Below are 1,153,433 nucleotides of genomic sequence, written 5' to 3'. Positions count from 1 at the left end.
GAATATCTTAGATAAATCTCTGGTATATCAAGAGAAGGTACTGTCGCATGGCATGTGGTATGGGCTCATTAATAGTGTATAATAGCCTATGTGCTCTGATAAAGACAACATTCAGAAGCTCCTCTATGTTAGGGTTTGTGTATTAATGCTTTCAGAGAGCAACTAATGGTCTTCCTGCTTTTTTGGGGGGATAATGGGTATTTTCAATGTTGGCTAATCGGCAGGTTATAACTTTGACTGATTGTAGGAGGTATGAACTACTCAGACAGTGGGTAACTCATAGACCTGCAGTAGCTCAAGATCTTTCTACGTGCTAGTACGTGCTCATATACCGCAGACCAGAGCTCCGTTGTGTATTATACCATCTGCCATATACTGGTTGGCTAGGAACCAAGTGTACGCTAACCCAAATGGTGTAAGATTATGCACATATGCACACCACAAAAAGGCTCAAGGTTTTGTTTCTTTACATGCTCGCATACACCATACTAAAGCTCAAAGGAGAAATTTCTTCTATGCGTTTTAATTTAGCGGATCATCACAAAGGGAATTGAGCTTGATTAGAACGTAATTCTTATGGAAACAGATTTTACACAGATATATAGTATCAGTTTGTGTTTCACCACTATTTGTTTAGCAGATCGCCTTCTCAGCCCAAAACTGCAGCCCCTGACAGATCTCAGTGCAGAAGAGATGGCTGCGTACTTCAAAAAGAAAATTGATGACATCCGGCAGGAAATAATCTCCCAATCCCAGACTAGCCCCGACCCTAGTCTCGACAGTACTGCATCTAGCTCCTGTTCACTCTCTGTACTTAGACCAACAACAGAGGAAGAAGTCTCCAGACTGCTCTCCTCCGCTCACCCCACCACCTGCGCTAGAGACCCTTTTCCCTCACACCTCCTGCGCTCCCTCTCCCCAGTGGTCATCTCCCACCTCCCCACTATATTCAATCTTTCTCTTACCTCTGGCATTTTTCCCTCCTCATTCAAAAACGCTATCTTTTCCCCGCTGCTAAAGAAACCGACTCTTGACTACACTGATGCTGCCAACTATCGACCATCTCAAACATCCCCTTCATCTCCAAACTACTAGAATGCCTGGTTTACTCTGGCCTTATAAGCTATCTCTCAGAAAAGTCTCTTCTTGAGCCTCTACAGTCTGGCATCCGCCCCCTACACTCGACAGAAACCGCCCTGACTAAAGTGTCAAACGACCTCCTGACTGCCAAATCGAGGGGTGACTACTCCCTATGGATCCTCCTTGACCTCTCTGCAGCATTCCACATGGTCGACCACAAACTTCTCCACACTATGCTTTATTCCATTGGACTAAAGGACACTGCCCTCTTCTGGTTCTCCTTCTACCTATCCGACCACCCCTTCAGTGTCTGCTTTGCTGGCTCTACCTCCCCTCTTCCCCTTGCTGTTGGGGTCCCCCAGGCCTCGGACCCCTCCTCTTCTCCATCTACACAGCCCCCATTGGACAGACCATCAGGAGATTTGGTTTCCAGTTCCATCTCTATGCTGATGATACCCAGCTATACATCTCCTCCCGGGATATCACAGCAACATTCCTCCAGAACGCCACCGACTGTCTGTCTGCTGTGTCCAACACTATGTCCTCTTTCTACCTAAAACTGAACCTCTCAAAAACTGACCTACTGATGTTCCCACCCTTTACTAACCGACCTCATCCTGACATCTCCATCTCAGTGAGTGGCACCACCATAACTCCCAGACAGCATGCCCGCTGCCTTGGGGTCATATTTGACTCAGATCTCTCCTTCACCAATCTCTGGCCTGAACATGTCATCTGCACCTCAAGAACATCGCTAGAATACGCCTTTTTCTCACTGTGGACACAATAAAAATGCTCACTGTTGCCCTCATCCACTCTCGGATCGATTATTGCAACTTTCTGCTAATAGGCCTCCCCTGCTCCAGACACTACCCTCTCCAATCCATCCTGAATGGGGCAGACAGGCTTATCATCCTGTCCAGCCGCTACTCAGATGCCTCTGCCCTGTTCCAGTCACTGCACTGGTTGCCCGTCAAATACAGAATACAATTTATACTCACTACCCTCATCCACAAAGAGCTCGACAGCTCCGCCTCGCCCTACATTGCTTCCCTCATTTCAATCCACCAGCCAGCCCAGGCCCTCCACTTTGCTAATGAAATCAGACTGAGTGACCACTTTAATTTGCACCTCTCATTCCCGCCTCCAAGACTTCACAAGAGCACCACCTGTTCACTGGGACGCGCTACCCCAAAATATCTGGGCAGTCACTGGCGCACTAAACTTCAGGCGTGCTCTAAAACCACACCTCTTCAGAGAGGCATACCATATCCCCTAAACCAAACCCCTCAGTACTCCTCCTGATAACATGCTTCCTGTCCCACAGACTGCAAACCCTGCTAGCTGTAATCAACCGGCACCTGCAGTCATCCCGATTTCGCAACTATACGGCCTGACCATTGTCTGTGTGTATAGCATCCCTCACTCTCCACCCTGCCATACTGTGCACATCTCCAGCCCCTTTACCTTCTGTATCACCTCCCTATCTGTAGCATGTAAGCTCATTGGAGCAGGACCCTCACCCCTACTGGTTCCATTAATTGATTACTTCATGTAACCGTTGTCTTGTGTTATTTCCCCTGTATTACAAGCGCTGTGGAATATGTTGGCGCTATATAAATAAAGATTATTATTGATTCGTGTTCGATAACATGAGCCAAATGTATCTATTGAGTATTTCCGCCTTACTACACAGCTCTGAGAATAAATCTGTTATTTCAGTCAATCTTCTACTATACTATCGCTCCTAGATAGAGCTATGTTACTATATTGTTTGTTAATCATTGCCAATCCCCATTCTCAGTCTACACTGTTGGTTTTAGTGCTAGAGAGCACCAGGTGTGGCAGAAAATAATAGCAGCCTCCAGCCTTGCTGGTAGGTCAGGGCTTATGTTGAGCTACTGCCAAAGCCCAGTCTATATAGGCAAGCATTTGTCCGCCTCCGGGGTGTGGACAAAAATCACATGTACCATGCTGGCCAATAACAGGATCCAGATATATGTAAACATCTATAGCCACAGCCATCTATTGTGTTTTATAAGCGATCTAACTATGATATAAACAAATACTCATCCTAAATGGCGACATTGGGAGTTTCCATCAATACAGAGACTGCTAGATGGCAGAACTGGGCATAAGCCGATAAATCTACAGCCTAATTACCCATATAAAGTCTGTCCCCATTGCCATGGAGAGTACACATCTCTCCTACACCTCCTATCGCAGCTGTGATGACAAGCCACCTTGTAAGCCAATCAGAAAGCCGGTGTGTCATAAGGGGTGGTTGCATAGCCTGGCACATGTGCAGCACATAGCAAAGCAAAGCATGCCGGCGCCATCTTGGAAAAGGGCATTGTTGTAAATTAGCTTAAATGCTGATGGAATTACAGAGTGGGAAAAAAGATATGGAAACCCTATAAGTAACTCCGTCTACCATCGCAGCCGTGAGGACGAGCCACCTTCCAATCCAAACAAAGAGCCGGTGCATCATAAGGGACAGTCGTATCGCCTGGCACATGTGCAGTAGATAGCAGAGTGTGCCAGCGCCATTTCGGAAAGGGGCTTATTTGTAAATTAGCTTAAATGCTGATGGCATTACAGGGTGGCAAAAAAGATATAAATAACTGGCAAAGATATTTGAATGGTAAAGATTGGTATTAATGTAAATCTATGGTGGATGTCATCCACATAAGGATATAGGGAGGCATATAAGCATGGTAAGGTAGGTAGTGTGTAGATCACTAAAAAGAAAATTAAACATGGTGTTCTTTGCATCATTAATGTGCTGGTACACAATTCAGGTTGGGTTTGGTACCATTAGTGTGCAATATCAGACAAAGTACCTATATATGCTTTCTGCTATCCACCATGAACAATTGCTTACACCTATATAAAACAATTGAAAGAAAGATTTTCATTTAGACCTTTCAGATGGATAGTGTCTAGAGATGAGCGAGCCTACTCGGCCACGCCCCTTTTTCACCCGAGTACCGCGATTTTCGAGTACTTCCGTACTCGGGCGAAAAGATTCGGGGGGCGCCGTGGGTGGGGGGGGGGGGTTGCAGCAGGGAGTGGGGGGGAGAGGGAGAGAGAGAGGGCTGCCCCCTGTTCCCCGCCGCTACCCCCCCGCGCCTCCCCCCCCGCCCCCCGGCGCCCCCCGAATCTTTTCACCCGAGTACTGAAGTACTCGAAAATCGCGGTGCTCGATCCAGTAATTACTCGAAACGAGTAGGTTCGCTCATCTCTAATAGTGTCCAATCTATAAATCCGTGCTGCCTCCTTACGCAGCAGTAGCGGGTCTACATCTCCCCCTCTTTGATCTGTTTTCCCCACCATAGATTTACATTAATACCAATCTTTACCATTTAGATTTCCTTGCCAGTTATTTATATCTTTTTTGCCACTCTGTAATGCCATCAGTGTTTAAGCTAGTTTACAACTACGCCCTGTTCCAAGATGGCGCCAGCACACACTGCTGTCTACTGCACATGTGCCAGGCGATGCGATCGCCCCTTATGATGCATCGGCTCTATGTTTGGTTTAAAAGGTGGCCCGTCATCACAGCTGCGATAGGAGACGGAGTTACTTATAGGGTTTCCATTTCTTTTTTGCCACTCTGTAATGCCATCAGCGTTCAAGCTAATTTACAACTATGCCCTTTTCCAAGATGGCGCCTGCATGCTCTGCTATGTACTGCACATGTGCCAGGCGATACAACCGCCCCCTTGTGACACACCGGCTTTCTGATTGGTTTACAAGGTGGCTTGTCATCACAGCTGCGATAGGAGGCGTAGGAGAGGTGTGTACTCTCCATGGCAATGGGGACAAACTTTATATGGGTAATTAGGCTGTAGATTTATCGGCTTATGCCCAGTTCTGCCATCTAGCAGTCTCTGTATTGCTGGAAACTCCAAATGTCGCCATCTAGGATGAGTATTTGTCTCTATCATAGTTAGATCGCTTATAAAACACAATAGATGGCTGTGGCTATAGATGTTTACATATATCTGGATCCTGTTATTGGTCAGCATGGTACATGTGATTTTTGTCCACACCCCGGAGGCGGACAAATGCTTGCCTATATAGACTGGGCTTTGGCAGTAGCTCAACATAAGCCCTGACCTACCATCAAGGCTGGAGGCGATGCAGCTATTATTTTCTGCCACACCTGGTGCTCTCTAGCACTAAAACCAACAGTGTAGACTGGGAATGGGGCTTGGCAATGATTAACAAACAATATAGTAACATAGCTCTATCTGGGAGCGATAGTATAGTAGAAGATTGACTGAAATAACAGATTTATTCCCATAGCTGTGTAGTAAGGTAGAAGTACTCAATAGATACATTTAACTCATGCTATCGAACACGAACCAAAATTCTGATATTGCATATTAGTGCATAAAACCTTTTTCTATATGACTTGGGCCTAGTGCCCACAGACGTGACGGGCTGCGCAAGCAGAATACCACAGCGGAGCCCATCACGGCGCCCCCCCAGGGACACCATACTTACCTCCGGATCCGCCACCTGAGGTCCCGCATGATGCTCCGGAGTGCATGCGCAGTAGAGCCCATGACACGCCGGCAGTGTCATGTGACGCACCGGAAACGTCATATGACACGCCGGTCACATCATATGAAGCGGCTGTCGGTAGACGGGGAAGCGTTTTCACGCTATCTTCCACTGTGCTACAGCAGAAGATAGCATGACGGACGGCTTCCATTGACTGCAATGGAAGCCATCCGCACGGACGCCCGCAGCAAAATAGAACATGCTACGGGTGAGGATGTGTGATTTCACGGTGTGGAATAACACCCTGAGCATTGCGCTATTAGGCTGAAATCCGCCCCTGTGAATGAGCCCTTATGCTCTAATTAAGCTCATTTTTTTCTGTCGATCAGCTAAATAAACAGCAGTGAAACCAGAACTGATCCTCTATATATCAGTGTAAAATCTGTATCTATAAGAATTACGCTCTAATCAAGCTCAACTCCCTTCCTGATGATCCGCTAAATTAAAGCAGTAAAACGCATAGAAGAATTTCCACCTTTGAGCTTTAGTATGGTGTATGCGAGCATGTAAAGAAACAAAACCTTGAGCCTTTTTGTGGCGCGCATATGTGCATAAACTTACACCATTTGGGTTAGCGAACACTTGTTTTCTAGCCAACCAGTATATGGTACAGTATAATACACAACGGAGCTCTGGTCTGGGGTACATGAGCACGTACTAGCAGGGAGAACAATCTTGAGCTACCGCAGGTATAGGCTTGCGCACTGTCTGAGTAGTTCATACCTCCTACAATCAGACAAAGTTATAACCTGCCGATTAGCCAAGATTGAAAATACCCATTATCCCTCCAAAAAAGCAGGAAGACCATTAGTTGCTCTCTGAACGCATCAATACACAAACCCTAACATAGAGGAGCTTCTGAATGTTGTCTTTATCAGAGCACATAGACTGTTATACACTATTAATGAGCCCATACCACATGCCATGCGACAGTACCTTCTCTTGATATACCAGAGATTTATCTAAGATATAATCAAGATATTCATCGTTGACACACTATTTTACTGGCCGATATTTCGGTATGTGTTCTGGTATGCGTTTAGTATGTCATATTTGTTCTAGCCCAGTTTAGGATTAATCACACAATATCTGTTACTGCGGCTGCTGTGCCCATTGTGTGAATGTTTTTTTAAGAGATATTTTAAAAAGTTTAATATTTTAATGTCTTTTCTGTGAAGGGCTTTAATATGCGCTGCAAGTGCAAAATGTACAGTAAAATGCATTGATATGCACGCAAAAAAGACTCGTTCATAGCATAAAACCGTATATGCTCATGTGAAGGAGCCTAAGAGCCATTAAAATCCTGTGTGACCCTCTCAGAGAGTCATACAGGGCATCTATCGCTCTTGGACACGGTTATACACCAGTTTTAGGCTGCATTCACATGAACGTATATCGGCTCGGTTGTCATGCCGAGCCGATATACGTCGTCCTCATCTGCAGGGGGGGGGGGGGGATGGAAGAGCTAGGAGAAGGAAATGAGCTCCTGCCCCCTCTCCGCCCACTCTCTGCCCCTCTGCACTATTTGCAATGAAAGAAGGCGGGGCAGGGGTGGGGCTAAGTTCCAAGAATTAGCCCCACCCCTGTCCCGCCTCTCCCCATTGCAAATAGTGCAGAGGGGTGGAAAGGAGGCAGAGAGGGGACGGGAGCTCAGTTCCTGCTCCTGGCTCTTCCATCCCCCCCTTACAGATGAGGACGACGTATATCGGCTCGGCGTGAATACAGAGCCGATATACGTTCGTGTGAATGCAGCCTTAGGGTGACTACCCACTAGCATTTTTTTTCACTGCGAAATTCGCAGCATTTTTTTTTTCTGCAGGGGTCTATGGGTCTTGTAATGTTTAAATCGCGATCGCCGCGATATCGCGATTTTGCGCGATCGCGATTTTAGCTTTACATGTCCCATAGCCCAAAGACCCCTGCAGAAAAAAAAAAAAACGCTGCGAATTTCGCAGTAAAAAAAAACGCTAGTAGGTAGTCACCCTTAGAGTTATGCTGAACTTTCAGCTCGGTTCAAAGTAATTTGGACCACATTGAACGTTTTGCAAAAGTTAGATAAACAGGCTAGACAGAACTTTTCAAAAGTTCACTCATTACTAGAGATGAGCGAACGTGTTCGTCCGAGCTTGATATTCGTGCGAATATTAGGGTGTTCGGGATGTTCGTTATTCGTAACGAACACCATGCGGTGTTCGGGTTACTTTCACTTCCTTCCCTGAGACGTTAGCGTGCTTTTCTGGCCAATTGAAAGACAGGGAAGGCATTACAACTTCCCCCTGTGTTGTTCCAGCCCTATACCACCCCCCTGCTGTGAGTGGCTGGGGTGATCAGGTGTCCGCCGAATATAAAAGTCGGCCCCTCCCGCGGCTCGCCTCAGATGCCGTGTGAGTTAGATGAGGGACAGTGCTGTTTGTACCGGAGCTGCTGTAGGGAAAGAATTGGTAGTTAGTGTAGGCTTCAAGACCCCCAAAGGTCCTTATTAGGGCCACTGATAGCTGTGTGTTAGCTGCTGTTAGCAGTGGCAATTTTTTTTTTTCTCAAAATCGGCTCTGCAGAGCGTTGCACCTGGCATTAGGGACAGAAGTGCTGCATAGGCAGGGAGAGTGTTAGGAGTGAGTGTAGCCTTCAAGAACCTCAACGGTCCTTTCTAGGGCCATATTTATCCGTGTGCAGTACTGTGCTGGCTGCTGTTAGCTGTGCTGCATTTTTTTTTTCTTCTCAAAATCGCCTCTGCAGAGCATTGCACCCTCCATTGATACTACAGGGAAAGAATTGTGTAGGCAGGGCCACAACACGGTTATTATTCATTGAATATACGCAGTGCTGCCTTTTGGTGGAAAAAAACTGAAAATAATTGTATTTGTCCTGCCTCTGTCCATCCTAAGGGCGGTGGACACGTGTCGGCTGCGTGTGCAACGTTTAAAAATCAGACGCACCCAGCTACGTTTTACTCCTGGCTTCGCCATTTGCTTTCCTTAATTGGGAAAAAAAATACCTGCTCTGCCAGAGTTAATAACTCTGCTACCCTCACGTTCTGTGCCACATTAGCAGGGCCACAGCACAGTTATTAAACTTCTCATGTTCATTGAATATACGCAGTGCTGCCTTTTGGTGGAAAAAAACTGAAAATAATTGTATTTGTCCTGCCTCTGTCCGTCCTAAGGGCGGTGGACACGTGTCGGCTGCGTGTGCAACGTTTAAAAATCAGACGCACCCAGCTACGTTTTACTCCTGGCTTCGCCATTTGCTTTCCTTAATTGGGAAAAAAAAATACCTGCTCTGCCAGAGTTAATAACTCTGCTACCCTCACGTTCTGTGACACATTAGCAGGGACACAGCACAGTTATTAAACTTCTCATGTTCATTGAATATACGCAGTGCTGCCTTTTGGTGGAAAAAAACAGAAAATAATTCTATTTGTCCTGCCTCTGTCCGTCCTAAGGGCGGTGGACACGTGTCGGCTGCGTGTGCAACGTTTAAAAATCAGACGCACCCAGCTACGTTTTACTCCTGGCTTCGCCATTTGCTTTCCTTAATTGGGAAAAAAAATACCTGCTCTGCCAGAGTTAATAACTCTGCTACCCTCACGTTCTGTGACACATTAGCAGGGACACAGCACAGTTATTAAACTTCTCATGTTCATTGAATATACGCAGTGCTGCCTTTTGGTGGAAAAAAACAGAAAATAATTCTATTTGTCCTGCCTCTGTCCGTCCTAAGGGCGGTGGACACGTGTCGGCTGCGTGTGCAATGTTTAAAAATCAGACGCACCCAGCTACGTTTTACTCCTGGCTTCGCCATTTGCTTTCCTTAATTGGGAAAAAAAATACCTGCTCTGCCATAGTTAATAACTCTGCTACCCTCACGTTCTGTGCCACATTAGCAGGGCCACAGCACAGTTATTAAACTTCTCATGTTCATTGAATATACGCAGTGCTGCCTTTTGGTGGAAAAAAAACTGAAAATAATTGTATTTGTCCTGCCTCTGTCCGTCCTAAGGGCGGTGGACAAGTGTCGGCTGCGTGTGCAACGTTTAAAAATCAGACGCACCCAGCTACGGTTTACTCCTGGCTTCGCCATTTGCTTTCCTTAATTGGGAAAAAAAATACCTGCTCTGCTAGAATTAATAACTCTGCTACCCTCACGTTCTGTGACACATTAGCAGGGACACAGCACAGTTATTAAACTTCTCATGTTCATTGAATATACGCAGTGCTGCCTTTTGGTGGAAAAAAAACTGAAAATAATTCTATTTGTCCTGCCTCTGTCCGTCCTAAGGGAGGTGGACACGTGTCGGCTGCGTGTGCAACGTTTAAAAATCAGACGCACCCAGCTACGGTTTACTCCTGGCTTCGCCATTTGCTTTCCTTAATTGGGAAAAAAAATACCTGCTCTGCCAGAGTTAATAACTCTGCTACCCTCACGTTCTGTGACACATTAGCAGGGACACAGCACAGTTATTAAACTTCTCATGTTCATTGAATATACGCAGTGCTGCCTTTTGGTGGAAAAAAACTGAAAATAATTCTATTTGTCCTGCCTCTGTCCGTCCTAAGGGCGGTGGACATGTGTCGGCTGCGTGTGCAACGTTTAAAAATCAGACGCACCCAGCTACGTTTTACTCCTGGCTTCGCCATTTGCTTTCCTTAATTGGGAAAAAAAATACCTGCTCTGCCAGAGTTAATAACTCTGCTACCCTCACGTTCTGTGACACATTTGCAGGGACACAGCACAGTTATTAAACTTAGATTATTCATTCACTAGAGGCAGTGGGGCCTTTCGTTTTCAAAAAACGGAAAAAATTATATTTGGCTGCAGTCTTGCGCCAATTTATTTCCTGCCTGTGAAATCAAATCACTGGTAATACAGCATGCTGAGGGGTAGGGGTAGGCCTAGAGGACGTGGACGCGGCCGAGGACGCGGAGGGCCAAGTCAGGGTGTGGGCACAGGCCAAGCTCCTGATCCCGGTGTGTCGCAGCCGACTGCTGCGCGATTAGGAGAGAGGCACGTTTCTGGCGTCCCCACATTCATCGCCCAATTAATGGGTCCACGCGGGAGACGGTTATTAGAAAATGAGCAGTGTGAGCAGGTCCTGTCCTGGATGGCAGAAAGTGCTTCGAGCAACCTATCGTCAACACGCAGTTCTGCGCCGTCCACTGCTGCAAATCCGAATCCTCTGTCTGCTGCTCCTCCTTCCTCCCAGCCTCCTCACTCCACTACAATGACACCTGCTCAGGAGCGGGAACACTCCCAGGAACTGTTCTCGGGCCCCTGCTTAGATTGGGCAGCAGCGGTTCCTCTCCCACAAGAGGAGTTTATCACTGATGCCCAACCATTCGAAAGTTCCCGGGGTCCGAGGGAAGAGGCTGGGGACTTCCGCCCACTGTCTCAACAACTTTCTGTGGGTGAGGAGGACGATGACGATCAGACACAGTTGTCTTGCAGTGAGGCAGTAGTAAGGGCAGTAAGTCCGAGGGAGCAGCGCACAGAGGATTCGGAGGAAGAGCAGCAGGACGATGAGGTGACAGACCCCACCTGGTGTGCAACGCTTACTCAGGAGGACAGGTCTTCAGAGGGGGAGTCAAGGGCATCAGCAGGGCAGGTTGCAAGAGGCAGTGCGGTGGCTAGGGGTAGAGGCAGGGCCAGACCGAATAATCCACCAACTGTTTCCCAAAGCGCCCCCTCGCGCCATGCCACCCTGCAGAGGCCGAGGTGCTCTAAGGTCTGGCAGTTTTTCACAGAGACGCCTGACGACCGACGAACAGTGGTGTGCAACCTTTGTCGCGCAAAGCTCAGCCGGGGAGCCAACACCAACAGCCTCACCACCACCACCATGCGCAGACATATGATGGCCAAGCACCCCACAAGGTGGGACGAAGGCCGTTCAGCGCCTCCGGTTTGCACCCCTGCCTCTCCCCCTGTGCCCCAACCTGCCACTGAGATGCAACCCCCCTCTCAGGACACAGGCACTACCGCCTCATGGCCTGCACCCACACCCTCATCTCCGCTGTCCTCGGCCCCATCCAGCAGTGTAGTTCAGCGCACCGTCCAGCCGTCGCTTGCGCAACTGTTGGAGCGCAAGCGCAAGTACGCGGCCACGCACCCGCACGCTCAAACGTTAACCGTCCGCATAGCAAAATTCATCAGCCTTGAGATGCTGCCGTATAGGGTTGTGGAAACGGAGTCCTTCAAAAGTATCATGGAGGCGGCGGCCCCGCGCTACTCAGTTCCCAGTCACCACTACTTTTCCTGATGTGCCGTCCCAGCCCTGCACGACCACGTCTCCCGCAACATTGTACGCGCCCTCACCAATGCGGTTACTGCCACGGTCCAGTTAACAACGGACACGTGGACAAGCACAGGCGGGCAGGGCCACTACATCTCCCTGACGGCACATTGGGTGAATTTAGTGGAGGCTGGGACCGAGTCAGAGCCTGGGACCGCTCACGTCCTACCCACCCCCAGAATTGCGGGCCCCAGCTCTGTGGTGGTATCTGCGGAGGTGTATGCTTCCTCCACTAAAGCACCCTCCTCCTCCTCCTCTGTCTCGCAATCAAGATGTGTTAGCAGCAGCATGTCGCCAGCAGTCGGTGTCGCGCGGTGTGGCAGCACAGCGGTGGGCAAGCGTCAGCAGGCCGTGCTGAAACTACTCAGCTTAGGCGATAAGAGGCACACGGCCCACGAACTGCTGCAGGGTCTGACACAGCAGACCGACCGCTGGCTTGCGCCGCTGAGCCTCCAACCGGGCATGGTCGTGTGTGACAACGGCCGTAACCTGGTGGCGGCTCTGCAGCTCGGCAGCCTCGCGCACGTGCCATGCCTGGCCCACGTCTTTAATTTGGTGGTTCAGCGCTTTCTGAAAAGCTACCCACGCTTGTCAGACCTGCTCGTAAAGGCGCGCCGGCTCTGCGCACATTTCCGCAAGTCCCACACGGACGCTGCCATCCTGCGCACCCTGCAACATCACTTTAAGCTGCCAGTGCACCGACTGCTGTGCGACGTGCCCACACGGTGGAACTCTACGCTCCACATGTTGGCCAGGCTCTATGAACAACGTAGAGCTATAGTCGAATACCAACTCCAACATGGGCGGCGCAGTGGGAGTCAGCCTCCTCAATTCCTTTCAGAAGAGTGGGCCTGGTTGGCAGACATCTGCCATGTCCTTGGTAATTTTGAGGAGTCTACCCAGGTGGTGAGCGGCGATGCTACAATCATTAGCGTCACCATTCCTCTGCTATGCATCTTGAGAAATTCCCTGCAAACCATAAAGGCAGCTGCTTTGCGCTCGGAAACGGGGGCGGGGGAAGACAGTATGCCGCTGGATAGTCAGGGCACCCTCCTGTCTATTTCTCAGCGCGTACAGGAGGAGGAGGAGGAGCATGAGGAGGATGAGGAGGAGGGGGAAGAGACAGCTTGGCCCGCTGCTGACGGTACACCGGCTGATTGCCTGTCATCCTTTCAGCGTGTATGGCCTGAGGAGGAGGAGGAGGAGGAGGAGGAGGAGGAGGATCCTGAAAGTGATCTTCCTAGTGAAGACAGCCATGTGTTGCTGACTTCATGTTAGGATGCCTTTCTCGTGACCCTCGCGTTGCACGCATTCTGGCCACAACGGATTACTGGGTGTACACACTGCTCGACCCACGCTATAAGGAGAACCTGCCCACTCTCATTCCCGAAGAGGAAAGGGGTTCGAGAGTGTTGCTATACCACAGGACCCTTGCGGACAAGCTGATGGTAAAATTCCCAGCCGACAGCGCTAGTGGCAGAAGGCGCAGTACCGAGGGCAAGGTAGCAGGGGAGGTGCGGAGATCGAGCAGCATGTACATCCCAGGCAGTGCAACAGTCTTTAAGGGCCTGGCCAGCTTTATGGCTCCCCACCAAGACTGTGTCACCGCTCCCCAGTCAAGGCTGAGTCGGCGGGAGCACTGTAAAAGGATGGTGAGGGAGTACGTAGCCGATCGCATGACCATCCTCGGTGACGCCTCTGCCCCCTACAACTACTGGGTGTCGAAGCTGGACACGTGGCCTGAACTAGCGCTGTATGCCCTGGAGGTGCTTGCTTGTCCTGCGGCTAGCGTCTTGTCGGAGAGGGTGTTTAGTGCGGCTGGGGGAATCATCACAGATAAGCGTAGCCGCTTGTCAACCGACAGTGCCGACAGGCTAACACTCATCAAGATGAACAAAGGCTGGATTTCCCCAGACTTCTGTTCTCCACCAGCGGACAGCAGCGATACGTAAGCAATACGTAGGCTGCACCCGCGGATGGAAGCTACGTTCTCTCTCACCATCCAAAACGGGGACATTTCTGCTTCATCAATCTGTGTCTAATATTCCTCCTGCTCCTCCTCCTGAAACCTCACGTAATCACGCTGAACGGGCAATTTTTCTTAGGGCCACAAGGCTCACTCAAATAATTTTTCTGAACAATTTTTATAAGTTTCAATGCGCTTAAAAGCGTTGGAACTGTAACTTGAACCAATTTTTCGTTACACTGGGCTGCCTCCAGGCCTAGTTACCACTTAAGCCACATTAACCAAAGCGATTAATGGGTTTCATCTGCCCTCTTGGCTGGCCATGGCCAATTTTTGGGATGTACATTAGTACTGTTGATACAGCAATTTTTGTGGGCCCTCGCCTACAGTGTAATCAAATTAATTTTTAGCCCACCTGCATTCCAGCTGACGTTACCTCAGCTGTGTTGGGCAATGCAATGGGATATTTCTATGTACCGCCGGTGGCTTCCTGGCACCCACCCAGGCAGTGGGTCCACAGGGAGTTTAACCTACATGTGTCCACTTCTAAAGAACCCCAGTCAGACTGGGGCATGCAGTGTGGGCCGAAGCCCACCTGTATTACGCACGACATTACTACCTCAGCTGTGTTGGGCAATGCAATGGGATATTTCTATGTACCGCCGGTGGCTTCCTGGCACCCACCCAGGCAGTGGGTCCACAGGGAATTATAAATGCATCTGTTTCCACTTGTAAAGAACCCCAGTCTGACTGGGGCATGCAGTGTGGGCCGAAGCCCACCTGTATTAAGCACGACATTACTACCTCAGCTGTGTTGGGCAATGCAATGGGATATTTTTGTGTACCGCCGGTGGGTTCCAGGGAGCCACCCATGCTGTAGGTGCACACGGAGTGTAACCTACATGTGTCCACTTCTAAAGAACCCCAGTCAGACTGGGGCATGCAGTGTGGGCCGAAGCCCACCTGTATTACGCACGACATTACTACCTCAGCTGTGTTGGGCAATGCAATGGGATATTTCTATGTACCGCCGGTGGCTTCCTGGCACCCACCCAGGCAGTGGGTCCACAGGGAATTATAAATGCATCTGTTTCCACTTGTAAAGAACCCCAGTCTGACTGGGGCATGCAGTGTGGGCCGAAGCCCACCTGTATTACGCACGACATTACTACCTCAGCTGTGTTGGGCAATGCAATGGGATATTTTTGTGTACCGCCGGTGGGTTCCAGGGAGCCACCCATGCTGTAGGTGCACACGGAGTGTAACCTACATGTGTCCACTTGTAAATAACCCCAGTCTGACTGGGGCATGCAGTGTGGGCCGAAGCCCACCTGTATTACGCACGACATTACTACCTCAGCTGTGTTGGGCAATGCAATGGGATATTTTTGTGTACCGCCGGTGGGTTCCAGGGAGCCACCCATGCTGTCGGTCGGCAGGGACTTCACAATAGGGAGTTGTACCTGCCTGTGTCTATGAATTAAAAAGCCCGGTCTAACTGGGGCATGCAGACACCTTGACAGAATGAATAGTGTGTGGCACATAGGTTCCCCATTGCTATGCCCACGTGTGCAGCTCCTGATGGCGGTGGCACAGGATTCTATTTCTCATTGCTTCTGTACAGCATTGTGGGCTATCGCCCCGCCCCTTTTAAAGAGGGTCGCTGCCTAGCCGTGCCAACCCTGTGCAGTGTGTGCCTGCGGTCCCTCGTCATGGCAGACGCACTTCTAAATAGACATGAGGGTGGTGTGGCATGAGGGCAGCTGAAGGCTGCGCAGGGACACTTTGGTGTGCGCTGTGGGGGGGAGGGGGGGCGGTTGGGCAGCATGTAACCCAGTAGAAGTGGCAGTGGAGTGTCATGCAGGCGGTGATTGTGCTTTGTTGGAGGTAGTGTGGTGCTTAGCAAAGGTATGCCATGCTAATGATGGCTTTTCAGAAGTAAAAGTTGTTGGGAGGGGGGGGGGGCCCACTCTTGCCGGTATTCTGGCTTAATAGTGAGACCTGTGAACTTGAGATGCAGCCCAACATGTAGCCCCTCGCCTGCCCTATCCGTTGCTGTGTCGTTCCCATCACTTTCTTGAATTGCCCAGATTTTCACACATGAAAACCTTAGCGAGCATCGGCGAAATACAAAAATGTTCTGGTCGCCCATTGACTTCAATGGGGTTCGTTATTCGAAACGAACCCTCGAACATCGCGGGAAGTTCGTTTCGAATAACGAACACCCGAACATTTTGGTGTTCGCTCATCTCTACTCATTACTACTCGTGCGCTCCATATGTGGTTTATAGCAGAAAGCAAATTGATAGGGTATGTGGACTTTTTAAATGCCTGTCTTCCCATCATATGTGCCTTGCCAAAAATGAAAAGACCTTCGAATTTCTGTTTGGAAAGTTTTATTTTTCTTCTGCTCTCTTCAAACCTGTTTTCAACTCTATAAAAGTCAGTCCCATTAAAGTCAGTGGGGATAAAAATTGGGTATACTAACTTGCCCTCTAGAAGGTCCTCAATCCAGCCCAACTCCCTCAAAATGTATGGGAATACAATCATATATCCGGAGAACATTGTGTTCCTCTAAAAATTGTTCAAAATAGTGTACGTACAGTGGTGTAGAGGTCAATCATAGCACAAGGGTGCCACGGAAAACAAAGAAAGGCCCACATAGGATCTCCTTGATCATCATAAAGCTTTTTTACTTTATATCATCGTACATATGATTTCACTTGTGTGACCTAGTTCCAAAAATCATTCTACAAGTCATTTCAAGATCTACTTTGCTCTGTGGCCTAAAATAACTTCTTGTCGGTTTCTCTCTCCAGTGTTTATTCCATGTTTTATCCATTTGCACTGAACAAGTAAAATTAAAACTTAATGAGTTAAATTTGTCCAGTCCACTGGTTCATTAAAGGAAATCACATTAATAATATGATTAATGTCTCTGTTCGCCCTTAGCGTGATTTTTTTATTTATTTATTTTTTCTCAGTTTTCTACGGAAAGATAAATATCTTACTAAACAGTATTCTTAATTTGCTTCATGACATTCCTCTCTAATGCTGATAATATAAGTGTACTTCAAAGAATTTAAGCATTAAAGTGGTCTTCCACTTTGGATAATCCTTTTTTGCTAAAAAGGTCCCTCAAAAATAAGAGGATTACAAGTTATTCTCAGCTGAACACTCAGCTTTAATCCACAAGGGAACCTGACAGCAAGTATACAATTCCCCTGCAGTGCCACCATGGGAGAAATTATGTATTACATTGTACACATTGAAATCAAGGGTCTGTCCATATTATCCACAGCCGGTTTTTGTCCTCCTTGTGCTCCAGATAATTAATGCAGGTTTTAAACAAAAGAACTACATTCATTAACTCAAAATGCTCTGATAGGGTATTTAAAATAGGGTTTTTTAAACCAGACAACCCCTTTAACTATACTTTGTCTGAAACCTTGATTAGCAGCTATCTAGAAACGCATAGTTCAATGTTTTGCACCAATATACATACACACTATGTTGACAAAACTATGGAAACACATAAAAGGTTATGAAATTCCCTTTTTTAATCGCATTTTTTTAATACGTCATTGGGCCACCTTTGACCTCAATGACTGCAATAACCCACCATAGGCATGATTTTTACCAAATTCCAATTGAGGAAAGCTTCAGATAGTGATGATGAGCATATTGGGCATGCACGGATATAGCATTCTAGTTCGTCCCAAAGACGCATTAGGATCTGAACTTTGGGCTGACCGGACTTCACTATAACCAATGACCCTAGTCCTTCCCAGCATAAACTTCCCACAGCATAACAGAACCTCTTCCAAACTTTACTGTTGGGGCAATGCGATCACGTAGAAACCACTCTCCAGGCAAACACTCTCGAAGTGCAGTTATTCAATCAGAAGATGGTGTTTTGTCAGACAACACCTGCTTCCACTAATTTACTATCCAAGCATGATGCTCCAAACACCATGTATGCATTCACTGTTGTGATATTGGCTTGTGTACCGCTGTTTGTGCATAATAACCCTTCGCCTGCTGTTCCCTATCAATGATTCTGGTGCTAATAGGTGTTTCAATGCCCAATAATAACTCCTGAGCAAATGTTTTGGAAGACAATGTGCATGATGCCTTCATAGCTCATGCAAGGCTTCATTGACTATGTTCTGTCACTTTATGAAGTCTCCTCGAATATTGCTGCACTGCACACACACCAAATGTTTTCCATTTCCAAATAACAGTGCCAACAGTGGACTCTGGAAGGTTTTGTTGTTCTTCTCAGTTTGTCAAACATGTGAGCAGGCCCAGGGTCAGGCTCGGTCCAAGCCTCCACCTTGTGAAATCCAAGTGTCCCCACGCAATTCATTCTGTGTAGGTGTCAGATAGCTCAACACCACAATGGGAAGTCTTTGAGTTCCTTGGGCTCCCCTATGCTGTCGGTGCACAAAGATGGTATTACACAGGAAGAAATCAGAGTGTCCAAACATGGCAGAGTTTCACCCCGCCAAGGACCTCAACCTCAGCCCACATTTCTGCCCCAGTCAGTCAGTGTATTTGTGCCAGACAGGTAAAACACTGTGATGGGAAGTCTTTGTGCACCCACAGCATAGGCGGACCCCTCAAACCTTTTAGTAGCAAGTGTATAGGCGGACCCCAGTAACATTTCTGTAGCAAAAGTATAGAAGAACCCCTGTAACATTTCTGTAGCATGAGTATAGGTGGACCCCAGTAACATTTCTGTAGCAAGAGTATAGGCGAACCCCTGAAACATTGGTGTACTAATAGTATAGGCGAAGACCTGTAAAAATTTGTATACCAAGAGTATAGGTGAAGCCCAGAAAAATTAGCTTGCTAACAGTATTGGCAATGGCCCGAAAAACTGGTGTACCAAAAGTACAAGTGTACCCGTGAAAAATTGCTGAACGCGAGGGCAGGTGAAACCCATAAACATTTTTTGAAGATACAGCTCGTTATAGGTTAATTTGTAACAGAGCCTGTAGGCAGCCCTCCGCAAGAATTGGTTTAGGTTTAACTTTTAAAACATTAAAAACTTATAAAACTTTTAAACACAGGCTTTTGGGCCGCATAAAAATTGGCAGTTCAGCGTGATGACATGATGTTTTAGGAGGAGGAGGGGGAGTAATAATATCCGAGAGAAATACACAAAGCTAATTCTCACCTTTTTTGGGGTGATAGAGGATGCATTTTTCCCTGGTTTCAGCGAAAAGATTCTTTAGGTTCCGCTGCTTTCCACCGGTGGAGAAGAGAAGTCTGGGGAAATCCAGCCTTTGTTCATCTTTATGAGGGTAAGCATATCGGCACTGTCAGTTGACAGGCGGGTACGCTTATCTATGATGATCCCCCCAGCAGCACTAAACACCCTCTCTGACAAGACGCTAGTGGCAGGGCAGGCCAGCACCTCCAGGTGCGTACAGCGCAAGTTCGTGCCACATGTCCAGCTTTGATGCCCAATAGTTGTATGGAGCAGAAGCCTCACGGAGGACGGTGGTACAATTGGCTACGTACTCCCTCACCATCTTTTTACAGTGCTCCCTCCGACGCAGCCTTGACTGGGGAGTGGTGACACAGTCTTGCTGGGGAGCCATAAAACTGGAAAAAGCCTTGGAGAGTGTTCCACTGCCTACGCTGGACATGCTGTCTGATCCCCGCGCCTCCCCTGCTAGTTGGCCCTCAGAACTGCGTCTTCTGCTACTAGCGCTGTCAGATGGGAACTTTAGCATCACTTTTTCCACCAGGGCCCTGTGGTATTGAATCACTCTCGTACCCCTTTCCTCTTCGGGAATAACAGTGGAAAGGTTCACCTTATATCGTGGGTCGAGAAGGGTGTACACCCAGTAATTCGTGTTGGCCAGAATGCGTCTAAAGCGAGGGTCACAGGAAAGGTAGCCTAGCATGAAGTCAGCCATGTGTGCCAGGGTCCCAGTACGCAACACATCGCTGTCCTCACTAGGAGGATAACTTTCAGGATCCGCCTCCTCCACCTTTTCAGCCCATACACACTGAACAGATGAGAGGCAAGCAGCATGGGTATCCTCTGCAGTGTGGCCAGCAGTCTCTCCCCCCCCCCCTCCTCCTCCTCTCTCCAAAACGCGCTGAGATATAGACATGAGGGTAATCTGGCTATCAAGCAACATACTGTCATCCCCTGTCTCCTGTTCCAACCGCACAGCGTCGGCCTTTATGCTTAGCAGCGAACTTCTCAGCAGGCAAAGCAGCGGGATGGTAACGCTAATGATGTCTGCATCGCTGCTCACCATTTGGGTAGACTCCTCAAAGTTTCCAAGGACCTGGCAGATGTCTGCCATCCAGGCCCACTCCTCAGTAAAGAATTGCGGAGGCTGACTACCACTCCACCACCCATGTTGCAGCTGGTATTCCCCTATTGTTCTAAGCTGCTTGTACAGCCTGGCCAACATGTGCAGCGTAGAATTCCAGCATGTGGGCACGTCGCACAGCAGTCGGTGCTCTGGCAGCTGAAACCGACGATGCAGGGTGCTCAGGTCAGCAGTGTCCGTGGTGGAATTGCGGAAAAGTACGCAGATGCGGCGCACCTTGCCGAAGAGGTAGGACAAGTGGGGATAGGTTTTCAGAAACAGCTGAACCACCAGATTGAAGACATGGGCCAGGCATGGCACGTTTGTGAGGCTGCCAAGCTGCAGAGCTGCCACCAGGTTACAGCTGCTTTCACACATGACCATGCCCGGATGGAGGCTCAGCGGTGAAAGCCAGAAGTTGGTCTGCTCTGTCAGACTCTTCAACAGCTCGGGGGCCGTGTGCCTCTTGTCACCTAAGCTGATTAGTTTCAGCACGGCTTGCTGATGCTTGCTCACAGCCAGTACTTGTCCACGTGTCCATGGTTAAGTGGACCTTCCCAGTAACCGTGTTGGGGAGGGCACAATTTATGTTGTTGGAGATGTGCTGGTGTAGGGCTGGGACAGCACACTGGCAAAAATAGTGGCAAGTGGGGACTGAGTTCTGCTGGACCGCCGCCGCCATCATGTCTTTGAAAGCTTCATTTTCCACAAGCCTGTACGGCAGCATCTCCAGGCTGATTAATTTGGCAATGTGCACGTTTAAAGCTTGTGCATGTGGGTGCGTGGTGGCATATTTCCGCTTTTGCTCCAATGCTGCGCTGAGAGACATTGCTGGATGAAGTGGAGGACCGTGGAGGTGAGGGTGTGGGTGCAGGCCGGGAGGCGCTCATGCCTGTTTCCTGGGAGGGGGATTGGATCTGTGTGGCAGGTTGTGGCACAGGGGAAGAGGCAGTGGTGTGACTCGGAGGCGGTGAATGGCTTTCGTTCCCCCTTGTGCGCTGCTTGGCCATCATATGCCTGCGCATGCTGGTGGTGGTGAGGCTGGTAGTGGTGGCTCCCCAGCTGATCTTGGTGTGACACAGGTTTCACACCACAGTTCGTTGTTTGTCTGCGCTCTCACTAAAAAACATCCACACCTTTGAACACCTAGCCCTCTGCACGGAGGCTTGCTGCGAGGGGATACTTTGGGAAACAGTTGAGGGATTCTTCGCTCTGGCCCTGCCCCTACCCCTGGCCACTCCACTGCTTTTTCCAACCTGTCCAGCTGATGCCCTTGCCTACCCCTCTGAAGCCCTGGCTTAGCAAACCAGGTGAGGTAAGTCACCACATCACCCAGCAGCTCTTCCTCCGAATCCTCTGTGCGCTCCTCCCTCGGACTTACTGCCCTTACTACTACCTCACTGACAGACAACTGTGTCTCATCATCCTCCCCCACTGAAAGCTCTTGAGACAGTTGCCGGAAGTCCCCAGCCTCATCACCCGGACTCCGGGAACTTTCTAAAGGTTGGGCATCAGTCACGACAAACTCCTCAGGTGAGAGAGGAACTGTTTTTTCCCACTCAGAGCAGGGACCTGAGAACAGTTCCTGGGAGCCTGCCTACTCAGAATATGTCATTTTCATGGAGTGAGGAGGCTGGTGGGAAGGAGCAGCCAGAGGATTCAGAGTTGCAGTCCCTAGGCCGGGAGTAGTGGACTGTGTAGAAGACTGGGTGGTTGATACATTTCTAGACACATTTTCTGCCATCCACGACATGACCTGCTCGCACTACTCTGTAATAAAGATCTACCACGCGGACCCGTAAATTGTGATATGAAGCTGGGGAGCCCAGAAACTTTCCCCTCTCCTAATCCTTCAGCAGCCATCTGTGATTCACCACGCCCAGAAACTCGGCCTGTGCCCACGCCCTCACTTGGACGCACGCGTCCACGTCCTCGACCCTTACCCCTACTCCTTATCATGACGAATTAAGAATAGAGCAGGGCCCAAATAAATTACCCCACTGTACAGAGCTGACAACTGTGGCTAATTCACCGCACACAGAGACTTGTAGATAGCAGAGGCTCTATGCTGTGACTTGAAAAAATTAACCCGCTGTCTTGCCCTGATACCTAGGGGTAATTTACCGCTCACAGAGACTTGTAGATAAGAGCGGCTGTATGGAGTGGGAGAAGAAGCTAAAGCCAGTTGATAGTGCTGATAACTGCAGCTATCTCAACTCCCCCAAGGAAAGGGTATTGTGAGACGCTCTGCACAGTGGCAGAGCTGAAATACTTTGCAGTGGCCTGGAAAATATTAGAGTACTGTTTCGCGGTGAGACCTTGGTCTAATGCACTGCAAACTGAGAACGGTATAACTGTAATGCTCTGCACAGGCCTACATGTGTTAAAAGAAGAAGGGTGCACTACTGCTCCCAGCCAGCCACAACTATAATGCACACGATGAGGAGTAGCCCTAAGAAGGACCGTTTGGGTTCTTGTAGAGAGGATCCCGACTGTAAAACTTTCCCTATCTCAGCAGCTCTGTCCCTAAACACCGCCTAATGCACTACAGACTGCTGGTAACTGTGGCTATCTCAACCCCCCCCCCCCCCTCCCCCAAGGAAAGGGTATTGCGAGATGCTCTGCACAGTGGCAGAGCTGAAATAGTTTGCAGTGGCCCAGGAAATATTACAGTACTGTTTAGCAGTGAGACCTCGGTGTAATGCACTGCAGACTGAGAACGCTATAAGTGAAAGGCTGGGAACAGGCCTAGATGCGTAATAAAAAAATTGATGCACTACTGCTCCCAGCCAGCCACAACTCTAATGCACACGGTGAGATGTAGCTCTAAAAAGGACCCTTGAGGTTCTTGTAGAGAAGATCACAACTGTAAAACTTTCCCTATATAAGCAGCTCTGTCCCTAAACTCTGCCTAATGCACTGTAGACTGAGAATGCTATAGCTGAAATAATTTGCAGTAGCCTAGGAAATATTAGATTTCTGTTTCACGGTAAGACCTCGGTGTAATCCACTGCAGGCTGAGAACGCTATAGCTGAAATGGCCTGCACAGCCCTAGATGCTTAAAAAAAAATTGGTGCACTACTTCTCCAAGCCAGCCACAACTATAATGCACACGATGAGGAGTAGCCCTAAGAAGGACCGTTGGGGTTCTTGAAGACAAGATCCTACGCTAACACGATCGGGACCAGTTTAGGTACTCGGCGGTTACTTGATCTCGCCAGCCACTCACTGCCATTTGCGGGCAGAGGGCTGGCACATCACAGCAGGAAGTGGTAATGCCTTCCCCACATGTTTATTGGGTAGAAAATGGCGCTAAACATGTGGGGAAGAAAATGCAATTGACTCGAGTACCGCATTTAGCAGTTTCACCTTGTGGTCAATGGGGCCAGCGGCAGCAGTGCCGACCGAATTGAGAATATCCAATTAAGATCGCGATCCTCTGGCATAGCTGTCACAGCTGTGGTAAAGGATCGCAATGTTCTACCATTGCTTTCAATGGGGCTGACGCTTCTGCAGCCCCATTGAAAGCAATGGGCTGCCAGTGATTTTCAGGGAAGGGCTTTAAATATAAGCCTTTCCCTGAAAATCATCCCTAGAATGTGTAAAAAAATAAAAATATATACTCACCTCGCTGCTGCGGCCAGGGCTCAGACGCGTCCAGTCACTTCTTCTCCTGAACTGCTCTGAAGTGCTTTCAGCAGGCGGCGATTTAAAATCCCCACCTACTGAAAGGGCTTCCTCTGATTGGCTGAGCACTGATTGTGACAATCAGAGGCAGCACTTAGCCATTGAATGACAGCTGAGAGCTCCTGTGATTGGTCCCTGCGCTCAGCCAATCAGAGGCAGCGCTCAGCCATTCATTGAACTCACATTCAATGAATAGGAAAATACAATGGGAATGCTGGCATTAGAAATGAGAGTATCAGAAAAATGCCCATAGGTTATATGAGGGAATTCCCAGTTCCCCTTTCAGTCATCATGATAAAACTATATAAACCACGCACTAAACTGAGCTCTGTTATGCTTGAATAAGAAGGTTATACCCTTCGAAACGCGTTGCCAGAAGTCTCCATTTTTATTTATTTGTTGTTGTTCACATTGCATTTGTATTTCCAAGTGTCTGTCTGGAATTAAAATACTGGAAAATGGCCTACAGTATCTGACATTATATCCTAACTACAGACCAGGATTGGGGAGGGGGGGGGGGGCTTGCTGACTTCACCTCCCCCCAGTGAAGTAAGTTCCTATCTACCCTGTTTCCCTGAAAATAAGACAAGGTCTTATATTAATTTAGGCTCCAAAAGATTTTACTTTTTTCCATGTATAGCTGCCTGGACACTATTTAAATTGGCTTTTTTTACTACCTGTAATTAGGGGTTATTTTCGGAATAGGGCTTATAGTTCAAGCATCTTGAGAAATCCTGAATAATCATACTGCATCCTCAAAAATCTTGAAAAACCATGCTAGGGTTTATTTTCAGGGTAGATTTTACTTTCAGGGAAACAGGGTATATATGTCTTTACCACTCTACAAGGCATATAACACCGCTGGATTTTTTCTCACTTTGTGACAATTTACTATGTTCGCCCTGTGATTACTCTATTGTCTACGACCGTGGTCTTTCCATTGATGCTTTCCCAGCTACCCATATCTGAGGGGTCGTATGCTTGTGTTGCATTGCGCTTGCCAACTTAGACCATAGGTAAGTCTGTGTTCATTTTTTATTCAAATTGTGCATCGTCTATTTTCATCCTCCCTCCTTGGAGCGCAGACACTATTTTAACTCATTTTTTCCTATAAGACCTATATTACCAGGCACCGGTTACATTCCGTCTTTGAATCTGAAACTTCTTGCCTCCACTTGTGCAAACTAGTTGATCCAGATGTGGCAGTGACACTGGTAGTACCCTGGAAAGGCGAATGCCAAAGATGACAAGTTCTATCCTTTAATGTGTAGCCAGTGTCATTACACCTCCATATGTTATTTGCATCTTTTTCTTTTGCTATACCTTTCTTTCTGTACACATTGATCTGACTGGTTGCTTCAGCTGCTTGACCATAATCCAAAGGGAAGCTAATTATCACCTACATATTTTATCAGAAGAGTTCAGCAAGAGTACAAAGCCTCAGTTTGGTTTTGAATACATTTTGCATTGGTACATGAGGGAGTTGAGGGTTGTAGCATCCATCACACTAAAATCGTATCATAACTTAGTGCAAATGTAAAGTCATTCAGGTTTTACACTTAACAGTTTGTTCACAGCTGAAGATTTGTGAATTAAGTATGTGCATTTTTTCTTTTAATATATCTCTGGAAGATTTTAGGTGCATCATGAGTGTCATAATAGACTAGAATGTTGTTCTATAATTTCTTATGTGCTTTAATGATGACCTTAGAATTCTTATGTTTTTTTCTCTCACATCAATATTGTTTACTATCTCTCCTGTAGACTTATAAATCTAAATTTATGGAATATACAACTAAAGTATGCATGTGGGGAAGCAATAGAAATGTTTGATTTTGAGATTTGATCGCTTTGTAGCCAACATTAAACTCCAGATTGTTCAGGTATGATATTTAGAGTCATACAGTTCAGCTGTATTTGTCTAACTATTGTTTTAATTAAAATATTCTTCATTAGCCTTATAGACCATTTCTTATACACTTAATGGACACTTTATTAGAGACCCCCATCTAGTAGTGGATGGTATTGTAGTATTTTGTCTCCACCATAAGAATGGGTAGAGACAATATGCACGGCCACAACCAATGACCCCTACTGGATTGGCTGGGCTGGAGAATGGGTGGGCATAATCTCCCTTGTCCCCTTGATGGCTCCTGTGCTGTAAGTCTCATCCCCCCCCGCTTCCGTCACTGATGGCTGGGCTAATGCGAGGTCGGCGAGGAGACTCAAAGTGGCAGAGCGACTGTGGCAGAGCACGGAGGGCTGAAGGCAGAGCAGTGAGGTGAGTGACAGCTGAGCCCAGGGAAGTGTGAAAGTGACTGAGACCTTATAGCGCTGATGGCAGGTTGTCATAGACAGTCTGCACGGGATATGCAGTGCGCTGGAGCTGCTATGAAGGGGGACAGGAGAGGGGGAAGGATTGAAAATGGCTGTGGGGGCAGGGGCTGGAGGGGAGATGATGTTAACTGGGCGGCACGCTCCTAGCAGAGTTGGGAATCTGTTTTGCCTGGGATGGAGAGTTACAGTTAGAGTTAGTTTTAGTGTTAGGCTTACATTACTAGTTGTACATGTTTCCATGTTAATGTGGCCCCGCTCTCACATGGAAGCATTTACAAGTAATAGTGTAAGCCTACACCGAAACTAACCTAACCCTCCATCCCAGCCATAAGTAAATCTGAATACTGCTAGGAGATTGCTGCAGGCAGCCAATCACTAGCTTGTGTGCATACAGTGGGTGTATACAGCCCATCACTAGGTCTCCACTCAAACTTGTGGTGGAGACAGGATACAATTGTACCGTACTGGATTGGACCTCCTTTGTTCTTCAGAACCACAGCAATTCATCATGTCAAAGATTCCACTGGCTGTGGAAGTTGTTCTGGGCGAATATTGGTCCATGTGGACAGGAAGCTTCTAGTAGCTGCTGCAAGGTAGATGGAGATGTTGACATGCTCTGAACAGCTTACAGGAAGGATTTATCAATTTGTGCTGCTTGTGCCAAATGCTGACCCTCTTATTAGCATGGTGCAACAGAAATCTGGATTTATTTAATCAAAACTATGTTTTTCCACTGCTCAGTGATGCACTTTTTGTTCTCTTTTGCCCATTGGAAGTTGCCTTTCTCTTCCTCCATTTTTGTTTGTTAGATAGCAATGGTACTTGAACTGGTTGTGTGTTGCTTTAGCACATCTGTGCTAAGAAATGATGAGTTGTGTGTTCAAACATGATAGTTGGAGCGCCAACATTGTATTCGGCTTCAATTTGCTTGACCATGCACAGTTTGTTCCTCAGAACAGTTCTTGATATCCTCCTCTGGTCCCTTTTGTCAATGGGTTGTTTACATCCACAGAATTTCCTGTCATTGGAAGTTTTTCCCCAATCACACTATTCTCTGTATATTGTCTACATCATTGCATTAAAAAACCTCAAAAGATTGGCAGTTCTAAAAAAACTGAGCTAAGCTAGTGTAGAACTGATGGCCAGGCCTTGTTGGAAGTCATTCAGATCATTCAATTGTCCCATTATAATGTGGATTCATGCTGAAATTGATCCACAAAAAAATTGCTCGCTTGACTTTATGCTGCACTCCAGGGTCACAGCTATGATTTCCATATAAGGAAGCTTCTATGATAAAAAGGCCAGTGTTTCTAATAAAGTAGCTATTCAGTTCATTTCTCCTCTAGCACTGAGAGTGTTATATAGGTCTCCATGGCTTTTAGACAGTGTTATACACCAGTGTTTAGGACTAGTGTTGAGCAAACCCAACCAGTAGAACCCTGCTTCACATACACATTTGCTCAAAGTTTTGTTTTGGGATTATCATTAGAGATGAGCGAGCACCACAATGCTCGGGTGCTTGTTGCTCGAGTCAAACTTTTCGTAATGCCCGAGAGCTCGTTTCGAGTAACGAACCCCATTGAAGTCAATGGGCGACTCGAATATTTTTGTATGGGACCGATGCTCCGCATAGGTTATGACTTGTCAAACACAAGAAAACATCAGAATGTCATGGAAACAACGCAGAAACGGATAGGGAAGGGCAGGGGCAGCATGCGTGGCTGCATCTGAGGCTCCCAGATCCCACTATTAAGCCAAAATAGGGGGGAAGAGTCTGGCGTCACTCCCCTAACAATTTACTTCAGACAAACCCTCATTAGCAAGGCACATGCACTGGCAAACCTTAGCTAAGCACCACACTAGCTCCAACCAAGGACAATCACTGCCTGCGGGTGACACGCTGCCTCTTCTCCTGGATTACATGCTGGCATTGCTGTCCAAACCCTCCCCCCCCCCCCACACACACGACCCTGCATCGACAGCGCACCCAAAATTTTCCCTGCACAGCGTTCAGCTGGCCTAATACCACACGTTCGCTTCATAGCCACACCACCCTCATGTCTATTTATAGGTGCGTAATGGATGAGGAGGAACCAGAAGCACACACTGCAGAGGGTTGGCAGTCTAAGCAGCGGCCCTCTTTGAAAGTATGGGCGATAGCCCACAATGCTGTTGAGCATTGATGATAAATTTACGTACGATAATCATTCCAATCCCGTGCCACCTCCGTGACAAAATTGTCAGGAGCCACAAACATGGGCAAAAAGGGGACTCAGGTGCCAGCACTTCTACACATCTCCACAATGCAGCAATACTCTGTGTGGGAAGCACGTGAGCGGGCCCAGCATCAGGCTCGGTCCCAGGCTCCACCGTGTGTGACACAAGGGGCCGCAAGTTACGTAGCAATGGGAAATCCATGTGTCCCCACACAATTCATTTTGTGTAGGTGTCAGATAGCTCAACACCGCAATGGGAAGCCTTTGAGTTCCTTGGGCTTGTCTATTGCTGTCGGTGCACAAAGATGGTATTACACAGGAAGAAATCAGAGTGCCCAGACATGGCAGAGTTTCACCCTCCCAAGGACTTCAACCTCGGACCACCTTTCTGCCCTAGTCAGTCAGTGTATTTGTGCCAGACAGGTAAAACAACGCAATGGGAAGTCTTTGTGCACCCACAGCATAGGCGAGCCCAAGGAACTCAAACATGGTATTACACATGAGGAAATCAGAGTGTCCAAACATGGCAGAATTTCACCCTGCTAAGGGCCTCAGCCTCAGCCCACATTTCTGCCCTAGTCAGTCAGTGTATTTGTGCCAGACAGGTAAAACACTGCGATGGGAAGTCTTTGTGCACCCACAGCATAGGCAAGCCCCTGGAATGCAAGGAAAGTATTACACATAAAGAAATCAGAGCACCTAAACAAGGTAGTTTCACCCTGCCAAGGACCTCAACCTCGAATCACATCCTCAGTAATCGTGGGCATAAAGCGGACTGGGATGCTAGTGCAGCTGTGAACGTCTCATTAATGCAGAAATGCTCTTTCTGTTCGGCCCAAACCAATGTCTCAGATAACTGTGATAACATGAGAGAAAATACATGTTGCCCAGTGCTGATCCCCAGACAACAAGCAGGAGGAGGAGGTGGCATAATAAGGCCGAGAAAACATGACCGAGGTAGGACCCGCAATACTCTGTGTGGGAAGTAAGTGAGCGGGCCCTGGGTCAGGCTCGGTACCAGCCTCCAGACAATTGATGCAGAGATGTCATGGGAAGAGGTGTGTAACTGGGTGTCGTCAGCGTAGAGGTGGTAACTAGGAGAGTTCAGTGTCCTTTAGGCTGATGGAGTGAAAAATAGCAAGGAGGAGGTCATGGTCAACAGTGTCAAATGCAGTTGAGAGGTCAAGGAGATATTAGTAGGGAATAGTTGCTCCTCGATTTGGCTATCCTCAGGTCATTTGATACTTTTGTAAGGGCGGTTTTGGTCAAAAGTAGGGGGCAGAAGCCAGACTGGAGGGGGTCAAGGAGAGAGTTATCAGAGAGAAAGCGTGTGAGGCAGGAATAGACCAAGCGTTCAAGTAGTATGGAGATGAAGGGGAAGTTTGAGACAGGTTGTTAATTGGCAGCATTAGTCAAATCAAGGGTCGGTTTCTTTAGCAGAGGGAGTGTTTAAATGAGGAACGGAAAATACTAGAGGTCAGGGAAAGGTTAAAGTTGGTGGTGAGGTAGGTAATGACTGCCGGGGAAAGTAACTGGAGTAGGTGAGAGGGAAGAGGGTCGCTAGCGCAGGTGGTGTGGAGGGCAGCGGAAGGCAGTCTAGAGACTTTTTCCTCTGTTGCTGGTTCTAGTATAGATAGTGAGTGATGGATGAAGCGCTGAAGAGCCTGGGATCGTGGCTAGTAATAGCTCACTTACGTTGGTCATGATCATCTGACACATTGCATTTTGTTTTGTTTTTTTCTTTAATTTGTCATATGCTTATGGTTAAACATCTAATAATAGAGTACCATGGAGCAGGATGCCTATAGGGGTCAATGCATAATGATTTATAGGTTCTCTATAGTAATAGAGATGCATTTAGTGGAAAAAGAGTGTCATAGTGCATGGGATGCCAGCCCATGATTTACTATTAGAAAAAGTGTGAAAATTAAAAATTGCAGTTCAGCAAGGTTCACTGAATTTCAGCAAAAAGTTTGGTCTGGTGCAAATTTGTTTGAACTGAACTACAACTTCACCAATGCCCCTAAAACTGGTGTATAAAACTGTCTAAGAGCCAGAAAACATCTGCTTTTCCAGTGAGCCACCATGCTGCTTCTTCACTCTCCTAATTCTTCCTCTGAAGGAGGAAGATAATTAGATCTTCTTCTCCAGCAGAAGGAGTATGGTGCCTCAGTGGTTAGCACTCTTGCCTTACAGCACTAGGGTCCTAAGTTCAAAAATGAACAAGAACAATATTTACATGGAGTTTGTAGAAATCCATGCAGAAGTTGTTCCTGCTCAGATATGAACCATGGACACCAGTGCTACAAGGCAACAGTGCTAACTACTGAGCCACACTTATGGAAGAGAAGGAATTTTAGTGGGCTCAGCAGAAACGGACCACCCAAGGTCTGGGTTCGTTGTGAACCAAACGTCAAACAAAGTTCGACCCGAAACAGGGTTTGTTTGTTTCAATTCGCTCAACACTAATTAGAAAAAAAGTGACACCTATGTGATTTATGCATCATGGTTACTTTTTCTCTTTGTTTCAGTTTTCTGAAACATGGATTGACAGTCCGTAACTGGACATACCAATGTGTTCTTCCTTAACCTTTTTCTTAGCATAACATATCCTAAGATGTTTTGGTGTGAGATGACCAGCTTTGAAAAAAAAAATATTTTTTTTCAATACTCTTTCAGGAGATGACTATGCTACAATTTATATATTCATGTGTTGTCACCCAGTGGTTTTGATGTGAATAGCAGCTTGTCAAGGCTTTTACTATCATATCATGGTAATGTATTTATTTGTATTGTGAAAATTTGGAGTTCTTAAGAAAATTTACAGAAAGGTAGGGGTGGATGCATCTGTAACTAAGTTTATAAAATACATAAACCTACAAAAATGATATATAAATAATAGAGATGAGCGAACGTACTCGTTACGAGTACTTACGCACCCGAGTACCGCCATTTTCGAGTACTGCAGTACTCGCGCGTAAAGATTCGGGGGGAGCCGGGGGGCGGGGAGAGGCGCGGCGGTGCGGGGGGTAGCAGCGGGGAACAGGGGGGAGCCCTCTCTCTCTCCCTTTCCCCCCCACTCCCCACTGCTACCCCCCGTGCCGCCACGGCGCCCCCCGAATTTTTTCGCCAGAGTACGGAAGTACTTGGAAATCGCGGTATTCGGGCGAAAAAGGGGCGTGGCCGAGCACGTTCGCTCATCTCTAATAAATAACTAATGTGGAATGAGCAGAAGGCGATATGGATATAGAGAAGAAGAGATATTGAAATGTTCCCCAGTCATGTGTTGAGTACACAAGTGCTCGACCAGTTACACTACAGTTATCAGAGCTGTGTCTTGTAATATCCCATGCACCTGTGCATCCATCACATGACCAGGACTGATATTATCCACTGGAAATAAACAATGAATGATCATTTTAAAGGAGTTGCCATTTAGTGCCTATCCACAGGATAAATGATAAATGATTGATAGCAGGGGTCTAACCACTGGGAACCCCCAGTATCCTGAAAGCAGCTCACTAACTCCATGGGTGAATGGAGTGGTGGTGGTATACATGCGTGATCACCACTCCATTCACTGTCTTTAAAGGTGTTCTGTCATTTAAAAAAAAAAAAAAAATCAATAGTTACCTATTCCTCCCCAGGCAGTCTTCTTACAGCTTCTTCTCCTGTCGATCTTCTGCTGGCTCCTGCAGTCCCCCACGTCACCTCACCACAAGCTGGCTGGATCCTCTTCTTGCTGTTATGGAGCATCCATTCTCCGCAGTTACCTTCCTGCAGGTCAGTATATGCTACGTCACTAGTGATGTAGCGTTCACTGCCTAGCAGAAAATGTCGAGCTATTGCCGGGACTGCGCATGCATGCCATCTCGCCACGAGTGTTCATATGCTATTGTCGTGAGACAGCGTGCATGCGCAGTTTCTGTAATAGCTTGGCATTCCCTGCTAAGCAGTGAATGCTATGTCACTAGTAATGTAGCTTACAGTGCCCTGCAGGAAGGAGACTTCCTGTGAATGTACGCTTCGTCACCGGTAAAAGAGGATCCAGCTGGCTGCAGGTGACCCGCAGGACAGCAGGAGCCAGGAGAAGATCGCCAAGGAGAAGATGCGGTAAGAAGACTGACAGGAGGAATAAGAAGTAAGTATTGATTTTTTTTTAATGACAGAACCCCTTAAGAATAGCCAAGTTCAGTACTCAGCTATCTCCATCAACCTGTCATGTCCATCCAGTCTTGCTGAGGTAAAAGACCTACAGATGCTGAGACAGATGACAAGAACAGGCTGGATGCTATGTAGGATACAAAGAGTTACGGAGTAGATGGGCATCAAGGCAACTGACGTTGGTGGAGTCTAGGATCTTTCCTAACCTGCACTAGCTTAACATGCCTATAAAGCAGAACAGCCACCCTGAAAAAAGCGACCCCACATCTGGAATCTAGATAGTTTCTCTATACATCTTTAGGTGGAATATAGAGGAGAGGGAATACACAGGAACAGGGTGGAACAAGACAGACAAACAAACTGAGGACAAAGTTTGAGAAAAACTGCAGGCACCACAGTAAGGGGCAGAAAGTCACAGCCTGAAGACCACATTCACACAGAGTAACACCCAGAAACATCGAGGGTAATACACCAAGCTCCTGAGCAAGATCAGCATACAAATGTATTACCAGCAACCTCTGCAAATAGGAGCCAGAATAAATTCCCTAAGCAAACCACTAATAGCCTGATTGAGATGATAGACAGCAAAGCCAGCCTATCACTGTTACAACAGAAGGGAGATGTTTCTCCCTTGGTGTCCAGCACTGAATGCTACTGCGCATGTGCTGGCAGGTGCATCACATAATCCGAAGCTGATGCCAAGATGTCATCACAGACTTGCACATATGCATGGTCCTTGTCTCATGAATGTTAAATGTTGTGTTGATGACATAAGTGTACAACTGCTCCATTCATGCAGCGGACTCAGGGTACGTTATTGTAATGATCGCAGAGGGAAAATAGTAATTGGAGACCCAGCAATCCATCATTTATCACCTATCACAAAAATAAATTCCTTGTCAAAAAAATCAAGCACCTAGATGGAGTTTTTGTTTTGCTGTTGCACTCAAGATGCAGTTACATCTCAGGTAGATATGCAAATGATTACAGTTGTGGTGTTATTAGATGAACAGTCTTGCCACCTGAGGTCCCAAAATTGGTTCCACCCTTGGCCAATAAAAAGATCTCAGAGGCTACTTGTGTCAAGTGGACCTCTTTCTACTTCTGTAAAGCTTGTTCACCACTAGACTTGCCTCTACAGTACAAGCGAAGAGATGTTGCCCAGTTAGTAGAGTTTGAGAGGCGGCACATTATTGGAAAGCAAGAAGCTGGATGGTCATATCAACGAATTGCCCACCACTTGTGTCATTCTGATCAGACTGTAAGGATGTGTTTGGACTAGTGGATGTGTGAGGGCACGCACACAAGGCAACTGAGCTCAGGACCCCTCTACAGAGCACTAGTAGAGAGGATCATCTGAGCATTCAACAAGCTGCTTCAGCTGTTACATTGTTAGCCATACAGGGACAGGTGGCACCATCATTACAGGCCAAAGCATCTGTCTGAACCATTTCAATGACATTTGGTCTCATGGTGCCCATTATATGTACTGCCCTTGACACCCATCATAACCTCTGTTTGCTGTGGTTTCATGAACGATCAAATTGGACTGCCACGGAGTCGAAGCAGGTTGTCTTCAGCGATGAATCTATAATTAATTTGGGCACTGACAACAGCTGCGTTCATGTCTGGAGACCTATAGGTGAACCCCTCAATCCTACCTTTGCTGTGGAGTGACAAACTGCTCCAATCACTGGTGTGATAGTCGGGTCGGGGTGGGTGGGGAGGAAATCGCATATGACCTAATAGTGTTACTAAGTAGTGTTAAGAGGGACAATGGCAACTCAGCGATATATTCCGGACATCCTGCAGTCACGTGTTGCCTCTTATGGCAGGAATTCCAAAGGTCATTTATCACGTCCACCCAGAACGTGCTGGATCTGTAACCTGCAGATCTCGCACAAAAACACACAAACTGTGTCAAGACAAAAATAAACCAAAACATGGGAACTATTTCCCTACCTAAATAACCTCAGGGACGGGGACCTGCCTAAACGCAGGCAATGCGCTCTGACAAGGATGTGTCTGACTTTGTATCTTGGCCCTTAGTTAACCCTAGGTGGGATAAGGGAATAACATAAGAAACACAATAGAAAAGAAACACAAACTTAACTTTGAGATGCAGCAGGCAAATGATAGATTTTGGACCAAGCTATGACTGAGACCACAGTCCGTTCTAGACTGAAGATTCAACAGCAATTCAGACCAGTATCATCCGGACTAAATAGCCATGACAATTACCCACAGGTGCAACTAAGCATGTCTAATAGAGATGAGCGAACGTACTCGTCCGAGCTTGATGCTCGGGCGAATATTAGGGTGTTCGGGATGTTCGTTATTCGTAACGAACACCACACGATGTTCGGATGTTCGGGTTACTTTAACTTTCTTCCCTGAGAAATCTTTTCTATATGCGCTCAATGGGGCCGGCGGCAGCAGCGCCAACCCCATTGAGAACATATAGAAGACAAATCCTTCTTCTCTGCCACAGCTGTAACAGCTGTGACAGAGAAGAACGATGTTTGCCCATTGAATTCAATGGAACCGGCAATACAGCCGACTCCACTGAATGCAATGGGCTGCCGGCGATCGCGGGATGAATTGTTGGAAAGGGGTTAAATATATAAGCCCTTTCCTGCAATTCATCCAGAAATGTGTAAAAATAAAAAATATATATATACTCACCTGGTGCCGGCAGAAGGAGTTCAGCGCGGCAGGCTGCAGTTCTCCTGAACTGCTCTGAACAGCTGTGAGTAGTATTCAGCAGCTGGGGATTTAAAATCCCCGCCTGCTGAATAAGATGCCTCTGATTGGTCACAGCCTGACCAATCAGAGGCCAGCCCTCACTCACACCCATTCATGAATTACAGCTGTGGCAGAGGAGAACTTGCTGTGTCGTTCCCATCATTTTCTTTAATTGCCAAGATTTTCACACATGAAAACCTTAGCGAGCATCGGCGAAATACAAAAATGTTCCGGTCGCCCATTGACTTCAATGGGGTTCGTTATTCAAAACGAACACCCGAACATCGCGGGAAGTTCGTTTCGAATAACGCGAACCCGAACATTTTGGTATTCGCTCATCTTTAATGTCTAACCTATTGCCACACCTATCGGAGAAGACGGAGAACAACCTGCAACACCTACACCAGACTATAAGCACGGCATCAATCTGAGAACCGCAGCAGGATAATGCTCAGCAGCACACATCAAGGCTTTCACAAGAATGCCTGCATAACATTGCCCCATTTCTATGGCTTGCCCAGTCACCAGATTAATCATCAATAAAACATGTATGGGACCATCTTAGATGCCAACTTTGACATTCGTGTAGGATCTATAGGCTAAGTTTCAGAAAATATGGATCAATATGCTGCAGGATACCATATGGAACTTGTATGCCCCCATTCCCGCCCACATCACATCTTACACCCAAGCTAGAGGATGTCCAATAGGATACTAGAACCTCCCTTCATGTGTCCAGTTTTCCACAAAAAAATTCTCCTTTTGCTCTGATATTGTAATCACTTACTGATATAAACATTACAATCACACATATAAAGTTTCATTCAATTTCAACAATTTCTTCAAGGTGCTTGATTTTTTTTTGTGATAATGATTGTACAATATCCCTTTAAGTGTAATTCCATTTTATTTTCTGAAATGTAAATTATGACACCAAAGTTTGTTCAGTGCTTAGAAGTCTTGCCTACTTATTTCCAATTCTAATTCATTGTCAATGGTTACATGAATCCATTTTAATCCAAAAATGTCAAAAGTCAGAGTTCTTAGGAAATAATTATTTAGTTTAGAGATTTGCTTTGATACAAGCTGACACTGTCCTCAGCTAACGGAGAAGCAAGCGAGTCTCCATTTAACCTCTGTCATATCGAAACATTGTAACCCGAAAGGGAAGGCGATAAATTATGCCATTCATATGGCCACTTCTCTATTCTGTAGCACTGGAGGTGAGAAACATGTTACTTTTGATATAATGAAAAGTTCAAGGCACATTCCTTGATGGGAATTTACAGCATTACCTTCAGGTTTAAGATATAGAAATGTGACTTCTTCATTCTGTTGAATTGTGAAGTCACTGCTGACTATGTCCATGGTATTTAAAGAATGTTCACTACCGTGAACAACTTATAGCTCTTGGCTTTGAATTTTTACTTTGTGATGCACCGTTACTGTGTAAGGGGCATTGAGGGAATCATTTAGGATATCAGCAAAGAGATTGTATGCAGAAACAAGTTGTGGCTGAAAGAAGTTATCATGGAAGTCTGGCCTGGATAGAGAAGAAAAGGGATAGCAGACAACTCCAATTAGACAGGATGTTACCTGTGATCACTAGATGCAACTTCACTGTGATATAGTCTGAAGAGCACCTATGCAGAGCTGGTATCTAACTACTTTTTAGTTATTGCATAATTTTAATGTATGCTACCATACATAGAACTAAACCATTGTATTTAAGTATGCCTGCTGTCTATTTTTTAGCTTACTTTTATGCAACTTATAAGCCAACTTATATAGTTTGCATAAAACCACAGCTCGCTGTGTAATGCCTGCAAATAATTTGAAATGGCTGGACTGGCGACTTTGAACAATGTCTGGGGTCTTTGACATGTACTGTGTGTTTTTACTTTTTCTCTGGTTGGTTTTCTTTTTTTAAAATTAACAAAAAAAATGTCAACTAAATAAATCGCAACACCTATGCGGCATGATATCTGAGAACAGAAGGTCCCAGAGTATAGCTTGTAACAAACAGTATATCAGAATTGCACCACGTGTGTAACAATTTACTGTAATAGAAGGTGAATTTCAACTCACCTGGTGCATGGTGGGTTAAGCCTGGATAGGGAAATCCCACCTGCACCTCCAGTCCAAGTTCACACTGAAAGGTGTCTTTGTCCATGATCCAGGGGTATCGGAGAGGCATCAGGAGTATGGCAAAACTCCCTAAGTATTCCGTGAGTTAATGTGAATATCCATGCTCTTCTGTTCATTAATGCTTGAAAAAGGCACAGACTGTGGTGCCGATGTGTGGCAGATGTAGGAATTAAAGGATGCAAACCTACAATATGGGTTTATTGATTACGCTATACTGAAAGTTCTGTGCAATCCAGAAGAACACAGAGTGAATTTTTCCTATCTATATAGTATAGCCTGTATCTTTGTGAGCTATCCGTCCTTGGTGCAGCATAACTGAATACACCAAAACCTAGTACTAGCTGCCTATGGTTTGCAAATAATTTGTAGCAGCCGGACTGGCGACTGTTAGGTTGTGCTGCTGGAGCCTGTGGTTCTACAGGTTTCCATGAGCACAGCTTCAGAGGTGTGGGATAATTAAGCTAGCTGGGTGTGGAGTTTCTCTTGCCAGCCAATTCCCACTGGTGTATGTATATGTGTGTGTGTGTGTGTGTGTGTGTGTGTGTGTGTGTATATATATATATATATATATATATATATATATATATATATACCAGCCCCTTTGCAAGAGGAAGCTGTTATCCCTTCACTCTAGGGTTTGGTTTTCTGTATGCCTGTACATGTGTTATGTTTTGTGAACAGTGTATTGTCCAGTATTTGTGCAGGTAGCCAGACATTATGTGTGGATAGCTTTGTTCTGTGTGTGTTCTTACATTTGTTTTCTGTCAGTTTGTCTTTGCTCTGTCTTGCTGGATTGTTTATTATCTCTAGGCTAGTGTGGTCATTAGGTTTCAGTGCGGGGCCGCCCTTATCGGGGTGATTGCCCTGCTTGCAGGCAGGGTTTTGGTTTATGTTGCATCGTTAGGCCCGCGATACACAAGCAGCCTTGAAGTGGCTTACGGGCTTAAGTGACTTGGCCAATTCATGAACCAATACCTCATACTTTCATAGCAATTCCATTTGTTATGTGTACAGGTATGCAAAGTAAGTGTTTTGGCCGTTTGTCAGTCCTTATGTTATGTCTGTCCGTGAGTCCAGTTCCCAATATTCAGTTCACTGTCCAGTTGGTGTTTCAGCCAGCGCGTCCGGTTTGAATGCGTTTCCCATCCTGTGTCTAGCCACCCGTATTCCCAGCTTCCGGCGTCTGTTCTGGCTGCCCCCCGTTCCTGTTGGCAGTCCAGGATGAACGTAACACAATCATCGGCCCAATAAAATTGCACTAGACACAGTCTGGATCCTGTTCTGGCATCCATCCTGCGATGAGGTGCACCCAGCGGACGTAACAGCGACTTTGAACAACGTCTGAGTCACTGACACACACTGTGTATATTTGCTGTTTCCATGTTTGAGTTTCTTTTCGTGTTATATTAACAAAAAAAAAAGCAATACTAACCAAATAAGCCACAATATGGGAGAATATGTGAGAACAAAAGGCCACAGGGTCTAACTTGTATCTTTGTGAGCTGTCCTTGTTTGGCACCGTGTAATTTAATTCCCCAAACCCCACTGCTAGCTGCGTATGGTCTGCAGATAATTTGTAGTGGCTGGATTGGCAACTTTAAAAAAGAGAAATGCAATATTCCCAAAGCCCAAACATATTTTGTCAATGTTTATATTCATTGGCAGCAGCAGAAATATATCCTCTCCCAATGTACAGACCACGTTTTGTATAGGCATATAAACGTGATGCAGCAACTTTCTCTGCTCCCTCCAATAGGACTCTGTTTAAGGTGCTGGTATACAAGCTTTCACACCAGCAGCAATATATCCTCTGTAAACTATCTCTATCCCTATATACAACAGACCATGTGTTTATAAAGGCATATAAATGTGATGAGCTTTTCTATGCTGTGCTCCACTGTAAAATGGCCACTGTTTACACTGTATTTTATGTAATGCAGGTGTCCAATGAAACTGCTGCCCATATGCAAGATGGAGGACACATTTGATGATATTAGTAAGGCACCCTGGCTAATAATTAACTGCATGCTGACCTCTGCCTTAAGCTTTATGCAAAATTTGATTTTCCAGCAATTTTCGCTAAAAATTGGTTTGGACTGACCCGATTTGATTTTGTGAAAATAAACCATTTTATCACCTAGCTGATCAAGATGATAAAACTCTAAAAATATTTTGAAGCAGGAATGCGGTGCCATGGACAATGCTCTTCTAGGGCTAGGATGATTGCAAGCCGGCCCTGCGATTGAGTCTACCTTCTGAAGCATGGCCAATGGGACTGCCAATATTAGATTCCAGTCCACTCAGACATCAGAACATGCCCCACAGCCGGAAGTTGCTGCTGACTCCGGTGCATCAGCTGGAGAGACCAGTAAGGGACCACAGGAAAGTAACATTATAAGGCCTCATGTCCACGGGCAAAAGAAGAATTAAAATCCGCAGCAGATTTTAACTCTTCTCCTGCCCGCGGATCCGCACCCCATAGGGATGCATTGACCACCCGCGGGGTAGATTAATACCCGCGGATGGTCAATAAAAGTGATTTTTTAAAAAATGGAGCATGAAAAAATCTGGACCATGCTCCATTTTCGTGCGGGTCTCCCGCGGGGACGGCTCCCGCGGGCTTCTATTGAAGCCTATGGAAGCCGTCTGGATCCGCGAGAGACCTAAAATAGGAATTTAAAAGTATTTACTCATCTGGAGCGGACCGGGAAGGTCTTCTCTTCCTCACGGCCGGATCTTTCTTGCTTCGGCTCGGCGGATGTGCCCGGCGCATGCACGCGGCACGTCGTCGACGTGCCGGCGACGTGCCGCCAGCGTGACGAGTTCATCCGCCGGCCGAAAAAGAAGATCCGGCCGTGAGGAAGAGAAGACTTTCCCCGCCCGCTCCGGATGAGTAAATTCTTTTAAATTCCTATTTTCAGCGCTCATGTCCGCGGGGCAGGAGGGACCCGCTGCAGATTCTCCATGTAGAATCCATAGCGGGCCTGATTTTCCCCGTGGACTTGAGGCCTCACCCCTCCTAGAAGTATCACTGTAAGACGTGGAATGACTATCTGTCTGGGTTGCTTCAGTTTTTAAGGCACACGCTATCACTGTAGTGCACCAAGATGATCATAGTGGTAATTGCCATATCTGTACATAGTAAACTATACTATTTATTACAAAGGTATGCATAAAAAATGTATATGTTTAAACGTATACTTTTTTTTTTTTTACAGTGGGTCCCTATGGGTGATGGATGTCACTGTACTCATATAGCATCCATCCCAGGGATCTGTTTAATATTTATGTCCCAGCATGTACACTAGGCTATAAACGCCATGTAAACATAACCAAGTAAGTCCACAGAAATAAAGATGACTGATTTTACCTCTCTTTTTATTCCGCATACAACAGGAATCTCACGAGAGATAAGGTTAGTTAAAGAGCATAGTTTCAACTTTCATGAACATTTTAAAGTTTACATGCTGCAGCGATCCACATGAAAAGCTTTTTTTCTCTTAAAGGGGTTATGTCAGGGGCACCAGTGATCAGCTGTTATTGCCAGGGGCTGCATCTAGGCATACTTTTCCCCTGAAGCAATCCATGTTCAGCCATCTATTTAATGCATGTACCAGACAAGCTAGGTATTTGAGAGACTGCATTTCTGTTCTAGCTGTAACCCTGTTTGGGAGGGTGGGTGATCACTATCCCTCCCATAATGGACCTTGACACTAACCTATATGGAGCAAGGAGACCTAGAACCTTCGCTGAATGAATGGTCTCTTCCTGACAATTAACTAAGAATGACAATATACAACATCAGTAAATGTATAGAAATACCAAATAAGTTAATAACAATAACTTTATAAGCATATAAATAGCTGCAGTACATATACATATGTATTTACTGATGTTATTTCTAAGTTAGAGGTCCTGAAGAAACTCTACACATATACCTGGGCATATACTGTATATAGAGAGTCCCATGCACAATACCCCCAGACCAAATAGAAGATGATCGCAATGCATGGGCCTCTGTGGAAACTGTGGATGCAGGATTCAGGATTCCTCCAGGAGATGACTAGCAGTAGATAAGGAGATGATGACGGGTAAGTCCTCCAACTCGCACTCAGCAGACAGGAATGCAGGTAGTGAAATTAAATGCTGGCCTGACTACACTAATACTTCATCCATAACAACAAACTAATCTAACATTACAACCGGACCTCTAACTACCTATTGGTCATTATATGCCTAACCTGTTTCTATCCTATACTACATACTGATCCCTACATAAGCTACTACCGGTAGTACTATCATGATCAGTAGGGAGTTGTTTAAAACTTAGAACTCAAGTAACAGGTCATGTCTGTGTTATATACAGAAGGTGTAGTACCCCAGAGTTGGAGTTTCACAGCTCTTCTATAGCTACCTCGTGTGGAGTGTGTATGTGTACTAATGTTTAGTTATGCATATTGGCCTTGAATGGTCACCATAGGGTTAATGTCTGGTGCTCTTACTACCTAACACTGCATGACTATGCAGATTTCATCCTAACCTGCTTACACATCTGTTAATCACCCATAGCCAGGACTGGGTTTGTGTAGAAATAATTCCCTTAGTTCAGGATTGGTTAGTGGAGAGAGTAAAAAAGACAGGGCGTGGGTGGGGTTAGCGAGAGGAGAAGTCTAGTCCAGTCTAGGTCAGGTCGGGAGGAGAGGAGTCTGTCTGCAATCTGAAGTTTGAGGTCGGGAGAAGCAGAGGATGTAGGCTAGCCTAGACCAGGCTAGTCTTGGAGCCCAGTCATGGAGGAAGCCTAGTCGTGGAGTCAGCAGGAGGGGGGTGCAAAAGGGCCAAGAGGAGTAGTTACATCCAACCTGGACACATTCAATCTGTCTCTCGCAGATCTACCAGAAATGCAAATAAACAACAAAACAAGAAGGGAACAAAAATACAGGAAACCCTGTCCCTATGCAAACAAACACTGGGAAGGGCTCTGCCTAAAAGCAGGGCAATTGCCTTGATAAGGTTTGCCCCTAGTTCACCCTACATGGGGAAAAGAAACAAAACTTGAAAACCAAAATAACAATCCAAACAAATGCAGTACTTAGCTTTAAGCTGCAGCAAGTAACTGAATGATCCAGCAGGAACCTTTTGACTGCTAGTCCAGTGAGGAAGAGACTGAGAATCAACTGCAGTTCAGCTCAGTGTCCAGCCGGGTTAATAGGCCAAGTAATCATCCCCAGGTGCAACCAAGCACGTCACACCAAATAGTTCACCCACTGAGCCAGAAGATGTAGAAAAATCTCATACTATCAGCAAGTCGGCAATCCCAGAACCTCATCAAACCTAGGCCAGAAATTCTCTGAGCCAAGGCACACCCCAGTGGAGCTGGAAAGAAAGCAGGCACAAACATTGTGAGTTTAACTTGTCCCTGCACAGTAAGAAGTCATTGTGACTATAGGAGAGCCTTCATTGTTCCCTCCATTCTTCCACAAGTAACCTCTCAGTACAGTACCCACTTAACTCGGCCTGGCAGTCTAAGGAACTAAGGAATAAATATGTCATTGCATGTGCGCAAGATGTTACTGGAGTATTTACTGCCTGTGATTTTAAGATTGTGACTATTGTATTTAGTCTGCAAGTTCCAGTAAACTGTGTGCCTTCGGTTTTACTGATACTTCCATGGACTTGTCTCTTTATTTTATCATTGCAATGTAGTCAAAGGCACTGGCGTCACACCAAATTTATACAGATTACCAATTGCTCTCGCCAGGAATCCCTATTGCAATCCCACCTGCTGCACAAGCCACTATTTTAGGCAGAGTAGCCACCACCATGACCAGGTCAGAGTTAATGCACCCACTCAAACTAACTTCCGCCAACTCCAGCTCACTGCAGCATGGGGATTTTTTGCATCATGAACAGGATGATACCTCCGCGCCTTATATGCAAAAGCGTAAAGCAATGTGCTTTTTTCTACCCTATGTTGGATTACAAATTATGGGATTAAAACTGAAAGTTTCAACTGCAGGAATGTACAGCATTACTGGTGGAAATGACTTGGAAGCTGATCCATACAACGAGGAGTTCATTACTAATTTCTTGGACTGTTGTGCCTAGTTCAAATCCTTTATTTAAAGATGCTCTGGGAATGTGTGCCATAATGTACTATACGTTGAAAAGGGACTGCTTGACATTATTCCTGGATTTAATGTTGCAAGATGGCGGCGATCAGGACGTGATTTTGTGCTGCGCCATGACATCCAAAGATGGCACCTGTTTGTCTTTTCATCTCCTGAAAAGCCTGTGAACTGTTGGCACTAAGAAAAGCCCACCAACAGTCTAGACAAAGTAGGGAGACATGAATCCCCCACCACAGAGTAAAGGGAGAGTTCAGCCAGGACTCGCCCCTGGGTGGAGGCTCCCTGCAGTGCCTCGGGAGACTCAGAGTGCTGGAGTTAAAAGGAGGAGTGCACGGAGTGGGAAAAAGAGCATGGGACGCTGCAGTACAGCACCGCAATTGGTAATGGCTGTAAAAGGAGGGCCAGAAGGCTATTCCCCGGCGGAGTCTCGCTGGATGTTTGGGGACAAGAAGGAGCTGCAGGATTTGATGCAGCACCCGACAGTGGCCGCTGTGGAGAGGATCAGCATGCTGTCCCTGTTACCACAACTGGATCCACTGGTGCCGCTGTCCGGAACCGGGCAACCGCCATGCCCAGGCTATGGGTGGAGAGACTAGCCATCACTCATCTGCCAACGGAAGGAGGTGAGGAAATACTGGCCTGGCATAAGCCTCCCTGATACCTCCACAGCCAGCCAGTGGCCAACCGTAGCTAGCACCGTAAGTGCACAGTCCCTGGTAGAGCCTGCTGTCCCTGCTAAGGCTCAGGAGGACCCGCTGCTTGTCCTAGAGTCCCTTTATTTAAGGGGCTTTTTCCAGATGCCGCCCCAAAAGGACACATGTTATCCTAGTACCTGCCATGGATAATAATCCATGAAGATAATGCAGACTCCCTAAAGGCCATGCCTGATCACTTGTGACCCTATGTCATCGGGTACACCAATTACAATATTGCCTTCATATTTTGGGGCCGAGAAAAGGATAACCAAAGGAAAGAGATGGGGCTGCAGGAAATTGTGGAGAAACTGCAGGTTGCCATCGTCTGGAAAGAACTGCGTCAGCGGGGTTTTTGCTCCTGCTTATAGGTTTCCTTATAGGTCCCTCCTAGACAATGCGTTGCCCACTGCCTGGGTCGAGGATGAATGCCGGACGGATCACACTGCTATGGCTGAAGTTGAAATGAGTCAGGAATGGGATCAGAGGTCCAGAAACTCTCAATGCCCTAGCCCTTACTTATGCTCCTCCATTGGGATCAGTTCCTTTGGTACAGAGCAGACTACTACAGGGTTCACTACGCATGCAGATTCTGAATGGGGCAACCCTAAAACCTCCTGGGAATGCCCCAGGAGGGGAGGCTATTGCTAACTGGAAAAAATTGACTCCCTGCAAAGGTTGAGACTTTTTATTGTGAATAAGTTCTTTATGTAAGTGGAAAAATATGGACTCCGATCAAGGTTGAGCAATCTGTTATTTAAAAACATCATGGACTCCCGCTGTTGTGAGCCACTTCTTCATCTGCTTGGCTTAAAGGGGAACACCACCTTTCTTGTTCTTTAGGGTGGTTTCTCTTACTGATTGGCGTTATTACCAGCCAGTGCAGAAACATTTGTGTAAATATGGACTGTGTGCTCTTACCTGCAACAAGAGACGAAGTACTGAAATAGTTAAATGTAAGTTTAGCTGGCAATATACCCAAGCAATGATTTTGCACTTGTTTCTAAAGGACTATTTTCTAAAGACAATTGTCATACCAGAAAATGCCTGAGCAGGCAGGTACTCGAAAAGGATGATACTCGCTCGAGTATTGTCCCTTAACGAGTATGCTCACTCATCTCTATTTGAAACATCTAAGAAAATATGCAAGTGGTGGAATATTGGAGTGTTAAAATGTGACGTAATACTGTCTAAGTGTTCTTTTAGGAGGAGAAAAAAGGAAGCTGAAGTTGTAAATGAGGCCCCTTCAAATCAAAGAAGCAATATCCTACTGAAATCATACCAGTGTCAGCTTGTGCAATTCCAGTGTGATCCATTCCTTATGCACATCCCCACTTTTATCTGGAGAGTTGAGGGTTCTGACTGAAGTACCCTAGATGGGGGGGGGGGGGGGTAGAGTATTACGGGGAAGATCACAATTTCTTTGTCTTGATTGTCTAGTCTGGAAGAAAGTAGAAAAAGGTTTCGCCTTGTTAGATGAGGGGAGAGTAAATCCTCTATTGGTTCTTTGCCATTCTAAGTGTACCTAGCAAGACATCCTTTTTCTATCTGTGTGTCAGTTCCAGTGAGTGTTTTTTCTTTATTTCAGGTTTTGGGGAGAAGCATTATGTATGGGCCCCATAGCACATGTTGATGCATCCTAGGTTCCGCCTGGCTCAGCAAATTTTCAAAAAGTGCCAGCCAGTCCTTTTATCTGTCATGTCTAAATACTGACACGTGAAGTGAGGCTTCAGAAGTCCTGCCAAATACCGTATACCAGCAGAGAACTTAAATAGGGTTCTATTAGAGGGAGCAGAGAAAGTTGCTGCATCACGTTTATATGCTTATACAAAATGTGGTCTGTACATTAGGAGAGGGTATAAGGGTATATTTCTGCTGCTGTCAACACGTCTAGCAGCAAAGTATATATAGAATATCCTGCAGAAGGCTGGAGAACAGACACATGGAGGTGCTAATGAGCAGGGGCAGCTGTATGGGAGTGTATGGAGGAGTTAAAACCTGATACATTGAGTTTGGGTGCTGAAAGCCAGAGTAGAGCTGGTGCTGGAGCTACTCCCTGGGAAAGAAGCTGGGAGGAGACTAAAAGCCTGAGGTCTGTGGCAGACCAGGCTGTGGTATGGCCATGAGTCTGTCAGGGAAGGAAGCCCCTAGAATGACACCTGGTTAGGTATGCTAATGGAAATTGTTGTGACATGTAGTGGTGCTAGGCCACTGTGTTAGATAAGAGAGAATCCTATGTGACTTAGTAGCCAGACAGCAAGGATTTTGGTTGTTATTATAAGTGTGACTACGCACTACCGTTTTTTCCCGCTGCGATTTTGCTGCGTTTTTTTTCCAGATGTCTATGGGACTTTCTGATGTTAAAATCGCAATGCACAAATAACGCAATTTACCACTAAATTGCATTTTTTTCTGCGTTGCAATTTTAAAATTAGAAAGTCCCATAGACATTTGGAAAAAAATGCAGCAAAATAGCGGGAAAAAAACGGTAGTGGGTAGTCACCCTAAGAGTGCACTGTGACTACACAACAGTGTGAAGAGTTGTTACCCTTGCTATTACTATTTACTGCCAAATAAAATGGACTTCCTGAATTTTATTACCTACTGTAGTCTGGATATGGGTCATTTGAAGTGCAGCCACCCACCTAGATGGAGGAAAGGTGGCGATCCTGTGAGGTGAACAACTCCCTAATTGTCATATATATATAATAGCAGGGTCTACTGGCTTTGTGCAGAAAAGCTGAAGAGGGGCAAGCAGTAATACCTGTACCAAGCAGCTACAGTTTTTATATCAGCTACTGTCGTGGATTTCCTTTTGCGTCCAACGACTTACTCAATTAGGAATGTTTACACCCTTCCAGATTAAAGGTTATGAATTGATTATGCGCATAAGAAGATTTCACACTGACACAGGTTCAGCATGTATAAGCTTCCTCAATTCTGCTTTATTGTTGGGCGTGCAGCCTCTTTTAAAGAGTTTAACATATCTGCCCATCTGGGCAGGTCAAAGATTACATAGATACAACGTATTGTTTAATTATTGGATAAGCATCTTGAAATTCTTCCATCCTCCGGTCATCTGTGATTGGCCATCATGTGGTAGCAGGACGAGATGAGTGGGTTGTCTTGGACCCACGTGTGGTTCCTCCGATATGATTGGATATTACAGCTTGAACTATTAATTGCATACATTTCCTGTGTTATTTGCATAAGTTTCCAGTAAAACTGCTTGGGTTATTATTGCAGTAGCTTCTTCAGACTGCGGTTATTTATGTCTGACTTTACTTCTTCTAAAGTTACAAAACAGATGGGGAAAATATAACGTGTTTATACTATATATTATCTTGTCAGCATTTTATGCTAAATATTATCTTGTCAGCAGAGTTTAGGGAATAGAAGTTTCATTAAAGGAAGTAGATACATTGGATACATGAAAGAAGGCATATCTATATTTGTATCAGTAATGGAAAAGTACTGGCATTTAGTATACAGAATGCCAAAGTATAAAAAACAGGTTCACTGTCCACTACAAAGGTCCACAATCCAAAATATAGATATATTGGGTTTCCACTACACTACTATATCTTTGTATTTCAATCTCTCTCTACACTCCAGCTGTATAAAACTAGACAGATCATTTGTCTTGTATATTGATATCTCTTCTCAGTAATAATCTAGTGCTGCAGCTCCCTCTGCTAGCACATGTGCTTTGAAATCCCCTGGGCTAGAGCCCCTGTGTCTCTGCTGCCAGCCAGCAGGGGCAGAAGCCTGGGTCAACCATTGGCTATCCCTAGGATGTTGGTTTGGTCAATATTTTCAGTTACCATAGCCTAGGAAATAACAGCTCCCTGCATATCACATACAGAGGGTTCAGAGCAAGGACCTACTTTTTCCTATGATATCCACAAACTCTATCAGGGTATATAGGAATGTTTTATGTTGTGACCGTTAGACTAGTAACCATATTAAAAATATATGTGACTGTTATATTGTTTGAAGTCAATGGGGAAGAGGGAGCTATTTGGTCATTTTACTGTTCCTTTTTTTTGCAGAAAATGTTGGTTGTCTATAATTTTTCAAAATCCACATAAATAAAATTAAAAAAGATTTTGGCAACCCAGCTTTGCATCGAATATGGTTCTCTTTCAATAGGCTGATAGCACATTTAAAATGGTTGCAGTTTAGTTTACCATACTAAAGGGAATACAGTAAATCAAAGTTGCATATGTTACAAACATAAACACATGCTCTGCTGCATAATAGACAAAAAAAAGGTCAGCATGCAAAACCCTCAATAAAAAGAATTTTTTAATTTTATTAAATAGAATTATATTAAAATATCACATTATAGAAGAAACGAGTTCCTGAACAAAAATAATGCATCAAAAAAGGAAGGCATTCAGCATGTCAGGTAAATAGACACGTGTATGCAAGAGATAGCCACTGCTATCACAACCATGTTTACAATGATGACGATAATGTAACAAGCATATTAAATACTACATATTCATACGTTCAAGACAATAATAAAAACATGAACATGACAATAATGCCAACCTTATAACCTGCGGCCTGACGTGATTGTCATTGTAAACATGATTGTGATAGCATTGGATATCTCTTGCATACACATGTGTCTATTTACATGACATGCTGAATGCCTTTCATTTTTGATGCATTATTTATTTTTGTTTAGCAACTCATCTATTCTGTAATGTGATATTTTAATGTAATCCCATTTAATAAAATTTTAACTTTTTTTTTGGCTTTTGCGTGCTGAATGGAGATGGGCGAGCATGCTCGGATAATGCAGTGGAGCGAGCATCGCTCTTAAGTAACTGCATTCTCGTCTGTCAGCTTGACTATGCTGTCCAAACTGCATGACTGATATTGATATATAGTATTGTAAGAATAAATTCAGTAGAACTTGTATGTTCATTTAGATCTTCATTTATTATGAGCTTAGAGGTCAAGTGAGTGGTCCTATCAGTGATTGACAGCTATACATGTATTAGAGTGCATATCAATCACTGATAAGACCTTCTATGTGCCTGCAACCACATGCAGAGCAACGCAGCTGTGTGCACAGCTGGGCATGTGATTAATCACACACTGGGCTCTGCAAATAGCGCCTGGAGGCCCTTTTACATGCAAATGAAGATGATAAAATGTTAATGGCCATTAACACTTTATGCAAATAAATCGCAAAATCTTTTAATCTTTCAGTCGTTTGAAAGTTATCTTTGCTAGTACATGGGCCTTTAATAGAGATGAGCGAACACGTTCGGCCCCGCCCCTTTTTCGCCCGAACACCGAACTTTGCGAACACTTCAGTGTTCGGGCGAAAAAGTTCGGGGGCCGCCGTGGCAGCGCGGGGGGATGCGGCGGGGAGTGGGGGGGAGAGGGAGAGAGAGAGGGCTCCCCCCTGTTCCCCGCTACTGCCGCCCGTGCCGCCGCGCATCTCCCCGCCCCCCGGCGGCACCCGGACCTTTACGCGCGAACACTGCAGTGTTCGGCAAAGCCGGTGTCCGGGTGCGGATGTGTCCGTAACGGACACGTTCGCTCATCTCTAGCCTTTAAGCTTGGAAAGAGCAGAGATTTAAAGGAATAAATTACAGGTTGTGCAGATGCTGTTAAAAAATCAACTATATATCAATCTGCTCGGCTACTTCTGCTCTGTAATGTGCTCTCAAAGATTACACTGCATGTTCAATTTGACAGGATACCTTTAGGGTATGTTTGCATGCACCAGAAACACTTCGGATTTTGACATAGATTTTAGTGTAGATCTGCAGCACACGTCAGCTTCTATTGAAAGGGTGAAATTAGCTGTGTATACGCACCAAAATCCACGTCAATCCACACCAACGGTGTGAACTTTAATGCACATTTTGATGCAGAAATCATATGGATTTCGGTGTGGATTTTCCACTACAGAAAATCTAGTGCAGTACTTTTCAATATGGTAAAAGAAAACTTTATTGTACTCACAAAGGTGGCGATAAAAAGCATATTTAAAACAATCATACAACAGCCTGCCTTATATACGACGTCAACAATTTCGCCATTATGCAAAGTGAATAATTGAATCACAGCTAAGCGCTGCCTCTGAATGGTCACAGCGATCAGCCAATCAGAGGCAGCGCTTTCCGAAGGCGGGGATTTTTTTTCAATCTACAACCACTAGAGACACAGAAGAAGACTGCCAGGGACCGGGAAGAAGACCTGGACAGCGCTTCTAGGTGAGTTAACATTTTTTTTATTCTACAGCTAAGGATGATTTTTGGGTTAGGGCTTATATTTCAAGCCCCTCCCGAAAATCATAACTGCAGGGGTTGCCTTCATGCCATTGCTTTCAATGGGGCGGCAGCAGCACCAGCGCCATTGAAAGCAATGGGATAACATCATGGGGATTCTTTCATGCCCACAGGGAGTCCTATCATTGCTGTCACAATGCTGTCACAGTGTTCAGTGATGAGGGGACTTTCCGCTGAGATTAATGGAACCCTCGGGGAGTCCCCCCATCCCCGCTGGGACTAAGGAGTGAACAGCAGGACATTTAAAAGGTGCTTCTGGATGGAAGCACTTGTTAAATGTCCTGCTGTAAGCAGCGGGGAACCTATTGGTAGTGTAGGAGTTTCCATTAATTCCTGCTCCTGTAGTAGTCAATGGAAACTGCTGCAAAACGCACACCTATGTCATCTCTTTTTTAGGTGCACGCTGTTTTGTGCTTCAAATTCGGTGCATATGTATGCTTCTATAGGAACCCATTGGTTCTTCTAGAAGCGGACATTATGCGCGCGCAAAACACACCCTCGTCTGACCAGGGGCTTAATGTGTAAGATTTCTAACTTGTCTTATGGGCTCTGTTGTATTTTTTTCCCTGTTAATTGGTGATGAGCAAACTTTTGAAAAGTTCGATTTGGCAAGTTCGCTGAACTTTTACAAAAAGTACGGTTTAGTCTGAATTAGCTCACACAAAACCAGAAGTTCACCAAAACTGCTAAAACTATTGTATAACACTGTCTGAGAGCCATAAAAGCCCTGTGTACACTCTGAGAGTTTAGGATTAGTGTTGAGTGAACCAAACCAATAGAACCTCGTTTGGGTTAGAACTTGCGGAAAGCTTGGTTCAGGTTTGTGCTGAACCAAACATTTAACAAAGCTCAACCTGAAGCAGGATTCTACTGGTTCAGTTTCCCCAACACTATTCTTGACTGTACAATAAATTTTTGTCTTTTTAAGTATTTATTTACTAAAACAAGTAGTTCAGGAGAACTGATAGGTCCTCACTAAACTCTCAAAATTAAGGGCCTTTTCCAGGGCTCAAAAAAGAATTCTATAGCAGCAGAATGGTATAAAATAAACAAAAATAATACATACCAATCTGATTCAATGCTCCCTTGTCTAATGTTGGAGCCCCATTCACTTTAGCTCCAAATCTGGAAAAAGTTGATAGCTGTCGTGCTATTCATTGTCCTTGTGATAGCTCAAGTAATCACTGGTTTCAATGGCTACATGCTGTTTATGGTAGAATTACCGCTGAATCCTGTAATTGGCTAAGCAGTCATGTGTACAATGGACAGAACGTGACTGACACATATTCTTCATGGATTGGAGTGGTGGAGACCAGTGGAGATCAGGCCTCCAGTGCTGGACAAGGTGCAACTGAAGGAAGTGAGTATGCCTTATAACCATATCATTTTCTTTGACTTACGAAAAAAAACCTTTAAAGTGACCCTGTGGTTTTTGGACAAAATTCTGTCTCAAGACTGGAGTGAGTATATTACCTGAAGTTGATGTGTTTGCTGCTGTTCAGTTCCATTGGTTTGGGGTCCTATTTTCATGTTGCCAAGATAGCCACCACCATTTTTAGACAACTTAATGGTCCATATTGCATTGTTGTATTAGGGATCCTTCACACAGGCAAAATTAGGCTGTAAACTGCACTGCAACATGTGCTAAATTCCACACCAAAATAAGCAGGCTGCTTGCGGATTTTGATGTGGAATTTAAAATGACTTAAAATCTGCCTGCAATTCCGTATCAAAATCTGCAAGACCTAAGGGTTTTAGGGAACAATTCTGCAATGAGAGCTGAAAGGGGTTTTCCCCAAAAAGACTATTACAAGCACCGGCCACTTCACAGGGATTGGAGCAGCACCTTCACTTCAACCCCAGTGTATACCGGTGCTGTCAGAGTGTGCCCAATCAGCTGAACCGCTGGGGTTCCGAGCAGCGGGCCCCAGCCGAAGAACTATTGATAACTAGAGATGAGCGAACGTACTCGTCCGAGCTTGATGCTCGTTCGAGTATTAGGGTGTTCGAGATGCTCATTACTCGAGACGAGTACCACGCGATGTTCGAGTTACTTTCACTTTCATCTCTGAGACATTAGCGCGCTTTTCTGGCCAATAGAAAGACAGGGAAGGCATTACAACTTCCCCCTGCGACGTTCAAGCCCTATACCACCCCCCTGCAGTGAGTGGCTGGGGAGATCAGGTGTCACTGGAGTATTTAAATCTGCCCCGCCCGCGGCTCGCCACAGATGCATTCTGACAGAGATCAGGGACAGTGCTAGTGATGCTGCTGCTGCTATAGGGAGAGCGTTAGGAGTTATTTAGGCTTGAAGAACCCCAACGGTCCTTCTTATGGCCACATCTGACCGTGTGCAATACTGTTAAGGCTGCTGTGAGTAGTGTTGCACATTTGTTTTTTTTGTATATCGGGCGTGCAGAGCATTGCGTCCTCAGTCTGCAGTAGTTTTATATAGTATAGGGCCAGTAGTGGTGAGGCAGGGACAATGGGAAAGGTGAAAGAGATATACTGTCTATATAGGCAGTGGGCTTTTTCAAACAAATTTGGGAAAAATACTATCTTTGGGCTGCCTGTGACCGTCTTGAGTGTACTGCATCTCTGCTGGGGGTAGTAGTCCTAATTAATACGCAGCTAAGTGTTAGAGCAGGCTTGCGCAAAATTCTTTCCTGGCTCTGCGTTGCCCGTTGCATCACCGCCGTCATCCCGTCCAGAGGGAAACAGTCTGCAGTAATTTTACATAGTATAGGGCCAGTAGTGGTGAGGCAGGGACAGTGGGAAAGGTGAAAGAGATATACTGTCTATATAGGCAGTGGGCTTTTTCAAACAAATTTGGGAAAAATACTATCTTTGGGCTGCCTGTGACCGTCTTGAGTGTACTGCGTCTCTGCTGGGGGTAGTAGTCCTAATTAATACGCAGCTAAGTGTTACAGCAGGCTTGCACAAAATTCTTTCCTGGCTCTGCGTTGCCCGTTACATCACCGCCGTCATCCATTCCAGAGGGAAACAGTATACATATATACGCTGCCTACAGTATCTGTCTGCTGTCTCAGCTCAACCTTTAAAAAAAAAGAAGAAAAATACTTAAGGCCTACTAGTGGCCTTTGGAGACTTGACTGCTTCTGCGCTGTGAATTCCACTAGCTCAGTCATACGCACCTACGTCTTACTACAGGCTTGCGCAAAATTCTTTCCTGGCTCTGCTGTGCGTTCCGTAAGCGAAGTCAGCCTCCAACCACAGGCCAATAAGCGGCACATTTAATTACTGCGTTCTGTTTCTGCACTACTGGTAATACACCATGCTGAGGCGTAGGGGTAGGCCTAGAGGACGTGGACGCGGGCGAGGACGCGGAGGCGCCCAAGTCAGGGTGTGGGCACAGGCCGAGCTCCTGATCCAGGTGTATCGCACCCGACTGCTGCGGGATTAGGAGAGAGGCACGTTTCTGGCGTCCCCAGATTAATCTCACAATTAATGGGTCCAGGAAGTAGACCTTTATTAGAAAATGAGCAGTGTGAGCAGGTCCTGTCGTGGATGGCAGAAAGTGCATCCAGCAATCTATCGACCACCCAGAGTTCTACGCCGTCCACTGCTGCAACTCTGAATCCTCTGGCTGCTGCTCCTCCTTCCTCCCAGCCTCCTCACTCCATTACAATGACACATTCTGAGGAGCAGGCAGACTCCCAGGAACTGTTCTCGGGCCCCTGCCCAGAATGGGCAGCAATGGTTCCTCTCCCACCAGAGGAATTTGTCGTGACCGATGCCCAACCTTTGGAAAGTTCCCGGGTCCGGGGGATGAGGCTGGGGACTTCCGGCAACTGTCTCAAGAGCTTTCAGTGGGTGAGGAGGACGACGACGATGAGACACAGTTGTCTATCACCCAGGTAGTTGTAATTGCAGTAAGTCCGAGGGAGGAGCGCACAGAGGATTCGGAGGAAGAGCAGCAGGACGATGAGGTGACTGACCCCACCTGGTTTGCTAAGCCTACTGAGGACAGGTCTTCAGAGGGGGAGGCAAGTGCAGCAGCAGGGCAGGTTGGAAGAGGCAGTGCGGTGGCCAGGGGTAGAGGCAGGGCTAGACTGAATAATCCACCAACTGTTTCCCAAAGCGCCCCCTCGTGCCATGCCACCCTGCAGAGGCCGAGGTGCTCAAAGGTCTGGCAGTTTTTCACTGAGAGTGCAGACAACCGATGAACAGTGGTGTGCAACCTTTGTCGCGCCAATATCAGCCAGGGAGCCACCACCACCAGCATGCGCAGGCATATGATGGCCAAGCACCCCACAAGGTGGGGCGAAGGCCAATCACCGCCTCCGGTTTGCACCACTGCCTCTCCCCCTGTGCCCCAACCTGCCACTTAGATCCAACCCCCCTCTCAGGACACAGGCACTACTGTCTCCCGGCCTGCACCCACACCTTCACCTCCGCTGTCCTCGGCCCCATCCACCAATGTCTCTCAGCGCACCGTACAGCCGTCGCTAGTGCAAGTGTTTGAGCGCAAGCGCAAGTATGCAGCCGCACACCCGCACGCTCAAGCGTTAAACGTGCACATAGCCAAATTGATCAGCCTGGAGATGCTGCCGTATAGGCTTGTGGAAACGGAGGCTTTCAAAAACATAATGGCGGCGGCGGCCCCGCGTTATTCGGTTCCTAGTCGTCACTACTTTTCCCGATGTGCCGTCCCAGCCCTGCACGACCACGTCTCCCGCAACATTGTACGCGCCCTCACCAACGCGGTTACTGCCAAGGTCCACTTAACAATGGACACGTGGACAAGCACAGGCGGGCAGGGCCACTATATCTCCCTGACGGCACATTGGGTGAATTTAGTGGAGGCTGGGACCGAGTCAGAGCCTGGGACCGCTCACGTCCTATCCACCCCCAGAATTGCGGGCCCCAGCTCGGTGCTGGTATCTGCGGCGGTATATGCTTCCTCCACTAAACCACCCTCCTCCTCCTCCTACGCAACCTCTGTCTTGCAATCAAGATGTGTCAGCAGCAGCACGTCACCAGCAGTCAGTGTCGCGCGGCGTGGCAGCACAGTGGTGGCCAAGCGTCAGCAGGCCGTGCTGAAACTACTCAGCTTAGGAGAGAAGAGGCACACGGCCCACGAACTGCTGCAGGGTCTGACAGAGCAGACCGACCGCTGGCTTTCGCCGCTGAGCCTCCAACCGGGCATGGTCGTGTGTGACAACGGTCGTAACCTGGTGGCGGCTCTGCAGCTCGGCAGCCTCACGCACGTGCCATGACTGGCCCATGTCTTTAATTTGGTGGTTCAGCGCTTTCTGAAATGCTACCCACGCTTGTCAGACCTGCTCGGAAAGTTGCGCCGGCTCAGCTCACATTTCTGCAAGTCCAACACGGACGCTGCCACCCTGCGCACCCTGCAACATCGGTTTAATCTGCCAGTGCACCGACTGCTGTGCGACGTGCCCACACGGTAGAACTCTACGCTCCACATGTTGGCCAGGCTCCATGAGCAGCGTAGAGCTATAGTGGAATACCAACTCCAACATGGGCGGCGTAGTGGGAGTCAGCCTCCTCAATTCTTTACAGAAGAGTGGGCCTGGTTGGCAGACATCTGCCAGGTCCTTGGAAACTTTGAGGAGTCTACCCAGATGGTGAGCGGCGATGCTGCAATCATTAGCATCACCATTGCTCTGCTATGCCTCTTGAGAAGTTCCCTGCAAAGCATAAAGGCAGACGCTTTGCGCTCGGAAACGGAGGCGGGGGAAGACAGTATGTCGCTGGATAGTCAGAGCACCCTCATGTCTATATCTAGAGGAGGAGGAGGTGGAGGAGCATGAGGAGGAGGGGGAAGAGACAGCTTGGCCCACTGCTGAGGGTACCCATGCTGCTTGCCTGTCATCTTTTCAGCGTGTATGGCCTGAGGAGGAGGAGGAGGAGGAGGAGGAGGATCCTGAAAGTGATCTTCCTAGTGAGGACAGCTATGTGTTGCGTACAGGTACCCTGGCACACATGGCTGACTTCATGTTAGGATGCCTTTCTCGTGACCCTCGCGTTACATGCATTCTGGCCACTACGGATTACTGGGTGTACACACTGCTCGACCCACAGTATAAGGAGAACCTTTCCACTCTCATACCCGAAGAGGAAAGGGGTTCGAGAGTGATGCTATACCACAGGACCCTGGCGGACAAACTGATGGTAAAATTCCCATCCCACAGCACTAGTGGCAGAAATCGCAGTTCCGAGGGCCAGGTAGCAGGGGAGGCACAGAGATCAGGCAGCATGTACAGCACAGGCAGGGGAACACTCTCCAAGGCCTTTGACAGCTTTCTGGCTCCCCAGCAAGACTGTGTCACCGCTCCCCAGTCAAGGCTGATTTGGCGGGAGCACTGTAAAAGGATGGTGAGGGAGTACGTAGCCGATCGCACGACCGTCCTCTGTGACGCCTCTGCCCCCTACAACTACTGGGTGTCGAAGCTGGACACGTGGCCTGAACTCGCGCTGTATGCCCTGGAGGTGCTTGCTTGTCCTGCGGCTAGCGTCTTGTTAGAGAGGGTGTTTAGTGCGGCTGGGGGAATAATCACGGATAAGCATACCCGCCTGTCAACCGTCAGTGCCGAAAGGCTTACACTCATAAAGATGAACAAAGCTTGGATTTCCCCAGACTTCTCTTCTCCACCAGCGGACAGCAGCGATACCTAAACAATACGTAGGCTGCACCCGCGGATGGAAGCATCGTTCTCTATCACCATAAAAAATGGGGACCTTTTAGGTTCATCAATCTGAGTATTATACTCATCCTCCTCCTCCTGCTCCTCCTCCTGAAACCTTACGTAATCATGCCGAACGGGCAATTTTTCTGAGGCCCACAAGGCTCAGTCATGTAACTTTTGTAAACAATGTTTATAAGTTTCAATTCGGAATTCAATAAAGCGTTGAAACTTGCACCTGAACCAATTTTTATTTTAACTGGGCTGCCTACAGGCCTAGTTACAAATTAAGCCACATTAACCAAAGCGATTAATGGGTTTCACCTGTCCTCTTGGTTGGGCATGGGCAAGTACATTTGTACTGTTGGTACACCAATTTTTTGGAGCCCTCGCCTACATTGTAATCCTAGTAATTTTTAGCCCACCTGCATTAAAGCTGACGTTACCTCAGCTGTGCTGGGCACTGCAATGGGATATATTTATGTACCGCCGGTGGGTTCCAGGGAGCCACCCATGCTGTGGTCCACACGGAGTTGTAACTGCATGTGTCCACTTGTAAAGAACCCCAGTCTGACTGGGGCATGCAGTGTGGGCCGAAGCCCACCTGCATTAAACCTCACGTTAGCTCTGCTGAGCAGGGCACTGCAATGGGATTTATTTATGTACCGCCGGTGGGTTCCAGGGAGCCACCCATGCTGTGGGTCCACATGGAGTTGTAACTGCATGTGTCCACTTCTAAAGAACCCCAGTCTGACTGGGGCATGCAGTGTGGGCCGAAGCCCACCTGCATTAAACCTGACGTTACCTCAGCTGTGATGGGCACTGCAATGGGATTTATTTATGTACCGCCGGTGGGTTCCAGGGAGCCACCCATGCTGTCGGTCCACACGGAGTTGTAACTGCATGTGTCCACTTCTAAAGGACCCCAGTCTGACTGGGGCATGCAGTGTGGGCCGAAGACCACCTGCATTAAACCTGACGTTACCTCAGTTGTGATGGGCACTGCAATGGGATTTATTTATGTACCGCCGGTGGGTTCCAGGGAGCCACCCATGCTGTGGGTGCACACGGAATTCTCATTGCGGAGTTGTACCTGCCTGTGACTATTTATAAAAAACCCCGGTCTGTCTGGGGCATGCAGACACCTTGACAGAATGAATAGTGTGTGGCACATGGGTTCCCCATTGCTATGCCCACGTGTGCAGCTCCTGATGGAGGTGGCACAGGATTGGATTTCTCATTGCTTCTGTACAGCATTATGGGCTATCGCCCCGCCCCTTTTAAAGAGGGTCGCTGCCTGGCCGTGCCAACCCTCTGCAGTGTGTGCCTGCGGTTCCTCCTCATGGCAGACGCGCTTATAAATAGACATGAGGGTGGTGTGGCATGAGGGCAGCTGAAGGCTGCGCAGGGACACTTTGGTGTGCGCTGTGGACACTGGGTCATGCGCGCGGGGGGGGGGGGGGCAGCATGTAGCCCAGGAGAAGTGGCAGCGGAATGTCATGCAGGCAGTTATTGTGCTTTGTTGGAGGTAGTGTGGTGCTTAGCTAAGGTATGCATTGCTAATGAGGGTTTTTCAGAAGTAAAAATTGTTGGGAGGGCGGGGGCACTCTTGCCGCTATTGTGGCTTAATAGTGGGACCTGGGAACTTGAGATGCAGCCCAACATGTAGCCCCTCGCCTGCCCTATCCGTTGCTGTGTCGTTCCCATCACTTTCTTGAATTGCTCAGATTTTCACAAATGGAAACCTTAGCGAGCATCGGCGATATACAAAAATGCTCGAGTCACCCATTGACTTCAATGGGGTTCGTTAGCCGAAACGAACCCTCGAGCATCGCGATAATTTCATCCCGAGTAACGAGCACCCGAGCATTTTGGTGCTCGCTCATCTCTATTGATTACCTATCCTGATGATAAGCCATCAATAGTATTTAAACGGAAGACCTTTTTAGGCTATGTCTTGCGGTGTGTCCTGGTGGAATAACTCCACCAGTGTGAAAGTTCCCTTAGAACTACAAATGCACTATACCTACTCTGTTATTGGCCAGTGCCTCTCATGTGATCATGATCAGTGCATTTTGTAATTAAAAACTGGAAGCGACTATCTTAGCCACCCAAAAATTACACTCAGAAACAGCAGGACCGAACAATAGCCAACACAATCAACTTCTGGTAATACAACCCCCACCCCTCCACCCTTTGTTCCCGGGACAGAATTTTGTCCTAAAAGAATTTACCTGCTATATCATGATCTTATAGCTAAAACATATACCAAAGTTTTGAACTGCTGCTACCCAAAATAACAGATGTTAGGTTGTACATTAATCCTTTGGAATAAAAAAAATGCAAATAAAGTGAGCAAATATAGATAAACGCATTGTTTGCTTTGTAACATGGAGGATATCTGTCCTTGAAGTAAGGTGGCAAATGTTTAAAGGAAAGAGACCTTATTGAAATTCATAGCCTTCTTAATAGGGTAACTCTCATGAACACATAATCTCTCTGGTGGATTATTATTTTCTCACCCCATGAGCAGAATTAAAATTGGCTTTGGAAATCTGCAGGGAGAAAGGGAGAAATTCTATCTGAGTGGATTAACAGCTCGGCACTGTTTTAGAAATTTCCCCAGATAGTGTCTTTAGTATTGCATCTTTCTGAATTAGCATTTTTATTCACTAATATGATGTACATGTTTAATTATATTACTACCTTTCATATCGCATTAGGGAAAGCCAATGACAATACAATATAAAAAAAATACTTACATTTTCTACTTTCTAGTCCATACTGTGGAAAGGATTATATAGCATTTGTAGTGTAGATATCTCCTTATACAACTCTAGTACAAAGCTTTCATATCAGTTGTATATTCTCCACAAGCCAAAAACACAATACTGAGTCAAGAAGTCTAAAAGTAATACATTACATTTTGACAAAAAGTCATATTACCTCGAGGCTTGGGCAATAGAACTAACGGAGACATGCTAGCCCTTTCGTTGAGTCATTATATTGACTCTTATTTTCTAAGTAATGCCTTCCAGCAAACGCATAAATCAATGCCCACTTGAATTTCTGGTAGAATAGATGAATTTTTTATATACATTTTAAGGGAATGTGAACAATTTCACAAAGAAGTGTAATGATGGGCATTTCAATGCCGTGGCATTAAATACAATTAATATAATAACATTGGTTTCAAGGTGACACTAAAAAAACATACAGATGTAGCAAACATATACATGACTGGTGCATTGTGAACCTCGATTTACAGCATTGTACTACATTCTAGTTGTTAATCATAATGTGTTATGTATACTTAACATCTGTTAAATCTGTAGCAAACACAAGGAGACCATAAAAAACTCACTGAAGATGCTGTCATTGATCAGAATTAAACCTAGGCCCACAGTTCTGTAGGGCAACAGTGCTAACCATTGAGCCCCGATGACGACGATGAAGATGACATATAAACCTCATATGAATCTTAAATAGGTTATCCCAAGATAAGAATTTGACCTCTTTCCACAGGATAGGGAATAAGGGTCTGATTGCAGGGGAAGAAGACTGATGAGATCCTCTCTGAAAAAGGTAGTCTTGTGTTTCCCCTGAAGTCAAGCATACCTGCTGCTAATCCATTCATCTCTGAGAGACTGCCAGAAATTGCCAAGCACTGTATTTGGCTTTTCTTTTGCGGTCCCTTATAAAGGAATGGAGTGATAGTGCACATGCTCAGCTATTGCTGCATTTATATGGGAGCACATGAGACTTCATGATCAGTGGGGGTCCCAGTAGTCAGACTACCACCAGAAAGACACTTATCCTGTGGAAAGGATTAAGTTAATACCTTGGGGAAAACCCTATAAGCAAAAATGAGAGACAGCCCTAGGAGCATTAAGTCTAAAGAAGTTGGGGGAAGGATACAAGAGGCACAAGTACTGACTTGGTCTTGGTATCTATCTATCTATCTATCTATCTATCTATCTATCTATCTATCTATCTATCTATCTATCTATCTATCCTCTATACTGTCCCACCAGGTTTTTACAAGCGCTATGTGTCTATCACATGACCAAAGACAGATTTGTATCCCCTTGAAGAAAACAATGGAGGATAAATGACTGCCAGTTTCCGAACTAACTGGTATAGTGATACAAATACAAGCGTAGATATAGAGAACACATCCTAGCAGCACACAGATGGACAAATTGCTTTATGGAGAAGCATCACACCAGTGCAAAATACTGATGAACAACCACTCTCACGCCAACCATATATTTTGAGGAGGCTGCTCAGTATTATACTTACAGAAAGATGAGGTATGAAAATGGAGACAGTCTTAATAAGCAAGGCCCCCTCATACGTGGTAAAAAAGTAAGTGGTTGTTTATCAGTACAGTAGAACCTCAACTAATGTCATTAATCCGTCCGGAAGCAATGGACTTTAGTAGAAATCAATGTTAGTTGAAGACATTATTTCCATAGGAATTAATGTAAATCCAATTAATTGGTTCAAGAGATTCCAAAAAACACACCAAACCCCATTTAATAGAGAATAACTCTGGTCTTTAATACCAAAAACAATAACAATACTGAATGAATATAAAACATAGCTGTAAAGAATAAATTAACATTTAACAGGTTTTAGGACATTTAGCATACAGTGCTTTGACATAGGACCCCAGGGACATCATTATAGCAGTACGTATCACTGTGTTATCTGTGCTTTGACATAGGACTGCAGGGACATCATTATAGCAGTACATATCACTGTGTTATCTGTGGTTTGACATAGGACTGCAGGGACATCATTAGCAGTATGTATCACTGTGTTATCTGTTCTTTGATACAGGACTGCAGGGACATCATTATAGCAGTACGTATCACTGTTATCTGTGGTTTGACATAGGACTGCAGTATTTATTTGCAAATGTTTCTTTACTGTACTGTACTCACCTGTACTGTACTTACATTTTGCAGTATAGTGGGGATTCAGGAGGCAGGCAGCGTTCAGCCGTCACTTTGGGGATTCAGCTGCTGTACTGTGTCAGGAGGCAGGCAGACACAGCAACGTTCAGCCAGCACTGTGGAGAGGGGAGGGGGAGGCGTAGGTGCGCGCTGATGCACGAGAAGCAGGAAGTGACCAGCATCAGCTGCACGCCAGCTCACTGAGCGGCGCCCGGGACCATGAAGCGGTTGGCGCCCTTATCTGAGGAATGCAACATTATTTGAGGGACTGCCGCTGCCCTGACACATCGACTTAAGTTGAAAAGAGTGTTACTTAAGAGCAATGCTACTCAAGGGTTTACTGTATTTTACACTTGTGCAGCACTCCCCATATAGCAATTTCGCTGTCTGCATGCTGTTAGAAAGTAATGTCTAGATCTGCCCTTGTATTTTGTATTAGTATACCAGTGTCATGTCCACTTCAATCATGCTATAACTGTAAACCAAAAATAATCACTCTGGCACTTTTTACACTACAGTACTAGGAAAACACGTGTAAATGGTAACAAAAAACAAAGAAGAGGAGCATTTCCCATTTAGGACCCTAGTAGGGAACAGCCCCTACCTAATAGTGAATGACCCCAATAGGGACGCATTCACTTACGTTCCTGGGGCACTCACTATCCCTACAAGCTATAGCTAATGATACCACTACACAAATAAAGAAACTCCACCACAAAACAAGCCACTGTACCTATATTTAAGAATCACAGAACCCAGTTGGTGAATGAGCCACAGAATCCAGCAATCCTAAACCTACTGAAGGAGACTGCATTAATTGAATAGCACAAAACCAAGGCAACGTGGAAATAAACTCCTCACTAATTGCTATCAGGAGTAATCCACAAGCAACAGACATCCAAAACAACTCCAACCAGTGTTAGAAGAGACATAGGAAAGGAAATCCAAAACAACCAACAGAATGAAACTGAAACGGACACAACCAGTAAGTATGGCTGCTGGCAGTGATGTTTTTCAACTCATATGTCCTTTTTCTGTTATTTGTAAACAGAGAAAGATACTATTAAATAACTCTAGGTAGAGATTTTGAAAAAAAAAATTGATACAAAACATATATTAGAAGATTGTACAACTTTTTATTATACAATGAATAAGCTTTATTGTTCAGAACCAGAATACCCATTTAAACATTTTTTTCACCATCAAGATCCACAGAGTAAAACATAGTACTAATGCTAGTAGTATTAATACTAAGACTTGTAATCATAATATATTATCAATATACTTGTTATAAAGGTTCCCTTAGAATATGTCGTACAGTAATTAAAAAGAAATTAGCTGCATTACCGGATACAGTCATGAAGCTGTGTCACATTTTCCTGTCCTGTGGAGGATTACTCTTGCTTTACCTAAGCTGTCACTTTTACTTATTTGCATGAAGCGCTATCAATCATCTTGTCTAAATATCATTAAAATTAAACAATTACCATACTTCTAGTGATGTAAGTTATTGCTAATGCAAATGCAATTCTCTTTCCAGACTTCTGCCTTAGGGATCTCATTGTTTTAACTGTATTATTATGTCAGTTGGTTAAAATAATATTAATTAACAGTGGCAATGAGAAACATACTGTAGATCTCTTGAGAAGTGTACAGTCAAATCATATACCACATGGCTGCAGTTATACAAGTCAAAAATCAACAAAAACGTTTTGAATTAAGACCATTACAGCATTTAGGTTGGATTTGCTATTAACTTATTGATTTAAAGTTTTGTGCTCAGTAATAATTTATGGGGTTGGAGACCCATTTCTCTGATACTGAACTGTAAATCTATTTCTCCAATTTTTTTTCATGCTATCACTACTATGGGGGTTCAAAAGAAAATTTCTTTACTTTAGGGTTTTAAGCTCCCCCTAGTGGTGAGTGAAAAACACTGAAAAATACAATGAAGTTGTGAAATGATACAGATGCATTGTATATGCTACAGACATGTGAAATGAGTCATCATTGCATAGAATGACTAGGCAATCTACACATTGCCCAAAGTGGGATGGTAAAGTATGAAAAGATGAATGCTTCACACATTTCCTAAGCATTCTATGCAATGCCAAAAGGCAAACTGGCAATGTACAAAATACTCCCCCCAGTAGTGGACTGCCCCCACCCTCCCTCTTCCCCCTTCCCCTCATCCTGGGCACTCTATTTTTTTTTCATTACACTAAAAGATTGGTTCCACCATTTGCTGCTTCCAGCCCCTATCATCTGCCAATGTGAAAATCCAACTCCTATTATCACCGTCCAATGTCCCACAATCCAACCCTTATCCTCCTCTAAGGTGAACGGCAAGTGTTCCACAGTCAGTCACCACTCGTATCCCTCGCTGTCTCGCTTCTTGACTGTACTCACATTGACAGACAGTCCAGACTTCAGAGACCACAGTGCCTGCAGGTCTGGCTCTCCATCAGTCAGTGTGATACTACTGCCACATGGTGTTAGGACATAGGCCCTCTTCGTCTCTATTTACTCAATGCCCTATGTGCTGCTGCCAGTTTGCCAACACAGGAACATGTCTCCCACAGTGCCGAGTCTGCTGCCAAGGCCTGTTAGAACAGAAGTCAGGACCAATCCAAGCTGCCACGGCTTCGGAAGGTTGACTAACTTAGAAAAAGAGAGAGAGATAGAGAAGGGATCCCTCACCACTGGGTGTCAAATGACTTGGAGACATATGCAGTGAGCACCTGTAAGGTCTGCTACCCATGTCTGCTGTCCTCTTGCGGTTTCAGGCAGCTGCAAGCATCATTCTGCTATTTCTGTGCATATGGACCCTATCTGTCTGTTTTCATCCAGCACTGAGAGGGTTAACCAGTCCTCTGGCTCTCAGCTCAGCTGTAGGATTAATGGGCAATCACTTCCCTATTTAGGCTGAGCTAATGCACTTCCTTCTTGCCTCAGTATTGGTGTGGTTTCTTCTGTGTCACTCCACTGCTAGGTCTTCTGTCTCTTGACTGTTCAAGTCTACCTCAACCTTTATCTCCTTTTCCCATTTGTTCCTTTGCCTTGTGCTCTGTATTTGTATATGTGTCTATTTCTTTTCTGTCTGTGCTTCAGTCTTGTCTCTGTAGTAAATTAGTTCTGTGCACTTTTTTTCTGTATTTTTTCTGTATTTTTTTCTGATCGCGCAGCGATCTCCCATCATGCACAGTTAGCGCCGGCTGTTTTTTACAGCTGACACCCGGCAGCAATAGTTTTGATCAGTCGCATGGCTGATCAAAGTTGTTAATCGTTAACTGGTAATTCTGACAGCAGCATTTAAAAATCCCCCAAACAATGTTGATGAGATTGCAGGTAGCCGTGTGGGTGTCATGGCATCCGGGGGCCTTCTGAAAGATCCCAGGGCTGTCCTGGCAGGATGCCTAAGAAACCATCCCTGTGGGGTGGCTTGATAGACTGCCCGCCTAGTAGCAGTATGATGTAATGCTGGAGTGATCAAAAAAGTAAAAGCAGGATCAATAAAGTTTTACCAATTGTAAAAAAAAAGTAAGTTTAAATCACGCCCCTTTTGCCATATTTATAATAAAAGAATCAAAATCATAAAACAAAAATACATGTTTGGCATTGCCGCGTCTGTAAAAGTCCGATCTATCAAAATAATGCTCTATTTACCCCGCACGATGAACATCATTGAAAAAAAAATAAAGCACGCCAGAGATGCACTTTCTCGTGGTCACCCAGTCACCACGAAAAAATGCTATAAAAATTGAGCAAAAATTCATATGTATGTCAAAATTGTACCAAAGCAAATTACAGGATGTCCTACGAAAAATGAGCCCTCGCACAACTATGTGGATGGAAAAATAAAAAAGTTATTGCGCACAGAGATGGCGGCAGAAAATAATCTTTTTAAAAATTGAATGTCTTTGGAAAAAAAAAGTACTGCAGTAAAAATATATATAGGTTTGGGGGTATAGCAATCACAGTGACCCATAGAATAAAGTTATCATGTCATTTTTGTAGCAGTTTGTGCACCAAAGAAACAAGTTGCGCCGAAAGATTTTGGAATGTTGTTTTTTTTTTTCATTTTACTACACTTAAAATTTTTTAGAGTTTTTCAGTACATTATATGGAACGTTAAATAGCACCATTGAAAAATACAACTCGTCCCTCAAAAGACAAGCCCTCATACAGCTACATCGATGGATGAATAAAGGAGTTACTTTTTTTTTTTTTTTTTTTTAAGGGACGAGGAAAAAACAAAAATGGAAAAGAAAGGGCCGCGTCATTAAGGGCACAGCTGTTGTGTCCCTCATAACTATAGAATTACATGTGTGATATGGTGAACTATCTCCGGATGTTGGCTTAAATATACTGTACATCATTTTGCTTTAAAAGGAACCGGTCATCAACTATAAGCACTATAAACTAGGTTGGGAAGTCTGGGAAGCGATGTCTCATATGGGACAGGGAGCTGTGTGTCATAATCACTGAAGCCCCTTTCCAGCAATGTCACCTGGAAAATTTAGTGTGCAAATAGCAGCTTGACTGTTTTCATAACGCTGTGCATGCACTCGCATAGAGATGAATGGGAGGTGCATGCGCACAGCCTTCTGAAAAGAGTCAAGCTTGCTGTATGCATGCTGATTTCACCTGGAAAACCACAGGAACAGGGGACCAGGTGCGTATGAGATGCAGCTTCCCGGACTCCCTGTCATCTAGATTATAAACACAATAAATTAGTTCATGGTGCTTATAGTTGATGACAGGCTCCCTTTAAGGGCTTAATGAAGATCTACTGATTGCTCAAGCACTGTGTTAGGGAAATTCAATGGTTTCCTTCATATGCTGTTGGATTCCAAATTGAAATATCTTGTAGGATTTGGCCGGGAGAAAACAGTGACACAGACAGGTCTATGTACAAAGCAATCTACCTGTATTACATATGTCACAACTTATATAGTAATATGACACAGGGCGGGCTTTATGCCTGATGAACTTTTTACATAAGCATACATTGTTGGTTAGAGATGTCATCTTAGATTGAACAGTAACTTGAGTTTTCATATTCCAATGTTACATTCCGTTGTTATTTCCAGCTAAACAGGATATGTGATTAGTAACTTTTGCTGAGTTGTACTGCTAGCAGTATGCCCAGAAAATCCTGTTTAGCTGTGTCAAGAAGTGGTAGACAAGACTAAATCATATTCAGGGTGAAGCCACACGAACGTATATCGGCTCGGTTTTTACGCCGAGCCGATATACGTTGTCCTCGTGTGCAGGGGGGGGGGAGGATGGAAGAGCCAGGAGCAGAAACTGAGCTCCCGGCCCCCTCTCCGCCTCCTCTCCGCCCCTCTGCACTATTTGTAATGGGAAGAGGCGGGGTGGGGCGGGGCTAGGTTCCGAGAATTAGCCCCGCCCCCGTCCCACCTTTCCCCATTGCAAATAGTGCAGAGGAGCGGAGAGGAGGCAGAGAGGGGGGCGGGAGCTCAGTTCCTGCACTTGGCTCTTCCGTTCCCCCCCCCCCCCCTGCACACGAGGACAACGTGTATTGGCTCGGCGTGAAAACCGAGCTGATATATGTTCATGTGGCTTCACCCTCAGGCCTAGGACCTTCACACACTGCTGCTGTACCCACACAATCACATTGATGCAATAATATTTTGAGGTTCAGAAATGGCTTAGGCTCTTGAGGTACTATTATACCAGAGTGCATAAAGGGATACATATCAGTACTTGAGTTGCTTGAACATTTGAACACTATTATAATTGTTTGTAAAATGGCAAGTATAATAATTTAGAATATAAAGTATGTCAACCCACAGACTTCTGCTGAGCAAATAAAATGCAAATTTTGAACTTTTGAAATCAAACATGTAATGTGTAAACTCTGGAAGAAACTCAACTGGAAAAGCTTTAAATCATAGGAGGAATTTGTTCTAGTAATTGGTCGGAGATGTATTATGAAAATCATAAAATAAACCATCATCCCTAAAACATGACATTAAAGGCCATTGCAGAAGCCGAGCCCCAGACAATGCAAAAATGTGAAGTTAATATATTATTAAGAAAACATTTTTAAATGTCGTCTCATTTACAATTTAAAAGATAGCAAATATTTCACCAACCTAGGTTCTCCCCACAAGAACACTGCTGCGAGATATTAACTAGGCATATGCATTGCATCTTTAACCCCTTAATGACCACAGTGCTTCAGTCCTAAAGGATCTGACTTTTTAACTTGTTTTATTGAAAAGGAAGATACGACATTAATACAAACAACTGCAGTTACAATTTTGTAGGTTACTAATGAGTATAACAGGTGCAAGTATAACCAAATTGTGAAGTATAATATAACAAACAATATGTTTCATTAATTTAGAAAGCTTAGTTTGCATAGATACCAATATATCCTTGATGGATAGGAAAAGTAAGGAGATAAAAGCTGGAATACCAGGGTTTTGGGAAACACATTCTTCAGGTGATGGTAGTATTAAAGTTTATATATTAATATTTCACAATTAGCCGTAAAATTACAAATGAGTCAGGTTATTTTATTTTTTTTTACTATATTATTGTTTCCAGTTGATCTAGTAAGTAACGTAGTAAGTGATGAGAGGGAATTTTTTAAAATTATCGTTGTCAATCAGACTCTTTTTAGCGATTTTATGCATATGGTGGTTTTATGGCCTTATTGTCTTTTCTTGAGCTACCAAAATTATTTTTGCTGTTTCTTTGTGATAAATATCTTTTAACAATCCATCTTTTTCCATTTTTTTTATTTGGTTAGGGGTAATCTGTATAAATAGTAAAATTAACACTAAAATAAAGCATATAAATGGGTTTCCCATTTTATTTTGGATGTTTTGATATATAACTTCTATTGTCTCACATTATAGGGTGGAAATGAAGATGGTTTGGGTTGGCGTGGCTGGTTATTGCTTTTTCAAAAAATATATTTTAATTTTAAATAGCCTTTTTTTTTACATATTTTGTATAGAATTTGTATGCCTTTATGTCTCCCATGATGTCATAAAAAACCTCTGGGGAAATTCACAATGATTTTTTTTTTCACAATTTACCAATGTAATGGGACATCAATAGGAGCAGCACCCATAGAAGCCCCCAGTTACAGTGGAAATAATCCCCCTCTGGTGACTTTGGTGACTGGGAGAGCTGATCTGGGTCTACTAGGGCCCAACAACTCCGCCATGCTAGGGGTCACTGGTGATTATGTGATTGCTGGGTCCAATAAAGAGAATGGCACTTCCGCTTCCTTTATTCATTACAAAGAGAAGATCGAAGTGGTTAAAAACTGCTTCTGTCTGCTCCTTGGGGTCCTCCAAAAAGTCACAACTCTTTAATTTTTTCTATCAACTCAGCTGTCTAACGGCTTGTTTTTTGCAGAATGAGTTGTATTTTAATAACTATTAAATGTACCATATAATGTATTGAAAGTCTTTTAAAAATTCTAAGTGGAGTGAAGTTAGAAAAAAATGCAATTATGCCATCTTTTCAGGGGTATTGCTTTTACGGTATAAACACTGCCACAAAAATGTAAAATATATATATGTATAATAGACATATGCAAGGAAAGTTACTGGTGGGAGTGTACATTACACCCAAATGCTTAGCCTTGGTGACATAAAACTCTAGTACATGTCTTCCTTCTGAATCCAAGTGAGCTCAGTTGGTTAATCACTGGGACATAAAATGTTGCAAGGTCAGGTAGTTAGGGAGTTAGTCTGGAGTGAGCACATCTACTTAGTGGACTTCTGCTGTTTGCTGGCCATTGCTGCATGTTAGCAGTAAGTGAGAACACTGCTGTTTGGTTAGTGCCTTGTCGACCAAGCCTTTGTTTTGTTTGTGCAGCCAATGGTGATTATTTTCTTGAATATTCAGTGATAACAGAAACTCCAGTGGAAAAAAAAAGTAATTCAGACTTTTACATTGACTGAGTGTGCTGCTGTATTGTTGCCGACCACCACCCCCACGCAGACATTGCCACAATATATATTCTGTCACCATATTCTGACAACCATAACTTTTTTATCTTTTCATCAACAGAGTTGTGTGACTGCTTGTTTTTTAGCGTTATGTCTAGAGATGACCAAGCATGCTAATCTGAGCTTGATGCTCGTTCGAGCATTAGTATACTTGAAGGTACTCGTTACTTAAGTGAGCACCATGCGGTGCTCGGGTGCTCGAGAACATTTCACCCTCTCCACACTAAATTGTTTTCAATGGAGCCGTGGCTGCTGCTGGCGGCGCCATTGAAAACAATGGTCTGTCAGCACCCCTGCATAGTTTTTCATGAAAGGGCTTTACATATAAGCCCTTCCCTGAAAAACAAGGATTTTAGGGTAAAAAAAAACAAACTTACCCCTCTGCCGCTGCCGTGTCCCCCGCGGGGATGAAGAACACATCTGCCACATGGGTCAGATATTTCCTTCATCCCCGCTAGTAAAAAGAATTCCCTGCTGCTACATCTGCCACATCTGTGACACATGAAAGCTGCGGTAGAGGATTCTGCTGCTGACACCCCACCAATGGATTGCAGGGAATGGCTTTAAATATAAGCCCTTCCCTAAAAAAATCCAGTAAAAGTAGTGTAAAAAAAAATAGATACTCACCTCCCTTCAGCTTCCGGGGCTCAGCCACGTCGTCTCCTCACTGTCCACGGCTCTATATGGCTGATCTATCAGCAGGCAGGGATTTAAAATCCCTGCCTGCTGAAAGAGTTGATTGTGATTGGCTGAGGCACTCAGTCAATCACAGGCAGCTCTCGCCCAATGAATGACAGGCGAGAGCTGCCTGTGATTGTATGAGCACCTCAGGCAATCACAATCAGCTCTTTCAGCAGGCAGGGATTTTAAATCCTTGCTTGCTGATAGATCAGCACTACAGAGCAGGGGACAGCGCTGGGAAAACGCGGCTGAGCCCAGGCAGCTGAAGGAAGGTGAGCATCTATTTTCTTTTTATTTTTTACACTATTTTTCCAGTTTTTTTTTAGGAAAGGGCTTATATTTAAAGCCTTTTCCTGAAATCCAATTACTGGCGGGCCGGCAGTAGGATCCTCTACCGCAGCTGTCATGTGTGATAGCTGCGGTAGGCAATTGAAGAATTCCTCTGCTGTATCCGTCCCAGATGTAGCAGCAGGGAATTATTTTTTAACAGCGGGCATGAAGGAGACATCTGCCGCATTCAGCAGATGTGTTCTTCATCCCTGCGGGGGACACGGCAGCAGCGGAGGGTACGTTTTTTAATTTTTTATTTATTTATTTTTTACACTAAAATTATTGTTTTTCAGGGAAGGGCTTATATGTAAAGCACTTCCATGAAAAACAATTCAGAAGTGCTGTCAGACCATTGTTTTCAATGGAGCCGCCGGCAGCAGCTGTGGCTCCATTGAAAACAATGCAGAGCATGGGGCACTTTGAAAAATGCTTGAGTCTCCCATTGACTTCAATAGGGTTCATTACTCGAGCCGAGTTCTCAAGCATTACAAAAAGCTCGGCTCGAGTAACGAGCACTCAAACATTTTGGTGCTTGCTCATCTCTAGTTATATCGATTTTGGAATAGATATGACTTTTTGATCGCTTTTTATTACATTTTTTTCTTGAAGACAAGGTCGCCAAAAAAAGCAATTCTGGCATTGTGCATTTTTTTTCTTATGATGCTCACCATGTGGGGTAAATAATGCATTTCGTTGATAGATCGGACTTTTACGGACATGGTGATACTAAATATGCTCTAATATTTTTATATAGTTTGTTTTTTATAAATTATAAATATGAGAAAATGGTTTATGAACTTTTGCTATCTTTTATTTTTTCTAATGATCAATAAAACTTTTTTTTTTACTTATTGCTCACACGGTATAAGAAGGCCCCCAGCTGCCATTGCAACAGAATGGCACCCCGCAATCTCATTACAAGTGGGTCATTCAGGACCTCCAAACTCTGATAGGGGCTTTTAAATGCCACTGACAGAATTGACATTAACATGGGCGCTAATTGCATTTGTTGCCATGGGGTGTCAGCTATCAGAAATAGACGGCACCACCCTGTATTTAACACAATCGGCATCCTGTCCCACATCATACAAAAACTCTGATGCTGGTGGGTGTAGCTGAATGCCAAAAAGTATCAAGGGGTTAAAAAAATGATGGTTGGAGGGATTTTTGTTTGCATTTATTAAAGCAACTATTAGTTTTCATACTGACACCACATTTATGGAAGGGCATTTATAATTAAAAGGGATCAATTAACAAAATAATTTTTCTATTTTAAATACATTTTTCTATTCCTTGGTGATTTTTTTTTTCAATTGCAGCTTTATGAATAGCAAAATAGCACTGGAAAAAAATCTTACACTTCTCTTTCTATAAAGATTGTTTCAGTAGTCGAATTACTGCATCATTAGAGGGCAGCATTATAATGAAAGGTAACACCTCTATTATAAAGTTGGAAACAAATGAAACAGGATCACGCGATTGGCAATAGTTCTTAGGGACAGCTGACCTCTGCTCCTCCTCATTGTGCAGTGGCTTTTGCACAGGTCACAAAGGTGCTCACAACACTCTTAACACAGAAGACAGTAGGTTATTTTCTGGTTGAGATTTCTTACCCAAGACTCCTACTATAAAGACTCAGAAGATACGAAGGCTGCCGGCATATTCACGTAATTAAAGTATAAAAATTTGCAATCAGAAAGAATATGTTTCAGGATGTAGTAAGTAGTAAACAAAAATATCCACAATACATTCCCTTTAAACCCCTTGAGACTTTTCCTGTCTTGGCTTTCCAGTCAGACCGAATGTGAATGTGACTGATTTATGAAAGTGGCAATGAAAAGCAGTAGGAATAACTTGACATTCAGTAGCATGCATCATGTCCCTCAGCAAGCAAGAGCTGTGTGTGCCATCTAAAGCGTACCTGTCATTTCAAGTGACTTTTAAGAAAAAGCTGTTGCGTGTTCACATTGGGGAAAAATATTATTTCTCACCATCGTATGACTTAGATATGACATTTTTCACCACTTTTTTCCTTGTAATGCTCTACCTTTAATTGTCATTTTTCTATGAGTAGATGGTAGGAGACGAGGTGCTAGGATGTGCCCCAAACACAGGTAACGGGGTTGTAATGCATTCCAATTTATTTAAGTATTGGGCCCTTGCACCAATGTATATTGTATAATGTGTTGTTTCTTTAAGAAAGGTCTGTAACCCCATGAGCAGGTCAGTAGAAGATGACCCTGGCTGCCCTCAAGGGAAGAGAGGTGTCATCCAGTGTCTAAAAACTAGGGGCAGTGCCCTAGGGTTTAGGCCACATTCAGCTTTCCATCCTGTGTCTCTAGAGAGTGCTTTTCATCACATATTGTACTTCATGTAGGTGGTAAAAAAATTAGGCAGAATTTATGTATATTTATTAGAGATGAGCGAGCACCAAAATGCTCGGGTGCTCGTTACTCGTGTCGAACTTTCCGCAATGCTCGAGGGTTCGTTTCGAGTAACGAACCCCATTGAAGTCAATGGGCGACCTGAGCATTTTTGTATATCGCCGATGCTCTCAAAGGTTTTCATTGGTGAAAATCTGGGAAATTCAAGAAAGTGATGGGAACGACACAGAAACGGATAGGGCAGGCGAGGGGCTACATGTTGGGCTGCATCTCAAGTTCCCAGGTCCCACTATTAAAGGGGTTGTCCCGCGCCGAACGGGGGGGGGCTGTTGAAAAAAAAAAAAAAAAACGTTTCGGCGCGACCCGTTTTTTTTTTTTCAACAGCCCCCCCGTTCGGCGCGAGACAAACCCGATGCAGGGGTTAAAAGAGAAAACCGGACAGTGCTTACCTGAATCCCCGCGCTCCGGTGACTTCTTACTTACCTTGTGAAGATGGCCGCCGGGATCTTCTCCCTCGGTGGACCGCAGGGCTTCTGTGCGGTCCATTGCCGATTCCAGCCTCCTGATTGGCTGGAATCGGCACGTGACGGGGCGGAACTACACGGAGCCGCTCTCCGGCACGAGCTGCCCCATTCAGAAAAGAAGAAGACCGGACTGCGCAAGCTCGTCTAATCCGGCAATTAGACGCTGAAAATTAGACGGCACCATGGAGACGAGGACGCTAGCAACGGAACAGGTAAGTGAATAATTTCTGATAACTTCTGTATGGCTCATAATTAATGCACAATGTACATTACAAAGTGCATCAATATGGCCATACAGAAGTGTATAACCCCACTTGCTTTCGCAGGACAACCCCTTTAATGTATTCACTGAGGGCTGTTGTGAGTATTTTGATCCCCACAGTTTTTTTTTCACAAGTTAATGCAATTCAGAAGAGAAAAAAAAATTCATATTTTTGCAAATATGTCATTTTAAAGACATATTTTGTTTCTATAGTGCACATGAAAATGAGGATTTACACCCAAAAATAGATATCCCTGTTTGTCCTGTGTTCAGAAACATACTCATTGGGGCCCTAATCTTATGTCTGTATGCACAATTGGGCCCAAAATGAAAGGAGCAGCCAGTGGCTTTCAGAGCGGAAATTTAGCTTGAAGATGTTTCAGGCCCCAATGCCCACTTGTAGAGCCCTTGAATGGCCAAAATGATGGAGAACCCCCCGCCCCTCCCCCCCCCCCCCCACACACACACACAATTGACCACATTTTGAAAACTAGACCACTTAACAAATTCATGTAGTGGTGTACTGTGTATTTTGACGCCACATTTTTTGAATGAATCTAAGCAAAGCGGAAGAAAATAATTAGGATTTTAACTTTTTTGGCTAAAGTGTCATTTTAAAAACAGGGTTTTTTGTACAACACACATAGGAATGAAAATGTACACCTCAAAATGGATACTCCTGTTTGTCCTGTGTTCAGAAACATACACATTGTAGCCCTAATCTGCTTACCGGACAGCCTGTAATGGCTGTAGAAAAACAGAGCAGCACCACACGTCTTCCAAAAAGCTGTTGTTTCTATTTAATCCATAAAAATGGGGCAGCAACGTTTCAACTCATACAGTCTTTTTCAAGATGGTGTTGTACGACTGAGTGCTGCTGCTTCTTTGTATTTTGTGAGGCCTGTAATGGCGGGAACACCCACTGGATTTCAGGGCACAACTGAAAAAATTCCAGATCCAATTGCTCACTTGTGCAGAAAAAAGAATGACTCCCTAAAAATAATCCCCCCAGCCCCTCCGTGCCCATTTTGGCATTCTCTAAATCTTAGATAAAAAGTGATAATGTAAACTGTTAGGTATGTCTGAAAACAGGGGTAAATACGGTGACTTGGTTGGAATGGGCACATGGGGCAATAAAACTGGGTATCCCTCCTCCTCTCATACTTGCTGCAAATCTGACACTTTTCTGGGGGGGGGCAGGGATGGGGTGTAGTAAGTGGCGCTCTGTGAGACTTCGTAAGCTTGCTAAGGTGCGGTGGTCTCAAATAGAAGGCGCTCAACAATCTGTTCCTGGAACTGCAGGTAGACAAGTGTTCCTAGCGACTTTTTGTAAATTACATATCACAGATAGTGATCTGAATAACAACAGACTCACACGACAGTATGTGGAATCCCCTAGCAGAGGCCCGCAGCAGATCCAAGCTATGAGCCCGACAGTGGCCCTGCATATGGTCATGTAATATACTGTGCATAACTGCATACTCACACAGACAGTCATGCACAGTGCACCTTTTTTTGTTAAGATTTCCAGGGCTGTAACTTAGCGATGATGCGGGTACCCGCAGCCCGTACACAATGTAGTTGCGTATGAGCTGCGGGTACATCCGCAACCATAGAGCACAATGGGCTCTATGTTGCAGATATCCACAGTAAAATAGAACATGCTGCATTCTGTTTTCTGTGAGTGGATTATGTAATTCCAACCCTCGAATGTGAGAATCCGCAATTTATATCCGGCCATGTAAGATTGGCCTAAGAAAGCTGGGGAAATGTCCATGGATAAAGATCCTACCGGTGAACATTGCCAGAGGCCTTAAGTAATTTCACCTTCCCTCACAAATTGGATCCACATACAGCGATTCCTAGTGACATCTCCCTGCTCTCAGCTAGTAACACTAGGCCTCCCAGCCTTCTGTGCATGTGCCTGATGTTTTACCTCTGGCGCAAATGCACAGAAGTCCATGTCAGGTCCTGGAAGGACCAAAATGCTGCGGGACATCGCGGAGGACAGAGTTAAGTAGTATCAGCTCCCCTCATGGATCCGATCCATGAGAGGAGCTAAATCTTTAACTTTTTTTCACTTTTTATTTACTTACATGCGATCGGCATTACCCATTGGATATCGTGGCCCCTCATGACAGCTCCATGTTGTCTGCTATGTCCAGAAGCCGACAGCCGACAGGGAGCTGTCACGTCCACAACCCATGTGGCTTTAATCTTTAGAACGAGCGTGTTTTTTCGGCCCTGGGGATTAAACCAGGATGTAAAAACACTATCACCTTTCAGCAACAAATTGGAATGCCTTGCTGCCCTTGATACATTGGCTCTGTCTTTGCCTTTTTGAATTCTGGCTTGATACTGCTGTGTGGTCTCTGCAGCCCTTGATATCCTGGCTCTTTCTTGCTCATTCTTAAGTCATTGGTTACCTTGTTTACCTGTCTCACTGGCTTGCAGTAATTTTACTTTCTTTGCTTTTGGCTGGACTTGGCCGATAGTTGTTTTTGGTTTTTTTTAAACAATCCAGATCCACAAGACACCAAAATTTTTCACTATGCTGAATCACAAAGCATCTTACATTTTCCATTGATTATATAGTAGGCCTTAGTTATTAATACTGTGTAAAATAAAATGTTTGTTGCACATAGCAACCAAAAATCATTCCTTTCACTGCTCTAGTAAAATGAAAGCTATACTGTGATTGGTTGTTTTGCGCAACAAACAGTTGAAAGCCATAACTTTTTTCTGTTGACATAGTTGTGTAAGGGTTTTTTTTTGCGGGACATGCTTTAGTTTCTATTGGTACCACTTTTGACTACATACAACTTTTTGATTGCTTTTTATTACATGATTTCCCTATCTGTGTAAATGAGTGATGCCTGCACAAATACATACAGCATTTTCATAGGCACAAGTGCAAAATACATTTGTTGCATAGGTGCAAGCGTATTGTGTAACACTCTCAATTGTGTAAACCCCAAAGCATATGGTCAACTTAACACCAAGAGAAAAGACGAGAACAGAGATCTATGTCAGATTCAGCAGAGCAGCCAGCTCATGACATCATTGAATGGCTGTGATTGAATTGGCTGACACCGTGCTGAGTTAGCCAATCAGAACATTAGCTTTCTGTAGGTGGGGCATTTAAGCCCCGCATACAGAAAGCAATGGTCTGTCAGCGTGGAGGAGGGAGCGACAGTCTGTAGCAGTGCCGCGGGGGGTGAGTATTGATTTTTTTTCTACAGCGTATTCCCGGCGTATAAGTCGACAGTTGGGGGTCGTCTAATATGCCGGAAAATACGGTATTTGGAAATTTCTTAATTTTGCAGTTAGTAAGCAAAAGAGCAGTAAAAAAGATGCAAAGATGTCCACAACCTTTAATTCTTCTTTCTTTCACTCTCCATTAGGACTACATAAAAAATAATAACAATAATAATATGGATTATTAAATATAACACACGTCTCAAGGTATTATAAACTCACATATCACAACCAAGATCATTTTTATGCAAATCCAAGAACTAATTAAATCTGCTTTATCCCCTGAGGAGAGAAAAGATAAAAAATGATAACTGGCAAATTTGGCTTCATAATTTGTTTAAAATTCCACATCTTCTTTTTGCCATCATTCAGAAGTGATCGAAATTCTAATGTAATTAAATTACACAGAGATAAATTAAATTTCTCTTTTTCAGGTTGGTTAGATTATCAATTGAATTATAGGGCTCCCAATCCTTACTATAGGTTAAAATAGTCACTACAGTGAATACAAATATGTTCTCTATTACTAGTTATTCACAATCTCTTGTATTTGACTATATGTCTAGTTCTATTGCAGATTTCTCAGAAGGCTGTGACCTTCTCTCAAAGTAATATAAGCCCTCAGAGGAGGACAACACTAAAGCATTGCAGTGTATTATATAGGCAGTCAGAGGATTGCATGTTCAAGTCCCCAACTGGGAATTAGAAAAAAGTTAAAATAAAAAGCAACTTATAAACAAAGTTTTCTGTTCAGTCTACCTATCAAAAAAACACAATACAAAGTGATTACAAAGCTGTATGTGGGCCAAAATGGCACCAATGAAAAAGTAATCTTTCACATAATTCTATGGATAGGCAAAAAATTTTTTATGAAGCTTTAATATTCTCCTAATATATGAAGAGCCACACACCTCTTCCTATACTCAGCACTTCTTGGATCCACTGTGTGTCCACACAGAAATCTATGCTAGCCAGTAGCTGGTACGGATTTCTTGTATAAGTTGCATTAGTTTCATGTGTAAAGTATGCATGAATGTGTTGGTAAGGGGCAGCTGCACCCCTTCCAACAAGGCATGCCTCCTTTTCATGAAAGAGGTATGGATTGCCATACCTATCAAATTTTGCAATTTGTTAATACCAAAAACATATGCTAAAATTCCCCCTTATCGGTCTTTGACAACGATAGAATTTTGATATCCTAATAATAATAATGACTAACAGAAGTATCATGCTACTTATATCGCACGGTAAATGCTGTAAAAACAAGATCTAAAAAACAATGTTGGAATAGCTCTGTTCTTAGGCATTCTCCCCCAAATTAGTAAAAATTATACCATACAATTATATACACCCTAAAATGATGCCCTCTTTGCGTTCAGAACACTTGAAGGTTTAGATGAGGTAGCTGTTGGTCAAACAAGCTGATCTATCGATCGATCTATCTATCTACAGGTGTAGCCAAGTTTAACCTGCCTGGGATATCTTTCAGCGACAACTTAAGGCCCATTTACACTGAAAGATAATCGCTCAATAATCACTCAAATGACAGTTTGAGTGACAGTTTTAAGTGATCATCTTTGCATAACTCTAAGTAGCTAATTGGAGACTTAAGAGTTAATGCAGGTGGAGCGGGATACCACCGCAATAGCTCCAAGAACAAAGCAGCTGTTTTGTCTATTCAAACTGCTGCATTGTTCTTGGAGCTTTCTGCTGGTGTCCCACTGAGAACTGCCAGCAGGATACCAGCTGAAAGAATACTATCAGCGCCACCCACTGAAAAAATCAGAGTGTGAAGCTGATAAGGCTCATTGTTCATTTCTAGCTGGCTAGAAATCACCAATGAACGAATAGTGCACGAATCGTGCATGATGGCAACTCGCTTAGACACAACAATTATTGTTCAAAAGATGTATTTTGAGCAAATTTTGAGCGATAATCATTTTGTCTAAGTGGGCCTTTAGATTGAGCAATTAAAAAGATAGTGTTATTATAAAGCTAAACAACCTGTGGCATAGAACGTTGTCTTAGCACATTAATCATTAAGTTACATTTGGCTGTATCTGTATTTATCTCTATCTATCGTAGATCTATCTGTATCTATCTCATTGTTGTATAATTCTGAAATTATGAGAACATTAACCCCTTAATGCCACAGCACATAAGTTTACATCCTGGCAGGGTCATACTTAACATAGCAAGATGTAAACTTACATCCTGTGGATAGCACGGGCTCAGAAGTGAACCTGCGCCATCCTGCATCAGGAGCCAGCTGGCCTTCCACTGCAACAGTGGGGATTGGTGAGAACACTGATCCCTGCTGTTAACCCCTTACAAAACTTGATCAATGTAGCGCTCCCTTTGTGGTGTCATCGATGCTATGTCAACCAGATGCCAGTCAATGGCGTCCAGTTCTGCTATAGCCTGTAATCACTGTTGTGAGCAATAATGCATTGCAGTGCATAAGTACTGCAAAGATTTATCATAGCGATCACAACTTTTCTGGTTCAAGTCCCCTACAGAGACAATACATAAAATAGTGAAAAAAAACATAAAATAATAGGAAAAAGTCCCCTTTTTTGCACACTTCCACCTTTTTGTATTATATATATAATAAAAATGTTTGCATCATTGTATCCGTAAAACCCAATGCATCATATTGAACACACTATCCCGCACAGCAAAAATTGTACAAGACAAAACTTAAAAACTGAACCAAAATACTTATTTTGTTAATTTCTCCTCCCATAAAAAGGCAATAAAAGTGATCAAAAAAGCTGTATGTACCCCAAAGTGGTGCCAATAAAGATTACAGCCCAATAGGTCTCCGACAATGGAAAAATAAATTTATAGAACTTTGAATGCAGCAATCCAAAAAAAAAAGGTTGTTAATGTGCAGAAGTGGAAAAAACTAAAAAAGTTTATATAATTTTTAGATTATTGTAATCATACCAACCAGCAGGAAAAAAATATCATGCCATTTGCACTGTATAATTAACGCTATTAAAAAAAAAATAAAATGGCAGAATTGACCCATTTTTCTCCTTGCCCTCCAAAAATATATTTTTTAAGAAAAGTTATGCAATACATTATATTTACATTAGAAAAGGCAACCAATAAAAACCAAGGTTCGCCATGCAAAAATAAGGCCTCATGTGCCATGCCGACGGAAAAATAAAAAATGTATGGCTTTTGAAAAGTGGAGATGAAAATCCCTAAAAATTCATTGCTTCCTTCTGACCAAAATATTTCATGTCTTTAACGGATTTTTTTCTGTTGTATATATGTGTTGGCTGAATACTTCACAATTTTTTCCTTGTGGAACAAATATAACATCATTTTAGTTCTCAAACTCTCAATGTTTCCTAACATTTATTCCTGTTTCAGTGTAACCATTTAGCAAAGACGTGTGAACTAAATGTGTTTCCTATTCCAGATGCCCCAAAGCATTTCAAGCTCTAAACTGCCCAAGCTCGGTTCATAGATTTTTGTGATGCACGTGAGAATTTGTCACATCCAGCTTCCATATGCTTTCTGTGACTCATTCCAACAGGAATTTTCACAAGCATCCCAGGGTTACCATACTGTGCAGACTGTTCTGATAGTAAGGAGAACTGCTTTCCTCAACAAACATGCCAAAGATGGCAATTTGGCATAATAAAAAACAATCCGTAATGAATCCATTATCATTTCACCTGTATGATGAACAAAATGGCTATAATGATTATGATTATTAATAAACATCAAAGTAATTAAATTTTATTCCAGTTTTTAATATTTAATAGCAATACATTTCATATAAAGCATCATCCAGATAATGGAAATTAAGCAATGTTCACACCTGCATTCTTTTGTCCCTTTTTTAATGATCCATTGTTTCTCTTTTCGAAATTTAAAAACCAGATGCATAGCAGATGCAAACAGAGGTGAACAAATTTGGTATTTAGGGTGGTTTCACATGAGCGTGTTTTTGTGCGTACTTGGGCGCAAAAACGTGTGTGTATGAAGGTCCGTGCATTGCCTTCAATGGAGCCGCGGCTATTTAAAAAAAAAAATACTTACCTGTCCGCCACTGCCGTGTCCCCGCGGGGATGAAGAACACATCTGCTGCATGCGGCAGATGTGTTCTTCATCCCTGCGAGGAAAAGGAATTCCCTGCTGCACCTGCCGCATCTGTGACAGATACAGCAAAGGAATTCTTCATCCCTACGGGGAATAAAGAATTACCTAACACAGCTGTCACAAATGACAGCTGCAATAGGGGATCCAGCTACCGGCATACTATGTAATTGTTTTTTAGGGAAGGGCTTAATGTATTAAAAAAAATACTCACCTTTCTTCAGCTGCCGGGGCTCAGCCACGTCCAGCCGGCTCTTCTCCTGCACTGCTCTAAGGAGTATTCAGCAGGCTGGGATTTAAAATCCCCGCCTGCTGAATGGGCTGTCTCTGATTGGCTGAGCACTGTGACCAATTAATTCATGAATGGGTTAGTGCTGCCTCTGATTGGCTGAGCACAGGGACCAATCAGGGGCAGCTCTCAGCTGTCATTCATTAGCTGAAAGTTGCCTCTGACTGGTCCCTGCATTAAGGCAATCAGAGGCAGCTCAATTCAGGGGCTGCCGGCAGACCATTGTCTTCAATGGAGCTGCCGGCAGCAGCCGCGGCTCTATTGAAGACAATGCGTGCATTCACTATGGTGCATGCATGTCCTATCTTTACAGACATATACCTGTAAAACACATACATGTGAACACACCATAGGGAATGGATTGGTTCTAATAGAAGCATGTTTTTGTGCGCGCGTATGCATACATAAAAACACACTCGTGTGAAACCACCCTTAGGGCTTAAACAGATGAACGTGTCTGCGGAGGTTTTTTGGCGCTCATGAAATTCACACCAGTAAAATGTGATGAAGTGAAGCCATTGTTTTCAATGCATTCATTCTCACAAGCGTATTTTTCATGACCAAATCCTGCATGCGAGAAAAGATCGGCCTTGCTAGCTGCATAGAAGTCTATGGAAGCTTTAAAAAAATGGAGGGGAAGGGAAATATGAAATGAAGGAAATTTGGCATTAAATTGCATTCTATTCCATGGGAAGATAATAACACGCATTTGTGAAGTGGCATTTTGGGCGCAAAATTTACAGTAATGTATACTGGCACGCACTTATTAGCCTGGGTATTGTCATCTCAAAACCCAGTTCATGTGCGAATACGCTCCGTTACGGTGAACATATTTATGCATACACTCGTCTGTTTTAGCCCCAAGGGCTCGGTTAGACGAGCCTTGTTTATACTCTGCTAAGCAAGGTGTAAACCACGCTGCTGATATGCAGGGATTATGTGCATGAAACGGCTGTCTCTAGTTTCACAGAGCAGTCCATTTACACGCCCTTGGTGTGGGTAGCCTGCTTCTATGGCTCCCATGGATCCTATATATCCCTATATTTCTCGGGATAGGCTCACATGGTGTATTGGAAGTTACTATGGTAACCGTAATGTGTTATGCACGTACACATTATATGCAATAGGTAATTTACACATGCATATTATATGGAAAAGTTCTACATAGATGGTATTCTTTGTGATGCAATGTCACTTTAGACCTCGGGAAGTCTTTTTTAGATCTCACGGATGCGTTTTGGAATGCTGTGTTATGAGAGGCGAGATACACGCATGCGCATAGGTTGCATGGTGTAACTTAGTGCTGCAATGTCTTTTTGGACCTCGCACATGCGCTTTTGTACAATATTGATTTACTATCCCAAGATGTGTGGCACTCCCGCGCATGTGCGGTTAGGCTATTAAGACGCTTGGCGTTTCCATGGTGTATCCTAGTGCTGCATTGTGCTGGGAATAAAAGCACATATGCGACCGCTTTCGGTCGCCAATTTTAAATACTGCGTTAAAAGGTGGGTCTTCCCCTATCTTTTGTCGATATATGCAGGACCCATAGACTTCAATGTAAGTGGGGAAAAAAGGAAGTGCGAGGGAGTTACCCTGCGTACAATGCTGAGAAAAGAACACAGCTGTGCTGATTTAACCATTATTAGTCATTCCGAGCATTTTACACTGACCGATGGTTTTCCGCGCTTCTGCGTATTTTTTTGCTGATACGCACAGCAAACCATGTGAATGGCTGAAGATACGCGGCTAGAGTTCGGGACTCAATTGCGGCAATTATTCATTCATGTGATTTAATGGTGCATACGGGTGATAATAAAGGCGCATACGGTTGTGTGAAGGAAGCCGAAGGCTTGACTCATACAGCCATAAGTGGAATCCACTTGCGGAGGACCACCGTGGATTCCAGCTGTGAGTCCAGCTGTCACCTTGCATAGGGCTGCAAAATTGTACTGCGCATCACCGCTGACTCACATGGGCAGTCATATGCAGTACAGCTTTTTTTATGTTTAGATTTCCAGTGCTGTTCCTTAGGGTATGGGATATGGGTATATCCATGACCATAGAAAACAATGGGCTCTATGTCGCGGATATCCGTGGTAAAAAATAATGCTGCATTTTATTTTCCGCGAACTGATTACGCAATTTTGACGTGCTAATGTGATCTGAACTGCATAATTCAATTCATTTGATTGATCCACGTATTACCACGGATCATATGCTTGTGGAATCCACAATTCAAATCTAGTCGTGTGAGATCGGGCTAATAATCATTGCCAGCAACCTTTTGCGAGAGACTTGGCTGTTCTCCTGGGAAGCCTTCCCTATTTAGTAGATTCACAGACGGACTGCCAGATCAGACAGGTTCATGGCCTCCGTAACCCCAGAATTTTTTTTCCAGATGAGCGAGAATGCAGTTTCTAAAGTTGTTGCGGTGATTTTAGTTAAACATTTTTAAGCCTCGTTTTCTCTGTAATTTTACTTTCCATCATTTAATTCATGCACATAAAACACACTATTAAAACCTGCATGCATTAAACTATGAGATGACATTTAACACAATGTTAAGAGAGGTTAAATTAATTTTAATCACAATGACACATTTGATAAGAAGAATAGAATAATTTACAATTTAATTTTATTTAATGTTGAATTGGTATGAGGTATAGCAACTGCTTATTGAGTAAATTACGGCAGCATCCATGATCTCTCTGTTCAAGCTGCTTCACTCAGAGGGAAAGAGTTGGGGAAATTTTTGTGCTATTTTAATATAATATTTAACCATTAACCCTTCCTATCATCTTTATGTAAATTACCTGGGTTGTAAGGGTGCTTTTATATAGAACAAGTATCGTTCAGTTTATCGCTGGAACCTGGAAATCTAAATATGGGAGTCTATGGGAGCTGGCTGAAAAAAGGAGTGGGAGGGAGTTTAATAGCGGCTAGCACTGTTAAACATTGACAGATGCCTCTAGTGAGGCATTTACAGTGATTTAAGTAGTTCTGTTGACCGAGGGATTCTGGACTGTGGGGTCAGTTCACTGCAAGATGCCGCAGCCAGCCATGAAAAAAATCACGAAGACTAGCCCAGACTTGGTCGCGGCTATTCTTCATTCATGCGATTTTATGCTCCGATTTTATGTCGGGATTTTTTTAGTGTGACTATGGGAGCGTCAAAATGACACTTTTGTGAAGGAGGCCTAAACATTGTCAGCGGCTGAACAACAAATGATAATTTATTATCTTATCATTCGTCGTTCAGTTTAGGCAAGCATAAAAATCAAACGATGATTGGCCCGTGTAAACAGGTAATTGTTCATTTATGAATGACTGCCTGTTTACTGTGAATGGAGGCAGGTGGATGGAAGCAATTTCCAGCCTGCTCTAACGCCATTCACTGAGCGTTAAGACAACTGTCAGACACTTAAACACCTGACAATTGTCCAATCTGTAAGGACTCAAAGAGGGGCGAACTGCAAGTAGGCCACTTTTACCCCCATACAAAGGGTCACTATTATGTCTTTTAGTGTAAGACTCTGTTCAGACCATGTCAATTCCCATAAAATGAGGTTCTCTCTGATACCCAGAAAGCACAATTCAGACGGAATCCTGGAATAAACCCATATACTGTCATTACTCAAATGGAAACTAATATGGTCTCATTTCTTGCATTTGCAGCAGATAGAATAGTGCAGTCAAAAAAGAAAGGAACAGCAACTCTGTCAAACAGAGACCTTATCGATCTTCATTTGACTAATGAAAGACTTTGATTCCTTCCTGGGGTTCCGTTTGAATCTCATTTTTGGGGAATCAGATAGAACCCCTGGATATGGGGATTAACAAGGTCCGATTACAGCCTAAGCATGGTTACCGATGGTTTCACTTAGTATTTGACAAGCTGCAGTAGGTAGTGCGGTTTGCTATTGATGCCAAGACATGGAAAGCTCAGAGCATAAACCAAAATACTTAGTAGTGAGGCCCACACACTGAACAGTATACAGTATAACAGCAACAGTATAATTACAGAAAATTATACAGAGGGAGAAGGCAGCTTTTAGAATGCAGTGATCTGCCAGAGTGCTTTATTAATACCATATCTGATCATAAAGGAAGTGCCTAGGGGGATGTGGCCTTGCCAGAACCTCCCTTGATGAACTGGCTCTTTCTCTTTTTGATTTCAGGCCTGATGCTGTTCCAGGGTCTTTGCATCCCTTGATTTCCTGGCTCTTTCTCTCTTTTTTGAATATAAACTTCATGCTGTTTCTGGAGTGTCTGCAGTTCTTGATGCACTGGCTCTTTCCCTCCTTTTTTTTACATTTCGGCCTTATACTGTTCTGAGGTCTCTGCAGCCCTTGATGTCCTGTTTTTTTTTCATTCATTCTTAAGTCATTGGTCACGTTTTTTACTTGTTTAATTCTTTTGCAGCAATTTTACTGTCTTTGCTTTTGGCTGAACTTTTCCAATGCATTTCTATTATTTTAGTGGGATTCTGGATCCACTACACAAATAAATGATCCACCATGCTAAATCACAAAGCATCATATCCTATGATAGATTATGCAAGAGCCATCGAGTATTGAAACTGTGTAAAAAAAATTGTGTTGCATATAGCAATCAATCATCATTCATTAAGCTGCTTTAGTAAAGTGGAAGCTGTACCATAATTGATTGTTATAAGCAACAACAATTGAAACACCCAGTATTTTATGCAGAGCATGTGTACCATGTCTGGTTGAGACCTATCAAGGCATGGAGAAGAGCAAACACATTTTAGATAGATAGATGAACAATATATTATATGCAGGTTTTTTGTTTAGCAGTAACCTTGAAGTGTAACAATAACCATTGTTAGCATCAAATCTAATATATTGAATGAATATTATTTATGAGAAATTAGTCACTTTTTAAATTTTTTCAGATTTCCAATGCAGATTACAATTTTGTACAATTCAGTCATCCATCCCCATCATTGGAGGAGAAAATACTGTTTTAAAAGCCTGCTACAATTCTATTTAATGCATGTTTTATTTTACTATTACAAAGGGTAAGTGTTTATACTCTAATCCATTGTAATACTAAAAGTTCATAAAAACTGCCAAAAATCTATTTAAAAGGGAAGTTATTTTGTAGGATATAATTAAATGTGTGAGCTAAGAAGTATAAGCAATAAAGCAAACTAAAAAATGTATTTGATTCAAGAAGCTAATGAACTCCCTTCCTTTCCCTCCAATTTATTTCATATATCTTTTCTTACAGAAGTAGATTTTCTGAGCCACAATTGGCTTGCTGCTTGCTAAACTGGGGTGCAGAATATAAGGAATCTCCCCATTCTTTCCACTGAAGCCCTATAAGGCGGTGTGAACTTTCCATGTCATAGCCTGAGACCAGTAATCAGTTGGCAGCAGGTGTGCTCCAGTAAAGAACTTGTAGAAAAATCTTGAATGCAATCAGAGGTCATCATTGGAATGGCAGTCAAGATGCAACAAGCTAGAGAACGAGAAGGATTAGTAGTCAGAAGACCCGCCAAAAGTCGATAACAGAAGCGCAAGCTCAAGAACTGGGCAATAATTCTAAGAGACAAGAAAGGAGCACAGTTTAGGAACTAGGACAAGGTTAACAACAGGAGCTGGAATCAGCATCAAAGTGACATACGAACAGTAGCCAAGAAAATGGTGCACTTATATGTGTAAGCAAGGCAACAAAGCTAAGATCTCCTTTAAATACGGGGGAGCGGAAAGTTCTTGGCCTGATTCCCTTCCTGAAATATCTGCAAAATGCTGTCATTGTTGCTATAAGGTTTGTTCTTTTATTAGTTTTCCTGCTAAGTTTTAGGATAAACACCAAGTACAAAAATCATGTAGGATGCCATAATATGAATACAATTATTTTTATTATAATTATAAACTAGCAAAAAGGACAAAGTTTTAATGAAACAAATCCTTGAGATCATGCATTGAGGGTGATCTTATAATCTCATCTCATGTCAGAAATCAATACATACATATCACATCCCCAATAATAACATCCATATACAAATTAAGTGCTAGTGCTAAGGAGATGCCAACATGAGATGATGACCATAAACACAATACTACAGTTCTTGTGCAAGAATTATAGTAAAAATACTTAACCAATGCAGAAGGAATTTGGGAAGCCCAGCACACGTTTGGGTACACAGCTGCCTTTGTTTAGGGATGATGGAAGTGTATAATAGTCACTATTTAAATTCACGGAATATGAGCCGCCACCTACTTCTGGGAGAGCTTCATGTGACCATCACATGACCAGCGTTGGGTTGTAACCACAAACACCTGCCATAAAATTGAAACCAAATAGATGTGCTCTGCAAGCAGGAAAGTGCAAGGATCTGAAGGCATGTGCACAACTCATAGTCACATCAAAAGACCTACCAATTAAACATCACATGTCTGCATTTATGAATGTATTACTTACATCAATGTGAATAGGTCCAATACAACACGTTTCTACATTTATGAATGCATTACCTGTATCAATGTAAGTAGGTCCAATACCATATATTAAAATAATTGAGGGATCCATACTAACTAGAGATGAGCGAGTATACTCGCTAAGGCACATTACTTGAGCGAATAGTGCCTTAGCCGAGTATCTCCCCGCTCATCTCTAAAGATTCGGGGGCCGGCGGGGAGCGGGGAGCCGCAGGGGGAGAGCGGGGAGGAACGGAGGGGAGATCTCTCTCTCACTCTCTCCTCCCCGCTCCCCCCTGCTCCCCGCCGCAACTCACCTGTCACCGGTGCCGGCCCCTGAATCTTTAGAGACGAGCGGGGAGATACTCGGCTAAGGCACTACTCGCTCGAGTAATGTGCCTTAGCGAGTATACTCGCTCATCTCTAATGCTAACATTACAAAAATACATACACTGAAAAAAAATGATATATGATGTAAATATGACATGCAAGTATAAAAAGAAAAAAATTTACTAGTTTGTAATTATAATAAAGATATTACGGCAGACATTTTTCCTTCTTGGTGTTTATTTTGTTGTCTAGCCATCTTATAGCTATGTATATTTGATGATACGTTTTAGGTTTTTTGGTCACTTTCAGAATATTTTTCAGAACTATTTTTTTGTAGATCATTTAAAGCAGCTGTCATGGTCTGCTGCTGCCTACCTTCTTACCTGCTGCAGGTGCCATGGTCAGGTGTTGATGTCATGTATTTGCTGTGCTGTTCTCCACACTCACCCCTCTGCTGACTCTCTGGTGTCTGCTCACTCTAATCCTCTCTTAAAGGGCCAGTGCACACTCTATATATCTGTTCTTCTCCAATCCTGCTACACCATCTACTATATTAGGCATCTAAACCCTAAGGTGGATGCCTAAGCAGTTGGTCCCGTTAACTATTATAATAAAGCCCGATTCAGCAATAATGATTTCTGGGCTTCCTGACCTTAGTTCTGTACTCTGAACTTTTGTTATTGCCTGCTGACTGCCCTGACCTATTGCCTGGACCTTGTTAATGCACCTTTGCCACCTTACGCTCAGTACAGCATCAACAGTCCCACAACGGGGACTATCTGTGTGAGTAATGGCTTGGGAAGCCTGCAGGAAGGACAAAAACCCACTTGAAGGAGTCAAGGGTGAAAACCATGGTTCCCCGAGTTCTGCCGAAAGTCAAACTAATGTGTAGTAAGGCAAATCCGCATTCATCTGCCTAACATACACAATTGTGAGGAAATTGTGTACCAACTTTCAACTAGGTGTTTTTTTCTACTCAAGATGCTGAATGGTCTGGAAGATCCATCATAGTGTCAATGCCTGAAATTGTTGAACGTGTTTGTGACATGGTTTTGAAAGATAGGTGAATCTCACCAAAAACAATAGCTGAGATGCTGAATTTATCCAAAGAACATGTTTTCGGCATAATTTATGAACAATTGGATATGCATAAGCTTTCAGCCAAGTGGTGCCAAAATGCTTGAACGTTGGCTAGAAGCGCACACAAGTGAGTACCTTCAAGGTGAATTTGAAGCACACAAGACTGCCAATACAATGCATCTTTTGAAGGATTTGGAGATTAAGTGCATAGACTATCCCCTCTGCTGATCATATCCTGCTCATTCAGACTATTACCTATTTCCAAACCAAATAAAAACCTTTAAAGAATGCAAATTTTTGAATGATACACAGATCAAAGCAGCAACAGTGCAATTTTTTGGTGACCAAACATCAGAGTACCTTTTAGAAGGATTGAAGAAACTTCAGAAACAATGTTACAAGTGTGTTGAATTTCAGGGGGAATATAGTTATTTCCTCTCTTGATCAGACTGAGAAGTTTTCATTTCTTCCTTGTAGGTGCCTGAGTAGTGTAAAAAATGCGAGTTGCTATGACAACCAGGCTATTCAACAGTAAGCATCAGGAGTGCAGCGGCCATATAAGTTGTTCTGATAGTCCGAGTAAGAAAAAACTGCAGCATGTCCTATTCTCGTCTGATTTTTAGATGAGAATAGAATGTGTCAATATGCAGTGTTCAGCACATTGGACAACATATGGACGGTGTATCTGATACTAGTTGCGCCTTAGAATCTCGGGCGCAATTTTTAAATCGCCTATGCACATGTACTCTTAATTGTTATATACAAAGTTTTATATATTTAATGGTATTGAGATATTTAACTTTAAATATTAAGTGGCCATTACACTTTGAGATAACTTATGTTAATATGATCAATAATTTGTGCTTATGTGATAACTGGCAAAAGTGCAAATCAGTATATGTGCCTAAAATGATGTTTTTATGCTTGCAAATCCCTCTGAAATGCAGCCACTAGGGACCCCCCTTGTTGTCCACTGCCTGTTTTCATGAGATGTCTGCTTCTTGTGATAAAAATAACATCACACTGAACAGGAAGTGCAGTAAGGGGATGCCTCATGCTGCCCATAGAAGTCTCTGAAAGGAGAAAGACAAAAAGGAAGCACACACAAACATGCTTCTGGAGCTAATGGTGAGTTATTTACTGTGTTACAGCTTCTGAAATTACATCTACACTGCTCAGTACTTCTCTTGCATCCTCCACGGTGCAGTTATTTTTCTTTGTGTGCTACCGACCATTAGGAAGCAGAATCTGCTGTTCTCTCCATGTGTAGTGTATAGAAGACACATAACAGCCAACTTCTTTCTCCAGCTCAGAGAGAACTGAGAATTATAGATGTGACCTGCAGAAGGGAAAAGCAGGATGAAAGTTACATAATAGTTGGAAATAATGATATACTTCATATACACACACATGGCAACTTGTTCTGAAAGGCTACCCCAAAGTACAGCTACAGCAGACTTCAAGACTTTTCAAATGTCTTACTCCATAGTGGAAAATAATAAGGAACATGGTCTTTTATAGTAGATTCTCAGCCAAGCACATGCCCCTTACAGTCAGGGGTAGCACACATCCTTCTGTACTATGCTGTTCAATTTCAGGGTTAAAATTTTTATGGATGCTTTGAAAAATTTATTTAGACAGCAGCTTCGGAAATTACTCTTGTGATGATCAAGGATAATCTTCCACTTTAGGTCACAGTCATTGAAATCATTCGTATTTATTCACAAACTGAATGGATTTTGTGAATCATCATGATTCCGGGTTAAAAAGAAAAATTTCAAACACAAGAATTCTGATTGGTGAAGGAACTTTATGATTAAAGTGAGCTTTTTCAATTTCTCAGCATCTGTCTCACTTAGTAAATGACTGTACTTAGTGGAGTTTGTTGTCAAAATCAACAGTTCTAAAACTGCAGAAGTTTTCGTCTGATCATAGTACACAGGTAAATAAAATATTTTAGTGCTCATATAGCCAGACTCTATCGTTGAGTCAATATCAGTAACTTTATGATTAGTGTTGAGCGAACTTATAAAAAGTTTGGTTCGGTCTATTTGCCATAATTCAGCAAAAAGTTTGGGTCAGTCCGAATTGCTGCATAACATTGAACATTGGTGGTGGCCCTGGAGCTCAGCAGATAGCACAGTTGCCTTGCGATGCTGGGGTCTTAGGTTCAAATCTGAACCATGACAAGGTCTGCATGGAGTTTATATATTCTCCTTGTTTCATAATAATCACCTTTTTATATATCACAGACCTACTAAATATCACTTTACATGTATTTGCAGTTTGTATGTACTCCCTGTATTCCATAATAATCACCTCTTCTTTTGACATAGATCATATATATTAGACAGCACTTTATATCACTTGTTTTCTGTCCCCATTGGTGCTCATAATCTATATTCACATGTTAGTATGTTTTTGAAGGACATACAAACTCCATGGAGATGTTTTTTTTTGGTCAGATTTGAAACTAGGACCCCAACGCTGCAATGCAACAATGCTAACCACTTAGTCACCATGTTTCAGCTTCTTCCTCCTCCTCTTTGGAAGAAGAAAATGACAGTAGAAGGAGAATAATCGTGGCTCACTGGTTAGCACCATTGAATTGCATGCTGGGGTCCTAATTTAAAATCTGTCCAATTACAACATCTGCATAGCGTTTGTATGTTCTCCGAAAACATACTAATAGATGAATATAGATAGTGAGCATCAATGAGGGCAGAAAATATCAACTGGTATAGAGCGTTGTATAATAAACACTCTGTCGGAAAAAATCTAGCACCTAGAAGTCCTTTTGCTGAAAAATTGTTAGGGATACTAACCTTGGAAAGTAGTTTTGTTTGCTTTAATCAAATAAAAGCTTGTAATTAATCTAATGAATTATACTGTCTTAGAAGGCAGGGAAGATAGAAATTTTAAGGTGCATTCTTGCTGGGGTCCGAGGTCACAAATGGACGTTCAGTGATGTACTAAATGGTTAGAGCAGGTTGGGTATCAGTAAACAAGAGCATTGGACCCCAGCGGTAGAAGATGAATGAAGCAAGTTCATGAAGAATCTGTGGACAATTATGTGACAAATAACCACTACTGTTTGTCTTGTATGTCTTGATGTTATGTAATATAATCTTTATACCCCACTCATATCCTATGGGGGCTTTTAAGAATACAAAGGTTAAAAATGCAGAAAATGTTGCATTGTCAGAAGCTACTAGCATATGTTTTCTTTTCTTTATGAGTTTAAATGCAGGGAATAGTTAAACTAAAACAACTTTGTTCAGTCTGTGTTTCATATTCACAGAGAGATAACAGTCAGAGTTATTTTGCAAAGGTGGGGGCTGTCATTTTCAGACTTCACTCTTTGTTCAGGGTCACAGACAGAGAAGGAGAGAGAGAGGGGGGCTCAAACAGCACCGATACCAACGCATTCTAAAGACACCAGCATTTAACATAGCATATAATAGTTTTAGTAAATAAGGAAGACATAATAATATCTCAGTCACTCAGCAAACTCTTTCCCACAATTTGTCAAAAATAGCACTCATTCACAATCTTATCTCAATAGAATCATGTACTTTATAACATTATAGCACTCACTTCAATGCCTTTCAACTGATGTGTTTGTTTATCACACTCCTTTTCTGTGTATCTGTATGTCCTGCTTGTACACCTTTACAAAGGGGGGACAGGGCAGACTTGACCGCATGGATGGATGAGAGTTAATGACCAGTGTTCAGGCTGTGATGAATGAAAAAAGTGTGATGCAGATTTTGACTGGGGATAGAAGTTTTTCTCCCCCCTCTGCATAGGACTTTACTTGTTTGTGATGTGAATTTGAAGACTGTAAATTTCAAATGAAAACATAAATAAGTAGGTATACAGCCATCATCGAAGGGGTGGAGCTAGATGATGTAAAAGTACCTAATGGGTCATCTCTCTCTTGTCCAAAAAGGAGGGGGTGAGAATCTTGGGCAGCCAGGAAAAAAAATTTTTGTCTCAAATTTGATGAGACATTGCAGGCAGGATCAGATTAATAATGAATTTGCTTAAAGGATATCACATTTCAAATATGGATAGATGTTTGTAGATTGTTCTGCCCTGATGTAACTCATGTCTCTGTTATTGGCGCTGACATTTTACAAGCCTTATCTGCATCCATCAAATTATCACCGGATGGATCAGTACGGGTTAAGACCTCAAGTGCCAGTTCAGAAGAATTTTGTAAACTAACTGCTCTCATGGTGGATCCGGCTCATGTGTTTGCCCTGACAGCCGCTGCAGAAACTAAGTTTTCCGCAAGTCCTGGCAAATTGTTGGCCACCTCCAAGACAGACATAGAGAAATTGAATGTACCCCCTATGATGGTATATTTGAAACCAGGATACACACTCCTGGGTCAAACAGTATCTCTTTAGTTTCCCACAAGAAAATGTTGTTGGGGGATAAGTGGGAGACTTGGATTCAATGGAGTTTTTGCGTTGGATACATCCTCCAGCAAACACTTCTCTTTTCCAGGTAAGAAAAGACACAAAGAGGTGTCCATGTGGACACCTACTGCATGGTCCATAACCTCTGTGAGGGGAACAAGGTTACAGTTCTGAACTACCCCTAGTGGTCCTCACGCTTCATGACATCCAGATTATACGCACACAAGTGCAACCCAAGCATTTATCTCTGGCCTGTCAGATCCAGCCCTCTTCATGCCTCATAGCATCTCTTTTCAACGTTATACTACTTTGAACCCAGCTACTCTTCTTTTAATTGAGTAGCCTGGTTCAAATGGGGGAGGGGGAGGCACAGGTGATATAGGTATTACAGATCAGCTATTTTTTAAATTTGTTTTGCAATAAGCATTGATGCAACAAGAAAATTCAGGTTTTAAAAATAGTTACTGGAACCCCTTGTTAACAATGCATATTTTGAGTTTTTTTGTAGATGGTACCAGGGTGAGGATTGATGACTCCACACCGGATATGCCGTGGTCACACAACAAGATGTCCTAAAAGCAGAAGCTCTGTTTCTGCATGTCACAGCACAAAAAGCAGAACTGAAGGCCCTCACTGAGGCATGTAGATTGGCAGAAGGTAAGACAGCAAGCATTTACACTGATTCCCAGTATACATTTGTCATAGCTCATAATTACGGCCCAATAGGGAAGGCCAGACAGTTTCTTACCTCAGTAGGACAACCAGTTAAGAATGGTGCAGTGGTGCAGAGTCTCATGGAGCCCCTACTTCTACCTGACAAAGTGGAGAAGCAAGAGACAATGTCATCGTAGAAAGCACAGCGAAGACAGCGGCCCTCAAGTCGTGGAAGAAAAGAAGATACTGACAGCATAAGTCAGAGACAAAAACTTCGAGTAACGAACCCCATTTAAGTCAATGGGCGACTTGAGCATTTTTGTATGGGACCGATGCTTCGCATAGGTGATGACTTGTCAAACACCAGAAAACATCAGAAAGTCATGGAAACACCACAGAAATGAATAGGGAAGGGCAGGGGCAGCATGCATGGCTCTCTATTAAGCCAAAAAGGGGGCAAGAGTCTGGCATCACTCCCCCTAACAATTTACTTTAGACAAACCCTCATTAGCAAGGCACACGCGCTGGCACATCTTAGCTAAGCACCACACTACCTGCAACCAAGGACAATCACTGCCTGCGGGTGACACCGCTGCCTCTTCTCCTGGGTTACATGCTGGCATTGCTGTCCAACCTCCACGCACGACCCTGCGTCCATAGCACACCCAAAATATTCCCTGCGCAGCGTTCAGCTGCCCTCATGCGACACGCTCACTTCATAGCCACACCACCCTCATGTCTATTTATAGGTGCGTAATGGATGAGGAGGAACCAGAGGCACACACAGCAGAGGGTTAGCAGCCCTCCGCAAAAATTGATTTAAGTTTAACTTTTAAAACTTTTAAAACTGATAAAACTTTTAAAAGTTTTAAACAGAGCATTTTGGGCCGCATAGAAATTTGCAGTTCTGCGTGCTGACATGCTGTTTTAGGAGGAGGAGTAATAATATCTGAGAGGGATACACAAAGCTAATTCTCCCTTTTTTGGGGGTGATAGAGGATAACTTTTTCTCCTCTTGCAGCAAAAAGATTCTTTAGAATCCGCTGCTTTCCGCCAGTGGAGAAGAGAAGTCTGGGGAAATCCAGCCTTTGTTAATCTTAATGAGGGTAAGCATGTCGGCGCTGTCAGTTGACAGACAGGTATGCTTATCCATGATGATTCCTCTAGCTGCACTAAACGCCGGCTCTGACAAGATGCTAGCATCAGGGCAAGCCAGCACCTCCAGGCTTTACAGCGCAAGTTCGTGCCACGCAGACCCGTAAATTGTGATATAAAGCTGGGGAGCCCAAAAACTTGCCTCTCTCTTAATCTCACAGCAGCCAGCTGTGATTCACCCCCCGCCCAGAAACTTGGCCTGTGCCCACACCCTCACTTGGACGCCCGCGTCCTCGACCCTTACCCCTACTCCTCATCATAGTGGATTAAGAATAGAGCAGGGTCCAAATAAATTACCCCACTGTACAGCACTGACAACTGTGGCTAATTCATCGCACACAGAGACTTGTAGATAACAGAGGCTCTATGCTGTGACTTGAAAAAATTAACCCGCTGTCTTGCGCTGATACCTAGGGGTAATTTACTGCTCAAAGAGACTTGTAGATAAAAGAGGCTGTATGGAGTGGGAGAAGACTCTTAAGCCAGTGAATAGTACTGGTAACTGCGGCTATCTCAACCCCACCAAGGAAGATATATTGTGAGATGCTCTGCACAGTGGCAGATCTGAAATACTTTGCAGTGGCCCAGGAAATATTACAGTACTGTTTAGCGGTGAGACCTCTGTCTAATGCACTGCAGACATAGAACAATATAACTGAAATACTTTGCAGTGGCCCAGGAAATATTACAGTACTGTTTAGCGGTGAGACCTCTGTCTAATGCACTGCAGACATAGAACGATATAACTGAAATACTTTGCAGTGGCCCAGGAAATATTACAGTACTGTTTAGAGGTGAGACCTCTGTATAATGCACTGCAGACACTGAATGGTATAACTGAACTACTTTGCAGTAGGCTAGAAAATTTTAGAGTGCTTTTCACGGTGAGAGCTGGTTGTACGGCACTGCAGGCTGAGAATGCTATTATGGAAAGACTGGGAACAGGCCTAGATGCGTAATATAAAAGTTGGTGCACTACTGCTCCCAGCCAGCCACAACTGTAAAGCACACGGTCAGATGTAGGCTTACGAAGGATCGTTGGGGTTCTTGCACAGAGGATCAGAATTGTATAACTTTCCCTATAGAAGTCGCTGTGTCCCTAAACTTTGCGTTATGCACCACACACACAGAATGGTATAACTTAACTACTTTGCAGTAAGCTAGGAAATTTTAGAATACAGTTTCACGATGAGAGCTGGTTGTACGGCACTGCAGGCTGAGAACGCTATAACTGCAAGGCCTAGATGTGTAATACAAAAGTTAGTGCACTACTGCTCCCAGTCAGCCACAACTATAATGCACACGGTGATATGTAGCCCTGAGAAGGACCATAGGGGTTCTTGCAGAGAGGATCAGGAGTCCTGTAAAACTTTCCCTATATGTGCAGCTCTGTCCCTAAACTCTGCATAATACACTGCAGACTGAAAACGCTATAGTTGAAATGGCCTGCACAGCCGGAGATGCTTAAAAAAAAAAATTGGTGCACTACTACTCCCAGCCAGCAACAACAGTAATGCACACGATGTGGAGTAGCCCTAAGGAGGACCATTGGGGTTCTTGACAACAGGATCCTACTCTAACACTGTCCCTATATCAGCAGCAGCAGTATTCCTAACCTCTGCCAGCATGCATCTGAGGCGAGCCGCGGGCAGGACCAGTTTAAGTACTCGGTGGTCACCTGATCGGCCCAGCCACTCACTACTGTGCAGGGGGAGAGGGCTGGCACGTCACAGCAGGAAGAGGTAATGCCTTCCCCACATGTTTATTGGCTAGAAAATGGCGCTAAACATGCAGGGAAGGAAATGCAATTGACTTGACTACCGTGTGGTGTTCGTCTCGAGTAATGAGCATTTCGAGTATCCTAATACTCGAATGAGCATCAAGCTCGGACGAGTGTGCTCGCTCATTTCTAGACTTTACAGTTACAAGACAGCAAGATAAAAAAGGAAAAAATGGACTAAAAATGGGAGCAGCAGAACAGGACGGTGTATGGCGAACAGTCAACAGAACTTGCCCACCACGGTTCCTGTGCCCAGCTGATGCACGAAAAGATGCACCTATCAAAGCATTGATGATGTCGGTGCTTGAATGAAGACTGGTGACTCATGGGTTCTCTGTAGCTGCTGCATCATTTGTCCAGTCTTGCATAATCTGTGCCATAGGCAACCCAATGCAGAAGTAAAGGTCACCACATAACACTTGCCTGGGGCACTCTACCCATTTCAGAGATTGAAAATTGACTACATTCAGCTCACACTTGTTGGGAAGTATGAATATGTGCTTTTTGTGTTGATGTCTTTCCAGGTTGGTGTCTTTCCAGAAGCTCATGAATGAGGTAATTTGCAGATACGGGGTACCGGAAGGGATTGAGTCAAAGGTACACACTTCACAGGTGAAATAATGCAACACATCATGCCTGCTCTGGGTATATCCCAGGCCTTTCACACACCCTACCATTCACGGAGTAGTGGGAAAGTAGAAAGGATGAACGGTACCCTGAAATTTAAGATCCAAAAGGCAATGGAGGAAACAGGCAAACCTTGAACTGAGTGCCTAAGATTTTGCTTCACTTTTACCTACAGTGCACCCTGCTCATGCCACTCAACGTTCCAGCATTACAACGCCCCCAGTCCAGCTCCCTTGCTGCCTCTGGGGAAAGGGAGGAAAGTGGGAATAATCACCTGATACTCTTTCTTTCCTTTCAGATTGATAGACATGACTATGTACTAGCTAATGGCCAAGGAGACAGGGGATTCAGTCATGTTGATCAGTCATTAGATAACCCTGATTTTGCACTCTTTGTGGATGGATTGAGGTATAGTCAAGAAGGCAGGTTCTACAGAAGTTTTGTTGTGCTCTCCTTACATGATGTAGTCAAAGCCGTACCTCTTCTAACCTAACATTTACACAGACTCCCGCTATGCCTATAGCATTGCTGATGACTACGGAACCATCTGGAGAGCGAGGTAATTCTTAAAGATAAAGCAATTAAAAAAGAGAAGGTGTATCAGCCCTCTTGCTGTCTGAGAGAGTGGCCTAAAAATGCAACAAAAGGCCACTCCATGGATGGCACCTGAGTCAACCGTACATCACCCGGCTAATTAGGCTGTGAAGACAGCCACACAGAAGCCCAGATTTGATCCTTCAGGGGTTGGGGCGGTGCAGATACCCCCCCCCCCCCCAGATGTCACCCCCGGTGGATTATGACCTGTTGATTCAGTTACAAAAGGCGACTAAAGAGGGGCAAAGAGACACCTGGGGATAAATGGAGGGTATCCAACAAGACTTGTCTCCCACAGGCCCCTATCCTGTCATTGCTATGGCTTTGGCCTCCCATGGAAATACACACCTGTTACAAACAGCTGTGGTTGCTAGTCACTGGTCTGCACCAGGATTCAGCATCATGGCAGCCACACACACCCAGGGCTGCCTAACATACACGAATATATTTATGCGTATGTGTGAGGAACAATACATCTATGTTTCGGAACACTGGAGTCAGGTTACATGTTGGTACCGCTTCATCGATGATATATTTGTGTTATGGAGTGGTACAGAAGAGAGTTTGACAGCTTTTCACAATTACTTGAACAATATCTACCCTGAATTAAATTTCACCATGTCATATTCCCGGATTAATATCCAATTTCTGGATGTAAATGTGATACATGAGGGCACCTCTTTGAGTACAGATCTCTTTATTAAGGAAACCGACAGGAATTCACTGCTTTATTACAACAGCAATCATCCTCGCCTGATGGTGGATTCCTTACCGTGGTCACAGTTACTACGTGTACGACGAATCACGGATGAAAGGGTAGTGGATTCAAGAATTGATGCTATATGTGATAGATTTTTTCAGAGGGGATACCCTCCCTCCTTATTGCAGTCTACAAAGGAGAGAGTGAAGAAAGTAGAGAGGGGTGACCTACTAGTCGATAGGATACGAGAACCTGGTCCATCCAGGATTCCTTTCATCTCAACCTATGGTCCCCAAAGTGGTGGTATCAGAAGTATCTTGTTGAGACATTGGCCCATTTTGGGTGACTGTTGTAAAAATATCCCAGAGTTTGTTACCACCAATATTAGCCTACAAAAGAGGTAGAAATATTAGGGATAAGTTGGTTAGACCCCTCATCACTCCAAGGGGGACTCTGACTCAACAAGCATTCGGCCAGAGCAGGAGGGGTAATTTTCCTAGCCTCTCCTGCTTTTGTTGTAATAATATGCATAAGGGAGATCACTTCAGGCACCCAATTTCTGGAAAAAAATATATGTTGAAAGAAAGATTTACTTGTTCAACTTCGTATGTCATATACTTGATCACCTGCCCCTGCGGGCTTGGTTATGTAGGGGAAACAACGATGGAAATACGTAGTTGCATCATAAATCATAAGAGCACTATTCGGATGAAGAAGACAGATCTACCAATCCCGAAACATTTTTGTGAATATCGACACTCAGTGAGTCAGCTCAGGTTCAAAGTTATAGATTGGGTAGCTCCACTACCTAGAGGAGGGGATCGGGAGGGCTTACTTAAGCGTAAAGAAATCAAATGGATCCATGAATTGGATACCCTTACTCCCAAGGGACTGAACATAGAATACCCAATAACATCTCTCTTGTGAGGTTGTATTCTATGTAATATATTATCTGATGATTATATACATGAGTATCTGGACTATAAGGAATTATTACTTCTTCTCAGTAATGTTTTTAATCACTTTGTATTTGTTTGTCTTACAGATATGGTTCATATGCATGTGCGCCAAACTCCTGAAGCCTGATCTTTCTTCATATCACATAATTTTCATTAATGATGTCTGTACCTATATAAAAATTTTTATCATTCTAAATAAATGATACAGTATGCAAAATATTTTTTCTTTTTTTCATCAAATAATTCTGTATATATACGGCAATAATTAGAGGGTCTGTATGGTATATATCTAAGGTACCTGGATGGTTCATGCTTCATTGTATTTAGTAAAGGGGACCAAATTTTGAGGTTGAATGGGGATAACAATAGTTGGTATAGTCAATGGGACTGATTGTGCATGTTCCTATGCACCTATGGTTCTTCCAGATAATTTTCTATATATCTGGATAGTAATACATATATATAAATCCCCCTATGAAGGTCCAATATAGATGTGATGTAATTTTGGGATGGATTGGGTAACATCCTGATTAGAGATGAGGGAGCACCAAAATGCTCAGGTGCTCGTTGCTCGAGTCGAACTTTCCGCGATGCTCGAGGGTTCGTTTCGAGTAACAAACCCCATTGAAATCAATGGGCGACTCGAGCATTTTTGTATATCGCCGATGCTCTCTAAGGTTTTCATTGGTGAAAATCTGCAAAACCCAAGAAAGTGATGGAAACGACACAGAAATAGATAGGGCAGGCGAGGAGGAGGAGGACGGGGAAGTTTTTGAGGCAGTACATGTCCTGTCCCAGTGTCCATGGTTATATGCACCATCCCAGTGACCGCGTCGCTGAAAAGTTGTCGTGCCTGGGGAACCTAGTAGCGCGGCCTCGCCACCATCATGTCTTTGGGAAGCCTCCATTTCCACTACCCTGTAACATTGCAGTAGCAGCAGTATAGGCAGAGCCGAGAATTAGTAACATTTCAGCGGTAAGAGTATGCACAAAGCCCTGTAACATTTCATTGGCAGCAGTGACGACAGACCCCACTAACATTTCACTTGCAGCAGTATACACAGACCCCAGTAACATTTCAGTAGTATTTGTATAGGCAGACCCCAGTAACAGTTCAGTAGTATAAGTCTAGACAGACCCCAGTAACATTTCAGTTCCAGCAGTATTGACAGACCCCAGTAACATTTCAGTAGTATCAGTTGCGACATGTCCCAGTCACATTTAAGTTCCAGCAGTGCAGACAGACCCCAGTAACAGTAACGTTAAAGTAGTATGGGCAAAGCAGCAGATAAACATTTCCCTGGCAGCAGTGTAGGGAGAGCAAAGTATTTGTAAGATTTCAGTAGTAGCAGTATAGTCAGACCCCAGTAACATTAACGTAGAAGCAATATGGGCAGAGCCCACTATTATTTACATTTCTGTTATAGCAGTATAGACCTGCCCCAGTAACATTTCCGTTGAAGCATTATGGGCAGAGCCCAGTATTAGTAAAATTACAGTAGTAACAGTATACACCAACCAAGGTAACATTTCAGGAGCAGAAGTATCGGCAGACCGAAGTAACATTTCTGTTGCTGAAGTATAGTCAGACCCCTGTAGCATTACTGTGGCAGAAGTATAGGTAGGCAGAAAACAGTTACATTTCTGTAGCAAAAGTGTAGGCCAACCCCAGACACAGTGGTGTACCATGAGTGCAGGCGAAGCCCATAAAAATTACTTTGATTACATTGTAGGCGAGGGCCTGAAAAATTGGTGTACCGACAGTACAAATGTACCCCAGAAAAATTTCCCATGCCCCACCCAGAGGGCAGGTGAAACCCATTAATCGCTTAGCGTACTGTGGCTTAATTTTTAACTAGGCCTGGAGGCAGCCCAGTCTAAAAAACAATTGGTTCAGGTGGAAGTTTCAATGCTTTAATGAGAAATGAAACAGATAGATATTATTTAGAAAAGTTATATGAGCCTTTTGGCCCACAGAAAAATTGCCCATTCAAGGTGATTATGAGAGGTTTCAGGAGGAGGAGCCGGAGGAGGAGGACGAATATCATACACAGATTGACAAAGTTCTTTAGGTAGCGCTGCTGTCCGCTGGTGGAGAACAGAAGTCTGGGGAAATCCAGGCTTTGTTCATCTTTATGAGTGTAAGCCTGTCGGCGCTGTCAGTTGACAGGCGGGTACGCTTATCCGTGATGATTCCCCCAGCTGCACTAAACACCCTCTCTGACAAGACGCTAGCCGCAGGGCAAGCCAACACCTCCAGGGCATACAGCGCGAGTTCGGGCCACGTGTCCAGCTTTGACACCCAGTAGTTGTACGGAGCAGAGGCGTCACGGAGGACGGTGGTACGATCGGCTGCGTACTCCCTCACCATCTTCTTACAGTGCTCGCTCCGACTCAGCCTGGACTGGGGAGGTGTGAGACAGTCTTGCTGGGGAGCCATAAAGCTGGCAAAGGCCTTGGAGAGTGTTCCCCTGCCTGCGCTGAACATGCTGCCTGATCTCCACGCCTCCCCTTCTTCTTGGCCCTCGGAACTGCGCCTTCTGCCACTAGCGCTGTCAGATGGGAAGTTTACCATCAGTTTGTCCACCAGGGCCCTGTGGTATTGCATCACTCTCGAACCCCTTTCCTCTTCGGAAATGAGAGTGGAAAAGTTATCCTTATACCGTGGGTTAAGCAGTGTGTACACCCAGTAATCCGTAGTGGCCATAATGCATCTAACGCGAGGGTCACAAGAAAGGCATGCTAACATAAAGTCAGCCATGTGTGCCAGGGTACCTGTACGCAGCATATGGCTGTCCTCACTAGGAAGATCACTTTGAGAATCCTCCTCCTCCTCAGGCCATACACACTGAATGGATGAGAGGCAAGCAGCATGGGTACTCTCTGCAGTCGGCCCAGCTGTCTCTTCCTCCTCAGGCTCCTCCTCCTCCTCCACGCGCTGAGATATAGACATGAGGGTGCTCTGACTATCCAGCGACATACTGTCTTCCCCCGCCTCCGTTTCCGCCCACAAAGCATCAGCCTTTATGCTTTGCAGGGAACTTCTCAACAGGCATAGCAGGGGAATGGTGACGCTAATGATTGCAGCATCGCCGCTCACCATCAGGGTGGACTCCTCAAAGTTTCCCAGGACCTGGCAGATATCTGCCATCCAGGCCCACTCCTCTGTAAAGAATTGAGGAGGCTGACTCCCACTGCGCCGCCCATGTTGGAGTTGGTATTCCACCATAGCTCTACGCTGCTCATACAGCCGGGACAACATGTGAAGCGTAGAGTTCCACCGTGTGGCCACGTCACAAAGCAGTCGGTACACTGGCAGATTAAACCGATGTTGCAGGGTGCGCAGGGTGGAAGCATCCGTGTTGGACTTGCGGAAATGTGCGCTGAGCCGGCGCACCTTTCCGAGCAGGTCTGACAAGTGTGGGTAGCCTTTCAGAAACCGTTGAACCACCAAATTAAAGACGTGGGCCAGGCATGGCACGTGCGTGAGGCTGCCGAGCTGCAGAGCCGCCCCCAGGTTACGGCCATTGTCACACACGACCATGCCCGGTTGGAGGCTCAGTGGCGAAAGCCAGCGGTCGGTCTGCTCTGTCAGACCGTGCAACAGTTCGTGGGCTGTGTGCCTCTTCTCTCCTAAGCTGAGTAGTTTCAGCACGGCCTGCTGACGCTTGCCCACCGCTGTGCTGCCACACCGCGTGACACCGACTGCTGGCGACGTGCTGCTGGTGACAAGTCTTGATTGCGAGGTAGAGGTTGCGTTGGAGGAGGAGGAGAAGGAGGAAGGTTTAGTGGAGGTGGCATACACCGCCGCAGATACCAGCACCGAGCTGGGGCCCGCAATTCTGGGGGTGGGTAGGACGTGAGCGGTCCCAGGCTCTGACTCGGTCCCAGCCTCCACTAAATTCACCCAATGTGCCGTCAGGGAGATATGGTGGCCCTGCCCGCCTGTGCTTGTCCACGTGTTCGTTGTTAAGTGGACCTTGGCAGTAACCGAATTGGTGAGGGCGCATACGATGTTGCGTGAGACGTGGTCGTGCAGGGCTGGGACGGCACACCATGAAAAATAGTGGCGACTGGGGACAGAGTAGCGCGGGGCTGCCGCCGCCATCATGTTTTTGGACGCCTCAGTTTCCACCAGCCTGTAGGAGAGCATCTCCAGGCTGATCAATTTGGCTATGTGGACATTTAAAGCTTGAGCGTGCGGGTGCGTGGCGGCGTACTTGCGCTTTCGCTTCAACGATTCTCTTAGCGACGGCTGGACGCTGCATTGAGAGACATTGCTGGATGTGGCCGAGGACAGCGTAGGTGAGGGTGTGGGTCCAGGCCAGGAGACGGTCGTGCCTGTGTCCTGAGAGGGAGGTTGGATCTCAGTGGCAGGTTGGGACCCAGGGGGAGAGGCAGTGGCGCAAGCTGGAGGCGGTGAACGGCCTTCGTCCCACCTTGTGGGGTGCTTGGCCATCATATGCCTGCGCATGCTGGTGGTGGTGGCTCCCTGGCTGATCTTGGCACGACCAAGGTTGCACACCACTGTTCGTCGGTCGTCCGCCATCTCAGTGAAAAACTGCCAGACCTTAGAGCACCTTGGCCTCTGCACGGTGGTTTGGCGCCAGGGGGTGCTTTGGGAAACAGCTGGTGGATTATTCGCTCTTGCCCTGCCTCTACCCCTAGCCACCCCACTGCCTCTTCCAACCTGTCCTGCGGCTGCAATTTCCTCCCCCTCTGAAGACCTGTCCTCAGTTGGCTTATCACACCAGGTGGAGTCAGTCACCTCATCGTCCAGCAGCCCTTCCTCCGAATCCTCTGTCCGCTCCTCCCTCGGACTTACTGCCCTCACTACTACCTCACTGATAGACAACTGTGTCTTATCGCCATCGTCGTCCTCACCCACTGAAAGCTCTTGAGGAAGTTGACGGAAGTCCCCAGACTCATCCCCCGGACCCCGGGAACTTTCCAAAGGTTGGGCATCGGTCACGACAAACTCCTCCGGTGGGAGAGGAACCATTGCTGCCCAATCTAGGCAGGGGCCCGAGAACAGTTCCTGGGAGTCTGCCTACTCCTCAGAATGTGTCATTTTCATGGAGTGAGGAGGCTGGGAGGAAGGAGGAGCAGCAGCCAGAGGATTCAGAGTTGCAGCAGTGAACGGCGTAGAAGACTGGGTGGTCGATAGATTGCTGGATGCACTTTCTGCCATCCACGACAGGACCTGCTCACACTGCTCATTTTTTAATAAAGGTCTACCACGTGGACCTAAAAATTGCGATATGAAGCTGGGGACCCCAGAAACTGTCCTCTCTCCTACTCCCACAGCAGCCGGCTGCGATTCACCTGGACCAGGAACTCGGCCTATGCCCACACCCTCACTTGGGACTCCGCATCCTCGACCGCGACCGCGTCCACATCCTCTGCCCATACCCCTACCCCTCAGTATGCTGGATTAAGAATCGAGCAGAGACAGAGCGGTGTAAAAATGTTTGTGAATTATTGCCGCGAAGTTGCTGGCGGCCAGCGATAATATAATGCTAAATGAAGCCAGAGATAAATTATAAGGAAGGCTGCACTTAGGCCTTGCTGTGAACTATGCAGTTTGGATGGGTGTGAAGTCCCACAGGCCACGCAGGCAAATGCACTGGGTAAGCGTTAGCTGTAAAAAGGAATTTTTTTAAAATCTCCTTATTTTACTCTGCAATGCAGGCTGAGGCTAGGCAGTGTGTATTGCACTTTCAATCTATGGGCGTCGAGCAGATCGCGAACTTCTGAGACAGCACACGTATAACAGAGCATTGTAGAAAATGTGTGGTTTCTTGGCGTACACTTAGAGGCAGACTGCAGTGAGGCTACGCGAAGTGCGGACAGAAATATGTTTACATGAAGGCTGCACGCAGGCTAGGCTGTGAACTATGCAGTTTGGATGGGTGTGAAGTCCCACAGGCCACGCAGGCAAATGCACTGGGTAAGCATTAGCCGTAAAAAGGAATTTTTTTTAAATCTCCTTATTTTACTCTGCAATGCAGGCTGAGGCTAGGCAGTGTGTATTGCACTTTCAATCTATGGGCGTCGGGCAGACCGTGAACTTCTGAGACAGCACACGTATAACAGAGCGTTGTAGAAAATGTGTGGTTTCTTGGCGTACACTTAGAGGCAGAGTGAACTGAAGCGACGCAAAGTGCGGACAGAAAAATGTTTAAATGAAGGCTGCACGCAGGCTAGGCTGTGCAATACAAAGGTACTACAACTCCCAGCAACCACAGAGTTAAATGCACACGGTCGCAGGTTGCCCTAAGAAGAACCGTTGGGGTACTTGTAGACAGGATTCTACACTACCACTGTCCCTGCCTGACCAATACTGCCCCTATACTCAAGTACAGACTGCAGCCTGAGAACGCTACAGCCTGCACGCCCGATATACATTAAAAAAAAATTGTGCAAAAGTGCTCTCAGCAGCCACTACAGGTACTACAACTCCCAGCAACCACGGAGTTAAATGCACACGGTCGCAGGTTGCCCTAAGAAGAACCGTTGGGGTACTTGTAGACAGGATTCTACACTACCACTGTCCCTGCCTGACCAATACTGCCCCTATACTCAAGTACAGACTGCAGCCTGAGAACGCTACAGCCTGCACGCCCGATATACATTAAAAAAAAATTGTGCAAAAGTGCTCTCAGCAGCCACTACAGGTACTACAACTCCCAGCAACCACGGAGTTAAATGCACACGGTCGCAGGTTGCCCTAAGAAGAACCGTTGGGGTACTTGTAGACAGGATTCTACACTACCACTGTCCCTGCCTGACCAATACTGCCCCTATACTCAAGTACAGACTGCAGCCTGAGAACGCTACAGCCTGCACGCCCGATATACATAAAAAAAAATTGTGCAAAACTGCTCACAGCAGCCACAACAGTAATGCACTAGGTGAGCTGTGGCCCTAAGAAGGGCCGTTGTGGTTCTTGAAGACGCTAACACTGTCCCTATAGCAGCAGAAGCATCAGCAGCACTTTCCCTGATCTCTCTTAGCGTGTGTCGGTGGCGAGCCGCGGGCGGGGCAGATTTAAATACTCGGGGGTCACTTGATCTTGCCAGCCACTCACTGCAGGGGGTGGGATAGGGCTGGAACGTCACAGGAGGAAGTTGTAATGCCTTCCCTGTGTTTCTATTGGCCAGAAAAGGGTGCAAATTTCTCAGGGAAGGAAATGTAATGGAGTCGAGTGCCGCGTGGTGCTCGCCTCGAGTAACGAGCATCTCGAACACCCTAATGCTCAAATGAGCATCAAGCTCGGACGAGTGCGCTCGCTCATCTCTAATCCTGATATACTTACATTGTGCAGATAGAAGTTATACATGATTATGCATGAGTAGACATAATAGATATACCTGCTCTTATAGTGACCCATCTATGTCTATATATAATAACAAAACCGTATTTCCCTGAATTTGATGCTGTTGGTATATGTTGCAATCTAAATGTATCATACTCTGTACATAAATGAGATCCAGGACAGACGATAAAAGTAAATTCCACACTCTTGTGATCACAAGATAGGGTAAACTCTGCGCTGAACTCTGATAGGTGCCATTTTGGGTATGGGCACTGGAGTCTCGTGAGATCTGCGTGGTCACGTGGGCGCAGCTGTATGACGCACAAGCCGGCAAGATCGGAGGCCGTGGAGGGAGGACGCACATGCATGATGAGTGTCAGCTGTTTGATATCTTTTTTTAAATTGTGTCACTATATAAGGATTGTACTGGAGGTTGTACTGCATACTTGATAAAGATCAGTTTACTGATCGAAACGTCGTATGGTGTTTGGAGGAATAAAGAAGTTTTAACTGCATCATTACCTGCTGTCACGGTCTTTCCTGTATACAGGGCTGCCTGATTGGTTCACAGAACACCATGGGTAAGTCTGTATAGGCCCCCATGCAGTGCACCCCTCATCCTGACTACACATTCCAGCATCTTCAAGTAGACTACTTCCAACTGCCAAGGGTGGGCAGATACGAGTTCGGTCTGCTCTGCCTAGACCTGTACTCAGGGTAGCCAGTCTGACATACCCGTCCACAAACGCCACCAAAAAAACTAACCTCTGAGCTGGTATACAGGTACAGAATACCAGAGACAACTGAGAGGTACTCCCTCCACGGGAGAAGTGATGCAGAAAGTAATGAAAGTGTTGGGGACAGAACTTGCCTTTTATGCTCCGTACCATCCACAAAGCAGTGGTAGAGCAGAAAGTTTAAATAGTACCTTAGAAACCCCGATCCAGAAGGTCATGGCAGAGCTCAGTAGACCATGGACCAAGTACCTCCCCTTGGAACTCTTCTCTGGAAGGTACACACATGACAGAATAGGCCTCAGCCCTTATGAGGTACATTTTGGGTCAGATCCAAGGTAAGGTTTCTTTTTACCGTGATAACTCCAGATGCAGCATGGTAGCTTGACGAATTGTGTTATTGCTCTCACAGAATACCTAACTAATGTATATTCTCGAGTGTTTACTTTCCTTTCAGATCCAGAGACTGACACAGGGACCCATGACCTGCTCCCCGGAGATTGGGTCTATGTGAAGAAAATTGTTAGAAAACACTCCTTTGAGCCCAAATATGACAGTCCTTCTCTGTTTTCTCAGTCTCTATACTAACACCACCACCAATAGGGCAGGCTGTGAAAAACAAACAAACAAAAAAAAAAGAGTACCCTGTTATTTGTAAAGTACCGCGTCCAGGGGAGGGAATTGTGATATACCCAGGAAACTACACCTGCCTTGTCAATTATGGCAATGGTAGATTCCTTGGTACTTTCACGGATATGTACTGCACCTACTGGAAGGATGACACCCCAGTACGAAGACAAGTTTAGTCCCTAGGAGATGTCTATTGGGTGTGTGGTGACGGGAAGATATGCACCAAACTTGAAGGGGACTGGACTAGAGAATGTGCCCTTGAGAAGGCCTTAATGCCCCTACACAGACTACCTAACAATACAGATTCCTCAGAGAACAAACCCCCACACCGAACAAAAAGAGAAATCGAAACCCCAGGCAGTAGCTTCGACCCCAATGTGTACATAGAAGCCATAAGGGTGCCCAAGGGGGTACCAGAGAAAAACAAAGCCATTGATCAGTATTTCTCATGGATGACTGGGTGGCAGAAGATCCTAACCCAAATAGGGATCTCTGTTCTGTGTGTATATTAATTATCTTTATTGTTGTAGCTTGCTGTATAATCCCCTGTGTCCGGAGGACCTGTGAAACCACTGCCGCCAGTGCTGCCTCCACCATGAACCTGCTGAACCTGTTCTCAGAGAATGCGAACAAGCCTCACACCCTCTTGAAGCCTCTGACCCCTGTCTACAACACACTCCAGCCTTAGGACCAGATCACCCTCCTTGGAATGAGTCAGTGGCTATGGGGGACCCTGGCTAGCTTTGGTCCAGTCGCAAGGGCTGGGAAAAACATGTGGTTGGCTCGGAGAGCTTGCTTTGGTTGGCTTGAAGGGCCTGCCTCGATTTGGGACGTCGAGGAGTGTCCACCAGTGAGGACTGTGGGGTAGTGTAGGGACAGTTAGTGAAATAGACAGTTTCAAGGGGGGTTTGTGGAGGATATATACATATATATATCCAAGGTGAAATGTCTGTTTCACCTCCTGAGCCAGCAGAATGGAATGTGCCGGCCACATCCTGTTCTGCTAACCGTTATCAGAATATGCAGCTTGATAGAAATACATACTCATAACTTCAGAACACATTTTTTACCCGCACATAACCCTCAGGTGTCATTTGACGACATGCTCCTCACTCCACCCCCTGTTCCCTCCATCGAACACCAAAAGATGGCGCCGTTTTTCATCTGACTACCCAATCTCATGCTTCGATTTCCAATCACTTATTGCTTCCTGCATGCCCATAAAGGGCAGTTAACCCATAATGCTTTAAAAGATGCTTTACGCCTACTAATAATCGAGGAAGACTTTCTACACTGACAGTCTGTTTCTGTGTGATCTCTTCCATTGTGCGCACAATCTCCAAACATAAATCTAGAAGGGTGCAAACATTCCTATTGATTACGCCGTGGACCCAAAATAAATCCACGACACCATGTGACAGCGGATCTGGTTCATGTGCCCTGTCATTTGATGCTACTGACCATCCACATCCATTGGCTGGTATGTGTCTGATTGGTTGGCGGGAAGGTGTTCTCCCCAGCTGGCCAATCAGTCTTTGTTATAGTATATATCTTCCAGCCTTTCCTTTCGGAGGATGCCAGTTATTCCTATGTTAGTAGAGTTCTGGTCTACTTCATGACTCCCTGCTGTCATCCTTCATTCAAATAAGTACCTGGTGCTCAAACTTGTATTGTGGCTTTATATTTGTTTTATATACTGTTGTTACTGTTGCTGTTTACTATCTGTGCATTGTCATTCTATTATCTATCTATGGACAGTTTAGGAAATTCTCAGCTTCCAAATATGGGGCCTCCCTCATCAGGGTGATCGCAAGGTTTCCCATATAAATACACTAGGGAGAGATTTTCCTTTTGCTTATTTCTGTTATTGGTCATTTTGGTCTCTGAGTTCTCACTAAAGTTTATATGCATCCTTTTAGACAACTTTTACATTCGATCAGGACAAGGTGTTTAAGACGTCTGGCTTGGACATAAAAGAAACATTTTAAAGACTATCAAAGTCCCAAACTTTGTGGACAATCTCACTCGAGTAGGTGGGTGGTGTCCAAATGTGGGATTATCGCTAAATATATTTAAATTAAGTGACACATTTATCAACATCACGTGACAATATAATAAATTTGGCACATGGAGAAGGGTAAAAAAATCATGTCAGAAAAGTGACATAAAAAATACCTCCATTGATAAATGACATTCTATGTTCAGACATATTGGGGAAATTTTCTATTGAAAATGAAGCAGTTTTCTGGCACAAATTGCACCAGAAAACTGTCTTGCATACTCTACTTGCATAAGATTTACAATGAGTTTTTTAGATACTTTTTGCTATTTTTTTGACATGTCCTAAAATAGGCATGGCTTCAGAGGAAGAGTAGTGAAGCCTGACTAATAGGTAATGTAAACCTAGGGCGGTCGCACACAAGCGTATTCCATAAATAGATGATCGTAGATGAAATTAACCTGTGGTCTGTCCAGCAATCATCAGTGCCTGTCCTGGCTCTTGTGAGAAGTACATTGCGGCGGTCTCTGGCACATATAATTACATAGTTTAAGAGGTGCCAATGTTTTCACCTGGGTTGCTTCCATGATGTCTTAAATTTATTTTTCTGGCAGAAGAGTGTGTTGGTGATAACAAGGTTATGTTCCGCACATTTGGTAAGAAGTAGGATGCCATTCGAGTTGCTATTTCCAACTCCATTTTTTCCTATATTCCCTGGCCACAGGTCGAAGTCTCGTCCAGTTCTTGCATTAAAATCACCCAGGAGGATGATTTTGTCCTCCTTGGGTAACTCTGATAGGATAGTGTACAGCTGACAGTAAAAAATTTTCCTTGATGTCTTTGTCAGCATCTAATGTTGGTGCATAGTCACTTATGATAGTTGCCTGTTGGTTTTTGATAAGATTAATTTGGAGAGTCAAGAGTTGTTTGTTGATGTTGATGAGTGCTTCAGACATATACTTCATCAGGTTGATTTTAATTGCAAAGCCCTTCTGGGGTCAAATTACTCTGACAGCTTCATCCATAGCTTCACTGGAACACACAAGCCACCTCACCATGACAAGGTGAAAATCCATTGAGAATTATTAGGCAGAAGCTTTTAAAGCAACTTGATAACATTTGCTGAAATTCTGACTTTTCACATTTTATCACATCATGAAATATGATCACAAATATGCAGAGAAGTAGAAAACACAAAATAATAAAAATATCAAAGTGCTAAATGCAAAAACATTAGCAATATGCCAAACATTGAGGGCATGTACTCACCGAGTGGATGTACTACATATTGATCTACATTCTTTGGGCTTAAACACATAGGTGCATGCACACTTAGGCCAAGACATATGTCTGTATAGGTGTAAAATCCACTCCAAAATATTGTGGTGTGTCACTGGCTTTAGTGTGTATTGACCACCATACCCTACTCGACCGATGGGTAGCAATTAGAGATGAGCGAACGTATTCGTCCGAGCTTGATATTCGTGCGAATATTAGGGTGTTCGGGATGCTCGTTATTCGTAACGAACACCATGCGGTATTCGGGTTACTTTCACTTCCTTCCCTGAGACGTTAGCGCGCTTTTCTGGCCAATTGAAAGACAGGGAAGGCATTACAACTTCCCCCTGTGACGTTCAAGCCCTATACCACCCCCTGCTGTGAGTGGCTGGGAAGATCAGATGTCACCCGAATATAAAAGTCGGCCCCTCCCGCGGCTCGCCTCAGATGCCTTGTGAGTTAGATGAGGGACAGTGCTGCTGGTACCGGAGCTGCTGTAGGGAGAGAAATAACAGTTAGTGTAGGCTTCAAGAACCCCAAAGGTCCTTATTAGGGCCAGTAATACCTGTGTGTTGGCTGCTGTTAGTAGTGACTTTTTTTTTTCTTTCTCAAAATCGCCTCTGCAGAGCGTTGCACCCGGCATTAGGGACAGAAGTGTTGGATAGGCAGGGAGAGTGTTAGGAGTGAGTGTAGCCTTCAAGAACCTCAACGGTCCTTTCTAGGGCCATATTTAACCGTGTGCAGTACTGTGCTGGCTGCTGTTAGCAGTGCTGCATTTTTTTTTTTCTCAAAATCGCCTCTGCAGAGCATTGCACCCTCCATTGATACTACAGGGAAAGAATTGTGTAGGCAGGGCCACAACACAGTTATTATTCATTGAATATACGCAGTGGGTCCTTTTGGTGTAAAAAAAGGGAAAAGAAATCTATGTGTCCTGTCTCTGTCCGTCCTAAGGGCTGTGGACACGTGTGAGCTGCGTGTACAACGTTAAAAAATCAGACGCACCCAGCTACGGTTTACTGCTGGCTTCGCCATTTGCTTTCCTTAATTGGGAAAAAAATACCTGCTCTGCCAGAGTTAATAACTCTGCTACCCTCAAGTTCTGTGACACATTAGCAGGGCCACAGCACAGTTATTAAACTTAGATTATTCATTCACTAGAGGCAGTGGGGCCTTTCGTTTTCAAAAAAGGGAAAAAATTATATTTGGCCTGCAGTCTTGCGCCAATTTATTTCCTGCCTGTGAAATCAAATCACTGGTAATACAGCATGCTGAGGGGTAGGGGTAGGGGTAGGCCTAGAGGACGTGGACGCGGCCGAGGACGCGGAGGGCCAAGTCAGGGTGTGGGCACAGGTCGAACTCCTGTTCTAGGTGTATCGCAGCCGTCTGCTGCGCGATTAGTAGACAGGCACGTTTCTGGCGTCCCGACAGTCATCGCACAATTCATGGGTTCACGCGGGAGACGGTTATTAGAAAATGAGCAGTGTGAGCAGGTCCTGTCGTGGATGGCAGAAAGTGCTTCGAGCAACCTATCGTCCAGCCACAGTTCTGCGCCGTCCACTGCTGCAAATCCGAATCCTCTGTCTGCTGCTCCTCCTTCCTCCCAGCCTCCTCACTCTACAATGACACATGCTCAGGAGCGGGAACACTCCCAGGAACTGTTCTCGGGCCCCTGCTCAGATTGGGCAGCAGTGGTTCCTCTCCCACCAGAGGAGTTTATCGTCACTGATGCCCAACCATTCGAAAGTTCCCGGGGTCCGGGGGAAGAGGCTGGGGACTTCCGCCTACTGTCTCAAGAACTTTCTGTGGGTGAGGAGGCCGATGACGATGAGACACAGTTGTCTTGCAGTGAGGTAGTAGTAAGGGCAGTAAGTCCGAGGGAGGAGCGCACAGAGGATTCGGAGGAAGAGCAGCAGGACGATGAGGTGACTGACCCGACCTGGTGTGCAACGCCTACTCAGGACAGGTCTTCAGAGGGGGAGGCACGGGCAGCAGCAGGGCAGGTTGCAAGAGGCAGTGCGGTGGCCAGGGGTAGAGGCAGGGCCAGACCGAATAATCCACCAACTGTTTCCCAAAGCGCCCCCTCGCGCCATGCCACCCTGCAGAGGTCGAGGTGCTCTAAGGTGTGGCAGTTTTTCACAGAGACGCCTGACGACCGACGAACAGTGGTGTGCAACCTTTGTCGCGCAAAGCTCAGCCGGGGAGCCAACACCAACAGCCTCACCACCACCAGCATGCGCAGACATATGATGGCCAAGCACCCCACAAGGTGGGACGAAGGCCGTTCACTGCCTCCGGTTTGCACCCCTGCCTCTCCCCCTGTGCCCCAACCTGCCACTGAGATCCAACCCCGCTCTCAGGACACAGGCACTACCGCCTCATGGCCTGCACCCACACCCTCACCTCCGCTGTCCTCGGCCCCATCCAGCAGTGTAGTTCAGCGCACCGTCCAGCCGTCGCTTGCGCAACTGTTGGAGCGCAAGCGCAAGTACGCCGCCACGCACCCGCACGCTCAAACGTTAACCGTCCGCATAGCAAAATTCATCAGCCTTGAGATGCTGCCGTATAGGGTTGTGGAAACGGAGTCCTTCAAAAGTATCATGGAGGCGGCGGCCCCGCGCTACTCCGTTCCCAGTCGCCACTACTTTTCCCGATGTGCCGTCCCAGCCCTGCACGACCACATCTCCCGCAACATTGTACGCGCCCTCACCAATGCGGTTAGTGGCAAGGTCCACTTAACTACGGACACGTGGACAAGCACAGGCGGGCAGGGCCACTACATCTCCCTGACGGCACATTGGGTGAATTTAGTGGAGGCTGGGACAGAGTCAGAGCCTGGGACCGCTCACGTCCTACCCACCCCCAGAATTGCGGGCCACAGCTAGGTGGTGGTATCTGCGGAGGTGTATGCTTCCTCCACTAAAGCACCCTCCTCCTCCTCCTCCTCCTCCTCCGCAACCTCTGTCTCGCAATCAAGATGTGTTAGCAGCAGCATGTCGCCAGCAGTCGGTGTCGCGCGGTGTGGCAGCACAGCGGTGGGCAAGCGTCAGCAGGCGTGCTGAAACTACTCAGCTTAGGAGATAAGAGGCACACGGCCCACGAACTGCTGCAGGGTCTGACACAGCAGACCGACCGCTGGCTTGCGCCGCTGAGCCTCCAACCGGGCATGGTCGTGTGTGACAACGGCCGTAACCTGGTGGCGGCTCTGCAGCTCGGCAGCCTCACGCACGTGCCATGCCTGGCCCACGTCTTTAATTTGGTGGTTCAGCGCTTTCTGAAAAGCTACCAACGCTTGTCAGACCTGCTCGTAAAGGCGCGCCGGCTCTGCGCACATTTCCGCAAGTCCCACACGGACGCTGCCACCCTGCGCACCCTGCAACATCGCTTTAAGCTGCCAGTGCACCGACTGCTGTGCGACGTGCCCACACGGTGGAACTCTACGCTCCACATGTTGGCCAGGCTCTATGAGCAGCGTAGAGCTATAGTCGAATACCAACTCCAACATGGGCGGCGCAGTGGGAGTCAGCCTCCTCAATTCTTTTCAGAAGAGTAGGCCTGGTTGGCAGACATCTGCCATGTCCTTGGTAATTTTGAGGAGTCTACCCAGGTGGTGAGCGGCGATGCTGCAATCATTAGCGTCACCATTCCTCTGCTATGCATCTTGAGAAATTCCCTGCAAACCATAAAGGCAGCTGCTTTGCGCTCGGAAACGGGGGCGGGGGAAGACAGTATGCAGCTGGATAGTCAGGGCACCCTCCTGTCTATTTCTCAGCGCGTACAGGAGGAGGAGGAGGAGCATGAGGAGGATGAGGAGGAGGGGGAAGAGACAGCTTGGCCCGCTGCTGACGGTACACCGGCTGATTGCCTGTCATCCTTTCAGCGTGTATGGCCTGAGGAGGAGGAGGAGGATCCTGCAAGTGATCTTCCTAGTGAAGACAGCCATGTGTTGCGTACAGGTACCCTGGCACACATGGCTGACTTCATGTTAGGATGCCTTTCTCGTGACCCTCGCGTTACACGCATTCTGGCCACAACGGATTACTGGGTGTACACACTGCTCGACCCACGCTATAAGGAGAACCTGCCCACTCTCATTCCCGAAGAGGAAAGGGGTTCGAGAGTGTTGCTATACCACAGGACCCTTGCGGACAAGCTGATGGTAAAATTCCCAGGCGACAGCGCTAGTGGCAGAAGGCGCAGTACCGAGGGCAAGGTAGCAGGGGAGGTGCGGAGATCGAGCAGCATGTACATCCCAGGCAGTGCAACAGTCTTTAAGGGCCTGGACACCTTTATGGCTCCCCACCAAGACTGTGTCACCGCTCCCCAGTCAAGGCTGAGTCGGCGGGAGCACTGTAAAAGGATGGTGAGGGAGTACGTAGCCGATCGCACGACCGTCCTCCGTGACGCCTCTGCCACCTACAACTACTGGGTGTCGAAGCTGGACACGTGGCCTGAACTAGCGCTGTATGCCCTGGAGGTGCTTGCTTGTCCTGCGGCTAGCGTCTTGTCGGAGAGGGTGTTTAGTGCGGCTGGGGGAATCATCACAGATAAGCGTACCCGCTTGTCAACCAACAGTGCCGACAGGCTAACACTCATCAAGATGAACAAAGCCTGGATTTCCCCAGACTTCTCTTCTCCACCAGCGGACAGCAAGGATACGTAAGCAATACGTAGGCTGCACCCGCGGATGGAAGCTACGTTCTCTCTCACCATCCAAAACGGGGACATTTCTGCTTCATCAATCTGTGTCTAATATTCCTCCTCCTCCTCCTCCTGCTCCTCCTCCTGAAACCTCACGTAATCACGCTGAACGGGCAATTTTTCTTAGGGCCACAAGGCTCACTCAAATAATTTTTCGGAACAATTTTTAAAAGTTTCAATGCGCTTAAAAGCGTTGGAACTTTAACTTGAACCAATTTTTCGTTAAACTGGGCTGCCTCCAGGCCTAGTTACCACTTAAGCCACATTAACCAAAGCGATTAATGGGTTTCACCTGCCCTCTTGGCTGGCCATGGCCAATTTTTTGGATGTACATTAGTACTGTTGATACAGCAATTTTTGTGGGCCCTCGCCTACAGTGTAATCAAATGAATTTTTAGCCCACCTACATTACAGCTGACGTTACCTCAGCTGTGTTGGGCAATGCAATGGGATATTTTTATGTACCGCCGGTGGGTTCCAGGGAGCCACCCATGCTGTAGGTGCACACGGAGTGTAACCTACATGTGTCCACTTGTAAAGAACCCCAGTCTGACTGGGGCATGCAGTGTGGGCCGAAGCCCACCTGCATTAAGCACGACATTACTACCTCAGCTGTGTTGGGCAATGCAATGGGATATTTTTATGTACCGCCGGTGGCTTCCTGGCACCCACCCATGCTGTGGGTCCACAGAGAATTATAAATGCATCTGAAAGCACATCTAAAGAACCCCAGTCAGACTGGGGCATGCAGTGTGGGCCGAAGCCCACCTGCATTAAGCACGACATTACTACCTCAGCTGTGTTGGGCAATGCAATGGGATATTTTTATGTACCGCCGGTGGCTTCCTGGCACCCACCCATGCTGTGGGTCCACAGGGAGTTGTAAATGCATCTGTTTCCGCTTGTAAAGAACCCCAGTCTGACTGGGGCATGCAGTGTGGGCCGAAGCCCACCTGCATTAAGCACGACATTACTACCTCAGCTGTGTTGGGCAATGCAATGGGATATTTTTATGTACCGCCGGTGGGTTCCAGGGAGCCACCCATGCTGTCGGTCCACAGGGACTTCACAATAGGGGGTTGTACCTGCCTGTGTCTATGAATTAAAAAGCCCGGTCTGACTGGGGCATGCAGACACCTTGACAGAATGAATAGTGTGTGGCACATAGGTTCCCCATTGCTATGCCCACGTGTGCAGCTCCTGATGGCGGTGGCACAGGATTATATTTCTCATTGCTTCTGTACAGCATTGTGGGCTATCGCCCCGCCCCTTTTAAAGAGGGTCGCTGCCTAGCCGTGCCAACCCTCTGCAGTGTGTGCCTGCGGTTCCTCCTCATGGCAGACGCACTTATAAATAGACATGAGTGTGGCATGGCATGAGGGCAGCTGAAGGCTGCGCAGGGACAACTTGGTGTGCGCTGTGGACACTGGGTCATGCGGGGGGGTTGGTCAGCATGTAACCCAGGAGAAGTGGCAGCGGAGTGTCATGCAGGCAGTGATTGTGCTTTGTTGGAGGTAGTGTGGTGCTTAGCTAGGGTATGCATTGCTAATGAGGGCTTTTCAGAAGTAAAAGTTGTTGGGAGGGGGGGGCCCACTCTTGCCGGTATTGTGGCTTAATAGTGGGACCTGTGAACTTGAGATGCAGCCCAACATGTAGCCCCTCGCCTGCCCTATCCGTTGCTGTGTCGTTCCCATCACTTTCTTGAATTGCCCAGATTTTCACACATGAAAACCTTAGCGAGCATCGGCGAAATACAAAAATGCTCCGGTCGCCCATTGACTTCAATGGGGTTCGTTATTCGAAACGAACCCTCGAACATCGCGGGAAGTTCGTTTCGAATAACGAACACCCGAGCATTTTGGTGTTCGCTCATCTTTAGTAGCAATTGTCATTGTGCCAAACTAGAGACAACTAGTTTCTGTTTTATTTCTCTGCAGGTGAGGGTCTCTGTTCACCATAAAAACTACTTGGTCTTCCCTGATTAATAATTGATGCCAATCTAGAGACTAATATTTTTGTGTAGATTTCAATATTCAAGTTCAATAATGAGATAGATCTTAAACTTTGAGAATCATTTGGGGTTTTCCCCAATTTGGGAAGATAAAATATCTTGGAAGGTTTTGTAGTAATCATTTGTATGTCCATCTGGATCTGATGATTTACCCGTAGGTAAGAAGTTGATGTTTTCAAGCACTTCTGCTAATGTAATTGGGGAGTCAAGAGATTCTCTCTGGGCTATGGAGAGGGGTTAATATTTTGTAAGGATGTTTGAATATAATGGGCTGCACTTGGATACATGAAAGGGTCATCTTTCAAATTATATAAAGCCGCATAGGAATCCCTGAAATGATTTTCTATGTCTATTGGGTTTGTTAGTTTCCCTGTGTTATTTTGACTTAGTAGGTAAGGAATCCAAGATTTAAGATGCAGAGCATGAAGACAAGAGGCCAACAATTTCCCCAATTTATTATTTTGTGAGTAGTATTGGGCTTTAATTCTTTTTCATTTCCTTCCATAATTTTGAAGCACTATGCTTCGGAGTGCCTGCCTAAATGGAAATAGTTTTTCTGCTTCCTGTGCTGTTTGTGTAAGCTTATTTTGTGTTTCAAGGACTTTAATTTTATCAAGTATTTCTTCTAAAAGCTTATTTCATTCTTTTTTACAACATGTATGCATTCCATAGGACATGGAGATTTACTTCAAGGGATGTGTTGGGATTACAATATTCCCTCAGGTCCCTATCAAGAGTGTTCTTGTGTCCTGGCTAAGATAGCAATAAAGTCGCTACTTCACCATAGATATGTTGGTGTATGATTATAGTGTTCCTCTATAGTTAAAGAGATTGCTGCATGATGAGACCAAGTAATTGTCTTGATCGTCAATTTCTGAGATAGCAGTAAAAAAGTTCTATTTGTTATAAACTTATCGATCCTCAAATAACAGTTGTGGACATCTGAGTATAAAGAATAATCTTTCTCAGAGCTATGCAACATCAAATAGCTCTTCTTTCCACCATATGTCACACAGGCATTGCACAGACCTAGGTGTTGTGTCTAGGCTAATGTCTGAAACTGCACTGAAATTGCCACAGATAAGACGTCTGACTTGTCTAAATTTTGAAAGAATACTTAGGCTTTTGTGGGCAAAACTCCTTTGTTTTTTATTTGGGGCATAGATGGAGGCTAATGTGTAAATTGTGTTATTTATAGAAGAGACTAGTATGACATACCTTCTTTGTGTAGCTATTTCCTCTTGGATAAGCTTAAATGCTATAGAATCTTTTTTTATTGCAGCACTCCTCTAGACTTAGAATTATAATTGGACTAAAATATTTTAAGGGTAGTTTGGGTGATTTACATAAAAATGCATCCTTGAAAATTGTATGTGTTTCCTGTGCACAAAAAATATCTAGAAATAGTGAATTAACATTTTCTCACATATATGCCCATTTTTGATTGATATCCAGCCGTTTAATGTTTAATCATACAATCTTAATTACCTTAATTAACAGTAATTAGAGAAAGCGTAGTTATGTAGCGTTTCATGCAGTCAAAGTTGTAGAAAGTTGACAGCATACAAGTGTCTGCCATGCGCCAGATGGACCACTGAGCAAACCTGGTGTATAACAAGAAAAGTAAAGAACAAACAGCGGAAATGTAAAACAGTAACATTAAACAGTTCTTTACAAAACCATGAGTGAAGAAGGAAACATAACAATTGTTCAAAAGCTGTATGACTTGTTTGAGGGTAAAAGCCCCATTTACACGCAAAGATGATTGCTCAAATTCATTCAAAAGACAGTTTGACAGTTTGAGCGATAATTTTGCCTAAACTACTAATTGGCATCAATGCCCATTAGTAGCTTATTAGCTTCATTAGCATGTAAATGAGGCTCTCTTTGCTGTATAAGACTCCCTTTATTATTTGCATATAGCCCCTTTGTTCTGCTGCAGGACTGCAGCTGAAAACAATGTTATCAGCGCCCCTGTAGAGAACTCATTCTGTGGTCCCTGCTATCAGGAATGATGGATTTTGTGCTCACAATTATCACTGGAAAGCTATAATTGCAGCACAATTTTTGTAACAGATAAGCAGATAGTTGGGTCATAGTAACTTTAGTGTGCTGAATTCAAATATGATATCTGTTTTTTTCTGCCATGTAAGGTTTTTGCAATTATGGGGAATAATGTAATCCAATTGTTGTTGTATTATATTTTTTGGAAATATGCCTATACAATTAATCCAGTAGGTTTGCCATTAACCTTGCTTAATAAAAAGAATAACAAAAGTGATTGTGCAACTATTTCACAATTGCTGCTACACACCGCATGCTGACTGAACACTGTAAGGGTAGGTTTATGTAACATATAGGGTATGTTTCCACGTGGCAGATCATCCACCAGTAAATTGTAATTAATAAACTGTGCTTTTACAGGTCATTGGTGAGACTAAATAAAAGAATCAAAGTCATAAAACAAAAATACATGTTTGGTATTGTTGCGTCCGTAAAAGTACGATCTACCAAAGTAATGCATTATTTAACCTGGATGGTGAACGCAGTCCAAAATAAAATTAAGATTCCAAGTGTCCGGCAGCACTCCTTAGTAGATCCCAAACATGGGTGAGGTACCTTACCATGCAGAGACACAAAAAGAGGATTATGGACCTCCCAATCCCAAAGCGCAGTCCAACAATAATTGAGGTAGTGGCAGCATCAAAGGTGTAATAAAATCAACTTCTCTTTATTGCTCCATGTTAAAAAGGCAATGTTTCGACATCTGTGTCAAAACGTTGCTTTTTTAACATGGAGCAGTAAAGAGAAGTTGATTTTATTACACCTCTGATGCTGTCACTACCTCAATTATTGTCAAAATAAAATTAAGAAGGCCATAAATGCGCTTTTTTGGTCATTCTGTCTTCAAGAAAAAATGCCAAAAAAAAGCAATCAAAAAGTCATATGTATTCCAAATGGGACTAACGCAAACTACAGGACATCCTGCAAGAAATGAGCTCTTGCACAACTATGTGGAAAAATTTTAAAGTTATTGTGCACAGAAGATGGCGACAAAAAATAATTAAAAAAATTAAATGTCTTTGAAAAAAATAGTAGTACAGCAAAAAAAAAAAAAAATTCATAAGTTTGGTATCGTAGTAATCGTAATGAGCCATAAAATAAAGTTAGCATATCATTTTTATTGCAGTTTAGGGTCTGTAGAAACAAGACACACTGAAAGATGGCGAAATTTCATTTAAAATTTTTTTTTTACTCCACTTAGAGCTTTTTAAAAAGTTTTTAGTACATTATATGGTACAATAAATAGTACCATTGAAAAATACAACTCCCACAAAAAACAAACCCTCATACAGCTACATCGATGGATAAATAAAGGAGTTACATAGTGTAAAAAAATAAAAAATATATATAGTCACCTCTCCGCAGCTGTCGCGGTTTGGCGTGTCTTGACACTTGGCTCCCTAGCACTGCACTGAAGTTCTTTTAGCTGGCGGGGATTTAAAATCTGTGCTCAGCCATTCGTTGAAGATGCACCGAGCCCCAACAGCGCCAGAGAGGTGAGTATATGTATATATTTTTTACACAAGTTAGGGATGATTTTCAGGAAAGGGCTTTCCCGAAATTCACTACAGGCTGTGCCTGCATGCCATTGCTTTCAATGGGGCTGGCTGTAGCGCCAGCCCCATTGAAAGCAATGGGCACGGAGCTTTGACCACGTGTATTTTGCTCATCCGTGCAACATTTTTTTTGTGTAGCATGGATGCATCAAAATACATGCTCATCTGACCAAGGCTTTAGGGCTCGGTCAGATAAGCGAATTTTTTTGTGGGCCTATGTGTTCCACGGATGTGCAAAATGCGCGTGACCGAAGCTCCGTGCTTTTTTTTACATGTGCCCAAAATAGTGTATGCAGGCTATTAACGGGCAAAGTTTCAGATACCCAGTCACTGGAGCAGCTGTGCTTGTAGAAGCGCAGCTGCTCCAGAAGGTCCCCTCATCACTGAACACAGTGACAGTGCTGTCACCGTGTTCAGAAATGATGGGACTCCCCATGGGCATGAAAGAATCCCCTGCCACAGCTGTCACAGCTGTGGCAGAGGACCGCGATGCTATCCCATTGCTTTCAATGGGGCTGGTGCTGCTGCTGCCCAATTGAAAGCAATGAGATGAAGGCAACCACTGCAGCGATGATTTTCGGGGGGGGGGGGGGGCTTGAAATATAAGCCCCACCCCAAAAATCATCCCCAGTTGTTTAAAAAATTAACTTACCTAGAATCGCTGTCTTGCTCTTCTCCCCATCCCTGTCAGTCTTCATCTGTATTCTTGTGGCTGGGGATTGAAAACCCCTTGCCTCCAGAAAGTGCTGCCTCTGATTTCTGAGCGCTGCGACCAATCAGAGGCAGCGCTCAGCTGTCATTCTGCTTTAAGTTATGTTTAATTCAGAGTTTGGACACAGTATTTAATATGTACATTAGGGAACATTCCTGGCCTATATGTTTAATGCACCTATATACTTCTATGCACCAGACAGATGCTGTGCTGTCATTTGATTGGTATATCTTTTTTAACCTGCATTGAAAAATATAGTGAAATATATATATTTTAAGACAACTGTATTTGCAATCGGAGTCAATGGTAGAGTATGTTACAGCTGCATAAGTCTGGTGCATGTTTTTTTAAGACGCTTTTTTAATGCACCCCCCAATTCCTGAACATGGTGTGAACCAAACTTTACTCTGCTATTGGTAAATTTTAAAAAATGCACAAAGATATAAAAATGCAATGCAGCCAAATAAATGTTCTAATGTGTTGCAGCACACATTCTATGCCTTAAATGCATTAAAGTAATAACAATTCCATAGGAGTATGGAGCACAATGTACCAACACTGTGTCAAGATTACAAAGTACATATACAAAGGTGGCAACAAATCATTAATAAATTCTGTTTTGGCTTTATGCTGTTGACAGTCTAATTCCTGTACCTGTCACTGCAAGATCATAATCAAGAGATTCATATAACTCAAGCATGGCACGGACTGAATTGTTTCTTTGGTGAAACACAAGTTTACTTTTATTTGATATTCTGATAGAAGAAAAATAATACAGATAATTTCCCTTCAGTTCAGAAAAAAACACTGTGATACTCCTGATAAACATTCCTCCCATACTGAGACTTGTGAATTTCTGGTAAATATGTTCAGGTGAATCATTTCTGCAACATAAAATGTGGTTGTGCCAAAACGTTATTTGTACCAGTAAAGCTATGTCATCTTTTTTCACTTGAAATATTTGCTGTTGTGACTACTGTCCAAAATGTTGCAAATAAAAAAGTTACATAGTAGTTTAGGGCCTCGTTCCGACATGCAGGAATTCTGCAGTGAATGAGCTGCTCCATGCTCCGCGGAGCAGCCCGTTCACATGACCGCAATGTCAGCACTCTCTGCCCTATCTTTTTTACCAGCCCAAATTCTGCGCTGGTTAAGAAGCTCCATGTGAGCACTTCCATAGCAACCTATTGGTTGCTATAGAAGCGTGGTTAACGCTGCTGTAGCAGAGTGTAAGCCACGCTCGTGTGAACGAGACCTTAGAGTTAACTCTTACTAGGAGAAGCTCATTGCATAGTGTTACATGTTCAACTCAATAATAAAACTGTATGACCTCACTCACATCTCTGCTTCCCTTGGTGTTTTACTGTTCATCTCACAAGAGCCAAATAACTAAAGTTGTGGAAGTACAGGCTTGACACTTGATAAACAGAAGCAGTTCAGCTAAAGCAAAAGAACAGTGCTTCATGTGTAGCTCTCCTGTAGAGATGAGCAAAGTTTTCAAAGGTTTGTTTTGGACAGTTCACTAAATTTGGGCAAAAAGCTTGGTTTGGTTTACATTAGTTCAAACCAAACTTAAAACTCACTCATGCCTCTAAAACTGAAATATCACACTAAGGGTGGACAGCCACTTGCTATACGATAGCCTTGCATGCGAGAGTGAGTGAAAACGCATGTTAATGAAACCAATGATTTTCAATGGTTTTATTCTCATTTGTGATGCTTTCAATGTAATCATGCTTCGCAAAGAAGAATGGGCAATATCGCCCATTGTTTTCAATGGGGCCAGCGGCAGCAGCACTAGCCCCATTGAAAACCTAGGAAAAATATTGTGCTCCCCTGACACAGCTGTGACAGCTACGGTGTGGGATTCCTTTACCCCCGCGGGGATGGAGGAATCTTCTGCCACAGCTGTGGCAGAAGCCTGTGATGCTATCCCATTTCTTTCAATGGGCCCGGCACTGCTGCAGTCCCATTGAAAGCAGTGGGTTTGCAGCAATGATTTTCGGGGAAGGGCTTGAAATATAAGCCCTTTCCTGAAAATCATGGCAAGCTGTAAAAAAAAAGTACAAAAAAAAAACAACCTTTAACTCACCTAGAAGAGCCATCTTCTCTCCAGCTGTTGTTAATCAGAGGCGGTGCCCAGCCATCATTGAATGACAGCTGAGTACTGGCTCTGATTTGCTGAGTCATCAGCCAATCAGAGGCAGTGCTTTCTGGAGGCGGGGATTTTTAAATCCCCGGCCTCCAGAACAGAGAAGAAGACTTATCTAGGTGAGTTAAACTTTTTTTTTCTTTACTTTTTTTTACAGCTTGCTATGATTTTCAGGGAAGGGCTTATATTTCAGGCCCTTCTTCGAAAATCATCGCTGCAAACCCACTGCTTTCAATGGGGATGCAGCAGTGCCGGCCCCATTGAAAGAAATGGGATAGCATCACGGGCTTCTGCCACAGCTGTGGCAGAGGGTTCCTTCATCCCCACGGGGGTGAAGGAATCCCCTGTCATAGCTGTCACAGCTGTGTCTGGTTAATGTAATGTTCTCCATATGTTTTGAATGAGACTAGCGCTGCTGCAGCTGGCCCCATTGAAGACAATGGGCAGCATCGCCCATTCTTCTTTGCAATGCGAGATTACATTGAAAATATCGCAAAAGAGAATGAAACCATTGAAAATCATATGTTTCATTATCATGTGTTTTCACTCACTCTCGCGTCACAAGGCTATCGTATAGCAAGTGGGTGTCCTTCCTAAGACTAGTCTTACATAGGCAATCACAATTTTGCAGCGAGAGAATCGATGCAAAATCACATCTTTGTTCCCGCCATTTTTGAGCGCCAGCAATGCTTTGTTCTTGAGAATAATCTCACATTGCATCGCTGCGAGAAAATCACGTTAGGACTTTCTAATACTTTCATAATTATGCGTTTCATAATCATGCATTTTTACTCACTCTCACATCACGAGAAAGTCGCCCGATTTTCCCACCAGTGTGAAGGCGCCCTGAGGGAGAAGAAAAAGAAAAAGTAGAAGGAAAGGAAGAAAGAAAGATGAAGGCTATTCTTCTTCCATCTTCTCCTTCTTTTTCCTAGAAGAAGAAGGAGGAAAAAGGAAAAAGATTCCTCCTCTGAGATGAATTGCCCAAAGTTCAGATCATACTGAACCAAACTTTTAACAAAATTTGACCTGAAACAGTTCACTTCACACAAATTTTCTATGTTAAACAGACACATTGTTAATCAAAGCTGCTCACCTCATCGTCTGTGAACCTCTCAGCACATCCAAAGCATTAGTATCCAGGGTGCTGCCTGCTTTATGAGTAAGCTGAACTAGCAAGCCAGACAGATGCACAAGAAGAAGAAGGATTAGAGCACTCCTGGGCAAACCACAATGACAGGATAGTTAAGTATAATCCTTTATTACAGCTGGAGAAACAGATCAATACGTTTCTGGACCGTACCAGTCCCTTCATCAGGAAAATCTCTAGTATCTCCACTTCCTGATGAAGGGACTGATCCAGTTCAGAAACATATTGATCTATTTCCAGGAGTCTGGCAAAAAAAATGGTTATGTCATCGTGCTTTGCGCCAAGAGAGATGTGCTGTGAAATTCTGGTATTGAACCTCAATTCTCATTCAGTTCAATAGAGCTGAGCTACAATACCGCACACAACCCTATGGACAAGGATGGCACTGTGTATGGAAGAAAGCAGCCATGTTTTTTTTAACTCTGAACAACCCCTTTAATAGGCAATCATAATATATAGCAATGAATAGTCCTCCAGAGCAAAACCTACTCAGAAGGCATATAGACAGGGATTATTTTGCTTAAGCCACAAGTAAATAATTTCCTCCTTGCACTAAAAACACAGAGGCCTGTTTATTATGACCTGGATGCCAGAAATCTGGCATACAAAATTGTCAATTTGCTTTGTGCAGTAAAACTGTGACTGTTTGGTCATTCTTTTCACTGGAAGAAGCAAATGTACCACTTAATATATTTGTCGCTCAGAGCTGGGTACTGGGTTTCCTTAGACCAGCATGTGAAACACAAGTCTACGTAAATAGGCTCCATTATATTAGGAAAATGTAATCCCTCTCAAGATTTTTGTTAGTACATATCATAAATGTATATCATCATGTAGTATCCCTGCAGTGAGGAGGAAATGAGACTCCAGTTCTTGAGGTTGGTGGGGGCCTCTCAGAGAGACCTCCACCAATGAGCAAGTATTACTCTATTCTGTGGATAGGGGACAACTTATAATTTTAGCACAACCCCTTTAGATTCTGCTTTTTGGTAGATTCCTCTAAGTGACTCCTTCCAGTGTTCCTCCCTAGAGTCATACTATCCAAATTGTATCTATTTTAGGTTTGAAATTATAGAACAGATCTTTATCCATTTGTTCATAACAATCAGCCGTGTTTAATTGTCCATAAGCCTCGACATAGTACTCTTCACGGACCATTATCACAGCCTCTCCACCCTCATCCGCCTTTTAATCACCAGAAATGTAGCTGCCTGTAAATTATGTAGGATTTTCCTCCTCTGAATGAGGTTAAATTACTTCTAGGTTTGCCCCTTGAGGATTTCATTCCTAGGTTCTGTGAAAAATTTAGTATGAAGAGTATAAAACTCTCAGCTGAAGTGTATCTGACAGAAGGAATACAGTTACTTTTCCTGTATACTCATTCTACTGATCATGCTGTTACCCAGCCGGAACTTTCACCTTAAAGGAAAACTCCATTCGATTCAGGAATCTTCTAATACAAATGAATCCCTTGGCGCCGCAGCTATTTTTATGACCCGCCTTCCAAGAGCCTTAACTTTTTAATTTTTCTATTGAGGTACTGTAACTGTAAGAGGGTTTTTAGCTGCACAATTTTTTTTTTTAATTATACCATTTAATGTAGTGAAAAAATGTTAAAAATGCGTGAAGCTACAGCAGGAATTCAAGGTCACCTAGAAACCCATAAAAATAGTTAAAAAACAATTTATTTCATAAATATTAAAAAGGGAAAGATTACCACCACTACAAACCCTCTCTGATGTGTTTCTGGCATGCAACTGCACCCTTAGGGCTTATTTAGACGACCGTATATTGGCTCGGTTTTCACGCCGAGCCGATATACGGTGTCCTTGTCTTAGCTCCGCCCCGTCCCGCTCCTCCCATTGCAAATAATGGCGAGGGGCGGGGAAGGGGCGGGAGCTCAGTTCCTGCTCCTGGCTCTTCCATCCTCCCCCCCCCCCTGCAGACAAGGACACCGTATATCGGCTCAGCGTGAAAGCCGAGCCGTTATACGGTCGTCTAAATACTGTAAGCCCTTAGTCTTAGCAGAGGTTAAACACCAACACGCTGTTTAAAAAGCACACGGAATTACAGACATTTAGCCTCAAAGAGGTCTATGGGAGGTGCGCAAACACACACATCAGCCTGTGCAGGTATTCACTAAATTCTGTATATACCCGCAATCACTGACACTGTGTTAGGCTAATTAGTCATTTAAATCAGGGTGGTTATCTCCCTGTCCATGTGAACAAGCAGTGCCTGCACAAATACACTCAGTATTTGCACAGACACGTGCACAAAATGCACTTGTTCACTGCGCAAGCAAATTGCGCATGAACGAGCCTTTTGAGATATATGCTCATCTGTTCAAGCCCTCATAGTGTTCCTGTTTTGTATTTCATCATAGATTCTATTAGGATGCGGCTACCTTTACCACTTCTTTTGATGCTGCATCAGTCGCCGTTTTTGGTTCCTTTTTACCCGCCCAAAAAGCACCCATCTGAATGAATACATTGGAATCCAGTGCTTCAGAAGGTCACAAATTTCGGATGCAGCTACAATAGCTGCGTATATATTGTTGTGTGAATAAGGCATAAAGGCACAATTGTGCACCAGAGTGGTTTTTGGAATAGATATTGATTAACTTTCACTTTTTAATATTTATAAAGTGGATTTTTTCTGGATCACTGGATGAGCTGGAATTCTTTTCCAAGTTGCTTGCTTATCTAGATGGTCAAACAAGTCATGTTCTCTTGTGGATCTGTAGTGGGATGGTTAGCTACTTTCTTTCTTTTTATATTGTTTCTTGTGGAACTTCAGGACCCCCATTCTCAGCATCAGTTGAGGTCTCAGGGATCGAACCCTCACAAGCATAGACTTGTATGCCCTATCCTGTGGATAAAGAACAACTTTATAACTGGGCACAACCTCTCTAAATACTTTTTTATGTTTTACATCTGCTACTACTAGTCGTAAAGGTGCCAAAAATAGGACCTGTCCTATTTTTCTGCGCATTGTGCTGCAAATGCACAATACACTGTGCTATTATGTGAACAAAAGAACAGAACGGGACCTCATTAGGCCAAATAGTCTTTTAAATCAGGGTGGGGGTGTTTTAAACGCACATATGAACAAGCCCTGACTGCACAAAAAATATTCACACTATTTGGCAAAATCCACAAAAATCCACAACTGTGCTGCTCCTGTGTGAAAATACTCTTAGAGATGCCTGTAGCATGGCTTATTAGAATGTCTGGAGAAACACAATATACTGCAATACTTCAGTATTGCAGTATACTGTATAAGCGATCAAATGATTAGTAGTTCAAGTCCTCTAAAAGAGCAAAAAAAACAGCACATTAAAGTTTTTTCATTACAAAAAATGAAAAGTGAAAAAATCCAATCTATTAAAATAACACATTACTTATCCTGCATGGTGAATGCCATCAGAAAAAATATACAGTGCCAAAATTGCACTAGTCACCCCCATGTGCAAGGGGAAAAAAAGCAATCAAAAGGTCTTATGTACTCCAAAATGATACCAATAGAAACTACATATCATCCTACAAAAATAAGTTCTCAAACAGCCGCATCAATGCAAAAATACATAAGATTACTTACCAGTAATCAGTTTTCCATGAGCCCAAAACAACACTAGTAAGAGACCACCTCCCATCCAGACTAGAAACCGGAATCTCCCAGATCTTTTTAAAAGCAGGCACACCCTTCACCTCTTCAGTTCTTGTAGCAAGATCCATGGACTATGGAGGCCAATCCCTTTTTATTTACATTTATACTTAAAAAATAATACATTTATTACATAGAGTTAAACTCAAATACAGCAGGAGGGGGGAAATTAGTGGTGCTGACATGGGCTCATGGAAAACTGATTACCGGTAAAAAAAAAATCTCATGTTTCCCTTATGTTCATGACAGTACGAGTGAAAGATTTAACTAGATTTATAACTAGGGAGGGTTGATGGCCTGAAGTAATATTCTGCTGATGGCTAATAACTCATTAGATTGGAGAATTCACCAATAAAGAAACTCCAACTGACTTGTAGCCTTAAAGTATTTTCACTCCCTTTTGATGAAGAAAACTGCCAGCCAAATAGATGTTCCAAATTACAGAATATATAACAACTTTTTACTGTTGTATAAATTGTACTGGTTTCTCTATTAGAGCCAACTAGTCTATAGAAGATGCTTTGATATTGTTCTTAGGAAATCTTATTCCCCAAAAGGAACACACTATTTACATATTACCCCAATATATTATTCTTAGGGTGCGTTCAGATGACCGTATATCGGCTGGGTTTTCCTGCCCAGCCGATATACAGCGTCTCTCTCTGCAGGGGGAGGAGGCTGGAAAAGCTGGGAGCTATTTCCCACCACTTAGCCCTGCCCTGTCCCGCCTCCTTTCATTGCAAATAGTGCAGAGGGGGTGGAGAGGAGGCAGAGAGGGGGCGGGAGCTAAGAGCACTGCTCCCGGCTCTTTCAGCCTCCTCCCCCTGCAGAGAGAGACGCCGTATATCGGCTGGGTGTGAAAACCCAGCCGATATACAGTCGTCTGAATGCACCCTCAGGATGAATCTAAGCTAAAATTCTAGCTTGAAGTTTTCAATTTTGAATCTCTATAGGCAAATGTTCCAAAGTATAAAAGGATCCTATACCTACTCCACATAAGGATGCAACTTCAGTAAGAAAGATTCTTATATAGAAATTCACCATCAGTGATCAATTGTAACTTCCAACTATTTGTCATCTTGATCTTAATAACCATCAGAACAGTCTTACCTCAGATTTCCAAAGCTATTCTTTATCATAGATACCTTACTGAAGATGTGTGGGAAGGAAAAAAAGAGGCTTCATCTATTGTCTTTCCACTGAAGATCGCCTGTCAAAATCAGAGGTCACCAGCCAGCAGCCCAACACAGAGGATATAAGTAGGCAGAACCTGGAAGCTATAAATCAAAGACAGATCATAGAGCCATAGGTAAAGTACAGCAGCCACCAGCCTACAGGCTAATATGTATAGGTGAGGCCCAGAGGCCAAGCACAGCCGCTATTAATACCAAAGCCCAGCATGGAGGTCCTAATTAAAACACTAAAAAGATCAAGTCAAATCCAGGTTTGGGCTTTGTAGGCACACATTTGTTTTGTTGGAAGCTTGAAGAATGTTGTTGCAGAATGTGGCGTATATTCCAGTCTCCATCATAGACATCTAATCATACAGGCCATTCACGGTGCAACGGACTATGGCCTTTTCATTGGGACTTTCGGTGATGCTTTTGAGAGAATTTGCAATAGCTGCATACCCGTGCACAAGAGCTTTTGTGGCATCACCCCAGCAAGACCATCGTGTAATGGAAATTCTTTGAGGTAGAGAAGACTGATTTCCTTTCCTTCATGTTTCATGGCTGACTTAAGCGCTATTGTTAATATTTCAAACCGACGATAATTATTATTCATAAGCAGTAATATTAGGTTGCCAGCAGCACTCACACTCCTCATGCAGTTGCACAATCTTGCCTGTGCACGCCTAACAAGGGACTGCATCCCGTTGCCCCAAATAACAGTCACAGTATCAATGGTAGAAGGCAGCACTTCTTACAGCAGTGGAATAAAAAAGATACGACCTTTATTCAATCCATGGTCAAACAGAATGCCTCAGCAACGTTTAAACCCCAGCGTGGGTTTTGTTCATAAGCAGTGAATAATACGTAGAGCTCCTCAAGAAAGCAGAAAAATCGAACAGCTGCTGGACAGCACTCAGCTGCTTCTTTTCCCACAAGATTTAAGCTGTGGGCGGCACAAGGTACCCAGATTGCTTTAGGATATTCAGCTCTAATCTTGGCTTGAAGACCATTGAATTTCCCAGTCATGGCTGCTGAATTGTCATATGGCTGACCTTGACAGTCTTTAATATCGAGTCCATGTTAGTTAAGAAATGTTGTCAATCCTTGTAGCATTTCCTTCGCCAAGTGACATTGATTTGGCAGAAATTCAACATATCTTTCTACTGGCACCCAGTTCTCTATGTATCGAAATAGCAATGATAGCTGGTTGATGCACCCTTTATAGGATGATGAATCAAGTGATATGGAGTAATGCTTTGAATATTTGATGCACAGAACTATTTCCTGCAATACCCTATTTCCCATAATTTCAACGAGTTCATCGCAGATAGTTGACAATAAATAGTTGGTGTGCCCGGATCCTCTATTCGCTTGCTTCTGGACATATAAATGTAAAATTTCATCATATTCTGCTAGAAGCTCTAACATTCCAAGATAGTTTCCATTTGAAGGGCATCCGATTTTTTCATCTCTGTCCTGGAGTGCCAAACCGCATTCACATAGAAATGTAATGACAGAGACAGAGCACTTTAGAATTTCTTTCCAATAGCTAGCCCTTTCTCTAACTTTCTTGGCATGTTCTATGTCAACTTGCCCTTTTTCCGCTAATCTTCGTGCGAATGCCACAATAGATTCCATGTGTTCCTTTGACTGTTCAGGTTCACGCAAATAGCTTGTCGAGGCTTCCAATCGCAGAATCCATCACCATTTAGCTGCATTATATTTGGATTCATCAGTTTGCACATGTAACAGTACACACAACCAGTTGCCGGTGAAAAACATAATCATTCCAATCTTACAACGTCTCCGTTTTGTTTTTCTCTATTGTGCATTGCGCATCTTCTGGTTGCACTGCTGTCTTGTTGCTTCGAAGATTTCTCATTGTACAATTTGTTTTCACAGTGTTGAAGCTTTTCTTTTGTCTATTTCCTGAGCCCAAAAATCCACGAAGTTTTCTATAGGATGCTCAGGCCATAAACTGACATCGTATTGAACCACTGGAGAAGCTGTTACATTTGTTTCAGTCAGATCGGGGCTTTTGGTCTTGGCTGGGTCATCAGTCTCCTCTTCATCCACTTTATTCTGCTGTTTACCAGTTTCATCTTCCAGACTCACTTCATTTTCATTTTCCTTGTTGCCCATGTTGCCCTTGCTTAAATCCAGGCTTGTCTCCCACCACTGTAGAAGTATCACTTCAGAGCCAGGGAAGCACAGCATCCACTACAAGAGATGAGAGGATGATTCCAGGCTTACCCAGGGCTCTTAGTGGAGACTTACACTGGCACAGGTAACCTCTCATGCCATAGAAGTTTTGGAGTGAGGCCTTGCAGTCTGCAACCTTTAGAGATCTGAAAGAATTCTTGAAAGAGTAGAAGTAGCGAAGCAGCAGCTATCTCCTCCAACCTGACAGAAAACAAAAACTGAGGAGGTGAAGGGCTTGCCTGCCTTTAAAAACATCTGGGTGGTTCCTGTTTCCTGTTTGGATGGTAGGTGGGTTCTCATGGTGCTGTCATGGGTGTAAGGGGAAAAAAAAGGCATGGTGGTCAGTAGAGGGCAACAGAAAGTAAATATTTTTAAATATATATTATTTTTTTAAATAAAGAAAAAGTTATATAAATTTAGTGTAATCGTAATTGTACTGATTCAGAATAAAGTTGATTTGTCATTTTTGTTACACCTTCTAAAAACAAGACCCCCCAAAAAGTGGCACAACTATGTTTTTTCCATTTCAATCCACTTTGAACATGTTTAAAGTATTATAGTACATTATGTGGTACCATTGAAAACTATAACTTGTCGTGTAAAAAAAAAGCCCTCGTATGGCTTTGTAGAAGTAAAAATAAATTCAGATTTTTTTGAAAGTGGGGAAGAAAAAGCAAAAAGGAAAATAACACATGCCTTGAGAGTCAAGGGGTTAAGAAATTGTAAAAAAATAAAAAATTGGAAATTTTGAGTGAATTGGCCATCCTGATATTTACAATGCTTTGTATGTAGGAGACAATAAAACAGGTTGTATGAGTAAAGAATAAGCTGTGTGTCAATATTACCAGCAAGTCCTACTTGTAAAAATAATCATTTGATGTCTCCAGTCTGTGATATTTCCCCTGAGATCCTGATTTCTTTGAAAGTAAATGATGCATAGAGGCTGTGGAATGAAAACTCAAAAGATAGCCCTCAAAGTAATCTCTGGTATACACGGGGAGTCTGACATCATTTACAGGTGATTATAGAGGCTGCCAACAATTCTGGAGCTGTGATAATAGAGCATGACAAATACAAGACTACATGGGGATAGGAAGATAATTAGCAGCACTCATCAAAATGAAGAATAGGTAGGTAAATCTCAGTTTATTCTACTGCTGCACCTTAGGCCTCATTCACATGAACTTGTTTATGTGCGTACATACGTACACACAAAACCACGCGTCTATTTAGAACCATTGGTTCCCTGTGCAGTGTTCACATGTCCATGTGTGCATACTTGCAAAAAATAGGACATGCGTGCACACATAGGTCCATGCTGCGTGTCAATATTCCCTGTGGGGAGTCCCCTTGTCATTGAACACTGTCACAGTGTCAGTGGCAAGGGAACCCCCTGCGGGTAGTAAAGAATCCCCTGCCACAGCTGTGGCAGAGGATTGCGATATTCTCCCATTGCATTCAATGAATGGCCGAGCGCTGCCTGTGATTGGCTGAGTGCTGTGACCAATCACAGGCAGCTCTCAGCTGTCATTTAATGAATGGCTGAGCATTGCCTGTGATTGGCTGAGTGCTTAGCCAATCAAATACAGCCCTTTCAGCAGGCAGGGATTTTAAATCCCTGCCTGCTGAAAGAACTTTACTACACTGCCAGGGACCCAAGCGGCTAGACGCATCTGAGCCCCAACAGTGGGGGAGGGAGGAGTATATGTTTTTTTATTTTTTACACAAACCAGTGATGATTTTCAGGAAACAGCTTATATTTAAAGCCCTTCCGCGAAAATTACTGCAGGGGTTGCTGGCAGCTGATTGCTTTCAATGGGGCCACCAGCAGCAGTGGGGGCTCCATTGAAAGCAATGGGCACGGACCTATGTTCACGCGTGTTTTTGCCCATAAGTGGGCACGCGATCTTGTGCGCATCTATGTACGCACATAAACACGCTCATGTGAACGAGGCTTTATACACTATATCAACTATTTACTGGCCACACAACTCCTAGCAAATAGCCAGCATTTCATATGGTGCCTTTGCATAGTAAAACATTATAACTAGAGATGAGCGAACGTGTTCGGCTCCGCCCCTTTTCGCCCGGACACCGAACTTCGCGAGGAATTCCGTGTTCGGGCGAAAAAAGTTCGGGGGTCGCCGTGGCAGCGCGGGGGGTTGCGGCGGGGAGTGGGGGGGAGAGGGAGAGAGAGAGGGCTCCCCCCTGTTCCCCGCTGCTGCCGCCCGCGCCGCCGCGCCTCTCCCCGCCCCCCGGCGCCCCCCGAATACTTACGCGCGAACACGGAAGTCCTCGGAAAAGCCGGTGTTCGGGTGCGTAAGTGTTCGTTAAGAACACGTTCGCTCATCTCTAATTATAACCAATGAAAGGCAAAATTACTCAGTATTGTTGGTAAGCAAACCGAAACAGTGAACTCTATTTAGGGTTGAACTGTACTAAAAGTTCAGTTCGACATGAACCCAAACCTCGGGCAGTGCACCTTGGTCAAAACCACCCAAATGTCTTATTCTTCTCGTCTTCCTCTCTCCATAAATGTATGTGCTGTAGAAGGAAAGATAATTATGATGAAAAAGAAATCCACTGAGGGAAAACATGCAAACTCTATGTGGTTGTTGGTCACATTTGAACCTAAGATACCAGCACCGCGACGCAACAGTGCCAACCATCAAACCACCATGTTTCTCCTCCTGCCTTCCTGAATATATGCTCTATATAAATAAAGGAACAACCCAGATATAAACTTCATGCAAATGTTGTCCATAGCCAGATATGGTACATATAGTAAATGATATCCATAAAAAATACAAATCATCTTGCAAAAAAAATAAAAAAAAGTTATGATGTTTTAAAAGTACAAAAGGGGAAAAGAAAACTGAAAAAAAGGCCGTGTCTCCAAGGGGTTAATCACAGTGAAAAATACAATATTTGCAAAAGTCCTATTACTACAATACTTCACAAAATGTTATTACGGTTTCATGAACATGTAATTACTGCAGCACATACCGCTGAGGACACAAAATTTCATTCCATAAACCATGAACTTAAAAATGATTTGTCATGGGCAGTTCTGAAATAATTAAACTGATGATTTACTGATCTTCTGGCAAATTAAAATGCAACAAAATGACTCTACTCAATGAATGGAGAAGCTGGGACCACCAATAGCTATTTACGTGCTATTAATGAAATGGAAATCTCCTTAATGAAACAGCACCAAAATAATGAATTAAAGAGGTTAAATGTACAGAATTAGAAAACAAAACATTTTTTTCTCTAGTAGCAGCTAACATTTCTAATTTTCAGGGTGATTAACTTCTTAAAGGCATTCTTCTCAAGTAGCTATTATGTTATTACTTTGAATTAAAGCTTGAAAACACAACACTTGTTTGAAAAGATAAACTATTAAAGTTTGAGGTTGAGTGTGTTTGTTTTATACAGCTGCGAAAAAAAGGAAAAAAAGCAAAAACATATTTAAATGTAATGTCAACACTTGAACATCCATTGTGCATGTTTTAACTATAAGGACAAAAACACTTGGACGTATGCTCAACTACGCTCACTGCTAGGGCATGTAGTTGCGCATGAATCAGGGTTTTTGTTTTTTAATCTTTGGGTTATTCATATTCTGCAACATAGCGCACGAGTTTAAGAAAAACAGCGGTAAGGCTTCTTTCACACCATGGCATATTGGCCAGGGTTTTTATGGCCGGCCAATATGTGCTGTGATCTGATGCATTGGATTCAAATGCATCAGACCAGATGGGCATATTACTGAGACGTAAAAGCGCCCAGCAAGGCCAATATAGCCCCGGGCGTTTTTACGTCGACACCAAAAGATAGTCCTGGAACTATCTTTTGGGCCAGAATACGTCTGCTGCTGCATGGGCTCCAACGGGAGCCCATAGCAGCGGCTGTATGTGAGAGAGAGTTTAGCAGCGTGGCTACTAAACTCCCTCTCTCTGCTCACATCCCCCATGCAGGCTCACCTCTCGTCTACTCCCCGCTCGTTCTGTACAATAGAAGGGGGTGAAGCTAAGCAATGGCCCGTCCCGCCTCCTTCCATCGATGGCTATGGACAAGGGGCAGGGCATGGGCGAAGCTAAACTACTGCCCTCTCTTCACCCCTTGTCTATAGGCATCAATGGGAGGAGGTGGGGCGGGCCACCACTTAGCTCCACCCCCCCTCCCATTGCAAAGAACGAGCAGGGAGGAGGCGAGAGGTGAGCCTGCGATGGGGAGGGAGGCAATGGTTGATGGCATGGTGAGCTTGGTGCGTATGCACCAAGCCCCATGCTGTGTGACCAGGCGAGCAAACATTAGATTTGTGCGCCCGTTACAAGCTTCTATGCCCCAGATGGAAGTGTATATTGGCCGTGAAAACACATGCCAATATGCACTCCTTCGAAAGAAGCCTAACACAGGTCCTGCCTTATTTCTCTCACAGTATTAACTATATGTGAGAAAGACAGGGCAAGTGCTATATTTTCTCTCGAGTACATGCGAGAATAACGCTAATGAAAACAAAACCATTGAAATCAATGTTTTCCTTCTTTCCCTTTACGCAGCTGTGATTATCACGGCCATATAACAAGACTAAATCGCACCCTTCTGAAGAAGCCCTAAAGGTGGTGGGAACTTTACAATTAGTATAAAAATGCGTTTTATGTAAATATTATTAGTAATTTACTAATGTACAAGATGATCATAATAAAGGTATTCCTAGTTAGAGATATCTAAAGAGATATCTATTGGGCATAATCGAAAAAAGCTTGGTAGCAATACTATCCAGGCCATGCAGAAATGATCCATGGGGGAAAAAAAGTTCAAAATGGCTGGTGGCAGACATCTTGGATTCAGCCCAATTAACTTTAATGGGAAGGGGGTCACAAGTTACATGATTTAACCCCTTGAGTGGCAGGTTTCCTACCACCCTGTCGTGCCCACCAGGGCAGGTTTTTTAAAATGGTCTAATCATTGAATTTCAACTAGTTTTGCAGTTGCGTCTCAAGAGCCATAACCTTTTCATTTTTCCATTGACATGGCCATATAAGGGCTTGTTTTTTGCGGGACAAGTTGTGATTTTTTAAACAGGGGGGAGGAAAAAAAGAAATGGGGAAAAAAGAAAAAAGGGGCCATGTCATTAAGGGGTTAAATAATGTATTAACTTCCTTCTCTGGGTCATTACGACGCACACGGATACCACATGTGTGATTGTATTTTTGATTTTTTACAAAGTAAAGGGAGACAAGTGTTTTTTTTTATTTTTTTAATAATTTTTTTCCTTTTTTTTTTTTTTTATTTTTTAAATTTTTTTTATTTTTTTTTTGTCCCTTTAGGGGACTTCCACAGGGACCCATCAGGACCCCTGATCACATTCCAGGGGTCCGATGGTGACAGCCCTTTACATGCTGCAGTGACAGCCCTTTACATGCTGCAGTCACATAGACTGCAGCATGTAAAGGGTTAACACAGCAGAGATCGGAGGTTTTCTCTGATCTCTGCTGTAAGAGCTAGTACCTAGCTGTCCTCTCACAGCCAAACACCAAGCTCTCCCTGCCACAGAGACCATCGGCTTGCTTCTGACAAGCCGATGGTCTCTATGGCAACCTGTAAACAAAGCAGGACATTGCCGACATGTCGGCAATATCTTCTGCTGGTTTTTCAAAGCCCTTGCTTTGTTCTTTATGGGACTGTGCAGGCAGAGCACACTGTCACAGCTTGTGGCATTGTGCTCTGCAGCTCCCATAGTGATACATAGCCCGGAAATCTTCCGGGGTATATCACTATGGGCAGTGGAGCTCGTCACGGAACTTTTCCGGGCGTGCCACTCAAGGGGTTAAGGGTAGAATTTTCTCAGAATTTGATTGATACAGTCATTTTTTTCAGTACCTGCAAAGGTTTTTCAGTTATGGCTGATGTCATGTTGAGTATTAATAAAGTTGTTATGTTGAATACAAACATAAGTTTTTAAGTTACATTTTTTGTAATTGAAATGTATACTGCAAATGAGGTATACCTTTGCAAACATTTTTACACTTTTGTGATATATATGTTAATTTATACTTTTAACAGAAAACGCAGCGTGAACACTGCCTAGCCCGGACGTGCACTCCTCAATTGTCCAAGGCTGATTTTAATTTAAGTCATGTTTCTATACTATCTGCTCTGTTTTCATTTTGGATACCTAGACCCAAAAGGAGGTGAATTTGTCAGTGTAAGGTCCCATCAGAAGGGTTTGCCTTGTCATCAGCAGATGAGCTTACAAAAATTGGTCATAAAGTGCCCTGAGAACCTTACATTTATAAATATAGCAAAGCAATTCAAAATTTATGTGTTCTTTGTTTATTATAAAACCCAATAAAAAATTTATTGAAAAGAAGAAAATTCATAATTCAGTGTTAACATACTGCATTTCCTGTTGTACCCCATATATGTGTGGGCATGTATAGGCATGTCAACCAGTTGAAAAGTGTGATCCCCTCAAAATTGTTAAAGCCCTTGACATTTGTAAATTTTATGTTAAAGTTATTTATGATTATCAGTCACTTTAACCACTTAGTGGCGTGTCCTATTTTGGACTTAAGCATGCAATGATTTTTGGGGGGATTTTCATCTCCACTTTTCAAAAGCCATAACTAAAATATTTTTCTGTGGTGTGGCCATATGAGGATTTATTTTGTAATTTTTACTGGTACCATTTTTTTGCCAGTATATAATGTATTGTATAACTTTTATTTTATGTGTGACTAGTAGAGATGAGCGAACACCAAAATGTTCGGGTGTTCGTTATTCGAAACGAACTTCCCGCGATGTTCGAGGGTTCGTTTCGAATAACGAACCCCATTGAAGTCAATGGGCGACCAGAGCATTTTTGTATTTCGCCGATGCTCGCTAAGGTTTTCATGTGTGAAAATCTGGGCAATTCAAGAAAGTGATGGGAATGACACAGAAACGGATAGGGCAGGCAAGGGGCTACATGTTGGGCTGCATCTCAAGTTCACATGTCCCACTATTAAGCCACAATACCGGCAAGAGTGGGCCCCCCCCCCCTCCCAACAACTTTTACTTCTGAAAAGCCCTCATTAGCATGGCATACCTTTGCTAAGCACCACACTAGCTACAACAAAGCACAATCACTGCCTGGATGACACTCCGCTGCCACTTCTCCTGGGTTACATGCTGACCAACCACCCTCCCCCCCCCCCACAGCACACACCAAAGTGTCCCTGCGCAGCCTTCAGCTGCCCTCATGCCACACCACCCTCATGTCTATTTAGAAGTGCGTCTGCCATGAGGAGGAACCGCAGGCACACACTGCAGAGGGTTGGCACGGCTAGGCAGCGACCCTCTTTAAAAGGGGCGGGGCGATAGCCCACAATGCTGTACAGAAGCAATGAGAAATAGAATCCTGTGCCACCGCCATCAGGAGCTGCACACGTGGGCATAGCAATGGGGAACCTATGTGCCACACACTAATTATTCTGTCAAGGTGTCTGCATGCCCCAGTCAGACTGGTAATATGTACCTTAACAGTAACCGCGTTGGTGGTAATGTGGTGGTGACTGCGGACCTAGTAGCACGGTTGTATTTTGTTGGTTTTCGGAATGCGGCCAGGATTAAGTGGGCCGTGGCGGGGGGATGGTGTGGGGGCTCTCTTGTTGTGTCGGTAAAGGTGAAATTCTTGGACTGCCACCAGACGAACCAATGCAAAGGCATTTGCCAAGAATGTTTTCATTGTTGGAGGAGGAGGGGGATGTTTTTGAGGCACTACGTGTCCTCTCCACGTGTCCGTGGTTATATGCACCTTAACAGTAACCGCGTTGGTGGGAAATGGCCTCGCCGCCATCATGTCTTTGGGAAGCCTCTGTTTCCACACCCCAGAGACATACCATTAGCAGCGGTATAGGCAGAGCCCAGAATTCGTAACATTTCAGCCGTAGCATTAGGACAGGCCCCACTAACATATCAGTAGCAGCATTATAGGAGGAGCGCAGTCTTCGTTCCATGTCAGCAATAGTAGCACTCAAGACAGGCCCCAGTAACAATTCCGAAGCAGCAGTATAGCGGGAGCGCAGTCTTCGTTCCATGTCAGCAATAGTAGCACTCAAGACAGGCCCCAGTAACAATTCCGAAGCAGCAGTATAGCGGGAGCGCAGTCTTCGTTCCATGTCAGCAATAGTAGCACTCAAGACAGGCCCCAGTAACAATTCCGAAGCAGCAGTATAGCGGGAGCGCAGTCTTCGTTCCATGTCAGCAATAGTAGCACTCAAGACAGGCCCCAGTAACAATTCCGAAGCAGCAGTATAGCGGGAGCGCAGTCTTCGTTCCATGTCAGCAATAGTAGCACTCAAGACAGGCCCCAGTAACAATTCCGAAGCAGCAGTATAGCGGGAGCGCAGTCTTCGTTCCATGTCAGCAATAGTAGCACTCAAGACAGGCCCCAGTAGCAATTCCGAAGCAGCAGTATAGCGGGAGCGCAGTCTTAGTTCCATTTCAGTAGCCTTAGTATAGCCAAGGCCCAAGTTACATTTATGTAGCTAAAGTGTAGGCCAACCCCACACACCTTTCTGTACCATGAGTGCAGGCGAAGAACATACAAATTGCTATGATTACACTGTAGGTGAGGGCCCCAAAAAATTGGTGTACCAACAGTACTAATGTACCTCAGTAAAAATTGGCCATGCCCAACCAAGATGGCAGGTGAATCGCTTTGGTTAATGTGGCTTAAGTGGTAACTAGGCCTGGAGGCAGCCCAGTGTAATGAAAAATTGGTTCAAGTTAAAGTTCCAACGCTTTTAAGCGCATTGAAACTTATAAAAATTGTTCAGAATAATTATTTGAGTGAGCCTTGTGGCCCTAAGAAAAATTGCCCGTTCAGCGTGATTACGTGAGGTTTCAGGAGGAGGAGCAGGAGGAGGAGGAGGAATATTAGACACAGATTGATGAAGCAGAAATGTCCCCGTTTTGGATGGTGAGAGAGAACGTAGCTTCCATCCGCGGGTGCAGCCTACGTATTGCTTACGTATCGCTGCTGTCCGCTGGTGGAGAACAGAAGTCTGGGGAAATCCAGCCTTTGTTCATCTTGATGAGTGTTAGCCTGTCGGCACTGTCGGTTGACAAGCGGCTACGCTTATCTGTGATGATTCCCCCAGCCGCACTAAACACCCTCTCCGACAAGACGCTAGCCGCAGGACAAGCAAGCACCTCCAGGGCATACAGCGCTAGTTCAGGCCACGTGTCCAGCTTCGACACCCAGTAGTTGTAGGGGGCAGAGGCGTCACCGAGGATGGTCGTGCGATCGGCTACGTACTCCCTCACCATCCTTTTACAGTGCTCCCGCCGACTCAGCCTTGACTGGGGAGCGGTGACACAGTCTTGCTGGGGAGCCATAAAGCTGGCCAGGCCCTTAAAGACTGTTGCACTGCCTGGGATGTACATGCTGCTCGATCTCCGCACCTCCCCTGCTACCTTGCCCTCGGTACTGCGCCTTCTGCCACTAGCGCTGTCAGCTGGGAATTTTACCATCAGCTTGTCCGCAAGGGTCCTGTGGTATAGCAACACTCTCGAACCCCTTTCCTCTTCGGGAATGAGAGTGGGCAGGTTCTCCTTATAGCGTGGGTCGAGCAGTGTGTACACCCAGTAATCCGTCGTGGCCAGAATGCGTGCAACGCGAGGGTCACGAGAAAGGCATCCTAACATGAAGTCAGCCATGTGTGCCAGGGTACCTGTACGCAACACATGGCTGTCTTCACTACGAAGATCACTGCCAGGATCCTCCTCCTCCTCCTCCTCCTCCTCAGGCCATACACGCTGAAAGGATGACAGGCAATCAGCCGGTGTACCGTCAGCAGCGGGCCAAGCTGTCTCTTCCCCCTCCTCCTCATCCTCCTCATGCTCCTCCTCCTCCTCCTGTACGCGCTGAGAAATAGACAGGAGGGTGCCCTGACTATCCAGCGGCATACTGTCTTCCCCCGCCCCCGTTTCCAAGCGCAAAGCAGCTGCCTTTATGGTTTGCAGGGAATTTCTCAAGATGCATAGCAGAGGAATGGTGACGCTAATGATTGTAGCATCGCCGCTCACCACCTGGGTAGACTCCTCAAAAGTACCAAGGACATGGCAGATGTCTGCCAACCAGGCCCACTCTTCTGAAAGGAATTGAGGAGGCTGACTCCCACTGCGCCGCCCATGTTGGAGTTGGTATTCGACTATAGCTCTACGCTGTTCATAGAGCCTGGCCAACATGTGGAGCGTAGAGTTCCACCGTGTGGGCACGTCGCACAGCAGTCGGTGCACTGGCAGCTTAAAGTGATGTTGTAGGGCGCGCAGGGTGGCAGCGTCCGTGTGGGACTTGCGGAAATGTGCGCAGAGCCGGCGCGCCTTTACGAGCAGGTCTGACAAGCGTGGGTAGCTTTTCAGAAAGCGCTGAACCACCAAATTAAAGACGTGGGCCAGGCATGGCACGTGCGTGAGGCTGCCGAGCTGCAGAGCCGCCACCAGGTTACGGCCGTTGTCACACACGACCATGCCCGGTTGGAGGCTCAGCGGCGCAAGCCAGCGGTCGGTCTGCTGTGTCAGACCCTGCAGCAGTTTGTGGGCCGTGTGCCTCTTATCGCCTAAGCTGAGTAGTTTCAGCATGGCCTGCTGACGCTTGCCCACCGCTGTGCTGCCACACCGCGCGACACCGACTGCTGGCGACATGCTTGATTGCGAGACAGAGGAGGAGGAGGAGGAGGGGGAGGGTGCTTTAGTGGAGGAAGCATACACCTCCGCAGATACCACCACCGAGCTGGGGCCCGCAATTCTGGGGGTGGGTAGGACGTGAGCGGTCCCAGGCTCTGACTCTGTCCCAGCCTCCACTAAATTCACCCAATGTGCCATCAGGGAGATGTAGTGGCCCTGCCCGCCTGTGCTTGTCCACGTGTCCGTTGTTAAGTGGACCGTGGCAGTAACCGCGTTGGTGAGGGCGCGTACAATGTTGCGGGAGACGTGGTCGTGCAGGGCTGGGACGGCACATCGGGAAAAGTAGTGGCGACTGGGAACTGAGTAGCGCGGGGCTGCCGCCTCCATGATACTTTTGAAGGACTCCGTTTCCACAACCCTATACGGCAGCATCTCAAGACTGATGAATTTTGCTATGCGGACGGTTAACGTTTGAGCGTGCGGGTGCGTGGCGGCGTACTTGCGCTTGCGCTCCAACGGTTGCGCAAGCGACGGCTGGACGGTGCGCTGAACTACACTGCTGGATGGGGCCGAGGACAGCGGAGATGAGGGTGTGGGTGCAGGCCATGAGGCGGTAGTGCCTGTGTCCTGAGAGGGGGGTTGCATCTCAGTGGCAGGTTGGGGCACAGGGGGAGAGGCAGGGGTGCAAACCGGAGGCGCTGAACGGCCTTCGTCCCACCTTGTGGGGTGCTTGGCCATCATATGTCTGCGCATGGTGGTGGTGGTGAGGCTGTTGGTGTTGGCTCCCCGGCTGAGCTTTGCGCGACAAAGGTTGCACACCACTGTTCGTCGGTCGTCAGGCGTCTCTGTGAAAAACTGCCAGACCTTAGAGCACCTCGGCCTCTGCAGGGTGGCATGGCGCGAGGGGGCGCTTTGGGAAACAGTTGGTGGATTATTCGGTCTGGCCCTGCCTCTACCCCTGGCCACCGCACTGCCTCTTGCAACCTGCCCTGCTGATGCCCTTGACTCCCCCTCTGAAGACCTGTCCTCCTGAGTAAGCGTTGCACACCAGGTGGGGTCAGTCACCTCATCGTCTTGCTGCTCTTCCTCCGAATCCTCTGTGCGCTGCTCCCTCGGACTTACTGCCCTTACTACTGCCTCACTGCAAGACAACTGTGTCTGATCGTCATCGTCCTCCTCACCCACAGAAAGTTGTTGAGACAGTTGGCGTAAGTCCCCAGCCTCTTCCCCCGGACCCCGGGAACTTTCAAATGGTTGGGCATCAGTGACGATAAACTCCTCTGGTGGGAGAGGAACCGCTGCTGCCCAATCTAAGCAGGGGCCCGAGAACAGTTCCTGGGAGTGTTCCCGCTCCTGAGCAGGTGTCATTGTAGTGGAGTGAGGAGGCTGGGAGGAAGGAGGAGCAGCAGACAGAGGATTCGGATTTGCAGCAGTGGACGGCGCAGAACTGCGTGTTGACGATAGGTTGCTCGAAGCACTTTCTGCCATCCAGGACAGGACCTGCTCACACTGCTCATTTTCTAATAACCGTCTCCCGCGTGGACCCATTAATTGGGCGATGAATGTGGGGACGCCAGAAACGTGCCTCTCTCCTAATCGCGCAGCAGTCGGCTGCGACACACCTGGATCAGGAGCTCGGCCTGTGCCCACACCCTGACTTGGCCCTCCGCGTCCTCGGCCGCGTCCACGTCCTCTAGGCCTACCCCTACCCCTCAGCATGCTGTATTACCAGTAATTTGATTTCACAGGCAGGAAATAAATTGGCGCAAGACTGCAGCCAAATATAATTTTTTCCCTTTTTTGAAAACGAAAGGCCCCACTGCCTCTAGTGAATGAATAATCTAAGTTTAATAACTGTGCTGTGGCCCTGCTAATGTGGCACAGAACGTGAGGGTAGCAGAGTTATTAACTCTGGCAGAGCAGGTATTTTTTTTCCCAATTAAGGAAAGCAAATGGCAAAGCCAGGAGTAAAACGTAGCTGGGTGCGTCTGATTTTTAAACGTTGCACACGCAGCCGACACGTGTCCACCGCCCTTAGGATGGACAGAGGCAGGACAAATACAATTATTTTCAGTTTTTTTCCACCAAAAGGCAGCACTGCGTATATTCAATGAACATGAGAAGTTTAATAACTGTGCTGTGGCCCTGCTAATGTGGCACAGAACGTGAGGGTAGCAGAGTTATTAACTCTGGCAGAGCAGGTATTTTTTTTCCCAATTAAGGAAAGCAAATGGCAAAGCCAGGAGTAAAACGTAGCTGGGTGCGTCTGATTTTTAAACGTTGCACACGCAGCCGACACGTGTCCACCGCCCTTAGGACGGACAGAGGCAGGACAAATACAATTATTTTCAGTTTTTTCCACCAAAAGGCAGCACTGCGTATATTCAATGAATAATAACTGTGTTGTGGCCCTGCCTACACAATTCTTTCCCTGCAGTATCAATGGAGGGTGCAATGCTCTGCAGAGGCGATTTTGAGAAGAAAAAAAAAATGCAGCACAGCTAACAGCAGCCTGGACAGTACTGCACACGGATAAATATGGCCCTAGAAAGGACCGTTGAGGTTCTTGAAGGCTACACTCACTCCTAACACTCTCCCTGCCTATGCAGCACTTCTGTCCCTAATGCCGGGTGCAACGCTCTGCAGAGGCGATTTTGAGAAAAAAAATAATTGCCACTGCTAACAGCAGCCAACACACAGCTATCAGTGGCCCTAATAAGGACCTTTGGGGGTCTTGAAGCCTACACTAACTACCAATTCTTTCCCTACAGCAGCTCCGGTACAAACAGCACTGTCCCTCACTAACTCACAAGGCATCTGAGGCGAGCCGCGGGAGGGGCCGACTTTTATATTAGGCGGACACCTGATCTCCCCAGCCACTCACTGCAGGGGGGTGGTATAGGGCTTGAAGGACGCAGGGGGAAGTTGTAATGCCTTCCCTGTCTTTCAATTGGCCAGAAAAGCGTGCTAACGTCTCAGGGAAGGAAGTGAAAGTAACCCGAACACCGCATGGTGTTCGTTACGAATAACGAACATCCCGAACACCCTAATATTCGCACGAATATCAAGCTCGGACGAACACGTTCGCTCATCTCTAGTGACTAGCTATATTGATTGTGTAACTTTTATTAAATTTTGTTTGCAGGGTAGGGATAAAAAACACATCAATTCTGCATTTGTTTTTGTTTGTTTTTTTCTGGGGGGGTGGGGTTGGGGAGTCCTCAGCTTTAATCAAACAGCATAAATGAAATAGCTGTGTTGAAAGATCCCTAACTGTTTTATGTTTCCATTGACAGAGCTCTCTGAGGGCCGTTTTTTTACCTGATGAGCTGTAGTTTTTAGTGGTACCTTATTAAGGTACAAATAGCTTTTTGGTCACTTTTACTGTGCTTTTTGAGAGCCAAAATGAACAAAAAAATAATAATTTTTGGCTGTTTTTTAGTTTTGTTTTTCTAAAAGTTTGCTCTGCAGGATAATTTTTTTGCTACTAGTTTTTTTGGTTTTTTTCACGTCCTTGTGTGGGACTCTAATCTGTGAGCCTATGATCATTATGATAATACATGCAGTACTTCTGTACTGCTGCAAGGTATTATCATTAATAATAGCAATTGTAGGCCATGATAGATCCGAACGCCATTGTCTGGCATCCGGTTGCCATGGTATGCTATCGATCCGCCTCAATTATATAGTCAAGGCCTGATGATGTCACAAAGGAGTGCTGTTCCTGAACACTCTACATGTCTCGATCAGCACCAGGGTTGCGGGGGTTGCAATTGTGACCTGGCCCCTTAGGAAACGGGGACCAACGAGACCCCTGCTATATGCTGTTCCACTGCCGCGGCCCACGGGCCGGCACTCCAGGAGGGGGAGGACCATTACTCGGGGAGGCGGCAGTCAAATACTGGCAGCAGACTCCCTGCGCATCCTGAGGTGTAATTGGTCCAGTCCGGTACTGACAGTTTCGTGGAGTGGAGTTAGAGAGCGGACTCAGTGGACCATGCGGTGCAATGAGGTATGTACCGCATTTAATTTTGTATGTATAGCTAGTATAACTTCTACCAGCTGTACATACATAATATATATATAGGAGATCCCCAGGTTACACCAGCATGTTCTATATCACTGTATACAGGAGATGTACATCCTGTATATAGTGATATAGAGCATTAATCCGAGCTGCTCCCAGATTATTGGGCGCAACTTGTAGCGAACAGCACATGGCCACACGTTCATGTGCTACATGATACCGGCAGGCAGAGGACATTGCATGCCTGATTCTGGTCTATGATGTGGACCAGAATCAGATATGTTACCATTTTCTTTACATACACCATTGGTCCATGTGAAAAAATACCCATCTGAATAGCCCAATTGGCTTTAATGGGTCTTTGTCATGACTATGAAGTGCAGCAACGGAAAATATACCTATGTGAATACTAAGCTTGCATTCACATGTAGTGGATTTTCTAAAGCAGGGTAATCTGCAGCAAATTCACACAAAAAATCTGCACCATTTGATGCGGATTTTGTCACAGATTTTGGTATGGATTTTCAGCAGAATTCACCCCCTAGGGCCTATTCAGATGGCCGTAGGTACAACTACCCTCAACAGGACAGAGCGTAGTTGTGCGTGAATGAGGGGAATCCATTTCTCTTTGCCGGCTTTTCATACTCTGTGCCAGAGCGCAGTAGTTTGAGAATAACCGTGGGAAGACAGGTGCCATCCGGTCTCTTCCACACATACTTTAACTACATGTGGGAAAGATGGTGCAGGTACAAATCACTGCCGGGAAAAGAGGTCGTGAAAACAAAACCACTGAAATCCCATCGAGATAAGTGGCTTTGTTTTGTCCCGTTATACGGCTGTGATTAACATGGCTGTACAAGGGGGCAAAACCACGCTCGTCTGAATCCATCCAAAATAATAGATCTGTACCAAAATCTGCATCAAAGCCCATAAAAAAGGTGCAGAACTTGATGTTGATTTGATGTGACACAGTAACTCTACTACATTTGAACATATCCTCGTTCCGGCTTTACAGGAGCGTCAGCGTTAGCGACTTAGTGTAGCGTTTTTGTGGAAAAACAATGCTTTTTTTTGCATGCACATCAGAGTATTTTACTGTACCTTTTTCGCCAGCAAGGCACGTTCATTTGCGTGCGCCAAACAAAGACTCACTTATTGAAATGGCTAATGAGTTCCAGATGTGTTCATTTTTCTGCACAATTCCGCAGTGTCTCCCACATCTACTTGCATATATTGCGTGCATTTGTGCAAACCCAGCTGACTCTTATGGAGAACTCCGGTACACAAATACGCAGAAAAGTACAATATGTTCTTTTTTTTTTTTACTTGTGCGAAAGAAATGCGTGCACAAAATATGAAAATGTGAATGGTTTTTATTCTCTGCATACTGCGTGCACAAATATACGTCCATGCGAAGCCAGCCTTAAGCGTGAACTGTTACTTATGGACCAGTGTTTTGCCTTTTCCACATGCTAACATTCGCTAGCAGGCCCCTGTGCTGTATTGTGCTTGACTCGCAGAGCTGTAACCCACTTATGTTGTCTGAGATGACGCCCCACCACTATTTTACCTACTGTTTCTTACTGTGATCGGGGAAGGGAGGCGGCCAAATATTTTTTTTGCACAGGGTACCATCTAACCTAAGGCCGGCCCTGCCCATTGCCTATCTAGTGGCCCTGCCATTGGCTTTCATGTGTTTGCTGATTTTGATAATATCCAGTAAAAGCAAATAAAAGGAAGTACAAACCTTTTACAACATGTTGACAAGGATCACATATGAACACTTGGTTTCTAATTTTTTACTCGAGTGTTCCTTTAGCGTTTAAGGACATATTGACAAATGCTCTTTGAAAGCCCTAGCTGTAAGGACAGGGTAACCCGTAGAGTCTCATTCCCCGATTACATTGGAGTTTATAGTCCTTGTTGTAAAAATGTCAATCCTTTCAACACACTTCTCATAAACAATATAAAGAGCTTGCAGGGTTATCAAAGGCAATCTGAACTGATTACTCTGTCATCACATTGTGTTATAGAAATGTTGCCGTTTCATCTGGATTGCACTTTTTAAGTTGAGCACTTTATTCTTAGTGCCTGGATTTATTTGAAATGCAGTTCAGCCGATGACATATTGCCATATACTTATTTTCTATAAAAGGTTCCAAATACCTTCCTAAGGGCCTCTTCAGACAACCGTATTTGCACACGCTTTTGAGTACATGAAATATACGCCCGTAATGTACAGAGGATAGAACCCATTGATGTCACTGGATCTGTTCTCATGAACATTTTTTGCTCGTGCATTTTGTGTGTGTGCCAAAAAATAGGGCCTGATCTATCTTTCTGCGTATTGAGCACCAAAGGCCCCCATAGAAGTGTATGGGAGGTGCACAGATGTGCACACAAAACACAGGAACATGCACAATCGTCTATGCAATTCTGAGAGAAACAGAACATATCTACACCTCACTAGGCTAATAGCCTTTAAAATCAGGGCTGGGGGTGTTTTGCGCATGCAATTGGACAGGCTTGCAAAAAGTACAGTACTAATCGCCGATATATGCGGAAATCTACCTCATCAACCTTGTTCACTGCACAAATATATTGTGCTAAAGCATGTGCAATTGTGCATATGGACGTCTTAAGAAGCCCTAACCCTCCCTGTATATAGCAGAAGGAGAGTAAGCCCCAATGTCCATGGGTGGGTTTGATTTGCAGAACCTGCATGGGACACCCGCGCAGGAGATCCACAATTCAAGCTGCCCATAGGGAAGCATGGGAGTCCCCAAATTAATTTAAGCATGCAGATTTGTTTTGCTGACCTTTTGGTCCGGAAAAGAAATCGCATCATGCTCCAATTTTCTTTGGATCCTGCAGGGACAGCTTCCATTACAGTCAATGGTAGCTGGTTGATCTGCGGCATACTGCAGATGTGTCGCAGTTCCCATGGGAAAGCAGGAGATTTGAAAAAAAAACCTGTATTGCGCATGTCCGATGGCGAGCTGTAAGGACCATGCGCAGTACAACAAACCCAGACGTAGAGGGATCCATGTGGACACAGCTGCTAGGGAAAACAGGTAAATAGGGTTCACTGGCGGCGGGCAGGGCTAGATTCCTTATGAGAGTCCCTGCATGGAATCTGACCTGTCCGTGGACATTGGGCCTAAATATGAGTCCAAATACTTCAAACATGTTTCAACTATCTAGTGCTATTGATAAATAAAGACTGAAGTGAAGTAAGTGCATAAAAGAACAATAACATGTTGACTCTTTAATAGTTTAATAAGCAAAACATTTACCGCTATACTATTTCCCTTTGTTATACATGTAAGTACACCTTTGGTTGTATTGTCCGGTATTGTCTTCTTTGGTCGAAACGATCCCCATTGGTCTACTGTCTTTAACAGTTTATATCAGGCCCTTCTGGCAAAATGCTGTATTTGAATTTTGGCCAACATATCTTCTAGTATGTATTACGGACATTGTAAGTACTCTCTTTGTCACATCTGTTCAAAGAACACTTTTCCAAGAGTCCTGGTCTTTCTTTTGATACTAGTGGATAAACTTTAAATTTGCGCTAATATTCTTTCTGGACAATAAAAGTCACCGCCTTGCACATTTTTTCATGTAGATGTAATTTGTGCAACTTCATTGTAATGGTAAATACAATTAAAGCATTCTTAGGCAATACCCATTGATTGATGTAAACTTTTATTAATAGACTTGAATATAAGCGATTGTGAAAATAAATCCAAAGAACAGCAATTGTACTCCATATTACCGAATTCCACTCATGAAGCACTCGTTTTGGTGCTCCTTAGTCCATAACAGATGTTTCTTTTTTTGCAGGCACATAACAAGTGTTTTTTTCTTTGCCTTGTAGAAGCCAAAACCCAGTCTGCCTATGGCTTTAGTGCATGATACAGTACTTGAATTCTTGCCAGCAATGGAATTCTACTCCAGCAACTGACACTCGCTGATTCTTCTTGACAATTCTGTACAATACTTTTCTGTCTTGGGCAGAAATTTTTGATAGGTGGCCAACAGTAGTTCAACCTGTTTTTTTTTTTTTTTTTATAATACTCTCAATGTTTTAGAAATCAGAAAAAAGAAAGACACTGTTAAAGTCAGTAGGGCTGTATATGCACAGCTATGCAGCCAGCCTTGCTGACGTGAGTACATAACAGGTCCTATTTCAACCAATGAAGAAACTGGCATATCTGGGATTTTTTTTTGTTGGGGGCTGCATTCACATGAACGTATATCGGCTTGGTTTTCACGCCCCCATATATGTCGTCCTCATCTGCAGGGGGGGAGGATGGAAGAGCCAGCGGCAGGAACTGAGCTCCCGCCTCCTCTCCACCCCTCTGCACTATTTGAAATGAAAGGAGGCGGGAGGGGCTAAGTTCCGAGAATTAGCCCCGCCCCCATCCCGCCTCTCCCCATTGCAAATAGTGCAGAGGGTTGGAAGGAGGCAGAAAGGGGGCGGGAGCTCAGTTCCTGCTCCTGGCTCTTCCATCCTCCCCCCCTGCACATGAGGACGACGTATATCGGCTCGGCATGAAAACCGAGCCAATATACGTTCGTGTGAATGTAGCCTAAGGGTGCATTCACACGAACGTATATCGGCTCGGTTTTCATGCCGAGCCGATATACGTTGTCCTCGTGTGCAGAGGGGGGAGGATGGAAGAGCCAGGGCCAGGAACTATGCTCCCGCCCCCTCTCTGCCTCCTCTCCTACCCTCTGCACTATTTGCAATGGGGAGAGGCGGGACGGGGGTGGGGCTAATTCCCGGACCTTAGCCCCGCCCCGTCCCGCCTCCTCTCATTGCAAATAGTGCAGGGGGGCGGAGAGGAGGCAGAGAGGGGGCGGGAGCACAGTTCCTGGCCCTGGCTCTTCCATCCTCCCCCCTCTGCACACGAGGACAACGTATATCGGCTCGGCATGAAAACCGAGCCGATATACGTTCGTGTGAATGCACCCTAAGACTGTAACTTAAAGAGGTTGTCTCGTGGCAAACATCAAAATTTTACATTACCCCATTCCCCCTGTCACCCCCCCCCTGGCATAAAATAGCAATTTAAAGTGGTTTTTAAACCGCTTGCTACTCACCGATCCGACAAAATATGGAGTTATAAAAATCTTCTCCCTAAGATGGCTGCCGGTCCTTTCCCAGGGATGCACTGCGGTTTTCTCCCATGATGCACCGCGGGTCTTCTCCCATGGTGCACCATGGGCTCTGTGCGTTCCATTGCGGATTCCAGCCTCCTGATTGGCTGGAATCGGCACACGTGACGGGGTGGAGCTACGATGACGACGTGGTGACCAGCTCTTCGGCACGAGCGGCCCCATTCACCAGCCAGAAGCACGGACTGCGCAAGCGCATCTAAAAACGCCAGAAGACATCAGAATTAGACGGATCCATGGCGACGGGGACGCTAGCAACGGAGCAGGTAAGTGAATAACTTCTGTATGGCTCATAATTAATGCACAATGTATATTACAAAGTGCATTCATATGGCCATACAGAAGTGTATAACCCCACTTGCTGCCGCGAGACAACCCCTTTAAGTCAAAGCTCTCTTCTGATCAATTACATCCCCTCATTAACATGTTCATATATTATACATTTAATTAATTTTTTACATGCATTTTTTTAAGCTAGATCTGCTGCTCCATTCATATGACCAGCAGGTAGGTATTAATTGGCATGACAACAAATCATTATATAAAAATTCAATTCAGTTTTTGAGATAGATGACCACTTTAATACTGTGATGGTTTGGTCTATAGCAACAAGGATAATTGGCTTTCAAGATAAGAGTTGAGTTTGATCCAAAACAATCTGGAACAGATGGAGATTGCAGGTGTTGTTAATTCTGATAACGCTGATAGTATATTGCCTCTGGTGAACATCAAATTGGAGAAAATTTATAAATTTGACAGACTGAGTTCTCAGAAACTGGAAAGGGTATGGGGAATTTAACAATGTTTCTTTGCAATAAGTGACAAGCCCCCTGGAGTCATGAGAGGAATGACAAGTGGATAAATAAAAATTTCAAGGGAGAAAAAAATATACATACTGCTGCAATTTCAAGGTGATTAATTAAAAATATGAAGATTTTTTTTTTCTTTTTTACTGTGCGAAAAAAGGAAGTCAACCGAGACTGTTAAGTGATCCATGCAAAAGATAAAAGAAAAATCTGCAAGATAGAGCTAAATTTGCAGATAAGACAGTCATAAGACAAAATAAAGTGAGTAGGAAATGTAGGACAGCTATTTCTTGCAAGACGCCTGCTGAAAGCATAGTAGAAATAAAGGGTTTTTCTACCACCTGACTTATGGTGGAGCATCATTTGAAGTTACAGTATGTACATAGCCACCCAGTAATCCAATGTCAAACCGTTAAAGACACATTCATAAAGTCATAGTTTCAGTCTATATTTTCACGATTAGGTCATAAAATGGATAATGGAGCTTATTACAGAAAAATGGAGGCAATGAGTTCTATGGAGTGAAGAAAGGACTGACAACTGCACAAGCAGAACTATATAGAATCTGCCGTGATTTCAGGATGGTTTATTAAAAATATAAAGTTTTTTGAAAAAGGATGCGGGTAAATGGGACATCAACTGAGATGGTTAAGGAACTGATGGAAGAAACGAGAAAAAAACTGCAAAATATAGCCAAGTTTGCAAATGAGGCAGTGGCAGGCCGAAGAAAGGGAGTAAGAAATTGGGGAAAACTTTGTTCCGCAAAACAACTGCTGAAAGCAAAGTAGATGATGGACCATCCTTTGGAACTACAGTATGTACATAGCCATCCTGTAAGTCAATGTCAAACTGACTAAGGGTATATTCATAAAGTCATAGTTTTGATCTGTATTTTTACTGTTGGCCATAAAATCAATATGGATCTTATTACATGTAAGTAGAAGCTCTGATTTTGGGTTATTAATCTTCCCATTGATTTATGTGGGAGTTTTGGACACAACATAGTCCAGCCATGCTTGGCTGTTTCCATCTTCCTGGCCACCTTGTATACATTGGTGTTTCCATCACGGCCATGTTTGATTAAGATAAGAACTCCACATTAGAGCTGTATTCGACATCTGTATTTAGTCCTTAGTGAGAATATAATTTCTTTTGCATTGTATGCGTTTTGTACAATTTCTGATTAAGATGAAACAAACACATTACATTTCCATAAAGATTTGGAATATTAGTTTTGCTTTTGCTTCTCTCCATTTTTTTGTCCATTAAAGCTGAAGTAATTCTTCCCGATGTACTGTAGCATTTGCAGTCTGTGAAATAATCCATAATATATTCAGTGAAGAAAATATGTTAACAGGATTATCACACATGAAAATTTAAAGCAAATTATAGAAGGTAATAGCAAATATATTGAAATAAATTACTTTCTTTTCCCCGAGAATCGGAAGTGTATATTCAAAGACAGTTTAAGGACTCTGAATTAATTAGATTACAAAATTGGGAACTGGCATTGCTGCCAAACAGATGCACTCAAATAAGTGGAAGAATGAATAGTACATTATCAGTTTGTAAGGGGACTGCTTTGTGAGGGCACAAATGACTCTTTGAGTTCTGCAGGGATAATTTAAGAAAAAGCAAATTGATCTCACATTCTTAGTGCGGGTCAATAAGTTTACAGAAAAGCTTTCTATTTTTTTTACTAGCCATTTGTACTGTAACTTTAATACTAATTTTTTAAATATCAGTTTCATGATTACATTTGAAAGATGTATTTTGACTGTAAATTCATGGAAACTGATGAAAGATTTTATTTTAAAAATCCAGTGTTTGTTCAATTAACATAGTTTCTTATTACCCAAATATTTTAATGAAGGTTTATCTTTACAGTAAAATTCCAAGAAAATTTTCAGGAGTAAGGTGATTCTACTAAGGGGCCTGTACTGTAACATACCAAGCCCATTAATTCTTTTGCTCCGGTCCCCCAAATGCAAGTTGCCAATGTGCTCTGTGCATCATAACTCTTAAGTCCTACAAAGCCTAATGGCTGCAAGTTAAAGGGTTGCAGATGAGAAGTTGCCAAAACAGCCCCTTCTCTGATATCACTCAGATCTGGTGCAGAAAATCTGTGATTAAGTCTGCACTGCAGTCATCCAATCGTCAAAATCGCGGCAGCACTCCGCTGGATCCAACCACAAAGGTGGGAGATGGCAAGAAAGAAATGCGCAAAAAGCTCACACAGGAGGACCCGACTCCCTTGAGTCCTCAAAGATCATCGATTCAAAAGAATAAAGTAGCGAGCAGCGCCAGAGATGGTTACTTGTTATTTAAAAATGCATCAATGGATGCCTCTTTATTGCATTAAGAAAATCCAGTAGCGCACAACGTTTCAACCCGGCAAGGGTCTTTCTCAAGTGCATAAAAAGATATGTCTGCACTGCAGACAATAAGTCTGCACTGCAGGAGACTTCATCCTTTGACTGCAGCAAAATCCCCCTTTTCAATTGAAAGGGTCATCTCTGGAGAAATAGAAGTTTCCAGCAGGACAACCAGCATACCATATCAGATTGGGAAGCTCCTGGAGTGCCCGCTCGCCATGTGAACCCTGACTCCAAAAAGGATTTTGAATACATACAGGATAAATCCAATGGTTTTGCAAGCAGCACGCGAGACTCTCGCTCATCTTAAAACTTTACAACCTTAGATGCATATTTTTTACTTCCAATTAAAAGGCAACGTTTCGGCCCACCACAGGCCTTTTTCAAGCTTTTTTGACCTTGAAAGGGTCATCTCTGCTCCAGATCTGTATCAAAATCTGTGTCACTCATCTGACCGCTCTTTTTTCTAATTGAAGTGGATTCTGAGAGATGGATCTCCACAAATCAAATATTGATGACCTATCCTAAGGATAGTTTACTCCTGGAAAGCCCTTTTAATCCAAGGGTTTAACAAAAATATTGCTTTACTGGCTTAGAAACTGAAGCCATCTTTAATATTATCTATCCATTTTCACAGGTTTAAAAGTAATTGGACAATTCAGTGATCAGTATTTTTATGATCCAGTACAGCCAGTTCTCTCATTATTTCATGACAAATTAAGAAAAATTGGAGTCAAGAGTTGACTCAAAGTGTTGAATTTTCATTTTGTAGCTGTTCATGGGAACTCTCAATATGTGGTTCAAGAACATGTCAATGCCAGTGAAGAAGGCCATCATTAGGCCTCGTTCACACAAGCGCTGTTTTCACACATTAGATGCACACGAAAAGATCACTCCTATACTGCACTAAAGATCGCATGAACTGGCTAATTCCAGCTATTTTAATTAGCCCGTTCACATGACTCGGGGAGCGAGTAATCCAGCTCCCATAGGAGTCTATAGAAAGCACGTACCAAAGATAGGTCAGGTCCTATCTTTTCTCACACCACGGACCTTAGATGCGAGCTTTGCAGTCGCATTTCCTATCTTTGATTGGCGCAAAGATTCAGCGTATCTAAAATTCATTCATCTGAACGGTTCTATAGGAAACCAATGGTTCTATTTAGACACAATCTTTTCACGTGCCTTTAATGCATTAAAACAGCATTCGTGTGAATGAGGCCCTAGACCAAAGAAACCTATCAGAAAGATAGCAGGTACTCTTAGGGTAACCAAATCAACAACTTGGTACATTCTTAAAAAGAAGGAACGTCCAGTCATGTTTCATGGCAGATTTGACTCAGAATCCACACACATGCTTCATCAAAGTCATAGCAAAATCTGCCTCTGAAAGAGTACCATTTTATTTGAGTGAAAATCTGTGCTATAGGTCTGTGTAACCTATATTGGAAAATATGGTGGTAAATCATGTGCAAAACTACAGAAGACAAACGCTGCTCAGCTGCAGTTCCTTGAAGCAGATTATGAGTCACATTTGTGTTGGATCTTTCTGATTCCACTGTCCAAACCTCACTTAAGTATTTACCTAAACAGACTTGACCAGTCCACCATAATTAATAAGACGTTCCAGAATTCAGTGGCTTTGTTCTTATTTACAGAAGTCAAAATTATTGGAAAAATGCAAGTTAAAAAATTTTTATTAAATATTTACAAACATTTAACATCATCATTAAATTTCAGTGATTTATAACTCCTCAACTGCATTAAATTCAACATGAATTTCCTGCAGAGAAAAGAGCGAGTGCACCTCTTTCATTATGGCTTATGCTCCATGGCTTGAAATGCCAAGAAGTAAATAAAACTGTCATAATGCTACAAAGGAAACAAATGGATTACTCGAAGTCTGACAGAAATTCACTTCTTATATCACATTCAAGAGAAGCAGAAAGGTTACGTGTATAGACTTCTTTTGGAAACCACTAGAGATGACTCGAGAGGCAGAAAAGCCAATTTGTTGCTTAAGTCTGGCAAAGCTTAATATTTGTACATGAAACAAATCTATCATCAAGTCTGTAAGCCACATAAGTAAAAAAAGATTTCTATATGGAACAAAAACATATATGACAAAACTCTGTAGGTTTTTTTGTGTGTATTTTTTATTTCAGTCATTCAACAATACTGTAAGTTTGTAGTTCATTTGAACATGATGATGCTGCTTTGTTATTACATCCACAGTTGGGCTAGGACTTGCATCTGTAACAAAGAGGCTAAAATTTGGTTGCATTTATGGTCATCTGAATGAAGTATGGTTGCCACCAAGATATATATTTTTCAGTAAATACAGTTGGGGCTGGAGAACAGACAGACTGAGTCCTAATTGGAATGCATAACTGTATGGGTGTGGTTGGAGGCACTGGTGTAACTATAGGTGATGCAATTGCACCTGGGCCCAGGAGCCTTAGGGGGCCCATAAGACCTCTCTTATCCATATAGGGAGCCTAGTACTATGAATAAAGCATTATAGTTGGGGGCCCTGTTACAGGTTGTGCATTGGGACTCAGGAGCTTAAACTTACGCCTCTGCATTAAGAGGTTAAGAGAAGTTGGAGGGCCCCAAAGATAAACTTTTGGCACCCAGGCCCATGAGCCTTTAGCTATGCCCCTGGTTGGAGGAGGTAAAACGCCCAGCTACACAGCTGCTGGGAGCTACTCCCCAAAAGACACAGCTCAGAGGGAGCTGCGAGGGCCACAAGCCTGAGGTCCTGGGCGGACCAAGTGTTGGGAATTTCATGAGTCTAACAGGGAAGAATGCTCCCTAGACGGACACCCTGGCTGGGTACGGTGTTTGGACATTGCTATGTGATATTGTGGCATTAGGCCACTGTGATAGGTTTGAAAGCCTATATCAAGTCAAGAGTTAGACGGCTAGGACTTCTGTTTTGCATGTGTGTACTGTGACCATTCTTCCCTGTTAGACTGAGGTCCTGGGCGGACCAAGTGTTGGGAATTTCATGAGTCTAACAGGGAAGAATGCTCCCTAGACGGACACCCTGGCTGGGTACGATGTTTGGACATTGCTATGTGATATTGTGGCATTAGGCCACTGTGATAGGTTTGAAAGCCTATATCAAGTCAATAGTTAGACGGCTAGGACTTCTGTTTTGCATGTGTGTACTGTGACCATAACAACAGGGCAAAGATTATTACCTTTGCTATTCATTCTGCTACCAAAATAAGTGGGCAGCCTGAGTTTTACCACCAATTCTGGCATTGACACAGGTTACTGAGGTGCGACCACTCATCTAGGCGGAGGAGAAATGGTGCGCCGATGAGCTCACCACCCCCAACCTCCCACAATATATATTGATGCATATATGTGTAATATATTCATTATACATATAATAGTGTGTGGCTTAAAAATATACATTTGTTATAAATTTTTATATGCACTGTGTGTGTGTGTGTGTGTATATATATATATATATATATATATATATATATATATATATATATATATAATGTATATGTGTTAAATATTCCAATATCCTTCAGCAAAAAAGGTCTGGCTCATTCAAAAGTAGCTGTTTGCCAGGAGTGAGTGCCGGGTGCTGTTTCTGCTGAGTGACACACTCTACAAGGAGCTCTGTCTGTTATACCAAGCCTTTTACTTTTTTAATTCAATACGTTTGGCTGTTTTTTCCTCTCTTCCATACTCCCATCCCCTTTTGTTCTGATACACCATAATATATAATATTGACTATATAGTGGTACTGATAGTAGACAGGGTGTGGTGGTATTATTGGTCATTATATAGTAGTGCATTTTGTTAAAAAAAAACCTGTTTGCTGATAATATTTAATCACTGGTTGTAATATATAATAACTGTATGCTTCTAATATATAATAACTATGGACATAATACATAATCACTGTATGGGGGTTATTAGTGTCGCTTATCTTGTATGGCTGAGTGATAAAATGGTTCCAATTTCCTGAAAAACTAATCGGGTTAGTCGGAAAATTCCAAGAAAATCCAACTTCACATAATGCCCACTGCAGACATCAGCATGCAGTTAATCAGAAAAGCTCAACCTAGGTTAGAGGTATGAGTCAGGTAGTCAGAAGATCGACAGCCTGTGATAGGTAGTTAGATCCTCAATACGGGTTGGTTGAGAATCTGCGCCCAGCACTTAGAAACGAAGACAGCTGTCTCTAGTTAAGCATTGCAAGTTATTCAGAGGATTTCTGCCAACCGATGGAATGCCGGGCTACAGCGTATTTCTCATGAGATACACGTGAGTGAATGGATGAAAAAAGCTAATTAATCTTGGTACTCAATCACGGCTATTGTTCATTGTTGCGATTTTTGTCCACTATGCGGCCGGCCCTCATGTGAATGAGGCTTATGATAGTAATATTTAGTTTTAGTATTTGATAACCAGAAATGTACATGAATAATTAGTTTTTTTCAAAAACCCTAGCAACACCCCTTGAAGTACTGGAGTTAAACTTTGCAACATTCTGCACTCTGCCTCCGGAATACCTTGAGTGTGACTTTGTTGTTTATGCAGTATGACATATATGACATGTGTATGCAGTGGGCTCCGGCATGTGTCAACCACGGTCCACTCCGATCGCAGCTTTTAACCCTTTAAATGCTGCTGCTAATTCTGCTAACAGTATCATAATACCTCAATAGGTGTTTGAGGCTTCCAAAGACCTCTTTCCACACAATGTGAGCACAGAGTGTTGTCCGTGACATGTCTTTATATACTGCCTGTCAAACGGTCAGAATGCACTATAATGGAATGCTGTGGTATGGCATTATAGGATGGGAGCAATCAAATGATCTCAAATTAAAGTCCCCTATAAGGGCTCAGTCAAACGGGCATTCTTTGCTGCGCATGTTTTATGCCTTTGCGATTTGCATCTATATAGAACCAATGTTTTTCAATGGTAGTGGTCACATGTCCGATTTTTACATGCGCATAAAATTTGTTCTACAAAAACAATAGCAATGTCACTGGAAAAGTAAAAGAGCTATGATTTTTTGAAAACATGGAGTAGTAAGGTTAAAGGGAGCAGCAGGATGGCGGGGTTGTACATACTTTGGGCATGTGCTGGGACAGTATGGAGTAAAAGATGTATATGTTGCAGATTCTGCCGAGACAAATTCTGGTCAGAAGAAATTGTTATAATGGTCTGGGCTGAGTGGAGGTAACTGCATTGTAATCACTATCACTGTGTAAAGTTGGTATGTCTTTACATGAGCCTGGGTTATGTGACTGTACCTTGGGTGCTGATGAATACCTCTTTCCTGTCACTGCAGAAGGTCCTTTAGGTGTTGTCTTTCAGAAATCCCTCTGGGTTTCCTGTCATTGCAGAGGTTCTCTTGGGTGTAATCTGTCAAGAATCAATCAGTGTTTCCTGTCACTGCAGAAGTTGCCTTAGGAGTTGTCTGTCTAGAGCCCATAGTGTTTCATGGTCCCTTATTCTCTTTCCTTGTTCTATATCTCTTGTGGTATGTGAATTGATTGGTTGATAAAGAGGTGTTTCCCCTTGCTGGCCAATCAGAGAAAATGCTTGTTTATTTTTTCTGGTCCCAGCCTTACATGGGTGTTGCTTATTCTTCTGTGTGCATGCATGCTGCGAGGACTTTTGTTTTTTGCCTGGTGCTGTCTATGTGTGTTCTGTCCTGTCTTGTTTGGGCCACCCCTTGGATGGTAATTGGATGCCTAATCTGTCGGCTTTCTCCATCTGATGGCGGTCCTTCCTAAATCACTTCTGTTCGTTGGAGGATGCCTCAATTCCCTCAGTCCATTGGTGTGCGGATGCCTGAACCCCCCTCTGTCCGTTAGGAGTCCACAGCCACACCAAACATTGGCATACCATCTGTTTTTGTGCCTTTTCCTAGCTCTGTTAGCATCACCATCTGCTGTTCATCCTTCCCGATCCTCCATCTAGGAACAGGCTACGTCCCTATCAGGACAGTCATCCTACTATTAGGCAGGGTCCTCCAACCAATGTTGGTTAGGAATAGAATTCATATTCCTGACTTTTGGTGATGTTATACGTATTTATGTCGGTCTGTTATGAGCATTACTGCATCTATGGTGATATCTGTGGAGGGCATTGTAGTTGTACTTGCACAAATGTAACAGCAATATATAATCAGTATTTGTCCTGAGACCACCCTGGTTTGTCGTGATGTATTCTTTTTTTCTTTTCTGGCATGTCCTTCTTTTTTGCCTTTTTCAAAGTTATATGGTGCTTTCTTTTGTCTTCTTTCTGTGTTTTACCTCCTTTCTACCTTTGTTAAAAACCCAAAACATTTCTCATATGAACACACATTATTGGTCTGCAAATAACATAATGTGTCAGTGAGGTTTTGATTACTGTACCTCCTAATGTGTTGGATCTATTGTTTGTGTGCAGATCTTGCATGCTAGTTTTGTGATTTGTATGGTAGTAAAGAAAAATGATTTCTGTTAGCAAAATGTGTTCACTTCAATGCAGACTAACACAATAATCAAAGCATATATTCAAGGTCAACACATTTCAGATGAGTGGGAATTAATAATTTGTAATAACCAAGGAATGAAAAAAGAGCCTTGTGAATTCATGAAAATTAAAATAAACATATTCCATTGCATATATCAAGAAGCCTTCTGCATCATTACTTCACATCTCAACCAATATTACAACTCAGAAGCACATGAGTAAAATCAATAACATACAAATAGTGTTTATCTATTACTATAACAAATTCATTTAAAGGGAACCTGGCACCATAATCTCACCCCTTCAACTAACTTCATTGGTCCATAAGGGGTGAAAATCAATCACTTTAATGTCCTCTCTTTTCCTAACAAGCCCACGTAACTTGACAATTAGGTTCGAAAGTTACAGCTTGCTGTATGCAAATGAAAGGCTAAGAGTCATTTGGCCAAGAAGAGTCACGTTGTTTTATGAGCTGCTGAGGTAACCACATCCCCTTTCTCTCAATAAACAGTTTGTCACAATCCTTGTTACACAGTAAATCCTGTCTATCAAAAGAAACAAAGTGTGGAAAGCTCATCAGCTCATAAATCAGCATGACTCTTCTTGGCTAAATGACTCTTCTCTCCTGATTTGTATAAGCCAGGAGATAACTTTGGAAGCTAATTGCAGAGGTACATAAGCTTGTTAGGAAAATAGAGAGCCTTAGAAATGATTGATTTTTCAATTCCTGCTGGCTAGTAAAGCTAATTTTAGGCTAATTTCACACAGGCAAGCACAATATCAGGCCGTAAAACTCGCCTTGATATCAGAATATACGGTGTTCACACAGCTACAATCCTTTTTTGTGTGAAAAATGTCTCTTCACTTCAGGGAAACAGCAATTGGAAAGGGTTTCCCATTGTTTTCAATGGGAAACTTTGCATTGCACTTGTTTGCAACTTGCATGCCTTGCAATGTTTTTGCTGGCCCCATTGAAAACAATGGGTGACACATTCCACGAGAGCCCCAAAGATAGCACATGCTGTAATCTTTTCCTGTACTGCAATGTGATGGGGGAAATATTTGCTCATGAATATGACCACATTCAACAGAATGGGGTTCATATTCATGCGAGATTTGTACTTCACGCAATGCACAAATTTTGCACAATTTTCTAAGCTGTATGAAAGCAGTCCTAGGGGTGATGTGATCGTGACAGGTTCCCTTTAAAAATGGTTAAATATGGAGAGGCGTGGCTTGGAGAGGGACCAAGACAGCAGCTGCAGTGTGAGCTCTGCTCGGCACAATCACTCCAGAGGCGACTATCGCAGCAGCACAGGTGACATAAACACATGATCCACTCCTGCAATTACCCAGTACAGCAGAGATAATGAGAAAAAGGACCACCTAACCTAATCCCTGACATCTGAAGGAATTTTTTGCACAGTACGGGGGAGGGACATGCTGTTGCAAGCTATGATAGTAGTTTTGCCTAAGCCAGGAAAAGAACTCAATTTCTCCTGCGAACTACAGACCAATTTCGCTATTAAACACTGATGTCAAAATATATGTTAAAACATTGGTGAACAGACTACTGAAAATCCTTCCCAATATAATCCACTTGAATCAGACAGGCTTTGTCAGGGAAAGGCAGGCCTTGGATGGCACAAGAAGGATCTTGAATTCCATGCACGCAGTGGAGACCTGTCAAGCACCAATGGTTATGAAGAGAAGGCCTTTGACAGGCTCCACTGGGATTATGCCTTTGTTATATTGTGTCAATTTGGCTTTGGAGAAGATACAATTCGTGCAATCCGGGCCCTGTATTCCAATCCTTCAGTGAGGAAGGATAGATGGTACCATGTCTGACCCATTTCCCTTAACCAATGGAGCGAGACAGGGGTGTCTGCTTTTACCACTTATTTTTCTTTATCATGGAACCGCTAGCAGAACCCTTAAGATCTGCAATGGAAATTAGAGGTATACCTTTAGGACATAGACAGCATAAGATCAGTTTATTTGTGGATGATATAATCCTGACCCTAACCCACCCCTTAGGGTCATTAAAGGGGTTGTCCCACGAAAGCAAGTGGGGTTATACACTTCTGTATGGCCATATTAATGCACTTTGTAATATACATCGTGCATTAAATATGAGCCATACAGAAGTTATTCACTTACCCACTCCGTTGCTGGTATCCCCGTCTCCATAGAGCCGTCTAATTTCGGTGTCTTCTTGCTTCTTTAGACGCGCTTGCGCAGTCCGGTCTTCTGCTGTGTGCTCGCGCCGGAGAGCTGGTCTGCGCGTCGTCATCGTAGCTCCGTCCCGTCACGTGGTGCCGATCAGCCAATTAGGTGGCTGTAATCGGCAGTGGAACGCAAGACATCCACGGTGCACCATGGGAGAAGACCCGCGGTGCATCCCTGGGGAAGGACCGGCGGCCATCTTTGGAAGAAGTTTTATAAGTTGATGAAACGCTAGAATGGTGAGTAGAAACCTTCTTTAAAAGCAATTTACACATGTACATTGTAATGTTTAATTTAGAAGGGGGACTGGGCAGAAAAAAAATGTCACTTTTGCCTCGGGACAACCCCTTTAAGAGCAGTTTAAACCATACTTGAGTTTATAAAAGGAGATTTTGCTAAATTGATCAACACAGGGAAAATGCAAATCATGGCAAGAACCTGAGTAAAGATCTTAAAAAGTCAATCCAGAGGGAATCCCCTTTTTGTTGGCAAGAAAAAGGTTTGCCTTATCTGGGGATAACCTTGTCACCCTCTCTTACAGACATAGAAGAGAAGAAAAACTATCCTCCAGCTATTGCTTCTATACAGCAGAAACTTGGCCTTCTGTCCAAACTGTGCCTAACTTGGTTTGGCAGAATAATAACATATACAATGAAAATCCTGCCCAAGATATTGTATTTGTTTTGAATGCTACTTATCATTGTTTCTAGATACATCCTAACCAAAATCCAAAGCCCAGATGTCAAATTTCATATGAAGAGGGAAGAGGCCTTGCTTAGTTTTATCAATTTTGGCTTTCCACCACAAGAATGGAGGTGCAAATGTCCCCCAATATACATACCTACTATAGATCTATTTCTCTAAATAATGTAAAATTTTGGTTGGGCAGGGGGAATAGGCCATGCTGGGCAGGAATGGAGGAAGGATTTTTGTGAGGGAAATCATTGAAGATGTTGATGGCTATGCCAGGGGGTCTAAATATGGCTACGCACATTAAATGGCTCCCCCTCTTATGAGGAAGCCAGTTGAAGCCTGGAAGGCATTTTCTCAGAGATTAAAATCCCAATAATCCATGACGAATCCCACAATACCCTTGGGGATTCTAGAGCACTTCATACTTAATCTAGATATATCAAACTGGAAGATAGGGGGATTAGTGGAGGTAGGAGATTTGATGTCACCAAATGGAGTAAAACTTTTTGACTGGCTGCAAACAAAGTACCATCTACCCAGTGGTGAAAGATTTGACTATCTAAGGATCAGATCCTTAAACATTCCCCATTTATAATATGCTATTACCCTGCGAGATTATAAAACAAATACAAGACACTTCTATGACATAATAATGGGCAACCGTAATTTGACAAAAAAAAAATCACATTTACTAAACTGGGAAAAAGAATTGAGGGAAAAATCCTTTGAAGGTGTGGGAGAAAGCATTTAGATCAACAATAAAGTCCACAAAAGGTGCAACTATTATGGAAATAAAAATAAAGCTGCAAATGAGATGGTATTAATTCCCACAAATGATAACTAGTCACTTTAAAAGAAGTGATTATCTGTATTGGAGGAACTGTGGGCAAAAGGGCACATTGCTGCACCTGTTTTGGGATTGTACGAGGTTGATAATCTACTGGTAGGGGGGGGGGGGGGGGGTTAACAGCCTGTTACAGAAGGTATTAAAAACAAAAATTTCCAAATGACCCTAAATTTGCTATGTTGATAATAAATCTCAACAATATGCCCCAACTCGCAAGATATCTGTTAAGCCACTCCCTGATGATGGCCAAAACAATTGGAAATCCCCTGATCTTACAAAACTTGAGGAATTTGAAAGCCGATTGACAGAACACAGCCTTTTATGGTTAGCCATTAGCTCTAATACATATCAAAGGTACATAGATGTATGGGATTTGTGGATGACATTTCACCAACATTAAGACGTTATCATATTTGGTTAATGATTAGAGATGAGCGAACACCAAAATGTTCGGGTGTTCGTTATTCGGAACGAACTTCCCGCGATGCTCGAGGGTTCGTTTCGAACAACGAACCCCATTGAAGTCAATGGGCGACCAGAGCATTTTTGTATTTCGCCGATGCTCGCTAAGGTTTTCATTAGAGATGAGCGAACGCGTTCGTCCGAGCTTGATATTCGTGCGAATATTAGGGTGTTCGGGATGTTCGTTATTCGTAACGAACACCATGCGGTGTTCTGGTTACTTTCACTTACTTCCCTGAGACGTTTGCGCGCTTTTCTGGCCAATTGAAAGACAGGGAAGGCATTACAACTTCCCCCTGTGACGTTCAAGCCCTATACCACCCCCCTGCTGTGAGTGGCTGGGAAGATCAGGTGTCACCCGAACATAAAAGTCGGCCCCTCCCGCGGCTCGCCTCAGATGCCTGGTGAGTTAGATGAGGGACAGTGCTGTTTGTACCGGAGCTGCTGTAGGGAAAGAATTGGTAGTTAGTATAGGCTTCAAGACCCCCCAAAGGTCCTTATTAGGGCCACTGATAGCTGTGTGTTGGCTGCTGTTAGCAGTGGCAAATTTTTTTTTTCTCAAAATCGGCAGTGCAGAGCATTGCACCCGGCATTAGGGACAGAAGTGCTGCATAGGCAGGGAGAGTGTTAGGAGTGAGTGTAGCCTTCAAGAACCTCAACGGTCCTTTCTAGGGCCATATTTATCCGTGTGCAGTACTGTCCAGGCTGCTGTTAGCTGTGCTGCATTTTTTTTTGCTTCTCAAAATCGCTTCTGCAGAGCATTGCACCCTCCATTGATACTGCAGGGAAAGAATTGTATAGGCAGGGCCACAACACAGTTATTATTCATTGAATATACGCAGTGCTGCCTTTTGGTGCCAAAAAACGGAAAATAATTAAATTTGTCCTGCCTCTGTCCGGCCTAACGCCGGTGGACACGTGTGAGCTGCGTCTGCAACCTGTAAAAATCAGACGCACCCAGCTACGCTTTACTGCTGGCTTCGCCATTTGCTTTCCTTAATTGGGAAAAAAATACCTGCTCTGCCAGAGTTATAATAACTCTGCTACCCTCACGTTCTGTGACACATAAGCAGGGACACAGCACAGTTATTAAACTTCTCATGTTCATTGAATATACGCAGTGCTGCCTTTTGGTGGAAAAAAACTGAAAACAAATCTATTTGTCCAGCCTCTGTCCGTCCTAAGGGCTGTGGACACGTGTGAGCTGCGTGAACAACATTGCTAAATCAGACTCACCCAGCTACGCTTTACTGCTGGCTTCGCCATTTGCTTTCCTTAATTGGGAAAAAAATACCTGCTCTGCCAGAGTTATAATAACTCTGCTACCCTCACGTTCTGTGACACATTAGCAGGGACACATCACAGTTATTAAACTTCTCATGTTCATTGAATATACGCAGTGCTGCCTTTTGGTGGAAAAAAACTGAAAACAAATCTATTTGTCCTGCCTCTGTCCGTCCTAAGGGCTGTGGACACGTGTGAGCTGCGTGAACAACATTGCTAAATCAGACGCACCCAGCTACGCTTTACTGCTGGCTTCGCCATTTGCTTTCCTTAATTGGGAAAAAAATACCTGCTCTGCCAGAGTTATAATAACTCTGCTACCCTCACGTTCTGTGACACATAAGTAGGGACACAGCACAGTTATTAAACTTCTCATGTTCATTGAATATACGCAGTGCTGCCTTTTGGTGGAAAAAAACTGAAAACAAATCTATTTGTCCAGCCTCTGTCCGTCCTAAGGGCTGTGGACACGTGTGAGCTGCGTGAACAACATTGCTAAATCAGACGCACCCAGCTACGCTTTACTGCTGGCTTCGCCATTTGCTTTCCTTAATTGGGAAAAAAATACCTGCTCTGCCAGAGTTATAATAACTCTGCTACCCTCACGTTCTGTGACACATAAGCAGGGACACAGCACAGTTATTAAACTTAGATAATTCATTCACTAGAGGCAGTGGGGCCTTTCGTTTTCCAAAAAGGGCAAAAATTATATTTGGCCTGCAGTCTTGCGCCAATTTATTTCCTGCCTGTGAAATCAAATCACTGGTAATACAGCATGCTGAGGGGTAGGGGTAGGCCTAGAGGACGTGGACGCGGCCGAGGACGCGGAGGGCCAAGTCAGGGTGTGGGCACAGGCCGAGCTCCTGATCCCGGTGTGTCGCAGCCGACTGCTGCGCGATTAGGAGAGAGGCACGTTTCTGGCGTCCCCACATTCATCGCCCAATTAATGGGTCCACGCGGGAGACGGTTATTAGAAAATGAGCAGTGTGAGCAGGTCCTGTCCTGGATGGCAGAAAGTGCTTCGAGCAACCTATCGTCAACACGCAGTTCTGCGCCGTCCACTGCTGCAAATCCGAATCCTCTGTCTGCTGCTCCTCCTTCCTCCCAGCCTCCTCACTCCACTACAATGACACCTGCTCAGGAGCGGGAAGACTCCCAGGAACTGTTCTCGGGCCCCTGCTCAGATTGGGCAGCAGCGGTTCCTCTCCCACCAGAGGAGTTTATAGTCACTGATGCCCAACCATTCGAAAGTTCCCGGGGTCCGGGGGATGAGGCTGGGGACTACCGCCAACTGTCTCAAGAACTTTCTGTGGGTGAGGAGGACGATGACGATCAGACACAGTTGTCTTGCAGTGAGGTAGTAGTAAGGGCAGTAAGTCCGAGGGAGCAGCGCACAGAGGATTCGGAGGAAGAGCAGCAGGACGATGAGGTGACTGACCCCACCTGGTGTGCAATGCTTACTCAGGAGGACAGGTCTTCAGAGGGGGAGTCAAGGGCATCAGCAGGGCAGGTTGCAAGAGGCAGTGCGGTGGCCAGGGGTAGAGGCAGGGCCAGACCGAATAATCCACCAACTGTTTCCCAAAGAGCCCCCTCGCGCCATGCCACCCTGCAGAGGCCGAGGTGCTCTAAGGTCTGGCAGTTTTTCACAGAGACGCCTGACGACCGACGAACAGTGGTGTGCAACCTTTGTTGCGCAAAGTTCAGCCGGGGAGCCAACACCAACAGCCTCACCACCACCACCATGCGCAGGCATATGATGGCCAAGCACCCCACAAGGTGGGACGAAGGCCGTTCAGCGCCTCCGGTTTGCACCCCTGCCTCTCCCCCTGTGCCCAAACCTGCCACTGAGATGCAACCCCCCTCTCAGGACACAGGCACTACCGCCTCATGGCCTGCACCCACACCCTCATCTCCGCTGTCCTCGGCCCCATCCAGCAGTGTAGTTCAGCGCACCGTCCAGCCGTCGCTTGCGCAAGTGTTCGAGCGCAAGCGCAAGTACGCCGCCACGCACCCGCACGCTCAAACGTTAACCGTCCGCATCGCAAAATTCATCAGCCTTGAGATGCTGCCGTATAGGGTTGTGGAAACGGAGTCCTTTAAAAGTATCATGGAGGCGGCGGCCCCGCACTACTCAGTTCCCAGTCACCACTACTTTTCCCGATGTGCCGTCCCAGCCCTGCACGACCACGTCTCCCGCAACATTGTACGCGCCCTCACCAACGCGGTTACTGCCACGGTCCACTTAACACGTGGACAAGCACAGGCGGGCAGGGCCACTACATCTCCCTGACGGCACATTGGGTGAATTTAGTGGAGGCTGGGACAGAGTCAGAGCCTGGGACCGCTCACGTCCTACCCACCCCCAGAATTGCGGGCCCCAGCTCGGTGGTGGTATCTGCGGAGGTGTATGCTTCCTCCACTAAAGCACCCTCCTCCTCCTCCTCCTCCTCCTCTGTCTCGCAATCAAGATGTGTTAGCAGCAGCATGTCGCCAGCAGTCGGTGTCGCGCGGTGTGGCAGCACAGCGGTGGGCAAGCGTCAGCAGGCCGTGCTGAAACTACTCAGCTTAGGCGATAAGAGGCACACGGCCCACGAACTGCTGCAGGGTCTGACACAGCAGACCGACCGCTGGCTTGCGCCGCTGAGCCTCCAACCGGGCATGGTCGTGTGTGACAACGGCCGTAACCTGGTGGCGGCTCTGCAGCTCGGCAGCCTCACGCACGTGCCATGCCTGGCCCACGTCTTTAATTTGGTGGTTCAGCGCTTTCTGAAAAGCTACCCACGCTTGTCAGACCTGCTCGTAAAGGCGCGCCGGCTCTGCGCACATTTCCGCAAGTCCCACACGGACGCTGCCACCCTGCGCACCCTGCAACATCACTTTAAGCTGCCAGTGCACCGACTGCTGTGCGACGTGCCCACACGGTGGAACTCTACGCTCCACATGTTGGCCAGGCTCTATGAACAACGGAGAGCTATAGTCAAATACCAACTCCAACATGGGCGGCGCAGTGGGAGTCAGCCTCCTCAATTCCTTTCAGAAGAGTGGGCCTGGTTGGCAGACATCTGCCATGTCCTTGGTAATTTTGAGGAGTCTACCCAGGTGGTGAGCGGCGATGCTACAATCATTAGCGTCACCATTCCTCTGCTATGCATCTTGAGAAATTCCCTGCAAACCATAAAGGCAGCTGCTTTGCGCTCGGAAACGGGGGCGGGGGAAGACAGTATGCCGCTGGATAGTCAGGGCACCCTCCTGTCTATTTCTCAGCGCGTACAGGAGGAGGAGGAGGAGCATGAGGAGGATGAGGAGGAGGGGGAAGAGACAGCTTGGCCCGCTGCTGACGGTACACCGACTGATTGCCTGTCATCCTTTCAGCGTGTATGGCCTGAGGAGGAGGAGGAGGAGGAGGAGGATCCTGAAAGTGATCTTCCTAGTGAGGACAGCCATGTGTTGCGTACAGGTACCCTGGCACACATGGCTGACTTCATGTTAGGATGCCTTTCTCGTGACCCTCGCGTTGCACGCATTCTGGCCACGACGGATTACTGGGTGTACACACTGCTCGACCCACGCTATAAGGAGAACCTGCCCACTCTCATTCCCGAAGAGGAAAGGGGTTCGAGAGTGTTGCTATACCACAGGACCCTTGCGGACAAGCTGATGGTAAAATTCCCAGCCGACAGCGCTAGTGGCAGAAGGCGCAGTACCGAGGGCAAGGTAGCAGGGGATGTGCGTAGATCGAGCAGCATGTACATCCCAGGCAGTGCAACAGTCTTTAAGGGCCTGGCCAGCTTTATGGCTCCCCACCAAGACTGTGTCACCGCTCCCCAGTCACGGCTGAGTCGGCGGGAGCACTGTAAAAGGATGGTGAGGGAGTACGTAGCGGATCGCACGACCATCCTTGGTGACGCCTCTGCCCCCTACAACTACTGGGTGTCGAAGCTGGACACGTGGCCTGAACTAGCGCTGTATGCCCTGGAGGTGCTTGCTTGTCCTGCGGCTAGCGTCTTGTCGGAGAGGGTGTTTAGTGCGGCTGGGGGAATCATCACAGATAAGCGTAGCCGCCTGTCAACCGACAGTGCCGACAGGCTAACACTCATCAAGATGAACAAAGCCTGGATTTCCCCAGACTTCTGTTCTCCACCAGCGGACAGCAGCGATACGTAAGCAATACGTAGGCTGCACCCGCGGATGGAAGCTACGTTCTCTCTCACCATCCAAAACGGGGACATTTCTGCTTCATCAATCTGTGTCTAATATTCATCCTCCTCCTCCTGCTCCTCCTCCTGAAACCTCACGTAATCACGCTGAACGGGCAATTTTTCTTAGGGCCACAAGGCTCACTCAAATAATTTTTCTGAACAATTTTTATAAGTTTCAATGCGCTTAAAAGCGTTGGAACTTTAACTTGAACCAATTTTTCGTTACACTGGGCTGCCTCCAGGCCTAGTTACCACTTAAGCCACATTAACCAAAGCGATTCACCTGCCATCTTGGTTGGGCATGGCCAATTTTTACTGAGGTACATTAGTACTGTTGGTACACCAATTTTTTGGGGCCCTCACCTACAGTGTAATCATAGTAATTTCTATGTTCTTCGCCTGCACTCATGGTACAGAAAGGTGTGTGGGGTTGGCCTACAGTTTAGCTACATAAATGTAACTTGTGCCTTGGCTATACTAAGGCTACTGAAATGGAACTAAGACTGCGCTCCCACTATACTGCTGCTTCAGAATTGTTACTGGGGCCTGTCTTGAGTGCTACTATTGCTGACATGGAACGAAGACTGTGCTCCCGCTATACTGCTGCTTCGGAATTGTTACTGGGGCCTGTCTTGAGTGCTACTACTGCTGACATGGAACGAAGACTGCGCTCCCGCTATACTGCTGCTTCAGAATTGTTAATGGGGCCTGTCCTGAGTGCTACTATTGCTTACATGGAACGAAGACTGCGCTCCCGCTATACTGCTGCTTCAGAATTGTTAATGGGGCCTGTCCTGAGTGCTACTATTGCTTACATGGAACGAAGACTGCGCTCCCGCTATACTGCTGCTTCAGAATTGTTACTGGGGCCTGTCTTGAGTGCTACTATTGCTGACATGGAACGGACACGTGGAGAGGACACGTAGTGCCTCAAAAACATCCCCCTCCTCCTCCAACAGGGAAAACATTCTTGGCAAATGCCTTTGCATTGGTTCGTCTGGTGGCAGTCCAAGAATTTCACCTTTACCGACACAACAAGAGAGCCCCCACACCATCCCCCCGCCACGGCCCACTTAATCCTGGCCACATTCCGAAAACCAACAAAATACAACCGTGCTACTAGGTCCGCAGTCACCACCACATTACCACCAACGCGGTTACTGTTAAGGTGCATATAACCACGGACACGTGGAGAGGACACGTAGTGCCTCAAAAACATCCCCCTCCTCCTCCAACAGGGAAAACATTCTTGGCAAATGCTTTTGCATTGGTTCGTCTGGTGGCAGTCCAAGAATTTCACCTTTACCGACACAACAAGAGAGCCCCCACACCATCCCCCCGCCACGGCCCACTTAATCCTGGCCACATTCCGAAAACCAACAAAATACAACCGTGCTACTAGGTCCGCAGTCACCACCACATTACCACCAACGCGGTTACTGTTAAGGTGCATATTACCAGTCTGACTGGGGCATGCAGACACCTTGACAGAATGAATAGTGTGTGGCACATAGCTTCCCCATTGCTATGCCCACGTGTGCAGCTCCTGATGGCGGTGGCACAGGATTCTATTTCTCATTGCTTCTGTACAGCATTGTGGGCTATCGCCCCGCCCCTATTAAAGAGGGTCGCTGCCTAGCCATGCCAACCCTCTGCAGTGTGTGCCTGCGGTTCCTCCTCATGGCAGACGCACTTCTAAATAGACATGAGTGTGGCGTGGCATGAGGGCAGCTGAAGGCTGCGCAGGGACACTTTGGTGTGCGCTGTGGGGGGGAGGGGGGGCGGTTGGGCAGCATGTAACCCAGGAGAAGTGGCAGTGGAGTGTCATCCAGGCAGTGATTGTGCTTTGTTGTAGCTAGTGTGGTGCTTAGCAAAGGTATGCCATGCTAATGAGGGCTTTTCAGAAGTAAAAGTTGTTGGGAGGGGGGGGGGGCACACTCTTGCCGCTATTGTGGCTTAATAGTGGGACCTGTGAACTTGAGATGCAGCCCAACATGTAGCCCCTCGCCTGCCCTATCCGTTGCTGTGTTGTTCCCATCACTTTCTTGAATTGCCCAGATTTTCACACATGAAAACCTTAGCGAGCATCGGCGAAATACAAAAATGTTCTGGTCGCCCATTGACTTCAATGGGGTTCGTTGTTCGAAACGAACCCTCGAGCATCGCGGGAAGTTCGTTCCGAATAACGAGCACCCGAACATTTTGGTGTTCGCTCATCTCTAGTTTTCATGTGTGAAAATCTGGGCAATTCAAGAAAGTGATGGGAATGACACAGAAACGGATAGGGCAGGCGAGGGGCTACATGTTGGGCTGCATCTCAAGTTCACAGGTCCCACTATTAAGCCACAATACCGGCAAGAGTGCCCCCCCCCTCCCAACAACTTTTACTTCTGAAAAGCCCTCATTAGCATGGCATACCTTTGCTAAGCACCACACTACCTCCAACAAAGCACAATCACTGCCTGCATGACACTCCACTGACACTTCTCCTGGGTTACATGCTGCCCAACCGCACCCCCTCCCCCCCACAGCGCACACCAAAGTGTCCCTGGGCAGCCTTCAGCTGCCCTCATGCCACACCACGCTCATGTCTATTTAGAATTGCGTCTGCCATGACGAGGGACCGCAGGCACACACTGCAGAGGTTGGCACGGCTAGGCAGCGACCCTCTTTAAAAGTGGCGGAGCGATAGCCCACAATGCTGTACAGAAGCAATGAGAAATAGAATCCTGTGCCACCGCCATCAGGAGCTGCACACGTGGGCATAGCAATGGGGAACCTATGTGCCACACACTATTCATTCTGTCAAGGTGTCTGCATGCCCCAGTCAGACCGGGCTTTTTAATTCATAGACACAGGCAGGTACAACTCCCTATTGTGAAGTCCCTGTCGACCCACAGCATGGGTGGCTCCCTGGAACCCACCGGCGGTACACAGAAATATCCCATTGCATTGCCCAACACAGCTGAGGTAGTAATGTCGTGCTTAATGCAGGTGGGCTTCGGCCCACACTGCATGCCCCAGTCTGACTGGGGTTCTTTATAAGTGTACAGATGTAGTAAAAACTCTGTGTGCACCTACAGCATGGGTGGGTGCCAGGAAGCCACCGGCGGTACATAGAAATATCCCATTGCATTGCCCAACACAGCTGAGGTAGTAATGTTGTGCTTAACCCTTTCCAATCCAATTTGTATATGGTTTTCCTAGGGGGCTTACTCTTTTTCTGCCGTTATACAACGGCGCTATATGCTGGCTAAAGCCAGTACTGCATGAGCTGACACGTAGGATAGGCTCCGACAGCAGAGAGGCTGGCAATATACAGTAAGAGAACCCCGACGGACGTCTACCAACAACGGAGCTGTACAGCCTTAAACCCTAATGTCTTCACAGGTCACACAGTGGACTGGAAAGGGTTAATGCAGGTGGGTTTCGGCCCACACTGCATGCCCCAGTCAGACTGGGTTTCTTTATAAGTGGAAACAGATGCATTTATAATTCCCTGTGGACCCACAGCATGGGTGGGTGCCAGGAAGCCACCAGCGGTACATAGAAATATCCCATTGCATTGCCCAACACAGCTGAGGTAGTAATGTCGTGCGTAATACAGGTGGGCTTCGGCCCACACTGCATGCCCCAGTCTGACCGGGGTTCTTTACAAGTGGACACATGTAGGTTAAACTCCCTGTGGACCCACTGCCTGGGTGGGTGCCAGGAAGCCACCGGCGGTACATAGAAATATCCCATTGCATTGCCCAACACAGCTGAGGTAGTAATGTCGTGCGTAATACAGGTGGGCTTCGGCCCACCCTGCATGCCCCAGTCAGACTGGGGTTCTTTAGAAGTGGACACATGTATTAAAAACTCTGTGTGCACCTACAGCATGGGTGGCTCCCTGGAACCCACCGGCGGTACATAAAAATATCCCATTGCATTGCCCAACACAGCTGAGGTAACGTCAGCTGTAATGCAGGTGGGCTAAAAATTAATTTGATTACACTGTAGGCGAGGGCCCACAAAAATTGCTGTATCAACAGTACTAATGTACATCCCAAAAATTGGCCATGGCCAGCCAAGAGGGCAGGTGAAACCCATTAACCGCTTTGGTTAATGTGGCTTAAGTGGTAACTAGGCCTGGAGGCAGCCCAGTGTAACGAAAAATTGGTTCAAGTTAAAGTTCCAACGCTTTTAAGCGTATTGAAACTTATAAAAATTGTTCAGAAAAATTATTTGAGTGAGCCTTGTGGCCCTAAGAAAAATTGCCCGTTCAGCGTGATTACGTGAGGTTTCAGGAGGAGGAGCAGGAGGAGGAGGAGGAATATTAGACACAGATTGATGAAGCAGAAATGTCCCCGTTTTGGATGGTGAGAGAGAACGTAGCTTCCATCCGCGGGTGCAGCCTACGTATTGCTTACGTATCGCTGCTGTCCGCTGGTGGAGAACAGAAGTCTGGCGAAATCCAGCCTTTGTTCATCTTGATGAGTGTTAGCCTGTCGGCACTGTCAGTTGACAAGCGGCTACGCTTATCTGTGATGATTCCCCCAGCCGCACTAAACACCCTCTCCGACAAGACGCTAGCTGCAGGACAAGCAAGCACCTCCAGGGCATACAGCGCTAGTTCAGGCCACATGTCCAGCTTCGACACCCAGTAGTTGTAGGGGGCAGAGGCGTCACCAAGGATGGTCGTGCGATCCGCTACGTACTCCCTCACCATCCTTTTACAGTGCTCCCGCCGACTCAGCCGTGACTGGGGAGCGGTGACACAGTCTTGGTGGGGAGCCATAAAGCTGGCCAGGCCCTTAAAGACTGTTGCACTGCCTGGGATGTACATGCTGCTCGATCTACGCACATCCCCTGCTACCTTGCCCTCGGTACTGCGCCTTCTGCCACTAGCGCTGTCGGCTGGGAATTTTACCATCAGCTTGTCCGCAAGGGTCCTGTGGTATAGCAACACTCTCGAACCCCTTTCCTCTTCGGGAATCAGAGTGGGCAGGTTCTCCTTATACCGTGGATCGAGCAGTGTGTACACCCAGTAATCCGTCGTGGCCAGAATGCGTGCAACGCGAGGGTCACGAGAAAGGCATCCTAACATGAAGTCAGCCATGTGTGCCAGGGTACCTGTACGCAACACATGGCTGTCGTCACTAGGAAGATCACTTTCAGGATCCTCCTCCTCCTCCTCCTCCTCCTCCTCAGGCCATACACGCTGAAAGGATGACAGGCAATCAGCCGGTGTACCGTCAGCAGCGGCCCAAGCTGTCTCTTCCCCCTCCTCCTCATGCTCCTCCTCCTCCTGTACACGCTGAGAAATAGACAGGAGGGTGCCCTGACTATCCAGCGGCATACTGTCTTCCCCCGCCCCCGTTTCCGAGCGCAAAGCAGCTGCCTTTATGGTTTGCAGGGAATTTCTCAAGATGCATAGCAGAGGAATGGTGACGCTAATGATTGTAGCATCGCCGCTCACCACCTGGGTAGACTCCTCAAAATTACCAAGGACATGGCAGATGTCTGCCAACCAGGCCCACTCTTCTGAAAGGAATTGAGGAGGCTGACTCCCACTGCGCCGCCCATGTTGGAGTTGGTATTCGACTATAGCTCTACGTTGTTCATAGAGCCTGGCCAACATGTGGAGCGTAGAGTTCCACCGTGTGGGCACGTCGCACAGCAGTCGGTGCACTGGCAGCTTAAAGTGATGTTGCAGGGTGCGCAGGGTGGCAGCGTCCGTGTGGGACTTGCGAAAATGTGCACAGAGCCGGCGCGCCTTTACGAGCAGGTCTGACAAGCGTGGGTAGCTTTTCAGAAAGCGCTGAACCACCAAATTAAAGACGTGGGCCAGGCATGGCACGTGCGTGAGGCTGCCGAGCTGCAGAGCCGCCACCAGGTTACGGCCGTTGTCACACACGACCATGCCCGGTTGGAGGCTCAGCGGCGCAAGCCAGCGGTCGGTCTGCTGTGTCAGACCCTGCAGCAGTTCGTGGGCCGTGTGCCTCTTATCGCCTAAGCTGAGTAGTTTCAGCACGGCCTGCTGACGCTTGCCCACCGCTGTGCTGCCACACCGCGCGACACCGACTGCTGGCGACATGCTGCTGCTAACACATCTTGATTGCGAGACAGAGGAGGAGGAGGAGGAGGAGGGTGCTTTAGTGGAGGAAGCATACACCTCCGCAGATACCACCACCGAGCTGGGGCCCGCAATTCTGGGGGTGGGTAGGACGTGAGCGGTCCCAGGCTCTGACTCTGTCCCAGCCTCCACTAAATTCACCCAATGTGCCGTCAGGGAGATGTAGTGGCCCTGCCCGCCTGTGCTTGTCCACGTGTCCGTAGTTAAGTGGACCGTGGCAGTAACCGCGTTGGTGAGGGCGCGTACAATGTTGCGGGAGACGTGGTCGTGCAGGGCTGGGACGGCACATCGGGAAAAGTAGTGGCGACTGGGAACTGAGTAGCGCGGGGCCGCCTCCTCCATGATACTTTTGAAGGACTCAGTTTCCACAACCCTATACGGCAGCATCTCAAGGCTGATGAATTTTGCTATGCGGACGGTTAACGTTTGAGCGTGCGGGTGCGTGGCGGTGTACTTGCGCTTGCGCTCCAACAGTTGCGCAAGCGACGGCTGGACGGTGCGCTGAACTACACTGCTGGATGGGGCCGAGGACAGCGGAGGTGAGGGTGTGGGTGCAGGCCAGGAGACGGTAGTGCCTGTGTCCTGAGAGGGGGGTTGCATCTCAGTGGCAGGTTGGGGCACAGGGGGAGAGGCAGGGGTGCAAACCGGAGGCGCTGAACGGCCTTCGTCCCACCTTGCGGGGTGCTTGGCCATCATATGTCTGCGCATGGTGGTGGTGGTGAGGCTGTTGGTGTTGGCTCCCCGGCTGAGCTTTGCGCGACAAAGGTTGCACATCACTGTTCGTCGGTCGTCAGGCGTCTCTGTGAAAAACTGCCAGACCTTAGAGCACCTCGGCCTCTGCAGGGTGGCATGGCGCGAGGGGGCACTTTGGGAAACACTTGGTGGATTATTCGGTCTGGCCCTGCCTCTACCCCTGGCCACCGCACTGCCTCTTGCAACCTGCCCTGCTGATGCCCTTGACTCCCCCTCTGAAGACCTGTCCTCCTGAGTAAGCGTTGCACACCAGGTGGGGTCAGTCACCTCATCGTCCTGCTGCTCTTCCTCCGAATCCTCTGTGCGCTGCTCCCTCGGACTTACTGCCCTTACTACTACCTCACTGCAAGACAACTGTGTCTGATCGTCATCGTCCTCCTCACCCACAGAAAGTTGTTGAGACAGTTGGCGGAAGTCCCCAGCCTCTTCCCCCGGACCCCGGGAACTTTCGAATGGTTGGGCATCAGTGACGATAAACTCCTCTGGTGGGAGAGGAACCGCTGCTGCCCAATCTAAGCAGGGGCCCGAGAACAGTTCCTGGGAGTGCTCCCGCTCCTGAGCAGGTGTTATTGTAGTGGAGTAAGGAGGCTGGGAGGAAGGAGGAGCAGCAGACAGAGGATTCGGATTGGCAGCAGTGGACGGCGCAGAACTGCGGGTAGACGATAGGTTGCTCGAAGCACTTTCTGCCATCCAGGACAGGACCTGCTCACACTGCTCATTTTCTAATAACCGTCTCCCGCGTGGACCCATTAATTGGGCGATGAATGTGGGGACGCCAGAAACGTGCCTCTCTCCTAATCGCGCAGCAGTCGGCTGCGACACACCTGGATCAGGAGCTTGGCCTGTGCCCACACCCTGACTTGGCCCTCCGCGTCCTCGGCCGCGTCCACGTCCTCTAGGCCTACCCCTACCCCTCAGCATGCTGTATTACCAGTGATTTGATTTCACAGGCAGGAAATAAATTGGCGCAAGACTGCAGGCCAAATATAATTTTTTCCCTTTTTTGAAAACGAAAGGCCCCACTGCCTCTAGTGAATGAATAATCTAAGTTTAATAACTGTGCTGTTTTCCTGCTAATGTGTCACAGAACGTGAGGGTAGCAGAGTTATTAACTGTGGCAGAGCAGGTATTTTTTTTCCCAATTAAGGAAAGCAAATGGCGAAGCCAGGAGTAAAACGTAGCTGGGTGCGTATGATTTTTAAAGGTGTCACACGCAGCCGACACGTGTCCACCGCCCTTAGGACGGACAGAGGCCGGACAAATAGAATTATTTTCCGTTTTTTTGGCACCAAAAGGCAGCACTGCGTATATTCTATGAACATGAGAAGTTTAATAACTGTGCTGTGTCCCTGCTAATGTGTCACAGAACGTGAGGGTAGCAGAGTTATTAACTGTGGCAGAGCAGGTATTTTTTTTCCCAATTAAGGAAAGCAAATGGCGAAGCCAGGAGTAAAACGTAGCTGGGTGCGTATGATTTTTAAAGGTGTCACACGCAGCCGACACGTGTCCACCGCCCTTAGGACGGACAGAGGCCGGACAAATAGAATTATTTTCCGTTTTTTGGCACCAAAAGGCAGCACTGCGTATATTCTATGAACATGAGAAGTTTAATAACTGTGCTGTGTCCCTGCTAATGTGTCACAGAACGTGAGGGTAGCAGAGTTATTAACTGTGGCAGAGCAGGTATTTTTTTTCCCAATTAAGGAAAGCAAATGGCGAAGCCAGGAGTAAAACGTAGCTGGGTGCGTATGATTTTTAAAGGTGTCACACGCAGCCGACAAGTGTCCACCGCCCTTAGGACGGACAGAGGCCGGACAAATAGAATTATTTTCACTTGTTTTACAAGCAAAAGGCAGCACTGCATATATTCAATGAATAATAACTGTGTTGTGGCCCTGCCTATACAATTCTTTCCCTGCAGTATCAATGGAGGGTGCAATGCTCTGCAGAAGCGATTTTGAGAAGCAAAAAAAAATGCAGCACAGCTAACAGCAGCCTGGACAGTACTGCACACGGTTAAATATGGCCCTAGAAAGGACCGTTGAGGTTCTTGAAGGCTACACTCACTCCTAACACTCTCCCTGCCTATGCAGCACTTCTGTCCCTAATGCCAGGTGCGACGGTCTGCAGAGGCGATTTTGAGAAAAAAAAAATCCCACTGCTAACAGCAGCCAACACACAGCTATCAGTGGCCCTAATAAGGACCTTTGGGGGGTCTTGAAGCCTACACTAACTACCAATTCTTTCCCTACAGCAGCTCCGGTACAAACAGCACTGTCCCTCATCTAAATCACACGGCATCTGAGGCGAACCGCGGGAGGGGCCGACTTTTATGTTCGGGTGACACCTGATCTTCCCAGCCACTCACAGCAGGGGGGTGGTATAGGGCTTGAACGTCACAGGGGGAAGTTGTAATGCCTTCCCTGTCTTTCAATTGGCCAGAAAAGCGCGCTAACGTCTCAGGGAAGGAAGTGAAAATAACCAGAACACCGCATGGTGTTCGTTACGAATAACGAACATCCCGAACACCCTAATATTCGCACGAATATCAAGCTCGGAAGAACACGTTCGCTCATCTCTATTAATGATACTGAGTTATTGTTATGATTTCAGTTACAAATGTTAAATATGTTTTGCTAGCCTGATAATATTTCGATCTACTCAATTATGAGTCAAGTATCTAAAAGGCTGTTCAAGATGATACGAAAATATAAAATTACTCAAGAAGATGGGAGTATTATGGGATTGAGGATATCTGATCTAATCAATTGAATTTCTACTCTATGTAATATTGAATATCTTGTTATATGCTATGTATTGTCTCCTTCTTGATTCAATAAAAATAAAATAAATTTAAAAAATAGATAAATCCTCTTATTTATATAGTGCCAACTTTTTCTGCAGTGCTTTCAAGTAATTTATTTATAGCCCCCCACCAAGCTGGGTACTCATTTTACCAACCTTCAGGTCGTGAGCGAGAGCTTAGGACTGTATTTCTGCTGCCTTACCACTCTGCACCACACGAGGCTCTAATAAATATGATTAAAAAATGGTTAAATGCGAAATGTAAATGATCACAAATATATATAATGAAAGTTACATAATAAGAAAACAGGGGCGGAGCCTGACTGTGGAGCGTGATGGCAGCTTAGGACCGGAGCTCCCACAGAACGGTGCCCTCAGAGAGCTCCCAGCAGTGATAATAGCGGCAAAATGCCCAAACAAGCAAAGGAAAAAGGAGGAGAACATACCAGCACACCGAAGACATCTAAGAGCCAGACGGGGATGCACCGATTTCTAAAGGAACGGGGCTCCCGCTCTCCTCACCCGTCGAGCAAGATGGCTGCGGCCTCAGAGGCTGCTTCTTCATACAGTAAGGAGGGGGAGGGTGATACATCCTCAGATGAAGAGGACTCAGGAACTGTTTCCCGGGGGTTTATGAAAGAGCTGCTGACTAACGCTCTGCGTCCTCTTATCAATGAGCTGTCAGAGATAAAAGGTGATATAAGGCAGATGGGCTGCAGAGTGGAGGAGCTTGAATCTGCCTCTGCATCAGTCACAACACATGCTCTAGCTATGGCTGCAGTCTTAAAGGAGCAGCACGCTAATTTAAATAAAGCTCTCATTCTCCAAGAAGATCTGGAGAACAGAAATCGGAGATGTAATGTCCGCCTTAAAGGCTTACCTGAATCCTGGGCGACGGAAGCCTTGCCTAAAGTCGCCTCAGAAATATTTGGTCAGTTACTTGGGCAAGACAGAGCAGCGACAATTTCTGTGGAGCGTATCCACCGCGCTCTGAGACCCCCCCTCCTCCTACAGAGCCCCCCAGGGATGTTATCTGCAGGCTCCTCACCTTTCAGGACACGTCTGCCGTCCTTAAAGCTGCCAGACAACACGAGGACTTAAAATATGGGGACTCCCTGATCCAGATCTTCCAGGATCTTTCCCCTGCCACCCTATTAAAGAGACGAATCATGCGTCCTCTGTTGGAGGCCCTAAGAGCACGAGACATTCGTTACGCATGGCTCTTTCCCTTTGGCATCAACATCACCTACAAGGGACGCAGACTTCTCATCCGTACTCCAGAAGACCTCAACGATGCATGGGAACACCTTGAAATGGACCCGATTGAGCTGCCGAACTGGCTGCCTCTCCCGGAGTTCCCCAGGCTCCCTAAGCTGACCCCCCCCCCCCCCCCCCGGAGGTCTGGCAGCCAGCGGGTAGCCTCAAATCGCCCAGAGGTAAAAAAAGAAAGCGAAGTACCCTCCTGCTGGCCCTGACGGGTGAAGATGAGGAGACTCTCAGGTTTTCTTTTTTCCTATCACCATCCTTTGGATGTACCTGTTGTTCCGCTGCTTCCTGATCTGGCGACCTTTTATTGTTTTCGTAAGATTTCGGCAACGTGTTCGTATATGATGACTTTGTTATTTACCGCGTTAAACAAGTTAATGCATTAATGTTCCTTTTCTTCTCCCTTATAGCGATCAACTACCTAAGGCATTTGCCCCTCAGCTCTAGGCTCCTGGGGGCGCCTACCTGTTCAGGCTACTATTGACGCAGTTGGTGGGCCTTCCCGGTAAGGCACACACAACTCGCCCTCATCCCCCAGCAGGGTCTGCTCAAGTCTGCTGACCTGCTGACCTAAATTTACGTTTTTAGTGTCGTAGTTTGCGACACATTTTTTTTTTCAGCACTTGTTCTCCCTTTTGTGTCTACCCAGTGTTTTCCCCTCTCACTCTCTGCACTTCCCCTCCATCTCCTCTTCCCTCCGTGTCCGACCGAGTGACAAGGAATTAGTTCTAAGTCACTAGGCGCTCACTTACATAATCTTGCTTCCTCTCTCTACCCCCTTGCTAAGGTACTTCCGGCCACTCCTGCGTGTCCGTGATGGCAAAACCTCTACTATTTACTACCTTCAATGTGAATGGACTGAACTCTCCTAGCAAAAGACACCACGTGGCCCTTCTTCTGAAAAGGTATGGCTCTGGGGTAGTGTTTCTGCAGGAGACCCATTTTAAAGGGGACAGATGCCTATCCCTTCCTGGGGGGCAGTTCCCGCTAGCTTTCCACAGCTTCCACCCCTCCTCCGCCTCCAAGGGTGTGTCCACACTAATACACAAGTCCCTTAAGTTTAGTTGCGAGGCTCGCTTCGCAGATGAGGAGGGCAGAGTTCTGTTCCTGAGGGGCTACCTAAACGAAACTAAAATTTCCCTTGCCAACCTCTACGCCCCTAATAAGGACCAAGTAGAATGGCTCACAAAACAATTAGAAGCGCTCAGGATCTTCGCCACTGGGCAGGTCATCCTGGGTGGAGATTTTAATCTCACCATCTCCCCCTCCATAGACTCATCGACTGGAAAATCCCAGATTTCACAGAGGAACTTAAGTAAACTCAGCAGATCCCTCGCGCAACTCCATATCGTGGACGCCTGGAGGTACTCTAACCCATCCTCCAGGGATTATACCTTCTTCTCGCAGGTCCACTCCTCCTTCCAGCGGTTAGACTATGTTTTTATTTCCTCCTCCTTCCTACAATACACGAAAAAAGCTGAGATAGACTCCATTGCCTTGTCGGACCACGCCCCAGTCCACTTGTCTATCTACCTTCCAGGCTCCACTCCCCGCGAGTGGAGATGGAGACTCAACCCCTCTCTCCTGGATTCGGCTGAGGATAGAGCCCAGCTCAACAAAGCGTTGGAAGAATATTTCCAACTCAACACCACTGAGGATATGGCAGTTCCGGTGGTATGGGAGGCTCATAAGGCCTATGTGAGAGGCCTTCTGATCTCTGCTGGATCCAGAGCAAAGAAGAAACAACAGAAAGACATTGACGAGAAACTTGGTCAAATTGCCAAATTAGAGCGTGTGACTAAGCTCTCACAAAGTGTAGCGGCCATGGAGAAACTCACCTCCCTCCGAACTGAACTTAAACTCCTTTTGGAAGCTAGGTTTAACAAAAAGCATCTATACCTCAGACATATCTCTTACGCCCAAGGTAACAAGGGTAGCAAATTCACGTCGTCCCTTATCAAAAAAGCCCAAGCAAGGAACCTTATTAAGGCCATTAAATCCCCCACGGGCCATCGCGTCACATCTACCCCTGATATTGCCAAAGAATTTCAATCCTTTTATTCCCGTCTATACAACCTTAAAGATCCTCCCACTTCTGAAGAAAGAGCTGTCTTGAAAAAACAAATCGACCACTTCCTCAAAGACCTAAACCTCCCCAAAATTCCAGATGACGAGACCACATCCCTCCTGTCCCCAATCACCCCGCAAGAGATACAAGACCTTATAAACTCATCTCCCCCGGGTAAAAGCCCAGGCCCAGACGGCCTCCCCCTTATATACTATAAGGCCCTGAGTACTTCGCTCATTCCTAGATTAGTAGACTTGTACAATGCTCTCCTGAGCGGGACCCCCCTGCCTAGACAAGCGCAAGAAGCGCATATTACTCTGGTGCACAAAGAGAACAAAGACCCTGAGTCTTGCGGGAGCTACCTCCCCATCTCCCTGATTAATTTCAACATGAAATTGTGGGCCAAAATCCTAACAAAACGCCTAGAAAAACATACTACCTTCTTGATCAACCCTGAACAGGCGGGCTTTGTGCGGGGAAGAGAGGGGAGAGACAGTTGTCTCAGACTCCTACATGCTGCTAGATTTGCCCAAAAACGAAACATATCACTCGCCTTAGTAGGTACTGATGCCGAAAAGGCGTTTGATCGATTGAATTGGACATATATGGAGCAAGTCTTGCTACACTTTAATCTCCCACCCCAATTCGTCTCAGCGATCTTCTCTCTCTACGCAATGCCCCATGCGAGACTCAAGATTAACGGTTCTCTCTCCCCTTCCTTTGAAATAGGAAATGGCACTAGGCAGGGGTGTCCCCTCTCCCCTACGCTCTTTGTCCTGGCCTTGGAGCCTCTTCTCCAAAAAGTGAGATCGGACCCTTCCATAAAAGGTCTCAAAATTGGGAATGACACTCTCTCGACGGCGGCTTACGCCGACGATATTATTTTCCTTATTACTAACCCGGAGGAGGGGCTCCCTCGCCTGGTTTCTATGCTAGAAAATTTTGGTGACCTCTCTAATTTTAAAATTAATTTCACCAAGTCAATTGCTCTAAATGTTTCCATTCCCACCAACCAAATTAATGCTGTCAAAAAAGTATCCCCATTTGCGTGGTCCGACACGACAATCAATTTCCTAGGCATAAAGATACCCAAGAAAGCGGAAGACCTATTCACGACAAATTTCCTCCCCGTCCTGGCCAAAGTTAAAAAACTGCTAAGATCATATGATCTCCCTTTTATCTCATGGCTAGGTCGTAAGAACATCCTAAAATCCTATGTTATCCCAATAATCCTTTATAAAATGAGGCTCCTCCCCATTTCCCTCCCAGCCAGCTTCTTCAAAGCACTTCGCACAATCTTTTCCAGATATCTCTGGATGGGAAGGAGGCCTAGACTGGCTTATGGCCTGTTGATTAAAAGGCGCATGGAAGGAGAAGTGGACCTCCCCTGTCCATGGGAGTTCTATCTTGCTACTCTCTTGAACCACTGGATAGAGCTTACACACCCTAGTAGAGATCCGCTGTTACAACGCCTGGCAAAAGGATCCTACGGCCCTACTCTGATAGAGGATCTCTGGTTCCCTGAGGGGACGAGCAGAAGAGATCGGAAGAAAAATCCTCTTCTGGAGGGAGCAATGGAATCCTGGGCTGTCTTGGGGAGGACCTTGCCCCCGCCCCCTTCCCCTCGCACGCCCCTGTCTGCCTTATATAAATTTATGAATCTTTCCCTAGACTCTTGCTCGATACGGGCGTGGAGGATGCTCTCTGGCAAACACTTCCACGATGTACCTACCCTTGAGCAGGGGGCCGACCTCACTCTTACGGACGATCTCCTACCAAATCGCCCCCTCCCCTTCTTGGTGTCGGCCCATGTGATGAAGGTCCTGAGCGAATTTCGGAAAACCCGCGGTCCCTCTAGACCCCTTACCCCTTTTGAAACTGCAATTGGCATCTTCCCTAACCCCTCTTTGAGGAAAATTTCTCTAATCCGCAAAAAGTTAGTTTCCCGCCCCTCGTCTGGGAAACCTGCCTTCCTCTTCTCCTGGGAGAAGGAGCTACACATTTCCCTCTCAGTAAGCGAGACCAAAGCGATTTTGAAGACAGCTTTCGGGCTCTCCCCCTGCGTCACCTCCCAAGAGTCACATTACAAGCTCCTGGCGCGGTGGTACAGGACCCCGCAGTGGTTGCATGACCATAATTTGGTGACGGAGGACATGTGCTGGAGATGTGGGAGTTCCACAGGCTCCTACCTTCATATTTGGTGGGATTGCCCGAATATCATTCCTTTCTGGAAGGATTTGGCAATCGTGTTAAAAAAAACTCCTACCAGACTTAGTGCTCTCCCCAGATGTGGTCCTCCTGTGGAGACCTACCCCTGCCTTCCACCCGTACAAGCACAAGCTTGTCGCCCTGCTGATCGACTCTGCCAAATCTCTTATTCCACTTTTGTGGAAGCAGAGGGACCCTCCGACGATGGCCCTGTGGAGGTCCAAAGTTGATAGGTTAGCGAATTTAGAGGAGCTCTCAAGCTGGTCAAACGGAACACATGATAGATTCTTGAAGATCTGGGAACCCTGGCAGAAAATTAGGAAAGCGGACTTGTGACCCAGGCACTCTAGTCCCCTGCGGTTGAACCCTCCTCCTGGTTCCCCTGTGTGGCGGTTGATCCCCGAAACGCCGTTTGCTCCCCTTAGCTCTAAAGAGGGAAGATATCGGGCGACCTTTTGATCGCGCGTACGATCAAACGGCACAACGAGACACGGATCTACTCTGGAAGTGCAGTACCCCTCCCCTCCCCTTTCCTACCACATCTCTCCCCACCCCTCCCCTCTCTTCCCTTCCCCACTACTCTGTAATTTACTCCCCCGACTGTTTGTCTTGTACTGTCTGTATCTAAGAGGCGGCTGAGCGCAACCTATAGCTATCTCACCTCAGTTACAGCCTCACACTCAAGAAGGGGTCCACATACCCCTCTCTTCTCGCTTAAGTGCCCCCCCCCCCCCCCCCCAGCCTGTAGATGTATTGAGAGTTACGTTATATCTTGCTCCAGAACTCACGGGGGAGGCGCACCTGTGCCTTTATGGTTTATATTTGTACCCCTTCTTTGATATATGTTTGTTATGTATATCTGTGTTTATTCTAAAACCAATAAATATTGATTTATAAAACATAATAAGAAAACATATCCTAAAAATATATATTATGCAAAACTCCAAACTGTCCACATTTAGCATATTAAGTGTCAACTTAAATTTTGCTACATCTGTGCATCAGTAGAGTTTTTTTTTAAGTAAAAGTCCATTTTATTGAATTAAAATAAACTACCCAGAAAGTAACACCAAAAGCTGATCTTGATTTCACTCATTCGTTTTCTGAACCATCACATTACTAACGGTAATTACAGTATGTTTCAATATTTCAGTGAATTTAATATTTCTTATTTATTATTATTAGAAGGTATTGTGGCAGCACCATAAAAGGAAACTAATAGAAGCCGGTTATCATTTAATCCTGAAGAGGAATTTTATTATAATATTATTATTTACATTACTTTTACAGACAGAACTATGGGAATTTATTTCCAGATGAGAAATTTTATCACAGTCTTTTCGGTAAGAAATAATTCTACAGTTTTCAGGCTAGTTATCTTTTTTTTAAATATATAATTTCTGTACATCATTTTACGAGAGGACATTTAAAATAAATGACAGATATAAAGGATTCTCCATTAAAACAATTGATGACTTTTCATCATAAAATCCTTTTCTATTGTGCAGTTAAAGGAAATATATATTCTAAATATAGGTACAATAGATGCTACTCTACTTTCATGGGAAATATATACACAATGTGCTTTTTGTAGTCATATTAAAATATGGATATCATTTGTGTTTTAGAGTTAAGTTGTTAGAGAAGGCTAAACTCCTTTAGGACATGCCCCTTTTTTATTTTTTTTTATTTTTGGTTTCTAGTTTATGTGTAGTTTTTTTGTTTGTTACTACTTTTGCACACTAAAGATACAAAGATGGCTGAACTGCTCTTCTGATTACATGATGCATGCTACATGCTGATCTGACTGGCCAACACTGCTGGTGGTTAATCAGAGCAGATGCAATTTCTTATACTAATGAATCATTAGTATAAGATGCATAATAATGTACAGTGTGCGTCAGGAGTCAGAGAAGCTGGTGCAGCCATCTTTGTTTGACAAGACTTGGACGGTCACTTTAAAAAATTGAAATAAAATTGTTTCTTTGTCGTCGCACTAGATGACTCATAGCATTTTATTCGTTCATTGATCGCTGTGTAGGCACTAGGGATGAGCGAACGTGTCCGTTACGGACACATCCGCACCCGGACACCGGCTTTGCCGAACACTGCAGTGTTCGCGCGTAAGTGTCCGGGTGCCGCCGGGGGGCGGGGAGATGCGCGGCGGCGCGGGCGGCAGTAGCGGGGAACAGGGGGGAGCCCTCTCTCTCTCCCTCTCCCCCCCACTCCCCGCCGCACCCCCCCGCGCTGCCACGGCGGCCCCCGAACTTTTTCGCCCGAACACTGAAGTGTTCGCAAAGTTCGGTGTTCGGGCGAAAAAGGGGCGGAGCCGAACGTGTTCGCTCATCTCTAGTAGGCACTTATTTTTTGCGGGACAACCTGTACTTTTTAGTACTACTTTGGGGTACAGATGATTTTGAATGCTTTTTTTAAATTTGTTTTTTGAAAGTAGGATTAGCAAAAAACAGCAATTCTAGAATTTTTTTTACAGCACTCATGGTGACGGAAATTATATTTGAACTTAATTCTGAGTCAATATAATTACAGCTTTACCAAATTTATATAGTAATTTTTTTACTATTTTGCATAATAAAAACACATTTTTATAAAAATAAAAACATGAATGTACATCTATGCATTCTAAGACCCATAGCTTTTTAATTTTTCCACCAATGGAAGTATGTGAAGTGGTATTGTGCTCAACAAGAGTCGTAGCTTTCATTGATTCTATCTTGGGGTACATTTCACTTTTTGATCACTTTTTGTTGCGTCTTTTTGTGAAGTGGACAGATGAAAAATGGCTATTATGGAATTCTTTTTTTTTATTCTTTCTTATGTCATTCACTGTGCAGGATAATTAGCTACATAATTTTCATTACCTGCATTGTTATGAACGTTGCAATATCTATTTATTTTTGGTATTTTTTTTAAGTGTTTTGTGGGGAAAAATGTGTATTTTTTTACACTTGATTTGTTTAACTAATCTTTATTGTGTTTTTTAAACTAGTTTTTGTCCCTCAAAGCGACTTGAAGATGCAGTCATTCAATCACTAGCATAGTACATTGTACTATACTTATCAAATCAATGTTTTAGACTTTGCTGGAAGTAGGTTATGATAGGCTGAGAAGCATGGCAACATAGAGATCTGCCATGGGAACCCATTGACACCTCATGATCACATCGCAGTGGTGTCAATGGGTGACAAGGGGATCCTCTGCCCCTTATCACCCACTTATATGCTGTGATTGCTATTCATTGTGACATGGAAGAGGTTAAATAGTTGCAAATTGAGGTTTCTCTTCTCACTGCATTTGCAATGAGGCTTGGACATGCCTCACTTGTAATAATTATAATTTGTTATAATTAATTTATTATCATTGGTTATTGAAACTAAACAAGAAAGTTGACATCTTAGCTGTCAGGCAGACTTTTCTTAGACAGATTAGCACTGTGCCTCATGAGATCTCTGTAAAACGACCTTCCCATGGAGAAAAGACACTGATATTATCCAAGGTTGTGTAGTCTGGTCCTCTTGTCTCAAAGTATAGGATGTTCTGACCAAGCAAGATTAGACTAGACATTATTTCTGTAAAGTTCCTGTTAAAAGAAGATGAAAACAATCTAATATAATACAATATAAATGACAGCATGAAGCATACAAGATGGAAGATGGATACAAAATGGTTACAAGATACAAAATGCAGTCATATTTACTGTCCTAACAAGAGCAAGAGCCTAGCTGTCATCAGATAGCCGAGCCCCTGCTCTTCCCAGCATGGGTCATCTGTGTTGGGTCAAGCCTGCACCACAGTAAAAAAAATATATATGCTGTTTTACTAGTGGGTTAAACTTTTCACTTGCTTATTATTAGCAACAAAACAAACCACTGTTCAAGCATGGAAGTCACTCGTATTGCCTTTAATGTGTTAAGAATAAACATAGATAACTACAAGTGCAATGAACATCATATTAAGTGACACTACTGTACTTTTAGCTTTGAGAAAGTCTGCATCAATGGCTCTCCTATGGTCATCCCTAGTTGAGACTCGCATCTCTCTCATATTCTTAGGAATGCTGTTACTTTACTCTAAAACGGGAACCTCTTACCTTCACCTTTTGATTCACCCCCCCCCCCCATCTTTTACGAGCTTGTCTCTCTTCTTCTCCTCTACTTTTTTCTAACTCTATTTTCTTGCTTATCGCTCATTGCTATTTTCTTCACCATTAAGCTTAATTTGTGATGCTTCAAACCAACGAGGCAGTTCATTATTTAGCTGGTTTTCCTCTTTTGAGAAACATTTTGTTCGAAAGTGTAGTTTTGCACGTGTACTCTGAAAATATAGCCCAGCACCTTTTTTGCTCATTGTTTTCTTGCATTGGTATTGTCATGTTAGATGTAATTATCCTTCACACTCTGCACTTATATTCCTTGTCTATTTTCTACTTGTTCTTATTATGAAACAACAGAATCTTTGAAATTGAAGAGACCTAACTCGTTCAAAGGTTGTACATAAAACAAAAGAGTATATTTCAAAAGAAACAATTTATTAAAAAAAGCAAAAAACAATAAAAAGTTAAATCTTGACGCAAATATCTAAATTACTTGAACATATCATTCAAAGAGAGACAATTTCTGGCATAAAAAGCAAACTCTTTAAGCCTGTGCCTCAATTAAAGGAATCCTACAGGAAAAAAAAACATATGCAGAGTGTTATGCTTAGTGCAGGGCGTTAAGGAGTAGTTCATGAAACAGGAATTCAAAGAACACTGGAAAGAAAAACCCTTGACTTATACACCATTCCCTCAGGCTCTGCACTAATATTATACAGTCTACAAGTTCTGCTTGAAGTATGCAACATCTTATGAATGTGGGCACATACCTGTAAAAGGCAGGTACCAGAACCACTCAAGACAGTGACCGGATCGTGGATTTTTTCCTTAATAATTTTTGATTTGTTGGTGCATAATTTACATGGGATTTGCGAATGAGTGATGAAATAATTCTCCACAGTGCCATCTTTTGAAAGTTAGCTACCCTATGAGTCAATATTTAACCTTTAAACAGGTCTTATAACATGTCTTGGGATGTAAGGCAAACGTGAGTATCCATGGCATCCCATATACCCATTCCTAGTCAAGATACAATGTCAGATATTGACTCATAGGGTACCTGTCATTGCAATGGGTGGCACTGAGAAAGACCAATCCCTCATTTGCATAGCTTTTTCCCAGGGACCATTACATGGTGTATAAGATTTCCTATACCTTTGTGGTGTTCTCTTCTGTGGGACTCTCCACAAGGAGAAATACTGTAGAGAACTCCTAATTACACGGGATTATCTTTTGTAGCATAGAGACTTTGAAAATGTGTTCATTGTAACACATATGAAATATTTTTGGTTTCCATCATCCCAAAAATGTAAAAAGAATAGAGATGAGCGAGTATACTTGCTAAGGCTAACTACTCGAGCGAGTAGTGCTTTATTCGAGTACCTGCCTGCTCGTCTCTAAAGATTCGGCTGCCGGCACGGGTGACAGGTGAGTTGCGGCGGTGAGCAGGGGGGAGCGGGGGGAAGAGAGGGAGAGAGGGATCTCCCCTCTGTTCCTCCCCGCTCTCCCCCGCCGCTCCCCGCCCACCGCCGGCACCCAAATCTTTAGAGACGAGCGGGAGGATACTCGGCTAAGGCACTACTCGCTCGAGTAGTTAGCCTTAGCGAGTATACTCGCTCATCTCTAAAAAAGAACTAAAACAGGAGAAAAGTGGCATTTCAACCAAGTAGATCATGTAATTTTTCATAGTCCTTAAACCAACCAAATCAGTGGTCTGATTGTTTGCTGTAAGTAGTAAAGGCCCATTTACACCAGCCGATGATTGCTAAAAAAAAATCGCTAATCGGCGATCGTTTTAGCGATAATCGGTCCATGTAAATGTGCGCCCATCATGCGCTTTTCGGGCACTGCTAACTGATTGTTAAATTCAAGCTAACCTAAAAATCATCATTCATTTTTGTCAGAAGTTCTCCACAGGGAGTGCTGATAGCATTGTTTCCCCATGGAGAGCAAAGGATCTGAGAGCAGATAATAGCCTCGGGCTATTAACTGCATTCAGGGAAGGCTTTATTTACACACCTAATTGGTACTTAAGTAGCTGGGTAGCTACTTAATACTTTATGCAAAATTATCGCTCAAAGCTGTCACTCAAACTGTCATTTAAGGGATCATCTGCTGGTGTAAATGGGCCTTTACTCCCTTTGTACTTTTTCTATTAATCTCTGCTCTAATGGCCATTGACCTACATTTTTAGCATAATGCATTAAGTCCATAAAGCTACTGGATTTTGACAGTGTTTTGGGCTTTTGCTTTATAACATTGACCTACAGGTGTAGCAAAGGTTAGTTTGTCTTTTAATGCGTTATGACAACTAACCTACATGTACTACAATGCTGTAAAATGAGTTATTATCATGCACCAGTCATGCTAAAGAATTGTTATATCTGTATGTTATTTTCCTATATTTCAGTTAATCTTAAAGGGAAATTCCAACCAAATCTAAAGTTTGCCATGTGTCCCATTAATGAATTCTATGTCAGTTTCTTACCTGTGCTTTTTCTCGCTGCTTCTATCTTTAAATATCTCACTGGGGCCATTGCGTAGCAACAATCCAAAACAGTCTTCAGTGACACACTTTTTTATTTTATTTGAGTCTATGGGGATCTATGTGTCATTCCTAAAGGCACATACACTGAAAAGACAACAGTGGTGTGTGAAGAATGGCAATTGAACACCCAAAGACTTATATTTATGTGTGAAATATAAAAGGTACTTTACGTAGATCAACATGGCAGACAAACATGTATTAAAAACAATTAAAAAGTACCCAGCTAGTTCTCAAGATACAACTTGAAGGTGCATACCATAATAAAGCCCCATTTAGACACAATGATTATCGCTCAAAGTTCATCCAAACGATGGCTTTTGCGTGTTAATCGTTGTGTTCCCGAATCTTCAGGGATGAGCCAGCAATTACTCGAAAAAGGCAATGCTCTCTTGAGTAAATCGCCTTACCGAGTATGCTCGCTCATCTCTTATAAATATACATTATGTCATGGTGAGGTACTGCCGCTTATCTCTCCCTGAGTCCACAGCCTTCAGAACATGCTCATGCTTTTGCTGCCTCCATGTTCTTGTAGAGTTCTTAAAGGGCCAATGCATGCATCACAGTTTCCTCGCCAACCACCAGCATATTAGGCATCCTTCCCTCATGTAAGATGCCTATGCAATTGGTCCCATTAACCATTCTGACAAAACCCCAGTAAGTTGTATATTACTGTTCTGACACTTGCTTGTGGTCCTCATGATTCTGTTTTCTGTGCTCCCTGACCTCGACTCTGTATTCTGGACTTTATTATTGCCTGCTGCCTTTACTGACCTTCAGCTTGGACCTTGTCATTGCACCTGTGCCACAAGACCAGAAAACAGCTAGTCTTCTGGATACTCACTTGTTATCTTGTTATCATCAGTCGGTGCTATCACACCGACTAATAGCTTGGGGACCTCACAGCAAAGAATGTATCCCACTTGGAGAAGTCAAGGGTGCAAACTGGGGTACCTCAAGTGCTATCTCCCTAGATAGCCCGAAGTCAAACCAATGGGGCAAGGAGGATTCACATCCTCCTTCTGGATAGATAATTAAACTCACAGCAAAAATCTAAAGAAGACAGGAGTAAAAAGAAAATGTTATAAAACATACAACATACCAACTAGATGTTGTGTCGATGTGTGCTACTCTGCTGGGGGGTTGAGTTCTCTGCACACTTGTGTTCTGGATTACTCTTGGAATAGGTTTTGTCTGGGTGGCTGGTTGGTGCACCTCGGGGTAAATTCTGAGGCTTCTTAATCCCTCCCCACACTGAGATCATTGCTAGTCAATTGTTCTGTTCAGTCTCCTTCTGGAAGCAAGGAAGATCATAGCTGGGTGCAGTGGTTACTTCAGAGTTTGGAGTCAAAGTTTCTGCCTGCCATTTACAGATAAGTTCTTTTTTTTGTTACTGGTGGAGTGTTCTTTTGGGTTGTTTTATCTTTATTTCCAGGTATTAGGGTGAAAGAGTACCCCAGGTTTCAGTGTTACTGCGTTCTTATCGGGAGGATCCATTCATATTTTAGGCAGCACAGTTCACATGTTAGAGTCCAGTAGGGAGAATTCCCTTTTATTTTATTTTCCATTAACTATTTGCTTTCCGGGATCTGTGGTGTTAACAGTTCCCATGTGTTAATTTCAGTAACACAGTTACCAGCTCGCTGGCAGTGGGCCTGACACATGGATTACAAAACATACATATTCTGTATGGCAATATCATGTAGGCTCCCCTTGTCCTCTTACAAGTGCATCAGACAATTAAGGATAGTCACACGCATGAATAACAAATAATATAGAGTAAGGGCTCAGTCAGACGGGCATTGTGGCGCATTTAGTTGCATGACACAAACGCAAAATATATGCGTCAAAAATTTGTGTGACCGAAGCGGGCGCCATGTTGTAAAATTTTCACTGGTGTGCTGGCAAAATTTGCACATAAAGTACGGTTCCCCTGCTGTGGCTGTGACTGCTGCAGCAGGGGATTTCTTGGATGTGAAACCCCTGGATGCTGTCACATCCAGGGGTTTCACCTTGTTGTCAATGGGGCCGGCGGCAGCAACGCCGACCCCATTGAGAACATACAGAGAAGATTGCAATCCTCTGCCACAGCTGTGACAGCTGTGGCAGAGGATTTCTTCATCTCTGCGTGGAGTCCTCTCATCAGTGAAAACTGTGACAGCATTGTCACAGTGTCCAGTGACAAGGGAGCTCCCCGTGTGGATGAAGAATACCCCTGCCACAGCTGTCATCGCTGTGGCACAGGAGTGCAATGTTCTTCCATTGCTTTTAATGGGGCAGGTGCTTCTGCAGCCTCATTGAAAGCAAGGGGATGACGGCAAGCAGGGATTTTAAGAGAAGGGCTTTAAATATAAACCCTTTCATGAAAATCATCCCTAGCATGTGTAAAAAAATATGTATATATACTCTCACCTTTCCGCTGCTCCCGGGGCTCAGGTGTGTCTAGCCGCTTGGCCCCCGTGAACTGCTCTGAAGTCCTTTAAGCAGGTGGGGATTTTTAGTTCAGGTGGGAAATTCATTGAATTATGAATGGCTGAGGGCAGTCTGTGATTGGCCGAGCGCTGTGACAAGTATATCTATAACTATCTATATATATATATATATATATATATATATATATATATAAATTTTTTTTTACACATGGTAGGGATGATTTTCACAGAAGGGCTTATATTTAAAGCCCTTCTCTGAAAATCCCTGCAGGGCTTGCCATAATCCTATTGCTTTCAATGGTGCTGCAGTAGCGTCAGCCCCATTGAAAGCAATGGGAGAACATTGTGCTCCTGTGCCACAGCTGTAACAGCTGTGGCAGAGGAATTCTTCATCACCGCGGGGAGTCCCCTTGTTCAGTGAAGAGAGGGCTCCCTGCGGAGTTGAAGAAATCCTCTGCCACAGCTGTCACAGCTGTGGCAGAGGATCACAATCTTCTTTGTATGTTGTCATTGTGGCCGCCGCTGCTGCCACTCCCCCTGTTGACCACAGGGGGAAACCCCTGGATGTGATAGAATCTATGGGTTTCACATCCAAGGAATTCACTGCTGCAGCTGTCCAACCACAGCAGGGGAAAGCGAAGGCACCACACTTCATGTGCGAATTTTAGTTGCGTTTTGCATTTGTCGATTCAGTGTCCTATTTTTTTACCAGTGCAAATTTTTTTGCGCATGTAAAAATCAGACATATGACCGCTACCATTGAAAAGCATTGGTTCTAATAGGTGCGAATTACAAATGCAAAAAACATGCGCAACAAAAAACGCCCATTAGACTGAGCTCTTAGAGAAAGTGTGGCGAAATTTAAAATTTTAGATGGTATCCAATCAGAAGCAGACAAGAGTCTGAATTGCAGGACTGCAATGATGGAAAGTTCTGTTTCCATTGGAAGCCTTCTTTAGGGCTCAGTCACACGAGCGCATCGGCACCCGTACACAGGCGCCGATGCGCCTGTGTGACTGAGCCCTCAATGCAGGAAGAAGACGGCCGTACCTCAAGACCGACGTCTCTCTGCAGCGCTAAAGAACACATGACCGGCAATGAAGCCGGTCACATGTTCTTACTTCCAGCGCTGCAGAGAGACATCCGTCTTGAGGTACGGCTGTCTTCTTCCTGCAGTAACACGGGCGCCGATGCACCCGTGTGACTGAGCCCTCAAGCCAAAGATTTTGCTTGAAGAAATTGTCCAATATCCAATGTGTCTATTGCTGGTGGCCAAACGGGCTCAGTAGCTTAGTCTCATTATCTGGCTCCTCTTGTTCACGGGTGTGGAGTGCTTTCCTAAATGGTTCCATAATATTTTCTTATCAGGACAGTGTTCATTGTTGGTTCATTAAAAAAAAGATGGGTTATTTTTAGAGATTGCCTACTTTTATAATTTACCACCGCCAAAAACAACAATTTTGAACCCAATCAAACATTATATAAGAATATGCAATGTATTTCCCTGTACTACTTCTATTGTCTTATTTTAAGGGAAAGACACTTTTTTACAATGCCATAAAGCCAGGATCTGATTTACTACAAAGTAGGCTTGTGTCTATAGGCAATCCTAGGAATAGAACATGTAAAATGCAAAATTTACATATAAATTGTGTGTGTGCAAATATGATATGGTATAATGCCTCTGCAGTGCCACCTGTTGGAAGGTAGCTTCCATATAAGTCTGTGTATGACCTTCTAACAGGCGTTGCAATAAAACTAAGGAAATAAGCCCAAAAAGATACTTCTCTATAAGGCTTCATTCCCATAAGCGTATATCGGCCTTTTCACTGCCGGCCTATATACGCTACCATCTGCGGCGTAAAAGCTGGTGAACTGATGCACAAATCTAACGTTTGTGCACCCGCTCACATGGCATGCGCCAGGGCCCATGCCATGCCGTTGAGCCTTCCCCTTCACTCCCCCTCGCCGTCTCACCTCCTCTCTCCTCCCCTCTGGCTGATTTCAATGGGAGGTGGGGGGAGGGGACGGAGCTAAGCAATGCCCCCATCCCGCCTTCTCCCACTGCTGTCTGCAGACAAGGGGCAGCAGTTTAGCTCCACCCCAGTCCCGCCCCTACCATTGGAATAAGCCGGAGGGGAGGAGAGAAAAGGGAGGGAGTTTAGCAGCCACGCTGCTAAACTCCTTCCCACCTCCTTTCTCCGTCCGCTGTCATTGGCTTCCATAGGAGCCCATGCAGTGACTGGACGTATTCTGGCCCAAAAAATGGTTCCAGGACTATCTTTTGGGACAGACGTAAAAATGCCCGGCGCTATAAAGGGCCGGCCGGGTGCTTTTACATCACGGAAATACGGCAATATGACCTGATGCATTAGAATCCAATGCATCAGATCACAGCGTATATCGTTTATCCGTGAAAATGGCGGGCCTAATATACGCCCATGGGAAAGAGGCCTGAGGAAAAGATATCCGTGTACAGACAACTGTTTTAGGGCTCTTGCCCCTCTTCAGTGCAGACTATAGTTATGGTTAGATTGTGATTGTAAAAGGATTGGGATGTGGGTCAAGAAGGATACTATTTCTTCATGTTTCTGCAGCCATGGCCACATTTACTCTATTTCCACTATTTTTTCATACTCCCCTCCATTCTTGGGTCTGGCTCCTGAGGCTGTCAATGTGTCAAGGCTTACTTGATGGGTGAAGGTAAAGCCAAAGGACAATCTGTGCCTACAGACTTTTGAGATGTAAGACTGTATAAAGCCCTCTTAGTTATAGCTTCATTTGCTATTTTATGACTGTTTCAGCAGTGGGCATTCAGCTTGTGCCCACATCACTAATAGGTGACGCAAGCACCTCTGAGTTATCAATGTGTTCTCTGAATGTTAACATTCATTACTAGCTGCATTGGAGCAATATATAGGTTGATAGCCAAGCTTCCACTGCTAAGCTCCATCCCGCATGACATTTGTATAGGTCCTTAACCTCTTTACTTCTCCTGTCTGCATGCACCAACTTCCCGTTAGAAGGTGCCACCTAAGGCTTGAGTCTCATCTTACCTCATGGTAAGGGTGCCCTTGCCCTACCCACACTTAATGCAGCAGTATTGGTGGTTTGGTTAGTAAAATCCTGATGATAAGTTTCCTTTAAATGTATATTTTCTCAGTAATGAATTGTTATACATCAGTCTATCCACAGCTAATGCTGGAGGTTGCCTACATTGATAAATAATACATTATGCACAGTACTTGGCAGCTGTGTCCTCATATGTGTTGGGGGTCAGGTGATAAACTTGATGGGAAAGTCATACATAATGATTTACCCTAAGAAATGCCTTTATTCTATTGATATTTTGACTCTCTGTAGAAATAGAAAGATCTAAATCAAGGATTAGGCTGTGGAAGGTTTAATAATGCAACAATTCTTATTGACTGCTTCCACTCTGGAATCTTATCTTACAGTCTGCATTCATAGTAAAATCCAGGCTTATGAACCACAGTATGGCAGCGAAGGCAAATGGGCTCCTGCTGGAAATTAATACTTTAGAAAGGAAACTTTTGAAAGTTTATTTTGCAAGGTTACTTTAGAAAATCGCTGTCTTAGGTAACTCTTCTTTGTGGATTTTCAGGCCTCTTAAAGGATAAAGGAGAACTATTGAAATTATGCCAGTTTAGTGCTGGAAGCACTTAATATATTATATCAAATGCTTTATTGTAAGAAGCTCCAGCACTATTCTGAGCTCATTGCCTAAAATATATATGCATAGTACATTGTATAGTTTATTAGTCCCTTTCTCTTCCCACCTCAATATTTCAAACTTCCCAGTTATCCCATACTCTTGCATCTGGGTAGGGGTCCCAGACATGCACTACAGGATTACAGCAATCAGAACCACAGTACTGAGCAATTTGGCAAATTGAAGGATCTCAAAAACATGGAGCAATTTTAACCTCTCAGATATATTTCTGAATTAGGGATAGTTGATTTAAGTGTATACTAGTCCAACACAACACAACACAAACAGCGAAAACCCCTCTTTAGGCCTCATTATAAAATCAAAAGAACATGGAAAGACCGGTACTTTTTGGCATTTTTTCCATATATGATCCACTGTAGGGCACTCTTTAAACCCTTAATGAAACATGACGTATATTGACCTCATGCAGGTGCAGGGTTTGTATGAAGCAAGAATGGCTGGTCACGTCTGTTGACCCGTTAATTGCCACTGTCAGTCCTGACAGCGGCATTTAAATCTCCCAATCCGTATTCTGAAGTCTCAAATACCCCCACCCCGTGATAATATTGCGAGGTGTCATTCAGTTGCCATGGCAGCCTGGGGCATTTCGAAAGCCCCCAGGGCTGGTATGGCTGACTGACTATCAAGCCATGCCTGTGGCCTGTGGAATGGCTTGATAGACTGCTTGCTGGAACATGATATAATGCAGTACCATAGTATTGCATTACACTTTGTGAGCGATCAAACAATTAAAAGTTCAAGTCCCCTATGGGAACTAAAAAAAGGGGTAAAGGGGTGTTTAAAAAGTTTTATCAAATTTTAGAAAAAATAAAAGGTAGTAAAGGTAAAAAAAAAACTTTACCCATAATTGTAAAAAAAACAAAGCAAAAACACCCCTACGAAAACATATTTGGCATACCTGTGTCTAGCCTTTCAAAGTTATGCATTATGTATCCCGCTAGGTGAATGTCATCAGAAAAAAAATACACAACATCAGAATTGAGCTTTTTTGGTCAGCCTGACTCCAAGAAAGAACTGAATAGAAAGTCATCAAAAAGTCATATGCACTCCAAAATGGTATGAATAGAAACCACAGGATGTCCTGCAAAAAACTATGTCAACAGAAATATAAAAAATAGATGGCTGTCAGAACATGATGGCAGAAAAGATATTCTACTTTTTAAAAGTAGTACAGCAAAAAAAAAAGAAAACTATATAAATTTGGTATTGTCATAATCGTACTGAGCCACACTGTATACGCTGTAAAAACAAGACTCGCCCCCTCACCCCCAAGATGACGGAATTAAATTTTTTTTTTCATTTCACTCAACTTAGAAATGTTTAAAATATTTTCAGTACATTATATGGAACATTAAAGGGGTTTCCCAGGGAGAATACTATAGGATGAGCTGTCCTTGCCTGGGGTCTGTTGCCCAGGAGATCAGCTGAGCGGGCGCATTCTGTCAGCGCCGCAAATACATAAAGATCGAAACAGAAGCAGCGGAAGTCTCTATGTAGTATGCGGCACTTGTTATTGCAGGCACAGCTTGCATTTATTTCAATGAGAGACCTGCCTGCAGTTCCAAGCGCCGGCCACTACACAGAGGTCGGCGCGGAGACTTCTGCTGCTGTAGCTCCGACCTCTGTGTATTTGTTGTGCTGACAGCATACACCCACTCAGCTGATTGGTCGGGTTCCCGAATGACGGACCCCAGGCGATCCTATTGATGACCTATCCTGAAGATAGGTCATCAGTAGTATTCTCCACCTTTAAATAGTACCATTAAAAAAATTAAACTCAACCTGCAAAGAGCAAGCCCTCAGCAGCTACATTAATGGAAAATTAAAGAGTTGAGATATTTTGGAAGCTGAGAGGCGAAAAAAATAATTAAAAAAGAAAAAAGGGTCACATCCTTAGGCCTTAGTCACACGGGCGTTTTTTGCCGCGATTTGCGGATCGCATGACGGATGCGCATCCGCAAATCACGTGGCCGGGGCCGAAAAATCGCCCGAAAAACCTGTTCCTAGCCGCGTTTCAATAGAAATGGGCCGGAGCTGTCCAGCGCATTGAATTCAATGGAGCCGGCAATATAGCCGGCTCCATTGAAAGCAATGCGCTGCGGGCGATCTCACGATGAATTGTCGGGAAGGGCTTAAATATATATTTTTACACATTTCTGGATGAATTGCAGGGAAGGGCTTATATATTTAAGCCCTTCCCAACAATTCATCGTGAGATCGCCTGCAGCGCATTGCTTTCAATGGAGCCGGCTGTATTGCCGGCTCCATTGAATTCAATGGCTAAACATCATTCTTCTCTGCCACAGCTGTTACAGCTGTGGCAGAGGAGAATGATTTGTCTACTATATGTTCTCAATGGGGTCGGCGCTGATACCATTGCAAAGCAATGGTTTTATAAAATCGCCGGACGCATGCGCATGCGCAAATTGCGCGAAAAAACGCCCATCTGACTAAGGCCTTAAAGTGTTCAAACCACAATTCTTTCCACATGTTTGTCTTATAATGCCTAACAGGTTCCACCACTATCAAGGCATTATAACTCAAGGATGTGGAGTGAACTGTGGTTTTAACGAGTGCCGTTTAATGTATGCTTCACATAATATTATTAAAGATCTAATTTTATTTTTTATGGATGCTTGACATTGGGCCATAGTGCTAATAGGCAAATTCTACTTTGTTTGTAGTTGTGGGTGGTAAGTATTGCATTTGATTCAATAAGTGGAACAAGAAAACACAAATACTCCATCTTGAGGGAGCTGGAGACGTTAATCATTAGAGGCAGGGAGTGGCTTGTCTCAGTGGCGTGGAAGAGGGCCTGGACTAGTCCTACCAGAGAACCATCTACTGCATGGTTTACAATTAATTAGCATACCTCCAGGAAAATGGTGATTTCAGTCACTATGAAGAGAATCAATTATATGTTTAGACTTGTCTGATTATCACAGTTCTTTGCTTAGGATTGGTTTGGGATACTAATTGTACAGTAGATTACAGACTACCAAACACAAACTACAAACATTGACTCTCTTTGCCTTTTATAATTGAAAAGTAAAAGAATAAGGCTGTCTTCACATCTGTGTAAGGGCTCAATCCAGGATTTCTGTGTCTTTGCCCATGTTTGGAGGAGAGAAACTAAAATAAAAAAAAAATAAAAAATGGATCAGTTTTTTCCCTTTTGATTTCAATGGAGGTTCAAAAAAAGGAAAGCAAACAGAAATACTTCAGTTTGCTTCCATTACGTTAGGTTTCCATTTTTTAGATGACAGTATAGGGCAGTCTGCAACATTATTTTGCCATCTAAAGAAAAACAGAAACCTAACGGAATAAAAATAAATGGAAGTCCTTCCATTTGCTATCCATTTTTTTGAAAAAAAAGTTGAAATCAATGAGAAAAAAAACTAATCCATTATTTTCCGTTTTATTTCAGTTTCTGCCCTGCAAATAAAAAAGCAGAGAGATGGAAACCCTGAACTGAGCCCAAATGCAGATATGCATGCAGCCCATACTTATTTTCATATTCTGCTTCCAGTCAAAAAGGACATAAAGTCTTTTTAATTCATCTAGCGTTTCTTTCGAACTCTGATTAACAAGAAGGAAGGGGAAGATGGGAATTGATGATGATAATTATCCGTTCAGTCACATCCAACCTTTGGTCACTCTATCAATATTCTCCACGCATTCCTGGCCTTCACTGCTTCTTTTAGTTCCGCGATTAACATGTTCGTGATGGCCTTGATTGTATCTAGCCATCATGTTCTTTGTCATCCTAATCTTCTCTTTCCACTGACTTTGCCAAGCATCAATATTGTTTTCAGTGAGTTAGCGTGCATCACATTCAAAAAAAGAGAGACACTGTCTGATGATTTTGCCCTCTTGTGATATTTTCGATTTGATGCTATCTAACACTACTTTGTTTGCTGTCATGGCAGTCCAAGCATTCCTCCAGCACCATAGATCAAACGCATCAATTTTCCTTCTGTAAGTCTTCCTGAGCATCCAACGTTCGCAAACATACGTTGTTATGGAAAAGACTGTTGCATTGACCAGTCTGGTTTTTGTTGCAATGCTAATATCCTAGCTTTTCCAGATCTTTTCCATTGCATTGCAATCCTACCAAGTGTAACCCATCTCTTGATTTCGGGTCCAAATTGCCCCTTACAATCGATTTTGGATTTAAGGAAGATGTAATCTTGGATCGACTCGACTTCGTTGTTAATTTTTATGTTCACTGTACTGTTGCCTACCGTAGCAACGGTACAGTGACTTTCCTTTTCTTGCCCTTGAGGTACAGTCCCATGCGTTTGCTTTCCTTTTGCACTCGTTGGATAAGGTATTCCAGGTCCCTTTCACTTTCTACGAGCAGTGTGGTGTTATCTGCATATCAAAGATTGTTGGCATTTCTGCCACCGATTTACGACTCCAATTTCTAATGCTTACAAATTGCATCGCCTCATGATCGTTTTTGCATATAGATTGAAAAGGACTGGTGATAGAATGTAGCCTTGCCATACGCCTTTCTCTATTCCGAACCAATCTGTGTTTACATAAACTGTCCTGACTGTTACTTCTTGGTTTTTGTAAAATGACCTTATAAGCTGTTTAATATTTTCTGGGACGCCCATTTGCTTCGGACACTTCCAAATCTTGTCATGTTCGACACAATAAAATGCCTTGCTGTAGTCAATGAAACACATGTACATGTCCTTTTAATACTTTCGTGTCTTTTCCATAATCCAGCTCAGGTTTGTGATTTAGTCTCTGGTGCCACATCCTTTGCGGAAGCCAGCTTGAATGTCCAGCAGTTCCCATTCAACAATTGTCGCAGTGCGTTTTTCTATGATTTTTTTAAAGAATTTTGCTCGTGTGAAGTATGAAGGCAATGGTAAATGGAACATTCGTGAGCATCACCTTTTTTGGAAGAGTGATGAAGACAGATCTTGTCCAGTCTTTGGGCTATGATTTGGAGCACCAGATCTTTTGACATTGGTCGGTTAGGATCTTGACTGACACTGGTTTGAGCAATTCGGCAGCTATGTGATCAACGCCCGAAGCATTCGTGTTTGGTAGTTTTTTCAGAGCCCATGTGACTTCTTCCTCCAGAATGCTTGATTCTTGTTCTACTTTATATACCTGATCCATTGGGTTGTCGGTTTGATTGCCTGCATAAAGCTGTGCTGTATATTCTCACCACCTATGCTTGATTTCATCTTCTTGTAATACTTGCCATCCCAGTCTTTGATTCTTGCTGCCTTGCGTGGTACAAATGGTGCCCAGTTCTGCTTCACATGGATGAAGACCACTCGGGTGTGGTCTCGCTGGTTTGCTTATTCCAGTTTCATGCATTGGTCATTCTAGTAGCGCTCCTAGTCTCATCTGACTTTTCTTTGAATTTCCGGATTAGCTGTCTGAATTTAGTGATGGTACCTGCTGCTTTATCGGCTCTGCGCTTGTTGGCGATTATGATGGATTCATCCGATAGCCATTTTGCAGATTTTTTTTTTGAAAGGGATGATTTGTTCACCTGCATTCCATATGATGGATTTGATTTCCTCCCATAATTCGTCAGGGTCTTTTCCGGTGGTGCTGAGTGCTTCAAATCAGTTATTCACTTCGACTGCATATCGTGAAGGGATGTTGGCTATATCAAAACAACGTATTGCTGGGGAAATTTTACAAGTGAATCTGAGCTTGATTTTTGCGACTAGGAGCTGATTATCAGAGCTGCAGTCTGCACCCGGAAGTGTTCTCACTGCCAGAATTGAGCTTTTCGTTATCCTTCCTGTTTCTACACTGTCCTTCCAAATCTTATAATGGTATCCTCCTCAGGGTGCCTACCCACTAGCAATATTTTTTCTAGCGATTCGAGATCGAGTGCCTCGCAGCACAGAGAAAACGCTGCGATATCGCTCATTGTTTTCAATGGGGCCGGAGGCAGCAGCGCCAGTCTCATTGAAAACATAGGGATTACGCTATGGACTTTGGCACAGCTGCCACAGCTGTGACAGCTAGGGCAGAGGATTCCCTGATCACCGTGGGGACCATGGGAATAAAGGAATCCTCTGCCACAGCTGTCACAGCTGTGGCAGAAGTCAGTGATGTTATCCCATTGCTTTCAATGGGTTCTGCACTGCTGCGGCCCAATTGAAAGCAGTGAATTTCCGGCAACCCCTGCAGTGATGATTTTCAGGGAAGGGCTTGGAAAAGAAGCCCTTCCCTGAAAATCAGCCCTAAGGCCTCGGTCACACGCGCAATTTTTTTTTTTTGCTCGATTTGCGCATGCGATCGCCGATTTTATAGAACCATTGCTTTGCAATGGTATCGGACACATGAGCGCTTTTTATGCACTTGTCCGATTAATTATAGAACAGAAATCGCAGATCGCGCCTATCTGTGATCCGCGATTCCTGGTCTTCTCTATATGCACTCAATGGGGCCGGCGGCAGCAGCGCCGACCCCATTGAGAACATATACAATACAAATCATTCTCCTCTGCCACAGCTGTAACAGCTGTGGAAGAGAAGAATGATGTTTGCCCATTGAATTCAATGGAGCCGGCAATACAGCTGGCTCCATTGAAAGCAATAGGCTGCCAGCGATCGCTGGATGAATTTTCGGGAAGGGCTTAAAAATATAAGCCCTTCCCTGAAAATCATTCAAAAATGTGTAAAAAGTAAAAAAAAATATATACTCACCTTGTCCCCACAGACGGAGTTCAGCCGCGGCCTGCCGGCAGTTGTCCTGAACTGCTCTGAGTAGTATTCAGCAGCCGGGGATTTAAAATCCCCGCCTGCTGAATGGGCTGCCTCTGATTGGTCACAGCCCTCACCAATCAGAGGCAGCTCTCATTGGTGAGTGCTGCCTCTGATTGGCTCAGCGCAGGGACCAATCAGGGGCAGCTCTCAGCTGTCATTCAATAGCCCGTGTGAGCAAGGCCTCAGTGTAAAAAAAATAAAAATAAAAAAAAATTAAAGTCATCTAGAAGAGCCGTCCAGCTCTTCTCTCTGGCATGGCAGTCTTCTTTTGTATTCTGGAGGCAGGGGGACCTATGATTGGATAGTCCCAGTTTTTATGAAAAAGGGAACCCTCCATTGCTCTGCATCTCTTGCAGGTAGGCAAAATAACCAGATTGAGTTTATGCAATAATGCCAGTGCATGATACCAAAGGCATGGTCATTTGTACTGGTCATTTGTTAGTGATACATATAGGTATTTTGACAGCTCTACCCCAATTTAGTCCCTATAGTTCCTCAGGCAAGGTTTCTCCCACAAAGCTTTCCCTTTTAACCATATAAGACTGCCAGACTAACCGTGCAAATTGAGTATTGTGTATCATGTAATTAGCAGAAATCAGGCCCCCAGTGGATTGGCTAGTTCTATATAACCTTTCAAATAGTTTTGGAATTGAGACCCTGACACTTTTGAAAAGTGAATTAGCAAAATGCTTTTTTTGAGAGTAGTGAAACATGCTTTGCGGTGGGAGCTGACCCCTTTATTGTTCATTTATATTGGCTCTAATAGTACAAAGTCTAGTTATCTGAAGAAGAGGCAGGCCTGCCCTGAAACGTTTACATATGCTGGTTGCTTCAATAAATTGAAGAGTCAGGTTCATTTCATAACTTTATTTGGTTTTTGTCACAAGGAAGTTGCTCCTAGCCCTAATTTGCTTGCACACATTTGCATCAAGAACGTTGGAAAACTCTTGGAGCCAGATTTATCCAGACCCACATAAAATAACACATATTATGGTTAATTGACTGGGATTTTCTTTATAAAAATCCTACAAAATACTGCAACATGATCCCCATGTGAGGCTCCGTCCCTTGAATGGGAAAATCTAAATCAGCTGTGCTGCAGCTATATGCAACACTCTAATGTTCTAGATAGATAATGATAAATAAGTAATAGGGGAGCCTGATGTAATGGCAGTGACACTTTTAAGAGGGAAATACTGTAGGCAATTCCCTTTCATCTTTAGGAAGCCTTTTCCAGGATCCTACCATATTCATTTATTATGAAGCTAGTCTTTATCATAATAAGCCAAAGGTCCAACTGTTTCAAAAATTTGCTTCAGTTTCAACAGGGGTATGATTACATGCTAATAAGTTTCCTCAGATCTTGCTGTCTGGCTGAATTTTAGCCCTGCTTCAATAGGACAGAGCCCTGATATATGACTATAGATTGTCTACAGGGAGCCTGCAATAGTTGGAGGCACACCCTCTGTCACATCATTTGTTAAAGTTGCAGCTCTCTCCATTCCCCTGCAACTGTCTCTCCCCTGATTGGTTGCTGTGTATAAACACAATTCTATCATAGGCTCACCAGGAGGTCAGTGCATAGACAGATGATTTTGATTATAACAAGAGCAGAATTATTATAAAGTACAGGTAGTAGACCAATAATGCAAAAATTAAGACTATTGGAGACCTGCCATACTACAGTATAGTGTATGCAAATGAGCCTTAGTAATGTGTAATTTGTGGGGTATCTTTAAAGAAGTTATCTGAGTTTATAAAAAAAGATCTGATTTATTTTCAAGAAACACATTCTTGTACCGCAGCTCAGAATAACTAAGTGAATGCAATACTAGAGATAGGCTATTGACAAGTCTAGAGCTGTTTATTGGGAGAAAAAAAGCTGACTTTCATGCAACACAACTTCTAAAAGGGGTTGTCCAAGATAATATTTTTTCTTCAAACCAGGTTCCCCATGGCAAAAATAATAAGCCAGCTAATACTCATATTTCCTAGCTCTCTGCAAGTCTTTTGTTGGCAGTTTCGGGTCTCCCCTATTGTGCTTACATTGCCTACAGGCTGCAGCAGTCTGTGTGCAGAACATCACAGGCTGCTGCAGCCAATAATAGAGCTCAGCGATCAAGTACTGGGCCTTGTGCTTGGCTGTAACAGCCTGTGTATAGGACATTACAGTAAACCGGGCATCACAGTGGAGACCTGGAGCTGCTGATGCAGAATTTGCAGGGACCCAGGCAAAGGGTGTTATTATGTTTTTCCATGGGGAACCTGATTTTAACAAAAAAAATATTATCTTGGACAAACTTTTCAAGTTAATTCACTTCCATTGAGAACAATAAGAAGGAGCAAAAAAAAAAAAACACTTAAAATGAATTAATAATTTTATTTTGTTGACATTGCACTGAAAATTTACATCATACTTTTACAAATGTCTTTTTCCATAAAAATATATTTCTTTACAAAAGTGTATGCATTGATATAAGAGGAGTAGCCAGATGTCAAGGAAACATGTCTGTCGTCTTCGAAAGATTTTTTTTTTTATTCGTTGTTTTTTTGCTATTCGTGAATAATTATATTTATTGCAGTCATTCAAACAAATAAATAGCAACTATTAAAGAAAAATCATAAAGGAAACCGGTGCTAGAGTATTTTGTTAAATGAAGGGGAATGCAACATTGTCTAAAACTGAAGCAGCATTTTTGGATGTCACAAATTATCCTGATAGGCACTCTGTTGTCTAGGTAAATATTTTAAAATAAGTTTTGTAGATAAAGTATATTTTGTGGAAAAGGAAAAAAATTACAAAATATTTTATCAAATCCAATATGACGAAACAGAATTTTCCAATTTAGGATTATTTACTAACATGGCAAATCAAGCATATATAAACTATATTTCAGAGGTAGACAACCTGCATTTCTCCAGCTGTTGTCAACTTCTACAACCAATAGTTTCAACTCTGACATCAGTACTTTACAAGAAAAAAATGTCGACATTATTTCTGATTTGGTCTTTGTAAGTGATAACATTTGTGTTCATATTTTTTCCATGTTCATTGCTAAATGAGTTTACAAAATGAAAAATATTTTACAGGATGAAGCTTAATTTACATTGCAGAAATAAATCGGAAATGACAAGAGGGTAATTTCTGCAAGATTTGCAATTCATTCTTTGTTATAAACCCTCTGTGTATAAATAATATCTCAGTCGTGAAGCATTATAGATAAATACTGCTTACTTTAACTTTTACATATTTCAGTCAAAATCTTTAACCCGATCCCCTAATGGTATCTAAATTCTTGTCTCATTATATGATATTTGGTAAATGTTTTAGTTTAATCTATAAAAAAGCCAAGTGTTGTCAGTCTTAAAATATTACTGTAAATCGTGTCATTTTAAGTTGTATATGAAATTTAATATTTTTATCTTACGAGTTCCTAAAAATAAGGAAAGGGATACAAGGTTTGGAAGGATTTTTTTTCAAATATTGTGTACTAAATAGTGTCTTAGAAGTTAATAAAATAAATGCAGCAATTATTCATTATGTGTGCGCTATATATTCATTTCCTATATTAATACTACAAAATTATATAAATAACGATTTCTTTATTTATTATGAATATCAGGCATTTATAGATAATAAAATTTGATTCAACATTTTTTCTTTTGTGGTTTATAATTCAAAGGGAACCTGTCCTATCATGCATGCAGTGTGATCTTTGGGTAGCATGTTAGAGAATAGGAGAAGCTGAGCAGATTGATATATAGCTGTGTTTAAAAACTTAACATAGAATTTATAATTTATCAAATTAAATGTCTGCTTATTTTGGGCTTAGTAGTTTAGTGGGCGGTACTATCAGTGATTGGCACATATCTCTGTATATACGATTATGCAATAAAGACTGGCAATCGTTAATAGTACCACCCAGGGGTGTAGCTAAAGGCTCATGGGCCTGTGTGCAAAAGTTTATCTTGGGACCTCCCAACTTCTCTTAACCCCTTATGTAGAGGTGTAACTTCAAGCTCCTGAGCCCCAATGCAAAACCTGTAACAGAGCCCCCAACTATAATGCTTTATTCATAGTACTGGGCTCCCTATATGGAGAAGCAAGGCCAACCCCCTAAGGCTCCTGGGCTCGGGTGCAACCGCATCCCCTGCATCTCCTATAGTTACACCAGTGGTACCACTCACAGAACTGCTAATCCCAGAATGAGTTGAAATTTAATTCTGTACATTACAAGTCATATTGAATTTTTTTGCACAAAACTATACTTTAACCTTCTCAGCTCCTTCTGCTCTATAATTTACTGGCCGCTGCTGATATAATATGCACAACGTGACAAGTCGCCTTTTAAAATTGAATCAAATGAATCTCCCTATATGGAGAAGCAAGGCCAACGCCCTAAGGCTCCTGGGCCGGGAGGCAACCACATTCCTTGCATCTCCTATAGTTACGCCAGTGGTACCACTCATAGAACTGCTAATCCCAGAATGAGTAGAAATTTAATTCTGTACATTACAAGTCACATTGATTTTTTTTTTTTTTGCAGAAAACTATACTTTAACCTTCTCAGCTCCTTCTGCTCTGTAATTTACTGCCCTCTGATGATACGTTATGTACAATGTGACAAGTCGCCTTTTAAAATTGAATGAAATTAATTACTAAAAATTAAAAAGAACCCACTACTTTAGATACAATACATTATTTTTACAGGGTTTTTTGTTTTAAGAAAATCTCCACATATTTAGTAAAATATGATAACTAGATACAATTTATGTCAAAACTTTTAAATATCTCAAGGGATTGTCGTTTAACCACAACTCAGAGAACTTTGTAGTAAACACAATTATAGTTTGTACTTGTGAAGTATTTATCTCCAGACAGAACAGCCATATTAAATACATCATTTTAATTTGGTAGGAAGTGTTAATAGAAATAAATCTGTCTCTATTGCCACAATGGTGTAAAACAATTAGGTTATGAAATTGAAAAGTTTTCCCACAGATTGGCATGCATTTATTGTATTTCTGTTGTGGAGTCCAGACCCAAAATGTGCACCAGATGTTTAGTTTGAGATTCTAGCCTTAATTTGCCTTATCCTTTGTTCCTTTGGAAGATAAGAGATGTCCTGCCCCTCTTTGAAATAAACATATGTGCTCTATTGGTCATTTATTTATAGTCCTTGTTTTGGACATTAATGCTTTAACTATTAATCTAGAGTGACATGATGACTTTGGTTATGTTGTTGGGCACTGGTAAAGTTGTGTGACTTGAAGGGGTTTTCTGGGCAAATGCTATTTATGACCTATCAATATTTGGTTGCTTAGGATCCCCACTCAGGATCCCTGGCAATAACTTGATCGTCCAGCCCTCTGTCAATGCAGTGAGGTGGAATGTCGTTATCAGGTTTGGAGCAGGTAGCCTCAGAGGCAGCTTTACTCCCATTGAAATTAATAGGGGCAAAGCGATAGGTCATCAATGGTATTTGCCTGGTATACCTCTTTAGGACTCCATACAAAATTCACTATTTATGCAACTTCTGATCGCAGCAAAGTTGCAGAGGATTGCTATTTTTGGGCAATGGCAGTCATCCTATAACGAGTGTGATGTGACTGTTATATGACTAAGACACATGCAACTTTTCTGTCATGTCACTCACCGATATTTTACAAATGAAACAAAATTTGGAAAGAAAAGACAAACTACAGTACTAAGTCATCCTGTAGCACTAACCTTAGAATATATTATGCATTGAATCTTTACATTTTTTTTCAGGTAATTGACATATGTTTTTTGCTAATGCAAATGTCAGCTGAAATAATATTGATCATGACTCTGTTATCTAAATATATAAATTAAATTAATTTACTGACTCAACATAATGCCCAACTGCCCATACCAAATAAATTGCGCTTTTTATTTTCCAATGTGCCTCTGAAAAATGAGAAGTTGCTTTCCATTGCTTGGTGTGGTCATCAGTTTCTCTTTTCTCTCAAAATGGTTTTGATAAAGCTCCTGCATTGTGTTGACCCATAAAGATCCTAAGTTGCTTACTTTACCTGACTATATCCATAAAATCATATCTAGAAACATCTCTAAACCTTTGGGAAAAGCTTTCTTTCACAAAAATATTAATTAACAAAAAGCTTTGTCTGAAAAATAGTAGTTATACTATATATATATATATTTTTAAGTACATCTTTACTAAATAACTCCAGTTCTGCATCCTAGGTTGGTCATCTACACAGCAGCTGTCAAAGTTAATACATTCGCTTTGGATTGTTTCACATAACTTTAATGCGGCTACATCTTAGCATCCATGACTACAGACACAACATTTGGAACCCATTTAGTTTTACTGACCCACCTTCTGATCAACGGAGGGTTTTATGGTTATCTAATGTCAGCCCAGTAGAACTGTGGGGTGAAGGGGGTTGAGTCCTTGTAATTGTAATAAAGACAGTAAAATGTGACCATGGTACGGCCATGTGAAACTAGCCTACGCAATCATCATAACTGCACATTCAGTGTTTAGTGTTCCACAAACAGTAGGATTTACAGTACATTCATACGTAACCATCAAAACCATGTCATTATTTCAGTTTTCTATTTTGAGAAAAAACAGCAAATATTTCCAGATGTTACAGATTTTATTCGATGACTGTATAATATGTAACTAAAATGCAAGTTTAAAAGGTAATTTAAAAAATTGAAGAAATAAATATGTCTATTCATTGTCGCTTTATTTTCCTTATTCATTTAGATACAACAAGGGCACTACAGATTTCCTGTATTTATAAATTATGTTAACTATGTGCTTAAATGTTTTAAAGCTGGCTTTACACAGCTAGATCCACCTGTTTCAGGTGTTATGACAATATAATTCTATGGATCCTTGCCTCGGCATTAATATAAATGAACAAATAAAATCTATATTTTCTCACTTTTATAGGTGTTGTTTAGCTTTTTTTAACTGCTGCAAATATATATCTTATCATCTGTTTAAATCCAATATGACAATATTAAAAATACATATAGCTATTGGATAGATCTATAGTTAACATATACCTTATTTGGACAAGTACTTTCCAATACTCTAAAATGCTTTAAAGGGTTTTACAAAAATGTATAACATTGGTGGCAGTTGGATGGAATCATGTAAAAAGAACTTTGCTTCTCTGCTGACCTTCTGCTTCCTGGCCACCCATTCCCATCGTCCCGGCTAGTGTTTGCTTTATGCAGTAGTCATGTGAATGTTTATCCAGTTAATTACTACAACATATACAGTCTGGAGAACAGAACATTCCACAAACAGGCATGTGCCTCTGCATTTGGAACCAATGTAACCTGTTTATGAGAATTCATCAGGGGCAGAAGATGGAATGTCATGACAAATCATGTGAGGTGGCAATGGAGGATCAAAAGAGCTTTCTGCTGTCACAATAAGTTGTTTAATAGAATATTATTTGGACTGGGGGATGGATTTAAAACAAAACAAAAAGACATTTTAAGATATAAAAGTACTTTAAGTAATAAGTACAGCATGGATTTTTTAAAACTTTTTTTTCTTCTTGTAGTGATCACCATGCGTTTTCAAAATTTAAATCCAATCTTTATTTTCAGTAGATTTTTTTAGTTTAAGTTTCAGGATTGTTGCCTTGATTACTCCTTGAGGCCTTAGTCAGACGGGCGTTTTTTCGTGCGATTTGCGGATCGCATGACGGATGCGCATCCGCAAATCGCGTGACCGGTGCCCGAAAATCGCCCGAAAATCTGCTCCTAGCCACGTTTCATTAGAAACGGGCCGGAGCTGTCCAGCGCATTGCATTCAATGGAGCGGCAATACAGCCAGCTCCATTGAAAGCAATGCGCTGCGGGCGAGTGTGGGATGAATTGTCGGGAAGGGCTTAAATATATAAGCCCTTCCCTGCAATTCATCCAGAAAAGTGTTAAAATAAAAAATATATACATACTCACCTGCTCCCGGCAGCCGGAGTTCCGTGCGGCCGGCCTGCAGTGGGTGTGAAGGGGGTCTGACTCACACCCCCTTCACACCCACTGCAGTACGGCCGCACGGAACTCCGGCTGCCGGGAGCAGGTGAGTATGTATATATTTTTTATTTTAACACTTTTCTGGATGAATTGCAGGGAAGGGCTTATATATTTAAGCCCTTCCCGACAATTCATCCTGCGCTCGCCGGCAGCCCATTGCTTTCAATGGAGGCGGCTGTATTGCCGGCTCCATTGAATTCAATGGGCAAACATCGTTCTTCTCTGCCACAGCTGTTACAGCTGTGGCAGAGAAGAATGATTTATCTTCTATATGTTCTCAATGGGGTCGGCGCTGCTGCCGCCGGCCCCATTGAGTGCATATAGAGAAGAGAACAGGAATCGCAGATCGCACATAGGTGCGATCTGCGATTTATGTTCTATAATTTATCGGACGAGCGCATAAAAAGCGCTCATGTGTCCGATACCATTGCAAAGCAATGGTTTTAAAAAATCGCCGGACGCATGCGCATGCGCAAATCGCGGCAAAAAACGCCCGTCTGACTAAGGCCTTATAATGTTCAAAACATTTGAACATTATAAATGATTTTCACTACACTGAAAATGTGAATTAAGGACAACAGGTAGCTGAAAAGGGTCTTGAAATTTAGTTGTGTAGTGAGACTTATTTTTACATGCCTAGTAAAGTTGAATAATTTCTGTACAATCAATATTGATATATATTTTTAAATAGTACCTAAAAAATGCTATTGTAAAATGAAAACAAAATCATGAAATCAGCTGAAAAAACGTATTTGATGTTAAAAATAGAGATAAGACAATCTATAAAAATTCATTTTATTGGCATTTTGCCATTGGGTAATTTTCTTGTTAGGGAACTACTTGTCTTATTTTAAGGAAAATCATAGTCTAGCAGAGAATGCACAATAAATATTTTTTAGGGTGTAACAATATGTAGCAGGTGTGAGTAGACACAAATATTAAATTTCTTTTAGGAGGCCAAAGATATGTCAACATGTCCTTCGGTAAATGGGTTTGGCATAAAAGATCAGTCATAAAGCCATGTTATTGCTTTTAAGGGAACTTGCCATTGGGTTCATGCTGCCCAAACCATGGGTACCATGAATCCAGGACAGATCTGCACAATTGCCCAATTTAAGTGTTATTCTGAAACACTGCAGAATTTCAAAATAAACACACTTTGAAGTTTGCCTATTTGACTCAGGAACAAGGTTTTTGAGTTAAAAAGGCAGGCCACGCTGGTCTCTTCCCACCTGTAGCATATAGACTGACAGCTCCTCTTCCTGCTTGTGACTCCTTAAACAAATATCATCATTTGAATGTGCTATTCTTATGAGCTTGGTGACTACTATGTCTTGAAATATTACCTGTTTAATAAGTTATTTCATTAAATATATACCCTGCTGGAATTGCCATGCTCAGCTGTCCATAATTAAAACACTCTCTGCTTGAGTGTTTAGTACCCAATGTATAGTTAATTAGAGAAAAATAATAATCTATGATGATTTTAATAGTTTGATTAGATTCCTAAATTCTATCTTGTATCTACAGCATCAAAGGCATTGTATGCTTACTTCTTTGTGCAATTACTTGGAGGTAGGTCCTTAACTATCTCAGTAAGACAATCATAAAAAACAGTTTGCTTAGCATAGTTTCCAAAAAATCCTTAAAGTGGTTTTCCGTGACTAAACTATTGATGACCTATCCTCAGGATAGGTCATCAATAGTTGACATGGGGGGCCATCAATTAGGATCCCTGCTGATTACCTCAGTGAGCACCGCAGCCTCTTTAAGCCCAATGAAGCCCAGTTCATTTGTAACATGGCCTGAGAACAGCTTTGTCCCATTCAAGTGAATAGGATGGAGCTACAATACCAGACACAGTTGCTATACAATGTACGGTGCCTTGCATGAACTGAAGTGACAGTAGCACTCACCTGGGTGCTGCTGTCATTTAAATCAGCTGATCCATGGGGAACCAGATTGACAGACCCCCACTGATCAATTACTGATAACCAATCCTGAGGATGGGTCATCAATAGTTTAACACCGAAAAACCCTTTTAACTCAATCCTTCCCTATGAGATAGAATACAATGTTGTCTATGAGCCAGGCTATATTGCCTCAAAATCAGTACCCAATCTTGGTAACTCTCTTGCAAGGAAATAGATGTAAATCCCTTAAGCCATCTTTAAAGGGGTTGTCCCGCGCCGAAACGGGTTTTTTTTTTTTTCAACCCCCCCCCCGTTCGGCGCGAGACAACCCCGATGCAGGGAGGTAAAGAAAGCTCACCGGAGCGCTTACCTGAATCCCCGCGCTCCGGTGACTTCTCTACTCACCGCTGAAGATGGCCTCTTCCTCCGTGGACCGCAGCTCTTCTGTGCGGTCCATTGCCGATTCCAGCCTCCTGATTGGCTGGAATCGGCACGTGACGGGGCGGAGCTACACGGAGCTACACGGAGCCCCATAGAAGACTGCAGAAGACCCGGACTGCGCAAGCGCGGCTAATTTGGCCATCGGAGGGCGAAAATTAGTCGGCACCATGGAGACGAGGACGCCAGCAACGGAACAGGTAAGTATAAAACTTTTTATAACTTCTGCATGGCTCATAATTAATGCACAATGTACATTACAAAGTGCATTATTATGGCCATGCAGAAGTGTACAGACCCACTTGCTGCCTCGGGACAACCCCTTTAACTTGTGGAAACCCTTATCAGAAAAGAGTAGGCAGTCACAACAATATGAAATGACCCATTCAACTTTATAGTCCATGGAATGTGATGATTAATAAGCACATCTTTGACTTTGCATACTTTTGGTCATATTATATTTTCAACTGAGATCGGACTAAAACCAATATTTGCGCATTAAACACTTGTTCACACGAGCTCTGTAGTCATGCAGTATAGCCGCATGCAAAGATCGCGGCTTTACTGCACTAAAGATTGCATGCAACCTTGCAGTCATAAGTCCTATCTTCGCTAGGTGAGTGAATTTAGCACGTCTAACATTCTTTCATATGAATGTTTCTATAGGAAACCATTGGTTCTCATAGAAGCTCCTTCTGTGTGCGGCTATACTGAATGCCCACAGTGCTTGTGTGAATGAGGCCTAATACATATTGTGGATTAATATATCAAAAGAAAGGTTCCCACAGGAAAGGTCTCCAAGTCTTTACTCGAATAGTTTGCAATTATTTTGCAGCTCTTATATACATAAATAGAACATGTCTTAATAGATGGAGATAAAGCATATGTAATGGCGCTACTAATAGTAATAACAATATCAATAGTCTTGTTGGTTGCTGATGACACCACTGAATCACAATATGAAACCCAGTGCATAACCCACCAGGTTATACCTGCAAAGCATGAACAATGATTATTATAATGTCTGTACTGAAATCTGTTGGCAAGAAATCTTTTCTAACAGCTATTACATCACGGAAACTCACCTGTTACCATGGCAGCTCCCTTCTTAAGATCCCTTTACGTAGTATTTATGAAGTGTTTAATTAAGGTGGACTAGATTAAAGGGAATGTGTCATCAGAAAATGGCCTATTGTTTCAAGAGGTTTTTATATAAAACATATTGTTTAAGAATGTTTGATTTGTTTTTAATTTTCCACGAAATGATCTCTATTTAAAAATTCCTAATATCTTAACTACTAAACCACATAATAGTGTGACACTTTGTTCTTCAGAGATCATTTTTCAGTAGTCATCTATTTATGATAACAGAAAGGATTATAATAACAGGTAACACCTCCTTAATACAGCTGAGGACAGATAACGCAAGATTCACCATATGTGATGGTCACAGCTCACCTCCTCACAGCACATATCATACCTAGAACACTCCCATCAAATTCATTTGGTGATGGTTCTTCAATGAATATAGCTCAGTGATTAGCACTTGCAGTGCTTGGCTCCTAGGTTTAAATCTAACCAACGACAAAATCTGAATGGAGTTTTCTAAATCCATGTATATGATGATGTTAGTCAGATTAGAACCTAGGATCCCAGCACTGCAAAGCAACCACTGAGCTATATCCACTGAAGAACAATCATCACTAAGAACATCTGAATATAATCCCAATTCCATGCAGATATTGTTGTTAGTCAGATTTGAACTTAGGATCCAAACACTGTAAGGTAACAGTGCTAACCACAGAGCTACACTCATTGGACCACCACCAGTGTTATTTCAGGGCTCTTAGAAAGTGGTCAATACTAGTTGTAGGTGTTTTTATGAACTTCTGGTACGGTAGAAATAAACCCCCTGAAATTCAGGTTTTAGCCAAGCCAAATCTTGCCAAAATTTGAACCAAATTTGGGTTCTACAGGTCCAGTTCATTCATCTCTACTGTCAACAGCAAGTCAGGCAAGATGGCTGCTCCCAGAATCACACTGTATACAGAAAGATCACATAATATAAAATCTAAAACTAGAAAATAAAAATACAGTAGATTAGAAAGAATATCAATATCTGGTTTTAATTAGTAAAAAAAACTTAGTGATGCACAGCTTTTAATTGTAATTTATAGTTTAGATCTACATATGGATGAAGCCAAGCTGTGTCTCTCGCAGTTGGGTCGTCACTTGTGATCTCACAACATGTGTGAGCTCAACGTTGATGAATTTTAAATGGTAACCAGCAGAATTGTCAATGTTACATTGAATATTGATGAGGACTTAGGAAGGGATGTAGCCTGTCTTTCATCTGGTGCAAAGATTCAGTTTTGCAGACATCCCCCATAGTAATACAAATATATCGCTCAGCTATAACATTGAAACCAGCTGTTTCCACAAGACGCCTGAAGGTGTCCTGTGGTATCTGAAATCAAAAGATTAGCAGCAGAGTCCTGAAAATTGTGAGGTGAAGCCTCGATGGATCGAACTTGTTGTTCAACACATCCCACAGATGGTCAATTGGATTGAGACCTTGGGAATTTGGAGGACATGTCATCACAATGAAGTCTTAATCATGTTCCTCAAACCATTCCTGAACTATCCTTGAAGGGCGGCAAGGTGCATTATCTTTTGAGAGAATATCATTGCCATTAAGGAGTATACTTCTACAACAATGGTTATGTAGGTGGTATGTGTAAATGTAGCTTAATTCTTAATGCCAGGACTCAAGGTTTCCCAGCAGAACCTTGCCCAGATCATCAGCCTGCCTATGCAAACTTGTCTTCCCATAGTACATATGGTGCAATCTCATTCCTAGTTAAGTAATGCACACACAAATGGCTGTCTATATGATGTAAAAAAAGACCAGACTATGCATTTTCACTGGTGGGCAGAGGTCAGCATGGGTACTCTGCCCAGTCTATAGTTATACAGCAAATTGTAAAGTGCTGTGTGTTCTGACAGCTTCCTATCACAGCAAGCAGTAATATTTTCATCAATTAGTGCTACAATAACACATTTTTAGGATCAAGCCAGTAGGGCTAGCCTTCTCTTCCCAGCATCCATGACCAAGTCACTTCTCATTAGTCTTCTTTTCTTGGATCAATTTTGGTAGGTACTAATCACTGCATCTCAGGGGCACTCCACAAGTTTTGCTGTTTTATATATCAACACATTTTGGCCCTTGTCAAACATGCCTAGATCCTTACTTTGCCAAGTTTTCCTTCTTCTAACACATCACCTCAAGAACTGACTTTTTATTTGCAGCCTAATATATCCCAAGGATTGACAGTTGCCATTGTCAGAAAACAATCACCTCTTAGTGGTTTTAACATTCTGACTGGTTGGTGCATATTCCTCTATGCTGGCATAGATATACTGATTGGTTTGTTTAGTGATTTAGTTATCAGCATGCCCTGGCATTGTTACTTCATGGTGGTGGCTGAGTCGTCTTCAAAGTCTTGCTGTTGATGCCAGTGGCACCTCTCTCTTCAACGAGTATGCTGCGCACATCCCTGAAAGACCCCTCCTCCCTTAGATACACCTCTGTATAAGACCTACTAGAAAGATGATTAGCAGAACAAGCTGTCTGAAATATTATTTAACATTATACCAGTATGTGTATGCAAAAGTGCAGCTTCAAGTTTCTCTTTCTCAGCAGTAGGGTATTATTTAACTGCTCACAATTAATATGTGGGGAGTCAATACAAGAAATTATATAATGTAGTATATAATGGTGGATTGATCTAATGGTTACTGTGTTATTTCACTGATCAAATAGAGGTGAAGTGAACATTGACCAGAACATTGACAAATCAACAACTTGATCGGGACAATGTTCTATCTTTCCTATAGGCTAAGCTGGTAGAAAAAGAATAAAGTGTGTGCTTTAGAAGTTAAGCAATGGATTGTAATAGCAATTGAAGACTCTACCAACAGTAGTAATGAAGGAAGACTTACTGCGTCTATTATGTTAAATGTCAATTCATTTCAAGCATCACTCTTACTCACCAAGCCCTCCAGAGCTGCACCTCTTTACACCTCTTCTCTAATTTCTGTCTACCACCCTACCCATGATCTACGTTCAGCCAATGATCTAAGATTAACATTATCCATTATATGAGCCTCCCACTCTTTACTACATACATTTTCTTGTGCTGTGCCAGTTCTCTGGAATGACAAACCCAGTACAACCGGATAAAATTGTATCATCTACAGTTTTAAGCATGCCCTTAAAGGGGTTGTCCCGCGAAACAAAGTTGGGGTATACACTTCTGTATGGCCATATTAATGCACTTTGTAATATACATCGTGCATTAATTATGAGCCATACAGAAGTTATTCACTTACCTGTTCCGTTGCTAGCGTCCTCGTCTCCATGGTGCCGTCTAATTTTCAGCGTCTAATCGCCCGATTAGACGCGCTTGCGCAGTCCGGTCTTCTCCCTTCTGAATGGGGCCGCTCGTGCTGGAGAGCTGCTCCTTGTAGCTCCGCCCCGTCACCTGTGCCGATTCCAGCCAATCAGGAGGCTGGAATCGGCAATGGACCGCACAGAAGACCTGCGGTCCACCGAGGGTGAAGATCCCCGCGGCCATCTTCGCAAGGTAAGTAAGAAGTCACCGGAGTGCGGGGATTCGGGTAAGTACTATCCGTTTTGTTTTTTTTAAACCCCTGCATCGGGTTTGTCTCGCGCCGAACGGGGGGGGGGGCTATTGAAAAAAAAAAAAAAACGTTTCGGTGCGGGACAACCCCTTTAATGCACAACTTTTTAGGCAGCTCTTGCAGCCACGTTACAGTAACTTTAAAGACCCACCAACCCACATAAGAAACACTTCTATTTATGCAGACAAATCTGCTTTGTACAGTTTAATGTGCAGATGGGTTTACTCTGTAGCTTCACTTTTAACGCATCGTAATATCACAGTGTCTCATGTTATCAGGGTGGTTCACACTTGAATAACTTTACAATGTGTTTTGTTGCATTAAGATAAGAGAACAATAGTTTTTTAATGGGTTAAGACAACTTTCTGTACCGTACAATCAGAATTAGTGTAACATTTGTCCCATCTGTATATAGATTCTATAGATATAGCCTGTCATTATTAGGCTAGACCTCCTCAGCGAGTCACCCAAGATGTACGGTAAAATTGCATTTGGATTCTCTGCAACTTTTTCCTTTAAAGAGTATTTGCGCTTTCATGCTACAGCACTTATGCTCCTTCATCTATTTTCAGCTGCTTCTGGGAGCTGAAAGTGACCCCATATAGTGCTTATATGGGTCCATCTTCAGCTGCCAGGGGGAGCCCAAAACAGCCGTCAGAGCACAAGTGCTCCAGCGTTACAATGCAGGTACACTTTAAAGTTATGCACTAGTTGCATAGGTCAACCATGTCACTGTGGATTACTAGCCTAGATATAGTGACATAGATCATTAGCGGTTTGGTGGGGTCTCAGATAAAGCTTTTGTATGGCTGCCCCAGACATCCAAGCTATTCTTCTGCACTGGAGTAACTGTATCCTGTAAAACCTGTATACTACATGTGCTGCAGTGGATGCTGCATGAAATGTCATGGTCTATATTTTAGTATTTAGTGAAGTATTCTCCAACCTGTTGCTCTCTAGCTATTCAGAAACTGTAGCGTTTACCTTGCTCTTAAAGTTTCACAAAACCTGGAGAGCCACAGATTGGAAACCTGTAATCTAGAATACACAGTAAAGGAGTTTTCTGGGAGTAAACTATTGATGACCTATCTTTATGATAGGTCATCAATTGTTGATCAGTGGGGGTCCACCACCAATATGCAGGAATCCTGAACAGTAAATCCCCAACGATCAACTATTGGTGACCTACAATGAGGCTAGGACATCAATCGTTTAGTCCTGGAAACCCCTTTAATATAGAATATATAGCAACCTCCATCATTTACCTTCACTTGTATCATCATATTTGTTGTGCAAGCCTGTTATTATTTGATTATCACAGCAAACCTAAAATAATTTGAGCCTAACTTAGGATTCTTTCAACATGCGGCATTATATAAAATAGAGTTATTCTACTAAATATTGTATGAGGATTTAGTTAGTCACTAAATACACAACTTCAATAATAGGGTGAACCAATGCATTGTAAGGGAATAGATAGATGATAGGGGAATATAAAGTGTGCTGTAGCTTAGCAGCTAGGAGACCATAGAACCCTAACTTCGGAGAGTTTATTACATTTTTGCTGGCCAAGTCTTGGACATTGTGGAAGAGAATATGAGGATATCTTTAAAGGGGTTGTCTGTTTTTTTTGTATTAGAACAGCACCAATCCACTTACAGGTTGTGTCTGATAATGCAGCTCATCCCTACTGAATTAAATGGGGTTGAGCTGCAATACCACACATAGACAAAGAGAATACATGGTGAACAGAAAGAAATGACTTTTTGAATTCTTGATAATCCCTTTAAGGATATCAAAATAAGTCTAAACACAATTATCTATATTTACTGTATTGAGTGGCTTTCAGAACATGCAATAGATGTGTATATTTGGACTATACTGCAAAAACCACTTGGGTTATATAGGACATTGTCAGTTGCATGCACCACTATAAACTTGGTATACCTTTAGTTATTGTGTATACTCCAGTATATATGTACAGCAATAACACATTTCCGTAGTTCAGTTTCTTATATCTAGTACAGCAACCTGAATCCAATGCTGAAGGGAAGTCATGCACTTGGGATTATTGAAATAAGCAGATATGGTATAGATTAAAAAGCATATCTAGTCACATATTAAAAACATTCTACCAGTTCAGGTGACAGGTGAGTTGCGGCAGTCAGTGGGGGGGGAAGGGGGGGGAGAGATCTCTCCTCCGTTCCTCCCCGCTCTCCCCCGCCGCTGGCAGCCGAACCTTTTCTCTCGAGTGGGCAGGTACTCGCTAAGGGCAATGCTCGCTCGAGTAATTGCCCTTAGCGAGTATGCTCGCTCATCACTAGTTGCTTCATTTTCGCGATCGTTGGAGGCCTCAGTACTCAGGCTCCCATCAATAAAAACGTTTGACATGTTCCTATGGAAAGCACAATTACATGTTCATTTTTCTACTCAACATGTGGATGGGTTTGAAAGTGACAACTACAAAAGTAGCCAAGTTTAACTTGATTGCGAAAACTTTCTGCAAATAGCTACCTTATCTTAAGGCAACAAAACCCACTGTAAAGCAAATAAAAGTGTAAATAACTTGTGGCACAGAAAGTTATTTTGCTACATCTGTGTCTTCTAAACTTCATGCCCAAAATAGTCATTTCCATTCGCCTACTCTTTTTAATATCTTATGTAAATTGTGTAACTTAACAGGGGTAGCATTCAGCAGGGAATACAGCTGTGCACAGGTTTTAAGAATTTAAAGGGTTTGTCAAGGATTATAAAGCAATATCCTTGTCTATGGGCAATATTTAGTATTGCAAAGAACTCCCACTGACGTGAATGACGCAGAGCTGTAATACCAGAAACAACCCCTAAAGAATAGTAGTAGTGTTTGTTATCCAAGTCACCTTTAAAACTTATTCTCCATTTGATGGAATGATGGAAATGAAATTTAGAATAAAATATTTTTTGATATTTAGTAAATTTATCAGTAAATAATTTGTACCAAAATCAGCTTTTATCACCTATGTGATAAAATTATGATTTATGGGGGTCTCACCACTGAGAGCCATCAATTCTGAGAACAGGAAGGGGGGGGGGGCCCTGTTCCTTGTCCCTCTCTCTTCCTTACTGCAGGCTTAATACAGCCCACTCTGTGCAGAGTAGATTGAATGGAGCAATGGTCGCGCATGTGTGGTGCTGCTCCATTCATTTTCAATGGGACTGCTGGAAATAGCAGAGCGCTTGTACTCAACCATTTCCGTCAACCTCATTGAAATTAATGGAATGGCACCGTGCATGTGTGACTGACACAATCGCCTCCTCAATGCAGGGAGTCCACAATGAGGAAGAGAGGTGGTCATGGAAAAACTGTTCTCAGCAGTGAGACCGCTACCGATCAGCTTATTACCTAGCCTATGAATGACTGATAAAAGTTGATTTTGCAAAAGTTTTTGCAATTTGACAGAGAAGGTTAACTGATGTTAATAAGAAGAATTGCTCTTTAAATCCCTTATCTCTTCAATGTAGCATTTGAGTTAGTAACAAATAATTGCAATGCAATCCAGATCAAATCCCATACCATGCTGAACTATGCTAAAGACAACTGTGTTACATGTCTCTTTCTAAAAATGAAATCAGAACATGCCGAAACTCAAAGCAAGGCCGAGTATTTCTTTGCACTTCACCGCGGTTAACCCTCTTTGGTTTAAAAAAACTGCTTTAAAATAACTAACTGATCAGTAACAACTCACCGCACGGTCTCACACCTCAACCATCGAAAACAATAAATACAAGATATAAATAACATGGAAGTGATTGTTGACTACTGCGGCTGACGGATTAAAAGAATTTATTAGAAAAATTCTTATTACAGATTTTTTTTGCTTTTTTATTTTCAGATTAAATCAGATTTGCCAACATTGTAGATTAAAAAAGAGGGGCAGAATTATGAAAACCCACAGTCTTCCCATATCTCATTTGCATTACTGACACCCCAAACCGGAAGGACCACTCCCTTCCAAATACTAGAATTTGGGAATGCCTTATACAAATGGTGGGATATGTAGAATAAGAAGTGTATAAGGATATTCAAGATCATTTGAGATGGGGTGATTCATTATCTGGACATTGTAAAATAGGTTCCCTTTACATATATTGTTAACCATAACATGCATAGCATGGGATATTTCAGTTAACATTATTCAATGAGTAAGGCTCACTAATGGTGAGTCATATATAGTGTAGAAAACAAAAATTTCTGGGAAAATACATTTAGGGGACTGGTGAAAGATCTGGAAAGCACCCCATTGTCATTGATATAGTGACTTCCTACAAATGTATATATAAAACATATTTCCTTGCCCTTACAATGCCATTGGGTCTGTTGATAGAAAATAAATAACACCTGTATTTCATAGGCCATAGAAAAAACAATCGATGCAAAAACACTTAAATCAACAAGGGTCTTTTTCAGTGTTGCCAAAAGCACGGAAATGTAATATACCTAATGCCTGTAATTAATCTTATTTTCTCCAGTAATTATAGCAATTTTCTACCATATATTGGTTTTGTTTTTTGTTCTTCGAGACCTTCTAATATAGTTTATAAAGCACAGTAAATACTGATAATGGATGCTCCTCCAATATATGCAAAGTTTCGCGTTTAGATTAATCTCCTTTTTTAAAAAAAAGAAAATAAATTGTAATTAAGCACTCATAGAGTGCAATGGATATGCTGGAAAACTTCCCATGTTGCACACGAAGAGTTGTTTCAGTTCCTTCGGCATGGATCCTCCAAGATTTTGTTTTTCCTCCAAGACCCCATGATTACTGTATGTTTTTCTTTTTGTAAAAATGTGCTTTAATAGTAGCGGTGAACCAAGTAGTGCACGGCTGTATGTCTCAGTTTCCCAATTTCTGAAGCAAAAAGAGTCTTCCAGCATTATACCATTGTGCATACTGTGTTCAAATTTGGGTCAAATCGTACAGCTTTTCCTTCGACAGACTTTGCATTGGTGTCGTACATTGGGTTTTCAAAAGCTGCTTGGCCGTTGTTATTTTCATGGACAGAGCATCCGGTGTACTGGGTTTTCGGTGTAGTTCTGTTAAAATAATAATATATTTAATCAAAACAATCATAGTTAAAGTAGTCATAAACTAATGATAAACTAATAATAATCCGATACATAGTATATTAATTCTTTAATGACCAATGACAGGTATATCATTGAAAGCAATGGGCTGCCGGCGATCGCGGGATGAATTGTCGGGCTGTATTGCCGACTCGATTGAATTTAATGCGCTGGACAGCTCCGGCCCGTTTCTATTGAAACGCGGCTAGGAGCAGTATTTTTGGGCGATTTTTCGGCCCCGGTCACGCGATTTGCGGATCTGCATCCGTCATGCGATCCGCAAATCGCGGGAAAAAATGCCCGTGTGACTAAGGCCTAAAGGGGTTTTCTGGGAGTAAACTATTGATGACCTATCCTTATGATAGGTCATCAATAGTTGATCAGTGGGGGTCCACCACCAATATGCAGGAATGCTGAGCAGTAAATCCCCAACGATCAACTATTTATGACCTACAGTGAGGATAGGACATCAATTGTTTAGTCCTGGAAACCCCTTTAATATAGAATATATAGCAACCTCCATCATTTACCTTCACTTTTATCATCATATTTGTTGTGCAAGCCTGTTATTATTTGATTATCACAGCAAACCTAAAACCTTTAAATATATAAGCCCTTCCCTGCAATTCATCCAGAAATGTGTAAAAATAAAAAAAATATATATACTCACCTTGTCCCGGCAGACGGAGTTCAGCCGCGGCCGTCCTGCAGTGGGTGTGGAGGGTTGTGAGTCAGACCTGCCCCTGATTGGCTCAACGCTGAGCCAATCAGAGGCAGGTCTCACTCACACCCATTCATGAATCCGCCGGCAGCCCATTGCTTTCAATGGAGCCGGCTGTATTGCCGGCTCCATTGAATTCAATGCGCTGGACAGCTCCGGCCCATTTCTAATGAAACGCGGCTAGGAGCAGATTTTTCGGGCGTTTTTTTTTTTTTGGCCCCGGTCACGCGATTTGCGGATGCGCATCTGTCATGCGATCCGCAAATCGCGCGAATAAAAGCGTGTGTGACTAAGGCCTTAAAGGGATTATTTAAGTGCTGAAAAGAAAAAAACATGCTCTAAATACTATAAAATAATAAAAGAAGCACTACTCAATTGTTCCCGCGATTTTCCCAATCTCTGTTTACAAACGGGCATGATTTGACTGTTGCAGCCAATCAGAAGCTGCCGCAATCATGTGTCATATTCCTGACATCTCTGTTCCGATGACTTAAGCAATCACATGGTACTCATTTTTAAACCATTCACTGTGTGTATTCCTTAAAATATAACTTTTAATAAACCAAACTTAAAAACTAGGGGTGCCTCACTGACACCAGTCTACCATCCAGGCTGGAGGTGCTGCTGCATCTCTCTCTCTCTCTCCTTTCTCTTGTGAATTGGGGGTTATCCTCTACTAGCATCAGTATAGGACTTAATACCCTAGTTGTTATTAGACTAGCCTAGACCATTCGTTCTATAGCTTTTTCTCCTATCTATTAGGGTTTATTTAGCAGAACTTCTTTTTGAGTGTTCGGATTCTATTTGTCCATACTCTTCTTTGTCTCAGGCGTTTGGTCTTGGTGTCCATTTTGCTACTACTAAAGAGGAGAAGGCAAGGCCGCACAGTCTAAGGGCCCACCTTACGGCTACTATTGGGCCATCTTTTTGGACTGTTGCATTCCTCCTATTCTAAAGATACGGCAGCTTTGTACTAATTTATCTGCATGGGCTTATATGCCCATTCTGAGATGACAATTTTATTATTAGGTTCCTGATGAGTCTTTTGACAGAAATGTGTTGAACCAACTAGCATTTTGAGAACCGATCCAATTTGTTGTCCGGGTAATTCCTGGATATACACTTTTACTAGTCATCTACCTGCTCTGAAGCTTGGCATTTTTTCCAGTATTACTAGTCTCATCGACTCGGGATACTTATGAGTTATTGATCATCTGTTGGCCATTAGCCCTTAACCACGGCCGGCTGGTACTAAACTACATTAAGTGGCATTGGCCACTAGCCCTTAACCACCACCGGCTGTCACTAAACTGTATTAAGTGGCATCTAGCATTTAGCATTGCCTTATCTTACTGGTAATCATTAACATAAGGTATTACCGTTCCATTGGTTACCTCCTACCAGAGGGCTTTCTCATAGTGTCTCCACTATTTTCTCCTAAGACGAGCTCATATTAGTCTTGTTTGTTTGTTCGTATATGTGTTGTCGTGTCAGTGAAGCACCCCTAGTTTTTAAGTTTGGTTTATTAAAAGTTATATTTTACGGAATACACACAGTGAATATTTTCAAAAAGACTTTGGTCCTTCCCGTATTCCTCTGCCTCTGTGATTTCTTCATTTTTAAACCTAGAACAGGAAAACCACAGGAAGTGCAGTTCTGGAGACTGCAAAAAGATAATGCTTCTATTATTGTTTTAAAGCATTTTCAGTGTTTTTGTAAAAAAAATTTCAACACTTAGATAACCTTTAATATTTAACACACCTGCCATATGATAGCACATTGATGTCCACCCTGTACTGCATGCCCAGAGTATAAGTATATGGCATTTATTGTTTTTGAGCGAACATACTCGGTTCGGGTGTTTTAGCACTCGAGCGCCGCTTTTTCCGAGTAACTGACTACTCGGACGAAAAGATTCGTGGGGCGCCGGGGGACGGTGTGGTGGAGAGGGGGGGAGCAGTGGGGAACAGGGGGGAGCTCTCTCTCTTCCCCCCCCCACTCCCCTCTGCAACCCCCCGCTCACCCCCAGCGCCCCCCGAATCTTTTCGTCCGAGTAGTCAGTTACTTGGAAAAAGCGGTGCTCGAGTGCAAAAACATCCAAAAAGAGTACGTTCGCTCATCTCTACTGACAACACTTCTTTCCAGACTGGTGTAGTGCTAGTATGGCAGTCTTTATGCATGACTCACATAGATCTGCAGTGTGCTTACCTGTAAGAATGCCGTGGGTCAGTACTGTACAAAGCGAGTGTATAATGCATACATAAAAACTGTAACATGTCCTTAAGCTGGTTGCTTTACAAAAATAGTCTTCTCTAGAAGCATTGATGATATCCATAGGGGTTCTTTGTGCCACCATACGAGGTCTATGCATGTGGCTTTGCAATGTGCACAGACATCAAAGGTTTTTTTCAAGCAAATAAGCACTGTGCCTGCAATTACCAGCACTGGCCACTACACAGAGGTAAGAGTGACCAGTCTCCACTCCGTACCCCTGTGTGGTTTGGCGCCTATAGCAATTGTCCATCAGCTGATCGGCTGGGGTCTCGAGCAGTGGACTCTATATGATCAACTATTGATGACCTATCCTGAAGATAAGTCATCAACAGTATTTGCCTGAAAAACACATTTAATATCTGTGCAGATTACAAAGCCACATGCAAAAACCCTGTATGGTGGCACAAAGAGCCACTATGAATATTAGTATTTCTGTAATGCAACCTACTTAATGACATGCTACAGTTTTTTTGCATCAATTATGCATTCGCTTTTTGTAGTACTGACTCGGAGCATTCTGTGGGCATTTTATGTAACGGTAAGTGTCTTTTGGTACACTGCACCCAATTGCACTTTGGTATTGTAGCAATAAACTTAGCAGCCAAATATGGTAATGGCAGTAGCATGAGTGGATCAATGAGTGGAACAGGTTACCACAGGAGGTGGTGAGTTTTCCTTCAATGGAAGTGTTCAAACAAAGGCTGGACAAATATCTGTCTGGGATGATTTAGTGAATCCTGCACTGAGCAGGGGGTTGGACCCGATGACCCTGGAGGTCCCTTCCAACTCTACTTGGAAGTACATTGAGCCCCAAATGGTCTAGAGATTGAACTAGTTTAACAACTGCAGCCAGTGCTGCCCCATTATAGAACAGAACATTTAGATTTCATAGCACAGAGTCTTTTGGAAGACAAATTCTCTTTATATGGTTATCAATAACTCTAATATATTATAAAATAGAGACGCTCGTATTTTATTTTTAGCTATTTTTTTTAAGTCAAAGCAACGCAATTATAAACATGAAAAACTTTGCATATCCTTTTGTCATACTGTGAGTTTATTAATCTGCTTGATATATTTGACAGTCCTACTGAAGAAATAGATTGGTATCTCACCTTTGTTTATATAGATAAAAGCCGAAACCTGCGAATATAAGAGCGAAGAAAGGCACCAGGATTGCAATTGCAACAGAGCTGCTATTTGTCCCAAGTGACTGGTTTGACGAATTATCCTCTGACATGTTAATTCCTGTCAACAGAAGACAAGATAAGAATATGACTTATCTGGAGTGCTTTGCAATTAGTACATCATGAAATCTTATTTCTCTATAATAATGTCTACATCATGACATGAGGCTTGCTGGCCATAAACAAACAGTGGGAAATGACAGGAGGTGGGGAAGAGTTAATTGAGTCTGCCACTTCTCAGTTTCAAGCCGTGAAAATACAATTCACTGAAAATTATCTTTTAATGGGACTTTAAATTTTAATAGAACAGTTTGTGTGGGGAAGCTGAAAAAGCAAAAAGTTTCCAAAATGTTACAGTTGATTTGACATTAGGACAATCTTTGCTTATAATGTTTGTTGTATATGGAGCTCAGAGATGGAGGTTCCTTATTTTACCATTCAATTTACATCACAGATGCCTTGTAATACTACATTTTCCCAGCAGTAGCCTCTTGTAGCTTTCCCAGGGATAATAGCTGATTTATGAGGCATTCAGCTGCTTTATCCATGGTAATAGCCTGGTCATAAGTAGATGTCTATTTAAAAATTGGGTAACTGTACCATAATGGAAGAACCTATTTAACGTAAAGAACAATTCCTATTGGATATGAGAGGAAGTCCCGTAATAATAATATTTAATATATAATTTAAAAAAATAGTGGCAATTTTTTTAGCTGAGTACTTTGCTAAGAGGTCCACCTTGCTATCAAAACAAATGGCTATCAATGCAATACCTGAATGAGCCACAGTATTGAAATAGGGTTCCTTAGTAAGGATGAGCGAGTATACTCGCTAAGGCACTACTCGTTCGAGTAATGTGCCTCAGACGAGTATCTCACTGCTCGTCCTTAAAGATTCGGGGGCTGCCGTGGGGCAGGGAGCTGCGGGGGAGAGCGGGGAGGAATGGAGGGGAGATCTCTCTCTCCCTCTCTCCTGCTCGCTCTCCCCTGCTCCCCGCCGCGACTCACCTGTCAGCCGCGGCGGCCCCCGAATCTTTATGGACGAGCAGGGAGATACTCGTCTAAGGCACATTACTTGAACGAGTAGTGCCTTAGCGAGTATACTCGCTCATCCTTATTCCTTAGACCTACCAGGAAAAATGATTCTGAAGTCCACCCTTCATCTATAAGGAACATGCACACATCCACTTATAACTGAATTGTAATATTTGTTATCATCGTACACAGGATATATCAGTGATATCTAATGGATTATTTGTGAACCTGTAAGGGGGTTAAGGTGTCATTTCTATTTTCAGGTCCATGTTTTGTTTTAAATGTAAGAGGGAGGCTGATAGCTCTGGTGGGAAGAGGCTAGATGTTAGACAGTACTGGTTGATTGGGAAGAATTTGATGGAGCAGCTAATCATGGCAACACTAGAACTGACGGTGCCATGTGAGCCCTGAAAAGAGCTCTGCATGAATTCAACAGAAGTAATACATTAGGCACAAATCATGGATCGTCTGCTACTGATAGACAGTGTGTTACTTTAACTGCCAAGGTGGTCAGCATCCGAAAGATTGCACAACTACTTTGTGAACTCCATTACATTCAAATAAAGTTAACGACAGCAAGTGGAATCAGAAAGAGAGTGATCTGTCCCATCAAGTGTCTTTTCAGGGACTTTGTGACCAAACTTTCTTCCATCTTCACGTTTCAGAACATACAGTCTTTCAACCATATGTAGTGCCAGTATTGGAAACCCTTCTAAGGGGGATGGAGTAACAACGAGTTGCCTGTAAGCCATCTTTTGATGCTTCAACCACCCCCCTAAGCCTATGCTGGTATTCCTCATTTACTGTGAGTTCTTAAAAATCATCTCATAAGAAACAGACCCTATTGCCAGTTGCTTGTTCCAAAGTCACTTCCAAATAGGGTTGTCTCAGTAGGGCGGATTATTGTATTTGAACCTGTGCCCACCAGAAGACCTTCTTATACTTTGGCAGGCTAGTCCAACCCTGATGGACTAGGTCAGCCGCATACATAAATTAATAACCCATTCTCTTTGGTTCTTAGAAGGCCAGAGCATGGGATCCTCCTTTATGATGTATATATGCCTTGATAGGACATTTAGTACGGGCAGGGCTGCTTTAAAAGTTACATCTTCATCATGCCCCCTGATCATGCCAGGGTTCCTAGCAGTGGCACCACTTTCAGGACACGGATATAGTTGTAATGTATTGTGGGGCTCTAAAAATACTTGGCTTCTCTGGTCCTGTGGTCTCCGCTCACTTTCCAGTGCAGGGGTCACATGCCTGTCTAAGTGTTTAAGTGCTGTTGCCAACATCAGACTCAGTAACAATCAGGCTAGTAATTAGCCATAGCAGTCATGTGCTTAGATGGGCATCTGACCGCTGGGAATAGAGGTGAGTAAGAAAGCCAGTTGGGGAAGTGCAGTCTTAAGGATTAGGTGAGTATATATTTTTATTTTTTTGTTTAGCTTAAAAAATCTTTGGAGATTGGGTGCGGAGTGACAGTGTGGTGGGTGCGAGGCGATGTAGCTAGTGGACCCCTTTTAAATGCTTAATGCTACAGGATGTACATTTACATCCTGGCAGGTTAGGGGTTTGCATGGAGGGTGATCAGGGGTGCATCCGGCTCTATACAATCAACTGTTTCTTACAGACGACACCTGCCCACAACAGCTCCAATGAAAAGTGCCACTGATCAGAACTGTTAACCCTTTAAATGTTGTTGTCAATTCTAACAGAGGCATTTAAATCCCCCAATCGATGTTCAGGGGTCCCGCCCCCTCCCACCCGCGATAACATCGTGGATTGCCACATGGTTGCCATAGCAGCTGGATGCCTTCTTAAAGGCTCAAGGGCTGCCTTTGCAGATCGCCTGTGTTGTGGCTTCATAGATTGCCTGTCAGACCGTGGTATAATGCAATGCTATGGCATTACATCATACCACAGGAGCAATCAAAGCACCACAAGTTCTTGTCCCCTCTGGGGAATAAAAAAATATAAAAAAATTAATCAAAAAAGTTTTACTAATTATTAAAACAAAATAAAAAGTAATAAAAGTTAAAAAAAAACAAAAAACCTTTCACCATATTTATAATAAAAGAATCTAAATAATATAACTCAGAAACGTATTTGGTAGCGCTGTGTCCATAAAAGTCCGATCTATAAAAGTAATGCATTATTTACCCCACATTATGAACGTTGTCAGAAAAAAGCCGCCAGGAATGCACATTTTTGGTCACCTCTAGAGATGAGCAAAAATGCTTGTTTAGAACAATTACTCGATTGAGCAGCGCTTTTTTTTCGAGTAACTGCCTAATTGGGTGAAAAGATTTGGGGGGCGCCAGGGGTGAGCGGGGTGTTGCGGGGTGGAGTGGGGGGGAAGAGAGAGAGAGAGCTCCCCCCTGTTTCCCCCACTCCACCACGGCGCCCCCCCCCCCCCCCCGAATCTTTTCGCCCCAATAGGCAGTTACTCGAAAAAAGCGATGCTCGATCGAGTAATTTCCCTAAACGAGCACGTTCGCTCATCTCTAGTCACCTCGTCTCAAGGAAAAAATGTAAGATAAAGCGATCGAAAAGCCATATGTACACTAAAATGTTACCAATAGTAACTATAGGACATTCCACAAAAAATGAGTCCTCGCACAACTATATCGACGAAAGAATAAAAACCTATGGCTGTCAGAAGATGGCGGCAGAAAATAATTTTAAATAAATTAAATATCTTTAGAAAAACAAATAGTACAGCAAAAAAAAAAACTGATATAAAATCGGCATCCTAGTTTTCGTACTGACCCATAGAATAAAACAATCATGTCATTTTTGTTGCAGTGTGTATGCCATAGAGCAGTGTTTCCCAACTCCTCGTTCCTCAAGGCACCCTGTTTTCAGGATTTCCTCAGTGTTGCACAGGTGATGTAATTCTTGTGAATGCCACAGACATTGCCACAGGTGTTCTTACTATAGGATATCCTGAAAACATGACCTGTTGGGGTGCCTTGAGGACCGGAGTTGGGAAACACTGCCATAGAGACAAGATTGTTTGGGGATTTTCATTTTTTTCTTCTGTTTCAATCCACTAAGAAGTTGTTAAAACTTTTTCAGTACATTTTATAGTACCACTGAAAAATACAACTCATCCCACAAAAAAACAAGCACTCATCTACGTGAATGGATAAATAAAAGAGTTATGATTTTTTTTTTAAAGTGGGAGGAGGAAAAAAAGAAAATCTGGAAAAAAAAAGGGCCACGGCCTTAGGGGTTAATAGCCTTGAACTGTGCCTTCTAGGGTATTAAATGGCACTGAGTAATGAGACAACTTCCTCTTTAGCTACATCATATATTTTTTCCTCGATGGAACATAACTTAGAAATCAAATCCATGTCTTATTTGCTATAAATATGCTTTGTATGCCTTGAAGTTGCCGCCTCCATGTAACAAGCTCTGCTATATTTCATAGCATATTATGTAAACATAATAAAAACAACATCTGTAAAGTGACAGCACATATTTTGGTATAAAATCTTTACAACTTTGCTAAGATGTCTAACATATATCTTTCTCTCTGCATATACAATGTACAGCACATGTATGTGTGCATCTAGAACATTCCATCCCATAGATATCCCAGAAGGGTGAAGGGATGGAAGCAATTTATGGTTTAATCATTCCGTGTTTTAATGAAGTGACAATTTTGGCATTTTATTGCCTTCCAAGTTCACAAGGGAATGTAACGTTTTCATTGTTGTAGTGAATAATTGGATTGTAAATATGAAGCTCCTGTTTATAGTAAATCCATAAAAACAAACAGGTGTTTTTTCTTCACTGTAGGCAAGACTGCGCTCAATAACACCGACACAAATGGGCAAACAGAACGGTCTGTGAATCATTTATTATACAAAGTGATGCAATGGAGTTCTTTGCCTATATACCCACTGCTTGTCAATAAGTTTGACTTAATTCAGCAGCAAAGACTAATTGGACCAAGTGGCTACTATGAAATATGCATTTGAAAGATATACTTTTAGATTTATGTATTATTAAAGGGGTTATCTAGCCTTTAAAAATTGATGGCCTAACTCAGGATAGGCCATCAATATTTGATCGTTGGGGTCTGCTGCTCGGGATTTGAAGGGTATACAACACTCATGTGAGCGTACAGCCTCTTCAATGTTTATATCACAGGACGGTCGTGTTAGAATGCCGTATTATTTCTAGTGGCCTTTCTGAGTACTACAGGTTTGTTCCATTCACTTAAATGGGACGAGCAATTGCACTTAGAATGGCCGCTATTAAAATACAGCCTTCTGAGTATGAATGGGATTGTTCTGTGATGCAAAAATTGAAGAGGCTGCAGCAGTAGCCGAGCACCGCAGCCTCTTTAATGAGCTGATCGGTGGAAATTCTGAGCAACAGATAGAATCTCACTAATCAGATATTAATGGCTCATCCTGAGGACGGTTCATGCATTTTTAAAGGCTGGATAGCCACTTTGAGTTTGGTTTTAAAATTAAAGAGGTTATCTTGGCTAAGACATTGATGGCCTTTCCTCAGGAAAGGTTAGCAATATTAGATCAGTGTGGGTCCAACTCTGTGCACTAAAACTCCAACTTTTGTGTGCCAGAAAACTGGTGCACAGGGCATGACAGATATGTTTCAATGCATTTTGCATATACCTAGCATCTTGTAATGCTTCATTTAACTTGCAGTGACACCATAGTAGGATGGAATACTTGCCAGTTCTGCCAAGTTACAGAAGATGCTTGAGGGGTTCTAGCAGCAGGATACTTCATGACCAGTTCAACTTAGGGGAACCCTTCTAATAAAAGGAATTACTCAAATCTTAAAAGAAAATCTTGAACAAGACTTTAATATTGTACTCTAAGGCCTCAGTCAGACAAGCATGGTTTACACGCTGCTACAGCAGCATGTAAACCATCCCGCTGACAAGCAGGAATTCTGCTGGGAACACACTGCTCTATGGGGCAGCCCGTACACATGTCCGTGCTGCAAACAGAGTGCTGCCGCAGCTCCCATACGGGCCTGTGGTCAGCACCATAGCCAGTGCCACAGCACGGAGCTCACAGGTGAGTCAGCATTCGCTGTCCTATCTTTTTTACCAGCGCAGATTCTGCACTGGTAAAAAAAAGCTCTGTGTGAGCGCTCACATAGCAAACTATTGGTTGCTATAGAAGCGTGGATTACACGCTGCTCTAGCAGCATGTAAACCACGCTCATCTGAACAAGGCCTTAAAAAATGAGGCTTGATATACAATATTTTTTTTTTTTTTTTAAGCTTTCTCGATCTAAGTCCCAAGTTCAAGTCAGTGCTCTGCCTTCCCACCAAAACCCATAACTGGCAGTCATCTTCAATAATTGCTTTTGGATTCAGTGGTGCAGCCTTCTCTCCACTGTCCTCTCCCAGGCTTCTATTTTATTTCGTGTCTGCAACCATTGGTCGACTAGACTCCATAGTCACTGAGACAAGAAGTGTTGACATCTGATTGTGAATGAATACAGGTAGCTATCATTTTGAGCAGAAATGCTGTAAAGTACGTAACATAAAATTAAATGATCGCTTACCGATACTTCTTAATCCAAATTGCCCATAGTCTTTTCCATGAATGGACCCTTGAAAAACATATGTAGCTCCATCTGGTTCAGCTGAGACCTTTCAAACATAACATAATTATTGAAATTTTTTTTAAAGAATTTGATAGGATTATTAGTTTGTGGTTAAGACAAGACAAAATTTGTGCATATATCTTTAAAAAATGGGATTCAAACTGTGAATAATACACTAAACAGTTAATTTATGGAAGAATAATATTTGTTAATATTAATTGCCACCTTGATAAGGTATTTCTTACTATTACTGGATTCGTAACATTTGATAAAATATAACAATTGCTTCTATAAGTAGAGATATACATTTATGAGGATGTTATGGGAGGAATCTCTGATACTGTGTAGTGTTGTGCACACTTTTGAAAATTTTGCTTTGGCTGGTTTGCAGAATTGTAGCAAAAAGTGTGATTCAAATTAGTTCACACTGAACCAGAATTTCACCAATATCCTCACAAATGTTGTATAACATTGTCTATGTTCCTCTTCTTCTCCTTCTCAATGGATGCATGTGCTATATAAATAAAAATTATTATTATGAAGTAGAAACCTACACAAATACAGAAGGAACATACAAACTCCATGTAGATGTTATCATTGGTCAGATTTGAACTTAGGACCCCAGTGCTGCAAGGCAATAGTGCTAATCATTAAGCCACCATCCTTCACCTTCTTCTCTTCTTCATATGTTGGTTTAGTAGTCAGCATTGTTCCCTTGCAGTGCTGGTTCAAATCTGACCAAAGACAACTTCTGCATTAAGTTTGTGTGTTCTCTTTGTGTGGGTTTCTTCTTCATAATAATCATCTTCACACAGTACATAAATTTATTGAGGAGAAGAAGAAAAAATAATTGTAATAGATTTGACTGAGATGAACCGTCTAAGGTTAGGGGTCGCATCAACCTGACCTTTTATCAAAGTTTGACCTGAAACAGGGTTCAACTATTTTGGTTCGCTCAACATCAGTCATCAGATTAGTCATGTACCTTGGCCTACTAGAGGAAACAGGAAGTGTGCATATTGTTTCCTCTTTTAGTCACATCATGTTATTATTGTAGATGCAAGCCATATAAATAATACATTTTAATTAGAGATGAGCGAACACGTTCGGCCCCGCCCCTTTTTCGCCCGAACACCGAACTTTGCGAACACCTCGGTGTTCGGGCGAAAAAGTTCGGGGGCCGCCGTGGCAGCGCGGGGGGGTGCGGCGGGGAGCGGGGGGGAGAGGGAGAGAGAGAGGGCTCCCCCCTGTTCCCCGCTACTGCCGCCCGCGCCGCCGCGCATCTCCCCGCCCCCCGGCGGCACCCGGACACTTACGCGCGAACACTCCAGTGTTCGCTAAAGCCGGTGTCCGGGTGCGGATGTGTCCGTTACGGACACGTTCGCTCATCTCTAATTTTAATATTTTTTTGTTCAACGAGACTTATGAATTTTCCCTAACAGCAAGTAATTAGCTCTAAATCGATATCGAATGGGATTGCCTTTTTATGCATTATTGTATCAGAACCTGGACCCACCACAGGATCCATTGGTACTTTATTGGTTCAGTCTGACCTTGCCTACTGGTATTAACTGGATGAAGTTAGTGCTGCACAGGACAGCTTGCATTCCTTCCAATTGATGATGACTTCTCACTTTTGAGTTATACAAAAACGGCAGCCATGAAGGACTACTGTATATTGGTCACCAAAAGACTATAGTAGGCAGAGAGGATTTTATTCAAGGCTCGGAAAGTTCACTGAATACTGGCATGCTTTCTCTTCTTACTCTACTCCATGTTAATTCAAATTCATTCACTGCAGAATTTCTTATTCACCCAAGCAGGATAAACATGTTATAATAGATGTATGCTTACAAATCCATCCATTGCCCATTTCTCATCTTTCATTTTGCTCAAGGAAGTGTGAGTTGATGATTTTACTGAATGTATGTGCAGAATCAAGCGGGCTTCTTGGCTTTTGTAAACTCCTAAAAAATAAGACCAGTATAAGCAAAACATGAAGCGAAAAAAAACTAAAATAAATCTTGCACATTTTACAAACCTTTACTAAGTAGACCTATGTTAAATACTGCAGCAGTGAGTATATGCTTTTTTTCTATAGTTGTATCAATATTTTGGAAGAATTTTTATTTGTACAGTAACGCTTGCATATTGTGATAAACCCAATGATCAGATAGTACGACTGATGTCCAAAACATTTCCCAACTGGTTTTTAGTTTGTTGCCATTTTTTTCTACACTGTACTTGTTCACTTCTTCAATTTTGTAATCGAAGAACGAATTGTTGGGAGTGTTTACATCAAACAAAACATCATTTGTTGACTAGTTAGGGTACACTGGCGTAACTATAAGGGATGCAGGGGATGCGGTTGCACCCGGGCCCAGGAGCCTTAGGGGGCCCACAAGGCCGCTCTTCTCCATATAGGGAGCCCAGTACTATGAATAGAGCATTATAGTTGAGAGCCCCATTACAAGTTATAATTGGGGCCCAGGAGCTTCAGGTTAAGCCTCTGTTAGCGTAGTAAGGTTCTGGGCTGGGTGCTCAACTAAATACACATAAATATGTAAATACGCTCCTTGAGTGAACACTCACTGCTGTGGGAGACAATCAACGCTCAGTGGAAGGCCCACACTGAACAAGCGCACACCTCCATGCACAATTGTTGACTAGTCATTGAAAGACAACAAGTGACTGTTTGCACAAAACAACAATGAATCAACCAGCAATTATTTTTAGGTGAGCTGAAGCAAATCTCCACTCACTACCTGGTAGGTGGTCATGTCGATTACATTTGCTCTTTCAAGCAACAACTTGGATGATAGTTGTCCTGTGTAAAGCCACCTTTACAAAGCATTTGTGGACAGAGCCTTGTAGTGAACTTAATTCTCACTATTTAGCTACCATAGGGTAATACTAAATATTGTTCACCAAGAATGTTCTCCAAAATAAGAAAATACTTGTGCTCAGTTAACAAACTTTAAAATAATAAAATGAAACATTTTTAATATGTAGATTCTCTTATTGCATCTTAACCTCTAATGTCCATGAAATTTGACCAAATTCCAACTAGCCTGCACAAACTGAGTACTAATATGCAGTGTAACAAATAGGGTTTGTCAGTACAGACTGAAGGAATGTAATGCATTCCACTGATAAAAGAAAAAAAATATATAAGATTTTCGGAGGAAATATGTGAACAATTTAATTAGGTTGCAGGGACATTTTTATTGTAGACAGCACAGCTCAGCCTGCAAATTCAAGTCTGATAGGCTTAACTGGAAAAAGTATTCTATAAATGTCACTGAACAGAGATCCATTCCACTCTAAGTACCCAAAAACGAACCTATTTCAGATAGGTAAATGACTTGAAATCAGATGAAAAAAGAGATCATTAGTTGTAAAGTTTCATCCGTTCTTTATAAGTTTCAAAACTTAGCTAAAAATGTCTCAAAAGCAAAAATGCAACCGTAGCATTCCAGCAGAGCTGCCATTTCATGTTTAATAGCATGTGCCATATAGAGTGGTTAGGAAATAATTCAGAGTTCACAGGTCTAGCAGAGAAAAAGACAATGCACAACTATCCTACCAAAAGTAATTGGACACTTGAGCAAGAATCAAAAGTAGTATTTATTTACAAATGTTAATACTTAGTGGGGCTCCTTCGGCTCTAATGACATTGAGTGCTCTTTGCATACTTTCTACTAACATCTGATACACTTCAGCTGGTACTTCACTTCAATCATCCTGCAAACATCTGGTGAGTTTTTTCAAAGCAAATGCATCATCCAGTCTGCAAAGGTGTCATCATTGGACAGTTGAGCAATGGAGTGACTCAGATGGATGTACCTTGGTATGATGGATGCCTGGGGAAGTCCTATTATTTGGGTATGTTGTGCTAACACTTAAATATTGTGAATGTGCTTCTACGGTCTGCAGATGTTTTACGTAGCATGGTCTTGGTGCATTGATCCTAGTGGCAAGAACCATGAACATGGAGGTGTACCATGTGTACAATAATATGCTAAAGACAATGTGACAATACTCTGGAAATAGCCAGCTATGCCTCCAACAAGACAACGTGCCTTGTCACATATCCAACGCTGTTTTAAGCTGGCCTGAGGTTATGGATGTTTCACAATTGGACTAGCCTGCACAGAGTTCTGACTTGAACCCTACTGAACATCTTCGGGAGAAACCAGAACATTGGGTTAGGAAATATGAGCAGCGTCCATCTTCTTTGAAAGAATTCACAGATGTTTGCAGGATGAATGGAGGGGAATACCAGCAGAAGTGTATCGGATGTTAGTAGATATTAGTATAACGAGTATCCAATGTCAAATGAGTGCCAAAGAAGCCCCATGTATTAAAACATGTGACTAAATACTACTTTTGCTGCTTGATTCTTGCTTAGGTGTCCAATTACTTTTGATAGAATAGTGTGTAATAAAACATAGCCAAACTGTGCAATAATTGTAACAGCAATAATTACCTGACAGAAGGAACTCTGTGTTACTATTGATAAGCGTTGCGTTCACCTTCCCCGTTGATACATTGTAGCTGTTAACTGTCAAATTCATTGGCTGATTCTTTCCTTTTAAGTTATAAAAACCTTTCCATATGTAATTCCGAGAAAAAACATCATCTGGAACTGGAGAATCAGGAGAAATATTCATTAAATTAAGGAAACTGCGAACACATGGTCACTTAAACTGCTTTAGTAGAGACTGAAATAATTTATAGGAAATCTGTCACCTCGGACCACTCGGCTAAACTACGGTAATGAGTGAATAGTTTGAATGGTTTAAAGGATGCACATATCAATTCTGTAATTTATATCTTTATATTCACTCCCGTTTCCCTGCTGTGTGCCTGAAAACTGGATGTTTCATGCATGCTGATGCATAGATAGGACTAGTCTTCTCCATTATGTGTGGGTGCTTAATGGCTTTCACTATGCACTGCAGGTTTACAATGGCACAGAGAATGGGAGTGAGTATAAAGGTACAAATTACAGATTTAAAATTCTAGTCCTTGAACTCCTTCCCATCCGCATCAGATAAATATACATCATATGTTCGTAAAGGCTATCAGCTGTTTTTTGACAGCCGACAACCACCAGCAACTGCTGCAATCAGGGTTAGCTCTGCAGCAGTTAACCGTTTCGATTCCGTGATCAAAAATGACCACGTATCTAAATAGCCAGTTAGAGGGAAGCCCTTTCTAGCGCTCTATCAATGCTCACAGGGCACAACTGTGGGGTATTGCAGCCTGAAGCCTAGCAAAAGCTCCCAGGGCTACCATGCTTGGATGGATCTTAAATTAATATTATTAATTCATTAATATCTGTGCCAGGGATTAGGCAACATTAAAAATGACTATGTACTGCAATATTAAAGTATTACAGTATAAAGTATGAGCAATCAAGTGATTGCAAGTTCAAGTCCCTTATGTGGACTGAAAATATGTAGAAAGAGGTTCACTAAAATTTTTGAAACTGTAAAAAATTAAAGCTTTTTTAAACCCTATCACCATTTTGCCATAAAAATCTGAACAATGAAAAATGGTGGTTTACACATAGTTGGTATCAACATGTTTGCAAAAGTCTGAACTATTAAGATACCACACTATTTATCCTGCTCAGTGTTAATAGTGCAAAAAAAAAGTATAGAATGCTAGACAGCATTACCCTGGCTCTCAAATAATTGAATAAAAAGTGATCAAAATGATATATGTACCACAAAATGGTACTAATAAAAACTATAGCTCATACTGGAAAAATGAGCTCTCACAGCTTAACTGACAAAAAAAATAAAAAAGTTATGGGTTTTAGAATATGGTGGCGGAATGCAATTTTTCTTTAAGAGCTAAACTGTCCTTACTTTTTAAAAGTACCAACATAGTTACATAAGTATAAAAAAAAGCCACATGCCCATCCAGCTCAGCCTATTACACCCCCTCCAAAAAGGTTAATCCAGAATGACTGTGTAATATATAAAATATAGTTTAGAATAGACTGTATAAACTTAGTATCCCCGTAATCGTACTATCCCACAATATAAAGTTACATGACAATTTTGTTTCACCATCAACACCATAAAAATAAAATCTCACCAAAAATGGTGAAATTGCTTTTTTTTAAAATTTCATCTTACTAAAATTCTTTGAAAACTTTTCAGTACAGCATATGGTATATTAATTGCTTAATGCCATAGGATGTAAGTTTAAGTCATGGCAGCGTGGTACTTAACGCGACAGGAACAAACTTTATGTCCTGTTGATTGTGGGATCAGAAGTAAGCCCATGCCAACTGACAGTGGGAGCCAGCTGTTACTCATAGCTGGACTCCTACTGCAACAGCAGAGATTCATAAGGACAGCGACCTCCGCTGTTAACCCTGTGCGCCCCGCGATCTATGTAGATCGTGGCATGTAAAGGGTTCACAGAGGAAGCTTTCTCTGTGACATCATCAAACCCCCGCGATGTAATCAAGGAGAGCCAAGGGGTTGCTATGGCAACATTACACTAGATACTGGCGTCCCGGCTTGCCATTGCCTATGATTGCTATTACAAGCAATAAGGCATTGCAGTACATAAGTCCTGCAATGCCTTATCATAGCGCTACGATTCAGGTCCCCCTTCAGGGACTTAAAGAGTGTATAAACACAAGAAAATAGTGTAAAAAAGCTTGCAAAAAAAATCCTTTTTTGCTAATTTGTACAAAAAAAAACTACTATAATTTGAGCACACTATTAATCCTGCCCAGCAGAACCCATAAAAAAATTGAGGCAAAATGCTCATTTTGTTCCTTTTACCTCCCAAAAAGTGCAATAAAAGTGATCAAAAGAGCAATATGTACCTCAAAATGGTACAATTAAACCTACAATTTGTGACACAAAAAACAAGCCTCACAGAGCTTCATCTATTGAAAAATAAAAAAGTTATAGGACTTTGAAGGCAGTGATGTAAAAATAAATATAATTGCCAAAAAAGGGGGTTTTATTGTGCAAAAGTGGAAAAACCTAAAAAAATTATAATACTTCTGGTATTGTTGTAATCGTATTGACCTGCAGATTAAATGTATTGTGTCATTTATGCTGAACAATTGACGATGTAAAAAAAATAAATAAATAAAACAATAGCAGAATCCATGTGTTATCTCTACCTGCTCTAAAAAAAAAAATGAAAATAAAATTTACAATACATTATATGTACTCAAAGATTGTACCAATAAAAACTACAGTTCACAATGCAAGAAACAAGCCCTCATACGGTTATGTTGACAGAATAATAAAAAAGTTATAGCTTTTGAAAAGTGGAGATGAAAATCCCTCAAAAATCATTGTGCCAAAATAGATCATGTCTTTAAAGGATTAAATGATACCATTAAAATACAACTCATCCCACAAAAAACTTTACAAACAGTTATTTTGACAGAAAATGAAACATTTATGGCTCTTGGATGGCGGGCATGAAAAAACAAAAAATTCAGAAAATGAAAAATCTCTTGAAGGGATTAAATGCAATGCACTGATTACTCTGGTTTATAGAGATGTTCCAAGATGACACTCTCTTCAATGGTATGAAGCTCATAGCTCCATCAGCCTTGCTTGAATAAAAAAGAAAGACTATTAAGCTAAGGAGCAAAAGTTAAGACAACAGGACCAAACTTTACACCTTATATTTAGTCTTAATACTCATTCAGGTATAATTCATGGAAATGGAAGTCAAGTAATTTTTGATTGACTGTGTGGTGACTCTGAATGACAATAGAACTGTTGCTATCATCAACTAGCACCTAATATACTGGAAACACAGTTTCTGCTTTTAAATTCTCATCTTTGTGAAGGTCTTCATAATAAGATATTCAAATTCACTCTCTAGAGAGCCAGTTTCCTTTTTTTCTGTAAGGAGAGCTAATTTACATACTTTTTTATTTTATTTAGTATTGCACAGCCTATAGGATTTCCTTCGCCAACTTGGCAGTTTCCAACAAAAAAATAGTATTCTCTGCCCCATCCATAATATTGTAATTAAGATTTTTGACTTTCTCGCTTTTATATTTTGGGAAATTAAAATATTACGTCTCACTTTGAAAAAAATAAATCATTTCATTTATTTATAAAATTGCTTCAGGGTTTTTCAATTTTTCGATCTATGTTGACAAAAAGCAAACTGGAAAAGCACAGTGGGGTGAAGGAAGCACACACAATTTTTACTATTGCTATAAAACAATGTGACAAATCTGATGTCACTCATTGACAGTGGGCAGTTCAATATTGATGGATTCCAAGCGCCAGGAACTGAATCTAAAAAGACCCAGTAGTGGGGAGAAAGGAGGCAAAAGAATGGCTGTACAGTCAATGGGGTCAGAGTTCTAAAGCTATGCATCCCAGCTGACATGATCATTTGACAGATCCTATTTAAATAGAATATAATTATTTTACTAATGACTTGATAACTGTTTATTCGAGAAAGAAAACAAATGTATCCCAAAAGCTTCATGTTTTATTTACTCCATTAGTAATACCAAATGGACCAGATAATGTACTGTATGTAGGCATGAACTCTTATTTTGGAGTAGTTAACAATTAACAAACTAAATGTCTCTAATATTTCTTCATAACAAGAACCCCAAATAAATAAAGCTATAGAATATTACTTCTATGAAAAAAATGTCCATGACGGGTTATTCATACATAATAACTAATAACTCTTGGTTGCGATCCCTTGTATGGCAAGAATTTTTATTGCAACTTTTGAAACCATAAACATGGTGTGTACCAAGTGATGAGCAAATCAATTAGCCAATTTTGTGACTAATTAACCTGATGTCTTATGGGAAAATCGTTTTCGCATTTCACGGTGTGTTTGCTTTGCACATGATTTAGTGAACTATTAGTGAATTGAAATGGCAGTGAGTGTTTATTTCTTCATGAGCTCCCGTGAAAAAGGAGGCAGTCGAAAGAGCTATGTTCAATAAAAATGAAACAAGCAAAATAAACATTTATCAATACTAAATAACAACAAAACTTGGTAAAAAAATGTTATAACTTTAAAATCAAAAACTACTAAAGTTCTTTATACTTACCACTTAGTTTTGGACCTGGAGTCCCCATAACTGGCTTTGTTTTATTCTCAAATGGCTTAGAGCCAGCTAAAAAATATACAAAAGTATTCTATTCAGTAAAATATTTGTAGGATGATGATTTGAATGCACATCATACAATATGATAGATATTAATAGGTAGTAAATACTTAAGGCCCACTTAGATGACGATTATCACTCAAAATTCGCTCAAAAGCCATTTTTTGAGTGATAGTCGTTGTCTAAACGGGCGGCAACCATACACTATTTATTCATAGATGACTTTTAGCGATGAGCCTTATCAGGGCCGCGCGCTGAGTTCTCAGCAGGATACCAGCTGATAGCATTCTTTCAGCTGGTATCCCGCACAAAGATCTCAGCTATAGCTTCAGGAACAGAGCAGCTCAGTGGGAAACCTGTTCTCAGCGCTATCAGCTCAGCAGGATACCAGCTGAAAGTTCTGAGAACAAAGCAGCTGTTTGCATATACAAAACAGCTGCTGTTCTCCAAACTGCCAGCCATATCTCACTCCACCTGCACTTAACTCTTAAGAAGCTAATAAGCTACTTAACTGTTTATGCAAAGATGATCGCTCAAAACTGTCACTCAAACTGTCCTTTGAGTGATTTTTGAGTCATCATCTATCAGTGTAAATAAGCCTTTAGTACTCATTTTAAATAAAGGTAACAGATACATTTCTTAAAAAATGTTATCACAAACCTAAAACAAATTACAAGAATAAAGGTCATAGGGAGAGATTTGTTTCAAATTCAAGAAGCTTAGATAGTATTTATTACTGCAGCTAGAGGCTCTTTATTATACTATTGTAGAAGAGTAAAGGGTTGGGATGCACCCCTCAATTTGGGAATGCTCCAGCTTCATACATTATGTTCGTGTACAGTTTTAAATCTTTTAGATGTGGTATATTTATGTGCATAAAATACACACAAAACGGAAAAAAAAAAAAAAAAAGTGTATGTTGTTTATCTATAGTTTTATATATTTTGTGCTATGTCCGATTTATTTTTTCACCCAGTGTTTCTTCTTTTGTTTGTTCTTGATTTTTTTGTGTTTATAGATCTATCAACAATTCACAACACAATTGACATGCTGTGGGGTAGAGATGAGCTGAGCCTGTAGAACTCAAATTTCAGGCAGTTTGATGTGGCAGAATTTGTATGTAGGGGGTGGTGGCAGCGATCGTATGGGCAATGGTGATTCATTGGATGTAGCACAGTGGTTAGCACTGTTGCCTTGTAGTGCTGGGGTCCTAGGTTTAAATCTGACCAAGGGCAACATCTCCATTGAATTTGCATGTTCTTTTTGTGTTTTCTTTCTCCCTCCACAGAAGGAGGAAGCATATGGTAAGCTCTGTTGCCACACAGTGATGGGGTTATAAGTTACAATGAGCTACATCCATTAAAGAACACCTTTCTCCCTAGTTTAGGGGTTTTCATGAACTTTTGTCTCAGTTCAATCCAATTCAGATCAAACCAAATTTTGTGCTGAATTTCAGTGAACCAGCCGAATCAAACTTTGAAAAGTTTGCTCATCACTACTGTGCAGTGTAAAATCTGAACTGCAGGTCAAATTCTATAGTGGAATTTTTGCAACATGTGAATGAAAATATATCCACTTATTTGTACTGCATTCCACTGCAGATGTTAACGTGAACATCCACAAGTAAAATCTGCAATAGTTTTGTCTCCTATGCATTCACTATTATACTATTTATATACTGTATTCGCTGTTATACTTACTAGAGTGTTTATATTGTGATATTGAATAGGGTGCATGACCTCATGGAGTAGGAGTGTTCCATTGGTGTTACTGATGTTTCCTAACTGGATCCTCATCAACAGGGAATTCCATATTGCTACAGTATATTGAATAGGTGTCACCTAATTAGAGCCCTTCACATACCTTACATCTATGTCACAACAAAGGATTCTATTGGCTACGACCCATTTAATAAGAGACAGTGAACCAGCCGATAATACTAAATATACTGTATTATTTAGGGACCCCAAAAAGATGCGGTGTGTTTACTAATATAATATATGTTTTTAACCCCTTAGTGACCAAGCCTGTTTGCGCCTTAATGACCAGGCCAAATTTTGCAAATCTGAACCGTGTCACTTTAGCATGGAAAAAACACCAGAAAGGTTTTGCATATCCAAGCGATTCTGACATTGTTTTTTCGCCACATGTTGTACTTCATTTAGGCGGAAAAAAAAGACCGATAGAATTTGTGTTTATTTATTAAAAGCGCCAAAATTGGGAAAATTTTTAAAAAATCGTCATTTTTTCACATTTTCAACTGCAATATCTCAAATATGTGCAAACATAATGTAGAAATTTTTGCTAAGATTTATATTTCCATCCGTTTACTTTATTTTGGGCGCACATTGGAAAAACTTTCGTTTTTTTTAACCATTTAGGAGACGTACAAATGTAACATTACTTTTCAGCATTTTGAGGAACACTTGGTTTTCCTACACCAATCCAAGATTGGAAAGGCTCATAGGCGTCAAAATGATAGATACCCCCACAAGTGACCCCATTTTAAAAACTACACCCTTTAACGTATTCTCTGAGGGGTGTCATGAGTATTTTAACCCCACAGTTTTTTTTTCAGGAGTCAATGCAATTTAGAAGAGAAAAACTAAAATTTCATATTTTTGCAAATATGTCATTTTAAAGACAGGACTTTTTTCTATAGTACACATGAAAATTAGGATTTGCACCCCAGAATGGATACCCCTGTTTGTCCCGTGCTCAGAAACATACCCATTGTGGCCCTAATCTTAGGTCTGGATGCACAATGGGGCCCAAAATGAAAGGAGCAACCGGTGGCTTTCGGAACAGAAATTTTGCTTGAAGGAGATTTAGGCCCTATTGCACACTTGTAGAGCCCTTGAGTGACCAAAACGATGGAGAACGCCCACAAGTGACCCCATTTTGAAAAGTAGACCCCTTTACGAATTTATCTAGGGGTACGATGACTTTTTTGACTTCACAGTTTTTGAATGAATCTAAGCCAAGCTGAAGGAAAAAAAAAATACGATTTTCATTTTTTTGGTAATTCTGTCATTTCAAAAGCAGTTTTTTTTGTACCGCACATATATGAATGAAGACTTGCACCCCAAAATGGATACCCCTGTTTGTCCTGTGCTCAGAAACATACCCATTGTGGCCCTAGTATTACGTCTATATGCACAATGGGGCCCAAAATGAAAGGAGCAACCGGTGGCTTTCGGAACAGAAATTTTGCTTGATGGAGATTTAGTCCCCATTGCCCACTTGTAGAGCCATTGAGTGACCAAAACGATGGAAAACCCCCACAAGTGACCCCATTTTGAAAAGTAGACCCCCTAATGAATTTATCTAGTGGTATGATGACTTTTTTGACTTCACAGTTTTTGAATGAATCTAAGCCAAGCGGGAGGAAAAAATTATGATTTTCATATTTTTGGCAATTGTGTCAATTTAAAAACTGTTTTTTTTGGACAGTATACATAGTAATGAAGACGTTCACCCCAAAATGGATACCCCCGTTTGTCCTGTGTTCAGAAACATACCCATTGTGGCCCTAATCTACTTAAAGGAAACATAGCTAGGCCTATAATGGAAGAAGCACCCATTGGATTTCAGGGTACAACGGAATAAATTCCAGTCCCCATTGCCCACTTGTAGAGCCATTGAGCGGCCAAAATGATAGAGAACCCCCACAAATGACCCCATTTTGAAAACTAGACCCCTTAAAAAATTCATCTAGGGGTGTACTACATATTTTGACCCCAAAGTATTTAAATGAATCTAAGCAAAGCAAAAGGAAAAAAAATATGATTTTCATTTGTTTGTCAATTTTGTCAATTTAAAAACAGCTTTTTTTTTACAGTGTACATAGGAATGAAGACGTTCACCCCAAAATGGATACCCCCATTTGTCCCGTGTTCAGAAACATATCCATTGTGGCCCTAATCTACTTACAGGACACATAGCTAGGCCCATAATGGAGGGAATGCCCGCTGGATTTCAGGGCAGAACTGAATAAATTGCAGGCCCCATTGCCCACTTATACAGAAAAAAAATGGACTTCCTAAAAATAATCCCCCCGCCCCCGCCATCCCCATTTTTTGGCATTCCCTAAATATTAGATAAAGGTAATAATATAAACTGCGTTTTATGTCCGAAGACAGGGGTAATTGCGGAGGCTGCTTGGGATGGGCACATGGGGCAAGAAAACCGGGTATCCCCCCCTCCTCTCATGTATTTTAGGGGGTATTTCGTAACCTCAGCGGCGGGTATGGGGTGTAAAAATTGGCGCTCTGTGAGGCTTTGTAATTTTGCTGCGGTGCGGCGGTCTCACAGAGAAGGCGCTCAACAAGCTGCTCCTGGAACTGCAGGAAGGCGAACGTTCCCGGGGCTTCTACGTATTACGTATTACAGGTAGCGGTCTGAATAACGCCGGGCTCACGTAGCCATAGGCGGAATCTGCTTGCGGAGGCCCGCAGCGGATCCCAGCTGTGAGCCTGGCTGTGACCCTGCGTATGGCCGCGTAATGTACTGCGCATAACTGCCTACTCACACAGGCGTTTTTTTTGTTTATATTTCCCGTGCCGTCGCTTAGAGATGACCCGGGTACCCGCAGCCCGTTCACAATGTGTTTACACATGGGCTGCGAGTATATCCGCCGCCATAGAGCACAATGGGCTCTAGGTCGCAGATATCCACGGTAAAATATAGCATGCCGTGTTCTGTTTCTGCGAGTGGATTACGTAATTCCGACCCGCTAATTGGGGGGGAATTGTGTAATCCAATGCATGCGATTGATCCGTGGATTACCGCTGATCAAGCGCATGCAGAACCCGTAATTCCTCTCCGGTCATGTGTGACCGGCCTAATGTTATATCGCTAATTTATCATGTGACCGGGGACCGCTCAGCGAGGCCACCGGTCACTGCTCCAAGCACACAGCGACTGTTGGTCGCTGGGAGCAAGGAGATTTAAAATTTTCTGGGCTCCCCGGCTCCTGCGAATGTGTCCGGCATTTTGCTGGCGGGCGCATACCCAGTAGCTGGCAGGATCCATGGAGGATAATCGCATCTGGATTCAAATGCGGAAGCCTCCGAGAAGATGTTTCATCTCCCCCCACCGATCGCATCGGTGAGGGGAGATGAAACTGCCACTTTTTAAAGAACTTTTACGTGATCGCCATTATGCATTGGATAAAGGCGATCACGTGACCAGTAACCGCATACCGCGGCTCCCCGTGACATCTCCAGGCTCTTGGCTAAGCAGCAGGGAGATTTTAAATTTCTTGGGCAATCTTTCACTTTTGCGCATGCGTCCGCCATCATGCTGACGGGCGCATGCGCCGAAGCTGGGGTAAAGTCCACGGATGAACATCCCACCAGGGAACAAATCCGGGACCTTGGGTACGTAATTTCATCCCCCCTTACAGATACGATCCGTAAGGGGAGATGAAACTTTAACTTTTTAAACTTTTTTTAACTTTTAACTTTTTTTTTTTTTTTTTACTTTTTAACTTTATATATCACCGTTATCCGATGGATAACGGTGATCATATGACTGGAAACTGCATACAGCGGTCCCCAGTCATATCTCCCTGCACTCGGCTATCTGTGACAGCCGGGTGCAGGGAGATTTTGAATTTGCCGGGCTCGCCGGCTTCTGCGCATGCGCGCCACATCGGCGGGGGGTCCCGACACCAGCCGGAGGACATCAGCGGACCTGAGGTGAGTATTTTCACCTCCCCTCATGGATCCGATCCATGAGGGGAGGTGAAACTTTTCTTTTTTTACACTTTTTTTCACTTTTTCCACGATCGCCGTTAACCATTGGATAATGACGATCGCGGTACCGCTCACCGTGGTCCCCGCTGACATCTCTTGCCTCCCGGCTACCTACAGGAGCTGGGAACCAGGAGATTTTAAATTTCCCGCGCCGCCGGGTCTTCTGCGCATGCGGCTGACGTAATGCCACTTGGCGCGCATGCGCAGAAGGACGGCTACGGGGCCCGAAGCATCGGGACAGTGGGGAGCCGTGCCGCGGACCTCGGTGAGTAATTTCAGCTGCTCCGATGGATCCGATCCATCAGAGCAGCTGAATCTTTAACTTTTATTGCAGTTTTATTTACTTTTTTGCGATCGGCGATAGCGCTGATCGCAATGCTGGGGGGAGGGGGGGTCCGAACAGCCCGGGATGACAGCTCCATGCTCTCAGCTACCTGCGGACACCAACAGCATGGAGCTGTCACGTCCAGAGCCCGAGGGGCTTTATTCTCTGCAGGACACATGTTTTTACGTCCTCAGAGAATAAAGCCCACTTCGGGAGGACGTAAAAACACTATGGGCTGGTCTTTAAGGGGTTAAACTACCACGTTCAAGTAGAGTCGTACGATAAACTATTAACCATGTGAACTCCAGAGCTCCATAAACCCACGACTGTGGTAGGTATCTGGATGCAGATGAATGCAGCAATAATTATAATTACTGCATAAAGTAAGACAGATGTTTAGCTAAAAGCAGAACAGACATAGGCCCAATGTCCACTTGCATGCACAGATTCCATCTGCTGAATCCTGCAGCGGAATCCAGCCATGTCCGTGGACATAGACAGGAAAATACATTTTCTTACTTGTCCAGATCCAGCGCGTGTCTCCTTTCTTCAGCAGGGATCTTCTTTCTTCAGCACGGCGGTTACGTCCGTAAGCTCCGGGATATGCCGGACACATGCACAGTGCAATTTTATTTTTTTTAATCTCCTGCTTTCCCACGGATCCATGGCACGTACACAGTGACAGCTGTGGCTGTGCTGCGGATCTGACAGCTGTGGCTGTGCCGCGGATCGGACAGCTTACACTTCAATGGAAGTCGTCCCGCAGGATTCGCTGAAAAATGGAGCACACTGCCATTCCTTCCCACGAATGTGAATTATACGCCAGGGAAAAATCCCATCCGTATTCTTTAAATTGCCATGTGCATGCTGCTAATGCATCCCTATGGGCGGCTAGAGGTGCGGATCTACCGCATGGCAGACTCGCACAGATTTTATAATTAAAATCCACCCATGGACAGAGGCTCATTTAAAATTTAACTGCTTCAAAAGTAAATAAATAGCTTTCAATATGTGTTTGGATAAAAAAAATAATGTTAATAATAGCCAATTGATAAGAAAAGTTAAAGGAGATGTCTCGAGGAAGCAGTGAATTTTTTTTTTTGCCCAGTCCCCCTAATTAAACATACATTACTAATTACCCCTGTAAATTACTTTCCTAGCTGGTTTCTACTTACCGTTCCAGCGTTTCAGCAACTTATAAAACTTTTTCCCAAGATGGCCGCCAGCTCTTTTCGCATCGCTTGCTGTAGCCCGACGTGCGCGCTCCCGAGACGCTACCAGCTGTGTCTCCATGGCAACCAGACGCCCCACAGCCGCCGACCGGACCCCTGGAGTGAACACGGCCGACCTGTCACCCACCGCCAGGCAGAAGGTAACCGGCGCAGCCCCCCCCATCACAGCGGCAGCCCCCCCGGCCTAGCGCTAGTTCCCCCATCACAGCGGCAGCCCCCCCGGCGCAGCAACAGCCCCCCCCCATCACAGCGGCAGCCCCCCCCCGGCCCAGCGCTAGTTCCCCCGACGCAGCGACAGCCCCCCCCCGGCCCAGCGCTAGTTCCCCCCATCACAGCGGCAGCCCCCCCGGCCTAGCGCTAGTTCCCCCATCACAGCGGCAGCCCCCCCCATCACAGCGGCAGCCCCCCCCCCCCCGGCCTAGCGCTAGTTCCCCCATCACAGCGGCAGCCCCCCCCGGCCCAGCGCTAGTTCCCCCATCACAGCGGCAGCCCCCCCCCCCGCCCAGCGCTAGTTCCCCCGGCGCAGCGACAGCCCCCCCCCCCCCCCCCCCGACGCAGCCCGGCGCAGCCCCCCCCCCGACCCATCACTTACCTGGGAGGCTTCTCGGGACAGCTGGGCTGCTGGGCTGGGCTTCTCCGCTGGGCAGCTCCAGTTTCTGCACCTTCCTCTAACAGAGGAAGGTACAGAATGGCCGCTCCAGCGCGCTCCCGAGCAGTGACAGCTCGTCTGCGCATGCGCAGAAGAGCTGTAGCGGGGAGCACACTGAAGCGGCTCGTGCTGAATGGAGAAGACCGGACTGCGCAAGCGCGTCTAAAAAAGCAAGCTGCCGGCGAATTTAGACGGAACCATGGAGACGAGGACGCTAGCAACGGAGCAGGTAAGTGAATAACTTCTGTATGGCTCATAATTAATGCACGATGTACATTACAAAGTGCATTAATATGGCCATACAGAAGTGTATAACCCCACTTTGTTTCGCGAGACCACCCCTTTAAGTTTTAGGTTCAAACTACAGCTAAAGGGAGATTGATAATCATTGAATTATAGGATATACCATAGTCTTTAAGTAAAAAAAAGGAAGTTTCCCAGCGTTGCATGTGTTGTTCTGTTCAATAGGAGGCTCTGGGGACGCTGGCCCAAGGGGATATTCTATCAGATGTTGTAGAAATACATACATCTGTGTGTGTCTTAGATTATCCTCTAGACTCTTTAAACACTGACTATAGTCCAGTGGGACTAGTAATTATTCACCTGTTTGACTGCACTAACTGTGAAATACCAAGAGAGAAGCAAAACTTGCTTTGACCATGATCCCTTGAGACAGATCTTACAATAAAAGCTCTGAAGCTAGCATTTAGTGTTATAAAACCTTAACAGAAGAATAGAAGTAACATACCGAGGATTGTCATAGTACAGAACACAAAATATACTTATCTTGATACATTGAGGTGACTCAAATTAAGATAATTTACGCAGTTAAGAGTTACCAATAACCATTATTATCAATTACCACATTAACGTTTATGGATCCCTTTAGGGTATGTTGACATGTATCAGAATCTGTGCAGATTTCCAATGTAAAAATCTACATCATTGGTGCAAATCTTGACGTGGATCCACATCAGACTTTATGCCTTCAATTGAAAAGGTGAAATCAGCTGTGGAACTGCATCAAAGTCTGTAGCACAAAATATGCTATTGGTGCGGCTCTGCACCAACTCAATCAAGTACGAAATCACTCCTAGGTACATCTTAATTACTTTGTATGTATATTTAAGAGGTAGCCTGGGCATTTAATATTGATAACCTATCCTGAGGATAGGTCACCGATAATTGATCAGTGAGGGTCTGCTGCTTGGCATTTTCACCGATCAGCTGATCATTTGGCCCAATGTCAGTGTAGCAAAGTCGAACATCTGCATCAGTGGTCAGACCCATAAGAGTAATTCACTTCCAATTAAATCAATGGCAGCAATGCCTTCAGTTACACTTCCGGCTCTTCATATCGGTCACAGCTGGAAGTGCAATATAAGGCATGACTCCCATTGATTTCCATTATTGATTTAAATTACTATTCATTTCAATTTCCAGCTCTGACCACCGCTGCAGACTTTCTGCCCTACCACTCTGAGGGTGCATTCACACGAACGTATATCGGCTCGGTTTTCACGCTGAGCCGATATACGTTGTTCTCGTGTGCAGGGGGGGGGGAGGATGGAAGAGCCAGGAGCAGGAACTGAGCTCCCACCCCCTCTCTGTCTCCTCTCCGCCCCTGTGCACTATTTGCAATGGGGAGAGGCGGAACGGGGGTGGGGCTAATTCGTGGCCCTTAGCCCCGCCCCCGTCCCACCTCCTCTCATTGCAAATAGTGCAGAGGGGCAGAGAGGAGGCAGAGAGGGGGCGGGAGCTCAGCTCCTGCTCCTGGCTCTTCCATCTCCCCTCCCCCCTCTGCAGAGAGAGACAACGTATATCCGCTCAGCGTGAAAACCGAGCCGATATACGTTCATGTGAATGCACCCTCATAGTGGGCTGGAGGATAAGCTGATCATCGTGGATCCCGAGCGGCGGACACCCGCTGATCAATTTTAATTAGGATAAGTCATCCGTAGTAAATACCCAGAATATCCCTTCAATAATTAAAACATATATGCAGTTTGTTTCGATTACAAATTTTGTAATGTTTGAATTCTGAAGCTTGTATGTTTTACAATACAAGCTGCTCAATTACATTCCATGCTTATTCAGAGATGAGCTCTCTGATGGCATAGATTACAGCCTCTACCGCTGATCTCCAGAATGAAAACATAATCTGACAACCAAATAAAATAAACTTAAATCAAAGCAAATCTCAGACTTATGATTTGTCTGATATAATTGAATGTTTGCAGTTATTGGATTAAGTATTGCTTCAATGGCTGCAAAGATAAACGTGAATAGTCTAAAGGCATTTTACATGGACAGAGGATTATGAATGAACATTCATCTGAGCATTGGTTCACCCGGTCATCTGCCTGTGTGAAAGTGCTGCCAATCTTTTATTCCACACCAAAATTCATCACTGCAGACAGCACATATTCCCGTAAAAAGGCCAATGTGCTGCCATAATGATGATACTGTGTGGGGATGAACGACTGTATGAATGATCGTTCATCCTCCATACCGTCTTAGTTGGCTTTGGTGAAGGACAGTTAAATGTGCCCAAATCTTGTTAATAAACACTTGTTATATGGCTCATATTAATCCATGTAAAAGCACCTTTAGATAATAATAGGTTAAATATGTAGTTTTAGTTTGTTAAAGTAGTTGAGTGCTTTATAAACTAAACTTAAACTTAGTCCCACAACTTCACAGACTTTTTTTTTTGGGGGGGGGGGGATCCTAGAGAATCATATATTGGGACTGCCCTTTAATAAGCTTGCTTTGGGCAGAGATGCGACTACCTATTCATCAATTTTTTTGACTTAGCGTGGGGGATAGAGGGCAGCCCTGGCGTGTCCCATTTCGAATATCGAATGGCGGCGAGAGAAATTCGTTGATTTTTAATCTAGCATGTGGCTTTGAATAAAGAGAAAATATAACTGAGATGAGGGGGGGGGGGTGGGAAGTTAAATCTAAGAAGCCCTCTTTCCATAAAGATCCAGTCCACCCTATCGAAAGCTTTCTCAGCGTCAGTGCTTACGAAGGCCATTGGTATTTTGCAAGTTTGAGAATATTTCGCGGCGTGGAGTAATCTAAGACAGTTTTCCCTTCCCTCACTACCTTTGACGAAACCTGTTTGTTCTGGGTCTATCAATACTGGGATGAATTCTCCCATTCTCCTGATTTTGTTTTTTCACTCTAGAGCCGAGTGCTATCAATAGGCCTCTCACATAGACTTGATATGCCACTGACACCAAAAGTTCAATTGCTCACTTTTCCCTAATGTGGTTAGAAGGAACTATATTTTGTTGTTACGGCCTATACTAACTGCAGCATGCTGACTAACTGTAAGGCATTGGAAGCAAAACTCTCATTTGCTAGAATGAAGTCTATTAGGAATTTAGAGTATTACTCTACCCTTAACCAAAATAAACCCAACCATCTTAATGCTCTTTGGGAAACTTTTGGATCACCAGCAACTATAAATGTCTGTGTATCTCTCTGCTTTGGTGTCTTGTTTTGTCATATTTTTCCTACATTTCTGGTTTCAGTGATTTAGGATCTGTATTTTGGTGATGCCTGCTAGGTTGGTTATGTATTCTGACAATGTGATTTGATCTATTAGTATATAATAGTAAATGTATATTTGTCTTGCTCATTCCCTCTCTTTTTTATTGTTAAAATGTATCAAAACCACAGTAAAGGAAAAAGTAGTTTTCTTCAGACAACCTCTTCTCCTATACTTTACTAGATTAGATAGAGGAGGTCTTTCACTCAGATGTGCTCTCTATTTTCGAGACCACCCATTTGTAACTATTCAGGAGTTCCTTCTATCATTAAAAATGTTTCTAGGAATTTACTATTGATGACCTATCCTTAGGATAGCTCATTGATAGTTTGTCGCTGAGGATCTGCCACTAAGGATAGTGAGTTATTTACCAGGAGTCTGGCATTTTTCAGATCACCTGATCCTCTTGCCACTATGAGTGCAGACAAGCCAGATGTTCGTATCAGTGGCCGGAGCTGGAAGTGTAATAAAAATGCTCTTCTCCCATTGAAATCAATGGGAGCGATATCTTCTATTACACTTCCAACTCTGACTGCAATGAGAAGTAGAAAGTTTAATGGAAACCATTGCTCCCATTAACTTCAATGGGTAAAAGGCTTTCAATTACATTTTTAGCTCTGACCAATGATGTGGATTTCTGGCTTAGCTGCAAAAATGATGGCCAAAGGATCAACTAATCAGTGGGAATCTGGAGCAGTGGACTCCTGCTGATCAACTATTGATGACCTATCCTGAGGATAGGTCATTAATAGTAAGTCCCTGGAAAGCCCCTTTAAGAATACCCATTCAGGAAGCTATTCCATACAGAGTTCACCAGAAAATGACCTTTCGATAGAAATGGTAAACTGATCTTATCTTGATATTTAATATATGCAATGAGAACAGGCAAAGCAATGAATAGATACATGGTTAAAAGAATCTGAATGATTTACCCTTCCCAATACTAAGGTTCTTTGAGGTAGAAATGGGAGTAGGGGCTACCCAAAGTAAAAACATTTTTTAGGGGTCCCCCATAGTAAAAAAAAAAAATGTTAGAGCTGAATGCATTAAAGACTCCTTGTGACCCAAGTCAACTAGTTAGAACCAAACAAAAAAGTTTAAGTTAAATCAAAAAGACGCAAGCTACATAAAAAAAAACCCAAATTACTGTAAATCTTTAAAGTATTATATTTAAGCACTAAATTTAAATGACTGATAAAGTAATATAGTTAAGTGAAACAAAACGGTGTATATAATTAAATGAATTTGTTTTTAAACCTTGGAATTCCCATTTCTTTCCCTTTTTAAATTCCCATTTTTTCACATTGTGATGAACAAAATCATTAAAAAAAACAAAGTCTTGAATTTAATTTTTCTGCCAAGTGCAAATAATTCAAATGTTTCAAGACAAGTATTATTACATTACCTGTGCAAACTGGAACTTTTCCGCTCCATGTGTTATCTGGCTGGCAAATTCTGTGCTCAGTCCCTCCCGAGAGAAGATATCCCGGCTGGCAAGTGTAAATTAATGTATAACCAAGTGACGGAAGATCTATTCCAACGACGTTTGAATGTAATGGAGATTCTGGCTGCTTGCAGCTGTGGGCTGTAGAATAAACAACTGGTAAGCGATAGAGCTAAAACTCATTACTATCATTTATCTATGAAATTGCAACAGTGTTTTATAGTTGGTTGAAGTACTTGTTTAATTTAAATGCAATATGGGATACACTTGTGGAATGTCATTGTAGGAACCGGATTTATTAGAACATAAAGGCATACAAAAAACTTAAAGGGATTGTCTGAGTTGTACCACCTTGATATAACCCCTTCTTCATTGAAGAACATAACAGATTGTCATATACTCACCTCTTCCAGCTCACGTTGAATCCCATGACGGTGCTCAGTCCTTCGTTCCAGTCTGTGTTTACAGCTGCAGTCCCACACGGTTTACATGACGTCACAGAGGCTGCAGCCAATTACAGAGCTCAGTGATCGAATACTGAGCTCTGTAATTGGCTGCAGCCATGTCACATTTCATAAACCTGGTGGAACTGAGGCTATAATGCAGACTTGAGCAGGGGACTGAGCACTGTTGCAGGACATAGTTGGAGTCGGGACATGGTACAACTCAGACACTCCCTTTCAGGAAATAGGTAATGGCAGTCATATGCATATCTACAGCCACTATATAGTGTAGAGATATCATCCATAGCTTCTCAAATTTCAGCTTCCTAGGCACATTTTAGTGACATTGGAGAAATGGAATATTGGGATCAAGAGCACTATTCACATGATTGTAAAGATTGCATGGTAAAATAAATCCTCAAGCAAAAAATAAGCTTTTTTTCTGTCTATCCAAAGGTGACCGCAAAAAACTGAGAATAGGTCAATGTTGAGACATGGCCCTAACAGCCATGTGGTTGCGCTGTTTTCTGCTGATGTACTTAAGTATTATATTTTAATGAGACTCAGAAATATTTTGAATGGTTTTGCATCAGACATTGTAACCAAATCTATCTTTTTTTATGTCTGTCATTGTTGAATAATCAAAAAATTTCAATAAACATTGATTATAAAAAAAAAATGTTGGGACATGTGGACCTTTTACCTTGGCTCACAATTCATTTGAGAACGTGAAAAAAGGTAGCATATGGTCAGAATTTTTAAATGTGAAACTAAGCTTTGCATTAAACGTTCAAGTATTTTTCCCAAGCAAAATAGTGTAGTTTGCAACTCCAAAGCAATCCTGACAGACCCCATTATAAGTCCTTCACAGCTGTCATAGCCAAGACACTGGTGTGAACAAAGCCTAAATCAAGTCTTAAGTTTTATACATAGGAGAGGTAATTTTTTACTTTGTATCCAGAGAATTGACCAGTGTATTCCAAATGGAAAAGAATTCTAGGTTATGGTTTGAATCCCGAATGCAGAACTCTGATATTTTGGGAGTGGCTAAAGTGATATATGTACCAGCATAAATGTTATGTAAAAAAGAATTAAACAAAGGAAATTGAAATACTTAATACATTATACTGTATATCAAAATAGTTAGAATGTATTAGAGTCCATTCACATCTACATTGGAAGTTTCATTTAGAGCCTTAAGCACAAATGTAGTTTAGAACGCCAAATAAAATAAAGCAGCATGCAGTGTTATTTCATCAAGTACAATGCTGGTTGGAATGCTGGATTGACCCCATTTAAGTCAAGCCATTCAGTGCAGTTAGGCTCAGGCATGACGGAGCCAAACAGTGGAAATGACCCAGAACCCCAGCACAGATGTGAATGGGGCCTTATTCGTCCTCACTACCCCAGTAGAATTTGTCACTCATTTGCTTAATAGATAATCATTTTCAACAATTAAATTGAAACGCTCAAGTATTCTATATATGCTTTTTTGTTTAATCTTGTGGAATACATATTGTTTTTCCTGTTTCTTCACTGTTATGGGGTGTCAAAATTGATTTACTAGACACAATTTCAACTAAAACTTTCTCCAAAATTGGAATACATTTGTGTGGACCGAAATTGTAAATTTGTGCTATTCTTTCTTTTTTTTTAAAGCTACATTCATTACATATTACTATATTACCCTGCAAGGCTACCTTGTGCTTTGTTTTTTTCTGATTAAAAAACTCCCATAAAAATGTTATTGGTACCTTGCAGACTCATGAGTTGAAAATCGAAGATATTTAATCTATTTGTAGCTTAAGCAATGAAATGTTTTTTTTTTTCTAGATAGTTAGGCACGAGGCTGGGAAGATGTTAATTCATATCAGTGATGAGATTGTAAATGTAAAACTTAAAAAAATATATCAGATCCAAAACATTGTCTTACGAATGCACTCTGTTGGCATGCCGCTCCAGGTCAAGTCCGGAAGACAAGTACGAGTGGTGGATCCATGTAAGAGATATCCCTTTTTGCACGAGAATTGAACAATTCTTCCAACCTGACAAAATTAAAAACAGAAAACAGAAATATTCTGCAAGTGAGGTTAATTATTAATTTCTTGACTATTTTAGTTATTCAAGTTAACAAGCGGTGGAGGTTCACTCTAAAACGGTATTGCATAAAGACAATCCTTGTCCAGTTACCCTGTTAGAGGATAGGGATAAAATAGAGTGGGAAATCCCTTTTTTATTAGCTAGAACATGCATTAGCTTGGTAAGAGTTTATCAAGCTTTGGCAACCCCAACCTGTTTAGGCCTTGCATAATGCAATACAGCCGGCTCCATTGAAAGCAATGGCCTGCCGGCGAGCGCGGGATCAATTGTCGGGAAGAGCTTAAATATATAAGCCCTTCCCTGCAATTCATCCAGAAATGTGTAAAAAAATATATATATATATACTCACCTTGTCCCGGCAGAACGATGTTAGCCCATTGAATTCAATGGAGCCGGCAATACAGCCGGCTCCATTAAAAGCAATGGGCTGCCGGCGATCGCGGGATGAATTGTCGGGAAGGGGTTAAATATATAAGCCCTTCCCTGCAATTCATCCAGAAATGTGTAAAAAAAAAAAAATATATATATATATATACTCACCTGGTCCCCGCAGATGGAGTTTAGCGCGGCCAGCGGCAGTCCTCCTGAACTGCTCTGAACAGCTGTGAGTAGTATTCAGCAGCCGGGGATTTAAAATCTGATCTGATTGGTCCCGCTGAGCCAATCAGAGGCAGCAGTCACACACCCATTCATAAATTCATGAATGGGTGTGTGAGTGGAATCTGCCTCTGATTGGTCAGGCTGTGACCAATTAGAGGCAGCTCATTCAGCAGGCGGGGATTTTAAATCCCCGGCTGCTGAATACTACTCACAGCTGTTCAGAGCAGTTCAGGAGGACTGCCGATGGCCGCGCTGAACTCCATCTGCGGGGACCAGGTGAGTATATATATATATATATTTTTTTTTATTTTTACACATTTCTGGATGAATTGCAGGGAAGGGCTTATATATTTAACCCCTTCCCGACAATTCATCCCGCGATAGCCGGCAGCCCATTGCTTTCAATGGAGCCAGCTGTATTGCCGGCTCCATTGAATTCAATGGGCTAACATCGTTCTGCCGGGACAAGGTGAGTATATTTTTTTTAAATTTTTACACATTTCTGGATGAATTGCAGGGAAGGGCTTATATATTTAAGCCCTTCCCGACAATTTATGCCGCGAGGAGCCAGCTGTATTGCCGGCTCCATTGAATTCAATGAGCTAACATCGTTCTTCTCTGCCACAGCTGTTACAGCTGTGGCAGAGGAGAACGATCTTTATGCTGACAGTGCGGGGGGGGGGGGTCTCACTCTTGCCACTATTGTGGCTTAATAGTCGGACCTGGGAACTTGAGATGCAGCCCAACATGTAGCCCCTCGCCTGCCCTATCCGTTTCTGTGTCGTTCATATCACTTTCTTGAATTTCCCAGGTTTTCACAAATGAAAACCTTAGCAAGCATCGGCGATATACAAAAATGCTCGAGTCGCCCATTGACTTCAATGGGGTTCGTTACTCGAAACGAACTCTCGAGCATCACTGAAAGTTCGACTCGAGTAACGAGCACCCGAGCATTTTGGTGCTTGCTCATCTCTAAACATTACATATTACAATATTACATATTATGCACATATCATTTAAACACATTTTTCAAAAATTTACCTGATAACCATAAGTATTATTTTGGAAACCATGACGTGGTGTCCCTGGATTATCACAAGATGTCAATGTAGGTTCTGAGAAGGTGAAACCATTAAAATATTAATGGTACAATGTTTAAAAGCAATACATATAAAACAATTAAATATTTTGGAAGAAGTACACTATTGAAGAGCGCGTTGTCTCTTATCACAGATAATGTAAAGCCTGCCAACTACTTCTTTCCTGCTTTCTATACAATTTTCAGTATTCAAAAACTTCATCTTTATTATGAAAGGAAATTAAAATATATTGTCATGTATATTTCTTAATACATATTTCACCTTAACGAGTACCTAAACTTTATTTGTGCATATCCATAGCCATTAATAATTCTAGCAATGTGCTTGGTTACTGGAATCTGCTTCCATCAGGTGCAAAATGCCCACAGATGTTTCTGTATAGTGCAGTCTTCTGTCTCTCTTAAGACTTTCCTTGTTGCTAACGCCTCTTTCATACAAGATGAGTTTTTGCATTAGATAGGAGTGCACAAAAGCACTTCGATAGGAAACAATTGTTTCCTTTAGAAGCGTTCACATGCAGGAATTGTAGCTTTGCTAAATGCAAAGACAGGACATGCGAGTGATATGTGTGCCTCTAGCTCCATGGTGCGCGCAAAGGCAGGACATGCATGTGATATGTGTGCCTCTAGCTCCATGGTGCGCGCAAAGGCAGGACATGCATGTGATATGTGTGCCTCTAGCTCCATGGTGCGCGCAAAGGCAGGACATGCATGTGATATGTGTGCCTCTAGCTCCATGGGGCGTGCAAAGGTAGGACCTGTCCTATCTTTGCTGCATGCTTGCCATAAAAGGAAAGCACACAGCCCGCACTTCGGATCATGTATCATCTACTGTATCTATCTATCCCATCTCTATCTCTCTATCTTATTTAATCTAATCCTTGAACAAAAATTTGTGATCTTGTTCTACTTGTGAACAAATATTTTTCTCAAAATTATAGGAAAAGCAATAATACAACATAATAAATAATTTACTAGAGTAGAGGAAAAGTTGGGTTCCTCTGTATGGTAACAGAATAAAAAACAAAGGCACTCCAGAGGATGATGGAAGCAAATGTTACAGTACCATTACTTCAGTTGATTTGTGGATGAAAGAACCTCACTGTTAAAACTCAGACATGTACTTGGGACCTGTCAAACATCGAATATTAGTTCCTAAGCTACAGGGAACTGACCTATGTACTATATTATATTATAATATGTAATATTAAGGGGAGTTTAGGACTTTGCCACATGCTGTTTTATTATAAGTCCAATACATAAAAAGTATGTGATAAACTCCCCCTTGGAGGTGGCTGCTTGCAATCATAATTTTATCATTTAACTTTGTCTGAATGAGGCATTTGTAGCTCCGTATCAGAAACTTAATGCTCCAACTGCTACAAATATGTATTAAGAAATTTAATTAGCACATGAGCCCTCGTAGGAGTTTTGACTACTTCTTCTGGATCAACATTGCAGATTATTAGGCTAGACTGGATGGACATATTTGTCTTTTTTCAACCTTACAAACTATTGGGGGGAATTTTAAGACCAGCGTTTCAAATGCCAATCTGAATATGATCCCTGCCTGAACATGATGTGCTTAATGTGTGAAGAGCTGCTTAACTCTTTATATATATGAGGCACATCTCAGACTGTCCGTGCACCTATAAAGAAATCCAAGTCAAGTATGAGTTAAATTAAATTTCTAGTGTAATTTCACCAGTTTCTAGTGTAATTGATACACAAGTCTGTCGGCTGGGGTGACCACTCACTTCCTGACAAACCAATCCCCAGTTTAAAGAAAACTGTGATATGCTGAGATAAAAGTAAAATATTGCAAATTGTTTTATGTAAGTAAGGCTTGAGACAAATTTTACAACATTCTTACCCAGTCTAAGGGTGCATTCCCACGAACGTATATCGGCTCGGTTTTCACGCCTAGCCGATATACGTTGTCCTTGTGTGCAGGGGGGGGGGGAGGATGGAAGAGCCAGGAGCAGGAACTGAGCTCCCGCCCCCTCTCTGCCTCCTCTCCGCCCCTCTGCACTATTTGCAATAAAACCAGGTGCGACGGGTGTGGGGCTAAGTTCCGAGAATTATCCCCGCCCCCGCCCCGCCTCTCCTCATTGCAAATAGTGCAGAGGGGCGGAGAGGAGGCAGAGAGGAGGCGGGAGCTCAGTTCCTGCTCCTGGCTCTTCCATCCTCCCCCCGCCCTGCACACGAGAACAACGTATATCGGCTCGGTGTGAAAACCAAGCCGATATACGTTCGTGTGAATGCAGCCTTAGCTTAATAAATTCTCCTTAATATTACTATGATAGATTTTTAAATCAATTCAGATTAAATAAAACTACATTGGTATTCAAGATGGACTTTCACTTAAAGGTAACCTGTTGCCTCCAAACAGCACTATGAACTATGTTATGGGGCTGTTCAGGGAAGTGACAGGGAGACGTGGCATCTATTTTTTATACTCACCAGTACCAACATTCCCATGGTGTCCACTGGTGCAGTCCATGTGCAGTTGAGACCACTGCCTTTCTATGAGAGTGCATGCATGTGGCAATCTTGAAAGGGTCAGATTTTTGAACCACGTGCGGACTTCACTGGCATATACCGCAGGAATGGGGGAGTGGCTGAGGAGCATAAAGAATACATCCGCTGGATCCTTTTCACCTCCTTGAACAGCACCATAACTTAGCTTATGTTGCTGTTCAGAGACGACAGGTTCCCTTTAATAGCTCACAGAAAGTGACAGCATCACTGGTGTATTCAATAAAAATAGACTTTTATTGCTCCATGTTCTTAAAAAGATACAGGCAACGTTTGGACTATTGATGTCTTTCTCAAGCCTCCCTTTAATATGATCATGCATACTTAGGCATGTAAAAGTCTCAGAAATTCATTATAAGGCTTGTAATTCTATCTGAATGGGGCTTAGCTGTAAAACCACAAACAAGCTACAGAAAAAAATGGTGATTTTCCAAAAAAGAAATAACTACTGTCTTTGACTTAAGAGATGAAGTCTTTGTTGATCTATTGGTCTTTCTTAAAATATTATGCAAGGCACAGTAATGTACAGCAGACTAGTTTTACCTATACAGCGTGGTGGTGAACCACTCCAGGTTCCATCTGCTTGACATATCCTTGTGCTGGAACCAACCAAAATATGGGATGGATTGCACATAAAAGATACTTCTGATTGGAAGATAAAGCTTTTGCCTTCTCGTTTTCCATTTGCAGGTATTCCAGGATCACCACAAAATTTTGCTGTAGGGAGAGATGAAAAAATGTTAAAAAAAACTGACCATTAAAAAGTGTTCATGATGATTAATATTGCCTCAGTGATACCAAAATTGAATTTCTTCAATTAAATCCTTATAATCCATCAGGCTATATTACTATGATAACTTAAAAGGACTGTCTGCTCTAGACCACATCTTTCCATACGCTCAACCTTCTTGGGTTGTCCAGCATGCATGATCCTTCCTTCCCCCTGACATCTACCATCGGGGTAGAGTTGGTAGACTGCTGTATGCATAAGATGGATTCCACAAAAATTGATGGGTTTGGACTATTTTCTCCATTATGTAAGGACAGCTGTAACCTAAATTTAACAAATCAAGATCTAGTTTTTGGACTACTCTCTTTTTCAGTAATCATTACAAAAAATCCCAGAGGCTTTTAAGGAAAATTGTAGTCATTTTGCTAAATTCTTGCTTATTGTAAATTGTGGGCAGCCATAATGTGTGAATATAGCTGAACATATTAATGCAATATTCACTCTTCATCTTTTAATGAAAAAATAGAGTAAAATTGCCTGGCTTAATCTATACATTTTGGCTGGCAATTGTAAGACGGAAGGATGACATGTGGTGGTCTCTATGCAGATGAGTACGGAGTCAGTGCTGTATCACTGAGTTAGTACAAGTGCCTGCTGAGAGTAATATATTTAAGACATATTTTAATTAGACAGGGCAAAGTAGATAGGTCATTTGGTTTTTGTCTGTTGTCAAACTCTGCTTTTCTATAATGGCGTCCTGTGGAGATGGTTTTAAGAATATGAACAAACCAGAGTGTAATTCACAATTATTTAATACAATGAAGTTTAATATTGAGAATTTTGCTGTCAGAATGTTTCCAAGATATAAAAACAGTGGTGAGAAAGAAAGGGTTTGCTGTTGGAATATATCATAGCCTGGCATTTCTTATAGACTGTTCAAGGGTTTCTTAAAGCAACAAGAAAAGCCTTAACTTTTACGTCAGGGGTGGCAAACTGGTCTCAACATGCTAAAAGATACCTGCTGGTGGCAATTCAACAAACAGAAAACAACAAATCTCATCTAGATCAAAGGAATAAAGAAGAATTCTGGAATGTTTTTTCCATTCCCATTCCAAGTATTGCTAAAATTACACTATGAGTAAGGTAAGAAAGTTGAGAACCACTGTGTTATCGTGCACCATCTTATAGATGTTCTAATAATACTAGAAAAAAAATAATCAAAACAGAAATGTATGCAAGTTTGGGGGTTGGAAAACAGATTGCCACTTCTGTGCCTTCTTTCAGTGAGTCCTTTCAGTTATTTAGCAGACTTGAGAAAGGTTCAATGACACACCTTCCAGAAGCCTTGAGTCTGAAGTCTGATTTTTGAGGTGTGGCTCACCTCTCGGTGGCAGACTAGTACTTTGTAGGAGTATTAAATGGGTGCTGTCTTGGGGTTATATTTTACTCCAATTTTTCCTTTACCCCCTACATCCAATCTCTTGCCCAACCATGTCACCTGCATCTCAATAATATTGCAAGAATCTGCACTTTTCTCACTCTGGGCATGCTAAAAATGCTCACCGTTGCCCTCATCCACTCTCGGCTTGATTATTGCAACTCACTGCTGATCGGCCTCTGCCATGCCAGACTCTCCCCACTCCAATCTAACCTGAATGCGGCAGCCAAGTTCATCTTCCTGTCCAGCATCTACTCGGATGCCTTTGCCCTGTGCCAGTCATTGCATTAGCTGCCCGTCAAATAAAGAATTGAATTCAAACTCACTACCCTCATCCACAAAGCTTTAAACAGCTCTAAACAGCACTGCGCCACCCTATATTGCATCCCTCAATCTCAATCCACCACCCAGTGCACACCCTCAACTCCGCCAATGAAATCAGATTAAGCGCCCTTCTAACTTGAACCTCTCATTCCCTCTTCCAAGACTTCTCCAGAGCAGCACCTGTCCTCTTGAACGCACTACCCCAAACTATCCGGGCAATCCCTGACACACATAATTTCAGGTGAGCTCTAAAAACGCACCTTTTCAGGGAGACATAACATATCCTCTAAACCAAACCCCTCTTTACTCCGCCAGATAACAGGCTCCCTGTCCTACTGACTGCAATGCCTGCAAGGCGCATTCTACCACCCCTCCAGTCATACAGAATTAGCCACTATATGGCTCAATTTGACCATTGTCTATGTGTATAGCATCCCACACTCTCCACCTTGCCATAATGCGCACATCTCCAGCCCCTTCACCTTCTGTATCCCTCCATTATTTGTAGTACGTAAGCTTGTTGGAGCAGGACCCTCAACCCTACTGTCTGCATCAACTGATTACTAGATGTAACCATGGTTTTGTTTTTGTTCCCCCTGGTTTGTTAGCACTGCTGAATATATTGATGCTATATAAAAAAAGATTATTATTGTATATTTGTAAGAACCACAAGATATTTTTAGAGGAAATCTTTAATGAGAATTTAGCTTCATAAACTGGACCCAAGCCTCTTTTTAAGTCAGATAACTCATTTAATTTTTCCTTCCAAAAACAGAAGCACTCTACGTAATGGAAAAAGCCCCGAGAAAGAAGAAGTGCAATACTATCATAGAGATTAAAAGTATATATTATATTTTTAAAGATACAGTAAAACAACACAGAATAACGACACAAACAACAAACAACATGGGTTTTGTATAACTTCCTCAGGTGGAAAATATACAAAATGCATGTCAGGAGCATGCACACAGGGACTTAAAGAAGAAGTACTATACTGTCAGAGAGATAAAAAGTCAGGGTTTCATCTTTGGATGGACAATTTAAATGAGTTATCTGACTTGAAAAGATGGTTGGATTTGCAACTTAGTTCAAAAAATTTGAGACAACCAAAAGTGTTACTTTCAAAAAGTGTCACATTTATGTGGCATAATGTGTCACATTTTTAATGAAAGAAGGAGGGAACTGGATAGTTATGTCGGTGACCTACTTATTTAGAATAATCTGTGACCGCCAAGATCACCAGGCCTGATGCCACCTGATTTTTTTTGTGGGGTTTGCAGAAGAGCCATGTATATAGCAATACATCATAAACAACTGGCACCCTCAAAGGTGCAACACAGTGGGAGGTTGCTGTCATTACCGATGTCACATTAGTAAGTGTCTCTGCCAATACAGCAGTGCCAGCACTTAAGATATGGTTTGGTTACAATGATGCAGCCTTCAACATTACAGATAAAACTGATTAATCATGTACACAGTGTAATAATATGTAAATATAAAAGAATGTGCTTGTGTAAAGTGGCCAATAAGAGGTTGCCATTGCCTGACCATGCCATACATGCATAGTTTCAGTCAACGACTGCTAAAATAGTCCAATGTGACTGAGAAATTAAAAAATGCACAAACAAATGCAAACATCCAAACAGATACTACAATAGTATAGAATCAAGTAAAAAAGTACAATAATGTTGCCTAAGATACCATTCCCAGACTAAAGACCCCAGCACATTGATGGCTTTGCCTAATACCATCATAGCAAATATCATCCCCCACTCTGGCAGATATACTACATAATATCTTTACTCTCCTTCCTAAGTCATCATAGAAAAGGTTGGGATTTTTTTCTTTCCCTTTTCTGTGATTCTTAGTCCTCATTAATCATTCCTTCAAACCAAAGCTTTAAATGTTTTAAGAATCCCTCAGGATTTAAAGAAGAAAAAGAAAAGTAGTTAATACCCAAACCCACTACAAAGAATTCTTTTGATGAAAAATGAAACCGTTATCTTACATTAATGTAACATTTTGAAAATAAGGGTTATAATGCAGAGGTGCTTGTCAAGCTGCCATCATGCCATTGAACACTTGAAACATCCTTTTCAAGATGCACTACACTGAAATAAATTACTATCCCCATTCATGGACAGTAACTAGGAGACTGGAGACTGGGCTGCCATTCACCTCCTTCACAATGCTGTACAAGATGCAAACTTCAACCTTACTATTGCGTGTTAATGTTCATCAAGAGTGAATATAAACATTGATTGTCTTCTTCTCCCAAGTCAGGAGGCTTAGCATATTCCCCAAGTACATTGTGCCAGGCGAGAAGGGGAACAAGCAACTCTATCTTGGCGAGGGTATTTGGCTAGCTACAAGGTTAAGACACTGAATAACAGGTATAACTTGGAGATCCTAGGCCACAACGCAAAGTCTGTAACATTAACCCCATCTACCATGTGCCTTCAGAGAGGACTTTGAGCTCAATCAGGCACCAGAACCTCTGCACCCGCCAACAAATACACACTTGCAGGGAACTGAATGTTTCACCCAGCTGAATGAAAACCTAAACATGAATTTGGCCAAGTTTTTAAAAAACTCTTATACATTTGCAAGAAAACGTAAGTGAAGCCTTTGAAATGACCTGGATTTCAGCATTAATTATAATGTGGTCTGATTGTTATCTAAGTTACAATTATAGAGAAACAGAATCTAACTAAATGGATAACACAAATAAGGTTGTGCCGTTCTTGTCTTTTATTGAGCTTATTGACTAAAATTTCACATGGTAGAGAGAAAAAGTAATGGACCTCTTGAAATCAATACCCTGTAGATCCTCCTTTAGCAGCAATCACCCCCACCAAAGGCTTCCCATAGCTGCAAATAAAGTTTGCGCAATGTTGAGGAGGAATTTTGGACCATTCTTTTCTGAAAATGTATTTGAGTTCATCAATGTTTTTGGGATGCATTGCATGCCCAGCCGTCTTCAGATCACGCCACAACATCTTGATAGGGTTAAAGTTGGGACTCTGACTTGGCCATTTTTTTCTTGCAACTGTTTCAAAGGTTGGGGACAACTAATATCGCTACTTCTCTCACAACTTCCCTAGATTACTGAGTGGTATATCATTAAACAGTATGTAGACAAAGATCTATTTCCATCACTATAACTCAATGTTAACCCCTCTATGACACACATCGTATATGCACAATGCAACGGGCTACTATTTACCGCTTTGCGCCATATAGGTACATCGTTGATTATCAGGTGGCTCAGTCTCCAGAGTAATTTACAGCTATAGTCTCACAGAAAACGCTGGGTTGGAGCTTAACTCTGATACCAGTGATTTAACCCTTTTGATATCACTGTCAATGCAGAGAGTGGCATCTATAGGGTTTGGAGAGGGCTTCCCCCTTCATACCATCAGAGCCATAATTGTGGACCTGCCAGCATTACTGAGAAAGAGGCATATGCCTCAAAACGCATCTTGTTACTGGCTTTATCAATAAACTAAGGTCAGGTTAATATCCCTGTTTTTTGAGCCTATTTTCATACCCATAAAGTTGCAGTATTTTTCTCCTTCTTTTCTCAAAGACTAATTGGGACCACCAGAGTGTTAGTGTTGGAGTGGTAGTGGATTAATCGGGTGATTATAGGTTCTTTTGTAATTGTATCCCATTTTCTTCATTTAGTCAGTTTTTTCCAATCTCGGAAGTCCCCTTTAAGAAGAATAATGCTTTGAACTAACACTTTCATTAATTGTCGCATTCAATTTTCCATGTATGCGTAGGTGGTGGCAGTATACATTGAATTTCTGCATTTTTTATTTTTAAGCTATTGTAGTAAATATGACCTTCTATTATCAGCAGGTTGAATAGAATGAAAGAAATGCATGTATGATCCCACAATGCTTTGCACATTTCTACGTTGATTATATGTTTGTTTCTGACAAGAATCAGTATGCTAAGAGACAAAAGCATTTAGCCATATTCACATAAAGCAGCAGGCATTATTTCCAAGTTTGTTTATCGACTTGATACATTTATTTACATGGGGATTATACATGAATATCGGAGCCGCTCTTACTATTCATGTCATGTCCTAGAAACCATTGCATTTCTAAAAGTAAATCACATAATCTCCTCACACTGAATAATAGATCACAGAGCAGCTGGCAAGAAGTCATAGCTGGAAAGTAATGTCTTGGTTAACTGACCATTCCATATTGAGTCTTGCAGTGTAATGACAATCCTAGATCCAGCAGGACTCACACAGATGGGGTATATTACCAATGGTCACACACAGACCTGTATTATCTGCAGGTTCATGAACCCACTGCCAACAAGTTAAAACCTTCTTTACCTCTTAGAAATGAAATACTGAATTGAAAATGCATTTTAAAATTAATAAGATTTAAAGTGCCCCTGCCATTTTAATTTTAACATCTGCATTTACGGTCATTTTGAAAGCAAAGTCACAGAGCCCAGTAAAGTCAATAAGATCCATCTGGATTTGTAATAAATGTTTGAAAAAGGATCTGGCATAGTTGGCTCGAGTAAAGACAGAAGCCATGATGCTAGTCTGCACAGCACCAAAAGGTCACGCCATGTCAGCATGGGCTCCCTCTTATATTGGTGCTAGACACTTACCAGAGCACTCCTCCGCAGGTGTAAGTTGATGTGGTTAGCTGTGAGGTGGAATTGCCCAGCCAGACAATCACAGTTGATCTGTGCACACTTATTCTGGCTCTTCCTCTCAGAGGGTTTTGGTTATTCTCCTGTCTTCAGATCTGCATGCTGGTCAGATCTCTGTCTGTCTGTGTCCTGTCTTTAAGTCTGTTTCATGTCTGAGTCTAGTATGTCTTGTCTGAAGCAGAGTCTCGTCTGAACACAGTCCGATATAATGCCTGACTCCCTTGTCTAAAGCAGATATAATGTGTGACTCCTGAGTCTTGTATGTACCTGTGTTATTCTTTTATGTTTGTGCAGAGCTTATTTTTACATATAGATAAGCTCAGCACAGTCATAAGAGTCATTCCATGTAAAGTGGTCTATAACAAGAAAAAGTCCCCGCCTTCATATCTCAGATTTTGTTCACAATTTGTGTATTACACGCCAATGGTATCAAAAGACGTTTCCTAAAGTTTTAGGTCTAAATCTTTGGAAAACTTATTTTGAAACCATGGGCGTGTAATACACAAACTGTATTAGACCACTTGACATGGAATAGGTCCTTTTACAACATTATGGTAATGCCTGTGAACCCCATGTAGGGATAAGCTCTGCACAGATGTAAAGCAAAAGCTGCCCATACACTTTCAATAGTTTTTAACTAAATGCTCCTTTTGCCTACAGCTATTTCTCCCAACTGCCCCATACACATGAATGCTCAATTCGGCCAAGTGCTCACATATTTCAATTGGCATAGTAGTCAAAGTCTCTGCCAGACAGCTCTGGTTGTGGTTTATCTCCAGGGGAGTCAAATGATTGATGTTGAAATTTAATGTACCCGATCATTTTTTTCTTCCTGAGAAGGGGGTGTAGAGGCAAGAGGCTCCGCAAGTAAACATGTGATAGTAGTCCAGTCGAAATTGCTTAGTTTGGATTACTTTGCCCTAACAGGTATGAAGGCCAATATTGTGAAGCTCCTACTTCATCTCCTAGCATCTCCTCCATGCCTCTAAACTTCTACAGTAAAACAGTAAATAGAAGACAGAAGAGGGAATGCATCTCCAGCAGTAAGTTTTCTTCAGTATTTGTGTGGTTAGAGACTGTATGGTGTAGAGATTAGGTAGAACAACAGCGATTGGCTCAAAATTACAGTATATCGAATGAAAGGTAATCAGCAGCACAAACCTTTTTTTAACTGTGATTAGTGAGAAGGTATGCAGAGCCCATAGGATTGTGAACCAACAATCCAAAGAAAGTCCAACAAAAATAGATAAGGGCAGCAAGAATTGGTGCAGTATCAAAAAGCAATCCTTTATTCCCTTGCGGCAAGTAAAAGTGCAATGTTTGAACTCACTAGGAGTCTTTGTCAAGCTAATCCCACATACATAAGTGTACACAATATATATAAAACATATACATTAGTAAACCAATCAAAATACAGTCAACACCCACATCTACCTATATCGCATGTGCAATAATTAGAGTCTGGCAGGATCGAAACGGTGAACTTTTACTTGCCACAGAAGAATAAAGGATGGTTCAAAGGTTACATCCAACTTTGATCTCACACCAGTAGGAGCCCACCCATTCAATAAGAAAACTCATTGGATTCTTCAATAAATGATAGTTTGTTGCTCTGATTTATATGTACGGTAGTACCCAAATATGTTTGGGTTGTTGCCTAAGACCATTTGTGTTAGTATGGAGGAGACATAAATGAGATTGTTTTTGTCCCATGATGACTGAAGTCATCATTCTTTAGTATGCTCAGGTTTTGGATGGATATATTGATGACTCATTCCCAATACTTCAACCGACACTGGTAGAACTATAAGGGTCTTCGTGCTCATAAGGTTGCCATCACTATCCCCGGGAGTGTCCAACTAGTCTCATTGTCATTCTGATTAGACGCTGAACGCACGACATGTCGCGTCTCTTTTTCTGGATGCGACCTTTGCTTCGTGCATTCAGCACAGCCCTTCATCATTTTGAAAGCATTGCCCACAGCCATCGCTTTAGACACAAGCGTTTAGAGCCTGCGTCTAACGCGATGAACAAACGCATGTGGAAAAGGGGCCGAAGACCCCACTATTTCTGAGAGTCGTTTTGCCTGGAGCCAACCTTATTGGTGACAAAGAGTCACCTCACACTTTCCAAAAGTTTCTAGAACTTGTTTATAAGTTCATTAGTGACTCAAGCAAAACTACACCCTGTACCAACACAAAGGAAAGGGCGGAATGTAAAGAAAGAAAACATGGTCACCGGACCACAAGACACGTTTCTTCTTTACAAAAATCAATATTATATCGCCTTAAACTAGAGAACAATGCTTCCATCCGCGGGTGCAGCCTACGTATTGTTTAGGTATCGCTGCTGTCCGCTGGTGGAGAAGAAGTCTGGTGAAATCCAGGCTTTGTTCATCTTGATGAGTGTAAGCCTGTCGGCACTGTTGGTTGACAGGCGGGTACGCTTATCCGTGATGATTCCCCCAGCCGCACTAAACACCCTCTCTGACAAGACGCTAGCCGCAGGACAAGCAAGCACCTCCAGGGCATACAGCGCGAGTTCAGGCCACGTGTCCAGCTTCGACACCCAGTAGTTGTAGGGAGCAGAGGCGTCACGGAGGACGGTCGTGCGATTGGCTACGTACTCCCTCACCATCCTTTTACAGTGCTCCCGCCGACTCAGCCTTGACTGGGGAGCGGTGACACAGTCTTGCTGGGGAGGCAGAAAGCTGTCAAAGGCCTTAGAGAGTGTTCCCCTGCCTGTGCTGTACATGCTGCCTGATCTCCGCACCTCCCCTGCTACCTGGCCCTCGGAACTGCGCCTTCGGCCACTAGCGCTGTCGGATAGGAATTTTACCATCAGCTTGTCCGCCAGGGTCCTGTGGTATAGCATCACTCTCGAACCCCTTTCCTCTTCGGGCATGAGAGTGGAAAGGTTCTCCTTATACCGTGGGTCGAGCAGTGTGTACACCCAGTAATCCGTAGTGGCCAGAATGCGTGTAACGCGAGGGTCACGAGAAAGGCATCCTAACATGAAGTCAGCCATGTGTGCCAGGGTACCTGTACGCAACACATGGCTGTCCTCACTAGGAAGATCACTTTCAGGATCCTCCTCCTACTACTACTCCTCCTCCTCCTCAGGCCATACACGCTGAAAGGATGACAGGCAAGCAGCATGGGTACCCTCAGCAGTGGGCCAAGCTGTCTCTTCCCCCTCCTCCTCATCCTCTTCCTCCTCAATGCGCTGAGATATAGACAGGAGGGTGCTCTGACTATCCAGCGACATACTGTCTTCCCCCGCCTCTGTTTCCGAGCGCAAAGCGTCTGCCTTTATGCTTTGCAGGGAACTTCTCAAGAGGCATAGCAGAGGAATGGTGACGCTAATGATTGTAGCATGGCCGCTCACCATCTGGGTAGACTCCTCAAAGTTTCCAAGGACCTGGCAGATGTCTGCCAACCAGGCCCACTCTTCTGTAAAGAATTGAGGAGGCTGACTCCCACTGCGCCGCCCATGTTGGAGTTGGTATTCCACTATAGCTCTACGCTGCTCAGAGAGCCTGGCCAACATGTGGAGCGTAGAGTTCCACCGTGTGGGCACGTCGCACAGCGGTCGGTGCACTGGCAGATGAAACTGATGTTGCAGGGTGCGCAGGGTGGCAGCGTCCATGTGGGACTTGCGGAAATGTGCGCAGAGCCGGCGCACCTTTCCGAGCAGGTCTGACAAGCGTGGGTAGCTTTTCAGAAAGCGCTGAACCACCAAATTAAAGACGTGGGCCAGGCATGGCACGTGCGTGAGGCTGCCCAGCTGCAGAGCCGCCACCAGGTTACGGTCGTTGTCACACACGACCATGCCCAGTTGGAGGCTCAGCGGCGCAAGCCAGTGGTCGGTCTGCTCTGTCAGACCCTGCAGCAGTTCGTGGGCCGTGTGCCTCTTCTCTCCTAAGCTGAGTAGTTTCAGCACGGCCTGCTGACGCTTGCCCACCGCTGTGCTGCCATGCCGCGCGACACCGACTGCTGACGACGTGCTGCTGACACATCTTGATTGCGAGACAGAGATTGCGTAGGAGGAGGAGGAGGGTGGTTCAGTGGAGGAAGCATACATCGCCGCAGATACCACCACCGAGCTGGGGCCCGCAATTCTGGGGGTGGGTAGGACGTGAGCAGTCCCAGGCTCTGACTCTGTCCCAGCCTCCACTAAATTCACCCAATGTGCCGTCAGGGAGATATAGTGGCCCTGCCCGCCTGTGCTTGTCCACGTGTCCGTTGTTAAGTGGACCTTGGCAGTAACCGCGTTGGTGAGGGCGCGTACAATGTTGCGGGAGACGTGGTCGTGCAGGGCTGGGACGGCACATCGGGAAAAGTAGTGGCGACTGGGAACTGAGTAGCGTGGGGCCGCCGCCGCCATCATACCTTTGAAAGCCTCCGTTTCCACAACCCTATACGGCAGCATCTCCAGGCTGATAAATTTGGCTATGTGCACATTTAACGCTTGAGCGTGCGGGTGCGTGGCGGCGTACTTGCGCTTGCGCTCCAACACTTGCGCTAGCGACGGCTGGACGGTGCACTGAGAGACATTGGTGGATGGGGCCGAGCACAGCGGAGATGATGGTGTGGGTGCAGGCCAGTAGACGGTAGTGCCTGTGTCCTGAGAGGGGGGTTGGATCTCAGTGGCAGATTGGGGCACAGGGGGAGAGGCGGCGAACGGCCTTCGTCCCACCTTGTGGGGTGCTTGGCCATCATATGTCTGCGCATGTTGGTGGTGGTGAGGCTGGTGGTGGTGGCTCCCAGGCTGATCTTGGCGCGACAAAGGTTGCACACCACTGTTCGTCGGTCGTCTGCACTCACAGTGAAAAACTGCCAGACCTTTGAGCACCTCGGCCTCTGCAAGGTGGCATGGCGCGAGGGGGCGCTTTGGGAAACAGTTGGTGGATTATTCGGTCTGGCCCTGTCTCTACCCCTGGCCACCGCACTGCCTCTTCCAACCTGCCCTGCTGCTGCACTTGCCTCCCCCTCTGAAGACCTGTCCTCAGTAGGCGTAGCAAACCAGGTGGGGTCAGTCACCTCATCGTCCTGCTGCTCTTCCTCCGAATCCTCTGTGCGCTCCTCCCTCGGACTTACTCCAATTACTACTACCTGAGTGATAGACAACTGTGTCTCATCGTCATCGTCCTCCTCACCCACTGAAAGCTCTTGAGACAGTTGCCGGAAGTCCCCAGCCTCATCCCCCGGACCCCGGGAACTTTCCAAAGGTTGGGCATCGGTCACGACAAACTCCTCCGGTGGGAGAGGAACCATTGCTGGCTATTCTGGGCAGGGGCCTGGGAACAGTTCCTGAGAGTCTGCCTGCTCCTCAGAATGTGTCATTGTAATGGAGTGAGGAGGCTGGGAGGAAGGAGGAGCAGCAGCCAGAGAATTCAGAGTTGCAGCAGTGGACGGCGCAGAACTCTGGGTGGTCGATAGATTGCTGGATGCACTTTCTGCCATCCATGACAGGACCTGCTCACACTGCTCATTTTCTAATAAAGGTCTACCGCGTGGACCCATTAATTGTGAGATGAATGTGGGGGCGCCAGAAACGTGCCTCTCTCCTAATCCCGCAGCAGTCGGCTGCGATACACCTGGATCAGGAGCTCGGCCTGTGCCCACACCCTGACTTGGGCATCCGCGTCCTCGCCCGCGTCCACGTCCTCTAGGCCTACCCCTACCCCTCAGCATGCTGTATTACCAGTAGTGCAGAAACAGAACGCTGTAATTAATTATGCCGCTTATTGGCCTGTGGTTGGAGGCTGACTTCCCTTACGGAACGCACAGCAGAGCCAGGAAACAATTTTGCGCACGCCTGTAGTGAGACGTAGGTGTGTATGACTGAGCTAGTGGAATTCATAGCGCAGAAGCAGTCAAGTGGCCAAAGGCCAGTAGTAGGCCTTAAGTATTTTGCTTCTATTTTTTTAAGATGCTGAGCTGATACAGCAGACAGATACTGTAGGCAGCGTATAATATTATGTATACTCTTTCCCTCTGGCGGGATGACGGCGATCATGTAACAGAGACAGCAGATCCAGGAAACAATTTTGCACAAGCCTGCTGTAACGCTTAGCTGCGTATTAATTAGGACTACTACCCCCAGCAGATAGATACTGTAGGCAGCGTATAATATTATGTATACTGTTTCCCTCTAGTGGGATGACGGCGATCAATTTTTTGGAAAAAGCCCACTGCGTATATAGCCTGAATATCTCTTTCCCTGCCTCACCAGTACTGCTCCTATACTCTGTACAATGACTGCAGACTGCGGACGCAATGCTCTGCACGGCCGATATACAAAAAAAAAAAATTGTGCAACACTGCTAAAAGCAGCTTCAACAGTACTGCACACGGTCAGATGTGGCCCTAAGAAGGACCGTTGGGGTTCTTGAAGCCTAAAATAACTCCTAACACTCTCCCTATAGCAGCTCCGGCACCAGCAGCACTGTCCCTGATCTCTGTCAGAATGCATCTGTGGCGAGCCGCGGGAGGGGCCGATTTATATACTCGGGTGACACCTGATCTCGCCAGCCACTCACTGCAGGGGGGTGGTATAGGGCTTGAACGTCGCAGGGGAAGTTGTAATGCCTTTCCTGTCTTTCTATTGGCCAGAAAAGCGCGCTAACGTCTCAGAGATGAAAGTGAAAGTGACTCGAACACCGCGTGGTACTCGTCTCGAGTAACGAGCATCTTGAGTACCCTAATACTCGAACGAGTATCAAGCTCGGACGAGTACGTTCGCTCATCTCTAGTGAAGATGGCATACATTTTGGAGTTTTTTTTGGCTTCTAATCAAACAATGCTATTATTATCATGCATTTTTTTTTTACAAGTGTTTTGGGGTGTTTTTTTATTTTACACCTTTTTACATGCATGTTTTTATCTGTGTCTCATTGATTTTTACCGTAAGGTTCTAAGTATACATCTATGGCACATATTATATGAGCTGTTAACATATCTTTGCATTTTTGTTTTTATCTTTTTTTTACAGATGCCTATGAAACATGCCCAAAAAGTCCTATAGCATGCTGCATTTTGAAGAAACAAAAAAACAAAAACCCCACAAAAAACACATTGTTTATAGTGCATTTCATATTTGCCTACTGACTTGTAGCTAACATCGCACTGCATGGTTTAGGAAAATGGAAAACTCTGTTAAAGGATACAAGGAGGAACATGCCAAAAAGCATTTAAAAAAAAAATTGCTGTGTGAAACCACCTCAATAAAGAATTTCAGGGTAATAATCTGCTCAACAAAATTAAGGGAACGCTTAAATCACAAATTGGAATTAGATGAACATAATACTCAAATTGAAAACCATTTTTGATATAAATTGTAGAATTTGATGAAAACAAAATGATGCATCGATGGTAAATAGCAGCAACAATCTCCACCAACTGAGCGTTGGATTCCAAATCCCTCAGTATTGGCAAATGTCAATTGAGCAGCATTGTGCTGGGCTGTGAGCATTGGTCCCGCTACAGATTGTCAGGCACTTATGCCACCCGCATGGAGTCTGTTTCTGAAAGGTTAGTCAGAACATGCTGACCAGTAGCCTGCTGGAGTTCAGTAAGTAAGGCCCCCTGTCAATGGGCGTGATTTTGCCAGCGGTAAATCTCCCGCGAATCACGCCAGCTAAAGCTTTCCATAGCGTTGCTATGGAAAGCGCCGGCCCGTGTCCACGAGCGAAGGATCATTGCTGCCAATTGCCCCGATTCTCTGGGATCAGATTAGGCTGACTGGCAGAGATTCGTCTGCGGCTCCTGCTCCCGGGCGGTGGCTCCTGCGGTGGAGCTCCACCATGGGACACCGCAACGCCCATGGACAGGGGGCCTAAGGCTTTGGCAGTACTCCTCCTATTACTCCAGGCTTGATTTGGGCTGATGCTCTTCTACAAGCCCATCCAGCTCTTATCGTATAATTTCCCTTGTGTTGGTGTCCCCTTCATGCTCTTCAGACTCTGCTGGGAAACACAACAAACCTTCTTGCGACAGCATGTATGGATGTGCCATCCTGGCGGAGCAGGAGTACCTGTGTGACCCAACCGGTCTGTAGGTACCACTTCATGCTACTCCTAGTGTCAAGGAGACTAACAAAATGCAAAGCCCAAGAATAATCAGTCAGGAAGGAGAAGGAGAGAGGAATTCTCTTGATTGCCTTTTAGAGGTTGTCTTGCTGTCGCCTTTCTAGTACTCCTGTTGTCACAACCATTTGCACCAAAGCAGATGAAACTGATTCACAATTGCTTACACTTCCTAACTGGACAGATTGACATCCATTAAGTGTAATTGGGTTGTACTGTGATGCTTAAGTGTTCCCTTCATTTTTTTTCCCAGCCGTCTATATTCACAGCGAAGCACATTGTAATAAATTGTCTCTGCCAGCAGATGGGGCACGGTAACACGAGGCTCTGCCATCTGTTAATACAAAAGCGTAGTAGTTGTATTTGGCAGATATCAGCTCCTGTGTTGGTGCCAGGTAATCCTGCCCATGCAGCCAAAGCTAAATATTTCATGTTGGGTGCAGATAAAATGTAAAATCTATTTCTTCTAATGCATTGTCCATTCATTTATTCTTTTATATCACCTGATAATCAGGGGACTGTTTATTTAACCCTTTAGGACCAAATTATTTTAATTTGCACTTTCTGCCTATTCAATTTATTTGAATAAAACTGTTTATTTTTTAAACAAGCTTTGTTACTCTTGTGTGATCCTATCTATGAAAAAGAACTTTAAAAGGGTTTTCTGAGAACACTTTTTTTTAAACCTGCTGAAAATGAATAAAAGAGCCTATACTGATCTGCCGCAGGCACTTGCAGCCCCAATGTTGCATCGGCTATTCTCTACGCCGGGTCTCCATTTACATCCTGCAGTCAGTCTGTATATAAGATATCACAGGCTAACTGCAGGATATAAACAGCCCTGTGGGTGAGAACCATAGATGCAGCGCTTTCTCTTCTAGCTACAATATACTGTACTGTGTATATCTCTATACAGCGATCTGCTATTTACAAATAATATATCTTGTGTATTTTGTATGCTGCCAGGCTGTCTCCACAGTGACACCAGATACAGTAATCATTTGTACATTCAGTGCCATCTTAACACACGGGCCTGGAGAGCACCTGACCGGGGGCCCCACAAGCATAAGGGCCCTATACTAATCTATGTATGCTAACATTTCAATGCACCTTGTTAGAGATGAGCGAGCATACTCGCTAAAGGCAATTGCTTGAGCGAGCATTGCCCTTAGCGAGTACCTGCCCGCTCGAGAGACAAGGTTCGGGTGCCGGCGAGGGGGAGCAGTGAGTTGCGGCAGTCAGCGGGGGGGGGGGGAGAGAGGGAGAGAGAGATCTCCCCTCCGTTCCTCCCCGCTCTACCCCGCAGCTTCCTGCCCGCCGCCGGCACCCGAACCTTGTCTCTTGAGCGGGCAGGTACTCGCTAAGGGCAATGCTCGCTCGAGTAATTGCCCTTAGTGAGTATGCTCGCTCATCACTACACCTTGTATCATATACAGTTAGGGCCAGAAATATTTGGACAGTAACACAATTTTCGCGAGTTGGGCTCTGCATGCCACCGCATTGGATTTGAAATGAAACCTCTACAACAGAATTCAAGATTGTAACGTTTAATTTAAAGGGTTGAACAAAAATATTTGATAGAAAATGTAGGAATTGTACACATTTCTTTACAAACACTCCACATTTTAGGAGCTCAAAAGTAATTGGACAAATAAACATAACCCAAACAAAATATTTTTTTTTCAATATTTTGTTGCAAATCCTTTGGAGGCAATCACTGCCTTAAGTCTGGAACCCATGGACATCACCAAACGCTGGGTTTCCTCCTTCTTAATGCTTTGCCAGGCCTTTACAGCCGCAGCCTTCAGGTCTTGCTTGTTTGTAGGTCTTTCCGTCTGAAGTCTGGATTTGAGCAAGTGAAATGCATGCTCAATTGGGTTAAGATCTGGTGATTGACTTGGCCATTGCAGAATGTTCCACTTTTTTGCACTCATGAACTCCTGGGTAGCTTTGGCTGTATGCTTGGGGTCATTGTCCATCTGTACTGTGAAGCGCCGTCCGATCAACTTTGCAGCATTTGGCTGAATCTGGGCAGAAAGTATATCCCGGTACACTTCAGAATTCATCCGGCTACTCTTGTCTGCTGTTATGTCATCAATAAACACAAGTGACCCAGTGCCATTGAAAGCCATGCATGCCCATGCCATCACGTTGCCTCCACCATGTTTTACAGAAGATGTGGTGTGCCTTGGATCATGTGCCGTTCCCTTTCTTCTCCAAACTTTTTTCTTCCCATCATTCTGGTACAGGTTGATCTTTGTCTCATCTGTCCATAGAATACTTTTCCAGAACTGGGCTGGCTTCCTGAGGTGTTTTTCGGCAAATTTAACTCAGGCCTGTCTATTTTTGGAATTGATGAATGGTTTGCATCTAGATGTGAACCCTTTGTATTTACTTTCATGGAGTCTTCTCTTTACTGTTGACTTAGAGACAGATACACCTACTTCCCTGAGAGTGTTCTGGACTTCAGTTGATGTTGTGAACGGGTTCTTCTTCACCAAAGAAAGTATGCGGCGATCATCCACCACCGTTGTCTTCCGTGGACGCCCAGGCCTTTTTGAGTTCCCAAGCTCACCAGTGAATTCCTTTTTTCTCAGAATGTACCCGACTGTTGATTTTGCTACTCCAAGCATGTCTGCTATCTCTCTGATGGATTTTTTCTTTTTTTTCAGCCTCAGGATGTTCTGCTTCACCTCAATTGAGAGTTCCTTTGACCGCATGTTGTCTGGTCACAGCAACAGCTTCCAAATCCAAAACCACACACCTGGAATCAACCCCAGACCTTTTAACTACTTAGTTGATTACAGGTTAATGAGGGAGACGCCTTCTGAGTTAATTGCAGCCCTTAGAGTCCATTGTCCAATTACTTTTGGTCCCTTGAAAAAGAGGAGGCTATGCATTACAGAGCTTTGATTCCTAAACCCTTTCTCCGATTTGGATGTGGAAACTCTCATATTGCAGCTGGGAGTGTGCACTTTCAGCCCATATTATATATATAATTGTATTTCTGAACATGTTTTTGTAAACAGCTAAAATAACAAAACTTGTGTCACTGTCCAAATATTTCTGGCCCTAACTGTATGATAATGTTATGTGGCTGGATATGAACTTGGCTGCTATCTGTCTCTGCCATGTGTGAAGACTTTAATTTTGGCCCTTTCTGTTTCACTTTCAAATTACCCATAATTCCTATTAAAATTTACCCAGAATTTCTATAATAGAGAAATATAAAAGAGAGATTTCCTGCCGAATGGATGTCTTAGAATGGATATATGTTAATCCAAGGCTTGAATTTATTTATTGTTGATTTTCCAACCCCGTCTGCTGGAAGTTTTTTCCAAGCATCTACTACTATCTCAGGCCGCTTTCACATGGCCTAAAAATCGCACGAGATTTGTGCAATTCAAGATGCATAACTCTACACGAATGTGAAGCCCATTCTTTTGAATGTAGTTATATAGAAGTGTGACTTTTTTTCCCCCTCATCGATGCGGGAAAAATTGCAGCATGTCTTATCTTTGGGCGTTCCCTCAGATTGTGTGATGTGCATGCGAGTGCAATGCATGGTTTCTTATTGAAAACAGGAAACACTTGCCGAACTTTCGGAAGATCACAACTTTGTTGAAGTCATGGGAGGCGTTTTTGACGCACAAATGCCTGACATCTGTGGGGACATTGCACACGCTCGGCTGTGTGAAACTAGCCTCAGTAATATAATATTTTCTAACATTACTTCTGATCTTCTCTCAAATAATCTTAGATTGTGCCCTCATGATTTAGTGTCCTTCCCTCCTGAACCTTCGTTATGCATTTAACATTTCATTTAAAGATTTCAATCTTGTCCCCGCTTTCCCACTTGTAACATAAATACATGTTTCCATCATGTCCCCCTCTCCCTTCTTCTTCCTGTAGCATATATAAAGGTTTCCATTATAGCCCCCCTCCCTTCTTCCTCCTATATCATGTATAGGGGTTTCCATCATATCCTCCTTTCCCTTCTTCCTCCTGTAACGTATTTAAAGGTTTCCATCATGTCACCGTTAGGCTGGGTTCACACAGGGCGGATTTCCGTCAGAAATCTCGCGGTTTGGCCGCAGCAAAAATCGCGAGATTTCTGCTGGGAGAACTGCCGCGGACAAAGCCGCGGCGGCTTTGAAGTGGCGCGGCTTTGAAGCGGCCCGGCCGCTCGCTCTTTCGCTGCGGCCGGTGCTCCCATAGAGGAGAGCGCGGCCGCAGCGGAATGAAAAAAAGAATGGACATGCCGCATATTCCGAAGCCACGGCTGCGGCCGCCGCAGCCGCGGTTCCAGACGGGCTTACTGCAGCGGATTGGCTATCCCGTGCGGACGAGATTTCTGAGAAATCTCGTCCACATGGCTGGCTAATCCCGAGATTAGCGGCCGCGGGCGGATTTGCTGCGGCAAAATTCTGCGCGGCAAATCCGCCCTGTGTGAACCCAGCCTTACCCTTCTTCTTCACTTAATATACAGTATGTAAAGGTTTATATCCTGACCCCCTTTCTATTCTTTCCCTCTGTAACATATATCATGAACCCCCCCTTCTTTATGTAACATAAATAACTAGTGTCCCCTCTGTAGCCACAGAAAGCACTGGTGTCCCCCTTCTGTGGCCCTACAATGCACTGTTGTCTCCTCTCAGTGGCCCAACAAAGTAATATAGTACCCTGTGTTCCCCCTTCCCTTGAGTGTCCGGTAGCACAAGTCTCACTTACATTCTAGCTGCTCTTCTCCCCACTCTTGGCAGTACTACACTGAGAAAGAAGGGGAAGGAACAACCTGCACTGACTGAGAGATCAGAGTCCCGAGCAGCTAGAATGTGACTGAGACTTGTGCTGCTGTCTGGACATTCCGGGGAAGAGAGAAAAGTTGGTGGTGAGACAAAAGGAAGAGTCATTCGGCCCGAGCCCCCCTGTCATATGATCTGTCTATATTGGCGGCACTCCACTGCCTGGTAGTGCAGCTCTTCTGCAAAGCATTGGGCTGATTAAGGGATATCTCAAAGGTTGATCCTACTAATCAAACATCAATGGTCTGCCTTAAAGGGGTTGCATCAGATTAGAAAAACTTGGCTGCATTCTTAAAAAAACAGCTTCATTATTCACCATGGCCTTTGTCTGGTACTACAGCTCAGCCCCAATCAAACAAATGTACCTGCGCTGCGGAATATGTTGGCGCTATACAAATAAAGATTATTATAATTATTACCTGAGCTGCAGTACTGCACAGAACCCACGGAGAAGAGTGGTGCTATTCTGGAAGGAAACAGCCATGTTTTCCTATTCTGATATAACCCCTTTAAGGACAGACCATCACTGTTAAAATCCTGGAATACTCTGTTAAAGTGGTTCTCCTATAAAAATATCATGTTTTATTGGTCTGTCATACTGACTGCTGAAGCTGGACTTTGTTTCTCTAAGTACAGCAGAAAGGGATCTGGTAATAAGTTTTTTATTCTTCTAATTGGGTGTATAGTCACAGCTGAGTGGGATAAGTGTGCAGAAAAGGTTACTGGGCTTCTAGCTCACATGATTAATTTTTATAATGGTTTTCTGAAAATGAGAACTATTTTTCCAGCAATTAGTCGTATTATAGTGATTTATAACTGCAAATAGTTTGACAGTCATCTGTGCTTTGATGCTTTAAAAGTCCATACAGCTTCATTAGGAAGAGAGTGTTAAGCATAGTGGGTTAATTATTGGGATAACATCTGAATACTGTAAGAGGAACTGCAGGATATTGTCATTTTATCCTGTAGATGTAGATTTAAAGGGGTTATCGAGGGACAACTTTTTTTCAAATCAGTCCAGGCAGTATGTGCATGCCCAATAGTGCGCCATGCCCAAGATTCTTGGAACCATGACCATGCTCAAGGAACAATCTCCCCGTGTGCTGTGCGGGACATCGCACATTTTCATCTATTTTCTTATACACTCGCACGAAAATACGACATACTGCAATTTTTCCGTCTCGCAGCATCACTGCAAGAGAAGAATCGTCCATGTAAATAGACCCATTGCAAACACTATGGTCTATCCTCATTTTGCAATGCAAAAACCTTGCGCAAGAACACCAGAAGGGTAAATATGGCCTTAGGCCTCCTTCACACGACTGTATGCGCTTTAAGGTTGACCTGCATGGACCATAAAATAACATGAATGAAGATTTCATTCAATTTTTATTTACGTATTTCAAACCATTCACACCGCGCTGATACGTATATTTAAAAAAATATTCAGAAGCAATGAAAACCAGCGATCGCAATAAAATGTTCAGAATGACTAATAATGTTTCATTAGGGTGAGCTGTTTTCTTTTCCCAGTGTTGTAAGCAGGGTAACTCCCTCCCCCCCCCCCTTGTTTCTAGCTCCCATAGAAGCCTATGGGAGCTTGCTGCATATCACGTCAAAAGATAGGGCAAGACCTATTTTTTCATGCACTGTATAAAAAAGGCAACCAAAATCGGTCGTGTATGTGCTATTTTTCCAGGCGCGTTTTTTTTTTCTTTCTGTACCCGTCAAAAAAATCGTTTATCTGAATGACCCCATTGAAAAGCAATGCTTCACATGGTCGCATTTAATTGGTGATTTTCGTGAATAAGCCCTTAGAGTGGTGGGAGAGCACTCTCCTCACCCAATTTCACACCACTGCTATAAAGGCTACTTAGCCTAATCAGTTCCAGATGTGTTCTTTTTCCTGCAATTAGGGGGATATTGAGTTTGCATTTGCGCACCTCACATAAACTGCTATGGGGAACTTTGGTGTTTAGATGCAAGTTGTGCTTATTTCACATGCGCTAAAAAAGCTGATGAGAATGAACCCATCAAAATCAGTGGGTTCTATTCTCTGCATATTGCACGCACAAAATTAAGGCTCCCTCACATGGCCGTGTTTGCGCACGTACAATCTGCACATGCTAACCACAGAGAATGGGACTCATTAATATTAATGGGTTCATTTTAATAAACACATTTTGCTATGCGCATTCCGTAAGAGCACAAAAAATTAGGTCCTATTTTATTTTCCTGCGTGTTGCATAGCGAAACTACCATAGAAGTCTATGTGAATCACAGGTGTGACAAGAGGAAGGGTGTACCACTGCGCAAAATGCAGGAAAAGAAGACAGCTGGACTTAATTAGGCTTTAGGTCTTTTTCACATGGGTGACAGCAATATGACCAGGAGAAAATCGCAGCGATATTGCAGCTATGTTCCCACAACTTTTCTGCGTTACTGCTGCGTTTTCTTGCAGTGATATCACTTTGTTCGTGATTTTTTCACGTGACTTTGTAGCGCAATTTTCCTGAGATTTTTTTCAGGAGAAAGAGGCTGGGACTTTCTAATGTTAAAGTACCATTGCATCCTCCAGAAGATTGCAATGGTACTGAAGTCATGGGAGGCGTTTTTGAAAGTCGCCTCGATATCGCGCTCAGCTGTGTGAAATTAGCATCAGTCATATAATATTTTCTAACATTGCTTCTGATTAGAGATGAGCGAGCATACTCGACCGAGCTGGATGCTCGTTCGAGTATCAGGGTGCTCGAGATGCTCGTTACTCGAGACGAGCACCACGCGGTACTCGTCTCGATTAAACGAGCACTGACCATTGAATTCAATGGAGCCGGCAATACAGCCGGCTCCATAGAAAGCAATGGGCTGCCGGCGATCGCGGGATGAATTGTCGGGAAGGGCTTAAATATATAAGCCCTTCCCTGCAATTCATCCAGAAATGTGTAAAAATAAAAAAATATATATACTCGCCTTGTCCCGGCAGACGGAGTTCAGCGCGGCCGTCCTGCAGTCGGTGTGAAGGGGGTGTGAGTGAGACCTGCCCCTGATTGGCTCAGCGCTGAGCCAATCAGAGGCAGGTCTCACTCACACCCATTCAGGAATTCATGAATGGGTGAGTGAGTGCTGCCTCTGATTGGCTCAGGGGCAGCTCTCAGCTGAATGTCATTCAGCTGCGAGCTGCCCCTGAGCCAATCAAAGGCAGCACTCACTCACCCATTCATGAATTCATCATGTCCCTCTTCTCCCTTCTCTCTTCTATAACATATATAAAGATCTCCATCATATCCACCCTCTCCCTTCTCTCCTCCTAAACATTCATAACGGTTTCCATCATGTCCCCCCTCTACCTTCTCTCCTCCTGTAATATATTTAAAGGTTTCCATCATGTCCCACCTCTCCCTTCTTCCTCCTGCAACATGTACAAATGTTGCCATCATGTCCCCCTCTTCTTTCTTCCTCCTGTAACATATACCAAGGTTTTCATCATGCCCCTTCTCACTTCTCTCCTCCTATAACATATATAAAGGTTTCCATCATGTCCCCCCTCTCCCTTCTCACCCCCTCTAACATATATAAAGGTTTCTATGATGTCTCCCTCTACCTTCTTCCTCCTGCAACATGAATAAAAGTTTTCATCATGTCACCCTCTCCTTTCTTCCTCCTGTAACATATATATAGGTCTCCATTAGAGATGAGCGAGCACCAAAATGCTCGAGTGCTCGTTACTCGAGTCGAACTTTCAGTGATGCTCGAGAATTCGTTTCGAGTAAAGAACCCCATTGAAGTCAATGGGCGACTCGAGCATTTTTGTATATGACTGGTGCTCCACTAAGGTTTTCATTTGTGAAAATCTTAGCAAATCACCAAAGTCATGTAAAACACACAGAAATGGATAGGGCAGGTGAGGAGCAACATGCAGGGCTGCATTTCAGGCTCCGAGGTCTCACTATTAAGCCACAATAGTGGCAAGAGTGAGCCCCCCCCCCCTGCACTGTCAGCATAAAGATCATTCTCCTCTGCCACAGCTGTAACAGCTGTGGCAGAGAAGAACGATGTTAGCCCATTGAATTCAATGGAACCGGCGATACAGCCGGCTCCATTGAAAGCAATGGGCTCCCGGCGAGCGCGGGATGAATTTTCGGGAAGGGCTTAAAAATATAAGCCCTTACCTGAAAATTATCCAAAACTGTGTAAAAATAAAAAAAAAATATACTCACCTTGTCCCGGCAGACGGAGTTCAGCCGCGGCCGTCCGGCAGTTCTCCTGAACTGCTGTGAGTAGTATTCAGCAGCCGGGGATTTAAAATCCCCGCCTGCTGAATGAGCTGTCTCTGATTGGTCACAGCCTCACCAATCAGAGGCAGCTCTCACTCACCCATTCATGAATTCATGAATGGGTGAATGAGTGCTGCCTCTGATTGGCTCAGTGCAGGGACCAATTATTTTATATTTTTAAGCCCTTCCCGGAAATTCATCCTGAGATCGCTGGCAGCTCATTGCTTTCAATGGAGCCGGCTGTATTGCCGGCTCCATTGAATTCAATGGTCAGTGCTCGGTTAATCGAGACGAGTACCACGTGGTGCTCATCTCGAGTAACGAGCATCTCGAGCATCCTAATACTCGAATGAGCATCAAGCTCGGAAGAGTATGCTCGCTCATCTCTAGTCTCTATCATATCCCCCTTTCCCTTCTCTCCTCCTGTAACACATATAAATGTTTCCATCATGTCCCCTTTTCCCTTCTTCTTCCTGTAATATACAATATTTAAAGGTTTATATAATGTCCCTTCTTCCTTTTCTCTAATCCTGCAATGTATATAAAGGTTTCCATCATGCCCCCCACACCCCCTTTCTATTCTTTCCCTCTGGAAAGATATCATGCCCCCCTTCCTTATGTAACATAAATAACTAGTGTCCCCTCTGTAGCCACAGAAAGAACTGGTGTCCCCTCCTTCAGTTGAATTGATAATCACACTTAAAACGTTATTCCCTGATTAGGTCAAAGGGCAGAGTGCTAAACTTTCTGCATAAATTTACCTTCCAACTCCTTTCTCTCATTTGGTAATCTAAAGTTACTAATTAATGTAATTACCCTGAGGTCTTTTGTAATCTGGTCATTGATGGAGAAATGTGTTGTCATGGGAACATCTGTTTTACATATGATGATAATTAACAGTAAATCTTTAACATAAAGTTATAATATGGGACATTTTATGCATAATTATGAGAATATAAGACTTAGTTTTTCTTTATTGTGATTGGATTCATAATAGGTCGGTGAAATGTGCAATCAATATATGAATGAGTCTGTAATCATATCTTTGGGAATGAGTGGATTGCCCTCTACAGTAATTAGTATCTGCGCACAATTCATTGATCTAACATATGATAGAATTATTTATAATGAACTAGAATTTAAATTTCATTCCACATAAATATGTGATCTCTTATATATTAGGGGCGGGGCATTGCCAGGAAGTGCTGAAAGGGGTTAGAGAAGGGCATTGGGGTGAATGGGAGACAGAAAAACTACCCTATTAAGAGCCAATATATAGTTGGCAAACAGATTCTTACCAGATCACAAGATGAGGTGAGGGAGATATATAATATAATACTGGCGCACTGAGTGGTGCGGCAGTTACTCCCTCAGTGCACCATATATACTAGTTTAGGAATATTGCATGGTATGAAAACAATGCAAGATTGAAGCTGGTGTTGTATTTTTCTCCCCACAGTCCATTTTTTCCCAGAACATTCACATATGAGGAATATAGTAGCATAATAGTTTCATGAATTTGACATTCTGCCCAAACGAGTGGCGCATATAACATAGAGGTGGCAAATATGACTAATATGCACATCATTGTTGGAAATGTTCGGCACTGAACTCCTTTCATGCTTGTCATGGCTCCCTGCAGATGTTAATAGTGGGAAATAATTGAGTATAGGCTAATACAGCTCCCATTGATTTCTATACTAGTTTTATGAATCCATTTTGCAATTAGCTCCCCCAAGTGGTAGCTGCATAGATAGAATTAAAGAGGTCATGGTTCAACGCTGGTACCCTTACCGATCCAAGATCTACGACTGAATGTAGCAATGGTCAGGCATCTGATATCACCACTCCATTCATTTCAATAGGGCTGCAGTCCCACTGAATTAAATGGAGTGGCTGTGTGAATGTGTGACCATTCAGTTGAGGACCTTAGGAACTCCCATTCTTATCATCCATTGAGGTCAGACCTCAACAAATTACATAGTTTAAAGGGTTATCCTGTGAAATAAAAGAAGAAAAACAGAACTCCACTATACTAACTTGGACTATAAATATAATAAGTTCAGAGTTGTAGACCTAAACTTGAAATGTTGAACATTTACATTGAAGCATACCTAAGTTTTCAACAAGAATCTAAAATATCATGGGTTCTCCTTATTCTTTCACTGTCTGATGCTTGCACCCTATTTAATTTCTGTAAGTATTTTGAAGAGTTCTTTTGTTGTTCTGCTGTTTGCAATCCATTATGAGGGAGGGGGCATGCACCAAGCCTAGCATTTTGTCAGTAGTTCCCTGTCCTGACTTCCTTGCTTTTATTTGCCATGCTGCACTGCACTGTCTCTGGTCCAATCAGTAGGGAGGCAGCCTGCGCTGCCTGTAAAGATAGCCCCTCCCCCTGTTGCATATGAAAACACCCCATGCGTCCTTTTTACTACAGAAGCTCTGCATCTAATGACAGAAAGTGGATTGCAAAGAAGCTGGAAGGGAGACCCGTAATTGCAGCCACTTCAAACATGATTTACAGTGGTAAAGCAACAACAAGTTAATGCAAGCATATTACAGAATTGATTAAACTAATACAAATTAGTAAATGAACATAAGTTGCTGAAAAGTTGGTTTGCCCCTCAGGAAAGATGTAATACAGTTGTTGGACCTCTTAGTGGGGAGTAGAGCCCATTCTGAACTTTTGATGGCACCTTATGAAATGTGTGTGCTCCCCTGGCTCCAATATTGCTAAGACTGGCTTTACACTGGGCTACTGTGGTCTGAATAGTCACTTGAAATAGTCGCTAAAGCATACAAATTAATGTTTGTACTTTTACACAGAGTGATTGTTATTCACTTTTCAATTTCGCAGTTATTGAACTAATTTTGGGGACCATTTACACATTCTGAATTATTGTTCGTTGACTAGTTGGGAAGTATGAGTTTTGTATTTGAAATTTTGACCCCCCACAATGCATGCTTATTAGAGATGAGCGAGCATGCTGGTCTGAGCTTGATGCTCGTTCGAGCATTAGCATACTCGACAGTACTCGTTGCTTAAGAAAATTTCACCCTCTCCTCCCCACATGTTTATAGTATTTTGCAAACACTTTAGCAAAAAATAGACAGTGCCAAACGAGTACAGTCTTGTTATATAGTGTGGATGAACAGGACACACACTAAATTGTTTTCAATGGAGCCGCGGCTGCTGCTAGCGGCTCCATTGAAAACAATGGTCTGCCGGCACCCCTGAATTGTTTTTCATGGAAGGGCTTTACATATAAGCCCTTCCCTGAAAAACAATAACTTTAGTGTAAAAAAAATAAATAAATAAAAAGAAAAAACCTACCTCTCCGCCACTGCCATGTCTTCTGCGGGGATGCAGAGCACATCTACCACATGCAGCAGATGTTTCCTTCATCCCCGCTAGTAAAAACAATTCCCTGCTGCTGCACCTGCCACATCTATAACAGATGCAGCAGAGGAATACTTCAATTCCCTACAGCAGCTGTCACACATAACAGCAGCCGTAGAGGATCCTGCTGCCCGCTCCCTGTCATTGGATTTCAGGGAAGGGCTTTAAATATAAGCCCTTCCCTGAAAAACCAGTAAAAGTAGTGTAAAAAACAAGGGAAAAAAAAACATATTCACCTCCCTTCAGTTGCCGGGGCTCAGCCGTGTCTTCTCTGCGCTGTGCCTGGCTCTTTAGTGCTGATCTATCAGCAGCCGGGGATTTAAAATCCCCGGCTGCTGAAAGAGCTGATTGTGATTGGCTGAGGCGCTCAGCCAATCACAGGCAGCTCTCACCGAATGAATGACAGACAAGAGCTGCCTGTGATTGGCTGAGCGCCTCAGCCAATCACAATCAGCTCTTTCAGCAGGCGGGGATTTTAAATCCCTGCTGCGGATAAATCAGGACTACAGAGCCGGGGACAGCGAAGAGAAGACACAGCTGAAGGGAGGTGAGTGTATTTTTTTTGTTTTTTATACTACTTTTACTGTTTTTTCAGGGAAGGGCTTATATTTAAATCCCTTTCTTGAAATCCAATGACAGGGAGCCGACAGCAGGATCCTCTACCACAGCTGTCATGTGTGACAGCTGCGGTAGGGAATTGAAGAATTCCTCTGCTACATCTGTCACAGATGTGGCAGGTGTAGCAGCAGGGAATTCTTTTTACTAGCACAGATAAAGGAAATATCTGCTGCATGCAGCAGGTGTGTTGGATCTGCATCCCTGCGGGGGACACGGCTGCAGCGGAGGGTAATTTTTTTACACTAAAATTATTGTTTTTCAGGAAAGGGCTTATATGTAAGGCCCTTCTATGAAAAACAATTCAGGGGTGTCGGCAGACCATTGTTTTCAATGGAGCCACCACCAGCAGCTGCAGAGCATTGAAAAATGCTTGAGTCTCCTATTGACTTCAATGGGGTTTGTTACTCCAAACGAGCTCTCAAGTATTACAAAAAGCTCGGCTCGAGTAATGAGGACCAGAGAATTTTGGTGCTCGCTCATCTCTAATACTTATTGGTTGTTGAATCTACTGAACACACATAAATATGTGAGCAGTTTTTGATTGAACACTTGCCACGGCTATGATTGGTATATTGCGTGCTGGCTCTGACTGGCTGAACTATGACATTCAAAGAACAATCAGAACCAGCACTTCCTGGAGAAGGGGATTTTGAACCCCTGACCAGGGAGAGCTGGGGAAAAACTACAAGCAAGTCTGCTGGAGCTGTAGAGGAGACGTACGGTGGAGCTGGACAGCACATCTTAAGTGATGTATTGTTTTTTTTTTAGTTTTTTTTAAGGCAGATTGGGCTTATTTTCGGGGACACAGTAGGATTTCCTACTGTAAAGGTTGCACACACCGCATGAAAACCGCATTTCAATGCAATGCAGCACATAGGAAATGTCCATATGGAAACATGGGCTACAAAACCTCACAAATCATGGCTGTATAGAGCATGCCGCGATTTTGTATTCTCGCAATGTAGCATCATACAAAACATTGCTCATAGTAAAGCACGGGCTTCACATACACGTGATTTGTAGCACTGTCGCAGTGCGAGAAAATCGTGCGATTTTGTAGCCCTTGTGAAAGCGGCCTAATAGTTGTCCTGTGTAAAGCCACCTTAAGAAATTAGTTCATTTTTTTAAAAATTCGTTTTGTTTTTTGATAGTCAATTTGTGAAATACAAAATAGAAATAAAGAGAGATTCGTTAGATCCATAGCAATGTAGATATGATCATAGTTATGGTTAGGTTAACACAAATTTTTTTGTTGCTGTATTTCTTGAGTTACTGGTTAAACATTTACAACAATAAACTTTTGAACTTTTAAAACAATGCAGTGCTGTTCTTCCTTATTCTTAATCCTGGTGGGAGAAAGTTACAAGTTTTCAAGCGCTTGTCAGTGGGGCGGGGGGGGGGGGGGGGGAGTGCCAGAGGGTGGGGAGGGGAAGGAAGGGGGTGTTGTAGATTAGGCTTAAGGTTCATTCCATGAGCAGAGTAGAGTGGGTGTCCATCCAAGCCCCCCATATTTTTTGGAATTTGGTCGAGCAGCCTCTATTTTGGTATATAATTTTTTCATATGAGGCCACAGTATTTACAGTTTGGATCCAGTGTGGGACTGAAGGGGGTTCTGTCACCATCCATTTTATGGCTATCACTTTACGGGCCAAAAATAGCGTCTTTTCAAGGAAGACGCGAGTGTAGTATGGCCACACCTCCTCCTCCAGCAGGCCAAACAGCGCCACCTTAGGGTCCAAGTCGATGGATAGTGGGGGCCGTAAAAGTAAGTTTATAAGGTCCATCACTTTTGACCAAAACTCATTGACAAGAGGGCATTCCCAAATTAAGTGCCAGAAGTCCACCTTCAGTTGGCGGCATCTCTGGCAGGAATCTGAGGAGGTATTATGCATTTTATGTAGACGGTTGGGAGCAAGGTAGGCTTGATGTATGATGTATAGTTGAATTAATTTATTGTTTACGGCCGGTGAGACTGACAGGTGGGATTCAGAGATGTCTTGCCACTCCTCAGGTGTGAGGGATGGGATGGCAAGTTTCCATTTGTCATATGTAGGGAGTGGATTGAGATCTATTTTAGCTAAAAGGAGGTGTGTATATAGGGCCGATATTAGGCCTTTGGTTCATGGGGATTTGAGGACGCCTATTGTGGGAAATTTAGATATACGAGTTGAGGCGGGTGGAAATTGAGAGTTCAGTGCGTGTCTTAATTGGAAAAATCTGAATAGTTGAAGGTATGGGGCCTGCAGCCTCTCATGCAATTGCGTGAATGTTGGGAGTTTTTCGTCTGTGTATATATCTTTTAGTGTGTGCACCCCCTGGGCGGTCCAGTACTGTGGGTCTGGAACTGACTGTAGTGCGGTGAGACCGGGGTTGTTCCAAAGGGGGAGTTCTGGCACCACATCCTGGTATCTCTGCAGTGTCTTTACCTCCTTCCACACGCTGAGAGCTAATTTGTGGAGCGGGATTAGGTCGATAGATTTGGTGCATTCCGGGAATTCTAAAAAGCTCAAAAGGCTGTTTCCTGTTACTTGTTTTGCAAGTTGTTTATCTGCTATAGGCAATTCTTTGTCTAAGACCCAGGCTCGGATATTTCTCAGTTGCCCTGCCAGGTAGTAGAGCCGGAGGTCTGGGAGGGCCATTCCGGCTTGTTCTTTGGGTCTTTGTAAAATTGATTTGCTCAATTTGGAACAGGAGGAGTTCCATATAAATGTTATGATTAGAGAGTTTAAAGACTTAAAGATGTGTTTAGGGACGCTCACTGGCATGTGTTGTAGTATATACAGGCATTTGGGTTGGATGGCCATTTTGATGAGGTTTATGCGCCCAGCTACGGAGAGTGGCAGCTTGGCCCATCGCTTCAGTTTATGTTTTATGTTCTCTAATAATGGGTTTATATTATCTGCTATTGCATTGTTGCGGTCGTATGACATAACCATCCCCAGGTATTTGAATGCTGAAACTGGTTTTAGTCCATATCTTGTGACACAGGGGTCGTTTTTTGGGTCAGTTTCTGTATAGAGGATTGTTGATTTGGACCAGTTGACATATAACCCGGAGAAGTAGGAGAATCTATCTATGTGTGACATAGCTTGGGAAAAGGAGTTTAATGGGTTCGATAGGAATAGAATTGTGTCATCTGCATATAGTCCCAGTTTGCTTTCAAGGTCTGCCCATTTAATACCGGTCACGTTGGGGGCGCTTCTCAGCCGGATTGCCAGTGCCTCAATGGGTATAGCAAATAAGGCCTGGGATAAAGGGCATCCCTGTCGGGTGCCTCTTGCCAATTGAAATTCCGTTGATGGGATGCCATTTACAATTACATTTGCACTCGGGGACTTGTATATGATTTTGACCCATTGTAAAAATTTAGGTCCGAACCCAAAACAGACCAGACAGGCTTCTAGAAAAGCCCACTCCAAGGAATCAAAAGCTTTTGCCATGTCGAGTGAAACCAGAGCCCATGGCATATTATATTGTTTACCTAGTTGGAAGCCCGTCTGGTCAGGGTGTATAATGGACAAAATCACCTGATTCAGTCTGGTGGCCAGGATTTTAGTTAGGATCTTGTAGTCTGCGTTTACCAGTGATATTGGCCGATAAGAGCCGCAATCTGTAGGGTCCTTCCCAGGTTTTAGAATCACTACTATGGAGGCTTTATAGAATGAAGGTGGGAGTGTTTTGTCTATTTGGGCTTGGCTTAGCGTCTCAAGGAGTTGTGGGGCTAGTTGTTCACAGTATTTACGGTATGTCTCTATAGGAAGACCGTCGGGACCTGGTGATTTATTGAGCGCCATATCTTGGATTGTTAGTTGGATCTCCTCCAGAGTGATGGGACCCTCCAGGAGGTCGACTTGCTCCTCGGAGAGGGTTGGGAAATTTAAGTCGTTTAAATAGTCTAGAGTATCCACCACCGTGTTTTGAGAGGAAGAACTGTATAGATTGGCGTAGAATTCCATGAAGCAGTTTGTGATAGACGGAGCATCGGTTAACTCTATTCCACGCTGATTCTTAATCTTAAGGATCGTATTAGCATGGTTTTCACGCTAAATAAGATTGGCGAGTAAATGACTGGATTGGTTTCCTAATTCAAAGTAGTGCTGCTTAGCAAAGAATAATTTGCGTTTGGCTTTGGTGTGTATTTGGTGTCTATGAAGACGAGATAGACTGAGCCAGGCTGTTTTATTGGCGTCTGTGGGGGCAGATATATACATTTTCTCGGCTTCTAGGGTCTGATTTTCTATCTCTTTGTCAGCCTGGGATGTTGATTTTTTGATATGTGAAATGGCAGACTTAAGGCACCCTCTAATATAGGCCTTAAGAGTGTCCCACTTCAAGGCAGGATGGGTGTTGTCATTGTGGGCATCTAGGAATAGGGAAATGTGGAAGGGCGTTTGATCGTCTGATCCAATGAGCTTGAGCCAGAATGGGTGAAGTTTCCAAGTGGGCCTTATATTATGTTGAGGAAATTTTAGGGTTAGCAGTATAGGACTGTGGTCAGATATGCCTCTCGGGCAATGTGTTATGTTCCAGAGATATACTGCCAGTTCTATGGAACTGAATATGTAATCAATTCTCGTCAACACGTTATGACCCAGTGAATAACAGGTATATTTCCGCGTTTCGGGGTGATGAAGTCGCCAGAGATCGACCCATCCAACGCTTTCGATTAGCTGTCTCAAAGGGGAGTTTAAGGTGGGAGTGGCGTTAAGGGGTACATGGAATTTGTCTTTAGTGGGGTCCATTACCATATTAAAGTCGCCTAAGCAGATCACTCCTGCCAATGGATACTGGTGTGCAAATGTTATGGCAGTCTGCAGAAGATGAAGATTGTTGTGAGGTGGATTGTAGATGGATAGGATGACATAGGGTTTGGAGTCTATTTCTCCATATACAAATATAAATCTTCCTTCGGAGTCCCTACGGGTAGTGATAGGGTTCCAGCGCAGCGACTTGTGAATAAGCACGGAGACACCTCTGGAGGAGGAGGTGTGAAAGGAGTGGGCAGTCCACTGGATCCATGGCTTTGAAAGGGTATCAGCCTTGTCCCTAATAAGATGGGTCTCTTGCAAACTAATGATATGTGGGTTTATTTGTTTGATGTATGAGAATACTGTCCTTCGCTTGAGTGCTGCGCCGAGTCCCCGAACATTCCAGCTAAGACATTTTAGGGACATTACTACCTATGTGGATATGGGATTTAGCTATTGTGTCCGTGTCCATGGGGTGAGGTGGGGGGGTTGAGGGGGAGGGTATTGATGGGTGTGAAGGAAGAGGTTGTGTCAGCGCAGGTTTGTAAAAGACATTAATGGAGAACAGATTACAAACATTTGAACCATTAATCTCTGACATTACTTAAATTACGGCGTAGATGTCAAAGAGCAACAAAATAGAAAGAAATGGAAAGAGAAAAGGGAAGAAAAGAAAGCAGGAAAAGAAAGAGAAACAATTTAGCTACAATCTAGCTAGAAGTAGCAGATGTTATATTGTTGGGGGGAAGTCTCTTGATGGCCTTTAGAGGTTTGAGGTCAGCCGCCGGGTTCCAGTAATAATTTAAAGGTGCCGCGGCCGTACTGCACACCGTTTATGGATCAAGGGGGTGCTGAGAACTTAGGTCATAACAAAGCTCAAAGTTCTGCTACAGATGTGGTGGGATCAGTCATCCTTTGGTGTTACGGGATGCATGTCCAGCCACTCCAGGGCCTCAGTGGGAAATTGGAGGAAGATCGCCTTTCCTTGGGCCACTATTCGTAGGCGAGCTGGATATGCCATTGAGTAGAGAATATTTCTTTCTTTAAATTTTCGTTTCACTTCTGTAAAGGTGGCTCTTTGCTTTTGTAGTTCAGCAGAGAAATCGGGGAATATGGAGATCGCTGCATTGTTGTATTTTAATGGGCCTTTTAGTCTGGCTTGACGTAATGCGGCGTCTCGGTCCCTGCAGTTTAGGATCCTTACTAGGAATGGGCGCGAGGGGGCTCCTGATTGTGGCGGTTTTGCAGGGACTCGATGGGCTCTTTCCACTGTAAAGTGGATAGAAAAAGCTTCCTCTTCCAATAACGATTTCAGCCAAGTCTCAGCGAATGTTTCCGGGTGGGAGCCCTCTGATTTTTCGGGTAGGCCTATTATGCGTAGGTTATTACGGCTCGAGTGATTTTCTAAGTCATCTGTTTTGGATTGGCAATACTCTATTGCCCTTGTTGCTTTTTTAACCGCCGTGGTAAGTGGGCGCAGGGAGTCTTCTGCGTTGGAAACGCGGTCATCCATTTCCTGCATTCTGCCACGCATGTTATGCAAGTCTTGTCTTAACAAGGAGACGTCAGATTTTATCTCCTCTATTTTGTTGGTGAGAGAGGATTTGCAAGTATTAATTGCATCTAGAAGTTGATGCATGCTGGGTTCTGAGGTTTGCCCAGTTTCATCTTCAGGGTCTTTCATCTGAATGGGTCGCATTGCTCGCGGGGTGTGATCAGAGGTTTCAATGCGGGAGAATTCTTTTAGCTTTTCCGCGGCGGTGCCGCTTTTAGCGCGTGTACTCATGATAGAATTCGTTAGGTTAGCGTAGCGTGTTATGGAGGTTAGCAACGTGGTGTAGACGGCGTCGATATTTTTTACTTGTAAAAGGATAGATTAGTAGCTCCAGGGACTTAATGTGGCTCCCGTCAGCTCTGGATAATAAGGAACAAAGGTCCGTATATTGGTATTGTTACAATAACTGTTAGGAAGCGAGGGTCCGACAATCCGGACTATGGTTGCACCGAATTATCTTTGGCCTTGAACTAATCGCGGTAGAGGGGGCGAGAGGCCACGCCAATCAAACGCGGTGGCCTGTCGGCCGTAGGGCACAGCAGACCGCCTTCGCTGAAACAATTTAAGGTCGGAGGTAGGTCGGTGCCTACTGTGGGGCCCCTTATTTGTTGATCCGGCCCAGCTCAGTCCCTTTATAGGTATACCTTGGGGTAGTCAGCCCCTTGGCTATCCCAGGAGATAAAGTGGCCTTGTTATCAGCTATTTGGCTAAAGTTTGTGGTTGTGGGGGTCTGTGTTGTCAGTCCAGGGTGTTGTCCCCCAGCCCTGATAGACGACTTACAGTTTGTTGCCTGCTCCGCAGGGCCGGGTTTGAGGAGGAGGCTTCTTCAGACGCAGCGCCTCCAGAGATGTCGGGTGCCGCGATCCTGTGGCAGCTGGGCGATCCGGAGGTGAACAGCTGGAGTGCGGTCAGTGTGCTGTGGGGTGCTGGGCATCACGGCCAAGTGGCGGCAGGGGGTTGCAGAACGGAGGGACAGGGAGGCTGCGACCTCCGTCAGACCCCCCAGCGGGGGCACAGCCGCAGAGGTGATCTGTGTCTCCCTTCTGAGGAGTCAGGTGTTCGGCGGCGGCTCCGAAGCGACGGCGCAGCCACAGAGGTGATCCGTGTCTCCCTTCCGAGGAGTCAGGTGTTCGGCGGCGGCGGTTCCGAGGAGAGACAGGGAGAACAGTCAGTCCCGCCGCGGGTTCAGCTGGGACCGGGTACCTCTCGTCGGGGAGTGGACAGCGATCCTCAGCCCACAAGACCAGGTCCGGACCGGTACGAATGGCCGGAAGTCGCAGGTAAGCGGCGGCAGGGCGGCCAGAGCCGGCAGATGGACCACGGCTCCCACCCAGGTCTCACGGCGGCCGTCCGGCTTTAGAAGTGGAGGAAGCGGGGTGTTTCTCCCTTCAGGAGTGGGTTCAGTGGCTTCAGTAGGGGGGGTCGCCCCCACCCGAGTCCCGGTCAGACGTGGGCCGCCGCGGCCCAGAGACAGTAAGGAAGGGGCCCGATGAAAACAGAGTGGCAGAGCCAGCCACGGGTCCCAGAGAGGTCCTTCGCCAGGTGGTTGTTAAGAGGAGGCTGATCGTGAGAGTCCCAGTCCAGCCGTCCGGTAAGATGGGTCAGTGAGCTAGGCGGTAAGCAAAGCGCGGGAAGGTGGCAGGGCGTTGGCGCCGTCTCTTTCCCGCTCCGGTCCACGGTCCTATTATGGGTGTCAGGAGGTTGCAATCGTCCTCAACTGCGGTCCAGCTTGTTAATTAGGGATTAGGAGCCCGTTGGTGTTCTTTTAAATGTTCGGTTTCTGGTAAGGCCAGGATTTTGTGCGGATTTTAGTATTCCCCCTGGGGAGCTCTTCTCACATGCGACTCTCCATGTTGGTCGCTAAATTAGTTCATTTTATTTTCGGAAAGTTGCTACAGCAAGAAAACTTTCAGAGCCCTTTAAAAATGAGCATCACATGAAGAATATTTTAGAATCAAGCCATCTACTGCATTTTTATTACGTTTTACTATTTGAATTTTAAGGCACGAAAACGCCTCGCGCAAAAGATTTGCTCCTGGATACAAAATAACAATTGACAATTCCGTTCTTATCGATTTTTATATATGCTTGTTGATACAAGTTGTGAAATTGTTATTTTTTTCTCTGCCGCTTATAACTGCAGCACCAAAGTTCTATTGATACAGAAGTCACCGGGTTATATGTACTAAATGGCAAATTTACTGTAATTTCAGTCTGGGTGAGAGAAGATAATTTCTTTCTCACTGACCTAGGAAAATTCCTGAATTGATTGTTATAGAGACTGTTAAAGAAAAATGCGCCAATTTATTTTTTTTTATTCGTGTACAACCTGCAGCTTAATATTCGGGCAAATGGAGAATTCAATATAGTGTTAAAATAGATTTTTTTTAAAGTATCTATTGTTAACAAACAAAAAGACATCTATGAATGTGTATTAGCTGCAGTGGAGTCAGAGATGTTGTGTTACCTGTGCATTTTAAGTCTTTTTCCTTCTCTGCTGGTTTCCATTTAGCAATATTTTCACTCTATGGTTATTGAATAGATGGCTTCGTCTTGGTTTGATTTCAGATCTGTGCTGTGTGCTTTGAAGGGAATGTACGTATGTGTATATATAATATATATTATATATAATTTTTTTTTTACTATTTAAAACTAGCTAGTGAAGCATTTTTATTTTCCCTTTTTCTTATCTGTTTTTATCTTCTGATGGCATTTTATTTTATTTTTTCATTTTATTGCCTGTATATTGCAATAGGGAGTTGCCATCTTGACTGAGCTGCAGCTAACATCATTTAGAGATATGCTTTACAACAGCTTTATGAAGCATTCACATAAAGGACAGGAGGAGGTCCATTGCCTGGGAGCGTGTTGTGAGGGGGAGGAGGTGAGCTTTGATGATCACCTATAGATAACACAAAATCAACCATTCACAATATTTAGGTGTTGCCTTTTACTGTAATCTTGCCTATGATAATAATGAGATATCTAATGAAAAGAGAGGACCCTGCAATGAGGGTTAATAGACTACAAGTAAAGGGGAAGGAGACTGCAGATGAGAGTTAAAGGTGTTCATGTTGTGGTTGTGGCAGGGCTATCGTAGATCATAGGCTTATCTGAAGTGGTGGGATTTGAGCTTCTTTTTGAAGCTTTCTATGATGGTGGAGAGTCTTATATGTTGGAGTAGTGAGTTCCATAATATAGGCAATGCACAGGAGAAATTCTGGAGACAACTATGTGAGGAACAGAGAGACCAAAGAGGAGCAGAGAAGAACGTTTTGCAAGGATCAGAAATTACGTGTGGGGAGCTATTAGAATATTAAGGTAGAGCTGTATGAAGGGGACAAGATGCGGTCTGGAGATTATGTGTGAGGGGCTATTGAGAGATTAGGTTAGTGATGTATGGAGGGGACAGGTTGTGGACTGGAGACTACATGTGGAGAGGTATCAGGATATGAGGTCAGAGATGTATAGAGGGGATGGGTTGTGGATGGCCTTGTATGCCATTGGTAATATCCTGAACTAGAGTCCATGGACAATAGGTATGGAGCGAAGGGATTAATAGAGTGTAGTGACAGGGGTGTAACAGGAGGAATAGTGGATTAGCATGGATTGGACAGGAGTGTTTAGCATGGATTGGAGGCATGCAAGAGGATAATATGGGAGGCCACACAGAAGGATGTTGCGGCAGATAATTTATATGCACTAATTTATGCAAAACATGGCATAAAAATACATTTTAAATCAACAGCTGTAATTAAAAAGTCAAATGACCAATATCATTCAGTTGGGATAGGGGTTACTTTATCCAAGATAAAACATTTATCGGAAAAATCATTTAATCCTGCATCCAATGATTCAGATTTAGCTTTCTGCATCTTAAAAGTTGTGAAACCATTAAATAGAGCAAAAATAGCTAGTAGGGCATTAGGTGCCAAGAACATTTTATTTCCAACTGGGGATACATTTTTATTGGGCTGCATCTATTCCCACAGGATCTTTTCAATTATGGGTTAATTTAATTGTCTTCTATTTGGCACTTCTAATGATCCGGAAGGTTAATAAAATGTATTTGTTTCCATTGATGTGGGATTAAAGGAATTTTGTATGTGTTTGTTGAACACTTTTTGCTGATTTGTGAAAAAGCGGAAACTGCCAAGTATGTATAAAAGAGGCAGACTCTGAAATGTTACAATGAAAGATCAGTAATTAGATTGATCATGGTTGTCACTCATCTGTCTCCATATATAAAACCAATCCAGTTCTCAGAATAGTCTTTTTGAGACATGTAATAATTATGTCTGTGTAATTGTCTAACAAATCCCATAATGATTACATAGCCGTGTCACGACAGAGTAGAAATCAAGTTTTTATGCTAAATATGCATGTGTAGATATAGGACACTGTATACAAATTGTGTATTCTGATCCTACATTCACGTATACTCCTCTCTCTGCCTCCTGTCTTTGCTAATCTGCTCTTAAAAGGAACCTGTCACCAGGATTCTGCTGCCCGAACCATGGGAAGCATGAACAAGGGGAAGGTATGTGCAGTGCGCTCATGTTCAGATGTGGCGCTGCTAATGCATCTCAAGTTAGCGGATACTGAGATAATGAAGCATAGCTTCAAGTCACTACGCTATTTGTCAAGCATAGCCATCATTTAAATTGAATGGCAGTGGCCACGCTATGGAAATAGTGTAGTGGCGCCTGGCAGTCTATGCCAGTAACTTAATACGCCATTCTTCAAGGATGGTACTTCTAAATCTCTGTGTTGTGGCATTTCAGAATAGAAATACTTTGAAGTTTGACTTGGAAGGGTGCTCTGAGTCATGGGATGCTGCCACACTGACCTCTTTCTTACCCACATCCTGTAGCACGACAGCTCTGTCCCTATACACCAAGAGGGAGAGCTGTCACTCCAGTTGCTCCAGCTTGGTAAGAACCAGTGTATTCCCACCCCCTAAACTTGGAGTGCCCTTCGGACTCAGACTTCTGTATGTTTATTCTGAAATGTTGCAGCATTTCTGAATTAGACATCCGTGGGCGCAGAGTACATATCTGTCTTGGATTCATGCTGCCCACGGTTCGGGTAGCATGAACCTGGTGGCAGGTTCTCTTTAAAAGGTTTATCCCAAAATTTACTTTTATCACCTATCCACAGTCTAAGTGGTGAGACCCCACAACGATCCTAACAGGAGTCCTGTAACCCCTTCTCCTCTTCACTGCATACCCTACAATGAAGCGGAGACTGAATGGAGCGATGGTCAAGCATGCCTGCTTCCGCTCCATTCATTTTAATGGGACAGACAGAAATGCCTGAGTACAAGCCATTGTTTATCTCCGCCCCATTGAAGAAGAATGGAGCAGCACCACATATTTTTGACTGCCACTCCATTCAGTCTCCTCTTCATTGTGGGAGATGAAGTGAGGCCACAGTGAGGAGGACACAGGACCCCTCTTTTAGGTATCAGTGGGGGTCACCTGTGGATAGGTGATACAAATCAATTTTGAGATAACCCCTTTAAACCAACCATAAACTAAGATCAATGAATGGGGTTGACCTGCAATATTACACAATATTGGAAACAAGCAAGCAAACAAACCCCTTTTTCTAACCATGGACAACACCCTACAGAAATAACTGTACATGTGTGATATTGTTTTCAAGGTCTCTACATTTGCACATTTTTACATGCCACTACTACTGGGACTCAAATGCTCAACATCACAAAATACATTACAAGAATATTTGCTTTATATTTTTTTAAAATTCACAGCATTAGTTTGGTTTAATTTATATAAGTTTTAGTTACTAAGAAATAAGCTGGAGGTTAAATGATGCAATTTGGGGTTTCTTGCATAAATTAGTTACTAAATAGAAGGGAACGACTTGGACTCAGATCAATAGATATACTACTAAAGCTTTACAGAATTCCCTTAAAAAGCAGGAGGTGACATCTCAGCTGTAAAGGCTTCTTTTTGGACTAATGATATGTGACTTGAAGAGACAATAGAGAAGCCTTACATGCCACAACTGCTGCTTTCTATGGAAACCTTAATGGTGTGCGTAATTAGAATATTCCCTAGCAACAGCTCAGAGATTGCTAACTTGCTACATTAAAGTATTGCTCCTTTTTTATAAATGAAGAACTAAAAACCGTATGCAACCATGTCATGCATCGATGAGACTCCCAAAGCACATTTAATCAAATGAATGCAAAGGATTCTGGGTACTTCATGTGCCATAATGAAAAAAAAAAAAAAGATTTGTAATGTGAAACATAACAGAAATAATACACAGCACATGAACAAGGCAATATCCATAAAGGCCGCATGCAGACAGCCGGGTCGGATCCCGCTGCGGGAATTCTTGCAGTGACCCGGTGGCTCAGCACTTCCTGGTTTCCTGCGCTCTGCTATGTGCATGCTGTGGCCCAGCTGGCACATGCGCAGAGCAGAGCCGTCACGTCAGAGGTGACGTTTCTGTGCGGGCCTCTGTAAGGCTCACACAGAAATGTCCAGGTGAAAACTCGCATGGTAAACAAATCACGACTGTCTACATAGGATTGCATTATCTAATGCAATCCCATGGCAGCATGCATGGGCAGAAATTCTGCAGAAAATCCCGCCATGGAATTTCCACCCATGTGCATTTACCCAAAATGTATTCCCATCTGAGACTTGTATGATACATCCAAAAGATATGTCTTAAAAGTCTGATAGTTATGGGTCCCACTCCTGGTGTCTACACTTATCTTAGGTTAGGACCCCCACCCACCACCCCGGCAACCCTAAATGTCATACCCAGAGGTGGTTGGGATGATGAAAATATATGAATCACCTGCACTATGCTGTTTCCTTAACTCTCACTGAAGTCGATGAGAGTTACTGAGGCAGTGTTCAGTGATGAGGGGACCTCCGTGGAGCAGCTGTGCTTCTCCAAGTACAGCTGCTCCAGTGAACGGGCAAAGTTTCATGCGCTGCGCATATGAAACTTTGCCCATTCGCGTGTTTTCCGCTTATGTGAGCGGCACATTTTTTTCACGCATATAGCCACGCAAAAAACACGCTTGTCTGATCTTAGCCTCAGGTCTCGGTCAGACGACCATTTTTTTGCCGCAATTTGCGGATGTGCATGCGATCTGCGCATATATAGAACCATTGCTTCGCAATGGGATCGGTCCCATGGCCGCTTTTTATGCGGATGTCTGATAAATTATAGGACACGAGGAATCGCAGATCACGCCTATCTGCGTTCTGCGATTCCTTGTGTTCTATATATGAGCTCAATGGGGCCGGCGGCAGCAGTGTCGACCCCATTGAGAACATATACTACAAAGATCATTCTCCTCTGCTACAGCTGTAACAGCTGTGGCAGAGAAGAACGATGTTAGCCCATTGAATTCAATGGAGCCGGCAATACAGCCGGCTCCATTGAAAGCGATGGGCTAACGGCGAGCGCGGCATTAATTTTTCGGGAAGGGCTTAAAAATATAAGCCCTTCCCTGAAAAACATCCAAAAATGTGTAAAAATAAAAAAAATATATATACCCACCTTGTCCCTGCAGCCGGAGTTCAGCCGCGGCCGGCAGTTCTCCTGAACTGCTCTGTGTAGTATTCAGCAGGCAGGGATTTAAAATCCCTGACTGCTGAATGGGCTGCCTCTGATTGGTCACAGCCCTCACCAATCAGAGGCAGCTCTCACTCACCCATTCATGAATTCATAAATGGGTGAGTGAGTGCTGCCTCTGATTGGCTCAGCGCAAGGACCAATCAGGGGCAGCTCTCAGCTATTGAATGACAGCTGAGAGCTGCCCCTGATTGGTCACTGCGCTCAGCTAATCAGAGGCAGCACTTACCCATTCATGAATTCATGAATGGGTGAGTGGGAGCTGTCTCTGATTGGTGAGGGCTGTGACCAATCAGAGGCAGCCCATTCAGCAGCCGGGGATTTTAAATCCCCGCCTGCTGAATACTACACAGAGCAGTTCAGGAGAACTGCAGGCCGGCCGCGGCTGAACTCCGGCTGCAGGGACAAGGTGAGTATATATATATTTTTATTTTTACACATTTTTGGATGTTTTTCAGGGAAGGGCTTATATTTTTAAGCCCTTCCCGAAAATTCATGCCGCTCTCGCCGGCAGCCCATTGCTTTCAATGGAGCCGTCTGTATTGCCGGCTCCATTGAATTTCAATGGGCAGACAGCGCTCCTTTGATCGAGCCCGTTTCACCGAAAACGCTGCTAGCTGCAGATTTTTCAGCGAATCGTCAGCTCAGTCACGCGATTTGCGGATGCGCATCCGTCATGAGATCCGCAAATCGCCGCAAAAAACGGTCGTCTGACCGAGGCCTCATGCAGTAAGATAAGAAATAGTCATATACTCACTTCTCCCAATCCCGCCGTGTCCCGCACCTATGCTTGGTTACTCACTCCGGTCTGTTTACAGCTGCAGCTCCGCCCAATTTACGGGACGTCAAGGGGGCTGCAGTCAATAACAGAGCTTAGCGATCCATTGCAATGCAAGAATTGAATTCCGCAGCTGTTCTGCAAGTGAAAACGCACCCAAATCCGCACCATTCAGGTGCAGATTTGGACACCAAGGATTTCTTGCCCGCAGTGATTCTGCAATGTGTGAAGGCAGCCTAAGGGCTTAACTCTAAATATACAGGGAACATAACTTAACTGAATACGTCTAGGCAGTTATACAATTTGCATTACTGATAATACATTATTGGTTTATTTAAAATGTTTTCTATGATCTGTTAACCCAGGAATTTCTTTTAATTAAATTCTGGAAAAATACACAGTGCAATAGTTATTCAGTAGTTGGCAGTGGTGTTTCTGTTTGCTTTCTATGGATGAAAGAATTTCCTTTAGCCAGAAGCATAGCTCGACTTTCATTTGCCTGAGGCAAAGATTTAGTTTAGTGCATTCCCAATGTAAAACTTTTAAAGCTTGTCGGGAAAGTTTCTTGTTGATGCCCCCCGCTCCCACCCCCCCTTCCTTCCCGGCACTTGGAACACAGCTGGACTCCCTCCCCATCTAAGCTTCAGCTTTGAATCATTTTCAGTATGTTGAAGGAACATTTTCAGAAACATTACATATAAAATATAGGTATGCGTTTTCTATTATAAGGGACAGCGTATCTCTGAATTTATATGGCAATTACCGTGCAGAGATGTAATGCTAATCTCTTTAAATATATGTAAAACATTGCTTTTACTTAGTGCAAAAATAGATGTTCTTTTCCCACTGTTTTGCAGTATTCTGTAGACCTTAAATGAACTTCATTCTGAAGTGAAGATCACATATTGTAACGCAGAAAAAACATAACGAGAAAATCAAAAAGAACACAAGAATTAGGATATTACTCACGTAAACACTGCGGAACTTCTCCGCTCCAGGATCCATTGCCAACACAGGTCAGCACTGCAGGGAAGGACAGTTCATAACCCGGAAGGCAGGCATAACTAATACTAAAACCCCAGTCAAAATTCGTTCCCTCAAGTCTTCCATTAGAAACCTGGGGAGGGTACGGGCAAGTAACAGCTGCAAGAAGATAAAGACAAAGCATAAAATGATATTTTTTGACTAATGAAACCTAGTCTTGCATTCATTAAAGCATAATCCAACAGCATGACCATTCACCCACTTTGTCCTCAAATGTGATGTGTTCATGGTTCTTGCTACTCCAATCACAGGCCGGAGACCATGACAACCCAGGACCATAAGAGAACCTCTGCCACACTAAAATGTTGGCACAACACCCTCAAGCAAAAGGCGTTCACCAGGCATCCTGAATACACATCTGATTTCAAGATGGGCTAGCATGATTTGTCCCTCCATAGAACGTTTTTCCATTGCTCAACTTTCCAATGACAACGCTCCTTGTATCACTGTAGACTGACCAGTGCATTGCACTTTGTTATGGACGGCTTATGTGAGGTGGCATAACCCATATTGCCAATAGCATGCAGTTCCTGTCAAAAACTATGGCAGCATTTTATGTAACATGGATTAGAAAACATGATATGCAATAAAACACAATCCATTCTACAGATAGGGACATCCAAATACTTTTAGTAGGATAGTGTAGATAGAATACGCCAATGTCTGCTCAGAGGAGATCTGATTGCTGGATCAACCTCCTATGGCTAGAAAAAAGGGCTGTAGGATTGCTCTTTCATACTTTAGCTAGGGGAAAGAAGCTTTTACACCAACATAGAAGGGGTTCTTTACTGTAAGAGCAGTGAGACTGCAGAACCCTCTGCCAGAGGATGTGGTTATGGGGAACTCAGTAAAAAAGTGAAAGTGGGGTCTAGACACTTTCTTGGGTATAACAATATGACATTTTTTTATCACTGATTACTTCAAAAGGGTTGTTGATGAAGGTATTTATTTGTAACATGTCTAACCAAAGGGTTTTGATGCAGATTTGAAAATGTTTAAATTCTGCTGCAAATGCAAGTCAAAATCCATGTTAAACATGCAGATGTTTGTGCAGATTTCCACAGTGGAATTTTCTGCGTCTTGAAAAATATTCAGGTATGTTTAAAACTAGCCCTTAGGCCACTATTACACATACCGCTGTTTACTGCGATTATTGTAGTGTCCTGAGCACAGCGCTTACCACGGTACAACACTCCCATTGATTTCAATGGGGCCTCGTAGACCTGCACTCAATTTTCGAGTACTGTCTGTTCTATTCTTGTGTGTCTTAGCGCTTTTAACGCACCTCATCACCCATCACAATGTTGGAGTGCGCTGAAAAGCACTGTTAAATGCTGTGACGTATGTTCAAAAACACAGCTCACCATCATGGTAAAAGTGGCCCTAGGGAATGTTCACATGGCCGATTCCACTGCAGAAGTTTCCACACTAAATCTACTTGTAAAACTGTGACAGTTTTTGCAGCAGATCCACATGTGGATTTAGTCCTGTTAATGGACGAAATCTGTGTTCAGAGTCTAAGTGAATCACCATGAAGTAGCGACATATCTCTTCTTCACGCGGATCCTCATGGAATCACATCAGACTTCCGCACAGGATTTTTGCCCATTGTGCTAAATCTGCATGCAGATCCATGGTAAAAATGAGGAAAGAAATAGCCACAGATTTCTGCCACGGTTTTACAAGTTGATTTTGCTAGAAAATTCCATACCCTTATGGTTACGACACCTAGATGCCTCCTCTCCTACAGTCCTACTTAACTAAACCTAAATCACCAAAGAACCCTATGGTAATCTTTGTGTTTCATCTGCCCCTTCTACCCCAGTCCTACAGACTGTAGAACAGGAGGCAGATGGAAAAGAGTAACCCCTCTGTACAGAATCAAACTACAGGGTACTGTAGGGTACTTTCAATCAAGACTATTTACTCGTTCATACTTCTTTTCACACTACACAAAAGCTCCCATTATCATGAATTCACAAAGTTCCCTCTATCAATATAGATATGCCAATCATCGGCTTTGAATAACTTGCATGGATCTGTCATTTTGTGAACAGACACAAATAGCAGAACAATACTGTATTTTTATTAGAAAGAAAGGATTGGAGGGAAGGAAGAAGGGAAGGGAGGACTTTAATGGCAATATCTTACCTTTACAAACGGAGATTACTCCATTCCAAGTCCCATTACTTGTACATGTACGTGTATACGAGCTCTTGGGATCCATCGTGTATCCAGGCTGACAGATATATGTAACATTCTGTCCAACAATGTAATCTTCTCCATATTTAATACCATTGGCTGGGACACCTGGATCCCCACAGCTAATAACTGTGTATGTACAAATCATGTAAGTCAATTAAATTCATAATTTAGTTAAACTGAGTAGTTATAAAAACAAACTAGCATGTCTCTTTCTCTGATGCAGATAAACAGTAGTGATGAGCGAACTTTTACAAGGTTCAGTTCAGCCGGTTTTCCGAATTTCGGCAAAAATTAGTTTGAATTGAACTGGAACTTCAACTATACTGCTAAAACTTGTGTATAACACTGTCTAAGAGCCATGCACGTCCTGTATAACACTCTTGGGCCACTTAATAGTGCATCTAAGTATTTTTTAGCTGTTTTTAAGATACAGTTAATGAAGATAAAAAAGAAAAATAAGGAAAACGAAGAAGAAGGAAAAAGAAGTAGTAAAAAGAGAAGGAGCAAGAAAAAAATTAATGATCCATCTTTTCCATTTTTTTTGGTCCTTTTCCTTCTTCTGTCTTCTTTTTCTTATTTTTCCTTCTTTTTTTTCCCCCTTTTTCTCTTAATGAGATGAACTGCCTGAGGTACAGGTTTGTGGCAAACTGAACTTTTAGCAAATTTTAACCCAAAATAGGGTTCTATTGTTTCGGTTTGCTCAACACTAGAGATGAGTGAACGTACTCGTTTCGAGTAATTACTCGATCAAGCACCACGATTTTCGAGTACTTCACTACTCGGGTGAAAAGATTCGGGGGGCGGGGGAAGCGTGGCGGAGCGGGGGGTAGCAGCGGGGAACAGGGGGGAGCCCTCTCTCTCTCCCTCTCCTCCCCACTCCCTGGTGCAACCCCCCCACTCACCCACGGCGCCCCCCGAATCTTTTCGCCCGAGTACGGAAGTACTCGAAAATCGCGGCGCTCGGCTGAAAAAGGGGCGTGGCCGAGTAGGTTCGCTCATCTCTACTCAACACTAATAAATACAGTTAAAAAAACATTTCTGGTTGATTGCCACCACCACTAGGAGATCATTACATATGATTTTATATAATTACATATGGATTTATGCAGCACTCATTAAACTAAATGATAGTTGTATGAATCCATCTGTAGCAATGCTCCCCTAGTGGAAGCTGCAAGTGAGCATAATTTTTTATTCAACTTAGTGGTTCTATGAAAGGAAGCAGTGAGAATGGTTCCCGGGTCCTGTGTAACCATGGGCACCATAGGAGTAAAGTGGTCTATCCCTATGGTCAGTAGAAATTTCAGTCTTTATGCTCAAATACAGCTGTATGAACCATAGTTGGATATTTCTGTTTGATGGTGCCACTAAAGGTTCCCATACGCATTCAATAGCTATCTGATGAAAACTTATATAGCCAGCTATTTTTCCCCATATACATGAGCACTCGGTTCAGCAAGCGTACTTGCAAAAAAAAATATTGAAAAAAAATGTCACCTCTTCTAAACAAACATCCATATTCTCCTCATAATGGTCTCAAATGTTTTGACCAGTTTCCAAAACTTTACTTTAAATTGTTATTCACTATAGAGAGATATTTTCAATATTTTAGATGGAAATTATTTAAAGGGAGTCTGTCTGTAACTTTGACCAAAACTTTGGCAAAACTACTGTGAGTGCTAGATAGGGGGTAAGGGAGCAGGGATTATGTACAGCTCTATTAATTGTTTCAGTATCAGCAGAACGAAAATAAAGTTTTAATCACCATGGAAAATGCCATGAGGGCAGGCCTTCTTTATGAGTTCTCCTCCACCATGTCCAAGGAGTGGTTCCACCTCCCTTTCCATCTGCTCTATTTGACAGCTGTAGCAATCTCCTGGCTAGCTACTAGAGCAGTCAATCAGAGCTGTGGAATAGCTGAATTAAAGAGCAGAGGATATTTCAGAGAGAAGGTCCACCTCCATAGCATTTCCTGGAGGAGAGTTAAACACGTTATTTTTGAAGTCCTGCTGATAATAAAATCAATAGTAGTGTTGAGTGAACTGAAGCAGTAGAACTCTGCTTCAGGTCGAATTTTGGTTAAAGTTCAGTTCAGCACAAACTTTAACCAATCTTTTAGCAAGGTTCTATCTGAAATAGGATTCTTTCGGTTTGTTTTACTCAACACTAGTCCTGAACACTTGCTTTTAGTGTTATATCCAATTTTAGGGGTTTGAGTGAATGTATGGTCCAGTTTAAACTCATTCAGACTGAACCAAACTTTTTGCAAAAGTCAATCTCCCAAATTGAACTTATCAAAAATTTGCTCATCACTAATCAATCGGAGTAAGCATATTCCCCTCTACTCTGCCCCTACCTATCATTATCAGCAGTCTTGCACGGTCAAAATTACCTAACACTCCTTTTAACCCCTTAAGGACCAGACACTTTTTAGGGATTTTAGTAGAGATGAGCGAGCATACTCGTCCGAGCTTGATGCTCGTTCGAGTATTAGGGTGCTCGAGATGCTCGTTACTCGAGACGAGCACCACGCGGTACTCATCTCGATTAAACGAGCACTGACCATTGAATTCAATGGAGCCGGCAATACAGCCAGCTCCATTGAAAACAATGGGCTGACGCCGAGCGCGGGATGAATTTTCGGGAAGAGCTTAAAAATATAAGCCCTTACCTGAAAATCATCCTAAAATGTGTAAAAAAAAAATTTATACTCACCTTTCCGCTGCAGCCGGAGTTCAGCCGCGTCTTGCCGGCAGTTCTCCTGAACTGCTGTGAGTAGTATTCAGCAGCCGGGGATTTAAAATCCCCGCCTGCTGAATGAGCTGCCTCTGATTGGTCACAGCCTCACCAATCAGAGGCAGCTCTCACTCACACCTATTCATGAATCATGAATAGGTGAGTGCTGCCTCTGATTGGCTCAGCGCTGAGCCAATCAGAGGCAGCACTCACTCACCCATTCATGAATTCATGAATGGGTGTGAGTGAGAGCTGCCTCTGATTGGTGAGGCTGTGACCAATCAGAGGCAGCTCATTCAGCAGGCGGGGATTTTAAATCCCCGGCTGCTGAATACGACTCACAGCAGTTCAGGAGAACTGCCGGCCAGACGTGGCTGAACTCCGGCTGCAGCGGAAAGGTGAGTATAATTTTTTTTTTATTTTTACACATTTTAGGCCTTAGTCAGACGGGCGTTTTTAGCCGCGATTTGCGCATGCGTCCAGCGATTTTATAAAACCATTGCTTTGCAATGGTATCGGACACATAGCGCTTTTTATGCGCTCGTCCGATAAATCATAGAACAAAAAATCGCAGATCGCACCTATCTGCGATCTGCGATTCCTGTTCTCTTCTCTATATGCGCTCAATGGGGCCGGCGGCAGCAGCGCCGACCCCATTGAGAACATATAGAAGACAAATCATTCTTCTCTGCCACAGCTGTAACAGCTGTGACAGAGAAGAACGATGTTTGCCCATTGAATTCAATGGAGCCGGCAATACAGCCGCTCCATTGAAAGCAATGGGCTGCCGGCGTGCGCGGGGTTAATTGTCGGGAAGGGCTTAAATATATAAGCCCTTCCCTGCAATTCATCCTAAAATGTGTTAAAATAAAAAAAAATTGTATACTCACCTTTCCGCTGCAGCCGGAGTCCAGCCGCGGCCGCTGTCAGTTCTCCTGAACTGCTTCTCGGCACTATCAGCCGGCGGGGCTTTAAAATCCCCGCCTGCTGAATGATCTGCCTCTGATTGGTCACAGCCCTGACCAATCAGAGGCAGGTTTCACTCACACACCCATTCATGAATTCATGAATGGGTGAGTGACTGCTGCCTCTCAGCGCTGAGCCAATCAGGGGCAGGTCTGACTCACATCCATTCATGAATTCATGAATGGGTGTGAGTAAGACCTGCCCCTGATTGGCTCAGCGCTGAGCCAATCAGGGGGCAGGTCTGACTCACACCCCCTTCACACCCACAGCAGGACGGCCGCGCGGAACTCCGGCTGCCGGGAGCAGGTAAGTATATATATATTTTTTTATTTTTACACATTTTAGGATGCATTGCAGGGAAGGGCTTATATATTTAAACCCTTCCCGACAATTCATCCCGGGCTCGCCCGCAGCGCATTGCTTTAAATGGAGCAGGCTCTATTGCCGTCTCCATTGAATGCAATGCGCTGGACAGCTCCGGCCCGTTTCTAATGAAACGCGGCTAGGAGCAGATTTTCGGGTGATTTGCGGGCGACTTGCGCGCACCGGTCACGCGATTTGCGGATGCGCATCCGTCATGCGATCCGCAAATCGCGCAAAAAAACGCCCGTCTGACTAAGGCCTTAGGATGATTTTCAGGTAAGGGCTTATATTTTTAAGCCCTTCCCGAAAATTCATCTCGCGCTCGCTGGCAGCCCATTGCTTTCAATAGAGCCGGCTGTATTGCCGGCTCCATTGAATTCAATGGGCTAACATCGTTCTTCTCTGCCACAGCTGTTACAGCTGTGGCAGAGGAGAATGATCTTTATGCTGACAGTGCGGGGGGGGGGGGTCTCACTCTTTCCACTATTGTGGCTTAATAAAGAGACCTCGGGGCCTGAAATGCAGCCCTGCATGTTGCTCCTCGCCTGCCCTATCCATTTCTGTGTTTTTTACATGACTTTGGTGATTTGCTAAGATTTTCACAAATGAAAACCTTAGCGGAGCACCAGTCATATACAAAAATGCTCGAGTCGCCCATTGACTTCAATGGGGTTCGTTACTCGAAACGAACTCTTGAGCATCACTGAAAGTTCGACTCGAGTAACGAGATCTCGCGCATTTTGGTGCTCGCTCATCTCTAGATTTTAGCCCTGTGGTGCTTTTACTGCCCTATTTTCTTTTCCTTTAGTTACCAAAATTATTTTTGCTGCATTTTTTTCTCTCACAAAAAAGGCTATTTCTTTAATATCTTTTTTGTCAATTATTTTTTGTTCCATTTTTTTAGTTTTACTGGGGGATAAAAAGCAAAAAAAAATTTTTTTTAACATTTCTAGTTTTTTTTTAAATTAGTATATTTACGCTAAAATAAAATATGGGAATGGGTTACTCATTTTGTTTCGAACATTTCAATATATAATATGCATGGTTTTGGATTACATGGCGAATGTAGCGACAGTTGTGGTTGGCGTCAGCTGTGGGTTATTTTCTTTCCTATGTATATATTGTTGTTTTTAGCGATGAGCGAGCATACTCGCTAAGGGCAATTGCTTGAGCGAGCATTGCCCTTAGCGAATACCTGCCCGCTCGAGAGAAAAGGTACGGGTGCCGGCGTGGGGGAGCGGTGAGTTGCGGCAGTCAGCAGGGGGGAGTGGGGGGGGGAGAGAGGGAGAGAGAGATCTCCCCTCCGTTCCTCCCTTCAGCTCCCTGTCCGCAGCCGGAACCCGAACCTTTTCTCTTGAGCGGGCAGGTAGTCGCTTAGGGCAATGCTTGCTCGAGCAATTGTCCTTAGCGAGTATGCTCGCTCATCACTAGTTGTTTTATTTTGTAATTTTATTTTACTTTTGTATGTAATTATGTTTTTAACTATCCATGTCCCCCATGCCGTTATATAAGACCTCTGGGGGACATTCACGTATTTTTTTTTATTTAACACTTTTCCACTGTAGCTGAGGCATCCATGGGAGCCCCAGTTACAGGTGAAACATCCCCTGTAGTGATAGTAGTCACTGGCAAAGCTGGTCAGGTTCGGTCTCCTAAGGCCCTGTAGCTCAGCTATAGCAGGGAATCCCAGTGGTCACGTGACCCCCGGGCTCCCGTAGTGGAAGTTACATTTCCACTTTCACTTTTTAATACACAGAGCTCATTGAGCACTGTGTACTCAAGGAAAGAGATGGCAGAAACCTGTCTTCTCCTCCGGGTTATCAGCTGTGACTAACAGCTGAGAACCCCATTCTGCTTCTGATTGATTACAGAAGCAGGAAGCTTTAATCCCCGCCATAATTTTACATACGGCTGGGCTTTAAGCCTGGGACCAAGCGCAGTATATTTACATTGCTTGGTCCTAAATGGGTTAAATATTTTTCATTTGCCACAATATTAAACTTATTACATAGCAAGACAGAGGAAATCGAAGAACCAGTGTATTTACAGGGGTTGTATCAAAATGTAATGTTATTCCCTATCCACGAGATAGAGGATAACTTTAGATTTTGGTAAAACCCTTTAATACAAGTGTTATAATACCATTACATTAATTTTGGTCCTAAAAATACTACATGCCAAAGTTTCTCTAAATTCTTTCATATCAATATACTTACTTGTGCAGTTGGGCAGTGACCCTGACCATGTGCCATTAGCTGTGCATTGTCTGATGTTTGACCCAGAAAGTATATAGCCATCTACACATGAATAGATAACCGAGCTGGAGAAAGTTGTTCCATCAACCCGAAATACTCTTCCATTTGCCGTAGTTCCTGGATTCCCACATTGAACAGCTATAATTTTAAAAAAAAACAAAGCAAACATAAAAAACAATTAAAGGTATACGCAAACACATTTTTCTTTACTTCTAGCCTCCTTTTCTTCAGGTAGTCATGTGATCTCAATTGTGACCAGTTCAGATTTACTTGGGTTTATGTATTCTTAATGTAATCAATTTCTCGGTCAGCATAACTGCCATAATGGACCCTACCACACAAGCTCTGCAGAGGAAGCCACAGACACTCCTGTCACAGCTACTTATGATGATCACACAGCTCCTGTCACACCGTTATAATGAAGGAGATCACAGCTCATTCACCTGACTGCATAATTAGGGTCTGTATGTTATTTAGGTAAATAAAGAACACATATGGTAATGACAGTGTCCCTCCTTCAGGCATTGATGATACAAGCTCTAGCTGCTCATGTAATACTGTGTTGATGCATCATGGTATTGACAGCACAGAACACAGTGAAAGTGAAAGCAAAATTAAGAGGGTGTCTGGTAAGCATCAGACAGGAGGCTGCACTGCATGGAAATGACTGCAATATACATAGGAGATATTTGGAGTGTGCAGTCAATAAATTGGTGAGTATGTAGTGATGGAAAAATATGTTTTTACCGGAGTGGCCATTTAAATAAATAAAAAGAAGGTATTAAACAAATATGATGAATAAAATCTGGAAAAAAAGTTTCTCAGTTAGAAAACTTATATTTAATTACCGTGCACATATTTATCACCTCCATAATTTTATCATACGGTTGCTGAGCATGTGCCTACATTTAGACCGTGTGTTGTGACAAGGTTGTCCAAGATCTTTTTTGCAAATGCCATACCAGTCTCTGCCAGCCATTTATATGGCTACAATGAGATATCCAGTTGTCTCGTATTTCTGACAATGCCACAGTGCAGTGTGTGAATAAGCATACATAATACATTTACCTTCTTTATGAATGTTTTCCAAGCTCAATTACACAGACAAAAGATAGGACGACATTAAACTGTAGAATGGATGAGGAGTGTGAAGACTGAAATGTTTCGGATTTCTTAATGACATCTCAGCACATCCTATCTGAACAAGTTACTGGAAACTTAATGATCCAGAACTTAATTGTTAAAAGACATTATTTAAATAATAATAGAAGAAAAATATTTAAAGCAAGTCGAAGCGCCCTACCGCCAGGTAATTTGTTTGAATGGAAGGTAATTGTAAAGAGACACTATTTAATGTGTTGGCTAAAATTAAAGAGAAGTTAAAATGCCCAATTAATCTAATTAGAGGACAAAACTGGAGAAGTGTAATGATAATTTATGTATGGGTAATTGTCCAAAATATGTGTTATGGTGATATCCTTGTTTTGTAGATGATTGAGGAAATGCAAAGCGGTTAACTGCAAATCTATCAATCCCCACAGGGAAATACAAAGCGCATTCAAGTTTGGAGATCTCCTAATTTTTTTCTAAAAAAACTACTTACCTCAGAAAGCTGAAAGTATTATTATTTCTCAGCATATTCTCCCTCTTGACATATACATTTTTTGCAACACCAATATCATGATTCCATTGCAGCTGTGAATGCGTCTTTAGGGCTCTGCAAGAGCAGCACTTATAGGAAACAGAGACTGTAACCTTGTGATCGTTGGCTGCGGCACCCATCTGTAGGAGACTTTCCACATCTCTAGGTCCTCACGCAGGATGTTGTGCACAGATTGTATGGAGATGCCGACTTTACAGTCAATCTCTTCATAGAATGGTGGAGTTGGAAGGGACCTCCAGGGTCATTGGGTCCAACCCCCTGCTCAGTGCAGGATTCACTAAATCATCCCAGACAGATATTTGTCCAGTCTTTGTTTGAAGACTTCAATTTAAGGAGAACTCACCACGTCCTGTGGGAACCCGTTCCACTCACTGATCACCCTCACTTTCAGAAAGTTTTTTTTTAATATCTAATTTGTGTCTCCTCCCTTTCAGTTTCATCCCATTGCTTCTAGTCTTTCCTTGTGCAAAAGAAAATAGGGCTGATCCCTCTGCACTGTGACAGCCCTTCAGATATGTGTAGACAAATATTAAGTCTCCTCTTAGCCTTCTCTTTTTTGCAAGCTTAGCATTCCCAAATCCTTTAACCGTTCTTCATAGGACATGATTTGCAGACCGCTCACCATCATGGTCACTTTTCTCTGGACTTGCTTCAGATTGTTGATGTCTTTTCTAAAGTGGGGTGCCCAGAACTGGACATAGTATTCCAGATCAGTTCTGACTAGGGAAGAGTGGAGCACGATAATTATCTAACGTGATCTAGACTCTTTGCTTCTCTTAATACATCCCAGAATTGTGTTTGCCCTTTTGGCTGCTGCATCACATTGTTGACTCATGTTCCATCTATGATATATTAGTATACCCAAGTCTTTTTCACAGGTTCTGCTGCTTAGCCCAGTTCCTCCCATTCTGTATGTGGTTTTTTTTTTCATTTTTCTTGTCCAGATGTAGAACTTTGCATTTCTCCTTGTTAAATACCATTCTGTTAGTCACTGTCCACTGTTCAAGCTTTTCTAGATCTTTTACAAAACTTTCCCTCTCTTCCCCAGTGTTAGCTATCCCTCCTAGCTTTGTGTCATCAGCAAATTTGATCAGTTTCCCATCAATTCCCTCCTCCAGATCATTTATTAAAATGTTGAACACTGGGCCCAAGATGGAGCCTTGTGGTACCCCACTTGATACATTCTTCCACTTGAATGTGCAGCCATTTATGACCATTCTTTGAGAACGATCACTCAGCCAGTTGTGAATCCACCGAACAGTTGCCTTGTCAATCCCATATTTGGTCATTTTTTCAATAAGCATGGTATGAGATACTTTGTCAAATTCTTTACAAAAGTCAAGATATCCACCGCATTTCCCTGATCAACCCAGTCGGTGATTCTGTCATACAAGGAAATTAGATTCGTCTGGCATGACTTGTTTGTTACAAACCCATGCTGGCTCATTTTTATCCACAGTCAATCAGTGCTTCTCCATAATCACTTGCTCAACTCGCAGTGTCATGCTGTCAGATCAGCTGGTGCATGGCCATAACTCCTTTGGTTTGTTCTCACAGAATATTCTGCATTCTTTAAACTGTTGCACCCACAAATGTACATTTTTATTTTCATTACACCTTCACTGCATGTCTAACTCAACTGATGATGAACATTGATGGGTGTCATTCAATGCATGTGAAAAAAATAGATGAAGACATGCTGTTCTTGGAATGTGAACCTCACCATTTTAAGTATTGAAAATGCTTCCAATCCCAGAACTGTTACAAGGGTTTTGTGAACTAGACGATGCAGCCACTCATCCTTGTAGAATGCCTGAGTCTTCCAAAATATATTCTATGTTTCTACGTGCTCTTATTCCTAAGAAAAAAATTAGCAGTCCTTATATCTTGAATTCACCTTGTAGTTGCTATGGTGCAGGGTACAGCCATTTTGTCTTAGACAGATTTAGGTTTCCCATAAATATTGGGTAATTTTCAGGCTTCCCAAATGTAGTTATTCTTCCAATCCAAGGGTGGACAGTTCTGGGTAGTAGGCAGTGGTGCAGGTTAATTGCCATTATGGAATCACAGCTCTATAGGCAGTTACAGAACTCCCAAAAAAAGTTTATTGAAAAGATAGCCATTTATGGCATATGTCTAGGATATGTTTTAAATGGCACACTGGAAGGGGTCCCCTAATTATTGCTAGGAACCCTAACCTATCATTGACATAGTGTTTAAAGTGCTCATTTGTTTTTAGGAACACCCATAGTGATACATGGTTTCCAAAGCTGGTTCCATGAAGGCTGAAAGGTACTGCCACTACTTCATCTGTTATTTCCACAGGAAGCCGTGATAAATGCTCACTGAAATAATTAAAATTAATAGTTCCTCCAGACACTAGTGGGTAAAAAGGGGTCCAGAGTGGGGAACTTCATCTCTATGTTATGAATCATGTGAGGGACCTTAAAGAACTGTCTCTTAAGTCTAATGAAATGTAACTAGGTTTTCCTAAAAACCTAATTCTTTGCTATGAAACAGCACATGCAAGGGTTTGTCTAAGGCAGATATCTCCTTTATATTCCAGGTTGCCATTATATGGAGTTAGTGAGTGTTCACACCATGTAAATATCTCCTAGTTCCATTCTGGAGTTCAATCTGAATTGCTGAAAATGGGATTAGGATGGAAACCTAGATGAAATCATGGGCTTCCATTGCTCAAACACAGACCACTAAGGTCTCTGATTGAGAAGCCTTATGCTCATTTCCGACATTTATGCTAGACAGAATAGCATGGTTGACCATTTAAGCAATAGATGTCTGTAGTTCGACTTGAATTCAATTTTGGGGGATAGAGTTGGTGGGCATGCTGACACAATCTGGCCCACTCTGCTTCGATTGAGTGATCCTTGTTCTTGTGTGAAAGGAAAGCAGAGGAGCGACCGTATTATTACTGCAACGACTGTCAGGTGCTTCAACATCCAACATTTGTTGCATGTAAATGACCTTAAGATTGTACTTAACTGGTGTAATAAAAAATCATACAGCTTAAGTCAATTCAAGAAACATTAAGAATGGGCACCTCTGTATGTTTGAAACTTGGTTGGGGGTGGTTGTTATCATGAGAGCCAAAAGAAGAGATTCATCAAAACTTGAGTATAACAAAAGTTTTAATTTTTCAGGGGTCTGAATAATTGCTTAGGGCAACTGCTACATTCTCCCCTTGCTGCAGTTTTCATAAATGTCACTAATTGTCTCTCTTTTCCAGAGGCTTCCTTACTCTAGAAAAGCCGATGAGTCAAATAACACTAAATCATAACATTTTCAAAATAGATGTTTTCCATAAGAGCAGCTCAAATAAATGCCATCCACTGCAAGCGTTTGCTAACATGGAAAGGTAAAACATGACATTTTGGTTTATAGTAAGAATAATAGTAGGTCCATTATATGAGTTATGCTTCACTAACCATTTTACACCTCAGTAAATCTGAGCACTTTGTCACCACTGCCATGAATGTGAAATTATAGGACAATTATTTTTTAGAACTTTGCAGCTTATGTACAGTATATGCATTAGGGCAGGAAACTCTGTCAGTCGAGTTTCAATATATGGTATTACATTTTAATTTAAACCATAGAATTGAAGTAACAGAAATAGAGTAACAAGTATCTAAGGGAAGCAATTGATTGATTGAATCACAATTTATATTTTCTGTCTCAACAGTCTGTTACGTCTGAGCAGGAAGCCAAAATACCTCATCTGGATAAGATGTAATAGTTGTCCAACGGGACGGATATATACACTACTAATAACTTGGAGTAGAAAACAATGTATACGCTTTGTAAAAAAGAATCCGATATGATTAGATGAACGGTCTTGTCACCTGAGGCCCTAAAAGTGGTTCCCCCCTTGGCCTATAAAAAAGTTCTCAGAGGCTCCTTGTGTGTAGTGACCTATTTTTCCACTTGTGTAGAGCCTGGTGGCCACTAGACATTTCTCTACGAAGCAATCAAAGAGATTTTGCCCAGTTAACAGAGTTTGAGAGGGGTGCACATTATTGGAATGCAAGAAGCTTGATGGTCTGATTGACAATGTGCCGGTCACTTGGGCCATTCCGATCAGACTGTTAGGAGGTTTTGGGACCAGTGGATGTGTGAGGGCATCTTCCGGGTTCCTGTGCGGCAGGCTACAGCACTGGACGGGGAGTGGCCAAGATAGATGGTATTCCATTTGTATTCCTTTTAACTTTTTTTAAAAATATCATTTAAAGCCAATCTAACCTTTAAAATATTTCGTTGTCAATTCTTTTGAAGAGAGTGGCTACCCTCATGGCCGGGGAGAATTTATACTGTGTTGTGCCTTCTCAATCCATGGAATGCTCTTATTTAAAGAACGTTAAGAATTTTATGGGCAAAAAGATGTTGAGGTATTATATGTACTATATTATATTATAGTAGCCTTTTCCTGCACAGATTAAATGGTTATTTTGTTAGAGACACCCGATTTTCACAGTTGGAGCATGTACCATATGGAAATTACACCTGTGACCCCGAAATGCAGCATAAAATCAAGTGACAAGTTTTCCATCAATGAGTTTCGATGAAATCCACATTGGAATGAGAAAATCAACAGATGTGTGCAACTTCCAATGAGGCCTGGTCATTAGTACTAGACTAGCCAGATCAGGATTTCATTGCTAACCTTCTGATGTTTTCTCACGTAGTAGTGTTGAGAGTATGTGGTAAATTATGTGATTCAGGAAAAACATCCAAAGATAGGAGATATTGTGGATGTAAGCAACTAGCTGATAAAAGGAGTCAGTGTAGGATGTCAAGAATTGCTATGATGAAGAGGCAATGCACAGCCAAGTAAACTACAGCCATATACAACACTGGTGATCCAATTAATCTATCGAAAACTCATTGCTCTTTAGCATTGATGGGCTATAACAGCAGACAACCAGTTTGAAACATTTTCTGTCTAAGAGACCCAGAAAGGCAAGACTACAATGGGTAAAAAATACAAAAATTAGATCACTGAGCAGCCGAAAAACATTGCCTGGTCAGATGAATCTGGATTTCTGTTGCATCATGCATATGGGAGGGACAGAATCTGGCACAAGCCGCATGAATCAGCTGTTCAGAATATAGCAGGGCAGTGGTACCTCCGGATGTGAGTGCCTCAGCTTGTGAGCTGCTTGACCTGTGAGCAGCATCTCTCTTAAATTTTTGCTCTGATTTAAGAGCTAAAACTAGGGTTACAAGCCTGCTTGCAAGTCATGTAGCTCACAAGCTGAGGCTCAGGGGGGGTCTGATACTCACCTACTTCTGGCGTTTTGGTCCTCGCGATGGTTTGCGGTGCAGCTGCAGGCTGTCGCGTCCTCCTCCACGCTGACAGAGCATTGCTTTCTGGATGCGGGGCTTGAATGCCTTGCCTTCAACAAGCTAATGCTCTGATTGGTTAATCCAGTATGGCGTCAGCCAATGAAAGCCGGTGCTGGGTTAACCAATCACAGCCATTCAATGATGGATTTTTTACTTGTAGTATGAATGCATTTACTTAGTAGAATGCATTCATGGTGTTTTAATTCATTTCATTGGGGAAAAGTGCTTTGACATATGAGTTTTTTGCCTTAAGAACTCCGTCACGGAACACATTAAACTCGTATGTCAAGGAACTACTCTACCTCCATCTAATTTGCAACAGCTGCAAGAAGCTTTCTGTCTGCATGGGCCAATATTCCTGAAGAAGAATTTAAACACATAGTGGAATCTATACCATGACAAATTACTGGAGTTTGAAGGCTAAAGGAGGTTCAACGTGCTACTAGATGGGGGTTTCTAATAAAGTGGCCAATCAGGGTATATATTCTAGATATTTTAGCTCTTATTTGCTATTGTATTTCTGGTTACAAAATATTTTTCTTTTTCAGTTTTCTACAGTTTATGCAGAAACACAGATGATATAATTAATGACATTTTATAGAGCAACACTGATAGATCTTTCTGCAAGCACTGAAAAAAATAATTTGCTTTCAATTATGCTTGGAAGATTCGTGAACCATGAAACAATAAAATGGTCCAGAAATGCTGCTAATATTGAATGTTTTTGCACACTTACAGATTTTACTGCAATAAATTTCCTGATAATTTTTGCATAAATTGTCAGTATTTATGCTGTATATTATGTTACCAAGTAACAGCCACAAATATACAATAGAAATACAACTTGAACTATGCTGCTGCCACTTAGTACTACATTTAGTGGGATGATACTGTACGTCCTTCAGAGCAGGTGACAATACATTTGGGTCAAAGCACAACTATCTTTAGGCCTCATGTCCACGGGGAAAATCAGATCCGCTGCAGATTCTCCATGGAGAATCTGCAGCGGGTCCCTCCTGCCCCGCGGACATGAGCGCTGAAAATAGAAATTTAAAAGAATTTACCTATCCGGCGCGGGCGACGAAGCTCTGCTCTTCCTCACGGCCGGATCTTCATTTTCGGCCGGCGGATGAATTCCTGACGCCGGCGGCACGTCGCCGGCACGTCGTCGACGTGCCGCGCGCATGCGCCGGGCACATCCGCCGAGCCGAAGCAAGGGAGATGCGGCGGTGAGGAAGAGAAGAGCTTCGCGGTCCGCTGCGGGTGAGTAAATGCTTTAAATTCCTACTTTAGGTCTCCCGCGGATCCAGACGGCTTCCATAGGCTTCAATAGAAGCCCGCGGGAGCCGTCCCCGCGGGAGACCCGCATGAAAATGGAGCATGGTCCAGATTTTTTCATGCTCCATTTTTTTTTAAATCAATCACTTTTATTGACGATCCGCGGGTATTTATGTACCCGCGGGTGGTCAATGCATCCCTATGGGGTGCGGATCCACGAGCGGGAGATCCGCTGCGGATCCTAAATCCTATTTTCCCCGTGGACATGAGCCCTTAGGGGATGAAAAGTATCATGAACTGAGCCTTCCATCTGCTGCTGGCTAAAGAGGGGTTGTCCAGTTGAAAAATATTATTGATTTCTCTTTGTATTATAGGCAACCAATAGTAGATCGGTGGGGGGAATTTAAATGTAGTGTGACGCTTTTTCAAGAACAGAAATATTGATGACTGTGCTTCTGAAAAGTTCAATTTGGTCAGTTAGCCACATTTTCGCAAAAATCTTGTTCGATCTCAATTGGTTCAAACTAAATCAGAAGTTTACAGAACTCCCAAAACTGGTGTATAACACTGTTTAAGAGCAATAAATGCTCTATGTAAGACTCTGAGACAGTTATTTGGGGCTTTTATGGTTCTTACACCAGTGTTCATTACTAGTCTTGAGCAACCTGAACAACTAGAACACTGTATAGAACTTTGAAAAAAAAACTAATTTCAAGTTCATGCCAAACCAAACTTTTAGTAAAGTTCAACCTAAAAGCGGGTTCTACTGGCTTGATTCACTCAACACTAAACAGAAGGTTCAATTTCATCAGGATGGAGAGTCAATGTGAAGATTAGACCATGTATGGTATATTTAATAACTCTATCATCAGCTAGCTTATTTAGCTCAAAGATGCCTTCGGGTCTGTCTGGCAGCAGCGGCGTTCTGGCTCCGCCCCCTTCTACGCGTCATCGCGTAGCTCCGCCCCGTCACGTGTGCCGATTCCAGCCTCCTGATTAGCTGGAATCTGCACAGATGACGGGGCGGAGCTACGCGATGGCGCGTAGAAGGGGGCGGAGCCAGAATGCCGCTTGTGCCGGACTGAACAGATGGGAGAAGACCCTTCTGCGCAAGCGCGTCTAATAGGGCGATTAGACGCTGAAGTTAGACGGAGCCATGGAGACGGGGACGCCAGCGCAGGGAAGGTAAGTGAATAACTTCTGTATGGCTCATATTTAATGCACGATGTATATTACAAAGTGCATTAATATGGCTATACAGAAGTACTTAACCCCACTTGCTTTTGCGAGACAACCCTTTAATATCTACCATTATGTATCAACACAATGAGGGAAAGACATAAAAGCGTTTAAGCCAGGATTCTGGCATAAAAAGCTCCTACTTAGACAAAATATATGACTGCCATATTCTGCCACCCTCCCCATTTTTGTAAAAAAAATGAGGGTTGCTTGGCAGAGGAGTAGGGTGGGTTTGTCAAATTCTCTATAATTTGCACCAGAAACTAAGGTAAATTATAGTGGACATATGAGTTGGGTTTTGCCCAGAGTAGATTTCAAGAGGAGGTTAATGGGGGGCCAAAGCTGTGACAAATACATCTAGGACCAGCATGTAAAACAACAGTCTTATGGCGCATTCAGACGATCGTATATCGGCTGGGTTTTCACACCCAGCCGATATACGGTGTCCCTCTCTGCATGGGGAGGAAGCTGGAAGAGCCGGGAGCATTGCACTGAGCTCCCGCCTCCTCTCCACCCCCTCTCCGCCCCTCGCCACTATTTGCAATGGGAAGGGGGCGGAGCTAAGTTCCCTGGTATTGCCCCCCCCCCCTTCCCATTGCAAATAGTGGCAAGGGGCAGAGAGGGGGTGGAGAGGAGGCGGGAGCTCAGTGCACTGCTCCCAACTCTTCCAGTTTCCTCCCCCTGCAGAGAGGGATGCTGTATATCGGCTGGGCATGAAAACCCAGCCGATATACGGTCGTCTGAATGCACCCTTATTTCAATTTGCTCAAATATCTTTTCATGAAACTAAAATGTAGATTGAATAAATGTAAAAATATACTCAGTTCCTGACATTCTATAAAAAGTTGCACTTCAACAGGGGAGGTTATTGCAGGTTTGCCAAATAGATATTGGTGCATTATTGCTAGGACATGCCACCAATGTCTAGTTATGGGGGTTTAACCCCTTGAGTGGCGGGTTTCCTACCACCCTGTCGTGCCCACCAGGGCAGGTTTTTTAAAATGGTCTAATCATTGAATTACAACTAATTTTGCAGTTGCGTCTCAAGAGCCATAACTTTTTCATTTTTCCATTGACATGGCCATATGAGGGCTTGTTTTTTGCGGGACAAGTTGTGATTTTTTTAAACGGGGGAGGAAAAAAAGAAATGGGGAAAAAAGAAAAAAAGGGGCCATGTCATTAAGGGGTTAAATAATGTATTAACTTCCTTCTCTGGGTCATTACGACGCACATGGATACCACATGTGTGATTGTATTTTTGATTTTTTACAAACTAAAGGGAGACAAGTGTTTTTATTGTTTTTTTTATAATTTTTTAACTTTTTTTTTTTTAATTTTAATTTTTTGTCCCTTTAGGGGACTTCCACAGGGACCCATCAGGAGCCCTGATCACATTCCGGGGGTCCGATGATGACAGCCCTTTACATGCTGCAGTGACAGCCCTTTACATGCTGCAGTCACATAGACTGCAGCATGTAAAGGGTTAACACAGCAGAGCTCGGAGGTTTTCTCTGATCTCTGCTGTAAGAGCTAGTACCTAGCTGTCCTCTGACAGCCAACAACCAGCTCTCCCTGCCACAGAGACCATCGGCTTGCTTCTGACAAGCCGATGGTCTCTATGGCAACCTGTAAACAAACCAGTGCAGGAGGTTGCCGGCACATCGGCAATATCTTCTGCTGGTTTTTCAAAGTCCTGCACTGCTCTTTGTGGGTCTGTGCAGGCAGAGCACACTGTCACAGCTTGTGACATTGTGCTCTGCAGCTCCCATAGTGATACATAGCCCGGAAATCTTCCGGGCTATGTTGCTATGGGCAGTGGAGCTCGTCCCGGAAAATTTCCGGGCGTGCCACTCAAGGGGTTAATCGTGACCTACATCAATCACTACAACAAATTATCAAACCTGCTCAATTTTCTTTGGCAACTGCACAGTTCACCTATCATAGTCAATGGCCATCCACATAACCTCCTGGCAAAAGCAGAGCATACCATATTGGATGTCCTTTAGCTCTGTGGGTTTATTACGGAAACTGCTCCTAAACAAAAAGTTCCAATAATTAAATTATATTCTATAGTCTGAGCAGGATAAAGGACTTAACCGCATCACTTGCATGTATCTCCCCGCCAGACATCCTCAACAGCTTTTTCTATGCTTAGGGTTGGATTAGCTTCCCAAATGCATGAACACATGTTCGGAACAACTTTCCTGGTCTGGCTTCTAAAAGAGTCTGCCCTTTCTTATTACTCTGAAAACTACGAGTCAACCTTCCGATGGAGATTGCAAATGGTGACTGACCTTTCGAGCTTGCCAAGTCTTGTGTCTCATTGCTCACTAAATGGCAAGTAGGGGGTGGGCCACAGAAAGTTAGCCCAGCGTCGTACTCTTATGAAAGTGGTCTAAAAGAAAATCTGTGTCTGTTGCCCATAGCTACTAATCACAGCACAGCTTTCATTTCTTATACTGCTAAGGGAAAATGAAAGCTGCACTGTGATTGGTTGCTATGGGCAATAAAACTATTTTTACCTTTTAGACAGTTTTCATATGAGTGTGGGCAACTTTACCATGGCCCACCCTGTATACCTGTTATTCGCTAAATGAACCTTATTTTTTGCATTTTTACTCCTGTATCAATGTACCATGTGCAATAATAAACTATATTTATGTCAAACACTATGTGGAAAATGTAATAACATCCTTTGGTACTCATATTTCACTTCAGAAGCATAGTCTTTTGCGATAACTATACGAGTACACCGGCTTAATTTTTATCTTGGACACTATAGAAATGATCATGCTGTAGCCCTAGAACATTGCTTTCGCCACAAGCATCAATGCAATGGACTCAATCTGTTAAGTAATGGGACAGTTATCACCTGAATTATCACTCTATCCAGAAAATGTGGTCAATAATCATCCCATGTACATGTGACCACCAACAGGGCACTAAGCAAAAAATTGCTCACTTGTCAGAGTTGCTTGGTTTTTACTAGAACTAAAGACCTAGTGACTATTGGCCTTTGTAAACAGGTGCTGCTCAATGTTTGAGCAACTTCTTGTTTACTGTGAATGGAGGCAGACGGGCCAGAACGATCCAGGCTTGCTCCGCCTCCATTCATTGAATGACTATTACTCCTGTGCAGGGCACAGAAGTCATAGTTGTGGGGTAGCCCATGGAACGACTGATGCACCTGACATGTGTAGAGGTACCTTTAATGCCCAGGCCAGTTTGGGTTTTATTTTTTTTGCATCTTTGGATTCCAAGAGGCATAACATTTTTATTTTTCTGTCAGCTTTGTTTTCTGTAGGTGAAGTTCTAATTTTCAGTGCATGATTTTTTGGTATTCAGAATGTATTCAATTTAGTAACTATTTCTGGGAAGAAATGGGGAAAAAACTGCAATTTTGCCTTTTTGCACAATTTTGGCATTCACTAGGTAGCATAAATATTTAACTTTTATTTTATAGGTCAATACAATTCTGACAGCACCAAATAAGTCCAGGAGTTTTATGTTTCACTGTTTCTCACTTTTAAAAGAATCATTTGTTTTTATGTCACCATATTTGGAGAGCCATAACTTTTTTTCCCCATTAATTTAGCTCTGTGAGGTGTTTTGTGGAATGAGTTGCAGTTTTCATTGATACCTTTTTGGGTTATATAAGTTTGTTGATCACCTCATTCTTTTTTTTTGATAGGGGGGAGACATGATAAACAAAAAAACATCAATTCTGCCATAGCATTCACAGTGTGGATTAATAATATAATAACTTAATGGTTTGGGTCGCTCCGAAAATTGCAATGCCAATTTTGTGTGCTTTTCTTTATTTTTGACATAAGAAAGTATTTCTGACTGTGTGTGTCAACTTTTCTTTGTTTTTTGGGTTTTTTAAAATATTTTTATATGTAATTTTGTTTTAGTCCCACTATGGTACTTTACAACTAGGGAACTTGATCACTGATATAATATACTATGCTTGTTCTATTAAGCTGTCCCCTAAGAGGAAATATGGGATAACAGAGAGAGACCCCCTTTCTAACTGCTATCCCAGCCATTGCAGGGGTTTCTCTGAGTTTTTTTGAGCCTCAAATCATTTCATGGGCATAAAAGTAAAAAAATAAAATTTGGGGTGCTTGTGGCCACCAGAAGAAGGAGCCTAGGCATACTAAACAGTATGCAGATTCTTTAGCTCCTCCTAGTGGTGTCTGAAAGCAGTCCGACTTTTATCATGTAACTCTATACCTGTGAGGGGAAATATTGTCACTCTGTATCTGACCTCTATATAAAAATAAATCTACCAGCACATAATGTAGGATTAGTGTTGAGCGAGCCGTAACAGTCAAATCCTGTTTAGGGTAGAACTTTGCTAAAAGTTCAGTTTGGCACAAACTCAAATGCCGGGTGGTTTGTCTTGGCTAAACTCACTGAAATGGAGTCTGCCACATGGCAGAAAGTGGGAGGAAACATCACAGGACGACAAAGATCTGGCCTTACAACTTGTTGAAGGACTTATTTACACTGAGGGAGAAGTCATATGCTAGTCACTTTGTTTCAGTGGATGTCGGTGTATGTGTGTACACGGGCCTACTATAGCTAAAAATCACAGTTTCAGGAGATTATTTTGGCAATAATTGCCCCATGTAAAGGTACCTTTACTGATGGTTACTAGTGTAAAATACATTTTCAGGTAGAAAATAATTTCTTTCTTGTTTGCTTTTAATCTTACTTAATATTTTTTATACTAATAGATTTGTTTTACAAGTTTCCAGACATAAAAAAGGAGTCAATTATCGCATCAATTATTAATGACGAGGCGCAACCACCTCCAGAATTTGAAGAGATATAGCAGAAGGGTGCATTCACACGAGCGTGTGCTGGTGCGTACATAGGTGCGCACAAAACTGGTGCACACACGTACATGCACAAACACGCGTGCATGCAGGTCTGTGCAGCATTGCCTTCAATGGGACCGTTTACTGCTGCTGGCGGCCCCATTACATGCAATGGTCTGCCGACAACCCCTTCAGTGATTTTCAGGGAAGGGCTGCCGGGGCTCAGGCGCATCTAGCCGCTTGGGTCCCATCACAGTAATGAAGTTTTTTCAGCAAGCAGGGATTTGAAACCCCCGGCTGCTGAAAGTGCTGCATCTGATTGGCTGAGCACTCAGCTAATTACAGGCAGCGCTCAGCAATTCATTAAATGGCCAAGTGCTGCCTGTGATAGGCTGAGCGCTGTGACCCATCACAGGCAGCGCTCAGCTGTCATTCAATGAATGCTGAGCGCTGCCTGTGATTGGCTAAGTACTCAGCCAATAAGACACAGCCCTTTCAGCAAGTTGGGATTTTAAATCCCTGCCTGCTGAAAGAACTTCATTATAGTAACGGGACCCAAGCAGCTAGATGCGTCTGAGCCCCGGCAGCGGCGGCGAAGTGAGTATATATATATTTTTTATTTTTTTACACCAGATAGGAATGATTTTCAGGGAAGGCCTTATATTTAAAGCCCTTCCCTGAAAATCACTGCGTGGGTGCCGGCATCCTATTGATTTCAATGGGAGAGCTTTGCAATCCTCTGCCTCAGCTGTCACTGGGGCAGCTGTGGCAGTGGATTCTTTACTCCCCACGGGGAATATTGACATGCACCACGGACCTATGGTGCAAGCATGTCCTATGTTTTGCAGGTACATGCGTTTGCATACCTGTAAAACACGGACAAGTCAACATACCATTGGAAACCAATGGTTCTAATAGATGCGTGGTTATGTGCGTACATACGTGCGTAAACACGCTCATCTGAATGCACCATAAACCACAAAGACACGTCTGCCTTTATGTTGGTTACAGTTGAGATGAAATAGAAGGGAATGGTTTAGCCAGGCTGGCCCTGTTCTCTAAGGATTTAGAACAGATTTTCAGTCCTTTTCAATATGTTCTTAAAAGCAGCAGTGGAACAGTTTGCCTGGAAGGATGTGAAAGGTAGATTTGAGAAATAAGCCACCTTATTTAAAAAGAGATGAAAATCTTGTTGAGAAGATTCAACCCGCAAAGATAAAGTGAATACTAAACCTAAATGACATCAGAAAAAAAGATGGAGCGTACAATGTAAGGCAATATATTTCTTCAAGACATTGTTCAGGAAATTGTGTTAAATCTACAAAATCCCTATCATTTGATCTATGGTAGGGGTTACAAATTTAACCATTGAACCACCTGAAGAGAGTGTTTTGGACTTTTACCATACATTATTTCCTTAGCTTGTCCTCTGGTTTCCTTAAAGAGAATTCATCATACTTTTGTTTGCATAAAACCGGCTATACCAGTAAAAAAAATTAAAGGGGTTGTCCCGTGAAACAAAGTTGGGGTATACACTTCTGTATGGCCATATTAATTCACTTTGTAATATACATCGTGCATTAATTATGAGCCATACAGAAGTTATTCACTTACCTGTTCCGTTGCTAGCGTCCCCGTCTCCATGGTGCCGTCTAATCTTCAGCATCTAATCGCCCGATTAGACGCGCTTGGGCAGTCCGGTCTTCTCTTTTGCTGAATGGGGCCGCTCGTGCCGGAGAGCGGCTCCTCGTAGCTCCGCCCCGTCACGTGTGCCGATTCCAGCCAATCAGGAGGCTGGAATCGGCAATGGACCGCACAGAAGCCCTGCGGTCCACCGAGGGTGAAGATCCCGGCGGCCATCTTCGCAAGGTAAGTATGAAGACGCCGGACCGCGGGGATTCGGGTAAGTACTATCTGTTTTTTTTTTTTTATCCCTGCATCGGGTTTGTCTCGCGCCGAACGGGGGGGCTATTGAAAAAAAAAAAAACCCGTTTCGGCGCGGGACAACCCCTTTAAGTATTGTACTTTTCAAAATGTATTTTGGTAAACACTTTCTTCAACTCATACCTTGAAAAAGATGGTATAAACGTTTCCCAATGCCCCATATGAGCAGTCCAGGGGGTGGACTACAGCATCTCTGGTGGACTGGCTAGACTACATCCAAAAATGTGCCCCTCTCTGGTACTGTGATGTTATGACGTTGGAGACATCAGCACTGCTGCTGATGATCAGACAACAGGGGATTATAGAGGATGTACCAACAAATGGGATTGATGAACTGCGCGTGTGCCGTCTCCTATGTCATCCACTTCATAGATAGAGGTGGTTTTAGTAGTCTCCAGTAGTTTCTGGACAGCCAATGACAGATGGTCCAGTCTGCCCACCGGACTGCCTGCCATGACTTTACATGCAGCATGGGAAAAGTTTATACCTTTTTGAAGGTAGGAGTTGGTCAAAATGTTTATCAAAATATGTTTTCTACAATACAATACTTTGAAGTAGTTGGCTTTATGCACACAAAAGTAATGACAGGTTCTATTTAAGTGGGTTATGACAAGATCAAACCCCCTGTTCATGTGTCCCGTGATCAGGTCTCCTCTCTATATCTATATGAGGAGACTTTGAGTCATGCTTGTATTACAGGAAGAATCCTCTGAATCGCTATCTTTCAATACTGCATTTAGACCACCTGCACACGGCAGGGCTGGATTCCGCATGCAAAATCCTGCTGTGGAATCTGCCCCTGGGAGCAGCAGCGTCCACACTTACCTGGACTTTCAGTTCAATCTGTACTGCGGATGGTCTGCACAGCGAGCCATCGAATGTGCGCAGTACTTTTTTTTTTAAACTCCTGCTTTTCCCGCATAATCGCCTAGCGATAATGCGGAATCCACAACCTTTCCGCAATGTGATTGCAGAAGGGCCACAGATTGAATGGTTTTCATTGACTGCAATGGAAGCCGTCCACGCAGAATCCATGAAAAAAATGGAGCATCCTGCGATTTTTTTTTACTCCTCTTGCAGAAACCGCAGTTGGTTTCTGCAAATGTGCAGGAAGAATCGATTTCCCATTGCATGCTATGGGCGCTATTTGCTCCACATCTGCGGTGCGAATGCCTGCCGTGGATTCCACAGCAAATATTCGTCCATGGGCAGGAGCCCTTACCCTGAAGCAACGCTGTAAATGAAATAGCTGGCTGGCTAGGGCTATCCCCAGGGAGAATCAGCGGTTGGCTGGGGTGCCCTGGGGCGATTAGCTGTTTCTCCCAAGTGTCATATTTAGATGGAACAACCCCTGTAATTAATATTTTTTGATTCCCACTGTTTGTTAAACAGGTTTCAGCATTTAGTATGTGCCTTACTATACAAACAGAAACCTCAGTGCCTGTTGCCCCCAAATCTTGCTGCAGGTCTTTTGCAGTCGCTCGAGTGTTTTTGACCACCTGTCTTCTCAGGAATCTGGTAGCACGTAATAGCTTTCTCTTTCTGCCATATACAGGTAGTGTAGACAGTGTTCAATTAACTTCTAACTTATGAACTGCATCCAAGTGTATCTCTAAAAGCATTCAGTGTCTTTTCTATTTTTACTCTTGTTTGTGGAAGGCAATGATCTCTTCTCTTATCTTTTGCCTTTACCATTTTTTTAACATCCAACCAATCATCACAGTCAACAAAGCACTAACCAGCCCAGGTATGTGTTTTATCTCAAACACACCTGATGTAACTAATCAAGACCTTGATTACTTGCATCAGGTTTGCTTTTGACAATACATAATTTGAACATAATGAAAACAAAGTTTTGGTACCGTGTAGAGATAGTAGAGCAAAATGTAATTGTTCCCAGAAAGAGAAACCACGTAATCTTGGTATGATATCTACAAGAGTATGTGGTTTCTCTTGCTGTGAACAATCACATTATTTGGAAATGTCTGCTCTTGTAAGAGATTCTGTTCAAGGAGTTCAATAATTCTGAGACTGCAGTAGACCTTAAAGGTGGCTTTTTGTGTTGAACTTGGAAAAAAACCACTTGTTATACAAGTTGTTTTGAGCTATTTAAATTGTTGCCATTTGATTTTTATTTTCTGTAAACAGCTGGACGTTTGCAAATTTGGCAAATAAACCTAATTTGCAATCGAGGTTGAATATTTTTTCCAACTATATAAATACAATCATGGCTGCAAAAGAGGTAAACATGGTGGTAACACTTCAACACCTGAGCATGTATGTACATGTATATATACGCACACACACTATACATATACTGCATATCTTTTTTAAATTTAATATAAGGTACCAGCTGTGGGTTAAAGCCCCGTCTCCCAGACTTCCCACTCTGCTCATCCTCTACATATTCTCTCTATGTAATACTGGTACAACTGAGAGCTGTGTACTCCATTTCAGGTATTCCCTCCCGAATGTGGATCAGAAATCAGGGAGAAGCAGCTTAAATGGGTTTTCCAGGACTCCATTATTGATTACCTCTTTTTAGGATACGCCATCAGTATCTGATCAGTGCGATACACCGCTCAGAATCCCTGCCAATCAGCTTCTCGAAGAAGCCACAGTGACCTAATGAGCACCATCATCTTTTCCCTGTATAGTAGGCACAGCGCTATACATCTTCTGGTGGCAGTGCCTCATATAGCAGCTCAATCCCATTCATTTGAGGCTCTTAGGCCACATGATGAATAGACTCGTTTGGGGAATATATTCTCAAAAGGACTGTTGACCATTAAATTGTGGACAACCTTGGCAGTTTAAAAGTTATTATGGTGATATTTTTTTTATTTCTATGATAAACTTTGCTTGCAAACACAAAGTCACCCAATATTAACGTGAAGTTATTGCTGAATTTGAGGTACCAGTAGTTGGTAGTGGTAGTTTGTAGATAATAATAATTAGCCATTCCATTTGTTCTGCTGGTGTGAAATGTTCCATCCTACTGATCCGTGAGCAAATAAGCTTTTCTTTCCATGCCTCCTTATTTTGCATCTTATCCTAAATGAACCCAGGAGCCTTACCCACGATCCATTACAATTCCATCTAGGTAATGAATAGACATTGACCGGTCTGGTGGTACTACTGCTAAACCTAAAATAAAAGACACTGCACTTACTGTACACTAAAAAAAGAAATATCCAATGAAAAGTTAAATACAACTACAGTCTACCAGTTAAACATACCTTTGCATTCTGGTTGCCTTCCAGTCCAAGATCCATTACTGAGGCATGTTCGTTCTTCTGACCCATGAGGGACATACCCAACCTCACAGCTGAATCTCAGTGTATTTTTGGTTCTAAATTCCATGCCTTCTCTTAAACCATGAGCTGGTATTCCAGGATCTCCACACCAACCTGTGGTGTCACCTACAAGGAAGGAGCACAGTTGTTAGAGGAATCACTCTATAGAAAATTGGTACAACCACTGCTGGTCTTGGGTTAGATGGCACTTCAAGCAGAATTTTGTTTTACCCCCTCCCATCATAAGAAAAAGTAGTGCAATGTATTCTGTTTTGTGCAGAAAGTAGAAAAATAGCTATATACCCACACCATAGAAGTTTAGTCAATAAATAGTGTACCGAAACCAAGCTCATAAATACAGCATAAAACAGACACAGTCTATATGTACAGCACTAGAACCAAACCCATAAATACAGTACATAGATACAGTACCAGAACCAAGCTCATAACATAAATACAGTCACATAACTAAATAACTATGTTGCGGCGGCACGGAAGAGCTGACAACGGCACCTAGAAACATCGGAGGTGAGGAGACAGAGCCAGCAAAAGGATGATTTATACAGTTCCACAAGACACTGCTGCATGGAGGAAGAGCATCATCTGGCCAGGTTGACTTAAGGGAGGCAATCGAACTGAGCCTATATCCCCTCCATAAGCTGGTGGTTGGCACCTTGTGTGACCCTGTGGGTTGCACCTAGCTAAAGCCATCCATGGGTGCAACTAAGCTACTAAATTAAGATGACACTTACTTTTTCCATGAGTGCTATAGAAGGATAACTTTTTTTCCTTTAAAAAATAAAATTACTCAAAAAAATTCTATTAATTGTTGGATGGCCACAATCTGTTTTATTCAGCTTAATCATTAAATATTATTTAATAGGAGATCATTCTGTATATTGTATACTCGTTCGATTTTGTCTGGGTAATCCTGAGAACTAAAACACCAAAGTGGTGGGATTTAGCAAAAACCCCTCCCAAAAGCAGTCATTTTGGGGGGTGTCACCTAGTGTTCCTGGAGCCAGGGCTTAAATATCCAGAATTAGTCAGTTCAAATATTTGCAAATATGATATACATTGGGCTAATTCTGTGTAATCCTCCTGGAGTGAAGAAACCCAGAAAAAAAATGACAGGTTGTAAACAAATAAAAAATAAGACCAAAGAAAGCTTCCAAAACCTTTTTGTTTCTAATCCCTCTCCCAGTCCTCAAGGGGCAATTCTGTGTGATACGAACATTTCTTACATAGGCATGAGCAACAAAAAAACGCTATATGGCACATTGAGCAAGTTGGATCCAACTTCTCTTTTATTATAAATAATAAAGACTATCAGAAGAAGGTGTTTCGAGGCACAGGGCCCCTTCTTCAGTAAAGCTGGGGTGAGTACATGAAAAGTGGTGCATAATATATGGTGAAAAGGTGGGGAAGGGGGAAATGAGGAGGAGAAGGAAAGGGGGCAGGGAAAGAGAGGAGGGGACAGAACAATGGTGAACATACATGACACGAAAGCATACAAAGTACATTGAAGATGCAAAAATTGTTTCTCATATTATTTCCCACCTGCTGGATGGAGTGTTCACCTGGTTAGGCAGCACCTGTATACTATAATTCACTTTCATACTTTATTTACCATAGTACCGTTACTATATTTTAAAGGGGTTGTCTCACGCCGAAATGGGTTTTTTTTTTATTCAATAGGCCCCCCGTTCGGCGCGAGACAAACCCAAGGGATGGGTTAAAAAAAAAAGTTTATTACTTACCCGAATCCCAGCGCTGCGGCGACTTCTTTCTTCCTTTACCAAGATGGCCACCGGGATCTTCACCCACGATGCACCGCGGGTCTTCTCCCATGGTGCACCGTGGGCTCTGTGCGGTCCATTGCTGATTCCAGCCTCCTCATTGGCTGGAATCGGCACACGTGATGGGGCGGAGCTACGAGGACCAGCTCTCCGGCACGAGCGGCCCCATTCACCAGGGAGAAGACCGGACTGCGCAAGCGCGTCTAAAAACGCCAGAAGACAGCGAATTTAGACGGATCCATGGCGACAGGGACGCTAGCAACGGAGCAGGTAAGTGAATAACTTCTGTATGGCTCATAATTAATGCACGATGTACATTACAAAGTGCATTAATATGGCCATACAGAAGTGCCGAACCCCACTTGATTTCACGAGACAACCCCTTTAAGCCTTTATATACACCACAGGGTTGCTCCACCCACTCATTTTCTACATCTATTCCATGTTTTATATGGATGCAATGGAACTATATACAGTAATAATGCATACATATCCCTACATAAAATCCAAAAAAATTATTATATGATACTACTTGTGACTAGTTTTTGTTTTCTTCCCCTCCTCTATCTGCTTGGATATCATACACAACTTACCGGCCAGCAAAGGACATGCTAGAAATAAGGGGAAACTTTATGCTATGATGTTATAATGCAGGATGAGCAAAGTACTATAAACGTATTTGGCATTGTTACTGTACAGGCATTATTTTGTGATCTAAATTTGGTCAAATAAATTACATTAAAGAGTAACTGCACTTTTTTAATGTACAAAATAGGCGATTCTAAGTATTTTTGCAATTGGTTTTATTAGCCTATTCTGTGCATTATTCGTACAAAGCCCCTCTTCAGCGATGTAGCTAGGTGAAGACAGTGATGGGAAATCTCAGTGCATCAGGTGCAGAAGTTCAGCATGTTGCAACCCGCTGCACTGAGCCCCTAAGAATGAAGGGGAGAAACTGTCTGCAGCATAGAACATGTTCTCTTTCACAGTGCCAGGGACAGAGCAGAAAGGAATAACACCAGCATGGGGGGACAGAGCAGCAGGGCACAGGAGGACAAGGAAGACTTAAAAATGATTAAAATATAAAACAAACATTAATAAACTGTCGTATAGAAACAGCTGTGCAAGCACTATAGAGAACAGTGCAGGCACAGCTGGAGCGACCTCTTCATTTACGTACTTATAGTAGCTAGCTGTCTCCGCTGCGTAGCTGAAGAGGGGTTTTCTATGAAATGTTTACAGAATAGGCTAATAATACCTATTGCAAAAATGTACAAAATTGCCTACTCTGCATATTTAAGAAAAAGTGCCTTTATTCTTAACATTACAAAAGGAAAAAAATAAGGGAAGATGCATTTCTTTCCAGTTTTGCAAAAATAATAGCTCCTGGTTCGCTTTTGTAAAACATTAAAGCCCCACCCATGCAGAAGAGAAAATATATTTATTACTGGCATTTTTGGGTGGGGATTTTTAGTCACACATGTATTTTTTTAAGTTATTTTTTTTCTTTAGAGAGGCATATGAAAAAGGCCAGGAAAAAAATGTCATTCACAGAGCATGCTGTGCTTTGTATAAGAAAGGGTATTGTTTCTTGTTAGGCCTCATTCAGATGAGTGCTGTTTTTGCACTGTTAGCAGCGCACATAACACTCTTCTTATGGGAGCCAATAGGTTCCTATGGATCCTATTGAATCAGCGCACCTAACAAAAGATAGGACGTGCAAGTGCAAACTCGCATGTCGGCCCCGAGGTGCGCACAAAGATAGGACATGTTTTGGGAGCCTTGAAAGCACGCACCATGCACCTCGGATCGTGTGAACGGGCTACTTCACTATAGCCACGATCTATAGTCCGCAAAAACAGCAGTCACCTGAATGAGAGCACCTAGAAGGTGAGCGAGGAGACGTATAAAGCCATCTATGCTCCTCTGAGAACTATGCAAACGGAAAGATGCAACAATAACTCTGCAACGCCCCCTATCGAAAGGCAGAATTTTTATTTATGACAACATTCGCATCAAAATTTTGGCAAAATTTGTGGCAATTTGACACAATTATTAGCACAATTTAGTTCATGCCTCCTTTCCATAAATCCACTCTCTTTTTTTCAGATGTGATGGGAAAAAGTGTCTGAAAACACATGACAAATGTGGCTCAAAGCATGCAAGACAGTTTTCTGGCGCTATCTGTGCCAGAAAACTATCAAAATTTGAATGGGGAGTCTGCCCATTAAAATCAGCCTAAGGACCCAATCACATGGGCATATAATCCACCTGTATGATGTCCATGTATTTTACGAAGAGTGCATGGACATAATATATTCTATGAGGCTATTCAGACGTGCAAAATTTCACACGGACCATCACAGCAGCATATCCTACTCTAGCCTGTATCACACCCAAGAATCAGGACATGCTGTATAATGCAAGTTGCGCGCTAGAATATGGAGCACAGCTCACACATGGCCATCTGAATCCGGCCTTAGAAGGATTCTAAAATAATGAAATTTTATTGTGAACCTAAAGGCCTTAATCTTGAAAGGGTTAAAGATAAACAAATGTGTGACAAGTACAAGGTTATATAGAGGAGGGGGCTAATTATGCATTCAACAATCTATCTAAATGGAGAATAGATCCTCTGGCTAAGGTGCCATCCATTTACAGTACAACACGCTGCTGTACAGACAGGTGAGAGAAACAATTACATATAAGACAAAGTCTTCACACTACAAGAGTTTAATGTCTGTGTATTCTAAAGCTATTAATCACACATGAATGACCAGTACAAGGTGACGCTGCTGCGTCGTCGGTAAATCAAGTAAATGATGTCCCTTTTTTTGTGAGAAGCTTTGCAGGGATATGAGCAGCACTATGGTTACTATGTTATCTCGTCATATTACACAGAACACACTTATCTACTTGGCAGGAAGCTTTACATTTTCCTACAGCGCCACCACAGGGAAAATTAAGCATTACACAGTGTCCATTCAAATCCGTGGGTTATGTTTGTAATAAGGGACAGGATGAGTCCTCCGGAGTGCGAGACACTCTTTGTACTCTGTAATCACTGTCTACTCTGGCCAAGTGATGTGGATCCTGAACAACTAGAAAATTCCTAGAAGGGTTTATAAAAATGAGTTTTCTTCATTCGAAAATCCCTTGAAAAAAGAATCATATGTATGGTAATCAAGTGACTGACGTATAGCAAAATGTAGGATATGTCCATCAGAGCCAATTACATTCCATAGCTCACTGCAACAAACCCCTTAGGGCTTAGTCACACGGGCGTTTATTGCCGCGATTTTCGCATGCGCATGCGTCCGGCGATTTTTTAAAACCATTGCTTTGCAATGGCATCGGACACATGAGCGCTTTATATGCGCTCGTCCGATAAATTAGAGAACAGAAATCGCAGATCGCACCTATCTGCGATCTGCGATTCCTGTTCTCTTCTCTATATGCGCTCAACGGGGCCGGCGGCAGCAGCGCCGACCCCATTGAGAACATACAGAAGACAAATCATTCTTCTCTGCCACAGCTGGAACAGCTGTGGCAGAGAAGAACGATGTTTGCCCATTGAATTCAATGGAGCCGGCAATACAGCCGACTCCATTGAAAGCAATGGGCTGCCGGCGTGCGCGGGATGAATTGTCGGGAAGGGGTTAAATATATAACCCCTTCCCTGCAATGCATCCTTAAATGTGAAAAAATAAAAAAAAAGGATGTACTCACCTGCTCCCGGCAGCTGGAGATCCCCGCGGCCCTACTGCAGTGGGTGTGAAGGGGTGTGACTGAGACTGGCCCCTGATTGGCTCAGCCTGAGCCAATCAGAGGCAGATCTCAGTCACACCCATTCATGAATTCATGAATGGGTGTGACTGAGACTTGCCTCTGATTGGCTCAGCGCTGAGCCAATCAGGGGCAAGTCTGAGTCACACCTCCTTCACACCCACTGCAGGCCGGCCGCCAGGATCTCCAGCTGCTGGGAGCAGGTGAGTACATCCTTTTTTTTTATTTTTTCACATTTAAGGATGCATTGCAGGGAAGGGGTTATATATTTAACCCCTTCCCGACAATTCATCCCACACTCGCCCGCAGCGCTTGCATTCAATGGAGCCGGCTGTATTGCCATCTCCATTGAATGCAATGCGCTGGACAGCTCCGGCCCGTTTCTAATGAAACGCGGCTAGGAGCAGATTTTCGGGCGATTTTTGGGCCGATTTTTTGGCGCCGGTCACGCGATTTGCGCATGCGCATCTGTCATGCGATGCGCAAATCGCGTGAAAAAACGCCCGTGTGACTAAGGCCTTAGGGATGGTCAATATGCCTTTTTTACTGACTTCACTAATGGCCTTTAAACCTGCATATACCGGTACATCATTTTTAAGGCAGTGACTTGTCTGACTACTGACAGCCAAGCTCCTTCTCTAACTGCTAGGAGCAGAGAAACTTCAAATCCTGGCAGTTTAACCCCTTACATGCCAAAATGAATAGAAACTGCAGCATGTAAGCAAATGACAGAGGGAGGGAGCTCCTCCTGTCACCCACGGGCACCCCACAATACCATTGCATGGTACTAATTGTGGTACGAGGACATAGAAAAAATAATGTATTTTAACTATTATTGCCTCTATGTTATCAGCCAGAGACCTGATGTATATTGTAAGTCCTCTCTGCTTACATTGTTGTAATTTGATACTAAGATTGCCCACGTTGCATTCCAACCCCCCTTGGTATGACACTGTTCTGCTCACCATGCATCTGTATGTATGTAGCGGGTATAAGAGATAAGATGAACCAATAAGTGTTAGCTTTTAACCCTTTGCAATCCAATTTTGGATTCAGGGTTTCCTAGGGTTTTTTCTCTTTCTGCCATTATACAATGGCACCATCTGCTGGCTAGAGCCAGTACTGTAGTATGGGACATGCTGGAAAGGCCCTCGACAACAGTAGTATACAGTAAGAATACCCTGCCGGACATCTTCCAACATCAGAGCTGTACAGCCTTCAATCAGAATGTCTGAAGACGTCAGACAGTGGATTGGAAAGGGTTAATAAGCCTGCCCACACTGTATAAGGCTGTTAGAATCCTATTTTTTAGGAACTCTTGGTGAAAGATGTGAATCGACCAGAGCCTGTGCGCACATAAAATAAAATAACCATTCCCTGAGAAGATCCTAAGTTGTTCTGTCAAATATCCTATTTCAACTGGGTTCCCATGGCAGCCAGAGGCCTGACAAAGGCTCCTTGTCTGCTATATAACTCAGCCTATTAGATGCCACCACCAACAGAGTCTGATAGGCTGCTGTCACAGGCTTAATATAAATCACTACATTTTGAGGGACTAAAGATTAGTGTCAAAAAAAGTTCAATAACGTTTAAAAAAAGTTTTAATCCAGTTTAAGAAAAAAAAACATTCATAATGACTCAGACAATGAAAATATTTTGTTGTTCATCTCGCTTGGTGAGTCATAAAAGGAATTCTAAACCGTTATATCAGAATTGCTATTTTTCTTTTATTTGCCTTCAAAAAATATGCCATAAAAACCAATCCAAAAATTACATATACCTCAAAATAGCACAAATAGCAACTTTAACTCATCCTGAAAAACAAAACCGTCACATAGCTCCATTACTGGAAAAATAAAAATGCTATGGGTTTCACAATGAGGTGATGATGAGTCAATAGTTTTTTCCTTAAAATGTGTATTATTGTGCTAAATCAGTAAAACCAATAATTTACATAAACTTAGTATCACAGTAATTGTGCTGATCCAGATAAGAAAATGATTGCGTTATTTTGACCATATGGTGAACGCCGTGAAAACAAAACCTAAAAAACAATAGCAGAATTTTCTGGGAGTTTTCAATTTCCTCTTCAAAAAATTTAATAACACATTATATGAACCCCAGATTAGTGCCATTAGAAAGTACAACTGTAATGACCTGGAGGGTCCTACAGAGTAGTCAAAGAAAGATAATAAGTTCCTGGGATCTCACTATGAGCCTCAAGGCGACATAGGGGGTACCCAACCTGAGATAGAAGCTGTTATTCCTGAAATAGCTATCCCAGCAATAGCTTACTGATTGGTGCTTTAGTTGCAGCTTATTTGATTGGTGCTTTTGTTACTTAGCAACACCAGAGCCCGCATGGAAAAGGTAATTTTTTAAGTGTGCGTACACTGCCAGTTGGGAGTTGGAGATTGGGAGCAGAAGAGGGCAGACACACAGACAAGAGCAGGAGAGGGATATAGTGCGGTGAGACAGCGAGTGTGTCATCAGAAGAGATAGGATGGAGGAGAAACACCACTACTCTCCGTTCTTCCTCCCCCTGAGTAAAAAAATTAGAACCAAGTCAGAAAGAGAGGTCATAATAATACTCATTATATCCCACTGTTAGTTAACTGTGCAAGGGGAGGTAACAATCTACCCTGCACAAGCCCTTCTAGCCTGTCACTGACAGTCCGGGTCTAAGTAAAGGGGAAATCTTTATTGTACCCAAATAACCTTCACCCTGAGAGAAGTAAGAAATCTGACACTGTCAATGTGGATACAAATGTAACTGTTGCTGTTATCATTGCTCCCAAATCCACAAGAGTGAACTGTCTCTATAACCTGACATTACATAGTAAACTGCATGCCTTTAGTTTACTGGAATTCAATTGGACTGGTCTCGTTATATCATTACCCTAAGTAAGGTTTTTCTTATATAAAGGCATTGGCGTCACATACAGATATTAGCAGTCAGTACCTAAACTACGCAGAGACTCTTACCAAACGCCTGCTGTGCAAACGCTATATCTGTCAGAGTAGCTGCCACTGTGACAAAGTGTAAACTGACACCCTCATTCGAGCTACCTCTGGCTCACTGCACAACCCCCACAAAAGCCCCACAAACAACAAGCCCCCCTACGGCTATGTCAATGAGTTATGACTGTTGTAATATGACAATGAAAATCGCTTAGTCATTAAGGCACAAAATAGGTCGGTCACTAAGGGGTTAATATAATAGCACTACAAGTGACTTATTTAATGATGACAAAAAAACACATGTGGATATATTAAAAATACAGATGTAGCTTAGATGAGTATGTCAATTACCTGCAAAACAATTCAATATGGCTCTAGTCTGATGACAAAAATAAAACCCCTTAGTGCTCCTTGATGTACAGTTGCATCATGGAGTTTCGCGTTTTATATATCCTGCTTCATACAATGCGGACGGCGGCTGTTGCTTATAGTCGTGAACAGTCATGATCAGCGCTTAACCCTTTCAAGAAATTTATATCGTCATCACTGTATATAGTATATACTATACATTTTACATCTGTTATGTACAAATGTTTTATTTATTTCATTATTCACAGTACAAATGAATTATTAATGTGCATTGTCCAAAATATATATTTATTTATTTATTTTTTACATTTTATGCATCATTAATTACAAATGTATTTATTTGTCCTAAATGCTCATTCGTTTTTATCATGCTTATGTCCTCTTGTACTCTTTTTTTTCCTGGATTTATTTATTTGTGTTCTGTAACCTAGTATAATCCAGCTTGACTGACGAAGGGGCCTACCCAGAAATGCATATCTACTCGGTTTAATTGACACAATAAAAAGAGAAGTTGGATAAATCTTATCCCACTGCCTGTTGAAATTCATTGGAGATCGGCGCCGGGCTACCAGTATTGTTTCTCCATTTGCTCTATGTTGTCCACCAATTGGTGGCTCTATCTGGTTGGCAATGCCTCCCAGTGAAATTAGTTTTCACACCAATACACACTCTTTTCTCTTCAGCCCCTTGAGGCTTCTGGTCCCGGGACATCATACCTGGCCGCGGACCCTCATAGATGTCGTGTTTGCTCCACCCCTTTTCTAACTCTTTATCCTATAGTAAATTACCTTAATGCATCTGTATCCAGCCATGCGACCAATAATAATGTTGTATAGCATAGATTTAAATGGGAGGAGGGGAAACCAGAAATGCGTGCAGATCCTAAAACCCCCAGTGAGTGGGTAAAGATTGATCCTCCACCTCATTGGATATGGACTACATCCTTTAGTCTCTTGTTCCTCCACCACATAGAGTTTGTTGAAAAAACCCAGAAGCTCACTTGCGAGAATACTAGTAAAACAAATATCTCTAAACCTGATTGATAGCTGCCAGTACTGATACTAATAGCCCTACCAGGAAAGATAGAAACAACCTGGTGATATCACACCTGGCTTAGGGTGCATTCACACGAGCATGTGCGTGTGCCGTATATAGCTGCACACAAAACCGCGCACCTACGTAAGTGCACAAATGTGTGAATGCAAATCCATGCCCATCGCCGTCAATCAGGCCGCGGCTGCTGCCGGCGATCCTATTGAAAGCAATGGGCTGTCGGCAACCCCTGCAGTGATTTTCGGGGAAGGGCTATAAATATAAGCCCTTCCCTGAAAATCATCGCTGTTTGTGTAAAAAAAAAATTATATATACACACACACTCACCTCTCCACCACTGCCGTGTAAACATTCCACACGGGAAATCCCCTTGTAACTCAACACTGTGACAGCACTGCGATCAGTGCCAAGGGGACGCCCTGTGGGGAGTAAAGAATCCCTTGTCACAGCAGTGGCAGAGAATTGCGATGTTCTCCTATTGCTTTAAATAGCACCGACACTTCTGGAGTCCCATTGAAAGCAATGGGCTGCTGGCAAGCCCTGCAAGGATTTTCGAGGAAAGGCTTTAAATATAAGCCCGTCCCTAAAAATCATCCCTAGAATGTGTGAAAAAAAAATTATACTCACCTCTTCTCAGCTGCTGGGCTCAGGCGTGTCCAGCCTGTCTTCTCCCTGCATTGCTCTGAAGCTCTTTCTGCAGGTGGGGATTTAAAATCCACGCCTGCTGAAAGGGCTGTATCTGAATGGCTGAGCGCACAGCCAATCACAGGCAGCTCTCAGTAATTCATTGAATGACAGCTGAGTGCTGCCTGTGATTGGTCACAGCTCTCAGCTAATCACAAGGAGCACCTGGCCATTCATTGAATTCATTGAATTGAAAGCCCTTCCCCAAAAATCCCTGCAGGGCTTTCCAGCAGCCTATTGCTTTCAGTGGGACTGTAGAAGTGCCGGTCCCATTGAAAGCAATGGGAGAACATCTCGATCCTGTGCCCCAGCTGTCACAGCTGTGCCAGGGGATTCTTTATTCCCCACAGGAATAAAGGAATCCTCTACAACAGCTGTCACAGCTGTGGCAGGGGATTCTTTATTCCCCGCGGAGATGAAGTAATCCTCTGCCACAGCTGTAACAGCTGTGGCAGGGGATTCTTTACTCCCTGCAGGGAGTCCCCTTGTCACTGAACACTGTGACAGCACTGTTACAGTTATCAGTAACAAGGAGACTCCCCGCTGGGGAATATTGACGCGCACCACAGACCTATGGTGCACGCATGTCCTATGTTTTGCAGGTACGTGAGTTTGCACACTTGTTAAACTTGGACATATGAACACACCATAAGGAACCAATGGTTCTAATAGGCGCATGTTTTTGTGCGCACAATTGTACGCACATAAACACGCTCATGTGAATCCACCCTTACACAGACTGCATAAGAGGGATGAATCAACTGGCTCAGCACCATTCTGATGACCATGTACTATCTGAACTAGCTAAGATAGACATATCTAAATTCGTTACAACTAGCTTAGTATTGCTTAGATGATTCACCACTGACTAGTGTAGCTAAGCTCATTAGCTCAACACATTTGTACAGCCCTATAAAATGGCTATGTAATGGATACTAGTAAGATACCCAACAGATAGTTGAAAACAAAAAAGTCCCATTTAGCCCTGATGGTAGGTTGGTGAAAGGGGTTAGGACTGGCTGACACGTCCTCGGTCGTCCATCTGATACACTCCAAACACTGCCCCAAACCTGGAGGCTCGGCAGTAACCCACCAATAATAGGTTCTCCTGTCATTCTCATGCACTGTCCCACTCAAAAATTACATGTGGGAATTCCTCATGCAAGCGCAGAGCAAACTACAGGTACCACCACTTATTGCAGGCCTATTTATTCAGCCACAGGCTGTTTCTAAGTCCAAAATTGAAAAGACTCCTCACGCATATGAGTGTCTCGTGCGCTATAATGAACACATTGCGTTCGATTTTACAATTTATCATTCCTATGTATGGACAACCTGATAATTAGTTGTCCAAAGATGACTTGCTGTATGTAGTCACCTTGACTACCAGATAATAGCAAAGGCTGAGAAACAGAAGTTACATCAATTCCAAATCCAAGCCATTTAGAATCATTAAATAAATGGCGCAAAGGAAAGCATCTCATTTAGCCCTTTCGAATGGCAACTATCCAGTCTGAAGATCCACCCTTCTCTATTATCATAAGTCCAATTTTTTTTTTTTTCTTCAAAGCAGATTGGTCCTAATATAACCTAATATAAGGAAGATTACCTACATACTTCTTTGGAGCAATATACAATCTATTGTTAGACCCCCTTATGATGTGCGCCATTTATAATAGTAGCATCTTCCCATGAGGTAGAGAAGCCTTGAGCCCCCTCAGGTGTAACGTCTATCTCTGAACCTTCTGTAGCTATGTCTCTTATGTTTTCACAGTTTATTTAGATATTTATTATGTAGTTGGAGTGCCATAAAAAAGAAATAATAATAATAAAAACATACTTTGAAGTGGAGATTATACGATTCTCTGTATTACACACCTGATTGCATACAGATATACCATAAACACGCTGTAATTACATATATAACAAGCTACATTAATCTGCCGGCATTGATATTAAACGGCATTACTATTCCCATACAGTTGTCTAGTTACATACAGTAGAAAAACAGCACTAACCAGCTCTAAATCTACAGCATCAAAATCTACCCTTTCTGTGACCCCTTCAGAAAATAAGCAGGGCACAGTCAATGGGCCATGATACAACATTTCAATAAATGTCACCTTTGCAAACAAAGTTTAAAGAGATGAGACATAAAAATGCTTCGCAGTTTAATCTAAAACAATCAGACGCAGCAACAAAGGATATTATATATATATATATATATATATATATATACACTTAGCTTTTTATCCACTAATGTAGTTTGGATGCTGCTAACATTTTTTAAAGGGAAAATAATCAATCTGTCTAATATATATCTATCTACCTCATATCTATTTTATGTATATTTATCTACCTCATCCATCTGTCTATCTATCTATCTCACATCTATTTTATCTATCTGATATCTATCTAATATATATCTATTTCATATCCATCTTTTATATTTCTATCTCATATATATATCTAATATCTATCTGATATCTATCTAATGTATAGCTATCTACCCCATATCTATCTCATATGTATGTAATATCTATCTATCTAGCTCATATATATCTATTTATGTATCTATCTCATATCTAATATCTATCTATTTCATATCCATCTAATATCTATATTTCTATCTCATATCTATCTAATATTAGAGTTGAGCGAACGTACTCTGCCGAGCTTGATGCTCGTTCGAGTATTAGCATACTCGATGGTGCTCGCTACTCGAGCGAGCATCACGCCGTGTTCGATCCTGCCCCAGTTTTGGCTCCTCCCCGCCGCTGACGTGTCAGATTTGACCCCTCCCCGCTGCGCACGTCAATGCTAGTTTGTGGCTGGCTTCGGGTGAGAGAGAGAGAGAAATAAAAGCTTGGCAACCGGCGGGTCACATACAAAAATGCTCGAGTCTCCCATTAACCCCTTAATGACGCGGCCATTTTTCTTTTTCCATTTTCGGTTTTTCCTCCCCCCTTTAAAAAAATCATAACTCCTTTATTTATCCATCCACGTCACTGTATGAGGGCTTGTTTTTTGCGGGATGAGTTGTATTTTTCAATGGTGCTATTTAAAGTACCATATAATGTACTAAAAAACTTAAAAAAAATTCTAAGTGGAGTAAAATGAAAAAAAAACGACATTTTGCCATCTTTTAGTGCGTCTTGCTTCTACGGCGCACAAATGGCAACAAAAACGACATGATAACTTTATTCCATGGGTCGGTACGATTACTACGATGCCAAACTTGTTTAGCTTTTTTTTTACTATACTCCTTTTTTTTTTTTTTAAAGACATAATATTTTTTTCAATTATTTTCTGTCGTCATTTTGTGCGCGCAATAACTTTTTTATTTTTCCGTCGACGTAGTTGAGCAAGGTCTCATTTTTTGCGGGATGTCCTGTAGTTTCTGATAGTACCATTTTGGAATACATATCACTTTTTGATTGCTTTTTATTGCGTTTTTTCTGGGAGACAGGGTAACTAAAAAAGTGCATTTCTGGCGTTCTTCATTTTTTTTTTCGGACGACGTTCACCGTGCGGGAAAAATTATGTGCTACTTTGATAGATCGGACTTTTACGGACGCGTCGATATCAAATACATATTTTTAATTTATTATTTAGATTTTTTAATAATAGATATGGCAAAAGGGGGGTGATTTAAACTTTTACAACTTTTTTTTTTTCCAATTAAAAAAAAACTTTATTGATTCTTTTTTTTACTTTACTTTGAAGTCCCCCTGGGGGACTTTAAGATGCGATGCTTTGATCGCTCCTGCAGTATGACGTAATGCTATAGCATTACGTCATACTGCTTTTTGACAGGCAGCCTATGAAGCCACCCCACGGGGACGGCTTGATAGGCAGTCTGCTAAGGCAGCCCTGGGGCCTTTCATTAGGCCCCCGGCTGCCATGATACGTGCATGGCTCCCCCGATCTCACCGCGGGGGGCCGCGCGGGACCCCCGAACATCGTTCGGGGGATTTAAATGCCGCTGTCAGAATTGACAGCGGCATTTAAATGGTTAATAGCCGCGATCGGCCGCGCGGCCGCGATCGGCTATTGCCCGCGGGTGTCAGCTGTTATAAACAGCTGACGCCCGCACTGTATGAAGAGAGGTTGCCACACAACCTCTCTTCATACATACCCCGACGCTCCATGACGTACCGGTACGTCATTTGTCGTTAAGGGGTTAAAGTCAGTGGGGTTCGTTACTCGAATAGAGCTCTCGAATTTTACAAAATGCTCAACTCAAAAAACGAGAACCCAAGCATTTTGGGTTCTCGCTGATCTCTATCTAGTATCTATCTGATATCTATCTAATGTATTATCTATCTACCTCATATCTATGCAATATCTATCTACCTCATATCTATGTAATATCTATGCAATATCTATCTGCCTCATATCTATGTAATATGTATCTAGCTCATATATATCTATCTAATATCTATTTTTGTATCTTTATCTCATCTATCTCATATTTATCTAATATTTATATCAAATATCTATCTATCTCATATCTAGCTTCCTCATTGTTTATCTATCTTATATTCATCTAATATCTATTTTTCTATCTCATATCGATCTAATATTTATTTAATATCTATCTCATATCTATCTATCTTTCTATCTCTCTATACTTATTTTTTCTTTCTGCACAGTACATAAAAGTTTTCTGCCCTAGGAAAAATGCTGCAATTAGCTGTCAGTCTTCCTGTATAAACAGTATATCATTATTTTATGTTCTTTTCTTGTAGCTCGCTTCCTATGGATTTTTCACTTGGGTTTTAAATTTCAGTCCTATCACCTGGCAACAGAGAATCGAAAGAAAAAAAATAACCTAGTAGGATTTGCACTCACTTCTGCAAAGAGACATTGTCTCATTTTTTTTTCATTTGGTGAACAATTAAGAAATGCATATTCTTCTATATAATTCATCTCAGGTGATAATATATTTCATTTCCTATACTTGGGAATCAACAGGAGTGTTCTAATCCTTTTTCAGATGCAGGTTTGTAGCAGGACGGTTAATGTGAAAAATCAAAATATCCTGAATGAGGTTGAAAGGAAGTTTAATTATTACATTACAGGAGAGATGGCGGGATTATCCGATGATATAACGATTTCTTCATTACTGTGGCTTATATATACAGGATGTCTACGTGTAGTGTGTAAAGTTCACCTGATAAACTTAATTAGGAACATTTCTAGTACATACATGCATCTCAGTAATATTGTTAAAGATGATGGTTTTACAATGCGTTTGTTAATAGCTGTAGTTCTATGGAAGCCACTCTGTGTGTGTGTGTAATTCACAGCTTCTTCATACTGTCTAGATAATGAGACCAATTTATCCATATTACCAGTAGAAGCACAGCTACAGCCACTTGAAGTTGGGTCGGGAATATTGAATTTATAGCTGTCACTTCAATCTGTGTGCAGAGCAGAGGGAATGAGCAGGTAGCAGAGAACCATCTGTCTCTAATACTATGTCCTGCCTTTTTCTTCAACTTAACCTCTCTAAAACTGACCGTCTTGGCTTTTCGCCTTCCAACTGACCTCCCCTCAACATCTCCATTTCAGTGTCTGACACCATCTTAACCCCCAGACAGCACAACCGCTGCCTTGGGGTCACACTGGACTCTGACTTCTTCTTTACCCACTACATCCAATCTTTCACCCAAACATGCCACATGCACCTCAGAAATATTGCTAAAATCCATCTGCTCCTTACCACAGACGCGCTAAAGATACTCGCTGTCACCCTCATCCACTCCCGACTTGACTACTACTACTCTCTATTCATTGGCTTTTCCCACACCAGAGTCTCCATTCCATACTAAATGTGGCAGCTAGGCTCATTTTTCTATCCTGCCATTCCTCAGATACCTCTGCACTATGGCAGCCACTACACTGGCTACCCATCCACTACAGAACTAAATTTAAACTCCTCACCCTTACCCACAAAGCTCTCCATGGCGATGTGCCACCATACATTGCTTCCCTCCTGTCTGTACACCACCCAGCCCACACACTCCGATCCGCAAACACACTAAAACTATACACCTCTCCAATAAGAACCTCACATGCTCGCCTACAGGACTTCACCAGAGCAGCGCGCATCCTCTGGAACGCTCTACCCCAAGGCATCCTGACAATCCCCATGCAAGAAACTTCAGACATGCCTCAAAAACACACCACTTCAGTAAAGCATACTAAATCTCCTGACCTAGTCCCTCTGCTCCTCCCTATGGCTCCCCACACCTTCTACCCTGCTTATTGCATGCGACCTCTAACCATGCACCTCTTTACCACCCTACCCCATTTGCTCCTTAATAACTGATTTCCACTTCTATTTCTCATACTGCCTATGTTCCCCCAATGCCTCCCCCCCCCCCCTTGTACCTTCTGTATCATCCCCACCCTGTTAACTTCAAACTGATAGTATATCACATGTAATTGTTATATTGTCCGTGTTTTCCCTCCTTGAAAGCGCTGCAGAATAATTTGGCGCTATACAAATAAAGATTATTATTAACATTTATTCATATGCTATTATTGTCAACTAACAACTATATTACAGGCTAAAGTGACACAGTGATGCCTTATTTTAAGCTGCATTTCATTAAGATCTCTGAGTGTGGAGCTCGAGGTGCACAGACAATCAAAAGACCAAATAGACAGAGCAAACATCCTGCAGCCAATCACACGAGGAGAATGATGACAGCAGCAGGAATGTTTGGTGATTTTATGGACGGTAGTGACCAGTCCGCTCATGATCATGTAGTATCTGAGCACAGAGTTGCATGTGACAGTGTCAGAGTCATGTGAGTAGGAAGAGTTGAAATTCCCTGTAGCTATGTAGATCATGAATACAATCACAGCAATAGGGAGAGGAGCCTGATCAGTCCTGTCTCTTCATGTTCATATGAGGACAGGGATGTATGTGACAGTGGCAGCAGGAAGAACACTATCTATAACCTATGGAAATACTGGATTATAGTGTTAAACTCAACTATGTGTGAATGTAAGTACTAGAGATGAGCGAGCGTACTCGGATAAGCACTACTCGCTCGAGTAATTTGCTTTATCCGAGTACCGCTGTGCTCGGGTCTGAAGATTCGGGTGCCGGCACGGAGCGGGGAGCTGCAGGGGAGAGCGGGGAGGAACGGAGGGGAGATCTTTCTCTCCCTCTCTCCCGCCCGCTCTCCCCTGCTGCCCACTGCGACTCACCTGTCAGCCGCAGCGGCACCCGAATCTTCAGGGACGAGCACAGCGATACTCGGATAAAGCAAATTACTCAAGCGAGTAGTGCTTTTCTGAGTATGCTCGCTTATCTCTAGTAAGTACATAAATCTACATGGGTCTAGAATATACGACAGTCCCCAAAGAATGTTCCCATTACACCTCCAACAGTCACGTTAAAATTGGAAAAATCCTCCAGAAAATGTCATTTCTTTAAATTGTAGATTTAGAATGTATCTCCCATATACATATATTTGATGTGGAGCCCAGTTGCCTTAAGTGCACTTTTAACCCACTAGTGAAATAATTAATTTTATGTTTGCATACGTTTTTGCATGTGTGAAACATGATAGAAAAAACAAAACATTGATTTCAATGGGGTTTGTTCTCAGCAGCGTGTTTCCTGCGTACCATTCCTGGACACGAGAAAAGATAGGACTTGCCCCATCTTTCTGCGTTTAAATAGCCATCGTATTCCACAGAAAGGGAGTTTCATGTGCGCATGTGAACTAGCATTGCAAGCGCAAAATTTACAGTACTATGCACTGACGCGCATACCAGCCTGAGAATTGGCATCTACAAACCTTGTTCATGGGCAAATATGCTCCGTTGTGGCGAGCGTGTTTGTGCATACATTGGTCTGTCGAAGCCCTTACCAACCATAAAATTGTATTCCGTTTTGTGTTGCAGCGGTCATAATGTTTTATTTTTTCATAATGTAGCTGAATGAATCCTTCTATTTCAAGTTGTAGTTTTTATAGGAACCAGTTATCTGTACATATAATGTGTTGAAAAACATTTTTTTTTTTTTGCTGGGGCAATGAAAAAAATCTATTTCACCCCTGATTTTTGGGATTTATTTTTATGACGTTCACAGTGTGGTGTAAATCTTATGTTAACTGCATTTTATGAGCTATTATGATTATGACAACACCAAATGTATAGAGGTTTTATTATGTTTTACCACTTTTGCGCAATATAAACACTTTTGTTTAACAAAAATACTTCTTGTGTGGCTCTACATGGTATTATTGTACCTTGACACCACCAGAAGCTAGGGGTTTGACAGGGGGAACACCCCTGTCCCACCCCTAGCTCCCGAAAGGGTAAAGGCAGGAAGGTCCTAGCAGCCTGTAGATACATTTTTGCTGGCCCTGCTGGCTTAGAGTGACGGTTACTGTTCTTCTTAGGCTTACATTATTGCCTGTAAATGCTGCCATATTACTGCTGTAACAGACCAACATTTACATGTAATAATGTAAGCCTAAGAAAAACATGAGCCCTCAGGTTAACCCTCCAGGGCCGACAGAAGTCTACGCAGACACTGTAGCGTCTTGCCTCAGTCCCACCCGGCATTTCTGGCATGCGTTTCACCCGGCCGCTGCCTCCCACCTCCATACCTGCCGCTGCCTCACACCTCCGTCCCTGCCGCCAGCTGTGAGCCCTGTGCCGGCCGCTCCCCAGCTCACAGCTGCAATCAAAACACATTCTGGCAGCAAAGCAGAGTAAGTTCGCTGCTGCCCAGGTCGTGCAGTGGTTGTACACTTAGGGGGGTTCCGCCTTCTGGGGCGCCTCGGAGGAACCAACTTGCGGCTGCACCACCGGCAGACAGTGTACGGCTTTTCTATCAATCTTTAGTGCCCTTCCAGGACCTGGTGCTGAAGAAGCTGTGAAGCCAATCACGTACAGGGGGTGTCACTCCCCTGTCAATCTTGCCTCCACCAGGAATTCCTGGTGGCATCAGGATACAATAATATCGCGCCACATTACAGGAGCAGAGAATTTTTACTTTTCAGTCAACAGGCCTTTTTTTGGGGGGACAACTTGTAGTTTTTATTGGTACCATTTTGAGGTATATACGATTTTTACAATCATTTTTTTATTCCTGTTTAGGGGAAGCTAGATGATCAGAAAATGGCTATTTTGGATTTGTTTTTATTTTCTTTAAATGAATTTTTGAGGGCTTGCTAAATAATGTAATATTTTTTTAGTACAAGTTGTTATGAATGTGGCAATCAGTACCAATTATGTGCAGGTTTTTCTTTTGTTCTTTGATTTTTTTTCAATATTTAAAGCCTCACCTAAGGTGAAAGAAAGGTTTAACCTTTTTTTATGTAAAAACATTTAGATGACACAGTCAGCAAGGAATGCAGCATCTATGGGGTTAAACAGTGTAGAGGAGTGATTAGATGAGCAAGTCCTCATTTCACTTCTTTTCTGGGAAAAACCCCATTGGGACAGCCAGAGAACAAATATTCTCTCTGATTGATGAGGGGGAATAGTAAGATGAACAAAAATTCATGACACCCGTCCCCTGTGACAGGGAGATATACAGGGAAATCATAGATCTTCTCTGTTGTTACTGGTCTCCCCCTCGCTTTATCCTCTGCTCATACACAAAAAAATGACAGCTGTAAATACAGTATGCCCGACTCCACTTCAAACAACTGTACCTCCAGTTCTATAAGGGCTATGAACATTACATGCATTTGGTGCTATTTTAACTTATTAACACTAGAGGACATAAATTTACGTCCTTGACGTTCCGCGTTTGTATGGAGTAGGGGTCGATCCTGCTCCATAGAACATGCGTGCTGACTGTTTCTTACAGCAAACACCTGCCCACAACAGCTCCAATTAGTAGCACCACTGATCGGAGCTGTTAACTAGAGATGAGCGAGCGTACTCGGAAAAGCACTACTCGCTCGAGTAATTTGCTTTATCCGAGTATCGCTGTGCTCGGGTCTGAAGATTCGGGTGCCGCTGCGGCTGACAGGTGAGTCGCAGCAGGGAGCAGGGGAGAGCGGGCGGGAGAGAGGGAGAGAAAGATCTCCCCTCCGTTCCTCCCCGCTCTCCCCTGCAGCTCCCCGCTCCGTGCCGGCACCCGAATCTTCAGACCCGAGCACAGCGATACTCGGATAAAGCAAATTACTCGACCGAATAGTAGTGCTTTTCTGAGTACGCTCGCTCATGTCTACTGTTAACCTCTTAAATGCCACCATCAATTTTTACAGCGGCATTTCAATGCTTTGATCGATGTTCAGGAGTCCCGCACTGCCATGGCAGCTGGGGGACTTCTAAAAGCCCCTATAGCTGCCATAGCAGATTGCCTGACAAGCCATGCTTGTGGTCTGGCTTGATAGAGTGCCTGTCAGATCTCGGTATAATGTAATACTATGGTATTACATCAAACTGCAGGATCGATCAAACCAGTGTAAGTTCTTGTCCCCTGTGGGGACTAAAACAAAATGTAAAAATTAGTTTACGAAAGTTTTTTGAATTGTTGAAATAAATAAAAGGTAATAAAAGTAAAAAAAAAAAACCTCTGCCATATTTATAATAAAAAAATCTAAATGAAAAATGTGGTATCGCTGCATCCATAAAAGTCCAATCTATAAAAGTAATGCACTATTTACCCAGCATGGGTAAATGATAAGTTATAGAATAATGCTTTTTGGTCACCTCGTCTCCAAGAAAATGTAATAAAAAGCAATCAAAAAGTCTTAGGGCTCAGTCACACAGGCATTTTTAGGCGCGTAAAAATGTTTGCACTGCGTGTGTCAAAAAGGATTCGCACCTACAAAAGATAGAACATATGGGTGGCAAAGGACGTGGTCACAAGTTTTTTTTTGCGCGTGTAAAAACGCCAGTGTGACTGAGCCCTTCTCTAATCCAAAATATTACCAATGGAAACTACAGGGTGTCCTGCAAAAAAACAAGCCCCTGCACAACTATGTCAACAGAAAAATAAAAGATTTATGGCTGTTAGAAGATGGCAGCAGAAAATAATAATAAAAAAAAAATAAACATCTTTGGAAAACAATAACAGTAGTACAGCAGAAAAAAGTATATAAATTTGGTATCACAGTAATTGCACTGCCCCATAAAATAAATGTATCATGTCATTTTTGCTTCAGTGTCTATGCCGTAGAAACAAGACCCCTCTCCCTCCTCCCCAAAAATGGCGAAATTTAGTTTTTTTCCCATCTTCCCAAACTGTAATGTCCTTTTCCTGCAGAATAAAGAGAGTTTGTCCTAAACTGCTGGGGGGAGGTTGGAGGAGTTGTCTTCCAGGTCAATATTATTAATGAGTGAGCCCCAGGATAGGTTATCAATAGCAGATCGGTGGAACTCCACCACGTGGGATACCTGACAGTTGTGTGTGGTATTACAACTCAGCTGCATTCACTTCAATACCAGACCCATGGATAGGTGTGGTGCTGATCCTGTACAACCTTTAGTGACTGGCTTATTTTCTATCGTCATATACAAAGAACCATAAAATTTTACTTTTTAGTAAATACACCCATATGTAGACTTTAATTTTCAGGGCTGAATTGTATTATATAATGGCACCACTTTGGGATACATACCGTGTTTTCCCCAAAATAAGACACTGTCTTATATTAATTTTTGCCCCAAAAGAGGCAGTGTCACCTCTGGTAGAGTTATTTAAAAGCCTTGATTTGTGTCTGGGGTGGGGGTGGGGGGTCCCAAATGCCCACCATAGTGCAATCAGTGGGTGTCATTTTGTTGTCATCACAGCCTGGGGCATTTGAAGGCCCCCAGGGCTGCCATTAATGATTGTCTATCAAGCATGTTGAATACCTATCAAGAATGACTGTGTAATTAAATACTATAGTATTGCACTACACTCTATGAGTGATGAAATAATCACAAGATCTAGTTCCCTCTGAGGACTAAAACAAAATGTAAAAATGTGTAAAAAAATGTTTTAGCAAATATTTAAAAACATAAAAGGTAGTAAAAGTTAAAGAAAAAATCTCAGTAGTCTCTTCAAAAAAAAAAAAAAAAAGATGATTTTAGTTTAAAATATCAAATTATTAGGGTGGCTTCACACGAGCGTGTTTATGTGTGTGCATAGGCGTGCACAAAAACATGCGTCTCTTACAACCACTGCATTCCCTATGGTGTGTACACATGTCCATGTTTTACAGGTGTGCGCCTGTTAAGATAGGACATGCGTGCACCATAGGGAATGCACGCATTGCCTTCAATGGAGCTGCAGCTGCTCCTGTCGACTCCATTGAAAGCAATCGTCTGCCGGCACTCCTGAAGCTTTTTTTTAAGGAAGAGCTTTAAATATAAGCTCTTCTCTGAAAATTATCCCTTTTAGTGTAAAAAAAACCCTAAGCAAATTATATATACACAGGTAAGTGTGTATGTATATATATATACACACACACACACATACACACTTACCTGTTTGCCGCTGCCGTGTCCCCCGCGGGGATGAAGAACACATCTGCCAAATGTGGCAGACATGTTCTTCATCCCCGCGGGGAATAAAGAATTCCCTGCTACACCTTTCACAGATGTGACATATGCAGCAAAGGACTTCTTCATCCTTGTGGGGAATAAATAATTCCCTAGCACAGCTGTCACAGATGAAGCTGCGGTAGAGGATCCAGCTGCCAGCACCCCTTAATTGCTTTTCAGGGAAGGGCTTTAAATACAAGCCCTTCCCTGAAAAACAAGGCAAACTAGTGTAAAAAAAGAAGAAAAAAAAACATACTCACCTTACTTCAGCTGCCGGGGCTCAGCCGCATCCTCTCTGCGCTGTCCCCGACTCTGCACTGAAGTTCTTTCAGCAGGTGGGGAATTAAAATCCCTGCCTGCTGAAAGAGCTGCTTCTGATTGGCTGAGGCGTTCACTCAATCACAGGCAGCTCTCGCCTGTCATGAATTCATTTATTTTTTTCTAATGACAAAACGCCTTTATCGTCATAAAAGAAAATGCTCGCTAAACATGGCACAGCTGCATTTTGTTCCTATTCCTACCTGCTTAGAAATTCTTTACGTTTTCCAGTACATTATTTGGTACGTTAAATGAAACCATTGAAAAATGTAACTGGTCCCGCAACAAACAAGTTCTCATATAGGTTTGTCACCAGAAAAATAAACCAGTTAGGATTTCTTAAAAGTGCGGAGGAAAAAAACAAGGGGCTCCAGGGGGAAGGGGTTAATGTATTCTTTAACATATATTCCACCATTTGTTTTTAATAGAAACTGGTATTTTTTTACATCTATTTTTACACCATCCATCATGTGGTATAACGGACATACTATTTTTATAATGAGCGTCCTTGCGAATGCAGCTATACCTAATATGTTTTTTTCCCCATAGAAAGATCGCTTGTAGGGAAAAAAGTATTGCTTTTTTACTCTTTTTTTTTTAAATATTTTTTTTGTCACTCAAGGGGATGTAAAGATGTGATCATTTGATTGCTGGTATACTACACTGTTCTACCTATGTAGTACAGGGTAATATGCTTTTGACAGCTCTTGTATTAGACTCTGCAGGAGGCTGGGTATGATAAGCTGGTATGCACCTCACAATTATTAATCATTGCATGTAAGGGGTTAAACGGCTGATGGCTCTTCCTGGCACAGGGCTCCTGTGCCGGCCTTAGACTGGGCCATCTTGTTTTTAAAAGCAGCCTAGCCTAAGTCCCTTTAGTGGCTGCTGTAAAAGCAGGTATAGCTGGTCACTTAGTAGTTAAACAATGTTGGTGACTGTTTTGTTATAAGAGAGGAGAACCTTCAAGAGCCTTGGGCACTTTCAATCTTTTTCCATCACTGCTAGTAGCAACAAATATTCTATGTGCACTAGAACAACTAAGAGGAAGTGTATAACAAAAGTACTATCGAAACGGTATCCATTAAAATACTGCATTTGTTTTTATGCCAGTTGCTATTTTGCTACGCCTTTGACATTTGGAACAACTGTCTCAGCAAAATCTGGGCTTCTCGAATATGTTAATACTAATCTCCAGCCAATTGTCCTTTTATCCTTATATCCTTGTAATTAGGAATGAAATTTTGAATGTTTACTAAACCTAAGTCCAGGAAAACAAATTCGCCTGGCAGTTGCCGCAGGATGGGAGAGTATTAGTTTCATATTTACAACAAATCAACTGAATATAATTCACTTTTCTTCATTTGCCTAATTTATTTGTCAGTGAATCTGGTAGTTAGCAGTTGTGCAATTTTTTTTTTCCTCTAAGGATTTTTTAATGACTTTATTAAAACAATTTATGTCAATTGGACACTTAGTGTCTTTATGGCAGATGTGCCACTGGATGTGCATTTTTGAATCACTGTCCTTTGGAGTATAGGTCATCTCAGGACATGATGGTGACCTAAGGGATTGTCAAGATGAGACATTTTATAGAGGGTTTCCAGGACTTAATGGGAATCTGTTAGCTGGAACATTCTGTCCGAACTGTAGGCAGCATGTTATAGAACAGGAAAAGGTGAGCAGATTCAGTTTAACTTGTATTTTATTCATTTATATCTCTGCTCATTCTGAGCTGAACAGTCCAATGGGTGGTCCTATCGGTGATTGACAGCCCTATAGTCATACACAGATAGCTGACAATCACTGATCGGTTCACCCATTGGACTGTTCAGTTCAGGAGCTATTTTCTGTCAGCATAGAGGTACCTAAAATGAACTAGTGACATATGGTAGGAAGTATGTCATGCTTGCTTCTTGGTGTCTCCAACTTATCTATAATAATTTTGGTTAAAGTCTTTTTTAACAGAAAAAGAGTGGAATAAACTTTAGATGAACGTGTCTTTATTGGTAGAATCGGATGATCATCTGATGTGTATGGTGGCTTCCTCATTCTCCCTCTATGGTAGATGTTGGGGCAGATATGGATTAGGTAGTTTGATTGCAACTACTCGATCTTCTGGTTCTTGGCAAATAAGCCATTACCAGATATCCCTGACAGTGGTTTTCTCCCTTCACTATATAGAAAACACATAAGCATGTACTTGGAGGGTTCAGGAGAAATAGCTGCTGTCCAAACAAGTGTTTTGTCATGTGTGTGGTGGGATGGGCTCTGACATATGGAAACAACTTGTGTATCATTATACAGATAGTCCCCGACTTGCGAACATTCGAGTTACGAATTTCGCTAGATACGAACTATCTGTACAGCACAGTATGATGTAATGCTACGGCATTACATCATGCTGTGCAGGGACCGGACAGGCTTCTATCAAGCCTGATAGAAGCCTGTCCGGTCACATCGCGGTTGCTGGGCAGCCGGGGGCCTTCTGAAAGGCCCTAGGGCTGTCTATGCAAAGCTCCTAGCAAGCCGTGCGCTTGATGGGCACTCTGCATAGGCAGCCCTGGGGCCTTTCAGGAGGTCCCCGGCTGCCTAGCAACCACACAGCGTCCCGCGATCTCATCGTGGGACGCTGTACGGGCCCCCTGAACGTCAGGTGCAGGCTGTTTCTTACAGCAGGGGCACCCGGCGGCAGCAGATCTGACGAGCCGCGCCGCTCGTCAGAACTGTTAACACTTTAAATACCGCTGTCAGAGCGGTATTTAAAGTGTTAACAGTTCTGACAAGCGGCGTGGCTCGTCGGAACTGCTGCTGCCGGGTGCCCCCGCTGTAAGAACAGCCGGCACCCGACGTTGTATGGAGCGGGATCCACCCGCGATCCCCTCCATACTACCATTTGTTCGACTTGCGAACAAAATGAACTTGCGAACGGGCTCCCGGAACGGAACCTGTTCGCAAGTCGGGGAGCATCTGTATATGTATATATATATATATATATATATATATATATGTATGACTAAGGAGACTCTGTTATCCCTGAAACAGTTTGGGTTTTGTTGAATGGGCTGTGTCTTAAACCATCTTTGCTGCTCCATTTCGACCAGTATCATCAACGGATCACACTGTCTTCTTGGATCCTTGGGAAGGGGGGGGGGGGTATGAGTATTTATTACCTTTATTAGGTTTGATATTTTCATACCTGCTTACTCTCCTATTGAGCCAGTTCTTATTTCTCTCCTGTTTGCATTGATTATCCACCTCCTGTTGTGCCTTGGGAGAAGCAGCCCTCCTACATGAATTCAAGGATGGTTTACCTAAGGTCTCTTCTAGGATTATCCTGGATTTTAATATGGCTCCCTCCAGTGTCACACACCTGGTGGGTCCCTATTGAACAGTTTGTTTTAATGTGGTCAAATTATTTGAGTGAGCACCACAGGTCTCATTGTGTGCCTTTCCTATTTAATATGCTTTGGTAATCTAAAGGTTGAAGCATATTTTGCAAAGAGCCAATGCTTATGTCAACACTGTTGGTTTGAAATTTGCCTCTTTATTTCATAGGGCTCACATAAATGGTGCTACAACTGTAAAATTTCTCAGCCTATATAAGACACTTCAGGTCAAGATGTAACTATTTTCTTTGTGCTTTTCTTCACACAACCTTCTAAGTCGTAAGTCCACTACATTTATGCTGATATTTAAATTACAGTTCTACAATTTCATTTCTGTAAGTCTATACATTTAAATGCCATTTTCTCGATTTAAAGTAATTTCCGTGAATGGTCTTATTATCAATAAAAGTGGTCACAGTCTTGTAAGCTGTAATCAGGAATGAAATTCTGGCAACAATGACATAGGAGGACAGAAGAATCACATAGCAAATGAAGTCTAAATGAAATTTCTGCTTCTAAAGTCATTAGCTGGTGGTCATTTACCTTTTAATGTTCTCTTTGCCATTTATAGTACTTGGAAATGTAAAGTCAATGAGATACGTGTCTTAATTTCTCCTCAATAGAAGTAAGAAATATTTTTGGGTGACTTATTATGGAATCTTGTAGTCCATTCCTGAATAATAATGGTACAGATGTGTCCTTCCTTTACCTTTGCTCTTCGCTGGATATGATCAGATCTTTTTGGTGCAAGATGACCAGCTTTTCAAAAACAATATGATTTTGCCACACTCTGTCACAAGATGTCTATCCTATATGTGTCTATTATGGACATCTAGTGCTTGTGATTAGTGTTGAGTGAACCAAAACAGTAGTAACATGTTTCAGATCGAACTTTACTAAAAGCTTGGTTCCACGTGAAACCAAATTTCGAGCGATCCTCATCTTGGCCAAAGCTTTTTCTAAGAAGATGATGAAAGAAGAAGGAACAATTTTCTGTGTTTAACATTGGTTTTAGGGGTAGTTTAGGTTCGGTTTGAACTAATTCGGACTGAAAGGAACTTTTTGACCAAATTCGGTGAACCAGCCATACTGGACTTTTGAAAAGTGAAGTGTCAGTGCATTGTACAATGGTGGCATAGATCTACATATACATAACACAACTTTTGGGGATGTAAAAGATACCACGAGAGGCATTACCTAAAAGTACTTGACCCCCAATGAAAAATCTGTAACTGGACTCCAACTTACCCTAAGCCTTTTGTAATATTGGTGACTTATCATGTGGCAAAAGGGACTCTGGGCTCCCTCAGACACTAAGGCCCAGTTGCAACTGCTAATTTTACTTTGACTGTACCTCCAAGACATAGAGGCAAAGCTATAGAAATATTAATCCCTGATCATTTTCCATGGAAAGACTGATACAACATATTAATTTGTATTCATCTAGGGACCCCACATTATCCAGATGAAGGCAGCATTTGGCCTCTGACTGCCATTGGGGCATTACTGTCACATGCTTTTTTCTCTGTGTATTCTTTATATATCCTGTATATTTAGGCCTTGATCATGCTGTTGGTTTCAAGTGTAATTTACATAGAATCTATGCTGATTCTGTGTGGATTCTCCATAAATCCACTAGAAATCTGCATCAGAGCAATGTTTAATGCAGTCGAATGACAATCCATGGTGCAGTTTATATAGCGCAAATTGTTAATTCATATGGGAGGACACAAATTTGATGGAAAATCCTCCTAGGGTTTCACGTATATGGATTAGCCCTATGGAACTGAGACTAATGTGTGTCCAATCTGTAGTTGCACTAATTCAATAGTGCTTTCTGCTGCAGTTTTCCATTTAAGTCTGCATCCATTTTTTTCCATTGTGGATTTCATCATTTGAACATTCCCTTATAGCCTATAGTGTATAGCATCAGCCTTACATTTCTGTGAGAAAGCTCAGGCTGTAACTAGATAAGAAACAGAATTTCACAAGCGTAATCTTACAAGGAAACATGGATCAAAGTTACCTTGAATGCAAGGAAATAAAACGGAATGGAGCTGAAGAAAACACAATAAAGCATATAAAAAGAACATATACAAGAAAGGTCATGGGGACAGTTCAATATACAGCAACTGCATATTCTTAATTAGAGTTTGTGCACAAAGCTATATAAAGGCTCTGTACAAAATGACCATAGAGGGGCATTAACCCTTTATATTACTTCCAACATGAAACAGTTATAAGGAGGTGTTTTATGTCAGATTCCATGAGATTGACAAAAAAAAATCAGTATTGCCTCTAGGAATAGAACAATTCTGGACACCCTGAGTCCTATGGAGCCAGCAAGGCAGTGCCAGAATGTTCTACAGCGCCCAGAGGTGGCTTTACACAGAACAATTATTGTCCCAACAATCACTCTATAGAGTGAATGTAAATGACAGTTGTTCTGTACAAACCCATCCGCTAACTGGAAGATGAGTGAGTATTCATTGACTTGTCACTTAATTTCACCTAAAAATCGTCACTGGTTGATTAATTATTATCTGGCATAAACAGATAATCATCGTCTTTCAATGACTGGCCAACAACTTTACAGGTAAGTGTGCATTTGCTTAGCGTGCTTCACCCACCAAACGCTGATTGGTTCCACATTTTTTTGAACAGTTTTCTTTCCTTAATGCTCACTGGCTCCCAAAAACACATAAATATGTGCAAATGGACTTCAACTGAGCAAGGATCAAACAAAAAAGTTAGTCTCTGCAAAATGAGCAGAACGAGAGGCTGCAGCACTGACGGATGAGCCTTACCAGTGGGAGATGTCGGCAGCAAGTGTTCACTCAAAGATTGCTTGTACATATTTACATATGTATTCAGTGGACCCGGCCACCAATAAGCATGCATTAGGGAGGGGTCTAAACTTCAAATACAGGTCCATTAAAGAACCTCACGCCCCCTAACTAGTAGATCAACAATATTTCAGCTCATGTAAATGCTCCTAATAATTCACTCAACAAACGCTGTGTTTAAAAGCACACAAACAGTCATTCATATGCATTAGTGACTATTTGGTGCAACTATTTAGATGGTACTCCTTCTGTGTAAAGCCACCCTAAATCTGCCAGTGATCATGAGCGGTATGTGGCTCGCGGACAACCTACAAGTTGACCTCTGTGTCTTATTTTCAGGGGATGTCTTACACTCACCTAGCCGTCGGCGTCTTGGTCCCTCATGATCTAATCGCTGGCACTCCATCATTCGCCGCCATTCAGTGAATAACATCACTGAATGGCTGTGATTGGTTCATCGAGCACCGGCTCTGATTCGCTGGCGCTTGATCGAATCACAGTGCTCACTTGCTGGAGGTGGGGTTTTCAAAGCCCCGTTACAAAGAAGAGAATCCTCTGTCAGCTCAGAGGACTACACTGCAGCCTGCCGCAGCGCCGGGGAGACCAGTGTGAGGGACCAAGACGGCAGCACCTAGGTGAGAATACGACATCCCCCGAAAATAAGACACTGTGCCTCTTTTGGAGCAAAAATTAATATAAGACAGTGTCTTGTTTTCAGGGAAATAAAGTATTGCTAGTCATGTGATGTCACTTCTGCATCACATGAACCAGGGGTGGAGCTCTGTAGCAATTGCTAATGTGCACTACGCAGCGAGCTGTATTAAGAGGTGAGAGGAAACTGAAATCAGCTGGGCAACAAAATAGTGTGGATTCTGATGGCATTATTTATGCGGAAATGCTGCGGATTTTGCCATGGAATTTTCCACTGCAGCATTCCCCCTGCTTGTGATCATACCCTACAAAACTATTCCAGCCGTACCACATGAGTACTAACCAATAACCTTGTATAAGCATGAACTAAACCAACTACTTTATAATACGAATGCATTGCTCCATACAGTTCCTCTTCACACGTTGTACTTTGACATACATTGAACATGTCAAATCAGACATTTCTATTAAATGCATTTATTTAATTTTTTTGGCTTACCTGAGCAGTGAGGTAAAGATCCACTCCATTGCCCATTTAACTGGCAGGTCCTTGAAGAATGGCCTATTAGAGTTCTTCTTCCAGTGCAAGAATAATGAACAGTAGATCCAAATGTAAACTTCTCACCAGAAATAATTGCATTTGGAGGAACTCCGGGATGACTACAGTCAATCACTGAAAACACAGACAACAAGTTTCATTTCAGATTGTAGAGAAATCTCACAAGAATTGTATTTTCTTTATGAGATGGCAGCTTTTGTCATGCCATGGATTCTGGGTAAAGCGAATAAAGTACGGGTCAGTTCACTTTTTAGCTTGTATTCTCAAACAATGTCCATTCTGTACTGAACCCATTAGTGGCCAAATTAATTTCCCAAGATGCCAGATTCACCAAACTTTAACCCCTTTAAGCAAGCAAGAAAAACTAAGACAACTCGGCTCTGAAGCCTAGAGAGAGAACTGTGAATGCGGCTCTTAATTTGAGTACAAAGTGTAAATCGGGTACAAGATAAGTAATGCAATATATTTACAGTATTTTAATGTTCCCAAACATCAAATATATAGATGTAATTCTTTAGGTTCTGTATTCATTTCACCCATTAAGAGCCAAGTGCTGTCAATATTTAGCGCTTGGTCCTGGGCTTTAATCCTGGCTGATATGAAATATATGGAGTGGGATTAAAGCTCTTGCTCCTGTAATCTACTAGGAGCTGGTCGGGTTTAACCTCTTCTGCCTTCTCCTTTACAGGCTACATAATGCTCTGTAGAGAATAGAGGAAGCAGCCGTTTCCTGCACAGGACCTGATGATCACATAATGTCCGAGCTGCAGGGACTTAGCAGACAGTGACTACTGTCACACTAGAGGGATGTGTTCCCCTGTAACTGGGGCTCCCATGGATGCTCCTCTTACAGTGGAAAAGTATGAAATAAAAAGTAAAGTGTGAATGTCCTCCAGAGGTCTTCTATGTCACGGGGATATAGAAGTTAAAAAAAAGGTATAAAAATAAGTAAAAGAAAATTACAGAATAAAATAAAAAGAAATATGCAAAAAAAGAGAACCACCCACCGCCGACGCAAAACCTTAAACATTGCCAACTACGCCCTGTAGCATTTTTTTTAACGCTGCGATATCGCTGCGTTTATTTTTAGTGCAGATGTCAATGGGACTTTCTAATGTTATGTAATGTAAAATCGCATCGCACGAAAATCGCAAGTCTGCCCTTCTGTGATTTTTGTGCGATGCCATTTTAACATTAGAAAGTCCCACTGACATTTGCAGTAAAAAAAAAAAAAAAAACGCAACGATATCGCAGAATTAAAAAAAAAACACTAGTGGGTAAATGCTCTTACTTTTTGTGCACATTATGCCGAATAAAATTTTAAAAAAATTCAGTGAAAAAGAAATATTAAAGTATAGCCCTGTAGGTGACAGAAAAAAAGCAGTAAAAACAATTTTGACAGACCTGGATAAAAAAATAGGGCCACAAAATCACCAAATGCGTAAAACCACTAAAAAGTGTCTTTAAGGCTTCATTACCACGAGCACATATATGCAGCGTTTCCATACTCAGGCGTATATACGCTATCCATGTGAAGCATTACTTCCCAATGCATTCGATCACATGGGCGATTATACAGCACGTAAATACGTCAGCACCTTAAAAGATGGAACATAAACGTCCGAAATACGTCCGACGTATGTACGAATTGGAACTATCTTTCGGCCAATATACTTGGGCAGGTCCCATAGACTCCTATGGGAGCAGGGAAAAAGAAGGGAGGGGAAGGCATTTTTGCAGCATCCAATGCTGCAAAAAGCTTACAGGTGCCTCTATATAGGCACTGGAAGGCTTCCTGAGGATTTTGGCCGAACGAGGGTTTTCCAGGTATAAAAAAAAAAAAAACATCGCCGTATATCTGCTCGCGGGAAAGAGCCCTAAGGGTTTAAGGCCAATAATTTGGTTCCATGAATCTACAAAGAAAGATCTCCAACTAATTCCATTTAATCAAATATTTTTTTTAATGAACTGAAAAATATCACTTACTGATGCATTCGGGAAGTGACTTGTCCCACTGCCCATTTGGTTGACAGACTAGCACAGATGATCCAAACAAATAATATCCCGGATTGCAGTCATAAAACACCACTGTTCCGTAGGTGAAGTTTCCATGTTCTATTTTGCTCTCCCGGATGGAGTTTTCTGGAATCCCAGGATCACTACAGTTGACAACTGAATGTGAAATATAAATCATTTGCTCAATATAGAAGCTACTAAATGATCAATATACCAATATAATAATGCAATGATATGTAAAAATACCCATATACAGAACGACACCATACATGCGCCATATAAGCAATGCAGTTAAGCCTATTATGACCAAGGATCAATGCTACGCCTCCATCCAGGTCACTTTCTGCAGTTCTGAAATCCCCACTTTCAAAAAAACCACAACTTTTTAAATTTTCAGGTGAACTTATCTACATGGGGGCTTATTTTTGTGGGGTGAGCTGTATTTTTCTATGGTACCATTTAAAGTATCATATAATCTGTTGGATGCCATTTAAAAATTATTAAGTGGGGTACAATGAAAAAAAACCCTCAATTACAGTTATTTTTAGATTGTTCATTGTGCGGTAAAAATGCCATGTTTTTATTCTGTGAGTCAGTATGATTACAGCAATACCAAATTTATACAGTTTTTTTTAAATATAGTATACAGTAGAACCTCAACTAATGTCATTAATCCGTCTGGAAGCAATGGACTTTAGTAGAAATCAATGTTAGTTGAGGACATTATTTTCATAGGAATTAATGTAAATCTAATTAATTGGTTCTAGACATTCCAAAAAACACACCAAACCCAATTTAATAGAAAATAACTCTACCAAAAACAATAACAATACTGAATGAATATAAAACATAACTGTAAAGAATAAATTAAAATTGCAGGGACATCATTATAGCAGTACGTATCACTGTGTTATCTGTGGTTTGACATAGGACTGCAGGGACATCATTATAGCTGTACATATCACTGTGTTATCTGTGGTTTGACATAGGACTGCAGGGACATCGTTAGCAGTACGTATCACTGTGTTATTTGTGCTATGACATAGGACTGCAGGGACATCGTTAGCAGTATGTATCATTCAGCAGACAGGCAGCGTTCAGCCGGCACTTTGGGGATTCAGCTGCTCTACTGTGTCAGAAGGCAGGCAGACACAGCAACGTGCAGCCGGCACTTTGCAATGTGGAGAGGGGAGGGTGAGGAGTAGGTGCGCGCTGATGCAGGAGAAGCAGGAAGTGACCGGCATCAGCTGTGCGCCGGCTCACTGAGCGGCATCCGGGGTCATGGAGCGGTCGGCACCCTTATCTGAGGAATGCAACTTTATTTGAGGGACCGCCGCTGCCCTGACACATCGACTTAAGTTGAAAACAGCTTTACTTAAGAGCAATGCTACTCAAGGATTTACTGTATTTAAAAAAATAGCTTTCTGTTGCCACCTTATTACGCCCATAACGCCTTTATCTGTTCGTAACACCTTTATCTGTTCATCTGTGTGCTTATCTTTCACAGGGTGATTAGTAGTTTGTACATTGGTACCTTTTTGTGAAAATATGACTTTTATATTGCTTTGTATTTAATTTTTTCCTGGAGATGGGGTCAGCAAAAGAGCATTTTTTTCTGACAAATTTAACAATGCAGTATTTATAATGTGATATTTTTAATAAATTGTACCTTTAGGCCTCATTCAGATGAGCGTGGTTTACAGGTGTAATAGATTGCTATGAAAGTGCTCATACAGAGTGCTGATTCGCCTATCAGCTCCCGTGCTGCAGCGCTGTGTGTGATGCTGACCACAAGCCCCAATGAGAGTTGCCGCAGCTCTCTTTTCACAGTACGGAAATGTGAACAGGCAGCCCCACAGAGCAAGAAGCAGCTTGTACACTGCAGAATTCCTGCATATCAGCAGCGTGGTTTACACACTGCTATAGCAGCATGTAAACCACGCTCGTCTGAATGAGGCCTTAGGTTGGGTTCACATGGGGCGGAATTGCTGCGGAATCTCCATGCAGACTTTCTTCACAGAAATTCCACCGGCAACTTTTATCCCAAGATAAAGCAGCAAAGTGGACGAGATTTGCAAAAATCTAATCCCCACGCTGCAGAGAAGCCATTGTGGGCAAGCCGTAATGAAACTGACATGCCGCATGGAATTCAAAGCCGTGGCATGTCATTTATATCACTGTCTCTGCAGTGGCCTCTCTATGAGGAGAAATGGCTGCAGGGCAATGCTGGCGGCAAAGCTGCTTCAAAACCCGGAAGTTGTATTTCTACCACAGAAATCTTGCTGTATTTCTGTTCGATCAATCCACGAGATTTCCATTCCATGTGAACCCAGCCTTACAGATGTTGTGATACTGATCTTTATGTTTTGTAAAATGTTTCTGTTTTTTGATGCAACTGGAAAAAATATTTTAGTAACAAACAAATCTTTATTTTAAAGGGGTTGTCCCGCGAAACAAAGTTGGGGTATACACTTCTGTATGGCCATATTAATGCACTTTGTAATGTACATTGTGCATTAATTATGAGCCATACAGAAGTTATTCACTTACCTGTTCCGTTGCTAGCGTCCTCGTCTCCATGGAGCCGTCTAATTTCAGCGTCTAATTGCCCGATTAGACGCGCTTGCGCAGTCCGGTCTTCTCCCTTCTGAATGGGGCCGCTCGTGCCAGAGAGCTGCTCCTCGTAGCTCCGCCCCGTCACGTGTGCCGATTCCAGCCAATCAGGAGGCTGGAATCGGCAATGGACCGCACAGAAGACCTGCGGTCCACCGAGGGTGAAGATCCCGGCGGCCATCTTCGCAAGGTAAGTAAGAAGTCACCGGAGCGCGGGGATTCGGGTAAGTACTATCCGTTTTTTTTTTTTAAACCCCTGCATCGGGTTTGTCTCACGCCGAACGGGGGGGCTATTAAAAAAAACAAAAAAAAAACGTTTCGGTGCGGGACAACCCCTTTAATTATTTTTTTACCTTTTGGATTAGTCCTGATAAGAGACTTGAACTTGCGATCATTTTATCACTTGTACAGTATAATGTAATGCCGTGGTATTGCATTATACTGTGTTTTTATAGGCTTTCTATGAAAGTTGTGCTACAGAACCCTCTTAATAAGCAGAAATACATGGCAGCCCTGGGGCCTTCAGAAGCTCCCAGGTTGTCATGATACCCAGATGGCACCTCTGTGGCATCTGTATCTAAATACATTGGGCCAAGGCTGCATGATTTTATGTTGTCCCACTGCACATTATCCTATGCCTCTAGGTAGTTCCCTGCATCCAATCAATTTTTTGACATTCTATAGGAGTCATCTAGCAATACTAAGAATACCAAATAGTAGTGAATTTATATATTTCTATCCCAGCTCCCAGTTGTACTGCAGGAGTCATGCAGTTTGCCAGCGAGGCTGTTGCTATAATTACCCTCACCTACCAGCTGAACACCTTAGCCCATGTAGTGATGGTTATAGAATATCTATTTGCTGTCAGTGCCATAGGACAAGACTTAGATGTGACATCTTATCCTTGCAAAGAATGACATGTCAATGGGAATCTGTCTCAGTTCTTTGTTATATTAGGGCATGCCACAGTGCATCCCTGGTGCCGTACATCACAATCAATATGCCTCCATATCAGCTATTATCCAGGCATATTAAACACTGCACAACAGAAATATGGCAGAATGGTTTTGTAATGAGCTGCTTGTATTTCTCCAAAGCAAATTGCCCTTATTTGTTTCTCAGCACTGATCTACCCTGTAAGCAACACAAGAGTCAAGTAGATTATGCACACCTACTTTATAGCTGTAAATCTAGTTGATCGCAATTTGCAATATAAAGTAAGTGAACCCTTTGAATTACCTAGATTTCAGCATTAATTATTAGTGGTCTGATTGTTATCTTAGTCACAATTATAGATGAATACAATCTAATAACACATGAACAGTTGTACCATTCATGTATTTTATTGATCACATTGAGTAATCATCCACTATGCAGGGAGAAAAAGTAAGTGCATTTTTGTGTTAATGACTTCTCAAAGAGCTAATTGGCAAACTATGTTTCAAGTAAGGAGATGAGATTGGAATTGTGGGTTGCACAGGTGTTTTGCCCATTAAATAAGAAACACAAAGCCTGGTTACTGACAAAATAGTTTGGCTCAAGAAAAATTGGTTAGCGTCAATTGCATTGCTATAGACCTGCCTGGCTGTACATCAATGTACAATTAGATCCACAAATGGAACAAATTCAGAACTATTACTACTCTACTTATGGCCTCGTTTACACAAGCACTAAAAAAGTTGCATCTCGCTCATGCAAAAATTGCATGAATGGGTGATTTCCAGCTATTAAGTCTCGAGCTTAACTAGTTGTCAAATTGCCCATTCACACGATCAAGAGTTGTGTGGTGCATGTTATCCAGCTCTCCTAGGAGTCTATGGAAGCTCCCACGCATCATGCTCCAAAGATAGGTCAGGTCCCATCTTTTTCTCACACCATGGACCTTAGATGTTGCATGTCCTATTGTTATGTGAAAGCTTTTTGCGCATCAAAAATTCCTTCATCTGAACGATTCTATAGGAAACAATTGATTCTAATAAACGCAATCTTTTCATGTGCCTATAATGCGCTAAACCGCGCTCGGGTGAAAGAAAACTAAGAGTGAACATCCTATTAAGATCACTTCAAGAGCAGAACATGCAATCATGAAAAAAGTAAGAAAGAACCAATAGTAACAGCCAAAGACCTACAGAAGACTCTACAAACTTTTACTACTAGGCCTTATTCACACGAGCGTTTTTATGCAGCTAATTTAGCCGCGATAAAAAAATATCGCAATCATGTGAAACATTGGATTCCATTCACATGGGCAATTATTAGCCACATAAAAATAGCCATTCTATTGAATCCAGTGCTACATGTTACAGAACTGTACTTGCTCCATCATCGGGCCATTCACAGGAGATCAGAAGTATAGGGCATTTAAATCAATGTGCAGAGCAGGAACCACAGTTGCCTTACTCCGATCTGCACCCTAGTTAAAATGCCCTTTACTACAGTCCTCCTGTAAATGGCCTGAGGAAGGAGCTAGTACAGCTCTGTAATGCTTAACACTTGATAAGGTAATGCTATTAGAGATCCTTCACATCTTCCTCCTTTTTGGATAGCAGCACCGTTCTTCACCTTTTTCAGTCTTATTCCTTGTTCAATTTGCACTGGTTGATAGCGTTTCAGGTGAGCGCTTCTCTAGCATCTATTTTGCTATTACCCTGGTGATATGGGGGTCAGAAACACTATCTTTTTTCCTTAAGGAGAGCATGGAGATGGGGAGTGAGAAGACTCAAAAGGCCATTCATGCTCCTCTGTGTAATATGCAAACTGTGGAGGTATTATTCCATCTCCCTTATTTGCATATTACCCAGAGGAGCATGAATGGACTTTTGATTCTACTGTGGAGGTATTATTCCATCTCCCTTATTTGCCTGGTGATATGTGCACTGTGGTAGCGCTTTCTGTACTTCTTTTACAGTGACCACAATTGTGACTTAGGTAACAATCAGACCATATTTTAATAAGCAATCCAGAAATTCTGATAATTCCAATGGGTCCGCTTACTTTTTTTACAAACTGTACTTTAGAAACATGAGAGGAAGACAAATTGTTTCTTCAAAGGTCAAGCAAGTTTAATGGTCAAAGATGGTCAGTTTCCAACATCACAGTTCATACATATCATTTGACTCCAAAACGAAGGCTTTATTTCCATATCTTGGCTAAAATTTATTGCTAACCTCTGCCTGACACAGATGCATTTACAAGGTTATCTTGGAACCCTGCTCTGTTCTGTTTCCTTAATTGCTTTTGAGATTTATAGAATACTGATTGATAATATTTTACTGGAGACCAGGGAAATACACTCGGAAAGATATAAACACTTTGTCAAATAAAAGGTAAACTTGCCATAAAAACTTGGCATTGATCATTAAGCTGTTATGACTGGTCTAGTAAGTAACAATTTAAACAAAAATATACCCAGAGGAGTTGTCAAATGTGTCAAATATCTTTAGAGCCTGTATGATTTAAGTTAATGATCACACCTCATTGTAGGAACAGAGGGGCTTGGCATTTGATCTCAGCCCCTACTCCAAGCAGCATAGAAGAGCTACACTACAAAAATAATTGGACACCTGAGCAAGAATCAAAAGTAGTGTTTATTTACATATATTAATAGTGGGGTCTCCTTTGGCCCTAGTGACATTGGGTACTCTCAGTGGCATACTTTCTATAAACGTCTAATACACTTCAGTTGGTATTTCTCTCCATTCATCCTGGAAATGTCTGTCAAGTCCTCTCAAAGAAGATGGATGCTGTTTATATTTCTTGACCCAATATTTTAGTTTATCCCAAATATGTTTAGTAGGGTTCAGGTTGGGACTCTATGCAGGCCAGTCCAATTGTAGAAGATCCATATCCTCAAACCAATATAAAACCATGTTGGACTTGTCACAAGGCACGTTGTGTTGTTGGAAGTATTGCTGACCATTCCCAGAGCATTGCTACATTGTCAGCAACACATTATTGTCTAGAATGTCAAGGTACACCTACATATTTATGGTAGAATTAAGGAGATGAGGTCGGAATTGAGACCATGCCACAGAAAACATTCCCAGACCATACTGGAACCTATTGTAAGGTTGCTACTTGTGTCTTCCGCCCTCATGCGATTTCAGGCAGCTGCAAGCACCACTCTACTCTCCCTGTCTGCTTTTGTCGAGCACTGAGAAGGTCAACTAGCTCTCTGGCTCTTAACTCACCTGTTGGGTTAAACAGGCGTTACTCCTCTATTTAAGGTGAGCTGTGGCACTTTCTCTGGGCCTTAGGATTGGTGTGTGTTCTTACACTCAGCTTTCTTTGGTCTTCTTCTGTCTGAGTTCTGTCTCTGTCTCAGTTCTGTCCCTGCTCTCTGACTTCTGTAAATGCAGTCTGTGTTCTGTCTGTAGTTCTGAGTTTTCTATCCAGATTCTGTTTATGCTGTCTGAGCTCTGCATCTGTCTGTATGTTTCTTTTTGTCAGTTTTCTATCAGCTCCCATTCTGGTTTATGGTTTGCCCTTGCTCTGTCCTGCATCTGTGTGCTCCTGTGTCTGCTGCCAGTCCCTGTCTTGCTACCCCATCAGGGATAGTCAGAACCAAGGTTCCAGTGCAGGGCCATCCTTATAGGGGGGTAGGGGTCTTCCATTCCCTCTGCGGCCAAGGGTCAGTCTCCCTTTTCCTGTTAACATTCCCTCTGCTTGAGGAATCAGCTACCAACCACTCCAAGGCAGGTCTCAGCTTGGTTGGTTGGCCCAGTGGATCCACAATCCATAATCCGTAACACCTACGTTGGCACAACAGACCTCGACAAGAAGGTGTTCCCCAGGTATCCTTCAAACCCACGTACTTTCATGTGATTCGAAGATGGAGTAGCGTGATCTGTCATTCTCTAGAACTTTTTTTCATTGTTCAACTGTCCAAAGATTAAACTCCCTGCACCATTGTAGATGGCCCACTGGATTTTCTTTACGACAACTCACCAGATGTTTGCAGGATGAACAAAAGGAAACACCATCTGAAGTATATCAGGAATTAGTAGAAAGTGCCACGGAGAGTATCTGATGTAATTAGGGCCAAAGAAGGCCCCACTAACACATGTAAATAAATACTACTTTCCTGCTCAGGTTTCCAGTTACTTCTGATAGGATAGTGAATGTGGCATTGAAAACACTACCCCATAACACGCAAAAGGGCTACTTCTAACACTAACATACTTTAATTTTCCAAATATAAGAATCTTCTGGTCTGTTGTTCCTTTTTGTGGAAAAAAAACATATTATTGACTCTCTGCTGTCTATATCTTCTATGTGCATTCTCTTTTTTGCTGTCCAGATATATGACTACTATCCATCCTTGGGATGCTGCTTACATAAAAACTGTTATGTTGCTGTTTGTTTTACTGCAGAAAATTTACTGTCAACCTGTTCGGAATTTGCTTTGAGGCTCTCCTTCTACTTACTCCCCTGAGTTACACACTATGTCCAGGTAATGCCTGTGAAGTATAAAGTTGTATGACTTCATGAGATAGTTAGATACACTAGGCCAAAAAAGGTAAAAATGTAAAAATGACAATGTACTGGGTTTGAATAAAAAGTTTCAAAATGTGTTTGAAAATTCTGAAAATTTGCAAGAAAAGAAACATTCACTTTCTTCCTTTTTAAGCTCCTTTACTATTAAAAAATACACATATATATGTATATATATTTAAGTGGTATCTCTGCAAACAAAAGCAACAAGAGGTGGAATTGCAGTCTTTTTTCCATCTTAAACAGACTAAAAGCTAAACACATGATATGGACCCCCAAATGGTTCCATTAAAAAGTACAATTTGTCCTGCAAAAACCCCATTCACATACAGCTATATCAATGGGAAAAAAATTATGGTTTTTGAAATGCAAAGATGAATGACCCAAAAAACAAAAATTAACACATACAAATAATGCTGCAGTAGGTTGATCAGCCATATAAAACCACTGATAAGATAACAACTGGTAACACATTCTGTAAGGTAACTATACAGTCACCAATGGGTGACAGACTCAAATGAAACAAGAAAAATACCAACAAGTATGTATCCCATACCTTTACAGATAGGAGGTGGATGACTCCATTGCCGGTTAGCCTGACACTGCGCCCTCGTTGGTCCTTGCATAACATATCCCATGTTACAAGAGAATGTCACAACGTCATTATAATTGAAACCATTTCCACTTGTTCTTCCATAGATTGGACTTCCCGGATGACCGCAGCTAATAGCTGCCATGTAAATGGGACAAAAAATGAAGATAATATATGAATTAGTAACAAAGAAATCAGTTCTATAAATGTCAGTATACCAGCAGCGCTGATGCATAATAAACTATTATAACTGTACTATTACACTTGTGAGAGTGCATAAGAGCATAGCGGATTTCATAAGAAAAACCATAGCCTCCCTTGGTTAGATGAATAGATAGATAGATTAGATATGAGTGAGACAGATATGAGATAGAAAGACAGACATGAGTGAGACAGATATGTCAGACTGTGACCGAGGTGCTCAATCTCTTTTTGCCACTGGATGCCAACATAAGCACTTATCTGCTGGTGTGTGGATGGACTGGTCAACTGGGAAGTCTATGTCGCAACCAGCTCATCAGGATGGGTCCACGTACATTTATTCTACCTCCTCATCATGGAGAACACTACTTATACTTCTAGGCTGGAGATGTTTCTGGTCTAGTTGGCTTCTCCTGTCCTGCTCCACTGTCAGATAAGTCTGCCTGGTGTTAAGAATATTTGGGGTGTTGTAGTATCTTTCTCTTTACTTCTGCATTAGTATCCCATCTGGTTGATTGCATGCTTGTTTAACATCAATAACACATGCATTGTGATTTATTGTAGCAAACATTTTCTTTTTTTTCCAACTGAGGAGAGTCATAGTTGCCCCAGGTTTCTGACATAGGGTTACCCTCATCAGGGTGAGCACTCCACTTTTAGGTAGGGTCTCATTGCATTGGTAGGTTAGTGTCAGATTTCCCGTTCCCCCCAACATTTTCATTTTGTTATACATATTTTGTGTTCTCCGCATTAGTATTTTATGTGTATATCTGTCATTTTAAGACATCAAATTACATCTGATCCAAACAAAGTGTTTTTGCTTCAAGCTCAGACGTAATAACTAGACAGGTAGATAGGATCTCATATACTATACTATCGGATAACAGGTTTTTATGTGATTGTGCAATATAAGAGATCTATATAGCTCATATCTATCTATCTGAAAAACAACAACACTATATATATATTTTTTTCAGCGTTCTGCCTTTTTTCCGCTGTAATGTTTCACAGTTGTAGACACCTATTACCTCTCTCCTTGCTGCTCAGCATAGCAGTCGCAGCTACTGTGTGGTTTGCTATAATTGGATGCTGAAAAACACTACATTCACCCTTGCTGCTGTTAGCAATGACCCGTGAGCAATTATTTCCCTTGCTCTATTCTTATTCCTATCCAACAGATTTGGAATGACTTGTTTGACAGAAATTCATTCAAGTTTAAAGATTATCGATAAAGAAAACACGTTGTTCCCTGTGGTCTAATACCCTTTTCTCTCCTAAGTTTAACATGAAGACTAATGGAACCCTTGAGTGTTTCAATCTGATTACGACAGATTTAGAACATGTATTTAGAACAAACTGACAACCATTGATTAGAATGTTCTTGCCACCATATTAATTATGTCACTTTGGAAATTTTTACATGTTTCTAAATATACTTTGAATTGCAAAAAAAATAAAAAATTACATACATTACATACATTAAAGGTGTTGTGCCAAGATGTGTTATATTGTTCTAATATTGTTTTAGAAGATGTTAGGCTACTTAGTGTTGTATTGCAGGTGGTGGCTGACTCTCCACGGTTACACTACAGCTGTTAGAGGGTTAACAGTTCAGAAAAGCCCCCTAGTTTTTAATCTAGTGGGAGGAGTCTAAGTGACAAAATGTAATGATATGTACAGGATAGTTAGATAAGCAGCAACCTCACAGGGTGGAGCAGTTCCCCCCTGGGGAGTAGTTATTACCTCACAGGGAGTAATGGCCAATGGACTGATATTTGCTGCAGAATCCGTGATGGGCTTTCGCACCGCAGATCCGCAGCAATTAGTGCCATAGCATGCTATGGGAAATAGATTCTTCATGCATACTTGTGGAAACCAATTGCAGTTTCCGCAAGCTGAGGAAAAATCACAGCATGCTCCATTTTTTGCAGATTCCACGTGGACGGCTTCCATTGAAGTCAATATAAGCCATCTGATCCACAGCCCTTCCACAATCACATTGTTATCGTTAGGCGATGACGCCGGAAATCGGTAGTTTAAAAAAAAAAATCCGTAATGCGCATGTCCATCAGCGAGCTGTGCTGAACATCCGCAGTACAGAAGAAAAGGAAACTAACCAGGTTCGCATGGACGCCGCTGCTGTCAGAGCCGGATTCCGCATGCTGGAAAAATCACAGCATGCTCCATTTTTTTGCCGATTCCCTGTGGATGACTTCCGCTGAAGTCAATGGGAGCCGTCTGATCCACGGCCCTTCCGCAATTACATTGCGGAAAGGTAGTGGATTCTGCGTCATTGTTAGGCGGGCGATGGCGTAGGAAAAGCAGTGGTTTAAAAAAAAAATCTGTACTCCGCATGAGTGGCTGACGTGGCGCTCGATTACTCAATCAGAGCATTAGCTTGCTGGAGGCGGGGGTTTCAAGCCCTGCTGCCAGGAAGAAATGCTCTGTCGGTGTTCGGAAGAACATGGCAGCCTGCAGCAGCAGTGCACCCCAGTGCAAGGGACCCGAACACCATCTACTAGGTGAGTATTGCTTTTTTTTTTCATATAGTCTAGCTAGGGCTTATTTTTGGTGAGTGGCTTATATTTTAAGCGTCTCCCAAAAATTGGGGCAGGTCTTATTATCAGGAAAACCTAGTATCTATCTATCTATCTATCTATCTATCTATCTATCTATCTATCTATCTATCTATCTATCTATCTATCTATCTATCTATCTATCTATCTATCTAGGTTTGCTGTGTTTATATATAAATTAGTGGTATAAATAAGCAGCAGAAAGTCAATAAACTTCCAGAATAAAAATGTGCATTACATTCTCTTTTCTGTCAAATATCACATAATGTTCTTTCTTCTTTATAACTTCATTGCTTATTGACCATCATAGCAGCTCAGGCAACAATTAAAATCTAAAAGGCACTATCAAACACAAGTTCCGCAGAACATAAAAAATAATAACAAAATTATCAGCAAATGGGCGAAATACTTTTTTAACTCATAAAATATTTCACGATTTCCACACAATTCATAAAAATGACTGGACCGGCATCTCATCTCTATAACCTCTTTTTTAATTGAATTTACCTTGGCGATCAATCGATCACACAAAGTTTGATTTTCAGAAATCCCCAGTGATCAGTTGTGATCGTCCAGGGAAGCTGTTGCTGGAAATACATTGCATGTTAAATAAAATATCAATGGAGAAATAAAAATTCAAACCTGCTCAGGGTGGTGGCAAAACATAAAGAAGTCATTCTCACCTACACCACCAAGACCCCTGCTCCGTTCTGTTGATGCTTGATCCTCTGCTGGTCTTTACTTCTGCTAGTAGCAGCGATGACCATAGGAACATGTGACTACTGAAGCAAAACAGCAACCAAAGTGAGCTGGAGATTGGCTCCAGTGATCACATTTGCCTGGTGATGACATTGCTGCAGCCAGAGATGAAAATCAGAAGGGATCAGTCACTGGCGGTAGGAGAGTGGTGGTGGATTGAGTAAGGTAAGTATGGCTTTTTTATTCTTTGCCACCACTCTGAGCAGGGTTGATTTTTTTTTCTCCTTGAAACATTCTTTTAACACAATTGTAAATCTACAGCATAGGTGTACAGCTCATGCAATGCTGCAGGGGTAGGTTGGGTGCTCTGCTGTCACAGACAGATGTAGACCCAGAGGAGAAGATAGCAGTGGTTTATAACCCCTTCCGCTTCTCTTTTCCAGTCTACCTAGCTCGCAATGAGTGCTATTTAGTAAATAGAGGAAGTGGCGGTACTGTTTCCTGTATTTGACAGGCAATCGTGTGATTGGAGGCAACCCCCACCAATGGCAGTGCAACTGAGAATTAGCAGACATAGCTCTGCCAGTGACTATTGTTCTTGTAAGGGGGTAAGTTTTCCCCTATAACTGGGGCTCCTTTGCATGCTGCTCCTATGGATACCCCAGCTACAGTAGAAAACTGAAAAAAGAAAAAAAAAATAACATTCTGAATGTTCTCCGGAGTTCTTATGACATCATTCTGATTCTATATGTTTAAAAATATATACAACAATAGATTTAAAAAACCATAGAATAAAATAAAAATATATTTTAAAAAGTTAAGAAAGAAACAAACGTCAATACCGAACCATTAATTAATATTTATGCACTAATTTGAAAAGTAAGAACTCTAAATTAAAAGAATATAGATATTTTCAACTTTTTGTATATATTACCCTTAATAAAAGATTAAAAGGAAGGGGAATAAGTAAAAAGCCTATTAAAAACAACTCTGTGTGTCACAAAATTACAGCAACATTTTTTTGGAAGCCCAAAGAGAAAATAGGGCCTTTAAACACCACGTATGTAAATACGCATTTTGAATCCATTATTTAGGAGTTTTTTACGGTTTATGCCCTGCAGGATAAATAGTGTGCTTAACTAATTTTGCTGGTCGTTATGGCTATGATGATACCAAATATGTGTGTTTTTTTCTGTGATTGTTCTCAGCAAGAGAAACCAAGTAATCTTGTAGATATGATACCTTTAAAACATGATAATATAGCAAGCTTTCGAACCTCTTAGGGTTCTTCCTCAGGCATAATGAAATAGATCCGAAGAAGCATGAATATATATACATTCGACAAGGCACAGACATGGATGTGATTAATTTGCATGTGTTCTATGTTGTGTCCATGACTAAAGAAGTGCTCAGCCACTGGAAAATCTGTCTTTCTTTATTTGTGTGGCAGTAAGATCTCATCCTGGCTTTCAGTTTTTGTCCTGTTTCTCCAACATAAAGACCTCCAACAGAACATTGGCTGTACCGGATCAGGTACACAACATCGGACGTGGAACATGTCAATGTCCCAGGGATCTTATAGTCCTTGGGATTTGTATCCTGTCCGCAGTCAGTACATGTGAGCAAGTCTTTCAGCTCCTTACCTTACAGGGATAAGTTCCTTTTTGCACTCCTGATTATAAAGTTCCTCAAATTTGGGGGTTGCACACAAAAAACTTTTTTTTTATGTGTGTTTTGGCATTAAGGGGTTAAGGTGCATTTAGGCGGAATGATTATCATTCAAAAAATTGTTAGATTATTTACATTAGAATAATAATCAGTGTAAACACAGCTGACAATCAAACAATAAACGATAATTTGTTTGCTTATTGTTCATTTTATGCAAGCATGGACATCCTTGTTGACTTGTTTGTCAATTGTTCGGTTTAAGTACCAAACGCTCAGTCGTACTCATTGGCTTATACAGTAAATGTGAATAACTAAATGGTTTAGTGAGCGAACGCTTTATCAGCCTGTGTAAACAGGCTGCACTAGCAAACTCATTGACATCATTCGCTCAAGCAAACTATATATTGTTAGGTGTAAAAGGATCCACACTTATATCATCACAGCATCTACAGGGTGGGCCATGGAAAACTAGGCGAGCACCGCACTCTTATGAAAACTGCCTAAGGATTTCATCAGACAAACAGGGTTTACACGCTGCTAAGCAACGTATAAACCACGCTGCTCACATGTGGGGATTATGTGCATGAACGCGCTGCCCCTAGCTCTGCTGAACAGCCTGTTCACACATCCGCGGTGCAGGCAGCCTGCTTCCATGGCTCCCCTATGAGCCTACGGTAAGCACCCTGGACAGCGCACACCACAGAGCTGACAGGCGAGTCAGCACTTGTGGTCTATTCTTTTTTAGAAGCGCAAATTCTGCGCTTCTAAAAAGGGCCCATGTGAGTGCTTCCACAGCAACCTATTGGTTGCTATAGAATCATAGTTTTACACGCTGCTGTAGCAGCATGTAAAACACGCTTGTCTGACAGAGCCCTAAAAGAAAATCTGTCTTTGTTGCCCATTGCAACCAATCACAGTGTAGCTTTCATTTCTTATTCTGCTGGGATAAAATACAAGCTGTGCTGTGATTGGCTGCATTTAGACAGCTTTCCCAAGAGTGTGGTGCCAGGTTAATTTTCCTGTACAATAAACATCATTGGAATATTGTTTCATTTGATGCGCTAAGAATAAGTCAAAAGACTGCGGAGAATTTTGAAAAATTCCACCAGTGTCTGTAAAAGTAGGCCAGTGGGGTGACACGCAAAAAAGCTGATGCCTTTGCATTAGAACTATTATTCCTAATTCCACTGAATAATATTCCTGAGCATGGAGATTTATATATATAGATTGCAGTCACCGTCCTGGGACCGGCTTTCTACTAGAGCTATGATACGTTAGATGATGTGGAAATGGGATTCTCTCATGGAGACATGACTGTTTTTTCTTTACAATGTCTTGCACATTTATACATGTAAATTACTTGTTTTTCTTTGTTGTTGTTTTTGCTATTTTACTGAATTTCTCACTCTTAGATCTTTCGCTTCTATTTCTTTTTTTTACTTTCCATACATTTTCAGCACTGAAATACAAAGCAGTGTTGAGAAGGGTTTTTTTTGGCTGACAGCGATCAGTGTCAGTGCAGATTTATTGGGTGAATGGCCTTCTCAGAATCTGTCCTCATGAATACTTTCATGAGACAGCTGTTGTACTGTAGTAGCTGAATATCTCAAGAGAAGTCCAAATAAAATGAAAAACTGATTATCTGCTCAACTGACAATTCTTCATCGAGATACAGTAGATCTTTAGAATCCTAACGCATTATGTTGTAACATCATCATATATTATTCTAATATGTGCCGGACGGAACAAGAAGCACATCAGATATATCATAATTATTTCTCCATTGACAAACTGTATTAAAAGAATCTTCAGGAGGTAAATTGCAAAGCAGTTCCTCGGTGCACGATACCGGGAAGCAACAGACCTACAAATGCACCTTGTTAAGCAGAGCAAGTCTAAATTATAGAGCAGGTGACAATTTTATGATCTGAAAAAGGAAGAGATATATACATCAAGAGCATGATAGGACAATCAAATAAGTCCCTGGAGCTCGCTGTAGGACAGCAGATATGTTTCATGCTGTTTTTACATTTTTCAAGCCGTTTTCATTGAATTGTAGTCACTCCTACTCATTTGTAACTATGCAACATGGCAATTGAGAGGCAAAATAAATAGATCTAAGCATTGATATATACACTGCAGCACATTAGATATGGTATTTTGATCATATTTCATATTAGATCATTGGCACTGCTAATGTATTCAGAAAACTTGCTGCATTCTGCTGATTGTTGAGTCCTTTGAACTGAATGTACATTAGATAGATAGACAGACAGACAGACAGTCCAGTCACCTTATTATGACCACCTTCTACTTTCGACGTCAGCAGCATGCAGCCCTTGGTGGAAGTGACGTGTCATTGGCTCGCTTGGTAGGTATATAAGGTGTGCAAGTCTGTCACTTGTTGTTGGCAGGGGTAAGAGGGGCAATTTATCAGAAATAGAAAAAGGGATGATAACTGTCTTTCGTCCCAAGGGTTGCAAAATTTATCAAATAGAGAAGTTTGTGAACTGTTTGCATGCTGCTACAGTGAGGCCTTAGTCACACGGGCGTTTTTTCGCGCGATTTGCGCATCGCATGACGGATGCGCATGCGCAAATCGCGTGACCGGCGCCCGAAAAATCGCCCTAAAATCTGCTCCTAGCCGCGTTTCATTACAAACAGGCCGGAGCTGTCCAGCGCATTGCATTCAATGGAGCCGGCAATACAGCCAGCTCCATTGAAAGCAATGTGCTGCGGGCGAGCCCGGGATGAATTGTCGGGAAGGGCTTAAATATATAAGCCCTTCCCTGCAATTCATCCTAAAATGTGTTAAAATAAAAAAAAAATGTATGCTCACCTTTCCGCTGCAGCCAGAGTTCTGCCGCGGCCGCTGTCAGTTCTCCTGAACTGCTTCTCGGCACTATTCAGCCGGCGGGGCTTTAAAATCCCCGCCTGCTGAATGATATAGCCTTGATTGGTCCCACTGAGCCAATGAGAGGCAGCAGTCACTCACCCATTCATGAATTCATGAATGGGTGTGTGAGTGAAACCTGTCTCTGATTGGTCAGGCTGTGACTAATCAGAGGCAGATCATTCAGCAGGCGGGGATTTTAAAGCCCCGCCGGCTGAATAGTGCCGAGAAGCAGTTCAGGAGAACTGACAGCGGCCGCAGCAGAACTCCAGCTGCAGCGGAAAGGTGAGTATACAATTTTTTTTTATTTTAACACATTTTAGGATGAATTGCAGGGAAGGGCTTATATATTTAAGCCCTTCCCGACAATTCATTCCGCGCATGCCGGCAGCCCATTGCTTTCAGTGGAACCTGCTGTATTGCCGGCTCCATTGAATTCAATGGGCAAACATCGTTCTTCTCTGCCACAGCTGTTACAGCTGTGGCAGAGAATAATGATTTGTCTTCTATATGTTCTCAATGGGGTCGGCGCTGCTGCCGCTGGCCCCATTGAGCGCATATAGAGAAGAGAACAGGAATCGCAGATAGGTGCGATCTGCGATTTCTGTTCTATAATTTATCGGACGAGCGCATAAAAAGCGCTCATGTGTCCGATACCATTGCAAAGCAATGGTTCTATAAAATCGCCGGATGCATGCGCATGTGCAAATCGCGGCTAAAAACGCCCGTCTGACTAAGCCCTGAAAGTGTATTCTGGACAAATGGCTCCATTGGGAATAACCAACATGGAAACTGCAGAGCACCACCTGCCGTTGATGTGATAGGTGAAAGTCAGCTATGAAGGTGCACAAAGTCTGATCAATATGCTATAGTTGAACGGCTCACCATGAAATTGAATCAGGGGATTACCACACATGTGTCTAAAACACTATAGTGAACCCTACTACATTTAGGCCTCCGATGAAGACGGATGGTCACTACACCTAATCTAACAAAGGTGCATCAGAAGAAAAGGCTTCAATTTGCACGTCAGTATCGGTGTTGGACCAACACTGGGCCTATTCTTTGGTTCCTCTAATCCATGTGGAAGGCACTCTTAGCTGATTTGGTTATGAATCCATCCTTGCAGATCATGTGCACTCATACATGCTGTTTGATTCTCCCTGGGGAAGATGGGATCTTCCAGCAATACAAAGTGTCTATAGATAAACGAACAGCATCCAACATTTCAACCACAACTGACTTGACAAAGACCGCGGTTGCGGTTGAAACATTGTCGTTTTATATTGGCACAATAAAGATTCTTCTTCACCTGATCGCATGAGTGGAGCTTTACGTTTAATGCACCCCTGGATGCTGCTCGTTTATCTATGGACAGTTTGTACATTTATGGTTCAGGATCCAGAACCTGGGTTTGAGTGTGCATCGGTGATCCTATACAAAGACCTCCCTTTTGCATAAAGGTATGTTTGTGTGCTGCTTATGATCTACTATTTGTACACCAGCAATACAAAGTGATACGTCTCAAAGCTAGAAATGTCGGACAGTAGTCGAAGGAGAATGACTAAGACTTCCCTGGTCCCTTAATTCCCCAGACTTGAACTCAATTGAGCATCTTTGGGACCAACTCAATCATCATCGTGCTCTATGGATCCTCCCCATGCATCTTCCAGCAACTGTAAAATCAGCATGGCTCCAGATACCTGAGACAACCTACCAGCACTTTATTGAATCAGTCCCAGCCTGTCTCGCTGCTGTCCATGCAGTTACTCTGGATATTAGCTGGTGGTCATAATAATGTGAGTTGACTTTGTAGGGCACTCCTAGTGTCATACTGGCAAGAATAACTGGAGTAGCTGTGCACGGTGAGCGACCTGCTGTCCAAAACCCTCCCATTACAGCGCTACATAAGTGTGTTCCAAGCTAGGTACTGAGGAAGGGGTGCCACAGCCCTAAAATGTGTTTAAAAAAGGTTGCGCCTGCACCCATTTTCTCTATTATTTACTCTTTACTTATGCCAAGAGATATCGCTCCATCTATGAACAAGTTTTCAGATGTGAAGTAATAGTTTTTACATACATGCATGATACAGTTAAAAGGCATAAATTAAAGTAACGAGATGTTTACTTACGCACACAGGATGGTAATTGACCAGACCAGTTGTGATCTTGCTGGCAAATCCTTACTGATGACCCAATCAAGCGAAAGCCAGGGTTGCATTGATAGACAACAGTATCTCTATATCCATAATTCTCTCCAATCACTTGTCCATTCACAATTAATTCAGGAGTTCCACAGTGACCAGCTAAAAGGTGAAAAATATAAGATGCATGTCACATGTGATGCTCAATACACATTATAGGAAAGTCAGCCAAACCTGCCAATTTTGATGTGATCAGATGAGAAAGGTCAGGCATGTCGGATCTCAACATGTCTTATATTGTGTTACTGCAGGGGGTAAGTCACTACCAAAGGGGTCTGTCCGCAGCTTATTCCCCATTGTGTCCTCATTAAAAACACATGCGTGCTTGGGGAATTGAGCATGCATGGTGGAGTTTGAAAGCATAGCTGTGCAGCCCACAACGATTAAAATTTATGGGCACATATAAAACAAAGTAATAATAATAAAAAAATCTTTCAATATGTTTATGTCCTCCAGCCAAATTTAATTATATGCTTGGTACCACTATGTTCTAATTCTTTTCTCTGATCCTGCCATATTGGTAGATTTATGCCAGTGTGTTTCTGGGCTTAATGAGTTCCTTCCTCAGGCTAATGGCATAATGTGCCGTATATTCATCTAAAAAGGGGGCTTGTTCAGTATGCATAACAGTATGTACGTTAAAGGAGTTGTCCAAGACTTTCATGATTTTTTTTCCTGCTTCTTGCTCTATCCATATTTACAGTGGTGCTGGGAATCAGCTGAATGGTAGTAATCCTGAGCATCAGACCCCTGCCTACTATCTATTGATGACCCATCCTGAGGATAGGTCATCAATAGAACAAATCCTAGAAGTCCCAGACAACCCCTTCAAAGGCTTTTCTTCACATTATCCTGTGTGCTCCCGTTGAACTTCATTTAGGTAAAGGAATAAGACAGGTATTTTTCTGATCTTTGCCTGTTCTTTTGGTCAAAAAGTGTCTTTAACCCATTTAGGACCAAGCGCCGTAAATTACGGTGCTTCATCCTAGGCTTTAAACCCAACTGATAGTAAAAAAAAAACGGCGTGAGTTTAAAGCCTCTGCTTCTGCAATAAATCAGAAGGATGTCCGGTTGTCAGCTGTTAGTCCTAGCTGAGAATCTATGGGTGAAGGCAGGGATGTCTTTTAACCCTTTCTGCTTTCTCCTTTCTCTAGTGCGCAGCACTCAATGAGTGGTATGTACTTAAGACTGCAATTGGAAATCATTCTTCCTGTACGCGAGACAGCTGCTGGGATCCCCTGTCACAGTAGAGCTACAGGGTACTGGCATACCCTGATCAGCTCTACCAGTGACTATTGTCACTACAGGGGGATGTTTCCCCTGTAACTGAGGCTCCTGTGGATGCCCCAGCTAGTGGAAAAGTATCAAATAAAAAAAAAAAACATGTGAATGACCCCCAGAGGTCTTACATGACGTCATGGGGGACATAGATAGTAAAAAAAAATAATTACATAAATAAGTAAAACAAAATTACAGAATAAAATAACAATATATACATAAAAAAGAAAATAATCCAAAGCCGATGCCAACCAAAACCACTGCTGTATGCATGCTGTAATCCATAACCATACATATTATATATCACAACATCCAAAACAAAATGAGGAACCCATTCCTATATTTTATTTTAGCATAAATATACTAAGAAATTTTTTTTATAAATGTTAAAAAATAATCTTTTTTTTTTAGCTTTTAACCTCCAATAAAACGGAAAAAAAAGTCAGGAGACACAAATTAGATATTAGAAAAAAACTTTCTGACAGTGAGGGTGATCAATGAGTGGAACAGGTTACCACGGGAGGTGGTGAGTTCTACTTCAATGGAAATGTTCAAACAAAGGCTGGAGAAATATCTGTCTGGGATGATATAGTGAATCCTGCACTGAGCAGAGGGTTGGACCCGATGACCCTGGAGGTCCTTTTCACCCTACCATTCTATAATTCTAGTACTGTAATGTGTGCTGCTGCTAATAAAATGCAAGTTTCTCCAAAACTACTGCATAGATGCATAGAGCAGATATAGCTATGGTGCTCTCAGTAAAGGCTGCAAAAAAGAAGTTGACAGATTTCCTTTAAGGGGACCTGTGACATCGAACATGCTTTCCTAAGCTGCAAATAGCCTGTTATAGAGTTATGCGGATTGATATATAGTTTCATGTTAAATGATTCAGTATAATTTGTATTTTATTCATTTGAATCTCTACTCTTTCTATAATTAGGAATCCAGTGGGTCGAATTACTGTGCTTCTTATTTTAATGTTTGCCCCCAAAAAAGGCACAGGGTCTTATTTTTAGGGATGTCTTATCATACTTACCTACCAGGGGCTGTCTGTGTCCCTCCCACTGGTCTTCGGAGCTACGGGGCTCTTGCTTTGGTCCTCAGCTGCTGACAGAAGATCACTTTCTGGTTACGGGTTTATAAACCCCGTCTCCAGTAAGCAATGGCTGTGATTGGTTGTCGAGCACTATGGCTCAGCCAATCAATGCAGCGCTCGAAGAACCTATCACAGCCATTGGTTCATCAAGCGCTGTACTGATTGGTTCTCAAGCACCACAGCTGAGCCAATCAAAGCCATCGCTTACTGGAGGCGAGGTTTATAAACCCCGTTACCAGCAAGCAATCTTCTGCCGGCGGCTGAGGACTGAAGCAAGAGAGTCGGAGCTCCGTAGACCATCAGGAGGGCCCCACACGCCATCTGTTAGGTAATGTATTGCTTTTTTTCTTTATGTAGTGTAGCTAGGGCATATTTTCAGGGTAGGGCTTATATTTCATGCCCCCCACCAAAAATCATGGTAGGGCTCTTTTTAGGGGTAGGTCTTATTTTTTCAGGAAACACTATAACACGATTGACAGCTCTCACTGCATACACACTCATCCCAAGCTAGCTGTCAATTACTGACAGGACCACCCATTAGACTCCTTATAATAGAAAAAGCATGGATTCAAATTAAATGATTCAGTGTAATTTGTATTTTATTAACAGTAATCCCATCATTTAACGACCGCCTATTTACGCTGAGAAAGAACTTGATCTCTGATTGCTTTCAGAGAGCTGAAGGTAAGTGACTAGCAGCTACTGAGCAATTTTTAGTTCAGTACCCTGCCAGGTCCCACGTTTAAACTGGCTAACGATCGCTGAAAATGACTAATTTCAGCGATTATTCCACCATTAGTTGTTCCGTGTAAAACCACCCTTATGGCCCTTTCACATGGAATGATTATCATTCAGTTTATCACTAGATTATACCAAACTGAATGATTATTGCATCTGTGAACACCGTCATCGACTGAACGATAAGCGATAATTTGCTCACTTATCATTCGCTGTTCAGTGCATGCAGGCATAAAAATCAAATGGCGGTCAGCCCGTGTAAACAGGCAGCATTTCGAAGACTCCATCTCCATTCAGTGAACGATTATTGCTCCTCGTGGAAACATAAAATCTGCAGCCACATATTTCCATATTGACATTGTTTCATTTGTGCAGAAGTAAGAGAAGGAAACATGATGGAAGCAGGAGAAGGAGAGCAGCGCCACTACCAGCAAAGACACCTTCACAGGGTGCAGTGTAGTCTTTGATATAAATCTATGCTTAGTCAAATGGGAGTAAAAAGCTCATGGATGACTGCTCTTCCGTCATCACATGCGATTTCAAAGAATGCCAAGGCTGCACAAGTTCTATGAGCTGTAGGTCTGATGTAGCTGCTGCAACTAGTAGTAGCTGATGGAGACAGTACAGCTCCTATATTTGTCTGTAACACCCTATTCCTTATCTTAGCATGGTGTTGCCCCACAACATCCGCCTCTTCCTCCTTCCCCTATGACCTGCTATCAAGACTCTCCCTTTCTGACCAGTTAGGTTCAAACATCTCATCATCTTCCACCTCTTCATCATCCTTCTCTTTCTGAGTTGACTCTATGCCATGGAGTGCACTGGGAGCTGGCAATTCTGTTTCTATATCCCCTGCCCATATGCAAGATTGAAGACACATTTGGTGACATCACCAAGGCACAATGGCTGCTGATTGACTGCACGCTGACCTCTGCAGTAGGCATTATGGGAAATTTGATTTTTCAGTGATTTTCACCACAAATCAGTTTGAACCAACATGATTTGATTTTGTTAAAATTGGGTCGAGTTTATCACCTGGCCAATCAAGATCAGCAACACTAATTGGGATGACTGTTAGGTGCTTAAGTACCCGACAGTGGTCTCATGTAACAGGACCCTTAGACTACAATGTCTATATACAGTGAAATGTAGAAGCTGGAGAAGACAAACATGCAACATTTTTAATTAAACCATAATGAAAAAAATGATTGTTAGCCGGAATGCATATATCCCTTTTCCCAAAGGTGTCCGTAACTTCTAAAGCATAAACTTACACGTCAATTTAATGGAAACTCTAAGATTTACCTAAACATCTTGTCTCAGTGCCGCTCCAAAGTCCAGAAGATAAGCATTCTCGCACAACTGACCCTACAAGCATGTAACCGGAATCACATGTGAATATTGCTGTAGATCCAAATGTTGTTTGTGTCCCTATTTTCTTTCCATTTGGTGGTACTGGAAGTTCCCCACATGATGTAACTGAAAAAGAGTTATAAAATGTTGTCTATTATAAATCAGCACAGTGTTACATGGGTAAAAAAAACTGTAAATAATTAAACTGGGCTGCAATTAGAAAGACATCATGGTGTGAGCTGGAGTTATCATTGCTACTTATTCTTCAACATAGACGTAGAGTGGAAAAATGATGAGGGCATGTAAAGCAGACAGTCGTACTTCGTTCCCCACACCAGCCTCTGTAGCATTTGATTAAAGTCAAAGAAAGCTTTACATAACCTGCAAAAATGGCAGCTTATATACAGGTATAACTACAAGTATGTGTCAGAATGAAAGTCTCACTTGAAATTCTAACAAATGATGACTATAATTTGTGCTTGCCATTCCGTGTTTGATAATGATACAACATACATAAAGCAGGGGAGGGGTGATTTTATGCAATGCTCCAGCTTCTTGCATATGCAGATTGGAACAAGACTATTGGTTCTGTCTTGGGTTGTGTAGAATATTCCTTAATCCCTTCCCGTCCTGCGTGGGAGGTACTTCTAGTAATGTATCAAGCCCCCCACAATGGGGTGCCAATGGATTGCTATGGAAGCTAGGGGCTTAAAAATAGCCTCCAGCGCTGCTATGTGCTGATGCCTATTAGGCCTAATATGATGTCACATTGACAGTAATGCAGACATAATACGCTGCCATATACAAGTACTGAAATGTGTTATGCGAAGAATCAGATGACTTTATGCTCAATCTCTCTACTGTGACATATGAAAAAGTAAAAAGAAAAGATAAAAAAGTGTCTTTCAAAATTAGAAAATCTAATTAAAAAAAGTCTTCAGTTTCAAAAAGAAACAGAAATCTAATGATAACCCACTTAAAAATATATGTGTGTGTATGTATAAATATTTACCTATATAATTTTGTAATGTTATTGCTTAGGTTTCTATGGATGAATCAATATTAACTAACTATAATTTTCTTGCTTTTGTAAATTGTTTTAAATATACATATATGATAGAGTGTGTATATGTGTATATATATATATATATATATATATATATATATATATATATATATATATATATATATATATATATATATATATATATATATATATATAGCTATTCTTGTTTTTCTCTACCTTCCAAAAACAAACCAATATAGAGTGATCGAGAAGTCTTATGTCCCCCCAAAATAAGGTGTTTTATTGTGCAAAAGCAGCTAATATATAGTTAACATCAAATAAAACATCCTCTAGAGTATAGTTATCATAGAATTTATTTCATTCGGTGAATGGTGTAAAAACAACCCCCCCTCCAAGAGAAAAATTAGCAATTGATTGTTTTTTTTTCACTTCGACCATTTAAAAAAAATAAATAAATAAAAGTTATGCAATGTTAAACACCCTCCCTCTGGTCTGCATATGAATGGTTGGGTTACCGCAGGGCGCACAAACAGCAGCCATTTTATACCATTCCCTGACAACCTCTTTAAGGGGTTAAAATTGATCCCATTACCTACAGAATATGAGACATTTTGGAGCTGACTTTTTCTATTCAGAGACTAATGCTGTCTTGCTTTTCCTTTAGGTGTGCGCTGTTTTTACATTATGGCGTAATGGTAGGTTTATAATTATATTGTATTTCATGTAGCTATCCAATCATTCCAAGAAAAATAAAATGTCATTGCAAGTGGCATTGCCAGGGCCAGGGGCATTACCCTAGGTCTTTTGGCTAGTTCACCAGATCACTACATTCAATTTTATTATTGTTTCTGAGTCAATGAACACCCTGGATACTATCAGCAATAAATTGATCTGTATAACTCTTGGCTGGTATGTACTTTGCCTTTATGTAAGAGTTATTCTGAAATACCGTGGAGCTCTCTAGTCAAAGAGGTGGACCACCCCAGCCTCTCCCTGCCCCGATCATGCAGACTGATAGCTCATTCCATGCTTTTGTTTAGGGAGACAGCTGTCTATCAACATGCTGGGAGTAGGGAGAGACTGGCATAGCCTGCCTCTTTGACTCAAGAGCTCCATACCAAGTCAAAATTTAAAGTGTATTTATGCTGATTGCTGAAACATCGCAGCACGTCAGACTAACACAATAGCAATACATGTCCCAGGTTCATGTTGCCTGTGGCTAAGGTTACATGAAGCTGGTGACAAGTTTCCTTTAAGAAAGTCTCCATCATAACCAGAGTCAATGCACTGCATATTCCATCTATTCATATTTACCCCTCAATATTTCATAGTTGTAAAATACAAGATCCGTATACAAATCCAATATTCATTGTGTTGTTTATGGTTAAATTCTTGCATGGAATTACATTTTGAGGCAATTTATCATAAAAATAATTCTAGCGTCTAGTGAATAAAACAAGAAACATAAAACAAATGCATGTGCCATCTATAAATATCACCTACGTACTGTAACTATTTCATATGCAATGTATATTGTGAACCCTTCGACAGCCGTGTGCTGACTTCTGAAAAGCTGAAAGCGTTGAAGCTGTTTCTAGGGACTTCCCAAGGGCGAGAAGGTCAGTAATGGAATTCAGAATGAGCCTGCTAGCTTCAAAGACAACATTGTCAAACTCGAATACCCCACACGAAATGCGAGCTGGGCAGCAAACAAGAATCTATACAATCTTTGATAAAATATGATTTGGCATCATTCTTCAGAGAAAAAATAATATACATTAAGAAAAACCATCCTTCTTGATCATTACCCAGCTGCATAATGTATTGTTCCAAATGTAGGCTTTTATAATGTCCAGTACTGAATAATCTTCTATACGTACTTTGGCAGTGTGGTCTCTCGTTTCTCCAGCTCCATGTTCCATTGGCAAGGCACTGAATAGATGCTGGTCCCAAACGGAAGTAGCCTGGATCACAACTAAAGACTACTTTTGTCTTGTATTCATAGTGAGATCCATTGACAATGCGCCATCTCCCGTGTTCCAAGGTAAAAGAATTTATGCTTGGACATGTAACAACTTTAAGAGAAGAATAACCGAGCTTTATTATACTAGAAGAAGCACAAAAGCTGCAAATAAATGAGCATGAATATTTCTGTAGTACGAAAATACATCAACTGAACAGAACAAAATGGTAAAAGCTATTCTAACGTAAAGAATCTCGGCGTCGTATGAAAATCAGGATTTATAATTGATATATCGTATGCTATAAATAGTGGCGAGCAAACTTTTGGAAAGTTCGATTTGGCTGTTTTGACGAATTTTGCAAGTTAGTCAGTTCGGACTAAATTAGTTCAAACCGAACTAGACAAATGCGTAATACTGGTGTATAACACTGTCTAAGCACCATTAACACCCTCTATGGCTCTTTAACAGTGTTATATACCTATGTTCAGGACTAGTGTTGAGCTAACCGAGTAGAATCCTGTTTCAGATAGAACTTTGCTAAAAGCTCAGCTTGGGTTCTTGCCAAAACAAACTTTTAGCAGAGTTCAACCTGAAACAGGGTCTACTGTTCGCTCAACACTAGTTATAAAATACACTGAACCCATTTTTTGGTTTACTATCAGTTATTTTGATGTTCTCACCCTACCCCTAACACTTCATCTACATGCTCCCCGTAAATCCAAGCATCCACGAAAGGTCACTTTTGTAGTCTGCAGGCCCCGGGCAATGACTATCATGACATGTGTGAAGCTGGCCATACACATAAGATAAAGGTTGGCCAAAATGGTCAATGGCCAAGCTTCTAAAATTGTATACTAAAGATTATTCACAACCTATTGTTGGCCAAGTGTGGCATGAACTACCAATTACAGGTAATCATTTACCACTTTGCACAAATACATTAGACTGTTTTATTTTTAATTGTGCTTAAACTACTAGTTGAGTCTTGTATGTTGCTGGAGGGATTGACTGTGGGAATGATTCAACATATGATTGATCGGCAACATCCTGGCCGATCATAACCTTACGTGTATTTACAACTTAAAGAGGATCTCCCATCTCAACAAGTTATCCCCTATCCACAGTACGGCCGTCTGCCTGTCTTGGTCTTGGGTGCCATGCTAAGCTCAACCCCAACCTGGTCAGTGAAGCTGCTGGGAGAGCAGGGAGAGAGGTTTCAGGGGCTTCCAGCTCCAACAAAGAACTGACCAAGTGCAAATGTATTTAGCACCATCTCCTGCCAGGGACCCAGTAGGGACGCAGAGGAGAAAGAAGATGCTTGCAAGCTCTGGAATTGTAAGCAATGGGGAGTGCTGTGTTGAAAGGCCCCTCCAGCGGTCAGAGTCATGGCTTGGAAGTGGAGAAAGTGAAAGTACACCGAAGGAGAGGTTCTATCCCCTTGATGATGCAGCTGGCATGTCAGTGCTGCAAAGATAGCCCCTTGCTAGAGAAGTGAATGGGACTAGGGACCTTCAGGACCCACTTTCTTGGAAATAGTAGATAACAATCCTTTTAATGGACTCCCCTATGGTTCTAGCAATATCCACCGCAAGAATAGAGCTGGGGACTGCGCTCTTCTCGTTTTACTGGAAACTCTAAACAGAGACTAAAATTATAACGGATAGTGAAAGTGATGGTTGTATGGATGCTATGTCGAAGAGTATCACAAACTTTAACATAATAACTAAAAACAATGTCATAAGTCTTTCACAGTTGCTCTAGATTTGCAAAACATGATTTTAATTAACTGCACTTACATGTTTATACTGTAATATCTTGAATGGATAAAGCTTTCAGTCTCACTTACCTACGCAACGAGGTGTTTTGTTATGATTGCTCCACGTGCCATCTGGCTGGCATACGGCTTGAGTGAGCTCTTTAGATGATAGCTTAAATCCATCATTGCAAAAATAAGTAACACTTGTACCCACTAAGTAATCTGTTGTCAATATGCCTCCATTTACAGGTGCCTTTGGAATCCCACACGATATTGCTGTGAAGAAGGCAAAGACATGACATTGTAATACTTGTATGAGAATGCAGAACAATAAACAATTATATTTATGAGTGTAGCTCTTACAGTGATTATATTCCATGTGATTTATATTACATAACCAAGATATTGGCAAATCAGTATGTGAAATGACCTGTTCCACATGATCTCCATATCATGTTTTGTAAAAAAAAATAAAATCAGCTAAATATTTAAAGGGGTTGTCTGGTTCTAAACTATCGATGAGATATCCTTAGGCCAAGTCATCAATAGCAGACTGGCAGGGGTCTATTGCTTGGGAACCCTGCCAATCAGCTGTTTACCAGGCCAGCCTGCTTGTGCATTGAGCTACTTTCTGCAGGAAGCAGACAGCTCCGTTCTTATTGTAGTGGCCAGGCTTGGTATTGCAGACCAAATTCCCATTCATTTCAATGGCCATTACACTAGGAACAGAGTTGACTTTTTCCTGAGGAATTCAGTTCAGCATATGAATGCAGTGGCCAAGTGAACAGCTAATCAGCAGACGTCCCAGGCAATGGACCCTCGTCAATCCACTATTCATGATTTATCCTGAGGATAGGCCATCAATAGTTTATAACTGAACAACCCCTTTAAAAGGCACATGTTAGGAGAGTTTGGCATGGGTCACGTGATCAAAGATTGCTGTGTAGCCTTGTAATTTCTTAATCTCACTGAAGTCAATGTAAGTTATATTGTGACTGTCAAGTAGCCATGATTGTGGCCAAAGATTGCAACTAACTGTGAGTTGCAATGAGGCCTGCATTGTCTTCAATGAGAATAGGAGATTACAGGGCTTCACTTGAAATCTGTGATAATGCAGGTATAAGGGGGGGCTTAATTGTTCGATAGTAATTAGTAAACATTAAAGTTAACGTTCACTACATCCTGATATACTTTATTATTGCTATGTCTTTTAGGGTTTCTGCCATCAAAGTATTTTGGAGGTGGTCAGCATAGGAATGGATTGGAAGGTTAATGACCCAGCAGGAATTGAAGATGGGAAAAGCTGGCTTTCATGAGTTGCCGCAACAAACAGTGCCACAGCTTGCTGTATGTGACTTGTTTGGAAAGCTGCACAAGAAGAGAGATAGTCCTGAAAGCACTCCAGCATGAGTTGCTCACAATCTCAGTCCAGCAGCCAACCCTGCATCAGACTGAAGCTGTATTCGACTCAACTGTTGTTTTGTGTTGAGTAAAAATTTGAAGCAAAGAAATATGTCCTGTACATACTCACCTGCTTTCTCCTCACCTGGTCCCAGGGCAGCCCTGTGACAGGGTCTTTTCAAGTGTAATTGTGTGTTGGACCAGCCTTCCGAATATGAACCATCTCAGATTCCAGTGAGCACTTTCCAGGTAAGCCCTGAAAGTACCTGCCTAGGTTCTTGATAGCCACAGGGGCCTTCAAAACCCTATTCGGAACCAACATTGTCCTGCAGCCCTAGCAATATGCTACTCAAACCACTGGCAGCATGAAATCCTGACAAGCATCCACATTATAAAGACATGTGTTACTGTGAAATAAGCTTCATTTCTTTCTAAGTGTAATTAAACTACATTCTTTGTAATAATATAAAAAAACAAGCACTTAGGCCGCCTGCAGACGAGCGGGTCGGATCCGGCAGCGAGAAATCTCGCCGCGCGATCCGACCCCAGAGCCTGCAGGGGCGAGCGCGTACTCACCCGCGCCTGGCGGCCCCGACTCTTTGATGTGCCGGCTGCCGCGCAGCCGGCGCATGCGCAGACCGGAGCCGGCGGCCAGGTGAGTGCGTGCCCCGCAGAAAATTAGAACATGCCGCGGTTTGTTTGCCGCGCGTATTGTAATGCACTCCTATGCAGACTTTCAGCGGCGGAAATCCCGCGGGAAATCCCGCGGCGGGATTTCCGCTCGTCTGCAGGCGGCCATAGAAGGAGTTGTTTGCTGCAAAGCACAGAATGCAGTTATATCTCAGGCAGATATGCAAATGATTACAGTTGTGGTGATTAGATGAACAGTCTTGTCACCTGAGACCCTAAAAGTGGTTCCACCCTTAGACTATAAAAAGCTCTCAGAGGCTCCTTGTGTGTAGTGACCTCTTCTTCTGCTTGTGTAGATCTTGTTGAACACTAGATGCCTCTACGTCGCAGAGAAGAGATTTCAACCAGTTAATGGAGTTTGAGAGCAGTGCCTTATTTACAAAAGCTGGATGGTCATATAGGGAAATTGGCTGCTAAATAGGCCATTCTGACCCGACCGTTCAGAGATGTTGGGGCCAATGGATGCATGAGGGCACGTACACAAGGCAATCGGGCTCAGGATGCCTTCGACAGACCACCAGTAGAGAGGACTGTCTGACCGTCCAACAAGTACCAGCAGCTCCAACTGTTTCATTGTCCGCCATCCAGAGACAGGTGGAACCATCATTACAGGCCCCTGTGTCTGTCAGAACCATTTCCAGGTGCTTGGGTGAAGGATATTTAGTCTCACAGTGCCCATTATATATATTGCCTTTGACATCCACTCACCATCACATCAGGTTGCAGTGGTGTCAAGAACAACAAAACTGGACTGCTACAGAGTTGAAGCGGGTTGTCTTCAGCCACGAATCCAGGTTATTTTGGACACTAATGATGGCCATGTTCATATCTGGAGACCTCGGGGTGGGTGCCTCAATCCTGCCTTTGTTGTCGAGCAGCACATTGCGCCCACTGCTGCTGCGATGGTCTGGTGAGCCATCGCATATTATAATTAGAGATGAGCGAGCACCCAAATGCTCGGGTCCTTGTTATTCGTGTCGAGCTTTTCGTAAAATTTGAGAGCTCTACTCGAGTATTGAACCCCATTGACTTCAATAGGAGACTCAAGCCTTTTTGAATGGGACCCACCGGTTGCCGAGCATTTTTTTCCCCCTGTGTTCGTGTTCTCTCTCTCTCTCCACCAAGCAAGCCACAAACTACAGTTGACGTGCGCAGCGTCGCAGCAGGGAGGGATCAAACTGACACGTCAGTGGCGGGGAGGGGCCAAAACTGAGGCAGGGTCGAACACAGCGTGATGCTTGCTTGAGTAGCAAGCACCATCGAGTATGCTAATACTTGAATGAGCATCAAGCTCGGAAGAGTACGTTCGCTCAACTCTAATTATAATCAGTCACCCCTAGTAGTGGTACAAGGGATAATGACAGCTCAGTGATATGTTCACAATATCCTGTAGCCACATGTGTTGCCTCTAATGGGAGGGCTTCCAAAAGGCATTATCCAGCAGGATAATGCTTAGCCGCACACACAGCTAGGGTGTCACAGGAACGCCTCCACAACATTGACACACTTCTGTGGTCTACATGGTTGCCAGATTTATTGCCAGTAGAACATGTATGGCACCATCTAGGACACAAACTTCGACAGCCTATGAGTTTGCATGATCTAGAGGCTCAGTTATAGCAAATATGGACCAATAGCTGCAGGACACTATACGGAACCTATACGCCTCCATGTCATTCATATCACATCATGCATTTAAAGGGGTTGTCCCGCGTCGAAACGTTTTTTTTTTTTTTTTCAAACCCCCCCCCCCCATTCGGCGCGAGACAACCCCGATGCAGGGGTTAAAAAAGATCACCGGAGAGTGCTTACCTGAATCCCCGCGCTCCGGTGACTTCTTACTTACCCGGTGAAGATGTCCGCCGGCATCTTCTCCCTCCGTGGACCGCAGGGCTTCTGTGCGGTCCATTGCCGATTCCAGCCTCCTGATTGGCTGGAATCGGCACGTGACGGGGCGGAGCTACACGGAGCTACACGGAGCTCCATTGAGAAGATAAGAAGACCCGGACTGCGCAAGCGCGTCTAATTTGGCCATTAGACGGCGAAAATTAGACGGCAACCATGGAGACGAGGACGCCAGCAACGGAGCAGGTAAGTGAAAAACTTTTTATAACTTCTGTATGGCTCATAATTAATGCACAATGTACATTACAAAGTGCATTAATATGGCCATACAGAAGTGTATAGACCCACTTGCTGCCGCGGGACAACCCCTTTAAGTAGAAGGCGGCCCAACAGAGTACTAGAGCCTCCCTTAAAATGTTCAGTTTACCAATATAAATTATTCTTTTGCTCTATAATTGTAATCACTTACTTATATCTACACTTTTCTCAAGTGTATAATATGCACTTTCCTTAATTCATTTTTTTATTGTATTTTGTCATTTCCTATATTCATATTCCTCTTATACCTTTTGCACCTTGTTTTGTCACATTGTTTTATGCCTGTCTTGGCATTATGGTGCCTATTATGTTGGTTTTACAGTTGCAGAGTTTATTCTAAGTGTATAAAATCTTGTGGGCCTTGTGGGCATGTCTGGGCATCCTTGACAACCACATTGCATGCGCTTATCTAAGAGTGTGGCACATATGTGCCAAATGTGATGTGGCAGCTCACTTCCATTGTACGATGTGACGAAACTGCCACATTACAATATTTGGTATATTCCAACTTATGCTGCCATATAATAGGAAGTGATAGGGTAATAAATAGATTAATTACACTTGGATAGAAAGGAAGCTGATTGTTTGTGCCTTTTATAAATAGTGTCACATTGCACATTAGCGGTACCCCCTAGACGAAAACTAGATCGAAACACACGTCGTGGCTGACGCCATCCTCTCCTGCCTTTCTTTGTACATGGGTTTGTAGTTTCTTTGATGGATTTAATCAGATATATTGATTCATTTATTTTACACTTTATGCACTTGATATCTGTGTAACTTAAATATTTTCATTAAACACTTGTTAGAATAGTGTGTTGGGATATGTAATTTGATATAAGGAAGATGGCGGTTTTCAGTGCCGTGATACCTTATTTTTAATGTGTACTATTAAAGTGAATTCATTTTATTACTTTATTGTCTGTATATTTTTGGTAGGTTGTTGATAAGCTACGGTGCTTTTAGGGCAGGTGACAGGGACCCGGGTGCTGTACTTTGTATACTCACCCATTTCCTGGATTTCTGTGGTGCCCATTGCCAAAGTCCACACGGCACATGAAAATCTGACTCTCCCATAGACTTGTATAGGAGAGCATGCGCACAGGAGTCTTTTGAAAAGAGTCCGATTTTTGTCCACAGTGTGAGCTTTGGTGGGAGGAACTGCTAGATCCATGGAGTAGGTGAATATAAAAAATACATCACTTGGCTCCCTGTCACCTCCAATAACAGCAGCATAAATTAGTTTATGGTGATCTAGACAGGCAACAGGTTCCCTTTAAGCAGTAGTATTACGATAACAACTTCATAAAGGAATGTCAACACAATGAAATTAAGTGCCTAATTTTGCAAAAAAAAAAGTAAATCTACACTCATTGTACAGATTTTTAACATACGGTAGTTCCTCCACATGCTGAACCAGCCTTTGTTCCGCTACCCTGCCCCTGTCTTGTGCTTTCACAACCTGACCAAGCAAGTGCCCTTAACTTTGTGAAGTATATCAAGCAATGTTCTTCCTAATTGATTTGATTTGCTTAAATGCATTATCCCTTTAGGGCTTTTTTGCAAATGTCAAACAAAGCAGGATCCTATGAATTCAATTGCTTTTCCCATTATCTTGTTAACATCTTAATTTGTATGATAAAGCGGGTAATGAGCTCGGTGATTGTAACCAGTGTGCACTATACTTCTAAGATTTCCAATAGTGAAGGAATTCAAAGCTTAGACATTACATATAGGATTATACAGGAGCAACGGTAGACTCAATTCTACTGATTTGCTGTGCATCTAAATGATAGGTTTAATAGTTTATGTGCACTCTTCTTCCATTTTTTCCTGCTAGTAATAAGCAGCTTTGACATGAAACTCTAGTTTACAGCTACGTTAATGATCAGTCTTCATGTCACTATCAATTCATGTGATATTCAACTGCAAGTCTGTAAGAAAGTTCAAATTTCCTGTAGATTTCTAATAGGAGCCTTTGGCAGCACACTGAACGGCCACTTTGGTAGAAAAACCAATCCGGTAGCGCATCAGAGCTCTTTTGACCTTCAAAACTACAGCAATTCACTATGGGGTTCATCCATCCGTTAAAGGACCCAAGGTGTGCCAAGAAAATGTTCTCAACACCAAAAGCCCACCTCCACCAGCCTGACCTGTTGGCACCTGATAGGAAACGTTCATCATCTTATGCCCGATTCATGCTGTAAGCAAATTGTTTCACTTTCTTGCAAGTTGAAGTCTCACCTTTCTGTTTATCCTAGGCCTCCTTCACACGAGCAATGCGTTTTCATGCTGGTCGCATTGCATCAAAAAAATCACGCCAAGCTGCACTGCCGCGATCTAATTCCAAAAGGAATTAGCATTTTCTCCTCCATTCACAAGGCCACATCGCGTGAAAATGACACTGCAGTAGCGGTTGGCAGAATGGCTCTATTTAGCTTAAATAGCTAAACAGAGCCAGCTGTCTTCTTCAATGACCGCTGGACCCAGGTAAACTCCCACCCTTCCCCCCTTTTTTCAGCTCCCATAGGAATCTATGGGAGCTCCCTGCAATTTTCGTCAAAAGATAGGTCATGGCTTGTCCTTTGACGCCGAGAGAAAAAAATAACACTGCTAAAAATCGCTGACGAAACATGGTTGCGATTTTCCAGTAATGTTTTCTCACCAGCTAATAGCTTTGAGAAAACACTCATGTGAATAAGGCCTTAGGCAGCAATGGTGCTGGAACTGGACGTCTGCTGTTATACTCCATCAGTGCTAAGGAATGATGAGTTGTGCATTCAGACACATTAGCTGGAGCATCAGCATTGCATTTGCATGCAATTTGCTTGACTGTGTACCACCTGTTTTTCAAAATGATTCTCGAAATCCCTCTCTGACCCCTTTCATCGAAGAGCTGCCTACATCTACAAGACCCCCTCTTCCCTGGATATTTTTTGCACAATCACACTGCTCTCAGTATATTCTCAATACTACTGCATGAGAAAACCTCACAGGTTTGGCAATTTTTGAAACGCTGGCCTTGTCTAGTCCTGCACCAATGATCAAGCCTTGCTCAAGAACAGATCGCTTGAAAATGTGCTTCCTTCACGTTATGCTGTACTCTGGAGTCACATATCAAACTTACATCCAGAACAGCTCCAATCATGAAAAGGATTCTCTATAAAGTGGTTATTCAGTGTGAAATCATCTATATTTCATCAATGCAATGTTCATACAGGCTACTATGCTGCTGGTCAAGACTTACAGTAAATTGGCCATGGTATAGTGTGGGCAAATGGTGTAATTGTGCTCTTCCACCATACTACAGAAACCATGACCTAAATTTGCCACGTCATCAGTTCTGAATGCATTTATAAACATATAACTGTATTATCTGAGCACTTAAAGCAATGTTTATATGTCCACTGTATAACACAGTCAGATACACACTATATGGCAGTATAATATGGACAATGGTGGTATAATTTAGTTACCATTAGGGAAGTATTATTCCAAATTCCCCAAACTAAAAAAGTGTAGAATTTCTCTCAGTCTAGGACATGCTAGAACAACCCCATCAAACCATAAGCTACCATTACTAAATTCTTGTTCAGCAGTTCTGTACCTCCTGTGTCCCACCAGCACATATACATGCATGTTAGAAAGATATACTGAATAGGATATTGTACTGTATGCACTGATGTAATGGGCAAGATCATAATACATTCTGGTCTGTATACCATCAGTGTCTTTACTTGGAGGTGGACTTGCATTATTTATCATTAGCCTGAAAAACAAGATGCCCTTAAAACTCTGTGAGTAAAAGAAATGAAAAAGGAGGGGGGAGCAAGACCCAGTGAGGGTGGTGGAATATTTATGGAGTACAAAGAGTTTCAATGATTGAGTATTTTGAATGGTGGAGGTGCTGCCAACCAGATGACGCTCCACCAGTGTGGGCGTGAGTGTAGCGAAAAGGATGTGAAAAGAACTGGTAGGGAGGCGCAACACTCTAAGCTACTAGAAGATGTAGATCAAAGTCCAATGTGTGATGGTGAAAGCACTTCTTTTTTATTATTTTTTCACAAATTAAAAACCAGCAATAGAATACGCGTTTCAGGGAAGAACCCCTTCGTCAGTTCGGCTGGATAGGACAACAGGATGCCTGGGGATGACACGACTCCAAAGATGTATTGGATGTCGAAGCTCCTGTGTGCAGGAGGGCAGGGGAGAAAAAAGTGCTTAAAACTCTGTGGGCATCTTACGGCAGCAGAATTACATTGTGGGATGAAGGATTTGATTTTTTTTTGCTAGCTGTACTCCTTATAGTAATATAACACTAAGCATGGTTGCACACAAAACACCAATAACACTTGCAATTAGACCTTTCAGTCCATCACTCATAAAACAGCGGCTTTGGAACTGTCAGTCCAGGAACATATACTATTGTATGAGTTTCATTCAGAATAGTAACATGTTATTATTCTACAGTATACTTAAATGTGAGTCCCTAAAAGTACATACAACAGCATTTCAAAAGTGCATCAAAATGGAGGGAGGGAAGGAGGGAAAGGAAGGAGGAAGGGAGGGAGGGAAGGGAGGGGAGGAGGGAGGGGAGGAGAGAAGGGAGGGAGGGGAGGAGGGAAGGAGGGAAGAGAAGGAGGAACGGAGGGAGGGAAGGAAGGAAGGGAGGAGGGAAGGGGGGAAGGGAAGGAGGGAAGAGGGGGAAGGGAAGGAGGAAAGGAGGCAGGGAAGGCGGGAAGGGAAGGAGGGAGGGAAGGGAAGGAAGGAGGGAAGGGAAGGAGGGAAGGAAGGAGGAAAGGAAGGAGGCAAGGAAGGAGGCAAGGAAGGAGGCAAGGAAGGAGGCAAGGAAGGAGGCAAGGAAGGAGGGATGGAAGGAGGGATGGAGGAGTGAAAGGGAGGAGAGAAGGGAAGGAGGAAATGAAAGGATGGAAGGGAAGGAGGGAAGGGAAGTGACGGGGGGAAAAAGGGGGGAAGGGAAGGAAGGAAGGAGAGAAGGGGGAGAGAAGGAGGGAAGGGAGGAGGGAAGGGAGGAGGGAAGGGAAGGAGGGAGGGGGGAGGGAGGAAGGAAGGAGGGAGGGAAGGAAGGAGGAAGGGAAGGGAGGGAGGGAGGGAAGGAAGGAAGGAAGGGAAGGAGGGAGGGAGGGAACGGAAGGAGGGAGGGAGGGAAGGGAAGGAAGGAACTTCAGTATACCAGCAGCGTTAGTACATATAGAGCTATTCTAACTTTAATATTACACAATAGAGGACTCCATAGCAAAAAAAGAAATGGTGGCTTTTCATGGTTAGATAAATAGATAAATTAAATAGATAGATATGAGATAGATATACAAATAGATATGAGAGAGAGATAGATACAAAAACAATATGCATTTACCCTGACATGCAGGAACAGGCGCATCCCACGTAAAATACCCATATGGTGATTTTTTACAGACAGCTGTGCTTTTGCCAATGAGTCGAAATCCTCGATCACAGGCCCAGCGAACCATACTGTTCAGTTGTCCACCTGTCTGACTTACAATGAATCCATGTGGAGGAGATTCTGGAGTGCTGCAATAATGGGCTGCAAAATTCAAATAGTTTGATACAATTTAATAAAAAGCCGATAAAAACATAACTGACATAAAAATACAGAACACTATCATGAATATAAAATACAGATAAAGTGAACATGACTATAAAGATTAACATACATGTATGATTAGTTTATGCTTTATGATAGATAAAAATAAAGGAAACAAAAATTGTGTTAGAAACAGAATTTATTTAGTAATTTTTTAAAATTTGTCTGTTATCTTCTTTCTTTTTGCATGCTTTTTTTAGTGTTTTGCATTACCTTGAATACCTTTAAATACTGCCTAAACTTTTACATTCGTTATTATAAATCAATAGTAGAAGCAAATGAAAAAAAAAATTGTAATATATCTTAAGAGAGAAAGATAAGATTTGCACACAGGAGTCTCTACACAGATCAGATTACAGATGCAGAAGTCTATGTGACTCTGTCTCTCTCCCTCCAGCAGTTCATTCCTTCCCTTCCCATAGACTTCTGCAGCTATGATCTGATTTGTCTGTGTACAGAATTCTATGTATAGATAAACTAGCTTGTTATCCGCGACTTCATCCGCATGGAATTTTTATTTTTTGATCTATTCTGTGTTTTGCTGTATATTGAAATGTAAAAAGTTGAAATAGGGAACGGAATGTAACTGCAATGCGCTACCAGCACAGTTGTGTACACAATGTTTTTGGTCCATGTTAATGTGTCTTTCGTTCAAGTTGTAAGGCAAAATCTGTCTGTTTGTGTCGTACTGCCCAGCTTCCTTTCTTACACAGCTGAGGTAAAATGAAAGCTGCGCTGTGATTGGTTGCCATTTGTTATGCTGCTGAAGTAAAATAAAAGCTGTTTTGTGATCGGTTGCTATGGGCAACACGTGATTTTCTTTAAAATTTCAATCTATGTTAATGAATCTTACATTCAAGTTTTAATCGGTACCCCTGCTAGCTTAATAATTGCATACGTACGATAATGACATATGCCCTCATGTGTCTGCCCATTTGGGGAGGCCTAGCTTATGATGTGCACCCCCTTCCTCTCCACCTCACTGCAAGGTGCGGTGCTGGCGGCGGAGAGAAGGTGCGCCTGCACATCACCAAATAAATCTGTCTTGTTGCACTCCCAAGAAAACTCTATACATTTTCGGGATGCAACGTAGCCCATGTCCTTCCTCACGATGCAAGCTACCTTCCTGCGAAATGTCATCAAAATAACTTCAGCAGTTTAGCCGTGAAAAGGTAACAGACAGACGGAGTAACTTTCACATTAATAATATTAGAGGATCAGAGTTATGACTTTTTGAAAGTGAGGAGAGAAACTAAAAATGAAAAAGAGCCATGTCATTAAGGGGTCAAAGAGCAACTTTGGTGATTTTTTTTTAAATCCATTATGTAATTAGACCCCCGGTATATATGAATCAACTAGTATTATTGTTTTTAGTTATTCCTTTCTAGCTGAAACTCCTGGAGTCCTTTTCCTCAAATGGTCAGGCCATCTCAATTCCGACCAGCTCGGATTTACTTGGGTTTATGTGCCCTCAAATTAGTCAGTTTTTCAGTCAACATAACCCTTGTGTGATGGACCTTACCACACAAGCTCTTTAGAGGAGGACACAGTCACTCCTATCACAGTTACTGATGATGATCACACAGCTTCTGACACGGTTATAATGAAGGAGATCACAGCTCAACCTCCTGACTGAATATTTATAGTTTGTAGCTTATGTAGATGAATAAAGAATACACATGGTAAGGTCAGTGTTCTCCCTGCAGGCAGAGTTGGTACAGGCTATAGCTGATCATATGATGTATCATGGGATTGACAGAAAAGAATAGTGAAAAAGAAAACAGGGATATATCTCTACATTAATGCCTGATAAGTGTTAAACAGAAGGCTACACTGCATAGGAATGACTGCAATCAGTCTTGACCAATTTTGAAATAATCGGGTCGGGAGTGACTGACTTGATTTTAAAAAAATAATTGTGACTCAGAAATCCTGACTCTGACTTCCATTAAAACCAATAGGAGTAAAAATTGAATTCTCTAATTTAGCCTCCAAAATGTTCCTTGAACAACAGTGGAATTGGTAGAGGGGGCAGCACTACAATGTTACCACGATCAAACTCCCATCAAGGTCAGATAAAAACCTAGAACACACAATCCTTTCTGCTCAAAGCAGAGAGCCAATATTTTGATCCAATTTAGCAAAAATTGGCTCAATTTTATTGCCAAACGAACAATACTTACTGCAATATCCATAAGAGACAGGCAATCAGGTGAAGGGTGCAGGGATGTTAAATGTGTTTTTGCTGGAGTGGCCCCTAAATGAGTGTTTGTAAACTTCTAGAGGGTACTGTAGTTTGTTGCTTGACTATTTGCACTTCTCAGCCAACACCTATATAGGAAAAGATACTAAATCTATGACTGATTCATTTTCTACCCTGAAAAAAATGAATCATGGTCATAACTAGAGATGAGTGAGCACCAAAATGCTCGAGTGCTCGTTACTCGAGTCGAACTTTCAGTGATGCTCGAGAGTTCGTTTCGAGTAACGAACCCCATTGAAGTCAATGGGCGACTCGAGCATTTTTGTATATCGCCGATGCTCGCTAAGGTTTTCATTTGTGAAAACCTGGGAAATTCAAGAAAGGGATGGGAACGACACAGAAACGGATAGGGCAGGCGAGGGGCTACATGTTGGGCTGCATCTCAAGTTCCCAGGTCCCACTATTAAGCCACAATAGTGGCAAGAGTGAGACCCCCCCCCCCGCACTGTCAGCGTAAAGATTGTTCTCCTCTGCCACAGCTGTAACAGCTGTGGCAGAGAAGAACGATGTTAGCCCATTGAATTCAATGGAGCCGGCAATACAGCCGGCTCCATAGAAAGCAATGGGCTGCCGGCGATCACGGGATGAATTGTTGGAAAGGGCTTAAATATATAAGCCCTTCCCTGCAATTCATCCAGAAATGTGTAAAAAAAAATATATATATATATACTCACCTTGTCCCGGCAGAACGATGTTAGCCCATTGAATTCAATGGAGCCGGCAATACAGCCGGCTCCATTGAAAGCAATGGGCGGCCGGCGATCGCGGGATGAATTGTCGGGAAGGGCTTAAATATATAAGCCCTTCCCTGCAATTCATCCAGAAATGTGTAAAAATAAAAAAAAATATATACTCACCTTGTCCCGGCAGAACGATGTTAGCCCATTGAATTCAATGGAGCCGGCAATACAGCCGGCTCCATTGAAAGCAATGGGCTGCTGGCGATCGCGGGATGAATTGTCGGGAAGGGCTTAAATATATAAGCCCTTCCCTGCAATTCATCCAGAAATGTGTAAAAATAAAATAAAAATATATACTCAGTGAGATCTGCCTCTGATTGGTCAGGCTGTGACCAATCAGAGCCAGCTCATTCAGCAGGCGGGGATTTTAAATCCCCGGCTGCTGAATACTACTCACAGCTGTTCAGAGCAGTTCAGGAGGACTGCAGCCGGCCGCGCTGAACTCCGTCTGCCGGGACCAGGGGAGTATATATTTTTTTTTTTATTTTTACACATTTCTGGATGAATTGCAGGGAAGGGCTTATATATTTAAGCCCTTCCCGACAATTCATCCCGCGATCGCCGGCAGCCCATTGCTTTCAATGGAGCCGGCTGTATTGCCGGCTTCATTGAATTCAATGGTCAGTGCTCGTTTAATCGAGACGAGTACTGTGTGGTGCTCGTCTCGAGTAACGAGCATCTCGAGCACCCTGGGGCGCCCACCCACTGGCGATTTTTTTTCCCTGCGAAATTCGCAGCATTTTTTTCTCTGCAGGGGTCTATGGGACTTGTAATGTTAAAATCGCGATCGCGCAAAATCGCGATTTCGCGGTAAATTGCGATTTTGCGCGATCGCGATTTTAACATTACAAGTCCCATATACCCCTGCAGAGAAAAAAATGCTGCGAATTTCGCAGGGAAGAAAAATCGCCAGTGGGTGGGCGCCCTAATACTCGAACGAGCATCAAGCTCGGACGAGTATGCTCGCTCATCTCTAGTCATAACTGATGTAAGTTATTAGATTGTAAGACCATATTGCAACAGTAAGGGTTTTAATAGAACACTTTGAAATGTAATTCCAGGTTAACAGATGATTTTCATGTATTTATTTTTGATTTGAGTTATTTTAGGTGTTCAGGTCTTGGAGCCTACAGTACCTTCATAACATATTGCATAGCTCCTTTAAGCCTTTCTTTGGGCATACCTACGGTAAAGTTCTTTTGGGGAGTAATGGCCAGTCGGCAATGATACTGCTAAAAACAGTTCCTTCTGTAGTATTTCAAATTTGAAAGTTCTACTACTAATGATAATAGCTTTATATAATTGTTTACATTATTTTTATATAGGATACGACTTGATGTATCTTGCATAGTAAAATTGTGGTGTATAGTAGGTTTATTTGAGCATACATTTTTTTCAAGCTCCTTTAGTATCTTGTATATCCTCAAATGAAATTGCACATCTTGTTATTACAGATGTCTAGTTATTATGATGGTATAACAGCTGTGCAGTATCTCTGCTGCAATTCACATGAGATTAATCCAATTATATTGAGGAGAGAACCATTTTCTAATGTAGAGGTTTGTCTGTACAAGTGAACCATGAAACGCAATAGATAGGTTTTAAAAGTTTTTGCATAACAAAGTGTGGTTTCCTTGGAGACGATAATCCTCTGAAATGTTGTGACAGACCTAAGTTAAGAAATAACATTAAGAAGTAACAAGCGGTTTTAATACAACAAGGATCAAAGGGTGTAAATTATAGTTAGCTTCCAAAATACTTTTCATACCGAGGAAATGAAATAGTTAGCATATAGTTCAAAGAGCTGGAAATCAGTGAAGGCTGGGTATTCGCTGTGACATAGGGGAATTTACCCTATGAATTATCTAAACCGTGTTCATTAACATTAAGCTTATTAGAATAAGGTACAGTACGGCGCAAAGGATTTAGGCAGGTGAGGGCAAAATGCTTTAAAGTAGAAAGGCTTTAACAATTGAAGTGTTATGGCTGTGCGTCTGGGACCTGTGGCTCTACAGGTTTCCATGAGCACAGCTTCACAGAGGGTTAATTGAGCTGGCTGGGTGTTGTATTCTTCACCAGCCAATTCCCTCTTCTCTTTGGCCCCCTGTACATGGGCAGAAATTCCGAGGCGGGATTTCTCGCAGAATTTCTGCCCGTGCCCGCTTGCATAGGATTGCACTACAAAACGCAATCCTATGCACACAGCCGCGATTTGTCCACGTGAAAACACGCGCAGAAAACGAATCGCGGCATGTTCTATTTCTGAGCGGGTGTCGCAGAGGCCCGCACAGAAATGTCAGTAGTGAGAGGCCGGCTTGGCTCTGCGCATACACCCGCTGACCGACAGCCAGCTCATAGCAGGGACGGAAGACTCCAGGAGCGGGTGAGCTGCAGGTCTCTGTAGGGGCCTGGGTCCGCATCCCGCTGCGAGAAGTCTAGCAATGGGTCCGACCCGGACGTCTGCAGGCAGCCTTCTGCATATAAATACCAGCAAATGCCTGTGAGAGATTGCTGGTCATTTTAGTGCTTTTATGTAAAACACTGTTTATATATCTCTGTGTTAATCCCACTCTAATCTTGTGTTTCGATGCTTGTCTGTAGTGTCTCTCTCTCTTTCTCCTTCCCTGAAGATGGTCTGGGCACTTGCTGTCCCTTCCCTCCTTGCATTCTGGGGTGCGTGCATTGAGTTGTGTGTGGTACGGTGGCCATGCAGGGGCATGTCCCCACAGGTTACTCCCTATCCCTTGGCAGGTTCGGCCTGCAGATGTTTGATGTCTTATGTGTGTTTAAGGTGGGTGATGCCTGACACTGATCCCTGTATCTCAGCATGGTGGCTGACTCTCTTTCCCCCTGAAGTGAGGACACTTGGACTAGCTCTGGTTTTCCATCTTTATGCATGTGAGCTCTGAGTCGGGTTCCTGTTATATGTTGTATGCACAACCTGGTATGTTGGTGTGAACAGTGACTTTTTTTGTATGTCTGTGCAAGTAGCCAGACATGTGCTCTATATGCGGTCGTGTTCTGTGTTCAGTGTATGTGAACAGTGTTGGGTCCTGTGTTTAGTGCATCTCTTCAGGCTCCTAGTCAGGGATAGCCATGTCCCAGATGAAGACAGTAGGGCTGTCCTTATCAGGACAATGACCCAAACTTTAGGCAGAGGTTCACCACTTTCCCTGAATAGTAAGGTACAGGGGTCCTTCCAACTTAGCTGGAGATGTGTAAAATGGTCCTTGCAACACTTTGAGAGGTGTTTGCAGTTTTAAATAGGACACCATCTTGCGTCCGTATTGAAGTGCGGCACTTTAGTGCGCCAGGCAGACGTAATATAAAGGCATCTGATTGACTCCAAAGTTATTCTGCAGAAGGACAATGAGCCCAAACATTCAGCCAATGTCATTAAGAACTATTTTCAGTGCAAAAAAAGAACAAGGAGTCCTGGAAGTGATGATATATCAGAACCCTGATCTTAACATCATCTGGGATTACACAAAGAGACATAAGGATTTAAGCAAGGGGGGGGGGGGGGGGGCAGGTTATAAGGTTGGCACCATTGATATGTTCGTGTTCCTAAGATTGTCCTGTACATGTGAATATGTAGTATTTAATATGCTTGTTTTATAATTGTCATTATTGTAAACATGATTATGTTAGCTTTGAATATTCCTTGCATATACATTTCTTTAAGAACATGACATGCTTAATGCCTTCCTTTTTTGGATGCATTATTTATTTTTGTTTGGGAACTTATCTGTAATGTGATATTTTAATATTATTCTATCTGTGGTTTGTTCTCCATGGTGTTTGGAACAACCTCCTTGCCTGGTTCCTTCAAAAACTGTGTGCAAGTGCACCAAGAAGAAATGATTCTGTTGTGAAGGTTAAGGGCGGTCACACCAAATATTCATGTGATTTAAATTGCCGTTTTGTTCATTCACTTTGCATTTTGTTAAATGACAAAAAAAAAACCAATGAACACTTCTATTTTTAAAAGCAGTTTTATTTGGCAGCATTTGTATACACCTGCCTAATACTTTTGCATAGTACTTTATATGCGAAGATATGCTAGTTTTACCATATATTTCAGAAGCCTATAAGCCTACAGTAGTCTCCACTTTGGCTAATTTTAGTTGCGATATGCTTGTTTCTGAGAGATTGTTACGATCATTTATCCTTAAAGGGGTACTAGTAATTATTAGGAAATTATAATACCAGTGTTTCTGGTGGTGCAATGCGCCACACGGCTGTGCTACATGCTACATCCATCCTTATACCCACACATCACACACACAGCTGTACTACATCCATCATGACTCCACACATAACACAGCTGTACTACATCCATCCTGATTCCCAGGCATCACACACACAGCTGTACTACATGCATCCTTACGATTCCCACATATTACACACACAGCTGTACTACATCCATGTTGATGTGCATAAATTACACACACAGCTGTACTACATGCATGCTGACCACCCACACAACACACAGAGCTGTTCTACATCCATCCTGAACCCCACACACGACACACAGAGACATACTACATTCATTTTGATTCCCACACATGACACAAACAGCTCTGCTACATCCATGGTGATTTCCACACCTGACACACAGAGCTGTACTGCATTCATTCTGATTCACACACACCTCTACTATATCCATCCTGATTCCCACACATTACACAAACAACTCTACTACATTCATACTTATTCACATACATCACACACAGCTCTACTACATCCATCCTGATTCCCACACATTACACACACAGCTCTACTAGATCCATGCTGATTTCCACACATCAGCGCCGGCCCTATTGAACACATAGAGAGAAGATTGCACTCCTCTGCCATAGCTAAGACAGCTGTGGCAGGGGAGCATGATGCTATGCCATTGCTTTCAATGGGGCTGGCACTGCTTCCGTCCCACTGAAAGCAATTGGATGAGGGCCACCCCCGCAGAGATTTTATTTGGGGCTTGAAATATAAGCCCTACCCTAAAATTGGCCCTAGCTGCAGGAAAAAACAATAAGACATCACCTAGAAGCGCTGTCTGCGGCTACGCTACATCTTCTCCACTGGTCCCCCTCAGTTTTCTTCTTCATTTTTTTCTGACCGGGGATTGAAAAATACCCGCATGTGGAATTGCTGCCTCTGATTTGCTGAGCACTGTGACCAATCACAGCCATTCAATGATTGGCTGAGCACTGTGACAAATCACAGCCATTCAATAATGAGCGCTTCTAGGTGATGTATTATTTTTTTTGCCCTGCAGCTAGGGCTTATTTAAGGGCCTTGACAGTAGGATTTCCTACTGTCAAAGTTGCATCGCATGAAAATTGCATTTTCGTGCGAAGTGAAAAATGCTGTCCTATCTTTTGCAGGTGCACATTTTTAGCGCTTGTAAAAAACGGACATGTGACCACTTTCTTTGGATAGCATTGGATCTAATAGAGCTGTTTTTTAAATGCACCTATTCATGCATGAAAAAAAAACGCTCATCTTGCTAAGCCCTTATACAATCTCTCAGTAACTTTCTGCAAATCGTGTCTTATAAATCCAACATCCTATTTCCAGCTACCAACCTGAACAGAAAGGAAAGCCAAAACAGGATTACTTTTAGTCACAGCTTAAAAAACATTGCATAGTAAGTCAGTTCAGCAATTTGCATATCCAAGTCACTAGCTTGTGCTGAAATGGCCCGTGTAATAGTTTTCATTAAGGCAGATGAAGTAGATGAAACAGGGCCATGCTTACCCTTCTCAATTATAGAATTAAATAACTTAATCAGAGGAGGCAAATACAGCTGTAAACATTTCATGAGCATTTCTTTCTGGGGGTTGCAGGAGGAGTTGAACAAGCAAATTTTGCCAACCTGTTCACCACATCACAGTATTTCTCAGTAAAGCAATGGGAATGGTCTACATGTCCTGTGCATCCCGCATAATCAATTTTGTGTAAAATTCAATATTGCCTCCAATGTTGCATGGGCAGCCTCACAGTGTAAAATATTCGCAGTGCCATTTGCAGATGTCTGTGTCTGAGCGCTATCATGTAGAACACATGCATGGCCAGCTTTTTTCCTCCTTGTAAAGGCATCTCTGTTAAATGACAGACAGGCCTCACAACAAACCAGCCTCTGCTATCACTGCTTCTCCCCTTCTCCATTCCTCCACAACAGGAACCATGATACAGCACAACCAAAAGCCCAGGGACCAGCAGGGCAGCCAGAACAGCAGAGTCAAAAACACCATCTCACAAGGAAAACCAAGCTAGGAAGCTAGCATAACAGGTGGGAGCTCTCCTTGTGTCTCCACTGCTCACGCTCTGAATCACACCCCACCTGACCTACCATCAACTACTGAACCACCTGGCTACCTGTTACCTGCCCTAGCAGCACCATAAGTTAGTTTATGATGTCTTAGGCAGGTGATAGGTTCCCTTTAAACACTTGTAAACTCTTTATCCTGTTTAGGAACAACCCCCTAAATCAACAACCAATGAAGATTCATTGAATCCTACATTTCTACACCATTTTTTTAAATTCAGTTCACACTTTGAAAGAATAATCTATATATTTATTTTTAAATCCACAATGTTCTCTATTTTTTATTTCATCCATTTGAATTCAATCAAAACAATTGAGATGCATTATCTTGTTGAGCTTCTCTCAGACATCCATAGTGTGAGAACATGCCCTTACAAAGACAGTAACAAATTCTTAAGAAACTATAATCGATACTCAGGAGTGATAGAAATGACCAAATAAGAATAAATAGGACAAAGTTGAATCTGCTAGTGGGAAGACAATTTAATAATGGAGAACAAAATATAGAAACATCAAGAACAATCATCCGGCACTTGGACTCTGTAAGTGTTGGGAGAAAAACACCTGTCCAAAAAAATCAGAGGAGGCTACCTACTTTTCAAAAGGGAACCTGTCATCAGTTTTGTGACTATAAAACCACTTACACCAATAAAACACCCAAGTATTCCACATTTCCAAAGTCCTTTTGTTAGACATCATGGTGAAATCATACCTTTAGGTCTGCTTCACACGGGCGACATGGCATCTCCATGAGAAAATCTCAGCGATACCACATCGCTGGTCCGTGTGATATCGCTGCGGTTTCTCATGGTCATACCGCTATTTTGTAGAGCTACAAAGTCACATGTGGTGTTACAAAGTCACACGACTTTGTAGCACCACATGCTAGGATTTTCAGGGTGGAGGGGCTTAAAATATAAGTGCTACCCTGAAAATATGCACTAGATATAGGGAAAAAAAAGTATACAACACCTTACAGGCACTGTTCCGGGGTTCTGCCACAGCTTCTTCTCGGTCCCCAACACTCTTCTTTTTCATCTCTTAAGGCCGAGGATTTAAAAATCCCCGCCTCCTGGAAGCGCTAGCTGTGATTGGTTGACACTTAGCCAATCAGAGCCAGCGCTTGATGAATGGCTGTGATTGGTTCATCGAGGACTGGCTGCGATTGGCTAAGCGTCAGCCAATCTGAGGCAGCACTTCCAGGAGGCAGTGACTATTCAATTCCCGGCAGTGGAGATGAAGAGAAATAGTGCCAGGGACCAAGGACAAGATGCGGGCTGACAGTGCTTCTACAGTTTTACAGTTTCTTTTATTTTTTCCTGTAGCTAGGGCTTAGGTTATAGCTTTGACATTAGGATTTCCTACTTTTAACGTTGCATCGCACTGCGCGAAAATCATGTTTTCGTGCGATGCAATGCAACAGAGAGGAAGGCTCCATAGGGAAACATGGGCTACAAAATCTCACGAGTCGCGGGCATATTGCCGGACCTGCAAGGTTTTTATGTCGGGATATTGCATTCTACAAAGCATCGCAGGTGTTAATTAACCCTTAGGAAAGCATGGGCTTCACATACATGCGATTTGTAGCATTGTTACAACGCAACTAAATTCTGCGACTTTGTCGCCCATGTGAAGGAGGCCTTAAAAAGAAGGGATTCACAAACTCTCATGCATGCGTCGGAAGCTCTGGAAATCGTGCATGTGCAATTAAATCTACTGAATCTGCTCATTAAAAGGGACAGTTGAACTGTGCATGCACTAGTCTAAGAGTTTCTGCCGCATGTGTAAAAGTTTGATTGCTGCATTGATGACGTGGGGGACATCTCATGTCACAGTAGCAGAGAGGGGTGGTGTTAGGGGAGGTATGCAGGCCAGCAGAGCCATCTAGCCAGACCAACTGAGATGGACTGACCCGCCCACTGGACCACTCACTTGGGATTTGGATACAGCATAGAAATGTGAATACCTTCTTTTAAAAGGTCTGATTTTACCAAGATGCCTAATAAAAAGAACTTTGGAAATGTGCTTTATTCATTGTTTTGTTCATGTAGCTGCGTTTTAAAGCCACAGAAATGATGACAGTTTTGTTTTAAAATTCAAAAATAATGCAAGTTGTCATCGAACGTCTCTAAAATCAGATATAGAATATTGGTTGCCAACTAGCATTTGCAGAAACAAATATATCTAGAGGAATGGCTGAATAGAATGTGAATGAGGAGAATAACTCAAGAATTTACATTAAATAGCAATTTTTTATTTTGATTTTAAAGGGCTTATCCAGAGAGTTTTTTTTTTTTTTTTGAAGCAGACCCAGAGTGATGGAATAACATAAAAAAGCTATATTTAACTCTTCCACTCCTCCACCATTCCCATTCTATTAATCCCCCGCTGATCTGTACTTCTGGTTGAAGAGTTCTGACATTATGACAATGGTACATCTGACTGCTGCAGCTAATTACCAACTGAAGTGAGCCGATGACTGGATGAAGGTGGTCACATGTCTCTGGTGTCAGTGACATCATCAACTGGCTGGCTGCTGTAGGCAGTGAAAATCAGCATGGGACAGGATTTCGATGGATCAGGAGCAGAAGAGGTGAGTATGGCATTTTTATGTGTCATTCCATCACTCTGGGCCTGTTTGAAAAAATGTTTCCTCCCTGAATAACTCCTTTAATGTTTTTCAATGTCAGTGTTGGAAGGAAGAATGAGGACAACCAAACACTTCTAGTGTCACTTTTATCTGCTTGCAGTGCCTGTTTTCGTTTTGGAGAATAATGAAGTGCCCACGTTTTATATAAAATATATAAATATAGATGAGGATAGGATAAGCAGTGGACTTACCTGGTATGGAGCCTGTCAAAGGGCAGGACTTCACACCGTAAAGGTCCACTTCAGCCTTGTAAATATTTGCTCAGGTTTAGAACCCCTATCATATCAGGAGAGCAGTAGAGGGAAAATGTCGGGGTGGTAGTAAACAGTATGTAGGGTGGAAAAAAAAACTACTTCACTGGGAGGATCTGGAATTGTCCATTACCCCCATTCCAGGTCCGCTTGTAATGATTGGAAGGCTGTAGATCCCAGGATTTCTTCTTTAAATTCTTTATTTTCTTTTTTTCAGGATTAGGCTTGAGAAAGGGGTATAGTGTAACCCTAGAACGCGTTGCCAGCTATTCATCTGTATATATAAGTGTTTGTAACATCGGATACCCGTTAATAAAGAATATAAAGAAGGAATCCTGTGATCTACAGCCTTCAAATCACTACAAGCCGGCCCGGAATGGGGGGTAATGATTAATTCCCGATTCTCCCAGTGAAGTAAGTTTATCTTACCCTTTCTCATTATAAAATTTAACTTACAGGCTTACGGCACATTTAGACACAACGATTATCGCCATCTTTTGAGCGATAATTGTTGTGTCTAAATGTGCCCATCTTTCAGTTTTCTGCTGAACAACAGTTTTCAGTTCTGTTTAAAAACCATCATTTGGTAGAACAGCTGATAAGCAGGACCGCATGCTGATTGCAGCTGATAATATGTATCACCTGTTCTCAGCTGTCAGCCCTGCAGGCAGAACAAAGCAAAAGTAATCAGAAAACAGCAGGAGGTCTGTTTACTGATTATAACTCCCTGCAGCTCACATGTTGGCACTAATAGGCATTAGTACCAAGTAGTAGTTTATGCAAAATGATCGCCATCTTTTGAGCGATCACCTTTGCAGTGTAAATGCACCTTTACTAAGTGTTTTTAGATTTGAGGTCTAAGGATGTTTGACTGTCTTTATACAGATCTGTATTTTGGAAGAATTCTATGTCTAGAAGCTGCTTACATTATACATTTTCTGACTATATAGCTGACATTAAAAAGTTAGTGCTTCACTTTATAGGTAAAGGTTTTTCCTGCTTTGGATAATCCCCTTTTGTTAGAACAGTCTCCCAACAATAAAGTGATTACATGGTGTCCATAATTCAGTTGTAATTGGTACAGGAGCCTGGCAATAAGTCTTCTGTTTCCTTACAGTGCCACCACAGGAGCCATGAAGCATTACACAGTTTGCATTAAAATCAATGGTCTGTTTCTGTAATGCATAGACATGTTGAATTTCACACAGTAGCCACCCATCTATTATCACAGACTTTTTTAATTAGTTATTTGAAAATGTATCTTATAAATCAAGCATTCCCATTAATACAAGTAAATAATTAAACTATGGACTTAAAGGGGTTGCTCGATATATAGAAACAGTAGATAAAAAGCGTAAAATGGTAGAAAATAATGAATTAAGCTATGATCCCCCCCCCCCCCCCCCCACTGATCAAACACCATCACTGCCATTCTTCCTTCCAGGCTTTGCTTACTTACTTGCAAAGGTGACATTACGTATACACATGTGACTGTTGTGGCCAATCACTGGCCTCAATACTGTGCAGCTTAAGACTACTGAAGCCTGTAATTGGTGGCAGCGGTCACCTGTCTATTTGGACACAACACCACTGCAGCTTTTAAACACAGTCAATCAAGGAGGATGGAAGGGTTGGCCCTGAATTAGTAAAGGATCAAAGTAGTGAGTAAGGCTTAATTTTTTTTTATCATTTCCTGCCCTCTATCAAATGTGACTCTATCCTAGGCAACCTCTTTAAAACTTATTTTGATATGCAAGGTGCCTCAAAAGTGTAGAAACACCCCATATGGAACGCAAGTGGGTTGGCATATGGTGATCCAATTTTGCATGTAAGCTGTGAGGGAAGGGGGAAACCTTTCAGGCCATGCCACCAACATGACAGCCATTTTGAATGTCACCATTTTGTATTCAACTCTAATTCTTACAATGGGAAGATAGGTATAGGATGTATTAAACTGGCAGAGAATTTCACCAGAAAAAACATGGTGAGCTTCATTTTCATGTTAACACAGTGATTTTTCTTCATTGCAGAAAATGTGAATGATGGCATTATCTGAAGCAGAACTTGTTGAGATTGCCCTCTGTCAGGTGTTGCAGCATCCGCAATTTATCCGGATACCATATATGTGTAGACAGAATTTCTGTATGGAGTCATGGCTAATGCCACATTTTTGAGTCCAACGAGGAGTGCTATGTGGGTTCTTGCTGAATGAGATCAGAACAGTGATTGCTGCTGCCTCATCGATACTGGTTTTGCAACTGCACTATGGGGAATGGGAGGTCTCGTTGGGTGGCTTCAATTGAAATATGCTGCGATAACAAATGTGCTTCATTCACCTGACATAAAGATGATCTCAACACGTTCTGCTTGAGATAATGCCAAGAGAATGAGGAAAGATATGTTAAAATGTAGCATACCATTGTTCTTCTTGCGAAATTTTATGCCAGTCTGATATATCACACACCTACCTTCCCAATTGAAAAATTAGAGTTAAATCCAAGATAGTGTAATTCAAAATGGCCGTAATTTTGGTGACATGGCTTGACAGGTTTTCCCCTGGAAAATTGGATTATGATCTACCAAACCAATTACATTCTATATGGGTGTTTTCACACTTTGAGACACTCTGTTTATTCACCTTCAAACAACTTTTGCCGATTTATTTACTATATTCCTCATATATCCCACACTCGTAAGCAAGCTAATAATCCAAATTCAAATATGTGGATCTCTGCTGGCTGTCTTCCCAAACAATTCTGAGTGCTACTGCAGAAATATGGTAAGCAGTAATTACAGATAATTACTAACTTCCCATCCTGTATGAATTAAGTCATTCTCAGATACTAATGTACATATGTACACTATGTCTATACTGACTGAATTCATTAGCTTAGTCGAGCCTGCGCATGTTTATTTACAATTGTTTGGTTTTTATTTCCTTCCATTATCCTTTGGCACACAATAATATCTCATCCTAGTAACACTTAATTCATGTGACTTCTCCAGATGCTTATTAGTGTTTTAAGTTATTTTGGATTCTATGAGCAACACCAATAACTAAGTACATAGAAGGAAGCTAGACTGTAATTACAGCTTCTTTTTATACTGTTGGGTATGCCGCATTCGCGAATCTTAACATGCATATTAATAAAAATGTTAGTTGCCATATTAATTCTACATCCCAAGTACCATATGTGATGGCAGTAACACTGCGCCCACAGTGGCTTTCAATTCATTAGAAACACAACATAAGCATATGTTGACTTGATGTTAGCTATTTATAATAGCGTGGAAAACATTTTACAGAATGCTTTGATTGGTAGAATATTTGAAGTCCATCTGTATCATAGTGGTGGGGTTACTCTGCTCATATTTCTGTACGCAAGGCTATGTTCGCATTGCGTTTGTAGTGTACTTCAGGCGGGGCAAGCCTTAGCTATGTGTGACCCGTGCAGGGTCGCCAGTGTGTAGGGGTCACCAGAGAGATGTAGTCTGGGAGCGATCACCTCTCTTAATCCCACCCAGCCAAACGATCTTCTACCACTGTGTCGCAGCGTTTTGTGGAGCTCCAGGAATCCTCCTCCTCTTTACTCTGTCTCCTCCTCTCTAATATTCCAAGGCACTACTGTCAGCCCATTGGCATCCCCACATCACAATCACTTACCGTATGTTTCGCATTATAAGACGGGGGAGGGAGTCGCTGCATCTTGCAAAGTGAACGTGCCGAAATTTGTTGCATCGCCATTTGTTCATGCGATCGAGAGTTTTAGCTAAATCACGGTTGTGCAAACAAACTCGCAATCGCACGAACAAATGGGAATGGGTTCCCATGATCCTATCTTCTCTTTATTATGGGCCTGCTGCAGCCACCCACAGTAAAATGGAGATTGAAGATAGCAGCAGTTGCAATTGTGCAATCAATAAGGCTAATTAAAATAATAGCTTGGCTATCTCCGGCAGTCTCACTGAAAATAAATGATGCGGCACCATGCATCCATGGCCATTTAATCGCCTTTTCACTGTGGGGGTGCAGTGAGCCGGCAGTGAGGGGGAGAGTGAGACACAGGACCCCCCTTGAGAACACCCTTAAGAACCATCTCTAAAGGCCCATTTACATGCAACAATTATCGCTCAAAATTTGTTAAAACGATGGCATATGAGCAATAATTGCTAAGTGTAAATGCTACCATCACGCACGTGTCGTTTGAACGATGATTTTCAGGTAAGTTTAAAAACCATTGTTCAGACTGCACACTGTGTTCTCCATGGGAGCTAGAGATAACATTGTATTCTTTCTGCAGCTCCTGTGAGAAAGCAGTCCACATGCTGTGTTCTGCACGGGAGCTGCTGAATACATTGTATTCCTGTCATCAGCCCATGGGAGAACAAAGGAGCTGATTGCAAAGCTCAGACCAGCTGCTAAGTTCTGCAAGCAGCTCCTGGAGGCTCATTTGCATGCAAATGAAGCTGATAAAGTACTAATGGGCATTAATGTCTATTAGTACTTTATGCAAAATTATCGCTAAAACTGTCAATCTTTTAATCATTTGAAAGATTGTCTTTGCATATAAGTGAGCCTTTAGACTCCCGCCAATCAGACTTTTATTACCTATCCTATGCATAGGTGATAAAAGTCGATTTTGGAACAATCCCTTTAATTTCAATAGAGACACGTAATAAAAATGGCACTTTAAGCCATTTTTAAGCCACATTTGTTTTCCCCAATAATTTGGTGAAATTTATAGATATATCCAATAACCGATCATAATAGCAGGGCACCAGGACAAAATTTTATTTTTGGTGTATACAGCAGAAATGATGATTGATCCAATTATTCAAGAGATTGCGTAACAGTTAAAATAAGCAAGAACAAATGTATTAAAATTAAAAAAAACAGCAACCACCAAACAAACAGATGCATCATTGGTCTCCCATTGCTTTCTAATGACAGACACATTTATGGCACATGAGGTCTGTGACTAGAGTGGTCATGTGCACATACATACCATTAGCAGTCTGTTAAAGAGATAGGAGAAGATCACCAAAGCATCTTCATTAGTTTAGTGGGGGATTGAAGAGATGAGTAGTCATGTTGCTGTCATGTTGTGATCCTGGGACCTGTAGTTAAACTGGCTGGGTGCTGAGTTCTGCAGCCAGCCATTCACCACCGATCTGCTGCATATAAATACCAGCTCCTCTTTCTAGAGTGCGCTAGCCATTTATTCCTTTTGCTATGTTCCTCATTCCCTTACATAACCCTGTTTTTTGAGGCATGCATATTCTGCTGTGCTGTTGTTTGCTTTCATGAGGTTCTGGGTGGGATTCCCTGTTTGTTGGTGTGAACAGCAACGTGTTCAGTGTCTGTGTAGGTGACCAGACACTTGGTGTGATCAGCTCCCTGTTCAAGGTGTATGTCCCTTGTCTGTGTGTGTGTAAACAATGTACTGTCCAGCATATATATTGTATACCAACTAGCGCGAGCCAGGCCCCTACGTTCCAGCGTGGGGCCATGCCTATTGGAAAGCAACCATCTGAGTCCCGTGAATTGATCTTCCAAATAGAACAGGGAAACCAAAACTAACCCTGTTGTTACCTGTCAAATATAACGCCCTATGAAATAACAGAGCAGCTGCCCTGACAAGGCCGACTCCATGTATTATCCCCGTGACGCAGACCCTGAGAAAAGAGAATCCTAGGAAACTATGGTAGACCCTTCTCCTGCTAGTGGCATTGATAGGATCTTCATAATGCGGTCAATATACACGGTCGTTCTTCTCAGGCTAGCTACCCGTTGGGCATAATAGTTGACAGGGAACAACAGGATCAGTTTTGGTCTCCTATTCTATTTGGAAGATCCTCTCACTGGACTAAGATATTTTTTTCCCACATATTTCTCTGGATACTGTGTCATATCATCGTACCTGTAATAACATTCTGTCTTCCTTCCATCTATGGGATTTATAGCAGTATATGGTTCCATTGCAATAGGGTCAATTGTTGATTTATATGCAATTATGTTTATCTATCCATTGTGATCATTTAGTTTGGCTTGTTTTATAACAGCCTTTGTTGTTTATGGTTATTTATCAATATCAGAGGTATTTTATATAAATATTATTCTAAACAGTTAAGCTTTGATATTGCAACATTTCCTTTTGCCCTCAATTTTTGGAAAAACCCTCCAATGGACCTGCCAATCTTGCTTCAAGCGCAATTGGCTGTATTTGTCCATCCATATCATAAGAAGAAAAGTCAAAGAAATCAAGTAAAAAGTAATAAGAAAACTCAGCCTGCCATTCCCTGTCAATTTCTATGCCCTATTAAATAACATATTTACTCATAGTAATAAAAAAAAATATGATGACTGAGTGATTTGATCCCACGTGACTTTCGTATTTTCCTTAGTGGGGTCCTCAAAACTGACATTTAGGATTTCGTCTTTTTTTTAAATTATACGTATCACTACAATGACTGGGATTTTTAAGAAATAAATGAATCCTTGTATAATCTAAAACTAGTCTTGCATTGAAGAGTCTAGGATTTTCAATCAGGTCACTTTAAATAAGCGTAATACTATGACATGACCGTTATGAATTAGAGCAAAGATGGCAGTGCAGTCATTAAACACATCATAAAAAGATAGAAATATCCTACCTATATATCGGATTCTGAATCCTTTCTTGTTGGTCCCATGATCTGCTGACCAGCGTAAAAAAACTTCATGACCACTGCTGGTTATATTAAAACTAGACGAATAATCCCCACTTAAGGAAATAAGTAGCGGATAGTGACTGTTTGGTCCTGTTCCAAATGAAATTTGCAGATTAGCACATGTGAAACATTCGGAGAAAAGACAAGTGCATTGTACAAAATGTCATCAAAAGAACAAAAGCATCAAATTATATTCAATGACATAATGTTTCATTACCGTCAAAAGCTTCAAGCACATCAAACTCCTTTTCAGTATGAAAGAATTCAAAGATTAAGGTTATATTGTATCCCTTTTCCACACTAATGCTCCACGCACACATCTGAAGGTTTGGGTAGCTGTCAGGATATCCAGGACTTAGTATGATACCTGTCGAGTCCAGACGCATTTCATTGGCTGGGCAAAGCACTGTAAAAGAAGGTGAATATTCAGTCTTCATAAAGGGAAGGTTTATCTCAGGCTGCAGCTGTTTTATAGAGTTCTATTAGAAATGAATAATAATAAATCCAAGGAGGATTTTCACCTTCAGAAGACTTAAATTTATAGGATTATACATAACCGCCTACAACTTTTTTTTGCTATAAATTGTACTTTTTTTTAATGGCTTTTTCATGTGCTTTGGAGCCATGTTTATATAGAATCGGACACAGAAATCTGCTGTGCCTTGATACAGATCTGCTGTGCTTCTATGCTCTGTATAATGTATCCAAATGGTAGAGATATGTTGTAAGAACATTAGAACAAACTGATCTTATAGGGACCTCACTGAGTCAGCTTGGACTCTTCTATGAGACTGTTCATATCATATTTAAAGGGGTTGTCCAGTTCTAAACTTCAGGTGACCTATCCTTGGAATAAACCATCAGTAGTAGGTTGGATAGCATCTGCCACCCGGGATCTCTGCAGATCAGCTGTTCACTGGGTGGGTGTGATTGTACAGGGAGCTGATTTCTGTAGGCAACAGTCAGCTACTTACTGCAGTGGCCAGGCTTAATTTTACAGGCAAAGTTCACATTCACTTTAATCCTTGCAATACCAAGCCTGGCCACTGCAGTGAGAATGGTGCACAAGCACAGTGGGCCAACAAATAGCTGTTCAGCAGAGATCCCAGGTGGCAGACCCTAGAAAATCTATTATAGATTGCCTGTCCTGAGGATAGGCTATATGTAGCTTTCACCAGGACAACACATTAAGGGTATCTTGACATCACGTTTTCAATGTATATTTAGGGTATGTTCCCACTGCGGACTCTAATGTGGAATTTTCAGTGTGGATTTTGCCTCTAAATACTGCGGATTTCTGCGACGACTATGCAAATATTTGGCCACATACCAGCACAGAAAAATCTATGTGCAGAAAAAAATCCATGCTGTATAGACTATGCCGCAGCTTTCCAATAAAAGTAATGGGACACAGATTCTATGCCATATGAATGTACACTTAGTGTGTATGTTAAACATATATAAATGTATGTAATGTTAAGTATAGATGTACACATTTTGAGTGTTTACGCTAAGCATATAACCATATGTTTTTATGTTTGTGTCCCTTTTTACATAAAAAGTATATGGTTTTCACTGTAAAATCTTTTTTCTTAATAATCTTTAGCAATTAAACATTCTTATAAAAGCATTTGAGAGCACAAAATATGTACATATGCTGATCGTTCAGTGTAAATAGCAGCTGTTCAGTACTGAACAGCCGCTACGTTAAGTCAATGGAGAGGGTCGGGGAGCGAGAGGAGCTAGCATATGTTCGGGGACGAGTGTCAGGCATCGTTAGCCCAACACTCATCCTGTCTAAATGGGCCTTTATTTATATCTAGTTGTGATCTTTCTCTGTAATCCTGTCAGTGATGATAATGAGAAGGCTGCTCAGTAGTGATCTATGCAGAGGAGGAAGTGTCAGTCTTTAATGAGGCTTAGTGGCCAGTGGGAAAACAGACTTCACATTTTTTTGAACGGTGAAAGAAAAATAAGAAAAGTCATCCAAACTTTTAGCTCAGAAACTTGAATGAAACAATAGATAATTTTCTGATGACACATTCTATTTCAGTTGCAATATGTTCCTTCGACTGAAATGGAATGTGTCATCAGAAAACTACCTATTGTTTCAGTCAAGTCTTTATGATAAAAACAATAGGGCATTATTGTTAAAACTTGCTTAATTCTTATATTAACCCCTTGCCGACATACTCTGTACAGGTATGGGGAACATCATTTGTCATTGTGTGAAGCAGGTGTGGGAGCCGAGATCAGAGTTAATGGAGATAACTCTGATTGCCTCTGCTATCCCTTTAAATGCAGATATCGATTCTGACAGTAGTATTTAAAGGTCCTGATTGTGGTGTCCTGAGCGATCTCCTATGATGAGATCATATGATGCTATCCAGGTGTCATGAGTCAAGGAGGGAGAACAAACCGGTGCTGCCATGGAAGGATCGCTCTGGATGCTTTATTAAGCTGGACTTGACATAGCATTATTCTGTGTCCTGACATCCTTCCGTGGCAGAGATGGTTTGTTCTCCCTTCTTCTGTCCTTCCTGGGATCATCACATATGAGCTCCTTTTCATGGTACTTGAAGACTGTAACTGTGACTGAGCGTTAGTATACGCCTGGCACACCACTGCCCAGTGAGCATACACCTTTATTGGAAGTAGTTCCATTTTTATGAGAGTTCTGCACATCGGAGTACTGTTTAATACATTCCAGTCCAGCTGTCATGGCAGCCTTATTCACCTTCAAAGTACACAAAGATACACAAAGTCCCTAAGAACCCCCAAATGTATTATGGATCTGTAAGCCTTTCTGTTCCTTATGTTATACCATTTTTCTTCTGCATATGATTTGATAAGTGTGCCATAATGACTGCACGCAGATAACCTCTATTTGACTAATTATGTAGCTTCTGAAATGATCTGGCTGTTCCAGTAATGATTTAGGTTTGCCATAGTGAAGTGTTATGCATTTAATCATTTTCTGATTAATAACAGCAATGAATGCGGTTTCCGTTGTAGCAATTTGTTTCCACTTTGGCATTAGAACCTAACCAAATCCATTGTGACTCAAGGCCATTACGCTAGAATACAGGAGAAAGTCCAAAGTAGTGGGGGCAAATACTTTTTCTAGGCACCGTATATATAACAGAGCTGAAATCTTTTCATCTATCTTGTTTGGTGAATTGTGATTAATCCTATCAGCAGATGTCTTGTGTAAATAGAGCTTGCTTCTGAACAAGCCTTAGTCATAAATGACTATTTTTCTGCTAAAATTAATCCTAAACATTTCCATTCTTTCTTTTTAGAGAGAAAGTAAATCCAGTTGCTAGGCAATCTCTTATAGAGTATCTGCGTATATTATTATGGATACATTGTAAATGTCTGTGTATATTCAGCTTGTAGAAAATCAAAAGACATATGAAAGCAAAGAAGCTTGTCAGTGACCCATCTCTTGAATTGAAATGGGTGGATTTTCTGATTATCTACCTATCTATCTATCTATCTATCTATCTATCTATCTATCTATCTATCTATCTATCATATACATCCATCTATTTATATCTATCTATCCATCTCATATCTATCCATCTCATATCTATCCCCCTCGTATCTATCCCCCTCGTATCTATCCCCCTCGTATCTATCCATCTCGTATCTATCCATCTCGTATCTATCCATCTCGTATCTATCCATCTCGTATCTATCCATCTCGTATCTATCCATCTCGTATCTATCCATCTCGTATCTATCCAACTCGTATCTATCCAACTCGTATCTATCCAACTCGTATCTATCCAACTCGTATCTATCCATCTCGTATCTATCCATCTCGTATCTATCCATCTCGTATCTATCCATCTCGTATCTATCCATCTCGTATCTGTCCATCTCCTATCTATCCATCTCCTATCTATCCATCTCCTATCTATCCATCTATCTTTTTTCTTGATTGTGTACACAGTCAGAACGAGTACAACACATAGTGGCAGGATGCAAGATGCAAGCAGGAACAGCATACACTGAACAGCACAACCAAATATCGGGCATTGTGTACAGGAACATTCATACAGTTTATGGGCTAAACTCTCTCAAATCCAAATTGGAGACTTCACAGAAAGTTGTGCAGAATAACAAGGATAAGATCCTATGGCCTTCCAGATGCAGACAGAAAAACAGGTACTAGCCAACAAACCAGACATTGGGATAATTGGCAAGGATCAGAAGACAGTGGTGGTAATAGATGTAATGGTACCAAGTGAGAGCAGCATCAAGAAGGAGTATGAGAAGTACCAGGACCTGAAGGAGAAACTAGAAGAAGTCCCAGAATGGTAGGAGCACTTGGGGCTGTAACTCTTAAGCTTGGAAAATGGCTCTGACACATCCCAGGAAAAACTTTCAGGCATACTATCCAGAAGAGTACAGTACTAGGAACAGCCAAGATTCTGCATGGATTTTCTAGAATTGAGCGATGAAATCTTATCAGCGATGCAGGCTGTTATCACAGTTGGCAACGCTGCTATGATTCTTTAAGCTCATGTCCCGCTGGTAGTTCACAGCGGGACGTGAGCTATAATTTCGGAAAACAATGCAGCTGTTTGCTTAGGCAAAACAGCTGTATTGTTCGCCAAGAGATAGTGGCTATGTCTGGCTTCACCTGCACAGCTCTTTGATAGCTACTTAGCTACTATAGACTATGAAAAGATGATCTCTCAAAACTGTCGCTCAAACTGTCATTTTGAGCGATTTTTGAGGGATCATCTATCAATATAAAAGGGGTCTTAGTCATTAAAAGCAGCATTTTGTGCTAAATTTGGAGAAAATACTTCTTATATTAGTTGTGTTGAGCTATTTAAATTGTTCTTCTTTCATTGTTGGCTTTTTTTTTCTTTTGCAAATAGCTGAAAGTTTGTAAATCTGGCAAAAAGCCTAATTTGCAATGGGGGTGATTTTATTTTTTTTTCATCTGCATATAAACCCTTCTACATTGCAAATGTGGCAATTACAAATTTGATTCTCATGGCTAAGAATCCGAGTATGTTTTATCAGTGTTGTTAAGCAGGCTAACACTAATTCTAATTATTTTAGCACATTTTAGCGAATGATGAACGGTATGAAATATCGCACCAAAGTTTAAGCCGGATATGAAATATACTGTCACAGGTCAGTGAACTAGAAACAACTTTGTCATATTTCTGATGTGATATATCAAACTTTTAACTGCTTGCCTGAAGTGGTCACAAACTAATATGAGAAATGAGCAATAGATTACGCTTGGCATATTTCCTCTAAGCTACAGAAACCATCAAGTTTAATGAGGTTATAAATTATGGAATTTAGAGATATTCTGCATCAGGACAAGTATTACAAAAATATATTGTAAAGGTGGAATAATAACTATACACAGGCACCAAGTTTTATTTACTTACCATATTGCTTGCTTTCTGAAATAGACACATTAGGACAATCCCTTGTCTAAATGTAGACCTATTAGGGATAAGCTAATATCACTGTGGGAGCCTATGGGTGGCTGCTGCAGGGGAAGTATAGTCATACATGGTTGTGTTAATATCTCCAAAGGGGGAGCCATTGAGAAAGCAGTGTTACTAGCATCTGTTAGAGCTCCTGTCCACCAGCTTACGTACACTGGTGATCAAAGCTAGCATCCTCTCCTCAGCAGATGCCTTGCTCTGGCATCTGCATGGTCTCTGACAGTGGCCCCGGGGGTACATACATGTACATGCTTATGCTCTTCCAGTAAACACCTTGAAAATGTTTATCCTTCCAATTATGTGGTGTCTTTGGTTATTTCAGACACCCTACCTCTATAGAAGGTGCCAGAGTTTATGGTCTTTTTGCTCCTCCTCAGAGGCGTAACTTGGAGGTTCTGAGCCCTAATGCAAACTCTATAACAGGGCCCCCAACTATAATGCTTTATTCATACTACCAGGCTCCCTATATGGAGAAGAGAGGCCTTATGTGCCCCTTAAGGCTCCTGGGCCCAGATGCAACCGCATCCCCTATAGTTGGGCCCCTGGTCCTGCTTATGGTGCTAGTCAAGTGTGTTTGAATTCTCCAGTTCCTGACTTTGGCTATTCCTGACCTGTAGTATCCATTCCTGACCATGGTTTGTTATTCTGACCATGCTTCTGTCTGCTGCCTGCCCCACCTCTGGCTTGTTGTATCATGCAGAACCAATTTTATTTGTCCTAACTTTCTCCTTGTTCTGAAGTTATGTTGCCTGCCCCAAATTGGATTGTCTGACTAGGACTCTGTTCACACTCTCACGTACAGCACCTTGGTCTATAGTAGCATCAGATGCAACATTACTGGAATCACTTCCAGAACAATGGCCTGGGGACCCTCTGGTTTTGGCCCCAAGCCAAACCACAGATCCTGACAACATCTGACACCAAGAATACATCTCATGGGTCTTTTGCATCATGACCTGGGTTCTTGGTGTCAGATATCACCACAATACGTTGTATCTGCATCCTTCTATTTTTCCAGTTGAGTTCCAGTAGTCTAATAATGCACCTGTGTTAGGGGCGTACGAATATCACAAAGGTGGACTCTCCACTCAGGAACACCCTCTAATAGGCCGAAAAGAAAACCAGAGGAGGACTCAAAAGATCTACATATAACATGACTGTGCATTTGCTAATATTGGCATGATTTAGGATTCTATTTCTCTTTCTGCAAATTATATCAGCTGAACTTAATGAGTTTCATATGCCGGATTTGCAGTAATCAGTTGATTGTCCGAGCAGCTGTATTTAAAAGAGGGTTGTGCGGTTCATAAGACCCTCTTAACACTACTTTACATTTTTGAGGTCTTTCTACAGGCGCTTTCACATGATATACCATATTTTCACTGAAATAAGTAATATCTTAGTGTATTATATAAAAGAATTTAGAAATAAATTGCGTGGCTCCCAAGCTGTGCGCCATTGCTTTGACTTCTGTATTGTTTTGGCCTTAATTCAAAATTGTGTATAGAACCTTATTGTGAAAAATTCACAGAAGATTATCAGATAAGCAAAATAATATAATTAGCTTGTGCTGCCAACTTTACATATTAATCCATTGCTAATTGACAGCAGAATATAAATGGTCCTGGTATGAGTCTTCTTGGAAGAACAATACAATACCTCATTATAAAGTATTTATGTACTGTGCAAAGAAAGAACACACTTGCAGCTGCAGCATGAGTTCTTTACACTTAAAAAAGTTATATTAAAATAATATTATAATTAAGATGTAATCCGATCTTTTCCTTTTTTTTTCCTGATAGCTATCACGATCTTGTAAGACGCGCTAAAACTGTGACAATAGCAAACAACACCTGTTAAACGGCAAACACCATGCAAAAGTATTCATCTGCCTCACCCCCTTTGTGTTTTTCCTGTTTTGTAGATTACAACCTGGAATTAAAATGGATTTTAATTTTGGATTTTGTGTAGTGGAGCTGAAAAAATAGTCCAAATTGTTACAATGGAATGAAAAATAACCTTGGCTAAGAAATACATGAATACAAACTGAAAAGTTGTGAGTGCGTATGTATTCACCTCATTAGCTATGAAGGCCAAAATAAAGTCTAGTTCAAACAATTAACTTCAGAAGTCACGTAATTAGTTGAATGCATTCCTCTGTGGGCAATCAAAGTGTCATATGATCTGTCACATGATGTTAGCATAAATAGACCTGTTCTGATAGGCTCTGAGGCATCTAGACCACTAAGCAAGCAACATGAAAACCAATACACTTTCCAAACAGGTCAGAGACAAAGTTGTGGAAAAGTAAAGATCAGGGTTGAGTTATATAAAATATCACAAACTTTGAATATCCCATGAAGCACCATTACATCCATTATAACACAATGGAAAGGATATGGCACAACTACAAACCTGACAGGATCACTCACCAAAACTCAGAAAACAGGTAAAGAGGGCATTGACTGGAGACTCAACAAAGACACCAATGATACCTCTGAAGGAGCTCCAAAAGTCCACAGCAGAGGTGGAGGTAACTGTCTATAGAGCCACTATAAGCTTTACACTCCATAGACGGGGTGTTATGGAGGAGTGGCCAAAAACTTTAAAAACCATGTTTGAAAGTTACCAAATAGCTTGTGGCTGACTCACCAACACATTAAAGAACTTTCTCTTGTCAGATGAGATTAAGACTGAACTTATTGGCCATTATGGGAAACTCTATGTGTGCTGTAAACCCAACACTTCCCATCACCCCAAGTACACTTTTCCCAAAGTGAAGCATGATGGTTGCAATATCATGCTGTGAAGATGCTTTTAATCTGCAAGGACTGGAAAACTGTGGGAAAACAGGGCAATTCTTGAGTACAACCTGTTTCAGTCTGACAGAGACTTGAGACTCGAACAAAAGTTCACCTTCCAGCAGGAGAAAGACAATGAGCATACTACAAAAGCTACACTGGAAAGGTCTAAGGGTAAACATAGAATGTTTCCGAACAGTCTAATCGAAGCCTAAGACCTCAATCCAACTGAGAATCTGTGACATGATTTGAAGACTGCTGAACACCCACACAACCATTTAACTTGAAGGAATTGGAGCAGTTTTGAGTGGAAAAATAGGGAAAAAAACTGTGTCTAGATGTGTTAAGCTAATAGAATCTGTTATTGCAACAAAAGGTGTCTCCACAAAGGTATTGACTTTCAAAGAGTGAAAGTTTTCAGTTCAAATTTTTGTTTGTATCACAGTAAAAAATATTTTGTACCTTGAAATAGTCAGCATGTTGTATAAATAGTATAACCCCCCAAAAAATTCAATTTTGAATCCAGGTTGTAATGCAAGAAAACAGGAAAAACACCAAGAGTGGTGAATATTTTCATAAGCACTGCATAGCAACATAGTATGTAGGGCCGAAAAAAGACACGTCCATCCAGTTCAGCCCCAATGTTGATCCAAAAGCAAGCAAAAAAAAAATATATATCAATCAGGTAGAAGCCAATTTTCCACATTAATGGAAAATATTACTTCCTGACTCCAATCTGGCATTTGGAATAATAGCAGTCCCCAGATCCCCGATCCTTCTGAAATTACGAGTGATATAAGATGTAATATTGTTTATCTCTGCAGTCCATTGCAAACAGTAGGGCCTTAACCAGATATGTTTGTCTAATTTTGGCCAATGAAAAATAGACCAATTTTAATCTATGTGTGTGTCCATGCTGCATCTGTATGTTTTGTGTTTGTCCATTTTTTACTTCTAAGTCTCATTCTTTTTTTTCTTGTGTTCACAAAAAAATTGAAGTAAGCCCAATTTTGTTCCAACATTGCTTAGCAATGATCTCTGACAAACAGAGCACACACATACGTCATCTGCGCTCCATTATTTCATTGACTTTAACGAGTGATTATCATCCAATAAATTGGACCATTAAAGGACTCACTGCATTTTTTTTTTTTTTTTTACATGGACCATCGGTACACATTTGCATGAGCCTATTGACTGTTATTTTTGCAGGACTCATTCTGGCGATGTGATGTTGGAAGATAATGGGGTGTCGATTCTTCGTAAGATGTACTTAGAAAGTGGTGGGTAGCCTATCTGACCTAATAGTCTGGGCCTGACTGTTAGGCTGTAAGTCAGCATGGTGCACTACATGTAAATTACATATTATCATATTGCTGGTGCTCTCTAGAAGCTTCATCTGTGTGTATTTATAATCCTAAGCACCAATTACCCCCATGGATAATAGGTGCATGCATTAGTGGGTGTTTATCAGTATAAAGCACTTGCATGAGCTTCCTCATATAAACTTGTGGCTTATCTCCATCCTGCTAAAAATGGTATTTTATCAGTAAATATTACTTTTTCAGTAATAAGCCCTAAGCAACACCGTACTTCAGCGGACTCTCATCTCAGCCCAGGGCCTATAGCAAACTATGGGCATCATATTACATAATTCAAAAAAGTGCATGAATCCTAACAATATAAATTCTCCCTTGTACAGTAAACATGTCATAGGTTATAATATTATTGTAATTCTTTTGGTAATATAACATATTTTCATATATACTCTTTTGTTAGCACCATCCCTTTTTTCAACAAATCCTATTCAACATGTGGGCCATGATTTGTTATGATTTAATTAAACCAAAAATGTTGCTCTTCCCTGTCAAGCTTTCCTTGGATGTGTCAAAATAATTATTAGGATTTCAAGGTGGCATTTGTTAACAGTTACAGGACCATATGCTTATCTGAAAAGACATCTGTTTTATTATCCTGTGTGCAGTGTTTTGCAAATAGTATTTGACTAACTCATTTATGAAATCGGTTCCTAATTGTGGTGTATTCATTTACCGAGTCACAACATGACGTGCAATTTACCACTGACTTGCATATGTGGACAAGGTTATACTCCAGTAATTATAGTAGGTACAACAAATAATATATATACCTTGGCATGAAGGAGGCGATCCATCCATCTGAAGCCGTTCGCCAAGCCTGCAGGTTAGAATCTCATTGCCGACTAAGGTAAAACCAGGTATGCACTGATAACGAATGATGTCCCCTTTGGAAGGAGAAAAAAAGTATATTAAAAAAAAACATAAAACTTCACATTATACATAACTTATACTCAATATAAATACTTTGAAGAGCAACGTGCAATCATGGACCTGAGAAAGTTATAATTTTATACAACTTGGTTAGGGAAATCTAGTAATTGCTTAAGGAATGGAAAATGCAAGTTAAGTTCCAAAATTGGATATAAAGTTTTAAAGTTTCGTGATTGCCAAAGTGCACAAATCTTAACATTTAAAAATAAATAAATAATATACTACTAACTACAATTTTGATGTAACGAAACCACACCTAGATCCACCATTGGCATTTCAAATATTCACTAGGGATTTCTTCAGATGGAAATGCTACCTTCAGTCCAAATGAGTTTGGTTATCTGCTTAGCAGAGGTGACCATTCTGGGTCTTGTGAAATCCCCTATGGTCATCTGTTACATCAATTCTAGTACATTTAGCTCTACCAGCACCTGTGAACTTGTGCCAGGGGCATAATTAAAGGCTCATAGGCCCAGGTTGAAAAGATTTAGCTTGGGGCTCCCCAACTTCTCTTAACTCCTTAGCGCAGAGGTGTAACTTGAAGCTTCTAGACCCCAATGAAAAACCTGTAACAGGGCGCCCAACTATAATACTTTATTCATAGTACTGGGCTCCCTATATGGAGAAGAAAGGCCTTATGGGCCCCCCAAGGCTCCTGGGCCCGGGCACAACTGCATCTCCTATAGTTACGCCAGTGACTTGTGCACTTTCAACAAGCCGTGAGTGTGATTCTACAAAGTAGAACAAGACAGAGGTTTTCTAAAATCAGACATTTAATTTTAAGTCACCTTTTACCATGTTTTAAGATATTTTGGTAAAATTTTATCCACTAAGACTAACAAATCTTAGAATCATTAGGATTAACAGTTTTGAAATCAGAACCGCCAATGTTCAAAATTTTCACCATATTCTTATAATATGCAATGAACAGAGCACCGAATTAAGGCTTCCTTCACATGGCTCGTTTTTGACGTTGAATTTAACTTGGAATCTGTGCCGATTCCACATCAAATTCTGCTCCAAGTCTACATCCTATTAATTTTAATGGGAACCCATGCCATAGTCCATACAGAGCGGAGTTTTCTGCACATGGATTTCAAATCTACGTAAAAAGAAAAAAAGATTTTGTACATGGATTTTTCCAGATCCACGGTCCTACACCTTCCAAGCTGTAGATTCCTGCTGCAGGTTTTAGTGGCAGAATCCATGCAGTCTGTGTCGAATTCTTCCATTTGGACATGGCCTAAGGCCACATGAACCATAGAGATGTGGCTGATTTGAAGAGAAGGGCCAAGCAATGGTTGGCTTTATTCCACTTTTATTCTAGAAAGCTATAAAAAAATGTGCAGGGATTCCCACTCCGCAAAACCTGAAACAAGGGTGTGGGCAAACAATCTAAGTAGAAGGGAGCAAACATGAGGGGGGTTAAAGGTGTCCCAGTATGGTCACACGGGTGTAAATGTCATGGATTCTGCAGTATTTACGGGAGCAGCAAAGTGCATGAGAGTTTAACAAATCTCATTCACTTACTGTGGAAAACTTGAGCATGGATTCAACATAGTATCTACGGTGGGATTGACCTAAAATGTGTGTTTTACATCTGCAGCATGTCAATTGCTTCCCTTAGATTTTGACTATGGAACTAACTCAGTGAGTGGGGTGAATTCCACAGAAAATTTCAGCCAAGTCCACAATAATTCTACATGTAACACATGCAAATTTTGTCGCAGATTTATTGTGGATTTTGCTGCAAAACAATTAAATATGGAATCTGCTGCAGTATGGACGTTTGGTGTACCTTTTAAGTCCATAGCATGTCAATTGTTTGCTGCGGATTTCTAATTTGAAGTCCACTTCTTTTAATGAGCAGGGTGAACAGTATACCCAATCCACAGTAAAGCCCATGAAAAAGTTGCATGTAATGCATGAGTTTAACAAGCATTTATTGTGGATTTTTCTGCAGAATCCTAATAATCTGTGGAGAAAATTACACCCCATGTGATTAGAGATGAGTGAGTATATTCGCTAAGGCACATTACTCGAGCGAGTAGTGCCTTAGCCGAGTATCTCCCGGCTCATCTCTAAAGATTCGGGGGCCGGTGTGGGTGACAGGTGAGTTGCGGCGGGGAGCAGGGGGGAGCGGAGGGGAGAGAGGGAGAGAGAGATCTCCCCTCCGTTTCTCCCCGCTCTCCACCACCCCCCGCCAGCCCCCGAATCTTTAGAGACGAGCGGGGAGATACTCGGCTAAGGCACTACTCGCTCGAGTAATGTGCCTTAGCGAGTATACTCGCTCATCTCTACATGTGATCATATAATATCAAACTGCACCGAAAGGGGACCCTATTTTTGATTCTTCTTGTGGGACTACTTTTCTGTTTTTAACATATCTGTATGGTAGAGAGTGGAATTCCCTGTCAAAATTACAAACACATAAAAGATCAAGTTACCTATTTCAAACTCATTGTCTTCTGCCAATATTTCAGAATTTAGAACAGGAGGAGGTGATTGGCAAACTCGTAACTGATAAGCTGTAACGAAAACAAATATCTGATAAATAAATCTGTGTATGAAAAATGCTACATTTTTATTATTTATACTATACATAGAGGAGTATGTATAGCAACACATATTCGATCTGTTACTATAGACTGCATACATGAATATGCTGTAAGCCTTTATTTTCAAAACAGACATAAGGTAGTTGGTATATAAGTTCTATTTTTAAATTCATGTTTGCATGTTAGTCTTGTATCTAATAGTCAGTGGAACAACTCCATGACAAGCTTTTGGGGATCTTTTTTGGCATCTATATAGTACAAAAAGCAATGCTAGGGTATCATTCAAACAGGATTGTTGCAGATATATCTCCAAAATTCCAATCAAATCGTACTTGCATCCAAAGGGAAGGAGGGCAACAAGTCGTCACCTCCTATTGCTGAAGGAGCACCCAAGTCATGTAGAAATCAATGTCCAGGATTTATTTTGAAAGCCATAAAACATTGCGTTTCAGGGGTCTCTCATGCTAGTGCCCCCATCCTCAGGCAGTGCATAAAGATGCACCTCATGTTCTGCTTGAGAAAGGGAGCACTAGCTTGGGAAATGCCTGAAATGTGATGCTTTGTGGGTTTTAAAATAAACCCTGGGACATATATTTTTGCATGGCTTGGGTCCTCCTTCGGCAATCGGGGGTGATGACTTGCTTTAACCCCCCTTGGATATAAGTATGATATTATTGGGAATTTTGGAGATATATCTGCAGCAATCTTGCTTGAGCTGTACCCTTACATTGCTTTTTGTACTATATACTTTTCTTCCCCGTTTGTGTCGAGAGCTGTTGGCACTTTAGGATTCTGCGGGAACTTTTGTCTTCTGCCATTGATCATTATTTAAGGCTTATGTGGATACTAGTGTTACACCATCTGGTATCACACGCCTGGTGGCTAGTATACATGATGCTATAGCACACTCTTCCTTCTGGCGTCTAAGGTAGGGCTTATCCTTTAATTCTACATTTTTTGGCACCTAGATTTGTTGTAAATTACCACCAAAGGGCCAAGGATTGTGGAAGAAGATGGAATAAATTAAGAAGGGCAGATGTTTGAAGAAATGTTTGCTATGCAACAGCCCCAGTGTGGTGTTAGTAATGGAGGTAGCAATCAAAGAAACAAGTACAAAATTGATCCATGGAATTCTTAAATTCAACAATGAGAAAATTGTAGTTCTGGGCAGAGCTTCATTTCGTATCTGTGAAGTTATTCAAACTATTAGTAACACTAAAACTATGTTCACCAGAGGAGTTACATAAGGGCAGAGTTAAGAATCACAAGGACAAGCTTGGTATTCCTGTGTTGTTGAGTAATGCACATGATCCACCATTAGGGAAACTGGATCCCTATTACCAATTTAATTTGTCATGAAAAATCACCAAATTGATTATATTCATAGTGAACTGAGAAATATGTTGGCATCTGTAATCTTTGAATACCTAATTCAAAACTTGGACACTGCTCACATTAATTTCACAATGCATTTTCTCCATTTGAAAAGAATCCAATTTGTATAATTTTTTGGACACAGCGAACCTTTTAAATAGAACATATGTTTTGTGCAGACACAGATTTCACATCCAGGGGATGAGAGGTTGCTGAAAATTGTCTACACATTCATTAAAATGTATGAAGTACCAAGACGAGCCAGAAAATGATTCTAAAAGTGTCAAGAATTCCTAAAAAATAACAATCCAATGAGGAAGGAGTCTAGGACAGTAATTTAGTAAACACATCAAAAAGAATGACTTATTAGTATGAGGCATAACATGTAGCTCCTGGGCTCCAATGGCAAATGTGTAACAGGGTCCCCCATCTACCCTGTGCCATTTATAATACTATTGTCTTCTTGTAGTGGGTGGTAGACGGGGTTCTAGTTTGATGGTTACCTCTTCATTCACTTCTATCTACACTCTTGTCTACTTACGTCGCCATTTATAAAATTGTGTATTTAGACATACACAGATCAGCCATAACATTGAAGACAGGTGAAGTGAATAACATTGATTATCTCGTGACAATAGTACCTGTCAAGGGATGGAATATATTAGGCAGCAAATGAACCATCAGTTCTTGAAGTTGATGTCTTGGAAGCAAGAAAAATAGGCAAATATATCGATCACGTGATTCTAAACAGTGAAGGTCTACATGCCTGAACTCCAAAATGTACAACTTCACTGACCCAAACGTTCAAGAGAAGTCGTCTCCAATACGCTCAAAGCCATATAAATAAGCTACAGAAGTTTTCAGATTCTCTTATGTGGTGCAATGAAACAAAACTGCAACTTCTCAGCTCTATGGATCAGCGGTATGTCTGGAGGAAAAATGAAGCCTATGCTGAAAAGAACACCCTGCCTATAGTGAAGCATGGTGGTGGCTTGGTGATGTTCTGAGGCTGCTTTGCATCCTCAGGCAATGGAAATCTGAAGCATGTGGAGAGCAAGATGAGGTCATTAAAGTATCAAGAATTCCTATTAGAAAATGTCGTGTCTTCTGTGAGGAAGCTGAAACTTGGACGTCATTTAACCTTCTAACAGGACAATGATCCTAAGCATCCTTCAAACTCGACCAAGGCTTGATGTCAGAAGAAGTCCAGGAAAAGTCCGGATTGGCTGTTAAAGTTGCCTGACTTGAATCTTATAGAAATTCTTTGGTGGGATGTATAGAAGGTGGTTGCAATACACAAAGCCAAGAATATTTGTCAAATAGAAGCCATTGCCCATGAGCTAAAATTCTTCTAGAACACTGTCAGGAGCTGATGATGATGGCTTGCTTCACATTTGCAGCAGATCATAATTCTGAAACTTTTTGCAAACAGCTAACAGTTTGTACATTTGGCAAATAAACCTTCCATATTTTTCTGGCTATAAGATGCAGTTTTCGGCTAGATAAGATCTTGCTGAAAGGCATCTGTGCCTTATCGTCCAGAAGCAGGAGGGCTGATAGATCCAGAGATCCCTGACCGCTGCCTTAATGATCTTTCAGTTTACTGATCAATGCTGATCAATCTTAGGGAGAACTTGGCAGCCATACCTACCAGTGCTGCTGACGCCTCTCTCACCCTGCCCCATCAGTCCCTGCCAGTAGATAACACTGTAAATCACTCACATATTCCCAGGGATGCAGGTCCTCCTCTGTACACACAGGGACAGACAATAGCAAAAATCAAAGGTCTTGCAGTAGCAGCAGGACCATAGATGATGTCATAAACATGTGACGAGGAAGCAGCTAAAGGAGGTCATGTATTACTACACTTGTATTTGGAAATTGAGGGTTAATAAAATCATTTTATAACATTACGTAGAGAATAGAATGCATTGATTTCAATGGGTTCATTCTTACGTATGTTTTTTGCGCATACATTCCGTGCATGCGGAAAAAAAACCACATCATGCTCTATTTTAGTGAGTCAAAAGCCCGGGACGGCAAATCCGCTGTGGCAAAGGTAGCAGAAGTCGGCGCAGATTAGATTTTTCTTCTTCCGCTGCGGCCGTGCTCTCCTCTATGGGAGCGCCGGCCGCAGTTGAAGAGCAAGCGGCAAGGCTACTTCAAAACCGGCGGCTAAGTGATGCGGGTTTTGAAGCAGCACTTCTCCTGGCAGAAATCTCACGGTTTTTCGCTGCGGCCAAACCGTGAGATTTCCGCCAGGATTCCGCTGTGTGGGAACCCAGGCTTATTGTGCATAACACTGCACAATTTCGAGGGAAAAAGAACACATCTGCAACTAATTAGGCTACATAGCCTTTTAAATCATGGAACGGGTGTGTCCCGCACCCCTGTGAAATGTCCCTGACAGAGCAAAAGGACATTTAGATGCGCAAAAACATGCTCAAAAACAAATTTGTTCTTCTAACGTGTGTGATTTTGGGCATGCGCCAGTTTGAAGCTGGCCTTAAAGGGGTTGTCCCGCGAAAGCAAGTGGGGTTATACACTTCTGTATGGCCATATTAATGCACTTTGTAATGTACATTGTGCATTAAATATGAGCCATACAGAAGTTATTCACTTACCTGTTCCGTTGCTAGCGTCCTCGTCTCCATGGTGCCGTCTAATTTTCAGCGTCTAATCGCCCGATTAGACGCGCTTGCGCAGTCCGGTCTTCTCCCTTCTGAATGGGGCCGCTCGTGCCGGAGAGCGGCTCCTCGTAGCTCCGCCCCGTCACGTGCCGATTCCAGCCAATCAGGAGGCTGGAATCGGCAATGGAACGCACAGAAGCCCTGCGGTCCACCGAGGGTGAAGATCCCGGCGGCCATCTTCACCAGGTAAGTAAGAAGTCACCGGAGCGCGGGGATTCAGGTAAGCACTGTCCAGTTTTTATTTTTAACCCCTGCATCGGGTTTGTCTCGCGCCGAACGGGGGGGCTATTGAAAAAAAACAAAAAAACGTTTCGGCGCGGGACAACCCCTTTAATGACGGTAGGGCCTCAGAGATAGAATAAATTGTGTAAACCTGGGGTGCGTCTAATATTCAGGTGCGTCTTATAGTCCAAAAAATACAATAATTTGCATTGGTGTGTGTGTGTATAATTTTGACTACAACTGTAAGATAAAAGTGACCTACAGAGAAACTATGTAATGGTTCGGGATATGCTCCTTTTATCTCTACATCATTTGTACTTTCTATCTGATGCATCTATTTAAAATACATTTTTTAACTTTATCCTTTCGAACAATTATCTCATTGAATACACACATACCAAGATTAGAAATGAGGGATAAAAGCAACAGATGGTGCATAGAACAAGGATTAATACACAATATCTGTGAACAGAAAACTATCAATCTAATTAGAATGTAACCTTTTATCTAGATGTAATATATCTCCCATAAATACAGTTAGAACACAATTTTATACATAAACATGCCATGTTCAAGATGTACTAAACTGTACTACAATAATACTGCATATTATGTCCATTAGTTTTCATTAGGATACATGGCCAGGGGCAGATAAGTGCCCGGAAGGGCACAGATTATTTGAAATACTGCTAATCTTGTGCATAGCCTGTATTCTGAGTCCTAGGAGTGGCTTTTAGGAGGGGCTGCTGATAAGTCTTTGGCTTTGTGTTCTTTTTTGTTTTTATGGTAACGAATGTTACATCACATGAAAGCTTTATGTGTCTAATATATGTTTTCAAAATTTTCTGTTTGTAGCTTATGGCAACAGTGATCTCGGCACGCGGGAAAACAAAATGGCAGAGTCTAAGGCAATGTTCACAGCCAATGAGAGCAGAGGAGTGATAAAATTCTTGTTTCTGCAAGGAAAGTCCGTGAAGGATATTCATGGTGATATGTCGCAGACATTGGGGGATCAATGCCCTTCATATTCTACAGTTAAGAACTGGGTTGCCAAATTTAAAACACGCCACTTCAGCACCAATGATAAAGAACGTCCTGGACGACTGAGAGAGATTGCTGTTCCAGAGATCGTCGATGCTATGTACAACCTTATACTGGAGAATCAGCGAATTTCAGCTAAAGGAATAGCAGACATCATGGGGATTTCCGTGAATGTGTTTGTGTCATTATCCATGAACATTTGAACATGAAGAAGCTATCTGCAAAGTGGGTCCCCAAATGTTTGACAACAGATCAGAAAAGCATGCGAGTGAAAACTTCCCGGTGCATTTGTCAGCGTTTCCTGACTGGTAAGAACTTCCTGGATCCAGGTCACTATGGATGAGACCTGGATTTATTTGTATGACCCTGAAACCAAGGAGCCGTCAAAAGAGGGGAGTCACAGTGGTTCTCCTTACCCAAAGAAGTTCAGGGTGCAAAAATCAGCCACTAAAGTGATGGCGACTGTGTTCTGGGATAAGGAGGGCGTGCTACTAGTGGACTACCTTCAAAATGGTTCCACCATTAATGCAAGGTATTACATTGAACTTCTGGACCAATTGAAGGCATCTGTGAAGGCTTTTATTTTTTATTTTCAAAGACATTTAAATTTTTTTAATTATTTTCTGCTGCCAGCTTCTGTGCTCAATAACTTTTTTATTTTTCTGTTGACATAGTTGTGCGAGGGCTCATTTTTTGCGTGATGTCCTCTAGTTTATGTTGATACCATTTCAGAATAATATGACTATTTGATTGCTTTTTATTGCATTTTTTTCTGGGAGACAGGGTGACTGAAAATGTGCATTTCTGGCGTTCTTTTTCTTTTTCTCGCACAATGTTCATCATACAGGGTAAATAATGTACTAATTTGATAGATTGGACTATTATGGACGTGGCAATACCAAATATATATTTTTGTTTTATGATTTAGATTTTTTATTATAGATATGGCAAATGGGGTGATTTAATCTTTTATTCCTTTTTTTTTTTTACAATTAATAAAACTTTATTGATCTTATTTTTACCTTTTTTTTAGCCCCCTGGGGGACCACACATAGTGATTCTTTGATCGCTCCTACAGTAAGATGTAATGCTGTAGCATTACATCATACTGCGATTTAACAGGCAGTCTCTCAAGCCACCCCACGGGAATGGCTTGATAGGCAGTCTGCTAAGACAGTCCTGAGGCCTTTCAGAAGGACCCTCAGCTGCCATGACACCTGTACGGCTCCCTGCGGCATATTTCCCTTTTCAGCCGCAGTTCTCCGGCGCGGCGCATTTAGCCAATCAGCTGGCTGGAATCGGCACCACGTGACCACACAGCGTGCACGCGGATTGCCTTCAGCAGCCGTGTGCACTACACACTACAAGCAGACGTGCACTACACACTTCACGTAAGCAGCACGGGGTTAGGTTTAGGATTACCTAAATCTAACCATTACCCCAACCCTAAACCCTAACCCCGTGCTGCTTAAGTGTAGTGTGTAGTGCACACGGCTGCTGAAGGCAATACGCGTGCACGCTGTGTAGTCACGTGGTGCCGATTCCAGCCAGCTGATTGGCTGAATGCGCCACACCGGAGAACTGCGGCTGAAAAGGGTAATATGCCTCCCTGCGAACTCATGCAGGGGGAGGGGGGGCATACAGGACCCCCGAACATTGTTCAGGGGATTTAAATGCCGCTGTCAGAATTGACTGCGGCACTTAAAGGGTTAATAGCCACGATTGGCTACGCGTCCGATTGCAGCTATTGCCTGTGGGTGTCAGCTGTAATAAACAGCTGACGCCCGCGCTGTATGAAGAAAGGTCATGCCTCGATCTCTCTTCATACATACCCCGCACCTGCATGACGTAAATGAATGTCATATAGTGGGAAGGGGTTAAATATTGAAAATATGACAATATAAAAAAAAGGAGGGTCCATCTCTGCCATATGCCGCTTCTGTCATCCAAAAAATAATGTTTACAGAGATATTCTACAAAGGACTTCTACATCCACAGGCCATTTCAAAGAATTTCCTTTGCACTACTTTGTAAGAGTTGCAGCATCACATCCATTTACTGTAGTGTTACTTGTGTGCCAGCATTCATTTGAAAAGAAGCTTGTAATAGCTATCTTAGTTTTTTTTTGCATTATGCTCTGGGACCTGGAGAAGGTTCAGAGCTTTCTCTACAATGCTGACCTGTCATTGGATGGTGACAGCTAGCTTATCCATTTTTCTTGCTAATCACTTAGGATCTTACTGTGACAGAACAAAGGTCCTTCACAATTATGTAGCGATTGTAGCACTTGGGCTATATAAGAAAAAGGTTATCAGTGATTTAATTAAAATAACATGTAATACAAGGGATTTTCTATGTATTTATTTTACTGGCTACTGCGCGATAACTTTTAACAGAAATTATCTAAAGAAAGCCAATAGTTAAACAGTTAGCTTGGCCATATACAGTATATGAAATAATAACAGATGACTACTGCAGTAAAGCTGTTTCAGTCCACAGTTATCATAGAATTATATATAATGAGGTTAGCCAGCCTTAAACTATTGATAGCTTATCCTCAGGAAAGGCCATCAATAGTTGATCGGTGGGGATCCACCAACTGGGAAATATCTTGATGTTCATATACAGTAAGTTGTCTCTCCAAAGACTGAGGATGCAGGATGGTGGCAATCTAATATCTGTCCACTTTGTCCAAAGATGGGAGGGTGTAGTATGATGCAGTACAGATGAAGCACGGTTTAATAAGGAGTTGAGGTGAAGGGTTGTAAAAAATAATGAAGGCTCTGGGGTGATCAAGTGATAGTTTTGGTAAAAAGAGTAAAGCTGATGATGTAGATCAAAAGAGATGCACTTCACTTAAAACCAGCAGGTAATGTGCTTAGAGGTGTGTAGACCTCTTCATTAAATAGCTTTATGGAACATGTGAAAGCACATCATTTCCTCATGGTTAGATGAATCAAGCAATTATGACCATTGGTGGTCAGTGAAACGAAAGGGATGTCCTAGGGCAGTGGAGAGCTACCACCTGCCCACAGATTGTGGTAGACCCTCAGTTCCTTTTCACAACCCTTCAACTTAACTCAACTTTTCAAACTAATAGGACCTTTGGTTGACCAGCATATTAGATCAGCAGCTAAGCTTATGCGCTGAAAATAGGTAGCTCGCTGTGTCCAGTGATATAAGTGTTATACTTACCTCCCCTGTCATTCCCCTGATATCAGCACTGAAAGCTGGGGAACGATGGGGGAGGTAAGTATAGCACATCCCTGGCACAGCGGGTCACCTGCTTTCGGACCATAAGGGTCAGATTTTGCTAAAAGTTCAGTTTGTGGCAAGCCTGAACCTCAGCTCGTTCCTTCCTCTGGTGATGGTTGTTCTTCTATGGCTCAGTGGTTAGCACTCTTGTCTTGCAGTACTGGGGCCCTTGCTTGAAATCTGACCAAGGACAACTTCCGCAGGGAGTTTGTATGTTCTCTCTGTGTTTGAGAGTGTTTCCTCCGAAAACTTCAAAAATATACTAATACCCTGTTTCCCCGAAAATAAAACAGTGTCTTATATTAATTTTGGCTCCAAAAGATTTCACTTTTTTTTACATGTATAGCTGCTTGGACACTATTTAAATTGCCTTTTTTTATTAATTGTAACTAGGGCTTAATTTTGAAGCAGGGCTTATATTTCAAGCATACTTAAAAAGCCTGAAAAAATCATTCTGCATCTTCAAAAATCCTGAAAAATCATGCCAGGTCTTATTTTCAGGGAAACAGGGGTTGGTGAATATAGATTGTGAGCCCCAATGGGGACAGAAAATGTGATGTAAGACACTGCATAATATATATATGTGCTATATAAATAAAAGTGATTATTATGAAACACCGAGAGAACCTACAAACTCCATGCAGATTTTGTCAGATTTGAACCTAGGACGCCAGCACTGCAAGGCAACAATGTGAACCACTAATAGCTTTAGAGGTGTTCAAGAAGTTTTGGTTTGATTTGAAGAATCGACTGAAGCGACCCTTTTGCAGAAATTCAGCAAGCCAGCCAAAATGAACTAATCAACACTAATAATGGAAATGTAGACATTTTATAGTTAATACTCAAAGCAGTAATGCATCAAAATATTATCCATTTCATGCCGTTTTAGCAGTGGAGGTCCCCCACCCCCCCACCCCTCCCTCCATCGCCATTGGCACACAGCAGCTGTAGCATTTGTGCTCAGGGAATTAGTGAGAACTATTAACAACTTATCTGCACTGTAAACCCACAGGTAAAACAAGCCAGACATTGCTAAAAATTACAATTCTAGCAAGGTCAAAATAGGTTATCGTCATGAAGATGTTTCAGTGAACTAGAAGCTGAAATGCACAGGGAATAGAACTTAAATGCATAAGAAGAAGATAGTGAAGGTTAAATAAAAGACACTGACACTGCTGGATGAAAAGTGCTAGACTGTGTGCTTACACTTATGGCGGTTGGGGGTCCTTATTTTACATCTGGGGTGAGGTGATTCAGGTTACACACACTACTTACACATACTTAATGTTAAAAGTTTACAATAGACATTAAATACAAAGCTCCGTATGTATATTAATTTTAAGTTGCCTTTTAGTAGATATTTTTGGTACACTATGGAGAAGAATAGTATTTATTTTTTTGAGGTACAAAAGTCTCAACTTGCTATCATGACAAGTTGTATAACTTCAAGGCATTTTGTCATTAAAACAAAACCCTGCACCCTAGCTGTGCACTGCCTAAAATAACAAACAAGGGCATATTCACCTCTCCTGGGGCCCCGGCTGGCCCTGGTATCAGCGGTGACTTCCAGGCAGGCAGGCTGGGCAGAAGCACAAGACCACTGCGGCCAATCAGAGGCCACAGCATCCCCAAACTCCCCTCATCACGGTAGCCAGGATATAAGTGCTGATGCAGGGAGCGCTAGTGGTGACAATACAGTCTCTGATTGGCTGCAGCATTGATCTGGGTAGATGGGTTGGGTGTAGAGATGAGCGAACGCGTTCGTCCGAGCTTGATATTCGTGCGAATATTAGGGTGTTCGGGATGTTCGTTATTCGTAACGAACACCATGCGGTGTTCTGGTTACTTTCACTTACTTCCCTGAGACGTTTGCGCGCTTTTCTGGCCAATTGAAAGACAGGGAAGGCATTACAACTTCCCCCTGTGACGTTCAAGCCCTATACCACCCCCCTGCTGTGAGTGGCTGGGAAGATCAGGTGTTCGCCTAATATAAAAGTCGGCCCCTCCCGCGGCTCGCCTCAGATGCGGTGTGAGTTAGATGAGGGACAGTGCTGTTTATACCGGAGCTGCTGTAGGGAAAGAATTGGTAGTTAGTGTAGGCTTCAAGACCCCCCAAAGGTCCTTATTAGGGCCACTGATAGCTGTGTGTTGGCTGCTGTTAGCAGTGGCATTTTTTTTTTTTCTCAAAATCGCCTCTGCAGACCGTTGCACCTGGCATTAGGGACAGAAGTGCTGCATAGGCAGGGAGAGTGTTAGGAGTGAGTGTAGCCTTCAAGAACCTCAACGGTCCTTTCTAGGGCCATATTTATCCGTGTGCAGTACTGTCCAGGCTGCTGTTGGCTGTGCTGCATTTTTTTGGGGCTTCTCAAAATCGCCTCTGCAGAGCATTCCACCCTCCATTGATACTGCAGGGAAAGAATTGTATAGGCAGGGCCACAACACAGTTATTATTCATAGAATATACGCAGTGCTGCCTTTTGGTGGGAAAAAACTGAAAACAAATCTATTTGTCCAGCCTCTGTCCGTCCTTACGGGCGGTGGAGACGTGTGAGCTGCGTGAAGAACAGTGCTAAATCATACGCACCCAGCTACGCTTTACTGCTGGCTTCGCCATTTGCTTTCCTTAATTGGGAAAAAAAATTCCTGCTCTGCCAGAGTTATAATAACTCTGCTACCCTCACGTTCTGTGACACATAAGCAGGGACACAGCACAGTTATTAAACTTCTCATGTTCATTGAATATACGCAGTGCTGCCTTTTGGTGGGAAAAAACTGAAAACAAATCTATTTGTCCAGCCTCTGTCCGTCCTTATGGGCGGTGGAGACGTGTGAGCTGCGTGAAGAACAGTGCTAAATCATACGCACCCAGCTACGCTTTACTGCTGGCTTCGCCATTTGCTTTCCTTAATTGGGAAAAAAAATTCCTGCTCTGCCAGAGTTATAATAACTCTGCTACCCTCACGTTCTGTGACACATAAGCAGGGACACAGCACAGTTATTAAACTTCTCATGTTCATTGAATATACGCAGTGCTGCCTTTTGGTGGGAAAAAACTGAAAACAAATCTATTTGTCCAGCCTCTGTCCGTCCTTACGGGCGGTGGAGACGTGTGAGCTGCGTGAAGAACAGTGCTAAATCATACGCACCCAGCTACGCTTTACTGCTGGCTTCGCCATTTGCTTTCCTTAATTGGGAAAAAAAATTCCTGCTCTGCCAGAGTTATAATAACTCTGCTACCCTCACGTTCTGTGACACATAAGCAGGGACACAGCACAGTTATTAAACTTCTCATGTTCATTGAATATACGCAGTGCTGCCTTTTGGTGGGAAAAAACTGAAAACAAATCTATTTGTCCAGCCTCTGTCCGTCCTTACGGGCGGTGGAGACGTGTGAGCTGCGTGAAGAACAGTGCTAAATCATACGCACCCAGCTACGCTTTACTGCTGGCTTCGCCATTTGCTTTCCTTAATTGGGAAAAAAAATTCCTGCTCTGCCAGAGTTATAATAACTCTGCTACCCTCACGTTCTGTGACACATAAGCAGGGACACAGCACAGTTATTAAACTTAGATAATTCATTCACTAGAGGCAGTGGGGCCTTTCGTTTTCCAAAAAGGGCAAAAATTATATTTGGCCTGCAGTCTTGCGCCAATTTATTTCCTGCCTGTGAAATCAAATCACTGGTAATACAGCATGCTGAGGGGTAGGGGTAGGCCTAGAGGACGTGGACGCGGCCGAGGACGCGGAGGGCCAAGTCAGGGTGTGGGCACAGGCCGAGCTCCGGATCCCGGTGTGTCGCAGCCGACTGCTGCGCGATTAGGAGAGAGGCACGTTTCTGGCGTCCCCACATTCATCGCCCAATTAATGGGTCCACGCGGGAGACGGTTATTAGAAAATGAGCAGTGTGAGCAGGTCCTGTCCTGGATGGCAGAAAGTGCTTCGAGCAACCTATCGTCAACACGCAGTTCTGCGCCGTCCACTGCTGCAAATCCGAATCCTCTGTCTGCTGCTCCTCCTTCCTCCCAGCCTCCTCACTCCACTACAATGACACCTGCTCAGGAGCGGGAACACTCCCAGGAACTGTTCTCGGGCCCCTGCTCAGATTGGGCAGCAGCGGTTCCTCTCCCACCAGAGGAGTTTATAGTCACTGATGCCCAACCATTCGAAAGTTCCCGGGGTCCGGGGGATGAGGCTGGGGACTTCCGCCAACTGTCTCAACAACTTTCTGTGGGTGAGGAGGACGATGACGATCAGACACAGTTGTCTTGCAGTGAGGTAGTAGTAAGGGCAGTAAGTCCGAGGGAGCAGCGCACAGAGGATTCGGAGGAAGAGCAGCAGGACGATGAGGTGACTGACCCCACCTGGTGTGCAACGCTTACTCAGGAGGACAGGTCTTCAGAGGGGGAGTCAAGGGCATCAGCAGGGCAGGTTGCAAGAGGCAGTGCGGTGGCCAGGGGTAGAGGCAGGGCCAGACCGAATAATCCACCAAGTGTTTCCCAAAGCGCCCCCTCGCGCCATGCCACCCTGCAGAGGCCGAGGTGCTCTAAGGTCTGGCAGTTTTTCACAGAGACGCCTGACGACCGACGAACTGTGGTGTGCAACCTTTGTCGCGCAAAGCTCAGCCGGGGAGCCAACACCAACAGCCTCACCACCACCACCATGCGCAGGCATATGATGGCCAAGCACCCCACAAGGTGGGACGAAGGCCGTTCACCGCCTCCGGTTTGCACCCCTGCCTCTCCCCCTGTGCCCCAACCTGCCACTGAGATGCAACCCCCCTCTCAGGACACAGGCACGACCGTCTCATGGCCTGCACCCACACCCTCACCTCCGCTGTCCTCGGCCCCATCCTCCAATGTCTCGCACCGCACAGTCCAGCCGTCGCTAGCGCAACTGTTGGAGCGCAAGCGCAAGTACGCCGCCACGCACCCGCACGCTCAAACGTTAACCGTCCGCATAGCAAAATTCATCAGCCTTGAGATGCTGCCGTATAGGGTTGTGGAAACGGAGTCCTTCAAAAGTATCATGGAGGCGGCGGCCCCACGCTACTCAGTTCCCAGTCGCCACTACTTTTCCCGATGTGCCGTCCCAGCCCTGCACGACCACGTCTCCCGCAACATTGTACGCGCCCTCACCAACGCGGTTACTGCCACGGTCCACTTAACTACGGACACGTGGACAAGCACAGGCGGGCAGGGCCACTACATCTCCCTGACGGCACATTGGGTGAATTTAGTGGAGGCTGGGACCGAGTCAGAGCCTGGGACCGCTCACGTCCTACCCACCCCCAGAATTGCGGGCCCCAGCTCGGTGCTGGTATCTGCGGAGGTGTATGCTTCCTCCACTAAAGCACCCTCCTCCTCCTCCTCCTCCTCCTCTGTCTCGCAATCAAGATGTGTTAGCAGCAGCATGTCGCCAGCAGTCGGTGTCGCGCGGTGTGGCAGCACAGCGGTGGGCAAGCGTCAGCAGGCCGTGCTGAAACTACTCAGCTTAGGCGATAAGAGGCACACGGCCCACGAACTGCTGCAGGGTCTGACACAGCAGACCGACCGCTGGCTTGCGCCGCTGAGCCTCCAACCGGGCATGGTCGTGTGTGACAACGGCCGTAACCTGGTGGCGGCTCTGCAGCTCGGCAGCCTCACGCACGTGCCATGCCTGGCCCACGTCTTTAATTTGGTGGTTCAGCGCTTTCTGAAAAGCTACCCACGCTTGTCAGACCTGCTCGTAAAGGCGCGCCGGCTCTGCGCACATTTCCGCAAGTCCCACACGGACGCTGCCACCCTGCGCACCCTGCAACATCACTTTAAGCTGCCAGTGCACCGACTGCTGTGCGACGTGCCCACACGGTGGAACTCTACGCTCCACATGTTGGCCAGGCTCTATGAACAACGGAGAGCTATAGTGGAATACCAACTCCAACATGGGCGGCGCAGTGGGAGTCAGCCTCCTCAATTCCTTTCAGAAGAGTGGGCCTGGTTGGCAGACATCTGCCATGTCCTTGGTAATTTTGAGGAGTCTACCCAGGTGGTGAGCGGCGATGCTACAATCATTAGCGTCACCATTCCTCTGCTATGCATCTTGAGAAATTCCCTGCAAACAATAAAGGCAGCTGCTTTGCGCTCGGAAACGGGGGCGGGGGAAGACAGTATGCCGCTGGATAGTCAGGGCACCCTCCTGTCTATTTCTCAGCGCGTACAGGAGGAGGAGGAGGAGCATGAGGAGGATGAGGAGGAGGGGGAAGAGACAGCTTGGGCCGCTGCTGACGGTACACCGGCTGATTGCCTGTCATCCTTTCAGCGTGTATGGCCTGAGGAGGAGGAGGAGGAGGAGGAGGATCCTGAAAGTGATCTTCCTAGTGAGGACAGCCATGTGTTGCGTACTGGTACCCTGGCACACATGGCTGACTTCATGTTAGGATGCCTTTCTCGTGACCCTCGCGTTGCACGCATTCTGGCCACGACGGATTACTGGGTGTACACACTGCTCGATCCACGGTATAAGGAGAACCTGCCCACTCTGATTCCCGAAGAGGAAAGGGGTTCGAGAGTGTTGCTATACCACAGGACCCTTGCGGACAAGCTGATGGTAAAATTCCCAGCCGACAGCGCTAGTGGCAGAAGGTGCAGTACCGAGGGCAAGGTAGCAGGGGAGGTGCGGAGATCTAGCAGCATGTACATCCCAGGCAGTGCAACAGTCTTTAAGGGCCTGGCCAGCTTTACGGCTCCCCACCAAGACTATGTCACCGCTGCCCAGTCACGGCTGAGTCGGCGGGAGCACTGTAAAAGGATGGTGAGGGAGTACGTAGCGGATCGCACGACCATCCTTGGTGACGCCTCTGCCCCCTACAACTACTGGGTGTCGAAGCTGGACACGTGGCCTGAACTCGCGCTGTATGCCCTGGAGGTGCTTGCTTGTCCTGCGGCTAGCGTCTTGTCGGAAAGGGTGTTTAGTGCGGCTGGGGGAATCATCACAGATAAGCGTAGCCGCTTGTCAACCAACAGTGCCGACAGGCTAACACTCATCAAGATGAACAAAGGCTGGATTTCCCCAGACTTCTGTTCTCCACCAGCGGACAGCAGCGATACGTAAGCAATACGTAGGCTGCACCCGCGGATGGAAGCTACGTTCTCTCTCACCATCCAAAACGGGGACATTTCTGCTTCATCAATCTGTGTCTAATATTCCTCCTCCTCCTCCTGCTCCTCCTCCTGAAACCTCACGTAATCACGCTGAACGGGCAATTTTTCTTAGGGCCACAAGGCTCACTCAAATAATTTTTCTTAACAATTTTTATAAGTTTCAATGCGCTTAAAAGCGTTGCAACTTTAACTTGAACCAATTTTTCGTTACACTGGGCTGCCTACAGGCCTAGTTACCACTTAAGCCACATTAACCATTGCTTACATGGAACGAAGACTGCGCTCCCGCTATACTGCTGCTTCAGAATTGTTACTGGGGCCTGTCTTGAGTGCTACTATTGCTTACATGGAACGAAGACTGCGCTCCCGCTATACTGCTGCTTCAGAATTGTTACTGGGGCCTGTCTTGAGTGCTACTATTGCTTACATGGAACGAAGACTGCGCTCCCGCTATACTGCTGCTTCAGAATTGTTACTGGGGCCTGTCTTGAGTGCTACTATTGCTTACATGGAACGAAGACTGCGCTCCCGCTATACTGCTGCTTCAGAATTGTTACTGGGGCCTGTCTTGAGTGCTACTATTGCTTACATGGAACGAAGACTGCGCTCCCGCTATACTGCTGCTTCAGAATTGTTACTGGGGCCTGTCTTGAGTGCTACTATTGCTGACATGGAACGGACACGTGGAGAGGACACGTAGTGCCTCAAAAACATCCCCCTCCTCCTCCAACAGGGAAAACATTGTTGGCAAATGCCTTTGCATTGGTTCGTCTGGTGGCAGTCCAAGAATTTCACCTTTACCGACACTACAAGAGAGCCCCCCCACCATCCCCCCGCCACGGCCCACTTAATCCTGGCCACATTCCGAAAACCAACAAAATACAACCGTGGTACTAGGTCCGCAGTCACCACCACATTACCACCAACGCGGTTACTGTTAAGGTGCATATAACCATGGACACGTGGAGAGGACACGTAGTGCCTCAAAAACATCCCCCTCCTCCTCCAACAGGGAAAACATTGTTGGCAAATGCCTTTGCATTGGTTCGTCTGGTGGCAGTCCAAGAATTTCACCTTTACCGACACTACAAGAGAGCCCCCCCACCATCCCCCCGCCACGGCCCACTTAATCCTGGCCACATTCCGAAAACCAACAAAATACAACCGTGGTACTAGGTCCGCAGTCACCACCACATTACCACCAACGCGGTTACTGTTAAGGTGCATATAACCACGGACACGTGGAGAGGACACGTAGTGCCTCAAAAACATCCCCCTCCTCCTCCAACAGGGAAAACATTGTTGGCAAATGCCTTTGCATTGGTTCGTCTGGTGGCAGTCCAAGAATTTCACCTTTACCGACACTACAAGAGAGCCCCCCCACCACCCCCCCGCCACGGCCCACTTAATCCTGGCCACATTCCGAAAACCAACAAAATACAACCGTGGTACTAGGTCCGCAGTCACCACCACATTACCACCAACGCGGTTACTGTTAAGGTGCATATAACCAGTCTGACTGGGGCATGCAGACACCTTGACAGAATGAATAGTGTGTGGCACATAGGTTCCCCATTGCTATGCCCACGTGTGCAGCTCCTGATGGCGGTGGCACAGGATTCTATTTCTCATTGCTTCTGTACAGCATTGTGGGCTATCGCCCCGCCCCTATTAAAGAGGGTCGCTACCTAGCCGTGCCAACCCTGTGCAGTGTGTGCCTGCGGTCCCTCGTCGTGGCAGACGCACTTCTAAATAGACATGAGGGTGGTGTGGCATGAGGGCAGCTGAAGGCTGCGCAGGGACAGTTTGGTGTGCGCTGTGGGGGGGAGGGGGGGCGGTTGGGCAGCATGTAACACAGGAGAAGTGTCAGTGGAGTGTCATGCAGGCAGTGATTGTGCTTTGTTGGAGGTAGTGTGGTGCTTAGCAAAGGTATGCCATGCTAATGAGGGCTTTTCAGAAGTAAAAGTTGTTGGGGGGGGGGGGGCCCACTCTTGCCGCTATTGTGGCTTAATAGTGGGACCTGTGAACTTGAGATGCAGCCCAACATGTAGCCCCTCGCCTGCCCTATCCGTCACTGTGTCATTCCCATCACTTTCCTGAATTGCCCAGATTTTCACACATGAAAACCTTAGCGAGCATCGGCGAAATACAAAAATGTTCTGGTCGCCCATTGACTTCAATGGGGTTCGTTGTTCGAAACGAACCCTCGAGCATCACGGGAAGTTCGTTACGAATAACGAACACCCGAACATTTTGGTGTTCGCTCATCTCTAGTTGGGTGGAAGTATGTCTGGGTATGATGCTAGTGCCAGCTGTCAGCTGCGTCCTGGTGCCCCAGGAAAAATGAGTATACCCTTGTTTATGTTTTTAGGCAAGGCCCGGCTGAGGTGCGGGGTTTTATGTTAATGCCAAAACCCCTTTAAGTTATACAACTTGTCATAATAGCAATCCAATGGCATTCTTTTTTTCTTCTTGTTAAAGCGGTTCTCTGGCTTGGGAAAAAGCATTTTCAAACACCCTAATGTGGAATTTTAAGCTGTCACGTCCTGTGATCATTGGCTGGATGCAAAGCTTCCCTTCTGTTTTCTATACACCCCCAATTTCCCTGCACCAACCTCCTTTCTTTATGTTTCCGGAGCTTTGGTTCTGTGAAGTAGGCAATCTCCTCCACTCACACTGAATAGATGACTTTAGGTTTTCTACAACTACTGGCATCATTTATTGACAGTAAGCAGAGCAGAGGAGACCACCCACTTGACAGATTCAAAATGCCAAGAGTCCAATCTAATGGAAGTCAGTACAGTGGAATGCGGGGTGTACAAAGAAAATAGAAGATGTGATAGAGACAGTGGGGCTGTGGCTGCAAAGCTACATCTCGTAGCCATCCTCTCTGATCAGAGGACATGACAGGCTGTCTTTAATAGAAGGAGCTCACCATTTTTGGACCTTCATTAATTATCCAGAGAGAGCATCCCCAAGAAACAACCTTGGTGGAACAGGCACCTCCATGCAGTACATGGACAGCCCATTGCTTTCAATACAAACTGTGTGGTGCTTTAGTAGCCCTGTGGGGGCATAGCAGGGCAAATGAACACTTTATAGCAGATTCCCCCACAGATTACAGCTTAGGGTCCTGGCAAAGAGACACCCTGTCAACAGCTTATTATTGAGGGATCTTTCGAGAAAAAAAAGAATAGTTGTAAGTAGACAAGTCCTTTAAAAATTCATTTGTTTCTCTGTTGAACCTGCGTCTGTGAATACCAGGTGACAATGATCTGTCATTACTGCTCCTATAATTCAGATAATGTTTTTATTTGTAATATTATAGATTATTGCTTATATGACTATTGACTGAAGTATTCTTCATTTTGCAATTAACACCAATCCTCTCACAAACAGTTGGCTAAATATGTATAATAAAGGGGTTATACCAGAATTACAAGTAATCCCCTATCCCAAGGCTCACTGCACTCTTCACAGAGAGGAGGACAATGAATGGAGCAATGGTTATGCAAGTGCAATGGCGTTCCATTCATTTTCACTTGAAATATAAGCTCTACCCCCAAAATATGCCCTAGCTGAAGGGGAAAAAAAGTATACATCACTTTAGGAGCGCTGTCCATGGCTCCGCTTCAGCTTCCTCTCGGTCCCTGGCACTCTTTTTGATCTCTTCTGACTGGGGATTGAAAAATCCCCGCCTCCTGGAAGCACTGGCTGTGATTAGCTAAGTATCAGCCAACCACAGCCAGCGTTTCCAGGAGGCAGGGATTATTGAATCCCCGGCCAGAAGAGATCAAGAGAAACAGTGTCGGGGACAGAGAGGAAGCTGCAGCGGAGTCGAACAGCACTTCTAATGTGATGTATACTGCTTTTTGTTTATTTTTCCTGCAGCTAGGGCTTAGGTTAGGGCTTTGATAGTAAGATTTCCTACTGTCAGTGTTGCAACGGACCACACGAAAATTGTGTTTTTATGCGATGCAATGCAACAGAGAGGAAGGGTGCATAGGGAAAAAAGGGCTACAAAACCACACAAGTCACGGGCATATCACCGGACCCCTGAGGTTTTTGTGTCGGGTTGTTGCATGCTACAAAATATCGCATGTGTGAATTAACCAATAGGAAAGCATGCGCTTCATATACATGCGATTTGTAGCATTGTTGCAACGCGACAAAATCATGCGACTTTGTCACCTGTGTGAAGGAAGCCTGAGAGTCAAGATGTTGCCTGTGCAAAGTTCCAAGTACAATGATGGGCCGGAGTGATGTCACAATGTCAGCACTGGATCATATGATTTGCTGGTTGGCGCTAGTCACTGAGGGAGTAACATCTCCCCTCTGTTTGTAGGCTGATTTGCTGACTGGGCTTTGCTTTGCTTTGCCCTAGCCAGCCTATCAGTTATTTAGTTAAATTATTTATACTGGCTATTCTGAGCAGAGGATGCCCGTTAAAATCTTATACGCATTTAGGTTCCCAATCCCCTGTCATTGCTGCATGGTGTATGCTTTCTACTCTGGATACCACCTTGTTTGTGGTTAGCTCTGTCTTTGGTCTATCTTTGTCTGGCCCTTTCCTCTAGTGTTGTCTTTGCCATACTTGTATTTAGCCCTCAGTCTGTGCATTGTGTATTTAAGTAGGTCTGTTCTGTTATTCCTTTGTGTAATCCTCTCTACTCTCTTCCATTTAGGAATGTACAGTCTGCCAGGTTCTTGTTGTGGAGTCACCCTTGTCAGAGTGGGTGCTCCACTTGTAGAGAGGTTTCACCTCGCTAAGATTATGGACAAATCCTTGTTTCCCCACTCCTATAGTCTTGCACGTTCCTTGGTGTACTTCAAATTTCCCAGCCTTTCCCTGTCCTTTGAATAGGATTCAGTGTAGGCTAGGTCCTACATAACATTGGGATGCAGACACATACTCACCATGGTAGCTAAGGACAAAGAACCCACTCGTTGTGAAGTCACTATGGAACTTTATCAGAACTTGGTTTGAAGTGCTATAAACAGACTCTAATGCAGTATTGCCACTGAATTGTCCAATCTGAGGAGACGTCTGGTCTGGACCATCCCTATAAGACACAAAACGTAAAATTAAATTGAATAAATTTATTGCCTTTTTAACTAATTTCATATTTTGCATATTTCTGACAAAATCATGAATAAAACAGTTTCTAGAAGTCAAAATAAGGCACCAATGTGTCTCCTGAACTTTTATGCAGCATACAATATTGACACTATAACTCCATGGAACTACTGAGCATAGACGAGTCTTTATATGGTAAACTCCAGATAATTGTCAGTAGCGCAGAAGAAATATCTCAGTGATGCCCTAATAAGACATCTGGGTATTTTTAGACTCTTATGCAATGAAAGTGAGATCTTAATGAGGTACTTTCGATGATGCAGTATAAGATTTATATCTCAAGAACCTGTAAGGCAAAATTTGTCAAGATAGTCAAGTAGTGCAGTATGTCTTTAACCCTTTCATGTCCAAGGGTCATTGATGCTTCTGTGTCCAGGTCATATTCAGCAGTTCAGGTATCTCCACTTTAAAAAAAATCATAACTTTTTTATTTTTCTGTTGATGCAGTTATGTGAATGCTCATTGCTTAATATTTACTTAGAGATAGGTTGACCAAAAAGCCACAATTCTAGCATGCATTTTTTTGCAGAGATATCAATTTTTATTTTTTTTTCATCTGACGACTGGTAAGAGTTTTTTTTCTTCATTTTTTACATTTGCAAATTGGAATGCATCTATATTGATAGGAGACTTGAACTTGTGATCATTTGATCACTTATAGTAGGGCATTATACTGCATTTTAACAGGCATCCTACCATGGCAGCTTTGGGGACCGAATGCTGCTGTGACACCCGGAAATCATCCTGGCGATCTCATTGTGGTGGGGCATTTGAATTCTTATCGATCAGGACATTTAACCCTTTCCAATCCATTTATTTTTTCTCACCCATTTTCCCCAGCTCAAAATAAATTGGAGCTGGAGAAAATGGGTGAGAAAAAATACATTTTCCCTGCACCCTCCTGAACTGACAGAGTTCAGGAGGGTGCAGGTGCTCACTGCACCGTGGAGGGACCTGCTTACCTGTCAGGCATCTTCCGCATTCTCCTTCTGCCTCCCGGCTCGGCAATCATGTGACCGCTGGGGTCAGGTGGCACCTGGCGGTCACATGATCGCCGGGTCGGGAGACAGAAGGAGAACGCGCAAGACGCCGGTCAGGTAAGCAGGTCCCCTCACGGTACAGGCTCCCGGCTTGGAGTTCATGTGACCGCCGGGGGGCAGGTAACAGCGGCGGTCACATGATCGCCGGCCGGAATCTCTATGCATTACATAGCGCTAATTGAGCGCTATGTAATGTGTAAAGGAGAAGGCAGAAAGGGTTAAAAACCCTTTCTGCCTTCTCCTAGGGGGTCCTTGATGGGGACCAGTGCACAAGTGTATCTGCACCCGATGTGTCTGCCGATCGGGTACAGATGCACTCCTGCACTGCAGTGTCGGGCCTGCCCCGACATTGGAGCTGTGGAGGAAAATGATGATGTCGGGGCAGGCCCGACATTGGATTGGAAAGGGTTAAATGTCACAGTCATAACTAAAAGCAGCATTTAAAGGGTTAACAGCCGTGATCAGAATTAGATCGATTTCAGCTGTGGCGGGTGTCAATTGTCACAGACAGCTGATACCCACCATGTATGGAGTGGGCTTAGTTCCTGAGCCAACTTCACACACAGCACATACAGTAAAAGACTATATTGGTCCTAATTGCATGGGGCACACTTCATTTAGGATGTATAAACCCATATGTGTGCCGAGAAGGGGTTAAAATGTTTGTCTGCTCTTAAAAAATAAATAAGAACAGTGTGGTACTCTCCTGAAATCTTCTAGTGCCCTCTGCAACCTCCCTTTGGTCAATTACTTGCTGCCCTTTCACATTTCTGCTTTCCTGACATAGAAAAATTTAACCTAACATTGATAACCTGCTGCAACAAGTTGTCTTAACATAAGAAAAGCAATTGAAGAGGTATTGAAAAAGACAGAAAAAGATCCATTCCACAGTTTTATGTGGGTCGGGAGGGGTAACATCACTCCTTAAGGAGAGCACCAAAAAGGTGAGTGAGGAGACTTATAAGACCTCTGGGTAATATGCAAATAAGGCAGATGGAACAATACCTCTGTAGCACCACCAATTGGATGGCAGCATTCCTTCAAATCAATGCCTAACCATTTAGATAGGTATTTAGAGCAATGATTGGGAATTGAAAGCCAAGCCAGAAGCCCTAAACCAACAGCTGCTTTGGGATTTTTGCCCCTCGACAGTGCGCAGTAGGATCCTGGCTTGGCTAGTGAGAGGCCTATGATGTGGGTCGGGGGAAAAGTAACATCACTCCTTAGGCCTCCTTCCCATGAGCATGACGGGCTCCGCTGCGTAATATTCCGCAGTGAAGCCCGTCACGGCGCCCCCCAGAGACCCCATACTTACCAGCGGAAGATAGCGTGAAGACTAGAGATGAGCGAACGTACTCGTCCGAGCTTGATACTCGGGCGAATATTAGCGTGTTCGGGATGCTCGGTACTCGTAACGAGTACCACGCGATGTTCTGGTTACTTTCAGTTTCCTCTCTGAGACGTTAGCGCGCTTTTCTGGCCAATTGAAAGACAGGGAAGGCATTACAACTTCCCCCTGTGACGTTCAAGCCCTATACCACCCCCCTGCTGTGAGTGGCTGGGGAGATCTGATGTCACCCGAGTATAAAAATCGGCCCCTCCCGCGGCTCGCCTCAGATGCCTTGTGAGTTAGCTGAGGGAAAGTGCTATCTTGGTGGAGCTGCTATAGGGAGAGCGTTAGGAGTTACTGTAGGCTTCAAGAGCCCCAACGGTCCTTCTCAGGGCCACATCTAATAGTGTGCAGTACTGTGTTAGCACTGTATTTTTTTTTTTTTTTTTCAAAATTGGATCTGCAGAGCATTGCGCCCTGCAATAGGGACAGAAGTGGTGGTTAGGCAGGGAGAGTGTTAGCAGTGAGTGTAGGCTTCAAGAACCCCAACGGTCCTTTCTAGGGCCACATCTATCCGTGTGCAGTACTGTCCAGGCTGCTGTTAGCAGTGTTGCATTTTTTTTTTTTTTTTCTCAAAACCGGCTGTGCAGACCATTGCACCCGGCATTAATACTACAGGGATAGAATTGTGTAGGCAGGGCCAGAAGACATACATTATTCATTGAATAGACGCAGTGTGGCTTTTCCTTTGAAAAACAAGGGAAAAATTCTATTTCTCCTGCCTCTGACAGTCCTCAGGGCTCTGGGTACGTGTGTGCTGCGTGCAGAACGTTAAAAAAAATCAGACGCAGCCAGCTACGTTTTACTGCAGGCATGCGCCAATTTTTTTCCTGCATGGGAAATCCCTGATCTGCTGTAGCGAATAACTTTGCATCACTGCAGTTCTCTGACACATTTGCAGGGCCACAACACAGTTATTAAACTTAGTAGTATTCATTGAATACACGCAGTGTGGCTTGTCCTTTGAAAAACAAGGGAAAAAATTCTATTTTGGCTGCAGGCTTGCGCCAATTTTTTTCCTGCATGGGAAATCCCTGATCTGCTGTAGCGAATAACTTTGCATCACTGCAGTTCTCTGACACATTTGCAGGGCCACAACACAGTTATTAAACTTAGTAGTATTCATTGAATACACGCAGTGTGGCTTGTCCTTTGAAAAACAAGGGAAAAAATTCTATTTTGGCTGCAGGCTTGCGCCAATTTTTTTCCTGCATGGGAAATCCCTGATCTGCTGTAGCGAATAACTTTGCATCACTGCAGTTCTCTGACACATTTGCAGGGCCACAACACAGTTATTAAACTTAGTAGTATTCATTGAATACACGCAGTGTGGCTTGTCCTTTGAAAAACAAGGGAAAAAATTCTATTTTGGCTGCAGGCTTGTGCCAATTTCTTTCCTGGCTTGGAAATCACTGGTAATACAGCATGCTGAGGGGTAGGGGTAGGCCTAGAGGACGTGGACGCGGCCGAGGATGCGTAGGCCCAAGTGAGGGTGTGGGCACAGGCCGAGCTCCTGATCCAGGTGTGTCGCAGCCGACTGCTGCGCGATTAGGAGAGAGGCACGTTTCTGGCGTCCCCACATTCATCGCCCAATTAATGGGTCCACGCGGGAGACCTTTATTAGAAAATGAGCAGTGTGAGCAGGTCCTGTCGTGGATGGCAGAAAGTGCTTCGAGCAAGCTATCATCCACCCAGAGTTCTGCGCCGTCCAGTGCTGCAAATCCGAATCCTCTGTCTGCTGCTCCTCCTTCCTCCCAGCCTCCTCACTCCACTACAATGACACATGCTCAGGAGCGGGAAGACTCCCAGGAACTGTTCTCGGGCCCCTGCTCAGATTGGGCAGCAGTGGTTCCTCTCCCACCAGAGGAGTTTATCGTCACTGATGCACAACCATTGGAAAGTTCCCGGGGTCCGGGGGATGAGGCTGGGGACTTCCGGCAACTGTCTCAAGACCTTTCAGTGGGTGAGGAGGACGAGGACGATGACGATGAGACACAGTTGTCTTGCAGTGAGGTAGTAGTAAGGGCAGTAAGTCCGAGGGAGGAGCGCACAGAGGATTCGGAGGAAGAGCAGCAGGGCGATGAGGTGACTGACCCCACCTGGTGTGCAACGCCTACTCAGGACAGGTCTTCAGAGGGGCAGGCAAGGGCAGCAGCAGGGCAGGTTGCAAGAGGCAGTGCGGTGGCCAGGGGTGGAGGCAGGGCCAGACCGAATAATCCACCAACTGTTTCCCAAAGCGCACCCTCGCGCCATGCCACCCTGCAGAGGCCGAGGTGCTCTAAGGTCTGGCAGTTTTTCACAGAGACGCCTGACGACCGACGAACAGTGGTGTGCAACCTTTGTCGCGCCAAGATCAGCTGGGGAGCCACCACCAACAGCCTCACCACCACCAGCATGCGCAGACATATGATGGCCAAGCACCCCACAAGGTGGGACGAAGGCCGTTCACCGCCTCCGGTTTGCACCGCTGCCTCTCCCCCTGTGCCCCAACCTGCCACTGAGATCCAACCCCCCTCTCAGGACACAGGCACTACCGTCTCCTGGCCTGCACCCACACCCTCACCTCCGCTGTCCTCGGCCCCATCCACCAATGTCTCGCACCGCACAGTCCAGACGTCGCTAGCGCAAGTGTTGGAGCGCAAGCACGCCACCACGCACCCGCACGCTCAATCGTTAACCGTCCACATAGCCAAATTTATCAGCCTTGAGATGCTGCCGTATAGGGTTGTGGAAACGGAGGCTTTCAAAGCTATGATGGCGGCGGCGGCCCCGCGCTACTCAGTTCCCAGTCGCCACTACTTTTCCCGATGTGCCGTCCCAGCCCTGCACGACCACGTCTCCCGCAACATTGTACGCGCCCTCACCAATGCGGTTAGTGGCAAGGTCCACTTAACTACGGACACGTGGACAAGCACAGGCGGGCAGGGCCACTACATCTCCCTGACGGCACATTGGGTGAATTTAGTGGAGGCTGGGACAGAGTCAGAACCTGGGACCGCTCACGTCCTACCCACCCCCAGAATTGCGGGCCCCAGCTCGGTGGTGGTATGTTCGGCGGTGTATGCTTCCTCCACTAAAGCACCCTCCTCCTCCTCCTCCTCCTCAACCAATGTCTCGCAATCTAGTTGTGTCAGCAGCAGCAGGACGTCGCCAGCAGTCGGTGTCGCGCGGCGTGGCAGCACAGCGGTGGGCAAGCGTCAGCAGGCCGTGCTGAAACTACTCAGCTTAGGAGATAGGAGGCACACGGCCCACGAACTGCTGCAGGGTCTGACAGAGCAGACCGACCGTTGGCTTGCGCCGCTGAGCCTCCAACCGGGCATGGTCGTGTGTGACAACGGCCGTAACCTGGTGGCGGCTCTGCAGCTCGGCAGCCTCACGCACGTGCCATGCCTGGCCCACGTCTTCAATTTGGTGGTTCAGCGCTTTCTGAAAAGCTACCCACGCTTGTCAGACCTGCTCGTAAAGGTGCGCCGGCTCTGCGCACATTTCCCCAAGTGCCACACGGACGCTGCCACCCTGCGCACCCTGCAACATCGGTTTAATCTGCCAGTGCACCGACTGCTGTGCGACGTGCCCACACGGTGGAACTCTACGCTCCACATGTTGGCTAGGCTCTATGAGCAGCGTAGAGCTATAGTGGAATACCAACTCCAACATGGGCGGCGCAGTGGGAGTCAGCCTCCTCAATTCTTTTCAGAAGAGTGGGCCTGGTTGGCAGACATCTGCCAGGTCCTTCGAAACTTTGAGCAGTCTACCCAGGTGGTGAGCGGCGATGCTGCAATCATTAGCGTCACCATTCCTCTGCTATGCATCTTGAGAAGTTCCCTGCAAACCATAAAGGCAGCCGCTTTGCGCTCGGAAACAGAGCCGGGGGAAGACAGTATGTCGCTGGATAGTCAGAGCACCCTCCTGTCTATATCTCAGCGCGTTCAGGAGGAGGAGGAGGAGCATGAGGAGGATTCTGAAAGTGATCTTCCTAGTGCGGACAGCCATGTGTTGCGTACAGGTACCCTGGCACACATGGCTGACTTCATGTTAGGATGCCTTTCTCGTGACCCTCGCGTTACACGCATTCTGGCCACTACGGATTACTGGGTGTACACACTGCTTGACCCACGCTATAAGGAGAACCTTCCCACTCTCCTTCCCGAAGAGGAAAGGGGTTCGAGAGTGTTGCTATACCACAGGACCCTGGCGGACAAGCTGATGGTAAAATTCCCATCCGACAGCGCTAGTGGCAGAAGGCGCAGCTCCGAGCGCCAGGTAGCAGGGGAGGTGCGGAGATCGAGCAGCATGTACAGCCCAGGCAGTGCAACAGTCTTTAAGGGCCTGGACAGCTTTATGGCTCCCCAGCAAGACTGTGTCACCGCTCCCCAGTCAAGGCTGAGTCGGCGGGAGCACTGTAAAAGGATGGTGAGGGAGTACGTAGCCGATCGCACGACCGTCCTCCGTGACGCCTCTGCCTCCTACAACTACTGGGTGTCGAAGCTGGACACGTGGCCTGAACTCGCGCTGTATGCCCTGGAGGTGCTTGCTTGTCCTGCGGCTAGCGTCTTGTCGGAGAGGGTGTTTAGTGCGGCTGGGGGAATCATCACAGATAAGCGTACCCGCCTGTCAACCGACAGTGCCGACAGGCTAACACTCATCAAGATGAACAAAGCCTGGATTTCCCCAGACTTCTCTTCTCCACCAGCGGACAGCAGCGATACCTAAGCAATACGTAGGCTGCACCCGCGGATGGAAGCATAGTTCTCTCTCACCATCCAAAACGGGGACATTTCTGCTTCATCAATCTGTGTATAATATTCCTCCTCCTCCTCCTCCTGCTCCTCCTCCTGAAACCTCACGTAATCACGCTGAACGGGCAATTTTTCTTAGGGCCACAAGGCTCACTCATATAATTTTTCTAAAAATTTTTTATACGTTTTAATGCTCTTAAAAGCGTTGGAACTTTAACTTGAACCAATTTTTCGTTAAACTGGGCTGCCTCCAGGCCTAGTTACCACTTAAGCCACATTAACCAAAGCGATTAATGGGTTTCACCTGCCATCTTGGTTGGGCATGGCCAATTTTTACTGAGGTACATTAGTACTGTTGGTACACCAATTTGTTTGGGCCCTCACCTACAGTGTAATCATAGCAATTTCTATGTTCTTCGCCTGCACTCATGGTACAGAAAGGTGTGTGGGGTTGGCCTACACTTTAGCTACATAAATGTAACTTGGGCCTTGGCTATACTGCAGCTACTGAAATGGAACTAAGACTGCGCTCCCACTATACTGCTGCTTCGGAATTGTTCCTGGGGCCTGTGTAGGCTGCTACTATTACTTAAATGGAACTTAGACTATGCTCCTCCTATACTGCTGCTTCGGAATTGTTACTGGGGCCTGTCTTGAGTGCTACTATTACTGAAATGGAACTAATACTGTGCTCCCCCTATAATGCTGCTAGTGATATGTTAGTGGGGCCTGTCCTAATGCTACGGCTGAAATGTTACGAATTCTGGACTCTGCCTATACCGCTGCTAATGGTATGTCTCTGGGGTGTGGAAACAGAGGCTTCCCAAAGACATGATGGCGGCGAGGCCATTTCCCACCAATGCGGTTACTGTTAAGGTGCATATAACCACGGACACGTGAAGAGGACACGTAGTGCCTCAAAAACATCCCCCTCCTCCTCCAACAATGAAAACATTCTTGGCAAATGCCTTTGCATTGGTTCGTCTGGTGGCAGTCCAAGAATTTCACCTTTACCGACACAACAAGAGAGCCCCCCCACCATGGCCCACTTAATCCTGGCCACATTCCGAAAACCAACAAAATACAACCGTGCTACTAGGTCCGCAGTCACCACCACATTACCACCAACGCGGTTACTGTTAAGGTACATATTACCAGTCTGACTGGGGCATACAGACACCTTGACAGAATGAATAGTGTGTGGCACATAGGTTCCCCATTGCTATGCCCACGTGTGCAGCTCCTGATGGAGGTGGCACAGGATTGGATTTCTCATTGCTTCTGTACAGCATTGTGGGCTATCGCCCCACCACTTTTAAAGAGGGTCGCTGCCTAGCCGTGCCAACCCTCTGCAGTGTGTGCCTGCAGTTCCTCCTCATGGCAGACGCACTTATAAATAGACATGAGGGTGGTGTGGCATGAGGGCAGCTGAAGGCTGCGCAGGGACAGTTTGGTGTGCGCTGTGGACACTGTGTCGTGCAGGGGGGAGGGGGGTTGGGCAGCATGTAACCCAGGAGAAGTGGCAGCGGAGTGTCATGCAGGCAGTGATTGTGCTTTGTTGTAGCTAGTGTGGTGCTTAGCTAAGGTATGCCATGCTAATGAGGGCTTTTCAGAAGTAAAAGTTGTTGGGAGGGGGGGGGGCCCACTCTTGCCGGTATTGTGGCTTAATAGTGGGACCTGTGAACTTGAGATGCAGCCCAACATGTAGCCCCTCGACTGCCCTATCCGTTTCTGTGTCGTTCCCATCACTTTCTTGAATTGCCTAGATTTTCACACATGAAAACCTTAGCGAGCATCGGCGAAATACAAAAATGCTTGGGTCGCCCATTGACTTCAATGGGGTTCGTTACTCGAAACGAACCCTCGAGCATCGCGATAAATTCGTCCCGAGTAACGAGCACCCGAGCATTTTGGTGCTCGCTCTTCTCTAGTGAAGACGCTTCCCCGCCCACCGCCGTCGCGTCTTGTGACACGCCCACCGCGTCACATGACGTGGCCGGCCGTGTCACGTGACGCGCCGGCCGCGTCATATGACGCGCGGCGGTAGGCGGGGAAGCGTTTTTTTACGCTATCTTCCGCTGGTTGCAGCGGGAGATAGCGTGAATGGACGGCTTCCATTGACTGCAATGGAAGCCGTCAGCGCGTACACCCGCAGCAAATAGAACATGCTGCGGGTGAGAACGGGAGATTTCACGGTGCGTAATTCCGCGGTGGAATTACGCATCGTGAGCATTGTGCTATTAGGTTCAATAGAACCTAATAGCAGGGGGCAACGCAGCGGATTTTTGCCGTGGATTTACGCGGCGTAAATCCGTTCGTGGGAAGGAGGCCTAAAGGAGATCACCAAGAAGGTGAGTGAGGAGACTTATAAAGCCATCCATGCTTATGTAACATGTCGTGTTAAACTTTGCTGCATGTGTAGGTAAATATGACCTTGGTGAACAATAAAAACAATTATTAGTTTTTCTCAAAGACAAGGCAGGACCTTTTTGTACCAGAAAAATGTTATTCAATATGTCAAACAACCTCATTGTACAAATTACTGCATAATATCATCAAAAAAGGTCATTGGCCATGTCAACAAGTTATTGAACAAAACCATAAAATTAAAGGGATATCCCCATCTCAGGAATCCCATTTGCATATTTTTCAGAGGAGCATAGATGTCCTTTAAGTCTCTGCACACCTTCTATGTGATCTCCTTCAGGCAAAACAATACCCTTCCTGACCCATGTCAATAGGCCTCTCACTAGCCAAGCCAGAAACCTTCTGCACACTGATGAGGGGCAATAACCCTAAAAAAAACTGTCTGTGTATTGTTATTCTGGCTTTGTCTTACAACTCGCAGTCATTATTATAAGGCTTGTTTAAAAAGTCTGACATTGACTTGCAAGAATGCTGCCTTCAAATAGATGGCGCTGCAGAGGTATTGTTCCATCTTACCATTTGCATAGTTCCTAAAGGAGCATGGGTGGTCTTAGGGCTCATGTCCATGGGCGGGTTGGATTCCTCATGCGGGAGCCTGCAGCAAAATTCAACTCTGCCTGTGGCCAAGGACCCTGCTTACCTATCAGGCTTTCTTTCTTCTCTACTGTGGATGTGTGTGGAAGTGGCAGCTAGCACGCCGACGTGCATTCGGAGTAAAGTTTTTCTTTTCAAACTCTTGCTTTCTCACTGAATCCGTGGCCCATCCACAATGTCAATTATGTATGGGCTGGGGATTGGATGGCTTCCATTGACTTTAATGGAAGCCGTCCGTGTGGGAACCACACTGAGATGGAGCATGCTGCGATTTGTTTTCCACACCCAAAGGTCCGCAAATCAAATCTGTATACCTTAATTCAGTTGTGGATGCCCATCTTTCTCTATGGGTGGCTTGAACCGCGGATCATCGGCGCGGATGCCGCAATTCAAATCCGCCTGTAGACATTGGGCCTTAGAAGTTTCTTTCCACACCTTCTAGGTGCTCTTCTCAAGAAGAAACAATACCCTTCCTGACACAGAGCTATTTGTGTAACACTTTGAATGTTTGTTTGGAACCTTATGCTATTTGCATAGCCTATTGTCAACTTTTGACTTTTTGGGCTATGCAAATAGCCCACTATGATAATGTTATAGCTGAAGAAGAATATATCTGTATGTGTCCCAGGATATCAGCCTTCATCTCTACATGCCCCAGTAAATCAGCTATTGCATCTATCTATCTGTAATACAGCTGACTGAAGAAGGAGCTCTCTCCCACTGCTCTGTCTGTTACAGGAGACAAAGAGTATTAAGCCCCACCCCTCAGTCATCTGCCAGACAAAAATGGGAGGGATCCGTAAAATATTAACTCCTATGTTCTTTGTAAGATTTCTATAAGACAGTTTGTGTCATGTCTCTTCGGGACTGCCGACGAATACAGACAAAATCTATGGAGGACTGGATATGGGCAATCAGAACAACATGTATGAGGGGGACTTAGGGTTGCTAGACACAGGGCTAGACAGGCGATAGGAGAGAATGACTAAATACAGGACAGAATGGAACTCCCTGAGCCTCCCGACTGGATCTGCCATGAAGCGGAGCACTCGCCTCGAGAAGGACAACCCTACTGCTTGCACTTAGCAAGATTCAGGGCGAGGAACCAGACCAGAGAACTGGACTGGAAGACTGAACTGAGGACTATGAAAGGGCTGAATGCAGAGTGCAGTACACAGACAAACATACAATCTAATAACTGACTACCTCACAATTGACAACAGACAGATAAGCAGAGTATTAAACAGAAAACAGACAGGAATGCAGAGTTCAAGTCTGACAGGGGTAGAATATATGAAGCATAATCGGCACCCTTAGCAAGGAGGAGCCAGTTTATATATTATAAGAAAGTTGCAGACTTGTAACTGAGCTGTCAATCAAGCCAACTAGCTCATCAGCTAAACAACTCTACTAAGATTACTGACTAGTAGGCTGGACTGTTAATCACCAGCCAGCCCTTTAACTAAACAGCAGTAGGGATGTGTTTAACTCGAGATGACGAGAACCGACTAAAACATGCGTGACATCACCCCGGATTTCTAGGTTTAGTGTCCCTTTAAATGTTCCATGTTACGTGTATAGAAAATTCTGTGTTTTTCAAAGAATTTTCATGGTAAAAAGGACTTTTAAGCATATATATGGAGAGTCATTTTTATTGCTTCATGCTGCATATTTTAGGCTAGATTATCATAACTGGAAGGAATTTAATATTATCTATAAATTTTAATTTCCTTGCTACACACTTTCAACTTCTAATATTTTAGTTGCAAAACTTCTGAAATGCCACAATGTCACACAGTTCAGTTACGATGTCTGTATTTAATATACAAACGGTCAACTACGTTTAACTCGGACAGCTTTAAAGAAATGTCACATTCATTGCAAAATTGTATTCATAATTTTCCTAAAAGTAGCAGAAACTTTTTCTTATGACTGCAGTATGGCAGAGGGCAGGGACCCTTTAGAACCAATTAAAGGTTATAGCTGTCTATAGGCGCTAATCGATTCCCTGGTGTGTGATGCCAGTTGAACAGTATAATAGTAAGGCTAGATCTTGCCTTTTTTGTGTCTCCAACCCTCAGTTTAATCGCTACCACCTTAGATAAGTGATGGTGGAAATGGTAGGGTTATGTGGAAATGGTAGGGTTATTTGGCAATCACTTACCTACCTTTGCTCAAATTCTGTGCTAAGTGAGTATGTTAGAAAATGGGACTTTTTGTATTGTTGCCTGAAGTATGTTGTAGAAGAAACTAATATAATTTTGTACATGGTCAGCCAGGAGCATATAGGGGGTACTGTTCAACCTGGACTCCAAGATTTTACGGAACCCATGAGATCTCTCTTCCCCACATGAAGAGACCAGTGCTATAAATTAAGCAATCTAGTCAGGTGACCCTATTAGTTTGTTGCATTGGGGCCCAGAAGCAACAAATTACTCTTCTGTGGCCAATAAAAAATGGGCTCCCCTTTGGACAATCCCTTTTTGTTAAAAAAGGTCCCTCAAAATTATACTATTTACAAGGGGCATCCTTTGGCCCTTGATGTAATCTTCATTGGAATTCAATTTTCCTATACCACTATAAAGGAAATTAAGCTTTTCACAGTTTTGATTTAAATCAATGTGCTGTTCATCTGTGTTGGGTATTTCACAGCAAGATAGGCTCTTTGCAGCTAATTGCCAACACCGATGATAACATCCAGCCTCTCTGCACAGTGGGCTGGACGATTAGCTGATTGCCGGGGATTCTGTGTGGTGGGTCCCCAGTGATTAACTATTGATGACCTATCCTGAGGAACACCTCTTTAAAAGTCTGGAAGTCTGATTAATATTTCAGGATCAATATAAAAATGAAGCTGCAAGGCTATTCTTTATATGTAGCTAAATTCATGTTACTATTTAGGGCTCGGTCACATGAGTGGAGATCCGTGCGTATTTCCGTGCGGAAAAAAAGAAAGCACTGCATGTGCGGGCGAAAATCCATACCTACCAAAGAAAGAACATATGGGTGGCAATGGACGTAGTCATGTGGATTTTGTTACCACACACGGTGCAGACGTTTTTCCACGTGGAAATACACGCGGATCTCCGAACCCTTAAAGTGATCACTAACAAAACTGTCCACAAGCTACATGTTCTTATATTCCCTACCTCATTTATGTTTACCAGCTTACCCATGCTGTACGATCTGGCAATGATCTACTGTAAGATTAATTTACTCCTAAATCCAAACCTCCCACTCCCTTCTCCAAGTTGTTTATGGAATGTGCTACCCTGGACTAAACCCTTATATCAACAGTTTTAAGCATAGTTGATCAGCGAGGTCCACCGGCCGGGATACCCAGGTCAGCTGTTTGCCAGGCCGCTGTGTCAGTGTATGGAGCCGGAAAGACACAGCTCCATACACTTTGCAGTGCCCTGACATGGTATTGCTGATACATCTCTCATGCACTGCACCTAACACAGTATAAAAGAGCTTGAATGGAGCTCTGCCACTCCATTCAACTTTATGATACTGCTGAAAATAGATAAGTGCTTGTACTAGGCTTCCTCCGGCAATCCAATTCAAAGAAATGGAGTGGTAAGACCACTACTGACTAGTTGGCATACCCCAGTCAGCCATCCTAATTTGTCAGTCAACCACAATTAAAAGTCGATTGCTATTTTTTAGATGATTATTTTCTTCCTGGTAAACATATTATATTTTTTTCAAGAGAAAAAGAAAAATCCTCACATAGAGAAAAAAAAATCTTTATTTAAAGGGGTTGTCCCGCGCCGAAATCAAAAATTTTCTTTTTCAACAGACCCCCACATTGTGCACAGTTAAAAAGAATCCATTTGTTATTTAAAAAAAAAAAAAATTCGGGGGCGGAGCCTGGACGCCGAGCGCAATGGCTGCTTGATAGCCGCGCTCCCACAAACGGACACCCACAGCACCTTAATGCAGCGCCCAGCCGACAAAAAGATGGGCAAAACAAACAAAGAGAAGAGCACTGACCTGCAGGGCACCCCTCGCCCGTCCAGAACGCAAGCCGACATGAGGGGTTTCTTTAAAGATCGCTCTTCCCGCTCCCCGCGGCCCCTGGCGAAGATGGCGCCGGCACGAGCGCTCACTCCCGCTCTCAGCAATGAGGAAGAAGGGGAACAGTCCTCGGAGGAAGAAGACGGTGAGTCCATAACCAGGGGCTTCATGAAGAACCTGTTAGCACAAGCCCTGCGCCCCATTAGTGCTGATTTGGCTGAGATAAAAGAAGAATTCAAACAAATGGGGCACAGGGTGGAAGATCTGGAGTCCTCCTCTGCAGCCTTTGCTTCTCACTCTATGCAAATTGAGCAAGCCTTAAAGGAACAGCACCTGCATTTAAATAGGTCTCTCCTGCTCCAGGAAGACTTAGAAAACAGGAACAGGCGGAATAATTTGCGCTTTAAAGGCATCCCGGAATCGTATGCAAACGAATGCCTGGACAAAGTTGCTAAAGTTATTTTTGCCGCCTTATTGGGAGAGGAGAGATTGTCCACTATATGCGTTGAGAGGATCCACCGGGCCCTCAGACCACCGTCGGGCCCCTCTGATCCGCCAAGGGACGTTATCTGTAAAGTATTGTCCTTCTCAGACGCAGTAGCGGTCCTCAGGGCGGCCAGAACCTTTAAAGATCTGAAGTTTGAAGGAGCGCCGATCTCAATCTTCCAGGACCTGGCGCCCTCTACCCTAGCAAAGCGACGAGCCTTGCGTCCCCTGCTGGAAATCCTGAGAGGTCGTGAGATCAGATATGCGTGGTTGTTCCCTTTCGGCATCAGTGCGACCATCAAGGGCAAGAGGGTTAATATTCGCACCCAAGAAGAGATGCAGGAGCTGTGGGACCTACTGGGAGTGGATCCGATCGAGCTTCCCAATTGGCAGCCTCTCCCGGACCTCCCCCAGTTCCAGCCTTTGGAGAGCCCGGGAGACTGGCTGCTGGCGGGCAGCGCAAAATCCCCGAAAGGGAAAAAGAAAAAGCCCAAGCAGGACTCGTGATTCGCTAAGGCCGGAAAGTATTCTCGCCTGTTTTACCACCAGACTCGATGACAAGCCATTGGGCTTCCCCCTTCTGTGGCCAATCCTTGTGCGGAGTGGGGATAGCCCTTCGGCGGTCGGATGGTTCCAGTGTCCCGCTTTTTTGCCTACTAACCTAACCTTGTGTTCTTATAGCTGGCTGCAACAGAGAGTGGGCGTCGTGTGGATCAGTGGACTGGTATGGAGCCCCTCGGGAGAATGGATAGATCGTGCGCGTTCGTGTGCGGCGTAACGCTCCTTTATCCGGCTCGGATTTCGCATACACATTACCCGGGATGGTGATTATGTAAAATGCGTAGAAAATGTTTGGTAGAACGATTATTTGCCAATATTGTTGCAAGTACCGAGAACTACCGGTTCCTTTGTTAGCTGTTTAAATGCTTTCTTTTTTGTCATTTAATGGTGTGCTGTGGGTGCCTGTATCGTCCAGGCCGAAACTAATTCTCTGACCTCCCGCCAGAGCCGTTGCTTGGTGGGATCTCAGTAGACTGCCCCTAGAGTGGGCCCTAAGTAGGGAGTCATTGGACCCCCCCGGGGCACACTCAAAATAGATTTTCTCTGCCAGCAGAAGCTCTGCGGCAGGGACTTTTCTTTACGTTTGTTGATCTGCTGATTTAGTTTGTGTGTGAACCCCCAACTAATTGTTTCTTGCTCCCCCACCTGTCTTACCTGCCCCTCCTTCCCCCGCCTCACTCCCCGCCACCAAACCCGGGTATCGGGCAGGAGAGTACTTACGGAGCCCTCTCGTACTGTTTACAACTGCTAACTCTGTGTTAAGTACTTACGTGTGTTCTCTCTCATATTTAGTACAGGGTTCTCATCATGAACGGACTGCGCCTCACCTCCTTCAACGCCAAGGGTCTCAACTCGCCTTCCAAACGCCACAGCCTCGAGTTGCTTCTGAGGAGGTACGACACTAAAATTCTCTTCCTCCAGGAGACCCACTACAAAGGTAATAAAACTTTTCCCCTACCGGGGAAGTCATTCCCCAATGCGTTCCACTGCACTCACCCCTCGTCGGCCTCGAAGGGAGTCTCCATTTTTCTTCATAGAACAATTAATTTTGTCGAGGAGGCTCAGTTCAGAGACGACGAGGGCAGAGTCCTGTTCATCAGGGGCACTCTGAACAATTCAAAAATAACTTTAGCCAACTTATACACTCCAAATACAGAACAAATCCCGTGGTTGCTAAAGCAGCTTGAAATTTTAAAACACTTCAGTCAGGGCCAGATTATTTTAGCGGGTGACCTGAACGTTACCCTCAATCCCACGGTAGACTCCTCTTCGGGCCGCTCACATATATCCCAAGGTAAATTGAAATAATTAGGCAAACGGCTCCAGGAATTGGGTTTAGTAGATACTTGGCGTACCCTACATCCTACCACGAAAGATTTTTCATTTTTCTCCTCCGTGCATTCCACATTCCAGAGATTGGATTATGTCCTGGTCTCCTCCTCCCTTCTTCCGTCCCTGATCAGCTCGAACATTGATACTATAACGATATCTGACCACGCCCCGGTGCATACATCTCTGCGCCTCCCTCAGCCTTTAGCCGGGGAATGGAGATGGTCATTGAATTCCTCCCTTTTAGATCAAATAGAAGATAGAGAGTACCTATCAAAATACCTAGAAGAATTCTTCTGTCTCAACTCAACGGAAGAGTCGAGTCCACCTATGGTTTGGGAAGCCCATAAGGCTTATATGCGTGGCCTACTTATAGCCCTGGGCGCTCGGGTTAAGAAAAGAAACCAGAAAGCTATTGATGAGAAGCTTTCACAGATCGCCAGCCTGGAGTTGACTGTGAAACTCTCCCAGGCAAAGCAGAACCTGGCTGAGCTTGCGACTGCAAGAGCAGACCTAAAACTCCTGCTCAACGCTAAATTTAACAAAAGCCAACTGCATTTTAGACATAAAATATACGCCCAGGGTAATAAAGGCAGCAAGCTCATGTCGTCGATGATTAAAAAGGCTAGGGCAGGGGGGCGTGGCTTGGAGAAGCACCAGAACGGCAGCAAATCTTTAGGCTCCGTTTGGAAACAGGCACTTCTAGCCATAAAAAGCACTGTTGGAGGTGGAAAACCACAAAAGCAGATAAACGAACCTACCAGGACAGCATGTCAGCAAGAAGGAGAGGCTCGAAACCAGTGCCGACAAAGCTGGAGTCCTTCTTTGTGGCACGTGGGTCTCCCTCTGCAATGGCCGCACAGGAGATCCTGCCGGCAGCCCGCACGGCTCGGGAGCAAGTGACTGACAGCCGCTCTGCACTAGAAACCACAGCGGAGGAGACTGCATCTGACAGCTCTGCCGGAGCGACCGGAGGCTCTCAGCACACATCAGCTATACCGAAAGGCACAAGAGAAAGGTCAGTGAATGGGGGGAAAAACATTGCCAAGGGACCCCCTGCACCCAAAATGGCGCTGACCACGTTGCCACACAGAATGAGAACCCCCACAAGCAGCCCAGAAAAGCAGAAGCTGAGAATATCTCAGACTGCTGAGAGTGATCCGGAGGCTGAACACTTACATGTGATAGCGGAGGAGAGAGAAACAGATAACCCTGCTGAGGCAGCCGGAGGCTCACAGTATAACACAGCCACAACGGGAGGCTCAAAAGACAGAGCAGTGAATGGGGGGAAAAACAATGCCAAGGGGGCCCTTACACACACACTAAGATCCCCCACAAGCAGCCCAGAAAAACAGAGGCAGAGGATGTCTCAAACTGCTGAAAGTGTTTCAGGAGCTGATTATCTCCATGACAAAGAATTAGATAACCTCACTGCATCAAACAAACCGGTGACTGAGCTGTATATAAAGGAAATAGTGTTGGCGCTGAGAAACACCATACAAGCAGACATTTCAATGTTAACCTCGACAGTAAACTCCTCCATTCGGGACATTAACAACAAAATAGAAAAACATGATAAAAAACTGGAGGAAGTGGTGGGCTCGCATAACTCATTAATCGACTCCCACTACGATCTAGAAGAAAAAGTTAACAAACTGCAACTCAAACTATCCGATTTAGAGGATAGAAATCGACGCAACAACGTCAAAATAAGAGGGATACCCGAAAATGTCTCCAATGCGGAAATCGTAAACTACATTACACGATTTATGCAGACCATGCTTCCCAACACGCCAATGCAAGAATTCAAGATAGATAGGGCCCACAGATTACCGCGCCCAAAATTCCTTAAAGAGGAATACCCCAGAGACGTTATAGCTCGAATTCATTATTTTGGCGCAAAAGAAGCCCTAATGAACGCAACAAGAAAGCTCCAACCCCTGCCAAACCCATACTCTGAATTGCGAATATTCGCTGACCTATCGCAATCCACCTTGGAAGCGAGGAGAAGCTTTGCAGCGATCACTGCCTCCTTAAGAAAAGCCAATATCCAGTACAAATGGGGATTTCCCACAAAAATTATAGTTACAAAAGAAGGAAGGACCCATATCCTCCAAGACCCTAAATCTGCGACAGACACCCTAAACTCTTGGGGAATTACACTGCAAAATTTATCCTATACAAACGCCAACACAGAAAAAAACAGACGCCAGCATCACACCAGCCGGAGCTCCTCACCCCCGGAATGATTCAGAAGACCTCACCTCCAATAGATACAAAACAACGTCTCATGAAGTGCCTGCTCAAGACAGCTGAACTTTTTCTCCCCCCACCGAAAAATGCAAGTTCTAACTTGCCCTGTATTTGTCAGTTTAATCCTCAACATTCTGACTCTCACGCCAAACGCATCCATGTGTTCTGGCCCTACACAAAATGAGGATATTGTTTGGTTCTCTTTTTTTTGTTATTTTGTTTCCTCAGGCATTCGCGCATCACAGGAATTCCCAAGTCTCCAACTTTGCCGCCACCCACCATCCACATGGCGGTGAAAGTCCTATCGCTTAACGCCAACGGCTTGAACTCGCCATTCAAGAGAAGATCTGCGTGGAAAGAGGCAATTATGCAAAATGTTGACATTATGTGTATCCAGGAGACCCACTTGTTAGAAGTAGATAAAAGCAGAATGTCCCATAGAATGTTTCCGCAGGTCTTATTTGCTTGTGCCCCAAAAAAACAGGCGGGTGTGATGGTGGCATTCCGAGACAGAGCTCCGTTCACCATCGATAAACAGATTGGTGACCCGAAGGGTCGCTATTTAATCTTAGTAGGTTCCCTTAGGAATACAAAAATAACCTTAGTAAACACATATGTAACAAATTCAAAGCAAATTAATTTTCTTAACAAACTCAAAAAAAAAATTAACCAAGTAGCGGAAGGTCCAATAATGATAAATGGTGACTTCAACCTAGTACCTGATAGAGAACTCGACACTACAAACCCAAAACTTAAAAGAAATGCCACCCTGGGAGAATGGCTACACAAAAATGCGCTTTATGATACGTTCCGGTGCTCCAACGCCTCTGCAAAAGAATATTCACACTATTCAAATAGACACAGATCCTTCTCACGCATAGACTTATGTCTAGTTGAGAGGAAACTCTTAGCATCAATACAAAAAGCGGAGGTTGGGACGGCTACTTGGTCCGACCACGCACCAATCATAACAACACTGAATGTAAGGGGCCTTGGAGCACCGACTAAATCATGGAGGAATAACACTTATTTAATGAGCATTCCCAAATACAGGGAAAAAATACAAGAAGCATTAACTGAATACTTTAAATTCAATGCCATCCCACAAACAGACCCAGCAATGGTGTGGACCGCCCATAAGGCATACATAAGAGGAATTTTAATAAAACTAGGCTCCAAATACAAAAGAGATAAAACAAAAAAAACAGATGAAATTCTAACCCAAATACAACTGAAGGAATCCCTTTTAAAAGTTTCCCCAGACCAAAACACACATACCGAATTACATAAATTGAGACTGGCCCTACGGAAAACATTACTAGGGGATTTTGACAGAGAAATTACTGCTCAACGAGCGGACAGCTACTCAGCAATTAATAGGCCATCCAAATGGATGGCAAATCTGATTAAAAGAAAAACAATAAAAGCAAATATTCCCTACATTTGGAATTTCCAGGACAAAAAACAAAAACTATCGAACCCCAAACATATTGCAGACAATTTTTGCTCTTTCTACAGCAAACTTTATAACTTAAAAAATGATCCCCAAACAAAACAACCAGACAAGGAATCAATCAATGCTTTCTTGCAAAAGGTTAACCTACCGAAGCTATCATCCTTACAAACGGACCTCTTGGACGCCCCGTTCTCCGTCTCGGAAATAATAGACACCATAGCATCCCTAAAGAATCAGAAAGCCCCTGGGCCGGACGGGTATTCAGCAGAGTACTATAAAAACTTCTTACCTCAACTTTCAACCCATATCACTAACACATTTAACAAGATCAAAGAAAGAGGCTTCTTCCCACAAGAGATGCTGCAGGCCACAATTGTAGTCCTACCAAAACCTGGAAAGGAACCAAATACACCAACTAACTTCCGTCCTATATCATTACTTAATACCGATACTAAGATCTACGCTAAAACGTTGGCCCGTAGAATGGTGGACATACTCCCAGACATAATACACTCTGACCAAATGGGGTTTGTAAAGGGGAGACAGGCCTCGGACGGCACACGGAAAATTCTAAATCTAATACATTCAATAGAAACATCTAAGGTGCCGTCAATAATGCTGGCCCTGGACGCCGAAAAGGCATTTGACCGAGTCCATTGGGAGTACATCTTTGAGACAATGAAAAAATTTGGTTTTGGAGAAAACACGATAAGTGCCGTCCGGGCCCTGTATTCAGCCCCCACAGCCACTGTTTTGGTGGATGGTACCCTGTCGGTCCCCCTATCAATCTCGAATGGCACAAGGCAGGGTTGCCCATTGTCTCCTATTTTGTACGTGCTGGCTATAGAGCCACTAGCAGAACTAATTCGCACCTCCTCTGAAATAAAGGGAATCCCAATAAATCACAGACAATACAAAATAGGATTATTCGCTGACGATGTCATTTTGACACTGACCCGCCCCCTAGAATCTTTAAGAATGGCATGTAAAATAATCAACCAATTTAGTAATGTATCTCTATACAAGTTGAATATAGACAAGTCCCTTATTCTAGGTCTGGGGGTATCTACAAACCTAGAAAATGCAATACGGGCGGAATTTCCCTTTGAGTGGAAAAAAAAAGGCATACCCTACTTGGGAATAACGTTGACACCATCCACCAGAGACATAGAACTAGAAAATTACCCCAAACTGCTTAACTCCACCCAGAAAGTAATTGACCATTTATCAGGTTTAAAACTGTCGTGGATGGGCAAGATCACATCCTACAAAATGAAAGTCCTCCCACTAGTCCTGTACCATTTTAGAACCTTACCACTTATTATCTCCAAGCTTACAATTTCTAAACTCCAAAAACAACTAAACAACTTTTTATGGAGTGGAAAGAAACCACGTTTAGCCCTGTCAATATTAGCACTCCACCGGAAAAAGGGAGGAGCGGGAGTACCAAATCTAAGGGCATACTACGAAGCTAATATACTAAACCAAACTAGACAATTAATCAGGACCAACAACACAGTAGGCTGGCCCAATGTAGAAAAAAGCTATATAAATGATCTACCTGGACAGGCACTAATGCTTGCTACTTCAATAGACGGTTTAATATTCCCAAAAAGCATAGACACCCAACTTAAAAACATTCCCCCTACATTACAAGCCGCGATCCAAACATGGAAAGAACTCACTAAAAAAATAAGCATATCCGATGAAACGGAATTTCCTCGCATACCTATCGAGACACTCAATCTATTTTTACCTAACTGTGATATGAAACCGTGGAGCGTTAGAGGAGTCAGATACGTAGAGGACTTAACATCCAAGAGAGAAATTAAAAGCTTTACAGAAATAAGTACTGTCTATGGCCTCCCGCAGAGCGAAAAATTTACATACTTTAGAATCTGCTCTCTCTTAAGAGAGAAACCCTTACACAAAGTAAAACTCCCGACCACAATCATTAAGAAAATTCTCACAAACCCTCTCGAAGGTAAATCGGAGACAAGAGACTATTATGACATACTAACCAACAACAAAGCAATGACAAAAAAAACATACATGTCGAACTGGGAACTAGAACTCAAAGAAAAGATACCTCTGGATCAATGGTCCAGCTCGAATACGTTAATGACAAAATCCACTATGGGACTTAACATACTAGAAGTACAAACCAAAATTAACCTAAGATGGTACTACAACCCATCACTTTTATACAATAGATCGAACCTGGGAGATGGTTTGTGCTGGAGAGGCTGCGGCCAAAAAGGCACATTATCACATATTTTTTGGTCCTGCCCAACACTAAAAGTATATTGGGAAAACATAACCATGTTCTTACAAAGCACATTGAAGTGCTACATACCTAAAGACGCCAAAATGTATATATTGCTGATGGGCTTGGAAACGTTTCCTAAACAGATAAGATATGTACTTGCTCACTCCCTAATGACCGCCAAATCCATAATAGCAAGACACTGGAAAAATCCATTACCCCCAGACATAGAAGAATTTAAAAGACGTATGGACGAACAATATATTTTTGAAAAATGGTTGGCGTTCCGGAATAAGAACACCAAAAAATTTAATGAGACCTGGGAGACTTGGAGAATATCCTTAAAAAAGTAACAGTTGAATCACACAGATGCGTGAAGCCTTGTTAATGAGTTTGTTCATATGTTATATGTTCGTTGCAAAATATGTGTGGAATACAGGTTGTTAGAGGAACACAACGATTACGCTAAGTGTAAGTTATAGAAAATAGTACATGACTATACCATAACCACAATATAAGAATGTGCAATAAAATCTCAATAGAGTACTACCCTATATAGCACAGAGTGGTTACCATACCAGTTACATATTTTGAATGTAAAGTTGTGGAATGTTACCAATTGTTGTAGTAAAGTAACTTAATCAAAATACTAACACAAATAGCACAGTCTGAATCTGATACTAAATATTCGTTGATTATGTGCAAATCTCTTATACTACTATGTACCAATGACTTGTATGTTTGTTAAAATTAATAAAAAAAATCTAATGTTTAAAAAAAAAAAAAAGGCTAGGGCAAAAAACCAAATCAGAGCAATCAAATCCACCACCGGGGCGACCCTGACTACCTCTAGAGACATTGCAGCGGAGTTTCAGAGGTTTTGCTCGAATCTGTACAACCTCCGAGACACCCTTAACTCCCTTCCGGTAGTGAACCCCGCGACCCAGGTAGACAAGTTTTTGGAACAACTCAATATGCTGAAACTGGACCCTGCAGGGGCCGCAATGCTGGTGACACAGGTCACACAGGAGGAAGTGGAGGCGCTGATTTCCTCGAGTCCCCCCAATAAAAGTCCGGGCCCGGATGGCCTAACGATACAATATTATAAAACCTTCCTCGCTACATTAAAACCAAGACTGACATCCTTGTTTAATGACCTTTTGGGGGGGGCATCCCTGCCGCGTCAGTCCCAGGAAGCCCATATTACGTTAATCCTCAAAGATAATAAGGATCCGGAGTTGTGCGGCAGCTACCGCCCCATATCTTTGATTAATCTAGATATGAAGCTGTGGGCTAAATTGCTAGCGAAAAGACTAGAGCCGTTTATGGCTGGACTGATTGACTCAGAACAGGCAGGCTTTCTTAGGGGGAGGGAGGGGAGAGACAACTGCATCAAACTCCTCCATGCGGCTAGGTACGCCCAACATCACAGGATACCACTCGCTCTAGTAGGTACGGATGCCGAAAAGGCTTTTGATAGGGTGGACTGGCTGTACATGGAGAGAGTGCTGTTGGCCTTCGGTCTTGCGGTGCAGTTTACACGAGCGATCTTTTCGCTTTACGGTTGCCCTAATGCAAGGCTGAAAATCAATGAGATCCTCTCCCCTCCCTTCTTTATAAAAAATGGCACGCGGCAGGGATGCCCCCTCTCCTCTTCACTTTTCATCTTGTCCCTCGAGCCCCTGCTCCTGAGGGTCAGACAGGACCCAGGGTTTAGGGGCCTGCGGGTGGGAGAACAGGAGATTGCGGCGGCGGCTTTCGCCGACGATATTGCCTTTGTAGTCGCAGAGCCTCAGAAGAGTCTCCCCAGACTCTCTGAACTGTTTGAAGAGTTTGGATCGATCTCAAATTTTAAGATTAATTTTACGAAATCAACAGCGCTGAACGTCTCCATCCCGCAAAGGCAATATGAAATTCTAAGAAGCAACTCCCCTTTCACTTGGTCGTCGTCCCATCTGGAATATCTCGGGATTAAACTGACCAAAAAAGCGGAAGACCTGTACGTTACCAATTTCATACCCCTCATCGCGCGGGTCAAACAGTTGCTCAAGTCTTATGACATTCCCTATATCTCCTGGTTGGGGAGGAAGAATATTATAAAGACATATATCCTCCCTCTCATAATCTACAAGATAAGAATGCTCCCTATTCACCTCCCCGCGAAATTTTTCAAACTAATGCGTGCGGTGTTTTCAGCGTTCGTATGGAGACAGAAGAGACCGAGATTGGCTCAGGGTTTGATGACTAGAAAGAAAAGGGAGGGGGGTGTTGATCTCCCCAACCTTTACGATTATTATTGCGCAGCACATCTCTGCTACTGGTGGGACATCTCTAGGATGAGGTACGACGTACCGCTCTCAAGGCTGGTGGTAGAACATAGCAACGTACCCCTATCTGAGGTTTTATGGCTTCCCACGAGTGCCCAATACCGGGCCAAAACGTTTAATCCCCTCCTCAGGGGACCTTGCGAAGTATGGGATAAGTTCAGAACGGAGCTAGCTCCGTCTCCATCACCTATCTCTCCCATAGACGTGATCCCTGGATTACTGAACGCGCAAGGAGACCGACCCCGGGCACCTGTGTGGAGCAAATGTAGATCGATCTCCATAGCCAACTTGCAAGTGCTTGCGCATTTGCCACCTCTGACGATCCTCCAAAAACTTTTCCCCACGGAATCCCTCTCCTTCTTGGAAGGAGCCCAACTAGCGGGGTGTTTAGGTGAATTTTTCCGGGAGCACAGGTCGACCAGACCCCTCACTGTGTTTGAAAAGTCCTGGTTAGATAACAGAAGCTCACATAAAAAGATATAGTTTATTCGCAGGTCCTTTATCTCCCCCTTCCAACCCTACAAACCAGCTTTTCTTACATCTTGGGAGAGGGAGTTGGGTATCCGGCTCACGGAGGAGGAGACCGGGACGATCCTGGATACGTCCTTCGGCCTCACCCCTTGTGTAATTGCACAGGAGGCTCACTACAAGCTACTTGTCAGATAGTATCGGACGCCACAATGGCTATTTGAACATAAGCTCGCCCCTCAAGATTCCTGCTGGAGATGTACGAGAGAGACGGGCTCGTATCTACATATCTGGTGGGATTGCCCGGTGTTGACCCCCTTCTGGAGGGATGTGGGGAAAATCATTGAAAAAGTTGCGCCTGGTGTCTGCCTCTCCCCAGACCTGGTTTTTCTGTGGAGGCCGAGTAAACATTTTCACCCAAAAAAGAACAAACTAGTAGCCCTATTAATAGACACTGCCAAATCCCTGATTCCCCGCCTGTGGCTTCAGAGGGCCCCTCCTTCGTTGGGTCTCTGGAGGGAGAGAGTGGACAGCTTATACTCCTTGGAGGAACTGCACAGCTGGTCAAACAATACCTATGACAAATTTATTGTGACCTGGGCTCCTTGGCGAGAGGTGAGATCCGCGGCGTCGTGGGATGGGTAAGAGGTAACCCCCCTAAACCACCCGCTTTGGTAGGTCCCCTATTCTACTCCCCCCCCCCTGTCATCCCCCTCCCCCCCCTTTTTTTCGTGATTGTTGGGTTTGTCTTGTCTTTGTTCGTCTTAGTTAGGGCAGACAGGTAAAGGTTGAATGCCGAGTTCGGCCCGATGCGGGACATCAAAGCGCCCCAGTTGGGTCATGCTAATAGTTAATGTTCGCTCACTCTTTTCATGCGGAGAATAATATGTGGGTAGCGGATTCATTTTGTTGGAGCGTCGATACGCACTGGACCGCAGTCTATATGAATGTCTGTCTGTGTAGAGATGATGTTTGCTCCCCTGTATATTCTGTGTAAACCATAATAAAAATTTAATTTGAAAAAAAAAAAAAAAATTTGCTTACCTGCATCCCCGTTCTGCAGCTTTGAAGATTCTTCTTTTCTTCTTTCAAAGATGGCGCCGCTGGTCTTCTCCCACGGTGCACCGCGGATCTTCTCCCATGGTGCACCGTGGATTTTCTTCTCCAGTCTTGCGTTCCACTGCCGATTACAGCCACTTCTTTGGCTGATCGGCACTACGTGACGGAGGCGGAGCTACGATGATGCGGAGAAAGGGAGGAGCCAGGACGCAGCTCGTGAGCCCGGAGGGAGACAGAAGAGGAATCCTTCAGTGCGCAAGCCCGACTGTTCATGCGACCAGAGAAGAGGCTTCATCGTCGCCATGGAAACGGGGACGCCAGCGCCGGAGGGGGTAAGTGTATAACTTCTGTATGGCCAATATTTAATGCACGATGTATATTACAAAGTGCATTACTATGGCCATACAGAAGTGCATAACCCCACTTGCTGTCGCGGGACAACCCCTTTAATGAATCTTATTATTCTATAGTAAATGTCTGAATGACAAGTGAAGTCAATTTTTAAAATTAAGTTTTAGCAACCAATTTATCTATTTACTCAGCTTTCTTTAGTCAACATTACAGGTCAAGAATGTTGTACGGCACTTATATTACTTTTATGTTTAGATTAATTCATTTCTATTCTTACAAGTGTCAAAAACTTTTTGTAAGAATACTTAACTATTTGTCTGAATATGGATTTAGCATTTCTATTAGCTTATAGGGTTTCTAAAATGATTAAAAAAAAGTATGCTGACATTCTAATCAGTTCATGGGTAAATAGTGTTAATAGGGTTATAAACAGGATGAAGAAAACAATCAAAGTAAATGCAAAAATGCTATGGGGTGAACACTCAGATTTCCTTATGGACCAAAATAGCTACTTTATAGTAGAAATAGAAATAATAATAATAACAGTAATAGATCAGTCTATCAATCTGGATTTTTTTTTTATACTAGCAGTGAACAGACTGAAACATGACTACTGAGTAGCCTATTTATGAAGGGACCCATGACTGAAATTTATTTATACTGGCATTGTGGTTCATTTAGTATATACAGGGTGTGACAAAAGTCTGGACACAATCGTTTAACTTGCGTACCAATGAGAAAATTGACTTCCGATGTGTGAAAGTATTATTTGGGAGGGAGGCTACATTTTTTTAAGAAGAGATGTTTTCAGCAGCCATTTTGAATTTAGATCAAGTTCTTCAAATGGAAAGGAGGTCATATGATATATCAGTCTTAGCTATAATTTACTCAGAAACACATTGGAAGTGTCAATTTTGCCCTATCTTTACTGGTTAGGAGTTAAATAAGGAAAAAGTTTCACAAAGTGTTTTACATGACGTTTTCGATGTGTCTACCATTCTACTGAATGCACATGGTTAAACATTTAATCCAGTCTTCATAAACACACTGAAGAACTGAAGATGATTTGTCACGGCACTGTAGGATTAGCTGTTTCAAGTGAACCGCATTGTGTATTTTTCTGCATACATAAGGGACTTTAAATGGCTCTAGAGATAAAAGTCTAAAGGTGTTCAAGTTCAGGAAGTATTTTACCAAACCTCTACGCCCAATGCACATCCAACCATCTGCATACAGCCACAGCAAAGTGCAGAGGTGCGCCATCCTGTTTAAAGTAACATGGCCACTCACTGTTCTCAGATGGGTATATGGTATCATGTAACATCTGGAGGTACTTCTCACTGTTAAATGATCCCTCAATGAAAAAAAGCTCTAGATGTCAGACATAATTAACCAACTTTGCTCTTGTTTAACTCCTAAACAAGTAAAGATAGGCAAAAACTGACACTTCCAGTGTGTTTCTAGGTAAATTCCAGCCAAGCTTAATATATTACATGACCCTCTTCCAATTTCAAATACGTGAGCTGAATTCAATATGTTAGGATTAGGAACCTATTCTATGTACCCAATAGATGTCGATTCCTCCCAGCATCTTCCATTTTTTCTGCTTAGTGCTCACTACTTTTAGCACTTAGTGGAGATTTTGGGACTCTAAACTATTAAATAGAGCACTTAATGCATATGTCATACTATGCGCCACATGCGAAGGTATCTGTACCTCTAGACTTGACACCACCGTTTGTTGTCTACTAACCATGATGCCTACCAGATGTGTATCCTGAGCATCTTTCTGAACCTCTTTCCTCGGAGTCGCAATATGGTTGACAGTACTGTTCACTGTAATACCTTCCCTTGCCCTCTGAAGTTAATCTATTTATGTGTGTTAACATGGTTGTTAGGGGTACCCACACCTATATATTTGGGGCCCTTACATACTATGTGTCTCTTTGTGTTTGGTTGTCAACCCTTATGTGCTTTAAATAAATACCAATAAACTTCTACATTTTCATTTAGTTTAATTAGTTTTAATTTAGTCTATACTGTGGAGGAATTCAAAAGGGTGGAGTTCAAAACGGTCACTGAAAAAAATTCAACCTTCCTCCCAATTAATACTTTCACACAATGGAAGTAAATTTTCTCCCTATTACACCACTTAAATGGGTGTTTCCAAACTTTTGCCTCACCTTGTGCTGGATGGATGGATGGATAGATTTGCAGTATATTAGCCCTTGATCCATTAGTATGTCTTGTAAGCTGTGAACTATGTAACTTTGGATTCAATAGTGAAGAACAGAAGCTCATGTATCAGCATCAAAGCAGCAATGACTAACATCATTCAGAATATCTGTAAGCTGTACAGAGAGATAAACTTACTACATACTGACTGTATCTGTAGTATCTCTTGTGTCCTAGGAGTGGGAGATCTTAGATCAGACAACTAAACTCTGACATAAGCATTTATTTGGCGATAAATAACAGCTTTAAAAGATGGAATGCTGCAATACAGACGAGAACATGAGGTACGGACATACTGCAGTAGGAGTCAGCGATTAAAGCAGTTACAGAATATTCCCTTTTACTTTGTTAAGAACCATTTGATTTCCGCTAGGTGGAAAATCCAAACTACCGATGTTTAATGGGGTTTTACAAATCTTAAAAACCATTTCTAAGCACAGTGGCTCATGGATTAGCACTGCTGTCTTGCAGCACTGGGTTCTGGGTCCAAATCCAACTAAGAGCAACATCTACATGGGTTTGTGTGTTCTCCACTACTTTGCATGGGTTGTTTGGTTTATTGCCACACTCTAAAAATATGCTAATTGGTTAACTGGCTTCTAAAGAAATTAAACATAGTATGTACTTCAGAGATAGTGAAATTTCCCATTTAAGTGAAAAGTGACAGTTTCTCTTCAGTACTGCAGAATATGTTGGCACTATATAAGCAAGGTGAAATAAGTGGCTCAAAATGCAATTTTTAATATATTTATATTTTAAGTTCAGCACATCAATCGTGTGTCATCAGTAACATAGAATGTAAGACCGAAAAAGTACACATGACCACGCAGTTCAAACTATTATCCCAAAACAAAGTTGCAGAGAAAGGCAAAAAACCCCAATTAAGTAGAAGCCAATTTTCCCTATTTATGGGGAAAAAAATTTCCTTCCCAACTCCAAATCTGGCAATTTGAAAAACTTCCTGACTCATTAGCACTTCTGAAGTAATCAGTGACTACAACAAGTAATATTGCTGCACTCAAGAAAGACATTCAATCCTTCTTGTACGCCATCACCATGCCCTCAGGCAGAGAATTCCATAGTCTCACTGCTCTTACAGTAAGGAACCCAATGCTATGTCCATGTAGAAATTTTCTTTCCTCTAGATCACATGGATCAAGTTGAAGGCCTGTGGACTGAATCTGGCCATCCATATCATTTTATGTGGCCTGGGATGAGGTCGGGACGCTTAAGGACCAGCTTCCCATTTTTCCCAGAGGATGCAGCCAGCCCTTGCAGAGGGGGCAGTACCAGTACAAGGGGCAGCTGGCATCTTGGATTCTACGCTCTGGCATGCACCTCCACAACACTCTTTTTTTTTTAGCAACTCCCAATTGGTGGCACAGCTCTGACAGCCTTGCCTGGGCACCCTAGCCACAATCCAAGGGAGGAAGCTTGGTGCTAAAGGTGTGGAAGGGGAGTAATGCCATCATAGTGTATTGAGTGCCATAGCAATGTTAAAGATTAATTACATTTACGGCTCATTCGCAGAGGCATATGCAGTTTTGGCACACGAATTATACAGTATCTTCTTGGACCGAAATATCTGTATACACTGCGTATTTGGACTTTCTCGTGTTTTTATTTCGCCTGCGCAAAAAAACCCACAGAAAAATCCCGTAGATTTCTATTGCCTTCATGTGTAAATATGTAGTGAATATGCAAGCATCAAGTGCATTCACTGCATATTTACACACTCCCATTTACGTTAATGAGCTATTTTGATCAAAATATGCGCCAGAAAAAAATCACAACATGTCCCAAGATCCACGTGTAAAAAATTATGTCTGATTACCCCAATGCAAAACAATGGTGTTTAAGCTGTCTGTATCACATATGTAAAGAATATGCTGGTGCTATGGAGTGCAAATACGACCATGTGAATGAGTGCTTATAAAAAGAGTTTGACACCCCTGGTTTATGAAAGCAACCATAATGCTGATGTGGCTCTTGGGAAAATCAGTTTAATACTCCTGCTTTAGATGTAGTGGGCGCCCCCTTGTTACAGTTATAGTCATTGGTTTACATAAATGATGGGAGAAATTTCTGCATTGTTCCCTGATATATTTTTAGATAGCTATTGGGTTGCCCGTAACTGTCTTTTTTTTAAACTAAATAACTCCCATTTCGCTAACCTCATTTTATTAACTTAGTTGCCTGTCTTTGGACCTACTTAAGCTCATTGAGTACCAGTGCCGAAAACTGTACACAATATCCCATGTGTTGTCTGACCAGTAATCTGTAAAGAGGAAGAACAATGTTCTCATCATACACCCCTAGACCTCCTTTGATGCCCCCCATGATTCTATTTGTCTTGGCAGCAGTTGCCTGGCACTGGTTGCTCCAGTTAAGTTTAAAGTTCCAAAAATCCCCAAGTCCATCTCAGTGTATCCCAGTGGTTTCCCATTTAGTGTGTAATTGTGACATGTATTTCCCCTATCCATGTGCACATCCTTACATTTATAAGTGTTAAACCTCATTTGCCACTTTTTTTGCCCCCAACTTCTCCAGATCCATTTGCAACCGTATTCTGTCCTCCTGCGTTAACTATTTTACACTTTATCAGCTGACTGGTGGGGATCCCGAGCAGCGGATCCACACGGATGAACTATTGAGGACCTATCCTTAGGATAAGTCAACAGTAGTTAAAGTCCTGGAATATCCCTTTAATGACTGTTTATTCTTATACTAGCAATCCTCTCCCACGTGTAAGCAGCATTAGCAATTGATAAATTGATACAGTATGTCAATGATCACCACACTATATTGTATGGATTATAACATGTTACAATGAATTGACATGTTGTTCTGTCTATCTTACTACATGCTATAGTGTACATAGCATTGGCCAGGGTTAGCAAACTCATTTTCATCAAAGGCCACCTCAGCATTATGGTTGCCTTCAGAGGGACGTTTCTAAGCGCTCATTCACATGGGTGCCTTACGACCATATTTTTATACGCGTAATGCAGGCAGCTTAACCCTCTCCAATCCACTGTCTGACCTCTGAAGACATTATGATTTAAGGCTGTACAGCTCCAATGTTGGAAAATGTCTGTCAGGGTTCTCTTACTGTATATTGCCAGCCTCTCTGCTGTCAGAGCCTATCCAACGTGTCACCTCATGCAGTACTGGCTTTAGCCAGTATATAGCGCCATTGTATAACAGCAGAAAAAGAGTAAGCCCCCTAGGAAAACCAGAATACAAATTGGATTGGAAAAGGTTAAGGGATATTCAGGCGTACATTTTTTACACATGTATTTTATGCTCATGAAAAAAACTTAGTATATGCCATGGTATGGACTAAAATTGCTCATTAAAGTCAATCAGATTGCATAAATACGAGTGAATATGCATGATGCTTGCGCATTGACTGCCTATTTACCCACAACGGCCGTAGAAATCGAAGTGATCCTCTTGCGTACTTTTTTTTGTGTACATGAAAAACGTAGTGAATACATGTGCAAAAGATGCCAGATGGTCCAAATACACAATGAATATTCAGATCTTTGTTCAGTAAAAATGCTGCATATTCCACGGCCCAAACTGGCATACCCCCATTTGAATGAACCATAAATGTAACTACTCCTCAATATGGCTATAGAGCTTTATGCACCATGATGGAATTTTTTCCCTATCACATCTTTAGCACTAAGCTCTCTAGCTTGAAGGGTGGCTAGGGTTCCTGGGTAGGGTTGTCGGAGCTGTGCCACAACCTGTGTGTTGCTTAACAAAGCGATGTGGAGGTGAACGCAAAAGCTCAGAATCCAAGATGGCACCCGATCCCTGTGCTGGCACCACCCACTCTGCACAGCGATAGCCATGTCCTCTGGGGAAAGTGGAGAGTTGGTCGTTCTGTATCAAGACTTTGTCATGAGCCACATAAAATGACATTGAAGGCCGAATTTGGCCTGTGGGCCTTGCGTTTGACGTTCTTTTTTTGTAAATCAGTGCTTTCTAAACGGGTGTATAGTCAACCCATGTAAAAGGACCTTTATGTCTAGAGCTTACAAGACAAGTAGCTGATATCAGTCACTATGAGAACTGCAGATGACATGAAATAGTGATTATCAGGATTTTTTTCTGCAGTAATCCCTTGGCCGAAATGCCAGATAACAGAAAACTTTAGATAACATTCAAATACACAGTAAGTCCTTGTGTTGTATTACTGCAATGGAAAAGGTATTATTTCATGACTAATCAGATTTGCCATTCAGTAGATGGGGCATGTTGAGTAAAAATCAATGTGCCGATTGCTATGATAACCGTAAAGTTGGAAAGTGAGAAATGAATTTAAAGAGTCTTGATCGTATCAGCAGAAGAAGACAAACTGTGGAGTTTTCATAATATATTTTCCAAAATGCATCCGATTTGATCATTCAAGTTACTCTTGAAAATACATTATATATTTTTATGATAAATTGCAATGTAGTACTATAAGTAGATTAATAAAAAAAAAGAGAATCATTAAAGGGGTTGTCCCGCGGCAAAAGTGACAATTTTTTTTTTCACTTACCCCCGCATTCTGCCCTGTTAAAAAGAAAGCATGGGTTAGTTTTTAAAAAGCACATTGCGCTTACCTGCATCAGCGTTCTGCAGCTTCTTTTCTTCTTGTGAAGATGGCACCGCTGGTCTTCTCCCACGGTGGACCGCAGGTCTTCTCCCATGGTGCACCATGGATTTTCTTCTCCTTCCTTGCGTTCCATTGCTGATTCCAGCCTCCTGATTGGCTGGAATCGGCACACGTGACGGGGCGGAGCTACGATGACGACGCGGTGACCAGCTCTCCGGCACGAGCGGCCCCATTCACCAGCCAGAAGACCGGACTGCGCAAGCGCGTCTAATTGGGCGATTAGACGCTGAAATTAGACGGCACCATGGCGACGGGGACGCTAGCAACGGAGCAGGTAAGTGAATAACTTCTGTATGGCTCATAATTAATGCACAATGTACATTACAAAGTGCATTAATATGGCCATACAGAAGTGTATAACCCCACTTGCTTTCGCGGGACAACCCCTTTAAGCAGATGGCTTAATCAGTAGCAGAATAGGGATTAAATCCGCTTACCATACAGTGATGAAATCATAAATGGGCTCTGTCTGAAGGACTGTGAAATTGATATATATTCCATTTCCAGGAGGAACCTTTACCAGCCACAGGCAATCTTGAAAGTTTGGGTACTCATCTGGATATCCAGGAGAGTAAATAGTACCATTCATTGCCGTTATATTTCCTCCGCAGAGAGCTGCAATAGAATTCAACAAACAAAGTTGATAAGGACCTGCTGTAAATACTTAAGTCTCTGGGACTTCATGAGAAACATGCTGAAGAGCTTGTTAAGTATGTGTACTTGAGTCATGCAAGTTGCTAAGCTGCGGGCAAAAAAGAAGTACTACATCTATGGAAATCAAGTTTCCGTGTTATACTAACAAAATGAAACGGCAGGCAATAAGAAACCCAACTAACTAAAATGAGTTGTTCGGAAAAACTGAAATTGAAACCTAATAAAAGCAAATATTCCGGAGTCTAATCTGTTATTTTCAACAGTTTGTAGGAAAAACTAGTGAAAAAGCAGGTGTACTGAACCAATTCTGGCATTCTGTACTTGTTCTTTTCCAGCCTTCATCGTGTGGGATAAATATTGTGATATTTTAAATAATGCAGACTTTTACATACACCGCAATACCAAATATGTGAGTTTGTTTAACAATGTAATTTCGTTTCATAGGAAAATGCTTATTTTAACCCTATATACACTATTAAAGAAACTTCAGTAAAACCTTTCTGTATATTTTTAATTAGTCTCCACAGGGGGTCTTGAACTTGCAATCATTTGATTGCTTGTACTATGTACTGCAATACTTGAGTATTGCAGTATAGATTGATTTCTGATGTTATCGTTGAAGCCCTGCCTCAGGTAGGACTTAATAGTCATCTATGAGTAGCAGCCGTGGAAGCCTTCAATAAACTCTAGGCTGCCATGCTAGCCCATCGGCAACGCTGACTGTGTAGACATGTGGTCAGCTTTCATTGCAGCAGCTAAACAGTTAACTGCCACAATCAAAGCTAACTCTGATCACAGCAGTTAACGGTGGCTGTCAGCTATCAGAAACAGATGATAGCCACCAGGTATGGAGCAGACTTGGCTCCCAAGCCTACTCCATACACACTTCAGGACAGCAGGACGTTTATAGTCATTTAGTAGTCCTGAAGTGTTTAAGATTAGAAAATCCTTCCCAAATAATGTCCCCTTTTAATTATAGATTTTATTACTCATGTAAATATATTTGGAGCAGAACTCAGTCACCCTAAGTGCATTTTAACCTTTTAGTGACATAACTAATTTTTGGTTTAAATCATTTCTCCTTTTTATCTTCCCAGTAAATTGTTTCCCCTTTTGTGCTCCAGTGGTCATAACTTTTTTACTGTTTCGTGAAAGCTGCGGTAAAACTTGTATTTTGTGGCACGAGTTCTCATTTATGTAGGAACCAATTTTGGATACAGGTAATGTATTGAAAAACCTTTGTTAGCTTCTTTTTGCTGGGGGCAATGGAAAAAGATATTTCACCATTGTTTTTTCTGGCGCCACATTCCAGGACCAGAGCATTTGTATTTTTCAGTCTATAGAGCTATATCAGGTTTGTTTTTTGGGGACAACTTGCAGTTTTTTTTGGTTGCATTTTGATGTATTTCTAATTTTTAAATAATTTTTTATTCCTGCTTAGGGGAAAAGTGATCATCAGGAAACGGCTATTTTGGATTTTCTTTATAGATTTTCCCATGCTTCATAAATAATGTGATATTTTATAGCATGGGTTGTTATAGACATGGCAATACCAATTATATGTAGGGGTTGTTTTTATTCTTTTCATTTTTTCAATATTTAAAACCCTGTGTATAGGGAAAAAACGTTTTAATTTCTGTAAAAACATTTAGATGCTATGATCAGCAATGACTGCAAGATCTGTAGGATAAAACAGTGTAGAAGAGTGATTAGCAAATCCTCATAATTTCACTTCTTTTCCTAGAAAACCCCATATGTGACAATCAGAGAATACATATGCTCTCTGATTGATTCGGGTGGGATGAGAACATGAACAAAAATCTCCCGTCCCGCCCCCTCCCTTTATCGACAGCTGGCAAGGAGGGGGAGGGGGAGGGAAGGATGTGGGATTTTAGCAGAGAGCCTGCTAAACTCCCTCCCATCTCCCTTCTCCGGCAGCTCTCACAGGCTCCTGCAGGGCTGGCGTAAAAGCGGCTAGCCAGAATGCACACCGTGTGCACTGTCTTTGCCAGACGAACATTTTTACGCATAAGAAAAACGTCCATATGAACTGATGGATTGGAAACTAATGTATCAGATGGCTTGTGTATATCGGCTGGCCATGGAAACAGGCCCCATTGATAGCAATGGGATGCAGGCAACCCCCACAGTGATTTTTGGGAAAGGGCTTTAAATATAAGCCCTTCCCTGAAAGTCATCCCTAGGTGTAGAAAAAAAACACATTACTCACCTATCAGCACTGTCCAGGCTCCGGCACGTCTTCTCTTTGCAATCCCGGCATTAATCTAAAGCACTTTTAAGAGCCTGGGATTTAAAAATCCCCCCCCCCCCTCTTGAGAGTACTGGTCTAATTGGCTGAGCGCTCAGCCAAGCACAGGCAGCTCTCAGCCATTCATTGATTGACAGCTGAGCACAACCTGTGATGGGTCACAGTGCTCGGCCAATCAGAGGCAACACTCAGCCATTCGTTGAATTCAATGAATTCACAGCACTGAGCTGTGTGACTGAATGACAGTTGTGTGACTGAATGATAGCTGAGCACTGCCTGTGATTGGGCACAGAGATTAGCCAACTGCAGGCAGTGCTAGGCCATTCATTGAATTCAGTGAATAGCTAAGCGCTGCCTCTGATTGCCTGAGTGCTGTGACGAATCACAGGCAGCGCTCAGCTGTCATTCAATGAATGGCTGAGTGCTGCCTGTGATTGGCTGAGCAATCAGCCAATCAGACCAGCACTTTCAAGATTTTAAGATTTTAAAAAATTCCTGATTCTTGAAATTGCTTTAGATCAGTGCTAGGATTGCAGAGAGAAGACGTGCCAGAGCCCGGACAGTGCTGCTAGATGAGTAATGTTTTCACATGGGTGGGTTACAATTGTGGAATCTGTGGCAAAACGCAGACATTGTAAAGCATGAAAAATGTTTTTTCACTGACATTCGCATATACGAATTGCGTGTTCCGCGAGCGTAGGAAAAATCGCAGCACGCTCTATTTTGCCGCGGATTCTACGCAGACGGCCTCCATTGAAGTCAATGGAAGCCGTGCTACCCGCACCCCATACGCAATTAACATTGTGTATGGGCCACGGGTACCTGCATCATCACTTAGTAACAGCATAGGAAATACAAACAGTCAAAAAAAACTCTGTATTGCACATGACCAAAGTCAAGCCACTGTGGTCAAATGCAATACAGAAAATTCAGGTACGTGGGGTTACTGTCCGGCTTCACAGACAGAATCCGCTGGCGGCCTCCCGCATGCGGAACCCAGTCCTCCCATATGAAGCTTACCTAAGGTAGTTTAGCGCATCCCATTAGTGTTTCAGATGCTTGGAGGAGTATAATTAAGACTTTTCAATTACTTATTAACATTTTTTTAAAGCAGAATTATAGTTACATTTTGCTTTATTTTTACTTATTTTTGTCACAGCAGCCCCAATTGCAAGTGCTGTGATAACGTTTTTACATCACTGCAAAATAAAGCCACTTCATGGCCATATTAAAACTTTATATGGGGTTAGCAAAAAGTGGTAAGGATTGCAGTTCCCTGACTCCTCCTGCAGAAAAGGCAGTGAAGAAGGGTTCCTGCTACAGTCAGATACCACAGGTATATTGGACAGGCCTGTGCGAAAAAAGAGCAAACTTTCTAGAATCACATCATCTGTCTGCTCTTTTGTGATTGTGAAAACACAATTAGGAAAAATCTATGTAAATACTATACCATCACAGCGAGGTATTGGATGATTCCAGTTACGGCTCACTCCGTGCAGACATGTCAGCGCAGATTCTCCAATCAATGAATAACCCGGGTAACATTCAAAAGATATGGTGTGTCCCACGGTGAAGTCATTCCCAATTACAAATCCATTGCGAAATGGTCGAGGATCAGGACAGCTCTGCAGCTGGTATGCTAGGAATAGAAACAGGTCACACTAAGAAAATCTGTATCATCTATTTTGTATATCATGGCAATGTACAGTTCTAGGTACTTTTCATGTTGTAAATTGTTTTCATGCTCCATACAGAAACTAATAGTTCTGCTGGCCACATTTTTGCAATACACAAAATGCACTACGTTCTATAGACTGCAGGTGTTGGTGATGGAATTGTCACATACAGAAAGTCTAGACATCTATTAGTACTATTTTATATTAAAAAAATGGCAAAATTAGGATATCATACCAATTAACAATACAATTAAAGCCACTTTGGAGTTACAATTCCCTATATTTTGAAGGGCTGCAAACAACAAACAGAAAGCAAAGAGTTTGTGGAATTTTACTACTTTGGAAAGTTTTATGCATTTTTGCGTTATTATGAATACCATTAAGCTCCACTATGTCTTATGGAAATTAAAGTAGTTATCAAGCACTTTAATATTGATGGCCTATAATTTCAATAGGCATCAGTGTTTGATTGGTGGGGTATGACCTCTGGGACACACATAGATCAGCATAACAAAGGGACCTGTAGTTCTCTGGGTTTCCAAGCGCACACTTCCCCAGGTGTGGGATAATTAAGCTGGATGGGTGTGTATTGCTCCAGTCAGCCAATCACCACTGGTCTGCTGCACATAAATACCAGCCCCTCTTGCTAGAGGGAGATGGTCATTTATCTTTCTCCTCATTCCCTCCCAGAACACTGGTATATGGAGTCATGCTCGTTTTGCTTGGTGCTGCTGCATGCATGAGGTTCTGAGTTGGATTCCCTAGTCTGTTGGTGTGAACAGTGTCCTGTTCATCTATGGCAATCAGGCCCCTAGGCTGCAGTGTGGGGCTGTAGCTATTGGGATGATCGCCCTGCTTGCAGGCAGGACTCCCTGGGGTTTGAGTTGTCTTGTTAGAGCAGGGACTCGGGAGATGAGGACACTTGGCCAAAATAGTAACCAATACCTCAGTGAATGGGATGAGCTGCAGTGGCATGGACATCTGTCTGTACAAATGTGCTGCAGTGCCTCTGAAAGCAATGAAGTGAATGCATAATTCCCAAGAGAGCCACAGTTCCTTCATTATGCTGATTGTAGGTGTCCTGGAGGACTTGAGTAGGCCATTTTTAAAAGGGTTGTCTATTACACTTGTCAAAAAATGTTTCCTATCCCCAGATATTCTAGGACTAATTTCAGTATTAGAGTTGAGCGAACCAAACATGTAGAACCCATATTCTGTCCCAGCTTTACTAAGAGTTTGGTACTACAACAATTACAAACCTCAAGTGGTTCGTTTTAGTTGAACCAAAAGTTAATACTTCCCCTCTAAAACTTGTATTGAACATGGTCTAAAATGTGCTGCCCTGAAGCACGGTAGCTCAGTGTTTAGCACTGCTGCCTAGGTTCCAATCTCATCAAGATCTGCTTGAAAACTCCATGCAGGTGTTGTCCTTAGTCAGATTTGAATCTAGGACTCCAACTCTGCTTACGCTGAGCCACCATGGTGCTTCTTACTTCTCTTAAAGAGAGGAAGGGGGGGGGGGGGGGTACATACTCAAAGGGAACATACAAATGCCATGCAGATGTTGTTGTTGGTTAGATTTAAGATTTAAAACAGTGCTAACCACTGAGCTTCTTCTTCCTTCTCCTCATGCAGAGAAAGTGTTCTTCTGTAGAAGAGGAAGAAGAATGGTGACTCAGTGCTTATCACTGTTGCCTTGCAGCACTGGTGTCTATGGTTCAAATCTGATCACAGACAACATCTGCATGGAGGTTTACAACGTACGCATAGATCTTCTACTTGGTTAGGTTTTAACCTAGGACCCCAGCACTGTAAGGCAACATTGCTAACCACTAAGCCACCATGCTTCAGGAGGACATCACCACAACGGTTCAATGCTAGTTTTTAGAAATTTTAATTAACTTCTGGTTTGAACTAATTCGGAACTAACCAAACTTTTACATAAAATTCGGCCAACCATCCTAACTGAACTTTTCAAAAGTTCAATCATCTGTAGCAAGAAAAGTACCACCTGCTGTTTATAGCCACAGATATTACTAATGTTAGAACAGTGACACCAGTTCTTTCTTTTGAAGAACCCTTCTGTGTCTTGTCCACCTCAGTAAATGTTTCACGGTGGTCTCACTGACTCCTCTCTTATCGCTTGCTCAACAACTTTTTTGACATCAGAGAAGAGACAACAACTTCAGAAGTAGCCATTCACCACTTTAGGGATCGCTCCCCATACTGGAGCAGAGAGGGAAGAAAGACTGAGCAGATAGAGCAATCACTGAGGCGGACATGGAATAAAGGCATTACACAGCTTTATTCTAACATTAGCCTGGGAATATCTGGGGATATAAACAGCATGTGGTGCTATTTTAACATGAGTCCTGGAATGTTTGGGAAAAGAAACAGCAAATGGTGCTATTCAAACGTGACACTATTCTTACACTAGTCCTGGAATATCTAAGGATAGGAACATTTTTAACCCTTTCCAATCCAATTTGAATCCTGGTTTTCCTGGGGGGCTTACTCTTTTTCTGCCGTTATACAATGGCGCTATATGCTGGCTAAAGCTAGTACTGCATGAGGTGACATGTTGGATAGGCTCCGACAGCAGAGAGGCTGGCAATATACAGTAAGAGAATCCTGACGGATGTCTTCCAACATCGGAGCTGTACAGCCTTAAATCATAATGTCTTCAGACGTCAGACAGTGGATTGGAGAGGGTTAAATAAGTCTGAATATAAAAAATGATTGTAATTGGTGGCAGGATTTAACTCTAAGCGAAAATTCTTGATATGACAACCCCTCGAGAACATATGTAATAGAGCTTTCAAAATTCAGATACGTCCTTAATATTTTCATTAACATAACTATCTCACATCTACATTTCTTAATACGATAATTTCCTAATATAGCACTTTTTACAGGTACAGTAATCTATGATTTGAACCGTTTAATTGAATACAAAAGTTTCCAGACTATTGAACATTGCACAGGGAATATAAAACACACTTTCATGGGAGCTAAAGGAGAAAATAAAATTTGAATGTGAAAATATGCTACTATTACATAGCCATTTAATTAGAATTGTACTAAAATATTGCTTAGTACTGATTAAGTGCTTACCACGGAGCTAGGGTTGCCATCTTTGTCACCAAAAAATGCTAGCCAGGGTAAAAGAGGCATGGTCTGGGGGAAGGGGGGGGGGGGGTTGGGGTGTGGCTTATCACAATGTATGATTTTATACAAGAATTAATGAGCTTTGCAAATAATGCCAAGGTTAAGGCACAGCAGCTGCTGTGTTACCAGTTTTCAATGGCCTAATCAATCTTACTGCCCGAGTCCAGAGTAATTAAGCCCCTGAAAATCATGCATCGTCATCCTCACTAGCTTCAATAAGTTACACTTTTCAAGGGCCTATTCACTGGCTGCTTGGACTCTGCATGTTTCTGCTCTGCCTCGGCAGCAGCTGTTCCTGCACTGTACATTCTGTCTTTCTGCTTAGAAGCTTTCCTGCGCCAGCCCTACTGGACTATTGTAATCTTAACTGGCCAGGGCTTCGTCATTACCTTGCTCTGTTTTGCCTCACTGTCTTGGACTCACTTGCAAATATGTTTGGCTAGCTGGGGCCTTTCGGGAGTCCATGACCCACAAGCCTGCCCTGCGCCCACTAGGAATGACAGAGAGCCACGGGCACTGTGGATAGCCATACCAGCCAGCATAAATGTAATTAGTTGGCTGGGGAGAATTGATTCTAGGTTGCACACCACCGCAACCAGATAGTCACCTCTGCACGGTTGCGGCAACAATGACACTGCTGTTGCCACTTGTGAAGTAGTCTAGCCAGAAAGAGGAAACTAAAAGGTCCACCTCTTACTGGTTGTGCTACAGCTTCACCTCTTGGAGGTCCCATAGCCCTGCACAGGCGCAGAAGTCTCTTTTAATGTGCTGCACAAGCACAATATGTACTTTCAACTAATTACCAGCCTCTAATGGGCCAGTGCACACAAAATATTGCCACCAACCTCCCAGTTGAGATACTGGGTAAGCCAGTCATAAACCAGCCATGTGGCAACCTTACCTGGAGCAGTTAACATGACTAAGGACTACATCTGAATGGAGTTTGTATGTTCTCCTCATTTTGCGTGGGTTTCTTCTTGGTACTCCAATTTCTTCCCACACTCCAAAAACATACTAATAGGTGAATTTAAAAATTGTGAGCGCTAATGGGAATTTAATGCAATATCTAGTGATGTAACTTGCTGCGTAATATGTACGCTCTATGTAAATAAAGGTGGTGTGAACATATTTCTGAATTACATGAACATTGAGTTATGTGTTAGACCTCATTCCTCCTGAGGTGGCACTGCAAAGTAATTGAACACTTGCTGTCAGGTTCCCAGGGCTGCTTTAACCACAGGTTAAAAGTGCATCTGCATTGGGTCAGCTGTCTGCATGATCAATTTCAACTGTGTTTGCGTCTTCTGAACGTAGATATATTTGTGTGCTATGGGGCACAGGGAACAGGTACAACAGGGGTAACCCTCTTATGTTTAGCTTGGAGAGAGCAGCAGGAACAATGATGCAGAGCCTTCCTAATTTTCTGTGCAATAGACTCAGTGGCCACTCTGCTTCCCAACCACATGCCAGATGAGTTTTTCCCACTAATCCTTTGTACAGCGGTGTGGTTGGCAGAGCTATGGAGGAGTTTGGAGGGGAGTAATATAATGTCCGGGAGCTGCAGCTGGCCGATCAGGCAGAGCTCAGGAGAAGGAAGAGGCTGTGGCTTGACAATGAAGAAGATACACTGTACAATGGTGGTTGAGGAGTCTTTGGCACCAAGTGAGATAAGGGGAACTTTCCTAATTAAGTTCCACCAACCTCTTGGCATGGGGGTGCCCTACTCACAAAACTTTCACATTGAGCCGATCAAAGTGTTAAAATGGCCCTGAATGTTTCACCACAGATTTCAGTTGATCAAAAGAAACCACAGAATTGGGACAGAATTTGTTCCCTGAAAATAAAGAAGATTTTAGATGTAGAAGCCTACCTACCTCTTTTTGACATTTACAGAATTGGGACACCCTGTGATAAACTTTATGCCAAAGAAGAGAAATCTAGTTTATAGATTTGTACTTGTATTACTGTTATGACTTCTTATATGCTTCTACCTACGGGCATAAAGTGTTAATACTCAAAATATCTTAGCTAGAGCACACCATGGCTTCTAGATATTTGCATAAAAATTTCACAGCTTGAATTTCAGGGATGTTTTACTAAAGACACAATTTGCATATTAATAAGTTAAAACATTATCTCCCAGTTCTTTATAATACCGCAAAATAATTAAGAAAACTTGTTTTAAGCTGCAAATGTATAAAGTTGTTCAACATAAAATTTCATACTCCTCCACACCACTCAAAAGAACTGCACCGATGCTTCACATGCACTGATCCAGTCCATTTCTGAACTTCCACAATTCAAGACTACAGAGTCAACAAGAATTAGATCTGTCATTGAATTTCAATGGAATATTAATCTGAAAGGCACAATTCTTGGGAAAGTTGGGCATTTAAATCGAAGTTAGTGTTTATTTCATAACACTCACATCTAAATACTCTGGCCAAAGCAGAATGGCTTAATACCACCTGGACATATGCTCTATCAGTTCCCTACCTATGTTCTTGATTGCATAAGTATGGATAAGGCTATGTTCATATCTGTGTTGGAAGCTGTCAAGAGTAGTGTTGAGTATACTTTAGAAAAAGTCAGTTTGGTCAATTTGCAAAATGTTTGTGCCAAGTTTGCCAATTTGCCAAAACATTCGGTGTAGTCAAAGTAGTTTGAACAGAACCATAACTTCACCAATAGCCCTAAAAATTGGAAATGTTGGTCCTGTGGCTCAGTAGTTAGTACTGTAGCCTTACAGCACTAGAGCCCTAGATTCAAAACTGAGCAAGGCTAATATCTGGATGGTGTCTTCCTGTGTTTCATAATAATCATCTTTATTTACATAGCACATACATATTATGCAGAATTTTATATCACTTGCTATGGTCAGTCCCTATTGAGTCTCGATCTATATTCACCTATTAGTATGTTTTTAGAATGTTGGAGGAAACCCACACAAATACAAGGAAAACATACAAATGCCATGCATATATTGTATTTGGTCAGAGTAGGACCCTAGTCATGCAAGGCAACAGTGTTAACTACTGAGCCAGAGGAACACCACCAACTTCTTTTTTTAGTGGGTTTGGCCAGAATGAAAAGCCTGAGGTTTGGGTTTTTAGTCAACTCGACCCAAAACAGGGTTTGGCTGGTTCACTTTGCTAAACACTAGTCAAGAACCTTGTCACAGATTTCACCAAAATCAGTTTTTCTTTGAAAGTGAGAGATTTTTCAGCACAGCCGATGGACTCCTCATAAGTCAATATCGTTTGCCAGGCAGCACTGGCTTCCGGTACTGGTGCATTATGTCTCCACCAGAAATTTGGGTGGAGACATGGGTTGGCCAGCACAGTGACAGGGAACACCTACCTAATGCCCCCCGTAGTGCTGTGTAGGGTTACAGTTGGCCTTAGGGTTAGGCTTAGGCTGAGTATAACGATTAGGGATAGGGTTAGGGTTAGTGTGCTGGTCGCCACTATGGTGAGGATGAACCATGAGCAGTGGCAGAATAACTGGTGGAGCAGTGTTCACAATTTGGATGCCGATTTACAGCTGCGGGGGGACATGAAGAAACTGAGTGGCCCCAGAAAAGCAGCAGCAAGGCTGCCGGAGGTTTACAGCTGTTGGGGGACGTGCACACACTGAGCGCCCACGGCTACATTGAAGACGGTAGAACACAGTGACTCACACAGGAACACAGACAGCAGGGCCAGCTGCAGGGGTGGTGCTGAACACAAGCATATATGCCAGTGATGAAGGCAGGCCGTCGGGGAAATTTACACCGGGAAATGTACAGTGCCGGAGCAGGGAGGTAGGAACCCAGAGCGCCTGTGACAGTGACAGTGACAAGTAACAGTAGACTGTTAGCACTGCAGACATTGCAGCGCTTAAGGGAGGCCAGCGGGGAAAGTCAGAACATTGAACGGAAAGCGCAGGAACTGGGAGCCGAGAAGTATGAGTGGCTGGGACAGAAGCATGAGCGGCTGCGAGAGTGACAAGAGCACAATGAGGGGGGAGTAGAGGTCTTACGTTGCATATGGGGAGAAATATCAGTTAGCCAATCGGTAGCAGTGGGTGTTCCATTTTACTCCACCAGAGCAAACCCTTGTCTCCCCCCATAGTTCTGGTGGAGATAAGGATGCACCAGTACCCTGGCTTCTGTTCTGTGTCTTTATTTCCATTTATAACAGAAATGATGACAAAGATGTGAACAGACCATAAACTGTGGTCTAAAACAAATTAGTGGAACAACACAGTGTAAATAACCAAGTGCAAAACGTTGGGAAATCTTACTTCACATTAACCATGAATAGTACTTTTAATTGCATAGTTGAACAATCAATGTTGGGGCAGGCAGCACAACTTAAGAATGAGAAACAAGATAGAGGTCATGAGACACAGAATGGGTTTAGCATGATTCAGTAGGCCAGAGGTCGGGGTAGGCAGCAGACAGAAGCAGGGTCAGTATAACGAGCTGGGGTTGGGAACACAGAAAGCAACAACGTCAGACAAGACCAGTTAGGAACTGGACAATCAGAACACATTTGAATAGTACCTAAAGTAGGACCAAAATACCACAAACTCAAGCATCTTCCATAGGAGAAGGATGGCTGTTATAACCAAGGGTACCACATGATAAGCATGGGAAGAATTTGCAAGTTAGCCCTTTAAGAGTGCTGGTATGTGTGCTTGCAAACTCTGGGCTGTTGTCAGAGACCAAGCAGACAACAGAGCTAGGATTCTGCTGAGAGAAGCAAGATGAAAGCCACAACCATCAGGAAAGGTAAGCTAGCACCCATGGCAGTGAGCTGCAACACATTACGAGACTGATAGGTAAAGTAGTTCTCAAGGAAACAACTCGGCTTCATTACTCTAATACATTGATTTTCAGTCAAACTGGTGCTTGGTTTATGGCTCATTACTTTCCCTACTGTTGCATACACAATGCCTGTAGCTTCTGATTGATTGGCCTTGTCTTTTACAGGCCTCTTCCCAACACGTCTGCTGGAGTATACTTCTACTAGTACTCTGGGCACCATGTTTAACCAACAGCCTGAGGAAAAGGTACACGTAGCAAGGTGGGCACCCAACACAAACTAACCCTCCTGAACTGCTGCATTGCAGCTGCTTCTGACTGCTTTCAAACTCTGGCTTCACACTTGGTGGGTAAAAAACTAACTCCCTAATATAGTTTTGCTATAGGTCTATGCGAGCCATGCAGCATTTCTTGAGATGTTGTCTGCTCTCTTGACCTTTTTGTTTTAGTAAAGACTTAAGTTCCACATAAAATAACATTGGAATTTATAGTTCTTGCCACTAAAACCAACGGACTGAGACCATGCCAAGTTAAATTTTCCCAGGTTATAACAGAATCTCCAACATATTTAAAAGGGTATTGTGGGCAGAGACTAACATTTTCAATGTGTTCAGATGATTGAAAATGACCGATAATCGCTACATGTAATCGCGACCATCGTGCATTTTTCATTTGAATTATGATTTTAAGGTGAACTTAAAAGCCATCGTTCAGCTAGTGAGAGATAAAGCATCTCTCATTAGACCACAAGCTGTTATCTCCACTGGAGGCGGCAGATAACATTGTATTCTGCTGGCAGCCGCTAGCAGAACAATTCAGCTGTATGCACAACTGAGCGTGTGATTAATCACATGCTGGTCTCTGCAAACAGCTCCTGGAGGCCCTTTTACATGCAAATTAAGATGATAAATCTTTTAATATTTCAGTCCTTTAAAAGATTATCTTTGCGTGTAAATGGGGCTTTACACTCTTCAATTAGTATTGATAGGGACACACTCTACTGACAGGAGTTGTCAATTAGTAACACCCAGTTGTCAATTAGTTCAAACATTCCAAGGAGTAATTCCAAAGGAATGACGCAACACAGAGTAAGGAATCTATTATGTATTAAGTAACAGATAGGGTATATAAGCATTTACATTATGTATAAAACAACAGATCATGAGAGTTGCATGTAAGGAAGGGTGGACCAATAAACTGAATTTCTGGTGATCTGGCCAAGCCTTCACAAAAACAAGATATGGTAATGGAAATATCATCCAGAAATGAATTTGGAGTTTAAATATAAAAGCGATGAATGAGCCAATTGTAAAGTGCCCTTTGTTTGCTGTTTGGCTGGTTGTTGTATGTCAGACAGCTGGGCAATCTTGCAGTCTCTGTGAATCCCAATGAAACCTGCCAAGTACTTCACCTGACTGTCACTCGTGTATTCATATGATTCCAGTATAAATCGCAGCTATTTAACACTATACTATAAAGATTATAAGTATTGTTCTGTAGTTTGGTCCATTTTGTCTATAAGCAAGAGCTTCCCCCAATTATACCCAAATTATAGAGATGATTAGGGTATATATGAGCATTGCTAAAATAATTTTGTACTTCTAAGTTCCAAATCACCTACTTTTCTTGGCACATTTATATAGGTAATTCATAATATTCGTTGTGCTTGCAGCCACCACTAGGAGGAGTTGTGCAAATTCCTGTATGCAGATTAATTATTGACATAAATGACACATATGTATTCAGCATGCTCCTCCAGTGATGGCTGCAGACATCAGGAATGTCGGGATTTAAAGGGGTTTTCCAGGATGTTTCAAAACCTGTCCAACAACAGGGAATGTAACAACATACTAAAGCATGCAGTGCTCACCCTTTAAATGTATCGTCATTCCAGTACAGCCACTTTGGTCAATGTAGTTTAGGTCCCAGAAGCTCAAGCACCAGTGATACACATCAATCATGTGACCACTGCAGCAAATCATAGGCCTCAATACTGCCTTGTATGGCCAGTAACCACTGATTGGCTGTTGCAGTCATGCAACAGCTACTTGAGCTACTGTAGTAGTGGAGTCCAAAGAAATTGAGTATTTAGGGTGTGAGTACTGCATACTTTTTATTAAATTGCATTCCCTGCCATAGGATTGTTTTTTAAAAAGTCCTGGAAAGCCCTTTTAAAGAGGTACTCTGGTAACATAAAATTATTCCTTATCCACAGTATAAGGGATAACTACCTGATTGGTGGGGTTTGACCACTGGCGTCCTCACCGATCACCAGAACGGGGATCCCATGTCTCCTGAGAAACTGGCAAAATGAATGGTGCTCCATTTTTTTTTCAATGACAGCACCAGAGATTGCTGAGTGATTAAACTCAGCTGTTTTTGGTGCTCTCATTAAAATGAACATAACAGTGGTGGAGCATGCAAGCTGACACTCAATAATTTTTTTAGTCTCTTGGGGGACATAGGACCCAATTTTTAGAGATCAAATGGGGTCCCAGCAGTTTGGGCCCACCAAACAGCTGCGGATAGGGGATAAGTTTATGCCACTGGAATCAATAACTATGTGAATGGAAGCAAAGGATTTATAACCGTTTATCAAAGAAATATGGATTTAAATGAATCACCATGCATGTAAAAACAAAAAAGTTTATATGTGGATGAAAAAAATGAGCTCAAGTATGTTTTATTGGGTTTAGCTTTAGAAAATGTCTACAATATCCATTTTCCCCATGCGGACCCCTTTAAAGTGACCCTCCAGTTTCAGAACAAAATTCTGCCCCATACAAGAGGGGGAGGAGGTATATTATCTCTTATTATCTATAGTTAATCTTCTTTACTGTTGCTTCATTTTGTCAACTTGAGGCCGCGTTTTTGGCAGCCAAAATGGCCGCCTTCATTTTCAAACTACCCAATACACTGTGTGAACTGCTCCATGACTACACTGATTACACAAGCAGCACTGGCCAACCAGAAAGCAGGTCTAACACTATCAATGCACCATGGGTGATTAACACAATTAGAAAATTAAAAAATTCCTAAATGTGCCAAAAGTATAATGAAGATGCGCACAAATATAACCTTTAGATATTTGACTCTATCAGGGCAATACAAAAATCATTTCAAGAATTATATGGAATTGCTACACCACAGGATAGGACCTTCCCCCACAAAGTTAAGCAGCCACTGACTATGACTCCAGGAAGGTTGTCACCACAAAAATATGGAAAGAAAGTAAAACAGGAGAGCACTGGAGGACTTCCTCTATGGAATGTAGCAATCTCAAAGAGGACAGGGAAAGAATGAACTCTCCACCCCCAGATGATCCAAGAAAGCCAAGGATCATCAGAGGGTTGTAAGGGGGTGAGAGCTAATTTTCTCCCTTGCCTCTTTGAGTAAGTAAACACCGTTATATTTCGAATTGTTGGCATTGCTATATTCTATATAGGGGAACAGAGGGACAAGACAAGACAAGATCAACTACAGGTAATATACCTCCTCTGGTCCTAGGATGGAATTTTGTTCTGAAACCATTGGGTCACTTTAAAGATATTGGATTTAGCAACCACAAAATTGTGCTTCTATGTCTGTCTGAGACCATGACTGCATTACTTTGGGGACTATGGGGCCAAAGATATGTTTCTAAAAAGGTTTATATTTCACAGGATTTATAGTTTCTAATGACACATTATTTTAATAAACGAGGAGAGACTTGGATTAATGTCGTCACTTTATTAGTTTCCAAATACCATTTAAGTGACTATGATCTAAGAATACAAATAAGTTCACCTTTACTTGACGTCCATGTGAGGATTACGGCCAATGCATCAAACTTTCATTTCTTATCTGTTTCATTACAGGGAATATTATTTTAAATGACAGAATTAACTTTCTCCTTTCAGCACAATTAAACCTTTTTTCCAGATTTCTTGATATATGAGTGAGATGTTCTTACAAAAACGGCTTTTTCAGAAATGCAGAAAGTTCGCAATTTCTTCCAATTATAATATTAAATTGTTTTGTCAAGAATTAATGATTTCATTCTGCCAAATAAATTACTTTGTGCAAATACTGGAGCATGTTTCTTTCGTGTTAGCTCAGTCACTGTCCCCTAATCCCAAACCATCTCCTGGAGAATATTAGATATGCCTTTTTCTAAAATTACTGACAAATTGTACAGCAATTGTTGAATATTTAAAGGGGAAAACACATTTTGGAAAGAAACTGTCACGTTGAACATGCTGTCCTATCTACAGGCATCCTTTTATAGAGCAGGAGTTTGGCAAATTGATATGTAGTTTTCTGGGAAAAGGTCAACAAAACTTGGATTTCGTTGATTTTAAAATCTATGTACACTTTTACACTCTTTATTTTTTATCATTGTATTTTTGGAAATGAAGACTTTTCGTATTTCGCGTTTTTAAAAAAATATTCTGATTGTTTGATTTCTGTGCTCGTATCATTGTCCAAGGAACTGCATACAAGAGGACTGAAATCTTAATTCTGTCAGTCAGTGTAAACAGACTGAATTCCTCCAGAGGAACACCCCTGAGCCAGAAACTCGAATGTAGGAAAGCCTGTAAACCAAGTATGAGGCTGTTTATATGTATGAAAAGGAAAACTTAATGCAAAGAAAATAAAACAAGTGCAGCTTTTTTTCTGCATGAATTTAGTGAGGTATGTGTGCATTGATTTTTCAGGCACAAAGGTTTCACACAGCTTTAAATCCCTTCTCATTGCAGGCTTATGAATCTGGTGGGTGGTCTCACTACATGATTTAGAGTTTTCAAGGAAGCAACTTTTCCATGGATCAGTTTCAGTGGGAATACACATTAGAATGGGAAAATTGAGTAATCTGAATTACTTTCAATGAGGTTTGTTATCAGTGCTAGAATAGCCGGGCCAGGATTTTATTAACTGAAGGTTTTCTTTTGTGGCAATGTGGAGACTAAATAGTGAATGGTGTGATCAAGAAAAAACATCCAGCAAAATGGGGATCCTGTTGACATAAACAATTTGGGTTTACATGGGTCAGACAAGGACATCAAGCAGGGAAGTACTGGAAACTCCTGGTGCCCCATAGCAAGACTCGGAATGGGGTCCCCTACTCGGATCCTTCGTGGCAAATGTTATGTACCCCTGCCTTTATCCCCAAAACCACTGGCCAATGGTAAAAAAGTGAGAACATACTCTTCCAGCTGATGCTAGCCGGAGTGCTTAGGGCATCTGGCCGACTCCTCTCCTTCCTTTCCTGCACATAACAGCAGGAAAGGGACGGGAAGTTGGCTGGCGTCCTGAGCGCTCTGGCCAGTGTCAGTGTATGCAGATTTTTACCACTGGATGGTAGTTCTGGGGATAAAGATACAGGCCTCATAGCAGTCGCATGGTCTGCCATGCCAACAATAGTTCTAACAAACAGGCAGTGCACAGTCAAGCAAATTGAAGCTGAATACAAATACAATGCTGGTGCTCCAACAAATGTGATTGAGTGCACATTTCACTGTTCCTTAGCACAGAGGGAGTATAACAGCAGAAGACTAATTCTAGTGCTATTGCCATCTATGTATAACACAAAGGTGATACTCCAGTGGACAAAATAGCACAAAAATTGTATCACTGATCTGTTGTACTGTGTTGATAAGACGTAAGTATTTGGGGCAAGCAAGAGAAACCAATGAACCCTTCATCTCAGTTCTTAAAGGCAAGTCAGTACTTTCACCTAATTTGTGGCAACTATAAGTAGCTATCCCATATGTGTCGGCCAATATTCCTACATACCCTGTTTCCCCGAAAATAAGAAGCGTCTTATATTAATTTTTGCTTCCAAATATGCACTACGTCTTATTTTCAGGGGGTGTCTTATTTCGCCGTGGCAAATCCGTCTGTGGCCACTAATCCCTCAATTGGCCAGCTTTGTGGACGAAATTTCTCAGAAATCTCGTCCACATGGGACAGCAAATCTGTCACGGCAAAGCTGGGAGAAGCCGATGTTGTGGTGCGAATTCACCAGCCACAGAAACGGAAAAGCGTGCAGCCAGGTCGCTTCAAAACAAGCAGCTGAATGCCGTGGGTTTTGAAGCAGCGTTTTCCCGGCGGAAATCTTGCTGTTTATCGCTGTGGCCAAACTGCGAGATTTCCGCTGGAAATACACTCTGTGAGAAAACAGCCTTAAGAATCACACACAGGTTGCCTGACTCACACACAGAGCCATAAAAAAATAAGGGCTGTAAAGTAACGTACCTGTCTGCAGACAGAAGTTCCTGTACCACTTGTAAGCAGGGATGGTATTGCAGCTTCCGGCCACCAGGGGGAGCTCATCACAGCAGACATGTACAGCAGGAACAAAATGTGCAGTATGGACTTTTCCAGCCAGCAAGGGGAGCTAACAACAGCACACTCGTACAGCACAGCAGGGACAGGATAACAGCAGACTGTCTGCAGATCTACCTATACATCTGGAGATGGGAGGCAACTGGGATGGCAGCAGGGGACAGGCCTCTTGACTTGCCTGCACAGTTTGGGGGTGCCTTATATTTGGGACTTCTGCAAATTTCAGGGGGTGTCTTATTTTCGGGGGTGTCTTATTTTCAGGGAACCGCGGGTAGCAATTTCAGAAAAACTATGCCACCATTAATTGTTGTAGTTCTGAAGGCTAAAGCAGGTCTCTAATAAAGTGGGCATTCCGTGTATATTACATATTCTTGTCCATTGATAAATCAAAAATTTGGGTTTATAGGCTTTAGTTTTAGTTTTGAGAAAGAATGCGTTTTGGAGAGACGACTGGGAACACTGCTGCTCGAGGAAAGCTTTTAGCTGTTATACTTGGAGTGAATCACAAGAAGCCATTCTGTTGTATGTTACATTTTCAGCAGTTCATTTGGGAAACATCAACCTGTCAAAGTCAATGTACATCTCCATGTCATACCCAGACGTCTTCACTAGCATGTGACAATGCATGAGCAAATATCTAAGAATGTGTTTTATTTGACGACCAGGATTTATGACACTGTTATATTCACCGGTGAATGTTACTTACACAAACAAAAAGCAACCAACTAGTTGTCACTACGGAGATGAGGGAATATCAGCTCAACGCCGTATCTGAAAAGAACTCAACCGGTATACTACTACTTGAAGTTTCTTCTCATTCACAAGCTAGTGTTTTGGTCAATATTTATCCATTGGGATCCACACATGCTCGAATAAAAATGATAGTCCTTTCAAGAGCGGCAGTCTTGATCTTCATAAAAACAAAATATTATCCCTCCATACATAATTTGTAATGCTTCTCAAAATGGTCCTAGACACAGTAATAATAGTTATGCTGATCTGATCATTATTTAGTGGTTAGAGTAATTATATTTGTGCAACGTTATTTAGGACCAATAAACATGGCTGATGTTGGTCCAATACAAAATCCCGGGAATGTGCCATGGCCAACTGGGTCTGAAAGGAGGCATGGCAATATGAATAAATATTCTTTACAGTTGTCAAATTAACACTTTGGATAAACTCAACAGACAGGTGATTCAATGGGGGGGGGGGGGGCGTGCAGAAATCGAGGGACAGTCCATGTAAATATCAGAGGGTAAAGGATGCTGGGCATAATAGACCCAATTATAAAAAATACATACAAAATAAGATATTTCCCACAGGTTTTCCTATTTCTGACTATGGCTAACTAAATCTTGGGATTAATGGAACTTTATGCATTGATAGAAAACAGCAAAATTTTACACAGAACACATCGCAACAGCATAGCATAAAACAATATTCATATGAATATTATATAGGCTTCCGTTGCTATGGCACTAACAGAGTTCAAACTTGTGAGCTCAATCAATCTCAGTCCTACTCAACAGGCTTCTTGGATGATTGTTTGGTTCCTAAGGATGTGCACAGCTATAACCTGATTGAGACTGGCCTCACTTACAGCATGTTGCGTTGGGGTATTCACTTCGACAGGCCCAGACCAGTCTAGATACAGGAACGCTCCTTTATCGCAATTCATGGAAATTCTAGTTACTGTCTAGTTGCTTGCACCAATCAGTCTCCAGTTGTTCAGCACAGTATCCCAGGTTCTCATTGCTGCTGCACTCTAATATCGCTTTTGCAGCAGACAGAAGTGGTCCCTTATGTGATACATGCTATACGCTCCAGGCAGCTATTTTCCCACAGTCTTTACTTTGTCCCAGTGCTACAACTCTCACTGCTTTTTCTGGGATCCTAACACACGGCACCAGGGCTACAGTGCTGGATGAGATGTCGCTGAAGTAGCTGAATATTCATTTTTTTCTTTATTTTACACCATTTTAAGCCCACATTTTTTTTTACGTTCTGGACAAACCCTTTAACATAAGTTTCCTTTGTAGAAAGAAAAGGCAGTCGCAGGTCAGCTCGTCGACTTCCAATTGCAGCATCAATAAGGAGAACTGTCGAGTCACAGTGAGTAATAACAGTTTTGCTGGGCAAGTATGAACTGTGTATATTTCTTTGCATGTAGTTAGAACGTTTGCTTTGGGTACCTATGTGGTTGTTCTTAGTGAGATAAACCAAGTAATCTTGTAGATATGATACCTTTTAATGGCTAACAAAAATACATGATGTTACAGTAAGCTTTCAGGTCTTCTATCGATCTTTCCTCAGGCTAGAATGGAACTGGCTTGGATGGGGTACAACTATAAAGGTACTTTGGGTACCTTTAACACTGGTGGAATTTTTCCAAACTCTGCACTGCAAATCTGAACCAAAATCCGCAAGTCTCATTGATGCATAATTGCCTGTGAAATAAAGCCATTTTCATGTGTAAAATCATGTAGAATTTGGTGCAGAATTTACTTTGGCTTACGGTTCAGAATGCAAAAAAAATTTCAAGCGGTGTGAAAGATTTCTTAGAGCTCTAGCACATTTGCATTTCTATCACTCCTTTGGAGTCCAATATAAAGGTGGACTCCACAAAGACAGCATATGGCCTCATATTAGTTAATATGGCAAGACATATACATGGACTGCAAGAAAAATCTCCTGATGAAATGCACTATTCCGATCCAATTTACGGACGAGATTCACCCAGTCAAGTCAATGGGAATCCAAAAAACGGACAGCACTCCGAAGCCATCTGTGCACCTGCCCTTAAAGGAGAGTGAGGAATTCTATATATTGTTGTATGTGTTTTTCGGTTTAAACCTCCATTTTTTGGACTGCTGTCTACTATATTTCTGATCCTTTTTTGCCTGCTCAGAACGGAGTTTATATTTCAGCATGAGCCTAGACAGATCCTCGCTCCTCTCTGCTTTTTTTTTTTTTATCTACACAAAAAATCCCCAAGCACTTTGGCTGTCAGATGTAAAGCCAAGTTATAAATAGACGTACTAACTACGCACAAAGTTACTAAATGCACATTTTAAAAACTTTTTATTGATTGCATTAGAATAGCAAAGTGTGTTGCTTACCTTGATAAATGATGTGAAATCCCTGTTTGTTCTGAGAATAATCACTATGGAAATACAAGCTGGTCTCATGAGTTGTGCTGAACAGTGCAGCAGGGACCTGAGGACCACTTAACCTGCCAATTACAGAGCCGGTGTCTGCAGGTCCGCTTCGTACCTCCAGGTAGTCGTGTATTGTTTCAGTGGAGAAATTGACAAATTGTAGATGCACACCTGATAAAATAAATCACGTATATTGAATTACCTAACGATACATTTAATTAAAACAGCAGATGTAAAACGCGCTTCCAGCTGTTTATTGCACTTCTGCTGTTTTCACGGACTGCGTCCTTCTTTGATTGGTGCTAGCATTTCTGGCAGTATGAGAAATCTCATGTCCTATTGCTCTGTTGTAACTACTAGGATATATTAAGACTTTACTGTGTATTCCACAAGAAGAATATGCTGTGTATTTATCCTTATTCTAAAACATCAGCACTGGAAAAGTAATTAATTATAATCACCCCCTTATTAGCCACACAAGAGCTTGCAAGGTGATATGGATAAGATATCATGTACACAACCAAATGAGAAAATGATACTGAGTATTACTATGAATGTGTATGTTGTTATATACACTGATATGCCAAAAGTCATGGGACAGCAGTATTTAAATTGATTAAGAAGTGGTGTTACCATGGGGGATGGCTTGGGTGGCCAGCATGCTCATGGCAAGGCAATGCAAATTATCAGAGTTGAAGCAAGGCATAATAATGGGTGACAAATGGATGGGACATTCCATTTCCAAAGTTGTGCGAGTATTCCTCTATCCACAGTGTTATCTGTGTACCAGGAATGTGTTATAGAAGGCATTACCAGGCATGTGTTATAGAAGGCATTACCAGGCATGTGTTATAGAAGGCATTACCACCCACAGTGAACAGCTGAGTGGTCACTCTGCTGTTCACTGTGGGTGGTAATGCCTTCTATAACGCATCTCAGGTACATAGATAATGCTGTGGATAGAGGAATACTCGCACAACTTTGGAAATGACTACTACTGACATTACCTGCTAAAATTGTTTATGTGAACAGACAAGTGAATCTGGCAAAAATCACATCCAAGTTCAATTCAAGAGGTTACATACGCATATCCCACAGGTTAGTTCAAAATTATTTAGCTTCCATGGGACATTGGGGCAAAAGACTAGAGTGCCTCTATTAACATCACAACACCAGACAAAGCGCCCCACTTGGGGTCATGAGGTTGCTAACCTTAGAGGTCTGGCAACATGTGGTCCAATGAATCATGGTACCAGTTGTTTCAGGGTGATGGTAGGGTTTGTATGTGGCGCAGACTCAATGAAGCCTTGGACCCCAGTTATCAACATTGCACTGCGCAGGCTGCTGGTGGTTCCAAACTGGTATTGGTTATGTTCAACTGGCATGGGTTAAAGCTGTGGTGGCTCTCCAGATGGCATGGGTGTACATACATCCCTTTAGATGACTTTTATCCACTTGTGAAATTGATGCCAAGTCGACTTGCTGAGGTTAGAGGGGGTCTTACACAACATTAGTCCCTCTGCCTAGACTTTTGGCATGTCAATGTGTCAGACCACATTTCTGTAATGTGTTCTGTATAGGTACATATACTTTTATATGGGATCTATTTGTATACTCTATGAGTTTGAAGCATTTCCCTCTTCAAAACCATTCTTCTTTGAAAGAAGTTTTGGAGAGGAAAAAAAAAGCTACAATATTGTAGATGCTTCTATCATCCACATTCCCACTAACACCCTCGCTACTACATTAGCATTTATTTACAACATACTGTACAGTAAAGTCACATAGATGCTCAGTGATTCTGGAAATATTTAGTGGTTTAAGCAGCTTCTTTATTACTTAACAAATATACAAAGTTATTTTGCATAGAATTAACATTTCCAACTGAGCATACGGGAAGAGCTGTCTGAACAATAAGAAGGTCTTGGATGGTCCTCTATCCCGTAGAACCAAGTAGTGAGCCCTCAGTCACTGCACACCAACTCCTGGGGAGGATGTGACAAATTTGTCTGAGTTCATTTACAGCTTGGTCCCTGGGTCTGCCTTTGCAGGAACACACCAATCACTATCTATATAGTTTAATTAAATAGGAATGACCATACTTTCAATGCACCCCTACCACCTCCCTGTATGTCATCCATTACCTACACTCTGCAAACTGTTGTGACAAATTAACATGTAGTAAACAAACTTTCACATCACCAGCCATGATTTAATATAAAGGGCAGGTGAGCTGCTCTCTGCTCTGGTCTCAAGAGTATGCAGAATCCAACCTCACCATTCCCTGGTTGATAATGTACTCTAAGCTGGATCCTTCTCTCTACTCTCTTTCTCCAATTCCTTTACTCTCAGGTTTGACAGGTTTCCCAGTAGTCAGACTCCTACTAATCCTAATATTGTGTCATATCCTAGCACATGTCAAGACAAGAATACCCTTTAAATGTCAAGTATACTTTAGCAATTATTTATTATTTGCTCTTAGTTTTGATTATAAAACAATAGGTAGACCTATGTGCACCAACAGATTTCCATACTTACAGACAATAAATAACCCCTTATGTGGGCTGAATAAGAAGTTATGTGTCCCCTCTTACAAAACTCACAGTGAGCCTTGTTTTCTCACAGAAATTCCAGGTTACGGACCAATATCAGTATAGGAAAAGATGGAGGGAAGGGAGACATAGGCAAGCAAGCTGCAGCAGAGAAGAATGTGTAGCCCTGCTTCAAAGGTAATGCCCACTGAACTCTGAACTTGCCGGTTCATGAGCAAAGTTAGACTTGTATTAAACTTTAGAGGCTTAAACAAAACCAAAAATTGGTCTGTTTCACCTGCTACTAGTATAAGGTGTTTAGATCAAGTACACACCTAACCAAAATTTAAAATTGATGCATAAGTAACACAAAATATTTAATGAAAAAAGTAATTGAGAATGATGTACCTTGGGTTATTTTAACTGTAATTTTCCATTTACTGTATTAAAATGAAATAATAGATACATATTGCACAGTTTAACATCATCATCATCAAAAAAAAAGGAAATATTTAACATCTTGTCAACCATGCCATAAAACAGGAGTTAACTTACCAAAACCAATAGGCAGTTTGACTGTCCATGTGCAATCCAAACTACTTGGGTAATTTCCTGGAAATCCAGGGCTGAGCATCACACCACTGAAGTCAGTCATTGCTCCACCACACTGTGCTAGAGAAGAAGAAGAACCAATTTTCAATCATTTCAACAAACAACTGATTCAATGTGATAAGTTCAGCACTAGACACTCGAAGATCACAAATCAATCATACAATTTCATGGTCTACTAAGAAAGGTTCAAGGGGTTGTTCAGTTGTAAACTATTGATGGCATGTCAGCAGGATAAGGCATCAATATTAGATTGGTGGGGTCTGCCACCTGGGATTCCCATCCATGGGCTGTTTGCAGGGTTGGTGTTCATGCAATGAGCTAATTTCTGCAGGAAACAGACATCTCTGTTCCCACCGCAGCAGCCAGGCTTGGTATTGCAGGCTAAGTTCCCATTCACGTCAGTGCAAGCTGGGCCGGCAGTACAAAGTCTGACCACTGCAGTGGGAATGGAGCTGTCGGCTTCCTGCAGAATTCAGCTCAGTGTACAAGCACACAGGCCCAGAGAACAGCTGATTGGCGGGGGTTCCAGGCAACAGAACGACATTTATCTACTATTGTTGACCTAACCTGCTGATAGACCATCAATAGTTTACAACTAGGCAACTCCTTTAATAGAACCACGTTGTTTTCGATTGTATGGAGAAGTCATAGCAAGAGTTTAAAGCTGGACATACACATTAGATTGTTTGTCTGAGCCCACCAATTTTGATGGGTTTGGCGGATCATCTAATGTATATGGTTGCCTCCAGCTGCTCCCTAAATGGCAAATGTTGGAGCAGATAAGGATCGGGCAGCTGGATTTCAATTACCCAATCCGTTTGTTTTTGGGGAGAAAAGAAACTCTGACTTTCAGAACACATGCATGCTTGGCAAGATGCAAACTCGTGTGTATGGGGATGTTGGACATAATAGCTGTCAGTCAAACAGGTGTATATGGGTAGCTAACCGTCAATCAGTGTGCAGCCAAAGTATTAATAATTTATCTCATTGAGGACCTTTGCCTTAATGGAAATCTAATGTCAGAAAATGGTCTATTGATCCAGTCACATATATATTTAAGGAGTGTCACGAATTCATTTTGTGACAACTTTAAAAAAGCACATGGCTACAAGAAGTTATTCATAAAATGTGGCACAATTAATTAAGGAGATGAGCCATATTTTTGAAGGTCATGTTCACATGAGGTGAGGCAAGTGAAATAAATGTGTCTAGTGAGCTTCATCGACTATATTATGGCATATGTACCATTTGATACATTTCGTACAATCTGCCCCCATTTTACTCTTAGCCAAGACACTATTGATTTTTTTTTATGATGCACTTACCAATGCATATAGGAATTGGATAGTTCCATCTCCTTACTGGGCCGGGCATACATGTGATGTGAGAATGTCCCTGTTGGAAATATAGTACAGATAACAGAGAATTTAGTAACAATACAGAGAGTAACACTTTGACATACAGTATTAAGATGCGCTAAGTTACAAGAACTACATAATATACATTGGCTTGCAACATCTTCAACAGGATTTTAAATCTCCTCTGGTGTTACAGCCTTGAGTCTCCCTGCTCCTAGTGTCATCAGCCTGTTGGGTACTTACCTCTCCACTCCCAGTAGTAACGTACCCCCTAGCATGTACCCTCTACTTGGCAGCACCTGCATAGTTTGCTTTCTATAACCCTCCTCTGAGCTTTTGGGTCCTGGGCTTACACTCAAGACTCAAGCTTTTGACATCTTTTTAGGTTTGCGTCACACTTTTCTTTCATTTTCAGCATTGTAACCAGTGGATTGCCTGTGTAAAACATAGATAAGTTGTGCCCTCTAGAGAGGCACTCTTCTTTTGTAGCAGTCCTCACATAGACTGATGCTTTTCAATCACTGGTCACAGAGTAAAGCTAGCCACATATTTTAGATACAGGCATATTCCGTGTTAACATGATGTCGTTATTATAGCATGACTATGCAATAGACTACAATGGACAACACAAATAGCTTAAGGCACTGAATGAATGTTTTGCAAACTTCAGTGGTGCACTGAATGTTATTTTAAAGGGTGACTCCAGTGACTTATTTTCTCATTCATTAACTAGCTATCTCCCCAGTTCATGTAAGTGAGCTAGTGTTATCTTGGTTAATTATTCCTTTTTATCTGAAATTCCTGGACTTTTGTTTCTAAGATAATTATGTGATTTCAATTCTGACCAGCTCAGATCTACTTGTGGTTATGTTGTCTTTTACTAGTCAATTTCTCAATGCATATAATGCTGTTACATGAATCCTACCACAGAAACTGCCTAAAAGAGAACACAGGCACTTCTATTACAGTTACTGATAATAACCACACAGCTCGTGCGACACAGTTATAATAGAGGATATCACAGCTCATTCTTCTGACTATATACTTATGGTTTGTAGCTTATTTTAAAAAATATAGAAAGTAATTGTAATTAAACTGTCCACTTAGCAGGCAGAAATGGTGTAGCCTTCAACTAATACAGTGCTGATGCATCCTGGGATTGATGTGGAAGTGAAACAAAAGATTCTCATTATCAAGATGGTGGCTAATAAGCATTAGCCAGTGGGCAGAACTACATGTAAGTGGTTGCAATACACAGAGAAGACCTCTAGCGTGTGACATGCAATGAGATAAGGGAAACAGAGTTCGAAAAATGTGTTCTTGCTGGAGTGACCTTTTAAAAAAATAATACATCTGTTGCTGTCAGTTGAGTGCTCATTCAGCTGACAGCTATCTCCAAAAAAAAGACTTGTGTCTATCCAGTTCAGGCTATTATCCTGCAATGTTGATCCAGAGGAAGGCAAAAAAAACATGAGGTACAGGACAATTTTCCTAATTTTAATGAAAAACTCCTCCCTGAAATCTGGCAGTCAGAATGACTCCCTGGATCACTGACCCTCCTGAAGTAATCAATGACTATAACAGTAGTATTACACAAAAGGATCGGCTTGTTGAAATCAAACTGCCGCATACTTCTATCCCAGACATTTGTCATCAGGGGAGAGTTGGAAGGCCCTGTACACATCTAATCAGCTGATCATGTCAAAATCATCAGGTATGGCCAACATTACTTATTTTCAATTTCTGTAAAATATCAAGGGGAAATAACAGAGGAATAGTGTTTCCTAAAGTCGACCAGATAGGAGAGCTGACAGGTCCTCTTTAAGATTGTTACAAGAGTGACCAACTTTGTTGATAAAGTGGGAAGTCTGATTGGAAACCACATGCATGAACAATATCAGAAAAACAGGGAAAATACTGGAAACCCGAGTAAGTCTTGGAAAGTGAAAACATATTGATATCAACTGAAATTGTCTCTTGTAGCCATAAAGAAAATCTATTTTAACTTTTGTAACTACTTCTAAAAAATGAAATGAGTTTAATTCCTGACCGGCAAAATTATGTATTTTCTACTTAGCATTGTAAATAACCATGCAGGATAATTTTCTTTCACTTTTGATACATAATTCACAGTCCACTCATCTCTCTTTACTGTTAATATCATCGAGCAGGGTTACTTTAATTAACATATTTCAGCTACAATAAAGTTAATGTGAAATGAATTACAATACCTGGAGAGAGTATCCTTGATCACAATGAAAGGACACCACATCCCCAACCATGTATCTGTCGCCGACTTTTATCCCATTGCTTGGCATTAGTGGTTCTGGACATGAGTCGAGGCCGATTGCTGAAAAGTAAATCAGAATAATATTGATTATTCAGATTAATAATGTGAGTAGTCAGCTAATTATTTATTGTGGCACATGTTGTACATGCTTGTTTTACTACTTTTCTACATTTTGAAATGTTATCAAAGTTGGGCAATACATTTTAAATCAAGTTGAAGTCCACCATCACACCAACTTATGTGGATCCATTGTTCATCCACTGTGGCTCAGAACAGATTTGACTTGAGGCTAAATCCAGGGGGAGCACCTGGGGTCCACCCTTTCACTGCAACAAATCTAGTCTTCATTGTGCAGCCCCCCCAGACAGTTACCCTAGATATAGTCTCAGTTAAGAGGCAGCTGACACACTGGTTCAGGTTTTCCATAATGCGATAGCAGAGGGTATAGACAGAGACATAGGCAAAAAACAGAGCCAGAGCAGGTGGAATACTTTTACAATATAGAAAGCCGTGTGTGTTCTGCCCTTTAAGAGACAGACTGAGCACACTCTTGCACTCTATGGGAACTAGGAAACTGAAAGGGCATGGTGCTGGCCACACCCGATGGCAGGAGGCGGTAGGGGATGGCGCCAGCCATATCCAGCAGCCATTACTCCCATATAGAGTCTAAACAATTAGTTAGCCTTTTTCACGAAGGTAATCCACTTTCTTCTCTGCTACAGGCATTTCACAGAGCTTTTCCCTTTGCATACACAACCAGTGTTCCAAAATGTCTTGCTCCATGGGCTCTCACTCGATGCTGACATCACAAAAAGCTACATTCGCAAAAACTTTCATCTCACATGTTTGCTACTACAAATATTTCATGTTTACCTGTTTAACAGTCTTGGTTCTATATAATATTGAAAGTGTCTATTTTTTCTTTTCTACAGTAACCTTGTATAGTCAACCAGTCCATCTCTGACAATGCAGAATACGGTGTGGCACGTCAAATAGTCTACACATATAAAGAGTGTAGGGGTAATGTTTCTCCTTGTTAAGAGCCACACAAAAAAAAGCGTCACATGGATATAGGGAGTCTTATATGTCATGCAATATTCCTTGGGGAAAAAAACTATGCAAATGAGCCATGGAATCCACAGTGCCACCTATTGGAAGGAAGCTACCCTACGAGTCATTATCTGACCTTCCCGCTCATCAGTTTACAGTAGACTTCTTTTTGCCTAGCCAAAAGGCCATCAATGTAAGTCCAAGGGAGTAATGTATCTCCTTGTGGAGAGCACCATGAGGGTGTAGGGAGTTTTATATAGGCCATGCACACATTTAAAGAATATGAGATAATCACCATTCCCACCCTGGATGAAGGGAAATAAGCAATTTACAATCCCCAAAATTTAGCCAAGGAATACAAAGTGAGAAAAGTAGCTCAACAAATAGATCCACTTCTTGGAAACAGTTAAACTAAACCACAATCCTATTTGCTGCAGAAAAGCTTTCTATTTGAAAGTAATGGAATTTTGTATAAGACACTGACATTGACAAATGCCTTTCTGTGTTTGTAGGTAATACTAATTGAATTCATACAAATTACTAGAGTCCAGCTATCAGCATTTATATCCCTGTTATCAGCTGAGGTACTAAGACCAGCTGCATAATTCTGGAACACAGTTAGGGTCTATTGTCACTGCCTGACACTGCTGTCACCATGCATTACCACAGCGAGAAATGCAGCATTTGTCTTTGGTTTAATATTACAAAAAATTCATTTGTGACTTTTTTTCATTTCCTTTGGGTTGGGTATATCATGCACAAAATTATATAATTTGATCCAATATACAGATGTAATATCATTTTCATATATGGTAATGTATTAACTTCAAATTTCCAGATTATAAGGTGCCAAGGAAGAATTCAGGCCAGTGGATTAATAGGATTAAACTAAATAATGGCTTTACTTATCTAACATCCTAAATCCACTACGGATTATAGACAAAGAAAAATTACATCAATATAGGAGAATAGGAGACTTTGTTTAAATGCAGGCTAAAATAGTGGGTTATATTACATTCATGTGGGCCTGTGAAGAAAATTAGGTTTATTGAAAAAAATGCAAAAGCCAAAATCAAATTTTTCTTTTTTTCTTTATTTTTATTTATTTAAGTATTGGATTTGCACTTTTTCTGAATAGCACCACATTGTTCATAATTCTCTTCATGGTCTTTTTAGGTTTCTTTAAAGTTTATTGTGAAATATAAAATTCCCTACAAACAAGGGAGTATATTTACTTAGACAGGCATTGCATGTGCCCTTTCACTGTGAAGATCCTTTTTCCGTCTATTCAAATTTAACTTATAAAATCAATTGACCAAACTTTAGACATACAAACATATATCTTCAACACGTGACACCTAAGTGTCAGAAATAGGCCATGGGTTAGGGAAGAACATCCTCTAAACCCCCAAGACAACTAATGCCTCGTTGTGTCTGGTGTGGTACGGAATGACAGTGAACCTTCAGAGGCCGTGTCAGGTATACTGAAAGTGACACCCAACCTTCTGGGCTGTGTCTAGTATACCAAAAATTGACACCAAGCCTAGTGGAGACTAGACACAAGAAAAACTGACCAGTACACACACTGAATGAGTCATAGTAGTCTGGGAGAAGGATATTATGCGTATAGTGTAACAGCGCTAAATTGTCCCCCAAACTAAAAAGATCTCCTTTTTTAGTCCCTACTCTACTACTTCTGTACTAATTTAATATTAAATGGAACATGGGTTCGGTTGTCAATAGAACGTGCTGGTTAGGCAATAATACTGTAGTTATTACTGCCTTCAAGGCTGGTGACGCTGCAGAATATTTTATTTCTGGCGCAGGAGGGGATGTGGGATAGGTAGAGATGAGATAGGATTGCTTATTGAATTCAGGTCACTGAACCAAACCTCACCACCAATTCAGCTCTACTGAAAAATGGTTCCTGTCAATACGGAATCCACACAAATCATTATTTTTGGTTCCTGAGGAAACTGTCCTATTGGCAGTAGAAACGCGTCGAACCATTGTATAACTACTATAATTAATAAGTACAGTATTAGTGCCTAACCAGCACGTTCTATTGACAAATGAACCCGTGTTCCATCTAGTACTAAATTAGCACAGATGTAGTAGAGTAGGGACCAAGGAAGGAGATCTTTTTAGCTTGGGCGACAATTTTGTACTGTTACACTATACGCATAATATCCTTCTCCCAGACTACTATGACTGATTCTGTGTGTGTACTGGTCAGCTTTTCTTGTGTCTAGTCTCCACTAGGCTTGGTGTCAATTTTTGGCATGCTAGAAACAGCCCAGAAGGTTGGGTGACACTTTCAGTATACCTGACACGGCCTCTGAAGGTTCGCTGTCATTCCGTACCACACCAGACACAAGGAGGCATTAGTTGTTTCGGGGGTTTAGAGGATGTTCTTTCCTAACCCATGGCCTATTTCTAACACTTAGGTGTCACGTGTTGTAGATATATGTTTGTTTGTCTAAAGTTTGGTCCATTGATTTTATATCTAGGTATAATAAAAGTTAATCTTTAGTAGATGGACAAAGGATCTTCACAGTGAAAGGTCTTATTTGAATTTAACTTTTGATCCTTCTGCTACAGTGAAAAGGCATTTCATATGCCGGTTTACACAAACTAGGCACTGGCATCAATGTGACAAATGTATTAACCCTTTCAAATCCACTGTCTGACATCTGAAGACATTAGGATTTAAGGCTGTACAGCTCCGAAGTTGGAAGGCGTCCATCAGGGTTCTTTTACTGTATATTGCCAGCCTCTCTGCTGTTGGAGCTTATCCAACGTGTCACCTCATGCAGTACTAGCTTTAGCCAGCATATAGCCATTGTATAATGGAAGAAAAAGAGTAAGCCCCCGTAGGAAAACCAGGATACAAATTGGATTGGAAAGAGTTAAGAGGTGTAAACCTCTTAATACGTCTGTCACATCTGGTGGCACTTCCATGTAGAAGACTGAAACCTAGGTCAGCTAAGAGTTTTAATAGGTTTCAACTATAATTTACACCAGTTTATAGTGCAAATTATAGTAAATCTGATGCCCACTGATGCTAGGGCCTGCCCAGTATATGAATAAGTGACAGTGCCTGACATAAAAGTCCAAAAGTGTGCCATTTTGGCATGTGCAAAAACAAGCCTTAACACAGCCCAATCAACAGATAAATAAAAAGTTATGGAGGTCAGAAAATACTTACAAAAAGTAATTTTGTGTTTTTAAAATAGTACAACAAAAAACATATACATTTTGTACCACCAGAATTATACTGACCCAAAGAATAAAGTGAACATGTAATTTTACTGCACAAACCATTGAGCACAGGTAGTTGGAGAGCTTCTTTAGTGGAGACATCATTGAAAGTCCAACACAAGGCATTTTATGTACTGACTAAACTCAATACCATTTACCCCTCAGCTTACTTATTATGCTTCTGAGAATTGTGACATGTATCATATTTTGTGGTAGTGTCGTATAGTTGTGAGATTATGAGATCAGGTTACTCAGTTGATACCAGAGCTCACGAGCTAAATGTGGCCTAAACTACCAAGTTTTGTTTTCTTGGTAATAAGCAACTTAGAGTTCCCCCAACCGCCCTCCCTCCCCAATGTTCTTTCAAGCTTAGTAAGTTTATTCTTTTGGCTACTCGAAACATATCGCTTACTAGTGTCTAGTGTTCTTTGTTTTCTTGCAGTTATATCTAGAGTTAATGATATCATGCTTTGGGAAAAGCTTAATGCTACTCGAAATGTTACAGTTGCACGGTTTGAGCAAACCTGGTCATCTTGGATGTTATCCTATGTTAGATATTATATATCCTTATGATGATATTGTTCCCTATTAGTCATTCAATTTGTTCCATTATGTTGGAGCATGTAGGTTGTAAGCAACCAACTTTTGATACCTGTTTCTATGTTCTTGTGCTTACTATTGCTCTATTGAGACTGCAATAAAATTTACTGGTTTGACAATAATTTGACTGCACCAAAAAACTGGCTCAATTGTGCTTTTTGCATTTCCACTTAGCAGTTTTTTTTAAAGATTTTCAATATATTATGTAGCAAATCAAGTGCTACCATTAAAAAATACAATAAAGTTGTCCGTGCACAGTGGCCCAGGAAACTGCTAATTGGCGAAGGTCCTGAGTGGCAGACCTATAGATAGGCCATCAATACTTTTACAACTTGACAACCCCTTTAATTGATACAGTATCTTTAGAAGCCTCACAAAAGACAACACATTAACAGAATTTCATTTTGATAGTTGCGTGTCGAATTAGGTATATCATCAAAGGATAGACAAGTGAGGTGTTATTTTTTTGTCTTTTCTTCTTTGCTTTGAGTTGTTCTTCAGATGTATATATGGATAAAGCCAATACTATAATATAAACACCTGTCATTATTATTGTTAATAGCAAATTCTAAAGCCTTGGAAGCATTAATAGATCAACATTTCATTTGCTAAACAGCAGGTGTTTTGAGTTCAGTGAACATTATCTATTCATGTTTTCTAATTAACTTCTTTTTGACGCTGCTTGAAAATCTGCAAACTAATTACAGTAATTAAATAATCAAGATTTTTCGAGGTGAATTCAAGCCAAAACTATCAGCTGCATTAAAGTCATTAGGACATCTGAACAGTTTTTTTTTTCTCTTTCTCTCTAATAAAGTTTATGTCAGTAAAAAAAAAAAATTAAGAAAAGTTACGAGGTCACATTATTTTATGGAATTTTATGTAAAAATCTCATAGTGACAAATTTGAAAAATGAAGTTTTAGTGCAATAAAATTTAAATATATTATAAAAAGAAAAAAATTTGTAGAGTCCTAAAGCAAAATATGAACAAATATTTAATCTAGTAGCTAATAGTCAAGAAGTCTTGATTGTCCATATAAGGCCTAAGGCCTCATGTCCACGGGGAAAATCAGGCCCGCTACGGATTCTCCATGGAGAATCCGTAGCGGGTCCCTTCTGCCCCGCGGACATGAGCGCTGAAAATAAGAATAAATCAGAATAAACTTACCTCCCGCATGCTCCAGATCCTTCCTTCGCTGCCGCGTCATCTTCTCTGCATCGCAGCCGGATCTTCTTTCTTCAGCCCGGCGGATGCGCAGGATGACGTCGGTGACGTGCCCCGCGCATGCGCCGGCCCGAAGCAAAATGATCCGGCCACGACTGAGAGAAGATGGCGCCGAGGCGAAGAGAAGAACCGGAGCGGGTGAGTAAAATCTGATTTTTGTCTCCCGCGGATCCGGACGGCTTCCACAGGCTTCAATAGAAGCCCGCGGGAGCCGTCCCCGCGGTAGACCCGCATGAAAATGGAGCATGGTCCAGATTTTTTCATGCTCCATTTTTTTTAAAATCACTTTTATTGACCATCCGCGGGTATTTATCTACCCGCGGGTGGTCAATGCATCCCTATGGGGCGCGGATCCGCGGGCAGGAGAAGAGTTAAAATCCGCTGCGGATTTTAATTCTTCTTTTGCCCGTGGACATGAGGCCTAAGGTGTCTAAACGGAGAAAAATGTATGACAGCCATAAACCATCTCATGTAGCAATTTTCATGGGCTCTTAGAGGTAAAATGGGATTAACAACTTCCATTCTCCATATAGAGCAGCTAGAGTTAATATAAGTAAAAGGGGGTGTGGTTTGGAGTGTGTAGCTTCACCCAAAGATGTAACGGATGTTTAAAGGGCCACTCTGGGGATTTTTTTTCTACAGTCAATATGTATCTAGTCCTCCAGTGTATATAAGTCAGCTAGTATTACTTTGGTTTGTTATTCTTTTCTAATTAAAACTACCCTTCTCCTCAGTTGTGTCATGTGACATCATTTTAACCATATAAGAATTGCTTGGCTTTATGTTCTCTCAAAAAGTCAGTTTTTCAGTCAGCATAATTCCTGTGTGATTATATTTAGAGATAAGTGAGCACGCTCGGATAAAGCAGTTACTCGAGTGAGCATCGCTCTTCGTGAGTAACTGCTTACTAGTCTGAGCAGGCTCAGTGGGGTGGCACCCGCCAACACCCGCCACCCCCTGCTCACCCACGCCGACCCCCAAGCCTGCTCAGACCAGTAAGCAGTTACTCGAGAAGAGCGATGCTCGCTCGAATAACTGCTTTATCCGAGCGCGCTCGCTCATCTCAAATGATATTACATGGACTCTACTGCACAAGCTGATCATGGGGGTGAATACAGAAGGCAATGGATGTGTCCTCCCAGCAGGTAGAGATGGCACTGGCTCCAGCTGGTCTTGAGATGCTGTGCTGATGCATCACGTGAGTATTAGCAGAGCATAGAAATAGTGAGCAAGCAGAAATATCAGCATCATGATGGTGCCTGACAAGCATCAGACAGGAAACTGCACTGCATCGAAGTGACTGCAATATGCATAGGAGATGTCCAGAGTGTGTCAGGGAATCAGTAATTGGACAGGGGTTGAAAATGTGCTTTCACCAGATAAACCTTATAATCATAATTCAATAATATACATGCTATAAATTACTAAAGAAGTATGCTACAACTTAGAAAAAAGGAAATAAAAATAACAAGATATGGATGGTAGCTGGATAGACCCTTCACTTGTCTTTTCTTGCATTCAGAAGCCTGCAAGTCATAATGCCTTTACAATCAGTAAAGAGCCTGCTACAATCTGTGTCAGCTGAATGCTTCCCCCCCATATACAGTGGAATCAAAAAAGTGCCACCCAAAAACAATAGCGACTTTGGGATTAGGGCTTAGTCACATGGGCGCATAGGCGCCCGTGTTACTGCAGGAGGAAGACGGCCGTACTTCAAGACAGACGTCTCTCTGCAGCACCGGTCATGTGTTCTTTCTTCAGCGCTGGGGGGAGTCGTCCGTCTTGAAGTACGGCCGTCTTCTTCCTGCAGTAAGGACTCAGTCACACGGGCGCATCGGTGCCCATGTACGGGTGCCGATGCGCCCGTGTGACTGGGCCCTCAGGCAGTAAGAGGGTTTAGCCCAGAGTATTTGTTGCTAAATACATTATAAAACCTATATGTGCTTAGTATAGAATATGTATATGCATGCCATATGTTGCTATACTCATTACTAAACCTATATGTGCTCAGTATAGAACAAGGTCTAGTATACTATTTATTTTCCTATGATGATTTAACATGCAAGTGAATGTGTCAGAGTTTGCAATACCATCCCGGGCTAATGCACAATGTACGAAGCTGTGCTTGTTCTGGTCAACTGTGGCTGCAAACACACTGATCAATGGAGTGCTGAGAGTCAGACGCCACCAATTTAATATTGATGCCTTATCTTAAAGATAGGTCATCAATATAACAGCCCTGGAATACTCCTTCAACAATTCCATTGTCGGTAGCCCTACTTTCAGCCTCTTATCACTTTATAACAATCATTTTCTACCATGTGTAGGCTGGAGTTTTGCGAGTTCTATAATATATTTGACTTTTTGACACCAATCTCTTGAAAACACTGAAACAGAGATGTCCAACTGAAGAAAAACAGATTGAGCTTCACAACAATTTTGGGAATAATGTTCCAACACTAGCTTGCCATTTGCAGCTTATGCTTTTGTGACAACACAGCAGAGAGATATGGCAGCTTAATGGGGACAAAGAAAACATGACAGAATAAAGACACAATTTCTCTGCTCAGAGAAATCGAAAGACTAACTTTTCAGAACATGAGGAGAGCGCCGTGGTTAAAAAAAAAATAATACAAATTTATCCTATTAACTCAATCCTGACAGCAAAAAAGGGAGATGCTGGGAGCCGGCAGGGGGAAGGAAAGGACTGGCCCAAGCTATACTTGTTATATTTCTTTCCAGGCTCATTATCAGAGCAATAGAAAATGAAACAATACCATTTTTGTAGAATGTACTGAAACTCCTGCTTACTCATTATCTCCAAGGAAGAATTAGCGTGCTGTAGCCTTCCGCTTGCAAAACAAAAACCATCTGCTTTGGAAGATCTTATAATCCTTATAGTCAGGATCCATGGTTGAAGCTCTAATTGAATATTGTAGACTAACAGATTGATATGTGTACAGTTCATTCTACCGAAACACAGACAAATCCTGGCATTTAACTCACGAGATCAGTGTCCACATAACCCATGACCACCAACATGGCCATATAACTTCCTGGGATGTCAGCCCCCGTAATAACGTACTGCCTGATGTAAGTTATTTTTTATATTACTAACACATGAAAAAAATGGGCTTAACCCAAAGAAATCTAGAGATATAGTATTTTACAATATAAAGAATGTTTGGTATACAATAATATCATTCGGATGTAGCCCACAAGTGTAGAGGGAGCCAAGCTTAAAATAAACTATCCAAACTGGTTGCCATCTTTTAATTGGACTACTTTACATTTAAAAATGTAAAAAAATGAAAAAATATAAAAAAAATACAATACAAATGTAGCAAAGTTTAACGCGACTTAAGATCGTATTAAGATAACTTTCTGTGCCACAGTTTGGTAAGGGTGGACTGGGGGCTTGTTTTTTACAATGTTCATGGTGCAGGGAAAATAACATGTCAATTTTATTCTGTGGGTCAGTACAAATGTGGTAATACCAAATTTATGTAGTTTTTAATGTTTAACCCTTTCCAATCCACTGTCTGACCTCTGAAGACCTCATGATTTAAGGCTATACAGCTGCGATATTGGAAGACGTCCGTCGGGGTTCTCTTACTGTATATTGCCACCCTCTCTGCTGTTGGAGCCTATCCAACGTGTTACCTCATGCAGTACTGGCTTTAGCCAGCATATAGCGCCGTTGTATTATGACAGAAAAAGAGTAAGCCCCCTAGAAAAACCAGGATACAAATTGGATTGGAAAGGGTTAAAAAGAATAAAAGAACCTGATTAAAAAAGGCTTTTTGTCACTTTATTCTGAGACTCATAACTTTTTTTACTTTTCCGTTGATATAGCTGTGTGATGGCTCTTTTTTGTGGAATGACTAGTAGTTTTTATTGGCATTATTTTGGGATACCTATGACTTTTTGATAACCTTTGATTCATTTTTTTAGGAGATGGGGTGCCCAAAAAGCGCAATGTCGGCAATTTTTTTCTTGCGATGTTCAATTTGTGAGATAGATAGCGCTTTATTTTAATAGTTCTGACTTTTACTGATGCAACAATATGTCAATTATGTTTGTTTTTCTATGTGAATAATCGGAAGGAGTTTTTTGGAACTTTTAATATATATGCATTGATATCAATGTTATTTTAAGAAAGCATCCAATCCTTTTTTAGAAATCTGCTACTGTATATGTGATATAATTAGTTCCTGAATGAGACTCTATTTCCAAACTTTATTGTTCTTACAATAAGGTTGCTTTCAAATGAACATATTAAGGGTTTGGATCAGTAAATCCATGGTCGGGCAAGGACATTCGTTTGCAATATGGGTGCCATAATAAGTACGTAGCCTAGGGATCTTTTTATTAACCTTTTTGATCTCCAGTCTCAGAAGCTGTCATTGCCTTTTCTTGAGTGTGAATAACTCTTAGGCTACTTTCTAGCTGAAATTCTGCAAGACTCTTACAAAAATAGATCTTACTATATACAGAATAGATATAGTGGTTACAGTTCATTATTATATAATTTCCATTTACATGTATCCCATAAACCTCTTCTTTACCATTTTTTTCTCCATGTAGAGCATTAGCCTTCACACTATCCTATATCTCAGTAATAAACATAATAGTTGGATAATTACATTTCAAATCTGATCTGGCCTATTGACAACTCTGCTTACAGAACACTCTACATACATGTATTGAGCAATGTCCAAAGTCATGGGAAATATATTGAGCACAGTGAGAAGAACCGTCCATCACACAAGTTATAAACCCTCGGAACACTACAACAGTGAACTGTAAAAGGTGCATTTAATCCTTCTTTGATTATAAAATACAATATCATCATCAAATATGATATAATCTACGATAACCTCATAAGTACAATATGTCAAGTATTCTTTTTGACACATGGTGATGTAAAATAATTGAATTCTGTCAATGTAGAAACTTGACAGTAAAATGTTGGAAGGCACTTAGACTTTCCATAGCGCGGCGTATGAAAAATAGACAAATACCTGTGTATTCCAGATGGAACCCAGCTGCAGAAACGCTGATGTCTGATTGAAAATTTAAGTAAAGATTGTTTGATGTGCTGTTTAGAAGGTGAGGTATGGTAGTTCCTGGGAAGAAATAAAAATAAATTAGATATGAGCCGGAGCATATCAGAGGAACCGTAATCGATTACTGGTCAGTCCTTACATTTAAACACAAATGTCTGCCTTTTCCTATTTTTTGTGAATGGTCTGTAAGGGTTGAAAAATCAGCCAAACAGAGATTAGTCATGAGCCGGTTGCAGTTGCATGTGATTTACATTTGATATGTGTGATGGAAAAATCATTTGCAATTTGCGACCTGTGAGCAAAATCCTTAAAATTGCATTTTCTGTGACTGTCATGTCACTGTCAGGTTAGGTCACAGTTAGAGATGAGCTAGTATACTTGCTAAGGCACATTACTCGAGTGAGTAGGGCCTTAGCCGAGTATCTCCCCGCTCGTCTCTAAAGATTCGGGGGTCGGCACCGGTGACAGGTGAGTTGCGGCGGGGAGCGGGGGGGGGAGAGAGGGAGAGAGAGATCTCCCCTCCATTCCTCCCAGCTCTCCCCCGCAGCTCTCCGCCCGCCCCCGAATCTTTAGAGACGAGCGGGGAGATACTCAACTAAGGCACTACTCGCTCATCTCTAGTCACAGTGTAACCCCATTGACAATCAATAGATGCAACACTACATGCCACATTATTAACTTGATGTTGCATGCACATGTTACTGTGCATCCCCAACCTACATATAGACCATATGGTTGCTTTGGGGCCCTTGGAGATAAATGAACCAGTGCAGGTCAGTCCCATATTCTTTGCTATAAGGTATGACAATCTTTGCAGAGGTACCTTTACACAGAGCAACTACCGTTCAGTCACTCATAAAAGGTCGTTGAAGCATACGAACAACAATCGTTTGTTTGCTTTTACACACAGCGATCATTATTGATTAGTTGTTTGCCAATGCATCCTTCATAGAAAGGATCTCCATGCAAATCTGTTCACAAAGCATTCAAATATGAACAACTGTGACTTTACACCAGACGACTTTTGATTATCCAGCAACTATTTTTAAGGTGAACTGAAATGAAATGACTAGTGAGCAGATTCTCACTTGCCTCCTCGTCGGTATCTTTTAAATTTACTCATTTGATTGCTTTATTTGGCCATCCCATGTAAAGGTACTTTAGGATTTCCCTTCTCTAAAGGAAAGGTATTCTTAGCAAACAAGTAGAGAGAAATAGATCAAAGGCCAATGAGAAAGAGGTGGAGCAGGTACCGAATCCCAGGAGCTTTTAATCTAGGTGGGAAAACCCATCACAATGTTGGGGTCCAATTTGATGCTTTCTATGTGGTCCCTTCTTATTTTCATAAATGATTCTGAAATCAGCAAAACTTAGTCTTGTATTGTCCAACATTGGTTACTAATGTCTCTTAAAAGTAACCTCTTATAAACTAGAAGCACCATAATCTAATGGTGTTTTTACATGGGGTGATCTGTCGGGTAACAGACGCCCGACAGGTTGTCTCAGCAATAATTGTTGCTGTGCTTTTACACAAGAATGAACATTGCTGATGGAATGGATGTGGAGCGAGCCGAGGATGATTCTGGCCTGCCCGCCTTCAATCGCAGTATGCAAGCAATCGTTCTTATTCTTAAGTGAATAACTACCTGCTTACATGGAACGATGCGTCGTTCAGTTTTCTGTATGCAGAAGCTAAATGTTGACCGAGATGGGAAAGACTTCTCGTTCGTCGTTCAGTCAGTGCATGCATTTTCACTGAACATATCGTTTCGATTCTCACTAGACCGCAGGAATCCAAATGATAATTGTTCTGTGTAAAAGCACCTTCAGTTATGGTGCTTATATTCCAGGTGACATGGAGTCCAGGGAGCTGTGTCTCATACTCACCTGGTTCCACGTTCCTGCGGTGTCCCCCAGGTAAAGTCAGCAAGCACACAGCCTGCGTAACTATTTTCAGAAGGCTGTGCTTACGCACTCCCATAGGGGTCAATTGGTATGGGACACAGTGCCCTGGACTCCCTAAGCACCATAGCTTAGTTTAGGTTATCTATGCACGTCAATTGATCCCACCAATTTTGATGGTATCAATCAATTATGAAATAAGGGGCCGGACTTTAAAAATAAATGTTGGTCTAACACTCATCTCCCGAAGCCTTTACAATTAGACTTGGTTGGGCCTGTAAGTTTAATACAAATTGCAAATAAAATGCTGATAAAAGAAAAAGCCAGTGCAATACACTCATTGGTTCAATGAGTGTGCCCATGAGTGGGCACAGTTGTGGTATCTCCACCCGGTAACATAACAAATATGGCCTAAACTACATTTCCTTTAGAGACCATGCCCACCTTCATTGTCACTTTGCAAATTGTTAAGTGATGTCAAAGATCATCACATGTAACATTTTAGAAGCAGAAAACACTAAAACCTGGTGTCACCAGGTTCATGAAGTTTGACTTGCAGAGTGACAGCTTTCTCCCTATACAGAAAAGGAGAGAGAAAACGGTCAATTGGCATGGCAGGGGGGCGGGGAAAAGTTGGTAAAGCCCACTTCTCAACTCTGAGTCAAACTTCATTAGCCCGGTAAAAGAATCCCTTTAACAGATGTGAGCCAAAACTTCCTTTTTTGAAAATGTCCTTTCACGTTGATATTTTGAAGACTCAGCAATGATTTTACTGTTTAAAACTCAAAAATATCCAAAGTACATTTCTTTAAAATCACAAACTAAATATCACTTTCTAAATGTATGCTCCAATTATCCAAATGCTTCATCAAAATTTTTGTTTTATCAGCACTATTAAAATAGGTCACCAAAAAGAAGCCTGTAGTTCTTGCTTACCTGAATAACTGCCAAGTCTTGGAGCATTGTTGTCACCTCCATCATAAAAATCCAACGAGTCCCAGTTATGTTCTGTAGCGAAACTGACAACCTGCACCTAGGGAAAACACAGAGAGACAGAATACTCCTAAGCTTCAAAAACACTTTAAGGTAAAAAAACAACAACAGAGCAGCACGTAAATACAAGACAGTATACTATATATCATAGCAAATCATAGAGTTTGTATAATCAGAAATACATTCCAGCATGAACCTATACACCATAAATTGGGAGAGGGGGGGGGGGGTATGCATAAAATGTATTTTTTATTGTCCTGCATATTTGATTGAAAGTGGTATTCTATTTTTTAATACTATGCATTAAGAAAATAAAAAATGTACAATGTATAATATGTCAATTATTAGACAAGTCATTAAAGTCAGGATGCTAGCACCCCCAATGATCACAGTCCCAATCTTCAATGGACATGTCACATACAAAGTCAGTTTACTTTCCATAGAAATGCAGTTGGAGGTGAGCTAACAAACACATAGATATATCATCATCATTCTGTAGATGCTAGGATGGATGCAAACATAATATTTTTAGCATTCTGAATTGCATTATTGCTAGATTTACTGTACTTATAAGTTAGATGTTTTAGCGCACATTTTGATGAAATTGGGTGAGCCCACTAAGACACCGTGATGAAGAGAAGATAAAAAACTAGGACTCTGGCATGACCTGTTTGTAATTATAGGCTTAAAGGAGTCACTGGTGTACATAAAATCAATTATGCATTATTTAAAACCAGTGCATACCGCGTTTCAAGGCTTCAGGTTCAGCCCTGGTCTCCATGGTAAAGACAATTTAAAGTGCATCCATCATTGATATAGCTTTATAAGGGATCTGAGCTCTGTTTTTCTCTTGCATAGCTCCAAATCCCCTGCTTACCTTCATATAGCCATGGAGATAAAGAGGACCTGCCTAGTCCTTGGAGAAGCAGGCTTGACTACACACCACTACAGTCAGACATACCTATGCTGACTCAATCAACATTTTATTTTGAACCTGCCATTTGGCCAAAATGGCTCTCTTTTTTTTTTCGAGAGTTCAACACTGGTCTATGGTCCAGTGAATGGTCCCTACCTCCCAGTATCAATTGAACATGATGTCAGTCATTGACAATGGGTGATAAAGACTGCTCTTTTGAAAGTATACTAGTATCAGGCTCCCTAAGTAATGGGAGTCATTTCAGCTGAATGGAAAGTCTAGAAGAGAAATTAAAATGTAGGTGAGTCAAGGGGATAAGGCTGTAAAGGTATGCAGCCCTTCCCCCTTGTCAGAGGAGCTAACTAATCCTATTTAAATCAAATTGTAATTACCTGCAGCTGACACTAGGGAGACTTAGCATACTCACTGAACATAGATTTATTAATTAGTGGAATGGGAGCTGTATCCCTGTCTTTTCAAGCAGGCAGGTAGTGATAATTTTAAACTTAAAGGCTATGGAAACCTTGAAAAATCAATACACACTTATCTTAGATCCCTACCAAAATAAATTGATTCACATATTTGATTTGCATTGATTTTTACCTTCTCATGCATTGAGAGAGCCTCATTCTTAGTTTGCAGGCTATCCTACATTCAAGTTTCTATCTCGGGGGTGTTCCTAGTGCTGATAATCTGGTATCTTTAATGCACATGCTCAGCTCCACCTCCCCTCTATGCTTTTAGAGGCTGTGTAGGTTAACCATGACCACTAAATACTACACAGCTATTTTTCCACCTTCTCTATGAGTAGTTACTAGTCTGTTTCCCCTCACTGATGGTAAGAGGAGAAAAATCACCGAGAGTGAATAATAGCCCTCTGTAATAGTAGCTTTCTCTGCTCTCTGTATTCCTAATTTCCTCCACCATCTTCCAGCATTGTCATACAGCCTTCTTTATAGCTCAGTGGAAAGTCAGTGAATGCAGGTTCACAAGTGAGCAGGCTAGGGGAGGAGCTTTCAATTTACTCTGACTGATCGTATTTGCTATAATTTTTAATCTTCCTGTCTGCAACGCTTGGAAAGCAACACACGCATGAAATCAAACAACCAGAAATTTTTAATGAAAAACAATTACAAAAAGTCTTTATTTCTGAAAAAAAATTGTGATTTAAAGAAACAGTGCAAAAGTGTATATAGCCTCTATGTAGCTGTGGGAAGATAAGCAGGAAAATTGGAGCTATGTAACAGAAAAAATTAAGACCTAACCCCTGAAGAACCAATTGAAAGCTAAATTAAGAACTTAATCAAACCGGCACTTAGTATCTACTCTGAATAAAAAAACAATAGGCAGGCTTTAAGAATAGTTTCCAGAGCATGTATAATGCAATCAATGTTAATTTACCAACACTTGGTCCAAATACCAACAATTTAATAACATATATTTGCTGCCATATTTTTAGCATTGGAATCATTACACTATAGATGCTGACTGATATCACATCACTTCATTGACTTTAATAAAATTTTTCCCTGTCATCATAGAAAAGCGAATGTGACAAGTGTTTGAAAATATCTTATGATCTTACTTGAATGCCTGCTCCCTCGGGCACAGTGATTTTCCATATACAGTTTAAATTGTTGTCATATGGCTCAGGGTAGCCAGGAGACAGAATAGTCCCCTTACGCTTTGTTAAAATTCCTCCACAGGGCACTAGAACAAAAAAGAAAATAGAAGACAATGTATATATAGTAATAGCTGACAGTTATTGCTATTTCTTACAATTTGTAAAGTATATAATAGAATATGACAGTTGAGTAGTACCATACAATACGGCTAAGAATTGGATAATGTTCGTCCACATAAACGCAGGTTGGAATTTCTAAAAGTCGCTCAAAGGTGCTAGTTTACTGTAAGATCGTAGGTCAGTACGTGATTATACAACATTTCCATCTAAAATCAAAACATCTCAAATCAACAATCAAACAGATGCCCTAAGTAGAAAGGGTCTAGCCTAGTAACAGATTCCCTTTAACAATAATTTAACGTATACTTCAAAATGTAATTACCCAGAAAACCCCTTTAAGTAACATACCACTCTCACTGACCCTGCATTATTTAGGATAAGAAGATAAGAAGATCTGACACTGGAGCCAATAAGTTGCTTGAAATGAGTATGCCGCTAGGAATTCGGCCAGTGTTGAGCAAAGAGTGTTCTTATCCTTCAGCTCTAATGACAGAAGTTGACAAAAGTTGTTGGATGATTTTCTCACTAATAGCAGAGGGAATTCTTGTACAGCTGATTAGATTTACAACCATGTTGGTTAAACTTAAACACTACAAAGACGTTTTGGTTCTACATGGATGACCACATCTTCAGACTTTGTAAGACAGCACATAGAGCTCTGAAGGATCTGTATTGTGAACTTGTAAGGGCTGTGTGTACCACCATATGGTGCCTCATAATGACATAGTATGTAAGACTGAAAAAAGACATATGTCTAGTTCAGTCGATTATCCTACATTGTTGATCCAAAGGAAGGAAAAATCCATGAGGTAGAAGCCAATTTTCCTCACTTGAGGGAAAAATTACTTCCTTACTCCATCTGGCAATCAGAATAACTACCTTGATCAACAACCCTTCTAAAGTTAGCTAGCAACCGTAACATATAATATTTTTGCACTCAAAAAATGCATCCAGGCCCCTCTTCAACTTTTTTAGTAAATTCACCAACCTCATGTCCTGAGGCAGAGAGTTCCATAGTCTCACTGCTCTTACAGAAAAGAATCCCCTTCTATATTGATGTATAAACCTTCCTCTAGATGGAGAGGACGCCCCTTTGTCACAGTCAGAGTCCTACGTATAAATAGATCATGGGAGAGATTTCTGTATTGTCCCCTGATATAGTCATGCATAATTATTAGGTTGCCCCTCTAAATTAAATAACCTTAATTTTGATAACCTCTCGTTTTGTAGTCCACCCATTCAATGTATTAATTTAGTTACCCTTCTTTAAACCAACACAAGTTCTGATTTGTCCTTTTTGAGTACTGGTGCCAAAGATTGGCCATAATATTCTATGTGTGGTCTGACCAGTGACTTGCACAGAGGAAGAACAATGTTCTTGTAATGTGCCCCTCAACCTCTTTTGATGCATTCCATGGTCCTTTTTGCCTTGGCAGCAACTGTCTGACACTGGTTGCTCCAGTTGAGTTTATAGTTAACTAAAATCCCCAAATCCTTTTTCATCATTTTTATCCAGTGGTTTTGCATTTAGTATGTATGTATGTCTCCATGTAAGTATGTATGCCTCAATTAGGCATTGTATTGTCTCCTAGAAGCTATTACTTCCATACCCTGTGGATATTACATAGATGTTTACAGTGAGAAAACTGGTTTAAAGGGAATATAAAATAACAAAATAAATTATTATTTAAAACATATTTCAATTATATACAAAGCATTAAAACATCTGATGATGCTATTATGTTAGTAAATAGCCAAATTAAAGACAAAATAAAAAAAAACTAAAGGACAATAATCTAATGCTTCCTGTTTGTTTCAGCTCACCTGTCAGTTTTACTGCATAGACTAGAATAGAGCTAGCATAGGATGGGCGATCTATTAACAGTTCTATTGTACTGCTGGAGCCCTAGATATGACAAGATAACAATATACAGATGTAACAGAGTTTTTAGCCTCATTTACACACAAATGATGGCTTTTGAGCGATATTGTTGCATATAAACGCTTCCATCTTTCACTCTTTGGCTGAACCATGATTTTTAGGTGAGCATACAATCCATCGTTCAGCTGGAGAGAAAGAGCAGGGACCTCATGCTGTGTTCTCCATCTGAGCAGCTAATTACATTGTATTCAGCTAACAGCCCTTTGCAGCCCGTTTTCTTTACAACTTTTTCACACTTGCATTATTTTATCTCTTCGCATTTAAATATTACTATCATTTCTCCTTTTTTGTCAACACTGCTATGTGAGGGTGTTTGTTTTGAAGGACTAGTTGTACTTTTTATTGGTAAGGTATTCATCATGCGGGTTAAATAATGAACTAGCTTCTTCTTCTGGATCATTACGAATGGGGCGATCACAGATTTGTGCATTTTTTAAAATGTATTTTCTTTTTACACAGTAAAGGGGGAAAGGTGGTGTTTTGACATTTCTATTTTTTACTATTTTTTTTTTTACACTTTTTTAACTTTTATCTTTATCTCACTAGGGGATTTGAATATCACCATCTTTTATCATTCTTATAATACACTGCTATACTTCATTAAACCTATGAAGCTCAGACATAGGATGAGCCTCATAGGCCACTGCAGCTAGACCCAGAGGCCATAATCAAGCCCATCATAGCAGCCCATCATAGCAGCTCATCACATTGCGGTGGTTTGGTGGGGGACAGAGGGAACCCAACTCCCTTTGTCGGACTGTTACATTCCATGGTCACATTAAACCGGGTCAAACATCAGGGATTGAAGGTTTCTCTGGTCCCCACTATTTGAGCAAGTGCCAGGCTAGTATCCAACAGCCAAGCACCAACTCACGCTTCCATGGGAGACTCATGCCAGACTTCTGATGTATTACCATAAAAAGACTATTACATCAGAATAAAGCCCCTTAACAACCATAATGAAAATGTGTATGCGTGGTCGTGAAGGGGTTAAGCCATCACAAAGTTATTGTTCTCTTAACAACAAAAGCCATTGTTAAAGTCATTAAAGAGTAAACTGGGGTCAACAAAGTTATTGTGATGTGTTAAAAGTTATGTTTTAAAACCTTCCTGCCGCTATACACAATTCATACAGATAAGGCTTTGTATGTACAGTAGTTCCCCTGTCAGTTCCAGGTCTCTGGGGGCAGGGTATACTCTACTACCTGTGTGATAATGTAGAACATCTTTCTATGAATTAACTGCTACTCATTCCACTGTCATAATGCACACACACACCACCAAATACACACACTATACAGACAATGCAGTAAGGAAGTAAGTATCTTCAAAATGGCCAACCACAAGGTTAAAAAATGTAACTTCAACATTTGAAAGAAAAACAAAAAAACAACAATATTGCTCTTCTACAGACTCTTATATACAATTTATAGGACTTAAAATTATATACGTGAAACATATCCTTTAACCGAAACCCATAACCAAGCTCTTACTTTAAAGGAGATGTCCCGAGGCAGCAAGTGGGTCTATACACTTCTGTATGGCCATAATAATGCACTTTGTAATGTACATTGTGCATTAATTATGAGCCATACAGAAGTTATAAAAAGTTTTATACTTACCTGCTCCGTTGCTGGCGTCCTCGTCTCCATGGTGCCGACTAATTTTCGCCCTCCGATGGCCAAATTAGCCGCGCTTGCGCAGTCCGGGTCTTCTGCTCTCTTCAATGCAGCTGCTCATGCAGAATGCCGGCTCCGTGTAGCTCCGCCCCGTCACGTGCCGATTCCAGCCAATCAGGAGGCTGGAATCGGCAATGGACCGCACAGAAGCCCTGCGGTCCATGAAGACAGAGGATCCCGGCGGCCATCTTCAGCAGGTGAGTATGAAGACGCCGGACCGCCGGGATTCAGGTAAGCGCTGTGCGGGTGGTTTTTTTAACCCCTGCATCGGGGTTGTCTCGCGCCGAACGGGGGGGGGGGTTTAAAAAAAAAAAAAAACGTTTCGACGCGGGACATCTCCTTTAATCACCAAGGTTTGTAATATCATTTCATTTTTTATTGCTAGCATGTTTCTATATTATAAGCCATATTGTTGAACTTTTCCTTTATTTCTGCACTTATCCTGTACAAAATCCAATGTTTCCCTGGGTTTTCAGCAGAGCTGTTAACCATCTGCACAGAGTCACTAAGCAAATTCTGTCTAATCAGTAACAGGTAATCTTTGCTTGATGTTAACACCACGTTCACGGAGATAATGATACTGTATGCAAAAATAACAGCTGTAATGAAAAGCATTAGAGTTTGGTTAATTTCATGTTTTTTTCCTGATAACATTTCATTATCTACAAATAACGGTAAAGACTTCTAAGCTGTACTCCTGAGATATCTAGGCATTTTCATCAGTTGAATATATTTAGCATATTTTAATTAGTTTATATCCTATGTCTCTCAAGAGCATTGGTACCTCAGTTCTGGAGTGTATTCTGTAGGTGAAGATTCTCACGGTCTAATTGCAGAACTTTGGGTATTATGTGTTCCTGAGCCTGAATTGCTAAGTTTGTTATTGTGCCGGTCAGTTTATGAAATCAACATAAGATCTAAGTATTGAATTGAATATATTATATTATGTATTATAGCTGTTATATGCATGGAAAAAAAAAGTTTTAAACAAACTTGTAATTTATTTGAAAAGGACATGGGGTTCTGGCGGAAGTCATTTTGCACATCACGTATGGTATCTACTCTCAGTTAAAGGGGTTGTCCCATGGAAAATATTGTTTATAATTGAATCCAGCTTATAATTGTAAGCATTTTTTGGTATCTACATTTATTAAAGAAAAAAGTTTCAGTCCCCAGATATTCCAGGACAAATGTTATAATAGTGCCACCTGTTGTTTCTATTGAACAGTCTTTCTGTGTTGGTCCACCTTATAAAACGTTCCAAGATGCATTCACCTACTTAGGCTTGCGTCTATGCAGTGGAACAGGTAGAGAAGCAAGACTCAGCAGGTAGAACAAATCTGAGATGGACAGGGAATCTAAACAGCAGGTGATGCTCTTGTAACATTAGTCCTGGAATATCTCAGGACAGAAACAGCAGATGGAGTTATCCTAACATTAGTCCTGGATAGAGATAAGCAAACTGAACATGTAGAACCTAAATATTAGTTGAACTTTTGCGAACAGTTCAATTCAGTAAGAACCTGAACTTTAGGTAGCTTGCTTATGCTGAACAGAATGTTCCTAAAAATCCTGAAACTAGTATTAAACACTGTCTAAGAGTGTGGTGGTGGATGTAGCTCAATGGTTAGCACTGCCACCTTGCTGCATTGGGGTCCCAGGTTTAATTCGGACCAAAAACAACATTTGAAAAACTCCATACAGATGTTACCCTCAGTTAGATTTGAACCTATGACTCCAACACTGAAAGATAACATTGCTAACCTCTAAACCACAACACTTAATTTTTTGTCCAAAGGAGAAGAAGAAAGACCGCAAAGAGAACATACAAATTCCATACAAATATTTTCCTTGGTTAGATTTGAACCTAGGATCCCAAAAGTGCAAGACAACAGTGCTAACCAACATGTCTCTTCTTTTTTTTCTCCTTCCTTCATCATCCTTCTCTTTTTTCTTCTTGTTCCCTATTTCTCCTTCCTTTTCTTCTGGAGAAGGAGGAAAAGGAAAAGAATGAGAAAGTTAAGAAGAAGATAAAGAAGAAGAGGAAGGATGGCAGAGAAGAAGAAGGGGGTAGAGAAGAAGAGGAACAGAGAATCTAATAAGTTTTATCCTTCTCCTCCACCTCAGTGGTTAGCACTCTTGCATTGCAGTGCCAGACTCCTAGGTTCACATCTGATCAATGACAGCATCTGCATGGAGTTTGCATATTACCCCTGTGTTTCGTGTTAACCTCTTCCTCCAGAGTAGGAAGGAGGAGGAAGCATAGTTGTCAGCAGTGCTGGAGTCCTATGTTTAAATCTGACTGAGGAAAACATCTGTATGGAGTTATGTGTTTTTTTTTGTTTCATTTTCTTGTTCTTCTTATTATTATTCTCCTCAAGAGAATTAAAAAGAAGTGTGGCGGCTCAGATGTTTGAAAAACTCCATGCAGATTTTGTCCTAAATCCATGCAGATGTTTTTGTTGGTCAGATTTTAAACTGGGACCCTAGTGTTGCACAGCAAATCTGCCTGTCGCCGCTAATCCCGGGATTAGCCAGCCATGTGGAAGAGATTTCTTAGAAATCTCTTACACATGGGATGGCAAAGCCGGCGCTGCGGCGTGGATTCGCAGGCCGCAGTATGTTTGTTTTACTTCTTCTTCAGCTGCGGCCGTGCTCTCCTCTATGGGAGCTCTGGCCGCAGCGGAAGAGCGAGCGGCCAGGCCGCTTCAAAACCCACGGCAAAGTGCCACGAGATTTCCAGAATTCTGCTGTGTGTGAACCCAGGCTACAAGTGTTTAATGTAAAAGTGTTTAATTTAGTTGCAGAGCAAAATTTTGTCCCGGGACTGGAGTTTCATGTTATTGTCATGGCTCAAACCCCCCGACCTCCTGCACCCCAGTCGGCAACTCTCTCCACTAGGCCATCCTGGATTCGGACAGCTCTTGTGCTGAAACCTAGCTGTCTTAGCTCCACCCTATTCTTGATTAAGCCTTGAATATAAACCTGGTTCTGTTCCCTCTTTCCTTGTGTGATTATTGTGTTCCACAAGTCTTAATAGGCTCCACTGCTGCCAGCTTTTCTACTATCTAAACTGAGACCTCCTGATACTGACTTCTGGGTTCCCTTCTGACAATGCTACCCACCTCCTCCATTTGTCCCACAACACGAGATCTCCTGATACCAATTTCTGGCTTCCCTTCTGACAATACTATCCACCTCCTCCATTTGTACCACAGTATGAGACCTGCCATTGCTGACCGCTGGCTCTTCCCTGACTACTTTCTCGACCTGCACAGTAACTACACCTGTGGCTCCATACCAAACCCAGTGTCTGAAATGCTACAACTATATTACCTGATACTCTATATTTTTTTCCCATACAGATGCCAATGTACTAATTTCTGGGCTTTGCTTCAGTGATCAAAGATGGCACTTCTTTTGATCACTGCTTCTTAGACTACTCATGCTGTTAGACTACCCAATGCACACTATGCATCAATAACCACTGCATACCTCTTTAGGATTCTCCACAGCTACTTACATGAGCAACATTGGCCACATGGAGCAGCATGTAATGCCTTAGACTACCAATACACAGTATACATTGGGCAGTCTAAGAATATTGGATTACGAGAGCGGGTGTCCAGGATTGGGCAAATTGGTGGCAGGAATAAAAGAGGGCACCATGTAATAAAAGCACACCACTAGGTCCCTGGGGCCTAATTATGTTACAGAACTAGAGAGTGGCTTTAATGTAAAAAACTTAATTTAAACAATAAATCAACTTTTGACAATACATTCATTTTAACTAGAGCACTGCGTGGCACAGTAAGTTCTTTTTTTTAAATATCCAGTATCATGGTGGTAAATACTTAGTTAAGGTTAGCAAGTTAAGACATATAGGTATATATTCAACCCTTAAGGCCTGTTTCACATGGGTTACAAAATCTCATTACAAAATCATCGCTACAAAACGCATGTATGTGAAGCTCATGGTTTCCAATGAGTTCTTTCAGGCTACAAAACATTGCTCATGTGAAAGAAGCCATTGGAAACCATGAGCTTCACATACATGCATTTTGGAGCAATGATTTAAGCTTCTCTATAGTTGTGTCCACTGGTCCAAGCACCACTTGCCCTCCCCCCACCCAACGTAAACACAGCATCTATACCCATGTTCTTTCACTGTTAGGGGCTCAAAGCAATGTAGTCTAACCATTTTGACTAAGAGAAAGCCCAAGACGATTCCATAGCATATTAATGGGCATAAATTTCTTCCAAGTAGAATGTTTGGTCGATTGAGTTAATAACCTCTGAGATTGAGAGGTCAGTCAGCCGAGCAAATTTTTCACGCATGTATAGGCGCATTTTCAAAACTGATCTATTAGAACCAATGCTTGCCAATGAAAGTGCTCACATGCCCGTTTTTTAGAAGCAGAAAAAAATGCACCTGCAAAAGATAGGACATCAAAGTGAAAATGGACCCGGCCATGCGATTTTTTTTACACCCGATGTGAGATTTTTTTTGCCACGCCTATAATGCGTGAAACATTTTCTCGACTGACTGAGCCCTGAGGGGGTTCCTAGCAATTTCTAGTGTCTGGCAATCACCAGCTTTGCTGCTAGAATGATGTAAGTGATAAGGACTGAGTGAAACGGGGAAGCTTGCTCGTTCTAAGGAAGCAAAGGGCCAGTGCTGGGTCCAGGGGACACAAATTGCTGAGTACAGTAAAGATGAGATCAAAGGCCAGATTCCAAAAGGAACACACTATAGGGCATGCCCACCACATATCAAGATATGTGCCTTTCAGCCCACATTCTCTACAGTACATCTCCAGGATTGCTCTATTTATTCTGGCCAATCTAGCCGATGTTCTCTGAGGATTCCCAGCGTGCTATACCATTAGAAATTTTCTTAGCCCAGGAGAGAGCTTGAGTTCACTCCTCCAAACTGAATTGCTGCTTCAAACCAATTCCCACATTGTCATATGTAAAGATTTTTTTCTGTCAGTCTAAAGAAAAAGAGTCGTCATAGAATATGGATATACCTTTGGAGGCGCCAGTAAGGAGGGAGTAAAAGATGAAGGCCGACTTAGGGAATGCTGGCTTCTGTACATCTAGAGACTGTATGGCCCATTTTAATCTCAGGTGAGCAAACCCCAGTTTACTGGGTAGTTGGAAATTTTGACTCAGTGTGGGGAAGTCCATCACCAAATTATCTAAATAAAGATTTCCAATTCTCTTAATGACTAATGACTCCCAGACCCCAAATTCGAAGCCCGCAAGAACGGAGGAGAGGAATGACAGAGGGAGGGCAAAGGCCAGAACTAGCACGGATGTTGAGGAAATGTATTGCTTCCAAGTGGAAACTGACACTTATATGCTCAGAAGGTAATGCGATGGCAGGGAGTGGGGCCTATTTCCAAGGAGTGAGATCAGAGAGATGCCTAGTTGCACAGCTTCTATGGAAACCAATTTTTGTGTGGTGTCGCAACCCACCTTTGCTTAACCTGATCTAGTATTGCAGCAGCGAAATGTCGTTTGATGCCCAGATCCCGCATGCACCATAACTCATATGGTTTAGCCAGGGTGAGGAATTTGATTCTGGCATGTGCACCTCCCCATATGAATTTATTAATTATTGCTTGGAGTTTTATTAGGTAGGATGACGGGATAGGGATCACTACCGTTCTAAAGATGTAGAGGATTCGTGGCAGGATCATCCCCTTAACTGCTGCAACTCTGCAGGCCCATCATGTTAAGGGTTTGTTAAAGTTAGTTAGTATTTGCAGGATATAGTTAAGCAGTGGTAGGTAATTTTTTGTGAAAGAATGTGAGGTAGGGTGTGTTATAGAAATGCCTAAATAGGGGATGGCGTAGTCGTTCCAGGAGTATGGGAATGAGCTTAGAATACCTTGCTTGGTCACTGAGTCTACTCCAATGCTTAGCAACTGGGATTTTGGGTTGTTCACTTTATAATATGAAACCTTTCCAAATTGGGCTAGTGTAGATTGAGCCTGTGAGAGGGAAATTATGGGATTTGTAATTGTGAAAATAATTGTGCTCTTCGGAGACTATTTTTATCCCTTGAATGTCCCTATTTCCTCTGATCTGCTCTGGCAATGGTTCCATGAGGAGTGCGCATATAAGAGGCGGGAGAGGACATCCCTGCCTAGTGCCATTAGTGATATTGAATGGGTGGAATATGCAACCTGAGGAGAAGACTCTTGCTGTTGATGAGGAATAAAGAAAGAGCATAGCTGATTTAATAGGCCCTGAGAAGCCAAAACTCTCTACAGTGACCTCTAGGTAACTCCAATTAATCCGGTATAAAGATTTCTCTGCGTTCAGAGCCAGGAGCAGAGCGGGGGTTTTGCCTTGTTTGGCTAGCTTAACTAAATCCAGGAATCTCCGGGTTCCATCAGGAGCCTGCCGTAGAGGGACGAATCCAACTTGGTCTGCTGCCATCAATGTAGGCAGAGAAAAAATACTGGATTCCCTTTCCGAACCATGTAGGCAATGCCATACATCATGGAGCTCCTCTCTGTGCAAAAGCGGCACAATCGGAGACAGAGGCCTAATACTCACTGAGGAGTCTAAAGACGGGTCTATGACTGAATTAAAGGAGATGTCCCGCGCCGAAACGGGTTTTTTTTTTTTTTAACCCCCCCCCCGTTCGGCGCGAGACAACCCCGATGCAGGGGTTAAAAAAACCACCCGCACAGCGCTTACCTGAATCCCGGCGGTCCGGCGTCTTCATACTCACCTGCTGAAGATGGCCGCCGGGATCTTCTACCTTCGTGGACCGCAGCTCTTCTGTGCGGTCCACTGCCGATTCCAGCCTCCTGATTGGCTGGAATCGGCACGTGACGGGGCGGAGCTACAGGGAGCCGCTCTCTGGCACGAGCGGCTCCATAGAAGACTGCTGAAGACCCGGACTGCGCAAGCGCGGCTAATTTGGCCATCGGAGGCCAAAAATTAGTCGGCTCCATGGAGACGAGGACGCTAGCAACGGAGCAGGTAAGTAAAAAACTTTTGATAACTTCTGTATGGCTCATAATTAATGCACAATGTACATTACAAAGTGCATTATTATGGCCATACAGAAGTGTATAGACCCACTTGCTGCCTCGGGACATCTCCTTTAAAGTCCCCTCCTATTAACAGCGTCCCTTCCTGAATTTTAGGTGTTTACTTCAGGATGAGTGCAAAAAATCTGGACTGTCTTTTGGGAGGGAAGTAAGCATTTACTGAAGTGTAGGTAGAGACACTTATCTCACAAACTAGTATAATAAACAGACCCAGTGGATCAAGCTATACGTTTTTTGAGAGTATGTTGCTTATAGCTATTAATAAACCCCTTTTCTTTCTGTCTGGGTTTGAGGCCAGGCATATATGTGGATATTTAGGGTCCATACATATAGAATAGTTTCTAGAGATGAGCGAACTTACTCGTTTAGGGCATTTTTGCACTTGAGGACCGCTTTTTCAGAAAATGCGGTGCTCGAGTGCAAAAACGCCCTAAACGAGTAAGTTTGCTCATCTCTAATAGTTTCCCATCTGAAAATAGGTTTCCTAGCCGAATAACATATCTGCGCAGAGTTTAAAAGCTTTATGCCACAGCAAACTGCATTTGCAAGGGCTGTTCATGAATAAGTTAATTTTTGCACAGACATCACGGTTCATCAAGGTGAATGGACATCCTAGAAACCTATATAAACCATTAAAACAGTAAAAAGCAAACATAGTTACTGAAACTGTAAAATAACAGAATAGCATTGACCCAGTACCATCTGAACTTAGGAGAATGGTTATGATGGGGGGTTAGCATATCAATGCAACTAAACACATCTCCATCTTACATAAAATGAACTATGAAGTATTGTTACTCATGTTAACACTTGTGAGAGACTTTGAAATAAGGTTTGACAACCATGTTTACCAGCAATTAACCATTCTTGATCTATTTTAGAGGATCTATGGAGGGTGGAGGATGTATGGGCAACCAGAAAATCCCATACACTCAGGAGGAACATGCCCTCTTCCACTGATACTGCTATGTGGAAAGCTCCATTTCTAGAGATCAGCAATTTAATGGGGAATCCCTAAATATATTTGGTGTTGGCATTTCTCAGTACTCTTGTAATTGCCAAGAATGGTCTTCGGGCCTGTAAGGTAGCTGTTGAGAGGACCATAAACATCTGGATGCTTTCGTAGGGGGCTGGCAAGGTGCCCCTTTTTCTCCCCATGAACAGGAGCTCCTCTTTGACTTTATAGAAATTAATTCAAGCCAGAACATCTCTTGGAGCTGCCGCAGGGACTGACCGTGCTTTTGGGATTACATGTGCCCTGTCAATTTACTGACACTTCTTACCCTGTGAGTGTTTTGTTTTAAGACTAAGAGTTATATATCCATGATGGAAGTATGCAGACTAAAACTCAGTGTAGGATTATCGACTCTAATACCTACCTCGACTTTTCGATCTGCCATGCTAAGAATTGGAAAACAAATATCCATTGCATTCAATTCAAGCAGATAAAAAGAAATTGTTCCTCTATCCAAGACTATAGTAAACAAGCCAAAACTCTAAAAATCCGTTTTAAAGACAATGGTTACCCAGTTGCATTTATTGAGCCTTTATATACAAAAGTTCTTAAAGAGGACCATCCTACCAACAAAGAAAAAAGTTTGAGTAAGGAAGATTTTAGTCGAAAAACTCTTTTTACTACTTGTAATTCACAACATGCCTATATAAACAATATTTTAACTAAATATTGGGGAATCCTTAGGGGAATCTATTCTTGTGTAAAGCAATCCCATTAAAACCTGATGAGGTCTTCTGCATAAATAGAAACCTGAAAAATATTTTGGCACCTTCATGCCTTTGAATTACATCTTTTACAACCACTATAAATAATGCATTGATAAAGAAAAGAGATTGCTATAAATTCAAAACAAGACCCCATTTAGTTGAAAAAATTTTTAAACTGCAGATTATCATATGTGATCTACTTAATTGAGTGCCCTTGTGGCCTCCAGTATGTAGGCAGAACAACTATTGCCTTAAGAACTAGGATCTGTAAACACTGTTTGAATATTTTCAATGACTGTATCCAGACATTTTCCTTGATTTATTGAGAAGGATATAACTAAATTTTGAGTCACACCATTGGAAACTGTGAAATTGGGCTTTTCCTGTTTAAAAACGAAAGTAATTATTTGGATCTTTGAGTTAAATACTCTGGTCCCAAACAGTCTCAATTTAATTTTAGAAAAATTATAATTTATACTTGTAGTGTTTTATATATTATATTCTTGAGTTAATATTTGTCTCTTACTTTTTCCCCTCCTAGTATTTTAGTTATTTCTTAACATTTTTATTCAGTAAATTGTCATATATGTTGTTATTCATGCAACATTTTATTGCCCTATGATAAAGACTTAGTTGTGTTTTCTATTCGATTCTCTATCTAACTTATTTCTTAATACTGTTCAACCAATATTTGTCTCACATCTCCCTTACATACCATTCTAATCTCTTATTTTTAATTTTAAATCCGTATTTACTGATTTGAATCTCAAATATATTTTACATATCAATTTCTAAATGAATTTGAAGTAAATTTGCTGTATTAGTATTTAGATACAATTAAGATTACTGTTTGTTCATTTGTCCATTGTTGATTAAGTTTTTTAATCTTTGAATGCATGCCCTCCTGCAGATGGCAGTATGCATCACTGTGATAACTGGTACACTCACGTTGCCATTGCGTGTCGACGCACACATCCCTCTCCTTCTCCTAGTTACTGAAACGCAAACTTGCATTCCATTGGAGGCACAGTGTGACTCTTTCGTTATCGGATCTCTCTGGCGGCCCCCGCTGCAGTGAGTTTGCTCATTATGACCTACTTTTTATATTTCTCCCTCTATGTGCACTTTATGTATGCTTGAGTAAAGTGCATTTGAATCACCAAAACACATTGCATCTCCTGTGTGTGTTTGCCCTGTATTGAATAAATTACTCCATCTATTATTGGACTCCTTTGGCTCCCTGGACTTACTTTGGAAGAGGGGGGGGGGGGCTGGTATTCTGGTATACCATCATAATCCCTCTTTTCAGGCCTCAGTCACACGGGCGTTTTCCCCACGATTTGCGGATCGCATGACGGATGCGCATCAGCAAATCGCGTGACTGGGCCCGAAAAATCACCCGAAAAAACTGCTCCTAGCCGCGTTTCATTAGAAATGGGCCGGAGCTGTCCAGCGCATTGAATTCAATGGAGCCGGCAATACAGCCGGCTCCATTGAAAGCAATGGGCTGCGGGCGATCTCACGATGAATTTTTGGGAAGGGCTTAAAAATATAAGCCCTTTCCTGAAATTCATCCAGAAATGTGTAAAAACAAAAAATATATATATACTCACCTGGTCCCGGCAGACGGAGTTCAGCCGCGGCTGGCCGGCAGTTCTCCTGAACTGCTCTGAGTAGTATTCAGCAGCCGGGGATTTAAAATCCCCGCCTGCTGAATGAGCTGCCTCTGATTGGTCATTCAGCAGAGAGCTGCCCCTGATTGGTCCCTGCGCTGAGCCAAATCAGAGGCAGCACCCATGAATTCATGAATGGGTAAGTGAGAGCTGCCTCTGATTGGTGAGGCTGTGACCAATCAGAGGCAGCTCATTCAGCAGGCGGGGATTTTAATTTCATTGAATTCAATGGGCAAACATCATTCTTCTCTGCCACAGCTGTTACAGCTGTGGCAGAGGAGAATGATTTGTCTACTATATGTTCTCAATGGGGTCGGCGCTGCTGCCGCCGGCCCCATTGAGCGCATATAGAGTAGAGAACAGGAATCGCAGATCGCAGATAGGTGCGATCTGCGATTTCTGTTCTATAATTTATCGGACGAGCGCATAAAAAGCGCTCATGTGTCCGATACCATTGCAAAGCAATGGTTCTCTAAGATCGCAGATCGCATGCACAGGTGCAGGTCGCACGGGAAATCGCCCGTGTGACCGAGGCCTCAGTAAGTGTAACTTCCTTTTTTCTGTATTGCCCACTCTTATGAGTGCAAAAAGTTTTCAATCCGCATTCTTACACTGTTAACACTACCATTCTATGATCTATGTACTGTAGTTGGTTTGTGCTATTTGTATGCTGTGAGTTTGGTTCTGGTTCTTTATAAATTCACTGACATTTTTTTCTGTGGGTATGCTGCTATCTTTCTGCTATCTGCACAAGCAGAATACAAGCAGACCGCCTATCAGGACAATATACATATTTTTTTCTCATGATGTGTGTGTGTGGGGGTGGGGGGGTGGAATTCCACAAAGGGTGCCATCTAATCTAAAAATCTCTTCAGCTGCTACACGTTCCATAGAAAAGTTAGTTTACGTTTGGCCTTTTTATATTCCCTATATAGTACAAGTTATTGACTTGCAATGGACACCCCCTCTCCATGGGCAATGTGCAATAGTACATGAACATTTGTCCTTTTGCACCACGAAAAACCTAAATAACAAGAAAAATAGTTATTGCAACAGTTAGATCTACAGTTGACTCGCATCCTATGTCTGAAAGTTCAGATCATATGAACCCTCAGAAGCTGGCATTTATTTGCATTTTTGCTTTAGTGAAGAGAAGTAAAGGAATGGATCTTTTAAGGTACTGCCCTGCATATGAAATGCTAGATTTTATATTAATTTAAATTATTCTAGTGTACCATAGACTTCAGAGGTGATTCTATACATATATTGTATATTAATTCACTCTTGAGTTTTGCTTCCCCTCAGCTTCAAAGAAAATAACCCACCCAGACAGATTCTTTTCATCTACATTTTTTAAGTTCACATCATCATTCTCAGCCTTACTTTTACATTTCCTGTGTATAGAAAAATAGACAGGGCCTTACTGCAATGAAATCAAAATATGGGGGGGGGGGGGGGTCCACAGAGACCACTCGGATCTCAAATTCATTTTCTACTCAGCAGTAGAGAAGTGATGTCTGAAATATGATTGGTCGCTATGGATCTTGCCACCACTCATATCAGAATTTGCAAGTGTTTTCTACCAGTGTCTCACCAGCAAGGTCATTGTGATGCCTGGGCTCTAATGGTAGTCAAATATCAGTATACCTTGCTTACACTTACACTATTTGAAGAATATCCAATCCCTCCCAACTCCATAACATACATGTACCTTATGGGTGGGAAGGTGTTTCCATGAAATTCCATATGTTTAGGGCATGTAGATGGTGTGGGCTCAAAAGCTGAGACTGTGCCATTCACTGTAGGAATTGGCTGTGAGTGATAGCAAGGGTCCCGCTGCAATGATGGGGAACAAAGAGAACAATGCTCCCTGCTTTTAATTTCTTTTTTGGGGGGCCCATGGGTTGCCATGACAGTGCCGGCCTAACAGTAGCAAGTACTGGCAGGTGAGCCGGATAATACACTGCAGTTCAGAATTATTCAAGCAATCAAAGGCTTACAGGTTCAAGTCCCCAATAGTGACATAACATTGTGAAAAGATAAAATAGTGAAAAAAATCTACCTACAAAAAAAGTTTCAAAAAATTAATTTTTTTTTTCAAAAGTTTGGTATTACCACATCTGTAGTGAGCCATACAAGAGATTGAACACACTTTTTATCTTGCATGAAACATGCTGGAAAAAAAGGCAAAATACAGGAGCCAAAATTATTTTTAAATTCATTTTGCCTCCCAAAATAATCATTGTACCCAAAAATTGTACCAATAAAAACTATAGCTCACCACACAAAAAGCGAACCCTTGTACATCTCTGTCCATAGAAAAGGTTTAAAAAGTGTCGCTAAAAATACTCCAAACAGAGGGTTTTCTTTTATGGAAAAGTATAAACATCTAAAAAAAAAGTATAATGTTGGTATTGTCTTAAATGTACAAATCTATAGAAAGAGTTATCATTTGACCACAAACTGAACACCGTTTAAAAAAATGACAGAATTGATGTGTTCTTTCCCCGTTTCCCAAAAGTAAAATTAATAAAAGTTATAGAAGACATTATATGTATCCCAAAATGGTACCAATGAAATCCACAGCTCACCACATAAAGACCCAGCCCTCATGTGGCTATATCGACTGAAAAGTAAAAAAAAAAGTTATGGCTATTGAAAAGTGGAGATGAAAATCCTCAGAAATAGTTCTGTTGTTAAAGAGAATCTGTCACAGTCTTTCTGCAACCCTCACTCTAGAGCTCCATAGGGTAGTGCATGTCACATTGATTGCAGTGATATGTCTGCTGTATATGGGTGCGTTCACATGAGCGTGTTTTTGTGCGTACATAAGTCCGCACTTAGGTACGAGCAAAAACAAGCGAGAACACAGCTGTGTGCTTGTTGTCAAGGGAGCCGCGGCTGCTGCCGGTGGCTTCATTGAAAACAATGCTCTGCCGGCCCCTGCATACTTTTTCAGGGAAGGGCTTTACATATAAGACCTTCCCTGAAAAAGAAACATTTTAGTGCAAAAAAAAAACGTACCTCTTCGCCGCTGCCGTGACCCTCCGCGGGCATGAAGAACACATCTGCCGCATGCGGCAGATGTTCCCTTCACCCCCCCTAGTTACAAGAGTTTCCTGCTGCTACATCTGCCACATTTGTGGCAGATGCAGCAGAGGAATTCTTTAATTCTCTACCGCAGCTGTCACACATGTCATATTTAAAGCCCTTCCCTGAAATCAATTGCCTGCAGCAGAATCCTCTACCGCAGCTGACATGTGTGACAGCTGCGGTAGAGAATTGAAGAATTCCTCTGCTGCATCTGCCACAGATGTGGCAGATGTAGCAGCAGGGAATTCTTTAAACTAGTGGGGATGAAGGAAACATCTGCCGCATGCGGCAGATGTGTTCTTCATCCACGCAGGGGACACAGCTAAGTAATTTATTTTTTTTTACACTAAAATTTTTCTTTTTTAGAGAGGAGCTTATATGTAAAGCCCTTCCCTGAAAAAGAATGTAGGGGTTCCGGCAGACCATTGTTTTCAATGGAGCCGCCGGCAACAGCCGCGGCTCCATTGAAAACAATGCGTGCATTCCCAATGGTTCATGCATGTCCTAACTTTGCAGGCATGTGCACTCACCATAGGGAATGCATTGTTGCAAATAGAAGCGTGTTTTTGTGGGTGCGTATGTACACACAACAACACACTCGTGTGAACGCACCCTATATCTGTGTTGTAGTTTCGGAGAAACTTGCATTTCATTAGTAGCATTCAGACACAGAACTAGTCTTGCATATTGATGAACTGTAAGTTATTCCCTATCAGAGAGGGAGGATCTTGTTAACAATATAAGCCAAATGTGAAATCAAGTACAGAAAGAATGTACAGAAACTTACAATATATTGGCATTCATTTATTTGCAAAAGCTCATTTGATTTTTGGTATTGACCATTTTATTTAACAGGGTCATGTATTGGCCCTCAGGCTTTGCAATACACATAACATGTTTTACCTGCAGTGCCTTCCTAATGAATGTTCCATCAGATGGCAGGGTTATGGGTCCCCTGTACTCAGGCACTAACCAAATGCCCAAAGAAAGAGACCACATACTACATATACCACGGTTAATGAATGCAAAAATATTCTGAGCATGCATTTTAATAGGAGCTAAAAAAAAATTCATCTTGATTACAACAAAATCCAAATTGTTGCAATCATCATAGTGAAAAATAAAGCAAATGGGCAACATACAGACTCATAGCGAGGCACAGATATTCTGCCTGCTTTCATTAGTCTGAAAAAAAAGCAAGATTGATGTGTTGCATTGCCATTAGCATTAGGAGGCAATATATCACTGCCTTAGAACAGCATTATCAACTCCTTCAGAAGCTTTCCTTAAATGCAGAGAGACTGCAGGAATATGTAGAACAATACAACTTAACCCTGTAAAGATTACAGCTGTAATGTCTTGTGCCATGCATAATTGATCACATCAATGGGAGATTGGATGGATATAAAATCAGTGACATTAAAATGTTCAAATAATTACCAGCAATGGCTGGGCGGTATGATTGATGACTGATATCTGTAAGTAAAATAATCTTAGGACACCCGAGACTCCGAACAATTTAATGCAGGCTCCTCTATACTTCATTTAAAACAAAGATCAAGCTCAATCTCATCCTAACTGCATATATTATCTACGGATTGATAAATAATTGGATTTGAGACTCTTGTTTCATTTCATTATACGGAGCAGTACATCATATATTGAATGATTTCATTCGTACAACTCCTTTGTAGGGAAAAAAATTGAGCAGTTAGAAAGCCAAGGATATCTGGCCCTGCTGAAAGTAGGGAGATAATTTCAAAGCTATAGAGGTTTAAGATAAAGTTAAAGGGGTTATCCAAAATTGACTTTTATCACCTGTCTACAGGATAGGTGTTAAAAGTCTGAACGGTAGAGTTCCCACCGCTGAGATCCCCACTGATCCCTAGAACAGGGGTCCGTGACCCCCTCTCGTTATCATTGCGGGTTCACTGCTCCCTCATAACTTCAGCACTTTAAGATAATCAAAAGGACAAAAATCAAAACCACGAGCTACAAGTTCAAACTTCCCTTATAAAATTGATATCATTTTATAATGCTATTAAAATATCTTAACCCTCAGATAACCATAAACATAAAATATTTAACATAACAAACAACCTAACACAGACACCAAAATTCAAATAAATAGTATATATTACTTTTAGCCACAGGTGTGGAACTTATGAATTGCCAAGGATACAGATAGTAACCATATAGTAAAACCATACAGTAAACTCTTCCTCAGGTGACCCTCTTAGTCGGATAACAGTCTGTAACATAGATGTTTGAATCATTTGACAGATTAACCAAATGACACATAGGTATACCATACTCTTTAATGCCCATATTATTCCCCTCACAGCAGGGTATTCACCCCGAACAGGGCGTCCCTACAGTTCTGCAGACTGACTCTTGCATGTCCCTTTAGTATACCTACAGAAATTCTGAAGCTTCCTAAGATGGTATACACATATAACTCCGTAGATAGTGTCATCTCTGTCATTTGTAGTCACTACTTGTAGAGCTGTGTTTGTATACTATCTTAGGCAGTTACAGTTAGGTGGATTGACAACTGGCTAAGTGATTATTCTCAAAGAGTGGTCATAAATGGCAACACATCCAAGTGGAAGAATGTTTCAAGTGGGGTACCACAAGGCTTTGTCCTGGGTCCATTGTTCTTCAACGTTTTTATAAATGATTTAGGGGAGGGAAAAGTTTGCAGACAACACAAAGCTATGAGGGATGGCTAACACTAAAGAAGAGAGAGAGTATTCAAAAAGATCTGGGCAAGCTTGAACAGTAGGTGGCAACTAACAGAATTATATTTAACAAGGAGAAATGCAAAGTACTACATCTGGGCAAGAAAAATGAAAAAAGCACATACAGAATGGCATGAATTGAGCCAAGCACATGTGAAAAAGACTTGCATATACTAATAGATCACAGACTGAACATGAGTCAATAGTGTGAAGCAGTAGCAAAAAAGGGAAACACAATTTTGGAATGTATTAAAAGAAGCATAGAGTCTAGATCACAATTATCAGTCTCTATTCTTGAGACCTCATCTGGAAAACTGTGTCCAGTTCTGGGCACCCCAATTAAAAAAGCCATAGACAAACTTGAGCAACTTCAGAGAAGAGTTAACAAGATGGTGAGCAGTCTGCAAACCATGTCCTATGAGGAATGGTTAAAGGATCTGGGAATGTTTAGCTTGCAAAAAAGAAGACTGAGAAGAGATTTAATAGCTGTCTACAAATATCTGAAGGGCTGTCTCAGTGCAGAGAGATCAGTCCTATTCTCGTATGCACAAGGAAGGACTAGAATCAATGGGATGAAAGTGAAAGGAAGGAGACACAGATTAGATATTAGAAAAAACTTTCTGACAGCGAGGGTGATCAATGAGTGGGACAGGTTGCCATGGGAAATGGTGAGTTCTCCTTCAATGAAAGTCTTCAAAGATCTGTCCAGGAGGATTTAATGAATCCTGCATTGAGCAGGAAATTGGACCGATGATCCTGGAGGTCCCTTCCAACTCTATGATTCTGTGAACCCTACTATCTCTAAGGAAGAAACACATTGGAATGACATGGATTGATTTTGGTTTGGGGAACCTTGAATCTTTTGAGGTATGTTAAAGAGACATGTATAGGGTGGTACTAAGAGTCAGTCTTCAGGACTTCAGGAATGCCCTTTTTGGGGTGAACACCTTGCCATGAGGGGTATAATAGGATGATCATATGGTAAGGTATACCTCTATGGCCATCTAAAGAAGAGTTTACTATATGGTTATTATCGGTATCCTTGGCAGTTCATAAGTACCACACCCATGGCCTGGCTTATTATATAATATTTATTTGAATTTTGGTGTCTCTGTTAGGCTCACTGTCCATGTGGGGAATATAATTAATAACTCTGCACCTGTTTCCTGTGCAGGGGATCTGCAGCTCTAGTAGCCCATAGGGATGCATTAGCATCAACAAGGCAATTTAAAGCACATGGATGTGACTTTTTCCTGGCATGCAGATTGCACGCATTGGAAGAAATTGCAGCATGCTCCATTTTGTCTGTAGATCCTGCAGGACAGCTTCCATTGAAGTCAATGGAAGCCATCATATCCACGGGACAGCCACAGCTGTCATTGTGGCTGTGCCGCAGATTCGTGGGAAAGCAGGACATTCATGAAAAAAAAAGCACTGCGCATGCATCCAGCACATCTGGACGCATTCATTGAGCTGAAGAAAGAAGATCCAGCCAGCGCAGAGGAGATCCGCGCTGGAGCCTTAGATGTAAGAAAACCTTTTTTTCTCCCAATGTCCACAGGCAGAGCTGGATTCTGCTGCAGGATTCAGCAGTGGAATCTGTGCGTGCAAGTGGACATTGGGCCTTAACCTCCAAGTTTGTTATGTTGAATATGACAAGGTTTCCAGTACCTGCGTTTTATGCTTATTGTTATCTGTGGGTTAAGAGATTTTAATAGTATCCAAACAAATTAGCAATTTTATAAGGGGGTTTGAACTTGTAGCTCTATGTACCCTTGCAGCAACGTGGAGATTGAATGGAGTTGGGGCTGACTATGTGCAGCCGCCACTCCACTCTTTTCAATGGGGATGAAAAATAGCAGAGTACAACTGCTTAGCTATCTCTGACAGTCCCATTGAAGATAAATGGAGCAGTACCATGCATGCTCAATGACAGAGGAAAGGGGGTGCAGGGAGCCCACAGAGAGGAGGGGAGTGGGACAAGGGATCCCCATTCTCAGGACTAGTGAAGGGCTCAGTGGTGAGATGCCGCCCATCAAACTTTCATCACTTATCTTGTGGAGACTGAGCTCACCAATGATTATCTTTTTTCTCCTCCCTCCAGATAAAATGGTATCTCTTTCAAGTTTACTTCGCATTCCTTGACCACAGAGATCCTAATAAAAAAATCACCAATGTGCATATAGCTTAATTTCTATTTATCAAAAGCTGAGATAGTTCTTTATGGAAACGACCTCAGCAAACCACTTCTTCGATTTCAACCTCATGGACCCCTAGAGGGAGTAGTAAGTCAACAGTTTGGTTCATTCAAATACATTTTGATAATATATTATAAAAAAGAGCATCAAAATTATCAGTGTGACAGAATATCTACACAAACTGTATATTGATGTGTAGAGATGAAAAAAAAGTAAATGAACCCTTTGGAATCGTAGGATTACTGCATTGACTACTAATAAAAGCAATGTTTTGTAGCTTTTTCAACTCCATGTACTTCTACAAAACATCTTTTGAAAGTTGTTTGCATTGAGGCAAAATTCGTACTAATCAGCCTTTTTTGAAAAGAACAGATTTGTCGGTAACCAGGTTATCTGTGCCTTTATTTAATAGGTAAAGCCCCTGTGAAACCCACACTTCTAATCTCATATCCTTAATGAAAACACCATTACTTTTTTTTTCTTGGACTGGAAAGTGTAGGGTGTGCTCTATAAGGCCTTAGTCAGACGGGCGTTTTTAGCCGCGATTTGCGCATGCGCATGCGTCCGGCGATTTTATAAAACCATTGCTTTGCAATGGTATCAGACACATGGGCGCTTTTTATGCGCTCGTCCGATAAATTATAGAACAGAAATCGCAGATCGCACCTATCTGCGATCTGCGATTCCTGTTCTCTTCTGTATATGCGCTCAATGGGGCCGGCGGCAGCAGCGCCGACCCCATTGAGAACATATAGAAGACAAATCATTCTTCTCTGCCACGGCTGTAACAGCTGTGGCAGAGTAGAACGATGTTTGCCCATTGAATTCAATGGAGCGGCAATACAGCCGCTCCATTGAAAGCAATGGGCTGCCGGCGTGCGCGGGGTGAATTGTCGGGAAGGGGTTAAATATATAAGCCCTTCCCTGCAATTCATCCTAAAATGTGTTAAAATAAAAAAAAATTGTATACTCACCTTTCCGCTGCAGCCGGAGTCCAGCCGCGGCCGCTGTCAGTTCTCCTGAACTGCTTCTCGGCACTATTCAGCTGGCGGGGCTTTAAAATCCCCGCCTGCTGAATGATCTGCCTCTGATTGGTCACAGCCTGACCAATCAGAGGCCGGTTTCACTCACACACCCATTCATGAATTCATGAATGGGTGAGTGACTGCTGCCTCTCAGCGCTGAGCCAATCAGGGGCAGGTCTGACTCACATCCATTCATGAATTAATGAATGGGTGTGAGTGAGGCATGCCTCTGATTGGCTCAGCGCTGAGCCAATCAGGGGGCAGGTCTGACTCACACCCCCTTCACACCCACTGCTGGACGGCAGCATGGAGCTCCAGCTGCCAGGAGAAGGTGAGTATACAATTTTTTTTTATTTTAACACATTTTAGGATGAATTGCAGGGAAGGGCTTATATATTTAAGCCCTTACCGACAATTCATCCCGGGCTCGCCCGCAGCGCATTGCTTTAAATGGAGGCGGCTCTATTGCCGTCTCCATTGAATGCAATGCGCTGGACAGCTCCGGCCCGTTTCTAATGAAACGCGGCTAGGAGCAGATCTTTGGGCGATTTGCGGGCGACTTGCGCGCACCGGTCACGCGATTTGCGGATGCACAACCGTCATGCGATCCACAAATCGCGCGAAAAAACGCCCGTCTGACTAAGGCCTAAAAGTCATGAATAGTATAATTGTTTGTCTTTTATTAGATTTTGTTTGACTATAATTGTGACTTAGATAATAATAATCAAAAATCGCAAAAAAACGTTTTTTGGAAGATGTTTTTATCCATGATGTCAAAATAAGGGTGGACACCCACTGGCGTTTTTATTTCTTGTGCTGCGAGTGAAAACACTTGCTTCGCAGCGCAAAAAAAAAAATGCTACGATATCGCCAATGCTCTCAATGGGGCGAGCGGCAGCAGCGCTAGCCCCATCACAAACATAGAGAGTATATCGCGGACTTCTGCCACCGCTGTGACAGCTGTGGCAGGACTTTCCTTCATCACCACTATCCCATTGCTTTAAATGGGGTCAGCACTGAATTAAATTGATTCATTAATGAATAGCTGAGCGCTGCCTGTAATTGGCTGAGTGCTCAGCCAATCAGCGCAGCCCTTTCAGGAGAAAGTGCTGGACAGCAGTGCAGGGGACCCAGCTGGAGGACACGCCTGAGCGGCGGAGTAGTGAGTTAAGATTTTTATTTTTTTTTCTCACTAGCTAGGGATGATTTTCAGGGAAGGGCTTATATTTCAAGCCCTTCCACCAAAAATTATGCTGTGGGGGTTGCCTCAAAACCACTGCTTTCAATGGGGCCAGCAGCAGCAGCGCCGACCCCATTGAAAGCAAAAGGATAGAATCCTGAACTTCTGCTACAGCTGTCACTGCTGTGGCAGAGGATTACTTCATCCCCACGGGGATGAAGGCAACTCCTGCCACAGCTATCACAGCTGTGGCAGAAGTCCGCGGTATACTCCCTATGTTTTCTGATGGGGCTAGCACTGCTGCCGCTGGCCCCATTGACAGCACGGAGCGATATTGAAAAATTCCTTCTCTGCGATGCAAAGCATTACTGAAACATCGCAAATGAGTATGAAACCATTGAAAATCATTGGTTTCATAATCATCTCTGTTGCATCACAGGGAAAAATATTGCTAGTGGGTGTTCACCCTAGGATACTATTTTTACCCTCGTTTCCAAGGGAGTGTTGGAGGTTTTTGTTTTCTATTGCTGTGGGGTGTGCCTGCACCTGTCTGTGCACCCAACGGTTGTTGTATCTGTGTGGTCAGCTGGCATTTTGGATTTACATTACATAATAATCAGTCCACATTTTATTATTGATCATTGCAGAATTCCAGGTTATTCCAAAGGGTTCACTTACTTTTTCTTGCAACTGAAAATGTTTATTGATAACTAGATACATAACATACTAACTTAATTTATCACAAAGACAACCCTCTGCCATGGACTTTCTGAACATTTACAGGATCTCAAACAATGGGACAAATTATGATCGTGTTAAGGTTGTGCATCTGAGACCTGTGGTTCTACAGGTTTCCTTGAGTACAGCTTCACAGGTAGGGGTTAATTGAGCTCACTGGGTGTGGTATTCTCCAACAGCCAATCCCCTAGTCTGTGACAGATAAATTCCAGCAAACCCTTGTGAGAGCTTGCTGGTCATTTTAGTGCTTTATGTATCACTGTTAATCCCACTCAAAGCTGGTATGTGCATGCTTGTCTTCAGTGAATCTCTCTTTCCCTGAAGATGGTCTGGACACCTGCTGTCCCTCCCCTCCTTGTGTTCTGAGCTGCATGCATTGTGTAGTGTGTTTGGTACGATGATCACACAGGTGCAGGTGGCCCACAGGTTTCTCCCAATCCCTGGGCAGGTGTGGCCCCCAGGCGTCTGATGTCCTATGTGTGTGTCAAATGGGTGATGCCTGACACTGTTCCCTATGTCAGCACAGTGACTGACTCTCTATTTCCTCGGTGTGAGTACACTTGGACTGGCTACGGTTTACCACCTGTATGCATGTGAGCTCTGGGTGGGGTTACCGTTATATTTTATATGCACAACCATGTGTGTTGGTGTGAACAGTGATGTGTTTGATATGTCTGTGCTAGTGGCCAGACATGTGCTTTATGTGCAGTCCTGTTTTGTGTTCAATGTGTGTCATTACAATAGCACCTACGGGGTGGGCCATGGAAAAGTAGCCCGGCATCACACTTTTACAAAAGCTGTCTAAAAGAAAATCTTAGCAGCCACAGCTTTCATTTCTTATACTACTGCAGTAAAATAAAAAGCTGTGCTGTGATTGGCTGTGAATGGACAACAAATATTTTCTTTAAGACAGCTTTCATAAGAGTGTGGTGCAGGCTGATTTTCCATGGCCTATACTGTACAATATACTTCATTGGAATAGTGTTTAGGGGGGAAATATTTTAATTAGATGTGCTAAGAAAAAAAAGTCTGTGTCTACAATAATGTAGGCCAATGGGAAACATGTAAAGGAATCCCCATGTTTGGTTGTTCTGAGTATTTCATATATTCAAAATAGCAGTCACCATCCGGGGACCAGTTTCCACTAGTATATAATATTTCAGTATTATCTTGTCAGATTATTTGTTTTTCTTAGCACCATAATTTGTGCATATTGATTCTTGAAAATCTGTTACCAGACGTAAAAGAACATCTCTGTAATGAGTTATGACACGTTCTGAAATAAATTTCCTTTTTCTTCTTATTGAATATTGTAATTGTGACACCCGCAATATACTGTAATAAACTCACGGGTTTAATCTCTAATCAGGAAAAAGATACAAGAGAAAATTCACTAAAATGACATCTTAGTTATAATATTAGAAGATGATTCTTTATGAGAGAACTTGTGCGTAATTATCTCAGAAGTCCTCAAATGAACAGGGATTGAAATTTCACAGAATGTAACATCTTGTCTCGTGTCTTTATCTTTTTAGATTAACCCTATGTCAAACATTGTTACACGAATCATAGAACTCTGCAAGATAAAAATAAGGTCATTTTAGTTCAGTTGTAGGTTGACTCACAGTAAAAGTCAATGAAGAACAGACAATAGACGGAATGTTCTTCCGTGCAGGCCCCTTGTGGAACAGTATTTGATACTTTCTTCTTACTTAAAAGGCTAACTTGTTTGATTTTCTGTTTGAACAGACTTGTATCTGGTAACAAAAGTTTCAGGTCAATGCATCCTCCTCAGTAGATACTTTATTATTAGATACTTACCGACACATGTTGGTAAAGTGTCATTCCATTGAGCCAATGCATTCGGAACGGAATCACATCTAATGGCCACTGATCCATGGAGGATATATCCTGGGTTACATTCAAAGAACACCACAGATCCAACAGCAAAGTCGTTCCCCATTCTTTTTCCAAATCGTGGCTCTGGTACAGAGCTACATTGGGTAGCACTCGTCCGTGGGACCGCTGGGAAAAATAATTGAAAACCCTTAGAATAAGACCCATGAACATACCAGAGATCTAAGAGAAAATTTCTACTAGTAATTAGAATAGACGCTTCTTCAATGCAGACACAATTTATTAAACATTGTAACTTGCTAAACTATAACGCTTAAGATATAATATTGTCTTAAGTCTTGTTTCCGCTGATTAATGTTTAGAAAAGAACATGCACCATCTTAAATCATTCCAGACAGATTTTTAAAATATGAGAACAGAATAAGCAGCTAGTAGTTTTAGTGTGTAGGTGTGAAAAGCTCATTTAGACATATTAGGAAATTATGTGATAGATACAAATTTTGTATTATGATTAGTAGCATCTATATGTACAATATATGTATGATCATTACTAAAAAAAACCCCAATACAGCAGAAAATACACTTTTATTTTATTACGACATACAAAAAATTACATCTTTGTTGTAACATGCGCTATATAAGGAATTTTGTGACCGGACATCCAATTAACCCCTTGAGTGGCACGCCCGGAAATTTTCCGGGACGAGCTCCACTGCCCATAGCGATATAGCCCATTTTAAAAAAACCTGCCCTGGTGGGTCTGACAGGGTGGTAGGAAACCCGCCACTCAAGGGGTTAAATGGTCACTGTATAACAGCACAAATCTCCTGTAATAGCTGCATGCTGCATATGAAAATAGCAGCTGATTGCTGGAAGGAGATAAGGCCAACACACATGGGTGGGGTGATATTTTATTCCAAGAAGAGGCTATACCTTGGGACAACCCATCTAAAGTAAGTTTTACAGTAGTTTTTCTGAAGCAAAACTACTGATCGCTCAATGTTGTTGCTGCAGAGGAGGGTTCAGACATGCATGTGTGTCTGATGTCAGTATGTGCAGAGCCAATAAAATCAACTTTTCAGCTTCTTGCCATCTTGAGTTCTCTGGAGGCAAGACTTCTTCTAATAGTGCTCTCCTTCTTTCTTCAATAAGCTGCTATCCAGCAAAGATTGACATCTGCAGCAGTGTACTGGTTGAACACTACGGCTGTCAAAGCTGAGAAGCTTTTTGATGAAAAGGACCATCTCCAAAACATTTTTGGTGGCTTTATCCATTTTCTTCTGACTGTTGGGGGACCCTAAATGTATCAATAATGGTACTTTCACACCGCTCTTCCCTGCCGCTACCAAGTTCTGTCAACAGTTTTAGCTAATGGATAATGTTTAGCTAGCTAACTGTTAAGGGAGCAAAAGTAAGTACACAACCTCTTTAAAGCGACCCTCCAGTTTTGGGACAAAATATAGTCCCGGTATTGGAGGGGTTTTTACATTACTAACTTTTGCTTTTCTCTGCTGTCTTTCAACTTGTTGGCTTCAGGTCTAATTTTCAGCCTTCCAAGATGGCTGAAAAAATATTGAGACTACCTAATCCTCACAGTTCATTGGTAGTGCTATAACTTCTTTCTGATCAGCCTGACATGATCACGTGATCAGCAGTGGCCAATCAGATATCAGTGCACAATATGAATTAGAAAATTTGTGCAGCCATCTTATATGGCTGAAACTGAAGCCCAGAACTGGTGAAAAGGAAGAACGTCAGAAAAAGAACTGCAGGTAGTGTACATACCTCCTCATTTTGTCCTGGGACAAAAAATTGATTCTGCAACTAGGGGGTCATTTTAACCGTTTATGGTTTCTCAATACAATGATCAAGCTTCAGAGGTATAACATTTGTCTTTGCAAAACTCTTTTCTAACTTAATACTATAAGAAAAAGCCCACCCCTCTTGAAATCAGAGGAACAAAATCCACAACCATTAGGATCTATCTATCTATCTTTCTATCAATCTCATATCTATCTATCTCATATTTATTGATCTCATAGCTATCTATCACATATCTATCTATCTATCTATCTATCTATCTCATATCTATCTATCTATCTCATATCTATCTATCTCATATCTATCTATCTCATATCTATCTATCTAGCTATCTATCTATCTATCTCATATCTATCTATCTCATATCTATCTATCCCATATCTATCTATCTATCTATCTATCTATCTATCTATCTATCTCATATCTATCTATATATCTATCTATCTCATATTTATTGATTTAATAGCTATCTATTAGAGATGAGCGAACGTACTCGGTAAGGCCGATTTCGCAATCGAGCACCGCAATTTTCGAGTACTTCACTACTCGGGTGAAAAGATTTGGGGGTCGCCGGGGGGCAGGGCATGGCGTGGTGGAGCGGGGGGTAGCAACGCGGAACAGGGGGGAGCTCTTTCTCTCTTCCTCTCCCCCCCACTCCCCTCTGCAACCCCCCGCTCACCCACGGCACCCCCCGAATCTTTTCACCCGAGTAGTGAAGTACTCGAAAATCGCGGTGCTCGATTGCGAAATCGGCCTTACCGAGTACGTTCGCTCATCTCTACTATCTATCTCATATCTATATATCTCATATCTATATATCTCATATCCATATATATATATCTATTAAAGATGAGCGAACACCAAAATTTTCGGGTTCGCGTTATTCGAAACGAACTTCCCGCGATGTTCGGGTGTTCGTTTCGAATAACGAACCCCATTGAAGTCAATGGGCGACCGGAACATTTTTGTATTTCGCCGATGCTCGCTAAGGTTTTCATGTGTGAAAATCTTGGCAATTCAAGAAAATGATGGGAACGACACAGCAACGGATAGGGCAGGCGAGGGGCTACATGTTGGGCTGCATCTCAAGTTCACAGGTCCCACTATTAAGCCACAATAGCGGCTTAATCAGAGGCAGCCCTCACTCACCCATTCATGAATTCATGAATGGGTGTGAGTGAGGGCTGGCCTCTGATTGGTCAGGCTGTGACCATTCAGAGGCATCTTATTCAGCAGGCGGGGATTTTAAATCCCCGGCTGCTGAATACTACTCACAGCTGTTCAGAGCAGTTCAGGAGAACTGCAGCCTGCCGCGCTGAACTCCGTCTGCCGGCACCAGGTGAGTATATATATATTTTTTATTTTTACACATTTCTGGATGAATTGCAGGGAAGGGCTTATATATTTAACCCCTTTCCGACAATTCATCCCGCGATCGCCGGCAGCCCATTGCATTCAGTGGAGTCGGCTGTATTGCCGGTTCCATTGAATTCAATGGGCAAACATCGTTCTTCTCTGTCACAGCTGTTACAGCTGTGGAAGAGAAGAAGGATTTGTCTTCTATATGTTCTCAATGGGGTTGGCGCTGCTGCCACCGGCCCCATTGAGCGCATATAGAAAAGATTTCTCAGGGAAGAAAGTTAAAGTAACCCGAACATCCGAACATCGTGTGGTGTTCGTTACGAATAACGAACATCCCGAACACCCTAATATTCGCCCGAGCATCAAGCTCGGCCGAGTATGTTCGCTCATCTCTAATATCTATCTTATATTTATTGATCGCATAGCTATCTATGTATCTATCTGTCTCATATCTATCTATCTATCTCATATTTATTGATCTCATAGCTATCTATCTATCTATCTATCTATCTCATATTTATCAATCTCATATCTATCTCATTATCTATCTATCTATCTCATATCTATCTATCTCATATCTATTTATCTCATAATCTATTTATCTCATAATCTATCTATCTCATATTATCTATCTCATAATCTATCTCATATCTATCTATCTATCTATCTATCTATCATCCTTTATTATGAAAACTAGTTACCTAAGTCTTGTGTTGTATGCGACTAATAAATGCAATTTTCATATCTTTACTAAAAAGAAACAATTTGCAAATCTACTTGTTCTCTTTTTTGACAGACATTCAACAAATTGTTGAAACATAATTGTTGCATTGTCAAAAGGCTTTAGAGAAATCCATTATTAGTTATTTACAAGAGGATGACAAAAAATTGAGTGAGTCTTGCTAAAGCTCTCGAACACGGAAACATTAAATATGTGTTATTTCTTTTACAAAAAAAAATTGATGCAATGTTTGAAAGCACAAACACAGAACTTCTGTGATTAAACACTTCTAATGATCACATAAAGGTCTATGTTACAGACACATTTTGAAATTTATCAAAATTACCTCTTTTTACAAAATTAGTGCAATTTCCACATAGGCTTTTAGATTTACAATAAAAGTTAAATTACAGCTTTCACATGATCTGTCAAGTCATTTTAGTATAATGTTTTGCCGTAATAGGCCAAAATAATCAGTGACATTGTAACCCTTACTCAACAAATAGTCAACAGCAAAAAAAACTGTGGAGAAGGATAGAACTTTTATTGTTGCAGATTAGATTTTTATAAAGTAATTCTGAAAATTATATTCACAAATTGCTGTATGTTTATGAATATATGTTATTATTATAATGATTCTTTCATAAATTAGGCTTCAAGATTTTCTCTAAAAATTATATCCTTGAAGTTCATAATTTTCTGGGGTAGTGTTGAGCACACAGAACCTGTAGCACCATGTTTCGGGTCTAACTTTGCCTAAAGTGTAGTTTGCCATGAACCCAAACTGAGCTTTTAGAAAAGTTCTACCTGAAACACGGTTCTACCGGTTTGGTTAGCTTAACACTAGTTTTGAACGCTGGTGTATAACAATGTCTAAGAGCCATAAAAGTCCAATAAAAAGAGCTTTTATGATTCTTAGACAGTGTTATAGACCAATTTTAGGGGTTTCGGTAAACTTTTGAATTGGTTCAAACCAATTCGATCGGAACCAAACGTTTTGCAAAAGTGCAGCGAATGGGCAGAACCGAACTTTTTGACAGTTTGCTCTTCAATATTGATAGGAAATACTCTAAGGATGTTGAATTTTCTTGAATTGTGGAACTATTCTTTCCTAAAAGTAATCCTTCTAAGTGGGAATAGCACCGCAACAGTGTCTAGTGGAGTGTAACAAAATTTTCTGTCTGAAACCGACAAGTTACATGGAATTTTGATATACATGAGTGCTAAAGTTGATTAATAAGGCTAACAACATCAAAACTATTGTTATAACTGAAATGACAGAAAATATGACAAAATATAAAAACATTCTATAGAAAAACAGGCAAACTAGATCAGCCACATGGTCTTTTTCTACTGTATGTTTCTAAGCCGGTACATAAATATAGCATATAAACCAGCTTCCTATCTATTAGCCATATAACATGGATAAAGTTGTTGTGGGTTCTACTTTATGTACAAGAGAGACTGTAATAGCAGCTATAAATCATTCATAGTGATGGTCCAATTTATTTTGACGAAAGTGAATTTCGCCAAATATTATCATAGTGTAGACTTCAAAGATGTAGTCCAATGGTTTGATACATAAGAAGAGGTCATTAAAGGGAGTGGAACAGCTGGCAAAAAAATATATTAATAAAACAGCATTTCCTAAATTCAATCCTGAAGTACTACTAGCAGGTCATTTTTGAGGCTAGGGGTGGAACAACATGGTTTGGTCATAGTTGGGCTAGAGTCCCAGTGTCTAAAAGACCAATTGCCCCTCTACTGCACAAGAAGGCACAAGCAGTATAACTGGCACATGGTGCCATCTGTGTAATAATAGGGAAATCCTGAAAACAATCTGCTTGGAGTACTTGAGGACTGGATTTGAGAAACATTGCCTTAAAATTGTGATTTTTTTTTTTTTTTGCGCAGACAGAAAACTCTGTTTATGCCTGGTGACCACTCAGTTAAATCCCGACTGGATGATATAAAGACACAATACATGTAGAATGTATTGTTAAATGGGATGTGCATTTACCTTGATAGACAAAGTGAAATCCTTTCGAAGTCATTGGTCCAATTGTTGTAAATTTAATAATAATCTGGTTACCAGAACTTAGTGGAAGCGATTCGCCTACTCAATAAAATAAATAAAACAAAATGTATTAATAAGTCAGCAAATTAAACTTCTGATTGTGTTATCTGTTCTTATACATGGTTTAGGACTAAATTATCAGTATGTGGTTACTGTAAGCCTAGCAAATATTACATTTATAGGACAAATTAAAAAATAAATGAGTTTAATGAGTATTTATTATAAGGGTGTCAGATATCATATATTTATGTGTTAAAGAGAATCTGTCACCTAATATGTAACTTAAAGCATTGGTGTATAATAATAAATTAATACTAAAGTTGTGGTCACAATAAAATGAAAATGGTAATACACAGATTTGCTCCATAGTGAGCAAAGAGTTGCCCCATAGTTCAGTAAACAGCATGTAGAGGGACCATGTGTCACAATGTATTCTGTTAGTTACCCACGTAGGTATGCCTCAAATACGTCTCAGGCTCTGTTACCACTACTGTGCATTCATAGCTTGCATTCTTAATGGAGTTATGACTAGTACTGATTTATATGGAGTTATGATGAGTACTGATTCATGATGCTGTCAGGTTTCTTTCAATGTTCTGCAGTTTCTGATAGCAAAACCAGTGTTGCAGACTACTCTATTTTTGCCATCAAAAACATTAGAAACCCAAGAGAACATAACAGCAAAAACCAGACTTTTTGTTATGTAAGGCCTCAGAGCGCTTCCGGCTGAGTGGACGCTATGTGGGTCAGAATACCGCATAAGGCATGCTGTTTACCAGGACACCATGGGAAACGGGAGCCAGGGAAGTATGCAAAGAGTCCTCGGGACCTGTCCTTTAAGCACCATAACTCATAGGTGATGACAGGTTCCCTTTAAAGGCAAACTGTCATGAGTCTTATGCTTCTTGAACCACGGACAGCACAAAATCCTGACAGGGATGCATATTTCAGACATCCATGTTTAACACTGAAACGCTACAGCCATTTATGGAAAACATAGTTTAAAAATCAGTCTGGAACAGGAGAAGAGTCATCCCAGAGGCTTCCTGACAACTTCTCCCCTCCAGACTTGGCAAGTTTGACAGTGCTCTTATTACTTGTGTATAGGGAGAGACCTGTCAATCTGGCTTAGCCAGTAAGAACAAACCAGTAGGGAGGCACACCAGTGATTTTTTTTTTCCCATTCCGATTACTTTTTAAACTCTGTTTTCTATTAAATGCTTTGGCAACATAGTAAAACATAGATGTCTGCAATGTGTGTGTCTGGTGGAATGGTATGCTACCCATGGTTTAGGAAGCATATCCCATCTGACAAGTTCACTTTAAAGTATTCTATATTTCTCATATTGATTCCTGACTCTGAATAGCACAATGGTGAGGATTTCACTTAGTTTGTTGTCTCAAAATTAGCTCATACTCTTGTATTTGAAGAATAATATGTCCACTGGAATTAAAGGGGGAAAGGTAATTCAGAACTTTAGGCAAGAGTTTACCGATCGGGATCCCTGCCAAACTATTGATTCTCAGTGCTGTCAATGGGGTCAGCATTGGAAGCTGATAGCACTGTCAACATTACAGCAGCCCGTTTTGGCACTGCAGGCACAGCTCCCATTAAATTCAATGGGAGCTGTGCCTTCAATACCAACCCGGGCCACTGCACTATGGACAGTGCGATCTGCCTCCTGCACTGTCATACTGACAGTTGATCAGTGGGAATCCCGAGTGGTGGACCCCTGCCGATCATTTATTATCAGGATTTCACAGAGTAGGCAGAGCAAAAAGTCTCCAAATTTAACTTGAGTAGCCCTTTCACAGTGGTGACTTGAATTAAAAAATATAATTTTTATTTTGAACTTTTTAAAAATGCACATATAGGGGCACAACACATAAAACAACAAAAACAAAAAAAGTAAGTAAGGGGCGTGGTAAATACCATCCAACCACACCGTCACTAAAGATGGGCATCCAATTGTGCTGTGTGTGTGGGTGTTTGTGTGATCTGGTCACCGGCGACCACAAAGTTTTTTTGTCCTGCTTAAAGCCGGTAATGTATGAGGCAGGGGTATATTGGTACTTGGGGTTTGTAAGATTATCCCCAGTTGTTTTGGTCTTTTTTATTTATAAAGCCCACACACCGTAGATGGATGCAATTTTTAGTGATTTGAACGTTCGTTTCTTCACAATTCTTTTTTGCCCCCCCCCCCCTTTTTTTCAAAGGAGGGTAGAGGTACTTGACCAATTCCTAAATGGATAGTCGGAATTGGCCTTGGCCGTAGGGATCATCTCCCGAGGTTGCTAGATATGTATGATGCCAACCTCCAGAGAGAGTCTCCCGGTTAGTATAGGACGGCCTCGCCTCTATAGATAAGGGTCGTAGTGTAAATACTTGACCCAAGCGTATTCGAATTTCCCTTTTTAGTATGCTGATTCTCGTATTTATTATTTATTATCAGGTCATCAATAGAAAAAGTCCCCAAAGACCCAAACAAGTCCTTTAAACAAAATTGTTTTTTGTTGTAAATTCTGCACTATTATAGAGATAGGAGCACCATTTTTACCTATATGTCATCTATGACTCAAAGACCCAGGAAAGTTAAACATGCTCCATGAGCATTATCATGACAGAAATGTCTATAAAAAGAGGGAGCTTGGAAGGCTTAGAACTGTATCAATTTGACTTATATTCTCACACTGACATAACATTTGATGGATGTTGTTCTTATAGCCTCTAAGAGCCTATGCACACAGCAGTTTTATAGTCTTGTTTAGTATGGAGTCATAATACTGTAGGGTTCCAAAGGGGTGCACTGTATAGTATGCAAGTGTGAATGAGCCCTTATGCTTGTTTGTATAGATACATATTACTTGGAAATACAATTTTACATTTGTGCAAGGCTGGTTTCACAAAAAAAAAAATTCTTTTTAAAAAGTTGCAGTTAATATGGCACTTTTTCATGTCGTTTTTTGAGCCAAAGCTGGAAGTGGATTCCAAAAATATTGGAACTATAAAGGAAGGACTCCTACTTCTCCTTTCTTCTTGATCCCATTCTAGCTTTCATTCAAAAAAAAACTCATGAGCAATTGTCACAAAAACTGTATATTTTTCAAAAAAAATCATAGTGTCACACCAATGCAAAACTGGCCTTTGATCAATACCGTAGGCCAGACATGTATATTAGTAGCCTGGAAATCACCATTGTGCTTATCTAAGTCAGGAATCAATATGAAAAATAGTGCTTAAAAACCAAATAAATGCGTGAACTTATTTCAACTAACAAAATATCAATAATAAAAAAACAAAACAATTTATAAATGACCCATTGGTATCCCTGATAAAAAGTACCTGAATGAGATCCTGAGAGGGAAGATAAGAGAGGCGATTGTTGAGTTGTTCCGTCATAAACCTCAACTACGTCATGGAGAGACGTCTGGAAAAACACAAACTGGCCAAAAACCACTATAGAGCAATAACCAGTAGCAGAGAAAGAAAAGGGAGAGAAAAGAGAAAAAAAATCATGCTCCAAGTTCATGATCTTTAAGATGTTTCAAATAATTTGTGACAAAGAATACAAAAAATATGTAATATTACATGATCATATATAAGGCATATAAAATGCCTAAAATGTAATGTAATGAATCAATATGTAACTCAAAAGAAAAAATATATATATATTTATATATAAATTACAATAATAATTTACAAACAGCAAACATAATGCATAAAACAACATGAAAACACGTTTGCTGATTTTTGTGATATTATTTTGTGGAGGAGCAACATTGGGTAATGAAAATGGGTGTTCAGAGTTAATGAATCAAATATTAGAAGCAGATAATTCAGTGTTCCAAAATATCATGTACAGTAGAAGGGGCAAATGTATACCATATTACATTGGGTATTTTAAATTTCTGCTCCGCTATTTTGGACACGTGCCCCACAAATAATATGTGTTCAATAGTCATTGCTTGTGAAAAAAACGTCTTAAATCAAATGAACCCAGAAACATTTTTTCCCGATTGTGCATAGGAATTAACAATTTTGGCGAGTTAAGCAAACAGTCCCAATTTCTCTTCTCTGTTTATGATTATTATATAATACTCATCAACCAGTTTGTTCTGGGCAGATGAAATCAAACAATATCAAGGAACAATTAGTCATGTTTTTTTTTATTATTTTGTTTATTTTTAGATATATACATATTTTTTTTTACTGATGTTAACACCACAAAGATTCCATGGGTCATTCTTTATTTTTTTTAAATTAAAATAGTAATAAAAAAAAGAAAAGATGCTGTTTTTGGTTAACCCTTTCCAATCCACTGTCTGACGTCTGAAGACATTCTGATTGAAGGCTGTACAGCTTCGATGTCTGAAGACGTCCGGCAGGGTATGCTTACTGTTTATTACTGGCCGCTCTGTTGTCGGGGGCCTCTCCAGCATATCCTATACCGCAGTACTGGCTCTAGCCAGTAGGTGGCGCCATTGTATAATGGCAGAAAGAGAAAACCCCCTAGGAAACCCTGAATCCAAAATTGGATTGCAAAGGGTTAAAATGCATGATGTTTTAAAATATTTGTTGCTGAAAATATATTCTTTGTTATTCCAAGGAGGCTAAATATTGAAAACGTATAAACATTGTAGTTATGTAGATTTTTTATTTTTTTGCAAATGTATTTTTCATTTAAGACTAAACTTTTTTTTATTATATAAGAAGAAAATACTAACAACTCTTAGGGCTTATTCACACGGGCGACAATGTTGCGTGGGTTTTGTGTGTTGCGAGACGCACAAGACTTGCATGAACTTGAACGCTATTATTTTGAAAGGATTTATTTACATGAGTGATTTTTTTCTTCAAAGCGAAGCTGCGAGGATAAAAATGGCATCATGTTTTATCTTTTGGAAAGCCTTGCCTATTGACTTCAATGGGACCTTAAAAACATTGCATGGCACTCGCATTCCTTGAAATGTGCATACGACTGCAATGTGATGTTTTCCATTGATATCATTTTCATTCCCATTGGGAAACACTTGCGATCCTCTGACGTGTGAAATACACGCCTGAGAATCGCTATTTCACAGAAGTGTTGCGAGGCACATTTCAATGCAATACGCCTAACAACAGCATGAAAAACGCACATTGGCAAGCACGATATCGATCAGATGAGCATGTTTTTTGCACACCTATAGACGCACAAAGAAATGCGCCACTCATATGTGCTGAAAATGCGCGAACGGGCAATGTTTCATATGCGCATCGCATGAAACATTGCCCATTCACTAGAGCTGTTGTGCTTGAAAAAGTGTAGCTGCTCCAGGAGGAAAGAGAAAAAGCCCCACAGGGCTTTGGGATTTCCCCCATTGCTCCGCTCTCTGTCTCTTACTATGGGGAGATCCCTCATAGGTCCTCTCACTCTCCCTGCTCTGAAAAGATCCCCCATAGCTCCACTAAATCTCCCTGCTATGGGGAAATCCCGAGGCATATTCCCATAGCAGAGAGTGAGTGGGTGGGGTTTGAAAGAGTGGGTGATGCTATGGGGATTTTCACAGAAAATCCCTAGAGCAAACAAATAGGGTGCAGGGCTAAAGGGTGATTCATCTAGCTCTGCCCCCCTCCCAAGCTCTTGAGGGAAGCCCTCTCTCCCCTGCAAAAGGGAAATCCCTTGCAGAGAGGGATGGGGGAGTTCCCCACTGCCCCCCCCCCCACTGCTGGGGAATTGCCCAGCAGAGGGGCAGGAGGAATAACCCACTGCTTACAGGAGGACATTTAAAATGTATTTCCGGCCAGAAGCACCTTTTAAATGTCCTGCTGTAAACTGCTGGGAAGCCTATTGACAGCACAGTTGTTTCCAATAATTCTTGCCGCCATAGGAGTCAATGGAAACTCCTGCCTGCCGCGCACAGATGATGTGCATGTTCTATCATTCTTAGGTGTGTAGCGTTTTGTGCCTCTAATTCCGTGCATATGAACGCTTCTATTGGAACCCATTGCTTCTTTTTAGAAGCGTTCATTTTGCGCGCGCAAAAAGCACGCTCGTTTGACCGAGGCCTAAGGGTGCATTTACATGGGTGATTTTCCTGCCCAATTTCTGTATGTTGCGAGATGCACAGAAATAACATGGGTACAATAACCCATTGCTCTTAACCCTTTCCAATCCAATTTGTATCCTGGTTCTCCAATGCGGCTTACTCTTTTTTTGCCCTTACACAACGGCGCTATCTGCTGGCTAAAGCCAGTACTGCATGAGGTGACAGGTTGGATAGGCTCCGACAGCAGAGAGGCTGGCAATATACAGTAAGAGAACCCCGACGGACGTCTTCCAACATCGGAGCTGTACAGCCTTAAATCATAATGTCTTCAGAGGTCAGACAGTGGATTGGAAAGGGTTAATGTGTGCATTTACATGTGCAAGTCTTCTATTGCAGCACTGCGAGCAGAAGCAATACGGAAATGCAGCATGTCAAATTTTTGGGCGATTCTGTTGAAGAATTGCCCATTCTTCCTTATGGGAGTAGAAAAAAATTGCATTGCGCTTACATGTGAGTGCAATGCGATGCTCTTTGCTCCCATAGGGAATGATAGGCGAAAAATGGGGGTTTGCGAATATCAGACAGATATTGCACTCGTTCGTGTAAATGCACCCTACTAATTATAAAACTAGTCTACCCAAACCACGTTGGCTCCCCATCCTTTTTCAAATACCAACAGCAGAAGAAAAATGTAATGTACACTTAATTTATATGCTAAATGTACATTAAAAACGTGATGTGATTCGTGTCTAAACCACCAATAAAAATGCTACAAATTGCTGCAAAATATTATCACGCGGGATATGATCCATTCTACTTTTATTTCACACAAAAAGCAAATCCATGCTGGTGTAGTTGGCGCCCCCAACAGGCTGCACGCTGCGGTTGCTTTTGCTTTTGCTGGTGTCAGTTTGGATCAATAATTGTAATTGCTAATTTACTCCACCTGCTGATTCTCTACTGAAAACAATTTAGGATATTATTATCTATCCATGTTCAAACCTTTTTGCTATGTTGATGCAGTCTTTTAGGGAATCCAATTATTATTAGCTGCTGCAGCATAAGATAAGCTGTAGCTAAGTAGAAAACTCAATATTTTTTGTACTATATCTCGTCTTACAAGAGATGGATCTGCTTCTCCTTATTCCAACAGAGAACAAAATGGTCATTTTCAAAGGTCTTCTCCGTTTTTGTATCACACAGTGTTAAGTATAATTTAATTATTATGATTACCACTTTTATGCTTATACTTTAATCTCTGCAATTCACTGCTTTTGAGAAAATAAAATAAAAAATTGGGATGTTTTCAGTATTCACATTTACACATATTTTTTACCAATTAAAACCAGATATTGAAACATTTTCTATTGCTTTAATCTCTTTTTATTTTCTGATTGTATATTTCTTCAGTCTATTGTCTGTACATAACTATGGGTGTGAATCATCTTAATTAAGCAGCATTTAAAGATGTTTTACAGCAGAAATCATGAGCCATTAAAACACTGAACAGAAGGACCCATTGACTTCTATGGCAAACTGTCCTAGGCATGCTATGTGACGTGTTTGGGGAGAGGAGGAGATGAGTTCTGACCATCACCCATTGTGTATGTTGAAACATGTGCTATCTACACTGATGCTCCAAAAGTCATGGGACAGGAACTAATATTGTTTAAGACCCACCTCCTTTAATTCAGTGAAGTGCAGCACCTTAACTTGTCATCTATTCCACAAGATAGATGTTGATCCATGCCATCAGTATAGTCACCCACAGCTCCATGGTATATCTCAAGTGCGAATGGACCTCTCCACCACATTCCATAAATGCTCAAATTGGCTCATGTCAAATGAATGTGCAGACCACACCACTCCTAGGAGCTCTCCAGATTGCTCCTTGAACCAATCCTGGACAAATTGGGCATGATGACATGGTGCATTATCTTGCTGGAATATCCCATCAATGTGCAGGTACATGAAGTCCTTGGAGGGCTGCATGTTCTTACCAAGTAGTGAAATGTAGTGGACACAGATCACTGACATACTTAAGTGGACCAGTGGACCCAACCCATGTCATGAGAACACACCCCATATTAGTATGGAACCACCACCAACCTTCACAGAACCTTAGTGACAAGTAGGATCCATGGTTTCATGGAGTCTGTGCCACACACAAACCCTGCCATTAGCTTGAAACAATTGGTACTGTAACTCATCATAACACACCACATGCTACCAGTCCTCAAGGGTGCAGTTCGCAACCCCACAAGCCCAAGTGAGGTCCTGTGTTTGGCATTGTGGTGTTAACAGAGGCACCCTGCTGGGTCTTCTGCTCCCATGAAAGCTAAAGAATGCTGCACTGATTTGCAGGATATGCATATTGGGCCTCTGGAATTTAATTTGTTAATGTGATTTCTGCCAGAGCCGCTTGTCTTTTCGCATGGACAATTCTAGCCAGATGCCATAGTCATGATCATTAAGTACTTGTGGACAGTCACTGCACTGTCCACTGTGGGTGGTAATGCTATCAATAATGTTTTCTCGGTACGTACATGACACTATGGATTGAAGAAGGATGAATGTCCACACAACTTTGGAAATGGAATTTCTTATTCACCTGGCATCCACTATCATTCCTTTTTCAAATTTGGATAATTCACGTTGCCTTGCCACGAGCGCACTGGCCAGTGTTCAACCTCACAAAACAATGTCTCACAACGTATACTGGTGTGGTTGTTCCCAAGCCGTCACCTGAGGTAACGCCACTTCATCATCAATTTACATACCGCTATTCCATGACTTTTGGCATGTTGGTGTATATATAGATGTTATCTTTCATTATATTTCTGCCTGTTATGATAATGAGATTCCTGTTCAGTTTTCTCCACTGAACAGGAAATGTCAGACTATTATTAGGCTTGCTGATCTGTGTGAAAAGTGCAGGATTTTAGGATTTTTCTAAATATAGAATGTGACACTGAAAATAAAAAAACACCACAAATTCTTAGGTAAAATATGCTTAACATAAGAACCTGAATATACAAATATATAGAAACATTCAAAACTAAAAGTACAGAATCACACTACAAATTAGACACCTCTGGACTAACCCTAAAAATCAGACTAGGTCATTTTTTCTTAAAGTGGTGGCAAATACATTTGGATTTTTTTTTACCATAGAAAACCTTACACTTGCATCATGAGTTGTGATAATCCAACAGTACTAAAGATGGTAAGTCATACAGAAAACAATATTCAAACTATACAAATAAACATACATTTATGGAGGTTCAATATTAAAAGAGTTAAAACTTTTTGCCTTACTCATTCTTCTACAAGCTTGGAAACATAACTAATGTCAAGGTGAACAACTCATTGGGGAAGCTCAAATTCCTATTTTCAATATTTGCCATGTTCCTAGGGGCTCACTTACTGCCAGTGAGCGTCTAAAATATGAAGATTTATTCGGACCAATCAGTAGGTGACCTTGTCACTGCAGATTTGATCAAGATATGCATATTAACATTATCCAAGATGGAGTGCATTATAAAATATGAAACATTTGTGCATTAGTGGCTGAAGCACTTTAATGGACCCGTGATTATGAATTAACAGAGTAGTGACTAAAACTCATTGGCATAAATTGAATCTATCTATCTGTCTGTCTGTCTGTCTGTCTATCTGTCTATCATGGCTTTGTGTGGCGCAGATGCAGTCCTAAACCCTTGCTCATGACCTGAAGGTTGTGGGTTCAATCCCTGCGTGGTTCAGGTAGCCGGCTCAGGGTATACTCAGCCTTCCATCCTTTCCAAGTTGGTAAAATGAGTACCCAGCTTGCTGGGGGGGGGGGGGGGGGGTAATACATAAATTATAAATTACCTGAAAGCGCTGCAGAATAAGTTGGCGCTATACAAATCACAAGTCCCTTCCACCTTCCCTATCTATCTTCTCATGTCTATCTATCCTATATGAAAAAAGAAATGTCTGCCATTTTGCAGGTTTCTTTTGTATTGGTACATGTAGTCTACTACACTTCTACATTTTCCTGTAAATAAAAAAATTTAGTTAAATAAAAGTTAAAGGGGTTTTCGAGGCAAACAATATTGATGACCTACCAAACCTCAGCTGATTGCCTGGCCCACTGTCGGTACAGCAGGGCCTCAGGTTGTAGTGGGGGGTCGGGAATGAAAATGACATCAATGGAAGCTGTAACCTCCTATTACTACCGTGTCCAACCCAGTGTTAGAGGTGAAAGTGCCAGAAGTGTAAAAGCCGACTTCCGCTTCTGTTAATTTTAATGCGAGAGAAGCCGGCTATGGCACTTCTGCTTCCGACTCCAATGAGAATGTCCAGCCTGCTGCACTGACAGTGTACCTGGCTCATCAGCTGACTGATGGAAACCCCATTAAAGCCAAATGTCTGTACCCTTTCCATAGATTTTGGATACATATGGAATATAGGTTGGTGTAAACCTAGCCTAAAACCTCATACGTGTAAGCAAAGTCACATGTGTGTGCAGCTTTCCTTGTAGTTTGATATTATGGATATTTATTAATTGTATTTATTTATATAGTTCATACATATTCAGCAGTGCTGGACACAGATCATCTTCAGTTACACTGGTCCACAATCCATATTTGCTTATTTGTATATTTTTAAAATATGGGATAAAAACCATGCAATTACAGTGAGAACATAGAAATTGGTTGTATTTGAAATCTGGACCCCAGTGCTGCAAGGCACCAGAGTTAACCACTGAACCACCACACTGCTCACATAGGTATACCATGTTCCACCATATTCTGCATGTATAAGGCATTGTATTTTTTTCTCTTGATTCTAGAAGAGTTTCGGGCTATAGAATTTTTGAGAGCCACATTATACATCTGTATATCTCAAGATGTCTTTCCAGTCTATAAAAATATCACTATTAAAAAAAGAAAGCAAAAAGCCCTTGTAATTGACCAATTCAAACTTTCACAAATACCTGACAAGCAGACACACATGGTAACCGCACTCATACACATTTAATATCTGAATAAAATGCATAAGACTTATATATACTAACAACATAAAAATGAAAGGTTCTTAGCACATATTTGGATCAAAGCATATGAGTCCATCCATTATATGCTATCAGACATGTCCTAATACTAAGGCCTTAGTCACACGGGCATTTTTTCCCGCGATTTGCGGATCGCATGACGGATGTGCATCCACAAATCGCGTGACCGGGGCCGAAAAATCGCCCGAAAAAACTGCTCCTAGCCGCGTTTCATTAGAAACGGGCCGGAGCTGTCCAGCGCATTGAATTCAATGGAGCCGGCTATACAGCCGGCTCCATTGAAAGCAATGGGCTGCGGGCGATCTCACGATGAATTTTTGGGAAGGGCTTAAAAATATAAGCCCTTCCCGGAAATTCATCCAGAAATGTGTAAAAATAAAAAATATATATATACTCACCTGGTCCCGGCAGACAGAGTTCAGCCGCGGCCGCCGGCAGTTCTCCTGAACTGCTCTGAGTAGTATTCAGCAGCCGAGGCTTTAAAATCCCCGCCTGCTGAATGAGCTGCCTCTGATTGGTCACAGCCTCACCAATCAGAGGCAGCTCTCACTCACACCCATTCATGAAATCACGAATGGGTGAGTGAGTGCTGCCTCTGATTGGCTCAGTGCATGTCATTCAGCTGAGAGCTGCCCCTGATTGGTCCCTGCGCTGAACCAATCAGAGGCAGCACTCACTCACCTATTCATGTTACAGCTGTGGCAGAGGAGAATGATTTGTCTAGTATATGTTCTCAATGGGGTCGGCGCTGCTGCTGCCGGCCCCATTAAGCGCATATAGAGAAGAGAACAGGAATCGCAGATCGCAGATAGGTGCGATCTGCGATCTCTGTTTTATAATTTATCGGACGAGCGCATAAAAAGCGCTCATGTGTCCGATACCATTGCACAGCAATGGTTCTATAAAATCACCGGACGCATACGCATGCGCAAATCGCGCGAAAAAACGTCCGTCTGACTGAGGCCTAACAGATACCTCTCTTTTGGGCCTGAGCAGCTAAATGATTCAGGATAGTAGGATACCAGACTATATAGTCTAATTAGAATGACTTGGGGAAATTTGGTTTCCGATCTTCAAAAGCCACCTCGTTTTAGGCCTGAGCCTTCAAATGAAACCAGGGAAAGTAGGATACCACGCTGTGAATCTGGATATGTTTGAACACTTTTATGCGCAACTAATACCAGAGGAAAAAATGTACTACTTTTTCCAACAAGATGGGACAATAATATATTCTACACCTCTTCTGACTCACTGGCATGGGTTTATGAACTATTTATTAAAGAGCGAACTGTGTCCAAGGGGTTATGGCCACTGTGTTTCCTGGACTAATCTACATGGGATTTTTATCTGTTGGGAAATTTAAAGCAGACAGTGAACGCCTATAATCCACATACCCTGGATGAATTCAAATAAAACATCAGAAACACTATCCACAGCATCACTGTTGAAGAGCTGCAGGCAGTATCAGCCAACATGTTGTGACGTACCCAGAAGTGCATGGAAGTGAACAGGGACCACTTCCAACATATGTTGTAACATGTAGATAAATCAACTTTAACAATTTGGAAACACCATGTACTTGCTCATCCTTCCTGTCACAGTACTGTTGGAGGCAGACTACTTTTCTATCACCCACCCTGTATTTGAGGCTTTACTTGTCAAATTTAAATGTCATGGACTAAAATGTGTGTGATATTCAGGCATACATATTTTTTGTCATATTTGTTAAGAAGGCCTAAAAATGGCACACGTTTTTTACAAAACGTAATGTGTACAGTACAGGATAAAATGGGATTTTTGACTTTTAGACAGTTCAAAATGTAGCAAATATATTAAGAAATATGTGCCTAAGGCTGAGGTCAGACGAGTGCGTTGTTTTGCGTGCCTATGTGTGCAAAAAAAATGCGCTGTTCGCATAAGCTAAAAACGCGTGAACGGGCAAAGTTTCATATGCGCAGCAATATGATTGAATGACTGTGATTGGTCCCTGCTCTCAGTCAATCAGAGGTAGCGCTTCCAGAAGGTGGGGCCAGGCCAGAAAAAATGAAGAACAGTGCCAGGGAAAGAACAAGCGCTAGAGCCAGACAGCGCTTTTAAGTGATGCATTTTTTTAAAATTATTTTTTCATGCATCTGGGCTTATTTTTGGGGTATGGCTTAATAAGCCCTTCCCCAAAAATCTTTGCGGGGGTTGCCTTCATCCCATTGCTTTCCGTGGGGTGGCAGCAGCGCCTGTCCTATTGAAAGCAATGGGAGAAGATCACAGCTGTGACAGCAGTGGCAGGGGATTCTTTCATCTCCATGGGGAGTCCCCTCATTACTGAGCACTGTGATGGCGCTGTCACAGTGTTCAGTGATGAGGGGACTCCCTGCAGGGATTAACGGAACTAAGGAGTTAACAGCGGGACATTTAAAAGGTGCTTCTGGCCAGAAGTACCTTTTCAATGCCCTGCTGTAAGCAACAGGGAGTCTATTGCTAGTGCAGAAGTTTCCAATAACTCCTGCTCCCATAGGAGTCAATGGAAACTCCTGCAAAACACGCACCAAAGATAGAACATGTTCTATTTTTTTAGGTCTGCTGCATTTTGTGACGGTAATTCCTCGCATATGAACGCTTCTATAAGAACCCATTGTTTTTTTTTAGAAGCGTGCATTATGCGCAAGCAAAACACAATGGCTAGTCTTACACTAGAATCACACATGGAGGTTTGTGGCAATTGTTGGTGCAGGGTTTTTAGCTAAAGCCAAGAGTAAATCCTAAGAGAATAGAAAATATAAAGGAAAAAGTAAGTTAACACCACCTCTTTTTGTATCCATTCTTGTATTTTGTAAAAAAAAAAAAAACATGAAAAACTGCCCCCAAATGAATGTGGGCTGTTGTTTATGTCTATGTCTATGGTGCTTTTGATCTCCATTGGTGGGTTCTCCAAAGTGTTATATGCTATAGCTGTAAAGTTGACCTCACTTTTAACAAAACAAAATCTCCATCCGCTTCTTTGACTTGTGTGGAAGCTTTTTTTTTTGTTATACAATTTTTCATTATGCATTGGATGTGTTTTTACAATGCAAAAAAAACCCAAACCGTATGGAGTTTAGCTGTAAGTAGTCTAGTACTTTATCATTAGACAATAGCAAACATATTTTGAATCTAAAACTCTATTTCTTGCACATTTGGTTGAAAAGATTTATTTTGCTTTCATAAATCTATATTTACAACCCCCACACTAATTTGCATGCATTCTAACAAAGAATATTGATTTTTTTTCTTTTATTGGGCAAGATGTTTGCATCATAAATTACAACGCTTACATTGTTCTAAGAATGAATTGATGCCTGGACCATTATAGTCATAAACAATGTAAAAGAACGGGGCCCTGCATTTCTGCACCTGCAGTATTGAATACAATTGTGTGCAAAAAGCAACTTTGTATTCCTTTTAATGCAAAGATCATTTGAAGGTGATTTGTGGGCCTATTGGATGTGTAACTATTTATCTTCTCATAGAACATTTTTGCACCTATCCTATAACCACAACCATCCCACAGTTCTACATAACTGAAGTTATAACCAAATGAAACTCTGGAATAACAGAGACCCTTAAAGCCATAAAACAGATCCTAAAACTTAGGTTGCACTAAGTTTATATGAAATAGGCCTTAATATGTGATTGCTCACAAAGGGAAATTAGAGAGTCAGTGGATAATATCTACCGTATTTTCTGGCATATAAGACGACTTGGTGTATAAGACGACCCCCTACTTTTGTCTTATACGCCGGGGAATATGCTGTAGAAAATAAAATAAATCAATACTCACCTCCAGCAGCGCTGCTGCTGGCTGTCGCTCCCTCCTTCATGCTGACAGAGCATTGCTTTCTGGATACGGGGCTTGAATGCCCCGCCTCAAGAAAGCTAATGCTCTGATTGGCTAACTCAGTGCAGTGTCAGCCAAATAAAGCCAATCACAGCCATTTAATGATGTCATTAAATGGCTGTGATTGGTTAACCCAGTGTTGGCTTTCATTGACTGACGCCACGCTGAGTTAGCCTATCAGAACATTAGCTTACTGGAGGCGGGGCATTCAAGGATTCAAGCCCCGCATTCAGAAAGCAATGCTCTGTCGGCATGGAGGAGGGAGCGACAGCCTGCAGCAGCGTAACAAATCATCGCAGAACGCCGCGGAAGGTGAGTATTGATTTTTTTTCTACAGCTTATTCCCGGCGTATAAGACAACCCCCGACTTTGGACAAGATTTTCCTGGGTTAAAATGTCATCTTATATGCTGGAAAATATGGTATGTAATATCTTAGGAAATATGATAGTACTATAGAAATAACAGTGAATGTATGTGATGTCTACTCTGTTTCGTGTGGGCATAGTGTGGTGTCATTGTACTGCCCATGGTAGTTACAGTGAGTTGAAGGTATATCTCATTGCCAGAGGAGAAATAGTTGTGTGTGAGGTTGAATCTTGTAAGTTGTAACACAGATTCAGAGGCAATACCATTGGGGGGGCGTGGTTTGGATGCAGTCCGAGACAGTCGCAGTGTCTTGAGCTCCGTTCTAACCCAGATAGTTTAGCTACTAAAAGCGACTCCAGCTGCACAAAAAAGCTCCAGCGACACCTAAGGGGATCTTCAGAGAGAGATGCCGAAGAGAAGAAACCCAAAGACACCTCTGAACAAGGTCTCCGACTTTTTTACATCCCGCGGTGCAGGAGGAGCGAGACCGCCGAGTGGAGACGGCTCCCCTCCATCCACAAACTCCCTCATAGCGCCGGGGAACTTTGCTGGTGCTTCGGAGGCGGGTCATGCCAGCAGTTTGGAGCTGCTAGAAGGAGAGCCGCAGCTGATATCCCGACGCCGGGTGAGCAACTCAGCCGAGAGGCTCACCAGCGCCATAGCAAGCCCAGAAATGGCGCCGGCTGGCTCCCGAGGTGTAAGAAGAGCAGGACCGCCGAGCGGAGACGGCTCCCCTCCGTCTGCAAGCTCTCTTATAGCGCTGGAGGACTCTCCTGAAGCTACAGGAGCGGGACGTGCCGGCGGCTCGGAGCTGCTAGAAGAGGAGCTGCCGTTGATCTCATCCAGACGCCGGGTGAGTGACTTAGCCGAGAGGCTTGACACTAGCACTACTGCATACACTAAAATGGCGCCAAATAGCTCCCGCTCTCCCTCTTCTCTATCCACCCCCTCTGTAGGCCCTGAAAAACAGCGGCCTCGTCTCTCCCCTCCTGTCAGTTCATTCCAGCGTGAGGGGGAGACAGAAGATGATTTATTAAACAGCATCCCATCTTCAAGTCTTCCTGCAACCGAAGACTTTATCAAAAACATGATAATTGCATTGCATGGTTCACTCCATAAAGATATCAAAGCCATGTCAGCTTCTATCAACTCATCTATACACGAGTTAGAATCCCGGACTGACCATTTAGAAAACAAGATGGGAGAAGTAACCGCATCCCATAATAAATTAATGGATGCTCATTACTCTCTCGAGGACGAGGTTGAAGCTATTAAAAACAAGCTTACTGATTTAGAGGACAGGAGCAGGAGAAACAATGTCAAGTTCAGAGGCATCCCAGAAAGCGTCCCTCAAGCCGACCTAAAAAACCATCTGACCAAATTAATCAAAAATCTCCTCCCAAATGCCTCAGAACAAGATTGCATCATCGACCGGGCTCACAGAATAGTGAAGCCAAGTTTCTTGCCAGACTCGGTTCCACGTGACGTAATAGCAAGACTTCATTTCTTTCATATCTAAGAAGCACTAATGGCAGCATCAAGGAATCACGGCCCCTTACCACCTCCGTATGCCGGTGTAGGGCTTTTTACCGATCTATCACAAAATACAATACAAGCTAGAAAGGCCTTTCACCAAGCTACTGCATCTCTGAGAGCCGCCAAAATCCCATACAAATGGGGCTTCCCCGCCAAAATTATTATTCATAAGGATAACGCCATGCATATCCTCTCATCCCCGGAGGAGAGTATCAACATTTTATCAAAATGGAACATTTTGCTACCAGAGAATCCCTCACCAACCAAGCCCCAAAGACCTCAGGGATCTTCTCGCCGACGCGCGCTTCCACCTGCTCCCCCTTAAAGGTCCCACCAGAGGCAATACCATTGACCTAAAGATGTACATCTTAGGTGGTCAGTCCATCTGGGGGGTGGGGGGGGAGCTATGATTGACAGTTTATTTAGTAGGTTAATGGTATCCTCCAAGTAGCTGGTTATATTTCTCACAAGTGGTTTGAGGACACCTTCTCCCAATTCATGAGGACTATAGCACCACCCTTATCTGCAGGCGTAATGGTGATCTACTTGCTGTTTTTGAGTGCATAAATGACCCTTCTTTCCAGCATATGGATATTAAATACTTTCTTTTTCTGCTTATCTTATGTCTAAAAGAATCTATATATTTGTCAAAAGGAGGATTGCGACCATGTGGGTGTGCCCAATCAGATTTCTTCTTGAAAGTCTTGTTTCCGTTTTGTCATGGAGGAACTCTTCCAGTCTTAAAGGGGTTGTCCCGCGAAAGCAAGTGGGGTTAAACACTTCTGTATGGCCATATTAATGCACTTTGTAATATACAAAAGAAAATTTTGTGTTTTGCCGCGGGACAACCCCTTTAAGGCCCTTTTACATGGGATGATTATCTTTCTGGTCGTTAAAAACTCCGCACTCACGCAGGATTTTGAACAATAATCGTCTTATGTAAAAGGGCCTTTAGTTTTCTAAAATATTCTTGCATGTCACTGCGGAGTTGTGTTTTATCAAGCGGTTTAGCAGGACAGAATGTAAGCTCCTGGAAAGTACTCTGAGCTCTGCATTAGTGGGTTTGTGAGATGACAGGTTGATAACACAGCTGATCCTACCTGTGTCTGTGTCCTGTTGGGGGTTCTGTTTTATCCTGCCAGACTCAAAATGTTCTTGATCAGTGTTTTGGCTACAGCCCTGCTTTTAGTCGAAGACTTTAGATATTTTTTGCCTTATTATTTTTAGGAAAAACCGTAATATTGTATAATACCGCTTCAATGTTGCATTTTCTGTTTCAAGTCCTCTGTAAGTGTATTCATTAAAGTTTGTATCTCTATGAAAGGCCTTTTTCTTGGTGCTGTAGAAGACATGAATAAGGTGGTTCTGCAGTCTCTCAAAAGTCCTGTAGCATATTCGTTGTGCATAATGGGCATTATAGTTATGCAGAATGGGATACCATAGGCAAAGTCCTCTGGGAAATAAGTGTTCCTTCTTGCATCTGGTTGAAAAAAAATGTCACTGTCCAGTTGTGCCAATTTCTTCAGAAGATGTTTTAGTTCCATCTGTGTGTGATACATTCTGGTATCCTCCATTAGGTAAAAAGTGAAACAAAGTGGATAGGATACCTTTCGATTGCCAACAAAAAAAAACATGTTCGCTTTCAAACCCACTTAGGGTTCCTCCTCATGTTTAATGGTATAGATCTGAAGAAATATTATATATATATATATATGCGCTCTGACATGGTGTCATTCCTTAGTGATGGGGTATAACATCAGATGACCAGTGCAACTGGCAAAACTATAGAGGATGCAGGGGATGCGGTTGCACCCGGGCCCAGGAGACTTCGGCGACCCATAAGGTTTCTTCTCTATATAGGGAGCCCAGTACTATGAATAATGCATTATAGTTGGGGACCCTGTTAGAGGGTTTGCATTGGGGCCCAGAAGCTTCAAGTTACGCCTCTGCGTTAATGGGCTAAGAGAAGTTGGATAAACGTTTGCACCTGGGCCCATGAGCCTTTAGCTATGCCCCTGACCAGTGCCATTGCTGTCTAAGGGAAACAGAAATGTAAGACGTCTGTGAGCCAAAATTGGATCACTGAGCAGTGAGAAAAATATTGCCTGGTTAGATGAATCTAAATTTCTGTAGCACCATGCTGATATGGGAAGGTCAGAATTTAACACAACATCACAAATCAATGAGACGTTCCTGTCATATGTCAAGAGTTCAGACTTGGAACACTCTGGGACCTATGATATCTGTGGGTGAATGCTACAACAGACTGTTGTGGTTTTGAAGACCAGAAGTCCAGTACGTTACTAGATGAGTGTCTCTTAATGATGTGGCTATTCATTGTACAGGTATATACTATACTGAGCTGATCAGGACCAAGCACAAATTGTTAGCCTATACTGTACCTTTAAGAAAATCTTATATTCTTCATTTCCATTTTTTGTTGATATAGAATTTTGTTAAAAAAAATAACTATTTTAGGAAATTCAGTCCCCTAGTATACACCGAAGTCAACATAGAATATCCACTTGGGATTTCCTACTGCTGTAATAAATAATATAATAAAGCTGTAGGAGACTTTATCATATCTATAGAGTTGTGCTTAATAGCTCATTTAGTTCTGCAACAGATTGAGCTGAAATCAGAACATAAGTGTATCACTACTGGTAAATCAATAGGAAAGCAAAGGGAGAGATGGTAACAAATGTAAATTCAGAACGATAGCAGAAAAGATATCACATTGAGCCAAAACTGACCACTGAAGTTAGCTGCAAACCTGGGATCTGACTACATACAATAAAATAGAATTTACGACAATTATGACACATATAATATTTGCGGTTCTTCTTTTTTCCCTAGTCTGTGTTGATGATCTATCATGCCCAATTTGTAAAGAGGAAACATAAGCTTACTATTATCTTCACATTTTTTATTTAAAAAAATCAATCTAAAAACCCACAAACCTTGCTGATTGTGTGATTTGAATATGAAATGATGATGGAGTTCACTATACAAATAAAGTTGGACATGAACATGTTCTGTAAAAGTATAGGACGGGCCATCAGAATCATTTCCTCTGGTGGGCTCAACCAGCTGTCCTTTTTATTATATGATGAAGTGCCAGCAAACAGTACTCAGTCAGATCCTTTTTGCTATTATTTTTCCCTCTGCTATCATATGTGGCTTTAAGCCTAGAAATGGAGACAGTTGACACCAGACGAGTTAGATGGACAAAAGTCACATAGCCAAACAGTGACAGCAGATGACATTTTATGATATTCATGCGGCACCTGCTGATGGCACTGACATTAAAAGATGTTCTCTCTGTAGAATCCGTTGCATGAACTTAGTTTCATTTAGGAGGTTTCAACAAATAACATAATTGCCAGCAATCATAAATTTAGAGTGTTTACTTCGCAAGGACACAGGTATACAAAATATCCTTGTGCCAACATGTTTGTGCCATTCAAAATGGCAACAATTTACTAGCTGTGCACAAATTTCTTAAAATAATGGCATTTAGGAGATTTCAACAAATAACACATAATTGCAAGAAATCATAAAGTTAGAGAGTTTACTTCGCAAGGACACAGGTATACAAAATATCCTTGTGCCAACAAGTTTGTGCCATTCAAAATGGCAACAAGTTTACTAGCTGTGCACAAATTCCTAAAATATGGCATGAATATATATATACATTTGGCATGGCTGTGTAGTTAAACCAATACTCATTCCCTTTATTGTCCGAGACCAGAAATCCCCATTCTTTTGAGCTTTGTGAGCCGTATTCATCTTTGAGTGTTGGGCATAGTGCCAAGCTATAAAGTTATCTCCTAGCCACAGTATAGGGTAAAACTTTAAGATTCAAGGGGTCCGACCCCTAGCATCCCCATCAATCCTGAGAACGGTGCCAGATTGGTTCCTGTGGTAATAGAGTGGAGATCACACAGGTGTACCACTGCTCCATTCACTTCGATGACAGTGCCAGACATTACTGAGTTCCAGCGCTTGAGCAATCTCTGAATGAATTAACAGTGCACCTATACGACCTCCATTCACTTGGGGACTGACTAGTTGAATGAATGATTGGTTGGATCCCCACCAATCATAAAGTTAGCCCCTATTCTGTGGATAAGCATAACTTCATAACTTGCCTCAACGTCCTAAAATGTGCAGACATAGATCACAACAATGCAAGCACTTGGAGATGTTCCAGTATGAAATACTAAACCATCAAAATTGGCACTGTTCGTGGTCTAGGATGTGTCTGCAATATTGTGTGAATGTGATACCATAACCAACACACTTGTCCATAACTGTAGAAAGCCACAAAGCAGAGGGTAGTAAGCCACATGGGGCTCCAGAGCCACGTGTTAGGGACTAGTGCCCTAGACCATCAGAAATGTAGAAATTAACTGAAAGACAAGCTACTTTGGCAAGGAAGATTAGGCTGACCGGCGGAGATTCGTGTGCGGCTTCTGCTCCTGGGAGGCGGCTCCCATGGTGGAGATCTGCCACGGGACTTTGCAACACCCGTGGACAGGGGGCCTAAACAGTGTATTGGTAGTTCACCTCTGTTACGACTGAGGCCTCTTTCACATGGGTGGGGTTATTTTCAGGCCGCCATATTCATGGCTGAAAATCGCAAGTTGCTGCTAAGTCTCACGTTTTCTCACCCATTCAGACGGCTGGGTGGTGTGTGTATACACTGCAGCCAGAATTCTATCATCCAGGGAGAGAGAGTTTAGCATTGCTCCCTCTCCCTTTGTTGGCTGATTGTGGCAATGGAAGCTCCCATAGAAGCCTATAAGAAGTGCCGGCAAGGGGAGGTGGAGGGAGGGAATTTGTCAGCATGAGTCCCTCCCTCCCCCTCCCTTTGCCAGCAGCTCCCATAGTCTTCTATGGAAGCTGCTGGCTGATCTAAGCCAAAAGATAGGGCTGTGGGTAAAAGCGGCCATCTGGAATCCGCAGCGTATGTGCTATCTTTAACGTGCCAGAAAAGCGCCCATCTGAACAAATGCATTGGAATCTTTTACTGGTCATCTTTCACTTTTGAATATTTATGAAAAAAGTGGATTTTTAATATTTTTCTTGGTCTCTGAAGAAATTAATTTAAAAAAGGAAATCTTAAGTCTGAGTTCTGCTTTGGTGCACCTTCCTGCTACCTGTCAATAGTAACTCTACAGCTTTAAATGAATAAATAAATATTTAACACGTTCTTTGAACTCTCGGGGTGCTGAGGTATACATTTATTTTGCCTGACTGGACGAATTATATGAGCACTAAACTCTGACACCCTTTAAAGAATCTAGGCCAATATATTTCAAAGTACATTTATTGTACTAGATTGTTCTGTCACTTGTAGGCTGATTCTCTCTAAAGTATCTTTGTGGAGATGTGCTGAGGTTCAACTTACAGATGCATCAAACACCTTTTAGAACTATCAATGTTGTAAATAAATATTGATCTACTTCCTCAAAAAAAACTGACTGTCCTTGTTCTTTTCCTCGAAGGTATCCATAATTCAAAAGATAAGCCCAAGAGACTTTCCGGTGGTTTCTTAAGGCTTTTAAAGTCTCCATTTTAAGTTACTCTAAACAACGCTCATCTAATATTTACAGAGGTGAAGAATGGCTTGTCAATCATGGTTTTTTTTCATATTACTCTAGTGTACATACCTGTGAATCCAAAATGTCCAATTTAACAAGAATATCCACATAACCAGAAGAAATAATTTATGCGGCATTGTGTCATGGAAATACATTATATTTTTGTTGTTGTTTTCCCTCTCACCAGTTTATTTTATTTATGTTCGAAAGTAACCTTATGGCTTCTTTCCCATAAATTATAGGTCTGAGTTAATAGGGTTTTCCAGGACTTTAATATTGATGGCTGATTTGATCGGGTAAAGTCCAATACTGCCAGACATTTAGTTGAATAAAGCAGCTCCAACATATGTGCTTTAACTCCTTCAAGACCAGAGATTTTTGTGTTGCTTTTCTTCATTTTTTTTTATCCTTGTCTTCTAAAAGACAATGTTGAATGGCTGTGATTGGCTGACGCTGCCTGAGTTAGCCAATCACAGCATTAGCTTTCTGGAGGCGGGGATTTCAAGCCCCGCATCCAGAAAGCAATGCTCTGTCGGGGACGAGGAGGGAGCAACAGCCTGCAGCAGCGCCGGTGGAGGTGAGTACTGCTTTTTTTTTTTGACACTTTTTTTTTTGCATACCTGTTGTATAAGACGACCCCCGACTACAGAGCAGATTTTTCGGGGTTAAAAGGTCATCTTATACGCCGGAATATACGGTAGTTTTTTAATTTTTCCATCAACATAGCTGTATGAGGGCTTGTTTTTTGTGGGTCAAGTTATATTTTTTTATGTTACCACTTATTGTACCATATAATGTTTTGAAAAGTTGTTATACTAATTTTGTATGCTTGTGTGTGTGTGAGGCGGTCGTTTTTAGAGTATTCATGATACAGTAAGGGTCAGTTCACACCTGCGTTAGGGCTCACTTTGGGGTACTAATATCTTTTTGATCAGTCTTTCTCTTTAATTTTTTTGGACAGCTGGGATAACAAAAAAAAAAAACCTGCAAATTTGTTAGTCTGTACTTTTTTTTACACGGTTTACCTTGCGGGATAAATATTGCGGTATTTTAATGGTTCTGACTTTTACAAACACGTTGTTACTAAATGTGTTTTTTTTAATTGTTTAAATATTTTTGTGAGACCAATGGGATATTTTTGTCTCTTTTAATATTTTTTATTTTACTGATAAAAAGAAAAACTTTATTAAACATTTTTGTACAGTTATATTTAGTTCCCAATGGAGACTTGAACCTGCGGTCACTTGATTACTTGTACTATATACTGCAATACTTCAATATATAATGATTTTTAATGTTGTCAATGAAGCCTTGCCACAAGCAAAACTTCATAGTTATCCATGCATAGAAGTCCTGAGAGCCTTCACTAGGCTACAAGATATAATGCTAGCCCATCAGTGCTCTGAGATCAGACTGAAAAAGGTTTCAATGGGGCATCGAAGGGAGCCCCCTCTAGCTAACTGTTTAGATCAGGGGCATCAAACTCATTTTTACCAAGGGCCACATCAGCCTTATGGGTGCTTTCAAAGAGCCAATTGTAATTGTAAGACAGTATAGTAATAGTGACCCCCATAGTATCCGCAATAGTTATAGTGACCCCAGAAGTAATAGGGCCCCTAGTGGCCCCAGTCGTAAGAGACCCACATAGTGGCCCCAGTAGTGACAGTAACCCCATAATAGCCACAGTAGTAACAGTGACCTCCATAGTGACCCAAGTCATAATAGTGGCCCAGTAGTAAGTGACTCTAGTAATAAGAGTGACCCTCATAGTAGCCCCATGGGACCACTATGGGGGTCACTAGTGGACCCAGTAGTGATAGTGACCCCCATAGTGAGCCCAGTAATAATAGTGATCACAGTAGTAAGGGACTCCAGTAATCGAAGTGACTCCAATAATTAGAGTAATCCCCATAGTGGCTCTAGTAGTGATATGGTCCCCCACTGTCGTCTCAGTAGTGATAGTGACCCCTCATAGTGACCCCAGTAGTAATAGTGATCCCCTTAGTGGCCCCACTGATGATAGTGACCCCTATTGTGATTCCAGTAGTAACAGTGACCCCCATAGTGTTCCCAGTAGCAACAGTGGCCCTTATAGTGGCCCTCGTAGTAACAGTGACCGCCACAGTAGTAATTGTTCCCCTGGTAGTAACAATAACCCCAATAGTAGTAATAGTGACCCCCCACATCAGCCTCTGTAATAATTGACCCCTGGTCGGCCAGCATTCCTACAGACATTCCACTAACCCAGCTGCTGCTGAGCCTGTAAATGCTGACCTCTCCCCTCGGCATCCACTTAGCATACAGGATGGCACACACAGACACGACAGGGAAGAGGTCAGCGGTCAAAGACTCTGCACTGCTGCCGGACCACAGCTGCAGGCTGTGAGAGTGAAGTGCCTGTTAGGGTTCTTCCACACGAGCGTATATTGGCCGCATTTTCATGGACGGCTGATATACGCTGCCCATCAATAGTTTCAAATGCATCAGTGCAGAGGAGCATATTCCTGCAGAGTAAAAACGGGCTTCCGGCAAAGGTTGCCTGCACATGGCTGGGTAGGACCCTGCATATGGGATCTCGCAGTGGAGTTTGACCCAGTGCCCAGCCGGCGGCCCCAGCGTACCTGTCCATGAGCAGTACAGAGGACACTGTGCCATCGCTATGATAATGACGCGGCTCCTGCGCCCATTCTGCAATGATGATTGCAGAATGGCCACAGGATGGATAGCTTCCATTCACTTCAATAGAAGCCGCCCGTGTGTAGCCTGCACAAAATTGCAGCATGCTGTGATTTCTCTCCTCGAACGAAAAAACATAATCAATTTCGGCTCATAGGCAGAAAATCGTGTATTGCCATAGCATGCTATGGGTTGGGCTTTGCTGCGGAATCCAGAGGCGGGCGCCGCCTTCGGATTTCGCAATGCAAATCCACCCATGTGTAGGCGGCCAAAGATAGTGGCTAAAGTTCAGGACTCGATCACGGCAATTCTTCATTCAAGCAATTTTAAATTTTTCTGTAAAAACGCATACGGTCGTATGAAAGAGGCCTAAAGGTGAGTCTAGACGGAATTATTATTATTCCAAAAATTGTTCAAACGAATGAAAGTAAACACGCAAATACCTGCAAGTACAAAAACACACAAATACCCGTGATTAAAAGCATTAGAAGAGAGAGACAAATCCAAATGAGCCCCACAATCACCGGGTCCAATGATGCGGCCTTATGTGGCAAGCTATACTCTCCCCAGTATGAGAAATATATTTCAATAATAAAGAATCCTACTGCCATAAAAGGCTATAGGTAGGCAATGTCACATACTAAACCATAAAGGAGAAGGCAGGACTCCCTGATTAAGCTACCAATGTGGTAGCAATATGCATGGGGTTGGGGCTGTTCATGCAGCACCCTATGGCCTCATTCACATGGGCGATGGGTCCTTATGCCAGCCGCACTGTGGCCAAAAATTGCACCAGTACATTCACATGGGTGTATTGGCTGAAAAATACACTGCAGCGGAATACTGTAGGTCGGCAGAAATCTTTAGAATGCCTTCTAATGCTTAAATAGAGCTAGCTGTCTTACTTTCTGAGTGCCGGATGGAGGTAAACTCCCTCCCCCTCCATTTTTTTTCAGCTCCGACAGGAGTCTATGAGAGCTTCCAGCATTTTTCGTCAAAAGATAGGTCTTGAGTTGACCTATGTTTTGATGCAGCATGAAAATGGTTGCCGATATCACATTTTGATTAAATATCATGCCTGAAAATCGCCCATGTGAATAAATGCATTGGAATTCAGTGCCTCACCTGGTAGCTATTTTCCACCAACGTTTTATCATGGCAAAATACAGCATAAGAACACTCATGTGAATGAGGCCTATGGGTGAGTATTTTTATAATTTCCTCATCTTATTATCTCTTTTTCAGCCTATCTTTAGAAAAAGCTGAACAACCAAGTACAAGGCCAAGAAGCAGGGACTATAGTAGAAGTAACTACAGGAATACACCTACACTGAAAAGAAATAAAGTTAGACTAGGAACAAAATACTAGAAGCATATAAGGAATATTGGATTTAAAGAGTAACTGCACTTTCACTTCAGAGCTTTTGCTTTGTGGTCATTTTTAGCTCTTTCTGTCTGCTGAAGGCAGGCCCATATAGCTCCATATAGTGCTTATATACCTCTATATAAGGCCATTAACAGCTGCTAGAAGGAGCCAAAAATGTCTAATGGAGCCAGAGCGCTCCAAAGTGAAAGTGCAGAATCCAGCAGTATTTAAAGAGAAGCTAGCCAATCAAAAACTCTTCTCAAAACAATCCTGGGCAGCAGTGTGGTCAGCTGACCCACTCTAATGGATCAACTCTTAATACCCTTTTACATGCAACAATTATTGCTAAAATAGCCCCACAATTGAATGAACTGATAATATTTTTGCACAAAATTACATGTACAATAATGGCTTTTAACTATCTCCATTTCCTCATTAGCTGAAGGAATCTCAGTACCACTTATTTGCTCAGGTGGGCGTGTGTTTATGCGAAGGAATATCTGACCAGCAGATTCCATTGTCTTCTCCCAGCATGGGTAAACAATGTACTCATTATGTATGCAAGGTAAACACAATGAGTGCATTGTTTACTCCTCTCAAGTCCACAAGCTGCTCAAAAGACTAAATGCCTTTCATTCAAATGGAATGTCTTTTGAGCGGCTTGATGACTATTATTTATGTCAACTAAAAACCAGCAGTAAACGACAAGTGAACGAATAGTACGTGTAACAATTATCGCTCACTTTCAGCCATTTGAACAAGGTTTGAGCAATGCAGGAGATGTTGAACAACAGGAGGATTTCTGCTGGTTGTAACAATGACACAACATCATAAAATACAGTCAAGAACAACGTAAAGAAACAAATGTCTCATATGAAGTTATTACCAGCAATAAAATAAAAGGCCAGCAGCAAATGTAAAAGCAACACATATAAAATAAGGAACTGAATGGCCCAAAAAGTTCCTCTATCTGACACACAACCAAGGAAATATTCAGATGATACATCTTCTAGGATCAAGCCTGGCGGTGTCATTTATCATTGATGATCATTGGTGTGCCTACAACATATGCACAGATAGCTTTCATATACAGGCTTTTATCATCCTTGCCAGTTTCCAAAAATCAATAATAAAATCCATTTGGTTCTCTTCCAATAAAACAAAAACCAACAAGATAATAAGAAGGCAGATGGGAATTTGACCCTCGTTACAATAACGGTAATAATGTTCCTTCCTCCCTTGTTAGAGAAAGCATTCCAGTTTCATTAGTAGCTATTAGAGGACCGATTATTTACAAAACACTGCAGTGAAAGAAAATATAATTATTGCTTTATAATAGTAATAATGACAAGACGGAAAAAGGCAGATTTCAAAGGATCCGTAATAAGCAGAGTTTTTAACCACTTGTTACCCAAAATTAGGAAAAAGTCTTCAGACATCAAATCCTGTAGAATGTCTCTGGGACTCAAGAATGAAATGATCCAAACCAGATAAAACCTAGATATGACTCATTTACTAGCTTTGTGCACCTATAATCCTGTATCCCTGCCACTGAGGCCTTAAACAGTTTGTCTACTATAAAAACAAAAACAAAACTTTAAAAAGACTTTCTCAGCTAAGCTTATGGGCCTCAAAGTAGCTGAGTCCAGGGATGTTTTATACTAACATTTCCCACCATTCCCTAGGTGTCGGCCCTTTGAGTAGTGCGTTAAGTAGTCCTCTCATTCTAAACTTAGAATGGGAGAACTACTTAGCATGTCAATTAATACACGGCAGCAGCTGACTTCAGCAATGACGCTGGGGGAACAGTGGGCAAGGTAAGTATAAAAATTACATCCCTGGACTTGGCAGGTCAACTCCCTTGAGTGGATAAGCATTGCAAAAATCCCTTTAATAGCATGGGCTAGATACTTAGTTGATGTGCTATTCATGGGACACCCCTCCACACAGCCGGGTGAGGTCAAGGCAGGCGCCTGGCGGGTCAACTACTTTTAAGGGATTCTGGCAAAGCTTATTGGCTCAAAGTACCTTATTCGAGCATTCTAAATTAAAGGAATTGAACAAAAATTGACAAAAAAAATGACCGCCACCCATGCAGCCTATAAGAAAACTTTCCTAGAATGTAATTAGGATAGATTGGATGTAGCTCTAGAGAGCGATGGAGGCCGGGCCACAAGCAGATTGTGGAGCCTATGGGCCCTTTTTGCACTGGACAACTATTGGGAACAGATGCGCCGGACAGTCCTCACAGTAATAATCGCTCCTGTGTTTTCACATAGGAATGATCATCGCTGAGTGAATAGAGGCATAGCAGGACGGGGATTGTTCCCTTTGTGCTTTATCCGAGTACCTCCCCGCTCGTCCTGAAAGATTCGGGACGCGCTGCGGAGCGGGGAGCTGCAGGGGAGAGCGGGGAGGAACGGAGGGGAGATCTTTCTCTCCCTCTCTCCCGCCCGCTCTCCCCTGTTCCCCGCTGCGACTCACCTGTCAGCAGCGGAGCGCCCCGAATCTTTCAGGACGAGCGGCGAGATACTCGGATAAAGCACATTACTCGGACGAGTAGTGCTTATCCGAGTACGTTCGCTCATCTCTACCAATTATGAAAATAACATTATTTAAAGAATTTTTAGTGATTTTTTAAAAATTTTCAATCACAATCATTATTTTTTTTTAAAATCCTAAAATCCTGCATTTTCACACAGACCACAGCCTAATACTAGTCTGTCACTTCCTGATCTGTAGAGGAAGCTTTGTAGTAGTCATCTCACCCTACATCCCCAGAATTATACGGAGAGGTAACACCTATATGTATATAACACAGGATCCACCAGTCACAATAGGTGATCAGCTGTGACGACCTACTTCCCCCCTTCCTGCAAAATAACCTCGGTTATCTATTGATTTATTTTATTATGCTTGGTTACATAAATTAGGGTACAGTGCCCTCCTTGGAGAAACCAATATTGCAAGTCTTTCAGTTCTTGTATTGATGTCACTAGGGTAATCATGTAAACTAGTCTTAAACACCTTGAAATATTTTGCCCTTGTAACGTTGAATGTGTCCATCTATTACATCTGCATAAAGAGCTTCAAATTAAACAATTATCAAAGCGCAGACGAGTTAACATACTTAATTGATTACTTTGACTAGTCAGACTGATTAGAATTTCAAAGCTATGTCTCTAAGTAGCTTATTTCTTTGTCACCTTCTAATTTGAAATCACTAATTAAAATTGGTGCAGCTTTGTTTGTAAAACCTTTATATCTTATCATCCTCCCAGCTAAGGATAATGTAGGCTTTTTATATATATATTATTATTATTCATTTGATCACTCAGCTGAAACCAATTTACACCTATCCATGTTAATGTAATATGATACACCCCAAAGCTATTTGATTTCCTCCGCTGGACTTGACAAAAGCAATACGGCTCCATTTCTGAAAAACCAATCATTGGCAATAGAGAATGTCTCACTTTACTGTGATTCCTGATGGCGCATATGAAGAATATTAATCTAATAATCGCATTACTTCCTACTGGAATTATAGTCCAGACGTTGATTTTAATTAAGGCTGTTTCATGTGATTAAATTGTTGCTTTCATTAGTCATATATCAATAAAAGAAGGCTAAATCAAGATACATATTAAAAAGGAATCTGCGAGTACTGCAATGCTAAGAGATTAAGTGAAATATTGTTTTGGTATGGTAAATGGATTGCCTCAACAAGGCACTAGGGGTAAATAACGTAAAGGGATTGTACCAAGATCACAAGTTATTCCCTATATATGAACTTGCTGAATGGTAGGAGTCTCACTGTTGAGACTCCCACCAATATGGAGAATAGGGGTCCTGTGTCCTCCTCAGCGTGTCACTGTGTGATCGCTTCACCCCCTGCACTGATGTCAGAATGAAGAGAGTGCTGGCTGAGCATGTGAGGCTCCATTCATTTCAACGGGAGTGTTAGAAATACCTGAGTGCTTACCACTTGGCTATTCCTGGAATTTAAATTGATGTGGACTTTCCGGAAATTAACACATTGGCTTAATTTAGTCCCAGGGGATACGTCCTATTACCTGGATACTTCACCTCCATCAACATTTTCTGTAATTTCCTAATCACCACCGCTTCCTTTTCATCCTATACATAAATCTTAGTCTCATACAATCATAGAATCATAGAATGCTGGAGTTAGAAGGCACCTCCAGGGTCATCTGGTTAAACCCCCTGCTCAGTACAGGTTTCACTAAGTCATCTCAGACAGATATTTGTCCAGCCTTTCTTTGAACACTTCCATTGAAGGAGAACTCACCACCTCCCATGGTAACCTGTTCCACTCATTGACCTCCATCACTGTCAGAAAGGTTTTTCTAATATTTAATTTGTGTCTCCTCCCTTTCAGTTTCATCCTATTGCTTCTAGTCTTTCCTTGTGAAAATGAGAATAGGGCTGATCCCCCTGCACGGTGACAGCCCTTCAGATTTTTGTAGACCACTATTAAGTCTCCTGTCAGCCTTCTTTTTTGCAAGCTAAACATTCTCAGATCCTTTAACCGTTCTTCACAGGACATGATTTGCAGACGCTCACCATCTTGGTAACTCTTCTCTGAACTTGCTCCAGTTTGTCGATGTCTTTTTTAAAGTGGGGTGCCCAGAACTGGACATAGTATTCCAGATGAGGTCTGACTAAGGAAGAGTAGAGGGGAATAACTATCTCACATGATCTTGACTCTGTGCTTCTCTTAACACATCTCAGAATTGTGTTTGCCTTTTTGGCTGCTGTATCACATTGTTGACTCATGTTCAGTCTATGATCTATTAGTATACCCAAGTCTTTTTTACATGTCCTGCTGCTTATCCCAATTCTTCCCATTCTGTATGTGCTTTTTTCATTTTTCTTGCCCAGATGTAGGACTTTGCATTTCTCCTTGTTAACTACTATTCTGTTAGCCGCCATCCACTGTTCAAGCTTTTCTAGATCTTTTTGAATACTCTCTTTTTCTTCCCTAGTGTTAGCTATCCCTCCTAGCCTTGCGTCAGCGGCAAAGTTGATCAGTTTTCATCAATTCCATACTCCAGATCATTTATAAAAATGTTGAACAACAACACTAGGCCTAGGACAGAGCCTTGTGGTACCCCACTTGATACATTCTTCCACTTGGATGTGCAGCCATTTATGACCACTCTTTGAGTACAATCACTCAGCCAGTTGTGAATCCACCTAATAGTTGCTTTGTCAATCCCATATTTGGTCATTTTTTTAATAAGTATGGTATGAGAGACTTTGTCAAATGGTTTACTAAGGTCAAGAAAAACTAGATCCACCACATTTCCCTGAGCAACCTAGTCAGTGATTCTGTCATAGAAGGAAATTACATTCGTCTGGCATTACTTGTTTGTTACAAACCCATGCTGGCTCTGGTTAATTACTCCATTTTTATCCAAGTACTTGCATACATGCTGTTTAATTTGTTGGATCCATTACTTTTACTTGAGAGAGATTCCCAACAATTTGTCTGGACAGTTGCGTTCTTCATACTCCGCCTGTCTTCAGGAAGCGGGATACAGCTGAAAAATAGTATCAGCTGTATCCCGCTGTGAATTCCTGATAACTGATCTTTCAGCATGCTGAAAGATCGGTGATCAGCAACGGCTTAACAAAAACTGCACACAGTGCAGTTAGACACAACGATTATCACCCAAAAGATGGTTTTGATCGATTTTTGAGTGCTCTTCCTCCCATTTGAAGTCCTGCCTGTTTTAAATATAAATTAATTATACTATGTCTCTGTTCTGTTCTCTAGAAATGTTTCCTCAGGTATAATTTGATATATAGCCCGATGAAGGGTCATTAAATTGCCTCAAAAGTTTGCATACCTAATTTTTCTGTTTAGATATCATCTCTATAATACTTTTGTCTCTTGCTATATTTTATGTACTATATATTCACTTTTTTATTGCTTTAAGAAAATGTTATTAGTACTTAGCTTGTGTGTGCAAGCTTATTTACTCTCACATTTCAGAACTCACTGTTAAACAATTAGGCCCAATGTCCACTTGCACGCATGGATTCCACTACTGCATCCCGCAGTAGGATCCAGCCGTGCCCGCAGACATAGACAGAAAAATACATTTTCTTACCTGTCCAGATCCAACGTGGGTCTCCTGCATGCCAGCCGGATCTTCTTTCTTTAGCACAGCGAATGCGTCCTGACACGCCGGCGACAGCTGAGCCACGGATCCGGCAGCTTCCATGCACTTCAATGGAAGCCGTCTCATAGGATCTGCAGAAAAATGGAGCATGCTGCGATTTCTTCCCGCCCGTGTGATCCGTATGCCGGGGATCTGCATGCTTTAAATTGTTTTGCAGATGCTAATGCATCCCTATGGGCACCTAGAGCTGCAGATATCCCGCGCGGGAGACTCGTACGGAGCCTTACTAAACTGGGAATGACAGGATATATAAAAACGTACTTGTCTTATGCAATTGAATGCCACATGGGTCATAGTATCTCATATACAGTATAATAAATGGTTCTTTGAATTTCAGCCTATGAGATTAATTTATGTGCGTACATTTCTTTTATCACCATAAAAAATACTTAAGTCTCCTCAATGAACTTGATTTTAACTGAGAAACATGACCTGATTTGCTTACATCAGTTCTTATTTAGCTCTGAAATTCGAGGAACTGAGATACACAAGCCCCTAAGACTAATACTGTGACTATAATAGGATTGCGTTTACTGTTTTTACACATGATAATACATTTTGACACATGGAATAATCTGTAAATTCTCACTCTTTCATATCATTTCGGTCAAGACTTTTTCATCTGAGACATACCATATGAGATCTAGTGAGCAGATGCATGTTTTTACAATCTTGAGCAAAGAAGAATTTATAGCTTTGTAGGACAATAAGTGAATTAATCTTAAGGCTGATGACATGATATTGTAAACACAAATTGACTTGCAATGTATCGGGCTGCATAAATAATGTTGATGGCAGGAACAACAAAAACTTTAGGTTTAACATTAGTGTTGAGCGAACCAAACCAGTCGAATCCGGTTTCGGGTCAAATTTTACTAAGAGCTCGGTTTGCAATTTCAGACAATTCAGCCTGGCCAAACCCACTAGAGGAGGTTATGGTGGTGGTCTTGTGATGCAGTAGTTAGCACTGTTGCCTTTAGGCCTGTTTACATGCAAAGATAATCTTTCAAACGACTGAACATTTTAGCAATTTTTTTGCATAATATGTTAATGGCCATTAACACTTTATCATCTTCGTTTGCATGTAAAAGGGCCTCCAGAAGCTGTAATTTCCCGACTCCAGTGAAGAACACAGCATGTGGTCTATTGAGAGACAATTTATCTCTCTGTGGCTGAACAATGGATTTTAAGCTCACCTTAAAATCATTATGCAGACGAAAAGTGCACATTGCCTGCGTTTACATGTCACGACTATCGCTCAAATTCAGTTGTTGTGTGTAAATGGGCCTTAACAGTGTTGGGGTCCTATGTTCAAACCTGACAATATCGGCATATAGTTTATATGTTCTCCCTGTGTTTCATAGTAATTACCTTTATTTAACTCTGTGCATATGTTGCCCATGGTCAGATTTGAAAAAGAACAAAAACTGTGCATAAGATATGCAACACGCTTATGCATAGAGCTATACTTGAAACACTTAGCCTTATTACATATCCTATGCATGTGGTACAAAGTTATTATTACGATTTGTGCCCACAGCCACCATCTTTGCTTACCTGTCTGTGGCTGGCACCATGCAGCCCAAAGGGCTTGCACATGCATCTGCCCGCTACCTTAAAGGGTCAGCGTGCATCTCGCAAATTTGTTCCCTTTACCTCTGACGACTTCTGCCTATATTTAGCAACTTAGAAAGATTCTTGTGGGTGTAGTTACAGGTGTACGCTGTTTGTTTTTATTTCCTAGTTCTGATTCCGCTTGTTTCTGATAATTCAGACTCCTCCATCCCTGACCTCAGCTACATTTATTGGACTACTCTCTCTACCAACTGCCTGCCCCGACTTGGACTGTGTATCACATTGTATCTTTTCAGCCAGCCCTGATCTCTTGCCTGATGCCCATACTAAATGTTATGCTGCCTGCTCTGACCTTGGCTAAGTCTTCTGGTTACGTCTCTGTTTGCACATGCAATTCCTGCATAACATGCTCAGTTACTGTATCTTGGTCTAGTTGTAGCATCAGCTGCTACGTAGCCAAACCAGCGTGTGGCACAGTGGATCTATATTCATTCGCTGATGGTTATTTTTCAAATTTCTGAGGTGCTGAAACTTCTTAATTTATTATGACTAATAGGGCAAAACCTTAAAGAGGTTGTACCAAGGTAAACTTTTATCACCTATCCATAGGATCTCACCACTGAAACCCCCACCAATCTCAAAAATGAAGATCCCATGGTTCCCCTTCCAGAAGCATCAAAAATTGATGGCAAAAAATACCCATGGTCCATGTAGACTGATCTCACAATAAGGAGGAGATTGAATGATGTGCATGTGTGGTGCCACTCCATTCATTCTTAATGGGACTGCTGGAGACAGTACAAACACTTGGCTATTTCCATCAGCCCTATTAAAATGAATCGAATGGCAGCCATGGATACATGGCTTATGCTGCATTCAGTCTAACATCACTGCAGGTGGAAGAACATCCCCTCAGTGACAAAAGCTTGGGCATGGGACCCTTATTCTCATGATCAGTGGGGATTTCATTGAGACCCCCACAAATCAGATTTTTATCACCTCCCGGCTAATTTGGTACAACTGATTTAAATTACATGTTGCACTTAGGAATAAAATTCTCAGCATTATTGAATAAATGTAATTATTCAAAAAAATAATTGTGTTGAGACATCATAACTAGAGATGAGCGAGCATACTCGTTAAGGGACAATACTTGAGCGAGTGTCGTCCTTTTCGAGTACCTGCCTGCTCGTCAGAAAAGATTCGGGTGCCGGCGGGGGTGAGTGGTGGGTTGCGGGAGTGGGGCGGGGGAGAGATGGATCCCCCCCCTACCCCCGCCGCCCCCTGTCGGCACCTGAATCTTTTCTGACGAGCAGGCAGGTACTCAAAAAGGACGATACTCGCTCGAGTATTGTCCCTTAACAAGTATACTCGCCCATCTCTAATCATAACCATCCAGGTGTGATTTGTAAATGAGAAGAAAGTATTAATGAGGCTACTTTGTTAGTACTGAACATTTCAACACCTTAAGGCCTTTCTAATAGCATATCTTATAGTTAGATGATAAGTTTGTGTTATGTCAAAGCCCGAAGACATTAAGAAAAAAAAAGAATTTCATGAATACAATAGTGACGTGCATGAAAAAAAAGTCCTCAACAGGCTCCTCATAGTATACTATAGAGTGCAGAACACCCATTGTACTTAAATGACATGTAAGGCTGGCACATGCATCCCTGTTTGCAGTGCATTTTCTGGGAATTTTTCTTTGAAATTCTTTCATCCTTTCTTTTTAATGTGCATTAATTGATTCCCAATTGTATTGTGTGCACTCAGCCCCACAGCATGCAGTGACTGGCGCCTAACGTTTAGAGCTGTCTCTAAGATTTAGCAAACAAGAACCAAAAAAAATTGGCTGATGCTGCTCATTTGATCTTGGCTGAATGATTGTCAAATACCAGTTAAAAGACACTTAACCTTATTTACAATAAACGCGCCACACATTTTGGACTGGATTGCTATTGGCAAATCCTCTTTTTACCCTTTTAGTAGCCTTTATAAATTTCCCTCAATGCGTTTAGTAAATATGGAATCCAGCCATGAAACTTCAGCTTTTTATACACAAATGCCAAAAGCTTAAATTCTGCAACTCCGTGGATTCTAAGTTTCAAGAACAAATGTTAACGGCACAACTTGCAGCACATTGTACAATATGTCATTATATTTCGGCTAGCTCACCAGTAATGGTAGATGTCAGAGCCGTAGCAGCAGGTGTCCCAGACTTGTCCTTTTCTCATCATACTTGTCTCAGAAACATGATTTGACTGCAATGGTTTTCAACTGCAATGACCTTTAAGTCTAGTTTCTTTGTGACATTAGTTATGGTGAAAGAATCCTGCTAGACAAGGTCATGAGAATGGTACAGCGCTCATGCAGCCTTTGCCAGTTTGAGGCTGAATCATATTGCTCTCTAGAGTGACACTTCATCACAGGCACTATGAAGTCTACCATTCCACAGGAATAGGTAAAGATCTAAATAGCAAACTACAGTGACTTCATAGATTTATTAAGGCCATGAACTGAGACAAAAAAAAACAGATATACGAGACATCCAATGAACATTTCTTTACTCAACAAAATCTTTTTATAACACTCCTTCTGAGATCAACCTCGAAATCCAGTCTACTTATGAATTAAATGGTACTTCCAAGTCTTATACAGTAATCTATTATTGAATAGTATCATCAATTCAAGTACAGTACTAGAGAACACTCCTATCATTTATAATAATACTGCAAAATATATATATATGTATATATATATATATATATGTATATATATATATATATATATATATATATATGTATATATTTGTATTTCTAATTCACATTGATAAACATCTTCTTTAAGGCCCATTTAGACACAACGATAATTGCTCAAAAGATGTCGCTCAAGCGACTTTTGAGCGATCACCGTTGTGTCATTTACAGCGCAAGATGATCGCTCAAGATGAGCGATCCCCTTGCACTGCTAGCGGAGAATGCAGAAGACAAGCAGGGTGTTCCCGCTTGTCTTCTGCTTACAGCTGTTCTCCCGCTCTGAGCGCCCGGCTGTTATACAGCCGAGTGCTCGGAGGGAAGGATGCAGAAAATAAGTGGGTTGTCCCCGCTTGTCTTCTGCATACCGCTGTTCCCACGCTCCAGCGCCCGGCTGTTATGCAGCGGGGTGCCCCCGCTTGTCTTCTGCATACCGCTGTTCCCACGCTCCAGCGCCCGGCTGTTATGCAGCGGGGTGCCCCCGCTTGTCTTCTGCATACCGCTGTTCCCACGCTCCAGCGCCCGGCTGTTATGCAGCGGGGTGCCCCCGCTTGTCTTCTGCATACCGCTGTTCCCACGCTCCAGCGCCCAGCTGTTATGCGGCGGGGTGCCCCCGCTTGTCTTCTGCATCCAGATGTTTTCTGCACAGAGCGTCCGGCTGTTATACTGCAGAGCGCTCCATTCCGGGTATAGAAAACAGGTCTGGACCGCTCTGTTCTTCAGACCCAGCCTGTTATCAGGGAGCGGGAGATAGCTGAAGCAATAGTATCAGCTGTATCCCACTGTGAATGCCTGATAAGGCTCATCGTTCTCTTTCAGCATGCTGAAAGACAACGATGAGCGACGACTTAGCAAAAACTGCACGATGTCAGTGCAGTTACACACAACGATTATCGCTCAAAAGATGGCTTTTGAGCGAATTTTGAGCGATAATCGTTGTGTCTAAATGGGCCTTTACCCAGATCTTCTATGATAAGAAGCTTCTCAGAAATTGAAATAAATAAGAGTTGCATAATTAATTGAGGGTAACTCAAAAGTGTGGAAACACCAGTATAGAATGAAAATGGTTTGGAAGGTGGTTATCCAATTTGGCATACAAGCTGCAGGCAAAGGGGGACACCTGTTAGGCTATGCAAACAAAATGACGGACATTTTGAATGCCACGATCTTCGATTCTACTCTAATTTTTAAAATGGGAAGGTAGGTGTATGGTATATTAAGCTGGCAGAGAATTTCACCAGGAAGCAATGGTGAACATAACGTTATTTATTCTCATGTTAACAAAGTGATTTGTATTCATTATTGAATGATGGTGCTATATCAAGAAGAACATGCTGAAATCGTCCTTATATCAGGTGAACGAAGCACGCAGGTTATCGCAGCAGATTGCAATTAATGCCACCTAACTTGACCTCCCACCTAACTTGACTATCTAGTATCCCTAACTCCCTGCTGTCCAAGAAGCACTTATCATAATACCCATATCAAGTATTCCAAGGGACAAGAAGGAACACGTTTTTTTTTATAACACAAAGCATTTTGGGAATATATAAAAGGTCCCATTCATCAGGAGTATGGCACAAATAACATAGCAGTTCAAAATGCTGTCCCTGAAAAGCAATGGATACTGACCAAGCTTTATGGATTGTGCACCTATGTACCAACCTCGCCATACTGTACCCCCATAAAGAATCCGTACCAAGATATATTGTATAGAGATGAGCGAGTATACTCGCTAAGGCTAACTACTCGAGCGAGTTGTGCCTTAGCCGAGTATCTCCCTGCTTGTCTGTAAATATTCAAGAGCTGGCGGAGGGTGGGGGAGAGCGGGGAGGAATAGAGGGGAGAACTCACCTGTCACCTGCGCCGGCAGCCGAATCTTTACAGACGAGCGGGAGGATACTCGGCTAAGGCACTACTCGCTCAGCTCTAATATTGTATGGGGTGCCCCTTTATCTACTGGTAAAAAATAATAGATATTAGATTGGAAATAAATTGACCAACATATTGCCAGATTATGAGTCTTTGTTTTAGTTTATCTACTAAAGTCAAGCACACAGTACCTAGGACTATACTCACCTTAGTTATTATATGATGTACATCAGTGAATTTACATACTGCAGCATAGAGCTACAAGTTTACCAAAGTTTTACAAAGTAAGGCCTTAGTCAGACGGGCATTTTTCGCGCAATTTGCGCATGCGTCCGGCGATTTTTTAAAACCATTGCTTTGCAATGGTATCGGACACATGAGCGCTTTTTATGCGCTCGTCCGATAAATTATAGAACAGAAATTGCAGATTGCCGGCTCCATTGAATTCAATGCGCTGGACAGCTCTGGCCCGTTTCTATTGAAACGCGGCCAGGAGCAGTTTTTTCGGGCGATTTGCGGATGCGCATCCGTCATGCGATTCGCAAATCGCGGCAAAAAACGCCCGTGTGACTAAGGCCTTACAGTGTGCCTCATCCTTGGTGTTCTCTATGGAACCTTTCTCCATAAACCTCAATGAACAAAGCATGGCCAGGAAACCAAATATTAAAAAATGTGGCTACGTGCTTTTTTTCTTAACAAGAGATATTGCAATTATATGTGGTTTTGACATTTTTACCATGATCGTACTTTCCCAGCAGCTTCTTTAGACAAAGAAAAATCATTACAATATTTATGTGCAAATATCAGCATAATACACAGTGACAAATTCAAGTTTGTGTCCAAAGTTACACTCTGCAGAATTCATATGCCACACAGTAGATAGTCTGTTAGGTATGTGTAATTTGATGTATCCTTCTAGAAAAATGTATAAGAAAGGTTGACAGCATATCCGAATAATAGGATTTCCATATCCAAATGTTCATTTGCAGAGGGAAAGCTTGCCTACAGAGAACATCACTGTAGAGAACATCATTAGAACATGACATCCTCTGACACAAATATCAGATACTTTCCACACTCTCTGGTGGATGTACATCCCAGCATGCACTGGAAAGCTTTGATAAATCAGTCAAAACGAAATTATTATTTATTTTTAAAGGGCCATTAATTCCAGGGTGCTGTACATATACAAAGACTTAATAGCGCATAACAAAGAAAAAACAAGAACAAGTAGCATGATTAAATGAGCTGCAGACTAGTAAAGAGGGAATAAGTACCCTGCCCACAAGGGCTTACAATCTACAAGGAGACAATACGTGATGGTAGAATCTGCTATTATACTGTAGTATTGTAGTGGCAGTACAGTTATTGCATGTTGTAGGTAGTGATGAGTGACCTTTGAAAAGTTCGGTTTGGGCTGAATTAGTTTGAATTGAATTGGGAGTTCACCAAAACCTCTAAAACTGGTGTATAACAACATCTAAAAGCCATAAAAACCCTGTACAACACTCTGAGAATGTTTATACAGGTCTTTTATGGTCTTAGTGTTATAGACCAGTGTTCAGGACTGGTGTTGAGCGAACTGAACCAGCAGAACCCTGTTTTTGTTAGAACTTTGCTAAAAGCTCAATTTGCACTAATACCAAACTAAATTTTTAGCAAAGTTCTTCCCAAACAGGGTTCTAATGATTCATTTTAGTCAACACTAGTGTTAGGCTTTTCTTAAGAGGTGCATTGTCAAGTTACTTTTAAAGATTGTGTAGGTAGGAGAGAGTCTAATTTTTGGGGGTAGTCAATTCCAGAGTATGGAAGAAGCATGGGAGAAATCTTGAGATGAGAGGAGAGATAGGAGGTCTAATTAGAATTAGAGATTATGGATTGGAAGATTAGGTCAGATTTGTACAGTATAAAGGGGACATGTTGTGGGATAGCCTTGATGTCATTGTTAGTATTTTGAATTGAATACACTATGCCATGAGGGATTGACAAAAGGGAGAGGCAGAGAATTAAGGAAGAGAGAGGTGGATTAGCTATGTAGAAGAGTTAAGCGTGGATTGGAGAGACACAAGAGTGTTAGATGGGAGGAAACAAAGAAGCAGGCTGCAGTAGTCTGGCCATAAAATGATGAAAGCATGCACTATTTTGTTGTCTCAAAAATTAATAAACAGCAGATTCAAGAGAAGAACTGAAGGTAGCGAGCGATGATCAGGGCTTGGATGTGTGCTTTGAACAAGATGGAATCAAAGGTTACTCAGAAGCACAGCACCTGTGAGACTGGGTAAAAGTGTGGAGCCATTAACTGTGATTGGTGGATGATGTGAGTGAGATGAAAGAAACATAATTAATTTGGTTTTCTCTGTGTTGTGTTTTATAAAGCAGGAGGAGAAGTTTAGTAATCTCAAACAGGTTAATTAGTACGGAAAATAATAAAACATGTACATTTTCTGTTCCATTTAGCATCAGTTGAACAACCTTGTTTTTCCTTGGGAATACCGGTGGACAATAAATAATTGTCAACTTCAGATGAAGCAGGTTCAGTTTTTGATGCAGCTCTTGGTGAGTGATCTGTTTTTTTTACATAGGAGTGAGGGTAAACCTATTGCATATTAAATTGTACGTAGCTGAAGTATTGCTCCCACAAGTGTTGAGCGAACTTTTGAATAATTTGGTTGGGCTGGATAGCTGAATTTTGGCGAACTGGTTAGTTTGATCTAAACTAGTTTGAACCATACTGGAACTTCTCCAATCTCCCCAAACTAGTGAGTAGAAGTGTCTAAAAGCCACAAAAGCCCTGTATAACAAAAGAAAGAAGAAGGAAGAAGACAAAAATTAAGAAGAAGAGGGTAAAGAAATAGAAAGAGAAAAGGAAGAGGGTAAAGGAATAGGAAGAGAAAAGGAAGAGAGTAAAGGAATAGGAAGAGAAAAGGAAGAGGGTAAAGGAATAGGAAGAGGTAAAATGAATAGGAAGAGTAAGAAAGAGAATGAAAAATAAGAAAAAGGAGAATGAAGAAGAGGAAGAAGGCAAACGGAGGAGGAGGAGAATGGAGAAGGAGGAAGAGGAGGAGGAGGAGGAAGAAGTTTTCTCCTCTTCTTCTTCCGCTTTCTCTAGTGAGTTCAGCCAAGACAAACTGCTTGAGGTTTGGCTAAGTGCTCAATTGAACTTTAAGTAAAGTTCCACCAGAAACATGTTTCTACTGTTTTAGTTTGCTCAACACTAGCTCCCAGAGTGTACAGATCACTTTATGATGGAGAAAATAGTTGGAAGAGAGACATCTGCCGGGACAAGGTGAGTATATATATATTTTTTATTTTTACACATTTCTGGATGAATTGTAGGAAAGGGCTTATATATTTAAGCCCTTCCCGACAATTCATCCCGCGTACGCCGGCAGCCCATTGCTTTCAATAGAGCCGGCTGTATTGCCGGCTCCATTGAATTCAATGGTCAGTGCTCGTTTAATCGAGACGAGTACCGCATGGTGCTCGTCTCGAGTAACGAGCATCTCGAGCACCCTAATACGCAAACGAGCGTCAAGCTCGGACGAGTATGCTCGCTCATCTCTAATTATAACTGCACCTCCAAAATTATTAAAACATTTGCTATCAACCTAAAAATTAAAAGACTAAGGTTAGGTATATGAAGTAGACGATATAACATTTTTTACCTCAACCAACAATACCCAAATGCTACATACAGTAGTATCTAAGTAATGCTACCAAGCCATCACTAAAATAATATGTCCAAAATACCTAAACTAAGCCACCATAAAGTGCTAAAATAATGCTACTGAAGTCCCCACATTAGGTAAAAATTGTCAGGATGTTGGGTTCAATTAATATCTTTCTACAAAAATCAATAACCTAAGGTGCCCATATGCCTTCAATAGCTCTCAGCCAACATCGATTTCTCCTGCCATTTTTATATACATGAATGTTGGTTCGGCCAAGTGTTCATTTTCAGTGGGTAGTAGGGAATAAGCTGCTGCCAGACACTTCTGGTAGTGGCTTATCTGCAGGGAGAACAAAAGAATCCTTTTCCCTGACGTCATCTATTGGGGAATGTTAGGAGGCTACACTGTTAAAAACTGTTACACTTCAATTTTCTGTTAAAAAGGAAATACAATCTTCCCTGACCCTCAGTAGCAATCAGACTTCAACTTTGCAGAAGCCAAAACAATATTTTATATATTTATACATTTCAAAATTTTTATATACATATACTGGTCCTTTGTTTGCAGCAATAGTTAGTCATGTGACATCATGACAATATGACATCACCTAACTGGACTAGCAACAGTGACGTGATTGGTCACCACAAGTCCTTTATCAATTGTTTGCCATTTTTTGAGGATGTTTGAAGACTCTGATCACCTTGCCCCTGCTGCGGGCCTGTATTATGGCTCTGATTTGTACAAGGCTGTAATAGTACTTCTATAGAGGTGCAGAACTGCTTCCCTGATCTTGTATGGGAACTTAAGGATTTTTTTTTATAAAAAAGATTTCATATGAATTAGACAGAAAAAAAGTGTAACAAAGCCTGCATTTTCATTTCATAGAGACCATGTGCAAAGGCCAAGAGTTTTCAACAAGTTTCTAAAATACACCAGGTTCTCCTTCCTCTCTCATTTGCTACTGTTTGCACCCTCTTTGATGTCTGTACGTTTTGTGTTTCAGATGGTCTTCCCTATTTTTCTGTTACTCTGCTGTTTACAATTTCAGTGAGGGGGCATGTAGTAAACCTAGCATTCTGCCAGTAGTTCCCTGTCCTTACTTTCTTGCCCTTACTTCAGATGCTGCATTGTTCTCTGGTCCAACCTTCAGGGAGGCAGTATCTGAATACCTGCCTCTCTGATGATTAGGGATTTGGATACATTCTGCCCAAATGGCTAGTTAAGCCACTATGATGTGTACACAGACACACATCCACACGCTGCAACAACAGGAGGGGCAGAAACTGCAGAGATTGTTATTACAATCATTATCACAGTGTCTGAAGATCTATCAGTCTACACGAAGCAATGTATGTAAGCAGCACCATACAGGAATCTTCAGATAATGATCACTGAAGTTGAGTTCCAAACTTCATCTTTATTTATAAAAAGTCCATGCAAAACAGAACTTGCAACGTTTCGTCCGACGCAGCAGACTTTGTCAAGTTTCCGTTAGTACTAATTCGGAATACTTTCGACTTTTTGAGCACTTTTTTTATTGCGTTTTTCTGGGAGACAGGGTGACTGAAAAAGTGCATTTCTGGCCTTCTTTATGTATTTATTTTTGGACGATGATCACTGTGTGGGGTAAATAATGTGCTACTTTGATAGATCAGACTTTTACGGACGCGGCAATACCAAATATGTATTTTCGTTGTATTATTTAGACATTTTAATTATAAATATGGCAAAATGGGGGTGATTTAAACTTTTATTACTTTTTGTTTTTTACAATTAAAACAACTTTATTGCTCTTTTTTTTACTTTACTTTTAAGTCCCCCTGGGGGACTACAATATGCAATACTTTGATCGCTCCTGCAGTATGACGTAATGCTATAGCATTACGTCATACTGCATTCTGACAGGCAGCCTATCAAGCCACTGATGGCTTGATAGGTAGTCTCTCAAGGCAGCCCTTGGGCCTTTCTGAAGGCCCCCGGCAGCCATGACACCTGCATTGCTCCCCCGATCTTACCGCGGAGTGAGGCGTACGGGACCCCTGAACAGCGTTCAGGGGCTTTAAATGCCGCTGTCAGAATGCCCTGCAACCTCTCATACATACCCCGACGCTGCAGGATGTAAATATACGTCCTGAAGCGGGAAGGGGTTAAAGGTGCATTCCCACATGGCAGAATTTAGTGCAGATCCACCCCAATATCCACAGCATTTTTTGCACTGTAGATTTTGATGTAGATGTGGACCAAAATCCACACCATTCGGTTAATATTTTGATGCAGATTTTGATGCGTTTTAATCCAACGGATGAAGTCAGCTGCGGAGGCACATCAAAATCTGCATTAAAATCCCACCAATGGTACAGATTTCGACCAGGAATTTGATGTGGACTTTAGTGCAGATTTTTCACTAAGGAAAATCTACATCAAGTTCACTACATGTGAACGCACCCTGAGTGCTCTTCTCATATGTCATTTTATTTTGTGTTCATCAAGAATTAGCGATCCTGGAACATCCTTTCTAGATTAATATGGAATTGCACTTGTCCCCAAAAATCTAATGACTCCAGCTTTGATGAATGCCCTATAGCTTCATGAATAAAGTCATAGTATCTTACAATCTAGATCTTTTAATATTATTAACTAATACCTTGCATTTATTTGTGGTAGTGGCAGTGTCAGTGTGGTTCACTATTGAGGTGCAGGGCAACCCACCAGGTAATCGTATATGATGTCATCATTGGTTGTAAGCCTGCATGGTGCACCACACGTATCACTTGGTCTTGCCTTATCTGTGTGCAAGAATAATACTTAGCATCCACTCCCCTCGATACGTGGTAGGTGTGTTTGAGTGGTTGTTCATCACTATTTTGCACCTGTGCAGTGCTCCTTCATTTTACATTTTGGCTGTCTACATGCTGAGGGATGTGGTTCTATACCTACCCTTGTATTCTGTATTAGTACATCAATAAGCTTGGCCGCATTCTGTGATTTTCTTGAATTTATATCTTACAGAGATTTGCTTGTGCTATTTTCTTGCCAAAAAAAAAATCTTTATACCTTTACTTTGATGAATGTCCTATAGCTACATGGATAAATTCATGTTATCTTACAATCTTTTTAGCAGGTATAGAGAGCAAATATCTAGCCAACTTAATGCAAAGTTAAGATTCTAACAATGTAACTTTTAATATGATTGTCTACTTTTACACAGGTTGCCTCAAGAAAACTGTGTATAAGGTAGCAATAAGATATAATGAATAAGAGTTTATCTACAGCAGAAGTACAGAGACAGAGGTGAAAGTATTATTACTATTGCTGTTTTAGCAATATGGACTCCCAAGGGATGTGAAGCAAAGTAATATTGTGTTTTGGTTAGAATTTATTGTATGCTATTGATTATTTTAACCTTATTGCTGCTTTTTCTCGCTGCATTACTTTATTACTTCATTAAGAAAATTGTTATTGCTTAAAATAATTGACTTCTTGAACCCCTTTTTATAAACTATGATTGGCTTGTGAGCTCAAGTATTTTGGTCAAAATCCAACTAATACCTCGGATTTATTATGTATTATTCACATGCAGTGCAGCTTTTAATCGTCGGGGGAGCTTAGGGTGACAGTACCATTGTGGTTCACTTTTTAAGGTGCAGGGCAGCCTGCCGAAATATTATGGCGTCATTAATAGGTTGCTGGTCTGCACGGCGCACTACATGTATCAGGATGGTCTGACAATTTGTATCTTCTCTGTACAGGCGTATACACCAAGCAGCCACCCCTCTATATGGGTGGTTGTGTGAGTGGCTGTCTTACTGGTGTCCTACAGAGGTGTAATTGGCTCCCTCATTTGGTAGTATGGCTGCCTGCATGCTGAGGTTGGTGAACATGTTTGCCCTCCTGTATCAGTAAGTATATGGTTGTTTTCAGTGATTGTTTCAATATTTTCCTTTCTGCGATACCTTTTTATAAACTTGAATAATTAAAGGGGTTGTCCTGTTACTGGATAATGCCGCTTCAATAGGGTACCCTGTATTAAAATAATAAAGTGAACTATACTTTCCCATCCATGATCGCTGGGATCCAGCACTGCAGCCCCGCTCTGATCCCAGTGATTGTTTTCACAGATTATGTCACAAGACATTAGGAAATCACTGCAGCCAATAAGAGGCTGCAGCATCACTGCCCATTCTCCTGGCATTGGTGCTCGCATCCAGAGCTCCATGATGCCAAGAATTCAGGAATATAACACTACAGCTTCTCATTGGCTGCAGCAGTCACCTGATTTCCTGTGACATCATCTGTTGCCAAAATTATGAGAACCACAACGGGGATGCAGCGTTAGATCCCAACTAGAGATGAGCGAACGTACTCGGATAAGCACTACTCGTCCGAGTAATGTGCCTTATCCGAGTACCGCTGTACTCGTCTGGAAAGATTCGGGGTGCTCCGCTGCTGACAGGTGAGTGGCAGCGGGGAGCGGGGCAGAGCGGGCGGGAGAGAAGGAGAGAAAGATCTCCCCTCCGTTCCTCCCCGCTCTCCCCTGCAGCTCCCCGCTCCGCAGCGCGTCCCGAATCTTTCAAGGCGAGTACAGCGGTACTCGGATAAGGCACATTACTCGGACGAGTAGTGCTTATCCGAGTACGTTCGCTCATCTCTAATCCCAACAGCCAAGGTGGGGTTAGTATTGTTCAATTTATTATTCTAATACAGGGGCATTACTGAATCAGCATGGGCCATTACCCGGACAACTCCTTGAAGTATTTTACTCAAGTACTGCAGAATTCTGTGTTTACCATTCTTCTTTTTTGGCCCTTTTACAAAGGATAATTGTCGGGCACAGAAGGTTAGGTATATGAGGTAGACTATATAACATTTTTTTCCCTCAACCAATAATACCCAAATGCTACATACAGTAGCATCTAAGTAATGCTACCAAGCCATCACTAAAATATGTCCAAAAATACCTAAACTAAGCCACCGTAAAGTGCTAAAATAATGCTACTGAAGTCCCCACACTAGGTAAAAAGTGTCAGGATGTTGGGTTCAATTAATATCTTTCTACAAAAATCAATAACCTAAGGTGCCCATATATCTTCAATGGGTCTCAGCCAACATCAATTTCTCCTGCCATCTTCATATACATGAATGTTTGGTTCGGCCAAGTGTTCATTTTCAGTGGGTAGAAGGGAATAAGCTGCTGCCAGACACTTCTGGTAGTGGCTTATCTCCAGGGAGAACAAAATAATTTTTTCCCCTGACATCATTTGTTGGGGAACGTTAGGAGGTCCCCATACACATCATAGTCATCCGATCCCATTGATATTTATGGCTTTCGATTTTTCAAACACACAAACAACTCGGCTCCCGGCGGCCCACATACAAAAATGCTCAAATCTCCCATTGTAGTCAATGGGGTTCGTTACTCGAGTAGAGCTCTCAAATTTTACGAAAAGCTCGACTCGAATAATGAGGACCCGAGCATTTGGGTGCTCGCTCATCTCTAGTTGAGAAGCATTTTCCAATAGGGTGTTATTAAATATTTGGCACAGATTGATTTCTGCAGCTTCCACATATCATTATATATAGTAAGCTGCAGAATGCTGTTCACAGTTAAATCCGTCAGTGAGCTCCATTGAGGGTTCAGTCTCCAGCCCCTCTTTCTTCTCTCGGAAGATTTTTCTAAGCTAATTCATGACCAATTTGAAGTTAAACCTATTATTTAATAATTAATCAGCTTCGAAATTTGTTTACAGACATATTTAGCTTGCAATGCAGAATTCAAACAGTGCAATATTTCTAATAAAACTCTGCTCAAAAATTGCTTTTTAGCCAAAAATGCATGCATTTAAGTAGAAGGCATCCATAGCCTTAAATGGGTTTTCTTACTACCACAAAAAGTGTTCTAACAGCTGAGCCTCGCATAAAATAAAAACAGACCCTACTCACTATTCTTCTGCCACAGGACACAGTTGATTGGCTCCTGTAGCCCCAGCGCTAGCTCCTAGTGTGTAGGTCTGGGGGAAGTCAGATGCATGCTACGGTCAATCATAAGCCACATTATTATCGACCTGAAATCCTGGAATAACGGCACCCATGATGTGAGCACTGATGCCAGGAGTTTAGACTGTGAGTCTATGGCCTCTGATTGGCTGAAGCGGTCACCTAATTTCTACACCAGCAGCCAGGGCCAAGGCAGCCGATCAGTTGTGTTCCAGGGGGTAGATGAGAGGTGAGTATAGTCTATTATTTTTATTTTATGCTGGGCCCAGCTGTTAGAATTTTTTTTCATCATAATGACAAAACCGCTTTAATATACAGATGCCCCAGAATTGTTATTTCATGGAGAATTAAAGTATTTACTAAAACAGACATTAGAAGAGCTCATAGGTTCCCTTTACTTTCCTAAACTATTTGCTATTATGACTACTGTGCAACTTAACAAATACATGATTCCATTTTTGTGCATTGCATTATGGTTCCAAGCCTTATGTATGTATAGTAATCACTTTATGTAGTGCTGAGATAGTCTAGAGAGAAAATAATTTTGAAAGTTCAGCAGTTGAAAAACTATAGTTTAATCATAAAATAAACCTTTTTCTGGGTGAAGTTGGAAGGAAGCAACTATAATTTGCATATGTAGATCAGAATAGTAATTTGCTTGTTTTATGATGCTAACAATGCTGACTTGCCAATGTACACCTACACTAAGCTACATCTGGGTCTTTGGCAAATGATAAAGGTAATGATCTATCTGGAATGGAGAACAACAAACAGTCATCACAATTACTCAAAGAGGCATAACATATAACAATGCTGAAATGCACTCTCTGATTGAATAAATAGATTGGCTATAATCTTTTGCCTTTTTCCTCTCAGCATTTCCAAATTATTGAATTAGTCATAATGAAATGGGCAAACCAGATGGTGTGGGCTTGATATTGAACTTCTTAAAACAGCGGGCCAATGACTATTGTAACTAAAACTGGCCATAGACCTAATCATGTTTGCTAAAAATTGTAGCATTATAGCATAGGGTTACTTTAAATTAATTTAGCATACAATATGAAAATTTCATGATGCCTTAGGCCAATTTCACATGAGTGTATTATGGATGAGTATCCAGGCTACACCGCTGGTCTACTAACTCAAACTTACAGCATCACTGAGCTCCATGATGCTGTTAGTTTAGGTCAATTGGCCCTTGGACAGGTTGGGACACTCCCCCCTAATATGGGCTCAAAAATAGTGCCTGTAAGTTTTGTTTAATCTTTTCCAATTGGCCATATATTTTGGTTCCACTTTTTATAGTGAACACTCCTATAGTCTAAGAAACTGTTAGCATCAACCGGTTTACAATATGTTTCAGTCATCTTTATCCTTATAGAGCTCCAAATCTTTTGGTCAGACTAATGGCCCTTTTACACGGGCCGAGGGTTAAGTAAATGACAGCGCGAGTGCTGACGTCACCACTAAGGTCATTAGCGCCCATGCAGAGCGTTTGAACTGACACACTTCACTGCTGGATCGCAGATTTCTTGTTCAGCACTTCACCTTCTATGTGAAGCGCCGAGCAGGATGCATTTACTCAGAACAACAAGCCTGCGATCCACCTATGGTTTGTAAGCTGACTGAAAGTCAGCAATAAACACCTGTGAATATATAGTGAGTGATTTTTGTGCAATTACACTGCCCGATTATTGCTCACATTTGTTAGTTTGAATGAATTTTGAGCGATTATCGTCTCTTGTAAATGGTCTATTAGAGTTAATTAATTCAATTTTGGTTATCTGCAGGCATATCTAAGTCTGTGTTCACTCAGCATCTTGTTATATTCCGTGGCTTTTAGTCTCAGGGTTCCGCCTGAATAGCTAAAAATGGTATTCAGATTGAAACAGAACCATTGACTTTAAATAGTTTAACAAAGACCAAAGTTGGGGACTACACTATTCTGTTCTCCAAAAATAATGGAAACAGACAAAAACTATTTTTAAAAAAACACAAATGTTTACAGGTTTGTTTCTGTTTTCACTAATTAAAGTCAATTGTATAATTCAGGATTCAGTTTGAACACCGGTTTTGGAGAATCAGAATGAACCCCAAAAATGAAAAGCCACAGCATGTATCAAAATACTTTATGAACCCAGTTTAAGACCCACCAGTTCTATATCGCTGGCAACTGGTCTTTTCTGTGGTTACTCCAATCTGTTGGCTCCGGGTCGTGTTTTTAGTCATCCAAGAGGGCTGATGTAATCTTCAGAGTACCTAATCCCCACAGTGCATTGATATGGTAGGACTATCAATGTACTATACTTGCTCTCTGATTAGCTAAAGCTGCTCATGTGATCAATAATGGTCAATCGGAGAGCAGTGTACAATGTACATTAGCTAGAAAGAGTTTTGGTACAGCCATATTAGACAGATGAAAGCAAAGCCCTAAACCAGTGCATTAGATGGGCAGCAGAGAAGCATAACTGTAGGTAATATACTGCCCTGCCCCTCCTGTCCTACAACAAAAATTTTTTCTGAAGCTGGAGGGTAGCTCTAAGAGCTTAGCATATATTGCATGCAGTTATCTCTTAATGTCCCCTAGCGGTGATTGCAGGCAGAAATAATTTGGGGGTTTTAGAGCTTTGTATCATAAAAATATTTTAAAAGATTTCACATTTACAGAGCTGATCCTCGAATTAATGAACAACTGTACAATATATGGGCTTAAAAGTGAAGTTTGATTTATATTTCATTGGCATTTTAAAACATGATGACTGTTCTTTTCAGCTTGACTTGAATATCCTGCATTTCCCATTTTCTTTGACTTCTGAATTAGGCATACTACCTCTCACTGGTTAATTCTCGAAAGTGGGAAATAATCATAAACGGCTTTGTTGCCTGATGTGGAACCACGGAGTGGAATCCACATTGACATAACCTTGAGTGTTTATATCCAGGTTCAACCTTGACAGCATTTGTGTTTCCTTCTTACTGCGTCAATCCTTTTGTTTCAGTCTTAAGCTGTAAATAAGGATGTCTAAATAGCTAATGCTTCCCATTCTAAGCCTCTTAATGGCTGAGCATAACATAGAAGTAAATATTGAGCTCTTAAAACGATTGCACAGTATAGAATTCATCTGAATGGCTGAAGAAAATTGGGTTTGTCTTTTTCAGAAAAATAATAAGTGTCCTTTACAAAGAGCGGAATTTAATGACTTTTATTCCCACACAAAAAAATGCACCCAGGTTACATATTAGAAGGGTTTTAAAGGCTTTAAAAACAATTTAAATGAACTAAAAAAAAAAAAGAAAAAGAGGAAATTTTTTTTTTCAATTTCAAAGTAATTATTCCTTGTTCTTCCCAGCATGTGACAGTGGCAGTCAATGAAATCAATGAGCAACAACAGCAGGGCTCTTTTGACCTTACTGAGCAGGAAACTGTCATTGCCGAAGTGGCAAGAACTTGAAAAGGGTGTGAATATTTTTTTTTTTGGTGGGGAAATTTCGGTAGAAATATGATTTTGAACAAATTTGGAAACTTTGAGCCATATTTTAAAACTTTCTGTTTTATTTTAAGGTGACCATAAATATTAAATGAGGATCAGCCGATCCCATTAATTTCGGCTCGTCCAGAAGACTATCTAATGTGCATCAGGGTCACCTCATTTTGGCCCAACAGCAGATGTCAAAGAAAATATGGATTAGGCATTTAGGATTTCACAATGCCCGATCCTGTGTTTTCATTGGAGACAAGCTGCCTGAAATGTTTTCAATGGCTTTTCCTCCTTTCCTCTTTGAGAGCACATGCACATTTGGCCAAGTCAATCATAAATCTGTATGGGGAGTTGGGAAGAATAGCTGTTAGCCACATGACTGTTTGACTAACATCTACCTAAGTTAGATGGCCCTTTTTAGGAGTCTTGACATACTTTATTTCAATCTTGCCAAGGAATGTGTCAACCATTAACTTGGCCATTAACTAGATACATCCCAAGATGTGTGGCATGAGATTAACATATTAAAAAAATCCTTTCCAGATGCAATCTATGGAATATTCATTGACACAGGCTCTTTTACTGGATGGCTTTGGCGGATGCCTCCGACGGGTGTCATCTGTTACCCATAGGAAAGTTCACATATAAAAGGAATGAGTGTAGCTCACCAGGACTGATATCAGTGTCTGCACATGAACACTCTGGTACATGGACTGCTAGAGGACTACAAGAGTTGGTGGGATTTGAAATGCGTAAGTATGCCCTTCAGATCTTCATGTTTAAAATATAAAGAATTAAAGCACTAAATGTTCTTTTAATCACTACTGCTGGATTTTTACATCTTTTTTCTGCCATCTATAGGCCCTCATGTAAAAAAACAATCATTTACATTAATGAATAACATGCTAAATACATAAAGCGATGATAATTATCATGTGAGTGGCTTAATTACAAGCACACAACAAGTACACTAGGAACGCATTACTCTCTTTGTTTCTGTAATTCATGCAAAATAGGAAACTTAAATTATTATATTGATTAGTTTTGTTCAGAACAACCAATCTTAGGCTCTGCTCACATCATATTTTCAACTCTGTTCAAGGAGCCCATCAGGGTGTCCATTTAAAATCCTGAACCTCTGGAACCTCTCTCAACCAATAGGTCTCCATTTTGGTAGGTTTCAGTTCATTTCCAGCAGTCAGTGCTGGAAAGAAAAAGACTGCACTTTTCTTCCTTTACAGAATATCAGAAATGAATGCAAACCTACCGAAACAGAGACCTATTAGTCTCCGTTTCAGCAGTTGAGATAGGTTCCATTATGGCAATGTCCCATGGTTTCTTCTTCAGTAATTTAAACAGACACCCTGACAGGGGACCTGGACAGAGACAAATAATGTGATGCGAGTGGAGCCTATGATAACCCAACTGTGTCAATTGTCCCCTTAAAATTTTTGTAGTGTTTTTGCTGTTTCTACATTAATAAAATTGTACATAGAAATGTTTGGTAAAAAAAAATGTAAATCCTGAAAATTACAAAGATAGTTAATTGCCAATGATAATTATGTACAGATTTAGTATAGTTGATTTGGATTTGAGAACTTTCTGTGAAAAACTATTGATATATTATCTGAACACAACAAATCCATTGAAAAGCTATTGAATGGACAAAAACTGGCACAGAAAGTTATCTTAATGCTGTAGGAGCCAATTTAAACTTTGCTTTATCTCTACATGTGTTCTGCCCTTACCGGTGTGCACATTTGTTAATCTAAAAATACGGTGATACTTTCTAAGAAAAAATGTCATCTTCTATAGATTGTGTTTGAGGATCACTTCAAGCGTAAATATCTAGAATTCGTTAATTATTAAAGGATTATGTAAATTTGAAAATATTATGTGAGCTTTAAATTACCCCACTAACTCTAAACAACCAAAAGCCAAGAGATAATTGCAAAATTTTATAATACTTAACTAGAATTTTTGAATTTTAACTTTTGTTGTGGTTTACATTTTAGATAAAGTATTTATATTAAAAACAAAAATACAATAGCCCAGTTCTTCAAAGTTCACCGAGAAGTAGCCTACTGAATTATTTAATTTCTCAGTGGAATTACCCTATGCTAACTTCTTCACAGGCATCTGCTCGCTTGGCATTCGTGTCAAGCTTTGAACTATTGAAGAAAATGCTCCCCAGCTGTGAGTTATGATCTGATTATAAAAATTTTGCCAGCAATGAGACCAATGAAAACAAGAATTTTAAAGATAAGAGGGATATAATGTGACATGACCTAGTCTTATTTCTTCACACTTCTTTGGCCACCGCTGAGTTACTCTGTGATCTGTTGGATAGGTTTAATAAATACAGACTATTTTTGACTCTGACTACCCATTTAGATAATTTTATGCTCTGTTACCTGACTCACAGGTCTAATATACTTTGGATTGGATAATTCTTACTCGGCATAGGTTTCACAAACCAAACTTTTTATTTTAAATCAACTGACTAACCTGTTAATTATTTTACAGTCTTTACACTTTCCTGCTTTGCAATGCAACTTTTAATATTTACAGTAAGTTAATTTAAGTAAAATCACCTTTGGCTGGATGTCTTTCCTTGATCACACCCTTCTTTGCATACTCTCAACACTGCTGCACAAGAAAGCCCCACAAGGTGGGCAATGAAATCCTGACCCTGGCTAGTCTAGCACCGATGACCAGGCCTCACTGGAAGTGTCTCACATTGCTGGATTTTTCTATCTAATGTGGATTCACAATGATGAAAGGAAAACTTGTTTTGTCATTTTATGCTGCATACAGTGAAGTTTCAATCATGAAAGGCCATGTGCCTTTAATAAAGTAGTCATTCAGTGCATGTGGTAGCATTTTTTATTATTTAGTAGCTTTTTGTGGAAATGCTAAAGAAAAAAAATATTTTTTGTACTTCATATATTTATTTTTACATTCATCTATATCAATAATATACATTTTAGAGCAATTTGAGCCCAACCATAGAAATAATTATGAATGGCCACCACCATCAATCAGCAGAGAATATGTGCAAGTTCACAACCTTCTTCATCCTAAACAGCTGTATGCTGTTATCTGTGCGCACTCCTGCTGCATCAACCACTGACGTAACTATAGGGGATGCATCCCCTCTCTTCTCCATATAGGTAGCCCAGTACTATGAATAAAGCATTATGCTTGGGGGCCCTGTTACAGGTTTTGCATTGGGGCTTCAAGTTACGCCTCTACATTAAGGGGTTAAGAGAAGATAAACTTTTGGACTCTGGCCCATAAACCTCTAGCTACACCCCTGATATCAGCTATCAATTCTAATAGTTTATTTGTGAATCAATCTCATGAGGCTGTTCCTAGCCATTAATTATTAGCTCTAATTGGGGTTGCCTCCTGCTAAACCTTTACTGTTTTTCTATGTCAGAGCCTCGACCCACCAGAGGATGCACTACGGTATTACTCATGTCGGTCACTTTGCCTCTCTATATTTCCTCTTTTTGCCATCCTTCTGTAGTGTCTGCATACAGTAAAATATAATAAGAGCACAAACATTAATATATTAACTAAATGAATATGCATAAACGTCTGATAATCCTATGCTGCACTCCAAAAAGATACAGGAAGAGCTCTGGATGCTCTCAAGAAGTAAATTAGCTGCCATCTGCTAAATAGTGCTTTTTAAGTGACTATACCATTCTGAACCCATTTGCTAAGGTGAAAAGAGGGAGATTTGCATGTAGTTTTCTGTGCATTTTACCAGGCGAGATGCAATAATTAAGTTTTTCTAAGAGTTAAAATACCATTTCCATGCACAGATGCAGCTATTTGGTTGAAAACTTCTTTAAACATATTCTCTATCAGGTAATTGAATCCAACTAGATATAATTTATGAGGAAATTGCAAAAGTTAAATTTCAAATCTATCTATTCTTCTATCGTTTTATATCTATCTCATATCTATCTATCTAGCAATTCATCTCATATCAATCTATCTATCTATCTCATATCTATCTCATATCTATCAATCAATCCATCTCATATCTATCTATCTATCTATCTATCTATCTATCTATCTCCTATCTATCTATCTATCTATCTATCTATCTATCTATCTATCTATCTATCTCATATCTATCAATCAATCCATCTCATATCTATCTATCCATCTCATATCTATCTATCCATCTATCTATCTATCTATCTAATATCTATCTATCTCATATCTATCAATCAATCTATCTCATATCTATCAATCAATCTATCTCATATCTATCAATCTATCTCATATCTATCTCATATCTATCTCATATCTATCTATCTATCTATCTATCTATCTATCTATCTATCTCATATCTATCAATCAATCTCATATCTATCAATCAGTCTATCTCATATCTATCTATCTCATATCTATCTATCTATCTATCTATCTATCTATCTATCTATCTCATATCTATCAATCAATCTATCTCATATCTATCAATCAATCTATCTCATATCTATCTATCTATCTATCTATCTATCTATCTATCTATCTATCTATCTCATATCTATCTATCTATCTCATATCTATCTATCTATCTCATATCTATCTATCTATCTCATATCTATCTATCTATCTATCTATCTATCTATCTATCTATCTATCTATCTATCTCATATCTATCTATCTATCTATCTCATATCTATCTATCTAATATCTATCTATCTCATATCAATCAATCGATCTATCTCATATCTATCAATCAATCTATCTCATATCTATCAATCAATCAATCAATCAATCTCATATTTATCTATCTCATATCTATCTATCTATCTATTTCATATCTATCTATCTCATATCTATCTATCTCATATCTATCTATCTATCTATCTCATATCTATCTATCTATCTATCTCATATCTATCTATCTATCTATCTATCTATCTATCTATCTATCACAGCTTACCTGGGGTAATAAAGTCAATAAAGTCACAAATTTTGGGGAATTTGCACAAAACTGTGACTTTTAGATTTTTTGCGCTGGCCCTGTCACTTTTGTAAAAAGTGGGTGGGGCTTGTCAGGAGGAGTTGTGACTGTCACAAACCAACAGATTTATGTATAATTTATTTAATAATAATTATAAATTGTTCCAGAAATGTTTGCCAGGTTGGACCTCTCAAACATTTCTGTGTAGATACATGGAGATGTTGAGATGTGCCTTGTATATGAAGAGGGTGAAAGGAAAGTGGTGGAGCTACGCCATGGGTGGATATATATAGTTCATTGATGAATAGTGCTACAAGTGTACGTGGGAGGTGCTACCAGCCAGACATGTACCTGTACAAGACAGGTCAAGAAGTACTCAGTGGGGGTGATAGAAAAACGGCTCAAGGGGCAACGACTCCAAAAATTGGTGATGATTCTATGATAAGAAGACTTTATTATATGAGGAGTATAACCAGCAGAACAAACACATTTGATACCTACACTTCAGATACCAGGAGCCACATCTGGTTCTCTCCCTTTAGTTTCCCTATTGGCCATGCTAAATACTCACTGTAGCCATCCAGCATGTTATGCCTCAGCAATTACTGAAGAAGAGGTTTTTCCTCAAAACAGGTTTGTTCTGCTGGTTATAAACCTCATATAATAACATTTTCTTATCTTACTATCATCACTATTTTTGGAGTCGTTGTGCCTTGAGCCATTTTTTTTTCCTTCACTACCATTGTATATGAAGAAGCAGGCACATTTTTATGTATTAGGTGCATCATGCATCTGGAGAAATTACACTAAAACCGGGATTGGAAATGCCAGGCTTAGAAAAATTTCCCATTGTGTTCTCCATGTTGGTATATGGAGTACTGAGTTAAAGAGGCAGATAGGACTCTTCCGACCTATGTCATCCAGACTGACAGCACTCACCCTATACATAAGCAGCAAGAGAAACTGTCCTTTTTGATGATGCTGGTGGGATGAGCCTGATGCAGCCCACCCTTTGGACTCAAGGATCGCACCCCTGGACAGCGTTTCAAAATAAAACATACATGGGCGAAATGGGCAGATCTGTCCTGGATTCATGCTGCCCATGGTTTGGGCAGAACAAACCTGATTACAGGTTCACTTTAAATTCCTATTGTTCTTCAACTGGCCTACATGAACCATTGCCTTACAATACAGGATGAGCCAGAAGTCCACATAAGTAATGTCACTGACAAAGGAATGGATCAATGTAATACTGCTGGTAGGGTCAGGGTCAACACACCACATGGCCAGGAGAGCAAATCTTTAAGCTCTAGTGTGAGATGTATCCTGTAACATTTGTATAGGAATAAACCTGCATGCAGACTGTATGGAGATTTTTGGCTAACCCTCTACATTGTTTTATAATGTTTGATCGACTTGCACTTGTAAATGACGTCTTACACATGTAACAGTAGAGTATGCTAGCAGGAAATGTTAGGAGAACATTTCCATCACTTTACAAGACATCCATCACAGCCTTTGCATAATGGATACAGATTAGATAACATTAACTTGACATTAAAGGGGTTGTCTCGAGGAAGCAGTGACATTTTTTTTTGCCCAGTCCCCCTAATTAAGCATACATTACTAAGTCCCCTAGTAAATGACTTTTCTAGCTGGTTTGTACTTACAGTTCCAGCGTTTCAGCAACTTATAAAAAGTTTCCCCAAGATGGCCGCCGGCTCTTTTCCCGTCGCTTGCTGTAGCCCGACGTGCGCGCTCCCGAGACGCTACCAGCTGTGTCTCCCTGACAACCAGACGCCCCGCAGCCGCCGACCGGACCCCGGGATTGAACGCGGCCGACCAGTCACCCACCACCAGGCAGCAGGTAACCGGCGTTAGCCCCCGTCTCCCCCGCGCTAGCCCCCGGCTCCCCCGCGGTAGGCCCCGGCTCCCCAGCGGTAGGCTCCGGGGGCCCAGTGGCAGGCTCCGGGGGCCCAGCCACAGGCCCCGGCTCCCAGCGGCAGGCCCCGGCTCCCCAGCGGCAGGCCCCGGCTCCCAAGCGGTAGGCTCCGGGGCCCAGCGGTAGGCTCCGGGGTCTAGCGGTAGGCCCCGGCTCCCCAGCGGTAGGCCCCGGCTCCCTAGCGGTAGGCCCCGGCTCCCCAGCAGTAGGCCCCAGCTCCCCAGCGGTAGGCTCCGGGGCCCAGCGGTAGGCCCCGGCTCCCCAGCGGTAGGCCCTGGCTCCCCAGCGGTAGGCCCCGGGGCCACAGCGGTAGGCCCCGGGGCCACAGCGGCAGTCAGTCACGCATCACCCCCGTCAGTCCGTCACCCATCACTTACCTGGGCGGCTGGGCTGGGCGGCTTCTCGGCTGGGCGGCTTCTCAGCTGGGCGGCTCCAGTTTCTGCACCTTCCTCTAACAGAGGATGGTAGCAGAATGGCCACTCCAGCGCGCTCCCGAGAAGATACAGCTCGTCTGCGCATGCGCAGAAAAGCTGTTGCGGCGAGCACACTGAAGCGGCTCGTGCTCAGAGCAGAAGACCGGACTGCGCAAGCGCGTCTAAAAAAGCAAGCCGCCAGCGAATTTAGACGGAACCATGGAGACGAGGACGCTAGCAACGGAGCAGGTAAGTGAATAACTTCTGTATGGCTCATAATTAATGCACAATGTACATTACAAAGTGCATTAATATGGCCATACAGAAGTGTATAGACCCACTTGATTTCGCGGGACAACCCCTTTAAACTCGTTATGATAACTACAACATAGGAATACATTTATATGTTCATTTATTATTTTTAGCTGTCTATAGTGTAATCTAGGGGCACGGTTCTGGACGCATGTATGGTTTTTAATGTTTTTAGGTTTTACTGCGTGGTGATGTGTTTATGAACTATGTTTAATAAATGAGGAATTATTATCATTATTTGAGTGCTAGCATGTGTTTGCTTCCTTCTTGCTTTCTACGTGTTTAGATGTTAGTTTCAGCGGACCGCATGCAAATTTGTGCACCAACAGTTATTTGAGACTGATTGAGGCTGTGCCCACTCTCTGTCTTTTGTTTGGATAACTACAACGTACTACAATGCTGAAATTCTAGTTATCATGATGCACCAGTCATGTTAACAATTGCTATAACTGTACATATGGATTCCTTCCCCAGGTTTACCCTCTCAAGGACCAAGCAAATATGTAAATATACGTCACTTGTCCTGGGCTTTAATCTCCGACGATAGGAAAAAATATATACGGTGCGGGATTAAAGCCTCTGCTCCTGCAATCAAGCAGATGCAGGTTGGGTCCCCAGCTGTTAGTCACAGCTGAGATCTCATAGGAGAAGGGACAAGCATTTTTTAACCACTTCTGCCTTCTCTTTTCCCAGGTACGAGTGAAAGTGGAAGTGCTTCTTCCACTTTGCGACCCGACAATCATGTGACTGCCGGGAGCCCCCTGTTAAAGCAGCGTTGCAGGGTCCTAGCAGACCCTGATCAGCTCTGCCAGTGACTGACGTCACTACAGGGGTATATTTTCCCCTGTGACTGGGGCTTCTATGGGTGCGGCTTCTATGGATGACACAGCTACAGTGGAAAAGTGTGAAATTAAAAAAAAAAAGACCATGTGAATGACCCCTAGAGGTTTTATATAATGTCATTGGGGACACAGATGTTAAAGTTACAATAGTTACAAAAATATGTAAAAAAAGATTACAGAATAAAATAAAAATCTAGACATTAAAAAGAAAATGACCTAAAGCCAACGCCAACAAAGCCGTCATATCTGCCCTCTAATCCAAAACTATGCATATTATATATCAAAATGTCAAACAAAATGAGGAACCCGTTCCCATAATTTATTTTAGCGTAAATATAATAACTAAAAAAAAAAAAAAGGAGAAAAAAAACATATTAAAATTAGCCTTATATGTCAAAGAGAAAAGAAAGCAGCAAACATAATTTTGGTAGCTGGTAAAGTCCCTAAAAAGGGTCCTTTAGGTACAAAACAGCCTGGTCCTTAAGGTGTTAAGTTAAATGGAGGAAAAGAATGCAATACGAACACAACCTTATTCAGGGTTTATGTAAGTTTATTGAGGCTGAATAAAAAGCCTCTTGACAACTGTATTTTTCTTTAAAACATTGATATGCAAATCTCAACATTTTGTATCTGTCATTGAAAATTACTAGAACGTTGAAAGATGTATAAATCTAAATGCAGCACAAGTACAAAACATTTAGCTTGAAGTTAACTGAATGCACAGTGTTCTATTACAGTTAATTGTAAGTGTGATATCAATATCAGAAATTGTAATGTGCCTAAAGTAGAAAACTATTGATGTCCCTGAATTCAAAGAAAATAATGACAGCAAATATAGAGAAAGAAGAAAGAGAGCAACAATAACATAATATCTCCTCAACAACTTTAGGACACCCTTTACCACAAGCGGCGCAACTATGGTTGCTCATCTGTATGTGAATGGAGTTCTTATTAGCACAACTACACCCAAAAGCCAATGCCACATTGTATACCAATCTGTTCAAAATTACACAATTGTCACCATGGGATCAACTCCACAGGTTTCACTATCTGGCAGCAGCACATACAGATAGTAACCAGTCAAAAATTTAGACACATCTTTAGTCTATGGTTTTTCTACACGGTAGATTCATATTGAAGACATGAAAACTATGAAGGAAGACATTTGGAATTAAGTAGCAAACAAAACTATGTTAAACAAACCAGAATATGTTTTATCTTTTAGAATCCACAAACTTACCCGCTTTTACTTTACACACTCTTGGCATTATCTCATTCAGCTTCATGAGGTTTTTCATTTATAAGTATGTTTTGTCAAGAGTTAAAGCCACCCTCCCATCCTGGACAAATAAAAGTGGCTACACTGCTTCATTGACTACCAGATGCAGTCTGCGCATTAGTATGCATTGGTAGTCTAAGGCCTCACTCACATAGGTGTTTGCAGAAATGCAACGTTTTCAATGCTACATTTATTGCAGTTTCCGCAGCACTGGCATGCATTTTGGCTGCATTTTCTACACAGCTGAACATGCAGCTAAGGAAGCTGAAAAAAATAAAACTCACCTAGTGGGCACCGTCCGGGTCCCAGCCACTGCTCTCTGGTGCTCCGGGCAGGCTTTCCTGCACTTGTCAGCACCAACAGAGCATATCTTGCTGGTAACGGGGTTTGAAGATGCTGCCTCGAGCAAGAAATGGCTCTGATTGGTTAATTCATTGAATGGCTGTGATTGGTGCATGGAGCACTGGCACTGATTGGCTGAGCCAGCGCTTGATGAACCAATCAGAACAATCTCTTGCTGGAGGTGAGGATTTCAATTCCCGATACGACTAAGAGATGCTTTGTCGGTGCTGACAAGTGCAGGGAAGCCTGCCCGGAGCTCCGGAGAGCAGTGGGAGGGAACTGGTCAGCGCCTGCTAGGTGAGTATTGCTTTTCTTTTTTAAGTTCAATAATTTTTTATTAGGTTTGCATTTGACATGTCATAAATGAAAAATATACATTCCATATAATAATCAGAGTAAGATAAACTGACATGTTAGGATATTACAACATTAATATCGTTACGCATGGAATCACATTGAAGAGATACTTAAAGGGGTTGTCCCGCGGCAGCAAGTGGGTCTATACACTTCTGTATGGCCATAATAATGCACTTTGTAATGTACATTGTGCATTAATTATGAGCCATACAGAAGTTATAAAAAGTTTTTCACTTACCTGCTCCGCTGCTGGCGTCCTCGTCTCCATGGTTGCCGTCTAATTTTCGCCGTCTAAAATGGCCTAATGGCCAAATTAGACGCGCTTGCGCAGTCCAGGTCTTCTCCTGTTCTCTATGGGGCTCCGTGTAGCTCCGTGTAGCTCCGCCCCGTCACGTGCCGATTCCAGCCAATCAGGAGGCTGGAATCGGCAATGGACCGCACAGAAGAGCTGCGGTCCACGGAGGTAGAGGATCCCGGCGGCCATCTTCAACCGGTAAGTATAGAAGTCACCGGAGAGCGGGGATTCAGGTAAGCGCTGTGCTGTTCTTTTTTTCAGTCCCTGCATCGGGGTTGTCTCGCGCCGAACGGGGGGGGGGTTGAAAAAAAAAAAAACCCGTTTCGGCGCGGGACAACCCCTTTAATGTAAATCCTTTGCTTGGACTAGGCAACAATTAAGTATAGGTAAGCAGAAATCGGGAAGGAGAACAATGGGTGGAGGGGAAGGGTAAAGGAAAAAGGTGGGGGGGGTAGAGAGAGGGGGTTGAGGATGGTTTGGATAGAGAATCCAGTTCGTTGCTCACTGAGTGTAGAGTTTCTAACAATAATATTGATTACTCCCATGAAAAGGGTGTAAGTAAGTAAGAACTTATATGACAAACACGTATCTAGCTCATAAGTTTGAATTATTTGGTTGGAAATGCTCCAGCGAGGGTTCCCATGTCTCGACAAAGTGTTTAAGACAATCGTTTCTATATGCAAAAATGTTTTCATATAAACAATGTTCTGAAAGTAGGTGTGTTATATCCGACATTGTGGGAATGCCTTTTGTCCTCCAGTTCCTTGCTATTAATAGTTTAATGGAGAGGAGTCCGTGAGAAACCCATTTTCTGAGATCAATTGATATCGCCCTAATTCCTAACAAGAAAATCGCTAATTCTGGACAGAAGGAAGCTCTGCACCCTGGTATTCTCCTTAGAAAAAGGAAAAATTCCTGCCAAAGAGGTTGTATCAGTGGGCAACTCAAGAAAATATTAATAATGTACCTCTTCCTCCGCACTCCCTCCCACATTTATCCGAATATTCTGGTATAAAGTCCGATAATCGAACTGGGGATCTGTACCATCTAGTAGTAACTTTGCTAGGAACTTCCATCAAGGAAGCACAAAGGGAGGCCTTAATGGCCCAGCTGTGTGCTAAGTTCCATTGTTCAGTAGAGAAGGATCGCCCGAGTTCTCTCTCCCAATTTGGAATATGGGCCTTTTTATGTAAACTGCTATCATTGTTGCTCTCCCCACAAAAAATCTCATATATAGTCTTGAGATCAAGCGTATGAGTGAGGGGATTAAATAGAAGGTTATATAAGTAAACTGGTAACGAGAGTTTCAAGGTAGGGAGGGAAGCACATATACTAGAAATTTGTAAATACAGAAAGAAGTCTCTATCCGAGAGGTCAAATTCTGCTCTGAGGCAATCAAAGGATTTCAATTTTTCCCCTGTTGCTAAATTTGAGATTGAGATGATACCTTTAACTTTCCAGTTTTGTGTATATAAATTTGTGGACCAGAATTCTAAGATTTCTATGGGGAGGGGAGCGAGTTTCCTCGGATAATGGTTCCTAGATATTTGTAACAGGAGTTTCCATATAGTAATTACTGAGATTATCATTAAAGTTGAGCGAACATACTCTGCCAAGCTTGATGCTCGTTCGAGTATTAGCATACTCGATGGAGCTCGTTACTCGAACGAGCATCAAGCTGTGTTCGACCCCGCCCCAGTTTTTGGCCCCTCCCTGCCGTGACGCAGCGCGTGGCAATGGCAAATTTTTTGTCTGGCAGGCAGGGGGGAGAGAGACCTAAAAAAAAAAAAAGCTCGGCACCCGGTGTCCCACATACAAAAATGCTCGAGTCTCCCATTGTAGTCAATGGGGTTCATTACTGGAGTAGAGCTCTCCAATTTTATGAAAAGCTCGACTCGAATAACGCGGACCCGAGCATTTGGGTGCTCGCTCATCTCTAGTTATCATGGAGTTCCTCGGAAGCTCAGTCTTGGGGTCTAGACTAGCCGCTAACAATAAGTCTCGTAATGATTTTTTACCTAGAGCATTTTGCTCGATATTTGGCCAACTGATCCCTGGGTGAGGAGCACACCAAGCTCTTATTTGTTTGATAATATTAGCTTTATAGTGAGCTTCTATGTTAGGGACTCCCATGCCTCCTAGTTTTCCAGGTCTGTACATTATGGAAGCAGCCACTCTAGGCTTTTTATAGCCCCAAATAAATAGCAATGATTGTTTTTGTAATCTCCTAAGAATTCTAGTGGGGCATAAAGATGGGATGCTGCGAAACCTATATAATATTTTGGGGAGGATCATCATTTTATAGATGACTAGTCTCCCCATCCACGAGAATTCAACTCAACCATAAGCTTGTAGACATTTCTCTATTTCTTCTATTAGAGAATCCATGTTAAGACTCATTGTTTGTTCTGGGGAAGGTGTGATTGTTATACCTAAATACTGGACGCCTGTGGGCTCCCACTCGTACGGAAATTCTTTTTTGATTCGGGACTGGAGTTTAGTTGAAATGTTAACCGCCAAAATTTTTGATTTTGTTGGATTAATTTTATAGTATAAGATCTCACCAAAATTGAATACGAGATTAGATGCCACTCTAAGCGACTCCAGAGGGGAGGACAGCATCAAGACCACATCATCTGCGAAGAGGCCAATTTTATGTTGTCTAGACTATAGGGACACTCCTCTAATACCTGGCTCAGTGCGTATCGCCTCTGCCTAAGGCTCCATGGTGAGGACAAACAAGGTGGGGGACAATGGACAACCTTGCCTGGTGACATTTTTTGTTATTTCGAATGAATTTAAAATAACTCCATTAATTAAAAACTTTGCAGAGGGGGATCCATATAGTTGCTCTCCCTGAGGAGAAAAAAGTGTTTTTGACCCCCATCCTAGGCCTCTTACTAGCAAAGCCAGACTCCTACTGCACACTGATGAAGGGTAGATACCCTGAAACAACTGTCTGTACATGGAGTCTAGCTTTGCTTTTAATTCCCAGTCATTGTTACAAGGCTTGTATAAAGAGTCTAACTTTGGCTTGGAGGAATGCTGCCTTCCAATTGGTGGCACTGTGGAGGTATTATTCCATCTCCAGTCCTATGTGAAACATTGAACGATCAGTGTTTAAACTGTACATTAAGTGCACAAGCTGGCATTTATTTTTATGCCGGCTGAAGATGAATGACAAGCAAGAACCTCACGATTCTTACTTCTTGTTCAGTCTTTCACGTGCGTTTAAACTGAACAATTATCATTCAGTTTTGCTTGTTTGAGTGAGTTTCTGAACGATAATCATTCCATTTAATTAGGACATTATCTTTGCTGCAAAGGATAAATTCATTACTGTTATCAGCCTCAGAAACCGCAAATTAACAGCACTGCAGATTAGGGCTGACATTAGGGCTTTACAGACATCAAATATTGCACATCTCAACATCAACTGTTTAGAGGAGAGTGCAAGAATCAAGCCTTTATGATTGAATTACTGCAAGAAGCCACACTGAAAAACATCAACAAGCAGACGATAACTGCTTGGGCGAAGAAACACAATGAATGAGTATTAGACCAGTGGAAATCTGTACTTCTGATGAGTCAAAATGTGAAAATTTTGACTCCAACAGCAATGACTGCAAATTCAAGGCACACTTTACCAGCATGGCTATCAAAGCATTCTGCAGGGACATGTGTGTCCCATCTGGTTTGTGCTTAGTGGGACCATCATTTGTTTTTCAACAGGAAAATGATCTCAAACACACCTCCTAGCTATGCAAGGACTATTTGAATAATTGGAGTGATGGAACGCTCTATTAGATGATATGACCTCCACAATAACACAACTTAAACCCAACTGAGATAATTTGGGATAAGTTGGACCACAGAGTAAAGAAAAATCTGCCACTAACGGCTCAGCATCTCTAGAAACGTCTCCGAGATTGTTAGAAAACCATTCCAGGTAACTACCTCATGAAACTGATTGAGAGAATATCAAGAGTGTTCAAAGTTGTCATCAAAGTAAAATGAGGAATCAAAAATATAAAACATATTCTGGTTTTACACTTTTGTGTTTGCTACTTAATTCCATATGTGTTCCCTCATAGTTTCCATGTCTTCAATATGAATTTACAATGTAGAAAATAAAAAGGTGTGTCCAAACTTTTGACTGGTACTGTATGTCAGCTAGCATTCTCCTGCTTGCTTCTACATTTCTATCCTGGAATCCTTCTCTTCCTGTTGGTCATGTGATCCCATTGTATATATTTGTCTCACAAACCAATCCGCATCACAGGACTTTCTGTATGATGAAATTAAATAGGCTGTACCATACATGCTCTTCACAGGAAGGGCGGTCAGAAACTCTTATTTTAGCTATTGATGATTATAGGCTCCTGTCACAAGTTATAATGAAGAAAGTGATAGTTTATCCTCCCTGACTCTATATGTATAGCTTTTAGCTCATTTAGGTGAATACAGAAGATAATTCTTATGATATAACATAACTGTATGTGTCTGTGGAGACAGAATAATGGAGTAGCCCTTTAATGATGATATCTTTATTTTTCAAAGCATGTAAAGCCAGAATAGACACAATGCAGAACTTTCTCTTATATTTGGTAAGAAGACTTTGTCCTCAGTTTTAATTAATTGTCACACTCTAGTTAAAATGATATTCCAATTGAAGTACATACATTTTGTTTAAAATTTCAATGGCAGTAAAGCTGCTTGTTACACTTCTGGCTCTGACGTCTGACTCTGCTGCACTCATATCAGGCAGGTTAATCAGCTGATTGGTGGGAGCTTGAGCAGCGGAGTCCTGCTAATCTACTATTATTGACCTATCTTGAGGATAGGTCATCAGTACTTATGCCCAGAAAACCTCTTTAAAGGGCTTGTCTTAAGACAAGCAATCAATGTAGAATTATTTGGGGTTTAACCCTAATTATCATACATTGGTGGTCTCTCAAAAGAGTCTGCCATCAATTGGAAGTGACAGACTTTCCTTTTAATGGTTCAGGCTTGAAACATCCCCTTGAAGTTATAGTATCTGGAAATTATAGAGTTAGAAATTAAAAGCTCCACAGACAGGTAAATCTGTGATACCCTGAAGGTCAATGCTATGTCATTTTAACTCTTTCCATTCCAGAGCTCCTGGGATGTCCACTAATCTATTAAGTAGTTCGAGCTGTAGTATTAAGCCTAGCTGGACCCATATGTATAGTGCTGCAACTGTGAGATCTGCAGCACCTTTATTCTGTTGATCCGTTGATGATCATACTTATACAGAATAGCCACTTTATTACAAACCCCGTCCTACCACAATTGGGACTTCCCTGTATGGAGATTAGACCAATAACGCCAGAGTGCAGCATAAAATCAAGTGAACAAGTTTTCTGTGGATCAATATCAATTTGGATCGACATTAGAATTGTAAAAAATGAATCATCTTGGCACTTACAATTGCAGTATGGTCATCAGTGCTAGACTAGCTAAGACCGGGATTTCAAAGACTACCAACCTAATTGGGTTTGCTTATGCAGTGGTGTCTAGAATACACCAAGAATGCTGAGATAAAGAAAGAATTTAAGTGTCACTGCTATCTAAGAGAAACAGAAAGGCAAGACTCAAGTGGGCAAAAGAGCACAACTATTGTATCACTGAGCAACGGTAAAACATTGCCTGATGAGAGGAATCCATATTTCTGTTGCACTGTGCTAATCGGAGGGTCACAATTTGACACAAGGAGCATGAATCAATGAACCCTTCCTGTCAGCTGTGCAGATCATGCCAGTAACTGCATAAAATTTGCAGCAACTCAAGAAGTTTCCTGTTCACATGTGCCAATATTCCTTCACAACAATTTCAACACCCAGTGAAATGTATGCAATGTTGAATCATTGCAGTTCTGAAGGTCAAAGGAGATCCAACATGCCACCAGTTGGGTGCCTCCAATAAAGTGGCTATACTATGTAGGTATCATAAGAATAGACCATCAATTAAAAGCCACAGTCAACACCTATAACAATGAGACAAACATCAGTCCAAACATGATAAAAGAGGTGAAGAGTAAAATTCTATGTGGCGTATACAATGGTCCTTCCAAAGAAGAGGACCAACACCTATTTGGTCTAGATCAGGGGCAGCCTTCTCAAAAGGGGGACATTTTGCATAAATTCCCATGCATTTAAGTTGTCTATAACCCTCAATGCATCGGAACTAAACCACAATATTCAATAATATTCCTTTTATTATAATGACATTGGAAACCACAGACTTCTTTTTAATGTAAATGTGAGTGGCATCAACTACAATTTAGGTTACTGACTATCAGATCTTCCATAATACCAAGTTGTATATTAAATATTCTAAACAAACTGCTTCCATATATTACGCTACCCTCAGTCACCTGCCACTAATGGTTTGTCACAGGAACTTGAATTTAATATCTATTCAATGGACTTTACTACATTATATTATAGCTGGCTTACCATCATGCTGCTGATTGTATCCTGTAAATATATTGTTTTAGCTACTTTTAATTTGCCAGGAAGATGTGTTTTTTAGTCTTCATTAGCAGCTGCATACAATATCTAGAAACCTCATCTACATATGGGGCATGTAATTATTACAGTTTATTGATTCGATTATACAGTGCAACGTGGTCTCTGCAGTGAATAAAGCATGATTAAATCTTTGAACCGCTAAATCTTGGTTATCTGTTCTTTTTAACCTCTTTATGATGTGGCAATTTCTTTTTAATTTTTTACTTTTCCTCATCACTTTCAAAAATCAGTATTTTTATTTATACAGGTATTTTTTGCAGTACTGCTTAAAAAAAAATTAAAAAAAAAAAATATATATATATATATATGAAAAAAAATATACATTTCCTGTCACCATATTCTGACCATCATAACTATTTTATCTTTCTATCAATGAGGTTGTTTGTGTGCTCATTTTTTGAGAGACATCTTGTAGTTTCTATTGATACCATTTTGCAGTGCACATTATTTTTTGATCACTGTATATTACAATTTTTCTTGGAGATGGGTTGACCAAAGAAGTGCAATTCTGGCTTTGTGTATTTTTTTCTGACAACAGTCACTGTGTTAGGTAAATAATGTGTTAGGCCTCGGTCACACGGGCGATTTTTCGCGCGATTTGCGCATGCGATCGCCGATTTTATAGAACTTTGCTTTGCAATGGTATCGGACACATGAGCGCTTTTTATACGCTTGTCCGATTAATTATAGAACAGAAATCACAGATCGCACCTATCTGCGATCTGCGATTCCTGGTCTTCTCTATATGCGCTCAACGGGGCCGGTGGCAGCAGCGCCGACCCCATTGAGAACATATACAACACAAATCATTCTCCTCTGCCACAGCTGTAACAGCTGTGGCAGAGAAGAACGATGTTTGCCCATTGAATTCAATGGAGCCGGCAATACAGCAGGTTCCACTGAAAGCAATGGGCTGCCGGCGATCGCAGGATGAATTTTCGGGAAGGGCTTAAAAATATAAGCCCTTACCTGAAAATCATCCAAAAATGTGTAAAAAGTAAAAAAAATATATATACTCACCTTGTCCCCGCAGACGGAGTTCAGCCACGGCCGGCCGGCAGTTCTCCTGAACTGCTCTGGTTAGTATTCAGCAGCCGGGGATTTAGAATCCCCGCCTGCTGAATGGGCTGCCTCTGATTGGTTACAGCCTGACCAATCAGAGGCAGCTCTCACTCACCCATTCATGAAATCATGAATGGGTGAGTGAGTGCTGCCTCTGATTGGCTCAGCGCAGGGACCAATCAGGGGCAGCTCTCAGCTGTCATTCAATTGGTCACTGCGCTGAGCCAATCAGAGGCAGCGCTCACTCACCCATTCATGAATTCATGAATGGGTGAGTGAGAGCTGCTTCTGATTGGTGAGGACTGTGACCAATCAGAGGCAGCCCATTCAGCAGGCGGGGATTATAAATCCCCGGCTGCTGAATACTACTCAGAGCAGTTCAGGAGAACTGCCGGCCGGCCGCGGCTGAACTCCGTCTGCGGGGACAAGGTGAGTATATATTTTTTTTTACTTTTTACACATTTTTGGATGATTTTCAGGGAAGGGCTTATATTTTTAAGCCCTTCCCGAAAATTCATCCTGAGATCGCCCGCAGCCCCTTGCTTTCAATGGAGCCGGCTGTATTGCCGGCTCCATTGAATTCAATAGGCTGGACAGCGCTCCACTGCTCAAGCACATTTAAAAGGAAACGCGGCTAGGAGCAGATTTTTCGGGCGATTTTTCGGCCCCGGTCACGCGATTTGCGGATGTGCATCAGTCATGCGATCCGCAAATCGCGGCAAAAAACGCCTGTGTGACCGAGGCCTTACTTTGATATATTGGACTTGCATGGATGTGGCAATACTAAATATGTGTTTTTATTACTTCATTATAAATATGTGAAAGGAAATTGTTAAACATTATCCTTATTTTTTTTACAGCAATGAAAAAGAAAAAAACAACAATTTAATTTCTTCTTTTCATTTTTTTTAAATTCCTTAAGGGGGACTTGAACTTGTAGTGTAGGGTATTTATAGTGACATTGTATTAAGACATGCTGCAGATATACATGGTAGCCTTGGGAGCATTCAGAAGACCCCGGCTGCCATGACTGCCTTGTGATTCCCCCTCCCCAAACAGGGAGGGGTGTTCTTGACCTCTGATCACCAATTAGATTTAAATGCCTCTGTAGGAATTGACAGCTGCACTTAAATAATCAACAGGCACAATAAGTGTGAACACAGCTATTGTGGATGGCTGTCAGCTATCATAGACATCCCACACCAGCTGTGTATGCAGCGGGATCGTCTAAGCTCACGCACCTAGGATGTACATATACATCTTAGGGCATAATAGAGTTAACTCTACGATTTCACACATACAGTAGAATCACGAGACTCTTTGAGGCTTAGTCTTCTATAGTTAGGTGACACCTTATGAAGACAGTGCTTTTATGGCAAAATTACTGCATAAAATGGCATTTGATGGAGAATGACACAATGAAATTGGAAACATGTAGCGTTACAGCAGGACCCATTAGTAGTCTACAGGTGCTATACTATGGCTCTGTATCACCCAGAAAGAGATAATGTGCGGGAGCCTTAAAGAAGATACGTTTAAAGATTAAAAAAATGAAAAGTCTGACTCACCTAAAGCAAAGATATAAATTACTAGTCATTCCATTTGTAGATGAACTCAATCTTTCATCTTTGATTCTTAAAGTAAGAGTAGTCAACCGATAGAGCAAGTATAGAAACAGTTGTTCTGTGTAGACATGGCCACTAACGGGGTGATGAGTGAGAACTCGTTCACTAGAATTTGTTTCAGCTCACCTAAAAATAGTTGCTGGTTGATTAACTATCATCTCGTATAAACAGGGATTGTTTAATTGTCTTTCAGCAATAACCCAATAACTTTGCAGGGACACGTGCGCCTCCGCAACCATGACATTGAGCTGCAATCGCTCTGTGTAAAAACATACAAATAACAGCTGTTTGCTCGCGATTTAGACTATAGTTGTCCAATTAAAGCCATCCTAAGAGTTAGTAGATTTAATCCGCCATGTTCAGAATTCACGAAAAGGAGAAGATAATTTCTGAGATTTACCAACTGAGCTATTTTAAAGGGATTGTCCAGGAGTTGAAAATAGACTCTTTTTTTCTAACCTTGGATATGCCTTTAAGGCCTCATGTCCACGGGGAAAATTAGGCCCGCTACGGATTCTCCATGGAGAATCTGCAGCGGGTCCCTCCTGCCCCGCGGACATGAGCGCTGAAAATAGGAATTTAAAAGAATTTACCCATCCAGAGCGGTTCGGGAAAGTCTTCTCTTCCTCACGGCCGGATCTTCTTTTTCGGCCGGCGGATGAACTCGGCACATCTCCGGCACGTCCCCGGCGTGCCGCGCGCATGCGCCGGGCACATCCGCCGAGCCGAAGCAAGAAAGATCCGGCCGTGAGGAATAGAAGACCTTCCCGGTCCGCTCCGGATGGGTAAATTCTTTTAAATTCCTATTTTAGGTCTCCCGCGGATCCGGACGGCTTCCATAGGCTTCAATAGAAGCCCGCGGGAGCCGACCCCGCGGGAGACCCGCACGAAAATGGAGCATGGTCCAGATTTTTTCATGCTCCATTTTTTTTAAAATCCCTTTTATTGACGATCCGCGGGTATTTATCTACCCCGCAGGTGGTCAATGCATCCCTATGGGGTGCGGATCCGCGGGCAGGAGAAGAGTTAAAATCCGCTGCGGATTTTAATTCTTATTTTGCCCGTGGACATGAGCCCTAAAGAGTTTGTCTGGTCAAAAAAGGAAAACATTTTCAAATCCCCTATCAGCAGGGGAATAGAGATATATGGAGTCCCCATAACAAGGATCAAAATGGGGCCAATTTATGGTGCTAGCTAACAATTAACCATGCAAACTATTGATAATTCCTCTAATCCTTCTTTTTTGAATTTGTACTGCCTGTTGAGAGGGGATGTCTGTACATTGCAAATATCCATTAAAATAAGAGATTCAGCCATTCTCAGTTGATTCCCCTCTTTATCCTTGTTAGGACCCCATAATAGCCGTAATGTATAGGCTGCCTCTATGGTATGCATTACCAACAGTGCAACAGTCACCCGAGTAATGGCCCTTTTACATAGGCCAACTGTCGTTTAAACAACTGCATGAGTGCTGATGTCACTGCTAAGGTCGCCAGCGCTCGTGCAGAGCGTTTAGACTTGAAGACACTACAGGCTTCTTGCTCAGCTCCTCACTTCCTATGTGTTTATACGCAATGAGAAGCCATTGTACATCTGAACAAATTTTGAGTGATATTCGTTACGTGTAACTACGCCTTTATTGCTCAAAAGAGTGATTACAGGTGACTGTTGACCCATGTAAACATCAGACTTGGCAGTGCAAGTGAGCAAGAATTGCTGACTTATCAAAATCACTTGGTTTTCATCTCACTTAAAAAAAACAAGTGACCATCGGCCAATGTAAACAGCTAGTCATTCATCTATGAATGACATTCTATTTACTATAAAGCGGGGCAGGAGGCCTAAAATCTCTGTTTGAAAACACAGAAACAAAGATCACTGGGATGACTGTCAAGCAGTTAATCACCCAGCATCTATCACATTTAAAGGTATGCATAGGACTCTGAGTGAAGAGAGACTGCAAATAGCGTTTGTCATTCTGGAGGACCCAGCATGTCTGTACATTACATAGAGGGCCAATAGATTTTAATGAGAGGCTTTTCCAGGACTAAACAATAGATTACCTATCCTCAGAATAGGTCAACAATAGTTGATTGTGGCGAACCACACCTTGGATTCACACCGTCTATGGAGGCCATGGTGCTTGAGTAAGTACCATGATCCCTTCTCAAGCATTCAAGATTATGTTCATCAGTCATGTGGTTGGAGAGCAGCTCAGTCCCACTCAAGTGAATGGGATTGAGCTGCTATACTAGACACAGCTACTATATAATATATAGTGTTGTGCCTGGCATGGAATGAACCTACTGTGGTGCTCACTCAAGCGCCACTGTCACTTCAATCAGCTGTTCGTGAGGATCCTGAGTAGCCGATCTCTGGCCATCAGTTAATGATGACCTAACCCGAGAAGAAGTCATCAATAGTTTAGTCCCATAATACCCCTTTCAACACTTGCTACAGGGATCCTCTGAAGATTATGCTTGTTTTCTATGGGTCCCAATAGCAGGAAATAAAGTTGCCAACCTCTCATCTAGAGACTCTTCTTACAAATACTTAACTTTTCATGTAGGCACCCATGTCTAATGTGAATGACCAGTTTAGCTCAGACAACAACATTGTCAAAAACATTTAACATAGAACAGAGAAGCTGATCAGTCAGGAATCCCGAGAGGTGGACCTCAACCGATCAACTATTGATGACCTATTCTGAGGATAGGTCATATGTAGTAATTGCCCAGGAAACCCCTTTTAACCTATATGGCAATTATTTTGTACCACCCATAAAGCAAGGTGAGAATTTGATTTCAAGCCTATCTTGACTATAGGGGGCAGCATTTTGTCATGTGTGCACTGAAAAAATTCAACGTGACACATTTCAGTTTTGGAGCCAAGTAAATCCTATTGGATGATGTTTGCTCCAGTATATCAAATCCCTTTGGACTTAACAAAACATTTTTAACTTTATGCTTGTTTTTCAGAGGGGGAACAAAACCTTTTAAAACATCGAGAACATCCAGTTTCTGAATGACTACCAATAATATAAGCTGTGAACCCCATGCAGGGCATCATGCATCAATTAAAGCACATTAATACGAATAAATGTCAGAGAAGTTGAAACATCTATATCATTATTTTCATCAACCACTGAATGAATCGTTTGACAATTAAACATCATTACACCATTTTGAAAAGTCCGTGGGAGAGTGTCAGCAGTGATGAGGATTGCATGTTTACAAAACAGTGAGCCCGTGGCATGCTGTGTGCTTTTGCAAATCATTTATCTTGCAGCCGAAATCTGTCACAGTATGAAATATTGCAGCTGTGATTCTGCGTGACAGAATAATGAAACATTGAAAATGGCTACACTGCAGTCATGGGTTTTTCTTAACTCTCTTTTGAAATTAAGCCATAGAAAGAAAAACTAGTTTTCGGTTTGGAGTTATTCAGATATTCATATAGCCTCATTATCCTTTATAAAGATTTATTTAGCAGCTGGTTGTTTTATGCTGTTTATCACCTGGAGTACATTTTTTTAACTAATTAAAAAGAAACTTTTTTTTTTTTTTTTCAAAGCTGTTTTTATTTTCTGATGATATATACATTCTGAATTGCCACTTTATTAGAGACTTCATGATGAAGTTTCATGGTATGAAAATTAGACCCATGACTAGCGATGAGTGAACTTTTCAAAAGTTTGGTTTGGCCGGTTCACTAAATCTAAAGTTTGGTTCAGTCTGAATTAGTTTGAACCAAATGGAATGACAGCAATGCCGCTAAGAGAGATGGTGGTTGTTTCAGCCAAGACAAACCATTCGATCCGAAACAGGGTTCTACTGCTTTGGTTCACTCAACATTTCTGTTTTAGTTCACTCAAGATGACCTGTGACCTCAGAGTGCAGCATAAAATAAAATGAGCACGTTTTCCATGAATCTGTATTAGTGTAATCCATATTAGAAGAGAGAAATCTAGCGATTCGAGTGACTTCCAGTGAGGCCTGGTCATCGGTGCTGGACTAACCGCGACCAAGATTACACTGCTAACCTCGTGGAGTCTTCTGGTGCAGCAGTGTGGAGAGTATGCTGAGAAAGGTGTTATGGAATGAAAACACCTAGCAAAAGGGAATCCCGTGGAACTAAACAACTTTTCTATGAAAGGGGTCAGAAGAGGATATCAAGAATTGTTCTGATGAACATATGGCCCAGAGGCAAGCAATCTGCAGCTGAATAGAATGTTGGTACTGCAATTAACATATCGGAATGCACAACTTGTCGATCCTTTGCATGGATGGGCTATGACAACAGACAGCTAGTACCAGTGCCTTGGTTGTCTAAGAAATGTGTTACCTTTCATTGTGATAAGGTAACTGCTGACTATCTCCAGAGCAGGAAGAGTCACCCTGTTAGTGCTTAGCAACCAGTGTAAAACTGCATTTTTTATTTTTTTCAAAGAATTAGCTTCTATTCCAATTTCAACTCAACCTTTCATCAGAGATATATATATATATATAGCCAAATAATCCTGATGTATACGACAGAAGACTCCAGGGTTGCCACCCAGTTGATACCCCACCAGCCTGCCCGACCAGCAATCTTTTTTGGTAAAAAATAATTAGCTACTGAGGGTCACTTTCAGCCCGGCAGCAACTGTAAAAGCAAATGTTTGAACTCACTGAAGCTCGGGTGGATATGCTGTTGTGTTGAAAAAAAAAACTGACTCCTCCCCTGGCACAGGTACTATATACAGATGATACAGAAGCACTGGTTCCGGGGGAGAGGTCAGGGTGAATACAGCAGTGTGAGATCCTGACCGAAGTTTTGATATGATAAAACACATTCTTGTATGGTTGCTACCTGGTCTGAGGTTCAGGGCTACAGAGGGCACTAGTACTAGTTTAAACCACTATAACTAGTTGAGATCACAGAGGAAGTATTATTATAGCCATTAAGAAGGGTACTATTACTACTGGGGTCACTGAGGGGGCACTATTACTGCTGAGGCAACTAATAGAGCCACTAAAGGGGCATTATTATTGTTGTGTACACTTAGGGGGGGGCAATATTACTAATGGGACCATGGACCAGGGTGCTATTACTTTTAGGACCACTGAGGGGCCACTATTAATGGTTGGGGATATTGAGGGGGGTACTATTACTAGTCAAGCACACTGAGGGTGTACTATTACTACTAAGGTCACTAAGGGGAGCACTATCATTATTGGCACCACTGAGAAGGTATTATTACTATTTGGAGTAGCTAAAGAGGGCACTATTACTACTGCGGCCACTAAGGAGGGCACTATTACTAGTTGAGGCCACAGAGGGGTTCTCTGGGACTTTATCTATGTCCCAGTCACTTAAATGGGAGTAAATATGTCCATTTACGCTGTTTATCGATAGGGTCTTGGAGGTCAGATCGCCACCGATCAAACATTAATGGCCTATTCTAAAAGCTAATGATGGGTAAGCCTTTTGGCCGCACGAGGAGGCACTGACATTTTAAATGGCATATGGTAGGTTGGGGCAATGTTACAGATTACATACTGAAACTCAGGAGCTACCACTTATGCCTCTGATTAAAATATACAATTAACTGCTATTAGGAGGGTCATTAAGCAGATGTTGATGGAATCTGAATTTTAATCAGATTTTTTTTTTTAAATTTTAGTCCCTCCACCATTTATACAAAAATAAATTCCCATTTCCAGCTTTAGCAAGAAGCAATCATAGCCTGTGCACAGTATTTCAGTGTACTAACCGCCTCCACTATATGAATATCGAAATCAATTACATTGTTAATAGTAAATGAAGATGAAAACCATATTTGCGTCCTATGCTGCATGGTTAATTATTTTGCATTATCACTTTTATTCGGAATACTTTCATACTGTGAATAAATTCCTTTTTCCCCTTACACCCATATTTAGCTGTTTGACATATGAATAGTATTTTGCAATCTGGCCACTGGCACATCAGATGCCATTTGTGCCACTGTTACTAACATTTGCATAGAAAACATTACATGAAGTCATTGTTGTAAGCTCTCTAGTGTACCACTAAAATGTCTCTAACATCACCACGGTCTGCTTCTGTTGTTGCCACCGGTGACAGATCCTGCCGAACGCAGAACAACAGTCATAATAATTCTATCATCATTAGCATTACCAACTGCTGAAGATCTCTGTTATTCCAATTAATAGTCAGATCAAAATTTAGATTAGAAAACCAAATGAGACTACATTTTCAGAATAGCATAAACATACTTGTAGACTTTAAAAGTATGTTAAAGTGTTTTCCAACACTTGGAAAAAAGTGACTGCTGAGGGCTGGAGAAGACAGAAAATGCACTAAAGGCATACTCACTAGTCAGATATCAGTTGGGTCTATCACATGCGCTCCGATGCCCCACCTCTCTGGTTGCTGCAGTGGTCAATTGTTGTTCATTGTATATGTGATTGCTTTAGTCAGGCTTCAGAAAGTCAAGTATCATTCATGGCAGAATCATGGCTGAAGCTCATGACTGATTATTTTGTGGCACTGTTCTTCATCATTTTCTTTTGGTTGGGGATTGAAAAATCCTACCTCCTGGAAATGCTACCTCTGATTGGCTGAGCCCTTTGACCAATCACAGTGCTGTCACAGTGTTCAGTGACAAGGGATCTCCCCGCTGGGATGAAGGAATCCCATGCCACAGCTGTTACAGCTGTGGCAGGGGAGCGCGATCTTCTCCCTATGTTTTCAGCGCTGCTGCCGCTGGCCCGATTGACGACAAGGTGAAGCTCCTGGATGTCACAGCATCCAGGGGTTTCACAAAGAAAGACTCCCCTGCTACAGCTGTCACAGCCACAGCAGGGGATAGTGATCCTCTCCCATTGCTTTTTAATGGGGCACACTATATGTGCAAATTTTAGGATCGTGTGACCGCACAACAAGTGCAAATAAATAACGCGTCTGGGGCTTTGGTCATGTTTTTCTTATAGATGCGGTCTGCGCTTTTTTTCATGCACCTATACATGAGTGAAAAAAATGTTCATGTGACTGAGCCCTTTGGTTAAATGAGGGTTCATTTTTTTGCGGGGTGACCTGTAGTTTTCATTGACACAAATTTTGGGTACATACAACTTTTTGATTGCCTTTTATTCAATTGTTTTCATGGTGACCCTAAAAGCACAATTCTGGAATTGAACATATATTTTTTCTGAAGCTTTTCAGGGTGCAGAATTAGGAATGTGATATTTTACCAGTATGATAATGATTTTATTAAAGGTTTTTACACTAAACATTTAACAAAATTACAGAATAGATGTATAGTGACAGTTATAACTAGCAATGTCAATAAATGACTGAACATCCAAATACAACCCCATAATAATCATTAACCCTCACAGGCTGAATTCTAAGTTACATATATATATATATATATATATATATATATATATATATATATATATATATATCTCAATTGTCAATAACTCAAATCCCAATGTCAATGTTTTATATATAAGTCAGCAGAACATGACTCTTATATTGAGTCAGTACAACACGACTCTCCCCAATAGCACAGCACTGCAAATACAAATAATGAACACATCTGAATTCATGCAATAATTTAATTCTTATGCCGTGTCTTTCACTTAAAGGGTATCTATCAAATTTGCAATAAAACATTGACCCAAAATAACTACAGTTATCTCCATAGGTTGGGCATTTGTATCTTTCAGGGGCTGAACGCTGCATTTTTTTAAACATATTCCTAATTTCTTATGCTTGAGGTACAGTAGTTGTGTAATATTTATGTTCAGGACAATAATATAAAGTGATGCCGACCTTGATACTTGGTGAGCTCAGTATCATCCCATAAGATGTTAAAAGTAGCCACCGCCGACCTACAAGCACTTCTAAACCCACAACAAGGCCAGTTTTACTGCTAGTTTTGATAAATGAGCTCCACCTTCTCCAGAAATGTGAACTACACACCAGCAGGTGCTACCCCAGATCAACAATATACCCATGGCGGGAAATAGGACATGAATCATCGATAAACACTAGACTCCTGAAGATGGCTACAGTTGTACACAAGTTATTACTGAAATAAGGGTTGCGCTTGGAGGGAAATGCACTGAATGTAGTTACACTCCACTTCTAAGAAGCTTCAAGAAATTTCACTGTTCATTTTGTCTTAGGAGATATAGTGTAGCTACAGTGTAATCAATAGTGAGAGATGGCTGAATTGAGCTACATTAAAGAGTTTTCATTTACCTACTTTTTATCTCCTTCCAAAAAAGTAATCAGTTAAATCATCCTTGTCACTAGAAGAGGGCAACTAAAAAAGCAGCCCAATTCTTGAAAAAGTTTCTTTAGACAGATGAAACCAAAATGGTCTTGCACTAGACGAGATAGTGTAAATTGTAGAGAGCGAGACTTTCTACTCAAAACAGTCAAATGCTTCAAAACTGGTAGGACGGTGCTTTACAGTAGATATGGATAATGACCCAAGACACACCAAAAGGCAATCCAAGAAGTTCTCAAAACAAAGAAATGAAATATTTCTTCAATGGCCGAGTCAACCATCAGACTTCAACCTGATAGAGCTTTTCATCTACTGAAGACAAAACTGGAACAGCCACAAACAAGCAGCAAATGAAGGTGGCTGCACAAAGGGCAAAGTAAGTATTAAGAAATTCACCATGTGGTGATGTCCATTCGACGTTGACTTCAGGTAGCCATTGACTGCTAAGATTTGCCTCCATGTATTAAAAGAATCCTTATATTTATAATTATGTTAGTTTGTCCAATTACTTTTCAACCTTATCAGGACGGACAATTTAAAAACAGACCATTTTTTGTTAAACCCCTTGAATTAAAGTTGAAAGTTTACAGTAAAATCATATATCGATTTTTTTTGTCAAATCTATTTTAGTGGGGTGCAAAGGTTAAATGATGACAATTATGTCTAAATACTACTGAACCCAAATGTTTTTCATCCTTGGTATATTTAAATATCTAACAAAAGAAGTTCAACACATATTGCAGATAATCTCCACTACAGTGGAGTGAATGTACAGTGAATGTTTCGCCAGGTTTTGCTAAACCTTCACACAAATTAAATGAAATCTAGATCAAACACATCTTCTTAGAAGAAAATAGTACTTTATATCAACAGCATAAAAAATCCAGCACGTTGACACGTTTCAGACACATGGTCCTTCATAGCTGAGTGCCTCAACATAATGATTTTGAAATAAGCTGCAAATCTTATCTGTGCTACCTTCAGTTTTCTCCTAATCTGTATATGAGATATTTATACATGCATATCTATTAAATTATATCGACTTGGACATGACCCTCACCTACTGAGGAAGAGGAGAAAATGTATATTCCTACAAATTGGAAGTGATATAAAAAATTGTTCTAGTAATTTCAGGGTCAGTTAGTTATATTTGTTCGTTCTGCACTAAAAATATTAAAACTAAAAACCAATAAGGAACTCAGTTTAACTCAAGTCCCAGTATGGTCATCACTACGAGAGTCCATTTGTGAGTCTAAAGTCTGTTTCACACAGTCATGATATAGTTCATATAACAGTTGTAACATCCAAATCCTATATGAACCAAAGATGGACTACTAAAGGACCCTAAAATATGACCATTTAACAGCCTTGTGGCTTTCTTTAGAGAGAGATTTATTTATGTTTGCCCATTAACATTGAAATGAAAGAGAAACATCTTAACCCTCAAAAAGATCCACCTAGTTGTTATTTACCTTTCTGAATTCCATTCTGGCCCATAAGGACTATGACGAAAGTTAAGGGTTTAATATTTTTTAATCCCCAATATCGCATTAATACAATGTATCTTCTTAGTTATTGATGTATAATAACATTACTAGTGAAACTGTCATTTAAAGACAATCAGAGTGTTTATACAGTTACATATATATTCTATCAGCTTAAGTGATGTGATTTACTTACCAAACTCCTTAGGAACAGCTACGGAAAATACACAGTTATGGCCCACACTGTAGTTTTTGGGATAGTTTGGTGATAACACAGTTCCTTCGGATCCTGTAGACCGACTTCCACATGGTGCTGGAAGAAAAATGCTAAATTATTTTACAGTAAATTTAGTAAAGAAGTAGAAAAAAGAATCAAGTCTTATCTGCAACAGTGAAATAAAATTATGTCATGCTGAATAAACCTCACTCCAACAGCTCATTGAGCATATTTCAGGCACAAATTGTCCCTGTCTGATAGAACTTTCATTCAATAATTTGTGATGATAACCCAATTGATTTTTGTAGCATTTATTTTATTTGTCAGAACTCCTTAAATTAGGGTGAAGTGTACAAAAATCGATAAAATTTTAAGAGTAAAAACATACTCTAACTGCTGCTGCTAATTAAGCCAGATGCAAGACCATCGAAAAACAAATGGAGAAGTCAATCTCTACTTGCGACTACTTATGCTAATTGACATTCATGACAAGTAATTAAGCAAACAAATCAAAGTTTTGTCAGTATGGCCCATTGTTCGTGATAGGATTTGTGACAATACCCACAAACAAAAGAAAAAATGTCACTACTTGGTGGTGCTTGGATAAAGTCCCAAGCTTTACATAATACATTTACGTAAAATTTGGCATTTAGTGTGCCGGATTTTTCTTAATTGCAACAATATCCACAACAGACTCTACTGGCTACTCAATTTTGGAACAAAAGAGGATTAGCCATGCTGGATGTTATTCTGCTAATCCTCTTCTATTCCCTAGGGATAAACCACACTTAAAAGGCTTTCATGCACACTAGACAAAAGTAGTCTGAACTTGATTTTTGGTGAGACCAGTTGACTGTCAGATGCGTATATGGGCATCTTGACTTTCCCCCAACAGATGATATTCAGGAAAAAAAAAATAGAATTGGACAAGTCAAAAATTCATTGTCCAATCCTTTTTTCCGCCAGAAAAAAGCTGTCACCAGAGCTGTCTGTCTGTAAATTTCTCAATTTTCTCCATGGAAAGCACACAAATGCTTAGTCAAATTGAGTATTCATATGTTTGGGGTAGACAGGAGAAATAGCTGTCTGCCTACAACTATGGGCACCTGAAGTATGAGGGAGTTGTTAACGCCTTACATCCATCCTTGAAAATATTGCTGTCCAAAGATCTCATCAAGTGTGCATGAGAAAATGAGACCATTTACAGTGGTTCTCCACAATGGGTCATGAAGCGAGGCCCAAGTCAGCTTTCACATGCCTCATACAGGGTATGTACATTGACATGGTATCACATGGTATCCATCATTTATAATTTTATGATTTTTTTGTAATTTTAAGACGAATAAAAGAAGAGTTTTTAAGGAGCTTGCTTTTCTCCTTTTGTTGTTTTTATAATTAAAAAAAAGACTAATTCAGTGCTATACCTCAATTTTGATGTTCTATATAGAGTTGAGCGAACATACTCTGCCAAGCTTGATACTTATTCGAGTATTAGCATACTCGATGGTGCTCGTTACTTGAACGAGCATCAAGCCGTGTTCGACCCCACCCCAGTCTTTGGCTCCTCACTGCTGTGACGTGCCTGTTTTGACCCCTCCCCGCTGCAGTGCGCGTCAATAGCAAATTTTCTGTCTGGCAGGCAGGGGGGAGAGAGAGAGAGAAAGAGACACACATGAACCAAGAAGAAAAAAAAAAACTCGGGACCCGGCATCCCACATACAAAAATGCTCGAGTCTCCTATTGTAGTCAATGGGGTTCGCTACTCAAGTAGAGCTCTCGAATTTTACGAAAAGCTCGACTCGAATAACGCGGACCTGAGCATTTGGGTGCTCGCTCATCTCTAGTTCAATATTGAAATAACAATAGCATACTTGAATAGGAAAGCATGGATGCACTACACGATGGCATGGTGCACAGGACCCTGGGGGTCCTGAAACATGGCTTTCAATTTTGTGTGGTGGCCCCTCTAAGAGAAAAAGAGCTAAATCCAAAGAGTAAAACCCAAAGTTGGAGAATAGTATGTGAGAAGCCGAAATCCACTTTCCAGTGGGACTGCAGTATGACTGAAGTAAGAAAAGCGTACATAAAGTGGCCTCCTTCTTCTACAATACATGCATGGAGCTATCATTGGGCCTATGTTCATTCGAAGGATTCTTAACATGGATCAGTACCTGAATTTCCTTCAGACGATAGTGGATGACTTTCTGGATGACCTACTTCTGTTGTAGTAGAAGGAGGCCACTCACTTTGAGTATGCTTCCTTACTTCAGTCATAGCTGTGGTCCCATGGGACTTAGGGCATGTTCATATGAGCATGCTTTTCACTCTCTAATAGCATCGTAAACAAAAAAAATTGCATCACGCTCAGGAGAAAACAGTGTGAACGGACAATTTCCAGCTATTAAGTTTTGATCTTAATTAGCAGTGAAATTGCCCGTTTACATGATCAGGAGCTGCGTGGTGTGTGTTATCCAGCTCCCATTGGAGTCTATGGAACCTCCTGCGCAGCACACACCAAAGATAGGTCAGGTCCTATCTTTTCTCACAGCATGGACCTTAGATGCGGGCTTTGCACACACGTATTCTATCTTTGTTAGGTGCAAGTTTTTTGCGCATCTAAAAATCCTTCATGTGAACTCATCTATAGGAAACCATTAGTTCTATTAGACGTGATCTTTTCATGAGCCTATACTGCGCTAAAACCACGCTCGTGTCAACGATCCCTTAAAGAGATGCGGAAAAATGATTTATGTCAACTTTGCAATTGGGTCTTACACCATCTCTCTATCAGAGGTTACAACACAAAATTGAAATCCAGGTTCCAGGATCCCTTGGGGTCTATACGCCATACCATCATGTAGCGCATCTGTGCCTTCCTATTCAGGTACGCTAGTGTTATTTCAATATAGGATAACAGTATTGAATTATAGCGCTGGGTCAGTCTTTCTGATTATAGCCTGTATAGGGATTTCACTCCGCAGTAGTACTGACAAGACAACCCCTTTAAGGCCTTATTGAAACACAACGCAATGGTATAAATATTTTAATTTCAAGCTTCACCTCAGCAATGATGACTCTTATTTTTCTTCCTGTGCAAAGCATTACTTCTGTAAAGATATTAGTCTAACAAACTGAGGTACTTTTCTAAGTGACACATTTGGAGTGTAAAGCAGTGAGATAAGTTAATTACGGCTTCAGATCTCCGTATGTTGTTCTACCTCTTGGGAGACATTTGCAGCAATTCAGCATTGTGGAGTTTATCAGCAAATCTGATTTTGCTACTGTGACTATTTGTTTGCAAGGGGTTTATATCCAACAGACAATAATCTCTGTTTCGCTAACTTCTCTTCTTCATGCTTAAATCTACTTTAGTCTTTGTTTCCATGCAAATTAAGTTACAAAGCACACAGCTCTAGGTACAGTAAATAGCTTTTAGTGAAGCAAAGATACAAAACAGCTTGCCACAAAATATGCTAATCTGCCTACTTTTGAATCACGAGCCTCTGCTATATAGAATTTAAGAACTTGTGCAATGGAGGTACTTTTACCGACTTAACAGGAAAAGGTATAATTTGTCTCGTATTCTGCAGTACAACATTTGGTTTCTAAAAGCAAAATGTGACCATTGCCAATAAAGTTTCAAGACAAAAACAGTTATGAATGGGAGGTTCCATCTATAAAGAACATGTGTATATCCACTTTAAATTGCATTATCATATATGTTGGCATTCTTGTACATACAGGATGTAACATCAATAAGATCTGATAGGATATGTAGGATACATTTCATAAGAAAAAGACTCTAGTGGTAAGTAATAGGCTCCAAAGTCACCACCAAATTGGGTTGTCTTCTCCTGGATCCTTTGGGTCTGTTATTTTGTCAGAACCTTGGCTTACTGAAGGATTCTATGCAGGGGCGTAACTATAGAGGGTGCAGGGGATGCGGTTGCACCCAGGCCCAGGAGCCTTAAGGGGCCTATAAGGTCTCTCTTCTCCATATAGGGAGCCCAGTACTATGAATAAAGCATTATAGTTGGGGGACCGTTTACAGGTTTTGCATTGGGGCCCGGAAGCTCCAAGTTATGTCCTTGTGCAGCATGGTTAAGGTATGGGTACGGGTACAGATAGAGGGGGGGGGGGGGAAGCTCACCTTTTGCATCAGGGCCCCTGAGTCTTTACTTACGCCCCTAATTTTATGGTTTCTGTTTAGACATTTTGAGATCCCAGATAGGAATATTTATCTGTAAAATATATTAATAGCAAGGATTCTGCTAATTTTTGAAACATTTTTATAATTGTTTTTTTAATACCTATAACGGCTAATTATACTAACTATTGTAAGTTATCTACATTAATCAGTGCAACATAGAAATATTTTGCTGATAGTCTTTAAGTGCTAGAGGTCGAGGAGCCATTTTAATAATCTTATTAGTACAATTGACAGGTCAAGTGAATAATATTGATTCTCTTGTGATAATGTCACCTGTAATGATTGAGGTATATTAGACTCCAAATGAACAATCAATTGTTGAAGTTGATGTCTTGGAAGCAGGAAATATAGACAAGCATAAGTATCTCCCCGACACTGACAAGGATGAAATTGTGAAAACTAGATAAATGGGACAGAGTAAACGCCCATTTGGACAACAATTATCGCTCAAAATTCTCTCATCTTCCATCTTTTGAGCGATAATAGTTGTGTGCATTTACACAGCAAGATGATCGCTCAAAATTTGCTCAAACAGCACTTTGCGTGATGGTTTTGAGCACTCACTTTGCATAAGCTGGTAAGTAGCTAATTAGTTACTTAACAGCTTATTAGTGTGTAAATGAAGCTCACACTGTATACAGAAGATAAGCGGGACCGCTATCTTCTGTATATAGCTGTTCTCTTCTCGGAGTGCGCAGCTCTTATACAGCCGAGCGCTCCGAGTGGGGTATACCGAAGACAAGTGGGGTTGCTTGTCTTCTATGTACAGCTGCTTTCTTCTCTGAGTGCACAGCTGGTATGCAGCTGAGTGCTCCAAGTTGTAGGGTATGCAGAAGACAAGTGGGACTGCTTGTATTCTGTATACAACTGTTTTCTTCTCAGAGCGCACAGCTGGTATACAGCTAAACGCTCCGAGCAAAGTATCCAAAAGAGAAGCTGGGCCGCTTGTATTCTACATACTTGTGATTTGTTCTCTGAGTGGGATACCAGTTGAAACAATAGTATCAGCTGTATCCCTCTGAGAACTCAGCGCATGGCACTGATAAGGCTGATCGCTGACTTTTAGCAAGCTTAAAGTCAGCGATCAGCGAAAAGTGCACGATGGCAGTGCATTTAGACACAACGATTGTCGCTTAAAAGATGAGTTGTGTCTAAATGGGTCTTTACTCCAAAGCAAGTCCTATGGGTGTTACTGGTATACATGGGGTTAGTACCTACCAAAAAATTGTCTAAGGTGGGCACTGAAGGCTGATTGATGTGCGGAACATACAGGGAAAAGACTAGCAATTGTGGTTCGATCCCACAGAGTATCTACGACTAGAGAAATAACTGAAAAAGCCAATTCTTGCTATGATAATAAGGTATCAGAACACACAAATAATACAATTTAGCTGTATATGGGGCTATATAGCTGCAGAATGTCCATGCTAACCACTGTTCACAGCCCAAATAGCCTACAATGGACATGTGAGCCCTCAAAACTAAACTATGGAGCAATGAAAGAAGGTGGTGGCCTTTTGTCATAAATTACATTTTCTTTTATATCACATGGTTGGCCGGAAGCTTTGCTTACTAGAGGAAGTGATGGCACAGGAATGTATTATAGAGAATGCTGACTGAGGCAGTATGATGCTCTGGGAAATGTTCTTCTGTTGTGGCAGTAATGTGGATGTTATTTTGACATGTAGCACCCACTTAAACACTGTACAAACAAAGTACGCCCTTTCTTGGCAACGCTATTTTAATGGCAATGACCTTATTCAGTGGGGTAATGTGTCTGGCCACACTGCAAAATATTTTCAGGAATAGCTTGGGAACATGAAAAGGTGTTGTTTTCACCTCCAAATTCCAAGATCTCAGTCTAATCGAGAATTTGTGAAATGTGTGGGAAAAACAAATATGATTTACAGAAGCCACATCTCACAATTTACAGGATTTAAAGTATCTGCTGTTGACATATTGGTGCCAGATACCACAGAACCCATTCAAAGGTTTTGTGGAGTCCATGTCTTGATGGGTCAGTGCTGTTCTGGCAGGACAAGGGGATCTACACAATATTAGGCAGGTGATTTTAATGCTATGCCAGATCAGGATAGATAGATAGATAGATAGATAGATAGATAGATAAAATGAAAGCTGGTAGTGCATTATTTATGGCATTAGGGAGAAGACAGATATGATGCACTACCAACATACAAGCAGAAACACCCATGACTAACACATGCTGTCAGTCAGAGTTCTTCCATAATATTCAACACTCACATTCCCTTCATAAATAGTTCCCATCAAAGTTCCTTTAGGATTCAAAGGTAATTAATAAAGAGGTCAAGCACATACAGTACTGTGTAAAAGTTTTAGGAAGGTGTGAAAAACATTCTAAAAAGTAAGTTTTCAAAAATAGAAGGCATCTATTTGGATCATAATTTATTCTGCAGCAGAACAATGACCCAAACATACAGCCAATGTCATTAAGAACTATCTTCAGCTTAAAGAAGAATGAGTCCTCAAAGCACTGGCCCCCACATCATTCAGTCTGTCTGGGATTACACGACGAGACAGAAGGATTTGAGGAAGCCGACATCCACAGAAGATCTGTGGTTAGTTCTCAAAGATGTTTGGGACAACCTCCCTGCCAAGTTCCTTCAAAACTGTGTGCAAGTGTACTTAGAAGAATTGATGATTTTTGTAAGCATAGGGCGGTCACAACTGGCAAATTATTTTGGTGAAATGGTGAACTAAATTATAAAAAGGAAAAAAAGCAGCAGCAAATACAGTATCTGGTGCCAAAGCAATGTGAGATCTCCAGTATGATGCAAAAATGATTGACCCTGGGTATTTCCTCAAGTATAATTCTACAAACATAGAATGTAAACCATGGTTACAATAATGTAAATATACGGCATAAATTAATATGAAAAATTGTCTTTAAGACTTTTAACGTGATACAGTATTCAACACTCATTCAATGTAGACAGTGGTATGCAACAGATCACAGAGACAGGAATGTCTATCTGTGGTTCACCATCAGAGCCACTGGCCCTATCTGTCTGTCTGTATCACTGCATCTTCTGGTGCTCTGGCTAGAATTTAACTAGGATCTTTAGATTTAGGGTAATCTGTCTGGCATACTTGAGATTTGGTTCTAGCCTCTACATTAGGGACAATTTAGAAAATTGCTATTTAGCGTCTCTTAGGAGAATTGAATCTTTTCTGGTAGACCTCTCTTCTTAGAACCCTCTTGGTCTCATCTATAGACATCAAGGGGTAGTGTAAAAGTGTCAGTATCAGCAAACTAATTGACACTCCTCCATTCAGTATGCCTTTTGCACACTAGAAATTGCCGGTGTGCTTCACCCTAGCCTTAATTTTGTATTTCCTAGTTAGGACTTTAAGTCAAGATGTTAGCTATTAGGCTACTAGGATCCTTCTACTGAAACCTGCTTATATGGGTTTCCCAATCTCTTATCCAGGATCAGTCTCTGTCCTTACATCTATACTCAAGAACTAGCCATCACCGGTTTTATATCTTGTTGTAACAAGATATAGGGGTAGTTGTTTTTCTCAAATTTTATAAAAACCACATAATACATCTGAGTTTATCCAATTGAGTCAGCTCCTTCTAGCTCCTGATGAACCGCTCTTCATTGAGGGGGAAACGCGTTGAGCTATAGCCTTGCTGATCTTTTTTTGAGCTTATGATTCTAAGTTTTCATCTATATACACTGTCAACCGCATGGTTAGACACTCAGAGCTGTATATCTATATAAACTGACTTATCACACCTATTTGGACAATATATGTGATCCCGTAATCTTTCCAGATTTTCCATTAGGTGTTTTTGTACCCCAAGGTTTATGTTGAGTCTGTCAGCCCGTATACGTTATTTTAAAGCATACCAAATAAAGATTACATTTTTTAAAGTCTATATCTGTGAAAGGTAGACAGTGGTATGGGCTTAGCAATGCTTTTGGTAAAATAGACTAAAAATTAATTTGGGTCATGTGCTTCTAGTTTGACACATCAAGGACCTCATTCTTCATTCAGCAATAACTCAAGTTTCAAAACTAATTTATTGTGAATCTTGCTTCATTGTTAAGTCTCTTTAAGTGAAGGGCATGTATGCATCAAATAAGTAATTGTAGCAAGAGCATTATGAGAGGAGCAGAACTCCTCATAAAAAAGGAGCATTCTAGAAAAATGCAAAATATGGATAACAATAGGAAACCAGAAGAAATGTCAAGTACGTGATTGAGGAAGCTTGGGGAAAAAAAGGGGGAAGTAGAGCAAGGGGTCACTATCTGGTGTAGTAAACTCTGTTTAGTGAGAACCATTTGAGAACAGCACAAATAGCTATTGCTCCTAAATGGTTGGGTTGTGCTAGGATGTTTACAACTACATCAAGCACTTTTAAGATGAGAAAAGATGCAAGCAAAGAAAGGTTTCTAGCAGAGCCTTTCCCTGGTCTCAGAACTGGGTACACCACTCAGAAGGAAACAAACCAACAGCGAAATGAACCAAGTGCAAAATAAAAGCCTAAACAGGTCAAATCAGATAAAAAATGAATCACTCAAAAAATGTTTGCCAGTTTTTTATGAACAAACTCTAATGTTGCTTCATCAAAAGAAACCTTTTTGGTTAATTCCACCTTGATAAAAAGTATTGAAGAAGCCTTAAGGTCCATTTAGATGGGACGAATGTCAGGCAAACGATGCCCAACACTCAATCCCACACATACTTGCTCTTGTGCTGCTGCATGATGGACGATGAGCGGAACGATGATCATTCAGTGTAAATAGCAGCCGTTCAGTACTGAACAGCCACTATATTATATTAATAGAGAGGGGCGGGGGGAAGCGAAGAGTGAAATCTCCTGTAGCCTTCCCACCCTCCTGCTGGCCACTCTGTGAGCAAGTCAATGATACTAGCTCCTGTGCAGCAGCATGGGAGCGAGTGTATGCGGAGACGAGTGTTGGGCATCGTTTGCCTGACATTCGACTTATTTAAATAGGCCTTTAATGAGGAGGTATCACCTGTATTTTTTTTATTAATCAACACGAGATAGTGAAATGTATTCTCATTGGGTTTTATTTTCTGCTTGTACTTTTTTATTGTATTCTGTGCACATGACTGTGGGGGCAGCCTCCTTTCCCTTGCTACAGACATGTGGTTTGCAGTAGCATTAAGAGATATGCTTCACAGCATGGAAAAAGAGAGTTTATATGCAAAATTAAATAAAGTGATGCAGATAAGATTAACTGTGCCCCCCGCATTATAGAACTTAGATATAGGAGAGTGTCTGTAAATGAGTTTGTCAACTATTTCACAAAATTATTAAATGGTGATTCTAGTAGTATTTCCCCCCTTGAATTCAAATACGTTGTTAGAACTTTTCCATCATGTAGAGGTTTTTTTGTGACACATTTCAAATTTTATAAAATTGGTACTTATTAGAGATGAGCGAACGCGTTCGTCCGAGCTTGATATTCGTGCGAATATTAGGGTGTTCGGGATGTTCGTTATTCGTGACGAACACCATGCGGTGTTCTGGTTACTTTCACTTCCTTCCCTGAGACGTTAGCGCGCTTTTCTGGCCAATTGAAAGACAGGGAAGGCATTACAACTTCCCCCTGCAACGTTTAAGCCCTATACCACCCCCCTGCTGTGAGTGGCTGGCGAGATCAGGTGTTCGCCTAATATAAAAGTCGGCCCCTCCCGCGGCTCGCCTCAGATGCGGTGTGAGTTAGATGAGGGACAGTGCTGTTTATACCGGAGCTGCTGTAGGGAAAGAATTGGTAGTTAGTGTAGGCTTCAAGACCCCCCAAAGGTCCTTATTAGGGCCACTGATAGCTGTGTGTTGGCTGCTGTTAGCAGTGGGATTTTTTTTTTTCTCAAAGTCGCCTCTGCAGACCGTTGCACCTGGCATTAGGGACAGAAGTGCTGCATAGGCAGGGAGAGTGTTAGGAGTGAGTGTAGCCTTCAAGAACCTCAACGGTCCTTTCTAGGGCCATATTTATCCGTGTGCAGTACTGTCCAGGCTGCTGTTGGCTGTGCTGCATTTTTTTTGGGCTTCTCAAAATCGCCTCTGCAGAGCATTCCACCCTCCATTGATACTGCAGGGAAAGAATTGTATAGGCAGGGCCACAACACAGTTATTATTCATAGAATATACGCAGTGCTGCCTGTTGGTGGGAAAAACCTGAAAACAAATCTATTTGTCCAGCCTCTGTCCGTCCTAACGCCTGTGGACACGTGTGAGCTGCGTGAAAAACATTGCTAAATCATACGCACCCAGCTACGCTTTACTGCTGGCTTCGCCATTTGCTTTCCTTAATTGGGAAAAAAAATACCTGCTCTGCCACAGTTAATAACTCTGCTACCCTCACGTTCTGTGACACATAAGCAGGGACACAGCGCAGTTATTAAACTTCTCAGGTTCATTGAATATACGCAGTGCTGCCTGTTGGTGGGAAAAAACTGAAAAGAAATCTATTTGTCCAGCCTGTGTCCGTCCTTACGCCTGTGGAGACGTGTGAGCTGCGTGAAAAACATTGCTAAATCATACGCAGCCAGCTACGGTTTACTGCTGGGTTCGCCATTTGCTTTCCTTAATTGGGAAAAAAAATACCTGCTCTCCAAGAGTTATAATAACTCTGCTACCCTCACGTTCTGTGACACATAAGCAGGGACACAGCGCAGTTATTAAACTTCGCAGGTTCATTGAATATACGCAGTGCTGCCTGTTGGTGGGAAAAAACTGAAAAGAAATCTATTTGTCCAGCCTGTGTCCGTCCTTACGCCTGTGGAGACGTGTGAGCTGCGTGAAAAACATTGCTAAATCATACGCAGCCAGCTACGCTTTACTGCTGGCTTCGCCATTTGCTTTCCTTAATTGGGAAAAAAAATACCTGCTCTGCCACAGTTAATAACTCTGCTACCCTCACGTTCTGTGACACATAAGCAGGGACACAGCGCAGTTATTAAACTTCTCAGGTTCATTGAATATACGCAGTGCTGCCTGTTGGTGGGAAAAAACTGAAAAGAAATCTATTTGTCCAGCCTGTGTCCGTCCTTACGCCTGTGGAGACGTGTGAGCTGCGTGAAAAACATTGCTAAATCATACGCAGCCAGCTACGGTTTACTGCTGGGTTCGCCATTTGCTTTCCTTAATTGGGAAAAAAAATACCTGCTCTCCAAGAGTTATAATAACTCTGCTACCCTCACGTTCTGTGACACATAAGCAGGGACACAGCGCAGTTATTAAACTTCGCAGGTTCATTGAATATACGCAGTGCTGCCTGTTGGTGGGAAAAAACTGAAAAGAAATCTATTTGTCCAGCCTGTGTCCGTCCTTACGCCTGTGGAGACGTGTGAGCTGCGTGAAAAACATTGCTAAATCATACGCAGCCAGCTACGCTTTACTGCTGGCTTCGCCATTTGCTTTCCTTAATTGGGAAAAAAAATACCTGCTCTGCCACAGTTAATAACTCTGCTACCCTCACGTTCTGTGACACATAAGCAGGGACACAGCGCAGTTATTAAACTTAGATAATTCATTCACTAGAGGCAGTGGGGCCTTTCGTTTTCCAAAAAGGGCAAAAATTATATTTGGCCTGCAGTCTTGCGCCAATTTATTTCCTGCCTGGGAAATCTAATCACTGGTAATACAGCATGCTGAGGGGTAGGGGTAAGCCTAGAGGACGTGGACGTGGACGTGGCCGAGGACGCGGAGGGCCAAGTGAGGGTGTGGGCACAGGCCAAGCTCCTGATCCAGGTGTGTCGCAGCTGTCTGCTGCGCGATTAGGAGAGAGGCACGTTTCTGGCGTCCCCACATTCATCGCCCAATTAATGGGTCCACGCGGGAGACGGTTATTAGAAAATGAGCAGTGTGAGCAGGTCCTGTCCTGGATGGCAGAAAGTGCTTCGAGCAACCTATCGTCTACCCGCAGTTCTGCGCCGTCCACTGCTGCCAATCCGAATCCTCTGTCTGCTGCTCCTCCTTCCTCCCAGCCTCCTCACTCCACTACAATGACACCTGCTCAGGAGCGGGAACACTCCCAGGAACTGTTCTCGGGCCCCTGCTTAGATTGGGCAGCAGCGGTTCCTCTCCCACCAGAGGAGTTTATCGTCACTGATGCCCAACCATTCGAAAGTTCCCGGGGTCCGGGGGAAGAGGCTGGGGACTTCCGCCAACTGTCTCAACAACTTTCTGTGGGTGAGGAGGACGATGACGATCAGACACAGTTGTCTTGCAGTGAGGTAGTAGTAAGGGCAGTAAGTCCCAGGGAGCAGCGCACAGAGGATTCGGAGGAAGAGCAGCAGGACGATGAGGTGACTGACCCCACCTGGTGTGCAACGCTTACTCAGGAGGACAGGTCTTCAGAGGGGGAGTCAAGGGCATCAGCAGGGCAGGTTGCAAGAGGCAGTGCGGTGGCCAGGGCCAGGGGTAGAGGCAGGGCCAGACCGAATAATCCACCAAGTGTTTCCCAAAGCGCCCCCCCGCGCCATGCCACCCTGCAGAGGCCGAGGTGCTCTAAGGTCTGGCAGTTTTTCACAGAGACGCCTGACGACCGACGAACAGTGGTGTGCAACCTTTGTTGCGCAAAGCTCAGCCGGGGAGCCAACACCAACAGCCTCACCACCACCACCATGCGCAGACATATGATGGCCAAGCACCCCACAAGGTGGGACGAAGGCCGTTCACCGCCTCCGGTTTGCACCCCTGCCTCTCCCCCTGTGCCCCAACCTGCCACTGAGATGCAACCCCCCTCTCAGGACACAGGCACTACCGCCTCATGGCCTGCACCCACACCCTCATCTCCGCTGTCCTCGGCCCCATCCAGCAGTGTAGTTCAGCGCACCGTTCAGCCGTCGCTTGCGCAAGTGTTCGAGCGCAAGCGCAAGTACGCCGCCACGCACCCGCACGCTCAAACGTTAACCGTCCGCATCGCAAAATTCATCAGCCTTGAGATGCTGCCGTATAGGGTTGTGGAAACGGAGTCCTTCAAAAGTATCATGGAGGCGGCGGCCCCGCGCTACTCAGTTCCCAGTCGCCACTACTTTTCCCGATGTGCCGTCCCAGCCCTGCACGACCACGTCTCCCGCAACATTGTGCGCGCCCTCACCAACGCGGTTACTGCCACGGTCCACTTAACTACGGACACGTGGACAAGCACAGGCGGGCAGGGCCACTACATCTCCCTGACGGCACATTGGGTGAATTTAGTGGAGGCTGGGACAGAGTCAGAGCCTGGGACCGCTCACGTCCTACCCACCCCCAGAATTGCGGGCCCCAGCTCGGTGGTGGTATCTGCGGAGGTGTATGCTTCCTCCACTAAAGCACCCTCCTCCTCCTCCTCCTCCTCTGTCTCACAATCAAGATGTGTTAGCAGCAGCATGTCGCCAGCAGTCGGTGTCGCGCGGTGTGGCAGCACAGCGGTGGGCAAGCGTCAGCAGGCCGTGCTGAAACTACTCAGCTTAGGCGATAAGAGGCACACGGCCCACGAACTGCTGCAGGGTCTGACACAGCAGACCGACCGCTGGCTTGCGCCGCTGAGCCTCCAACCGGGCATGGTCGTGTGTGACAACGGCCGTAACCTGGTGGCGGCTCTGCAGCTCGGCAGCCTCACGCACGTGCCATGCCTGGCCCACGTCTTTAATTTGGTGGTTCAGCGGTTTCTGAAAAGCTACCCACGCTTGTCAGACCTGCTCGTAAAGGCGCGCCGGCTCTGCGCACATTTCCGCAAGTCCCACACGGACGCTGCCACCCTGCGCACCCTGCAACATCACTTTAAGCTGCCAGTGCACCGACTGCTGTGCGACGTGCCCACACGGTGGAACTCTACGCTCCACATGTTGGCCAGGCTCTATGAACAGCGTAGAGCTATAGTCGAATACCAACTCCAACATGGGCGGCGCAGTGGGAGTCAGCCTCCTCAATTCCTTTCAGAAGAGTGGGCCTGGTTGGCAGACATCTGCCATGTCCTTGGTAATTTTGAGGAGTCTACCCAGGTGGTGAGCGGCGATGCTACAATCATTAGCGTCACCATTCCTCTGCTATGCATCTTGAGAAATTCCCTGCAAACCATAAAGGCAGCTGCTTTGCGCTCGGAAACGGGGGCGGGGGAAGACAGTATGCCGCTGGATAGTCAGGGCACCCTCCTGTCTATTTCACAGCGCGTACAGGAGGAGGAGGAGGATGAGGAGGAGGGGGAAGAGACAGCTTGGCCCGCTGCTGACGGTACACCGGCTGATTGCCTGTCATCCTTTCAGCGTGTATGGCCTGAGGAGGAGGAGGAGGAGGAGGATCCTGAAAGTGATCTTCCTAGTGAAGACAGCCATGTGTTGCGTACAGGTACCCTGGCACACATGGCTGACTTCATGTTAGGATGCCTTTCTCGTGACCCTCGCGTTGCACGCATTCTGGCCACTACGGATTACTGGGTGTACACACTGCTCGATCCACGGTATAAGGAGAACCTGCCCACTCTGATTCCCGAAGAGGAAAGGGGTTCGAGAGTGTTGCTATACCACAGGACCCTTGCGGACAAGCTGATGGTAAAATTCCCAGCCGACAGCGCTAGTGGCAGAAGGCGCAGTTCCGAGGGCCATGTTGCAGGGGATGTGCGTAGATCGAGCAGCATGTACATCCCAGGCAGTGCAACAGTCTTTAAGGGCCTGGCCAGCTTTATGGCTCCCCACCAAGACTGTGTCACCGCTCCCCAGTCACGGCTGAGTCGGCGGGAGCACTGCAAAAGGATGGTGAGGGAGTACGTAGCGGATCGCACGACCATCCTTGGTGACGCCTCTGCCCCCTACAACTACTGGGTGTCGAAGCTGGACACGTGGCCTGAACTAGCCCTGTATGCCCTTGAGGTGCTTGCTTGTCCTGCGGCTAGCGTGTTGTCGGAGAGGGTGTTTAGTGCGGCTGGGGGAATCATCACCGATAAGCGTAGCCGCTTGTCAACCGACAGTGCCGACAGGCTAACACTCATCAAGATGAACAAAGGCTGGATTTCGCCAGACTTCTGTTCTCCACCAGCGGACAGCAGCGATACGTAAGCAATACGTAGGCTGCACCCGCGGATGGAAGCTACGTTCTCTCTCACCATCCAAAACGGGGACATTTGTGCTTCATCAATCTGTGTCTAATATTCCTCCTCCTCCTCCTCCTGCTCCTCCTCCTGAAACCTCACGTAATCACGCTGAACGGGCAATTTTTCTTAGGGCCACAAGGCTCACTCAAATAATTTTTCAGAACAATTTTTATAAGTTTCAATTAGCTTAAAAGCGTTGGAACTTTAACTTGAACCAATTTTTCGTTACACTGGGCTGCCTCCAGGCCTAGTTACCACTTAAGCCACATTAACCAAAGCGATTAATGGGTTTCACCTGCCCTCTTGGCTGGCCATGGCCAATTTTTGGGATGTACATTAGTACTGTTGATACAGCAATTTTTGTGGGCCCTCGCCTACAGTGTAATCAAATTAATTTTTAGCCCACCTGCATTACAGCTGACGTTACCTCAGCTGTGTTGGGCAATGCAATGGGATATTTCTATGTACCGCCGGTGGCTTCCTGGCACCCACCCAGGCAGTGGGTCCACAGGGAGTTAAACCTACATGTGTCCACTTGTAAAGAACCCCAGTCTGACTGGGGCATGCAGTGTGGGCCGAAGCCCACCTGTATTACGCACGACATTACTACCTCAGCTGTGTTGGGCAATGCAATGGGATATTTTTGTGTACCGCCGGTGGGTTCCAGGGAGCCACCCATGCTGTAGGTGCACACTGAGTTTTTAATACATCTGTACACTTCTAAAGAACCCGTCTGACTGGGGCATGCAGTGTGGGCCGAAGCCCACCTGTATTACGCACGACATTACTACCTCAGCTGTGTTGGGCAATGCAATGGGATATTTCTATGTACCGCCGGTGGCTTCCTGGCACCCACCCAGGCAGTGGGTCCACAGGGAGTTAAACCTACATGTGTCCACTTGTAAAGAACCCCAGTCTGACTGGGGCATGCAGTGTGGGCCGAAGCCCACCTGTATTACGCACGACATTACTACCTCAGCTGTGTTGGGCAATGCAATGGGATATTTTTGTGTACCGCCGGTGGGTTCCAGGGAGCCACCCATGCTGTAGGTGCACACTGAGTTTTTAATACATCTGTACACTTCTAAAGAACCCGTCTGACTGGGGCATGCAGTGTGGGCCGAAGCCCACCTGTATTACGCACGACATTACTACCTCAGCTGTGTTGGGCAATGCAATGGGATATTTCTATGTACCGCCGGTGGCTTCCTGGCACCCACCCAGGCAGTGGGTCCACAGGGAGTTAAACCTACATGTGTCCACTTGTAAAGAACCCCAGTCTGACTGGGGCATGCAGTGTGGGCCGAAGCCCACCTGTATTACGCACGACATTACTACCTCAGCTGTGTTGGGCAATGCAATGGGATATTTTTGTGTACCGCCGGTGGGTTCCAGGGAGCCACCCATGCTGTAGGTGCACACTGAGTTTTTAATACATCTGTACACTTCTAAAGAACCCGTCTGACTGGGGCATGCAGTGTGGGCCGAAGCCCACCTGTATTACGCACGACATTACTACCTCAGCTGTGTTGGGCAATGCAATGGGATATTTCTATGTACCGCCGGTGGCTTCCTGGCACCCACCCAGGCAGTGGGTCCACAGGGAGTTAAACCTACATGTGTCCACTTGTAAAGAACCCCAGTCTGACTGGGGCATGCAGTGTGGGCCGAAGCCCACCTGTATTACGCACGACATTACTACCTCAGCTGTGTTGGGCAATGCAATGGGATATTTTTGTGTACCGCCGGTGGGTTCCAGGGAGCCACCCATGCTGTAGGTGCACACTGAGTTTTTAATACATCTGTACACTTCTAAAGAACCCGTCTGACTGGGGCATGCAGTGTGGGCCGAAGCCCACCTGTATTACGCACGACATTACTACCTCAGCTGTGTTGGGCAATGCAATGGGATATTTCTATGTACCGCCGGTGGCTTCCTGGCACCCACCCAGGCAGTGGGTCCACAGGGAGTTAAACCTACATGTGTCCACTTGTAAAGAACCCCAGTCTGACTGGGGCATGCAGTGTGGGCCGAAGCCCACCTGTATTACGCACGACATTACTACCTCAGCTGTGTTGGGCAATGCAATGGGATATTTTTGTGTACCGCCGGTGGGTTCCAGGGAGCCACCCATGCTGTGGGTCGACAGGGACTTCACAATAGGGAGTTGTACCTGCCTGTGTCTATGAATTAAAAAGCCCGGTCTGACTGGGGCATGCAGACACCTTGACAGAATGAATAGTGTGTGGCACATAGGTTCCCCATTGCTATGCCCACGTGTGCAGCTCCTGATGGCGGTGGCACAGGATTCTATTTCTCATTGCTTCTGTACAGCATTGTGGGCTATCGCTCCGCCACTTTTAAAGAGGGTCGCTGCCTAGCCGTGCCAACCTCTGCAGTGTATGCCTGAGGTCCCTCGTCATGGCAGACGCAATTCTAAATAGACATGAGCGTGGTGTGGCATGAGGGCAGCTGAAGGCTGCGCAGGGACACTTTGGTGTGCGCTGTGGGGGGGAGGGGGTGCGGTTGGGCAGCATGTAACTCAGGAGAAGTGGCAGTGGAGTGTCATGCAGGCAGTGATTGTGCTTTGTTGGAGGTAGTGTGGTGCTTAGCAAAGGTATGCCATGCTAATGAGGGCTTTTCAGAAGTAAAAGTTGTTGGGAGGGGGGGGGGCCCACTCTTGCCGCTATTGTGGCTTAATAGTGGGACCTGTGAACTTAGGATGCAGCCCAACATGTAGCCCCTCGCCTGCCCTATCCGTCACTGTGTCATTCCCATCACTTTCCTGAATTGCCCAGATTTTCACACATGAAAACCTTAGCGAGCATCGGCGAAATACAAAAATGTTCTGGTCGCCAATTGACTTCAATGGGGTTCGTTGTTCGAAACGAACCCTCGAGCATCACGGGAAGTTCGTTACGAATAACGAACACCCGAACATTTTGGTGTTCGCTCATCTCTAGTACTTATGTAAATCAATATTATGTGAAATACAGTTTGCCTAGAAAGTTTTTGATGATTGACGGGAATGTTTTGCTTCTAGGATGTCTCTCTTCATTGACCAGCAATAGTCAGCCAGCCTTGGTACCTCTGTTCCATTAGAGAAATCTGTTGATGGAAACACTTGCCACGCTGGTCACGGACAACCCTGAGATTTTCTGGGAAAAAGTCCAGGTGATAGACCAAGAAGTGAAGCTTTTAAGGACCTATTACATCACACAGCTTGGTATGATTTCACAAGATCACTCACTAGATCACAATAGTTTTCTGAATTATGATTTCCAAGAAAAGGGGAGACTGCTTTTTGCAATGGATTTGCCAGTTCCTGAAATTTTCCATCACTGGTCTTATTTGAGGCCCTATAGAAGCTCCTTCTTTCAGATTTGCATTACTATGGGAATTTTAAATTACAAATGCATAAATGCTGTAGAATTTCTATCAATTGCTTTTACAAATGCAGTCCTAGTTTTAGTAGAAGCAAATACACTTTTTCAGGATTCACTAAAAGAACATTTGACACTTTTTTTTTGTCCAGGAATAAGAGATAAGCGTTTAGGCCATTGCTTTCGAATATAGCTAGACCTCCTATCCCTGCTGTCCCATTCACATAAGAAACAGCAGAATTTAGTGTACCCAAGTTGCTTTCCAAGCAATAAAGAAATGACCTTCAAATCTCCCCAGATAATCTATTTATATTTTTCATACTGGAGATTTTCTAACAACAGTTTCATATTTTCATAGGTCTCTTTCATACCGTCAGCATGTGCAACCGGTATTGACAGTAATTGGTTACCATTATGCAAAAGCCCAGCTTTCAAACTAACTTTTGATGAGTCTATGAACAATCGCCACTCATCTGCACAGTGTTGATTTCCAAGGGCCTCCATAAGAGAATAAATATTATTATAAAAAACTTATTTTCTTCAAAAAATGCTGCTTAAAATCACTCTCACAGCTACAATATCTGCCTAATTGTACTTGTTTGCAGAGTAGATTCCATTCTTTGAACATGGAACTTATGCTCCTTTTACACGGGACAACAATCTTCTAAACAGCTGCACAAGTGTTACGTGTAAATAGCCCATCTGATTGTTGTTTAGACAAGTGTAAATCCCAAATAAGATCATTAAGATCTTGTAGAGAGAATATGTGTGTTACGTTCATGTGGACAAATAAGCACAGGGCCTACACGAACGTGCCCAAAACAGGCTGGTTATAACACAAACAAGGGAACCTGAATTGGACTTCAGACTGGACATGCTGAAGGAAACACCAACTAGACAGAGAACTGCATACTGGCGGACAGACATGACATGGGGACTGAAAAATGACCAAAACACTCAAAAAAAACCCGCCTTATGGAAAAAATTCTAACAACATATTTGAATTCAGAAGGTGAAATATTACTAGAATCACCAATAAATATTCTTGTGAAAAAAAATCATGTTGACCAGTGGAATCAGCACAAATCAATCTATCTCATATCTATCTATCTATCTATCTATCTCATATCTATTTATCTCATATCTATCTATCTCATATCTATCTATCTCATATCTATCTATCTCATATCTATCTATCTCATATTTATCTATCTATCTCATATCTATCTATCTATCTATCTATCTCATATCTATCTCATATCTATCTATCTATCTCATATCTATCTATCTATCTCATATCTATCTATCTATCTCATATCTATCTATCTATCTATCTATCTCATATCTATCTATCTCATATCTATCTATCTATCTCATATCTATCTATCTCATATCTATCTATCTATCTCATATCTATCTATCTCATATCTATCTATCTATCTCATATCTATCTATCTCATATCTATCTATCTATCTCATATCTATCTATCTCATATCTATCTATCTCATATCTATCTATCTATCTCATATCTATCTCATATCTATCTCATATCTATCTATCTCATATCTATCTATCTATCTATCTATCTATCTATCTATCTATCTCATATCTATCTATCTCATATCTATCTATCTATCTATCTCATATCTATCTATCTCATATTATCTATCTCATATTATCTATCTATCTATCTATCTCATACTATCTATCTATCTATCTTATATCTATCTATCTATCTATCTCATATCTATCTATCTATCTATCTCATACTATCTATCTATCTATCTTATATCTATCTATCTATCTCATATCTATCTATCTATCTATCTCATATCTATCTATCTATCTATCTCATATCTATCTATCTATCTATCTATCTATCTATCTATCTATCTATCTATCTATCTCATATCTATCTATCTATCTATCTCATATCTATCTATTTATCTCATATCTATCTATCTCATATCTATCTATCTCATATCTATCTACCTCATATCTATCTATCTCATATCTATCTATCTCATATCTATCTCCTATCTATCTATCTATCTCATATCTATCTATCTCATATCTATCTATCTCATATCTATCTATCTATCTATCTCATATCTATCTATCTCATATCTATCTATCTATCTATCTATCTATCTCATATCTATCTATCTATCTATCTATCTATCTATCTATCTATCTATCTATCTATCTATCTATCTATCTATCTATCTATCTATCTATCTATCTGTGAACATGCACTTTCACAGTTGCAAAAGTTTTTCTTCTAGAGTTCCTTCTTCTGATAGTAATCCTGGACATTGCTTTACTATTATTGCAAAGTGCTTACTTGCAGAAATAGCTTAATTAAACCGATTATGCAAAAGATTACTCTCAATCAATACGCATAAAACAGGTTAACAGTAATTAAGTATAAATGAACTATTTTCAACATCTGGGTGCTGAATTAGAAATGCAGATTAAGCTGAATGTGTTTAATCAATCACCTGACCTTTCAAGTGTCCTTCAATGACATGACTGATACATGACTACTAAAATAGCTGTCAATGTTCATGATAATGGATGTATTTAATTCTTTTGTTTGCAAATTGTAATTACACACTTAGCCCTCTAGGCTTTAGGTTCACAGAATATTTTTCAGCAGTGTAGTATTTTAAGGTAGGATATTCAAAAGTTCTGGAGACTGGAAAATCATATTTCAAAACTGAGGTGACTAAGAGTGGGCTGGGCTCCAAAGCAATGATCGTCATCGGCCCATTACCCTGCCCCTTTATGTCTCTCTACCAACTCACCAATAATTATGGGCTACAAAATGCTTTCAATCTAACAGAAAGTATGAAGCCGGTAGCTGCTACTATGGTGGCCGTGGGCCTTTATGTGGGCTTTTACTTTCTTGCGTGTCCTATCATGCATTTTTGGGCTCGTTCTACCTTTAGGCCCTCAGGCACTTTTTGTTTTGTTAAATGGATTGCATAGGGGATAATAATTACTGCATCCTTAAAATATTCTATTTCATTCCATATTGGACAAGCCAGCCAAAAACACCACAGCATCAGCTGTGCAAAAGTTTGCCTTTCCATGCAGTAATCTACAAATGATGTGTTTTATTGGGCAATGTCGACAGAAATGATTACTTGTCATGCCTTCATTGAATGAATGTTTCATCTACACTCTTTAATTAGATCTTGCTCTTAACTGCCATCATTCAGTGCCAAATGGTTTAGTATATTACACTGGATAATCTTCACAGGCATTCATAATGGAATGAGAATTGTGGATTTGGTTCACATCCCAAACGTATTAGGTAAGCTTCAAGGACATTTCAAAGGAATACCTGAGGCCACTTTAGCCAAGATGAAAGTCCAAATGAAACACATTTCCAATGAATTTCTATTGTGCATTGGGATGATGCCATAGATAGTAAGAAAATACTGTTTACACTAAAAAAGGTACATAAAAGTATTGGGGCTTTATAATATGATTTACTCTCCATATCAAGTGGGATTAAGTAAAAAATAAAAATAACACACACACACACATATATATATATATATATATATATATATATATATATATATATATATATATATATATATATATATATATATATATATATATATTACACTACATTTGTCATTTCTATGATGACACATCACAGACTTATGATGTGTACCAAAAAAGTGCCCAAAGTGCCTTATAATAGGGTACATGGGGATGCTAGTTTTATTTCAGCTGTATTAAAGGGGTGGTCTGGGCAAAGAAATGTAATTCAAATCGGGTCAGTGCTGTATAAAATCCCAAAAAGTCACATCTCACTCACTTCCATTCTGATGGTGCCCAGTCACCTGCTGACCCCCTTTTCTGGTTCAAGCAATGAAATCCTGTCACAGGACAATAACTAGCTCGTCTTGAGTTAGAAACGGACAGTAATTGGCAGCAGTCACAGATCCCTATAATGGTATGCCAATACACAGTCCACCTCGTGGTATGGTTTCTGTGTGTTGACCCAAATTGAGGTATGCTGTAGCCTGCGCATGCGTGTACATGACTGGTGGGTGCCATTGATTGATTATCAGCTCTAGAGTCTATTTTCTCACAAGCCCCCAGCGGACGCATGCAGGCATGTCGGAGGATAATAATGGCGACGCACACTTATGCGCCTCCTACTAAGCAGTGGAGCCTCTTCCACTCTTTGGAAAATGCAAGGGATGATGTATTCAACGCATGTGCAGCTGCTTGGAGAGATGCTAATGTAATCTTGGGAATGACATGGAGTTGGCTATTGGAGGGGGATGGACTGCACCATGAAGTTTTACGAAGCTCAGGTGATGGTATTTACATATTGTAATGGTGGGGTTGTGTTCTATTTAGTGATTGGGTGTAATGTCTATTATGTATCATATATAGGATCAACATTTCCGATCTGGATTAGGCTTGAGAAAGACTGCCTAGTCAAAACATTCCTTTTTTAAACATGGAGGAATAAAGACTTTTTTTGTTCATTGAACACCTTTGATGCTGCCACTTTTTGCGACTGGTTAGGTATAATGGTATGCCATCATCGGAGCCATAAAAAGAGTGCCGCAAGGGACTGGGCACTGTCACAGTAGGAAATGAAAGGAATTGGCTGAGGTGAGTAGGACTTTTTAAAATATTGCTATACAGCGCTGAGCACATTTCATTTTACTCTTTTTCCCAAGATTGTCCCTTTAAACCCCAGTAGTCACATGAAAACACAAAAAACTCCCAAAAAGTCCCTTTTTAATTGGGGATCTTGAAGTTATTGTATGTTTCATGGGGATGAAATTGGAATATAACTCAGGTGCCTTAGATGTTTATTTGCTCCATAATGACCCAATTTAAAGGACCAGTAATTTTTTTCCATCTCTGTGTTCCAGAAGTCATAACTAATTTTTTAAAATATTATTATACATTGTCCAGTTTCATGCAGAATGAATTTTCGTCTTTCTAGAAACCATTTTTAGCTACCATTTTATTTCTGGGAGAAAATGAGCCTGAAGTCTCAGGAGACTAGATGTTCTGCTGGGCCTCCCAAGCTCTTACCAGCAGTTGACATCAGATGCAGACTGCCTTCCCATGCTTGTGACATCAGGACAATTGGGATGGGACATGCAATTCTTTCTTTACTTTTGAGACCTCATGAATATTGATATCTGTTATCGAAAGATCTTTGAATCACATATAAGATATATGTTGATGTCTGTTTATAATCTCCTTGATGGACTGTGATCCATAATATGGTCACAGGGAAACAAATTGGAGGGAAAGAGGGTCAACCACTGCCTTTATCTACATGAGATGCGATTGATGGATATATGTGGCATCAAATTAAACCCTAAAACCATATTTTGCTACTTTCTTTGTATTCCCATTTATCAGAATAGATCTGATTTAGCTTTGGTTACATTGGACTTCTTTCTTGTCACATTTGGTGTGCATCATTGTTTGGATTATGTGTTATTTTACTGACATATGTTGTTTATAATAGTATCTGGATGATGTGATATTGATGTGATATAATATATTCTGATGTATCATCATTTGGAATATGCAATATTTTTCTGACATATGTTGCTTGCAATAGTATCTGGGTAATGAGATATTGATGTGATATAATATACTTTAGTCTGCAAGTTTGTATGCTATATTAACATTTGATGCATGTTGAATAACATTCCCCTGTACCTCGACTTGGGCATCATTAGAGATCTCTAAAAAGTTCTTGTGCCGGCAAGATCTCAGTGTTGTAGGCAGGACTACGTGACAGGGTGACAACATGGCCAGCATATCGTCTTGCTTTATCTTAACCCTTCGCAATCCAATTTTAGATTCAGGGTTTCCTAGGGGTTTTTCTCTTTCTGCCATTATACAATGGCGCCATCTGCTGGCTAGAGCCAATACTGCGGTATGTGACATGCTGGAGGGAACCCCGACAACACAGCGGCCAGTAATATACAGTAAGAATACCCTGCTGGATGTCTTCCGACATCGGAGCTGTAAAGCCTTCAATCAGAATGTCTTTAGACGTCAGACAGTGGATTGGAAAGGGTTAATAGTGCATTCAGAATTTATTTTATTCCTGGTGTTTCATTGTCTGTTTGCCTTATGAAAAGCTTTTTAAGGCATACTTAATAAATGTATATTTTAGTGGCAGCTAGTCAGTTAATTCTCTCACTTTAACAGAAAATTTCTGAAACATTCACTTGAATTTCACCCTAATCTTTAGGTCGACCACAGAGCCGCCATTCCTACTATACAAAACTAATGCCATTCCAAATAGGCTGGTCAGGCAAGTGCAAAAGTTTATGCAATAATTTTTCCTTTTGTTCTTGCAAGTAGGTAAATTGAAAAGTGCTGATCTGCCTTATCCAACTCCCCATGATACCGGTATAATCCATAAGAGTTATCAATTTTACTTTTTCCCAACACTTTTTCTGACTTACACTATTTCTAAGTTCTTATTTTTCCATCTCATTATACAGACGTTGCATACTTGAAATGCACTTATGCTTCCCTTCCTTTCTGAACATTCACATAGTTCTGTACATTTCGTGTTTTACAAGAAGGTTAGCAAATTGTGGCAAGTATGTAATGTTTGACTAAATGTTTTCAGATCTAGTATTGTACAGCATTTAACTTTCATGCCGTACTTTGCTCCTCTGGGTAGAATGCATTGTTTCCAAGCAGCCTTCCTTTATAGAGCACCAGACCTTAGTCAATGCCTCCAGTCTAATGCTATAGAGTACTAAGTGAAAACATTGGTTTAGATGGTTGTAAATGGACCGTTTCGGCTGAGAGGACTGCTTGTTCACTATCAGTAAAGTCCATTTCTTAAAAATATCTTCTAATAAGTTAAAAATGAAGGTATGACATTGCCTCTTAGAAAACAGAAACTTTACTGGAAGTGGCATTATATTATCCATATCTAATATGCAAAATCGTCTTCCACTTTTAAAATCAATATTCTCCTTATTTGAACTTTAACAAAAGTTGTGGTTAGTGAACTTTTCAAAAGCCCAGTTTGTTGAATTCAGTCAAAAATTTGGTTCTGTCCAAATTAGTTTGAATTGAACCAAAACTTCACCAATACCCCTAATACAGGTGTATAACACTGCCTAAGGGTGCGTTCACATGAGCGTAGGCGTATTTACGTTCGCATGTGCGCAGCGTATAATCGCCGGAAAGAACGTTTTTGGGCAATCATGACCAGAGCTAGAAAGCGTATTATCGTTTGTTCCTACTTTGCAAACTATCTTTTCGGCCATCGAATATGCGTTGGCGCGTATTTCAGTCGCGTATGTTCCGTCTTTTTTTCGGGTTGCCGTTTTTACGCGCCGTAAAATCGCCCGTGCGAACGAATACATTGGAAACCAACGCCTCAGATGGTCACGTTTATACGATTGAGCGCAAAAACGCGCCGTTTATGCGCTCGTGTGAACGCACCCTAAGAGCTATAAAAGCCATGTATAACACTCTTAGTCAGCTAGGAGTGTATCTAAGTACTTTTGAGACATTTGTAAGGCTAAATAAGAAGGAGAAAGGAGAAGAAGAAAATATAAGAAGGTGGAAAAAAAGAAGCAGAAGATGAAAAAAGGAGAAAGAGGAAAAAGGAAAAGGAAGAAATAGAAAGAAGAAGAAGGAGACAAAACAGTTTGAAAAAATATAGGTAAAAAATGAAAGTAGAAGAAGAAAAAAGAAGACAGACAGGAAGACAGAAAAAAGACAGAAAGACAGACAGACAGAAAGAAAGACAGAAAGACAGACAGACAGACAGAAAGAAAGAAAGACAGAAAGACAGACAGACAGACAGACAGAAAGAAAGACAGAAAGACAGACAGACAGACAGACAGAAAGAAAGACAGAAAGACAGACAGACAGACAGACAGACAGAAAGAAAGACAGAAAGAAAGAAAGAAAGAAAGAAAGAAAGAAAGAAAGAAAGAAAGAAAGAAAGTAGAAGAAGCATTGTTATTATTCTGATGGTTCAACTGCCAGAGGTTCAGGGTCATGCTGAACTGAAATTTTAGCAAAGTTCGACTTGAAGCAGGGTTCAACTATTTTGGGTGTTTCAACAATAAAGATAAGATTTCCTCATGAGAACTTCCCAAACTGCTGACACAAAAGTTAAGTTCAACCTCAATACTGCTACTCTCGGAACTCACTTTTCTAGCCAATTTTTGTTATGTAACTCATGAACTTATTTTCAGCAGGCATTTTTTGTTGTATGTATTTTTTTGCATTTGTGGGTGTATGTTTTGTTACAGTACTGACAATAGGTTAACTAGAGGACTGTAAAAGGTTTTATTATTCCTGACTGCACAGAGTAGAGGTGAGGGGGGCATTTTACTGTTGATCAGAGTATTCCTCAGGAGTACTTTGCCCACACATTAATTTACTTTATATTACCCCGTATAACCCTGAGCGAACATGAAAACTTGCAGGAAGACTAAATTTGCAGGGAGCACTTAAAGGCAATATCCATTTGTAAACTATTGATGGTGTTTCTTTAGCATAGACCATCAATAGTAGATCAGTGGGAGTCTGCTGCCTAGGATTCCTGCCCTTAAGTTGTTCTTTCCACTGGTGCTTTTATGAACTGAGCTAATTTTTGAAGAAAGCAGACAGCTCTGTTTTTACAGCTGTAGCCAGGCTTGGTATTACCTACAAAGTTCCCATTGAAGTGAGAAGGATCTTTGTGTGTAATACCACACCTGGCCACTGCAGTGGAAACTGTCTGCTTCCTGCAGAAATCAGCTCAGTGCACAATCATTCCTGTATGCTGAACAGCTGATCAGTGGAGGTCCCAGGGGTTGGACCTCTGCTATTGATGGTCTGCCCTCAGGATAGGCCATCAGTATTTGTTAAGTAGAAAACCCCTTTAACCCCTTGAGTGGCACGCTCGGAAATTTTCCGGGACGAGCTCCACTGCTCATAGCAACATAGCCCGGAAGATTTCCGGGCTATGTATCACTATGGGAGCTGCAGAGCACAATGCCACAAGCTGTGACATTGTGCTCTGCCTGCACAGACCCACAGAGAACAAAGCAAGGGCTTTGAAAAACCAGCAGAAGGCAATGTCCTGCTTTGTTTACAAGTTGCCATAGAGACCATCGGCTTGTCAGAAGCAAGCCGATGGTCTCTGTGGCAGGGAGAGCTGGTTGTTAGCTGTCAGAGGACAGCTAGGTACTAGCTCTTACAGGAGAGATCAGAGAAAACCTCCGATCTCTGCTGTGTTAACCCTTTACATGCTGCAGTCTATGTGACTGCAGCATGTAAAGGGCTGTCACTGCAACATGTAAAGGGCTGTCACCATCGGACCCCCGGAATGTGATCAGGGGTCCTGATGGGTCCCTGTGGAAGTCCCCTAAAGGGACAAAAAATTTTTTAAAAACAATAAAAAAAAAAAAAAGGTAAAAAATTATTAAAAAAATAAAAAAAACACTTGTCTCCCTTTACTTTGTAAAAAATAAAAAATACAATCACACATGTGGTATCCGTGTGCGTCCTAATGACCCAGAGAAGGAAGTTAATACATTATTTAACCCCTTAATGACATGGCCCCTTTTTTTCTTTTTTCCCCATTTCTTTTTTTCCTCCCCCCTGTTTAAAAAATCACAACTTGTCCCGCAAAAAACAAACCCTTATATGGCCATGTCAATGGAAAAATGAAAAAGTTATGGCTCTTGAGACGCAACTGCAAAATTAGTTGAAATTCAATGATTAGACCATTTTAAAAAACCTGCCCTGGTGGGCACGACAGGGTGGTAGGAAACCCGCCACTCAAGGGGTTAAGCTGTACTCAAGCTATGTTGCCAGTAAACTATATTGTTCTTCTCCCAAAGCCTGAGTACAGTTTGAGATTAAGATGAGGTCATCTATGCTTTCAAATTCAAGTAACTAATATAAAGAACATTTAACTTCTCAAACTTTTAATGGAAACATTTGATTTTCAACATCAACGATTAAAAAAAAAAAAAATAGCAGCAGCTTTAAAGGTCTGTACTTCCTTTCTCTAACAAAATTTAGTGTATAATTCGTAAAATGACACTGAACTGTACAATATACACTGCAAGAAAATGCATTACAGCTGTGAAGGATGTCATGACATCGCTGCTTAATTGTGTTCTTGACAGAATACCCACTGTGCTAATGTCATCTCTCATATTAAAAGGACTCAGTGGCATGAACTGAAGCCCTGCATAAAAGCAAAATACAACAATGGACTTCATTGTATGGAGATCAAATATTGACTAAACCAAACTATTAGTAACATCATTACTATGTAAAAAAGTTTTCCCTCATCCACATTATACTATATGTTCCTTGCTTGAATTCTAATTAATTAAGATAGGAAATATGATGGATTAAGGCTTTGTTGAGGTTTACTTTGTGGTGTCCATCACAAATGAAAACCACAAGGAAGTGCCAGATCCATCACAGAATGGACACCTCGACAAGCCGATGGCAACTGATGGACCCAATTAATTTGTAATGAGTTCTGTTGGATTCTGCTGGTGTTCAATGTTTTGATAAGGAAAATGCACTGTATGCAGCATGGTTCTTCACTGTATAAAAGCTACAGAATCTGTAACTGAACCTCCGACACAGGTATGAACCTAGCCAACAAGCCCTCAAGAGTGTGCATGTCACCATATATAGACTTCAAAGGTGAAAAACTTATAGCTCCTAGGCCTCAATGTGAAATCTGTAACTTTGCCCCCTGACTATGTGCCATTGATAATATTGATGTCTTCCTATTTGACCAAAGGGCCTTAAAGCCCCCTCAAACACCATCCTTAGGTTGCAACAGTTACCACTGCATCTCCTTTAGCTACATCCCTGTACTTGAATTCTGTTTTATTTTGGGAAATCCATTGTATACCGTGACTGTTTGCACAAGCAGTAATAACATATTGCTGTTAGAAATGGAATTGTTTATCTGGAGACATGGATGTCTTTGGGCTCTTATGTTTAGGTCAGCATGGCATGGGTCTTGGTATCTACAGTACATTGCCTAGAAAAGAAATGCGTAAACTGATAAGTGGATGCACCTACTGTAAATAGACACACTAGCCTGAAGCTATATTATTTGTGGGGCATGTGGTATGGAATCTTCTTGCTAATGCCTGCCAGAGTGATTCATTTGGAAGTAACTGTCATTGGATATTGACAAGCTAGAACTTTGGAGTAATGTAACATGATATGGTAGAAGTGCTATAATCAAAGAATGAGTCACCCGAATTTGAGTAGTCTTCATGAGACGGCAATGCAATTTCATACATTAAATGAATAACGGGACATTTTAAATTAAAATGGTATATTACTAAATGATAATTTCACTTAGGAAATAAGGTTCACTAATTAAAGTCATTATGTTTGGTACTATAACTTACTGGAATAACTCAATACGTGACTTAAAGCATCTGCTTCAGTAAAAAGGTAGATCATGTTTTCTTTTTCCCATATGAGCTTATAAAGAAAACCCCTAGCCACACGGTATGTCTTATTAGTACAAATAGATTATTTTTAGGAGAGGTGTCCACCATTTTTGAACCCCTCTGTCATCAAGAATGGAGAACTGCTTTGTAGATCATTGATTTGAAGCAGTTGGAAAGAAAATATTTAACTGAGCACAGTTTCTACCAGGAAAATAAACTTGTTTATGGGGAACTAGATGCCACCGTGGCTCCCTTATGATAGAAATAGGCTGTAGTTAATTAGCCCCTTTAAAAGGAATATAACATTAGAAATTACTTACTCTATAAATCAAATAATTTTATGTTAAACATTAGAGATGAGCGAGCACCAAAATGCTCGGGTGCTCGTTACTCGAGTCGAACTTCCCGCGATGCTCGAGGGTTCGTTTTGAGTAACGAAGCCCATTAAAGTCAATGGGCGACTCGAGCATTTTTGTATATCGCCGATGCTTGCTATGGTTCTCAGTTGTGAAAATCTGGGAAATTCTCGAAAGTGATGGGAACGACACAGAAACGGATAGGGCAGGCGAGGGGCTACATGTTGGCCTGCATCTCAAGTTCCCAGGTCCCATGAATTCATGAATGGGTGTGAGTGAGAGCTGCCTCTGATTGGTGAGGCTGTGACCAATCAGAGGCAGCTCATTCAGCAGGCGGGGATTTTAAATCCCCATCTGCTGAATACTACAGAGAGCAGTTCAGGAGAACTGCCGGCCAGACACGGCTGAACTCCGGCTGCAGCGGAAAGGTGAGTATACATTTTTTTTTATTTTTACACATTTTAGGATGATTTTCAGGTAAGGGCTTATATTTTTAGTCCATTCCCGACAATTCATCCCGCGCTCATCGGCAGCCCATTGCTTTCAATGGAGCCGGCTGTATTGCCGGCTCCATTGAATTCAATGGGCTAACATCGTTCTTCTCTGCCACAGCTGTTACAGCTATGGCAGAGGAGAACGATCTTTATGCTGACATATTTTTATTTTTTTTATTTTTACACATTTTAGGATGATTTTCAGGTAAGGGCTTATATTTTTAAGCCCTTCCCGAAAATTCATCCTGTGATCGCCGGCAGCCAATTTCTTTCAATGGAGCCGGCTGTATTGCTGGCTTCATTGAATTCAATGGTCAGTGCTCGTTTAATCGAGACGAGTACCGCGTGGTGCTCGTCTCGAGTAACGAGCATCTCAAGCACCCTAATACTCGAACGAGCATCAAGCTCGGACGAGTATGCTCGCTCATCTCTATTAAACATATTTTTAAAAGTCTATTTTTTTTTATTTTGATGTCATAAACTATATCAAAAATCATAAAGTCCTGCATACAATTCCTAATCCTAATCGTAGTCTGACACTTCCTGTTCTGTAGACAAAACTTTTCAACAGTCATTTCATAATTATCACAAGGATTACAGTGAATATAGAATTTACCATTCAAAGTAGTTGATGGTCAAGGCTCACTTCCTACCTCTCTCTGTACAAGGACAACTGCACATATCACAGAACATGACTATAACAGTTTCCCATGGCAGTTGATAGATCTCTTCCTGTTCACTGCATCTATGGCCCACAAGGCTGCTGTAAAGCATTACTCTAAATGCTGTTTATTTCAGTACAGGGAAAATGGCTACCCCCCATAGTCAAGTACAGTCAACAGAATTAAAACATCTATAATCAGAAAGTAAAAAAAAACAATTGCAAATGGAATATGTTGCACTATATGGTCTTATTTAGTATACAAAAAACTATAGGTGACATACTCCCTTTAAATATGATCACTGCTTACTATTAGAGATGAGCGAGCATACTAGCTAAGGACAATTGCTCGATCGAGCATTGTCCTTAGGCAGTATCTCCCCGCTCGGAAGAAAAGGTTCAGCTGCTGGCGCAGGTGACAGGTGAGTTGCGGCCATGAACAGGGGAGAGAGGGAGAGAGAGATCTCCCCTCCGTTCCTCCCCGCTCTCCCCTGCAGCTCCCCGCTCGCCGCCGGCAGCCGAATCTTTGCTCCCAAGCAGGCAAGTACTCGCTAAGGGCATTGCTCGATCGAGCAAATGCCCTTAGCGAGTATGCTCGCTCATCTCTACTTACTATGCTTTCACTATATCTGCATACATAAATATTGTTGGAAGTTTTTGACATTACCTATCAGAAATCTATAAAAATAATGCAGAGTTAGAGAGGTACGTTGAAAGGCATCAATAAGATGTGCTAAGCCAGTGATTCCTAACTTGGGTTCAATCAAAGTCAGTTCGGTGAGTCAGTCTCAGGGGTTCAGCAAAGGTCAAGACACACACACTGTATCTGTATGTTTCGCTCACCCCACTCGTATGATTCATGATGCGCTCTACTGCGCATGTGCTAGGCTAGGGGAATTCCTGTATCTTCTCCACTAAAACTGAAGCAACCAATTGCCATGCACTTCGATGAGCTCTTGAGATACTTTGTGCACTAATAAATATGATTTTTTTGAAATTCAAAACATAGGTGCTGCATATTCTGTGTTTCCAATTATGAAGGGTTCGGTGAATGCGGGGGTTCAGTACTTCCAACAAGATTACGAATCACTATGCTAAGCTATACTCAATACTCCCCCTCCTAAACCTGTTCAACTGTTCATTCATGTTAATACTGCTAAAATCTATCTTGCTAAACAAAAGGGACTAACAGATCACATAAACAAATTATGTCCTGGCAGTAGAAGTCTAGGGAAACGGGTGGTAGGAAGAAGGAGCAGAGTGAGAAAGAAGCTTAGAGACACAGAAATGGTGCTTCCACTAATAACGCTATACTGCCTCACAGCTACTCGAATCACATCGAGCTACTGCCTCACAGCTACTCGAATCACATAGTGCTGCTGTATTCTGTTCTCTATGCTGGTTCTCCTTCTCTGTAAATGAGATAGTGATAAAGAAGCATGTTCTCCTCTTCTCTCTGTGTGCAGTGTATGAAGATATAATAGCATCACAGAGAAAAATGATAATTAGAGATGGAGTCTGCAGAGAGGAAAGCTGATAAATATGCAGAATATAAGTCATACATGGCTGGAAATAGTGTTATTCTTCATCTACACAGCTTATTCTGAAAAATTCACCTGAAGGTTTGGATATGCTTAAACTGCTACAAATCACAATTTCCATGGATTATAATTTATCTTCTGTATGAGCAAACCCTACTGTCTACCATAGAACTTACATGCAGCATGACAATGTTTTAGATTTTTCTCTGATATTATGAAAAAATCTGATAATAAAAATCCAAATATCATTCTAAACATAAATGGACTAGACAAATTAAAATGAAATAGCAAAAAATGTCATAGCAGCCATCGAGAAGCTTAGCAATTTAGAGGGCTATATGTAGGTCTCGTGTGGTGCAGAAGAGTCTCGTGTGGCATGGAGTGTGAGAGCAGTCCTCAGCTTACACTCACGGTCTGAAGGTTGTGGGTTCAATCCTTGTATGGTTCAGGTAGCCAGCTCAAGGTTGACTCAGCCTTCCAAGGTTGGTAAAATGAGTACCCAGCTTGCTGGGGGGTAAAAATGACTGGGGAAAGCAATGGCAAACCATCCTACAAAAATAGTCTGCCAAGAAAATATTACAATGTTATGTCACCCTAGGAGCCAGTCATGACTCAGTGCTTGCACCAGGGGACTTTACCTTTACCATGTAGGTCCAAATCTATCAACCTTTGGTACTCAAAGTAAAAAATAAGCTCTTTTGTATCAACATGTGTACACTGCTGTGTTTATTGGGTCATCTAATATTTATGGTCTTTTTACAATGTCACCCCATCTAATCTGAATCTATAGTAAAAGGGTTGTCCAACAAAAAAAATCTTGTTTATAGTTAAATGAAGCACATCATTTTAAACTGCTTTTGTATTTATTCTGATTATAATAATTGCTTCTATTCCCAGATATAGTGTTGAGTGAGCAAAACCAGTGGAAACCTGTTTCGTATTGAACTTCCCGAAAGTTTCAGTTGAGCACAAACTCAAACCTCAGGGAGCCAATTCCAGCCAAACCAGGATTAATGTTATAATAGTGCATTCTGCTATCTCCATGTTTGGTCCATCTCAGCAAATATTTCAAGGTGGTCACAAAGTGGCTAAAAAAATGTAAAAAAACTAGGCATGGCCTAAGATTACAAAAGAGGAAAGACTCACCTTTCTTTAACCAGGAAACAGCTGAGCACCACCTTTGACTCTTAGGCCTTAGTCACACGGGCGTTTTTCCCCGCGATTTGCGGATCGCATGACGGATGTGCATCCACAAATCGCGTGACCGGGGCCAAAAAATCACCCGAAAAACTGCTCCTAGCCGCGTTTCAATAGAAACGGGCCGGAGCAGTGCAGCGCTGTCCAGCGCATTGAATTCAATGGAGCCGGCAATACAGATGGCTCCATTGAAAGCAATGCGCTGCGGGCGATCTCACAATGAATTTTCGGGAAGGGCTTAAATATATAAACCCTTCCCTGCAATTCATCCAGAAATGTGTAAAAATAAAAAAAATATATATACTCACCTGGTCCCGGCAGACGGAGTTCAGCCGTGGCCGGCGGCAGTTCTCCTAAACTGCTCTGTGTAGTATTCAGCAGCCGGGGATTTAAAATCCCTGCCTGCTGAATGAGCTGCCTCTGATTGGTCACAGCCCTCACCAATCAGAGGCAGCTCTCACTCACACCCATTCATGAATTCATGAATGGGTGAGTGAGTGCTGCCTCTGATTGGCTCAGCGCAGGGACCAATCAGGGGCAGCTCTCAGCTGTCATTCATGAATTCATGAATGGGTGTGAGTGAGAACTGCCTCTGATTGGTCAGGCTGTGACCAATCAGAGAGGCAGCTCATTCAGCAGGCGGGGATTTTAAATCCCCGGCTGCTGAACACTACAGAGAGCAGTTCAGGAGAACTGCCGCCGGCCGCGGCTGAACTCCGTCTGCCGGGACCAGGTGAGTATATATTTTTTTTTTTTAGTTTTTACACATTTCTGGATGAATTGCAGGGAAGGGCTTATATATTTAAGCCCTTCCCGAAAATTCATCCCGCGCATGCCGGCAGCCCATTGCTTTCAATGGAGCCGGCTGTATTGCCGGCTCCATTGAATTCAATGGGCAAACATCATTCTTCTCTGCCACAGCTGTTACAGCTGTGGCAGAGGAGAATGATTTGTCTACTATATGTTCTCAATGGGGTCGGCGCGGCCGCCGGCCCCATTGAGCGCATATAGAGAAGAGAACGGTAATCGTAGATCGCAGATAGGTGCGATCTGCGATTTCTGTTCTATAATTTATCGGACGAGCGCATAAAAAGCGCTCATGTGTCCGATACCATTGCAAAGCAATGGTTTTATAAAATCGCCGGACGCATGCGCAAATCGCGCGAAAAAACGCCCGTCTGACTGAGCCCTTAGGATGTATGTCTTACAGAAGTCAGGTGACCACTTCAGCCAATCATAGGCAATATGTAGATAACAGGAGAGCTGCTGGAGTCAGTCAACAGTTTGCCAGGGGGCTAAAAAGAGATTTTTTTTCTATTTTTTTATTTTATGCTATTCCCAGCTGTTAATTGTATTATGTCTGGATTTAATGCCTTATGCAAATAAAGAAATACATAGCTTTGCCAGATCCATCTGCCACAGGAGAACTCTCATATTTGTGGATAAATAACAAAAAAATTATTATAATTATAGGCTGGATTTAACTTAAACAATAATTTTTCTGGGACAATTCCCTTAAAGTTAATTCAAAATTAGCAGTGTGAGAATATTCTGCACAGGCTCGTCAGTATATACAGTGCCAGTTTATTCAGTGATTTTGATAATGTGTCAAATTATTCAATTTGGCCTTAATTTTTAATATCTCAATTGACATCTGTTAGATAGAAATTAATGTGTGACTATAGGAAGGTGTTTTCAATGAACATATGCCTTACTGATACATAAATCAGGAAGAAATTACTTCTGTTGGTGTTTATTATATAAAATCTCACCATGACAGCTTGGTAATACTCGGTTCCACCCAGGTCTTCCGTTATCTCCCATGATGCATGTCAGCGTTGAATATCCTTGAAGGACATAGCCCGCATCACAATAATATGTAACAGTGGATCCAAGTTTATAATCCATACCAAGTCGTGTGCCATTCATTATATTTCCAGGGTCAAAACAGGATTCTCGTAATTTAGCTGCAACAAACAAAAGACAAGTGCTTAGTACACTGAGAAAACGATAAACCAATAGGACTTTAGCGTTACCTAATCTGTACCAAAATGATGACAATTGACCATATTACTAAAATAGTACCTTCCTAAAATGCATTAGCATAGTAGACTTAAAATGATAAGATATTAAGTTCTTCAACTCATTATTAGGTGATCTGCTAGTTATTTTACACATGGGTGACTTAGTTTATTGCATACTTTAGTTTTAAATATCTTCTTGTAACAGCAAAGGTTTGGCTACTTACACATTTCCAAGATACTGCAAAAACCTAAGCATTTAACACTAGTATAACTGGACTGATTTGGGCCAGTAAAATTCATAAAAATGATAATACCTATTTTCACCCTAAATATGGTTTAAATACAAAATACAAAGCTGAACAAACACAATTTTCTGACAAAAGCTACTAAAGCTTACATACAGTATGTAAGCCTAAATAAGCTTTTGTGATCACGTAATAACAGTTAAAGGAGAAAATGAGAACTGGGAGGAGAGATGAGTCTCTTAAAGGGGTTCTGATATGAATATGTTACCATGCGGCAGTTGCTGGTCCTCCCAGGGCGGTGGTATGCGAGGTCCCACGGTCGGGGCGCGTCCCCCCGGCTTGTTGTCCGGCTGCCGGGGGTGCAGGGGCCGGGCCGGCGTGTGGCGCCATGCACGCGCGCACCTGTGAGTGCAGCTACCGTGATCGAGCTCCCTCTTATTATGTTCTGTTGGAAGTTTGCTGTCTCCCTCTCTCCGCCCCTGGGCGGAGGCTTTTGTTTAAAGGTCGGGCAGAAACTGACAATCATTGCCAGTTATTGGTTTCCCTCAGTGTGCTAGCTAGTCTGCCTCGGTTGGTCTCCTGCTTCTGTCATCTTGTCGGCTATACTTAGCTATTATCCACCAGGTTTTTCCATCTGCCTCAGTTCTGCTTAGTATTGCTCGTGTTGGTTATTTACACCTGCCTTTTCTGTCAGTATTCTACCCATTCCATCCAGATATGCCCGCGTCCCTTTTTTGGTCCCTAGTGAGAGTAGGGATCGCCGCCTAGTTGCCCGCCTGGGGTTAGAGAGGAGTGTAGGCAAGTAGGCAGGGGGGTTGTGGGTGCGATCTAGGGCACCCGGGCTGGTGTATCAAGGGTAGTATACAATAACAGAACAAGGTTTTTATGCTTTAACAGCCATTGTTCCCTGGTCTGCCTAATGGACACAAGGAACCCATGATTTTTGGTGTTCTAAAGCACAAAAACCTAATGCTTACCTTTTTGTTCTGTTGTTGTGCAGCGGGGATCATCTCCCAGCAGGCTTTCAGCTTCCTCCGACGAGCCAGGACGGGCCGCCCCCCTCCCGGATTGCGCGCAGGTGCAGAAGACAGGTGCCCTCTGACAGGAATCAGGATGGGCCACCTCTCCACTGCGCACGCGCAGAACTTGGAGTTCAGCCAGGATGGACGGGCTGCTCACAGCAAGCACGGAGGAAGCAGAGCTGGAAGCGGTCATTTTGACCGCTCCAGCTCTGCTTCAAGCAGCTACAGAAGAAGATGCCCAATGGAGGGGACATGCCTGATGATCAGTCCTGGCCAAGCAAGGTAAGTAATTTTTTTTTTTCATGTCAGAACCCCTTTAAAGATAAAGATATGCATCCCTTTGATCCCTTTGTTCCACCTCCAGATTCTTTGTCTCATTCCCTACTCCTTAAAAAAGGCTGTTTGAGAATCACTAATATTTAGCAACTGAAATGCAGGTCTAGGCATGTGAATGACTAAGAGACAATCCAGGAAAATTATTTTTTTTATAACCTTTGCAAGGAATAATACAGAAATTGATAGAACGAAATCACAGCACAAAGAGTTTCATTCAAAAAATTGGCATACATCGAAAACATTGCAAACTAAACTCTTAGGTATCCTTAACATAAGAGAAGGTTAATTCATGTGCAGAAAATGAACTGCTCTACATACTACATGACTTTTTCTTGATTTGCATCTTTAGGTTTGTCTTTCAACAAACCAATATTTTAATAATATGAACTGTTCCCCTAATTTTCTCGTACAGTAACACTTTAATTCCAGTGTAGTAAAATGTACAGCCTAAACCTGACAATTTAAAAGGAGTGTGAAGGCCAAGGCAAATATGATTATGGGGTGCATAAAGAGAGAAATAGGGGAACATGATGAGAACACTGTTCTTCCTCTTTACAAGTCACTGGTTGGACCACACATTGAATTTTGGGTACAATTTTAGGAACCGATACTCAAGAAGGATATATCAAAGCTTGAGCAAGTCCAAAAGCGGACAACTAAATAACTGGAATGGATGGACTACAATACCCAGAGAGGTATTGTAGTCAAAACTGAGGTTACTTAGTTTAGAAAAAAAAAAACAGCAGAGGGTCGACCTAATAACTATATATAAATATATCAGGGGGCAATACCTAGTTAATACCTAGAGCTCTCTTCCATCATCTATTTATACCCAGGACTGCGACTGGAGCAAGGGGTATTCTCTACGTCTAGAGGAAAGAAGGTGTCTACACCAACATACGAAGGCAAAAGCAGTGAGACTCTGGATTTCTCTGCTTGAAGATGAGGTGATGGCACGCTAAAAGAGTACAAAAGGGGCCTGGGTGCATTTCTTGAGAGCAACAATATTACAGTTTATAGTCATTAGATTACTTTAGAAGGATTGTTGATCCAGGGATTCATTGATTGCCAAATTTGGAGTTAGGAAGGTGTTTTTTCCCTTAAAATAAAAAAAAATGACTTTGACCTCATAGGGTTGTTTGCATTTTTCTGAATCACCATTGCAGGAGAATAGATTGAACTGCTTGGACATGTATCTTTTTTTTTAGCCCTACATACTATGTTTATTTATTATTACTATATGTCACTATGTCGAGTGCATTTTTAATGGGATGATTCCCTGTTGATTAACTGATCACAAGATGTCCCACGATCAGGAATTCTAGAGATTAAAATTAGAGATGAGCGAGCATACTCGGTTCGGGTGTTTTTGCACTCAAGCACCGCTTTTTTTGAGTAACTGACTACTCGGACTAAAGGATTCGGGGGGCGTCGTGGTGGAGTGGGGGGTAGCAGTGGGGAACAGGGGGGAGCTCTCTCCCCCCTCACTCCCCTCTGCAAACCCCCGCTCACCCCCGGCGCCCCCCGAATCTTTTCGTCCGAGTAGTCAGTTACTCGGAAAAAGCAGTGCTTGAGTGCAAAAACACCCGAACCGAGTACGCTCGCTCATCTCTAATCAAAATCAATGAATAAACCAGGCAGCAAGTGTTCAATTTCCTTGTAATAATACCACATGTGAAATGAAACATCATAGTATTATCTTTGAATCCAGTGGACCATCTGTGTAATGCTCTACAGCAAGATGCTGTTTGTTGCCACTCTCCTCTCTGGGTAATAAATGAGGGTCTGGAAAAAAAAAAACTTTCCCATTAACTCAGAATTCACTAACCAGCATTTGGAAATAGGTTTTCAGAAACTGACAACTCCTTTAAGGAAAGGATAAGTACTGGACAAAATAAAACAGAAAACATAATTGCTGCTGTCTCAATAGAATCCAAATCTTGGCATATTACTGTACATCTTAGGCACTTCTAGTCTGTGAGCCGGAAATTCATACAAAATATATTTTATCTGGTATGAATGAATGCAACATGACAGCCTCGTTAAGACAGTTTCCTAAACATTTTATATAACTCTTTAAAAAAATGTTAAGTTGAGTTAAAGTGGGAATTACAATGTTAAATGTCAACTAGAATCAAACATTATAAGTACACAGACAATCTGTTTTGGGTTATCTTGTTCCTTTGGAGCATTTAACTAGCATAATGTAGTGTTGCTTTTTGGAGAGTAAGCACAAGAATCACGTTCGTAGAAGTTCTGTACTGTTGGCATTTGCCAAGTAGCTACTTTTCCCAGCTATGGCAAAAATGTTGAAGAAGAAGACACAAGTCTTGATAATGCTTATTAAGGACTTCAATGACACCTTCCTTCCATTACCTTCAACTTGTCACTGCACGTTCCATCAGGATATGCTTTCATAATGAGTTATTCAACTGTCAACTAGCATCATTAAACTCAAAGATAATTGCTTTACCAAAATTCTACTCAGGATGCAAATATAAGAACAAGGGAAAAACCTCAAATATATTTGACCACGAAATATCCAATTTTGGTTTATGTGTGCGGTAAAGTATATTTGCATCTTGAAGTTCACTTTTTCAAATCAATTAGTACAGTGCACATAATGAAGAAAAGTGAGAACTTCTCTATGCAAGGTATGAAAAGCTGAAAGCGGATTGTTTCTCTGGTTAGAAACTGTGGAAGATGAGTCTGGCTGCGTATACACTTGTGCCTGAAATTTAGGTTGAGAGAGGTGCTGGAGGTGCTGCCGGTCCAGGGATGCGGTTTCACTGACATGGGAGGAGCATAATGAAATGCCAGATGATTGTAACTAATAAAAGTTGAGGTATAGCACAACCTCATCCAGAAAAATGATATTATGAACCAAGAAGTAAAACAAACTTCTCTTTATTATAACCAGTAGTATGATACATTTAGGGGAAAAGTCTCTTCCTTATATTTGTTGAGGAGGGTATGCAGTCTTGGCTGCAGAAAATTAAACTTTTCTTAAGCTTTCTAAAGCGGTGTAAGATCAGAATCAAAGTTGAGAATAAGACAACATTTGATATAGTTAAATGTTAATTTTAATATTGTGGGTCAGGGTGCATTCAGACAAGTTTCCTGATGCGTACATTGGTGTGCACAAAACCAGCGCACCCACGTACGTGCACAAACATGCGTGAATGCAGGTCCATGCAGCATTGCTTTCAATATAAGCCCTTCCCTGAAAATCATTCCTATCTGGTGTAAAAAATAAAAAAATGTATATACTCACCTCTCCGCAGCTGACGGGGCTCAGGCACATCTAGATGCTTGGGTCCTGTCACTGTAATGAAGTTCTTTCAGCAGGCCAGGATTTAAAACCCCCGCCTGCTGAAAGGGCTGCGCCTGATTGGCTGAGCACTCTGCCAATTACTGGCAGCACTCAGCCATTCATTGACTGACAGCTGAGCGCTGCATGTGATTGGTCACAGCGGTCAGCCAATCACGAGCAGCGCCCGGTCGTTCATTGAATTCAATTGGAGAGCTTTGTGATCCCATGCCACAGCTGCAACAGCTGTGGCAGGAGATTCTTTGCTCGCCGCAGGGAGTCCCCTTATCACTGAACACTGTGACAGTGCTGTCACAGTGTTCAGTGATGAGTGGACTCCCCATGGGGAATACTGACTCGCAACAGGGATCTATGGTGCATGCTTATCTTATGTTTTACAGGTGCATACGTTTGCAGTCCTGTAAAACATGGACATGTGAATACACCATAGGGAACCAATGGTTCTAATAGACATTTGGTTATATGTGGTTATAAACACTCTCGTCTGAATGCACCCTCAATGTGTGAAATACCACATTCTTCCTGAAACAACACAAAAATATTTTTAATAAATGCTATAGGGGGAACATTATAAAGCATTTTTGGCATCAAGTAGTAAAAATATTTTTAGATCAATCAAGACTTGGTCTTGTAATACCATACAAATATATATTATACCAATTTTTAACATCTTCATCATTACAAGTGTTAAATAGAGAGTTTCTTCACCGGCTGATATATGCTTCCCTCTGGGCAGTCCGCCCTTCCCTCCCCCTCACCGGCTCTCTTCCTCTCTTCTCCCCTCCGAGAGGTTTGCAAAGGGAGTGGGAAGAATGGGGGCAGCGCTAAGCTCCTGCCCCTTGTCCATAGCCAGCAATGGAAGTGGGCAGAGCAAAGTTTAGCCCCGCCCCCATCCCGCCTATTGAAAATGCCAGAGCAGAGAAGAGAGGCAGAGAGACAGTGAGGGGAAAGGAAGGGGGAAACTGCTTAAATGGAAGCGTATATCGGCCAGCCGTGAAACCACCTTATTTAAGCATTATTAGTCATTCCAAGGATTTCTGCTGATCGCTGTTTTCTATGCTTCAGCGTATTATTTAGCCTATACGCACCAGCTTTCTTTGTGAATGGCATGAAATATGCAAATAAAGATCGTGAATTGATCAGGGGAAAATCTTAATTCATGTGATTATACAGCAAATATGGGCAAACATAAAAAATGCATACGGTCGTGTGAAGGAGGCCTGAATTACAAATGTAAAAAAATAAAGCATTTAAAAAAAAAAAAAGCTTAGGTACAACATTGTAGAACAAAGCAGTAACATTACCTTTGTATTCCAGATGAAAACCGGTGAAACTGACAGATCCATCACTCCTAAAAGCCAAATGCATGTTGTTGGAACCGCTTTCAATTCTTTCTGGTAATTTGCTGTCCTGAAAACTTCCAATCAGGGGACTGTTTCCATCTGGCCCATCATAAATATACAGGAAGTCATAATTTGGCTCAATGCTGAAACTGTTAGACAAAACCAGTCAATTAATTAGCATTCATACATTTCAATGAGTTTTCCTCCTTCAATTGAGTTTAATTAATTAGCTTGTACATGCCCTTTTGCAACCTTTCCTCAACACATTGCCATCTATTCCCTTTTTGCTGTGTTTTCTCATAAGATATTACATTATTTAGCGAAAATATGATTTGCCCTTTGATTTGAAGAGGTTTCCCTCTTTTGATGATATTATATTAAATAAAAGAGCAAAAACAAAACAAGAAAAAAATGTTGTATTGTATATACTTCAGGTTGTAAGACAATGTGTAAACGGGGATGCAAGAAAATCAAGTACACATCAGACTGATACATTGTACTAATCCAGCAAAAGGATCCATTAGGAAGGTGTATTTATAAAGATTGTGTATTATACACAGAGATGCAACATCTATTTGATATCAAATTGTAAAGTAAATGCAATAAAATACCTTTAATCCACTACTACTGAGACTTTCTAGGCAATGGGTTGTTAGTAGAGTTGACCGAACATACTCTGCCGAGCTTGATGCTTGTTCAAGTTTTAGTGTACTCGATGGTGCTCGTTACTTGAACGAGCATCAATTCGTGTTCGACCCCGCCCCAGTGGGCGGCACAAGCAGGCAGGAAGGCAGGAGCGAAAGAGAGAGAGAGAAAGAGAGAGAGAGAAAAAGAGAGAGAGAAAGAGAGAGAGAGAAAGAGAGAGAGAAAGAGAGAGAGAGAGAAAGAGAGAAAGAGAGAGAGAGAACCAAGAAAAAAAAGCTCTGCACCCGGCGTCCCAGATACAAAAATGCTCGAGTCTCCCATTGTAGTCAATGGGGTTCGTTACTCGAGTAGAGCTCTCGAATTTTACGAAAAGCTCGACTAGAATAACGCGGACCCGAGCATTTGGGTACTCGCTCATCTCTAGTTGTTAGGTATTCTGGATTATTCTAAGGTTCTAGGAGAATATATATTACGTTTAGACCAGATTCACACAAGTGTACGTGTATCTACGCACACATTTGCACTGCAATGAATGTTGCAAATTTGTGCAATTGCATACACAAAAAACATGCACCAATGTTTTCAGCCATTGAAATGGCCAATTAGTTTAATGAGCTTAAAATGTGTTCTTTCCTTGCTCTAATTTGCAGGAAAATAGAATATGCTGTGTATTTTTTTGCACAATCAAAATATACATGCCAAATATGAGCATGTGAATGAACCCGTTGAAATTAATACGTTCAATTCTCTGCATATTGCAAATTTTTCGTCACAAATGTGCACGCAAATATGTCCGTGTAAATGCAGCCTCATTTGTAAGGCTTTGTTCCCATGAGCATATATTGGCCTGCCATTTTTTTACAGTCAGCTGATATACGCTGTGATCTGATGCATTGAATTCCAATGCATCAGATCACATGGCCATATTCGTGCGACATAAAAGCGCCTCTCTGGCCAATATTGTACCGGGCCTTTTTTATGTCAGGCCCAAAAGATAGTCCTAGAACTATCTTTTGGGCCGGAATATGTCGGCCGCTGCATGGGCTCCTATGGGAGCCAATTACAGCAGCTGGAGAAGGGAGGTGGGAGGGAGTTTAGCAGCATGACTGCTAAACCCCCTCCCTCATCTCTCCCCCCTCTGGCTGATTGCAATGGGAGGGGGCAGGATGGGGGTGGAGCTAAGCTCCAGCCCCTCCCCACCCCTTGTCTGCAGCCAGCAATGGGAGAAAGCAGGTCGGGGCTGCACTTAGCTCTGCTCTCATCCCACCCCCTCCCATTGCAATCAGCTGGAGGGGAGGAGAGAGGAGGTGACCCGGCGATGGGGAGAGAAGGGGCGACGGTATGGCAGCCACTGCGTAAATGCACCAGGGCCCATGTCGTCTGAACAGGCGCACAAACATTAGATTTGTGCACCCGTTCACAAGTTTTTACACCTCACATCGTAGCGTATATTGGTCAGCCATGAAAACGGCGGCGATATACGCTCACGTAAAAGAGCCCCAAGGGAAAGCACAAAGTAAAGCTAAATTGCTGTTATTGTTTTTGCATTTTTATATAAAATAAAGCTTAAAGGAGTTTTTATCTGAGTATAATATTGATGACCAATAATTGCTTTTTCCCGGTTTTTAATAATAGAAAAGCACTTCTTATAACAAAATATAATTCCCACCATAGTCAAATCAAGAGGATTTTAAAGAAAAAAAGGGATATTTTGAGGAAAGATCCATTTTTAAATAAAGAAATTCAAGAAAAACCAGTGGTGATTTACCGGAAAAACAAAACACTCCAAAACACACTAGCACCTTCAAACCACGAAAAAAAACGTTTTTTGGGAACTTTAGGGATACCACAACTGAAAAATATGTAGATGCAACAAGAAACGAAGTAGATGTTGTCCGTTAATTACACAAGGGAAGGAGGAGATTTTTTTAAAACCGGGAACAGAAAACATTGGAAATCAAACAGTTTTTAAATCGTAGTTCTGTTTTTGTAGTTTATTTGATAGAGTGCCCTTGCGGGTTACAATATGTAGGGCGAAATACTAACGCCCTCAGGTCACATATGAACCAACACAGGTTCAATGTCTCCGCAGGCTACACAAAACACAACGTTTCAGGTCATTGCCGGGAGAAACACCATAAGGACCTCACAAATTACATTGCGGGCAAGGGAAAGGTTGCCCCCTAGTTGCAGGCAAGGGAAATGTTTTGCATTTATAGAATGGATATGCTGGTTCCAAAGACAAGCAATGAGTATTATGTGTGTGTGTGTATATATATATATATATATATATAATTAAAATATCCTGATTACAATAAGGGTTGGGTGATGCATTTTGGCAGTTTTTTATGACATGGAGTGTTTATGATAATGAAATTTTATATCCATGATGATTTAAATATGACTTCTACATTTTATTATGTAGTTGTATCTGTATAATAGTATTTTGACTTTATCATTTTGAATTATTGGATAATTTGAGCAAATTTTTGTATGAGAAATATTTGTTATCATTATTTATTATCACCATTAGTATGGATTTACTACAGTGCTGGATATTTCATCAGGGGTTATGCACATTCTCTAATATGATTTTATAAAGTATATTAGTTGGGGTTAATTACCCCTATATTGTATAGGAACGTCATTAGGGATATGTAATCATGATAGTTTTAATGTAATACGCCTTTTAACTAAGAGGCACGAGCCCTTATTAGTTTCTAACGAGGGACTTTATGCAGTTTATGAATTGGGATTAGATCATCACGTTGTATATACTTTATGCTATAATGGATTTAGGAACATGCGCTCTTAGACCTCCATGGCCCTGGATCCCATGTGGCTATTTCCTAAAGCGCAAGGGCATAACGCCAACACGCTACGTAAGTCCGGCATTATAAATGGAATGCATATGTGTTCCAAGAGTGATCTGAGGTTGCTCTCTATGGACAGCGATACTCCATCTACATCATAGCTGTTCCGGCAGCGGAAGAGTTTCTTCTCAGAACACATGGTATGTATTTCTTAAAAGCCCTTCACAGGTATAGACTAAAAGAATATAGTTTATTAGAAACTCTTAAAAACATATACGGGCTGACTAACAGTACTGACATACATTAACACACAAAAGAGGAGAAGATATATTTCGGTGCAAGTTTGAATTATGCATCCAATGTCTCCAATGTAGATAATGGTCACAATAGCATGGTCAGTATAAGTGGATAACTTTAGTTCATATACAGAGTTCCTGCACTGAATGACTGGTGGCAGTCGTATGTAGAGGTCGCAGAGAACTACGGCTCTGAATGACTGGTGAAGTCACAGAGAAATACGGCTCAACGCGTTTCTCCGCTCGCTTTAGAGCGGTTCATCAGGAGCCACAGATGTATATTTGACCAAAAAATCTTTAGTGGGATTAATAGCGTCAATCATTTAATTGACTAAGCTATCTTCCTCTTTTAGGATATATAATCAGTAGGATTAAATTGGCAAGAAAGTGGGTTGTCTGCGAAGATGTCGCCAACAGGTATATATATATATACCAGACACCGTTAGACAAAAAGCCAGCAGGGTACGATGGTATAGTGGCTACGTTGGTAAAGAAGGAAGGAGGACTCGGATAAAGAACTTATGCACTGACAGTAGTCACAAGTCAGATGCGTGTTTAGATATGTCAGCTATAAGGATCCTGTATTTAGCGCTGTATACCTATCCTCCTACAAGTGTTGCAATGTTAGCAGCACTAATGTAGAATTTCTAGTCATATGCACTGACATTAATAGAAAGTCAGGTGCATGTTCAGATAGGTCAGCTAAAGAGGATCCTGTATTTAAAGCTGCATACCTATCCTCCTAAAAGTGTTGCAATGTCAGCAACACTAATGTAGAAATGCTAGACTCCTATCAAAAGTTCAGACAACCAATCTAATATTCAAGCAGGCAGCCAAAAATAGGCTTCAACAAATTTTTCTGCTCAAACAATAGGTCCCCAAGATAAGGCTACCTAGTGTGCCAAACATAGAGTAAAATAACAAACAGATAAAGCCTGTGGCCCTGATGGTGAGCCACAGGTAAATGCTTTTTTGTATTAATGTATGTTAGTACTGTTAGTCAGCCCGTATATGTTTTTAAGAGTTTCTAATAAACTATATTCTTTTAGTCTATACCTGTGAAGGGCTTTTAAGAAAAATTTACATATAGACTTCCCGTCTCTGTGATAAGCACATGGTATGTAACACTATTTATAGCTGCATTATATGAATTGTTTTTATGCTTGATAAAGGCGTTTTTACACACCGAAACGCGTTACACTGCGTTCCTATTTGTGAAAAAAAGGTTTCATTAATCTGTGATGAATTGAATTTAAATTATTTTGAAAGAAAAAAGTATTGAGTTGTATAATAAAACTACTTGGGATTGGATCTTGCCGTTTCCCTTGTTTTTCTGTTGATACGAGGACTACTACATGAGTGCAGGAAGTATTTTTTCTTTATATCTGGCGATTGGCAATTCCCCATATTGTGCACCAATTTGCGTTGTTCTGAATGCTGCTCTCCATTTTATATTGATAATTGTGGACCTCTAAAGAAACTGCGATAAGCTTTCCACGACCTTCGGTGCAAGTGGGTATCTCCTTCATTGGGAGACCCACTCTGCACCAGGTGAGTCTATTTTCATATCACTATACTTACTTCTATAAATTTATATCTAGGAGCAATCCTGATAAATCTATGTTTAAATTGATGTTAGGGGGTCAGTAGGCCAGTATGTAACCTCTGTATGGGTTTCTCATATCTCATAATTTCCACTGATGTAAAAATCCCCCTCCGAGATTCATTCAGTTTCTGATAGTATCAAAGGTGGTTATAAACTTATATTCCCAAATTCTTCTGTGATGTTGGGACTTACAATTGCCTTTAAGAATAATAACTTTCATCTCTTGTATGTTGTGTCCATGACTAAAAAAAAAAAAAAAACCTTTGCCACTGGTAATTCTGTCTCTCTCTCTTTAATCATGTGGTGATGCGATCTCATCCTGGCTTTCAGTTTTTGTCCTGTTTCCCCAACATGCAGGCCCCCTACAGGACATTCACTGTACAGCATCAGGTACACAACATTGGGCGTGGAACATGTAAATGTCCTAGGGATATTGTAGTCCTGCTGTGTGTTGGGGATTTGCATCCTGTCCATGGTACGTACATGTGAGCAGGTCTTGCAGCCAGAATTGTGCTGACCCAGAGAATAACGTGATCACATTATTTATTTTGCATGCAGAACACAATAAAAACAAATCCAAAAAAACAAATTGTGAAATTTCTTTTTTCCCAATCCCTCTAAAAAATAAATTAATAAAAGTTATACAATACATTATGTATCCAAAAATGATGCCATTAAAAATTCTCCAAACATTGGATTGAATCCAATATCACTGGATAGTCTAAACTTTAAAAACTTTTATGGGTTTCTAAATTGACTAAAACATTTTCAACATCTGCCTCCCCTACAATATGCACCACACTATACATTTGGAAAGAAGAATGTCTTGCCTTCCTGATTGTCTCCCTCTTACAACCATTTCTCCAAACATTTTATGTTCGTGTAGCAATCTAGTTTAAAGAAAGTGTTGAAGTTGCTTTTTTTTTCAGCAGACGGAAAGAACTCTCAAGCTGACTGGTCATATGTCCAGTCATCCTGAGAGGTGTCTGAGTGGATGGCAAACATATCAACTGAGCATCTCTGCTGATGCCTCAGACACCTGACATATCCTGGTCCTACATAGTCTTTCTGTCATACTGACTGTGCAGATCACCTATGCACGGAAATCTGCCATTCTGCCTGAACAGGAAGTAAATATCACATGAATCCATGACTGACTCATCACCACACTACCATTCTGTGCATGCACCCTCAATGCCACGAAGGTAACGGCAGCCATTTTTCCCCATAGTTCATATCCCCTACAGAAATCTAGTATGTTAGGAGTAATAAAAGTATTTGCATTTTACCTTATTATGACTTATTAATTCTTTTTTAACTACTTTATTTTTTCTCACATTTTCTCGAAAATGTAAAGTGAAGGTTGTGAAATTGTTCTTTCCTCTTCTGAGGTAACTACTTCTTTTTACTACCTCTCATCACTCAAGTCTGCAATGTCTCCACAGTCCTCCATCTCTCTCTGATGCTGCTGAGCTAGTATTTGTCATTCACTACAGTCTGCTATATGTCATTTGCAAGAGGATTCAGCCAGGTGTATAGAACTAGCAGTCACACTTGGGTCTTGATGGCTGAGGGGAAGCAAAAATCCCTTATGCCATATAAGACTCTAGTATTATAAATGACACAAGATAGGTGGGGACCCTCTTAGAAATATTACATTTGGGCCTAGGATGCTCCAGTTACCCCTCCATATATAGCTGTAGGATAAGTCACTACAGAGAACGGTATGTATGCTTTGGGCCTTAGGGAACTTTTACTGATTGAACCTGACTACCGAGACTGTAGTCAGAACTAACTAGGTAACTATAGAATTCTGTACACTAGTAGTAAATACATCCAGAGTGAAAAAGTACTAATCATACTAAAAAAGTAATTAAGATATATTACAAAGTTTAGAATCTTGTAGTTATTGGCCTCGAATTGTCTAAGCATGAGCTTGTTATTTTAGTTATGCCATTGCTGATATATATTAAATCTTTATTTCTTGAGAGACTTTGTAGACACACAGTAGTGTTGCACTAAACTTACTATATTATTTCCCCTAATTAACTTTTATGAAATCTTTATCAAATTTTGTTAGAAGTTCCTTCCGCGCACAATGACAAATGGAACATCTCAAGAGAGCTGAAAACCTAATCCCAACACAACTTGATCTTTTATAATTTAGAAGTATCTACATATTTCATGTTTCCAGTAGATGCACGCACCTGACGTTTGTGAAAATATCAGTCTTTCCTCAGTGAAGAGGATAAAACGAATTTCATTCAAATTAATTCAAATTACAGTACTTTTAGGTATCAAAGCTTAATTTTTTTGGAGAAACTTCTTAAATTTAAGTGTTCATATATGCTCATGTAACATATAGGAATAGACTAAACGGACTGGTGGCTATGTATGTTCGATATAACTTTCTCAATGTTATAGTTATGAACCAGACAAGTTCCCAGCTGTTTCTGTATAGCTGGCCATACATGTTAGATATATAGCATCCAAGTCAAATTAGCAGGATGGAATGACCATCTAAAGGCCCAAACAAACAAATTTGAGCGATAATCATTCAGTGTGAATGCGAAAAAATCAAATTTGCTCACTTGTTCACTGCAGGGAGGTGTAGCGCTGAGCGAGAAGCGGACGGGAAGCCAGTGAGTTGGCGCAAGACTTTCTGCTTGAATGCTTAGCATTAGCGCTGATGACCTTAGCAGTGACAGCAGCACTCATGCAGTCACTTAACAGACTGTCAGCCTGTGTAAAAAAGCCTTAATATGTATGGGGACTCTCCCCCAATGGGTAATGTTAGGGGAGATAAAAATTAGACTGTTGGCTTTCAACATGTTAAATCCTTTTGTTCTTGCAGAGATAAGCCACTGTCAGAACAGCTTGGTAGATACTTTTTTCCTTATTGAGAACACATGCATGCTCGGCCAAACCAAACATTCATGCGTATGGGTGAATTTGGAGAGATAGCCATTGGCTGAATGAGTGTACAGCCAACAGGTTTCTCCTGTAGGACCAGTTTTACTCTCATTAATGAAAAAAGAAGCACACATGTGTGATGACCTTCCAATTTGACCTCCTCCCATAAGCAGACATTTCAGGTCACCATGGCTTGCAGGATAGGATTCAATGCTGTTTCTATATTGAATTAGAAATTCCATCTTCACTTAAAGCAACTGCCTAGTCTTGCGACAAAATTTTTCCAGGGACCAGAGGGAGGGGAGTTATACTATCTGGTGCCTTCCTCTATGTCTATACTGCCATTGACCTGCCTGTTTCTTTGGCGCCTCCTTAGTCTTGCAAAATGGCAGATTATGGATGCACGGTGTGCATTGAGCAGTGAACGGAACATTGAGACCATTTTGAAAGACCACAGAGGGGCTCTAGGAACAGGCAGGCCCACAGCAATACAGCTATATAAGAGATCACCAGGTAATATAACTTCCCTCCTTGGGTCCTTGATCCAGGAAGGGCTGCATTGTAATCTTTGCAATGGGACCTATTATATCGCATCTATGTATAGCATCCCTAGATCTGATTACAAAGTATATATCCTAAATATGTCCATAGCTACATATTCCTCTAATATGATAAAAGTCTTCCTTTTACCATAGAGATATCACCTTGCTTGCCCTCTTGGTGACATTTGTTTTTTCCTTTGCTCCAATGACAATGTCCTGAAATGCGATCCATTTTATTTAACAGACAAATTAGCAAGGAACTGTAACAGTAACATGTGAAAAACGGCGTCCATCTATTCGGCTAAATCTAATTATTTTCTAATAAGCAGATGTACCCTATTAATTATGTTTCTTTTCTCTCCTGTCCATCACCAGTGAACAACATGGTGATTAAGAATAAGCAACTCATCTGAAATATAGAAGCAATCAACAATCCATTGTATATTCAATTGGGAATACTACAAATAGACCAAAGCTACAATTTAAAAACAACTGGCAAATAAATAACATACATAGCTATCACACATGGCTAACTACATTATATATTCATGAGATACACATTTTGCATAATCTTGATCTAATCTTGCATAATCTTGCCTAATTCCACAACATATTCCGAAATAAATTGTAATAATTGCCTTACAAAATTAGAATTTGGGTAAAATTTGCAATTTTTGATTTGGATATGAATTATTAAGTTTACCAGTCCCTCCCTCTGTACAGTATATGGTTTTATGGCAAAAAAGTAAAGCACATATATCTTATGTTGAACAGTATAAAGAGACCTAGATTATTAGAACATATTTGGTAAAGAAAAAGATGGCAACAATTACAAAGATGGAAGTATTCTATCACCAGCATTATGGATGCAAGCATAAGAAGACTGAAGATATAAACAGAACATTCTAGAGAAGAGAGAAATCCTATTTAACTGGTAGTGAATAGTTAAAAATAACTTGCTCAGGAATTTGAACAGTACTCAAACAAGTTTTCAATCTTAGGCCGAATGACCATGGACGAATTTTTGTTGCAGAATTCCCGGCCAGATGCCCACTGTGAATTCTGCAGCAATGGCCAACCATAAACATGCTAAGTTAATAGATTCTCCCCTCCCCACAAACAGAAATCAACTGCGATTTTCCGCTTGCGGGGGAGAATTGCAGCATGTACGTCCAGCGATACTTCCGCAATGAGCACTGCAGAAGTATCACGGGAATCCGCGTCATAGCCCAGCACAGTCGTGTCATCCTCTGTACTGTGCATGCGCGCCGGCTAAGACACTTGAGGTGGATCCGGATAGGTGAGTATGGGTCTCTTGGGAGTGGTGGGTCTGATTCCGCTGTAAGATTTCACAGTCGGAATCACACTCAGGACGTGAGTATGAGGCCTTATTAAGATCACATTCTAGAGGCTAAATGGTAAAAAGTTACTTTGGCACCATTCCCATGCTATAACTCTCTGGTTGCCTCTTACACTACATAATCGTGATAGGCATTGGTCACCATGAGTATGCCATTAGTGCAGTCAATTAGTTAATTATTGTCTGTTAGTCACCTTTCCCAAGTACTGATGGTGTCTCCCAGTACTCAAATACCCCCAGGAATTATAATATGGTAGAACTATATAATAATTGGATAGACGCATGAGCAGTAATATGAAGCACATATAAACACTAGTAGGTAGCAAAATGAAAGAATAGGAACTCGCCAAAAGATGATGGGAAGACACAAACATATGGTGATGGTAGTGAGATTATGGAGCTGGCAAACGATGTAAACAATTCAATCAGCAGATGGATGATGGTGAACAGATAATAGCAAACTGACAATTTACTAACTCTAACTTTCCATAAGTATTTCCCTAATCTGTGCCTGATGCTGACCCTAGCACCAGACACCACTGTCCATGAAGATAACCCCAATAGGAACCTTATTTGAAAGACTGATGCTGACAAACAACTAGCGTGAACTAGCACCCAGAGAGCAGAATCGAATTAGGAAGCAAGACAAGATAGATACAAAGAGGGAAAAGCAAACAATAAGGTACAGGGCTAAGAAATAGACTGGACTAGAAATAACTACAGAGTTCCATACTACTCTCCACACTTTATAGAAGCTAGGAATATTTAAAGAGAGTTAACCAATCAGGAACTTCTGTCCAAACAATCCTGGACTGTAATATTCTAGTCAGCTAACCTACTCAAATAGATCAGCTATGAAACCATTGCATCGCGATTGCCTCCACAAAAAAATTGTTCATAGGAATGATGAACCATTTCTGCTGATTGCAACAAACATATTGAGGTTGCATTTTATAATGTAAAAGCCCATTTATACCAGCCGATGATCGTTAAAAGATCGCTCAAACAGTTTGAGTGACAGCTTTGAGCGATCATTTTGCATAAACCGTTAAGTAGCTACTCAGCTACTTAGTAGCAATTAAATGTGCAAATGAAGCCTTCAGTAAATGCAGTTAATAGCTCTAGGGCTATTATCTGCACTCAGATCCTTTGATCTCCATGGGGAAACAATGCTATCAGCACTCCCCGTGGAGAACTGCTGATAAAAGTGATGGATGATTTTTAGGTTGGACTGAATTTAACGACCAGTTAGCAGTGTGCAGAAAGCGTTTAGACGAGCCGATGATCGCTAAAACGATTGCTGATTAGCAATTATCTGAGCGATCATCGGCTGGTGTAAATGGGCCTTAGGTCAATATGGCCATGGAGTCATAGTCTTATTCAGAACATAAAAACAAACATTGAAACCAAAGTACAAATATTAAAGCAGCATTGTACAAGGAACCAATATATAATGAGTTTGAAGAGTCATATAACTTGATTATTCTGCAATGAAATACCAGAAGTATTACAAAGAACAACTTTGGAAACTCTGAAAGACACATTGCAAACTCAATAGTTAAACTTGCAGTAATCATCATGATTCTCTTGCTTTAATAGTCAAAATCAAAACCTGGAAACGTCTATGCTTTTGGATGGACGCTGTTCAGTTAAAACCAGGTATGCTTGCTACAATTTTACTGGCTAATTCCTTCTATGTAACATATATTCAGAAATCTGAAGCATTAGTGAGAGGGATTTCTCTAATACCTTAAGGTACCTGTAAACGGTCCGATAGTCGCCCGAATAATCGCTCAAACAAGCGATTATTGGCGACTGTCAGTCTATGTATACATGGCCAATACAGGGCACAGAGTGAAATGTCGCTCAGTAGTCACTAGTTGTTCCATTTTAATCTCTGAGCAACTGCCTGTTAGCAGTGAATGGAGGCATGTGACTGGGAGAGATCTCTGGCATGCTCTGCCTCCATTCTCTGGTAGACTATTTCTTGCATGTAAAAGCACAGCAGTGATAATCACTGGAATGGCTGCCTGGTGCCGATAGTCTTACCATATAAGACCTGTAAACATAAGGCTGAAAACCCCAAGGGCATCCATATTGAATACTTGTAGAGTGTGTCAATTTTGAGTGAGGAGAAACAAAGAAAAAAGAAGGGGGAACAGTATAACTTTTGTATGTGTAGAAGTTGCACTGTACTTGGGCTCTGATGTCATGTACAGATGTAGTTAACTTTCTGCAACAAATTATTTTAAGCTGTTGAAAAGCTATTGTTATCTTAACACAAAAAGGAACTGTTGAAAAGCCATCGAAAGGGCAAGAAAACTGTGGCACAGAACAATTCCTCAATACATTTATGGCCAAGTTAAATTTTGCTATATATGTAGGAGTACCCCAAAATTGCAGTGGAGCAAGTTAATTGGAGGCAATGGTACAGATTTTCTATCGGAGCCTAGGAGCTTTAAGTTACACCTCCGATAGACCCCTCCAGCTGAGTACAAGCGCAAGTTAGAAATTGTTCTCTGTAGAATTTGAGAAGGTTATTTGAGATTAGAAAAGTATTTGCATTTTTTTACTTAAACTCTTGTCTATTGGTTGTGTTTGGTATTACAATGCATCCCAATTTAAGTGAATGTTATACTAAACACTACCTAAAGATAAGGTTGTCACCGTCATTTATGGTAAAAAAAAAAGTGGATCCTCATTTCTAATCTTATCAACCCCATTTAATTATGTCCAATTTGGAAACTATAAAAATAGATTTCAGGATTAGGGATGAGCGAGTATACTCGCTAAGGCACTACTCGATCGAGTAATGTGCCTTAGCCGAGTATCTCCCCGCTCGTCCCGAAAGATTCGGGTGCCGCCGTGGGGCGGGGAGCTGCGGGGGAGAGCAGGGAGGAACGGAGGGGAGATCTGCCCCGCTCCCCGCCGCAACTCACCTGTCAGCTGCGGCGGCCCCCGAATCTTTAGGGACGAGCAGGGAGATACTCGACTAAGGCACATTACTCGAGCGAATAGTGCCTTAGCGAGTATACTCGCTCATCCCTATTCAGGATTAATCTGATCCTTCTTAAATTCTGACTGTCTAAACTAAGGCATATAATGCTGTACACACCTGATGAAAGCCAGAGAAATGACATAGTCCGGGTTCACTGTAATAGTCCAGTCACAGTCCCTGCTATGTGGATATGGGTGAGGAAAATTTGGAGATAAAATAAAACCAGCAGAACCAGTTAGATTGCCACCACATGGAGCTGGAAGAGAAAGAATGAAAATTATTAGATTGTACACAAACCAGGATGGAATGGTTAAACCTATACCAGAAGCAGCTTGCCTAGAAAATAATTTGAAGGTTTGACTAAAGATTTATATGCATTGACTTTGAGTTCCCTTTCAATCTTCTGTGCCAATACCTATTATTACCCTCAGTGCCAGAATTTTAAAATACTGTATAGTACAACACATGGCATGTGCTCATAATATTTAGCCTATAGTATTTATAACTGTACCTCTAAGCTCTATAGGTGCCCAATGTAGGAGTTTTAGAGTCCCTCCTTACACCTCATATCTTTAAAATTTAGCTTACAATCTATTTTATGGACAGTAATTTCATTATCTCCTGTTAACCTCCCTCAGGCCTTGGTCAGACGGGCGTTTTTTCACGCGATTCGCGAATGCGCATGCGTCTGGCGATTTTCTAAAACCATTGCTTTGCAATGGTATCGGACACATGAGCGCTTTTTATGCGCTCGTCCGATAAATTATAGAACAGAAATCGCAGGTCGCACCTATCTGCGATCTGCGATTCCTGTTCTCTTCTCTATATGCGCTCAATGGGGCCGGCGGCAGCAGCGCCGACCCCATTGAGAACATATAGTAGACAAATCAGGGGTTAAAAATATAAGCCCTTCCCTGAAATTCATCCAGAAATAAGTAATCAGCTGCCCCTGATTGGTCCCTGTGCTGAGCCAATCAGAGGCAGCACTCACTCACCCATTCATGAATTCATGAATGGGTAGGGGAGAGCTGCCTCTGATTGGTGAGGCTGTGACCAATCAGAGGAAGCTCATTCAGCAGGCGGGGATTTTAAATCCCCGGCTGCTGAATACTACTCAGAGCAGTTCAGGAGAACTGCCGGGACCAGGTGAGTATATATTTTTGTTTGTTTTTACACATTTCTGGATGAATTTCAGGGAAGGGCTTATATGTTTAAGCCCTTCCCGAAAATTCATCGTGAGATCGCCCGCAGCCCATTGCTTTCAATGGAGCCGGCTGTATTGCCGGCTCCATTGAATTCAATGCGCTGGACAGCTCCGGCCCGTTTCTAATGAAGCGCGGCTAGGAGCAGTTTTTTCGGGCGATTTTTCGGCCCCGGTCACGCGATTTGCGGATGTGCATCTGTCATGCGATCCGCAAATCGCGCGAAAAAACGCCCGTGTGACTAAGGCCATAGGGTGCATTCAGACAAGCGTGTTTATATAACTACGTGTCTATTAGAACCATTGGTTCCCTGTGGTGTGCTCACATATCCATGTTTAACAGGCGTGCAAATGCACGTATCTGCAAAACATAGGACATCTGTGCATCATAGGTCCATGGTGAATATTCCCCGCCTAGAGTCCCCTTGTCACTGAACACTGTAACAACACTGTCACACTGTTAAGTGACAAGAGGACTCCCCGTGGGGAGTAAAGAATCCCCTGCAACAGCTGTTACAACTGTGGCAGAGGATTGCTATGTTCTCTCATTGATTTCAATGGGGCCGCCACTGCCGGCAGCCCCATTGAAAGCAATAGGATGCCGGAACCCCCGCGGTGATTTTCGGGGAAGGGCTTTAAATAGAAACCCTTCCCTAAAAATCATTCCTAAAAATCATTGTTGGCTCGTGTACTTAGTGTTGTGTGTAAGTACTTCCGGCTCAGTGTTTCACAGAGGAATGTGAAACACCGAACAAGAAGTGAATGATTCTCAATGATTATCTGTCTGTCCAAACAGGCTGAAATAATGCAAACGAGTTAGGGGTGACCTTACTCGCCCGTTCAAATGAGAATCGGCTCATCCATTCCTGACAGATTGCTCACTAAATGCAAAGAAAGTCTCAACTTTAGATATAAAGGAATAATAGAATCCATAATGGGATAAGATAAAGTTAAGTCTATTCCTTACCTATGCATGATGGAGGACTAGGCTGCCAAAAGAAACGGTTATCCACTTGGATACAAGTAATTCTTTCCTCTCCTTGTAACTCATAGCCAGGATCACACTGAAAAATAACAGTATCCCCAGGTTCTCGGCCATCACCATTCCTGGTTCCATTCATTGGAACTCCAGGATCCCGACATGCTGTAGCCACGGAACCTGAAATATAAGAGAAAATGTAATTTTCATAAGCTGATGATAGTCCTTCAGTAGTTCTTAATGAATACAACTTTTCAATTAGACTCAACTTCATTGTTTTCTTTACTTTAGGAAAACATAAAATAATTATCAACACAAATTAGAGGTCTATACATTTTAGGCTGAAGAGAAGCAATAACAAAAATTAAACTGCTTGGTTAAACCATGTGGTGTGCAAACTAAGAGTGCTTTTACACAGGCAGACAATTGTGTGCTGAATTACAGTGAGCATATTGATCAGCCCTCCTTCAGGGGTTTTAAACTGGCAGATTATCTACAGTATCGGGACAAATGATTGTTAATACAATCATCTGTCCCCATACCGCTACCATTAGTCGGATAACCAGTGACCATTTTTAGTCCTTGGAACATTTACAAGGCCTGATGGTCAGTCAAATGAACATTTAGGCATATGCTCAATTGTCATGTTATGTAAAAAGTCCTAATAAGTGATACTGACTCACTAAATAATGACTTGAGTACCAACAAAAGAGATTTAAAAAAAATGAACCACATGTGCTAATGAGAATTTTCTTTTCTATCCCTGTTGATCAGTCACTGGTAGTTTTTAGTGACTACCTTAAAGAGAGGTATTCCACTTTATTTTAACTGATGACCTATCCCCTGAATAGGTCAGCAGTACTTGATGGATGGGATCCCTGTTCATCAGCTGACCATCCAGCCAATGCACCTTTGCAGCTGGACATAGTCATCAATGGTCAGAGGAGTCATGGGCTGCACCGTCTTTACTCCCACTGAAATCTATGGGAGCATCATACCACTTCCTGCTCCTCTCATAGTCAGGATGTCATGTCCTAAGCAGGAAGTAAAGGGACAGCGTTGTGCTCCCATTGATTTCAATCAGAGTGAAACTGGTGCTGCCACTGATTCTTCTGACCATTGATGATGATGTCCAGCCTGCTACAGAGTACAACAGGTAGGTTCATCAGTTAAAATAGACCAGAATATCTCTTTGATGGCACCTTTGAAAATATATTTATTTTAAAGAGCCACGGACGGTTTCTCTGAACTGTTCAATGGCCACAAGAGGTTCAAAAGAGGTAAAACACAAATGTTGAAGTCATGGGTCAATTTGTGCTCTCCTTTGCCAATTTATGACTACTTTGAGTGGTGTTTCAAAACTAGGGTACAAATGTGAGCAATGATAATGATGTGATAAGTTGAAATAAAAGTAGTGCATTGATTTGATGATGTTAGAGGTTTCTGATGATGGTAACATTTTTAGTGGGTTCCTGCATGGTAAAATGACTAAGGACTGACTTAGAGGAAGATGTTCTTGCATTTATGGGTAGGGTATCTGTACTAATATTAAATGGTCTATCAGGGCACCTTCAGGGAATATAAAATACATTTATGGCTAAGGCTACATGTCTACTTTTGGCTTCATCAGGAGTCCCATGACCAAATAGTTATGTGTAATCCTGTATACTCACACTCACTTCTCAAAACTGAAGGTCGCAAATTGTAGCAATTTTTTTTTCCTAAGAACTACGACCCAGAGTTGCGAGCTGCGGCTCACACTGCAACCTAATTCACCTCACTGTGAGTGTGAAGTCACAGGACTAGTCGCAGGACCCCTATCACAACCAAAAGTTATTGTGTGACCCTAACAAATGATTTTTAGCACTTAATATGCTGTTTTAAATCTGAGTCTGAAAGACAACGTACCGGGTCATAATTCTTACACATGACACCCATGTTTTGAGTGAAATAAAATAGCCAATTGGAAAGCGACAACATGGCCATAATACCTTTCAATTCTTATTTTTCCAGAAAACAAGAAAAAAGGCAAAGTGTGAGAATCACCATTATTATTGATGTATCTCATCTATGCCGTCTACGGCGTCTGATACGGGATGTACTTTGCTGCAGGGATTTCATTAAACAAATGTAAATTGTTTTAATATTTTAAAATGTCTAGTATTTAAAGATGTGTTTCACTTAAGATGTTTTTTTTATTATGTCTATTTTTCTTAATATTTTTCTTTTTATGAATTGAGCTGTACTTTCCATTTACAATGCGCATTAAATGCCGGTCTTCTGCACATTAGTAATAAGATCATTTACTGTACATGGTGGATATTAATTTTTCAGCATTGCTTTTAACGCAGAACAATTACAGTGTAATGTTTCTTGTTTCATAGGCTTCATTTACAGTATCGCATATTAGGTAATATAGCTGGTGGCACTGTGGAGGCTCTGTCTGATCTTGTTGTCTATCTCAAGCATTTATAATCTATCCTTTGTTCTATATGCTATACTATAGGAAATTCTTAAAAACAACACTTAGAATAATAATCCATCTGTATGTGATGGATGATAATGATGCTAATTCTGATAATAATGGTGATGGATAGAGATGAGCGAGCATACTCGTCCGAGCTTGATACTCGTTCGAGTATTAGGGTGTTCGAGATGCTCGTTACTCGAGACGAGCACCACGCGATGTTCGAGTTACTTTCATTTTCTTCCCTGAGAAATTTGCGCGCTTTTCTGGCCAATAGAAAGACAGGAAAGGCATTACAACTTCCCCCTGCAACGTTCAAGCCCTATACCACCCCCCTGCAGTGAGTGGCTGGCGAGATTAGGTGTCACCCGAGTATTAAAATCTGCCCTCCCGCGGCTCGCCACAGATGCATTCTGACATAGATCAGGGAAAGTGCTGCTGCTGGTGCTGCTGCTATAGGGAGAGCGTTAGGAGTTATTTTAGGCTTCAAGAACCCCAACGGTCCTTCTTAGGCCATAGAAATCGCAGATCGCACCTATGTGCGATCTGCGATTCCTGTTCTCTTCTCTATATGCGCTCAATGGGGCCAGTGGCAGCAGCGCCGACCCCATTGGGAACATATAGAAGACAAATCATTCTTCTCTGCCACAGCTGTAACAGCTGTGGCAGAGAAGAACGATGTTTGCCCATTGAATTCAATGGAGCTGGCAATACAGCAGGTTCCACCGAAAGCAATGGGCTGCCAGCGATTGCGGGATGAATTGTCGGGAAGGGCTTAAATATATAAGCCCTTCCCTGCAATTCATCCAGAAATCTGTTACAATAAAAATATATACCGTATATACCAGCGTATAACGCGACGGGGCGTATATGACGACCCCCCAACCGTCACTTTATACGCCGGGAATACAGCGGAGCAAAGAATAAAAATCATTACTCACTTCTCCTGGCGTTCTGCGGCGCTGCTGCAGGCTGTCGCTCCCTCCTGGTCCCTGGCAGAGCATTGCTTTCTGGACACAGGGCTTGAAATCCCCGCCTCCAGAAAACACACATGCCTTCAGCCAATCACAGCCAATGACAATGACAGTTGGGGGGTCGTCTTATACGCCCCGTCGCCTTATACGCCGGTATATACGGTATATATTTTTATTTTTACACATTTCTGGATGAATTGCAGGGAAGGGCTTATATATTTAAGCCCTTCCCGACAATTCATCCTGCGATCGCCGGCAGCCCATTGCTTTCAGTGGAAGCTGCTGTATTGCCGGCTCCATTGAATTCAATGGGCTAACATCGTTCTTCTCTGCCACAGCTGTTACAGCTATGGCAGAGGAGAACGATCTTTATGCTGACAGAGGGGTGGGGCCCACTCTTGCCGCTATTGTGGCTTAATAGTGGGACCTGTGAACTTGAGATGCAGCCCAACATGTAGCCCCTCGCCTGCCCTATCCGTTTCTGTGTCGTTCCCATCACTTTCTTGAATTGCCCAGATTTTCACAAATGAAAACCTTAGCGAGCATCGGCGATATACAAAAATGCTCGGGTCGCCCATTGACTTCAATGGGGTTCGTTACTCGAAACGAACCCTCGAGCATCGCGAAAAGTTTGTCCCGAGTAACGCGCACCCGAGCATTTTGGTGCTCGCTCATCTCTAGTGATGGATAATAGAGAGGATAACACGTAATGCTAGATGTCCTTAAGTCTTTCCGTAATCTATCCCTGGCACTGACCTTAACATCACACTCCACTGTCCCTGAGTAAAACTAATGGAAACTCAACTGAAATACTGCTTCTGAAAAACAATAAGAGGCATTGAGACCCAGAGAAAAAAAGGCCACAATAAACAGAACTGAAATAAAACAAAGATGTGGCAGATACAAACAGGTAAAGCAAACAAATTACAAGGCTAAAGACAAGGACTGGACAAGATAGAAAGCAAGGTTAGAAACAAAACACTAGAAATATGTAAATATTCACAAGGTTAGGCTAGGAACAAGCAAATCAAGAAATGCTGGATATAAACAAACATGGCATCTGCTATAACCAGCAACACACTGAAGAAGCCAAAATATTTAAAGAGAAGCTAGCCAATGAGAAATTCCTTCCCAAATAAGGCTTGGTTGCAGCAGTGTGGTCAACTTAATGGATCAGGTGTGGGACATGAACAACAAAATTAGAAGACAGAAGATAATACTGCAGGAGAATTCCTGCTAATTGTAAAAATGTCTTAATATTCATTGTGTAGAAGTATGATTTAAATATTGTATAGCATTATTGTTAGATTACTTTATATAGGCATATGTTATTTGGTCACTGTATATTGGTATCAATTGAGCACTGGATTGCAGCATTGTGTTGTACTGCTAGTTAGGCAACATGCAATACATTATTTTTGCAGTGTGTGGTTTTGACATTGCATAGCATTGCTATTTTTACTACTTGGAAATATCATTGAAGCAATGATTTCACTGTTAAATGGAGCTTGCACTTAAGCAAGACATTTGATTGTTATATGTACACTGTATGGCAGTAAACTATATTGGGAAGATTTTCTACAGATAATACCACACAGTGTACCATCCAATGCAAAACAGGCCATAAAACTAAGGATATTATCCCTCTTATTTGAGATCATCCCTTAATTTAAAAATAATCAATGCAAATGCAATGAGTTCACATATCAATATGGTGATATCAATATTTTTTACATCAAGTACATACAGAAACAGAGGAAGAAAGGGCTTTAAGGAAGAGGCTCAAAAATCAGATATATTGTTGTGTTATACAATATAAAACATTGGCAATTTTCAGAATAGTTTCATTTGGAAAACTATTAACTTATTCTACCTACATAATATGTTTTATACATAGGTTAAGGAGGTACAGGCACTGTATCTAGAATAAAGTATTTATATTCAGACCTTGTTTTTTTAACTAATGTGAAATCTCTAAGTACTCATGTCCATGGGCGAGTTTGATTTGCAGAACCCGCATTGGACACGTACGCAGGAGATCTGCAAATCAAGTCACCCATTGGGAATCATGGGTGCCCGCAAAATAATTTAAGCATGCAGATTTATTTTGTGGACCTTTTGGTCCAGAAAACAAATCACAGCATGCTCCATTTTCCTGCGGATCCCGCACTGATGGCTTCTATTGTAGTCAGAAGTGCTGCAGATCCAGCGGGAAAGCAGGAGTTTGAAAATCTCCTACTGCGCATATGGGCCATGCAGGAGAAAGAAGATCCAGCCCAGGACACAGAAGATCTGCACAGACCCGGAACAGGTAAAATAATGTCCTCGGCTGCGGGCAGGGTGGGTTTCCGATGCGGGCTCCTGCCCACGGAATCCGACCTGCCTGTAGACATAAGGGTTAAGTTTCTTGTGTTTGTATCACTTGACGTTTTCTGTTCAAGGGATGGCTATTGGTTTCCAGATAGCTTTGTGTCATATGATCATGAAACAGCACTGCATCCCCAAGTGGCTTCAGAGTGAGACACAGTGTGTATTTTAGATTGACAAATTATTTTATGAAAAGACTTCACAGACTGTCTGAATGTAGTGAAAATTCACTTAAGGCCTTATTCACATGAGCGGTTTTACATAGCTAATTTAGACGCGATAACAAAATCGCAACCATCTGAAGCATTGCTTTCCAATGTATTCATTCACGCGAGCGATTTTTAGCAGCGTAAAAACGTCAAGCCAGCACTAATAGGACATACGCGACCGAAAACGTTGACAGATTTTTTTATGCAGCATGAAAAGATAGGTCATGCCCTATCTTTCGGCTGATATACCCTGGCAGCTCCCATAGACTCCTATGGGAGCTGCAAAAAAAGGGAGTGGGAGGTAGCTTAGCTGCGTCCAACACTGCAAAATGATTACAGCCGGCTCTATTTAACTATTGGAAATCATTCTAAAGATATTTGCCAACTGAGGGATTTCCATGCAGCAGCATGGTTTGAGGGGTTCGCCTATACTCTTGCTACAGAAATGTTACAGAGGTTCTCCAAAACGTTTGCTACAGAAATCTTACAGGGGTCTGCCTATGTTGTGGGTGCACAAAGACTTCCCATCACAGTGCTTTACCTATCTGGCACAAAAACACTGACTGACTAGGGCAGAAATTTGGGTCGAGGCCAAGGTCCTTGGCAGGGTGAAACTCTGCCATGTTTGGGCACTTTGCTTCCCACACAGAGTATTGCTGCCTTGTGGAGATGTGTAGAAGTGCTGGTGCCTGAGTCCCCTTTATGCCCACGTTTGCGGCTCCTGACAATTTTGTGATGGAGGTGGCACGGGATTGGAATGATGATCGTACGCCAATCTATCATCAATTCTCAACAGCATTGTGGGCTATTGCCCATACTTTCAAAGAGGGTCGCTGCTTAGACTGCCAACCCTCCGCAGTGTGTGCCTATAGTTCCCCCTCATCCATTATGCACCTATCAATAGACATGAGGGTGGTGTGGCTATGAAGCGAGCGTGTGGCATGAGGCCAACTGAACGCTGCGCAGGGAAAATTTTGTGTGCGCTGTGGACGCTGGGTCATGGGGGGGGGGGGGGGGGACAGCAATGCCAGCATGTAACCCAGGAGAAGAGGCAGCGGTGTCACCTGCAGGCAGTGATTGTCCTTGGGTGCAGTTAGTGTGGTGCTTAGCTAAGACGTGCCAGCACGTGTGCCTTGCTAATGAGGGTTTGTCCCAAGTAAATTGTTAGGGGGGTGACGCTAGAATCTTGACACCATTTTGGCTTAACAGTGGGACCTGGGAGCCTCAGATGCAGCCATGCCCTTCCCTATCCCTTTATGTGGTGTTTCCATGACTTTCTGATGTTTTCTGGTGTTTTACAAGTCATCATCTACGCGGAGCATCGGTCCCATACAAAAATGCTCGAGTCGCCCATTGACTTCAATGAGGTTCGTTACTCGAAACGAGCTCTCGAGCATTACGAAAAGTTTGACTCCAGCAACGAGCACCTGAGCATTTTGGTGCTCGCTCATCTCTAATTACAAACTGAAGTAGAATTAATGCATTTATTTTAATTTTAAACAAATCTGTTAAGTCTGCTTTTCACCCATGCGTTAGGCTCAGTTCAGTGTTTCTGTCTCCATTTTTGGAGGAGAGAAACTGAAAAAAAATGAATCTTTTTTCCCCATTGATATCAATGGGCTTTGAAAACAACAGAAAGACTTTCATTTGCTTCCATTCTGTTAGGATTACATTTTTTGGACCGAAAAAATAGCGACATGTGCAGCATTATTTTCCATCCAACAAAATGAAAACCTGATGGAATGGAAGTAAACAGAAGTCTTTCCATTTGCTGTCCATTATTTTTAAACCCCATTAAAATTAAAGGGAAAAAAAATGAATCTGTTTTTTTTCAGTTTGATTTCAGTTTCTTTCCTCCAAAAATGGAACAGAGAGACAGAAACCCTGAAATGAGTCAAAAAGTTCAGTCAAATAAGGGTTTGAATTCAGTGAATGGCTGAGCGCTGCCTGTGATTGGCTGAGCGCTGTGACCAATCACAGGCAGCGCTCAGCTGTCATTCAATGAATGGCTGGGCGCTGCCTGTAATTGGCTGAGCCTCAGCCAATCAGATACAGCCCTTTCAGCAGGCGGGGATTTTCAATCCCCACCTGCTGAAAGAGATTCAGAACAGTGCAGGGAGAAGACACAGCTGGACATGCTTGAGCCCCGGCAGCTGCGGAGAGGCGAGTAAATGTTTTTTTTTATTTTTAACACATTTGCTGCAGGAAAAAATTGTGGTATGTCCTATTCCTGGGCATTGCCTTGGAACCCCTCACCTATTGTTTTCAATGGGGCTGGCAAAAACATTTCACGGCATGTCCCATTGAAAACTAGCTGAAAGCTGCGTCGGGGGATCGCTACTTCCCTGTAGGGATGCGAGGCTACTTAACACAAAAACGCCCCGCATCCGCAGGGACATAACACTTCCAAAGCAAGATATCAGGCCGAGTTTTACATCCCAATATCGCCCTCGCCCTTAGACTTAGGGTGAACACATTTGTAATTTCTATATAATTTTATAATATCACATTTACATTGTAATTGAGAGTGAAATGGTATAGAACATATTAATGTAGATGCGGGCTGTCATACAGCTCATCATCAATCCTCAGAAAATGTAATATACATTGCACCTTCCCCGAGGGGGTTGGGTAGTACTAGTAACCTAATAAAGAAAGCACATAACTCAGTTAATGATCTCATTTTTTTAATTAAAAAAAGAACTAATTTTCTAATATTCTGATTTACAATATCTTATTAGAAAAATTATCCTCACACCTTTATTTGACATGGAATTATCCAGATGTACATTTGGAAAGCTTCATTTGTATTGGCTGTGCGCATCAAAGTAATACACTATCTCTTTTGTGTCTAATATGTCAAAGCATAATTAAATAATATTAAAATAATAAAAGCATTGGCTAGAAAAATAAATGCAGCAAACTTTACAGAAAAACTCAATACAATTTAGCGACAGTAAAGAAAGTAAATTGGCTTATTGGCCTTTACAAAATTGTAAAATACAAGAGAATCTGGTATTTTCTTCAGCAGCAATGGTCAGCCTTTACTGTTAAACAGCAGTCAATCTTAACAAACAACCCCTTTATGACATGTGAAGTACATTTATGTGACATGTTACAGGTGAATGTATGAAGCAGGATAAAGAGCTGAGTCTGCTTGATACATGGTATTGTAGGTATTATAAGAGTTGATCACTTGGCATAGTCCCCTAGCGGAACAACAAAAAGTATAACAAAAAATATTTAAAATGTTCACAAATCAAGGAATTACAGTTCCAGTGCTGCTTTGTGAAGGAGCTCTGATGTGAGCTCCTGCATCTCTATGGCCAAACCAGTGCATTAAAAATAGTGACATCTGCATCTTAGCTCTCAGGAGTAAGCCCATTGCCTGAATTTACTGGCCAGTAGCAACACTTGCTGCTCCATTTTCTAAGATGGTACCTGAGCCAGCACAACACAAGAGTCCCAGTGGTTCTCAGCAGCAAGCAATGTCCCCACAGCCCATGGAATCACCAGGCACAAAAGGAGATTTTGACCTTGCCATTAATTATAAATGGTTGGTGATTGAAGTGGCCTTGCACATCACTCCTGACATACAACGGACACTTGAGATGACAATACAAGTTTCACTCTCCCAGGTACAGTTGAAACTTATGACTACCTTGGTAAGCACTCTTCATAGACTCCAGTCTGAGTGTGGTACAGGAGAATGCCTGGACCCTTAAACAGATGGAAAACAAGCTAGATGACCTGGAGAACCTATATAATTTGAGGATGGTGGGGCTCCTAGATTCCATCAAACTGGGTGAGTTACTACATATCTGCAAAAAAAAGCGCATCCTGAAGCCCTTGGCCTCAAATTTTTACTGCAGGATAGAATTCACTAATCGCATCAGACAGGATCCAAGGTCTGACCATGTAGGGGACAGCCAACAATTCCTGCAAACACCTCAACAAGTGTTTGTACTGGACTTTGGAAATAAAACTGCAAGTGACGTGTTTATAGAGTTGAGTGTAGGGAGATAAGCATAGGGCTTGAGAAAGGAGGACCCTGTTGGTACCCCTGAAATACATTGCCAGCCAAGAGTCTGTATACCTATATACCTACATTATAGATTTGTCTGTACCTGAATGCTTCAATAAACATCTGTGGATACATTTATCTCTGCGCTGGGTGGATGCACGCACTTGACCATTAACAGAAGGAACTCTCAGAGCGAGAGGGAAAGCTTATTCCAAAGAAATCTTTCGGTGAAGTAAGTCTTTATATCTATATTTTTATTGTTTACAATATATATTACTGCACATTCCTCCAAGCATCAACAAACAAATGTTTTCCTCTTATTATGTTCATTTAGACTCGGGTCCACCACAAACTAATGGTTATCGGGACCAACGCAAGCAAGGAAAGCCTATACAATTTATAAAAACCACACAGCCCTTCTGGTGGGTCTTGTCACAGTGTGACTTACCAGTCCTTTGCCCACCCTAGCTGAATCCATTTTCTAGAACACACTTACTATTATGCATCACGTCTTTACACATGTTCTGCTACGAGTGCTATTTTCCTTGATTTTTCCTAACATTGTGATTTGACTAGAAAGAAACTTGGGGCGGTAGTGACACCTTTTCAACATTCCTCTTGGTAACTTGTGGCCAACATAAGAGGCACTTTAGGCCTGTTGAGGACCACCTTGAACTCCACTCAGTGGTCCAGATCTTCATAGATCTTGATAAGGACTGAGACGTCTGTGCTCGGATCAATGGCAGATAACTTAATTAACAGATTATATTCTATTGCACTAGTCTTTTGTATAAATCAGGTTGCTTGGCTTCTGGTAGTTTTCATAATCCTTCTATTTTCTTATCCTTTTTCAATTCTCTCCTCTTTCCCTTTTTTGTCTTCCTTTCCATTTTTTTCTGTGTGCCCTTTTGCTTAGTATTCACAGTGCTATTTATGTACTAGTGGATGGTGTGTAGCCTAATATTACTCAATTCAAATATCAGAAATGTTTTGTTGCAGCCTTTTTGTTACATTGGTAAATGCTATTCACTGTTTAATGTTCAAAAACTGCAATAAAGAGATGTTTGAAACTAAAAGGTTAAAAATCTAAAAATCAACAAATATTAAAATAAAAAAATACCTGTCTTATAAGGGAACTTTTGAACATCTGGACTGCTTCAATACAACTTATGAGCATTTAAAAAAAATCCTCAGTGTGTGCTGTCCAAATGTTTACTTCTGACACTGATAGAGTCTTGGATGGATGGAATCTGGGGCATATTGTACTACCCTGTTTCCCCAAAAATAAGACAGGACCTAATATTAATTTTGCTTCAAAAGCTTTTACTTTTTTACATGTATAGTTGCCCGGACACTATTTTAATTGACATTTTTATTAACTGTAACTTGGGTGTATTTTTGGAGTAGGATATATATTTCAAACATCCTCCAAAATCCTAAAAAAATCATGCTAGGGCTTATTTTCAGGATAGATCCTATTTTCAGGGAAATAGGGTATGTCTAATTTGCATGAGGGAGCGCTGCCAAATGTAGTTCAATCATAAAGAAATAATCAGAGAAATATAATACAGCATATCACAATATAGCCCATAGTTTGGTATTATAACATAATATGACAAGGCTGTCCAATAAATTGTAATGATATAAGAGGCCAAACAACAAACAATGTAATTTTCATCATACTGCAATTTTTACATGTCTGAAGATCAAGTATAACCCTTCTTGGCGGTGCTATTCACTAAAGACAGTGCCTCTTTAACTTTACCGCTTTGCATCCATTCTCTATAGTGATCAATAACTCTACTTCACTTGAATAAAGATGGACCACTTGAGCTGCTGATTCCCATAACAACTGCTATGACTGCTACCCTGATACGTATGAACATATTTATGTCCAACCTTCTAGTTGACTATTTTTCAAAAAACGCCATTAGTTTCACTCTAATATGCAATGAGAATAAAAACCACTTACTTGAAAACTGAATGGCAAATCCTGATTTGCTGATGTAGAAGTCTGTGTCAAATTGGATGGTAACAATATTAAGAGTGCTGTGAATTCCTTCAGGAATAAGGGAGCCGCTAATTTCTTTGAGTAACATTTCATTTTCTAGAGGTCCATCCCATACCCGTAGGATGTCATGTGATGCCTCAGTGTCGAATGCAAGGAACTGGAGACTGCAAATTAAGGAACAAAATTATACTTTAAGACATTATACCAGCACAGAATAAATAAAAACAGCATCCAGAAGTCCCACATTTTATCATTATATTTATGCAATCTCAGTACATTCTTAATTACGGCTTTTAAATTGAGAAAGGGGACAAACAGCACATGCAATGATGACAGTTTACCAATATTTTCAACATGACATACAAGGAAAATGGACATTTCTTTACAGTTCTTTAAAGTTTACCATCTCAAAGGAATGAAAATTGTGATACAGGAGACAGAAATGTGTGTTTTCAAAAGCAAATCAGCCACGTTAAGACTTAGGAATCCAGACTTAGAAGAATAAGGCATAATGAGGAGAGAGAACAGTAAAAGAAGATTTCCAAGTGGAATCACACCTAATAGCTTTAAAATCCCCAAACAATATTTTTCTCATTTACATACCTATGCATTCATTTACTGTGCCCTAACCTTAATCCATATCCCACCAACCATTGTCTGGGTTCACTGCTACCGCTATGTTTATACAGGGGTGTAGTAATGTGTTTTCCATACGGACAGCCAATAGACTGATTTTCTACCATTTATACGATAACTGTTTCGGAGGAATAGTGGGTCTGCATGGTTGGAAACCTCTTGTATGTTCCTTTGCCTTTCGCCTTCTTTATAGAAATGGATTATCTTGATTAGGGTATATCAAATCCCCTCACAAAAACTTACTTCAGTTATTTTAGGTATAAAAAATGTTTGCATCTAAAAAACATTTGCAAGGCAGTTGCTTTTGTGAATATCAGTGTCTCTTTCAAGGTAACATAATATCAGTAACGTCCGTAGGAGCACCTTTTCTGGGGGGGTGGGGGTGGATACAGCCGTAACTTGTGGGTTTCAAGAATGAAAGATTGGAAGAGTTAAAGCCACCCTCTGGTTTTAGTGTGAAAGTGTGTCCCAGGACGGGATGGGGAGTTTGTGTATTACTTGCAGTTGTTCTTCTCTGCTGTTACTGCAATCCACTTGTCATGGATTCCATTTTTTCCATCCAATATGGCTAACACAATCTTCAGACTACCAAATCTCCACAGTGCACTGGTAGGGGCAGACTACCAATGCACAGTACCTTCTCTCTGATGAAACAGGGCTGCTCATGTGATCAATCAGAACAGTGCACAGTATATATTAGGTTGATGGAAAATTGCTGCAGCCATCTTGGACAGCTGAAAATAGGGCCCAAAACTGGTCGATTGGAGCTATGACAGAAAAAAACTGCCGGCAATATACCTCCCACTTTCCTATGCCGGTATAGAATTGTATCCTGAAACTGAATGATTTCTTTAAAGTGAGACCAAGAGGTACAATTGTAAAAAGGGAAAACTTAATTATGGATACATTTCACATCCTTAGTGTTGGAGACCTTTTTTGATTAAATATGAGAGTGAGTCAATAATGATCAGCAATGCAGAAAAAAAATTTGTTTCAATAAAAAATGGAAACCTTATAAAAACATTATTTTTCAATATAGTCCCATTGCTTTTTAACGCACTTCTTGACACAAGTTTTTCTATGCCGTAAGACAAAAATGTTTTTGGCTGAGCAGTGAGCCATATATGCAAGGCTTCCTTTGGTTCTTGGTCTGATGTGAATTGACAGCCCCTTAATGTCTCTTTGAGTGGACTAAACAGATTATAGCCTGAAGGGGTAAAATCAGGACTATATGGAACATGAGCCGATATCTCAAACTTGAGTTTCTGTTGAGTTTCAATTGTATGGGTAGCAGTATGTGGATGTGCATTGTCATGCAACAACACAATGCCTTTCAACAGTTGTCCTGGGCATTTGCCTTGGATTGTAAGCTTCAGGCTGTCAATAAGTATCGCACTTGGGAGTCCCAAAAACTGTAAGAATCAACTTTTCCTGTTGATTTGTTGGCTTTTAAGCTTTTTCCTAGTAGGTGATTATGGATGGTTCGATACTATGCTATGCCATTTACTCTCCATTGCACAATGTTGGACCTGTGTTTTGTCACCAGTGATGATTCTGTCAAAGATATCTTTATGATATCAATCCAAAGGTTACTGCCGTATTTGTAAGTGAATTTGTTTATGCAGTATTGTGAGTTGTTTTGGGATCCATCTTGCATAAATTTTATGAAAGCCAAGTCTATTGTAGATGATTTCATAGGCTGAACCAAGAGTCTGTACTTTATCAATAGTCAACCATACGTGTAACAGAACCATATCATATACATGTTCAATGTTTTTGTCAGTTTTATCTGTATACGGGCCTCTGGCTCCTTCTTCATGTGTAACATTTTTGAACTTTTTAATCCATTTGTAGACACTTAGTTGCGGCAAAACACGCTTTGATGGATTTTGACTCCTGATACACCATCAGACCACAAAAAATGTAAACACTGCTCTTCTTTGGTGCAAACAGAAAATGCAGCAGTAATGGTTAATGTAATCACAGCGATTATGGAACTAACCTAGCAACTTCAAGCCTGGGCTACAATGATAAGACTGAACCCAGGCCTAGTGATACATGTGAAAACAAAAGGCCTGTTAGCATAACCATAAATGTGACTGTATTGCAGGGAAATATTGACTCCCTCATGTATTTGAAGTATATTAACATTTAATTTTTCCCTTAGTTTTCCTTTTTTGCATACATATACCTTTGAGAGGAGGGAGGCTTTGTCATGTGCAAACGGGAAATCAGGAAGGGGCTAGGGAGGTGAATACTAGTTGGTCAAAACTGTAAAGGGAGAATAGTAGTGGTCATATACAAAGACCATGGATATCCACAAATTTTGTTTTCCAGGTTTCTTATGTGTAGGACCAACCATAAAATACACCAATAGCCATATTGTTTACCCTTTCCAATCCAATTTGTATCCTGCTTTTCCTAGGGGGCTTACTCTTTTTCTGCCGTTATACAATGGCGCTATATGCTGGCTAAAGCCAGTACTGCATGAGGTGACACGTTGGATAGGCTCCGACAGCAGAGAGGCTGGCAATATACAGTAAGAGAACCCCAATGGACGTCTTCCAACATCGGAGCTGTACAGCCTTAAATCATAATGTCTTCAGACGTCAGACAGTGGATTGGAAAGGGTTAATATCATTAAAACATACTTCATATGTGTAAAGCTGCAAAGGTTGTCCCGGGTGTCTAAGAGCCTTTATTTAACACAGTAACATAGTATGTTACGCTGAAAAAGACATATGTCCATCTAGATTACCCTGCAAACCCCAAATACCCCCCCCCCCCAATGGTGCTCCAGAGGAAGGCAAAATACCACAATGAGGTAGAAGCCAATTTCCATCATCAGGGAAAACATTCCTTCCAGACTCCAAGTCCGGCAATCAGATTAATTCCTTTTCTCAAAGGTTTCTTTCAACATATTGTAGTTTTATACAAAATAGGATTGAAATAAGTTCTTATGAAAACCTGACTGAAAATTGAAGAATTATGACAAACATGATATATTTCAAGTTATCGTGAATTTACCAAAAGTCACTTAAGGTAATTTTGTAATTTCTGATTCAGTCGTCAATTATATTCAATTTGCCTTAACACAAAATGAGATCATATTGGTGTCAGAATCCTGACATTATCATTTTTCATTGTTCTTAAAAGGAATTGTTTAATCTGAACATTTGGAGCAGAAAATTACAGCAATGAAAAGAAGTAGTAAATCTTTGCTGCGACTTCTGACTCCTTATTGTATTCTTGTAATCTTTCAAACATACTTTAGGGTTGTTGTCATTAAGTCAACTAGGATCCAGTAGGCCAGTTGACAAAGCAAAGAGTATAGCTATATGGGGCCAGAAAGGTGAGGTAGCAGTAAGGATCAGACCCCTGTGCCAGAAGGGTCCCTCTCTAATACAACAGACATCAGTATTTTAAAAGTAACATAGTAGGTGGGGAGACCTATTGTGTTACATATTTTTCATTCATGATAGGAGCCGTGATGTCAGGAGTGTAGCACGTAAAATAGGTAGCGGTGACAGCATAGAAGGTGCAAATAAAATGTTTCTTTATTCCTCCATAGTTTACATCCCTGAAGTCGAGGAGTGTAGCACATGACCACTCTGGCTACTGATCAGCTGCAGTAGTCACCAGCAGTACAACATGTCCCTGCTAGCAGCTTATAAACAGAGATCGGCAGAATCCACCAGAGCTGTCAGACTGGATCGCCAGGGAAAAGAAGAGGTGAGGTCTTTTTTTTTTTGCTTTACACAAATAACAGCTGTTTTTTCATTCTTGTAATATTGAATAACTCCTCTAAATTACTTCCGGGATGCTAGTATTTCCTCACATGGGGCAAAAATTGAATTTGCTGTTCTGTATCTAAGAAAGTGGACAAGTCAGAATGGCTCATTGGCACCCCTAGCACTTGTCAGCACCCCACCTTTTAGCTCCAGCTCCAAGCCATGAACATATGTTGTCTACATCACTTCATTGGCTTTATTTCTTGTAAATTCCACGATATCTGATGGATTCTCCAATGAGATATGACAGATATACTTTCTATTTCTAATATAACCCAACTATGTACTGCAGCTCTTCAGATCTCTTCTGCCCATCTAATAACTTATTGATAACTTATCTTTATCTTGAAGCCTACTCTCCCTTCCTGCTGTGTCCTATCTTGGTAGCTTACTGAGCTTACTACTATACCCATATAACTATCTGCCTTATCTTTTCAACTTTCAAAGTTTTCTTTTTACAAGGAAGAATCACCTCTAACATTGGCCTATTTTCTCAGCAACATAGATTGAGTGCTTAACAGACTTCACCAGCTCTTGTATGTCCAACTGAGTTTAGCCTATATTTTAACTGTGTACTGAATTGGTCTGGTAATATGTAAAAATTTACTTACTGAAAATCTATTGTCAGAATAAAAAAAACATTCTTTAAAAAAGGGTTTACACATCTTAGTAGTATTTATTTATAAGTGTCCCTTTATGTTATAATAAATCCTGATATCTTGCAGTTTTTACATTAACCATTGAGCATCACAAGAGTCTGTCACTTCTGGTTCTGAAGAGATCACTTCTCAGCAATCACTGCATTATGATCATAAGGCAAGATAAGAACAGAGGGTAACTGCAATGGTCTGAAGGCAAAGGTCAGAGTTACGTGTTGTGACAGTACTGGTTAGTAGTGTTTATCAAACTAAAAGGGTCAAGCCCTATTTTGGGTTTAACTTTGCTAAATGTTTAGTTCAACACAAACTCCAACCTTGGCCAATTTGTCTTAGCCAAAGCCATTAAATTCTTCCTCCTGAAATGTGGCTGCAGAGCTGGGGCCATAGGTTCAAATCTGACCAAGGACAACATCTACATGGATATTTATGAGGGTTTCTTAAAAGAGGCATAGAGTAACTCCTCAAAAAAAGGGGCTCAGTGTCCAAATCTGACCAAGGACAACGTGTGTGTCTTCCTCTTTCTTCAAGAGCAGGAAGCATGGTAGCTCAGTGGTTATCACTTGGGTCCTAGGTATAAATATGACCAAGGCTAACATTTACATGGAGTTTGTATGAATGTTTGTAGAAACCTACACAAACAAACATGCAGATGTCAGATTTGCACCTATGTGCTACTCCTCTTGACGAAGAAAAAGCATTGTGGCTCTGTGGTTAAGCACTGTTGCCTTGCAGCATTGGGGTCCTAGGTTCAAATCTGATCGACGATAACAGCTGCATGGAGTTTGCATAAATGTTTGCAGATTTGGACCTAATGTTAATCACTAAGCCATATTTATTGAGGAGGATGGGTTGTTTTATGGCTCTTAGACAGTTGCATATACCAGTTTTTGGTGAAGTAGCCATTCAGCCAAGGCCAGTAGCTCAGTGAGGCTCATTTTACAAGGAAAGACTGTTACATAGTAACATAGTATGTTAGGCTGAATATAGACAATGCCCATCTAGTTCAGCCAGTTGAGTGTTTAGGCACCCAATAGTCATCCCAAAGATAATCACTCCTGTGCTTCCACACAGAAGTGATATTGCTCACTGAATGAAGGTGGAACACGTTTGAGATCTCTACCAGCCACCCACCTAGTTCAGAGAAAACAATTGCCTATTTAGATGGTTCAATTATCAGGTTTTTGTGCCTGCATAAAACGAGCAACAAATGATAAGCAAACAAATTATAGTTTGTCATTCAATTGTGGACCGTGTTTACACTGGAGATTATCATTCTGTTTCATTTGATTCAACAATTACCTGAATTATAATTTTTTTCATGTAAAAGGGCCCTAAGACACAAGTGTCTTCAGGATAAAGCCCATACAATACCACCTTTATTGTACTTCTGGGGGCAGATAATGCAGAATCCACCATTAATAAGAAGTGACAGTCACAATTCCCCTTTTTCTAAGAGGGTCATGAGGTATGGGTGTGGCCTAAGACCAGTAACACATGTGTGCTTGGCAAGATTTACAGCAGTTAATACAATCCTGTGATTACAGCAGCCTCAGAATAGGGCAGAGCAGTCTGCATGAGCCTACTAACAAGGGAGGTTAGAGCCATTTCTATCTGAACTAGCAAGCTTGTGTTCTGTAGGCTTGTGAAGTTTTATTTTTTCCAGAAGGTACCCAATATATTAGTGCAAATAATAGATAAAAGTTAACTATCTTAAACAGTATTGAAGCATTGAAAAAAAATCATTAGAATCTCTATGTTAGGAATAGCTACAAAACCCTGCTGTTAATGTTCCCATATGTGTGTTTTATTTTCTCACATTTTTGTTACTTTAGATTCTTTAATGCAATTACTAGAAGCTAATGCTTGCTGCTATTCTCTACTCAATACTGTGATTATATGTGTAACACAACAGATCTGAGGCAGTTGTCATGATTAATTAGCCATACTCCCATACGGATTAGTTGTGGGATTTGACTGTACTGCCTCACATCATTTTCAGTACTGTTTGTTCCAATGAATAGCTACAAACCACATATTACATACATAATTATGCAGAGATTTAAAATCACCGCTATTAATGGTATAATAAACCTTTGTTACACTATTAAAGCTGATCTTCCATCCAAGTTCCTGGAATTCAGCTTAGGGCTTTCATTTACAGAACAGATAGGTGGTCATTTTTTAATATAATACACACAAGGAATGCAGTAAAAGAGAGCGTTGTAATTCTTTATACATTGTTCATACATGATGTTCACACTTTGCATGGAGAAATCTATTCACCAGCTGCAGAACCAGTCCCATTAAAGTGTATGAGATACATTTGCTGCATGTGAACATACATTTGAAGGAGTTTTCTGGCACTAATCTATTGATGGGTCAATAGTTGATGAGTGAGGGGGATCATCGCTCGTGTTCCCTCTCAAGCAGCTGATTGAAGTGACACTGACACTCTAGTGGATGCCACTGTCACTTCAGTCCATATCCGGCACTGTGCCATTCACTGTATTGGATGGAGCTGCTTTCAAGCCACATGACGAATGAATGAATTAGCCGATTGAGGGGATCATGAGTGATGGACCCCCACTGATCAACTCTTGATGACCCATTATGAGGATGAGTAATCAACAGTTTAGTGCTGGAAAACCCATTTAAGATGCAATGCAGGGGTATGATGATGTTCACTATAATTAGAAAATTAATGTAGTACCTGTAGACATAGCCGTATTAATTTGTACTTTTCTTTTATAGAATACTAACAGCATAAAATGCTGGTAAAATACTTGAGATCGGAAGCCCCAGTGAGGGCTGGGATTGATGTGAGTAATGACAATTCCTCTACAGCTCTGCAGAATATTTTGGCACTGTATAAATAAATTAATACATTAATAAAAAATGTATACAATCGCATTTGATGGATTTGGAATGGGCCCTGGTACATGATTTTGAGTCATGGCCCAGTAGCTTCAAGTGTTTTCCAAGCTCATTGTACCTTCTTGGCTTTGAGTAGCAAAGTTTTACAATTAATTTCCTATGGCACTTTTCAACAAAAACATTATTTTTGTTTCCTTTTTAAAACTACTCAAACTTTATGGATTTATGGTCAGTAAAAATGAATAGGACTTCAAAAGTTGCTTTTTACCTCTAGTTTTTGAAATACATCACTTGCATCATAGTGCCAGAATAATATGGTTACAATTAAAGCCAACACAAAAATAATCTAATAAATTCTGGCTACAATTTATACAAGTAGTTATTTGAATTTATCCTATTTCAAAAACACAAAATGAAACATAGAGCAATCAAAAGTACTATTCCACATAATGGCCAATTCACCAGAAGGACTTTCTTTGCTTGTCGGTTGCACTCTTCCTCATTAATGTCCAGCAAGCATACCCCCCCTTATCCTGATATCTTTGTTACAGAAATGAAATGTCCTGGTGGAAACATTTGCCATGATTTTTACTAACCAAACCGCAGTTGGCAAGGAAGAAGTCCAGATGAGAGTCAAGAAAGTGAATTTTAAGAGACATGTTGCACTCTAATTGGTGATACTTTTCTATCAGGTAGTTTTCGGCTGTTACCCAGTAAACCATGTACTACACATTAGAAGGCTTCCTGAATTGGTTTTACCACTATTGCACTTGCATAATCTTAGATGTCTGTCTCGCAGAATAGACAGGTAACTAGTTTAAAATGTCAATTCCCTTTTTATTGCATGTTGAAATCAATAAAAATAATTTTTAAGTCAGAAACATTTTCACTGTTGTGAAGGCTATGAGCATAAAACTTGTGTATATATATATATATATATAATTCATCCTGTCTCCTATGAACATCTTTGGTATACGCTTGTACATTCATGTGTTGTTTGCACGGCAAGATTGCATTGTTGCATGAATTAGAAATAGAGAATAGTACTTAGCAAAAGTATATATAACTTACATTCTTCCTTATCTTCTGTTACACTGTTCAAAGGGCAGTGTGCAATAGTGTCCAGTAAAGACAATGCCTTAATTATTAACTGCTAGCTATGTAAAAGCACAGGGCTGACTAAAATGTACACATATTGACAATAGACCACTCTCCTTTGAAGCCTATATAAAGAAAGATGTTTTGTAATAAAGGTAGATTGCTTTTAGACACGATCATGATGCCTGTGTCCATTGCTTTCTCACGGCGGCCGCCATAACCACCTCTGATTTGGAGCCTCACAGCATATTGTCGGAACATTGAATTTCCCTAACACTGTTGACCAGTGATCTAGCATGTTACTGAATACTTAGTATATATATATTTACCTTACAATATTGCCAAGGTCTACTTCAATTACCCAAGTGCAGCGTAGATTATTGTCATAAGGAAAAGGGTATCCGGGCGATAAAATTCTACCAGATGACTCTCCTTTAAAACGACCACCACATTCAGCTGGTATGAGATAATAATAAACACTTAGTCAATGTCATAGTATTGGTAGACAAGATATCAGAAATGTATAGTGACAACATGGATTAGATATTATATTTATGCACAATCGTTGAACTTTAAGTGTTCTATGTAGGAGCCATAAATCATCTTCGAATCTGCTGTTACTCTTTCTGATCTACATTATATGGTAGAAAATTACAATCAACTTAATTAATGCTCCAAGTTTAAAATAGCATAATTAATTTTAGTAGTGCAGTTGCATTAGGCTCTGTTCACATATAAAGTCAATGGGATCTGTTAGGCACAGTTGGGATCCGTAGTATGATGCAGCCATAAAGGAAATGTGAACATTAAATATAATAGGTGGTTTAACAAAATAAACAAGGTATATTACCAATGCAGGATGGTAGTGGATAGTCCCAAGCCCTCCTCTCTCCAGTCATGCACTTCAACAGACTGCTTCCATGAAGCGTGTAGCCAGGGTTACACCCATAGATGATGGTGCTTCCAGCAAAATGTCCTTGGTCACTGATTTTGTATCCAAACTGTGGCACTCCAGGATCTTCACAATGTGATAGTTCAAAATCTGAGCAGAAGGTAAAACATATGCCTTAAGTATGAAGGGATTTGCTATACTTAATTTATGACTAGATAAAACAAAGCTGATTCTTACACTTAAAGTGACCCTCCGGGTTTTGGACAAAATTGTGTCACAGGAAACACTCTGCACTGCTCTCTGATTGGCTATCACACATCATGTGAACAGATCAGAAAGCAGGTATAGTGCATTGGTAGTTTAACACAATAAATGCACTTCGGGAATTAGGCAGTCAGAATATTGCGTCTTGGATGGCTGAATATGTAACACAGAACAGTATAACTGTCTCTTCTGGTCCCAGGAGAAAATGTCCCAAAACCAGTGGGTCGCTTAAAAAATATTTGTCAAAATCCAATGTTATAATTGTTACAACCAATGTTTTCTGGATTTCAACTATGTTATGGACTTCAACTATGTTAATACTGGTTTCTCCGAAAATAAGCCCTACCCTGATAATAAGTCCAACCTTTATTTTTGAGGGGTGAGTGGGTGGACTTAACATATAAGCCCTCCCCAGACAATAACCCCTAGCAAATAAAAAAAGAGCATCAATACTCACCTAGCCGGTGTGATCTGAGTCTCTCTGGGTCCCCGGGGCTGTGACAGGCTGCCGTGTCCTCTGTATTGACTCGGAACTCTCCTTCTGGTGACCAAGCTTTGAATACCCCGCCTCCAGCGAGCGAGTTCTATGATTGAATCAAGCGCCAGCCAATCAGAGCCGGTGCTTGATCATTCACAGCCATTCAGTGAATGACATCACTGAATGGATGTGATTGGCTCAGCGAGCGCCGACTCTGATTGGCTGAGCCACGGAGCTCATGAGCCAATTACAGCACTCGCTTGCTGGAGGTGCGGTATTCAAAGCCCTGTCAACAGAAGGAGAGTTCTGTGTGAACACCAAGGATACAGCAGCCTGCCACATCGCCGCCGGGGATCAGCAATGCCAGGGACCCAGACGTCACGGACCAGGTGAGTATAAGTTCCCCCGAAAATAAGACAAATTTTCCCCTTTTTTGGGCAAAAATTAATAAAAGACATCATCTTATTTTTGGGGAAACGCTGTATTTGTATTCACCATTTTAAAAAAACCTAATAATTATGTTTCTAAAAAATAAATATTTGTCAAATAAGTTGCCAACACAGATAGTGCTATGCTCCAAACTTTGGAAGTGGTAAACAATGTTTTTTCCCCATCAAGTCAGGGGAATTTTCTATGATCTGTGCTGCTCAATGAATTTAATTAAATGATTAAAACATAATCACAATAGCTAATACTCACTGGTATAAACCAATTGGAAACCTTCATCATTTACTTCTGAGTCTGAGTTGAATTCCAACCATAAATGGTTTGATGTGCTGCTCAATGTCAGTCCTCTCAAAGAAGATGCTGTAAAGGCCCCTAATAAATGTGCTGTGTTGTCTTTCCCATCATATATCTGTAATACAAGGAGATAGATTAATATACAGTAGCCATACACATGTTCTTCTCTCCATGCTAATTTGACATAATTTATTATCTTGACAAGACGTTTATGAATATTATAAATAATTGCTTAAAATAGCTATCTAAGTATTTTCCGCTTCACATACCGGCATCTATAAGATGTATGAGGGTAGTTAGAATAGCAATATTAGAGCAGAATCTGAGTTCAGTAAATTCTTCGCTCATTTTCCTGGAAGTCATATGTGGGTGGCTCTTCTGGAGGAAAGAACTGTCAGTTAACTAATCTTCTCAAATCAACGGTACTAGTACTGCTCACCCCCGTTAATCGGAAGAGAGACTCTGACAGGGTTTTCCTATTTTGAAAAAAACTTAGTAGTATTGGGTGAACTAAAACAGTCAAAACCCGTTTCAAGTTAATCTTTGCTAAAAGTTTGGATCAGAGGGGTAGTTCATCTCGGCCACACCCATTAAAATACCACCACCAGCACGACCACCACTACTATCACCATTTCCTTCTTCTTCCACAGGTATTGGTGAACTTCTAGTTCAGTTCAAAGTAACTCAAACTGAACCAAAGTTTTGGCCAAAATTTGGCAAAGTGGGCAAACTTATGAAATGTTTGCTCATCATTAAATCCAAGCCAGGAAGCAGTTTACGGTACCCATAAACTCCGATACAGGGGACAATTAGGGGGGCTTTCTTGGCCAATATTTTAGTTACCCTTAGGCATACTAAAAATCAAGCTAATAGACACAATAATAAGGATGTTTAATGTCCTGTTGTTAGCAGGGCCAAATGATAGGGAGGGAAAAAAGAGCAAATGCTCCTAAAACTAAAGTTGTTCACAATGCTCTTTAAGATCAATCCTAAACACAAGCTATTTCCTAGTCTCTGATGTTTGGACAAAATCTAGTATCTAAGCACTGTTATCTGGGCATTATATTTTAGGTAGTATATGGTAGTATTACTAGAGTACTGTATTACATTATTATTTTGACATTATGCAGTTCTAATTGTTTTAGTCTAGTTCTATTGAGCTAATTTCCCATTGCAAAAACAGAGAGAGAGGACCTCACATAGTGTTTTAGCCAAGGCCAGAGGACTCCACAGAACTTGATGGTCCTGATTAGTTCAGAGTGTTAGTGAAATGAATATGACACAATGTTCTATCCTAGGCACAGCCATTTTGTATTGGGTAGCCATCTTGTACGACTCTTTAATTTACATTAATTTTTCCTTTACCCTAAAACAGATTACTGATATTAAAGTAACTGCTCAAAAAGCCTTGAGTGAACAGCTGAGGCCAGAGCTGCAGCTGATAGCTATGAAGCTTACAGACTGACTGGCATGTCATGATCACTTGTTCCTTGCTGTTCACGCATGTTTCTAAATATTTATAATAAAAGTTTTATTATTTTACATCCCTGTGCACGTGTTCTGAGAATCTAATCATAAATAAACCCACTGCGCCAACATGTGTTTGTTTGGCATTTTAGATGTTAAATTCTTTATCTTGCATATTCATATGTGTTTATGATTTATGAGCCAATAGTAATAAATGAATTAAAATAAATTTGAATTATTGTAATTGAGGCATGTGGCTTTAGAAAAAAAACTGCTGCCTATCAATAAAAGATAACTTTTGATCACACCCAGTCGTGTTTGTGGTTTATCAATTTTTTCCAGACCCAAATATACTTCTTACTGAATTTGGACCCCACAAGCATACCATATAGCAAATAGATTTATTTGCACTAACAAAAGTGAACCAAACTAGAAGAACCCTGTTTCACTAGAACTTTGCTAAAAGTTTGGTTTGGTATGAACCTGGAACAAGCTTTTAGCAAAGTTCTACTTGGAACAGGGTTCTACTGGCTCAGTTTGCTCAACACTAGTCCTGAACACTGATGTCTAACACTATCTAAGAGCCATACAAGCCCTGCATATCACTGTCAGAGGCTCCTAGACAGTTTATACACCAGTTTTAGGCCTATTAATGAACTTTGACTCACATTTATTAACACCAAACCAAACTTTTGCAAGAGTTCAGCAAATCAGCTGACCAAATGTTTTAAAAGTTCGCTCATCCCTAGTCCTGATGGTTAGTAAAAGTTTTTCAATTCTGGACCTTAGGTTTGATTTTAGGCATTCTTCACCCTATATTCTTACATTTCTTTTCCTATACATTCTCCAAGGACATGCTGATAGTTCAGATACTTAATAGTGGTTGTGTTTGTCTGCTATGCACAGATACAGTGTATGTGTGATTTTATTTATGAAAATCAGCTAAACTTTTTGTTTATTTATTACAATATTGGCAAAGGTAAAAAAATGACTCATGCAACTTCTTATCAATAATGCAGCTTCCCTGAGATTGATAATACCCACAGATACGTCATGCATAAACAAAACAGCCACAGTTCATTAACCTGATGTTTCCAGTGGCCAGTCATGTACCATAATCATAGAAGTTATTGGCAACCTTTACAATGTGACATTATTATTAAATGGAGAAGTATCAGTAAATTGTTACTTTTTCCTACCTTCTTAATTAATAGCAAAAAACTTTGTAAATCCCAATAAACCCTTTTCAAAAAACTCTTTTTAAAATATTGTATTATTGATTCTGAAACAATAGAGGGTCTCCCATTTAGGATCCCCTCTATTACTCAAAACATAGAGTGGCTACATAGAGCATCTCTCACTTTAGTGGGCATGTCATATCTGTGCATTATATGGACAACCCAGTGATTTCTATTGGCACTTTCAAAGACTGTGTAATGCTTCACTTCCCCTGTGGTGGCACTGCAGGCATATTCAACATTTTATGGATATGTAGAAATGCTTTGCACACCATACATGATAGGACAATATGTTTTGAGCCAAATATGCAGGATCTTATGATACATAATATACCATTTATATGTATATGCAATACCGTGCAGAATCTGCGCTGGTAAAAAAGATAGGAGAGCGAGTGCCAACTCGCCTGTCAGCTCCATGCTCCGCCGCTGTGTATGGTGCTGACCATTGGCACCTATGGGAGCCGCAGCAGCACCCTGCCCGCAGCGCAGACATATGAATGGGCTTCTCCATGGAGCATCTATTTCACTGCAGATTTCCTGCATGTCAGCAGCGTGGTTTACATGCTGTTGTAACAGCATGTAAACCACGCTCATCTGAATGAGCCCCAACATAGGAAGTAATTTTAATGTATCTTTGTAAGTTAATTTGTAAATAAAGTCCTAACATTTTGAATAAATGCCAATGATCAGTTTGCCTTGGGGCATGACAGCAGAACAATGGAAAGCCATGCAAGATAAATTACTTTTGAAATGAACTTGGAATGGGACCGAAGTTGAAGACAACTGTTCTTGAAAAACTAGTGAAGCAGCACGCAATTCTGTGAATGGGTTTTGACTAAACCATTCTGAGAATTATTCAGTTGAGAATCAGGGTTTCCTATCCATCATCCGGGAGAATTAATTACATGGTGTATGTCTAAAATGACATCTAATATCTGTTTAACTGCACTAAAATACTCCCTGAAAGAGTTGAAGGTTTGTTGGATAAAAATATAGATGATTCCGCATAAAAAAGTGCAGCCTCATTTCTGATTAATATTGGAAAGCCATAGCTGGAGACACAATGTCAGACAGGGTGGTCCACTTACAGAGTCAGGGAAATTCAGCTAAGTGATCATAAAAGTTTTACTTTAAAGGAGTATTCCAGTGATATTGAGTTATTCCCTAACCATGGGAACATGGTGTTCGTCCGGCCACTGGGATCCCTACCGATCACCAGAACAAGGGTCCCATATGCCCCTGAGAGACTGGCAGAATTAATTGAACAGCAGAGTGCATGTTCACCCACCGCTCCATTTATTTCAAAGGGAGCACTGGATATTGTCAAGAAAATAAGTAGAAAGGTGGTGGAACATGTGTGCTGTCACTCCATTCATTTTAGCAAATCTTTAAAGGAAATACAAGACCTCAGTTCTAGTGATCAGTGGGGATCCCAGCAGTTGGATTCTCACAATCAGATAGTTATCCCCTATCTTGTGTTAGACTTCTTGGGTGCCTTACTATGCCTTCATATGGTATTGATTTTTTATAGAGAAGCATTTAAAGGTTTATTCTGCGCATTAAAGAAGAAAAATTGTGGTGTGCTCCACTTGACACCATATTACGTAGCCTTTATTACTTATTTAACTAATTACTATAAAGAATATGATTATCTAAGACACCCATCGAAGGCCTGACTTTTCTAATAATTAAATGAGCTGTCCAAGATTAGGAAACTATCGCTGATGTCTTTCAGAAATAGCACCACACCTGTCCATGGGTTGTCAAGTTTTTGCAGCTCAGCACCGTAGAAGTGAATGGATCTGAACTAAAATACCACACAGAAACCATTATCGAACTTGGAAACGTTTTTAGAAGAAAGTAGCCATGTTTTTATAAATCGTAGTCAATTCTTTTAACTATGTTATCTAGGAGAGGAACATACTACATGCATCTCCAAACTGCCAAAAACTTCTCATCCAATTGATGCAATAAAAATGGATGGTCGGAACCTCCATTCTAGTGATCGTGGGTGCCCCAGCAGAGATGTCCCCAACAATAAGACATTTATCCCTTATTCTGTGGTAATAAATGTCAATTGTAAGAAAACCTCTTTAAGTATTTTTTTTTAGTACAGGGCCCATTTTAGTGCCATACAAATAGGGACAATAGACATTTATGGGCACATAATTTAGCTTGTTATGCCTCTTCACCTTTTAATTCGAGTATATAACAGGACTTCACTTTCCTTTAAGGCCGCGGTCAGATTACTGTTTTTTCATGCATGTATAGGTGCCAAAAAAAAAAAATATTAAATACATCACCTTCCCTCCTGTTCTTCTTCATTTCTTCTGTCTGGAATGGCTGTGATTGGTCACAGTGCTCACCCAATCAAAGGCAGTGCTTCCAGGATGAAATGAAAAAGATCAGTTCCGGGGATCCGGGGAAAAGACGCACCGGAGATGACAGTGCTTCTAGGTGATGTATTCTTTTTTTTCCCAGCAGCTAAGGCTTATTTAATGGCTTTGACTGAGTTTCCATGTGATGCGATGATCCGTTTTTTAAAACGCTATTCTATCTTTTACAGGTACAATTTCTTTCACGCTTGTAAAAATTGAACACGTGAACGCTTTCATTGGAAAGCATTGGTTCTAATAGAGCCACTTTTTTCACACACCTATTCATGCACGGAAAAAAAAATGCTCATCTGACCGAGCTCTACTGCATTTCGAGACCTAACCATACAAGAGGTCAGTCTGTCAGTGTAGGGTCACATCTACATAAGGTTGTATTGATGTAACAGATGGGTTCACATATTTTGATCAAAATGTGCACTAAATACCTTGCATTATTTTGTGGTTAGTAAAATATAACAGTTATGTAATTGTTATTTAGATATTGCTATAGCCACATGTTTTTTATCCATTCCTCCCGTATGCCTCTGATAATATATGGAGAGATATGGAGCTTATTCCTCACAGATTCATATGGAATTGTAAAAAAACAAAAAATAGCATGTTTCTTTGGATTTTTTTCCAGCCCACATAAAATGCCATGAAGCTCATGAGTTTTTTACAAGTTTGTTTTTATGGTAGCTGCTATTTCTTTTAGGGACCTTTCACACCAGACAGAATAGGATGCATGAAGCACCGCAAGACGTGTTAAATTGCATACCAAAATCCACAGGCTACCTGCAGATTTTGATGCAAAATTAAAAGTGGTTTAAAATCTTCCATGCAATTCTGCACCAAAGTCCACAGTTAGACCTGCAAATTTTGGTATGGAATTCCGCAGCTGCGCATTTGGCTGCATCTTGCAGCATAATTCTGTCCTGTGTGAAGGTGCTCTTATGCAGACATAGGTTTTTTGGGTATGTTTTTTTCTATAGAGAGGTTTATAGCATAAACAAAAAAACTTCAAACTTAGGCCGCCTGTCCATGGGTGTAGCATTTTCCGGCAGCTGATTTCCGCTGCGGGAGAACAATAGAGTCACATCGATTCTCCGCAATGAACCTATCATTAATTTATCGCGGAAATTCACAGCCAAATCAAGGCATGCCAGAAATTTTATTACGCCAGCGGAAAATCGCAGCGAATTTCCGCTCGTGTACATAGGGCTGTGCTTTCCATAGTTATTGTATAGAAAGCATTCATTGCGTTACCCGTGTGTGGATTATCGCCGCTGATAACGCAATGATATATCACCCGTGTACAGGAGGCCTTAGAGCATGCTGCATTTTGAAAAACAAATGCCATAAACTCAAAATACACAACAAAAATTAGCAAAAATATGTTCCATATCTCCCTAAGGTCTCCCTCACACAGGGCGTTTTATACAGCGTTTAGCGCTGCCTTTTCAGCCCAGCGCTAAACGCTGTACAACACTCCCATTCATTTCAATGGGGCTGCTCACACAGGGCTGAAAACGCAGCGCCTCCCAACGCTGCGCTTTGACAGCGATGCATGTTCTATTTTTGGCCGTTTTCAGCCCTGCGTCGCCCATTGAAATGAATGGGTAGCTGTTTTAGCACTGCTGAAAACGCAGCAACACTTGGTGCCGCGTTTTTGGCAGCGTTAACCGCTCGCCAATTTTCGGGGTGAGGGCTTGCAATAGAAGCCCTCACCCCAAAAATCAGTCCCAGCTAGGCTAGGTAGAAAAAAAGAAAGTAAATACTCACCTAGCCGCTGCAGTCCGGGTCGCGGCCGCTGCTCTCTGCCGCTGATCCGGGCTTCCTCGGCACTCCCAAGTCTATTGCCGGAGACCAGGTTTGAGAACCCCGGTCTCAAACCTGATCTCAATCAGAGCTTGCTGCTGATTGGCTGAGACAGTCAATGAAGGGCTGTGATTGGGCATCGAGCAAGCGCCGACAACCAATCACAACACTCTATTGCCGGAGCCGGGGTTCTCAAACCTGGCCTCCGGCAATAGACTTGGGAGTGCCGAGGAAGCCCAGATCAGCGGCAGAGAGCAGCGGCTGCGACCCGGACTGCAGCGGCTAGGTGAGTATTGCTTTTCTTTTTCTTTTCAGCATTCTTGGCTGCGTTTTCAGCCAAGCTGAAAACGCAGCCAAAACGCTGGCATAAAGTATGCCAGCGCTGTATGCCAGCGCTGCTGAAACGGGGCGGAATCTGCAGCAAGCTGCGTTTCTGCAAACGCCCTGTGTGAGGGAGGCCTAAACCTTTAATACCTGGCTGCAGCTTTTTTCTTTCATTCAAGAATACGTCTTTTAGTTATTTTTTTTCCTATAGAGAAGTCTATGGGAAAAAAAATCAAACTTACAGCATAATTCCTTAAAAAAAAATATCATGGATTCAAAAATGCACTAAAAGTGAGCAGAAAAATGTTGCAAAAAATATTTATTACGTTTCATATCTCCCTATACTGTTAACACCTAGCTGCTGCATTTCTTCCCAAAAAAACATTCTGGAAAAAATACAGCAAAAAAGTAGCATTTTCCTCCAAAGGCCATGTGTGTAACCAGAGCTGCTCTCCATTAGAATATTGCTTCTAGGTGAAAACGCCTACATTATACGGTACCGTATTTTTATTTTTTTTAACTCAAATAATTTAAAGAAAATTTAATCCAGTCCTTATATGGTTAATATGTTTTTTAGAGCTCAAATATTTAATGTTGAAAAAAAATAACCTACTTTTAGTACATCTCCTTGTGCTAAATAAAATGTCCTGGCTGAAATATTGATTCCTTTTCCTGCTTGAACTTGAATGCTGTAAATACATTCATGATTATTTTCATAGTTCAGTGGGTAATTCGGAGACAGCAGAATTCCTTCATTATTTGTTACAGATGCTCCGCATTCAGCTGCAGATAAAACACAAAGTGAGAGAAGACATGTTAATAGGCAGCACTGTGCTTCATAACTGCTTTTCCCAATGAAACTGTAAAACATAACTAAGCACATTAACATAATTACCAACCTGATCCCTCTAAACTGGAGGTTTTAACATTCTCAGCTGAAGCACAATTGCCTCACTCAAGGGGATGGAGAATTCCCTGAAGTGGTATAACAGGTAAGGCTTGCATGCTACTCGGCTATATTATGAGGATAATTATTTTAGATGAATAAGGAATAATGTGAACACTAAGATTGATTGTCATGTTAGGGATTCGGTATAACTACATTATAAATAGCACAAGATGGACTGATAGAGAGCCCTAGCTATAGTAGGTCTTCCTTCTCTTAGGTAAATATTCACTTTGTTGCCTTAGCCTAAGATCTAAATACCCTTGTCAAGGGATGTACATGTCCTAATAGCACCCCCCACCTATCCCTTGCTCTAATATACGCAACAACTATTCAGCTAACTGAAACAGTTGAACCCTGTTTAGGGTCAAACTTCACTAAAAGTTCAGTTTTGCATGAATGAAAACCTTGGGCAGTTTATCTTGGCCACACCTACTAAAATTATTTCAACCTCTCCTACTTCTTCTTAATAAAATGTATGTGCTATATAAGTAAATGTGATTATTATTATGAAGACACCCATACAAACTACATGATAACTGATGTTGTTCTTGGTCAGATTTGAACCTAGAACCCTAGAGCTGCAAGATAAGAGTGCCAACCACTGAGTTACCAAGCTTCTTCTTCCTCCACCTCCTCCTCGGGAGAAGGAGGAGGAGTAACAGGGAGGAGGAAAAAGAGGAGGACAAGGAAAAGGAGAAAAAAGGAGAAGCACGGTGTCTCAGAAGTTAGCACTGTTGCCTTTAAATAATGTGGTCCTAGGTACAAGTCTGACAAGGGAGCACATCTGCATGGAATTTGTATGTTCTCCTTGTGTTTCTGTGGGTTTCTACGTCATAATCACTTTTATTTACATAGAACATATATTTATTAGGAAGGACAAGAAAGAGAAGAAGGAGGAGGAGAACAAGAAGCCAGACTACTTCTTTTTATTGCTATTAGGCTGACCTGCACACAACTGGGTTTAAATTGCGAAATCTGAACTTGTCCCCCATTGCGGACAATCCGCGGCATTCCGCACAAATTGTAACTAATGGAGCATCCGAATGTCTGCTCACATGAGAGGACAGCAACTGTGATTTTCTGCTCACAGAAAAAAAAAATAGCAGCATGCTCTATTCTTGCACAGATGTCTTCCGTTGACATCAGTGTGCAGCCATCCGCCCCATGCCCCTTCTGCAATTGACATTGGTCACGGATTCCGTGTCATCGTTATGCGATGATGCTGGAAAAGCAGGAGTTTTAAAGAGAAAAAATCTTCACTGCGCATGTCCAATGGTGAATCATGCTGACCATCTGTAGTACAGAAGAAAAGCCAAAATGACAGGTACGCGCGGATGATGGCTGAGCACAGAGTCGTATTCTGCTGTGGGCTCCCGTTCATGTGCAGGCGGCCTTAGACAGTTATATACACCAATTTTTGAGGGATTGGTGAAGTTGCAGTTCAGTTCGATCAAATTTGGATTGAACCAAATGTTTTGCCAAAGTTCGGTGAACTGGCAGAACCAAACTTTTCAAAGGTTGGCTCAACACAATACAACACACAAAGTACATCTATAGTACATTCATAAACCGTTTATGAACATGTACATATTAGTCTATTTTGATGTAGCAAAACACCAATAATTAAGATTCGCTTTAAGACTAAAGGTACTCAAACCCACTAAAGAGAAAAGATTTAGTGATCCCCCCTCCATCTATACAGAACATACGGCCATCCACTTTTATCTACATACATAGATGTCCTTATTTTTGTGCATACAGGACATATAATTAATAAGGACTAAAAGTTTTTTGTATGGCAATCAATGAGAATTCATGAGAGCCCAATGGAAAGTGAGTGACCTTTGCGGTCACTATTGTGTCAGAGCCTGGGCACATTGGAGGATACCCAAGGCGACTTGTGGGTCAGCCGGACACTAACTGAAGATTATAGACACATACATATTTAGGAATGGCACTGAAGGACAGAACCAAACACCTCTTTAATTTTACTATTATCTGCAGAGCATGGCTCAAGCAGTTGATACAAATGTGTACACAACACTCTTATAATGTATCCACATCTTGTTGAATAAGTATTACATTTTTTCCATTGTTTTTCTAATACTTTTCTCCTATGCTAATTCATTCACTTGCTGACAATAACATACAGGGCTGCCCAAAACCTTTCCTATCCATATATCTCTGACCAAATCACAAGACCCTCTCTGCTCCTTCCAACATCATCTTCAAGATTTCTCCAATGCAACCCCATACTCTGGAACTTAATGCGTCCGAATATCCCACCAAACTACAGTTGAGCTACAGGTAAACAGCCTCTTAAGAACCATATTGGTAAGTATAGTGCAAAAAACAATAGTATAAGAAAATAAAAATATGTGCCATGTATATCTGTCATGATTGTACTTGTACTAACTAAATATTGGGTCACACAAAGTACAATTATTGCTTTGCTCATCGGAGAAAATTTGAGGGGACCGCGGGGAGGGCGGGGGTCTCTCCCCCCCCCCCCGCTCACCCCTGCACCCCGCCCCCACTCCCCCGAATTTTCTCAGACGAACATGCAGTTACTTGAAAATAGAGCTGCTCTCTCAAGTAACTGCCCTTACCGAGCATGCTCTCTCATCCCTATTTAGCAATGATCCATGAAAGATGGAGTTTACATGGATGTCATCTACGCACCTATTGACTTGAATGGGTGACTAATGTTTGAACAATCAGACCAGAATAGGGCACAGACCATTTGTCAATATATAAAAGAGATGTCTACACAGTCCCATTGACTGGGTTAGTGTACTACTTGTGTGCAATAAAGCACATGGACGTTAAAATCACCCATGTGAATAAGCCCTTAGGCTGTATTCAGATAGCCGTATGAGAGTTATCCCCAAGAGACGAGGGCAAAAATTGCATTGAACAGCACATTTGTGTGCTGTCTGATTTTCACAAACTCTGCATATTGCATGCGTTATTCCGTGAAAATGGACGAGAACAGGGCATACAACAATTTCTTTCACATAGACCATCAGTCCGTTTGTAAGAACGTTTGTGAATAGCCTAATTGACTATAATGGACCCATGTGCTGTCCTTAGAATACATGTACAGGATATAGTTGGAATATATGCCTATCTAAATGGGCCCATAGTGTTGCACCATAGCATCCAATTAGTTTCAAGTCATTGGGGAATAGCGGCAATATCAGATACTGACTGAGGAAAGAGAAAGGAGATACTGTTTTCAGTAGAAAATGAGCCCTTGAAGTTTGGGGGAAACTTTACAATATATTTAGGAAATAACTTTTTTGCTATATAAAATCAAGCACAACACACTGTGATATCATGGGGAGTGTTGTCCAATGACAATCCCAGCTCTGCAGAGTTCCTAAACATAATAGGAGTCTCAGTGTTCTGAGTTTTCACATTTTGTTTTTTTTTCGACACTTTCTTCACACCACAGTTGGGCAGTAGTGATTACTTGGAAATGTTGATCAACCATAGGTACATAATGCCTCCAGCTCAGCTTTACTTGATGTCACAGCTTCTACAGTTGTTTGAGGACATTAACTTTCTATTTCCTCAGTTCCCATTTAGGCTGAGAACTTTTCTCGGAGATGACTTGCCTGTGGGAGAGTTCCGTAAAGTGATCTTTTAAAACAAATTCAAAAGGGACTGTGATAGATGATAAAAACCGTAATTCTATAGAGAGTAGCTGATGCTTCCTGCAATTCTCCAGTAATCATGTATAAGTGGAAACCAGATTTAAGTCTTATTGTAAATTCTGAAGTTTCAGGACAGCTTTTTCACATTCCACAAATTCAGTGCTTTTCTGGTCATAAAGTAGAATACTAATGGTTGGTACCTCAAATAATCTCAGAGATCATAGATTTATTTATTAGATCATATTAGATTATCGTGGCATGATGAATTCGATACTTAGGTAGACATTTTTATATACAATATCCAATTTATTGGATTTATTCACTTGTTTCAGGTTTGTGGCAATTTTTTGCTACAACCTTTGTGAAAATCGTATCAAAAGAATGACAGCTCTCTGAATTTCCTCCAGTTTTGGTAAAATACACCAGGCTTGCAAAACCTAGGGGAGCATAGACATGTCTGTATTGTACAGATGTGTAATATAGGCCCCATAAATTGCTATAGGCCCATATTCTACAACTGTAGGACTACGCTGCACAGTTTTTCTTTTCTCACAAGTCCATAAGGAATGCATGAGAAGAGAAAAACCTGACATGTTCCAAAACACATTATGGATGTATATTCTCCTAGAAGCATTCCTTATAGAGGAAAATGTGGTGTTTCAAGCAGGCACCATACAAGGTCATTCACATATGTAGTAGCACTGGGTGACTTTGCCTTAAGCAAATGGGTGGAGCTACTGTTGAACAAATGGGTGGAGGATTTATATTTGTTTGCTTCCTGGAATTTTACTTTAAGGCTCCTTCTTTTTAGGGCCAATGTCCAGGGGAGGATGTTATTTGTGGATGATCCACAAATCAAGCCAACCATAGAGAGCATGGGCGTCCGCACATGAAGTAAAGCATGCAGATTTGTTTTGTCAACTTTTTGGTCCAGAAAACAAATTGCAGCATGCTCCATTTCAATGCAGTTCCCACAGGGATGGCTTCCATTGAAGCTGTCCGATCTGCGGCCCGTCCATAGCTGACATTGTGGATGGGCCGTGGATTCCATGGGAAAGCAGGAGTTTGAAAGAAAAACACTCCACTGCGCATGTGCTTATACACACATCCGCAGTGAAGAAAATAGGAGACCCGGACAGGAACGCAGAAGATCTGGACAGGTAAGCAGTGTCCTCGGCCGCAGGCAGAAACAGATTCTGCTGCGATCTCCTGCATGCGGAATCTGGTCCCCCTGTGGACACGAGGCCTTACAATGGCTATTTAAAGTCTAATATGGACCACCTGTCTTCTCTTCCTCTAGTTGTCCACCAATCACATCCTTCCCTTTGCTTTTTTAACCTGCCATAGACTTCTAAAGTCATAAAACATAGAAAGATAGGGCAAGACATATCTTTTCTCACGTGCAGGAATTGTACATGAGAAACACGCTCATGAGAATGAACATATTCAAATCAAAGGGTTCAATTCCTCAGTTTTCCAGCAGGAGTTTGAGGGCCCTTTCACACGGCTGTAGGCATTTTTACATGCACCCGCCGTAAAAATGTGTAAATGGCCACACAAATCTTACGTTTGTGTGCCCGTTTAGACTGCCCAGGCCGGCGCATATATGTCGAGGCCGCAATGCCATTGGGTGGGGAGAGACAGCTTAGCTCTGCTAAACTATCTCCCCCTTTCCATCCCCTCGTCAGCTCACCTCCTCTCTCCTCCCCTCAACTGTTTGCAATGGGAGGGGGCAGGACATGGGTAAAGCTAAGCTCCCGCCCTTCCCCACCCAGCAATGGAAGGTGACTTGGCTTAGCTCAGCTCCGCCCCCATTGAAAACAGCCGGAGGAGAGAAGAGGGGAAAAGGGGGAGGGAGTTTAGCAGTCACGCTGCTAAACTCCCTCCCACCTCCCTTCTCTGGCCATTGTCATTGGCTCCCATAGGAGTCTATGGAGCGGCCAACATATACCAGGCAGAAAGATAGTTCAGGACTATCTTTGCTGCCTGGTGTAAAAGCTCTCAGTGCTATATTGGCCAGCCAAGCGCTTTTACGCCACGGGAATCCAATGCATCAGATGGTAGCATATATCGGCTGACAATTAAAACAGTAGCCAATATACGCTAGTGTGAATAAGCCCTAAAAAACATAACTCACACAGCACTGTCTAATTGTTCATAAAGCAAAGAAAAGAAATATATTTTAAAGCTCCAATATTAAAAGGATTTAACAGGATTAGAAAAGCATGTCTGGTTTCTTCCAAAAACAAAACCATACCTGTCCATGTGTTGGGTCTGGAATTACAGCTAAGCTCCACTGAAGTGAATAGAGCTGAGAGATGCAATACCACACACAAACTGTGGAAAGGTATGTCATGGTTTTTGAAAGAACGTAGCCATTTCGTATTTTGTAACAATCCCTTTAAATTGGTGGCTATTAAGCTATTACAATTAGTGCCCACTATTTCTATACAATCTAAATCTTAGTGAACTAGAAAGGGGTTGTCAAGTTTAAAAAAAAAAACAAAAAATATTTTTAATTACCACTTTAGGGTATTCTGATAGTAAAGGGAAACATTCCATATTTACAACCCTCATCTATAAGGGTCACAGCTATAAGTCCCAGCTGAGAATGTCCACAATGATCCTCTCTTTCGTTTGATAACTCATTGTATTAGTGTACAATAATAAATGGACAACCCATTGATTTTATGACAATTCTGTAATGCTTAATTTCCCCTGTGGGGGTGCTGTAGGGAAAGTGAACACTTCCTGCTGAGTTATTCGAATTAGCCCTGTAAATTAGCATATTTCCAGGTGACCAATCTAACAGTATGTCATTACCCAAAGCGTACAATTACTTTAGGCGTTTACAATATTAATGCAAAATTGTTTAAAAAATTACATCTAATTAGCAAAATTCTCAATAGTGACTACACAGACAAGCAAATGAAAGCAGCTGACCACGTACCCACACACCTTGGCAGAGGTGCACTCCACACACGACGTCCACCACCAAGACAAATGATTTCTGATATTCCTTCCAGGCGATATCCAGATGAGCAGGTGAAAGTAATCAGATCACCAACTCCAAAATGGTTTCCCTGTCGTCTTCCATACTGTGGAATTCCTGGATCCTCACATGGTTCAAGACTATATTCTTTAAGAGATTAAAAAAAAGAATTAAATAATTTTTTTTATAAATATATACTTTTTAATTACTTATATGAGAATATAGTATATCTAGCTCTTTGTTGGTCATTGTAAGGCTCAAAAAACTTCTGGCTCCATTGGTGGGAATTTTTCCAGTACGTGGTTTGGACTTTGTATGAGTCCAAGTTACTTTGTTAGCATTTATGTGCAGTATCAGGGCTTAGTCAGACGGGCGTTTTTTGCCGCGATTTGCGCATGCGTCCGGCGATTTTTTAAAACCATTGCTTCGCAATGGTATCGGACACATGAGCGCTTTTTATGCGCTCGTCCGAAAAATTATAGAACAAAAAATCGCAGATAGCACCTATCTGCGATCTGCGATTCCTGTTCGCTTCTGTATATGCGCTCAATGGGGCCGGCGGCAGCAGCGCCGACCCCATTGAGAACATATAGAAGACAAATCATTCTTCTCTGCCACAGCTGTAACAGCTGTGGCAGAGAAGAACGATGTTTGCCCATTGAATTCAATGGAGCGGCAATACAGCCGCTCCATTGAAAGCAATGGGCTGCCGGCGTGCGCGGGGTGAATTGTCGGGAAGGGGTTAAATATATAAACCCTTCCCTGCAATTCATGCTAAAATGTGTTAAAAGAAAAAAAAATTGTATACTCACCTTTCCGCTGCAGCCGTAGTCCAGCCGCGGCCGCTGTCAGTTCTCCTGAACTGCTTCTCGGCACTATTCAGCCGGCGGGGCTTTAAAATCCCCGCCTGCTGAATGATCTGCCTCTGATTGGTCACAGCCTGACCAATCAGAGGCCGGTTTCACTCACACACCCATTCATGAATTCATGAATGGGTGAGTGACTGCTGCCTCTCAGCGCTGAGCCAATCAGGGGCAGGTCTGACTCACATCCATTCATGAATTCATGAATGGGTGTGAGTGAGGCATGCCTCTGATTGGCTCAGAGCTGAGCCAATCAGGGGGCAGGTCTGACTCACACCCCCTTCACACCCACTGCAGGACGGCCGCTCGGAGCTGCAGGCAGAAGGTGAGAATGCAATTTTTTTTTATTTTAACACATTTTAGGATGAATTGCAGGTAAGGGCTTATATATTTAAGCCCTTACCGACAATTCATCCCGGGCTCGCCCGCAGCGCATTGCTTTCAATGGAGACGGCTGTATTGCCGTCTCCATTGAATGCAATGCGCTGGACAGCTCCGGCCCGTTTCTAATGAAACGCGGCTAGGAGCAGATTTTCGGGCAATTTGCGGGCGACTTGCGCGCACCGGTCACGCGATTTGCGGATGCGCATCCGTCATGCGATCCGCAAATCGCGGCAAAAAACGCCCGTCTGACTAAGCCCTCAGTTTTACCATATGTATGTGCACAATTAATTTGAGTCTTTGGGACCTATTAATGTCTCTATCAGGGCTTATTTAGACGACCGTATATTGACTGGGTTTTCATGCCCGGCCGATATACGGTGTCCTTGTCTGCAGGGGGAGGAGGATGGAAGAGCCAGGAGCAAGAACTGAGCTCCCGCCCCCTCTCTGCCCCTTGACACTATTTGCAATAGGAGGGGTGAGATGGGGCGGAGCTAAGTACCGATGCTTAGCTCCGCCCCCACCCCACCAATCAGAGCCAGCGCTCAATGAATCAAGCACAGCCAATAAATAGCTGTGATCAGTTTATCGAGTGCTGGCTCTGATTGGCTGAGCATCATCGCTTACCAATCCCTGGCCAGAAGAGATGCTGAAGACCAGTGTCGGGGACCAGGCAGAAGATGCGGTGGAACCGAACAGCGCTTCTTAGGTGATGTTTTTTTTTGTTTTTTTTTAATGCAGGGCTCATTTTCGGGGGTAGGGCGTATAGCACTTTGTAGCACCACGTACGACTTTGTAGTGCCACAAGATCATGTTATCATTGCGAGCCATAGAATGCGATATTCTCACGTCAAAATGGCATGACATGTGTGGATGCGGCTTAAGGGTACCATCACATGGGCGATAAAATCGTGCAATTTATGCATGATGTGAGAGTGAGTAAAAAAAGCTGAATTATGAAGCCAACGATTTTCAATGGTTTCCTGCACATTAGCAATGTTTTCACTAATGCGATATTGCGAGAAAATAAAATCGCGGCATGCCACATTTTTCTGTGATAGGTGATTTTTTTAAATCCCCCATGTTTCCCTATGGAGCCTCCTATTCATTGCATCTAAATGCACAAACTTGGAATTTTTGTTTGATTTTTAACATTAGAAAGTCCTATTGACTTTCGCGATAAAAAAATCGAGCATTTTTATCACGAGCGGCACCGATATTCTCAAAAAAAAAAAGCATTGCTGACACTCAAAAATTGTGGGAACAGAGACGCAACTTTGCCGTCATTTTCTCGCGGCAAAATTGCAATCGCCCATGTGAAACTGGTTTAAGACTCTATTTAGAAGATTGAGGCTTCAAAGCAATCAGGCAATCAGTCAATCAATGATTAAAGTTAACCTACCTTTTTTATATGGAGGCTCTGCAGCAGCTGAGGTGTACAACATAATATACCCAATACTGTATATATATGAGGGCTTATTCAAAGGAGCGTATATTGGGTGCCATTTTCACCTACCATCTGAGCTGTCTTCCCCCTTGCCTCCCCCTCGCCGGCTCTCTGCCTCTCTCCTCTGCTCTAGCTAATTGCAATTGGATGGGGGAGAGCGGATATAAGCTCCGCCCCTCACATTGCTACCTGCACACAAACGGTGGGGGATTAGCTCTGCCCCATCTTGCCCCCTCCCATTGCAAACAGCCAGAGGGAAGAGCAGAGAGATGGTGAGGGGATGGGAAAGGTAAAGGCAGCCTAGATACTAGCGTATATCGTCCGGTCGTGAAAACGGCAGCCAATATATGCTCCTGTGAATAAACACTAAGGTACAGCAACTTGAAGTTAGTCATTAATTGATTGTATATATATATATATATATATATATATATATATATATATATATAGATATATATATAGATAGATAGATAGATATAGATAGATAGATAGATAGATAGATAGATAGATAGATAGATAGATAGATAGATAGATAGATATATGTGTGTGTGGACAAACTATATATGCATGGTGCATGAAAAAAATACTTTAAGGGCTCCTGCAGACGTGTGTAAGGCGTAGATACGCTTGTGGTAGAGTGATGTAATTGCACTGTGAAGGGACTGCTGTTCACATATTGACACATTTTACTGTACTTTTCTGCACTGCCGGGACCGTTCACACGGGCGCTGGACACACTCATGTCATGATGTAACAGGCTGTGCAGCCTAATTAGCAGGGTGAGCAACCTAATAAGTCCCTGGTGTTATCGATTTCTCCGTGAAGTCTTGCAGTTCATTTGTGCACCCCCATAGACTTCTATGTGCAAAAATGCATAATGTGAGGAAACCCACTGAAATCAATGGGTCCCATCCTCTGCATTTTGCGCAAGTGAATTTGCATGCACTAAAATGTGGGCAAATACACGTGTCTGCAGAAACCCTCAAGAAGCTCTGCTGATTCATCTCCGTACATAAAGTACTTTTCTATTCCCAGAAAGAAGAGAGAGGATGATCACTACAACTTCATAATCTTCCCTATAGAGCAAGTATTACAGTATTATTGCATTGCATTATATGGTACATCAGGAAATATGATGCTGCGTGTCAGACTACTAAGACTAAACCACATGGTAAACATCACATACACAAAATGAGTTCTCACTTACATCTATTTTAGCATCTGTTACATTGTTATTCCTATGTGCTATAAAGTAAATATTTAATGGACGGATTGAACAACGCTGCAGATTCCACAACATTATTAAATATGTCCATCCCATATAAAAGCGTGCATTGACTTCATATCCTTACCTGAAAAAGTGATGTTGAATCCTTCATATGATATTGAAAAATCAGAAATAAAACGCAACTGAGCTCGGAAATTTCCGTAGAGACCTGCATTAATTGCTGCAGGGAGCACGAAGCCAGTGAGTCGTGCCAATGGCTGACTAAAACTGCCATTTTCCGTGATTAGTAAGTAGTCATGAAGATCCTCCAGATGAAAGGTGTGAAAGGTGAACTGAACTCCTGAAAAAGTAAAGTAGATTTAGAGATGCTGATCAAACTATCAACTAATAATTCAGGACTATGTAGTATTACATCTAGTATTTCTGTAACAACCATGAAACGCACAGAATGCTGGAACTAAGAAATAAGCGACTCTCTCTTTACATTGTAAATGGTCTAATACCCATTATGTCCCCTACCTGTTGATCGATATGCTTCCAGAAAGGATTAATGTTTTATACTGTAAGTGCGATTCTAAAGAGCTAAAATTTCGCCATGGTGATGGACAGCAAAAATTGCTTCAAAATTCCCACGTGCGCCAAAAACTGAGCCGGACTTCAGTACAGCATGCATAAAGGACATTTACTGGTTGGCTGATGCTGGTCATATAAAAAAAATTTCTTGTACCAACACAGGAGAGTGTAGGGACTATGACAGTAAGCTACGGTAGACTTGCTGCCAGAGTGCAGCAAACTTGGAGTGCAACAGTTTGCATGGAGTGCAAATACTGAGTCTAAGGCCTTGTTGGCATGAACGGTATTTTAGTGTAGCATAGGCGTGTGAAAAAATCGTGGCTATACTGCAGTAAAGATCGTGTGAACAGCTGATTTCCAGTTATTTTAATCAGCTGTGAAATTGCCCGTTCACACGATCTGAAGTGCGTGGTGCATGTTAGTTATCCAGCTCCCATAGGAGTCTATGGAAAACATGCAACAAAGATAGGTCAGGTCCTATCTTTTCACACACCACGGACCTTAGATGCGAGCTTTGCAGTTGCATGTTCTATCTTTGTTAGGTGCGAGGATTTAGCGCGTCTAAAATTCCTTCAGCTGAACGGTTCTATAGGAAACCATTGGTTCTTATAGAAGCACTTTCTTTGCGTACCACTAATACGCTAAATAGCGCTCATGTGAACGAGGCCTAAGGTAGAGAGGGGGCTGCTAGGAAAGAACTGTGGGCTCTGGACTGAGGAAACGGAAACTACTTGCTGCCTGGAGCTGCAAAGAGAGAGAGATTTTGTGCTACAGCCCCAGAGGAACGGCGTTGTCCTCCCAACATTGGACTAGCCTGAAGTGGTGGTAGCAACGATTCCCACATTTCCAATTTGCATTTTTGTACTTATATTTAAATGAAAGCATTCAAGTACATATGGATGTAAAAACAGATGTCACACACTCAGTCACAAGTGTCCCTCATTGACCATCCAAATACTTGGGAGGTCCGTGTTATTGCTACATTAATATTATTATTATTAATACTAATTTCTATTCTTGTGTTTACAAATAAATATTGTTTATTTTGGTTTCTCCATACGCTACATCATATCCTGAATCCTGCATCCATACACCCCCCCCCCCCCCGTGAGAATATTAAAGAACAATACTATTTTAATGGCATAAAAACATTGAAAAATATGATGCTCAAGTTGAATGCCTCCGCTCCTTTTTTTCCACCACAGGCATGCCAAGAAAAAGTAATAAATCACTCATAAATGAAAAAAAAATAGTTAAAAGTTTGATGACACTTTACTATCTAGAAAAGTGTTGAAAACAATGCCCCATTAGTCCCGCATGGTGTGCAGCACTAATAGGGCATATTGACAGGGGTTGTCATGGTGAGATAAGATATGTTACAGCTCAGCAGCGGGTGAAGGGTGCATAGATAGAATGAACAGAATAATTCCCACACATAAAATATTTACATATAGGAAATGGAGAGTAAAAATGCACTAAATCAATGTAACTATTTTTGGATTTAGACAATGGCCAAACCCATAGTTAGCATATATTATACAATGCAGGAACATCTCATAGAATTAAAACAATTGTCCAAACATACTCTCTCACCTAATCTGACATTGGGCATGGAGAGATGCAATTGCACACTGTGTTGGACTTAGGCCCCCTTTACACGATACGAATGTCGGGCAAACAAGTGACCAAGACTGTTTTCTATAGAGTCGAAACGCGTCCTGTGTAGTATCTGACCTTTTATGTGACACTTCTTATAATAAAGGCTTTCGGATATATCCACTTCAATTACTTACTTACTTCAATGCCCGACACTCGTCTCCACAGGTACTCACTTCTGTGATGTTGCAGAGCGGCTGTAGGAGATTTCTCTCCCTGCTCTTCCCCGCCCCTCTCAATTCACTTAACACAGTGGCTGTTCAGTACTGAACGGCTGCTGTTTACACTGAACCATCATCATTCAAGCTCATTGTTCATCGTTTAGGTTGCATAAAATTCTGAATGATTATAGTTCAGTGTAAACAGCAGTCGTTCAGTGTGTTAAGTGAATTTTTGTTGTCAATAGTAACCAATCACAGCGCAACTTTGATTTCTTATACTGCTGAGATAAAATGAAACCTGTGCTGTGATTGGCTGCTATTTCTTATACTGCTGAGGCAAAATAAAAGCTGCACTGTGATTGGTTGCTGTGGGCAACACAGATTTTCTTTTTGACAACTTTCATAACAGTGCAGTGCTGGGCTCATTTTTGTGGCCCACTTTGTAAATTCCAGGACTGTCAATCATAAAATCGCTGTGCAACACACGGATAGATCACTTAGTGATCAATAAAATAAATATCATGTAGCCATTATAGAGGAACACTCTCTATAAATTAACAATTAACCACAGATATCTTTCAAATTATTTTAGAGCATTATACCCAGCAAAATGTCCCTTTTAACTTCTACACTATGTAACATGGTATATATTCAATATGATATAACTGAAATCGCTGAAGAACACATACCCTACAAGAAGCCAGTTTGCAGTGGGAGCTGGCTAATTGCAACCACCCTCCAGATTGCTGATAAAAGGAGATAGGTTAAGGTTAATGGAAGGTGGATGAGGTGAAGCGAAATGCCAAATTCCAAAGAGAAGCCAGGAAAGACAAGAACAACATCCTGTACTCCCAATGCATGAAACTTGACTTAGCCTACAAGAATGGTCACACCAGAGAATTATTGGCCACCGTGAAACAAATGAAGAAGCCCTTCTCTGCCTGCCAAGCAGCCGTCAAGGACCATGACAGGAATTGAATCAGCAACCAGCAGGAAATCAAGGAGAGTTGGAAACAATATACAGAAGAACTATATGCTGGCATCAGCAGCGACCACCCAGAGAAACATGGTGGGGCCAAGTGGATCTGGAACCAGACCTGCTGAAAAGTGAAGTGCAGTGGGTGATGAGACAGCTGCCAAACAGGAAAGCACCTGACATTAATGGAATCCCTGAAGAGCTGCTGAAACCAGTCCCAAGAGCTGCACTTACAACAATATGCTGGACAATCTAGAGGACCTGCACATGGCCAAAGGATTGGAAAAAAAAGTTTTCATCTGACTGCCAAAGAAGGACGATGTCAAGGACTGTAGACACTATGGAACAATCGTTCTGATTCTCTACGCCAGCAAGGTGCTTCTGAAAATCATCCAGAAGCACTTAGGCAATATCCTTGATCAGGAAATTCCTGATGTTCAAGCTGGATTCCGCAAGGGCAGAGGACACCCGTGACCACATCACAAAGCTGAGGTGGATCATTGAAAAGGCAAGAGAGTATCAGAAGAAGCTCTGCCTGTATTTCATTGATGACACCAAACTTTCGTCTGCATTGAACACAATAAGCTTTGGGAAGCACCGTGGGAGGTAGAAGTCCTAGCGCACCGGATTATGTTGATTCAGTCTCACTACAGCAATCAAGAGTGAGAACAAGAAATGGGGATACAGAATGATTCAAGATCAAAAAGGGCACAAGATAAGAGAAGTTGCTCAACTGTTGGTAATCGATCCACTTCAGCTCACTAAAGCAGAACGACTACTGAGCGGCTCCCCGCTTTGCGTAAACAGGAGTTGCTTAATATATGAGTGACTACCCGTTTACAGTGAATGGAGGTGGGTTGGGCAGAACGATACTGGCCCGATCCACCTCCATTCACTTGAATGACTATTTCGCTAGTGTAAATCTCAGGAGCGATATCTACTGGTGGGTCTGTCAGGTGCTTATGTGACCTACAGTCGTAGGGCTCTTTCACAGGACCGTATGCATTTTTACAGTCACCCGTACACGTTGTAAAATTGCAAGACTGCAGAATAGCTGCGATTAAGTCCCGATATTTAGTTGTGTACTTTCTGCCATTCACGCGGGCGGCTGCAGCGTATCGGCAAAATGATACGCTGCAACGTTGAAATCCCTTGATCGGCAGAAATCCTCAGAATGACTGCTAATGCTTAAATAGAGACAGCTGTCTTCTTTTGCCTGTGTTGGACACAGCTAAACTCCCTCCTCTTCTCTTTTTCCCCCCTCTCATAGGAGTCTATGGCAGCTTCCTGTGTATCGCGGCCAAAGATAGGGCAAGACCTACCTTTGGACGCAGCGCATAAAATCGGCAACCTCTTGCTGGCGCAATTTTTTTTATGTGGCAAAAAATTGCTCATCTGAATGAATACATTGGAATCCAACGCTTCAGATGATCGCGATTTTTACCCGAATTGTGGACGCAGCTAAATGGCGGCATATATACATTTGTGTGAAGAAGGCCTTACCATGTAAAGGTACTTTTAGTCAATGTCTACCATTTTTTTTCCTTCTGGAGAAGAACAAATTTGCATACGTTTTCCCAGGAAGCATTGATTGTGTTGGTGTTTTCACACTTTGTGTACTTGTTAGGGAATTTGTTCCAAACTTCCACAAAACTTTACAATGTTTGTGTATGAGGTATGAACAAACCCCAATTACACACAGCATAAAAAATGCATTACAAATTCTCAGCATGCTGCAGGTTTTCAAATCCAGAGCTTGTTTTGCTGAAATCATACAAATTTTCATTGCAGGTTTCATTCTGTAGAGGAAAATCCACGGCTAAATTCTGCATAAAAAATGGTAACCAAATCTGCGTGTAACACATGTGGAATTCATTGTGGATTTAGTTGTGCATTTGTATGCAGGATTCTTAGGATGGCATCACACAAGCGTGTATTAGCACGTACATTTGGACGTGCAAAATCTGCGCAAGCAATGTGCGGATAATAGAACCCATTGTTTTCAATAGGTTCATTCACGCTTTAGCTTTTGCGCACGCCAAAAAGAGAAACTACATGCTTTATTTTTATGCACATTTGCAAGAAACTGTACAATTTCACAGGGAAATCAATAATTAGGCTGCATATCCTTTTCAACCGTATTTGAATGGTCCCCGGCAGTATCAAAAGTTCAGCTAACAGCGCCGATACACGCATGATAGTGCAACCTTCACAGCGTAATAAGTCACCCTATCACTAGCATATCTGCAACTGGGCTCATGGGAAGGAGCCTTTAGAGTAATTTTTATGCTCTATGTGTAAATAGCTATACGCATTACCATTAGTTAGCTGTCAGCCAAATGCTTGTTTGGCCAACAGCTATTTTATCCTACACTCTTACATGTATACACATGCATGATCAGCTAGGTGGGAAGAAGAGATTTCCCGTGGTGATGCGAAGGCTAATTTCACATGAAATCAGGCTTTTTACATGGTGAATCAAGGCCCGATATCATCCCTGCGCGTGTGAAACCAGCATCACTCTCCCCTCCTCGCCACTTGTGTCTCGTGCTGCTCAGCAGCGCTTCGCTCTCCCTAGCAGCAGATGTCCATAGACTTAACATTGCAACTTTAAACTGCCCTCACTAGTCACTCGATGTATCTAACTCAAATTTTAGACGTTTACAGCAGTGGTGAGGATGTCACGAATCTAATGACACCAAAATCATTCACCAAGGGTTAGGCAAAGGGGTCAAAGTGTGGTGCAAGAAGATGAGTATGGCTACCTTAAGTAATGTAGTAAGGCCACTTTCACACGGACGAGAAAATTGCATTAGATTTATGCATTGTGAGATGCACAAATCTCGCACGAATATGAACTCTGTTCACTGATATGACCCTATTCAAAAGAATAATTTTTTTCCCACATCCCACTGCAGGACTAAATCACAGCATGTCCCATCTTTGGACGTTCCCTCGGAACACCTCGCCCATTGTTGGGAGGTGCACACGAGTGCAATATAATGCACAGTTATTAGAGATGAGCAAGTATACTCGCTAAAGGCAATTGCTCGAGTGAGCATTGCCTTTAGCGAGTACCTGCCCGCTCGAGACTGAAGGTTCGGGTGCCGGTGGCAGGCAGGGAGCTGCGGGGGAGAGCGGGGAGGAATGGAGGAGAGATCTCTCTCTCTCTCTCCCCCCGCTTCCTCCTGCTGACAGCCGCTACTCACCGCTCCCCCGCGCCGGCACCCAAACCTTCAGTCTTGAGCGGGCAGGTACTCGCTAAAGGCAATGCTCGCTCGAGCAATTGCCTTTAGTGAGTATACTCGCCTATCTTTAACGGTTATCCATAGAAAAAATGGGAAACACTTGCCAATCGCTAATTACCTGAAGTGATGGGACATTGCATATGTGGGGACATCGCACATTCCAGAGTGCGATATGGGGCCGAGTTTGATGGCCTGATATCGCGCTCTTCTGTGTGAAACTGGTCTAAGAAAGAAATTACTGAACAATGATGAAAGAAGCATAAAGAACATTTCTGCTAGATCAAGTTTTAGCTGTAACAGCTAGCTCTCTTATTGCTGTAGCTAACTGAAGATATTTTGTTCCTTAGTGTTTACATAACAGCTGCAATTTCTACCCATTCCCTGATGCTGCTCATTGAGCACTGGTCGAATTAAACTTTGCCCTTCTTGGTGCTCATCACCTGCAATAGCCAATGATTTGTGACGAGGCTCATCAACATATGGCGCCTAGAACTCTGTAAAAGAACAGTGGCAAAAAAGCTAAAGATTTGAGCAGCTAATAGGTTAAAATTTTGAAGAAAAAAAAAAAAAACACGGGATAAAATGAGTTTGTGAAAACTACCCTGCCTGCTGAGGCATTGAGTAGAGAAGAAGAGCCTCGTCTGGGAATTAAGCCAAGGTCATGGGCTTAGATAATTTGTGTGTGTGTGTATACAGATGTGTCCAACCTTACCTTCCATGATTTTTGTGAAGGTCTTCACTTTCTTATGATCCAAATGTAATAAATTATTGTGACATGCTAGCAAAGTCCTCAACAGGCTGCAATTCACATGACAACACATTTACAGATTAAATAACACTAAATCTTATATTTTTTCAAAGATGGCCACCTTCCACCACTCATCCTGGGATTCATCAAGACAAGAGAAGAGGTAGGAAAAGACACATCTGCGTATGTGTGGTTGGGCCATGAAGGCTATAAAAAAAAACTAAAGTAGACAGTAGAGAAAGGTATAACTCAGCAAGGTCATTGTAAGAATCTGGCATGAACAAAAGATCCCGGAGTTGAAAGGCAAATTATTTGGAGCCATAAGGAATTTAGAAAATTCAGTGTACGGAAAATTGCAGGGGTGTTCCGAGTTATAATGCATTGGGGGCAGTTAGGGGATGAGTCGTAAATAAATAAAATAAGAACAATACTCTATGTACTGCTGCCACGCTGCTTGCCCATTGCTTCTCGGGACCTCTAATCTTCTGTTGACACTGACGGCAGCGGTCACATGGTTGTTTACTGCAGCAAATAGAAAGCCTGACTGGTACATCATTAGTGACTTCCCATAAACTTGCTATGGTTTTTAATGCAGAAGCCCACATGACGGGTTAATGGGACATCAGCAGAAGACCTGGAGATGTCACCTGTTGGATGCCATGGCACAGGGGCATTGAAATGGTGTTCTTTCTCCACAGTGAGTACATTGCTATTATAGAATTATCTGCATGAGGGGCTCAAAGCTATATAAAATAATTAAGATGGATAACCCCTCTAACAAAAAAAACTAGTGAATAGTTGGTTAGACATTAAAATTAAGTTCATACAATGGAACATGCGTAGGTGGAAATATACTGTACGATCAAACTAAAAAATGTATCATGATAGATCAACGTATCAACAGATTCTATTCAGTTTACTGCAAATAATAAATATATAAAAGAGATTTGCCAGCAGCACAACCTAAGGAATACTTGGAGCGAGGCAGCTATATTGCACAGCGACTAAAGGAGCCCAAATCAAGGATCCAAATCAAATGTCAAAGGAAAAGAGAAACGTGGCAGCATAAGGGGTGAAAAAATATCCAAAAGTATATTTTATTCTTCCATGGTGAATAGCAATGTTTTGACTGTCCATGATGGAAGGGGGAAGCTGAGTACAACTGGAAAGCTGACAGCCTGGATGTGCCACATCGGGTAATGAGAAAGTCTCTTTCACCTGCTGGGGGAATGTACCTAGCAGGGTGTTGCTGACTTCTGATTTGTTGCCTGTTGATTGTGAGTCCCATATGTATGTAATGTATTGCGTGTGAATTTTTAGCTTGATGATGACATACTCAGTCGAAACATTGCTATTCACCATGGTAAAAAAAAAATTTTAGATATTTTTTTTGCACCACTTATGCTGCCACGCATCTCTTTTCCTTCTGTTCAGTTTACTGGGATGTAAACTGATGATCATCTGTTCCATCATGACAAAGTCCATCATCTTCCCTCCTTAAGGAGGATCAGCTCCAGAAGTGGCCAGTAAACACAATTTGGACATGTATTACAAAGTCACCCTGTTATTTCCATGGTCCCTGTAGAACCCACAGCAGGTGAAATTTGTGGCTGGCCACAGCTTAACACAATACCATCAGCTAATTCCTGACGATTTCAAAATTTTGACTCATTGTGATTATCTTATAACAGAATAAAGTGTTGAAATAACCGCTTTAAAGGAACTATATAGAATATCATAACTCAAGCTCTTAAAGGTCCAGCAAAAGGTTTGGTTCAAACTGAACTGGAACATCTTCAATACCTCTAAAATTAGTGTATAACATTGACTTTGAACCAATAACATGGTGGTAGTCCAATGTGATTCAGTGGTAGTCCAAAGTAATTCAGTGGTTAGCACTGTTGCCTTGCAGTGATGGGGCCTTAGTTTTAAATCTTACCAAGGACAACATCTGCATCGAGTTTATATGCTGTCTGTGTGTTTGTTCTTCTCAAGAAATGTATACACTATATAATGTGATTATTATTACGAAGAAACCCACAGAAACACAATGGACGAACATTCGAACTCCATACAGATGTTGTCCCTGGTAAAATTTGAACCTAGGACCCCAGCAATGCAAAAGTGCTAACCACTCAGCCACATTGGACTACCACCACTTTTTACTCGGTTCAGCCAAAATGAACTACCAGAGGTTTGGGTTTGTGCAGAAGCAAGTTTTTAGCAAAGCTCAACCCAAAACGGGGTTCCCCTGTTTTTGGTTTGCTCAACACTATTCCATATGACTACATATATTCTTGTGGTAATAGACAAAGTTTGAACCAATTCCTCATGCCAAATGTTCATTCCTAGCAACATCCAAATTTAGATGTTTTTAGTGCTTTAGGTAACTGTACATTTTCTACACCTTTCTTTTCTTTCAGTTTAACCCTTTGCAATCCAATTTTCGATTCAAGGTTTCCTAGGGGGCTTTCTCTTTCTGCCATTATACAATGGCGCCACCTGCTGTTAGAGCCAGTATTGCAGTATGGGACATGCTGGAGAGGCCCCTGACAACAGAGTGGCCAGTAATATAAAGTAAGAATACCCTGCCGGACGTCTTTCGTCATCGGAGCTGTACAGACTTCAATCAGTATGTCTTCAGATGTCAGACAGTGGATTGGAAAGGGTTAAGAGCAAAGAGAAGTAAAGCCAACATAAAATAATGATGTCACACCCAATATAGAGCCATTTCAGGAAAGACCTGTTAGCACTGTCTATCATAGACATTGGGATGATATAGAGATAATGTAAAGAGGGAACGGTGAAGCTTCAATTACGTCTTCTTTTAATGTAACAGCTTTCACAACATGAGTGCTCCTAATCAATGCAGTGCCATCAACTGCCTTGTTCTTCATGCAGCTACTTAATGCACTGTGCAATTCTCTTAATAGAGATAAAGCAACTATACTGAGAACAAAGTATGCAAAGCATGATACTTAGTAGCGAGGATCGGAGGTAAAGAAAACTCTAATTCCCACTTATTTTCTTAATCGTGATGACTATAACAGTAACTCTGTTCTTAAGCATATTCTAGCTAACAAAATTAATACACTGTTGATACCACTAAAAGGGTAACAGTACTTAACATTTAGTGCTATTGAAATAGATAATTCCCTTCTTCCAACCTTTATAGCCCGATTGCACAAGTTTATGATACATATGTATCTATAATTATATTGTTATGGCACTCACAACATCCCGCTGGCTTTTAATGATGGATTTACCCACGTTTGCTGTATTTATTGGTCTATTGAAGGTTTATAGATGTTATACCACTTATACAAGCCTACCTGTTTGATAATATTAAGTGGTAGCATACAAACTTGCAAAATGTTGTACATTACCTTTTCCATGGGTTACTTCTATGGTCCATGTACAATTCAAAGAGTTGGGGTAAGATTCAGGGTATCCTGGAGATAGAATTGTGCCACTTGGACCTCTAACATCTCCACCACATAATGCTAGAAGGGAAAAAAAGGTAAACGATAGATAAAGAATAAAGATATTTGTAGCTATACGTCTTATAGAAGGCAGATTAAATTATCATCATTATACTAATTAAACCATAAAACGTCAAATCTAGTAGATTTTGTTCTAAGATCCTTGGTATGACTTAAAAGGATTGACCAGTTGCAAACTATTGATGGACTATCCTCAGAGTAGGTCATTGATAAGAGATCAGCAGTAGTCCATTCCTTGGGATCTTTACTGGGCCAGAGTACTTGTGCACTGAGATTATTTTTGCAGACCAGAAGCAGGCAACTCTATTCCCACTGCAGCTGCCTGTCTTGGTATTGTCAGCTAAGTTCCCATTTATATCAATAGGAACTCGGCCTGTAATGCCAAGCCTGGCCATTGTAGTCGGAACCGAGCTGTCTGCTTCCTGAGAAGATAAGCTTGATGCATAAAGGCATCAGCCTAGTGAACAGCTGATCAATGGGGGTCACCACTGGTGACTGACCACCCTAATCTACTATTGTAGGACCTATCCTGAGGATAGATTTTCAATAGTTTACAATCAGACAACCCCATAAAATCTCATCTCCTTGGTGTGACCAAAACTGGTTTTGGTTATAAAAACGGAGAGATCAGACCTGAAAAGCTTTGTGCAAAGTTAAAGGATCCCAGTGCATACACATATCTCATTATAGTTATACATGAGTTGTAATTCTAGGAAATATACTTACGCTGAACTTTTTAATGATATTGTCATAATGTGAAGTTGCAAATAAAAAGCAGATTAACACACCACACAATCATTAAAAACAAATATGGTGTTTACTTCAGAGTACAGGGTTATTTGTAAAATTAGTCCCTGAAAATGCCATCATTTTGATATTCTTTATGCTGAATGTCCAATGTGCTAAAATGCTAGGCAATTTGTAGAGTCCACTATAGAAGGTGATGTAGCTGCTTTTATGGTAATATAGGTGTACTACTTTAAGACTGTTAAATGCTTGTTTGTTGCTCATATTCTGCTTGCCAACTTACTCTGTACCTTATTGGCTAGTCAGGTAGCAAGACGATAGCTATCCTGTGATTGAAGGATGAGCCCTCCATATGGGTAGGTTAAGAGAAGTTACTCAGAGAAAAGGGAAAGTGTTAGTGAGAGAGAGTGGAGTTGGAGTCGAGTCATTGAAGAGAGAGGAAGCAAGAAGCAAGATCAGGAGAGGGAAAAACCAGTGTGGTGAGAAGCAAGAGGTATGAGTACACAAGAAATGGGTTATACTAGAGGTAGACAAAGCAAAGTAAAGACAATTCAGTTTATGTAATAGTACAAGAAGAAAGAAAAATAGGAGAAACAGAGGAACAGTGGAAAAAAAAGAAAGGGGATTTATATTTAAAGTATAAGTGGAAGAGAGAAGAACAAGGGCAAAGTATAGTGTACAGAAGTGGCCCCTGAATTTTCCTAAGAGCCCAAGCCTACAGATGTGGTTCCTGTACTTACCAGCAGCTATCTACCTCAGAGTGAATCCATTCCCAATATATAAAGCATAATTTATTGGAGATCCATTGATGCAAATAAATTATTTTACTGTTTAATGTTTATCCTGACTTCTGGAGTTCCCTTCTAACCACCCCACCATGTGCACTGAAGTGCAACACACTGCACTCTAGGGGAACGGCTAATTTCCTGTTTTATTTTGATTTATTCATTTTTATTTATCATTTTGCGTGGAACATGTTTCGGCCTGTATACGTGCTGATGTCACGAGCTTGACAACATTAATACCACCATACCCTACCCCACTGATGGGTAGCATCAAAACGTCATACTTAACATTTATTTTTACATTTGTCAGTAGCCGCTGTTTGTGAGGGATAGCTATGAAGCCACCACCACCATTACTGCACCACCAGAGGCGTACTTGAAGCTCCTGGGCCCCAATGCAAAATCTGTAACAGGGCCCCAACTATAATACTTTATTCATAGTACTGGGCTCCCTATATGGAGAAGAGAGGCCTTATGGGCCCCCTAAGGCTCCTGTGCCCGGATGCAACGACATCCCCTGCACCCCCTATAGTTACGCCCCCATGCACCACCAAACCCACTTGGCATTCATGCCTACTAGGAATTGAAACTTAGGCCTGCATTGTGAATTCACTAGGGGAAATTTGTCATGCAAACTGTAAATTTATCATCAGGTTGCAAATTTATCATGCACATTTTGCGCATAATTGATTGCAAGTTTTGGCACACACCAGATTTGCAGTACAATGTGAGACTTTCTTAACTTTTTGCAGCTCTTGATACTTTTCAAAAACAGTAAGAAAAGGGAATGGATTTAGCATAAGGCAAAGGGCCACTAATGAACCAGCAGATTTATTACGTTTTATACCAGAAAATTGCTCAAAATGCCACAGCAATCTACTCCTGCCCATAGCAGGCATACATATCATTTTCTGAAGCATGGACAGTTCAAGGTGCAACAAATTTTGTGCAACTCCTAAACTAACATGCACTGGAGTAAGATCCAAAAAATGTTTTAAGACTGGCAAAACACCAATCTTAATAAATCTTCCTCATTGTTTCTTTACATAGCCAGTATCTTTCATAACAATTTCAATTACGTACAGTATATCTGGGTTTAACTTAGAGGGTCACTCGGGTGATTGTTTTTTTTTTTCATTCATTATACAGATATTCGCCCAGTATATATAAGTGAGTTACCGTTACCTGGGTTAGTTATTCCTTTCTGTCTGAATTTATTGGTCTCTTTTTCCTCAGATGGACATGTGATCGCAATTCTGACCAGCTCAAATCTACGTTTAGTTATGCACTCATTTTGTATACAGTTTCTCAATTTGTGTGATGCGTTTACATAAATTATACCACAAAAATGGTCTATAGAGGGTCACAGGCACTCCTAACACAGTTACTGATGGTGATCACACAGTTCCTGTTACAGGAGTGTCTCAGTGCTTAGACTCCCACCAATCCCAAGAATGGGGGAGTCCCGTGTTCCCCATTTCTTGTCACTGAAGGGTCACTATATCTGCCTGCAATGATGTCTTATTAAATGAAGCTGCAACGCACATGCACAGTGCTCCTTCATTCATTTCAATGGGGCTGACGGAATTAGCCAAATACAGGCGGTTGGCTATCTCCAGTAGTCCCATTGAAATTGAATGTGCAACTGACTCTTCATTCCGTCACCTTTTCACTGTGGGGTGTGCAGCAAGCCCACAGTCAGTAGGAGAGGTGGGACCCCTGTTATCAGAATTAGTGAGGGCCTCAGCGGTCAGACCACTACTGATTAGTATCCTGTGGATAGGTGATAAAAGTTGTTTTTGCTGCAACCACTTTTAGCATTAAGACAAGGCTGTGGGATGCAGCAAAGGCCCTGGTTCCACTAAACTGGCTTAAGAAGACCCCCCAACACTGTCTCAGTGGGAAGAAAAGGTGAACATGATATATAATCTAGAGGAACTACAAAGCTGGGCGGGAGGAACACATGACAAGTTCATTCAAACTTGGCATCCCTGAAGATCTCTGAGACAAAACCCTTGAGGCCTACATAGAGGTAGATGGGGCTACAATTGATCGGCTAAGGATTTACATTCAAATTGACAGAGACAAGGGACAGTATCCCTTGCAGTGGTGTAAACGCGAAACCCCTGGGCGTTGGTGCTGAAATGTGGCTCGGAAGGCTCTACAAGTTCCAAGACATGGAGTGGAGTTACCGGTGGCGGCAAGGTCAGATTCTATAGCTAACATCATCCCCTTCCCCATGCCCTTCCTCTTTCCTGACTTCTCCTATTCGTTTTCTGTTTTTCTTACCATGCTTTTCTCTCTACTCTGTTAATAGGTTGCATTAGATAGAGCTCTCTCTTGGCCGGCACCCAGGATTGGTGAGGTTCCAGACCGAGAGAGATCTATGCGGAATTAGGACATTGCATGCCATTAAATGATGGTTAAATTCTTTCAACCTCAGATGTTCTATTTCTTACACGTAATGTATGAAAAAATTCTAATAAAAATTTGATTAAAAAAAAAGACAAGGCTGTGAGCCAATGACCAATAAGTCCTACAATCAACATGCATTGATGTGGCTGAAGTACTAAATTAACTACAGTGGTTTCATGACCACCCTCAGTCTGCTCTTGACCTCCCTAGACAAAGAAAATAATAATTTTCACTTTTTATTCATTGCCAACTTAATATACTTTAAAATCCGATCATCAACTTCAAACCTGTTTGTAATGCTATTCAAGGAGAGAAAAAAAAAATCAATCGTAATATAGGTTTGGATGTGAAATGACCCTTCAAATTCTTTAGATGACTCGAGCTATCTCTGTTTACCCATCGGTAGTATTCATCCAATCACACTGCTGTGCAAACTTTACAATCTGTATAAATCCTTCGATCAATCAAAGTAGAATCTCCGCAGGTACGTTCATTTTAACAAAAACCTCACATAACACTCAAAAGCCGCTCACAGAAAATCATTATCATTTCTCATGGTTTATGTAAGATGAAAGTTTTCAAGGACTTCTTAAAAACTTTTTTTTTTTAAGTAACTACCTCATGTTTTCCTTAGCAGTTTCAATAGCAGACACAGTGTGATAGCTTTCTTGTATGGCTACTATATTTCATTGGTTCTGCTAGAGAAAAAAAGGAACCTGTTTAGGTAATGGCACCATGCCTGCATACTGTAAAAAGCTGCATAATTAAATTAGCAGCTGCTAAAGTTGGATATCAAAAGTAGCTTACCATTTCTGGCATTACTATCAAGTCATCAGAATTCTAGTCTTTTCTAACCTTGTTCAGCTATGGTCTACTTGCATCTAGAGATTAATTAATCAATCACAATGACTACTGGGTAGTTTGAACCTCAGTTTCTTCTGCCCGGATTCCAGTTATTTTGTTAATTTGTATCTTGGTTATTTAATTACTTCTAGCACTCATGTACTTGGGACTTTGTGTGTAGAGAGCCTGGGCTTGTTGGTGGAACTTGGAACCCTGAATATTGGGCTGCGCGAAACTGGAAAAGCAATAAAACATCTTTCATAGAAGAGATCATACTGATAATTTCGGACAACTGCTTATACGAAAAAAATACTAGCAGTTCAAGGTGGGAAACTACACGCTTTCACCGACAAATGGAACATATGGCTTAACCATTATCCTCCGTTAATCTAAAAACTCAACCCCTCCCTTTAGACACCCATCCATCAATACCCCAAGGCTCAATAACTATCAAAATGGTACACACTGGTTAAGTGTTATTTCTTGTTTCACCTGTTAACGTAATTCTTAAAATAATCCGAACATTACAGGCTACAGTTAAATTTATGTAAAAAATCTGCATACTCAGACCATATGCTGTATAGGAATGTATAGCATATCCTTTGTAATTAATACCGATGTCCACAGCCATAATTACAGCTGTATGTTATGTCACTCAAAATACCAATAAAAATCATTGGAAAGAATATTGGGCTGCATTTCTGCCCTGAGTTATGGACCTTGAGGTATTTCCATCCTTCCCAGTTGCAGTTTAAATCGTGTTCACTTGAATCCTGTGCATTCAGTCTCTTTTATGCAGCCAGAAGTTAGGCCCGCATCTTGAATTTTGTCCCTAACCCTAGACGTCTACGTTGGTGTTCTGGATTAGAGATGAGCGAACCTACTCGTTTCGAGTAATTACTCGATCGAGTACCGCGATTTTCGAGTACTTCCGTACTCGAGTGAAAAGATTCGGGGGTCGCCGGGGGGCGGCGGGTAGCAGCGGGGAACAGGGGGGAGCCCTCTCTCTCTCTCCCTCTCCCCCCCACTCCCCGCTGCAACCTCCCACTCACCCACGGCGCCCCCCGAATCTTTTCGTCCGAGTACGGAAGTACTCAAAAATCGCGGCACTCGGGCAAAAAAGGGGCGTGGCCAAGTACGCTCGCTCATCTCTATTCTGGATGTCTACCATATTGCAAGTTCGGTTTGATTCTATTGTGAGTTATTCCATGCTGTGCCAGAGTATATATTCCATTATGTTTTTACCCGATTTTTTGTATTTTAGCTCAGTTTGTGAATCAGACTATACTTGAAGCTCTGTTGCCCGCCTCACCTGCTGGACTCCTAACCTGCAACCAACATTGCCACAAGCTCACAACATGTCCATGCATTACATCAAAGCTTCTCAACCTCTTGTATCTTTGGAGCCACATACATCCCTGAATGATGGCCAGCGGCTAATTTCCACTCAGAAAGTGAAGGAGAGCTTTGTTAAATGTGGGCAAACAAGAAAACATGAACTTGTAAAGATTTTTAGATGCATATTTTAGTGTGATATTTGGCACTCAGCTTGTTCGTAAGCCGAGCCAAGGGAGCTTTACACATTCATTCGTTATCTCTACAATCACAACCTGGCTGAAGTGATAGCGAATGTTTTCAGCACTACAAAATAAAATATGTATTATACTATCCGGGGGTTAGGTTAGGTCTGTAATATTGTTGCCAGCGTATATGATCATGACTCATGAGTAGGACGCCTAAAGTGTAATCAAATTCATAGAATCAGAATATAAAAAAGATGAAATGTTATGAGGCATAAAAATCCTTAAAAGGCAAATATGTGAGATTTTCTTCAACTTTAGGGATATGAAGGTGATTTAAAGAATTTATTTTTGATATTGCATTAACACTTTACTTCTGCTTACTTGACTCATTATACTGGCAGTTTGTAATCATGTTTGACTTGTATTATTTAGCCCCATCCCATCATCCATTTGGCTCTATACATCCCAAATGCCCATACCCCATGCAGTTAGGACATCTATAGCCGTCCAAAGCATATACTATGTGTGGAGCAGGCTTTGGAGCCAAACCCACTCCATACATGGTGGATATTACTTGTCTTTGACAGCGAACAGCCCTGATTGGCAATAACTCTGTTCACCATAGTTATCCCTTTAAATGTTGCTGTCAATTCTGACAGCGGCATTTAAATTTCCCAAACAATGCCTCTGTAATAAAATTGTGGGGGTGTCGTCTGGGTGTCACGACAGCCTAAGGCTTCTGAATGCCCCCAGGGCTCCCATGATCATTTGCCTATCAGGGATGTGCCTGTGGCTTGTCTTTTATAGACAGGCTGTTAAAATACAGCCTAATGCAATATTATAGTATTACATTATACTGTATAAGCAATCAAACAATCAATCGCAAGTTCAGGTCTCTTTGGGGTCTGAAAATAAGTAAAATAAAGATTTTGTAATTAATATAAAAATAAAAAATACAAATAGTTAAAAAAAACCTTTTCCAAGTTGTGGCTTTGAAAATATATATATATCGGTATTGCTACATCCATAGAGTTAAAATTTATTAAAATATCACATAATTTATCTTGCATGGTTAACACAGAATAAAATGCAATGGCAGAATTGCAATTTTTGTTTTTTGGTTACTCTGTCTCCCCCCCCCCCCAAAAAAAAAGAAATAAAAAGCCGTGAAAAAGTTGTATGTTCCCCAAATTGGTACCAATATGAGCAACAGGCGGCCCCACCAAAAATAAGCCCTTACACAACCTTATCAATAGCAAATAAATGGGTTCTGAGGGTCAAAATATGGTGGCAGAAAGCAATTCTTTTTTTTATTAAGTAAAGGTTTTTTTTCTTTTTAAGTACTATATATATATATTTTTTTTTTAATATAAATATAAATTTGGTAGCTTTTATAGTATAAACCCACAAGCCAAATGGTGATAATGCACTCCCCTCAAAATGTATCATAAAAGCAGCCAATATCCAAAGCAATACTGAGAAGAGGTTATAGGTAAATGAAAAGCTGAATTTAATATAGTGCAAAGATACGTGCTTTGGAGACAGCAGGCAGCATGAGAAAGGAGCCACTCGCTCTCAAATGGATATCTTTAGATTATATTAAATTTGGATTTCCATTTACCTATAACCTCTTCTTGGAATTGCTTTGGGTATTGGCTGCTTTTATGATACATCCTGAGGGGAGCACATTATCCCCATTATCGGTTTACTATTTAAGGAAGCACTTTATCTTTTGCTTCCATAGGTATTTAAATTTAGCATCATTGTACTCATCCTAACCCACAGAATAAAGAGAACATGTTACTTTTACTGCATCAAGAATGCCATAAAAATTCCCCACTCCCCATCAATGGTGCAATTGTGGGTTTTTTCCCATTTCACCCCACTTAGAACATTTCTTCCAATACACTATACAGTATGTTAAATGGTACCAATGAAAAATACAACTCAGCCCGCAAAAAAAAAAAAAAAAAAAAAAACACCATGTAGATATGTCACCTGAAAAACTAAAAAGTTCAGATTTTTTGAAAGTGGGAATAGGAGAACTGCAGAATGTGACCTGGATGCAGGTGCATCAATGAGCCTTGGTCATGAAAGGGTTAATAGGGGTTTGATGTTCAGCACAAAATGATATCATTGTACTTTTGTATATCCCTGGTTAAAGTGTGAATATGTAACTAATTTATTAGGAATTGACCCATCCATTATCAGTGTTACTTCTGACACAGGTTTCCTCTTTTGTTCTGTAGTATTTCTACTAGAGATGAGCGAGCATACTCGCTAAGGCAAACTACTCGAGTGAGTAGTGCCTTATTCAAGTACCTGCCTGCTCGTCTCTAAAGATTCGGCTGCCGGCGGGGGAGAGCGGGGAGGAACGGAGGGGAGATCTCTCTCTCACTCTCTCCCCCCGCACCCCCCTGATCACCGCCGCAACTCACCGCTCACCCCCGTCGGCACCCGAATCTTTAGAGACGAGTGGGCAGATACTCGGCTAAGGCACTACTTGCTCGAGTAGTTTGCCTTAGCTAGTATGCTCACTCATCTCTAATTTCTACATGAATTGGTCTGTTTTTTATCATTCAATATGTTTATGCGAGGATTAATAAAAGTTTATCATCCTTTTTAGCTTGGAAAAGAGAAACCTGTTCTGCGAAATGAGTTGTTTTTCATGGAATGTATTCACTCATACTGATTAAAAGTCAGATTTTTCCACATGATTTGGTCCCTGGAGTCTGTAACTTAAGTGCAAACTAGAGCAAACATTCTCAACTGCATTGCAGTCTCTTGGATGAGGCTGGCACCTGTAGTCCTAGGCACACTTACGACAGAGACTTGTTATAAATCTGATATACTTTGCAATAGTGTTTTGCCTATATATATATATATATATATATATATATATATATATATATATATATATATATGTGTATATATATATATATATATATATTAGTGCAATATGAAAGATCAGCCTTTAGAATATTTTTAAACAAGTCTTAATTAGAGATGAGCGAACGTACTCGGATAAGCACTACTCGTCCGAGTAATGTGCCTTATCCGAGTACCGCTGTACTCGTGCTGATAGATTCGGGACGCGCTGCGGAGTGGGGAGCTGCAGGGGAGAGCGGGGAGGAACGGAGGGGAGATCTTTCTCTCCTTCTCTCCCGCCCGCTCTGCCCCGCTCCCCGCTGCGACTCACCTGTCAGCAGCGGAGCGCCCCGAATCTTTCAGCACGAGTAGAGCGGTACTCGGATAAAGCACATTACTCGGACGAGTAGTGCTTATCCGAGTACGTTCGCTCATCTCTAGTCTTAATGTCAAACACTGGTCTCATATGCATTACAATGAATTTCGTTTGCTCCAACTTCCTCCACTCTTTCAAATTTCTGAGGCCATTGAAACAACTTTCTTTCCGACACCTCCACCAAAACGTTTGGCTTCTTTATTGTATGATAAGTTGCTTACAGAGAAGGCCTAGCTAAAGTTCTATTACATACCTAGCTGAATGTAAGAGAGAATTAGAGCAGTTCTTCACTAACTTTGCGATTAAGCAAATACTTGCAAGGTCCCATGTGTTTTCAAGAGGTATCACCGCTCAGGAAAATGCATTTAAACTAGCTACTAGTTGGTTTAGGACTCCGGTTATATTGTCCAGAATGCACCCCAAGACCTCTAATTGCGTTGGAGTTGGAGTTGAGCTCCCTCTATCATATCTGGTGGTCATGCCTCCTGATTACACTGTTTTGGTCTCAGTTGGAAAGAACCATTAATGAAATATGCTCTTCCTCCATCACACTCACTCCTGAACTGGTCCTTTTGAATTTACTCTAATGATTACCTCTTGGACAGACATCACCTCTTAAAATGTGTAATCGCGGCAGCTAAACTCCTTATCTCCATTAATTGGTTGAGCACAAAAACCACCAAGGAGCTCAGATATGGTATAACAAAGTTTTACATATACACTATATTCACTGGAGGGAATCTACAGCTGGTCCCATGATTTTTTTTTTTTTAATACGTGGTCTCCCTGGGTCTCAACTAATCCCCCTTTGTAATTCAACTCATCAGGCTAATTTTACTTGTGCTGTGCATATTTATCTTAGATACCCCTTTTTCTGTTTCTATATATTACCCAAGCCATCTTCAGCATTCAATTCATTTTAAGGGTCTGGCTTGGGGTCTGATATGTGGTCTAAATGAGTTTTGAGGTCGGTGATCTGAATGAATATTGAAGTATGAGGAGTTAATTTTGGGGTCTACTCTCGTTCAATGTAGGCATCTGTTCTAGTTTTCCCCCACTAACTGTAAATACTGATGTAAATAGTTTTACAAAGTATGGGAAACATTAACAAAACTTTTTTTTACTGTTGTTCAACTCAAACTCTCACATGGCTGCAGACCTAGGCATATGGACCTGCAACCAGTTGACTATCCCATCATAAAGGATCTGCAGTTATGTTCTCCACAATGAACACATCAGCAGAAAATCAGGATTTCAGGGTCACCTCGGGATATCAGGTAGTCATTTGAAAAGGCTTGCCTTAAAGCGCTACAGATCAAGCTTTGGTTTTACAGGAATAATTTATGAAAATATCGTTTGTTTTATCCCAGAATTTATTCCACTTTAATGAGTTTGTGTCTAAAGTAGTCACATTATTTATTGCAAAATATAGTTAGAATTTTGACAGAAATTATTCTAACATTAGAATTCATATCAGTCAAGAAACCACAAAACTGTCAGTCAGCTATAATGCTGTTTGTCATTAAATGTATTTTTTTACTCACTTCTTGGACCTCTGCTCAGCTCACTTCACTGACTTGGCAGTTTCACTAAGCGTCAACTATAAAAGCCTTTTTTTTACTCCTGCATATCAAAAATTCATGAACAAACCCACAAAAAACTTTATGAATGTAATGACTTCTCTTAGTGTTCAGTATTTAAGCAAAAATAGTAGCAGTGAATGGCAGCCAAGTAATTAAGTTAAAAAGTTGTAGAAGGCATATCATCATATATAATGGAAACAACGTCTTGTGATAAAATTGAATAATTTAAAGTTATCTATGTTCACTAACTGCTTAGCTCACTGAAATGGCCATGGTGCACAAATGAATGTCATGTTCTCTTCATTGCTTACCAGGCACAGCTCCATACTTCTAGCAGTCACTGTACCTGCTACTGCAGCTTGGTCTCATGCACTTGAATTGGACTGAGCTGAAGGGAGTTGCTATATCTAGTATAACCAATACCAAAGTAAGAAACTAGGCCTGATAAGCAATCAAAGGTTTGTGGTGCTCATTGAAGCTCCACGGCCAGAGGCATAACTACAAGTTCTTGGGCAAAATCTGTAACATGTCTCCCCACCTAACGTGCTGGTTATAATACTGGTGTCTTTTTATGAGATCAAGGAGCCCCTAACGTTCCAGGGCCTGGCAGCAACTGCCACCCCTGCACCTCCTATAGCTACACCCCTGACCATGGTCCATTAGATCAACTGATTATAAGGGGTCCTGGGAATCAGATTCTCATTGATTCATTACTGATTGCCTATGCTACGAAGCTTAGCCAAGCAAAATGCTTGTTGGGGTGCAGTGTTTCTGATGTTTGGCATCTTTACAGGATTAGCGCTATCAGCCAGCATAATATTAACCCCATAGTGATCACCCAATTGCATTTTTATGTCCTAGCCTGCTTAGCTTTAATACCCAGGGAAGTAAAAAACATGCTCAATGCGGAGATTAAAACCGTCCAGGCTCTGGACATGACAGCTCCATGCTGCTCCTGGAAGTAGCCAACAACCTGGAGCTGTCATGCTGGGTGGTGGGACCGGTGCTACCCAATGGGTAGTGCCAATAGGATAAAAGTAAATAAGGAGCTAAACATTTTTTATTTATCTCCCCTCATGGATCGCATCCATAAGGGGGGCTGAAACTACTCACCCCCATCCTCCGCAATGTCCCGCATCGATCTGGTCCAGAACAGAGCCTCCACCGTCTTCTGCACATGCATGTCAAAGGAAAGATGGCGACACATGCGCCGAAGCCCAGATTGGCGCATGACATTTAAAATCTCCTGGCCCCTAGCTAGCGGGTTTCTGCTCATGTGCAGATGTGGTGCACATGCATAGAAGGCCGGAGAGCCCGGCAAATGTAAAAATTTCCCTGCACCCGGCTGTCAATGATAGCCAAATGCAGGGAGATGTCACAGGGGACTGCTGTATGAGGTTACCAGTCACATATGTGATCACATTATCCATTGGATAACAGAAGTGTAAGAAAAAAAGTTTAAAAAGTTTGTTTCATCTCCCCTTACGGATTGTATCCGTAAGGAAAATGAAATGACATACCTATAGTCCCAAGATTTGTCCCCCGATTGGATGTTTATCCGCGGAGCTTTCTCAGCTTCAGCGCATGCACTCATCAATCAAATGGTGGACGCATGCGCAAAAGTCAAGAATTGCCCAGTAAATTTAAAATCTGCCTCCCTGCTTTAGTAGCCGAGAGCCTGGAGATGTCATGGGGGACCACGGTATGCAGTCCTTAGTCCAGTGATCGCCGTTATCCAATGAATAATAGAGATAACATAAATGTTTTAAAAAAAAGTTGAGAGGAGATGAATCTTCTTACTGAAGGACTCCACGTTTGTACCCCAATGTGATCCTCTTCCACGGGCTTTCCCTGCTTCTGCGCATGCGCCCGCTGGTAAAATGCCAGACACATGCACAGGAACAGGGAGGGCCCGGGAAATTTAGAATCTCCTTGCTCCCGGCGACCAAAGGTATGTATTTGCGTTCTTCCCAAAAATTGCAAAAAAAGTAGTCTAGGACTATTATAGTGTTTTTGAGTTCAATTCATGCTGACAATATAATTAAAGGATACATATCAAATATTAACATTTTACAAGGATACACAGGTCACATAAGTGACACATTTCATATATGGCCCCATCAATAATGCAGTGCAATGTTGACCACTGTGCACTCAGCTGGGATGATGAAAGAGGGTAACATGAATGTTTATATACTTCTGATACTTAGAATTGTATTAGCATTATTCCTCAGAAGCCTCTCCCATAATGTTGTCTGTATCGAAGAGGGTGTACTATGCATTGGGGACAACAGTCTGTAAGACAACTGCTTTTCCCATACTCAGAAAATTCTAAAATCTGTGGTCAATATCAAATAATAATGGGGGTGACATTCATAATTAAGAAATCTAATTGAGCAGTGAAAAAATACTGTACTAAGTTACTGCCCTTTGTTGTCTAATATGAGCAAAATGTCACTTTTTATTTTATTTTTCTGTGCACTACACAATTGGAAACAATTAGTTTTCTCTTTTTATTTTGTAACTTGCATTACACAAATGACAGAATCTAATTATTTAACATAGGGTACAATGCATTTGCTCTAATAAGCCCTCTCATGTGCTATGAAGTAACTACAAAGAAGCTTATAATTATTAGCAGACGCGTAATTGTTATGTAACTACAAAGTAGGTGGAAAATAAATGAAAAATATGGTGGGTGTTGGAGTGTTTTTCACATATGTACGAGCTGTGTATTCCAAATTTTAATATTCTGATTAAAGGGAGATAAAAATTGAAATTAAATGAATTAAAACCCGATATTAAGGGTTCATCTGTATGCATAAATATATACATGAAGTGAACATTTTGCATTAAAAATATAAAATAGGAATTTAAAAAATACTTACCATATTTCAAAATATGAGGGTTGCCTGGATTTGGATAGGATGCTTCTTTATATGATTATTAGGGATGAGTGAGTATACTCGCTAAGGCACTACTCGCTCGAGTAATGTGCCTTAGCCAAGTATCTCCCTGCTCGTCCCTAAAGATTCGGGGGCCGCCGCAGCTGACAGGTGAGTTGCGGCGGGGAGCAGGGGAGAGCGGGCGGGAGAGAGGGAGAGAGAGATCTCCCCTCCGTTCCTCCCTGATCTCCCCCGCAGCTCCCCGCCCCGTGCCGGCCCCCGAATCTTTCGGGACGAGCGGGGAGATACTCGGCTAAGGCACATTACTCGAGCGAGTAGTGCCTTAGCGAGTATACTCGCTCATCTCTAATGATTATTGTTCGACCTGTTTAACCAACTAACTTTATGAGGTTCCTCAAAAGCTACAATGCCTAGACATTCGGGCATCACTTTGTGGGGCATATACTCCATGTAGATACTAACTTTTGCCTATCTTATACTGTGAATGCAAACATGGGCTCTCAACAAAGTCCAAACTGATCAGCCTGCCTTGACTCTTCAAATTGGTCAGGCAAACCTCTAATTGTGATGCTATACCACTGATGGTGTAACACCATACTATTGGACTTGGGGTCATGAATAAAACTGGTACTACACAGAAGCATCAAAACATGGCACCAGCATGTTTTCTTCACAACTGATTCCCTTCCGGGTCATAACATTAGAGCTATACTTACTGATATATTGTGACTTGTTGAATGCTACTCTGAGAGGTCAATCTAGATATCTGGCAGTCCTGGTCCTTTGCTCTGGTATATTCAATGTTGTTTTCTTAATTACATTTTCCAATCTCTACTTTTTTTGTCCAGAAACAGCACCACTTTTATCCAACAAAACCTTATGCAATTGAATACCAGACACAAATTATGGGCTAAGTGGCACTATTTTTGGAAGAGTTTCTGGAAGGATATAGCAGTGATTTTTCTAATCTTCTACAAGTTCTTTAACAAAAAAACGTCGCCAGGTCCATGTTGCCCCTTACCTAGACTTTTTGATCACTTTTGTTAATATACCTCATTGTATTTTTATAATTCTTAATTGTAAGTGTCATCATGCTAGGTCCTCCAGCACTCTCCTCTTTTAAGAGTTATGGGCTCTATATTTAAATTGCATTGACATTCATAATTCCTTGCCGTATCCTCAAACATATGTCAAAAGGAATCTATGTCACTGAGTGTTTATTCAATGTCATTGAACTTGGCAGAACATAAAATTAAGAATAAAAGAGCTTTACAATAAAGAATACAACACGACCTTAGTTTTAGTTCTTGACCTAAAGATTCTGTTAGGTGTTTGGTCGCCTAGAATCCCATCATACATTGGACTTGTTTTTCATAGATATTGTATAAAAACTTTCAGGTCTTTTTTGAATAAGGCTATGCTTAACTACTAAACACTGCCCATGGAAATTGAATCGAATGCAGTCATGTTTTTTCTAATCTTATAGAAACTTTTTTGATCATTATAAAGTCAACCACATCTACAGGATGTCACAGAGATTTTCTGATTATTATTAGCAGTAGTAGTAGTTTTACTACTCATTGTTTAGTTGAATATGTATAGAGAATTTAGATGTTTCATGAATGTAAATCAATCAAATTTAGAATGCAGATCTTACCATCACAAGTTGGGAGAGGATGGCTCCACCAGTGATTCTTCTCACATAATAAGGGCTCTTCATGGCTAAGTGTATATCCAGGCTGACATCCAAAGGAAACAGTAGATCCAATAGAAAAATCATAGCCATAGCGATGACCATGTACAGGTATTCCTGGATCCAGACACGAATGTGTGTCCACTGTGACACCTAAAATAACAGAAATATCCAGTTGATTTTGTCTGTAAGTCTCAACAAAATATTAATTTATTTTAAAATAGTTATGTCATTTATCTATCTATCTAATATCTATCTATCTATCTCATATCTATCTATCTATCTATCTCATATCTATCTATCTCATATCTATCTATCTATCTCATATCTATCTATCTGTCTATCTATCTATCTATCTATCTATCTATCGCACCTTCTCAAATTTCCTCCAGTAGACTGCTTTCTTAGGCTTAACCCTTTCCAATCCAATTTTTATCTTGGTTTTCCTAGGAGGCTTACTCTTTTTCTGCCATTATACAACGATGCTATATGCTGGCTAAAGCCAATACTGCATGAGGTGACAAGTTGGATAGGCTCCAACAGCAGAGAGGCCGGCAATATACAGTAGGAGAACCCCGATGGATGTTTTCTAACATCAGAGCTGTGCAACCTTAACCTTAAATCATAATGTCTTCAGAGGTCAGACAGTGGATTGGAAAGGGTTAAAGGGGTATTCCCATCATCGAAACATGTGGCATATCCACAGGTAGTGTTGAGAAAATCAAACCAGTAGAATTGTGTTTCAGGTCAAACGTTTGCAAAAGTTTAACTAGAACCTGAACCAAGCTTTTAGAAAAGTTCTACCAGGGTTCTATTGGTTCGGTTTGCTCAACACTAGTCCTGAACACTGGTGTATAACATTACCTAAATAACACTTTGAGAGAATTCTATAGAGATTTTAGGGCTTTTGGACAGTTGTATACACCAGATCACCAGATTTAGGGGTTTTGGTTTGAATTAATTAGCAAAAGTTCATCAAACTGTCTGAATCCAACTTTTTAAAAGCTTACTCATCACTAGCCACTGGATATGCCATAAAATGTCTGATAGATGCTGGTCCTACCTCTGGTACCTTTACCTATCTTAAGAAAAGTTTGCCTCCCCGCCTAACAGCACCCTCTCTCACCTCCTCCTGTTGCTCGCTGCCTGAAGTGACTAGGTTTAACATAGACAGCTGAGGGGACTATTCTATGTTGTTTTCATAACTCTCATAGAAGTGAATGGGAGTTGCATTACCAGCATAGCGCAGTGAGCTAGTTTGTTGAGAAGTCAAGGAAACAGTGTTTCTAGCTGTGCTGCATTGATGTCATACAGACAGGTATTTCACTTTTGGTCATGATTTGGTCATGAATAACTTAGAAAAGAATACTTCTCTAATGGTCTATACAGCTTTTCTATGGATTTTAGCCTAATAAAAATGGAGGTATTGTTGACCAACAGTGTTATATAGTGCATGAGTCAGATGCAATGGAGTCCAAATCTGAATTTTTTGACCACAAGTAAATAATCTAGTAGGATGAGAGTCTATCTCTATACAACAGCCGTCTTTAATATACTTAATTGGCAATATAACATAATACTTACTCTCATAATGTATCTTAAATCCATTATTGGACCGACTGTTGTCTGTAGTAAAGAGAAGGTAAAGGTAATTCAAACTGCTAAACAGAAATTGTGGGACTTGTGTGCCATTATAAGTTCCCAAAATTGGTGATAACAAGTTAGGGCCATCATGTACTTCCAAGACGTCATAATTAAGTTCAGTTTGAAATCTGTAAAGAAAAAATATATTAAATTACATAAGTGATATTGTAATCTAATTACTCTGAAGTAAATGGCAGCAACCATTTCATTGTATATTTCTTGATTTGAGGGGTCATTTATATGATTAATTGCTGTGCCTTTAACCCATTAAAGACCAAAATGTCTCTTTTTGTTTTTTCATCCCCACTTTTCAGCAGCTATAGCGTTTTTATTTTTCTGTCAACACAGCTGTATGAGGACTTGTTTTTTTGCAAGGTGAGTTGTATTTTTTGATAATTCTATTTAATGTACCATAAATTGTATTGAAAAAAAGGTTTACAAATTTATAAGTGGGGTAAAATAGAAAAAAAAACACAATTATACCATACATTTTTGGGTTTATTTTTTTCATTGTTCATGGTGCAGCAAAAATGATATTTTAACTTTATTCTGCAGGTCAGTACAGATGTTACCAAATTTATACACATTTTTTACAGTATTATTACTTCTAAAAATTGAAGAACCTTAATGCCTCATGTCCACGGGCAAAAGAAGAATTAAAATCCGCAGCAGATTTTAACTCTTCTCCTGCCCGCGGATCCGCGCCCCATAGGGATGCATTGACCACCCGCGGGTAGATAAATACCCGCGGATGGTCAATAAAAGTGATTTTAAAAAAAATGGAGCATGAAAAAATCTGGACCATGCTCCATTTTCGTGCGGGTCTCCCGCGGGGACGGCTCCCGCGGGCTTCTAGTGAAGCCTATGGAAGCCGTCCGGATCCGCGGGAGACAAAAATCAGATTTTACTCACCCACTTCGTTTCTTCTCTTCGCCGCGGCACCATCTTCTCTGTCGCGGCCGGATCATTTTGCTTCGGGCCGGCGCATGTGCGGGGCATGTCACCGACGTCATCCTGCGCATCCGCCGGGCCGAAGAAAGAAGATCTGGGTGCGACGCAGAGAAGATGACGCCGCAGCGAAGGAAGGATCCGGAGCGTGCGGGAGGTGAGTTAATTCTGATTTATTCTTATTTTCAGTGCTCATGTCCGCGGGGCAGGAGGGACCCGCTGCAGATTCTCCATGGAGAATCCGTAGCGGGCCTGATTTTCCCCATGGACATGAGGCCTTAAAAAGATAGATGTATATGGTGTCGCCATATACTGACACCCATAACATTTTTATTTTGTCATCAATATGGCTGCATGAGGGCTTGTTTTCTGTAGGGTGACTTGTAGTTTTTTATTGGTACCATTTTGGGGTACCAATTGTAGAGTTTAATAGACTGCAATACATGACAGCTCTAGGAGTCTTCCCTAGGCTCCAGGCTGCCATGTGAACCTATCAGCATCCAAAAATTGTGCTGCAAGGGAGAACAGATTGGATGCTGAAGGCCAGTGCTCCTTGTGGCCAGTTGTTTAGATGCGCTATCAATTTTGACAGTGGTATTTAAACAGTTAACAATTGGGGTTCCATTCAATATAGTTGCAGGCAGCTGTCAGCTATAAAAAACAGCTGGCACCTGCCGGGTATGAAGCTCCATATGCCACCCACTATATATTTATGGTGGGTGGTGCTTTACAGGATAAAGGGCAATATGAATGTAAAAGTAGTATTAACACTCTGCCCATGTATGTCTTATTCTGAAATGTTGCAGCATTTTTGAATATACATGCTTTGAAGTTTGATTGCAAACTGTGCTCTGAGTCATAGGGCAGCCCCTCACGAGCCTCTCCTTGTTTGCATCTTCAAGAATGACAGCTATCTCCCTGTTTGGGTTATGGAGAGAGCTGGCACTGTAGAGCAGGGAGAGGCTGGCGCGGCACCGCCCCGTGACTCGCAGCTGCAGTGTGTCAGGATAAGATATATATGGGTGTACATACCTGCTGCCCGTGATTCACGTTGCATGAACCCAGGACAGTTGAAACCTTGTGTAAATTCTCTTAAAAAGTTAAAGGTTTCTCTCATCTGTATAGTCCCTTTTATGAATAAGGAGCTATTGACAATCAGGTAATTGTAAGTTTGGTAGCTAAAAATCCGAGGTGATAAGCTGTTTTCACTAGATAAAGTAGCAGGTGGTTGTACATCTCTCCTGCGGTGGCTACTTCAGGAAAAAAAATGGTATCACATGGTCTTTATTCAAATGAATGGGCAATAATATAATACATTGTCACTCAGAATCCTCCAGAGCAGGAGTTACAATTTGCCGTCACACTCTGCTCTGACTTATAGCAGCCCATCCAAGTTAAGATAGAAAAGGGTCAAATGAGTTATACAATTCAATGGGGCTGATAATGTATAAACATTCCTTCGAAAAGGTCACTGCCCTAGCTTAATGGCCTATGTTCTGTAGCTCTATTATAGATCTTGGCCTGGGTTAGTAATCTTCTTTACAGCACCATCTTCAACGGAAGAAGCTAAAGTGATTATACTAAGCATCTTGTTTCTAATATTAATGCAAGCAAGATTTAATATGGTCAAAACTGCATAACAATGTTAATCTGATATTTCCATAGCTTCAGGACAAAATAAAAGAAACCCATAATCATGAGATTTCTTAAGGTTAAGAAGGGTCAAATATGGCCTTGAGATAATCCTCATATGAGCACTTGTGGAATTTACGAAATCTAGCTTTCATGTATATAAAACAGATTATTTATTATGCATTTTTGTTCTAATGAGGAAAGGAATGAAGAGCTTAAAGAAGTCTTGACCTTTCAAATGTAATTTTAATGGAGCGTCCAGGTTCGGCTTCAATCACCCATTCACAATTCAGCGAGTCTTTATAGTAACCAGGCCACCCTGGAGAAAGTATTACTCCACTGGGAGCGGAGAAATGTCCACCACATGGAGCTGAAAATGAAAAAAAAAAATTTAAAAAAACTTTTGATTTGATTTTCTGTGCTTTGCCATGCAATTTTCCAACTAAAATACAAATAGGGTTAAGGTAAAGTAATCTATAAATCAATACATGAGATTACATGCTTTACACATACTATGTATACTTATTTTAAAGTCAACCTCTTAACTTAATTTTCTTTTTAGGCCTCATTCACACGCGCTACAAAATCTCGCTAAAAAATCATTGCTACAAAAAGCATGTATGTGAGGCTGCAGTGAGGGTGATCAACTGACAGTAAGGGTGATCAATGAGTGGAACAGGTTACCACGGGAGGTGGTGAGTTCTCCATCAATGTAAGTGTTCAAACAAAGGCTGGACAAATATCTGTCTGGAATAATTTAGTAAATCCTGCACTGAGCATGGAATTGGACCTGATGACCCTGGAGGTCCCTTCCAACTCAACCATTCTATGATCCACATGGGCTACAAAATAACGCAACAAAACATCACTTATGTGAAAGAACCCATTGGAAACCATGAGCTTCACATTGTAGTGAGATTTTGTAGCCCATGCAGATGCAGCCTGATCAAGCACATGGTTTCCAATGGGTTCTTTCAGGCTACAAAACATAGCAATGATATTGTAGCGAGATCTTGTAGCTCATGTGAATGAGGCCTTAGGTCCAAAATTCTGTGCTAGTAAGTCTCTAAAGATTATTATTAGAGATGATCGAACGTGTCCGTTACGGACACTTACGCACCCGGACACCGGCTTTCCCGAACACTTCAGTGTTCGGGCGTAAATGTTCGGGGGCCGCCGGGGGGCGGGGGTCGCCGTGGCAGCGCGGGCGGCAGCAGCGGGGAACAGGGGGGAGCCCTCTCTCTCTCCCTCTCCCCCCCACTCCCCGCCGCACCCCCCCCGCGCTGCCACGGCGACCGCCGAACATTTTTCGCCCGAACACGGAAGTACTCGCAAAGTTCGGTGTTCGGGCGAAAAGGGGCGGAGCCGAACATGTTCGATCATCTCTAATTATTATCCAAGTTATAAAAAATGTGGGTAAATACAGATATGGTGATAACATAACAAAAGATACTATACTCACCCATTATATCCATTGACAATGACACCACAAGATTTAGTCCTTTAGACTTTCTTATTCTCATACTTGTTACAGAAAAAGTTGTGATGGCTTTCACAAATCTAAATCACCTCCTCTGCAGAAGATGTAATTAATTCAATAAACCAGACATACTGCATACATTAGAATGGGCCTGTAAAAAGCACTCCCTCAAAAAACGTCTCAGGCCTGTGGAAATATTGGGCAGTACTTTACAACAAATGAGGCAATGAATATTTACATCTAGTATATGCACCTACAGTGATTGCATACGTTATACAGATGTGTGCTTCATTACCATTCCACTTGGATCAATGTTTTGAGATGAGTGGTGCAAAACTAATTGCTTCTGAAAGCAAAACATGATTTATGAGATGCCTTTCCTTTACCGTACACCAGCATGTCTATGTGTGGCCACCCAGTAGTTGTCTCCGAAGTGTTCAGCTGTCAAGGGTTTTGCTAGCATGTCATGATACCGTATTAAATTGGTTTTGTGAGAAATTGAAGTCCTTCACCAAACTAAAGCTACTGTAAGGCTAGGGGGAACATATCTGTATAATAACTTTTGAAATACATTCCCAAAATATCCCTTAGCCGATACTACTCTCTGTTTTCTAAGCTCTTCTCATTTTCATTTGTTTCTGTTCATTTTCACTTCCATACTAGAGTTATTCACAACAAAGCCCTTTGTTTGTTAAGTCAACTCTATTGGCTTTGGACTTTTGCAACAGTTCATTAAAAACTTAGCATAGGTTGCTACATTTCATGTTCAAAGTATATAGATGGGGTGCAATGCATCTTTAAGTGTTAATATACAACTAATGTGCATATACACTGATTAGTCAAAACATTAAAACAACCTTCTTAATATTGTGTAATTTACCCTCATATTGCCAAAACAGCTCTGATTCGCTAGGGCCTAGGATTCAGGAGTACTCTAAAAGGTGTCTTGTGGTATCTGGCATCAAAATGTTAACAGCTAATCCTTTGCAGCAATTCCTGTAAGTGGTAAGGTGTAGCCACCATTAATGAGAATAGCTTTTCCAGCGCTTCCTGTAGATGTTTGATCAAATTGAGATCTTGGGAATTTGGAGGATACGTAACTGTTTAGAATGTTTTCTAAACTGTTCCTGAACATTTTTTGCAGGGTATAAGGATACTTTATCCTGCAGGAAGAGGCTGCTGCCATTAAGGAGCATGACTGAATTAAATAAAGGGAGGAACTTGGTTTGCAACCATGTCTAGAGAGGTGGTACACTTCAAAATAACATCCACATGAATAACAAGACCCAAGGTTTCCCAGCAGATAATTTCAAGGAACATCATACTAGCTCCACTGGCTAGTCTTCTCATAATGCATCCTGGTGGCATCTCTTCTACAGGTAAGCAGCACACATGCCTTAATGTCCTCAGGAACATCCACAGGAATATCTACAGGAATGTCCAAAATAAGACATGATTCATAAAACCAGATCACTTTCTCCCACTATTTTGAGGTCCACTTCTGGTGCTCATATGCCTACTGTAGGTGCTTTCAGAGGTCCCATGGACATTCTTAATTGTCTGTGGCTACACAACTGCATACACAACAAGTTGTGATTAGAGATGAGCGAGCCTACCTGTCCGAGCTTGATACTCGCTCGAGTATTAGGGTACTCGAGATGCTCGTTAGTCGAGACAAGCACCACACGGTGTTCGAGTCACTTCCATTTTCTTCCCAGAAAAGTTTGCGCCGTTTTCTGGCCAATAGAAACACAGGGAAGGCATTACAACTTCCTCCTGTGAAGTTTCAGCCCTATCCCACCCCCCTGCAGTGAGTGGCTGGGGAGATCAGGTGACAACCGAATATCTAAACTGGGGCCGGCCGCGGCTCGCCACAGATGCACGCTGAGAGACATTAGGGAAAGTGCCGTCCTGCTGTAGCTGCTATAGGGAGAGTGTTAGGCTGTTATCTTCGTCTTCAAGAACCCCAACGGTCCTTCTTAGGGCCACATCTGACTGTGTGCAGTACTGTTGAGGCTGCTTTTAGCAATTTTGCACATTTTTTTTTTCGGGCATGCAGTCCATAGCGTCCTCTGTCTGCAGTCATTTTACTGAGTATAGGGGCAGTACTGGTAAGGCAGGGACAGTGGTACAGGGAAAGAGATATACTGGCTATATAGGCAGTGGGCTTTTTCAAAAAAATTGGAAAAAAAAATATTTGGGCTGCCTGTGATCGTGTTCAGTTTACTGCGTGTCTGCTGGGGGTAGTAGTCGCTCAATTATACCCTAGACTGCTACTACTACTGAAATGAAATGAATACTGTGCTCCCCCTATACTGCTGCTTTGGAATTGTTACTGGGGCCTGTCTTGACTGCTACTATTACTGAAATGGAACGAATACTGTGCTCCCCCTATACTGCTGCTAGTGATATGTTACTGGGGCCTGTCTAGACTGCTACTAGTACTGAAATGGAACTAATGCTGTGCTCCCCCTATACTGCTGCTTTGGAATTGTTACTGGGGCCTGTCTTGACTGCTACTATTACTGAAATGGGCGGTTGGGCAGCATGTTACCCAGGAGAAGTGGCAGTGGAGTGTCATGCAGGCAGTGATTGTGCTTTGTTGGAGGTAGTGTGGTGCTTAGCTAAGGTATGCCTTGCTAATGAGGGTTTTTCAGAAGTAAAAATTGTTGGGGGGGGGGCACTCTTGCCGCTATTGTGGCTTAATAGTGGGACCTGGGAACTTGAGATGCAGCCCAACATGTAGCCCCTCGCCTGCCCTATCTGTTTCTGTGTCGTTCCCATCACTTTCTTGAATTTCCCAGATTTTCAAAAAGGAAAACCTTAGCGGAGCATAGGTCCCATACAAAAATGCTCGAGTCGCCCACTGACTTCAATGGGGTTCGTTACTCGAAACGAACCCTCGAGCATCGCGGGAAGTTCGACTCGAGTAACGAGCACCCAAGCATTTTGGTGCTCGTTCATCTCTAGTTGTGATGCACAGTGTATACTGACACCTTTCTGTCATAGCCAACTGTAACTTTTTCAGCAATTTGTGCTGCCATAGTTCTTCTGTGGGATCGGACCAGATGGGCTAGGCTTTAGCTTTTGGGTTTGCAACCCTTTTGGCGGTTCACCAGTTGTTCATCCTTGAACCACTTTTAGGAGATAAATACCACTGCATTCCAGGAACACTGTACAAGACTTATTATTTGGACGCTCTCTGACCTAGTCACTTAACCATCCCAATCTTGCCTATGTCAAAGTCACCCAACATGTAGCCCCTCGCCTGCCCTATCCGTTTCTGTGTCGTTCCCATCACTTTCTTGAATTTCCCAGATTTTCAAAAAGGAAAACCTTAGCGGAGCATAGGTCCCATACAAAAATGCTCGGGTCGCCCACTGACTTCAATGGGGTTCGTTACTCGAAATGAACCCTCGAGCATCGCGGGAAGTTCGACTCAAGTAACGAGCACCCGAGCATTTTGGTGCTCGCTCATCTCTAGTTGTGATGCACAGTGTATACTGACACCTTTCTGTCATAGCCAACTGTAACTTTTTCAGCAATTTGTGCTGCCATAGTTCTTCTGTGGGATCGGACCAGATGGGCTAGGCTTTAGCTTTTGGGTTTGCAACCCTTTGGGCGGCTCACCAGTGGTTCATCCTTGAACCACTTTTAGGAGATAAACACCACTGCATTCCAGGAACACTCTACAAGACTTATTATTTGGACGCTCTCTGACCTAGTCACTTTACCATCCCAATCTTGCCTATGTCAAAGTCACTCAGATTATTTTGTTTGCCAATATGTGTGTGTGTATAAAAATATATTCCTTTTTTCACTTTTTCCAACTACATCAGTCATTTTTTCCAACTCATCAACTTCCGGAACTGAACGTTCGTTTGCTGCCTAATATATCCCACCCCTTGACAGATGCCATTCTAACAAGATAATCAATGTTATTTACTTCATCTTCCTGTGGTTTGAATATTATGGCTAAAGTATGTATGAACAATGGAATCTGACATTTGCAAGGGCTTTTGTTACTCCTGTCTTTTTGGTTTAGGTTATGTTTCAAAAGCAATAAAAATAACTGAAGCTAAAATAGTACTGACATGTCACTTAACAGGTGTGCCTATTGTTTCTGTAATTGTATTTTTAACAATATGTATTGGGCACACTAACGTTTGCTAATGCTATACATATAGCCCCTCTTTATATACATAAAAGCTCTGGTATTATGTTATATAAGGAGTTAAAATTCCTAAATGTCTAAAGTTGAATTATTTAAGTCTTTCCTTGGAATATGATAATATGATTGTAGTTATTCATACCCTACAAGCATAGTGAAGTAGATTACATTAGCAATTAGGAGATGAATTTTTGCTTTTAAAGCTTCAACTTCCAACTGAGAAACACAATATTTAACTTTAAAATGGAACCTCCGGCCCCAATGCTCCACATTCTGAAAGATTAATTTTGGAGTCCAGTGCATGGTACCTGGCAGCAACATGACTATGTGCTATTTTTCATTTTGGGAAGTTACAGCTAAAATCAGACTGCATCTGTACTCTAGTGCCATGTCACAGAGTGCCAGATGCTTGCACATTTTTTTTCTTTAGGAAATTGAACAAGCAAATAAAAGTTTGATACTGTAATATTTGAACAGAAATAACAAGTCTTACACAGTGGAGCAAATTTATCTAAGACTGGCATTTCCTATACTGGTATTAGAAAAGTACCACTGGAATAAGTTTGCTAAATGTATGAAAAAGCACAAGTTGTAATTTACGCTAGTTTTGGATGTAAATTCTAGAAGCTTTGAAGCTCCCTTGGAGGACACTCCCTTCCTGCTAATCCCCATTCCTTTTTATAGCCACTTTTCAAAAGTGGCAAGAAAAGCTAAAAGTCACAAATTTTAGTGCAAATATAACATATAACTAGAGATGAGCGAACGTGCTCGTTTAGAGAAATTACTCGATCGAGCATCGCTTTTTTTCGAGTAACTGCCTAATCGGGTGAAAAGATTTGAGGGGTGTCGGGGGTTTGGGGAGTGGGGGGGGGAGCAGGGGGGGACGGAGGGGAGATCTCTCTCTCCCTCGCTCCCCCCCCCCCGCTCCCACCTGCTCACTCCCACAACTCCCCACTCCCCTGCGCCGGCACCCAAACCTTTCCTTCCGAGCGGGCAGGTACTCGCTAAGGACAATGCTCTCTCGAGTAATTGTCCTTAGCGAGTATGCTCGCTCATCTCTAAAAGTAACCATCAGAAGTTTACCAACATCTCATGTTTTAAACAGTAAAGTCAGAAACATCTCTAGAAGGTTTTTCATCATCAAGATACTTAAAAGTTGGTTCACTGCATGTCTAGAATATGTAAGGCTGTCATACAGGCAAAAGGAGGAAACTTCAAGGAGTACAAAATATTCCAAGAGTAAGAATCATAGATTTGTACAGTTGGAAGGAACTGTACAATTGTATGTGCTGTTTTCATGTGTGTTGCCCAGATGTAGAACTTTGCATTTATCCCTGTTAAATATCATTCTATTAGTCACAGCCAGTGTTCAGGTTTGTCTATCTTTTTGAATCATCTCTCACTTCTTTAATAATAGCTTTGTGTTGTGGCAAATTTGATCAATTTCCTCTCAATTCCCTCATTTAGATAATTAATAAAATTGTTGAACAACACTGGGCCTAGGACAGAGCCTTGTGGTATCCCACTTGACGCATTATTCCAATTGGATGTGTAGCTGCTTATGACCAGTCTTTAAGTACAATCACTAAGCCTACGTGAATCCACCTAACAGTTGCCTTGTCGATCCCATGTTTGGTAATTTTTCCAATATTGATGGGATGAGATTATTTGTTAAATGCTTTGCAGAAGACAAGATATAATATATCCATCGCATTTTCCTGATTAACTCAGTCGATGATTCTGTCATAGAAGGAATTTACATTAGTCTGGCATGACTTGTTTGCCCCAAACCCATGTTGGCTCTGGTTACCTACTCCATTCTCATCCAAGTACTTGCCAAGTAAGTAACATACATGCTGTTTAATAATTTGTTCAAAGATCTTTCCCGGTATAGAAGTCAGTTTGCTGGGTCCACCTTCTTCCTTTTTTGTAGACAGGGACAGTATTTGCCCTACTCCAATCTTCTTGGACTTCTCCTGTATTCTATGAATTTTCAATATTATGGTGAGTGTCTCAGCAATTACCTCTGCTATTTCCTTTAGTACTCAGGGATGTAATTCATCTGGAGCTGCGTAATTGAATTAATTTAAGTTAGCTAAGTGTTCCGTTACAAGTTCTCTGCTTATAGATAGCCTGCATTCTTTTATTATTTAAATAGCATAGGGAAGATCAATTGATGTTGCATCTACTTTCTGAGAGAAAACAGATACAAAATAGGAATTTAAAAGCTTGGCCTTCTTAACATCATTTTCGACCAACTCAGTATTTTCATCTTGTAAAAGTCCTATAACATTTTTGGCCATTCTTTTGCTTTTGACATATCCCCTGAATCCTTTTTTATTGATTTTGGCCTCCCTTTCAAGCCTAAAATTATTATTAGCTTTTCTGACACTTGCCATGTAGTTTCTGTAGACTTCATTATATTCTTCTTTAGATATGCTCCCCTCTTTCCATTTGATAAACATTTCTTTTTTAGCATGTTCTGTGTTCATTCATCCGGGTTTCTTTAAATGCTTCACATTTTTCCTTCTTTTAGGGATTGTTTAGTTTGAAGATTGAGCTCGCTTTCGTTTTTAGTTCAATAACCACGTACATCCTAGAACATCAAGATTTTTGACTATTTCTTTCCAAATTTACTTTTTTAATGGATGTTTCCAAAACTTTTCGATAGCATTGCCCTTTATCATAAGTTTTTATGGTTAAGGTTTTGATGTATTTTATACTGGATTTGCTACTCACAAGTCTAGAAAGCTGCAAAAAAATCTACGGGAACTGCACGAGCTGCTATTGTGGGCATATTAGCTATATTCTCGCTATGCCAGATTTAAACAGATCAATACAATGTTTATGACTTTATAAGTACTAAACATTTTAAGAACTTAAATTAGGAATTTTAGATTTGTTTTCCTATTTTTAAGATAAAAACTATTTAAAGTAAATGTATCATCAAAAAATAAGATTTTATTTAAAGTTGAATTTTTAATTAAAACTAAGTGTTGACACAACTTTTCTAGTCACTGGGGCTAACCTTTTAGCTTTGCTGTATAGACCTATTTTGATAGATTATTCTGGCCATACATGTTCAATGTATATTGACTGAACATGCTGGTGCCTCCCAGCACTCCCCCAATAGCAGGTGTAGTGGGCTGGAGATAAAAGCTGGGAAGAAGATTTCAACCACTTTTGTTCCTTTTGTATTTGTGGAGATAAGCTGTTGCCAGAGGTGTCTAGCTGCTAATTTCTAACCTCCCTTAATATTGTACACATATATTCTCGACTGAGTTGAGAAAATAGAGTATGAATACTGACAGCAAGTGACTGGCATTCAACCAGCAGGCTATCCAATATGTATGGATACCCTTAGTGACAGATAAAAGCTTAATTTTATTGCAGGACACTAAGATAAGTCAAGAGAATAAAACTGTTATTGTTCTGTATGTAGCACCTTGCCACATCCTAGTTATGGGAAAGAACTATCTGCTATCACTTATCAAAGTCTGTATTAAAGGCTCATATAAACGCAAGGGGTATCTTTCAAATGATTAAAACATTGACAGTTCTAGTGATCATTTTGCATAAAGTACTAATGGACACTAATGTCCATTAGCACGTTATCAGCTTTATTTGCATGTAAAGCAGCTGTTTGCAAATCCCAGCATGTGGTCTGGACTTTGCACTCAGCTGCATTGTCTTTGCATGGGCTGCTGGGGGCTGTCAGCTGAATACAATGTAATTAGCTGCTCCCATGGAGAACACAGCGTGTGGTCCCTGCTATCTGTCTTTGGCTGAATGATGGATTTTATGCTCATCTAAAAATCATCGTTCAGCTGAAGAGTGAAAGATGGAAGCGTTTACACGCAATGATTACCGCTCAAAAGCAATGGTTTGAATGAATTTTGAGTAATATTCGATGCATGTAAATGGGGCTTTAGTCTATAGACAATCTTCTGGCCATTAATGAGATTGTTAAGTTGTAAACTATTGATGGCTTATCGACTATATTGGCGGGAGACCACTTAAGACCACCATGGATTAGCTGATTGCAGGGCTGTTGTATATTTATACTAAGCTAATTTCTGCAGGAAGCATACAGCTCTATTCTCACTTGAGTGGTCAGGCTTGGTACTACAGGCAAAATTCCCATTGAAGTGAATGGGAACTGTACATCTAATACCATTTCTAGCCTTTGCAGTAGAAAAGAAGCTGTCTACTTCCTGCAGAAATCAGCTCAGTACACAATTATATAAGGACAGCAAACAGCTGAGCAGCGGACCTGCACCAATCAACTATTGATGCTCTATCCTAAGAATAGGTCATCAATAGTTTACAACCAGACAATCCCTTTAACTTTCATTTATTGCACCTGTTATGAAAAACACATACCCCGCTGCATTCTCTATACAGAAAATTGAGTAAGAATGTGTGTGCCTAACATGGCCACCCCTAGACACATTACAAAAAAATTATTGAAAAATAATGTAAATGAAAAAATACAGATTATTTGTATCCTACACAACCACATGTAATTGTTGAAAAAAGAATTTAAATACATTAGACATTTCCTTCAAATATAACATAAATGTCCCTTATAATACCATAAGTTACGTTTTAAATGTAATTCCTAAGATATACAATTTCAGCCTTTAACCTGTCTCTGGAATTCATCAGATTACTTGTTTTTATTTTGCTGAGGTGACAAAAAATATAGTAATACCCATTTCGCGAGAAATTTAACTGCATCAGAAATGGCTTTTAGTTTTCCATTTCATTGATCAAGGGCTGCAGTTATCTTCTGAAACTTACTCTAAATAGCTACATGCTAGATGACTGGAATGAACACAAGTTTTGCAGTGCAAGCCTTCCACATATATCACAAGTTTACTTCGAACTGGTATGATTTAATGATGTGCAAAAATGTTCTGTCATTGTGCCACTTTTATAGGGCATATAACAGATTTCCAGGACAGGCAATGTAGTCAATCATAAGGATTATAGGCTCCTTCTTTCACATATGAAATACAAGCACAAGCAGAAAGCCCCACATTCTTTATCACTGATTTTTATCGTATTTTGTAACCTTCATATATATTATCTTTGTTTTTGAAATGTAAAAAAAAAATAACTGTGGTGCAATAAGATGACTGACTGAACTGCTAAAAACTATAAAATGACTAGCTTAAGGATAATAACAAAATAGCAATAATTATCTATCATCTCACATCTATTTATCTCATATCTATCTATCTATCTATCTCATATCTATCTATCTATCTCTCTCTATCTCCTATCCATCTCTCTATGTAGCTCCTGTTCATCTCTCTATCTCTCTCCTATGCATCTCTCATCCATCCATCCATCTATCTCTCTATCTATCTCTCTAGCCATCTCTCTATCCATCTCCCTATCATGTTTCCCTGAAAATAAGACCTACCAGAAAATAAGCCCTATCATGATTGTTAAGGATTTTTAAGAATGCAGAATGATTTTTCAGGATTTTTGAGGATGATTGAACCGTAAGCCCTGCTCCAAAATAAAGCCCGAGTTACAGTCAATAAGAAAGTAAATTTAAATAGTGTCCAGACAGGTATACATGTAAAAAAGTAAAATCTTTCGGAGGAAAAATATAAAACCCTGTCTTATTTTGAGAAAACAGGGTATCTATCTATCTATCTATCTATCTATCTATCTATCTATCTATCTATCTATCTATCTATCTATCTATCTACTGTGTTTCAACCCCTAAAATATGCAGTACCCTCATTTTAGGGGGACTTGAAATATAAGGCCTACCCTAAAAATAAGCCCTATTTACCCTATACTAAGTAAAAACAATATATTACCCAGCAGGTTTCGTCCGGGTTCCTCACGCTGGTCTCCAGAGCTCTGGCACTCTTGCTTCAGTCCTCAGCCACGACAGAAGATCGCTTGCTGGTAATGAGGTTCATAAACCCCACCTCCAGCAAGCTGTGGCTCTGATTGGTTTTCCAGTGCCTCAGCTGAGCGAATCAATGCAGCGCTCGATAAACCGATGTGATGGCTGGTTAAAAACTAATCAGAGCCATCGCTTGCTGGAAGTAGGATTTACGAATCCTGTTACCAGCAAGAGATCTTCTGTCATGGCTAAGAGCTATCTATCTATCTATACATCCATCCATCCATCCCACTGCTCTTGCTACTAAATTACTATTGCCAGGAAGCTTAGCATAGTCAGTATATAAGGGGGTTCTTTTGTTTGGTTGACTACAACATTGACCAGCACCCTTTACAAATGTTGCATTGGAACAGGACATTTATGGTGTCTTTGTGTTGTGCATGTTGATATTTTATTTCATGTCCTTTTTTTATATATAACTTAATGGGCGCTATAGTGTTAAGTCAGGAAACTAGGTAGTCCTGTGACATATATTATGTAATGGCTTGCAGCAGGGATGAGGCAGGGTCATATGAAGCTGAATCCCCATGGTCAGAGTATGCCAGAGTGTATATTGATGGCATAGCTGCTGAACAGTGAAGGGGGATTTAAGTCCTGCTGTTATATGTTGGATAAGAGGTAGTGACTATATGGATCTAGCTGGGTGTATTGTGTTCTGCTTCCATGGTCTTGATCTCTGGATCTGTTACTACACTAATTAGGTCTGCCAAAGATTGAGAACATTGTGACTGGAGAAGGCCCTGTACATCCTGCAAGCAGTTTAAGATCACTTCCCTCCGGAACAAAGGTGGGAGGAAGCCTTATTGTGCCTATCTGTAAGTACGAGCAGAGACTGAGCCAGTGCCAAACCCATTGGGGCTCTGCATTATGAAGTGTTGTGAGTGGCCTCGTAAATGTAAAAGGCTGTAGTCATGTAGCTGTGTGCACAACTGGGATTACAACTGCTACATTATGGGGGACGTTTATTAAGCCTGGCATTTACAACATAGGGCTTAGTATGATTTTCCCTGTGTATATTGTGTTGAATAGACAAAGAAGGGCGCACCTCTTAATGTATTCAGTGCATCCCTCATAGAGATGTACACCAGGTCAGACCTGGCTGACATTTCTGGTATAATTTATGTCAGTTGCTGATGTAAATTATACATAAATCTGTAGGTCTGGGACAGGAATCCCCCTCACTCCCTCCCCTCCCCTCCCCCGCCCTCTGACAAACACCGCAAACGTTTTGGAAAAGTGGTGGGGCCGGTGCAAAAAGCCTAAAAGTTGCACATTTTTGCATAATTACCCCTTTCACATTTTTTTAAGCTTGAAAGTGGTGTAAATGCTTTAATAAATATACCTCTAAGTGCTTTGTAAGGACTATTCCTGAAATCTGATGCAATTGGCAACTGAAATGATGTAGTTAATTGTGTTACAACCATCACACTGCGTACCCTCTAAAACTGTTACATATGTTTCTATTACCGCCACACAGAGTGACACTGTTTTTCATCATCACACCAGTTGTCCAACGTGGGATAAAACTATTTTAGTATTACCTTCTCGTGTCTGTCTCCTTACTATCACCATCCTTGACTGAGGTCTTGTGTCAGGGTTAAGGGCCATACATAAAAACTCCCCATCTTACAGGTACTAACAAACTGTGCTGCTAGATTTGGTTCCCAAAATTGGTCTGCCCAAACATTCGCACTGCTTTCTAATTACAATGCAGCAATCAGAGGAATAGCTATAGGGAATGGAGAAATAATAGTCAGACCTGACCCTGGGAACCTGAGCAGGACCAAAGTTGCCATGTAAGAATATACCAGTACAATAAATGGCACACGCTAAGTGGTGGCACGGTTACAGTTTTTGAACGGAAATCCAGGGGCTCCAAGTTATGCCTCTGATAGCTATGCAGCTGTGTAAGTACTGTGGAATAGTTAAATATTGTTCATACTACACAAAAGCCTTCTCTTCTTTTGCCAGTCTGAATTGAGTTTGGTAGGAAAAATGAAGTACTGCAACCTGTAGTCAGTGGTGGAGAGCAGCAGTAGATTGGGATAGGGTAAGTTACTAGCAATATGGGGCCCTGTGACCTGGGTGCAATGATATTATGGACATAGTGTTACAGTGTGCAGTCACAGCCACTGACTTACCATTCCTGGGGATTACTTTTGAAACTGATCATAGTCAAGAGTTTGAATTTGATTATCCACGGTCCTTATAACTTACAGCACTATCATATGCATAATCCTTACTATAAGAACTCTGTTTGAAACATGTAAGCGCACAAGTAACTTTTTTTGGAAAATGTTTTTATCCATGATGTCAAAATAAAAATACTGCTTTTATCCTAGTATCCACAGAAGGGCTAGAGATTTTTGTTTTCTGTTGCTGTGGGGTGTGCCTGCATCTGTCCATTCACCCGACGGTTGTTGCATCCATACGGTGAGCTTGCATTTTGGATTTACATAATCATTACTACTTTCATTTAACAGTTGTCATTTTGAAATTCAACAATGAATTCATATTAAAGTCTAAGCTGACAAACCTTCACATTTAGGTATCGGGCCACTCCACATAATTTTCCCATCTATCAGCATACAAGTGATGGTTTCGGTGCCTTGAGTTTTGATAAATCCATCTTCACAGACCACAGAGACAGAGCTTCCTAATTGAAAATTGTCTCCGAAGCGCCGTGCATTTAATGGAACTCCAGGGTCCGGACACTCGTTATGACCGAAGGCTGGAAAACAAGTTAGGAATAAAGTGTTGTTAACTGGTAAATATAAAGTAAATAATTGATACAGCTTGGCTATCATCTTAAATAACGCACATATGAAGAGACAAAACACATTAATATTATCTTAGTGAGTGACTATGCTTCACATGAATGTAACATGTCATAATGGGATAAGTAATATGTCAACTTTTGAAAATTTTTTGATCAGTCGATTCAATAAACTTTTTCAAAAAGTTCAGTCCAGTCTGAATTAGTTCAAACTGAAATAGAAGTTCACCAGAACTCCTAAAACTGGTATGTAATACTAAGAGCTTTAAAAGTCATGTCATCCAGAGCTTTCATGGTTCTTAGACAGTGTTATACACCAGTGTTCAAGATTAATGTTGGGCCAACCAAACCAGTAGAACCCTGTTTTAGGTAGAACTTTGCTAAAAGGTCAGTTCAAGTTTGTTTTTAGAAAAGTTTGTCCCCCAAAAAGGTTCTACTACTTCAGTTCAATCAACACTAAACAAGATTGAAATGTATCGGTTTTGAATCTGTGGTACACTTTACATCCATATATTATATTGTTGCATTTTTAAAATACAGTAGGCAAAGCTGTGAACTATGATTTGCCATATAATACGTAGGATATATCAATATAGGCTGTAAAGCAAGATGTTGCCTGACAAAACCTATGTAGCTCATGGGCTAGATTGACACTGATCTAAATTGCCTCAGCCGCCTTACGGCCCTAGATTAGTCACTTCATCACCTTATCGTTTTTATGCCATAGCCATTGAACCCTAAACTATGTCCCTAGGGACTACAAATATTCATATGGTCTTCATATTACCCCCTTAGTTTCCTAACGGAAAGATAAATTTAAAATTTGGAACTCCCTCTATCTATGGTTGGAAGAGTAAATCACATTATAATGATAGTGCTTTTAAAGCTCCTCTATAGTATACAATATGCTGATGCCATAATACCACAGCAATTCTTTAATGCTATAAATTCCAAAATTTCGACCTTCATATGGGGGAAATCTAGAGCTAAACTCTGTGTGGAAACATTACAATGTTCATGGCTTTGCCTGACTTTAAATTATATTATACTGTAGGACAGATGAGATATTTGAAATATTGGGTGTCAACTGAGCCTCTTCCAAATGCCGAACACCATTTAGTGTATTAGTCCTCTTCTACTCTATTGAGCACAGTTCTGGAAAACTGTAGATTTTTATTCTAGATAGCTCTTACCTTTACATAAGCTAGCCATATGGATATGGGGCATAGCTAAAAGGGTGACAGTATTTTAGGAAATTCCATATGAGACCCCTCTATGGGCAAATAGTGGACTTCCAAACCTTTGTAATTTCCCTGACAATTATTGGATGGGACATGGTGTAACATTGTTATCATATATATGTATTAACAGAACTTTTAAGTCTTTTCAGCAGTTACAAGAGACACATAAAATAGTCAGATCTGATTTTTATAGACTCATTCAACTACGACATGCTATAAACTCCCAGCATACAGAGCTTTACTCATCCACTTCATCATACCCTTTAACTGGAATCCTACATACGCAGGAACCTAAAGTGTTAATTCCACAGATATATAAATATCCAATTCAGTTCCAATTTTCAACCTTACAATTAAAAGTGGAAGATACATGGAGAGCAGTAATCCTTGTGCTTACAAGCAAGGATTAGTCCACAGCTATGGAATCACATCCAGCAGGGTCTGCTGCAGTGAATAATAAACTCATTCAACTTTCTATTTTGCACCAATGTTATATTACTTTCATTAGATTGCACCAAATGGGTGTCTGTACTACTTCCCACCGTCACAGTTATGGTATTAGAAGCAGATTTTATACACTTGATGCTGGGATGCTCCATTATTCCAGCAGCAAAATGGCCCCAGTGGCCGAATAGAAATGTCATGTGACGGAGCCAAATTGTGCCAAACGGAACCCACTGACTATAATGGGATACATTCAGTTGCTGGCCTGGCTTCCAGCATTTCACTGTTCCCTAACGGACTTCAATGATGGAGATTCTGAATGAAATGGCAACGCTAAAATGAACAAGGCTTTAAAGGGAACTTGTCACTAGCTATGAGCAACATAAACTAAGTTATGGTGCGCATATGGCAGGTTCTTAGGAATAAGTGGAGGTATCTTTTAAACTTACCAAGCTCCCCAGTTCCACTCTGGCACTCCTGAAAGTAGGACATGGAGTGTGCATCAGACTTAAAGTTGCACACTGTGTGTGTACACTCCAATTGATCTCTATGGGAATGTGCTTGCACAGCATGTAGCTTTGAGTCTAAGACATGGTCCACATGCTGACTTTCAGGAGTAACAGTGCAGTAAAAGGGAATTGGGCAAGTATAAGAAACTACCTCTCCAAACTTCTGAGATCCTGCCCTATGAGCATCATAACTTAGTTTATAGTGCCCATAGTTGGTAACAGATTCCGTTTAACTATACTCAGAATTATGTATATGGTATAATACAAATCCATTGATATAGGTATGTAATGAACAGAAACTATCTTAAAAATACAACAAACCAATTCTATAGCAAGATGAAACAAATAATATAATCCAATTCTGATGTAGATACGAACAATACATGCAAGTAGAAGTAATACTGAATAGATACCAAACGTCTTTGTCTTTCAATGAGTCGCCAGTTGCTTCCTACATATTAGAAGTATCTTGACATTTCTCCAGGATAACACATTTTTCACAATGTTCAGTTTGATGGACATACACATTGATTATTCTCAGACCTTTAACCTAATACATTTCCAGTCTACAGCTGCCTTTGAAATCACAAAGACCAGCGCTGTCTAAACATCTGTGTTCCTCTTGTGTTCTGCGTTTCATCTTTTAACCCTATCACTGTGCATTGCTCTACGGGGAAATCATTCTCAGCCAATGCTTGTTATCCTGTGGGTGACACTGCATGGGCATGCTTGAATACTTAACGGATATTGTCTTGATGACAAAGAAGAATAAAACTTGTTCTGGCTCGATGCACATTATTATGAATTCAATATTTAATAACAAAATAAGTTCCAGTTCGTGTTTACTTATTGTCAAACTTGGGGTGCATGTAAATACTTAGGGGCAGGATAGGCCATTACCTAGGGTGGCATTGTGAAGGCACAATTCATGATTTTACTTTCAAAAGCAGCACTGTTCTGTACATACAGCCAAAGGCGTAACTTGCTGCTCATGGGCCCCAATGCAAAACCTGTAATAGGGCCCCCAACTTTAATGCTTTATTCATAGTACTGGGCTCCCTATATGGAGAAGAGAGGACTTATGGCACCCCCTAAGGCTCCTGGGCCCGGGGGCAACTGCATCTCCTACAGTTACGCCAGTGCATACATCTCCAAATTTCCTGCTTCTTTTCACAAAGTGATAAGAAATAAATAATAACGCTCTTGCTGTCTGCAGATAGTGCAGTGAGCAGATGTTGACAGAAGGGTAGCCCGAGTGGTTGCGCAAATTCTAACGGTGTCCCGGTGGTGGCTGTGATAATGGCTCATGCAGTAGGTGCATTGCAATTGAGTTCTGAGAAACAACAATTAGTGGTTTGTGTATGAACTGATGTGATGCCAGTGCCTTTGAATGAGTTAGCTTAGTCAAATAAAGAAACAAATAGATTGAAGTAAAACCGAAGGCACACAGTTTACGGATTGCTTGAAAATAAATGACAATCTTCAAACTCTTCTCCAACAATTAATAACTTTTTCAACAAGAACTGGTACAATGGACATGACATGTTTTGTTCCTAAATTCTCCTCTTTGAAGCAGGATAGGGGCTACCAGGCAAGGTTTTCTGGTGCCCACACTGGAAGATTATTAATGGAGGAATGGAGGGAATAATGCAGAAGCTGCTGTGGAGACTCTCATTACCAAGTGTACAAGGTCAAGATAAACTTACAGTTGAATGAGCTGCTTTTCCTTCCAGATTTCACGGGGTTTGCCCTGACTTAGACTTCTTCTTAAGCAGGGAGGAAAAATACTTCTCTCTCCTTTAGTTCTTCCCTCCAGCAAACTCCATGACCACACATTCTGGCTGGCTGGTCTACAGGCCCCTAGCCTCCAGACCGACTTAGCTCACCTCCACAATAGCCTAGTCCAGACTCCACACTCCTCAGAGGGACCCAGAACTCCCCAAAAGACCTAAAACACATCCAAGTTCTGTCTTTTATATTTACCCGCCAACCAATCTTGGACTAGGAGACAACCTACTACCCAATCCCAGGACTAACTGGGGATGACTGACAGGGAACAGAGCAGGTTAGGTATTGAAGTGAGTTAGAGAGACACTAGACATTAAAGGGGTTGTCCGGCCATAAACATTAGATCTCATTACTTCTGTTTGCCCAATACAATGCACTTTGTAATATACATTGTGCATTGTAAATTAGGCAAACAGAAGTTATTCACTTACCTTTTGGGGTGCCCCCCCCCCCTGTGTTGCTCCTCGGTTGCCATTGGTTCCGACAAGTCTCTTGTCCTCTTCTTGTCGGGATGACGGGGACGCGCTTCTCCAGCACAGCTCTGCGCATGTGCAGAAGAACTTCAGCCGCTGGGAAGCTCAGTTCTGCATGCAGGGGAGGCGTGGCTGCTGGCTCTTCATCTCCAAGGTAAGAATGAGTGGAGGGGCGGGCTCTCGTGGGGGGGGGGGGGGGAGGATGGATGGATGGATGTGTGCAAGTGGTGTCCGGGGACCCAGCTGACAGAAGTCGTGGGGGGGGGGCTGTCTGGGTTGTGCAGTGATGTGTGTGCTAGTGTGGTGTCAGGAGACCCGGCTGTCAGAAGTCCCGGGGGGGGGGGGGGGAGGGGGATGGCTGCAGTGATGTGTGCTAGTGCAGTGATGTGTGCTAGTGTAATGTCAGAAGACCCGGCTGTCAGAAGTCCGGGGGGGGGGGGTGCAGTGATGTGTGCTAGTGTGGTGTCAGGAGACCCGGCTGTCAGAAGTCCCGGGGGGGAAAGGGGGGGTGCAGAGGGTGCGGTCATATAGACTTGTAGCGGTGGAGTGTGCGGTCACATAGACTTGTCGCGGTGGAGTGTGCGGTCACATAGACTTGTCGCGGTGGGGTGTGCGGTCACATAGACTTGTAGCGGTGGAGTGTGCGGTCACATAGACTTGTCGCGGTGGAGTGTGCGGTCACATGGACTTGTTGCAGTGGAGTGTGCGGTCACATAGACTTGTCGCGGTGGAGTGTGCGGTCACATAGACTTGTAGCGGTGGAGTGTGCGGTCACATAGACTTGTTGCGGTGGAGTGTGCGGTCACATAGACTTGTCGCGGTGGAGTGTGCGGTCACATAGACTTGTCGCGCTGGAGTGTGCGGTCACATAGACTTGTTGTGGTGGGGTGTTCGGTCACATAAACTTGTCGCGGTGGAGTGTGCGGTCACATAGACTTGTAGCAGTGGAGTGTGCGGTCACATAGACTTGTCGCGGTGGGGTGTCCCGTCACATAGATTTGTAGCTGTGGGGGGGTGGTCTGTCACAGTAATTTGTCACGTGGGGTTGGAGGGGGGAGGGGCAGGGGATGCTGTTAGTGTACTTGTGTGTGGGCACTGTAAAGGGGGACTCTGTGGGGGAGGTCACAGGGGGGGCACTGTATAGGGACGCTGTGGATGGGGGGACTGTGGGGGGCATGTGGACGGGGGCTACTTTGGAGTGCACTGGGGGGGACTCTGGGGGGTGGCATGTGTAGGGGGGGTACTGTGGAGGGTACTGTGGGGGGGAATACTGTGGGGGGGCACTGTTGAGGGGGGACTGTGGAGAATGCTGTGGTTGGGGGGAATGAGGGGGGCTACTTTGGAGGGCACTGTAGGGGTGACACTGGGGGGCACTGTGGGGGGGCATGTGTAGGGGGTACTGTAGAGGGCACTGTTTGTGGCACTGTAGGGGGGACTGTGGGGGATCATTAGGGGGGCACTGTGGGAGAGTGCACTGTGGGGGGGGGGTCATTGTGAGGGGGGGGTCACTGTGTGAGGGGCACTATGAGGGCATGTGTGTGGGGGGAAATGTTTTGTTTTACTTTACTTTAGTAGGGTGGGGGGGGGCAGTAGGTAGCCTTGCAGTGGGGGGCAGCAGGAGAGTTCTCTCTCGGCTCTCCCCCGCCCCTCTCCATTCACTATACACAGTGCTGCTGTTTACACTCATGCCAGGATTTTATCCTGAACCATGAGTGTATAACGCAGTCTCCCCTGGCCACACCCCCTCTGAGCATAGTATGCAGCAGGGTGCGGGGCCTGGGCGGGGAGAGACTGTAGAGCAGTTCAATAGAGGTGGGCGTGTCATGGGCGGAGCTAGGACGTGAGCTGAGGGAGGCCATGAAATCCTGCCTTTTCATGCCTCTTACTGCCATCGGGAGCACGCACACAGAAGAGGGAGAGCGCAGAGCATTGCGGGAAGGCAGCACAGAGGCGCCATCTTTGAAAGCTGCAGTGAATATCAGATTCTAAGGTAAGAAACTGACATTGCAGCTGATCTGCCTGCCGGTTTGAGCCCCTGTATGCTGTGTGTTACTATCCTTACTGAAAGGGAAGCAGCAGCATTATAAAAAATTTTTACCCTGTGTGGCCGGACAACCCCTTTAACTCTTAGAGGCACAGACAAGGCCAATAAACATAGCAATACATCATGTAACAATACATGAATACCCATAAACACACACATATACACATAGTCACTACACATGAGGTTGTTATGACAGTGCTGTGGGGGGCCCAACTCTGGGCCACTGCACTAGCACTAGCGAGAGCTCATTGTATTTAAAATTATGCAATTTATTGTTGATTTTCCAACCATGCCTGCTGGAAGTTTATTCCAAGCAAGTACTACTCTTCCCGTAAAAAAATATTTTCTGGTTTTGCTTCTAATTCTTCCACCAAATAATCTCAGATTGTGTCCCCTTCTTCTAGTGTTTAGCCTCCTAATAAAACACTTATTTAATGAACTTTACTTATACTTTAAACATATATAAAAAGTTTTGATCATATCCCCCCTTCTCCTTTCTATTCTGCAGGCTATACAAATTAAGTTCTTTAAGACTTTCCTGTTAAATATTGTTCTTGAGATCTTCTAAACTTTTTGTAAAGGCCCTTTCACATGCAACGACTATTACTCAAAATTCATCCAAACTGCTGAAAATCAGCGATAATCATTACATGCAAATGGGGGCAGCGTTCACTTTTTATTTGAATGATGGATTTTAGCTTCACATAAAATCCATTGAATGCATTTCGCTCATCTTTCAAAAGATACACAGTTTTGCTTTGCATACATGACGATTACACATACATGAGTGCACTGTGTACTCTGCCAGGAGGAGAACATTTGAATCTGCTAGAGGATGTTTACACAGCTGGGCATATGTTTGAACATACGCCCAGCTCAGCAAACAACTGAAGAAGATTAAAGGTCCTTGCAAATCAAGATAATTAAAGTGTTAATGGACATTAAAGACATTATCACTTTATGCAAATACATAGCTAAAGGTCCATTTAGACGCAATGATCATCACTCAAAATTAATCAAAAGTGTCGAAAGCAAGCAATGGTTTTGCTTTTAAAGACAACCGTTTAAACATAATGATTATCGTTCGAAAATGGACGATAAACGATAATTGAACGACAGTTTATTTGAATGGCATGTGCATCAGTGAAGGTAAAAATTGTTAAACGACTGAACAATCTTCATTTAAACCAAACGATAAGCGAACTACCAAAGGATGGATTTTAAGCAGATTGAAATACAACGATGAACGAATGACTAACGAAAAGTGCAGGATGGGTGCGCGTTTACATGTTACGATTATTGCTCAATTATGCCACGTTACAAATTTTGAGCGATAATCGTTGCATCTAAATGGGCCTTGAATCTTTCAATCTTTTGGACGTTTGAAATCTTTGCGTGTAAAAGAACCTTAAGGGCGCCTGCACACGAGCGGAAATTCCCCGGCGGGATTTCCCGCAGAATCTCCGCTGCTCGAAGCCTGCATAGGATTGCGTTAACAAACACAATCCTATGCAGATGGCCACTATTTGGTGGCGCGAAATCTCCCGCGGCAAACAAATCGCGGCATGCTCTATATCTGTGCGGGGCTCTGCGAGCCCCGCACAGAAATGTCACTCACCCGCCGCCGGCTCCGGTCTGCGCATGCGCCGGCTGTCCGGCACATCACAGAGCCAGAGCCATGGGCACGGGCGAGTATGCGCTGATCCCTGCACGCGCTCGGGTCGGCGAGAATCCTCGCCACTGGATCCGACCCGCCCGTCTGCAGGCGGCCTGTCTTTGGACTTGTCTTATATTTATCAATGTCTCTCTGTAGCTGAAGTCTTGTGAACTGAAGACAGTATTCCAGATGTGTTCTTACCAGTGGTCTATACAGTGGGATCACAACCTGCCCTCTTTCTACTGGTAATACCTATACCTAAACTGCCAAGCATCCTCCTACTTGCTTTCTTTGCTACTTGGACTCATTTTGAGGCTCCCAGGGATCAGAACCTCTAAAACCTTCTCTTCTGAAGTCTTGGAAAAATGAAAACAGCTAATTTGATACTCATTTGGAGGATTTCTTCTCCCTAAGTGCATTATTTTACATTTGGAAGCATTGTAAGGAAAACATTTAAGTGGGAGCGCTCACCTCCCTACAAAGTTGTTGGCTAGTTGTTAAAAGACGACAATCACATTTCTACACCAGATGCTAATTATTCAACCACTGAGTATATTTAGGTGAGCTAAATGAAGCAGCTAAAAACTAGTACACAAATTGTTGCTCACCACCCAGGTGGTAGCTATGTTTACATAGAGCAACTGTCCCTTACATTTGCAGTCTCTAGTGACTAGTCAGATGACAGCTGTGCCATGTAAAGCCACCCTTACACAGGCCCCATCCCTCTGCTCTGCCTTTTTCACCTGGTCTAAGTTTTTGACATAGAATACAATTTTGTAAAACAAAATGTGTAATTTTGCACCAAATTGGGGGTCAGTAAAATAAGTGCAATAACAGACAGGCAAGAGACAAACAAAACCTATATATTTTCTACTTAAATGCGGATTTCTGCCATTAAAATAGAATCTTTGCAATCAATATTCACACCAGTTGTGACCTGTTCTTCATCGTGCCTGTTGTATTTTTGCTTGAACACCTACTACTGTGAAAGCCTTTAATAGGAAATTATCAGTGAATGAAAGTCCCCAATAAAGCCTCAGATGCCTTGAGGAACATTTTTTAACTTCTGTCATGGCAAACTCGATTTGTCGTGAAATAAGCAAAGCTTTCTGTGTGTCAGATCGAGTTTAAGTCAATTCAGGCAGTGCTAGTAACAACTCGCATATGGGAAGTGCAGCTGTTTTCTCTTCCATTGGATCTTGATGATTTAATCAGTTTTCTTCCTAGGAAGACATGTTGCAATAAGTTCTCATAATGCAACATTATAAGCAAAAATTGTTTCACCAGGAGCTTTAGTGGAATATATAACTTTCAAGGTGGTTGCCACCAATAAATAGAATAGTTACCCTAACGGTATTCTAAATTAATAATATAACTGTAGCAATGACAGAGGAAGATTTGATACCATAGGCATAAAATGAGCTTTTAAAGGGAATGTACTGTATAATTAATTGCATATTATTTCAATTGGATTTCAGATAACCGTTAGCAGATGACACCTCTATTGCACTGATAAAGGCAATAGCAAGACTATAAATGCAGATAAGTACCTGTATGCAACTCCCATAGTGATCCCTGGTGTCTGGAGGAGAGGGCTGTATGTAATTCCTTCTTGGAGTTGTATGTGACTGTCTAATGTCTAAACAACTGATGTCACCGCTAAAGTCGTTAGCGCTCCTGCAGAGCATTTAGACAGGCAGACTTCACAGCTGGATTCTATGTGAAGTGCTGAGCGAGGGGCGTTTACACGCAACAGAAAGCCCATGATCCAGCAATCTTTTTTATGCGGACTGAAAGTCAGCAATAGCGAGCAAATAGTTTTTGCATTTACACTGGACGATTATCGCTAAAATTTGTTTGCTTGAGCAAATTTTTAGCAATACTCGTTTTATGTAACTAGCCCTTAATACATCAGAATGGCGCCTCTAAGAATCCATGCACATGCTGCGGAAACAATCTAAGTCAGATTATGGTACAGATTTTTACTTGCAGAACATACCCTAGTTGCTGCTCAATGTGACTGCCAAAAAGCATATACATTTTGCTGCAATATATATACAGACATGCCCCATGGAAGTTTTTAACCCCTTCCTGGCATACATAGTAGAAGTACAGTTGCCACTAGCATCAGTGTAGAGCAGACTTGGAAGCTAAGCCCAAATGTTGGCTGTCTTTGAAAGCTAACAACTAACTGCAACAGCCTGGACGCCTCTGATCCTGACTATTCAACCACTTATATGCCACTGTCATTACTGATAGCAGTATTTCAATAGCCTGACAGTGGGAAAAGGCTCCATCTGTCCTCGGAAAGCCTTCCTCATGACAATATAGTGGTGTGCTTTTTGGTAAAGATGGCAGCCGAAGAGCCTTTGGCAGGACTCAATAGAATGGAATTCCTGCAAATGTTATACTGAATTGTACAGGCAATCAGGTGATCACTAGTTCAAGACCTATGGGACTAAATAAATATTAAAAATTCTAAAGGTTTTTTTTCATAATCAGTAAATTAACCCTTTCCAATCCACTGTCTGACGTCTAAAGACATTATGATTTAAGGCTGTACAGCTCCGATGTTGGTAGACTTCCGTCGGGGGTCCTCTTACTGTATATTGCCAGCCTCCCTGCTGTCGGAGCCTATTCAACGTGTCACCTCATGCAGTACTGGCTTTAGCCAGCAGATAGCGCCGTTGTATAAAGGCAGAAAAAGAGTAAGCCCCCTAGGAAAACCAGGATAGAAATTGGATTGGAAAGAGTTTAAAAAACTGCATCAAAAAAATAAATACATTAAAAATTGGTATCTCCGTGGCTTTGTAAATCCAATTTGTATAAAAATTATATTAGCTTCCAAGTCTGCTCTACACTGAATATTAGAAATTCCACACAGTTTATGCTGTTATAAGAAAAAGTACACAATGTCAGTTACAGTTTTTTGGTCACCTCATCTCTAAAAAAAATTGAATAGAAAGCGATCAAAATGGTACGAATAAAAATTACAACTCCCTCTACAAAAAATGATCGAAATATGAAAAAAGCATATCGATCTATCTATCTCATATCAATCTATCTATCTATCTCATATCGATCGATCTGTCTATCTCATATCGATCGATCTATTTATCTCATATCGATCGATTTACCTATCTATCTCATATCTATCGATTCATCTATCTATCTCATATCTATCTATCTAGCTCATATCTATCGATTTATCTATCTCATATCTATCTATCTCATATCTATCTTCTATCTATCTATCTCATATCTATCTATCTATCTCATATCTATCTATCTCATATCTATCTATCTATCTCATATCTATCTATCTCATATCTATTTATCTATCTCATATCTATTTATCTATCTATCTATCCATCCATCCATCCATGTCCAGCCCAAACTCTCCACAAAGCCTGTTATGTACTCCAATTTCTCATGATACAAATTCAATACTTATCACAGCGTGCCAGTAAAACCCTCAACAGACTACAATTCACACCACATCCACCGGGTGGCCAAACCTTGACTAATGTAGCATAAATATCTCCCAACAGAGTATCACAAAAATAGTATTTTTCCAAGCTGGTCAGCTTGCACCACACAGCATGAGATATGTTGAGCCTGGAGGAAAGGTAAAGAAGACCATATCTGTATTTCTCTACTATACTGAAAGAAAAATTAAATACTAAATACTTTCCCTTTAAAATATTTGGTTGTTACTAAATATCTGGAAAAAAAAATAGGTCTATGCAAAGGAATAGATACAAGAGACAGCTGCCTTAGGGGAAAACTGGCTTAGGCTTCACAAGTCCACCACTGAATAAACTAGTTTATTTTTTGCCTCTAATTATCAGCAGGAGAGATGTGCTTTCAGTAAGAAGTCTACACATGAATTTAGTCATTTACTGTATTTTCTGCTTCTGAACATCAGCAGGAAAAATGAACTGAAAGCTCTACCTGAAGGAAAAGAGAGGTTATTAAAAACAAAGGCACCGCAAATGGAAGAAGAATTATAAAAGGTGACAAAAACTCTCAAAATCCAGAATATAGCAGAATACCGTATATAAAATAATAGGTTCTAAAAAGAGCTGCAGACATCATTCACTTTTATGTATGTAAAACAATCTATTGATCATGGAGGTAGATATGTTCTCAGCTTACCTTCAGTAATTTCATTGAACAACATATGAAAATATATGAAAAAAATAAGTAGAAAGCACTTCTAGTTTAATAACTTGAAGCGTTGTTCTGATATCAATATCTAGTATTTATACTAAGGCTGCTTATCTTAAAGTGGTTCTCCCACCAAATGTACAGTAGCTATTGCCTGTCCACAGAAAAGGAATAACTATTTCATAACTGGGATCCAACCATTGGGACTCCATTGATCCTGATCCCTCCTGAATGAATGGAGTGGTCACCATGTGTGTGCACCATTGCTTCATTCATTTTAATGGGACTTATGGAGATAGTTAACCACTTGTACCCAGCTGCCTCTTACAGTCCCAATGAATTGAATGGAGTGGCAGTACATATGCAACATCACCATTCCCATTCATTTACAAGCCATTAAGCCCTCTGTTCCTGAGATCCGTAGGGTCCCAGCAGTCAAAACTCATAAAGTAGAGTAGAACTTCCTTTAGTGGAACTCATTTTGTTTTACCCAGCTTTCCTGACTTCTCCTCTTCTGACATCAGCTTGTTTTTTGAACTGCATTATCTCTTAGGCCCTTAGCCTGCTATGTTGTTATGGAAGATTTCTGCCTGTCTTTATCTTAGCTCTGTTCCATAACCATCTCTATGCCTGCTCCTCCAATACTGTGATATAGTTATCCTGACTAGTTTGCATCAACTCTTACAATACTGAGATTACTTCCTAGTTAACAGCCTTCTGCAGCAAGTTAATGGTGGAAAATCAGTAGACCATAAAATGCTTCCCTTGAAAGTAGCCCTGAGTCAAACCGGTTAATAGCCTAGTGGGTCCTCATTCACTGCTTAAAAGCCCAACTGGAGATCAACACTCACAGACAACAGCAGTATACTCCATTGTGCTTGTACTCTTTTTATCAAACGTATCACCAAGATAGCAATCTTATAAGGATGGCAAATTTAGTGCAGAATACATAATGAGGGAAGTTATTATGGCAAGCATTTCATATGCTGGTCTTAATATGAGTAAAATGCACCTAATCTGGAGTAAGATGCACCCAATGTATTAATAAGCATACTACTCTAAATGCATTATACATATCTCTGACCTAGGAAAAAATTCAGATGGCCAATTTAATTTAGGACAATCTCAGGGGTAAATTATAGTAAATCTGATGTGCCGTGGGAGGCCCTACTGTTTTTACTAAGTACTGACTCCTTTACAAATGTTTTTTCAAAAGTGTCAGGAAAAGGGAAAAGTTGCACATTTTTGACAGATTTACGAAACACATGTACAAAATGTGAGACTTTGATACACTACAAGGCTGGCGTAAATATCTTGATACATGTATCCCAAAGTGTTTCAGGGATTCTCCTGTTCGCGCCTTCAGTAGGACAGTTTGATGGAATGATAAAGTGGACAGGTTTAAGACTCCCAAAATGTATTTCTTGTTTAACATCATCAAATGACAGTGCTAATAAAGTAAAGTTTAAGTGTAGGGATGAGCGAGTATACTCGCCAAGGCACTACTCGTTCGAGTAATGTGCCTTAGAAGAGTATCTCCCTGCTCGTCCCTAAAGATTCGGGGGCCGGCGCGGGGCGGGGAGCTGGGAGGGAGAGCGGGGAGGAACGGAGGGGAGATCTCTCTCTCCCTCTCTCCCGCCCGCTCTCCCCTGCTCCCCGCTGCGACTCACCTGTCAGCTGCGGCGGTCCCCGAATCTTTAGGGACGAGCAGGGAGATACTCGGCTAAGGCACATTACTCGAGCGAGTAGTGCCTTAGCGAGTATACTCGCTCATCCCTATTTAAGTGCTATAAAGTTAAATAAAAGTAGTTAAGCTTTTAAAAGCTTTTAAACTAAATGATATAGTTGTAACAATGACATATTTAATTAAATCTAATCATGTCTAGGTCAGTAAGCCTAATACAGAATGTAATACTACAACATTGTTAGGACTTTTTGACTATTCCCTTTTATACCCAGGATTGTTTTGCTACATATTATAAACTGCAGTTTTGTTCTTTTTTTTAGAAATTCTGTATTTTAGCATGGCTGGATGGGACATAACTGTAAGTCATGCATGGTAAGTATACTTCAGCTGAATGAGAATACTGTATTTAGCATTGTAAAAGAAAAACCCTACTGGCAAAACAGCGGTTTTATGTACCAAGCTGGCGTGACATATGTCACAGTCAATTTAATGTTAATGCTACACAATTACACTTTGAGAACTTATTAGTGACAGCATTATCCACTAGTGTCACTTTGAAAAGACTCTAAATTTATATTGTTATTAATTGCATGTTTCTGGCCTTGGCAGAAACAATTACTTGTTTAGTGAGAGCAATAAGAACAGACGTGCATTTTAAACAGTAAATCCTACCATCAGTTTAATCAGAGAGTCAAAGTACGGACTCACTTAAAGGTGAAAATGTTTTGAACTTGACCTATGTTCAATACTTATTGTAGAAAATTCTCAGCAATTTCTCCCTAATCACCTTCCTCTCCTTGTATATTATCCCATATTTTAGTTAAAAACATTTTAAAAATCTATATTTATATCCGGAAAACAACTAGACCACTTCTCTTTTTTTTTGCAAACCTGTACCTGACAGTAGGGTAACTGGCTGCAGCATGCTACAAATATACAGTCAGAATTGTGCCATTGGCCTATACATCAATGATTTACTGTATGCAGTCTCTTGTTACAGGTCAAAACTAGAGATGAGCGAACGTACTCGTTAAGGGCAATGTCACAATCGAGTATCTCTATTTTCGAGTACCTGGCTACTCGGGTGAAAAGATTCGGGGGGTGGGGGGTTGCAGAGGGGAGTGGGGGGGGGGGAGAGAGAGCTTCCCCCTGTTCCCCACTGCTACCCCCCGCTCCACCACGCCGCCTACCGCCCCCCCAGCGCTCCCCAAATCTTTTCACCCGAGTAGCCAGGTACACGAAAAAAGCGATGCTCTATTGTGAAATCGCCCTTAACGAGTACGTTCGCTCATCTCTAGTCAAAACCTTTGCAAGGCTTTGGAGACACTTTATATTTTAAACTGAATACCACCAAATTTCAGATACTTAACGTAAAGTTGGACTTCACTACTTGCTCTAACATCCAGTCTAACTATACCTTGGTATTTCCCCAACCTGTTCTACCTCCAGAGCCTTTACAATTAACTATTTCTACCTACTGAAATGTACTTCTTAAGTAATAACTTGCTTTCAAAAAACATACTGTATTTTTCTTGGGCAAAACAAATTGCAGTTACTAAAACAGTGGTCCCTCCACATTTATTATACTTGTTACAAGCAGTTATTATCCCCATGTCAGCCCTTATTTTTACTAAATTACAATCCATTTGAATTCTTTGACCTGGATAAATAAGCATCCGAGAGTGGAATTCTCAACTATGACTGAGCCTTTGGCCTCTGATGGAATGAGTTAAATCATACTACTATGCTGTAGTGTTGCACCAAGCAGAATCCTGATAGAATGAATGGGAAGGTAATGGATGGGTAACAACAGAGAGAACTCTGACCATCAGGAAACACTGATAACACAAGGCTTTATCCTGCTCCCTTGATGGCATTAGAACTACAGTGAAAACCTAGCATTGACTGGTCAATTTAATTTTAAATTTTCCCTGTTGGTGTGTCCCAATGTCATCCCCCCTCTTTGTTTCCAGCATGCGTTTTCACCAGACCTAAATATTTCAAAATGGGAAGCCAGAGCTATTTCTTCAACTAGTAAAAGTTTGGATAGTGGTACAATACTACACTTCCCTATTTTTTGTCAAAAATGTAATCTACTGCAAAGTTATATTTATACATATCTTCAGATTAAACATATGTTATCTCAAATAAATGTCACCTCTCACAGTTTCCTAAATCAGTATTTTGATTATTCGCTCTATCCACACATACAAATAAGGTAATTTCTACTTTTTACGATTCTCTCACTTCCTTACCTTAAGCTATCAGTAAATCCAGCCATATGTTATTATGGGATTCAGACTTTGCTCTGAAAACTAGCCTGAAGGACTGAAGAGATGCATTTAACTGGTCCAGAAAAGTATTTAAAAGTACTGTCCACTAAAAAATAGCGCAACAAATATTCCTGTCCTGGATATGATTCTCTCCAGATTAGTTATATTTGATAAATCATTCTGAAATGTGTTGAAGGGGTTGTGGCCATCAAGACTCTTGCTACCATATGTGGTGGGATTGTAAGACAATTTAGGACTTTGGAAAGTTGTGTCATGAACACCCATGTACTTCCTAACACAGCCTTGAACTTGTGCTTTCTTCATCTGGGTTCCATCACTAAGCAATATAATGTCATATACCAGCCATATCTCGTTAGCAGCTAAATCCCTAAGTGCTCGAAACTGAAAATCAAATACGATCACATCATTTCCCAAAATTGTGCACCCTGTTTCTAACAATTCCTCCTTAGAGTTGTAAGCACAATAAACCTATAAATTCACTGCTTTACTAAAAAATTGGTTGCCATCGTCAATCTATAAAAAATATTTAATTGTAGAAATTTAGATGTAACTGTACTTTGCTTGTTTTTGAAAAAAAATGTTATTCAACCACCTTTTGATTATTTACAACTTTAAATCCCTTGCATTATTAGTGCTATTATAGGATTATGAAAGGATGTAAAGGCATTCAAGTGAATAAAGATGAGCTGCAATACCTGTCACAGTCTATGGACAAGAGTGGTGCCGTTTCTCAGCAAAAAACCCCTTATTTTTCAAATTGCATACAAACCATTCAAAGCTACAAGTGTCTGTATATATATATATATATATATATACACTACCGTTCAAAAGTTTGGGGTCACATTGAAATGTCCTTATTTTTGAAGGAAAAGCACTGTACTTTTCAATGAAGATAACTTTAAACTAGTCCTAACTTTAAACAAATGCACTCTATACATTGCTAATGTGGTAAATGACTATTCTAGCTGCAAATGCCTGTTTTTTTGTGCAATATCTACAAAGGTGAATAGAGGCCCATTTCCAGCAACTATCACTCCAGTGTTCTAATGGTACAATGTGTTTGCTTATTGGCTCAGAAGGCTAATTGATGATTAGAAAACCCTTGTGCAATCATGTTCACACATCTGAAAACAGTCTAGCTCGTTACAGAAGCTACAAAACTGACCTTCCTGTGAGCAGATTGAGTTTCTGGAGCATCACATTTGTGGGGTCAATTAAACGCTCAAAATGGCCAGAAAAAGAGAACTTTCATCTGAAACTCGACAGTCTATTCTTGTTCTTAGAAATGAAGGCAATTCCATGCGAGAAATTGCTAAGAAATTGAAGATTTCCTACAACGGTGTGTACTACTCCCTTCAGAGGACAGCACAAACAGGCTCTAACCAGAGTAGAAAAAGAAGTGGGAGGCCGCGTTGCACAACTAAGCAAGAAGATAAGCACATTAGAGTCTCTAGTTTGAGAAACAGACGCCTCACAGGTACCCAACTGGCATCTTCATTAAATAGTACCCGCAAAACACCAGTGTCAACATCTACAGTGAAGAGGCAGCTGCGGGATTTTGGGCTTCAGGGCAGAGTGGCAAAGAAAAAGCCATATCTGAGACTGGCCAATAAAAGAAAAAGATTAAGATGGGCAAAAGAACACAGACATTGGACAGAGGAAGACTGGAAAAAAGTGTTGTGGACGGATGAATCCAAGTTTGAGGTGTTTGGATCACAAAGAAGAACGTTTGTGAGACGCAGAACAAATGAAAAGATGCTGGAAGAATGCCTGACGCCATCTGTTAAGCATGGTGGAGGTAATGTGATGGTCTGGGGTTGCTTTGGTGCTGGTAAGGTGGGAGATTTGTACAGGGTAAAAGGGATTCTGAATAAGGAAGGCTATCACTCCATTTTGCAACGCCATGCCATACCCAGTGGACAGCGCTTGATTGGAACCAATTTAATCCTACAACAGGACAATGACCCTAAACACACCTCCAAATTGTGCAAGAACTATTTACAGCAGAAGCAGGCAGCTGGTATTCTATCGGTAATGGAGTGGCCAGCGCAGTCACCAGATCTGAACCCCATTGAGCTGTTGTGGGAGCAGCTTGACCGTATGGTACGCCAGAAGTGCCCATCCAACCAATCCAACTTGTGGGAGATGCTTCTAGAAGCGTGGGGTGCAATTTCACAAGCTTATCTCAACAAATTAACAGCTAGAAAGTCAAAGGTGTGCAATGCTGTAATTGCTGCAAAAGGAGGATTCTTTGACGAAAGCAAAGTTTGATGTAAAAACAATGTTATTTCAAATACAAATCATTATTTCTAACCTTGTCAATGTCTTGACTCTATTTTCTATTCATTTCACAACGCATGGTGGTGAATAAGTGTGACTTTTCATGGAAAACACAAAATTGTTTGGGTGACCCCAAACTTTTGAACGGTAGTGTATATATATATATATATATATATATATATATATATATATATATGTGTGTGTGTGTGTGTATATGCATATATATATATATATATATATATATATATATATATATATATATATATATATATATATATATATATACATATATATAATTTATCACTATCCTCATTCCATCTTCATAACCTAGAGATACTTTTAGACAAGATGACTATCAGGCATTTAGGCACCCCATGACTATCAGGTCTGTGCTTTCCTGTAACAGCGATGATCGTTCATTGAATGTAGATCTCTTCCAGCTACCTATCTCCATTCACTGTGAACAGGCAGCCATTCAAAGATGAACAACTGCCTGTTTACACTGAGAAATTGCTGACTAGTTGTTTTATTTCAGTTAGCTGAAACAAAGTAGCTCGTGACTAATCAGCAATTTCTCACTCCGTACCCCATTATGTCCCATGTTTATGAGTGGCAACTATCAGTCAAAATTGCTAATTTGTGTGATTCATCAGCCTATAGTTGGCCTATTTAAAACTGCCTAACTCAGAAGAACCATCTTCCATGTATGTTTCTAGTTTCATGATGGAGCCTCCTTGTCCTGTTATGTCCCAAGCCTTTATTGCCAGTGGCCACAGCATTTAGATATTTTGGAGACCAGACAACATGGTAACTCTTCAACCATTCCCTTTAGAAGTAAGTTTAATACTCTCTGGGTGTCCTGTGTTAAATTTGTTGTTGAGGATATACCCCTGAGCTTTAGTTCTTTTTTCTTTAACTGTAATATACTTTGATGAGCAGCACCAAGTGTCTTCTGGGTAACTACCAACATGTTCCTACTGGATGTCTTGAGTGGACAGAGTCCCTTCCTATGGAACTAACCGATACTAACCTTTCAACAATATTTGTTGAAAGCAGACATGTTCTCTAGGTGTTTGCCTTGTACTTAAGGCGTAACCCCCATACTAGGGGAGTCCTTTATTCTACATAATACTGGTCAAATTGAAGCATTGTTCTTCTCTTTTTTGAGACAAACAATAATTATTTAGATTTTTGTTGGATAGTGGGCATCTGAATAATAATTGCTCAGTGGAAATGCTGGTAGTGACTGAATGTTGTACAATAATTCATTCTTTGTTTAGTTTTTGCAGGTATAAATATCAAATGACGATCAGCCTGTGTAAACAGGCAGTCATTCAGCTATCAACGACTGCCTGCTTACTGTGAATGGAGGTGGGTGACCAGAAGAGAACTACCACCTACTCCATCTCCATTCACTGAGTGATGATCGCTCCTGTATGAAAGTATAAGAGCAACTATGACTAGGACAACTCTCAGGCGCTGAAGCTTCCAACAGTCATTCTGTGAAAAAGGCCCCAAAGACAGGATATAATACCAGTTGACAGACATATGCAAACAGGAAGACAAACATTTGAAGAAGTGGGAGCTGCATGTTCAAATGGCTGCAAACATGTTATGCGGCATGCTGAATCTGTTACACAAGTCACATGTAACAAAATATAATCCCATTGACTAAACCACTTACTGCTATAAGTAATATTAAATCCACGTCCAGACATAGAATGATCTGCTTGGAATTCCAATCGCATTATATGATTGTTACTTGTAAGATGAGATGGAACTTCAGCACCGGTGAATGTTCCCAATATTGGAGAGTCTAAAGAGTCGCCATCTTTAATAGCCAGGAAATCAAACTGAGACTCTAAGTCGAAATCATTGAAAGACAAATGTATCCGGCTTCCTGGATCCGAAATAATAGTCCAGATGCAGTTTAAATTGTTTCCGTAACCTTCTGGGTAGTCAGGAGAGAGAACTGTTCCCATCGGCGCAGTAAAATTTGACAGGCATGGAACTGTAAAAATGAAATACAATAAATTAGCATGCGGACAGGTTTTAGCAAGCTCTTCACTTTACTTTAAAAGATTTGCATAAAATGCAGCATGTTCGTTTTTTGATTGCCTACGTGTGGGCATAATCCCTGGGCACTGTCCAAATGAACATTACAATTGTCAGCTCTAATTGCTTTTTCTTTGTCTGAAAGCTCTCCATTGCAAATAACTGGTTACATGGGTAACATATAAGACTGATGTAAGATCATTTGCAAAGTAACAGAAAACAGGATTATGGTTTTGTTTAAATTACCAAGAAAAAAAAATATAAGACTTGGAAGTGAAGAAACCTGTAGCTTGATTATACAAATCTTCATTAACTTGCTGGATGTCTTTACTCAAGTCTAAACAACAGATGGTACAGAATTTCTCAGTGTATGATATCAAGATTAACTTTGGGTACTATAGGGACAACCAACTTATTTTCATTCAAAGGCATGCGATAACAGAAAGATACTGGTTAAGGTAAGCCCTTTAGCTGGCAATAAGGTAGTAGCCATATACGGATACATCTGGAATTTCCACCTCAGCGGTAAAAACACTAAATAAAAAACATTAGCCTATTACCTATCTATCTTACTGAATATATGTAAGGGTACTGCCATGTTCTAATGTGTACTATATTTTGTTGTGTTCTTCTAATGTTATAAGATGTATATACGCATCTGTGGTTATGTGGAAAAGAAAGGGGGTTTGGTACCATGTTAGCCAGTAGAGCAAAGTGTGATTGTACTCAGTGAGAGAAGCCAAGTAATATTGTAGATATAAAAAAGAACTACTCCAGTACAGGCAGAAAGAAAAAAATGGACATGTACCTCTAGAAGTGACCTACAAGTCACAGCTAGAGGTTCTAAGAAACTCCCTCATACCCTACACAAGGAGGACCATCTGAAAACCATATTCCCTGACCCCTCCCTTCTGTGTTACAGGCAACCTCCTAATTTGAGGAACTTTATAATCAGGAGGGTTGTAAGGGCTTACAGGCACTGGATTGCAGCCCAGGTGTAGTAGCCAAGATGGACTGGAGAGTAGTCGAGAGGAAGCTGAGTCGTTAGCAGGTAGTCACAGTTGTAGTAGCAGAGGAGCTGGTAGCAATGGAGCTTGATTATAGGCTGAGAGCTCAATAATCATGCACTGAGGGAGTGGCAGGGCTAGGCTTATATAGGAATCACAATCAGGAACAGGGGTGGTGTCAGGACCAGGAACTAGGTAACTGGGAAATACAGAACAAGGCTAGGTTTTCAGCAACGAACTGTCCATAGCCTAGCAGAGAGAGCTGCCAGCTGGAATGCAAGAGGTTGTGGGTTTGAGCCCTGACAAGTGCATTGCCCTCTGACACACAAAAAAGTACTTATTCCTGTAATGTAAGGAGCTGAAATACCTGCTCACATATACTGACTGTGGATAGGATATGGATCCCCAACGCACAGCAGGACTATAAGATCCCTAGGACATTCACATGTTCAATATTGTGTTGTCCTATTGGGGGGCTTTATATTGGGGAAACAGATCAAAAACTGAGAGCCAGGATGAGATCTCATTGCCACTCAATTGGAAAGGAAAAGACAGAACTACCTGATACAAAACATTTTTGTGGTCAGGAACACAACATAGAGCAGATGAGAGTTATCATATTGAAGGGCAACTTCAAGTCACAGCATCACAGAAGAATTTGGGAGTATATATTTATGGCCATGTTTGATACCCTCAAGAATGGAATGAACCTCAGCCTGGGATTCTTGCATAAGAGGAAAATATGAAAGGTCTGAAGGAGGTAGAGAGGGGTGTCCTCCTCTTAATCATTTTTTTTTAACTTCATTAAAATTTAGAAATTGATTTACAAGAATGTTGCCATCCAATAGATGGAGCTGCAGAGGTGGTGATTCAATTTCCTTCTATGTGGATTTTAAAGGAGAGATAACAGACATCACAAAACTGTCACATTCCTGAGCTCAGTGGACTAAGTATTTATCTCTTTGCTTAGTTTGTTTGGTGTTATTTTAAGTCTTGAGTGCAAAACAATCTCAAATCTCTGCGTGTGAACATATATTTAGACCAAGAGGGGTGTCCTCTCTGCATTTGTATGTTATATTTGTGCCATATCCAAACCAGTTTCATTTTAGCCTGATGATGGGTCGATAGAAGAAAGCTTGTTGTTACATCATGTATTTTTGTTAGCCATTCAAAGGTAACATATCTACAAGAGTACCTGGTTTCTCTCACTGAGAACAATCACACTTTGGTTATGTGGAGGGACAGTGACATGGCTGCACTACATATATTTTTGCCTAATAGAAGTACTGGTTCAAATACAATGAAGGAGCATGTGCTGAAAGTGCACAGTCGGGATGTAACAAAAGGCCTTGAGTGTGGCTGTGTTGTACTAGGATTGTAATTGGATTCCCTACAGGGTGTAGGCTGTCCCAGGCTTGTTTACCTGGAAAGGCTGTCCAGGAAAGGTTACAGCAGAGCAGCATAACAGGTGAACTACGCACACACCAAGAAGTGACAATCACCATTGTTTTTGGTATCAAAGTTCAGCAGAGCATCATTCACGACCATGTCATCATTTTGGCCTGTGAGTAATCCTCGCTGGAGAGTTTCTGGTAAGGCATAGGATCGGTTGTTTGTGCAGTATTTTCCTGTGTCCAACAGTTCTACATATTGGAGAGTCCACCAAATTCACCTCCATGCAAGAGCTGGGTGGATCAAGTGGTTGAGATCTATCCCATGGACTATCACTATCTATCAATGTATCCCATATCTATCTATCTATCTATCTATCTATCTATCTATCTATCTATCTATCTATCTATCTATCTATCTATCTATCTATCCCATATCTATCTATCTATCCCATATCTATCTATCTATCCCATATCTATCTATCTATCTATCTATCCCATATCTATCTATCTATCTATCTATCTCATATCTATCTATCTATCTATCTATCTATCTATCCCATATCTATCTATCTATCCCATATCTATCTATCTATCCCATATCTATCTATCTATCCCATATCTATCTATCTATCTATCCCATATCTATCTATCTATCTATCTATCTATCTCATATCTATCTATCTATCTCATATCTATCTATCTCATATCTATCTATCTATCTCATATCTATCTATCTATCTCATATCTATCTATCTATCTATCTATCTATCTATCTATCTATCTATCTATCTATCTATCTATCTATCTATCTATCTATCTCATATCTATCTATCTATCCCATATCTATCTATCTATCTATCTATCTATCTATCTACCTACCTACCTATCGATGTAACAATCGTTAACATGACTGGAACATCATGATGAATTGATTTATAGTATTATAATAAATTGTAATTAATTTCTACTAATGTGTTAAATGTTAAGTTATATAAGTTAACATACGCTACACCTGTATACATTATCTATCTATCTATCTATCTATCTATCCCATATCTATCTATCTATCCCATATCTATCTATCTATCCCATATCTATCTATCTATCTATCTATCCCATATCTATCTATCTATCTATCTATCTATCTATCTATCTATCTATCTATCTATCTATCTATCCCATATCTATCTATCTATCCCATATCTATCTATCTATCCCATATCTATCTATCTATCCCATATCTATCTATCTATCTATCCCATATCTATCTATCTATCTATCCCATATCTATCTATCTATCTATCTATCTCATATCTATCTATCTATCTCATATCTATCTATCTCATATCTATCTATCTATCTCATATCTATCTATCTATCTCATATCTATCTATCTATCTCATATCTATCTATCTATCTATCTATCTATCTCATATCTATCTATCTATCCCATATCTATCTATCTATCTATCTATCTATCTATCTATCTATCTACCTACCTACCTATCGATGTAACAATCGTTAACATGACTGGAACATCATGATGAATTGATTTATAGTATTATAATAAATTGTAATTAATTTCTACTAATGTGTTAAATGTTAAGTTATATAAGTTAACATACGCTACACCTGTATACATTATCTATCTATCTATCTATCTATCTATCTATCTATCTATCTATCTATCTATCTATCTATCTATCTATCTATCCCATTTCTGTGTCATAGCTATCCAATCTAACACCTACAGATGTAGCATGCACCAACAATACAGATGGCATGATACTCTATTTAAAGAATGTTGAGCTACGTAAACAGAATAGCATGCCATCTGTACTGTTGGCACTTGCTACATCCCAATCTATCTAAAATTTTGGTTGCCAATAGCCACTACTATGAAGTAAGCTTATTAGCTTCCTGTATCAGGAAGAGCATGCATTTCATGGTTTAAAGGCACTGTGCTAACTTTAATACTTATCCTCTGTATGCAGGGTAGGGATAAGTGTCTGATCGATGGAGGTCTTACTGCGGAGACCCCGACCAATCACACGAAAGATTTTACTTTTTTACATGTATAGCTGCCTAGACACTATTTGTATTGTCTTTTTTATTAACTGTAACTATGGCTCAATTTTGAAGTAGGGATTATTCTTCAAGCATCCTCAAAAATCCTGAAAAATCATTCTGCAACCTCAAAAATCCAGAAAAAAAAGCTTGCTAGGGCTTATTTTTGGGGTAGGTCTTATTTTCAGGGAAACAGGGTATGTAGTCTAGATTAAATAGACCAGCACTCACAAGATAGGGAAGCACCTATACTTGGCTCTCTCCACCAGTGTTTTAGAAATTTAGGCTCAACTGCTGCTCCCTTCATTTAGGATATCAGTTCTTGTGAGGGTGGGAGGTTCCAGCAGTTAAGTGTTAACAAGCAGCGCTCAGCTGTCATTCAATAAATGGCTGATCGCTGCCTGTGATTGGCTGAGTGCTCAGCCAATCAGATACAGCCCTTTCAGCAGGGTTGTATCTAAAATCCCCGCCTGCTGAAAGAACTTCACTACAGTGCCAGGCCTCATGATGTTCTGTGACAGCTTTGGCAGGGGATTCTTTACTCCCCGCGGGGAGTCCCCTTCTCGCTGAACACTGTCACAGTGTTCAGTGACAAGGGACTCCCCGCGGGGAATATTGACACGCAACACGGACCTATGCCTGCACACATGTCTTGGGTTTTGCAGGTATGTGCGTTTGCATGCTTGTAAAACACGGACATGTGAAGACAACATAGGAAAATGCAGGGTTCAAATAAATGGCCTGGTTACATGTGCACGATTGTATACACATAAACATGCTCATCTGAATGAGCCCTTAGCGATACCAACATGTTTTTTAATTTAGACTTTTTTTTTTACTATATATCTATATATATAAAGCTGAAAGCCCTCACTGACTGACTGACTGACGCGCCAAAAGTTCTCCAACTTCCTGATGTCGTAGAAACATGAATTTTGGCACGAGCATAGATTATCTCCAAAATAGGAAAAGTAATTGGGTCTCAACTCGATTATTCAATACTAGCGCAAAATAATTGGCGTCAAAATTTACCGTACATAATCTAAATCGGTCACTTCCCAATGCCTTAGAAACTTAAAATTTGGCACGGGCATTGAATATGTCATAAATAGGAAAAGCTAATGGGTCCCAACTCGATTATTCAATTCTATGCGCAAAAGAATTAGCGTCAAAAGTTTACGTACGGAATCTAATTTTCTCACTTTCCGGTGTCATAGAAACGTGAAATTTGGCACGAGCATTGATTATGTCATAAATAGGAAAAGTTCATAGTTCCCAACTCGATTATTCAATTCTAGCGCAAAAGAATTAGCGTCCAAATTTTACGTGCGGAATGTAATTTTTTCACTTTCCGGTGTCATAGAAACGTGAAATTTGGCACGAGCATTGATTATGTCATAAATAGGAAAAGTTCATAGGTCCCAACTCGATTATTCAATTCTAGCGCTAAAGAATTGGCGTCGAAATTTTACGTGCGGAATGTAATTTTTTCACTTTCCGGTGTCATAGAAACGGGAAATTTGGCACGAGCATTGATTATGTCATACATAGGAAAAGCTAATGGGTCCCAACTCGATTATTAAATTCTAGCGCAAAAGAATTGGCGTCGAAATTTTACGTGCGGAATGTAATTTTTTCACTTTCCGGTGTCATAGAAACAGGAAATTTGGCACGAGCATTGATTATGTCATAAATAGGAAACGTTAATGGGTCCCAACTCCATTATTCAATTCTATGCGCAAAAGAATTAGCGTCCAAATTTTACGTACGGAATGTAATTTTTTCACTTTCCGGTGTCATAGAAACGGGAAATTTGGCACAAGCATTGATTATGTCATAAATAGGAAACGTTAATTTGTCCCAACTTGATTATTCAATTCTAGCGCAAAAGAATTGGCGTCGAAATTTTACGTGCGGAATGTAATTTTTTCACTTTCCGGTGTCATAAAAACGGGAAACTTGGCACGAGCATTGATTATGTCATAAATAGGAAAAGTTAATGGGTCCCAACTCGATTATTCAATTCTAAGCGCAAAAGAATTAGTGTCCAAATTTTACGTATGTAATCTAATTCTCTCACTTCCTGATGTCATTTTATATAAAGGAAACGTCGCATGGTTACCTCCCCGTGGTATTTCCTGGGTAACGCAGAGAACTATGCAAAATGGTGAACATATTTTTTTCCCTCAGTATCTCTAAAGTAACCATGGCTTCATAAGCTTTTCCGTGTGAACACCAGATAAACACCAGTACCAAATTAACTCGGGCGAAGCCGGGTATATCAGCTAGTAAAAAAAAAAAAAAAAATATATATATATATATATATATATATATACACACACACATATATATATATGGCAAGAGATCTTATTTTACCTTCTATCACCATTTTTAAATAATTAATAATTTTCTTATTAATTTTAATTTTTTAATTGATTATTAATAGAGATGAGCGAACGTGTTCTTAACGAACACTTACGCTCCCGGACACCGGCTTTGCCGAGGACTTCAGTGTCCGCGCGTAAAGCTTCGGGGGGCGCCGGGGGGCGGGGAGAGGCGCGGCGGCGCGGGCGGCAGCAGCGGGGAACAGGGGGGAGCCCTCTCTCTCTCCCTCTCCCCCCACTCCCCGCCGCACCCCCCCGCGCTGCCACGGCGACCCCCGAACTTTTTTCGCCCGAGCACGGAATTGCTCGCAAAGTTCGGTGTTCGGGCGAAAAGGGGCGGAGCCGATCACGTTCGCTCATCTCTAATTATTAATTATATTTTTTATAATTTTTGTTAGTGTCTATAGGGCACAATATGTTGCATATTACATCAATCTATCAAACCATGCCACAGACTTGGCTTGCTAAGCAATCTGCCATGCCAGCCCTGGGGGCTTTCAGAATATCGATTGTGCATTTAAATGCCGCAGTCAGAATTTAAAGAGTGTACAGCTGCAATCAGCGATGGTGCTGATCAGAGCTGTTGCTGGTGTTTGTCGGCTGTAAAAAACAACTAGCACCCACATTGTATGGAGTGGGAAAGACCCCTAATACCCCTCCATGCAAACCCCAAGTGTCCATGATGTAAATGTACATCCTGGAGTGTTAAGGGGTTAATGACCTGGTTGAAGTATTGCAAAATAAAATATGAATATTTGCAGATAATACAAAACTATGCATAGTAATTAACACAAGAGAGGACAGAATGTGGTTGCATATGGAACTTCATAAATTGGGGGATTTTGGCAGAAAAGTGGCAAATGAGGTTTGGCACTGATAACTGTAAGGTTATACACATGGTCAGAGGAAATACATGCCACCACTACACACCAAATGGGAAACCACTGGGAACAATGACATGGAAAAGGACTTGGGGGATTTTAGTCAACTGTTAACTGTAGCAAACAGTGTCAGGAAGCTGCTACTAAGGCAACTAGGATTATGGGGTGCATCAAAAGGAGGTATAGAGGCACATTGTTTTTCCTCTTTACAAAATACTGGTCAGGCCACACATGCAATATTGTGTACAGTTTTGGACACCAGTACTCAAGAAGGACATATCAGAGTTTTAGCTGGTTCAAAGGTGTGCAACTAAATTAATAAATGGAACGGGGGGACTACAATGTATTGACAGGTTATCAAAATTGGTATTATTCAATTTAGAAAAAAGGTTGCTGAGGGGTAATGTAACAACTATGTATTAACACAGTATATCAGGGGTCAGTATAGAGATATCTCCTATCATCTATTTATACCCAGGACTGTGATTGTAAAAAAGGGGCATCCTCTACTTCTAGAGGAAAGGTTTCTACATCAACATAGAACGGGGTTATTTACTATAAGAACAGTGAGACTATGGAACTTTCTGCCTGGTGGTAATGGCAAACTCACTAAAAGAGCTTAAAGGGGTTGTCCCGCAGAAGCAAGTGCAGTTATGCACTTCTGTATGGCCATATTAATGCACTTTGTAATATACATCGTGCATTAAATATTGGCCATACAGAAGTTATACACTTACCCCCTCCTGGTGCTGGCGTCCCCGTCTCCATGGCGACGAGCAAACTGCTTCTCTGGTTGCCGGAACAGTCGCGCTTGCGCAGAGAGGAATCCCCTTCTGTAAGGTCCTTGCTCACGAGCTGCGTCCTGGCTCCTCCCCCTTCTCAGCGTCATCGTGTAGCTCCGCCCCCATCACATGGTGCCGATCAGCCAGTGAGGTGGCTGGAATTGGCAATGCAGCTTAGACAGCAGAAGAACATCCACAGTGCACCATGGGAGAAGACCCGTGGTGCATCGTGGGAGAAGACCAGCGGCAGCCATCTTGGAAAGAAGATTTTTTTAAAGTTGCTGAACGGGGATTCAGGTAAGGGATTTTTTTTTTTTTAATAACACCTGGCAGCAGTATTCTTTTACAGGTACTGGGGGACTGGGCAAAATAAAAATTCACTTTAGGCGCGGGACCCCTTTCTTGAGCATTATATTATTACATGTTATAGTCACTAATTACTTCAGAAGGGTTGTTGATCCAGGGATTTATTCTGATTGCCAGACTTGGAGTTGGGATTGAGAAAAATTGGCTTCTACCTCTATTGCTCGTTTGTTTTTTGCCTTCTTCTGGAACAACATTGGGGGGGGGGGGGGGTGTAATAGGCTGACAATATGGACATATGTCTTTTTTCAGCCTAACACATTATGTTACTATGTCAGAGACACCACAGCTGCTCTCCCTTCTCTAGCCAAAGGTGTGGAAACTGCCCAAAAGGCCCCTCTTTATGACCACCCACCAGCCTCATAAGCAATTAAAGGAACAGCAATACCAAACAACAAAAAATACCTAAATAATTAAATTACACTATAATTAGGGTTATGGTACCCCCACTACATTGCCTGCAGCTGTCACACAAAAAATTGAAAGTTGGCTTAAAAACTCACTGTGGAGTCCAAGCCAGAGTAATGCCTGTAACTGAAAATTCTATATAGATGTCTTGAAGGAAATATACTTACAGATACATATTGGTATATTGGCAGACCACTGATTATTTTCCTTGCAGGATATCGATTTCTGTCCTATCAATTCAAATCCAAACTGGCATTCAAATCTCAAGACATTGCCATTGGAAAATCCGTCTCCTTCTCGAATACCATATAATGGTGTTCCAGGGTCACCACAGCTTTCCTTTTCAATTTCTATAACAATAAGAAAAAGTTATAACTTAGGTCAAAAAAGACCATAATATCATATAGGAATCACTTTCAGCTCACATAAAATAAAATTATAAAGAGGCAATAATGGACTACTAACACAAATACCAAACTTCTGTAGAATGTGTTACAACAACCAAAGTCTCTTTCTCGATGATGCTTCAGTTTTGAGACATTTTAAATAGTGTTGAGTAAACCAAAACATTAGAACCCTGTTTTGGTTAGAACTTTGCTAAAAGTGAACCCAAACCAAGCTTTTAGCAAAGTTCTACATGAAACAGGGCTCTACTGATTCAGTTCAATCAACACTAGTCCTAAACACTAGTGTATAAAACTGTATAAGAGCCATAGAAGAGCCGTAAATCCAAACCTCAGACTGTGTCGATCAAACCAACCAAAATCTCCTCCTTCTTTGGTGAAATTCTAGTTTGGTTCAAACTAATTCGGACCAAAATGAACATTTTGCAGAAATTCAGCTAACCAGCTGAACCAAGCTTTTGAAAAATTTGCTCATCACTAATTTTAGGCATCATGTAGGTTATACATAGAGTTGAGCGAGCACCAAATTGCTCGGGTGCTCGTTATTCGAATCGAGCCTTTCGTAACATTCAAGAGCTCTATTCGAGTAACGAACCCCATTGAAGTCAATGGGAGACCCGAGCATTTTTGCAATGGACCCGCCGGGTGCCGAGCTTTCTTTTTCTCTTTCTCTATGGGGAGGGGTCGAACACGGTGTGGTACTCGCTTAAGTAACAAGCATGTTCGCTCATCTCTAGTTTTAGAGATAGAGGTAGAGAGAGATAGAGAGAGATAGATAGAGAGAGAGAGAGAGATAGATAGAGAGAGAGAGAGGGAGAGAGAGAGAAAGCGGCAACACGGCATTCCCACTTGTCCATATGATGCTTTTAATTCCGTGTGCATGCAGTAAAACACTCCAGACCAGGATTCAGCACAACTTCCACAGTTAAATAGAGATTACAGCACACATTTTATTGCAGAAATCAATTTTAATTTATTTCACCGAACCATGCAATGTTTTGGCCCAAAATTAGGCTCTTTCATGCTTTTATATGGTACAGCAGCAGAAAAAAAATGCTAAGTCCAACTTTCCATTGTTCATAGTCTAAAACAGATGCTCACTTTTTTATCTGGTACACACTCATTGCTGAAAGCTGCCTCTGATTGGCTGATCGCAGTGACCAATCACAGGCAGCGCTCAGCTGTCATTCAATAAATGGCTGAGTGCTGCCTGTGATTGGCTGAGCGCTCAGCCAATAAGACACAGCCCTTTCAGAAGGCGGGAATTTTACATCCCCACTTGCTGAAAAAATTGCAGTGCAAGTTAGGGATTATTTTCAGGTAAGGGCTTATATTTCAAGCCTTTCACTGAAAATTACTGCAGGTGAGGGGGGGGGGGGTATCCCATTGTTTTCAATGGGGCTGGCTGCTGTAGCACCTGCAATGGGCACGGAGCTTCAATTTTGCACATCCATGCAGCACATTTTTTGTGCAGCATGGATGCATCAAAATACATGCTCATCTGACCGAGGCCTTAGGGCGAGTTCACATTTAGCTGATTTGCTCTGGATTTTCCACAGCTGAAAACATTCACAGCAAATCAAAACTAAAATCTGCAGCATTTGGTGTGGATTGTGCCATGGATTTTGTTGTGAATCCATTGCAGATTTTATCTGCATGGAAAATCTGCATGGAAAATAGATTCCCAAAAGACAGAAAAACTAGAGGATAAATCAAAACGTTTTGTCATGGGAAATTAGTTATCAAAAAACTTTTTCTCTCTTTTTTTGTATAGTGACCTTTGTTCAACAGATCTACTATGCGCCTAAAGCATTTTAAATTGCTGAAAAATTTAGAATGATTTTTTAATGTAAATTTCACTTTTATTGCCACATTTGGTATTGCGACAAATTAAAAGTTAAAAAAGTACAAAAAAAAAAAGAGTTTCAAACTGTCAACTCTTACAGATGTTCAATTCAAAATTGATAACCTGCTTAGCCTCTTCTTCCTGAATCCATCCAGAACTAGGCTCCCAGTGCTATAACATTCGATTGTTATGAATGGGAATTGCCTTTTTATTTGTTGTATATTATCCCCATGAGTCACCTAATATGCTATTCATTCTGAGTGCAAGCAGTGTAATAAAACACAATTAGCTTCAAGAGTTATAAAACTAAATCAACAGTCTAAGCAAGTATCCTTTTACTGCATGTGCCATATGTCTAGTAGGTTACTTACATAAGTGACACATTTTTGCTGAGGCTTGAAGAATCAATGCGGAAGGATGTTATTAATGAATTGCTCTGAAGAAGATATGACCCAGAAGTCCATAATAAAAAGTTAATAGAATGATAGCTGGTGAGATGGTAATTGTAGGTAAGCAATAATAGGAAAGTATATAAATGGGTATAAAGAATAGCACAATTACTCATGGATGACGCCAAGGTCATAGGTTTTGTTCAATTAAGGGACAGTTTGCACATGAATGTATGTAATATGTGATAAATATATTCCCAAGACAACCAGACTTTACAGATTGTCGACCATATTGAAGGATCAGGACCAGGATGACATCACTGCATCAGCACCGACTCCAGTGGTCCACACACCAGCAATTGCTCAGTTTCATTTCCACACTGGACACAAATGGGCACATTTATCTGTCAGTGTCTGGATTAACTAGTCAGCTGGGAGGTGCGTACCTCAGCCAGCCGATTAGCTTTAGTTTGTACACATTTATTCCAGCTCCTCCTCACAGAGGATGCCAGTTATACTTTTGTGGTTCATTTACTTGTGTAGCTTCTAAACGTTTCATATACTTGTGTAACATCTGACTGTAACCAGAATCTCTGTTACCAATTAGGAATAGTCAAGGTCGCTCCAGGTTCCTAACATGGTAGTTGCTATTGTCAGGGCGAGTGATCCACTTTTAGAAAGGGTCTCCTCATGTTAGTAGCCTAGAGTCAGATTCCCCATTTCCCTACTTTTTGGTTTTCTTATACATTATTTTATACTTTGTGTTTATATTCATCCTCTAAGGGCATGACTTTTACATCCGATTCAAGCATGGTGATTTGCGTCCAGTTTGGACGCAACATTCGGTCAGACTAGTTTGGTCAGACAAATTGCTCGATCTGGTTATTTTGTGCGCATTGATCTACTGCATAGCATTTCAATGTGAAGTATAATAAATGACAATTAGTTTTAGTGAGCCTATTATCTAAAAAAATTCAAAATTATGCACTCATTAATATTTTAAAGGTGAGGGATGCAGGGATGGAAAATTGTGTTTTCGCCAAAGTAGCCCTATATAAATACAGGGAATTCACAGCTTTGTATCATGGAAACAAAATTTTGACCATTTTCATCTAGTCTCAAGACCTAAAAACAATTTTATATCAAGTAAAGATTTACTTTAAGGTCCTTACTAGTGATGAGCGAGCATACTCGCTAAGAGCAATTGCTCGAGTGAGCATTGCCCTTAGCGAGTACCTGCCCGCTCGAGAGAAAAGGTTTGTCTGCCATCGGCGGGCAGGGAGCGGCAGGGAGGAACGGAGGGGAGATCTCTCTCTCCCCCCCTGCTCACTGCTGCAACTCACCTGTCACCCGCGCTGGCAGCAGAACCTTTTCTCTCGAGCGGGCAGGTACTCACTAAGGGCAATGCTCGCTCGAGCAATTGCTCTTAGCGAGTATGCTCGCTCATCTCTAGTCCTTACCTATATTAGTTAGTCTGCTTTCACATTACATTAACGTGAGTGTATTTTAGAACTTAGATGATATCATCATAAGGCGATAGTAACCTTACTTGCCTATGTACTCTATGGTTACTGGGCATGTTTTAGCTCCATGGGTACATTCTGCAATAATCAGAGTGATTTAGGGTAGATAAAATAGTTCAGTACCACTCCTGTATTGTGTCACAGAAAAGTATGGCCATATTCACTTATCAAAATAGTAGTAGGATGCAAATAGTGAGGCAGGTACATAACCTCCCACTAGATACAAAAAGCCCATGCTAGATGGAGGAATTAAAAAGGTGCAAAGTACTAATGAACAACCGCTCACATGACCAACCTACAGAGAGGGGAGTGGTAAGTGAACATGCCCATACTTTTCTGTGACTTGGTAAATTTTTCCACTCTCCTATAATTACTCCTGTATCTGGCATTTAGACTTAGTAATGCATTATAAGGCTAGATGCATACTAGTGTATTTTGGGGCTATAAACATGGAGGTTTTTCACATGAACATCAGTCAATGTGAAAAAATCTGTTTTTCTTGTCTGTTTAATGGATAAGAAATAAAACATGCCAATTCATGCAAATTATAGGAAGGCTTCTACTCTAAGAGGCAAGTTGGGCCACTCACTTGTGGCAGCACCACCTTGCAGGAAGTGGGGTTTGGTGGCCAGAGCTTACATAAAGCAGGTGCAGTATCAGTGTGGACTGTTTGTAAGTAACCAGTCAGGATGAACTGCATCTACAGACCACTAAGCACAGCATGTGGTTTGCAATAGCAGCCTGCAGCCTTTAGGCTTGTTGTGTATTTCTGTCCAATAGGCTGTTGCTGAAAGAACAATACTCTGAAGTACAGAAGTATTGCAGTATATTGTACAAGCAATAAAAAGATCACAAGTTCAAGTCCTCTGTGGGAACTTAAAAAAAAAAGTTAAACATGAGTTTAACACCTTTTTTTTAAGGATTTTAAAAAATATATTAAAATTTTAAAAAAAACTATTCCCAGTATGAGCACAAAAGAAATCAACGAATAAAATGGTATTGTCATACCTGAAAAAATCTAGTCTATTAAAATATTGAATTATGCATACTGCACAGTAAATGTTTGCAAAATGCCAGAATTGCATTTTTGAGCTTCTGGACATAGACTAAAATTTTAAAGTCTGATGTGCATTATCGCAATAAGTCATTTTGGAATTGGTTCACTGTACCTGGTCTAGCTACTTTATTCATTTTTTTATGTCAAGTGATCCTCCCCCTGAAAAATATCTCCACTTCCTCTAACATCTTGTCCAGACTTCCTGCCCTGTCCATAGCCTCCAACATCCTGTGAGCAGAGCATGATGGGAGGACAAGAGCAGAAGGACTGAGCTGCATTGCTCATGTGCACTTTATAGTACAGGAAGGTCCTGCCTGTCTGCTTCTGTAAGCTTTCTCTGGCACTCACAGTTAGAGCAAAGTTGGTGCTAGTAAACTGCAAGAGCTGTGGGTGGAGCTACAGGGCTGTCTAATAAACAGGGCTGTCCAATATACAGTAAAGCTGTCTGCATGCTAGAAGTTGTAGCTTAAGCCCCATTTAGACACAATGATTATCGCTCAAAATTCACTCAAAAGCCATCTTTTGAGCGATAATCATTGTGTCTAAATGTGCCCATCTTTCACTGTTCGGCCGAACAAAGGTTTTCAGTTCTGTTTGAAAACCGTCGTTTAGCAGAACAGCTCATGACCAGGACCGAAGGGTGTGCTCTGCCATAGGAGATCTGATAACAGCTCATACCATTGTAACAGCTGTTCTCAGTTCTCACCCTGGCAGGCAGAACAGCTGATTAGCAGGACTGCAGGCTGTGTCTGCTGTCCATGGTGCTGAATTCTCCAATGCGAACCCCTGGCTGAACAATACAGCTAATTACAGAGCTCAGACCTCCTGCTGAGTTCTGTAACAGCTCCATGCATTTGCAAATGAAACTGATAAGTACTAATAGCAATTAGTGCCTATTAGTACTTTTATGCAAAAGGATCTCTGATCTTTCAATCTTTTGAAAGATATCTGTGTGTGTGTAAATGGACCTTAACAGTCTGTTGCTGTGTTTAATGTGAAAGTGATACATATAGACACTTCAGCAGATCAGTGGCTGCAGAAGACAAAGAAGAGGGTCCAAAATGGCAGATAAAAGGTACAGGTTGCCGCTACTTAGCTGTACCCCAGAGATTTCAGAATTTCCTTTTTGTCTCTGGAAAACCCATTTAAGAGCACCAAAGAGCTAAAAGAGGAAACCCCCTCCTTCAATCAAACTGCTTAGATGCTTTGTTCACTATTGACTGCATCTAAGAGGTTAAATAGCCAGAATGGGGGACAATTGCAATCTTATAAATTGCCTATTGATGTTAGCTTTACATTACAGTTGTTAACCAGTGCTAATGGTATGGGCACAGCTACATACAGGAATTAGCATTAAGCCCAATAGAAGTTAGAACACCACAATTAGGACATAATGATTTGTCCTTTTGCAGAATGAGGTTAAAATTATGGTGCACGCGTATATATATATATATATATATATATATATATATATATATATATATATATAGTGGAATATTACATTCTCACTGGTCGCAGAGCTGGTTACAAAGCAAGGGTCACTTCTTCATATACTCCTGCTTTAGATCTCAGTCTTTATGCCTACAAATATTCAGCAGTAATGAATATCCTTATACTCTACCTCTGGATACTTTTCTTTCAGGCCCATTACAGTACATCTTTATTCAGTAAGTGTTATAGATGTCTCAATTATTTGCAGAGCATGCTTTTAGCTGTGAAAAAAGCCTTTTCAAAGACTCATGGTAGCACAGAGATAAAATTCACTTTATGATCATGATGAGATTCAATTTATTGGAGCAAGTGTCCATTTGAATCCCATTTCCCCAAATACCCAGCTGCAATTAACAACTCTGGTACTTCAAAAAAAGAACAGAAAAGTTGGATCTTTCTTGTATTGTACTTTTTATATGTAGTTATGATATTCAATAGGTTTCTTCTTCAAGGCACAGTCACACATCACACTTTTATTTAGCTGATTTTGATTAGATGGATGTGGGATGTGATGCATAACTATAACACATTAAAGGGTGCCTTTAATACAGTTATTGTTTTCCCTGTTACTGTTACTTTAAGGTTAGGGGTTGCCATGTGGACAGAAAGAAGTGCAGGCTCTTGTCTTCTCAGCAGTTCTCAACAGTTAGGAGGGAGGAGTGAACCAATAAAAGCCCGCACAGTGTTTGCACCGGTATGATGCAGCTAGAATTGAGTCGCAGCAGGACAGAAGGGAGGCATTAATCCCAAGGGCTGCTATGTGCATGAGCTGAAGAAAAAGTAAACTGGCTCACGGAAAGTGCCATCACTGTTCAGAGCTGCTATAATCTATTGTGTGGAAGATCCAGGGCCAAGCAAGACTACACCAGGAAGGACAGTGTCCAGACCAGAGTCACCCTACCCAGGGCCTGCCCTCTGAGTACAGAAGCCCAGTACTGGGCCACTAGAAGTATGATCAGGGGTGTAGCTATAGGGGATGCAGAGGATGCGTTTGCACCCAGGCCCTGGAGCTGCAAGGGGCCCATAAGGTCCCTCTTCTCCACATAAAGAGCCCAGTACTAAGAATAAAGCATTATAGTTGGAGTCCCTGTTACAGATTTCACATTGGGGCCTAGTAGCTTCAAGTTAGGTCTCTGGATATGGTGATATAAGCACAGCAGGATGTAATGCTGAAAATGCTGAGCCAAGATTAAAGTTGTTTACCAATTTGCAACATCTGATGATACACCACTCCATGAGAGGAAAATCCAGAAACCCTACTCCCGGGAAGTAAGCCTCCAGGCTGATGACTACTCTGACCCTACATCTGCCAAGCCAGGCCTATCCCAGGACCAGTACAATATATCTAAATGGGACCCCATTATGTAGCTGGTTTTTGCCCCCCAGGACAGAAGGGTTCAGTATTTGGTTTCTCCTCCCTGCCCTTTTGATAACCAATGTGCCCATTTTTTACCACTTTTTTTGCAAAAGGCAGTTCCTCTAGAGAAGGGAGTACTATACATTTTGTTGCCACACTATAGCAAAAAGGACAGAATAACCAGAGCCTCTCTCTATGGTATGAAGAGTGGGGCACATTTATTATTGATGTTCCAGAATTCTAGAGTAAGTTGAATCTTGTATTTTGCGTAAATCAATTTAGATAAATTGGCTCTTGATTTGTCACAAAATTTGTTGCAATCTTATTCCAGTGTCTGGGTAATGTTCAAAGTGGCTCTAGACATATTAAAAAATGCAACAAATTTATCAACATTGTGCAACATTTGATAGATTTTTCACATTTTAAACTGACAAAGGCAAAAAATGTTGCCAGAAAAGAACATCAAAAATTCTCTAATGATCAATTCCCTCTCAGTGTCTCTTTGGTGGGTCTTAAGTGCACCACACAGTGTCAAAACCTTGATGTACATGTAATGTTCATGTGAAAAGACAGCAAAGAGCAGCGAATGCATCTAAGTAGAATAGGGTGCGATATGTAGGAGATACTAACCCCCTAAAGACACAGGCAGGTGGGCGGTATAGCCTAGCCTGTAGAGGGAGCAGATGTGCTGATCCAGGGCTCCTCAGCCAGGAAAGAAAAAATGCTGATACTGGTGTTTCTAGACCCTTGGACGTTCTGCCCAAAATACATATCATCTTCCCTCCAGGACAAGGAACAAGAAGAGAAGCTCCACAACCTTTTTGGCCACATCTTAGAATTAAGGCCTAGTGTTGAGAGCAAATCCGGGAACTCGATTTGTGAGCTGGTCGGAAGACTGCCATGTGACAGAGCTCCTAGAGCCATGAAACATACAAAAAAAACAACCCGCGGAGGAAGTGGAGTATCCCCACACAGAGACCAACCTAAGCTGAAGTAAAGAGCAGCAAAGGGAGGCTTAAAGTCCCGCTCTGACTCAAGGTTTTCCAGGAGCTCCGATGAAGGGTGTGAGAAGATGGCCCGGTCAGTTGTGTGTGCCTGCTATGAAGGAGGTCAGTATAAGGGCTGAAGAAACATCACCTCTTAAGGGTAGCAGAATACCCTACCAGCTTAGCTAGCTGCCAAAATTGAAAAGAAGACCGTGCTGAGCTGCATACCTCACCCCCCCTTCTCTTTCACCCCCTCCACCACTTCCCTCCCTCCTCTCCCCCACTGAAGATAAAGCTGGAGGGCAGGAGAAGCTTCACAGAACTACAAAAAATGCATGTTTTATCACCTGCCATCTGCTAAGCCAGAGCACAGACAAACTGAACTGTAATAAGGTATTTCAAGAGCTTAGGTCTAATTTTTCCTGGAACTCTCAAACTGGAATTCTAATTACCTATAAAGGATTCATTTTATAAGGACTCTCTCATAGAAGGTCTGACTTTAATACAATTTAATTGCTTGATACCCCTGTTAGTAGGGAACCATCTTACTCTACGACAGAATAAAGAAAGTTCAAGTGGAGAGCAGAGCCCAGTCAGTTAAAATATGAAAATCTATTTGCCACATCAGGAGCAAACATCAAGTACCTAAAATCTTCAACTTGTCATGCAACCAAGAAATGGTGAAGGGAAACAAGGAATGTAGCAATGACCCTTCTGATACTCGGAGGAGAAAAGAAAAAATCAGGCAGACATGCAGAAATTCCTAAAGAAAAAGAATGCTCAATCACCAAACCCTAGGTCAAGGTCCCAGTCAGCCGACGCAGTCTATGACCGAACAGATCCTCCCTGACTCGGAGATGGAGAGGTAGGTAGAGGAGGAAGAGAGCAAAATGGGGGCACAAATATCTAAGTCATTCCACAAGAAAGCTCTTCTCCAGGTCTCACAACCAATAATGATCGAACTAGCGGACATCAGGGCAGAACTTCAACCAATAGGACAAAGAGTTGAGGATTTGGAGGGGGCATGCTCAACAATTATTAAGCACCACACAAGTAATGGAAGCACATCTTTCGTATCTAGACTGTCCACTTACACTCATAGAAGACCAGGAATATAGAAGCCGCCATTGAAACATTTGGATTAAAGGTCTACCTGAATCATGGGTGCATCCACAGAGCTATTAGGCCTAGGTCAAAAGCCGAAGAGCCACCAAGAGATATAATCTGTGGACTACTTTCATTTATTGACACAAATGCAATGCTTTCTGCTTCAAGATCACAACAATTACTTAAATATAATGACACTCCAATCTATCTTTACCAAGATATTGCACTATCAACACTGGCGAAACGCCGAGTCCTGAAACCTCTTCTGGAGGCTCTAAAAGAAAAAGACATTCAGTACTCTTGGCTGTTCCCATTTGGTCTAACAATAAATAAAAATGGCCATAGGATCACAGTTAGAGTGCCAGAGGACCTGGACAGAGTGTGGCAACAACTGGACATTGAGACCATTGTTATTCCGTCCTGGATGCCCACGCAGTGTGATCTCGCCATTCCCCCACAACCAAAAGGGGAATCCTGGAGAACAATTCAGAAGTTCAAATCTCTTAAAAGCAGGAAATACACCACAAAGTCATCTTCCTCAACCTCATGAATAGAATATGCGTATTAAAAAAATGGACATTAAAGAGAAGCTTGCTCATTGGATTCTTGGACTAGGGTAACGGACTAGTTTGGGGAAAGATCTCCCAGTTTATGTTTTTTAAATCAATCGATAGAACTTCCTTAGACCTGGCAGACTTTCATCCTCTTGTTGCCTTTATTGGCATGGGCTTGGTGATGTGATAATGTGTTGACATGCTGGTCGGCGGTGTGTGGTGGTGTGGGTCTTGGGGGTATATGGTTGCGGTGGAGGCAGCGTGTCGGGCATTTAGGGTCCCCAGGGGTTTATGAGGGGTGGGCCTTCTGGGGTCCTGTGTCGGACGTGCCATCTGCCCAGGTTCAGTCTGCTTGCCTCTGGCTGGGCCGGGCCTAAATACGGTAAGTTACGCGGGACCTGAGTACTGCTACAACTGCGGGGAGGGGTGTATATATAAGGTTGTATAGTTGTGGTTCTGTTATGCTCTTCTCTCTCCTCTCCTTTCCCCTCCCCTCTTCCTCTCTTACCAGGAAAAATGGAGTGGACTCACTGGATGGTGAGAAACGTCTCCTCCAGGGGGACTCAGAGTCTTTTGCTGTTGGGACCCCCTCTGGTGGGGCAACAAGCTCCTTCATCAACTGAGCGATCTCTACGCATGGGTGAAGTTCTCATACAAACTATAGGAACACTAAATTGTTAAAGTTTAATGGTTTAGTTCCTTATTGGATAAGGTGCTTGCGTTAACACATTTCAGGGAGATGCCAAGGTGCATTGCTTTTCACGTGATTGTTCAACTTGTTTTTACTCTTGTTAGTTATCTAGTCAATGAAAATATTTGGTCCTGGTTGACTCGCTCAACCAAACAGTTTTTTTAATCTAATAAGGTTGAAATCTACACCCTTTTCAAAATACTTTCCCCCACTACCCCCTACTCCTCACCAAACCCTTTTGGGAACCATGCCAAATCTTGTTCGTACCCACAAACTTCTCCTAACCATAGGATGCCCCCCCCCCCCCACACACACACACACACATGCTATTCCCTGAACAGAAAGAACAATCTTCTCTACCCTAAACACAAAAGGACTTAATTCACCAAACAAGCATGATCAAGAGATTTGGCTATTAAAAAAGTTTGGTACTAAAGTTGCATTTCTTCAGGAAACACATTTTAAAAGTAATAGGATTCCTTTCCTACCAAGAAACTATTTTTTCACAATGGTATCACAGCTGTAATTCATCGTCAGCTTCTAAGGGTGTTTCTATTGCCATCCACAAGAGTTTCCCTTTCTGCTGTGAGCAGCAACACACAGGTGCGGAGGGCCGGTATATTTGCGTGAGAGGAACAATTCATGGGGTACATTACACATTGGCAAACATATACGCCCCTAATTCAAATCAAATCAAATGCCTGATTGATACAATTAACAGGTTAAAATCCTTCACTGTGGGACATGCAATATTAGGAGGAGACTTCAATGTAACTCTAAACCCCCTTTTAGAATCGTCTCGGGGTAAGTCCCAGGTCTCGCAGATAGCTTTGAGAGTTAAATTTAATAGACTCCTGGGGTTACAAGAACCTTACGAAGAGGGACTATACTTTCTATTTGCTGATTCACCCCTCCTTTCAGAGGTTAGACTACTTTTTTATATTGACGAAGTTGATCAATTCTGTGTTGCATACTCAAATTGACAACATCACTGTATCAGATCATTCCCCAGTATATATCATTTTATATATCCTACCAAATAACTTGGGAGAATGGAGGTGGTTTTTAAACAAATCCATCCCGAGGGGGGAGGAGACCCGGACGGAGATAAAAAAAAGGGCCTAAAAGAATTCTTCGAAATAAATTCTAGAGAAAACACAAATTTTCCTATTATATGGGAAACGCACAAAGCATACATAAGAGGTCTTTTTATATCAATAGTAGAGATGACCAAGCACCAAAATGCTCGGGAGCTCGTTGCTCGAGTCGAACTTTTTGTAATGCTCGAGAGCTCATTTCCAGTAACGAATGCCATTGAAGTCTATGGGGGACTAGAGCATTTTTGTAAGGGACCGATGCTCCGCATAGGTGATGACTTCTCAAACACCAGAAAACATCAGAAAGTCATGGAAACACCACAGAAACGGATAGGGAAGGGCAAGGGCAGCATGCATAGCTGCATCTGAGGCTTCCAGGTCCCACTATTAAGCCAAAATGGGGGTAAGAGTCTGGCGGTCAGCCCCCTTACAATTTACTTCAGACAAACCCTCATTAGCAAGGCACACGCGCTGGCACATCTTAGCCAAGCACCACACTACCTGCAACCAAGGACAATCACTGCCTGTGGGTGACACCGCTGCCTCTTCTCCTGGGTTACATGCTGGCATTGCTGTCCAACCCCCCCCCCCCCCCCCCCCGCACAACCCTGCATCCACAGCACACACAAAATTTTCCCTGCACAGCGTTCAGCTGGCCTCATGCCACACGCTCGCTTCATAGCCACACCACCCTCATGTCTATTTATGGATGCGTAATGGATGAGGAGGAACTGGAGGCACACTGCAGAGGGTTGGCAGGGCTAGGCAGCGACCCTCTTTGAAAGTGTGGGCGATAGCCAACAATGCTGTTGAGAATTGATGATAAATTGATGTACGATCATCATTCCAATCCTGTGCCACCTCCATCACAAAATTTTTAGCACCCTCAAACATGGGCATGAAGGGGACTCAGGTGCTAGCACTTCTACACATCTCCACAATGCGGCCCTGGGTCAGGCACGGTCCCAGCCTCCACCTCGTGTGACCCAAGGTGCTGCGAGTTACATAGCAATGGGAAATTCATGTGTCCCCACACAATTCATTCTGTGTAGGTGTCAGATAGCTCAACACCGCAATGGGAAGTCTTTGAGTTCCTTGGGCTCGCCTATGCTGTCGGTGCACAAAGATGGTATTACACAGAAAGAAATCAGAGTGCCCAAACATGGCAGAGTTTCACCCCGCCAAGGACCTCGGCCTCGGCCCACATTTCAGCCCTAGGCAGTCAGTGTATTTGTGCCAGACAGGTAAAACACTGCAATGGGAAGTCTTTGTGCACCCACAGCATAGGCGAGCCCAAGGAACTCAAACATGGTATTATACATGAGGAAATCAGAGTGCCCAAACATGGCAAAGGTTCACCCTGCCAAGGACCTCGGCCTCGGCTCACACCCTCAGTAATCGTGGGCATAAAGCGGACTCGGATGCTAGTGCAGCTGTGAATGTCTCTTTAATGCAGTAACACTCCTTTTGTTTGGCCCAAACCAGTGTCTCAGATAACTGTGGTAACATGAGAGAAAATACAAGTTGCCCAGCGCTGATCCCCAGACCCCAAGCAGGAGGACGTGGCATAATAAGGCCGAGAAACCATGACCAAGGTAGGACCCGCAATACTCTGTGTGGGAAGTACGTGAGCGGGCCCTGGGTCAGGCTCGGTCCCAGCCTCCACCTTGTGTGACACAAGGTGCCCTGAGTTAGGTAGCTATGGGAAATCCATGTGTCCGCACGCACTTCATTCTGTGTAGGTGTCAGATAGCTCAACACCTCAATGGGAAGTCTTTGAGTTCCTTGGGCTCGCCTATGCTGTCGGTGCACAAAGATGGTATTACACAGGAAGAAATCAGAGTGGCAAACATGGCAGAGTTTCACCCCGCCAAAGAACCTCGGCCTCGGCCCACATTTCTGCCCAAGTCAGTCAGTGTATTTGTGCCTGGTAGGTAAAACACCGCGATGGGCAGTCTTTGTGTGCCCACAGAATAGGCAGACCCCTGTAACATTTCTGTAGCAAAAGTATAGGCGATCCCCTGTAACATTTCGGTAGCAAGAGTATAGGCGAGACCCTCAAACCATTCAGTAGAAACTGTATAGGCGGACCCCAGTAACATTTCTATAGCAAAAGTATAGGTGGACCCCAGTAACATTTCTGTAACAAAAGTATAGGCGGACCCCTGTAACATTTCTGTAGCAATAGTATAGGCGAACCCCAGGAACATTGGTGTATCAATAGTATAGGCGAACAGCTGTAAAAAATTTTGTACCAAGAGTATAGGCAAAGCCTGGAAAAATTAGTTTGATAACAGTATTGGCAATAGCCTGAAAAATTGGTGTACCAAGAGTACAAGTGCACCCCTGAAAAATTGCTCAACTGTGAGGGCAGGTGAAAGCCACAAACATTTTTTTAAGATACAGCTCGTTATTGGTTAATTTGTAACAGAGCCTGGAGACAGCCCTCCGCAAAAATTGGTTTAAGTTTAACTTTTGAAACTTTAAAAACTAATAAAACTTTTAAAAGTTTTAAACAGATCATTTTGGGCCATAATAGAGATTGGCAGTTCAGCGTAATGACATGCTGTTTTAGGAGGAGGAGGAGGAGTAATAATATCCGAAAGGGATACTCAAAGCTAATTCTCCCCTTTTTTGGGGTAATAGAGGATGCATTCTTCTCCTGTTGCAGCGAAAAGATTCTTTAGGTCCCTGCTTTCCAATGGTGGAAAAGAGAAGTCTGGGGAAATCCAGCCTTTGTTCATCTTTATGAGTGTAAGCATGTCGGCGCTGTCAGTTGACAGGCGGGTACGCTTATCCATGATGTTTCCACCAGCTGCACTAAACACCCCCTCTGACAAGACGCTAGCGGCAGGGCAGGCCAGCACCTCCAGGGCGTACAGCGCAAGTTCGTGCCACATGTCCAGCTTTGACACCCAATAGTTGTATGGAGCAAAGGCATCACGGAGGACGGTGGTACGATTGGCTACATACTCCCCCACCATCTTTTTACAGTGCTCCCTCCAACTCAGCCTTGACTGGGGAGTGGTGACACAGTCTTGCTGGGGAGCCATAAAGCTGGCAAAGGCCTTGGAGAATGTTACCGTGCCTGCGCTTGACATGCTGCCTGATCTCCACACCTCCCTTGCTAGTTGGCCCTCTGAACTGCGTCTTCTGCCACTAGCGCTGTCAAATGGGAACTTTAGCATCACTTTTTCTACCAGGGCCTGTTGTATTGCATTATTCTCGTATCCCTTTCCTCTTCGGGAATGAGAGTGGAAAGGTTCTCCTTATATCATGGGTCTAGAATGGTGTACACCCAGTAATCTGTGTTGTCCAGAATGCGTCTAGCTTGAGGGTCACCGGAAAGGCAGCCTAACATGAAGTCAGCCATGTGTGCCAGGGTCCCAGAACGCAACAAAATGCTGTCCTCACTAGGAAGATGACTTTCAGGATCCTCCTCCTCTTCAGCCCATACATGCTAAACAGATGAGAGGCAAGCAGCATGGGTACCCTCTGCAGTGTGGCCAGCTGTCTCTTCCCTCCCTATCCCCCCCTCCTCCTCCAAAACGCGCTGAGATATAAACATGAGGGTGGTCTAGCTATCAAGCGACATACTGTCACCCCCCATCTCCTGTTCCAACCTCAAAGCGTCGGCCTTTATGCTTAGCAGCAAACTTCTCAGCAGGCAAAGCAGCAGGATGGTAATGCTAATGATGGCCGTATCGCTGCTCACTATCTGGGTAAACTCCTCAAAGTTTCGGAGGACCTGGCAGATATCTGCCATCCATGCCCGCTCCTCAGTAAAGAATTGCGGAGGCTGACTACCACTCCGCCGCCCATGTTGCAGCTGGTATTCCACTAGTGCCTTACGCTGCTCTTACAGCCTGGCCAACATGTACAGCATAGAATTTCAGCGTGTGGGCACGTCGCACAGCAGTAGGTGCTCTGGCAACCGAAACCGACGTTGCAGGGTCCTCAGAATGGCAGCGTCCGTGGTGGACTTGCGGAAATGTGCACAGACGCGGCGCACCTTGCTGAGGAGGTCAGACCAATGGGAGTAGTTTTTCAGAAACCGCTGAACGACCAGATTGAAGACGTGGGCCAGGCATGGCACATGTGTGAGGCTGCCGAGCTGCAGAGCCGGCACCAGGTTACGGCCATTGTCACACACGACCATGCCCGGTTGGAGGCTCAGCGGCGAAAGCCAGAGGTCGGTCTGCTGTGTCAGACCCTGCAACAGCTCGGGGGCCTTGTGCCTCTGGTCACCGAAGCTGATTAGTTTCAGCATGGCTTGCTGACACTTGCCCACCACTGTGCTGCTGCGCTGTGCGCTACCGACTGCTGGCGACGTGCTCACACTTCTTAATTGAGATGTAGACGTGGCGAAGGAGGGGGAGGGGGAGGGTTTGGAGGAGGCGGCATAAAACGCCGCAGATACCAGCACCGAGGTAGGACCCGCTATTCTGGGTGTGGGTAGGATGTGAGTGGTCCCAGGCTCTGACTCAGTCCCAGCCTCCACCAAGTTCACCCAATGTCCTGTCAGGGAGATATAGTGGCCCTGCCTGCCAATACTTGTCCACGTGTCCGTGGTTAAGTGGACTTTCCCAGTAACCGCCTTGGGGAGGGCACAATTTATGTTGCGGGAGACGTGCTGGTGTAGGGCGGGAACAGCACACCGGGAAAAATAGTGGCGACTGGGGACCGAGTAGCGTGGGACCGCCGCCGCCATCATGTTTTTGAAAGCCTCTGTTTCCACAAGCCTGTACGGCAGCATCTCCAGGCTGATCAATTTTGCAATGTGCACATTTAAAGCTTGAGCGTGCGGGTGCGTGGTGGCGTATTTGCGCTTGCACTAGCGACAGCTGGACGCTGCGCTGCGAGACATTGCTGGATGGACTGGAGGACGGTGGAGGTAAGGGTGTCAGTGCAGATCGGGAGGTGCTAGTGCCTGTGTCCTGGGAGGGGGATTGGATCTGTGTGGCAGGTTGGAGCACAGGGGAAGAGGCAGTGGTGTGACCCGAAGGTGGTGAATGGCCTTCGTCCCACCTTGCGGGGTGCTTGGCCATCATATGCCTGCGCATGCTGGTGGTGGTGAGGCTGGTAGTGGTGGCCCCCCGGCTGATCTTGGTGTGACACAGGTTGCACACCACTGTTCGTCAGTTGTCCGTGCTCTCACTAATAGCATCCACACCTTTGAACACCTAGCTCTCTGCACGGAGGCTTGCCGCGAGGGGGTGCTTTGGGAAACAGTTGGTGGATTCTTTGATCTGGCCCTGCCTCTACCCCTGGCCACTCCACTGCCTCTTCCAACCTGTCCTGCTGCTGCACTTGCCTCCCCCTCTGAAGCCCTGTCCTCAGTAGGCTTAGCAAACCAGGTGGGGTCAGTCACCTCGTCGTCCAGCTGCTCTTCCTCCGAATCCTCTGTGCGCTCCTCCCTCAGACTTACTGCCCTTACTACTACCTCACTGACAGACAACTGTGTCTCATCATCCTCATCCACAAAAAGCTCTTGAGACAGTTGCCAGAAGTCCCCAGCCTCATCACCCGGACTCCGGGAACTTTCCAAGGGTTGGACATCGGTCATGACAAACTCCTCAGGTGAGAGAGGAACTGTTTTTTCCCACTCATGGCAGGGACCCAAGAAGAGTTCCTGGGAGTCTGCCTGCTCAGAATATGTCATTTTCATGGAGTGAGGAGGCTGGGAGGAAGGAGGAGCAGCCAGAGGATTCAGAGTTGCAGTCCCTAGGCTGGAAGTAGTGGACTGCGTAGAAGACTGGGTGGTCGATACATTGCTGGACGCGTTTTCTGCCATCCACGACAGGACCTGCTCGCACTGCTCTGTTTGTAATAAAGGTCTACCATGCGGACCCGCAAATTGTGATATGAAGCTGGGGTGCCCAGAAATTTGCCTCTCTCCTAATCCCTCAGCAGCCGGCTGTGATTCACAGCGCCCAGGAACTTGGCCTGTGCCCACACCCTCACTTGGACGTCCGTGTTTGCGTCCTCGACCCTTACCCCTGTTCCTTATCATGGCGGATTAAGAATAGAGCAGGGCCCAAATAAATTACCCCACTGCACAGCGCTGACAACTGCGGCTAATTCACTGCACACAGAGACTTGTAGATATTACAGTACTGTTTCGTGATGAGACGTCTTTCTAATGCACTGCAGACATAGAACGATATAACTGAAATACTTTTCAGTGGCCCAGGAAATATTAGAGTACTGTTTAGCGGTGAGATCTCTGTCTAATGCACTGCAGACACAGAACGGTATAACTGAACTACTTTACAGTAGGCTAGGAAATTTTAGAGTGCAGTTTCACAGTGAGAGCTCGTTGTACGGCACTGCAGGCTGAGAACGCTATAACTGCAAGGCTGGGAACAGGCCTAGATGTGTAATACAAAGGTTGGTGCACTACAGCTCCCAGCCAGCCACAACTATAATGCACACGAAGAGATGTAGCCCTAAGAAGGACCATTGGGGTTCTTGCACAGAGGATCAGTAGTCCTGTAAAACTTTCCCTATATAGGCAGCTCTGTCCCTAAACTCTGCGTAATACACTGCAGACTGAGAATACTATAGTTGAAATGGCCTGCACAGCCCGAGATGCTTACATAAAAAAATTGGTGCACTACTGCTCCCAGCCAGCCACAACAGTAATGCACACGATAAGGAGTAGCCCCTGAAGGACCATTGGGGTTCTTGAAGACAGGATCCTATGCTTACACTATCCCTGTATAAGCAGCAGCACTTTTCCTAACCTCTGCCTGCATGCGTCTGAGGTGAGCCACGAGCGTGACCAGTTTAAGTACTCGGCGGTCACCTGATCAGCCCAGCCACTCACTACTGAGTTGGCACGTCACAGCAAGAAGTGGTAATGCCTTCCCCGCATGTTTATTGGCTAGAAAATGGCGCTAAACATGCGGGGAAGGAAATTCAATTGACTTGAGTACCGCGTGGTGTTCGTCTCGAGTGACGAGCATCTCGAGTACCCTAATGCTCGAACGAGCATCAAGCTTGGACAAGTGTGCTCGCTCATCTCTAATCAATAGGCTCTAAACTCAAGAAACAAAAAGGAAATAGATAATGTCCTTGCACAGATAGTGGTCTTAGAGCGGAAGGGAAAACTCTCAGCTTTAGACAAAGTACAAGAGCTAAACTCATTAAGAGGACAACTCAAATAAGAAACGTACTAAGGCACATATCTGGTACAAACATAAACTATATGCACATGGGAGAAAAGCGGCAAACTAATGTCCTCCCTTTTAAAAAAGACGAGAGAAAAAACTTTTATTAAGGAAATTAGGAAGGAAACAGGTGAAATAGCTACACCTTCATCAGATATAGCCACAGCCTTTCAAACTTATTACACTAAACTCTATAATCTAGGTGAAGGCATGACCCAACTGACTTCTGAAAACAAATCTAGGAAAATGGATAGATTTTTACATGAACTAAAGCTATCTTCACTAAGCTTGGATAAGACGGCGAACCTACATGCACCAATTAGCCAAGAAGAACTTAGTTTGGTGATAGACAGCTTCCCAAGTGGCAAAAGCCCAGGACCGGACAGCCTGACAATAAGTTATTACAAACTCTACAGCAGACAATACTGCCGCATCTTACGCTTATCCTTAATGAGATCATGAAGCGTGCACCTCTTCCTAAGCAGTCACAAGAAGCACATATCACCCCAATACACAAAGTGGGCAAAGACCCAACCCGTTGCAACAATTACACACCAATCTCTTTACTAAATTTAGATATGAAGATATGGGCAAAACCTTTGGCATTAAGGATTGGTAAAATTATCCCAGACCTAATAGTGGATGAACAGACAGGTTTTGCGAAAGCTAAAGAAGGAAGAGACAACACAGCAATACTCTTACATGCTATACACTACGCAAAACAAAAGAATTTATCATAGTTTTTTTGGGAGTTGATGCTGAGAACGCATTTGATAGGGTGAACTGGTCCTTTATGAAAGCAGTGCTGCATAAATGTAACTTCCCAGCCCAACCAGGTAATGCAATATTCTCCCTATATGCCCAACCACATGCGAGATTAAGAATAAACAACATTCTCTCCCAAACATTTAATGTTACAAATGGTACCCATCAGGGATGCTCTTTATCCCCAATATTATTCATCCCTGCACATACAAACTGCAGACTTTGCCGAGGACATTCTTTTTTTAAACAAATAAAAGTTGCTCTTTAATCATTATGGAACCATGCTGCACAAAACAGTATGAAAAATAAATTAGACTAAAAAATATAAATATATATTACACATAGCTCATAAGGAATACTTATAAAAGCAATACAAGTATATACAGATACATATAAACAAGTAACCCTAATTGTTATAGCAAAGATAACGTGCAGTGCTCGCTATCAGATATTTTCATAACATTCATGCCACAGGTAACATCTTCCAACAGAACAAAACCAACACATTCATTCAATTTATATTAATAAAGTGCCAAGTTAGCTACAAAAATGTATAAATTACATTACAATAATTATATTAATTTCTACATTCATGCAGTTAACGTGTCATAGAACTAGCACTTTATTAGTGTTAGGTCCAGCAGATCGAGGCATCGTCCTGTCTCCTCAGTCTACTTCTGTTTCTGCAGCATTCACAGGGTTCTTGTGGCTAGCTCCTCCTGCCAGCCTGTGTGGATTTGTAATCAACTGCCTATTTAAACCCTCCAGACCTCTCCCACAGTGCTTGGTGTTGTTGTCATTTCCTGTATGACTGCATGCAAGCTGCTGGTGCGGCTATCCTGTCTGTATTCTGCTCTTTCTGTAGCCTTAAAGGGGTTGTCCCGCGCCGAAACGGTTTTTTTTTTTTTTCAATAGCCCCCCCGTTCTGCGCGAGACAAACCCGATGCATGTGTTGAAAAAAAAAAACGGATAGTACTTACCCGAATCCCCGCGCTCCGGTGACTTCTTACTTACCTTGCGAAGATGGCCGCCGGGATCTTCACCCTCGGTGGACCGCAGGTCTTCTGTGCGGTCCATTGCCGATTCCAGCCTCCTGATTGGCTGGAATCGGCACACGTGACGGGGCGGAGCTACGAGGAGCGCTCTCCAGCACGAGCAGCCCCATTCAACACGGAGAAGACCGGACTGCGCAAGCGCGTCTAATCGGGCGATTAGACGCTGAAAATTAGACGGCACCATGGAGACGGGGACGCTAGCAATGGAACAGGTAAGTGAATAACTTCTGTATGGCTCATAATTAATGCACGATGTACATTACAAAGTGCATTAATATGGCCATACAGAAGTGTATACCCCAACTTTGTTTCGCGGGACAACCCCTTTAATTAGTTTATACTGTGTCTTTGTGTGTTCCTAGCTCCCTGTGTGTTTTGCTGCTGGGTTTTGTCTGTGTATTCCCTTTATCTATGATCTCTGCACAGGACTGTATGTTTTTCATTGCATGTCCACTCCTGCATATCTGCGAGGCTCAGTGCACCCGACCCTGAATTCCCATCCTCACCAGGTAGGTATGGAGGTCTAGAAGTCAAAGTCAGGAAAGGCGTCCTGGACCTCTCCACCTTCAGAAGTATTTCCAGCACAGGGATACCTAGTCTATCTGAGTTCAGGGAAAGGCCCATTCTTGTTCCTACACCGAGCCGCCATATTCTGCTCAGTCTTCACTTCGGTGTCAGCTGTCTATCCTGCCGAGTAGTTCCACTTGGCATGTCGACACAGTGGATTCACAAACATTACATAACAATTAGTATAACTTGAATAAATATGTTGACTTTGCTCTGCTGGAGGGTTTTACCTGTGGCATGAATGTTATGAAAATGTTTGATATGGAGCACTGCACTTTATTTTTGCTATAATGATTAATGAGGGTTGCCCACAGTTTATGTGTCAGCATATGCCGATTGCATAAAAGTGAATGAAAAGTAAATTAAAGTAAAAGATTCAGCTGCCCTCATGGACCAGATCCATAAGAAGAGAGCTGAAAGTACTGGGCCCCATCCTCCGCTATGTCCCGCGATGTACTGGTGCTTCCAGGACCTTACGTCACCTTATGCAAATGCGTGCTAGATGTCATACTTCAGGCACATGCACAAAAGAGGTTGCGGCATGGGAAATTTAACATTTCTCTGGCTCCTTGCTAGCATGAGGAGCAGAGAGATATCACTGGGGACCACTGTATGCGGAAACAGTGATCATGTAAAGTAAAAAAAAAGTGTAAAAAAAGAAAAAAAAAGTATAAGTTTCATCTACCCTCATGTACCTAAGTCCCCAGGATTTCTCCTTGGACCTTATCCCAGTTTCTGTGCACGCACTCATCGCCAAAATGGCGGACACATGCGCAAAAGCCACGGAATGTCAGGTTAATTTAAAAGCTCCCTGCTCCTGGCTACCAAACTTGGCCGAGAGCCTAGAGATTTCACAGGGGGCCATGGTACATTGTTCCTAAGCACGTAATCGCCGCTATTTAATGGATAACGGCAATCCCGTAAAAGTAAAAAAAAAGTTTACATTTCACATCCCATCACGGAGCTCCGGCTATGTCCCATGATGGGTTCTTTGTGTGCAGACTTTTTCCCAACTTTAGCGCCAGTCGGTGAAATGGCAGATGTAAGCGCAGAAGCTGGCGAGGACCTGGGAAATTTAAAATTACTTGCTCCTGGCTAATAAAGTTAGCCAAGAGCCTAGAACAGTGACTGAGGGCCACAGTGAGTGGTCCCCGGTCACGTGATCACCATTGTCCATTGATCATGTAAAGGTTAAAAACAGTTGAAGTTTCGGTTTGAGCCTCGTTGTGCATACGGACATAATATTAGGGCCACGATGGGTATGTTTTTTTTATCACAGGACAAACAGGAGTATCCATTTTGTCTTCATTCATATGTGGGCTGTACATAAAAAATGTTTTTTACAATGACCTAATTGCCAAAAAAATGAAAAGTCATTTTTTTTCCTTCTGCTTTTCTTAGATTTATACAAAAACTGTACACCCCTAGATTAATTTGTTAAGGGGCTAGTTTTCAAAATTGGGTCATTTGTGGGGGTTCTGCATCATTTTGGGTGCTTAAGAGCCCTACAAGTTTGCAATGGTGCCTAGATTATCTTCAAGCAAATGTCTGTTCTGAAAGCCACTGGTTGCTGTTTTAGTATTGGACCCAGTTGTGCATACAGACATAATATTAGGGCTGCAACAAGTATGTTTCTGAACACAGGACAAACAGGGGTTATTTGTGGGGGTATATATCATTCTGACACCTATGAGCCTTTGCAATCTTGGCTTGGTGTAGTAAAACAAAATGTTCCCCAAAATGTTAATCAATGTTAAATCTGTACGTCTCCTAAAAGGTAAAAAACTAACGTTTTTCCAACATGCTTCCAGAATAAAGTAAACAGATGGAAATATATATCTTATCAAAAATTTGTACAGTATGTTTGCACATATTTGAGATATTGCAGTTGAAAATGTGAAAAAATAACAATTTTTTTCAACATTTTCCCAATTTTGGTGCTTTTAATCAATATACACAAACTCTATTGGTTTTTTTTTTTACCACCTAAATGAAGTACAATGTATGTGGTGAATAAACAATATCAGAATCACTTGGATATGCAAAACCCTTATGGAGTTATTCTATGTTAAAGTGACACACGTCAAATTTCCAAAATTTGGCTCCGTCACTAAGGCGCAAGCACGCTTTGTCACTAAGGGGTAAAGGGTTAAATGGATGGGATCAGAGTTATCTCCAATCTCTACTGCTGCAGGTGGGTATCAACTGTGTAATACTGCCAGAACATGCCTTGTATGTAGCGGACTCAGTACATGTATGACAAAAGTTGTGAACGGATTAGTACATGAGAGACACAATTGCTCTTCAAAGTTCTCATAGTTGATTACAGACACATTAAATTTTATAAGATTATGCTTGACTAAACAAACTGGCTTCATTCCCACGGAGTATTCTTTTTCTCACTTTACCATAACAGCCAGATGTGTAATTTTAGTAAATCCAAATTCATTGATTTCTAGTCATACATTGTGTAATTCCAATTTACATATCATTTAACAGTTCAAAGGTGTTTTGTGAGATAAAAAATGTCCGCTTCCTTACAGTGGTAAACAAAAGCAGCACTTAATCTCAACTTTGCTAATCATTGGTCTCTAACTGTGTCATCTATGCTCCCACAATGCACCACTCTCCAGTAAGTAGAAACCAGTAGAATTCTAAATGTAGCTTTAGACACAAATGACGATCAGGAAGTTATTGCCGCCTAGAATACTCTTCAGCATTAAGTTTATTTACGAGCCTTAGTGCAGAAGACTTGAATCATATAACATAAACTTTTATTTAGTCAATCAATTATTCAACCAGTTGTACGGATTGTCTAAGTTGCTTATGTATGAGATATTATAGGAAATCATTAAAACTGCCATATAATATTGCCACTTTGGCATACTTAATTAACAGCATTTCCAACAAATGGCAAGGACACAAGGTCAATTCTCCTATCATACTTCTTACAATCCTTTAAGTGAAAGCCATTCAGTTAATTATGTCAGCTCCACTGCCTAGGGATTCTCACACATTCATGTATAGCGACACGGTTGTTTAGTCGTGTATAAAACATGGTGTGCCCAATGCCAGACTTTATTGGAAGTAAAGGAAGAAACAACTGCATAGAACAAAACTGCAGGTGAAGGAGAGAACTATACAGGTAAGGGCATTAGGATGGCCCATAGAGATATGGCAAAAAATTAAGTGACAGCTATATGGCAAGACACCTTCCCAATTTGTTACATCTGCTAATAGTAATGTTAGGGTAAAGTTTTAGCTTTAAATTTCAACTTCAAGATGATGCTCAAAACCGATGTATTCAAGACATGGCACTGTAGTGGAAACCCAATATATCTATATTCTGGACTGTGGGCCTTTGGTAATGGACAATGAACCTGTTTTTATTCTGTATACTAAATGCCAGTACTTTTCCATTACTGTTACAAATATAGATATGCCTTCTTTCATGTATCCAATGTATCTACTTCCTCTTATGAAACTTCTGTTCTCAAAACGCTGACAAGATATATATATAGTATAAACACGCTACCTTTTCCATCTGTTTTTGTGCATTTAGAAAAAGTAAAGAGTAGACAGTTAACCGCATTTGAGACAAGGTACCGCTTTAAAATACCGCAATAATTCCCCCAGCAATTTTACTGGAAACCGATGCGAATAACATGGGAGGTCTATGCTATTATTAACTCATGATGTAACATCCAATCATATCAAAGGAACCACACGTGGGTCCAAGACAACCCACTCATCTAATCCACCACCTGATGGCCAATCACAGATGGCTGGAGGATGGAAGAATTGCAAGATGCTCATCCAATAATTAAACAATACGTTGTATCTATGTAATCTTTGACCTGCCCAGATGGGCGGATATGTTAAACTCTTTTAAAAGAGGCTGCGCGCCCAACAATAAAGCAGAATTGAGGAAGCTTATACATGCTGAACCTGTGTCAGTGTGGAAACTTCTTATGCGCATTATCAATTCAGAATTAATATGGAAGGGTGTAAACATTCCAAATTGAGTAAGCCGTGGTTCCACAAAGGATTTCCACGACATCACTTGTGTGCAAGATTTTCAATTACACAAGCTATAGCATTATTATTAACAATTTGCTTTTGCACAACAACCTCTATACGTTAACATTAGATGTTAATAATGGCATTTGTCCAGACAATCAACACATTTGTGCTGCTCCTACAAAAATACCTCCAAATATATGAAAATAGTCAAAATGACGACACAAATACTTATCAGTCAGTGCAACTTTAAACTACAATGCAGTGTCTTGCTTTGTAGTTTAAAGTTGAGGTTTTTTGGGGTACTCTACAGGGCATGCTTACATCTGGAGGTTCCATTTGCAGCTTCTGTTGCAATTATGATTTGAAATCCAGGAGAAAATAACATATCATGCTGTGGGATTCTATCCATGAAAATTCCAGTAGAAATGTATAAGACCAGACAGACCCCATTATAGTCCATCTGATGCCGTTCGGGTTCAACATGTGCAGGATCTGGCAGGTCCAGTATTTTTGCCTTTTGGCTTTGAGGACAGGGCCAAACAACGTGAATAGACCAGAATCATGGGTGCAGTTATGACTGTGTCCTAAATAACATTAACCTATAGTGTAGATTTATAGAATCTGTGTTAAGTAGTGCTTAAATAACACTTCAAAGGTGCCCATATACCTTTGACTAATGTAGATGAAAATGGACATTCATTGGGTGAAATTTAGCAGCAGAATGATTTTATCCAACTCATGGCTCCTAAAAGACAGATACGACAGAGCACCTCCTTGGATAATATCTTCAGGCAACGGTGATCAGAATCATATGGAGTAGGCTATTATGTTCACCTCCACTGGGTTGAAATGAACAACAGGGTATGCAGCAACGTTCGGACAGATGCTCTCATCAAAAACCAGAATAACTGGCACTTAATATACTTCCAACCAAACCAAGAGTCACGCTCCCCACATGCCAGAAGTAGATGATTGAACCACTCGAATTGAATCAGAAATTCTAAGCATTTTATATATACAATTGAGACACATTTTAGAGACTTAGCTCCATCCTAAAGTGACAAACATGTACAACAAAAAACTATACCACTAATACATAAATTAAATTCACCAAACTCCTCTCCTAAGTTAACTACATTCAATCAAACTACTTAATATTTTATTAGTCCAACCTTTATAATTCACATGCATTGCATAAATCCTGAAAAATCCTAAAAAAAAAATGTTCAAATGTTATGCACTATGATACCAAGCATTATGATATCCATGGCATCCCAGCCCCATCTTGTTTCCCATATGGTGAGGCACTTGTGTTTCTCAAAAAGCACCCACTTCCACAAATCCTGTATTGGCTTGGCCAATACAAGAATGTTATTGCAAAGGGCATTTATAACAGACTAAAAATGGGCATTTTTTTCCCACCCCCACTAGATATGATCATGAGTACATTGCGCTATCCTAAAATGCCAACAAAGATAATGCCAACACTCAGATAGAGGTGTAGTGGACATACACAATATCTATACTTCAGTCATCTAGTGACAGTGGACATACACTCTCCTATATCCTATATATACTATACACTCTCTTATATACCTATGGACTTCTATTTCTTGTATACTGTTATATTTCTATATTTTCACTTCCTCATACATGAATGCACAGTAAGACTCTCTGTTTCACAATTCCTAACAGACTTTAGCAGAGTAAGTAAGATGCACAAAACCACAGCCTTAACACCACAGCTTCTAGCAATGCGCTTGTCAGCATAAACAGTTTCAGTAAAATACATACACATAACCTTTGTACTACAAGTTTGTAACCTCTGGGCATATCCAACTAGTCACACGTCATACCTAAGCATCATTTGACAAGGACTCACTCACCACGCCTTTGCCCCCTCTATCAGGCTCTTCAAGAGGTCTCTGATTTCCTGTCTGATACCACAGGATGGGCAACGCCAAAAACTACTGATGACCAGATACAGGAAGAATCTTAAAAAACGTATCCAATTATCTATCCATATGTCTTATCTATGCAATTTTTGGCGTGCCCATAAAGGGCAGATATGTTTAATGCTATAAAAGAGGCTACTTGTCCACTAATAAAGCAGAAATGAGGAAGTTTTCATACGCTGAACTTCTGTGTCGTGTGATTCCTTCTCTGTGCGCACAGTCTCTTAACTCTAATTTCAAAGGGTGCAAATATTCCCATTGATCATACCATGGACCTCAAAAGGTCATCTACGACAGAGGTCATAGAGCAAAGCACGAGTTCTATACCATCTGAAAAGGATTTTATAGTTCTCCTAAAGTTAGAAAGCAATTGAGGATTTGTGAGTGAGGATTAACGTAGAAAAATTTAAACCCAGTTTAGTTTCCTAAACAGATACAAAAGTGACCTGAAGCAACCCGAAGAACAATGACACCAAGTGTAAAGGGAAGAAGTTTTGTGAACATAGGCATTTAAAAGGCATTAACTCCTGTAGGAGAGAATTGTGAAGGGAAAAACCAACTATAAAATTGGACAGTTTGAGAAAAAAGGGTAAAGATCTCTCCCTGACATGTAATGTCTCACCTGTAGGGCATCCTCCTTTGAGTATCTCAGAATATGGGATTGCAACATGCCTGAAGAGAAGGTCAGATTATAAAAATAACTTGTACTTGGGTTAGAAGAAAGACCAAGTGACCTCAAATTCCTATCCCAAAAACATAAGCCAGTAGAGGTAGTTGCAAGGGCAGAAAGGCAGAGGGGCAGATAAATAGGAGTAAGCCATAGGAGTAAAGTGCGGTTATGGTGAAAAATTTGACTCTTCAACAACACCCATAGCTTATCCTGCCTATGGTGAAACTAGTTCAAGATGTATGCTAACATAGAGGCTTTGTAGTAAAGGGTAATGTCCGGAAGACCCATGCCTCTCTGCTACTTAAGCTTAGAAAGGTGGTTCTGACCCCACTCTAGGTTTCCAAACAGACCATACAAAATTAATGAATTTCACAGTATTAAAAAAGAACCATAGAATAAGACAAGAAAAGGCACAGTTTTTGAAGTAAAACATTCATCTTCAAGGTGCTAATTTGCCCAAACCACAAAAGTGGTAGTCTCACCCGAGATAACAAATCTACTTTAATTTGCTCAACATCAGTACAAAGTTCAAAGAAAACACAATGTCATAGGCCGGAGAAATCTGAGTGCCTAAATAAGTAAAGGAGCGAGGAGACCGTTTAAAAGAGAAAGAACCTTTCAAGCTGAAGATCGTTGATGGAGGAAGATTAACATTTGTGAACTTCAGATTTAATCTTGGACCCTTTAATTGAAAACCATAGAAAATTATAAGAATGGGAGCAGAATTGAAACCTCCGATCTGTTTGATCCTCCATTACTATCTGTATACTTCCTTAGGTGATGATTCTGTTCACACTAATGATCTGCTAATAGACAAGATATCTCAAGAGATAATTGTCAAAGTGATGCTGATTATAGAGCATTATGGAGTTTCTAGAAATATAGAATGCAAAATGGCTCTATGGTGTAGCTTTCCTTGGAATAAAGATGATGTTAAACACTTTTCAAATTACACCAAAAATTGAGCTTGAAGTACTAAAATTAAGATGGAAATGTATGCAGTGTGTACAGGTATTATGCAAGTAAAAGCCATTTGCTATCATGCTTTCTGTTAACAATCTGCCAAGTTGTTTAGCAATTTAAATTTAAAAAAAACTATTTGTATTAAGGGACCAACATGTCCCTAGAGAAGGTGTAAAATAATGAAAGTATTCGGTGCAATCACTTGTTTTGTATTCATCTGCGGCAGAGCAGTGGGAACATATTTAAGCAGTGCTTATAATCCAAAGAGCAACAGTAAAATTATATAACCACCCAAGTATGAAAGCATTGATATTGCTAGATAATTAACAATAGCTATATTCTTTGCAAGCATAATTAATTAATCATCAGAGATTAGGTATTGTTAGAAATGCAAGCTGCCTCATTAAATTTGTACTTAAAGCATCCAGATGTTTTTCTCCATACATAATGACATCCTAAAATTCCAATGTTCTAAAAAGATTAAAAAAAGGAAGCCGCCACACTGGACATATAACTTGCGGAAAACAATTAAAATCTAGAAGCAAATTAATTAAAAAGTATAAGTGGCATCAGAGAGGAAACATAAGGCTCTTGAGCCCCTATGTAACATTTATCACAGCCCCACCCCGCCCCCCAAACACACACCTACCATAAACCATCTATACTACTAGTGTCTTCTTATGTGGTAGAGAGGGCTTTGGGCTCCCCCAGGCACTAGGGATCAAATGTGTCTGCTACTTCTGCAAATTTTATAACTATGCCCCTGAAAGGTACTTTTCCATAGATAAAGTCATTCACATTAAACAATGTATACAGCAGTAGCCAATAGGGTCAAATTGTTAGATGAGACTATATATTCAAGGTTCACACATTCTACTAGGTTCTCAAAGTCAGAAGAAAAGTAGCCTCCTGCACACCTCTCTATATTTAGGACTCCGCCCATAGTCAGTCCACACACAATGACACTTTAGTGCAATGCCCTCCATTGTGTATTAGCAAGAATCCTTAACACACTCCCCCCAATGTCACTACACATTGGTGGTAACTGGACCGCCCAAATATCGTCTCTGGCCGCAAAACATTGGTGATGCAATGTGTAAACATCATTTGTAACCTCAAGCAGCCCTGCTACCTTGGTGTTTCCCTGACTGTAACAACCAGGCTGCATATCCAGGCACAACTCATTCCTGATAAGACCCTGCCTTACAAACAATTTACAGGTATATTTTAGCATATGTTAATTTGTAGAATAAACAGTTTTTGTTCTACACTTTACAACAATACTGCAATTCTTCATTGGGGTTGCTAGTCACATAAGGAGCATATAGTGGGGTAGATATTCACTATGTGATCATACAGTTGGGGGATTATACACAATGGCCTTGTTGGGGTTATTTTTTAGAGTGCCCATAAATTAAGTTGGTGGGAAGAAACATGTTTGGTACCTTGTTAGCCAGATGATTCTGTTTCTCTTGCTGAGAGCAATAATGAAAACAACATTAACACAAACACTACTCTACTTTTTACTACAAAGAGCCTAGAAACATATTTGTATCAGATAGTAACAAAATAAATAGCAAATATATATGTATCAACTTAAAACTTAAAGGCGTTGACTCATGACCTGATCTCTAAAAGCAGCCACCCTAGCGATCAGTTGGTTACAGTTGGCTCCTAGAGCCCACTTCAGTAGAAATATAGTATTACATACCATCTATTCATGTGGCAAAAGGATGAATCAAGTCTTCCAGAGACAAAACAGCTTTGACGTTACGTAACAGCTATCCACTCTGGCTCATACTGGGACAGTCCCAAGCACGAGACCGCACTCTATGAGGTTTATATGTCCCAATCAGGTACATGGACAGAGCACCTAAGATCTTATGTGTAATGGTTGCTTATCTTGAAATTTCAGCATTTTGTGCTTCAGACTTCAGCTTTAAGTTTTATTAAAAGAAAGGCTATTATATGATGCCAGCCTTCTCCCTAGCATAATATCACAGTGAATTAACCCTTTCTTTCTAATTCCTATCACTGACATTTTCATCTAATTCAACCTTTCTCAGACCTGGTTATTTAATACAGAGGAAGGTTATACGAAAACCCCTTGGAGATAGTTTGCCTCTTCGGAAAACAATAATACTTCCTGATCCCACAAAACAAAGATTTTCTGTATCTATTTAAACTTATTAAACCCCATATAATGCTCCAATAACATAATCTTTTCTTCTGATGAAGGCATACTGTGAATGCATTTTTTGGCATACACACTAGCGGTCAAAAGTTTTAGAAGACCTCAAATTTTCTAGTTTTTATTAATATTCACACAGTTTAATGTATAAAAAGTACTTTAAAAGAAAAGCATAGAGCGAATAAGCAGGTTAAGGCGAATAAAAATAATGGATTAACTTTGTTTAACCAAATTAGATCTAGATTTTTGACTTTTCAAAGCAGCCACCTCTATCTAATATCTATCATGACAGGTCCTCTTTAATTTAATCACATTCTCTTTCATAACCTCCATAATCGGGTCTGTTGTGCAATTCTTAGGATGGTTATGTTGGGTGCCATTGGGGATTTTAGGGGAGAAACTAGTGCAAATAGGATGATAAAGTTAAACATTTGAAATAATTTCATTACTTCAATAAATGCTTTAACTTCTTCCCGCTATAGGACATACAGTTATGTCCTGCGGGGTCAGGGTATGTATGAAAAGAGGCTATCTCTCTCCATACATCGCGGGGGCAGGCTGTTTATTACAGCTGACACTCGTCAGCAACAGCTGCATTTGGCTTTGCAGCCGATCGCAGCTGTTTACCCTTTAAATGCCGCTGTCAATTCTGACAGTGGCATTTAAACCCCCCGGATGATGTTCGGGTGTCCCGTATGCCCCCCACATCCCAAATGATGAGATTGCAGGGAGCCGTGCGGGTGTCATGGCAGGTGGGGGCCTTCAGAAAGGCGCCAGGGCTGCCTTGGCAGTATGCCTATCAAGCCATCCCTGTGGGGTGGCTTGATAGACTACCTGCCCAATCGCTGTATGATGTAATGTCATGAAATTTTACTAATCGTTAGAAAAATAAATAAATAAGTAAAGTTCAAAACCCCCCACTTTTGCCATATTTACAAAAAAAGAATCTAAATAAGAAAATAAAAATACATATTTGGTATCGCCATGTCTATAGAAGTCTGATCTATCAAAGTAATGCATTATTTACCCTACACAGTCTGAAAAAGAACGCCAGAAATGCACTTTTTTGGATACCATGTCTCAAAGAAAAAATGCAATAAAAAATCGTATGTATTCCAAAATGGTATTAACAGATACTACACGATGTACCGCACAAAGTGAACCCTTGCACAACTACGTCTAAAAAAAATTATTTCTAAAAAATTGAATTGCATTGAAAAAAAATAAAAGTAGTAAAACAAAAAAAAAACTATATAAGTTTGGTTTCATAGTAATCGTACTGACCCATAGAATAAAGTTATTATGTCATTTTTGTTGCAGTTTGTGCGCCGTAGAAACAAGATGCACCAAAATATCGCGGAATGTCATTTTGTATTCATTTTACTCCACTTAGAATGCTTTAAAAGTTTTGCAGTGCATTATATGGTACATTAAATAGAACCGATAAAAAATACAACTCAACCCATAAAAAACAAGCCCTCATACAGCTATGTTGATGGATAAATAAAGGAGTTACAATTTTTTAAAAGGGGTGAGGAAAAAACAAAAAGGGGAAAAAAAGGACCAAGTCATTAAGGGGTCAATTGTGCAGTTAACCAAAAACATTTCTTTTGTACATCTTCATTCCTATGAACCACTTTTTCTTTTAATCAGTAGCAGTTTAGAAATTTTTACTTCAATATGGAGGTTATAAAAGTTGTCACAGATGTCAGGATTAGCCATTCAACTCCATGTACTCACCTGGGGCACTGACACACAGGAGAATGGTTTAATTCAAGAGGGCAGGAAAGGTGACTGAAGTGGTGAGAAGCACATTAGTTTTAAATTGGCAAACGTTCAACTACTATTGGCAGCTGTGTTTTACTTTGTACACAATTCCTCTGGGAACATAATCGTCTCTACCAAGTAGACCAATACAATGAATGACACTTAACTTTGCTGTGAGGCCTATTAAGCCTTAATGCACAGAAACAACACAGACAATACCAAGTACAATAATAAAAGGGTCAATCTATATATTATGGAAAGCAGCATCTGGTGATCATGATATGGCATAATTATAAAAGCATTATATAATTAACCTCATTTTTCATAAAATAATTGAATTTAGCATTTGCCAAAAGAAAACTATTTAGAATTATGAACTTTGGACATTGCAACAATTTCTAAATTAGCAGATATTACCCATTACCTTTTATCCATTATTTGCATAACATTAACAGCTCTGGTCACAACAGACACTTCGCTAAGTGAGATCTAAGTAATATCACTAGCTTAAAACCGCAAAAAGACTAGGCCAAATTACACAAGGTCACTGTTGAACTTAGACAACATAATACAGAAATACATACACCATGTTGACAAAAGTTTTGGGACACTCACCAATCCTGTGCTGTCAGGCAAAGAGGATATGCAAATCGGATGTATGAGCATTATGTGTAGAGGTCCCAGTACAGAAAGCATCAGAATGCCGCAAGGTGTAGAGTTGACTGACTTCTAAGGGGGTTTGATGGTGGGATGTCACCTGAACAGCCAATCAATTAACTTCTGGCAATGTTATTCAAAATGGAAAACATCTAGTGATTGTGCAATGTAGCCACGTTTGGTAAGACCTTGTAAACTGACAGAACATGGACAGCAAAGTCTTGCATGAGCTGTGAAGACATCACGTACATCGTCAGACAAATAATAACTCAGGAGGTCTTACATGCCATTGGAACTACGTGCTAAGGATTACCGCGGATTAACAGCTGCCCACAAGCCTAACATTACAGAAGTGAATGCGCAAAGACACCTGTAATGGTGGTTGAAGTGTCGTTTTTGGACTGTAAATGAGTGGAAACAAGTGTTATGGATAGCGGAATCATAGTACACCGCCTTCTAGTTGGATGGCCGTACTTGGTGTGACGGTTGCCTGGAAAGCGTTTTCTATACAACTTCATAGTCCCAAAACTGATGTTTGGAAGATGTTCTATTATGGTGTTGGGGTTTTTCTGCTAGGAAGGACTAGGGCTATTGGTTATATTGACATCCACCCTCAATACTAATGGGTACAGACACATTCTGAGCAGTGTGGCATTACTTACTCTGTGGCAATACTTTGGTACAGCTCCCTGTCTCTATCAACATGATAGAGCATTATGTCGTACAGCACATAGTGTTGAGGCTAGGCTTGAGAAGCAGAACATCTGCAAACTTCATTGGTCATCCCAAAGTCTGGATCTCAATCCCATTGAGCATCTTTGGGATGAACTTGAATACTATATCGGGTATGCCCAACACACCCATCATCTCCTGCATCCCTATCTGAAGCTCTCCTTGAGGAATTAAGACAAATTCCTCAACATATCTATTAGAATTTAGGGAAAAGTAGGCCTAGGAGGGTTACTGTGGTCATTGAGGCCAAAGGCTGCCCAACACTATATTGAAAAATGTGAATAAATTTTAATTTTATCACCTTCTATGTTTGTCCCAATACTTTTGTCAACATAGTGTATCATTTACCTACACAGTTAATAAAATGTAACCAGGTACAGCTACAAAGAAGGAAATGTCTAGTTCTCAAATCAAGTGTTACAAATATTGGGTGCATTCTGCAAGGATAAAGAGAACAATTGGCACCAGTTATCTATTGTTGATAATTAAATGCTAACATATGTATTATGAGTGGAAAAATATATTTCTGTATATACTGGGCTCACATTTGCCTTGGGAATTTTCTACAAGCAAAAAATCATAACCAAAATGATATACTCATTCCCATCACTAAGAAGCTATCACTGTCCACAGGTAAAGTATTAAAATAGTTGTTATACGCTACAGGAGTATGTTAACCATGCTGCTGACATGCAGGAATTTTGCGGTGAACGAGCTGCTCCGTGGAGCGGCCCATTCACATGTTCATGCTGTGAGCAGAGTGCTGGAGCGGCTTCCATTGGGGCTTGTGGTCAACATCATGGACAGCACTGCAGCGTGGAGCTGACAGGCTAGTCAGCACTCGCTGTCCTATATTTTTTACAAGCACAGAATTTGTGCTGGTAAGAAGCTCCATGTGAGCGCTTCCATAGCAACCTATTAGTTGCTATTGTCTGAACGAGGTATGGTAGATCAAACTTTTGTGGATTTGGCAATGCAAAATACGTTTTTTTTTTTGTTTCAATTGTTTTTATTTTAAATATAGGAAAAGGGTGTGTGTGTTTTAAACATTTAATATCCATTATTTTTTACAGTATTAAACGGAACCTGTCACCAGAAAATTGGTATATAAGCTGGCACCATAGTTTATTTGATCATAGCAACAGCATTTCACACATTTGCAGTAGAAGGCAGGCATACACCAAAACCACAACAAACGTATGGTGTATGTAGTGCACCCATGGACGCGAGAAGGCACATTATTATAATGGGCACGCTACATATACAGTAAGTTTTTGTGCTTTTGGTGCATGCCTTCCTTTTTCTGCAATCATGTGGAAAGCCCTTGTTACTATGTGCCAGCTTCTTAAGTTTACAAACAACTGGTGACTGTGTCCCTAAAAAAAAAAAAAACTTATCTCTAGTCCCCTAAGGAGACTTGAACTTGCAATTGTTTGATTGCATATACAAGACATGTAGTATTTCTGTAGCCAATCTATTGGAACATGCCACAGGCATTTCTCAATAGAAAAAAACATACATAGGAGTCCTGGGGCTTTTAGAAGGCTCCAATCTGCTGTGACACCCAGAAGGTACCTCGTGATCTCATTGCTAGGGGGCCATTTGGGACCTCCAAAAGCTGTTTGTGGCATTTAAAGGGTGAACAGCAGTGATCAGTGTTATCTCTGATTGCAGCTATTAACTTATGAGTGTCAACTGTCAGATGGCCGACACCCACTGTGTGTAGAGGGGGCTGGGCTCCTGAGTCTGCTCCACATACAGATACCCAGCAAGCACAGTAGATGTTGAGACCAGCAGATGTGTGAGGGCACACAAGGTGACTGGGCTCAGGACCCCCCGACACATCACTAGTAAAGAGGATTGTCTGATCTTCCGAACAGCACAAGTTGTTTTGTTGTCCACAATCCACAGCCAGGTGGCACCATCGTAACAGACCCTGTTTTTGTCAGAACCATTTCCGGGCACCTGGTCTGACAGCTTCTGTTAAGTGTATTTCCTTTGACAACCACCCACTGTCTTCTCCATTTGGAGTGTGTGGAACTCGGTTGTCTTCATTGATGAATTCAGGTTTCATTAGGGCACTAATGATGACGTGTTCATGCCTGAAGACCTAGGGGTGAGCGCCTTAATCCTGCCTTTGCTGTGGAGCCACACAGTGCCTCCACTGCTGGTGTGATAGTATGGGGGAGCTATCACATATGACAGTTGGTCACCCCTAGTAGTAGTATAAGGGACAATGACAGTTCAGCGATATGTTCACGACATCCTGCAGCCACATGTGTTCCTCTCATGGCAGCTTCCAAGAGGCATTTTCCAGCATGATAAAATTTGGTGACCTACTCAAGTGTATCACAAGAATATCTCAACAACATTGTCACACTTTCGTTGCTTTCCCAGTCACCAGAATTATACCCAGTAGAACATTTATGGGACCATCTGGGACACCAACTTCAACAGCCCGTGAGTTTGCACAATCCAGAGGCTCAGTTACAGCAAATGTGGACTGATATGCTGCAAGATACTTTATGGAACCTGTATGCCTCCATGCCGACCCAAATCACATCTTACATCCAAGCTAAAGGCAGACCAACAAGTCACAAGAGCTTCTCTTCAAGTGTTCAGTTTTCCCCAGTTAATCATCCTTTTGCTATTGAAATCATTTACTTATATCAATGTTACAATCACACATAGAAAGTTTTATTCAATTATGTGAGACAGCTCTAACGGTTTGTTCAAACTGCATCTTTACACATACAAAAACATGCAAAAAGGCAGAAATATGTAGGGAATATGTGATTTTCAGTTGCATAAACACTTTGCGTATTCCGCAACCAAAACCCGTATACACCCATGCGAACAAGGCCAGTCACCTCTTTCTCCTCTCAGCACATGCTAGCAGGACTTAGCTATTAACTGCTCTTCCATAAGTTGTACTAGTCACATGACACAAAACATAGGAGAGCCCTTATAAAAGCAGCTAAGCTAATAACAGAGTCCTGCTGTGTGAACTCCTGCCAGGATGAGAGAGAGAGCCTATGGAAGGGCAAGAGACAATTTCTAGAAGGGGAGCAGAAGGCAGTTGGCCCCCAGCAGCTAGTGACCAGCGCCCTGCTAAGGGCGGCTATGTTTGCAACTTTGCTAGTTATCACATTGAGTTTCGTAAAACACAGGTTGTATTGTAATCAGAGATCAGTTCAGACAATGTAGATACAGAGAAGCAATCTCAAGGTTTTATATTGTTCTGTAATAATTGCTTTTACAAATGAAATTAACAACAATAGTGGTGAATGCCATTTACCATATATCTAATTTGACATCTTTTCTGCACTTGTAACAGTAATTATATGATAATAATTGAATTAGAACATTTTATTGCAAATACATTCATTACAAAACAACATAGCTTTTCACTTTGTAATGGTTAAACTGCGAGGCTGCACACATTTATCATAGTCCAAGGTTCTGTCAAGAGCTAAAATACCAAACATGTTTATTGCTATAGCGTTTATGAAAATTAGAATATTCATCCAATTCACAGGAGAAGTAGTCTGGAGGTTATGTGCACTGACTGACAGCAACATAGAGAATCTTTCAGGATACATCTCTTGAATCTCAGTGTCAGTTCCTTCTGACCTTGGAACAAGTCATTTTGTCTATCTCTGTCCGAGCAACCAAAATGCCTAGTAAGCGTAATTGTGCAGGGAAAATGTGCCTGAAATATCCTGTGCTGCATAAGAGGAGAGCCAGAATATCCTATATAATAAAGTCAGTAAATAACTGTAGTTACCAACATTGAAACCGTCCTAAAAGCGTACAAGAGCTGGCAAAATGTTAAAAAGCCTGTGTTTACTTGGTAATGGTGTATGTGGTAGAAATATGTTCTCTTGAAGATGATTCCTTTCACAGAAACTTTTTAAAATAAAATGAATTTAGGTTGGCTGCACACAACTGGATTTGCACCGTGGAATCTGAAGCAGGCGTCTGCCTCCAGGTTCTGCGGTAAATACCTGCCGTAGCATGCTAAGGAAAAGTGCTTTTTCCGCACAAGAGCAGAAATTAATTGCAATTTTCCACTTGCAGAGGAAAAATTACAACATACTATAGTTTTGAACGGATTCCTTGCAGATGGCTTCCATTGAAGTCAATGGAAGCCATCCGACCCGTGGCCCTTCTGCAATTGACATTGCGGAAAGGTCGCGGATTCCATGTCATCGCTAGGTGATGATGCGGGAAAAGCGGGGACTGTACGCAGCACAGAAAATGACAGGTACGCAGGCTAAGCGGCCGGGCACAGGGTCGGATTATGGATATGGAATCCTGCATCCAGAATCCGACCCACACATGTGCAGCCGGCCTTATATCCATAAAATATGTTTTAAAATAGATTCATTTAACAATATACGTCTTTATAGAGCTGGGAGTCCTGTCTTTTTTCCTGATACAATGCTCCAAATCACCTGTAAAACCAAAGACATAAATAATAAAATTATTTCTGCCTGTAGTCACCACCAGGGGGAGCTGAGAAGCTTACTGCATAAAATACATAGAATAGAGCACCTAAGCTCCTTCTTGTGCTGGCTAGAGCTAGTTACAATGACTATGTTAAGGTCAACAACAAGAATTCTCCTGTTTGTTGTTAGGGCAGTTGTTTTGCAACTATTCAACAAATGATGATCCATTAGAGTGGCACAGTTGACCACACTGCTGAAAACTAGCCGTGTTTTGCTAACCCTACTTTAAATATTTCTTGATTTTACAGTGTGTCACTGGTCGATAGCATTTGCTATGTGCATTTAAAGTCCAGCATTCTAATTCAAGCAATAAAACATAAATTATTGATTCATATGCCGTACTCGAATATTGCTTTGTTTTCCTTGAAAAAAATTGTCGAAAATTCAATAAAAATATTGTTTTAAAAAAAAAAGCCAGTATTCTTGTTTGCTTTTTGCATCTTGTTCCTAGTCTAGCCCTGTGATTCTTTGTTTGCTTGTAGTGTTTGTTTCTAGCCTAGCATAGCCTCTTGTCAGTAAAGTTTGCTTCTGTGCTTTTCCAGGTCAGTTCTTGTTTGCTTGTTTTTTACCTGTCTGTATCTTTGGTATCTAGCTTTCTAGTTCCTCTCTGCTCAGTTTAGTTTTCATGTATCTGAATTTTAGTGCCTTCTCATTGCTTCTCAGGGATAGTGTTGCAGATAGAGTATCTACCATGGATATCTTCAAGGATACTTAGGGACAGTAGTGTCTGGTGTTAGGGTCAATACATAGATAGATTAGGGGACGACAAAAGGCCCATTTAGACACAACGGTTATCGCTCAAAATTCAATTCAAAAGCCGTCTTTTGAGCGATAATCGATGTGTTTAACTGCACTGACATCGTGCAGTTTTCCTTAAGCCGTCACTGATCATTGTTTTTCAGCATAACAGCCGGGGCGCTCTGAGCAGAGAACAGCTGGATGCAGAAGACAAGCGGCCCCCACTCAGAGTGCACGTTGATCGCTCAACCTTTGAGTGATCACCTTGTGCTGAATGTGCACAATGATTATCACTCAAAAGACATCGTTTGAGCGATAATCGCTGTATTTAAATGGGCCTTAAGGCGCTTTTACACGGAGCGATGATCATTTAAAAATCGCTAAAAAGCGATCGCTTGAGTGATAATCGTTGTGTCTAAACGTGCGGCCATCATGCACTTTTCGTGCACTGCTAGCAGATCGTTAAATTCAGTCTAACCTAAAAACCGTCGTTAAGCCTTATCAGGAGTTCTTCACAGGTTGTGTTGATAGCATTGTTTCCCGCTGGAGAACAAATGAACTGAATGCAGATAACAGCCCATGGGCTATTAAGTGCTTTCAGCTAAAGGCTTTATTTGCACGCTAATAAGCTAATAAGTAGTACTGTAACTCCTGGGATTGTCTTGGGAGTGGGAGACATTGTTGCTCCCCAGGAAATGTTACTTCTGTAGGGATAATCTTATTCTGCAGTCTAGTGTCCAGTCGATGTTGTTGCACTGCATGATACCAGCAGAGGACTTAGAGCTTTGCATTTGAGAAACTACATTCTCAAACCCTATATATACATGTTATAAAAGAAAACAATTGACGCGTAATATTGAATCTAAAAACAACATCATATTAAAATGTGGATTCTCACTTTAAATGTAGATTTGTCCATTTGAGTGGATAGAAGTGAGCAGTGGCAAAAGGCTTTTAATCAGAGATAAGGTGACCAATAACCTTGATTGCAGATTTACAAATTGATTCCTGATCTTTCCATAATAAGTACAGAATGGATGAATCGCCTAGCTGAGTTTGTGAATCGCTCTCAATAAAGCAAAGCAAAAACTCTGCAAATTGATTCACCTTTTGTATTCTAAAGGTTAGTGAATTGGTGGATTGCATAAATCAGCGGCTCAAGCAGATCAATTCTTTACTTTCAGTGCTATGTGGATGAACAAAAGAGGTAAGAAAAAAAAGATATCATCATAGCACTCAGCCATGGTTGTTGTACTGTGAACCGCTGCAAAGTATTGGCCTTGCAATTCACATATGCTATAACAGAGTCTAGACAAAAGGGAACAGAGGTGTAACTATAGGGGTGCAGAAGTTACAGTTGCACTTGGGCACTGATGTCCAATGGGGACCAAAAGCTTCTCTATCACAAGACACCAGTATTGTAAATCGCACACGATATTTCTGTCAGTCTCATTAAAAGGAATGGAGCATCATGGCACATGGACAGCCAGCACTCAATTCTGTATCACTATGCCACATATTTATCAACAATAACAATGGTAAATCAGAAAAAATATCAACAAGTTTACTCTATGACGTTTGTATTAATTAATATCTCTAAAAATCAGGGAGGGAATTTTTGGTTATTGGTCTTAGGCCTCATGTTCACGGGGAAAAGAAGAATTAAAATCGGCAGCGGATTTTAACTCTTCTCCCGCACGCGGATTCGCACCCCATAGGGATGCATTGACCACCCGCGGGTAGATAAATACCCGCGGATGGTCAATAAAAGTGAATTTAAAAAAATATGGAGCATGAAAAAAAATGGCATGCTCCATTTAGGTGCAGGTCTCCCGCAGGCTTCTATTGAAGCCTATGGAAGCCGTCCGGATCCGCAGGAGACCTAATATAAGAATAAACTTACCCGCAGCGGACTGTGCAGATCTTCTCTTCTTCGCGGCCAGATCTTCTTTCTTCGGCCCGACGGATGAGCCCGGCACTTGCGCGCGGTACGCCAGCAGCGCGCCGAGCACATCCGCCGGCCGAAGAAAGAAGATCCGGCCGCGAAGAAGAGAAGATCTGCACGGTCCGCTGTGGGTATGTTTATTCTTATTTTAGGTCTTCCGCGGATCCGGACAGCCTTCATAGGCTTCAATAGAAGCCTGCAGGAGCCGTCCCCGTGGGAGACCCGCACTTAAATGGAGCATGTCCATTTTTTTTCATGCTCAACATTTTTTTTTATTCACTTTTATTGACCATCCGCGGGTATTTATCTACCCGCGGGTGGTCAATGCATCCCTATAGGGTGCGGATCCGCATGTGGGAGAAGAGTTAAAATCCGCTGCGGATTTTAATTCTTCTTTTCCCCGTGGACATGAGGCCTTAAAGTTTGGCTCTTAAAACATTACTAAATACCAGAAGAACAGAAGTGAAATAGCTTCTGTCCTGATACTTAGTGATTTTCCCTTCAATTGCCAATTACTTGTGTGTTGAGGAAGGAAACGAAAATCTGCGCCCACAACAAGATAACAGCCTAGCACGTGTAACATTTTACGTTTTGTGACCATTACCAAGCTCAGGGTGCATTCACACGAACGTATATCGGCTCGGTTTTCACGCCGAGCCGATATACGTCCTCCTCATCTGCAGGGGGGGGGCCTTGAAGAGCCAGAAGCAGGAACTGAGGCTCCCGCCCCCTCTCTGCCTCCTCTCCGCCCCTCTGCACTATTTTAAATGAGAGGAGGCGGGGCGGGGGCGGGGCTAAGGTCCGCGAATTAGCCTCGCCCCTGTCCCACCTCTCTTCATTGCAAATAGTGCAGAGGGGTGGAGAGGAGGCAGAGAGGGGGTGGGAGCTCAGTTCCTGCTCCTGGGCTCTTCCAGCCCCCCCCCCCCCCCCCCTGCACATGAGGACAACGTATATCGGCTCGGCGTGAAAACCGAGCCGATATACGTTCGTGGGAATGCAGCCTCAAGGTGGAAACTTCTAGATTTCATAATCATTTGGCCACAATTATAATCTAATAAACAGGATGAAACATTTCATTCAGCATTAATTAATTGAAAGTAAACCTCAATATTCAATGTCCATGGTTATTTATGAGTTTACCTTTGTAGTTCACTTTAAATCCAATTGATCCAATACTGTCATCAGTTTGTAGATGTAACCACATCTGATTCTTAATGCTCACAATTAAGTCTGGAACAAAACTTCCAGATAACCTATGGAAAATGAGAGGTTAAATAAATTACGCATTGTATCTTAGCTAGAAAAGTAAATGAACACTAAAACAAACTTGACACTCTTTAGTATTTACTCAGTTTCTGTAAAGTATCATTTATTGGTAGTGTGTAGCAAACAAAACCACTAGAACCCTGTTTTCGGTAGAACTTTGCTACAACTTTGGTTTGGCAGAAACACGAGACAAGCTTTTAGCAAAGCTCTACCTAAAACAGGACTCTACTAGTACACTAGCCCTGAACACTGGTGTATAACACTGTCTAAGAGCCAGAAAAGCCCTGTAAAACACTCTCTTAGACAGTGTTATACACCAGTTTTAGAGGTTTTCATAGACTCCTGGCTCGATTACAATTAATTCAGATCAAACTGAACTTCTTGCAAAAGTTTGGTGAACGGGCCAAACCAAAATTTCAGAGGTTAGCTTATCACTCCATATTGGGTATGGATTTGTGAACTTGTAAATAAAGTTAATATTTCAGTTTTTAAGCTTCCTACATACAATTTTTTTTGTGATGTTTCATTTTCCAAATGGGAAGATGGAATAATACTTCTGCAGCATTCCTGCAAGTCAATATCAGACTTTTTAAACAAGCCTTATAACAATGATTGAGAGTTCCCGTAGGTGGCGCTGTAGAGGTATTATTCCATCTTTCATTTGCATATTTTCCAGAGGAGCATGGCTAGCCTTTTACATCTCCGCACGCGCCTTCTAACTGTTCCCCTTAGGGAGATACTCTTCTGGGCCCACAGTTTATTTTCCAGGTTTAAAAAACAATGAATTTCATGTGTTTTTTACCAAAAAAATTTGGTTGCTTTTTTAAAGACAAATTTTGACATGCTTTTTAAGGTTTTTTATTTTTTTATGTTGGAATATGCTTATATGAAAATACTTAAAAATGCTGTAACTACATCATACTGCACTGTGAAAAAAAAATTGGCATGGGCTAAAAAGAAGGCACAAACAATGAAGTCAGTTGCCAAAAAAAAAAAAACTTTACTGTTTGTAACAAGCTTCATATTTCCCCATCTAATGTGCCCATTGGCAGTGGTTTCACATGCCGAGGTGCTCAGCCCCAGTACCTGGATTCTCATGTACATGGGAGGTGCAGTGGTTCCTGCTTTTGTACAGACTAGCCCATAACAATAAGCACACTAGTAGCGGCTTCTAAAGACAAAAGGTGGATATTCTGAGAGTGAATCAGAAGAGCCCCATGGGGGAGCATTTTTACTGGCCACATTTAACCATGATTTTGATGTTTTCATATACTGTATACAATGAGGTAATGCAAAGAAAAGGAGTGAGGCTACAAACTTTATAAGCCCAAACTAAAATAGATACTTACTGGTGCAAAACAGTTTTTGGGTCACCAACTTCTCCTCCATCACCGATGGTCAGAGTATCATAGCCTATTTCTAGATCAAATTCTTCAAAATTGATTTGTATAACCTAGAAAACAGAAGAAGTTGACGACATAACTATGTTTTGTTCCAGTTTTATAAGATATAACACTTTATGACATAATACATAAAAAAATAAGATGCAGGTAATTATTCTCACTGTGAATAAACAACTATGGTCAAAATAGTTTAAGCTTAGCATTGTTCAAAAGATGACTGTTTTCATTTTGGTCTGTGTGTTACAGAATTTTAAGTTCCCTCTTTACCGCTGTGCTCCTCTTGCGAAATATAAAATCTAACTAATAATCAGAGGCAGCAGAATGAGGCGGCACCATGTGGTCAAAGCTTCACTAACGTACTCCTAAATGGATTGTTATTATTATTTAATGTATACTAATATCATAGTCACAGGGATTATGAGGAAAACGGAGAAAGCAAGAAAAAAAATTGGTTCTATCATGCAAATTTACTTACTTTGGAACAAATATAAATGCAAAGCGTGCGAGCAGTAGAAGTTATTATATTATTTCTGATTACTACTAGAGATGAGCGAGCATACTCGTCCGAGCTTGATGCTCGTTCGAGTATTAGGGTGCTCGAGATGCTCGTTACTCGAGACGAGCACCACGCGGTACTCGTTTCGATTAAACGAGTACTGACCATTGAATTCAATGGAGCCGGCAATACAGCCGGCTCCATTGAAAGCAATGGGCTGCCGGCGAGCGCGGGATGAATTTTCGGGAAGGGCTTAAAAATATAAGCCCTTACCTGAAAATCATCCTAAAATGTGTAAAAATAAAAAAATAAAAATTATGTCAGCATTAAGATCGTTCTCCTCTGCCACAGCTGTAACAGCTGTGGCAGAGAAGAACGATGTTAGCCCATTGAATTCAATGGAGCCGGCAATACAGCCGGCTCCATTGAAAGCAATGGGCTGCCGGCGAGCGTGGGATGAATTTTCGGGAAGGGCTTAAAAATATAAGCCCTTACCTGAAAATCATCCTAAAATGTGTAAAAAGAACAAAAAATGTATACTCACCTTTCCGCTGCAGCCGGAGTTCAGCAGCGTCTGGCCGGCAGTTCTCCTGAACTGCTCTGAGTAGTATTCAGCAGCCGGGGATTTAAAATCCCCACCTGCTGAATGAGCTGCCTCTGATTGGTCACAGCCTCACCAATCAGAGGCAGCTCTCACTCACACCCATTCATGAATTCATTGGCCATGTAAAAAAATTACACCAGGAAAAATAGCACATCGGTGACCAAAAATGTTGACTGAGTTTGTACACAGTGTCAAAATATAGGGCTTGCCCTATCTTTCGATTAGATATGCAGTTAGCTCCTATAGACTCCAATGGGAGCTGAAAAAAAAGAGAAGGGGAGAAAGTTTAGCTGTTTCCAACACTGGCAAAAGAAGACAGCTGGCTCTATTTAAACATTAGCAGTCATTCCGAAGATTCCTGCCAACCAGAGGATTTTCGCACTGCAACGTACTTTTTTGCCAATACCCTACAGCCGCCCATGTGAGAAATCACAGAGGCAGAGGGAACTAATTTATATATCTTCTGTGATTCGAGCCGCCCATGTGAGTGGATGATAATAAAGATCGGGACTTGATCGCGGCTATTCTTCCTTCATGCAATTTTTAGCCGCAATCGGCCGAGCGTAAAAACACATACAGTTGTGTGAAAGAGGCCTAAGTCTAATGTTGCATCTCCCACTGCTAAATTTAACAGGAAAAACAGTTATACAGAAAGCTTATATAATAATTAAGCCTAATTCATGAATATGCATAGAGGGAGTAGATTCCATAGCATAAAAAAAACAAAACGAGGCCTTTCATGGTTGTAAAGCTAGAATTAAGGGCAAGAGTCTCTTAATAAATTTGACGCATCTTACTTCACTGCACATTGATTTAAGATTGGCATATCAAATAGCACCCTAAGGGGGGTGTCATGACCGTGCTTCCGTGCATACATAGGTGCGTACATACGTGCGTACCTACGTACAAGCAAAAACACACGTGTATGCAGCTGTGTGCCTTATTTCAATGGAGCCGCGGCTGCTGCCAGCGGCTCCATTGAAGACAATGCTCTGCCGGCCCTCTGCATTCTTTTTCAGGGAAGGGAAACCCTTCCCTGAAAAAGAAACATTTTAGTTTAAAAAAAAAAACAAAAAAAAACTTACCTCTCCGCCGCTGCCGCGACCCCCGCGGGCATGAAAAACATGCGGCAGATGTTTCCCTTACCCCTGCTAGTTAAAAGAATTCCCTGCTGCTACAATTGCCACATCTGTGGCAGATGCAGCAGAGGAATTCTTCAATTCTCAACCGCAGCTGTCATACACGACAGCTGCGGTAGAGATTCCTGCTGCCAGCATCCCCGTCAATGGCTTTTCCGGAAAGGGCTTCATAAGCCCCTCCCTGAAAATCCATTTAAAATAGTTTACAAAAAAGAAAAACTCACCTGCCGGGGCTTAGCCACAATTTCTGCCACTGTTCCCAGCTCTGTAGTTCTCAGCGATCAGCAGCCGGGGATTTAAAATACCCGCATGCTGGTAGCTCTGATTGTGATTGGCTGAGCGCTTCAGTCAATCACAATCAGAGCTACCAGCAGGCAGGGATTTTAAATCCCCGGCTGCTGATGGTTGAGAACTATAGAGCCAGGGACAGTGGCAGAAGTCGCTGCTGAGCCCTAGCAGTCGTCAATGGCTTTTCAGGGAAGGGCTTCATAAGCCCCTCCCTGAAAATCCATTTTAAAAAACTGTAAAAAAAAAATCAATACTCACCTGCCGGGGCTCAGTAGTCCCCGGCTCTGTAGTTCTCAGCTACCAGTATCTGGGGATTTAAAATCCCTGCCTGCTGGTAGCTCTGATTGTCATTGGCTGAGTGCTTCAGGCAATCACAATCAGAGCTACCAGCAGGCGGGGATTTTAAATCCCCAGGCGCTGATAGCTGAGAACTATAGAGCCGGGCAGCGCCAGAAGTTGCAGCTGAGCCCTGGCAACTGAAGGGAGGTGAGTATGCTTTTTTTGGATTTTTAGGGAAGGGCTTATGTTTAAAGCCCTTCCCTGAAATCCAATGATGGGGATGTCGGCAGCAGGATTCTCTACCGCAGCTGTCATATGTGAATTGAAGAATTCCTCTGCTGCATTTGCCACAGATGTGGCAGATGTAGCAGCAGGGAATTCTTTTAACTAGCGGGGGTGAAGGAAACATCTGCCACATGCGGCAGATATGTTCTTCATGCCCGCGATGGTCACGGCAGCGGCGGAGAGATAATTACTTTTTATTTTTTTACACTAACCTGTTTCTTTTACAGGGAAGGGCTTATATGTAAAGCCCTTCCCTGAAAAAGAATGCAGGGGTGTCAGCAGAACATTGTTTTCAATGGAGCCGCCGGCAGCAGCTGCGGCTCCATTGAAAACAATGCGTGCATTTCCAATGGTGCATGCATGTCCTATCCTTGCAGGCACGCACCTGCAAAGTACAGACGTGTGCACACACCATAGGGAATGTAATGTTGCAAATACAAGCATGTTTTTGTGTGTGTGTGTGATTGTGTACGCACGCACAAAAACACGCCTGTGTGAACCCACCCTAAGTAAATCTCCCCCCACTGGCCTTAATAGATTTTTATATTTTAGATTTAGATTTGAAAAAAAAAACTGATCAGTTAGGGCCCAATCACATTTATATTCCATTCATTTGCTGTCCATGTATTTTACAGATGGCACATAAACCAATTATATTCAATTAGGCTGTTCAGATAGGCTTTTTTTTTTTTTCAAATGGACCACTACATGTTCTATGCTGGTCCATGGTTCGGAAGGGCAAAAACAATCTTGACTTGTTGTTGGATTTAAAATATTGATGGAATATAACTGATGAAATTGATAGATTAGAAATGTATTTTATTTTAAAAAACAGTAGGTGACTAAATTTAGGGGGGAGGAGGGTGGGAAACACCTTCATCAGACAACGGGAATAATGGTTATTGTGCAGATAATGCAAATTCCTCAGAGTCTCGTAATATGAGAAAAATGGCCATTGGTGGCCAGCAATTCATACAGGGTAGCTGGGAGTACACGGTATGAGTTTTTAACATGGACCACTGTATGCCCTCTTCTGGTCCATATCAGAATCAGACATGTCTTCTGCCTGTAGATATCAGGCAGCCCAGGGATATGTGTCCATGAGCTGTCCAATGTGAATTGCACCCGAGAATCGCGGACACAACTTACATACCTGTGCATAAATGGGCCCTTAAGAGTGCTTAGTGAAAAACCCAATATTCAGTCATACTCCAGGGTGAAAAAAATAAATAGTTAAATCTTGGCTGCATTCTTCTAAAAACAGGGTGTGTGTAGTATTACAGCTCAGTCCTATTCATTTAAGTCCACTACATGGCTTGTAGATAGTTGTAGCATGTTTTCTTGAAAAAAGCAGCCATGTTTTTCTAATCCTAGACAAGGTTTTACACATGATGGCAGCCTTCAAGGCAATATGGATTGGGTTAGTATACATCATTGAAAAATATAGTGGCTTAAGATATAAGGGTATGAATGGGATAAATCAGGCATTAGAGAGGTTATCGCAACTGAACCTGTGGAGTAATAGAGGGGGATTTGGGACCCACCTTCAGTATAGCTAAAACACACAGTAAAAATAAAGCTAAATCTTCAGGTCTGGGGGACTCACCATGGTCTTGCATTACATTTTCACCTATTTATTAAAATGGTCTACATGTAATATTACTCTCCTCCTTCAGCTGCCATTTTACAAGTCTGACCCTTGGTAATCAGCTGATCATCAAAGTATAGTCCTCTGACAGGGGTTTGTCCATTTGAGACAACCCATTTAAGCGCCTTGCTGATAGTTCAGCAGTTCGTGACTTTCGAATCATCTTTCCAGTAACTGCATATTTTAACGTTACATCTAAAACACAATGGTGGCCATATTATGGGCAACCCAGTGCTTAATGTGTATATCTGACCTCTACTTTATCATTAATAGCAGAATGTAAAATAGATATTTAAATAATGAATACATTTTATTTTATCAGATTTCTATCACAGATGACCCGAATGGCACATTCTGTCAGCAATAAAAGGAAATAATATTATTGGCGTTAAATTTTCTGGACTTTTGTGACAAGTAGCTTGCAGAAATGACCAATTTCATGTTCTTGAACATAGCTCTATGGCTGAAAGAAAGCACTAATGATACATGAGTGTAATCAATTGCACCAAGAATGTTAGGAATTTGAGCAATATTGTAAAAGTCATGTTTAATTTCAGCCTCACTGCAAGACTCTGTAGGGAATTTAATGAACAGTTTTTAATACCTGCTTTAATATCAAATAAAATGCTGAAAGCAATGTAGTGAAAAAATAATTCTTCCAGAAAGTCTTCTATTTTTCCTATTCTCTGGTTTTAATAGTTTAAAGGGTTTATACCAGAAAAAAAATTCTCAATCATCCACAGAATAAGTGAAATAAATATGATCAAAGGGGCCCCAATGATCACTAAAATGTGGGTCCAAGCACCCCTTCCAGAGGAGATTTAATGAAGAAGTGGACATGGATGCACCTTGTTGCTCTATTCAGTGCTTATGAGACTGATGGATAGTGTTTAGTGACATGAACCAGTCGAACCCTGTTTAGGGTCAAACTTTGCTAAATGTTTAGAGTGAACCTGAACCTTGTGTGGTTCACCCCAGCTGAACCCACTAAAGGAAGGAGGTAGCGGTGGTCCTGTGGTTCAATGGTTAGCACTGTTGTCTTGCAGTGCAGGGGTCCTAGCTTCAAATCTGATCAAAGATAACATCTGCATGGAATTTGTATATTCTCCCTGTTTCATACTAATCATCTTACATCACTTGATATTTTCTGTCCCTATTGGGGCTTGCAGTCTTTATTCACCTATTAGAATGTTTTTGGAGTGTAGGAGGAAACCCATGCAAACACATGAAGAATATACAAATGATATCCTTGGTCAGATTTGAACAGGACCACCACCATTAATATTTTTTGTGGTTTGAGTGAGGTTTCCAACTGTAACGGCCAAACTGAACTTTTCAAATGTTTGTTCATCGATACTGATGGAGGTAGCTGATGGGTATACTTAGCTTTATCTATCATTCCCATGGACTATGAATGCATTACCACTGCTCCATTCAAAGCCCTACATAATTCGTCTTTTTTCTAGGGATTGGTGTTGCTCTCAGTAATCATACTTTTATCAACTGTACTGCAGAGAGGTACTAAATGTTTTTCATGGAACATTCCCTTTAAAAGAATCACATAATTTGGTTTTTATGTCTAGAAATTATACATTTACCCAGTTTTTTAGAATGTTTGTGTTTAAAATGATGCAAGCGGGCAATCATTAGTGCCATACACAAATGAGATTAGGTGAAAATACAGTCTATATAGGACCTATATTGGACTGTGGTTCCTTGGGTCCACTAGAAGCTGAGTATAAAGGCATACCCTCCATCTATACAGAACATGTGTCCATCTACTTTAACTGAATTATAATCTCTGTTGCTATCATCGTACACACAAGACACATCATCAACTGGGTTAATTAGAGAATCAACCCATTAGAAAAATACCCTAGTGGCAACTGATTGGCTCCATAGTCAGATACAATTGAATTTGCTTTCTGCTGAATCTGGTATGCCCATCCATTTTTAAACACTCCTGAAGTGTATATGTGCTAAACATCTATGGGTCTCCCCATTTAAACAAAGAAAGAGAATTGTATTATGGATTGACATGGAATGTGTGAAATAGGGGACACAAACATCATTGCATATTACTAAGGAATACATTCTAGGGAAGAATACAATTCCTAACAGAGGCACTATACAGGGGTACAGAGAATGCTAACAGTTTCTTTATACTGACTTGTAAAGTCTGTGTAAAACTCTATCCATGGCTTTGCTGAATGCATGAGCCATTATAGTGAAGGAAAACAACTGTGGCATTAAAAATAAAAAAGGTAAATTAACTATTGCTCCTTAGCCTCTAGGAGATTAAACTTATCTATGAGAACCTGTCTCCTCTGAATACTACACCTGCACTGAATGCTATTCAAATACCCACGTGATGATAAACTTCCCTGGGGACATATACATAATGTAGAAATGTACCCTTGGGTAGTTGTGCCTAGTAGTAGCACTAAAGGTCCCTTTACACAGGACAACTATTGGGCTGTTCCAATGACTATTGCTCCAGTGTTTTTACACAGGCGTAATAGCAGTTTAGAGAATGGAGGCAGAGCGGGCCAGAGACTGCTTCTGCTGCCTTCCTCCATTCACTGTAAGCAGGAGTGATTCATAGATTGATTGACTCCTGTTTACATGAGCCAATAGTCACTTGGTTTTTAGCTCTGCTAAAATCCATGTGACTCTGTCAGGTGAGTGGTTGTCAATCAATGCCCTGTTGGCAGCCGTGTGTATATGGGACGATTATTGTCCAAATTCAATGTTTCCAGTGATATTTCAGGCAAAAAATGCCCCATGTAAAGGTACCGTAAGTCACACAATGTTTTTATTCCAGTAACATTTCGAATAAGAATATTTCAACATGGTCGAAGAAGTGACTTGCTCTACTGAGAATTTTGGATTGATGAGAATGCAGTGTAAAAACATGGATGAAATTATTCAGGAGGCTTTTAATCCATATGACCAGATGGATATTCTTAAAGGGGTTTTCTAAGACTAAGCTATTGATATCCTATCCTCAGGATAGTCATCAATAGTTGATTAGCGGTGGTCGACCACTCAGGAACTACAATGATGAGCTGATTTAAGAGACTGTGGTGCTCAGGTGAGTGCTGAGGTCTTTTATTAGTCATGTGATTGGTCTCATGGCTTGACAGCAGCATTCAATTCTCATTGTCAAGTCTCATTCAAGTGAATAGAATTAAGCTGAAATACCAGGCACAGCCACTATACAATGTACGGCGCTGTGTCTGGCATGGACTGAAGTGACAGCAGAATAATTGCTGTCACTTTAATCAGCTGATCGCAGAGGATCTTGTGCAGCAGACTCACACCAATCATCGATTGATGACCTATTCTGAGGATAGGCCAACAATACTTTAGTGACAGAAAACTCTTTTAACTGACTATAGAATTAATTTAATGCAATGCCATGAGTGCCATATTTCAGTTTCATGTGAGACGTGACATTAATTATGAGAGCAATACATAAAATGAATGTATTGACTGAAACAATGAATAAATTCAGAAATTACATATACAATTTGTAAATATTCATTGTCACAAATTAGGTGATGATTTAGATTTTGTTATTGTCCTAGATAGTTTAAAACATTTGATAGGCTGTTGGTCCTCGGCCCCCTCCTTCTCTCCATCTATCCATCTACACAACCCCTATTGGACAAGTTATCAGGAGATTTGGCCTCCAAAACCACCTCTACACTGATGACACCCAGTTATACACCTCTTTCCATGACATCTCTACACCTTTCCTTCAAGACATGACCAGCTGTCCTTCCACTGTCTCTTACACTATGTCTTCTCTCTACCTACAACTGAACCTCTCAAAAACTGACCCAATGGTGTTTACGCGCTTTAATAACGGACCTCCCCCCGTGCCAGACTATCCCCTCTCGAATCCATCCTGAATGCGGCAGCTAGGCCCATGTTCCTGTCCAGACGCTACTCGGACGCCTCTGCTCTGTGCCAGTCACTGCATTGGCTGCCTGTTAAATATAGAATTCAATTTAAACTCACTTCCTTCATCCATAAAGCTCTCCCAAGCACCGCACCGCCCTACATTACCTTCCTTCTCACAATTCACCACCCAGCCTGGGCCCTCCACTCCGCTAAAAAAATCAGACTGAATGCCCCTTAATTCGAACCTCTCATTTCAGCTTCCAGAGTAGCACTAGTGCTCTGGAACGTGCTACCCAAACTATCTGGGCAATTCCTGATTCACAAAACTTCAGAAGTGCCCTAAAAATGCACCTCTTCTTCAGGGAGGCATACCACATCTCCTAAGCCAAACGCGTCTGTACTCCACTTGATAACATGCTCCCTGCCTTATTGACTGCAATTTCTGCTAGCTGATATCAACTGCCCCCTGCAGTCATACCGATTCAGAAATCACACAGCTTAATGTCTGACCATTGTTTATGTGTATAGCATCCCTCACTCTTGACCTTGCCATACCTTACATATTTCCAGCCCCTTTACCTTCTGTATCACCCAATCATGTGTAGTATGTAAGCTCGTTGGAGCAGGATCCTCACCCCTACTATTTCTATCAACTGATTGCTACATGTAATCATAGTTCTTGTATTTTTGTCTCTGCCTGTTCTTGTAAGCGCTGCGAAATATGTTGGCGCTATATAAATAAAGATTATTATTTGAAATTATTTAAAATGGTTCCCCGCAGCTATAAAATGGAAATACTGTATTTTTGAGTATGTATTACTCCAACAATGTTCTCTAGTTATACTGAACTGAAGTTACAGTAGATCATCATAGTGCCTTAACCCCTTGAGTGGCGGGTTTCCTACCACCCTGTCGTGCCCACCAGGACAGGTTTTTTAAAATGGTCTAATCGTTGAATTTCAACTAATTTTGCAGTTGTGTCTCAAGAGCCATAACTTTTTCATTTTTCCATTGACATGGCCATATAAGGGCTTGTTTTTTGCGGGACAAGTTGTGATTTTTTAAACAGGAGGGAGGAAAAAAAGAAATGGGGAAAAAAGAAAAAAAGGGGCCATGTCATTAAGGGGTTAAATAATGTATTAACTTCCTTCTCTGGGTCATTACGACACATGGATACCACATGTGTGATTTTATTTTTGATTTTTTTACAAAGTAAAGGGAGACAAGTGTTTTTATAATTTTAAAAAAATAATTTTTGTACTTTTTTTTTTTTACATTTTTTTTTTTTGGTCCCTTTAGGGGACTTCCACAGGGACCCATCCGGACCCCTGATCACATTCCGGGGGTCCGATGGTGACAGCCCTTTACATGCTGCAGTGACAGCCCTTTACATGCTGCAGTCACATAGACTGCAGCATGTAAAGGGTTAACACAGCAGAGATCGGAGGTTTTCTCTGATCTCTGCTGTAAGAGCTGGTACCTAGCTGTCCTCTCACAGCCAAGCACCAAGCTCTCCCTGCCACAGAGACCATCGGCTTGCTTCTGACAAGCCGATGGTCTCTATGGCAACCTGTAAACAAAGCAGGAGATTGCTGGCATATCGGCAATATCTTCTGCTGGTTTTTCAAAGCCCTTGCTTTGTTCTCTGTGGGTCTGTGCAGGCAGAGCACACTGTCACAGCTTGTGGCATTGTGCTCTGCAGCTCCCATAGTGATACATAGCCCGGATATCTTCCGGGCTATGTCGCTATGAGCAGTGGAGCTCGTCCCGGAAAATTTCCGGGCGTGCCACTGAAGGGGTTAAAGAGCATTGGGAATTTGGCTATAATCCAAACCCTAAAATGCATTTCTGTGAAACTGGTCATAGCTTCACCATAAAATGTTTTTGATTCTGAGGGCAATTCCAGTCAGATATGATTAATATTCTTGTCCACAGTTTTAATGTAGTCAGTGCTAGTGCAGTTTCTTAATCAGTCAGGACAATGACCAAATGTTCTTGAAAATCAAGCAATGAATATACTCAATAACTTTCCTTCCCCTGCTCCTCTTGCTAAGTTATACCAAGTATAGTATTCATTTTATTGTGTGAGAGCAAGATCAGGAAACAGAGGGCCCTACTAACTACAAGTTAATGCGGCATCATAAGGCATGATGGAATTGAATTTCTGGTAGAAAAAAAACAATTTTATTATTTTATGCAAGCAAACCTTTCAATTTCAATTTACCATTTAAGTCCAACAGTGACTGGAATTGCTCAGTATATTCACGTACTAATATTCTGTGAATAGGTCTTTGTAATTATTGTTGAGCGAACTTTTGAAAAGCTTGGTTTGGCCAGTTCGCCAAACTTCATCCAAAGTTTGGTTTGGCCCACATTAGTTTAAACCAAGCTAGAACTTCACCATTACACTTAAATCTTGAGTATAACACTGTCTAAGAGCCATAAAAGAAGCCCTGTATAACACTCTTAGGTCACCTAGAAATATATCTAAGTGCTTTTTTAAAAATGAACCTCCAGGTCTGAACGCATAAAGATGGCCACACCACGTTTTTGGCTACCTGATGCACACTGTGCATTAGTATGCATTGGTAGTCTATCACACTACATATTGCTTTGACTGGCCAGCAATGGGCAGCACTGGTTAATCAAAACCACATATAGTGTCTTAGACTAATGATGCATACTAATTCACTGTGTGTATCAGGTAGTCAGATAATCTGGTGCTGCCAACTTTGTTTGTTCAGACCTGGGCAGCTGCATTAAAACAAAGTAAATGAAGAAAGAATAAAGAAAAAGAAGAAAATAAAAGGATGAAACAGAAGGAGAGGAAAAAAGAAGAGAAAGAATAAAAATTATCTTTTTCCTTTCTCATTTTTCTTCTTTTTTATTCTTCAACTATTTCCTTCTTTTTCTTCTTTTTCCTTTTTATCTTTCTTTCTCTTTCTTTTAAGCAAAGGAAAAGAGGAAGGAGGAAAGAAAATTAAAAAGAAAAAGAAGAAAAGTTTTAACTGGTTCGGCCCCCACGAAGTGTCTGAGGTTTGGGTATGCGCCAAACTAAACTTTTGCTAAAAGTTAAAATAAGGTTGAACTGTTTAACTTCACTCAACAATATTTATGATCTACGAGTCATTAAATGAGATTTTCATCATTAGAAAACCATAGCTGCTTTATTTCAGAAACAGTGCCACACTTGTCCAAGAGTTGTGTCTGGTATTGCAACTAGGCTCCATTAAATTGGGTCTAGTTGCAGTACCACACACAGTCAAGGGACAGGGGTGGCAGCCTTGCATTTTCTAATTCTGTACAGCGCTATTAACCTTTTATCTGCCAATGTTCCAAAATTGGAATAGTGAATTCACACAGGTGCTGCCTTTGTTCATATAATGGGGTGGATCCTTATTTGGCAGCTAAAAGGTTAAAATTAGCTAGAGCCAGCCTTTGGAGTATGCTAATCATGTGGTAAAAAAGGGTAAATCAACCAATTTCTGCTAAAGAGGTCACCGGAATGAGCAGTTATATTACTTGCTGTTGTTCTTCTGCACCAGACTCTACCCTCTCCAGTCCATCCTGAATGCGGCAGCCAGGCTCAACTTCCTGTCCAGCCGGTACTCGGATGCCTCTGCCCTGTGCCAGTCACTGCACTGGCTGCCCGTTAAATACAGAATTCAATTCAAACTCGCTACCTTCATCCACAAAGCCCTCCACAGTGCAGCGCCCCCCTATATCGCCTCCCTCATCTCAATCCATCAACCAGCCCGGGCTCTCCGCTCTGCTAATTAAACCAGACTGAGTGCCCCTTTCATTCGAACTTCTCATTCCCGCCTCCAAGACTTCTCCAGAGCAGCACCTGTCCTCTGGAACGCACTACCAAAGGCTATCCGGGCAATCCAGGACTCGCAGAACTTCAGGCGTGCTCTAAAAACGCACCTCTTCAGGGAGGCATACCGCATTCCCTAAACAAACCTCTCTGTACTCTGCCTGATAACATGCTCCCTGACCTACTGACTGCAATCCCTGCTAGCCATCATAAACCGCTCCTGCAGTCACACCATTTCTGCCATCACACGGCTAAATGTCTGACCATTGTCTATGTGTATAACATCGCTCACTCTCCACCTCGCCATACTGTGCACATCTCCAGCCCCTTTACCCTCTGTATCACCCCATTACTTGTAGTATGTAAGCTCGTTGGAGCAGGACCCTCACCCCTATTGTTTCCATCAACTGATTACTATATGTAACCGTGGTTCTGTAATGTTTGTATTTTGTCTTTCTGTATTCCCCCCTGTCTATGTAAGCGCTGCGGAATATGTTGGCGCTATACAAATAAAGTTTATTATTATTATTCTATGTTAATGCCCCTATGATCAGCCATTCCGGGTCATGTTTTAAGCAGAGGCTGGACTGACATCTGTCTGTGATGATTTGGTGATCCTGCATTGAGTAGGGGGTTGGACCCGATGACCCTGGAGGTCCCTTCCAACTCTACCATTCTATGATTCTATAGCAAAAACTAGAAGCAATGGGATGAAACTGAAAGGGAGGAGATGCAAATTAGATATTAGACAGTGAGGGTGATCAATGAGTGGAACAGGTTGCCATGGGGGTGGTGAGCTCTCATTCAATGGAAGTCCTTAAACAAGGGCTGGAGAGATATAGGACTAGGATGATTTAGTGAATCCTGCACTGACCAGGGGATTGGACGAGATGACCCTGGAGGTCCCTTCCAATTCTACCATTCTATGATGAGCACAAATCCCAAAAATTGAAGGGCTTGAGGAAAGACTGACCAAAGTCCACTTTTACTGAAAATGGAGCCTTTTAGTTTGAATGTTTTGGGGCCTGTCAAGCCTAAAGTATGCAATGAAATTGAATTTTAAACAATGTAATACATGTATGTATGCTTTATAAAGCCGAAAACATGGCTGAAAGTTGTTTAATAAAAATAAAATCTTTTTTGTCTTTCCTTTTAATCATCATCTGGAAAATTGCCTGATTGTGGCAAAGTGCCATGGTAATAATGGTATTCGTTTCAGCACAAACTATTTTAGAGTCTGCAAATCATTGTAATGCATTTTCTTTGCATTACTCTTGAATGGACAATGACTTTTTTCATTTATCTGCCTGCACCAACATATTCTACAACATTAATCTACATTAATGACAGGTTCTGTTCAAAAATGCAAAAAAGTTGACTTTGTGGGGTTCTGTTATTTGATCATTGTTTATTGGCATTATTTGAGCACTACACAGTGTTCCTGTTAGTTAGATAACTATATTTTTGTGTAATGCACATCATGTTTAAACAACAGAAGTTAGCACACAGGGTATCAGTCAACATAACTTTAATCATGAAATTCGCAGTAACTTTTTTTTGCCCCCAGACTGACAGTAAAATAAATAGATAGATAGATAGATAGATAGATAGATAATGAGATATGAGATAGATAGATAGATAGATAGATAGATAGATAGATAATGAGATATGAGATAGATAGATAGATAGATAGATAGATAGATAGATAGATAGATAGATAGATAGATAGATAGATAGATATGAGATAGATAGATATGAGATAGATAGATATGAGGTAGATAGATATGAGATAGATGGATAGATAGATAGACAGATAGATAGATAGATAGATAAATAGATAGATAGATAGATAGATAGATAGATAGATAGATAGATAGATAGTGTATAGACAGATAAATAGATAGATAGATAGATATGAGATAGATATGAGATAGATATGAGATAGATAGATATGAGATAGATAGATAGATATGAGATAGATAGATAGATATGAGATAGATAGATAGATAGATAGATAGACAGATATGTGATAGATATGAGATAGATAGATAGATAGATAGATAGATAGATAGATAGATAGATAGATAGATAGATAGATAGATAGATAGCATAAAATTACTTGCCTTGTTAGGATTTTCTGCAGTAATTACCCAGACACACTGTGCATTACTGTCATATTGAAATGGAAAATTAGGAGAAGTGAATGTGCCACTTGGACCTTGGAGATTTGATCCACAAGTTTTTACTGCAAAAGAAAACATGATTTAATTAGTGACAAAAGAAAATACCATACAATGTAACCAAACTCCAAATTAGAATATTCAAGAATGCTATTTTGTTACACAGTGACAATCATATTAATCATATCATGATAACCAATAGTGATGGGCAACATTTTAAAAATTTGGTTATGCCAGTTCGTTAAATTTAGGGGAAAAGGTTGGTTTGTTACAAATGTATTCAGTCCTCACTGGAAATTCACCAATACCCATAAAATTGATGTATAACCCTGTCTAAGAGCCATACAAGTCCTTTATAACATTCTTAGGTCACCTAGCAGTGTATCTAAGTACTTTTGAGATGTTTTGAGGCAGGGTTAATAGAGGTAAAAAAGAAAAAAGAAAGAAAGAAAGAAAGAAAGAAAGAAAAAAGAAGAAGAAGGAAGAAGAAAGGATAAATATTTTTCCACCTTTTTTTATTCTTCTATTTCCTTCTTTGTTGTTCTTTTTAAAAGCAGGAAAAAGGAGAAGAATACGAAAGTTTGACCTGAAACAGGGTTGTGCTGTTTTGCTTCATTTAACATTAGTCACCATTTTTTTTAAAGACTCTTTCTTGGGCAATTTATATAATACAAAGAAAAAACAGAGATAGCATGCAAATTTAAAGAACAGCAATCAGAAGAAAAAAAACAAAAGGAGGATTTCCACAGTACAAAAAAAAATAAAAAAACACAGATAAGACAGGCACATATTCCTATTTAATACTAAAGCCCTTTTTATGTTTAATATAAAGAAAAAAGAAACCAGAGATTCCCAACCGAGGAACCATAGCTAACAACAACCAAACAAACCCCACCAACAGTGTGACTGCTAACGTTCCATTGACAAGCAAAGATGATTGCTCAAAATTCGTTCAAAAGATAGGGAGAATGGCAGTTTGAGTGATCATTTTGCATAAGCTGCTGATGGCACTAACGCCCATTAGTAGCTTATTAGCTTCATTTGCATGTAAATGAGGCTGCCTTGTATGCAGATAAAAGCAGGCGATCTGTTATCTGCATACAGTCCCTTTGTTTATTGATTTCATGGTAAATTGCGATTTTGCGCGATTGCAATTTTAACATTACAAGTCCCATAGACCCCTGCAGAAAAAAAAAATGCTGCGAATTTCGCAGTGAAAAAAAGCTGTAGTGGGTAGTCACCCTTAAAATGGAATAAATCACACTATTTCTTTTACTGATATAAGATATATAACAGAAAATACTTTTTTCTATGTTCTTTCCTAATGTATTTTCTTTTGCTTATATGAATATATGGATGGCAGTCTTGCATAATATCACAGATTCGAACATGGATTGGATTTTGGTGCAGAATATTTGCCAATAAAGCTTATATGAATAGGGTCTAAGAGAAGTGAATGAGCTGCAGGAGATTTCTACATGGACAAACAAGCATGCTGTAGATTTTCACTGTGGATATCACCACCCTTGATGAAGTAGGGGTAAAATCCATAGTCAATCTGTTACACATTCCACAACAAAAGCCGTATTTAAGGGCGCCCACCCACTGGCGATTTTTTTTCCCTGCGAAATTTGCAGCATTTTTTTCTCTGCAGGGGTCTATGGGACTTGTAATGTTAAAATCGCGATTTCGCGGTAAATTGCGATTTTGCGCGATCGCGATTTTAACATTACAAGTCCCATAGACCCCTGCAGAGAAAAAAATGCTGCGAATTTCGCATGGAAAAAAATCGCCAGTGGGTGGGCGCCCTAAAGGGGTTGTCTAGATGTTGTATAATTTTTAAACAAAAATCCACATCTATAAAACAACAAAAGTAGCAGTACTTACCCGTATTCAGTTCCGACAATCCAGTGCTGCAGCCCCATGGTTCTCCTGGTCTATATTTTGAAACAGAGAGCACCTGATCACTACATCCTATCAGAGGCTGCGGTGGTCAGGTGCTATCCTCTTTGCATTACTGCACAGATTCTGGGATGCATGATGCTGATGATGGCATCTGACCACTGCAGCCTCTAATTGTCTGCAGCAGATAGATCATTTGCCTTGCAAAAGAAAGACTAGGGGGTTGCAGTAGTGGATTACCAGGGCTGAGGTCAGGTACGTATAGCTACTTTTGTTGTTTTCACAGATTTGAGTCTGTATCAAAAGTGCATAGCATCTGAAAACCCTTTTAAAGGGGTTGTCGCATAAAAGAAATATAATTTTATACATAGATCTGCCCATAATTACAGATATAGCAAAGTTTAACTTGACTGTAATAACTTTCAGTGACAAGTTATCTTATCTTAAGCCATGAAAAGCCTATTATTATATCTTAACACAGCACTTTCTGTATCCGATCCACCTCCGCAGATGTTCCAAAGTAGTCACGCATGCTCACTCTTGGTTTTTTTTGCAGTAATACAGTCTTACTTTCATGCCACTTTCTCAACTTTGGAAGCAACTGCTCACCACACTAGTGATCCTTTAAAATAACCAGTGGGAAAGAGAAAAAAGCAAGGCTGAGCATGTGTGACCACCTTGGAGCAATTATTGATGGGGACACAGAATAGAAACAGCAGGTGGCACTATTCTAGCATTAGCCCTCGAATACCTTGGGATATAAACAACAGATGGCGCTATTCTAACATTAGTCCTGGAATATCTGGGGATGGAAACAATACACAAATGGCTGTATCCAACTGTAAACAAAATGGACAACCTAAAACACATGGAAGAACTTTATGCCAAAGACGAGATGCAATTTTCAAAATGTTATGATACCTGGGCAGTTTGGCTACAGTTTCCAACTTCGCCTGAGATGGTTTGATTAATGGCATTGCCCCCCCTTCCCCCTGAACAGACTTGACACACCCCTTAGCACTGAAAATACGCTATGAACCACTGGTGAGATTGCCTCGGAGGTTTAATCAAACTGGACAAACTTCCCCTGCACCCTTAGCCCCCCCTCCCCTCTCCCCCCCCCCCCCCCCCCACACACACTCCTTCTTTCCAAGGTCTTTCCCACCTCTTCATAACCTAAATCTATTTCTTTATAAGGTTTAGATAACTTTAATTATTTCCTAGCCCCCAGATAATGGGATATTCTGTGACAAATGCAAGGGGGATTATGTTCTGATTTGTTTTGCTATGCTTTATCAGAAAATCTACACAGGTTGTTGTTTAATCTTGAAACATACAGGAGTGAGGCAATGTAGCCTTCTCCTAATTATATTCTGATTTCTCCTGTGAATGTATTGTTATATCTGATAAAATACTTTTGAACCATAACAATAAACAACATTTTTCATGGGACAACTCAATTAAGAAATGTGAATCTTGCTGTGGATTCACTACAGATTTGCAGTAAAAGCCATGGCAGAAAAATTGCCACTGCGTGTGGATTTCCAGTACCCCGGGAAATACCTCTAAAGTCAATCACAATTAAACTTATTACAATATGTAACCAGTCTTCTGCATCATCTTTTAATTCCTAAGCCTCAGCGCATCCCATTATTGGTTTTCTCAGTTTACTTGTCGAACTGAATTTGTAATATGAAGTGACAGATTTTACATAAAAAATATATCACTATTCATCAGTGCATTTTAAAATATTATATTTCTATATACATATATACGTTTGTGATGGCTTACATGAGCTGGACCAGATGGTTTGTCCAGTTACATCTCAGATTTATAAATAATGTAAATACAGCGATTGAGATTTTAAAGCCTAAATTCAAATTAGCATTTCCATTTCAGTGGCTCTCATCTTCTAAGATCTATGTTCATAGCTTACAAAGTGATAGCTCCAAGATATAAATGTACATTGAAAGGACTAATGAAAGCTCCTTTGTTATGCCTTATCATATAGACTATTGCTATTGATGTGTAAGTTGACCAGTTGAATAAGAATTATGCATTGTAACTAGAGATGAGCGAACCTACTCGTTTTGAGTAATTACTCGCCCGAGCACTCGGGTGAAAAGATTCGGGGGGCGCTGGGGGGCGGGGGAGGCGTGGCGGAGCGGGGGGGTAGCAGCGGGGAACAGAGGGGAGCCCTCTCTCTCTCCCTCTCCCCCCCACTCCCCGCTGCAACCCCCCACTCACCCACGGCACCCCCCGAATCTTTTCGCCCAGGTACGGAAGTACTCGAAAATCGCGGTGCTCGGGCGAAAAAGGGGCGTGGCCGAGTAGGTTCGCTCATCTCTAATTGTAACCATTAGCCTTTGTTCACATTGGCGTTATGTCCTCCTCTCAAAACTGATGTATTGTACCCCATTGACTTACAATGAGGTCTGTTGAGATTCCAGTGAGGTTTCCATCATTGTGACAGTAAGAATAGAGCTTTCGGTCTGTGCTATTCTTGTTACCAAAAGTGATGCAAGCCCCAGGAAACTCCAAATGGAGTCTCTAAAAGGCAATGTAAAGAGACCCTTATATGGAGCAACCTAATATGCTTTAGCACTTGATTTTCTAAATGGGTCAAGATTTTCTGGTTATTTTCTGGTTATTAGAATACATTAGAATACATTGATTTACCAGGTTTGAAATCCCCTTTTTGATGAACTTTAGATAATAATGAATTAGCTTTTAACCTATTGCATTCTAGAGCAATGAGTTACAGTCTAACCCATTCTGAAAATCAGAAAAATATTACAGTATGTTCACCTTTCATCAGCATGTACTAGCGAAAAAAGGAGTCTAACCATTAAAGGTGACAATATATAAGGCATTGAACAAATGATTGACAAAATAGTTGCATGCTGTTGAATTTGTACCTTAGAACAGCTATCATGAGGAAAAAATACATACAAATGCTTTTTCTTATGCAAAAGTAAGTACACCCTCTTTATTGAAAGAGAATGTGATAAAATACTGGTGGTGAAGACGTAACACTCTAAGTTAGTTCAAAGCTAAAGCTTCAAGATATGATAGTGAAAGCACTTCTTTTTTATTTAACAACACAGAGAAGCAGCAAGTGAATACGCATTTTGGGGTCGAGCCCCTTCGTCAGTTCGGCTGGATTAAACACAACAAGATGCCTGGGGGTCATACAATTTCAAAGGTTTTTGGATGTGTCAGAAGCCCCGTATGTGACAGGGAGACAGGGAGGAAAGAGGTGCTGTCTCTCTGTTGTTAAATAAAAAAAGTGCTTTCACTATTGTATCTTGGCCCTTTAGCTTTCAACTAGCTTAGAGTGTTGCACCTTCACCCCTAGTATTTTATCACATTCTCTTTTGCTATACTCATGCCCAGCTTGGTGGAGCTTTATCTGGTTGGCAGCACCTCTATCATTCGAAACACTTTTTACTCCAGAATCATTTCACCACTCCTACTGGGTCTTGCTCCACCCTCCTTTTTTATCTTTTCTACTCACACTCTTTGAATTTTGTGACCTTCTAAGTAAACGATGTATACATGAAACTACAAAATTCATAGAGGGTTTACTTAGTTTTTCATATATACCCATATAAACAACTAAGTACACCAGCTTTGAATTTTATGTATACAGCTGTTCCTTAGAGGGTCTTAAAATTAGGTAACTACTACCACAGATGAACAACATGACATCACAAATAACATTGTGCCATTTGATAACAAAACCTAGGCCAAAATATAGAGACAGTGTGGGAAATATTAAGCACACCCTTACTGCTTCCATAGGAATTCAGAGGGGAAAGAACAATCAGGTGCTGCTAGTCAAATGCCCTTGATTAATTGATTGATAAGCAGCAAGCATGACCACTTTTATTAAAGCAATGGTTTGAGCAGTTTGCTGGTCTGGAGCATTCAGGCAAATGTTAACATAATGCAAAGAATGAAAGACATCAGAAATGATATTAGAGAAGGAATTGTTACTGCCCATAAATATAGGAAAGCTTACAAGGCCATTTCCAAATAATTTAGAGTTGATTGTTCTATAGCGAGAAAGATTACTCACAAGAGGAGGTAGCTATACAGATAAAAGTGAGAAGAGCAAAACTTAAACTCTATAATGGGGTAACAGGGAGCATGAAGTGACTGTAGACCAAGTAGACTGTAAACCAAGCACACTCCATTATAGCAGTGGCCTGTTTCACCAGTATAATGTGTCCTGCCACATTGCAAAAGTTTCAGGAATGTTTTCAGGAACATAAGTTCAAGGTCTTGACTTTTCTGTCGAATTTCCCAGATCTCAATCTAATTGAGCATCTGTGGGATGTGTTCGAAGAAGAAGTCTAATCTATGGAGGCAACACCTCAAAATTTACAGGACATAAAGGATCTACAGGTAATATCTTGGTGACTGATTTCATAGGACACCTTCAGAGTATTTGTAAAGATTATCCATCAACAAGTTAGAGTTGTTTTAGCAACACAAAGGGACCTAAACAATAGTCAATAAGTGGTTTTAATAGCTTATCAGTATATATTGTTTTTTGGGCTTAAGTAACAGCCAGAAATGAATATCTCTTTAGTAAATTTATTTGGTTGTCAGTAGAGTTGAACTTGGAAATAGAGTTAAACTTCAAAATGTAACCTTTTATTTACATCTTCCAATTTTAGGCATCATATGATCAACCCCCGGCAACTGGGGAGAAATTTCAGCACAAAATTAGCTTGTCAATGATTTATTTACTTAAGTAAAACACTTAATTTAAGCTAAATTATTAAATCAGCAGCAGCAAGAGATTAAAATCTTCATCAATCTACTCACTTCTGCATACACGAGGTGAACTGGTAAAAAAAACAGACCTCTCCATAAATAACCAAAACCCAGAAGTATGTTAACTCTGGAAATAGTCTTTAAAGCTATGCTTAGACAGCTATCATATGGTAATTTCTTAACTTTATTACTGATCACTGTTATTCAAAATGACTTTAGTGCCCAAATCATTGAAAACTTGAAAGGTTTAAATATAAGTTCTTCATTGAAAAATTTTCCTAGCTTGTGTAATAAAAAAAAAAAATTATACACTCTCCTCTCCGCCACTGTCGGGGCTCTGGCACTCCTAGCCTCTTGGGTCCCTGCACTGTAATGAAGTTCTTTCAGCAGGCGGGGATTTAAAATCCCCGCCTGCTGAAAGGGCTGTCTCTGATTGTCTGAACACTCAGCCAATCACAGGCATCGCTCGGCCATTTATTGAATTCAATGAATGGCTGAGCACTGCCTGTGATTGGCTGAGCGCTCAGCCAATCAGACGCAGCCCTTTCATCAGGCAGGGATTTAAAATCCCTGCCTGATAAAAGAACTTCTTTACAGTGCAGGAGACAAGCAGCTAGATGCACCTGAGCCACAGAAGAGGTGGAGAGGTGAATTATATATATATATATATATATATATATATATATATATACACACACACATATATATATATATATAAAAGTATTTTTTTTTACTTTTAACACAAGCTAGAAATGATTTTCAGGGAAGGGCTTATATTTAAAGTCCTTCCCCGAAAATCACCGCCGGAGTGGCGGCATCCTATTGCTTTCAATGGGCCCACCAGCAGCAGCTGCGGTGCCATTGAAAGCAGTGCAGAACATCGCGATCCTCTGCCACTGTTGTCACAGTTGTTGCAGGGGATTCTTTACTCCCCACGGGGTGTCCCCTTGTCACTGAACACAGTGACAGTGCTGTCACAGTGTTCAGTAACAAAGGGATTCCCCGTGGGGAATATTGATGCGCACCACAGACCTATGGTGCACGCATGTCCTATGTTTTGCAGGTACGTGCATTTGCACACCTGTAAAACATGTGACATGTGAACACACTATAGGGAACCAATGGTTCTAATAGACGCGTGGTTTTGTGCGGACGTATGAACGCACATAAACACGCTGGTCTGAATTAAGCCGTATTTGCATCAGTCACATTGTTAACATTTTTGCATTTCCGATACACATGGGTAATCATAAAACAGTAAAAAATATTTTTATAGCATTTTCTTAAAGGCCAGCTCCACATGTACCCTTTATGGAAAACAGTGTTTGGTCCCCTTTGCTAATTAAGAACTAATCACTTGTTAATATGTTTTTAATTATATTATTGCAGTTTCTGCCTTCATAGCTTTCAGACAAGACTGACTCATCTATTTTGTTTTATTCTCAACAGGCTGAGAGAATGATATAGTCGTATTTTAATGTGTTACAATTATCCTTTTAATGTGAATTAGTTGACAATTCCCACTGATCGCACTTATTAATCATTTCATTTTTTCATTATGCTATCATTTTTGTCTACACACTTGGCTTACATTTTTTTCTTTTGGAAACAGCATACATGTTAAAATATGGTGCATGCCAACTCCAGTGGTTGCACCAACTCTCACAACCTAAAATGCACATACAACTTCAACAAATGTTGGGCCAACAGCTATTTCTCCAAGCTCCCACATACATATGAACACTCAGTTCAACCAAGTACTCATGATCTTTCGATAGGCAGAGCAGATAAAGCTGCAGACACACAGCTCTATCAACAGGCTTTTAGCCGATGGAGACAAATGATCAGGCATTGAAATTAAATTCACCCTATCTTTCTTTCACCAACATCATCTCCTAAGCATACGAAGCATCCCATAAACATCAGAGAGGTTTTTGGTTTCACCAAACCGCCAGGCTTGTATGACTTAACTAATGTGTATGTGGCCTTCACTGTTTGAGTCAATCTGAATGTTGGCCTGTGGCTGCATATACTTTGAGTTCCTCAGTCTGCAGCCATTTTTTCACCTGTTGCCTCTGTGTTTCATAGAGTTTATGCAAAATAGGCTACACCTCTAAAGGGTAAAAGTATTTAAATATGTAAGCAAAAGCACAGTCCAAGGGAAGGGTTCGAGGTTCTCAGCTGACCCTCTCAGCCTAGCTCTCAGGCAACTCAACCTCAGTAAGCAAGATCCAAACTTGACAAAATAATAATTTCATATTGTGCATCCCTTGAGGTTAATTGGGCAGCTCAGCACCATAAAGACAATGTCGCATCACTAAAGTATAACATAACAGTCTTTTACTAACCCAGTATAGCAGTTGGTTGGCTCTACACGTTTGGCAACAATTGCAGTAACAACAAACCCGCTTAACATTTCTTTCGTCCTTAGCATTTCCTAGTCTCTCAGTCATCTCCACAGCACTTTCTCTGTCTTTGAGACTGCCCAGGCAGTTACTTCACTTCTGGCAGACACAGGCAGCACATAAGTCCTTGTTGGCACTCGCCAAGGATAGTACCACAATATATGACTTAGGACTTCCTTTGCCCAAAGACACCCCAGGACAGACAGACTTCCTACACAGCACTTTTGGGATCAAACTGATGCATACTCAGCTGTATTACTACCACACCACTAAAAACAGGAACCGAGTATGTTATGCTCATGCTTACAAACACTCCTATTCTTCCACAACCCAGACTCAAAGGATCACTCCTAGAATGTTGCTTCCCACCACTATGGTTTTACTTTATGACTGTCGTAAAGTAAATCACACTTCATACATACAAAAATACCATTAGCATTAATATTTGCAGAGCTATGAAGATTATGGCCCACTATGTCCCTACAGGCTTTCCCCTAGCATGGGCACTTTGCATTTGGTAAACCTGACCATATAGGTCCTTAAAATTTACTTACTCTTTATAGTCCACATGGAGCATAGTAATTTTTTTTGTTGGGTTCCAATTTTAGATTATTCTTTGAACTGAAATATATTCAACAATTCTACAATTTAGCCTTGAGGTTTGGATTGAAATAACATATCAAATGACCAATAATGAACAACCTCTATTAAAAAGGATGAAAAAAACCCAGTATATGTCTGGCAGAGTCTTTCAGATTCATTCCTCAGGCAGCAATGATAGAATTAAATCATTGTAAATCTTGGCATCAATGTAGTTTCAGTCTGTAGAGGTGGAAGCAGTTTTTGGGTTTCCCATGAACAGATTGGATTTTCTGCTGGCTAGCACATTTTCGTTCCCTTTGCTTGGGGTAACAGCTCATTGTATTAAATATTGAAGCTAACAATTACAATATTATTATATTCGTGTTTCTGTTTTGTCACATATTTACTTTGATTGCTATGTAAATATGCAAATGATTGTGATCTTTTTTCTACCCACAAAATTCATATGGGATTGCTAAATGAAATTGAAAATCATACCATCTTTTCAATATGCATGAAGAGCAACAAAGTTTGTCAATGCCATCTGCTTTACAATATGACAGTGGATCTATTTACAACATTATTTAAAACTAATTAGGGAACTGTTTCACAAAGTGTTCATTTCATTGGTTGAGCATTTCACTAAACCATTTTTCTCATTTATGTATCAAAAATATTTTATTTGTAATGACGTAACAATGTGTAGAATAGGGTATAAAAGTTGCTTGGGGTAAGTGTTATGTTTTAAGCAATATATACAGTAGTGTGAGGAAGAGTCTTGGGGAATTGCACAATTCTGATATAAGAAAGTCAGAATGCTCTGGGAAAATAATCTGAAACAATATCTCTCAGAAAGGAAATATTTTGGAAATCATGTTTTTTCCACTAAAACCAAAACTGTAAAATTTTTTGATACATTTTACCGTTAGTCTTTTTAGACTATAAAAGGGCCAATTGCAACACAGGTGAAAGGAAAAATACTTAATTTACTATGCTATTCTTTGCTGTAGCTCAAATAGCAACACATACATACGGGAATTTAGCCTCCTAAGCAAGCTCTTTGGACACGTAACACAAAGAGTTAATCCAAAGTTTAAACAAACCGTTTAAAAGGGGCTTTAGCTTTTCCACCCCTAGTGTAATTTTAAGAACTACAAAGAAATATATATATAAAAAAAAGGTTATTGGATGGATAATTATATGCTGCTGCTAAGAAGAATAGTGGAGTGAATTCAGAGAGCAAAAATAACCCTAAACTATTTTTCAATTACATAAACAGTAAAAAGATTTGCACTGAAAGCACTGGCCCTTTAACAAATAATGCAGGAGAAATCATAGATGAGGGGGGAGGAGTCTAATCTATTAAATAGTTTTTTTTCAAGTATATTCACAAGAGAAAAATAAATGTCCCATGAGATGCAAGGGGATAAAATGAACCCCCCACTAAATATCCCCTGCCTAACGCAGGAGGAAGTGCAGAGTCGGCTAAAAAAGATTAAAATTGACAAATCACCGGGCCCAGATGGAATAGACCCAAAGATTCTAAAGGAACTAGGTGACGTGATAGACTGGCCGCTATGTCTTGTAAGCACTGGATTGGCGCATTGCCAATGTGGTTCTAATATACAAAACGGGGTATAAAAGAGAGCCTGGTAACTACAGGCCAGTAAGTCTCACTTCAATAATCGGAAAAATATTTGAGGGGTTTCTGAGAGATGTCATCCGGAAATACCTCAAGGCAAGCAACGGTTTAACTCCTCATCAGCATGGGTTTACGTGGGGTTGATCATGTCAAGCTAACTTGATCAACTGCTACAACGAAGTGAGCTCTAGGCTGGACCTGGGAGAGTCTATTGATCTTGCATATCTAGATTTTTCAAAAGCATTTGACAACATGTCACATACTATGTTAAAATATAAAATGAGACAGCTCGGTCTGGGCAAAAAAGTGTGTAGCTGAGTAAAGAACTGGCGCAGAGATAGAAAGCAGAGAGTGGTAGTAAATGGTTCATACTCTGATTGGGCCACCGTTCCTAGTAGGGTGTCACAAGGTTCAGTATTAAGCCCCATTCTGTTTTACATATTTATCAATGACCTAATAGAGGGATTGCACAGTAAAATATTGATATTTGCAGACAATAAGACATTATACAAGCTAATTAATACAATAGAGGACAATGTACAGCTGTAAATGGATCTAGATAAGTTGAGAGCTTGGGTAAAAAAATTGTGAATTAAGTTCAACATTGATAAATGTAAGGTTATGCACATGAGCAGGAGAAATGGATGTAACCAATATACACTAAATGGGGTAATGCTAGGGAAAAGTAGTGTGGAAAAAAAACTGAGGGTACTAGTGGACTGTAGACTTAAGTGGCACAATTAATCCTAGTCAGCTGCTGCAAAGGCAAATAAAGTTTTATGGTACATTAAAAAAGGCATAGTGGAGAGGGGCGAGAACATTATTCTTTTACTATATAAGGCACTTTTCAAGCCTCATATGGAATAATGTGTACAGTTCTGGACATCGGTGCTCAGGAAAGACATTAAAGTGCTTGAGGGGATTTAAAGACAGGCAACTAAATTAATAAGCAGAATGGGAGGACTGGAATACCCAGAGAGGATATCAAAATTGGGATTATTCACTTTGGAGAAAAAGGCAGTTAAGGGGCGACCAAATAACTATGTATAAATATATTAGGGGACAATACAAGGATCTCTCCCATGATCTGTTTATACCCAGGACTGCGATGGTAACAAGAGGGCATCCGCTACGTTTAGAGACAAGAAGGTTTCATCCCCAACATAGAAGGGGGTTCTTTACTGTAAGAGCTGTGAGACTATGGAACTCTCTGCCTGAGTAAGTGGTGATGGGAAAATCAATGTAGACGTTTAAGAGAGAACTAGACGTCTTTTTAGAGTGCTATGACATTGCAGGACATAGATATTAAATAACCAGATAGGTCGTTTATCTGGGTCTTGGAATCAGGTAGGAACTTTTAAATGTTGATCCAGGGTTTATTCTAACTGCCATTATGGAGTTGGGAAGGAATTTTTCCCTCCAAATGGGATAAATTGGCTTCTATCACATTGTTTTCTTTTGCCTTCCTCTGAATCACCAAGGGGGTGGAAACAGGCTGAATTGGGTGGACATTTGCCTTTTTTCAGCCTTGCATACTATGTTACAATCTTTACTGGTATTCCTGCACAACAGTACATACCCATGGTGATATAGCAAGATCTCTTATGAATGGGAAATATCCAAAAACAAAACAGAGTATCCTAAAGAAGAATATTATTTTGCTGAGAAGTCTAGCCTGTAATGGCATATGAAAGTATCAGGAATGCTTCACAATGCCATTTGGCAGATACTCTCAGCTGAAAACTGAGCATGTTCTGCTTATGACAGAACTGTGGCTTTGGTTGATTGAGCATGGACATCTTCTAGAAAAGACCTTCCTTGACTCCTATAACAAGTGCTAACTGCCTCTCTCAGCCATCTAGTCACAACACGTTTGGAGATTTTCTCCCTGTTTTTTTTAAAATACAAATTGCCATGGGGCTAACATAATGCCCCCAGTTTAGATTGTAGCCCCATGGCTGGCTTGTTTTGAAAAGGGTACACTGCAAATACAACACACTTATTAGTGAAGTAGAAAGATGGCACGGCCACCACAAAACTTTCAACTTATGTGGCTTATGAATCTAACTGACAATTGAGTTTTCAAGGGACACCCAAGTGTAATATAAAAGTCACCAACCTTAAAAAGTCCACAGAACAACATTCTGTGCCACAGGAGGCTCTAGTACTTCGTAGTTGCCACAAACTACAGCACCTGCACCCATGGCATCATATGCACATACCGTGAACTGCTACAGAATTTGAACACAGACTACTACAGCCAGAAGTGAGGAGAAACTCCTAAGGAGGATATGGAGCTGAACATTACAAATCTAAGTAAACTCTGTGCAGAGGCTATACAAGTGCTTCCCGGAGTTTAAAAGAAAATCACATGTACAAATACAATGGTAAGTGAAAATTTTACCAATATCCAACACTAGAAGGGAAGAAAATAAACCCTGTAGAAGAAGACGTCTTCTCCTTCTTCTCATTCCTCCTTTTCCTCCTTTTGTAATGTGTTTGGCGGAGACAACCAGCCCAAGATTCAGGTTTGCACCAAACCAAACTTTTTGCAGAATTCGACCTAAAACAGGGGTCTACAGTTTTGGTTCGCTCAACACTATTTGGGATATATTTGCACAGCCCAATCATCAGGCTATTTAAAAGAGAAAAACGTGATGGGTATATGCACAGTTGACCGAAATATAAAGTTCAACACAATACAAGAAATAAGCTCAGCTTCTCCGTTTTATAGTGTATCCCCAGCCATAACTGAGGAAGGGACATTGCCCCGAAACAAGTCTTTTTATGCTGGTATGAAATAAAACAGAGAAGCTGAGTTTACTTCTTGTATTGTATTGAACTTTATATTTCGGTCAGCTGCACTTATACCCATCACATTTTTCTCTTCACTAATCTATCAGAATATTCTCACCTGCCAGTACAACTATCATTGGGTTGGCTGCACCTGAACAACTAGGTCTTTTCCAAGACTCACCATCTTAACGAGAGAGGAGAATCACACCTTCTGCACGTTCCTCTACCTATATTTATCCAAATCACTTTCTGATTCGGGTAGCTCCACCGCTTTTTTTTCACCTTCCTTCCAGGCTATTTAAAAGATACTTTAACTACTCCTCAGAAATTCCATTGACCCCAAGCAGTTTTCAAGAGGTTTCAGTCAAGGTTCTGGTATCTTTTTATGGGAAGAAAATGCCTGCAGACTACACAATTTGTGACACCAAAATTACCAAAACCCCTGACAGTAAGCAAATAACGCCAATGTGAACAAACACTACATCTCTCTTTATGGTTTATTAAAGAATGAGGCATAAATAAGAAACTCAATGTTTCTAGCAGAACACTTAATCATTTTATCATGTCCCAAAATATCCCTATAAATTTGATATTTACAACTTAGTTCTAACAATATATTCCTAATAGACAGAGATCTCTCGGATAAAAATGACTGTGATAGTTAAATTATGCAGCATTTATTAGCAGAAAAACAGCAACTGCCTAATGCTACTCTTTGATGGATGATCATTGCTGGTCTCAAGACTGAAAAGCATAAACTTGATTAAAAAGGAAAAAGTTAAAACAACTTGTAAATAATGCAATATTTTTACATCGTATTTGAAAAGTTATGTTTAATTTATCATAAAACTTGAACTTTAAAACTTCTCAATGGAGCTTTATAAAGCTATACTATTAACCCTTTCCAATCCACTGTCTGACGTCTGAAGACATTCTGATTGAAGGCTGTACAGCTCTGATGTCGGAAGACGTCCGGCAGGGTATTCTTACTGTAGATTACTGGCCGCTCTGTTGTTGGGGGGCCTCTCCAGCATGTCACATACTGCAGCACTGGCTCTAGCCAGCAGACAGCGCCATTGTATAATGGCAGAAAGAGAAAGCCCCCTAGGAAACCCTGAATCCAAAATTGGATTGCAAAGGATTAAAGTTATTGCTTGTGTGCAAACTGATCTGAAATATTTCTTAAAGGAAATGTGTCATGATAAGTAGCAAGGGTTTAGAAAACAGGAAAAGGGGGCATGTGTCTTCTGCGCTACAATAACTCCAATTAAAAAAAAAATAATGCCATTCACTTGCAGCTATACATGTATAATAGATGAAGTACCGCCAGAAATGTGTGCAACCTGCATGTGTTGATCTCTTTTCCTGACTCCTGTAAATATTTAACTTTAAGGACGGCTGCAGAGGACTGTATGCACATATACGCTCGCCGGAATGCAGTTATTTGGTATTAAGACGTAGATTTCGCACATGTCTGCACATATTATGGACTTTTTGCGCATACACGGTCAGTTCACACATACGCAAAACATCCTTTCGTTGGATAAAAGGCTAATTAGCCCAATGAGGTCCAGATGTGTTCTCTTTTCCTTGCGTTTTGTGCAGTGTTTCACGCTTACTCTTATGTGTCTGTGCACCTCCCATAGACTTCTATGGGACTTTTGCTGCGTAAAACGCAGGGAAATACAGCAGATCCTACTTTTTTATATGCGCAAATATCTGCACAAACACGGTCGTGTAAGTGAACAAGTTAATTCTGTTGTGATGCGAGCCTTCACTTTGCATCTCCATCACCTATGTTTAGCCCTATAAGCTAAGCTTCTGGGCCGAAATTAGGTGACCCACTGAATTGGTGGCTATAGGTGTTATACTTACCTCCCTCATTATTTCCTCCATGATAATCACTTCTTAATATATTTAGCAGTGCTGCTAAGTAGTCCACCCATTATAACTTAAGTATGGATGGACTAATTAGTGTGCTACTCAATACATTGAGTGGTAGCTTTCAGCGTTGACATCATGCTGAACGACAGGGGAAGAAAGTAGAACACTTACATCCCTGGACTCAGTGGATCACTTACTTTCAGCCTAACTTAGTTTATGGGGCTGAAAATAAATGATAGATTTTATTTAACCCCTTCCTGCTCCAGGGCGTAGAGGCTGTAAGAGATGAGCAGGAAGCTCTACCTACAGATCATCCCTGCAAGCATGCTATAAGCCTGGACAAGTGAGTCCAACTGGAGAAGCTATATCTCCATATAAAGTACGTGTGTATATACCTGCGTGTATCTATATGTACATGTATGTGCATATATAGCTGTATATGAGTGTTGCATGTGCATATGTGTCTTTATATTGTTAAATGTCTATATGTCTTTATATTGTTCTTGTATGTGTATGTGCATGGTCTTTATGTAGGCATATTCCTGCATATGTTATATATATATATATATATATATATATATATATATATATATATATATATATATATATATATATATATATATATATATATATATATGTGTGTGTATGCATGTATATTGTGCCTGTATGAATGTATGTACAGTATATGTGCTTGCATGTGTGTATGTATCTGTAGATATACATGCCTATATATGTGTTTATCTGCATACATATACTGTATGTGTGCTTCCATTAGTGTATATGCATAATCTGTATACAAAATCATTGAAAAACAGTAGTAGTACATACTGATAAGCCTAACAGCCAAAAGAAATCACTACAAACATGCAAAATAATTGCAACAAAAAAAACTGTTTATCTTTGTGCATAGACACACTGTCCATTCCATACTGCTAGAAGCGGGACAAACCTTTAACAATGGGTTATTGTGTACCCAGAGATGTAACTTGTACCTTCTGAGCTATAAAGCAGAATCTATAACTGAGCTCTCCTCTATCATGTGCCATAATACTGATGTTGTCTAATGTCAGAAAGGGGTCTTTAGGCCCCCTAAGTTTGGGTTTTCTCAACTATCTCTTCTACCTCTGAACCCATTTTAGTCTAACAACTAAGCAGTAGTCACAGCTATACATTTAGAAGTAAACAATTGTGATTTTCCATTCATACATTTAAGATCTAAGTCTACAAAAAAATTCTTGTAGGTGGCCATCGTGCTTTAAAACTAAAATATTTAGAGCCTTATCTCCTTAGTCCATGCATGATTAACTGTAATGATTCGATGCAACAAAAATGCCCCGTACAAAAAAAGAAATCACTTTAGCACCATTACGGTGTTAACAATCAATATACACTTAACGTCCACTAAAGCCTCTCACTAAGTAATAATATGGCAGCGTCAGTCTTTGGATATAGGAGCATTTAGAGACTTCTTAAAATCAATACTTAACAGAGTATGGAATATTTGGTAGCTCTCTAGATTGTTAACCCACCGCATACTCTATATAAAGCTCTATCGAGAAATGGTGTTTCAGCTATATGTAATGCCTTCATCCTTGCTCATTTATAGCACAGATGAATATTCCACAGCACTGTACACAAATCATTATTGCTCACATTGGGTCTGCCAATCTAAATTCACCTATTAGTATGTTTTTTGAATGTGTGGGAGGAAACCCACGCAAACATGGAAGGAGAAGATACACATTGTTTATAGATGTTATCCTTTTTCAGACTTGAACGCAGGACTCCACTACTGCAAACAAACAGCGATTACTACTGAGCCGCCATGCTGTTGGTGTTGAGAGCTGAAACTCTTATTTCATAGTTTCCTGTTACAGATTTTCAAATCCCATTTACCAACATAGAATACAATTTAAACTCACCATTCTCATCTATAAAGCTCTGCACATGGCCGCTCCACCCTATTTCTCCTCTTTCGTCTCTGCCTACCATCCTACCCATGATCTCCGCTCTGCTAATGACCTTAGACTAAGTTTATTTTTGTTCTAAACCTCCCATCTCTAAAACTTTCCCTAAGCTGCAACATTTTTCTAGTATGCGCTACCCCAAACAACCATGTTAATTTCTAAAACCCACAGTTTTAAGTGTTCCCTAAAAACCACATCATTTTAGGGAGTCCTACAATATACTGTACTACTGGACTACTGCATGGAACAAGCACTTTTACATTTTGTATAGTGCTGAGTGTACCAAACCAGTTGAAGCGGATTGAACTGTACTAAAAGTCTGATTTGCAGTGAAGCTGAACCTCAGGTAGTTTGTCCGGACCAATTAGGGAAGAGGAGGAATGATGCCCCAATGGTTAGCACTGCTGTCTTTCAGTAGTAGGGTCCTAGGTTCACATCTGCATGGAGTTATGTAAAGGTGGCTACTATGAAACACAATGAGAACATACAAAATCCATGCTGATGCTGTCAGATTTGAACCTAGGTCCCCAGCACTGCAAGTCAACAGTGCTAACTGCTAAGCCATAGGAGAAAAGGAATCGCCACCACCATTATTTGCCTAGGATCATTATTACTGCTGAAGGTTCGGTCAAATTAACTTGGCCTGAAATTTACTTTTTTCCAAAATTCAATAAACTGGCCAAACCAAACTTTTCAAAAGTTAGCTCATATAAACTCTTATGTTACCCCTATTTCCTCATATTTCTGGATAGTCTGAAAGCTTTTGGTGCTTCAATCTCATTGTTCAAACTGTCTATTGATTTATACTGTAAGTTATGTCTTATTTTGTCTGTGTTTCTCTGACTTGTTGGCTTCAATTAGTAAAATGACGCCCCTTTTCTGCTCCAATTGATAGGACCCCACCTGTGGCTCCTTTAAAAAAAAGGTCTGCACTCTGTTGCCCTTATTAATAACAGGAGCCTCTCTGTGACTCCCATTGGTAATAGGACTTCCTCTCCATTCTACAGTTAATTGGTAAGACCCCTCAGTTACACTAAACATCCAGAGGCTATTGCTTGTAGTACCCTTCTTGGACACACATTCTCACTGAACTTCCATCTCTCATTTTTGCAACATGCTGTGTCTCTTAGTATAATCTCAATTTTTCCTCTGGCTGCAACATTCACCATATTCTAAGTGCTGCAGCCGGGGGAAGGAGTGAGATTATGCTATGTGACGTAGCGCACAGCACCAGACAGGAGATGAATGTCCCATTAGTGTGTGTGTGTGTAAGTAGGATACTGTAAGCACTAGCCACCAGACTTTTAGGAGCAAGGGCCAGGTGGTCTTAAATGCTTGCTGGGGGCTCAGCTTGGGGGGCTTATGCCTCCCATCCCAGCAAGCCCCTGGATGCCCATAATTTCCAGGCATTTAATGATCTAGCTGTGTGGAAGTGAATCAAACACCTTCTACTTGTCAATCCATACTGTGTATAGGAAAGTTTTTCTTTTCTTGATGTTCTCCAGAACCATCTTATCTATCAGAAGCTGGTTTATTGTTCTTCTGCTGCTTCTTCTGTTGCCTCTTTGCTCCACTGGCAAGATGTCATTTCTCTCCAGATAATCTTGGATTTTATCTGCAATTATGCCAATGAGCAATTTCAACATCGTGGGCAGAATAGTTATTGGCCTGTAATTCGCTAGTGCTGTTCCTTTTGCTGGATCTTTTTGAATCAGATACATTCTTCCCGTTGTCAAGCAGGCACTGATCCTTCCAGATTGTAATATTTCATTGAATTGCTCAGCCATTACTGGGTGCAGACTACTCAAGTGTTTGAGCCAAAGTCATGCACTTAATCATGGTTTGGTGATGTCCAGTTCTTGACTTTCTTCATGTGTTCTTGCAGCATTTCTGTTGTTACTACAAATTCCTCCACCCAGCTTTTTTTTATTGTAATTAGAGATGAGCGAACGTACTCGGTAAGGGCGATTTCGCAATCGAGCACCGCGATTTTCGAGTACTTCATACTCGGGTGAAAAGTACTCGGGGACGCTGTGGGGCGTGGCGTGGCATGGTGGAGCGGGGGGTAGCAGCGCGGAACAGGGGGGAGTTCTCTCTCTCTCCCTCTCCCCCTCACTCCCCTCTGCAACCCCCCACTCACCCACAGCGCCCCCGAGTACTTTTCACCCGAGTAGTGAAGTACTCGAAAATCGCGGTGCTCGATTGCGAAATCGGCCTTACCGAGTACGTTCGCTCATCTCTAATTGTAATCTTTTTTATTTTCTTTTCTTTTTTTTTGTCTGTAGCTTGATTCAGGCTTTGATAAAATTGCCTTTGATCTAATTGAAACAACTGGCTTTGTTTGTACTGGATGACTTTTGATTTTCCTGGCTGAAGCTATGATTTGTTGTTTCACGCTTTCCAGTGTTTCATTAACTTTTCTTGTGCTCAGCTAGTATTTCTTAATCAATTTTCGCTTGATCAAAACATCGTTTAACTTTTGCTCTTCCATACTGTTCAAGTTGCTAGTGTCTGACCACAACTTTATTATTTTTAACTCCAGTCAAATTTTCCACTTTGGTTTTACATAAGATTTTGCTTGGGATCTTTCTTGTTGAATTCTTATGTTTTTCTTATGTTTCGACCACTGTTGTATTATATGTAATTCTTGTATTATATCTATTCTATGTAATTCTTATGTTTTGACCACTGTTGTATTATAAGCCAATTGGTTGGCTTCTTCAATTGAAGTTACTTTTACTTTTGCAAATGCTTTATTGATATCATTCATAAGTAGCGTTAGGTGTTTTTAGGCACTGTTTTCAAAGACGTGAGTCTTCATCTTTCGAAGTTCAATTTGGCATAAGCCAGTTTTTTTTCTTTAAGTTCTTGTTGTTTTGGGGTCAATATATCAGATTATTCAACACTGATTTCTGGCGCTTGTTCAATATTCTATGACAAATTGTCTTCCCATGTTTGCAAATCGTCTTGGTAAGTAACCTCTGATGTTATTTGGGCTTCTTCTCTTGCTGTTGTAGCAGTAAATGACATTTTACTTTCCATATTTTTGCGGATTTTCTCAAGTTCTACTTCAGTAAATACCCTGTATCTGATGCTGAAGCATTGTTGATCAGTCAAGCATTGTTCACTGATCACTGATTCTGGATGCCCTTCTTTTTATAATTCATACATTAACTTCAGTTATCCACGCCTGTCTGGTTCTGCAATAGTAGCAGGCCATTATAGTGTGGTTTCTCTGACACTAAATGCTTCAAATGTCTTTGCAGTAACCCTGCAGAACTAGGCCCTGGTTTCCCAGCTACAGAGTCTACTTGTTGATAGGTGGCCATTGACTCCAACACCCGCCACAGTAATAATATTCATTAATATTATTATTATTACTAAGTGTGCTCATCTACCCAAGGTTACGGTGAATAAAAAAAAAGGGCCATACCAAATTGGTAATCGCTCATATTATAACCTTAGAGGTAAACAATAATTTTTGTTTAACTTAGATTAAAAAAAAGAGGACTTCAGGAGAAAAAAACATATATTTGCTGATAAGGATAGTAAGAAAGAACTTATATGTATTACTACTTATGGGTCATTCTGATGATTTAAGCTTCCTGTATTACTTTCAGAAGAAACTGTGAATATTTTAATTTTTCAGCAATTTCATCAATTCTTTTCCATCACAGAAATAAGTTGCCCTGGACACATCACCATATATATTGCTTGATATTTCTGCAATTCAGATGACTGACTATAAACTGGATTAGGCTCGGTTTACACTACCAATATGCACTTTCCAATAAAAGTTTCAATATCTAATTGCTGGAACCCCACTAATCATGAGAATGAGGGCCCCAAAGGTCAGTAGTGTTCAAGTATGGATGCTTCCACTTCACTCATTTTTGTGGGATTGGCAGATATAGCCGATTGCTTGAAATTGCTATTTCCAACAGTCCTATTGAAATGAATGGAGCTGTAGTCTGCATGTGTGCCAATACTCCCTTCACCCGGGTATGCGTGAATCCCCTGTTTTTATGTTAGGTGGGGTTCCGACCACTGGGAAGTTCAAGCTCTCAACTATCTCTAGCAGTCCCATAGATATGAATGGAGTAGTAGTACACATATGTAAGTAACACTATTCATTTGGAGACCTTCAGGACTCTTGTTCTCATAAGTGATCGGGATCCTACGGTAGTAAATACAGCCCTACCAATCAAATAGTTGTTCTTGATCCTGCAGCTAGGTTATAACATCATTGCATCGGTACAACCCTTTTAAATCAATGGGATCTGTCAGGATTTGTTAGGATCTGTTTCAAGACAGATCCATCATCCATCTGTTATGAATGGCACTCATTACATACATAAATTGAAACTCCTGGGTCTTAGTGCAAAATCTATAACAGAGCCCTTCACCTACTGTGTGCCTGATATCTTTCTATGTGGTAGAAGTACTTTTAGGTCCTAACAGACACATTTACCACTATTACACCTATATCTCCTATAGTTAGGTCCAAGAGACTAGTGCGAACAGACACATATTCTCTTCTAGGAAGTAAGATAAAGTAAAGTAAAATAATAACACTGATATAATGCAGGCAAGGTTCATAAATGGGGGGATTTCATATGTGCGCTGGAGCTTTTCTTTAAAGGGGTATTCCAGGATTTTACTATTGATGACCTCTCCTCAGGAAAGGTCATCAATACTTGATTGGCAGGGGTCCACTTGAGATCTTTGCCAATCAGCTGATACACTGGCTCAATGTCAGTGCAGCGGGGCAGGAAGTGTAATAGATGACTTCCTTCCAATTTAAATCAACTAGAGCAATGCTTCTTATTACATATCCAGCCATGAACATAATGAGAATAAAGCCATCTATTACACTTCCAGCCCTGATGATATCCTACCCCGCTGCACTGACAGTGGGCCAGAGTATTAGCTGATTGGTGGGATGCCTAGGGGCGGGTCCCTGCTGATCAACTACCAATGACCTATCCTGAGGACTGGTTATCAATGGTAGAGGCCCAAAATACCCCTTTAATGGAAATATTGAGAAGAGCAGGTGATAAACTTGAGTAGTTGGCTCTGGTGATGTATTTTTGTACCTTGTCACACTGTTAAGTCATGCTTAACAATGAATGATATCCTTATTTATTATGCATTTCTCCTTCTTTTTTTCAATATTACTAAATAAATGTTTCTTTTCTTTTTTCATGTCTGCTGTTGAAACTCTTTACATCTGCCTAGAGGGGATGCAATAAGTTCTCTTTGAAGTTATCTCTCCTTCCACACTAAGAAGCAGCTGGCGTTACTTTGAAGAGCATTTTAGTGCCCCAGGAATAAATGGGTCATATTAGGTCTCATGTGATATTCGTACTGCTCGGATACAGACTATAGCTTCACAGACATTTTATTGTTAATGATATCTTCAAATCACATTAAAATTATACATTAGAAATGTAAAGTTTTCACAGAGCAAAATCTTCACATTCTATGCAACTTTAGCTAGATGAATGCTGCTATGTCTACCGGCTATTTTCCCCTTGCAGTTTTTTTTCTTTTACATTTTTACCTTCTACTACAGAAGCAAGCAGGAATGAGTTTAGCAATATAAAGTTGATTTCCCAGTCTCACATATTTCATTTTTATGTCTTCAGCAAGTGGTAGAGAGGAGTAAGATTTTTACATTATTTTTAGATTTTGATAAAATTTCATAAAGGCATATCAGTAAAAGTTCATTTTGAATGATGCAGGGCTGTTCCCATTTTCACAATATATATTACTAGAACTGCCAGAGGTGTATATATAAGAGAGACAGCCCCATTGCTAACATAACACTATAACGCCACTTTATAAATGGTTTACACTATACATATTCTATTTGATACACAAGGAATCCATTGCATGTTTGTCCCCAGTCCATCTGTTCTAGAAAGACCCTATTTTTTATTTCCTAACATTCCTGTATATATTGGAAGTTGAAAGCTTGTCATTGAAACTCAGAAAGTGACCAACCACTATAGGAGGACTACCTTTTCCATGAGCTAAAAGGAGCTGCTAAGTGAGCTTCTATGGTGTGTATATCTTTGATAACTGCAGGTACAGAAGAATGTAAATCCCCTTGGACCTTCCAGACTCTCTGGGTGTTATAAAGAACTTTTATGGCTCTTAGGGTGGATTCACACGAGCGTGTTTTTGCGTGTACATAGGTGCACACCTATGTATGAGCAAAAACGCGTGTATGCAGCTGCGTGCATTGTTTCCAATGGAGTCACGGCTGCTGCTAGCAGCTCCATTAAAAACAATGCTCTGCCGGCACCCCTGAATTTTTTTTCATGGAAGGGCTTTACATATAAGCCCTTCCCTGAAAACCAATCATTTTAGTGTGAAAAAAAAAAAACTTACCCCTCCGGCGCTGCCGTGACCCCTGCGGGGATGAAGCACTTAGCCAATCACAATCAGAGCTACCAGCAGGCAGGAATTTTACATCCCCGGCTGCTAATAGCTCAGAACTACAGAGCCGGGGACAGTGGCAGAAGTCGCGGCTAAGCCCCGGCAGCTGAAGGCAGGTGAGTGTGTATTTTTTTTAACCCTATTTTAAATGGATTTTCAGAGAAGGGCTAGTGAAGCCCTTCCCTGAAATCCATTGACGGCTGCCGGAGCTCAGCGGCAACTTCTGCCGCTGTCCCCCGCTCTGTAGCGCTGCTGATCTATCAGCAGCTGGGGATTTAAAATCCCGCCTGCTGGTAGCTCTGATTGCGATTGGCTGAAGTGCTTAGCCAATCACAATCAGAGCTACCAGCAGGTGGGGATTTTCAATCTCATGCTGCTGATAGCTCAGAACTACAGAGCGTAGGATAGTGGCAGAACTCGCATCTGAGCCCCGGCAGCTGAAGGCAGGTGAGTATATATTTTTTTTACCCTATTTTAAATGGATTTTCAGGGAAGGGCTGAAGCCATCCAATGATGGGGATGCAGGCAGCAGGATTCTCTACCGCAGCTGTCATGTGTGACAGCTGCGGTAGAGAATTGAAGAATTCCTCTGCTGCATCTGCCCCAGATGTGGCAGATGTAGCAGCAGGGAATTCTTTTAACTAGCGGGGGTGAAGGAAACATCTGCCACATGCCGCAGATGTGTTCTTCATCCCCGCGGGGGTCACATCAGCAGCGGAGAGGTAAGCAATTTTTTTTTCTTTTACACTTAAATGTTTCTTTTTCAGGGAAGGGCTTATATGTAAAGCCTTTCCCTGAAAAAGAATGCATGGGTGCCGGCAGAGCATTGTTTTCAATGGAGCCGCCGGCAGCAGCCGTGGCTCCATTGAAAACAATGCGTGCATTCCCAGTGGTGCACGCATGTCCTATCTTTGCAGGCACGCACCTACAAAGTATGGTCATGTGCACACACCATAGGGAATGCATTGTTCCAAATACAAGCGTGTTTTTGTGCGTGCGTAGGCACGCACAAATTCACGCTCATGTGAAGCCACCCTTAGACAGTGTTATATACCAGTTTTAAGGGTTTTGGTCACATTCTAGTTAAAACTGAACAAATTTCAAGCAAATGTTTTCAAAAACATTTGCTGAATATGTTGAACCAAACTTTTCAAAGGTTTGATCATCGCTAGATGCCATGCTGGAGCCTGGTTTACTATGTAAAATAATATAGAGTACAATAATTTTTGAAAGCTCTGCAATGTTTGCCATGCTGTATTCACAGAGACATAGACCGTTAATTCTTGTGATCTTGCTTTTTCAATCAAGGGCAGAATACCTCTACTAACTCACATTAAGGACCATTGGTACATAAGAGTTATAGATACAAGCTGGCTAGACCAGCAATATATGACCATTCTAGTCTATATTTCAGTTTAGAGATTTAAAGATTGGTGGTCGATAACAAAGTCCCGTGGTCCATTCCTGAAGCTCTACTCCTTCATTTGTCTTGGTACTGTAAATATCAGACCATTACGTTTTCAGAATATTAGGTGCTAGAATGTTAGACTTCTTTGTTATTTATTCTTTATTGATAGCATTAGGCCTCATGTCCACAAGCACGGTGGAATCCCGCAGTGGTTTCCACCCATGCCCACAGCCATTGGCCAAAAATGACAGCATGCTCACCTGTCCGTACGCTGCGGGTCTCACCTTCGTTGCGGTCGGGTCTTCTTTCTTCAGAACAGCGGATGTGCTCGGCACGCTGGCAGCATGCCGCGCACATGCACCATGCACACTTTTTCTTTTTTTAATCTCCTGCGGATCCAGGGAACAGCACAATGACAGCTGCGGTTGTACCGTGGGTCCGGACGGCTTCCATTGACGTCAATGGAAGCCACAGGAACCATCTGGGTGGGAGATCCACAGGAAAATTGAGCATGCTGCGATTTCTTCCCACGCGTGTGACCCGCATGCCATGAAAAAAAATCATATTCGCATTCATTTATTTGCCATGCGGATGCTAATGCATCCCTATGGGCTTCTGGAGCTGTGGATCTCCTGTACAGGGGGTACGCACAGATTTTATAATTAAAATCTGCACATGGACATTGGGCCTTAATATTATTGCATATCTCATATCTAAGTGCAAATTAAGTATACCATGTTTGTTCCCTCCCATGTGATCATGTGTATATATTAAATATGTCTTAAGATTTGTTCCATTTAGCCTGAGGAAGAACCCTGAGCAGGTTTGAAAGCTCGCTATAAAAAGATGTATTTTGTCAGCCATTAAAAGGTATCATATCTACAAGATTACTTGGTTTCTCTTACTGAGAACAATCACACTTTGCTTTACTGGCTAACATAGTACTAAACATTTTTCCCCACCTTATTAGTGACACCCATCTAGTAACATGTTGGACCTCCTTTGGATTTCAAAACTACAGCAATTTGTCATGGCATAGATTCCACCAGGTGTTGAAATCATTCTGCAAAAACATGGGCTTATATAGACAGGGGAGCTTCTTGCACTTGTGATAAATTAGATGGAGGTGCTGACATGCTATGAACAAATGACAGGAAGGGTTGATCAATTCATGCTGCTTGTACCAAATTCTGACCCTCCCATCAGTGCATTGCAACAACATTCTGGATTTATCTGACCAAGCAATGTTCTTCCATTGTTCAGTGATCCAATTTTTACACTCTTTTAGCCACTGGAGTCTCGCCTTACTGTTTCTCTTAGACAGCAATGAGAGTCAAACTCATTGTCATAGTCCATCCATGCTAAGGAATGACTTTATGCATTTGGACACACTAGTTGAAGCACGTGCATTGTATTGACTGTGCACTGCAGGATTTTTGTCATCTTCCTCATAGTTGGTTATATGATCCACTTTTTCTGGAGGTTTTCATCTTTTTCAGATCACACCATTGTCGTATACCCTCCATACAACTACATGAGAAAACTTTAGACGTTTGGCAGTTTTTGAAACCCTGGCCCTGGTCTGTCTAGCACCAATGACAGGCCGGAAGTCACTCAGATTGCTTGATTTTTCAATTCTAATATTGAAACTGACCTACTGGATATGTGCTCACTTGATTTTATACTGTACTCAGGGTCACATGTCTAATTTCCATAGAGGAAAGCTCCAATCATGAAAGTGCAGCTGTCTTAATTAAAGTGGCTATTCAAGATTCACTATTAAGTAAAATATTGCTTAATCAGACAAAATAATTGCACCACTTAATAGCTTAATGCAGACATCGCTTATGACAAGAATGACAACAAAAGAAGAAAAATCAATTCAGCAGAATATTAAGGAAGGCTTTCCAATTTAGATATTTCGCCTTTCCACTTTGAAAGACACAGAAGAATTTTCGGTTAACTGAATTTGTATGGTTAATGTCTAAGTAACATTAATAACTGGCTATAGAATAGAACCCAATTTATAGAACAATATTTGACAAATCCATTGTAATTCCTCACGCGGGGCTTTTGGAATAGCATTGTCATGCTACACTGTATATTTGTCTATCTGTAAGTAATTGCAACGCACATTCCAATTTTGGATTATTGTTCACTGTCCTAAAAAAGAAAATTGAATGCACATTTTAAGTCTTGTCAGAGGCTATTTTAAGTTAGTCTTGTGGAATATATTTCACACAACCTTTTATTGAAACTTTCTTCTTAGGTTATTTTATTGACACTTTTGCTGAAATCACAGATTCCTATAGAAGCAATTTTAGACAGTAAAAGAAGAAGAATATAATTATATTCTAATAAAAGAAATAGGATTTTTACAATCCATTTTTACGGCTCTTCTACCAGCAAATATTTGACTCTTATTGCACAATTGGCTTTTTATCCTTTAAGCGGATAAAGTAAAGTTAAAGAAGAAAACCCCAAATAGCTACTGGGCTAGTCCAATGCAAGCCATATTGGTTCTTTTGGCTTATGGCCTGCACCTGGGAGAAATCAACAGCATAGAGATTTGCATCTAGAGATGAGTGAATCTGATCTGCCTTTATTTAGTAAATGTGCTAATTTCATCTCACAGGGCTATATTTGCAACTAGTGTTGAGCGATTTGAAACACGCGAACCATGTTTCGGGTCGAGCTTTGCTTCTGGTGGTTAGTCTTGGCTGAACCCACTAAAACAACTTTTTCTTCTTCTTCTCCTCCATAACTAAATGTACTATATTAATAAAGGTGATTATTAAAAAGGAAACATTCATACAAACATAGGGAGAACTTGCAAACTTCATGCAGATTTGAACCTAAGACCCTGACACTGCAAGTCAACAATGCTAACCACTGAGCCACTATGGTTATTTTTTTTGGCAAAATTAAATAGCAGGGACTGACTTAACTTTACAGTTTATCATTTTAACCCTTTCCAATCCAATTTTGGATTCAGAGTTTCCTAAACGGCTTTCTCTTTTTGCTGTTATACAACAGTGCCATCTGCTGCTAAAGCCAGTATGTGTACGCCAGAGAGGCTCCGACAGCAGAGTGGCTGGCAATAGACGGTAAGAATAGCCTGTTGGATGTCTTCTGACATTGGAGCTGTACAAGCTTCAATCAGAATGTAGGAAGATGTTAGACAGTGGATTGAAAAGGGTTAATGATCTTGGTTCTAATGCTGTATTAATGTACTGAGCCTGGTTCTTGGTTGCCCCAGATGCCAAACCACACTGCATAGTTAATATATAGACTACTAAGCTTTCCCCAGGCATTGTTCTGGGCGCAGAGTGCCATCCCCTGTTCTTGCTACTTTGATTGTGTATGTGTTCATGTATATATATATATAAATGTATTTATTTTTTTTTTGTCAGTGAATATCAGAATACAAGAGTAATAGACTATTTATTTGTAACAGAGATTTTTTTCATACCCCCTACTTTTCTTCTAAAAGTTAGACTTCGTTCACATTTGCATTGTTTGAATAGCCCAGTCTACAGCATTATTTTTTTTAATAAAAATATTGGAACAGTGACAGAAACCTAATATACCTCATTTATATTAATTATAGTGATATGCCTGCATTCGTTAGGATCCATTTGAAAACAGATTTGTCATACTTATCACACAACCTATTCAGTTATAGAGAGAACCCAAGACGCTCATGTGAACAGAGCTTAATACTTCTTAAACCAATAGCCATAAATATTTGTATTCATTTATTAAATAAATGGAAGCAAATAATGTGAAAAGTATTTATTTAAGATGTGCCCCAAGGAAACTAAGAAGTATATACTGTATTGCATAACAAACCAGCATTCCGTACCATCTGTCTATTTTATACCATATGCCACTGTGTACATTTGTAATATCTTTGATAATTCGCTTCATCTGTGCATAGCAATGTCATTCTGTTTGCCTTAGTACTATGCTCAAGGATTAAGAACCATTTGCAGTATCTGTTCTGCTATGTACACATTTATCGATATGTATAGTATAGATGACATGGTCTATACTTCCTAATATATATATAAAGTAGATGGCTATAGACTTCTAATTTTATACGATGCTCATATTAATTAGTTTTAATTTGTGAAACCTTGAAAACATATCAGATTTACTGAGCATAATTAGTAAAATAGATTTACTAGGGTCATGTAATACTAAGACCATTAAAGGGGTTGTCCGCTAAAAGGCATTTTCTAATGTTATATAGCCACAAAGATAAAGGTTATTGCCGGCATTTACTATTGATGACCTATATCCTTCCCGGAGGATCAACTGATTTTCCGGCCTACTCTCAGTGCAGTTGGGCCAGACGTCTACATCGGTGGTCCGAAGCATAATAGCTTGCCTTGCTGGTATTGATTTCAATAGGAGTGAAGATGTCTATAACACTTCTGGCCCTGACCACTGATGCCGACATCTGGCCCTGACCACTGATGCCGACATCTGGCCCTACTGCAGTGACAGCAGACTGGAGAATAGGCTAATCATCAGGGATCCTGAGTGATAGACCCTACCAATCAACTTTTGATGACCTATCCTATAGTAAATGCCTGGTATACCATCACTTATTCATAGACTTTGATTTCAACTATGGGTTTTGAAGTGCATCTTCTACCCCTCTGATTAAGTGTCATTGGCAGGATGTCCCATCTTCTGATCACATTACTGTTTTTGCTTTAGCCCTGCCTTATTAGACGGAACCTGCTGTGTGATGTAGCTGTCTGACAGGGCAGCAGTACACATCATCTGTTCCTGCATTCTCCAGCCAAGTTTGTGTGTCAGGGGAGAAGGACCTGCTCAGAAGAGTGCACTACACTGTGCAGTGCTGAGTGACCTGAATGATCTCAAGTGGTGGTGGGTTGTAATCCAATCAACAAAGAAGTTCAGGGGGTAGGGGGCAATGACCACGTAGGTATTTTTTTTAAATATGTCCATTTGTTCTTTCTTTAAAGAACACACCTAAAATACATATATAATGCTGTGGTTCACTTCAACAATTTTTCACACATGGAATCTTTGTAGATTTTTATTTTTCTGGATTTGCAAATGGAAAATCCATAGCATTCTAGTAGTAGCAAGGAAGTGGATGGGATGTACTGGAAATATTTTCCAATTGCTTTACAAAAAAAACTGCAGGCAAATTGACAGTGTGCATTTTAAGGTCTCGTTCAGATGAGCGTGCTTATGTGCGTACATATGTCCGCACAAAACCACGCGTCTATTGAAACCATTGGTGCCCCATGGTGTATTCACATGTCCATGTTTTACAGGCGTGCAAACTCATATACCTGCAAAGCATAGAACATGTGTGCACCATAGGTCTGTGCTGCATGTCAATATTTCCTGCAGGGAGTCCCCTTGACAGCTGTCACATTGAATTAACTGAATGGCAGAGCACTGACTGCGATTGGCTGAGTGATGTGAGCAATCTCAGGCAGTGCTCAGCTGTCATTGAATGAATGGCTGGGCGCTGCCTGTGATTGGCTGAGCCCTCAGCCAATCAGACGCAGCCCTTTCAGCAGGTGGAGATTTTAAATCCCCACCTGCTGAAAGAACTTCATTACAGTGCCGGGGAACAAGCAGCAGAGAGGTGAGTAAATCACTGCAGGGGTTGCCGGAGGGCCATTGCTTTCAATGGAGCCACCGGCAGCAGCAGCGGCTCCATTGAGAGCATTTCTGCATTTAGATTTGTACACACCTATGAATGTGCAAATGCATGCTTGTGTAAATGAGGCCTAAGTTAACTCATGCTGCAAATTGGTTTAGGGTTTGCTGTGAGTTTTTCCTAATTAATTCAATTGTTAAAGTCAAAATCCACAGCAAATCAAAATTGTTACGGATTTTGCTGCAGATTGCATGAAAATCAACAGCAAAATTTGCATGTAGGGACACTAGTAAAATGTTAAAAAAATAAATAAATAATACATTTACTCATCTTTCCACACTTTCCTGCAGACACATTTGCTTACTCCACTGTCAGGGTTTGCACCATGGCCTCAAATGATAATGGGTCATATAGAGACGTGACCACTGCAGCGAATCATAGGTTGCAGTGATCACGTGGGTTAAAATGTTATCACTAGAGACTGAGAGACTGGAGAAGTAGAAATAAGAGCAGTACTTTTTTTTGTTTGTTTTTGAACAGTTACAGACTAGCAAATCCACAAGCAAATCTGCACCAATGTGCTACAGATTTGGTGCTGCAGATTTGCTATAGAAAATGTAGATACATTTTCTGGAGTCAATCTGCTCCATGTAAACATACCCTAATTGTTTCACACGAACTCTTCAAATGTAAATTTCCAAATATAAGGCACTCTATAAACTATAGGTTATAAACACCACAGGAAATAACAAAATGGCTGCATGCCAATGGGAACAACAGCAGAACTTTCAAAAATACACCCCTTTCGCTGACATAACTTACTGTTTTCAAGCTATTGGCTCAAACTTCATCTCACTGATTTTCTGGTCCAGCATACACACTTAGGGCTCATTCAGATGAGCATGTTTATGTGCATACAATAATGCGTGCATAACCACATGTCTATTAGAACCATTGGTTTCCTGTCTGTGTTTTACAGGCGTACAAATGCACACACCTGCAAAAGATAGGACGTCCGTGCACATGATGCACATCAATATTCACCATGGGGGGAGGGGGGGGCGTCCCCTCATGACCTCAGAAATGATGGCACTCCCTGCGGGGAGTAAAGAATCCCCTGCTACAGCTGTCACAGCTATGGCAGAGGTTCGCAATATTCTTCCATTGCTTTCAATGGGGCCGCCGCTGTTGCTGGCGGCCCCATTGAAAGCAATGGGCTGCCGGCAACCCCTAGAGTTATTTTCAGGAAAGGGTTTTAAATTAAAGCCCTTCCCGGAAAATGTACCCTAGCATGTGTAAAAAACTAAGAAAATATATATACTCACCTCTCCGCCGCTGTCAGGGCTCAAAACGTTTTGCCGCTTGGTCGCCCTGCACTGATCAGAAGCTCTTTCAGCAGGCAGAGATTTAAAATTAAATTATGAATGGCTGAGTCCTGCCTGTGATTGACTGAGCACTGTGACAATCACAGGCAGCGCTCAGCTGTTATTCAATGAATGGCTGAGCACTGCCTGTGATTGGCTGAGCGCTAGGCCAATCAGACACAGCCTTTCAGCAGGTAGGGATTTTAAATCCCAGCCTGCTGAAAGAACTTCATTACAGTGCTGGGGACCAAGCGGGCAGACGTGCCTGAGCCCTGACAGCGGTGGAGAGATGAGTATATATATTTTTTTACTAATGCTAGGGATGATTTTCAGGGAAGGGCTTATATTTCCAGCCCTTCTCTAAAAATCACTGCAGGGGGTGCCGGCAGACTATTGCTTTCATTCGGGCCACCAGCAGCAGCGTCAGCAGCCCCATTGAATGCAATTGGTACAAAGTTTTGTTCACGCATTTTTCTGCACATCCATGTAGTGCTGCATTTTGCACAGCACAGATGCCTGCGAAACAGTGGTTGTGTGAATGAGGCCTTAGTTGTAGTAATACAGTGAGCTCTATGATTCCTTTCACATAACCCCTCAACCACTTTCTGGTCCATATATAGTAGAAAACAGCATATATGTAAACAGAGCTTTCAGCAATCTTATCATTGGGTATCCCACTGCTAAGCCCCCCAGAATTCAGCTAAAATCTTTCCGGGAACCTGACAGCGAATCTCCAATTCACTGTCTCACCATAGGACGACTGAAGAATTACATTGTAATCTGAAATTAATGAGCTGTCTACATTATTTATGGACGTGCTTGTTCCTCCATTAGCTGAATTTTTTTTAGCTGCTTCTAACCAAAAGCAATTGATAGAGGCTCAAAATTTATTTATATATTTACAACCAAATTCTGATGGGAAAAAAGTCCCAAATTGTTTCACACACCACTTTTGTGCAAAATAATAGTTCCTTTCTTTTTTGTGCCATTGTTGCCACTTTTCTTAGAAGCTGACAGAGCTGAGCAAGAAGGGGCAAAGTCCAACAAATTTACTATAATTTATGTGAGATCCTGGGTAGAGATGAGTGAGCATACTCGCTAAGGACAATTACTCGATCGAGCATTGCCCTTAGCGAGTACCTGCCTGCTCGGAAGAAAAGGTTTGGCTGCCGGCACGGTGAGAGATGAGTTGCGGCAGTGAGCAGGGGGAGAGAGGGAGAGAGAGAGATCTTCCCTCCGTTCCTCCCCGCTCTACCCCGCCGCTCCCCGCCCGCCGCTGTCAGCCGAACCTTTTCTTCCGAGCGGGCAGGTACTCGCTAAGGGCAATGCTCGATCAAGTAATTGCCCTTAGCGAGTATGCTCGCTCATCTCTAATCCTGGGGTAAATCACACCACAAATCTCGTTCAGTTCTTAAAACCACATTTGCGCACTCAAGGCTCCATAAGTGTCTATGGTGTATGCAAATGCATCCTTGTCCTGAACTAAATTGCGCTAATAACAATGTAATTTTGTAGTGTTAATCAATTACAATGGGGACTAAGTAGGCTTGCCCACCTACGCATCAGAATGTCCCGCCTGTTCAAATGTGGTGTGTGTCTCCTATGCCAATGTGAACTGGACCGGCAACCCAGTAAAGGATACCTAACTGCACCAGAATGCTCAGGAGAAGATGTGCTTAGGCTCCATTCTGAGCACAATTATATGATTATGTCACACTCATGTGAAGGAGGCCTTAAAGTAACCTTATAGACATATCTTTAGCATTTCCTTAGAAGAGCCAGTATTACAGTGAATGGTGATGAGCGAACTTTTAGTTAGCCTCAGCCATTTTGCCAAACATTTGCAAAAAGTTGATCTGAATGATTTTGAACCGAACCAAAAGTTCACCAAACCCCCTATACCTGCTGTATAACATTGTCTAAGAGCCACAAAATCTCTGTATATCACTCTGAGAGTGTTATACACTAGTGTTTAGAACAAGTGTTGAGCAAACCAAACCAGTAGAGCTGTTTCGAGTAAAACTTTGCTAAAAGCTCACTTCGATTTGTGTGCTGAACTGAACCTTCAGCGAAGTTTGACCCAAAACAGATTTCTACTGATTCGCTTTACTTGATGCTACTAGTGAAGCAGTTCAAACATCTCATTTCTGGTCAGAACCCACTTTGGTGCTAAGGGTCCAACAAACTAAAACAGATCTGTCCATAAATGATTATCTTTGGTTTGCTTGCATGTGAGTAATGTAAGATTTTCAGGAAGGGAGCTATTCAAATATGTTTTCTGGCAAGCATTTCCTGAAGTCTTTCTCATGTTGTTTTCTTTTAAGAGAATTAGTGCTCCAGTGACATTAACTATAATGGAAGCATGCATGGGGTCCATCAGCATGATCAGTTACGCTGTAGCTAAAGCTAGATCAGAAGGACACAAAACGCAGTTTAGTTATAAAATGTTGAAAACATAAATAACGGTAAAGCAGTAGTAAAGGAGAGCTTGGGTCAATGATTCCAAACCAAAAAGGACAAATAAAGAGGTAGCGGCATTGTGGCGTTATCAAACATTTTTCCTACACAGAATTAGTACTTGTAATAGAATGAGAAAATGAGATTCAGGGCTGTGATATTTCCTGTGCTGACAGCACATTGACAATGAGGGCATTGATGGAATTTGTAAGCACTTACTGAGAAATGAGGAAGCAGTGAAGTTGAAAGAGTTTGTGAACACAGAGGTAGATTACTGCAAGTTACTATAAGGTATTTGGAAGGGCAAATCCTCAGAATATTAACTCTTTGGATATTGTTTATATGACAGGTCAATGGGTTAGAATAAATCCATAAGCCTTTCATTTCATATCAGTCATTTTCTTATCACAAGATGTTAACTATACTGTGTAACCTTATTCTCTGCCTTTTGGGTTATGCCATTTAGTTGTAACACCCAGGTTCTGGCTAAAACACATTTCTACATGCATATCATTAATAGCCAAAGATAAATGTAACATTATAGGTAATACATTTAACTGTTGTGAAGTTAAAGGCCATAATGCATTGCAGTAAGATAACACATTGCCAAGGGAGGATTTGTACTGCAATGCTCTTAAAGCAACTCCGGTTTGGGTATGAATTCTATCCCAGGACTGTTCGTTTTGGAGGTATGCTAAGTGCACATGTTCTTCTCTGAAGTCCATCGTATCAACTGGTTCTGTCCCAGTTTTTGGACTTCCAAAATGGCCACTGCAGTTTTCTATCTAGCTAATGTACAATGTGCACTGCTTTCTGATTGGCCAGTGCTGATCATATGAGTAGCACTGACCAATCAGAGAGCAGGTATAGTGCTTTGGTAGTCTAACACTACCATTGCATTGTGAGGATTACTAGTGTGAAGATTATATTGACCATCTTGGATAACAGAAAATGGGACCTGAAACTAGCAGTTTGGATGGACTACAGAGGAGTACTAGTGCAGATAATGTACCAGCCTCCTCATCCTGTCCTGGGACAGAATTTTGTTCTGAAGCAAAATGGAATTTCTGGGAATTTCCAAAGCATAAAATCCACTACAGATTTTGGTGGGGATCTGCATCAAAATCCACATCAAGATCTGCCAGTGCTACATGCGGATTTCGATGCTTATTTTAACCTGGTTTTCATTCCCTTATATGAATAGGTAAAATATTTGGTTAAAATCTGCAGAATAATTTGAGATGCCACAAATTTAGCTCCATTCACATGAGCTTTTTTGCTCATATTCCTACATGGATTATGCACCAAAATCTATATGGGAATCTAAGTCAACTTTATAATGCATATATGGGGAAAAATATGTTCATTCTAGACATGGATTCTGAGTAGGAAAACCTATGTGTGAAATATCCCCATTGAAGGGGACTATTCCATGTGCAGATCCATGCCATGTTCAATAGAAAATTTGCATCAGAAATCCTTGGTAACTGTGTGGATCTCCCATACAAGCTTTCATTGCGCTTTGCATCTGATTTTCCAACATGGATTTTTTACCTTGTAAACAAGACCTTAAATCCATACCTCAGGTCAATTTATTATTTCCTCAGCATGTAGCTGAGATTTCTTGAAATCCCATCCACATTGCCTGTACTGTGGACTTTCTTCACTCAATTCCACTGCGGAAAATTTGTAGAATTTCCACAATTTGTGAAGATACTCGAAGGGTGCTACTACATAAACAATGCTAGCATTCCTGATTGCAGCAAATTGCGATGCTGCAACTTGACTTGAAGTTTCAGCCGGGCAATTATCGTCAAATTGGGAAAATTGTAAGTGCTAGTGGCCACCAATAATGCTTTTGTAATAGCACCCTAAAGAATGTTTGTCCATAAATATGTTTCTGGTTAGAGGATATCCATGTCATAAATCCTTCTGGAGTAAGATAATTACTAACAGGGTAGCCATGTCATGTCTAGAAGTAATCTCTTCCTCAAGTCATCTTTAACTTAGCTGATTTCGTTCAACGCAACATTCTAAACTTTTCAGTAAACTTTTTCAAAAACGTAACTTCCTATTTTTACTTTGTTCCCTGCCATTGCTGTTCAGATTGCCAAATATTCCTTTGTGTATTTCACAATCAATGTGTTTATAGGAAAAACATGTGATGTGACTGTGAAGATCAATCTCTGTATGCCGTGATGAAAAGACAATTATTACACAAAAGAGAATACAGAGTTGTTGTGGACCTAGACAGCAGTTGTAGGAATGAAAAGATAAGCTGATTGTTTTTGTACTTTGGCCAATTTGAGAGGTATCTGCATTTCCTAAACCCACAAAAAACATTTAATACGCATAAATTTCAACAGCAATACCTATAATTTCCATATCTGAGGATTTCTTTTTTTTACTTAGTAGTTCAAGGATGGGAAGGTGTTTTTATGTTTCTTTGTGTTGGTGACATATTTGATTTCTTAAATGTAAAAACTCTTAAGATAGTCTTAGCATAGAAGAGAAAATTGGGAGAATGAGGATCTATTTTGACATATATTATGTTATCATTACAGGGAAGGATTACAATGAAAGGTAACACCTCCATTATAAAGCTGGAGGCAATTAATACAAGATGACATCATTGACAATAGGTAATGGAGATAGCCAAGCTGTTTTCCTGCCATCTCTCAGTAACCAAGTACTAATATTTGCTATTAAACCACTAACGTGGAGCATCACAACTGTTTTAATTATATAGTTATAGTTATATAGACAATAAGTTACCCCATGATCTGGGACCCAGTTTGATACCCTTTTGTTATAGTTTTATTAAAGCTATTGCTTGGTGCAGCAATTACATCTCTGGAATCTTATGTCAGTTACCCGAGAAGCCTTTGGGCCATGGTGGCCAACAGGGCTTACTTCTTGACTTGGCCCTCCCGCGAACTGCCATGGCTGAAACTGGGTCACAAATCTCTCTTTCATCCCATCTACCTACACAAGAGGTAAAGTAGATAATTACATTAAGTTATGAAGCTCAGTCTGGTGCTCCCTGTTTTGAAGCAAGGTCCGCTCTTCGCCTGTCAGGCTGATATCTATCCAGAGAATCAGGAAAGCCTGAGCCCGCTATCCAATCCCTTCCACATGACTACAAGACTCTCCCATAGAAGTAAATACTGAAAGTCATTTTCTAACTTAGTTTTCTCATGTCCGGGTGTCTGCTGCAAACCAAATCTCTAGGTCTGTATTTACAGCAAGATGGTTGTTTCCATAATCTTGTAAAGAAACTGGAATGAAGATATACAATCGGAATATGTTTCAGCATAGCTTAAAAAAAACAGGTAATGCATTTCCTTTATAGTTTATTTGTAACATTTCTCAAGCTTCTCACCTTTACACACTGGCCTGTGGTCACTCCAAGCTGCGAATACATCTGCAATCCTTTGACAAGTGATTTTTTTTTCACCTTGAAGAACATAGTCTTCATCGCAAGAAAACAGAACTGTTGCACCGAGGCTATAAGAAAACATAACAGGACACAATATTATAGAACAAAATAGTAACAATAGTTCTGGCGGTGCGAATATTAAGTGATGTTGTTGTATGTATCTCAAAACTAAAGAAACCATTGTGAATGTATCACCATGAGCTTAAATTCTTGGTACAGATCTTCCGCTAAACCTAACATATCTCCTTAACGACCACTCTATAGTGTTTTTATGGTGGCTTTTCAGGTGACTTACTGTGTGTGCCGTAAAGCTCAGGCACAACTCGGATCAGACAGCATAGATATCATGTGCTGCCTGATATGTATGGACACTGAGCATAGACATGTCCTATTTCTCATCTGTGCTATCCACAGTTAGGACATGTAATGAGGTTTTTCACGTGGATGGGACTTCTTTTGTCAGCCCATGGGCCCTCACATCCCAATCATGGAGGGGGGGACAATTCTCTACTTTATCAGCTTAATAATGTCATCTCAGTCTTCCATAAGTGTTATGCTATTGGATAAAATGTGAAAAAATGGGTAAGCTGCAGGGGTTTTTCTAGCTTCTACCCCCTAAAAAAATGTTAAAAATTAAACAATACATTGGTACTAATGAGATAGTACCGAAAACTTCAACATGTCCCACAAAAAGCAACAAACAAACTCTCCTATGCAGGTAGCTTCCTTTTACTAAACATATAAAAACTTTGGCTTTCAGAATATAACAAAAAGATGCCTTAAAAAAAACTAAATATATTTATAGTACAAAAATAGCAAAACAAAAAAAAAACTACATTTATTTAGTATTGCAGTATTCATACTAATGAATAAGATAAAGTTGTTGATTTTACTGCACATTAAACAGTTAAAAAAACACCAAAAATTGTGGAATTGCTATTTTTTTTTTTGCATCTTCCCTCCTAAATAAATTATTAAAAGTAATCAATAAATCATATGTGCTCCAAACTTAAACCATTGAAAACTCCATCTTGTCCTGGAGAAAAATAAGCCCAATATCAACTATAATGATGGAGGACGAATCGAATTATGGACCCTTCAAATGCAACAATAAAAAAATGAGAAATAAAAACACCTGGTCCTGAAAGCTGAAAACGTGTAATATTAAGCAGATATGGGGTGACTACCTACTAGCGTTTGCGAATTTGCTGTGTTTTTTTTTTCCAGGTGTCTATGGGACTTTCTAATGTTAAAAATGCATCGTGGCAAAATCGCAATTTACCGCGAAATCACGATTTAGCGCGATGCGATTTTAACATTAACGAGTCCCATACACCCCTGGAGAAAAAAAACGCAGCGAATTTCACAGCGAAAAGGAACTGTAGTGGGTAGTCACCCATACAGTATAATTCCTCATATACTAAGGCCGGCTGCACACAAACGAATCCAGCTCTGACCCCGGCCAGCAACCCTGCGTATCTTGTCTTTTCTGTAAAGTGGATTGTCGTGGGCATTCGCCGCCAGTCATCAGTAATACAGATTTTATTTTTTTAATATTTGTATTTCCCATGCCGTCACAATGGGCTGCAGATTGGACAGCTTTTATTGACTTTAATGGGGGTCATCCACGCGGACCCCGCAGCAAAATAGAACATGGTGCGATTTTTCCTCTGCTTGCAAAAATCGCTATTCGTTTCCGTGAGTGGGAAGGAAAAAATTATTTTTCATAGCATGTTTTGAATGGTATTTGAAGCAGATCCTGCATGCAGACGAGGACTGCGGATTCCGCAGCAAATATCGGATCGTGTGTAGTCGGCCTGTGCCAGGTAAAAAGACCCAGTCAGGCAAGGGACAAAGAGGAGCTTTAGCTGAAGGAAGAGTCTGAATGTTGAGGACCTTTCATATAGGACAGAACTGTTCTACAACATGAAGCGGAATTTGCTGCTGCTGAAATCCACACCAAAATCCACATGTCTCAATGTAGATTTAGTGGAATTGCTGGGCAGAATTAGCCAATTTCAATTCTGTATAAGGATGCACATGTTAAACATGCAAATTTTGATGCAGAATTTCCAATATGATGGCAAATTCCACTGCTGATTCCATCCCGTACGAAAGGTCCCTAAGGGCTCATGTCCATGTCCGTTTTTCACCGCATATCACATGTGCATTGCATGGACACGTGATAAGCCGTGAATGAAGTCAATGAAAGTCAGTGGACTTTCATTAATCCATGCACACCAGTATTTAGACACCGCAAATCGATAAGCAATAGAAATAAATCACAGCATGCTCTATTTCTCTGCAGATGTATGCAGCATGAGCCCGATTGCCTTGCATGGGCAGTATTTTCATACACATCCCTGCTCTGAAATAGAGTGGGGAATTCAAAAAGTCATATTGCGCATGTCAATGTGTGTGTCATTCGTGGGCATTCGCAGTGGCATACATAGCCAGACGTGGTCTCTGCCAGCTCTCTGATAGCAGAGCGAACGGCTGTACAATGCTGTGGGGAGACCTGCAGCATTTTATGCATACACCTGTGGACATGAGCCCTTAATCTGCCTAAACTTTTAGAATTATATAGTAGTTCTACTGGTTAAAGGAATTATTTGGTTACCAAACAACATTCCCACAATGGCTGTAACTGCACTAAATTATAATTGGCTGCGTGGTCAGGTGACTTCCTGTAATGACATCTTCCACAAGATTCTCCAGGAGGATGGTGAGGCTACAGCACGAGATCTCTGTGGCAGTGGAGGGGTAAGTACAGCTCTTTTTGTTATTTTAATGCATTTACAGCTATTGAGAAATTATTATTTGGTAACTGGACAACCCCTTTAAAGATTCTGGTGACTAGAGTTAGAACTAAATGATTCTTGCTATAACTTATACACAACAGTAGATTTTTTTAAGACTTTGCTGATGCTTGGGAGCATCGTCTAAGTATTAATAGTTACTAGAGATAAGCGAGCATACTCGTCCGAGCTTGATGCTCGTTCGAGTATTAGGGTGCTCGAGATGCTCGTTACTCGAGACGAGCACCACGCGGTACTCGTCTCGATTAAACGAGCACTGACCAATTAATTCAATGGAGCCGGCAATACAGCCGGCTCCATTGAAAGCAATGGGCTGCCGGCGAGCACGGGATGAATTTTCGGGAAGGGCTTAAAAATATAAGCCCTTCCCTGCAATTCATCCAGAAATGTGTAAAAATCAAAAAAATATATACTCACCTGGTCCCGGCAGACGGAGTTCAGCCGCGGCGGCCGGCAGTGCTCCTGAACTGCTCTGAGTAGTATTCAGCAGCCGGGGCTTTAAAATCCCCGCCTGCTGAATGAGCTGCCTCTGATTGGTCACAGCCTCACCAATCAGAAGCAGCTCTCACTCACACCCATTCATGAATTCATGAATGACAGCTGAGAGCTGCCCCTGATTGGTCCCTGCGCTGAGCCAATCAGAGGCAGCACTCACTCACCCATTCATAAATTCATGAATGGGTGTGAGTGAGAGCTGCCTCTGATTGGTGAGGCTGTGATCAATCAGAGGCAGCTCATTCAGCAGGCAGGGATTTTAAATCCCCGGCTGCAGAATACTACTCACAGCAGTTCAGGAGAACTGCCGGCCAGACGCGGCTGAACTCCGGCTGCAGCGGAAAGGTGAGTATACATTTTATTTTTATTTTTACACATTTTAGGATGATTTTCAGGTAAGGACTTATTTTTAAGCCCTTCCCGAAAATTCATCCCGCGCTCGCCGGCTGCCCATTGCTTTCAATGGAGCCGGCTGTATTGCCGGCTCCATTGAATTCAATGGGCTAACATCGTTCTTCTCTGCCACAGCTGTTACAGCTGCGGCAGAGGAGAACGATCTTTATGCTGACAGTGCGGGGGGGGGGGAGGTGTCTCACTCTTGCCACTATTGTGGCTTAATAGTGAGATCTCGGAGCCCGAAATGCAGCCCAGCATGTTGCTCCTCACCTGCCCTATCCGTTTCTGTGTCATTTCCACCACTTTCTTGGGTTTTGCAGATTTTCACAAATGAAAACCTTAGCGATCATCGGCGATATACAAAAATGCTCGAGTCGCCCATTGACTTCAATGGGGTTCGTTACTCGAAACGAACTCTCGAGCATCACTGAAAGTTCGACTCGGGTAACGAGCACTCAAGCATTTTGGTGCTTGCTCATCTCTAATAGTTACCTTTAGCATGGCTTAATTATGTACATGATCATCTCTATTAAATGTATTGCAGGCACATAGCCAATGGTTAAGGAACCTGTTCTAAAAGTTCTTTAAATTTATGTGATATATCTAGTCTTTCACGACTACTCATTAAACTGCATGATTTGATATAAATATGCGGCTCACATGAGAAGTCATTTTAATAAAATATGATTGTCTGAGTTCTTTAAAGTATGATTTGATTTAAATGTAGTACTTGACTCCTTTAGAAAGAAGAAATAGCAGACCCTGACCAATCAAGAAAATTACCTTTATTTTTTACATTTCAAGCTTGGATTCGCATTTGGTTAGTTGTAGTTGAATCTATGTTTGTAAATTAGGGGTTCATTTTTGCAGCAAATTCTTGAAATATATGGAATTTAACTAATAAATTATGATTTTCGTACAGCTCATGAGCAAACATATTTTATATAATGATGACATTGTAATGTGTCTGCTTGTACCTATGGAGACTGTTGGCAGCTGTAGATAGCACTTATGATTTATATGTCACAGTCCAGTTTTAATCCGATCAATCTTTTAGCACAGCAGAAAGGCTCCACCTTATTATTACAGGCAGTGAACACCAAATCACTTAGGCTGGCGATAGGCATGCGTATTCCACCTGTATTTATGTATACCTAAAGAAGCATTCTGGGCATTTACTATTGACCTACCCTCCGGATAGATTATATTTTGTTGATAGGTGGGGATCTATCACTTGAGATCCCCACTGATCAACTGATCCTCCTGCCTGCTGTCAGCGCAGTGCGGCTGAGCATCCCCATTGTTGTTTGGGGCCTGAAGTGTAATATGTAATACAAGGCTTCACTCCCATTGAAATTAGTGCGAGTGATACGTTCTATTACACTTCTGGGTCTGACCACAATGCAGAGACAAAAGTGTAATCAGTGGCCCTGATGACCCATGCAAATGTCTGACCCTCTTGTACTGTTCACTAAAGGATAGGCTGATCAGCGGAAATCTCAAATACCAACCCCCCACTGATCAACTATCGATGACCTATCCTAAGGATAAGTCATAAATAATTAATACCCAGAATACCCATTTAATTTGGCCGATTGTCCCAACCCAATGACTGATCTCCTGACCTGAACTATGATGGGCATCATAGATTCCAGGACACCCATCCATATCATGGATGTATAAACACAGACGGAATATGTTTACCTGTCACCAACCTTACTGTACATTATTAATCCAATTGCATACATGAAGTATGTAAAGGAATTTTCAATATCTATCTATCACAACCTTCTGACTCAAGAACAATTTATATAAGATGGTATTATCCATTGAGTCAGTGTATGAAACCCTAAATGAGTAAGCTCACCTGAAAAATACTAATCCAAGACCACACTCAAAAAGTATGAATGCCCAGTCTTACTAATACCTAATTCACACAAAAGTATTTACGACTGATGTGCCCCAGTACACAACTGTGATAATTCGGACCACATTCAGACCCATAGTAGTCAGTGTGGAATTTCATATGTCTATTTTATCCACATGGACACAAAGCCCACATAGAAAATTTTCCAACATGCACTATTCTAATCAGATTCACAGATGGGAATTCAAAAAAGAGCACTAACACTATACAAGTGCATCTGTATTTCATGCATATGTTGCTAAGAGATGCAAAAAAAAATGACAAACCAGGTAGTAGTGTTAGGTATTTTGGATGTGAAAAATGCATGACATACCGAAGTCAAAAAATGGACAAACAAACTGCAGCCAAGCAGAATACAGAACTTTATATAGAAAAGTTTCTAAATGGTCATATGAATTTCACCTAAGGCTCACTCATCCTTGCTCGATAGTCTGAAAGATGGTAAAATCGAACATGACTCATTTCTCCTGCGAATGATAGAGCTGAAAAAAATCTATGGAAGTTGAATGCAATTTTTACAGGGAACCAAGAAGTAAGGAAAGTCTGTCTATCTGTCTGTCTGTCTATCTATCTATCTATCAGGACAAGGTATTGTTAGTCTACATCACAGCACTACCCTTTCTGACAGCTTCTGGGTTCAGGCACGGGCCCAAGGTAACATCACAATGCCAGCCCGGGAGCACGTAATGCACCTAGTAGCGCATACACTGTGTCATTTGGTGCTAGATACCGAGGAAGAAAAATTTCTCTTCTGTCTTTGAATTGGTTGGCTGACAGGGCTATCATTGTCCCAGCCAGACTATCAGTAACTTGAACCGAGCATGCCGGTAATACTCCTGTATTCTCTTGTTTACATTAGTATACTGGTCCTGTGTGAGTTTGTGTGACTTAGGGATGTTAGATGCTAGATGCTTAGGGAATGTAGTCAGGTTCCTGCTGTGGGGTTGCACTTTTCAGGGTGGGTGATCCACTCCATTGTTAGGATCAGTCAGGGCAGAACATAGGACTTATTTCCTTTTGCATCTCTGCCCTTTGTACAGCCATGCATGTATAGCAACTCTGAAGTTCCCTATACTTTGTATGTCCTACAATCTGTCCCTGCAGTTTGTCTCTGTATTTTGGTGTCAGTTAGGCTAACAGGTCTGAACTGACGTGGGAGTCTGTTGGAAGATATGAATAACTTTAAAATGGTTTACAATTGGTTAAACAATCTGAATAGCAAGCACATGTAATGATCACATTATTAGAAGATGTTAATGGAAGGTCACCCTTAGATGTAGGTGCATTTTAAAAGCAAAGGTTTACAACTTAATTATTCAGTAAATTGGAAAATTCAGATGAACACAATTTGCTTCTGGCAAAACACACCTACAAAAAAGAAAAGGTTTAGTAATAAAAGATGGATGGGAGAGAGAAGCATTATATCATTGGTTAGTACTAACATGGGATTCTGTTAATATGTTTACTATGTAGTTCATAATGGAAGAGATCCGTATGCTCTTTACTTGGATTAAAATTTTACCTAAAGTTAGAGCCTATTCTTTTCCCATTCTCTGGTTCTCCTGGATCAGGACACATATTTGATGCTTGTTTTATACCTCCCTCATTTACTGTAAGAAAGAAAACACATTTTAATAAGGAATGATACATTTAGAGACATACATGCTATGTATAATACATGTATACAAATATTTCATGTACGCATGTAAGACCGCAAATGCCGAAGAAGATCACAAAATAGGAAAATAAAAGTTCCAGTCAATTCAAGAAATTCAATTAATTAACACTTAAACTCTAACCAGCCATCTACTCACCAGACCAAACGTACCCTAGAGCAAATAGTGAACATACAGTACTTATATTACTTTACATGTTGTACATAATAATTAAAAATATAACAATATTAATATATAAATCAGTTAAAGTAATACAAAAGAAAATATAAATACAATGTTCCACAGCTCAGACTTCTGACTTACTCCGTAGATCACACTATTCTTGGAGTGAATCCGAAGTTTCAGCAATGGGACATTTTATTTAAATTTGTTTGACGTCTGGTTTTGTGACTCCGTTCCAGTTGCCCGCACCTGCTCTGCTGAGGAAATTGATTATGCTGTTTGCACAAACTTTGTAAATTATAGTAATACATGCCATTTTTTTTATCATTCTATGCATACTAGTAATTAAAATTATCATGCCCACGATAATATTTGGGATGCAGCATAATTGTGTAGAAGAAAAAATATACAATTATGGATATTTTGTTAGGGAGAACACAAAACATTTATTTTTTGGCTGATTTCAAAAATATAATTATGTCAACTCTAGGCCATCATATATTGGTACCAAACACATTCATTATTTAGCTTCTTTTTTTTATTTTATTTTTTTATGGCTGTGTATTCACAGTAGTTCTAGAAAATGTCTTAATAATAAGTTTTAACATAAAATACATACTTTCCAAAAATATACTGTGTACAATACATTCAGAAACCTTTTTAGCCCAACAAATCTGTTAATCTGGAAAGGATTGCCTTTTGAGAATATTAGGACATATCTCCATGTCATAACAGCCTAAGCGGTGGGAAGCTGACTTGTTAGATTTCTTTAGATGATTTGGATGAAGGGACCATTTTCCCTTTAGCTTTTTTCCTGCTCAGCAGCATTCCAGTGTTGTGACAATTGTAAAACAGGTCAATTGCCACAGTACTACTGGCACAGGTGCCGATGGGGATCAGATGTATGCAGGGTTCCTGTGCGCTGTAAGGGCATCAGCGCCGGACCACGAGACGCGCTTGCTGGCGAATGTGCAGTGGCATTTGGTGCTGGATACTGAGGGAGAAGGATCTCCTTTTTGTTGTAGTACTGGCCAGGTTGTCTACTGTCTCAGTCAGCCTATCAGTGGCTTGCTGGGAGTATTCATTCCGGGTCTTCTTTTTAGAGGATGTCAATAACATATTTATATACTGATCCTGCTCAGTCATTTGGTGTGTTTGCTTTAGAGCCTCAGTGTCTGACTTTGACTGTATAACTTTTTGGACTTCGAACCACAACTTTCTGTTCCTCCCTTTGGTATGGGCTATAGCCTCTCTTGGACACTGACCTTGGCTAGTTTATTGGCTACACGTATTGTCTTTTCTCTCTGGTACTGTGCTGCTATCCTGGTTCGGATCCTGTATTTGTCTACCCTTTCCCATCCTGTCCTCAAAAATTCCCTCGCCTCCATATTCCGCTTAGGGATGTATAGGAGATCTATTTAAAGTCAAGATGTCTAGCCACTGTCAGTTGCCTGGTCTCAGGTGTCTAGCAACTCAGAGACCCACTTTGTCCTGTACATCACTCAGCCTGTACCTGCCCGCTGTTTTTGAATTTGTTGGTCAGTTACCTCGACAGGACTGGATGGCAGGGACATCAATTCAAGTAATTGGGAAAGCAGTCCTGTTCCCTGCACAGTAGCAGTTCGAAGGACCTCTGTATGGAAAATCGTTGAAGGAACAGCAAAGATTAACTAATTATGTAGCCCTTTTATTCTGATGATCAGTGAGGGTTTCAGGAGGCAAATCTCCACTAATCCAAAAGTGAGAACATTTTCTAGTAATATCCTTAGACATGATTTATTCTAATACTGCTACTAATAATACTTAATTAAAACAATGAGATGGTCAAAGTCGTGGAGTTCAATCTTCAGCACAGGTCAATCAATGTTAAACTATCTGAAGCCATTTTCAAGCAAAGTATATGCATGTAAGGGGGTTGGAAAACTGATTGGGACTTTATCCCTGAATTGTGAATAGTTATGGTTAACAAGTTCTATTTTGCTATTAGTTGCATTACTTTGACACTGCACTGTTGAGATGGTCAATGTTGTTATTACAGTATGTGCAGTTTATTCAACAGGATGTCAGAAGGAAATAAAATATTTACAGATATGATATATACATAAATACCCACACAAAAAGAATGGCGCTTGGTTGTGGAAAAATCGCATGAACAAAGCCAAAGGCGTGATCCTCATTCACACATAATTTGCTTGCTCACACGATCTGTGGTGTGTGCTGAGTGTTAATCCAGCTCCCATAGGAGTCAATGGGAACTCCTAGGCAGAATGCAGGTTCTATCTTTTCTCGCAGCGCGCACCTTAGATGCGTGCATTGTAGCCACACATGTCCTATCTTTTGCAGGTGCGAGTATTTTTGCACATCTAAAAATCTTTTGTGTGAACGCTTCAATGGGAAACCATTGGCTCTAATAGGTGCCTTCTTTTTGAGCGCCTATTTGTACGCAAAAAAAATGCACATCTCAACAAGTCCTGATAGTGATAACATGACACAGAAAGTTATCTTAACACGATATCGCAGTGTTTAAAAAACACGTGTGAGTAGGAGCCCTTAACCCTTTGCAATCCAATTTTGGATTCAGGGTGTCCTAGGGGGCTTTCTCTTTCTGCCATTATACAATGGCGCCATCTGCTGGCTAGAGCCAGTACTGCGGTATATGACATGCTGGAGAAGTCCCCGACAACTGAGAGGCCAGTATTCTACAGTAAGAATACCCTGCCGGATGTCTTCCGACATTGGAGCTGTACAGCCTTCAATCAGAATGTCTTTAGATGTCAGACAGTGGATTGGAAAGGGTTAAGATAAGGAAATAATCGTTTTTTAATGGGTTAAGATTAGAGATGAGCGAGCACCAAAATGCTCGGGTGCTCGTTACTCGAGTCGAACTTTCAGTAATGCTCGAGAGTTCGTTTCGAGTAACGAACCCCATTGAAGTCAATGGGCGACTCAAGCATTTTTGTATATCGCCGATGCTCGCTAAGGTTTTCATTTGTGAAAACCTGGGAAATTCAAGAAAGTGATGGGAACGACACAGAAACGGATAGGGCAGGCGAGGGGCTACATGTTGGGCTGCATCACAAGTTCCCAGGTCCGACTATTAAGTCACAATAGTGGCAAGAGTGAGACCCCCCCCCCCCCGCACTGTCAGCATAAAGATCGTTCTCCTCTGCCACAGCTGTAACAGCTGTGGCAGAGAAGAACAATATTAGCCCATTGAATTCAATGGAGCCGGCAATACAGCCGGCTCCATTGTAAGCAATGGGCTGCCAGCGATCGCGGGATGAATTGTCGGGAAGGGGTTAAATATATAAGCCCTTCCCTGCAATTCATCTAGAAATGTGTAAAAATAAAATATATATATATACTCAGCTGGTCCCGGCAGACGGAGTTCAGCGCGGCCAGCGGCAGTCCTCCTGAACTGCTCTGAACAGCTGTGAGTAGTATTCAGCAGCCGGGGATTTAAAATCCCCGCCTGCTGAATGAGCTGCCTCTAATTGGTCACAGCCTGACCAATCAGAGGCAGATTCCACTCACACACCCATTCATGAATTTATGAATGGGTGAGTGACTGCTGCCTCTCATCTGATTGGTCCCGCTGAGCCAATCAGAGGCAGCAGTCACACACCCATTCATAAATTCATGAATGGGTGTGTGAGTGGAATCTGCCTCTGATTGGTCAGGCTGTGACCAATTAGAGGCAGCTCATTCAGCAGGCGAGGATTTTAAATCCCCGGCTGCTGAATACTACTCACAGCTGTTCAGAGCAGTTCAGGAGGACTGCCGCTGGCCGCGCTGAACTCCGTCTGCCGGGACCAGGTGAGTATATATATATTTTTTTTTACACATTTCTGGATGAATTGCAGGGAAGGGCTTATATATTTAACCCCTTCCCGACAATTCATCCCGCGATCGCCGGCAGCCCATTGCTCTTAATGGAGCCGGCTGTATTGCCGGCTCCATTGAATTCAATGGGCTAACATCGTTCTTCCGGGACAAGGTGAGTATATATATATATATTTTTTTTACACATTTCTGGATGGATTGCAGGGAAGGGCTTATATATTTAAGCCCTTCCCGACAATTCATCCTGCGCTCGTCGGCAGGCCATTGCTTTCAATGGAGCCGGCTGTGTTGCCGGCTCCATTGAATTCAATAGTCCGTGCTTGTTTAATCGAGACGAGTACCGCGTGGTGCTCGTCTCGAGTAACGAGCATCTCAAGCACCCTAATACTCGAACGAGTATCAAGCTTGGACGAGTATGCTCGCTCATCTCTAGTTAAGATAAAAACTTTCTGTATCATGCGATCGGAATCAAACTAACATTTGCTCCATCTGTAGGTCTGCCATATAAATGAAATATTAGGAAATGTTTTATCAAGACTTTTATCAAGTTCTATTTAAGATGCATTGAAGCAATATAAACGCTATAAAGATAACTTTTTAAGAAACGTATTATGAATCTGCATATTAATATTTTATAGCTGCAACTCATCGAGACTATTATCAAATTATAATCCTATATGTAATTCACTTACTAGGGAAAAGCAAAATAGAAATTATAGACTCTTGTTTAAATTGGCCTCAGTAAACCTGTTACATTTTGTTAATTCCTTATTTAATAAATATGAATAAAGTTTTTCAAAACACAATTTTGTGTATATGAGATGGAAAACTTCCATGATACTTCAGAGAGTTATTGTATTATTTTTTTTTCTATCAGACTACTTGATAAATATGCGCATGTATATCTATCAGTCAACTGTGTAATGTTCTCAATGGCACTGGATAACATTACAGATGGAACAGGTAATGATTGAGGCTATGATAAATGATAGACCTATATTAGGGCAGTGACAATAATTAATATCTCTCTGTTGACAGATACTTATGAGAGTGTTTACCAGGGGAGTCCAATTTTGCCCTTCATGAGAATCTCTGAAGATGAAAGGTGCTGGTTGTGACCAACATAATTAATGACAGTTCAAATCAGTATGCCAACTTTATCTCAGACGCCTACATTATACACATGACTTCTGTGACTTAACAATAAATAAAAAAAAGTAAGTAAAAAACATTTAGAAATGATGGAAAGTGTGACCTATTAGAGTGGCCTACTTCATCATTTACTGTGACAAATTTACTGGCTACATCATCATCTCCGCTCTCGAGACCAACACTTAGCACCTTGACATGTAATTCATACACCTCAAATAAGGCTATTTTTTTTAGAATCATACATATGCTAAAGTTGAACATTTTACTCAACAGACAAAAAAAAAAAATAGAAGAAATAAAATCCTAAAATATATTTTACTACTGATGTTCAAGTATTTTGTAGGATGGAGATTTTCAAAATGTGCCAGTTTTTTGGCAAGAATTGCACCAAAAAAATGATTCACATGCTTGGCACCACGTTTATGATGTGTTTTAGACACGATGAATCACTTCTTCGATGCTTCCAAAAAGGGTAACGGTCTATTTAGACAGGACGAGTGTTAGGCAAACGATGCTCGACACTCATCCCTGCAGGAGATTTCTCTCCTCACGCTCCCCTGCCCCTCCCCATTGCTTTAACATAGTGGTCATTCAATACTGAATGGCCGCTATTTACACTGAAAGATGAGCGATCAACATAAACAGCATAAACGATGGACGATGAGCTGATCACTGATCGCTCAGTGCAAATAGCAGCCTTCAGTACTGAACAGCCGCTATGTAAAGTCAATGGAGAGGGGCAGGGGAGCGTGAGGAGAGAACTTTCCTCCTGCCGCCCCGCTGTGAGCTAACGATATAGCTCCTGTGCAGGTGGACTGGAGCTTGTATGTGTGGGGACAAGTGTCGGGCAATGTTCCCACAACGCTTGTCCCATTTAAATGGGGCTTAAGACTTCACAGAATGGAGACATGACCTAAATGTGACATTGTGCACCAAAATTTTAGCACACAGTCTGGCATAAACTAAGCTGACTTAGGCTAGATGCAGTCTAGCTGTAATGCGGGATGCACCCGAGAGACTTGGGTTCAAATTACATTGGACATCTGTCTGTCTGCTGTCTTAAAAACAAACTCTGCACATTGACCCACATTGGCATGTCATATTTCTCATCCCTGAAATGGACAAGAATAGGACACTCCTTATATATTTTTTTTACAAGGACCATCGCTCTGTATGTAAAAATGTACATAGTTCTATAATGAGGATTAACATGGTCAGCACACAACCCTAAGGCCTTAGTCAGACGGGCGTTTTTTCGCGCGATTTGCGGATCGCATGATGGATGCGCATCCGCAAATCGCGTGACCGGTGCCCGAAAATTGCCCGAAAATCTGCTCCTAGCCGCGTTTCATTAGAAACAGTCCGGAGCTGTCCAGCGCATTGCATTCAATGGAGCCGGCAATACAGCCGGCTCCATTGAAAGCAATGCGCTGCGGGCGAGTGTGGGATGAATTGTCGGGAAGGGCTTAAATATATAAGCCCTTCCCGACAATTCATCCAGCACACACCGGCAGCCCATTGTTTTTAATGGAGCTGGCTGTATTGCCGGCTCCATTGAATTCAATGGGCAAACATCGTTCTTCTCTGCCACAGCTGTTACAGCTGTGGCAGAGAAGAATGATTTGTCTTCTATATGTTCTCAATGGGGTCGGCGCTGCTGCCGCCGGCCCCATTGAGCGCATATAGAGAAGAGAACAGGAATCGCAGATCGCAGATAGGTGCGATCTGCGATTTCTGTTCTATAATTTATCGGACGAGCGCATAAAAAGCGCTCATGTGTCCGATACCATTGCAAAGCAATGGTTTTAAAAAATCGCCGGACGCATGCGCATGCGCAAATCGCGCGAAAAAACGCCCGTCTGACTAAGGCCTCAGTATGTTAGTGTGCTGGAGGCCTTATAGATGGCATAAAGTTAAACTAGACAGTCAACATATACACCCAATTTATGATCCTACAAGCGACTGTGATACATCTGCGGAATTTTAAGACAGTCTAGTCTAATTTTGCATCGTTAAGCAGTCTTAGTAAATCTGCTCCATTTTTTAAATTAGTTTTCATATCTGGTATATAATAATCTCAATATATTCGGAAAAATTACTTTTTTATAGAATTAGTTAAAAAAAAGTGTATTCTAAATCAAAGATGTTTTAAAATAGGCTATCATTGTGTGGTCAGTGGAGGACCGACGCTTTGCACTCCTACCAATCAGCAGACTGAATAGGCTATGGTGCCTATTATTGAGGTAATGCGTTGAGTCCATATGTGTGGCCATGCCTAGTGCTGTAGACTCTCCCTGTCAGTGCTTGTCACAATCACATGTACAGATATAGCAATTGGTAGCATAACTGGCATATCATGATAACTCAACTACAATGTGCTACAATGCTGTAACTTGAGTACATCTAGATAAACATTTAAGGGGCCACACTTCTTTGGAGAACATTATGATCCTTCGTCCTACTGATCGGTGAGGGTCCATGGACTTTCATCAATCATATTGAGTACAAGGTCATTCAAAAGGAATGATGCTAAAGCAAAGCTGATTTTTTTTTTTCATACACGAATTGACATACAACAGAAATAATGAATGAAAAGGTAGTAGAACCCTAAACGTTTTTATTGTACCTTACGGATGTTTGATGTGGCAGCTGTTGGTGACACAGCAGATGCCAAGTCGGCAGTGCCGTTCTGCCCAGACGTATCCTCTGTTATGAGTTACACTCCAGACAAGTAGCAATGTTTTAGGTCGTCACCAACAACGCGCACATTAAATATTAAGGTGTAATAAAAACATGAAATGTTCTTTTCATGTAATTCTGGCTGGTGTATGGCAATTCATGAATGAAGAAATCAACTTTAATTTTACATCATTCTTTTTGAATTACCATGCGATTGATAGTCTATGCCTTCAATGTTCACCCAAGCACCGCTGCTTGTCCATGCTTTATGCCCATCTTGTTTGGCACTAATTCTCAGGACACCCCAGCTGCCTTATTCTGTTACCAGTGGGGGATGGGCTAAGGATGAACTGCCAATGAATGTTTTCAAAAAACAACTTCAAGCAAATGAAATAAAAAACAAACCCAAAAAACTTTTCTTGCTTTGCAACTAATCATATCGACTTATTGCAAATTAATGACTAATTGGCAAAGAAATGCAGCAATGATTTAGCTTAAATAAATAGAAAACTTTGAATAAAGTTAAACATTAATAATTAAGCAGTAATTCAAATGAACGCAGGCAGCAGGGATTAGACAGAAAATATGAGAAAGAACAACTAAGTTTATATTGCATATTCCATTTGAATAAATAAAGGAAACAAAATACATAATCTACTCTACCCCAGTTATGATATCCATAAACACATGAATGTACTGATAGTAACATCTTTATGCAGTAGACTACATTTATATCAGTAAAACAGACCTTTTCAACTAAACAACCTCTTTTCAGGTAAGCAAAAGTGCTGCGATCAGCTGATCCTCATGCTCACTCCCTTATGGCATGAGGGTTATTGTATGTTAAAGGGCCACTCTGGCAAAAACATATTTTTCTATCCCTATCCCTCTCACTTGATTGTCACATTCCGGATGCTTCCTATTTAAATTGCAGTCACTTCCATGCAGTGCAACATCCAGTCTGATCATTATAAGGTCAATCTTGATTTTAAGATTTGTCCCTGCTTTTCTTTCACTATTCTAGGCTATCACTCCCATGATGCATCAGCACAAAATCACATGAGCTGCTAAATGCAGTACCATTTGTGCCTGCAGGGAGAACACTATGATTATCACTACTCTGTATATTCACATAAATGAGGTACAGACCATAAGTATACCATCAAGAGACTGAATTATCATCTCCTTCATTATAACTGAGTGACAAGGGCCTACAATCTTCAGCAGTAACTGTACTAGGAGTTTCTGTCACCTCCTCTAAAATGTTTGTGTCGTAGGATTCATCCCACAGGAATTATGCTGACTTAAAAACAGATTTTTTGAGAGCACATAAACTCAAGTAAATCATAGCTAGTCATAATGAGATCACAGGACTCACCTGAGGAGAAGGGCTTCAGGAGTTTTTAGATAGAAAGGAATAACTAAAGTACCTGACTATAAATTGGCTTATGTAAACTAAGGGGGTGGGGTGGCTAGTTACATTATGAATGGAAAAAAAATCATTGGCATCATTAAGTAGAAAATGCTAGGAATTTAACTAAATTCACACAATGTTGAGTCTTTACTTTCGGCAGCATAATTTGAAATAATGTTGCTGGGTGTATGGCCATATGCAGTTATACACCTGTATTTGTACTTTTTTGAAGATAGTTGTATTGAAAAGTGTAGTTGACCTTCGTCTTTCAGTACAGTTGGAGTAGCAGAGTTCTAAGGTATCCCACCTAAATGTATGTTATAAAGACTCTCCGATTCTTATTGGCTGGCCGGAACACTAATAGTAAACACTGGGCAAGTGTGTCCACCGACCCTGAATATCAAAACACCTACATTGTACCAAAGGAGATAATTAGGAAAATTGTATCAACTATTTTAAATATATTTGATCTAGAGGTTTTATTAATCCCTATTTACCTCTTCTAAAATTTTAATTTACTTGTAAAAGAAGCATAGGTAAGTAAAGCCTGGAAAAAGTATAATACAAAATAACCCTGTATTAGAGTTGAGCGAACGTACTCTGCTGAGCTTCATGCTCGTTCGAGTATTAGCGTACTCGATGGTACTCGTTACTTGAACGAGCATCACGCCGTGTTTGACCCTGCCCCAGTTTTTGGCTCTTCCTCGTTGTGAGGCAGTGCACACGTCAATAGCAAATTTTTTGGCTGGCAGGCAGGGGGAGAGAGAGAGAGATGAAAAAAAAAAGTTCGGGACCCGGTGTCCCACATACAAAAATGCTCGAGTCTCCCATTGCCATTGTAGTCAATGGGGTTTGTTACTAAAAACTCGACTCGAATAACGCGGACCCGAGCATTTGGGTGCTCGCTCATCTCTACCCTGTATGGTCACTTAGGATACAGGTGGGTTTTTTCAATTGTTTCAATTGAAAAAGTTTTATATTTGCGTGATAAGCAGAATGCTATATCTCGTTTTTGGACAAGACCCTTTAAGAACATGTATCCTTTTTCCATAAAAATGAATATATTATTGGCTTTATATGATTTACAGCTTGGAAAGACTCTCAATTTTCATCTTTTTTGATTGTGGATATCCATGAAAATTATTAGACAAGATTTAAGAGTCCTCAGAATCTGGTCAGAAAGAATTCCAGACAAACCTAAGCATTTCTGGGAAAGAAGAACCCCAGACAATCATCAATAAATGTCTCCTCTATACTACACTGTGTTCCTTTAGAGAACTGTCTGCAAGTAGGTAGAATGAAGTATTATGATGTATTGTTAGGTGTCATTACAATCTGCATTAACAAGTAAGAACTTGGCAGCAAATAGGTTTTCGGAAAGCTTTAAAGTCAAGGTCAACTTACAATATATAGGATGCTGCAAGAAACAAGACTCAAAGGCGCTGTTTAAACTTACTAGTGATGTGGAACCTGATATTTACAGTAACTTCATGCCATGGACTGACTTCTGGCATTTTACAAAAATAAGGGTCATTTTACATGGGCTGATTCTCTGCCCATTACAATGTGCACCAATTGACAAATAGCATGTTAATTAATACTGATTACTGACATTAACATTCAGCAGAGGATTGCTGGTATGGGGACAAGCAATAGTTAAAGGGGTTGTCCCAAGAAAATCACTTAATTTCAAAAGGATTTTTATTAATTTTAAATCAAATTACATATGCTCTTTATACTGGGGATTCCCCTCACAGTGGGTATAACAAAATATAATCATAGCATCTAAAATCATATAACAGTTATATAAGCCAGCCACACTTATCTACTGATAATATGAAAAACTACAAGTATCAGTATAGAAATGGGTGATAGTAATTGGTATCTAAACCAGCTAGGGGTTCACTCCTCCCATTCACTTACCGTCAAGCTATCTTCTTTCCAAAGGCCCATTTACACACAACGATTATCACTCAAAATTAGTTCAAATGATGTCTTTTGAGCAATAATTGTTGCATGTAAATGCTAGCACCATTAGCTTTTCGGCCAAACAATGATATTCAGTTCAGCATGAAAACCATCGTTCTGTCGGCAAGCTGATAGCAGGGACTGCACGCTGTGATTCTCCACGGGAGCGCTGATAACATTGTTTTCAGCCTCTGTCCCATGGAAGAACAATGAAGCTGTATGCAGAAACAGACCACCCTCTGTTATCTGCATACAGGGAAGGGAGCTTCATTTACATGCAAATTAAGCTAATAAGCTACTAATTGCATTAGTGCCATTAGTAGTTTATGCAAAATGACCACTCAAATTGTCATTCAAGCTATCTTTTGAACAAATTTTCAGCCATAACCTTAGCGTGTAAATGGAGTTTATTATATGTTGCCAGAAGCGACACGAGTCCCGGCAGGTCAAGATAACTGAACCATGGAGACCAGGTCCTGAGGAACTTTTCCATTGTATCATCCCTCATTGCTGAAAGTTTTTCATACAACATTATCTTAGAGATTTGTCAATGACTAGTCTAATATGTAGGGAAGCTGACAACCATGGTGAGGCCGAATATATTCTGGCCGACATGCAATATACTGGAACATATTATGTTGTTGGTTATAATACCCTTTAAGTTTGTCAGCCAACAGGCATCCTATAGAAGATAGAGGGAATGTTTTGCCTATCACTCTAGTTATGATCCTCGCCACCTGCTTCCATAAAGACCATAAGTGTAACATTGTTCACAAGGTGCTGCTTCCTCTAAAGCAATCAGGGGATATATCTGGGTGGAACTTGTGAGTTCTAGCCAGAATTAGATGGGCGCTGTGTAAATTTTTGAATGAAGTTTTTGCCATAGTGACTTGATGACTGCCCTTCGACATAAAGTTGCAGCAATGCTGTCATCGCTCTATGGAAAGTGGCCTATCCAAATCCTCCTCCCATCGCAACATAAATGGCAATTTGATACCTTCTGGGGGACAAATCATTATGGAATACTATGATACTACGGCTGCCCCACTTATGTGGATTTCTCTGGTTGTGCTGCTGACATCTGCGTTCTCTGGATGTAGTAGATGTGACCTGTAGTCCTATGTCACACCACAGATAACACACAGTAACATGTTTAATAACATAACAATCGATGTCGGAAATTTTTTTTTATCATGCTCTACAAGGGACTACGAGTGTAGTGGGAGTCTGTCTGGCCTGGCAGGTTACAAGTCTGTGTCCGCATTACCAACGTTAGTAGAGGTTTTACTATACTCTGGATTACATACAGAAACTAATAGAAAAGTTTAAATTGAAACCTTTTTATGTTTATTATATTGGGCTGACTCTTGTTTCCGTTTGTTTTTAATCAAGACATTACCCAGCATTATGAGTCATAGAGACAAGAATATAATAAGATTTAGAAGTCTGTGTTAATCATCCTATAAAAATGCTAAGCAGAGAGTGTTTAATTCTTAATTTCTGTAGTCTGAGTCACAGCCTACAGGGATTTACAGAAGGGAGAGAGATGGACCCAGACTATGTCTTTTATATGCCTTCTTGATAGGGTTGGACTTGCCCACAAGAGTTTCACATGATCTTCTGGATAGCAAGTTAGGACAAAATAATAAATCCCCACTATAACAGGGCCCCAAAAGGTCAAATGAAAGACAACCCAATTTGAAACTCAATTTGGAGTGCTCTCTCACTTTTATTGTCTCTTAGGGATTATTTTACATGCATTGACTCACCCAAAAACTATTATAACTCAATTATATACCTTCTGTGTGCAATGATATTGCCAGTGCTTACAGCATTGACATCTAACAATGACAGCATGGTGGCTCATTGGTTAGTACTGTTGCCTAGCAACACATTTCAAATATGATCAAGAATAGAGATGAGCGAATATACTCGTTTCGAGTAATTACTCGATCGAGCACCGCGATTTTCGAGTACTTCCGTACTCGGGTGAAAAGATTTGGGCCGCGCCGGGGGGCGGGGGAGGCGTGGCGGAGCGGGGAACAGGGGGGAGCCCTCTCTCTCTCCCTCTCCCCCCCACTCCCCGCTGCAACCCCCCACTCACCCACGGCGCCCCCGAATCTTTTCACCTGAGTATGGAAGTACTCGAAAATTGCGGCGCTTGGGTGAAAAAGGGGCGTGGCTGACTAGGTTCGCTCATCTCTAATCAAGAACATTGTCTATTTGTATGTTCTCAACGACTTTGTATGGGATTCTTCTCAGTAGCCTTCTAAAACATATGGGTAGCTTTATTGGTTCTTATGAGATTAAACCTAGTGTGTAAATATTTTTGAGAAAAATTAGACTATGAACCCTATTGGAGACAGGGACTGATGTCAGTGATGACAAAATCTGTTGGTGTTATATAAGATAGGAGAATATAAATATATTCATATAGCTTATATAGCACCAACAGATTTTGTCACCATTGACATCAATCCCTGTGGTGACAAAATCGATTTTAGCCAATCCCATCTATATTGTATGCATGGTATGGCCTGGTGTAAACAGAGCACTAGTAATGAGCAAGTTTTTGAAAATGTGGTTTGATCGGTTTACTGGGGTCCTAGGTCAAGGGCAATATCTGCATGGGGCTTTCATATTCTACCCATTTGTGTTTCTTTACGTCAACACATGATTATCATTAAAAAATATGAAACCCACAATAACACAAGAAGAGCATACAAATTCCGTTCAGAAGTTGCCCTTGGCCAAATTTGCACCTAGGACCCCAGAACTGCAAGGCAATAGTGCTAATCAGGATAGGTCATCCATAGTTAATCACCAAGGACCCACTGCCCAGGATCTCGGTGATCGGGTGATCACCCAACCTAAATGTCATCATCAGGGATGTGAGTGCAATTGAAGCTGCACTGATATCGGGACAGGTGATTATCTGATCATCAGGGATCTCGAGCGGGTGGTGTGGGTGGCGGGTTCCTAGCATTTAACTATTGATGACCTATTCTGAGGATAGGTCATCAATAGTTTTTGCGCAGATATGTGACATATAAAAAGAGCTTTCAAAACACACCGTTTTTTAATGGTTTGCTGTTTGTTAAAAAAGAGAATTTCCATACAAAAATATAACAAGTAAAAATAACTATAATAAAAATAGAAACAAAAAACAACACATTATAAATTAATCATAACTTCCCTCATGTTTATCAGTTTCTACTCTACAGTATTTTATGTTTTGTGTTATGTATACTGGATTTCCTTTTTTTTCTTTTGTATATTTTGAAAGTATTTTTCTCTATTAACTTTTCTGTGTCTCTCTCTATTTAATTTCCAGGCAACTTCTCTATCCAGCTGAGTATAAAAGCATCACGCTGTGTCTTACAGACAGGATGCACTACTTTAACAGAATAGCAAAAAAAAATAAAATAGCACTCAAGGGTTTCTGCTGCTTAGAAATATCTGCATAACAATATCATAAAAACAAAGGCTACTTTTAGAGAACAATCAGCGTCTTTCTTATATAGTAAACATATTTCACGAACTTGTCACTGATACACCTGAACTTAGGAGAGTGTGGAAATAAAACTGTGCTCTTGAATCTCAAAATGTTGGTGCTAAATGCTATAAGTGACAAAAAAGAAATTCTAGATTTGTTTAATATTTGGCCTGGACTGACCCAGGATGAAGGGATTGTTCAATGACAATCCTTTTAACGACATGGCCCTTTTTTCCATTTTCATTTTTTCATCCAGCACTTTAAAAAAAAAATTGTAACTCCTTTATTTATCCATCAGCTAAGCTGTATGAGGGCTTGTTTTTTTGTTTTTTTTGCGGGATGAGTTGTATTTTTCTATTGTACTATTTAATGTACTGAAAACTTTAAAAACATTCTAAGTGGAGTAAAATGAAAAAAAATATATATGAAATTCCGCTATCTTTTGTTGAGTCTTGTTTCTACAGCGCACAAACTGCAACAAAAATGACATGATAACTTTATTCTATGGATCAGTGTGGCTACTTCGATACCAAACCTATATAGCTTTTTTTTAATGTACTACTTTAATTTTTTTTAATTATTTTCTGCCGCCATTTTCTGAGTGCAATAATGTTTTTATTTTTCCATCTGCATAGTTTTGCAGAGGCTCATTTTTTGACGGACATCCTATAGTTTGTGTTGCTACCATTTTAGAATCTATAGTGCTTTTTGATCGCTTTTTATTGCATTTTTTCTTGGAAACAGGGTGACCCAAAAGTGCATTTCTGGTGTTCTTTTTTTTTCCAACGACATTCATCGTGCGGGGTAAATAATACATTACTTTCATAGATCAGACTTTTACAGATGCAGCAATACCAAATATGTATTTTTGCTTTATTTAGATTTTTTATTATAAATATGGAAAAAGTTTTTGTTTTTTTTACTATTATTTAAAAAACAAATAACCAACTTTATTGATCTTATTGCTACTTTTTTTCTTAGTCCCCAGAGGGGACAACAACTTGTAATTCTTTGGTGTTGTCCCCTCTGGAACAACATCATACTGCGATTGGGCAGGCAGTCTATCAAACCACCCAACGGGCATGGCTTGATAGGCGTTCTGCCAAGACAGCCCTTGGGCCTTTCAGGAGGCCCCTGGCTGCCGTGACACCCGCATGGCTCCCTACGTTCTCATTTTAAATGCTGCTGTCAGAATTGACGGTGACATTTAAAGGGTTAACAGCCCCGATCAGCTGCAATGCTTATTGCAGCTGCTACCTCGTGGTGTTGGCTGTAAGAAATAGCTGATACGGCAATCTCCCTTTATACATACCCCACTGCTGCAGGATGTAAATGTACATCCTATAGCGTTAAAGGGTTAATAACTTTTATAACCCTTCAGATAAAAATAAGTCAGGTTGGCCCTAAGTGCTACTAATTAAGAGAACAAAGGGCACTTTAACCATAGAGGTGAAATAGAGTTTCAGAAATAGCAGAAGATACTAATTTGACTACTGTATTTTGACACTTCCCTTCACCTCTATGCCTTTATGGAGTGGCACAGCACATGTAAATAAATATTTACCCCATTATATACTTTACTGTGCTTGGGAGAGGGGGACAGTATTGCTTTTACATGACACATTGGAGTGTTGCTCTCTGATCTATAGATTTTAAGTGTAATCACTTTACACACTGGAAATATGATGCAAGTGTCCATTTCTTAATATGTAATGGATGCAGAGAGGTAAGAACTTATCACTTTCTATTAAAAATGTTTTTACACCCATGGCACAATACCCTTTAGGGGTATCAGTTTTAAATGTGTGCTTTATAGACCATGTGATGCCTTTCCATCGATCAATCTGAGAGAAATGTTAATTTGCATAAAATATATACTTTTAATCTTTGCCCAAAATAAGAGTTTACAAAACAATCTCTAACATTTATTTATGTTTCTTATATAGAACCAACACTTTTCAAAGCATTGTACAAAGTTTGCCATCATATATGTTGGTCCTAATCCCCAAAAGAATTTGGAGAGGACTCATCCATAAATGTTCTTTTTTAAGGGGGTCAATCTGGGGATAGAATTAATTTAATGCATTATGTGAATGTGCCTCAGAAGTGTAAGAACGGGAGCATTGGTATAGTTTCTTTAAAGAGTAACTGCACTTTTACGTCTCAGTCAGATGAGCGTCTTTTTTTGTGCACCTATGCGCGCAACAAAAATGCATACCACGCATGTTAAAAATGCACGTGACTGTAGCTCCATGCCCATTGCCTTCAATGGAGCCGGCGCCAGCAGCATTGGCCCCATTTAAAAGATATGGAGAAGATTGCAATACTCTGTCACAGCTGTGACAGATATGGCAGGGGACCGTGATGTTCTCCCATTGCTTTCAATGGGCCAGCACTGCAGCCACCCAATTGAAAGCAATGAGATGCAATGAATTCAATGAATGGCTGAGCACTGTCTCTGATTAGCTGAGTGCTCAGCCGATCAGAGCCAGCACTTTTTGAAGGCAGGGACTTTTAAATCCCCGGACAGTAGAAAGTGCTTCAGAGCAGTGCTGTGGACCAAGCGAGGAAATGCGCCGGAGCCTCGACAGTGGCAGAAGGTGATGTATATATTTTTTTTATTTTTTACTGCAGCTAGGGATGATTTTTTCAGGGAAGGGCCCAAATTTCAAGCCCTTCCCTGAAAATCACTGCTCTGGTTTCCTGCATCCTATTGCTTTCAATAGGTAGACTGCAGCACTGGCCCCATAGAAAGCAATGGGAGATCATCGCGGTACTCTGCCACAGCTGTCACAGGGGATTCTTTCATCCCCGCGGGGAGTCCCATCATCACTGAACACTGTGACAGTGCTGTCACAGTGTTCAGTGATGAGGGAACTCCCCGCCGGGATTTTTTATGCACAGCACGAACCTTGCCGCTGCATGCATGTTCTATCTTTTGCAGATGCAAGTATTTTATGTCTGTAAAACATGGACATGTGAACACTATATAGGGAACCAATGGTTCTATCAAACATGCTTTTTTGCTCACATTGAGGTCTTGTATCTGAAAACATTTATTTGCTGTTTTTTATATATAATAAATGAGAAGCTGGTCACAAATATTCAGACTGGTCACTTCTACTTTGCCTCTTAGAAGGTTGTGTCCTTCCACCAGCTTTTTTTAAATTAATTCACTCTGTATCATTTCCTCTCAACTGCTCTCAGGAGCTGAAGACAGATGCATAGACTTCAAGAGACTTGTATGCATCCATCTTCAGCAGCTGAAAGGAGCTGATGAGCAATGATGGCATTTGAAGTAGAACAACACTCAGGCGAGCAGTGCAGCCCCTTTTTTTTTTAGCGATCAACGGGGGTCTCAGCACCTGCACCCCCACTGATCAAAACTTTTGCCGAATCACTCTAACATGTAAAAAGTTTTTTTTAAGTGTGCAGTTACTCATTAAAGAGACTTTGTCACTTACTCTTAGCCCTGTATACTAAGTTTATGATCTGAAAGTATGTGACCTGCTGAGTCCAGGGATATAAGTGTTATACTTACCTCCCCTTATGTTCCCCCGGTGTGAGCACTGAAAGGTGACAATTAATGTATCAATTATCTTTGTTAAGTAGTCCTTTTGTTGTAAAATTAGAAGGAAGGAGCACTACTTAGCAATGCCACTCAATGCATTGAGCAGCGGCTTTTAGCGCTCACACCAGGGAACAATGGGGGAGGTAAGTATAACACTTACATCACTGGACTCAGCAGGTCACCTACTTTTAGCCCATAAACTTAGTTTGTAGGGCTAAAAGTAGGTACAGGTTCCCTTTAACCTAAGTTGATGGTAAACTCAAGTAGAGTACAAGACGAGCCGATACCTTTCTTGAGTGTAACAATACTACAGGTTATAGTCATTGATTACTTCAAAAGGGTTGTTAATCCAGGAATTATTCTGATTGCCAGATTTGGAGTCTAAAATGGAAAAATTGTCTTTTACGTCATTTTACGTTATTTTTTCTTCCTGAATCAACATTGCAGGATGATAGGCTGAACTACATGGACATATGCCTTTTTTTCAGCCTTACATACTCTGTTAATATATTACTATCTAATACTGCACACTTTGAAGAAGCTAATGACAGGAATTTCAATAAAGCGTATCTCTGGAAATGTATGATGTGTGCCCAGTCATTTCTAAGAAATGAATAAAAATAAAACGATGATATTGTAATAAAAAATAAAATTGGAATCACCCTTGGAAAACCTTCTAACAGAAGCAATGTTCTAGTCTATACAAGACTCCATCCAACACCCAGAGACTTACTGAAAACCCTTAATCATTGGCTTTTTGTGATTCTCGACACGCCACTTTTGTCTTTATCACCCAAGACAGAGAGATAATAAACTGTGCAAATATGAACCTTTATTAGCTGACTCCATGTATATCATTTCCATGTGCTGGCATAGGCACAAATGAATGAATCAAATTATTTCAGACATTTTGCTACATTATTATGCAGCTTGGATAAGGTAATGTTGCTTGTATTAAAACTACAGCATAATAAAGTGCATTTACCAGTCTATGCACGTTCGGTGTTGTATATATCTGAATGTAATATGGCTGCTTGCATAAAATGTTTATTTTACAGTAAATTTTATTTCACATGCAAATATCAGTTGACCAATTCTATTAGGATTCTAGAAAATTGGGAATTGAAATAAATGAATATCTAATATTAATGCAAATCAGTATATATTTTATCCAACTTTAACAAACCTCCAGATGCATCAGAGAAAAACTCATGACTGGAAATGATCAACACCAAGGTGTTTAATTTAAGAGTATAAGAAAACAGTAGCCCGAGAAGAAGCTAGTTCATTGAGTACTCCACAAACCAATGAGCATAATTCAAATCTCATAAAGGCAGTGACAACGAGAATGGAGTCAAGTTCTCCGATATATCAGCTTAGATACTTCTCACCGCAGGTCCCAAGATGGCTCCTTTTTTTTCAGCTCTGCAATAATGCAGCCGAACCGCAGTGCAATGAATTCCAAGATCCTTAAACCAAATAAAGGTGTTCACAGGATGCAGCTCCTTTACAGCATGTGGGTGTTTAAGCAATATCGACACTTCATAGAAAGGTTACACACAGTGCAGCAACATCTAAAATCCTTATTCCATATCCTTAAGCCTAAAACATTGGCACATGCGCTAATGCGCTCACCGTTACGGAGCATATTAGTGCAAGAACCAGGTTTGGGTTTTTTTCGGACTATTCAAGTGCTAGTGCGTGCGAGTTTGAAAAAAAAAGCGGGAAGATAGGTCCTGCCCTAGGTAAATTCTACCTTTTCTCACACATACCATTAATTCAATGGTTTCTTTTTGTCCCCCTATGCAGCCGTGATTCAGACGGCCACATAACGGGACTAAAACACAACATCTGTTTAAGCCCTAATGGTTATACTCATAATAAATAAATGTAAAAACACCACAAGAATAATAGCGTCAGACACACCACACATGCCGCCCAACAATTTATAGTTTGTATTGCCTTTAGGAACAGAGAATTATTAATGTTGTTTGATGTTGGATGTTTCTGTGAGAAGGGTATTTAATGGCTAATTCTGCTAAATGGCCATGTTATCGCAATTTCTTTCTTCAAAACCGGTATATCGTGCTTGTGCCGAATTAGCAAGAATAGGTAACAGAATTTGGTGTAATCTGATGATTCTAGCTTTATTTCAACATACAGCAATCTTTATACTCTCAAATCCAAAGGTGTGCCTGTCTTTCTGAGCCAGCGCGGAAGGTTCTAGAAGTTTCTTTACGGAAACATTTTTCCACAGAACATTAGTTTCTGCTTTGTCATCTTATTTTTCAACACAAGAGTACATGCTATATTACACTTGTCTTATCAACCATGTCTTCTGGCCATGTAATCTTGAAAAAGGAGCCAAAGCTATCAAAGACTACCAAAAATTACACCCTGCACCAAAAAACTTAATTTTTCAATATATGTCTTCTTAAAGACATATACACAATTTTGATCACTACAAGACATTAAATCATAGAAAAGATATATAAAGAATCAATTTGACAATGTTATACAATTAGATTCCATACAGCCACTATATCCTGGAGGAAGCCGGAAGGGTGAAACCCTGGGTTGGGTGGCATGTGTGGCGTGATTGCTATGGTGGCATTTTTACATTTATTTATTTTAAGAATAACCATTGAATATATGGAATAAGGATTTCAGATGTTGCTGCACTATGTGTAAACTTTCTATGTAGTGTGGATTCCATTTGAACAATTGCATCCTGTGGAAACTTTGTTTTGACGTTTTTGGAATCCATTCCACTGCAGATTGGATGCTCTTTGTGTGGAGGGAAAAAGAATGGAGTGATCCTGGGACCTACAGTTTCTTCAATTCTGCATTGAACAGTGAGAAGTATTTAATTCACTTTAACCTATTTTTTTTTTGTCTTTTCTTCCCCACCTTAAAAAAAAAATCATAATTCTTTTGTTTATCCATCCATATAGATGTCTAAGGACTTGTTTTTGTGTGTGGGATGAATTGTATCTTTTACTAGTACTATTTAATGAACAATATAATGTACTGAAAAGTTTTTAAAAAATCTAATTGGAGTGAAATGGAAAAAAAAACACAATTCTGCCATCTTTGGGGGGGGGGGGGGAGTCTTGTTTCTACGGTGTACACACTGCAGCAAAAATGACACGATAACTTTATTCTATGGGTCAGTATGATTACTAAGATACCACATTTATATAGTTTTGTTTGGTGTGCTACTTTTATTTTATTCTGGGGTAAATAATGTGTTGCTTTGATAATTCGAACTTTTATGGATGCAGTGATACCAAATATGCTTGCTAGGCAATCTTCCATGGCAGCCCTATGGTCTATGTGATGGCCCTTGGCTGCAATAGTAACTGCACAGAACCCGAAGAATTGATCACGGGGGCCAATCAAGACCCCCAAATATCGATTGAGACATTTAAATGCTGCTGACAGCTCATCTGTCCCTGTTATGGGCAGATTTAGTAGACTCAACTGTATGTGCACCAGTCCTGAAGCTCACAGGGCATGAGCTGATGAAATGGAACATCTAGTAGCAGAAAGGGGCAGACTTTTGGGGAAGTACATAGCCAAAAATAGTTTGTCAAGCCAACCAGAGATGGCCCAACCTGCCCTTTGGACCATTAGATGGTAAATTATATGCAGCATGGGAAATGTAAATACTTTTGTTTTCAGGAAGTCTAGCAAAATAATTTTGAAATGTTTAAGGCTTAAGGAAGGTGCATTTCCACTGCAAAGCTGATCATTCAAACGATGGCTTTTGAGCGATCATTTTGCATAAACTACTACTTGGTACTAATGCCTATTAGTACCAAGTAGCAGTGTGTGAGCCACTGGGAGCTGTAATCAGGAAACACACCACCTGCTATTCCCTGATTAGTTTCTCTTTGATCTGCCAGCGGGGCTGACAGCTGAGAACAGCTGAGACAAAGAAATCAGCTGTTATCAGCGCTTCCCCTGGCAGAACACACATGTGGTCCTGCTTATCAGCTGTTCTGCAGAATGATGGTTTTCAGGCAGAACTGAATTCCATTGTTCGGCCGAATAGTGAATGATGAGGCTTTTGAGTGAATTCTGAGCAATAATCGTTATGTCTAAAGGGCTCTTTAATAGCCCCAGAACTGATGATAGGTTCCCTTTTAAATTTATACAATGGAAATGAGTAATTCAATACTGCATCCATAGCACTAGCTATTGGAAAGTAGCTAAAGTATAAGTCAATATCCAACCTTTAACAAGCCTTGCAGTATGACTAGGGATGTAAGCAAAATCAGAATTCCTATGTATAAACAACTATTTCAAGGTTTTTGTTGGTCACCAGTGCACAGTAAGGTTCTGAATGGTTGGGTGAGAGACCCTCAATATAACTCCTGGGGGATAATGTTTATCTCTGTGGATAGCACCAAAAGCATGTAGAGAGTATTATAGGCCATAGAATGCTCCTGGGGATGCTCCTATTCACTGATGAGAGACAAGAACACCAAAACAGCTGCACCAGATGTGCTGCAGATTCCACCTCTTCTGAGGGGGGGAATTCTATAATAAAATCTGCATCAAATTCCACACCAAGTGGTGAAGTTATTGATGCAGATTTTAGGCTGTGGAATGTTCGCTGTGAACATTCTGCAGCAAATCTGTTCCATGTGGACAAAGCCTAAGCCTTTGTTGAGGGAAATATCTGCTTCTTGAATTCATGCTTATATGTTTATTATTGTTTATAATAAAATTGCATACTTTTATCCCATAGAACTGAAAAATTTGCCAAAATTTTCATTATACAAGAAGATATGGAAAGAGGTATTACATGTTTACAGCTATTTTGTTACCCCATATTGACATAGGACTAAATCCATGGACTAAAACCACTATATTTTTATAGAGAAAGTAGTACGGATTTTAATACATACAGTATATATTCCAAAATAGCTTGGCAATTTTTTAAAATAAATACAATAATTATAAAAAAAACAACTAATTATGTTGTTAAGATGGAAAATATCATTGCAGTGATTTAATTTGTTTCTACACTACAGATTTATTACATTGTTTAAGATATTAAACTTTGTAAGCCACAATTCAATGTCTGGAGATCAAAACATTTATGAATGTTGCAATTTACAAGAAGCATTTTTTTAAATATTGGATCAATATATTATTAGCCACAGCATATATCATGTACCTATTACTAATTCATCTTGGTAACAGCCATCTAGGATGCAGCCCAAGAATATTCAATGGAAAGGAGGTTATGGGATGCATAATTTAAGCATAGAATTTCATCAGAAATGGATAGGTTCAGTCATTATTTCAAAACCTGCAACCATTTTCAAGTTATGGATAATATAATGCTGAATATTAATAAAGTTCTTATGTTGAATTACGTAAGTAATTCAAGTAGTATTATGGAAAATACTAATCTCATGTCTTTGTAGGTACCAATAGACGCTGCTAATAATCCAGAACCAAATTCAGATCATCCTAATGGTTCATAACAAAAGGTCACGTGAAGTGGCTGAGGCTTTCAATCAAGAACTACCAAAAAAGCAACCAGTGAGTGCATAAGCTGTCAGGAAACTGATTCAGAAGTTCAGGAAAACCGATAGCACCCTGGAGAAACCAAGAACTGGTCATCCAAGAGGTATTTCTGATCCCCAGGTTTCGACAGCTATGCATTTATCCATTGAGGAGTTTAAGAGGGGACTAGATGTCTTTCTCAAGCAGAAGGATATTACAGGATATAGACATTAGGTGTACTCCAATGTCTCAATAAAGGAATGGCAGCATCCTGGGCGTAATGCAAAGCAGTAATTTATTCCTCCAAAATCTTGCTACGTTTCGACCCCATTGGGGTCTTTGTCAAATGGGGTCGAAACGTAGCATGATTTTGGAGGAATAAATTACTGCTTTGCATTATGCCCAGGATGCTGCCATTCCTTTATTGAGACATTGGAGTATATCTTTTTGGGGTTTCTGGAGCTCTTACCCCTGCATGTTTGGTGTGCATCCCATTGACTTGTTAGTCATCTTTAATAGGTTTAAAAATCCTGAGGAGTGCTGGGAGTTAATCGAAGTAAAGTATAGACATTAGGTGGCCAGCAGGGTTTGTATTTCCGGGTCTTATTTTTAGGTAGGAACTATCAAAGATTGATCCAGGGATTATTCTGATTGCCATTACGGAGTCGGGAAGGAATTTTTCCCCAAATGGACTAATTGGCTTCTGCCTCTTGGGGTTTTTGCCTTCCTCTGGATCAACTAGAGGGTGGAAATGGGCTGAACTAGATGGAAATTGTCTTCATTCAGCCTAACATACTATGTTACTATGTTTTAATGCAGATTCTTTGTCTATTTTTTATTATTACATTTTGGGTTTCCAAATAAAATGGTGACATAATTGTCACTTTTAACCAACAGAATACAGTGAGATGGTAAAATATACCATGATGGTTTAGGATTAGAGATGAGCGAGCGTACTCATCTGAGCTTGATGCTCGTTCGAGTATTAGGGTACTCAAGATGCTCGTTACTCGAGACGAGCACCACGCGGTGTTCGAGTCACTTCCATTTTCTTCCCAGAAAAGTTTGCGCCGTTTTCTGGCCAATAGAAACACAGGGAAGGCATTACAACTTCCTCCTGTAAAGTTTCAGCCCTATCCCACCCCCCTGCAGTGAGTGGCTGGGGAGATCAGGTGACACCCAAGTATATAAACTGGGGCCGGCCGCGGCTCGCCACAGATGCACGCTGAGAGTCATTAGGGAAAGTGCCGTCCTGCTGTAGCTGCTATAGGGAGAGTGTTAGGCTGTTATCTTCATCTTCAAGAACCCCAACGGTCCTTCTTAGGGCCACATCTGACCGTGTGCAGTACTGTTGAGGCTGCTTTTAGCAGTTTTGCACATTTTTTTTTTGTATATCGGGCGTGTAGACCATAGCGTCCTCAGTCTGCAGTCATTTTACTGAGTATAGGGGCAGTACTGGTGAGGCATGGACAGTGGTACAGGAAAAGAGATATACTGGCTATATAGGCAGTGGGCTTTTTCAAAAAAATTGGAAAAAAAAATCTTTGGGCTGCCTGTGACCGTGTTCAGTTTACTGCGTGTCTGCTGGGGGTAGTCGTCGCTCACTATTACCCAGCTAGGTGTTACTGCAGCCTTGCGCATAATTTTTTCTGGCTGCACTGTGCTTTCAATAACCACACTCATCCTCCAAGAGGGAAATCCATATACAGGCTATATAGGCAGTGAGCTTTTTCCCAAAAATTGGAAAAAAATACTATATTTGGGCTGCCTGTGACCATCTTCAGTTTACTGCGTGTGTGCTGGGGGTAGTAGTCGCTCATTATTACCCAGCTAAGCCTGTGACCGTCTACAGTTTACTGCGTGTCTGCTGGGGGTAGTAGTCGCTCATTAATACCCTAGACTGCTACTACTACTGAAATGGAACTAATACTGTGCTCCCCCTATACTGCTGCTTTGGAATTGTTACTGGGGCCTGTCTTGACTGCTACTATTACTGAAATGGGCGGTTGGGCAACATGTTACCCAGGAGAAGTGGCAGCGGAGTGTCATGCAGGCAGTGATTGTGCTTTGTTGGAGGTAGTGTGGTGCTTAGCTAAGGTATGCCATGCTAATGAGGGTTTTTCAGAAGTAAAAATTGTTGGGAGGGGGGGGCCCACTCTTGCCGCTATTGTGGCTTAATAGTGGGACCTGTGAACTTGAGATGCAGCCCAACATGTAGCCCCTCACCTGCCCTATCCGTTTCTTTGTCGTTCCCATCACTTTCTTGAATTTCCCAGATTTTCACAAATGAAAACCTTAGCGGAGCATAGGTCCCATACAAAAATGCTCGGGTCGCCCATTGACTTCAATGGGGTTCTTTCTCGAAAAGAACCCTCGAGCATCGCGGGAAGTTCGACTCGAGTAACGAGGACCCGAGCATTTTGGTGCTCGCTTATCTCTATTTAGGATGTGTTTACTTCTATGTCAGTGACTCCATTCAGAGAACCAGTGTAGATCCAGCTCAAAATTATGATCAAAATATTGTCATGAAGCTGAAGAAAACTATATGAAACAAGCTTATGGTGCATTTTATCATGCAAGTTTTCTGCATTGTGAGACTCACACAACTTGCACAACAATAGAACTCGTTATTTGCGATGGGTCTATTTTCATGGGCAATGTTGTAAGATAAAAAAATTACAGCATGTCCTATTTTTTAGGCAATAGTGCCCATTATAGTCCATGGAAGAAAAAAAAAATTTCAATGCACTCACGTGCAGATGTCCTTTTCATGCGAGTGTGATGCGATTTTTAGCTTTCTTATTGAAATATCATTCGATTTCCACGCCAATGAAAATCACATATGTAGAGACGCGATGTCATGCAATTTTCTCACAAAATGTATTGGGATCACAGGGAAAATCGCAGGTTTGCAAGTACGATACTGATATCATGTTCAACTGTGTACACACAGCTTAAGCCAGTTATGTAACAGTATAACTCCAACTCCACGATCCTTAGCATGGATGAGCTATAATGGCAGATAGGAAGTCAAGATTCCACTGGGTAAAAGAGTGCAAAATTAGTTTTGCAGAGCTTTGGAAAAACATCACCTGGTCAAATGAACACAGATCTCTACTGCATCATGTCGATCGAACAGTTATAATTTGGCATAAGCAACATGAATTGATTTATCCTAGCTGTCATCTGTTCGATGTATGTCAGTGCATAGTATTTTTCCCCACCTAATTTGTAACTGGGGGAAGCTTCCTCTACACATGGGATAATATTTCTACAGAATGATTTTAACACCTAGTGGTACCCATGCCATGACAAATTGCTGTGGTTCTGAAGGCCAAAGGAGGTCCAACACACTACTAGATGTATGTCTCCATTCAGTTTATATATATTCAACATCTATACCTTATTTATGATTAGCTAATAGCTTGTGTGTGATGTTCGCATAATAGCAGAATTTTACTTAAATAATTAGCATTTATTATGCCTAGGGAAAGATCTGGAGTAAAATATATATGCACCATATAAAATGAAATGACAGTCAGAACATTTGTAAAGTGCATACAGTATTAGTCATGTTTTCTTTCCTAAATTCAACAGTCAGCTGGGAAATCTATATTTCCCCATAGAGATCTTGTAATTGACAACATAAGCTTGTTATACATAGCATGTCATTTTGCTCTTTTAGTACCATGTGCTGTTTTGCCTATTTCTAAATGGATATTTTCCAGTTCATGAATTCAGATTACTGACATGCTTATCTAGTTTCCTAAAATAGTGGGACATCAGAAGAGGAATTTATGTGACAGAACTGCACCAAGTCAGACCGAGACATTCAAGAATGTGCATTTAAGGATAGACTTAATGTTCTTTTAATTATTATAATTAATAACACTATTACTGAAGCTGTCTTTGAGCCGTTTCGACTCTTTAGATTTCTTTAAAAAGAATTAAAACCTTCTGAAAGCCTTATAAGATGTCAACTCCTACTATTTACGTTAAGTAGATGGTAGGCTGTGTTTGTTTGGGGCTTCTTGGGACCACAAGGAGTAATTATCCCATAGGACCATCCTCTATGTAGATCAGTGCACTTCCTCCTTTAATTACATGGAATCGCATTGTAAGTTTTGTTACAAACTTCGTGCCCAGAAGACATAGCATCAATAACATCTAAGAGATTATTTGTGAGTTAAATCAACCACAGGGGTATGTGATCGGTTCCAAATATGCTCCAAATGGAATCCCAATTTTAAAAAAGTTAGGATGCTGTGTAAAATTAAAGTAAATGTAAAGAAAAAAAGAATGTAATGATTTGGAAATCTCATAAAACCATATTTTATTTACAATAAAACATGGAACACATATCAGAAAGTGAGAGCTAAACATTTTTTCCAAAATGACCAATGCAATCTTCAGACTATCTACCATATTTTACGGCGTATAAGACGGCTTTTTAAGCCAAGAAAATCTTCTCCAAAGTCAGGGGTCGTCTTATATGCCGGGAATACGCTGTAGAAAAAAAAAATCAATACTCACCCCCTGCAGCGCTGCTGCAGGCTGTCGCTCCCTTCCATGCCAACAGAGCATTGCTTTCTGGATGTGGGGCTTGAATGCCCTGCCTCCAGAAAGCTAATGCTCTGATTGGCTAACTCAGCGCGGCGTCAGCCAATGAAAGCCGGTGCAGGCTTAACCAATCACAGCCATTCAATGAAATCATTGAATGGCTGTGATTGGATATAGCAGCGCCGGCTTTTTTATTGGCTGACGCTGCGCTGAGTTAGCCAACCAGACCATTAGCTTCCTGGAGGTGGGGCATTCAAGCCCCACATCAAGAAAACAATGCTCTGTCAGCGTAGAGGAGGGAGCGACAGCCTGCAGCAGCGCCGTGGGAGGTGAGTATTGATTTTTTTTATTTTACTACAGCGTATTCCCGGCATATGCGTCGACAGTTGGGGGTTATCTTATACGCCCAGTCGTCTTATTCGCCGGAAAATACGATAGGTCACATAGTGCATTGGTAGTGTTAGACTACTAGTACACTGTACAGAGACTCTGATTGCGCAGAGCTGCTCATGTGATCAGCACAGCCCAATCAGAGAGCAGTGCAAAGTGTGCATTAGGTAGTTAGAAATTTGCTGCAGCCATTTTGGATAGTTGAAAACAGGGCCTGAATTTGGTAGATTGGAGCAGCAGTAAAGAACTGTAGCTAATATTCCCTACTCTCGCAGAACAGAATTTTTTCCTGAAACCAGTGTGCCACTTTAATTTATATAATAAAAATTGATGTAATACATTAATGTACGGCTATATTCACATGCAGCAAAACTGGTGCAGATTTTCCACAATGGAAAATCTGCAGCAAAATCGGCATCAAATACCGCATTACATCATTGATGCAGATTTTAATGTAGATTAACAAACATCACCCTTCATTTGAAAGGGTAGAAATGACTGCTGATCCGCTTCACAAAAACATGTAGATATTGATGTGGATTTTGGTGTAGATCTGCGCCAAAATCCGCATTGCAAAGTATACTACATATTTTGGTGCAGATCAGCACCAAATCCGCTATCTGTGATCATGCCCCTATAAATTTTATTTATAGATAAATTATGAACCCTGCATTCTGCAATCACCTATACTAACTAAATATAGTGGATTGTAATAGAAACGGTTAATTCAGGGTTAATGTGTGGTTCTTGACCGTTCTTTCAGTTTCTCTCTCCTCCAATCTGGAAATGACAGGAGAGAAACTTTTACAGTGCTGAAATGTCAGGAAAGTTGGCTACTACAGCAAACTTCTCAAGTCAGTGGTATGATTATCTGTCAGTCTAATGACCTCATACGGACCATAACCAATCAGGTCCCAATAATTAATTAGCTAAAGTGAGTGAGGAAGTAGATCTTGATGCCTGGATGTTTTGCCTGAGAGGGTAAAAAGGTTCCTCTGTCACATAAGAAGACACTACTATTATAAATATCATAGTAGATTGAGATTCCCATTAGTGATTTTACTTTGGCAACAAAGGTCTTCAAGTTGCATCTCTTCAGACTGCCGTTTCTGATAAATGGATCAATTGGAAAATCCTTTCACTAAAGGCTTAAAAAGTACAGTTGGATAATAAATAGATCTGCACCGCATTTCTTTTAAGCTAAGTAACTCGCCATCTGTAATTGTTAATAAAATTCTAAATTTGCATAGAATGGGGGAAAAGTGTCAAGACAGAAACACATCCTTCAAATTAAAGTTACTTGTTAACTAGGTGGATGGAATAAAATCAAGGAGCCAATTGCCCTCTAAAATTAACCGTGTTCTTCCATAAGAAACTATCTAAAATGTCAATATCTGTCCACATGTAAACCGTTTTTTCTATTGTGTACCAAGTTCTGGTACTCTGAATGCAGTCAGCAGTGTAATAATCCTCCTCTACTCCTTGGTCAAACCTCATCTGGAATATTGTGTGCTGTTCTGTTCTGATTCTATGATTTATGCTGCCTTCCTATAGGTGGCACTGTAGAAGCATTTTTATATTTGCATATTTCCCAGAGGAGCTTGGATGGCCTTATAAGTCTCATCACATCTTCTAGGTGCTCTCCCTAAGTAGAAATGATACCCTTTGCGATCCACAAAAATAATAACTCATATTTTTAGAGGGAAAGCCATTAGTACACATACTAATGTTTCCAAACATGTATATTAGGACATGTTTCACAAATTGCAAGGTGGATACTATGGTCTTGCCTACATCAATATAATTTAGAATCTAGATCTTCATGAAGTGGGACAAATTATGATCATTTCTGTCTTTAAAAATGGTCACTTGTTTCTGACATACAGATCTTTGGTGGCGATCTGGATGCTAAAACACTGACAATCATTTTTGTATGTGTTGGTTCTTTACACATGCATGTTTCTCTACGCATAGGTTGAAATAACGTTCTTAGAAAATATAGAGCCCATACATGGCACTCTGAGAGGAAGTGAAAAATGCTGATAAGAGACAAATGGGCTTAGAAACCATTATAGAGGGAGCTCTCTCTCTTCCCCCCCCCCTCACTCCCCACCGCAACCCTCCGCTCACCCCCGGCGCCCCCCAAATTTTTTCGCCCGAGTAGGCAGTTACTCGAAAAAAGACTCAGATAATATCTCTCCTTTCCCCTCTTGACTCCTGTACCATTTGCAAAGATTTGGATTATGCCCTTTCCCTTTTCTTTCTTTACTCTAGTCTATATAAAATTACTGTAAATTCTTTAACCTCTTAAGGACCAGGCTGTTTTGTACCTCAGCTACCAAAATTATTTTTGCTGTGTTTTTTTTCCCCTGACATATAGGGTTAATTTTTAAATGTTTTTAGCACTGACTTTTTTACTCATTTTTTTGTTTTATTGGGGGTAAAATGCTAAAAAAGAGATTTTTCTTTTTAAAATTTATAGTTATTTTTTCAATTAGTATATTTACGCTAAAATAAAGTATGGGAATGGGTTCCATGTTTTATTTTGGACATTTTGATATATAATATGTATGGTTTGGGATTACAGGGCGCATACGGCAACGGTTTTGGTTGGCGTCGGCTTTGGGTTATTTTCTTTTTTATGTATATATTTTTATTTCATTCTGTAATTTTGTTTTACTTATTTATGTAATTTTTTTTTACCATCTATGTCCCCCATGATGTCATATAAGACCTATGAAGGACATTCACATTTTTTTTCTAATTTGACACTTTGCCACTGTAGCTGGGGCATCCATAGGAGCCTCAGTTACAGGGAAAAACATCCCCTGAAGTGACAATAGTCACTGGCAGAATTGATCAGGGTCTGCTAAGACCTTACAGCTCTGCTGTAGAAGGGGATCCCGGTGGTCATATGACTGCTGGCTCATGTAGTGGAAGTTTTACCTCCACTTTCACTTTTTAGTACATAGCGCTCATTCAGCGCTGTGTACTCAGGAAAGGAGAAGGCAGAAAGGGTTAAAAACCACTCCTGCCTTCTCCTCCGGGTTATCAGCTGTGACTAACAGCTGACAACCCGACATGCTTCTGATTGATTGCAGAACAGAGGCTTTAAACCCTCATCATATTTTTTCTATCAGCTGGGTTAAAAGCCCAGGACCAAGCACCATAAATTTACTGTGCTTGGTCCTTTATGGGTTAAGTGAGCTGAAGCTGGCTATTAAACTTCGAGCATGTCTACCTCCGATACCAGGGATGGCCTTGAAAGTGTAATAGCTGCTTCAGCTCCTATAGATTTCAATTACAGATTTGCATTTCCAACTGAGTATACACACCAACTTTAATTGGGTTCTGTCGCATAGTTTAATTATGATCACCCTGTACATTATAGCCAATTTTAATTGCCATTGCACATTTCTATTTCTTTGCATTTTTTCCCTTCTGAATTTCGCTATGGAACCCTATGATTTCTGTTTGTGCCCTGAAAACTTATACATAATTTGCTACAAAATCATAAACCCAAATCTACTTTAACTGTAAAGAACGGAACTCGCTGAGAAGCCCTATGTATATATCCTTCTTATTCAGTGACATATAAACCTCTTAAAACAAGGCTATTTATCATAACTAGCTCCGCAAACTAATTCCTGCTTTCTATCTCTTAAGATATCTGCATCAAAGCTTTCAGAATGTTTTCATTTCTATTATTCAATTATTCAATTTCCTCCAGCCATGTACTCTTTTAGAGCAATCACTGCTGGGTAATTCTTCCACTCCTACCACTAAACCTATCCTCATTAAAGAAGTTAATAAGCTCTACACTGTTTAATGTCAAGTTTGTATTCACGTAATACTTCCATCATGATTGGTTTTTCCTTTTTTTGGCATAATGAATCAAGCTTGAACAAATCGCTTGTGTTACCATGGATAAATAATGTATTATTCTCTATTAACATCAGTTCAGGCAACTCATGGGAGTAACTCTATAATGTATAGGATTATCTATTTATCTGCTCATCTAACTGATGATAACTATAAGGGTGAAATTAAAGTGGTAGGAGGTTTCTGTCCTCCCTGAGCTCACCTGCACTATGGTTTGACAGGTGCACCACCCCAGGCTAGGTGCTAAAAGACTGATCAGTGGGAGTCTTATGCTGATCGAGACAATGAGAGTCCAGTGCACCCTACTCCTCTTAGATGTACCACCTGCTGTAAAGAGAAGCTTAAATGAAGCAGCATTCAAGCATGTATACTGCCAATCCATTCATTTCAGTGGACAAGCTGGAGATAGTCGAGTACAGCAATCTGTGATAAAAGCCAATTCTGGTACAACCCCTTTAAATTCATAGTCTGCCATCCATTTGCAAGAACTGTTAAAGAAAGATTCCAATTCAGTTTTGGTAATGATTGAATGATGAACACTTGATAATGGTCTATTCAATGAGGATTCCTATCACTATCCTAATTCGAACATGATCTGGTGTTCTTTAACCCTTTCCAATCCAATTTGTATCCTGGTTTTCCTAGGGGAGATTACTCTTTTTTTGCCGTTACACAACGGCGCTATATGCTGGCTAAAGCCAGTACTGCATGAGGTGACACGTTGGATACGCTCCGACAACAGAGAGGCTGGCAATATACAGTAAGAGAACCCCGACGGATGTCTTCCAACATCGGAGCTGTACAGCCTTAAATCATAATGTCTTCAGACGTCAGACAATGGATTGGAAAGGGTTAAAAGCCTTCAAAATAGTTTTTGCAGAGAGGTTTTAGTTTTATGCTCACCTTTGTTTGTTGTGCTTGTTAGAACACAACGCTTGGAAGAGCTTATATCAAGGAAAAGTCCTGCTGGCATCTCGCCCAGTGATGCTGATGCTACCAATCAGAACTGTTTTAGCACTAGTAGGAGGAAACTAAAGAATGAAAGGTGCTGACCCATGTAGAGATGCCAGATAGGGCAAGTATAAAACTGCATTTATTTAGATAGGACAGAGGCAATTACGGACAACAGGTTTAATGCCCGGACTGGGCACTTCATTGGGTGTATGTAAAGATGGATATTGACCTGAAGAAATGCCTGGTCAGGCATTAAACATGTTGTCTATGATTAGCTCTGTCCCGTCTAAATAAATGCAGTTTTATACTTACCATACCTAGCATCTCTACATGAGTTAATAACTGACAGGGTTAACTTCTCTTCTGCAAGCACTGATGTGACACAGTAAGTCCTCATGGCAATATTTCGGATCTGTGCGGTACATTTCTGTAATCCAGTACTCCTAGTATGCTATGGGCTCATACTGCACCCTTGTGTCTCTAATTTTAAATGGAGGCACTAGGGGGTAACTTTTTTTCTAGAACAGAGCAAGTAAACCAGAAACCAGACGCACAACTTTCATGTGACGGATGGGTATGAGAATGAAGAATAGTTCTACAGTGCTTTAGTATAATAATAAGCTTTGTTTTATAGTGCTAACATTCCACAGGACTGTAAACTCAGTAAGTTACAAATAGAATGGCAATCAAACAAATAAAGATATAAAAAAGATAGGTCCCTGCCCATAAGAGCTTACAATCTAAATAGAATGGATAGAGTAACAAAATAGCTCCATGATCCTGAAAAAGATCAGGAGGCCAGAATCTTGTGTCAGCAAAGGGAGTATAATTAATTTAGTGTGTACCTATCACCCAGACAGTGTCTGAGCCAACATATATAAAGTGAAGAGTAAAGGTACCTTTATATGGGATGCCTATAGGCTGAATGATTTCTCAAAAGAGCAAATTTAAATGATAGTCGTTTAGTGTAAACATTGCTACCAACAGGTAAACTAGTCATAAGTCGCTAGTTGTTTCATTTCAGTTTATCAAAAAAATTGATGCTCGTTAATCAAACGTTGTCTAGTGTAATGTCACAGTCATTCTTATTTGAATGACTTGCTAACAAATTTGCATGGAGAGTCCCTCTATGATCGATATTTTAGCTAACAACTTATGAACAATCATAAGTCTGTATAAAAGCATACAAATGACTGTCACTCTGTCATGGCTCGCTTGCTGTGTCGGAACAGGACCATGATGACATCACAGCATAAGCCCTAGCCCACGTGATTATCATACTGGCACATGCTCAGTGTCATTTTGGTCTTGGATGCTGACATAAGCACCTTTCTGCTGGTGTGTGGAGGGATTGGTTGGCTGGGAGGGGTGTGTCTCAGCCAGCCAATGAGAGCATGTCTGTACAAGGTATTCCGACTCCTCTTTATGGAGGATGCTAGTTATACTTCTAGTCTGAAGATGTTCCTGGTATAGTCAGCAGCTCCTGTCCTGTTCCACTGTCAGATAAGTCAGTTTGGTGTTAAGTATATTTGGGGTGTTATGTATTTTTCCTTAATGCTATTTCTGAATTATTATAATATCTGGTTCATTGCATATTGTTTAACATCAATATAGCATCCATTGTTAAACATTATTACAAATATTATTCCTGTTTTCAATTAGGGAGAGTCAGAGTTGCCCCAGGTTTCTCATGCTAGGTCATTTTCATTAGGGCTAGTGCTCCACTTTTAGGTAGGGTCTCATTGCAATAGTAGGTTAAGGACAAATTTCTCATTCCTCCACTTTTTGGGCTTGCTATAAATATTTCCAGCTTGGACGTAACACATTTATACTTTTCAATGATTCTTCTGAGCTACCAGCTACATTACAATTGCTCTGTATGAAGGTTCCTCAACATGACAAGGATAACTAATTGAGTCAGGATGGAATGGAGATACTTGTGACCAGGTCAGTTTGTATATGGGCTATGGACTGTGGTTATGTGACATGTTTCTTTGAAAAGCCTAATTTTGAGAGTACACTTAAAACTGGGAATATGAGGAACAAGTCTAGAGGTCCAAGACAGCATGTTCCACAAACTGGGTACAGCACCAGAGAAGTTCTATAAAGGGACTATTAAGACGTAACAATGGAGGATACAAATTATAATTATATGTCGTTAGCTGAGTGAAGAGCATGAGTAGGTTGCTAAACAGAGATGAGGGTAGAAATATATGCTGGTGCAGGCAAGCTTTGTAGACTAGTTTAATCATTTTGAATTCAGTTCTGCCAGAAACAGGTAACCAGTATAATGAGCGGCAGAGAAGCAGAGTTGTTAGTACAACTGGTAGCCAAAAAGATCAACCAGCTGCTGAATTCATGAGGGAATGAAGTTGAGCTATTCTGCTTAGTAGAATGACAATTATTAGAGAATTGCTGTAGTTTAGGCAAGGAATGATTAGGACCTGGATTCATGTTTTAGCCTTTTTAGCTGTAGGAACACTCCTGTCTGAGTTTTATGCAGAATTCTAAAATAAATTTAGCCTCTATGTTGCTTAATCTCTATAGAATATGAAATTGCAGATATTATACAAAGAAAAGAAACATAAATGTGTAAAAAGTCTTAAAATGTAGACGTGAAGCAGACAGCCCTTATATAGTTCACATATAATAATTTGATATCTCTCATAGAGCATTTAAAAGGGACCAGTAACATCCTCTGACAAGCAGCACAGACTTCATACCCTTACAACTGCATCCCCACTGATTCCTCCTGTGTTTTATTTTTGTTTTAAACCCACCCCACTCCGATTTGCCCACATTTTCAGAGCCCATTAACTATATAGTCCATTGTCAGATGGACAATCACCATTCCTCAAAGTCACAAAGTCAATCAAACATCACATCAGCTGTTTTAACTTGACAATGCAGTAGTATTGAGCTCTTAAAGTAATGCGAGCCACTGTAGGTGAATGGAGGCTAAAACAAAAACAACAACACTAGAGGAATATATAATAGGACTGCTATAAGGTTTTCTCAGACTACCATGACAACCATTCTTTTGTGTTAAAAAAAATATGACAGTTTGGCAACTGTAAAATGGCCAATGAACAAATATGTCTTAGCCAAATTTGAAAAGCCAAACAGATCTGAGTAGTCTGTGTAGACAGAAAAAGGGGTCAGTCAATTGCATGTTTGATTCCTTCCTAATGCAGGTTCAAAATCCAATACCTCCTGCTTTAAAAAAAAAATATTTATGCAAGCAGACTCCAAGAAGTCAAAAACCACAATTGATGTAATCCCAAAGTGTTGATATGTGAGACCATCATGTTAGAAAGAATAGCAGGCAGGCTAAAGGTTAAAAAAAATATATAGATATACATTTCATATTAAACAATGCCTTTAGAACAAGAATAAACACAGACACAAAAGGTCAATGATGCACCAAAAGTAGAAACAAAAATGGGTACACTCACAGATAGAAAACTTGCTGCTGATGTCTTTCCCTGGAAACAATTTAAATCCTCTAGACTTATAATCTATGGACCTTTTCACTATTTAGGAAAACAAAGAAGAACATGTATAAGGTAAAACAGTCTAGTTGAATCATTTTTTAAAGACTTGCAAAGGTCATCATTTCTTTTGAGCCATTTAAAAAAATGTTAAAGAGTGCAAAAATACATTTTGCTCATTATTTTCAGATCATGTGTATTAGAATTCACAATGGCTTCAATTTTGAAGTTTTAGTAGCTTCTTTTTAGAGCTGAGCTGGGAAGATCTTGTGATCTTTCATGTGGACTGTCAATCAACTGTTTTGGAGAACTACCATTTTTGAGTAGCTCTGGATGATACGATACTATATATACATAAAACATAATCTGCAAACGCTCTAAACGTATGTATAAAATGTCAGCACAAGTCATAAAATAGAATGAAGTTAATCAAAATATTGGTTGACCAAATTAGTTTTTATATATTTATATATAGAAGTGTAACTTCTCTACTGCTGTATCAGCGTCTATGTTGTGTCTATTATATGTGTAATGTATTTTTTATCAAACTGATTATTAGTATTCTATTGTTATTTAGTTAACTTTCACTAGTAATCTAGAACCTAAGTAGAGATCACACTACATCGGTTTTAATGGTTTATCTATGTATGCATTTATTTTGTTAGTTAGTTATTTGAGTACTGTTTTCTGCAAATTTTAAATTTTCATGATCTACAACTTTCTAAAAACTAATTGTGGTAGCGATTCTTTCATTAAAAGGATTGTCTGTGATGAGACTAGCCTTCTAATTACTAACTTAGAGAGGTTTTCTGCTTACCTTTTTTTTAAGTTAACAGCCGTTACAGCTGTAAGAAAACAACAAATATAGCAGTACTTACCTATTTTTAGGCTTGGTGATCCAGAGCTGCAGCCCTACTGTTCAACCGGTCTCTGATGACAGCAGTAGGCAGGTGATTGCTGCCTACCAATCAGAGGCCACAACATCACCGTTTGAAACTATAGGATGTGAGTGCTGATGCTAGGAGAATAAGCAGTGACACTGTGGATTCGGATAGGCAGGCAGTGGTCACCTGCCTTCCACTGTAATAAGAGACCAGTGGAACAGTAGGGCTGCAGTGCTGGATCAACAGGACTCAGGATAGGGCAGTACTACTGTATTTATTATTTTCTTACAACTGTACCTGACATATAATTTTTGAAAAGTAACCATACAACCCCTCTAAGGGCTCAGTCACATGGGCCCATCCGGGCGCCGATGTGCCCGCCTTCCAGCAGGATAAGATGGCCGCACTGCAGGTGTGGAGAAAGAACACATGACCGGCTCCATTGCCGGTTATGTGTTTTTTCTGCTGCCGCTGTGGAGAGTCAGCCGCACCTGCAGTGTGGCCGTCTTCTTCTTCATGCAGGAAGATGGGTGCATGGGCCCCTGGATGTGCCCGTGTGACTGAGCCCTAAGTCAATAGTTACAGGAATAGTCTTATCAAAGATAATCCTTTTAATAAAAGAACCACTATCACAATTAGTTGAATCTCATAACTCTTGAAAGTTCAGCAAACATCTGCCAAAAGTTACTGCTGTTTGCTCATGCTCTCTGCAGCAGCCATCATAGGAGAAATATAGTAGTGCAAGTTAGCATTCAAATGAATGGCCATTCACATAACACTGTCAGATACCCTATGTGAAGCTAAACCCAACAGTTTGTGTTATTGCCATGATTTTGTATAATAAATGAGATTCAGAACTTCAGTAAAGCAAAAATATTAAAATATCTTAAAAAGGTAAAAAAAAATTTCAAAAAGATGCCTTTTTAGGAACAATGACTAAATAAATAAAAGTCATTGAGTGCTTTGTAATATAGATGATTATTAGAAACCATGCACTAATGAAATTCAAGACTTTTTGATAGCTCTTGATAGGGGACATCAACTTGTATCTCAATGCATTGATCTCCACTGGTGTAATTCCTACCTGGCTAAATGACATGTAGGAATATTTAGAAATTAGGATCCAAAAATATGATTTCAATTTCTGTTATCTTTTTCATGACTAACCCTTTATTAACTAACTGTCATTATTCCTCCTTAGCAAGTACTAAATGTTAAGCATTTTAGAGATATGATGTTCTGTCAGGTTTTATTCTGCAGCAAAACAGACAATTTATTGGAACCCAAGGTCAACATTAGATAGCTAATGAACTATTACATGTAGGCTTCCTGTACATGACTGTCTTAGATCCTCTTCAAAGGATCTAATGGAAGCCATAATGCCCTGCCATATGCGTATATGATGGATCCAAATAGCATTCAAAGAATTTCATTAACTTATGAAGGAATTTGTCATTTTAAAGGTAATTTGTCAGCTGGAACCTGCTGTACAAACTGCAAGCATCATGGTATAGAGCAGAAGGGGCTGAGCAGATTGATATATAGCTTTATGGGGAAAGATTTAGTATAACGTGTATTTTATTATTTTTTATCTTTACTCATTCTGAGCTAAACTGTCCAATGGGCGGTCCTATGAGTGATTGACAACTTTCTCTGTATGTACTCTCATATACACATAGCTGTCAATCACTGATAGGACCACCCATTGAACTGTTCAGCTCAGAGTGAGCAAAGTTTTAACTGAATGCAAGTTATAATGAAATTTCCCCATAACTCTATATATCAATCTGCTCAGCTCCTCCTGCTTTAAAGCATGATGCTTGCAGTTTGCCAGCATGTTCCAACTGACAGATTCCCTTCAACAGCAAGAATATTGCTGCATTATGTGCCAATTTTTGCCTTAAACGGTGACAGGACTTGATATAGAGACTTTGAACATAACCCTGAATGGCATCACAAAATAGTGTTACTGCTGTATTATACATAGAGTTGTCTATCTTTCCTCTTGACTGGATATTTTCAGATGCAGATGGATTCTTCACCAATGTTTAGAGTGCTACAACTGTTTGCCTGGTGCTCAAATTTTCTCCTGCTTTTTACGCTATTTGCTTAGCCCACTATAGTCTATTGACTGCCAAGCTATGCAAATAGTGTAGGCAGGATATAATAAAAATATAGCACACTGCACCAGTCAAGCTAAAGAAAAGAAAATCTGTATGTGTGTCACTAAACATTCAGCTTTTAAAAACAAACATGACTTTTTGTTACTCTGTAATGAGATCTCTATCCTATATGTGTCTATTGTAGTCACCCGGTAGTTTTTTAATATGGATTGCAACCTTTTAAAATTGTATTGAAGTGATTTAATGAGAAATTACAATTCCCAACCAAATTAGAGATAATGTAAAAGTAGACACATTTTTATATGCTCTCAGTTGTATCAAGCTGTAATATGGCACCTATAGCAGTCTACAAGGCCCTATTGCCTCCATATGCTTCTAAATAATACATAGGTATATAGAGGTTTTTTTTACTGTCTTTTTATTGAATCAAACAGAAAATCGATGAGATCATGCACTAATGGACAACAAAATTCTCTAGGGCAGAACACATTTGCAAAAAATTGTTGTACAGAGACACCATACAGTAGCACACAGTGTCTATAATACCACAGTATGGAGGTATAGGGACTATGTTGCGCATAAGCTATTAGGAATGGTCTAACAACAATTCTACGGACATGTTGAACACACACTATATTTATGGACATTTTAAAAACTGCCACCTAACTACTGCTTATAAAATAATTAATTTCTTAGAATTCTAAAATGACTAACCTGCTTCAAATTCTATACAATAGACACTGTATCATTCATCATGCTATAGAAGCCTTTGATGTACTGTTTGCTACAAAATACTGTAAAAAGTTAATTTTCTATTCCAGGACTAGAGCAAATTTATGATTTATTTGAAATAATCTGCTTAATGAAAGGTTAATAAAATGAAGACATGAAAAATGACAATTAGAGCTGTGTAAAAAGATTTATATAAATATTATTTACCATTTTTTTTTATATTTTATTTGCCCTTTTTCTTCATAACACAAAAAAGAAAAATAACAAAAATAAGTATATATGATGGATTGTGAGAGTGAAATATTTTTTTAGAAAAATAAAATAATATATTGGCTGACATGTTATTATCCAAATAGTAAAAAAAAGATATACCAAAAACAATAGGGAATTAAAAATGCTCCTGGTGAATCAACGCAGATACATTATTGGAAATGAAATAACTGGAATCTGGATATTTTGCCAAAAGCTTTTAACAGGCTACTTATTTATTAATTCATGCAGAGAAAATGTTGCACAAACTGTTCAAAATCTTGGAACAAAGTAAAACCATTTATATGCACCCAAGTATGACAAAAGATAATGTGATCCATTCAACTGTATAGAAAAGGCATCTACATCTGCTTTTTGCCAGTATCCAGGCTGTTCAGCATTTAATGAGTGAAATGATGTTCAGCAATAAATAAATAACATAGAAAAGTAGACAATAGCAATTCAATGCTGCGTATAACCCATTGTATGGTTACATAAAGTCTTAAAGGGAATGTATTGTCAGAAAATGGCTTATTGTTTAAATGAATGTTTTACATTAAACACATACATTATCTTACCAAAAGTAATTAGACACTTGAGCAAGAATAAAAACTAGTATTTATTTTCATATGGTAATATTTAGTGGGGCCTCTTTTGGCTCTATTGACATTGAGTACTCTCCGTGGCACACTTTCTACTAATGTCTGATACATTTCAGCTAGTATTTCCCTCAATCCATCCTGCAAATATCTGGTGAGTTTGCTGAAAGAAGATAGACACTATTTAAATTTCCTAACCCAACATTCCAGTTTGTGCCAAAGAGGTTCAATAGAGTTCAGTTTGTGACTCTTTGTAGGCCAGTCCAATTGTGGAACATCCATATACTCAAACCAACATAAAACAATGTTGGATTTGTGACAGGGCGCGTTGTCTTGTTGAAAGTATTGCTAACCATTCCCAGAGTATTCTCACATTATCAGCAGCATATTAGTGTCTAGAATGTCAAAGTACACCTCTGTGTTCAAGGTTCTTGCCACTATAACCAACGGACTGAGACCATGCCCCATAAAACATTCCCAGACCATAATGGAACCTCCACCATACTTTACTCTTGGCATAACATATTCAGGTAAAAGGCATTCCCCTGGCACCTTCCACACCCAAGTACATTCATCTGATTTCAAATAATGGAAGCACATCATGTGTTAATCCATGGAAAATTCTACTACTCAACTATCCAATGACAATGCATCTTGCACCACTGTAGAGGGGACAATGCATCTTCTTTGGGAGAACTCACCCGATACTTGCAGGATCAATGGAGGGAAATACCAGCTGAAGTGAATCAGACCTTAGTAGACAGTATACTACAGAGAGTATCTGATGTCATTAGGGCCAAAGGCCACCCTACTAAATGTTAATGTATGTAAATAAATACTAATTTTGATTCTTCCTCAGGTCCATTTACCTCTCTAAAGGATAGCATATATATTTATTTCTAGCCTTTTTATTGTGGTATCAGTGCTATTCTAAAATGATTCTGAAATCTTTCTGTTTTCATACTGGCCTTTGAATGTCATATTAGACAGTTCCAGGTTAGTGCAGATCACTTTTCAGCAGTCATCTCATTTTTCTAACAGGCAGGATTACAATGAAAGGTTACACAAATATAGATAGCGCAGGATCCACCATTCACAATAGGTAATGTACACATATCACTTCCTCTCTATCCCTGCACAATGACCTTTGCTCAGATCACAGAGCATGCCCTCAACTATCTCCTAACCATAAAGTTAATGAGTTATCTCCAGAGATCAGTTTTCAATGGTTTCTGTAGCCACTGTAAAGCATATATTTGAACTGCCATTACCAGCTTAGTGCAGCAGTTCAAGCAAGTTGGCTGCACCCATATTTTTGTACGGAAAATAAAATAAATTTACAATCAGAAAATAAAAAACAAGTTAAATTAGAACAAAGATTTTTTCCAGGAAAAAAGTAATAATAACCCATTCCTTTTAAGATACAGCCAATAATACAGAAATAATTGACGATAAATTGAAACAAAATGATTATTACTTCTAATGAAATTAGAACATCTTCTAATTTAGTTGGAATTGGAAGTTAGTAGGGATGAGCGAGTATACTCGCTAAGGCACTACTCGCTCGAGTAATGTGCCTTAGCCGAGTATCTCCCCGCTCGTCCCTAAAGATTCGGGGGCCGGCGCGGGGCGGGGAGCAGCGGGGGAGAGCAGGGAGGAACGGAGGGGAGATCTCTCTCTCCCTCTCTCCCGCCCGCTCTCCCCTGCTCCCCGCCGCAACTCACCTGTCACCAGCGCCGGCCCCCGAATCTTTAGGGACGAGCAGGGAGATACTCGGCTAAGGCACATTACTCGAGCGAGTAGTGCCTTAGCGAGTATACTCGCTCATCCATAGAAGTTACATATTTATTAGAGAGGATCAAACAGCAACATATTTTTAGATATTCATGTGACATCATATATGTTCTGGCAAAATTGTAACTGTACAGATAGTAAAAACTTGTGCTGAGTTATTGCCATTCATTGTGATACAATGATGTGGTATCTGGGATTTTCTAGAGGTACAACTACTGAAGCTTGTAAACCCCGCGAGTTAACATGGAAGAAACGTAATTTGCTTATTCTCTTTTTGGATATTCTTTCTAAACGCTTATATGAACAGCAAAATCTGTACAGTGACACATGTAATCCTTATCACTTTGTTATTTGCAATTACAGATATTTACAATATGCTTCCATTTGATTATATAGAAATTGGTTTAATTACTTTTAGTAATTATATTAGCGTTTGTACTTTGACTATAACCGAGACTCATTGCTAATATTATTTCATTTGCTGGACTTCATAAATATATTGTTGTATTAACAGCTTGACTATTCAAAGTCTCCGTGCCTATTTCTTGGTGCTTCTCTTACCTAATCCACACCCACACAGCTAGACAATATTTTTAGGCATTTTCTAATCTACGTGCTAACAACAAGCAGGCATAAAAATATTAAGCCACAGAAACTCTTGACCATATATTCCTTTCAATCTTTTTCAGAAGTGTTTTGTCCGGAAACTTTGCAGTATTTGGCCAAAAATAATGCAATAGATTCATTTGGCACATGTTAAAATGCTACTTGTAAACGTAGATAAAATGTAGGATAGCAATGGGGTGAAGCACAATGCTAAACATGGACAAAGTCTGGAAAAGTAGGGCTATCAGTATAGCAACTAAATGCAGCATAGTGCAAACCACTGTTTTCCCCATAGCCATGTATGGATGTGAAAGCTGGACTGTGAAAAAAGCTGATAGAAGGAAGATTGATGCGTTTGAACTGTGGTGCTGGCAAAAGCTGCTGCATATGCCCTGGATGGCAAGAGTAACAAACAGAAAAGTCCTGAATTGTATAAGACTTGATATATCACTGGTGCTCAGACTCACGTATTTTGGCCATGTAATGCAAGCAGAGTCGCTGGAAAAATCTATAATCCTTGGACAGATCAGTGGCAAAGGAAGACCTGGCAGCCAAAGGGCACAATGGCTGATACTGTCAAAGCTGATACTGGCATGGATGTCACACAACTGAAAAAAAGAAGCCGTGCAAAACCAAAAAACATGGAGGGAGCTCGCCTATAGGGTTGCCGAGGGTCATGAACGACTATACGGTTAACAACAGCAGCAAAAGGATACTCCTGTGAAAACACATTTTTCATCCCTCTCTCCCTCACCTAATTGTCTGTCACAATCTGAAGGTCTCCGCTCTGTATTGTAGGCACTTCAATGCAGTGCAGCCTCACGTCTGATTCTAATAAGGCACCATCTTGATGGTGAGATTTTTGCTTTCACTTTCACATGAATCTCATGATGCATTAGCACAGCATTGGCTAGAATGTATACCATTTCTGGCAGCCGGGGGTTAGTTTAATTACTATTACCTTCTATATTCATCTTAATAAGATACAGACCATTAGTATACAGTCAGGGGGATGAGCTTTGATCTCCTCTATGTGTGATAGGAGCTGTATGATCATCATCAATAACTGTGATAGGAGTAGCTATGACATCTTCTAGGTAGTTTCTGTAGCAGGGTCCATATAATAGCATCAAACAGGAACATAAGCAAAGTAACACTAGCTCACATATATACTGAGACACTTGTTACATAATGAATAAAAAAAAATTACTTGAGTAGCCCTCTAAAGGTTTTTTTACATGGGACGAGTGTTGGGTGAACAGTGCCTGACATTTGCCCCATGTATATTGTCTCCCGTGCTGTTACACAGGAGTGAGTATCTCTGGATCACTCACAGAGTGGCCAGCAGGGAGGCAGGGTGGCTGGGGGAGAGTTTTCTCCTCGCTCTCCCCCTGCCTGCCTTGATTTACTGTAAGCAGCAGTTGTTCAGTACTGAATGACTGCTGATTACACTGAACAGTGTGTCATTCGGTTTTTAACCCCTTAAGGACATGGTCTATTTTGGGCTTAAGGACCCAACGATTTTTGGGGGATTTTCATTTCCACTTGTTAAGAGCCATAACTTTTTTACTTTTCCAATAACACAGCCGTATAAGGGCTTGTTTTTTGCGTGGCGAGCAATAGTTTCTATTGGTACAATTTTTGGGTGCATATAACGTATTGTAAAACATTTTTTTTTTTGACAGCAGGAAGAGAAAACACATCAACTCTGCCATTGTTTTTTTAATTGTTTTTGTACAGTGTCAATCAAACAGCATAAATGATCCAATATATTTTTATAATGACACCAAAAACATGATTTTTTGTTTTTTTTTCACTTCTGCACAATAAAAAATGCTTTCTTTAAATTACAATTATTTTTGCATTGTTGCATTCAAAGTCACATAACTTTTTTATTTTTTTCTTGACGGAGCTCTGTGAAGATTTGCTTTTTGCGTCATAAGCTGTAGTTTTTAATTGTGCCATTTTGGGGTACATATATTTTTGGATCACTTTCATTGCGCTTTTTTAGAGGTAAAATAAACTAAGCATTTTGCCTCTGTTTTTTATGGTTTTTGCTTCGTAAGATAATTAGTGTGCTCAAATTATAGTACAGGTCCTTATGTACACAATGACACCACATTTTTTATAAAATGTTTAATATTTTTTTCATACAAGTAGCAGAAAATGAGCAAAAACGTTTTTTTATTTTTTACACTATTTCTTTTGCTTTTGTACATTATGTTAATGAAGGGGACCTGATCCATAGCAGCTATGATTGCTATGGTAAGGTATTGCAGGACTTCTCTTATGTTGCATTGCGTGGGTTCGATGATGTCACAGAGGGAGCATTCAATGTAAAATGAAAAAAAAACACTCTGTATCCCTGCATATTAAATGGAAGGCATGTAGAGTTATAATATGGTGCTACAGAGTTTGTGTCATATGACAGCTTCCTACAACTCTGAGGCTATTTAGAGAGGTTACACAACCATGTACATAAGCCTGCAAGGAAAAGCAGGTGACTGTTACAATACTGGTGGATCATAGCTGGAATAGAATTGCCTGGAGGTGGAGAGATGAGCGCACTGAATAGGTTTAGTAAGGGTGTTCAGAGAGGTATCTTGTTAGGTGAAATAGTAACAGTCTGGGAAAAAGAATCCCTTGGGCCATCAGATTGGGGCTAGGCAGACAAAGCTAGGTTAGAGTACTCAAGGCTTAGGCCAGCTATAAAAATTTAAATAGGCCCAAAAAGGACAACATTGACAGTCATGTGTAAGGGCAAGTTGATGGAAAAAAAACAGCAGCCTCCAGTGGCATTAGGAAAATTGCAACATAATACTCAAAATCATGAAACAGCGACCACTGGTGGTAAATTCCTAGGAAGACAACAAAATCCTGAGAGTGACCTAGTTTACTTTTTATATTATACTTGATTTTTCTAGTGGCTTTAATTTTAGATTTGTTATATTTCTTTATTATACAGCTGAAATGGACACTATTGGAAATACTCTACGATTTGAACCTCTATGACAAGTGGGTGGAGAGGTTAATAAAAAAGATAGACAGCGTAGTAGTCAGTAGATGAAATGTCTGCTTTTCATGTCTACATTATCTTGAATACATTGTTCTAGCAAATGATGGTGCTGTCAAATATATAGATAAGCATATAGACTCTGATATGACTATTATTTTACCTGTTAGGTTTGGCTAGAGGATTGAATGTCTCAAAAACTTCATCACCTTTTAAATAAATAAAGCAATGATTATTTTATTACACTTTTTCCCTCAAACAATTTTAACTGATGATCTGGCAAAAATTGAGAAATGAATGGGAAATTGACACTGATAAGCAGATTACTAAATTATATACAGTAGAAATTTCAATTCAGCAAAGTGCTTAGGTGAAGGAGAGGAAAGACAAAAAAGATCTGGCTTGCCAGAACTCTTAGTCAGCAAAAAAAACAAATGAATTAAAATGATTGCCCTCCTGCTTATTAAAAGAACACTGTCTGATAAATCTCACGCTCTGCAAGGTCAAGTCTGTGCTTAAATACATCTTTAATCAGTAATGCACCATGATTGTGATAATTGCCTACTTCACAGATTTTTAATCTTTCGTTTTATAGAATTCATCTCCTTGTGTATGTAAAGAGTTACTTTATGCAGTGTATGAAATCTAAATCATGTGTCAAAAGGACGCTGAGCTATATTTTAATGGATGATAATTGACAATGTGTTTATACACAATGTAGTATTATATCAGCAGTGAATATCAAATGGGATTATAAATTCAAGGGCAGCAATTTAATAAATCAGAAATGATCATAATATAGGATGTCCAATTTCTAATAAAATGGATTTTATGAATGAAGAGTCCTTGGACCTGTACTAGAGAAACCAAATAAAGTTGAGTAAGAGGTTGAGTAAGTGTATCTAATGATAGCTGTGCTTCATTAGTATACGACTATAGATATATAGATGTAGAAAAAGTGCATTAAATAAATAGTCACAGCAAACTTTAAGGCCATCTGCAAACAAACAGGTGAGGTTCTGCATGTGGGGGCTGGCAACAGAATCCGACCCTATCCCCGGCCGGCATCCGTGCATACCTGTATTTTGTCTTCATAATCTGTCCTGTGGATGGTCCGCACAGCTTGCCGTCAGACATGCGCAGTACAGTTTTGAATTTTTTTTTAAACTCCTGCCTTTCCCGCGTCATCACCTAGCATGTCAATTGCGGAAGAGCCAGGAGTCCGATGGCTTCCATTGACTTCAATTGAAGCTGTCGGCAGGGAATTCATGAAACAATAGAGCATGCTGTGATTTTTTAGTTTCAAGAGATTTTTATTAGAATATCAAAACTGGAACAAGTATCAATTATGCAGCATTGATCCCAATGCAGGTAGCTTCAGAGTCAAATTTGCATTTGTTAAAGCAATTACAAATATATATACAGTTCTGAAATACTTTTGCTTTAACTTTTTCTCCTTAAATTTAAGATATAAAATATATATTACGCTTTGTATTATGCATTTCAACGATAAAACTTAACTAAACTAAACTAAGGTCGCGTTTTTGTTAAGTAGCCTAATACATCCAACAGGTTTATAAAAAAAAATTCAATCTGTAACCGGTTAATCAGGTCACTCTATGTCGACAGGAGGGTATGCCGGAGTCTCGGAATATCGACTAGCTCTATCCATAATCCCCACACCAGCCCATATCTTTCTAGCATATTTGACCCTATAGAATGTAGCCTTTCATACAATTCAATCAGCGAGAAAAGAAAGATGTGGCTGCTTCCACCTGGATTAAATATGCATCCTAGCTTCCATACAGATAATCTGAATCAATTTATGCACCTTATATTTTACCGTTGGTTGATGATCTCCTAGGAGGAATACTGATGGAGATTTTTGAAACGGATCTTACAAAAAGTCTATGAAGTGGCCTATGCACCTGAGTCCAGAGCTGAGCCACCTTAGGATAAGTCCACCAAATATGTAGCTGGGTTCCCACCTCTGTACTCTCTCTGAAACAAAGGGGTGATGATGCTGGGTAAAATTAGCTTAATCTGGCAGGTACCAAATGGGTACAATGCAATATTTCTAAAAATTTTCCACCAAGGGCTTTCCACTGACATATTGATATAGATTTTGACATAAACAGCAATTTGCATTCCCCTGTTCGGTAATTCAGAAGACTATAAATTAATGACAGGGTACCTTTTGTCATGGGATCTTGCATACAAAGTCTCTCAAACATTGTCATGTCTAGAAGAACAGAGGGTAGCTTCAATGAGTGTAGAAAATTAAAGACTTGGTTCACACAATAGTCCTCAGATAAGGGGGATTAAATTTGGCTTGCAATTGAGCCATTGTTAGTAGGTGGGAACCCTCTACTAAATGATGGAGGCTTGTTACATCATTGATTTTCAACCACTGGAAATGAATTACATCCAGGCTGGGAGGGAATCTTACATTTGGTACAAGGGGTGGCAGTCTACAAGGCTTTGTAGAGAGATTATATTTAAAGATGATGTTTCTCCAGATTCACAAACATAGAATAAACAATCCCTTGACAAGGAATCAAATGTGTTACTCTTTTGTGCCTGGTCAATGATATTTAGAACCTTTTTAATATTATCCAGGGCTTGTCTATGTGGGATAAACCCCACCTGATTCTTATGGATCAGATGAGGAAGAAGCTGATTTATGTAGGCTGCCAAAATTGACATAAAAAATGTATAGTCTATATTCAACAGTGAAATGGGTCTATAATTATTGGGGGAAAGAGGGTACTTATTGGCTTCAGGGATCACCGTTAGATTAGAATTTATAAAATTCCTAAGGTGGGATGTCTCCATTCATCAAACTCTGGAGCATATTATGTAGAGGCTCAAGTAGGATGTCTTTACATCTTTTGTAATAAATGGCTGTAAAGTCGTCCGAGCCCGATTCCTTTCCCATTTTCAAGTTATCAATAGCTTGAGTTATTTCCTCAGCCTAATGTCTGCATTCAGAGATTCCCTCTGTTTCTGGGAATTGGTAGGAATCAGGATGGACTAAATGAAATTGTGCCCACAACCACCCCACCTCCCTTATGTTCCTTGTATAAAGATGCATAAAAATAGGCAAAAGTAGTATAAATCTTATCTGTGTTTGTGGTGGTGCCATTATGGGGTATATAGAGCTTAAACATTGAATTCATCAGTTGTGTATCCCAAACTTTGGGGCGAATAACCTGTCAGGTTTATTTGTGTATTTATAATATTTGTATTTAGTCCATTGGAGTGCCCGTTCCACCCTTTCTGACAGTAGCGCATTGAGCTGCAACTTGACATCTCTGATCTCCTTGGTCGTTGCCCATGAGGGAAGGCGTTGCTTATAATTTTCCAACAAATGCAGCCTTCTTTCCAGAGCCAGACAAGTTTGCGACTTTCTTTTTCCTTTGGGAAGATAATCGTATAAGTTGTTATTGGATATAAGCCTCATGAGAAAACCATATCCATTGAGGTCGCCTCTCGGGGCTAGTGTTAAGACCAAAGAGATCAGAGATCGGATTGGAATTTTGACCCGAAATGACAGGATTCCCGATTAGATCTTAACTCATCTGCCATCTAAATATATTTCTAGGGGCCATATCATAATTAATCTCAGAAAGTACAAGGTCATGATCTGACCAGATATTAAAGGTAATGCCTGGTGGTCGTTAGGTGGGGTGAAAGGAATGTAGATACCAATATATAGTCAAGTCTCGAGTATGCCTGGCTTACTGGTGAGAAGAAAGTGTATTCCCTCTCATTTCTATGTATCTCTCTCAATATCTGCTAATATCAGTAGGGACAACCTATTTTCCCACTCCTTCCATTGTGATGCCGAAAACCTGTCTAGGTTATTATTTGATCTATCTAGGGTTGGGCTTAAAGGAAAATTGAAATTACCTGCCCATAACTTCTTATATTGAGAGTATTGCAATAACTTTGTGGCAATTACACTAATAGTGGGCCAGGGATTTCCTGAGGGAGCATACATATTAATTATAATTGACAACAGTTTGTCTATGATTGTACATACAGGGGCAGCAGTCAATCATGTCTATTAATAAATATCTGGTCTCGAGCTGTAACCGAGCTGTAACCAAACTAATCAAGCAGCAAAAGCCATGCAGTTTTAGTGATCGTTTTGGATTAAGTGTTAATGGACACTAATCAGCCTAATTTGCGTGTAAAATGGCTCTTTACAGAGCACAGCATGTGATCTGACCTCTGCATACTGCTCCATTGTTCTCGCACGGGCTGTTGGCAGAATAGAATGTAATCTTCGATTCCCTGCAGAACACAGTGTGTGGTCCCTGTTTGAACAAATTTTTAGCAATAATCATTGCGCGTAAATGGGCCTTTACAGTTGGTAGATTCAAAGCACTGGCCTTCTTTGTGTTGAGCATATATTATAAAAAGTAATAGTACGTAAAATATGTATGCTGGAATTGAGTACATAAAAATAAAAATGTTGTTAACCCAATTGCTTTCCAGACCCTAGGGGAATAGAATACTGAATTTTGCTGGGTTCTGTGAAAAGATGGATCCTAATCATTTACCCTGGCATTATTAAAGGTACTATGCAAGCAGAAAAAATATTTTCAAACCAGTAGAGAGGGTGTCAAAACCCCAAGTAAGATACACACCTAACCCCATCTCCTGCCACTCTCATTTTGCCAATTCCCTATCTTGCATTGGTCTTCACTTCCTAATGCAGCAGTGATGACCTCCCACAACATGGCATGCCCCATTGCAGTTAATCACAGATTGCAATGAGCCTGTGATTTTTTTATTCAGAGGTTACATGTGCCTGGTATTGATAAATTCAATGCTGGTTCATTGCAACAGGAACTGAATACCAGCAGGGCACCAGGCATCTGCAGAACAGGAGCAATAAGAGAATGGATGCAGTGAGTCTGTATGTTTTAAGTTTTGTCAACACTTTGGGTTAATTTGAAAAAATCTCCCCCTAAATAACTCTTTTCATAAAAGAATTATTTATATATAAATTTTCTGCCTAATTTATTTAATCAATTTAAAAATTAGTTTGAAATTTGCTAGTCATTACAATGTGCAGGCGATTTGCCAGATTTAAGAGCCATTTTTGAAAAATGTAAGGAAAACAGGCAAACAGATTTTCCCATTGTATTCTATGAACTGGAACTCAAAAATTTGCACACAAGCAAATCTAGTCATGTGGTTTCGAGGTGTTGAAATTTTTGAGAAAAAAAATGAATGAAAAATCAATTTTTTTACAATTTGGAGATTTTCACATATGTTATAGATTCTCTTTTAGTGTACAGTATATTAGGTCTTTAAACAAGAGAAGTGAAAAATGAGCCCTTATCTTTGGCAGTTTCCATTATCATTTGCATGGAAGTATAGTAGTTAGCATTTTGTTCTGTTTTTAAAACTCATCACTCATTTGATTCAGAACATAGAAGTGTTAAGTGAATTCCGGGAATCCAGTCATTGTTGCTTAGTAGAATTGCAAGTCTTCTACTTAACAGCAAGATGATTTCAAACATTAAGCTATAAAGTTGTAGTTATTGCTCGGAATGATACGACAATAAGTAATGGTGATACGGTATCATGTTCTGCCTAATTAACCACTGTTCAATAAAGGATATTGCAATGTTAATGAACAATATGATAGATAAATGCAAAACATCTTCTGGTTGTTTGCACAGCACATAGTAGTGTAGAATTTCCTTATGTGATTCAAATAAATATTGGCAATGCATGAATTTGCAGTTTCACAGAAAGACAAATAGTTGAACTGCATTGTTTCTAGGACTGCAAAGTTGCTTGTGTCATGAATGGGAGAACGGGGACCCTGACCAATCCCGTCTCTATCACCGATTACTCATTGATTGACTATTCCGAGCGCCTCGTCACTATAACCACGTGTCATGGCTGAGCCTCGATCGATCACTCTAGTGGGATTGCCACCTTGGAGTCTTTAGAATACAGTTTGATTCGTACCCAGCTTTCCCGGGCTTCTGCACGAATGCGAAGCGAAAGCTCAAATCTCCACCTGATGAACACTACTTTCATTTACAACTCCTTTTCCCAATAGGAATCCTTACAAAGAACTAGTGTGTCGACATCTTGTGGTGGTGGTGCATTTTTCGAGACTTCACTATTCTTTTTAGAAGCAATAGTATGCCTAATTGTATACCCAATAATGCACACATCAGCAGAATTCCAACAGACTGTGCCAGATTACTTTGGGTACAAGAGAGGTAAAGGTTTGAGACAGTTTACTAACAATTGAAAGTCAAGGTTTGTTGTCACTTATTGTTTTTCTCCTGTACACATGCAATGTGACAATCATGCCCGAGCATTCCAGATTTTGGACAAGACAAGAATGGTCTTATAGGAAGAAAGAAATATGATGGGGATTTTGAAGAGATTCTACTTGAGGCTGATTAACTCTAATCTGTTGCATAATGTCCTTCGCACTGAGCTGAAATTGTTGCCAAAGCAATGCTGCAAGGACTTATATAAAGTGTCAAGCATCAAATCATTATAAAGTAAGTGTGCATCATGCATCAACTAATTCAATTTTTGCAAAACAGCGTGAAGGGGACAATTTAGTGTCTAATCCCAAAAAAGTGAAATATTTTGCTTATGTCTAAAATGGAGCACTGTTCTCTTACACACATAGCTTCTTTCAATTTCTCATGAATGTACAGAACTATGACACTTAATGGAAGTATAGCTTTAGTTTCCCATATATACTTCCAGTGGCACTTCAAATTGTCATTTGCTGCATAGCACATATTGTCACATTGTTAGCAACACAGGAAACTAACAGCATGACAGGAAATCTGTTAAATACTTGTTTGAACATTTTTAAGGATGTGGTGTTGTGTTTTACACCCCCCCCCCCCCAAAAAAAAAAAGATAAACATTTTATAATATTGAATGTTAAAATGTATTTATTAATAATACACTAAGCAATTTAATCTGCCATATCTGTATACAGATGACATAAGGAGGAATAAAATAGACGTAGAATCAAAAATAATTAGGAAATGAATTCTCAGAGAAAGAGAGACACAAGGTGTGTCGAAGAGAAGAAGGACAAGAAAATAAAAAACTGTGACTGAATAAATTATAAACATACAGCATAAATAACTAATTATTAAAGAGCCTGAAATATTTTCAATTTACATAGTTATCATTAATTAGTTTATACCTAATCTACAAGGCAATTCAAAACAATTTGTAAAACCAATTCAGCATTCAGGAGTATGAGGATAAAAAACTTCTGGCTTATTTAGCTAAAATTTAAGCTATACATCCAACATTCATTAGAGACAAACAAGACTGCTACATGTTTCTATATAAGCCTTCTTCATAGCATATAAACAAACACTGCCTTCTCTGAGTAAACACACCTCAGCAGGTCAAATGAAGCAGTCACATGATACCTTATAATAGAATAGGTAGGAGTGGACATGCAAAACTGAACTCATAAATTTAAATATGTGAATTAGAGATGAGCGAGCACGCTCGGATAAGTCAGTTACTCGAGCGAGCCTCGCTCTTCTCGAGTAACTGTATTCTTGTCCCAGCGTGCTCGGGGGGTGGTGGATAGCGGGGGGTAGAGAGTGAGAGAGATCTCCCCCCCCCCCCTTTCCCACTAGAGTCACTGTTGTACACTAGAAGAGAAACTTGATACTTGAAGGAAACAGAAACGAGAGAAAAGCAGTGTTCAGATAGGATGTCTGTACTTCATGGATACAGTGATTCAAATTGTTGTACTGGAATTGCTTAAAGTAAAGTCTACCTCAAAGTAAAGTAATGTTGATTGTATTGGAAAAAGCTGAAAGTCCTTTTCTATAAAGTAATGAACTGTTTCATGTTTTTACCATTGATTCTGCCTCCCAGAGCCCCTTCCTACCACCGAACATCTGCACTGAAGTACTGCACCACTCTTCATGGGAAAGAAAAGTTGTATTTTATTTTTCTTATTTTTTGTTATTATTTTGTCCAGCATAGGCCTTGGTCTCTATACTGACTGGCATCACGAACTGACAAATAACATCTTGTCAAGGCTTGACTTCGTGGGTAGCACTAAATAGCAAAAAAGCTGATTATTATTTTTCAAGCAGTGTACTGCCACCCATGTGCAAGTGGAACAGCTAGGCCACCATGATAACCACTATATATGCTGACCACTGTATCCATGGTTTGGCTGGTTGTATATGGTTTTGTATTAAAAAATATCCACCTAGTTTCTCGGCATAAGAGTAGGCATTTTAAATGTCCACCTCTTTTTGATTTAAATACTTTCTCAAGCCCTTGAAATGAAAAATGCAATTTCCATAGATCATAGAGAAATGTTTTGAAGATATCCTTCCCATTGCTGGATTCTCAGAATCAAATAAATGCCTATGAATATGGACTTTAAAAGTAGTGGTCATATGTCCCACATATTGCAGATTGCAAAATTTACATGTGACTACATAGATAACACAAAAGAAAGGTTTGGTACCATGATAGCCAGTAGAGCAAAATGTGATTGTTCTCAGTAAGAGAAACAATGGCTAACAAAAATACATGATCTTATTGCAAGTTTTCGGATCCTTTATGCCTGAGGAATGATTCTGAGGATCCAAAAGCTTGCAATAAGATCATGTATTTTTGCTAGTCATTAAAAGGTATCATATCTGGAGGGGGACTAGCCCTACCACACTTCTATTACTACTACCTGGCCAGCCAACTGGTATACACGGGATGGTGGCTATGCTCGTCAAATTACAACCTGGCAGTGGGCCTGGAACGTAGAATGGTGGACCCTGCACAGAACCTGCTGGGGCTGCTACTGAGCGGCCTCTCATCCTCGGTCGGTCCTCTACCCACTCCCATGCTGGTGACACTGGAGGTCTCGCAATGGGTCATGAGACTGTCCACTGCAGAGGAGACTGCATGATCCCCACACACTCCCCTCTGGAATAACCCCAAACTGCCACACTTCCAGCGCTTCCCGGAGTCCGCCTTCTGGAGACGCCGGGGCGTCAATGTCCTCTCTGACATAGTCAGCGAGGGCAAGTTCTGCACTTTTATGCAGCTACGGATAGCCCACGACCTGCCCGAAAACTCCTACTTTAGGTACTACCAATTGCGAGATGTAACCAGGGCTCAGTTTGGAGGTTTATCTATCCCGCTATCCATGACACGGCTGGAGAGCCTGGCGCAGATGTGCAATCTTGTCAAACTGCCGTCGAGTTTTTATGCCCATACAGCGCAACACCTGGCCCCGCTAGGCGAGAGGGCCGTACAGAGATGGGAGGGGGACATCCCTGACCTGACCTCAGGGGAGGATGAGGATATATTGGGTGGATCTGGTCCCCCCCTGGTTAGCGCTAGAGATAAGCTCATCCAGGTTAAGTTTCTGCACCGCATATATTATACCCCCTCCAGGTTGTGCACAATGGGCCTGCTCCCTACTGCAACGTGCCCGCGATGTTTGGTGGTGGATGGGACGGTCATGCATGTGTTTTGGGAGTGCGCGGTCCTACAGGACTACTGGAGAGATGTGCTTGTCTTCATGGAAACGCATCTAGGGGCACCGAGGATCATGCATCCTGGAACGTGCCTCTTTGGGCTCGTAGGAGACCTGCCGGTAGCCACAGCAACACGTATACTATACAAGCTGCTACTCTTTTATGCAAAAAAAAGTGATTCTACTTGATTGGGAACACCCCGGGAGGCCGACTAGGAGCGCATGGGTCCGGGTCGTTAACGCCGAAATCCCAATGTACAAACTGACGTACATGGCCAGGAGGTGCCCTGAAAAATTCGACAAGATCTGGGGTAGCTGGGTGAGTTGCCCCGCGACGGCGTCGGGAGAGCCAAGACAGGTGGTAGGGGGGGAGTGAGGGAGAGACACCTGTTCAATCTGCTTTCTATGTTAAAGCCCTATGCTCAGAAAACTATTCCCCCTTTTTTTTTTTTCTCCTCTATTCCCACAGTTCTTCTTAAGAGAGTCGCGCCAAGGGGTTGGGGGGGGGGTGGTCTAAGTTTAAGTTTTTGCTTTCTCTCCTGATTGACCATAGTTGATCTATTCAAAGGTTAAACTGCTGTTTAGTAATGACCGATAAAGTTAGAGTTTAAAGGGCGGGGGGGCGGAGGGGAATGAAAGAAAAAAAAAAAAGTACTAGCCGGGTATAACATGCCAAGAAGAAATATATGTATGTACGCAGGCAAAGATTGTCACCACCCTGTTTTTCATACAATGTACTGTCTGCTGAACCTGACACCTGCGGTGCCAGTTATCCGTGTTTATATGCTTGTTAATTTCTGGCTAAATAAAATCCCTTTAAAAAAAAAAAGGGTATCATATCTACAGGATTATTTGGTTTCACTTAGTGAGAACAATCACATTTTACGTAAATAACTTTCGTACTGCAATTAATGAAGGAAGAGATTCTATGACTGACTAGTCATTGTAGACTGGAAGGAAATGGATCTAACTGCAAATTTACAGGTTTTACATACTCAATGTCCACAGAGATAAAAACTCACTGTGGATAACTATGTTTTGCTCACATTGCAATGTGAATAAAACATGCTGGGGATCAAGATAGACCCTGAAGTAGGAGCCCACCTGGATACAAATTTATATCATATTGCAAATTATTTTGTATCACCGGATCCTCTTACAATATGGGTAAATATGTGTGTATAATGCTCACTACCTGCTTGCATTTCATACTGTATTCCATGGAAAAAGTCAGAGATTGATATCTGTGAGCAACCTCATTTCCTCTAATGGGAGTTTTTTTGTGCAATAAATCCTTCCGTGGCAAAATCTGTACTATGTTCTTAGCTCTATTAAGAGTCCACATCAGGTATCCTCTATTGGCAAGATTTAAACACATTTGTTTCTTAATTCTTATACAATCTTCCTGCTGAGTGCAATTACACTTAAATCTAGTTAATTCATCAACAGGGATACTTTTTATTACCTGGAGAGAATGACCAAATGATGCGGCCAGTATAGAATTAAACGCAGAGGGTTTAAAAAAGGAGAAATTAACACTTTCTTCTTTGGCACCCACCCTGTGAGAGTGACATCTGAAAAAATCTGATCCTTTTAACATCACATAGAGAAGTGAACTGTAAATTCATAGATTTCTGGGTAATCAACAAGATAAACTATGTTACCTCTCTCCTAGAACTCCCCCCCCCACCATATTGGAAGCAGCTCATCAATATAACGACCATAGCATCTGACATAGGGGAGAAAAGGCCCTCAAATAAAACATCCAATTGTGGACAGGTTGCCGATTTCACATGAAAGCAGGAGTTTAAAAAACCTCCACTGCGTATGTGTAGCAGTGAGCCAGCTGCACTTCCACACACATCCGCAGTGAAGAAAATAGAAGACCCGCATGGGTAAGCAGAAGACCCTTTCAGGTACACAGTGTCCTCTGCTGCAGGCAGGGTCAGATTTCGCTATGTGCTCCCGCTTGTGGAATCCAATCCACCCATTGACATGAGGCTATAGATGGATATAAAGCAAAAACATCACAAGAAAGCCAGCTGAAGGACTCCTGCCATTGAAAATCCTCAAAAATATTTACCACATATTTTGTGTCTGATAAAATCAAGTAAATTCTGTACTAGGGGTTGTAGATGATGGTCCATCCATTCCCCTAACCTCTCTCCCAAAGATCCAATCCCTGAGACAATAGGTCTCAAGGGAGAGAGAAACAATTCCCCTGTGGTCCTTTGAGGGATAGTGGAAAATGGGAGTGACAGAATGATTAACATGTTCCATAAATTTTTATCTATAGCAACTTTTGTTGGAATGATGTTGTCTGACCTGCTCTAAATGGATAATAAATAGTGTTATCTGATAATGTGCCTGAAGTGGAAGGGGATACTGTGGTATCCATGAACTGGCAAATTCTGAGACTGTTTGAACCTTTGCATTATGTAATGTAATGCATTGTAATTAGAGATGAGCGAACCTACTCGTTTCCAGTAATTACTCGAACGAGTACCGCTATTTTCGAGTACTTCAGTACTCGAGTGAAAAAATTTCGGGGGGCGCCGTGGGCGGGGGGAGGCGTGGCGGCGCGGGGGGTAGCAGCGGGGAACAGGGGGGAGCCCTTTCTCTCTCCTTCTGCCCCCCACTCCCCGCTGCAACCCCCCACTCACCCACGGCGCCCCCCGAATATTTTCGCCCGAGTACGGAAGTACTCAAAAATCGCAGTACTCGAGCGAAAAGGGGGCATGGCCGAGTACGCTCACTCATCTCTAATTGTAATATTTTAAAGCTATAAGCTACCTAAATTAGAAGGGTTTTCTAAACCCATGTAAATTTTTTACAAATAGTTGAAAATTGTATAAAACAATAAAAGAAGTAATGTTTACCTTACCAATCCTCTGCTGCACTCCCCCACCACTTCCCAGCTGACTGCTGTAACCCATCATGGTGCAGCAGAGACTTCAGTGGTATAGACACATCATCACAGCAGCCACTTCATGTCATTGCTGGAGTCTTATAAATAAGCAGCAGCTGGAAGCCAAGGAAGCACCAGCACGGGAATGACAGAGGAATGATATGTCCAGTACTACTACTTTTTGTTATACAATTTTCTGCTGCTTGCAAAAAATGCTAATGGGTTGGAACAGCCCTTTACGAAGTAATGGAGTAATAAATATAAATTTCAAATAACAAGAATGTGAATGTAGGATAAAACAACAATGCTACTACAGTATAAGGAAATCTGGTATGAATAGTAAAATAATAAAATGGTCTATTCATACAAAACCTCAAATTCTAACAATTCAAGTAAAAAAATCTGCATCTATCGGCCTGCCTATCTATTTATCTATGTAATTAATACAGTCTGTTCATGTTCTACAACATGGTCATAGATTTTCAACAGAATGCAATTTACAAACATACCTTTTCTTCACATTTTTACACTATTGAGATTCCAGTCTTTTTCATATTCACTATCAAGTGTCAACCTAAAATACAAACTGATCTATTACGACAAGACATTTTAAACCAATCATATATGCTTTTCACATTCTCCAGAGAGTCTAAAATTGTTGTCGTCATACTGTATTCTCTTCATTTCAGGCATTAATTGTCACATGACATATTGATGAAAAATGCATATTTTTAAATAGAAATCGCTATCTGATGATTAACATTGGTGGTGCCTATGTACTATTCTAGAATAAGATACTGTCAAAATACTTATCTTAAACTTTATTTATGAGATACTTTCCTAAATTCAATAGATATGTATGTCTTGCTATGTCTTAGTCTTCATAAAATGTTGCAGTACTTTTATGAAGTTGACACGTGGAGGTTTTGATCTACATTTTATGCTGTTATTTTATCTTAGTGCCATGAGTGGGTCATAAAAAGAGGCAAATGTTATAAGAATGATTCTATTCCTCATCACTTTGAATCCACTCCTACTTTTAGATTCAGAAATGGTAAAACCTGTGTATGTATAAACACCCCCGCATTGAAACAAAATGTGCAAAGAAACTAAAACAATTTAAAAAAAATTATTATTTTAAATTAGTAGCACCAGTATCATTGTCATTACTACTGCTATTAATACTACTAATTATAATAATCAACATTATGATCATCATTTATGTGTTAGTTATATTTGGGACTAATTAAATAAATTATAATAAACTACTTTTACTAAAGCATTATATACACATATATAGTATGTCCATTATACAAGCAAGTACTGCATCATTATGCCAAGTGGTTTGTTGAAAAGGTTTTCATAGGTAAGAAATCCTCAAACACGATAAATCTTTGTAAAGCCACCTATAACATTCATGATCTTCACCTAAAGGATTGGAGAGATATCACCAACGCAAATGTTAATCATTTTCTCTCTCCCCTGTGCCAAAATGTGATCCTTCTACTCATCAATAAAATGTGAAACGGACAAAATATGGGTGGAACTTCAATCTCCTTCTTCTGGAATGAAAAAGAATTTCCAACTAAAATATAAAAATGCCCATGTATTCATAAACCGGAGGTTAGATCAAAAGTCGAGATTTAGTCATTTTGATACATTGGCATTTTATGTTCTGTCATTTATAATTTGTGGAACTGTCACTTTGTTATTAACAGAACCATATAACAACCATGTAACAAAATGACAACTTGTTATATGTTTCTGACAAAATAATTAAAAGACAACAACCAAAATGACTGGATTTGCCGTTGTCAATTATTCAAAATGGTCATGACAACAAAAAACAAAATGGGTCAATCTCTCTAAGTAAATAAGACATAAGTATGAAATAGTGACTTCTGATAGAACTTCCTGTTTACGAATATATGAACCCGTTATGTTTTGAGCAAAAATGATTTTATAAATTCTTAAATAAATGTATAGTATGTGGAATATAAGTAGACCGCAACCCCCTTCTGATAATTTAAGGCTTCATAAATCTCTGAACAGTTTACTTTATTTTGGTATCTTTTTAATACTTAAAGTAGTTGTTTTGTCTCATATGATGGCTAAGAGTCCAAAATACATTTGAGAAAAAGGATGACCTGCTTCTCAATAACTGGAATTCTATTATTAAAGTAGATTTTTTTGCTCAAAAGGGGAAGAAGCTGTATCTAAAGATAAAAAATATTATTAAAGGCAGGTACATTTTTACAGTTTTACAATAATTTTAAAATTAGAAGAATGCTTGCTGCATTGTGAAAATATATTTGTTTAGATTTTCCAGAGTTTCAAATAAAAAAATGGTTAAAGAAGTGCGATTTCCTTCTAGACTACTGTACAGTAATTTTCACCAGACAGCAAATTGAAAAGATTTGAAGGAAAGAGATACAATTTGCTAAAATTCCTATTAGGCTTAAATACATAAAATTACTTGATTATGGGATTCGGTTGATATTATTATATAATCTTGAAAGTTAGACTGCATCCCAAATATATATTAGAATTTTTTTTAAATAATATGCCATTATTTTTCCTGCACAATAAGCATTTTTTAAATTTTAGATTATCCCAGATGTTTAAAGAAAAGGTAATAAAAAAATCAAGAGAATGATCATTAAATAAAAATACTCAATGTAATTCAATAAAGGAAGAAAACATGTTGACATTTCTTCCAAAACAGAACTTTATAAAAAAAATCAACCATAAATAAATTCATTTTTATGGCCATTGTCAATGATTGTATTGTCATTTCATGCTATGACATCGTTGGATCAATTTTTGAGTTTGTTTGCTTTATTTTGTTTTTAGCTTCTTGAACCCCTTTTAATTCCTGGGGGTGATTTTTAGCTATAAGAATAATTTAGATTTGTTTAATAGATATTTTTCAAAATGGGTTGCTTTAATGAAAAAATAAATTTGTTACTTTTAGCCATGATATGACAAACATAAGTGACCATGGCCTTAATCAACGGCTTTTAAAGGGTCACAAGTAAAATAGTATAGATACCTCTATTTGTAACACCTGCAAGTTCTTTAGCTCTTTCTATCTGTACAGAATTTCTTGGCCGTCTTCGTAAGCTTTGGGTTTGTGGTGTTGGTGAAGATTGCAGGTCCATGGTTATGCTTGATTCCAAATCATGTTCAACGGCTTGGACCAGGAATTCTTCAGTTAGTCTTTTGTTGGGGGTAGCAGTTAAACAGGATACAGTAACATCAGCAGAAGTGAGAGCAAGTGTTACAGCACCAGGAGTAGCCTCAATTTGCTCCTCCAATTCAGCGGTGGAAGTGGTTTTGCTGAAACCTGTGGGACACATAGTGGCACTGGATGCTAACTTTTTCTTTTGAATTTTGCATATTCCTGATTTGTATTAATTTTTTGCTTTAGAAATTGTCTACAAGAATTTCTTAATAAAGGTAAATGACATGGATACATAAAGACAGTTTTATTAATTTAAAATCATAAGTATATGTTAAACTGAGAACATGTCTATCTTTGAATACATTTTATTTGAATCTTTTACCATTGATAATTATGGATCTTGCTAAGAATGTTGTCAGGTATAGTGTATGAGCTTATGCATTGCAGAAAAACATGTGCAATTTAAGGTGATAACTAGAAAAAGGTATAAGTTTTCCATTTTTAGGTATATTTCATAACTTAAATAATAATAAAAAGCCACATGTGCATATTGAATATGCACTAAACAAAATGTTAAAAGCAGATAATTACCTTAGTAATCAATAATTTCACAGAGGCAAAACAACTCCAATCAAACACTTAATAACTAACCACTGATAAGCTAGAGACAACTGTTTTAATGCATACCTCCAGTGAAAAATAAAAATCATGATGCTATGATGTCCTCATGCATGGTATCTTCAAAGTTCCAACATTTGTAATGAAGACATCACCTCCTTCCTTTAGCTTGATAACTCACAGTTAACTTTCCTTCTCTCTCTAACATTGGCATATTAATAGATTCCTATGGTCACACTACTCACTGACAGCAAAGACTGCTTTAATTAGGGTGGGTTTACACGACTAGAAATGAGCTGGACAATGACTGCTGATCAACGAGATTGGCCTGCATTTTCATGGCTTTCACACACATCAATGTTGTTTGCTCATTTGTCAACTGATCATAGCCCTGTTTACACAGGGTGGTGATGGGGTGAACAAATGTTCTCACTGGTTATTGGCCTGTAGGAAATCAGTGTAGAGGCTGCTAGAATCACAAGAAAATGCCAGCTTGCAAGCTTTCCGTGAATGCATAAACGGCGTATTAAAGCTATTTTAGTTGTTTGTCTATTTTCTTAAGTACGGATCTCAATGAGCTGATATCTGCAGTCTCCTATTACGTATCTTACAAGATCAAAAATTCCTTCACCATTACTTTTGTATTGACTGACAACCATACCTATTTTGAAGCATTCTTACAACATATCCATCAGATGATCAAAAACAATGAGCGTTGTGAAAGGTAAATGGAATGGCATGCCTCCTGTCCGATTAGAAATTTTGTGGATTATCTGAATAATCAATGTATATGGTGAATGCCAAACATTAGCCTATATATCTTTTACATAAATGTGAAAAACCGTAAAAGGGTATGTCTGCCTGACCTGAGGAAGGGATTTTATCTGAAAATGTGTGATTTATGCTATCAAATGTGTGATGTATGTGATATATATTACATGATATGTAATGATATGCTACCAACAAGATATAAATGTTTTACACAACATTCTACTGATGAGACTATTAGCAATTGACAGTGAAAAATCAGTATATTGGATCTTTTTAGTTGGAAGTTGCTTTTCTCTTGTTTTTAATGAAGAACTGAGATGCTTATTTGACAGGCGTGCTAAGAAGAAAATCAGATATAGTCATCACCAGCCAATGATAGTTTATATGCGGCATCAATAAGAGGTTATTCTAAAGAATTTATGTAGCTCAGAAATGTTGTAAACCAAATATAATCAGTTATATTGGTATACATCTGTTCCCTTGTTCTCACCGGCACTGTATCTACTAACTACTGTCGAAATGTACAGCCAATATTGTTCTTTCTCTGGAGTTGCCACAGTAGTGTCAACATGGCATGAAACTCTTTGAACCTCTTTTCACATGACCATAAGTCTTATAATTTGTTCTTATGAATAAAAGCCACATGTCTACACATAAAACACTAGTCTGTTTACCCCAAAAATACAAAAAATACTAATACATGTTATTTTTAAAAATTTATAGTTCTAGCAAACTTTAACTTGACTTTAAGTGCATTATTATAACATTCTATGCCACAGTTTATTTACCCGTCCAATTGATTTACAATAGCTTTTGTTAAGATAATAATAGCTTTTGAATGGTTTAAGAAAAGATAACTTGTTGCAAAACCTATGATAGCCAAGTTAAAATTTGCCACACGTGTACATGCTTCACTTTAAATTTAAGCTAGCTACTAGAGATGAGCGAGCACCAAAATGCTCGGGTGCTCGTTACTCGGGACGAAATTATCGCGATGCTCGAGGGTTCGTTTCGAGTAACGAACCCCATTGAAGTCAATGGGCGACCCGAGCATTTTTGTATATCGCCGATGCTCGCTAAGGTTTTCATTTGTGAAAATCTGGGCAATTCAAGAAAGTGATGGGAACGACACAGCAACGGATAGGGCAGGCGAGGGGCTACATGTTGGGCTGCATCCCAAGTTCCCAGGTCCCACTATTAACCCCTTAACGACCAGCCCATAGTGTTTTTACGTCCTCCCGAAGTGGGCTCTATTCTCTGAGGACGTAAAAACATGCTTCCTGCAGAGAATAGTGCCCCTCGGGCTGTGGACGTGACAGCTCCATGCTGTCGGTGTCCGCAGGTAGCTGACAGCATGGAGCTGTCATTCCGGGCTGTTCGGAGCCCCCCCCCGGCATTGCGATCGGCGCTATGCAATGGATAGCGCCGATCGCAAAAAAAGTAAATAAAAGTACATAAAAGTTAAAGATTCAACTGCTCTGATGGATCGGATCCATCGGAGCATCTGAAATTACTCACCGAGGTCTGGCACGCTGCTCCCCGCTCTCCTGCCGCTCCGGGCCCGAAGCCGGTCTTCTGCGCTTGCGCGCCAGGCGGCATTACGTCAGCCGCATGCGCAGAAGGCCCGGCGGCGCGGGAGATTTAAAATCTCCTGGCTCCCGGCTCCTGTAGGTAGCCGGGAGGCAGGAGATGTCAGCGGGGACTGCGGTGAGCGGTCCCCGGTACCGCGATCGCCGTTATCCAATGGTTAGCGGCGATCGCGAAAAAGTTAAAAAAAAGTTTAAAAAAAGTCAGTTTCACCTTCCATCATGGATCGGATCCATGAGGGGAGGTGAAAATACTCACCCCCAGTCCTCAGCGGTGTCCCGATGTCCCGGGACCCGAATCCCCGTCTGCGCATGCGCGCCCGATGATTGACATCGGGCGCGTGAACAGACGGGCTCGAGCCCCGGAAAATTTAAAATCCCTCTGCTTCTGGCTGCCATGTGTAGCTAGGAGCAGAGAGATTATACCGGGGACATGATCATGTAAAGTGAGAAAAAAGTGTAAAAAAGTAAAAAAAAAAAAAAGTAAAAAAAAGTTTTTAAAAGTTTAAAAAGCGTACGTTTCATCTCCCCTCACAGATCATATCCGTGAGGGAGGATGAAAGTACGTACCTAAGGCCCCCAGATTTATCCGCGGACCTTACCACAGCTTCTGCACACGCGCCCGTCGCCAAAATGGCGGGCGCATGCGCAAAAGCTGTGGATTGCCAGGATAATTTAAATTCTCCCTGCTCCTGGCTACAAAACGTAGCCAAGAGCATGGAGATTTAATGGGGGTCCGCGGTGAGCGGTTCCTGGTCACGTGTTCGCCATTATCCAATAATGGCGATCACGTAAAAGTTAAAAAAAAAATTTGAAGTTTCATCTCCCCTCACCGATGCGATCGGTGAGAGGAGATGAATCTTTTTACCGGAGGCCTGCGTATTTGAATCCCGACGCGATCTTCCTCCGTGGACCTTCCAGGATTCTGCACATGCGATTGCCGGCAAAAAGCCGGACACATGCGCAGGAGTCAGGGAGCCCAGGAAACTTAAAATCTCCTTGCTCCCAGCGACCAACGGTCACAGAGAGCCTGGAGCAGTGACGGGTGGCCTCGTTGAGCGGTCCCCGGTCACGTGATAAAAAGGTAGCGATCTACCTTTGGCCGGTCTCACATGACCGGATAGGAATTACGGATTCCGCATGCGTCTGATCCGTGGTAATACGCAGATCAATCGCATTGGATTACACAATTCCGCTCACATTAGCGGGTCAGAATTGCGTAATCCACTCGCAGAAAAGAGAACGCAGCAGGTTCTATTTTACTGCGGATATCGGCAACATAGAGCCCATTGTGCTCCATGGTCGCGGATATACCCGCAGCCCATACGCAACTACATTGTATACGGGCTGCGGGTACCCATGTCATCGCTAAGCGATGGTGCGGGAAATACAAACAAAGGTGTACTGTGCATGACCGCCTGTGTGAGTACGCAGTTATGCGCAGTACATTACGCAGCCGTACGCAGGGTCACAGCCGGGCTCACAGATGGGATCCGCTGTGGGCCTCCGCAAGCGGATTCCGCCTGCACCCGCGTGAGCCCGGCGTTATTCAGACCGCTACCTGTGATACGTATTTTACAAGAAGCCCCGGGAACGCTCGCTTTCCTGCAGTTCCAGGAGCACCTTGTTGAGCGCCTTCTGTGTGAGACCGCCGCACCTCATCAAGCTTACGGAGACTCACGGAACGCCACTTTTTACACCCCATACCCGCCACTGAGGTCATGAAATACCCCCAAAAAGCATGAGAGGAGGGGGGGGGATACCCGGTTTTATTGCCCCATGGGCCCATTCCAACCAGCCTCCGTAATTACCCCTGTCTTCGGAAATACTACACAGTTCACATTTTTACTTTTATCTAAGATTTGCGAACGCCAAAAAGGGCGTGGAGGGGGAGGGGGGGAATTTTTAGGGAGTCAATCTTTATTCTGTACAAATAAGCAATGGGGCCTGGAATTTATTCAGTTGTGCCCTAAACTCCAACAGGTGTTCCGTCCTTTATAGGCCTTGCCATGCGTCCTGTAAGTAGATTAGGGCCACAATGGGTATGTTTCTGAACTCGGGACAAACGGGGGTATCCATTTTGGGGTGAACGTCTTCATTCCTATGTGCACTGTACAAAAAAACTGTTTTTAAATTGAAAAAATTGCCAAAAAAATTGAAAATCGTAACTTTTTCCTTCTGCTTTGCTTAGATTCATTCAAATACTGTGGGGTCAAAATACGCAGTACACCCCTAGATGAATTCGTTAAGGGGTCTAGTTTTCAAAATGGGGTCATTTGAGGGGGTTCTTTATAGTTTTGGCCGCTCAATGGCTCTATAAGTGGGCAATGGGGCCTGAAATTTATTCAGTGGTACCCTGAAATCCAACGGGTATTCCTTTCATTGTAGGCCTAGCCATGGGTCCTGTAAGTCTATTAGGGCCACAATGGGTATGTTTCTGAACACGGGACAAACAGGGGTATCCATTTTGGGGTGAAAGCCTTCATTTATATGTGTGCTGTACAAAAAAAAACTGTTTTTAAATTGACACAATAGCCCAAAAAATGAAAATCCTATTTTTTTCCTTTTGCTTTGCTTAAATTTATTCAAAAACTGTGGGGTCAAAATATGCAGTACATCCCTAGATAAATTCGTTAAGGGGTCTAGTTTTCAAAATGGGGTCATTTGTGGGGGTTCTATATGGTTTTGGGCGCTCAAGAACTCTACAAGTGGGCAATGGGGCCTAAAAGGACTTCAAGCAAAATCTATGTTCTGAAAGCCACGATTACTCCTTTTATTTTGGGCCCCGTTGTGCATGCGGACATAAGATTAGGGCCACAATGGGTATATTTCTGAAAACAGCACAAACAGGGGTATCCATTTTGGGGTGTAAGTCTTCCTTCATATGTGTGCTGTACAAAAAAAGCTGTTTTTAAAATGACAGAATTGCCAAAAAAACAAAAATCCAAATTTTCTCCTTTTGCTTTGCTTGAATTTATTCAAAAACTGTGGGGTCAAAATGCGCAGTACACCCCTAGATAAATTCGTTAAGGAGTCTAGTTTTCAAAATGGGGTCATTTGTGGGGGTTCTCTATGGTTTTGGGCGCTCAAGAACTCTACAAGTGGGCAATGGGGCCTAAAAGGACTTCAAGCAAAATCTATGTTCTGAAAGCCACGATTACTCCTTTTATTTTGGGCCCCGTTGTGCATGCGGACATAAGATTAGGGCCACAATGGGTATATTTCTGAAAACAGCACAAACAGGGGTATCCATTTTTGGGTGCAAGTCTTCCTTCATATGTGTGCTGTACAAAAAAAGCTGTTTTTAAAATGACAGAATTGCCGAAAAAACGAAAATCACAATTTTTTCCTTTTGCTTGGTTTGAATTCATTCAAAAACTGTGGGGTCAAAATATGCAGTACACCCCTAGATAAATTCCTTAAGGGGTCTAGTTTTCAAAATGGGGTCATTTGTGGGGGTTTTCTATGGTTTTGGGCGCTCAAGAACTCTACATGTGTGCTATGGGGCCTAAATGGACTTCAAGCAAAATTTCTGTTTTGAAAGACACTGACTACTCCTTTCATTTTGGGCCCCGTTGTGGACTCAGATATAACAATAGGGCCACAATGGGTATATTTCTGAACACGGGAGAAATAGGGGTATCCATTTTGGGGTGTAAATCCTGATTTTAATGTAAACTATAGGAAAAAAATATGTCTTTAAAATGACAGATTTGCAAAAATATGAAATTTTACTTTTTCTCCTCTAAATTGAATTAATTCCTGAAAAAAAACTGTGGGGTCAAAATACTCATGACACCCCTCAGTGAATACATTAAGGGGTGTAGTTTTTAAAATGAGGTCATTTGGGGGGGTATCTATTATTCTGACACTCATGAGCCTTTCCAATCTCGGCTTGGTATAGGAAAACAAAGTGTTCCTCAAAATGCTAAAAAGTAATGTAAATTTGTACGTCTCCTAAATAGTTAAAAAAAAAACGAAAGTTTTTCCAATGTGCGCCCAAAATAAAGTAAACGGGTGGAAATATAAATCTTAGCAAAAATTTCTATATTATGTTTGCACATATTTAAGATATTGCAGTTGGAAATGTGAAAAAATGACGATTTTTTTCAAAATTTTCCCAATTTTGGCGCTTTTAATAAATAAACACAATTTCTATCGGTCTATTTTTTCCGCCTAAATGAAGCACAACATGTGGCGAAAAAACAATGTCAGAATCGCTTGGATATGCAAAACCTTTCTGGTGTTTTTCCATGTTAAAGTGACACATGTCAGATTTGCAAAATTTGGCCTGGTCATTAAGGCGCAAACAGGCTTGGTCACTAAGGGGTTAAGCCACAATAGCAGCAAGAGTGGGCCCCCCCCCCCAACAACTTTTACTTCTGAATAGCCCTCATTAGAAATGCATACCTTAGCTAAGCACCACACTACCTCCAACAAAGCACAATCACTGCCTGCATGACACTCCGCTGCCACTTCTCCTGGGTTACTGGCTGCCCAACCCCCCCCCCCCCCCGCACGACCCAGTGTCCACAGCGCACACCAAAGTGTCCCTGCGCAGCCTTTAGCTGCACTCATGCCACACCACCCTCATGTCTATTTATAAGTGCATCTGCCATGAGGAGGAACTGCAGGCACACACTGCAGAGGGTTGGCACGGCTAGGCAGCGACCCTCTTTAAAAGGGGCGGGGCGATAGCCCACAATGCTGTACAGAAGCAATGAGAAATATAATCCTGTGCCACCGCCATCAGGAGCTGCACACGTGGGCATAGCAATGTGCCACACACTATTCATTCTGTCAAGGTGTCTGCATGCCCCAGTCAGACCGCGTTTTTTTATAAATAGTCAGAGGCAGGTACAACTCCACAATGGGAATTCCGTGTGCACCCACAGCATGGGTGGCTCCCTGGAACCCACCGGCTGTACATAAATGTATCCTATTGCAGTGCCCATCACAGCTGAGGTAACGTCCGATTAAATGCAGGTGGGCTTCAGCCCACACTGCATGCCCCAGTCAGACTGGGGTTCTTTAGAAGTGGACACATGCAGTTACAACTCCCTGTGGACCCACAGCATGGGTGGGTGCCCGGAAGCCACCGGCGGTACATAAATATATCCCATTGCATTGCCCATCACAGCTGATGTAACGTCAGCTTTAATGCAGGTGGGCAAAAAATTAATTGGATTACACTGTAGGCGAGGGCCCCAAAAAATTGGTGTACCAACAGTACTAATGTACCTCAGAAAAATTGCCCATGCCCAACCAAGAGGGCAGGTGAAACCCATTAATCGCTTTGGTTAATGTGGCTTAATTGGTAACTAGGCCTTGAGGCAGCCCAGTTAAAATAAAAATTGGTTCAGGTGAAAGTTTCAACGCTTTAATGAGCATTGAAACGTATAAAAATTGTTTACAAAAATTATATGACTGAGCCTTGTGGGCCTAAGAAAAATTGCCCGTTCGGCGTGATTACGTGAGGTTTCAGGAGGAGGAGGATGAATAGAATACACAGATTGAAGAAGCAAAAAGGTCCCCGTTTTTGATGGTGATAGAGAACGATGCTTCCATCCGCGGGTGCAGCCTACGTATTGCTTAGGTATCGCTGCTGTCCGCTGGTGGAGAAGAGAAGTCTGGGGAAATCCAGGCTTTGTTCATCTTGATGAGTGTAAGCCTGTCGGCACTGTCGGTTGACAGGCGGGTACGCTTATCCGTGATGATTCCCCCAGCCGCACTAAACACCCTCTCTGACAAGACGCTAGCCGCAGGACAAGCAAGCACCTCCAGGGCATACAGCGCGAGTTCAGGCCACGTGTCCAGCTTTGACACCCAGTAGTTGTAGGGGGCAGAGGCGTGACCGAGGACGGTCGTGCGATCAGCTATGTACTCCCTCACCATCCTTTTACAGTGCTCCCACCAACTCAGCCTTGACTGGGGAGCGGTGACACAGTCTTGCTGGGGAGCCATAAAGCTGGCAAAGGCCTTGGAGAATGTTCCCCTGCCTGCACTGTACATGCTGCCTGATCTCTGCGCCTCCCCTGCTACCTGGCCCTCGGAACTGCACCTTCTGCCACTAGCGCTGTCGGATGGGAATGTTACCATCAGTTTGTCCGCCAGGGTCCTGTGGTATAGCATCACTCTCGAACCCCTTTCCTCTTCGGGTATGAGAGTGGAAAGGTTCTCCTTATACCGTGGGTCGAGCAGTGTGTACACCCAGTAATCCGTAGTGGCCAGAATGCGTGTAACGCGAGGGTCTCGAGAAAGGCATCCTAACATGAAGTCAGCCATGTGTGCCAGGGTACCTGTACGCAACACATGGCTGTCCTCACTAGGAAGATCACTTTCAGGATCCTCCTCCTCCTCCGGCCATACACGCTGAAAGGATGACAGGCAAGCAGCATGGGTACCCTCAGCAATGGGCCAAGCTGTCTCTTCCCCCTCCTCCTCATGCTCCTCCCCCTCCTCCTCAACGCGCTGAAATATAGACATAAGGGTGCTCTGACTATCCAGCGACATACTGTCTTCCCCAGCCACCGTTTCCAAGCGCAAAGTGTCTGCCTTTATGCTTTGCAGGGAACTTCTCAAGAGGCATAGCAGAGGAATGGTGACGCTAATGATTGCAGCATCCCTGCTCACCATCTGGGTAGACTCCTCAAAGTTTCCAAGGACCTAGCAGATGGCTGCCAACCAGGCCCACTTTTCTGTAAAGAATTGAGGAGGCTGACTCCCACTACGCCGCCCATGTTGGAGTTGGTATTCCACTATAGCTCTACGCTGCTCATAGAGCCTGGCCAACATGTGGAGCGTAGAGTTCCACCATGTGGGAACGTCGCACAGCAGTCGGTGCACTGGCAGATTAAACCGATTTTGCAGGGTCCGCAGGGTGGCAGCGTCCGTCTTGGACTTGCAGAAATGTGCGCTGACCCGGCGCACCTTTCCGAGCAGGTATGACAAGTGTGGGTAGCTTTTCAGAAAGCGCTGAACCACCAAATTAAAGACATGGGCCAGGCATGGCACGTGCGTGAGGCTGCCGAGCTGCAGAGCCGCCACCAGGTTACGGCCGTTGTCACACACGACCATGCCCGGTTGGAGGCTCAGCGGCGAAAGCCAGCGGTCGGTCTGCTGTGTCAGACCCTGCAGCAGTTCGTGGGCCATGTGCCTCTTCTCTCCTAAGCTGAGTAGTTTCAGCACGGCCTGCTGACGCTAGCCCACCGCTGTGCTGCCACGCCGCGCGACACCGACTGCTGGCGACGTGCTGCTGACACATCTTGATTGCGAGACAGAGGTTGCGTTGGAGGAGGAGGAGGAGGGTGGTTTAGTGGAGGAAGCATACACCGCCGCAGATACCACCACCGAGCTGGGGCCCGCAATTCTGGGGGTGGGTAGGACGTGAGCGGTCCCAGGCTCTGACTCTGTCCCAGCCTCCACTAAATTCACCCAATGTGCCGTCAGGGAGATATAGTGGCCCTGCCCGCCTGTGCTTGTCTACGTGTTCGTTGTTAAGTGGACCTTGGCAGTAACCGCGTTGGTGAGGGCGCGTACAATGTTGCGTGAGACGTGGTCGTGCAGGGCTGGGACGGCACATCGGGAAAAGTAGTGGTGACTGGGAACCGAGTAGCGCGGGGCCGCCGCCGCCATCATGCTTTTGAAAGCCTCCATTTCCACAAGCCTATACGGCAGCATCTCCAGGCTGATCAATTTGGCTATGTGCACGTTTAACGCTTGAGTGTGCGGGTGCGTGGCCGCATACTTGCACTTGCGCTCAAACAGTTGCGCTAGCGACGTCTGGACGCTGCGCTGAGAGACATTGCTGGATGGGGCCAAGGACAGCGGAGGTGAGGGTGTGGGTGCAGGCCAGTAGGCACTCGTGCCTGTGTCCTCAGAGGGGGGTTGGATCTCAGTGGCAGGTTGGGGCACAGGGGGAGAGGCAGTGGTGCAAACCGGAGGCGGTGAACGGCCTTCGTCCCACCTTGTGGGGTGCTTGGCCATCATATGCCTGCACATGCTGGTGGTGGTGGTTCCCCAGCTGATCTTGGCGCGACAAATATTGCACACCACTCTTCGTCGGTCGTCAGGCGTCTCTGTGAAAAACTGCCCCACCTTAAAGCACCTTGGCCTCTGCAGGGTGGCATGGCGCAAGGGGGCGCTTTGGGAAACAGTTGGTGGATTATTCGGTCTGGCCCTGCCTCTACCCCTGGCCACCGCACTGGCTCGGCCTGTGCCCACACCCTGACTTGGGCCTCCACGTCCTCGCCCGCGTCCACGTCCTCTAGGCCTACCCCTACCCCTCAGCATGCTGTATTACCAGTAGTGCAGAAACAGAACGCTGTAATTAAATGTGCCGCTTATTGGCCTGTGGTTGGAGGCTGACTTCGCTTACGGAATGCACAGCAGAGGCAGGAAAGAATTTTGCGCAAGCCTGCTGTAACACTTAGCTGGCTGCGTATGAATTAGGACAACTACCCCCAGCAGAGACCCAGTACACTGAGGACGGTCACAGGCAGCCCAAATAGATTTTTTTCCCCAAATGTTTTTGGAAAGGCCCACTGCCTATATACACTAAATATGTCTTCTGTCCCTGCCTCACCACTACTGGCCCTGGACAATGTAAAATTACTGCAGGACGCAATGCTCTGCACGGCCGATATACAAAAAAAAAAAAAAAAGTGCAACACTGCAAAAAGCAGCCTCCACACTACTGCACACTTGAATGTCGCAGGGGGAAGTTGTAATGCCTTCCCTGTCTTTCTATTGGCCAGAAAAGCGCGCTAACGTCTCAGAGATGAAAGTGAAAGTAACTCGAACATCGCGTGGTACTCGTCTCGAGTAACGAGCATCTCGAACGCGCTAATACTCGAACGAGTATCAAGCTCGGACGAGTACGTTTGCTCATCTGTACTAGCTACTGTTAATTTCTAATGCTATAAGCCAAAGAGTAGGTCACTACTTTCATTTGAGGCTGATTCAGTTTGCAGCTCAAGCACAAATCATTATGTATCCAAACAATATTAACATAAAATGTAATTTTAAAAAATGTGATAATGTACAGTATCCAAAACGAATATCCACTAATTCAAAAATTAGTTGTCGTTCAAAAAAAATTCAAACCGTGTTGGACCTCTTCTAGAGATAAATACCCAATTTAAAAAACGGGGAAAAAAAACAATCTAAAAAAATAATAGTTGTATATAGCAAACTACATAAATGAAGTCAAAGTGAAATAATTTGATACAATAGAGACCACTTAGATGAAGCATGATTCTTCAAATGTCATTTAAGTGGTTTCCATTTATGAACTGCAAAACACTGCTAGTAACTGCAAGAGATATCACAGTAGTATAATTATACTAACACAGTAATTTGAAAAGCTATATGCAAACATCAAGACTCATAAAACCAAAACATAATTTATTCTTCAGTACTCAAACCACCTCTAGAGTTATGCTAAATGGTAAGATGATATTTCTGTATGAGGCCTTTCAAAAGCAATAACTTTTTTATTGTTTCTAGTAGGGCTTGCTTTTCATAAGATGAGCTGTGTTTTTAAATTGAACCAGATAAAATATCCTATAACGTATTAAATTGCATTCTACATTTTTTGTGGGGTAAAATTGGGGTAAAAAAAACAAGGGCACCATTTTTTTTGAGGGGGTGGGGGGTGGGAGTGGTTTTTTATGGTGTTCACTGTGCAGTAAAGTGACATGTTAACTTTATTCTGTTAGGGTGCCTTCACACAAGCGTGTTTATGTGCGTGCATATGCGTACACAAAAACACGCATCTATTACAGCCACTGCATTCCCCATGGTGTGTTCCCATGTCTGTGCTTTACAGGTGTGCACTATAGGGAATGCATGCGTTGCCTTCAATGGAGCCTGTAAAGATAGGACATGTGTGCACCATAGGGAATGCATGCATTGCCTTAAATGGAGACACGGCTGCTGCTGGCAGCTACATTGAAGGCAATGGTCTGCCAGCACCCCTAAATGGATTTTCAGGGAAGAGCTTTAAATAAAAGCTCTTCCCTGAAAATAATCCCTTTTAGTATAAAAATAAAAAAATATATATATATATACTTACCTGTCCGCCGCTGCCATGTCCCCTGCGGCAGATGTTTTCTTTATCCCCGGTGGAAATAAAGAATTCCCTTCTGCACCTGTCACAGATGAGACAGATGCAGCAAAGGAATTCTTCATCCTGCGGGGAATAAAAAATTCCCTAGTACAGCTGTCTTTGAGGGAATTGTTTTTGAGGGAAGGGGTTTAAATAAAAACCCTTTGCTGAAAAACAAGCCAAACGGGTAAAAAAACAAAACAAAAAAAAGAACCATACTCCCCTTTCTTCAGCTGCCGGGGCTCAGCCGCATCCTGTCTCCACTGAAGTTCTTTCAGCAGGCGGGGAATTAAAATCTCTGGCTGCTGAAAGAGCTGCTTCTGATTGGCTGAGGTGCTCAGCCAATCACAGGCAGCTCTCGGCCATTCAATGAATGACATTGAATGTGAGCATATGCTAAGGTTGGGTTCAGAAGAGCGTGTTTATGTGCGTACAATTGCACGCACAAAACCACGCGTATATTAAAACCATTGCTTTCCTACAGTGTATTCACATATCCGTGTTTAACAGACGTGAAAATATACGTAGCTGCAAAACATAGACCATGCGTGCACCATAGGTCCAGGGTGCGTGTCAATATTCCTGAGTGGGGAGTCCCCTTGTTACTGAACACTATGCCAGCACTTTCACAGTGTTTAGTGCCAAGGGGACTCCCTGCAGGGAGTAAAGAATCCCCTGCTACAGCAGAGAATCACAATGTTTTCCCATTGCTTTCAACGGACTTCTGTAGTCCCATTGAAAGCAATGGGCTGCTGGCAAGCCCGGCAGGGATTTTGGGGGAGGGGGTTTAATATAAGCCCCTCCCTGAAAAGTGTTAAAAATAAAATATATATATATACACTCACCTCTCCTCAGCTGCCGGGGCTCAGGCACATTCAGCCTGCCTTCTCCCTGTACTGCTCTGAGACTCTTTCAGCAGCCAGGGATGTAAAATCACTGCCTGCTGAAAGAGCTGTATCTGATTGGCTGAGCACTCAGCCAATCACAGGCAGCTCTCAACCATTCAGTGAATGACAGCTGAGTGTAGCCTATGATTGGTCACAGCACTCACAGGCAGTGTTTGGCTATTCATTGAATTTAAGCCCTTCCCTGAAAATCACTGCAGGGGTTGCTGGCAGGCCATTGCTTTCAATGGAGCTGCCAGCAAGGGCAGCCCCATTGAAAGCAATGCTGCATGGACCTGAATTCATGCGTGTTTGTGCACGTACGTGGGTGTGCGGTTTTGTGCGCACCAATAAAATGCACCTTATGACTTACAACTTTTTTATTTTTTTTCATAGATGAAGCTGTATGGGATTGTATTTGTGGGTCAGCTGTAGTTTTTTTTGCACTAATTTAGGGTACATGTGAGTTTTTAAATCACTTTTTATTCAATTCCTTTGGGAAGCTGAGATCACCCAACAAATAGTAATTCTTGCATTGTGGATATTTTTCTACAGCATTTATTATGTGGCATAAAAACATGATGTATCAATAGCTTGCCTTTTACATATATGTATATACCAATTATGTTTTTTTTCATTGTGAACATTCTTTTTTATATAAAAAATGAGAAAAGTGGGATTGAAATGTATTTTTAAAATTTGATTACATTTTTTTACGTTGCTTTTTGTTCACAAGAGGAGATTCTCTAATCTAAGTTCTTTCCATTTAACCCTCTTCTACATTCCTTTCAGAACTTCCCCCCTCCCCATTCATCTCACTGTAACATCCACAGCCCTTACACCCTATAGTACTTCATATATGTACAACCACAGATGTCGGCTGCTGGCGGGCTCATGCTGTTTTATATATGCTATTCATCTTATTTAAAAGATAACTAGACTATTGTACACCAATATGTGAACCATATTTCACCATAGATTGTAAGCTAGCCTGATGACATTGTTAGACCATGGATTTTCATGACAACTGCTTGGCACCCCATCATTGGGGGGGGGGGGGGCAGGGAAGGTCTTTCTTTTGGCTAACTTCTTTTAAGCTATGGTTTCTATTGACTGCAGCATCTAAGGTGTTTACTCCAATTCCAGCCTGAGCAGATGTGTGTCAACTTGGAATACAACCACTACCTGCTGCTTATGGAGTAAGCTCAGCTCTTGAGTCCTCTTCATATGCTGCCATGCAACATGTGACATAACTGTTTATCTCACGCTTAGAGGGGTTAAAACTATGCATTGGGAATTAAGCAGTCTGCAACTACATGGAATATAGCTAGACGTGCTAAATCAGTACATCTAACACAAATAGGACATGCGAATGCAAAGTCGCATGTCGGCTCCGAGGTGCATCAAAGATAGGATCTGTCCTATCTTTTCTGCATGTTTTCCATAGACGTCTATGGGAGCCTTGAAAACATGCATTCCGCACCTCGGATCGTGTGAACGGGTGACTTCACGGAGCTTGAATGGTGAGGATCATATGGTGAACATTATATTAATAGAATTAAAGTAAAAGGTTTATTGCTAAGACAAAAATTATTTGTATGTGATGTTATCTCAAATTATATATTACAATATTAGCCGTCAATCATACCAACCACCAACATGAATATTGGTTGCATTAATTTTTAAACACTCCTAAAGATACACAGTATGCAACTTCAAAATGACCACTTTTTAGACCTTAAATTGGTTGTTCAAATTATACAAGTGTCATATAACCAGGCTCTCCATGGGTTAAAACAACAAATCTGCTTTAATTGACCTCTCCCAGCTCCCCGCTGTCTCTCATAGCACTGCTCTGGATCTCCCTCTTGGTGTCATGCTTACAGGCTGCAGCAGCCTGTTTGCAGAGCATAAAATAACAGAGCTTAGCGCTCAATCGCTGAGCTTTGTAGTTGACTCCAAAAGCCTATAAACAAACCCTGGGCATGGAGGACCCAACAGTGGGGCAGGAGATGCAGAGAGCAGGGAGAATGAGTATAGGCTGATTTGTTGTTTTAACCCATGGAGAGCCTGTTTGCATTTCAATTGTAAAACTCAGACAACCCCTTTAAACTCAGAAAATTCCAGCACTTCCAAATACAATTCTATCATTATTGGCATCACTTTATGATATGTAGGGTAGTTCATCAATAAAATAATGTAAAAAAACACACGCATTTCAAACTTTACAGTCTTAGATTGCATGTATTAACCCCTTAATGACACGGCCTATTTTGGGCTTAAGGACGCAATGATTTTTGGCGGATTTTCTTCTCCGTTTATCAAAAGTCATAACTTTTTTATTTTTCCGTTGACGCGGCCGTATAAGGGGTTGTTTTTTGCGTGGCGAACTGTAGTTTTTATCGGTGCAACTTTTGGGTACATTTGACTATATTGTAAAACTTTTATTTTTTTTATGATAGCAGGGAGAGAAAACGCATCAATTCTGACAGATTTTCTTTTTTTTTTTTACAGCGTTAATCATGCAGCATAAATGAGAATTTATTTTTTCTGCAGGTCGGTACGGTTACAACGATACCAAAATTCCTACATTTTTGGGTTTTTTTCCCCTTTTCTGCAATAGAAACCCTTTTTTGCAAATTTTTTTTCTAAATCGCTGCATTCAAAGTCCTGTAACTTTTTAACTTTTTTATGTACAGAGCTCTGTGATGGCTTATTATTTGCGAGACAAGCTGTAGTTTTTATTGGTACCATTTTGGGGTACATACGGCTCAGTTTTTTTAATGCTTTTTTCCGTGCACACTCAAAAGCATGTGCAGCTTATTGTACGCATTGTTACAGACGCGACAATACCAAATATGTGGGGTTTTAATTTTTTTAACCTTTTTTTATGCTAATATGAGAAAAAGCATAAAAAAAGGGTTTTTTAAACTTTTTTTTTACATTTTTTTAGATTCATTTTTTAAATCTTTTTTTTTCACACCACTTGTGTTCCCCTGAGGGACTTTGACCACTGTACTGCTTATCGCTTATACAGCGATCATAGGCATTGGCACTATAGGACGCCAGTGCCTAGCGTCCTGTTGCCATGGCGACAGGCCGGGCTCTTGCGATAACATCGTGGGAGCCAGCTGAAGACAAAGAGGGAGCGCGCTCCCTCTGTGAACTCTTTCCCTGCCGCGATCTACTTAGATCGCAGCAGGGAATGGGATAACAGCAGGGGGTGCATCTCTGATGCCCCCCCCCCCCCCCGCTGTTGCAGCGGGACGCCGGCTGTGACTGACAGCCAGCTCCTGCTGCAGGATAGCGCGAGATCATATGTGATCTTGCGCTATCGTCAGGACATAAGTTTACGCCCTGTTGCGGGAAGTACCCCGCTCCCAGGACGTAAACCTAAGCCCTGGAGCGGGAAGGGGTTAAAGACAAGGACCTTAAACTCCAATACATGTAAGCATCAGGTTCATACATTGTAGATCCTCTAAACCAGTGTTTCTCAACTCCAGTCCTCAGGGACCCCCAACAGGTCATATTTTCAGGATATCCTATAGTAAGAACACCTGTGGCAATGTCGGAGGCACCGACAATAAATAAATCACCTGTGCAATACTGAGGAAATCCTGAAAACATGACCTGTTGGCGGTCCCTGAGGACTGGAGTTGGGGAACACTGCTCTAAAGTATTGCACTAACACTATTTTCCTATCTCATATGCAGTAATATATTTTTTTACTTATTCATTCACTTTCCTTCTAACTTTTTTCCCACATCCAAGTGCTTCGAGCAATATGTATATGTGTCATTCAAGTTCTAGTTTTTTCATTATTACTTAATTCAGGTTTATTTAAAATAACATGTTATATCAATTATAATAATGATTTAGCCATAATAACTACGCTACTGTGATCGTGTGCAGTCAATACAGTTTTTCATGCTTCATCTAAGCATTCTCTATTTCATCAGGCTGTTTCACTTTTTCACTTTGCTAAATATACAACATTATGATAGTTTTATTTTCAGATATTTTTTTTTGGTTGGGCATTTATATTTGAAGAGGATAACAAAAGCGGATATGTGTTGTTGTTGTTTTTTTGTTTATGGAACCTGTCATTAGCATTATGCTACCTGAACCAATGGCAACATGAAATACCAACAGACTATCATATTACAAAGAATTATGTTTACTTGGAATCTCTGCAATGTTTCAAAGAAAACAAAGTTTGAAAACAAGCCCTGCATGAGGAAAGTGTCTGCTCCTTTCTGCCTTCCCCCTTCACAGCTTAGCTTGATTGACAGGTCTCTCCCTATAAGCAAATTTTTCAAAAAACATATTCATGGCATCTCCTTTATTCAACTTTTAAAAAGCGAGGAGAAACAGATTTTATCATAAAATGAAAATTTGCAATGTTACAAAGATTTGTTCACAAACATGTGCAGATAAAATATTTCTAAGTAACTTTCATTTTTGAATTAAATTGACTCAAAAAGTGTATCAAGGACTTGAAAGATGATTTTTTTTTCCTTTATAGTCATGCTAAGCAGTGTAAATTATACTCTTGTACTGAGCTCATGGCTTGCAAGGATGTGAACCTGATAACAATTTACATAGGAGGTGATAAACAATGGCAAATATACTATCTATCTTTGTTTGCAGCAATGTTATTAATCAGAACTGTTATTATACTTTTCTATATGATACACATGTAACAAACACTTAACAAACAACTAGTGTTCTACTGTATTAGGCCTTAGTCAAACGGGCGTTTTTTCCCGCGATTTGCAGATCGCATGACGGATGCGCATCCGCAAATCGCGTGACCGGGGCTCTCAGCTGAATGACAGCTGAGAGCTGCCCCTGATTGGTCCCTGCGCTGAGCCAATCAGAGGCAGCACTCACTCACCCATTCATGAATTCATGAATGGGTAAGTGAGAGCTGCCTCTGATTGGTGAGGCTGTGACCAATCAGAGGCAGCTCATTCAGCAGGCGGGGATTTTAAATCCCCGGCTGCTGAATACTACTCAGAGCAGTTCAGGAGAACTGCCGGCCAGCGCGGCTGAACTCCGTCTGCCGGGACCAGGTGAGTATATTTTTTTTTGTTTGTTTTTACACATTTCTGGATGAATTTCCGGCAAGGGCTTATATTTTTAAGCCCTTCCCGAAAATTCATTGTGCGATTGCCGGCAGTCCATTGCTTTCAATGGAGCCGGCTGTATTGCCGGCTCCATTGAATTCAATGGGCAAACATCATTCTTCTCTGCCACAGCTGTTGCAGCTGTGGCAGAGGAGAATGATTTGTCTACTATATGTTCTCAATATGGTCGGCGCTGCTGCCGCTGGCCCCATTGAGTGCATATAGAGAAGAGAACAGGAATCGCAGATAGCAGATAGGTGCGATGTGCGATTTCTTTTCTATAATTTATTGGACGAGCGCATTAAAAGCGCTCATGTGTCCGATACCATTGCAAAGCAATGGTTTTATAAAATTGCCGGACGCATGCGCATGCGCAAATCACGTGAAAAACGCCCATTTGACTGAGCCCTTAGAGTAATGTGTCATTCTAAACCCTCTGGCATACCACTGTTTTTGGGGCTGTATGCTCACATATGGCCCCATGAAGCTATGCACATGAATTTTTTTCATGTGGACATGTAGGCCATATGAAAAATCTCATGGCATGTCCTATTCCTGTCCATTTTCCAAATAAGAAATAGGACATGCCAGTGCATCTTAATGTGCATTGCCCGTGTATATCGAATAGCACATGGACAAATGTCCATGTGCTGTGCAATTTGAGTGGTGCTCGACCCTCTCGGACACAACTCACTTACAGCAAGTTTGCACCTAGTGAAGTGGTAAGTGTATAAACAACACGTTGCATTGAATTGCCATTGTATGCTACACTATTACCAGCATACCGCACCTTGACAGATTGTTTTGAGCTTGCTAAATCTGTATATTGACAAGTCTACAGAAATTATTTTTATGAAAAAATGTAATGTTTCAATGCATAGTTGTATAAATCTGTCAACATGTTAATTACTAAAAAAAAATATTCAGCTATAGTGATAAAATATGAACATGTTTCTAAGTAAATATATCATAGCACTGTCAATTGTCAAATTATGATAAAATCTTTATATGTGAATGTTCAAATGCATTTAAAAATAGGAAACACCAGAAGATTCTTTACTGCTTTTCTATATACAAACTAAGTACCGACCTCTAGGGATAGAAGGAGAGTCTATAAGAATTTTTTGTGGCACAAAACTACCCTCACAAAGGAGGAAAAAAGAAAAAAATATCAGAGGTCTAGATATACAGTAACCTCAATAGGGTAAGTGAAGAAAATATAATAAATGAGATTGGTCGAAACCGGACCCCAAAGAGCAAGGGCAGCGCACAGATATAACATGGAGGTTCATGTAGGTCAATTCTAATCAAAGAATGCCCAAAATAAACTCCTATTAGCTACCACTATGCTCATATAGTCTCCTGTCTCAAAGCGCCAATCATACATGGTGGTGCATAGGGTTACAAAACACAGATATATGTCCATGTATCACCTAAACCACGTTTAAGAAAGACACAGCACTAATAGCCCAAATGCGTCAAGTGCTGCAAAACAACACATAGTTAGTAAAATTGTGCTTGGGCTCCATTCACACAGAAGGTAGTCAAAAAGATGCCCAGTCAAAGAAATGCCCAAAGCATTTCTCTCATAGAATCATAGGATGGTAGAGTTGGGAGGGACCTCCAGGGTCATTTGGTCCAACCCCCTGCTCAGTGCAGGATCACTAAATCATCCCAGTAAGATATTTGTCCAGCATTTGTTTGAACACTTCCATTGAAGGAGAACTCACCACCCCCATGGTAACCTGTTGCACTCATTGATTACCCCCACTGTCAGAAAGTTTTTTTCTAATATCTAATTTGTGTCTCCTCCATTTCAGTTTCATCCTTGTGCAAATTAGAATAGGGCTGATCCCTCTGCACTGTGACAGCCCTTCAGATATTTGTAGACAGTTATTAAGCTGCCCTCTCAGCTGTCTTTTTTGAAAGCTAAACATTCCCAGATCCTTTAACTCTTCCTCATAGGACATGATTTGCAGACGGCTCACCATCTTGGTAACTCTTCTCTGAAATTGTTCCAGTTTGTCTATGTCTTTTTTTAAAGTGGGGTGCCCAGATGCAGTATTCCAGATGAGGTCTGACTAAGAAAGAGTAGAGGGGGATAATGACCTCACATGATCTAGATTCTATGCTTCTCTTAATACATCCCAGAATTGTGTTTGCCTTTTTGGCTGCTGCATCACATTGTTGACTCATGTTCAGTCTATGATCTATTAGTATATCCAAGTCTTTTTCACATGTGTTGCTTCTTACCCCAATTCCTTCCATTCTGTATGTGCTTTTTGATTTTTCTTGCCCAGATGTAGGACTTTGCATTTCTCCTTGTTAAATACCATTCCGTTAGTCGCCACCCACTGTTTAAGCTTTTCTAGATCTTTTTAAATATACTCTCTCTCTTCCCCAGTGTTGGCTATCCCTCCTAGCTTTGTGTCACTTTCCCATCAATTCCCTTCCCTCTAGATCATTTATAAAAATGTTGAATACTGGCCGCAGGACAGAGCCTTGTGGTATCTTACTTAATACATTCTTCCACTTGGATGTGTAGCCATTTATGACCACTCTTTGAGTACGATCACTCAGCCAGTTGTGAATCCACCTAACAGTTACCTTGTCAATCCCATATTTGGTCATTTTTTCAATAAATATGGTATGAGATACTTTGTCAAATGCCTTACTAAAGTCAAAATATGCTGTATCCACTGCATTACCCTGAACAACCCAGTAAGTGATTCTGTCATAGAAGGACATTAGATTCGTCTGGCATGGCTTGTTTGTTACAAACCCATGCTGGCTCTGGTTAATTACTCCATTTTTATCCAAGTACTTGCATGCATGCTGTTTAATTTGTTCAAAGATCTTTCCTGGTATAGAACTCAGGCTCACAGGTCTGTAGTTTCCTGGATCCACCTTCCCTTTTTAAAAGATAGGGACAACATTTGCCCCTTTCCAAACTTTTGGGACTTCTCCTGTTCTCCAGGAATTTTCAAAGATTATGGTGAGTGGTTCAACAATTACCTCTGCTGCTTTCTTTAGAATGTAATTCATCTGGACCTTGAGACTTGAATTAATTTAAGTAAGCTAAGCGTTCCTTCACCATCTCTCTTCTTATAGATAGCCTGCATTCTTTTATCACCCACAGGGAAGATTAGTTGAAGCTACATCTACTTTCTGAGAGAAAACAGATACAAAATAGGAATTTAAAAGTTCCACCTTCTCAACATCATTCTTAACCAATTAAGAATATATGCATCATTGAGAACTATGCCTCAGTGTAGTTTAATGATCCCAACAAGTAATGGCTTGGGATCACTGCACTAAAGACCAAATCCTGCTTTTAGGGGTCAAGGGTGAAAATTGGTGTTGTCTCCTCAAATACCTCTAAGTCAAACTGATGTGTGACAAGGTGGTTTCACATCTGCCTGTCTGACAGTAATTAACATTCCCATCTCATACAATAAAAATACAAGCATAAAAAGTTAAGTTTTGTATAAAAGATAGTAGCCATTAAATAGTTTGTACTTAATAATAAATGTAACACTGAATGGATAGTATCATTGTATGCCTAAGGTTACATTAAAAAAAACTAAAACACTAGAGAAATAGGGGGCTATGGAGTATGTAGAACCCGTCTTCCCATTGGAAGAGACTATTAATGTCATAATAGCAGAAGGAAATCATTTGACTGAATTATCATGGAGTATAATTCTATTTCCAATTTTCTAACAGCATGAATTAATGTGGGGTATGAAAAGGCGCATATATCATTTTCATGCTCGCTCTTACCTGGAATCTGACTGCAAAATTTATTTCAGTTTAGGTTAAAATGTGGTTTCTTAATCTGAAATGCTTCTAAATATAGTACTGCCTGTTGGGTTATTGATAAAGACTGAACATGACCAGTGAATATAATAGTTGTCCATTCACGTGTGACATCATTTGTAGAAAACCTTTACTAGAATGTCTAAATACTGAATGTTCCATATAAGCTCCTGTTTTAATTTAACCATGTGATTTGTAGACCAAAATTTATTCCAAAGTTAACTGTAGAGTGTGAAACATGAATATGCTTAAAGCCATATTTAATGGTGTTTTTCCAGTAAAGTAAATTATATCATATTTCTAGGATATAGTAGCATATTAACATAATATGTTAGGCCGAAAGAAGATAATGTCCATTCAGTTCAGCCTTGTTGATCCAGAGGAAGGCAAAAAAAAAAATAAATAATGAGGCAGAAGCTAATTTAGCCCATATGATTTCACTCACTTTTTAATGAGGACCAAATTTTCTAAATTACAGCTATAGGGAAAAATCCTCATAGGCTGGTCAGGTCATGGGTCAGTTTGTTCAGGCCGGGCTGTTGTCAACACCTGGGCAGATGCTGTACTCACTCCCCTCCCGTGGGCTCACTGAAGATGAGTTAGGGTTGATGCAAGATGAATCACTTGCTACAGTTTTCACCCTCTCACTGGCTCAAGGGGCCCAGGTAACATCCACAGGTAGGCTTCAGTGGGTTCTTATGCTAAAGAAGGCAGTGCAGCTGCATAGCATGGAGATGGTGCTAATGGCTGTGTCATTATCAGGAGCATGTGGCATCTCTTCTAATTTAAACATCTCTTCTGCTTTCTTTTTGGTGTGATAACAAGCTGAGTTGGTGCATCTTAAAGCACAGATCCAGCATCAGGTAGTACTTATGTTACTCTCCTCTACTAGTTATTTGGACCTATCTATAACATAAGGGTACTTTTACATTTTTTCCCCCCAGGGCCATTTCAAGTTGCCAATTCTCTCCTGTCAATAATTTCAACAATCTTTATAAAGAGAAAGAGCACTGCCCCTCATCCACTGACCAAGTAGAGTCAATGAATATTAGTTCGGCCATATTTCCCCATCTAGGCATACAGGGGTACAACAGAGCTATCATTATCTTCTCTGCCCCAAGGCCTCATTCACACGAGCGCTGTTTTTGTGCTTGATAGACACGCAAAAAAATGCATCTAAATAGAACCAATGGTTTCCTATAAAACTGTTCAGATGAATGAAATTTATACATGCAAAACGCTCGCACCTGCTAAAGAGAGGACATGCGAGTGCTATGCGTGCCTCTAGCTCCGGGGTGCGTGCAAATATAGGACCTGTCCTATCTTTGCTGCATGCTTTTCATAGGCTCCTGTAGGAGCTGGAAAGAACGCACCTTACACCATGGATTATGTGAACAGGCTACTTCAAGTAGCAGGAATTACCCATTCATGCGATCTTTAGATCAGTATAGCCACAATCTTTTTGCGCAGCTATTCTGTATGAAAAAAGTGCTCGTCTAAACAACGCCTAAAAATAATGTGACTACTCTGCTGACTAAATGCCAGTTTGCACATCAAAGCTGAGAACAAACTTTAGGAAATACCAAATATCTATTGTGTGTTCCAGTAGTTTAGTGTGAAAGCTTGAACTTTTTTTAAAACTGAAATTATCATTTTATTTTGTTATATTCTGAGGACAGCTTTCTTTTATATGTGACTGATTTAACCTCAGTGTCCACCCCACAGGGTTTTTACGTCCTGGCTTGCTGGGCCTTAATCCACAGGGACGTAAAAACATGCTCCCTGCGGGAATTAAAACCCTGCAAGCTCTGGACATGACAGCTCCATGCTGCCAGCTCCCAGAGGTAGCCGACAACCTGGAGTGGTCATTTCGAGCCGCGGGACCTCTCCAACCCCCAGTAACGTGATCGCTGGCATTGACCAAATGTCGGCGATAATATGAAACTCAATTAAAAGTAAAAGTGCGCGCGGCCTGGGAAATTTAAAATCTCTCTGGCTCCATGTGTAGCCCAGAGCAGTGAGATATCACCGGGAGCCATTGTATGCAGTTCCCGGTCACATGATCACTGTTATCCAATGGATAACAGCGATCATGTAAAGTAAAAAAAAAAAAAATTGTTTCATCTCAACCCATTGGATCATATCCATGAGGGAAGATGAAATTACATACTTAAGGGCCCCAGATTTATCCGCAGACCTCACCACAGCTTCTGAATAGGGCCTAAAACACCTTCAAGCAAAATTTCTGTTCTGAAAGCCACCGACTGCTCCTTTTAGTTTGGGCCCATTGTGCATAGATACACAAGATTAAGGCCACAATGGATATGTTTCTGAACATAGGACAAACAGGCCTATCCATATTTGGTGCAAATCCTCATTATCATGTGCACTACAGAAAAAAAATCTGCCTTTTAAATGACATATTTGCAAAAATATGAAATTTAACTTTTTCTCCTCTAAATTGCATTAATTGCTCAAAATAAATTGTGGAGTCAAGATACTCTCAACACCCCTCTGTGAATACATTCAAATGTGTATTTTTTTAAAATGGTGTCATTTGTGGGGTTATCTATTATTCTGACACCTATGAGCCTTTGCAATCTTGGCTTGGTGTAGGAAAACAAAATGTTCCTCAAAATGTTAATAATCAGTGTTAAATTTGTACATCTCCTAAATGGTTAAAAAAACACTGAAGTTTTTCCAATGTGCATCCAGAATAGCATAAGCAGCTGGAAATATATATCTCGTTAAAAAATTTTCCAGTAAGTTTGCACATTTCTGAGATATTGCAGTTGAAAATGTGAAAAAATTATAATCTTTTTGAAATTTTCCCAATTTTGGCGCTTTAATAATTATATACACAAATTCTATCAGTCTATTTTTGACACCTAAATGAAGTACAATATGTGGCGAAAAAACAATGTCAATATCACTTGGATATGCAAAACCTCTACGGAGTTATTTTATGTTAAAGTAACAGATTTCCAAAATTTGGCCTGGTCATTAAGGTGAAAACGGGCTTGGTTACTAAGGGGTTAAGAAACAGTGCCTGCTCCATGCAATCAGCCTACAGTACTTATGCTACAATATGTCTGAGTTTTGATGATAGAAGTAGCAGAGGAGTCACATCACTTTATAATGTATCTGTTACTACCATGAGTCACCAAAATATGTGTTAAGGTCAATTTAATGCATAAGAAAATGAATACATAGTTCTAAGTAATACAAATGTAATATTTTCTGTGCTGCCTTACTGAATTTGGGATAATGAGCATAATTATGAAATAGTCAAGACTGTTAGAGTAGGTAGTGTTAGTTCCAGAAATAGTACCATCATAAGATAATCAACAGCATAAACATACAGATATAGGGTGCATTCAGATGAGAGTGATGTACATGCTGCTTCATGGTGCAGCCCGTTCACATGTCTGTGCTGTGAGCACAGTGCTGGTGCGGCTCCCATAGGTGTCTGTGTTCAGCACCATGGACAACACCTCAGCATGGAGCTGACAGGCTAGTCTGCACTCGCAAATTCTGCACTGGTAAAAAAGCTTTATGTGAGCGCTTCTATAGCAACCTAATAGAAGTGTGGTTTACACATTGCTGTAGCAGCATGTAAACCACGCTCGTCTGAATGCACCCTTTTAAACACTTGTGTAAGTAGAAATGTGTCAGTAAACATTCATAAATGAGTGATATTTGGCTTCAGTGGCTTAGCAATAGGGAATGTAAAGATATTGTTTCCACTAGAGCCTGAGTATGCCCAAAGGTATATCTTCCACATAAGAAAACACCAGTGACACATGGAAGATATAGGCCTGGGCATAGATTTTGCATTAGGGCCCAGGAGCATCAATTTATATTCTTTTTGGCACCTGTCTAAATATTTTCTGACTTCTTCATGTGTGTTGCAAAAAGTGCAGCAGATATTTAAAAACAACCTGAAAGCTATATTGTTAATGTATATTTGCCTAAAATATTTTATAAATTTACACTATTCTTCTTCCTTAAAATGCAGAAAATTGATTTAACACTCTGTTGTATTATGTATTAATTTTAGATTTGTCTTTATTACAACATTATCACTGCTGTAAACAGTCTGGGCTTTGTGCAAGATTTATTACTGTGAAGTAGAAAACAAAAACATGAATTGTATATGTTCCATATTCTGCTGGAAAGAACAAGCTGTATGATAGGAAAGCCCAGAAGATTTCATAGTCTGCCTGTAGCTAAAGCAATGCATCATAGTTATGCAGATTGGCAGCAGTGACAGGAGTTACTGTGTAGTTTTCACAGAATAGCAAATTTGAATAAAGGAGATTGCAGAGAAATTGAAAAACTGACCAATGGCCTGTGAAATCTGCAACCTTAATAAAATGTAACCGGATTATTTACCACTTCTGCCAAAACAGTTGTGTAATGCTAAGAAATAAAATATAGCAAACTAAATGGTGTCATGAGCCAGGTGCCAGCAATTGTGTAGCTGGAAGAATGGCAGATATAATGCTGGCAGCCTGTAGCTGTACAGTATACAAAAATCTGTCAGCTTTTAGTGTACGGTATCTCAGCTAACTAAAGTAATTGTGTTTTTTTCCCCACTCAAATACAACTGTTCCCTCTCTGGAGTCATTCCACTAAATAGCTGATAAATGTCCTTAGTGGAAAGAACTATCTACAGGACGTTTGATAACTGTGGGCCACATCACTGAAACTTTGGCCATTTAATAAAAAAGGTGTACTCAGTCTCTGCAATTGAAAGGGTAGGGGAAGTTGGAATGGAAAAGTTGCCGAGTTTACTCACTGCTACTCCATTCAAAGTCTATGATACTAAGCGAGACAGCCAATTGCATTGTAGTTATCAGTGGAGTCCCATCAGCAGGGTTTTCATCTATCATACTTCATCAAACCTGTGATAAATGTTCTACGTGGAAATAGCTTTTAAATGTTTGGAGTTGCAGATTAACAAAAAACAAAAACTTGGAAACTACAGCTTATCCAAGCATCTCTTGTCAATAAAATGCAAGCCAAATGAAGCAAAGGCTACAATAAGCAATTATTCAGTTGACATCTATCTATCTGTCTGTCTGTCTGTCATTAGTAATGAAGTATAATTAGAATAAAAAGCAATACAAAAAAAAGTTGTCAGATAATGTGGATAATGAGTTAAAATTGAAAGGCCACTCTGGGGAAACTTTTCATCATTTCTGCAGGGTAAGAGCTGTTTCCCAAGAGCATATATTGTCCAGGGTTTTCACGGCTGGCTGATATATGCTACCATCTGGGGCATAGAAGCTCATGAATGGGTGCACAAATCTACCGTTTGTGTGCCCGTTTACATGGCATGGGCCCTGATGCATATACGCGGAGGTTATCATGCCGTCACCAATTTCCCCTCCCTGTCCCTTGCAGGCTCACCTCTGCTCTCCTCCCTGCTTGCTCTTTGCAATAGGAGGGGTGAAGGTTGGAGCTAAGCGCCACCCCTTCCCGCCTCCTCCCATTGCTGGCTGTGGAGAAGGAGCAGGGAGGGGGCGGGATCTACCTCTGCCCCTGTCCCGCACCTTGTCCACAGCTAGCAATGGGAGGAGGCGGGACTGGGGTGGTGTTTACCTCCACCCATGCCCCCTCCCATTGCAAAGAACTAGCAGGGAGGAGAGCAGAGGGAGAGAGCTTAGCAGGCACGCTGCTTAATTCCCTCCCACCTCCAGCCGCTGTCATGGGCTCCCATAGGAGCCCATGCAGTGGCCGACATATTCCGGCCCAAAAGATAGTTCCAGGACTATCTCTTGGGCCTGATGTAAAAACGTCGGCGCTACATTGGCCGGCTGGGTGCTTTTACATCTCAGGAATACGGCCATGTGATCTGATGCATTGTGATACGCTGATGCATTGAGATACGGCTGAGATACGCTAATGGGAATAAAGCCTTAAATAGTTAAAGGGAACTTATTAGCAGTTGACATACATTGCAATCACTGTGTTACTGAGATTCTGTCTCTGCTCCAGTCTCCCATCATCTCACATGACTTGCACCGTGATTAGCTGTATGTCCTGCTGTCTTTTGTTTCCAAAAAGTGACATTTGTTTATTCCTTCCTATGAGAGTCACATCAAGGCTCTTATAGGGAAGAATAGAGAAATAGAGAGCCACTGGATCTTATTAATAGTTACAGTTCTCTATAACAGATGTACTCTTGGTCCTATATATTGAATTTAGTGTCTGAACTGGATGGACATATGTATTTTTTTAGCTTTAAATACTGTTTGAAAACATTTATGATATATCAAAATATAGGTATATTATAATTAACTAATTAATTGTTTTAATTATGGAAATAGTTAATAAATTGAATTGCATATCTCATTTAACCATATCAAATATTGTGCACTGACTCTTGTACCATGAACAATGTCTATAGTCTGTCGCTAACAATGCACTCACAAAATGGGTTTGTTTTATGTTCTCATTTCCTATTGTAAATTCTGAGCATGAGAATCTATAAAACCAGACTCATAAATATTTCTTGTTCTAACATAGAGTGTGCCTGTAGTACTCAAGGGATTGAGAGCTGTGTATATCAAAATAGAGTACTTCACCTGCATGATTCACCACCAGGAAAGATCCACTTAGAAAGCATTGATATAATTCCTTCTTTAAATAGCATAATGTTACTGGTAATATGCCATGTGATGCAGCCTACACTAAATCCTCAGATCAAACTGACCAAAGTATGTTACTTGCTGAGAGACTAAAATACATAGACAATAGTCTGACAAAAAAATCACAGTTAGCTACGCTTGAAAGATATAAAGAAATATTACGAAGCCTAAAGCAACCCCTTGGGACTGGACAAACAAAATGGTCTGCACCAGCTTCTCTGACTACTTGATGCACACTGTGCATTAGTATGCATCATTATTAGTCTAAGATACTACACATGCTTTGATCAAGCAGTGCTGTCCATATGATCAGTGCTGGCCAATCAGAGCAGCGTATAGTGTCTTAAATGACCAATGCCTGCACAGAGTGCATCTGGTAGTCAGAGACGCCATCTGGCCATCTTTGTTTATCCAGGCCAGAAAGTCACTTTAAAAGAACTGAAGATGTTAATATTGCTCCTTTTTCTACCCTGGATTTCTTAAATTGTTTATAATAGTCCTATGTCGAACCTCTCATTGTTCCCAGCAGACAACTGAAGTACATCTATTATAATAAGAAAAAAATCATAAATCATCATGTAATGCACAACAGCAAATTTTCTAAATTTTGTATGTCTTATGTTAAACCTTTCGTTGTTCTTTGTGGACAATTAAAGTATATCTATTGTAATTTAAAAAATCCATAAACCATCAGTTTACGCAATCATATATCTCACAATCTAGTGAAAGATGTTGCAAAAAAAATGTCTTTTCACTCCTGTGCCTGGTATCTTTTCTGTCTGTAAATGTTCTGAATCTCTGTACTCACTGAAGCAGGAACAAAATAGTACTTAACTTGTAAAGGACCTCATGTCTGTTGGTTCATGTGCCCACCATTTCACATACAATAAACATTACTTCAAGAGTCTAATACCAGTTTAAGTGGGTGAAATCCAGTCATTTTTTAAAAATTTTCCATTATGGCTACAACATCCAGATCCCGGCATTTCTAATGAACTGAACTTTTACGTAACAGCTTGTTCAGACGAGCGCTGTTGTCACACTGTTAGCAGGGCACGAAACGCGCTTCTACGGTATTGAAACCAATAGGTTCCTATGGAAACGTGCACATAAGAAAATTAATCAGCGCTCCTAATAAAAGACAGGATACTTGACATGTCTTATCTTTGCTGTGTGGGAGCCTGGAAAGCATGCACCTCGGATCGTGGGAACGGGCTACTTCACATAGCTTGAAGTAGTCCATTCATGCAATATTTTCAGCACAATACCGTGTTTCCCCCAAATTAATTAATAAGTAGGAACTATCTGGCTTTCGGGGGAGGCTTGAATTGTACGGCCTTCCCCAAAAATAGGACCTAGCTAAACTGCCCCCCCCCCCAAAAAAAAATCAATACTCACCTGGTCCGTTGCATCCCAATGGTCTCCAGCAGCACTGCGGTACACGTCGTCCTCCTTGTCTGAAGGAAGTGAATGACATCACTCAGTGGCTGAGATTGGCTCATCGAGCGCCAGTTGTGATTGTCTGCTGGTGCTCGATTAGCCAATCACAGCACTCGCTTTGCTGGAGGTGGGGTATTCAAAGCCCCGTCACCAGCAGAAGCTCAGCTGTGAGACGAGGAGAATGAAGATTACCGCAGCACCACCGCCGAAGACCATCCGGAAGCATCGGGACACCGCAGACCAGGTGAGTATAAGGCCCCCCCCCCAAAAAAAAAATACACTGTGCCCTTTTTGGGGCAAAAAATAATATAATAATAATAATAATCTTTATTTGTATAGCGCCAACTTATTCCACAGCGCTTTCAGGCATGGATAAATGCAAAACAATGCAACAACTGCAACAATTACAATGTGAGATACATTGGGTTAGACACAAATGGGTTGAGGGTGGTACAGGAGGTGCAGGGGTTGGGGAACACAGGCAATAGGAAATTTTATGTACAGATCATTTATCAGAAGGCAAAACAGGGTGGAGCACCATAGGGAGGGGCGAGGGACTAGGTCAGGAGATTTGGTATGCTTCCCTGAAGAGGTGCGTTTTTAAGGCACGTCTGAAATTTCGTGCATCGGGAATTGTCCGGATGCCTTGGGGTAGAGCGTTCCAGAGGATGGGTGCTGCTCTGGTGAAGTCCTGTATGCGAGCATGAGAGGTTCGTATTACAGGGGTGTTTAGTCTGAGTGTGTTAGCCGATCGGAGTGAGCGCACTGGGTGGTATACTGACAGTAGGGAGGCGATGTATGGTGGCGCAGCGCCATGCAGAGCTTTGTGAGTGAGGTAGAGGAGTTTAAATTTAGTTCTGGAGTGGATGGGCAGCCAATGCAGCGACTGGCATAATGCAGAGGCGTCTGAATAACGACTGGATAGAAAAATGAGTCTAGCTGCTGCATTTAGTATGGATTGGAGTGGAGCGAGTCAAGTGCGGGGGAGGCCTATGAGTAGCGAGTTTCAGTAGTCAAGCCGGGAGTGGATGAGCGCAACCACGAGCGTCTTTAGCGTGTCCGTGGTTAGGAACGGACGTATTTTAGCAATATTTCTGAGGTGCATGTGGCATGTTTGGGCCAGAGATTGGATATGGGGGGCAAAGGAGAGGTCAGAGTCCAGTGTGACCCCAAGGCATCGGGCATGCCGTCTGGGGGTTATGATGGTGCCAGACACTGGAATGGAGATGTTGAGGGGAGGTCGGTTAGAAGGTGGAAAGACAAGGAGGTCAGTTTTAGAGAGGTTTAGTTTGAGAAAAAGGGAGGACATAGTGTTAGAGACAGCGGACAGACAGTCGGTGATATTTTGGAGGAATGGTCCAGAGATCTCACGAGAGGAGGTGTATAGTTGGGTGTCATCAGCGTAGAGATGGTATTGGAGGCCAAATCTGTGGATGGTTTGTCCAATTGGGGCAGTATAGATAGAGAAAAGAAGGGGACCCAGGACCGAGCCCTGGGGTACCCCGACAGCGAGAGGAAGTGGAGCAGAGATAGAACCAGCAAAGGAAATACTGAAAGAGCGGTCAGAGAGGTAGGAAGAGAACCAGGAGAGAGCAGTATCCTTTAGACCAATAGAGCGGAGCATAGTGAGAAGGAGATTATGGTCGACAGTGTCAAATGCAAGACAGGTCAAGGAGGATTAGTAGGGAGTAATCACCTCTCGACTTTGCAGTCATCAGGTCATTTGTTACTTTCGTAAGGGCAGTTTCGGTCGAGTGTAGAGAGCGGAAACCAGACTGGAGGGGGTCGAGGAGCGAGTTGTCAGAGAGAAAGCGAGTAAGGCGGGAGTAGACCAGGCGTTCCAGTAATTTGGAGATAAAGGGGAGGTTTGAGACGGGTCGGTAGTTGGCAGCATTAGTCGGGTCCAGGGTTGGTTTTTTAAGCAGAGGGGATATAATGGAGTGTTTGAATGAGGAGGGAAAAGTGCCAGAGGTTAGGGAGAGGTTGCAGATTGTGGTAAGGTGAGTAATGAGAGCTGGGGAAAGGGAGCGGAGGAGGTGAGAGGGGAGAGGGTCGCTAGCGCAGGTGGTGGGGCGGGCAGCGGAAAGGAGCCTGGAGACTTCTTCCTCGGTCGTTGGTTCTAGCGTAGATAGTGAGTAGGTGCTGGGTGCAGTGCTGATGAAACTGGGGTCAGGGCTAACCATGCAGCTTTCAGAGATTGCTTTTCGAATGTGGTCGATTTTTTCTTTGAAATAGGCAGCTAGTTCTCCAGCATATAAAACAGTGTCTTAATTTTTGGGAAACACGGTAGCAGCAATCTTTTCTCTCTGCTAACAGTGCAAAAACAGCGCTCGTCTGAATGAGCTCTAAGTCTGCAATATAATGTTAGCTAGATTCAGTTAACTTTCTGTGTAAGGGAAAGTTAGAATGTTATATACATTATAAAGACACTGAAATGTTGCCGTATAAGTTTCATTATCAGTATAAGGCCTTAGTCAAACAGACGTTTTTTCGCGCGATTTGCGCATGCGCATGCGTCCGGCGATTTTTAAAACCATTGCTTTGCAATGGTATCGGACACATGAGCGCTTTTTATGCGCTCGTCCGATAAATTATAAAATAGAAATTGCAGATCGCACCTATCTGCGATCTGTGATTCCTGTTCTCTTCTCTATATGCGCTCAATGGGGCTGGCGGCTGCAGCGCCGACCCCATAGAGAACATATAGAAGACAAATCATTCTTCTCTGCCACAGCTGAATTCATGAATGGGTGTGAGTGAGAGCTGTCTCTGATTGGCTCAGTGCTGAGCCAATCAGGGGCAGCTCTCACTCACACCCACTCACACCCACTGCAGGCCGGCCGCGCTGAACTCCGTCTGCCGGGACAAGGTGAGTATATATATTTTTTTTATTTTTACACATTTCTGGATGAATTGCAGGGAAGGGCTTATATATTTAAGCCCTTCCCGACAATTCATCCCGCGATCGCCCGCAGTGCATTGCTTTCAATGGAGCCGGCTGTATTGCCGGCTCCATTGAATTCAATGCGCTGGACAGCTCCGGCCCGTTTCTATTGAAACGCGGCTAGGAGCAGTTTTTTCGGGCGATTTTTCGGCCCCGGTCACGCGATTTGCGGATGCGCATCCGTCATGCGATCCGCAAATCGCGGCAAAAAACGCCCGTGTGACTAAGGCCTAATACTGAATTATATATTATAATAATTGTAATTATTATAGCACCAATTTTAATATGCAGACTTTCTTGGGATCAATTGAGTTGTTATCGCCACAAAATTTTCTGGGCTATCATGCAAGCAATTCTGATAGGCATTCACCACTTAAATGATACTAAGCTAACTAGCTATCTAGGCAAACAAAGTGCAAACTGTAATGTACAGATGTATCTATCCTTAACTTACTGGATTCAGAATTACCGCGATACAAATTTAATGCATTATCACGAAATGTGAGCAACATTTCCAACAGGCTGCAATCGGCATCACAATCGCTGGAAGTCAGATATAGATAGCTACAACTAGCAAAACTATCTCCCAAAAGAGTATCACAAAATCATATTTTGTTTTTCAAACCTAGTTATCTTACATCATTTATCTCTGTTTATGTTGACCAAAGAGGAAAGGTAGCGAATGAGATATTGGTACGTGTATAATATTCTGAAGTTTAAATAGAACTTCACCTTCCCATATGAGATCATAAATAAAGCCATTCCATAGTGCTGTACAAAAGTTTCTATCACTAACATCAGTACTTGTCTCGAAGTAGGCTTACAATTTAATGTATAAGACTAAAGGCCCATTTACACGCAACGATTATGGATCAAATTTGTTTAAATAAGCAAAAGTGAGCGATTATTGTTACGTATAAACGAGAAGCCATCATGCACTATTCATTCACTTGTCATTTATTGCTGAGTTCCAGCCTGCCTAAAAATAGTTGCTAGTTCATTTGCTAGTCGTTAGGTTTAAATAGCAGTTGTTCAGTCTTTCAAACAACTTCAGGGGAGGGATGATAGTTTGCCCAGTTAAACAAAATGACTTGTGCCTCAGTAGGCAATGGCCTTTTCTTTGCACTAATTAAAAACCCTTCATCTAGAGAGGTTTTGCATATGTACATGCCCACCTGGCAAACAACATATACAGTATTTACACAGCTAACGAGGGACATGCCAAGGATTTCAAAGGATTCTCTTTACCTGTAAGCGCTCATCATTTGAAAGTAAAAAAGTTGCTGAGTTGTTCATTCATTTGTTCCTTCAAATGGCAATCGTTGCATGTAAATATGCAGGTAATGCACGCATGGTTGCAAAAAGAGAATTGTTTAATGCAACCCATTTTGCAATCGATTCGCCTACAATAAATTAAAATATAACTTTGCCAACACTCTATTTACTTTCAAACTTACAGCAATATTATACACAGATGAATGTATTTTCTGATATGTAATTATTTAGCCATGGAGATAAACTATTTTAATTACTTTTTTTTTTTGCATATTCCTAATATATTAATTTGAGAAAAAGATTTCTTATTAATTATCAAGGAAACAAATCATTGTGTATATTTTAATTGCATTTTGAAAAAAGCTATTAGGCTAAAATAAGTATTTAGTAGTTTATATTAAAGGGGTTTTCCATGAAGCGCTAGTTGTCAGTGACGGGATACACCGGGCTCAGAGCAGAAGTTGCTGCTCTGACCCCTATGTATCGGCGATACTTGGAATTAAAGGCATAGCGCTCATAAAAATCAATGCGAGCTGTGCCTGCCATTACAAGTGCAGCTCCCATTGTTTTTTTAAGAGAGCTGCTCCTGTAATTATGAGCGGTGGCCACTAGGCAGGGGTCAGAGCAGCGGCTTTCACTCCAACCCCCATGTGTCCCAGCTCTGACAGCAGGTGCTGCCTGGAAAATCCCTTTAAGTATTGTATTTAATTAAAGAAGCTTGGTTAAATATTTAAAAAAATAATTTAGTAATTGTTATCTCATATATAAACACTATCATATCTACTGATTCTATTGTAGTGAAAAGTAAAGTTGTGATTTGACACATAGAAAGTGTTGTCATTGTATAAGAAAGTAAAATCATTAATATATTCAATTTATTTAAGTTTAATTGAGAAAGTCAGGGTCATAGCTTTAGTAGATGCAAAGGTTGCAATTACACCTGGGTCCTGGTGCCTGAGGGGGCCAACATAAGAAGTCACCAGTATTATGAATTGTACGTTGATGGTGAAGTACCATTTCTAGCCCTATATATAGGCTAAATGACCTTACAATGTTTTAAAGTAGTGTCTCATTGGTCCCCATTTAGTCCTTCTCCCTTCTTATATCCTCCTTTATTATAAGACACACACAATGCCCTCCCACCCCCCAAGAAGTTTGAAAACACTCCAGATTTAAAACACAGAATTACATCTTTGAGAGGTTTTTCACCAAGAATTGGAATGTATTCTGACTAAAAAACGTAAACGTTAATCCAGTGGATGATATAATCATCCAAGGCTGTCATTTAGGAAAAGAGTGGATACATTGAGAAGTCCAAAATTTTAAGTTATTTCTAGATTCCAAGAGTCAGTCAGAGGATGGAGCCGTCTTTGCATGCACTTGAAAAAGACCCTCTGTCGGGTCAAAACGTTGTGCGTTTTACTGGATGTTTTGGATATAATAAAGAGGCATCTATTGATGCACTTTTAAAGAAAAATCAACCACCTCTGGCGCTGCTCATTACCTCTTTATGGATTGATGACAAAGTCCTTCATGTCCACTATGCATCTTTGGCTATTAGGCTCTGCCTCTGGCAATATCAGATAAGCTGCTGCCATAGACTTAGTAGAATGCACTACATAAGTAATGCAGCGCACTATTCTAGCAATCAAAAGTCTAATTGAGGGACTAAAATATAGTGTAAAAAAATTAAACAAAATTTGATTTAAGATTTTAAAAAATCAAGTTCAAAAAAATATGCACTTTTACCACAAAACCCCTTTTTCAATTATAAAAAGTAAATTTAAATTTAAAGAAAAAAGGCACAGTATAGGTATAACTGCATTCGTAATTCCCAGACAATGGAAATATTTTGTTATTTATTGCACATGGTGAACGCTGTAAAAATAATTAAAAAAGCTAATGCTAGAATTGCTACTTTTCTTTTGGCTGTCTCCCATATAATACAATAAAAACTATACAATTAAATATATGTACCTCAGAGGGGGGCTATTAACATACAACTTGTCCTGCCCAAGAAGCCAAGCCCTTATATAGCTATGTCAACTAAGGCTCTTTCAATGCTACAATGACAATTGTTTGGTCCTTAAAGCAAAAAATAGGCTTGCCACTAAGGGGTTAAAGGATGTTTTAAAACTTCTGAAAGGTACTAAATGATTGCAGCATTCATTATTTTACAGAAGCCCATTAACATGCATGCTTTACATTATAGCACAGGAAAACAAAAAAATCTATAATTAAAGGGGGATTTATAATTTTTTTTTAACCATTGGGACCACCCTAACCCAATGCACATTTAATATATGTACTAACTGTGGCGCTGCAGTATGCAACCTGTGACATTACTGGGTCTTCTTGCCAGGTGGCGACCCATAAACCTGTTACGTAGGTTTATAATACAGATGTGCTGGCAGGTTTATAGGACATCACTAACATACCATTGCAATCAACTGCCACAGTGATGTGGGTAAATAACCACATGACTGCTGCAATAAAAACAAAGTTACCAGAGGACCGATGCAATGGTGGTTAGCTTCGCTGCAGCACAGAGGTGAGTATTCTTGTGATTTTTAACATATACCTTCTCATCCCGACTACCACTAATGTTTTTTATATTAGAAAACCCCTTTAAAGTTTTATTTTTTTTTTCATAAGAATGGTAGGCAACTTTTAAGTAAGAACCAATTAAAATAAAACATGAAGAAATAAAATCTGTATGGTGCTAAATAATAATTAAAGTCTAAAAATTCTTATATCAACTTTTATGTATTCCGTTTTCGTTAATAGCATTTGCAGAGCATAACAATTACATTATATTGTCATCTAAAATTACATTATCATTTCAACTATTACAAAAATGTTGAACTCCTCTTCTAAAATGTTGTTTTTGTTCAACCTCAAAAGAACAGAATCTTCACAGTATTCCACTCCTCTGTGCTGTTTTATTTTCTAATATATTAGAAAAAAAATATAAAAATGAACATCAAATCAAATAAATTATAATAAAAAGCTAAAAACAATAAAAATCATGGAAAAGCATGTTTAAGACAATTGTGAAGCCACACAATTAAAATTACGTAATATATAACTCAGGATAGACTGAAGTTAAATAAAAGATACAACTAATATGTACTATGTATTGTTTACTAGAATCTAAACCAATGTAACTTTTTAAATTAACAGACAAAAATATTTTATTTATCTAAATAATTTCTAATAAAAATGTCATACTTTTTTTCTATATATTTACACTATAGTTACATTTTATGACATATTCTCATAATTTGTCATTTGTATTTAGCATTTTGTTTCATATAAAATGGTACTAACACTTTTTATTTTTAAATGTCACTGTTAGCATTTATAATTTATTATAAGTAATATTTATTTTAACATCTTAATTGCTTTCTACCAAGTTACAGAACATCATGCCCAACAAAAAATGAGCTATTTATTAAATTAGGGACACAAAGCCAGGACTTTGTGACAGGTATCATTCAGGTCTTTAATAAAGCAAATAACATGTTGTCTTGCTTATCTAAAAATGTTGAAGAGTCTTTGATGGTGATAACTATGATTAGGATGACTGCATTAAAGTTCTTCAATAACTTTGAAAATGTTTGAAATAGTTTCTAAACAGTAAACTTGTACCAACCATACTAAAACTGAACATCATAAAGTCAAAATGATAAAATGTTATGTTAAAAATCAGACTAGAAAATTGGAATTTTTTGTTTAAAATGATATTTCCCTGACACACATGTATGGCATATCTAGAGGACTTGTCAAAACTGTCTGATAGAAGCAGGTCCCACCTCTGGGGCTAACATCTATGTAGAGAATAAATTAGGAACACAAAGTAAATGTCAAGTCAGGACTTTGTGACAGGTATCATTCAGGTCTTTAATAAAGCAAATAACATGTTGTCTTGCTTATCTAAAAATGTTGAAGAGTCTTCGATGGTGATAACTATGATTAGGATGACTGCATTAAATTACTTCTATAACTTTGAAAATGTTTGAAATAGTTTCTAAACAGTAAACTTGTACCAACCATACTAAAACTAAATATCATAAAGTCTAAATGATAAAATGTTATCATGTTAAAAATCAGACTAGAAAATTGGAATGTTTTTGTTTAAAATGATATTCTCCTAACACACATGTATGGCATATCTAGAGGACTTGTCAAAACTGTCTGATAGAAGCAGGTCCCACCTCTGGGGCTAACATCTATGTAGAGAATAAATTAGGAACACAAAGTAAATGTCAAGTCAGGACTTTGTGACAGGTATCATTCAGGTCTTTAATTAAGTAAATATCATGTTGTCCTGCTTATCTAAAAATGCTGAAGAGTCCTTGATGGTAATAATTAAAATAAGCATAACTTCATAAAATTATTACAATAATTTTTAAAATGTTTGTAAATGTTTTTCATCCGTTAATTGTAGTAAACCCAAATGTCACAAAGTCTTAATGATAAAGCATTAAAAATAAAACTGGAAAAATTGTATTTTTTGAATTTAAAAGGGACGTCACAGACGTTTATGGCATATCTAGAGGGCGTGTCAAAAATGTCAAATAGACACACAGCCCACTTTTGAGACTAACATCTCTGTGGAGAATAGAGGTCCACTGACCCGTATTCCACTTGGTGAGGTGGCTGCCAACTACTCTATCTGGTGAAAAATGAAGAGATAAATGTCTATGGGTGTGTGAGTCTCCCAATTTACTTCCATGAGAACTACAGTAACCATATGTGCCATATCACTGGCCAAGAAAAGGGTCAGAGGAACCCCATTCTTGACAAGAGCAGGGTGTCAGAGGTTAAAGTCGTACAAAAGACATTTATGGAACATCCTGTAGATACTATATGTCTCCGATTGTTATGGGAAAACACCACAGAGGCTTAAAGATTTGGATACAATTCAAAAGTACTAGTTACTTTTTCTGTAAAAGCAAATTGTGACACTTTGAAGCATCCTCCTTATTCCATACAACAAAAAAATAAATATCATGAGACATTTTCTTTCAAGCATTTTGTAGCCACTGTCATGTTACTATAGTGTAGGATTTGTGTTACCATTATTGAGCCTGTTTACACCCATGTAGAATTTTTAGGATGACCGAAAGGTTACTTGTGTCACTGTGCAGTTCCTATGTTTTAAAATGGCTAATAGTTGATGTTTTGTCGCTATAAAGTCCTAACCATAACCAAATATTAGATCCTTAGATTGTTTGTTGATACTTAAGTTTGGCTAGTTTCAGATAAAGCTTTGGAACAAGATTTTTAAATTAAATAAATAGTACAACTGCACAGCATTTTTTTAATAAATATTTTTGTCTCATGTTTTTGTATGATGTTTAAGTATTAGTTGAGTCACTATCATTGTTATTAAACACAGAATACGTTAGATATTTCATCCTCCTTGGGTGCTTTTATTCAAAACACCAGAAAAAAACAGTGCAAAATCATACAAAATAAATAATGCCATTAAAAGCACCTGTAAAAAACAGTGAAAAACACTCAAAATGCGTAGAGTATTTTTCTGCATGTGTTTTTAAATGCTAAAAATCTGTATGTGAAAGGAGATTTTATAATTGCTTTCATGAAAGCAAAACTACAAAATTATTAAAATACCACACATTGAACATGCCATGTACACAACTCCAGAGTTATACAAGTTCTGTTAGCTGCTGAAGACTACCCTTAGGCAAATTATGCAAAACGTTTACTAAATAGAGTATATTTAGCTCTTAAACAAGGATTCAATGTGTTGCTTATTCAGCCATAGAAAATGTCACAATGATATCTAAGATGCAAAAAAAGACATCCTATAGCTCAATGACTCACGGAAAGTAAAATAAAGAAGAAAAAGATAATATTGGTAAATTATATGTTAAACAAACACCATGAAGAATAAAAAGTTAATTAAATGCAACAAATAAAAAAAACAAATTAAAAATGAAACAATGTTCGTGTAAAATCATTTGTAAATATTTTTAAATATAATTGAAATGTTTTTTACACAGCTCTAATGTTATTTCAGAAAAAAAATTAAGTATAATAACATATAAGTGATCATGTAAATTAAACGAGTTACACAAACAAATTCCTTTAATTGGGCTGTGCATCTATTACAGAACAGAAATAAAGAAATATGCAGTTATTCTACAGTTTTAGAGTAGATCTATGAACTCTTCTATCATTGGGTAGCATGTGATAGAGGGAGAAATTCTGAGCTCCAAACATAGTTTTCTACAATTTATTTTAGTATTTTCATGTAAAAAGTTGTATAAATGTCTCTAGGATTGATAGAGAAAGATTGTAAGTTCTTCATCTGCCCCCACACAGTGATTGACAGCTTTCCCTGTATGAGTGTATATATAGAAAACTCCATCAATCAGTCTATGCAGGTAGCAGAGGATCAACTCACAGACTCTTTTAGAGTCCTGGCGGCAGTTAAATAGTTTTTTTTTACATAAAAATACTGAATCAAATTATACAAAATATTTCAGCTTCTCTACTATGATGTCCGAAAACATAACAAAGCCCATAAACTTTCTATTGAGCTCATCTTCAACTATAAAGCAGTGATAGTGCTCAGATGAGTGCCTTAGCTGGCTTGCTATGGGGATCGTTAGAGGCCTCAACAAGCCAGACCCCCAGTGATCAAAAATTTTGAGATGTTCCTATAACATGTCAAAAGCTTTTAGAAAATGCAATTCCACTTTTAGAGCTTGGTCAGATGAGCGTTGTTTCTTTGCTGCTACAGCAGCGAGAAAACAGCGCTGCTATAGGAACCAATATGTTCTTATGGAAGCACTCATATGGATGCCTTTTAGAAGCGCAGAACCTGCTCTTCTAACAAAGAAAGGACAGTGAGTGCAAACTCACTAGTCAGCTCCATGGTGTGCTAAGGTGAAGCGTGCCTTCCGTAGGCTCCTATGGGAGCCATGAAAGCACGCAGCTCACACGATGAATCGTGTGACCAGGCTGCTTCACAGAGCTAGAAGCAGCCTATTCATGTGATCTTTTCAGGAAAGAGAGCAGCGTGGTTTACTCCTTGCTTAGCAGCGAATAAGCCACGCTTGTCTGACCAAGCCCTAAGGCAAAGTTAATGAAGAAAAATAAGAGAAAAAAGAAAAGTAAAATGAAGACAGAAAAATAATCTTTTTCCTTTCTTTTCCATCTTTTTCCTTCTTCCTTCGCCTTCCTTTTCCATTGAAGCAGCCATTGCAGGGAAATGTGGCATTGCAGGTTGGCCATTTATGGGAATGGCTGATATGTAATACCAAAAGCGGAAGAAGGTCCACTAGAATAGGAGCCACTCTTCCTGAGTGACTCTCCATTCTGGATCATAGAAAAGAGTGCTGAGCTTGGGACCCTGCACTATAATGCTCTCACAGGGTATATGAACAGGTGTTGTGCTCTTGATACAACCTCTTTAATGGTCTATTACAGGCTATCAATATTGAAGTCCTTGAGGACGTCTTAAAGCTCCTAAACAAATAAAATGTAGGTCTCTACTTAAAAACAATAACTATATAAAACTTTTAGTTTTGTTATTTTTTTTACATCTGCAATATATCTTTTTTGTCTTTTTTCCATTTTTTTTATTTTGCAGTAGTACTTTAAAATTGTTAACATATATATTTTATGTCATTTTTCATGAGATGTAGTAACTTTTCTCTTTGTTTATCTTTTAGGTAAAAAATAAATTAACAAAAAAATTGTCTTTAGGTAGAAATAAAAGCTGCTAGTAGCCTTACCTTATATGTGTTTATCATATACTTAACAAAATAAGTGAATGTGGTTGATTTATTACTAGAGATGAGCGAACGTACTCGGTAAGGGCGATTTCGCAATCGAGCACCGCGATTTTCGAGTACTTCACTACTCGGGTGAAAAGTACTCGGGGGCGCTGTGGGGCCCCGTTGCAGAGGGGAGTGGGGGGTAGCAGTGGGGAACAGGGGGGAGCCCTCTCTCTCTCCCTCTCCCCCCCCACTCCCCGCTGCAACCCCCCGCTCACCCACAGCGCACCCGAGTACTTTTCACCCGAGTAGTGAAGTACTCGAAAATCGCGGTGCTCGATTGCGAAATCGCCCTTACCTAGTACGTTCGCTCATCTCTATTTATTACCTCTTTAACCCCTAACCACCCAGCTCTGCTCCTGAAAACTTGAATACCTAATCCAGGTATAATAATAAATAGGGAAAAAACATAACTTCTGTTAACAACAGCTGTCCTTGTTGTAATATAGATGTATCATAAGATTGTTAGGGTTTTTTTACATCTGCTGAGCAGTGTCAATACTTCTCATATGTATCTTAATACATTTGCATGTATTAACTCTGAGGCCATACTACCTGGATAGCATAAGAATAAACTATTTCAGTTGATCTGAGCAAAATTTAATGGGTGTTCTGAGCACAAAAAAATTGGGTTTTGAATACGTATGCTAAATGTAAATCACTTATTAATTTATTTGCTGCTTGGTAATTGAACTCTTCTGTAAGATCTTATCTCACTCTCCCTGGCAGGAAAGCATGCACAGTAGCTTCTATTTTTACACAACTGTATTGCCTCGGTCCTTGTACAGTATGAGAAGTACTCTCACTCCTTTCTGAGATGCTACTTTGCATTTCCCTTATCTACCATCCATCCCATCTGGGTTACTTTAGCAATTGCATATTTCCAAATCTCTAGTGCATGAATGCAGATATAATTGTCAACATGACCCAGAGGACACATGACCTCAGAGAAATGTGATGCAGCACAGGGAAGAGTGAGACAATATATCACCATAGAGCTTGATTACCAATTACACCAACTATATTTTGGTAAGTGGTTTACTTTTAACATCTATATTTAATAGTGATAAGTAGTGATTAACAAATGTTTAGAAATTTCGATTCGTCTAGATTGCTGAGATTTTGCAAAAAGTTCAGTTTGATCCAGATTAGTTTGAAACAAAGTGGAAGTTCGCCAAAACCCCTAAAACTGGTGATAATACTGTCTAAAAACCATCAAAGCCTTGTACTGTATAACACTCTTAGGGCTAGGTCACATGAAAGTAAAATTCTGCGCTGCTAGCAACGCACAGAGCACGCTTCTGATAGACACCAGTAGGTTCCTATAGAAGCATTTACATGGAGGTTGTTAAGTGTGCAAAACTTCACACTCCTAACAAAACATATGACATGCGAGTGCAAACTTGCATCTTAGCACCGAAGTGCAAGAAAGTTAGATGTCCTATCTTTGCTGTTCGCTTTCCATTGGCTTCTATGGGAGCCTGGAAAGCTGGCAGCACACACCACGGAGCATGTTAATATGTTGCTTCATGGAGCTGAAGCAGCCTATTCATGCGATCCTCACAGCGCTGTTAGCAGCGCCGAATTTTACTTCCATGCCACCGAGCCCTGAGAGTGTTATGCAGGGCTATTATGGCTCTTAGACAGTAGTATATACCAGTGTTCAGGACAAGTGATGAGCAAACCACACGAGTAGAACTCTGTTTCATGTAAAACTTTGCTAAAAGCTCTTTCTGGGTTCGCATTGAACCTAGCTTTTAGCAAAGTTTGGCCCAAAACAGAATTGCGCTGGTTTGGTTTGCTCAATATGAGTGAAGAGTCTCCTCTGCCCATAATAAGCCTTTAAGTTGTTATTGTGGAACAAACTAATACTTCTTAATTATATATTTTTAGGTTAATAGGTTTGTAATTCGGAAACTTATAAAATTGGGTTGTGTTCACGCAACAATCCCATGTTTTGCTTCTAACAGGGCCATGAGAGCTGTTAATTTTTGATTAAAAAAAAATCTTAAACTCTAATAGATCCCATTATTACTCTAATAGATCCCATTAACGTACAATGCTGTCTTTCAGGTTTCTATGTTTGTTTAATGCAATAATATTCATGTAGAATATGTTATTCTTGCCAAAAATATTTGAACCCTAGTGGAATGTAACACAGCTGAAATGTGATCATAGCCCACGTTTGGTTTTTTAGAAGTTAAGTAATTTTTTTAAGTGAAAAGGTGCATTTCCAATAAAATTATTATTTTAGGTTGTTGTAAATTATTAACTATTGTTTACTATAGTTCCTAATTATCTAAATTATTAATCAAATTATATAACCCTGTTGAATAACAAGCCACATGAAAGATGGTTTCGGAAAGCAGTAACCAATGACTAATAAAATATATTGGAGGACATTGTAAGTACTTTTTTTAAAATTTTTGGATACATAATCTAAAAGTGAGATTTTGATTGTATCACTTTAGTAATTTCTCCTTGGAATTTTATGCATAAAAACACGTATCTTCTAATTCCACAAGAAACAATGTTTCTACTTCGATAAAATAACAATACAAGCAACATTATATCATCTTATTGTTTTAAGAACATAAAGCTTTCAGTTCATATAAAGTAACAAATATATACATGCAACATTGGTTTTCAGAACTGTACCTGGCTTTGTTACCATCTTTAAGGGCTGAACAACCTTTAGAAAGGCTTTCTGCACATGGCAGCGCACAAATTCCCTACGGCTCTGCAGTACGGACCCGTAGGCACACTGTGTGCTGCCATATCATGAATATGTATGGTTCTATACTATAGAGACACCGTACTCTCTCCTAGTAGCAATGCTCTTATGGGAGAATACCTTTATAGTATAGAATGTGATGGGGCTTACCAGAATTTCATACTGTGATATGCCTAAGAAATCTCATAGAGAAATTAATATTTGTATGAAATATGAGCCATTATTAGCTATAGTAAAGGCCTGTAGACTGCTATGCAGGATATTTTTCAGATTCATACAACTCAGAGGTTGTATAATGTAACATGCCTATGTATCATTTTATATAACTACCTATTTCTGTGTATACCAATCTGCTTAAAGAGAACCTGCAGCTCCTATCAGCTCCATAAACTTGAGCTATGGGCTCGTAGGAGAACAGATGCTGAGTTAAGACCCTTTTGCATAGGATGTCGGGTTTAGCTCACCTGACAGACATCCCAGAGCTGATCATACCTGTGCTTTTATACGGGAAAGATCATTGCTCAGTGTGGAAGCAAAGACAGCTGGTGATCGTTCTAGCAGCCCACCTCTATTTAGATCTACCAATTGTTGTTCAGTTTTCATGCATGCATAAAGTGAACAATGAGCAATAAGTGAACAAATTATCGTACAGTTGGTGCATGCATTTACACTAAACAATAATAATTCAGATACTCACTTGATCACAAGAATCTATACAATTTTCATCCTGTGTAACAAGGCCCTTAAGGATGAGATTTTTATACTCACCTGCCTCCATGTTTCCCCTCTATGTGGCTGCAAAGTTTGCGATCTTATAGTGCAAACTCATTGAAAGTGCAAACATAATGAAGCGGACTAGTCCACCTCATTATGTGTGTATGCTAAAGACGTTTGTTGCATGCAATTAGTAGTGACACATACCTTAGAAATAGGAAGGTAGGTATACATAAAAGTAACATTCCCAACTCAGCACTCCTTCTACTAAGAGCTCATAACATTTTATGGGACTCAGAGGAACTGATAGTATCCCTTTAGGGCTCAGTAAGACAAGCACATTTTTCCCGCATGTATAGGAACGTTTTCATGGTTGTGATTAGTCAAAACACTCAGCCAATCAGAGGCAGCGCTTCTAGGAGGTGCCTTCATCCTATTGCTTTCAATTGGGCAGCGGCAGTACCGGCCCTATTGAAAGCAATGGGAGAACATTGTGATCTTCTGCCACAGCTGTGACAGCCACAGCAGGGGATTTCTTTCAATGGGGTCACACTATATGTTCCAATTTTACAGTTGTGTGACCACACAAGTGCGAATAAAAAAACGCATCCGCCGCTTCAGTCTTGCGTTTTTTATACATGCATTTTGCGTTTCGTTTTCACGGACCTATGCATCTGTGAAAAAACACTTGTCTGACTGAGCTCTTCAACTGTTTATGTAGTATAGTTAATATCACCATCATCAAATAATAGATACCTCACATAATACCGATGATGATGATGATAATAGTGATAATAACAAATATTCACTAAAGCAACATACCAGTCATTCTGTAAGTGAAAAGAAGGTCTTTTTAAAAATAAATGTAGTGATGAAAAGAAAATCACAGAAAATGTAATTTAAGGATATGAATTTATTTCAATATACTGTAATGAATAAACAACTCAATAACTTTCCTGCATACCTTGATACTGAGCACTGAATCCTCTGTATCGATGGTTACCATCAGTAGCAAAATGAAGCCGTAACCAATGCTTGTTGCTGACGACTGGTGGAGGTACATTCATCCCAGACAACCTGAGTAAAGACGAAGAAACAATCTTCACTGTGCATGTTTTACTAAAAACTCATCACATGCAAACATGCAATGAAAGAACAAATAATAGAAAACAGCCATAGAAATATTAGGCACATCACTTCTTTAACCAATTAAGGACACAACCCCGGTTTGTATCTTTCTTTTTTTCCTCCTTTCCAAAAAAGTTTTTTTTACTTTTCTGTTTACATATACGTATTTAATGTACCACACAATTTACTGAAAAATGTTTAGAAGTTTCCAAGTGGAGTGAAATGGACTAACATGATTGGGGGTAATCTTGTCTTCTCGGCTTACACATTGCAGCAAAAATGACATGACAATTTAATTTTGTGAGATAGTACAATTATAATAATATCAAAATTACATAGTTTTAACTTTGCTGCACTACTTTTTAAAAATAAGATATCTTTTGGAGAAAAAAAAATTCTGCCACCATTTTCTGACAGCCATAATTTTTTTATTCTCTCGTCAATATAGTTCTGTGAGATTCCATGTCTATTGGAACTGTTTTGGAGTTCTTGTAATGGCGCTACCAAAAATGGTGCATTTGTGGCTTTGTGTATTTTTTTTTTCTAACAACACTCATTGTGTGGGATAAAAAGTATGTTACTTTGATGGACTGGACTTTTACGGACATAGTGATACAAAATATGCTTTTTTATTGATATTTTTTGTTTTTAGTATGTGGAAAGTGTTTTTTTTGCTTTTACTTTATTTTACGTTTTCAATAATTGAATTGAATGTTTTTTGTTTTTCAGGTAATTCAGAGCTTTCTTGTATCATCAAAATTGATCCAGTATATTTTCATTTTGTCTTCTTGAGGGCTCGGTCAGATGAGCATTTCTTTAGTGCATGAATAATAAAAAAAAAATCGCATGTCGCAAATGGCGTGACAATATTTCTAAGCGAAGAAGAGCCGATCTTTATGTGCCTTAAATTCGCCCATTTCCTGGAGCAGCTGCGCTTGGAGAAAAAGAGAGAAGAAGCCCTGCAAGGCTTCGGGATTTCCCCAGAGCAGGGAGAGATGGACCGGGGCTATGGGTTAATCCTCAATAACTTTGCTCTCTCCCTTGCTGTGGGGAAATCTCCCATACGCTCACTCTATCTCCCTGCTATAGGGAAATCCTGATAGCGCATATAGAGTAGGTGGGGCTTGAATGAGTGGGAGGGCCTATAGGGATTCTCACAGAGAAAAAAATGGAAAAAAGGTGTAACTTTCCTATTTTTTCTGTTTGTAGACTAATATAATTGGCATAAACAATTACATTTACCATAAAAAATAAATTTCTAATTTTCCTCAATGTAAAGATACTAAATATGTGCATACTGTATATTGAGAAATGGAGCCATTACTGCTCAAAACAAAGATCTCAATCAAGGACTGAAGTCTGTTTCTTTTATTTGCCATCTATGTGGCTTCTGCAGAAGGTGGTAAAGTAGTTTGATGCAGTTTTCGGGGGTTGTGTTCAACTAGAAAGAAGGCAGAAAAAACGTAAAGAGAGAACAAGACTTATTCTTATGGGTTAGAAATCCTCCTTTCTGCATGATGTGGACCCGCTGTAGCATGGGACAGTGGCATTCTGATAGGACACGTACAGATATAGCAAACATTAACTTGACATTTAAAGCATCTAAACAACTACAATATGCTGTTGTAAATCGATGCACTAGTCATGTTAACAAGTGCAACATCTATACATTACCCAGAATGCATGATAAATGTGCCTGCACTGGATGGGGAGAAGCTTTGGCAATTGTTTTTATTTTATGATTATTCTCTGTTATAGAGAGAAGAATAGTCTTCACTTTTCATTTTGGGAATCTGGCACTTACATTTGGTACGATTTTTGCCATTTTAATAGCAAATACATAAATAATTCACGTCTTCGTCATATAAGTAAGGTCAACTTATTGCCACGACAGCCTTGCACAGGCAGTGTACCAATGCCATTGCTGTAAGCTGCACAAATATCACTTCCTAATAAAAACCTAGTAAATTGAGTTGAATCCCTGAGCTCCAGCTGTAGGGATTACTCATGCAAGCATAATGGTGCTCCCTTCGGTCATTATTGTCATGATTATCATTGCTATGACCAGTAGAATTACTATTTAATAATCTTTTTTCATTCTAACTTCCATGACAACCGGGCATTACATGTCTGTAATCAATAACTGCACTTTCATTGTGACAGAAGTGTCTGTTCTTTCTGTGAAAACCCTTTTACTTTAGAACCTTGTTATGCTCTGATACCATTAAAATGTTCAATTGTCAGTAAATAGGCTCTTACAGTCAGACTGACCCATTTTCTTAGACAATTTTATGTTTAAAGCTATTAGAGATGTCATAACAGAAGAACTGATACAAACTGCAACAACTCATTAGGGAATAAAACCAAGACTCAACGACAGCCCTGTTGTGGAGAGATGCTCCTTTACTAATTGTAAATGGATATTACATGTATCACATAATCAGTATGTATTAAATATATTATTATTGTTATTATTATTATAATTATTATTATTATGATGATTACTATACACAAAAAGCAGTACAACACAAGCTTAAGATCACAACTTGGTAGTTTGTCCTCATAACGCAGTGAGAACCACCTAGGACCCTATAATGACATTATGAATTAGTGTAAAATGAGTGCAGATCCTAGCAGTGTGACCTTTTATTATTGACAGATTTTGTAGATATTGAGTTGCTTCAAAGTGTCAGTCAAGGTCTTTAACCCCTTATGGCCCTTTTGCACGGTTCGACAGTTCAACTGCATGAGCACTGACATCACCGCTCAGGCCTCATTCAGACAAGCATGTTTATGTGCTGTGGAATAAGTTTGCGGTATACAAATAAGGATTATTAGTATTATTATGTGCGTACATAGGTGCGCACAAAACTGCGAGTGCTGCCAGTTGCCCCATTGAAAGCAATGAGCTGCCGAGAACCCCTGCAGTGATTTTCGGGGAAGGGCTTTAAATATAAGCCCTTTCCTGAAAATCATCTCTGGCATGTGTAAAAAAAATAAATAAATATTGAGTTCAGAAAATATGAATTCAATGAATGGCCAAGCACTGCCTGTGATTGGCTGAGCACTGTGACCAATCACAGGCAGCGCTCAGCTGTCATTCAATGAATGGCTGAGCACTGCCTGTGATTGGCTGAGTGCTCAGCCAGTCAGACACAGCCCTTTCAGCAAACGGGGATTTTAAATCCTCGGCTGCTGAAAGAGCTTTAGAGCAGTGCAGGAAGACCAAGCAGCTAGACGCGCCTGAGCCCCGTCAGTGGTGGAGAGGTGTGTGTGTACATATATATATATATTTTTTTTAACAATAACTAGCGATGATTTTCAGGAAAGGGCTTATATTTAAAGCCCTTCCCCGAAAATCACTGCAGGGGTTGCCAGCAGCCCATTGCACTGGGAGAACATAGCAGTCCTTTACTACAATTCTTTACTACTCGCAAAGAGTGTCATCATTACTGAACATTGTAACAGTGCTGTCACAGTGTTCAGTGATGAGGGGACTCCCCGCGAAAAATATTTACACGCACTATGGACCTATGCGGTGCACGCATGTCCTATGTTTTACAGGTGTGAAGATTTGCACACCTGTAAAACACGAATATGTGAACACATCATAGGAAAACACAAGGTTCAACTAGACATGTGGTTTTGCATGCACCTATATACCCACATAAACACGCTCGTCTGAATGAGGCGTAAGGTACAGGGCGCTAAGACTAAAATACATCCCTGGCTTCTCACTCAGTGCTTCACTTTCTATGTGAAGTAATGAATGGGAAGCCTTTAGACATAATGAGTAGCCAGCGATCTAGCAATAGTTTTTTTAGAATGATTTTTAAACGTGCAAAATACTCGCACCTGCAAAACTTAGACCATGCGTGGCTTCAATGCACGCATCTAAGGTACTGTGAGAAAAGATTATGGGAGCTGACCTATCTTTGGTGCGTTTTGTGCAGGAGTTCCCATTGACTCCTATAGGAGCTGGTTTAACATGGAGCACACACGACGGATCATATGAACAAGCAAATTATGCACAAATGTAGATCGCGCTTTTAGCTTTCTTCATGCAATTTTCTCGCAGGCGAGTGGCGATATTCTTATGCAGCTATTTGTGCACAAAAAAACACTTGTCTGAACACAGCCTAAGTGTTTATTTTGGTCCCACTAGGGGGATTTGAATATTTTATCATAATTCAACATAGCAGTGCATTAAAAAGCCTATGAAGCTCAGGTAGAGGCTGAGCCTCATAGGCCACCGTAGCTGTCGGACCCGGAGTCTATATTCAAGGATCACATTGTGGGGGTCTAATGGGTGAGAGATCTCTCCCTCTGTCAGGCATGTAAAGGGTTAAACACCAGGGATGGAAGGTTTCTCTGGTCCTTGCTATTTAAGTAGGTGCTAGGCTGTTATTCAACAGCTGAGCACCCATTCTTCCTTGCACGGGAGACCTGTGCCAGTCTTCTGATGCATGCACCATCAAAAGACGGTGCATTAGAATAAAGCCCCTTAACAGCCACTGTCAAAAAGCATATAGGTGCTCATTAGGGGTTAAGCCAATATTTCCAGAATTTCCCAGGGTCACACGAAGCTATTAAACTAATAGACAAGCAAAGTTGGCACAGGGCAACCAAAAGCCTGTTGGCTATGCCCCCACTGCAGCAAAACATAACCATTATTATATAAGTGAAATAAAACACCTATGAAAATATTTAAATTACAAGATTCTTGCAGCTCCTGTACAGTGAAGTATTCTTGGATCATAGAAAATGCCTTAAAGGTATAGAAATTGAGAGGTCATTACACTTTCCCCTATTATGCTAGAATATGGAGGGATTTAACACTAGACACAATCACCCACATACATACACAGAGCAGCAGTGAAGTTCTGAGCTAAAATGTAACCACTAGCCCTCCCAACATGTTTCACCTAACTAGGCATCATCAGCAGAAAGAATTGGGTTAAAATGAAAACAAAGCCAAAATGACAACCCTTAAATGGTAAATATCCAGGACAAATCCAACCTCCAATGGGATTGCATACATAGTTTCATCCAATAGGTAGACATTATCTGTGTTTGCCATTCACACTGAACAGCACAATCCACCAATTATAGTCATTCCCTCACTACTAGAGCATACTGCAAGTATACATATGAGAAAGCCTTTAGACCTTTGCAAAGTTCAGGGCTTTCTCCAAAGGGACACCAGCTCGGACCATCGGGATTAGAGATCACCACTACAATGAATAGTGCTGTGATCATGTTTGATCTTATCACTGAAGAGGTTAAAGGGTTGTCCGCTAACCAGACAAAATTTCCCCCTTACAACCTCCTGTATAAAAATAATTATGAGCAGTACTAACCTGTCCTGTGCCACCATCCTCCCAATGTTTGTTGTGGAGATGATGTCACAGGAAGTCACCTGACTACTGCAGCCAATCAGCGCTTACATCCATGATGTAAGGAGTTCTGAACAGTGACGCTGCATCCTCTGATTGGCTGCGGTGCTCAGATTACTTCTTTGACATCATCTTCCATAACACAGACTAGTAAGACAGCAGAGCTAGAGTACTGGATCCCTGTGGTAGAGGGAGTCTAAGACTGCTCTCTTCGCTATTTTAACACAGTTGGTGGTATAGGGGCAATCGTGTCCAGTAACCAGAAACCTCTTTAACTTCAAGGATTAAGATTTGTGTTGATCCTGGCTGTTGTAGCAGGAACAAGTCTATACTAAACAAGCAATGCTTCATAGACATCACTGGATAATTTGCAATAGAACTATATTATTGATTTGGCAATGAGATACTTCATTAAATCATTCCACATCACCATGCACGCATACAGTCATCATGTGAAGAAATAATGAAACTTTTATTAACTATAGTATTCCTAAATTGGTTCAGTTTTTGTCAAGATCGAAAGCATTAAGCCATAACTAAAAACTGACGGGCTTATTTATTTATTATAAAATCAGACTGATAAAATGGGGGATAACATGATGTAATCAATCAGCCCCATATGGGATTACGATGTACACATGGGACCTTGGAAATCATATACACAGAATATACAGTGGCAATATTGCACAAAACAAGAAAGGCTGAGATACATTAGCATAGGAAAGAAGGAATTTACTGTCTATATTACAAAGTTTGGGCTCTAGATAGAATACAAAAAGTCTCTCATGGGCACAATGTACTCAAAGTAGCCAAGCTTCAAATCAAGAAGCAAAAGTAATATTTGCAATAAAGTTCCATATCAAGTGTCAAACATGTCAGTGGCAATTCATCGGATACCATCAGAGCTGAAGCTCCGAGCAAGTCTATGAGCTTTGAGGAATTCCCAGGAGACACAAAAAAATATAGCAGTAAGAATCTGAAGCTTGACTGAAAATAATGTTCTAAAAAAGTTCACTTTCTAAATTCTTTATGTATTTTTGCAGGAAAGAAACTTCAATTTCATAGTGTCTTTGCAGTACATCATAGAATTCTAGCTTTATCGACTGGATTTTACCCTCAGTTATTCCAGTAGCCCATGTGGGTGCAACAGGGGCATATATTTCTGAAATTTAACTTTACAGTAATTTTGTCTTCTCCTCTGTGACTTGTTTTGTGTTGTTTTATAGTGTATATTCTGTGCCTTCAAGCAGGGTACAGTTTGCCCTGCTGGATTTTATATATGGCTTGGTGCGGAACTTGACAGTGCACACTAAGATAAATCGTAAAACCAAATTATAGAGTATTGTGGACAAAGGAACAGGAAGATATTGAAGTATAACTGAACACAATGGAGAGAGAATTAGCAGGCAAGAGAAGCGGACCGAGGAAACTTGGAGGATACATAGAGATTAGTGATGAACAAAGTTTTGAAAAGTTAAAGGAGATGTCCCGCGCCGAAACGGGTTTTTTTTTTTTTTAAACCCCCCCCCCCCGTTCGGCGCGAGACAACCCCGATGCAGGGGTTAAAAAAACCACCCGCACAGCGCTTACCTGAATCCCGGCGGTCCGGCGTCTTCATACTCACCTGCTGAAGATGGCCACCGGGATCCTCTGTCTTCATGGACCGCAGGGCTTCTGTGCGGTCCATTGCCGATTCCAGCCTCCTGATTGGCTGGAATCGGCACGTGACGGGGCGGAGCTACACGGAGCTACACGGAGCCCCATAGAGAAGAGGAGAAGACCCGGACTGCGCAAGCGCGGCTAATTTGGCCATCGGAGGGCGAAAATTAGTCGGCACCATGGAGACGAGGACGCTAGCAACGGAGCAGGTAAGTAAAAAACTTTTTATAACTTCTGTATGGCTCATAATTAATGCACAATGTACATTACAAAGTGCATTATTATGGCCATACAGAAGTGTATAGACCCACTTGCTGCCTCGGGACAACCCCTTTAAATTTGCCCGGTTTGCCGAACTTTTCCATTTTTACAAAAAGTTTGGTTTGGTTTATATCAGTTAAAAAAAAAAACGGTAGTGCACCAAAACCCTTAAAACCACCATATAATACTGTCTAAGGGCCATAAAAGCCCTGTATAACACTCTTAGAGTTTTATACAGAACTATTAGGCCTCTTAGACAGTGTTATACCTGACGTGCACTGTACACATGGTGCACATTGAGAAGGGGTTAAACATTCCAGGTATGTGTGTATAGTTTGTTTCATTTACAGTACATGGATTATCAAAGGTGTTATGTTTTCTAATAAAATATTATGCATAATAATTTCATTTCTTGAAAGAAAATTGAAGATATGAATTGCTCTACAAGTTATTGAGCTTTAAAAACCCTCAACTTTTTTCATTGGTCTAAATACATATGTAGAAGCTAATCAGAACCACAATCTGAGATACTATGTAGAACTTGGTCTCTCTGGTTTGGCTGAAACCTGAGTCATCTCTCAAGGTAATTGAAAAGGTCAGATATTGACTTACAGAGTAGTTACTCTTAAGTATCACTAGAGAGACATTTCCCTTATGTGAAAACTGAAAATTAGCATAAGATGATAATTCCAAAGCTTAATGCTTGATTTCTATGACCATTTAATTAAAAACCTAATGTCCTTTAATTTGGTTTCCTCAATTAGATCTTGCCCAGGCAAAATGTCATTCTTATCTGTCCTCACTCCTCACCTTGGTACAATCCAGAAATGTAGCAGAAATTACAGATGAGTCCACTCTTAACTTCCACTAATTATGTTTAGGAGTTCAATTCCTCATGATCAAAATTCTGCAAATTATCACAACATTCTAGAAAAACTCTTGACAAACTATGCAAATCACTGTTTCGACACACATAGACAATTATATGTACATCTCCCTACAGAGTATCATAAAATCACTGTTTTTTTTTTTCAAAGCTGGACATCATATACCACATCTTAGGACATTTCGAGCCAAGATAAAAAATAAGAGAAGCACATCTGTGCATTCCTCATATGGTTGATTCTTAAAGCGAATATCTTTAGCAATCTACATGTGTCCACTAGAGATGAGCGAGCATACTCGTCCGAGCTTGATGCTCGTTCGAGTATTAGGGTGCTCGAGATGCTCGCTAGTCGAGACAAGCACCACGCGGTACTCGTCTCGATTAAACGAGCACTGACCATTGAATTCAATGGAGCCGACAATACAGCCGGCTCCATTGAAAGCAATGGGCTGCCGGTGATCGCGGGATGAATTTTCGGGAAGGGCTTAAAAATATAAGCCCTTCCCTGAAATTCATCCAGAAATGTGTAAAAAGTAAAAAAAAATATATACTCACCTTGTCCCGGCAGATGGAGTTCAGCCGCGGCCGTCCGGCAGTTCTCCTGAACTGCTGTGAGTAGTATTCAGCAGCCGGGGATTTAAAATCCCCGCCTGCTGAATGAGCTGCCTCTGATTGGTCACAGCCTCACCAATTAGAGGCAGCTCTCACTCACACCCATTCATGAATTCATGAATGGGTGAGTGCTGCCTCTGATTGACAGCTGAGAGCTGCCCCTGATTGGTCCCTGCGCTGAGCCAATCAGAGGCAGCACTCACCCATTCATGAATCGGTGAGTGAGAGCTGCCTCTGATTGGTGAGGCTGTGACCAATCAGAGGCAGCTCATTCAGCAGGTGGGGATTTTAAATCCCCACCTGCTGAATACTACAGAAAGCAGTTCAGGAGAACTGCCGGCCAGACGCGTCTGAACTCCGGCTGCAGCGGAAAGGTGAAAAGTACTCGGGTTCGCCGGGGGGCGGGGGAGGTGTGGCGGAGCGGGGGGTAGCAGCGGGTAACAGGGGGGAGCCCTCTCTCTCTCCCTCTCCCCCCCACTCCCCTCTGCAATCCCCCGCTCACCCACAGCGTCCCTGAGTACTTTTCACCCGAGCAGTGAAGTACTCGAAAATCGCGGTGCTCGATTGCGAAATCGGCCTTACCGAGTACGTTCGCTCATCTCTATTTAGCATGTGTCTTAGGTCTCTTTCACACGAGCACTGTCCCTGCGCTGTATAACCATGAGCAAGGATCATGGCTATACAACTGTAAAGATCGTGTGAACAGGTTAATTTAGGCTGCTTGAAGTAGCCCATTCACACAATCCGTTTTGCGAGCTGCATCCTTTCAGCTCCCATAGGAGCCTATGGAAAACACGCAGTAAATATAGGACAGATCCTATTTTTGCGCACACCACAGATCTAGGTGCGGGTATAGCACATACATGTCCTAACTTTGAGACATGCGAGTACTTTGCGTGGCTACAATTCCTGCATCTGAACACTTCTATAGAAAACAATTGTTTCCTATTGGAAGCCCTTTCTGTGTGCTCCTAACCAGCACACCCACAGTGCCCATGTGAAAGAGCCCTTACTGTGTAAATGGAAATATCAGTACCTGTTGCAATCAAATCTTGCTACAGGACATTTGCACTCACTAGAGGGTTTTTAACCAACTGCCCCCTATGAAATCTGGTGGTAGCCATTGATATACCGTATATACCGGCGTAGAAGACGACTTTTGAACCCCGAAAAATCTGCTCTGCAGTCGGGGGTCGTCTTATGCGCCGGTAATACAAAAAAAAAAAAGTGTAAAAAAAAAAATTTATTACTCACCTCCCACGGCGTTCTGTCGCGCTCCGGCAGGAAGGCGCACGTGTTAGCAATCACACCCATTCAATGATGTCATTGAATAGTGTGATTGGCTGAAGCCACGTGTGCTTTAGCCAATCACAGCCATTCAATGATGTCATGGCTGCCAGCGTGTGTATTAGCTTTCTGGAAGCGGGGATTTCAAGCCCCGCATTCAGAAAGCTATGCTGCGCCGGGGACGAGGAGCGAGCGACAGCCTGCCGGAGCGAGCGACATCCCGCCGGAGCGCGACAGAACGCCGTGGGAGGTGAGTAATGAATTTTTTTTTTTCTCCACTGTATACCGGCGTATAAGGTGACAGTTGGGGGGTCGTCTTATACGCCCCGTCGCCTTATACGCCGGTATATACGGTAGTAGCTTCTTCTTTCTACATTGTCTAGGTAGTGTAGCCAGTATTTCTTTCACTTTGAACTTGCAAACTACACTTCTAACTGTATCTCTACAAACATTCAGTACTTTTGCTATTTTTTTGTATCCTTTTCCTTGTTTGTGCAAGGCAATGATGCTTTCTTTTAACTTTTTGGACCACTCTATTGACTTAGTCGTACTTCTAAAGGCCCATTTACACTGAGCGATGATCACTCCAAAATCACTCAAACGACAGTTTGAGTGACAGTTTTGAGCAATCATCCTTGCATAACTCTAAGTATCTAATTAGCTACTTAAGAGTTATGCAGGCAGAGTGGGATACCACTGCCATAACTTGGAGAACAATGCAGCTGTTTTGATTATGCAAACAGCTGCATTGTTCTCAGTGATTTAAGCTGATGTCCCGCTGAGAACTGCCAGTTGTATACCAGCTGACAGAATGCTATCAGAATCGCCAGCTGAGATATCAGCATGCGGCGCTGATAAAGCTCAATGCTAATTTTTAGCTGGCTAGAAATGAACAATAAACGAGCAGTGCACGATGGCTGCGCTTTTAGACACAATGATTATCATTTAAAAGACGGCTTTTGAGCGATAATTGTTGTCTAAATGGGCTTTAACATGTTATAAAATATCACAGTCAACAAAGGCCTAATCAGTATAAGTATTTTATCTCAAGCACACCTGATGCAGCTAATGAAGCCTTTGAATAGTTGCATCAGATTTGCTTGAGACAACACTTGATTTGCAAATCTGTACTCTTAAAGGGGTTTCTTTTGAGGGGGACGAATAAATCTGAGACTACGGTAGTCATTAAAAGTGGCATTTTGTGTTGGATTTGGAGACACCACTTGTTATGTTAGTCACGCTGAGCTATTTCAATTGTTTTTGTTTGGCTGTTTTTGCAAACAGCTAAAGGTTTCTAAATTTGGCAAATAAGCCTAATTTGCAATTGGGTTGAATAATTTTAACTACAACTGTATTTTGCCCTTAAATGTCAGGAAATAACAATGAAGGAATTTATTATTTAGCATTTAGCAGTGGTTTCTTTATTATACCATAGCTTTACTGAAACAGTGGCTATACAACTGACACTGATAGGTCTCTGCTGGGTTTTTACCGACCCAACAGCTCCTTTCTTGTGCTGATACGAGGAGCTGCTGATAAGTCTTTGGCTTTACCCAGGAAGAAACGAGATAGGAAGATGAAACTTTACATTTATTCCACATACTCTCCACTGATGTCAACACACTCCTCACATTGGTATTCCAAGTTCTGTAAGCCTTGCAAAAAGAAGGATTTCGGTTGTGCCTCAAACCAGTCATCCGTAGCAGCCATGGCATCAGAAATGGTGTGAAGTTTGGTACCCTTGAAGCGTTTCTTCAGGTTTGGAAACAAATGATAGTCGGAGGGAGCTAGATCTGGTGAAAAAGGCGGTCAACCAGCTGGAAGCCTAGCTCCACCAGTTTTGCCGTGGCCGCTTGTGCAGTGTGAGTAGAGGTGTTGTCTTGCAGGAAGAAGATTCCTTTGGACAGCTTGCCGTGCCTTTTGGCCTTCAGAGCTGCCTTCGATTGGTCCAAAACGTCAATGTAATACCTTGCATTGATGGTGGAACCATTTTGAAGGTAGTCCACTAGCAGCACACCCTTCTTATCCCAGAACACAGACGCCATCACCTTAGTGGCTGATTTTTGCACCCTGAACTTCTTTGGGTGAGGAGAACCACTGTGCCTCCACTCTTTTGACTGCTCCTTGGTTTCAGGGTCATACAAATAAATCCAGGTCTCATTCATAGTGACCAGTTGATCCAAGAAGTTCTTATCAGTCTGGAAACGCTGACAAATGGACCGGGAAGTTTTCACTCGCATGCTTTTCTGATCTGTTGTCAAACATTTGGGGACCCACTTTGCAGATAGCTTCTTCATGTTCAAATGTTCATGGATAATGACACAAACACATTCATGAGAAATCCCCATGATGTCTGCTATTCCTTTAGCTGAAATATGCCGATTCTCCAGTATAAGGTTGTACATAGCATCAACGATACCCGGAACAGCAACCTCTCTCAGTCGTCCAGGACGTTCTTTATCATTGGTGCTGAAGTGGCCGGTTTTAAATTTGGCAACCCAGTTCTTAACTGTTGAATATGAAGGGCATTGACCCCCAATGTCTGCGACATATCACCATGTATATCCTTTGCGGACTTTCCTTGCAGAAACAAGAATTTTATCCCTCCTCTGCTCTCATTTGCTGTGAATATCGCCTTAGACTCCGCCATGTTGTTTTCCCGCGTGCCTAGATCACTGTTGCCATAAGCCACAAACACAAAATTTTGAAAACATATATTAGACACATAAGGCTTTCATGTGATTCCTTACCAGAGAAACAAAAAAAGAACATAAGGCCAAAGAATTATCAGAAGCCCCTCGTATTTTGTCAATAACCTGATATCAGAGTTGTGACCATCAATTGCTTATTGAGGGCTTTGTGTAGGAAATCAAAAAATACTCAAGCGGTGAAACCTGAGTGGTTGGCATTCTAGGATTATTGGGATAATAATTCTGCAATTCTATGGCTTTAAGATGAGGACCACCACCATTAATTTACAGTAGGCTGTTCTTAAGCAGGCAAGCCTTTATACTGTAATGACATTGATTGAGACAAGAGGAAATCCTTGTATTACTATAGAGCTGCTGCTGATTGAGGATGATGTTATATTTTCTAAGCAGTACATTTATGTGAATTTAGACAAAATTTCCTTGTAAGTGTAGCTAGCAAGTGAACTGTTGAAGTTGAAGTACATTTTTTATCAGATCAGCATAAATCCGCTAACTATAAAATTACATTGTCCATGGCTCCCCTGACCTTGTGTACTGGTTTTTACACTTCAGACACATCTTGACTTTTTCATCACCAATCTTTCCATGAAGTGCTGAACTGTTCACAGAGAATAAACTTTACAACCCACTGCAAAAATTGCTGTATTTGGAAATACATATCATATAATTGTTAAATTGAAACACAGGATTTTACAATAAGGATTTTTTTTTATTTTGAAGTATACAGTTAACCCCTTAGTGCCCACCTATATGACTTTTTATGGTGCTCACTAATGTGCTTTAAACCCGAGGATACATCTTTTTAAGGCATTGGCTTGGCTAAATAGTAACGGCCAGGCTCCTACTGTAACTGCCAGGAATGGAGAAACCTCAGATACTAGCAGTTTAACACCCTACGTGCAACAATCAATAGCAACTGCAGCATGTAAGCAGATAAAAGGGGGAGGTGCTCCTCCTGCCACCCATAAGCACCCTAAAATACAAACGCAAGATACCAATGGGTTCCCATGGCAGCTGGAGGCCTGACAAAGGCATCGGTATTCATATATATTTCTTTGCATATAATTCATATTATGCAATAGGGGTATTTATTTATTTTTAACAAGTAGCATCCAATGCTGGTTTAAGTGTTTTCTGTGGTGCTCTTTTTTAATTATTTAAATAATTCTGGTACAGAATAAAGAGTTACAATTTTATGATATTGGCATTTTGCTCACGTTTTTTATTTTGGTATCTCTAAAATTGCGATAGACTTTAAAAGGAATCTAAGAAAGTCCAGTAAGAACATTATCCAAACTCTTTAACCTTTATCTCTGTACCTGGTCTAAATGGCTACTTTTACAAGTGCCTGTCAAATTTTCTTCAATAGTGTACTGTTCAAGTAAAACCAAGAATGAACCATTGCAATCTGAAACTAGTCTAAAATTGCAATTCTGATGCTGGATGGCCTGCACAAACTTCGTTCTTCCTCCTTTCCTACAGTAATCACATGTTCAATCTAGTACAAAGATGGTTTACACATCTCTGTCCTGTTACTACATTATTAAATTTAATAAATACTTCACCTAAACAGCAAAAAATGAGGAGGTAAGTTGTCACCATCAGCTATTGTGAATTTTAGATCAAGGTATATGGGTGCTACACCTCTCATTGTAACGCAGTCTATGATCATAATGAGATGACTGCTGAAAAGCAAAGTTTTCTCTGCAAAAGAGAAATCATCGGACTATTATGATGCTTAGTGGGCAGTGTTAAGATGTGAAAACTGCATATTGGTAGGTGCCAAAAATTTGCATCATATCCTCCATTCAGTGTTTGTATATATACATATATATTCACCAAAACAACAGGAATTTTTCAACATAAAAGCTGGATTTAAACAAAAAGTCATATTCCGATGATACATTCCACTTCAATGCTTTAGGCCAATTGTACAGGATTAGAAAGGCTTGGCTGCCTTTTTTAAATCAGTATCACACCTGTCCACGGGTCCAGACATGACCCATTAACAGGTGGGGCAGTGTTTTTGAAATAATTCAGATGTTTTTCTAATCTAAACCCATATAAAAGTGCCATTTTATACATGGCATACTATAAATTGCTTTAAAAAATGAAGAAAAACAAAAACAAAAACGAGAAGACAACAATCAGCGCCTCGTCTTCAAGAAAACCAGCAGTATGTACAAAATTACAGCAAGCAGTCACCTGGTGCTCGGCGGAATTCCCTGGATTAGGGAAATCCACCGGCACCTAGCGTCCAAGATTGCTTGTCATCCTCATTTGATCTCAAATTCAACCATCTGGAGATGCGTCCCAGAATAGAAATCCCACTGGATAACCAGGGCTTGATGAGAACAGATTCACAGAATAGGAGAAAAAGTTTTCCCAAGTCAAAGGATTGTAATAGACCCAATGGTAATGGGTTTATTACAATCCTTTGACTCTAGGAGCGTCGGGAAACTTTTTCTCCTTTTCTGTGAATTGCTTTAAGCAATCCTTCTTTAAATTCTCTTTTAATAAGGTTGACTATGTGCAAGATGGAATTGATTGTCCTAAAGTTTATATGAAAGTTATTTCACTTGGCTCCCTGTAATGTTTCTCTGGCTGATAACACCAGATGATAAGAGCTCTTAGTGCTTCCTTGATTAGCCTTATTACAGAAGACCAAATTGCTAACATTTTTGTCCAAATCTGACAACTTTTGCCATTTAGAATTTAACATTGACAAATCTTTTTTTTACATTTTGATTTTTTGAAATTAATGTTGTCGATATACCTAATTAAAATAGAACGTAAAGCAGGCAACCTCATATGTTAAAAAGGAAATGGACTCTAATGATATATAGATTTACTTCATAAAGAAGTTGGGAAAAGATCGCTTGGAGCTACAGTATATGTAGATGCAGCAACTTCCAATTGAAAAAATTAAAAGTTTGAATCAAAATAATAAATCGATGATGGCAGGTGTCAAATGTCAGCTACATCTATAAAATGAGATTCATTAAAAAAGGGTATTAATTTTTATTTAAAGAGCCACTCCAGCGAAAACACTTTTTTTCCCCATCACTGCACCATTTACCTGATTATTTGTCACATTCTGGATGTATCTTATGTATATTGTAAGCTACCATGCAGTGCAGTCTCATCTTGATTTTTAGATTTTTTTTCCCTTGTTCCCTTACACTTCCTCTATTTTTGAATTAGCCATCTCCTGATACATCAGCACAGCATCACATGACAAGCTAGCACCAGTATCATCTCTGTCTGCTAGTAGGACATCATAATTATCATTACTCTCTATATTCTCCTAAATAAGCTGAAGATCATAAATATACAGTCAGGGAGGCTAAACTGTCAACTTCATTATAACTGTGGGATAGGAGCATTTAATTATCATCAGTAACTGTGAGGGAAGCTTCTATCCCCTCTCCCCAGTGAAGAACCTGTGTGGTACAGTCCATGCAGTTGAATTCTATAGGAAGCTCTGGTGTCAGATTGTTCTTTGCAGAGCATCCAACTAATAAATTAATCCTTTCCAATCCAATTTGTATCCTGGTTTTCCTAGTGGGCTTACTCTTTTTCTGCCATTATACAATGGTGCTATATGTTGGCTAAAGCCAGTACAGCATGAGGTGACATGTTGGATAGGCTCCGACAGCAGAGAGTCTGGCAATATACAGTAAGAGAACCTCGACGGTCGTCTTTCAACATCAGAGCTGTACAGCCTTAAATCCTAATGTCTTCAGACGTCAGACAGTGGATTGGAAAGGATTAAATGTGAACGTGCACGTAAACCATGGCTGCAACAATTACAGTAAAAGAAACATGTACCTCAGTACTCATACACATTTCATATCTGAATAAAACTTCACAATTGTTGTTTATACTAAACGCATGGCTTTTAGCAGATATTTTGATCAAAGCATGTAGGCCCATCCACCACATCCAAGCAAACTTTATTGGATAGGCTCCTAAATTTAAAAGACACCTCTGTTTGGGCCAAAAAGTCTTCAAATTAATGGGAAAGAAGGATACCTGGCTATATACTCTCATTGAAGCACTTGGGACAGATGGATGAATGGCGTGCACAACATTACAATGTGTGCCTACACTTTTGTCATGCACTCTACTCACCGATCTGTCCCAGGTGCTTCAATACGAGTATATAGCTATTCCTCCTACTTTGCCATACATTTGAAAACTCTTTGCAGCAATGAGAGTTATCTTTTAAAGTTAGGAACACATCAAATAACATTTGCTCGGATGTGGCAGATGGGCCTCATATTTTGGTCAAAATAGGTGCTAAATGTGTATGAGTGCAAAGGTACATGTTTCTGTTTTTTGCAAAAGCCACAAGAGACAAGTAATCACAAGGTAGTCACAATGAGATCACATTTCTTATCTCTAAACAATGATTCCAGGATTTTTTCAGCTAGGAAAAAATAAGTACAAAATGTAGTGCTAGCCAACATATATATAATGAGGAACTAGTTATGTATTAACAGGTTTTTTTTGTAGAGTGGCAATTTAAAGGGTTGATCTAAATTGTCTATTGACTTATATTATAACCACAACATGTTTTAAATTAGCATAGTAAAATATTATTGTTGTCATTATATACTTTATACATTATATGCAAATATGAAACTCATTGCATTCCACCTTAAGAATATTAATTCTGAAATCGGTTTCAAACTATGTACCATATGGTGTTTTCATATCACATATTTTTGAAGCAACACTTTCTGCGTATTTGACTTTCTATTTGTCTGGTACTTTTCATCTATTCTTGAAAGTCAGATTAGAATTAGCAGTCAGCACAATTTTGCTGTGTTCTTATATACATATGATATACAATTGAAATAAATCCTTTTTTTAGAATTGCTTGGTGGAAAACTTGATCTCATTCTGAAATAACAAATTCAAATATAGTTTTATTTTGACAATTTCAGCATCTTTGGGAAGCAAGTCTGTAAAAATGTTCAGATAGAACCATAGTTTCAGTAGGAAAGGCAGTCTTTCTTGTATTGCCATATAAATAAATGATCTAATATATATATTAACCCCAAAAAAGTATCATCATGTACTACAACCCTGCAGTAACTTTAAAAATTCAAAAAACAGGAACTAAAATAGCACAGCACCTGTAGGACTATAAGTTTCTAATGACAAAAGTGGGTGACAATCTTAGTCTTAATGCAAATATTTTTTCATTTAACAGTGATGGTCCCACACCAGAGACCTCTATTAAACATCATAAAGAAGCCTCTCACAGTAGAACCAAAATCAGTGACCTATTTTTAATATCACTATGTCTGGTATTGCAAGTCAGGTCTATTCACTTTAGGCCGCATTCACACAAGCGTAATATAGGTCCTAATTGCAGGTCTACTGAACTGAACTCACAACATTTATAGATGGATATGTGTGTGTTACTTCAATGAATGCGCTAGAGCAGCTTGGCTACTATGTTTATGTTACGTTCGTGTAGGCAAACAAACACCGGGCCCACACAAACATGACTCAAAGAGTACAGAATGGGAACCAACAGACAACTGAACCTGTGGGAAGGAAAGATGGCGATGCCCTACTTAACAACGGAGGTATCGCCTCGATAAAGGCAGCCCCATGCTGGAACCCTGGCCCTGGCTCTCCCAGAATAGGTGGTACATGGAACCAGGACAAGTACAGATAATCCAAATCCCCAAACAGGAACCTGACAGATGACAAACACACTTACCACTCAATCTTGCATGCTAAAGCAGATGATAAAGCTGAATATAAAAGCAAGTGATTGGTTCATGAATTGACCAATGAAATTATGCCGCAAGGCCAAAGATCAAGGGTACTTGTGTCTTGCGGTCCCTAATTTAGCAAGACACATCAGGCAGCACAGGACACAAAACACACAGCAAGCTGCAAAGCAAGATGTCCAGACACTACACAAACAGCAAGCTGTAGGAAGACATGACACATTCACAAGTAGACAAGACTGACGAGATACAGCTTCCTCTTGCAAAGGGGCTGGCGTATACTGTATATCGACATCCAGACCCAGGTGATTGGCCGACCTGAAGAATCACACCTAGCCAGCTCAATGAACCCCTCACCTGTGAAGGCGCGCACAAGGAAGCCTGTGAAACAACATTTCCCAGATGCACAACCCAACAGTTTAGATGATCTTTGTTAGTAAAATGTCAGATCCCAACAACGAGGAAACTGTCATGTAGTTTGTGCTGTACTCACTGGGGGCAGCATAAAGTAGTGACAGACACACTAAGGTATGTGTATTCTGTTCTCTGCACAAAGAGACAAGTAATTCCCAGATGGTCACAATGGGATCAAATGTCTTAACTGAAGAAAAGGATTCCATGACTTGTTACTTATGGAGCAATGTGCAATGAGCGAGCACCCAAATGCTCGGGTCCGCATTATTCGAGTCGAGATTTTTGTAAAATTCGAAAGCTCTACTCGAGTAACGAACCCCACGGACTACAATGGGAGACTTGAGCATTTTTGTATGTGGGACGCCGGGTGCAGAGCTTTTTTTTTCTCTCTCTCTCAGCCAGTCAGCCAGCCAGCCAATTTGCTTTTAACGCGCACGCAGCGGCGGGGAGGGGCCAAAACAGGCACGTCACAGCGAGTAGGAGCAAAAAACTGGGGCGGGGTCAAACACGGCGTGATGCTCGTTCGAGTAACGAGCACCATCGAGTATGCTAATACTCGAACGAGCATCAAGCTCGGCTGAGTACGTTCGCTCAACTCCAGACCTGACCTATCTTTGGTATGCGCTTTCCATAGACTCCTATGGGAGCAAGAAAGCACACATCATGCACCTTGGATGGTGAAGGAGTTACTTCAAGTAGCTGGAATTAACCCATTCCCGTGGTCTTTAGAGCAGTATAGCCGCGATCTTTGCACCTGACTATAGTGTGCGCCTACTGCACTCATGTGCATGAGGCCTAATTATAACTGTATGACAGGAGCTCTGTGATATTCAGCAGTAACTCTGATAGGACTTTTCATCCCCATCTCTTAAGAGCTTGTGTGGTAGAATCCATCACATAGGAATTATGCTGACTGAAAAACTGACTTTTTGAGAGGAACATAAATCCAAGTAAATGTCATGTGGTCAGAATGAAATTACATGATCCTCCTGAAGAGAAGGATTACAGGAAGTTTCAGATAGAAATGAACAACAAAAAAAGTAATACTAGTTGACTTACATATATTGGGGGTCTAATTGTGTAATGATTTTAAAAAATCACTGGAATGGCTCTTTATGAAAATTAAAATCAAAATCCACATGTAAGTTGTGGATTTTGGTGAAATCTATACTGAGAATCCGCAGCATAAATCTTCATCACAATCTGCACTAGAACCAACGTGTTGTGGATTTTGATGAGAATTTTAATCTTGATCTGCACGAAAATCCACAGCAGATTTTCTGCTGCAGAAAATCCACTACATGTGAATGTAGCCTAAAAAATAAAAAAAAAACATGGGGCAAAACACAGAAGGGGTCCACATCCTTTGTCCCAAAAGGATTATCATCCTGCAAATACTTCCGATTTTTTTATTTTAATGTTTCCTGAAAAATGAGAGCAATGACCAGCAACATTTTTCTACATCCTGTTGTATTTTTTTGCACAATGGGATTTATTGCTAGTCTTATATATATAGAGATGAGCGAGCATGCTTGGTTAGGGAATTACTCGAGCAAGCATCAGCATTTTCGAGTAACTGCCTACTCGTTCGAAAAGATTCGGGGGGGGCGGCGAGGGGCAGTGGATGAGAGCAGAGGGGAGATCTATCTCTCTCCCCCCCCCCCCACTCCCCTGCTACCTCCCGCAACCCACCGCTCACTCCCGCCACCACCCAAATCTTTTCGGATAACCAGGCAGTTATTTGAAAATGCCGATGCTCGCTCGAGTAATTTCCCTAACCGAGCATGCTCGCTCATCTCTAATACTAAACATTAAATAGTTAAATCATTGATTAAAGTTATCTGAAAGTAATGTTTGGTCTCAGTGAAATTAAATACGAGATTCATACACAATAATCTTCACTAAGATGCTTTAAATACTTCATGATAATTAATGTTTATAGGAAATCATTATTAGTCCATTAGAATATGATGCATAGTAGTAGTTGGCTAAAAAACTATATTACAAAGTTGTGTTTTTTTTTAATCACATTTTTATTTAGCTAATATTTTTTTACAAGCAGAACTTGCTTAATTTTTAATTAGTAGAAAATTCTCTTTGCATGGCAATGTTACTCAACATCATGCATACTTGTGTGTGTGTGTGTGTATATATATATATATATATATATATATATATATATATATATATATATATTCAGATCTGGTGTACAGTGCACAGACACATTTTTCAGGAGATATTTGTATGCTGTGCTGCACAGTCTGTTACCTACCGAAATAAATTATGTATGGTTGGTGATCTGATTTATAAGCTTGCTGAAGCAGTTCAGGGGCAGTGTTTCTTAAGCAGAAAAAAAATCCGTAAATGGGAAAACAGACTAAAATACTGAGTCACTTCCCAATTTTATAGATTAAGCTCTATATTTTATCAATATTCTCCAAAGAAAGGCTGAAGACACCATTTTATTTCTAAAGCAGAACTTTCACTTGGAAATGCAATTAAAGAATAAATATAAGCAGGCAGTAAAATGAGGTCATAACCGGGAGGAAGACATATATCAAATACTGACAGAAAACATGTATATTGTTCCCAGGCTGCAAATATCAGCCATTAGTTCTACACTTTAGCAGTGAAGGGAAAATAGATCAATCTCTAGATCTTTTTTTTTAAATCAATAGTTTAATAGTAACTGGATGATGCACAAGGACTGATCAAGGTGTTAAAGTACTAAATGCAAATAGCTTTTAAAAAAACTAAGTTGAGAAAACTAAAAAAAAAGAAGATAAAGTACAAGAGGACAAATGATCACATTCTGAATATAAGACTCAATGCCTGTCATATGCAGGACAGTGATCTTATAACAAAAAACAACTAATTACTGTATAGAAAAAAAAACAAAAAAACCTCCATCCGTTTCTCTGTTAGGGCTCATTCAGACAAGAGTGTTTTTAGCGCTGCTAATCAGCGCTCAGAACATGCTTCTATAGAAATCAATAGGTTCCTCTAGAAGCGTTCACATGGACGATTGTTAGACGCGCTCAATCAGTCTGTCTAAGGCCTGTTTCACATGGGCAACAAAATCGCATGATGTTGTATCAATGCGACATCATTACAAAATGCATCTATGTGAATCCCATAGTTTCCAATGGGTTATTTCAGGCTACAAAACATTGCCCATGTGAAAGAACCCATTGGAAACCATGGGCTTCTCATACATGCGTTTTGTAGCGATGCTGCATCGCTACAAAATCGTGCAATTTTGTAGCCCGTGTGAAACAGGCCTTACAAAGATAGGACATGTGAGTGCAAACATGCATGTTGGCTCCAAGGTGTGTGAAAAGATAGGACATGTCCTATCTTTGCTGCATGTTTTCCATAGGCTGCTATGGGAGCCTTGAAAGCACGCAGCATGCACCTCAGATATTGTGAATGGGCGATTTCACAGAGCTTGAAGTTGCCCATTTATGCAATGTTTTCAGAACTACAGCAACACTGTTTCCTTGCTACTATAGATATGCCTAATGGCAGCTCTACATGAAACACTGACCCTGACAAACAATAAAAGGACACTCAGAGCTCTTTCACATGAGCGTATATCAGCCCGCCATAAGTCCTGGAACTGTCTTTTGGGCCTGAATATGCTGCATGGGCTTCTGTGGGAGCCAATGACAGCGGCCGGAGAAGAGAGGTGGGAGAGAGTTTAGCAGCATGACTTCTAAACTCCCTCCCTCTTCTCTTCTTCCCTCTGGCTGATTGCAATTGGAGGAGCTAAGTGCCACTCTGTTCTGCCTCCTCCCATTGCCAGCTGCAGAAAAGGGGCACAGAGGGGGCGGGAGCTTAGCTCTGCCCCTGCTGAGCCCCTCCCTTAGCAAACACCAAAGGATGAGGAGAGAGGAGGTAAGCTGGTGAGGGAAGGGGCAACAGCATGGTGGCTTTGGCATATATGCGCCGGGGCCCATGCCATCTGAACGGGCGCACAAATGTTAGATTTGTGTGGTCATTCACAAGTTGATGTCCACAAAAAAAAAAGAATATTGTGACAAAAACAAATTATAGTAGGTACAAGATACTAGAAAAACAACTAAAACTGAATTTAAAGTGAACACATGCTATAACCAGCAACACATTGCAGAAGCAAAAAAATATTTAAAAAAAGGTTAGCCAATAGGAATTCCTCTCCAAACAAGCCAGGCGTGCAGCTGTGTGGTCAGCTGACCAACACTAATAAATCATTTGTGGGACAGTTGAATAGTAACACCCTCAACATCAAACCAGTAGAAAGGAAATGATGAAACAACAGGAGAATTCCTATTGATTAGAGATGAGCGAACACCAAAATGCTCGGGTGCTCGTTACTCGGGACGAAATTTTCGCAATGCTCGAGGGTTCGTTTCGAGTAACGAACCCCATTGAAGTCAATGGGCGACCCGAGCATTTTTGTATATCGCCGATGCTCGCTAAGGTTTTCATGTGTGAAAATCTGGGCAATTCTACAAAGTGATGGGAACGACACAGTGACGGATAGGGCAGGCGAGGGGCTACATGGTGGGCTGCATCTCAAGTTCCCAGGTCCCACTATTAAGCCACAATAGCGGCAAGAGTGCCCCCCCCCCGCACTGTCAGCGTAAAGATCGTTCTCCTCTGGCACAGCTGTAACAGCTGTAGCAGAGAAGAACGATGTTTGCCCATTGAATTCAATGGAGCCAGCAATACAGCAGGTTCCACTGAATGCAATGGGCTGCCGGCGATCGCAGGATGAATGGTCGGGAAGGGGTTAAATATATAACCCCTTCCCTGCAATTCATCCAGAAATGTGTTACAATAAAAATATATACCGGCGTATAAGGCGACGGGGCGTATAAGACGACCCCCCAACTGTCACCTCATACGCCGGCAATACAGTGGAGCAAAGAATAAAAAGCATTACTTACTTCTTCAGACGATCTGCGGCGCTCCTGCAGACTGTCACTCCCTCCTGGTGTTTGCAGGCTCTTGCTCCCTCCTGGTCCATGGCAGATTATTGCTTTCTGGACGCCCGGCTTGAAATCCCTGCCTCCAGAAACACAGCCAATCACAGCCATTTAATGACATCATTGTCATTGGCTGTGATTGGCTGAAGGCACATGTGTTTCTGGAGGCGGGGATTTCAAGCCGGGCGTCCAGAAAGCAATAATCTGCCGTGGACCAGGAGGGAGCAAGAGCCTGCAAACACCAGGAGGGAGTGACAGCCTGCAGGAGCGCCGCAGATCGTCTGAAGAAGTGAGTAATGATTTTTATTCTTTGCTCCACTGTATTGCCGGCGTATAAGGTGACAGTTGGGGGGTCGTCTTATACGCCCCGTTGCCTTATACGCCGGTATATATTTTTATTGTAACACATTTCTGAATGAATTGCAGGGAAGGAGTTATATATTTAACCCCTTCCCGACCATTCATCCTGCGATCGCCGGCAGCCCATTGCATTCAGTGGAACCTGCTGTATTGCTGGTTCCATTGAATTCAATGGGCAAACATCGTTCTTCTCTGCCACAGCTGTTACAGCTGTGGCAGAGAAGAAGGATTTGTCTTCTATATGTTCTCAATGGGGTCGGCGCTGCTGCCGCCGGCCCCATTGAGCGCATATAGAGAAGATTTATGGCCTTTAGAAGGACCGTTGGGGTTCTTGAAGCCTACAATACTCCTAACACTCTCCCTATAGCAGCTCCAACACGATAGCACATTCCCTGAACTAATGTCAGAATACATCTGTGGCGAGCCGCGGGAGGGGCAGATTTCAATACTCGGGTGACACCTAATCTCGCCAGCCACTCACTGCAGGGGGGTGGTATAGGGCTTGAACGTTGCAGGGGGAAGTTGTAATGCCTTCCCTGTCTTTCAATTGGCCAGAAAAGCGCGCTAACGTCTCACAGAGGAAACTGAAAGTAACCAGAACACCGCGTGGTGCTCGTTAAGAGTAACGAGCATCCCAAACACCCTAATATTCGCCCGAGCATCAAGCTCGGACGAGTACGTTCGCTCATCTCTACTATTGATCACAAAAGACGTAGCATTGGTCTCCAACTCTTTAATTTGGGCTGCTCCAAAAATACATGCCATGAATGCATGTGCCTGTCAGAGCGTTCTGTCAGTAGAAGTCTCCCATTACTTGAAGAACCACTTATTGGAAACTGCTGTTCTAGCTCTTCATAATCTTTTTATACACTGCTAAATTAATCTACAATAATGTAACATTCCCAAAGTGTTCCAATTGTTATTTTTCCTGCCAAATTTGCCCAATGTCAGATTTTGTAGGGAAAATAAAAAAACTATTTTAGGGAAACTTTAAGCACGTAATGCATTCTGATCTCTGCTTTATATCTAACATTGTAAAATGGGTCTTTAAATTCGACAAAGCAATGTTCATGTGTCATGAATGGCAGCAAATGAAGTTTCAACTGTCCTATATTACTGTGCTTTGCTGTATACAGCCTCCATGAGGCACCATATTCTGCTAATATATGTTTCCATAGGACAGTTCCATATTAAGGCATGCCTTATAACAAGCAATTTAGTTTTCTTTTGCTTGGATTCTGAAAAATTCTATGCGAAAACAACTCTATCCATACAACTCAAAGTCATAATATGAACAGGTGTAGCAATTGTAGATGCATTAAGCTGTCATATCCTAAGAGACATTTTTTTTAATTAAATTAAGATGAATCATGCTTTATTTCAAAGCTAAACATGTCTTAAAAATAATATATATTTTTTTTAAATAAAAAGTGCTTTACACTATGCAAATGACTAACTATAAGGCCTTGTTCGGATAAGCACTGTTTTCGCGCGGGTAGCAGCGCACAGAACGTGCTTCTAATAGGAATCAATAGGTTCCTATATCAACATTCACATTAGAGAATATTAGGCGCACTGAATCAGCGCACCTAACAAAAGATAGGACATGGGAGTGCAAACTCGCATGTTGGGTCCAATGAGCGTGCAAAGATAGGACATGTCCTGTCTTTGCTGCATGCTTTTCATAGGCTCCTATGGAGCCTTAAAAGCACACACCTTGCACCTCGGGTTGTGTGAACGGGCTACTTCAAGTAGCTTAAAGTAGCATTTTCACAAGATCTTTTCAGCACTACAGCAGTTATCTTTTCTCACTGCTAACAGCATGAAAACATCGCTCGTCTGAATGAGGGCTTAAGGTACAATTCTGTTAGGCTTCATTCACACAATTTTTTTGTGCCAGTTTTTTTGGCTTGTAAAATATCATGGAATTCCTGCTACATGATATAAGGAAATTGTTATCCAGAATCAGTCAGTCATTTAGAATTTTTGAATCAACTAGTGAACTTAGTAGGAATACCGGGAAGCCTATATTTCCATGAAATTAAAAAAAAAATAGTGGATTGTGTTGAGGTCATGGGAGAAGAGCGATGGTAGCAAAACTTGGAATAAAATTCTACTTTATTTGGTAAGTTCATGAAAGTCTGGGTAAATTGAAGTACTGTAGCATGTAGTCCAAATGTTAATAGATTATTGATACTTACTCTTTCTTAACCCATTTAGGACCAGCCACGGTATATATACGGCGGCTGGTCCTGGGCTTAGAGGACCGCCGATAGTAAAAATACGGCGGTGCTCTAAGTCTTCTGCCTCTGCAATCAGTCAGAGCAGGAACGGGTTATCAGCTGTTAGTGACAGCTGATAACCCGGAGCAGAAGGCAGGAGGGGTTTTTACCCTTCCTGATTTCTGCTTCCCCGATATACAGTGCTCAATGAGCACTGTATGGGCAAAGTGAAAGTAAAAAGTACTTTCACTACGGGAGCCTCGGGGGGTCATGTGACCTCCTGGGATTCCCTGCTACTGCAGAGCTGGAGGGTCAGACTTAGACCCTGGCAGCTCTGCAGGTGACTAATGTCACCACAGAGGTTGCTTTCCCCTGTAACTGAGGCTCCTATGGAATGTCCCCCAGAAGTCTTATATGACGTTATGGGGGACATAGATAGTAAAAAACACAATTACATACATGAGTAAGACAAAATAACAGAATAAAACAACAATACATACATAAGAAAGAGAATAACACAAAGCAGACGCCAACAAAAACCATCGCCGTATGCGCCCTGTAAACCAAAAACATACATACTATATATCAAAACGTCCAAAACAAATAGAGGAACCCATTTTCATACTTTATTTTAGTGTAAATAAAAAAAAAATTTAAAAAAACTATAAATGTTAAAAAAATCATTTTTTTTAGCATTTTACCCCCAATAAAACTAAAAAACGGAAAAAAAAGTCAGTGAAAAAGATATTTAAAAAATAGTCCTATATGTCACAGAAAAAAAACCGCAGCAAAAATAATTTTGTTAGCTAAAGGAAAAAAAATGGAGCAGCAAAACCGCCACATGGGTAAAATCCCTAAAAAGTGTCTGGACCTTAAGATACAAAACAACCTGGTCCTTAAGGGGTTAAATATATTTTATTATCATATTTAAGGCTTATTCCCACAAGCGTATATCTGCCGAGGTTTTCACTGCCGGCCGATATACGATTCCATCTAAGCAATTCCCCCTTCCCTTCCCCTCACCAGCTCTCTGCCTCTCTCCTCCACTCCTGTGTTTGCAATGGAAGGGGGCAGAGCAGTGGCAGAGCTAATCTCCGCTCTGCCCCGCCCACTCCCATTGCTGGCTATGGACAAAGGGGGGGGGGGTTAGCCCCACCCCCATCCCGCCCACTCCCATTACAAACCGCTTGCAGGGGAGGGGAGAAGCAGAGAGTCGGTGAGTGGGAGGGACAGCGTATATCAGCCAGGTGTGAAAAACCGGCCGATATACACACGTTTTTGTTTTTTGATATCTTATATAAATGCGCACAGATATCTTTTAAGACATACCACTGGTGAGCCCTAAACGGGCCTTAAAATACACTGTTTTTGAGACATTTGCAAAACGTTTGGGATGTTGTTAGCACCAGATATCACTTATACCAGATTGTATGCAAAATTTTACAATGTCACTTCAGGCGATAGTGTGGCTATGGGCATAGTGGTAATCTCTACACTAAGTTTCTCTTTATATTTTCATAGATAGCCAATAAAATATAGAAAAAAAATTCAATTTCTTCATTACAACTAACATTGGTTTTTGAGTGAAGAAATATTAATTTTTAAATTAAGGATTTTTTTTTCCTCAAAAACACATTCTAATCAAAATTGTTAAATAGCTAGTATTATATGTATGGGACTTCCAGCCAAAAGCTGCTCACAATTTTTCTTCAAAAGAATGAATAGGCCTTTTTCTTTTTTTTCTCTTAAACAAAAGAGACAGACTACACAAAAACACCTTTTTGGCAGCATATGTATTAAACATTGGACAAATGAATAGTACAAATACCTTCTAATTACTCAGGGTGTTTTTGTAAACTTTTTTTCATGCTAGTGTATAGCTATCAATTAAATGATGAATTATGCTGTACCTGAGAAATTCAATCAGCATGTTACAATACTAGTAATTACAATTGAGATAATTAATGAGTAGATTTAGGTTTTTGTTGCAGTTACTCTTTACTACAATTCAAAAGGCAATACTGGGATTAGTTAACTAATTTCATCCAAACCCCATTAAATAGCCTATTGATGATTATTAATAAAAAAACATTTCTGAAAATCTGAGCAGCTTTATATGTACAATTGATATTTTATACTGTGGACCGCAACAAAAGAGCCATGCACCCCCCTCCACCCAATGGTTCAGGCCTGTAGATTACTGTATACAATTTATGATGCCTTGCACAGAGCATAACTTTCTTAAAATGACAATTGGACAATTTGTTTCTGTTAAAAATACCAAAAAAGGTTGACAATATGTGTTCAAACATTTATCAGTGTAATTTCCTGTTACATTCAGAGTTAGATAAGAGCTGGACTATAGGGTGGGCACATAAGATCTGTGCCCTGGGGATTCTTCCTCTCACCACCATTGATGACCATTCTCTCATACTATGAAGGTGTAAAGAGCTGTCCGCCCATGTTTGAAGTATGTTGAAGTCTAATGGAGTGGCTGACTCACTACCTTAATAAATCCCATATACTCCAGTAGATAGGGCTATGCACATATAGCTAATAATCACACTACAACTGCATGGAAGCAGCATATCATAAAAGACTATGAGGTCAAAGGTCCCTGCGTACTAATCCAGGAAGTTTAGCATTATTTTGGCTCCGGTACAAATCAAACCACTATTTATTGACAGGATCTAACAACATTTGTTATCCTTTACCATTTTATTTGGACTACAAGATGCTCATTACTGCTGAGTAAACCAAACCAGTAGAACCCGGTTTCAGGTTAAACTTTGCTAAAAGTGAACTCAAACAAGGCTTTTAACAAAGTTCTATTTGAAACAGGGCTCTACCGATTCAGTTCATTCAACAATAGTTCTAAAGTGTGGGGTATAATACTTTCTAAGAGCCATAGAAGAGCCATAAAATGGCTTTTATACAGGGTTATACATCAGATTTAGGAGTTTTGATGAATTCTGCTTCAGTTTGAACTAATTTGCACTGAAATGAACTTTTTGCGAAGGTTTGTTGAACTGGCCAAACCGAACTTTGAAAAGTTCTCTCATCACTAATGCACATTGGTATTGAAATTCCAGTATATTAAATTATATTGTATGTTGTAAATGGAATACATATTTTGCCATTTTTTCATTAGTTTCAGATTAAATCCCTCACTCACATGGGTATTTGGGCTCCCATTTTGTTAGTAGTTAAGTGATGGAAAACTACCATAACTTCATTTAAGGCCTCAGTCACACGGGCGCATCGGCACCCGTACACCGGTGCCGATGCGCCCGTGTGACTGACACCAGCAGATGGACGTACCTGATGACGGCCGTCTCTCTGCAGCGCCGGAGGAAAGAACATGTGACCGGCTTCATTGCCGGTCATGTGTTCTTTCCTCCGGCGCTGCAGAGAGACGGCCGTCTTCAGGTACTTCCGTCTCCTTCCTGCAGTCACACGGACGCATCGGTGCCGGTGTACGGATGCCGATGCGCCCGTGTGACTGAGCCCTAAATATGAAATATCTGAATAGCATTTAATGGAATGACTTCTACTTATATTTTCAATGATTTTTTTAAAAGGGAAACAATAACAAATTCAAAATGTAAAAGAACTTCAAGCTCATAGGAATACTGATCAATCCAAATAGCCAATTGTCGGAAAAAGTATCTGAAGACACTTACTTTGAAGAAGGGGGGTACCCCGTAAGTAAGTGTCTTCAGATACTTTTTCCGACAATTGGCTATTTGGATTTATCAGTATTCCTATGAGCTTGAAGTTCTTTTACATTTTAAATTTGTTATTGTTTCCCTTTTAAAAAATCATTGAAAATATAAGTAGAAGTCATTCCATTAAATGCTATTCAGATATTTCATATTTAGGGCTCAGTCAAAAATTGGCTATTTGGATTTGTCAGTATTCCTATGAGCGCAGAGTTCTTTTACATTTTGAAGCATTTTATTTCTATGCTTCAAAAACTCTGAGGGCTCAGTCAGACAAGCGAATTTTTCACGCATGTATAGGCACTTTTCAAAAAGGATCTATTAGAACCAATGCTTTCTAATAAAAGCGGGCACATGTCAGTTTTTTAAAAGTGGAAAAATTTGCACCTGCAAAGGATAGGACATGTGAGAGCAATTGCACCCTGGCCACATGATTTTTTTTACACGCAATGTGCAATTTTTTTTCCCTGAGCCTATATTGTATGAAAAAATAGCTCGTCTGACTGAGCCCTGAGAGTTCATTGGATTTCTCTGTGGCTCTCTTGGTGTGAATGCCTTTGATGGCATAGGAAGACGGGTTACTAGAGATGAGCGAGCACCCAAATGCTCGGGTCCACGTTATTCGAGTCAAGCTTTTCGTAAATTCGAGAGCTCTACTCGAGTAACGAACCCCATTGACTACAATGGGAGACTCGAGCATTTTTGTATGTGGGATGCCGGGTCCCGAGCTCTTTTCTTCTTTTTTTCTTGGTTCATGTGTTCTCTCTCTCTCTCTCTCTCTGCTGTAGTTCCAGAAGTCCACGCCAGGTAAGTCCTTTTTTGCTATATTTGATATTTTCCCTCTGTGGCACTACCCTATCTTTACGATAACAAATTCATCACTTCACATAAGTGTTCATAAGGTTTATAAGGGCTACTCTTGTCCTAACACTATATCGTGTTTTTTTTAAAGCATTTCTACAAATATATCCTTGCTTCTATGTATTTGTTAATATATGTCCTTGAATGTCTATTAAACTGGAATATGTTGTGTTACAAATAGAGATGAGCGAACGTATTCGTCCGAGCTTGATACTCGTTCGAGTATTAGCGTGTTCGAGATGCTCTTTATTCGAAACGAGCACCACGCGATGTTCGAGTTACTTTCACTTTCATCTCTGAGACGTTAGCGCGCTTTTCTGGCCAATAGAAAGACAGGGAAGGCATTACAACTTCCCCCTGTGACGTTCAAGCCCTATACCACCCCCCTGCAGTGAGTGGCTGGCGAGATCAGGTGTCACCCGAGTATATAAATCGGCCCCTCCCGCGGCTCGCCACAGATGCGTTCTGACAGAGATCAGGGAAAGTGCTGTCTTGCTGGAGTTGCTATAGGGAGAGTGTTAGGAGTATTTTAGGCTTCAAGAACCCCAACGGTCCTTCTTAGGGCCACATCTAACCGTGTGCAGTAGTGTGGAGGCTGCTTTTTGCAGTGTTGCACTTTTTTTTTTTTGTATATCGGCCGTGCAGAGCATTGCGCCCTGCAGTAATTATACATAGTCCAGGGCCAGTAGTGGTGGTGAGGCAGGGACAGAAGACATATTTATTGAATATAGGCAGTGGGCCTTTCCAAAAACATTTGGGAAAAAAAATCTATTTGGGCTGCCTGTGACTGTCCTCAGTGTACTGGGTCTGTGCTGGGGGTAGTTGTCCTCCTAATTCATACGCAGCCAGCTAAGTGTTACAGCAGGCTTGCGCAAAATTCTTTCCTGGCTCTGTGTTGGCTGTTACATCACCGCTCTATTCCAGTCCACAGTGCAACAGTCTGCAGTTATTTTACATACTCCAGGGCCAGTAGTGGTGAGGCAGGGACAGAAGACATATTTATTGAATATAGGCAGTGGGCCTTTCCAAAAACATTTGGGGAAAAAAATCTATTTGGGCTGCCTGTGACTGTCCTCAGTGTACTGGGTCTGTGCTGGGGGTAGTTGTCCTCCTAATTCATACGCAGCCAGCTAAGTGTTACAGAAGGCTTGCGCAAAATTCTTTCCTGGCTCTGTGTTGCCTGTTACATCACCGCTGTATTCCTGTCCACAGTGAAACAGTCTGCAGTAATTTTACATTGTCCAGGGCAAGTAGTGGTGAGGCAGGGACAGAAGACATATTTAGTGTATATAGGCAGTGGGCCTTTCCAAAAACATTTGGGGAAAAAAATCTATTTGGGCTGCCTGTGACCGTCCTCAGTGTACTGGGTCTCTGCTGGGGGTAGTTGTCCTAATTCATACGCAGCCAGCTAAGTATTACAGCAGGCTTGCGCAAAATTCTTTCCTGGCTCTGCTGTGCGTTCCATAAGCGAAGTCAGCCTCCAACCACAGGCCAATAAGCGGCACATTTAATTACAGCGTTCTGTTTCTGCACTACTGGTAATACATCATGCTGAGGGGTAGGGGTAGGGGTAGGCCTAGAGGACGTGGACGCGGCCGAGGACGCGGAGGCCCAAGTCAGGGTGTGGGCACAGGCCGAGCTCCTGATCCAGGTGTATCGCAGCCGACTGCTGCGGGATTAGAAGAGAGGCACGTTTCTGGCGTCCCCACATTCATCTCACAATTAATGGGTCCACGCGGTAGACCTTTATTAGAAAATGAGCAGTGTGAGCAGGTCCTGTCATGGATGGCAGAAAGTGCATCCAGCAATCTATCGACCACCCAGAGTTCTGCGCCGTCCACTGCTGCAACTCTGAATCCTCTGGCTGCTGCTCCTCCTTCCTCCCAGCCTCCTCACTCCATTACAATGACACATTCTGAGGAGCAGGCAGACTCCCAGGAACAGTTCTCGGGCCCCTGTTCAGAATGGGCAGCAATGGTTCCGAATCCTCTCCCACTGGAGGAGTTTGTCGTGACCGATGCCCAACCATTGGAAAGTTCCCGGGGTCCGGGGGATGAGGCTGGGGACTTCCGGCAACTGTCTCAAGAGCTTTCAGTGGGTGAGGAGGACGATGACGATGAGACACAGTTGTCTATCAGTGAGGTAGTAGTAAGGGCAGTAAGTCCGAGGGAGGAGCGCACAGAGGATTCGGAGGAAGAGCAGCAGGACGATGAGGTGACTGACCCCACCTGGTTTGCTACGCCTACTGAGGACAGGTCTTCAGAGGGGCAGGCAAGGGCAGCAGCAAGGCAGGTTGGAAGAGGCAGTGCGGTGGCCAGGGGTAGAGGCAGGGCCAGACCGAATAATCCACCAACTGTTTCCCAAAGCGCTCCCTCGCGCCATGCCACCCTGCAGAGACCGAGGTGCTCAAAGGTCTGGCAGTTTTTCACTGAGAGTGCAGACGACCGACAAACAGTGGTGTGCAACCTGTGTCGCGCCAAGATTAGCCGGGGAGCCACCACCACCAGCCTCACCACCACCAGCATGTGCAGACATATGATGGCCAAGCACCCCACAAGGTGGGACGAAGGCCGTTCACCGCCTCCGGTTTGCACCGCTGCCTCTCCCCCTGTGCCCCAACCTGCCACCGAGATCCAACCCCCCTCTCAGGACACAGGCACTACCGTCTCCTGGCCTGCACCCACACCCTCACCTCCGCTGTCCTCGGCCCCATCCACCAATGTCTGTCAACGCACCGTCCAGCCGTCGCTAGCGCAAGTGTTGGAGCGCAAGCGCAAGTACGCCGCCACGCACCCGCACGCTCAAGCGTTAAACGTGCACATAGCCAAATTTATCAGCCTGGAGATGCTGCTATATAGGGTTGTGGAAACGGAGGCTTTCAAAGGTATGATGGCGGCGGCGGCCCCGCACTACTCAGTTCCCAGTCGCCACTACTTTTCCCGATGTGCCGTCCCAGCCCTGCACGACCACGTCTCCCGCAATATTGTACGCGCCCTCACCAACGCGGTTACTGGCAAGGTCCACTTAACAACGAACACGTGGACAAGCACAGGCGGGCAGGGCCACTATATCTCCCTGACGGCACATTGGGTGAATTTAGTGGAGGCTGGGACAGAGTCAGAGCCTGGGACCGCTCACGTCCTACCCACCCCCAGAATCGCGGGCCCCAGCTCGGTGCTGGTATCTGCGGCGGTGTATGCTTCCTCCACTAAACCACCCTCCTCCTCCTCCTCCTCCGCAACCTCTGTCTCGCAATCAAGATGTGTCAGCAGCAGCACGTCGGCAGAAGTCGGTGTCGCGCGGTGTGGCAGCAGAGCGGTGGGCAAGCGTCAGCAGGCCGTGCTGAAACTACTCAGCTTAGGAGATAAGAGGCACACGGCCCACGAACTGCTGCAGGGTCTGACAGGACAGACCGACCGCTGGCTTGCGCAGCTGAGCCTCCAACCGGGCATGGTCGTGTGCGACAATGGCCGTAAACTGGTGGCGGCTCTGCAGCTCGGCAGCCTCACGCACGTGCCATGCCTGGCCCACGTCTTTAATTTGGTGGTTCAGCGCTTTCTGAAAAGCAACCCACGCTTGTCAGATCTGCTCGGAAAGGTGCGCTGGCTCTGCGCACATTTCCGCAAGTCCCACACGGACGCTGCCACCCTGCAACATCGGTTTAATCTGCCAGTGCACCGACTGCTGTGCGACGTGCCCACACGGTGGAACTCTACGCTCCACATGTTGGCCAGGCTCTATGAGCAGCGGAGAGCTATAGTGGAATACTAACTCCAAAATGAGCGGCGCAGTGGGAGTCAGCCTCCTCAATTCTTTACAGAAGAGTGGGCCTGGTTGGCAGACATCTGCCAGGTCCTTGGAAACTTTGAGGAGTCTACCCAGATGGTGAGCGGGGATGCTGCAATCATTAGCGTCACCATTCCTCTGCTATGCCTCTTGAGAAATTCCCTGCAAAGCATAAAGGCAGACGCTTCGCGCTCGGAAACAGAGCCGGGGGAAGACAGTATGTCGCTGGATAGTCAGAGCACCCTCCTGTCTATATCTCAGCGCGTTGAGGAGGAGGAGCATGAGGAGGATGAGGAGGAGGGGGAAGAGACAGCTTGGCCCACTGCTGAGGGTACCCATGCTGCTTGCCTGTCATCCTTTCAGCGTGTATGGCCGGAGGAGGAGGAGGAGGATCCTGAAAGTGATCTTCCTAGTGAGGACAGCCATGTGTTGCGTACAGGTACCCTGGCACACATGGCGGACTTCATGTTAGGATGCCTTTCTCGTGACCCTCGCGTTATACACATTCTGGCCACTACGGATTACTGGGTGTACACACTGCTCGACCCACGGTATAAGGAGAACCTTTCCACTCTCACACCCGAAGAGGAAAGGGGTTCGAAAGTGATGCTATACCAAAGGACCCTGGCGGACAAGCTGATAGTAAAATTCCCATCCGACAGCGCTAGTGGCAGAAGGCGCAGTTCCGAGGGCCAGGTAGCAGGGGAGGCGCGGAGATCAGGCAGCATGTACAGCACAGGCAGGGGAACACTCTCTAAGGCCTTTGACAGCTTTCTGGCTCCCCAGCAAGACTGTGTCACCGCTCCCCAGTCAAGGCTGAGTCGGCGGGAGCACTGTAAAAGGATGGTAAGGGAGTACGTAGCCGATCGCACGACCGTCCTCCGTGACGCCTCTGCCCCCTACAACTACTGGGTGTCGAAGCTGGACACGTGGCCTGAACTCGCGCTGTATGCCCTGGAGGTGCTTGCTTGTCCTGCGGCTAGCGTCTTGTCAGAGAGGGTGTTTAGTGCGGCTGGGGGAATCATCACAGATAAGCGTACCCGCCTGTCAACCGACAGTGCCGACAGGCTTACACTCATCAAGATGAACAAAGCCTGGATTTCCCCAGACTTCTCTTCTCCACCAGCGGACAGCAGCGATACCTAAGCAATACGTAGGCTGCACCCGCGGATGGAAGCATCGTTCTCTATTACCATCAAAAACGGGGACATTTTTGCTTCATCAATCTGTGTATAATATTCCTCCTCCTCCTCCTGCTCCTCCTCCTGAAACCTCACGTAATCATGCCGAACAGGCAATTTTTCTTAGGCCCACAAGCCTCAGTCATATAATTTTTGTAAACAATTTTTATACGTTTCAATGCTCATTAAAGCGTTAAAACTTGCACCTGAACCAATTTTTATTTTAACTGGGCTACCTCCAAGCCTAGTTACAAATTAAGCCACATTAATCAAAGCGATTAATGGGTTTCACCTGCCCTCTTGGTTGGGCATGGGCAATTTTTCTGAGGTACATTAGTCCTGTTGGTACACCAATTTTTTGGGGCCCTCGCCTACAGTGTAATCCAATTAATTTTTTGCCCACCTGCATTAAAGCTGACGTTACCTCAGCTGTGCTGGGCACTGCAATGGGATATATTTATGTACCACCGGTGGGTTCCAGGGAGCCACCCATGCTGTCGGTCCACACGGAGTTGTAACTGCATGTGTCCACTTCTAAAGAACCCCAGTCTGACTGGGGCATGCAGTGTGGGCCGAAGCCCACCTGCATTAAACATGACATTACCTCAGCTGTGATGGGCAATGCAATGGGATATATTTATGTGCCGCCGGTGGCTTCCTGGCATCCACCCATGCTGTCGGTCCACAGGGACTTCACAATAGGGAGTTGTACCTGACTATGTCTATGAATTAAAAACCCCGGTCAGGTTGGGGCATGCAGTGTGGGCCGAAGCCCACCTGCATTTAATCTGACGTTAGCTCTGCTGTCCAGGGCACTGCAATGGGATACATTTATGTACAGCCGGTGGGTTCCAGGGAGCCACCCATGCTGTGGGTGCACACGGAATTCCCATTGCGGAGTTGTACCTGCCTGTGACTATTTATAAAAAACCGCGGTCTGACTGGGGCATGCAGACACCTTGACAGAATGAATAGTGTGTGGCACATAGGTTCCCCATTGCTATGCCCATGTGTGCACCTCCTGATGGCAGTTGCACAGGATTATATTTCTCACTGCTTCTGTACAGCATTGTGGGCTATCGTCCTGCCCCTTTTAAAGAGGGTTGCTGCCTAGCCGTGCCAACCCTCTGCAGTGTGTGCCTGCGGTTCCTCCTCATGGCAGACGCACTTATTTTTAGACATGAGGGTGGCGTGGCATGAGGGCAGCTGAAGGCTGCGCAGGGACACTTTGGTGTGTGCTGTGGACACTGGGTTGTGCAGGGGGGGGGGGGGGTTTGGGCAGCATGTAACCCAGGAGAAGTGGCAGCGGAGTGTCATGCAGGCAGTGATTGTGCTTTGTTGGAGGTAGTGTGGTGCTTAGCTAAGGTATGCATTGCTAATGAGGGCTTTTCAGAAGTAAAAACTGTGGGGAGGGGGGGGGGGCCCACTCTTGCCGCTATTGTGGCTTAATAGTGGGATCTGGGAACTTGAGATGCAGCCCAACATGTAGCCCCTTGCCTGCCCTATCCGTTGCTGTGTCGTTCCCATCACTTTCTTGAATTGCCCAGATTTTCACAAATGGAAACCTTAGCGAGCATCGGCGATATACAAAAATGCTCGGGTCGCCCATTGACTTCAATGGGGTTCGTTATTCGAAACGAACCCTCGAGCATCGCGAAATTTTCGTCCCGAGTAACGAGCACCCGAGCATTTTTGTGCTTGCTCATCTCTAGTTACAAACTTACTGATATATATGTATTGGATATAATGTATGTGCATTCATATAGTATAAAGCACATCTTTTTGATGTATGATAAAAAAAATAAAAATAAAACACCGTACATTAAAGTTTATAATTTTTTTAATGAATATTGGAGCTCTAGGAGATTCTGAATGTTGGCTTAGTGGAAGTCAGATATTTGTGCATGGAGCCTTTGTGGCAGTACATATTTGTGGAATTTACATCGATCTAAGTAAAGAGCACCTTGGAGTACGGTACTTCAAAGATACACCTATTAATACAATTTGCTTTACGTGTGCCCAGCCTGTGTGCCACACCACCAAATCTGCAGTACGCCAGCTGCTGCAAACTGGCATAGATTTCCACGATAATTTACATGAGCTGCTGGCATAAATAATAGTAAATGTGATGGTCTTAGGCTATATCCCTTTCTAGAAAAGTGCCATGTGTGGCGCCAACAGTTTTTAATTTTTTATGCAAGTATTGTATGACTTTTTTGAAAATGTGTGACTTTTTAATGACACGAAACTTCCAGAAAAGGTAAATAAATATCCCCCATAGTCCTTATGGCTTTGTACTATAATAAGCTAAAGGGACTCCATGTGCTTCTGCGTGGTATCACCATATAGCATTACATTACTGGCATTATGCTGAAGAGGCCACATCTCCTAAATGTGTCATCCCACAGAACATGTCACATTTTTTCCAAACATAATCCAATTGAAAAAACTTCTATTCATCTTCTTTAGGCTTACAGAGGTACAGCATGTCCCCATAGTCTACTATGGATGGTATATTACAACTCTGTACAATATGTGCATGATCGCAAATTAAGTAGGCATAGCCCTATTTATGTCCTGCGATCTCTAATATGCCTATTTAATTATTCCAAATTTAATATTATTTATATAAGGTCTGGAGCCACAAAGGGTATCTATACTATATATCTATCACCAGGAAACGGAATCATCCTCTTATTTATTATATGAGCATTTCCAGTTGATTCAGAGAGTGCGGTGAGTTTCATTACTGTGCCAAGCAGAGCTAACTGACAGGCAAAATAACCAAGTCTGCTGAAAATGACATTAAAAATTTGCACAAGTCTGATCCAAGCACATTCATCATGTCCCCTTAAAAATGGAAAGAAAAATATTGTGCTATTTCACGCCATTAAATATACTTAAATTTGGAATAATTGTTGCTGAATTCCTTTCGGTAATGATTTAGAATATGTTATCGTGCTTCGTGTCAGGAGAGAGCGCGGTATTTAAGGCATAATCTCAATTGAATCTTTCTGGCAGTTATTGTTGATGCACAGTGTGACAAATATTTCCATACACAGCACAAACTATCCCATTATGAAGCAGAAAATTGGATGATTTATAGAACTGAGCAGCAATGCTGATTTCCCAAAAAATTGAACACTCCGGTATTAGTTATAAAGCAAAAATGAGCCTGGCGCAATTTGCATTACCTTGTACAAATTCCAGTTTGAAGAACGGGAGATACATTGCAGCAGAAATACTTTTGGCTCATATTAGCCTTTGAAACTAAAAATAAATAATGTACATTTCTCAAACATTAGCACAAAGGATGAGAGGAACAAGCCTGTACTAGCAATCAATAAACGGTCCATTAATTAAACTAGGAACCATGTAATGTTTTATTTCCTTTGTGATGGAACTACCGTAAATTCAATATAACGATTTAAAGGGATTGTGTCATAAGGGAATAACATATTATATAAATCACATTAGTGTTAGATATATTTGTAAGAATTTTTGATTTTTTTTTTACAATCTGTGTTTATTAAAAAATCCTAAAATCTTGAATTTTTTACACTGATTACAAAGCCTAATAGGCTGATACTTCCTGATCTGGAGAAAAAAAATGTAGCAGTCATCTCACTAGCATTACATCCAAGAAAGTGAAAAGCAAATGCCAACAGCACGTTATTCACTCATATAGGGCCAGACAGATATGTTGCATAGCCACCGTAAAGGGTCCCGATCCAACAGAGACCAAAATCACAAAGAATCCGTAAGTGGAGTGGAGTGGAGATGGCAGCAATCAGGTGCAAATAAAATCCTTTATTCCTCCCAGTGCTAAAACAACGTTTCGACTCGACTGAGTCTTTTTCAAGTATATGCTTGAAAAAGACTCAGTCGAGTCGAAACGTTGTTTTAGCACTGGGAGGAATATAGCATTACATCCAGGGTTAAGGTCCATTTACATGGGATGAGCTGTCAGGCAAACGATGCCTGGCAGCGCATCCCAGTGATGCTCGCTCCTATGCTGTTACACAAGGGCGAGTATCACTGGCATTGCTCACAGGGCTGCTGGCATGGACTCAGACTGGGCTGGGGAGCGTTCCCACCACCCACCTCCATTCAGAGTAAACAGACAGACCTGCAGAAGTGAACAACTGCTGTTTACACTGAATGGCACATCGTTCAGTTCTGTGCATGCAGAAACTGAACAATTCTCATTCATTTGTTGAGTTGCTGCATACATTTACATGGGGCGATTATCATTCAAATTTGAACAATTCTCAATGATAATCATCATCCCATGTAAAAAGGCCATAACACTAAAACATAAACAACTATATGTAGATAACACAGGATTAGAGATGAGCAAGCACCCAAATGCTCGAGTCAGCGGTATTCAAGTCGAGCTTTTCGTAACATTTGAGAGCTCTACTCGAGTAACGAACCCCATTGACTACAATGGGAGACTCGAGCATTTTTGTATGTGGGACGCCGGATCCCGAGCTTTTTTTTTTCTCTCTCTCCCTCTCACAGCCTGACCAAAAACTTGCCATTGACGCCCGCTGTGTTGCGGCGGTGAGGGGCCAAAACAAGCACGTCACAGCAGGGAGGAGCCAAAAACAGGGGCGGGGTCGACCACGGCTTGATGCTCGTTCAAATAATGAGCACCATCGAGTACGCTAATACTCGAATGAGCATCAAGCTCAGCAGAGTATGTTCGCTCAACTCTACACAGGATCCACCATTCACAAAAGGTAATCCCTCCCTGCAAAATGACCAGTCTCCCATACAAATCAATGGGTCCCCTTTTGTTCATTACGTGAATGACCCATGAAGCTGCTATAAAGCATATCTTTTAAAAGCTCTAAATTCTGTTAAATGAAGCTTAGGCAAGCTGGCAGCCCCATAGTCATGTGTAGGAAATTAAATGAAAAATGCTACATTCAAAAAATTAAAATAGACTAGAAGAATGTTATGTTTCTCTATCTGGTTCTAATTAATAAAAAAATTGGGGTGATGTAGTCCCTTTAGGCCTTGGTCAGACGATTTTTTTTGTGCACCTGTGTTAGGACACTGTGTAAAGAAAAGTAAAGGAAAAAAAAGAAGGCAATGATTTGGAAATCTCGTATAACCATATCTTATTCACAATAGAACATAGAGCACATAACAGAAGTTTGAAGCGAGACATATTTCCATTTCATTTATAAAAAATTAACTAATTGATGGCAGCAAGACTTCCAAATCATTGCGTTCTTTTTTTTTTTACATTTAATTATGTTTTAGACAGCATCACAAAGTTTTTGGTGGTATTTCCCTATGAATAAAATTAAATGTGTCTTACCATATACTTTCCTTCTATTGAAGTGGGTTTTAGTTGTAAGCAAATCTGACATGAACTTCAAAGGTTACTTTTAAAATTTTCAACATGATCAACAGAATGCACAAGTTTAACAGCGAAGAACTTTCAAAATGAAATTCAAATGGTTTCTTAGTACTACATAGTTGTATATTTGCATAAATATTTGTTCTTCTTGCCTGACAGGCAGATATACAAAACCGTGATGTCCAGCAATGGAGAATTTACATAAAAATTCTACTTTTGGAAATGGGTTTCTTCTCGCTTTAAAAATAAAAAATGTCACACTAGGATTCTATGAATATAAAAGTATTATTGCAAAAGCTATTTGCTTCATTGTCAGTTAATGGTTATTTCATGTGCTGCTCTTTAGGCAGTAGAAAATAAAACAATTTGTAAATGAAGGAATCTAAGTGCCTTATGCAATGGAGATAAGTGACATCGCAGCCATTTTGATTAAAAAAAAATCAGTAGGTGAGAGGAATAAAACCAACTTTATTGTCATTTTGTAGAGAGAGGAAAGAGATAAAAAATATATGTTGGCCATGTAAATTTAATGGCACGGCTAGGATTCTGCTCATTATTTTATGGTTAGTGGAAATGTTATAATTGCCAAATGGAAAAACCCTGTGGCTGATGCAATTACAATGTCATGTAACGGGCAGTGCATTTAGAATTGTTATGTTTACACTATGGCCTTTACAGTTGGCGTTCCTACAGGGGCATTGTGACTGACACTAATGCAGGGGCGTCATAGCTGAAATTATTATAGGATACACTGATTACTATAGTGACACTGCTCTTAGTGTTCTCTCTAAGCTATGCTAAAAGCTGCTGCACCAGTCTTTGGGGTTCAGAATTTTTAATCATTTCAGAGCCTGCAGGGAATATGTCACCAGAAAATGACCTATTGTTTCAAGTTATTATGTTGAACATACAGATAGTCCCCGACTTGCGAACATTCGACTTACGAATTTCGCTAGATACGAACTATCTGTCCTGCACAGTATGATGTCATGCTATGGCATTACATCATGCTGTGCAGGGAGCGGAGAGGCTTCTATCAAGCCTGATAGAAGCCTGTCCGGTCACATCGCGGTTGCTGGGCAGCCGGGGGCCTTCTGAAAGGCCCTAGGGCAGTCTATGCAGAGCGCCTATCAGGCCGTGCGCTTGATAGGCACTCTGCATAGGCAGCCCTGGGGCCTTTCAGGAGGTCCCCGGCTGCCTAGCAACCACACAGCGTCCCGCGATCTCATCATGGGACGCTGTACGGGCCCCCTGAACGTCGGGTGCCGGCTGTTTCTTACAGCGGGCAACCGGCGGCAGCAGTTCCGACGAGCCGCGCCGCTCGTCAGAACTGTTAACACTTTAAATACCGCTGTCAGAGCGGTATTTAAAGTGTTAACAGTTCCGACAAGCGCCACGGCTCGTCGGAACTGCTGCCGCCGGGTGCCCGCTGTAAGAACAGCCGGCACCCGACGTTGTATGGAGTGGGATCCACCCGCGATCCCCTCCATACAACCATTTGTTCGACTTGCGAACAAAACGGACTTGCGAACGGGCTCCCGGAACGGAACCTGTTCGCAAGTCGGGGACTATCTGTATATTTTTTAATTTTTGTTGATTTTTTTTTTTGCTAATTCTCCAAGCCCCAATGTGTATTTTAAAAAAATCATATTATATTGCTGTTTTCACTCTGGCCACTAACTTTAATAATGGTCTGACACTTCCTGTTTTGGAGATAAAACTTTTCAGCAGTCATCGCATTATGATCATAGGTCGGATTACAAGGAAAAGTATTGCCTGAAAATACCCAAGATGTACAATGCAGAACAGGTGATGATCACAGCTCACCCCCTTCTCCTTCCTGCACAATGACCTCTGCACAAGTCATAGAACACACCAGTAATGCTCTCCCATAGACGCCAATGATTTCCCATCTAGTATGTGGTCCTTGAGGTTGCTGTACAAAACACCAAGTCTTATCTTATAGACTTAGTGGCCAGAATGAAAACTGCAGAATACTAGTTTTTAAAAAACATATAAATAAAGACTACTGATGAACAAACTTTTCACAAGTTTGCTTCATCTGGTTCACAAAATTTCAGCAATAAGTTTGGTACGGTCTTATTTAGTTCAAACAGAAATGTCACCGATACCCCTAAGACTGGTGTATAACACGGTAGTGGTGGTGTTGGAATTTTAGTGGGTTCATCAGAGACGAACTGCCCAAGGTTCAACTTTATGCCAAATTAACCTTTAGCAAAGTTTGGCATTAAGCGAGGTTTGAGTGTTTTGGTTCGATTAACACTAATAATGGTGTCTTGATTAAAACAATTGGTCATTTTCTAACATTCTTTTTGTAGAGAACATTGACTACTATGCAGGCACTGTGACTGGCACTATTGCAGAGCAGTATGACAAGTACAAGTTAGGTTGGCTGTACCACAAACAATTGCTGTCTGAACAATCACTTGTTAAAGTGTGTAAATACAGCAACCGACAGGTAATGGCCCATTTACATGGGACAAGCTGTTGGCAAATGATGCCCAACAGTGCATCCCAGTGATGCTTGCTCCTGTGCTGTTACACAGGAGTGAGTATCGCTGGCATTGCTCACAGTGCTGCTGGCATGGAAGTGGAGCTGCTCTCCCTCCGCTTGTCTCCATTTACTGTAAGCAGATAGTCATTCAAAAGTGAATGACTGCTGTTTACACTGAATGGCCAGTCATTCAGTTTTCTCCATGCAGAAATTGAACGACTGAACAACTATCACTCAGTCACAGTATGCATTTATATGGGACAGTTATCAATCAAATTCCCGTGGGAGCATGGGAAATTGAACAACTCTGAAGATAATCACCCCGTGTAAATGGCCCTTAACACGCAAAAATGCATTTACTAATCATTAATGGTTTTGTTTCAGCAAATGTAAAAGATGGTTGGTGGCTGATAAATTCTTGCCTAGTGTAAATAGACAATCATATGCCTTTCAACGGCTTGTAACAACTTTGCTGGGAGTCTCTCTCTCTCCCGTCTTCAGCAACCAAAACTAAGCAGTAATCGTTCAGAGTAAAAGCACACAAGCATTTGTATACTAATGACTAGCTACAGCAACTACTTTAGGTGACTGTTCAGACAATAGTTGTATCGTGTGAAGCCAACCTTGTATAAAAGGTGGCAAGAAAATAAACCATAAGAAAAAATATTAAAAAATATACTGCATAGACTGTAGGTCTCTTACAAGTTCACTAATATTCGTTTTTTATGTTTGTTCTTAAAATCATGAAAACATAATTTCAATTCAATTTTAAAGACTAGTTTATATGGATGACAATGAATAAATCTCTGTATGCATTTCTGGCCTTACATATTAAAGTCTGTCCTGGCAAACTGTTAACAGACACCATTTGAGATTTTGGTTGTTAGCCACCCGCTGTTCCCAATAAATCAGGCAGCGAAGCACTGATCCATGTCACAACATGTTTTAACCTCTCTCTTCTACTGAATAGAGTGGCAACAAACCAATATTTGCAATTCAGTTAAGCTAATAGAAGGTATCCTGCATTCTGTTAGCTGAATCAATGTTAAAGATTTAAAGCTTTAAAGCAACAAATGAAAGCTGCATAATGTCACCCTTAGATGGGAAACAAAAATGAAAAGAGGTGAAAAAAAGGAAAAACAACAACAAAAAAACCCTTAATGCTTCTCCCCGTAGGAGTTGTGGATTTCATTATCCAGTATGATAATTACTGTAGCCAGCAGGGAGAAATCTCACGATTTTGTGACTAGCTTAGTGATTAAAAAAGATTAGTTCTGTATGTAAGACCGCTATTATTTCATTTACAGGTGATGCAAATGTTAATTTATCAAAGAAGCCAGAAGAATATGAACAGGAAATAAAATGAGCTATAACCCATGCTTAGTTTAGACTTGAATTAAATTCTGTTCATATTGATGATTTTACTATTCTGCCTGGATGCCAGAGTTTTTATAACAACACATACTAGTCTGGAGACTTATTCTTGCCATTATAAGGCCTTAGTCACACGGGCGTTTGTTCCCGCGATTTGCGCATCCGCAAATCGCGTGACCGGGGCCGAAAAATTGCCCGAAAAAACTGCTCCTAGCCGCGTTTCAATAGAAATGGGCCGGAGCAGTGCAGCGCTGTCCAGCGCATTGAATTCAATGGAGCCGGCAATACAGCCGGCTCCATTGAAAGCACTGGGCTGCGGGCGATCTCACTATGAATTTTCGGGAAGGGCTTAAATATATAAGCCCTTCCCTGCAATTCATCCAGAAATGTGTAAAAATAAAAAAATATATATACTCACCTGGTCCCGGCAGACGGAGTTCAGCCGCGGCCGCCGGCAGTTCTCCTGAACTGCTCTGAGTAGTATTCAGCAGCCGGGGATTTAAAATCCCCGCCTGCTGAATGAGCTGCCTCTGATTGGTCACAGCCTCACCAATCAGAGGCAGCTCTCACTCACACCCATTCATGAATTCATGAATGGGTGAGTGAGTGCTGCCTCTGATTGGCTCAGCGCAGGGACCAATCAGGGGCAGCTCTCAGCTGTCATTCATGAATTCATGAATGGGTGTGAGTGAGAGCTGCCTCTGATGGTCAGGCTGTGACCAATCAGAGGCAGCTCATTCAGCAGGCGGGGATTTTAAATCCCCGGCTGCTGAATACTACTCAGAGCAGTTCAGGAGAACTGCCACCGGCCGCGGCTGAACTCTGTCTGCCGGGACCAGGTGAGTATATATTTTTTTTTGTTTTTACACATTTCTGGATGAATTTCAGGGAAGGGCTTATATTTTTAAGCCCTTCCCGAAAATTCATCCCACGCTCGCCGGCAGCCCATTGCTTTCAATGGAGCCGGCTGTATTGCCCGTTCCATTGAATTCAATGGGCAAACATCGTTCTTCTCTGCCACAGCTGTTACAGCTGTGGCAGAGAAGAATGATTTGTCTAGTATATGTTCTCAATGGGGTCGGCGCTGCTGCCGCCGGCCCCATTGAGTGCGTATAAAGAAGAGAACAAAAATCGCAGATCGCAGATAGGTGCGATCTGCGATTTCTGTTCTATAATGTATCGGACGAGCGCATGAAAACCGCTCATGTGTCCGATACCATTGCAAAGCAATGGTTTTATAAAATCGCCGGACGCATGCGCAAATCGCGTGAAAAAACGCCCGTCTGACTGAGCCCTAAATGTTAGAACCCCAACGAAAACCCAATGCACTCCAAAGGAATCGGTTAGGATTGGTTGGTTTCTGAATGAAAACACATCTGTGATATAAGTTAAGGTTCAGTAAAAATAGAAGCCATGTGTGAACCAGGGCTATCTCAAAGGAGATGTTGGGCAAGTGCAATTATAGTAATGCAACCTTTCCGTTTTATCACTTGGTAAATAATCTCCTCTCACAAGCAGAGAAGATGCAGCAACTTCTGAAGCAGCCAACTCATTGCATGGAGGATCCCTCCACATTCCTAGTGGAGCAGAAAGAGAAGCAAAACTGAGCATGTGTAATCACCTCAAAATATTTATCGAGGATAAACGCAGAATAATAACTGCAGAGGGCACTATTCTAACATTAAACCTCGAATGTACTTTTTTTAAAAAATAAGTGTGAATACAAAAAATATGTAGAAATATGGGATATATTTAAGTATAAACAATATTCTTTGTGGAAAAACTCTTTTTTTTCCTTATATTTTTGCTTTATTGGAAAAACATTGATTTCTTAAAGGGAACCTGTCGCACCCAATAAGAACTATAAACTAAATTTCAATGCTTATAGGACAGGGAATGTGGCGTTCAGGGTTATACTTTTTATACGTGCCTGGCTCTATGTTCCTGCAGTCACCCCTGGAAGTCAGTGCTCAGTCTATGAGCATGACTCTCTTCTTCAGTCTATACATGTGCACTTCGACTGTTCTCTACAGAATAAATGTAGGAAAAAGTGGTTGCAGGTGCAATCCCTTTTCTTAACGAGGCACAAGGCATATTTCTAAGCTTGACTTCTCTGTTTTTATTATGAATAAACCCAGCATACAATAGATGCGTTTCGGGGCCGTTGCACCCCTTCTTTAGCATTTTAGCTGGGAACACACAGCTACCATTCCTCTGTAAAGAGAACACACCAGTGCTGGCTTTGTGGCATATATACTGCTCTTCAAATAAATTTTGTAGACCTTGCAGACATTTTTAACAGTTTTCCAATACATTATACAGTATTTTAAGTGGCAACATTGACAAATGCAACTCATCCTAAAAAGAAAGGGGTCATTTAGCTATGGAAATGGAAAAGTTAGGATTTTTTGAAAGTGGGCAGAAAAATAAAATAAACCAAAGTTTCAGGAAAGGGATAATAAGTTTATAAATTATTTTTTTCAAGATTTCTATTACACAGTAGCACAGTATACTAACATGTCAAATCAATAAAACTAGTATATCTGGGTTCACCTCTACATATAGTCCCATATGACTGCTGTTCATTTTCCTGCTAAATACAAATCAATAAAAATAATAATCTAAAAATGTTTTTGATGTATTGCTATTCAAAGCTTGTAGACCTTGCAAGTTTAAATTGTTTCAGTGCACATGTAGGTTTATTGTAGACTGGGATTCAATTTAAGGTTTCAGCACGTATGAGTTCTTCATACATAAAATGACATCCTGGAGAGGTTCCTTGCTGTCCTGCTTGGGGAAGTATATTTTCTGTTGTTAAAGTACTGTATACTGTGCATTTTCACTGCATGTTATGGGCTCGGTCAGATGAGCGAGTTTTACACGCTGCTACAGCAGCATGTAGAACCACGTTTCTATAGCAACCAATCGGTTGCTATGGAAGTACTCTTATGAACCCTTTTTAGAAGTGCCTGTGAGCTTTTGTGGTGCACGCTGTCCATGGTGCTTACCATAGGCTCCTATGGGAGCCATGCAAGCAGGCGGCCCGCACCACAGACGTGTCAACGGGCTGCTCCGCAGAGCTAGAGGCAGCCCATTCCAACGCAGAATTTCCTGCATGTCAGCAGAGTGGTTTACATATTGCTTAGCAGTGTGTAAACCACGCTCATCTGACTGTGGCCTAAAGAGGAAACAATGGAAATAGTACCAAAGGACTAGGACTAACACCAAATAATTTCTAGATCGATCTTTACATCTCTACAAAAGCATCTCTGAGCATATGTATCATAACTCTCACTTATAAGGGACCTTTCACTTGGGATAGAATTACACCCCGGGACACAGCAGAATCTGCAGCTGCGGAATTCCACACAAAAATCCAAAGGTCTAAGTTCTTAATTGCATGGGAAAGAATCTTGCGCAAACTTTGTGCGATGTGAGATGCACAGATTTGGAATCCATTCTTTTGAATGAACTTATTCTCATGATCGATTTTTTTCCTCAGAGCATCACTGCAAGGAAAGAAAATTGCAGCATGTTCTATCTGGGTGTTTCATTGGATCACCTCATGCATTGTTTTCAATGAGGCCTTAAAAAAATACATTTCATGTCACCCACTTGCTGTGCCATGTGCATACAAGTGTGATGTGATGTTTTCCATTGCGATCAATGAGAAACTCTTGCAATCCTTTAAATGTGAAACACGAGCCCGAGGATTGCTATTTCACAAAAGTTATGCGAGCTGTTTTTGAATAAAACACGCCTAGCATTGGTGTAAAAAATGTACTTTGGCAAGCACAATATCAAGCCTAGCTTCTCGACCTGATATTGCACTCGACCCATGTGAATATAGCCTAACTGTTGATTTTGATGTGGAATTGCAGGCAGATCGTAAGCCATTTTCAATTCCACTATTCTATTTCCTGAATTTATACTATGTACTCAAATGATAATAATAGTCGATATGTTATTAAAAATATGATTAGATTATTAATTCTTATATCAGTCTTTGAAAAATGCAAACCGGAAACCAGCTCCTCTGCAGACACCCCTACGCATGGACTAGCTGGAAACCACAACTAATGCACAGTATGAACGGTATGAAGCGTCAACTGGACTTTTTATTTTATTATTAGTTGTATGTTTTTACCTTGTTTCCTTATAATTGTGTTTTGCCTCTGGGGTCATGTGTTTTTGTTCCAAGCACCCCACTTGCTATTCACTGTAATATTTGTGTTACTCACATGTGCCTTATTGTCTATGATTAACCCTTTCCAATCCAATTTTGGATTCAGGGTTTCCTAGGGGGTTTTCTCTTTCTGCCATTATACAATGGCGCCATCTGCTGGCTAGAGCTAGTATTGCTGTATGGGACATGCTGGAGAGGCCCCAGACAACAGAGCGGCCAGTAATATACAGTAAGATTACCCTGCCGGACGTGTTCTGACATCAAAGCTGTGCAGCCTTCAATCAAACTGTCTTCAGACGTCAGGCAGTGGTTTGGAAAGGGTTAAGGGCAACATGTTTGCCTGAAACATCTAGGACAGCACATGTGCTTTGTTCCTCTATGTCTGTCTGGATCATTTAATAAAGACTGAAAGCTTTTAACTCAACTCTGGACTTTCTCCATTTTCCTTTGCAGTCCTTGAAAAATGTTTAATTTAATAGTTAAGCGCAGCCATTAACAAACACATGCTTGTTCTGCACCAAAATTCAAGTGATTAGTACAGATTTTGAAGTGGAGATAACTGTATGGCATCTTAATGATAGCTAATACCTAATACCAGAATCTCTAATTATTTCTTTTGTCCTTTTTTTAATTTGAAGTGCAGGTATAATTTTGGATGCATTATAGTGTATCATAACAATAGAAGGAACTATGAGGCTGTAGCTATATAATACTCACTTGCTCTGTGCTGCACTTTAAATACAAGTATTTTATAGATGAGTTAGGACAGTTCTTCTAAACTCACCTGAACTTTCACTTTTCTTTTCACTGGGAGTGTGGAAATGGTAAGCAGAACTTGTGGACTTCTGTTCAATCTGCTACTGTGGTGCTTATGTGTGTTTAAAGAGGGTTTTGCCATGTTATAAAATTATCCCCTATTCACAAGATAGGGGATAATTTTATAACCCATGGAACCCCCACCTGCCTAAAGAACAGAAGTCCTAAAGGTCCCCATATGAATGACATGCTACTAGAGATGAGCGAGCGTACTCGGAAAAGCACTACTCGCTCGAGTAATGTGCTTTATCCGAGTATCGCTGTGCTCGTCCCTGAAGATTCGGGTGCCGCTGCGGCTGACAGGTGAGTCGCAGCGGGGAGCAGGGGAGAGCGGGCAGGAGAGAGGGAGAGAAAGATCTCCCCTCCGTTCCTCCCCGCTCTCCCCTGCAGCTCCCCGCTCCGTGCCGGCACCCGAATCTTCAGGGACGAGCACAGCGATACTCGGATAAAGCAAATTACTCGAGCGAGTAGTGCTTTTCCGAGTACGCTCGCTCATCTCTACATGCTACGGTTCCATTTATTTTAATTACAGCTCCAGAGATTGCTTTCTGGCGCTTTCATTGAAATGAATGGAGCAGCAGTACACATGTGTGACTACATGGACCTTAGAGACCCTTATTCTTGAGACAGGTGGGGTTCCCAGCGGTTGGACCCCCACCAATTATAAACCCCTTTAAAAAGTATTAAACTTTTTTTAAAACTCAATAGTGTAAGTAAATACATGAGACTTTTTAATATATCTCTTTATTTAGGCTATTCTCTCCCACCCCTGGCCCTTCTGCTGTCTTGATCATTCACTCTGAAAGTAAAATCCATACAAAGAAGTCCATACACAGTGAGATGAGATAAAAGCTGTGGCCCACAGAAACTTATGGAGAGGGTAAGAGGAGGAGAAAGGAATTGCTGCTTTAGAGAAAAACAGACAGATGGGGCTGCAGCTTTTAGTAAGTGTTTTATCTCACTGCAGCGATGGATTTACATTTATACTATACTACTGTATCTACTGCTGAATTTTTTTTCCTGAGTGCCAATTTTCGCAACCATACGTCGTTATGGGAAAGATAATTGCATTGACCAGTCTGGCTTTTGTTGCAATGCTAATGTCCTTGCTTTTCCAGATCTTTTCCATTCCTTGCATTGTAATTGTACCAAGTGTAATCTGTCTCTTGATCTCAGGTCCAGATTGCCCGTTGTAATCGATTTTGAATTCAAGGAAGATGAAATCTTGGATCAACTCGATTTCTTTGTTGTCAATTTTTATGTTCACTGTACCGTTGCCTACCGTGGTCATGACTTTCATTTTCTTGCTGTTGAGGTACAGTCCCATGCGTTTGCTTTCCTTTTGCGCTCGTTGGGTAAGGTATTCCAGGTTCAGATATTAGCATTGCAACAAAACCCAGACAAGGTCAATGCAATCATCCTTCCCTTAATGACGTATGATTGTGAAACTTGGATGCTCAGGGAAACAGACAAAAGAAAAATTGATGGTTTTGAAGTATAGTGCTGGAGGAGAATGCTATTGATACCTTGGAGTGCCAAGACAGCAAACAAGGTAGTGTTAGATTGTGTCAAACTGAAAATATCAGTAGAAGGCAAAATCATCAAACAGCGACTTTTTTGGCCACATGATGCACGCTAACTCACTGGAAACAATATTGATGCTTGGCAAAGTCAGTGGAAAGAGAAGATCTGCATGACAAAGAACAAGAAGGCTAGAAAAATCAAGGCCACCACGAACATGTCAATTGCGGAACTGAAAGAAGCGGTGAAAGACAGAAACGAGTGGAGAACATTGATCCATAGAGTGACTGAAGGTCAGATGCGACTGAATGAATAATCATCATCATCACTATATCTACTGCTTTATATGACCTCAGCTGAAAGTCTTCTATAGCAGTTAAAGTTTACAGGTATTCTGAGATGTATTAAAGCCCAGTCTAAACAAAAGGTACAATGTCTCCATGAACATTATCAAGGTATCTTAAGATGTGGAGGATTTGTTGCAGACTTTTGACAAGTACTAAATGCAAAAATGTGTCACAATTTAGAATACTATGCCAACAAATTGTATTTTATGAAACCCCATTCACATGATGCAGAAACAAAAAAAAATCTGTGAAAATTGTTTACAAAACAAAATATAAAAATGTGGGCTTGCCCCATATTAAATAGTTCCAATAGAGTGTCAGATAACATAGATGGGGACTCACATGGTGTTCTGACAATACCCGCTTGAGGTTTGCTGCCACACATGAGGGTCCTATGCGGCTTCAATTCTATATTCTATGCTGATGGCTATCATGCCTATTCAAGTGGCATCTGCTTAGAGAGGGCCAGTGGACCCAAGAATTCATGCTGGTTTTGATATAAGACAAACATACAACTAGAAAAAACTTTTAAAAAACAGTAGTCAGGGGCTTGTAACACAATATTAGAATATATGGTGCAAATACTAATGTAAACGTACTTGTGTTAGGGGTAAAGACTAGAGATGAGCGAACGTGTTCGGCTCCGCCTCTTTTCGCCCGAACACCGAACTTTGCAAGCAATTCCGTGCTCGGGCGAAAAAAGTTCGGGGGTCGCCGTGGCAGCGCGGGGGGGTGCGGCGGGGAGTGGGGGGGAGAGGGAGAGAGAGAGGGCTCCCCCCTGTTCCCCGCTGCTGCCGCCCGCGCCGCCGCGCCTCTCCCCGCCCCCCGGCGCCCCCCGAATCTTTACGCGCGGACACTGAGGTCCTCGGTAAAGCCGGTGTCCGGGTGCGTAAGTGTTCGTTAAGAACACGTTCGCTCATCTCTAGTAATGACGCAATCAACTTCCCCCTTCCAAGTTATCATTAACCAAGTTCCATATGCCAGTTTATCAACACCATTAAATGTCCAACCAACATAGGAGAAATCGAGTATTTATTTAGGCAAAAATAATATAATGCAACAAGTTTCAGAGGTGTTACGTCCCATTCTTTCTCAAGCATGCTTGATGAAAAGGGAATGTAACACCCAAAAAACGCAATGCATTATATTTTTTGAAGAAACAATTAAGGTAAAGTCATAGAAAAATTATGTTTTTTCTATGGCTTTACTATAATTGTTTCTTCAAATATTCTCCGATCCTTCTATTCAGGGACCCTCACTAACACTCTCCCTGTGTGGATGTCTGGTGGACCAGGACAGATACACCAAACGGGAATACCCTGATTACATGACTTACTTGGATCAGAGACATGCCGGACCTTCCCTATCCAGGAGGCCCGGGCACGTCAGGGTGAGTTATTTAATATTTCTTACCACATGTTGGATGACTGTGATATTTGCATGAGTTTTTTCTTACAACTTGTCCATGGAGCACTGCCTTTGCTGAATTACATTTTTTGACATACCTAAATAAATACTAGGTTTCTTCTATCCATGGTGGTTGAACATTCAATGATGTTGATAAACTAATGTACAGAGCATGGTTATTGATGAGAGAACTTGTAATAAAGTAGTTGACTGAGTCACTATCCCTCAACCCAAATACATTTACATTGTGATATTGTGCTACAAATCCCTCAGCACTGGTTATTTTTTCTATTTTTTTCTGAGTGTATATGCAAAATTTGCTGGTCTGCCACAGACTCTTGCCATGGATTTTGCATTGCAAAGGAAGAAGTCCATAGCAAATCTTCAGCAAAGTTTATCTCTAATTCAGAAATATTTTGTCACAGATTTGATGTAAAAAAAATGTTAAATCTGAATTTTGACTAAGGCACCAATTTTAATCCCAAGGCTGATCCGATTAAATCCAGTCTGATGCCTTAGTCATAACTTTCTTTAGTACAGTTCATTATAATATTTAAGAAGTTGTTTCTTCCAACATGATTGTTTTCCAAATGCAGAACAGCTGATATCGTCAGAAGAGGAATTCTTGTCTGGACAGACATTGGCACTACTGGAGAAAAACAGAATTACATAGAAACCATTCAGCTGTGTGGTGTGACACATGGATGTCCACCAAAGCAGGAGCTACTCCTTAGGGTGGCTATATACATCTAGATTGGCTGAACCCACCAATTTTGATCATCGAATGTGTGTGATGACCTCCCACCTCTCCCTTGATAGCTGATGTTGGAGGAGATATTGATCGGCAATTGGATTTCAACTGCCCAATCCTTTTCTTCTCTAGAGATAAGCTGCTGCGAGAGTGTCGGCAGTGGGTGTCTTCCATTACTAAACACCAAAATACACACATGCTTGATGAACCGAGCATGAATGTAAGTCAGAGAAATAGCTGCTGGTTAGTGATGAGCGAGTATACTCGCTAAGGGCAATTGCTCGAGCGAGCATTGCCCTTAGCGAGTACCTGCCCGCTCGAGACAAAAGGTTTAGGTGCCGGCACAGGGGAGCGGTGAGTAACGGCAGTCAGCAGGGAGGAGTAGGGGGGAGAGAGGGAGAGATCTCACCTCTGTTCCTCCCCGCTCTCCCCCGCAGCTCCCTGCCCGCCGCTGGCACCCGAACCTTTTGTCTCGAGTGGGCAGGTACTCGCTAAGGGCAATGCTCGCTCGAGCAATTGCCCTTAGCGAGTATACTCGCTCATCACTACTGCTGGTCAAATCATCCCATATGTATAGGCAGCCTTAGATCTTCTTTTATGATGCTCAAATATGCTAACAGGTTATATCTACAATATTGTCTTCATGAGACAACCCCTTTAATGAAATTCAAGCAAAAATGTGCTGTTTCAAAAGCTCTTTAAGTAGCAGCATATGTTTCTTGGAAATTAAATTAATGGTGTTACCCAATTCACAATCTGCAGCACGCATTTTCTACAGTTCCTGTAAAGTAGGACAAATCATGTCTCCCAGGTTATAAAGAGTTCTCTCCCATCCCTACAGCAAATCTCTTGTGAAGAATGTTATACGAAAAAGCTGAAATGAATAGTATTTACTACTGTACATTATACTTGAGTTCCCTCATGTTACGAAAAGGGCAAATATAACTTCAAAGCTATTCTCTCAAACAGCCTGACATTGTGCTTTGAAATATAAACCAACTTCCCAGCACTGAAACAAAATAGAGTTGAAAAGAGCAAGAAAGTTTCTAAGAGAATAGAAAATATATTAATTCATGTAAAAGTAAAAAAAAGAAGAGTCCGTACTTGTAGGTTATATGCTGTAGCTTATTCTCAATGGACTTTTAATGCTGTCTACTTCATAAGATATACACTCATACCTCATACATTATATATATATATATATATATATATATATATATATATATATATATATATATATACATATATACATACACACTATATATATATATATATATATATATATATATATATATATATATATATATATATATATGCATCTTTGTGATGGTACATTAGTATGTCCAGGGAACAAATATTCAAATATTCTAAAAATACACATAACACCTGCTGAGTTGAAGATATCTACCGTTTTGTGTATATAGCTCATATGCATAGTCATGTGTCACTATGGTTACGTACTAGGGATGAGCGAGTATACTCGCTAAGGCACTACTCGCTCGAGTAATGTGCCTTAGCCGAGTATCTCCCCGCTCGTCCCGAAAGATTCGGGTGCCGCCGCGGGGCGGGGAGCTGCGGGGGAGAGCAGGGAGGAACGGAGGGGAGATCTCTCTCTCCCTCTCTCCCGCCCGCTCTCCCCTGCTCCCCGCCGCAACTCACCTGTCAGCTGCGGCGGCCCCCGAATCTTTAGGGACGAGCAGGGAGATACTCGGCTAAGGCACATTACTCCGACGAGTAGTGCCTTAGCGAGTATACTCGCTCATCCCTATTACGTACTCAAAACAACCCATGTGGGTAGTCTGCTTTTTCAATCTTGTGATATTCCCTTCCATCTGCCCCCCTCCACTTCCTGTAAGCAGGTATCAGACTACACAAAAGGTTTATTTGTAGTTTATAGCCATGAATATAGTTTTGCATTGTATACAGATTCTAATTTATTTTATTTAATATTATGGAGCTGTTTAGTTTAAATTTGTTCACTTATTTTAGATTCATTTAATCAAAAGTAGGGTGCACAAATCCCAGTCCTAGGATTATACCTGTATATTAACCGTTCATGACCAAGGGCCATTGACACTCCCGTGTAAAAATCATATTCTTCAGTTTTGGTATTCCAACTTTCAAAAAATCATAACTTTTTTTTCCAGTGACCCAGCTACCTGAGGGCTTGTTTATTTTTGCACGAGTTGTATTTTTCAGTGATACCATATGACGTACTTTATAATGCATTGGAAGACTTTTAGAATTTTCTAAGTGGGGTGAAATGGGAAAAAACACAATTGCGCCTTTTTGTCCGGAGGATGGGTATGAAAGGCATTCATAGTGTAGTAAAATGACATGTTATGTATATTCTGTTGGTTAACATGAATACAGAGTTTCCAAATTTATATAGTTTTTTATGTAGTACTACTTAAAATAAAATACTTAAAGAAAAATGTTTTTTGTCATTTTTGACCCTCTGATGTTTTTTTAATTTTTCATTAATGCAGCTGTGTGGCTTGTTTTTTGTGGAATGATTTTTAGTTTTTATTAGTATTATTTTGGGGTACATATGACTTTTCAATAGTTTTTAAATCAGTTTTTTCTTGGAGTTGGCCACAAAAGCACAATTTTGGCATTGCGTATATTTTTGGCTTTCAACATGTGGGATTAATAATGTGATATTTTTACAAAAAAATTGGAACTTTATGGATTCAGCAATACCAATTTTTACATTTTTATTTATGTGAAAACTAGTAAAAGGGGTGATTTAACTTTTAACATTTACTTTATTTTTTATAATAATTTAAATGTCTTTATTTTTTTTTTTTTTAGTCCCCATAGGGGACTTGTACGTGCAATTATCTCATGAATTATACAGCATAATGCAATACTAATAGTAGACAGATGATACCCACCATATGTGGGGCATGCTTAGCGCCGAAGCCCACTGCATGTATATCCTATGCCGTGGACAGCTATATACTTCCTAACTGCATGGGACATATGCAGTTAGGACATATATAGTTTTATGGCTGATGATAACAGGTTAAGGCGCATTTAGACAGGACGAATGTTGGGCAAAGGATGCCCAACACTATTCCCCGCAAGTACCTATTCACGTGCTTTTGCACAGGAGCGGGTATCGTTGCTTCACAGCAGGGAAGCTGCAGGAGATGTCTCTCTTCATGCTCCCCCCACCCCTCTCCATTCACTTAACATAGTGGCTGTTCAGTACTGAACGGCTGCTATTTACTCTGAGCAATCATCATTCAGAATTTTAGTTGCATAAAATTCTGAACGATGAGCGATGAATGTAAATAGCAGCGGTTTAGTACTGAACAGCTGCTATGCTAACTGAATGCAGAGGGGCAGGGGAGCGTGATGAGAGAAGTCTTCTGCAGCTGCCCTGCTGTGAAGCAATGATACCCACTCTTGTGCAAAAGCACGTGAACGGGCACTTGTGGGTACGAGTGTCGGGCACTGTTTGCCCAACATTCATCCCGTCTAAATGGGCCTTTAAAGTTTAAAATTTTAAATAGCTATTTACATATTCAGCATTTATGGCCTGTCTATCACAGGATGACTCATACATGCCTAAAAGGTGCAGGATCCTGTCCTCATTAAATCTCACTTTCTCTAGCTCTTGGACATCAATGAATAGGCTCACAAACAAAAACAGCCACATTTACAGTTGTCTCAGTGAACTATACAGCTGTTATAAATTGATAAAGACGAGTCATCCAATTCCATTCTTCTGATAGGTAAGCATCTAATAGGTAGGCATATTCCATAAATACTTGAAGGGAATAGGTCATCAGAAAATAATCTATTATATAATTCTTATCTATTATATAAATATTATATAAATCCTGTTTTTTTATGTTAAACATACTTTAAAATGATGTACCCATTTTTTTTTCTAGGGAAAAGTTTCCAAATTGTTAAGAAACTAAATGTTTTTGCCCCCTTAAGACCTCAGGCGATCAATAAAGGTTTACATATCCTCATAAAACAACCCACCTCTGGCAAATACAATAGCCACCAAAGAGACTACTGATATTGTTCTTAAAAGCAAAAAACACATAATAATCCTGACTCCATAGTGAATTCCCTAAAAGTTGGTATCTTAGCCAATTTGTTTACATTTATATTCGTTGCATTTTTGTAGATCTAAGGGTTTTTCATGTAAACTGAAATGTGTTTTTATAATCACCACTGCTGTCAAATTCCTGTACAGCAAAGAAAACACATTTCTTCTTCTATTAAAAGTTTAAAACACCACAGTAAGTAATGAGCCGGCTGCTTCATGTAGGCAAGCGCTTGAGAATTTATGCTTACGCCTATAAATTCATGGTTAACAAGCTCATTTACCTACAACCACAAACAACCACCAGTCTTTGATATTGAAGCCTTTTGAAACTGAGACAAAATCCTATTTCATCTTGCTACTAAATAACTTTATGGTAGTCTCCATCACTATTTATTGCCACATTTATTACCAAGTGATAGATTGAAGGTGTTGTCGGATGAATGTCTTTCTCTGGGTTTATGTGTCGACTATTCTGAAAAACTTACTATGTGTCCAACATTTATTATGCATTTTAATACAGTTTTTGGAGAAAAACTGCTCCAAAAAAGTTGTAAGTCATGACAGACTTTTCTCATCACTTTATAAAATTGTAAAGCGATTAAGAAATTGTCTATTATCTCCAAGGACATGTAGTTTTAGACAAATGTATTAAGTGTACAGCCAAAAATGGCACAGATAGTGGTACAAATCCAAATCCGCATGTGCTGATAGCAGGCGTAGAGTTGATGTTCTGATTTTCTAAATGTGCTAACTTTGTTAACAGGCACGCACCTTTTAAGTAATTTGGCACAAGTTACTCCAACTCACCTGTTTACAAACAGATGTGTCCTCCCTTAACCCTTTTTGAAAATCACGAAGACTCCAATTTCTCAGGATACAAAATAGATTCATCCAGTAAAATAAAATGTACATGGTAAGGTTTACATTTTTTTTAAACATGGTAATTAGGGATGAGCGAGTATACTCGCTAAGGCACTACTCGCTCGAGTAATGTGTCTTAGCCGAGTATCTCCCCGCTCGTCCCGAAAGATTCGGGTGCCGCCGCGGGGCGGGGAGCTGCGGGGGAGAGCAGGGAGGAACGGAGGGGAGATCTCTCTCTCCCTCTCGCCCGCCCGCTCTGCCCCGCTCCCCGCCGCAACTCACCTGTCAGCCGCGGCGGCTCCCGAATCTTTCGGGACGAGCGGGGAGATACTCGGCTAAGGCACATTACTCGATCGAGTAGTGCCTTAGCGAGTATACTTGTTCATCCCTAATGGTAATCTATGTGCATAAGGGGCATCTACTGGGGGAATTCATCACATTTAGCTGTTTAAAAAAAACCCTTCATTAAACATGTAAGGTTTTTCTTTACTTTAATATAGAAGGCTAAGGTGGTGGCTAGCCAATGGATGGTATCCATTAGAGGCAACTCTTAGACATATGTTTTTTGTTTTTTCACCCTGCACCGCTCATGTCGGGATAGAGATGTAGCAATTGCAAATATAGCTGGTACATTGTGATTATTAGATAACTTAAAGACATTGTGGTACATTGTAGTTGAGCTGTAATAAAAGACACCTACCTAGCCCTTTTATATTTAAGATGTAAATCTGAGGTTCTCTAACATATCTTGCATACGCTTGAGGAGGTATAATACAATCTATGCATGTTGAAATAATTGTGTTGTACTAAATTTAACTCCACAGTTCCCCATTAAATTAACTCTATGGCAACATCCAATGTACAAATACATTAGATGTGTACAGGGTTTGCAGAGAGAGGGTTCAGGAACCTGGTCTGCTTCTTTCCCCACACGTGATGGTTGTGTTTGAAAGCTAACACTGCTCTTCAACAGCTTCAATGGGAGATAACAGATAATGTCGCCATGCTGAGAACAGCTGTTAGGTTCCAAGTTGGCACAGACCCCCACAGGTGGGAGTTAATTGAGCTGGCTGGGTGTGGATTTCCCGAGCCATCTAATCCCCCAGGTCTCAGACCCCTGTGCGATGGCTTCCTGTGTCTCCAAAGGCCCCTCTTTAACAAGGAGGTACTGTTAGGGTGTGCTGCTGTGATTTGTTGTTCTACATGGGTTTCTAGCAGTGCAGCCCCACAAGTGCGGTTTAATTGAGCTTGTGTGGATTTCTCCAGCCAGCCAATCACTACCGGTCTTCTGCTCATATATACCAGCTCCTCTGCTAGAGGCTGCTGGGCTTTCCACTGTTTGTTCAGTGTGAACAGTGTCATGTTTCTACTTGTCGGTGCATGTTCTGGATGTGTGGTGTGTCCAGTCCTGTTCAGGGTGCATGGTGTTCTGTGTTGTATGCAAATCCCTGGTGTGTTGGTATGAGCTGTGTTCAGTTCTGCTGTGTTTTGTTCATCATCTGGGTCTAGGTAGGTCCCTAGATTTCAGCGTAGGGCCGTCCTTGTTGGGATGATCACCCCACATGCGGCAAGTTTTATGTGGAAAATGTCTTGTTATAGTAGGGACCCACGAGACAACGAGGACCCTTGAAGTGGGCTTGTAGGCTTAACTATCTTTGCCAAAATACAAACCAATGCCTCACATTATATCTATTTACATCTGCTTATGCATGCTTGTTCATGTTTTGGGCATTTGTCAGTGTGTTATGTCTGTCCGTGAGTTATTTCCACTGTTTCTGAGTACCACCAGAGTTTCGCTAGTTTGTGAGTGTGAAAGATGTAACAGAATGGTACCCAAGAAAATGATTAAAACAAGGCTAAACAAGGCAGAGAAGAAAGTATTCAGTTTAGATAACAGTAAATGAAGAAGGATATAAAAATAAGAATTGTATTAAGAGAAGAATGATACAGAATGAGGAAAGTATTAAGGGAATAAAGATATAAAGGCAAGGATTATACACTATGTGGACAAAAGTATTTTGATACTGTATGTTTTTCAGAAAAAGGGCTTTATTATCTTATTTAGTAACGTGTCAACCCTCCTTTTGCTTGTATTACAGTGGCATCACTTTGAGGCATACTTTCCACAAGTTCTCTGAAAGTCTGGGCAGGAATATCTCACCATTCCTCATGCAAGGCTAAGAGAAGGGGTTGTTGTGAAGATAGGCATGGGTAGTTGTGTCGCACCCGTCGCTCCAGTTCGTCCCACAAGTGCTCGATTGGATAAATGAATAGATATTACAAAATGAGCTGCTTTTTTTATTTTACCCATATCCTTCCCAGCATACCGTTCGGCAAACTCAGTATTTGCATATTTGCTGATTTTCTACAGTGTCTAAATACTTTTGACCATATAGTGTATATACTGAAGGTTAGAGACAGAAAATTACAGGAAGAAGAATAGAGAAGAAAGAACTGTTATACAAAGAATGGAAAGTAAAGTAAATAGTTTGCCAACAGATCTGTGTGTGTGTTGTATTTTGTTCTGTTCCCTCTCATCTGTCAAACATGCACAACAGATAAGAGTCGATGCATATTAGGCCCGAATGGCTAAGTCCTGTATGTCATTTTGTCAGTCTATCTTATGTCTGTTTTCTGTTCTATGCCAGGAGACTTGTTCTTTTTTAGTTGGTGTTTCGTGTGTGCATTGGCGTAGCATTTTTGGTTTGGAACTAGCGCGCCCAGTTTGGATGTGTCACGATGACATGCCTTGTCTTTGCAACAGACCCCTGTGTGTTGAGTGTCTGTGTCTCCAGAGGCCTCTCTTTAAGGAGGAGGTATTGTTAGGTTCCAGCACAGTGCAGCCCCTCACAGGTGGGAGTTGATTGAGCTGACTGGGTGTGGATTTCTCCAGCTAGCCATTCCCCCATGTCTCAGACACCTGTGTATTGGGTTCCTGTGTCTCAGGGGGGCCCTCTTTAAGGAGGAGGTACTGCTAGGGTGTGTTGCTTGGATCTGTTGTTTTACATGGGTTTCCAGCAGTGAAGCCTCCACAGGTGGGGGTCGATGGACCTGGCTGGGTGGGGATTTCACCAGCCAGCCAATCAACACCAGTCTGCTGCTCATATTTACCAGCTCCTCTGCTAGAGGCTGCTGGGCTTTCCTCTGTCTGTTCATTGTGTTCAGTGTAAACAGTGTCATGTTCCTACTTGTCGGTGCATGTGCCGAACGTGTAGTGTGAACATCATGGTGCATGGCGTTTTGTGTTGTATGCAAATCCCTGATGTGTTTGTGTAAGCTGTATTCAGTCCTGCTGTGTTTCGTTTGCCATTTAGGTCTAAATAGGTCCCTAGTTTCCAGCATCGGGTCATCTTTGTTGGAACGATCGCCCTGCATACAGGCAAGTTTCATTTGGAAGATGTCTCATTCGAGTAGGGACCCTCGAGATAACGAGGACCCTTGAAGTGGGCTCATGAACTTAAGTGTCTTGGTCAAAATACATTGCATCACATATCTATTTACATCTATTTATGCATGCAAGTATGGTTGTTCGTGTTTTGGGTGTTTGTCAGTCAGTGTGTTATGTCTGTCCATGAGTAATGTTGGCTATTTCAGCGTTCTGCCAGAGTTTCGCCAGTTCGGGAGTGTAAATGATGTAACAGAATGTACACGTACTTGGGTAGAGGTGACTAGTCATAACAACAGCATTTAAATATCCCAATCTGCATTTTAATACATCAAATGCCCCACCCACAATGAGAGTGTGGGATGCCATTTGGGTGTCATGGGCTCCAATATATTTTTGCCAATTGAGTGCTCAGTCAGATGAGCAAATTTTTCATGCATTATAGGCGCAGAAACCCCCCCCCCCCCCCCACAATTCGCGTGTGGAAAAATTGTGTGACGGGTACATTTGCACTCACATGTCCTATCTTTTGCAGGTGCGAATTTTAAGCACTTCAAAAAAAACAGACATGTGACCGCTTTGATTGGAAAGCATTGGTTCTAATAGATCCATTTTTTTAAATGTGCCTATACATGCTGGAAAAATTAGCTCATCTGACTGAGCCCTAAGAAATGCCTATGATTGGTGAAGAGAGAAGTGGAGCAAACCCACAATGAAGACTGAGACTAAAGACCTGGGAAGATACCTTGGTCTTAAAGTGCCTACATTGGATATGGTAGATAACAGGAGGTGCTGCTACCCAGATTAACCCACCAATGGTGGGAGTGTAGAATATGCTAAAAGAAAAATCTGCTGTGTAGGCGCTAATCTCTGGAGGTTCCAATAAAGGTACCAGAACAATTGGATTAATATCCCACTTCTTAGAATATTTAAATTAAAATCCAGCTAATAAAGGCGTTTCGGGGTAAACCCCTTCATCAGTAGTGCTGGGATGACTTCACTCTCAGGGAAGGGAACTCATAACCCTATATACTGGGTGACAGAGTCATGAGCTGGAGCACAGTGGATGTCCAAGGGAGCTGGAAAACACGCGCTATGCACCTCCGATCGTGTGAACAGGCTACTTTAAATAGCTGGAATTCACCCGTTCATGTGATCTTTACCACACGCGAGGGGCAATCTTTTTGCTTGCCTATTTATGCACGAAAAACCGCTCATATGACTGAGGCCTTTGTTTGAAAACTAGATAACAATACATGAATGCACCCTGTATTCAAAAAGCTATACATTTTCAACACTAAGGTTTTCTCTTGTAATAATAATTCTCTGATGAAAAGAGGGTGCATTTCAACACAAAATGACGCGTACAAGGGGCGGAGCCAAAACGCCGATGCTTCCGAGACCAGCCGAAGGGAGAAGATCCATCTGCGCAAGCGCGTCTAAAAAAGCAAGAAGACACCGAAGTTAGACGGCACCATGGCAACGGGGACACCAGCAACGGAGCAGGTAAGTGAATAACTTCTGTATGGCTCATATTTAATGCACGATGTATATTACAAAGTGCATTAATATGGCCATACAGAAGTGTATAACCCCACTTGATTTCGCGAGACAACCCCTTTAAGGCTACCATTCATATAAAATAAAATAAAAATGTATTATCTTCCCTTCCTCTTACACATGGATGAAAAAATTCACCCTTCTGTTTTCAACTATTGCTGCTATCACATCAATCACTATTCTCTTAAAGAGGTTATCTCATTTCTAGCTATTTATGACCTATCCTCAGGATCAGTCATCTATAGCAAGTCGGTGGAGATCCATCACCTGGGACCCCCAAGGACCGGCTGTATCCCCGGGATTGGTGTTTTTGTGTACTGAGCTGTTCTGCTGCAGGAAGCAAACAGTTCCATACATTGCAAGCTGAGTCCTATTGAAGTGAATAGAACTCAGCTTGCAATATCAATCAGTGCAAAAATACACTTACCTGCAAGAACAATGAATTGCCAGTGGGTCCTAGAAGTGGGACAACTCCTTTAGGCCTCATTCACATGGGAGACAAAGTTGCATGGTTTTGCTGCGTTGCTGCAATGCTACAAATCGCATGTATGTGAAGCCTATGCTTTCCTATGGGTTAATTCACATTTGTGATATTTGTAGCATACAACATTAAGACACAAAAACCTTGCAAGTCCTGCGATATGCACGTGACTCGTGAGGTTTTGTAGCCCATGCTTTCCTATGGAACCTTCCCCTCTGTTGCATCGTATCACACGAAAACATGATTTTCGTGCGGTGCGATGTAACTTTGACAGTAGGAAATCCTACTGTCAAAGCCATAACCTAAACCCTAGCTGTAGGTAAAAATGTAAAAAAAAGTATACATCATCTTCAAAGCGCTGTCAGCTTGGCCACATTTTCTCCCTGGCACTATTCTCCTTCATCTTTTCTGGCTGGGGATTGAAAAATCCCCGTCACCTGAAAGCACTGGCTGTGATTGGCTGACGCTTAGCGAGTCACAGCCAGCTCTCGATGAACCAATCGCAGCCATTCATTGAGTGCTGGCTCTGATTGGCTAAGCACCAGCCAATCACAGTCAGCGCTTCCAGGAGGCGGGGATTTTTCAATCCTCAGCCAGAAGAAATAAAGACCAGTGTCGGGGATCAGGAAGAAGCTGCAGTGGAGTTCCGGACAGCACTTCTAATGAGATGTATACATTTTTTTCTCTGCAGCTAGGGCTTATTGTCGGGTAGAGCTTATATTTCAAGCCCCCACCACTGAAAATCCTCGCATGTGGTGCCACAAAGACACACGACTTTGTAGCACCACATGCAACTTTGTAGTGCTACAAAATCATGGTATCACTGCAAGAAACCACAGCAACATCGCATGAAGAAGTGATGCGATATCGCTGCAATTTTCTGGCGGTGATGCCGTGCCACCCGTGTATAAGAAGCCTTAATGTATCAGACCAAGCTGGTGTTTTCTTGATCACCCTTTACAGTTGCAATCCCTAAATTCGTCCCCTTTAAGCTGCTTCATTCCCTTACTCCCTTGGCTGCTCCCTCACTGACCTCAGCTTACTCATGGTATACTTAAAACATTAATAACTTCCTAATAACAATTATTGTCATATGTTTCTAAGTAGTTCATTAAAATCATACAAAAACACTAAACATGATAAAAATAAATTAGTAAGCTATAGTATGAAATATCTTGTTTTTAACTCAAAATATTGATTTTTTTTTTTAATGCACAAATTGAAAATTGGATTTTTCAATGACTGATGAAAAAGTTGGAAGGATTTCAGTAGCACTGAATTTAACTTCATTCTCAAATTTGACTATTGTGAGTCAGACAATAGGGAAGAGGCTAAATAAATCATACTTATGAGTTTCGGTAATTGAGTGCACAGAGGAGTCATATAGTAACAATGAACTTGCAAGGATGATAAATGAACAATACAGAATAATAGACAGCTGATGAGTGCATATACATACATTCAAAATATCTCATTTTAATAAAGCATAAAACTTGTGGATTTATCCTTTTCCATAAAGGAAGTCATAAACTACAGATGCAGTTTAGAATGCTGTAAGTATACTGGGGGGAATTTATTAAGGCCAGCATTTCAAATCTGGTCTTAATATGAAACCCAATGAAGAAAGATGCACCAAATGTGCTAATGGGCGCTATCCAGGTTTTAGAAATGCAATAGATATTAATATCTGATAAGTGTTACTCTGATGCTTGGGACTCTCGCCGATTAACTGATTGAAGGGGCTGTGGCACTTGTTTGAGTACTGTGGCCACTTCAATATTTACACTTGAGTACAGTCCTGTTCATGCACAGAATGATGTACTCTTTGTAGTGGTCATTCTGAGTACTACAATTTTATCCCACTAACTTCAATGGGACAGTATAGTAGTATTTGGAACTGCTATAAAGAATACAGAATTATGAGGATTGCAGGATTGTACATGTAAATTTTGAAACAAACACAGTGCTCGGAGAAGCACCATGACCGTTTCAATCAGTTGGTTGGTGGGGTGATTTGCCCTCTGTACAGCTATATTTAAGCTGTGGATCAACAGCAAGTATCCTGTGCACCCACACAAGTCCTTTGTTCAAAGCTGTTACATGGACTGTGGCTAGCAACAGGTGTGGTTGGTTGGTGTGGAGGTGAGCAACCTGCTAAACTGTCTTCTTTGATTGGTAGGAGTCCTGGATGGTAGGCCCGCATGGACCAGATATTGATGCCTGACCCTGAGGGTATTATTGTGCATCGTATTTCAGTTACTACTATTCTTTTAACTTCAGGTACTACACCTGGGCTGTGAGCTCATGAATAATATAACTGTCTGCAGCAGATAGGACAGCAGAATACAAAGAAAGATACTAGAAACACTCTCTCTTCCCTAGTTAATCCTATAAATCTAGTTATAGTAGGAGTAAAGAAAGTTGCCTCACTCCTCTGATCACCTGATCTAGTGCAGGAAAGAGAACAGAATCCATATTTGTATCAGGACTCAAACCCAGGACCTCCTATCTTCCTGTTAAGCCATCCAGGCCTTTGAACAAATTCCCCTACATACCCTAGCCTTGTTTTGCTAGCTCAGTTCCTGCTTCCAATTAGGATTTTCTATAAAAGCCTGGCCCTTCCCCAGCTCCTTGCAAGATTATTGTTCTCTATAGCCTTGATCAAGCTTTATCTCCTAAACCTGCTTCTCTCTTACAAACCGTGATTACCCATTACCGACTTCTGGCTTTCCATCTGACTACATTACCCGCCTCATCCATTGTACTGCAAACTGAGACTTCCCGTTGCTAACTCCTGGCTTTCCATCTGACTACTCTTCAGACCTTTAGCTAATAAACTTTTACAATTTGTGGAAATGAAAGAATTAAAGGAGCTGTCTGCTTTAGAAAATCAATTTAAAAATATTATTAGGAATTTATAACTTAAATTGTTTCTCTGGAAAATAAAAAAAATGGTAGTTGTATGTGCAGCTTGTGAGAAATCCAACAGGCTTTACAGAAACCTGACAGGAATGAATAGTGTAGTGCTAGGCTTCACCCCACTGTCCGCAACTTAGACCCTCTCCCTCATTCTCAGGTCTTATTTATCTGTTCTATTTACATTCTAGGATGGTTTTCTCACAGGCTGCACAAATGGCATCATTGTTTTGCATTTCCTTTACAACTTTTTAATACAGAGAAGGTTGCCCAATTGAGGATTCTCAACTCTTTGCCAGAGTGGAGAGAAGCAATGTTGAGCAAACTCAACCAGTAGAACCTGGTTTGGATCACACTTTGCTAAACGTTTGCCTCAGCACAAGTCAAAACAAGCTTTTAGCAAAGTTCTACCTAAAATATGGTTCTACTGGTTCTGTTCCCCCAAAACTAGTCCTGAACACAGGTGTATAACACTGTCTTAAAGCCATAAAAGCTCTGTATAATATCAGACTGTTGTAGAGGACATTTATGACTTTTGGACAGTGTTAAAAAACTGTTTTATGTAACTTCTGATGAATTTCAATTTGAGTTCAAACTAATTCCAATCGAACTGAACTTTTTGCAAAAATTTGGAGAACTGGCCAAATCAAACTTCTGAATAGTATGCTCATCATTAGAGGAATCTACAGATGTCTCTCACCTTAGGGGAGTGAGCACATTACATGGGAACTGTGTGAAGCTTAATTTTCCCTGTGGTGGTGCTGCAGAAAAACTGAACATATTCTGCCAGGTTCAAACATAGATTACCGCTGATAGCAGGGGCCCTTGCAACAGGACAATCTGTAATTAGATAATCATTGGTGAAACTTTCTAACAAGAAGAGATTGTCCAAAGATGACAACCTGATCACAACCTGCCTTAGTGGCAGAGAGAAGCTGCTAGCAAGTCTACATTTATAGGGTTTTCTGGGGGGTTTTTTGTAAATATACTTTGCTTATTCATTAAATATTGAAACACCATGCAAATTCTGTATTTAATATTTAATTTATTTTCATTGTTAATACTTCTACTTGCTGTCAATAAATGCATATGTATTTGGATACTGAAAACCTGTCTTGTCAAATCAAATTGACACAGGAGCATGGCTAGTAATGGACCTTTCACATGGGACATAAGGGCTGCACGAAGCACCACAAGACATAGTAAATTCCACACCAAAATCCAAAGGCTGCTTGCAGATTTTGATGCAGAATTGAATATGGCTTAAAAATATTTCTGCGATTCTTCATCAAAATCCACAGTTAACCGTTTGGATTTTGGTGTGGAATTGTGCTACTGCAGATTTGGCGGCGGTGTAATTCCATCCCATGTGAAATGTTCCTTAAAAGTGAGAGCTATGATACACTGCAATGAGCAGACATTGCAGTGAATTGCTCAGAGATGTGAATGGATGGATGGATAGAAGGATAGAAGGATAGAGGGATAGAGGGATAGAGGGATAGAGGGATAGAGGGATAGAGGGATAGATGGATAGATGGATAGATGGATAGATTTATGGGCGCTGACCATTATTATTGGTTACTGTCTCATTATTGTTGCTACTGGACTTACTGTACACACCTCATGCGTAGATATTTTTTGATACAGCAGTTTTGGCTTGAACATCATAAGACAGAGCACTGCTTTGATACTGGTTGAATCAATTAAACCTAGTATTGTAAACAGTGCCCACTCATGATATCTCAAACCAGAGCCTCTATCACAGAATATATCTATACAGTCCAAGATTTAGTCGTCGTCCCCCCCCCCCCCCCCCCCCACACACACACACACCAAGGATCCTGCTAAGATACTGGATATAAATAGATAAAATGTGACTTCTATTAGTACTCTATGGTTTCAGAGGACTAATGGAGATCTAAGAGCCATGCCTAGTCGTTATTGCATAGATGCAGAGCTCTAAGAGTTGTAATCTATCCTCATATTAGTCTGATACGGAGCATCTTGTCTACTACTAGCCTAAGAATTTTTCTACTGGTTGCCGAACGGCTATAGAGATAAAAATAACAAAATGATGAAATAAAGCCTATAGCCCTGATGGTGGGCTACAGGTATCTGTCAAAATCCACAGTTAACCCTTTGGATTTTAGTGTGGAATTGCGCAACTGCGAATTTAGCTGCGATCTACGGTGTAATTCCATCCCATGTGAAATGTCCTTTAAAAGTGAAAGCTATAATACACTGCAATGGGCAGACATTGCAGTGATTTGCTCAGAGATGTTTATATAGAGATGGATGGATTGATGGATGGATGGATGGATAGATAGATAATCTGGTGTTAATTTTTCACTGAGACAGAGTAGTCTATATAGTATTTTAAAGGCCGTTCACAGTATAGACAAAAATTGAAATATCAAAAACTTTATTCTAATCATTAAAAGTAGGGCACAAAGTTGAGTCGCGTACACTTTACTCGTGCATAAGTTTGAGAATAAGCTCAGGCGACCTATACAAATACACATAGACTCAGACACAAATAACATTAAGAGAACCCATGTTCAGGTGTTCTATTGGGGTTCAGTATCATATCTGTTGATGTAAAAAATGGAGAAGGTCTGGTTCCTAAGCGCTATTAATGAAAATTCGTATGGGGCCCTACAAAAGGTGAAATGGCGCATTAATCATAAGGCCTATCACTCATTCCTCGTTCTAATTATGAAGGTTGCATCATTTAAGTTTATTATATCAATTTTTTGGTCTTAGGTATGTTTGAAATATACAATTTTTTTGGTCTATGGTTCAATGCGTTTCCCTACTTGGTTTTTAGTTCATCGGTAACCTATTGACCGAAAAGGGGGTAATAAATACTACTCCTCCAGTATATAGCATGACTCAGTTCCACTAATGTTATGTCTATGTACTGGCATAAACGGCGATCAGAGAGTACTAGCACAGGTTTGGCAGATTTATGGGCGCTGACCTTTATTATTGGTTGCTGTCTCATTTTTGTTGCTACTGGACTTATTGTACACACCTCATGTATAGATATTTTTTGATACAGCAGTTTAGGCTTGAACGTCATAAGACAGAGCACTGCTTTGATACTGGTTGAATCGATTAAACCTAGTGATCATCAGTTATGTGGCAGCTGACAGTACATGAGAACAAGCTGAAGACACTAACAGACTCAGCTGAGGTCAGGGCAGGCAGCATGAACTTCAGTACGGAAATCAGGCAAAAGGTCAAAGCTAGCAAAATAAGTGTAATACGTTAAACAGTCTAAGTCAGGGCAGGCAGAACGGGTAATCCAATAAACAAAGCAGAGCTGAGATATGGAGAAGTCAGTCTATTCAGGAGCAAGTAGTAGTCAGAAAACCAGAAGAGCACACAAACTACTGATCAGGCTTTAGCAACAGGTGTAGCTAAATTGCTTATGCATCCTCCTTAGGACTTAGTCCCACTTCTGTGTGTGAGTTGCAGCCCAAATTCTGGGGCACAGCTCTCATTGACTAAAACACGAACAATGAGCATTGCACATTCTACCCTCATTCATGATATGGACAAAAATAGGACTTGCTGCAATTTTTTTAAATGGACTGCGGGTGGCTGAAAAGAATCATGTGTGTGAAAAAGTACATTGAAGTCTGTGTTACAAATATGAAGTACATACGGACTGCACATGGACAGAAATAGAGATGAGTGAATAAGCTATTAGGTGAATGATGCCTAATATAGCATAACAATATCAAGAAATAGGTTGAGGAAACATTAACAGAATGCACACTGTCCTTTATAAGTATATGTGCAGGCATGTGTGTGTATGTCCTATGGGCAGATGCAAGAGACTAAGAACTGGGAAGGATGCTCTACCTCATGGGAGACGACAGTGAATAGTGGCCAACTGAAGCAGTGGTGGCAACAGGAGCTGATGAGCATAGATGGTAGCAACATACCATGATAGTTTAGTTTGTTGTGATATTGTATTAAATTTGTTTTATGAGAAATTCTGGTTCTTAAAGAGGTTTTCTAAGAGTAACCTATTGATGACCTAATCTCAGGAAAGCTCATCAATACTTGATCGGTGGGGGTCTGCAGCTCACGGTCTCCGCCGGTCAACTGGTTGAAGTGGCAGCAGTACACAACTCTGTACAGCAGCTGTGGCTGGTATTGCAGTTCAGTTACACTCATTTGAATTGACAGAGCTGCTTGCAACCCACGAGACAAAAGAAGATAACGTCACTCACTAGAGCATCCCAGCTTCTTCAATCAGCGGTTTGGTGAGGGTCCGGCAGACCCCTACATAAACTATTGATAACTATTTCTGAAAATAGGTAATCAATAGTGTAGTCCCAGAAAACCCCTTTAACCTAATTTTAGCTAAGGTAGAATAGGGGTTGACACATCAATATGTCTAACATGTTCATAGACTATCATTAGACAAACGTATGCCAAAACATATAACTTTGCCTATAACTGTATTGAAAAGCACATACTACATATAAAAGAATGCATATGGTATATTTTATTCCTATATGTTCAGTGGAATGTAAAAAATTGTTCCTGCCAAATATAATGTTGGAATGCATCATGAACCAAGTCTTAGTGACACCCTCCACAGTATTCTGTATGAATATCAGCAAATGTCTTTTTCCTTTGATGTTTAGCACATCTAGTCTTATACTTATTTATCTGATTAGTCCTTTTCACCTCAGATTATATACTGCTGTGGTACATTGTCTGGTCTGATTTTATTTTTTTCTAAAAAGAAACCTCAAAAGAATCAGCGATAATCTGAGCGTGATGCACAAGAAAGACCAAAGATTACTTTCTAAATGGGGTCAAGAGCGACTTGTCAAAAACCACCCATAAGGCTGTCACCAGAACTACTTCAGCAAATGTGATGCACATTTGTTTGCTTTTATGCATTAAAATTACCTTGACATATGATGTATACGGTTTATTCCAGATTTCTTCTGGGGTTTCCTGCATTAAGCTAAACAGTAATAGAGGTCAAAGAGGCAATTAAGCTATGGCACGGAGAACAACTTCTCAATTCAGCTGATTTGATTGAGGTCAGGTCTTGTACATTACAAATACATTTGTAGCTTTGGTTAATATTTCATTCTGATAACATTTAACTTTAACTCAATGCTTTAAAACCACTTTGTAATTCCAAAATAGCAAACTATTCTGCTTCTTTAAAGCTTAGAAGTCCTAGGGACCTTATAAAACGGGAATTTTTTCTTACCGATAATTCCCTTTCTGGAAGACATCATGACAGCATACGCTGGAGGTTGCTCACCTGCTGACCTGAAGGGACAGGAAGAGGCAGAATATAAAAAGCACCTCCCCTCCACCAACACCAGTGGGTTCCAAATGACCACAGTGACCAGTTACTTAACCAGAAGGTGTGTTTTTATTGACATCACACACCTCAGAAAACAAAGTTAAAGCATACACATTACCTCATGTGTTGGACAAACTAGGGTAACCATGTTGGTAAGGGGGGGAAAAAAGCCCGTATGCTGTCATGATGTCTTCCAGAAAGGGAATTATCGGTAAGAAAAAATTCCCGTTTTCCCCATGACATCATGACAGCATACGCTGGAGGAATACCAAATAAGTGGCATGGGCTTTTTAGGGAGGGATTACGGCTTGGAGCACCTTCCTACCGAAGGATGCGTCCTGACTATATTTAAAGTCCAGCCTATAATGTTTGATGAAAGTATGGCCTGAAGTCCATGTGGCTGCGTTACAGATTTGCTCAATCGATGCGTGCGCTCTCTCCGCCCAAGAGGATGCCACCGCTCTCGTTGAGTGGGCCTTCAATCCTTCTGGAGGGGGGATGCCCTTGGCCTTGTAAGCCTCCTGGATGGCTCTCCTGAGCCACCTGGCGATCGCATCTTTAGAAGCGGCCTTTCCTTTGGCCTGCCCCTGAAATTGAACGAAAAGTTTGTCAGACTTCCTGAAACTTTCTGTTGCCTCGAGGTACGCTAGTACCGCTCTTTTGACGTCTATATTATGGAGCTTTTGTTCTTTTGCATTTTTGAAATTTTGGCAAAAGGCTGGAATAACTATTGGTTGGCCCCTGTGGAAATCTGACAATACTTTAGGCTGGAAGGATGGGTCTAAAGAAAAAACTATTTTGTCCGGGTGGATAGTCATATATGGGGCCCTTCGTGAGAGGGCCTGGATTTCCCCCACGCGTCTGGCTGACGTAACTGCCACAAGCAGGGCTACCTTGTATGTCAGCCAGGCGATGGATAGATCCGTAATCGGTTCAAATGGGGGGTCGCATAAGGCCTGAAGGACTATGGTTAGATCCCAGGGTGGTGCCGTGGCCCGTGTGAATGGATGTAATCTGCTCGCCCCTCTAAGAAATCTCCTAATCCACCTGTGCTCCGCTAGCGCGAGATCGAAGAATGCCCCCAAGGCCGCAATTTGGACTTTGAGCGTATTCGGACTCAAACCTTTATCCAGGCCCGCCTGGAGAAAATCTAAGATTTTCCGGACGTCTGGCTGATCCAGCTGCTGGATGTCCTGGCCTAACCACTCCGAAAATTTTTTCCCGACTTTGGAGTAGATTTTGTGTGTCGAGGGTTTAAGGCTCTCGCTAATGGTGGAAATAACCTTAGGGGAAAGACCCTTTCCTAGGAACTTTACCCGCTCAAGCTCCAGGCCGTAAGCCTGAACTTGTGAACTTCCGGGTAAAGAAGAGGGCCCTGCGACAGTAGGTCCGGTCTTGTTGGAAGGTGGAAGGGCTCTCCCACTGACAGGGATCTCAGGAGGGGGAACCACGGTCTTTTGGGCCAATATGGTGCTACAAAAATTACTGTTAGGGTTGACTGCAGTAATTTCCTTAGCAGAAGCGGGATTAGTGGTAGAGGGGGAAAGGCATACGCTAGGTCCCAATCCCAGGGGTGAGAGAGAGCGTCCGTGCCCAGGGCCTGTTTCTCTGCGCCTCTGGAAAAGAAAAGCCGGCATTTGGTGTTTGCGCTTGACGCAAAGAGGTCTACTTCTGGTACCCCCCACTTCTCCACAAGAAGGCTGAACACCTCTGGATGGAGTTCCCACTCTCCTGGGTCCACTTTCCTTCTGCTTAAAAAGTCCGCGGCTGAGTTCTCGGCTCCTCTTATATGAAAGGCCGATAGGGACTTTGTTGTGCCTTCCGCCCATTGAAGGATCCGCCCCGCCAGTCGTTGTAGTGGAGGATTCCTGGTGGTACCCTGGTGGCGAATGAGTGATACTGTTGTCATATTGTCTGAGAAGATCCTCACATGTTTCGCCACTAATCGTGTTTGCAGGCTACGCAGGGATTTCCATACAGCTTTAAGCTCCCTAAAGTTCGATGAGCTAGCTTTCTCGTGAACGTCCCAGGCCCCCTGTACATAACCGCCTTCAAAGTGGGCCCCCCACCCTTTGGCGCTGGCATCGGTCGTGATTATTACGGCCGGGTCCAAATTCCAATCGGATGCCTGAGACAGGTTGTCCGACGACACCCACCAACGGAGTGAAGCTCTGGCTTCCGCAGAAATAGGGATTGTCTGATCAAGCGAAGCCTGCAACTTGTCCCAATTCTGGAGAATTAGTGACTGGAGTCCGCGACTGTGGAATTGGGCCCAGGGGACCACGCCGATGCACGAAGTCATTAGTCCCAGGATCCGCATTGCGTCTCTTATCGTTACCCTATGTTTTTTATATAGGTTGGAACATTCCTCTATGATAAGATGTTTTCTTAGGGGAGGAAGGGACGAATTTTGTAGACTGGAATCCAGGATGACACCCAGGAATTTCTTCCTGGTTTCTGGCTCCATGTTGGATTTTGACTCGTTAACAATCCAGCCAAGCTCCTTAAATAATTGCAATGTGGACTCTAAGTGTGATCTCAGAGCAGACGGGGAATCTGCCACCAACAGGAAGTCGTCTAAGTAGGGGATGATCATGACACCCTGATTTCGTAAGAAGGCCACCATTTCCATCACGACCTTGGAAAAAATTCGCGGAGCCGAGGAGATTCCAAATGGTAGGCAGACGAACTGGAAGTGGCGGATTTCCCCCTCTACCCTCAGCGCAAACCTCAGAAATTTTTGTGAGTTGGCGTAAATAGGGATATGAAAATAGGCATCCTTAAGGTCTATTGTAGCCATTACGTTATCCCTGGCAATTAAAGGAGTTGCAGTTCTAATGGTTTCCATTTTGAATCTCCTATATTCAATGAATTTATTCAGTTGTTTTAAATTGATAATGGTGCGGTGGGAGCCGTCTGGTTTGGGAACCAGAAAGAGGGGGGAATAGAAACCTTTTCCCTGTTCCTTCTTAGGGACTGGGATAATTGCGCCGAGACCCTGCAGGTTCCGTACGCCCTCCAACAGAGCCTGTTCTAGGCCTGGAGACTGGGTTGGGGTTATCATAAACCTGTCCGGGGGGCGGGATAGTAGCTCGATCCTGTACCCCTCCGCCACTAGGTGCAGTACCCACTCATTAGTTGTAATACTACGCCAGCTATTGGCACAGCGAGTCAGTCTACCCCCTACCGGGCCCGAAAGTATGGGCTGAGGGACAAAAGTTAAAGTCTTACCCCTTCCGCCCTTTGGATAAGACCATCTTCCGGTCTTTCCCTTCCCGGCGTACGTAGACGAGGGATGAGGGGTGAAGGGTCTCTTGGGTGGTCTGGTGGCAGGCAGTCCGTGACTCTTGTCAGCTGCTTTCTCCAGCAGACGATCCAGGTCTGGTCCGAATATACGCCCGCCCCGGAACGGTAGGGTACATAGCCTATTTTTGGACGCTGCGTCCCCTGACCACTCTTTCACCCACACTGCCCTTCTGGCGGTGTTCGATAGGGCTGCCATGCGGGCTCCGAGGCGGACTGTTTCCATCGAAGCATCTGCCAGGAACCCTGTTGCCATTCGCAGCAGAGGGATGCCGCTTGCGAACTCCTCCCTAGGGGCTTTTTGGTCCACTAGGGCTGCGAATTGGTCCAACCAGATTGCCATGGAACGAGCCACGGAAGTGGCCGCGATGTTAGCTTTCATGATGAGACCGGAAGTAGACCAGGCTTTACGCATGGATGTGTCCACCTTATGGTCCAACGGGTCCTTTAAGTGGGACGTATCCTCAAAGGGCAACCCGGACTTTCTGGATACCATGGCAATTGCAGCATCGACTTTAGGTATCTCGTCCAAAAAGGACACTTCATCTCCCGGAAATAACAGGCGTTCTTTAAATTCCCTGGGGATTAGCGGAGCCTGATCCACGCTCTCCCACTCATTTAGAATCAGCTGCTTGAGCGTGGCGTTTACGGGGAATGAAGATTTTTGTTGCGGGAGTAACCCCGCGAACATATCCTCCTGGACTGTGCGGGGTTGCTGCACATCTTCCTCCACCTGCATGGTCCTGCGTACTGCTTTTAGCAGCTGATCCATGTCCGCGGTAGAGAAAGATATTTCTTGTCCTCCTGCGTCACTTCCCCGTCAAAATCCACATTTTCCGCTATGTCGGAGTCAGACTCAGACACCGCCGGAACCGACCTGCGTGTAACCCCGGAAGGCCCAGGTTGGAGGTCTGAGAGGGAGGACTGCACTTCTTCTCGGACAACTGACCGAATTTCGGCCATAAGGGAAGTTTTTTCCTCCTGCATAATTTTCGCGGAGCAGGTAGCGCATAACGTTTTGGTGCAGGAGTCGTCAAGTTTGGTTAGACATACTGGACATTTTTTACTCCTGCGTCTAGCCTCCCTCGGTTTTTGAGTATCCCTGTCCTGTAAGACAAGGGAAACTCTGTTAGTCGGGAAGTGTATGTAGTGCAGGTGTAGGTTGGTCCACTGGACCACTTACAGTTAGGAGGGTCTCTGGGTCCTCTCTGGTCGACATCTTGCGCCTTGCAGGAACGCTTCCTGTGCTTAGGATCGTTCCTTAGCGTGGAGAAACACCACCAGCTGATGCAGGGGCAGCAGATTTTTGAATTTGGCGCCGGCCGCGCCAGGCCACGCCCCCTTTGCGGAGCGCCTGACGTCACCGCGCTGTATCCGAAGCCACGCCCCCTGGAGCGCTCCTGTCGGCCCTGGACCCGGAGATGGCGGCCGCCGCCGTAATGACGGCCGCAGTGGTGCCGGCAGCCCGTACTTGGACCCCGGCCCACCGGAGATGGCGGCCGCCGCCCGAAATGACGGCCGCAGTGGTGCCGGCAACCCGTACTTGGGCCCCGGCCCACGCAGTCTCCGGAAAGCTCCCAGATGGGGTCCTTCCCACTGGGTTTGCCGGGGCTGCCCGAAAGATCCACGCCGCCGCTTCGCCGGTAAGTCCTCCTCCGGCATGGGACAGCGTTGCTGGATTTCTGCCGCTGCTGTCCTGAAGGGACAGGAAAAACACTGGTGTTGGTGGAGGGGAGGTGCTTTTTATATTCTGCCTCTTCCTGTCCCTTCAGGTCAGCAGGTGAGCAACCTCCAGCGTATGCTGTCATGATGTCATGGGGAAAAAATGTTTTGCTGAAGTATTTTAATGTATTCTATAATCTGCATTGCTTGTTTTTATATTACAGACAACTCAACTCCATTCTATTTGCTTTAATATGGCAAATGGACGTAAAAGAGGAGGGTCCCCACTTGGAACCACCCTCTAAGAGCCAGCATCTCCACTGTGGTAGACCTAGTCCATTTACATTTATAGTAAAAACCAATTATATGGTTGGCATGTAAGGCCAACTGCAATCTTCACTAGTAATTCTGAAGCCAAGTCAAAGTTGATCATGGTGTCCCCAGTGACAACAGTCATTCACCCATGTTACAGAGTGGAGCATAGGAAGGGATTATTTGCAGTTAGAGTAGTCAAAATATGGGATGTTCGACTTGAAGAGGTAGTAGCGACACAGACAATGACAACATTTTAAATAGGGCTAGATGCTTATCTAATAGCTAATGGATTGAGGGTTATATTTGATCGAAAGAGGGTGAACTGTATGAACCTGTGTCTTTTTTTCAAGCTATGTAATTATATAAACTCTACAGCTAATACAACTCCCAAGCATGGGCTTAAGTGCAGTTTGAAGCACTACGACCCAATGTAAATTCTGTAATATGACCCTCAACTACAGCGTGAAATTTATATTACTGTTCTTCTTGACCCTGTTAGGCTCCATGGCTTAGTTGTGACTGCAATATCTACATCAACAATGCAGTAGCTCTACAGACAAAGTTTACACTTGAATGTTTGCCCATGAGGTTTTTTTTTTAAACAAAAGTAATAGAATATCTGAATGGAGTAGAAATATGAAGGAAAGCTTTATACAGCTTAGCCTTTTTATATTATTACCCAGTAGCATTGAACAAACTGAACCAGTCGAACCTTGTTTAAGGTTAAACTTTGTTAAACGTTTGGTTCGACGCAAACACAAGGTTGTTCATTCCAGCTGAAACCACTAAAAGAAGGTGGCATGGCTTGACTCAGTCGTTAACACTGTTGCTTTGCAGTACTAAGGTCATAGGTTCAAATCTGTTTTTTTGTCCCCCATTGGACGATCCCTTAGGTCTTAAGAAATAGAGATGGTAAAATTGCTTCAACAGGTTACAGAAAACTGAGATGATTTGTTTCTTGAAGAATAAAAAATATTTAAAAAAAACAAAACATCTCTCATAGTAAGACAATGACGACATACTGCTGTTTTTTTTACGGTAATCTACCATCATGTCATTGTACCGCCTTGTTCAAATAGTATATTTCATTTGAAAGGGTTAAAAGTATCCTCTAATGACCTTGACATGGATCTATCTCCCACCCTATGCACTAATTCACCCTGGATCTCTATGTACTTCAACCTTAGAAAGAACATGCATTTATTCTTGTCTGATCAATACTTTAACATATAAATCAGTACTTAGACTCCTAAAGTGACACTAATTAAACTGATTCTTGTCAGTGACAACTTTAGACTGAAAAGATTAACCTTTAAACCTGACATATAACATCCTGCAACTAAACTAATTTGTCATGTACAGACTTGCAAAAAGGCAAAATATATGTACTGTATAGTCACCAAAATGTGAAACAAATACTTCTGTTACTGCATAGAATATAGATTCGCTTATAAAAAAAAAAAATACTACTTGGATACCTCCTATCTCAAAAATAAAAATGCAAGCAAAGTCCCTAAATCTAGTATAAAAGTAAGGCATATGAATGAGATTGTTTTGCACTAGCTCCTAATTGCTTAGACAAATCCAGTAACAAAAGACAAAATATGTCTATCAAAAGGTATACAAAGAAGAATGATAAAGATGAGGCCCTTTCAGAAGCTACTTGATACCATCACAATATTAACCACTTACAACAGGAGTACCAACCTACCAATTTTGGTGACACCAAACTTTATGATTCACCATACCTGTGCAGGTTCTCCCCACCTAATAATATGACCAACCTGGAATGGACCTTCTCTCTCTGAGCCACCATAATTATACAAACTCTATCTGCTGGTCAATATAACCTAGATTTCCTAGGGTAAATCCAGATGATTTGAACAATAAACAATAGTTAGCTACAGATGCAAAAGAAGTGAACTTGTCATTAAATACTTTCTTAGAAAACTGAAACTTAAAGGGGTTTTGTCATTAAAAAAAAATATCTAAACTTACCTATTCCTTCCCTGTCTGTCTCCTTATCACATCTTCCCCTGGTTGAGCTTCTTCAGTGCCCCAGGTCAGCTCACTGCAGGCTGGGCCCAGCTTGTTATGAGAGCTGCTTATCACAAATTCCTTCTGGCTAGGTCAGTGAAGGTCACATCCCTGTGCTGTAGCTTCACTGCCTAGGAAGGAATTGTAATCTATTTCAGAGACAGCTCACATGAGCGATCTCTGAAGAAGATAGGCAGTCCTCCTGCTGGCCTGTGAGCTGTGATGTAGCGTACATTGGAATACTGCCAACCAAATGTACGTAAGCTCACAGGAAGGAGAAGAATCAGGCAGCTGGAGGTAAAGTGACCCCCTGGACTGCAGGAGACAGGAGAAGATAAGGGAGGTAAAGATCTGGTAAGTAGACTGACGGGCGAGGAATAGATAAGTATAGCATTTTTCTTTTTTAGTGACAGAACCCATTTAATGTAACTGAAGCCACTGTAAAATGTAGCAAAATTGTAAAACATTGTTCCGTTTTTCTTCTATTTTCATTTATTTTTCAGTTTGCTACCGTACTACCTAATTGGTTGTCAATGTGACTGGCTCTTTATCATCTTATTGCCACATGATACTTTAAACACAAAAGTCATTTATAGCTATAGCAATCATATAGAGACAGGTAAAACTTTCCCCATGTCATACAGTAGATGAAATTCACATTTAAATTACATTAACATTTACATTACATTTATTTTAGAGTGAACTCTGTGTCACTATTGAATATTGTGAACGCAACACACTGGAATTAATTTTTCCAATCCACGAACAGTCAAATTATAAAATAAAACTTTGACTTGACAAAACTTTTATCTCCTCATGACAAACCAATGACTGGATCCCTATTGCAGCCAAGCTCTTCTACACATAAACATCCAAATATCTACTTCTCCTATATCCGCCTGTTGTGGCCACTCAGTGTTGTGATGTGCATTGCAGAATTCAAGAGTCTTACTATCATGTTAGGATATTGCCTTGAATTGGTTTCAAGGAAATTTTCAAATCTTATCCAAGTTAAAGATTAGGTAAGGTGGGCACCTATATCGCTTGCTTAGAAGAAGAAAACAATAGGCAGAGGACAGAGACTGAAGCTACACTGTTCATTTGAGTCAGGTTGAATGGCACCAAGCCTGACCGATAGGAACAGTGTGGAAGGCTATGGCCCCTCATGCTTCCTCTTCTTGTGTATACCTGCTTGCACCAGTCACCTGTGCTAGTTACATTTCAGGATGGGTGTCTGGTACACTGCAGGAAGTGCAGCCATTTTGTTGAATCCCTGCACAACACCTTTAAGAGAATTAACATCTGGAAATCTGGGAAAGAGCAACAGGAGGACCTGTTGTTTCTTGTGAAATTTTTAAGCACCTTTTGTAAGCAAGAGCAGGAGTTGATTGAAAACGCATATAAAGGAAAAGGTCAGTTTCTTTTTCCTACTTAGTTTTTGGCTAAAAGCTGCATCAAAAACTGCAAGTGTGAAACCACCCTAAGGCTGTGATGATAAGAAAAGAAAAGATTGAACTAAGAAATGGCTGAACAGAATGTTCTAACAACTTGACATAGAGACTGCATTCGCACATGCCGGTTTTTTTTAAAGTGGTTTCTAATCTATTATTTAAGCCAATGTTGGGAACGGATCCAAAATAAATGAAAAGTATAAAGAAAGCACTTATACAAAACATTTTTCTTTTTTTGTTTTCAGTATTGTGTTTGGCTAAGAAAAAAGTACAAAAAGAAAACCAACCAACAAACTAAGAAATTACAAAAAAAAATATGTATCCATGAAGGCAGCCAACCTGAGGTGACTTTAAGATGGAAGTGCTATATAATAGTAAGTGTTCACTGTAATAAAATACTGTGAACAGTTTGAAGTCAAATTTATTATATCCCCTCCAAAACACAGCCAAAAACACTTTCCACTGAAAATGTAAATGCTATTGTCAAATATATCATGATCTTTTATGGTTTCTTGTAGTTACTGTGAAATACTTCTGTTAAGAATACATTTTTATACAATTTTATTTCATTGACTAACACATATCTACAGTACACTATACATATAGTCCTCACCTCAAAATATCACATCACTGAAACTACATATTGTACTAGCCTAGATAAATATAGAGTAGCACCCAGTACTTGATATCTCTTCGAAAGTAAGCAGATGATTATGTTTCTATGACAACACAGTTATACTTGACCTCAATATGTTCCAGATATTGTAAACAAGACCACATTCAAGTCTTCAGAATCCCATCCTAGAACATTTTGCTTTTGTGTACTTTTGTTTTTATTAAAAATCTGATGGATTTAAGGCATTTTTTGTGACTTTTTTCTCCTTTTCCAAAGTACCATAAAACTTTTATTGACTAGCAGAAAATAGGAAACATTTTTTGGCCTTGAAAAGCCTTCAATTTTAATTTTTTCATTAATGTAGTTGTATGCTTACTTGTTTTCGTGGGACAACCTATATTTTAAATGGTATCATTCTAACATTGTTTAGCTCGTTTAGGGTTTTTTTAGGGTATTGACCATGTGGTACAAATGACATGTTACTTTTATTCTGCATGTCATGATGACACTAAAATTATATAGGTTTTAGGTATCACTAATTTGCACAATAATATCAATTTAAAAAAACAAACTGTTTCACCCTATTCTCAGAGCCATAACTTCTTTATTTTTCAGTTAATGGACCTGTACAGAAGCATGTTTTCTTTTCAAGAAAAAGCTAAAGTTTCCAAGGGAACCATTTTCAAGGTATATACAGTACCCTTCAGAAGTTTGGAACCACCTCTTAAGATATTCAATTGAGAAGAAATAGTAAAAAAAAATCAATGCTCTGGGAAGTCAACGTTTATTGAGCTAAAATACAACTCAATCTTCTAACTGACTCTTCGAATCCGTGACAAAACTTCACATTTTAGACTCCGTGAAATGCCCGGTCATTGCCTATATTATAACCTTCCATATTGTCAGCATCCAGTGGATGAAGGTTTAAGTTTTTCAGTCGGGATACATTTCTATTCCTGGTGAGATTTTTCTAAAAAGGGATTTGTAATAAAAAAAAATTGGGGTGTTTCCAAATTTCTGAAGGGTACTTTATACATTTTATATCACTTTTTATTCCACTTTTGTGAGATGGTACCTATTCTGGAATTTTTTAGATTTTCTTTATGTCTGGTACCATGCAGTGTAATACATGTTAACTTCATTCTTTGGGTTGACATAACTGCAGAGATGCTAAATCTATTCATGTTTTTTTTAATCATATTGCTTTTTGTTGGAAATTTTTTCAAACATAAGAAGAGTTGCAAAAATAAAAGGAAAAATAAAACAAAATATACATATGTTGGACTATGTTATTAAGGTAATACCTCCAAATTCCCTACAATCAATAGGTCGAACTATTCATGGTTTTAATGTTTCACTACTTTTGCACCATAGAATCACTTTAAGGCCTCCTTCCCACGAACGGATTTCCGCCGCGTAATTCGCGGCGAAAATCCGCTGCGTTGCACGCAGCTATTAGGTTCTATTGAACCTAATAGCTCCATGCTCACGATGCGTAATTCCACCGCGGAATTACGCACCGCGATTTCTCCCGTCCTCACCCGCAGCATGCTCTATTTTCTGCGGGTGAGGACGGGCTGTACGCACTGACGGCTTCCATTGCAGTCAATGGAAGCCGTCCATTCACGCTATCTCCCGCTGTAACCAGCGGGAGATAGCGTGAAAAAACGCTTTCCCGCCCACCGCCGAGCGTCATATGACGCCAAATGACGCGGTCCGGCCGCATCACGTGACACGGCCGGCCGTGCACGTGACAAGGCTGGTGACGCGAGAGCGGTGGGCGGTGACGAGCGGTGACGCGGCGGTGGTGGGCGGGGAAGCGATTTCACGCTATCTCCCGCAGGTAAGTATAGGGGCTCTGGGGGGCGCCGTGACGGGTTTCACAGCGTAATATTACGCTGCGGAGCCCGTCACGCTCGTGGGAAGGAGGCCTTAATCATCTTTGCTACATTTTAAAAACAATATATATTTTTTTATTTTATCATTGATGAAGCTTGATAAACAACCTGTAGTTTTTTTGGTACTATTTTTGGATATACGAGCTTTTACATATATAGCTTTTAGAACCTTTTTTTTGTTTTTCTTCTTTTTGGGGGTGGGGGTGAGGTAAGAAGTAAACAATTATACCAATTTTGAATTTGTTATTTTTTTCCTTAAAGCATTCACTGTTTGATGGAAGTAACTTATTAATTTGCATAATATGGGTCATTGTAAATGCAGATAAACCAAATATGTGCAGGTTTTTTGTTTGCTTTCCCTGTAATAAATTATATTTTATTGATAAAACTGTTTTTTGTAATTTTTTCAGTTTTTTTTACACTTTAACACTTTTTTCTTTACAATATTTATAAGTCCCATGAGGAGACTTGTATTTATAATTGTATGATCGCCTGCATAATACACTGCACTACTTATGTTATACAGTGCACTATTGCCTGCTTGTTAGTGTTCTACTGACAGACAACTTATTAGGTCCTGTCTCTAGCAAGGCCCAAATACACTTCCTTATATGGCTGAATTGGAGGATATTGTTAGGCCTCCAGCTGCCATAACAACTCAGTGGCATTGAGAGTGAGGGAGCAATGGACTGACACAGAGAACTCCATCCTTCTGTTAGACTCCTGAGATGCTATGGTTGTAGTACACATAAGGTTTCAAAAGGAACCATGCAGTTTTTACTTTTGCATATGTAATCTATAGTTGGCCATACGTGGTCCAATGCTCCAATGCTGAACCAATGAGCAGCTACATTCTGTCTCCCTTAAAAACAACTGAGCAGTCCTTAGGTTTTTTCATAAAAAGGGAAAATAATGTTACTTGATAGTCAGATTAGAGTTCTGGTGATATATAGATTGCCTTCTTCAGGTCTGTTTCAAATGAAGGTAGTTTATGTGCAACATCAGAGATTTATAAATTACGACTTTAAAAGATCCTTATATTATTCAACTTCTTAAATCATTCAGATGTGATCATTGATACTTCTGCTATATCTTTCACTATGGTGTTCTTGCTATGACATTCATCATCCATACTTAAAAATACACACGTACTATAATTGACATTTGTTCATAATATGTCTTTCAACAATATATCATCTTTTCTCTATTCCCTTAGAAAATACACCCAACATCAACATTCTCTTGGCTGTTACACAATGTTCCCACATGACACAGATGTGTGCATGATGACAGCTTCCCTTCCTCTCATTAAAAGATAAAAACAAGACAAGTATCATAAAAAGAAATACTAGAAAATTATCAAAATAGATTTATCAAAAGTGACATTTTGGTAAAAAATAGGAAAAATTGTGCTTAAAATGGATTCATATACAAGAAGCTCATACATGGATTACCTTTAGGGCTCATGCACAGACAATTTACAATCTTCAAATTGTGCGAAAAAATAATATTTTTTGGAAGCAATATTAAGAATTTACTGCTATACTAAAAGTGTGTCAACACCAGGTCAGATAATTCTGTTGGCCTCATTGACAGTTAAGCCCCATTTACATGGGACGATTATCGCTCAAAATTCACTCAAGTGATGCCTTTTGAGCAATAACCTTTGTGTGTACATGCTACCATCGTTAGCTTTTCGCCCGAACAATGATTTTATCCATTGTTGGTCAGGCAACTGACCAGGGTTCGCACGCTGTGATTCTCCATGGGGAGTGCTGATAACATTGTTTTCAGCTGCAGTTCCATGGCAGAACAAAGGGGATGTATGTAGATGTGTATCATATTAATGCCCTGATGTTCCCCATGGTCATATTTTTTTGTAATTAAGATATAATTATACACCCATACAATTCTGTGAGGCCTTACTGTGCTGTCTATTTCAAGTAAGGTTCAATACGGCGCAAAATAATAAAGATGAGGTCTAGTCTGCAACCTTGATGCCTGTAACCTACCATCAAGGTTGCAGACAAGACCTCATCTTTATTATTTTGCACCGTATCAAACCTTATTTGAGATAGGCAGTGTTAGCAACCACTTTGGGTTTCGAGTGAGGGATTCCAGTAGAGTGCGAGTTGTAGCTCTTTGCTGCACAGCAATCTCGTCATCTGAAGTTGTGATGCAGTAGCACCTTTTTGGCTGTTTCCATTGAGCCACTCTTGCAGTGACATGCTGCATATTTTTTGTCTCTCATAGTATTGTAGTATCTACCAAGCCAGGTCTAACCAGGGTTTATTTGTGACCTGGGCTCTCTACACTTCCCTCCTCCCCTATTATTGGGTCACCGCTGACACTTATACTTTATTCCCTGGTGCCATATATTTTTTCTTTGGGCATCTTCTAAAGTATATCATATTTACTATTGAATCTACGGTTCCTGAGGAGCTGTACCATTTATAGCGAAACGTGTTGAACCACGAACCACTGAACTGCTAAATCTCATTCAACTACTTAAAATCAAGATGCATCTCCTATGCATCAAAAAGGGAAATGGGTAGCTAGCATCTTTAGCTCTCTGAGCCATACGTTGGGGCTATTGCTTTGTCCCAGACTTTGAATTTTTGTAATAGTCTATCTACAGGTTTCTTAGTTTTTCTATCTAAAAATTATTTAAGAATCTAACTTGAGGTACTTGATTCTCCACAATTGGGAGAATCATTAACCCGCCAATTGTAAATCATTCCCATATACCGCTTTGCCTTTAAAAACACAATTCTGTGACGGTATGGCAAAGTACTCTGTGTTTGTCCTAGGCGGAAGATCTTTTTATGTATTATTAATAAAAGTGTATTTTAGCACATTTACGTCTATTCTTTGAAATTAAGTGTCTGCTGGTTGTTTCAATTCTATTTCTGTAATATTGTGCCACACAGAACCACCATATTGAGGGACAGAGAGTATTTATGGATCCATATTACAAAGCCAAAGAAACTGAGTGTCTCTATAGAGGCACCATGCATGCAACTTTGGCATATGCTTGAGGCCTGAAGGTAAAACATATATTCAGATATATGGAATTATTTAAGATACATATTATCAATCTTGATGGGAAGTGGGTGCAATATCTCAAATATATATTTTATTAATCAAATCATAAATTTGTAAAATCAGTTGATTCACAACACTTATTTTTTATCTCATCCACTACTGATATTCTTTTGAAAGGCTATTTTTCCAATAGTGTCCATGTAAAGAAATAACTGAAGAACCCCTTCTTAGACTCAACTCAGATGGCCATATTAGAGCCACATTTAGACCACATGTGGTTCCATTGAGTTGCATTTAGATCATCAGAGAACATTATGATGATCTAAATTTTCTTTTGTAGAAGCAAGTTGGGCTTGGGACCTGAAAATGATGTCATATTGTGGTCATCTGAACTAGGTCTTACTTACATAAACCAGTTAAAAATGAATTTTAAATAAGCAAGCAACTTACCGTAATTTTGGAGGCTCAGATCCTTCAACTTCTAAATAATCATATTTTTCCTCCATCTGAAAATCTGTAAAAACAAGTGATATGGTGTCTCCAGGCTCTGTGACCACCGTCCATGTGCAGTCTGCATTATTATGGTATTCATTGGGAAATCCTGGGCTTGAAATAATTCCATTTGTTCCTCGCACTGTGCCTCCACAAGCATCTTCAGCTATAAAAAGAGCATAATAGATGCATTAACAAAACTCTTGAATGTAAGTGGTGACAGTAAATGTTCATTATTATGTCTCAGTGACTCCCAGGTCTCATCTATCAAAATTGTCTAGGGTTGCGAGAGGTACAGTTTATCCTTATGGAGATCTAGTAGACATAAGGAGACTTAAAATGCCATGCAATGCTCCTCTGTAAAACTTAGTATATAAAAAGGAAAAGGTACAAGACAACTTTCCTACAAATCAATGTCTGACTTTTTAATAGACCTTATAACATAATTGCTGGCAGGCAATTCAGCAGTTGCAGTGTGAATTCCTGCTTGTTCAGACTGTCCTGAGGAAGGTTATAATAATCTTCATTTGTACAGCACCAACTTATTCCGCAGCACTTTCAAGCATGGGATAAATGCAAACAATACAACAATTACATGTGTTATATAATCAGTTTGAAACAAATGAGGTGGGGGTGGTACAGGAGGTAAAAGGGAGGGGAGCGAAGCATGGGGAACACAGGCAGTAGGGGATTTCTTGTGGAAATTTGTTATTAGGAAGCAGACAGGATGGGGTAGTAAGGAGGTGCAGAGGTAGAGGTTGTATGGGTGGAAGGTGTGGGGAGCCATAGGGAGGGGCGGGGGACTAGTTCAAGGGACTTGGTATGCCTCCCTGAAGAGGTGAGTTTTTAAGGCACATCTAAAATTTTGCACATTGGGAATTGTCGGGTTGCCTTAGGGTAAAGCATTCCAGAGGATGGGTGCTGCTCTGGTGAAGTCTTCAAGGTGAGCATGTGAGGTTCATATTAGAGGGGTGTTTAGTCTGAGTGTGTCAGCGGATCGGAGTGAGCGGGCTGGGCGGTGTATAGACAGGATGTAGGCAATGTATAGTGTCACGGTGCCATGAAGAGCTTTGTGGGTGAGGTTGAGGAGTTTAAATTTAAATTTAGTTCTGCAGTGGATGGGCAGCTAATGCAGTGACTGGCATAGTGCAGAGGTGTCTGAGTAATAGCTGGATAGAAAAATGAGCCTAGCTGCCGCATTTAGTAGCTAGTCTGGTGCGGGAGAGGCCGATGAATAGTGAGTTGCAGTAGTCGAGTTGGTAGTGGATGAGAGCGACCATTAGTGACTTTATCGTTTCCGTGGTGAGCAATGGACGTATTTTAGCAATATTTCTGAGGTGCATGTGACATGTTTGGGCCAGAGATTGGATGTGGGGGATAAAGGAGAGGTCAGAGTCCAGTGTGACCCCAAGGCAGTGGGCATGCTGTCCTGGGGTTATGATGGTGCTGGACACTGAAATGGAGATGTTGAGGGGAGGTCGGTTAGAAGACGGAAACACGCGAAGGTCAGTTTTAGAGAGGTTACATTTGAGAAAAAGGGGGGACATAATATTAGGGAATATTACAGTGCTGTGCCATTACAGTACTTAAACGCATCATCATAATACATTTTGTCTACTATCTTGGGTCTGTTTCAGGGCTATTGCCCCTCATAGATGTACAGTAGGTTTCTGGCTGGCTGGGTGAGAGGCCTACAATGTGGATCAGGAGAGGTAAAATTTTACAGTGGAGACCACCCTAGTAGGCATGAGAAGACTCGAAGGGCCCTACAATGCTCCTCTAGGAAATTGTGTATGCAAATAGGAGATGGAGCAATGCCACTGCAGCACTACCTATCAGAAGGCAGCTTTCCTCTCACCTGCTATGGGGTCTCCACTAGCAGAAATGATGACCTAGACTGATGTCGTAAATCTGTCAATCTATGCACACTTTTCAAAACTGTTGTAATCAGCAAAAAAAAGGTTTTATAATTATAATAATTTGGTTCAGGCCATGTACTACAACTTTTTAAAGCAATTTCTGATAGAAATGTTACTCTTTTTGGCTTAGTAAATATCTCTACGTGTTTTTTAGCGCAGTTTTGACAAGTGTGGCATAGTCTATTTGTTGCCTTTGTGTTGCATTTTTTTGTCTCCCTATATGTTGCACTATTAACTTGGAAAACTGCAACCACGCTCACCATGTTTACGGAAGATGAGGATAATGTAACAATTAATAGTAATTAAAATATATTTCTTGTGACAGTAATAGGAGTACAGGATTATACGGTCATATAGATGTGACAGAAATTAATAGTTCACGTCAAATCACAAAGGTCCACTGTGTGACACACAGCTTTTGCTTATGAAACTGACATAAATAACTTGTGGCAAGGGAATAATATGAACGCTATGGAATTTACTGTAGTTGTTACATAACTTTGACCAATCACAGACATTTTGGCTGTGATTGGTCAAAGTGCTAAGTCAATCAGAGGCAGTGCTTTCAGAAGGCGGAGATTTTTCAATCCCTGGCCAGAAGAAAAAGAAAAAGAGCAGTGCTACGGACTCGGAGAGAAGACAAGCCAGAACCGGACACTGCTTCTAGGTGATGTATTATTTTTTTTTCCAGCATTATGGAGTTATTTAAGGGCTTTGACAGTAGGATTTCCTACTGTCAAAGTAGGATTTTTTTTTACTATCAAAGTTGCATCGATTCACATTAAAAACGTGTTTTTGTGTAAAGAGCCAAATGGTGTCCTGCTATTTGCAGGTGCAAATTTTATTCACTTGTAAAAAAAATTGACATGTGACCGCTTTCATTGGAAAGCATTGGTTCTAATAGAGACTTTTTTTCACGCCTATACACGCAGGAAAAAAACACTCGCTGACTTTGCCCTAAAATTGTCTTCTGAAAGAAGAGACTAATATACACAGAAGCTATGAGAATTGAAAATATGCAACAGAAAAGTCTGGATTACATGGATAATGGCTTCTAAAAGAGACTGGTTTGTACCGTAATAACAACAAAAGCAAAACAAAACGCTAAATAACTCAGATTATCCTGCTGATACATTGCTGAAACACTATATTAGTCAATGCATAAATAACAGAGTAAAACTAATTTTAAGAATAAAATATTTCACTTTTATCTTATTTTCATTGTTCACATGTGCAAGATGTGAGGGTATTTTTAAAAACGCTCAAAATTATAGTTGAAATGTATACAGTATGGTAGAAAAAAAGTCTAGTTGTGGAAGGGTTAAGGACTAGAGATGAGCGAGCACCAAAATGCTCGGGTGCTCGTTACTCGAGATGAAATTTTCGCGATGCTCGAGGGTTTGTTTCGAGTAACGAACCCCATTGAAGTCAATGGGTGACTCGAGCATTTTTGTATATCGCCGATGCTCGCTAAGGTTTCCATTTGTGAAAATTTGGGCAATTCAAGAAAGTGATGGGAACGACACAGCAACGGATAGGGCAGGCGAGGGGCTACATGTTGGGCTGCATCTCAAGTTCCCAGGTCCCACTATTAAGCCACAATAGCGGCAAGAGTGGGCCCACCACCCTCCCAACAATTTTTACTTTTGAAAAACCCTCATTAGCAGTGCATACCTTAACTAAGCACCACACTACCTCCAACAAAGCACAATCACTGCCTGCATGACTCTCCGCTGCCACTTCTCCTGGGTTACATGCTGCCCAACCCCCCCCCCCCCCCCCCGCACGACCCTGTGTCCACAGCGCACAACAAAGTGTCCCTGCGCAGCCTTCAGCCACACCACCCTCATGTCTATTTATAAGCACGTCTGCCATGAGGAGGAACCGCAGGCACACACTGCAGAGGGTTGGCACGGCCAGGCAGCGACCCTCTTTAAAAGGGGCGGGGCGATAGCCCATAATGCTGTACAGAAGCAATGAGAAATCCAATCCTGTGCCACTTCCATCAGGAGCTGCACACGTGGGCATAGCAATGGGGAACCTATGTGCCACACACTATTCATTCTGTCAAGGTGTCTGCATGCCCCAGTCAGACTGGTTTTTTTTATAAATAGTCACAGGCAGGTACAACTCCGCAATGGGAATTCTGTGTGCACCCACAGCATGGGTGGCTCCCTGGAACCCACCGGCTGTACATAAATAAATCCCATTACATTGCCCATCAAAGCTGAGGTAACGTCAGGTTTAATGCAGGTGGGCTTCGGCCCACACTGCATGCCCCAGTCAGACTGGGGTTCTTTAGAAGTGGACACATGCAGTTACAACTCCGTGTGGACCGACAGCATGGGTGGCTCCCTGGAACCCACCGGCGGTACATAAATATATCCCATTGCAGTGCCCAGCACAGCTGATGTAACGTCAGCTTTAATGCAGGTGGGCTAAAAATTACTAGGATTACAATGTAGGCGAGGGCTCAAAAAAATTGGTGTACCAACAGTACAAATGTACTTCAGAAAAATTGCCCATGCCCAACCAAGAGGGCAGGTGAAACGCATTAATCGCTTTGGTTAATGTGGCTTAATTTGTAACTAGGCCTGTAGGCGGCCCAGTTAAAATAAAAATTGGTTCAGGTGCAAGTTTCAACGCTTTATTGAATTGAAAATTGAAACGTATAAACATTGTTTACAAAAGTTATATGACTGAGCCTTGTGGGCCTCAGAAAAATTGCCCGTTTGGCGTGATTACGTGAGGTTTCAGGAGGAGGAGCAGGAGGAGGATGAATAGAATACACAGATTGATGAAGCAAAAAGGTCCCCGTTTTTGATGGTGGTGATAGAGAACGATGCTTCCATCCGCGGGTGCAGCCTACGTATTGTTTAGGTACCGCTACTGTCCGCTGGTGGAGAAGAGAAGTCTGGGCAAATCCAGGCTTTGTTCATCTTTATGATTGTAAGCCTGTCGGCACTGTCAGTTGACAGGCGGGTATGCTTATCCGTGATGATTCCCCCAGCCACACTAAACACCCTCTCTGACAAGACGCTAGCCGCAGGACAAGCAAGCACCTCCAGGGCATACAGCGCGAGTTCAGGCCACGTGTAAAGCTTCGACACCCAGTAGTTGTAGGGGGCAGAGGCGTCACGGAGGATGGTCGTGCGATCGGCTACGTACTCCCTCACCATCCTTTTACAGTGCTCCCGCCGACTCAGCCTTGACTGGGGAGCGGTGACACAGTCTTGCTGGGGAGCCATAAAGCAGGGGGGTGGTATAGGGCTTGAACGTGGCGGTGGGAAGTTGTAATGCCTTCCCTGTCTTTCTATTGGCCAGAAAAGCACGGTAACGTCTCAGAGATGAAAGTGAAAGTAACCCGAACATCGCGTGGTGCTCGTCTCGAGTAATGAGCATCTCGAACACGCTAATACTCGAACGAGTATCAAGCTCGGATGAGTACGTTCGCTCATCTCTATTAAGGACTTACAAAAAGATTTTAGGTAAGCTAATTTAAGGAAAATTCCATTTTAGGTTTATTGTCAGATTATAGTTAGAGATGAGCGAGTATACTCGCTAAGGCACATTACTCGAGCAAGTAGTGCCTTAGCCGTGTATCTCCCCACTCATCTCCAAAGATTCGGGGGGCCAACGCCGGTGACAGGTGAGTTGCGGCGGGGAGCAGGGGGGAGAGAGGGAGAGAGAGATTTCCCCTCCGTTCCTCCCCACTCACCGCCGCCGCTCCCCGCCCCCCGCCGACCCCGAATCTTTAGAGACGAGCGGGGAGATACTCGGCTAAGGCACTACTGGCTCGAGTAATGTGCCTTAGCGAGTATACTCGCTCATCTCTAATTATAGTACATTTTTCCATTCTCTAAATATTGCAATAATGACAAATCTTACAGCTTCAAACATAGAACCGCAGCAAATGAAAATAGTGTAAACTAACAATAAGTATTCACATCCCATAAGTTTTAACTGTCTTTATTTCAATCACCATCATGTAACAGAATTTATTTTTTTAAGAACTGATAATTAAAGCAAAGGCTTTATGATTGTCCCCTTGCTCTGTCTATCTTATTACGCAGATATAATTGTTATTACTATGAGATTGGTGGCATTTATCAGCATTACCCAGCTGGGAAACAAAACATCATCTATGTTATCAGCAAAAGCTATTCCAATCAAAATTGAAACTCAATTGGATTTTGTCTTTTAATATGTTTGGATCAGGCTTTAGCTGCAGATTCCCGATCAAAAGTCTTTGATAAACAAACCTCTTAATGTCAGCAAGAGAAATGTCTACAATTTGGTGCAATTTCTTCTCATTATATTTATTTAGCTTTGTTACTTGTGAAGAAACTCAGACAACAATTTAGCCTAAAAATAATATTTATTCTATGAAGAATCGTATGAAGTTGTATATTATGCTTCTAAATTAACTCTAAGGAGGTAACGTTTCGGTTTATCAGTATAGTTGCAAAAATTATTAGAGACAAAATACTGAATCAGGTCACTAGAAGTGTGAATAGAATTAATAGGACTTTATCTGTCAGGAATCAAGGATCTAATTGACAGTAAACTGAACTGCAGCCAGGGCCAAGGTGGATTGTACCTTGTGTGGTACCATCAGTTGGCATCCTCCTATATGTATAGTTTTCAGAAAACTGAAACAGTCAAACCCTGTTTTGGGTTGAACTTTGCTGAGGGGTCGCTGCAAACCCAAACCTCGGGTGGTTCATCTTTGCCAAATACACAAAAAGAATAATTCTCCTTTTCTTTTTTTCTCTTCTTATTTATTCTTTTTATTTTCCTTCTTTTAAGAAGAAAGAAAATAAGGCAAAATAAGAAGAAAGAAAAAGAGGAAGAATGAAAAAGGAGGAAACTAAGAAGAAGGAGGAAAAAGAAGGGAAAAGTAGAAGGAAAGATAAGGGAAAAAAGGAGGAATAAGGGAAAATAATATAAAAAGGAAGAATGGGGTGGACAAAGAAAAGAGGAGAAAAAAAAGATGGAAAGAAGGGAGAAAGATATTTTTTCAGTTTTTATTTTACTTTTCTTTTTTTCTTAATTTTTCTTCATAAACTTTGCCTTAGAAACAGGTCATAAATACTTGAACCCCTAGGCTACCTAAAAGCATTGTACATGACTTTTATGTGAAGTTCTGGTTCAATTTTGCCCAAATTCAGAGACCTGTGGACCAAACTTTTTAAAAAATTGCTCATCACTAATGGTATACAAGTTAAATTACAATGTACAATGTAACAAATTACAGATAATAGGTATACCCATTAACAAGAATGTATGTAAAGCACTGTGCGGGTTGAATATCATAAAAGCCATGACTACAGCAATGTAAGCAGCAAAAGGAGCAAATACTTTCTCCTATCTAGAGGTCTCCCCCATTTTACTCCTCAGGATGATTAACAGCAACTACAAGTCACTGGTGCTTGCTTAACCCCTTGGTGACTTGTGACAAACATGTATATCACATGAGTGCAAAGGAAGTATGGAGCAGATTTAGGAGCTGAGTCCTGACCATATGTGGAGGCTTAAGGCCTATTTAGATGGGACGAAAGTTGGGCAAATGATGCCCGACACTCATCCCCACACATACTCGCTCTTGTGCTGCTGCACAAATTATGGACGATGAGCTGAATAATGATTGTTCAGTGTAAATAGCAGTCATTCAGTACTGAACAGATGCTATGTTACGTCAATGTAGAGGGTCGGGGAAGAGGGAGGAGTGAAATCTCTTACAGACTCCCTGCCCCCTGCTGGCCACTCTGTGATCGAGCCAGAGATACTAGCTCCCATGCAACAACACAGGAGTGAGTGTATGTGGGGACAAGTGTAGGGCACCATGTGCCCAAAATTCGTCTTGTCTAAATGGGCCTTAACAGAGTCGTTTTTTTAATTGCACTTATTCATGCATGAAAAAAAAACACTCGTCTTGTTAAGCCCTAAAAATAAAAACATTAAAAAATAAGTATATGTAATATTACTGTGTCCATAAAAGTCCAATTTATTAAAATTGCATTATTTATCCTGTCCAGCGCACATTATCAGGAACAAATACTGGAACTACATTTCTTTTAAATCACAACGCTCTAGTTATCAAAAAGTTGTATGTACCCGGAAACAATACCAATAAAAACTATAGCTCTCCCCACCCAAAAATAAATAAATAAATCAGGCCCTCATGCAACCTTATTGATGGAAAAATTAAAAGGTTTTGGGTGGCAGAATAAGCTGACCAATATCAATTCATTAAAGATTTTAATTTTTTAAAAGCACTAAAAGATATAAACGTACTATTGCCATAATCATACTGACCCACAGAAGTGAACATGTCAAATTTACTGCACCCTGAATACAAACCTAATTGGAGCAACGAGTGTTAGGAAGCTGCTGCCAAAGCAAGTAGGATCATGGGGTGGATTAAAAGAAGTGACTAAACTAGGTCATCATTTTTCCTCTTTACAAATCACTGGTCAGATCACACATGAAATATTATGTACAGTTTTGAGCACCGGTACTAAAGAAAGACATATTGGAGCTTGAGTGGGAACAAAGACGGGCAACTAAATTAATAAATGGAATGAGTGGACAATACCTAGCAAGAAGGAAACTTCCTCCCCCTCCCTTATTGTTCTGCTCCCAAAGCAGTCTATAGGAGCTGCCAGTGTATATCGGCGCAAAAGATAGGGCACAACCTATCTTTTCCGGCGACGTATAAATCCGGTCACCGATTTTATATCTTTTCCAGTGCAACATTTTAGGCGACTAAAAATCATCATCTGAATGCATGTCTTGGAATCCAATGCTTCAGATGGTCGTGATATTTTATAAGGTCATTATAAGGTCTGATGAGAAGACTTGAGAAGCTCTGTATCTGAATATGCCCAACCACTATTAAATGACCATTGACTTTTCAAACGACTTGTACTTATGTGATAGCAAATTTCGTAACCAACAAAAGTGCAAATCACTTAATTTACTTAAATAACTTTTTCATTCTGCAAAATTCCTTCTAAGGTATTGGTCTCCCTGTCTTCTAATTTGCTGCCTACTGCCTGTCGTCAAGGGAAGTCTGTCTCTAGCAACAGAGATAAGAACATTGAACAAGGAAAGTCGAGGATGGTGATGACTCATACTTTTAATTATGTGGGGGTGCTACAGAAAGCTATAGAAGAAGGTATTCTGCTATTCTCTGAGCACAGTGTCTGAAGAAATCATAGTAGCTAGTCAACACCCACTAGCTCATGCAAAACTGAGAATGAGATATACAGCCGGTAGAGGGGGTAACTGGTGATAAATGCCAAACAAGTCATATAATGGACAGATATAGTGTTATTCCACATGTATACACACATGGCAGCTTATTCTGAAAAGTAAATTAAAAAGCTAGATATGGTGTAAACTATGTTAATAGATTAATCAGCACAGAATAATGGAATTAGTATTAATAGTATGACATTCACTATAGCCCCCTCAAGACTACGCCTGTTTGTGTTACTGACCAAACCTGTGTTTAGAAATCTGGTATGTGTCATTTTAACACAGAATACATCTGTAAAGGTTTTGCACATCAAAGTAATCCTGACCTTGTTTTTTTCTCAAATATTGTACTTGATTTAGGTGGTAAGAGCAGATCAAAACAATTTGCATATACCATGTTTCCACGAAAATAAGACCCGGACAGCGCTTCTTGATGAGTTACCTTGTTTTTTTTTTCTACGGCTAGATATACGGCTTATTATTTAAAGCCCTTCCCCCATGAATCCCTGCAGGGCTTGCCTTCATCACATTGTTTTCAATGGGGCGGCAGCAGTGCCCACCCCATTGAAAGCAATGGGAGAACATTAAGCTCCTGTGCCACAGCTGTAGCAGGGGAATTCTTCATCCTTGAGGGGTCTCCTCTTGTTACTGAACACTGTGACAGTGCTATCACAGTGTTAAGTGATGAGGAGACTCCCCGCTAAAATGAAGAAATCCTCTGCAGATTGCGATGATCTCTGTATGTTTTCAATGGGACCGACGCTACTGCCTCTGGCCCCTTTGACCACGATGTGAAAGGCATCCAGGGGTTTCACATCCAAGTAATCCCCTGCTGCAGCTGTCACAGCTGCAGCAGGGGATAGCGATGGGATTGAACTTTTATGTGTGAATTTTGCCGCTTTGTGACTGCACAACAAGTGGGAATTTGAAAACGCGTCTGCCACTTCTGTCACACTAATTGTTCTTTACACGCTTTTTGCATTTGTTTTCACGCATCTACACGTGATAATGAGGTAATTGCTGAATCACTTGCTGTAATCTTTGAAAATTCCAGGAGAACAGGAGAAGTCCCAGAAGATTGGAGAAGGACAAATGTTGTCCCTAACTTAAAAAAAGGGAAGTGGTTGGACCAGGAAATTACAGGCCTGTGAGCCTGACTTCTATATCGGAAAAATCTTTGAACTAATTATTAAACAGCATTAATTCAAGTACTTTAATTACAATGCCAGGTGAATCTAATTTTGTGCTATGACAGAATCACTGACTGGGTAGATTAGATAAATGCAGTAGATATAGTATATCTTGACTTTAGTAAAGCATTTGTCAAAGTATCCAATGCCATATGTATTGAAAAAATTACCAAAATGGGTTTGACAAGGCAACTGTTAGGTGGATTGACAATTGGCTGAGTGATTGTACTCAAAGAGTGGTCATAAATGGCTGCACATCCAAGTGGAAGAATGTCTCAAGTGGGGTACCACAAGGCTCTGTCCTAGGCCCAGTGTTCAACATTTTTATAAATAATCTAGATGAGTGAATTGAGGGGAAACTGATCAAATGTGCAGGTGACTCAAATTTAGGAGGTATAGCTAACACTAGAGAAGAGATAGAGAGAGGATTCAAAAAGATCTATACAAACCTAAACAGCGGGTGGCGACTTAACAGAATGGTATTTAACAGGAAGAAATGTAAAGTCCAACATTTGGGCAAGAACATTTAAAAAAACACATACAGAATGGGAGGAATTGGGATAAGCAGCAGCACATGTAAATAAGACTTGGATATACTAAGAGATCACACACAACATGAGTCAACAGTGTGATGTAGCAGCAAAAAAGGCAAATACAATTCTGGAATGAATTAAAAGAAGCATAAAGTCTAGATCATGTGAGGTAATTATCTCCCTTTACTCTTCCTTGGTCAGACTTCATCTGGAATACTGTGTCCAGTTCTGGGCACCTTGATTTAAAAAGACGAATGCAAACTGGAAAAAGATCAGAGAACAGTTACCAGGCTGGGAAGCCGTCTGCAAATCATGTGAGAATTGGTTAAAGGATGTGGGAATGTTTCGCTTGCAAAAAAGAAGGCTGAGAGGAAACTTAATAGCCATCTACAAAAATCTACGAGGATGTCACAGTATGGAGGGCTCAACCCTATTCTCATTTGTACAAGGAAAGACTAGAAGCAATGAGATGAAACTGAAAGGGAGGGGACATAGATTAGATATTATAAGAAACTTTTTGACAGTGAGGGGGATGAATGAGTGGAACAGGTTGCTATGGGAGGTGTTGAATTCTTCTTCAATGGAAGTCTTCAAAAAGAGGCAGAACAGACATCTGTCTAGGATTACCTAGTGAATACTGCATTGAGCAGGGGTTTGGGCCCGTTGACCCCGGTGGTCCATTCCAACTCTACGATTCTATGATCTATACATTATAACTTGCTCTGACATGAAACTATCAAGCTACACCACAGGCATGGCTTGATAAGCAATCAGCCATGGCAGCCCTTGGGCCTTTGCAAGGTCTCAAGCTGCCATGGCAACCAAATGGAACCTTGAGATCTCATCACAGGGGGAACATTTGGGACCCCAGAATTCTTATTGGGTGCATTTAAGTGCCATTGTCAGGCATTTAATAGGTTAATGGCTGGTGCAGGTGGGTCTAAGTTGTCAAAGAGAGTGAGCACCCATATTCTATGGAGCAGTACCGTCTCCCTATACTAGGGCTATACATGGCCAAAGATCACAATATGGCATCCTAATATAAATTAATGCAAGGAACCTGATTATATTTTGTAACTGTTAGGTTACAATGTAGCAGGGCTATAATGGCCATGTTGTATGTGGAATAAGTTGACGCTATACAAATAAAGATTATTATTATTGTTGTGACTAAAATCACAAGCCTAAATGTAAAGGAACAAGAAATTGAGGAATTGTAGAGATTTTGGCTGATAAATATTCGATTTTGAAATTTCACACTAGCAATATTCTGTCTGAATTGGCACTGTTTGGTGGTTAAAGTATGTCTTCAATAATGTCAATTGCCAGTACATATGGTCAAAACCCATAACTCCCATGCCAAACCACACAGCAATGAGTCACAAGGAATATGTAGCTCCCTAACCATATTTGGGGACCACTGCCATAAAGCAAGACGAATATGCTTAAAGGAGATGTCTCGCGCCGAAACGGGTTTTTTTTTTTTTTAATAGCCCCCCCGTTCGGCGCGAGACAAACCCGATGCAGACGTTTAAAAAAAAAACAACATATAGTACTTACCCGAATCCCCGCGGTCCGGCGTCTTCATACTCACCTTGTGAAGATGGCCGCCGGGATCTTCACCCTCCATGGACCGCAGGGCTTCTGTGCGGTCCATTGCCGATTCCAGCCTCCTGATTGGCTGGAATCGGCACGTGATGGGGCGGAGCTACACGGAAGCGCTCTCCTGCACGAGCGGCCCCATTGAGAAAAGAAGAAGACCGGACTGCGCAAGCGCGTCTAAAATCGCCAGAAGAGGCGATTTTAGACGGATCCATGGAGACGAGGACGCCAGCAACGGAACAGGTAAGTGAAATAACTTCTGTATGGCTCATAATTAATGCACGATGTATATTACAAAGTGCATTAATATGGCCATACAGAAGTATATAACCCCACTTGCTTTCATGAGACATCTCCTTTAATATTGACATTTTTTGCTTCTTTAAATTTTCTAGAAGTTTTTAACCAAGTTAAGCAAGACGGGTATATTTTTGTTTTGCAATTGTAAGAATTACATAACATCTTATCTTAACATGGAAAGGTACACATCTTATTTTTACTAGAAATGCATTGAATTACTCTTTACTTCGGCAGCCATCCGAAGAGCAGGTCTCATTTATATACTTGCTGTATTTACACTGAAGACTACATCAAATCTGTAACCTCTTATAACAGTAATCCCATGGTCTATAGTGCAGATAGCTACATACAGTCATTGATCTGGAATAATACACCCAGTACACAATGAAGTGGAAGACCAAAGACAACGCAACAGTAACCTCATTGTTTCTGGCCTCCTTAGATCTTGCAGACAGTCTAAGAATATTTGGTGCCAAAGGGAAAAAACTACGTTGTATTGATTTTTCCATCATGCTCAGTAAACCTTTTCTAGCTATAAGATTTATTATTCAATATAAACAATATAAAATATCCTAAAGTATATTATTTAAGGGAAAAAAGTTCATTCTCAGCACGGTCAACTTACTCTATGAAAAAGTTTGGATCTATTTATTTGAAGGAAATGAAATGACATGTACTCAGTAGGAGAAACCTGACATATACCTAAAAGGATGTAAGCAAATACAAATGCTAGACATATGTTTGCCAAAAGCATTTAAAAAAATCAAGTAAAATTGATTCATTACAGTGCCTAAATAGGAATAGATACTCCACTGAAACTTTAGCATTTTCAACTATGCATTCTATAACCATCATCTCCCAGAGTTATTAGCTTATTTTGGGATCTAACCCAATCAAAACATACATCCTTGAGCATAATGATACCCTTCTGTTCAATATTCGCTCTGTAATAGCCTGAAGATTGTATGCTCTTATGGCCTTTTGTATCAGCAGCTTCCTGACTGCGAGCAAAACAACGTTTTTTTCATACTTAGTACTTTAGGTATCAACACAACATTTGCAATAGTTAAAATCCAGACTACAATAATTCCCCTAATGCTTCTAAAGTGAAGCCATCTACAGCATAAAATAGAGCAAATAGAAATATCATGAGAAGCAATAACTCTGTCTATTAAATAGTAATGTTTACAAACAAACACACATACACACACACACACACACACCTAAAATATAAGAAATGAAAAAAGCTCAGAAAAATATAGATTCTTGAGCTGGTCTCCCATCGAAATTGACAGTTATTTTCATTAGGAGACCACTAATATAGTGACCATTACAGGGGTTGTAAAGCAGCTTTCCTAAAAATGCAATAAACAAGAATGTCTATATATACCACAATATGAGAGCATGTGATATTCTATAAGGGTGACTTCACACAAGCTTGTTTTTGAGCATACATAATGTGCATACATAAGTGTGCACCCATGTACGTGCAAAAACACACGTGAATGCAGGTCTGTGCATTCCCTTCAATGGAGCTGCAGCTGCTGCCGACGGCTTCATTGAAGGCAATGGTCTGCCGGCACCCCTTAATTGTTTTTCAGGGAAAAGCTTTACATATAAGGTAAGTTTTTTTTACATTAAAATTATTGTTTTTCAGGGAAGAGCTTATATGTAAAGCTCTTCCCTGAAAAACAATTCAGGGGTGCCGGCAGGCCATCATCTTCAATAGGGCCGCGGACAGCAGTTGCGGCTCCATTGAACACAATACGTGCATTCCCTATAGTGCACGCATGTCCTATCTTTACAGGCACGCACCTGTAAAACATGGACATATGAGCACACCATAGGGAATGCATTGTTTCTAATAGAAGCGTGTTTTTGTGTGCGTGTATGCAAACACAAAAACACGCTCGTGTGAAGCCACCCTAAGGCTACATAATGCTGGGTTCTCATATATCAGTCGTGTCTGGTTAGTGGTTTTATGCCATTACAAGGCACAACTGAGGATATTTGTTGTACCTTATGCATTGATCTAGCATTCAAAGCTGGACAGCTCAGAGAGGTATAAAAAAATGATGTCACTGATGCCATAAATGATCCCATAGGAACAGCTCTAGCATCATTTTCACTACAACGCCAGAGGGAAACAAAGCGGATGGCCAGATATATAAGGACCTATTATTACTAGGCAAATTTACCATTTGGGAGTCAGGAAAGTTGGACTTTCCCTGACAAAACATTAAAAGGGGTATTCACATTTTGGGGATCCGATTTCAATGTCTTCAACAGAACCCAAAACAATCAACTCACCCATAAGATGTTGATATCCAAAATACTATGTTCTCCAGATATTGATTCTTCTGCCCTTTGGTTATTTACTGCACATTGACAGGAAAACTGACTATGGAAAGAAATAGCAGAGCACAATGGCAGCTGGTGACTGAGCTGGAAGCTATAGCACTTGCGATCCTGAGATCCTGGCCACCAGATGAAAGAAAGAAGTAAAGAGGGTGCAAGCGCTGGTCTCCTCTGCCATTTCTTTCTTAGAAGAAGTGGTTGGTTTGCTTGACAAAGAGCAGTAAACAACCATAGGGCAGAGGAATCAATATATGGAGAATGAAGAATTTTGGAAATAAAAATTTTATGTGCGAGTGCATTGTTTTGCAAAGTCAAATGCATTAAAATAAGATTCCCAAGATGGAAATGCTCCTTACAGAAGAATTCCAGGTTGAATAATGAACACTTGTTTCTTTCCTTCTACTTTCCTGACAGTAGTCAGAAAGCCCTCCA

The 1,153,433-nt window shown here is 41.7% G+C and overlaps 1 protein-coding gene across 1 annotated transcript; it reads right to left on the bottom strand.

Annotated features, from left to right (window-relative positions):
* Window positions 1-228,179: 228,179 nt before the first annotated feature.
* On the bottom strand, window positions 228,180-1,137,865 carry CSMD3 (CUB and Sushi multiple domains 3). Its single transcript, XM_066579038.1, has 67 exons — window positions 1,137,795-1,137,865; window positions 1,049,848-1,049,972; window positions 1,002,272-1,002,565; window positions 976,750-976,827; window positions 939,547-939,634; window positions 932,331-932,455; window positions 893,603-893,724; window positions 878,961-879,064; window positions 877,486-877,598; window positions 834,300-834,482; window positions 824,476-824,802; window positions 803,965-804,159; window positions 790,077-790,215; window positions 787,206-787,393; window positions 785,586-785,774; window positions 769,766-769,882; window positions 759,142-759,357; window positions 755,057-755,245; window positions 748,112-748,281; window positions 740,232-740,388; window positions 738,749-738,940; window positions 738,228-738,354; window positions 728,802-729,004; window positions 716,777-716,968; window positions 714,726-714,864; window positions 701,397-701,584; window positions 694,907-695,101; window positions 658,703-658,819; window positions 579,996-580,109; window positions 576,596-576,691; window positions 570,636-570,839; window positions 543,592-543,716; window positions 541,034-541,130; window positions 538,151-538,255; window positions 526,931-527,049; window positions 524,667-524,736; window positions 523,285-523,401; window positions 520,160-520,369; window positions 502,510-502,698; window positions 498,574-498,751; window positions 464,244-464,389; window positions 443,495-443,575; window positions 440,888-441,001; window positions 430,669-430,857; window positions 430,395-430,541; window positions 411,254-411,442; window positions 401,713-401,898; window positions 399,783-399,977; window positions 396,828-397,001; window positions 392,339-392,512; window positions 382,135-382,308; window positions 373,443-373,628; window positions 371,397-371,570; window positions 340,466-340,648; window positions 320,874-321,050; window positions 314,539-314,718; window positions 312,313-312,486; window positions 268,810-268,983; window positions 265,671-265,744; window positions 263,863-263,974; window positions 261,448-261,627; window positions 248,462-248,527; window positions 243,863-244,021; window positions 241,228-241,340; window positions 239,332-239,419; window positions 232,670-232,802; window positions 228,180-228,529 (listed from the first exon to the last, which is right to left on the bottom strand). Exons 1-67 carry the CDS (start codon window positions 1,137,848-1,137,850, stop codon window positions 228,370-228,372), a joined length of 10,254 nt encoding a protein of 3,417 aa, XP_066435135.1. The 5' UTR covers window positions 1,137,851-1,137,865; the 3' UTR covers window positions 228,180-228,369.
* Between the last annotated feature and the right edge of the window lie 15,568 nt (window positions 1,137,866-1,153,433).

Source organism: Eleutherodactylus coqui, chromosome 9 (assembly GCF_035609145.1).
Source record: "Eleutherodactylus coqui strain aEleCoq1 chromosome 9, aEleCoq1.hap1, whole genome shotgun sequence".
Lineage (NCBI taxonomy): Eukaryota > Metazoa > Chordata > Amphibia > Anura > Eleutherodactylidae > Eleutherodactylus > Eleutherodactylus coqui.
Note: the sequence above shows the minus strand (reverse complement) of the source record. Positions and strands in the feature narration are given on the sequence as shown.

Bases quoted from the DNA above. Each gene is read 5' to 3' on its own strand.
- CSMD3 (XM_066579038.1), bottom strand. From the start codon at position 1,137,850: ATGGAGGAAAAATATGATTATTTAGAAGTTGAAGGATCTGAGCCTCCA. The intron at 580,110-658,702 runs GTAAGTAAATCA...ATTGCTCTATAG, and splicing joins AGCTGTTCCTAAGGAGTTTG to TGGTTTTTGGCCAGTTTGTG. The intron at 371,571-373,442 runs GTAAGTGATATT...CTGTGTTTTCAG, and splicing joins GTCACTTCCCGAATGCATCA to TGATTGACTGTAGTCATCCC.